The sequence below is a fragment of the Scyliorhinus torazame genome, chromosome 2, assembly GCF_047496885.1.
Source record: "Scyliorhinus torazame isolate Kashiwa2021f chromosome 2, sScyTor2.1, whole genome shotgun sequence".
NCBI lineage: Eukaryota > Metazoa > Chordata > Chondrichthyes > Carcharhiniformes > Scyliorhinidae > Scyliorhinus > Scyliorhinus torazame.
In genome coordinates this window covers 248,864,102-250,002,645 of record NC_092708.1, presented here as the reverse complement: position 1 = coordinate 250,002,645, position 1,138,544 = coordinate 248,864,102, and the positions used below count along the sequence as shown (strand labels likewise).

The following is a 1,138,544-nucleotide window of genomic DNA, read 5'->3' as shown; positions in this document are numbered from 1 at the left end:
TCCACTTTCCTGCCCTTTCCTTGTAACCCCTGCTGCCCTTATTGTTCAAGAATCTATCTCAGCCAATCCAAAGGTGTGCAGGTTAGGTGGATTGGCCATGCTAAATTGCCCCTTAATGTCCAAAGATGTGTCTGTTAGGTGGGGTTATGGGATCACGGGGATAGTGTAGGGGAGTGGGCCAAGGTAGGGGGCTTTTTCAGAGGGTCGGTGCAGATTCAATGGCCCAAATGGCCTCCTTCTGTACAGAGAGGAAATTCCTGCTCATCTCAGTCTTAAATGGGCACCCCTTTATTCTGAGACTGTGCCCTCTGATCCTAGCCCCTCTCATGAGGGGAAACATCCTCTCAGTATCTACCCTGTCAAGCCCCTTAAGAATCCTATGGGTGGGATTCTCCGACCCTCCGCTCCGGAATCACGCCCGGCGCGGGGGTGGAGAATAGCTGGTCTCGCCGGAAGACGGCGCTTCTGCGATTATCCGCGGACCCGCCAGTCGGGCGCGCGCAGTTGAAAGCGGTCCCCGCGGCGATTCTCCGCTCTCGACAGGCCAAGTGCCCGCCGGGTTCCGCCGGTGTGGTTCACTCATGGTACCACCCGGGGAGGATCCGACTCGGGGTGGGGGGGCCTCCACGGGGCCTCCCACCCGGGGGCTACCAATCGGCGGGCGCGCTCATTCCAGGGTGGGGGGCCTATGTTCCTCTGCACCGGGCCACTGCAGGGCTCCACCATGTTGTGCGGGGGACGGCGCGAAGACGGTCGCTGGGCGCATGCGTGGACCCATGGCCGGCCGCCACGCGCATGCGCAGCAGTGCGGCGTAACTGCAGGGCCCCGCCTGGCAGCCGGAGCTGCGGGACGCACGCCAGGGCCCTTGAAAACGGAGAATCACCCCGGATTCGCGCCCATTTTCCGGCGGGTGGGGACTTAGTCCCCAGAACAGAGAATCCGGACAGCACAGTGGCACAGTGGGTTAGCCCTGCTGTCTCACGGCGCCGAGGTCCCAAGTTCGATTCTGGGTCACTGTCCGTGTGGAGTTTGCACATTCTCCCCGTGTTTGCATGGGTTTCATCCCCACAACCCAAAGATGTGCAGGGTAGGTGGATTGGCCATGCTAAATTGCCCCTTAATTGGAAAAAATGAATTGGGTACTCAAAATTTATTGAAAAAAAAGAACAGAGAATCTCGGTCTATGTGTTTCAGTGAAATCACCTCTCATTCTTCTAAACTTCAATGACTAAAGTTCCAACCTGTTTAACCTTTGCTCATCAGATAATCCCTCCATACTAGGGGTAATGCTAGTGAACCTTCTCTGAACCGTCTCCAATGACATAATATATTTCCTTAAATAAGGGGACAAAAGCCACGGTGCTCCAGACGTGGTCTGAGGTGAGGTTGAGATGGAGATCTGCCTGTTCTGTGCACGTCAAGCCAGCATTTATTGCCCATCCCTAATTGGGCCATAGATGGTGATGGTGGAGTCCATTGCAGTCTCTGTGTTGCAGGTGCTCCCTCCACTCTCGGGAGTATTGTATCGTGAATACAGTCCTGGAATTTTGACTCAGTAACAATTGTGGCCCGGATTTGGTGCTCCCCTGAGACCCACAGTAGGAACCCAATTTATTTGGGAATCTATCCTGTAGAAGGTGGCGGTGGCAAAGTAATATTGTCACTGGGCAAGTAATTCAGAGACCGTTGGTCTGGAGATCATGATTTAAATCCACCCATGGCCGATGGTGCAAATTCAATTAAAAAAAAATTTGGATCCATAAACTCCCTACAGTGCAGAAGGAGGCCATTCAGCCCATCGAGTCTGCACCGACCCTCCAAAAGAGCACCCTACCTATGCCTGTAGCCCCGTGTGCATTGATCTTGGGATATCCACCAAACCTGCACATCTTTGGACTGTGGGAGGGAGCCAGAGCACCCGGAGGAAACCCACGCAGACACGGGGAGAACCTGCAAACTCCACACAGACAGTCACCCAAGGCCAGAATCGAACCGGGGTTCCTAGCGTCATGGGGCAGCAGTGCCAACCACTTAATGATGACCATGAAACAATTGTTGGGGAAAAAACTCGTGATTCACTCATTTCAACAGCAATGTGGTTGACTTTTAACTGCCCTCTGACATGGCCCACAAGCTAAATGCTGGCCCAATCAGTGATGCCCATATCTCAAAAATTAATTTTAAAAATCATAAAGTAGGGAGATTGAGGCGGATAGTCTTAACAGCAAGTTAACTCACTGGATTGAAATCTAGTTTTGTAATAGAAGAGGCAACAATGAACAGACACAATGTTATCTGACCAGTGATATTCCACAATGTGTCCTGAGTTTGCTGTTGCTCATACCATTTGGACAGATGGCTCCCAAGTAGCTCTGTTACCCCTGAGTCAGAAGGCTGTAGCTTTAAGTTCCTAATTCCTGGGCACCCAATCCAGACTGATACCTCAGTGTTGCATTGATGGAGTGCTGTGCTGCACTTTCAGAGATGTTTTTCGGATATTAAACCCAGGCCCCATCTCTTTGCTCAAGTGGATGTGAAAAACCTGTGGGAGTTGGAATCTGAAGCAAATCAGACTGTGAACTCTCTCCTCCACCTTCACCCCATTTTTTGTTTCTATCAATTTATTTTCCTTTCTTCCATAGATCCGTTTTCCCCTCACCATTGTCTCCCCTCCAACCGCGCCCCCCCCCCCCCCCCCCCCCCACAACTAGGGCCATCTGTTCCCTGTACCAAGTTGTCCTTTGACACACTGCTTACTTCTGTTCTGCCATTACCACATTCTGATCTCTGAATGTACCACCATCAGCACCCTTCTTATTCACAATCACCACCATTTAGTTTCCCTTTGTCCATGGTATCTTTGTCAATCTCCACCTATCACTGGCTGTCTGTCCATGCTCCCCCCCCCCTATCCCACCCCCCTCCACAACCGTATAAATCTCATCCCATTTCCAGTTCTCCCTAGCTTTGACAAAGAGTCATCCAGACTTGGCATTCTCTCTCCACAGATGCTGTCAGACCTGCTGAGATTGTCCAGCATTTTTTGTTTTTGTCACTAAAACAGATGATTGTCACATTGCTGTTTGTGGGGCCATCTTTGTGCAAATTAACTGCTGTGTTTCCCACATAAGAACAGTAACTACACTGATAAAGCAATGAATTGGCGGTAAAGTGCCCTGGGATGTCCCAAGGTTGTGAAAGACATTGTATAAGTTCATTCTTCTGTCACATGATATAGGAAGCACTGGTGGATAGCATTGTGGCTTCACAGCGCCAGTGTTCCAGGTTCGATTCCCTGCTGGGTCACTGTCTGTGCGGAGTCTGCACATTCTCCCCGTATCTGCATGAGTTTTCTCCGGGTGCTCCGGTTTCCTCCCACAGTCCAAAGACATGCAGGTTAGGTGGATTGGCCATGATAAATTGCCCTTAGTGTCCAAAAAAGGTTAGGAGGGGTTATTGGATTGTGGGGATAGGGTGGAAGTGAGGGCTTAAGTGGGTTGGTGCAGACTCGATGGGCCGAAAGGCCTCATTCTGCACTGTATGTTCTATGTCTATGTCAATATTAATTATCCCGCTGCCGGCTGGGGCGCGATGCGCCGGAAAATGCACTGGTGGACCGGAGAATCCTGCCCCCAATCCTTCGTCAAATGTCCAACACTCCATCACCACCCTGGTGTTGCTCTCTTTTGATTGGTTCTTAATTTGGCTCTATTTAATCACGTTTGCTCAAGAGTCGCCAGGTATCTTTCGATACCGCCACAAGGTTCAGAACCGAATACTGATCAATGACTCAATACACCAGTTAGTAAGTTCAAAAGCAATGCTCATTTATTTACACACAGTCAAATCTACTCATGCATAAACTCTACAAAACTAAACTACCACTATTACTAAGCACTATACTTAGCTTCGGGCGCCCACTCAGTCAGGGGAACAATGGCCGTTGCTCGGTTCTGAGGCTGCTGGGTTGAGCTGTTTACAGGGTAGCAACTAGGCGTGTCTATCTCGTAGCATGCGTTGACTTGGAACTTACTTGGTCTGCTGTAGCTGCTTGGCTGGTCTCTCTCTTCGTTGAGAGCCAAAGCCAAAGGAGAAAGATTCTCCCTTGGGGGATACCTTTTATACTCAAAAGGGCTTCACGCTCTTTTGGGCGGGCCTTGAACTTGGCCTCAACTACTTGGGTCTTTCCCAATCATCGGTATCGATTTTCTTCCAGTAGAGGGGTGGTTCCGTGATCGCTGGGCGTGTCCTGGTGACTGTCAGTCAGCTTTGTCTTAGCTTCTTCTGGCGCCGGGGAGTCTGTCCTAACATTGTGTATCTAAATGTTTCCCTTTTGTCCCCGGAGATGGCTCATTAGCATGTAAATCGTTTGGTAGTTTCTGTCCTGTCTGAGCGTTTAAGGTTCTAATCAACAGACAGAGCTTGCACCTGCTTGTTTCTTAGCATTGTCCAATTTTCCCTGCAGTCTTCGCACGCGTCCATTTTGTAATAGGGACATGGCCATCCCAGACGGCTACACTCCCTCCTTGTGATCCTCAACGCGAAGCGTGAAGAATCACATTACCATGGCGTCTTCATCCTCTGATCCCCGGGGCACCCATGCTTAGGCTCTACACTGTCCTATCCTATACAACACAATTTTACCTAAACCATTTTAAATACATTCATTATCAAAAATTCTATGGGGCACTATGACATTAATACATGCATTACTGAAAAATAAAAAAACTGGAACCTCTAACTATTCTCAATAAACTATCCTCATTTAAACAATCCAAAAATACAAACAATCCAAAAATAATCTATACATCTTAAACTGTATAAAATAGCAGCACACAAATTTCTCTGGCCTGGCAGTCAGACACAGAAGTTTACATCTCTTAATTCCATAGAATACATTAAACAAAATGGATGCTCTTTAATCCGTCCCAATGGGTTTGGGGGTCTGGTGAAATCTGAAAATGGGGGACCTAAACCTGTATACCGGGGTGCGAGAGCGATATGCTCTGTTTCGCCATTTCCTGACTCTAAACGTTTGCACGACACTGCAAAGTATTGCCAGCACTAAGAGTGCTTCGACTACATATGAGAATGAGTACCAGGTGATAAACTTATCACACCAGGCCGGGGTATTGCTAGCTGTCGCTGGGCTAGTTATCCTGGGGTTCCGTGTATTGCAGGGGTGAGAATCGTTTACGGTATGTGTGGTAGGGGTCAGGAGGGTAGCGTCCGCACGCAACTGAAGGGATCCCGCTAAGATCCATGTGAACACGAAGGCTGTCTTCATCTTTGTCAGACTTCTTTGTCTTCCTCTGTGGTTCCTGGGTTTCTGGAGTTCTGTGAACACAAGCATAATTTCTGTTATTATCTTGCTTAAGATCTCATATGTCTGTCTGTCTGTCCTTTACTGCCAATTTCCCTTTATAATTGGTCACCATCTGTAACTCCCTAATTTTTTTGAAAAACCGAGGGCGCGATTCTCCACTCCGCCAGTTGGGAGAATCGCCTGGGGCGCAGAAATTTGCGGGGACGCCGGTCCAACGCCCTCCCGCGATTCTCCCGGTCGAGTTTTGTGGGCCGCAGGCCGGAGAATCGCCGGAGATACCCAAAATGGCGATTCTCTGGCACCCCCGCTATTCTGAGGCCCGGATGGGCCGAGCGGCCAGGCCAAAACGGCGGGTTCCCCCCGGCGCCGTCCACACCTGGTCGCTACAGTCGTGGGCGGTGCGTGAACGCTGGGGGGGGGGGGGGGCGGCCTGTGGGGGGGCGAGAGGGGATCCTGCACTGGGCTTCACCTGGAATGTGGGGTGGCCCGCGATCGATGCCCACCGATCGTCACGCCGTCCTCTCTGAAGGAGGACCTCCTTCCTTCCGTGGCCCCGCAAGATCCGTCCCCCATCTTCTTGCGGGGCGCATTTGGACAGGACGGCAACCACGCATGCGCGGGTTGGCGCCGGCCAACCCGTGCATGAGCGGATGACGTCCGTTATGCGGCGCCGGCCGCATCATTTAATCGGCGCCGCTTTTACGCGGGCGACAAGGCCTGGCACGGGTAGATGACACGGCCCCGATACTGGCCCATTGTCAGGGCCTGAATCGGTTGGGACCGGGGCCGTTCCGCGCCGTCGTGAACCTCGACGACGTTCACGACGGCGCGGCCACTTCGGCGTGGGAGTGGAGAATCGCAGCCCGAATATTTGGACAAGATATCTAAGAAAATACTGCCGTATTATGAGCCGCCTCACAGCCTGTGTGATTTACCATCCCAGTGTTTGAGGATGTAAATAGCATAGGGAAGCAACCTAAGGGTTGCCAAAACCAAACAAAAGAATTTTGAACGTAATGAGCCAAAATGGGGTGCGTATGGGCCGCGGCAGGTAAAAAATGGGTGGAATCCTTGGGTAGGGCGGTGATCAATGCCGTTTGTGCTCTACCCGAGCGTAGGTGACCTGAGGGGGGTCCTCAGGCAGGGCGGGGACCAATGCCGTTTCTCCACTGCCTGAGCAACCGGCAAGAACGGGTAAGAATGTGGTCGTTGTGGGGGGCTGCCTCTCGAATTAGGAGAGCAACTATGAGTCGGGTTCTGTCGACAGACTAGTTCCTCTGAACTATTGTCTGGGACAAACTTGTTCCATTAACAGCCGGGGGGCATTAAAGGAGTGGTGACGTGGGGCCGTGAAAAACTTTCTGAGTTTACACACAACACTTAACGATAAGACTAACGAACAAACATTCAACAAACATGGTACAGGTTCCATCAGAAAGGACATCGTATCTCTCCATCGGTTCCTTTTTTCTCCATCATCTGGACACCTCATTGCTCAATAGCGAACAGGGTCGCAAAGGGATTGGTTTGGTGGGAGTCAGACTCTAAGTCATCATCTTCTCCCGACTGCCAAACCCGTGTCTGTAGTAACCGTGTTAAAGCTGCTTGGGGCGAATTGGGGTCCATCTCATCATTCCGGATGAGCCTGAACGAATTGTCTCAGTGCCAGAATCGTGTGTCGACGTTGGAGCTACTATGCTTCAATCCGTAATTGTCGGGCCGTGGGTCTGGGTCAGGGGCTTTGATATAAGTGATTTCAAATGGGTCGATAGAATCATGCTCGGATTCACTGGGAGTTGGGCCTGGTGCAAGGGTGTAGTTGTATCGTGGTGTGCTGTGGCTGGCGTCATTGTGATCGCTATCACTGTTGCTGCTGGTTGAGGGAAGGGAGAGGCGGAGTCGTGCCTGTGGGGGCGGAGTTGAAGTCATGTCTGAGGACAGGCTGGAGTGGTTGGGGGAGGGTAGGAATACGTCATCTGTGGGCGGGGCGTGATTGTCTGCTGCTGTGAGCAGGATGTGGTGTGTGTGGTTATTCTGTGAGCTGTAAGCCTTGAGCTTGTTTATATGAAACCACGCAGACTTACCATTGGGATAGGTTATTTTGTATACTGAGGGGCTGACTTTGTCCAAAATGGAGTACGGACCAGAAAATTTTGGGGAGAGGAATGAACTGGGGTTGTAAAGGGACAGCATAACTTGTTGCCCTACTGTAAACTCAGTGGCGTGTACTGTTTTGTCGAAACAGGCCTTGCTCTGTTTCTTCCTGGTTCTAAGTCTCACTGCTGCGGCAAGTTGGGCTGCCTTTATGTTCTGAACCAGTTGTGTGACCGCGTTTTCATGTGTGAGGGCTGTAACTGCGGGGCTGGCCAAATCCAGTCCTAGTAAATACTCAGTGCCTTTCATGGGGCGTCCGGTCATGAGGGTGTGGGGGTGTATCCTGTGGATGTAGATACTGTGTTTCTTAAAATCATCAAAGCAAATGGGAGTACTGAATCCCAGGTGTTATTATTTTGCTGAACTATTTTCCTGAGGGTGGCTTTCAATGTCCTATTCATTCATTCTACAATACCACTTGACTGGGGGTGGTATGCGATATGGAACTTTTGTGTAATGCCGAAGATCGTGAGGACGTTGTTCATTACACGTCCGGTGAAATGGGAGCCTTGGTCAGACTCTATACTGCGTGTGAGGCCCCATCTTGTAAAGATGTGGTGTGTTAATATTTTAGCCGTTGTCTTGGCCGTATTAGTTCTTGACGGAAATGCTTCCACCCATTTTGTGAAGGTGTCTATGACCACCAACACATACTTGTAACCATTTCTGCAGGGGGGTAGGGGTCCTATATAATCTATCTGGAGATTTGTCCAGGGTCCATTAACGGGGCGGGCATGGCTAAGTTGAGCCTTTTTAACATATCTGCCCGGATTGTTCTGGGCACAGATTAAACAATTCTCCACGTAGTGTGTGACATCGATTTTTAAATCAGCGGTCTGAGGTGGGTCAGGGTGGGTCCAATTCCTTGGTGTCCATGATTGTCATGAAACTGACAAATGATCTGGTTCCTGTCCTGGCTGGGGACTATATAAATGCCATCCTTTAAAATCACACCGGCGTGTGTGGTGATTGTGTTTTTAAACTTGTCGTACGGGGCTGGGAAGGTTTCCTTTAAAGCTTCCCTGAGTTTCTCGTCCTCTTTCTGGGCCTTCGCTAAATCCTGAATGTTGGTCTGTGAGACCTGAACAGCGTGTACTGGGGTGCTTTCGGGGGGGTTCCAGAAATAACCATGCCTGGAGCCTGCCTTCGCCAGGGTGTCTGCTTTAACGTTACCAGGGGGGGGAAGAACGGTGATGACGGTGAACCTTAATTATGCCGTATTTCCTATCCTTCGCTGTCTCTAAGATATGGCGGAGTAATGGGGCTGAAGGTAGGGGTTTACCATCCGCGGAAACAAATCCTCTTGTGCTGGGGGCTGTGCTGAGTGCTCTTTTTAAAGCGTCCACGGCATCTGTGTGCTGTGGGAGCCATTCCCAAGGTGCCTGCTTCTTGAGAAGTTCGGAAAGGGGCGCTGCTTTAGTGGTGAAACCGTCAATATGATTTCGGCAGTAACCAACCAGTCCTAGAAATGACCGGAGGGCTGAGACATTGTGGGGAAGGGGCAATTTGACGATCGAGTCAATTCTCTTGTGCTCGATCTAGCATGTAACATGTGTGATCACTGTTCCCAAGTAAATTACTTTTTCTTTCAGAATCTGGGCCTTCTTGGGGTTGACTTTACAACCAATTTCTTTTAGGAGTGTTAGGAGTTCAACGAGAAGCAAAATGTGCTCTCCCTTTGTGTCTGTCTGTAGTACATACTGGACCAGACAATCGGGGCGCGTAAAATTTGCTAATCCATTTGCCAGCTGTCGGTGGAAAATGGAGGGGAAGTTGTGGAAGCCTTGTGGAAGGCACGTCCACGTGTATTGTTGCCCTTGGAATGTAAAGGTGAATTTGTACTGACACGCTTTAGCCAATGGAATGGACCAGAAGCCATTACTAATGTCCAAAACCGACATTTTTTTTGACTGGAGTCCCTGTTTGAGCATGATCTCGGGACTCGTGGCTACGGTGGGGGCTGCTGCTGGGGTTACTTTGTTCAGTTCCCGGTAATCAATGGTCAGTCGCCATGATCCATCCGGTTTCCTGACGGGCCAAATCGGTGCGTTGTTTGTGGAGGCTACTGATCTGAGTACGCCTTGATCCAACAAACTCTCTATTACTTTGGAGATTTCTCCCTCTGCTTCCTGGGGAAATCCGTACTGCTTCTGGGGTTTAGGGTCGGGACCTGTAATGTTCACAAAGCCAGCCAAACTGCCACAGTCGTGCTTGTGCTGTGCAAATGCTGCTTTATGTTCCTGCAGGACTGCCCTAACTTGTTTGTCTGCACTAATGGCTCGAGGGTCGAACCAGAAGTCTCCTACTGAGCTAATCCTGTTTACATACTCTCGTACTGTGAGCGTGGCGGAGGCTCGTGCTGCCTTTGCCATTTTCCAAACACACTTGTTAACTGGGTCAAAAGAAAGGTTATGGGAGCTCATGAAATCGATCCCAAGGATATGTTCTGCTGTCTGGGGCAGATCAACCAAAACCACGGGGTGCTTAGTTGTGATGTTCCCTATTTGTATTGCTACAGGGGCTGTGATGTGTCCCTGTTGTAAATGGCCTGTAAAGCCACTGAGTGTGATGGTGTCTGTTGTGGGCCACGTGACTCGCTGAAACATCATGGAGGAATTGAGTGTGATGCGGGACCCTCCTGTGTCCCAAAGAAATTCTACGGGGTGTCCCCGAACTTTGCCTGCTACTACCGGTCTACCGGACTTGTCCCAAAGGGTGTCGCAGACCCAAGTTGGGGAGACCGAACACTATCAGTCAGTGCTGTTCATGTCTGCATTCCCTGAACGGGAGCTAACGCTATGGATTGGCTTTGCCCTATTCCTGTTTCGGGTGCCTGTCTGTTGGTTTCTCTGCTGCTTCTGGGGCGCGTTGCACTCTCATGCAAAGTGTCCTAGCTGGCCACAATCATAACATTCTTGAGGTTTTGGCTGGGGTTGGCTGTTCCTGCCCTCATTTACCCATGCGGGGTTCTGGTGTGCTTTAACTGGGTTCATTTCTGCCTGCTCTTCATCGGGTGTTATAAATGCGGTTTTGCCTGCAATTGATTGCTCCCAAGTGCGGGACAATCTCTTCAAAACCCATTTTTCATTGTGGGCCTCATCTGAGGGGTCATAATTTGCGCAAGCTTTTCGTCCTGCTTCTGTGGCGTGGGAAACTAGAATTCGGGTCCATTTGGCCATATTATCTGGGGACAAATGGGCGCGGGCTAACTCTCCAAAAACTGCGGTAAAGTGAATCCACAAACGTCCAGCAAACGCTGTGGGGTGCTCTGTCTTCTTTTGCCGACACTTAGTTAGGCCTTCTACAGGGTCTCCTCTGTTGAAGCCGATCGCATCAAGGATCGCTGTGTGCATCTCTTGGAGTGTGCCTCCTCCTACATTCTGTGGGTCGGGAAGGGCTGCTACGACTGAAGGGTCGCGGCTTAAAACTGTGAGCTTCACTTGCTCCTTTTCATCCAGAACGTACATGGAAGCCTGCTGTTTGACTTTCGCGAAAAATTGGTGGGGGTCTGATGTGGGAAGGAACGGTGTAATTTTTCCACACGCGTCCCGTAATTAGGTCACGGTTAACGGGGTTGTGTAAAGGAAGTCTGCTTCTCCTTCTCCTGCGGCCCTGCGGTGTGTGGTCACAGGATTCATGTGGGTGTGTTCTGCCTGTTCGATTGGGGGTTGGGGCGCTTTCCTTTTCTGGGGTTTTTCCTGCGTACATGTCCCATGTACTTATCTATGGGCAGTCTCGTTCAATTCCTGCCAATCGGGGCCGTTTACTTGATCTAATTGGGGTCCGAATGTACTCTGAAAGCCATTTTGCACGGACAGCAGAGATTGCAATTCTGCAATTTGCATGGTCTACTGAGCTCTGCCTTTGTTCCGTCATGGAAGTATGGAGTGCTCGTAGGGCTGCTTTTATATTGTTGCACTGCTTCTGCAATTTCTCAACTTGCTGTTCTGTTCCTTGTCTTACCAAGACCGCACGTTGCGTGTCCTGGTAGGCCTTATCGTATTGTGTCTGAAAGCTGTTCAAATGCACGAGACAAGACTGATGTGCCCACTTGGCATCATCCACCTCTCTGTCCCTTGCTGCTAACTGCTCTTTCAGATCTCGATTCTCTTTCTCTACCTTACTCACGTCTCCCTCACTACTTCTGTCTCTCTCCTCTATCTCTCTACGGAGCGTCCTAACGACCTCCTCTGTGTCTCGCAATTGTGCCAAACAGGACACGATTCCCATCGGCTTGCGAGCTTTTCCCAAGCTCTTTTTGTGGATCTCTGACAGGTTCTCCCAACAAGTATGTCCTATACTCCCGGGTCCTGTTTCTTCATTATCACAGAATTCACTCCAAAGGGGCCATCCTTTCCCTTTGAGATATTTTCTGATCTTTTCTTCCCAAACGGGACACTGTCCTACTCTACTGGTCGCTGCGACCTCGAATTCCTGGGGGTTCATAAGGCGTTCCATTGCCTTCATTGCCATTCTCTCTACTAGGATCTCTAACGAATTTGGAACAAGGGGTGATAAAGTGGTGATGTAAACATGGGTACGGGTTACGCTAATTTCCGGCTTACAAAACTCCTGACAGTTTTTCGCAACAAAATCTCTCAGGTTTACCTTATATCCCTGTTAGTACACATGCATTAACACACTTCCGAATCTCAGAGGCTTGATCAGTACTGTTTTGACGCTTGTGGTTATTCTTTTTGTTCCCAATTGGATTCTCAATTCAAATTTTGGGTTCTCTCGGAGTGGTTCGGCCACTTCTAAATCGAGTGCCATCTGGGTCGCTAGTAAATGTTGCTCTCTTTTGGTTGGTTCTTAATTTGGCTCTATTTAGTCACGTTTGCTCAAGAGTCGCCAGGTATCTTTCGACACCGCCACAAGGTTCAGAACTGAATACTGATCAATGACTCGATACACCAGTTAGTAAGTTCAAAAGCAATGCTCATTTATTTACCCACAGTCAAATCTACTCATGCATAAACTCTACAAAACTAAACTATCACTATTACTAAGGCCTATACTTAGCTTCGGGCGCCCACTCAGTCAATGGCCGTTGCTGGGTTCTGAGGCTGCTGGGTTGAGCTGTTTACAGGGTAGCAACTAGAAGCGTCTATCTCGTAGCGTGCGTTGACTTGGAACTTACTTGGTCTGCTGTAGTTGCTAGGCTGGTCTCTCTCTTCACTGAGAGCCAAAGCCAAAGGAGAAAGATTCTCCCTTGGGGAATACCTTTTATACTCAAAAGGGCTTTGCGCTCTTTTGGGCGGGCCTTGAACTTGGCCTCAACTAATTGGGTCTTTCCCAATCATCGGTATCGATTTTCCTCCAATAGAGGGGTGGTTCCGTGATCACTGGGTGACTGTCAGTCAGCTTTGTTTTAGCTTCTTCTGGCGCCGGGGAGTCTGTCCTAACATTGTGTATCTAAATGTTTCCCTTTTGTCCCCGGAGATGGCTCATTAGTATGTAAATCGTTTGGTAGTTTCTGTCCTGTCTGAGCGTTTAAGGTTCTAATCAACAGACAGAGCTTGCACCTGCTTGTTTCTTAGCATTGTCCAATTTTCCCTGCAGTCTTTGCACGTGTCCATTTTGTAATCGGGACGTGGCCATCCCAGATGGATACACTGGGTATGTCCTGACCCAATTGAAGAGATTGTCCATTCGCAAAGGTGGAATAGTAAGAGATTTGGTAGCTGTCATGAAACAATGAATCATAAACCCTTACAATACAGAAGGAGGTCATTCAGTCAATCGGTCATGTGCAGGAACTTTGAAAGAGTTAGCCAATAAATCACATTCGTGAAAATGTTTCCTTTCGAGTAAATATTCAATTTTCTCTTGAAAAATACAATTGAATCTGCTCCCACCACGCTTTCTGCCAGTTTATTCAAGATCGTAACAATGCACTGCAGTATCTTCATTACCCTATTTCATTTATCAGTGGGCTGATGACAGTCTTTTTGTGTAATGCTCCTATTGCAATCTGAAATCTGCATCCTGCTGCATCCAGTCCCTGCCCAAAGTGTAAACTGAGGAGTCTTTTTAAATTTTTTCTAATTAAGGAGCAATTTATCATGGCAAATCCACCTATCCTGCACATCTTTGGGTTGTGGGGGTGAGACCCACGCAAACACGGGGAGAATGTGCAAAATCCAGACAGACTGTGACCGGGGGCCGGGATCGAACCTGGGTCCTCGGCGCTGTGAGGCAGCAGTGCTAGCCACCATGCCACCGTGCCTGCTGTAAGCTTAGGAGTTATCAATCATCTTTTAAAATAAATTTAGAGTACCCAATTCATTTTTTCCAATTAAGGGGAAATTTAGCGTGGCCAATCCACCTACCCGGCACATCTTTGGGTTTGTAGGATGAAACCCACGCAAACACGGGGAGAATGTGCAATCTCTACAAGGACAGTGACCCAGAGCTGGGATCGAACCTGGGACCTCAGCGCCGTGCGGCAGCAGGGCTAACCACTGTGCCACCACGCTGCCCCAGGAGTTATCAATCATACCATCTGGTAAATTGTGTGCTGGAATTTTGATAGGATTCAATTTAACCACTAAGTGGGTCAGCAAGATGATAAGCAGGCTAAGAACACAAGGTTAAATTATTATTTGCAAAATGAGGGCATTGAGACAATTTGCAGTAGGTTCAAGGGTCAGTTCTGGGTATAGGAGGCTAAGTAATGCAGAGAGACTCACAGAACTGTACCCACATTCTTGAAAGAATAAATGGTGCAAGATTTTAAACGGCTGAGAGAAATGGATAACTCAAGGACAAGTACGGGACTTAATTTGTACTGAGCTTAAAGCAAAGGAACAGAACAAAATTAATAAGCTTCAAAAGGTCTTGTGACTGGACCAAATTGTTTCCCGACTGAAAGAAGGAAAGCATTTTTTCACTGCCTTTCGCATCCTCATGACACCCCATTGTGATTTACAGCCAATTCAGCAATTTTGAACTGTAATCACTGTTTTAATGGGGTAAACACTGGATAGTCGATAAACAGACTAGATTTCTGCTGCAGCTATTTAATACTTCATCGATAGGAGCTGGATAACTATTGGATTGGGAATGGAACTGAGAGTTCATAGAATCATAGAATTTACGTGCAGAAGGAGGCCATTGGCTCATCGAGTCTGCACCGGCTCTTGGAAGGAGCACCCTACCCAAGCCCACACCTCCACCCTAACCCTATAACCCAGTAACCCCACCCAACACTAAGGGCAATTTTGGACACTAAGGACAATTTAGCATGGCCAGTCCACCTAACCCGCAAATCTTTGGACTGTGGGAGGAAACCGGAGCACCCGGAGGAAACCCACGCACACACGGGGAGAATGTGCAGACTCCGCGCATACAGTGACCCAAGCCGGGAATCGAACCTGGGACCCTGGAGCTGTGAAGCGATTGTGCTAACCACAATGCTACTGTGCTGCCCACGGGTTACAAGGATCAATCATGATAATTAAGTACATAGCAAGGTGGCTATGCAATAATGCAACCATGGTATCATCAGCAGTCAGAACTTTCATTTACATAGTGCCTTTAACATAATAAAATGTCCCAAGGCTCTTTGCAGGAGTGTTAACAAATATAATTTGATGCTGTGTCATATATGGGAACATCAGGAGAGGTGACTAAAAGTTTGGTCAAAGAGGAAATGCTTCAAGGGTGATTTAACAGAGGGGAGAGATGTGGAGAAATGCAGTAATGCAATTCTAGAACTTAGCACTGAAGCAGCTATAGGTTCAGACACTAATATGGAGCAAAGAAACTTGGATAGCCAATTATTAGCGATATCTGATATTAATTGGAAGATTTGCCAAATATTAATGAAAAGAATTACAGAACCTCCCTTCAAGAAATTGGATGCATTCAATGAAGTAATTTCTTTTAAGCTGAAAAACTTCATTGAATAGAACTGTATATTTATTGAAGTAACTGTATATTAGACACTTGGTAGCACTGACATCTGAGCATGTCAGTGAATAGTTGATCTCTGCATGTTTTAACCTTTATGGGGAGACAGTAAAACTCAAAATGGCACAGGGTATATATGTATGTGCATTTGTGCATGGGCATGCATCTGTGTATGTGTGCGTAAATGTGCATGGATGTTGGTGTGTGTTTGTATGCACATATGTCTGCATGTATCTGTGTGTTTATGTGAACATCCATGGGTATGTCGATGCATGTGTGTGTGTGTGTACATGGGTGTGTGAGTGTATATTCACATATGTCTGTCTGTGCGTGCCATGCGTGGGTGTGGTTTTGTGAGAGTAATAAGTGCATCCTTGTAATAAGTTGGACCAATGCCAGTGGTAGTAGTGAGGGTTCTTTTCTCTGTCACTGCTCTTGGGCTTTATAACTTAAAAATGACATTTCCTAGATTAAAATGTTAAAGGTGAGGGGCGAAATCTGTTCCCCCAGCCGCGTGTTTTTCAGCAGCGCACCATTTGTTTGCAGTGGGATTCTCTACTCCCGCCGCTGGTCAATGGGATTTCCAATTGTCACCACCCCACACCTCTGGGAACCCCGCAGGCGGGGGTGCGTTGCCGGCGGACCACAGTATTGCAATGGCCAGAGAGTTTTGCCCAATATTGCAGAGGCAGTAACACGGTTCCAGCTACTTCAGCCAAAAATGTGACAGCTTATCATTTAAACACAATGTTTTAAAATACGGGGACTTAGGGGTTAAGTACTGAAACTTTGAAACTAACCTTTCTCCAATGTTAAATATCCAGGACGTTGAGTGATAAATGCAGAGGGCACTGTAGGACCTCATATGCACTAAAGTTATCAGCGGACAAAATTTAACCTCAAGCCACACGTGGAGAAACTGGGCTAGGTGATCAAAAGTTCAGCCAAAGAGGTTTTAAGAAATATCATAAAGTGTGAAAGAGACGGGGAGAGGTTAAGCGAGATGGAATTCCAGGGCTTAGGGCCAAGACAGCTGAAGGCATGGCTGCTGCCAACGGTGTGGGGCGGGCGAAGTAAATCAAGAATGCACAAGAAGCTAGAATCAAAGGACTGCAGAGAGTTCAGAGGGTTGTAGGGCTAGAGGAAGGTACAGATATAGGGCAGGGTGGGGCCATTGAAGGATCTGAACCTAATGATGGAGCAGCAGCCAAAGTAGGCCAGTAAGCAATGGTTTGGTGAAAATTAGAATCCAGGCACCAGAGCTTTGGGTGAGTTGGAAATTATGGAGAAGGACAGCAGCCAGGAGTGCACTGGAATATACAAGTCTAGAGGTAATGGATGAGGGTTTCAGCAGCTCTTGAGCTGAGACAGGGACACAGACAGCTGATATTACAGAGGTGGAAATAGGCAGTTGGGGTGATGGAGAGGATATCATAGAACCCCTACAGTGAAGAAGGAGGCTGATCGAGTCTGCACCAATCCTCTGAGAGAGCATCCCACCCAAGCCCAATCCTCCGCCCTATTCTTGCAACCCCATAACCCACCTAACCGTTGGACCCTAAGGGGCAATTTAGCCTGGCCAATCCACCTAACCTGCACATCTTTGGACTGTGGGAGGAAACCGGAGCACCCAGAGGAAACCCACACAGACACGGGGAGAACGTGCAGACTCTACTCAGTCTCCGGAGGTCGGAATCAAACCCCGATCCCTGGCGATGTGAGGCAGCTGTGCTAACCACTGTGCCACCCCGCTGGAAGAGAGAAGCTGTGGTGAGAAGCTCATTTTGGGGTGAAAGGAATTATCACGGTTGTGAACCGTCTGGCTCCGCCTCAGGCAGCAGTCAGGAAGGGGTTGTGGAGTCAGTGGCAAGGGAATAGGCTTTGAGGCAGCAGCCAACAACAATGGGCTTTGGTCTTCCCATTATTTAGTTGGAGGACATGTCTGCACATCCACTTCTGGATGTCAGACCAGCAGCACGACAATTCAAGGGCAATGGAGGGGGTCAACAAGAGGTTTGTGTTCAGACATGGAGAAAGAGTGGCACACAGGTGCACCCATTTTGAACATTACAAGCAAACAGAGGGAGAGCGAGAGAACACAGAAAAAGCATATAGAAGTCACAGAGAAACAGAATGACGCACAGAGGCTTGGGAATTACTTTGTGCAGCTATTATTGAACAAGTAGTTAACACAGTCATATCAAACTTCTCTCTATTACATCGTTTTATTTTAAAATAAGTGGGTTCATGCATTGGCTTTACATGATAGGATTGAGGGAGCACCTGGTACATGAATAGTGAAGTGTACGGTTGGAAACCTAATCCCATTTTGCTTGTTTCACTTACATCTAGGATTTCTGCAGGTCTCCCTTTCCCAGTGAAAGCTACTCATTAGAGAATGTAATCCCTCTTGTGATTGCTGTCAGAGAGATTTGGAATGACATGGTGCACCTGTCCATCACTGCAACCCTACCTGACTGTAGGTTGTTGACATTATGGCAAGAACTTTTAACACACGCATATTCAATTATTGTCTCAGGGGCAGCACTGTTAGCACTGCAGTCTCACGGCACCGAGGTCCCAGGTTCAATCCCGTCTCTGGGTCACTGACCATGTGGAGTTTGCACATTCTCTCCGTGTTTACGTGGGTTTTGCCCCCACAACACAAAGATGTGCAGGGTAGGTGGATTGGCCACACTAAATTGCCCTTAATTGAAAACAATGAATTGGGTACTCTAAATTTATAAAAACAAACAAAAACCAAATAAATTATTTTCTCATATCTCAAAGAAAGTTTGAACCACAGCTTGTTACAGAACAGGAAGAGGCCATTTTGCCCATCGTGCTCTTTGAAAGTGTTGTCCGAACCTCCGAGTCCCTGTAAGCTGTGAGGAGGATACAGAGATGTTTCAGTGTGATTTGGACAAGTTTCAAAAAACATATGGGGCGGGTTTCCCCTATCGCCGATGCCGAAATCGGGTTTGACGATCGGCCGGAGAATCCATGTTTACACTGGAATCGGGCGGCGCCGTTTTTGCGATGCCCCGCTCCCTCAAAAACAGCATACTCGGGGAGTATGGACAGCCTCAGGACATCATCTGAGGCCCTCCCCTGATGCTCCGCCCCCGATGGGCCGAGTCCCTGAATGCGTGGGGCGCGTGTCCTCACAACAATTTGGGACCTTGCTTGGCGGCTGAGGACTGTATCCAGTGCCGCAACATCTCCACCTCTACAAACTTTGATAATATTTCAAATATCGAGCCCCCAGAACCCCAGTCGTGGACATGATTTGCTGGTCCCCTCCACATCTCTCACACCTATCTTCTACCTCCGCAAAGAACCCACTCATCCAAGCCTTCGTTATATGGGCCCTATGCACCACCTGGCACAGGACGATGTTGCGTTCACCCATTGCATAATCTCACCCAACACCCCCCCCATCCCAACTCCATGTCAGTTCTGTGGTGTTGGGTGCTCTGATGCACAGATGAACCAACACAGTTGTATTTGGTACAACTCAATTTTATTTCAACTTCTATATACAATTCGGTCTGGATACTCTGCACGTGTTGTCTCCCTGAGTGTGTAGTGTAACAAGTCTGTCCTTGTCCTGGTCTTCAGCTATATTGGCCACCAGGTGTCGTGTTTGTCCTTTTATACTGTCCCTGTCCTTGTCTGTGATTGGTTGTGGTGTTGTGTGTTTTGATTTGTCTGTTGGTGTGTCTATCATGATGTGTGTGTTTGAATATCATGACATCCACCCTTTTTACAAAGATATGTGCCTACTTGGTTATAAATATAATCGTGTCGTGTGTGCATCTAAGAGTGTGTGTGTGTGTTATTTACAGCATGTGCATACAACGTAACTATATACATGGGGCGATGTCGGGTGCGTCATGCTAATGAGGTTGTACCGTAACAAAACATGAATGCAAAAAAACTTTGACTAGTGGTCCGGTCAAACGATATCTGGAACGATAAAACAACAACAGGTTATAATATAGCAGTGTTTAACGTTTAAACGTATGAGCAGTGTTATAAGTCCAGTCTAATAGGTGTGTCACGACTTTGGGTTGACCGCCTCAAGGGTGGGTCAAGAACCACCGGCTGATGTGCAAGCCTGGCCACGGGTGGCGATGGAAGGGGCATGATCCGTGGCAGCTCCACGAAGTCATCCTTGGGAACCAGTGGAGGATCCGGCGTGTGTGCATGGTTCAGTTGCGAGCGTGGAAGGCGGCGCAAGGCTCGCCGATTGCGCCTACGCACCAATCCATCCGCCATGCGTACCAGGAACGAGGTGGAGTCTTTTTTCTTTTTATGTTTGTGGTGGTGCCGCTGGACGGCATCTTGTAGCCGATGGGTCGTTGCCATTGAAAAGGCACCATCACTAATATCATGCAAGGCGATGAATGTGCCAGATGTTGAAGTCGGCCGAGACCGTGCACGCTGGTTCCGGCCACATGCTGTGCTGGAAGGGTGACTCCGCAGAGAAACGTCGAAGCATGTCGCCTTGGAGAGAGAATTGCTGCTCGCATCAACGTCTGGCGATGGCGTGAATTGGTGTATCCGTCTTGGACGGCCGGTGCTGGTCGCCACTGCTGACCCAGTGTGACTGCCACGCGATCCAGTCCCTGTCGCCGTGGCATCCGCCGTCACCCTGAGCGTGCCATCACCGAGGCCGCGACACTGCCCGTCCGGAGCAAAGTCTGGCGTACGCGAATCAGAATCGGCGCTTGGCTGCTCCCCATCTGGAGTCCCAACAGGTTCACTGGAGGCAGCCGAGATTCCCTGAAGCTGCACTTCTGGAGTCGGAACATGCAGGAATGCACCGACCAGTGGAGAGGCTCGAGCCATCGAGGGTGGAAGCGGTGCGGCGCCACCGCAGTCGTCAGTGGTCCCACCGTGATCGTCGAGTGCCTCTGTACGCACTAGGCGAGGTCTGTCACCTTGCACCTTTTGCATTGGAAGTGGGATGCTGTCGTCACTCGTCTCACATCCCGTGGATAGATCCTCATTAGCAGCTTGCTGTTCACTAGGGTTGGGTAAATTGTCAGAGTTTTCATCTGGTGGTGCAAACCATGTCGGTGGACTGTCATTGTCTTGCCGTTGTCCTTCATTTGGGCTTTTCTTCTTTGGAATTTTAAATCTTCCCCCAGACATTGCAGAACCTTGTTTATTACCCTCAAATTCTCCCATATGTATGGCCTCGAATGTAGGATCCAATGTTTCTTTCGACATTGTACTATTTTCCAAAGAACATTCCGTTTCAATTTTCTTCTCAGTTACCTCATTTGTATCTTTGTCTAATGTACATGCCTTCATAGTCTCTGGGTCTGATTTTGCTGGGACTGGCATAGTCACAGTCTCTCTTTTACTGTTCTCAATTGCCCACATTATACTCCCCAGACATAACTGCTTAATCTCTGGGGTTAGTGTGGTACAATGGATAATCGGGTCGACCTTATCTGCATCTTCACCATTAGTGGAAAGCACACTTGGTTCACTTGAAACTGCTGCGGGTTTTAAGTTCTTTATCTGGCTACTCGATGTCGGTGTCCTCAGGATTCTTGCTCCAATGTTCTGCTCATTTATCAGTGGAGTGTGTATAGATTCAATGCAGTTAATGTTCCCCTCAAGGTTTGAAGAGTCATTACTGACTAACTGCTGGTCTCCGAAGTTGGGAGACATTTGTCCCTGCTGTAGGTATGATTCAGGTTGTGTTATTTCCATTAACTGAGGATCAATGTCTTGTCCATTTTTTTTATCCGTACTAAAACACTGGCAATTCTCAGTCTGCTCCTTGCAAGTTAAACATACAAGTAATTTCTTTAGCAAATCCTCAGCATCCTTCTGTGACCGTGCAGCATTATTAATCTCTGTTCGGCTATAATGATCCTGAAGGTCAGCGCATAAACCTTTTTCCTTCGGGCTTGGAAGAGGAGATTCCTTTGGCTTGTCTTCAGTTGGGCTTGAACAGTCATCAGCGCTGTGCCCTTCATTGTAGCATGAGAGATCGTCATGGTCATGCTGCTGTGCAGTGGAGCATGGTAGGCTGTTATAGCCTTCTTGCTGTTCACGTGAGCATGGCAGACTTGCATCGTCTGCCGCTGGTTGGTCAGGAGAGGTTGCTAGACCCTCATGGTCTTGTCCCTGCAAGGACTGCGCATCGGAGTCAAGCATTTCTGCAATTGTGGAGTCATTCCACGAGCTTGCTGTGGAGGCTTGTGACTCTGGAGTCACTTCTTGTTCGCGCAACGACTGCGCTCTGGAGTCTTGCGTTCCTTCTATCGTGGAGTCTGTCCACGAGCTCGCTGTGGAGGCTTGTGACTCTGGAGTCACTTCTTGTTCTTGCAAGGACTGCGCTCTGGAGTCTTGCATGTCTTCTTTCATAGAGTCGGGAACGCTGAGCGGGACGTGGACCATGCTCTGTGTGGCAGCAGGGCGCTCTCCGTGTGCTTGCACCGCTCCCTGTCTGTTAATGTCAGGCTGCAGCATCATCCTGCACTGATGAGTTGGGACGTCATATCTGCTGGATTGAAGATCCTCAAATCCGAAAAATGAATCCGCATCTGCGTCGGATTCAATGTAGGGGTCGCCAATGTGCAACACGAAAGGTTCGTCCGAGTCGTAGTCGTCTAGGACCATGGAGCTGTCATTGGGCTCGCGAGGTCCAGAAAAAATGTAAAGATCGGTATCGAAGTATTCGAGGTCGGAATCATCGGCTTGTGCGTAGGTAACTGCTTGTTGGAGGGTTCTTCGGAGGTCAAATTCATCTCCTGGGTCAATTTGCGGCAATGTGCTGTCATTCCAGGTGAGGGAAGGTTGTTTTACAGCTTTAACAGATTTTTGTTTTTTTGATTTGGGACGTTTCCCTTTTAAATTGGATTTGGGACGTTTCCCCTTTAAATTGGTGCAGTCTGGGGCCTCTGACATCCTGACGCTCGGTATGTAGCACGTAGGAAGCGACTGCGCATGCGCAGATCGCTGTTCCGTTACCGATGGCCGTTTTCTTGACTGCGCATGCGCAGCATCTCGCGCATGCGCAAACGAAACTTCCGGTTCTGCGCACTGCTCGCGCAACTGTGCTAGCGTGATACCTTTAGCAAGATGGCCGCCGACCTCGACCCAACTCTCTCTCAGGCCCGGGATTTCGGCCTCTGGGAATTCGGCCTCCGGGATCCCGGCCACGAGGTGAGTACTGCCGCTTTTCTTACCTTTACTTACCGATTGGAGTGCGTTTTCCTCACAGTACTTGGAGAATTTGTCCAGGACTGCCTGGTAATCGTACCTTTGTTGCCTCCTGAAGAACCTGAACCTTGTGAAGATTTCTTTTGCTCTTGCACCAGCGATGGTGAGGAGAAATTCAATTTTTTTGCTATCATCCAGGTCTTTGAGTTCAGCTGCCACCAGGAACAATTCAAACACTTGCCGGAATCGCCGCCAGTTTTCGGGGAGATCGCCGTGGCACTGGAACGGCTGCGGAACCAGGAGCCAATACATCTTGCCTCGGTACTGCTGGTTGTCTCTGTACACTGAGGTATGCCGGCAGGTATTGATCCACTCCTGTACCATGTGGTGTTGGGTGCACTGATGCACAGATGAACTAACACAGTTGTATTTGGTACAACTCTATTTTATTTCAACTTCTATATACAATTCGGTCTGGATACTCTGCACGTGGTGTCTCCCTGAGTGTGTAGTGTAACAGGTCTGTCCTTGTCCTGGTCTCCAGCTATACTGGCCACCAGGTGTCGTGTTTGTCCTTTTATACTGTCCCTGTCCTTGTCTGTGATTGGTTGTGGTGTTGTATGTTCTGATTTGTCTGTTGGTGTGTCTATCATGATGTGTGTGTTTGAATATCATGACAAATTCCTCCTCCAACTTCTGCTTTATGTCCTCGATTGGCGCTTTCCCTGTGCCCATAAATAGATGTCCGCAATCCTCCCGTCCCCTAACTCATGAATATCATGACAAATTCCCCAACAGAGCGTGCTCCGGCAACCTAGGGAACGAGGGCACCTCCTACAGCACAAAATCTCGTAACTGTATATATCCGAGGCACCCCCCCCCCCTCCGGCAACTCAGATTTCTCCTGCAACACCCGCAGGCACACAAACCTTCTTCCACGAACATTTCCCTCACCCGTTTCACCCCTTCCCTGTTCCACCACCTATGTGTCGCATCCATCGCTGCCGGAGAATATCGGTGATTGACACAGATTGAGGTCAGCTCCGACATAACCCCCATGCCAAAATTCTGCCACAGCTGGTTCTAAACCTTGAAGGACAAAGCCACCATCGAACTCACCGTATGCCACCCCGGGGCAAACGGAAGCAGGGCCATGACCAGAGCCCTCAGACTTACCCCTACACGCAATGCCTCCTCCTCCTGCACCCACTCCACTCCTTCCTCCGCCCCCTACTACTGGACCTTCTCCATCTTCGCTGCTCTAATAACACAGCAAATTTGGGAGCGCAAGACCCCCCCATCCACCACTTCCTTTGTAAAACACCCGCCGAATCTGCGGCACCTTGCCAGCCCATATGAAAGCCGAGATTGACCTGTCCACCTTACCAAAGAATTCCTTTGGCAGGAATATCGGGAGTGACTGAAACATAAACAGAAATCTCGGCAGGATGTTCATCTTGACCGTCTGCACTCACCCAGCTAATGAAAGTGCGAGGGCAACCCACCTCTTCAGATCGCCTTTCACTCCCTCCACCAAGTCAGAGAGATTCTATTTACACATCGTGGCCCAGTCATGAGCCACCTGAATACCCAAATACCTGAACCTACACCAAGCCACCTTAAAATGGTAGGGCACTCAAATCTGCCCCTCTCCCCAGGATATTCACAGGAAACACCTCACTTTTGGTCATATACAATTTGTAGCCTGAAAAAGCAAGGAACTCCTCCAATATACGCATAATCCTCTTGATACGATCCAACGGATCTGAAATATATAGCAACAAGTCATCTGCATATAATGAGACTCTGATTTCCCTGCCTCCCATTATAATACCCGACCAGTCCCCTGATGCCCGGAGCGCAATAACCAAGGGTTGAATAGCCAATGCGAACAGAACTGGGGATATTGGGCACCCCTGCCCCGTACCCATGTACAGCCGGAAATCTCCCGAGATGATCAAATTTGTCCTAGCACTAGCCGTGGGGCCGCATATAACATGAGATAAATGTGGGCCCAAACCCAAACCTCCCCAAAATCTCGAATAAATACCTCCACTCTACCCTATCGAATGCCTTCTCCATATCCATAGCCACAGCAACCTCCAGCACCCTGCCCTTAGACAGCGTCGTAACCACATTCAATAAACATCCCATATTACTCAACAGTTGACGCCCCTTCACAAAAGCTATCTGATCCTCCGACACCACCTCCGGCACACACCCCTCGTCACCTCGCCACACCTTAGTCAGCACCTGCACATCAGTCTTTAATGGGGATATGGGCCTATACGGCCCACACTCTACTGGGCCCTTATCCTTCTTGGGATTAATGAAATTGACACCTGAGCCAGCATGTCCAGCAGCTCATGTTGGAAACCATCTCCAGGAGACGTGGGAACAATTCTGCCGCAAACCGTTTATTAAGATGAACCAGGAACCCTTCAAGTCCCGGCACCTTCCCTAACTGCATCGACCCAATTGTCTTCATCACGTCTTGTAGCGCCAGCGAAGCCTCCAATCCCAGCCCTTCTCCCTCGCAACCTCCGGGAACACCACCCCATCGAGAAACCGCCCATCTCAGCGGTTTAGTAAATCCCACCATATCGTTGATCCAGGATTCCACGCTTGGGGGCCTCGCATCCTTCCACTGAAGAAGAATCCTTCGCCGGGCTACCAGGGACGCAAAGGCCAGAATCGCCTCCTGCACTCCCGGCTCCTCTGCCACCCCAAATATTGCGAGCCCCAGCCCGGCTTGACCCTGGAACCTACCAGCCTCGACACCGTCCTCGCTACACCCTTCCAAAAGTCCTCCAGCGCTGGGCACGCCCAGAACATGTGGGTGTGGTTTGCTGGGCTCCCTGAGCACCTAACACACCTGTCCTCGCACACTAAGAACCGGCTTTTCCTTGCCCTGGTCATGTGAGCCCTATGCAGCACCTTAAATTGTATGAGGCTGAGACTCGCGCAAGACGAGGAAGTGTTCACTCTCCCCAGGGCATCCGCCCACATCCCCTCGTCAATCTCCTCACCCAACTCTTCCTCCCACTTACCCTTTAGCTCCTCCACCGAGGCCTCCTCCTCCTCCTGCATCACCTGATACGTTGCCGAGATCCTCCCCTCTCCAACCCACACCTCCGACAGCACCCTGTCCTGGACCCTGCGTGGCGGCAACAGTGGGAACTCCACCATCTGCCGCCGAACAAACGCCCTTATCTGCATATATCTGAAGGTGTTCCCCGGGGGGAGCCCGAACTTCTCCTCCAGCTCACCCAGGCTTGCGAACTTCCCGTCCACAAACAGGTCCCCCATCCTTCTAATACCTGCCCTGTGCCAGCTCAGGAACCCTCCGTCCATCCTCCCTGGGCCAAACCGGTGGTTCCCCCGAATCGGGGACCACACCAAGGCCCCCACCTCCCCCCTGTGACATCTCCATTGCCCCCAAATTTTGAGGGTAGCCGCCACCACCGGGCTCGTGGTATACCTCGTTGGAGGAAGCGGCAGCGGCGCCGTCACCAGCGCCTCCAGGCTCATGCCCACACAGGACACCATCTCCAGCCTCTTCCATGCCGCCCCATCCCCCTCCATCACCCACTTACGCACCATCGCTACGTTGGCGGCCCAATAATACCCACAGAGGTTGGGCAGCGCCAACCCCTGCACCGCTCCAGGAACACCCTTCTCACGCTCGGGGTCTTCTGTGCCCACACAAACCCCATAATGCTCCTATTAACCCGCCTGAAGAAGGCCTTAGGGATCAGGATGGGGAGGCACTGGAACAGGAACAGAAATCTCGGGAGGACCGTCATTTTAACTGACTGCACCCTACCCGCTGTGGTGAACCACTGTAATAGGAGGTGTAAGGTAGGACCTGCACTACAGGTTCGCCGGTTGCTCCTGCCGGCTGGCTCCACCCACAGAGAACTGTATAAATATGCATGACCTCCAGTGCCCTGCCATTTCGCCAGCTGCAGCAGGAGGCCACGCATCTTACTGTAATAAAGCCACAGTTGTATCCAAATTTAGTCTTTGTGCAATTGATCGTGCATCAATTTATTACAGTCAGATTTTCCACAGAATGGATATCAGAATTAAGCCCGATCGCCTGCAGCTGGATCTGCACTCGCCCGACGCCAGAAAAGACTTTACTCACTGGCTAGCATGTTTTGAGGCCTACATCAAGGCTGCAGACCCCAAGCCAACAGAGGCTCAGAAGATAAATGTCCTGTACTGCAGACTGAGCTCCAGCGTGTTCCCGTTGATCCAAGACACCACGAATTACACAAAAGCAATGGAACTCCTCAAAGAACACTTCGCACAGAAGACTAACACGCTCTTCGCCAGGCATGTACTTGCCACCCGCTCGCAACTACCTGGTGAGTCCATCGAAGACTTCTGGCGGGCCCTAATTCCACTCGTCCGGGACTGTGACTGTCAGGCCGTTACGGCCGCCGAACACGCAAATCTCCTCATGCGCGATGCCTTCGTGACGGGGATTGCATCGGACCGCATCCGAGAACGATTACTGGAAGGAGCCATGCTCGAACTGGCGGAGACAAAAACCTTGGCGCTCTCCATGACGGTCGCATCCCGTAACGTACAATCGTACCTCTCCCGCCGCACTGCCCACCCTTCTACTCCTTCCTACCCCTCCTGGACCCCGCCGACGACCTGCTCAGCCGGGGCCCTGCCTTCCCAATACGCCAGCGTCGCACGCCGATCCGCGCACCCCGGGGGTCCCCGCTGCTACTTCTGCGGTCAGCAGAAGCACCCCCGCCAACACTGCTCGGCCCGCACTGCCGTTTGTAAAGCCTGCAGTAAAAAGGGCCACTTCGCGGCTGTGTGCCAGACCCGCGCAGTCGCTGCGATCTCGCCCACTATCGCCCCCTCCCCCATGCCAGACGCACAATGGGAGCCGCCATCTTCTCCTCCCGGGTCCATGTGCGACCAATGGGTGCCGCCATCTTGTCCCGACCCCACAATGTGCGCACCATGGGCGCCGCCATCTTGGCCCGACCCCGCAATGTGCGCACCACGGGCGCCGCCACCTTGTCCCGACACAACAATGTGCGCACCATGGGCGCCGCCACCTTGTCCCGACACCACAATGTGCGCACTATGGGCGCCGCCATCTTGGCCCGACCCCGCAATGTGCGCACCATGGGCGCCGCCGTCTTGGCCCGACCCCGCAATGTGCGCACCATGGGCGCCGCCATCTTGGCCTGACCCCGCAATGTGCGCACCATGGGCGCCGCCATCTTGTCCTGACACAACAATGTGCGCACCATGGGCGCCGCCATCTTGTCCCGACACCACAATGTGCGCACCATGGGCGCCGCCATCTTGGCCCGACCCCGCAATGTGCACACCATGGGCGCCGCCATCTTGTCCCGACACAACAATGTGCGCACCATGGGCGCCGCCATCTTGTCCCGACACCACAATGTGCGCACCATGGGCGCCGCCATCTTATCCCCCACAGGATCTTCGGACATCCCGACATTGGAACCACACATCCTCGCCTCCCGAAGCATCCGATGGCTACCCACAGCTTGCTTCGAGGACACTGGACCAATCTCGCCCGCACAACCTGGCCACCGCGTCGACGACGGTTAAAATCAACGGCCACGCGACCTCGTGCCTGCTGGACTCCGGGAGCACCGAAAGCTTCGTTCACCCAGATACAGTAAGCCGCTGACTCCCTCGCGGTCCACCCTGCCAATCAAAGGATCTCCCTAGCCTCCGGATCCCACTCCGTCCCGAACCGAGGCTTTTGTACAGTCACCCTCACGGTCCAGGGCGTAGAATTTAGTAACTTCCACGTCTATGTCCTTCCTAATCTCTGCACTGCACTCCTGTTGGGTCTGGACTTCCAGTGCATCCTCCAGAGCCTCACCCTCAAATTCGGCGGTCCCTTACCCCCCCCTTACCGTTTGCGGCCTCGCGACCCTCAAGGTCAAATTCGACACTCAGCCGTCGAGAAGGAGGCCCAAGCTATCGTTGAAGCTGTGCGGCATTGGAGGCATTACCTGGCCGGTAAGAGATTCACTCTCCTTACGGACCAACAGTCCTTACCGACCAACAGTCGGTAGCCTTCATGTTCAATAACACACAGCGGGTCAAGATCAAAAATGATAAAATCTTGCGGTGGAGAATCGAGCTCTCCACCTATAATTACGAGATCTTGTCTCGCCCCGGTAAACTCAAGGAGCCCCCAGGCGCCCTCTCCCGAGGTACATGTGCCAGCGCACAAGTGGACCAACTCCGGGCCCTACAGGATAGCCTTTGTCACCCGGGGGTCACTCGATTGTACCATCTGGTCAAAGCTCGCAATCTGCCCTACTCCGTCGAGGAAGTAAGGACAGTCACCAGGGACTGCCAGGTCCGTGCGATGTGCAAGCCGCACTTCTACCGGCCGGGCCGTGCACGCCTGGTGAAGGCTTCCCACCTCTTTGAATGCCTCAGCGTGGATTTCAAAGGGCCCCTCCCCTCCACCGACTGTAACACGTACATTTTCAGTGTTGTCGATGAGTACTCCAGATTCCCCTTCGCCATCCCATGCCCCGATATGACGTCTGCCACCGTCATCAAGGCCCTCAGCACCATCTTCGCTCTGTTCGGTTTCCCCGCCTACATCCACAGTGACAGGGGATCCTCATTCATGAGATTTGAAATTAAATGAAAATCGCTTATTGTCACAAGTAGGCTTCAAATGAAGTTACTGTGAAAAGCCCCTAGTCGCCACATTCCGGTGCCTGTTCGGGGAGGCTGTTACAGGAAGCTGCGTCAGTTCCTGCTCAGCAGGGGTATAGCCTTCAGCGAGACGACCAGCTACAACCCCCGGGGAAACGGGCAAGTAGAACGGGAGAATGGGACGGTTTGGAGGGCCGTCCAGCTGGCCCTACGGTCCAGGAACCTCCCAGCCTCTCGCTGGCAGGAGGTCCCCCCTGACGCTCTGCACTCCATCCGGTCACTATTGTGCACCGCCACTAATAACACATCCCATGAACATGTTTTTACCTTCCCCAGGAAGTCCACATCCAGGGTGTCGCTCCCGACTTGGCTCGCTGCTCCAGGACCGGTCCTTCTCCGTAGGCACGTCCGACTCCACAATGCGGACCCCTTGGTGGACAGGGTTCACCTGTTCCACGCTAACCCTCAATATGCCTACGTTGAGTTCCCCGACGGCCACCAAGATACTGTCTCACTCAGGGACCTGGCACCGTCAGGTTCCACCCCAACACCCCCCCCACCAATGCCCTCAGCACAATCTTCGCTCTGTTCGGTTTCCCCGCCTACATCCACAGTGACAGGGGATCCTCATTCATGAGCGATGAGCTGCGTCAGTTCCTGCTCAGCAGGACCAGCCCAACACCCCCCACCCCACCTCCCACCGCGCCCCCAATAATGACCCCACCAGAGCACCCCCCCCTACCCTTTTCCGCACAAGAGGACGATAGGACTTTGACACGCTCCCGGAGTTCCCCGATGACTGGCCAGCACCAGCACCGCCACCACTGCCATCGGTGCCACCTCCACCACCGCCAGCACCGACTTCACCACCACCGTTACGCCGCTCCCAACGAAGCACCAAAGCACCGGACCGGCTGAACCTTTGACGGACTCCGGACCGTCAACATGGACTTTTCTTTCCCTACCGCTGTACATAATTGCACTAATTATATATAGTTTCACGTCACCCCCGCTGGACTCATTTTTAACAGGGGGTGAATGTGGTGAACCACTGTAATAGGAGATGTCAGGTAGGACATGCACTACAGGTTCGCCGGTAGCTTCTGCCGGCTGGCTCCGCCCACGGAGAACTGTATAAATATGTATGACCTCCAGTGCCCTGCCATTTCGCCAGCTGCAGCAGGAGGCTACACATCTGACTGTAATAAAGCCACAGTTGTACCCAACTTTAGTCTTTGTGCAATTGATCGTGCATCACCCGCCAGGGAGAGTGGCAGCATGTCCCACCTCTTAAACTCCTCCTCCATTTGCTCCACCAGTCTCGTGAAGTTAAACTTATGCAGGGCCCCCCAACTCCTAGCCACCTGGACCCCCAGGTACCTGAAACTCCTCTCTGCCCTTTTTTAGTGGGAGGTCACCAATCCTCCTCTCCTGGTCCCCTGGGTGAACAACGAACAACTCGCTCTTCCCCATATTAAGCTTATACCCAGAGAAATCCCCAAACTCCCTGAGAAGCCTCATCGTCTCCGGCATTCCCCCCACCGGGTCCACCACATATAGCAGCAAATAGTCCGCATAGAGCACAACCGATGTTCCTCCCCACCCGCACCATCCCCCTCCAATTCTTCGACTCCCTCAATGCCATGGCCAGGGGCTCAATCGCCAGCACAAAGAGCAGGGGGGACAGGGGACACCCCTGCCTCATCCCCCGGTGTAATCGAAAATACTCTGACCTCCTTCTGTTCGTGGCCACACTCGCCACCAGGGCCTCATACAGCAACTTAACCCACCTGACAAACCCTTCCCCAAACCCAAACCTTTTCAGCACCTCCCATAGGTACCCCCACTCTAGCCTATCAAAGGCCTTCTCCGCATCCATCGCCGCCACTATCTCCGCCTCCCCTTCCACCGCCGGCACCATTATAACATTCAAGAGCCTCCGTACATTCGTATTCAGCTGTCTCCCTTTCACGAACCCCGTCTGATCCTCATGAATGACCTGCGGCACACAGTCCTCTATCCTGGTGGCTAAAACCTTCGCCAACAACTTTGTATCTACATTTAGGAGTGAGATCGGCCTGTATGACCCACATTGTAGGGGATCCTTGTCCCGCTTCAGGATCAAGGAGAGCAGCGCCCGAGACATCGTCGGGGGCAAAGCCCCTCCTTCCCTTGCCTCGTTAAAGGTCCTTACCAACAGAGGGCCCAGCAGGTCCGCATACTTCTTATAAAATTCGACCGGGAACCCATCTGGTTCCGGTGCCTTCCCCGCCTGCATGCTTCCTATCCCTTTGACCAATTCCTCCAATCCCACCAACGCCCTCAGCCCCTTCACCTGCCCCTCCTCCACCCTCGGGAATCACAACCGGTCCAGAAAACGACCCATTCCTCCCTCTTCCAGTGGGGGCTCAGACCGATACAGTTCCTCATAGAAGTCCCTGAAGACCCTATTGATACCCACCCCACTTAGCACCGTGCTCCCTCTCCCATCCTTAACTCCCCCGATCTCTCTAGCTGCCTCTCGCTTCCGAAGCTGGTGCGCCAGCATCCGGCTCGCCTTTTCTCCATATTCATATACCGCTCCCTGCGTCTTCTGCCACTGCGCCTCCGCCTTCCTAGTGGTCAACAGATTGAATTTGGCCTGGAGGCTGCGCCGCTCCCTAAGCAATCCATCCTCCGGGACCTCCGCGTGCCTGTCCACCCTCACCATCTCCCCCATCAGCCTTTCCCTCTCTCTCTCCTCCCTCCTCTCCTTATGGGCCCAAATGGAGATCAGCTACCCCCTGACCACCGCCTTCAGCACCTCCCAGACCACCCCCACTTTGACCTCCCCATTATCATTAGCCTCCAGGTACCTCTCTATGCACCCTCGGACCCGCCCGCTCACCTCCTCGTCCACCAGCAACCCCACCTCTAAGCGCCACAGCGGGCGCTGGTCCCTCTCCTCCCCTAGCTCGAGGTCTACCCAATGCGGAGCATGATCCGAAATGGCTATCGCCGAGTACTCAGTATCTTCCACTCTCGGAATCAGCGCCCTACTCATAACAAAGAAGTCAATCCGGAAATAGGCCTTGTGGACATGGGAGAAGAATGAGAATTTCCTTTGCCCCCGGCCTCGCAGACCTCCATGGGTCCACCCCTCCCATCTGGTCCATGAACCCCCTCAGTAGGGGCTTTTCACAGTAATTTCATTGAAGCCTACTTGTGACAATAAGCGATTTTTATTTCATTTCACTTGGCCGCTGCCGGCCTCCTACCCGTCCTAGACCTGGAGCGATCTAGTACCGGTCCAGCATCGTATTGAAACCCCCCCCACCTCATTATCAGGCCCTCTGTCTCCAGGTCCGGAATCCAGCCCAACATACCCGCCTGAAGCCCGATCTTTAGCTGGTTTAGCACAGTGGGCTAAGTAGCTGGCTTGCAATGCAGAACAATGCCATCAGCACGGGTTCAATTCTCGTACTGGCCTCACCGAACAGGTGCCGGAATGTGGCAACTAGGGGCTCTTCACAGTAACTTCATTGAAGCCTACTTGTGACAATAAGCGATTATTATTATGGGCAGCACGGTAACATTGTGGATAGAACAATTGCTTCACAGCTCCAGGGTCCCAGGTTCGATTCCGGCTTGGGTCACTGTCTGTGCGGAGTCTGTACATCCTCCCCGTTTGTGCGTGGGTTTTCTCCGGGTGCTCCGGTTTCCTCCCACAGTCCAAAGATGTGCAGGTTAGGTGGATTAGCCATGATAAATTGCCCTTTAGTGTCCAAAATTGCCCTTAGTGTTGGGTGGGGTTACTGGGTTATGGGGATAGGGTGGAGATGTGGACTTGGGTAGGGTGCTCTTTCCAAGAGCCGGTGCAGACTCGTTGGGCCGAATGGCCTCCTTCTGCACTGTAAATTCTATGATAATCGTCCCAATTCGGGGCGTATACATTGGCCAACACCACCCGCTCCCCCCGCAGCTTGCCACTTACCATCACATACCTACCGCCATTGTCTGCCACGATGCTCGACACCTCGAACGACACTTTCTTCCCCACCAAGATCGCCACCACCCGATTTTTTGCATCCAACCCCGAATGAAACACTTGACATACCCACCCCTTTCTCAACCTGACCTTCTCCGCCACCCTCAGGTGCGTCTCCTGAAGCATGGCCACATCTGCCTTCAGCCCCTTCAGGTGCGCAAACACCCACGCCCGGTTGACCAGCCCGTTCAGTCCCCTTACGTTCCAGGTTATCAGCCGGATCAGGGGGCTACCCGCCCCCCTCCCCCGTTGACTATCCCCTCCTAGGCCAGCCACTTGCCCGTGCCCCCCCGCACGGCCCGTTCCCCACAGCGGCAGACCCTTGCCCCGACCTCCCCTACCAACTCCCGCTCCCCATTGCCCATTCCAGCAGCAACCCGGTCGCCCCCCCAGCTAGGTCCCCCCCTAGCTGTATTGCTCCCCCCATTGCACTCCCGTAAGTCAGCCGACTCCTGCTGACCCCGGCCACACCTACCACTCCCTCGACCCCTCCCAGTGTGGACCTTCCCCTCCCCTCCCATTGCCCACCAGCAGGCTCTCCCCCTCCCCCTTGCACACCCAGCGCAGGAAAAAACCCACGCTTCCCAGCTCCGGCCCCACCCCCTTCAGCCCTTAGCGCGGGAAAAAGTCCGCGCTTTCCACTCGCCCGGCCCCGCCTCCTCTGGCGCAGCTCCCTTTTCAGGCCATGCCCCCTTGCCCCCCAACCCAGGCCTCGCCCCCCCCTGCGGGGCCCCGTCCCCCCTGCCGGCCATCAACCCCCCAAGCCATTTACCTGCCCCCCTCCACGAGCCCACCCACGGACCCAACCGAAACATTGCCCAACCAACCCCCGAGAAACAAAGAACCAACAATGAACAAAGAACCCCCCCCTCAAAATACAACACAACAATCCCCAACCATCCCTTCACCGCGGCCCCCCGCCCCTGACCTTCAGTCCAAGTCCAGTTTCTCGGCCTGGACAAAGGCCCACGCCTCCTCCGGAGACTCAAAATAATGATGTCGTTCCTTGTAGGTGACCCACAGATGCACTGGCTGCAGCATGCCGAACTTCACCCCCTTCCTGTGCAGCACCGCCTTCGCCCGATTGTATCCGGCCCTTTTCTTCGCCACCTCCGCGCTCCAATCTTGGTAGATCCGAACCTCCGCCTTCTCCCACCTGCTGCTCCGCTCCTTCTTGGCCCACCTTAGCACGCACTCCCGATCAGCAAACCGGTGGAACTGCACCAGCACCACCCGCGGAGGCTCGTTGGGCTTGGGCCTCCTCGCCAGCACTCGGTGGGCCCCCTCCAGCTCCAGGGGCCCCTGGAAGGACCCCGCTCCCATCAGCGAATTCAGCATGGTGACCACGTAAACCCCACGTCCGACCACTCCAATCCCTCCGGGAAGCCCAGGATCCGCAGATTCTTCCGCCTCGGCCGGTTCTCCATCTCCTCGAACCTCTCCTGCCATTTTTTATGGAGCACCTCGTGCGCCTCCACCTTCACCGCTTGGCCCAGGATCTCATCTTCGTTCTGAGAGACCTTTTGCCGGACCTCCCAAATCGCCGCCCCTTGTGCCGCCTGGGTCTCCAGCAGCTTATCGATTGACGCCTTCATCGACTCCAGCAGATCCGCTTTCAGCTCCCTAAAGCAGCTGAAGAAACTCCTGCTGCTCCTGCGCCCACTGCATCTACGCTGCCTGGTCTCCACCCGCCGCCATCTTGGTCTTCGTCCCTCACACCTTCTTTTGCTTCAGTGCCACTTTTTTGGTCCCCCCACTCCTGGTCCAAGCCATACACTATTGGGGGAATGTTGCTATCTTCTTCCCACACCGGGAAAAGTCGAGCAAGCACCTTTACCAGCTCGAAAAAGAGCCCAAATGTCCGTTTCTAGCAGGAGCTGCCGAACGTGCGACTTAACTCTGCATAGCCGCAACCGCAAGCCGCTTGTTGTCTTTGTTGATAGACGAGCAGGCGGCTGGTCTTCTCCCCATACTCATACAGGACCCCGTCGCTCTCCGAAGCTGGTCCACCACCTTCCCTGTCATTAACAAATTGAATTCCCCTTGTAGCTTCTTCCGCGCCGCAAAGACTTCCTTGGTTGGGACAGAATAGCACCGACAAATCGCTGCCTCTCTGCCCTCTCCACTTTATCCTTATGGACCTTGTACGCAATCTCTTCCCCCCGTACCATCGCCGTCAATACCTCTCAAAACATTGAGGGCGACATCTCCCCATTCTGACTAAATCTCTCCATGATAACTGAAGCCATATTTCCACAAAACTTTGCATCTGCCTGTAGCGCCGAGTCCATCCTCCATGGGGATTCATCACCCCCCACCACACATTCCAAGTCGCTATCCACACCAGGGTTTTTTGACCTCCCCCCCCCCATTTAGATCCGCCATCCCAATCCATCACGAAATCATTTCTGTCCCCACTTTCCTTTCTTGACCGAGCCCACCCAAAATAGCCGCTCACTCCCCTCTGTCCTGCCTTCGCCCATTAAACTATCAGTCCCAGCTGCATCACCAGCACCCTTCCCCCACCAACCCCACCCTCCCAACCCGTTCAATCCCACAGCACCACTCCCCCCTCCCCGCCCCAGCTACCTGTCGCAGTCCCCACCCACCCCCACATTGCTTCCTTTCACCAGCATGCTTGCTAACGTGGCAACTCCCACCTGAAGAACAAAACAAAAGCCCTTGCCCATACCACCCAAATTGCCCCTTCCTCCACACTGCCAACCCACCTCCAACCTTTGCAAGAGTCCTGGCCCTGACCCACCTGGACCCGCCCCCACCCAGCAGGAGAGAGACACCCTGGATTCTGACCCATCCCTCTCCCCCAGCTGCTGTGAAATGCCAACAAGGCAAACATGCGAACATAGAACAAAACTTGTTAAACATTAAACACACATTTAAAAAAAAACAAAAATCATAAAACATTCGTCCAATTAACCCTCCTCCAAATCATGCTCTTTAATAAAGCCGTGTGTCTCTTCAGGCAAAGTAAAATAATGCTCCTTCCCCTTAAAAGTCACCCAAAGTTTGGCCGGGTACAGCATGCCAAACCGAGCCTTATTTCAGAAGAGTGCCGCTTTAGCCTGATTAAAACCAGCTCGCAGCTGGTCAGGTCAGCACCAATGTCTTGTTATATCCGGATCCACTGGCCCTCCCAAGTACAGGGCACGATCCTACGGCCATGCTGCACCCGAAAAACAGCTCGCCACGGCCGATAAAAAGCCGGGAGACCTTGCTTCCGAGATCTAACTGGCTCGTAATGCCTCGCTTGATCCAACTTGATCTCACAAGGCATTGTGATATAAATCCCGCACGTGTGGGCAGGATCACTTTATAGCAAATCTGCATATTAGAGCGAGACAGCTATCTCACTTTAATGTGAAGATTCCTGAAGTAGCTGAGGCTTTGGGATTCATCCCCCTCACCTTGGAGACCTGGAACCAGGCAGAACAGCACTTGTGGGGGTCTCCCAGGGGATTGGAGGCCCCCAGGTACAACCCCTTTGGACAGGGTGGTATACTGACACTGCTACTGCCACACAGGGTGCCTGCCAGGGCCAGCCTGACACCATGGCAGTGCCACCCTGACAGTGCCACCTGGGTGCCAATCTGACACTCCCTAGGTGACACTGCCAGCTGGAATGGGCAATGCCAGGTTGGCACTGCCAATGCGTCAAGCTGGCATTTTCTGTATGTGGACGATCAAACCAGGCTGCCCTGCATGGCAGAGTGCTGGGGACCCTCCCATACTTTGTTTAGATGGGGGGGGGGGGTTAGGGGTCGCTGTGGGGGCCTCGGATTTTGGGATGCCATTTAAAAATGGCGTCCTGATCTCTTGCTACACCGAGGGCACACATAGCTTTGTTTTGTACACTGGGGAGTTCCGGTGAGCGGGGATACCCAAGATACAAAATTAGGCTATGTGCAGCCTTGGCCATGCATTCCCTGCTGAGGCCCCTTATACAATGCCAGTCTCGTTGTATAGCCGTGTGTTTCTTGGCGCTGCGAGTGCAGCGACACATACGGCTAAATGCGCTCGCTATGGGACTTTGTTCCCAATTAGTTGAATCACGCCCACAGTCTCTCATCATCCTCATCCACCTCAAGATCTGCTCCTTCACCTGGAGTTGGTGCATTCTCACAATCATCACCCTTGGTGGCTCACGCCGGCTGTTGGGATTCTCTTTTCCTGCCGGCACCGCACCCTATCCACGGGTTTCCCAGCGGGAAATCCCATTGACAGGCACCAGGAGTATAGAATCCAGCCACCTGCATACGGCACGCTGCTGAGAAACATGTGGCTGAGTGACTGGAGAGTCCTACCCTATGTTTCTAAATGTCTCCATTTCAAATATTTATTTGGATGTTATGATGGAATCTGCTTCTACCAACGTTCCAGATAAGAACAGCTTACTGCGAAAAAGAATGACTCCTCCTCAGCTTCCTTCTGACTCTTTTGCCAACTTGTGACCTCGGGTTATAAACCCTCCTGTCAGTGGAAGCAGTTTCATCGTGTTTACTATATCAAAAGCCCTTGTCATTTTGAGCACCTCTGTTGAATCTCTGCTAATCTTCTCTGCCCAGAGGAGAACAGCCCCAACTCCTCCGGGCCTTCCAAAGCTGAAGTCGCTGGTCCCGTTCTCCTGAAGCTCGTCTGCACTCTCTTCAGGGCCTTGATGTGCTTCCTGAAACATGAACTGAGACATGATACACCAGATCCAATCAGTGATTTGTAAAGGTTTGTTGTTTGGGCTTTCAGTGCCGTTTGAGGGAATACCTCAAATTTTCAGCTGAAGGGGAAAAATAGCGAGGTGTTAGTGAGCACACCCACGACGTCCGTTTCTGCTGAGGAGGGACTTTTCGGTTATGTACATTTGTGCTTCTGGAAGTAGAATATCCACAGAATTCTCCTTATAGTAACTAAGGCAGCCACTCTACATAAGCAGCATAAATGATCTTCTTCATATCATGTCATTGGGCTATCCACCAAAGTTACGGCATTGAAGGTGGCAGGAAAGCAGCTAACAATTCATATAATACCCGGGCTTTATTAATCGGGGCACCGAGCAAGGAGGTTATGCCACTGGATTAGCAATCCAGAGACCCAGAGTCATGCTCTGGAGATCCAGCTACGAATCCCGCCAGGGCAGATAGTGAAATTTGAATTCAATGAAAATCTGGAATTTAAAAAAAAGTATAAAGGTGACCATGAAACCACTGTCGATTGTCGCAAAACCCACCTGGTTCACTAATGTCCTTTAGGGAAGGAAATCTGTCACCCTCACCTGGTCTGGCCTACGTGTGACTCCAGACCCACAGCAATGCGGTTGACTCTAAAATGCCCTCAGGGATGGACAACAAATGCTGGCCCAGCCAGCGATGCCCACATCCCATGAATGAATTATTAAAACACGTAGAACTGAAGTCCTGTCTGTTCTCTCAATGGGATTTAAATGATCCATGGTGCTATGTTGAAGAAATCACCATCACTAAATCGTTGTCTAGTCATTTAACACATTGTTGTTTGTGGGACATTGCGTGTTTGCAGATTAATTACCGCAGTTCATACCTTACAACAGTGACTACACTTTAGAAAGTACTTCTTTGGCCGTAAAACAGATGTCGTGAGGGTGTGAAAAACGTAAGATAAAAGCAAGTTCTTTATTATTTGCAGAAGTATGTCTCCAACATCCCTGTCTGACTGAAAGAATTATTACTGGGCATCTCAAGTCACCATGACCAAACATGACTTGCTCACTAGTTGGATCACTAATCCCATTGAATGGCCAGTGACATATTCACCGGGTGGATTATTATATCTTTTCCACTGCACATGAATCAAAGGAATTACTCAGTCACAACTACAAAGTAGAAAGGCCCCTGTGTTTCATGAATGTGTACAAGACGGGGTGAGGGGGAATTGGAACTAAGATCAGTAAGAACCTCCACCCCCCCTTACCCCACTTAAAGGCTTGTTCTTCGCTTGACTGCTTTCCCTGGAGTTAGCCAACACTGTGCCTGGAACCAGCAGGTATGAGCACAACCTCAGCGCCTCATGGCACAACAAGCCTAGGGTTTATGTCTGAAAATCTACAATAGGAACTGGGTTAATGAGGCTTTTGCTAGAATCCAAAAGGTCACATGATGCAGGAATGAAGCCAAGTCCTCTCCTTTCAGAAAAAAGGACAGATCAGTGGCACCACTTTTAACCCCTTCCAGCCCAGTTTGGTTCTTCAGCCCTGCACCTTGTCATTCTGCTCCTGCTGTAAAGAGCTCTGGTTGGACGCCACTGCCCCCCCCCCACTTCCCCCCCCGCAGTCTGGAACTGGCTGTGTTTGATGATGTCACCACAGTGGAGGGCTCACATCCCACACACGTGTAAACACAGGGGTCTGCCACGCCAAAGCCAGCGACGTTGTGGGCAGCTGCCTGCATTAAAGATGATGTGGATCTTGGCAGAGTCCTCCCCGGCCGCACAATGTTGCTCGGAAGACTGAGAGGGGAGGGCACCTCTTGACATTCACACCCTTGTTGGTATCATGGCTGGCAAGAGGCTAGTGTGCCACTTTTGTTGTCTAAGCGTTAGGTTTCTCCGGGTTTCATGGGGACGTGCCATGGAGCCTTAAAGACCGCTTTAAAAATAGTTCAAATCCAAGTTCCATTCAACTGCATCAATCTCCAGTTTTTGACACCATCTCGGGGGTTGTGATTTAGGATTTGCCCACTCGTGAGGTTATAAACAGCCCATTCTATAACTCCAGTCTCTCAGAATTCAAACAGAACTAACAAGATAAATAACTGAGTTACCAGTTAGAAACCGGAGCGCCCGGAGGAAATCCATTCAGATGAGGGGAGAACGTGCAGACTCCACACAGACAGTGACCCAAGCCTGGAATGGAACCTGGGACCCTGGCGCTGTGAAGCAACGGTGCTAACCACTGTTCTACCGGTTCTAAACTCAGCAGAAGGTAAGTGTTAGGGTCCAGCCATCTGCCTCTCCTTTCCTTAGCCACAGCATGCGACATGGTATCTTGAACTCTCTCCTGTGGAGGAAATGAAAAAATGGGCTAAACAAAGGAGGAGGCAGATTTCTGGTGGCAGTATGTAGGAGGAGGTTGAGCACGAGGTGGTTTCTGTCAGGCTACTTGTTTTTTGGCTCTTTTTGTCCGGTTCGTGAGTTGGACAAACTCTACCCATAAGAAAGTAGAAGGGTTCTAATGTGGAAGTATGTCAAAAGAAAGCTACAACTAAGACATCTGTGGGTGGAAATTCTACAACTGATTCGGGGGCTTCCCGTCGAGCCTCAGCTGGGAAGATGGCGACGGCAGCGGCTTCGGGGGTTTTGGTCGCCTCGATCTCAGCAGACATGCTAACTGGGCTACTGGCCACTGACTTTGAAAAGCACTTTGGAGGTGGACCGCAGGCAATCATGTGACCCTACCCCGGAGCTCTTGGTGAGCAGGAAGAAGCTGCAGACACAGTTTGCTCTGTTGTCTACGGGAAGGTGGAGAGACAGTTGCGACGGTCGAGGTTTTTTTTAAATGAGTATTGGGGAGAAGGCCAACAGTCTGTTAGCTCATCAGGTGAGGTGGCAGGCGGCCTACTGGGAGATTATTCAATTTAGGGACTTGAGTGGTAGATACGTTTCTGCCCCAGGTAAAGTTAACGCTACATTTCAGGCTTTTTATAAGAATCTTTATAGGTTGGAGCCCTCAGTAGTGAGGGGGGGCGGGGTGAATATGTCAACATTTTAAGATGGTTGGAGTTTCCGGTGGTGGTGGATGAGAGACTGCAAGAAATGGAGGCCCCGCTAGTCCCTGAGGAGCTTTTGATCGGTGTTGGGCGGATGCAAATGGGTAAAGCTCCTGGCCTGATGGGTTACCGATGGAATTCTATAAGAGATTTGCTGATCAGTTGGTCCCATTGCTGGTAGATATGCTTAATGACTCTGTCCCAGAGCCCCTTGCCTGCCAGACTCTCACAGACCCCTATTTCCCTTCTGTTGAAGGATAAGGACCCAATGGAGTGTGGGTTATACCAGCCTATCTCGCTGTCAAATGTGGTCGGCAAGATACTGGCTAAGGTGTTGACGGTAAGGCTGGAGCCCTGACTCCATGAGGTAATAATAATAATGATCTTTATTGTCACAAGTAGGCTTACATTAACACTGCAATGAAGTTACTGCGAAAAGCCCCTAGTCACCACATTCCGGCGCCTGTTCGGGTACACAAAGGGAGAATTCAGAATATCCAATTCACTAAAGTACATCTTTCGGGACTTGTGGGAGGAAACCCACGCAGACACGGGGAGAACATGCAGACTCCGCACAGACAGTGACCCAAGCCGGGAATCGAACCTGGGCCCCTAGAGCTGTAAAGCAACAGTGCTAACCACTGTGCTACCGTGCCACCCAAGGTGATTGCGGAGGATCAGCCAGGCTTCGTTAAGGGCCTGTAATTGGTAGCCAGTATTCGGAGGCTGATGAATGCTGTTCTCTCCCTGTCCGAGGAGCCTGAACCAGGGGTGGCTGTGTCTTTCGATGACGAGAAGGCATTTGATAGGGTGGAATGGAGGTACCTTTTCAAAGTTCTGGAGCAGTTCGGTCTAGGGCCAAAACTGATTTCATGGGTACGGTTGTCGTGTAGGACACCCTTGGCTAGTGTTGGCACCAATTCCTTGAGTTAAGGCTGTTTTCTTTTGAACAGGGGGACTAGACTGGGGTGTCTGATGTCTTCACTCCTATTTGCATTAGAGATTGAGTCATTAGCCATAGCTTTGAGGGCTTTGGGTAAGTGGAAGGAGGGGAGGGGTGGAACATAAGATGGACCGGTATGCTGATGATCTGTTGCTTTATGTTACGGACCCAGTCCCCACTGTGGGCGATATAATGGAGCTATTGAGGAGCTTTGGTTCATTTTCAGGTTACAAGTTGAATCTGGAAAAGAGCGAATGTTTTCCAGTTAACCCACACAGGGAGAGGAGCCAACCTGGGGGTGTTGTCTTTTCAATCTTCAGGTATTTGGGAGTCCGGGTGCCCCATGGTTGGACCCAGCTTCATAAATTGAATTTTGCAAGTCTGGTGGCCAAGGTTAAGCCCGATCTGCAAAGGTGGGACAACCTTCCCCTGTCCCTGGTGGACAGAGTCCAGTCTATTAAAATAAATATTCATCCAAGGTTTATGTTTTTGTTTCAACGTCCTCCTATCGTCCTTCCTAAATCTTTCTTTGGGAAGGTCAATAGGTTGATTTCATCCTTTGTATGGGTGGTCAAGACTTTGCAGGGCAGTTCTTCAAAGGTAAAGGCAATCAGGGGGCCTAGCATTGCCGAATTTGCTTTGTTATTAATGCTGAGCCACTGCTGAGAAGGTGCTGGAGTGGTGCAGTGACCCAGGTTCCATTTGGGGACAGGTAAAGGTTAGGTCGCGTAAGGGACCTAGTCTGGGTGCACTGGTGATGGCCTTGCTTTTGTTTTCTCCGGCAACGTACTCCTCGAACCCTGTTGTGTCCACTTTAAGAAGATGGAGACAATTCAGGCAGCATTTTAATCTTAGATCCGTATCGAGGATGGCCCCTATCTGTATTAATCACTGATTTGAGCCATCGGGATTGGACGCACGTTCAGGGTGTGGGAAGGGAAGGGCCTTGAGAGCTTCGGGGATTTGTCAGTAGAGGGGCAGTTTGTCAGCTTGGCGGAATTGGAAGCGGAGTTTGGGCTTGTGGGGTCGAACTCGTTCAGGTACCGCCAGATAAGGAATTTTGTACCGGTTGCCTTCCCAAAATTTCCTGTGGCATCTCTGTTGGGAAGCATCCTTTTGCTGGTGGGGTGGGAGGAGGGTAGCACGTCTGGTGTTTACGGGAAAATTCTGTTTGAGGATTTAGGCTTGGCGGATGGAGTAAAGGAGAAGTGGGAGAGGGAGTTGGGACCTATAGTGGATGATGAGGTGTGGAGTGAGGCCCTTTGCAGGGTGAACTCCATGTCTTCTTGTGCGTGGCTTGGTCTGATCCAGTTTAAAATGGTGCCCAGACGTAATTGGACTTTCGATGAGATGACGGACAACATGTGACACAGGAGGAGGAGGGACAAGTGGCCCCATCTGAGTAGGAGGAAGCGGACCAGGAGGGGCTGGAGGATGAGCCCGGGGAGGTGCCGGATGGACAATAGGTGGTGGCAAGGGTTCAGCACGCCTGTGGAACCAGGGAGGCCCTTATCCATACCAGATTCACATAGGACGAGGCTATATCCTTAGCTCAACCTTTCCCCTATGAATAACTCACTTGAGACAGGTCATCTGAGTGAAGGGGCAGTGGATCCTCACCTTTGCGCGCAGGCCAACCTCACTGTAGGTGACTGCTTTCTCCTTGGTCAACCCCACGATTTAAAGGGCCCATTCCTCATAGGGGGTGAGGACTCTGATCTCTGGTATTCCCCCCCCCCCCCACTATCTTGGTCCTTTCCCGCTTATTATGGGCTATCTTCTCCTGCAGGGACAAAGAGAGGGAATTGTGAGCTGCACATTTGGTGTGTCAAACAAGTCTTTGGCCAGTGGCATGTCTGGGCACCGTACCTGAACATGAAGGGGTTGTGCTGGTGGGTGCCAGTGGTTTCTGAGGAACAAACATGGAGATCGCTAGCACGGTAGCACAGGGCAGCAAAGTAGCACAAGTGGCTTCACAGTGCCAGGGTCCCAGGTTCGATTCCCCACTGGGTCACTGTCTGTGCGGAGTCTGCACGTTCTCCCCGTGTCTGTGTGGGCTTCCTCCGGGTGCTCGGGTTTCCTCCCACAGTCCAATGACGTGCAGGTTAGGTGGATTGGCCATGATAAATTGTCCTTAGTGACCAAAAAGGTTAAGAGGTGTTATTGGGTTACGGGGATAGGGTGGAAGTGAGGGCTTAAGTGGGTCGGTGCAGACTCGATGGGCCGAATGGCCTCCTTCTGCACATTATGTTCTATGTTCTATCGGTGTGGGGAGGGTGCAAGATGTCAGCCAGTAATCCGTGGGGGTGGGTTTGGGAATTTGAGGCAGAACTGATGCCATGACAGATGTAGTAACTTACCTTAGTAGCTCGGTGAAGATCATTGGTCTTCTTCCTACATTGGACAGCAGTCTTCCTGGTCATGCAGCCCATACTGACAGCCACTGCCACTGCCTCCCAGGCACCGTTGCTGACCCTGCTGCTGGGCCTCCGACCCCCTCAGGGGAATAGGATGCCCCGTCTCACATCCACTCTGAGTAGACCTGTCCAGGTCAGCATCCCCAAAGCGAGGAGCAGGTCCTCACGTTTCTTGGCTTGTGTGTTGACTGGGAGTGAGTGGTCAGGGAATGCTTAAAAGCAGTTCCCCCTTGTTAGCGGCAAGACGATGACACGCAAGTCTGCCGAATCAGACGGCGAGACAGCTAATAATGGCGAGACTCACACGGGGGCTCAATTTTGGTACTAAGTGACATTGAATATGGACCGCGATTTCACCAAGGTGGCCATCAAAGAACAGCCCGCCAAACGCGCCCAAAATGATCATTTTTCCAATGAATCAGCTCTATGTTTTGATTGATCGCATCCATCAATGTGTCAAGAATAATTTTAATTGCAACCCTCAGAAATTCAGGTTCACCACATGGAACTTTGTAGCAAACAGTATCCCAGTACTTTAAGAGAAGGCTGCCAATTTTCATGCGGTGGGGAGAGATTGACAGATTAACCATGCTGGAGTGAAGCAGAGACCACTGGCGAGGCTAGGCACTGTCAGAGAACAGAAAATATATTGAGCTCCAGAGAGGAATCCTGGCATGAAGTTACCAGGCAGATACACACCACCTCCCAAATACAGAACAATCCTTATACGATACAAGGAACAATTCCAAATGTTGGGAATGTAGCCTAAAGGAGGAAGATTGTCTCTAAAAGCAGGCACGAGGAAACACAAAGGAGGCTGCAACCTCAGGTCCCTCTTTGGAGCTGATGAGAGCGAGTCTCTTTCTCCCTCTTACCCTGAGGGTGATGACTCCTTGTCGCAATAATCACTGCACGTACCACAGTCAAACGGCCATTATTCATGGTTGTGACTCGCTGGCTAGAGTTTGATCCTGTCCTTGGTTCACACTGACACAGGAGCATTTTCAGTGGTGATGCTGGATGGCAATCAAGAATGGGAATGCTGTTTAACCCTCTCGAACCTATAGTGGCCGCTGATTCCCCTTAATCATAGAATCATAGAATTTACAGTGCAGAAGGAGGCCATTCAGCCCATCAAGTCTGCACCGGCTCTTGGAAAGAGCACCCTACCCAAGCCCACACCTCCACCCTATCCCCATAACCCAGTAACCCCACCCAACACTAAGGGTAATTTTGGACACGAAGGGCAATTTAGCATGGCCAATCCACCTAACTGGCACATCTTTGGACTGTGGGAGGAAACCGGAGCACCCGAAGGAAACTCACGCACACACGGGGAGAATGTGCAGACTCCGCACAGACAGTGACCCAAGCCGTGAATCGAACCTGGGATCCTGGAGTTGTGAAGCAATTGTGCTAACCACTATGCTACCGTGCTGCCCGTTAGAATGATAGAAGAATGGAAATACATAACAAAGTATTGTCAGAGAATGTCGCTTTAAGAAATGCTTGGCTGCTCATGTTACTGCAGTGATGTCAGAGTGTGGGTGGAGCTGAACTCTGGCTCTGCTTTTTAGTTTCACTTTGAGAAAAGCTTGGGTGTGTCTGTGTCTTTTTGGTTTCGTTTTCAGTGTTGGAGCTGAAGCCAGACAGAGCAGGTGCACTGTTGATCCCTCTGCCATGAAAAGACTATCTCTTGGTCATTTGGTGAATTCAGAATTATAAATGTTCTCAGTAGTGAATGTAAACCTAATGTGCTTCTGTTAAAAGGTGTTTCTTTTGACTTCTGAATGTTGTTTGGGAAATTATTAAGGATTACTTAGTGTTGTATTCTTTGGGGGTTGTATTTGAATTGATGGTTGCTAAGATGTTCACTGTATGTTTTAAAAAGGTTAACTTGAGTTCATACAATAAACATTGTTTTGCTTTAAAAATATTTTTCCGTTTCTGCTGTACCACACCTGTAGAGTGGGCCGTGTGCTCCCCATATCACAGTCTATTAAAAGTTGTGGGTCAGGTGAACTCCATGATACACTTTGGGGTTGTCTAAACCCTGGCCCATAACAGTATGACTACAGCTGGGAGATAAATATCCCAGGAGAAGAGGACTTTGAATAACTCAGGGATTGAGCTGGATTGGAAATGACAGAACGCCTCACACCCCTTTAAGCAAGGGGGTGCACCCCAGGGTATCTTCCTGTGAGGTGGCAATGGAAAATTTCCATGTCTACTGGCTACACCCGTTCTATTTCCACTTTTTAATAATAATAATAATAATCTTTATTATTGGCACAAGTAGGCTTACATTAACACTGCAATGACATTACTGTGAAAAGCCCCTAGTCACCACATTCCGGCGCCTGTTGGGTACACTGAGGGAGAATTCAGAATGTCCAAATTACCTAACAGCACGTCTTTTGGGACTTGTGGGAGGCAACCGGAGCATCCGGAGGAAACCCACGCAGACACAGGGAGAACGTATAGACTCCGCACAGACAGTGACCCAAGCTGGGAATCAAACCTGGGACTCTGGAGCTGTGAAGCAACAGTGCTAACCACTGTGTTACCGTGCCACCCCAAGTAGCATAACAGTGATTATCAAATGGAACTAGCAACTATAAAGCACCTTTCACTACATCAGGACGTTTAAAAGTACAGTCATTGTCGTGACGTCAGAAACCATCACAGTCAATCTGAGTATAGACAGGCTCGGTCAACAACAATATGATAATGATCTGATTGTGATGGCAGATGAGGGATAAACTTTGGTCAGGAAAGTGGGGAAAATTTCCTTTCATTTCTTCCAATCAGGCCATGGGATCTTTTATGTCCTCCTTGTTAATGTTGCAGTCCTGTCACAATGAAATATACACCCTCATTGTAAGTGAGAGCAGTTGTTATTTATTGGGGAAAGGTTAGGACATTATTCTTATGTATGTATTACAGCTGGTTTACACCTGGGAAGTAAAAGGGAGTCTGTGCCTGTGATCTCTGGGTGGTGTGAATAAACCGATGAGAAAGGCCCTGGATGCCTACTTTGCTTAGTGAATGACACTCCAGAGAGGGTCAAAAGGGCATCTATAGGGCAGCATGGTGGTGCAGTGGTTAGCTCTGCTGCCTCACGGCACAGAGATCCCAGGTTCGATCCCGGCTCTGGGTCACTGTCCGTGTGGAGTTTGCACATACTCCCCATGTTTGCGGGGGTTTCAGACCCACAACCCAAAGATGTGCAGGGTAGGTAGATTGGCCACGCTAAATTGCCCCTTAATTGGAAAAAATGAATTGGGTACTCTAAATTTATTTTTAAAAAGGGCATCTGTTTAACATCTCACCTGAAAGGCAGCACATTTGACAGCAGAGCCCTCTCTCAGCACTGCACTGGGAATGCCAGCCTGGATGACATGCACAAGACTCTGGAGTTGGGCGCCATTAACAACCCTCTGACTAAAGAGTCAGAGAGCTACCACTGCGCCATGGGCCGATACTTGCTGCCGAAGTCTCCATTCCTCCATCCATCCTGTGGCTGTTTATCCTTCTCCATGATAATGGCTTCCAAGAGTATTCCCATAGGGAATGCCTCTGGGCAAAGGGTCAGGAATTCCTACATTTGGTGATCCTCTGGGAAGCAAGGTCTGATTGTGTGCAAGCAGAATGGTCACAATATTGAATGTCCGAATTACAGAAACCTTCCTGGATAAATGTATTTTTCTTGACACTTGTGATGTGTTGATAACGTCCAGCAACTGGTGAGAAAATTTGCCCTCCATTTTTAAATTCATTTCCACAAACCTAAAGAAGATCATGTCCTTAAATTCAGTTTACATCAAACTAAAACTGACCTTGCCTTTAGGTTCTGTGTATACAAATTGTAAGAGAATTTTGTCTTTAAATTTAATGTACACTAAACTAAAGTTCACCCATTGGGCATGAAACTAAAAAGGGCTGTACCTTTAATTTGAGTTTACACAGAGCTAAAGTGGACTGCACCTTTAAATTCAGGACTGCGGAGGCTGTGAAAATAAACTGGGCAGCTTTTTTCAAGGAAAATGCCCTGGTTTTATTTTTGGCCACGCGGCAGATTGAAAGTTACTCATGAAAGGGTCCTAAGGTTAGGGCTGCAAGGTATTTTTCTGCAGGTTCATTTTCACTATGAACATTTTAGAACTGTGGAATTATTGCATATATAATCCACGGACCAACGAAAAGGCGTATGCCCAGTCTAAACCTGTAGTGTACAAAACATTTTACTTTTAGTGAAAGCTAAAAGGACCATCTGATGCTAAAAATTCAAAAAAGAGAAAATGTCAATCGGCTTATCAAGCCCACTCCTTTTCCAACCTTGGAACAACCTATGCTGGGCTCTATACCGTCTATCCAAGCTGTGGCAGCATACTCCAGGTCGCAGTCATGGTTCAGTGGGTAGGATTCTTGCCTTTGATTCAGAAGTCTACATGTTCCAACCCCACTTCAGTTACTTGAGCAGGACAGTACTCCTCTGGAGTGTTGGTCAGGTTTGTGTGTTCAGGTCTCTGGTGTAGATTTTGAACTGACAAGCTTCTGATGCATGGACAAGATTAAGAGCAATGGAGCTGCTATTGACCCCTAAAGGTCATGAAGTAACACTCCAGAACAGGCTTGTCCGAACCATGGCCTACAGGCTGGTTGCGGCCTGCGAAGCCACTGCATCGTGGCCCCCTGAGCCAATGTTCAAAATGGAGGTAAGAGAGGCACATGATGTTGAAGATTCTGCAAGGTGCTGCTCCTCCAATCACAGGCCTGTCCTTTGCCCCATTGGCTGCTGATAGGCTGACTAGTGACAGTGAGTGTGCAGAGGAAAATGAGAGGATTGCAGAAGGAGGAGAGACAGATAGGGAGGCTGGGGAGAAAGAGGGCCCCAAGTGGAGAATGAGACTGCGCCCCCCCTGGAATGCAGGTGGTGGAGGGGGCAAGGGGAGAGATAGGCTGTAGGTGTCTGGGGGAAGGGAGGGAGAGAGGCTGTAAAGCCCAGAGGAGAGAGAGGCTGTGAAGCCCAAGGGGATGAGAGAGAGGCTGAGGAGCCCAGGGAGTGGAGAGGTTTTACGACACTCTGGATGATTGTGTGGTCAATTCCCGCCCCACAGACCTCGGAATCCCAACATAAGTGAATTAACCAATAATGTGTGTGTTTTCCTGAGATCTTTAACCCTTGACTGCTCCAATGAGTTACAGGCACAAGATGTAGAAGGAAAACATTAACAAACTGTTTATAGCAAAATTAAAAGAGGTTGCACAATGGTTAGCACTGCTGCCTCATGGAGCTGAGGACCTGGGTTCAATTCCAGCCTTGATTGACTGTATGGAGTTTGCACGTCCTCCCCGTGTCTGTGTGGGTTTCCTCTGGGTGCTCCGGTTTCCTCCCACAGTCCAAAGATGTGCAGGTTAGGTGGATTGGTCATGATAAATTGCCCCTCAGGGTGGAGTTGCAGGAATAAGGTAGGGAATTGGGAATAGGTAGGGTGGTCTTTCGGAGGGTTGGTGCAGATGGGTTGAATGACCTCCTTCTGCGCTGTACGAATTCTATGAAATGGTCTACTAGTGTACCTATTCCAAAACCTGGTTCCACCCTCCACCCAGAAATACAGAAGACAGCAATTTGATAAAGGGGGTAGGAAGGATTTAAACAATAACAGGGATTAAGAGGTATGAGAGATTTGAAGAGCCTCGCTGTGCAGTTGTGACCTATGTGGGCGCTGGTCTTCTCTGAATGTGACCCTCTGGGGAATGGATTTATACAAGAGATTCAGGTCTGTGCAATTCTGTCCTTCAGCCACCAGATGGAGCCTTACACAGGGGATTCAGGTTGGTGCAATTCTGTTCTTCGACCACAAGATGGAGCCTCCATCTCCCTGAGATATTACTGGAGTTCTATACCTGAGAATTTTACAGACTTTTCTGTTCATCTGTTCTCTGTGCAGAAATTCTGGCTGTCTTATGAAGAGTGCTCTCAGATTGGGCTTTTCCCAGCCATTCAGGCAGAGGATTAAAGTATTACAGGCTTGTTGAGAAACTGCTTTGCAGCCTTTCGCCCCATACATTCCCTTCACAGATCTAACTGCTGCCTGCAGTCTTCGAAATAAGAGTGCCTTCACAGGTCTGACTAGGAGCCTTTTAAATCGCCTGGCAGAGAAAGAGACAGTCTTCCAGATGATTCCTGTCTGTGTCTTCTCACAGAACTCAGAAAAAATGGAGCTCTTCACATGACCTGCCTTTCTTCTGGAAGGTTCTGAATGGCTCCACCAATTCACAAGAAACAACAGGAGATGGCTCATAATTCCAGATTTACCGAGTGGTTGCTTGCCAAGTCTATCCAACCTGACATCATATGATCTACCACAGAACCTTAAGGGGAAGTCCTGGGCTGGTTCATTAGACCAGGGGTGTTTTGATTTGCTTAAAGTGGTCGCAAGAAGACTGTAGGTTAAAGGCAGTCAGCAGGACAGGAATTAAAAGGAAACCACAGAACAGACAAAGTAATTACAAACAGTAATCTCAGAGGAGAGAGAAGCTCCAGGGCCCAGGTAGAGGAGAGGGAGGATGTGGGGCCCAAGGAGAGGATAAAAAGGCTGCGGGACTCGGGGAGGAGGGAAAGGTTCTGAGGCCCAGGTGGAGGAGAGAGAAGCAGCAGGACCTGGGGGCAGGGGGGGGGGGGGGGGGGGGGGGAGGGAACGAAAGAGTCTATGGGGCCAAGGGGGAGAGAGAGGCTGGTGGGCCCGAGGGTGTGGGGTAGGTAGGAAAGAGACTGTGTAGTCCAGGTGAGGTGAAGAGTTGCTGGCAGGATGTGTGTGTGTGTGTGGGTGGGTGTGAGAAAGAGAATGTGGGTGAGAGAGCAAGAGGGTGTGTGCGAGAGAGAGGGAGTGCATGTGTGAGAGAGAGAGAGTTTGTGTGTGTGAGAATGAATATGTGTGTGTGTGTGTGTGTGCGTGTCTGGCTCACTCCAAGTCCCAGAATTCTCAGTCACCCGAATCCTCACACAGCAACACATACTCAATGGGTGAATTGGCACCCTGAGATTGGGAGTGCACCGGACACACACATACTGAAAGTCACATGCTCTAATGGTCATCTTTAGTAATTACTCTTTTTTCAATTATCAATGTATTGCTTTGACATTACTTTATCTTGGATCAACAATTTTAATTTTGTTCATACATAAACTATTTTTGAGATCTGTGTTCAATGTTGTGGCGCCTTATCTTTCTGAGTTTGCTCATTGGCTCCGTGAATGAGAAAGAAATGGAAATATGGCCCCCATCCCACGCAAAATATTTGGACAAACCTGTTCCAAAATATTCATCCAACTGTCGACTTCAATCCTTGCTTTAGCAACATTAAATAACTTGAATAGTGTTAAAAGCAATAACATAATATCGTAGTGTTTAGAGTGACATTTAGCTTATTTCATCACCAATGTGATGTGAGTCTGGTGTGGCTCACCTTATTTCATTATCAATGTGAATCTTCTCGCCATCCCTCTGTGCCAGGGTTCCTGTTGATGGGGTTAGCAAAGAGGTGTTGAGTGCAAATGTCTTGGCTCCTATTCAATTTACGCAAAGGCCCAGATTTTGCTATAACAATATTGATGAGGCTGCCAATACTCACCTTATTATGGGGTAAATGTGATGGTAACTTCTGGCATCTTATAATGCACAGTTAAATCTGCAAATCAGAAGCTTCAGCAGATGCCCAGCTCCTCCAAAGAGGGAACCATTGCAGACCTCACTGATACGGAGATAAAATGACTGTAATGACATAGACTTGCTCTCATAGCCCATTAGTTCTGCATTAATAATGGCTGATAAAGTTATGCCAACATTTAGCAAGCAAGCTTTTAACTGTAATAAGTGGGAACTTCTGAACACTCTGGGCGGGATTCTCCGATTGCCGACGGCAAAATCGCGTTCGGCGATCGGCCGGAGAATCCTCTTTTGCGGCGAAATCAGGGGCGGTGCACTGTTTCGGATGTTCCGCCCCCTCGAAAACAGCGTACACTAGGAGTATGCCACATACCGTTGGGACGGCGTCAAGACGTCACCTGGGGCCCTCTCCTGATGCTCTGCCCCCGATGGGTCAACTTCCCAACGGCATGGGACATGTGTCCACTCAATTTTTGTGAACCTGGCGAGTGTCCAGCGCTGCCACAGTCAGGGGGGGGGGGGAGGGGGGGAGCCGTTCCACTGGCAGGAGCGGCTTCTGCCAGGGCTGGGGGGTCTGCTGGGGGTGGTCTGGGGATGGCGAGGGGGATTACAAGGGGGCACTATCTGCCAGGCTGGGTCCGCACGGTGCGGGCGGCATACTGTATGGCGCTGCTTCCGCAGGCGGCCGCCGTGCACATGCATGGCAATGGACGTGGCCATTTTGCGTCCGTATCTGCAGGTAAAGCCGGGGCTTTATGTGCCGCGGCTGCTAGCGTACCACCAGGCGGAGTAAAGCCACCGACTTTTTGGTTGGAAGACTAGATGATTCCTCCGGACATAACTGCAAAATCGGAGAATCCAGCCCCCTATCTGGTCCTGTAAAATGTACTTTTAGAATTGTGGAATCTCATTCCTTCAAAATAAAATCAATTCTGTATATTTAAAAATAATATTGCCTCTTTTGTCTCACTCTCTCAGACTCATCTGTATCTTGGATTGGATTGGATTTGTTTATTGTCACGTGTACTGAGGTACAGTGAATAGTATTGTTCTGTGTACAGTCCAGATAGATCATTCCATACATGAAGAAAATATAGGACTGTTACTGAACAAACTCTTGTAGCCAGAGAGAAAGGTCTATCGGCTTTGGAGGCATTGTGGATTTGTTGAAGCGTAAGGTGCAATTGGACCCATCTGGCCACCAATGCTCCTTTAGACCAGCCAGAAGTGTTCTTTAAAAAAAGGGAATTCCACTGAATCAATGTGCAAGCACCTCTTTCAGAATTTGTGGGAGGAAACCGGAGCACCCAGAGGAAACCCACGCAGACACGGGGAGAACATGCAGACTCCGCACATACAGCGACCCAAGCCTCATGGGGAGAACGGTGACCGTGGCAATTTTGAATGGCCCCTAACAAAGGGAAATCCTGGAGTGCAGGGGCGTGTCTACCAGTTAAGTATGGTTGATCCTGCAGGACGTGGGGAGGACAAAATCTCCCTTTCAGGATAGTTACCTGGAACGCCAGGGGATTTAATGGCCCAGTGAAAAGGTCCAGAGTCTACGGCCACCTGAAAAGTATGAAAGCTGACATAGTCTTCCTCCAGGAGACACATCTGAGGGAGAAGGACCAACTATGGGTAAGACGAGGATGGCCCCGAACCCAGGGGGACGATACACCATGGTCAGTAGTGTCCTGGACGGGGCACCGGTAGTCCTGGTGATTGTGTACACTCTCAACTGGGATGAAATTTATAAAGAAGATAATGGTGGAAATCCCTGACATCGACACACACCGACTCATCATAGGATCATGGGCGGAGGGGGGGGTTTAACTGTGTACGGGACGCACAGACGGATAGATCAAACCCCAAAACAGGAAAGACCTCCAACATGGCGAAAGAACTTGATTCATTCATGGAGCAGATGGGGGCGGTGGACTCATGGCAGTTCACCCATCCAGGGGAGAAGGAGTTCTCATTCTCCCATGGACACAATGTGTATACATGGATTGACTTCTTTGTAGCGGGAAAATCGTGCTTCCAGGGCTAGTAAGAGGCGAATATTCCACGATTGTAATCTCCAACCATACTCCACATTATCATAGATCATCAAATTTACAGTGCAGAAGGAGGCCATTCGGCCCATCGGGTCTGCACCGGCCCTTGGAAAGAGCACCCTACTTTAGCCCACACCTCCACCCTATCCTGTAACCCAGTTACCCCACCTAACTTTTTTGAACACTAAGGGCAATTTGGCATGGTCAATCCACCTAACCTGCACGTCTTTGGGCCGGGATTCTCCGATCCCGCACGGGCAGAATGCCCGCCGAGTCCGGCCGGCGTCGATTGCGTATGGTCCTACCCGGCGGGACCTCAGCGTTCTGGCTGTAGGGACCGTCCAGGTGGGGGGGCGGGAGGAGCCGACTCCATGGTGGCCATGCCCGCGATCGGGGGCAACCATCTTGTAGGTAGACCGGCGATACCCCGAGGCCCCGATCGTAGAGCTCCCGGCGAAGAGGAAAAAACTACAAATAGACTTTGACCTGCTCTCCAACAGGAAAGCAGTGCACCAACTCCGCCAGGCACGGGGGACCCTGTACGAGCACGGAGTCAAGCTCAGCCTCCTGCTGGCTCACCTGCTGAGAATGCAGGCAGCCACGAGGGAAATAGCCCAGATTAGGGAAAGCAGAGGCAAACGGCGCCGGAAAAGGTCAACGAGGCATTTGAGACCTTCTACTCGGGGCTATTCACCTCCGAGCCCCCAGCAGGGGACTTGGGGATGAAACAGTTCCTCGATGGATTAGACATGCCAGTTGTGGGGAAAGATAGAAAATGGGGGCCGGAAGCCCAACTGGAGCTGGAGACGTCACTGAGAGTATTAACTCCATACAGGCGGGGAAGGCGCTGGGACGGATGGGTTCCCAGCTGACTTCTGCAAAAAATTTGTGATGGCACCTGAGGGAGATGTTCAAAGACTCTACCACCAGCTCTAAGTACTTCCTGCTGCACAGAGGCACAAGGCAGGGATGCCCGCTATCCCCGCTGCTCTTCGCCCTAGTGATCAAACCACTGGCGATCGCGCTCAGGGCAGCAAAGAATTGGAAGGAGATCCAGAGAAGAGACAGAAAGCACAGAGTTGCTCTCTATGTGGATGACCTCTACATCTCGGATTCACAAAGCAGCATGGAGGGAATCGTGGTGCTCCTGAAAGAGCTTGGAACTTTCTCGGGCTACAAACTCAAGCTAAACAAAAGTGAGATGTTCCTGGTGAACCCGCAAGGGGGAGGGGCAGAGTTGGAGGGACTGCCACTTAAACAGGCCTGACACAAATTCTGTTACTTGTGGATCCAAATCGCCCATGACTAGACACAAATGGAACATGACCAGTCTGGTGGAGGAAGTCAAAAAGGACCTGTAGAGGTGGGACACACCCACTTTCCCTGGCAGGGGGAGTGCAGACAATCAAGGTGAATGTACTGCCCAGGTTCCTTTTCCTGTTCAGATCCATCTACATCCCCAAGACCTTCTTCAACTCAGTAGAAAAACCGATCATGGTGTTTGTGTGTGTGGGAGGAGGGTGGGGGGGGAACCCTAGGATCCCCAAAAAGGTACTGCAGAGAACGAGAACCATGGGTGCCTAGCCCTCCCAAACCTGTAATGTTACCACTGGGCTGCAACTGCAGAAAGGGTAAAGGGGTGGATAAAGGAGCCAAAAGACAAGTGGGTGCAAATGGAGGATGTCTCCTGCATGGGGACCTCCCTCTGACCCTGACCACAGCTACGCTCCTATCCCCACCGAACAAACACTCAACGAGCCCAGTGGTTATAGCCAAACTCCAGTCATGGAATCAACCACGACAGCACTTTGGATTAACCAAAATGCCCGATAAAGCCCCCATCTGCGACAACCACAGGTTCGTGCCATCCAAAAGTTGGAGACAGGACTGGGGGACATTGACAGTTAGGGACTTCTACACAGACAATAGACTGACAACACTTGAGGAATGAACAGAGAAGTTCCAGCTAACGGGGAGAAATGAACTCGGATACCAGCAACATAAACTTTTGGCCAAAAATTTGCATTTCAGTGGCATCTCCCAGGACTTCAAGATGTCCCAGTGTTCTTTACAGCCAATCAAACACTTCTGGAATTCAGTTGCACTTGTGGGAAGTGTAGGGCCAACTTCTTCAAGACAGCACCTCTCAAGCGTGACGTGATAATGACCAGATTATCTGTTTTGGTGATGTTGGTTGATGGATAGACATTGGGCAGGGAGAACGCCCAGCTCTTCATTGCAAGAATGCCCGGGAATGTTCTGCAACCACGTTAGTGGACAACTGGGGCCTTGGATTAATACATCTATCAATGCATAGATCTCCAACAGTCCCTTAGTATCACACAGGAATATTAGCTTAGATTTTGTTCTCAAACCTCTGGATTGCTAACTTAAACCCACAGCCTTCTGACTTAGGGGTGCTAACTATTGGGTCATGAATGGCACTTAATGTCGCTAGAGGGTGGCTTTGGGGGCATCTTTCAGAAGGATTTCGACAAGGTCTCGCATAGCATATTACTATGTAAAATTAAAGCGCATGGGATTGCGGGTAATGTCTTGAGATGGATAAAAAGCTGGTTAGCAGGCAGGAAGTAAAGGTTGGATCATTTTCTGATTGGCTGGCAGTGACTAGTGGAGTACTGCAGGATCTATACTTGTACCCCAACTGTTCACATTATATATTAATGATTTGAACGAGGGAACTAGATGTATTATCTTCAAATTTGATACACAGTTGATACAAAGTTGGGTGAGAGGGTGAGCTGTGAGGAGGATGCAGAGATGCTTCAGCAGGATTTGGACAGGCTGAGTGAGTGGACACATGCATGGCAGATGCAGTATAATGTGGATAAATGTGAGGTTATCGGCTTCGGTAGCAAAAATAGGAAGGCAGATTATTATTTGAATAGGTGTCAATTGAGAGAGGTGGCAACTCATGGGCAGATGCCCGAGGGAGGGTGAACTCTTCCTCTTCATGCGCGAGGCTCAGCCTCATACAGTTTAAGGTGCTGCACAGGGCACACATGACCGAGACAAGGATGAGTAGGTTCTTTGGGGGTGAGGACAGGTGTGTTAGGTGCTCAGGGAGCCCTGCATATCACACCCATATGTTCTGGGCATGCCCAGCGCTGGAGGAATTTTGGAAGGGCGTAGCGAGGACGGTGTCGAGGGTGGTAGGATCCAGGGTCAAACCGGGCTGGGGGCTCGCAATATTTGGGGTGGCAGAGGAGCCGGGAGTGCAGGAGGCGAAAGAGGCCGGAATTCTGGCCTTTGCGTCCCTGGTAGCCCGGCGAAGGATTCTTCTTCAGTGGAAGGATGCGAGGCCCCCAAGCGTGGAATCCTGGATCAGCGATATGGCAGGGTTCATTAAATTGGAGAGGGTGAAATTTGCCTTGAGAGGGTCGGTACAAGGGTTCTTTCGGCGGTGGCAACCGTTCTTAGACTTTCTGGCAGAACGCTAGACATTGGTCAATGGCAGCAGAAGCTCGGGGGGTGGGGGGGGGGTTTACTTTATTTTTGTTTATGTTATTTACACTGGATGGTCTGAGGGGGTGTATACACCTGTTGTGTTAAGTCGGGGTGTTCATGTTAATTTATTATTTATGTACAGTGGGGGAGGGGTTTGGGGGGGTGCTTTTTTAGATTGTGTTTTGTACTTAGCCCTGTTGGGTTCTTTTTTCTTTCTCATTTTGTTATTGATATTTTATGAAAACCTTTAATAGAAATTTTTTTTTTTTAAAAAGAGAGAGGTGGAAACTCAGCGAGACTTTAAAAAAATATATTTTTTTATTCTCCTCCTTTTTCATATTTTCTCCCAAATTTACACCCAACAATAAACAATAATCAGTAATGAATGTAATGTCAATCCCCATATCAATAACAACGATCCCATCCTCCCACCAAACCCCAGGCATTAGCCCACATGTTAACATAAACAAATGACAAAAAGGAATCAGGAATCACCCATAGTCACCATTAACACATACAGTCCCCCTCCCCCCAACCCTCCCAGCCCCCAACCCCCCTAATGTGCGATGTGATCCAATTCTCGAAAGTACATAATGAATAACGCCCATGAATTGTAAAATCCGTCAATCCTTCCCCTCAGTTCAAATTTGACCTATTCAAGTGTCAAGAATTCTAGCAGGTCCCCCCACCACACCAGGGCACAGGGTGGAGAGGATGATCTCCACCCTAACAGGATCCGCCTTCGGGCGATCAACGAGGCGAAGGCTGCAACATCTGCCTCCGCGGCTGGTCAGACACCCCGAATATGGCCTCCCGAGGGCCCGGGTCCAGCTTCACGTGCACCTCCTTGGAAATTACCCTAAAAACCTCCTTCCAGTAATCCTCCAGCTTTGGACAGGGCCAAAACATATGAACGTGATTTACGGGCCACCCCCGCAATGTTCACATACATCTTTTACCCCCTCAAAGAGACGGCTCATCCTCGCCCTCGTAAGGTGCGCTCCATACACCACCTTCAGCTGTATCAGCCCCAACCTCGCGCACGAGGTGGAAGCGTTCACCCTCCGGAGCACCTCACACTAGAACCCCTCCTCAATACCCTCTCCCAACTCTTTCTCCCACTTTGCCTTGATCCCTTCCAGCGGAGCCTTCTCCTCCTCCAATATAGCCCCCTAAACCATCAATACTACCCCCTTCTCCAGTCTCCCTGTTGTCAGCACCTTCTCCAGCAATGTGGAAGCCGGCTCTACTGGGAAGCTCTGTATCTCCTTTCTGACAAAGTCTCGAACGGCATGTATCTATATATTTCCCCCTGCTACTCAGCGAGACTTTGACATCCTCGTGCATCAGTTGCTGAAAATAAGTGTGCAGGTACAGCAGACAGTAAAGAAGGCAAATGGTATGTTGGCCTTCATAATAATAATAATCTTTATTAGTCTCTCAAGTAGGCTTATATTCCCACCTGAAGTTGAGTTTCCATCTATTTAGCTGGTTTCTATCTGGTTTAGCACAGTGGGCTAAACAGCCACCTTTTAATGCAGAACAAGGCCAGCAACGTGGGTTTAATTCCCATACCAGCCTCCCCGAACAGGCGCAGGAATGTGGCGACTAGGGGCTTTTAACAGTACCTTCATTGAAGCCTACTTGTGACAATAAGCGATTTTTATTATTATATTATTATTAACACTGCAACAAAGTTACTGTGAAAATCCCCTAGTCGCCACACTCCGGCACCTGTTCGGGTACACTGAGGGAGAATTCAGCATTTCCAATTTACCTAACAGCATGTCTTTCGGGACTTGTGGGAGGAAGCCGGAGCACCCAGAGGAAATCCACGTAAAATGAGGAGAACGTGCAGACTCTGCACAGACAGTGACCCAAGTGAAATCGAACCCAGGTCCTTGGCGCTGTGAAGCAACAGTGCTAACCACTGTGCTTCCCTGCTGCCCCATAGTGAGAGGATTTGAGTACAGGAATGGAGATGTTTTACTGCAATTGTATAGGGCATTGGTGAGGCCACACCTGGAGTATTGTGTGCAGTTTTGGTGTCCTTATCTGAAGAAGGATGTTCTTGCTATGAAGGGAGTGCAGTGAAGGTTTACCAGGCTGATTCCTGGGATGGCAGGACTGTCATATGAGGAGAGACTAAGTCGGTTATGACTATGTTCATTGGAGTTCTGAAGAATGAGAGGGGGTCTCATCGAAACTTATAACATTCGAACAGGATTAGACAGGGTAGATTAAGAAAGAATGTTCCCGATGGTAGGGGAGTCGAGAACGAGGGGTCATAGTTTGAGGATAAAGGGTAACCTTTTAGGACTGAGGTGAGGAGAAATGTCTTCACCCAGAGAGTGGTGAATCTATGGAATTCACTACCACAGAAAGTAGTTGAGGCCAAAACGTTGTGCAATTTCAAGAAGGAATTGAATATAGCTCTTGGGGCTAAAGAAATCAAGGGATATGGGGGGAAGGCAGGATCAGGGTATTGAACTCGATGATCAGCCATGATCATAATGAATGGTGGAACAGGTTCGAAGGGCCGAATGGCCTCCTGCTTCTATTTTCTCTGTATGTTTGTATGTAAGTCCACCGTACAGGATCGCTATATTTAAGAGGGTGTACAGTGACTCGTTTTAAATCACATATGTATTTACCTCTCCACAAGATTTGTCCTCTTGGCGATTGGCCCATACCAGAAACATTTATACCGTTGATTTAAATATATATATATATATTTGTTAATGTTCAGATGTTTGAGAAGGAATGGCAGTATTTTATTTACTGGGAGCAGGTATCAAACGGCGACAGTCTAAATAGATGGAAACTCAACTTCAGGTGGGAATTCCTGTAGCGATTTGGCATTATTCCCACATTTCATAACATAGATTCCATGACTAAAATGATGGCCAAAATCTGATTTTCCCTTATTCCCAGCCCAACTCCTTCCTTCCCTCTGGCATCAACACCCCACCCACTCCCAACATAAACACACACACACAAAGCCCCTTCCAAGTGTCAATCAAACCCCCAGCATCTAATCCTTGGCATTTCCAAACACGCATACACGATAAATATCTCGGGCCAGACCAACTCGGGACTTCGACCCGGGGTTTGGGGAAGAAGGACATTTAAAGGAACAACGAAAGATTACCCCGCCAAAAAAAAAACCCCAAAGAGAGCGAGGTTTTTATTTTTGTCGGCGTATCCCACACAGACTGGGCTGTTGGTGGGGTGGTGGGGGGGAGGTAGTCGCTGGCGGCGAGACTGTCTGGGTCATTCTCTTTTTGTGTCAGTTTCAGGATGATTCTTGGAGTTTCTGGCTGGGTGATGCTGTGCATTTTGGAACTGGTTTCCAGCGCAGACCAGGTAAGAATGTTCGTACCTGGGACAAGCAGCTTTCAGCTACTCGCAAATGTCGCCTTTTGAATAACAGACTCTGTATTTTATCCTTAACTGTGCGAAAAAGACTTGTTTTTGTTCAACTTGAAGATTTACTTTAAAAAAGGGAGGGGGTTGCTGCTAATCTTGTCTCCCGGGATTTAAAGCCTCGGGGTTACAAGCAGGGGTCCACTTGTCTGGTTCCTCAAGGAGAGGCAGAGAGAAAAGGACAATTGTCGCTAATGATTTGCAAGTTAATGTGACAGACTGTCACCAGCGGTGAAGTGCATTGATTTGTGTTTCTCTTTATATAACGGTGCGAGAACTCTTTTTGGCTAGCCTCTGGGCAAGCCGACTGATTTATGATTTAAATGATTTATCTGGGTGAGGGAGTTAAACTGGGAGTTTGCCACGCATTTGATAAACCCGTTAACCCTAAAGCAGGTTTGTTGCCCACCAGATGGCTACCTTTTCTTTTCAAATTCCAAAATAATCTCAGTTTTAACCTCCAGCCGCCCTTATTTATCAGACACGTGTGAGTAATACAGATGTGGGCAATTTCATTGCTGGTGACACATTGACCTCACACCCACAGGCGGCGGATTGGTGAACCTTTGCACACCCGGGTGGAGCACACTGACTCGTGGGCTAGATTCCCTCTGCATCAACTTGGTGCAGCCCTGAAACAGTGTCATCTGGCCGTGGCTAATCCGAGATTGTAACTGGACAAAAGAGCTGGGCTGCCCCTGCACAAACTCCTCACACACTCACCTCCGGCCTTCTTTTTTTGACTCTTTCTTCATTGGCAGTGAGCTGCTGGTAGAATGGATGCACATGGCAGAGTTAGACAGAAGTAGCCCCCCCCCCCCCCCCCCCCCAGTTCATTCGAAGTTGGGACCAGGCAACACAAGCGTGCCCTCTGTCCCCAGTTGAGCAGAGTGGGTGTAAGGTGCATGCGTGTGCACACAGTGCCTGGGTTTGTCCAGAAATCTCTCGGTAGGGCGGCATTCCGCAACAGGCGAGAAAGCAAGAACGAGAGCATTGTGCCGCAGCCGAGTAATTAAAGAGTTGTGTGTTTATGCGGAGTCGAAGGCATCATTTATTTTGGCACACGGAGAAGGCTTGGAGATTAAGAACAGTCAGAAGCTGTGGTAAACATGTGCAATTTGCCTCACAGCAGCTAGCTGTGAGAGCCCAGAAAGCACTTGCATTTCTATAGCGCCTTTCACAACCTCGGGACGTTTCAAAGTTCTTTGGAACCTGCACACTATAAAAGTGAAGTTACTGTGCAGAAAGATACAACGATCAATGTGGCCATAGCAAAGCCCCACAAACCACCTAGAAATGTGCCCAGATAATCTGTTCTAGTGCTGGCTGTTGAGGGATTGGCTGGGATGTCAGTGAGAATTTCCCGACTCTTCTTTGGAATAGTGCTTTGGGAGTCTCCTTGAAAGGAAAGGCAGGTTTAATGTTTCATCCACAACACCTCCAGCAGAGCAGGACTCCCTGGGTGCTGCCTTGGAGTGTCAACCGGAATTATGTGCTTTTGTCTTTAACCCACAACCTTTATGAATGTGCGGATTGCATGCTACAAAATGATCCATGTGTGACACATGAAGAGATTGCGGGGCAACTTTTGACTTCTACCTTTTGATTGCTAAGTCAGACTAGCCCAGTTGATGTATCTCTGGAGAATGTACAGCTTTGTGTGTCAGCATGTCTGTCTGTTTTTTATTCGTTCATGGGACATGGGCATCGCAGGCTGCCCCTGCATTTATTGCCGATCCTTAATTGCCCTTGAGGGGCAGTTATGAGTTAATCACGTTGCTGTGGGTCTGGAGTCACATGTAGGCCAGACCAGGTAAGGACGGCAGATTGCCTTCCCTGAAGGACATCAGTGAACTAGATGGGTTTTTACGACAATCAACAATAGTTTCATGGCCATCTTTAGACGTTTAATTCCAGATTTATTTTTAATTGAATTCAAATTTCGTCATCTGCAATGGTGGGATTTGAAGCTGGGTCCCCAGAGCGTTACTCTGGGTCTCTGGTTTACTAGTCCAGTGACAATACCACTGTGTCACTGCCTCCCCTGTCTGTGTGTGTCTGTCTGCCTGTACGTGTGTAAGTCTATGTATCTGTCTGTGAGTCTGTCTGTCTCTGTGTGTATGTGTGTCTGTCTCTGTGTGGATGTGTGTCTGTATATGTTTGTCTGTCTCTGCCTGTGCGTGTATCTATGTGCGTGTGTAAATCTGTGTGCGTGTCTATGTGTGTGTGTATGTGTGTCTGTCTGTGTATCTGTCTCTGTGTGGATGTGTGTTTGTGTGTGTGTGTGTATGTGTGCATGTCTGTCTATGTTTGTCTGTCTCTGCATGTGTCTATGTGTGTGATGTGCGTGTATCTATGTGTGTGAGTCTGTTTGTATGTTTGAGTGTGTGTGTATGTGAGGCTGTATCTGTGTGAATGTATTTTTTTTTCTTTTTGAATTTAGAATATCCAATTTGTTCCAATTAAGGGGCAATTTAGCGTGGCCAATCCACCTAACCTGAACATCTTTTTGGGTTGTGGAGGTGAAACCCTGGCAGACATGGGGAGAATGTGCAAACTCCACACGGACAGTGACTGTGAAGGATTTGGTTATTAGGTTATTCTGATAATACTTTATTAATAACCTATGCTCTAGGTTAACCCACCAAAAGGGGGAAATCCATTTCTCTGCTAAGACTCAAAATAGATCTCACGAAAGGAGAATGCTTTTCCGGGTCTCAGACAGTTAAACAGAATCTCAGTTACTTTTTATGGGAAAAGTTCAGATACTCATAATTAAATCGTTACCTCTGTCGTCGTGGGCCCGAGTCATTTAAGACTTCCTAAATGCTTGCTAGGATTTTAAACTTTGAGAGTAAGACTACACAGTATAATTTTAATCAAAGTATTTTTATTGTAAAATGCTCCCAACAGATACATACAGAATTGCAGAGTTAAAAATATCAATTGATTGACAGTCTTTAGTTATCTGTTAATAATATTAAAAACTGTTAACAGTCCTTTGTTATCTGTTAATAATATGAAACCCGTTAACAGTCCTTTGTTATCTGCTAACACATTAACTTCTCTTAAGAGAATGTGATATCTAAAACATGGAAAATCCTAAAGTATCTCCTACCAATTTCTAATACATTTCCAAGAAGTTTAACAGAAACATAGTTACAAAACCATGATGGTCTTTATTTGATGAGGCAAGCTTGAAGAACAGAGCTTTGACCCACACTCCCGCAGGGGAGTGAGATGGTACCTCTCTGCCCAAAAGCCCCTCTTTTTATACATAAAATCTTCTAATCGGTCAAGGACTGCTTCTGTTATCTCATCACTTATTGTTGATTAATTGCCTACAGCCAAAGAGATAATTTGATGTACTATCATCAATATATGTTTTAATGATCTTAGTGTCTGCGTGAATGTCAGGTGTCTTAAGATATATTGGCAAAGAGGGACTTGTATAGAGATCAGTCTCTTTTCAGTGTTGCCATGTTTCTTAGATATATAGATTGTCAAACAGACACTTCTTTGAGGGTGTTATTCTAAATGTCAAGAGTTATATAGTTAAGGAAGGATTTGTGTATTATTTATCTGAAGAATTTCCTATCCTCAGGGTTGGAATAATTATAGGTGCAGGGGAGTGATCTAAAGAATTTACAGTGTGTCAAAGCAAGATTTTCCTTATCCTGTATTTGTTTGGAATGTATTAATGATCCTTGAAGTCAGCTAAGGGTTTCTCCCAGCAAATGGTGACTTCTGGATGACCTTTAGCTGAAGTAGTTTTATTCCACTTTGAATTAAAATACTGGTTGTATTAATTTCTGTTGCCTTATTTCAAACCAAATTTTGCGGCGAACGTGACATTCATCACATCACCTAGCGCCGGGATTCAAACCCGGGTCCTCAGCACCGTAGGCTAATGACTGTGCCACCATGCTGCCCCATCTGTGTGAATGTATGACTGTCTGTTTATGTGTCTGTGTGTGTATGTATTTCTGTCTATATGTGTCTGCCTGTATGTGTGTGTGTCTCTGTGTGTATGTGTGTGTGTGTCTATGTTTGTGTGTATGTGTGTCTGTGTGTGTCTATCTGTGTGTGTGTGTCTGTCTGTGTGTGCATGTGTGTCTGTATGTGTGTGTGTGTCTGTGAACCTATGTGTCTGTGTGTATATCTGTATGCGTGTCTGTGTGTGAGTGTATGTATTTCTGTGGCGTTTGTGAAGGTAAATAAAGCATAATCATCACTGATGGTACAATCTGAATCCCTGCAAAGTAATTACTTGTGAACATTAATTTAAAGTGTGTAGTTGTGAATAGAATGCAATTTTGGGGATACATTTATATGAGAGATTTGGGATGTGATATGTGGTAAGTGTAGGAGGCATGGGGTGGGGGGTGTTGATTGGTGACTGTTAACCTATGGCTTCCCACACAGGGCTTTTTCCTCAGTCCAGAGGTGCTCCCCTCGATCACAGACATTTAGTACCTGAATTGAAGGAGCCAGCATCAGGAAGGAAAGAGCTGATAGTGGCAAATGACAGTTGGCCACATAAATGCCTGGCAATGACCGTCTCGCACAAGGGAGAATCTAACCATTTCCCCGTGACATTCAATGGTATTGCCATCACTGAATCCTCCACCATCAACATCCTAGGGTTATCTTTGACCAAAAACTAATCTGGATCAGGCATATACATACTGTGTCAACAAGAGCAAGTCAGAGGTTGAGAATTCTAAGGTGAGTAAATCACCTCCTCACTCCCTAAAATCCGTCCACCATCTGCAAGAATGGAATGTGATGCAAGACTCTTCACTTACCTGGATAGGTGCAGCTCCAGTAACATTCAAGAAGACCAACACCGTCCATCAACTTAAACATTCACTCCCTCCACCACCAGCACACTATGGCAACAGTGCGCATTATATACAAGATACATTGCAGCAACTCACTAAGACTCCTTTGACAGGGCCTTCCAAACGTGCGACCTCTACCATAGAAAAACAAGGTCAGTTGATGCATGGGAACACCATCACTTGCAAGTTCCCCTTCAAGCCACACACCATTTTGTCTTGGAACTGTATTGCTGTTCCTTCACTGTTGTGGGATCAGAATCCAAAAACTTCCTAACAGCACCAGGCGGACTTCAGTGGTTCAAGAAGTCGACTCGTCACCGCCCTCTCAAGTCCAATTAGGAATTGGGTGACAGATGTTGACCTAGCCATGCCACTTACCACAAAATAATTTTGAAAAACTAGAATTTGTTGACTGGCCTTGCTTCAGACTTTGAATCTTTTGGAAATAAAGACCGTGGGAAAAGACAGTGCATTTTCTTTTTTTTTTAATTTAGTGTACCCAATTCATTTTTTCCAATTAAGGTGCAATTTAGCGTGGCCAATCCACCTACCCTGCACATTTTTGGGTTGTGGGGGTGAAACCCATGCAGACACAGGGAGAATGTGCAAACTTCACACGGACAGTGACCCAGAGCTGGGATTGAACCTGGGACCTTGGCGCCGTAAGGCAGCAGCGCTATCCACTGCGCCACCGTGCTGCCCCAATAACAGGACATTGTAAGGTCTTCCAGCTACACACCTTGTAATGTCTGGGCTGAAATGGGAAGAAAACAGTCAGAGGATCTCGTGTAACCAGTGACACGGAGGAGTATGAGAGCTTGAATGACCAAAAAGAATGACAGGAATCAAAGATGCAATGAAAACCAGGGGTGAAGATGGAAAAGGTTGAAGTTGTTACAGATGTTCCAGTCATACAGATGAGCGGCACTGAATGTCAATGCACATGCATGAATGTGCTGGTGCGGAGTCGTAAAGTCAAAGTTGTAAAGTTGAAATGGCGTGTCAATTTCTAAATGTTCTAAGTGCCGTTCGTCATAACATAGGGCAGCATGGTAGCATAGTGGATAGCACAATTGCTTCACAGCTCCAGGGTCCCAGGTTCGATTCCGGCTTGGGTCACTGTCTGTGCGGAGTCTGCACGTCCTCCCCGTGTGTGCGTGGGTTTCCTCCGGGTGCTCCGGTTTCCTCCCACAGTCCAAAGATGTGCAGGTTAGGTGGGTTGGCCATGCTAAATTGCCCTTAGTGTCCAAAATTGCCCTTAGTGTTGGGTGGGGTTACTGGGTTATGGGGATAGGGTGGAGGTGTGAGCTTGGGTAGAGTGCTCTTTCCAAGAGCCGGTGCAGACTCGATGGGCCGAATGGCCTCCTTCTGCACTGTAACTTGTATGAAATAACTTAAATGTCATAAAGTCGAGGGCTGCCTGCCTATCTAGCCCTTCACTGAGGAAAAGTGTCTGATTTCCACTTGGCATCTTTCCACAGTTGAAATCAGGCATTCGCTGGGGTCACCAGTGATGTTGTGCGACAGTATAAAATTGGCAATGTCAAATCAACAGCCTGTTTTGCATCTCTCCCGATTCACTTCAAGGAAACACAATCAGTAGAGATCTAAAAGATGCTGCTGATTCACTAGCCACTGTTTTACACCATTTCTCAACGTCAGAGTGACTTCCAGTAAGTGAGGGATAGGCCCACATCCCATCATCATATTGCATAATTCTTGAAAGTCTCTTTCTGGCAAAGTATAGTTTGGAATTGTATCTCTGAGCAATTTAGATTCATCAGAATGGTACCAGGGATGCGTGACTTCAGTTACATGTGGACTGTTCTCCTTAGAGCAGAGAAATGAAATGAAAAATGAAATGAAAATCGCTTATTGTCACAAGTAGGCTTCAAGTGAAGTTACTGTGAAAAGCCCCTAGTCGCCACATTCCGGCGCCTGTTCGGGGAGGCTGTTACGGGAAGACTGAGGGGTGAGTTAGTAAAGGTGTTCAGAATGTAGGGATATTGATAGAACGAACAGAGATAAACTATTTCCACTGGCAACCAGAATGGCCGGCTTAAAATAATTGATAAAAGAACCAGACAGGAGATTATATATTTTTTTAATGCAGATTAATGGGGTAATTGGATAATTCTTTCAAAGAGCTAGTGCAGACATGATGGGATAATGGCCTGCTACATTGCATAATTCTATATTTCAGTGATTCACTACACTGGATTCACTGAAGTATGCTCTGGCAATTTGGCACATTATTGACACAGCCAGGTGCTGATAAATTGCAGGTGAGTTTGAAAAGAAGGCAGTGGGTGTGTAGAAATGTTGGACCAATGTAAAACATCGTGTCCTATAAGAAATCTCTTCCAATAGCCTTATGAAATATTACATGTATTGAATATTATAGAAATAGGTCCCTCCCTCTCTTCTGTAGAACGCTTCCATAGCAACCTGTTGGCTGACAAACATAGGGCAGGCCTGTTATCATTGCCAAAGACATGTCTGTAGCACCAAGCCTGAAATAAGACATTTACAATCCTGATAAAATTCCTTCTCATGACCCATACATAAATCAGCTGGCTGAGTAAAGGTTCGAAACGGGCTTTTACGGTGGCGTAGTGGTTAGCATTGCTGCCTCATGGCGCTAAAGACCTGGGTTCGATCCTGGGTCAGTGTACGTGTGGAGTTTGTATGTTCTCCCCGTGTCTGCGTGGGTCTTACCCCCACACCCGCATGATGTGCAGGGTAGGTGGATTGGCCACGCTAAATTGCCCCTTAATTGGAAAAATACAAAAAAAAAGAAACAGGCTTGTGAGAAGAGGAAAACTTCATTTTGGACGGGTAAGAGATTTTGGCAGTGATCCATGCTGGCTTCAGTCCAACACTGGCATCAGTAAACTGTTCAGAGGAGGGGGCCACCGCCTGTCACAGAGATCAGCTGTCCCCCTGCATCCACTGATGTTTATCCTTGGGGACCTGAAAAGTGTTCTCCCCTGTCACCGGCTGTATGTGATTTTTTTTTCTGTCTATTCAACTTGTGCACCATATTTAAACTCCAAAGATGTGCAGGTTAGGTGGATTGGCCATGCTAAATTGCCCTTAAGTGTCCAAAAAAAATTAGGTGGGGTTACAGGGATAGGGTGAAGGTGTGGGTTTAGGTATGGTGCTCTTTCCAAGAGCCGGTGCAGACTCGATGGGTCGAATGGCCTCCTTCTGCACTGTAAATCCTATGAGTTAATAAACTACCTTAACGTCACTTATGAACTCAGCCCTACATTGGGTCATCTGTTAACTCCTGGGTCAAAATCGCACAGGCCACAACAGAATGAATTGCGTATGGTTTATCGGAATGATGTGAGTTTACTACTCTCCCTGCTAGGACTAATGCTCAACTGAGTTCAAATCCCACCCTGATGCTTTGAGAATTTGAATGCACTGTTGAAATATCAGTAAAAGTGACCAAGCGTTTGTTGAACGTCATTCAAAAACCTAATGAACTGTTCTTGCTTTCTGTAGCTATTTGTGGTGATGGTAAGTACAGAGATGGGTGGAGTAAAACCCTGTAAACCACTCTACCACACCCCATCATTTACTTTCCTTAATTATAAATGGCTTATTTAAAACAAAATCTTTCTTGGACTATGGATTTTTCTGTCAAGGCCAACATTTCGTGCTCACATTTGGTGTGCAAATGTCAGCCACCTTTCCCGCAATACAACAGTATAGAATGCACTTCAATAAGTGCAAATTGGCTCCAAAACATTTAGGATGGAACAGAAGGGAAAGAAGTTTTATAAACATAAAGGTCTTCCTATCTTTTCAGAGCTTTACGCTGACTACACATTGCTATATCTCTTGCATACAATGTTTGTTCAACACTGGCAAGATCATGCAGTGATACAGCAGGGTTTAATTACATCTCAGTGTGATTATATAGAATGCCAATTAACACATTTGCAGAAATTCTGGGACGTGCAGATTGCAATTTAGTTCAGTGTTGGACTAAAAATAACAAGGCACTAGCGCTCATTGTTAGCAGGATTTTACCTAGACTGGAAGAATGACATTAGAAACCTCTGAGTCCTGGTGAGGTCGGTCTACAGGCAAAGGAATAGAATCATTGAATCCCCACAGTGTAGAAAGAGGCTATTCAACCCATCAAGTCTGCACTGACCCTCTGAAGGAGCCCCCCCACCTAGGCCCATTCCCCCATCCTATCCCCATAACCCCATCTAACCTACACTTCTGTGGACACTTAAGGGGTAATTTAGCATGGCCAATCCACCTAACCTGCATATTTTTGAACTGTGGGAGGAAACCCGAACACCCGGAGGAAACCCATGCAGACTAGGGGAGAAAGTGCAAACTCCACACAGGCAGTCATCCAAGGTCGGATTTGAACCTGGGTTCCTGGTGCTGGGAGGCAGCAGTGCTAACCTCTGTGGCACATTGTGACTGCCTTAGCTCTTTCACGGCTGCCCTTGGGTTATATCACTATTCCTGAGGATCACTTGAATGGTTGAAGGGTATAATTCTATTCTCTAGTTCGGTGTGTGTGATATATGTTAGTGTTGGAGTGCTTCCTGTTGTGCAAGCTTCATGAATGAGCAGGAATTAGTAAGTGTATGGTACATTTTCAGCTTTCGAAGGTGTTCTATGCTCCGATAGACATGTGCCTCATATATTCTAGCTGGAGACATGAGGATGAGGGAGAGAGAACTTAAATCAACATTAGCTTCGGTGTTGACTGTAAATGTCTCAAGTGTGTTTGAACTTATACTAAAACTCTGATGTGCATTTAAGCGATAATTTCTAGAAATGTGCCTTGTAATGAGTATTTTTTTTCCCCCCTGGAATATGTGTGTCACTCTCAAAACCAGTATTTGTTACCCATCCCTAGTTGCCCTTGAAACGAGTGGCTCACTGGGCCAGTTAAGAGTCAATCACATTGCTGTCGGTCTGGAGTCACATGGAGGCCGGACCAGATAAGATTTTCTTCCCTCGAGGACATGAGTGAAATAGGTTTTACAATTATCAATGCTAGTTGTCGCAGTCACCATTACAGAGACGGGTTTTATATTCCACATTTTATTAATTGAATTTAAATCCCACCGGTTGCCGTGGCGGAATTATTACTCATGTCCCCAGGGCATTAGCCTGGGCCACTGGATTGCTAGTCCATTGACATGACTACGATGCCACTGTCTCCCCGATGTGATGGTTACTGTTTGGGGCAGTCACCATGTGAGTCTGCATGTGAAACATCATGACCTGTGTTAGCTGTAGCTCATTTGGTAGCATTCTCACCTCAGAGCCAGAAGGTCATTGGCTTCAGTCCCAGCCCAGAGACTCTAGGCTGATGCTCCATTGTAGTTGTGAGGGAATGTTGACCGGCTGGAAGTGCTGTCTTTTGCATGAGATATTAAATCAAGGCACTGCCTCCTATCCCAGGTAGATATTAAAGATCCTGTGGGACTAGTGAACAAAGGGACGGTAAATTCCCCCGGCGTCCTGGCCAACATTAATCCCTCAGCCAACATCACAAAAGAATAGGTTGGCCAGGACTCTCCGTCCGCTCATGCCGGTGGGATTCTCCGGTCTGCTGCAGTAAATGGAGTCTTGGCTGAGCGTCAAGTTCTCCGTTCTCACTGGCAGCAGTGTTGAGGCAAACTCAGATTGGAGAATCTTGGCCGTTAGCTGATCATTACCATATTGCTGTGCGTGAGATCTTGCAGTGCACTGCGTGTTTGATGTGTTTTCTGAATTGCAGCCTTAACCACACTTTGAAAGTATTCTGTTGAACGGAAAAAGTTTTGGGACGTCATGAGATTGTGAAAGGCTCTATATAGATGGAAGCCTTGCCATCTGTAAGATCTCAAACAGGTTGCGAGATTGCACCATGGACCAACACAGCCAGGCCTGATACAGTCTGTTTGTAGTCTGTGTGCTTGTGCAATCTAAAGAGGGTGGGTACTTAAAGCCAACCAAGAAAATCCACAAAGGACTCTTTCTAAAACTTCCAATGTAAATATTTAGCTTGACCACTGCGCCATTTTGTACAGAAAATCAAATGATTCTGTCATTTGTTACTGTAGTAATCCAGGAGAAATGAAGAAGGTGAAACAGGTTTATTTTAACTTAAAAGATAAAGCCGTTACCATGGCGAATGACATTAATGTCACAGCCCATGATTATGAAAATTCCCGGTCCGGATCTGGGAGCAGATTTTAAAGAGCTCACTAACGAGTCCCAGCTGGGCCGGTCTCTGCCTGCTACCATGGGAACTCAAGCTCCATGAGTCCCACTGAGAGATCGATCCACCACTAAATCCAGATTATTCCCCCTCCCCCCCCATATTCCTACGACAACGAGGCCTCCTTCACTTCTTGGTTCATGACCTTGGGTCAACCATCAGTGGAGCCCCGGATTCGGGACAGGTGGACGCGAGGCAGATTGGGGATTGTCGCTTCATGGCAGAGCTTCAAAAGGCCACCAATGATGCAGATCTCCGGCTGAGGGTCAGTCGTCTCAGTCTCCATTTCTGATCCCGAGTCTCCATCCTCGAAGGGAATGACTCTTGGGTTTCCCATAGACTGAGTCCTCTGTCCGGAGGTGAGTGCAAAGGATGTTGAGGGTATCGTCCCATCTGGAGCTGTTTCAACGGGGAGTGGGGGGGAGGCGGGGGGCTGGCGGTGGAGGAGGTTCCCAGCTCCTAAGATGATCAACATGGTTCCTTGCAGTCTCCTCTTTAGTCTTGAGCTTGTACAAAAATGGGGCCAGTCTTTTCCACTCTGATTCCTGGGATCCAAGGAGATCTGTCTACAAGGTTACGTACATAGACTGTGTCTCCTGTCTTGAATGTCCCAGTCGGGCCTTCGGGTATCAAAAATTGTTTTTCTGGGCTTCTTTTGACACCAACCGGGCCAATTTGATGTCAAGAGAACCAGTTGTCTGTTTCTTCATGCCGTTTTTAAATGCTTGGACCGCTCATTTGTCCAGGCCATTGGAGATGGGTGGTATGGCGCCGTTTGGATATGTTTAATCCAGTTGGACTTCACAAATGCCTGGAATTCTCTGTTGGTGAAGGGGGTCCCATTGTCTGACGCAAGAACCTCTGATATTCCATGAATGTAAAATGACTGCCGGAGTTTCTCTGTGGTCATGTCGGATGTCATGGAGGACATCTGGTGTATGTCCATCCATTTAGAATAGGCGTTGACCAAGATTAAGAAGACTGATCCCATGAATAGCCCTGCAAAGTCCACATCTACCCATACCCAAGGTCTACCTGGCCATTCCCACAGGTGCAGCGAGGCTGAAGGTGGGAGCTTCTGGTTCTCCTGACACAAAGGGTGTTTCACCAAGTCTCAATGTCAGTGTCAAGCCCGGGCCACCAGATGCCCCTTGTGAGCATCTTCATCTTAGAGACCCTGGGTGACTGTTGTGTAGCTCTGTCAAGAATGGACGTTGACCTGGGTGGACATCGACCAGCTTCCACGTTCAATTCTTAATGTTTGGATAGGAAGGGTTTCACATCCTTGGCGGGATGTCCTCAAATTCCGCCACTTAGTATCATGTAGTGTAGTTCTGGTACTTCTTTAACAGTGCATGTAGGGAGCCAGGAAAGTAGCCAAGCTGGGAATGAATTCCCCATAATAATTGATAAGGCCTCAGAATAACTTCAGTTTGGTCCTATTTCGTGGGGTCCGTGCCATTTTTAAGACCTTCACTTTGTCCTGGACAGGGTGTAGGCCATCTTTATCGACAAGGTACCCAAGGTATGTTACGTTTCCCATCTGGAACAAGCACTTTTCCCATTTGAGGCAGAGGCCCATGCTAGAAAATCATTGTAGGATTTCTTACAGGTTTGCCAGATTTTCTTTTTTAGTGGCTCCTGTGGTTACCACATCATCTAAGTGCACTGCCACCTTAGGCAGCCCTCAAAGGATATTTTCCATTACAAGCTGGAAAATGGCGCACCCCAACGAGACTCCAGCAGGCAGGTGGGTGCTCTTATTTGTATTGATAGTTACATATTTTCTGGGTGCCGTATCGAGCTTTAGCTGGTATTACGCATGGCTTATATCAAGCTTGGTAAAAGTGTGGTCTCTGGCCAGTTTTGCATAGATGATCTCATCCAGCAGAGGGCAGCAGAGCGGAGCCGCTGATTGGCTGTTTTGAGGAAAATTTGCATCAGTGCATTGCGGTCACTGTATCCAGAAGGTGTACCTGAGCAAGACACCCTCCGTGCTCAAGTGAAGGCAAGCATCCAGCAGAGGGCAGCAGAGCAGAGCCGCTGATTGGCTGTTGCAGGGAAAATTTGCATCAGTGTATTGCGGTCACTGTGTCCAGAAGGTGTACCTGAGCAAGACACTCTCCGTGTTCAAGTGAAGGCAAGCATCCAGCAGAGCGGAACCACTGATTGGCTTTGCGGGGAAAATTTGCATCAGTGCATTGCGGTCACTGTATCCAATAGGTGGTTTGTGGAGGAGCTGTTGTCAAGTGACAGTTAAACCCCAAACACTTCTTCAGTGTTTCCCTCCCTACCTCCTGCTCTAACCAAAAAAAAACCAATCGCTGTAAGGATCCCAACCGAATAAAGATTAAGAGGGAGACTCGAGGGCAGATAGAAGTAGAAAGAAGTTGAACCGTGACGTCACAGCCAGCAGGTAAGTGATTGGCTGGTGACTGGTAAGTAGTTTTTCTTTTCCCTGAGGTGTGTTGATAAGGTAAGGTTTTTCTATTTCTATTTTTTTTTAATCATGTGATTGTAACAATTTTTTTTTTCCTTTTTCATTTATCTATTATTTGATATTATAGTTGGACTAAGTTAAGCTTAAGATTAAAAATGGCAGGAGATCTCAGACCCGTGTTATGCTCCTCTTGCTCAATGTGGGAGCTCAGGGACGTGGCTGATGTCCCTGGCTCCTTCACGTGCAGGAAGTGTGTCCAGCTGCAGCTCTTGTTAGACCGCATGACGGCTCTGGAGCTGCGGATGCACTCACTTTGGAGCATCCGCGATGCTGAGGAGGTCGTGGATAGCACATTTAGCGAAGTGGTCACACCACAGATTAGGATTGCTGAGGGAGAAAGGGAATGGGTGACCAAAAGGCATAGAAAAAGCAGGAAGGCAGTGCAGGTGTCCCCTACGGTCATCTCCCTCCAAAACAGGTATATTGTTTTGGATACTGTTGGGGGAGATGGCTCACCAGGTGAAGGCAGCAGTAGCCAGGTTCATGGCACCGTGGCTGGCTCTGCTGTACAGAAGGGCAGGAAAAAGAGTGGAAGGGCTATAGTCATAGGGGATTCAATTGTAAGGGGAGTAGATAGGCGGTTCTGTAGTCGAAAATGAGACTTCCGAATGGTATGTTGCCTCACAGGTGCATGGGTCAGGGATGTCTCAGATCGGCTACAGAACATTCTGAAGGGGGAGGGTGAACAGCCAGTTGTCGTGGTGCATATAGTCACCAATGATATAGGTAAAAAATAGGATGAGGTCATACAAGCAGAATTTAGAGAGTTAGGAGCCAAGTTAAAAAGTCGGACCTCAGAGGTAGTAATCTCAGGATTGCTACCAGTGCCATGCGGTAGTCAGAGTAGAAATGAAAGAATAGGCAGGATGAATGCGTGGCTTGAGAGATGGTGCAGGAGGGAAGGGTTCAGAATTTGGGGACATTGGGACCGGTTCTGGGGGAGGTGGGACTACTACAAATTGGACGGTCTACACCTGGGCCGTACTGGAACCAATGTCCTTGGGGGTGCTTTTGCTAACGCTGTTGGGGAGGGTTTAAACTAATGTGGCAGGGGGATGGGAACCAAATGAGGAGGTTAGTGGACAGTAAGGAGGGAGTAATTAAAGCCTGTAAGGAACTAGATCATGAAGTCTGCGTGACTAAGGGGAAGAGTAGGCAGGGAGCAGATGATGAACGCAAAGGGACTGGTGGTCTGAGGTGCATTTGTTTTAATACAAGAAGTGTAGTAGGTAAGGCAGATGAACTTAGGGCTTGGATTAGTACCTGGGAGTATGATATTATTGCTATTACTGAGACTTGGTTGAGGGAAGGGCATGATTGGCAACTGAATATCCCAGGACATCGATGCTTCAGGTGGGATAGAGGCGGTAAAAGGGGTGGAGGAGTTGCATTACTGGTCAGAGAGGATATCACAGCTGTGGTAAAGGAGGGCACTGTGGAGGACTCGAACAGTGAGGCGATATGGGCAGAGCTCAGAAATAGGAAAGGTGTGGTAATAATGTTGGGGCTGTACTACAGACCTCCCAACGGCGAGCGTGAGGCAGAGGTACAAATATGTAAACAGATTATGGAAGGATGTAGGAGCAACAGGATGATGGTGATAGGAGATTTTAATTTTCACAACATTGACTGGGATACACTTAGTGTCAGAGGTCTAGATGGAGCAGAATTTGTAAGGAGCATCCAGGAGGGTTTTCCAGAGCAGTATGTAAATAGTCCAACTCGGGAAGGGGCCATACTGGGGAATGAGCCCGGTCAGGTGGTTGAAGTTTCAGTCGGGGATTACTTTGGGAATAGTGATCACAATTCCGTAAGTTTTATAATACTCATGGTCAAAGACAAGAGTGGTCCGAAAGGAAGAGTGCTACATTGGGGGAAGGCCAACTATACCAAAATTCGGCAGGAGCTGAGGAATGTGGATTGGGAGAAGCTGTTTGAAGGTAAATCTACATTTGATATGTGGGAAGCTTTTAAAGAGAGATTGATTAGAGTGTAGGACAGACATGTCCCTGTGAAAATGAGGGATAGAAATGGCAAGATTAGGGAACCATGGATGACAGGTGAAATTGTGAGACTAGCTAAGAGGAAAAAGGAAGCATACATAAGGTCTAGGCGACTGAAGACTGATGAAGCTTTGGAAGAATATCGGGAATGTAGGACCAATCTGAAATGAGGAATCAAGAGGTCTAAAAGGGGTCATGAAATATCTTTAGCAAACAGGGTTAAGGAAAATCCCAAAGTCTTTTATTCATATATAAGGAGCAAGAGGGTAACTAGAGAAAGGGTTGGCCCACTCAAGGACAAAGGAGGAAAGTTATGCGTGGAGACAGAGAAAATGGGTGAGATTCTTAACGAGTACTTTGCATCGGTATTCACCAAGGAGAGGGACATGACGGATGTTGAGTTTAGGGATAGATGTTTGATTACTCTAGGTCAAGTCGGCATAAGGAGGGAGGATGTGTTGGGTATTCTAAAAGGCATTAAGGTGGACAAGTCCCCAGGTCCGGATGGGATCTATCCCAGGTTACTGAGGGAAGTGAGAGAGGAAATAGCTGGGGCCTTAACAGAAAGTTTTGCAGCATCCTTGAACACGGATGAGGTACCGGAGGACTGGAGAATTGCTAATGTTGTCCCCTTGGTTAAGGAGGGTAGCAGGGATATTCCAGGTAATTATAGACCGGTGAGCCTGACGTCAGTGGTAGGGAAGCTGCTGGAGAAGATACTGAGGGATAGGATCTATTCCCATTTGGAAGAAAATGGGCTTATCAGTGATAGGCAACATGGTTTTGTGCAGGGAAGGTCATGTCTTACCAACTTAATAGAATTCTTTGAGGAAGTGACAAAGTTGATTGATGAGGGAAGGGCTGTAGATGTCATATTCATGGACTTCAGTAAGGCATTTGATAAGGTTCCCCATGGTAGGCTGATGGGGAAAGTGAAGTCTCATGGGGTCCAGGGTGTTCTAGCTCGATGGATAAAGAACTGGCTGGGCAACAGGAGACAGAGAGTAGTAGTGGAAGGGAGTTTTTCAAAATGGAGAACTGCGACCAGTGGTGTTCCACAGGGATCCGTGCTGGGACCACTGTTGTTTGTGATATACATAAATGATCTGGAGGAAGGTATAGGTGGTCTGATTAGCAAGTTTGCAGATGACACTAAGATTGGTGGAGTAGCAGATAGTGAAGGGGAATGTCAGAGAATACAGCAGAATATAGATAGATTGGAGAGTTGGGCGGAGAAATGGCAGATGGAGTTTAATCCGGGCAAATGCGAGGTGATGCATTTTGGAAGATCCAATTCAAGAGCAAACTATACGATAAATGAAAAAGCCCTGGGGAAAATTGATGTACAGAGAGATCTGGGTGTTCAGGTCCATTGTACCCTGAAGGTGACTGCGCAGGTCGATAGAGTGGTCAAGAAGGCAAACGGCATGCTTTCCTTCATTGGAAGGAGTATTGAGTACAAGAGTTGGCAGGTCATGTTACAGTTGTATAAGACTTTGGTTCGGCCACAGTTGGAATACTACGTGCAGTTCTGGTCGCCACATTACCAAAAGGATGTGGATGCTTTGGATAAGGTGCAGAGGAGGTTCACCAGGATGTTGTCTGGTATGGAGGGCGCTAGCTATGAAGAGAGGTTGGGTAGATTAGGATTATTTTCATTAGAAAGACGGAGGTTGAGGGGGGACCTCATTGAGGTCCACAAATTCATGAGAGGTATAGACAGGGTGGATAGCAAGAAGTTTTTTCCCAGAGTGGGGGACTCAATTACTAGGGATCACAAGTTCAAGGTGAGAGGGGAAAAGCTTCAGGGAGATATGCGTGGAAAGTTCTTTACGTAGAGGGTGGTGGGTGCTGGAACGCATTGCCGGCGGAGGTGGTAGAGGTGGGCACGATAGCGTCATTTAAGATGTATCTAGACAGACACATGAATGGGCAGGGAGCAGAGGGATACCGATCCTTAGAAAATAGGCGACAGTTTTAGATAGAGGATCTGGATCGGCGCAGGCTTGGAGGGCCGAAGAGCCTGTTCCTGTGCTGTAATTTTTCTTTGTTCTTTGTATGGCAAGGGGGTATAGATCTAGATGGGAGGCTCTGTCAACAGTTAGTTTACAGTCCCCGCAAAGGTAGACTGACTTGTCGGGCTCGAGGACTGAGACGACTGCTGTGGCCCATTCTGAAAATTGCACTGGGCGTATGATGCTCAGACTCGCCAATCACTTGAGTTCGATCTCCACCTTAGTGAGCAAGGCATAGGGGACCGGTTGTACCCTGGAATACTTAGTAGGGCATTGGTGTCTACATTGATTTTTGCCGTTGCTCCCTAATTTTACTGAGGCCTTCATGAAATAGCTCAAGGTATTTTTCGATGACCTTGTATAGACCGGCATTTACCATTTTGAAAATTTTCTGCCAGTCCAAATGGATCCGTAGCAGCCAGCCTCTGCCCAAAAGACCAGACCCTGGTCCACGTATGATTATCAGAGGGAGTTGGACCATCTGTTGCCCATGGGTAGCTGGGATCATGGTGGTTCGTATAATCCATAGAGGTTCTCCCATATACATAGCCAACCTGGCCCTGTTTTCTTGTAGGCCCAGGGACCCGTACAGAGGTGCCTCAATGTCTGTTCTCCAATAATGGAGATGGCAAATCCTGTCTCCATTTCCATTTCAAGGGGGTTGACCAGTAGGTTGATTTTTAATTGGGGCAACCTTGGGGGTGGTGATACAGTTTCAACTGTATCATTTTGTCCTGTTCAGTCTGGTGGATTTGTAAGGCCTAGGCCTGAGGCAACTTTGGCTTCCAGCCTGGGTGGCACGCATACTGTCGATTCTGGCAGCCTTGCCTTGGGTATATCCTTTAGCCACAGGTACAGCAGCCTTTCAACTGTTCCCTGAGGTCCTGTGGGATCTCTCAACCATCCATCCATATTCTTGAGTCTCGTGGCTAAGTGGTGAATAGGCAGTGGGTGGGGTATGTGAGTGCTCTTGACGGGGAAACTGGTCTTCCTGTACAGAAGTCGCCTTATACAGAGCACGCTACCGTCCAGTGAGCCTTGAAATTCCTGGGCTTCTTTCTCGGCATTCTCCAGGGACAATGCAGCTCTATGGCTCTTTTAAGGTCTAGGATGGGTTCAGAAAGTAGCTTTTATTTTGCACTGAGTGCTGCATTTGGGTGCATTTGAGTGCTATAGTGAGAGTTTGGTGACTGAGGAATACTATGGGTTAATTTTTATCTAAAGTCTAATCTTTCTTTTATTTAGTTAATTAACTTAAAAGTTGCTGTTTGGTTTCGACCTTTTATATGGTCTTACTACTCTAATTTTAAAAAGAAAAACAAAATTTATGTTTATGTGTTTTGTCTTTTTTATTATTTTTGTTTTTTTTGTGTTTTTTTGTGAATTGATGACCTGTACGTTTATCTACACGTACAGGAGTTAAGCCAGCTTCCGCCACTGACACTGGCGTGATGCTGGGTGTGACAACCAAGCAAAAGAACATAAAGTAACTGATGGATAAAACAAAAGAGAGGCGTGCCCCAAAACAATGAGTGGAGCACAGCCCAAAAAGAACGAGAAAGGAAAAAAAAACTTATCACAAACCCGTCAAATTAAAGTGTGAAAATCAGGGTCGATGAGGGAATCCAACCCCTGCGGTGCCTACCAATCATGGAAGGCCTCGGGTGTGCCCGTGGACACCGCATGCTCTTGCTCCAGGGACACCCGGCCGCGAACTAGGCCGCGGAAGATGGGCAGACAGTCAGGCTGGACGGCCCCCTCGGTCGCCCGCTGCCTGGACCTATAAATGGCAAGTTTGGCCAGGCCCAGGAGCAGGTTCATGAGGAGGTCCTCCGCCTTTCCCGCCCCCCTCCCCACCGGATGCCCATAGATCAGGAGCGTAGGGCTGAAGTGCAAAGAAAACCTCAACAATAACGCTGTCAAGAAACCAAAAAGGGAGTGCAGCCTAGGACAGACAACATAAACGTGCTCCACGGTCTCCACCAGGCCGCAAAAGTGGCAGATCTCTGGCAAAGCCGTGAAGTGGTTCAAACGATGGTTGTACGGCACTGCCATACGCAGCACCCTCCACCCCAGGTCCCCTAGTTTTATGGGCAGGACACCTCCGTAGAAGGACCTCCAGTGGGGACCTCCGCCGCCGGATGGCAACGAGGCATGCAAAGGCGTGTCTGGGCAGCGGGCGAGGACAAGGAGGCGGAAGGTGTGCCACAGCAGGCCGTACAGGAAACCCCTCCGTGCAGTGCGAAAAGGCACGAAGGGTATTTCCGCGAGGCAGCTGGGGCTGTGGGGCACCAGCACCCGGAGGGGGTTCCGTGGTTTGGGACCAATGTGGGGTCTGCTCAGACGGGATACCACCACACAACCGCACCGTCTCGAGTCCAAATGAGCCCACGGGGCCGAGCACGACCGTTTTGAGGTCTTGGATAGCATTGGCCACGCACCGGACAGACACAGCTCCGCGCCTGGCAAGCTCGTAGGGTGTCATCCAACCCGCCCCTCTACCGCCCAGCACGTCCCCGATTCTGGTCACCCCGGCATCCACAGCCCTCCTTTCTGCCAGCCACCTGAATGGATATTGGCGGAGGTGCGGGTTTCTGAGCAGCGGCTCCCTTATGACAGCCACTACTCCTGATGGGGGAGAGCTGCGGTGCGTGGCGACCGTGTTCCAGACTTTGAGAAGGTCCAGGTACAAGACGGGCACGCCAACAAAGAATTCCGAAGATCATTCCGGTCAACGAACTGGAGCTGCACGTCGTAGTTCAGGCCGTGCACGTGGCGGAAGAAATATGTCGCCAGGGCACACCATCGTGGAGGACGCTCAAGTACAGATATCGCTGCAGAGTCTGATGGCGGAAAGTCGCAACCTGGGTGCGAAGGCACACCAGCGCCAAACCGCCCTCCACAATCGGGAGACTCAAGACCTCCGCAGCGACCCAGCGCAATCCTTTGTCCCAGAAGAATCGATGCAGGGTTCTCTGGATGCGTGTGACAAATTCAGGGGAAGGGGTCAAAGTGACCAGCCGATACCACAGCATAGAGGCGATCAGCTGGTTTATGACGAGAACTCGACCCCTGTGGGACAGCACTCGGAGCAGTCCTGTCCAGCGTCCCAGGCGAGTGGTGACCTTGGTCTCCAGCTCCTGCCAGTTCGCCGGCCAGGCTCCCTCTGCCGGGCAAAGATGGACTCCCGAGTAGAGGATGTTGGTCCGGCTCCAACTAAAGGGCCTGAGCTCCTCTGGGAGGGGGTCCATCTGCCATGGACCGACCAGGAGTCCGGAACATTTAGCCCAGTTGATCCTAGCAGAGGACGCGGCGGAGTACACAGCCTGGCACTCTCGCATTCTCCGCAGCTCACCGGTGTCAGTGAACATGAGGAGCACGGCATCAGCGCAAGCCGAGAGGACCACCTCCATTTCCGGTTCGCGCAGAACCAGCCCCGACAACCTCCTCTGCAGGAGGCGCAGGAAAGGCTCCACGCACAGAGAATAAAGTTGGCCAGACAAGGGGCAGCCCTGATGCACCCCTCTCCCAAAGCGAAGGGGCGCCGTCAGGGACCTGTTAACCTTAATCAGACACTCTGAGGCGGCATACGGTAATCGGATCCGGGCGACAAAGTGCGTCCCGAACCCGAAAGGTCGCAGAGTCCCGAGCAAATACTCGGGACCCACCCTGTCGAACGCTTTTGTTTTGCTACCTGTAAGGCAGGTAATCTGTGCAACTCAACTCAGCTACAGTAGAGGCTTTGGAAGAAGGCTCAAAGTCGTCCAGAAGTTTTACACAAGATTTATTGAGCAACACAACTTAAATAACTGCGTGAGTTCTTACTTTAAGAACTGTACTAGTAGAAAGGTTACAACGTTTCTCTACACTACAACTAGGCCTGACCACACTAGCAGCCCTGAGCTAAATCTCTGCCTCTGTTCTCCTCACAGTCTAATCCACCCAACAGGCCTGGGGGCTGCTTGCTTCCAGTTTTATACATGCCAGTGCTGCCCCCTAGTGGTCTTTCCATTACCCATCAGCCCCTTCTGTACACACCCATGTAAAGATCACTACAGCCTTCTCCTGTTCAAGAGAGGAAAGCGCTCGACATACCAGTCCTCTGGGTAAAATGAATTATGTCCCGGACCAGATGGATGTTATCGTAAATGGTGCGGTCCGGGACTGTGTAGGACTGGTCAGGGTGGATCATGTGGTCCAGCATGGGGCCAAGGCGTAAAGACATTGTCTTGGCAATAACTTTGTAGTCAGTGCTGAGGAGGGAGACCGGTCCCCAGTTTTTAAGTAGGCAGAGATCCCCCTTCTTGGGCAGCAGGGCAATGACGGCCCTGAGCCACGAAAGGGGCATCTCCCCGGTCGCAATACATTCCCCCAGGACCCCGCATAGTCACTCCCTAGGACGTGTCAGAACGCCCTGAAGAGCTCCATGGTCAGCCTGTCCAGCCCTAGGGATTTGCCCTGTGACTAGCTGTCCAGGGCACCAGTCAGCTCTTGGAGGTTGATGGTTTGATCGAGCTTCCCGGCGCACACCGGGCCGACCTCCGGCAGGTCCTCCCACAGAACCCTGCAAGCGTCCTTGCTGGACGGATCCGGAGAGAAGAGATCGGAATAAAAGTTCCTTATCATGGTCCTGACACCTTCCAGTCCGAGACGAGGGAACCATTGTCGGCCAGCAGCGTAGAAATCTGCCGACGGGCCCCACGTCCTCTTTCCAGCGAGTAGAAGAAGGGGGAGCCGCGGTCCATGTCCGTCAGGAGATGGATCCGCGACCTCATGTACGCGCCGTGGGACACGGCAAGTTGCAGGTCCCGCAGCGCGCCCTTCTTCTCTCTGTACACCAGCCCCAGGGCCGGGTCCTCAATCAGGCTGAGCAAGACGTGACTCCAGATCGAAGAGTTCCTCCGCCAATTTGGCGATCGTGGAGTTCCGCCCCGCCATAGACCCCTTTGTGTACCCCTGACAGAAGTCGCGGATGTGAGTCTTGCCCACGTCCCACCATAGCTTCAGGGAGGGGAAGCCACCCCGCTTCCTTCTCCAGCCGGCCCAGAAACGGCGAAACGAGTCCAGGAACCGCTCGTCCTCCAGCAGCAGGTTGTTAAAGTGCCAGTACGCGGACCATGTCTGAGCGCGGGACGGGGGAGCGCCGTCCACACCAGGTGGTGATCCGAGCACAGCACCTGCTCCACAGAGGCCGTCGGTACGCTGGGCAAGTACATCTTGGAAATGTAAAGACGGTCGATTCTGGACGCTCTGAACGGAGGGTGCACAAAGGTGTACACCCGCAATTTAGGATGGAGAGTTCGCCAGACGTCCACCAAGTCGAAGGACCTAACCAGGTCCCTCAACTTCACCACTGCCGGCGAGCTGCGCTGGACTCCATGATGGTCCTTGTCCTGGAGGGTGCAATTAAAGTCCCCTCCGAGGACGATGCATTCGCCCACCGTGATGGTGCCTCGAAGAGTGGACACTTTGTCGAAGAAAGTCGCCTGCTGCGGCCCGACCAGGGGAGCGTAGATATTCACAAAGTGAAGCACCACATCCCCGACGCGGACTGTTAAGTGCAACAGACGGCCTGGCACTGGCTCCTTGACCCCCATGATCTCCGGCTGAAAATGTGGAGCCAACAAGATAGCCACCCCGCCCGAACGTGGGGCCAAGTGACTCATGAAGACTTCCCCTTGCCACTCCAGAGTCCACTGAGCTTCGTCACCCGGAATGGCGTGGGTTTTCTGCAGGAAGCACACCCCGTACTTTCCGTCCCAGAGGATAGAGAAGTACTGGAAACGGCGATGTGCGTCCTTGCTGCTGTTGATGTTGAGGCTGGCTATGATTACCTCCATCTCAGTTGTAGCGTGTGTCCTTCACCAATCACCTCAGTGCTCGGAGGAAGTAGAGGGTCGTCGCCCCTTCCACTCCCTCAGGAGCCCCGCAAGGAACAGAACAGCTTGGCGCTGCTCCCCCTGGTCCTGATCGAATTCCCGCGCCTCTTTGGCATAGGCGCGCGTGGACTCGAGGAGCAGCCCCAAATTTCCCCAGCTGCCCAGGGCCAGCCACACACTGTCCTGGTGACTGTGATGTGTTTTCAAAAAAGCTCAGAGTTCTCCCGAGGAGATGAGGGGAGACTCGGTGCTGGGTGTGAGGGCACCCTCTGCCTCGCTGCAGAGAGCATCTAAATCCTCCTCCTCACCCGTCACCGAGCAGCCTTCCTCCTCCGAGTGGTCACCATCCGAGCCCGAGTCCCCCGCCGCATGGAGCCCACCCCCAGGATCGTCCTCAGGTGGGTCCCTCGCAGGCTCCTCCCATGGTTCTGGGTCCGTGGGCAGCGGCGGCTCCGACTCCGCCTCCACCGTCGATGCCAGGCCCTCGGAGAGACTCGGGAAAGTCCCCTGGAACAGCTCCGGTATGGAACCTGGGCTCCCTGGCATCGTCTGCTTGGGGGACGATGGCAGCTCGAACGCCTCGGTGGCCTTGGAAGCCTCCCTGGCCTTTTTAACTGGGCTGGGCATCAGGGTGATGGGCACAAACACCGGGGGTACCCAACCCCGCTCGCCTGGGGAGGGGGTAGCGAGATCCACCATCTCCTCCAGCCCGGAGAGGCGGCTCTTGCCGGGGGCAGGCTCTTCTTGCTGCGGGGCCTCCGCCATTGGAGGGCCCTCGGCAGCATCCCGCCCTCTCCGCATCGCCCAGCTCCTGGGACTGCGGCGAGGCCAGAACAGCCTCCAGCTCCGGACAGTACACAGGCTCCCCACCGCTCTCCGGAGCTCGTGTGGTGGTCTCTCCGGGCCCCTCATGTTGTTGTGAGGTGGCAGCGGTATCCCGAGGTGAGGCTGCAGCATCTGAGTTCATTTGGACGGGCACGGGGTCAGTGCTCGTGATGGGGCCAAAGTGTAGATGGGCCCGGTCCATCCGATGTGCCATCTACCTTTTGGCCTTTTTAGTCTGCTTCTGGTCTAGTGGAGGCTATCTCCCCCCCGCAGCAGCCGCGGTGTTGTCAGGGGCCTGCTGCTGGGTAGCCGAAGAGGTGGTGGAGCAGAGGGTGGCAGTGCCAGCCGCAGCCGTCCTGGAGATGGTGTTGGCGGCGGCCGTTAGGGTGGGACAGTTCCGGCGAATATGCCCCAGCCCTCTGCAGGCATGGCACCGCATGCCATCCGCCGACCAAAACACTTTGATCCTCTCCTTGGTGGGAGACCACAAAACCTCCCTCCGTGACCTCCTCCCGGGTCAGGCGGATAAAAACCTGACGCCGGAAGGAGTAGCCATGGCGGAGGGTGGGGTCTCGAAGGCTGAGCGTCAGCGGCGCCACCCCGGACCTGACCTCCCCCAGTAGGTTGAGATGGGGAGGAGGAGCTCGGTGGGGAGGTAGGGCGGGACGTTGGATAGAACGACACGCTCGGCAGTGGCCTCCAGCAGGTCCACCGCCACGTGTGTCCCGCCCACCGTGAACCCCCTTTCCAGGGCCCGGTGGACCACCTGCTCGGTCCGCAGAAAAAACACGGCCTTGCTGTACATCCTTGATGCAGCTACGATGGCCGAAAGGCCGACGACCCCGGCCATCGCCCGGGTGCACGCTTCGATGGTCAGGGTAGGGTGGGCATAACATTTGACCCCAAGTTGCCGCGTTAGTATGTGGAAGGGCGAGGGGTCCGCGGAGGCAACGGAAGGTCAAGAGGCTGCCACCCCCATATATGTTCTTGGTCGCCCAGCCCCCAGCAGAGTGGAGGATGCCCCTGAGGTGCTGGCCATACTCACCCCTGGCACTGCCTGGCCGTGTAACTGAGATCAGGGTAGTGGGGTGGAAAGGGTGGGGGTGTGCGATGGATGTGGCACCACAACAGCAGGTGCCACAAAGGAAAGGTGCTACAGGGCAACAGCAGAGCGGTGCAGTGTTCTTCAGCCCTGGAGGGGCCTAAAAATAATGTCCCAAGCTGCCCCACACCCGCCACAGGTGGTGAAAAGGCGGGCGGACGACGCTCTTCAGCCCTGTGGGGGCCCAAAACAAACTCCTTTTCCTTCACAGCAGCCCCAGGTGGTCCCACTCCCACCTCAAGCAGAGGGGTGGGAGGACAGAAGGCATGACCTGCAGCCCTGGATGGTCCCACTCCCACCTCAAGCAGAGGGGTGGGAGGACAGAAGGCATGACCTGCAGCCCTGGATGGTCCCACTCCCACCTCAGGCAGAGGGGTGGGAGGACAGAAGACAGGCAGCAGGGTATTCACCCCAGGAGGGGGCACAGTACCAGGCCCCAGATGGTCCCACTCCCACCTCAAGCAGAGGGGTGGGAGGACAGAGGCAGGCAGCAGGGCCTTCACCCCAGGAGGGGGCCTACAGCAATAGGCCCCAGGTGGTCCCACTCCCACTACAGGCACAGGACTGGGAGGACAAAAGGTGGGACAGTTAAGTGTTGGGGTTTGGGGAGGAGGCTGAACTCACAAGAAGAAAAGCAGCATCTCCACTTCCTCACAGGCTCAATTCAGCTTTAACTCTGTTCCAAGCTGAAAGGTGCTTTTTGGTTTCGAAGAAGGTGAATTTTCAATCCGCTTTAAACAAAGGTTCTACTTGTAGCTACTTGCAGCTGGAGCTTGTTAATTAGTTAATTGGATTGGGCCAGTTTTCAGAGGCTAGAGTCACAGTATAAAGGTGAGCCAGCTACAGTACAGACTTTGTTTGCACTGAGTGCTGAATTTGGGTGCATTTGAGTGCTATAGTGAGAGTTTGGTGACTGAGGGAGTGCTGAAATTGGGCGCATTTGAGTGCTGCAGTGAGAGTTTGGTGACTGAGGGAGTGATGAATTTGGGTGCATCTGAGTGTTATCGTGAGAGTTTGGTGACTGAGGGGGTGCTGAATTTGGGTGCATTTGAGTGCTATAGTGAGAGTTTGGTGACTGAGGGAGTGCTGAATTTGGGTGCATTTGAGTGCTGCAGTGAGAGTTTGGTGACTGAGGGAGTGATGAATTTGGGTGCATCTGAGTGCTATCGTGAGAGTTTGGTGACTGACGGAGTTGGTGAGAAAGGAGCAAGGCACTTCTTTCATTTCATTTCCTCAAAGAGCGAGAAGGGAGCCGGGAGTTTACAGAGCGTGCAGCTGACTGGAAGCAGAGTCAGAGGGCAGAGATCCAGTTGGTCCACAGAGCAGCTACATTCTGTAAGGTAAGAGGGGATGGAGGCTAGGCAGTTTCATGCTCCTCCTGTAGGATGTGGGTGGTGAGGGTTACCACCGGTCTCCCCACTGACTATACCTGCGGGAGGTGCACCCAACTCCAGCTCCTCAGAGACCGAGATAGGGAACTGGAGCTGGAGCTGGATGAACTTTGGATCATCTGAGAGGCAGAGGGGGTTATAGAGAAGAGTTACAGGGAGGTAGCCACACCCAAGGTACAGGACAAGAGTAGCTGGGTTACAGTCAGGGGAAGGAAACCGAGGGGCAGACAGTGCAGGGATCCCTTTTGGCCGTTCCCCTTCAAAAAAAGTATACCGTTTTGGATGCTGTTGGGGGGGATGACCTACCGGGGGAAGGCCCTAGCGGCCAGGTCTCTGGCACTGAGCCTGGCTCTGTGGCTCAGAAGGGAAGGGGGGAGAATAGAAAAGCAATCGTGATAGGAGATTCAATGGTTAGGGGAATGGATACGAGAGAGTCTGTGTTCGCGATCGAGACTCCCGGAAGGTATATTGCCTCCCGGGTGCCAGGGCAGGGATGTCTCGGATCGAGTCTACAGGATTCTTAAGGGGGAGGGGGAAGCAGCCAGAAGTCGTGGTGCACATAGGCACCAACGACATAGCTAAGAAAAGGGATGAGGACCTAAAAAGTGATTTTAGGGAGTTAGGTTGGAAGCTAAAGAGCAGGACCAGCAGAGTAGTGATCTCAGGATTGCTACTGGTGCCACGTGCTAGTGAGGCAAGGAACCGAGAGCAAGTGCAGCTGAACATGTGGCTACAGGGCTATTGCAGGAGGGAAGGCTTCAGATATGTAGATCATTGGGATATCTTCTGACTTCCACCCAATGTTGCGTCGGGGCCGGAGCGTTCAGTAAGGCTACCGCGCATGCGCGGGTTGGCGCGTTGCCACTGCGCATGGGCGGGTTGGCGCCGCCCCCAGTGCACGGCAGGAAGTAAGACTGGAGCAGCGTGAACACGGGGGCCAGAATCGTGACTGCCCGTGCCCGTTTCGCACCGTCGTGAAACGCGACGGCGTTCACGACGGCGCGGACACTCTGTCCCGCGATCGGAGAATCGCGCCCAGGATTTATGATTATTTAGAAAAATGTAGTTTGATTAAAGATAGTCAGCATGGCTTTGTGAGGGGCAGGTCATGCCTCACAAGCCTCATTGGATTCTTTGTGGATGTGACGAGACACATTGATGGAGGTCGGGCAGTTGATGTGTTGTATATGGATTTCAGTAAGGCATTTGATAAGGTTCCCCATGGTAGGCTCATTCAGAAAGTTAGGGGGCATGGGATACAGGGAAATCTTGCTGTCTGGATACAGAATTGGCTGGCTGACAGAAGACAGTGAGTGGTAGTGCATAGAAAGTATTCCACCTTAAGCCCCGCAAGGATCTGTTCTGGGACCTCTGCTCTTTGTGGTTTTTATAAATGACTTGGATGAGGAAGTGGATGGGTGGGTTAGTAAGTTTGCTGATGACATGAAGGTTGTTGGAGTTGTATATAGTGTTGAGGGTTGTTGCAGGTCACAACAGGACATTGACAGGATGCAGAGCTGGGCTGAGAAGTGGCAGGTGGAGTTCAACCTTGATAAATGTGAAATGACTCATTTTGGAAGGTCAAATTTGAATGCTGAATACAGGGTTAAAGGCAGGATTCTTGGAAGTGTGGAGGAACAGAGGGATCTTGGAGTCCACGTACAATGATCCCTCAAAGATGCCACCCAGGTTGATAGGGTTGTTAAGAAGGCGTATGGTAATGTCTCTCCATCTTTATTCCACGGTCCTTTTTTAAACGGGTCAACAAAGTGATCACTGGCTTTGTTTGGGCGGGCAAGACCCCGCGAGTAATGAAGGTAATGCTTGAGCGGAGTCGGGGAGAGGGCGGGCTGGCGCTGGCAAATTTTAGTAACTATTACTGGGCGGCGAATGTGGCCATGATCAGGAAGTGGGTGGTGGGGGCGAGTCGGCAAGGGAGCGTATGGAGGCGGCTTCATGCAAGGACACCAATCTGGGAGCATTGGTAACTGCACCTCAGCCATTCCCGCTGGCACGGTACTCCACCAGCCCGGTGGTGATGGCGGCCCTGAGAGTCTTGGGGCAATGGAGGAAGCATGTGGGAGCAGAGGGAGCATCGGTCTGGTCCCCAATCTGTAATAATCACTGGTTTGCCCTGGGAAGTATGGATGAAGGGTTCCGGATATGGCGGAGAGCAGGGATTGCGAGGATGGGGGATATGTCTACAGAGAGGAGCTTTCCGAGTATGAGGGCGCTGGAGGAGAAGTTTGGGTTGGCGAGGGGAAACAAATTCAGGAATCTGCAGGTGCGGGACTTCCTACGTAAACAGGTGTCAACCTTCCTGCTCCTACCGCTAAGGGGGATTCAGAACAGGGTAGATTCCAGAGGGTGGGTAGGAGAAGGGAGCGTCATGGATATTTACAAGGAACTTATGGGGTCAGAGGAGATGCAGACCGAGGAGCTGAAGCGCAAGTGGGAGGAGGAGCTGGGAGGAGTGATAGAGGATGGTCTACGGGTGGGCGTGTTGAGTAGAGTCAACGCGTCCGCAACATGTGCCAGGCTCAGCCTGATACAATTCAAGGTCGTTCACCGGGCTCACATGACAGTGGCCCGGATGAGCAGATTCTTTGGGGTGGAAGACAGGTGTGCAAAATGTGTGGGAGGACCAGCGAACCATGTCCACATGTTCTGGGCATGTCCGAAGCTGAGGGGATTTTGGCAGGGGTTTGCGGATGTCATGTCCACGGTGTTAAAAACAAGGGTGGCACTGAGTCCAGAGGTGGCGATTTTCGGGGTGTCGGAAATTCCGGGAATCCAGGAGGAGAAAGAGGCAGACGTTCTGGCCTTTGCTCTCTGGTAGCCCGGAGACGGATACTATTAGCTTGGAGGGACTCAAAGTCCCCGAAGTCAGAGACCTGGCCATATGACATGGCTCGCTTTCTCTGTTTGGAGAAAATCAAGTTTGCCTTGAGAGGATCACTGTTAGGGTTCGCCCGGAAGTGGCAACCGTTCGTCAACTTCTTCGCGGAAAATTAATCGTCAGCAGAAAGGGGGGGGGGGGTTAGTTTAGCTTAGAGTTGGGGGTTAATAAAAGTGGGACCTGTAAGGGAGGGAGATGGCTTTTGCACAATGTTTATAGTTTCATGTACATTGTTTATTGTGTTGTTATAATACCAAAAATACCTCAATAAAATGTTTATTAAAAAAAAAAAGGTGTATGGTGTGTTGGCTTTCATTAACAGGGGGATTGAGTTTAAGAGCCGGGAGGTTCTGCTGCAGCTTTATAAAACCCTGGTTAGACCACACTTGGAATATTGTGTCAGTTCTGATCGCCTGATTATAGGAAGGATGTGGATGCTTTGGAAAGGGTGCAGAGGAGATTTACCAGAATGCTGCCTGGACTGGAGGGCATGTCTTATGAAGAAAGGTTGAGGGAGCTAGGGCTTTTCTCACTGGAGCAAAGAAGGCAGAGAGGTGACTTGATAGAGGTGTACAAGGTGATGAGAGGCATGGACAGAGCGGATAGCCAGAGACTTTCCCCAGAGGTGGAAATGGCTGTCAGCGACACTTAGACAGGCACATGGACAGCTGTAAATTAATGACGTCGAACATAGGGACTCCACAAGTAGTCAGAAGGATTACTTGTGTTGGTCATCAGCCTACATGCTGTTAGCACAAATAAATGCACATTCTTTCGGCATACTGGGGCCAGTCCTCTACGCCTGCATCATATGTTTTGAGTTTTCTGAATAGGGGCATTTCCAGGTTATCCTCGTACTTCCTTCCTCACTGGAGTTTCAAGGAACGCTGACCAGTATCTCGTACTTGATCCTCATCGCCAATGTAGTAATCTAGGAGACAGGAAAAAGAAGGCTCAACAGGTTTATTTTAAATCAAAAGATAAAGCTGTTGGCACGGTGGACGACACTAATGTCCCAGCCCGGGACTATCGGAACTCCCAGTCCGGGTCTGGGAACAGCATTAAAGGGTGCACTAACAAGCCCTAGCTGGGCAGGCCTCCGCCTGCTACCACAGCAACTCGTAATCTAAAAGCCCCATGGGTAATCGATTAGTGACCTCCCGTGGTCCTCTATTGGGTTTTCACAGTTACAATTAGAGAATAATTGTGAAGCTACGTCAGGCTGTCTATTGGTTCTTCAAATGGGAGGGAGTCAGGGAAACGAGTGTTCACCGTCTCTAATTATGTTTTTTGTTTTAGGGTCTAGGCATGTGATCAAAAGCGAGGGCTGCTGAACAACCCTTTTGTTCTGAGCATTCCATTCCTGCATTTCATCTGTTTTCTGAATGGAATCATTTGGGAATCCCTTCGAACACCACTCAGTCATGTATTACACACTTCAGTAGTTCTACCATATGATTGCTCTGACATTGTAAGGAACGTCCTGAACATAACAACAAGGGAATTGCGAGCTGTTAAATCTTTTGTGTGAAAGTTGGCATGAGCGAAGGAGATCAAACGCTAGTTGTTTGATGGGCCCAGCATAGCAGTCTTTGCAGATGTGCTTGTTCACAGTTCATGGGATGGATTTTACTGGGGGACGTATTACTTGCACCCTACACCACCCGCCCCAGCCCCCCGACCACCATCCCAAGTCGGGAAGTCAGTCAGTATATCACTGGAGAATTGCCTGACCTTTACCAAATGTCTTCCTGTTGCTGTGCAAGCCAAGAATTGGAGGTCAACACGACATGACTATATGCGGGGTGGCACTGTTGCACGTTCTCCCCGTGTCTGTGTGGGCTTCCTCCGGGTGCTCCGGTTTCCTCCCCCGAGTCCCGAAAGTCGTGCTTGTGAGGTAAATTGTCCAATCTGAATTCTCTCTCAGTGTACCCGAACAGGCGCCGGATTGTAGCGACGAGGGGCTTTTCACAGTAACTTCATTGCAGGGTTAGCCTACTTGTGACAATAATAGTGAAATGAAAAAAATGAAAATCGCTCATTGTCACAAGTAGGCTTCAAATGAAGTTGCTGTGAAAAGCCCCTAGTTGCCACATTCCGGCGCCTGTTCGGGGAGGCTGGTCAAGATTATTATTAGTGAAATTTTTATACATTCGTATGAATTGAGCAAATGTCTGCTCAGTAAATATTTTGTTAAAATTTTATGATCATGTAATTTTAGTTGTGCTGTTTCTCCGGGAGTGGGAGGAAGTGCGTTTGAACTTACACAAGTCCTGGTACTAACTTGGATTAGGGATAATGGCAGTTTAGCGCAGTTCAAAAAAGCGCACTCAGACGAGGTCCTGAGTACATAATCCAGGCTGATGTTCTAAGGCTGGATTGAAGGAGTTGCTGTTGCCGGAGATACTGTCCTTCAGATGAAAGCAGGCTAGAGCGAGAACACCTCACTGGTAGGTAGATAGGTACCTGGTAATTAATTGGAGATTGGTCTCCTGGACTATAGTTTTCATAGCCTCTAAAATTTTTCTCCAACCCACTCAGATTTTACTTCCCTTCCATAAGCGTGCGGCACGGTGGAATATGCACACTCTCCCCGTGTCTGCGTGCGTTTCCTCCGGGTGTTCCAGTTTCCTCCCACAGTCCAAAGATGTGCAGGTTAGGTGGATTGGCCATGGTAAATTATAATAATAATTATTATTGTCACAAATTGTCCAGGGATGAGCAGGTTAGGTGGGGTTACGGGGAATAGGGTGGGGGAATGGGCTTAGACTGGGTGCTCTTTCATCTTTCAGAGGATTGGTGCAGATATGATGGGCAGAATGGCCTGCTTCTGCACTATAGGAATTCTTTGGTTCTAATTGCATTGATTTTGACCTTGTTTTGTTCCCAGTAGGTGGCATGTTTTGATGGAGAGTGGTGCGTAGGGTATCACAGTTGTGTGGGACACGCTGGGTGACCAGAGAGTTTATACCTATCTGCCATGACAGGAAAATATGTCAGACAGATCCCACTTTGCTTATTTTGGTGCACATGCCATTTACAATGAGAAGCTATTAACGTTGGAATGAAGTTCGATGGGCTGAATAGCCTGCTGCTTCACTCAATGATTTAAAGCACACCTCTTATGATTATTTCAGAATTGATGCACTGTGCAGTGAAACAGTGTTGCATGAGCTTGTGATCTGTGAAGCCCTGTGTGTTCTCCTTGAGTACAGTGAAACGCAAATTACAATGGATTTTGATATAGGTACAAATAACCGGGGCCATTTGAAAGTTTGGAAGCGCAGAAACATAGCAAATAGGAGCAGGAGGAGGCTATTTGACCCTTCGAGCCTGCTCCGCCATTCAGTATAATTATGGCTGACCATCCAATCAGTAACCTGTTCTCACTTTGCCCCCATTTCCTTTCATCTCTTTCGCCCCAAGAGCTACATTTAACTCCTTGAAAAGATACAGTGCGCGATTCAGCGGATTGTGGTTAGAGTCTGCTGAATGGTGAGTTTAGCAGCACTGAGAAACATCCCGCTATCCAACGGCATTTTTCCGTTTCTCTGTTCTTGGGGAGTCTCTCCCCACCGAGGCTGCTCTTAGAGCGATCGGGACATCATTTTGTCCAGCAGCCCTGATCACCCCCCCCTCCCCCCCCCCCCCCCCCCCCTCACTGAATTTCATGCCCCCTCCTGCACCCTTGGGAAGGCCTCCAGAAACACCCCTTCGTCTCCCCCTCATGTCCAGGTACCCCCGGACCCAAAATCTTGCAGTGCCAATCTGGCACCCAGGCAGGATGGCATTGTCAGGGTGCCCGGGTGGCAGTGACCAGGGTACCATGCTGGCAGTGCCAATGGGCACAGGGTCCACCCTTCCCTGTTCATGATCACCCGAGGGTCTCAAATGGCCTGGGAGATTCTGCCCCTTCCAGGTGCCGCTACGATTGGTCCGCGTTTGTGTGGACCAGTACCAAACGGCAGCCTGGCGAGGTCTCCCAGGCACGGCGAATGAGTCCCGGGCGCTGGGTGGATCCAGTGTTGGATTGTTTAAATGATTAATCATGCTAATTTAAATATTCAAATCAGGATATTGCCCAGCAAGAACCGGGGCGGGATTCTCCGACCCCCCCCCCCGCCGGTTCGGAGAATCGCCGGGGGTCAGCGTGAATCCCTCTCCTGCCGTCCTCCAAATTCTCCCTCCCCCTCAAAAATTGCCGTGGCGTAAGTCATGCCGCCCGCCTCGGAGAATGGCGGTGACCGGCGTGACTCAATGGGCCCCGGGGCTGCCCAAATTCTCCGGCCCGCGATGGGCCGAAGACCCGCCCGTTCGTTGCCAGTCCCGCCAGCGTAAATTAGAGTAGGTCCCTTACCGGCAGGACCTATCAACGCGGGCGGGCTCCGGGGTTCTTGGGGGGGGGGGGGGGCGGCGTGGGAGGACCTGGCCCCGGGAGGTACCCCCACGGTGGCCTGGCCCGCGATCGGGGCCCACCGATCCGCGGGCGGGCCTGTGCCGTTAGGGCACTCTTAGCCTTCCGCACCGGAGGCTGTGGTCCTCCACCATTCCCGGTACGGAAGCGAATCCCTCTGCGCATGAGCGGGGATGACGCCAGCACACGCTGGCACTCCCGCATATGCGCCGACTCGCGCTGGCCCTTTGCCGCCATTTGGCATGGTGCCAAGCCCCTTTCCCGCCGGCCGGCGGGGCGCAAACCACTCCGGGGCGGGCCTAGCCCCTGAAGGTGCGGAGGATTCCGCACCTTTGGGGTGGCTCGATGCCGGAGTGGTTCACGCCACTCCGTCCCGCCGGTACCCCCTGCTCCGCCGGGTAGGGGAGAATCCCGCCCCAGATCACGTTGAGCAGAGCCAGATGGGTGACTCGCGCAATCTTTCATGCCTGGCCTGGATCTCGATTTGGGGTTTGCACCTGATTCACCAGTTGCGCCCGGATTCACGCCGGGCGCAAAGGGGTCTCTGATTCACACCCACAATGTTTTGGCCTCAACTGCTTTGTGTGGTAGCAAATTCCAAAGGTCAACCACTCTCTGGGTGAAGAAATTGCTCCTCATCTCAGTCCTAAGTGGTTTACCCCGTATCCTCAGACTGTGACCCTTGATTCTGGAATCGCCCACCATTGGGAACATTGCTTCTGCATTTACCCTGTATATTCCTGTTGGGATTTTCAAGGTTTCGATGAGACCCCCACTCATTCTTCTAACATCCAGCTAATATAATCCTGACCGACTCAATCGTTCCTCATACACCAGTCCTGCGGTCTCAGGAAATAGTCTGGCACACCTTCGCTGCACTCCCTCTATATTAAGGAAAAAATAAGGCTCCCTCTGTATCAAGAACATCCTTAGAACCATGGAACTCCTACAGTGCAGAAGGAGGCCATTCGGCCCAACGACACTGCACCGACCCTTTGAAGGAGCACCATAGCCATGCTCCCACCTTATCCCTGCAACCCTGTGACCCCATTTAACCTGCACAACCCTGGACACTAAAGGGCAATTTAACATGGCTAATCCACTTAACCTGCACATCTTTGGACTGTGGGAGGAAACTGGAGAAAACCCGCGCAGACATGGGGAGAACGTGCAAACTCCACATTGTGGAGTTTGGGCCGGAATTGAGCCTGGGCCCCTGGCGCTGTGAGGCGGCAGTGCTAACCAGTGCGACCATGCCACCCCTTCCTCAAATAAGGAGACCTAAACTTCCACAATGTTCCAGGTGTGGGCTCACCAAGGCCCTGTATAATTGCAGCAAGACATCTCTGCTCCTGTACTCGAATCCTCTTGCAATGAAAGCCAACATGCCATTTGCCTTTTTTACCGCCTGCTGCATCTGCATACTTACCTTCAGCGACTGGTGAACAAGGACACCCAGGTCTTGTTGCACACTCCCCTCTCTCAATCTATACCAACTCAGATAATAATCTGCCTTCCTGTTTTTGCTACCAAAGTGTGTAACCTCACATTTATCCACATTATACTGCATCTGCCATGCATTTGCCCACTCACTCAACTTATCAAAATCACACTGAAGCATCTTTGTATCCTCCTCACAGTTCACCCTCCCAGCCAGCTTTGTGTCGTCTGCAGATTTGGAGTTATTACATTTACACCCTCACCTAAATCATTAATATATATTGTGAATAGCTGGGGTCCCAGCATCGATCCCTGCAGAACTCCACTAGTCACTGCCAAACAGTTTCATTCCCAAAGTAAACCCCCTCTCACCTGTGCAATTTTCCAGTCTAATTCCATGCTAATTATGGGCTTGCATTCAAACAGTTTTAGTCTCTCAACTTCTTGAAGAGCATTATTATCAAGCCTTCAATTAAATAAGGATGAGTAAAGTTGGCGTGGGTGATCTATTTGTTTGAATGTATATCGCATTATGCTATCGTGTATATATATTTTATACATATATTTAAATTGTTACTCTTTTAACATTGCTCATGGTGAGTCAAAGGATATGCAAAATCGTTAGCCTTTCATTTTATTTTTAGTAGGAAATGTGTGCGTCTAGGCTCCAGAGATCAATCAGGGTATTTTTGACTGGTTCTCCCCATCAAAAGGAGGATTGTCTGTTGCCTGTGCAGGGTCCCTATTTGCAGAGTTTGAGCAGGATCAATGTAGTAAGCAAGACAGTCACAGTGCAGAAATATATTTGGCCAAAATTGCCAGTAATTCCGAGAAGCCATGAGGTTAGGTTTTTGTGGGAATTGAAAGTATTCCATTGGTACAGTAGTGCACATGGTACATTACAGTACTGGTATGATTAGGTGAGTTGGAGTCCGGGCTTGAATGAATTGTTGCGATGTAATGGGAGGAGTTATTTTCCACAACTAACCATATTGTTTCCTGTGCTGGTGCTGTTTGATGGAACAGGAATAGGAATTTGTTCTATTTTACAGTACTAACAACCTTCAGCGTGATGACCATGGCAAGGTGATAATGATCAGTGTTTTAGTGATATTGGTTGAGGGATAAATATTGGTCAAAACATCGTAGGAGAGATCACCTGCCCTTGGAAATACTGCTGTAGCTTCTGAGAGGAAATATGGATGGCGTCTCGGTCGAATACCTTATCTGAAAGGTAACACCACCGACAGTGTAGTGCCCCCTCAGGACCACATTGGGTGTCAGCCTATATTTTGTGCTCAGGTCTCTGGTATGGAACCTGAGCCTTCAGATACCGAAACACTGTTACCAACCAAGCCATGACTGACACCTAACAGGTGAGCATGTCAGTTAAGTGACAATTTGCGAGAAATGCCAACTGACTCCTCACGATGGATCCTGTAAATAATTGGCTTATTGTTCAATGCTGGCAGAAATTGAATATTTTGGTTCTCCTGTGGTTCAGTGATTGGAAGTTCGTCACACTTTGCAAGCCCAGCAAATTCATTTGAAAGGGTCTCTTCTTGATGTATTTGTGTACAAAAGGGATGTGGCAGCAATGATGTATTGTGCCTATACCATGTTTTCACCTTGCAGGGCTGTCCCAGCAAGCAGCAGGTATTAGGTGCCATCCGGCAGATGCAGAAACTGCTCTCCAGTCAGGAAGCCCAGTACACACAAGGGATGCGCATGATGAAGAGGAAGCTCAGCCTCCTGCAGAACACAGTGAACAAACAGGCTTCCAAGCACAACGGTAAGTCACACAAGACATGACCAGGCAACAGGGTGAGGAGATCCCTCCCCTAGGCCTCAGGCCCTCCCTGTTAGGAGGATATGAAGAGGCCATTTAGTCCCTCAGGTCTGTTCTGTCATTCAGTAAGATCATGGCTGATCTGTGTTTTAACTCCGCATTTCCCTTGATTTTATAATCCTTAATACCCTTGCTTAACCAAAATCTCAGTTTTGAAAAGTTCTGTTGACAAAGCCTCATTAGTTTTGTTGAGGAGGAAGTTCCTGATTCCTACTACCCTTTTGTATGAGGAAGTGTTCCCCAACATCATCCGTTAACAGGCTGGGTTTAATCTTTTTTTTAATGTTTCCAATTAAGGGGCAGTTTAGCGTGGCCAAGCCGCTATGCTGCACATCCTTTTTTTGGGTTGTGGGAGTGAGACCTACGCAGACACGGGAGAATGTGCAACCTTGGCTGGGTTTAATCTTAAACCACTTGTTTAATCACTTGGCATGAACTTCCCCACCAGATGTCACCCAATCTCCCTGCTACACCATCAATAATACACGACGAGTTGATACTTATCTGAGGCTTTAATACACTAAAGAGCAAGCCTCCAGCCTCTGGACCCAAACTGGGCCGGAGGCAGAGACTTGCCACTTTTATACAGAAGCCCCGAGGGGAAGAGCCACAGGCAGAGCCAACCTGGACAAGCCCAGGCATGTATGATACAGTACAGTCCAGACAATACAATCACGTGGTTTACCACATTCACCCCCTGTTTAAAAAAAGTCCGGCGGGGGTGAAGTGGTCTTAAAGGTCCAGTCTGTCGGGGGCCTTGACCTTCCGCCGTGATCGCCTCAGTCCTGGCTGTGGTGTTGGCGCCGGCGTTGAGGCTTGTGCGTCCGGTAGCGTGTTGTCATCAGCTTCTTCACCCAGATGTTGAGTCAGCGAAGGAGGGGGAGGTGTAGGGGTGGAGGTGGTGGTATTTGTCACTGGTGGGCCTGCGGGTGTCATTTCGCGAGGGAGGTGGGCAGGGGTGGGGGAAGACAGTGTAGAATGGGGGGTGGTGGCGGTGGTGATTGTCTCCGGGGAGCCTGCAGCAGCCAAATCCCGAAGGGAGACTGTGTCCTGGCCCCTGTGTGCCACGTAGGCATATTGGGGGTTTGCATGGAGCAGCTGGACCTTCTCGAAAAGGGGGTCGGTTTTATGGCTCTTCGCATGCTGCCGAAGAAGGGCGGGCCCTGGGACTGTCAGCCAGGACGGGAGCGAGACCCCGGAGGTGGACTTCCTGGGGAAGGCAAACAGGCGTTCATGAGGGGTCCCATTAGTAGCTGTGCATAGGAACGACCGGATGGAGTGGAGCGCATCGGGGAGGACCTCCTGCCAGCGGGAGACTGGGAGACTCTTCGACCGTAGGGCCAGAAGGAAGGCTTTCCAGACCTCCCTCTCCACCTGTCCGTTTCCCCGGGAGCTGTAGCCATCGTCCTGCTGGAGGCGATGCCTTTGCTGAGCAGGAACTGACGCAACTCGTCGCTCACGAAGGGGTGGGAGGCCTTTACCAGGTGTGCTCTGTCTGGCCGATAGAAGTGCAGTTTGCACTCCGCGCAGACCTGGCAGTCCCTGGTCACGGACATGACCTCCCCCTCGATGGAGTAAGGCAGGTTGCGAGCCTTATGAAATGGAAAAAGCGGGTGACCCTCGGGTGACAGAGGTCATTGTGGAGGGCCCGGAGTCGGTCTACTTGTGCGCTGGCACATGTACCGCGGGATAGGGCATCTGGGGGCTCATTGAGCTTCCCAGGACAATACAAGACATCGTAATTGTAGGTGAAGAGCTTGATCCAGTCGGGCCTCAGCCATCAGGGGAAAAGTGGTAGATTTGATCAGTGGGCGGGCCTTGTCCGCATAGTTGGGGACCCACTGGGCATAGTAGGAGAAGAACCCCAGGCATCTCTTCAAGGTCTTGCAGCAGTGGGGGAGTTCCAGGAGGGGGTACATGCGGTCGGGGTCTGGCCCTAGGACTCCGTGTTCCACGACGTAACCAAGGATGGCCAGGCATCTTGTGCGAAAGATGCATTTCTCTCTATTATAAGTGAGGTTCAGGAGTTTTGCGGTGTGGAGGAAGCGGTGGAGGTTCTTGTCATGGTCCCGCTGGTCACGGCCGCAGTTGGTGACATTGTCCAGGTACGGGAACGTGGCCTGCAGCCCGTACTGGTCAACAATTCAGTCCATTTCCCTCTGGAAGAAGTTAGTGACGCCGAAGGGGACCCTGAGGAAGTGATAGAGGCGGCCGTCTGCCTCGAAGGCAGTGTATTGGCGGTCCTCCGGGCGGATGGGGAGCTGGTTGTACGCAGACTTCAAGTCGACTGTAGAGAAGACTCAATACTGCGCAATCTGATTGACCATGTCAGATATGCGGGGGAGGGGGTACGCATCGAGCTGCGTGTACCGGTTGATGGTCTGGCTGTAATCGATGACCATCCGGTGCTTCTCCCCAGTCTTGACGACCACCACTTGGGCTCTCCAGGGGCTGTTACGAGCCTCAATAATCCCCCCTCGCAGGAGTCGCTGGACCACTGATCAGATGAAGGCCCTGTCCTGGGCACTGTAGTGTCTGCTTCTGGTAGCAACGGGCTTACAGTCCGGGGTGAGGTTTGCGAAGAGGGAGGGTGGGGCGACCTTAAAGATCGCGAGGCTACAGACGGTGAGGGGGGGCAGTGGTCCATTGAACTTCAAGGTAAGACTCTGGAGGTGGCATTGGAAGTCGAGCCCCAGTAATAGGGCAGCGCAGAGGTGGGGGACGACATAGAGCCTAAAGCTGGTGTACTCTACGCCTTGCACTGTGAGGGTCGCGACGCAGTACTCCCGGATTTCCACAGCGTGGGATCCGGAAGCCAGGGAGACTTTCTGGGTCGCGGGTAGGATGGGGAGGAAGCAGCGCCTTAACGTATCCGGGTGTATGAAGCTGTCTGTGCTCCCGGAGTCGAAAAGGCAGGCCCGTTGATCCGGACGGTCATCGTGGACTTTGCGAGGTGGTGCGGCCGGGACTGGTCCAGTGTGACGGCGGCGTGTGTCGGAGGACGGTTGGCGGGTCAGTCGGCGGTAGTGGCAGCCAGCGTACGGTCGGGCGAGCTGGGTTCCTGGGAAGCAGCGGAGGGGTCCCAAGATGGTGGCCCCCATGAGTCGCACGTGGCGGGCGAGGTGCAAGATGACAGCCCTGTGGGTCGCACATGTCGGCTGAGATTAAAGATGGCGGCGCCCACGGGTCGCACATGGCGGGTGGCGCGGCAGCTGGGATTGGCCCCGACAGGCAGCAGGCAGCGCTGTTGGGCCTAGAAGATCTAGGGTGGGGCCGGGCCTGGCAGGCTTTTGCGAAGTAGCCCTTCTTCCCACAGCCGTTACAAGTCGGGTTCCGTGCCGGGCAGCATTGTCGGGGGTGATTATTCTGGCCGCAGAAGTAGCACTTCGGGCCTCCGGCATTGGCGGGCCGCTGCACGGCGCAGTCTTGTGTCGCGCCCGAGTCGGTTGATGGCTGCTCCCACGAGGCCCACGAGGGTGCCGCGCGGTCGGAGGTGTAGGCCCCCATGTTCTGGGAGGCCACCTCCAGTGAGTTGGAGAGCTGCACTGTCTCTGGGAGGCCGAGTATCCTCCCTTCTCATAAACGCTGGCAGATATAGTTCGAGTGCTTGCCCACGACATAGGTGTCCCTGATCAGCAGCTCCGCATGCTGGATAGCTGGATCGCCTGGCAGTCACAGTTTCAACAGAGGATGCGCAAGGCACGCAGGAATTCCGCGAGTGATTCCCCAGGGCATTGACGTCTCGTGGCGAGGAGGTGCCTAGCAGATACCTGGTTGACGGATTTCACAAAGTGTCCTTTGAGCAGCGTTATCGTCTATGCATACGAGGGGGCGTCCCTGATGGGCTCACCCATGCGTGGAGGACATGCTTCTTCTGGAGGTCCGTGAAGTCCCCGTTGAAGGACGCGAGGTAGGCCTCGAAGCAGCTTAGCCAGTGTTCAAAAGTCTCTGTAGCGTCAGCTGCTTGTGGGTCCAGCTTCAGGCGATCAGGCTTGAGTGAGGAGTTCATCTTGAGTGAAGCGTCCATCTTAGAAGTTTAGTGTATTAAATTGATACACGATCAATAATACACAACGAGTTGATTAACTTAACTGAGGCTTTAATACACTAAACAGCAAGCCACCACCCTCTGGACCTGAACTGGGGCCAGAGGCGGAGACTTGCCACTTTTATACAGAAGCCCCGTGGGGAGGAGCCACAGGCAGAGCCAACCTGGACAAGCCCAGGCATGTGTGATACAGTACAGTCCAGACAATACAATCACGTGGTTTACCACACTCCCTATCTACCAAATCAATTCCTTTCATCAAGCTAAACACTTTGATTCGATCACCTTTTAATCTACAGTACTCAGCCTAGTCTTTTTAAAACTTCTTTCACGGGCTTTTGCCTCTGCAACCTGTCTTTATAATTTTACCCTTACGGTGGTGCAGTGGTTAGCCCTGCTGCCTCACAGAGCCGAGGACCTGAGTTCGATCCCAGCCCTGGGTCACTGTCAATGTGGAGTTTGCACATTCTCTCCATGTCTGCGTGGGTCTCACCCCCACAGCACAAAAAGGCATGCAGGGTCGATGGATTGGCCACGCTAAATTGCCCCTTAATTTAAATGGGTACTCCGAATTTATTTTAAAAGTAATAATTTAACCCTTGCTTAAGTAGGTGGGCGGTGGAAGCTCAGACATTGAATATGTTTAAAGCAGAGATTGATGGATTTCTGATTAACAATAAAGTAAAAGGTTATGGGGATGGTGGGTGTAAAAGGCATTAAAGTGTCCAGTCCACCACCATCGTATTAAATAGTGGATCGGGCTCGAAGGCTGAGTGACCTACTCCTGTCCCTGTCGTTTTGTTTGTGTGTGATTATGCTCCTGTGAAGTGTCTTCAGACTTTTCACAGCACTATGTAAATGTAAACTAGTTTAGTTTGTTCTGCCGCAATACAATTTTCAAGGATTGAATAGGGCTCCAAAACCATGGGCATTGTCTGCCGTTATCTTGGCGAGGGTCGATTGGGCAATATAAAGATGCAGTATCTTCCGGCTCCCTACGCCGATGGATCTTCTGGTCTCGCCATCAGCGCAGCCCCTGCCGCGTGTTTCCCAGTGGCGTGGGTGGAATCAATGGGAAATCTTAATGATCATGGTGGGACCTGAAGGTCCCGCCGCCGGCCAACTGCAGGCCGCCTCCCGCCACCGAGAAACACGCCGCAGGGGAGGTCAGAGAATCTTGCCCAAGGCGGCAACGTGGGTCGGGATTCTCCAGCCTCCCAGTCACGTGTTTCTTGGCAGCGGGAGGCGGCGCACCGATGGTGGGATTCTCTGCTTCCGCCACTGTCAATGGGATTTCTCATTGAAGCCACTCCACGGATGGGGGTGCGCTGCCGGCAGGGCCAGGGAGTCCCACCACCAGCGCACAGCTGGAGAACTCCGGCCGTTGTCCTTGAGTACAAAATGGAGATTGCGATTTGTATTGTGGCACTTGTTAAGGTGCTGTTCATCGGTATTTGAAAACAGAACGTAGAATGGCCGGGGGTGGTGTGAATCCCGCCCCGCCGCTCCAACGCCGGCCGCCATATTCTCCGGCGCCGGTTTTCGGGCGGAGGCGGGGTTTACGCCACGCCGGTCGGGGGCCGTTGGCAGCAGCCCCCCCGGCAATTCTCCGGGCCCCGAAGGGCCGAGCGGCCGTCAGTTCCGGGCCAGTCCCACCGGCGTGAAATGGACATGGTCCCACACGGCTGGACCTGGCTGGTAGGCCGTCTAGTGGAGTCCTCGGGAGGGGGGGGGCGCCCGGAGATCCGGCCCCGAGGGGGGCCCCCACCGTGGCCTGGCCCGCGATCGGGGCCCACCGATCTGCTGGCTGGCCTGTACCGTGGGGCACTCTTTCCTTCCTCGCTGGCCTCTGTCGGGCTCTGTCATGGGCGGCGCGGAGAAGAACCCCCCTGCGCATGCACGGGGCCACGCAGGCAGTTCTGCGCATGCACTAACTCGCACCGGCCCTTCGGCGCCAACCCCTCTGGCGCCGGCCTAGCCCCCAGAAGTGTGGATGATTCCACAATTTCCGGTTGACCCGACGCCGGAGTGGTTCGCGCCGTTCTTGGCGCCGGTGTCGGCCCATCCCACCAATTGTGGGAGAATCCCGGAAGATCCAATTCAAAATTGCTAAATATTGCGCGATACTGGAAACCTGACAGGTAAACAGGAAATACTAGAGGCAAAGGAACAGGAGCAAGCCTCACAGACCCTTGAACGTGTTCTAACACCATTCAATTAGATCATGGCTGATCCAAATCTCAACTTAATTTAGCCCTATTGACTTCTTGAAGAAACATTCAGCAGGTTAGGCAGCATCTTTGCAGAAATAAAGAAACTTGGAATCGATGTTTCCAGTTGAATACCTGAAGTCAGAACTGGAAAATGTTTGGGGTGAATTGTTTAAAAGCAGATAGAATCATAGAATCATAGAATTTACAATGCAGAAGGAGGCCATTTGGCCCATCGATTCTGCACCGACCCTTGGAAAGAGAACCCTACCCATGCCCACGCCTCCCCCCCTATCCCCGTGACCCAACAACCCCACCTAACCAGATCCAGAGCCAAGGAGGAAAGAGGGCATGAACAGAGCGAAGATGGTGTTGAGGGCTTTGATGACGGTGGCAGACGGCATGTCGGGCATGGGTTGGCGAAGGGGAATCTGGAGTACTCATCGACCACACTGAGGAAATACGTATTACGGTCGGTGGAGGGAAGGGGCCCTTTGAAATCCACGCTGAGGCGTTCAAAGGGGCGGGAGGCCTTCACCAGGTCTGGCTGGTAGAAGTGCGGTTTGCACTCCGCGCAGACCTGGCAGTCCCTGCTGATTGTCCATACTTCCTCAACAGAGTAGGGCAGATTGCGGGCCTTTATGAAATGGTACAACCGTGTGACTCCCGGGCGACAAAGGCTGTCGTGCAGGGCCCGGAGTCGGTCTCCTTGTGCGCTGGCACATGTACCTCGGGATAGGGCGTCTGGGGGCTCGTTGAGCTTGCCAGGGTGATACAAAATCTCGTAATTGTAGGTGGAGAGCTCGATCCTCCACCTCAAGATCTTATCATTCTTGATCTTGCCCCACTGTGTGTTATTGAACATGAAGGCTACCGACCATTGGTCAGTGAGGAAAGTGAATCTCCTGCCGGCCAGGTAATGCCTCCAATGTCGCACAGCTTCAACGATAGCTTGGGCCTCTTTTTTGACGGATGAGGGCCTAATTTCTGAGACATGAAGGGTGCGGGAAAAGAATGCCACTGGCCTGCCTGCCTAATTGAGGATGGCGGCTCGGGCGGCGTCTGATGCGTCACTCTCCACTTGAAAGGGCAGCGTCTCGTCTACTGCATGCATCGCGGCCTTGGCGGTATCGGCTCTGATATGGGCGAAGGCCTGTTAAGCCTCGGCTGTCAGGGGAAAATGGATGGACTGTATGAATGGGCGGGCCTTGTCCACATAGTTTGGCTCCCACTGGGCGTAGTATGAAAAGAACACCAGGCAGCGTTTGAGGGCCTTGGGGCAGTGGGGGAGGGGGAGCTCCATGAGGGGGCGCATGCAGTCGGGATCGGGCCCCAGAACTCCGTTCTGGACCACATAGCCGCGGATGGCTAAGCGGTTCGTGCTGAATATGCACTTCTCCTTGTTGTAGGTGAGGTTTAGGAGAGTGACAGTGTGGAGAAATTTGGCAAGGTCCTGCTGATCGTGGCCGCAGATGGTGATGTTGTCTAGGTCGGGGAAGGTGGCCCACAAACCGTACCGGTCGACCATTCGGTCCATCTCCCTTTGGTGACTCCGAAGGAAACCCTGAGGGAGTGATAGAGGTGACCGTCTGCCTCGAAGGCAGTGTATGGACTGTCCGCCTTACGGATGGGGAGCTGGTGGTAGGCGGATTTGAGGTCTACCGTTGAGAAGATCCGGTACTGTGCAATTTGATTGACCATATCAGATATGCGTGGGAGGGGGCACGCGTCGAGCTGCATGTACCGATTAATAGTCTGGCTGTAGTCCACGATAATTTTGTGTTTCTCCCCAGTTTTAACTACTACCACTTGGGCTCTCCAGGGGCTGTTGCTGGCCTCGATGATGCCTTCCCGAAGCAGCCGCTGGACCTCGGACCTGATGAAGGTCCTGTCCTGGGTGCTGTACCGTCTGCTCCTGGTGACGATGGGTTTGCAATCTGGGGTTAGATTTGCGAAGAGGGAAGGTGGATCGACCTTTAGGGTCGCGAGGCCGCACACAGTAAGGGGTGGTAGGGGCCCGCCGAATTTCAGGGTTAGGCTTTGGAGGTTACACTGGAAGTCCAGGCCGAGTAGTAGGGCAGCGCAGAGGTTAGGGAAGTTGTAGAGGCAGAAACCGATGAATTCTACGCCCAGGACGGTGAGTGTGACCGTACAGTACCCCTGGATCGCCACGGAATGGGATCTGGAGGCCAGGGAGATTCTTTGATTGGCGGGATGTACCGCGATGGAGCAGCGCCTTACCGTATCCGGGTGGATGGAGCTTTTGGTGCTCCCGGTGTCCAGCAGGCAAGAGGTCACATGTCCGTCGATTTTAACGCTGGTCGATGCGGTGGCCAGATTGTGCGGACGAGACTGGTCGATGGTCACTGAGGTGAGTCGTGGTTGGTCGTCGCTGGTGTCGGATGATGGGGTGCCCGGGGGGCACGGGTTCTGGAATGCTGGTGGTGCCCATGTGCTGTGGAGGAGACAATATGGCGGCGCCTGAAGATCTTGGGGAGGACAAAATGGCGGCGCCCATGGGCTGCACGTGGCGGGGGTTGAACAAGATGGCGGTGCCCATGGGGTGCACGTGTTGCGCGGAGGGGAAGATGGCGGCACCCACTGGCCACATGTGGGCTGAGGGGGAGAAGGTGGCGGTGCTCACTGGCCGCTCATGGCCCGGGGGGTGAAGATGGCGGCGCCCAATGTGCGTAAACGAGTGGGGTGGCGCTGATAGCGGCGACTGTGCGGGCTTGGCACACCACGGCGAAGTGCCCCTTATTACCGCAAGCCATAAAAAGGGCAGCGCAGGCCGGGCAGCGTTGGCGGGGGTGTTTTTGCTGGCTGCAAAAGTAACATCGGGGACCCCCGGGTTAGCTGGCTGGCGCGTGACGCAGGCGTATTGGCTGGGTAAGGCCCCCGCTGGGGCGGCCGTCTGTGGGGTCCACGATGTGTAGGAGGGGTGGGCCACGCAGCTGGGGGCAGAGGCCCGAATATTGCGTGAGGCGACCTCATAGAGAGCGCTAGCTTCTTTGTCTCTGCGAGATCGAGCATGGCCCCTTCTAAAAGTTGCTGGTGTATGAGGTTCGACACAATCCCCGTAACAAAAGTGTGCCGTATAAGGAGGTCAGAATGTTCAGTGGCAGTAACGGCCTGACAGGCACAGTCCCGGACTAGTGGGATTAGGGCCCGCCAGAAGTCTTCGATGGACTCACCAGGGAGCTGAGAGCGAGTGGCGAGTACGTGTCTGGCGAAGAGTGTATTCGACCGCTGGGCGTAATTTTCTTTAAGTAGCGGCATGGCTTCGTCGTAGTTCAGCGTGTCCTGGATCAGCGGAAAGGCGTTGGAGCTCAACCTCGAGTACAGTATCTGTATTTTCTGATCCTCCGGAACAGGGTCTGGTGCAGACCTGATGTACGCCTCGAAACAAGCTAGCCAGTGCTGAAAATCCTTTTTGGCGTCACTTGATTGCGGATCCAGCTGCAGGCGATCGGCTTGATACGGAGGTCCACCTTCTGAATATCGTAGAGCAATAAATTGATGCACGATCAATTGGACAAAGACGAGAGTTGAATACAACTGAGGCTTTATTGCTCTAAGATGTGTGGCCTCCCACAGCAGCTGGTGAAATGGCTGCTGCACGGAGGACACACATATTTATACTCCGCCTACTGGGTGGAACCAGCAGGCAGGGACTACCGCCGTACCTGTAGTACAGGTCCGACCGTACATCACCTAATATAGGTGCAACAGTGGTTTACCACAATTCTCTATGTATGTTTCTGTGTAAGTGGACAGAAATTACCTTCTTGATTAGAATTCAACACAGATTTTCTTGCATCGGGAATTTGTTTAAATCGTGCATGCAAATAAATGACTTTCAAAAAGCTTTGAATGTGAGAAAATGAGTGGCATAGCAAATTAGACATGTGCCTTTTGTCTCCGATATTTGAATTTAAATCGCACCCAGAATGATGACCAACCTTTCCAGTCGGTTAAGGAACTTGCAAACAGTGACAGACCAGGAGAACAATTAACCTTTGATCTGTTCAGCCTTTCCCACACAATTGCAATTCCTTGTGTATCACAATATATTCAATCTCCAACCCACGTGATCTCCTGAGAAGGGCAAGGAAGCAGTTTCTTTTTTTAAAAAAAGCTTGGGAAATACCTCTCTGCCAACTTGCTGAGGCAATCAAAGCTAGTCCAGAAGATCACCCTGACCCTGAATTCATGTGAGGGAGATACTGAGGTAAACTAAAGACCATCTCGATCCAACTCGTTTTATTTCCATTCATTCTTTGGATTGTCACTGGGGAGGCTGATCTTTAGTGCCCACTTCTAATTGCCAAGAGGTATGAGACAATCGAGTGGCTTCCTAGGCCATCTCATATGACCGTTAAGAGTCAATCATGTTGATGTGGGAATGGATCCAAGTATAGGCCTGACAAGATAAGGCCGGCAACTTTCGTTTCCAAGAGGACTCATTTCCACGGAAACTTGGATAGAAGAGGGGCAGAAATGGTTGTTGGAGGTCCCTGGTTATAGATGTTTCAATAAGATTAGGGAGGGTGGTAAAAGAGGTGGGGGGGTGACATTATTAATTAGAGATAGTATAACAGCTGCAGAAAGGCAGTTCGAGGAGTATCACCCTATTGAGGTAGTATGGGTTGAAGTCAGAAATAGGAAAGGAGCAGTCACCTTGTTGGGAGTTTTCTATAGGCCCCCCAATAGTAGCAGAGATGTGGAGGAACAGATTGGGAAACAGATTTTGGAAAGGTGCAGAAGTCATAGGGTAGTAGTCATGGGCGACTTTAACTTCCCAGATATTGAGTGGAAACTCTTTAGATCAAATAGTTTGGATGGGGTGGTGTTTGTGCAGTGTGTCCAGGAAGCTTTCCTAACACAGTATGTAGATTGTACGACCAGAGGAGGGGCAATATTGGATTTAGTACTGGGTAATGAGCCAGGGCAAGTGATAGATTTGTTAGTGGGGGAGCATTTTGGAGATAGTGACCACAATTCTGTGACTTTCACTTTAGTAATGGAGAGGGATAGGTACGTGCAACAGGGCAAGGTTTACAATTGGGAGAAGGGTAAATACGATGTTGTCAGACAAGAATTGAAGTGCATAGGTTGGGAACATAGGCTGGCAGGGAAGGACACAAGTGAAATGTGGAACTTGTTCAAGGAACAGGTGCTACGTGTCCTTGATATGTATGTCCCTGTCAGGCAGGGAAGAGATGGTCGAGTGAGGGAACCATGGTTGACAAGAGAGGTTGAATGTCTTGTTAAGAGGAAAAAGGAGACTTATGTAAGGCTGAGGAAACAAGGTTCAGACAGGGCATTGGAGGGATACAAGATAGCCAGGAGGGAACTGAAGAAAGGGATTAGGAGAGCTAAGAGAGGGCATGAACAATCTTTGGCGGGTAGGATCAAGGAAAACCCCAAGGCCTTTTACACATATGTGAGAAATATGAGAATGACTAGAGCGAGGGTAGGTCCGATCAAGGACAGTAGCGGGAGGTTGTGTATTGAGTCTGAAGAAATAGGAGAGGTCTTGAACGAGTACTTTACTTCTGTATTTACAAATGAGAGGGGCGATATTGTTGGAGAGGACAGTGTGAAACAGATTGGTAAGCTCGAGGAAATACTTGTTAGGAAGGAAGATGTGTTGGGCATTTTGAAAAACTTGAGGATAGACAAGTCCCCCGGGCCTGACGGGATATATCCAAGGATTCTATGGGAAGTAAGAGATGAAATTGCAGAGCCGTTGGCAATGATCTTTTCGTCCTCACTGTCAACAGGGGTGGTACCAGGGGATTGGAGAGTGGCGAATGTCGTGCCCCTGTTCAAAAAAGGGACTAGAGATAACCCTGGGAATTACAGGCCAGTTAGTCTTACTTCGGTGGTAGGCAAAGTAATGGAAAGGGTACTGAAAGATAGGATTTTTGAGCATCTGGAAAGACACTACTTGATTAGGGATAGTCAGCACGGATTTGTGAGGGGTAGGTCTTGCCTTACAAGTCTTATTGAATTCTTTGAGGAGGTGACCAAGCATGTGGATGAAGGTAAAGCAGTGGATGTAGTGTACATGGATTTTAGTAAGGCATTTGATAAGGTTCCCCATGGTAGGCTTATGCAGAAAGTAAGGAGGCATGGGATAGTGGGAAATTTGGCCAGTTGGATAACGAACTGGCTAACCGATAGAAGTCAGAGAGTGGTGGTGGATGGTAAATATTCAGCCTGGATCCCAGTTACCAGTGGCGTACCGCAGGGATCAGTTCTGGGTCCTCTGCTGTTTGTGATTTTCATTAATGACTTGGATGAGGGAGTTGAAGGGTGGGTCAGTAAATTTGCAGACGATACGAAGATTGGTGGAGTTGTGGATAGTGAGGAGGGCTGTTGTCGGCTGCAAAGAGACATAGATAGGATGCAGAGCTGGGCTGAGAAGTGGCAGATGGAGTTAAACCCTGAAAAATGTGAGGTTGTCCATTTTGGAAGGACAAATATGAATGCGGAATACAGGGTTAACGGTAGAGTTCTTGGCAATGTGGAGGAGCAGAGAGATCTTGGGGTCTATGTTCATACATCTTTGAAAGTTGCCACTCAAGTGGATAGAGCTGTGAAGAAGGCCTATGGTGTGCTCGCGTTCATAAACAGAGGGATTGAATTTAAGAGCCGTGAGGTGATGATGCAGCTGTACAAAACTTTGGTAAGGCCACATTTGGAGTACTGTGTACAGTTCTGGTCGCCTCATTTTAGGAAGGATGTGGAAGCTTTGGAAAAGGTGCAAAGAAGATTTATCAGGATGTTGCCTGGAATGGAGAGTAGGTCTTACGAGGAAAGGTTGAGGGTGCTAGGCCTTTTCTCATTAGAACGGAGAAGGATGAGGGGCGACTTGATAGAGGTTTATAAGATGATCAGGGGAATAGATAGAGTAGACAGTCAGAGACTTTTTCCCCGGGTGGAACAAACCATTACAAGGGGACATAAATTTAAGGTGAAAGGTGGAAGATATAGGAGGGATATCAGAGGTAGGTTCTTTACCCAGAGAGTAGTGGGGGCATGGAATGCACTGCCTGTGGACGTAGTTGAGTCGGAAACATTAGGGACCTTCAAGCAGCTATTGGATAGGTACATGGATTACGGTAAAATGATATAGTGTAGATTTATTTGTTCTTAAGGGCAGCACGGTAGCATTGTGTATAGCACAATGCTTCACAGCTCCAGGGTCCCAGGTTCGATTCCGACTTGGGTCACTGTCTGTGCGGAGTCTGCACATCCTCCCCGTGTCTGCGTGGGTTTCCTCCGGGTGCTCCGGTTTCTTCCCACAGTCCAAAGATGTGCAGGTTAGGTGAATTGGCCAATGATAAATTGCACTTAATGTCCAAAATTGCCCTTGGTGTTGGGTGGAGGTGTTGAGTTTGGGTAGGGTGCTCTTTCCAGAAGCCGGTGCAGACTCAAAGGGCCGAATGGCCTCCTTCTGCACTGTAAATTCAATGATAATCTATGATTAATCTAGGACAAAGGTTTGGCACAACATCGTGGGCCGAAGGGCCTGTTCTGTGCTGTATTTTCTATGTTTTCTATGTTCTAGGACACCGATGAACCACATAGATTTTTATGACAAATCAAAATCTACATGTTCACTTTTACTATTTTCCCTCTCTCAACCTTTCCACAGTCTGATGGTGCATTTCGTCTGATTCTGTTGCTAATTATTCCTGGAACTGGTCGCTAGCCTGTTACCAGGGGCTTATAGCCTGAGGGGCATTACACCACATCATGCATAGTCACACTCACACACAGGCAAACTAAGGGAAAATCTAGTGTAACCAATCCACTTAACGTCTTTGGACTGTGGGAGGAACCTGAAACATCCGGAGGAGACCCACGCAGACATGGGGAGAACAGGCAAACTGTACCCAGTCGCCAAAGGCCAAAATCAAACCCAGATCCCTGGTGCTGTGTGGCAGTAGTGCTAACCACTGTGCCACCACCCACATTTTTACTATTATTTCTTATCTCCAGATTATATTAACCGAATTCAAATCGTCAAACTGACAATAGTAGTATTTGAAGATAAGGACGCAAGAAATAGAAGCAGGAGTAGACTAGGTGACCAGTCGGGCCTGCTCCAACATTCAGTTTGATTCCAGATGATCTTGGCCTTTAATTCCACTTCCCCACCCATTCACCTTATCCCTTGGTTCTCCGAGAGACCAAACGTCTGTCCATCATGAACTCATGATTTCTGGATTATTCATGCTTGGCTTGTCGTCTCTTGCGATTAGAAAGACAAATGCGTGATCTAATCAACAGTTAAAAAAGATAAAGGAATTGGATAGATTAGATGCAGAGGAACTCTCTCGCACAAGAGGGCATAATCTTAAAATTTGAGCTGGACCCTTCAAAAGTGGCAACTGTTTCCTTCGGAAGCCAATTGGACCCTCCAATCTTGTACCACCTTTCTGTTAGATCGCAACCCAACTCCAATTGCCTGACGTTAACCCAGATTGTTTTAGGTATTTTGTTGAGAAGCGTATCTATCAATCTCAGACTTGAAAAATTCTATTGACTCTGGCACTGGAGCGGGTCCAGCGGAGATTCACACGGATGATCCCAGGAATGGTAGGCCTAACATACAATGAACGTCTGAGGATCCTGGGATTATATTCATTGGAGTTTAGGAGGTTGAGGGGAGATCTAATAGAAACTTACAAGATAATGAATGGCTTAGATAGGGTGGAAGTAGGGAAGTTGTTCCATTAGCAGGGGAGACTAGGACCCGGGGGCACAGCCTTAGAATAAAAGGGAGTCACTTTAGAACAGAGATGAGGAGAAATTTCTTCAGCCAGAGAGTGGTGGGTCTGTGGAATTCATTGCCACAGAGGGCGGTGGAGGCTGGGACGTTGAGTGTCTTTAAGACAGAAGTTGATAAATTCTTGATTTCTCGAGGAATTAAGGGCTATGGAGAGAGAGCGGGTAAATGGAGTTGAAATCAGCCATGATTGAATGGTGGAATGGACTCGATGGGCCGAATGGCCTTACTTCCGCTCCTATGTCATATGGTCTTCTGGATTCCTGGCATCTGCAGTATTTTGGGGGGAGAGAGCTCCAAATATCCACAAACTTTAGTGTGAAGAAGTATTTTTTGATTTTAACCCTGAATGGCTTCGCTCTACTTTTTAACATTTCCCCACTGAAAGATTTTCTTTGTCTCCCTTATAAATCCCTCTAACATTTAGGTTTGCCACCTGTGATGACATGTGTTCCTGAGGTTTCATCACCATGAGATCTACCCACTTTCTTGCCATTAGTCGGCCAGCACATCCATCATTGTGACCCGCTGTCTTCCTACAGCAGTCAGAAAGCAAAAAGACTCATTGCCCAATTGGATGTTTGATTGTTCCCCACTCCCCCCAACACCTGACCTCCCCCTTTCAATATTTTTATTTCTGGTATAGAGAAATGTTCAAAGAAAATGTTGGAAGAGCAATCTTTTTTGAGGCCCGATTATTTTTTTTCCAAGAGTGGCATACAGCAGTGTCCTGGAGATTGATCTTCAATTGCTGGGGACAGGATGCCAATCATGGAAAGTTGACAACTCTACTATCATTTTAAACACATCAATTAGATCACATGAAGAGTTTGAACATAGGGTCCTAGCTCCTAGGCTATCTTGGCGAAGGAGTTAGCCCCGTCTCAGTGACAGCCTCTGAGTCTGAAGGGTATGGATTCAAGTCCTATTCCAGAGACCTGAGCACATCATCTATGCTTACATTCCTGCACAGTACTGAGGAAGTGCTGCGTCGACAGAGGTGCCATCCTTTGAATGAGGTGCTGAACCGAGGCTCTGACAGGCTTGACAGTGGGCTATAAGATATTCCATGGTGTGATATGAAGGAGAGCTCTCCTAGTGCTACGGCCAATGTTTATTATTCAACCAACATCATTAAAACAGTTTGCTGATTATTTATCACATTGTTCTTTTGGAACTAGCTGTGTGAAAATTGGTTGCCACAATTCCTACATCACAGAAGTGAGTATGTTACAAAAAACAACACACTTAATTAACCATGAAACACTTTGGGTCCTGGTGAGGTTGTGAAAGTTGGTATATAAATGCAAGCCCTTCCTTTTTCTTTCTAAGGCCGTGACCCTGACCAGCGATGACTTTTCTCTTAACTGTTGTACCCCATGCTCTCGGCTCTCCTCTGAGTTTCTTACTTTCTATGTTTTATTCCCACAGAAACGTGTCCCAAACTCAACGCCCCGAATAATGGGAAAAAATTTGGAAGCAGATATTTAGTTGGCCACGAGGTGCACTTTGCCTGCGATCCTGGGTTTGTATTGGTGGGATCAAACAGCCGGGTGTGCCTCAAAGACAAGAGTTGGAGTGGACAGCTGCCTTTCTGTAAAAGTAAGTGTCCTGGCACTGAATGAGGTGAAGAGTAAATAACTATGCCGCCAGCCAGAAGCATCGCATAATCCGGCTAATTTAAAGCACTAATCTCTGGGGCATTCGTGATGCTCCTGCTGCATCAGCAATAGAATTTTCTCCATAATTCTTGCTCCATTACTACAATCCACAGCCTTCTCGTGCTGTACTGGGGTTGGTTTAGCACAGTGGGCTAAACAGCTGGCTTGTAATGCAGATCAATGCCAGCAGCACGGGTTCAATTCCCGTACCAGCCTCCCCGAACAGGCGCCGGAATGTGGCGACTAGGGACTTTTCACAGTAACTTCATTGAAGCCTATTTGTGACAATAAGTGATTATTATTATATTCTTATTAATTGCTTTGCAATTGCAGGGTTCCTCATTTTAACACTGCCGAGTTTGAAAGCTTTCATCTTATTCTCCCGACCTGCAAGCAGAGACCAGTTCAATAATTATACCTGTAGCTGCTTAATTGTTTGATCTTCTTGAACTATTTTGTGAATGTAATGTTTTGGTAAGCTCTTGTCTCCCAGCATGGTGTCTCATTTCAGGAACCCTCTAATTACAGCTACCATCTTCATAACATTGTCAAACTAATTTTGAAAATTCTTTCATGGGATGTGGGCGTCGCTGGCAAGACCAGAACTTGTTGCCCATATAATGCCCTCGAACTGAGTGCCTTGCTCAGCCGATTGGTAATCGACCGCATTGCTGTGGGCCTGGAGTCACTTAGACCAGACTGGGTAAGGATGGGAGATTTCCTTTCCCTGAAGGACATTAGTGGATCAGATGGGTTTTTATGTCTTACAACAATCATTGATAGTTGCATGTTTAAGTTGCTGAGACTAACTCGATGGGTGGAATTTTCCGGCTCCCCCCCCGCCCCCCCCCCCCACGGCATATTTCCTCGTGATGAAGGCAGATGGCCATTGGCGGGATCTTCCAGTCCCGCCGATGCCCATGGGTTTTTTATGCCATGCACCCGCCACCGCTGAGGAGGGTTGGCATTGGCGGGACCGGAATATCTAGTGACATTGCCATTCTGCCACCCTGTCGGAGCTGAAACACGTGCTCCAATATTCATGAGGGAACTGATCCCCGTTGCACTGCACCTGTACAGGAGTTGCCACTGAGACATACACTTAGGCTCAATTGGGGAAATTTGAGACTGTGATGGTACCAGTTTAGAGTGAAGTGTCACAGTCCACCCCGCGGCTCTAATGATAACACAAATCCCAACCCAGAAACTTGAGCACAGAACCTAGGCAGACACTCCTGCTGCTGTACTGAGGGAGTGCCGCATTGTTGGCAGTGTCATTTTTAAATGGGAAAATCCCAACAGCACTATTTGAAGAAGATCGGGTCGGGAAATTTCCCCCCAGTACTGTTCAATATTTATCCTTCACCCAGCATCACTTAACCAGATAATCTGGTCAGTGTTACAGTGCTGTTTATGGGATCTTGCTGTGTGAAAATCCGCTGCTGCTTCTCCTTATATTACAGTGGCCATGTTTACTGCACTTTAAAAGTATGTCATTGGCTGTAAAGTTCTTTGGGGCATCCTGCGGTTGTGAAAGACGTTATAGACATAAAGTTATTTTTTAATTGCTGAGGCTCTGGGGACTGGGTTGCAGCAGTCCCCCTCCATGTCCACTCTTTCCCGGAGTTACTGCTGGCCCACTATCTTGTTCTGCACTGTTAAACCTAACATTGACCACAAAATTGTGGCTGGCAATTTTCTCAGAGCCCATTCTGCTCCAGTGCCATAACTTCATCATTAAATGTGTGGGTGTTGTCGAATGAGTGTGTAATGGAAGGAGAGAGAACAGGCCTGGCTGATTCCTGGCCTATATCTTGGGCTGAACTATCATCTTCTCTTATTTCCTGAAGCCTTGTTGTGTCTGCACGATCTTTGTTGCTCAAAGTAGTCCACGTATTCTCTGGGTCATCCAGAGGTGCATAGCTGTCCTTCCCCATTGTTTCCACAAGATTGTGACATGACTTCTGTCCTGTTCCCCAGCAAAGCACGGGAGAAAACCTTAGCAGCCGCGGTGGTGAATTAATTTTGTGAACCGCACATCCATCCAGTCTGGTTCACCTATGACATCCTGTATAAATATCTCTCACTTTCTATGTCATTTAGCTTTGACAAAGGGTTACCTGGACTCGAAACGTTAGCTCTTTTCTCTCCCTACAGATGCTGCCAGACCTGCTGAGATTTCCAGCATTTTCTCTTTTGACCTCCTGTACTTGCTCACCTATGTTAGCTGCATTTCCAATTTTCGTGCTAATGTTCAAATCCTTCCATGGCCACTGTCTCTGTCTCTGTAATTCTCGTCAGGTCTGCCACTCTCATAGAACATAGAACATAGAACAATACAGCACAGTACAGGCCCTTCGGCCCACGATGTTGCACCGAAACAAAAGCCATCTAACCTACACTATGCCATTTTCATCCATATGTTTATCCAATAAACTTTTAAATGCCCTCAATGTTGGCGAGTTCACTACTGTAACAGGTAGGGCATTCCACGGCCTCACTACCTGCACTCCTGCACTCTTCAAAATCCAACCTCCTTTATATCCCTTTGTTGCACCATTGCAAATTGTTCCTTTAACTATCTGGCCCCGATACAATGAAAATTCCTCCCACAAACCTCTCTCCTCCTTTTAAAATGGTCCTTAATGTATCTCGTCATCTGTCCTTATGTCTACTTATGTGACTCGGTATAAAATTCTCATCTTTGAATTTTCTGTGCCTTTTTGCTACATTCAGGACACTGCGCATATGCAAGTTGTTGTTTACCAGTTCAAGAGTACAGTGCCAGCTTCAAGTCTAATGCTGCCCATTGCTTGCACTCTCTTCCCTCAGATGTAAACGAGTGTGCCAGTAATCCTTGTCTCAATGGTGGGATCTGCGTGGATGATGTAAACCGATATGCCTGTCTCTGCCGTGCTGGCTGGGCTGGCTATAACTGCCACCTTGCCTTAAACTCACGTAAGTCTTGCAAGATTGTTTAACCCCGGCACAATTCCCAATCTTAGGGACTTGTGGGCAAAGAGCTGACCGCAGATTCCAGGCCATAAACCCAGTGTGGCACTGAAGGGGTGCTGCACATTAGAGGTGCCATCTTTTGGATGAAGTGTTGAACTGGCGCCCCAGCCCTTCTCTCACCTGGACATAAAAGAAGAGCAGGAGAATTCTCTTCACGAACGTTTATTCTTCAACCAACATCGGTAAAAGCAGATGATCTGGTCGTTAACAGATTGTTCCTTTGTGGGAGCTTGCTGTGTGCAAATTGGCTGCTGCATTTTCTCCATTACAATGGGGAACTACATTTCCAAAGCATTTTTTGTCTTGCACTTATCAGGACAAATGCAAGAATGCCAATGTCAGGGGATGGTGACTGACAGTTAACTGCCAAGAATTGATTGAAATATTAAACCAGCCAGGTTGACTCTGATTAGTCAAGGCATTGCCCTGTGGAATGAACTAGTGAATGGCTATCACTTATATTGTTTCGCTGAAATAGGCACAATGTGTGTACATGTTCTTTCTGTCTACAAAGAAGGGCCTTGTGTATTAATATATGTAGTTTCCATATTAGCCTGACAAATAACTGTCAGTCACCATCAACTGGTGCATTTTCCATTGAAACACCTCTACCAATCAGAGTCTGCTTGCCAACTAATCAGCACTCTCTTATACAGTATAAAGTCATTGGGCACGATTCTTTGGTCTCGTTGCGCTAACGCTCGAGTGAAATGAAGCCAGTGAATAGCAGGAGGGGCCAAAAACAAGAACCGCGCCAGGCGGCAAACACTTTGTGATGCAACCGGCCCGCTCCTCTAGGCAAAATCGGGATCTCACCTCAGCATGACGAGAATCTAATTATCACCACTTACGCCCTATTTCCACCCCAAATCAAATGGCCTCGCCTCATTCATCGGCCTCCCCAGCAAGTGGTCACACTGGCGATGATTAGTACCCCTTTTGAAAAATGTGAACCTGGCGGGAGGGCTTCTGTTGGGAGCCGAGAAGGTGAGTAGTCATCTTTGCTCACAGGCAAAGAGCCCGGGGGCGCTGGGCTTTCTGCCTCAGTGCTCGGGGAGCCTGGGGAATCCTCGGCTTGGGGGAGGGGGTCGACCCCCCCGCAGGGATGGGCCACCTGCCTCACCTACCACCCATAGCCCCCACCAACTGCCGAGGCCTCCGGTTGTGTGGCTGATGGCTATCTCTAATAGGGAATTGAGCTCTTCACACAACCCAAATCGATTCCCATTGGTGAACGGGCCAAGTAGCATGTGGGAGTCATTGCCTAGCATCCCAATCAAACCGTGATACCCGGACACTGTGCCTGAACACTGCGGGAGGCAACACCACACATGCAGCAGCCAACCTCCAAATACCCAGAGAATGGGACACAGCCCCGGGAACATTACCATGGCCGGAGGCTGGGTGAGTGCCTTGGGGAGGGGACCAGTGCCCGGTCCAGATGACGTTATGTGCGGGTGTCCGAAGTATAGGGCCCGGGTCCAGTGAAGGGGCCCACTCTGTGCTTGGGCAGAGTGTTGTAAGTGGGGGGGGGGGGGGGGAATCAATGGGGGATTGGAGCGTCCTGGGGTGGGAGCCACTGCTGTTTGTCAGCCTAACACCTTCTCCCAATTCCTTACAGATATTGAACGCTATAGCAGGGATTTTGGTTGTAGAAGTTGCCCTGGTGGTGCTGCTGCTAGGCCGGGCGGCCAACGCCGGAGAGGGCGGCAGCAGCAGCATCTGCAGATGCTCGAGGGGACGCCCCACATGCTGGACCCTGCCCCATACCCTGTGGACCTGGCTGCCCATCAGGCCAGGGAGGGACCCAGATGGGGAGGCCCGTGACGGCTCAGGGTGTACAAGCATCGCTGGTTGTTTGAACAGATGATGGACAGCATGTGCCGCAGGAGGCTCCGCCTCAACAAGGAGATGGTGCGGCACCTGGAGGAGGAGCTCACCCGCTCCCGGTGGCCGCCGAGGTCACTGCAGCTCTGAACTTTACGCCTTGGGATCATTCCAAAGCTCCAGCGGGAACCTGTGTGGTACCTCGCAGGCCACAAGAAGGTGCATCTGACTGGTAACGGATGCAAAGTTTCCCCATGCGGAAAAGTATTTTGACATGGACCAAGCCCAACAGGATGCCCAGGCAGCAGATTGCTCCATAGCCAGATGGTGGAGGAGAGAAGGGTCAAGGGTTTGGTGGTCGGCCTGCATTCTGGAAGAAAGTGACAGAGGCATCATACTGGTTGTGCAGACGGGTGTTTATTGTGTATAACAATTCCCCACTCTCCCGATGGTGCCAGCCCATCCCCCTACCCCCAGCTATCTCTTACCTCTCTCGCTTCCCCCTCCCCCATTGCCCTCAGTGATTCTCGATGTGCTTTGCCCTCCTAGCTCTACTGCTACGTCTAGGTCTGTCCCCAGGATGCACATCTGAGGTGGGGCTAGCCAGCTGCGTACCTCGTCCCAGGGACCTGGAGGGTGTCCTCTGGGACCAGAGGGCCCTGGCTCACTTGTTGGCGGCACATGCACAGCCTTGCTGCCCTGCTCCGGGTGCTGGCTGCGAGATGCGGCCTCATCGGAGGAAACTCGGGGGAGCTGGAGGCCACTGTCGCCACCCCATGGGACGGGTCCTGCTTGGCACTCAGTGCCCCCTCCTCCCGGTCAGTGTCCATTGGATCTGGGTTTCACATTGGGACAGAGGGGCAGCTGGTTCGAGCCCAGGCTGCCCCTGCATCATCTGGCTCTGCCAGCCCTGGCCGTTCCCCATGGTCCACACCATGGTTTTGGCACCCTTCGCAATGCTCCTCAGTGACTGGGACATACTCAGCAGAACCTCGAGAATGCCCAACTGCGCCTGGGACATGCTCCACAGCACCTCGGCCATTCCCATCTGAGAGCGGGACATGTCCCTCAGAACCTCATCAAGGTCAGCCTGGTACTGGGCCACATCCCCCAGCAAATCAGATATTCTGCCGAGACCCTCAGCCATGGCCGTCACTGACTGCCCAATGCCTTGGACACCTTCACTGATGCTGCCAACATCGTGCACCAGGCTGTCCACTGCAGTCGCCACCCTAGCAGTGTTGGCCTCGATGCCACGCATTGCCGGCGACATGTCCTGCGCCCGCAGCCTCTGCGACTCCTCCAATCGCCCATGGATCTGCTGCAATGTTGCTGACATTTCCCTCTGAATGTCTTAACCGCTCCTTATCATCACCATCAGCTCCGGGTAACCCACTTCCAGAGGCTCAGCATGAGGCTGGAACCCAGCTCGGTCCTGGGATCCAGCAGACTTCCAACTGTTATCTCGCCTGGGGGTTCCTGCCTCCACCTGATGCACATCATCAGCAGTATGGTTCTCACCAGATTGTGCCCCCGAGGCCTGACCACTAACATTTCCCACCGTGGTGCGTGTATCTGCGCTGGTGGAGGGTGGGGATGACAGCTGTGATACCTTGATCGTATCTTCCTCAGAGCTCCCTCCCCAGGTGGTCTCGTGGGAGGCAGGTGAGGGGGCCGCCCTGGATGGGCTGGCACCACCGGCTGGAGGACCTGTGGGAAAATAGACATGTGGTCAGTGGGAGGGATGGGCCAACCAGTAAGGCAATAACAACTCACGTTTGACTGGTCCTCCGGATGGAGACCGGTGGTTCCTCACCTCTACGACGTCCGCCAGCCTCCACGTTGATGACTGCTCTGTCCTAGGCCACCCCAGTCACCTCCAGAGCCCGTTCTTCAAAGGAGATGAGGATTCTTAAGTTCGGCACCCCCACCGCCAGTCTGGGCCCTCTCCTGACGGTTGTGGGAGAGCTTTTCCTGAGGAGACACAGAGAGGACTTTGTTAGCCACAAGCGCGGTTCACAGTGGAGGGGGGGTGGGGTGGGGGCTGCTGGTGAGGGAAGTTTGGGGGACTTGAAGGATGAAAGAAAAGGGTGTGTGTGGAGGGACGGTTGTGGGGAGTTCAAGGGAGAGGTGGGGTGGAGGGAGGGTTGGGGGTCACATGGAGAGTTGGGGCATGGATGCTCGCGTGCGGGTGGAAAGGTCTCGGCGGGGTCATTAGTGTCGACTCACCTGTGCTGTTCGGTGTAGGTTGTTGACCTTTTTCCTACAATGGAGGTCAGTCCTCCTGGTCACACTCCCGCCGCTCACAGCCACTGCCACCTTGTCGAGGCAGCACTGGATGCCCTGTGACTGACCCTACGGAAACCTCGGGGGAACAAGACATCGCTCCTGTCCTCCACTGCGTCTCGGAGCCTGGCCAGATCTGCATCGCCGAATCTTGGGGCCAGTCTCCTCAGTGTCATTGTTGTGACCGGGCTGGGGTTGGCTGAGTAAGTGCTGTTTAAGTGTTTGTTGGAATCTATAATTTGAAGGGATCTTAACCTGCCGAACTACGCCAAGTTTGGGGGAAGCTTAGTTGATGAATCAAAGTCCTGGCGCACTACGACAAGTTGTAAGATTTGTAATATTTTTGGACTATGCCAAGCAGTTGGATTCCTTGTATTATTCGACTGTGTATAGTTGAAGGAATTTATATTATCTCTGCTATTCGGTTATCAGTAGCACTTTGCGAATACTGGGACTCAGCAGAAATTTAAGTTAAAACTTCTCAGGTGCCAATAAGAATTGTTTTATTTGTAGTTGCTTGATTACAATTTGAAAGTCATTTAAAAGACAATTCATAGACATTTCGAAGCTTTCAGAAAATCAACGACTTTTTTGCTTAGGCAGACAGCTCGAAAGTAACTTTTAAAAGGTCAAAGTCTGGAAATGAAACATGAAGAGAGAGAGAGAGCTAATCTTCAGCTAAACTCAAACTCAAAGTCATAAAAATACACTACACCACTGACACAGACTAACAAACTAACAGAAAGACAACACAACAACACACACACAACACAAAGACTAAAATGGCGGGGAGAAACTTTTCAGTTATACACTTTCATGTCTGTCCCAAGTCATCTAATCACACCCCAAAATAATCCTAATTGGTTTGGGTTAGACTCAAACACATTTGATTTGATGGCAAGCCGTCCATCTTCAATGTGCAACATTAGCTTTTAATTGTTTCATGTCTTCATGTTATGGAATGTGATATTCTGCTAAATCTTTACCAACAAAAACTGGTCTTCTGCTGACTTAGCTGTTATCTGCATTGTGACCAATGGTGCCTTCATGTTGCTATGGTATTCAGTCCTTGTCCTTGACAATTAGCACAAGCAGTGTCAAATTGTCTTGCAACTGTGCTGTTTTAATCTATGATGGAATTTTATGCTGTTTCATGTATCTATTGAAGACCTGAATTCATGGGTGCTGAAATTCACAGTTTTAAATGAGTATTTAAAACTGGGGCTTAATTTTAATGCTTAAACAGCTATCTTTTACCTATACTAGTTGTATTCAAAATACCTGGCATCTACACCCCCCCCCCCCCTATTTTCTTTGTACACTTCTGTTTATTAGGTCTAAGAATATTGGAGATGCGGGTAAGGCGTAAAGATATGAATTTGGTAGGCTGAAAATGATCATGTCATCTATCAACAACTTTTACAATGACTGAAGAATCTTACCGAGACACTTTCACAAACTTTAGCTCAAAATCCAGCTGGCATTCTGATTCAGTACAAAGGGAATGCTGCACTGTCGACAGTGCCGTCTTTTGGTTGACATGTTAAACCATGGCCCAGTTTATTCTCATAGATCATATCGCAGTTTTTTGAATAAGAGCGGCATTCTCCCTGGTGTCTTGGCCGAAACAGATTGCTCGGTTGTTATCACATTGATGTTCGTGGGATCGTGCTGTGTAAAGTTAGCGTCCATGTTCCTAAATTACCGGAGTGACATCCGTTCAAAAGCACTTTATCTTCTGGGAATCCCTGATATTATGAAACGTGCTGTTTAAATCCAAGTCTCTCTTTCTCGCTTTCTAGTCTTTCTTGCACTCTCTCACTCTCTCATTTTCTCTCTCTTGCTTTCTCTCTCTCGTTTTTCTCTCTCCTACTCCTCCATTTCCTCTCACTTTCTTTTTCTCTCTCTTCCTCCCCCCTCTCTCCTCTCTCTCTCCTCCTCCTTCTCTTTCCTCTCTCTCCTGCTCTCTTTTTCGCCTCACATCTCCCTTCTTCCTCTTTCTTCCTTTCTATCTTTTCTTCCTCTCTTTCATTCCTCCTTCCTCCACATGCAGCCATGTAATTCCCTGGAGGAGACAAGAAAATTCATCTCCTGGAGTTATTCATGAGCTGCTGATCAAAGTTGCTTAAAAGCTTGGCGTTGCCTGAAATCAGTGGAGCTTTTAAATCAGCTAAGAACTGAGCTTCCCATAAATAGCTGGTGCATGTAATACCTTTTAGTGCTGCCTTTGTGATTGACACCCATGGTGATGGCACACAGTTGGCACTATTTGCCTGTTCTGGTGGTTGGCCCTGTCAAGTGCAAATGGTGTAAGCGTTGGGGGCTGTAATATGACATGGAGCAGAACTGAAAGACAAGTGAGTTGAACTATCCTCCGAGTTATTGGCACGCAGCGTTAACTCTTAGTTTAAACAAATGGTCCAACTCAGTTAGCTTAAACCAGGCTGTAAGTCTAGCACACGATGTAAAGTTTGGGATAAGGAAATGCTGGCTCTTGCTGCTTTTTAGCAGCATGATCTGTGGGAATCAGGGAGCGTTGCCAGGCTGATTTCTGTTCGGGAATGCCAGTCCCGTCTAATGCTAACTATCTCAATCACTTGGGACTGATCCTAAGGTATCGCCAGTGACAATGGGACCCCTGTTTCCTTCAGAAAAATAGAACACGCTCGCTGCTCAGGGGCAGAGATTAGTTACAGCAACAAAGGATGGAACGCAGTGAGTGAATAGCACAGCGGAGAGATAAATAGCTTCCAGTCTCCCCGTCATCTCGTTCTCTCATTGATCTGTCATACATTATGTGGGAGACAACCAGCCATGGCGTTTAATCATGACTCCCAGTGACCAGGCCAGTTCTGTGAAGCTTTTGCTCTTTCAGTGATTGGAGATACACTGTTCAAAAAGAAAAAACAGGAAAAAGAAAGACAGGCAAACAGGTCAGAGCGACTTGCATATACATTATGCCTTTCATGGCTTTGGGACACCCAAAGCACTTTCCAACCAATTAAGTACTTTTTGAAGTACGGTCACTGTAATGTCAAAAAATTGGCAGCTAATTTGTGCGCAGCAAGATCCCAGAAACAGCAATAAGATAACGACTAGACCATCTGTTGGTTGGGCGATAACTATTGACCAGGACAGGAGGGGGAGCGCTCCGCTTTTCCAAATAAAATGCCAGGGGACCTTTTGGGTTCACCTGAGAGGGCAAGCAGGGTCTTGGTTTAATGTTTCATCCAAAAAATGACATGTCCAACAGTACAGCACTCCCTCAGTACGGGACTGAATCACCAACCCAGGTTATATCCCCAAGTCTCTATAGAGCAGGTTTTAAACCTGCAACATTCAATATGGAAGAGAGAGTACTTACTATATCTGAGCCATACCTAACATTCAGTGTTGTATCCTATCAGAAATGCTTAGACCATCTGGGATACAACCAAGCCTATAATTTACCTAGATGCTTCTAACACATTGGGAGAGAGCTATTGTTGAATTTTTAACATTGAAAATTTAATTCAAATGGTTTCTGTTGCTACGTCAGTTTCTGTGTATGTATAGTGCACAGCAAATAAAAGGGTTTTGGGTGGGATTTTCTGTCCGTTCCCACCGATGGGGTCTTCCAGCCCCGCTGACGCTGATCCCCACTCCCTGGGTTCGCCAGCGGCAGAGGGTGTGAACAACAGCTAGCCCCATTGATGGCGGCAGGATCAGAAGATCCCATCGTCAGCCAACGGTGCACCTCCTCCACCGCCACAAAACACACAGCGGGGCCGGAGCGGCAAATCCTGCCCGTTATTCCTATAATAATAATGGCTTATGTGTGCCGCAGTGTCAAGCCTTTTACATTGACAGTCCCACCAGAGATTACTTTGCTTTTGGATGGTTCCGTTACAGTTTTGTATCAATATTAGCTCCTGTATGTTATGAATGAAGTAAGAGTGAACAATCTACTGTCACATGGTACAATCAGGCTCATGGATTCCTTAATGTATAAAAACAAAGAACTTTACAAAGCATTTAAAAGCGCCTTTCACAACCTCAGGATGTCGCAAAGCACTTTACAACCAATGAAGTACTTTTGAGGTGTAGTTACTGTTGTGATGTGGGGAACACAGCTGCCGACCTGTACATAACTAACTCCCACAATTCAGCAACGTGATAGTGACCAGATGATCTGTTTTTCATGTTGCTGACTGAGGGATGAATGTTGGTCAGGACATCAGATGAATTGCTCTGTTTTTCTTCAAATAGCGCCATGAGATGCTTGGCATCCAGCTGAGATTTATTTTGCCCACTCCTGGTTGTCCTTGTAAAGTGAGCCTTTATCTTGGATCACCAAACTCTGTATGGGAATGCTGCTTCGACAAGGCCGAGCCAAAGTTTCCGACTGAGCAACTGTGAAGGAATTGTGATTTCTGTCTGAGTCTGGATGGTAACTTGGAGGTAGTGGTGTTATGTATGTACAAACAGACAAATTAAGAGCAGGAGTAGGCCATTCAGCCCCTCGAGTCTGCTCTGCTATCTGATAAAATCATGGTTGTAATCAAAGCAAAATACCACAGATGCCAGAAACCTGCAATAAAAGCAGAACAGTCTGGATAAACTCAGCAGGTCTGGCAGCATCTGTGGAGAGAAACAGAGTTAATGTTCCAGGTCGGAGTGACCCTTCTACAGATCATGGCTGATCTGATTGTGAGCTCCAATCCATTTTCCTATCTCCTCCTATACCCTTTGACTCCTTTATCAATCTAACTCAGCCTGAAAAAGTATTCAGTGACTGTTCTCTGGAGAGGAGAATTCCTCAGGCCCACTGAAAGAAAATAACTCTCATTATCTCCATTTTAAACAGGAGATCCCTTATTTTAAAACCGTGTCCCACAAAGAGAAACGTCGGCCAGGATTCTCCACTGCAACTCCACCCCACTACCACTGCTATCGAGGACGGTGAATTTGGCACTCAGCCAAATCTCCCATTCACCGCAGCAGGACCAGTGAATCCCATTGAGGTGACCGGATGCAGAATCCCACCCATCTTTGTCAAGCCCCCTCAGGATCTTATATGTTTCAATAAGATCATCTCACATTCTTGTCAATTCCAATGGTACAGACCTAACCTGTCCAACCTTTCCTCATAAGATTGACTCCCCATCCCAGGAACCTTAGAACATAGAACATTGAACATACAGTGCAGAAGGAGGCCATTTGGCCCATCGAGTCTGCACCGGCCCACTTAAGCCTTCACTTCCACCCTATCCCCGTAACCCAATAACCCCTCCAACTTTTTTTGGTCACTAAGGGCAATTTATCATAGCCAATACACCTAACCTGCACGTCTTTGGACTGTGGGAGGAAACCGGAGAACCCGGAGGAAACCCACACAGACACGGGGAGAACGTGCAGACTCCGCACAGACAGTGACCCAGCAGGGAATCGAACCTGGAAACCTGTGCTCCGGTTTCCTCCCACAGTCCAAAGACATGCAGGTTAGGTGGATTGGCTATGATCAACCTCTCGAAGCACTTCATTACGACTGAAGTCAGGGCCACCGGACGGTAGTCATTGAGGCGCGTTGCCTGGTTCTTCTTTGGCACCAGTATGATGGTGGTCTTCTTGAAGCAGGTGGGGACCTCGGAGTGGAGTAGGGACAGGTTAAAGATGTCCGCGAACACATCTGTTAGCTGGTCAGCGCAGGCTCTGAGTGCACGACCAGGCCCGTCGCCTTCCGACGGTTCACTTTCAGGAAGGCCGATCTGACGTTGGAAGCTGTGATGGTGGGTATGGGTGAGTTATGGGCTGCTGGGGCACTCGACAGCGGATTGTTGGTTTCCTGCTCGAACCAAGCATAGAATGCATTAAGTTCAGCGAGGAGGGGTGTGCTGTTGCCGGAGATACTGCTCGGCTTCACTTTATAGCCCGTTATGTTGTTTAGGCCTTGCCACAACCGCCGAGAGTCTGTCTGTGACTCTAGCTTGGTTTGATATTCTCTCTTGGCATCTCGAATGGCTTTGTGGAAGTCGTACCTGGATTTCCTGTTTAGGTAAGGATCATCTGACTTGAACGCCTCAGACCTGTCCTTCAGTAGGGAGTCAATCTTGCGATTGGGCCATGGTTTCCGGTTGGGGAACGTACGTACTGCTTTCTTTGGCATGCAGTAGTCCACACATTTGGTGATGAAGTCTGTGACGGTGGTGGCATACTCATTTAAGTTGGCCGCTGAGTTCTTAAATATGGACCAGTCCACTGCCTCTAAGCAGTCACGTAAGAGGTCTTCTGTCTCCTCGGACCAGCACTGCATGACCTTCTTAGCTGGATTCTCCCGTTTGAGTTGCTGCTTGTATGCCGGGAGAAGGAGCACCGTCTTATGGTCTGATTTCCCAAAGTGCGGTCGGGGGATGGAACGGTAGGCGCCCTTGATTTTTGCGTAGCAGTGGTCAAGAGTGTTGTCGCCCCTGATGGGACAGGAGATGTGCTGGTGGAATTTTGAGGTTGGCCTTGTTGAAGTCCCCGGCCACGAAGAACAACACCTCCGGGTGTTCTGTTTCGTAGTTGTTTATAACTGTGTACAGTTCATCCAGCGCCTTCCTCACTTCTGCCTGGGATGGGATGTAGACCACTGTGATAATGGCTGAAGTGAACTCACATGGAAGATAGTATGGGCGGCACTTCACGGTCAGGTATTCCAGGTCCGGGGAGCAGTAGGTCGCCAGGGTCGCCACATCCAAGCACCAGGAGGAGTTGATGAGGAGGCAAACCCCTCTCCACCCTTTGCTTTGCCTGATTTTCATAGAATTTACAGTGCAGAAGGAGGCCATTCGGCCCATCGAGTCTGCACCGGCTCTTGGAAAGAGCACCCTACCCAAGGTCAACACCTCCACCCTATCCCCATAACCCAGTAACCCCACCCAACACTAAGGGCAATTTTGGACACTAAGAGCAATTTATCACGGCCAATCCACCTAACCTGCACATCTTTGGACTGTGGGAGGAAACCGGAGCACCCGGAGGAAACCCACGCACACATGGGGAGGATGTGCAGACTCCACACAGACAGCGACCCAAGCCGGAATCGAACCTGGGACCCTGGAGCTGTGAAGCAATTGTGCTAACCACCATGCTACCATGCTGCGGTGCGGTCTGCCCAGTGAATTGAGAAACCTAGAGGTTGTATGGCACAGTCCGGTGAGGCGGGGGTGAGCCATGTCTCTGTGGAACAGAGCACACAGCAGTCTCTTACTTCCCTCTGAGAGGTAAGTCTGGCGTTAAGTTCATCCAGCTTGTTTTTGATCGCTTGGACGTTTGCCAGGAGTATGCTGGGGAGAGGGGTCCTGAAACCGCGTTGCTTCAGTCTCACCTGCAGACCATCAGCTTACAATATCGGAGAATCTGTAGCATAAAAGGCAGCCATTCAGCCCATTTAGGCCCAAGGGGCTGCTTAGCACAGGGCTAAATCGCTGGCTTTGAAAGCAGACCAAGGCAGGCCAGCAACACGGTTCAATTCCCGTAACAGCCTCCCCGAACAGGTGCCGGAATGTGGCAACTAGGAGCTTTTCACAGTAACTTCATTTGAAGCCTACTTGTGACAATAAGCGATTTTCATTTCATTTCATTTAGTGGTCAAGGGCCAAGTGCAATGTTGGGCCAGTCATTTCTACTGTAAGTAACAGTATTTTTGCAAATAGGTTCTATTGCTAACTATAGAATAACGCTTGGTAAGGTGCCAAACTTCCCTGAGGTGGTTGGCCACAAGTCCACTTTGTCAGGAGGGTACCCTGGATGTCAAATAACTTGCTGGTGTCCTCTTGTTCGGGTCATCTGCCTCTCCCACCATTTCACATTTCAAGCACTTTTCTATTCATTCCTGGGACGCTGGTGTCGCTTGCTGGGCCAGCATTGGTAACCCAGCCCTAATTGTCCTTGAACAGAGGGTGCTTTTTTTAAAGAGTGGAGTCACAAGTAGACCAACCAGGTAAGGACAGCAGATTTCCTTCCCGAAAGGACATTAGTGAACCAGATGGGTTTTGATGACAATCGGCAGTGGTTTCATGGTCATCATTATACTTTTAATTCCAGATTTTTATTCTATTTGAATTTCACCATCTGCCCTGGTGGGATCGAAGCCAGGTACCCACCCAGGGTATTAGCCTGGGTCCCTGAGTTACTAACCCAGTGGTAATACCACTACGCCACCACTTAGAAGGGTGTGGTTGTCTATCAACACCAGATGAACCTGAAGGCTTAGTTTAGCTCATTAGCCCATGGATTTGCAAATGTTTCCTTTTCATGTATTTATCCAATCCCCTTTTGAGAATTATTCTTGAATCTGTTTTCACCACCCTTTCAGACAGTACATTCCAGATCATAACCCACTGTGTTTATTATGAGAAGTCTCCACATCTCCGACCTGGTCTGAGATATTTTAAATTTGGGCCACCCTGTCACTGATGCCCCAGCCCACGGAAACAGTTTCTTCCCGTTTACTCTATCAAAGCCCTTCACCATTCTAAACAATTCTTTAAAGTCTCTCTTTAACCTTCACTCTTCTAAGGAGATCAGTCCTACCTCCTCGAGTCTCCCCACGTACGTTAAATCTGACTTCCCTGTTCCATTCTGATTCATACCATACCATTCTGATAAATCTATTCTGCACCTTCTCCAAGGCCTAGGCGCCCTTCTTAAAATGTGTTGCCTAGAATAGAACGCGGTACTCCAGCTGAGGCCTAATAGGGGATCTATAAAGGTTTGCCATCTATTCTAGGCCTTTGTGCCCTTTGCCATTACTTATACAAATTTCCTCTTACTGACAACAGAGTGGACTACATCGCAGAGTGATCCCTCGTTCAGTCGCCAGCCACGGTGCACAGATGTTCAAGGCTCACAGCATTGCAGCTGCGAGTCAGGCTTCCATCTCAGTGGTGAGGATGTTCGACAGTGTCGAGGTAAGGTGTCATCCATTGCAGTTGCAGCTGAAGCTGTTCACTCAGACCATTTCACAACATTGAAGTGGCTCTTGGTGCGGATTCCAAACTGGTCACCCAGATCCGGTTCACTCCGGGACTTGTTGGCAACCTGTGTTTACATAGCATCTTCAACGTGGTAAACCAAACTGTTTAATCAAAACTAATATGACACCAAGCCACGTAAGAAGATGTTAGAATAGGTGAGCTTCATTGATGAGATAGGTCTTAAGAGGATGGGGAGAGGTTTAAGGGGGAGTGAGAGGGGTTTCCAGAGCTGAAGACAGGGTCACCAATTTTGGAGTGATGAAAGTTGGGGACACTCAAGAGGCCAACGTTAGAGGACTGCAGAGATCCTGAAGGCTAGTGAGGATGGAGGAGTTACAGATATTGGGAGGGGCAAGGACATGGAGGAATCTGAAAAGAAGGCTGAGAATTTTTAAATTGAGCCATTATCAGACCAGGATCCAGTGTAGGTCAGTGAGCACAGGGGAGAGTGAGTAAGTGAGTGAGTGAGTGGGACTTGGTACGATTCTGCTCTCCACTCTGTTTGGTGGAGCAAGCTCAAGGGGCCAGATGGCTGACTCTTGGTCCTATATCTTATGATCTTTGGTAAGGTGCAGGTGATTGATTACTCCTGAATTACATTGATGAAGTGATGCCTACTGTTCAACATTTTTACTGAATATCACAATTCTTTGGAAAAAAATAATAATTTAGGCTCAAAAATGTAATCCTGATTAAAACGTTCTCCATCTACCTTCCTGTGAACTGGATTAGGCCATTCAACCCATTGAGCCTAATCCACTGTACAATTAGATCATGACTGATCGATATCTTAACTTTATTTAGCCACCTTTGCTCCATATTCCTTGATATCCGAATAAAAATCTTTTAATCTCTCCCTTGAAAACTCCAAGCAACTCAGCCCCCATTAACATTTGGGGGAGAGAATTCCTGGGGCGAAATTCTCCGGTATCGGCGCGATGTCCACCGACTGGCGCCCAAAACGGCACAAATCAGTCGGGCATCGCGCCGCCCCAAAGGTGCGGAATGCTCCGCATCTTGGGGGGCTGAGCCCCAACCTTAAGGGGCTAGGCCCGCGCCGGACGAATTTCCGCCCCGCCAGTTGGCGGAAAAGGTCTTTGGTGCCCCGCCAGCTGGCGCGGAAATGACATCTCCGGGCGGCGCATGTGCGGGAGCGTTAGCGGCCGCTGACGGCATTCCCGCGCATGCGCAGTGGAGGGAGTCACTTCTGCCTCTGCCATGGTGGAGACCGTGGCGAAGGCGGAAGGAAAAGAGTACCCCCACGGCACAGGCCCGCCCGCGGATCAGTTGTCCCCGATCGCGGGCCAGGCCACCGTGGGGGCACCCCCCGGGGCCAGATCGCCCCGCGCCCCCCCCAGGACCCCGGAGCCCGCCCGCGCCGCCTTGTCTCGCCGGTAAGGTAGGTGGTTTAATCTACGCCGGCGGGACAGGCATTTTAGCAGCGGGACTTCGGCCCATCCAGGCCGGAGAATCGCGGGGGGGGGGGGGGCACCAATCGGCGCGGCGCGATTCCCGCCCCCGCCGAATATCGGGTGCCGGAAAATTCGGCAACCAGCGGGGGCGGGATTCACGCCAGCCCCGGCGATTCTCCGACCCGGCAGGGGGTCGGAGAATCTCGCCCCTGATTTCTATCATTTGAATGAGAAGCAGTTGACAGACATTCTGACGTTCTCTGTCTCACTCTGTCTCACTTTGCTGTCTCTATTCGCCCTCTTTATTTTTTCTACGTCTCTTTTTTCTCTCTCACTCTTTATTCTCTCTTTTCTTTCTCTTTCTCTCTCCATTTGCCCCAGAGTCTCTTTCTCTCTTTCTCCACCCTTTCTCTCTCTTTCTCCCATCTCACCCTCTCTTTCTCCCCATCAATCCCTCTCTTTCTCCCCATCTCTCCCTTTCTTTCTCCCCATCTCGCTCTCCTTCTCCCCACCTCTCTGTCCCCCCCATCTCTCTTTCTCACCATCTATCTCTCTCTTTCTCCCCATCTCTCTTTCTCCCCATTTCTCTTTCTCCCCATCTCTCTCTCTCTTTCTCCCCATCTCTCTCCCTCTTTTTCTCTCCATCTCTCTCTCCGTTTATCTCCATCTCTCTCCATCCTTCCAGAAATTCCATGAATTGTTTTCTGAATCCTATACGGTCCACATTTCATGGTGTTGCCCCGTGACAGATTGAACAACCCGTCTATTCTGTAGCAGTGACTCTTGTTCTTCTGGTTACAAACACCCCTAAAATGTAACAAAGGTGTTGCACATCAGCCTGCTGAGTGTACCCACTTGTTCCCCAAATAGTCACCTATCTGTGTGTGCTTCTCTTTCAGATGTGGATGAGTGCGAGCTGTTTCAGACAGGCCGCTTGGCTCGTCTGTGTGTACATTCCTGTGTGAACACGCCAGGTTCATATCAATGTGCGTGCCCCTCTGGATACAACCTACTGGAGGATACACGGGCATGTGAAGGTAAGAATACCTGATCACTCCATCCAGCCATCTGTATTGTCGACATACCTCAGTGTTGCCTGTCCATTATACTTAATGTAACTCGTTACTACCTATCTTATCCTAATTATGACTGTTCCATCATCTATTTCATTATAACAACTTTGCTTCTACAGATATTAATGAGTGTACAAGCAATCAACACAACTGTACCAGAGAGAAGATTTGCATTAATATACACGGTGGATTCCACTGTGTCCGCCCAGAGTGTCCAAAGTCTCGCCTCAATGCGAGCTACGTAAAAACATCACAATTGTAAGTGCTGGTGCTTAAATAGTCTCTATTGGGCATAACAAGGGCCTGGCATCTGAATACCGTGTTTCAGTGAGAAAAGCGTGACGCAAGTAAATATTTAAGTGCAGGAGCAGTGCAGCGAGGAGCCACTTAACTGATCCCTTTTAGCTGAGATACAGGAAACAAGACAATTGGACCGTCAGACCGAAACCTTGGCATTTGAGAGGAAACATCATGATTGTAGCTTAGGTTGGTCACGATCAATGGAGACTATTGGAAGCAAGCATGTTCATAATCTTTACCTTTTATTAAACATTCTTTGAACTATATGCAGGATAAGGCTTAACACAAAACTTCCCACAGTATCATTCCTCATATTGCTCTGCTTGTCATGTAGTCTTACACCACTTATGATGTAAGCTGCCTATTGACATATTTAACCGTAACCTTTTATATTACTTCCTTCCCCAAGTCTCTGATTCTATTCAATACATTATTTACATTATCCTACAACTCTCCCAAGTCTCTAACTGTATTCAATATTTTATTTAATTATCCTATATCTCCCCCGAGTCTTTAACTCTATTCAATATATTATTCACATTATCCGACCTCTCTCCCGAGTTTCTGACTATATTCAATATATTATTTACATTATCATACATCTCCACAGACTGTCTGGCTCTATTCAATATATTATTTATATTATCCTACATCTCTCCCAAGTCTCTGACTCTATTCAATATATGATTCACATTATCCTACACCTCCTGAGCCTCTGATATTATATTCAATATATCATTTTCATTGTCCTACATCTCCCCCCTGAGTCTCTGATTGTATTCAATATATTACTTACATTATCCTACATCTCCCCCCAAGTGTCTGACTATATTCAATATACATTATCCTATTAGTTTCTAATTTGATTTGGACGATAGTCCCCTCCTCCCCTTGTATCTATATCTACTGCTTTGTGGCATGGCACAAGACTGTGCAGGAGAACAGGGATTTGGATCCACTGTCGTCTTCCCATTAGAAGTTCAGACGGAGCTAGACTATTCTAGAGTGGTGTGGAAATGTAGCTCAACAGTACTAATTTGATATCGTCATTTTTCAGCAACAAAGTCTTCCTTCTATTTTAGCCTCTCCAATAGCTTGTAGGCACCAGGGTTAGGTAGTCATGTGGACCAACCCAATAGCTTCTGTGTACTGCTTAGAACACTTGTTTGTAAATTGTGAGCCATTGTGTGAAGTACAGTAAGAAGTCTTACAACACCAGGTTAAAGTCCAACAGGTTTGTTTCAAACACTAGCTTTCGGAGCGCAGCTCCTTCCTCAGGTGATTCACCTGAGGAAGGAGCAGTGCCCCGAAAGCTAGTGATGTGAAACAAACCTGTTGGACTTTAACCTGGTGTTGTAAGACTTCTTACTGTGCCCACCCCAGTCCAACGCCGGCATCTCCACATCATTGTGTGAAGTGACTGGGTCTGAAATGCTGGGAGCGGCAAAAATTTTAGGTGTTTTGCAACAGCTTCTGAGGTGGGACTATGCCGGCGCTTAACCAGGTTCCATCTATAGTAATATAGTCAACAATTCTGAGGAGCGTCTTCCCTTCGAGCGTAAAAGGATTGATTCCTAAAACCAAGGCAATTAAAATGAGTGGCTAGTTTCTTTTTTGTCTTTTTGACCGGTGCAGGCACGATGGGCTGAATGGCCTCTTTCCTGGTCCGTAACGGTTTCTACGTTTCTCCATTCCTGCAGTCTGGATTGAAATAAGGATATCACCACTGGTTCTTTTTGGTCCTGGTGATGGATTTCACAATTTGATGCAGTTTGCATCATTTCTGATAATGATTTTGTGATCCCTGGCCACCAAAACAAATTTTTCGCTCTGGCGCCTCCAAATGGCCAGGTGTCTCTGGTGTACTCCCTGAAGGATCATGAGTCTGAGGACTCTAGGTATGACCAATCTCTCACCATAAATCAGCAAGTCATCCACCAGACTGAGATGTCTTTGTTACTCAAGGTATCGCTTCAGGGTGAAATTATTTGGAACGTATTCTGGCCGTTCTTTGATCCATTATTCCTGAATTTTAACACATTCCCCATCTGCTTTTTGTGTCTTTTGAATTTAATTTAGCCTCTGTGTTGTTGCTGGTAGAATGTTTACGATCAATGAAGTATGGGACCCTTCCGTTCAGGCTTTTCAATAGGAATGTGTGAAAATAATGTCCACTGTAGTTTTTTGTTTTTCTTGGGCATACATAGCTGATTTTAGCTTCCCCGGACATCTAAATAGGTTTGGAAATTCTGTCTAGAGTTCTTTTGGTTTGTCTTGGCTTCCCAATTCATCTGCTTTGTAGTTGAGTTTTACATCTGTTCAATGTTTTCAACATAAGTCAACACTATTGATTTCAGATAATGGACAAAGATTCTGTGATTTCTCTTCTTTTGTCAAGTGTAGCAGTCAACTAGCCATTGACCTTCAGTTGAATGCCTCCTGGATTGTGGGGCTGTGTGGTTGATGGCTGGAGGAAGTCTAGAATTAGCTACTGCTCTGTGCCTGAAGGAACTGAAATTCCTGCTCCAGTGTCTAATTTGAGGTTTGTTTTATGCTCGTCAACCGTCTGCATTCCAATAGTTCCCACTAACTCCCCAATTTCTCCCAAGAATGGCACTTCATTGACTTTTGTATGTTCAATTTCCTGAATGTGACCATCTTTAATTGGCTTCTCTTAAAATTTCTGAGGTGGGGGCATTTTTTGCTGGGGCATACAGCTTGAAAATGCCACCACCCCCCCTCTTGCAGGGCTGGCACTCCTCATTTTGGCGGGACACTTTTCGTGCCGAAGCAGACTTTTCCCACCACAGCAAGAACACTGAATAATGGCGGCGACCCTATCTTCTTTGCTCATTCATTGTTTTAAAGTAGATGTGCAGCTACTTCTGTGTCATACAAACTGCACTGTCAGTGGATTTCGCCACAAAATTTCTGTCATCTGGAATAAATAAACGGTTTTGTTTTCTCACTTCTCCTTGCCTTGTTAACTGCATAGTATTTGAAAATGTTAAATCCTCCCTTGACTGTAGGAAATCTGATAAAATCTCCCCCAAGACTGTAACGACAATGCATCTTTTGGGGCTCCATATTCACAATTTTCAGCCAGTAGATATTGAATTGCATCATAGAATCCCTGCAATGCAGAAGGAGGCCATTCAGCCCATTGAGTCTGCACCAGCCCTCTGAAAGAGAACACTACCTCGGCCCACTCTCCCGTCCCATCCCTATAACCCAATCTACCCTGCACATCTCTGGACACTAAGGGACAATTTAGCATGACCAGTCCACTTAACCTGCACATCTTTGGACTGTGGGAGGAAACCGGAGCACCCGGAGGAAACCCACACAGACACGGGGAGAACATGCAAATTCCACACAGTCACCCAAGGCTAGGATTGAACCCAGGTCGCAGGTACTGTGAGGCAGCAGTGCTAACCACTTTGCAACCGTGCCACCCTGAATCCTCTTTTTTTAAATACATTTTGAGTGCACAATTCCTTTTTTACCAATTAAGGGGCAATTTAGCGTGGCCAATCCACCTACCCTGCACATCTTTGGGTTGTGGGGGCGAAACCGACGGAAACACGGGGAGAATGTGCAAACACCACACGGACAGTGACCCAGGGCCGGGATCGAACCTGGGATCTTGGCGCCGTGAGGCAGCAGGGCTAACCCACTGCGACACCATGCTGCCCCCTGAATCCTTTATGAAGAAATCTGGGCTCTCTCCTGGTCTTTGGGTTTGTCTATTGATCTTTGCCTTTTCAAATATATATTGAAAGCTTTTGTAACATCTTCGCATGTTGTCATTTCTTCATTTGCACCCCGTCTGACCAGTGCGTCATCTGTGCGACCACCTATAGCATATAGAAGGGTAATTGACATCTGCTTTGATAGGCTATTCATTCAGTGTGGCTGGAAGTTCTGCACAGGGAAGTCACCTTCTGTCCTGAAGAGAGCTGGAGGCTCAAGTTTTGCTACTTCTCTTTGGCCTACTCCTGCTCCTAGTTCTTAGGTTCTTATGTTCTTATCATTTATTAAGGAATGCAAGAGTCCTGACTGAGTGCAAGATTTTCCCAAATGTGCTGGGAAAAGCTCCAAGTTCGGCTTCAACTTGATCATTTGGCCATCTAGCACACAAGCATTCTGTCCAATCACCTTGACAAAGACCTCTAATTTATCAATCTTTTAGTACATCTACTTTTTCATGAATTTCAGGGATATTTTCATTCATTATCTGAGACGTATCATTTCAAATCCTGTCCAACAACCCACAGAATTCATCCACTCGAGTAAGCATTTCTCCTAAACAATGTTCCAATTGTTAAATCAACCCTCCGACACCAGCTGTTAAATAACCTGAGTAACAGCTCGCTGTGCACCACAGCAGTGCCTTCTGCTCATTCTTCGCACCATTATCGCTGACATCTTCTCCCATCAGACAGCCTGTCCCATCCTCCTCCTCCTCCTGCTTAGTCAGGCCTCTCAGGTTCCCATGGGAACCAGAACCCATGGCTTCACTCGCAGCTTAGGGCCGCACCTCCACCATGGCCCGAAGTCAGCAGAGGCGCGAACCGGCCCTTCTCTGCTAGTCCCGCCCGAAGGCTTAGGTTGTCTTTGGTCAGGATCAATAGATTCTTGGTAAATCTAATCTTTTGTTAAACATCCCTCCAACTATATACAGGACCAGGCTCTGCACGAGGCTTCACCATAAGTCATAGAAGCAGAATTAGGCCACTCGGCCCATCCAGTCTGCTCCGCCATTCAATCATGGCTCATATTTTTCTCATCCACATTTTCCTGCCTTCTCCCCATAACCCCTGATCCCCTTATTAATCAAGAACCTATCTATCTCTGTCTTAAAATCAACTCAGTGATTTGGCCTCCACAGCCTTCTGCAGCAAAGAGTTCCACAGATTCACCACCCTGTGGCTGAAGAAATTCCTCCTCATCTCTGTTTTAAACGATTGTCCCTTTAGTCTGAGATTGTGTCCTCTGCTTCTAGTTTTTCCTACAAGTGGAAACATCCTCTCCATGTACACTCTAACCAGGCCTCTAGTATCCTGTAAGTTTCAATAAGATCCCCCTCATCCTTTTACACGCCAATGAGTATAGACCCAGAGTCCTCAACTGTTCCTCATATGACATGTTCTTCATTCCAGGGATCATTCTTGTGAACATCCTCTGGACCTTTCCCAAAGCCAGCATTTCTTTCCATAGATACGGGGCGCAAAACTGCTCACAATCCTCCAAGTGGGTTCTGACCAGAGCATTATACAGCCTCAGAAGAACATCCCTGGTCTTGAATTCTAGCACTCTTGACAAGAATGCGACCATTGCATTTGCCTTCCTAACTGCTGATTGAACCGGCGCGATAACTTAACAGAATCTTGAACAAGGACTCCCAAGTCCATTTGTGCTTCTGATTTCCTCAGCATTTTCCCATTTAAAAATAGTCTATGCCTAAATTCTTCCTTCCAAAGTGCATAACCTCCCACTTTTCCACATTGTAATTCATCTGCCACTTCATTGCCCACTCTCCTAGCCTGTCCAAATCCTTCTGCAGCCCCCTTGCTTCCTCAATACTACCTGTCCCTCTACAGATCTTTGTGTCATCTGCAAACTTAGCAACCGTGCCTTCAGTTCCTTTTTCCAGATCATTAATGTATATTGTGAAAAGGTGTGGTCCCAGCACAGACCCCTGAGGCACACTACTATTCACCTGCTGCCATCCTGAAAAAGACCCCTTTATCTCCACGCTCTGCCTTCTGCCAGTCAGCCAATCCTTTATCCATGCCAGGATCTTGACCAAAGTCAGGCTGTCGGCCTATAATTTCCCGTCTTTTGCCTCCCTCGCACAGAAACATTCCTCAGAATTCTCCGTGGTCCTGTGACCTTACATCACTGATGATGCAGACTGTCTATTTACATATTTGACGTTGCCTATATCATAGTTTAAAGGGGTAATCTGATAAGTTACCTTGCTTGTTGAGCAGAGATTACTTTCTAAGGTTGACAAGGTGGTCTTATAAATAAATAATAAACAGTATGAGTAAGGCTCTGCTTGATACTTTCTCGTCATCTGCAAGACCAGGACAAAGGGACTGAGATTTGAACCCCTGAAAGGTCAATTTGGGACTGATATCAGGAATTTGTTGTCCTCACTGAATGGTTAGCATTATGTGAGGTGTAAAACAGGTGGCAGCAAACAGTAGCCCAATATCTTTAGAATGAGATAGATATCGAGATGGAGAGAGATGTAAAACAGGCTGGCATTATGCATTTTTCACTCTTGCATAAATCAAGATGTAGCCCATCTAGGGATGGACAACAAATTCTGGCCTAGTTGGCGAAACCCACATTCTGTAAAAGAATGAATTGTTTAAAAGCCCATTGAGTGATGGGCTGAAAGCCCTGAGACAGTAGTGGAGGCAGAAACCCTTGATCACTCAAGAACCAATTGGATATGCCGATGGGGTGGGGTGGGGCTGACTAAAGGGACAGAGGTGAGTCAATTAGCTTTCTCCATCCAAAATTAATATGCAAACATTACTGTTTTTCTAAAGAGTACGGTAAACAGCAGTATAATCTGAATCACAATATAATCAGGATTTCATAATTCCCTATATGTTAGAACTGGCAGCCTAAATATACAGAGCTGATGTTAAATCATTGACCACAGGTTCTAATATACCACAGTGGTCACCAATATTCAGTGGAGGCTACCAGTAATATTACTTTGCAATAAGAACCCCAAGCTTCTCCATGTCTATCCCTTTGAAAGGTCAGCATGGTGGCAGTTGTGGTTAGCACTGCTGCCTCACAGCGCCATGGACCCGGGTTTAATTCCGGTCTTGGGTAACTGTCTGTGTGGAGTTTGCACACTCTCCCCATGTCTGCGTGGGTTTCCTCTGGGTTTCCTCCCACAGACCAAAGATGTGCAGGTTAGGTGGGGTTATGGGGATAGGGCTGGGAAATGGGCCTAGCTAGGGTGTTCTTTCAGAGGGATGGTGCAGACGCAATGGGCTGAATGGTCTCCTTCCGCACTGGAGAAATTTTATGTCATCAATCCAATTCCATTCTAGGTTGTCCCATAGTCCCTTAAAGTACATGTGAAAGATGCAGTTCTATTCTCCCAAACTGTTTGCAGTCCAGTCCCCTGCTGGAGGCATGGAGGGTGCACACCCGAAGCATTGTAACCTTTTGTTGTTCCTAATACTTACAATTTTCTCTTTCCTTCCCAGCAAATGTGAGAGAAACCCATGTCCGATGGAAAACAAGGTATGCGCAAATGCTGCGTACTCCATTACTTTTCATTACTTAACCTTAACCTCCAACCTACGAACCCCAAGGGCCTTGTTCCGGATGACGAGCAGCCGATTCACAGGTGACACCATGCGCTTCAGCATCGTGGGGGGCGTCGGGCAGAATCATTTCTCCATCCAGCGCTCAGACAGGCAGACGGGGGAGCTGGTACTTGTGCACCCTATCCAAGGCCCTGCCACCTTGGAGGTTGAGATGGAGATGACAGAACTCTCTGGAAAAACGGTCTTGACAAAGCACATTTCCAAGGTCACCATCTTCGTCTCCCGATACAACTTCTAGACAACATTCATCTTCCGGTGTGACACCTGCTTCTGTTTTTCTTCAAGAGAACCAAGATAAAGTGTGTGTGTAACCAATAGAGAGTTAAAATGCTTTTTAAAAAAAATCCGATTATCAAGCTACACAGCTACAAACATATGTGCTACTGCCTCCTCAGAAGGAAGGGAGAAGCCCACTGAGGAACAAGGCTGAAGAGCTGGGTGATGGAGGGAGTGAGAAAATCTGATGGCTATAATATTTCAGGGGTGGCAGAATCAACTGTATATTAAGCACGCTGCATGTGGGGCAAGGGCAGGGTCTTCACTGTTCACAAAGACCCCCTCCTCTCACCTCTTTAATTGTTGTTAGCTTGGAATGCAAATGTTTAAAGTGAGTGGAATTAACCATTGGTGTAACGTTCAAAGTTCAGCAATTCTGAGTGAGTTTCCATGCCCTTTCCCTCACCCACCCATCCACCATTAGGTGATGTGTGGGAGTGGACTTGGCGGGTAACTAAATAACTTCTCCAGGGTGACCAACCATCTCGCATTCTACAGCGTTGTGCCGCCATTTCTCAACTTTGCACCATGTCCCAGATTGGTTGCTACCATTTGCCCTCTACGTCACATAAATCACAGGATTCCTGCAGTACAGAAGGAGGCTATTCGGCCCATCGCACCTACACTGACCATCCAAAGGATCACTCTACCCAGGCCCACTCCTCAGCCCTATCCCCACAACCCAGTACCCCACCTAACCTGAACTGTTTGGGACACTAAGGGACAATTTAGCATGGCCATTCCACCGAACCTGCACATCATTGGAGTGCGGGAGGAAACAGGAGCACCCGGAGGAAACCCAAGCTGGGAGAGCTACTGGGAGACTGCAGCTGAGTCAGTTCCTCCCACTGTCTGACTATCTTTGATTTCTGTGCATGGGGCAGTGAGCATCTGTGCACATGCACACTGTGCTCTCCTGTTGTCCCACTCACTTATCCACAAGGTAGAAAAGGATGTGGACTGGCCAGACTAAGGAGAGAAGATGAGAAGTGGAATTTAACTTAGCTAATTTTTCTCAAAATTATTCTAAACATTTAGCTCTCACTTAAACATAAATTGAGTTGACTCAAAAATATGATTTTTTTGTCAGTGTAAAGGTAGTAACTCACCCTGCTCCCGGGAGATTCCGAGTCCACTCTGGGTTGGCTTGGCCCTTGAGTCCTTTGCTCTCTCTCAGCCCCACACACTGGCCTGCCCATCTATCCTCCAAGCCCACTCCTGGCTCCCCTCACAACCTCCCCAAACCCCAGGCACTGGCCTCCCCATCCATCCTCCAAGCCTGGCCTCAGTCCCCTGGCTCCCATCCCCACCACCCGGCCATCACCTGTCTCTACGCTCATCCTCAGGTACCTGGCTCCCACCCCCTCTGCCTTTTGCTCCGGCTTTCCCCTAAAAGCCTAGCCCTGATGGCCAACCTCTCCCCCCCCCCAGTGCAGCCTCCCCCTTTCCATCCTTTTCCTCAGAATTGGTCACACTGAACTTCACCTTTTGGTTATCTCAAGTATCTCAGCTAAGTTATCATACAGGAAGTGTGATAGGTGCCAAAGCATGCTGGGAGAGTATTTTTTTTACCTTGTTCCTGATGTGCGTGTCCTCTCCCCTTTCTATCAGTGCTGTTAAGAAGGACACGGGTTTAGTGTCTAGAGGAGAAATGTGACTAAACTCGAACCATCAGTGTTTGTTAGCTTGGTTTCACTAGCTTGGTTTAGGACTGTTTTGTGAATAAAACATTCTCGCGTCGAGGTAAACATGCCTTATACTCACTGAAGATAGGGGCGGATGTTAAACCACCAGGTAACTACAGCACTTGTGATACTAAGTGAATAATTATTATTCTTTTCGTGAAATACTTATTAGGATTTATTATGCAAAAACACTTTATAGCTTTTGGACATCTTTTAAATGTTCCTCCCTTCCCTCCCCCGCACTTATGCCAGTATACCATACAGTAATTGTTTTGCATGTATTCACAGGACAGTGAGTGATTTTAACTAAACGTGTGCCATATCTACATGTCTGGATGAACTGTTTTGAATATCACCCAGTTGTCCTATTGTACTGCTCAAGTAGTTCCATTTGAACTTTATATGCATTAAGAAAGTTGCAGAGTTGATGGGCGCTTCATCTTTATTATCTCTGTCATCACCTATAGTCCTACGGTGGCTAATATGTTTTCTCCATCTCTGCTGTTGCTATCTTCACCCCATCACCTTCCTTTAATCTCCTCATCTCCAAAATTTCAGCTACGTGATCGTTACAATCCCATTACCATTCCATCATCATTGTCATCTCATTATCATTATACCATCCCATCACCATCAGTATCATGTCATTATACAACCCCATCATTATCATCTCATTATATTATCCTAGAACCATCATTATCATCTCATTACCATCTTGTTACCATTCCATCATCATTGTCATCTCATTATCATTATACTATCCAATCACCATCATTGTCATCTCATTATACTATCCCATCATTATCATCTCATTATACCATCCCATCATTATCATCGCATTATACTATCCCAACACCATCTTTATCATTTAATTATCATCTCATTACCATTTCATCACCATTATCATCTCATTATCATTATACCATCTCATCACCATCATTATCATCTCATTATTATTCCATTATTGCCATCTCATTATCATCATACCATCACATCACCATCATTATCATTTCATTATACCACCCCATCATTATCATCTCATTATACTATCCCATCATTATCATCTCATTATACCACCCAATTATTATCATCGCATTATACTATTCCAACACCATCTTTATCATTTATTTATCTTCTCATTACCATTTCATCACCATTATCATTATACCATCCCATCACCATCATTATCATTCCATTATCATCTCATTATCATTCCATCATCATTGTCATCTCATTATATCACCCCATCATTATCATCACATTATACCAGCCCATCATTATCATCTGATTATATTATCCCATAATTATCATCTCATTATACCACCCTATCATTATCATCGCATTATATTATCCCAACACAATCTTTATCATTTAATTATCATCTCATTACCATTTCATCACCATTATCATCTCATTATTACCATCCTATCACCATCATTATCATCTAATTATCATTCCATCATCATTGTCATCTCATTATCATTATACCATCCCATCACCATCATTATCATCTCATTAGACCACCCCATCATTATCATCTCATTATATTATCCCATCATTATCATCGCATTATACTATCCCAACACTATCTTTATAATTTAATTATCATCTCATTACCATTTAATCGCTATTATCATCTCATCATCATGATACCTCCCTATCACTATCATTATTATTCCGTTATAATCTCATTACCATTCCATCATCATTGTGATCTCATTATCATTATACCATCAAATCACCATCATTATCATCTCATTATACGACCCCATCATTATCGTCACATTATACTATCCCATCATTATCGCCTCATTATACCACCCCATCATTATCATCACATTATACAATCCCAACACCGTCTTTATCATTTCACTGCCATTTCATCACCATTGTCATCTCATTATCATTCCATCGTCATTGTCATCTCATTCTCATAGCATTCCATCATCATCAATATCATCTCATTATACCACCCCATCATTATCATCTCATTATATTCTAATATTATCATCTCATTATACCACCCCATCATTATCATCTCATTATATTCTAATATTATCATCTCATTATACCACCCCATCATTATCATCGCATTATACCATCCCATCACTACCATTATAATTCCATTATCATCATTCCATCATCATTGCCATCTCATTGTCATTATACCATCTCATCACCATCATAATGATCATATCATCAGCCGGGATGCTGAATCAATTGATTTTCAAAGGCCAGGAAATGAAAATATAACACTTGTGTGGGTGACATGAATTTTATTCTTCTGCCGCCGCCAATGATAATCAAATGACCTGGTGCAATGGACAGGTTCTGGGGTTTTGTATGGCCAGAGAGCTCGACATTTTCCAGTGTCTGCTCAGCATGTCATTTCCCCATAACTGATAAAACCCTGGCCATCCTGTATAAGTCAGATGTAAATCATGTAGCTATTGTCTGCCATCATTATTTTTTCAACAGTCTTACCATCACCATCAATGTCAATATTTCACCATCTTCATCTTAATCACCTCTATCGTGTTCCATTTTCATCACCTCTCATCACCTTCATATCATCACTTCATCACTACATCCCATCACAAACTTCATACCATCATTTGCAACTAAGGCTTATCATCACATTGCCCATCTGCTTACCATCATAAAGCCCATCTCAGCATATCATTGGCCCCACCCTATCCTCTTTACTCCATCATTATCTCCATCCTTGCCTCTTTATGCAACTCACTACCATTTTCTCACCATCATCACCTTTGTAATAGTTTCGTTTTCACCCTATCATCCCAATCTCATAATTTATACCATCAAAATTTCCACCTCTTCATCTCCATCTTCATCTCAACAGCTCGGGCCCAATCATCAGTAATCTGTCTCAATTTCCTCATTATTCCTTGTACCTTTGACTTTAGTCGCCTCTGTTATCTCTATGTCAACCATGTATAACACTATTTTCATTATGCCTATCTCTCCTCTCTCTATCTGTCTCCTCCTCCTTCTCCATCACCACCATCTCCATGATTAGGAAAGGAAACAAGTTGAAGCACCTTTAGCTGGTTTCTACTTTGACCAATGGGGGTTGACATCCCAGAAAGGAGTTGTGTCATGCTGCATTATCATCACAGATTTCCATGACGCGTTTGTCCCAATTTTCCACTCAACTTCAGGTGAAGACCTGAGGAAACTCCTGAACAGCTCTTCCATTAATTTATAGCAAAGCACCAGGATAATCTTCATGGAATCTTTACACTCTATATCGCTTCAACCTCACAGTAGAAACTGTTAACTAAACTACAGTAGAATTGCGAATTGTGAAATTTCTGTGAAGGCCTTCATATCGCTACAGCATTTTTACTTCAAAGTCTTTATCTGTCTTGTTTAGGTCCTTCTGTTAAATAATGGGTCAATATGTGCAGAAAAAGAAAGAAGCTAAACACCCCAGAATGGCTTGTGGTAGCTTTATTGAAGGTAATAAACATCATATTGGCCCCGCAGGTTCAGCAAGGATTGCGGGACGTGGTGAGGCCTGGTTTTTGCCATGTTTCTGTTGGCTACTAGTATGTGGAGGTCAGCCACCTTCCTGTGAGGGGAGATGGCAAATGGAGGAGAGTCAGTGTCAAACCTCTTCAGTGGAACTCTGAGCAGAGTTGGTGTATTCCTGGGAGCAGGGCATTCACTTTGCCTCAAGTTCATGGTTGGTTAAAATAGGAGGGGAGGGATGTTTAAAAGACTGCAACAGGTCCTGAAATAACTTCCATTCTATTATTCACCCTGTGCTTGTATGGATTACTTCACTGGATATCGTGAATTGAACAGGCAATGTGATATGGACTCTGGTATCTTAGTAGATAGTCCATTCAGAGCAGGAGAAACAACATAGCATTTATAAAAAATTAAAGACTTTTGAATATTTTTATAAGCAATGTATTTCTTATTTGAGTTTGAAATTTTACTGGTATATAGGTCAATGATTTATTTTAATGGAGTATACAGAGTGAATGTAAACCATATTGTTTGAACCATTAAAATATCAAATCATTGAATATGGAGTCAAGGTGAATCTGTTACAGGGAATGCAGACCGTAATCGCCCAATTTGCAAACTTTCTCACATGTCAGCTATGGTTCAATGGTAGAATCTACCCACTCCCAAGTTAGAAAGTCTTGAGCTTCACAAAATTAAAGAGACCTAGACATCTTCAAAGATGATCCTTATCTTGAGTTGTCATGGCTTATTTTGTGGATCGGGACATATGCCAGCACTGGAATAAATAGAACTGAAGAAATTGATCTGCACATTGATGTTGCTTTTTAGACTGTTGAACACCAATCCTTTGATGCTGCTTGCATCAATAAGTGCAAGTTAGGGTCATGTTCTTGCTTTATTCTACCCATATCATCTGCTATACAGATGCATTCTGGCACAGTGCATGAAATGTGGTTTGTGTGAGCTTGAAAGAGATCCTGGCTAACAGCACAAAAGGAAGTCATTGAAAATAGTACCGTTGAAATGTGGCACAGAATGTAGTAAGCTCTTGGGACTTCTCCGTGAGATGAAGTGTAACTATGATTGGCATCAAGCTTTGAGAAGAATTTTGCACCTGCAAATCTCAGAAGTAACTCTTCTAATTTGTAAGGACAGCTTTTCAAGACTGTTTTAAAATATTGTGCATCGAGGTATATTCTCAGTGATACGCCCTTTATGACACAAATGATAATGCTGCACCAATCTGTGTTCCTGCACTCTTCTGATGATGCTGCCTTTCTCCACTTTGGCTAGTTTTACCTTCAATTTGTCTTGTGTATGGATGCTGCACTTCTGTGGTGGATCAATTGACTGACTTGCATTCTCCTGCAAGTATAATGTTGCAACTTCCTTGAAACTGCCAATTTTGTCATCCATTCTGGATTTTTCGATGTTAGGTTATGAGCCAAAGTGAGGCAGTGGTATAGTGGTAATGTCACTGGGCTAGTAATGCAGAGGCCTTGGATAATCCCCTGGACACAGGTTCAAATTCCAATGTGGCAGCTTGGGGAATTTAAATTCAATTAATTACTGGGCAGCACGATGGCTCAGTGGTTAGCACTGCCTCACAGCACCAGGGACCCAGAGTCAATTCAGACCTTCGGTCACTGTCTGTGTGGAGTTTGCACTTTCTCCCTGTGTCCACATGGGTTTCCTCCGGGTGCTCTGGTTTCCTCCCACAGTCAAATGATGTGAGGGTAGGTTGATTGACCATGTTAAATTGCCCTTAATGTCCAGGATGTGCACATTAGGTTGTAGGGCGCACGGAGCACAGAGGATAGCACTGTTGCTTCACAGCTCCAGGGTCCCAGGTTCGATTCCCGGCTTGGGTCACTGTCTGTGCGGAGTCTGCACATCCTCCCCGTGTGTGCGTGGGTTTTCTCCGGGTGCTTCGGTTTCCTCCTACAGTCCAAAGACGTGCAGGTTAGGTGGATTGGCCATGATAAATTGCCCTTAGTGCCCAAAAAGGTTAGGTGGGGTTATTGGGTTACAGGGATAAGGTGGAGGGTGCTCTTTCCGAGGCCCGGTGAAGGCTCGATAGGCCGAATGGTCTCCTTCTGCACTGTTAATTGTGTGAATTCTATGATGGGGGTAATTTCCAAAGTTGATCTGTCCTGTAATGTCTAATCGATTTGATGAGTTATTACTAGTATGTGGTCATGACAAGCCAGTAGACCTTTTTTTAAATTATAAATTTAGAGTACCCAATTCATTTTGTTTCCAATTAAGGGGCAATTTAGCATGGCCAATCCACCCAGCCTGCACATCTTTGGGTTGTTGGGGCGAAACCCACGCAAACACGGGGAGAATGTGCAAACTCCACATGGACAGTGACCCAGAGCTGGGATCGAACCTGGAGCCTTGGCACATGAGGCAACATGCCAGAAGACCTGCTTGACCATTAGTTTCCATGATGTAAAACATCTATGATACTCAGGAGGATTGACTGTACTTTCATTCCAGGACTATGGATCCTGTATATGGAATTAGTGAATCGTTGCAGATGCAAAGTTTCACAGAGGTAAGTTTCACCATGTTGGAAACATTCCTTTTAGAATTTGCAGAGGTAGTAAGTTGGCACATGCCCCTCTGCCAATCTTGGCCAAGAACAAATAGTTAGCAACTTTCTTCGGGCAGATAATTCGAATCTTGGCAAACACTTTGGGCGGTGTGATGGTACATGTGTTGTCCATGAGATTGGTGGCGTGAAACATGTTCCCACTGCTCTTCATCTCACCATGTGCATCTTCGTCATTTTCTGGTTTGTCAACCACCTCATTTATATGTTTCTGACAGGACACCGGTTTGTCATTCTTGTTGCTTGAAGTTACCCGTTGTGTACGGTCTGTTTGGGTCATTACACAACTCTTCCTAGCTGCATTAGCCTTTGCTGCAGTGCACTGCTGCTGCCAATGGCCTTTCCTGCTAGATGCCTTGCAGAACTGATGGAAAACTGGGTAATTCCTTGGTACATGCAGAAGTCCCCACCTTCCACATGCCTTGCTAGGTTTTGGTTTTCTAGTAAGTATGTCAAAAACTGGGGTTGTCCTTAGCTTTGTGGACCTGCGAGGATCACTTTGTGCTTACGTCCATCTTTAATGTAAGTCTTTAATGCTAAAAAAGATCTGTCTGGAATATATTCATGGGAGTGGATACGATTACCAACTCAAGAATTCTGGGCGGGATTCTCCGACCCGTCGGAGAATCGCCGGGGGCTGGCGTGAACCTCGCCAGTTGCCGAATTCTCCGGCACCGGATATTCGGTGGGGATGGGAATTGCGCCGCGCCGGTTGACAGGGCCCCCCCCCCCGGCGATTCTCCGGCCTGCGATGGGCCGAAGTCCCGCTGCTGGAATGCCTGTCCTGCCGGCGAGAATCAAACCACCTCCCTTACCGGCGGGACAAGGCAGTGCGGGTGGGCTCCGGGCTCATGGGGGGGGCGCGGAGCGATCTGGCCCCGGGTGGTGCCCCCACGGTGGCCTGGCCCGCGATCGGGGCCCACCGTTCCACGGGCGGGCCTGTGTCGTGGGGGCACTCTTTTCCTTCTGCCTTCGCCATGGTCTCCACTATGGCGGAGGCGGAAGAGACCCCCTCCACTGCGCATGCGCGGGGATGCCGTGAGCGGCGCTGACGCTCCCGCGCATGCGCCGCACGACAGTCATTTCCGCGGCAGCTGGCGGGGCACCAAAGGCCTTTCCCACCAGCTGGCGGGGTGGAAATCAGTTCGGCTCGGGCCTAGCCCCTCAAGGTGAGGGCTCGGCCCCTCAAGATGCGGGGAATTCCACACTTTTGGGGCGGCGCGATGCCGGACTGATTCGCGCCGTTTTTGGTGCCGGTCGGCGGACATCGTGCCGATTGTGGAGAATCCCGCCCTCTATCTGCTACCTCTAAATTTAAAAAAATCATAATATGTACCCTTTTCTCTGCATCTTCTGACGAAAGGGTTCTTTGGATTCTCTGTTTGTTGTCAAAATGACATGAACTGCAGTCAATGAATATAGAACCAGCTGATTCTGAACCAGTCTATGGGCGGGATTTTCCGTCCCGCAAGCCCCGTTTTCCAGTGCGGTGGGAGCGCGATTCTCTGTTCCGGCAGCCGGCCAATGGGGTTTCCCATTGTGGCCATCCCAGCGGATGTCGGTACGCTGCCAGTGAAGCGGAGGATCCCACCGATGGAGAATCCCGCAGTATATCTTTTAGGAATCCTTCTGTTAATTCTGACTTGTTCAGTCTGTGCAGATCATCATTCCTAATTGCCAGGTGAATTTTTATGGCTTGCGTGTCTGGTTCAGACAAGCCTGAATCAAGAAACCTGCGCTGTTTAAATATTTTGAATTTGGATAATTGGTCAGCTGCCTTCCAATTTAAACTGGGGAGGTTTGCAGACATTCTGACCATATTCGTTTAACAGTCGTAGTGCCTGGGCTGACTGTTGCTGGGGGCTTTTCTGAAGCTCTGCCCACAAAGATGCCAGAGAATTTGCGGCCCGACGTCGGAGTGGCATGGCGGGATTTGCGCAACCCCCCGGCAATTCTCTGATCCGGCGCGGGCTCGATAAATCCCGCTCAGATTCGCTGGACTGACAATTAGCTTTTAACAAAAGAATAAAACATTTATTAAGCAAGAAAATATTAACTGCTATACACTACTCCTTTATCCCACTATACCGTTACAGGTATTCACAGATTTAGAAGGATTACACGAGTGACAAAATGTTTTATATTCTAAAGTTCTCAGTAAGTGCCCAGTCCATGTAAACCAATAGGCGAAATGTGGTCAGACATACTACACTCTGAAACAAAATGACAGATGCAATTAAATACAACTTCTGTGGATCTCTCATCAAACCACCACCCCCCCAGACGCTTGTCACAGTGTCTTCCTGGAACTCTGACTTCAACACAATCTCTCAGGTACCCATCCATACCAATAGAACACCACTGCTTCGCAGGCTGGATTAAGATGTCACAAAACCTTTGGGGGTGAATTCTCCGCCGGCTGGATCCTCCGTTCCGCCGGCAGCGCACCCCGCCCGTGGGCTTCCCAGCGGTGTGGGGTGCCTACAATGGGAAATCCCATTGGCCAATGGCGGGAACGGAGAATCCCACGACCAATGACAGTGAGCCACTGAGAAACATGCAGCGGGGGAGGAGGAGAATTCACCCTTGATTTACCTCGGATGTTTGGCTTCTCGTTCAGATAACTTTAAATCTGTTTTTTAAAAATATATATATATTTTGAGAAATCTCATTCATGGCAAACAAACATATCAAACATATAATCCAAGTCCGCAATTGCATCTACCAAAATAACAGACGTAAATAAAATACATCCATGAACTGTACATACAAGAAATGTGATAAGAATGTACACTTGTGGTAACCATGTGATCGGTTGTGACAAACATGGTAAAAACTATAGCCTACAAATACCTCATTATTACCTGAGGGGGTGGGTGGTCCCAAAGTAAAGCCCTACAGGACGATGCAAACCAAAGATGGTAAAGCCTAGCCTGAAGGTCACCGTGTTTCTTGCTGTAAAGGCTATCCTTTTGTTAAATAGTGTGGCCACACCCCTCACCCTTGTGTCAAAGCACACCTGGTATGACTGTCCCACTCAGCCTCTCCTTACCATCAGTTGGTCCTTGTCTCTTAAGTGGATCTCCTACTATCTTGGCCTGCAAGCATTTTAGATGGGCGAAGACTCTGGATCTTTTCACTTGTCCATTCAGTCCCCTCACATTCCAGGTTATTATCTAGATGGAGAGTTTCTGTTCACCCCCTGGATCAGCCATACTTACCTCATCGACATGTCCCTGTATTCCCGGCCTCACCTTTTTCCTTGTGCCACCCAAGATGGCCGCTGCCACCTTCCTCTTTCCAGCCATCTCCATATGTGGCCTGTGTAACCAGCATTCTATCCTTCCCCCCCTCCCCTTCCCCCTCCTGTCTTCTCCCGATCCCCTCTGCCCATGCATTCTCCCCTTTCATTTCCCCGCTCCCCCACTCCCCCTGCCCCCCCCGCCCCCCCACCCCACCCATTCCCATGCTCCTTGTGCCCAGTCCCCTTGGGCTGTGGTGATATGCCTGTAAGCAATATCATAGATGGATGGTGTGTGAGATCCAACCAGTAGGTGGCGATGCAGACACGCCATGTGGTCTCAAGACAGTAGTCAGATGACCAGGTGCTCCAATACTAGTGGGGGCACATCCGGCCATCACCAGATGGTTGTAGGAGATGGTAGTAAGACATACAGGTGAACAGTCCTGCTATGTGTAGCTCCAGAGGAGTACAAAGAAACTCCATGGTAACTTGCTCTGTCACAGATCGCTATCTTAGTACGTGTGATTCAATAAAGATCCTGGTTTGGACAAGTCAAGGTGTTTGGTAGATTCCTTTGCAAGACATCGAAGACCAAACACAACATGGGCTTGCTGCTCTATGGCATGGTAGCACAGTGGTTAGCACTGTTGCTTCACAGCATTTTTACTTCACAGGTTCTGTCGTCAAGACCTGTTCCCTTGGTCATCCACCTTCACCTTTAGCACCTTCTGGTTTGCCAAGAACCTTGTGACCTCAGCCTCGAGCGAAACGATCTGCTCGTCCTGGTCAGTGGCTGCTTTCTCCAGGTCTCGAACCGTCACTTCTTGTTCCTCCAGTCTCCACTCCACTCTGTCTATCGCTCCCTTTATGGGAGCCAGGGAGGCCTCTATTGACGGCTTCATTGCCTACATGAGAACATCTTTTGCTGCCTCTCTGTGCCTTTGGAGCTTTGTGGAGATAAACTCCATCAGTTTCTCCTCGATGACTGGGTCAGCGTTGGCGTCCCTGCTGGGTCTGCCATGTTCAGGTCTGCCGCCACCGGGGAGCTAGGAGCGGTGTCGCGTCATTTACGCATGCCGGGCCTTGGCACCGCGTACAAGCGGCACCGCGTAAATGATGCGGCCGCCCCCCCCCCCCCCCCCCAGCGTTCCCGTGTGGATGGCGCCGGTGGGAACCCGTCGTGTTGGGCAGGCCGCACGGCCCATCCGGGCCGGAGAATTGCCGCTCGCCCGTTGCAAACGGCGAGCTCCGATTCTCCCAGCAGCCAGCCGTGATTCTCGCTGCGCCGGTTTGGGGGGGGGGGGGGTGAGAGAATTGCGTGCGGACGTCGGGGCGGCGTGGCGGGACACGCGCGGTGCCTCGGCGATTCTCCCACCCGGTGTGGGGGGGGGGGGGGGAATTCCTCCCCTTAAATCTTGTTCTTGCAACTGTCTCTTCAACTCAGAGTGCCTTCTCTGCTTTTCTTTAACTTACCAAACAGGACCTTGTTCACCCTCTTTTCCTTTGTTCCTTTAACTTAGCTGGTTTCCTGAGACATACTTTTGTCCCTGGTTTCTTGGACTTGCTTTTGTTTTGAAGGGAGGTCTGAGTTCAGCAGCTCCTTTGCCCTGTCCAGCTTCTCCTGGATCCAGCTTACAACTAACTCAAAGGTCCTTTCTGTTCCAAGGTGGCCCCTGGTCGCTAAGCAACAAATTAGTTTTCCTATAAGCCTGTTTGCTTTCACATCGTAAACCTTCATTAGCATGCATGCATCTAAACCAAACTGAAGTCATTAACCCTTTCAAACACAGAAACACAAAATTAAAATGACTTAAAGCTCTACCTTTTTCTAATACCAATAAATTTATATAGATTATTTAAAACTACCTCTGTTTTCTGACAGAAGACATAAAGTTGTGTGTGTGCGATCTCTGCTAAAAGCAAAACTGAAACTAGGACAAGTTTACAAGACACGTTTCCCTTCGAGTGATCTTATGCTGATATCCCTTAAAGGCACATTACAACAGAAGGGATCTTTAAACTGAAAAAACAAATTTGAACCCTATGTCACTCCTTCAATGTTGCTGGGTCAAAATTCTGGAACCCACTACCTATTAGCACATGAGTGTAACTTTTTAAAAATTCATTCATGGGATGTGGGCATTGCTGACTAGGCCAGTATTTATTGCCCATCTCTAGTTGCCCTTCAGTAGGTGGTGGTGAGCTGCCTTCCTGAACTGCTGGAGTACCTGAGGTGTAGGTATACCCAAAGTGCTGTTAGAGAGAGAATTCCAGGATTTTGACCCAGTGACAGTGAGGGAGCGGCGATATATTTCCAAGTCGGGGTGGTGAGTGACTTGGAGGGGAACCTCCAGGTGGTGGGGTTCCCAGGTATCTGCTGCTCTTGACTTCTAGATGGTAGTGGTCGTGGGTTTAGAAGGTGCTGCCTAAGGAACATTGGTGAGTTCCTGCAGTGCATCTTGTAGATGGTACACACGGCTGTTACTGTTCATCAGTGGTGGAGGGATTGAATGTTTGTTGAAGGGGTAGCAATCAAGCAGGCTGCTTTGTCCTGGAAAACTTCTTGAGTGTTTTGGAGCTGCACTAATCCAAGCAAGTGGAGAGTATTCCATTACACTCCTGACATGTGGCAGTGACATATGGTGGTCAGTCTTTGGAGATAAGTTACACGTTGTAGGACCCCTAGCCTTTGACCTGCTCCGGTGTCCACAGTATTAATGTGGCTAGTCTAGTTCAGTTTCTGATCATTGGTAACCCCCAGGATGTTGACTGTGGGAGATTCAGCGATGGTCATGCCATTGAATGTGAAAGGGCGATGGTTAGATCTTTTCTTGTAGGAGATGGTCATTGCCTGGCACTTGTGTGGCGCAAATGTAACTTGCCACTTGTTAGCTAAGCCAGGATATTGTCCAGGTCTTGTTGCATTTGAACATGGACTGCTTCATTATCTGAGGAGTCACGAATGGTGCTGAACACTGTGCAGTCATCAGTAAACATCCCTATTTCTGACCTTATGATGGAAGTGAGGTTATTGATGAAGCAGCTGAAGATGGTTGGGTCTAGGACACTCCCCTGAGGAACTCCTGCAATTATATCCTGTAACGGAGATGATTGACCTCTAATCAGAACAACCATCTTCCTTTGTGCCAGGGGTGACTAACCAGAGGAGAGTTTTCCTCCTGATTCCCATTGACTCTGGTTTTTCTGAGGTTCTTGATGCCACACTCGGTCAAATGCTGCCTTGATGTCAAGGGCAGTCACTCTCACTTCACCTGGGGCATTCAGCTCTTTTGTCCATGTTTGAACCAAGGCTGTAATGAGGTCAGGAGCTGAGTGACCCTGGCGGAATCCGAACTGAGCATCCGTAAGCAGGTTATTGCTCAGTAAGTGCCACTTGATGGTGGAGTGTAGACTGCGAGGGCAGTAATTGGCTGGTTTGAATTTGTCTTGTTTCTTCTGTACAGGACACACCTGAGCAATTTTCCACATTGCCGGATAGATGCCAGTGTTGTAGCTGCACTGAAACAGCTTGGCTGGGGGTGTGGCAAGTTCTGGAGCTCAAGTCTATAGGACTATTGCCAGAATATTGTCAGGTCCCATTGCCTTTTCAGTATCCAGTGCCTTTGCCATTTTTTGATATCAGGTGGATTGAATCGTATTGGCTTAAGACTGACATCAGTGATGCTTGGGACCTCCGGAGGAGACCGAGATGGATCATCCATTCAGCAATTCTGGCTGAAGATTGTTGCGAATGCTTCAGCCTTGTTTTTACACAGATCTGATGGGCTCATCCATCACAGAGGATGGGGATATTTGTGGAGCCTCCTCCTCCAGTGAGTTGTTTAATTATCCACCACCATTCACAGCTGGATGTGGCAGGACTGCAGAGCTGAGATCTGATGCGTTTTAGTTGAATCGCTTAGTTCTGTCTATTACTCACTGCTTATCCTGTTTGGCGCATAAGTAGTCCTGTGTCATACCTTCACCAGGTTGACACCTCATTTTTCGGTTTGCCTGATGTTGCTCCTGGCATGCTCTCCTGCACTTTTTATTGAATCAGGGTTGATCCCCTGGCTTGGTGGCAATGGTAGAGTGGGGGATATGCCGGGCCATGAGGTTGCAGGTGGTGGTTGAATACAATCCTGTTGCTGTTGATGGCCCACAGCGCCTCATGAATGCCCAGTCTTGAGTTGCTATATGTGTTCCAAGTCTATCCCATTTAGCAAGGTGGTAGTGCCACACAACACGATGGAGGGTATCCTCAAGGTGAAAAATGGACTTTATCTCCACAAAGACTGTGCATTGGTCACTGCGACCGTTACTGTCATGGACAGATGGACCTGCAGCAGACATGTTGGTGAGGATGAGGTCAAGTATGTTTTCCCCTCTTCTTGGTTCCCTCACCACCTGTTGCAGTCCCAGTCTAGCAGCTATGTCCTGTAGGACCCGGCCAACTTGGTCTGTGGTGGTACTACTGAGCCACTCATGGTGATGGTCATTCTGCACCCTTGCCACTCTCAGTGCTTACTTCAAGTTGTGTTCAACATGGAAGAGTACTGATTCATCAGCTGATCATAGAATCATAACATCCGTAATGAGGAAAGAGGCCATTCGGCCCATCATGTCTGCACTGACCTTCTGAAAGAGTACTTCACCCAAGCTCACTCCCCTCCCCTCCCATCCTATTCACCCCTTAATCTAACCTTCAAATCTTTTTGGTCACTAAGGGCAATTTATCATGGCCAATCCACCTAACCTGCACATCTTTGGACTGTGGGAGAAAATCGGACCACCCAGAGGAAACCCACGCAGGCATGGGGAGAATGCGCAAATTCCACACAGTCAGTGATCCGAGGCCGGAATTGAACCGGGAACCTGGCGCTGTGAGGCAACAGTGCTAACCACAATGCCACCGTACCATGGTAATCATCAGGAGGTTTTCTTGCCCGTGTTTAACCTGAAGCCATGAACCCTCAGGAGGTGCAGAGTCTAGACTATAGCGATTCAAGAAGTGAGCTATCACCACCTTCTCAAGGTAACTAAAGATGGATAATAACATCCGGTTTTGCAAGCGACACTCAATTCCTGAGAATGGATAAGAGAAGAAAAAATCCAAGCACTGTCTATACATTACAACAGCCTGCATTTATATTGCACCATTGTCACATTAAAATATCAAGAGTGGTTTCACAGCAACATTGCCAGGCACAATGTGACACTAAGAAAAACAAAACATTAGAACAGGTGACTGATACGACAATTGGAATAAACTGCTTTCTTCTTAATCTACATCGCACGATACTGATTGAAAACCTGATTCGATTCCAGCCCTAGGTTAGTCCTGAGTATCCAGAACTTGATAGCTATAAACCCCTCAGTTAGATTCCAGTCTGCAACTCACTCCCGTATATCCATTATTCTGTATACAAACCATCTGAACCCCTCGATTAGATTCCAGTCCGTAATTCACTCCCAGGTATCCATTATTCTATGTGTAAACCATCTGAACCCCTCGATTAGATTCCAGCCTGTAACTCACTCCCGGGTATCCATTAGTCTATATATAAACCATCTCAACCCCTCGATTAGATTCCAGTCTGTAACTCACTTCTGGGTATCCATTATTCTAAATATAAACCATCTGAACCCCTCGATTAGATTCCAGTCTGTAATTCACTCCCAGGTATCCATTATTCTATATGTAAACCATCTGAGACCCTCGATTAGATTCCAACCTGTAACTCACTCCCGGGTATCCATTAGTCGATATATAAACCATCTCAACCCCTCGATTAGATTCCAGTCTGTAACTCACTTCTGGGTATCCATTATTCTATATATCAACGATCTGAACCCCTCAATTTGATTCCAGTCTGTATCTCACTCCCGGGTATCCATTGTTCTATATATAAACCACCTGAACCCCTCGATAAGATTCCAGTCCGTAACTCACTCCCAGGTATCCATTATTCTATATATAAACCATCTGAACCCCTCGATTAGATTCCAGCCTGTAACTCACTCCCGCGTATCCATTATTCTATATATAAACCTTCTGAACCCCTCGATTAGATTCCAGTCTGTAACTCACTCCCAGGTATCCATTAGTCTATATATAAACCACCTTAACCCCTCGATTAGATTGCAGTCTGTGATTCACTCCCAGGATTCATTATTTGATATCATAGATTAGTCTGCACCGGCTTTTGGAAAGAGCACCCTACCCAAGGTCAACACCTCCACCCTATCCCCATAACCCAGTAACCCCACCCAACACTAAGGGCAATTTTGAACACTAAGGGCAATTTATCATGGCCAATCCACCTACCCTGCACATCTTTGGACTGTGGGAGGAAACCAGAGCACCCGGAGGAAACCCACGCACACACGGGGAGGATATGTGCAGACTCTGCAGAGACAGTGACCCAAGCCGGAATCGAACCTGGGACCCTGGAGCTGTGAAGCAATTGTGCTATCCACAATGCTAAGGTGCTGCCGTTATGACATATAAACTCTCTGAACTCATTGATTAGATTCCAGTCTCACTCCTGGGTATGCAAAATTCTATATATAAACCATCTGAACCCTCAATTTGATTCCAGTCTGTATCTCACTGCTGGGTATCCATTATTTTATATATAAACCATCAGAACCCCTCGATTAGATTCCTGTCTCACTCCTGGGTATCCATTATTCTATATATAAACCATCTGAACCCCTCAATTTGATTCCAGTCTGTGACTCACTCCCGGGTATCCATTATTCTATAAATAAACCATCTGAACCCCTCGATTAGATTCCAGTCTGCGATTCACTCCCGGGTATCCATTATTCTATATATAAACCATCTGACCCCCTCGAATAGATTCCAGTCTGCAACTCACTCCCAGATATCCATTATTCTGTATATAAACCATCTGAACCCCTCAATTAGATTCCAGTCTGTGGCTCACTCCCGGGTGTCCATTATTCTGTATATAAACCATCTGAATCCCTCGATTAGATTCCAGTCTGTAACTCACTCCCGGGTATCCATTATTCTATATATAAACCGTCTGAACCACCCGATTAGATTCCAATCTGTAACTCACTCCCAGGCATTCATTATTCTATATATAAACCATCTGAACCCCTTGATTAGATTCCAGTCTGTAACTCACTCCCCGGTATCTATTATTCTGTATATAAACCGTCTGAGCCCCTTGGTTAGATTCTGTGTGTAACTCACTCCCTAGTATCCATTATTCTACATATAAACCATCTAAACCCCTCGATTAGATTCCAGCCTGTAACTCCCTCCTGGGTATCCATTATTCTATATATAAACCATCTGAACCCCTCGATTAGATTAAAGTCTGTGACTCACTCTCAGGTATCCATTATTCTATATATAAACCATCTGAACCCCTCGATTAGATTCCAGCCTGTAACTCACTCTCAGGAATCCATTTGTCTATATATAAACCATCTTAACCCCTCGATTAGATTCCAGTCTGTGATTCACTCCCAGGATTCATTATTCTATATATAAACTCTCTGAACTCCTTGATTAGATTCCAGTCTCACTCCTGGTGTAGCCAGCTGGGTTGGCCACTTCCTGACTTAAAATGGAGAACCGCAAAGGCTGAAGGGAAATTCAGCCAACACAGGCAAAGACTAGCAAGTACAGAAATCATGTGTATTGAAACCTGTAAGAAACCAGCAGCCATTTGCATAGTAATGAGCAATTCCAAGGCACAATTGCAACAGTTAAAGTGGATAAAGCCAAGCCAGACTCCTCGGCGCCAGCAGGAGCCAAGACAAAGGAAGGCCAACGGACATTTAGCGACCGCCCAGCGATCAGGGAACAACTCCAGTATTGGTGAAATCGATCCAAATGATCGGAACGCAGTCCAATCATTTGGAACCAGGTACGGGGTCTGCCCCGAAGGGCGGGAAGCCCCTGGGGATTATAAAGTAAAGCCCCCAAGTTCAAATCGTCCTTCTTTGGCAGGGTCACTCAGCAACTTGAATCAACCCGTGAGAGTGACCTGTCATAAGAACATAAGAACTAGGAACAGGAGTAGGCCATCTGGCCCCTCGAGCCTGCTCTGCCATTTAATGAGATCATGGCTGATTTTTGTGGACTCAGCTCCACTCTCCGGCCCTTACACCATATCCCCGAATCCCTTTATTCTTTAGAAAGGCATCTATCTTTTTCTTAAAAACGTTTAAAGAAGGAGCCTCAACTGCTTCACTGGGCAAGGAATTCCAGAGATTCACAACCCTTTGGGTGAAGAAGTTCCTCCTACACTCCATCCTCAATCTACCTCCCCTTATTTTGAGGCTATGCCCCCTAGTTCTGCTTTCCCCAACCAGTGGAAACAACCTGCCCGCATCTATCCTATCTATTCCCTTCATAATTTTATTTTTGTCAATAAGATCCCCCCGCATCCTTCTAAACTCCAATGAGTACAGTCCCAGTCTACTCAACCTCTCGTCATAATCTAATCCCCTCAACTCTGGGATCAACCTAGTGAATCTCCTCTGCACTCCCTCCAGTGCCAATATGTCCTTTCTCAGGTAAGGAGGCCAAAACTGAACACAATACTCCAGATGTGGCCTCACCAACACCCTATACAATTGCAGCATAACCTCCCTAGTCTTGAACTCCATCCCTCTAGCAATGAAAGACAAAACTCGATTAGCCTTCTTAATCACCTGTTGCACCTGCACACCAACTTTTTGCGACTCGTGCACCAGCACACCCAGGTCCCTCTGCACAGCAGCATGTTTTAACATCTTACCGTTTAAATAATGATCCATTCTGCTGTTATTCCTCCCAAAATGGATAGCCTCACACTTGGCAACATTGAATTCCATCTGCCAGACCCTAGCCCATTCACCTAACCTATCCAAATCCTTCTGCAGACTTCCGGTATTCTCTGCCCCTTTTGTTTTACCACTCATCTTAGAGTCGTCTGCAAACTTTGACACATTGCACTTGGTCCCCAACTCCAAATCGTCTATGTAAATTGTGAACAACTGCGGGCCCAACACTGATCCTTGAGGGACCCCACTAGTTACAGGTTGCCAACCAGAGAAACACCCATTTATCCCCACTCTCTGCTTCTGTTAGTTAACCAATCCTCGACCCATGCTACCACTTTACCCTCAATGCCATGCATCTTTAGTTTATGCAGCAACCTGTCCAAGCTGTCGCGTCAACCAAGTAAGTCTCCAGTCAACGCTCGCTATGAGATAGGTGCTCCTAGCTACCAGTCCATACCAACTTTTGAATCCTGCAGACTCAGGACCTGAATAAAAGGCCATTTGTTCCCCTGACCTGGGGGGCCAGTCCGAAGCTAAGTATAGGCCTTTTAGTGATAGGACTGGTCTAGAAAGTAGAGTTTATGCATGAGTAGTGACTTACTGTGTATAATAAATGTGTTTTGATTTGAATCTTACTAATTGGTGTGTTGAGTTAATGATCATTACTTGAACCTCGTGGCGGTATCATAAAGATACCTGGCGACTCGAGAGCAAAGGTTAAACAAACAGCGCAAATTACGATTTAAGAGCCAACCAAAAGTTAGCAACACTCGGTATCCATTATTCTATATATAAACCATCTGAACCCCTCGATTAGATTCCAGTCTGCATCTCACTGCTGGGTATCCATTATTCTATATATTAAACCATCTGAACCCCTCGATTAGATTCCAGTCCGTAACTCACTCCCAGTATCCATTATTCTGTATGTAAACCATCTGAACCCCCCTTGATTAGATTCCAGTCTGTAATTCACTCCGAGGTATCCATTATTCTACATATAAACCATCTGAACCCCTCAATTAGATTCCAGTCCGTAACTCACTTCCAGTATCCATTATTCTGTATATAAACCATCTGAACCATTTAATTAGATTCCAGTCTGTAATTCACTCCCAGGTATCAATTATTCTATATATAAACCACCTGAACCCCCGATTCAATTCCAGTCTGCAACTCACTCCTGGGTATACATTATTCTATATATAAACCACCTGAACCACTCGATTAGATTCCAGTCTGTAACTCACTCTCAGGTATCCATTTGTCTATATATAAACCATCTTAACCCCTCGATTAGATTCCAGTCTGTGATTCACTCCCAGGCATCCATTATTCTATATATAAACTCGCTGAACTCCTTGATTCGATTCCAGTCTCACTCCTGGGTATCCATTGTTCTATATAGAAACCATCTGAACCCCTCGATTAGATTCCAGTCTGTGATTCACTCCCAGGCATTCATTATTCTATATATAAACTCTCTCAACGCCTCGATTAGATTCCAGTCTCACTCCTGGGTATCCATTATTCTATATATAAACCATCTGAAACCCTCAATTGGATTCCAGTCTGTAACTCACTCCCGGGTATCCATTATTCTATATATAAACTACCTGAACCCCTTGGTTAGATTCCAGTGTGTACCTCACTCCCTAGTATCCATTATTCTATATATAAACCATCCGATCCCCACGATTAGATTCCAGCCTGTAACTCACTCCTGCGTGTCCATTATTCTATATATGAACCATCTGAACCCCTCGATTAGATTCCAGTCTTTTACTCACTCCCGGGTATCCATTATCCTATATATAAACCATCTGAACCCCTCGATTAGATTCCAGTATATAACTCACTCCTGGGTATCCATTATTCTTTATATAAACCATCTTAACCCCTTGATTAGATTCCGGTCTGTAAATCACTCCCGGGTATCCATTATTCTATATATAAACCATCTGAACCCCTCGATTAGATTCCGGTCTGTAAATCACTCCCGGGTATCCATTATTCTATATATAAACCATCTGAACCCCTCGAGCAGATTCCAGTCTGTGACTCACACCCAGGCATTCATTATTCTATATATAAATATGAAGACCCAGGAGGCCCTTGTAGGTGAATAAACACGGGTTTATTGTAGACATAGAAAATGGCCACTACGGCGACGTACACACAATCATTCCCCAATGGGGCTATCAGGATGCTGATCCCTGTCCGGGCCTGCTTTTGCATTGCCCAGTTGTGCGGGCCTCCGCCTGCCAACGGGTAAGCTCGGATTCCATGAGTGCTATGAGGAGATCGATTAGGGTGTCCCATGGGCCTTGTGATGGTTATTACAATAGACCATCTGAACCCCTCGATTAGCCTCCAGACTGTAACTCACACTCCAATATTTTACTGGTATCTTTGTGCAAATCCTCCTTCTCTGAGTCCAGGTTTGATTGATGTAACTGAATCAACCGTTGCGGCACAGTCGGTAGAAAAATATTTTTCAGCTAAGTTGCTGTCGGAATTTTAATTATTTGTGGCGGGACTTAAATATTCAACAGGAACTGCAGAGGTATCTGGATGTTTCATTAAGTGCCTGAAGTGAGGACAGGAACAAATAAAATTAGTCATTGGATATCGTGGACGGAAATCATTTCAAAGCTAACTTCAGGATAAGAAAAGAGGTTGTGTTGTGTTTCTTAAGTATTTGCTCTTAAAGCTTTGGCCTGGTTACTGTTTTTTGCAGTGTAAAAATTGACTATTTAACTCACCAAGGAACAGAGGTAGCTCTGAGTGAGTGCAGCATTTGCAAATACCACGAAACCCTGAAGCTAGGTGCACATAACTGGGCCATTGAGACGAGCTGGCATAGATTGACGTGATCAAAAGCTGCAAAAACGTTAGTTATGTTCAGTTGCAGTATCAATCGGAATAAAAGCCCTTCCTTCAGATCTCCTCTGTTCTGCCTTTTCCTTAAGCTACCAAGATATTCATGGCAGAGATTTTATTTTCACTACCTACCAACTTCACTTGGACATCTTGAGCACAGGAAGATTGGAGTAAGAGTAGGTCTTTTTTTTATTCTGGGACATGAGCATCGCTGGCATTTGATGCCTGTGCCTGTTTGCCCTTGAACTGAGTGGCTTTCTTGAAAGGCAGTTAAAAGTTAGCCACTTTGCTGAGGCTTCAGAGTCACATGTAGTTCATACCAGGGAAGGACAACGGATTTCGTTCCCTGAAAGAGCATGAGTGAACAAGATGGGTTTTACAACAGTCGAGGATAGTTTGGTGTGACAGGATTTTCCGTTCAATGGGGCTTTCCATTGTTTGCACCGTCCACTGCTGGGAAACCTGTGGTGGTGGTGGTGGGGGGTACGGAGTGTCACCGTTGGCGGGACCAGAACATCTTGCTGGCGGGAATAGCTGGAAAATCCTGCCCATGGTCTCCATTGCTGAGGCTAGCATTCATCGCCAGCTTTTTGTTCACTGACCTTAAATTCCACCAGTTGCTGCCAATTTGGAATTTGGATCCCATCTCTCCAGAGTGTTAACCTGAGCCTCTGGAGTTCAGCCTATCTCTGCAGACATTACCACTACATCATTGACTCCCTCCCTCCAGTCGGCCCCTTCATTCAATCAGGCCATGACTGATCCATGTCTTAATTTCCTCGAGCTGCCATGGCTCTGTACTGGGTGGCACGGTAGCACAGTGGTTAGCACCATTGCTTCACAGTGCCAGGGTCTCAGGTTCGATTCTGGCTTGGGTCACTGTCTGTGCAGAGTCTGCACGTTCTCCCTGTGTCGACGTGGGTTTGCTCCGGGTGCTCCGGTTTCCTCCCACAAGTCCCGAAAGACGTGCTTTTAGATAACTTGGACATTCTGAATTTTCCCTCTGTGTACCTGAACAGGCGCCGGAATGTGGCGACGAGGGGCTTTTCACAGTAACTTCACTGCAGTGTTAATGTAAGCCTATTTGTGACACTAATGAAGATTATTTTTACATTACTGAATAACCATCAAAAATTGAAGTCTCGGATTTGAAGCTCTCAGTTGGCTCTTGAGCCTCGACAGCTACTTTGGGAGAGAGAGTTCCAAAGTTTCACTGACTTGAATGAATTAGGTGGTTCCCTGACATCATGCCTAAATGGCCCAACAACAATTTTAAGGTTCGCCACTTTGCTATTTATCTTCCAGCCAGAGTTTTACTTTATCTAACCTACCAAAATCCTGTAACCAATGTAAATACATCAACCAAGTCATCTTTCAAACTTGAGGGACTGAAGGTCAATGTGTAACCAGTCCTTGAAAATCTTTTTAGCCTGGTGATTGTTTTGTGATATGGGGCCACTCACATTTGCCACTTCTCTTCATCTTCGTGCTCAAATCGATGTTTTATCCTATGGCCGGATACCTCATCAGGAGCTGGGTGACTTGCCCAAGTGGCTATTTCTTCATTTGTGGAATCCAGGTGGTGGGGCCCATGCCTATATCCCACCGTCCCTCATGCCGTCCTGGTGGTCCGCTTACACAGGTGCCATCTATTTGCAGTAACAGGCGGCAACCTTCCCTGAATTTCAATCCTTTCCCCCTGCTCAGGCAAATAAAAGATTAACAATGGGCCCCGCCTTAGTCCTTGTGGAGATCTGGGTCGAAATTCTCCGGTATCGGCGCGATGTCCGCCGACTGGCGCCCAGAATGGCACAAATCAGTCGGGCATCGCGCCGCCCCAAAGATGCGGAATGCTCTGCATCTTTGGGGGCCAAGCCCCAACCTTAAGGGGCTAGGCCCACGCCGGACAAATTTCCGCCCCGCCAGCTGGCGGAAAAGGCCTTTGGTGCCCCGCCTGCTGGCGCGGAAATGACATCTCCGGGCGGCTCATGCGCGGGAGAGTCAGCGGCCGCTGACGGCATTCCCGCGCATGCGCAGTGGAGGGAGTCTCTTCCGCCTCCGCCATGGTGGAGACCGTGGCGAAGGCGGAAGGGAACGAGTGCCCCCATGGCACAGGCCCGCCCGCGGATCGGTGGGCCCCGATCGCGGGGCCTGGCCACCGTGGGGGCACCCCCCCCGGGGCCAGATCGCCCCGCGCCGCCTTGTCCCGCCGGTAAGATAGGTGGTTTAATCTACACCGGCGGGACAGGCATTTTCGCGGCGGGACTTCGGCCCATCCGGGCCGGAAAGTCGCGGGGGGGCCCCGCCAACCGGCACGGCACGATTCCCACCCCCGCCGAATATCCGGTGGTGGCGAATTCGGCAACCGGTGGGGGCGGGATTCACGCGAGCCCCCTGCGATTCTCCGACCCGGCGGGGGGGTCGGAGAATCTCGCCCATGGAGCCTGAGACCCTCCTGGTATGTGTGCAGTCATAGTCATAGAGACATAAATTTACAGCATAAAAAGAGGCCCTTTGGCCAATCGGGTCTGCGCTGGTCAACAAGCACCGATCTATTCTAATCCCATTTTCCAGCACTTGGCCCATAACCTTATATGCAATGATGTTTCAAGTGCTCATCTAACTACTTCTTAAGTGTAAGGGTTCTAACCTCTCCCACCCTTTCAGGCAGTGAGTTCCAGATTCTCACCACCTTCCGGGTGAAAATGCTTATTCCTCAAATCTTCTCTAAATCTCCTGCCCCTTACCTTAAATCATTGCCCCATGGTTATTGACCCCTCTACTGAGGCGAAAAATTTCTTCCTATCTACCCTCCTATCTCCCTCATAATTTTGCACACCTCAATCAGGTTTCCCCTCAGCCCTCTCTGTTCTAAGGAAAACAACCCCAGCCTAACCAGCCTCTCTTCATAGCTGAAACACTCCAGCCCAGGCAACATCCTGGTGAATCTCCTTTGCATCCTCTCTAGTGCAATCACAACCTTTCTATAGGGTGGTGACCAGGGGGCTTAACCCATACCCAGCCTATGTATCTGTCCAACTTCTCTTTTGCTGGGTTCACTGCTCTCAATCATCACACGTAGTGGCACGAAGCAAGATCGGTTAAAACTCACTTGCCGCCTTAGCCATTGACACTGAAAGAAACTGCATTCATATAGCACCTCAGCATGTCGCAAAGTGCTTTAAAGGCAACTAATTTATTTTTGAACTGTGGTCATGGTTGCAATGTTTGGAAATGTGGAAGCTAATTATTGCAGCCAGCCCCCACAAATGCTCAGCTGATAAATATTGGACTGGACACAACAAGCAGTCCCCAACTCATCTTCAAATATTTCATAAAATCATAGAATCCGTACAGTGCAGAAGGATGCCCTTCAGCCCATCAAATCTGCGCCGATCCTTCGAAACAGCACCGTACCTAGGCCCAATCACTTGTCCTATTCCTGCAACCCTACCCTAAGGGGCAATTTAGCATGGCCAGTCCACCTAACCTGCACATTTTTGGAAAGTGGGAGGAGACCGGAGCATCCGAGGGAACCCACGCAGACACAGGGAGAATGTGCAAATTCTGCACCGTCACCCGAGGTCGGAATTGAACCTGGGTCCTTGGCACTGTGAGGCAGCAGTGCTAACCATGTTAGCACTGCTAGCCAAGCCACCCCAGGAGAAATTCACGTCTTCTTGAGAGGTAGATGAGGGCCCCCAAATTTAGCATAGACGATGACACCTCCAAACTGCGCGATACGGCCTCCGAACTGCTCGAGTGTAAACCTTGATTTTGTGCCCACAGATTCAGTATGGAGATTTGAACCCATGGCCCTTTGACTCGTAGGCAAGAGTGCTAACCACTGCGCCGCGGCTGACACCCAAGCCAGTGCTCTTTGCAGCTATTCAAGTCAACACTGACTGCCACTGAGCATGAATCACTCACTTGTGCAGTGCGTGAGGTGGTAAATGGAAGTGAGGCAGAACACTGTGCAGCTTTCAATAATTTGAACTCGTTTCGGCCTTGTTGATTTATAAAATTCAAAAGATATTTCCTCAGGGGCCTAATTTACAGGACTGGTGCCAGGGAAGCAAAATATGCAGACTGGCCACGATCTCTCTTTTCAAAAAGTTGCCGACATTTTTATACTTCAGTGAATCCCACAAGATTGCAGGGAATGCATAAACCAGGAATGTCATGGGAAAAGATTATATTTGATTCCCGAGGCAGATTGAAGAGGTTCTGCTGCACCTGATAGGAGTTGGGAGAACCTGAGGTTATTTTGTTCATGAGAGGGAAGATGTCCACCATGGGAATGCTGCATTGTGGGAGATGTCATCTTTTGGATGAGATGTTAAATCTGAGACCTCATCGGCTCTCTTGGGTGGATGTAAAAGGTTCCAGGATGCTATTTTAAGGAAGAGAGGGAACTTTCTCCTCTGGAGTGCCAACCAATGTTTATTCTCTTAGTGAGAATCACTAAAATGCATTATGTGGCCATTTACCCTTGGCGTGTTTTTCCATAGATCTCTGAAGACAGAAGGGCAGGTTAATAGGGTGGTGAAAAAGGCAATGGGACACTTGGCTTTATCAATCGAGGCATGGATTACAAAAGCAGGGAGGTCATATTGGAGTTGTATATAACATTGGTGAGGCCACAGCTGGAGTACTGTGTGCAATCTGGTTACTACATTATAGGAAGGATGTGATTGTACTGGAGGGGGGTGCAGTGGAGATTCACCAGGATGTTGCCTGGTATGGAACATTTTAAGTTATGAAGAGAGGTTGGATAGGTTGGAGGGGGGGGGGGGGGGGCTGTTCAAAATTCTGAGGAGTATTGACAGGGTGGATCGTGAGCAGCTGTTCCCCTTAGCTGAAGGGCCAGTCACGAGGAGACAAGTTCAAGGTGAGGGGCAGGAGATTTAGGGGACATTTGAGGAAAAAACATTTGACCAGAGGATGGTGACAGTCTGGAATGCACTGCCTGGGAGGGTAGAGCCGGGTTGCCTCACATCCTTTAAAAAGTACCTGGGTGAACACTTGGCAGGTCATAACATTCAAGGCGATGGGCCAAGTGCTGGCAAATGGGATGAGGTAGATAAGTCATGTGTCTTAGACCATAAGACCATAAGACCATAAGACATAGGAGCGGAAGTAAGGCCATTCGGCCCATCGAGTCCACTCCGCCATTCAATCATGGCTGATTTCAACTCCATTTACCCGCTCTCTCTCCATAGCCCTTAATTCCTCGAGAAATCAAGAATTTATCAACTTCTGTCTTAAAGACACTCAACGTCCCAGCCTCCACCGCCCTCTGTGGCAATGAATTCCACAGACCCACCACTCTCTGGCTGAAGAAATTTCTCCTCATCTCTGTTCTAAAGTGACTCCCTTTTATTCTAAGGCTGTGCCCCCGGGTCCTAGTCTCCCCTGCTAATGGAAACAACTTCCCTACATCCACCCTATCTAAGCCATTCATTATCTTGTAAGTTTCTATTAGATCTCCCCTCAACCTCCTAAACTCCAATGAATATAATCCCAGGATCCTCAGACGTTCATCGTATGTTAGGCCTACCATTCCTGGGATCATCCGTGTGAATCTCCGCTGGACCCGCTCCAGTGCCAGTATGTCCTTCCTGAGGTGTGGGGCCCAAAATTGCTCACAGTATTCTAAATGGGGCCTAACTAATGCTTTATAAAGCTTCAGAAGTACATCCCTGCTTTTATATTCCAAGCCTCTTGAGATGAATGACAACATTGCATTTGCTTTCTTAATTACAGACTCAACCTGCAAGTTTACCTTTAGAGAATCCTGGACTAGGACTCCCAAGTCCCTTTGCACTTCAGCATTATGAATTTTGTCACCGTTTAGAAAATAGTCCATGCCTCTATTCTTTTTTCCAAAGTGCAAGACCTCGCACTTGCCCACGTTGAATTTCATCAGCCATTTCTTGGACCACTCTCCTAAACTGTCTAAATCTTTCTGCAGCCTCCCCACCTCCTCCATACTACCTGCCCCTCCACCTATCTTTGTATCATCGGCAAACTTAGCCGGAATGCCCCCAGTCCCGTCATCTAGATCGTTAATATATAAAGAGAACAGCTGTGGCCCCAACATTGAACCCTGCGGGACACCACTCGTCACCGGTTGCCATTCCGAAAAATAACCTTTTATCCCAACCCTCTGCCTTCTGCCTGACAGCCAATCGTCAATCCATGTTAGTACCTTGCCTCGAATACCATGGGTCCTTATTTTACTCAGCAGTCTCCCGTGAGGCACCTTATCAAAGGCCTTTTGGAAGTCAAGATAGATAACATCCATTGGCTCTCCTTGGTCTAACCTATTTGTTATCTCTTCAAAGAACTCTAACAGGTTTGTCAGGCACGACCTCCCCTTACTAAATCCATGCTGACTTGTCCTAATCTGACCCTGCACTTCCAAGAATTTAGAAATCTCATCCTTAACAATGGATTCTAGAATCTTGCCAACAACCAAGGTTAGGCTAATTGGCCTATAATTTTCCATCTTTTTCCTTGTTCCCTTCTTGAACAGGGGGGTTACAACAGCGATTTTCCAATCCTCTGGGACTTTCCCAGACTCCAGTGACTTTTGAAAGATCATAACTAACGCCTCCACTATTTCTTCAGCTATCTCCTTCAGAACTCTAGGATGTAGTCCATCTGGGCCCGGAGATTTATCAATTTTTAGACCTCTTAGTTTCTCTAGCACTTTCTCCTTTGTGATGGCTACCATATTCAACTCTGCCCCCTGACTCTCCGGAATTGGTGGGATATTACTCATGTCTTCTACTGTGAAGACTGACGCAAAGTACTTATTTAGTTCCTCAGCTATTTCCTTGTCTCCCATCACAAAATTACCAGCGTCATTTTGGAGCGGCCCAATGTCAACTTTTGCCTCCCGTTTGTTTTTAATGTATTTAAAGAAACTTTTACTATCATTCCTAATGTTACTGGCTAGCCTACCTTCATATTTGATCTTCTCTTTCCTTATTTCTCTCTTTGTTATCCTCTGTTTGTTTTTGTAGCCTTCCCAATCTTCTGACTTCCCACTACTCTTTGCCACATTATAGGCTTTCTCTTTTGCTTTGATGCATTCCCTAACTTCCTTTGTCAGCCATGGCTGCCTAATCCCCCCTCTGATAACCTTTCTTTTCTTTGGGATGAACCTCTGCACTGTGTCCTCAATTACTCCCAGAAACTCCTGCCATTGCTGTTCTACTGTCTTTCCCACTAGGCTCTGCTCCCAGTCGATTTTCGTCAGTTCCTCCCTCATGCCCCTGTAGTTACCTTTATTTAACTGTAACACCTTTACATCTGATTCTACCTTCTTTCTTTCAAATTGGAGTTTGAATTCTACCATATTATGATCACTGCCTCCTAAGTGCTCCCTTACTTTAAGATCTTTAATCAAGTCTGGCTCATTACATAACACTAAGTCCAGGATGGCCTGTTCCCTCGTGGGCTCCATCACAAGCTGTTCCAAAAAGCCCTCCTGTAAACATTCAATGAATTCCCTTTCCTTGGGTCCACTGGTAGCATTATTTACCCAGTCCACCTGCATATTGAAGTCCCCCATGATCACTGTGACCTTGCCTTTCTGACATGCACTTTCTATTTCGTGGTGCATTTTGTGCCCCCGGTCCTGACCACTGTTAGGAGGCCTGTACATAACTCCCATTATGGTTTTTTTGCCTTTGTGGTTCCTCAACTCTACCCACACAGACTCCACATCATCTGACCCTATGTCATTTAGTGCTATTGATTTAATTTCATTCCTAATTAACAAGGCAACCCGCCCCCTCTGCCCACCTCCCTGTCTTTTCGATAGGTTGTGAATCCCTGGATGTTTAAATGCCAGTCCTGAACCCCCTGCAACCATGTCTCTGTGATGCCTACCACATCATACCTGCCAGTCACAATCTGGGCCACAAGCTCATCTACCTTGTTCCGTACACTGCACACATTTAAATATAGCACCTTTAATTCTCTATTGACCGTCCCTTTTTGTTTTCTTAGTGTGGTGGACCTTGGTTTACTGAGCCTTTCCATACACTGTGTCATATTTTGTGGGATGGGGACTATCGTAACCTCTCCTGAGTTTTGTCTTTTTGTGCTTTTTTGTATTCCTAAGCAGCTACGCTTCCCACTGATTACTTCACCTCTTGGTTCCCTGACTTTCCCTTTCCCCCCCCAATCTTTAGTTTAAAGTCCTATTGACCACCCTATTTATTCTTTTCGCCAGAACACTGGCCCCAGCTCGGTTCAGGTGGAGACCATCCCAACGGTATAGGTCCCCCCTGTCCCAAAACTGATGCCAGTGTCCCATGAAAAGGAACCCCTCTTTCCCACACCACTCTTTCAGCCACGTGTTAACTTCGCTTATTCTTGCCTCCCTATGCCAATTTGCACATGGCTCGGGCAGTAATCCGGAGATTATGACCCTTGAGGACCTGTTTTTTAATTTGAATCCTAGCTCTTTATAATCTCTAAACAGGTCCTCTTTCCTAGACTTGCCTATGTTGTTGGTACCGACATGGACCACAACAACTGGATCCTCCCCCTCCCTCTCCAGTATCCTTTCAAGCCGGTCAGAGATGTCCCGCACCCTAGCACCGGGCAGGCAACATACCATGCGGGACTCTTTATCCTGCTCACAAAGGATACTATCTATCCCCCTGATAATAGAATCCCCTACAACTACAACTTGCCTATTTACTCCCTCCCCTTGAATGGCCTGCTGAACCATGGTGCCTTGGTCAGCTGACTCATCCTTCCTGCAGCCCTGTTCGCCATCCACACAGGGAGCAAGTGCCTCATACCTGTTGGACAGAGTCAAGGGCTGAGGCTCCTGAGTTCCTGACTGCTGGTTCCCTTTACCTGCCTGACTTGCAGTCACAACCTGCTGTCCCTGGCCACTGGCAGGATTTAAACTACTTACTCTGACAGGTGTGACTGCCTCCTGAAACACAGTGTCCAGGTAAGTCTCCCCCTCCCGGATGTGCCTCAGTGTTTGAAGCTCAGACTCCAGCTCATCAACTCTGAGCCGGAGCTCTTCGAGCAGCCAACACTTACTGCAGATGTGGTCGCTGCAGCTCGCAATGGGATCTGCCAGCTCCCACATCAAGCAGCTCAAGCACATCACCTGACCAGCCATCACTAATTAATTAATTAGTTTAATTTAAGTTTATGAGTTTAGCTGTGTTTTTTTTTAAATTTGGGGCAGATTTGCGATCAACCACTCAGATCACAGTTTCCCTCTGACGTCACTTTTGGGGAAAAAAAACAACTGGAAAACAGGAAGTTTCCGTTAGGTTTTTATACTCACAGAGACTGCTCCTCCTCCTCCGAACGGCTCCCGAAATTAGGCCCGAAGAAAGAGAGAGAACAAAACAGTAGGGGAAAAGCACCTTCTCCCACTCTTCACCGAATTACCTCACTGCACCAATTTACCAAATTCTCACTCGGTCTGTATCTCTCTCACTCAGGCTGTGTCTCCTTGACCTTCGCAATGCTTACTAATGTGCGCTTTCTGTCTGTCTTTTATACAGACTTTAGGATGACTCACACTAAAACTTCAAAGAGAAGAAAACAATGTGTACCTTTGTGCCCCTTAACAGGCCTCCGGTGACTGCCAGATAACTGCCTCTCAGCAATTAGGGTGGGGGCAGCTTCAGCCAATCAAACACTAATCTACACTGCACTTTTAACTGAAAAACAGCAAAATTAGATGAACCACTTACCTTTCCTGGTTACCTCACTGCACCAAATTACCAAATTCTCACTCGGTCTGTATCTCTCTCACTCAGGCTGTGTGCCCTTGACCTGCGCAATGCGTCTTGCATGCATTGGTGCAGACTCGATGGGCTTCTGCGCTGTATTATTCTGTGATTCTGTGATACCCACCTTGATGATTTTGTGATTTGGCAGTGCACTAACCTTCCTTTCCTTCCTCTCATCGTAGTGTCTTTAAGGTAACAGCACAAAGTGCCAGCACACTGCACAGCACAAACTGAGCCACGTAAGCAAATATGAGAGGAAATACCCAATAGCTTGCTCAAAGTGGTAGATTTTAAAGAGCATCGTAAAGGCAGTGAGACACTTGGAGTGGGGGAGATGTATAGGGATGAAATGCCAGAGGTTAGTGCCTGCGACACCCAATGAGAGACAGTCAAAGGCATAGTTCCAGTGGTGGAGTGATGGGAATTGGTAATGGACGAAAGATCAGATTTGGAGAAGTGCAGAGACCTCGGAGGGTCATGCGCCAGAGCCTTATATATCTAACTCAACTTCCATCACTTTGTATTCTGACCTCTTTCAGCCTTTACTCTGCAGTGGTTTAGATCCCATTTAGAGCATTGTTTCCAGTTCTGGGCAACACACTTCACAAAGGATACAGTAGCCTTGAAGAGGGTGATATGCAGATTCATTAGAATTGTACCGGGACTTAAAGGGTTAACTCAAGAAGGTAGGTTGCATAGACTTAGCTTGTTTTCTCTTGATAAAAAAGATTAAGGAATGGACTAATTGGACTAATTGAAGAGTCTAAGGTGATTAAAGGATTTGATAGGGCGTCTCTGACTGGGAACGTTCGCTCCTGTCACTGGCTGTCTCAACACTGGAACGTTCTCCTGAATTGAAATTATTTTCCTAACAGGAGGGGGTTTATTCAACAAAGAGGAAAGGGGTTTGTAGTTGGATCTGAAGGGGAAGAGGAGAGGAATGTTAATGCTTTGGCTCCCAACTAAAATGGACTGTGCTGAGGAGTCAAGTAAGATAATGCTGCCTATTATTGGCATGGGGTTGGCTTGGGGTTGGCAATGCATTAATGTGTCATGGACTAACCTGGTCAACAAAAGTAGATTGTGGCTTTCATTCATGGGCCTAGAAAATGAACCAAGAGCCACGGAAATCAGTGATTCAACCTAGCAAATGGCCAAAGTCCTGGCACAGTGGGATGACCAGAGTGGTTGACATGAGTTGTTTTGGGGTGGGGGGAGGAATCTACTTAGCAAATCTCCTTTGTTCAGGGCACCATTATCCCAGGAAAATCAACCAGCGAGATTAGAGAGGCAACGCATTCCACTTCAGATTCAGAAACGCTATGTCATTGCTATGGTGACCAGAACATACGGCTCGAAGTAGAGGAGAAAATTGACAAAGACAAAAAGGCAAATCACCACACACAGAGTGATGGGGGTACAATTGTCAGTCGAGCAATTAGGCATGCACTCAACAGAGTCACATTGGAAGGTGCAAAAATAACAACGGTGGAAAGCATAGGAGCCATGGAGAGTTGGGCGTGTTAAACATTATGTTACAGATGGAGTTATGGATACGTAAATGTATAACTGCTGGAGAACTGTGTGTATTGAACAGTGTGTTACACAGGGAGAGTTGTGTGTACTGAACAGTGTGTTACACAGGGAGAGCTGTGTGTACTGAACAGTGTGTGACACAGTGAGAGCTGTGTGTACTGAACAATGTGTTACACAATGAACTGTGTGTACTGAACAGTGTGTTACACAGGGAGAGCTGTGTGTACTGAACAGTGTGTTACACAGTGAGAGCTGTGTGTACTGAACAATGTGTTACACAGGGAGAGCTGTGTGTACTGAACAGTGTGTTACACAGGGAGAGCTGTGTGTACTGAACAGTGTGTTACACAGTGAGAGCTGTGTGTACTGAACAATGTGTTACACAGGGAGAGCTGTGTGTACTGAACAATGTGTTACACAGGGAGAGCTGTGTGTACTGAACAGTGTGTTACACAGTGAGAGCTGTGTGTACTGAACAATGTGTTACACAGGGAGAGCTGTGTGTACTGAACAATGTGTTACACAGGGAGAGCTGTGTGTACTGAACAGTGTGTGACACAGGGAGAGCTGTGTGTACTGAACAATGTGTTACACAATGAACTGTGTGTACTGAACAGTGTGTTACACAGTGCGAGCTGTGTGTACTGAACAGTGTGTTACACAGTGAGAGCTGTGTGTACTGAATAGTGTGTTACACAGGAAGCTGTGTGTACTGAACAGTGTGTTACACAGTGAGAGCTGTGTGTACTGAACAGTGTGTTACACAGGAAGCTGTGTGTACTGAACAGTGTGTTACACAGGGAGAGCTGTGTGTACTGAATAGTGTGTTACACAGGAAGCTGTGTGTACTGAACAGTGTGTTACACAGTGAGAGCTGTGTGTACTGAACAGCGTATTACACAGTGAGCTGTGTGTACTGAACAGAGTGTTACACAGGGAGAGCTGAGTGCACTGAATAGTGTGTTACACAGTGAGCTGTGTGAACTGAACAGAGTGTTACACAGGGAGAGCTGGGTGTTCATAACACGTGTTACATAGGTAGATCTATCTGTGTGTACTGAATAGCGTAACACATAGAGCTATGTGTAATGAACAGTGTGTTACACAGGGAGAGCTGGGTGTTCAGAACAGTGTGTTACACAGTGAGCTGTGTGTACTGAACAGCGTAACACATTGAGCTGTGTGTACTGAACAATGTGTTACAGGGAGATTTGTCTTAGCCTTGTGCCTAGCCCAGGGGCTCGATGATCTGTGTTAACATAGCATTCGGTCCTAATGCTTGACTGCCACCTGCAGTCCACTTGTATACCATGTCAGGGCTGAAATTTCTGTTCCACCAGCGGATATGATTCCCATGGGAAGAGGGCACATAAAAAGGGGTGGGCACCCAACCCACTGCTCTTTGCCCTATCACAAGTTCAGCCCCATAATACAGGGGACCGGTGGCGGCTAAAATCGAGAGCCCACAGGGAAACATCACGACTCAATTTGACTTGTTATCAAATGAATTGACCCTGATAATATGCTATCCACACCATAAAACGTTTGGCATGGGCAACAGTGAGGTAGCGGGCAGCCTGATTTTTGTACCTCAAGTGCTTAAAGGGTGGGAAGAAAAGAGGGGAGCGGCCACTCTTCAGGGGCTGCCCTTTGCCGATCGCTGGGTGTCGCCCCCTAAGGTTAACCCCTCCTTTCCTTCCTACCCATTTCCTCTCTGAAACCCACCAAACTGCCCCTTTCCCTAACCTACACATACCCACCTGGCCCAAGCCGTACCTGCTCTGGGGGGTCCAAGACCTTGGGGTCCCACAGTGAGCACTGACACCTTGCTGGCTGATGCTGCCAGGACTGATGGGACTGCTAGTCGAGCGGTTAGCTCCTGAAGTTTGACCCCCCACCCCTAACCGCGCCCCCACATGCCCCCCCACCCCCCACCCGTCCCCCACCCCCCCCAGGCTTAGCCAGGGGTTAATGTGAGAGACCCATGTAGCTGGTGAATGTATTTATGACGGTGTGCCTCTTCCTAATTCCTACTATATGCATAGATATAGCTAGAAAAGACTTGTTACAATTGATTTCTGTGTTCTCATATTTTAGCGGCAAATATTAGGGCGTCAGTATTATGAGCTTGCTGGGGTTACTCCGATGCTCTTGGAAGGTCACTATGGGTCGTGCAGCTCGAAAGGTTTGGGAGATCCTGGTCTAGTGTAATACAGTCCATTTTTCTTGCCTAATTTTGAAAAAAAAAAGTGGTTTATTCCAAACATGTGTAAGAAACGGTAAGGTATACAGAACACGCTCCTTTTTACCTCCCTCCCCCCCGCAACAAACAGTTTCTGAAACATTGTCATGAACACCACCCACCTCGTCTCGAAGCCCTCCGCCGACCCCCTCAACTCAAATTTGATCTTTTGCAACACTGGCATCTACCCGGCAATGTGTAAAATTGCCCAGGTGTGTCCTGTACACAAGAGGCAGGACAAATTCCCATACCAGCCGCCCCGAACAGGCGCCGGAATGTGGCGACTAGGGGCTTTTCACAGTAACTTCATTGAAGCCTACTCGTGACAATAAGCGATTTTCATTTTCATTTTTTTCATTTTCAAATGCAACCCAGCCAATTACCGCCCAATCAGTCTGCTCTCCATCATCAGCAAAATGATGGAAGGAGTCATCAGTGCTATCAATGCACTTACTCCGCAAAAACCTGCTCATGGACACTCAGTTTGGGTTCCACCAGGGCCACCCAGCTCCTGACCTCCTTACAGCCTTGGTTCAAACATGGACAAATGAGCTGACTGCCAGAGGTGAGGTGAGAGTGACTGCCCTTGACTTCAAGGCAGCGGTTGACCGAGTTCGGCATCAAGGAGCCCGAGCAAAACTGGAGTCAATGGGAATCGGGGGAAAACTCTCTTCTGGTTGGAGTCATACCGGGTACACAGGAAGATGGTTGTGGTTGTTGGAGGTCAATCATCTCAACTTCAGGACATCACTGCAGGAATTCGTCACGGTTGTGTCCAAGCCCAACCATCTTCAGCTGTTTCATGAATGACCCCTCTTCCATCATAAGGTCAGAAGTGGGGATGTTTGCGGATGACTGCACAATGTTCAGCACCATTCATGACTCCTCAGACACTGAAGCAGTCCATGTCCAAATGCAGCAAGGCCTGGTCAATCTCCAGGCTTGGGCTGACAAGTGGAAGTTACGTTCACGCCACACAAGTGTCAGGCAATGACCATCTCCTACAAGAGAGGATCTAACCACCGCCCCTTGACATTCAATGGCATTACCATCGCTGAATCCCCCACAATCAACATCCTGGGAGTTACCGTTGATTGGAAACTTAACTGGACTAACCATACTAATACTGTGGCTACCAGGGCAGGTCAAAGGCTAGGGGTCCTACGGCGAGGAACTCACTTCCTGAACCCCCAAAGCCTGTCCACAATCTACAAGGCGCAAGTCAAGAGTGTAATAGAATACTCTCCATTTGCCTGGATGAGTGCAGCTCCAATGACAATCAAGAAGCTCAACACCATCCAGGCCAAAGCAGTCCGCTTGATTGCTCCTCCTTCCACAAATATTCAAACCTTCCACCACCAACGAACAGTGGCAGCCGTGTATACCATCTACAGGATGCAGTGCAGTAACTCACCAAGGTTCCTTCGACAACACCTTCCAAACCCACAACCACTGCTATCTAGAAGGCAAGAGCAGCAGTTACCTGGGAACCCCACCACCTGGAGGTTCCTTCCAAGTCACTCATCACTCTGACTTGGAAATATATCACCGTTCCTCACTGTCACAACACCCTTCCTCACAGCACAGTGGCTGTACCTACACCTCAAGGACTGCAGCGGTTCAAGAAGGCAACTTACCACCACCTTCTGAAGGGCAACTAGAGATGGGCAATAAATGCTGGTCTAACCAACAGCACTCACATTCCGTAAATTAATAAATAAAATAGTTTGCCAATCTGACCTCATCCCTTTACCATTTGGGCAGATCGTACCCGACGGGAGGTGCCATAGTTTGCCCCTTTGTCTGCTCTTTCAAGCTAAAGATCTGGAAGTGGAGGGCATTGTGGGTTGAAAATCTACGTGACTGACTTCGAGGAGAGTCACGGAGCTCTCGGACACTGCAGACCCCCACCTCGGTATGGGGTCAGGGGCTGGTTCCTTTAAGCAGTGGGCATCTGGATCACAAGAACCAAGCGTAGCAGGGGTGGTGAGGAATAGCAACAGAAGCACCAGCAATACGACAACTTGCATTTATAGAGTGCTTTAATGTAGTAAAACATCCCACGGTACCTCACAAAAGTGCAATCACGCTAACAGTGACATTGTACGAAACTTGGTCAAAGAGACAGTTTTAAGGAGTGCCCTGTAGCTTTCTGCTCTCTTGCAAGTACGGATACTCGGTAATAGTTTGACAATATAAAACCTACTGGTAATGCAACGTGATTACAAGGAAGTTACTCTCCCTCTTCATTACTTATTACTGTGTTTTTTGCACTTTTATCATTGGTTTCTGTGCTCTTGCTCCTCAACGTCCTGTTTAAGTCGTAGTTCTTCCTATTTCCCATCAGTAGCTAACATGTAAAAAGCAAACGTCCATGGGCTGGATTCTCCGTCCTGAGTGTTGAAGCCGGGGCAGGATTCAGGGGGTTCCACGACAGCAAAACTGGCGCTGCACCTGGACCGATCCAGCGACTGTTAAGGGGCTAACACCGGCGCCACGTGGAACACAATCCATTCCAATAAGAAACGGTGAGGAATCCAGATTCGGGATTGACACTCAGGAAGCTGACAAGCTGCAGCCGCATATACACACTGCACTCCCCACACACACCATCCCAGCCAACAAGATGGCGGTGAGGAGAGCGGCCCTGGGATTCACAGACACCGAGCTGGAGACCCTCCAGGACGTGGTGGAGGAGAGGCGGGCGACCCTATACCCCAGCCCGGGAACGAGGCTGCCAGCGATCGCTGTTCACCGTGCCTGGGCGCATTGGGCAGATGCGGTCAGCGCCACGAGCAACACCATGCAGACCAGCCAGCAGTGCAGGAAAACATTGCACAACCTCCTCAGGGCGGCCAGGCTGAGTAGGCAACACTGTGCCCCCGGCACTAATCCCGTCCCACCCACCTGTAACCCCCCCCCCCACTGCACAGAGGGCAGCCAAACCCTCACTCTGCATCACCTGCCGGCACCCATACCGGCCGTCACGGCAGGGTGCCCTGGCCACTCAACCACCCCCGTCCAAAACACCACCCCCGCACCACCCTCCCCTCCCCCTCACCCCCACCCTCATCACCACCCCCACCCTCAGCACCACCTCACCCTCACACCACCACCTCCACTCCCCCCGTGTGCCAACCAGCGAAGAGGAGAGCAGCACAGACGGCAGCCCTCTACCCGAGATGATGGACACACTGGAGCTCAACCAAGGATGACATTGACTTCCTGTCACAGCTGTCTCCAACACCCTCCACCATCCCAGAGACTCTCACCTCAATTGGGCACTTTAGTGCAGAGGCTCCAGGGGCATTATCTGGTATGCACCACACAGGTGCTCCGGTACATCAGGTGGAGGTTGTGGTAGTCACCACTGATGTAAATTTAAAGGGGTTGGTGGGGTGGGGGCACCCATATGGCCAGTGTCACTCTGCAGAACCAGGGGCCAAGATGTATGGCCAGTGGGGTGTGCAGCAAGATGGCTGCCTTGTCGGCCACTGCAATGGCGATCCGTGTCTGGACACTGTCCCAGTCCTGTGGGGGGAATCACCCTGGCCTCACAGCCCGCGTCCTGATGACTCCAGCCAGCCCGACCAGTGTCCGGCCCAGTAGCCCACAGTCGCGTCTCTGTGTCCTACCTCCTTTCTCTCCCTCATCAGCCAAGACGCCGGTTTCATGATTTTTAAAAACACAAGTGAACCGCGCCATCGGGAACCCGGCCCACCGGGGCGGAAAATCGTGGGGCCCCTGGAGAATGTTGGGCCCACTAATGATACGTCAACCGTGTTTACTGTATGTTTGTTCTGGAACACATTGACACCCCGGTTGAGGCGACGGAGAATTGCGATGTGGCATGAAACCAGCGTTCACCATGATTTCAGTGTCGGAACTGATTCTCCGCCTAATTGTGTTTCCCAATTTCGGAGTCGGCTGACAGAGAATCCCGCCCCATTTCTCGAAACCCTGAAGATAGCGAATATGGACAATATTGTGATGTATCTTGAAGGTGCGGTTTTACATTTGCAGATTGTGGTGTAGATCCACTTTGGTATAGAATGTTATTTTGAGCGAAAAATCTGTTGAGCCAAGGAATGCGAGGTCTGTAGCCAAAGGTTCTAGCCAAATTTGCAGATGACACAAAAGTAGGTGGGACAGAAAGTTGCAATGAGGAAATAAGAACCTTACAAATGGATATAGATAGGTTAGGAGAGTGGGGCAAAATGTGGCAGATGGAGTTTAACATGGATAAGTGTGAGGTCATGCATTTTGGTTGGAAGAATGTGGAGGTAGTTTACTATCTAAATGGGGAGAGATCTCGGGGTGCTCCAATGCAGAGGGATCTGGGGGTCCTTGTTCATGAGTCACAGAAAACGAGCATGCAGGTACAGCAGATAATAAAGAAAGCAGATGGAATGTTGGCATTTATAGCAAAAGGAATTGAGTACAAAGATAAAGGAAGTGTTGTTGCAACTGTACAAGGCATTAGTGAGACCACACCTGGAGTATTGTGCACAGTTTTGGTCCTCTTATTTGAGGAAAGATGTAGTGGCATTGGAGGCAGTTCAGAGAAGGTTCACTCGATTGATCCCAGAGATGAGGGGTTTGTCGTATGAAGAGAGATAGAACAGTTTAGGCCTATACTCTCTCGAGTTTAGAAGACTGAGGGGAGATTAAATTGAGGTATACAAGATGCTAAAGGGTATGGATAAAGCTGATGCTTCCACTTGTGGGGCATTCTAAAACGAGAGGTTATAATCGTAGAATAAGAGGTAGCAAATTTAAAACAGATTTGAGGAGAAACTACTTCTCCCAAAGGATTGTGAATATGTGGAATTTGCTACCGCAGAGTACGATGGATGCTGGGACAGTGAGTAAATTTAAGGACAGTACGAAGTCTTACAACACCAGGTTCAAGTCCAACAGGTTTGTTTCGATGTCACTAGCTTTCGGAGTGCTGCTCCTTCCTCAGGTGAATGAAGAGGTATGTTCCAGAAACATATATATAGACAGATTCAAAGATGCCAGACAATGCTTGGAATGCGAGCATTAGCAGGTGATTAAATCTTTACAGATCCAGAGATGGGGTAACCCCAGGTTAAAGAGGTGTGAATTGTGTCAAGCCAGGACAGTTGGTAGGATTTCGCAGGCCAGATGGTGGGGGATGAATGTAATGCAACATGAATCCCAGGTCCCGGTTGAGGCCGCACTCATGTGTGCGGAACTTGGCTGTAAGTTTCTGCTCGACGATTCTGCGTTGTCGCGGGTCCTGAAGGCCGCCTTGGAGAACGCTTACCCGGAGATCAGAGGCTGAATGCCCTTGACTGCTGAAGTGTTCCCCGACTGGAAGGGAACATTCCTGCCTGGTGATTGTCGCGTGATTTAAGGAGGAGTTAGACAGATTTTTAAGTGGTAATGGGTTGAAGGGTTATGGAGAACTGGCAGGACGGTGGAGTTGAGGCCAGGAAGGGATCAGCCATGATCACATTGAGGGTGTTAGTTTCGGGAGGTTAAATTGCCTATTCCCGCTCCTGGGTCATGTGTTCTGGGGAGGAGATGCTCTGGTTGATTTTGCAATCCAGCTGTTGGCCTGTAACATTGTGAGTATCAGATGAGGAACATATCAGCCATGATAGAATGGTGGAACAGACTCGATGGGCCGAAAGGCCTAATTCTGCTCCTATATCTTACGAACTTATGAACTTATGAGACTGAATGATAAGTAGATTTGTTGTGGACTGGTGGATCCCCTGTAACTTTCTCAAATGAAAGACAGAAGTGAACCATTTGCTTGGATCACTTTTTGCAATTATGTATTTTGGAGCTCGCTGTCCTTCCAGAAATATGGTACCGCCAAATCACAGAATTGTTATGGCGCAGAAGGAGGCCATTTGGCCCATGTGACTGCACCAGACACGAACGAACATCCTGGCTTGACTCTCAGTTCCTGAGACTAAGTATTGACGCCCGCGCAGAATTGGGCAGTCAGTGGTGTGCACAGCTGCAAGGCTGCCTTGCAGACCGTGGCAATGGTGTTCCATGCCTTCCACCCCGACCCCACAGCCCACTTCCTTGCCACCCCGCACTACTGCCCCCGCCATGGCAGAAGCCCCCCGACCAGCGGCACAACTGTGAGCAAACTATGATGATGTTGGACACTTTCTGTAGCCCCTCACCAGTCACAACAGTGGTTTCACGATTTTTAAAAGCACAAGTGAACCTCACCGCCGGGAATCCGTTCCATCGGAGGCGGTGAATCGCCGAGACCCCGGAGGTTACCGGGCCAGGCCCGCTAATGGTATGGAAACCGTGTCTACTATAATTGTGTTCAGGACGCACTGACAACGCTATTGGAGTGACAGGGAATTGCGATTTGCGTCAAATCAGCGCCTGCAGCAATTTCGGCATTGGAACCGGTTCTCTGCCCAATCGCGTTTCCCAATTTCATGGCGGCTGATGGAGAATCCCGCCCCGTGACTTAATGTCATTCCCCTGTCTTTTTCCCCCTACCCTGCATATTGTTTTTATTAAATAGTGCAGCACAGTTGCACAGTGGTTAGCACTGTTGCCTCACAGCGCCAGGGACCGGGTTCAATTCCGGCCTCAGTTGACAGTCTCTGTGAAGTTTGTACTTTCTCTCCGTGTCTGTGTGAATTTCCTCCGGGTGCTCCGGTTTCCTCCCACAGTCCAAAGATGTGCAGGTTAGGTGGATTGGCCATGCTAAATTGTCCTTAGTGTCCAAAGATGTGCAGATTAGGTGGGGTTAAGGTATAACGGAGGTAGGGTGGCCCAGGTAGGGTGCTATTTCAGCGGGTTGGTGCAGATCTGATTGGCTGAATGGCCTCCTTCTGCACTGTAGGGATTCTATGGTTCAAGTGATCATTCATTTATTATTGAAACTTTATTCAACTCAAGCTCTGAGCACAATCACCACCATTTTAAGTTGAACTCAAATTTCTGTTCTGTAAAAGCTGAGAAGCTCTTTCAAAAGCCTCTTCACGTGAAGGTGGTGACTCAAGCAGGGCAATGATTCTAATGGGGTTAGCAGACCTCATGACTATTCTACACACTTGAGCTCAGGGGTGGAATTTACCAGCTGGGAAATTCCGGTCCTGCGCTGGTGCACGGGTTTCCCGCCGATGAGAGATGCTATCATTGGGAAATCCCATTGACAACGGCGGCGTGAGTTGATCCCGCTGGCGGCCGCCTCCGCTGCCGAATATCAAGTGGCGGGGTGGTTGGTAAATTCCACCCAAGGTTTCACTGTAAGGACCATCACAGCCAAATTCAATGCTGCCTCTTTGACCCTCTCACACTCTTCCCCCTTCCAGTGGAGTGTGATCAGGTAGCCCTCCTTAGCACGAGTTGACCATGGCCAATTTTGGTGACCCCATGACTATCAAGGCCGACAGCAACTCAGTCAGTACAGTCAATCCTGGGGCCATTCTGCCTCTGTGCAATGCTGCGTGCTACACTTACCCATTGAGCCAACATGGGGGGAGACTGCAATCGAGGTGCTGATGGATCACACTGGAGGATCATTGGCTCATCTCCTGAGCTAAGTGGAGCTTCAGCCAAATTTGCAGAGGGACCCATATTGTTCCAATAGGTTTGACACGAATAGCAAAGAGTGGATCACGTCATATCTTGCCATTTTGAGTCATGTTTATTTATAAAAACATCACAGAGTGATACAGCAATTGCTCAGATTTTGGTGCATTCCACTAAATTGCCAGGCAATCAGAAAGCTTTGAAGTGCCAAACCTTTACAGCTTTTCCATCTGGCAGTAAACTGTTTTCCCAGAAAATGGTAAGAACTACTGTACATATTTTACATGCATAGTTTTGTGCTAGCAATTTTGTGCTTTCAAATGGAGTAACAAGCCCACTGGGGAGGTAATGTCATGAACAAATGCTACATTGCCTCGCGGTATTTCCGAATACAGGAATAGAGACAGAGCGTGGCTACAATGCAAGGCGCAGTTGGACTTTTGTCTGTCCTCAGGGATAAGATGCTCATCATTAGCATGACTGATGTTCCCTCTCAGAACAAGGCATCCGTGCCTTCTGATACTTATTTTATTTTCTGGGTTTGTTTATTATGGAAACCATGACACACTTCTGAGGGTCCTCCTGATTTCATTCACTGGGACATGTTCAGGCCTTATGCACCTGTTCTACCACAGCTGATCTCAACTGTATTTAGCCGTCGTAGGGTCAGAGTCATAGCCTTTGCTCCAATGACCCTAACAAAAACCTAGCAATGTCAGTCTTGAAAATTTCAAGTGACACAGCCTTTGGTGAAGAGACTCCAACTCTCCTTTGTCAAGAGGAAAAATGTCTTAAAATACAAGAAGCTATGGCCTTCAAACTTGCCGGGCTCAATTTTAACTCGGTGCAGATGGATGGATTTTTGAGTTGAGTTATATTTCTCAACCTTACCGTTTAGCAGTTGCAATCATTTTTATCCTTTTTGTTCAAAATATGAAATCATCTTTTCTCTCAGTCCCTTTTGGGCCCCTGAGGCATCAGGAAGCTAAGCATCTTTAAGACCTCACCTAATGTAATTCTGAGCCTATGGTGGGTAAACAATAGCAGCCTAGCACCTTGCTATCTGGTGGGAAACCCTGATCTCCATGTCCCTACAACAGCCTGAAATTCACTGGAGTGAAGGGGCTGTGGGGATTGAGGGTGCCCTGCTTGGCCTTGTCCATGGCGTACTTTGCCATGGCACACTTATTGATTGTTTCACCCCCCCAACCTGGACACACTGTGGCCACTGGCTCCACAGGTCCTCAAAATCACCTTGATTGTTACTCCAACAGCAAAGGATTGCATTTATATAGCACCTTTCACACGGAAAAAAGAAACAACCCAAAGCAATTCACATGAGTATTATGAGCCAGAATTTGACATGTAAGGGATGTTCCTAAGTGTGCAACCTGTGCCAAGTTATCGAAAGGTTTGGAACCGATTAAGACGTTTGATTACGAGAGTTGAACATCTGCTTCATGAGGACAAAATTAGCTGATGGGAGCACCGACTCATCTTTGCTAAAGCATGTTTAATCAGGCCTTCCCTGGAGTTACTCTCTGCTATTAAATTGCCTAATTCCTTTTCAAAGAGCATGGTTATCTCGGGGATCTGTCTCAATGTTGCAGTAGCTTACTACTTTTGACCAAATATCCGATACTTTGTACATTCATAATTCATTTTGCTACTTATCCTGAAATCTTCTGAAGATACCTCCACTAAAAACAAACACATTTCCCTTTTCTTCGACGAGAATTTAGTTGGTGTAAATTTGCTGAAAAATATTTTGGTGATGGAAATTTTCCTGACTTCAGCTGCAATGATGCCTGTGGTTCGTTGCCAAGTTTAAAGGGCATGCTTCAGTATATCGAGATGGGTTCCCTACATGACACCATCTCCCATGCGTCCTTCTCGTGGCTATAATGCACAATGAGTGCTATAGATACAAAATGTGCTAAAAAATCTAATTACAGATTACCTCTATAACATACTTAACTGCGACAGTCACCATAGGTCAGACTGTTAACATCATTTTAATTGGAATTGCTAATTATGCATCGAACTGTACAACCCTGTCTCCTGCCCCCGTTAAATGACACAACAAGCAAGATGAAGCAAAGAATGCAATTTTTTTTGTCCAGTTTTGTTGTGATCACGTCATATCTTGCTTCATGCTACATGCTTCAATTTATAATGTCTTCACATGTTTTTCTACTTATACCAATATGTCGAGATTTTTCTGCGATATAATTTTCAAGAACACAGCCAGTGACACAACATACGGCCTGGTCTGTCAGTGAGACTTAAAGCAGTTAGTTTCCTCTTGTTTTAGGAGATGCTGCATGTGCTTCAAACTTTACAAAGCAGCATTGATGTCTTACAACATTATTTCTATTCTAAAGCCAATACTTCTGGAAATGCAGTAATGATCACTTTGGTGGTATGGTCTGCTTGACCAATGTTGGCCAGATGTGAGAAGAACTCACTCTCTTCTTCAAATTTGGCAATGATGCTTCAGTTTCAATCCAAAAGGGCACTAACAACAATGCAGCTCTCCCTTACTGCCGGACTGGAGTATTAGCCCAGGCCATGCGCTGAAAGCTTGGGCATCTATGTGGGCTCTCAGTTTATTATTTACTGGGAGAAGTGTACAATGCTAGAACGGCTGTTTTATTTTTTTCTAGATGGCTTCTACCTTCCCAATTATTGCCAATCTCAAAGGAAAATCCTGAAGTAAAATATCAAACCCAGGGTGCAAAAAGTCCCCTTTCAAAGGGCTGGCATCACCTTAAGTGTGTTTGCCAGAAGTCCCGTTGACTATAGCAAACTACTGGCAGTGACTGCAGGTCCAAAAACAAATTTTTACCTTTGTTGGCTTTGATTTTGGTGATTGACACATCAAAACAGTGAATCTTCTACGATCACACAAAAGCTTAATTTATTTGATTTAATTCATCGTTTAATTAAAACCATCCACTGGCAACAAGAGGTAAGGAAGGTTTTTACAGTGTGTACAGGACTCCTTTTTTACCCAGTATGTGAGAAGCCAATCAAGAGAGGAATCATTGATTAGCCTAATAATGAGTAGTGAAGCAGAACATATAAAACAGTGAACATAATGGCACACCTAGGCAATAATGCTCATAGCATTGTAGGGTTTAAAATAAAGATTGAGAAAGACCTAAGTAAATCAAAGACCAAAATAATAGATTGGAAAAAAGCTAGTTTTGAACTAATGAGAATAGATTAAGGGCACTAACAACAATGTAGCTCACCCTTACTGCTGCGCTGGAGTATTGGCCCAGGTCATGCGCTGAAAGCTTGAGCATCTATGTGGGCCCTCAGTTTATTATTTATTGGGAGAAGTGTACAATACTAGAACGGCTGTTTATTTTTTCCAAGATGGCTTCTATCTTCCCTTATGCCAATCTCAAAGGCAAATCCTGAAGTAAAATATCAAACGCAGGGTAGAAAAGGTCCCCTTCCAAAGAGCTGGGGAAAACTGGGGGAAGAAAATGAACAAATAGAGACAGCAGCAGTGAGAAATATTTTAAATGATCAATAGTGTTGAGGAGTAACATATTCCGCTGAGAAACAAGGATAAACTGTCTGATGAAGAAATGCCATGGGTGAATAAAGAAACCAGCGTAACATTGAAACTGACGAATAAGATGCACTCCAAGTTCATAGACAATAAAGGAGGGGAGGCATATGGGAATATGAAGACGTAAGGAAATAAATTGATAAGATAAACCAGTAGAGAACATAAAGGGGAACTAAAATGTTAAATTATCAAGGAACATAAAAATAAATAGTAAAGTATTTGACAGGGACAAAAACAATCAAAGATAAATACAGTTTAGGGATAGAGCCACAAAGGTTTACTCACAGATAATGACAGGGAAATGATCAAAACTTTGAATGGTGACTCTACCGCTGATACAAAGGCATTGAAGAAAGCAAGGGGGAAGATAACTGCTAAAAATTGAGAAGTTAAAACTCTAGATCTGGATGAAGGCATCCGCACATATTAAAAGAAGTTAGCGGAAGAAATAGATTCATTAGAAAACGGTATAGTGCCAAAGGACTGGCAGACAGCTAATATGAGTCCTATATTTAAAAAGAGAGAACAAATCCAGAGAACGAAAGGCCACTTGACTTAATACTGGTGGTAGGAAAGATACTGGATTCTATACTTAAAAGTTGTAATTGGAGAACATCTAGAAAATATAATAAGGAGCATCAACTTATAATTATCAGAGCACTAAGATGTAGCAATGCGATTATGTAGTCTATAATAAAATACTGGTAACTATAGCAAAAAGGTGTATCAATGTGAGGTAGGGCTGCAATCTGGCTAGTTGGTGCCTGCAATGCAATGTTTAAATGGCTCCTATGATTTAATCCTGAGGCTGAGGGCTGATTCATGCAATGGTTTTGCGTGCCTTCTCTCCCACCCATGCCCTCACCCATTCAGAGCTTGCTTTACAGTCAGCCTACGTTGAACAAAAGATCCTTTTAGCTCCCAACTACCGTCAGTGCTGCTCCCTTTTGGCCAACAGAAGGTGCGTTAATTCCCAACTACTCCGTTTCTATGAGATGCTTAAAGGCTGAGGAAGAAACAACATCTGTGATAGACAGTTGAGTTGAAACGTGAAGCAGTCAGCAATGTACCTGCTGGAGATACCGTCAGCTGTGAAGAAGAAGCAGTAAAGGAAATGACCTAAGCAAATAGGCCAGCATGCAATTCATAAATCTCTTGCTAACATGTATTGCTTGACTTAACAGCGGCTGGACATGGTGAGAACCCATGAATTTATCAGTGATTCACTAGCCCCTCATCCCTCGATTCAGATGGTCAGAAAATATTTTATTGTTTCACTGACAGCCAACAATTCAATTTCTGCTCGCCACGCTCGTTGTTCTTGAAAAAATGGAGATTTTTCAATGATATTTGCAGTAACTCAAATTCATTCTGCACAGAGGAAAGGTTAAAATGTTCAAAGGTGATCTTTTTGTCTAATTGTACAGTATGACCCTTCACAGTGGCTCCCTCAGATGGTGACTCCCAGGAGCGCAGGTATAAGCCCCTTCTCTTTCTGCAGCAGGCAGCTCTTAGTGAACGTCAGGAGGACTGCATGAGACCAGTAAGACGTTTAGCAGTCAGTGACTTACCCTGGAAAACATAAAGTCAAATTTGAATACATTTAACAAAAAATACTAAGAGTAATTTATTATCAATGGATGCACCTATTGACCATTTATATTATCAGCGTTGCCACAGGTACTCAATGTGGGCACAAGAGATTTTCATACCATCTTCATTTCAAAAATCTTCAGCACTACAATCACAATCTTTGAATCTTGAGTTGCCTTGAGGAAGTTTTTTTTTAGCTCTGAAATAAGGAAGGATTGCATTTCTGTTAAAACTTACCCCATCTCTCTGCTTTTCACACCATAAATTACTTTTGAAATGCTGTCACATCGTGTAAGTCACCCATTTCATGCACCACAGCATCGCACAAGCAACAAATGATATGAAGGGTGGGCTGCATCATATTGCTTGAGGGAGGAATGGTGGCCAGGACTCCAGAAGAACACATTGCTCTTCAGTTAATGAGACAGCAGCACATTCACTCACACGGGGATTTCAATCTAGATTACAGCAATGTGAACCAAGATGTGAACAGGAATGAGGCTTGAGCTTCCAACCTGTCACTATTGGAAATGCTGGACATTACCGGAGGGGTTGGATATCCCACGGCCAGGATTTTTAGGATGGCTGGGCTCCCTTCCCACTGTCCAAGGGGTCAACGGTGAACATGTCCCTGCCAATCAGGAGCTGCAGTGGACAGGATTCAGACTACAAGCAGCCCCAGAGCATATGTCCTGGGATTGTGGGGGTCTAGAGGTGGGGCAGGGCAGAGTGGGGGAGATGAGTTCTGGCAGTGGTGGGCGTAGAGGGGTGGGGATGGGAAGGAGCACTTGCAACGGCAAGACCAGGGTGCGCCCGATGTTAAAAGGAGGCAACTAATGGAGGCAGCCCCACTTTCCTTTCTGCCCGAAGCCTGAACAGGATTTTGGCTTATCTCCTGCCCCTGAACACCTCCTGCCAGCCTGAAAATAGAGGCTGGGTAGAAAATGGTCCTCCAGTGATCAACAATCGGTCACTTTAGGACCTGAATTGGGGCAAGGGTGGGCAGACTGGCCTTGGTTTTGCCTGTGCCAGTGTACAATTGCACAGAGGTCGTGGCAGGTGGGAGCCCAGTGGGAAAAAGAACTGAAGAATTTTACAGCCACTCCCCACCTACAAATCGGTCAGTGGGAGAGTGTAACTTCTGCCCCACAATATTAATGCACACTGACTTAACTAGAATTCCAATGTTATTGGTACCAATACCCAAAATTCAATCAAAGTGGATAAACCTGTGAGATGAACATATAATCATGAAAGTGTCGCTCGCTTTTTCTCCATGGATAGATTTAAAAACAGAAACTCAGACCTTACTGTGCAATGAATACGTCCAGTGTCATAAGGGCCAGCTTTCACACTGGTGGGCACGATCATGGAACACCGGGGCCTGGAAGTTCAGCAGTCTCAATTTTTATTCAACTAATTCGCCAGCAGTGCATGGGTCAGAAGGTAGTGGGTATCTCGGGAATTATCTTCCAGTCAGATAGTGAGCCAGTTGTGTGACAACCGCCTGGAATGTGTGGTGGTGGTGGGGGGTACGGGGGTGGGGTGTTGGTTTGTGTGATCTCAAAAAAGGGTTACCGTGGGGTGGGGAATTGATTTTGTTGGGGGTGGGGGCATCCAAACAGGCTCAATTGAGTGGGCAGCAGATCCTGGGGTCCCAGTGGGTGCCAAATGGCAGCTTTGCAACAGGAAATCAGGGACCTGTGGCAGGGTTGGGGAATCGGTGGCCTGAGGGGAGTCGGGGGCTTAGGAGGGAGGTTTGGAGATCTGGTAGTGGTGGGGATGGGCTGGGGACTTAATTTGCAAGTGGGGGATGGGGGGTTAATCAGAGGCCTGGAGGTGGGGGAAAGGAGGTGGATCCCATGGTTGGGAGGAGATCGGAGGTTTGGGAGCTGGAGAAGGGAATGGGAGGTCTTGGGGAGGAGGGATGGTTAGTAAGGGAGAACCTCATCGTGAAGTCTTTTCAGGAAGGTTTTTTTTTATTCGTTCATGGGACTTGGGCATCGCTGGCTATACCGCATTTATTTCCCATCCTTAATTCCCTTGAGGGGGCAGTTAAGAGTCAATCACATTGCTGTGGGTCTGGAGTCACATGGCGGCCAAACTAGGTAAGGACAGCAGATTTCCTTCCCTAAAGGACATGCGTGAACCAGATGGGTTTTTACGACAATCGACAATGGTTTCATGGGCCCAGAGCATTACTCAGGATCTCTGGTTTACTAGTCCAGTGGCAATATCACTCTGTCACCACCTCCCCATAAGGTACTCTACCAGGAGTGAGGCACAAAGGCACTTACCTCCACTGAGTCCTCTCCTCGATGAAGGGGCCGGGTTCCCCGATGCCTGGGAAAACCAGCCGACTAGAGTTAAAGATGAAAAATTAAATGACAATAAAGCTCTCAACCTTATTATCATATTTAAATTTCCAAACCACCTCCTAGGGTACGCGACACATCTACATTCTGGCCTCATTCAAAGTGGGAAGTGGTCAGATGAGGGTCACGAAGAGGATCAGATTTTTACTCCTTACCCGAAACAAAATGTTGGGGTGAATTCTCCGCCCACGGGTTTCCTGGAGGCATGGGGTGGCAACAATGGGAAATCTAATTGGCTGGCAGTGGGTACGGAGAATCCCACTGCCACCGACGGCGTGCCGCCGAGGAACAAGCAACTGGGGAGGCGGAGAATTCAACTTTTTTGGCAAAAATTTACTCCAACAGCTCGACACCCATTTTCTGGGTACGACACGGGTGCCTTAGCCTCAAATAAACACCCACTCATTATGAGTTGCAAGTGAACTGCCTCTTGTATTGATGTGCAGAGATCTCACAAATGCATATTGTAGCCACCTGGGTTGGCCACTTCCCGACTTAAAATGGAGATCCGCAAAGAATGCAGGGAAATTCAGTCAAACCAGGAAAAACTAGCAGGTGCAAAGTTTCCTGTGTATTAGAACTTGCAGAAACCCAGACAGCACTGAAACTAACAGCCATCTGCATATTAATGAACGATCCCCGGGAACAATTGAAACATTTAAGATGAATAAGGCCAAGACAGACTCCTCGGCGCCAGCAGGAGCAAAGACAAAGGAAGGCCAACGGACACTTAGGGACCGCCCAGTGATCAGGGAACGGCTCCAGTATTGGAGAAATCGATCCAAGTGATCGGAATGTAGTCCAATCACTTGGAACCAGGTACGGGGTCCGCTCCGAACGGGGTGAAGACCCTGGGGAATATAAAGTAAAGTCCCCAAGTTCAATTTGTCCTTCTTGGCAGGGTCACTCAGCAGCTCGAAACAACCCTTGACAGTGACCTGCCTAGCTGCCGCATCAACCAAGTAAGTCTCCAGTCAACGCACGCTACAAGATAGGCGCTCCTAGCTACCAGTCTATACCAGCTTTGAATCCTGCAGACTCAGAATCGAATGAAAGGCCATTTGTTTCCCTGACTTGGTGGGCCAGTTCTGAAGCTAAGTATAGGCCTTTTAGTGTTAGAGATAGTCAAGTAAGTAGAATTTTATGCATGAGTAGTGATTGACTGTGTATAATAATGTGTTTTGATTTGAACCTTACTAATTGGTGTGTTGAGTTATTGATCAGCACTTGAACTTGAACCTCGTGGCGGTATCATAAAGATACCTGGCGACTCCAGAGCAAAGGTTATAGAAACAAACAAATTAAGTAAAGACACAACGGGCAACAAATTAAGAGCTAACCAAAGTTAGCAACATTTACTGGCGACTCTGGTGGGACCCGACTTAGAGGTGGCCTAACCACTCGGGGGGAACCCAAAATTTGAATTGAGAATCCAATTGGGAACAGAAAAACCACAAGTGTTCAAGCAGTTCTGATCAATCCTCATAATTCGGAAGCGTGTTAATGCATGCGTAACTAACAGGGCTATAAGGTAAAACTGATAGATTTTAGTTGTGAAAACTGTCGGGAGTTTGTATTCCGGAAAATAGCGCACGCCATACCCGTGTTTACAGCATCGCCTTTGTACCCCTGATTCCAAATTTTAAAAGAGCATTCAGATAAGAAAAATGTCGATGAAAGCAATGGAACGCCTCATGAACCCCCAGGAATTTGAGGTTGCAGCGACCAGCAAAAGAGTAGGACAGTGTCCCGGTTGGGAAGAAGAGATCAGAAAATATCTCAAAGGGAAACGATGGCCCCTTTGGAATGAATTCTGTGATAATGAGGAAACAGGACCCGGGAGTAGAGGACATACTTGGTGGGAGAACCTGTCACAAATCCATAAGAAGAGCTTGGGAAAAGCTCGCAAGGCGATGGCAATCATGTCCTGTCTGGCACAATTGCGAGGCACGGAGGTGGTCATTCGGACGCTCCGCAAAGTGATAGAAGAGAGACATCGAATGAGCAAGGTCGATGTTAGTGAGATCGAGAGAGAGAATATAGATTTGAGAAGGAAGTTGGCAGCAAAGGACGGAGAAGTGGATGATGCCAAGGGGGCACACCAGTCTTGTCTAGCGCATCAGAGCAGCTTCCAAACCCAATACGCTAAGGCCTATCAGGACATGCAACGTGCAGTACTGGTAAGTGAAGAGACAGAGAAACAGGTAGAGGCATTGCAAAGGCAGTGCAGCGATCTAAAAACAGCGTTAAGAGCACTCCATGCTGCCACCACGGAGCACAGACAAAGCTCAGTGGATCATGCGATATGCAGGAAGCAGATTGCGGAACTGCAGTCTTTGCTTTCAGTGCAAAATGGGTTTCAGAGCACCTTTGGATCCCAATTAGATGAAGAAGACGGCCCTGATTGGCAAGAACTAAACAAAACTGCGCATAGATATGTACAGGGAACATGTGCGCAAGGAAAGCCCCAAAGGAGAAAAGCACCCCAAACCCCCACAGAGCAGATAGATCAGGCACCCATGAATCCAGTAACCACCCACTGCACAGTCACATCGGAAGGAGATGCGGAATTCCTTTACACCACCCCCTTCACTGTGACCCAATTACGGGACGCGTGCGAAAAGATCACACCGTTCCTCCCCACCTCAGACCCCCACCACTTCTTTGCTGGAGTAAAGTAGCAGGCGACCATGTACGGCCTGGATGAACGTGAGCAAGTGAAGCTCACAGTTTTAAGCTTAGACCCTTCGGTTGTAGCAGCCCTTCCCGACCCACAGAATGTAGGAGGAGGCACCCTTGGAGAGATGCACACGGCGACCCTAGATGTGATTGGCTATAACAGAGGTGACCCAGTAGAAGGCCTGAATAAGTGCAGGCAGAAGAAGACAGAACACCCCACAGCGTTTGCTGGACGCCTGTGGATCCATTTTACAGCCATTTTCGGAAACTTAGAACGCGCCCATTTGTCCCCAGACAACATGGCCAAATGGACCCTCACCCGTATCTCCCATGCCACAGAGGCAGGACAAAAAGCTTGTACCAATTATGACCCCTCGGAAGAAAGGCACAACGAAAAGTGGGTTTTAAAAAGGTTTCCCCGCACCTGGGAGCAATCTGTCCAAAACAAACCCGCGATTAGGAAACCCGAAGAACAGCAGGCAGAGGCAGATATCCAAGCAGTGAAAGCTCACCAGAACCCCGCATGGGTGAACGAAGGCAGTAACAGCCCCCCACAGAAACCACAGGAGTGTTACAACTGTGGACAATTAGGTCACTTTGCACGAGAGTGCAATACCCCACGAAAGCCACAGAGAGCCCAGGAGGCAGGCACTCTGAATGGAAACAGGACAAAGCCCATACATAACGTAGGCACCCGTTCAGACCAGACAGACATGAACGGAACTGACTGACGGTGTTCGGGCTCCCCCACTTGGGTCTGCGACACCCTTTGCGATAGTTCCGGCCGACCAGTCGTTGCAGCGAAAATACGGGGACAGCCCATTGAATTTCTCTGGGACACAGGAGGGTCCCGCACCACAATTAATTCCTCCACCATGTTTCAGAAAGACGCGTGGCCCACTACAGCCACTATCACCCTCAGCGGCTTCACAGGCCACTCACAACAGGGACACATCACAGCCCCTGTACCCATTCAAATTGGCAACATCACAACAAAACACCCCATAGTTTTGGTCGATCTGGACCACACAGCAGAACACATTTTGGGCATTGATTTCATGAACTCCCACAACCTTTCATTTGACCCAGTAAATCAATGTGTCTGGAAAATGACAAAGTCAGCAAGAGCCCCCGCAACACTCACAGTAGGTGAGTATGCTAATGGGATTAGCGCAGTCGGCGATTTTTGGTTTGAGCTGGCCACGATTAGCGCAGACAAACAGGTTAGGGCAGTTCTTCAGAAGAACAGGACCGTATTTGCAAGTCATAAACATGACTGCGGCAGGATGGTTGGTTCGCTTCAAATAACAGGACCTGATCCTAGACCCCAGAAGCAATATGGATTTCCCCAAGAGGCAGAGGGAGAAATCTCAAAGGTTATCGATAGCTTATTAGAGCAGGGCGTACTTAGATCAGTAGCCTCTACTAATAATGCCCCGATTTGATCAGTGAGAAAGCCCGATGGATCATGGCGGCTGACCATCGATTACCGGGAACTCAACAAAGTCACCCCCGCAGCAGCCCCCATGGTAGCCACAAGTCCCGAGACCATGCTCAAGCAGGGACTCAACTCACGATATTTTACGGTTTTGGACATCTGTAACGGATTCTGGTCCATTCCATTGGCAAAAGCGTGCCTGTACAAATTTGCCTTCACTTTTAAAGGTCAGCAGTACACGTGGACATGCCTGCCACAAGGATTCCACAACTCCCCCTCCATTTTCCACCGACAGCTGGCCAATGGTTTATCAAAATTTTCTCACCCCGAATATCTGGTCCAGTATGTAGACGACCTATTAATGCAGACAGACACCAAGGCAGAGCACATCGTGCTTCTGCCCGAACTCCTGGAACTCCTACAGTAAATTGGATGTAAAGTGAACCCCAAGAAAGCCCAAATTTTGGAAAACAAAGTGGTGTATTTGGGAACGATTATCACGCATGGTAAACGCGAGATCGAGCATAAAAGAATTGACTTGATTGTCAAATTACCGCTTCCTCAGAATGTTTCAGCCCTCCGGTCGTTTTTAGGACTGGTTGGCTACTGCCGAAACCATATTGACGGTTTTGCCACCAAAGCAGCACCCCTCTCGGAACTCCTAAAGAAAGGAGCCCCTTGGGAATCACTTCCGTGGCACACGGATGCCGTAGATATTTTAAAGCGCGCACTCATTGCAGCCCCTGCACTACAGGTTCCAGACCCGCTTTCCCCCTATGCCATAGAGGTAGCCAGCACAGATCGAACCCTTTCGGCCGTGCTCCTCCAGGAACGGCACGAACAGTTAAGACCCGTGGCTTATGCCTCCAGAGTTTTAGATCCTGTGGAGCAGGGATCTGCGGCCTGTAAAGGCACCTGCTCGCAGTTTTCTGGGCAGTTCAATACTTCTCATACATTACCAGAATGAACCCCATCACAATCCTCACGAAACACCCCTCCACCCAACTTTTACGAGACGGACGACTCAAGGACGGCACAGTAAGCCAGATTACAGCAGCCAGATGGACCCTTCTTTTGCAGGGACAGGACATCACTGCTAAAAGGACCAAGACCCACACTTTCCTAGCCGACAACCTTCAGTATCCAGGCACCCCCCACGAATGTGAAATCATCTCACCGCACCACACACAGGTCTCTTTATCGTGAAGACACCGCCCAAAAAGATAGGTAGTTCACCCCAGAGCCCCCAGTACACAGACAAGTGCACACCTTTGAGAATATATGTGGATGGTTCTTGCACTGTATTAAACGGGAAGCGCATTACAGGATGCGGCATCTATGTTGAGGACGCGCAGGGACGCGCCCTAGAAAAAATCTCCTTAAAACTGCCAGGACACTTAGGCGCGCAGGCGGCAGAACTAGCAGCCATTGCGTACATTATAGATCACCCAGATTCCTTCCCCAGCCCAGCAGACATATACTCGGACAGCCTCAGTGTCTGCAACAGCCTCACAGAATTCCTACCCCTGTGGAAAACAAGAGGATTTGTTTCCGCGGACGGAAAACCCCTCCCTTCAGCCCCATTGCTCCGGCACATTTTGGACAAAGCACAGGACAGGATATTTGGTGTCATTAAAGTTCGACGTCACCACCTTTCCTCCCCACCTGGAAATGTAAAAGCCGACGCACTGGCTAAAGCAGGTTCCAGACATGGACATTTTTGGAACCCCCCCCGAATGCGCTCCAGTGAATACAGTTCAGGTCTCACAGACTAATATTGAGGATTTAGTGCAGGCCCAGAAGCAAGATAGTAATCTCAGGGAGATTTTAAAAGGAAACTTTCCAGCCTCATACGATAGGTTTAAAAATGCACTGACCACACATGATGGTCTGATCCTAAAAGACACCCTTTATGTGGTTCCCGATCAGGACAGGAATCAGCTTATTTGTTTGTTCCATGATAGTCATGGGCATCAGGGAATTGACCCCACTACAGCCCTCCTCAGGCAGCTCTGTTGGTGGCCGAATTTAAAGGAAGACGTCATGCACTATGTTGAAAATTGCCTTATCTGTGCCCAAAACAATCCGGACAGATATGCGAAGAAAGCTCAGCTTAGCCACACCCGCCCCGTTAATGGTCCCTGGACTAACCTCCAGATTGATTTTATAGGACCATTGCCCTCTAGCAGGAATGGTCACAAGTATGTGTTAGTTGTGATAGACACGTTTACAAAATGAGTAGTAGCATTCCCATCTGGGACAAACACGGTAAAGACTACAGCGAAGATTTTAACCCACCACATCTTTACGCGATGGGGATTCCCCCGCAGTATTGAATCCGACCAAGGTTCCCATTTTACGGGACGTGTCATGAAGAACGACCTCACGATATTTTTACCCAAAAAGTCCACATCGCATACCACCCTCAGTCAAGTGGTATCGTGGAGCGAATGAATCGGACCCTAAAAGCAACCCTCAGGAAAATGGTCCAACAAAACAGCACCACTTGGGATTCAGTCCTCCCTTTTGCACTAATGTTTTTGCTTAACACTGTTTCGACATCCACAGGATACACCCCACACACTCTCATGACCGGACGCCCCATGAAAGGCACAGAATTTTTATTAGGACTTGACCAGCCCCGAAGTGACGGCCCTCACACACGAGAACGCAGTAAAACAACAAGTCGAAAATGTAAAAATGGCTCAGCTAGCAGCCGCAGTAAAATTAGGTACAAGGAAGAAACAGAGCAAGGCCTGTTTCGACAAGACAGTGCACGCGACTGAGTTTGATGTAGGACAGCAGGTCATGCTCTCCATCTACAACCCCAGCATGTTCCGGTCACCTAAGTATTCGGGTCCGTACTCCGTTGCGGACAAAGTAAGCCCCTCCGTTTACAAGATTAAGTACCCCAACGGGAAGACCGCGTGGTTCCATATTAACCAGCTCAAGGCATATGGCTCGCAGTCTAACCACACACACCATGCTCGACGCAGCAGACCATGCCCCGCCCACAGCCCACGTATCTCTACCCTCCCCTAACACATCCGCCCCATCAACGGACTCGACCTCGACTCCACCCCCGAACCCTAGACTCCGCCCCGGCACGCCCACAGACAGCAGCAGCGACAGCGACTGTGACACAGGCAACAGCCACAGCACGCCTCCCTACTATCCCCATGCAACAGGACCCACACCCAGCGAATCTGAACACGATTTGAGTGATCCCTTCCTGATCACATTCCTTGACAAACCTCACCAAAGACCACCGCTCTACGATGACGACCCCGACTCCATCCCCACGGAATTAGATACAACTTTTTGGCACCGTGACAATTCGTACAGGCTCGTCCGAAACGACGAGATGGACCCTAAGTCACACCATGCAGCTTTAGCAACCCTCATCCATTCAAGAGTATGGCATCTGGGAGAAGATGATGACATTGAGTCTGACTCCCAAAACGAGAACCTCTTTGCGACCCTGTTCGCAACTGATAACTGAGGTGTCCAGATGATGTTTTAAAGGAACCGCTTGGGAGAAACGGTGTCCTTTCTGTTGGAACCTGCAGCATGTTTGTTGAATGTTTGTTTGTTAATGTTATCATTAAGTTTTGTTTGTAAACTCGGAAGTTTCACGGCCCCACGTCACCACTCCGTTGACGCCCGGCTGTTAATGGAACAGGTCTGTTGTCCCAGACAACAGTTCAGAGGAACTAGTCTGTCGACTGAAAATGGTTAAAGGTACAAGTTTGTCCCAGACAATAGTTCAGAGGAACTAGCCTGTCGGCAGACAACAATCATAACTACTCTCCTGATTCAAAGGTAATCACGAGAGGCAGCCCCCACGACGACCACATTCTTACCCGTCTTGCCGGTTGCTCAGGCAGTGGAGAAACGGCATTGGTCTCCGCCCTGCCTGAGGACCCCCCTCTGGTCAACTACGCTCGGGTAGAGCACATACGGCATTGATCACCGTCCTACCCGGGGATTCCATCCAAATCTTACCCGCCGCGGCCCACACGCACCTCATTTTGGCTCGATTACGTTCAAAATTCTTTTGTTTGGTTTCAGCAACCCTTAGGGTTGCTTCCCTATGCTATTTACATCCTCAAACACTTGGATGGTAAATCACACAGGCTGCAAGATGGCTCACAGTACGGTAGTATTTCCTTAGATGTCTAGTCCAAATATTCGGGTAAAATAAAAATGAGGGAGTCACGCATGGTGACCAACTATAAAGGGAAATTGGCACTAAAAGACAGACATGCTAACGTACAAAGATATTAAACAAGGTAGTAACAGAAACTATGCTTGATCCACAGAATTCCTGAAGGTCCAGGAAGAGAGACGAGACGGAAAGGAAGAGAAGAGAAGAAAGAAGAGAACAATGAAGACGTCATACGTGTTTATCGTTATTGTAATTTGTATTCGGTTCGCGCGACCGCGAACCCCCTGACCCCAAACCCCCCGGCCGTCAATGATTCACTTCCCCATAGCACCCAGAGCCCAGTGACAAGTAACAACGCACCATCATGGTGTGATAGGTTTATAACGTGGTAGTCCCTTTCATACGTAACTGAATCCCTTTTAGGATTGGCGATATTCTGCAGCATCGTGCAGACTGTCTGCATGAGAAAATGGCGAAGGAGAGCCTACCACTCTCGCACCCCGGTATACAGGACAAGATCCCCTATTTTTGGTTTTCACCAGGCCCCCGAACCCCTTGATCTACAATAAAGGACATTCGTTTGGCGTCATTTTGTGAATAAAGACAACTGAGAGATTGTACAACTCTGTGCTTGACCGCCAAGTCAGAGGGAAATGTGAATGCTGCTATTATTTTTGTATTGTTAGGAAGTTAGTATGATTGGATGTTTAAGTGAGTGTAGTTTATGGAAGATAGTTAGAAGTTCCGTTTTTTAATGTTGTAATGCATGTCCCTGTTGTGACATAGCGCCACTTAAAACTGTCAGTTAAAGATTTCTTACATAACTATGGTCAGTGTAGAGGCCATGGAAGAGTGCTCGCTGGGCCAGGAAGTGAAGACGACGCAGTTATGTGACCCTTCACGTTAGGAATCACAAGGAGGGTGTGTAGCCACCTGGGTTGGCCACTTCCCGACTTAAAATGGAGATCCGCAAAGAATGCAAGGAAATTCAGTCAAGCCAGGAAAAACAAGCAGGTGCAAAGTTTCCTGTGTATTAGAACTTGCAGGAACCCAGACAGCACTGAAACCAACAGCCATCTGCATATTAATGAGCGATCCCCGGGAACAATTGAAACACTTAAGGTGAATAAGGCCAAGCCAGACTCCTCGGCACCAGCAGGAGCCAAGACAAAGGAAGGCCGACGGACACTTAGGGACCGCCCAGCGATCAGGGAACAGCTCCAGTATTGGAGAAATCGATCCAAGTGATCAGAACGTAGTCCAATCACTCGGAACCAGATACAGGGTCAGCTCCGAACGGGGTGAAGACCCTGGGGACTATAAAGTAGAGTCCCCAAGTTCAATTCGTCCTTCTTGGCAGCGTCACTCAGCAGCTCGAAACAATCCTTGACAGTGACCTGCCTAGCTGCCGCATCAACCAAGTAAGTCTCCAGTCAACGCTCGCTAAGAGATAGGCGCTCCTAGCTACCAGTCTATACCAGCTTTGAAGCCTGCAGACTCAGAATCGAACGAAAGGCCATTTGTTCCCCTGACCTGGTCGGCCAGTTCCGAAGCTAAGTATAGGCCTTTTAGTGTTAGAGATAGTCTAGTAAGTAGAGTTTATGCATGAGTAGTGATTGACTGTGTATAATAAATGTGTTTTGATTTGAATCTTACTAATTGGTGTATTGAGTTATTGATCAGTACTTGAACTTGAACCTCGTGGCAGTATCATAAAGATACCTGGCGACTCTAGAGCAAAGGTTATAGAAACAGAGAAAATTAAGTAAAGACACAACGGGCAACAAAGTAAGAGCCAACCAAAGTTAGCAACAATATGCAAACAAAGAGCCTAACATCAGTTTGAGGCCCACTGCAAGATTGGGTACCCTGAAAGCAGCTAGCGTCAGGCATTCAGGGAAACCAGGGTTTCATGCAACTTAACCAGTGGAGGCCAGTACTAAAATAGTAAACAGGCAAAATATTTTCTTCACTTGTGGAAGCAGGGGGGCTTTGTCTGGCTTCACCGTAATCCTGCGGTCCATGAATTTCTTTCTCAACCATCTTCCTAATTAATTCCTTCCCCATACCTAGTCATGTTCCCAGCCTCCATTCTCGTCCCAGTGCATCACTTCATGAGAACAGAGGGAAGGTAGAATTGAACTAGATTTTGAGAGGGCGGGAGTCGAGAAGGCTGCAGAGTGCCCAATTGAGGGAGGGAGTGCTGTGTTTCGAGCTTGCGATGAACTTGCTTGAAACAATGGCACAATGAGCATTGCAGACCGAGGACAGAAAGATCAGAGTGGGAGCAAGGTGAAGATCTGAATTGACAAACGACAGGAAGACCGGGGTCATGCTTGTGGGCTGAACGGAGGTGTTGCAAAATGTGGTCATGCTGTCTGCGATTTGTCTCCCTCATGTAGAGGAGAGAATCACAACATGAGTAGCGAGTAAAGTATGCTAAATTGAATTAAGTACAAGAAATTGCTGTTTCACATGGAAGAAGCCCTGCTAAAGGCTTCCACTGAAGTTCACTGCAAGCTCAAGGAACAGTATCCCATCTTCAGACTTGGCACTTTACAGTCTTCTGGACTCAACACTGGGTTCGACAAGTTTAGATCAGAACCTGCCCGCCATTTTCTTTCGCGTTTTCTTGCTGACTCATTTTTTCTTTATTCCTTCACTTTGCATTCGTACATTCAGCCATTCACACCTTACATGTGTTGTTTCTTTATTTTAGCTATTTGCCACTCCCTTCAGCTTTTGTATTCTCATTCAATTTCCCCTGCTTTCCACCCTATCACGGACCTTCCCTTTTGTCCTCCCTCCCATCTCCCCTCTTTTACTTGCTCTTCCCTACCTTTTCTCAGTTCTAACGAAAGGTCACAGACTGAAACGATAACTCTGTGTCTCTCCACCAATGTTGCCTGGCTTGCTGAGTGTTTGCAGCACTCGTTGGTTGCATTACATGCACATACACCTCCAGCATGAGCTGCTGGTCAACAGAAGAGTGGGCACTTTGGGCCATTTTCTCCCCCTGAGCCTATGGGTATTGAAGCCAAGCCTGGCTGAGAACAACAACCTTAGCAAAACCCCATTCATTTTCACTGGGAAATGAACTGGAGCTACATGGAATCTCTACAGTGCAGAAGGAGGGTATTTGGCCCATCGAGTCTGCACCGACCCTCTGAAAGAGCAGCCTACCTGGACTCAATTTCCCACCCTACCCCCATAACCCCACCTAACCTTTGAGCACTAAGGGGAAATTTAGCATGGCCAATCTACTTAACCTGCACATCATTGGACTGTGGGAGGAATCTGGAGGACCCGGAGGAAACCCTCGCAGACACAGGGAGAATGTGGTAACTCCAGACAGTCACCCAAGGCCGGAATTGAACCCAGGTGCCTGGTGCTGTGAGGTAGCTGTGCTAACCACAGTGCCGCCGTGCCATCCTTTTTAAAAAGTCCACCAGTTGCCATGGTGGGATTTGAACCTGTACCCCTTGAGCATTAGACCAACACATCACTTGTGCAATAAAAAAAATCTCAGCTTTGAATGAGTTTCCAGCTCATTAATCCAAGTTAATCTGATTGATCCTCATGCTAGTTCAGTCCAATTTCGAGTTTGGTTTTGAGTTTGAATCAGGAGTGAATTTTGTTACAATCAGGCCCCCATATAGCTACACTGCCTGCCATTTAGAATACCCACCCACAGTGAGCGATAACTCCACCATTCTTCCAGTCCTGCCAAAGTCAGTGGTTATTTGTGTTGTTCGCTGGCTGAGCCGCCGGGGAACCCTCCGCGGGGCATCGCCTTCAGGGCACCCAGAAGATCTTGCCGGCAGGATGGGCTGGGAAAATCCTGGCCAATATTTTTAGTTGAATAGGACTCTTCCTCTGTTCTGAAGAAGAGTCAAGTAGCACTAACTCTGCCTCTCTCTCCACAGGCGCTGTCAGATCTGCTGAGTATTTCCAGCGTTTTCTGTTTTTATTTCAGCATTCTCAATACTTTGCTTTTCTCAATATTAAGATTTCTCAATACCTGCTGAGTTTCAATCTCGACACAGAGGCCCAGATTTTCACCAAGTGGAGACGCTGTCCATTAAGGGCTGGTTTAGCTCAGTGGGCTAGACAGCTGGTTTGTGATGCAGAATAAGGCCAGCAGCGCGGGTTCAATTCCCGTACCAACTTACCCGAACAGGCGCCGGAATGTGGCGACTAGGGGCTTTTCATAGTCACTCCATACTTGTGACAATAAAAGGTCATTATTATTATGGTTAAAATCCTGGGAATTTGGGCAGCACGGTAGCACATGTGGCTAGCACTGTGGCTTCACAGGGCCAGGGTCCCAGGTTCGATTCCCTGCTGGGTCGCTGTCTGTGTGAAGTCTGCACGTTCTCCTCGTGTCTGCGTGGGTTTCCTCCGGGTGCTCCGGTTTCCTCCCACAGTCCAAAGACGTGCAGGTTAGGTGGATTGGCCATGCTAAATTGCCCCTAGCGTCCAAAAAGGTTAGGAGGGGTTATTGGTTTATGGGGACAGTGTGGGAGTGAGGGCCTAAGTGGGTCGGTGCAAACTAGATGGGCTGAATGGCCTCCTTCTGCACTGTATGTTCTATGTTCTGTGAATGGCTGAATTTCCTGGAGAGGTAATGTAACCCTTTGGACAGGGTCCCAGGAGAGGGACCTTCGGCGAGCTAAGGCACCCTTTGGGATTGTTAGAAATAAATGTGATTATGCGCCCTGGATGCAGTGTTTCCATTTTCACAGGAGTGAGCTGGAGTGGGACCTGGGTTCACACATGTGTAATTGAGGAGGCAGCAGCCTATTTAAATCAACAGTTGCCCCCCCCCTTCTGATTTTTGGGCCCTAGCATCGTGAATCCTGGAGTGTGCAATGCAGACCAAGTAAGAGGTCTAAACTTAGTAGATTCTTTGGATCGCAGTCATTTGAGCACAGAACTCATGGTTACCTTGTCATGGTCAATTAGGAATGGACAAACAAGGCCCGTTTATACCGAAAAACTCACATACCATGAGTAAATTTAAAAAAGACTACAAACACATCTCATTTTGTCCACACCTGATGTTCCTTGGATGTTTGTTTAAAGTCTTTTCACATTTCCAATAGGCTGGGTTGGATTCTTAAACAGAACTTGATTTGAGAGACTGGGATTGAAATTCTCCATCAGCGGGATTCTCTCTTCTGCTGGTAGCGCACCCACGCTCACTGGTTTCCTGGTGGCGTGAGGTGGCCACAGTTTGAAATCCCATTTTCAGGTGGCCAGACGGATAATCCAGCGGACTCTGAGGACGCGCTGCCGAGGAACATACAGCTGGTGGACCGGAGAATTCCACAGTGGTTCATTGGGTAGGCAGGATATCCCTTTGGATAGGACATCATTGGGAGTGCTAAAACACGCATTTGAATTGTTAGAATTAAACATGCTTATGCACATTTTACGCACATACTCAATGAAACTGTCCAGCTGTCAAGAAACTGTCAATGAACTGTCAAGTTATCAAGGAACTGTTCAGCATTCAACAAATGTCAAAGCTGTTAACGATGTCCAGAAAGTGTCAAAGACATCAAAGCTGTCCAACAAGTGACCAAGGATACCAGGCATGGCATGAGGGCTTGGGGAAAAGGGTGGTGTGTGGGTTGGCATTAACTTGCACTAATTTGGCAGAATGGGTATGAGGGGCCATGGGGATGGGTACAGGCATATTTTAGCATATGCGGGCATGAATGAGGTACAGGGAGTTTGTGTGTGTGTATGGGTAGGTGTAAGCTGGAAAGGTATTTTTTGTGTTTTTTGTGCTTAAATACGCTGACGGACAGGGCAGGAGTTGCACCTACCTTGCCGGCGTACCCAGCAGTCTCCGCATTCGTTCAGGGTCGCCGGCCCGACTCCTATTTTACCCCGGCACTACCTCCGGATAATGTCTGAGCTGTCGGCATACATTTTCAAAGGTCGGAATTGTTGAGCTGGGAAATCCCCCGTCTCTGTGCACCCAAGCCGGGTACAAAAATCTGGATTAGAGAAAGCACGCTCTTCCCACATATCCAAATCCGGAAAACATAGGTATAGTTTGGGAGGGTCAAGGCTTAGACCAAAGTGGACTAGGATACTACTGCAATTCAACTGATGTTGAACAGCATTGCAGCAGGAAGCTATCTCTCCACTTATTGGAACCATCCAACTCTTTTCAGCATTAGCTTGCAAAGTTACTGGAGCAAAGTGGGAAGAATGTCAGTTCCCAGGTACTAGGAAGAATAAAAAAGAAGCTTCTTATCTAAATGGTGAGGGATTGCTGAGATGCAGGGGGAGCTAGGTGTCCTAGTGCATGAATCACAAAAGGCTAGCATACAGGCACTGCAAGGAATTAGGAAAGTTTAAAACAATAGACTTTTATTACAGCATTTGTTTATCCATTAAACACAAACCAACACAAGAGTAAGAACAAACATAAACTTCATAACAAATAAATAACTACCCCAAAACCCCAATCTCCAATGCCGTTCACCTGCCTTCCCCATTTTAACCCACACCCCGGCTCCAAAGGCAGAGTCCCTGCACTTCAACAAAATCCATCTCCGGGCTACCAGGGAGGTAAAGGCCAAAACGTCGGCCTCTCTCGCCCCATGGACCACCGGGTCTTCCAACACACAAAAAAATCGCTACTTCTGGACTCGGGGCCACCTGCACCCACATCACCTCAGAGATTACGGGCGGGATTCTCCGACCCCCCGCTGGGTCGGCGAATCACATAGGGCGGCGTGAATCCCGTCCCCGCCGGCTGCCGAATTCTCCGGCGCCGGGGTTTTGGCGGGGGCGGGAATCACGCCTCGCTGGTCGGTGGCCGCTAGCAGCGGCCCCCCAGGCGATTCTCCGGCCCGCGATGGGCCGAGTGGCCGCCCGTTTTCGGCAGGTCCCGCCGGCGTATGTTACGACAGGTACTTACCGGCGGGACCTGGCTCCACGGACGGCCTCTGGGGTCCTCAGTGGGGCGCGGGGGGATCTGGCCCCGGTGGTGCACCATGGTGGCCTGGCCCGCGATCGGGGCCCACCAATCCGCGGGCGGGCCTATGCCGTGGGTACACTCTATTCCTCCGCGCCGGCTTGTGTAATGGTCCGCGATGGCCGGCGCGGAGAAGAACCCGCCCTGCGCTTGCGCTGGGATGACGCCAGCACACGCTGGTGCTCCCGTGCATGCGCCAACTCGCGGCGGCCGGTGGAGGCCCTTCGCCGCCGGTTGGTGTGGCGCCATGCCCCTTCCTCGCCGGCCGGCGCAAATCATTCTGGCACCTTTGGGGCGGCCCGACGCCGGAGTGGTTCACGCCACTCCTTCGCATCGGAGTTGCCCGCCCCGCCGGTTTCCGAAGAATCCCGCCCTACATCTGCGAACCCCTGCCAGAATCCCTTCAGTTTCAGGCATGCCCAAAACGTGTGAAAATCGTTCACGGGCCTCCCCACACATTGCCCACACCTGTCCTCCACCCCATCACAGATATTACTCATCCTGCCCACCGTCATGTGTGCCCTGTGAACACCTTAAACTGAATAAGGCGAAGCCTTGCACACATCAAAGCTGCATTCATTCTCCTCAGAGCCTCCTCCCACAACCCAGTCTCTGTTTCCCGCCCCCCAGTTCTTCCTATCATTTTCATTTGACTTTCCCTATTGGGGCTCCCTCCCAGCCCTTGAGCTCCTTGTAAATCTCGGACATCTTACCCTCACCTACTCCTGCTTTCCATATCACCTTGTCTTGCCGCCCTAGGGGTGGCAACTCGGGAAAGAACGGCACCTGCTTCCTCACATAATCCTGAACCTGTAAGTACCGGAAGCCATTCCCACTGGGCAGCTCATACTCCTCCTCCAGTTCCTCTAAACTCAAAAAGCTGCCCCCTGCCACAAACAGGTCCTTGAACCGCTTGGTCCCTGCCTGTCTTCATCCCTGAAACCCCGCAGCTAACCCCTCCGGTGCAAATCTATGATTAACACAAATCGGTGCCCTCACTGAGGCACCTTCCACCTCAAATGCTGCCGCCACTGTCCCCACGCCCTCAGGGCCGCCACCACCACCGGGCTCATGGAGTACTTGGCCGGCGAGAATGGCAGAGACACTGTTAACAGTGCCCCTGAACTCGTGCCCGTGCAAGAGGCTGCCTCCATCCCTTCCCACGGTGACCCATCCCCCACTACCCACTTCCTAAACATATAATAGTCCATTATATTTAGGAGGGCCAGCCCACCAGCCCGCCACCCCCCCCCCCCCCCCCTGTTCCAATAGCACCTTGTTTATCTATGGGGATTTCCTTGCCCACGCAAACACCGAGATCAAAGCATTAACCTTCCTGAAAAATGATTTTAGGATGAAAATCGGAAGGTTCTGAAAAACAAATTAGAGTCTCGGGAGTACCGTCATCTTCACTGTCTGCACCCGCCTCGATAGTGGGAGAACAGCCCACCTCTTGAAATTCCCCCTCATCTGTCCTACGACAGACGGCCAATTCAATTTATGTAGTTGTTCCCATCCCCGTGCCAACTGGACGCCCAAATATCTAAAACTCGCCCCCACCACCCTGAACGGCAGTCGCCCAACCTCCTCTCCTACCCCCTGGCCTCAATCGGGACAACCTCACTCTTCCCCATGTTTAACTTATATTCGGAAAACCTACCAAACTCCTCTAGAATATTCATAATTCCCCCCATGCCTCCCAAGATATAAAGCAACAGGTTGTCTGCATATAGCGAGACCCCATGCTCCACTGCCTCCCACTGCACTATCCTTCTCCAACTTCTTGACGCTCGAAGCACTATTGCCAGTGGCTTTATTGCCAAGGCAAAGAGCAATGGGGAGAGTGGGCACCCCTGCCTTGTCCCACAGTGTAGTCCGAAATACCCCGAGCTCACCCGATTTGTCTGCACGCTCGCTACCAGGGCTCTATATAACAAACGGACCCAGTCCACAAACCCATGCCTGAACCCGAACCGTCCCAGCACTTTCCACAAATACTCCCACTCCACCTAATCGAATGCCTTCTCTGCATCCATTGCAACCGCCACCTCCATGTTCTGTCTCTTCGGGGAAACCATTAGCACATTCAGTAATCTCCTAACATTCGCCGGCAGATGCTTCCCCTTTACAAACCCTGTCTGGTCTTTCCCTATCACCCCCGGCACACAGTCCTCAATCCGCGATGCCAAGATCTTTGCCAGTATTTTGGTGCCCATGTTTAACAACGATATTGGGCGAAAGGACCCACATGGGTCTTTATTCTTCTTGAATATTAAGGATATGGATACCTGGACTAATGTAGGGGGGAGCTGCCCCTTTTCCCTCGCCTCGTTATATGCCCTTACCAGCATGGGCCCCAGAGCCCCAGAAAACATCTTATAAAATTCGACAGGGAACCCTTCTGAGCCCAGGGCCTTCCTTGCCTGCATTGCCTCCATCACCTCCAGCAGTCCAATGGGGGCCCCCAGCCGCTCCACCAGGTCCTCCTCCACCTTGGGGAACTCCAATCCATCTAGTAATCGTCGCATTCCCTCCACCCCCTCAGCCGGGGGCTCCGATTCGTAGAGCCTCTTACAAAACTCCCCAAAAACCACATTCACCCCCACCGGATCCAGCAGGACCCTTCCCCTCCCTTCGTACACCCTTCCAATCTCCCTCGCTGTCTCCTGCTTCCTAAGTTGGTGAGCCAACATCCTGCTCGCCTTCTCCCTGCACTCATACACTGCCTGTCTGGCCCTCCGCAACTGCCCCACTGCCTTCCCCGTGCACACCAACCCACACTCCATCTGGAGCTCCTGCCTCTCCTTCAACAATCTCGCCTCCGGGGCCACTGAGTACGTCGTATCCACCCGCAGAATCGCATCCCCCAGCCTTGCCCTCTCTGCTCATTCCACCTTGTCCCCGTGCGCCTGGATCGATATAAACTCCCCGTTGACCACTGCCCTAAGCACCACCCATAGCATGGCGGCCGAAACCTCACCCGTATCGTTCAGTTCAACATACCCCTGATGGTGGCCCTCACCCGCTCACACACCTCCACGTCCGCTAACAACCCCCCATCAAACCTCCACTGCGGGCGCTGCACCTCCCCCCCCCCCCCCCCCCCCCCCACCCCCGGTCGACTTATAAGTCCACCCAGTGCGGTGCTTGGTCAGAGACCACAATCGCCGAATACCCCGAGTCGACAACCCCCGCCAGCAGCGTCTTATCCACCACAAAGTAATCAATCCGCGAGTACACCCTGTGCACATGGGAGAAAATTCCTTCACCCTCGGTCTCCCAAACCTCCACGGGTCTAACTACCCCCCATGCGCTCCATGAACCCCTTCAGTTCCATCGCCACCGCCGACACCCTCCTCGAACCCGGGCTCGACCGATCCGACCCTGGATCAATGACTGTGTTAAAGTCCCCCCCCCCCCATAATCAACCAATGCGAGCCCAGGTTCGGTATCTTCTCCAGCCTCTTCAACTCAACATCGCCCCAGTTTGGGGCTTGGACATTCACCAAGACCACTGGCTTCCCCTCCAGCTTCCCATTCACCATCACGAACCTACCGTCCAAATCTGCCACTATATTCCCCACCTCAAACGCCACCCGCTTATTTATCAGCACCGCCACCTCCCACGTCTTTATATCTAATCCTGAATGAAAGACTTGCCCTACCCACCCTTTCCTTCGCACAGTCTGCTCCACAACCTTCAAGTGCGTTTCTCGCTGAAAGGCCACGTTCGCTTTCGAGCTCCTCAGATGCGCAAACAGGTGCGAATGTTTGACTGGCCCATTCAGCCGTCTCACGTTCCATGTGACCAGCCTGGTTGGGGGGGAACCCCGCTCCCCTCCCCTGCTGATCAACCATACCCCTTCTTGGACCAGTCCCCGGCCCGTGTCACGCGACCTTCCTGGCCCGCCCTCGGATGTCACTGCCACCACCTCCCTTCTTGCTACTCCACAACAGCCACACCCTTGTCATCAGCCCCTTCCCCCCCCCCTCCGTTAAACAACACAACACTCCCATCCCCCTCTGTTATACTAACTACCTGCTCACACCACACTGTGCTCCTGTTAACTAGCCCACCCAGCTAGCCTGGCAGCTCCCTCCCATGGTGCCAAACCTCTTACCCCCCACTGATTCCCCTCCCCGGTGGAGCCGCATCACCATCACCCTTGGCGGCTCGTTTGCCTGCAGCTTCCTCATCAGCGCCCTATTTGCCGGTCGACCTCCTGGGACCGGTCGAAGGCCCCTCCCCATCAGCATCTCCAACATCTTCTTGGGAACATATGAGCCGGCGTCCGCTCCCTCAAAGCCCTCTGGCATCCCAACAATTCTTAAATCTTGTCTCCGGGAGAGGTTCTTCAGATCGTCCACTTTCCCCTTCAGCCGCTTCTGGGTCTCCCACATCATCTCGATCTCGGCCGCCAACAAGGTAAGCTGCTCCTCGTGCTCCCCCACCGCCTCCTCCACTTTCTGGATCACCTGGCTTTGGGTCTCGAGTCTCAGCTCTACGTGGTCGATCCCCACTTTTAGCGGGTCCACCACCTTCGCCAGGCCCTCATGAGCCTCCCTTCTCTGCTGGCTGAACTTCTCAATCAAGAAGTCCACCAGCTGCTCTGTTGACCATTGGGTTGGTAGGGCTGTCCCTTTACCCTCCGCCATCTTCACCTGTGGCGCACAAAAAATTTCTTGCTCTAACATCTCCTTCCTTCTTGACCCACTTCTGGTCCGTGAATTTATACACCAACAACACTAGTGGAGGTTAACTTTCCTCCACCAACATCAACTTTTTCCACAAAACATCAACAGGGAAAAGGACTGAAGAAAATCACCTCGAGCAGGAGCTGCCAAATGTGCAACTGTCCATGGCCATCCTTGTCATTAGGAAAGTTAATAGAATGTAATTGGTTATTGTGAGGGGAATTGATTACAGAAGTAAGGAGGTTATACTTCAGTTGTACAAGGTGTTGGTGAGACCACATCTAGAGTATTGTGCACAGTATTGGTCTCCATATTTAATAAAGATACAAATATGTTAGCTGTTCAGAGAATGTTTACTGGACTAATACCAGGAATGGGTGGGTTTTCTTATGAGGAAAGGTTGGACAGGTTGTGTTTGTATCCAATATTGTGAAGAGTAAGAGGCAACTTGATCAAAACCTTGAAGATACTGAGAGGTACTCAGAGGGTGGGTGTGGAGAAGATGTTTCCTTTTGTGGAAGAATCTAGAACTAGGGTCATTCAAAGAAAATAAGTGATGGCTCATTTAGGACAGAGATGAGGAGATTTGTTTTTCTCAGGAGGGCATGAATCATCAAAAGGCAGTGAAAGGAGAATCTTTGAACATTTTTATGGCAGAATTAGAGAGATTCTGATTAACAATGGGGTGAAAGGTCACCATGGGTAGGCAGGAATGTGGGGTTGAGGTTACAATCAGATCAGCCATGATCTTCTTGAATGGTGGGGCAGGCTTGAGAGGCCGAGTGGCCTACTCCCGCTCCTAATTCATATGTTTGTATTTCTATCTCTACAGGTCTATTAGTTAGGGAGCTCAATCACCAGCACTGTGGACCTGTTAGTTTAAAGCAAGTTATCCTGGAGCCAGACTGACTGTAAAGAGGCTCCACTTCCATGTTACCTGCGAAAGAGGACATTATATAATTTAGAACAATTCGAAAATGGCATCCACATAAATGTGTTTATGTCATTGTTTTTAAAAAATTGTTCTTTAATTTCCTTTCTTTGGCAGAGGGAATATAATGTGGTGAAGCGTGAATCCACTTTGGCAGGAAAAATAAAAAAGCAGAATATTTTTTGAATTGGGAGAAACTAGGAAATGTTTGAACCTGAGCCTCCCTGGGTGTCCTTGTACTTGAATCAGAGAAACCTGACGGGTGTGATTTTTCAGTTTGCTGCAGACGCAAATCCCGTTATGGCTATTTAATCGTATCATGGTCAGGGTCGCCCTGAAGCTTGTGGGGAGTGGTCTATGGACGTAGGGGTGGGAGGGAGATCATTAATCTTGCAGACCGGGGCACCCTTTAAAGATGACGCCATGATCTCTGTGTAGACATGCTTGCCGGCTCTCTTAGACTCACCTAACCAGAGTGATGGCGCAAAGCGTCTGACAGAGTGGCAGAAGATCTGGTCAGAAAATCGGGCTGTGTCCCTGGAGAGAAACACACTGATTTTCAATCTTAACCTGACGTTTTGCCATTTCTATTGGACAATTCCGCCCAACATGCCCGTACAGCAACATGTACGTACTACATGGTGGCACAGTGGTTAGCACTGCTGCCTCACAACTCCAGGGTCCCGGGTTCAATTCTGGCCTTGGGTGACTATCTGTGCGGAGTCTGCACTTTCTCCCCGTGTCTGCGTAGGTTTCCTCCGGGTGCTCCGGTTTCCTCCCACAGTCGAAAGATCTGCAGGCGAGGTGGATTGACCATGATTAATTGCCCCTTAGTTTCCAAAAGGTTAGACTGTGTTACTGTGGTTACAGGGATAGGGTGGAGGTGTGGGCTTAAGTAGGGTGCTCTTTCCAAGGGTTGGTGCAGACTCGATGGGCCAAATGGCCTCCTTCTGCACTGTAAACTTAAAAAAAACTCAGCAAGTTCGCCTTTATAGCAAAGGGATTGAAATACAAGAGTAAAAATGTCTAACTACAATTGTACAAGGCACTGGTGAGGCCACACCTGGAATGCTGTGTGTAGCTGTAATCTCCTTACCCAAGGAGGGACATGCATGCCTGAGAGGGAGTGCAACATGATTCACTGGACTGGTTTTGGGATGTCCTGTAACAAGAGATTGAGTGGACTGGCCTCTATTCCCTGGAGTTTAGAAGGATGAGAATTAAACTCATCAGAGTGAACGTGGAGAAATGTTTCCCCTGGTTGGGGGCATCTAGAACACAGGGCCATAGTCTCGGAAAAAGGGAGATGCCCACTTCGGACTAAGGAAACGAGGAGAAATTTCTCCACTCAAGGGTTTGTGAATCTTTGGTATCCTCTATCTCAGAAAGCTGTGGATGATCAGTTGTTTGGCACATTCACCTCAGAGGTTGATAGATGATTGGGACTGGGGAGGGTGGGGGTGGGGGGGTGGGGGGGGGATATGGGTGAAGTTGAATTGGAAGTTCAGCCATGATCACATGGAATAGCAGAGCAGGCTGGAAGGACCGAATAACCTACTTCAGTTCCTATTATTATATCTTCTCCGAAAAGTGCTAACACTTCTAAGAGTTCATGTTTACTAGCAATGGTCTCCCAAGTGGCTCTCCTTCACATGTGGGGTTGGGACGGAGAGTGCTGCTGCCAGGTTATTTCACAATGAGGCTATTTGCCGACACCTTGCAACGCAGAGCTTTGACTGCAATGACCTAATTCAGTGTACACAAGGCATGGGAATTACAGTTGTGCCTGGCCCAGTTCCACATCGAGTGGAATGTCTAGCATCGAAGCCATTAATCAAGCATCTGTCTTACAAAGAATACCATTTACATCTTGTTTACACGTCGTTAAGCTTCCCCAGCTCAGCGGATGTTTATCGGCCCATGGGTACCCACTTAGAGTCAACAGAGCCGTGAAACTGTTAACTTACCACACTGCGAGTGAATTTTTCCAGCGAGGTCCTGCGACCCTGCTCGTTTTCAGTCTTGAGGGAAGGTGGAGAAAACAAAGCAGAAAGAATCACAACAGGAAAACCAGAATAATGCATAGCAAACTGATGCAAAAGAGACCAGCAGGGGGGATGTTAAGCCTAAAATACAGTCAGCTCCAGAGGAGCAGTGACCCAAATTGATGGCTCAAATGAGGGGCTTACACTCGTTAAAGCCCTATTGGCCTGACAGAAATACCAAAGAGCAATAAAAAAGTGTCTACAATCAATCATAATCGTAGAAGAATTATAGAATCACTATAATGCAGAAGGAGGCAATTCGGCCCATTGAGTCTACACCGGCCCTTGAAAGAGCACCCTACTTAAGCCCACAGCTCCACCCGATCCCTGTAACCCCACGTAATCTTTTGGACACTAAGGGGCAATTTAGACTTGTCAGTCCACCTAACCTGCACAAGCTTCTCTCCCTGATCAATAGCCAGTCGTATGTGTGGACGTTGCGATCAGCTGTGATGTCTCCCACAGTTGAATAGTCTCACATCGCTGGCTCTCAATTCTCACCCATGAATAAATATCGATTGGATTTTGGGCTAGATGTCTGGTTCCCGGGAAAAGGATCCCCTCTCTAAGGGAGTGAAAGCACAGGCACAAAATAAGGGATTAAAGCAGTTTAGTAAAAATGACTGATCTTTATAATTCCTAATAGCCTTACTTGTAGGCTAAATTTAAATGCTTTTCGGTTATATTTTGCATTGCAGGCCCAAGAGTTCAGTGTTCAGCTCTTCTTACTAGATGGCAGTAAACTGCTTCTAGAGAGCAGGTAGACAGAGTCCTGTTACCTGAACACTCATTTTAATTTGCTTCATTTCTGGTCTCTCAGGCCATGCCCCTCCTATGGGGTTGTCTCCCCACTGAGGTCACATCAGAGCCTTGGTGGTGCAGATCAATCCAGCTCCTCTAGGATGATTCCTGAAAGCAAGCCAGCCCATTCCATAGTAGTTAAAAACGTGCCCTGTGAATGCCACAGATCAAGCCTGGGCCACGGAGGACTCAATCCACCAGATTCTACCTTGTACAAATGAATTTTTTATTTTCCTCTTGTTTCACGTCCCTCAGCCCTAACTCTTGCTAAGGTGCAGTTCCGCAGGCCCTCATGTTCTCACACAGACTTGTTTTTATCTAATTCTTCCATGGGATGTGGGTATCATTGGGAAAGCCAACATTTGCTGCCCATCCCTAATTGACCTTGAACTGAGTAGCTTGCTCGGCCATTTCAGAGGGCAGTTAAAAGTCAACTGCGTTGATGTGAATCTGTAGTCACAGGTAGACCAGACCAGGTAAGGACGGCAGATTTCCTTCCCAGAGGACATGTGTGAACCAGATGGGTTTTTAACAATAGTTTCATGGTCAACATTAATGATGGCTAGCTTTCTTTAAATTCCAGATTTTATCAACTGGAGTTCAATTCTACCAGTTGCCAGAGTGGGATTTGAACCCATATCCCCAGGGCATTAGCGTAAGCCTTTGGAATGTTTTTTTAAAGCATGAAACAGATAAAAACATTTATTCTTGGACAATGTATGTCAGCAGGCAATTTGATCATCAAGGGTACCACAGTGTTTGAGTGCTACGTAGCAAGATTTTCCAGCCATTCCCTCCGGCGGGATCCTCCAGTCCTGCCAATGGCGAACCCTGCCGTAGGTTCCCTGGCAGTGGAGGGTGGTAAACAACAGAAAACCAGAAGATCCCACCGCTGGCCAATGGCACGTTGCCTCCGCTGCTGCAATGCATGCTGGGGGTGCAGAAATCCCGCCCAGAAAATCCCGCCCACTGGCGCAGAAAATCCCGCCCATTAAATTTGGAGTAATTGGTTTTTCCTTTTTCCAAGGGAATCTTGGATAATTGTGACAGCCCAATAGCTGCTCCAGCTATGATGCCTCATTGAGGGATCAAATATGAGGCCTCTGATTTTAGGCCTTAGTAACACATTAACACAGCGGATTTACACAGGGACTGGATGTTTGGGCCCAGCCCGGCGTACTTTCTGGGCGGTGGAGACGGGGTTTTGCGTGCCCCGTCACTCCAGGGAAGGCACTCCGGAAGGTCCCACCAGCAGGAAGAGCCAGAATGTTTCCTCCCCGGGGCCAGTCAGCTAAAAATGAACTTTACTGGACAGCAAATCAAGGGATGGAATGACAATAATGCTTCCAAATGTCTGTAGGCACAACATTATAGGAAAATACCTTCTTTTTGGCTTGTAAAAGTTCCTGGTAAGCATTTGAACGCAGAAATCGAGCATAGCTGTCACTTTTCATCAGTTTATAGATGTGTTCCTGGAAGGCAAGGTTGATGTTATTTAAGCTGTTTCCACATAACTCACCGTTGATCACATAACCATTCGCCTGGGATTTCTTGGTCCCTGACAACATATATCACAATGGAGTCAAACTCATTCAATGTTATCAGTGTGAGGTCTGAGGTATTGTAATTCCATGGTAGACCCCAAGGGGGGGGGGGGGGCGGGTCAAGGGGGTCAGGCCATAGGTCATGTGTCCCTTGCTGCTGACAGACTGCAGAGAGGGGTCTTCCAAGAGTCTGGGAGTTGGCTGGGCTCAGGCTGTGGGCAAGGGGTTGACCCCAGGACCCACAAACCCCCTCCCCCACAGGTATGGGGTCCCGTGTCTGGTCTGCCCCTTCCAGCCCTGGGCAACTTGAAGTTCACCCGCCAGTATGGTGAGCTTAGGCAGCCCTCTATTGAACAGTATCTTCCTGGTCTGAGTTTTTAAAATCAAAGATAGCCTCTTCACCCTGAACTGCTCTGCCTGATGAGCAGTCAAGACAACTCAGTGAAGAATCAATGCAGGAACATTTCCTTTTCCTTGCATGTGTTCCCTCAGACAAATGCTTTTAAAACAGCAGCTGTTACAAAGGTCAGATGCTTCCTTGAAAGACCATAACACTTGAAGAAGCTTCAAAACCCCTGACAGCCTTTGAAACAAAACCTCCATTCAATTTCACAGAGCAATATCTTTCCCTAGTCTGCGATTTAAAGTTTAATGGTTCAAGTACAGCTGTTTGGTGGATGTTTATTTATCTTTCCCTTCATGCTTGAATTCATCTCAAGGGAGGCAGTGGTATAGTGGTAATGTCACTGGACTAGTCATGCAGAGGCCTTGGGCAAATCCCTAGACACAGGGTCAGGGTCAAATTCCAATGTGGCAGCTTGTAGAATTAAAATTCAATTGATTAATGGGCACACTGGCTCAGTGGTTAGCACTGCTGCCTCACAGCGCCAGGGACCCAGGTTCAATTCAGTCCTTGGGTCACTGTCTGTGTGGAGTTTGCACATTCTCCCCATGTCTTCGTGGGTTTCCTCTGGATGCTCCGTTATCCTCCGGTCCAAAGATGTAAGAGTTAGGTGAATTGACCATGCTAAATTGCCCTTATTATCCAGGGATGCGCAGGTTAGGTTGTGGGGATGGGCTATGATTAACAGCTCCTCACCACATCAAAGGAGCAAGTGGTTTCACTTCCTCTTTTCTCACAGCAGAAAGGGAGGGGTGGAGGATTGCTACATAACCAGAAGCCCTCAGAGCGTTTGCAGGATACTGTCAGCAGTCTCAACATCCAGGAGCCTCTAGGTTGCAGCCCGTTATGCAGATTTAAATACATGCAAATCGCGGATTTGCATGATGCCACGGGTGCGGGGTAGGTAGTTCTCTGAGGCTGGTGGCAGTACAGTGGACCATTGCAACGGGTCTGGTGCCTATCCCATTTTCTTCGGTGACTTGCCATTCTCCACTCGATCAGGAATGCCGATACTGGTGTCAGACAGTGGAGAATCCACTCCGCTGGCTGTCCCTAAGTGCCCCACTCCATGACTCTGACAGCCCCCTGAGTCTGCCATCAGTGTTAATGTAAGCCTACTTGTGACACTAATAAAGATTATTATTATTGTAATTGAATGGCAGAAGAGGCTCGGGGAGGGGGCTGAATGCCCACTGTTAAACTCTCGGGCATGACCGGCTGTTCTTTTATAACCATCTGAAGCTGTTTGGCCTTAAAATAAACACCCCTTTTTTGTTATGCTCTTGTCGTAGCATAAGCTGCTTCCTTGATGTGCACTCTGACGAAGAAAGGTTCAGACTTGGAGATAGCTTTAACACGTTTATTACTGTTAACAATTCTCCTACTTGGATCCTACTGTTAATCCTTCTCATAGAATTTACAGTGCAGAAGGAGGCCATTCGGCCCATCGAGTCTGCACCGGCTCTTGGAAAGAGCACCCTACCCAATGTCAACACCTCCACCCTATCCCCATAACCCAGTAACCCCACCCAACACGAAGGGCAATTTTGGACACTAAGGGCAATTGATCATGGCCAATCCACCTAACCTGCACATCTTTGGACTGTGGGAGGAAACCGTAGCACCTGTAGGAAACCCATGCACACACGGGGAGGATGTGCAGACTCCGCACAGACAGTGACCCAAGCCGGAACCGAACCTGGGACCCTGGAGCTGTGAAGCAATTGTGCTATCCACAATCCTACTGTGCTGCCCTATGTGCTTCTATAGCTACTCAGACTGACAAACCAGTCTGCTACAATCCACGTGGTGGGAGTGATGTTCAATCAACCCTGTGTCTGTACTCACTGAGAGTCTCCACTGGAAAGAGACTGAGCATGTGTGATGTGTCCTTTTATATGGGTTGGTGTAATGCACTCCTGTGGTAGTGTCACCTCTATGTGTATCGTGAATGCCCATTGGTCGTGTCCTATCTTATTGACCTATTGGTTGACTGTCTGTGTGTCATGTCTCTGGTGTTCCCTCTAGTGTCTAGCTAGGTGTAGTGTATGTACATTAACCCTTTGTGTACTTACAGTAATGTATATCACCACACCCCTGTGTTGTTCAATGGTGCCATTAAACCTAAAACGTAAACTCGAACAAACCTGTGCATCCTCAAAGGTATACCTTCCAGGATCCTTGACATTCTGACTGGTTATCTCATAAGAATGGGAATCCAGGTTGATAGCACTGGGTGCTCCTGGAGCAAGGAATTCCTGCCAGGTTTCTTGAACCTTGTCCGGGACTTCCAGCAGAGGGCGTTTCTTCAGGTCCTCTGCAGCCAACCAGAACCTGCGGAGGGAAGGAAAGGACATGGATTGAAACTGAGCCGATCCAAAAAAATAATCAAAAGCAATTGATGAATCTAATCGTTCACTAACTGACGAGCAATCTCATCATTTCAACACATTAATTTTACAAATGATTGAATGTAATTGACTGAACAGATTTAATCATTGGCCTAACGATCTGATACCTGATTTAGCTCAGTAAAAGGTTAATGGAGAACTGGCAATATATAAACATAATTGACAGACGATATTCCAAAGGAAATGATTTATATATAAGATCGGCAATGAGTTCACAATCGTAAAACCTGTAATGCCTGAAAGCAGATTTTCCATATCTCCAAAGTACCAAGATTTAACTTCTAACAGTCCATGAATAAATGATCGTCTTTCATACCCTGAGGCTCAACCCTCTCTCATCCAAATATCCATCCATAACTTAAATATTGGGCCCATATACAGGAAGGTTTGTCTATTGCCCCTCTTGCATCCCTGGAAAGGGTAGAAGAGAAAGCGTATTGATTGCTGGCTTCCAGCCGCTCTCTCCAAGTCCTGGTCTATCTTTGACAAAGTGTCATCCAGGCTCAAAACATTAGCTCCCTTCTCTCTCCACAGATGCTGTCAGGCCTGCTGAGATTGTCCAGTATTTTCTGTTTTCGTTTCAGATTCCAGCCTCCGCAGTAACTTGCTTTTATTATACTGGTCCAACTTGTTTCTCGGGTTTGTCAGCATCCCAATAGTTGTTACTACTCTAACCATTTTGTTCTTCTCAGCTCCAAACTTACATCTTCCTCTCTATCCTCATGTGCTCTTCCTCTCTATCCCCACATCCGCTTCATCTCTATGCTCACATCCCTTTTTGCACAATCCTTTCTTAGACCTTTGCAATGTACATCCGGTTACACGTGGGAACTCCAGCATGCTTCTCATGTCCTGGATAACTATGTGTGCAGGAAGCACTGTCAATTGCAACAGCTCAAGATCTCTGGGTTTTGGAGCTAGAACAGCAGTTGGAAAATTGTGGTGATAGCACATTTAGGTCCTCGCATGTTTTTCATGATCCGCACTATTGTCACCTGCATTTTCACGCTGTCCTTGTTAACCTTAAGGGATCGTCTGAACCCTTATCATCACCCAGCCCATCCTTTCTTAGCGTTTCATGGAATCACTACAGTGCAGGAGGTCATACAGCCTATCGGGTCTGCACCAACCCTCCAAAAGAGCACTCTACCTAGACCTTAACCCCCACACTGACCCCATAACCCAGGCACCTCACCTAACCTTTTAGACACTAAGGAACGATTTAGTATGGCAAATCTACCTAACCTGCACATCTTTGGGCTGTGGGAGGAAACCGGAGCACCCGGAGGAAACCCATGCGGACGCGGGAAGAATGTGCAAACTCCATTCAGTAAAGGCTAGAATTGAACCCGGGTCCCTGGCGCAGTGAGGCAGCAGCGCTAACCACTGTGCCACCGTGCTGCCCACAAGCCACCTAACCTCTGCAATCTGTTACATGCAGCAGGCCTTACACAGGTCAGAAGACCAGCAGGTAAGTGGCAGATGCAGTCCAATACAAAGTAATGTGAAGTCTTACACTTTAGGAAAAGGAGCACAAGGGGTGAAATTGAGTGTTGAGAAATGGATGCAAATGGAGTGAAGAGTCGGGCAGATAGATAATCCGCCATTGCTCCATTTGCACACCCGCTAGAGTTACATTTCACTTTAATGATAACAGTGCAAGTAAAAAGCGAATAAGAAGGATTTTTGAAATTCTGGATTTTAAATACAGTATCATTAAACAGTAAAGAAAGGGGGTAATATTGAAATATTTAGTCCACAGTTGCAGTACTCAACGTAAGATGAATAAAAAACCTTGGCAAGGATAGAGGGTAGATTGGCTGCAATAATACTAGCAATAAGAGGTTATAGTTTTGTAGAAAGGCAGGAAAATAAAGGGTAGGAATTTCCGTCAGCCGACGTCAAAATCGGGAAACATGCTTGGGCAGAGAATCGATTCCGATGCTGAAATCGCGGCAGATGCCGATTTCACACCAAATTGCCATTCTCCATCGCCTCGACAGTCGTGCCAATGGGGTCCGGAATGGTAAACACCGTTTGCATTTCATTACTGGGCCGGATCCGGTATTCACCGGGGCCTGTGTGATTCTCAAAGGCGCGGTTCACTTCTGCTTTTAAAAATCATGAAATTGGCAGCATAGCTGATGAGGGAAAGAGAAGTGGAAGGACTCAGAGAAGCGTGACTTTGGGCTGCCAGGCCGGACACTGGCTGGGCTGGCTGATGTGGGGGGACTGTGCCAGTACCGGAGGGAAGCGGTGACGGGGGAATGGGCCAAGTGGCCGGGGTGAGCCCCACGGGAGCTACGTGTCCAGGCACAGACCGCCATTGCCAGGGCCTGCAAGGCAGCCATCTTCCTGCACACCCAACTGACCACCCACCTTGGCCCCAGAGGGACACTGGCCGTATGGGTGACTCCAACCCTCCACCCCCGCAACCCAGCCTCCACCCCCCATTGACCACCCTCCGCTATACCCACCATCACCCAACTGGCCGTCACCCAATAGGTGCAGGATCACGCAGCCCACTCAAGGGCAACGTCCACTGATGCCCCGACTGGAAGCCGGATAGGGGCCACCGAGCATACTGCTGGCAAGGGCAGTGCCAGCCGATGGTACCTCTGGCATCAGGGACGGACGAGCGCCAGGAGCACAGGATCCCATGGATCTGGCACCAACAGGACAAGGGGTGCAGAGATAGGGGGCATGGGAGGCAGAGCCCGCAGTGCCAATCGGAGCCACCATGTCGCCCATCGGACCCGGTTGGGCATGGGAATACGCACCATGCTAACCTGTCAGTCTTTCCCTCGTGCAGACAATGGATATTGGAATTTAAACAGCAATGGTGGCCTTCCTATTAGTTGCTGCAGCCCTGGGGGATGCACTGCGGCTGTACGAGCTGGAGCTACTCGAGGAGGAGGAAGGTGCAGCAGCGGGGCCTGACCCAGAGGAACAGGAGGCAGCTGCCCAGGATGGAGAGCGAGCCGCCCAACAGGCCGAGGAGGAGGAGGTGCCAAGGAGGCGATGCATGAGGCCTCGAGTGTACCGGAAGCGCCTGTCCCTCAAGGACCTGCCGGACCAGGCACGCCATCGAAGACTCTGGCTGAGCAGAGAGACAGTGCAATATATCTGCCAGATCATGGCGCACCTGGCACCATTGGGGTTTTGTGGCTGTCAAGGTGACAGTCGCCCTGAACCTCTACGCCACGGAATTCTTCCAGGCATCGTGTGGGACCTGTCCGAGATCTCACAGAACTCAATGTAGAGTTGCACAATCATGGAGGCCCTATAATGGTGGCTCAATACATCCATTTCAATGTGGGCCGAGTCCACCAGGATGCCCGGCAGCGGGGTTCACAACTATCGCCGACATGCCCCGGGTCCAGGGGATGATCGACGGGATGCATGTCCCCCTACGAGGACATGCAGATGACAGGCCGCTCTACACCCACCGAAAGGGATTCCACTCAATGAACGTGCAGCTGATTTGTGACCACCTGCTGTGCATCATGCACGTCTGTGCCCGAAACCCGGGCAGTGTGGACAATGCCTTCATCCTGGCACACTTGGCAATTCCTGACATGTTCGAGATGCCCCCCTACACCCCGGGCTCCCGGGAGGCAGAGGTTATCCACCGTGGTCGTGGCTGGTGACGCCTATCTGAAGGCCACAGAACGACGCTACGACCCCCCATTCAGCGACCAAGTCCGTGACCGAGCAGTGCTTCGGTCTCCTGAAAGTACGGTTCAGGTGCCTGGACTGCTTGGAAGGGGCCCTCCAGTATGACACTGAGAGGGTCACCCGCATTGTGGGTCAACGTGCACGGGACGCTCTGATCGTCTCCAGGTTTACCGACTGGAGGAGTGGGGGGGGGGGGAAACTGGCCAGGGGCACGGACACCGCATCCTACCCCAACACATCACCCTCCCCCGTAACCCCCTCCATTATACATACCTGTCACACTACGGGGGGGGGGGGGGGGGGGGGGGGTCCTGGGTTGGCAGTAACAGCGGGTCTGGTGCACTGGATGGAGGATGATGCCAACCCGCTCTGTGGTGAGCCCTGGTGCTCTGCAACATTTAACAATGTCTGACTCCTGTCCCCGGAGCACGTTCCACCGTCTACCTGGGTAATCCCTTCATGCGAGCTGACCATTCCATCACACGGTCCCATCGGATCCCTGGGGTGACGGTGGTGGGGAAGGATTGGTGGGGGGTGGAGACCCAGACCACCCATAATGTCCGCCCATTCCCCCCCCACCCCGCACCCTCTCTCTGGCCAGCCCAGACCAACCCACCCCTCACACCCATCTGACAGAGCACCGAGGCAGTTTGTAACAGTGGTAACAGGTGTTCAATGTGCCAATGTATATACAGATCTGTGCCCTAGCCCCTGGTTTAGCACAGTGGGCTAAATAGCTGGCTTGCAATGCAGAACAACACCAGCAGCGCGGGTTCAATTCCCGTGCCAGCCTCCCCGAACAGGTGCCGGAATGTGGCGACTAGGGGCTTTTCACAGTAACTTCATTTGAAGCCTACTTGTGACAATAAGCAATATATTATTATTAACTAAACTGTGCCCTGCACCTGTGCCAACTTAACTGGTGTCTAACTTCATGCCCTTATGGGCCCTAATGCTACATCTAGATGGATCCCCAGACGGTACATCAGGGGTGGAGGCGGCCTGCTGTGATTCCCGCCCTGCGACCTGGGTTCCCGTTGGTGGCCGACTTCTGTGGCGACCGGGCCTGGGTGGGTCCAGTTGCTTCTCAGGTGTCCCAGGTGGCGTGGTGCCGCCCTGTTCTGCCCGCTACCCAGCAGATGCGCCAGGGATGGTGGGAGGAGTCCGAGGTGCTGCAGTGTTCTGGTACCTCCTCTGCAGGAGTCACCAGCACAGGCCCCATCACCTCCTCCTCCCTCGGGATGCCCGCTGGCCCCCAGGCTACTCCATGGGACAGGGATGTGGATAGAGCTATTACTTGAGGCTCCCCTGCCACCTGCCGCTGCCAGTCCTGGAGGCCCGCTTTGGTCTCAACCAGGGTCTGCATGCTGGCGGCCATGGAGCACAGGAAGTGGACTGTTGCCATCTGGGACTGTACCATATCACCCATTGACTGTGCCACCACCTTTTGGGTCTGTGTTACATCAGCTGATGACTGCACCATCTCCCTCTGGGACTGGGCCACCTCCCTCTGTATCTGTGCTAGGTTGGCCAGTGCCCTGGCAATGCTGCCAACGTTCTCAGCCTTAGCCCCCATGACTGGGCCATGGCTGCCTATGAGGTGGCAACCCTGCGCCTGCACATTGGACATGCTGATCAATAGCCACAACCCTCACGCTCAATGCCTCCACTGTGGATGCCACCGTGCTGGATACCTGCACCTGCACCTGCAGGTACTGGATCTCGCCAGCAACCTCTTATGTAGTCCCTGGCTCTGCTAACTGCATCTCCACACTCGATGGGACTGTCCGTTCCAGAAGCCCAAAACCCATCTGGATGGCAGCTAGTCCTGGGGCAGGCCTGCGCTACCACCGTCCGTCCCCTCAGGAGTTCCTACCTCCACCTGCTGTACCGGGTCAGCTGTGTGGTGCGCACCATAGTGTGTCCCAGGAGCCTTGTCACTAACATGCCCAACCGAGGTGAGTGTCTCTGGGATGGTGGAAGGTGTTGGAGGGAGTCAGTGTCATCCTCAGACTCAAGCTCTGGGGTGTCTTGGGACTCGGGTCCATGGCTCGCTGCTCGGCACCCGGGACTCTGGCTGTGGCACCGTCTGGAGGTGGGGGGCACCAGATGGCCCGCCCCATCACCAGCAGACAAGATGCATGATTAGACCGTGGGCCGGGGGTGGAGGGGGTGATGTGGGGTTAGGGTGTTGGTGATGGTGGAGGTGATGTGGGCTGAGGGTGGGGTGATGATGGGGATGGGGTGGGGGTTAGGGTGGGGGTGAGGGTTGTGTGGGGTGAGGGTGGGGGTAATGCTGAGGGCGAGGGTAGTGTGGGTTGGTGTTTGAGGGGGGTTGACACACAGGTCACAAGGAACTGCATATAAGGGGGGTCTCACTTCCTCACCCGCTGCCGATTTTCACCCCGGCGACTTCCCTTTCTTTCAGACAGCCGACCACGTCCGGGGCCCTCTGTTCTGCCATGGTCGGGGGCCGCAGGTTTGGCGGTCATCCTCCAGATACCCCCCCTGCTCCCGGCAGTTATGGACAGTGTGTGTGGGGAGTGAAGCACAGGCAGCTTGACCGTCTCCTGAGTGCCAATCGAGACTCTAGCGAATCCGACACCATTTCTCATTAGAATCGATTGCGCTCCACATGGTGCGGGTGCCAGCCCCATAACAGTGGCTGAATCGGTTTGCGTGTGGTGCCAGTTTTGCTGCCATGAAACTCCACGACTCTTGCGCCAGCCTCAACACTTAGGGGGGGGGTGCTCCATTGTCTGACACCGATATCATAATCGGCGATCAGGCGGAGAATTCCCGTTTACGGCCCCGGCACCTGTTTGTGGGCGAGCGTGCACAGCCACAAACCCAGCAATTCTCCAGGCCGTATCAGCAGCTAGAGCCGGGTGCTCTACGCTGCCGACATGCTAGCCCCCAGCTACACCGTTCCCACGCCGGCGTGAGGATAGGGCCTCACAATCGGAGAATCCAGCCCCTGATTTATTCAGTTCTGAATAGTGGTGTGGTTGACCTGCCGATTTCAGGTATGGTTACGCACATGGCACCGTGGCTGGGTCAGCTGTAAAGGGAGGCACGAGGTGCTCCTGTCTCGTTGCTCTTCTCTTGAGCATCGATCACAGTAAGGATTCAGGAGAGGTCAGTGAGAGCAGCTGGCCCACCTCAGCACTGGAAGGAGTCATTAACAGTGCTATCAAGCGGCACTTACTCAGCAATAACCTGCTCACGGACGCTCAGTTTAGATAACTCCATGGTCACTCAGCTCCTGACCTCATTACAGCCTTGGTTCAAACATGGACAAAAGAGCTGAATGCCATTGGTGAGAGTGATTGCCCTTGACATCAAGGCAGCAATTGACCAAGTTTGGCATCAAGGAGCTCTAGCTAAACTGGAGTCAATGGGAATCGGGGGAAAACTCTCTGCTGGTTGGAGTCATACCTGGCACAAAGGAAGATGGTTGTGGTGATTGGAGGTCAATCATCTCAGCTTCAGGACATCACTGCAGGGGTTCCTCAGTGCCCTAAGCCCAACCATCTTCAGCTGCTTCACCAATGACCTCCCTTCCATCATAAGGCCACAAGTCGGGATATTCACGGATGACTTCGCATAGAATCCCTACAGTGAAGAAGGAGGCCATTCGGCCCATCTAGTCTACTGAAAGAGCAGCCCACCCAGGCCCTGTCCCCTCAATCATCTTTGGACATTAAGAGGCAATATTTGTGCATTGCCTGCACCTAACCTGCACGTCTTTAGACTGTGGGAGAAAACCGGAGCACCCGGAGGAAACCCGTGCAGACACGGGGAGAATGCGCAAACTCCACACAGACAATCACGCGAGGCCGGAATTGAACCCGGGTCCCTGGCGCTTTACAATGTTCAACACCATTCACAACTCCTCAGATAATGAAGCAGTCCATGTCCAAATGCAACAGGACCTGGACAATATTCAGGCTTGGGCTGACAAGTGGCAAGTTACATTCACGCCAGGCAATGACTACCTCCTACAAGACAGGATCTAACCATCGCCCCTTCACATTCAATGGCATGGCCATCACTGAATCCCCACAATCAACATCCTGGGAGCTACCATTGATCAGAAACTGAACTTGACGAATAAGATTAATACTGTGGCTACCAGAGCAGGTCAATGACTAGGAATCCTATGCAAGTAACTCACCTCCTGACCCCCCCAAAGCCTGTCCACTATCTATGAGGCGCAAGTCAGGAGTGTAATGGAATACTCTCCACTTGCCTGGATGAGTGCAGCTCTAACAACACTCAAGAAGCTCAACACCATCCAGGATAAAGCAGCCCGCTTGATTGCTCCCCCTTCCACAACCATTCAGACCCTCCACCACCGACGAACAGTGGCAGCCGTGTGTACCATCTACAAGATGCACTGCAGGAACTCACCAAGGTTTCTTCGTCAGCACCTTCCAAACCCACGATCACTACCATCTAGAAGGACAAGAGCAGCAGATACCTGGGAACCCCATCACCTGGAGGTTCCTCTCCAAGTCACTCACCACCCTGACGTGGAAATATATCGACGTTTCTTCACTGTCGCTGGGACAAAATCCTGGAACTCCCTCCCCAATAGCACAGTGGGTGTACCTGCACCTCAAGGACTGAGGAACCCGGAGGAAACCCACGCAGACACTGGGAGAAACTCACGCAGAATCTGCACAGACAGTGTCCCAGTGGGGAATCAAACCTGGGACCCTGGCGCTATGAAGCCACAGTGCTATCCACTTGTGCAACCGTGCTGCCCATAAATGGAATACATTTGTTAATGGAATATATTTTTGTTTAACCCTTTGTATTGTTTTTAAGTCTTTCCCACTGTTGGAGTTACTGCCTTACCTTTTAGTCTAATTACCCAATCAATCCCTCACAGCTCCGGGGTCCCGTGTTCAATTCCAGCCTCGGGTGACTGTCCGTGTGGAGTTTGCATGTTCTCCCCGTGTCTGCGTGGGCATCCTCCGGGTGCTCTGGTTTTCTCCCATTGTCCAAAGATGTGCAGGTTAGGTGAATTGGCATTGCTAAATTGCCCCTTAGTGTCCAAAATGTTAGGTGGGGTTACTGGGTTACAGGGATAGGGTGCTCTTTCCAAAGGCCAATGAAGACGCGATGGGCCAAATCGCCTCCTTCTGCACTGTAAATTCTATGAATAATTCTATGAACTCTCACCTCATATCTAAGCACTGACTTTTTGCAGGAGTCTTGATTAGGGCTTTCAGACTTAGGGCACAATCGAACGGCCTCGTCATGCCGACTCGGTGACGTGACAAGGCAGTTAAATCTCGTGATGCTAGGGGTGCCTTGTGAGATCCAATGAGATCTCATGAGATGTCCCATTTGATAGCGGGGTCATTCTCTGCACTATATGCACCCAAAACTGGACTTTTTGGACCTTAAATTGCGCCCTTAACATGGAATTATTATGATCAGCTTTTCCTAGCGACCCGCTGCTGTGACACAACTGCCTGACTGCATAATACTTGGTCTAAAATAGATTTATCTCTTCAACAGCACAAAAGCAAAATACTGCAGGTGCTGGAAATCTGAAAAAGAAACAGAAAATGCCGGAAATGTTTGGCCAGTCTAGCAGCATCTGTGAAGACAGAAACCGAGTTAATATTTCAGGTCAATGACCTCTCTTCCCTAGTTGGTTCCATAGTTCCAGGAAAGCATTCCACTAAATCATTTTCCAGACCACCAATTTAATTGGTTCAATCTACATGAAGATTAAAGTCCCCTACAATTATTATATTGCCTTTGTTACAAGCACCAATTATTTCTTGCTTAATGCTCTCTCCAATGGTGCAATAGAGGACCTATTGACCACTCCCACCAGCGTTTTCTGACATTGACTATTCCTAATCTCCAGTCATGCTGATTCTACACCTAACCTACTGAGCCAAGATCCTTTCTCACTACTGTCCTTATTGCCGTTCTTTCCTCTCAGAGTTACTCCTCCTTGTCCATTCTGCCTTTCTAAAATGTTTTATACCCTGGAATATTTATTTCCCAACCTTGGCCACCTTCCTTTTTTTTAATATAAATTTAGAGTATCCAATTAATGTTTTCCAATTAAGGAGCAATTTTAAAGTGGCCAATCCACCTCCCCTGCACATCTTTTGAGTTGTGGGGGCGGAACCCACGCAGAGACGGGGAGAATGTGCAAACTCCACACAGACAGTGACCCAGAGCCGGGATCGAACCTGGGACATCGGCGCCATGAGGCAGCAGTGCTAACCACTGCACCACCGTGCTGCCTCTTTGGTCACCTTTCTGCAATGACAATTAAATCTAAACAATTTATGTCTATTTGTGCCACTAATTTCTCCACCTTATTTCAAATGCTTCACACATTCAGATAAAGAGCCTTCCGTTTTGTTTTCCATTACTTTTATTTTCATGGACTTTATTCGTTGATGCACGGTTACTGTTAAACTCTCTGTCCTTTCGTTCCCACTCTACCTTTCTTTACTTTCTCCTTAGATTTCCAAATTTCCCTTAGATTTCTAAATTTCCCTTCACGTGAAACCTGCCCAGGATTTTAGTTTCTATGCAGAGCCCTAGTTGAACTGTTTGCCAGGATCCAGCCTGGTTTAAGTGCCAATGGGACAGCTCTTTCTTTCCTAAGAACTGGTGCCAGTGCCCAAATCCACTCCTTATTGCACTACCCTTCAACCTGCTTGACCCTCTGCCAATTACTCCTCAAACTATCGCAACAGAACACCATTCCTAGTTTTATCCATGTTTTTTGGGCCCTACATCGACCACAACAACCAGATTCTCCCCCTCCCACTCCAATTTTGTCTCCAGCCACGAGGAGATGTCCTTAAACCTGATATGGGATTTCAAGCGGCATTCACCCGGGCCAAACTATTTCTACTAACGCAACTGAACCTACTTCGCAGTTTAAGGGCAGGATTCCCCAGTCTCCAGCCGCGCGTTCCTCGGCGGAACGCACTCGCCAGCAGCAGGCTTCTCCCATCCCGCCACCAGCCAATGGGAAACCCGTGGGCGTAGGTGCGCTGCTGGCAGAATGGAAAATCCCGCCAGCGAAGAATTCAAAGTTTCAACTCGAATTAGAGCACTGATCAGAGAAAGATCAGTGCGAAGCTGGACAAATGGCAGGATCCTGGACGATGAAAAGAGCAGAACTGGAGGGTTGGATGATGCGTAGGTTATCTCTGTGATTGTCTGAATATATCTGTGTCAGCCATGGTTTAAATGGTAACTCTCTCATCTCTAAATCACAAGGTTTCAGGCTCAAGTCCCATTTCAGGGCATGAGAACAAAAATCAAGGCTGACACTCAAGTGCAGTGCGAGGGAATGCGGGAGGTGACAACTGTCATGTGAGACATTAACCTGCAGCAACATTTGCCTGCTGGGAGGGGGGAGGGGGGTGGTAGATGTAAAAGATCCCAGGCACTGTTTTGTAGAATAGGGAGGGGAATTAACCCTGGTATTGTGGTCAATATTTATCTCTTAATCATCATAAAAGTAGATTATTTGTTCATTATTACACTGTTGTTTGTGGGGCACTACCATGTACAAATAAATGCGGTCTTTCATAGAATTTCCAGTGCAGATGGAGGCCATTCGGCCCATCGAGTCTGCACCGGCTCTTGGAAAGAGCACCCTACCCAAGGTCCACACCTCCACCCTATCCCCATAACCCAGTAACCCCACCCAACACTACGGGCAATTTTGGACACTAAGGGCAATTTATCATGGCCAATCCACCTAACCTGCACTTTGGACTGTGGGAGGAAACCGGAGCACCCGGAGGAAACCCACGCACACACGGGGAGGATGTGCAGACTCCGCACAGACAGTGACCCAAGCCGGAATCGAACCTGGGACCCTGGAGCTGTGAAGCAATTGTGCTAACCACCATGCTACCGTACTTTCCTATATTTCAGCACAAGCTGAAGTAATTCATTAGCTGTCAGCATTTTGGGACATCTGTGGGGTGTGAAACGTGCGATAGAAATGCAAATTTTTATTTATTCTCTCTGACGGGTTGGATACAAATATAAGTAACTTTGCATCATAATGTTTAGGCACGGTCATGAATGCCCTGTATTCCCGGGCAGAACACTGCATCGTTTTTGACATGGACCAGGCCCAAGTAATTGAAAAATCCACGCAGGTCATTTCCGTTTGCCCTCGTGTCAATGAGTTCCTCGTGTTACGGTACCCAGGCCAGACCCCAATTTAGATTAGGAACGAGACTCCAACAATTTTTCCTTTGGAAACTGAGGAAACGATAGTTCACTCCGAGAGTGATCCCACTGACAACTAGGGATGTTATATTAAAACAAACTTTATTATTAACACAAGATTAACCCCATTGACGTCCAAGGAAAAAAAACTGTTTTTCAATTAACAGTGAAACAGTTCTAAAAAGAAATTATTAAAGAAAAGTCTTTGAGCTTACTTTCCCGTCCTCTTCTAAAATTTCAATTCAGCAAAATCAACACACACAGGTCAAATGCTATTTCTTAATACTGTCAATATTCAGTGGCTTACACATTTATTCATAAAGTCCTTGTGAGAGAAGCTTTCAGAAGTCGGTCTGAGAAACCTCCTTTCCTCAGAAACCAGAGAAGAATGTTCTAAAATGAAACTAAAAACAACAGACACAGGGCTGAAAACAAAACTGAAAACAGACCCAACCCCTCCCATGAGTGTCATAATAATAATCTTTATAGTCACAAGTAGGCTTACATTACCACGGCCATGCAGTTACTGTGAAAAGCCCCTAATCGCCACACTCCGGCGCCTGTTCGGGTTCACAGCGGGAGAATTCAGAATGCCCAAATGACCTAACAGCACGTCTTTCGGGTCTTGTGGGAGGAAACCGGAGCACCCGGAGGAAACTCACACAGACACGGGGAGAACGTGCGGACTCCGCACAGACAGTGACCCAAGCCGGGAATCGAACCTGGGACCCTGAAGCTGTGAATCAACAGTGCTAAATACTGTGCTACTGTGCTGCCGTTCACAGTCTCCCTAGATGTTAATCCCTTCATCACAGCTTCAGCAGACATATAATCTGGATACTTTAACCTAAGCTCTTTTAATAACCTTACTGCAAAGCACATAATATACTTTAGATTTTAAAAATTCCTGCATTCATCATACTACTCTCTGTTCTGAGGGGCACTCGCCATTTATTTGAAATCAGAAAAATTTGGGACATGTTGTTTACAAACCGTTTAGGGAGATGCACAGGATCCTGCTGAGGTTTAACCAGCTAAAACCACGACAGAACACTGGTTAACTGTCGGCTGCTCACCCCTTCGGGCCAACCTACTCATCAGTGCATTGGCTTGAGTGGGAGCTGAGTGGGAACAATCCCCATGTTCAATGCAAAGTCTAGTCCATCAACATGCATGGCAATCATCATCAGTGCCCAGGAGGAATGCAGTCCTTCCTGGCTCCAGAGGTCGGCTAAGTTTGAATATTCCATCGTTAGACAATTAATTTTGGATCAAAATTGACCTCAGATATTTATCTTCCCTTCAAAGACAGAGGTTAATAGTTGCTCGTTGAATTGGATTTGTTTATTGTCACGTGTACCGAGGTACAGTGAAAAGTATTTTTCTGTGAGCAGCTCAACAGATCATTAAGTACATGAGAAGAAAAGGGAATTAAAGAAAATAAAAGGACAACACAACATATACAATGTAACTACATAAGCACTGGCATCGGATGAAGCATACAGGGTGTAGTGTTAATGAAATCAGTCCATAAGAGGGTCATTTAGGAGTCTGGTGACAGTGGGGAGGAAGCTGTTTTTGAGTCTGTTCGTGCGTGTTCTCAGACTTCTGTATCTCCTGCCCGATGGAAGAAGTTGGAAGAGTGAGTAAGCCGGGTGGGAGGGATCTTTGATTATACTGCCCGCTTTCCCCAGGCAGCGGGAGGTGTAGATGGAGTCAATGGATGGGAGGCAGGTCCGTGTGATGGACTGGGCGGTGTTCACGACTCTCTGAAGTTTCTTGCGGTCCTGGGCCGAGCAGTTGTCATACCAGGCTGTGATGCAGCCTGATAGGATGCTTTCTATGGTGCATCTGTAAAAGTTGGTAAGAGTCAATGTGGACATGCCGAATTTCCTTAGTTTCCTGAGGAAGTATAGGCGCTGTTGCACTTTCTTGGTGGTAGCGTCAACATGGGTGGACCAGGACAGATTTTTGGAGATGTGCACCCCTAGGAATTTGAAACTGCTAACCATCTCCACCTCGGCCCCGTTGATGCTGACAGGTGTGTGTACAGTACTTTGCTTCCTGAAGTAAATTACCAGCTCTTTAGTTTTGCTGGCATTGAGGGAGAGATTGTTGTCGCTACAGCACTCCACTAGGTTCTCTATCTCCCTCCTGTATTCGGACTCATCGTTATTTGAGATACGGCCCACTATGGTTGTATCGTCAGCAAACTTGTAGGTGGAATTGGAACCAAGTTTTGCCACGCAGTCATGTGTGTCCAGGGAGTAGAGTAGGGGGCTAAGTACGCAGCCTTGCGGGGCGCCGGTGTTGAAGGCTATTGTGGAGGAGGTATTGTTGTTCATTCTTACTGATTGTGGTCTGTTGGTCAGAAAATCGAGGATCCAGTTGCACAGTGGGGAGCCAAGTCCTAGGTTTTGGAGCTTTGATATGAGCTTGGCTGGGATTATGGTGTTGAAGGCGGAGCTGTAGTCAATAAATAAGAGTCTAATGTAGGAGTCCTTGTTTTCGAGATGCTCTAGGGATGAGTGTAGGGCCAGGGAAATGGTGTCTGATGTGGACCGGATGCAGCGGTATGCGAATTGCAGTGGATCAAGGCGTTCTGGGAGCATGGAGGTGATGCGCTTCATGATCAACCTCTCGAAGCACTTCATTACGACTGAAGTCAGGGCCACTGGTCGGTAGTCATTGAGGCACGTTGCCTGGTTCTTCTTTGGTACCGGTATGATGGTGTTCTTCTTGAAGCAGGTGGGGACCTCGGAGTGGAGTAGGGACAGGTTAAAGATGTCCGTGAATACCTCTGCCAGCTGGTCCGCGCAGGCTCTGAGTGCACGACCAGTGATCCCGTCTGGGCCCATCGCCTTCCGAGGGTTCACTTTCAGGAAGGCCAATCTGACTTTGGAAGCTGTGATGGTGGGTATGGGTGAATTATGGGCTGCTGGGGCACTCGCCAGCGGATTGTTGCTTACCTGCTCGAACCGAGCATAGAATGCATTGAGTTCATCGGGGAGGGGTGCGCTGCTGCCAGAGATACTGTTCGGCTTCGCTTTGTAGCCCGTTATGTTGTTTAGTCCTTGCCACAACCGCCGAGAGTCTGTCTGTGACTCTAGCTTGGTTTGATATTCTCTCTTGGCATATCCGGATGGCTTTGCGGAGGTCGTACCTGGATTTCTTGTATAGGTCAGGGTCGTCTGACTTGAATACCTCAGATCTGCCCTTCAGTAGGGAGTCAATCTCGCGATTGAGCCATGGTTTCCGGTTGGGGAACGCACGTACTGGTTTCTTTGGCACGCAGTCGTCCACACATTTGCTGATGAAGTCTGTGACGGTGGTGGCATACTCATTTAAGTTGGTCGCTGAGTTCTTAAATATGGACCAGTCCACTGTCTCTAAGCAGTCACGTAAGAGCTCTTCTGTCTCCTCGGACCAGCACTGCACAACCTTCTTAGCTGGATTCTCCCACTTGAGTTTCTGCTTGTATGCCGGGAGAAGGAGCACCGTCTTATGGTCTGATTTCCCAAAGTGCGGTCGGGGGATGGAACGGTAGGCGCCCTTGATTTTTGAGTAGCAGTGGTTAAGAGTGTTGTCGCCCCTGGTGGGACAGGAGATGTGCTGGTGGAATTTTGGCAGTACACTCTTGAGGTTGGCCTCTAACTTTATAGACTCAATTTTGAACAAATAACAAGTGAATGCATTACAAATGGCTTAACTGTGTCAAGGGACTGAGTCTCCTGATACTGCATGAACTCAAAAACACCATTTAGCTTAGGGGTGATGACTCTGATTGGATAACATGTTTGACCCCCATGACCTCCCATCTCTAATCGCTCTCAACTGCATCATAATTGGTCCAGCACATCCCATGCTAATTGGACTGTGGCCAGATTTCATTATCCAATCATATGATTCTTGACTGTTAGCTAAACATTTCTTTGACCTCATCTCTAATATTTCTATAACTAATAAACAAACACGTTCAAAGAATATGAAAAACAACATAATTTGTGGAATGTTTATAAACACTCTTGCTATGATTGACAGCTCTTCGCCACATCAAAAGTAGCAAAGTGCTTTCTGCTGCAAATAAGAGGATGTGAAACCACTTCACTGCTTTTGATGTGGTGAGGAGCTGTCAATCATTGCAAGAGTGTTTATGAACATTGTGGTTAGCATCAAAGCAGGATAATGGAGATGCATTAAAGCATGAAGAGAAAGATAGATAAATAATCCACAAGCATCTGTCTCTGGACTAATAAAACTGTCAATCAGGGGCTAGAGAAATGTATTGCTGTATGAAATTGAATGGGAGCTTTGCATTTCAAAGGCTGTTAAGGGATTTCAAATATACTTGGCTTTCAGAGAAGCCTTTGACACTTATAGCAGCTGCTGCTTTAAACACATTTATCTGAGGCAGCAAATGTTAGGGAAGGATGTGAAAATGCACTGATCTTTTAATGTACTGATTGGTCTGCTCTTCAGATTTCAGGCAGGGGTGACTGTTAGGTGTCTCTGATGGGGATGTCTGATGGGTGTTCTAATGGGGTCTCCAATGGGATCTCTGATGGGGGTCTCTGATGGAGAGGTCTGATGAGGAGGTCATGGTGTCGGTGGGTGGCGGTCAGATCACCCTCATGCGTGTGTGCTGTTTGCACGTTCTCCCTGGGTGCTCGGGTTTCCTCCCACAGTCCAAAGATGTGCCGGTTAGGTGGATTGGCCATGCTAAATTGTCCCTTATTGTCCAAAGATTAGATGGGGTCATGGGGGATGGGGCGGGGGATTGGGCCTCGGCTAGGGTGCTCTTTCAGAGGGTAAGTGCAGACTCGATGGGCTGAATGTCTTCCTTCTGCACTGTATGGATTCTATGATTCTGAAAGGTTTATAACACTAGTAAGGGTATACAAATTTTGATCCAAAATATTTAGACTATAAAATGAGAATAACTACTGGACACAGATTGAAACTTTTTTGATTTATATCATGGAATTCTTCTTTACACGAAGAGTGGCCAACATGTGGAATAAACTCCCAGTCAGAGTAATGGAAGGAAAATCCTGGGACCATTTAATTGGATGTCATAACGCAGGATACTAAGATCTCTCTGGATGGAAGATTTAAGAGGGGCCAATTGTCTGTTTTTCACTCTTCACTCCTAATGACCTTCTAATCATTGCAGCCACCTCTGTACACAGATCATGGTGAATTGACTGGTCGGTCTCTTTAACTGGTTGTGGTGTAACTTCAGCAGTGACTTATATGGAAACATAGAAAATAGGAGCAGGAGTCAGCCATTCGGTGTTTCAAGCCAGCTCCGCCATTCGTTATGATCATGGCCGATTGTCTGCCTCAACGTCACACCCCAGCGCTCTCTCCATACCCCTTGAAACGTTTAGAGTTTAGAAATCTAGCTGTTTCATTCTGAAATACATTCTGTGATTTGGCCTTCACACCCTTCTGTGGTGGAGGATCCCATCACAGTGGGGGTGTCCTGAACCAAGGTTCACCACCCTCTGAGTGAAGAAATATCTCCTCATCTCAGTCCAAAATAGTCTACTCATTGTCCTGAGATTGTGACCCCTTGTTCTAGAACCCTCCATCCAGAGAAAACAACATAACTGCATCCAGACTGTCCAGTCCTGTCAGAATTTTATACGTTAGATCCCCTCTCATTCTTCTAAATTCTAGCGAATACAGGCCCTTGAATACAGGCTAGTTGGGTCGACACCTCACTCCTGTTAATTCAGAATGGCTCGATTTAAATTGCTCAATAATTCAAATTTTCTTTGTATAAAAGGAAATGATTTTGAACTGACAGGCCGGTAAAAAAATCCTGGTAAAGTCAAGACTTTGCTGGAGTCAATCATATTATAAATGGAGATAAGGCTGCCCTCTGGTGGTCATAATTGTGCAAATCTTTCGGCAGAATGACAAAGACATTTAAGGCCTTGAATTTCCTCAAACTCTCAGGCGCCCTAAAGTGGACCAGCAGTGTGGTGAAAGTTCTGTTTTACCCTCTGAAAGAGCAACCCACCCAGGCCCACTCCCCTGCCCTATCCCCATAACCCCACCCAACTGTTAGACACTAAGGGTAATTTAGCATGGCCAAGCCACTTAACCTGCACATCTTTGGACTGTGGGAGGAAACTGGATCACCCGGAGGAAACCCACGCAGACACGGGGAGAATGTGCAAATTCCACACAGGGATGTCTTACGGCAATTATTCAGGACCTTGGGGGGGGGCAGCATGGTGGCGCAGTGGTAACACTGCAGTCTCACGGCGCCGAGGTCCCAGGTTCGATCCCAGCTCTGGGTCACTGTCCGTGTGGAGTTTGCACATTCTCCCCGTGCTTGCGTGGGTTTCGCCCCCTCAACCTAAAGATGTGCAAGGTAGGTGGATTGGTCACGTTAAATTGCCCCTTAATTGGAAAAATTGAATTGGGTACATTAAATTAAAAAAAAAAATTATTCAGGACCTTGGTGAGTACCTGGATTATTGTGTGCAGTTTTGGTCTCCTTATCTGAGGAAGGATGTTCTCGTTTTGGAGGGAGTGCAGCAAAGGTTTACCAGGCTGATTCCTGGGATGGCGGGACTGACGTATGAGGAGAGATTGAGTCAGTTAGGATTGTATTCTTTGGAGTTCAGAAGAATGAGTGGGGGGGGGGCGGAATCTCATAGAAACCTATAAAATTCTAACAGGACGAGACTGGGTCGATGCAATAAGGATGTTTCTGATGTTGGGGGTGTCCTGAACCAAGATTCACAGTCTGAGGATACGGGGTGGACCATTTAAGACTGAGATAAGGAGAAATTTCTTCACCCAGAGAGTGGTCGACCTGTGGAATTCGCTACCACAGAAAACAGTTGAGACCTACATACTGTGTTTTCAAGAAACAGTTCGATATGTCAACAAAAGCAGAAAGTACTGAACAATGTCAGCAGGTCTGACAAAATCTGTGGAGAAAGAGATCTAATGTTTTGAGTCTGGATGACCCTTTGTCAAAGTTAGATACAGCACTTGGGGCGAAGGAGATCAAAGGATATAGGGGGAAGGCAGGATCAGGGTTTTGAATTTGATGATCAATCACGATCAAAATGAATGGCAGAGCAAACTCAAGGGGCTGAATGGCCTCCTCCTGCTCCTATTTTCTATGTTTCTATATTTCTATGTCTGTTCCGATTATGAATCATGAAGTTAAAATATTCACTCGAGATGGTGGCATTGCCTCCGATTAAGGCGCTAGGGATACAACTGTGAAAGTAAACAGACATATGGCCAGGGTTCATCTTATGGTCCTGCTGGTTTTAAAGCTTCACCTTTACCCTCGCACTCCGGAAGAAGTCTCAAACTTGTAAAATGATCATAACCATTGTGGTTTCCCTTTGGTGCTCACTGTCCCTAATGTGGCACCAAAAGCAAAAAGGCTTTCGCAAGGAGGACTGGAAATGTCAAGGATGCTCTTCTTTTCCTTGAATTATTAACATCGTCAAGGAGACAAGCAGATTTCTCAACAAGGGAAAAATAATTGTGGCTCACAGATATCAGATGCATGACTCCAGTACTGAATATATCCCACCCTTGGTATAAGTCAAGTCGAGCTGCTTTAATGAATCTTTTGTTCTCTTTTGCATAAAGTTCCTCTTTACTCATACATTTTCCAGCTTCCTTCAGTCAGGTGGTACTATTTATGAAAGTTCAATCAATGTGAGCACAATGGAGTTTCTACTCTAAGTTGTGTCATTTCAGCTCACTTTGGTCAGTTTCTAACCCGTGTTTGCCAATTTCATCACCAAGGAGGTGATTAACTATCCAACACCGAGGAGCCAGGATACACGTGTTGAATTCCTTGGGTGAGTATCTGAGTTCATTAATGCTACTCAGAGCAGCTGGATAGGAACGTACAGCAGCAGGAGGAGGCCATTTGGCGCTGGAGCCTGTTTAGCCATGCAGCTAGATCATGGCTGATCTTCTACCTCAGTGCTATCTTCCTGCACTATCCCATTTTCCTTGATATCTTCAATATCCAGAAATCTGATGATCTCAGTCTTCAATATACTCGGTGACTGAATGTCCTTTGGGGTGAGTATCCCAAAATATATTTTCTGAATTGCTAAATTACAAAGGGGCAGAGGAAACTATTCCTCAATAACCTTCTATAGTAGGATCCAATCTTAATGCTTGGGGCCAAAAGGCCCACTCCTGTTCCTATTTCTTATGTTCTTATCCCTTATGGAGAGCTAGATGCAATGTTTCAAGCACTGGACAACAAGAAAACACAGCGGTGGAAGGACTGAGATGTGCGCAATTTGAAGGAAGGCTGGTAAAAGTAGAAAATGAGGAGAAGGCGAACATTGAGGTGAGGTGAGAAGGAAAACAGTGAGAGAAAGGACAGAACCCCAGAGTTTCCAGAGTTTATGGAAAAAAGAGAGTTGAAAGGTAAGCCATCAACTGGCAGAGGTAGGCTGTTCAGAGGAGACAAGATAGTCTAGAGAATACAATGGTGGCAGATGGTTGTACAGTGGTAACATGTATACATGTGCATGATACTGAAAGAACCCAATCATTTGCAAAGTCCACAATGTACAGTGGGAAATCCCGGCCAGACATTCTAAACCACCAATGCCTCAAGCTCACAACATGGTCTGCACATTACCAAGGATTCACATGATCCAGGAAGGGTGGACAGCAAGAAACCAGTAAATAATATCAGTATTTTCATCATCTGCACCTCCATCAATGAATAGATCCTGCTCAATTTGCCAGTAGCGAACCATCGTGAAGCTTCCAACCAAGTGGTGGTTTTAAAGGCCCGAGGTTTTCCTCAGCTAATTAGATGGGACAGTGAGCAGAATGTGCAGAGAAATAGGCCGAGGGGTATACAAAAAGCAATCAAAAAACAAAGAACAATACAGCACAGGAACAGGCCCTTTGGTCCTCAAAGCCTACACCAGTCATGATACTGACCTTGGCCAAAACCCTCAGCACTTCTTTGTGCCATATCCCTCTATAACCATCCTATCCATGAATTTGCCAAGATGCCTTTTGAAAGCCGTTAATGTATCTGAACGGCGTTTATGTATGAACAGGAGTAGGTCATTCAGCCCCTTGAGCTTGTTCCGTCATTCAATCAGATCAATAATAATCGGTACTTTAACTCTAATTACCCACCTTGCCTAACATATATGATCAATTTCAGTTCTGAAATATTTGGTTGATCGAGTCTCCAGATTTTCACCACACATGGTATGAAAAAGGGGTTCTTGATATCAACACTGAACAGCCTAGCTCTAATTTTCAGTTCATGGCCCTTTGTTCTAGTTTCTCCCATACGAGAATCACAGAATCATGGATTCTACAGTGCATAAGCAGCCCATTTGGCCCATCGCGTCTACACCGACCCTCTGAAAGAGCACCCTACTTGGCTCCACTTCCCCACCCTATCCCCGTAACGCCACCTAACCCTTGGACAGAAAGAAAATTTAGCATGGCCAACCTACCTAACCTGCACACCTTTGGACTGTGGGAGAAAACTGGAGCACCCGAGGAAACCCAAGCAGACACGGGGAGAATGTGTAAACTGCATACAGTCACCTAAGGTTGTAATTGAACCTGGGTACCTGGCACTGTGAGGCAGCAGTGCTAACCACTGAGCCGCCCCCAATGGTTTATCTCTAACTATCATCCCAGGGCGGGATTCTCTAGCCGTTCGCTGGCGGCGGGATTCTCTGGTCCCACCTGCAGCTCACCCCCGCCCGTGGGTTTCCTGGCAGTATGAGGTGGTTTCAGTGGAAAATCCCATTGGCAAGCGGCGGGAGTAGAGAATCCTGTCGCCAGGGAATGGTGCACCAAAATTCTCCATCCTCGCTAGCAACTGGGCGGTTTTGCAAGGGAGAATCACAACCTCATTCTTTGTTCTGATGAAAGGTCATCAAACTGAAATGTTCCCGCCACAGCTGCTGGTCTGACCGGCTGAGTATCCCAGCATTTTCTGGTTTAATTTCAGATTTCCAGCATATTTTGCTCCTGTATTCATTAATTTAATTATCTCAAGCACCTCAGCTAGATTACCAGCCCCCTCCTCCTTCACTTCAGGCAAATAAAAGCCTGGTGTAGACAACATGTCCTCTCAATAAACTCTTTTAGCACAGTAATATTCTGTTCAATCTAAGCCGCACCCTCTCCAGGGTTAATCTATCCTTTCTGATGCCTACTACAGAATGCTGATCACTTAGAAAAAATACTGAAGTATTTATTATGCCCAAAGTGCATGATCTCACAAATCCAGACATGGAATTCCATCTCCACTATTTTCCCCACCTACTTAATCTATCGATGCTCCTTTATAGCTTTGTGCTCCCAGCTTCCTGTGTGGTGTCAACAATGGATGAATGGTTCAATGGTTGGCTTTCTATTCCTTCATCCAATGTCATTTATAAATATGGTGAACAGCTCTGCTCTCAGTACAGGTTTCTCGGGGCCAATTTGAGTAAATACTTATTCTCACCTATTCTCACCTCCAAACTAGTTGCCTTCAATTCCAGATGTTCTCATTTTTGTAAACAGTCTTTGGAAAACCAGTGAAACTTGGAAAATGACTGGAACTAGGGGCGTCATTCTCCGACCCCCCGCCGGGTTGGAGAATCGCCGGGGGCTGCCGTGAATCCCGCCCCTGCTGGTTGCCGAAGTCTCCGGCACCGGATATTCGGCGGGGTCGGGAATCGGGCCGCGCCGTTTGGCGGGCCCCCCTGCTCGATTCTCCGGCCTGGATGGGCCGAAGTCCCGCCGATAAATTGCCTGTCCCGCCGGCGTGGATTAAACCACCTTTTGAACGGCGGGACAAGGCGGCGTGGGCGGGCTCTGGGGTCCTGGGGTGATCAGGCCCTGGGGGGTGCCCCCACGGTGGCCTGGCCCGCGATCGGGGCCCACCGATCCGCGGGCGGGCCTGTGCCGTGAGGGCACTCTTTGCCTTCCGCCTCCGCCACGGTCTCCACCATGGCGGAGGCGGAAGAGACTCCCTCCGTTGCGCATACGTGGGAAACTGTCAGCGGCCGCTGACGCTCCTGTGCATGCGCCTCCCGGGGATGTCATTTCCGCGCCAGCTGGCGGGGCACCAAAGGCCTTTTCCACCAGCTGGCGGGGCGGAAATTCCTCCGGCGTCGGCCTAGCCCCTCAATGTTGGGGCTCGGCCCCCAAAGATGCGGCGCATTCCGCACCTTTGGGGCGGTGCGATGCTCGCCTGATTGGCGCCGTTTTGGGCGCCAGTCGGCGGACATCGTGCCGTTTCGGGAGAATTTCGCCCCTGGTTTTGTATTCCTTAAAATGGAACTTGAGGCTGGACCAGTACCAGTCACTTCCACGTTTAAGGGGTTTTCCCTTCTGGGAATCCATATTGGAGCTGTCTCCGATGAATTCATGTTTGCCCAAGTGCTCATTCACAATGCCCCTTGAAATAGATTCTAGTAACTTCCCCAAAATGGCTGCTAGACTAAGAGACTTAGAGGCCAGAATTCTCCAGCCATTGGGATCCTCTTTTCCCACTGGCAGTGCAACCTGCCCCTAGGTTCCCTGGCAGTGTGGGGTGCCTTCAGTGGGAAATCCCATGGACAAGCAACGGGAAGAGAGAATCCCGCCGCCATCAAAACGGGGTGCCGCTGGGAAACATACGACTGGGGTATGGAGAATCCCGCCCATAATTTCCCAATTTGCCACTTTTACCCTTCTTAAATAGTGGTGAAATTGGGAATTTTCCATTCCAAATGCGAATTGTGAAGAATTTTTGAAGATCAGGGTGAGAACATTCGCAATTTCTTCACCAAACTTTAATACCCAGAGGTGGAAAATGTTAAATCATGGAGAATTGTCTATCTTTAGTCTGATCATTGTCTTCAGTGCCATGTCCCCCTGGATTTATTGTTATTTTTTCCTTCATCTCTGGGGCCTTTTCCTTTTCTTTTACGGTTTAGTCTGAGACCAATCATTGAGCAAGTTTGCTTCCTGATTTTCAATAACAGTACCAACTGATGGGCCATGTGGGCTCCTTCTGCTATGTAACAATTCTGCTATCTCTCTTTTTTTAAAAATTTAGAGTACCCAATTCATTTTTTCCAATTCAGGGGTAATTTAACGTGGCCAATCCACCCACCCTGCACATCTTTGGGTTGTTGGGGCGCAACCCACGCAAACCTGGGGATGATGTGCAAACTCCACACAGACAGTGACCCAGAGCTGGGATCGAAAAGAGTCCTCAACCGTTTCTCATATGACAAGCTCTTCATTCCAGGGATCATTCTTGTGAACCTTCTCTGTACCTTTTCCAAGGCAACACATCCTTCCTTAGACATGGGGCTTGAAACTGTTCACAATACTCCAAATGGGGTCTGACCAGAGCCTTGTACAGCCTCAGAAGTACATCATTGCTCTTGTATTCTAACCCTCTCGACATGAATGCTAACATTGCATTTGCCTTCCTAACTGATGAGCCCCTCCACCCGCCACCAGGTTAATACAAGTGGTGGCGGAATGAGGCCCTTAAGTTGCCCATTTAAGGGCCATTTTGCAGTGGGATGGGAAGGCCATCCAACCATGGAATTAATTAGGGTGCAACTGGGGTGGTGGCGGTGTGGGGGGGTTCCCGCCTCATTAATTAGCCCCCCTGGCACTAAACTTGCCATGAAGGAGGGCACAAGAATCTTCCCATCGTCCGCCGATTTAGGATTTGTGATTTTGATTCCAAAGTCTAAATTATCAATATAAATTGTTGTTCGGTTGTTTAATGACACAAACTGTACCCCAAATCTTTCTGCAATTTTGACTTTGTTAAGAGTAGGAAAAGCTTTGTCATCATAAAGTTTGAGTAATTACACCTTGTGAAAACAATAAGCTGAAACGTTTAGTGCAAATGAGCAGAGTCTGTGCGGACTTTTGCCACACTCAGTGGTAGCTGTCACAGTTACTGTGGTGTTGATGCTGACAAGAAACCAACAGTTTGACTGAGGCATCCAGCAATACTGTAAACAATTCAGGCAGCTCTGAACCGTAGGCTTCTGCTGGATTAATCATGAAAGCGATTGATTGGAATAGCCATTGATGTTCACAAAATAGAATTAACAGCTCTCATCGTGGGGAACATTTTGTTACATCAAGGGCCTGGACTCAAATTTAAGCTTGCTAAAAAATCTTGAAGTGCACTCTTGTCTTTTCAAGCAACGGATGAAAGAAAACTATTGTAATTATTAAATATTGAACACCATGACTCTGTAATAACATGAATGAAAAAGTTGAATGCAGCAGCAGTAACATACTCTCATGAATTAAATACTAAATCTTTGATCTCTGCAGTTTGTGAAATAAATCCCTCCCCTGAAAAAAATATAACAACTGGCTTACTCTGGAAGCTTGGGGGTTAGTTCATATCTAGATTAATGACAGTGCACAATAATAGAGGACATAGAGGATGGTATGGAGGTGAGGGAAGGTATGGAGGTGAGGGAAAATACAGAGGTGAGGGAAGGTATGGAGGTGAGGGAAGGTATGGAGGTGAGGGATGGTATGGTGGTGAAGGAAAATATGAAGTTGAGGGAAAGTATGGAGGTTACGTCTGGAAGTGAGGGAAGCTGATGACGGTTGGGGACAAAGGGTTTCTCAGGTTACTCCGAACTACTAAATCAACAAATTCAAATTTGGCGCTCAAGGATTTTGTCTGACAAGAGATTGGCAAATCACACTTTCTGATGGTCAAGATAGTCAACAAAATTAGAGGCACTATCATTGACAAAAGACAAATAATTTAGGGGTCAAACCCATGTACTTTAGTTGTTCAACAAGTTGGTCAAATGGAAATGAAATATATAGCAGCACGTGGATCAGGCTAACTCAATGAAAGATCCTCCACAGATTTGATTCGGAATAGAATGGCTCAGTTTGCCTCCTCAGTTGGAGGTAAGTCTTTGCACCCATCTGCTCATGCTGTGGTCTTATCATCTCATCGGGAAATGGAAGTGAGTACTGGGGCCAATATAGATGTGAGCAGCCCTTCATACTGACGCTAAGATATGACTATTGGGATCTCTATCAGGATATTATTGCTCCACTGCATTCATACCAAGGTTGTATTGAGCAAAGGAATCAAGAAAATTCAAAAAGAGGCACCACATGCAACATTACTTACCTGCCAAATGTTCAATGTTCAGTTTGAGCACAGTTGTTAATCCCAGTTATTAGGTTGTTTGATATGCTAAATGCAGTGAATAATGGCACTTGTTCACTGATGTTCTGTCAGGTTCGCTCACCCCAGACCTCATTACAGTCTTGGCCCAAAATTCTTCGGGCATCACCGCATCACCAGGGCATGCGGTGATCCATTGCAGGATCACCACAAAGTCAACGGACGTATGGCTACATCCAAAAAGGTTGAGCAAAATTCAAAAAAGGAAAAAAAAAGGCTCAACAGCAGTGAGTGAATCCGCTGTGCAGATGAAAAGTCACATTTGATCATATATAGAAGCAGGAAATCCCATTGACAAGATACGGGAAGAAAGAATCCTGCCTCCAGAAAACGGCGCGTCGCCAAGAAACACATGGCTGGGGGACTGGAGAATTCCTCCCTTGGTTTATAAATGCTCAAAAAAGCTGAATTCCAGAGATCCAAGGCAGCAGTCAGCCAAGGAGCCCTAGTAACTAAAGCCAATGGGAAAACATGCTACAAGTTGGATGGATTTGCACTAAGCGCAAAGAAAAATGAAGGTGGTTGTCTCAACCCCAGGACATCAGTACAGGAATTCCAGAGAGTAGTCTCCTGCATCCCACCTGTCAGATGTGCAGGTTAGGTGGATTGGCCATGGTCATTGGGCTTGTGGGGATAAGACGGGGGAGTGGGCCTAGGTAGAGTGCTCTTTCGGGTGAACAAAGAAATTAGGGTAAAAAAGCTTTTAAAGTGGGCAGCCTTCAGGATTAGCACATCCAGAGCGCAGCGAGAGGAAAGCTGCAGCGAGAGTCCCAGCTGGCACGTGGAAACACTGTGACTGGGTTAAATTCTGGAAGTACCTACACCTGCAGGAGCACCCACTCCACACACTACTGTACTTCAAGTCGAACGCCCATCATCACCTTCTCCACAGCAACTAGAGAAAGGCAATACATGCTGACCTTGCTAACAATGTTCTTATGCAGAACACTGATTTGAAAAGAATGTGCGACATTCTACCTTATTTACCTCTGCATTAAAGGGGTGCTGTTTGGAGTAAATACAACTAATTTCTGTTAATTGTCCCTAAACGATAGTGGGCAGGATTTTCAGCCCACTCCCCCCTTCCTGCGGTGTGTTTTGCGACGGCAGAGGCAGACCACCATTGGCTGGCAGCGATATTTTCCAGACCCGTCGCTGTGAACGGGTTCTTCTGTTGTTCGCACCTTGGGGGTGTGGGGCAGGCGGGGGTGTGGGGCAGGCGGGGTGCTATTGGTGGGACCACAAGGTCCCACCGGCAGAAATGGCTGGAGATGTTCAGTCAGTGCCTTGGTAATTTCTTTGTCAAATAGTGGCCGGGATTTTCCAGCCCCATCGTGGTGTGTTCTGCAACTCGGTGGTCTAGCCAGACGGCCATTAACTCTCGGCAGGACTGGGTTATCCAGGCAGAGAGCAGTGCCAGAAAATCCTGCCCACATCAATAGGCCTGAGCACAAATTGGTAAACTCACTGCGATCACTGAAGGTTTGTCAAAAAGAATTGCAAGTCCCTCTCCGTCAATACATTCATTAATGTGTGCCTGAAGTAAATATCTGGTCTCTTTTTAATAACTTTCAGAGTACTCCCTAATTTTTAGTAGTTACCATAGTCCAGGTGGCCAAAGGCTGCTTTCCCCTTGGAGGGGGAGAGCTGACTGGTGGTGATTTAACATGATGATCACCACACCTCAGGCGAGGGACAAAGTTGAGAAGCTAGTATGGGAATTGAATCAATGCTGTTGGCCTGGCTCTGTATCATGAACCAGCTGTCTAACCAACTGAGTTAAACCGGTCCCCTCTTCAGTAACTATTGATTTGAACTGTCCCCCTCTCCCTGCTTGCAATGGTATGGTCTGACCATGCCGGGAGCTCCTTTGCTCGAGTAAGTTACACCAGAACAGAATCCTTTCAGATGAACCTGTAAAGGACAGCACCATTGGGAAACAAAGTTTGTTCATTCGAACAGTCTATTATCAACCAATGCCTGACATTGTGTTAGTCAGGCGATTGGTTTGAATCAGTCGAAGCCCCAGACAGATAAACTGCAAACGGAGCTCTTCAGCAGAACAGTGAATTATTGGATATTGGTCCAGAATTTACAGTCAGTGACAAAGTTCCGCTGACCTTGAAGATAGTTGCCCACAAAGATCTCTGTAGTGCATTTGACATCATGTGCCTGAATGCATTATAAGGTAAGGTGCTCAGCAGAGCAAGGATTAGCATGTGACTGGAAAACGGCACAGCCCACTGTGTTGTACGTTGTCAGATTGTCAAAGAACAATCTGGAACAGAACGTTGTATGCAGCAAGCCTGCATGGAACAGATCCATGCAAGACTGCGTTAAACCTCACAAGGATCATGAGGAATCCCTCACTGATCTCCCTGTGGAGCGCGTTGAGTACGAGTTCCCATGGTAACGGCCTGAGGTCCATCCAGCTGGAACTCATTACCAAGCCTTGTAAATACTGTCCGAGACCTGGACTGGTACTTCCTGTTAGTCCTGGGCTGGGATACTACTGTTGTATGCCGCAGGTGCGCATTTACTTTTGAGTTGAAACTAGTTTAACTTTTACCTCCATGCTTGGGCCGGGATTCTCCGAATCGCCGCGCTGCAGTCGCGCCCGGCACAGGGGCGGAGAATGGGGTGTTGGACCCGCAACCGGAGAATCGGTGGCAGTCTCGTGCACGCGGTCGACGCGGCGCCGGTCGGGGGCCATTGAAAGAGGCCCCTGCGGCGATTATCCGCGGACGACCGGCCGAGTTGCCGCCGGTGTGGGATCCGTCACCGGGTGGGGGGGGGGCCTCTATGACGGCCAGGCCAGTGATCGGGGGCCACCGATCGGCGGGCGGGCGTGATCTGTGGGCGGGCCTACTTCTTCGGTGCCGGCCCGCTATGTGGGTCCACCATGTTGCGCGAGGCCAGCGCCGTAGGCGGCCGCCGTGCGCATGGGCGGACCCGTGGCCGGAGGTGCAGGGTCCCGTATCAGCAGCCGGAGCTGCGTGGAGCACTCCGGGGCCCTGCAAGCCCCCTTAAAAACAGAGAAGCACCCCGGACTTTCTAGAAAAAAGTCCGGTGTGATTTGCGCCTGTTTTCTCGCGGGTGTGGGGGCATAGCCCCATTATTGGTGAATCCCACCCTTGGAATGGTAAATAGTTAAAGCCTACCAATAAAAGTGCTCATGCTTAAACACACAAGTGTCAAGATCTCGTCAATAAGCCACCACCACTGCAACATAAAGGACTCACATTAAGCACATAATGTGACAATGTGGATTTCATCTTTCCTTAAGTGAATTTGAATCTGACGCCAAGTCAATGGGACCTCCAAATGTCCAACAACAATTATGTCATTTAGCAGGATCAGCAGCCAATCACAATGAAGAATTTGCAGAGACAAACAGATAGTAAACTTCAAAGTAAAATGGGCTGATTATCCTTCACCTTTTATCAGTTTTGCACAGAGTTTATCACAGATTAGAAGCTGAAATATCATAAACAACCAAAATCAGTATCTTACTGTATTAAAGCATTTTTTTCTATCATATTAGAAAAAATTGACATTTTGCAAATATAAAATTAATTCTCAAGGGTCATAGAGTTGTTCAGCAGATTTATGACTGAGTACATAATTAAAACAGGTCCACCGCATTGGGAAAGCCTGACTGTTTCAGAGGGTTTTCACAGTGATAGTACAATGTAAAAGGGACGTTCTCATCAATTCAGTGAGTTCTAAAGATTTACAGCACACATGCGAAGGAGCAGGGAATCTCCGTCAACAGAGTCTGGATTTCCACATGTGTAGGTGCCAGAAGTTACTGTCAGCTTTACAAGGTAGTGACAATAATTTTGGACATATTTACCATCATTACAACCATAAAGCTCTGCCCATTATGCTGAGCTACATTCATTAATTTCAGTAGCCTTGAATTCCACGCACCCTAAAATATATATATTTTTCCTTGGGTACAGTTCGACAGGCACAAAAGCCTCTTAAATCTCATCTATCAGTCAGGCAAGAGCCTCCACAGCAAGTGTAAACAGGGCTACTCAACTGTGGGGGGGGGGTTCATACATCTTGCTGATCTTGCTTTCTTCTGGTGATCACATTAGCCTTTTTCAGGAGGAGTCACTGGATAACCAGGAGGTCTGGGAATTCTGTCACTGAGGCTCACTTAGTCATTAAGCTGACTGAGCTCATGGGCAGGATTCTCCAGTCCCCCAGCCAAGTGTTTGTCAGCGGCACACCGTTCACTGCCGGTGGGATTCCCTCTTCCCGTCGCTTGTCAATGGGATTTCCCATTAAAGCCACCCCAGGAAACCTGGCCCAGTTAGCTCAGCGCAGGTCTGGAATCAAACCTGGGATTGTTCAGTCTGAACGGCTTTGTGTCACACCAAAATAGAGTTACAATGTTCAAATAGGCTCAAAGAATGCTGGGAAAACTCAACAGCACTAGCAGCTGCTGTAGGGAGAGAAAACAGGGTTAACATTTCATGTCCATTTGGCTCTTCATCAGAAGTAAAAAGACGGAGAATGTATTAGATATTAAACTGTAGCTGGGAGAGATTGCAACAAGATGCAGCAACCTTAAGAACAAACGACAGAGGGCCTGGTAAGGGGGGGAATGAGAGGAAGGGAGGGTTATTGTATTGAGACACCAGGGGCGGGATTCTCCGACCCCCTGCTGGAGAATCCATGGGGGGCGGCGCGAATCCCGTCCCGCCGCCCCGACGCAGGCTGCCGTATTCTCCGGCGCCGGTTTTCGGGCGGGGGCAGGGTTCATGCCACGCTGGTCGGGGGCCGTTGGCAGCGGCCTCCCCAGCAATTTTCTGGGCCCCGATGGGTTTCTGGCCATCCCGCAGGCGTGGATTAAACATGGTCCCACATGGCGGGACCTGGCAGGTAAGTTGGCTGGTGCGGTCCTCGGGGGGAGGCGCGGGGGGATCCGACCCCCGGGGGCGACCCCCCACAGTGGCCTGGCCCGCGATCGGGGCCCACCGATCTGTGGGCTTGCCTGTGCCGTGGGAGCACTTCTTCCTTCTGCGCCGGCCTCTGTAGGGCTCCGCCATGGTCGGCGCGGAGAAGATACCTCCCTCCGCATGCGCCGGCGGTTCTGCGCATGCGCATGATCCGGCCGGCCCTTTAGCGCATGCGCGGACTCGCGCAGTCCCTCCGCCACCGGCTAGCACGGCGCCAACCCCTCTGGTGTCCACCTAGTCCCCGGAAGTGTGGAGAATTCCGCTACTTCCGGTCGGCCTGACGCCAGAGTGGTTCGTGCCGTTTTTGACGCCGCCGTCAGGCCACCGCGCCGATCGCGGAGACTCCCGCTTCAAATGTCTGGGATATTATAAAAGGGGCTTACGATGGAGGGGAAAGGTCACAGCCTAAAGGTGTTGAACTCAATGTTGAGTTCTGAGGGCTGTAACATCACCAATCGGAAGATAAGATGCTGCTCCTCCAGTTTGTGTTGGGCTTCACTGGGGCATTGCAGCAGGCAAAGGATGGACACGTGGACATGAGAGCAAGGTGCTGAGTTAAAATGGTATGCAACAGGAAGGCTGGGGTCATGCTTTTGAGCTGAGCAAAGGTGTTCCTCAAAACGGTCACTCAGTCTGCCTTTAGTCTCGCCAATGAAGACGAGACCACAGTGGGAGCAGCAAATAGAATAGACCAAATTGAAGGAGGTGCAAGTGAAACACTACTTCACCTGGAAGGAGTATGTGGGGCCATGAATGGTGAGGACGGAGGAGGTAAAGGAGGTGTTGCACCTTCTGAGATTGGAAGGGAAGGTGCCATAGGAAAGGGGATGGGGAGTTGGACGTGATGGAGCAGTGGACCAAGGTGTCAAGGAGGGAGTGCTCCTTGCAGAATGCTGACGGAGGGGGTGAGGGGAAGATGTGTTTTGTGGCAGCAGAAACCATAATAGGGTCCCCTTTGTCTTCATTTTCCACCCCACCAGCCTTCCCATTCAAAGGGACATCCTCCACCATTTCCGCCAACTCCAGCACGATGCCACCTTAACCAGTCCATGTTGCTGTTTAGGAGCAGGAATGCGAATGCACCTGCTATATTCTAACACCCATTTATTTCCTCTTTCTAACCTGTCTAATTATTTGAAAATGTAAATAATGTCACTGCTTGAATCACTACTTCTGATAGAGCATTCCACAGCTTCAAAACCCCCTGTGTAAAAAGAAATTCTCCTCTACTCTGTCTTAAGTCTTTTAAATTCCATCTTACGTCTTTCAATCCATCTGGACACTGGGGTGCTCGTATTCTCAATCGTATGTTACTTTAATGCAGTGATGACCGCCTTACCTTAGATTCTCAGAGCTGAACTCGGATTCTAGAAACTTCAGAAACTGTTCCCGTCCTGCAGGATCCTTGAGCACCTCGTTGAAGGAGAATCCCCATCTCTTCACACGCTGCTGGTTCAGCTCTTTGCTTAACACACAAGAAAGAGGAGAGAAATTCTTAAATGCAATAGAAAACGTATCAATACAATGGGCAAGATATTCCGCCCCCCCCCCCCCCCCCCACCCGCCCCCATTGTGTTTTCTGGTGGGGGAGGCTGCTCGCCATTGGTCGCTGGTCAGATCTTCCGGTCCCACTAACGGTGACCCCCACGCTGCGGGCACCCCGGAGGCGGAGGATGGAAACAAGGAGAAATCCTTTGACAGCAGCGGGATCTAATGAAAAACTTATAAATGGAAACAATCTAAAGATGAGTCGTGAAGGTTTCAAGTGAGAGGGCTATGCGCTTCAAAGGGCTTCAAATCCTTTGACAGCCTTTGAAATGCAGATCTTCCATTCAATCTTACACAGCAATACATTGCAATGGCCAGTGATTAACAGTTTCATTACTGCAGAGGAAGGTGCTTGGTGGATTGTTAATCCCTTCATACTTGAGTACCCTGCTTTGATGCTGACCACAATGTTTATAAATATTTAGCTATGACTGGCAGGTCATCACCACATCAAAAGCACTTATCTCTGAAGATGTTTATAAATAGTGTGGTTAGGTTCACAACAGGGTGTTTGAGATGCATTCAAGTGTGAAGGGAGATGAAATTAAACAATCCAGATACCTGGCTGTCTGGAAGTTATTATCCTGACAATTTCAGCCAACTAAAAGCTATTTCTCCTTGAAAGTGAATAGAAGCCTCACAAATCAAAGGATCTGAAGGAGTTTGAAGCCTTGTGATGTGTCTTGCTTTTCTATGAAGTAACAGCTGCTGCTTGCTACACTTCTGTCTGAGGCTGCGTGCCATACAATCCCTTTCTAATTGTTACTTTTCACTGGGACCATACAAGAATATAATTCCTACAGTGCAGAAAGAGGTCATTCAGCTCAATCTGTCTGCACCAAGCCTCTAAAAGAGCACCCAACCTAGGCCCACACCCCCACCCTATCACTGTAACCCCATAACCCCAGCTAACCTGCACCTTTGGACACTAAGGGGCAATTTAGCATGACCAATCCACCGAACCTGCATATCTTTGGACTGTCGGAGGAAACCGGAGCCCCCGGAGAAAACCCACGCAGACACAAGAAGAAAGTGCAAACTCCACACAGACAGTCACCCTAAGTCCGGAATTGAACCCGGGTCCCTGACACTGGGAGGCAATAGTGATAACCACTGTGCCGCTGTGCCGCCCCTTGGTACCATGTATCTTCCACTTAATCACTTGTTTATTTTAGCAATCAGCAACAAACTTCCTTTCTTACCTGGCTTCCATGTCCCAGAATGCACTATCGTCGCTGACCCATGGGTTAGGTGGATCCTGTGGTGTCAGCAGTGGATCATATTCCAGATACTGCTCTGCATAACTGACCAAACTGAAAGGAAAGCATCAACAAGTGTAAATACAAAGGCAAAAAGCTGCAGATGATGGAAATCTGAAACAAAAACAGGAAATATCCAGCAGGTCTGGCACAATCTATGGAAAATGAAACAAAGTTAATCGTTCAAGTAATCAAATTTTTAACAGAACTGGAAGAAGTTAAAGATGTAACAATTTTTAAAACAAGTACAGGACCAGGAAAGGAGGGAATAAAGGAATAAAGGGAAGGCCGATGATATAGGATAAAAACTGGAGTGGTTAATGACTCTAATGGTTTAATGAATCGAGAACGAGGAGGTCACGGTTTAAAAATAAAGGGTCGCTCATTTAAGACAGAGAGATTTTTCATTGAAAGCATTCCACATCGCCGGGAAACCCTGTGGGAAGGGATGCACTACCAGGAGGAACAGACAATCCTAGAGAAGTCCGGCTATTTTCTCTCAGAGGGTTGTGTGAGTCTCTGGAACACTAAAGGCAGTGTAAGAGACATCGATTCTTGGTTAACAAGGGGGTGAAAGGTGATTGGGTTTAGGCAGGAATGTCTTGCATGGCGGAGCATGCCGGGGGGGCCAAGTGGCCTGCTCCTGCTCCTAATTTGCACATACGTATGGGAAATGGGATCCTTATCCACGGAGAAAGGGGGTGTTAATGAAACAAACAAAGGAACAAAATATGGGTCCAGAGGCGGTGTCAATGGCAACAGTGGGATAATGACTAACAACTACTGGCAGAAGAAATGGAACAATTGTTGTTGAAACTGTGATCTAAAACTGTTGAACATATTGTTGACCCTGGAAGACTGTAAAGTGCCAAACTGAAAGATGAGGTACTGTTCCTCAAACCACTTTTGAGTTCCATTGGAACATTGTCGGCAGCAGAGACCAGAGGGGTCAAAGTGAGAAAGGGGGTGGAGAAATAAAATGGAAGGTGACTGGAAGCTCATAGGTTCTGTGTGCAGACTGAATGGAGGTGCTTGATTTAGCATATGGTATTTGATGTTCCCAAGTCAATCTCCTTTTCATCAGGAAGTCCAAACACAGATTGAACTACTAATGTATTGAACAGGGGAAGGAAGGGGTGGCTCTGCCCTATCCCCGTAACCCCACCTAACCTTTTGGACACTAAGGGGCAATTTAGCATTACTAATCCACCTAACCTGCACATCTTTGGACTGTGGGAGGAAACCAAAACACCCGGAGGAAACCCACGCAGACACGGGGAGAAAGTGCCAACTTCCCACAGTCACCCGAGGTCGGAATTGAACCTAGGTCTCCTGCGTGCGAGGCAGCAGTGCTAGCCACTGTGCTGGCATACATAGAATCTACAGCACAGAACGAGGTCATTCAGCCCAACTGATCCATGCTGGCATTTCCTCCCACCCTCATCTCATCTTATCAGCATATTCTCCTATCCTGTTCTCCCTCATGTATTTATTCAGCCTCTTCTTTCTTAAATGCTCTTTGCCTCCCTGTGCTAACATGTTCCACATCCTCACTGGACAATGATGTTTCTCCTGAACTCCATTTTGGGAATATTAGTGGAAATTTTCATGGTGTATCGTTTTGGTCTTCCCCACAAAATAGAAACCATCTTCCCCCACATCGACCCTATCAAACCTCTTCATAATTTTAAAGACACCCAGTAGATCACAGTTCAGCCTTTGCTTTTTCTTGAGTTTGTTCTGGTTTGTTCAATCTTTTCCTGATATTTTAATCTCTCAGTACAGTACTGGCATCATCCTTTTCCAAGCATGTGAAAACCGTTGAATACAAAAATAATTTTAACTTATTACAGAATAAAGCCCTTACCTTTCAGCTACTTTGGACATTTTTAAACAATGTCTGTCGAGCTGGATATTTAATAAGGTTATCTGGAAATTGAAGGAAATAAGGTTTAAGATGTGCGTAGAACAGAGTACAGATACAGTTAACTAATCCAACATACTGTGAGCACATTACACTCCAGAATTGCACACACCATATTCAAAATGCATGTAACAAGTGACAATGCACAACAGTCGAGAGTGGAATAAGCTTGATCAGTGTCATGCCACATATTCAGGATTTAGTTGGCAGCTCAGTAAACAAAGACAATTCGATTATTAAATTTATTAAGTGACCATATTTCCAATGCAATATTATATAATGAATGGAAGAGCCTCTGGTATTATGTTACCTGTTTCTTCAGATCATCTTTTGCTGGTTGTTTAACTGTGGATGTGAATGTATGTACAGGACTGTGCGTCTGCGAGTCTTCAGAAATCCCATATACTGACTGTACACAAAACAAAACCGCAGGGTCAGAAATGCACTGATTCATCACTCTTTCATGTTCAGATTCTGCCACAAAACAAGTGCCACATGGTCTAAACAAGCACCTGAAAACTAGTGACTTGAGGTAGCACTGCAGACAGCCTGCACTGATCCATGCAGTTATAAAACACATAGGGCTGGATTCTCCGCCCCGCCACGCCACTTTTCAGCCTCGACCCGCCGGCGGGATTCTCCGTTACGCCGGCCGGTCAATGAGGCTTCCCATTGTGGGGCAGCCCCACGCTGTCGGGAAACCCCCGGGCGCCGGCAAAACGTAAACTCCCGCCGGCAGAGAATCCCGCCCATAGAGCAGGATGTTCCGCACCCTACTGCCGCCACCCCGCGTGGCGTCTTTTCTGGGGCAGAGGGTGTTTGCCATTGGTCGTCAGCAGGATCTTCCGTTCACACCAATTACAATAGAATTTTGCGTTGTTCGCCGGCTGCGCCGCTGGGGAACCCACTGCGTGGTGTCACCATCGGTGGGACCGGAAGATTCCACCGCTGGGAAATTCAGCCCATCTTCAAAGTGACAGGATTCCATGGCCTCCCAGCCTCGTATTTCATGGCTTTGGGAGGCAGTGCACCGTTCGCTGGTGGTGGGACTCTCTGCTCCCGCCGCTGTCAATAGGAGTTCCCAGGCAGGAGGTCCCTATTACAGGGGTCCAGCTATTACAAGAGTTCCTGTGCAGGCCTGTTGCCTTTTTTACCTACTGTAAATATGGCAGTCAGTGAGGTTGCACTCCTACCTTTGTATATCAATATTATATTGCTCAGAGTCACCAGGTATCAAATGATACCACCACAAGGTTCAACCGGCAATCGATCAAAGAGCCAAAGACCAGTTAGTTAGCTCAAGATCAAGGGTACTTTATTTACACACACAATTATCATGCAACATGTTACTAGTTAAACTACACCTATCAACTATGACAACCTGTACTTAACTTCAGGCACCCGGCTTAGGTCAGAGGAACAGTGGCCATTGTTCGATTCTGGGTCTATCGGGTCTGTAGAAGTAACTGCTGCTCAGCTGGGCCCATCCGTCTGGTAGCGGGCGTTGAACTTGAACTTGCTTCTGGTGGTGCTGCAATTGGAGGTAGATGTTGTCGGAGCGCCAGGTCCAAGAGAGGCCGAACACATGGTGGTCTCTCTTTTTATCCTTGGGGAGTTTCGCGCTCTTTTGGGTGATCCTTCAGTTTGGACCCCACTAATTGGGTAATTCCTGATCACTATGTTCGATTCAAACCAATAAAGGGGCGGGTGCCTTGATGGCTGGGCGTGTCCTAAGCGGTCATTGACCCTGTTGTTTACGCTTCCCGAGTACAGGGAGTGGCACCGAAATGTCTGGGGTTGTATCGGTCGCTCAAGGACCAGTCCTTTGTCTGGCGGAGATGGGCCATCAAATGCTAATCGGTTGGGGGTTTCGATACCGTCTGGATTCCTCACTCACAAATATACATTCTGGCTCTGAGCCTGCCTGAATCTCGCAGTGTCCATTTTTCCCGCTATGCTTTGCGACCTTCCCTGTTCCTGGTTGTAAGTGGCCATCCCCGATGGCTACATTCCGTCCTCTTGATCCTCAACGCGAAGCATGAAGAATCACACTACTGGGTCTTCTCCTGTTCTCTGACATGCCGGGTACCCTCAATCAAGGACTGGTTCTGTCCTATTCTATCCTATGGGTCGAAATATTTATCTAAGTTTTCCCTAATACAACACATATCTCTAAAAAAATTCTCAGGGCGGCACTATAACATTCAAACATACATTTTAGTCTCTTTACACAAAAAGGGGAACCTCTAACTGTCTTTAACTAAACTACACTCATGCTGCTATCTAATAACCAAAGAACTTATATTACAATACAAAATACACAATAGCAACATCACATTCCTACTCATCACTAATATCCATGTACAAAGAAAGTAACTTTATTAAAAAACAACCGTGGAATTTATTAGGGAGGAAAGTTCAGAAAGAGTTTGGGGTTGGCTGGAGTCTGAGGAAAGGGGTTCTGAGTGTGTATGCTGGAGGGCGGGAGGCTCTCCTTTGCCATTTCCAAAGTCTGATCATCTGGATGATACTGCAAAGTACAGCTATAACCAGTAGGGCCTTTGTACTGTGTACGAAAGGGAATACCATTTTATGATATTATCACACCATGTGGTGGTATGAGTGGCTGTGTCTGTGTTAGGTGGTCATGTTTAGGGCCTGTGTGGTGAGGGGTGTAGAGGCGGGTAACGCGCGCAACTGCATTGATCCAACGACGATCATGATGCAGATCATCAGGTTCGTCTTCATTTCATATGTATCTTTCTCTGTCTTCTGGTATATCCGTATCTTCCTGGGGGTACAAGCATAATATCTGTTATTATCTTGTTGTTTAATATCTCGTTTGTCTGTCTGTTTCTCCTTAACATCAATTTCCCATTTAGAATCATCACCATATGTGATTCCCTCATTTTTTTTTTTAAACTACCATTTGGGAGACAAGACATCCGAAAAATTTCTGTCACAGTGCGAGCTCTCTCGCAGTCTGTGTTTGATGGGCTGAGTGGGCGGACAGTTTCTCCGTCCTCTGCAAACTCATTTCAATCAAGTGTTTTGAACATGCAAATAGCAGGTGGGGGGATAGCAACCGAAGGGTCGCTGGAAAGGGGACAAAGGTTGTGGCAAAGGTGCATTCTTTAAACCACAGTTGTAAAAAGAACAGCAAAAGTGTTCAGGAAATAATTCTCCGAATGGGGTGCATATGAGCCGCGGCAGGGCAAGAATGGGCGGAATCCCCAGGTAGGGCGGTGACCAGTGCAGTTGCTCCACTACCCGAGCTTGGCTGACCAAATGTACAGGGGGTCCTCAGGCAGGGTGGGGATAAGTGCCGTTACTCCACTGCCTGAGTGACCTTCCAAGAGCGGTAAGAATTTGAGGATATATGGGCTTCAGCAAACTTGTGCCTTTAACTACCATGTGGCGTCAGAAGGATAGTCACAACTGTATCAAGAAACGCGTCCGAGGTCGACACATAAAGTCATACAAGAGAGAGAACTTTCAACATTAAAATAACAAACTAAAGAAGAAAGCGGGCAGGTTCCATCAGGGAATAGGACACCGTAAATCTCAATCGGTTCCTTTCTCTCATCATCTGGACACCTCAAGGTTCCATTCCAAAAAGGGTCTCAAAGGGGTTAGCATGGTGGGAGCCCCTGACGCTCCCACGCATGCGCAGGGGAGGGGGCCTCTTCCGCGTCTGCCACAGTGAAGACCATGGCGAAGGCGGGAGAAAAAGAGTGCCCCCAGGGTACAGGCCCGCCCGCGGATCGGTGGGCCCCGATCGCGGGCCAGGCGACCGTGGGGGCACCAGGCGGAGCCAGATTGCCCCGCACCCCCCACAGGACCCCGGAGCCTGCCCACGCCGCCTTGTCCCGCCGTTTAAAAGGTGGTTTAATCCACGCTGGCGGGACAGGCATTCCAGCAGCGGGACTTCGGCCCATTGCGGGCCGGAGAATTGGCGGAGGTGGGCCTGCCGACCAGCGCGGTGCGATTCCCGCCCCCACTGACCGGCGCGGCACGATTCCCGCCCCCGCCAAATCTCTGGTGGCGGAGGCTTCGGGACACAGCGGGGGCGGGATTCACGCTTGCTCCCGGCGATTACCCGACCCGTGTCGGAGAATCCCGCCCCTGGTCTTTCTGTTGTTCTGTTTCTCACAAACAGTCAGCAAGCTTCTGGGATTGTAAGCAGCTGTCAGGATGAGGATCAATCATGCGCTGCTTGCAACTCTATTGGGTGAAGTTTAAACACTGCTTGCAATTCTATTGGATAAGTTTAAAAGAAGCAGCTTCAGGGATTGGATCGCGTTCAACTGGGGTGGGCTATTCATTTTTGTTCGGTAGAAGAGGTCTTGGCTGATATCCAGTCTGTTCTCCGTGTACTAGTAACAAGCTTGATTAAATAGCCATCTTGTCCAGGTTGTGGTGATTTTGTTTCTCTCTGTACTGAGCTGAGCCACAAGGAATAACCCCACGTGGAAGAACTCAATACCCAGGTTTTGAGACCGCTCCTACAGATATCCACAGGGCTATGATGTGTCCCTGCTGGAGGTGACCTGTAAAGCCACTAAGGGTAATGGTGTCCATAGTGGGCCATGTATCTCGCTGGTACATCGTGGAGGAGTTTAACGTGGTTCCGGACCCTCCTGTGTCCCAAAGGAACTCCACTGGGTGTCCCCGGACTGTGCCTGCAACTACCGGTCTACCGACTTATCCCAAAGGGTATCGCAGACCCAAGTTGGGGAGCCCGAACACCGTCAATCGGTGCCATTCATGGCCAAATTATCTGCTCGGGCGCTAGCGCTGTGGATGGGTCTGGCATTGTTTCTAGGGGGGGGGCATTGTGTGCTGATTCCGTTGCTGTTTCGGGGGGGCTTGACATTCTCGTGTGTAATGTCCTTTCTGTCCACAATTGTAACATTCCTGCGCTTCAGGGTGCTGTGCGTTACCACTGCCTTCATTTACTCATGCGGGGTCTCGGTATGCCCTTACTGGATTCATGGTGGCGTCTACTCTTTCTTGGTCTGTCTTTCTCTGTAGGGAATGTTCCCAAGCTCTGGATAATCGTTTCAGTACCCACACTTCATTGTGTGCCGGGTCTGAGGGGTCGTAATTTGTACATGCCTTTTGTCCTGCCTCCGCGGCATGTGAGACTAAAATACGGGCCCATTTTGCCGTATCGTCTGCCGATAAATGGGCGCGGGCTAAATCACCGAATACTGCGGTAAAGTGGATCCAGACGCGTCCAACAAATGCTGTTGGATGCTCTCCCTTTTTCTGTCTGCAGTGGTTGAGTCCTTCTACCGGATCTCCTCTGTTGTAGCCAATGGCGCTTAAAATGGCTGATTTCATGTCTTGGAGGCTACCTTCTCCTACATTTTGTGGGTCGGGCAGGGCTGAACTAACCAACGGGTCAAGGCTCATCACTATGGGCTTTACTTCTTCCTGTTCATCCAGACCGTACATGAGGGTCTGTTGCCTAACCCATTCGAAAAAGTGGTGTGGGTCTGACGTGGGGTGAAAAGTCTCAATTTTATCGCGGGCATCTCTTAACGGGGTGATGGTTAGTGGGGTGGTGTACACAAAATAGGATTGGTCTTCTGTTGTTACTCTACGCTGCGTGGTGATGGGATTCTTTGGGTTGGGTGCTGCCTGTGCAGTTGGTGGTGCAGGTGCTTTCCTTTTCGGGGCCTGGGGGGGCTCTATTCTGATTTTCTGTCTCGTTCACATATCGTTGGGCCGTTTCACTAAGTTCCTGCCAATCGGGGCCATCTTCCTGATCTAGCTGTGGGCCAAAGGTATCTCTGAACCCATTCTGAATGGATAGCAGTGATTGCAATCTTGCAATTTGCTGCCTGCACTTGGCATGATCCACCGAACTCTGCCTCTGTTCCGTGGTGGAACTGTGGAGTGCTCGGAGGGTTGCCTTTAAATCCTCACATTTTTTCTCAACTGTTATGCTTGGTTCTCCGTTTCCTCTCTTACCAACTCCGCACGTTACGTGTCCTGGTAGGCCTTATCCTATTGAATCTGAAAGCTGCTGAGGTGGTTGAGACAAGATTGGTGTGCCCTCTTGACATCAGCCATCTCCTTGTCCTTCGCAGCTAGCTGCTCTCGGAGTTGCTCGTTTACCCTAACATTTCCCTCTCTATTCCTCTCTTTCTCCTCAAGCTGTCTACGGCGTGTCCTTACGACCTCCTCTGTGCTTCGTAATTGTGCCAAGCAGGACACAATTGCCGTCGGCTTACAAACTTTACTCAAATTCTTCTTGTGGATCTCGGTCAGGCTGTCCCACCAAGTTTGTCCTATGCTGCCAGGACCTGTTTCCTCATTCGCACAAAATTCTGACCATAGGGGCCATCCTTTCCCCTTTAGGTATCTCCTAATCTCTTCTTCCCATACGGGACACTGTTCTGATCAGCTGGTCGCTGCGACCTCGGGCTCTTGTGGATGCATAAGGCGTTCCATTGCCTTCATTGCCATCCCTACGATTATCTCTGTCTCTACTGGGAATTTGGGACAAGGGGGAATAAAGCGGTGGTGCAAACACGGGTACGGCTCAAGCTACTTTCCGGTTTACACAACTCCCGAAAGTTTCACGCAACAAAATCTATCGAGGTTACCTTATATCCCTTGTTAGTACGAATGCAAATTCTGCACTTCTGAATTTTGGAGGTTTGAGCGATACTGGTTTTACTTGTGGTTTCTTTTACTTTGCCAATTTAGATTTCTAATTCAATCATTTTGTGGGTTCTCTCGGAGTGACATGGTCACTTCTGGGTCAATTCCCACCAGAGTCGCCAATAACTGTTGCCTTTTTTACCTACTGTAAATATGGCAGTCAGTGAGGTTGCCGTCCTTCCTTTGGATATCAATATTATATTGCTCAGAGTCGCCAGGTATCAAATGATACCACCACAAGGTTCAACTGGCTATCGATCAAAGAGCCAAACACCAGTTAGTTAGTTCAAGATCAAGGGTACTTTATTTACACACACGATTAATCATGCAACATGGACACTCCTAGTTAAACTACACCTATCAACTATGACAACCTGTACTTAACTTCAAGCAGCCGGCTTAGGTCAGAGGAACAGGGGCCATTGTTCAATTCTGGGTCTATCGGGTCTGTAGAAGTAACTGCTGCTCAGCTAGGGTCATCCGTCTGGTAGCGAGCGTTGAACTTGAACTTGCTTCTGGTGGTGCTGCAATTGGAGGTAGACGTTTCCGGAGCGCCAGGTCCAAGAGAGGCCGAACACATGGTGGTCTCTCTTTTTATCCTTGGGGGTTTTCCCGGTCTTTTGGGTGGTCCTTCAGTTTGGACCCCACTAATTGGGTAATTCCTGATCACTGTGTTCGATTCAAACCAATAAAGGGGCGGGTATCTTGATGGCTGGGCGTGTCCTAAGCGGTCATTGACCCTGTTGTTTACACTTCCCGAGTACAGGGAGTGGCACCAAAATGTCTGGGGTTGTATCGGTCGCTCAAGTATCAGTCCTTTGTCTGGCGGAGATGGGCCATCAAATGCTAATCGGTTGGGGGTTTCGATACCGTCTGGATTCCTCACTCACAAATATACATTCAGGCTCTGAGCCTGCCTGTATCTCGCTTTGTCCATTTTTCCCACTATGCTTTGCGACCTTCCCTGTTCCTGGTTGTAAGTGGCCATCCCCGATGGATACAGACCCCCCCCCCCCCCCATTATAGGCGGCCTTGTGGGGGGCTCCCCCTATTAGAGAAGTCCCTGAGGATGTTCTCCCTATTCTAGGGGTCGCTGTAGGGCTCCTCCTATTATCGGGGTCCAAGTGGAGGGCCTCCCTATTACAGGGGTCCCTGTGGGGGGTCCCCCTATTATAGGGACTATGTGGGGGTCTACCTATTAGAGGGGTCCCTATGGGAGGGACATCCTATTACAGGGGTCCTCGTGGGGAGTCCCCCTACTACAGAGTTCCATGCGGGTGGTCTCCCTATTACATGTGTCTCTGTGGGGGGGTTCCCCATTACACGGGTCCCTGTGGGGGATTTCTCTGATCCAGGGTCCCTTTGGGGGCTCTCCCTATGACTGGGGTCCTTGTGGGGTGTTCCCCTATTATCGGGGTCCCTGTGGGGGGTGCCTTATTACAGGGGTCTCTGTCGGGGGGCATGGGGTGTCTGGTAGAGGAGGCGTGGGTAGGCAGTGTATTGTTGGGGAGGATGTTGGCCCTCAGATGGGCTTGGGTGGTCTCTACCAGCATGGCCCTGGTGTGGTGGACCTCACAGTGGGCCAAGAGGTCCACCACAGTATGGCCACACTGGTAGAAACTACAAGTGATCCGCACCCATGTGAGTCCCGGCCATGGGGACCAGATAATCACGGGAGAATGGAGCAGAGGATGGAGGGCATGCAAAATCGATGCAAATGGGTCATTAAGATCCATTTGAATTTATTTACATCCCCCCATCAGCACGCACTGTGGGCCTCATTCACGCCGCCAGCAGGGAGGGAGGGTGGGGGGTGTCGGAGAATTGCGGGCGCGATCCCAATATACCCCCCCATGCCTGATTCTCCATCCCATTGAGGATCGCATTTCGGGCACCGCGGGACGGAGAATCCCGCCCTGTATGCTTCCAAGAAGCAGTTAGATATAGAATTGGGGTGAAGGAGATCAAAGGATATGAGGGGAGTAGGCAGGATTAGGCTGCTCAGTTGGATGATCAACCATGATCATAATGAATGGAGGAGCAGATTCAAAGGGCTGAATGGCATGCTCCTGCTCCTATTTTCTTGGTTTCTATATTTCTCAGTAGGCCTATAAGAGGTATCCAAAAATTGAAATGATCTGCAATCCAAGACGCCACCGACTCTGAGGGTTTCGGATAAAGGGTACTTGGCCTGTATCACACATCATCCACAGGCATGGAGGTACTTTCAATCGATGGTGACTGGAAAACAACGAGCAGTGGGGAAACCAGCTGCTTTTCTCCTCTCAAGTCAAGGGAATGCTGAAGTACATTCTAACACTAACTCAGCACAAGCTGGAGATCTAGTCAAGGACCTTCCATGTCTGAATGACTCCATGGTATGCCAGGCAGTGCATTTACCAACAGAGAGCCTTTCACTCTTAAAAATAAAAACTTTAAGGGGTGAATTGACCTTATTGTTTGGGCAGGTTATTTTAATTAGCAGCATAAACATTTGCTGCCAGTTTTCACCATTCTCTTTCACCATCACCAGGGAACGGTCAACTTTCACCATCAACAAATCCTGATCTGAATGTGCCACGACATTGACTTCTGTTGAGAAATTTCTGTTATCGACTGAACATTTTCTCCTCTTGGAATGAGTTCAGGTGAGGTTGCTTGTACACACCTTTTTCACTTTGTTCGGGTTTTTCATCCTGCGGCACTTCCTGATATCCATTTCAGTGGTATTCACACAGCCAGGCTGTAAGAAAGTCAACATAGGAAGATTTTAAAAAGGGACTGTGAGAATTTCAATGGATTTTTAGCTGTTTCACACTACTATTCATTGACTTCCAATTTTTAGCCTGGTCAATCTATTCTTCTACATACCTGAGATACAATATCATGGGGGGGAAGACCAGTCATAGAATCCCTACAGTGCAGAAGAAGGCCATTCAGCCCCTTGAGTCTGTACCGACCCTCCGAGAGAGCACCTTACCTAGGCCCAAGCCCCCCCTTTTGGACACTTAGCAAGCAAATTAGCATGTCCAGTCCACCTAACCTGCGCATCTTTGGACTGTGGGAGGAAACCGGATCACCTGGAGGAAATCCATGTAGACACGGGGGAACATGCAAACTCCACACAGACAGTCACCCAAGATCGGAATTGAACCTGGGTCCCTGGCGCTGTGAGGAAGAAGTGCTAACCACTCTGCCGCCGTGCCGCCTCAATAGCCATTATTCATACGTGGGACTCGACAGTGAGCGATAGCTGGTCATTTGTGCATGAAAGGAGGGTTATGACTGATCCTGACTTGATGCTTGCTCAGGAAAATGAGGAAATTTGGCATGTCCACATTAACTCTTACCAACTTTTACAGATGCACCATAGAAAGCATCCTATCTGGCTGCCTCACAGCCTTGTTTGGCAACTGCTCAGCCCAAGACCGCAAGAAACTTCAGAGAGTCGTGAACACAGCCCAGTCCATCACACGAACCTGCCTCCCATCCATTGACTCTATCTACACCTCCCGCTGCCTGGGGAAAGCGGGCAGCATAATCAAAGACCCCTCCCACCTGGCTTACTCACTCTTCCAACTTCTTCCATCGGGCAGGAGATACAAAAGTCTGAGAACACGCACAAACAGACTCAAAAACAGCTTCTTCCCCACTTTTATCAGACTCCTAAACGACCCTCTTATGGACTGACCTCATTAACACGACAACCCTGTCTGCTTTATCCGATGCCGGTGCTTATGTAATTACATTGTGTACCTTGTGTTGCCCTATTATGTATTTTCTTTTATTTCCTTTTCTTTTCATGTACGTAATAATCTGTTGAGCTGCTCGCAGTAAAATACTTTTCACTGTACCTCGGTACACGTTACAATAAACAAAATCCAATCCAATGCAGCGGTTTGAATATATACAGCCAGATGTTGATCACCCTGCTTTTGTTTTTCCTCGCGTGCTGAGGATACTCTAGCGGGGACCATTAGTAACATACAATTACAAGCAATCTCATTGGCATTGTCAAGATTATGAATGGAACTGACAATAACAATTTGGATAAAATTAGTGAAGATTCAAATTTCGGGGACACAAGTTAAAGATCAGAAAATCAGAAGTAAGATGTTAGGGGCAGCACGGTAGCATTGTGAATAGCACAATTGCTTCACAGCTCCAAGGTCCCAGGTTCGATTCCGGCTTGGGTCACTGTCTGTGCGGAGTCTGCACATCCTCCCCGTGTGCGCGTGGGTTTCCTCCGGGTGCTCCGGTTTCCTCCCACAGTCCAAAGATGTGCAGGTTAGGTTTATTGGCCATGATAAATTGCTCTTAGTGTCCAAAATTGCCCTTAGTGTTGGGTGGGGTTACTGGGTTATGGGGATAGGGTGGAGGCGTTGACCTTGGGTAGGGTGCTCTTTCCAAGAGCCGGTGCAGACTCGATGGGCCGAATGGCCTCCTTCTGCACTGTAAATTCTATGATGATCAGATGGTTCTCCTCCAGAACATGGCAAATAGGCATTTCTGGCTGAATGTAGCCTGAAAATCAGACTCATTCATCCCCTCACCCACGAAAACAACAGGGAGGAAAAGAATGCCAGGAAGCAGTAGGCCGAGAGGCCGCAGGGATTCCAGAAACTGTGGAAAAGGGCAGGAGCAGCAAGCAAGCGGATTGGCGGGCCCACGAGGCAAAGGGTCCCTGGCCACCCCCGGGAGAGGGAGACCGGCGACCCGGACAGCAGGCTTCCACCCCGACCAGGAGATGACTGGAAGTGTTCCTAACTGAGGAACTGATCACGATGAAGGGCGAGGTTAAGGCGGAGATCCAAATGACGGTTTTGGTGGCGGTGGCAGAGGCACTGGTTGTCATGCAGATGGTGCTCGATGGGATGGGAAGGAGGCTGGAAGCCCAAGGGAAAACAATAGAGGAACTCGAAAAGGCATCAGCAGGCAGCATGGTGGCACAGTGGGTTAGCCCTGCTGCCTCAAGGCATCGAGGTCCCAGATTCGATCCCGGCTTTGGGTCACATCCGTGTGGAGTTTGCACATTCTCCCCGCATTTGCGTAAAGTCGGCCCTGCACGAAAACAATGTTAAATTCGGGACGCTATTCCCAGTTAGGCTCTGGGTGACATACCAGAATAAGGAACATTATTTTACTACTCCAGCAGTGGCAGACGAGTTTGTCCTTATGAACGGAGTGGACAAAAGGAAAACGAGGCAGCGGTGAGGAAGACACAAAGAGAGAAAGTGACGGAAATGGACAATTTTGCATGGGACGGCACTGCCTCGCTATGAGTAAGGGAACTAACTCATAGGAAGGGAGGGGCAAGGGCAGCAGAGTGAAGGGGAACACGCAAAAAGAATAATTTGCAAATTGTAACTGCCTCATCTATCTTTAACGAATGTACAGTGTAAAAATGTAAAACTTTGATTAAAATATTTTTTTAAAAATATGGTAATATATTAAAATGAGGTTCCTGGGCTCACGCCGTGCGGTTTGCATGACTCCGCTGGTGGGGGAGGGGTAGGATTCCAAAAGCCAATCACACTGGAGAGAATCACAATTTTAGCTTCACTCCAGATTTTGAGCCTGCGCTGACCTTTTCACGGATGGAGAGAGGGGCCAAAAAATCGCCCCCTATAAAATTCACTTTACTGGAAAGCATGTGAATTCTTTTAAAAAGCTGTTTTGTCAACATTAATTTGGCTTTCAAGTTTGGTCTACTGTTCTTACTAAGCTCCAAATATATCAGGCCATGTTTTATTCTCCTCCCTGCATCAGTTATGTATCATCTCACCGTGGCCTATTCTAGCTCAGCATTCACCAGAATGTAAATTTGGTGAGTTCCTTAAAGCGAAGGCAGATTTCCACACAGGGAGTGAAGACAGAAATCTATCCCCTATCTAAGTTTGGTGTCATTCAGTCACAGCTATCTCGCGCGGGATGCTCCTGATTCCCCCCACCCCCTCCCCGTCGGCATGTTTTCCGGTGGCAGAGGTGGCTCGGCAATGGCCGCTGGTGCGATCTTCCGGTCCTGCTGATGTCTGCGACACTTTGTGTGGCTCGTCCATCCCGCCGCCAGGAAGGTCTGCCTTCGGTGGGACTGGAAGATCTGGTGGCAGGAAGGGCTGGAAAATTCTACCCTTGTCTCTTCCTTTACTTTAAACTTTGCAGTGCCTGGTGCTCATGTAGGGATTTTAATAATAAAGAAATTGGTAATGGTTGTTGATTTGATTTGGTTTTGGAGATGACTCCATAGAAATGCTAGCATACCAAAACCTTGTAACTAGGAAGTGCAAAAGAATGAATTTGCAGTTAAATAGACTCTTGTTACACTGGATTCCTGATGGGGGTAAACGTCTCAGTTTGAAGTGTAAAGTATTTCCCTGTTGGCCACTATTTCATTGACCAATGTATGTGGGATTTAGAGTACCAAATTCATTTTTCCAATTATGGGGCAATTTAGCGTGGCCAATCCACCTATCCTGCACATCTTTGGGTTGCGGGGGTGAAACACGTGGAGAATGTGCATACTCCACACGGACAGTGACCCAGAGCCGGGATTGAACCTGGGACCTCGGCACCGTGAAGCAGCAATGCTAACCACTGTGCCACCATGCTGCCGCCATTTCAATCATAACATATGTAAATGCCCGGATCGTCCCAGAGGTCCGCAGGCTGCTCTCCTCTTTGAGAGCTGACTGGTGCTGGTTCAGCCTGAGGGTCACCAAACCTCAGGCAAGAGGCAATGTTGAGAAGGCAGGGCCTTCATAAATAACCTCAGCCAGTACAGGAATTGAACCCATGCTGTTGGTGTTGCTCCACACCACAAACCATCCATCCAGCCCACTGAGCTAACCGACCCCCCAATTTTTTACCTTAGATAAGAAGGTGCTTTCATTTTGAATCACTTGCAGTATAAGGGTGGCATTTTCCAGTCACGCTCGCCCCAAGACCAGAAATTCCCGTTCGAGGCGCCAAATCTTATGTCCCACCCGCGACGATTCCTGTGGCGGGCGGGGCCAGAAAATCTACCCCGAAGAGATTAAAGGGACTCGGACACGAACGTTAAAAAGTAGCCATTTCAACAAAACATTTGAGAAATTATGAATAAAGAACCAATTAGCTAAGCAAATTAATATTCACCAGGATTGCAGTGTAGTGAAAATCACTATTGGAACCATTTATGACTTCATCTCTTTAGTGGAGCCACACCTGTCATCACCGCATATCTGAAATTTGAGCACATGATTTTCTGGCGATTTAAAAAAAATTAGTTTTGAGTACTCAATTCTTTTTTCCAATTAAGCGGCAATTTAGCGTAGCCAATCCACCTATCCTGCACATCTTTGGGTTGTGGGGATGAGACCCATGCAGACATGGGGAGAATGCGTAAACTCCAAACGGACAGTGACCCAGGGCCGGGATCAAACGCGAGTCCTCCGCGCCGTGAGGCAGCAGTGCTAACCATTATGCCACCGTGCCGCCCCATTTTCTGGCCATTTTAGTTAATGGTCCTTAAAAATAACTTGCCATGCATGGCTGAGCCTCAGAGCAACTACATGTGAGGCTCCCTGCTGGCAACACCAAGTTGGCAAACGATCCTTTATGACGACATCAATCATACGCGCGCTCATGGGCAAAGTCTAATCATACTCACGACGGGTCGATGAACATCCCAAAAAGCTCTTTCTTGACTGTCCAGAATCTTCCGTTCTGTTTTGTCCTTTTTCCTGTCAATTCTAAAAGAAGATGATATCAACTTCCAAAGGCACACTGAACTTACAGGGCAGTCACCTTCTCAGATGTATTTCAATCATGCATTGGAAACAGCCTGAAGCTTCTTCTTATACATGCATTTTTCAATATGCATGATGCAAAGTGAGCATGATCTAGAACATGTATAATTTGATCTACCCCTTTCTGTGCGATACAAAGGGCGAATAATTCCATTGTTCTTTTGCCCTGTTCAACTGGCAGCCACCAAATTAGTTACTTTACTAAGTCAGAGACAAAAATATAGTTACCTTAATACAGCGGGACTGCCAAGTCCAAAGCTGAATATGGGCAGCATTGGCATTGGTCAAGGCAATGGTTTCCCACCCCACAGTTGTGCTGATTGCTTTGCTAATTTTGAGAGTTAATTGAAAACCTTAACTAATAATAAGACTAGATTTTTAAAAAAAATGATAAAACCAGAGACTCTTCAGTTCAAAATCAGATGGGTGGCAAACCTTGATGTAGTTTCCAAGCAAGATGCATTTTTCTTTGATTCCTATAAACCTCAAGGCTCAAAGAACAAAGAACAATATAGCATAGGAACAGACCCTTTGGCCCTCCAAGCCTGCGCCAATCACATGTCCTATCTAGACCAACCATCTGTATCCTTCTATACCCCATCTGTTCATGTGCCTCTCCAGATAAGTCTTAAAGGTTGCTAACGTATCTGCCTCAACCACCTCACTTGGCAGTGCATTCCTGGCCACCACCCCCCTCTGTGTAAAAAAGCTTACCCCGCACATCTCCACTGAACCTTTTCCCCCTCACCTTGAACTTGTGCCCCTTGTAATTTTCAATTCCACCCTGGGAAAAAACCTCGAATGTTCACCCTATCTATACCCCTAATAATTTTATAAACTTCTATCAGGTTGCCCCTCAGCCTCCGTCTCTCGAGGGAGTACAATCCCAGTTTATCCTCATAGCTAATACCCTCCACACCAGGCAACATCCTGGTAAACCTTTTCTGTACTCTCTCCAAAGCCTCCACATCCTTCTGGTAGTGTGGTGACCAGAACTGGACACAGTATTCCAAATGTGGCATAACCACCGTTCTATATAACTGTAACATAATTTTCGAGTTTTTATACTCGATACCCCATCCTACGAAGGCAAGCATGCCATATGCTTTCTTGACCACCATTTCCACCTGTGCTACCACTTTTAAGGATCTGTGGACCTGCACGTCCAGATCTCTCTGTGGACCTGCACATCCAGATCTCTCTGTGTCTCTATGTTCCTGATGGTTCTACCATTTATTTTATAGCTCCCACCTGAACTGGATCTACCAAAATGCATCACCTCGCATTTGTCCAGGTTAAATTCCATCTGCCATTTCTCTGCCCAATTTTGCAGATTTTCTATATCCTGTTGTATTCTCTGACAATCTTCATCAGTATCCACAACTCCTTCAATCTTAGTATCATCCGCAAACTTGTTAATCAGACCCGCTACATTTTCTTCCAGGTCATTTATATACATTACAAAGAGCAGAGGTCCCAGTACTGATCCCTACGGAACACCACTAGTTACAGACCTCCATTCGGAAAAACATCCTTCCACTGCTACCCTCTGACTTCTATGGCCATGCCAGTTCTGAATCCATCAAGCTAGTTCACCACTGACCCCATGTGATTTAATCTTTTCCACCAGCCTGCCATGAGGGACCTTATGAAATGCCGGTCGACGGGCGGGAATCGGGCCGCGCCGGTCGGCGGGCCCACCCCCGCCGATTCTCCAGCCCACGATGGGCCAAAGTCCCGCTGCTGGAATGCCTGTCCCGCCAGCGTGGATTAAACCACGTTTTGAATGGGGGGACAAGGCAGTGCGGGCGGGCTCCGCGGTCCTGGGGGGGGCGCGGGGTGATCTGGCTCCGGGGGGTGCCCCCACGGTGGCCTGGCTCGCGATCGGGGCCCACCAATCCGCGGGCGGGCCTGTGCCGTGGGGGCACTCTTTTTCTTCCGCCTTCGCCATGGCAACCAGCAACCACTGACGCTCCTGCGCATGCCCGGACCCGCGTCGCCCGGCGAAGACCTTTCGGCCCCGGCTGGCGTGGCGCCAAAGGCCTTTCCCGCCAGCTGGTGGCGCGGAAATCGCTCCGGCGTGGGCCTAGCCCCTCAAGGTGAGGGTTTGGCCCCTAAAGGTGCGGAGACGTCCGCACCTTTGGGGCGGCCCGATGCCGGAGTGGTTCCCGCCACTCTATCACGGCGGGATCCCCCGCCCCGCCCGGTAGGGGAGAATCCCGCCCCCCTATCTCTGAGACTTTTGCAAAAGTTTCACTATCACTGACGTCAAGCTCACTGGCCTATAGTTACCTGGATTATCCTTGCAACCCTTCTTAAATGACAGTACAACATTGGCAATCCTCCAATCCTCTGGGATCTCACCTGTGGGCAACGAGGACTCAAAGAGTTCTTTTAGAGATCCAGCGATTTCATCTCTTGTCTCCCTCAATAATCTGGGATAGATGCCATCTGGCCCTAGGGATTTGTCTACCTTAATGCTTTTTAACACACCTAACACTTCCTCCCTTGTAATAACGACCTGTTCTAAAGTGTTTACACGTCCCTCTGAGACAGCACCAATCAACGTGTCCTTCTCCTTCGTGAATAACGGTGCAAAATACTCGTTAAGGATCTCACCTACTTCCTTTGGTTCTACACATGATTTCCCACCTTTGCCCTTGAGTGGACCAACTCTTTCTCGAACTACCTTCTTGTTCCTAATATACATATAAAATGCCTTGGGATTCTCCTTAATCCTGTCTGCCAAGGGCATTTTGTGACCCCTTTTTGCCCTCCTAACTCCCAGCTTAAGCTCTTTTCTACTGTCCTTGTATTCCTCAAGTGCTTCAACTGTTTTTAGTTTCCTGTACCTCATGTATGCATCTTTTTTCTTTTTGATTAGACTCGCAATTTCCTTGGTCATCCATGGTTCTTGAATTCTGCCTTTCCTGTCCTTCCTTTTTACCGGCACATGCCTGTTCTACACTCAACTGCTCCTGAAAAGACTCCAACATGCCAAATGTGGATTTACCCTCAAACAACCTCTCCCAAGCAACAGCCTAATCTGGTTGTAGTTAGCCTTCCCCCAAATTAGCACCTTAACCCTAGGACAACACTCGCCCTTTTCCATGAGTATCTGAAAGCTTACGGAACAGTGGTCACCGTTCGCCACATGTTCCCCCACTGCAACTTTGATGACCTGGCCGGGCTCGTTCCCTAGTACTAGGTCCAGTATAGACCCCTCTCTAGTCGGACAGCATGATCTTCCCTTCCTGGCCTTGATTTCTTCCTGCCAGCTTCACCCACGCAACCTAAAATTGGACATGCTTGGGGCAGGTGGGAGAGTGTAAGAGTGGCTACCTCAGGAATTGGACTTCTACAGACTGTTAAACATTCCAATTCCAATTCTCTTCCCACACCTGGTGGTGCACTAAGGCAGACTTGTGTCTGTTTCCATAACTAGCAATTCCAGGACAGTTCACTAGCCTGTCACCAGAGGCTTATAGCTTGAGGAGTGCCACTCCGCATCAAGTGTGACTGACCAGGAGTCTCTCCAGCTCTCACCACCAGCTATCGGTGTGTTGGAAGAATTTACAGGTTTACACTCAAATGTTTGGACTGCGTTATGACCACACCTACCTTGGCTATCAGGTCCTGGGGTAGAACTTGAACCCGGAGCTTGTGGCTCAGAGGCATGGACCCTACCCACTGCACCACAAGAACAGCCGAATAGTATTCTAAATGAAATGAGTTGCTAAAAGGCCACTTGGGATGATGGACTCTGTGGGTGAAAGAACCTTTTCCCATGCTGCATTTTGAGGCTGCAAAAATGTGCTGCATATTTGATTTTAATGGGTGTACCACAACACTGCTAACCACTGCAGCACTGTGCCGCCCTATTGTTCTTGCAGAGAGACAGCAGAGGTGCGATGGGCCGTATGGCCTCCTTCTGTGTGGTAACCGTTCTACCATTATAATTCTATGACCAATTACAATATCCTCTTGATGTTACTTGAGGGATAAATATTGACAAAGAGACCAGGGGAAAATGCCCAGACTCTTCCACGAGTGTGAATACAGTGCAACTCTCCCTCAGTACTCCACTGTATTGTCAACTTCAACGACCGATGCGGGGACTTGAACCCACTTGACAGTAATAGCTACTGAACTGGGTTGCTGAAGTTATTATGCAACCATAGCCTCAGTGCTAATGGTGACTAAGGGGGTGCTTGTCTCTGCATTATGTAAATTACAGATAAAAGGACATTTGATTGTCGGTAGGATGGTGGTGAGCCACTGTCTGAAATAAGTAACAGCAAGTGGACATTGGGAAGTATTCATCAAATTCATTTTCCATTTGCAAATATTGTTTTGCTTTCTGTACCTTTATGTTTTCCTTGCGGCATGCAGTGATTTCTGTTCAACAGAATGGGAGATGATGCACCATGGCTGCCCTTGGATATGAGCTGAAGAAGGCACACTAAGGCCCCTTCTGGTGACTTCTCCTCCCTCTAAACAGTTCAAGATGGGACACAGTTACATGGAAAACCCAGAAGAAAATGAAATATGGGTTTTATTTTACAAATTGCCATGGATAAAAATTGCAGCTCTGTAACTATCAATCTCACAGGACATACTACCCTTTCAAATTCAGTGAGGACACTTACATTATAAGGTCACAGTATTTTTCACAAACAGCAGGAAAGGTAATAAAACATAATTTGTGCTTATCATAGATTCAATACAGTGCAGAAGGAGGCCATTCAGTCCATTGGGCCTGCACCGGCCCTCCGAAAGAGTACCCAGGCCCACTCCCTGACCTTATCCCCACCTAACTGTTGAACACTGAAAGGCAATTTAACATGGCCAATCCACCTACCCTGCACATCTTTGGATTGTGGGGGAAACCAGAGCACCAGAGGAAACCCACACAGACACAGGGAGAACGTGCAAACTCCACACAGATAGTCAAGGTCGGAATTGAACCCGGGTCCCTGGTGCTGTGAGGCAGTAGTGCGAGCCACTGTGGCACTGCACGGCTCTATCTTAATATTTAAGAAAGAGCTCATCTCATTTAGCATCGGGCACAGGCTCAGTTGAATACCAGTGCTGAAATGATTCATCTACAGCCTTAAAATTATTTTTTTTCAACAGAGTTTTGAAAATGCCCATCATTTCCCAAATTGGCATAATTCACCAATAAATTACAACTGTACAATGCTGAAAAGAAGAAGGTAGCTATCTCAATTTTTTTTTAAGATACATAGAAAGGAAAGGAACTAATTACCTGTCAATCTGGGGAATTTTAAGAAGAAATGTATTCCATTCTCAGAGTGACAAAGCCAATGTGCAGAATGGACAGGGCAAGCCCTAATTCATCCCCTCGTTTGCTCAAAAAAACAATTTAAATTCATGGTCCCCTCGAAAGAGACATACTATATCCAAGTAGACAAGAACATGCACTAACCTGATCTCGGGTTTGATCCTGCACTTGATCTTAGCCAAAAGACCCGGACTTGTTCCAAAACAACAAATTAGGTTGTAAATTGACTTCAGCATGTGCTCAGAGGAATCCCCATCACGGAATAACTGATCATAGACCTGACTAACAGCTAAAACCATACAATCATTTGGGCGGCACGGTGGCACAGTGGTTAGCACTGCTGCCTCACAGCAGCAGGGATCCGGGTTCAATTCCTGCCTCGGGTGACTGTCTGTGCGGAGTCTGCACGTTTTCCCCGTGTCTGCGTGGGTTTCCTCCGGGTGCTCCAGTTTCTTCCCACAGATCAAAGATGTGCAGGTTAGGTGGATTGGCCATGCTAAATTTCCCCTTAGTGTCCAAAAGGTTAGGTGGGTTACGGGGATGGGGTGGAGGCATGGGCCTAAATAGGGTGCTCTTTTAAAGGGTTGGTGCATACTCGATGGGCCAAATGGCCTCCCTCTGGACGATAAGGATTCTATGACAAATCATGCTCCAGATCCTGATCAGTAGCAAGCAATGCCATGCGATATCAGCTCCACACACATATGGAAAGCAAAGTCTTATTATTTCCTCATGGTTTCTCACTTTATACATTTGTAAAGTTGTTTGTTACGTACTTTACTTGGGCCTCTGCTTGCAAAAAGATGAACTCCCATTTTCGTGCAAATGCTCTTTGCAACCTGGCCAAATTTTCCTGCGGAAGGAATAGTTTTGTGTTAAAACAGAAAACAGGACTTCCGGTTGCGGCTATCCTTGGTAGGTCGCACGTTCGGCAGTTCCCGCCAAGGACGGACTTTTGGGCCCTTTTGAGGAGCCCCAGCGGCACTTGTACGATGGTTCCCAGTGTGCGAAGGTGATCGTAAGGTTCCCCCAGCACTGTATGGAGTGGGCCAGGAGTGGAGCGATCAAAAAAGTGGTTTTGGAGCAGCGAAGAGAGCGGGGGAGGAAAAGCAAGATGGCGGCGGGTGGAGATCAAGCAGCGTGGGCGCAGTGGTCGCGGGAGCAGCAAGAGTTCCTTAAAAACTGCTTTGCGGAGCTGTGAGCAGAAATGCTGGTGCCAATGAAGGCATCGATCGAAAAGCTGGTGGAGACCCAGAAGGCCCAAGGGGCGGCGATTCGAGAGGTGCGGCAGAAGGCCTCAGAGAACGAGGATGAGATTTTGGGCCTGGCGGTGAAGGTGGAGGCGCACGAGGCGCGACACAAGAAGTGGCAGGAGAAGTTTGAGGACCTGGGGAGCAGGTCGAGGAGGCAGAATCTTCGGATTCTGGTTCTCCCTGAAGGAGTGGAGGGGTCCGACGCTGGGCACATGTAGTTACAATGCTCAACACGCTGATGGGCGCGGGAGCTTTCCCGAGGCCCCTGGAGCTGGATGGGGCTCATCGAGTCCTGGCGAGGAGGCCTAAAGCCAACGAGCCGCCAAGGGCTGTCGTGGTGAGGTTCCACCGCTTTATGGACATAGAGTGCGTCCTGAGATGGGCGAAGAAAGAACGGAGCAGCAGGTGGGAGAATACGGAGATCCGTGTCTACCAGGACTGGACTGCGGAGGTGACCAAGAAAAGAGCTGGCTTTAATCGGGCCAGGGCGGTTCTCCATCGGAAGGGGGTGAAGTTTGGAATGCTGCAGCCAGCGCGATTGTGGGTCACGTTTCAGGACCGTCACCACTATTTTGAGACGCCAGATGAGGCGTGGACCATTATTCAGACTGAAAAGCTGGACTCGAACTGAGGGTTTGTTGTGGGGGGGGGGTTTACTGTATTTTGGGGGTGTTCTGGTTTCAGGTTGGGAAGAGGGGAAATGGGAAGCGGTGAGTGGATATGATGTGGGGGCTGTGTGAGAGTGTGGGTGCCGGTGCTGTAGGGGCAGGCCCCTGCTGATGAAGGGGATTTGGAAGCCCGGGGTTGGGGAGCTGGGGCGAGGTCGCAGAAAAAGGAGCATCTCCATAGGGGGTGGGGCCGGCTCGGATGGAAAGCACGGGCTTTTTCCCGCGCTAAGGAAGGGAGGGGCGGGGCCTGGGGGAAGGGTGGTGCTGGAGTAGAACGCACATTGATCGACAGGGGGAGGTGGGGGGATTCCCACACTGGGGGGTCGTTGGAATGGCGGGAGTGGCCAGGGTCAGCAGGAGTCAGCTGACTTACGGGAGTGTAATGGGGGGAGCACAATGGCTGGACGGTGATCTAGCTGGGCGTGGGGGGAGCGGGGGGGGAATGACTGGTTGCTGCTGTATTGGCCAAAGGGGAGCTGGAGGTAGAAGAGGGAATCAGGGCGGGGGTCCGCCGCCTGGGGGACTGGAGGGTGCGGGAGGCGCGGGCACGTGGCTGGCCTAAAAAAGGGGATGGCTAGTCGGCAGGGGGCGGGGGGGGCGAGTAGCCCCCTGATCCGGCTGATAACATGGAATGTGAGGGGCCTAATGGGCCGGTCAAGCGGGCTTGGGTGTTCGCGCACTTAAAGGGACTGAAGGCAGACGTGGTCATGCTTCAGCAGACGCACTTGAAGGTGGCAGATCAGGTCAGGCTGAGAAAGGGATGGGTCGGGCAGGTCTTTCACTCGGGGCTGGATGCGAAGAATAGAGGGATTGCGATACTGGTGGGGAAGCGGGTGTCGTTTGAGGCACTGAATATTGTAGCGGATAATGGAGGTCGATATGTGATGGTGAGTGGTAGGTTGCAGGGGACACGGGTGGTACTGGTGAACGTATATGCCCCGAATTGGGATGATGCCGGATTTATGAAACGTATGTTGGGTCGGATCCCGGATCTGGAGGCAGGGAGCTTGATAATGGGGGGGGGGACTTCAACATGGTGCTGGACCCAGCACTGGACCGTTCCAGGTCCAGGACGGGTAAGAGGCCGGCTGCGGCCAAGGTGCTCAGGGGGTTTATGGACCAGATGGAGGGAGTGGATCCGTGGAGGTTTGCCAGGCCGGTGGCCAGGGGAGTTTCTTTGTTCTCCCATGTCCATAAAGCCTATTCCCGGATAGATTTCTTTATAATGTGTAGGGCACTAATCCCGAAAGTGGAGGGAACGGAATATTCGGCCATAGCAATCTCGGATCATGCCCCGCATTGGGTAGAGCTGGAGTTGGGGGAGGAGAGGGACCAGCGCCCGTTGTGGTGCCTCGACGTGGGACTGTTGGCGGATGAGGAGGTGTGCGGGCGGATCTGGGGTGTATTCAAATATACATGGAGGCCAACGACAATTGGGAGGTGCAGGTGGGGGTAGTCTTGGAGGCTCTGAAGGCGGTGGTCAGGGGAGAGCTAATTTCCATTCGGGCCCATAGGGAGAAGAGAGAGAGGGGGGAGAGGGAGAGATTGGTGGGGGAGATATTAAGGGTGGACAGGAGCTATGCAGAGGCCCCCGAGGAGGGGCTACTTAGGGAGCGACGAAACCCCCAAATGGAATTTGATCTATTGACCAGGGGAAAAGCAGAGGCGCAGTGGAGGAAAATGCAGGGGGCGGTGTATGAGTATGGGGAGAAGGCGAGCAGGATGCTGGCACATCAGCTTCGTAAGAGGGAGGCAGCGAGGGAGATTGGTGGAATTAGAGATTGAGGGGGGAATACGGTGTGGAGTGCGGTGAGAATAAACGAAGTATTTAGGGACTTCTATGGGGATCTGTATAGGTCTGAGCCCCCAGAGTGGGGGAGGGATGCGGCGCTTCTTGGACCAACTGAGGTTCCCGAGGGTGGAGGAGGAGCAGGTGGCTGGTTTGGGGGCGCCAATTGGGCTGGAGGAGCTGGTTAAAGGATTGGGGAGCATGCAGGCGGGGAAGGCCCCGGGACCAGATGGGTTCCCGGTTGAATGTTACAGAAGGTATGTGGACCTGCTGGGCCCGTTGCTGGTGAGAACTTTTAATGAGGCGAGGGAGGAGGGGACCCTGCCCCCGACAATGTCCCGGGCGCTGATCTCGTTGATTTTGAAGCGGAATAGGGGTCCAATGCAATGTGGATCGTATAGGCCGATTTTGCTCCTCAATGTAGACGCTAAGTTGTTGGCGAAGGTGCTGGCTACGAGGATTGAGGACTGTGTCCCGGGGGTGACCCATGAGGACCAGATGGGGGTTGTGAAGGGCAGGCAGTTAAACACGAATGTGCGGAGGCTTTTAAATGTGATCATGATGCCCTCGGTGGAGGGGGAAGTGGAGGTAGTTGCGGCTATGGACGCGGAGAAGGCCTGTGATTGGGTGGAGTAGGAGTATCTCTGGGAAGTGCTGGGAGGTTTGGGTTCGGGGAAGGGTTCATAAGATGGGTCAGGCTGTTATATAGGGCCCCAGTGGCGAATGTGGCTACGAACCGGCGGAGGTCGGAGTACTTTAGGTTGTACCGCGGGATGAGGCAGGGGTGTCCCTTATCCCCCTTGCTGTTTGCACTGGCAATTGAGCCGCTGGCCATGGCACTGAGGGAGTCTAGGAACTGGAGGGGATTGGTCCGGGGGGGGGGGGGGGGGGAGGAAAGACCGGGTGTCGTTATATGCTGATGACCTGTTGTTATATGTTGCAGACCCAGTGGAGGGGCTGGTGGAGATCATGCGGATCCTTAGGGAGTTTGGAGACTTCTCGGGCTATAAGCTCAACGTGGGGAAGAGTGAGCTCTTTGTGGTGCATGCGGGGGACCAGGGAAGGGGGATAAACGAGCTACCGTTGAAGAGGACGGAGAGGAGTTTCCGATACCTGGGATCCAGGTAGCTAGGAGCTGGGGGGCCCTGCACAAGCTCAATTTGACACGGTTGGTGGAGCAAATGGAGGAGGACTTCAAGAGATGGGATATGCTGCCACTCTCCCTGGCGGGTAGGGTGCAGTCGGTCAAGATGAGGGTCCTCCCGAGGTTCCTGTTTGTGTTCCAGTGCCTGCCCATCCTAATCCCCAAGGCTTTTTTTAAACGGGTAAGCAGGAGCATTATGGGGTTTGTATGGGCGAATAAGACCCCGAGGGTGAAGACGGTGTTTTTGGAGCGTAGCAGGGACAGTGGGGGGCTGGCGCTGCCGAATCTATGTGGCTATTATTGGGCAGCTAACGTGGTGATGATCCGTAAGTGGGTAATGGAGGGAGAGGGGGCGGCATGGAAGAGGCTAGAGGTGGCGTCTTGTGTGGGTACGAGTCTGGGGGCGCTGGTGACGGCACCGTTGCCGCTTCCGCCGACAAGGTACACCACGAGTCCGGTGGTGGTGGCGACTCTGAAGATCTGGCAGTGGAGGCGACATAGGGGTGAGGTGGGGGCCTTGGTCTGGTCTCCGATATGAGGGAACCACAGGTTCGTTCCGGGTAGGATGGAGCTGGCATCGGGCTGGGATTAAAAGAATGGGGGACCTATTCATCGATGTGACGTTTGCGAGCCTAAGGGCGCTAGAGGAGAAATTTGGGTTACCTCCCGGGAATGCTTTTAGGTACATGAAAGTAAGGGCGTTTGTGAGACGGCATGTGAGGGAATTTCTGCTGCTCCCAGCACGAAGGATTCAGGACAGGGTGATTTCGGGTGTATGGGTTGGAGAAGGCAAGGTCTCGGCGATCTATCAGGAACTGCAGGAGGCGGAGGAGGCCTCGGTGGAGGAGTTAAAGGGTAAGTGGGAGGAGGAGTTGGGGGAGTAGGGTTAATTCTTCCTCCTCTTGCACCAGTCTCAGCCTAATACAGTTCAAAGTTGTTCATAGGGCGCATATGACAGGGGCGAGGATGAGCAGGTTTTTTGGGGTGGAGGACAGGTGTGTGAGGTGCTCGGGGAGCCCAGCAAATTACGCCCACGTGTTCTGGACATGGCTGGCATTGGAGAGGTTCTGGAGGGGCTTTGCGAGGACTATGTCCAAAGTGGTGAACACCCGGGTCAAGCCGAGCTGGGGGATAGCATTATTTGGAGCATTGGACGAGCCGGGAGTGCAGGAACCGAAAGAGGCCGGTGTTCTGACCTTTGCGTTCCTGGTAGCCCGGCGGAGGATCCGGCTAATGTGGAGGGATGCGAAGCCCCTGAGCGTGGCAGCTTGGATTAACGATGCGGCAGGGTTCATCAAGCTGGAAAGGATAAAGTTTGCCTTGCGAGGGTCTGTGCAGGTGTTCTCCAAGCGGTGGCAACCGTTCCTAGACTTTCTCGCGGAACGTTAGGTGGAGGTCAACAGCAGCAGCAACTCAGGGGGGAGGGAGAGGAAGGTGTGGGGGGGGGTTGGTTTTTCTGTTTTGTTTAGGTTAGAGTGGGGCGTTTTTCCTTACCGGCATGGTTATTTGTTAAATGGGGGTTATTGTATTTTGTTGGAAATCTCATGGATAATTTTTGCTTGTTCTGTGCTTTATTCTTTTTTCTCTGGGTGGAGTGTTTTGTTGAAAATCGTTGAAAATTTGAATAAATATATATTTTTAAAAAAACAGAAAACAGATATCTGCTTTATTAAATCACTGATATATGTTAGTGCAAGCACTGACTGGAATCCATGCTGTAGCTTTCAAAATGACAGTGTGGTATTACAATAGTATGCCATTGATTATAAAATTAGTATACCTACGGCTTCATAATCTGCAAGTTCCAGTCTCGCTTTATTCTGCATTGTCCGCTTGCACAGGTAGATGGCTGTGACGGCGAAAAAAAGATTAAGTAATTAACTACACTGTTACAATTACCCAAACTTTTCCTTTTCAAGCATGATTTTAATCCATTGACTTTTCACTTTACCAATGCTGATGACAAGAAGCACATTCCTGCTCCTTCCCATCCACCTGAACCAAGGTCTTGCATTCAATTTGCAAACAGTACAATTTCTAACAAACTTCAGGAACCTACCAGATGATTTCATGGCAAGTGACACGGGACATGTGACAAATATCAGAAGCCTGGTTCAGGGTCCCCGCATCAGCTAACGGATTTAGATATGATAAGGCTCTTGGGCAAAAGACCTAGCTAAGGATGGGGGAGGAGCATGAGAATGTGAATAGGCAGTGATTGGGATAAGGTGTGATGTGGAATGGAAGAGAATAGATTGTGATTCAAACACAAAAAAGGGTGTCCCCTTTACTTTGATTAAATAGAACAAAAATCAGAGGGTCATATTTTTCTGACTCATTGGGCGGGATTCACCGTCCCGCTGCACCAGTTTTCTGGGGTTTGTGTGGACAACCCCACGCCATTGGGAAGTCCCCGGGAGTGGGTGCGCTGCCGGCGTAATGGAGAATTCCGCCAGCGGAGAATCCAGCCCCTTGTATTGGCTAAATTGAAGTAGGGGCGGCATGGTGGCTCAGTGATTAGCACTGCTGCCTCACAGCGCCAGGGACCCAGGTTCAATTCTAGCCTCGGGTAACTATCTCCATGGGTTTCCTCCGGGTGCTCCAGTTTCCCCCCACGGTCCACAAATATGCAGGTTAGGTGGATTGGCCAAGCTAGGTTGCCCCTGAGTGTCCAAAAGGTTAGCGGGTTACTGGATTACGGGAATAGGGTGGGGTCGTGGGCCGAGGTAGGGTGCTTCTTCCCTGGGTCAATGCAGACTCGATAGGCTGAATGGCCTCCCTCTGCACCGTAGGGATTCTGTGATTCTGGGATGTCTAGATATTCAGCAGGCCACGTCGTAACAGAAATCATAATTGGTCAATGTACAGAGGGGTAATATTTTCCAAGCTTAAGTTGCAGTTGGCTCTGGGAAAGTTGACAGATTGATCCTGAGAAATGTCTCAATTTTGGCTACTTAAAAAGACACAAAATAGGACTGAACTGTAGAATGAAATTAGCTCAGAAAGTTGGACAGTGTAATATTTCACCAGTATTTAAAATCTCAAATAGATTCAATGGGGCAGCATGGTGGAGCATGGTGCCGAGGACCCGGGATCGATTCCGGCCCCGGGTCACTGTCCGTGTGGAGTTTGCACATTCTCCCCGTGTCTACATGGGTCTCACCCCCACAACCCAAAGATGTGCAATGTAGGTGGATTGGCCACGCTAAATTGCCCCTTAATTGGAAAAAAAATCATTTAAAAAAAGATAAATTCTCTATGGGGAGGTGTTTTACTTTCAACAGAATGATATCAGTTGTATTATAAGTATTCACCATGACTTTTCTCTATGGGGGGGATTGGATGGGTGGATGATGGGATGGATGGGGATTTGTCATTGGGTTGTAATTGGTGGCTGTATATGGGAGGTTTCAGAAGCAGTCTGAAACAGATCACCAATAAACTGTCTTTTTTTAGCAGCTAGGGTACAGGATGTAGGCAAAAATCTGAAGGAAATCTTGCATTGAAGGGAAAATGCCTCAAAAGGAAAAAAGAAATTCAATGTTAGCCTGGCTGTCCCCGAGAAGGGATGGTAATTCTCATGAATATGAGAAATTGTTTGTCAAGTAAATTGTCCTGTTAATGCAAATTATTTGTCTGACAAATGAGCTATGGTTGGCTGTGATTGGGAGGCTATCATTATTTACTGCTACTTCATAACAGAGCTACAGGCTTAGTAAGGATGCATTCTATAAGTTTCCATGCATTTGAATGCAAAACATCAATATTTCCAAGCAGATTTATATCTTGTCTATGTAATATGTTAATTCACAAGCAATGCAATGTAAAACATGAGATGTGTGACAAATTTAGCAGAGAGAAGGTTGGGATTTTAAATAGTCTTTTCCATTTTGAGGATAGGTATTAGTGTTGATCAGAATACAGAAAGATTTGCACAAAAAAATGATCAAGGTAGCTTCAGTTATCATGCTATTAAACAAGAGATTTAATTTGCACTCAGTAACTTGTTTCTTTCAGGGGAAAAATATGATGTTTGATGGTCTGTCATGCATTTTACAACCATCCTCTCAGTAATGAATGGAGACCCTTCAGCAGCCCAAGATTTAATATTAGAAGTGAGCAAATTCAATTCTTTTCCTTAACAAGTTGAGCTGACATTGGCATAAATTGTAAAGGAGGGGTGGCGCCTGGGCGCTGTGGTGTATTGATAAGCCAACATATTGCATGGCATGATTTGGCTTTGTGCCATGGGAAATCTGTGAGTGAGCAGCACAGTGAATCGCACATTGTTGCAACGCTTCAAATGTTGGGCGTAACAATCTGCTGCGGAATTCTCCGTCGAAGGGATCCTCCGCCCCGATGACGTGGGGTGGCCCACAATGGGAAACCCCGACTGCCATCGGGGGCGCGCCGTGCCAGAAAACCGGAGCTGGCGGGATGGGGAATCCCGCCACTGGTCTCTTGTTTCGTTAGGCCAACTTCGGGATGATTTGTAACATCCTCAATTTAATAGCTTAGAAATGGGTTGATTACCTTGGTGTCTATCGTGTAGTTATGGTAGTAGTCTTTGATATCTCGAATGTCTTTAAAAGGTTTTGACACCCCCAGGTTCATTGGGAAACTGTCCTTTTACGGCAGAGATGTTCAACTGGATAAGTGATTTCCTAATCAAGGTCAGACCTCGGGGTGTAAAAGTTTGACCACGCAGCACCCTATTTCTTTGATCACTTCGAGGCAAAATAAGAACTCAATGCAGCAGCCAAGCGGAAAATACAGATTTCCAGTCAGAATGTACATTAATTGGCCACTAAGGTGCCTCCATTGGGGCAAGGCCTCACCTTTCCCCATCCCATCACCCTGATAGAACTGATGACGGGTCAGGGGTGGGTGTGCGAGGATGGAAAAGCGGCTACCTGGGTAATTTTACAGTCACCAAGCTTGGACAGTGGGGGTCCCATGAAATTCTGCCCATTGGTATTGAACTCACTTCACTGTGAAGACATACAGCAACACCAAATCCAGAAAAGAAACAGATTTAGCAAGCAAATCAGGTCGAATTTCACAAGAGGATGGGTTTTTAATGAATTAAACTTTCACTCATCGTGTCAGCAGAGATCAAAAGAGATGACTGACCATCTTTCTGCACACCCTCAGTGCTTGTCTTGTACACTTGTTAAATTATCCTGGTGCCCCGACAAAGTGTTTCCCCAATTTAGGAAACTACAAGCTCCAATTGAAAACATTTTGACAGGTTGTGTGGGGACCTCAACCAGCTCTAGACCATGAGGACCCAACGCCAGGCTGCACCAACTTGGAATGCAGCAAACCGGGAGGATTGATGGAGGGAGTATCTGGCAAAGTAGTAGACACACTATGATTCTTATGGAGTACGGAGGTTGTTCCTCACAATCTCGAGAGCGCTGCCTCGGCACTCCTAATGCTCTGCTGAAGAACAGAATGCAAAGGTAATGTGATGTTCTTGAAGCCTCATTAAGTAGTGGCTCCCAAATCCAAGATGGCAGTCACCTTGATTTCCAGGACAGAAGTTTGTGCTGTCAAGGTAACTGTCATAAGACTATCCATCCTGACGGTTCTGCTGAGGTGTTGAGAGAGCTGACCACCAGGTCTATGTTAAACAGAATGGTCACCATATACTCCACAATGCTTTCAGACTTGTTCCTGCTTCATACTACTGAGGAGCACCATGGTGTCACAATGGTTAGCACTGCTGCCTCACAACGTCAGGGACCCAGGTTCAATTCTGGCCTTGAGTGACTATCTGTGTGGCGCTTGCACGTTCTCCCCGTGTCTGCGTGGGTTTCCTCCGGGAGTTCCGGTATCCTCCCACAGTCCACAGATGTGCAGGTTAGGTGGCTTCAACATGATAAATGCGTGGGGTTACAGGGATAGTGAGGGGGAGGGGGCTTAGATAGAGTGTTCTTTCGGAGGGTCGGTACAGACTCGATGGGCCAAATGGCCTCCTTCTGCATTGTAGGGATTCTATAGTAATTGTGCATGAGCGTAGCTGACTGTTTGGTTGCCCGGTGCACCTAACATTCAATCATGCAGATCAAGCAATCTTCTTGAGAAGCCTAGCCCCTTAAAGTCAGTAATATTTCTGTGAGGAGGGATATACAGTCACCAAGCTTGGATAGTGGGGTCCCATGAAATTCTGCCCATTGGTATTGAACTCACTGGAAGCAATTTAAAGAAGCTTTGCTAAGATGATTCATCAAATGAAGGTGTTTTCTTACAAGGAAAGGTTAAGGAGGCTGGACTTATGCTCATTGGAGTGTGGAAGAATGAGGGGTGATCTCATTGAAAGATACAAGATACTAAGGGAGCTTGACAGGATGATGCTGAGAGAATGCTTCTGCTTATTGGGGAATCTGGAACTCAGGGTGGGGCACAGTTTATAAATAAGGGGTCTGCCATTTAAGATGAAAAATGAGGAAAAATATATTTTCTCACACGATCTTGAATCTTTGGAATTATCTATCTCAAAGAGCAGTGGAGGCTGAGCTATTGAGTATACCTGAAGCTGAATTAGACAAACATTTGATTTACAAGGGAGTTGAGGATTATTGGGGAGGTGGGGTGGTTGGGCAGGAAAGTGGAGTCAAGGTCGCAATCAAATCAGCCATGATCTTACTGCATAGTGGATGCTCAATGCCTGTATGCCCTACTCTTCTCATGTTCCTATTTCCCATGTTCTTATTTGAGTCCTGTGCAACAGAATGACGTGTTGGTAGGGATGAACATTGAACCCTCAGACATTGTACATTTAAATTGCTGGGACATTGATTTAAAATGAAGAACAATCTGATTAGAAATCTCTTCAAAAGTCCCAAAAATGTTGATCAGTGTGAAATGAGAAACAATACATTGAAAGGCCATTGCCTTGAGAATTCATTGGGAAAGTCAAGACGTGCCCTTGTGAAGGAAGACTTTGACAAAGTGTGCACAATTGATGAGAGAGGTCCCTGCATTCCACAGCCTGGAACAAGTTAGCTAGAAGGACTTGCAGTAGGGGAAGGCTTGTACCTGGCTTAACCTCTGAGGAAATTGGTTGACACCAAATCGTCAAACCCTAACCACTTGTGATTGGACAGAACAAATCTTCCTCTGACTTAGATTTATGCCTCAACCAGCAGGAGATGCAGAGAAAGGAGAAATTGTGCCAGGTCCGACACTGATACAGTTTTTAGTCTCGGGTCTTCATCAACAGTGAGGACCTTTCAAATTTCAGTTCTTAAGATTCTTTACAAGAGAACTTAAGTCTTAAAATTTGGAAAAATAACTGTTTGCTACATGACACCTCTTTTGAAAATAGTTTAAGGAGCGACGCGTAAGGTTAAGCTGGAGAAAAATTGGGGGGGGGGGGGGGGAATGCTTTTAGGTTTAATTTACAATCAAACTGTAAGCTATAAAATGTGTAAATGTTATGGAAAATCAAGGTCCGATATGACTTTCGACGAAAGCAAAGTGAAACGTCACAGAGAAGGAAATTACATTTTGTTTTGTCCTGGAGACTCGTCAGGCCCTTATTCCAGCTTTATAGTATAACATTCAAACAGCCCTGCAAAGCTAATCCCTTTATACCAATGCTTTATACCAATCCCTTTATACCTATGAGGACAACTAAAAAAGCAATAAAAGGAGAGAAGATGAAATATGACTGCAAGTTAGCGAGTAATATAAAAGAAGGACGAGTTTCTTTCAATATACAAAACGTAAGAGAGAGGCAAAAATAGGACCACTGAAAAATGTGGCTGGAGAAGTAATAATCGGAAACAAAGAAATGGCAGACGAACTGAATAGTTACTTCGCATCAGTCTTCACGGTGGAAGACACCAGTGGGATGCCAGAGCTCCAGAAGAACCAGGGGGCAGAGGTGAGTGCAGTGGCCATCATTAAGGAGAAGGTTCTGGGGAAACTGAAAGGTCTGAAGGTGGATAAGTCACCTGGACCGGATTGACTACACCCCAGGATCATAAAAGAGATAGCTGAGGAAATTGTGGAGGCATTGGTGGTGATCTTTCAGGAATCACTGGAGGCAGGAAGGGTCCCAGAGGGCTGGAAAGTGGCTAATGTAACACCGCTGTTTAAGGGAGGCAGCAGACGGGAAATTATAGGCCGGTTAGCCTGACTTTGGTCATTGGTAAGATTTTAGAGTCTGCTATTAAAGATGAGATCGCAAAGTACTTGGAAGTACGTAGTAAAATAGGACTGAGTCAGCACGGCTTTGTCAAAGGGTGGTCATGTCTGACAAATCTGTTAGAGTTCTTTGAGGAGGTAACAAGGAAGTTAGACAAAGGAGAACCAGTGAACGTGATTTATTTAGATTTCCAGAAGGCAATTGACAAGGTGCCGCATAGGAGACTGTTAAATAAGTTAAAAGCCCATGGTGTTAAGGGTAAGATCCTGGCATGGATAGAGGATTGGCTGACTGGCAGAAGGCAGAGAGTGGGGATAAAGGTGTCTTTTTCAGGATGGCAGCCAGTGACTAGTGGTGTGAACAGGGGACGGGATTCTCCCCTACCCGCCGGGGCAGGGGGTTCCGGCGTAATGGAGTGGCAGGAACCACTCCGGCGTCGGGCCGCCCCAAAGGTGCGGTGGGGGGTCGGAGAATCGCGCCCAGGGTTCTGGGCTGGGATCACAACTTTTCACAATATACATGAATGATCTGGAAGAAGGAACTGAAGGCAGTGTTGTTAAGTTTGCAGATGATACAAAGATCTGTAGAGGGACAGGTAGTATTGAGGAAGAAAGGGGGCTGCAGAAGGATTTGGACAAGCTAGGAGAGTGGGCAATGAAGTGGCAAATGAAATCCAAGTGGAAAAGTGTGAGGTTATGCACTTTGGAAGGAGGAATTTAAGCATGGACTATTTTCTAAATGGGGAAATATTTAGGAAATCAGAAGCACAGGGGGACTTGGGATTCCTTGTTCACGATTCTCATATGGTTAATGTGCAGTCGACAGTTAAGAAGGCAAATGCAATGTTAGCATTCATGTCAAGAGGGCTAGAATACAAGACCAGGGATGTATTTCTGAGGCTGTATAAGGACCTGATCAGACCCCATTTGGAGTATTGTGAGCAGTTAGGGCCCCGCATCTAAGGAAGGATGTGCTGGCCTTGGAAAGGGTCCAGAGGAGGTTCACAAGAATGATCCCCGGAATGAAGAACTTGTTGTATGAGGAACGGTTGAGGACTCTGGGTCTGTACTCGTTGGAGTTTAGAAGGATGGGGGAGATCTTATTGAAATTGACAGGATAATGCGAGGCCTGGATAGAGTGGGTGTGGAGAGGATGTTTCCACTTGTAGGAAGAACTAAAAGCAGAGGACACCATCTCAGACTAAAGGAACGATCCTTTAAAACAGAGATGAGGAGGAATTTCTTCAGCCAGAGGGTGGTGAACCTTGGAACTCTTTGCCGCAGAAGGCTGTGGAGGCCAAATAACTGAGTGTCTTTAAGACAGAGATAGATAGGTTCTTGATTAATAAGGGGATCAGGGGTTATGGGGAGAAGGCAGGAGAATGGGGATGAGAAAATATCAGCCATGATTGAATGGCGGAGCAGATGTGATGGGCCGAGTGGCCTAATTCTGTTCCTATGTCTTATGGTCTTATGGCTTCAACATTAAATAAATAAAATCTTATTTTGCATTGAATAGTGCGATAGATCGTTTAGGACATTAACACTACCTATTGGGAATACGAAAATGTTGCAATTCTACCAAATATTACCATTGTAGCATCCCTTCCTAATTCATCACAGAATTCATGATAGTCTCCCACTCTTAAAGGCAGCCTGTTCTTTCTGAGGTGGGTATTAGGTCCAAATAATGCGAAATATGCAGAAGATAGTGGTTAAAAATTCAGAGACCTAGGGTAATGTTCTGGGGACCCAGTTTCCAACCCCAGATGGTGAAATTTGAATTCAATAAAAAATATGCAATGAAAAGTCTAATAATAACTATGAAACAATTGTTGATTGCCGTAAAAACCCATCTGGTTCACCAATGTCCTTTAGGGAAGGAAATCTGCTGTCCTTACCTGGTCTGGCCTATAGGTGCCAGACCCACAGCAATGTGGTTGACTCTTAGCTGCCTCTGAAATAGTCTAGCAAATCATTCAGTTCAAGAGCAATTAGGGATGGATGATAAATACTGGCCCACATTTAAAAACAAGGATAATTAGCAACTCTGCCTTCATGGATGTACTGGAAGCCATACAAAATGAAAAATTACAATGATAGAAGTAATTGCCGAAATATCTTTGAACCTCCTTAATCCTGTTTTGCCAAACTGACCTAATCTTAAATTGTACGATGCAATGGCTATTGATAATACATTTCCCGAGGCTGGTGGAGCACAGCTTCATTCACTGGGAGTGCAGCTGGAGGATGTTGGAGCACAAGATCACATTCCCAATTTGTGATGCAGCTGAATTTCTAGCAAAGAGTAATAATAATAATCTTTATTAGTGTCACAAGTAGGCTTACATTAACACTGCAATCAAGCCACTGTGAAAATCCCCTAGTCGCCACACTCTGGCGCCTGTTCGGGTACACGGAGGGAGAATTCAGAATGTCCAATTCACCTAACAGCACATCTTTCGGGACTTGTGGGAGGAAACCAGAGCACCCGGAGGAAACCCACAGGGAGAATGTGCAGACTCCACACAGACAGTGACCTAAGCCGGGAATTGAACCTGGGACCCTGGCGCTGTGAGGCAACAGTGCTAAACACTGTGATACCGTGCCAGGTAATTTGGTCAATTGGGGATATTGGGAGCACTGTGAATCATGGGAAGAGGCCGTCTGCACAATCATCTGATCTGTGCTCCTGTCAGGTGATTGGTCTTCAGCATAGAATCATAGAATTTACAGTGCGGAAGTAGGCCATTCGGCCCATCGGTTCTGCCCCGGCCCTTGGAAAGAGCACCCTACCCAAGCCCACACCTCCACCCTGTCCCCACACCTCCACCCTATCCTCATATCCCCAACTCACCTTTTTTTGACACTAAGGGCAATTTAGCATGGCCAAACCACCTAACCTGCACATCTTTGGACTGTGGGAGGAAACCGGAGCACCCGGAGGAAACCCACGCACACACGGGGAGAACAAGCAATCTCCGCACAGACAGTGACCCAGGAATCGAACCTGGGACCCTGTGAAGCAACTGTGCTAACCGCTGTGCTACCATGCTACCATGTGCTGGTCTTTGTGTTGGGAGACCAGTCGCCAAGGGCGGGATCTTCCGGCTGGTCCTGCCGACAGCATTGTCTGCCTAGCCCCTGCCGTGGGTTCACCAGCGGTGGAGGGGACAAACAAACAAGAAACCCCGTTAACAGGACCAGAAGATTCTGTTGCTGGGAAAACACGCTGGCGGGGGGTGGCAGGGAATCCTGCCCATAGATTTATCATTATCAGGTAGAGAAGAATGAATGTGACTTGGCACCCAGGAACCATCAAACTCAATTCATGAAGACGACTAGGGGTGGGGGTTTGTGGGGACGGGGGTGTATGGAGGGTATGTTATGCTGCGTTTGCACTCTTTCCTGCCAAAGTAAGCAACTGGCAAAGCAAACTGTGCAAAAATTAGACAAGATAAATGGAATATACAGCTTACTGCCCATTACCACTCTGTTTGTGTCTGTGTAAACAATGTGCAAGGGTTAACGGACTGAAGTGTTACATATTTTTTCAGCACTGTGGTAAATGAAATGAGAGATTCACTTACCATAGTCCGTGTTTTCTGGCTCCCAGCAGTTCGATGGCCAAAAGTATGGAGCCTGTAATAAAGATTTATTTGTTACTACATTGAATCTGACAACAGTTCAGGCATTTGGATGCATGTAGCATGCTTATTAACTAATGGAGAAAAGCCTATAGAATATATTCAAGAAAAATGTTCCTTTTCAGTTAATTGTTGCTTCATGTGACTAGTTATATTGTTCTGGTATCACTAGAAGTCAAACATCAGGAAGTACATAATAAGACCAAAAGACAAGGGAGCAGATTTTGGCCATTCAGCCCATTGAGTCTGCTCTGCCATTCAATAAACTCATGATTGATCTGACGTGATAATCCTTAACTCTACTTTTCCACTTTGTTCCCATAACCCTTGATTTCCTTACTGATTATGAGGCAAGATGGTAACAATGGGGAATAGAACATAAAGGGTTTGAATATGGTGGCAGAGGTTCAAAGGAGGAGGCAAAGTGTGAACTCTGAAAGGTAGAATCACAAAATGAAGGTAATAAGTTTGCCTTCTGAAGAGGTTAGTTCAGATAAATAAAAATCAAAAGGGAAAATACTGCATATCAGAAGCAATTCAACCTCTGTATGGGAAGCTGCTTTGCGACCTCAGCCCACAGCAGGTATAGCTGCTTTAACTCCCAGCAAGCCATGTCTGTGAACAAAGCCTGCCTTGAACAACCAGTTGTTTTGTCCTACATCAGAAGCAACCCCTAAAAGATATAACTGCCTAGTATGGTAACTGCCACTAGATTTTGTATATAGTTTAAGATGTTGTGGAGGTTTAGAGAGAAATAGCTCTGAAGGAAGTGAAGTGAAAGTGTTTGCAACAGCGTAACGTATACTGTGTATAGCCAATGTTTTAGTTAACTGTACTTCTAGTTGACTTTATTGACGTTTATTTTATTGTTTAATAAATGTTTATTTTATTTGAAATCATCATGATGTCTGGAACATCATTCAAGTCTCAAATCTTTCCTCACATTCATTCTATCAAATTGCAAAATACAGTTGAGGGCAGTTATTTCAAGGTCCCATCAGGGATTTGGAATAACCCAGTGTTTACCATCAGCCGTGCTCTCCTTGGTTACTGTGTTCACAGCCCTGACGTCTAATTTGACCCTGAGGTGAGCTTCCAACTTTTTATCCATGCCGTTACTAAGACTACTTACTTCTAACTTTGCAACTGCCCCAGCCCTTCTGCTGCTGAAAGTCCTCATCGATGTCCTTGTTACCTCTAGACTTGACTACTCCAATGCTTTCCTGGCCAACCTTCAATGTTACACACTTTGTAAAAACCTGTATCCTAGTGCATGTAAATGCAACTGAGAATGGAGAATTATCCCAACATGCAATTCTAACTGGCTAAAATGTCCTCGATTAGAGTTAACAAGTTATCAATCTCTTGCAATTAGAAGCTATCAATTTCCCACCAGAGCTCAGGTAATGTGAACAAAGTAAGGTAAGGTATTTAAGAAGTTCCACTTGGTGAGGTAGGGTCCATTTTAACAAGGTTTCTCATTTTAACCACCGTTTCATGGGTTTGGTTGATCTCGTTAGGGCCTTTATAGCACTCCTTGTGGGTCAGAAGGCGCAAGAGTGTTTCCCTATAAACTAAGCTGAAAAAACCCTATCACCTCAGTAAAATGTCCAATTCCAACAGCACTTCCACAATTCCCTCCCAGATCACACCTCGCTATCACCAATCTCCCTCCAATCTCGAACAATGCTGAAAAAGAGAGACATGTTGCCGAAGCTTTTCATCTGACACTCATCGGGACAAATGCAAGAATGCCAAATTTTAAACAATCACAACAATGTACACTACAGGAGAAAGGGGTGCTGATTGGTTGACAAGTCGATTCTAATTGGTCGAGATGCTGCCATGCAGAAAGCAATGGGGAACAATAGGCTCCCCATGCTGCTGGGTAATTAAAAAAAGGAGCAGGACTTGAACATTCTGTCTTCCTGACCCTTTCATGATACCCAATTCCATCATCTCTCCCCTCTCAAGATCTGATGTGGAAGTTCTTGATGTTGAGTTTTTGACTGATGGATCTAATGGTATTCCCCGTGTATTTTGACCTTGCTCTATTTTCTTGGCATATTCACCAGCTAAGGAACACTGGAAGAAACAACTAACAGATAGACTTCTTAAGTTTAAAGTATCTCAGCTAAAGGGTTCTCTGGTTTTGGCAAAGGTGATGACCTGACTCACCTGAAACCTGTAAAATGTTCCATCATCCTTCAATGTCAGCACATGATCTGAGATAGGAAACAGGTAACCTTGGGCAGCAATGAGGCTCCCCAAGTGTATCGCTTCACCTGTGAATAGGGAAAAACACAATAGTTTGAGTGCTTTTTCTATTACCAATTCCATGCAAAGTTTTCCCCAACCACCCGCCCCATCTCCCATACCCATTTCTTTGGTTTGAAGGTCCCTCGTCATTGTAACCCACTGTCACACTCCTCCTTTCAACAAAGTCTGCTACATGGCCCAACATCATTCACCAGTGCAACTTAGCAAAATGCACCAGATCGATATTCAACATGGATATGCTGAGTTCCAATCAGAAAGGTCTTGTAATATTTCCTCTCCTTCCAACATTTGACCATGATGGAACATCAATCCAAACGGTCATTATTTGTTCGCCAAGTCAAAGTGGTGAGCCATTAAAGACTGAACAGAGTCAAAGAGATGAAGTGGAAGCGACTATTAAGTAACATAGATTTGCCTAGCAGGAACTAATGACAAAGGAAGCTAAGGAATTATGCAGCCCTAGGCCAGAATGAGTTAGAACAGAAGACTGTGTGGTGTGTCTTGATTCAACATAGTGGAGATGCAAGGGGGAGTTAGAGTAGGGCCATGCGCTTACAGGGAAAAAAGGAATATTTTTTGGCCACAACAATATCCATAAATTAGTAAAAGATAGAAAGAGATAACATATGCAGAGAGAGATTGGAGACAAGAAATGAGGCAGCAAACATCTATTAAATTGCGAGGTGCGCTGCATGAAAACCTCCTTTGACAGCATCTTCCAAACCCATGACCACTACAAGACAAGTAGCAGATACAGGGGAACACCGCCACCTGGAGGTTCCCTTCCAAGCCACTCACCATTCTGATTTGGAGACATATCACCTTTGCTTCACTGTCGTTGAAACAAAATCCTGGAACAACCTCCCTAACAGCACTGTGGATATATCCACACCTCATGGACTACAGCAGTTCAAGAAGGCAATGGTGAGCATTTAGGGATGTATTAGTGAATACTGGCCACATTCTGTGAATGAATTTGCTGCTCTTATACACCAGGTCTTGGCTCAGCTTTAAATTCTTTCAAACTTGCTTCCCTTTCAATCATTTAACATCTATCATAGACTCAAGTCAGCATTGCTGTCATGAATTTGGCATGCTTGGTAAAATAATTTGCAAGTTGACCTGTGAAAAGCAGATTGTATATGCAGAATTCTGCTTTCTGATAATTAAACTCATAATCTTCACACACTTCCTTTACCTTGATCTTCAACATTCAGGCTTTTCATCAGCCACTGCACAATGTCAGCACCTGAAATGGAAATGTAATTGAAACAAATGATTGATTCGAGAGCCCAAGGCAAGTGAGTGGTTATTTTTAACAAGTCTATCACAGTGAATCATCTGGGAGCTTGGATCAAATGAGTTTAACAGTGAGTCTGAGGCCACGTTCTGAGTTAGAAAACAACACCGACATAATTAAAATCAAAGACAAACATGTCTGCACAATTAAACCCATGATCAATGCAGGACAATGGTAACCTCGGGAGGAAGAGTACCAACAAATCCAGCATTACTGTTAGAAATCTGTTTTAAATCAACGTTCGTGGCTTAATGTTGAGCTGTGAAGGAAATGATGAGATGGGAAACATTGGAGGCTTCACAGGATCTTTTGTTTACATTTTTGCACTGAGAAGTATAAATCAGGGTAAAGGCCGAAATTCTCTGGCCATTCCACTAATGGTGGAATTGGTTGAATTGACCAATTAGAAAATCCGTTGACAGCGGCAGGCCCAGAGGATTCTGCTGTCAGCCAATGGTCGGGGGTGGGTAGGGGTCACCTCCTCTGCCACAAAACACATTGTGGGCAGCAGACAATCCTGCAATGGCTGTTTGGGGGAAATGTTTTGCCAGTGTGTTTATTGCGCTGCACATAAAATATCTTTTAGAATCATAACAGAACAGAAAGTGGCCATTCAGCCCCTCAGTTCTATGCCGGCTTTCTATTGGGCAACCTAGTCAGTCTTATTCTCCTGCTCTATACCCGTAGCCCTGTAAGTTTCTTTCACTCAGATGCCCATCCCACGTCCTCTTGAAATGTCTCTGCTTCCACCACCTTCGTCGGCAACGAGTTCCAGTTCATTCTCACTCACTATCTTAAAAATGTTCGTACTCACATTCCCCCTGCATCTCTTCCTCAAACCCTTAAATCTATGTCCCCTGGTCCTTGTACCAGCAGCTATTCTTTGTCTACCTTCTCTGAAACTATCTTAATCTGTCATAAATGCATGTCAAAATAAAACCTTTGGTGGAGCAGTCACACTGAAAGTTTTGTCCATTCAGCACAGGAAGCATTTTGTATTCATTTATATTAAGATGACACCAGTCAATTAAATCCAACCCAACACGGGATTTAATCTGCTTCTGGAATGTGGTTTAGATCCAGGTGAAGTGGCCTGCAAAATATCGGCCTTGAAACTGCCCCACCATGATTGGCGAGAGAGGGTGGGGGTTAAACACTTAAGTGTGAGTGTTAAAAGCACAGTTGATGTTAAACGACAGTACTCATTGAAGTTTAGGAGAATAAGAGGCAACCGTATTGAGACATATAGGATTCTCGGGGGGGTTAACAGGGTAGATATGGAGAGGTTGATTCGCCTTGTGAGAGAGTCTAGGGCCAGAGGGCATAATGTCAGAGTATGAGGTCACCCATTTAAGACCGAGATGAGGAGGAATTTCTTCTCTCAGAGGGTAGTGAATCGGTGGAATTCTTTACCGCAGAGGGCTGTAGGGGCTGCGTCATTAAATATGTTAAAGGCTAAGATAGACAGATTTGTAATCAGCAAGGGAATCAAGGGTTATGGGGATAAATTGGGTAAGTGGAGATGAGAATTATCATATCAGACCAGGCAAGATCCTATTGAATGGCAGACCATACTCAATGGGCCGAGTGGCCTATTTCTGCTCCTACATCTTATGGTCTTATGACAGGGTATTCCAAATCCTAGAAGAGAAGCTTTGAACGCCTACTCTCAACTGTACATTTGCAATTTGCTGTAATCTGAAGAAAAATGCTAAGACCAGTGAGGGATGTCTCAGACATTTTATGATGATTTTAGCAAAATAAATGTTTATTAAACAATAAAACAAACAAGAAAGTCAACTAGAAATGTACTTACTAACTTAATGGCTATACACAGTGGCGGGGTGGGAGGATTTTACACCCCCATTTTTGGTGGATGGGAAAGTTGGAGGGGAAGGAGAATCCAACTGGTGTCCCGCAACGGAATTTATATTGGCACGATTTCCATTGAGATAGTCCCCGCCCCCCTACTAAAGACGTAATGGGGTTCCTGCCATGAAGGGTCAGGAACTCCGTTAGCATACATTTAAATGTCATTAGCGGGTCTTCCCGCCGTATCATCACCTAACAGAAGGAATTCCGCCCCCACCGCCGATGTGATGTCACATTGGTAGGGTTTACTACAGGTCCGGGCAAACGGGGACCTGGCGAAGAGATCCTGTCGGGTCACACAGGTAAGCACAGCCCCCAGGGGGAAGAGGGTCATGCCTGGACAGTACCCTGGCAGTGCCCCCTGGTCTCCCTGTGGGGTCCCTTGTCTGGATGGGGGGGCCCTATGTCCATTGGGTGTTTCAGGTCCACGGAGAGAATCTTGTGCTCATGGGAGCGATCCCATGTCCATTAGTGGGTGCCCTTGTCCATGGAGAGGTTATGTGTCCTTGGTGGGAGGGTTCCAAGTCCGTGGGAGAGGGTTCCTTTTTTATTTTAATTCTTTTCAGAATTGCACCTTTAAAAATGGCGCATGATCTGTCTGGGGCTGAGGTTGCTGGTGGGGTGGGTTCATTCAGAGCCCATCCCAACAGTATGTCATCATTGGGTCCTCCAGGATTATTTTTGAATAGCTGTCAGAAAATAAGGTAGGAAAAGCTAGCAGTGCTCAAGTAGGGTGCTCTTTCCAAGGGCTGGTGCAGACTCGATGGCCAAATGGCCTCCGTCTGCAATGTAAATTCTATAATTCTATCAGTGCAGCCAGTGGGCTACATACCACTTTTTCCCTCCTGAATTGACACGTAGTCAAAATAAGAGAAAATTCCACCCAGCATCTTTAAATTCATCCAGTTCTGAATTTGCCCATTTTCCTAACATCAGAGCTGAACCTCCCCAAACAACATCCCATAGGTTTTAAAACTATAGGCAAAACCCAGCAATTGTTTCCACACCAGGCACTTTTATATTTCAGGGTTGCTTCTGCCACAGCACCCTGAGCTAGTCCTTGGTCAATTCAAGCCCCACCTGACCCAGAGTCACAACACAAGTGAAATTAGATTTTATTTTAAAATACCAGTGGACCTTGCTGAGCCCAATAAACTGTAGTCACTAGGTTTACAACTTTAACACAAGTAACCCTTTATTATTATTTTTTAATTTTTAAAAATAAATTTAGAGTACCCAATTATTTTTTTTTCCAATTAAGGGGCAAATTAGCGTGGCCAATCTACCTAACCTGCATATCTTTGGGTTGTGGCGGTGAAACCCATGCGGACACGGGGAGAATGTGCAAACTCCACACAGACAGTGACCAAGGGCTGGGATTCGAACCCGGTTCCTCAGCGCTGTAGGCAGCAGTGCTAACCACTGTCCCACCCACCGCCCCTGTAACCTTTTATTATGTACAGTATTGTAATTGAACTGATGGAAAATGTAACTGACTATCCAATACCCCTTTCACAACCCCCCTCTTTCTAACTACCCCCACTTTTTATACACACACATACAACAGAGTGGAAAGCATGGTTGAAAAGTAAAGAAAATATGAAAATAAAAGAGTAAGTATCTTTGATGCACTGGGATGACTTGCAGTCAATGTCTTTCTGAGGTTCAGGCTTTCGTTTTGGTACTTCTTCCTTCTAGGCTTGAGATGGTTTCCCCGGTAAGATTGCCTGCTTTCTCTGCAGATTCAGAATCATTTCAAGTTTACAGCAATGGATGTGCCAGATGCTCACTGGTTTTAGAAGAATAAAACAGTTCTTCACTTCAGCAAGAGAGAGAGAGAGAGAGAGCGTTCCTTTCACTTTCATGGTTTAAACACATCTGCCCAGTTCTCTCAGAAAGCACCACACAGGAACCAATCACTGACTGTTATCAAGCAGACCAATCACCCTGGCCAACCCACCAGCTGCAAGTTAGCCAATCGAACCAACTTCCTCCAAAACTGCTTCCTAAGATTCACTCTGCGCCAAGGAGCCTGGTCGCTCCGCTCCAGACATAAAACTTGGGACCACAATGTCCTGACAAGCAGGCTGCTTCAGCTTGAGTCTTCTGCTTAAAGGCACATTCCGATTATGGGTCCACAGACCAAATATAATTAAATTAAATAAATTGTCACAATATACATCAGTACATTATGGTGCAATCACATACACACACTGATGGACATGCAGTAGGACCAACCAGCATACGTAACACCGCAGCCAATCACCAGTGAGAGCACACGCACTATAAAAACAGGGGACAGGAGAGTTCCCGCTCATTCTAGCAGCAGCCAGCTCAGAGCACAGAGCTCACAGCCTGCATCACAGACATTCACCATGTGCTGAGTGCCTCACCATAGCTAGTGATAGGAAAGGGTCCACAGTTAAGCTGGTATTGCTTATACCCACGTTTACAGTCTGTTAGCATAGTTGAACAGTTAATAAAATAGCGTTACACCACTTCCAGCATTGTTGGCTTGTTTGTGAACCAGAACACCCAACAGGACATGGTACAAGGAGTGGCCGCAATCTAGCACTTGTGAGACCTACCTGCAACTTCTCAGCATTCCGGCATCCTACAGCATGGAGAACATCAACCCGCTGCTGCCGCTCCGCATCGCTGGCAATCTCGGGGTAAATTGGAAGATATTTAAACAGCGCTTCCAGCTCTTCCTCGAGGCCGCGGACAGGGAAAATACATCGGACACCAGGAAGATAGTCCTTCTTCTCTCCACGGCTGGGCAACATGCCATCCACATCTTTAACTCCCTGACATTCGCGGACGACGAGGACAAGACCAAGTACAAGACGGTGTTCCTCAAATTCGACACACACTTCAGTGTTGAAGTCAATGAAAGCTTCGAAAGGTACCTGTTCCAGCAGCGCTTGCAGGGTAAGGACGAGCCTTTCCAATCCTATTTAATGCACCTCCGCATCCTCGTGCAATCCTGCGGCTACGGGCCCACCTCTGACTCCATGATACATGACCAGATTGTTTTTGGGGTCATGTCGGACACCCTGCGTCAGCAGCTCCTTAAAGTTAAGCAACTAACCCTAGCGACTGCCATCGAGACGTGTGTCCTGCATGAGAATGCCACCAGCCGGTACTCCTACATACAGGCAGCTGAAACGGCGCGGCAAGGGCCCCATGAGGCGGAACAGGTCCAAACGATCGAACACCTCCCGGGCCGCAGTCTGGAGGAGGGGGGCCATTTTGCATGCTTTCCGAGGCCTCCCGCGCTTGTACGTGCCAAACGAGGGGACGGTGACATGGAGGAACGCGATGCGTAGGCCCGCACCACGCAAGACTGTACCACGCATGTGCGGCGGCGCAATGAACGCACTGACGTCACGACGTGCGGCAACTGTGGCTCCGCCCACTTAAAGCGGCAATGCCCTGCAAAATCGCGACAGTGCATACACTGTGGCAGGCTTGGCCACTATGCTGCCTGCTGTCGAGCAGCCCAACCTGCCAACTCGCAACGATTTAACCAGCCTCGCAGGAATGTTCGGGCAACCCAACCCACCTTCACCGAGTCTGATCCTGACTTCATGCAGACCAGTGACACCGAGGACAGGGAGCCTTTTCGAGTCGCTGTCATAACCAAGAACAGGCTGTCCCCGAATTGAAAGCACCAGCCGCTGTTGGTACACAGCATTGATCCGGACGACGAGTGGTGTGCCACCCTGACGGCCAACCGATCCCAGATCAGATTCCGTCTGGACACTGGTGCTTCCCCCAATCTCCTCGCATAGTCACCATTTCAAACCCTGGGGTTCAAACCAACAATTCTTCCATCCAGTTGCCAACTGGTCGACTATAATGGTAACGTCATCCCCGCCACCGGGTCATGCCAACTCGTGAAAAGTCACCCTACCCTTCGAGATCGTGGGCTCCTCAAAGGACTCCCTGCTAGGCGCACAGGCGTGCAAGCTCCTCAATCTCGTGCAGCGCGTACATACCCTCTCTCCAGAGGACACGTCTGACTTCCAAGATGCGGACTTCAGGGCGCAACTAAGTGCCATCGTCACTCAACACCGAGATGTCTTCGAAGGCATGGGCACACTTCCCTACACATACAAAATCCTGCTCAAACAGGGCGCCACGCCTGTGGTTCATGCACCTCGCAGAGTCCCAGCACCTCTCAAGGACCGCCTCAAGCCGCAGCTGCAGGACCTCCAGGACCAAGGAGTGCTTTCCAGAGTGATGGAACCAACCGACTGGGTCAGTTCCATGGTGTGCGTCAAGAAGCCTTCCAGCGGGGTCCGGATCTGTATCGACCCGAAGGATTTAAATCGTAACATCATGCGGGAGCATTACCCTATCCCAAAGCGTGAGGAGATCACATGCGAGATGGTTCGAGCCAACATATTCACCAAGCTGGATGCATCAAAGGGCTTCTGGTAGATTTAATTGGACAAGTCCAGCAGAAAGCTGTGTACTTTCAACACCCCATTTGGCAGGTACTGCTACAATAGAATGCCATTTGGAATCAGCATCTGAAGTGTTCCAGCGCATCATGGAGCAGATGATGGAGGGCATTGAGGGTGTGCGCATCTATGTGGACGACATCATCATCTGGTCCACCACCCCGCAGGAGCATATCAGTTGCCTCCAACGTGTCTTTAAGCGAATACGGGACCAAGGCCTGCGCCTCAACAGAGCCAAATGTTCTTTCGGCCAGTACGAACTCAAGTTTTTAGGAGACCACATCTCCCGGTTGGGTGTGCGGCCGGATGCGGACAAGGTGCAGCCATCAAGGCCATGTAGAAGCCGGCGGATAAGAAGGCGGTGCTCCGGTTCTTAGAAATGGTCAACTTCCTAGGAAAGTTCATCCCTAACCTCGCTTCCCACACCACGGCTTTCTCCAACCTAGTTAGGAAGATGACGGACTTCCAGTGGCTTCCCGCCCACCAGCGTGAATGGGAGGAGCTCAAGGTCACGCTGACCACCGCCCCGGTATTGGCGTTTTTCGATCCTGCAAGGGAGACGAAAATATCAACGGACGCTAGCCAATCTGGCATAGGGGCGGTGCTCCTGCAATGAGCTGACGCCTCGTCATGGGCCACTGTTGCCTATGCGTCATGGGCATGTTTTTCTTTTCTCTGCACCAGGCACCTTCCCGTGTATATAGACTAGCCTCATGTACATAGTTATGTAAATACTGCACACACATGGTCAGATACACTCATTACACATTATTTATTCTCACATAGGCACATGTTCTTTGCAAAAAAGGGGGATGTCATAATATACATCAGTACATTGTGGTACACACACTGATGGACATGCAGTAGGGACAACCAGCATACATAACACCGCAGCCAATCACCAGTGAGAGCACAAGCACTATAAAGACATGGACAGGAGAGTTCCCGCTCATTCTAGCAGCAGCCAGCTCGGAGCACAGAGCTCCCAGCCTGCATCACAGACATTCACCATGTGCTGAGTGCCTCAGCTATTAGTGACAGGAAAGGGTCCACAGTTAAGCTGGTATTACTTATACCCATGTTTACAGTATGTTTGCATAGTTGAACAGTTAATTAAATAGCGTTACACCACTTCCAGCATTGTTGGCTTGTTTGTGAACCAGAACACCCAAAACGACATAAATGAGATGGAAACAAAGGAAATAAACAGGAAGGACTCTTACATTTCTGACTTGGGATAAAACAACTTATTTCCCAAACATGCTTCGCTCCAAACATAGCTTATTGGGAGTTGACACTGTTTCTTGTTGTGGGCTGAGATCTCATGAGCAGCTAGCTTGCATTGGGTGAACTTGCTCCTGATATACTGGTTTCCCTTTTCATCTTCCCTTATCTGAACTAACCTTCTCGGAAGTCACACTTAATTACCTTCATTTTGTGAATTCACCTTTCAGAACCTAATAGTGAAATTCACACCTTGTGCGGGATCCTCTAGCCTCCCAGCTGTGTGGAAATCCCATTGAAGCCACCCCACGCTGCCGGAAAGCCCGCAGGGAGGGGGTGCACTGCCAGCGGGACCAGGGAATCCCAGCAGCAAATGGCCAGAGAATTCTGGTTGCCATTGTAATGATATGTAGACATGTAGCCAATGGGTAATCAGAATCAGACACAACCAATGGGTAATCAGAACACCCAGCTGTGGCATCACCACAAGAGGGCATCACATGACCACTATAAAGCACAAGACACACAGGCCCTCTGCCCCTTTTTGCTGGCAGAAACCTGGAGAGCAGGACGTGTGTAGCAACTATCACATTCATGCCACCACATGTGGTTTAGAGTAAGTCTATATAGCTAGTCAAGTTTACTGTGTTACTAGAGTTAGATCAGCAGAGTGTGGAACTCATTTAGGAGCTTTGTTAATTGCTCAATAAATACATTGAACTTACCTCGAAGTCTGGAGTATTCTTCAACATCGTCTACAGCAAGTAACGGCTTTTGTTACTCAATGTAACGTAACAATACAGCCATCTTCTCCTTTGAACTTTTAACATCTTTACTTACTTTTGACGATTTATCCTCCATTGTTACCAACTTGCCTCAGGGAAACATCTGCTAATAGTCATATCACACCCGTTTCACCAATCCAGACAACCTGTCTCTACTAAAGTTTTATTTTTAAATAGTCTGTTTTTAAAACATACAATCACCACAACACATCCCCAATTACTCGATTTCCTTGCTTTTCATGTTATCACATAAGGAATGCGTTCCCAACTCGCCGTGTACATACCCAGTGCCATTTTCAGGGTGGCGATATTGGAGTGTTACGCAGGGCATTTAAATCAGGCTCCAACAGTGTAATTGGGAACTTGGTCTAAAATGCGCAGCTGTCTTGGGCTTCGGGGCCAGGATGCTTAGCGATGAAAGTGAGATGGGAGCTTACCGTCCCCACAAAGTATATTCTTTTCCAGCACTCCTTGAGGGCCAAGGAGAGCATGACTGCTCTTCCTGCTCCCTTTCACCTCCCTTCTGTTGATCGTAGCTCCACCCTCTCCATCTACAGCCCTGGCCTTGATCGTTAACCTCCCATTTCCCAATTTTCAATCCTCTGATCCCAGCCACACGTCGAGTTTGATAGGCTGCAGGGCTGGAAATGGAACAAATAAATGGGAGTGAGATCCTGATATTAAACTCATTGTCCACATCCTTTGCTGGGTTCTTCATTCAATTTCAATCTGTCTGCATTTATCTGAACCATTGTTACTTGCAAACCACTTCAACTTGAAACAATAGAACTTACAGAGACATTCCAGTAGCATTCACACCGAATATGTTTGGATTGTTTCACTCATTTAAGAAAAGCATGGCTCGCTCTTCATTCAAGATGGTGGGTTTGATTGGGAACTCCACTAGGGTGAGGTGGTCAGAGGTCCAGAAGCTTCTTAGCCCGATGAAAAAGTAATGGCAGCTGGAAAAGCCAGATGTATGTGCGACCGTCTCCCTGCTAAACCGTAGTCTCCTCCTGCATGTGATGTCCGGTAGGGCCTCGAACGACATTCTGTCACGGTACACCCTAGGCCTTGCTGGACGCCTGTGGCGCCCTGGCACCACCATCAGTGGCTCCTCCTCCTCCTCCCCCCCCAAGCACTTCGATATCAGTGCCCACTTCTTGGGCATTCCTCGCCGTCGGGGGGGGGGTCAATGTTCCTCTCGGCACCCCCCTGGACATTCCGGCCCTGAGCGCCTGCGACATGTGCGGCGACGACGGGCCACTCCGCGGCCATCCCCTCTGCTGCAGCAGCCGCTGCATCTGCAGCCACTGTGGGCCGTCGCAGTCTACGCTGCCGGATGGCCACCTGCAGAGCTGCGGCTCCAACCACGGCAGTGAACATCGCTGTCTGGTTGGCATACATGGTGACCTGCAGGCTGGTGGTGGGGGGCAGAGAAACAACATGTTACACGGAGGTTCTTCCACACCTCGTCAGCCGGGCTGCATGGGATACCTGTGTGCCCCGGTGGCCTGGTCGCACTGCAGATACGCAGCCAGCCTGACACCTGGTCACTGTCTGCGTCCAACGGTCAGTTCACATCGTCCTCCTCACCAGTGTGCCAGTCGCCTGTGCCCATCAGCCACGCGACAACCTGCGGCCGTGTCCTCGTCACCGTCCTGCCATATCAGGGCGGTTGACACGTGGCATCCCTGGATGGATGACACCCTCCACACACTCCCTCACCCCTACCAGCTCCACTCCCTCCCTCCCCCCCTCCCACCTCCACTCCCTCCCTCCCCCCCTCCCTCCCTCCCCCCCTCCGAACCCCCCCCCCCACCCGCCCCCCCAACAGCGTGAACTGGGGTCACGCTGTCGGGACTTCGGCCCATCCGGGCCGGAGAATAGCGGGGATAGCGGAGAATCGCCATTTTGGGTGTCTCGGGCGATTCTCCGGCCTGCGCCGCGCAGAACACGACGGGGCTGTTCTCGCCGCTTGGGTGAATCGCGGAAGGGCATTGGACCGGCGTCGCGTGGAAAAATGGCACGCCAGGCGATTCTCCCAGCCGGCGCGGGAGCGGAGAATCGCGCCCAGGGTGTCCCATCAGTTAAAAATGAGAAGCATAGTTTTGCCAATTATTAGTTTTCATATTTTCTACCCACTTTATGTGAAAAATGAAAGCTACCACCTTTCAGTTTCCCAGCAGGATTCCAAAGCCCTCTAACATGTCCTCAGTGGGGCTCGCTCCTCCTGCATATTCAAGCTTCATTGCTTGGCTATTGATTAGCAATGCGTGATTGTCAGCTTAATTCCCTCAACAAACTGGATTACAATTTTGTGCAGACAATCTGATTGTCATTTAAAAGAACATAGAGTAAAAAAAAGTTTGTTTGTGATGCTAAATTTTCTGTCCTTTAGCTATTCCGTGTTTGCATTAATTTTTATTAGCTCTAGTGAAGTTCTGTTGTGTTAATGTATTCAGTGGAAATGACATTGCCAGCCCTAGCGTGGGAAACAGAAAGAGAACAGCCATGTAAGAACACGCTGGAAATAAAGCTCTGTTGTTTTAAACCTCTGTGCTCCCTCGTTTCACACCTCCAAAACACAACATAGAAACTGGCGACAAGGACTACGAACCACGCTGGCTAGCCATCCGGGAAAAAAGGAGGAAGGAAAACCTTTCACCTGGCCCGACACTTGCTATGGAGAGCTAATGGGCAAGGTGGACGTGACTAATGATAATCTGCCCACAGAACAGATCATACAGGATCAGTGATAAATAAGAGGCTGGAACTTGAGTTGTTTCCTTGTGTGTGAGGGAATCAAGGTAGCTGCTGAAAACACGGTTGCAAAGCATGCATTTGGGAAACCTCCATTTGTAGAAAAATGGCCAGAATATTTGGTGTTGTGTGACCCGTTGATGACAATGTGGAGCAATGGTGTAGCTCGGGGGTCATTGGGCACCTTGGGAAGAGGAGCTGATGGAGCCTGTGACGGTCACTCCCACAGTGGAGGTGCCGGAACACCACAGTGCCTCAGACTCCCCATCACCCCGACCCTGGCGCAACACAAGGGCAGCAGGTAGAACAGAGTGGCACCACACCATCTGGGACGCCCGAGCAACAGCTGGGCCCATCCAGGTCCGGTCACCCCAGAAGACGGCCGCCGAAGCGGACCCAGGTCACAGGGTGGGAATCACAGCAGGCTGCCTTCACTCCTGATGTACCATCTGGGGATCCACCTAGATGTAGCGTTAGGGTCCGTAAGGCCAGAAAGGTAGATACCAGTTAGGTTGGCATGGGTGCAGCACATAAGATAGCGATAGGGGCTAGGGCACAAATTTGTACATATATGTTCACAATAAACACAAATTCACTACGTTACAACCTGCCTCGGCGCTAATCAGAAGGGTGTGAGGGATGGGCTGGGCTGGCTGCAGCAGGAGCGCAGGGGGTGCTGGGCAGTGGTTCAGCGGGGGTTGGGCCATGGACCCCAGTACAGCCAGTGTTCACTGCTCCTGTGCCCCACCCCCATCCAACCCCCCCCCCCCTCCCCCACCCCTGCCTCCACATCTGCCACTACAGGGGTTCAGTGGGACCGTGTGAAGGAATGGCCAGCTCGCATGCAGGGGCCACCCAAATGGACGGTGGAAAGTGCTACCATGGGCAGGAGTCAGACATTGGCAAACAGTGCGGAGCACCAGAGCTCATCGCAGAGCAGGTTGGCATCACACTCCATCCCATGGACCAGACCCGTTGTTACTGCCAATCCAGCGCCCGCACCCCGTGGCGAGGCAGGTTGGAATCACGGATGGGGTTGCAAGGGGGGGAAGCTGGCGGAAGGGGAGTGTTCATGGGAGGGGGTGGTTGGCTGATGGGGGACAGGGAATTTGGGACGGGATGTCTGTGTCGCTGGCCAGGCCTCCCAGTCGGTGAACCTGGAGGCGATTAGAGCGTCTAGTGCACATTAGCCCAAGTGCACACGTTGTGTGGCTCCCCATGTCTGCCTGGACCCCACCCCTGCCCATCCCGGCCCTCCTCTGCATACTCCTCATTGGATGAGGACTGGTGTTCATCCTCCTCCTCCAGCAAATTTTCCCTCTGCCGCGCGACCTTGCGGCGGACACAGCAGGCCGCCAAGATACAGGAGATTCTCATAGCACTATATTGGAGGGCCCCTCCAGAGCGGTCCAGGCACCTTCAGGCTGCCGAGGCACCGCTCGATCACACCCCTGGTTGCTCTATGAGCATCATTGTAGAGGGTCTCCGCGTTGGTCTGTGGCCTCCGGATAGGCGTCATCAGCCACGACCGCAGCGGATAACCCCTGTCGTCCAGAAGCCAACCCCCCAGTCCTGGTTGCGTCTCGAACATGTCAGGCATCGTCGAGTGTGCTAGGATGAAGGCGTGGTGCACATTGGCTGGGTATCGGGCACAGACTTTATGATGTGCAGCTAATGGTCACACACCAGCTGCACGTTCATTGAGTGGCGACCCATCTGCAGGTGCTCATAGGGTGACATTCATCCTGTCAATCACCCCCCGGACCCGGGGCAACTTGGCGATAATGGCGAATCCCGCTGCCCAGATGGGCTCGGTCCACATTGAAGTTGATGTAGTGAGCCGACTGGGCATACAGAGCCTCCGTGATGGAACAGCTGCACCTGTGCACCGAGGGCAGTGAGCTCCCGGACAGGTCCCCACTCGGTGCCTGGAAGGACCCTTGGTATAAATGCTCAGGTTGACCATCACCTTGGTGGCTACCAGGAGCGGGTGTCCTCCCCCATACCCCTACGATGCCAGGTGTGCCATGATCTGGCAGATAAGTCGCACTGTCTCTCTGCTCAGCCAGAGTCTTCGAAGGCATGCCCTGTCTGGCAGGTCCTTTAATGACAGGTGCTGCCGGTACACATGAGGCCTCATCCGGCACCTCCTTTGCACCTCCACTTCCTCCTTGGTCTGTTAGGCGGCTGGCTCCTCATCCTCAGCAGCTGCCTCCTGTCCCTCTGCAGCACGCTCGGCTGCCGCAGCTTCCTCCACTTCGAGAAGCTCCAGCTCGTACAGCTTCAGCGCATCCCCCAGGGCTGCGGCGACTAGGAGTGAGGCCACTATTCTTGGTTGAACTCCAATATCCATTGTCTGCAGGGGGTGAAAGGTTGACATGTTAGCATGGTGCGTAGCCATACAGCCAGTGTCACTCTGCAGAAGCACAGACCAATGTGGGTGGTCAGTGCGGTGCGGAGCCAGGTGGCTGCCTTGCAGGCTGTGGCAATGGCAGTCCCATTGGGGGTTATCCCAGCCCCACGGCCCATCCCCTATTACTGTACGTATGGAGTAGAACACATTGAGGCACTGGAGAATTGCGATTTGCCGGCAACCCAGCGCTGGCCACAATTTCGCCGGCAAGACCATTTCTCCGCCCAATCGCCTTTCCCGATTTTCGAGTCGGTCGACAGAGAATGCTGCCCAAGGTATGATGAAGCTGTGGGGAAAAAGGACACATAGAGCGTGCCTGCAGGAAGAAAAAGCAAGCCCTGAGTAAAAATAAGAAGCAAGAACAAAATAATCGGAGGAATGTCCATGCTGTACAAAAGGGTCGAGGAAAACAACGTGACTTACAGTCAGAGGAGGAATCATCACTGAATATGCTATCCATTGCCGGTACTACACATCAATACTGAGTCACTCCACTGATGATTGACAGTCAGTGAGGATAGAAGTTGACAGTGGGGTAGCAGTCTTGTTGGTGCTAGAGCCTGTCTACAAGGAGAAAACATATTCCCTTAAAGCCATCAAGAATAATGCTGGAGACACACACAGGAGAAGTGGTTCCATTAGAGGTTGCATTGAAGTGCAACTTATGAGCAAACAGCAGATTTGTCTCTACATGTAGTAAAGGGAAAGTGTCCAGCGTCGATGGGTCGAACATGGCTGGAGAAGATTCAACTGAACTGGGCCAAAGTCAACATGTTGACCAATGGAGGATCTGGCCTTAAGAAAATTTTAAAATTCTAGCACTGCTGCCTCAATTCAGGCCTTGGGTGGCTGCCTGTGTGGGGTTTGCACTTTATCCCTGTGTCTGTGTGGATGTTCTCCAGGTACTCTGGTTTCTTCCCGCAGACCAAAGATGTGCATTAGACAATATCAATTTTTAGGTGGATTGGCCATGGTAAATTTCCCCTTAGTGTCCAAATGGTTAGGTGGGGTTACTGGGTTACAGGCATAGGGTGGAGGCATAGGTTTAATGAGGGTGCTCTTTCCAAGGACCGGTGCAGACTCGATGGGCCAAACGGTCTCCTTCTGCACTGTATGGATTCTGTGATCCTATGATTCTAAGCACAATGTTGTGTTCAATGGTGAATTCGGGAACATGAACATATCGTTAAACTGAAAATAAAAGAAGGATGCCAAACAAAATGCTTGAAGGCAAGGTCTATACCAAATGCTATTAGACCAAAGGTGGAGGCTGACTTAGAGCGACTTGTGAAGTCCGGAGTCTTGGAATCTGTCAGCATCAGTGAATGGGCCATGCTAATAGTTCCAGCCATCAAGAAAGATGAATCCGTAAGGACTTGCAGGGAATTCAAGGCCACCATAAATCCAGTGTTATGTGCTAAATAGTACCCATTACCTTACATTGATGATTTGTTTGTGGGATTGGCAGGAAGCTAACACTTCCACAAAATTGATCTGAGCCAAACTTTCTTACTGAGGTATGTGGACAAGAAGTCACAGAAGCCTCTGACAATTGTGACACAAGAAAGCTTGTTCCCGTACCAAAGATTGCAGTCTCTCATATCATGCCACTGGGTGAAGAAGGACCATTGCTTTTGCTTCTCAAATCTTGAGCAAAGTTGAAAGTAACTATGCCCAAATTGAAAGTGACGCATTGGGGATCAATTTTGGAGTAAATAAATCCCTTCAATTCCTGTGTGGGAGAAAGTTCACATTGCTGATGGACCATCGCCATTACCATTTTTGGACCACACGGGGGAATTCCATCGCTTGCCGCAAGAAGAATGCAAAGATGGGCATTGATTTTGTCTATACTTATTTGGTATTGACAATCAAGTCTGCATGGCAATGCAGATGGACTTTCAACATTACCACTGGCCAGGTGGTTTGTCAGACTGCTCAAATGAGAATATCTTCTACTTTGAACAAATAGGAAACACAGCAGTCGCTTCTAAACAAGTGAGGAAACCCACTAGGGGCGATTCAACATTCTCAGAAGAGCTGAATATGGTATTACAAGGGAAGGCTTTTCAAACTAGCACCTAACCTGAAACTCCAGGAGACTGGAGCTGTCAGTACAGTCAGGAAGTCTTCTATCAGATATCAGAATGATTATTCCACGAACATTGAGGAAACGGATGTTACAGAAGCTACACGAGGGCCATTGCAGAGTTGTACGCATGAACGAAACAGCAAGAAGTTATTTCGGGCAGCCTGAACTGGACACTGAAATGGAAGAGGAAGCTGGAACATTTTCTTTCTGAACTACCCTAAGCTCCGCTGCATCGAGGGGAATGGCCCGAAGAGACTTAGCAACATGTGCATGTGAAGTTTGCAGGACCTTTTGAAGGATATATGTTCTTTGTAATGCTCGACGCTCACATCAAGTGGCCAGAGGTTGTTACGATGAAATCTACCTCAACGGCAAAGGCAGACTTACAGTTTTGGGGGCGCGCATTCTGCCTCTTTGTGGGGTCCCAACATCACGCCCCTCCCCCTGGTGACGTGGTAGCCCGCCCCCATGATGTTGAGCTCTGCCCCCAATAACATCGAGGCCCTCCCCAATGATATTGAGCCCCGGTTTCAATGACTTCGAGCCCCACCCCGATTTACATCAATGCCCTCCTGACCTCACCCACCCTCAGCTCACACAATGCAAAGCACAGAAACCCCAAATCACTGCATTACAGGCAGAAGAGAGCTCTTTAACTTGTGACAACAATAAACCTGTACTAATTGATAAATTGAAATCCGAGCCTACTTGTTGTCAGCATGATATTGCCGTCTCTGTGTCTTGAAGCGAGCAAACATGAACTGGCTAATGAACAATGGGAGGAAGAAATCAGCCGATGACTGTAGCACAGGCCAGTGCAGGACAGAATGAGCCGGGAAAAGTCCGGTGCAGGATTAAATGGTGGTTACTCACCAGTTATAGTTGTCTGCATGTGACCACCAGCCATTATGTCAGCATGTCTTCTCTTGACGAACAGAATTTAGACTGGAGAACAAGGTACAGGGACAATATTTTACATTCTCTTCATAAGAACATAAGAACTAGGAGCAGGCGTAGGCCATCTGGCCCCTCGAGTTGCTCGATCAGTTGAAGCCTGCTTCATCAGTTGTTTGCAATCTATGGTAACTTAGATGGCTTTTCTTCCATACTTTATCTTCACAAAATAATCAATCACATCATCGTAGGTAAATCAGCATTGCTGAACTTGTCAAATGTTCCTGGCTCATTTCACAGATAATTTTTCACTCTTTTCAATACAGGGAAAGAATGTTCAGCGAAAGTATTTGTGACAGGCATTGTAAAAAAGATCTTCAGAGGGGCTTCCACATTTGGAAAGATTGCTTGCAAACCATGATGTACAAGTCTGTACAAATGAGCTGGTGATCCGGAAACACAGTGCTCATCATTATCAATGATATGAATGAATTGTTTCACTTCATCTTCAAAAAGATTTGTGTCTTTGTCCTCCTGAGAGAATTCAATTAACCTTTACTGCAGCAGTTCTTAGCATTCTCATCCAAACGTTTGTTGAAAGGCACACAAAATAATTCAACAGCCATCTTCAGAGATTCGCTTCTACTCTGCAATTGCATCATTATTGTGTCACATATAACATTGCAACGGTGATCTTCTCTTTCCATTTTTAAAGTGATTCAATTGTCTCTAGTTTCATCAAAAAATAATTTCCTGTATCTTGCACGCTTCTAATCATCAGAGGAACCTGTATTGTTTGTTAATGTTAGTGCCTCTGCTTCCACTGAGGTATAGTCATTTTGAACTTCCATGAGAAAACCTCTAACTAAGGCTAACAATTGCGAAGTATTCAATAACATTGTATCAACATTTTGCAGTAATTTGCTGGCAGCATGAATTCTTTGAAGTAAACAGTTCCACAAAATGGTAAAAAATGCAATTTTGTACTTTTCAAACTTTTCTGCTAAGAATTTTGCTTCAGTTTCACATGTGGGTTCTCTGAATTTGATGTGGCTATGTCTGATAAGCATTCCTTTATATCGACAAAATTCAGTCTCAAAGCCTGAACAGCATCTGCACGAGCAGACTGCTTAGTGTCACAAATTCTTTTGATCGTCAAATGTTTTCCATGTGCCTGCTCTAAGCGTGACTGCAGCATATTCCATCGATGCATAGAAACTGAAAAGAAGGCATCCAAGTTTTGAACAAAGGCAAAAAATGTGTGGCTGTCTCACGGTTCCCCTCTAGTCTTCTTCCGCTCCCAGTAGTTGTGCACGGCCTTCTCCATGAGGGGAGGGGGGGTTGTAACACATACAATGACACTGTTAGATGGTCTAACGCATGCGGCCCACGGGTTGGATAGATAGTGGCCTCAGTGGCCAGGGCACCCGCCCATGGCGGATAGTATGGGTGCAGGCATGTGGGGCAGGTGGGGGTTTGGCCGTCCCTTGGGGGGAAGGGGCCGGGTTACGTGTATGTGGGGGGTCGGGGTTAGAGCAGTCAACTCACCCGGGACGCCCTGAGAAAGTTGTGAAGTTTCATCCAGCACTGCATGCCAGTCCAGACAACGTTGACCATGTCGCTGACCGCCTCACCCACCTGTACCAAGGCACGGTGGACGGCAGCGCCTGGTGGCCTTCCTCCTAGGCCAGGGTATAGGGTCATCCTTCTCTCCTCCATGGCGGCCAGGAGGGTGTCCAGCTCAGCCTCCCTGAACTGTGGCACTGCTCCCCTTCCAACCATCTTGTTGGCTGGGACGGTTTTTGTGGGGGGGGGAAGGACAATTTAAGTGTGGCTGAAACGTGTGAGCCTCATGAGTGGCAATCACGGACCCGGCAAATCCAACACCATTTTCCATGGAATTGATTGCGTTCCACACGGCGACGGTTCTAGCTCATTTAAAGTAGCTGAATCGATACAGGTGTTGTCATTTTGTTCTGTCTTATAATGCCACACTTCCTCCGCTGGTGTCAGCACTTACCTTCAGAAACAGAGAATCCGGTCCTAAGTGTTGATGCCGACGCAGAATTCATGGACTTTCATGGCAGCAAAACTGACACCGAACCTGGATCGATTCAGCATCTGTGGAGGGGCTAGGTGCACCACATAGAACACAATCGATTCCAATGGAAATCGGTGCGGGTTTCACTGGGTCCGTGATTGACACTCGGGAGGCTGATAAACTGCAGCCACATGCACACATTTCAATTCTCATACACACTCATCCCAGCCAACAAGATGGCATGCGTTGCACTGGAACACGCTCATCCAGCCCATACAACCCCAGAATGCCTAGATCCACTGCAATTCGCATAACGTCGTAACCAGTCCACAGCAGATGCCATCTCCCTGGCCCTACACTCATCCCTGGAGCATCTCAACAACAAAGACTTCTATTTATTGACTACACTCCGCCTTCAACACTATAATCCCAGCCAAGCTCATATCAAAGCTCCAAAACCTAGGACTTGGCTCCTCACTCTGCAACTGGATCCTCGACTTTCTGACCCACAGACCACAATCAGTAAGAATGAACAACAACACCTCCTCCATGATAGTTCAAATTGCCGGGGCCCCACAAGGCTGCGTATGCAGCCCCCTACTCTATTCTCTGTACACACCCGACTGCGGGGCAAAATTTGTTTCAAACTCCATCTACAAGTTTGCTGACGATACGACCAAAGTGGGTTGGATCTCAAACAACGAGTTAGAATACAGGAGGGAGATAGAGAACCTAGTGGAGTGGTGTAGCGACAACAATCTCTCCCTCAATGCCAGCAAAACTAAAGAGCTGGTAATTGACTTCAGGAAGCAAAGTACTGTACACACCCCTGTCTGCATCAATGGGGCAGAGCTGGAGATGGTTAACAGCTTTAAATTCCTAGCGGTGCACATCACCAAAAATCTGTCCTGGTCCACCCACGTCGACGCTACCACCAAGGAAGCACAACAGCGCCTATACTTCCTCAGGAAACTAAGGAAATTCGGCATGTCCACACTTACTCTTATCAACTTTTAGTGATGCACCATAGAACGTATCCTGTCTGGCTGCATCACAGCCTGGTATGGCAACTTCTCAGCCCAAGACCGCAGAAAACTTCAGAGAGTTGTGAACACAGCAAAGTCCATCACACAAATCTGCCTCCCATCCATTGACTCCATCTACACCTCCCACTGCCTGGGGAAAGCGGGCAGCATAACCAAAGACCCCTGCCACTTAGCTTACTCACTCTTCCAACTTCTTCCATTGGGCAGGAGATACAAAAGTCTGAGAACATGTACAAACAGATTCAAAAACAGCTTCTTCCCCGCTGTTACCAGACTCCTAAACGACCCTCTTATGGACTGACCTCATTAACACTACACCCCTGTATGCTTCACCCGATGCCGGTGTCTATGGATTTACATTGTGTACCTTGTGTTGCCCTATTATGTATTTTCTTTTTATTTTCTTTTAATGTACTAAATGATCTGTTTAGAGCTGCTCACAGAAAAATACTTTTCACTGTAACTCGGTACACGTGAAAATAAACAAATCCAATCTGACCAGGAGCTTATTACGTATGGGGCTCCAATCTTACTGCAAGCCATTGGTGTGATTGGAAGGAATTTTCAGGTTGACACACTCAACCTGTTTGACCACATTATGAACGCACCTTCCTTGGTCATCATGTCCTGGGATGGGACTCAAACCCAGAGCTTCTAGCTCAGAGGCAGGAATGCTACCCACTGCGCTCCACAAGATGTCCACAGCACGTTGCGATTACAGTAAAATGTACCTATTCTGTTATAAGTCTGTTATTCTAACATCAAACAAACATGTACTGGAAGCATGTTTGAAAATGATTTAGAATTTGAGTTTCAGAGAACACACAAATAGAAAATCTTACACTTAAATGCCACTTTTCTTAACCACTGGACTGGTGCATTACAGCCAATCAAGTACTTTAATTGGAGTCACTACAGTCATGGAATCGTAGAATTATAGAAAATATACAGTACAGAAGGAGGCCATTCAGCCCATCGAGTCTGCACCAACCCTCTGGGGAAACGCAGCAGCTAATTAGTGATCAACTAACGTAAGCAATGTGAAAATCTGATTTTTTTTTTTGTGATGTTGATTGAAACATTGGACAGGACCTTGGGGGGGGAACTCTCCTGCTATTATTCAAAACAGTGCCACAGAATGTTTTACATTGACCCCCAACTGGCAGATGGGGCCTCAGTTTCAAAGTTTCACCTGAAGGAAGGCACCTCCAACAGTGTGGCACTCCCTCAGTACTACACTGGAAGCCTGGATATTTATGCTCAAAACCTGGAGTTCGGATTATACCAAGAACCTTGTGATTCAGAGGCCAACAGAGCTATAGCTAACACACAAGTGTTAATTATTGAGTTTCGGTTGAGCCACTCTTCCTTGTTCATATTGTTGCCATCCCTCACCATGCTCTAGTGCGCATTCTGGAAATCTCAAATTCAAAACAGAAAATGCCTGAGAAATTCAGCAGATCTGGCAATTTACCTTCATGCCACAATCCACACCTTCGAGAGCCTTCATACTGACAATTAATGTTTCCTCTGTCTCGTTCCCTAAGCATCTTTGTTGCAAAATCTCCGAGCTCCCACCTATCACTCTGACTTTCCCCTCTACTACAGCTGCTGCACTCCGTCTGAAACAGTACATAATCCATCACATTGATCCCTCTCTATGGGCGGGATTCTCTGCCGACGGGATTCTCCGTTTTGCCGGCGCCCGGGGGTTTCCCGACGGCTTGGGGCTGCTCCACAATGGGAAGCCCCATTGACCGGCCAGCATAACGGAGAATCCCGTCGGCGGGTCGAGGCTGAAAAATGGCGTGGCGGGGCGGAGAATCCAGCCCATAGCTCTGAAGAAAAGTCTTCTGGACTCGAAACGTGTTTCCCTCTCCCTGCAGATGCTACCAGACTTGCTGAGTTTTCCCGGCTTTTTCTGTTTTTATACTGCGCTCCTCCACTTGGTAGTATGCTTCCATCATTCTGTTTATTCATCAATTTCCAGCATTTTCAGTTTTTCTTTTTGTTTCCATTTTAAAATTATTTTCTTATTCATAATTCATTGGTGGGATGTGGACAGTATGGGCACTGCATTTAATGTTCCTCATCGCCCTTGAGAAGGGGGTGGTGAGCCACTCTATTGACAAATGAATATCTTACTACGCCATTTGAGAGAGCAGTTAAGTGCTGCTATAGTCCAGAATTTCAAGACTTGCAGTATTTGGCTATCGGTTCCTTGCAGCTGGTTCCAGCCTTTGTTTGCATCAGCAACTACCATTGTAAAACTAGGGCTTGATTTATAGTCAGTAATATTTACAGGTGGTGAGTGGGAATAAATAAATTGCTCTGCCAGCCAATCTACCAGCTCCCTGATTCCATCCTGTCCCAGTGCCATTTTTGCGGAGGTGGAAGGGCTACCTGCCAGTAGTCATAGAGCCATAGAATCGGCACTTCTGGTTGCGGCTATGCCTGGGTAGGTCGCACATTCGGCAGCTCCCGCCAAGAACGGACTTTTGGACCCTTTTGAGGAGCCCCAACAGCACTTGGACGATGATTCCCGGTGTGGGAAGGCAGCAGTAAGGTTCCCCCAGCATTGTATGGAGTGGACCAGGAGTGTGAGCGATTTTATAAAAAAAAAAAAGTGGTTTTGGAGCAGAGAGGAGAGCGGGTGCGGAAAAGTAAGATGGCGGCTGGTGGAGACCAGGCAGCGTGGGCGCAATGGTCGTGGGAGCACAGGAGTTCCTGAAGAGCTGCTTTGCGGAGCTGAAAGCAGAAATGCTGGTTCCAATGAAGGTGTCAATAGAAAAGCTGGTGGAGACCCAGAAGGCCCAAGGGGCGGCGATTCGAGAGGTGCAGCAGAAAGCCTCTGAAAACGAGGACGAGATTCTGGGCGTGGCGGTGAAAGTGGAGGCGCACGAGGCGCTGCACAAGAAGTGGCAGGAAAAGTTCGAGGACCTCGAGAATAGGTCGAGGAGGAAGAATCTCCGGATTCTGGGTCTCCCTGAAGACGTGGAGGGGTCCGACGTGGGGGCATATGTAGCCATAATGCTGAACACGTTAATGGGCGCGAGAGCCTTCCCGCGGCCCTTGGAGCTGGATGAGGCTCACAGAGTCCTGGCAAGAAGGCCTAAAGCCAATGAGCCGCCAAGGGCTGTAGTGGTGAGGTTTCACCGCGTCATGGACAGGGAGTGTGTCCTGAGATGGGCGAAGAAGGAACGGAGCAGAAGGTGGGAGAATACGGAGATCCGTATTTTTCAAGACTGGAGTGCGGAGGTGGCTAAGAAGAGGGCTGGATTCAACCGGGCCAAGGCGGTGCTCCACCATAAGGGGGTGAAGTTCGGGCTGTTGCAGCCAGCGCGACTGTGGGTCACTTTTCAACATCACCACCATTATTTTGATACGCCGGATGAGGCGTGGACCTTTATACAAAACAAAAAGTTGGACTCGAACTAAGGGTTTGATGTGGGGTTGGGTTTGTTTTTTCGTTGTGTGGGAAAGCTGGGGAGTGGGAAGGGGTGAGTGGATGTGATATGTGGGTTTTGTGGGTCTGTGGGTTTTGTGGGTCTGTGGGCATCGGTACTGTTTTGCAGGGGCCGGTCCCCGTGTGCGAAGTGGGGAGGGGGGCAGGAGGCCCTGGGTCGTAGGGAACTGGGGTGAGGTTTTAGGAGAAAGAAGCTGCGCCATAGGGGCGGGGCGGGCCCAGGTGGAAAAAGCGGGCTTTTTCCCACACCGAGGAAGGGGGGGGGGCGCCTGAGGGGAAGGGGCAGTGCTGGAGGGGTGCTTACATCAGCCTGAAGGGGGGGGATGGGATGCGGATTCCACACGGGGGGGGGGAATTTGCCAAAGGCGGGAGCGGCTGGGGTCAGCAGGAGTCAGCTGACTTACGGGAGTGCAATGGGGGAGCAAGGGGGCTAGACGGTAGTCTAGCTGGGTGGGGGGAAGACTGGGGGGGGGGGGGGAGAACTGGGTTGCTGCTGTACTGACCGAAGGGGAGCTGGAGGTAAAAGGGAGGGTCGGGGCGGGGGTTCGCCGCCTGGGGGACTGGAGTGTGCGGGAGGCGTGGGCACGTGGCTGGCCTAAGAAAGGGGATGGCTAGTCGGCATGGGGTGGGGTTGTTCCGGGTAACCCCCTGATCCGGCTGATAACATGGAATGTGAGGGGCCTAAATGGGCCAGCCAAGTGGGCCCGGGTGTTCGTGCACTTAAAGGGACTGAAGGCAGACGTTGTTTTGCTTCAGGAGACGCACTTGAAGGTGGCAGATCAGATCAGGCTGAGAAAGGGATGGGTCGGGCAGGTCTGCCATTCAGGGCTGGATGCGAAGAACAGAGGGGTTGCAATACTGGTGGGGGAGCGGGTGTCGTTCGAGGCGCTGAATATTGTGGCGGATAATGGGGGTCGATATGTGATGGTGAGTGGTAGGTTGCAGGGGACCTGGGTGGTACTGGTGAATGTGTATGCCCCGAATTGGGACGATGCAGAGTTTATGAGGCGCATGTTGAGTCGGATCCCGGATCTGGAAGTGGGGAGCTTGATAATGGGGGAGGACTTCAATACGGTACTGGACCCAGCATTGGACCGATCCAGGTCAAAGATGGGTAAGAGGCCAGCTGTGGCCAAGGTTCTAAGGGGTTTTATGGATCAGGTTGGGGGAGTGGATCCGTGGAGGTTTGCCAGAGAGTTCTCTTTTTTCTCCCATGTACATAAGGCCTATTCATGGATAGACTTCTTTGTGATGAGTAGGTGTAGAAGCCAGGTATTTCGAATACAACTACTATAGGTAAAAGATAGCTGTTTAAGCATAAATATTAGGCCCCAGTTTTAAATACCCATTTATACAGCATAATTCACTTTTACTGAAGTCCGTTGTTCTGGCAAATGCATATTTTCAAAGACAGTGTGACATTAAAATAGCACAGTTGCAAAACAATTTGACACTGCTTGTGCTAATTGTCAAGGCCAAGGGCTGAATACCACAGCAACATGAAGGCACCATTGTTCACAATGCAGATAACTGCTGGGTCAGAAAAGCTAATGTTGCACATTGAAGATGGACGGCTTGCCATCAAATCAAATGTGTTTGAGTCTAACCCAAACCAATTAGGATTATATTGGGGTGTGATTAGATGACTTAAGACAGATATGAAAGTGTATAACTGAAAAGTTTCCGCCCGCCATTTTAGGGTGTTGTCTCGTGTGTTGTGCAGTGTTGTCTTTCTCTTAGTTTAGTCAGTTTTGTCCTTAATAGTCTCCATTTTAGAGATGTCTTTTGGGGGTTCTGTCAGCCTGTCAGTCTGTTAGTCTGTGTCAGTGATGTTAGTCCACTTTTGACTTTGAGTTTGAGTTTAGCTGAAGATTAGCTTTCTCTCTCTCTTTCATTGTTCTCTTTCATCTGGCAATGTTTCATTGCCAGACTTTGACCTTTTAAAAGTTACTTTCGAGCTGTCTGCCTAAGCAAAGAAAGATAATGTCTGTAATTCTCTGAAAGCTTCGAAATATCTACGACTTGCCTTTTAAATGACTTTCAAATTGTAATCAAGCGACTACAAATAAAACAATTCTTTTTGGCACCTGGGAAGTTTTAACTGCAAATTTCTGCTGAGTTCCAGTATTCGCAAAGTGCTACTGATAACCGAATAGCAGAGATAATATAAATTCCTTCAACTATACACAGTCGAATAATACAAGGAATCGAACAACTTGGATAGTCCAAAAATAGTACAAATCTTACAACTTGTCATATTGCGCCAGGACTTTGATTCATCAACTAAGCTTCCCCCAAACTTGGCGTAGTTCGACAGGTTAAGATCCCATCAATTAAAGATTCCTATAATTTTTTCTCCCATGTACATAAGGCCTATTCATGGATAGACTTCTTTGTGATGAGTAGGGCACTGATCCCAAGAGTGGAGGGAACGGAATATTCAGCTATAGCGATTTCGGACCACGCCCCGCACTGGGTGGAGTTGGGGTTGGGGGAGGAGAGGGACCAGCGCCCGCTGTGGCCCCTTGATGTGGGACTGTTGGCGGATGAGGAGTTTTGTGGGCGGGTCCAGGGGTGCATTCAGAGATATATAGAGGCCAATGATAATGGGGAGGTGTAGGTGGGTGTGGTTTGGGAGGCTCTGAAAGCAGTGGTATGGGGAGAGCTCATTTCAAATTAGGGCTCACAGGGAGAAGAGAGAGAGGATGGAGAGGGAGAGGTTGGTGGGGGAGATAGTAAGGGTGGACAGGAGCTATGCAGAGGCCCCCGAAGAGGGGCTGCTGAGGGAGCGACGGAATCTCCAAACGGAATTTGATCTATTGACCACTGGGAAGGCAGAGGCTCAATGGAGGAAAATGCTGGGGGCAGTGTATGAGTATGGGGAGAAGGCGAGTCAGATGCTGGCGCAATAGCTACGTAAGAGGGAGGCGGGGAGGGAGATTGGAGGAGTAAGGGATAGTGGGGGGAATACGGTGCGGAGTGCGGTTAAAATAAATGAGGTATTTAGGGATTTCTCTGGGGACCTGTACAAGTCAGAGCCCCCGCAGGGGGGAGAGGGGATGCGGCAGTTCTTAGATCAACTGAGGTTCCCGAGGGTGGAGGAAGAGCAGGTGGCTGGCCTGGGGGCCCCGATGGGGCTGGAGGAGCTGGTTAAGGGATTGGGGAGTATGCAGGCGGACAAGGCCCCGCGACCGGATGGGTTCCCGGTTGAATTTTATAGGATGTATGTGGATCTGTTGGGCCCGTTGCTGGTGAGAACCTTCAATGAGGCGAGGGAGGAAGGGACTCTGCCCCCAACAATGTCTCGGGCGCTGATCTCGCTGATTCTCAAGCGGGATAAGAACCCATTGCAGTGCAGTTCGTATAGGCCGATGTCCTCCTTAACGTAGATGCCAAGTTGCTGGCGAAGGTCCTCGCTACGAGATTGAGGATTGTGTCCCGGGAGTGATAGATGAGGACCAGACGGGGTTCGTGAAGGGCAGGCAGTTAAATGCGCATGTGCGGAGGCACCTGAACGTGATTATGATGCCCTCGGTGGGAGGGGAAGCGGAGGTGGTGACGTCTATGGACACGGAGAAGGCCTTTGATCGGGTGGAGTGGGAGTACCTATAGGAAGTGCTTAGCAGGTTTGGGTTCGGGGAAGGGTTCATAGGGTGGTCGGGTTGTTATACAGGGCCCCGGTGGCGAGCGTGTCTACGAACCGGCGGAGATCGGAATATTTCAGATTGTACCGGGGGACGAGATAGGGGTGTCCCCTGTCCCCTTTGCTGTTTGCACTGGCAATTGAGCCGCTGGCCATGGCATTAAGGGAGTTTAGGAACTGGAGGGGGTTGGTCCATGGAGGGGAGGAACACCGGGTGTCGTTGTATGCTGATGACCCGTTGTTATACATTGCAAATCCAGTGGAGGGGATGGCGGAGGTCATGCGGATCCTTAGGGAATTTGGGGACTTCTCGGGCTACAAGCTCAACGTGGGGAAGAGTGAGCTCTTTGTGGTGCATGCGGGGGGCCAGGAAATGGTGCTGGAGGAGCTGCCGTTGAAGAGGACGGAGAGGAGCTTTCGATACCTGGGTATCCAGGTAGCTAGGAGCTGGGGAGCCCTGCATGAGCTTAATTTGACATGGTTGGTGGACCAGATGGAGGAAGACTTTAGGAGATGGGATGTGTTGCCACTTTCCCTGGCGGGTAGGGTGCAGTCGGTCAAGCTGACGGTTCTCCCGAGGTTCTTGTTCGTGTTCCAGTGCTTGCCCATCCTAATCCCCAAGGCTTTTTTCAAGCGAGTAAGCGGGAGTATTATGGGGTTTGTATGGGCGAGCAAGAACCCGAGGGTGCCGAGCGTGTTTCTGGAGCGCAGTCAGGACAGGGGCGGGCTGGCGCTGACGAATCTGTGTGGTTATTATTGAGCAGCTAATGTGGCGATGATCCGTAAATGGGTAATGGAGGGAGAGGGGGCAGCATGGAAGAGGCTCGAGGTGGCGTCTTGTGTGGGTACTAGCTTGAGGGCGCTGGTGATGGCACCGTTGCCGCTACCGCCGACATGGTACACCACGAGCCCGGTGGTGGCAGCGACATTGAAGATCTGAGGGCAGTGGAGGCGACATAGGGGTGAGGTGGGGGCCTCAATTTGGTCCCCGATACGGGATAATCACAGGTTTGTGCCGGGCAGGATGGATGGGGGGTTCCTAATTTGGCATCGGGCAGGAATTAAAAGGATGGGGGACCTGTTTATAGATGGGACATTTGCTAGCCTGGTGGCGCTGGAGGAGAAATTTGGGTTGCCTCCCAGAAACGCTTTTAGATATATGCAAGTGAGGGCGTTTGTGAGACGGCAGGTGAGAGAATTTCCTCTACTTCCAGCATCGTCGGGCCGTCCTCTCTGAAGGAGGACCTCCTTCCTTCCGCGGCCCCGCAAGATCTGTCCCCCATCTTCTTGCGGGGCGGACTGAGAGAGGACGGCAACCACGCATGCGCGAGTTGGCGCCGGCCAACCCGCGCATGCGCGGATGACGCCCGCTATGCGGCGCTGGCCACGTCATCTATGCGGCGCCGCTTTTACGCGGGCAACAAGGCCTGGCGCGTGTAGATGATGCGGCCCCGATCCTGGCCCATTGTCAGGGCCTGAATTGGTCGGGACTGGGGCCGTTCCGCGCCGTCGTGAACCTCAACGGCGTTCACGATGGCGCGGCCACTTCGGCGTGGGAGTGGAGAATCGCGCCCCACTTATTTCACTTCCACAGCCTCTGCACAAAACTCTTAACAACACACCACCTGACAGAGGCCACCTGAAGCCCCTTTACAGATCAGTGTCAATTAATGGATACTTAACATAAATGAGACAACTAATTGCAATGTCTCTTAACCCATTACTTAACAGCCCAAACATCAAAAATAGATCTCATTTAAAAGAGAGAAAAAATATTCCTCATGAGGTAAAGGACAATAAACGCCTGATATTTTAAGATTCATATTTGCAAGTTTTTTTCAAAGCTGCTTGATTTAGCCCTTGCCACATCACTCACTGCTAGCTGCACAGGGTCCCCTCGAGGAGAATATCTGGAGCTGCTCCTCCTGCACACACAGAGAGAAAGGTATCTTCGAACAAGGTCGTTTTCACAAGTGAATTCATGACCGCAAAGGCGCTAGTGGTTGCTTTGTTATTGATTGCCTTTTAAATCAGAATGTAGGAACTCAACAGCCCCTCTTGAGCCTTTATCCTGTTAAATTTGATCGACAGCAAGCTGGGCACTGAGCTCTCAGAATCCCACTTAAAGGGCTACCATCAATGTCCTTTTTGGTCTCCCCTGCAGAAAGAAGCTGACAAACTTAATTTACTATAAACCAATGCAATGCACTCCACTGTTGTATTAATATGAGCAAAACAAAAGCATCTGCCAATCCTGAATCGGTTCCTTCCTACAAATGCCCCAAACATGCAACACGTGATGGCTTTTCCCCATGAAAGCCACTGTGGTGCCACAATGTCTGTCTATTCATGGCCGGTTTGAGCTTCCAATTCCTCTGCCTGACAACTGCATTTCCAACAATTCAATCTGGGAGCAAGTGAAATCTTTCCAAATTCTAACAAAATCTATTTTGCACGCCTCGAGGAATCAGTGACAAACTGAATCACCAAATTGAGAGGCGAGCAGATTAAAGCACGAGCTTTAACCGGAGTTAAACCAACATTTAATATTCTTTCAATGTTCTGAGTGACACATTTCAATTTCAGCGATCTCTGCTGACATGCATCAGGCAAGAGGAGATAAAACCATTTTGTAGCCTTAATTAATAATCACAGCCAATCCACTGCTCTAAGGTCCTTTCATGAAAAGTAAAATAACACGCGCATCCTTCAAATCACTGAGTGGAAGTCAAAGTACAGAATAAAAAAGGCCTACAGACAATATTGTCTAGGTTTGTAAATTAAGCAAAATTAACATGAATATAAAATAGCTAATATTGCCACGTGTTCCCTTAAATGTTCACCATGATGTGACTTTCCTATCTTCCATTGCAAGTACACTCGCGCCACATTGACAGCCTTGGCTCTGAGGTTGTGCCAGATTTTGAAATTTGCCAGATTTTGGGTCAGGGGCTTTGGTTCGTGAGCGGTTCTGGATCAGTGCAGGTCGGGGTGAGGGACTGTTACCTCACAAAACCAGGGACCAATCTCAGGTGACTGTCTGTATGGAGTTTGCACGTTCTCCTAGTGTCTGCGCAGTTACAGAGATAGGGGGCGGGATTCTCTGCCGGCGGAATTCTCTGTTTTGCCGGCACCCGGGGGTTTCCCAATGGTGTGGGGCTGCTCCACAATGGGAAACCCCATTGACTGGAAGGTGTAACGGAGAATCCCGCCGATGGGTCGGGGCAAAAATGTGGCGTGGCGGGGCGGAGACTCCAGCCCACGGTGGGGGAGTGGACCTAGGTAGCGAGCTCTTTTGGAGACTTGGTGCAGAGTGATGGGCCAAATGGCCTCTCTGTACTGTAACAATCTGAAGGAGTACTAAAGGGATATTGCAATCTGAAGGAGTATGAAAGGGAGTATTGCAATCTGATGGAGTACTAAAGAGACTATTACAATCTAAAGGAAAACTAAAGGAATATTGCAATCTGAAGGAGTACCAAAGGGACTATTACAATCTGAAGGAGTACTAAAGGGACCATTACAACCTGAAGGAGTATGAAAGGGACTATTACAATCTGAAGGAGTACGAAAGGGACTGTTACAATCTAAAGGAGAACTAAAGGAATATTGCAATCTGAAAGAGTACCAAAGGGACTATTACAATCAGTAGGAATTTTGAAAGGATTGTAACAATCTGAAGGAGTACTAAATGGACTGTTATAACCTGAAGTATTTCTTAAAGGGTACCATGTTGCAAGAGGCTGCTGCTGAGAATGTTTGCACCTTTCTATTGATATATATCATTATTAATGTTTGCAGGTGTTGGAGCTATATTAATAAATAAATTAGTTTTAATGAAATATATTGTGTAAGGCAGTCAAAAACACAATGACCACACAGCCTCAGAGTGATGATTATTTAATATATTGCACCTGCTTTGGGGTGCCATGGGTGCTTTAGGGTTCCAAAATGGCATCCACATGCATGACATTATCTTGATAAAGGGGATAGGACGCTTGAACGTAAGGTCTACAAGAAGCTAACTGGCAGCTCATGATGTCCATCAGCATGCAATACTGATTTGATGCCAGGCCTGCCATTTTCAAGCTCGATAGTCCAGCTCACGACCTCTCTTAACCTCTCACAATACACACAACCTCCAGCTGAACTGCCTGAAGGAAGTTCCTGCAATCTATACGGAGCACTGCAGCATGCACTAGGGGACATTTTCCTGACTTGAAGGATTCCATACAAACCACATCCACCCAGGCCCGAGAGCAGTTTTATGCATTTCCCCTTGGACCACAGCATGACAGAAAGAAAGAGTGAAGGTTACACAGAGCAGGACAAGCTGCTAGGAAGAGGAGGTGGAGGAGCAGGAAGAACTCTCCAGAGGCCACTGTCGCCCCTGGTGTTCAGGGGGAAATTTGTCCACAAGAACCCAAGTGAGGAACAATGTTTGTGACATCCACGCTTCACTAAGGAGATTGTCACTGAAATCCTGCAGCTACTGCAACCATAACCTTAAATAGGGCAAGAACCACATTGCCAATGGCTTTGGAAGTGATCATGACGATGGAATCATTATGCATCTGCCTCCTTTCAGGCTGCTGCAGGTGCCATTTGCAAATCTTCCAGTTTGCAGTGCATTGTTTTAGGATGGACTCTCTCGGTTCAAAGAGAGAATTCCGCCGCATTCGTTGTTGCCAGAGAGGAGCTCACGGAGTGCGTACAATGGTTTGCTGGCATCCTCGTGCTGAAGGATGCTAATGACTGCACACACACTGTTTTCCAGGTGCTGCAAGCTAACTGCCATGTGCTGGAATTGAAGGGATTCCACTCCCGCACCGCTCAGTATGGGGGGAAGCAGTGGCGCAGTGATATCGTCACTGGACGAGTAATCCAGAGACCAAGGGCAAGATCTTGAGGACAGGGTTTCAATACCACGTGCAGATGATGAAATTTTAATTCAATTAAAATCTGGAATTAAAAAAGTCAAATGGTGAAACCGCAAGGCCAAAAACCCATCTGGTTCACTAATGCCCTTTATGGAACAAAATCTACTGTCCTTACCTGGTTTGACCTCCATGTGACTCCACAGATTCACAGCAATGTGGGTGAATCTCAAATGCCTTCTGAAATTGAGGGCAGTTAGGGATGGGCGATAAATGCTGGCCCAGTCACCGACGCTCACATTCCGTGATATTAATTTTTTTAAAAAGCTGGTATGTAACCAGAGCAAGATATGAAGATTAAAGCCATGGCTTCATTCTGTGCCAATCTGCTGTGCCAGCTGCATTTGGTTTGGGGCTCTGTGGCAAGCCAGACTATTAGCCAACAAGGGCTATCTATCCACTGACCACGTGGCTGATAATTTTTGTCCGCAACCCATACACATGTGCATAGCATACATATAATGAAGGCCACACTCCTGTAATAAATGTGTTGGAGCAGACCATTAGCATTAACATTGCCCGGGGCCACTCTGGAAGAGAGATGCTTTACCTGGCTCGGCTGGTCGCAATATTTGTGGAACTATGTCGCGCATGCTGCACAACCTTGCCATCATGAGAGAATAGCTCTTATTACCACTTATTGGGCAAGACGTTGCAGAGGAGGAACACAGGGAAGAGAAGAGGGAGGAGGAGTCAAAGTGGGAGGAGAATGAAGAGGATGGGAGGCTGCAACCTAGGCAGCCCCTTTCTTTTGGGACTGTATGAGAAGAACTAATTCAGGTGTGGCGCCAGTAACCTCAACCCCATTTTCCATTCACCAACAGTTGCACACCACCCCTTCCCTGTCACTGACCATCAGTGTCTACTTGGTCACAATGCAACAACGAAAAAAACATTGGAAACCAAACTTAAAAATTAAATCATGCCATATAGATTACAAAGGTCAACTGATCATCCTTGTGCATTTGATTGCTGCCTGTTTTCCACATGCCAGTGCCTGTCCTCGTGCTCCCACACAGAGCTACCCCAGAGCCTGTGGCATGCCTGGTGGAAGGCTACTGGGTATAATTTTGGGAGACTGCAGATGACCTTGGGAATTGACCGTGAGCATTACTCAACTCGGAAGGATAAAAACAAAATACTGCAGATGCTGAAAATCTGAAATAAAAACAGAAAGTGCTGGGAAAACTCAACAGGCACGGCAGCATCTGTGGAGTGTGAAACAGAATTAACGGGTGGAATTCTCCAGCAGCTCCCCCCCCTCTGCCCCCCACAATATGGCGGGTTTAACCATGGCGGTGGTGACTAGCTCCTGCCGCCATTGGGGAATCCATGGTGGGGGGTTGACTTTGCTGGGACCAGAGGATCCAGACTTTGGGTAGGGCTGGAGAATTTCATCCAATTTTTCCAATCCAATGGTCGGAATTTTCTCATTTTTGCACAGAGTGCTGGCTGAGGTGGGAAAACTGGTGCGCAGCTCGCTGGCTGCACAGCCGGCTTCCCTCGCTAGATAATCCGGCACTTGATGCAAAGGAAACGTGCAGTCATGGCCTACGCTATCATGCTGCTGGAGCAGGGCTGGGTAAAGCTAGCAACGCTGGGAACCTGAGCTTGGGGAATGATTTGGGTGAGTGAAAAGAAAATTGCCCCCATGCGCACTTGGACAACCACGACCCCCCAAGTCCCACCCCTCACTGGCACGGGTCACCCACCCACGGATAAAGGGAACCCCCCCCCCAATGGAGCTCTCCAGAGGGCCCCCTTGCACTGAACCCTGGCATTGCCCCCCCCAGCAGTGCCAGATGGCAATGCCAGGGGTATTACCCAGGCAATTCCTTCTGCCCCTGGGGGCTATACTTAGCTGTGTACCCCTGGCAGGTTTCCTTTGCCTGGTTTCTGCTTTTACAAACCTGTTGTAAATGTCACCAGTGTGCTGTCATGTCAGCAAGGAAGAGATCCCAATTTGGGAAACCCTTTAATGACGCGATAATTTAGTTAACTGAGGTTCTCAACCTATCTGGGCAGGCACCTCAGTCTGTCAATGACGGGGCACAGGGAAAATGGTGTCACAATAGCTCGCCGCCGAGATTCTTATTTCGCAGGATTTTGGCCAGAGGTGCCATTTGCGCCCGCAGCAAACATGAGCACAAAATCCCGGCCAATATGACTGTTCTTGAGTTCTGAAGCAGAGACATCTCGAAATGCTACCTTTGTTTGTCTCTCCACAGATGCTGCCGGACTTGCTGAGTATTTCCAGCATTTGCTGTTTTTTATTATACTTAACCATGAAGGCCTGTCTTCAGGCTGTCACATCGTGATATTGACTGTAGCAGTCTGGCTTGGCTGGCTGATAGCAACAGTAAAGCACTGGCAGAGGCATGAGCACAAAGATGTCATTCTGAGAGTTTTGTTATGGGCGAGGGTTTAGAGAACCCCAAAGTGTATCATGGAGTTCACCTGACCCACAATTTTTAATAGATTGTGCTATGGGGAGCACACGGCCCACTCTACTGGTGTGGTACAGCAGAAATGGAAAAGTATTTTTTAAAGCAAAACAATGTTTACTCTATGAACTCAAGTTAACCTTTTTAAAACATACAGTGAACATCTTCGCAACCATTAATTCAAATACAAGCCCCAAAGAATACAACACTAAGTCATCCTTTAAGCTTTCCTTTTAACATCCATAAGACTTAAAACACTTTTTACCAAAAGCACATCAGGTTAAAGTCACTCGTGTTATTAGTTTTAAATCACCAGGATCGATTTTACAGTCTTTAGATTACAGAGAGAGATTCATACACCTTCTGGCTGTGACTGCAGCTATCCAGCTCTGAAAACGAAACTAAAACACACCCTGCAGCAAACAGCCTAAAACAAAAGTAAAAAGCTGACAGACAGACCAGCTCCACCCACTCTCTGACATCACTGCAGAATAAACACCCATTTCTTAAAGGTACTCTCACTACAGATATTTATATACATACCCATTTATAAACACCCATTTCTTTAATGTACTCTCACATGACAGTATAAGTTGCATGGAGTCGCAGCCATCGCTGGGCAGCACCTCAGCAAGCCTAGCAATCAGTTGGAGTACAGATAGCTGGACAGCTTTGGTACTCTGGAAGTGCCGATAACACTTGCATCCACAGCATATAGCAGCAGTCTGAGCATGCATGGTAGAACATTGAGATTGCATTATAGAAATCTGAGCTTCCATTTATGATGGCTGCTGCTTGTGATGCAATGGAAGCTGATACATCACCAATCCGATGTCGTATTATGGCTGGATTCACAAGTGTGTGAATTCAGTTGACCACCAGTTTCATGCTTGAAGAGGTGGTCTTCAGTCTCTGTACAAAGTCCTTCTCAAGTTGAAGCATGACTCCTCCATGCTCCTTCACATTGACCAGAGGCTCTCTGGCAGCCTTCCCAATACATCAAACCCGTATACACCCAATAGCCTCCTTCTGTGTTTGGGCCATAAATGTCCTCATCTCAGTCCTCAACAGCAGAACCTGTGGACCACATTGCCCTCCAGTGTACTGGTACCTATGCTGTCTTTGTCCTTTACTCTGCCTGCAGAGAAAATGTGTCCAATATAGAACATAGAAAAATACAGCACAGAACAGGCCCTTTGGCCCACAATGTTGTGCCGAACCTTTGTCTTAGATTAATCATAGATTATCATTGAATTTACAGTGCAGAAGGAGGCCATTCGGCCCATTGAGTCTGCACCGGCTCTTGGAAAGAGCACCCTACCCAAAGTCAACACCTCCACCCAACACTAAGGGCAATTTTGGACACTAAGGGCAATTTATCATGGCCAATCCACCTAACCTGCACATCTTTGGACTGTGGGAGGAAACCGGAGCACCCGGAGGAAACCCACGAAGACACGGGGAGGATGTGCAGACTCCGCACAAACAGTGACTCAAGCCAGATCGAACCTGGGACCCTGGAGCTGTGAAGCAATTGTGCTATCCACAATGCTACTGTGCTGCCCTTAAGAACAAATAAATCTACACTATATCTTACCGTAATCCGTGTTCCTAACCAATAGCTGCTTGAAGGTCCCTAATGTTTCCGACTCAACTACTTCCATAGGCAGTGCATTCCATGCCCCCACTACTCACTGGGTAAAGAACCTACCTCTGACATCCCCCCTATATCTTCCACCATTCACCTTAAATTTATGTCCCCTTGTAATGGTTTGTTCCACCCGGGGAAAAAGTCTCTGACTGTCTACTCTATCTATTCCCCTGATCATCTTATAAACCTCTATCAAGTGCCCCTCATCCTTCTCCGTTCTAATGAGAAAAGGCCTAGCACCCTCAACCTTTCCTCGTAAGACCTACTCTCCATTCCAGGCAACATCCTGGTAAATCTCCTTTGCACCTTTTCCAAAGCTTCCACATCCTTCCTAAAATGAGGCGACCAGAACTGTATACAGTACTCCAAATGTGGCCTTACCAAAGTTTTGTACAGCTGCATCATCACCTCATGGCTCTTAAATTCAATCCCTCTGTTAATGAACGCTAGCACACCATAGGCCTTCTTCACAGCTCTAGCCACTTGAGTGGCAACTTCCAAAGATGTATGAACATAGACCCCAAGATCTCTCTGCTCCTTCACATTGCCAAGAACTCTACCGTTAACCCTGTATTCTGCATTCATATTTGTCCTTCCAAAATGGACAACCTCACACTTTTCAGGATTAAACTCCATCTGCCACTTCTCAGCCCAGCTCTGCATCCTATCTATGTCTCTTTGCAGCCAACAACAGCCCTCCTCACTATCCACAACTCCACCAATCTTCGTATCGTCTGCAAATTTACTGACCCACCCTTCAACTCCCTCATCCAAGTCATTAATGAAAATCACAAACAGCAGAGGACCCAGAACTGATCCCTGCGGTACGCCACTGGTAACTGGGATCCAGGCTGAATATTTGCCATCCACCACCACTCTCTGACTTCTATCGGTTAGCCAGTTCGTTATCCAACTGGCCAAATTTCCCACTATCCCATGCCTCCTTACTTTCTGCAGAAGCCTACCATGGGGAACCTTATCAAATGCCTTACTAAAATCCATGTACACTACATCCACTGCTTTACCTTCATCCACATGCTTGGTCACCTCCTCAAAGAATTCAATAAGACTTGTAAGGCAAGACCTACCCCTCACAAATCCATGCTGACTGTCCCTAATCAAGCAGTGACTTTCCAGATGCTCAGAAATCCTATCCTTCAGTACCCTTTCCATGACTTTGCCTACCACTGAAGTAAGACTAACTGGCCTGTAATTCCCAGGGTTATCCCTAGTCCTTTTTTTGAACAGGGGCACGACATTCGTCACTCTCCAATCCCCTGGTATCAGCCCTGTTGACAGTGAGGCCGAAAAGATCATTGCCAACGGCTCTGCAATTTCATCTCTTGCTTCCCATAGAATCCTTGGATATATCCTGTCAGGCCCGGGGGACTTGTCTATCCTCAAGTTTTTCAAAATGCCTAACACATCTTCCTTCCTAACAAGTATTTCCTCGAGCTTACTAGTCTGTTTCACTCTGTCCTCGCCAACAATATGGCCCCTCTCATTTGTAAATACAGAAGAAAAGTACTCGTTCAAGACCTCTCCTATCTCTTCAGACTCAATACACAATCTCCCGCTACTGTCCTTGATCAGACCTACCCTCGCTCTAGTCATTCTCATATTTCTCACATATGTGTAAAAGGCCTTGGGATTTTCCTTGATCCTACCCGCCAAAGATTGTTCATGCCCTCTCTTAGCTCTCCTAATCCCTTTCTTCAGTTCCCTCCTGGCTATCTTGTATCCCTCCAACGCCCTGACTGAACCTTGTTTCCTCAGCCTTATATAAGTCTCCTTTTTCCTCTTAACAAGACATTCAACCTCTCTTGTCAACCATGGTTCCCTCACTTGACCATCTCTTCCCTGCCTGACAGGGACATACATATCAAGGACACGTAGTGCCTGTTCCTTGAACAAGTTCCACATTTCACTTGTGTCCTTCCCTGACAGCCTATGTTCCCAGCTTATGCACTTCACTTCTTGTCTGACAACATCGTATTTACCCTTCCCCCAATTGTAAACCTTGCCCTGTTGCACGCACCTATCCCTCTCCATTACTAAAGCGAAAGTCACAGAATTGTGATCACTATCTCCAAAATGCTCCCCCACTAACAAATCTATCACTTGCCCTGGTTCATTACCAAGTACTAAATCCAATATTGCCCCTCCTTTGGTCGGACAATCTACATACTGTGTTAGAAAAGCTTCCTGGACACACTGCACAAACACCACCCCTTCCAAACTATTTGATCTAAAGAGTTTCCACTCAATGTTTGGGAAGTTAAAGTCACCCATGACTACTACCCTGTGACTTCTGCACCTTTCCAAAATCTGTTTCCCAATCTGTTCCTCCACATCTCTGCTACTATTGGGGGGCCTATAGAAAACTCCTAACAAGGTGACTGCTCCTTTCCTATTTCTGACTTCAACCCATACTACCTCAGTAGGCTGATACTCCTCGAACTGCCTTTCTGCAGCTGTTATACTATCTCTAATTAACAATGCCACTCCCCACCCCCCCCCCCCACCTCTTTTACCACCCTCTCTAATCTTATTGAAACATCCATAACCAGGGACCTCCAACAACCATTTCTGCCCCTCTTCTATCCAAGTTTCCGTGATGGCCACCACATCGTAGTCCCAAGTACCGATCCATGCCTTAAGTTCACCCACCTTATTCCTGATGCTTCTTGCGTTGAAGTATACACACTTCAACCCATCTCTGTTCCTGCAAGTACTCTCCTTTGTCAGTGTTCCCTTCCCCATTGCCTCGTTACATGCTTTGGCGTCCTGAATATCGACTACCTTAGTTGCTGGACTACAAATCCAGTTCCCATTCCCCTGCCAAATTAGTTTAAACCCTCCCGAAGAGTACTAGAAAACCTCCCTCCCGGGATATTGGTGCCCCTCTGGTTCAGATGCAACCCGTCCTGCTTGTACAGGTCCCACCTTCCCCAGAATGCACTCCAATTATTCAAATACCTGAAGTCCTCCCTCCTACACCATTCCTGCAGCCACGTGTTCAGCTGCACTCTCTCCCTATTCCTAGCCTCGCTATCACGTGGCACCGGCAACAAACCAGAGATGCCAACTCTGTCTGTCCTGGCTATCTCACCATTTGCAGATCCCACCTCTATGCTATCCTCATGGATACGTGCAATGTCAATATCTGAGCTGATGGCAGCCAGTGTAAGTGTGAAGGACCGTGGTTCGTCATAATCATTATGACCCCCTCCTTTCTGATGTTAGGTCCCTCGTTTGGGCATGGTGCCTGTGAACGACTGCCCCCTCCCCCACCCCCACCCCCACACCGGGCCTGCTGCTGGTAGAATAACAGCTGCGTAGGAACTTTAGACGAGTGCCATAGTAGTTTTCTGGGCATGGCTTCTTTCTGATGTCAGGAACTGTGGGAATCAAGATGTTTTCTCTCTCCTTACACACATGCCAGCCTTTCTCTCTGCTCTTCCTCCCTTTCAGTGCCACCATGTGCCTGGTACCTTTGTAGCTGTCACTGCCTTCTCAGTCCTGTCAACACTTTGCTGAAAATTCTTTTTCTGTCTCTTCAACGTCAAAGTGCTCCTATTCAATCTTCTATCAGATTCAATATTCAATCAGTCTAATCTTTAGAGCTAATTTTTCTTTGCAGGTAGCTGGCAACAACTATTTTACATTTCTGGGAAGTTAATTAAAATGGAATGACTCCCTATTAATTCCTAGCTGTTGGGAGTCATTGTTCCTCATTAGACAATATATGGCATTGGAGAAACAGTATGCATGTTCTCATTTTCATGCAGCATTACTTTAGTCTATTTCCATATGGTATCATGAATTATTGGCCATCTGGTTTGCAGTTTGTTCCATCTTGGTATTTATTAGTTAGACTATGGATCTTCTCTTCTCAGTTACCCATTTTTCATCATCTGCATTATGGATTATGTAAAAACATTTCTCGCATCTGTCTCACTTCTTTTTTATTGAGGCAAACAGAACCAGCAAAAAAAGCAAGCAAACAGATTACCAAAGAAAATAAATATCTAACACCCCACCGTCCTGTCTCCCGCTCTCCACCTCCCCTACCTACTTTTTGAACACCCCCCCCCCCCCCCCCCCCCCCCGGCTGCTGACATCTTCCGTTTTCGAAGTAGTCGATGAACAGCTGCCATCTCCGGGCAAACCCCTCCACAGACCCTCTCAAGGCCAACTTTATCTTCTCCAGCCTGAGGAACCCTGCTAGGTCACTCACCCAAACCCCTGGTTTCGGCGGCCCCGAGTCCCGCCATTACAACAAGATCCGTCTCTGGGCTACCAGGGAGGCAAAGGCCAAAGCATCAGCCTCTCTTGCCCCCCTGGACGCCCGGGTCTTCTGAAACTCCGAAGATTACCACTTCTGGACTCGGGACCACCTTAACCCTCAAGACCTCTGACATAAAGTCAGCAAACCCCCGCCAGAATCCTTCTAGCTTCGGACAGGCCCAAAACATGTGGACATGATTCACCATCTGTCTCACTTGCTGATATTCAGACTCATTACCTTCCTCCTCTGGCCTAGTCTTTCACCAGAGCACTGCACAGTGAGAATTAGATAAACAAGCGACTGCCCTTTGGTTGGCAGTTTTAATTTATCAGTGTAGTTATGGTGACACTCAAAAGACCTGAGTAATATTGGGCAGAGCCTGCAATGGTGCCCAGTTTGTAGATAGAGAAAATATTCACTGATCGGGTCCCAACACAAATCAGAGCTTAGGGAGTCCTCCCAATCAGGAATGGAGAAGGCAGCAATAAAGAAACAAAATTATCACTGTTAGGCAGGCGATTTTTGACTTGGCTTGTGTCTTATTGTTTATTTTGTTCCAGTAGTTTTCAACACCTGGGCCTCCTTCTTCCCCATTTCTCAGCATCCAGAGGAAAAACAGTTTGAATTAGTATTCTTGTATGCATGGTTTGGTAGAATAGAAGAAACTAAGGGCTACATTTTATAAGGTGGGCAAGGGTGTTGGTGGAAGCTTGCTGGAAGCCAACCCGTTCCCTGCCAGCCACCATCCCAGTGCCATAGCACATGGTGGGCTACATTGATGAACAGTGGGACTTCCACACCTCACTCGGGATGAAGTCCTGCCCTTGGGAGCTGCCGCCAATCGTTCAGTTGACTAGAGGGTTCTGTCAAGGATGCAGGAAGCAGGCCAATGGGGGACATGGACAATAAAATCCTGGAGTTTTAGGGCTAGAGAGCCAAGGGAGGGTGATAGAGTGGGGAGAGTGCTGGGTTCTGTCAGGCAGGTGGCGCAGAAGGAAAAAGGGCTGACATCTTGTGGGGTGGTGCTCCCGGTGCACACAGAGCACACCCTGAATGAGGAGCCCCTCTCCTTTCTGCTTTTATTCATTTAGGCCTTTAAAAAGAGCCTGTCCACACACTATCCTGACTTGGAAATATATCGCCGTCAATTCAATGTCATTGGTCAACAGCCTGAAACCCTGTTCCAAGGTCACTGTGGGTGTACTTACACCACTGTGACTGCAACAGTTCTAGGAGGAAGCTCACCACCATCTTTTCAAGGGCAATTACGGATGGACAATAAATACTGGCTCTGTCAGTGACACCCATATCCTACAGACGTTTCAAAAAAAATAAAGCTTATCTTTAAGAAACTCATCTAACAGATTATAAGGCCAGAAGAATTACTTAAAATTGGGTGGTGAAGGCAATGCATTCTCCATTCAGTTTTAGGCTAGTTGGGGCAAATGTTTTCACAATTTTCCAATCAGTGGATAGAGTTGATGAAGGAAGGTGACTGCTTAAAGGATTGACTGATTCTGACTTCATGCAGTGAAACGGAAGCAAGCAGTTTTGCAAAACAGATGATATCCATGAGAGAAATAGTAGCCTTAAGAATCTTATAGAATTAGCTTGCGTGAAATTGTGAGCGTCCACCAGAAGGCTCTTTCTCTTGTCATTATTCTCTCTCTCTTCAGATAAAACAGCTCTCAGCAACCACACTCTCAGAGGTCTCATGCCAAGGTTTCCTTATGCAGGCTTCCACTTTGAGATTCCTCAGTCGATAGAATGGAGTCTTACACCCTTTTTTTCAAGTGCCTGGCGGGAGTTAATAAATGGCATCCAGCATGAGATAAGCTGAAAGATAACCCCAAGACAAAGTCATAGGCAGGGTGTCTGCCTCTTAGTTAGATAGGATCAATGAGTGATTGGTATGGGTTAAGCCATCAGCCCCTAGAACTAAAGTACATGGTGTTATATACGTGCGTTGTTATTGTGTTGTTGCATTGCCACTTTTTAGTTACATGATACTCCGTGACATCATCAGCTATATCGCGGGCCTTGAATTGGCCTAGGCCAAGCCTTTGTACAGTTCACAACCATCTAATAAACCTCTGTTGATTATTATGTTCAACCCACATGCTTCAGCAATTCCATTCATTTATCCTGCAAGTACAATAGACAACAAGATAAAAAGAATACTGGCGACGAGGATGGGATCAGAAGAAACATTATTTTTCGACAGGAAAAGGAAATTGAAGCTTACGACAGTCAACGTTGAGGCGGATCAACAGTAGGTCAGCGATCGCACCCCGCATCAGACCAGTAGGCTTGTTGGGAACAAATTAAAAAGAAAAGATCCATACCTTAAAGTTCATCAGGCAACCCAAGGAGTTGAGGCTTCCAAGCTCGCCTCATGTAGTAGAGTAAGACACAGAAAACTGGAAATCATATGCAGAGAGATTCCACTATTACATCCCAGCCAATAAGATTTCAGAAGATATTATGGTTCCTGCTTTCATTGGTACCATTGGCAGTAAAATATTTAATTTACTCCACCATCTGGTCCAATCTGAGAAACCCAGTGACAAAACGTAGCGAGAATTGGTTAAAATATTACATTACCATTATTTACTAAAGCCATTAATTATCACGGGCAGGTTTCAATTTCACAAAAAGAATCAACTAAATGGGGAAATATAGCATAGTGACCCTAAAGTGCCTCGCAGAGTATGGTGAATTTTGTGATTCTCAAGATGATACAATTAGAGACCGCTTGGTTTGTGGGTTGAGAAATGAGACCATTCAAAAAAGATTATTCAGGGAACTAAATATAAGTCTGAATAAACAGCATTATATATAGCCATTTCAATGGAGTTTGCTGCTAAGGAGGCTTCTCAGCCCGGAGCAGACATGAGGATGCATCAACTGGTTGCAGCCAGAGAAAGTCTACCCAGCAACAAGCGTTTCATCACTGTGCAAAAATGGGTCATTCACAGGCTGAATGCTGGATCAAGGACAGACAATGAAAAATCTGTGGCAGAACTGGCCACAGAGCAAGAGCTTGATGGAATAAATCAGTTTTTCCAAAGAAGAACACTCGAAGAAAAACACAGAACACTCTTAAAAGTAGAAACAAAACAAATTCAACCAAGAAAATTCACAAATGGAAGAAGAAAGGAATAACAACAATGAAAACACAGCACATAATTCTGATGAGGAATTGAAGGCAAATATGTTTTCAGTTCAATGTGAATCACATCAATTCTGGATAGTTCCAAAACTGAATGGATAACATAAAAATGGAAGTCTCCTTAATTCTTGATACCATCTAGGAACAAAAATTGAATCATCTACCATTTAATCTAGCAGATATCATCCTGAGGATGCATTATAGTCAAAGTAGAGTAAAGTGGGTAAACTGCAGAGCTACCAATCCATGTTGTCCAAGGGGGTTTTCCAGCTCTCTTTTGCCTCTTTTGGCTTGAAATGATAAAATTGAATTCAAGTGCTGTGAACAGCTTAGTTGATTCGAAGATAGATTTACAGAGCATTCCAGAAATACAGCAGTGTATTCGAGGAGGCACTGGGGTCTATGAAAAGGAATACAAGTGTCATTAAAAATCAAGCAAAACAGCCAGCTTAAGAGTCTCAAAGCTCGAGCAATACCCCACGCCATACGCCCAAGGGTAGAATCTGAACTAATGAGACTTGTAGATACAGGAATCTCAGAATCCATCACTACTAATGACAGGGCAACAGCTATTGTGCCTGTGATGAAGCACAATGGAACATTTGCATCTGCGGTTATTTTAAAATAATCATAAATCCAGTTTGATGCGTGGATGAATACACACTGCCATTGATTATGGATTTGTTTGCTATTCTAGCAGGACGACAGAAAGTCAGCAAGATCAACCTATTGCAAATCTATCTGCAAATGAATGTTGCAGCTGAATTTCAACACTTGCTTACCATTGTCACACATGAAGGCCTTTTCTGCTATAAGAGATTCCCTTTTGGAATAATGTTAGCATCTGCTTTATTTCAGTGGTCCATGGACCAGATTCTTAGCAGTTTATAGGGGTACATTGTTGCCGTGATGATATCCTAATTACTGGTACCAATGAACAGGAACACTTACGTAACTTAGAAGTCATATTGAAATGCCTTCGGATCCATGGTCTTCGTGGCAGGAAAGACAATATTTAGGCCATGTGATCTTTAGTACGGGTTTACACAAGGCACCTAAGAAGGTGGAGACTATACTGGAGGCTCCACAACTAACAAAAGTAACATAGTTAAGATCATTCCTAGGGGTAATCAACTACTTTGAGAAATTTGCCCCAAATCTAGTGACCCTAGTTAAACCATTACATGCTTTGCTGTGTGAAACAAGCAAGGCAATGGACACCAGAATGTGAAAAGTATACCAGTCAGCTAAACAAGTCAGTATTGGTACATTTCAACCCAAAGTTACAATGACAACTTGCCTATGATGCTTTGGCATACGGTGTTGGAGCGGTGGTGTCACACATACTACTACCTTCAGGGGAAGAAAGACCAATATCTTTTCTGTCCCGTACCTTAACAAGTGCTGAATCAAATTACGCCGAGTTGGAGAAGGAAGCACTCAGTATTATTTTCCGTGTGAGAAAATGTCACCAATACCTCTGTAGGTATTTAGGCCATGTGATCTTTAGTAAATTTCTCAAAGTAGTTGATTAACCCTAAGAATGATCTTAACTGTGTTACTTTTGTTAGCTGTGGAGCCTCCAGTATAGTCGCCACCTTCTTAGGTGCCTTGTGTAAAACCTGACTAAAGATCACAGGGCCTAAATATTAGTAAGGGTTTACACAAGGCACCTAAGAAGATGGAGATTGTACTGGAGGCTCCACGACTAACAAAAGTAACACAGTTCATCACTTCACGTTGTTGATGGATCACAGGCCCTTCACAGCTATTTTTGGGCCACATAAAGGTATTCCTTTATTGGCAGCAGGTAGATTCCTGACATGGGGTGAAATTCTCCGGTATCGGCGCGATGTCCGCCGACTGGCCGCCGAAAACGGCGCAAATCAGTCGGTCATCGCGCCGCCCCAAAGGTGCGGAATGCTCCGCATCTTGGGGGGCCGAGCCCCAACCTTAAGGGGCTAGGCCCGTGCCAGACGAACTTCCGCCCCGCCAGCTGGCGGAAAAGGACTTTGGTTCCCCGCCAGCTGGCGCGGAAATGACATCTGCGGGCGGCGCATGCGCGGGAGCGTTAGCGGCCGCTGACAGCATTCCCGCGCATGCGCAGTGGAGAGAGTCTCTTCCACCTCCGCCATGGTGGAGACCGTGGCGAAGGTGGAAGGAAAAGAGTGCCCCCACGGCACAGGCCCACCCGCGGATCGGTGGGCCCTGATCGCGGGCCAGGCCACCGTGGGGGCACCCCCCGGGGCCAGATTGCCCCGCGCCCCCCCAAGGACCCCGGAGCCCGCCCGCACAGCCTTGTCCCGCCGGTAAGGTAGGTGGTTTAATCTACGCCGGTGGGACAGGCATTTTAGCAGCGGGACTTCGGCCCATCCGGGCCGGAGAATCGCGGGGGGGCCCGCCAACCAGCGCGGCGCGATTCCCGCCCCCGCCGAATATCCGGTGCCGAAGAATTCGGCAACCGGCGGGGGCGGGATTCACACCAGCCCCCGGCGATTCTCCGACCCGGCGGGGGGTTGGAGAATCTCGCCCATGGTCTTTAATATTTTCTGCACATTCGTACGAGAGCAAATACGATCAGTCAGAGAGCCATGCCAATGCTGATACATTATCACGTTTGCCCTAGCCTGCTGGTGATATACCACCCAGTATAAAAATATCTTCTATTGTGCGCAGATAGAACATGTTCCAGTGACTGCAGCTCAGATCCAACGATGGGGAAGGTACTGGAAATAAAGTTAAAGGGGAGGACAGCGGGAACACATCCTGAATTAAAGCTATATATTTCCAGGAAACACAAATTGACAGTACAAGGCGGATGCCCGTTGTCAGGGATGAGAGCAATAATTCCTCCAAATTTGGGACAAAGAATATTGGAACAATTATATCACAGACAGCCAGGTATAGTTCAAGTGAAAGAACACGCACGGAGCTACTTTTATTGGCCAGGACTCAACACCCAGATAGAGGAGAAAGCAGGACTGCCAGTTGTGTGTGCGGATAAGGAACGTACCACCATTGTCCCCTTTAAATCCATGGCAGTGACCTAAATTGTCTTGGCAATGTCTCCACATTGACTTTCCTGGTCCATACAAGGGACACATATTCATGGTCATAGCAGATGCACACTGCAAGTGGCCTGAGATGGGTTCAGTGAAGTCAACAACCGCAGAACAAACCATTGAAAATCTCGAAGAAATTTTTGCCAGGTTTGGGAAACCAGAACAAATCGTGAGCAACAACGGTCCACAGTACACAATTCAGGAGTTTGAGAACTATTTAAAGACGAATGCTATCCAACACATAAAATCAGTATCTTACCACCTATCCACAAATGGTTCAGCTGAAAGGTTTGTCCAGTCCTTGAAGCATGCACTGAAAACTTCCAATGACCAAGATCCATCACATCACCCTTAAACAGTTTCTTGGGTGACATATCGCAACACCACTCATGGGGATACTCAGAGTTCCCCGGCTTTACTACTACCGAAGAGGAAGCTGAGAACGACATTTGATCTACTCTTACAACAGGAGATGTCCAAGATAGTAGAACACAATCAGCAGTCGCAGATCCTGAGCAGAGAAGGTAATTCGAGAAATGCTAGTTTAAACAATGAGAACAGGTGTTGCAGCGCAGCTATGCCACTAGTGAGAATTGGGTTCCTGTGACTGTATTGGTTCAAACCGGCCCTATCTCTTATTTAGTACAAACTGAAGATGAGTTAATGTGGAGGCAACATGCAGATTAGTTGTTATCTACATATATTAATGTGCCAGTACCATGTATGGCAGACTACCTCAAGAGGAAACACCCTCCATATCACCAGATCATGTGACTCACTTCTGGTCAATCCACAGAAGCAGAGATTGCCAAAGAATCTCCAACTGCTATTAATCTTCCTTCTGCAAAAGAGACTGAAATGCCTTCCAGGGTAGAGATATCCAAAGAAGAACCTGAGAATACATCCAAGCTCAAGAACAATCAAATCCCTGAAGTGTGCATGCAACCAGTGCAGAATGGATGGCCACCACATCGTCTTTCTTATTGACTGGATTACCACCACCTAAACCTAAACCTCCTCCCTCTGCAACTGGATCCTCGACTGCCTGACCCATAGACCACAATCAGTAAGGATAAACAACAACACCTCCTCCTCAATACCGGGGCCCCGCAATGCTGCATACTTAGCCCCCTACTATACTCCCTATACACACACAACTGTGTGGCAAATTGTGGCTCGCAATCCATCTACAAGTTTGCTGATGACACAACCGTAGTGGGTCGGATCTGAAACAGCGATGAGTCATAATACAGGAGGGAGATAGAGAATCTAGTGGAGTGGTGTAACGACAACAATCTCTCCCTCAATGTCAGAAAAACAAAAGAGCTGGTCATTGACTTAAGAAAGCAAAGTATCGTACACACCCCTGTCTGCATCAATGGTGCCGAGGTGGAGATGATTGACAGCTTCAAATTCCTAGTTATTCACATCACCAATAATCTGTCCTGGTCCATCCATGTCGATGATACGACCAAGAAAGCACAACAGCGCCTATACTTCATTTGGAAACTAAGGAAATTTGGCATGTCCACATTGACTCTTACGAATTTTTACAGATGCACCATAGAAAGCATCCTATCTGGCTCCATCACAGCCTGGTATAGCAACTGCTCGGCCCAAGACCGTAAGAAACTACAGAGAGTGGTGAACACAGCCCAGTCCATCATGTGAACCCGCCTCCCATCCATTAACTCTGTCTATACCTCCTGTTGCCTTGGGAAAGTCGGGAGCATAATCAAAGACCTCTCCCACCTGGCTTATTCACTCTTCCAATTTCTTTTTTGGGCAGGAGATACAAAAGTCTGAGATCACACACTAACAGATTCAAAAACAGCTTCTTCCCCGCTGTGACCAGACTCCTGAATGTCCCTCCTTTGGACTGAACTGATCTCTTCACACATCTCCTCCACTGAGTAGTGCTACACTCCGCATGCTTCACCCAATGCCGGTATCTATGTATTTAAATTGTGTATTCATGTATGTCCTATGTTTTTGTCATGTATGGAATGATCTGTCTGTACTGTATGCAGAACAATACTTTTGACTGTGCCTCAGTACACGTGACAATAAACCAATAAATTAAATCCAAATTCACTGTGTAAAAATGGAATGCCTGCCCTTGTATATATGTATAAGTGAATATGTAAAAATACTACAGTTTTATTTTTGTAATACCTTAGAAGTAAAGGGGACAGATGTTATATTTGTGGGTTATTGTTGTGTTGACGCATGCTCATTTTTAGAGTATAGTCACATGATAGTCTGTGACCTCATCAGCGACTTCGACGGCTTAGAGTTTGACTAGCCTTTGTACAGTTAACAATCATCTAATAAACTTCAGCTGAGTATTGCGATCAACCCACATGCTTCAGCATTTCCATTCTTTTCTCCTACAAGTACAATACACAACATGTATAGTGTATAATAGAGCATAAAGTTTGTTATTTGTAATTTTAATTTGATTTTACCCTTTTAATATTCTGTCAACCACTTCCCTGTTACCTGAATTCGTCTGTCTCGATTTGTTATTCTATGATTGCTACCTGTTTGCATGTTTTTAACCTAATTACTTAACCTAAATATGAATTTTACGATGTGAACTTCATTCCAATTCACTCTTCAGACTGCGAATGTGCTTTTTGAATAAAATATCATTATTCAGTAATAATAATCTTTATTGTCACAAGTAGGCTTACATTAATACTGCAATGAAGTTACTTTGAAAAGCCCCTAGTCGCCACATTCCGGCGCCTGTTCGGGTACACGGAGGGAGAATTCAGAATGTCCTAATTACCTAACAGCACATCTTTCGGGACTTGTGTGAGGAAACCGGAGCACCCGGAGGAAACCCACACAGACAAGGGGAGAACGTGCAGACTCTGCACAGACAGTGACCCAAGCCAGGAACCGAACCCAGGACCTGGCTCTGTGAAGCAACAGTGCTAATCACTGTGCTACCATGCCGCCCATACATAAATGGATAATAAACGGGTACCCGGAAGGGAAACATCCTCAGATGGACGACTGGGAGAAAGGGGCTTCGAAACACCTCAGTAAGCTGGAGTAGGTAGAGAGCAGAACAGAAGATGACTGTGAATAGAATCGGTGGCACAGTGATTAGCACTGCTGCTTCACAGCACCAGGGACCCGAGTTCAATTCCGACCTTGGGTGACTGTCTGTGTGGAGTTTGCAATTGCTCCCCATGTCTACATCGGTTTCCTCCAGGTGCTCCTCTTTTCTCCCACAGTCTAAAGGTGTGTAGGTTAGGTGGATTGGCCATGATAAAATGGCCCCTTAGTGTCCAGGGATGTGCAGGTTAGGTGAGGTTATGGGGATAGGGCAAGGGAGTGGGCATAGGTAGGGTAGCCTTTCAGAGGGTCTGTGCAGACTAGATGGGCCAAGTGGCCTCTACCTACACTGTCGGGATCCTGTGGTTCTTTAGAATAGACAAGAGGCTTCCAGCCCGAGCTACAGCAATCAAGTTCAACTATTTTGATTGAAACAATTAAATTAAATTAAATAAACTGAAGGACAAAATAAAAGGGGCAACTTCTGATAGGGATACTACCTTAAACAGAAACAGATCCAAATGAAACTTAAAACATCAAGCTAAATTGTGATTATGGGGTCAATAAAGCACCCCAGACCCTGTGGGGCCCACTGGCCATATAAGGCCTCGATGGTACACCTCATGGTTCCTCTCCAGGGACACCCGGATGCAAATGTAACCACGATAGAGGGGTAGGCAGTCGGGTCGGACGACCCCCTTGGTCACCCACTGCCTGAACCTGTTATGGCAAGTTTGGCCAGGCCCAGGAGCACAAGGAGGTCCTCCTCCCTCCCTGCCCGTCTCCGCACCGGGTGAGCAATCGGCTTCATCCATCCATTTACCTTTGGAACTAGTAAACCATTTTCACCTGTCATGGAGTATTATGCTTTGACTATTTAGCTCATGCATCTTATTTAACCTGTTGCTTCTTAATAAATCTACTTAATAAATTGCTCTAAAATTGCTTATGACCAGGACCCCCTTTGTTGGACAATCTGTGGCCCCCAAACTCAAATCGCACACCGATCACTCGTTGGACAGCCCAGTGTGACAATAGAACTAAATATCAGGCATATTTAGTTGTATGATGGGCAGCAGCAACAACGATTCCATCTGCATTGTGTCCACCCTCGGGGGCAATTATACCATTAGTCTGCTCGAGCCATGAACCATCAGATGTCACCTGTCCAATTGTTTAAATTATAAGGTGGCTCATTGATTCCCAGTGGAATTTTGTTCCTGATCCCCTCCAGCTGGTAAATATTTGCCAAGTGAAAAATCAAACAGGGAGGTCTCTGGGCCTTGATGCAGAGATGGATCGAGTGGATCAAACATCCTATGGGGAATGATTGAAACACATTTTGATCGGTGCACACTGGTTGCTAAGCCTCTAATGACAACGCAAAGTGATAGCTAATAAATAATACATTGGATCGTGGGTTTGTGCAGGTGGATTTAAATACCTTAGTTCAATCTAAAGAATTCCCTTGGTGCTATTTCAGTCCAAGATCATTTCCACTCAGTACATTCGGAAGCATTAAAGATCTTTTTTTTATAGATACCCGAGGGGTTGAGTACATTATCTTACTGGAAGCTGACAGGGCAATTTGGAGAAGTCAATTATAGAAAATGCTGGAAATAAACAGCAACTTTGTCACATTAGTGAAGAGGAAGAATGGGTTAACATTCTGAGCAGAACAGCGAGCAAAGTTCTGGCAAAGTGTGACATACCTCAGAATTACCCCAAAGTATTAGCCAACCTTTTCTCCTTCAGGTGGTTGCCAAGGTTACGCAGCGTTCCAGCAATTTGTGTTTCTTTCAGACTGGTGGAATTTGCGGGTTTAAAATGTTTTCTTTGCGGGAACAATCGGATTTATGTTCGGGCGGGTGTGAAGAAGCAAAGGGAAAGAGCAGTTGACAAGCCAAAAGATATTAAAGAAGTTCAATAATGTGTTTGAGCATAATTTTGATTCAGAACAAGTGAGAAATGAGAATTTTCAAAGAGAAAACCTGAATATGGTTTAGAATAATTAAATCCACTTGCTGACAAAACTGGAATTGCAACAGTAGACAATTCTGGAGGTTTTACCACTGTCAAGACCCCTGGGCTAGTGCATGGTCAATTCCAGCCCCACCTGACCCGGAGTTGCAACACAGATGATATTAGATTTTATTTAAAATATCAAAAGTTCTTGGTTGATCCCCATAAATTACAGTCACCAGGTTTGAATTTTAAAACATAAGTAACCTTTTATTATGTACAGTATTAAAATTAAACAGACAGTAAATGTAACTGACTATCTACTACCCCTTTCCCTGGTACCAGCTAAGGTTATTCATGAAGGCCTCGCCTTCTCACCTTGCACCTTGCCTGAGGTGTTGTGATCCTTAGGTTAAATCACCTTTCAGCTCTCCCCCTTAAAGAGGAAAGCAGCCTATGGTCACCTGGGACTATGGCAATTTTGCCTTTCCTTTACCACCCCCCCCCCCCCCCCTTCTTTGATCCACTGGGATGACCTCAATGTCTTCTGAGGTTCAGGCTTTCATTTCGTTACTTCTTCCTTCCAGGCTTGAGATGGTTTTCATTGGAAACGTTGTCTACTTTCTCTGCAGACTCAACATCATTTCAGGTTCACAGCAAAGGATGGGCCAGATACTCACTGCTTCCAGAACAATAGAGCAGTTCTTTCACTTCAGCAAGCAGGAAAGAGAGAGAGAGTTCCTTTAATTTCCAAGGTCCAAACACTTCTGTTAAATTCTCACGGATAGCATCACTCTGATCATTGTCAGGCAGAACACTGTTGCTGGCCAACCCACGGGTTGCTAGTTAATCAATCAAACTGAGTCCCTCCAAAGCTTGTTCCTAGGATCCACGCGGCGCCGAAGAGTCCGGTTTCTCCCCTCCAAAATCCCCAAACCTGGGAACACAGTGTCCTGGCAAGCAGGCTATTTCACTTTGAATCTTCTGTTTAAAGACACATGGGATTATGGGTCCATGGGCCAAAGTTATAAAAAAATAAAATTGAAGAAATGGGAACAAAGGAAATAAACAGGACGGACTCGTACAGCACCAAAGTTGAGAGGTTTTATGATAAATCTATTGTTCTTGGATGCTCTTATTTGGAAGAGAATAATGAGACATTCTCAAGAAATTAAAATGTCCAGTTTCATCAAGGCAAAATGGAGAATATCAGCTGCTCTTTATCCTGCCTCCAGGTCCGCTGAGCTGGAAGCAAATAAACGTCAGAGTCAGAAGCTCTTGGGTTCAAGGTCCCAGTCCTGAACCTTCAAACATAATCCAGGCTGATACTTCAATGAAGTATTCAGGAAATGTCAGCTGGAATTCTCCAACCTCGCCCTCGGCTGGGATTCTTTGTTCTTGCAGCATTGAACAAACAAAAAACAAAGAACAAAGAAAGGTACAGCACAAGCCCGTGCTGACCATGCTGCCCGACTAAACTACAATCTTCTACACTTCCAGGGTCCGTATCCCTCTATTCCCATCCTATTCATGTATTTGTCAAGATGTCCCTTAAATGTCACTATCGTCCCTGCTTCCACCACCTCCTCCGGTAGCGAGTTCCAGGCACCCACTACCCTCTGTGTAAAAAAACTTACCTCGTACATCTCCTCTAAACCTTGCCCCTCGCACCTTAAGCCTATGCCCCCTAGTAATTGACCCCTCTACCCTGGGGAAAGGCCTCTGACTATCCACTCTGTCTATGCCCCTCATAATTTTGTAGACCTCTATCAGGTCGCCCCTCAACCTCCGTCGTTCCAGTGAAAACAAACCAAGTTTATTCAACTGCTCCAAAGCTGAGCCCCAAATTCTCCGTTCTCATTGGCTGCAGTGGCGAGGTGAACCCAAGGTTGGAGAATCCCAGCTGTTGTGGTTATGTTTTGTTGCGTGATCCGGGATTAGATGGGATTTGGTGATCGTCCCACAAGTATGCTGCTCGAGTCCGTGGTCTCTTTAATCAGGATCATTTATTCACAGTAAGTATTTACATATTTGGACTTTCATAGGAGGTAAGATTTTCTGTGCTCTACAAGATCTCGCTTACTCCTCAGTTATGTGATGTGACATCATTATTATATTACCATCAAGGGCAATTAGGGTGGGTCAATAATTGCTGGCCTAGCCAGCGACGCCTGCATCCCATAAATTAATTTTTTTTTTAAATGTATACTTCTAATGTTAACCCTTGACAGTCAGAAGTAACTATCTTTCAGATCAGATAAGGGGTGGGATTTTCCAGCCCTCCCTGTCGATGAGATCTTCTGGTCTCGCCGAAGGCAACCCCCCCACCCACCACCCCAGCGACGGGTTTCCCAGTGACGGGATGGGTGAGCCATGCAAAATGCACTAGACATTGGCAGGACCAGAGGATCCTGCCAGTGGCCAAAGGTGATCCACCTCCACTGCTGGAAAGCATGCCACAGCGGGACCAGAAACCTGCCCTCTCAAATGGATACCCATCACCTCGTGCCACAATGCGGGAGGCTTCCCAGTATCCTAGTCAACATCATTGAAACAGATTATTTTGTCATTAATATCATTGGCGTTTTGGGAATTTTATCTGGATCAAGTCGGTTGCCGTTATATTAGACAGCGGGTGGGACTTTCCGGTTGGGTCTGCCCTGAGATCGGAACTTCCCGCCCAAGGTCAATGGAATATTGAAAGGTCCACCAAATTTTCTGCCTCACTTACCAATATTCCCGTGGTAGGCGGGACTGGAAAATTAACCCCAGTGAGTGCATTTTAAAATACGTCTTTGACTGTTAAACACGCACGGTAAAACACAAGTTCCTTATTCTTCCTTTCCACTCCTTAGCTCCTTAGCTGCTGAAACCCTCATCCAAGTCTTTTTCAGGAATTCTATTCCTGGTCAGTGCCCCATATTCCACTCCCATTTAACTAGAGATCATCGAGAACTCTGTTGCCATTGTCCTAACTTGTATCGACACCTGTCTATCCATCACAGAATCAACTGAATCCCTACAGTGCAGAAGGAGGCCATTTGGCCTAACGAGTTTGCACCCCACCCAAGCCCACTCCCCCGTCCTCTCCCCATAACTCCACCCAGCCTGCACATCTTTGGACTGTGGGAGGAAACCAGAGCACCCGGAGGAAACCCACGCAGACACGGGGAGAATGTGCAGACTCTGCACAGACAGTCACCCAAGCCGGGGATGGTACCTGAGACCCTGGCGCTGTGAAGCAACAGTGATAACCACTGTGTTACCGTGCTGCCCGATAATTTGGCTCAATGACATCCCACTTTCCTCTCAGTCCGACAATTGTAGCTTGGACCTGAACTTAGGCTTTTTAGGGTGGATACTTTGCTGCAGTATTGAGGGAGCCATAGGAAATATTGGAACATAGGAGCAGGAGTAAGCCGTGCAGTCCTTCAAACCCACTCCTCCGTTTGATGAAATCATGAATGATCGGGTTGTGGTCTTGGCTCTACTTTCCTGTGTGCCCACCCCTCCAGTCTCACATAACTATTGACTCCCTTGTCTGTCAAAAATCTATCCAACTTGGCCTTGAATATACTCAATGATTCAGCCTCCATTACTTTCTGGGGAAGGGAATTCCACAGACTAATGATCCCTCTGAGGGAAAACACAGTCTCCTCATCTCCATCTTAAACGGTAGACCTATTATTCTTAAACTGTGTCCCCTGGTTCTGGTCTCCCCCACAAGTGAAAATATCCTCTGGGTATCCACCCGTTGGATTTTAAAAGTTTCAATCAGATCGGACCTCATTCTTCATATTCTTCATATCAGTGGAGCCATATTTCCGATGAGGCAATGAAGTACATTTTAATGTCAGGCACAGAATAACACGGCAATGGTCAGAGTGCCTGTTTGTGCCTGCCAATCATATTGAGGGTTATGCTACCACGCCTAGATTGGACACCCCCACAGGCAAGGTTTGGGAGAGTAAAGGAGTGGATCAGGCAATGGGGAAGCCTGGAAAAGGCAGTGGCTCACGTGAGACTTCTGGAGCTCAGAGGTGCACTCCTGGTCTCGCTGGCCCCCAGAAATATATTATCTTTTGTTTTTGTAGCCCTTTGCATTCTGCACATTGGATCAAACTCCGTCCCTTTACTAACAGCATCAGAGCAGTTTATGTGGTTATTTATCTCATTCACTGTTTGTGGGTCCTTGTTATGCAGTGAGTGGCTTCCGTGTTTGCCTGTAAAATAATACGCTTTAAAAGTAGGGGCTCTTGTGGTGCAATGTATAGTATCCCTGCTTCTGAGCCAAAAGCCCGGGTTCGACTCCCACCCCAGCACTTGATGGCCAGGGAAGGTGCATTCATAACGTGGCCAGACAGGTTTAATGCCAACCTGCAAAATCCTGCCAAGCACACCAATGGCTGGCAGGAAGAGCGGGAGAGACTGCTGATCAGCCACGCTTGATGTGGAGCGATGCCCCTCAACTATAAGCCTCTGGCGACAGACTAGCGTCCTGATCCAGGGAAAAAAACCTTGCAATGGGAACAGAGATTAAAGTTTGCCTTGTGCACCACTAGGCGCGAAAAGAGAAACAGCAAAATAGTTCAAAAGAATGTCCTCAGAATGTGAAAAATGCTAAATAAATTTGAGTTATTCTTCACTGCATTACACCAATGTGTAAAGAAAGCTGTTCAATTGGCTGTTAAATAGTATACCTCATGGTACTACAAGGTCACAAGGAGCTTTACGTAAGGATTATTAAAAACTTGTTTTCTTAACATATTGTGCACATATCAAGCATGAGATCAATTTTAAAAAGGTGGAAACAAAATGTGAACAATGTTATAATAGACAGTCCCCGTTTCATCTGAGCTGCCACTGCTCTCTCAATGCAATCAGTTATGACCTGAAAAGCATCCTTCAGGGCGATGAATTATTCATTTCATGAACCATTTTTGCTTTAAATCAAGAGTCGTCGAGTTGGTGTGAATATTTAGCCCTGGGGCACGAAGACAAAACGATTAAGTTCCCAGTTGATTGTGGTGCTAGTCGCAATGTTGTCATGTCGCTGTGTGATAAATTTACTACCAGGCAGTGAGATGCCTTATTAATTGAACAGAGCCTTTCAAAACAGCAATTGCATAAAATCAAGCGGTTATTTTGGTGAAAGGGTGAAAATGGATACTCAGTGAGTATTTGTAATAATGAGGATAACTCCGCACTTTGATAATATAGGAGGGGTATGGACAGGTTTTGTACTGTAGCAAGAGCATAGAGAGAGCAAGAGGCAGAGAAGAAATAGGGTGAGTTAGAGCTAAATATAATATAGAGACAGAAAGAGGAATAAAAAGGGGAAAAGAGATTCAATTCAAAGAGAAATGAAAAACAGAAAAGTAGGGGAAAACATAAACAGTAGATGAAGACCTTCTCACCCTGAACTTCATTATTGGCTTTTGCAAAGTTGCTGAGTGAAAGGAAGGGCAATACTAAATCTACAAATGTTCTTCACACATGAAATTTGAACCAGCAGCTCTGGTCACCATGACCAAGGATGGTGGAATGCATGGTGGTTCTGTGAGTGCTCTGTTTTTCTAAGCACGCCATTCAACTAATTGGGAATAAAGTCCCATAGCAAGCACGTTTGGCCACGTATTTCCAGGTGCTCGCAGCAGGCCTCAGTGGGGCACGTGCAGCCATGGCGCACATAGCCCCATTTTGTTCACTGGGGAGTGTAGCAAGAGATCAGGACCCCAATTTTTAAATGGCATCACAATATCCGAGGCCCCACAAAGCGGCCCCCGACACCCCCCAGCCCAAATGTAACATGGGAGGGTTCCTGCCACCCACCCCGTTCCCCCCCCAACACCCACGCAGAGCACTCCAGGCCTGATCGTGCACATGCAATGCTGCAAGTGCCACCTTGGCACCTTGGCAGTGCCAGCTTGGCACCCTGGCATGGCCACCTTGGTGCCAGCCAGGCACTGCCAATGTGTCAAACCAGCAGTGCCAGGGCACCACCCTGCCCAAAGGGCAAGCTGTTGGGAGCCTCTTATCCACTGGGAGACCCCCACGAGTGCCATTCCGACTGGTCCCCATTTGTGGAGACCACTGCTGAACCTGTCTTTGACCCATATTCCTTAATATTTTTGATGCACAAAAATCAATCTCAAATTAAGGTCAATTGATCTAGCATCAATTGCTGTTTGGGGAAGAGAGTTCACAACTTCTACCACCCTTTGTGTGCAGAAGTGTTTCTGAATTTTACTCCTGAAAGATCTGGGGCGTCATTCTCCGACCCCCCGCCGGGTCGGAGAATGGCCGTTGGCCGCCGTGAATCCCGCCCCCGCCCCCGCCGAAGTCTCCGCTCCCGGAGATTGGGTGGGGGCGGGAATCCGGCCGCGCCGGTTGGCGGGACCCCCCGCTGGATTCTCTGGCCCGGATGGGCCGAAGTCCCGCCCAGGAATTGCCTGTCCCGCCGACGTAAATCAAACCTGGTATTTACCGGCGGGACCAGGCGGCGTGGGCGGGCTCCGGGGTCCTGGGGGGGGGGGGCGCGGGGCGATCTGACCCCGGGGGGTGCCCCCACGGTGGCCTGGCCCGCGATCGGGGCCCACCGATCCGCGGGCGGGCCTGTGCCGTGGGGGCACTCTTTCCCTTCCGCCTCCGCCACGGCCTCCACCATGGCGGAGGCGGAAGAGACTCTCCCCACTGCGCATGCGCGGGAAACTGACAGCGGCCGCTGACGCTCCCGCGCATGCACTGGGAAACTGACAGCGGCCGCTGACGCTCCCGCGCATGCGCCGCATTTCCGCGCCAGCTGGCGGGGCAACAAACGCCATTTCCGCCAGCTGGCGGGGCGGAAATCCCTCCGGCGTCGGCCTAGCCCCTCAATGTTGGGGCTAGGCCGCCAAAGATGCGGAGACTTCCGCACCTTTTTGCCGGCGCGATGCCCGTCTGATTGGCGCCGGCTTTGGCGCCAGTCGGCGGGCATCCCGCCGTTGGGGGAGAATTTCGCCCCTGTTTCTAAATGTTAGACTCTGCCCCTAGTCCTTGCCTCCCAGAAGCAGAAATCATTTCTCTTTGTCTTCCCTATTTGTGCCCCATAATATCTCAAAAACTTGGATCAAACTAACCTTCTAAATTCCAGGATGTACAACCTGAGTTTGTTCAATCTCTCCTTGAAATTGAACCCTTGGTATCATTCTAATGGTTCGGTGTCAAAATCTGTTTGATACTTTTTGCTGTAAAGTGGCTTGGGTCACCTTACCCCTCTCTATCCCTTTAGCTGCCTTTAATCCCACACCATCCCCACCCACCTCCTCCCCTCTTCCTCCCACAATTGCCTTTTGTGCAGCCCCCTTCCCTATTATCCAGTAAATTGTGGCTGTGCCTTCAGCTTTAGGCCTTAAGCTCTGAATTGCCCTCTGTAATTCCTGCTGCTTCCCCACTGCCCCCTCCTTCTTTTCAGACCCTCCCTGAAATGCTTCTCCTCCGTCAAGATTTTGGTCGACCCTTGTACCTAATACCTCCTTCTTTCTTGGCGTCCATTGTGTCTCTGTGAAGAATCTTGGGATGTCCAATACATTGAAGATGTTTGCAAGTTGATGCCGTCAGCTTCTTATCATCCACATTGCCTGCCCGGTCCATATCTCAAGACCTCCTCCAGCGAACCCGTCCTGTAACACTTTCATCACCTGAAAGTGAGTGGTCTTTCAGCTGATCTCACTAGATCCCAACTATATAAATTCTGAATCATCGAGAAGTGCCCTGTCTCGAACCCATCATGTAAATGATAGCACTCATTTATTGTCCCTTCTTTCATAAACCGTCATTGACTCCTCATTTCCCAGCTGAGAGAACCTTAAAACCCTTATCCTTGTTTATTATATCCTCTGCTGTGAAGCACCATTGAACCTCTGCCATATATGATGGCTTTGTGCATGTTCTCTGGGTTTTTGCTGGTAGAGTCTTAGCGATTCTACTCTAGGTCAGGGAATTTCCGGTCCTTCCCACTGGCAGAATTTTCCAGTCCCACTGAAGGTTCTCCAGCGGCGGGATGGGCGAGCGATGCAAAACATCGTAGACATCGGCAGGACCATGAGATCCCACGGCTGGCCAAAAATGAACTGCCTTTGCCTCCAGAAAACATGCTGTCTGGCGGTGGGTGGGTGGAGGGGGGGTGGGGGGGGGGGGTGCTGCCTGTTACCGGGAAAATAATATATATATTGATAAAAAGATGTTCTAGGTTAAAAGCAGCACGTGGGGAGTGGAAAACCAGTAGGCAAAGGGTTGAATTGTTGGATCAGCCAGAAACCTTAAGAAAATCTGCACTCAGGATAATTTAATCATTTTACAGGACATTATAATAATAATGGGGAACCCATGTTATGAGACTATGGCCCCAGCTTGTCTGCCGGGGGTTCATTGTTCTACCCAGAGCAGGGAATACAAGCCCATTAACGCCGCATCAAGGACTAACGGCATCATTTCAGGTTAAGGGCACATTCTGGCAACTTGTAAAACCAATTGTATGAATAAATCGGTTTCCCATTGAGGGGCTCAGGAAACATCTCTACTGATCAGATTATATTGTAAGAAGTTGATTGATGACGTCAATGCTTATCTGTAACTGTGAACGACCTTAAAATATATATGCATGAAATCCCTGTAAAAATCAGAACAGACTCGTGCTAGCTGAAGGCAGCAGCAGTTTCTATTTCTCCTGTTGTGCACACAGCCATGTTTCGGATAAACGGAAGTTTTACCAACACCACGTGGTCGCAAACGGACTCTGAGCATTTCTTCCCTCCAACACTGCCCCTCCAATTCCCATCCTAAACGTCATCAAATGGCTCCTGAAAAGCTGCTTTATTCACCTGCCTTAACATTTACTCCGGATTGTGGCTGTTACCCTTGGTCTTCAGTGAGGCTCCATGTAAATGGCAAGCTGCTGAAATGATGGGGGCAATTCTCCGAGCCCCGCGCCGGGCCGGAGAATTGCCGCAACTGCGCCACGACGCCGGCGTGCGATTCTCCGAGGTGCAGAGAATCGGCGCCATTTGCGCCGGTGCGTTTGGCGCGGCGCCGGCCGCGGGAATCGGCGGGGCTGCCGATTCTCCGGCCTAGGTGGGCTGAGCGGCCGCGTGGATACGACAGAGTCCCGCCAGCGCCATTCACCCCTGGTCGCTCCCGGCGGGAACTCTGCCTCCGATGGGGTCTGGCCTGCGATCGGAGCCCACCAATCGGTGGGCCGGCCTCTCCCCCCCCCCAGCCTCCTTCCCTGCGCTGCCGGCCCCTGAACACCGATGCCACGTTGAGTGGGGGCCGGCGCGCTAAAGAAGTCCCCCACGCATGCGCAGGTTGGCGCGGCCCAACTGTGTATGCACGTGTTGGCGCGGTGCCCATGTAGCGCCGGAAAAGGAGGCTGTAGTGGCGTGTAACGCTCCAGCATCGTGCTGGCCCCCTGTGGGGGACAGAATAGGTCGTACCTGGGCCCGGTTCGCGCCGTCGTGAAACGCGACGGCGTTCACGACGGCGCGAACACTTGGGCTCCATTTGGGAGAATCACCCCCGGTATTCTTAACCTACACAAAGACTTTAGTGCTCCTCAGTAGCACTAATCGACCCAAAGCCTATTTCATCTTATGTCACTGGAGCGTGCTTTGGCTGCAATAATTAAAGGGAGAGCTGTGCAAATGATAAACACCTACACTACTCACTAATTAACCTTGATGCAACCCTTCCAAAACCCTCCAGGGATTTTTTGCTGTTGGCATGGTCCCCATATGATGCATTGCCACATGTTAGGTTTCAAGAAATCTGTTTGCCACTGATCATTTGCACATCATTATCAACTTTGTTGAGAATTAGCTGTCACAGGTTTTTATTCTTGCTGCTCGGAGCATAAGGAAACCATCAAGGATTATTTAGGGAGGCCTAAACTAACTATTAGTGTGAACCTCAACAAAGCGACTATATCTGAATGTAAAATGCATTGACAAGCGGTGGGAACAGAGAATCCCACCGCCAGTAAACATGGTGGTGCCGAGAAACACACAGCTGGGGAAGCGGAGATCCAGCATCCAGCCGACTTGTTCTACAGAATCAGGAATGCCCTGTTTTAAGTGGGAGAGTTTTGTCGAGCTTTCAATCTTATATGGGCAGCATAGTTGTTAGCACCATGGCTTCACAGCGCCAGGGTCCCTGGTTCGATTCCCGGCTTGGGTCACTGTCTGTGCGGAGTCCGCACGTTCTCCCTGTGCCTGTGTCGGTTTCCTCTGGGTGCTCCGGTTTCCTTCCACAAGTCCCGAAAGACGTGCTGTTAGGTAATTTGGTCATTCTGAATTCCCCCTCTGTGTACCCAAACAGGTGCCGGAATGTGGGGACTAGGGGCTTTTCACAGTAACTTCATTGCAGTGTTAATGTAAGCCCACTTGTGACAATAAAGATTATTATTATTATATAGAAAGTGGAAGAAGTCAATTTGCAGGAATCCAAGGATAACCACAGAAATGAATCCCTCAAACTATCCAACTGCTTCAAGAACTGGATTACGACTCCAGCACTGACTTTTTAACAGTCTTCACAGAGATTGATAGTCCGGCCGTTTTGGAGGAGGACATCCAGGGGGAGGAGGAGGGGTGAGGGGATTCTCTCAATGTTTGCACAGTGGAATGTATAAAGCAGAATACTACAGGAGAATGAGAGTGATCATTTATCGCTCTGTATTATCGCTTCGAAAGTGGAAGATGAAAATCTGGTGATGGGAGACTCTGTTCAAATACCACATTCATCCAAAAGTGGTGACCTTCGAGAAAGTACCTTGGCACCTATCCATCTACCAAAAATTGGTCATCAAGGATGCGCGCAATCAAAAGAGACAAAAACCAGACATGGAACCAAACCACCCAATGTCCACCTTTTCTATGTGGGGAGAAAGTGAACTTACTGCTGAACCAAGTGTGCTGGATTCTGAGGGAAACCAAGACATTGAGAAGATGGATTCCTCACAGCTTCCCATTCTACCCAAAGAATTACTTCCAAAGCTGGAAGTTCAGGAATATCTGTGAGTTCAAGAACAAAAGACTGCAAGGAGTCATCGCTCCAGAAGTAAGGATGGAGAGAAAAAATAAATAAAGGAAAGTGGGCAAACTCAAGAAGCAAGGAGAGGGAGCATGCAAAATGCAAAGAGAGGGCAAACTTGAAAAATGAAATAAAGAGAGAAGGTAATGTGATTACGAAAGTATAACAGTAAACAGAGGAAGAAACAGACAGGGTCCTGATCCAGAAGACAGATCAAGGGACGGGCATTCGCCCACACTATGGGGGAAATCTAAAGGCCACATCCCACACAGGACACGGTGTAGCCGGTAAATCTCATGAGAAGCCTTTTGTGAGATTTACCCGGCTCGCTCCGCCTCATGTGATCTCACCGGATCTCGCGTGGTGTCGCGACCTGTGTGCAGTAAGGCACTTGCTGGAACTAACCAGCGCCCGGTAACTAATCCCCTCGCTGAGGAGACCCCAGCCAGGTACTGTCTAGCACTGGTTTCCACCATTGGGGGTCAGGCAGAATGGCACTAAGGGAATGGCACCAAGTGATCAGGGGCCCTGGGTGGTCGGGCTCTGGGCAGGGTGGTACCCTGGCACTCCTGAGGACTCCTGGGTACCCTCACACTGCCAACCTGGCACCCTGGAAGTGCCACCCAGGCACTCTGGCAGTGTCACCTGGGTGGCCCTGGCGAGGTCTCATTGAATCATAGAATCCCTACAGTGCAGAAGGAGGTCATTCATCCCATCGAGTCTGCACTGACCCTTGGAAAGAACACCCTACCTAGGCCCACACCCCCACCCTGCCTCTGCAACCAGGTAACCCCACCTAACCTTTAGGACACTAAGGAATAATTTACCACGGCCAATCCACCTAACCTGCACTTCTTTGGGCTGTGGGAAGAAACCAGAGCACCTGGAGGAAAGCCACGCAGACACGGGGCGAATATGCAAACTCCACATAGTCACCCGAGGCTGGAATTGAACCTGGGTCCCTGGCACTGTGAGGCAGCAGTGCTAAACACTGTGCCACCATGCCGCCCTCCCAGGCACGACTGGTGAATCCCGGGGCCACGGGAGAATCCGGTGAATGCATATTGAAATGAGCCTAATGGTTCATTTAAATATGCATACCTGATCTTGCCCAGCAAGAGCGAGATCCAGATCGTGATGCCTCGCGAGATTCCGTTTTGAGCGTTGCAAATCTCACGAGATTCAATGGCCTCATCCCGACACCAAGTTGGGTCTGAAGAGGCTGTTGAATCGCACCCGGAGTAACAGTCTAGAGAGTTGTAATCAACAGAGATCTTCGGAGGGATTCTCCGTCCATTCACAGCAGTGGGATTCTGTGGTCCCGCAGCAGTGAATGGGAGATTTGGCTGAGGGAGAAACTCTCTGTCCTCACTAGCAGCGGTAGTGGGGAAGACCCACAACGGAGAATCCCCACCCTTATTTCCCACATACGTCAGTAGTTCCCACATGTGGAAACGGGAGGAATTTTATTTCTGTTCATCAAAGCCAAAAATCATTCATCCATTTGGATGAAACAGACGTTGTGCCAGAAATGAATAAAGTACCAGATACTCCAACTCTCAATGAAGGCCATCCAAGCCAAGGAAAAGGAGTTCAAAGAAACCGTCCTAATAGATTCAATCTGTGATATCAGAGATCTGGGAGGGAGATGATGTTGTGTGCAAATATGAATGTAAGAAATATGGGAGGTGTAGTTCAATGGTTTGTAAGGGTTAATGTGTGAAACTGTGTAAAAAGACAATCCCAGAATGATGAGAGAAGAGAACACATGACTAGGAGAGGAGATGAAGAATGTTCATGTGTCCAGCAGCATAACACCTCGTCATGGATAGCTGAAAAACGTACATTGTAATAAATAAATCAGTTGTTGTTTCAATATACCAGAACCTCAGTAATCATTCTGAAATTGGACTATACAACTCCCTCCTCCCCCACCCCCCGATCTGTTAAGTGCCTAATTGGCACTTCATTCTGTGGGCCTTCCAAAAAAGGCAATGTGGCGTCAGCCTGTGTGGTGCTGCCTGTCAGCACGTTCAGCTGTTAAGCAAAAGGTCAGTGGTTCAAGACCATCCAAGGACAGAGGCTTCAACGTTTCTCCTCATCAACATTCATTGACCCACAGCTCTCGGTTGTCATTGGATGCATTGATTGCCAGACAAATACCCCCAAAAAGGCAAAGTGGGGCTCTTGCTTGCTCTCCAGATGTTGGGCAAGACCTCTTTTGCTTCCATTAAATGTACGCCATCGTCGAATCTTTCTCCATTAGAATTTACATCCATTTGGCTAACATGTGCTAGTGATCAGGGTGACTCCTGATCCTGAAATGTATGTGAATTGGGGAATAAGTGGAAGAGAAAGCAGAATACACACCATTTTGAATGTAGGTACACAAATCTGATGCTGGCATGGATGATTTTAAATATACTGAAATCATTTGACTGGGATGAGGGTGAAAAAGAGCGAGTTACCTTTATTAAAGACAAAACAGCTATAAACTGGGTTTTATCAGCGTGGAGTTTAGGGGAGGCAGTGGTGTTGCGGTATTGTCACTGGGCCAGTAATCCAGAGAGCCAGGGTAATGCTTCTGGGGATCCAGGTTCAAATCCCACCACGGAAGATGGTGAAATTTGAATTCAGTAATGATGACCATGAAACCATTGTAGATTGCCGTAAAAAAACATCTGCTTCACTAATGTCCTTTAGGGATGGAAATCTGCCATCCTTCCCTGGTCTGGCCTACAAATCCACAGCAATGTATTTGACTCTCCAATGCCCAAGCAAGACACTCTGTCAAGGGCAATTAGGGAGGGGCAAGAAATGTTGGCTCAGCCAGCGACACCTACATCCCGTGAATGGATCAAAAACAACAGATGGGGCAGGGATGGAGGGTACCTATTACTGCAATTGGCTTCAGCATTCCTGACTGAGGAGTGGGGAGAAGTAACATTCAGAGGTTTTTGCTTCTGAGCATGATCAAGTGCTCGCTTTTGGAAGATGTACAGGTGGACCGGAGGTCAGAGTAGGGTCTGAAATAAAAACAAACAATGCTGGATAAACTCAGCAGGCCGGGCAACATCTGTGGAGCGAAAAACAGAAGGTGGGATTTTCCTCCCCCACCGCGGCGTGCTCTACATCGGCGGAGGGCGGTTCACCAGTGACTGGCGGTGGGATCTTCAGTTCCCGCCGTTGCCAATGTGGATTCGCACCTCTTGCCACCATGAAATTCACGGCAAGGTGTGCTGTCGGTGGGACTGTAAGATCCTGCTGCGTGAACGACCAGAAAGTCCCACCCAGAGTCCACGTTTCAGGTCTAAATGAACCTCCTGAAGAAAGGCAGAAATGTACAGAATTATATAGTTGGCAAGGGGCCGGAGGAGGTGGAGCAGGGTAGATGAATGGGATCGATATGGGCAAAGGAATTTGACATGGACATATGACAAAGGGGAATATTAATGGTCACATTAAGGGATAAAGAGTTTTAATCATGGTAAAAGGTAAGCGAGCAGAATGTGAATCTGGTTAGCTGGGGTACTCTTCATGGCCAACAGCTTACCGATGTTCACTTTACTGATACAGCAAGCCAAAGAGGTGCCAGGGAGCTGCAAGCACTTGTGTCACAACAGTCCCGTGCTATCAGGCCACAGTGACAAACGACCACAGGCATCTCTCCATTAAGTAGCTATAATTAGCACTCTGCACATCATCAGGACTAATGGAGAGGGGATGAAGGAAAGGGTAAAGCTCAGAATGCTAATGCCTCCCAATTAAACCTATGAAGGATTTCAGAGGCAAGGCTCTCCTACAGTGCAGAATTCTCTCAATAAACATTATAAACAGGGTACATTTTAAAACAGCTGAGTGATTCACAGAATTCCAAATGTATTGGAAATTCTTCTCAGCCTCTGAACTTGGCAAAATGGATAACAACAGTGTTTATGTTTAACAGTAGGCAGCGTTATTGTAATTTTTTCTCCTCCAATGTTAATTGTCACGTAACATTAATGTTTTTATTTTCACCACAGCTTTGGCGGGGCCATTAGTGTTGTCTTGCCTCTTCTCTGGCTTTCTTCAAGCCTCCCTCAGTCCACATCTGAATGTTATCCACCCATCCGATTTTCTTTCTTCCTCTTCTGTTTTTCCTCTCAATCTTTCCTTCAATTGTTGCCAAGGTGAGATTGGCAGGTCCTTGTTTTCAAAATCTGTACCTGACAATCTTTCTCTCCGTAACTGTTTCCAGCAACCCTTTTGATTCCTGAACCAGTGATCCTCTCGATCTAACCCACTCACTTGTCGTTCTGTCCATCCAACTGATCATAAGCATCCTCCACGCCCACATTTATCCTCCATGTATTCCCTTCCTTCAGAGTTCAATTCTCATTATCATGGAGCGCAACACTCCACACTAGAAATGTACTAGACATTTTTTTCAGCTTTGCGTTGATGCTTTTGGGTTTCTAGACACTATTTCAGTCACTGGTTTTTCCTTTTTGCCATATCTAATCCCATCTGGATTCCATTTTTTAATTGAACCAAGGTACTTGTCACATAACGTTAGCATCTAAAACGCCAGCAGCTCAATTGTAGTCTTAGTAAAGTTACACGATAAGCCTGCCTGCAGCGGCAGGCTAAGGCCACTGAATGTCACTGTGGACCTGTTCAAATCATTGAACCTTTCTTTGCCAGCAAATAAAGAGTGCAAGGATAAATGTGTAAAAGTTACCTTTGAACTTGTGGTAAATACTTTGCCCCTTCCAGCCCTGACTCATTCCCACCAGTTTCTTCTTTCCTTCTCTCAGCTAGAGTTCTAATTGATCCCCTCAAGCTGATCTCCTGCTCTTGGGCTGGATTCTCCGTTTGGGACACTGTTGTCGCCACTGACTTGCGCTCTTGTTGGAAGCGGGAATTCAGAGGTGATTCACTGGGCTGGATTCTCCATAGCCCGATGGAGAAATCAGGCTCGGCGATCGGGCAGAGAATGGCTTCCGACGCCGGAACCGTGGCAGGCACCGTGGTGTTTGACTCTGGTCCGAGATGCTCTGCCCCCTCCAAACCAGCGTCATCGGGATGTGCGGTGTGCGCAACTGCAACACCGTTGGTGTGTCATCGGCCCGCCCACCTGTGATGCTCCGCCCCCGATGGGCCGAGTATCTGATAGTGCGGGCCACATGTAGTCCCAGCGGTTGTGTCCACACTCGGCTGGGATCCGTGCCACTGGCTGGGGGGCTTCTGCTAGGGCTGGGGGGAGTGGTGGGGGGTGGACAAGTGGTGGGCTGTGGGGTCGGCGTTCGCGGGTTAGGGTTCTAACATAGCCGGCGCCATGTTTTCCGGCGCAATCGGTGCAGGCCGTCAGCCCTGCGCATGTGCGGCCTGGTGATTCACCGCTTGTTTTACGCACGATCCGCAGGCGTTTCATGCGCCGCTGGTGCTAGCCCCTCACCGGTACCAAAATCGGTGAGGGTTTCGCGCCGATTTACCGTCGTGAAACTCCCGCAGATTCTCTCTTCACCTCAGAAATGGAGAATTCCGCCCACTATCTCTTGCCACGCAAATTTAGGTATGGCGGGAATTAGGAGGAATTGCCTTGTGAATCCCACGATCGGGCTGCCATTTTGAGCAGGCGGCCCGATAGCGAGGTCCAGCAGCTGGCTTCCCTCCCACCGCCCCCGCCCCCCCCCCCTCCACCCCCCCCTTCCCCCGCACCCCCTCCACCCCCCGGAACAGAATTCCGCCTTCCACTATGGGATTTGCTGGGTCCCCTCCCCCTTCCACAGTACGATGGTGACCCAAACATCCACCTATCCCCCATCAGAGATCCCTTTACAGAGACCCCAACTAGAATGGAGAGGGTCTCTGGTGGGGCCCTCTTTAATGGAGGATCTCTGGTAGGGGTTTCTCATGGGGGTTCTCTGGTGGGGGGGTTCCTGTAATGGTGGGTTCTCTGGTGGGGGGTTCCTGTAATGGGGGGTTCTCTGGTGGGGGGTTCCTGTAATGGGGGGTTCTCTGGTGGGGGGGTTCCTGTAATGGGAGGTTCTCTGGTGGGGGGTTCCTGTAATGGGGGGTTGCTGGTGTAGGTTCCTGTAATGGGTGGGGCGGTCTCTGGTGGGGGTCTCAATAATGGAGGTATCTCTGGTGGGGGAATGCCTGGTGGGGATGGGGTGGGCAGGATTTGCATTATGGGAGGAGAAGGACCCTTGGATGGACTTTGAGGCAACTCCCTTGGCCCACAGCGAGGTCCACCATGCCAGGCCATGCTGGGAAATACCTACACCAATTCCCGCCCATGTGAATCCTGGCCCAGAGGACCAGATAATCACGTGAGTTGGTAAATCTGGTCCCCAGCCCGTTAATAGGATGCAAATGGGTGTCGCTGCCAGCGGGGATGAACCCGTTCTTTGTACGATGCTGGATCCTCTGCCACATCAGGAACTCTGCTACCGGCAACGGAAAACCAACCCCCTCATGTCCAACAGCCCAATCATTGAACCCGACTCTCTCCTTTGAAAGTAGTGCTAACATTCACCAGCCCGCTTTCCAGCTGGCTCATCATTGGGCCATGTTCTTTCCTGCATATATGTGCCCAGCCTATCTGCCACTCCAGCTGATCCAGGCTGAACTGCTGACATCTGTGTGTGAGGTGGGAATGACTGCCCTTGGCATCAGGACAGTATTTGACCAAGTGTGACATCTAGGTGTCTCAGCAAAACAATAGTCAGTCGGAATCAAAGGGATTCATGCCTGACATAAAGGAATATGGTTGGGATTGTTGGACATCTCAGCCCCAGTACGTCACTGCAGGAGTACCAGGGCTCAAAGACTTGGTTTGCTCCTCTTGCACCATGTGGGAAGCCTGGAACATTTCCAGTGCCCGGGACCAGCATGTGTGCTGGAAGTGATTCCAGCTACAGCTTCTGGAAGCCCGTGTTTCAGAGCTTTAGCGGCAGCTGGGGACAGTGAGGAGCATTCTCGAGGCGGAGAGTGTAATGGATAGCAGGTATACAGTGGTGGTCATGCCGTGGATCAGACTCTACAGGAAAGAAAGAAATGGCTGACCACTAGTCAAAACAAGAGACCTAGGCAGGCAGTGCAGGAATCTCCTGTGGCAATTCCTTTGCAAAACAGATGTACTGCTTTTGATACTGTTGAGGGGAATGACCTCTCCGAGGAAAGCAGCAACAACCGAACTCATTGCACCATGGTTGGATCTCCTGCAGAGGGGTGAAGTAAAGAGTGTGGGAATGCACACTTACAGTGAATGCACATTTATAGGGGATTCAATTGTAAGGGGAATAGATAGGTGCTTCTGTGGCTGCAAACAAGACTCCAGGATGGTATGTTGCCTCCTTGGTGCTAGGGTCAAGAATATACTGGAGCGCTTGCAGGATATTCTGGAAGGGAGGGTGAACATCCAGTGGTTGTGGTACACATCGGTACCACGGCACAGATAGAAAAAGGGATGAGGTCCTAAAAGCAAAATATAGGGAGTTTGGAAGAAAGTTGAGAAGTCAGACCTCAAAGGTAGCGATTTCAGGATTACTACCAGTGCCACATGCTAGTCAGAGTAGAAATAGCAAGATATATTAGATGAATACGTGGCTGAAGAGATGGTGTCAGGGGGAGGGTTTCAGATTCCTGGGGTATTGGGACTGGTTCTGGGGGAGGTGGGACTTGTACAAACTGGACGGGTTGCAGCTGAGCAGGACCGGGACTGATGTCCTAAGGGAGTATTTGCTAGGTTGGGGGTGGGGTGGGATTTAAACGAAAATTGCAGGGGACTGGGAACCTTGACAAAGAGTCAGTGGAGGAGGAATCAAGGAGAAAAACAAAGGTCAGAAAGGGGAATAATAAAAGTGATAGGCAGAGAAACCAAGGGCCAGATTCAAACAGGGCCACAGTGAAAAATATTGGGAGCGAGACAAGTAATGTTAAAAAGACAAGCTTAAAGGGTTTGTGCCTTAACGCGCGGAGCAGTCGCAATAAAGCAGATGGACTAATCGCGCAAATAGACATAAATGGGTATGATATAATCGGGATTACGGGGACATGGCTGTAGGGTGACCAGGGATGAGACCTGAATGTCCAGAGGTATTCAGTATTTAGGAAGGACAGACAAAAAGGAAATGGCGACGGGGTGACATTGCTGATTAAAGAGGAAATTAACACAATAGTGAGGAAGGATATTAGCTCCGTGTCATGTGAGAGTACCTTTAAGAAATGGGTGTTTATTAGTGATGTCAGAGTGGACTTCCAGTGGCGGCTATGAGGGAGTAGGTCGCACATTAGGTGGCTCCCGCTTCAGTCGGACTTTTGTTGGCTCCCGCCGTCATTGGCAGGGAGGGTGCAGACTGTTAAGATGACGATTCTCCTGCGGTTCTTGTTTGTTTTTCAGTGTCTCCCCATTTTTATCCCGCGGTCCTTCTTTAAGAGGCTGAATAAAATTATTCTGGGATTTGTATGGGCAGGGAAGTCCCCGCGGGTGAAGAGGGTGATGCTTGAAAGGAACAGAGGAGAAGGGGGGCTGGCGTTGCCAAATTTCAGCAACTATTACTGGGATGCCAACATAGCGATGATAAGGAAATGGATGGTGGGTGCGGGGTCGGTTTGGGAGCGGATGGAGGCTGCTTCGTGCAGGGGCATTAGCTTAGCAGCTCTGGTCATGGCACCTCTGCCGCTTTCGCCGGCACGAGACTCCACCAGCCCTATAGTGGTGGCGGCTCTACGGATCTGGGGCCAGTGGAGAAGGCATGTAGGGGAGGTAAGAGCATCGGTGTGGACCCCAATCTGCGGCAACCACCGATTTGCCCCAGGGAAAATGGACGGGGGGGTATCAACTGTGGAGGACGGCGGGGATTGTGAGGATGGGGGATCTGTTCCTGGAAGGGAGCTTTCCGAGCATGAGGGCGCTGGAGGAGAAGTTTGGGCTGGCGAGAGGGAACGACTTTAGATACTTACAGGCACGGGATTTTGTACGCAGACTGGTGCCGTCCTTCCCACATCTCCCGCCGAAGGGGAGGCAGGACAGGGTAGTTTCTAGGGGAGAGGTGGGAGAGGGTAGAGTTTCAGACGTCTACAAGGAACTAATGGGAGCTGAGGATATGCAGACCAAGAACCTGAAGGGTAGTGTAGAGTTGAGCCAGGGAATATTGAGGCAGGTCTGTGCGTGAACAGAGCCGTGGTTTGCACTATGTTTAATCTGTGTCTTGACTTCTTTTTTTGTACTGTACAATGTCACTTTTTCTATATGCCTAAAATACCTCAATAAAACTGTTTGTTAAAAAAAAAAGTGATGTCAGAGTATGGGTGGTCTGGAGCTGGGCTGTCTGTCAGCCTTTTACTTTCGTTTTAGGCTGTTTGCTGCAGGGTGTGTTTTAGTTTCGTTTTCAGTGTTGGAATTGAAGCCAGACAGAGCAGGCGTACTGTTGATCTCTCTGCCATGAAAAGACTATCTCTTGATCATTTGGTGAATTCAGAATTATAAATGTTCTCAGTAGTGAATGTAAACCTGATGTGCTTCTGTTAAAAGGTGTTTCTTCTGTCTTCTGGATGTTGTTTGGGAAGTTATTAAGGATTACTTAGTGTTGTATTCTTTACGGTTGTATTTGGATTGATGGTTGCTAAGATGTTCACTGTATGTTTTAAAAAGGTTAACTTGAGTTCATAGAATAAACATTGTTTTGCTTTAAAAAATACTTTTCCATTTCAGCTGTACCACACCTGTAGAGTGAGCTGTGGGCCCCCCATACCACAATCTATTAAAAGTTGTGGGTCAGGTGAACTCCATGCTACACTTTGGGGTTCTCTAAACCCTGGCCCATAACATCCGTCAATGTGGAATCTCACTGTGCATGGGTAGAGCTGAGGAACACCAAAGAGCAAAAAACATTAGTGGGCTTCGTATATAGACCCTCAAACTGCAGTGGTGATGTTGAGATTGGCATTAAACAGAAAATTAGAGACACATGTGATAAAGGAACATTTGTAATTATGGGTGATTTTGATCTGCATATAGATTGAGCAAATCAAATTAACCACAATACCGTAGAGGAGGAATTCCTGGACTGTATATGGGGATGGTTTTCTGGACCAATACGTTGAGGAACCAACTAGAGAGCAGGCCATCCTAGACTGGGTATTGTGTAATGAGAATGGAATCATTGGCAATCTAGTTGTGCGTGACCCCTTGGGGATGAGCGACCATAATATGATAGAATTTTTCATCACGATGGAGAGTGACATAGTTGATTCTGAGACTAGTGTCCTGAATTTAAATAAAATAAATTATGATGGCATGAGGCGCAAGTTGGCTATAACAGATTTAGAAATATTACTTACAGGTATGATAGCAATGGCAAATATTCAAGACAAACATTCACGGAGCGCATGGGGGAACTGCAACAATTGCTTATTCCTTTCTGGCACAAAAGTAAAACAGGAAAGTGGCCAATCCATGACTTATAAGGGAAATTAGAGATAGTATTCGATCCAAGGAAGAAGCATACAAATTGGCCAAAGAAAAACAACAGGTTGAAGAATTCAGTAAAGAAGGAGCAAGGGATTGATTAAGGAGGGGAAAACAGAGTACGAGAGTAAGCTGGCAGGGAACATAAAAACTGACTGTAAAAGTTTCTATAGGTATGTGAAGAGAAAAAGATTGGTGAAGACAAATGTAGGCCTCACAGGGGACTGTGTAATAAGGGACAAAGAAATGGCTGAGCAACTAAACACATACTTTGGTTCTGTCTTCACAAATGAGGACACAAATCAGATACTAGAAATGTTGGGGAACGCAGGGTTTAGAAAGAGGGAGGAACTGAAGGAAATCACTATTAGTAGAGAAATGGTTTGGGGAAATTGATGGGATTGAAGGCTGATAAATCCCAGGGCTTGATAATCTACATCCCAGAGTACTTAAGGAAGTGGCTCTAGAAATAGTGGATGCGTTGGTGGTCATCTTCCAGGATCCTATAGACTCTGGAGCTAATGCAACTCAACTATTGAAAAAGGGAGGTAGAGAGAAAACAGGGAATTATAGATCAGTGAACCTGACGTCAGTAGTGGGAGAAATTCTAGAATCCATTATCAAAGATTTTATAGCAGAGCACTTAGAAAATAGTTGCAGGACCGGATAGAGTCAGTGTGGACTTATGAAGGGGAAATCATGCTTGACAAATCCACTGGACTTTTTTGAGGATGTAACTAGTAGAGTTAATGAGGGGGAGCCAGTAGATGTGGTAGATTTGGACTTTCAGAAGGTTTCTGAAAAAGTACCGCAGAAGAGATTAGTGCGTAAAATTAAAACGCATGGGATTAGGGTAATGTATTGAGATGTAGAGAAAACTGGTTGGCAGACATTAAACAAAGAGTAGGAATTAACGGGTGTTTTTCAAATTGGCAGTCAGTGACTAGTGGGATGCCGCAGGGATCAGTGCTCGGACCCCAGCTATTCACAATATATATTAATGATTTAGATGAGGGAACAAAATGTAATATCTCCAGATTTGCGGATGACACCAAGCTGGGTGAGAAGGCAAGCTGTGTGGAGGCTGCAGTGATCCTTCAGTGTGATTTGGACAAGTTGAGTGATGGGCAAATGAATGGCAGATACAGTATAATTTGGAGAAATGTGAGGTTACCCACTTTGGTAGCAAAAAGGAGAAGGCAGACTATTCTGCGGTTGAATAAACTTGGTTTGTTCTCACTGGAACGAAGGAGGTTGAGAGGTGACCTGATAGAGGTCTACAAAATTATGAGGGGCATAGACAGAGTGGATAGTCAGAGGCTTTTCCCCAGGGTAGAGGGGTCAATTACTAGGGGGCATAGGTTTAAGGTGAGAGGGGCAAGGTTTAGAGTAGATGTACGAGGCAAGTTTTTTACACAGAGGGTAGTGGGTGCCTGGAACACGCTGCCGGAGGAGGTGGTGGAAGCAGGGACGATAGTGACATTTAAGGGGCATCTTGACAAATACATGAATAGGATGGGAATAGAGGGATACGGACCCAGGAAGTGTAGAAGATTGTAGTTTAGTCGGGCAGCATGGTCGGCACGGGCTTGGAGGGCCGAAGGGCCTGTTCCTGTGCTGTACATTTCTTTGTTCTTTGTTCTTTGTTCTTATTATCTGAATGGCCATAAATTAGGAGAGGGGAATGTGTAACGAGACCTGGATGTCCCCGTACACCAGTCAATGAAGGTAAACATGCAGGTGCAGTAGACGGTAAAGAAGGCAAATGGTATGTTGGCTTTCATAGCGAGAGGATTCAAGTACAGTAGCAGGGATGCCTTGCTGAAATTATACAGGACCTTGGTGATGCCACACCTGTGCAGTTTTGGTCTCCTTATCTGAGGAAGGATGTTCTTGCTCTAGAGGGAGTGCAGCGAAGTTTTACCAGACTGATTCCTGGGAGGCAGGACTGACGTATGAGGAGAGATTGAATCGGTTTGGATTGTATTCACTGGAGTTCAGAAGAATGAGGAGGGATCTCATAGAAACCTATAAAATTCCAACAGAAGTAAACAGGATAGATGCAGGAAGGATGTTCCCGATGGTGGGTATGCCAGAACCAGGGGGCACAATCTGAGGATACAGGGTGGACCATTTAGGACAGAGAGGAGGAGAAATCTTTTCACCCAGAGAGTGGTGAGCCTGTGGAATCCGTTACCACAGGAAGTAGTTGAGGCTAAAACATTGTAAGTTTTCAAGACACAGTTAGATATAGCACTTAGGGTGAAGGGGATCAAGGGATATGCGGGGAAAGAGAGATTAGGCTATTAAATTGGATGATCACCCATGATCATAATGAATGATGGAGCAGGCTCAAAGAGCCGAATTGTTTCCTGCTGCTCCTATTTTCTATGTGTCTATGTTTCTGCCTCAGGGTAGTGTCCTAGGCCCAATCATCTTCAGCTGCTTCATTAAGTGATGACTTTGACAAAGGATCATCTGGACTCGAAACTTTAGCTCTTTTCTCTCCCTTCAGATGCTGCCAGACCTGCTGAGATTTTCCAGCATTTTCTCTTTGGTTTCATTAAATAATCTTCCCTCCAATGTAAGATTAGTGAGGATTGGGAATATTCTTTAATGATTGCAAAGTGTATACTTGTGATTCTTCAGATACTGAAGCATTCCGTTTCCAAATGCACCCAGATCTCAACAACATCCAGATGTGGGTTGATAAGAAACAAATAACATTTGTGCCATATAGTGACAGGCAATGACCATCCCCGTTTGAGATTCAATTGTATTACCATCGCTGAACTAAGCTCTGAGCCTCCATCCTAGATTTAACTAATCAAGCACAGTGATGCTAGATCAGTTACCAGACTAACATAATCAAACACAGAACAAATAAAACTTTGAACACTGCACTTGTCCTGATCCTTTATGGAGCAGTCAAGATTGGTATTCCATCCACCAGCTTAAACATTCACTCCTTCCACGACTGACACACAATCGCAGCTGTGTGTACCTTCTACAGTTGCACTGCAGCAACTCACCAGGCAGCATCTTCCAGACCTGCGACCTCTACACTTCTACCACCGGAAGGGCAGCAAATACCTGGGAACACCACCACTTGGAAGTTACCCTCCAAGTCACATACCATCCTGACATGGAAATATATCGCCTTTCCTTCACTGTCACTGGGTCAAAGTCCGGAAGCCCCTTCCCTAATAGTATTGTGGGTGCAGCTACACCATGTGGACTGCAGCAGTTCAAGAAGGCAGCTGACCACAGCCTTATCAAGGGCAATTAGTGATGGGCAATAAATGCTGGCCCAGCCAGGGAGGCCCACATTGTCATAATATACACCAGTATATCATGGTGCAGACACACACTGATGGACACACAGTGGGGCCAATCAACACACGTAACACCGCAGCCAATCACCAGTGAGAGCACACACACTATAAAGACAGGGGACATCAGAGTTCCCGCTCATTCGAGTAGCAGCTAGTTAGGAGCACAGAGCTCACAGCCTGCAACACAGACATTCACCATGTGCTGAGTGCATCAACTGGTTAGGACAAGGCAAAGGTCTTTAGTTAAAGCTGGTATCGTATTTCCCCACAGTTCAAGTATGTTTAAATAGTTAACCTTTAAATAAAATAGTGTTGCACTACTTCAAGTGTTGGTGACCTGTATGTGATCCAGAACACCCAACACATCATGATACCAGGAGTGGTTGCATACTAGCACTTCTTAGACCTCTTGCAAGTGATCTGCCTTCCGCCAGCATTCCGTCATTCTGCAACATGGACAACATCAGCCCGCCGCCGCCGCTCCGCATCGCCGGCAACCTCTGGGCCAACTGGAAGATCTTCAAACAGCGCTTCCAGCTCTACCTCGAAGCTACGGACAGGGAGGGCGCTTCGGACACCAGAAAGATTGCTCTTCTCCTCTCCACGGACGGGGACCATGCCATCCATATTTTCAACTCTCTCACCTTTGCAGATGACGAAGACAAGACGAAGTTCAAGACGGTTCTCCTCAAATTTGACACTCACTGCAGCGTAGAGGTGAATGAAAGTTTCGAGCGCTACGTGTTCCAGCAGCGTTTGCAGGGTAAGGACGGACCTTTCCAATCCTTTTTAACGCACCTCCGCATCCTTGCGCAATCTTGCAGCTACGGGCCCACCTCTGACTCCATGATACGCGACCAGATCGTTTTCGGTGTTCAGTCGGACCCCCTACGTCAGCAGCTCCTCAAAGTTAAGCAACTCACCCTAGCGACCGCCATCGAGACCTGTGTCCTACATGAAAATGCCACCAGTCGGTACTCCCATATACAAGCGACTGAAATGGCGCGGCAGGGTCCCCACGAGGCGGAACGGATCCAAGTGATTGAACACCTTCAGGGCCTCAGCCTGGATGAGGGCGGCCATTTTGCGCGCTTTTCGCGGACTCCCACGCTTGTACGCACCAAACGAGGGGACGGCGACATGGAGGAACGTAATGCGCAGGCGCGCACCACGCAGGACCGCACCGCGCATGCGCGGTGGTGCAGCGAACGTGCTGATGTCACGACGTGCGGCAACTGTGGCTCCTCCCATTTAAAGCGCCAATGTCGTGCAAAATCTCTTTTTATAAAAAATATATTTATTAAAGTTTTTTAACACAATTTTACTCCCTTACAAACAATAAACCCCCCCCCCCCCGTAACAAAAAAAAAAGAGAAATCGCGCAGAGCAAGATATATACATGGCAATATGATATATTTACACAGCTTTGTACACTGGCCCTCACCCGTACGTGCCAGTTTCCCCAACCCTTCATGTTATCTCTTGCTCATCCACCCTCCCAGGCAGTCCCCCCTTTCCCCCCCCCAAGGTTGCTGCTGCTGCTGACTGACCTTCCTCTAACGCTCCGCGAGATAGTCTAGGAACGGTTGCCACCGCCTGTAGAACCCCTGCGCAGACCCTCTCAAGGCGAACTTAATCCTCTCCAACTTTATGAACCCAGCCATATCATTTATCCAGGCCTCCAGGCTGGGGGGCTTCGCCTCCTTCCACATTAGCAAGATCCTTCGCCGGGCTACTAGGGACGCAAAGGCCAGAATGCCGGCCTCTTTCGCCTCCTGCACTCCCGGTTCATCCACTACTCCAAATATTGCTAGCCCCCAGCCTGGCTTGACCCGGACTTTCACCACCTGAGATATTGCTCCCGCCACTCCTCTCCAGAACCCCTCCAGTGCCGGGCATGACCAAAACATATGGACATGATTCGCCGGGCTCCCTGAGCACCTTCCACATCTGTCCTCTACCCCAAAGAACCTACTCAACCTCGCCCCTGTCAAGTGCGCTCCGTGGACCACCTTAAATTGTATCAGGCTGAGCCTGGCACACGAGGAGGAGGAATTAACCCTACCTAGGGCATCAGCCCACAGACCTTCCTCGATCTCCTCCCCCAGCTCCTCCTCCCATTTACCCTTCAACTCTTCTACCGGCGCTTCCCCCTCTTCTTTCAACTCCTGGTGTATTTCCGACACCTTGCCCTCCCCGACCCATACACCCGAGATCACCCTGTCTTGAACTTCTTGTGCCGGGGGCAACGGGAATTCCCTCACCTGTCGCCTCACAAAAGCCCTCACCTGCATATATCTAAAGGCATTTCCCGGGGAATGCCCCGCAAAATCTCGACAATGCCTACGATGTGGAAGACTTGGCCACTATGCTGCCTGCTGTCGAGCAGCTCAGCCTTCCAATTCCTATCGCTTCAGCCAGCCTCGCAGGAATGTTCGGGCAATTCAACCCACGGTCACCGAGTCCGATTCTGACCTCCCGCACAGCAGTGACACCGAGGACCCGAAGGCACCTTTTTGAGTCGGTGTCGTAACGAAAAAAGGCTGTCCCCGAAGCAAAGACACCAGCCGCTGTCGGTATACAGCATCGATCCAGACGGTGAGTGGTGTGCCACCCTGACGGTCAACGAGAATTTGTCGCCCACCTCAAGAGACTTGATTTGTGAACTTTGCACGAATGGACTCTCTGGTCTGTTCTGTTCTTACGTTTAATTGTTCAAGTGGTTTGTATATCGTGTTCATCTCGTTATTTGTGTGACACACTGTTTTTTTCTGCACCAGGCACCTTCCCATGTAAATAGCTTAGCTTTATGTACATAGTCCTGTAAATATTTTGCACACACGTAGTCAGGAACATTCACCATACACTATTTATTGTCACGCAGGCACATTTTTTAATATAAAAGGGGGATGTCACAATATACACCAGTATATCATGGTGCAGACACACACTGATGGACACACAGTGGGACCAATCAACATGCACAACACCGCAGCCAATCACCAGTGTGAGCACACGCACTATGAAGACAGGGGACATCAGATTTGCCGTTCATTCGAGTAGCAGCTAGCTAGGAGCACAGAGCTCACAACCTGCAACACAGACATTCACCATGTGCTGAGTGCATCAACTGGTTAGGACAAGGCAAAGGTCTTTAGTTAAAGCTGGTATTGTATTTACCCACAGTTCAAGTATGTTTAAATAGTTAACCATTTAATAAAATAGTGTTGCACTACTTCAAGTGTTGGTGACCTGTATGTGAGCCAGAACACCCAACACATCACACATCACATGAAAGAATTTAAAAAAAACATCCAATGTCCAAGAACTGTTCAAATTCTCCTGTCCATTGCGACATCAGAGTTCCAAAATCATCCCCAGTTACCAGTATCACAATTAGTTGCATTGCCAATTCAGAGACCTTGATTTGTAAAAGCAACCAAACGATTATCACTGAAAATTGCGATGTTTGGCTTGAATGTAATCATTGGCCCAGATTTTCAGTTCTAGAGCGAGCCTCGCCAGTATGACAGAAATGTGGGAGGTGCTTGGAAATTTAAGCCCCACCCTTGGGCACAGAACTTCCTATTTTTGCGGGGACATGTCCAGAATCAGATAAGGTTTTGGGCGTGTGGGGTTTACAAAGGCAGCTGGGCATTTAAATCATCCACTACCTCCACTGAAATGGGATTTTCATCATCCAAGAGTGTGAAACCTGCAGTGTGTGGATCCAACCCAGTAAGAGCTGGTCAGAACATGGTGGATTCGCTTGGATACCCCTTGGAAAGTTAAGGAAGTCCTTTGGATATGATCCCGGGACACCTTTACCTCTGTCGAGGTAAAGCACCCTTTTGGAGGGTTATTGGAACTGTCAAAGAACTGTCAACGCTGTTAAAGAATTGTTAAAGGATACTAGATGGGTTGGCATGGGAGGATAAGGAAAAAGGTTGGTAGCTGGGAGCGGGAGCTTGTGTTGACATGGGTTACCACTAAGTTGGAAAAGGGGCTATAAAGGGCCATGGGAGGTGGAGGGTACAAGAGGTCTGAGGGACAATACCCCCTATTGGTAGAGGGGCATGGATTGGAATAGGGGTATAAGGGACAATAGGGTGATGTGGGAGACATGAGGGGGCATAGATTTACATAGGAGCTGTAAAGGGCATGGGCTTGTAGGGGGCACAAAGGGTATGAGGGACAATGGTGGAGTGAGTAATGGGGCATAGGTTGGAATGGGGGAATGAGGGGGCACAGACTGACATGAAAGAGGCATTGGGAGTATGTGGAGAGGTGAAGGCTGTTTTTTTGTTTTGATTTTTCTTTTTGAGCACAGAGGCAGGCCGGACTCCTAATCCGACAGCCTCCACACTCAGTTCCAGGGGAAATGAGCCCAACTTCGGAGATAGCCCTTACCTCCCCTCCCATCCACCCCCTCCCCCACCACCACCCCACCAACCACCCTCCAAAATTCTGCGAAATTCTCCTACCCGCCCCGCCACATTTCTGCCCCGACCGGCCGGCGGGAGTCTCCGTAACACCGGCTGGTCAGTGGGGTTTCCCATTGTGGGGCAGCCCCACGCCGTCGGGAAACCCCCGGGCGCCGGCAAAACGGAGACTCCCGCCGGCGGAGAGTGACGCCCTACGTAACTTGTCACCATTTAAAAATGTTGTGTTTACAGAGCTGTGAATTCTCCGATCTCTGCGAACTCGACCCAGGAATGAAAACCTGGAGCCTTATGATTTATTGTTCACCCCTGACATTTATCAGCAACAGGCTCGGTCTGGCTCCTCACCTTTGGTTCTTATAATATTAGTTAATTCTCAGCTAAGTTATTTATAGTCAAATCCCTCCTGCCCTGGTGTGTTGTCTCCAGGCTTAAGACCAAGTAGCTTGCTCCATTTCTCAGGGGTTGCCTGACAGCACACAGAATGAGTACATACTCAAGTAAGACTCAGAGTTTTTACCGCACCCAACAACCAAAACACTTAAATAATTAATTCCGTTTGGAACGCAATGACTGTAAACTGGTGTGGAAATACAGCGGCCATTCTACAGCGCCTGTAGCACATGCACACACAGCAATGAGATTATCTTCTGATGGTACCTGACAAAGGAACATGTTCAAAACACCACAAGAATGCCTTGAAGGTTTGCTTGCGGGATAGTGCTTCCAAAAATGCACCGTGTGCCCTTCTGCTGCACTGGACTGCCAGCTTAAATCAGGAGTTTGGCATAATGGCACCAGATTGGTAGCCTCCCAACTTGCTGACCAAGAGACAGGAATGCTTTTCTCTGCGGAGGATCATGACCATTTTACTGACTGGTGTTACAGCCGAGATCAAAATCAAGTACTTTACTGCCTTCAATTCAGTTCGCTGCTCACAATGCGCTCTCCTGTACACTGGGGAGGCCAAATGCAGATTGAGTGATCACTTTGCGGAACACCTCCGCTTGGTCCCCAAGCACGACCCCTCGCGATGACTGCCATTTTGTTTCACCGCGTTACTCTCGCGCCAACATCTCTTTCTTCAGCAGGCTGTGTTCCAGTGAGGCTCGAGGAACAGCACCTCATCTTCCGACTAGATACCGTACCGCCTCCTGGACTCAGACCATGAACACTGTCCTCCATTTTGAAGCTGTGTTTTATGGCCATGCGCCCATTTAAATCTTGTTTTTTTGAAGTTCTTGCTTTCAGACAGAGCTGTTCATGATTCTGCCATTAACACTTACTCTGGACCAATGCTTTGTCTCTTTGCTACAATCATTACCCCTCCCTTTGCCTTTTGTTCCAGGGCATCTTTGTTATTTAATCTCACCCGCCCTTTACCCTAACCCAGACCTTTCTTCTTGCTCATCCTCCCGTCACGCTTTTGATGGAATAAAGTCCATCATATTTCTACCCTCCTGATCAAGTCATCTTCAATGCAAAGCGTTAACTGTTTCTCTCTCCACAGATGCTGCCAGATTATCTGAGACCTTTGAGCACTTTCTGCTTTTATTTTGCAAGCCCTTATACTGGCATTCAATAGCTCAATTCAGCAGCTCGAGCCCAGTTCATGGCTCGAAGATATTTTTATTGTGATTAATGAGATCAGTGTTAAATAGGCTCCAGTGCCTAATTAATTTTTGTGACAACATTTAGCCATGCTTTCAAAGGAAAATGTGTCAGGACACACAATGCCTGTCGCCCTACACCTCTCATCATTCAATTTATGCCTCATGCCTACCACAGATTTCTTTTTTGAAATCAGGAAGTGAAAATTTAATAATCTAATCCCATTTAAATAGCTCAGTAGCATTCAAAGCTTGTTGTTTATAAACAGACAGGGGTCTCTGCTTGCCAAAGGAAAAGCCAGGGTTGAGAAAAAGGCTATTTGGTCCATTACAGAAAGTCCTGGGCTATTGTTACTCACCCATTTTAAAAATTATTTATTTTTACAGGTTGTGGACTTCGCTGGCTAGGCCAGCATTTGTTGCCCATCCTTAATTGCCCTTGAGAAGGTGGGAATTGGCTGCCTCCTTGAATTGTTGCAGTCATGTGGTGTAGGTACACCCACTGTGCTGTTAGGAAAGGAGTTCCAGCATTTTGACCCAGCGGCAGTGAAGGAACGGTGATATATTTTGAAGTCAGGATGGTGAGTGACTTGGAGGGGATCTTCCAGGTGGTGGCAAAGAGAAAGCTGGAAAGGTAAGTAAGACTAATGGAAATTAATGAAGGATGAAGAAGAAGAATCATATTGGATTTGAAATGTCAACTCTGTTTCTATCTCCACAAATGCTGCCACACCCGCTGGGTTTTCCGGCACTTATTTCCGATCCCCAGCTCCCAGAGCATTTTGCTTTTATTTATTTAATGTAGTATTGATTTGACATATGTCAGGCTAAAGGCTTGAAATGATATGCCAACAGTGGCAGAAATACTTTGTATTGTCCAAAATGCTGCTGGATGCTATCAACATCCTGGAGTTACCATTGACCACAGACTGAACTGGATTGGCAGCCCGCACGAATGGAAGGAGAATTCTGGCCGAGCTGGATTCTCCGGTTACACCAGCCGTGGTTTTTTGGCGGTGGGCCATTAGTTGGCGGCTGGATTCTCTACTCCCACCTTTTGTCAATGGGATTTCCCATTGGAGCCACTCCATACCACCAGAATCCTGCAGGGCACTGCCAGCAGGAACAGGGAATCCCGACGACCAGAATATTCCAGCCGAAGGGTCATTTCGGAGGGAAAACCGATACAAAACCTGCCGGCTGTTCCGGCATGTTTCCCATCATGATCTTCCCACATTTAGTCCTTTTTTTGGTGCCAGGGGCAAAATGCATCAAAAAAGTTTCAGTGCAGCCTGCCCACCAACATCGCAGGCATATGGGCTTCAGTGCCTCCCCTCCCTCCATCACCATCCTCGCCGGCATCAACCCCCTCTCCTCACCCAAGGATTGCTAGCATCGGGGTCCTCTCAAAGCGTCTTCCTTCAGACCCTTCCCCGTTCTCACCCGCAAAGAGACCCCTCTTCGAGACGACATCAGGCCATCCCTCCTCAATCGCCTTTACAGCTACGGTGTCACCAAGTGCCCCCCCCCCTCCATGCCCCCCCCCCCCCCCCCCCCAATACCCCCCTTCATGACATCGCACCCTTCATAGCCCTGCCCTTTCAGTTTCACCTTTTGCCCATATCAGCCTGGCAATTCCATTTGGTGCTGCCGGGGTGCCAGGGGAAGTGCCAGGACACTGCCCTGTCATGTCCCCGACCATCTGGAGGCTCCAATGGCTTCTGAGCCCCTGGCATGGTCATCTCCAGTGCTGGAGGCCAGTAATGATTCTCACAGGCCTTAAAGCTGGAGGATGGGGGGGAACGCGAGAATACCAGGCGAATCTGGCTTTAAACTGACCAAGCATATTAAAATGCTGATTTAAATATGCTAATCTGGTTCATGCCCAGCTAGGACATGAACCAGATTACATCAGGTGCAGCGGGCCAGGAGCATGGTGCTCTGTTTGGTGCCCAGCGGGAACCCTGTTTAGGGGCTCTCTCACTATTCTCACGGCCAGAGAATCACCCCCATCATCTAAGTACACAGCCCACAAGCAACAATTTCCTGTAAGGGAACAATCTACATATACAAATTGTATAATGGCTGCTCTATGCCTGCCATGTTCCTGTGTCATGAATATAACTCCAAAACATAAGGGGCTGGATTCTCCGCAGACCCGTGCCGAAATTGTGTTTGGCGAGGGTGCGGAGAATCAATTTTCACGTCGAAATCGGACCTGGCATCGGTCCGACGATTCTTCGGGACCCGAGAATTGGCGTGATCGCGGAGTACTCCACGCGGCTGGGCAGCCATTGCCAGAGGCCCACCCAGCGATTCTCCGCTCCCAACCGGCCGAGTTCCCGATGGCGTGGTTCTAACCACCTATCGCCGTTCGGGAACCTCACGTGGTGGCTGCGGACTCAGTGGACTGGTGGGGGGGCAGGGGGGATCAGGCACCGGCAGTGTGCGACTTTATGGGCGGCCGGGGGCAGATTTGGCCGGTCGGATCTTTGGGCGTGCGGCTGATTGGGGGGGGGGGGCCTACATTTTGGAGCTGCCTCCGCGGTCCGGGTCCGCCATGGTGCTTGGTGCGGCCGCTGGAGGCCGCTGCCGTGCGCATGCGCGGACTCCAGACCAGAAGTGCGGGGGCCCATATCCGCAGCCAAAGCTGCGTGAATCACTCTGGGTCCTTGCTAGCCCCCTGCAGGTGAGTGAATCGACTAATCTTTTTTATTGGAAACTCAGGAGTGAAACGCCAGCATTTTTACGCTGCCGTGGGGACATAGTTTGGCTGGTTTAGCTCAGTGGGCTAGACAGCTGGTTTGTGATGCAGAACAAGGCCAGCAGCACGGGTTCAATTCTCGTACCAGCTTACACGAACAGGCACCAGAATGTGGCAACTAGGGGCTTTTCACAGTAACTTCATGCATGTGACAATAAAAGGTTATTATTATTATTAGTCCCATTTCGGGAGAATCCAGCCCAAGGACTGTCGACTATCTGCCCAGTTTCATCATTTGCTGAAAACAGAGAGGCTCCTCCATTTGGATAAATATCTGACTTTAGGGGTGGTGACAAAATCCAGTAGGAACTTAGCAGTCCCTCACTCGTGCCATTTATAGTAGCACTTTGGTAAGCTTGTGATTTACCAGTCTGCCGAGCTAGCACCCTACGCTACAATGCCTGTTACTGAAAAAAGAAAGTATTTTACTTACCTGGCACCTTTCAAAACCTCAGGACTTCCTAAGGTACTTTACAGTTAATTAAATTCTTTTGAAGTTTTGTTGTGGTAGTAATGTAATCAATGCGGCAGCTCACATGCAAACAGCAGTGCGATGATGACCAGATCATCTGTGTCCGTGATGTTGATTAAGAGATAAATATTGGCCAGGCCAGAAAAATAGCTCCCCTGCTTCTCTTCTGCCACAGAATCGCTTATGTCCACCTGAGAGGGAAGACAGGGCCTTGGTTTAAAGTCACGACCAATAGAGGGACCCCCTGACTGCACTGCACTCTCTTAGTCCTGCACTGGAGTGCCAGGCTATATTTCTGTGCTCAGGCCACCCATGTGGGGTTCGAACTCGCAATCTTCTGATCCGCAGCCAACAGTGCTGCTGACTGGCTCACAGGTGATAAATATTAACAAGATAAAGACTTTTTGAAAGTAGGCTTCTATTTACTTCAGCAGCCTATGATGTGTTGGGTACTCTGGATCTGTGGAGACTGCGTTTACCTCAGCAGTAACATAGACAGGCTACCAACACTTGTAATAGTAAAACTCTATTTTATTTAACTAAGAGCTGTTAAACATACTTGCACTGTGGGTCGACACTATGTTAGATTGACTGAAGACCTATGCCTAACCTGACCAGCCTATACTGCTAGCACATGGTGGATGTTTGTGCTACTGACTGCGGGCTCTGTCTGTCTCAGAGGCTGCATCCCGAATGAACGGGAAAACTAGTGCCCTCTGTCTTTATAGTGACCGTGCCCAAACTGGTAATTGGCTGCTGTGTTGTGTGTGTTGATTGGTCTTGCAGTATGTCAGTCAGTGTGTGTCTCTGCACCATCAGATACTGATGTGTATGTTATGACAGCCTACATCTCCTAGCTCTATGCTAGCTGACAGTGTGGCCCCATCAAACATGAGTAGAAACAGATTGACTCATCATTCATTCATCTTGTTGTTTGTGGAATCTTGCTGTGCCCAACATGGACATCAACACCTTTTATGTAACAAATGCTGTGCATTTCACAGTATTCCCTATGTGTGCGAAACACTTTCAAACATTTCTAGGAGATGTGATAAAGGTACGATATAAATGTGACTTTTTTGCATAATGCTGTTTACATTGGTTGCAATTTTTCCCAAGGGTATACTATTTGTGTGGCCTTTAGAAAAAGTATTTCCGCCCAAATCGCCTTTCTCTCTATAGTTTAGCCTGATTGATTGCTGGCAGAATCACACTGTAATCTAAAATGAGCTATACTCTTGTGCTCTCGTGTGCTTGTATGCAACAGTAGCTTTCACCAGTAAAAATAAAGCCAATTTTAATGGTAGTTCAATCTGTATACCAGCCCTCCCCTGAGAGAAGAACATTGATCACAATCATTGTCAGATATCTCCTTCCAAATGTTGCTCTTCCAAGTTCTACAGGCACTTATCTCTACTTCATCAACTTCCTCATTCATGCATCACACCACACTTAGGCCTCTTACAGATTTACCCTCACAGAATTTGGATGTGAAGCAGTGATTATTTGCATTGAAACTGGTAACAAGAGGAACGAGGATGAGGCACGATCAATTTGACTTAAAGGCGAAAGTTGAATCCAAACTGATGCTTTATTGGTATCAGATGTGTGGCCTCCCTAAGCAGCTGGCGAAATGGCTGCGAGCTGGAGGACACGCATATTTATACCCCGCCTCCTGGGCGGAGCCAGTAGGCAGGGGCCACAGGCGAACCTGTAGTGCAGGTTCTACCGTACAACCTCTAATATAAGTACAACAGTGCTTTACGATAGGGGAGTTAGGGAAATATGCCTGCACCCATTGAGGGTGACTTTCAATGGCACTTTCACGTGCTGAATAGCCTCTGAGGTGGCCAAGAAATGGTCTTGAGCTGAGACGCTGTATTAGCCCATGCAGGAGAAGCCATCTTGGAAAAAGAGTTGAAGCCTGCGCTGACGTTGTTAAGGGGCTGATTGCCACTCAAATTGTCTGCTGGTGCTCAGTAACAAGGCTGCACAGCGTTTAATTAGCGGATTGCACCTGTGTGGTAGTCTGTATTAAGGGTTTTACGGTACCTATGTTGGAGGTACCCCGTATTAGAGGTTCCTTAATAGAGCTCTGAATGCTGGTCCCGCCCAGCAGGCCGGAGTATAAAGGTCTGTGCTTTCCCTGGCTGCAGCCATTCTGATACTGCGCTGCTGGGGAAGCACCTGGTGTAATAAAGCCTTCAATTGCTCCACAATCTTGCTTCTGTGGTAATTGATCGTGCATCAATTTATTACACCAGATTTTAAAGAATGGAGCTCTGCATCAAGCTGGAGTGTCTACAACTCAACCCCCACGCGGCAAACTCAGCGGCTACTTTTAAACACTGGCAGGCGTGTTTCAACAGCTACATCAGGACGGCCACGACTCCACCCTCGGAGGACCAGAAACTGCAGATTCTCTACTCGAGGGTGAGCCCAGAAATCTTTATGCTCATCGAGGACGCGGCTGACTTCAAGGACGCTATGACTCTGTTGAAAGGACACATTATTCGCCCAGTGAATCAGGTATACGCCCGACATCTTCTGGCCACCAGACGACAAATTCCGGGGGAATCGCTGGACGACTTCTACCGCACATTATTAGTCCTAGGTAGGGACTGTAACTGCCAGCAAGTTTCAGCTAGTGACCACACCGAACTTTTAATCCGGGACGCTTTTGTTACTGGCATGCTGTCCACGCAGATCCGCCAGCGGCTGCTAGAAGGGGATACGCTGGGTCTCGGAGATGCACGGAAACTTGCGAGCTCTTAAGAAGTCGCCGCCCGTAATGCCCAGGCATATGCCCCCAACCACGCGTGGACAGCGTGGATCCCATCCGCGGCCGACTCTAACGCATTCCCCAATTCGCCACAAGCGTGTGCTGCGACGTCTCAGGACCCCGACTCGGATGGCCGTGTATCGCCTGATGAGACCTCCCAGCATCTGCCGCAACTCGCCTCGGTTACACTGGACCAGTCTCGGCCCCGAAATCTCACGACCGCAACGGCGATGGTACACATCAACGGGCACAAGACGTCCTGCCTGTTCGACTCTGTAAGCACGGAGAGCTTTCTTCACCCCACTACGGTAAGGCGCTGCTCCCTCACGATACACCCTGTTAAACAAAAAATCTCCCTGGCCTCCGGGTCCCACTCTGTGGGTACTGTATAGCAAATCTCACCATCCAGGGCGTAGAATTTAGCAACTTCAGGCTCTACATCCTCCCTCACTTCTGTGCTGCCGCACTCCTGGGCTTGGACTTCCAATGCAACCTCCAGAGTTTAACCTTTAAATTTGGCGGTCCTATACCCCCTCCTCACTGTCTGCAGCCTTGCGACCCTCAAGGTCGACCTTCCTTCCCTGTTTGCGAACCTCTCCCCGGATTGCAAACCCGTCGCCACCAGGAGCAGACGGTACAGCGCCCAGGACCGGACCTTTATCAGGTCGGAAGTCCAAACGTTACTGAAGGAAGGCATTATCGAGGCTAGCAACAGCCACTGGAGAGCTCAAGTGGCTGCAAGGTAGCACGGTACCTGGGGGCAGCATGGTAGCATTGTGGACAGCACAATTGCTTCACAGCTCCAGGGTCCCAGGTTCGATTCTGGCTTGGGTCACTGTCTGTGCAGAGTCTGCACATCCTCCCCGTGTGTGCGTGGGTTTCCTCCGGGTGCTCCGGTTTCCTCCCACAGTCCAAAGATGTGCCGGTTAGGTGGATTGGCCATGATAACTTGCCCTTAGTGTCCAAACAAATTGCCCTTAGTGTTGGGTGGGGTTACTGGGTTATGGGGATAGGGTGGAGGTGTGGACCTTGGGTAGGGTGCTCTTTCCAAGAGCTGGTGCAGACTCGATGGGCCGAATGGCCTCCTTCTGCACTGTAAATTCTATGAAGTGGTGGTTGTAAAGACCGGGGAGAAGCACAGGATGGTCATTGATTATAGTCAGACCATCAACCGGTATACGCAGCTTGATGCGTACCCTCTCCCCCGCATATCTGATATGGTCAATCAGATTGCACAATACAAGGTCTTTTCCACTGTGGACCTCAAATCCGCCTACCACCAGCTCCCCATTCGCCCGGACGACCGCAAGTACACTGCATTCGAAGCAGATGGGCGGCTCTATCATTTCCTTAGGGTTCCCTTCGGTGTCACTAATGGGGTCTCGGTCTTCCAACGGGAGATGGACCGAATGGTTGACCGGTACGGTTTGCGGGCTACGTTTCCGTACCTAGACAACGTCACCATCTGCGGCCACGATCAGCAGGACCACGACACCAACCTCCGCAAATTCCTCCATACTACCAAACTCCTTAACCTGACTTATAACCAGGAGAAATGCGTATTTAGCACCGATCGCCTAGCCATCCTTGGCTACGTGGTGCACAATGGAGTAATAGGCCCCGACCCCGAACGCATGCGCCCCCTCATGGAATTCCCACTGCCCCAAGGCCCTGAAACGATGCCTGTTTTTTTTTTCATATTACGCCCAGTGGGTTCCCAACTATGCGGGCAAGGCCCGCCCACTAAATCAATCCATGGCCTTCCCCCTGTCGGCAGAGGCCGGCCAGGCCTTCAGTCGCATAAAGGCAGACATCGCAAAGGCCATGATGCACACTGTCGATGAGTCCCTCCCCTTTCAGGTCGAGAGCGACACATCAGACGTAGCTCTGGCTGCCACCCTCAACCAGGCGGGCAGGCCCGTAGCTTTCTTTTCCCGCACCCTCCATGCCTCCAAAATCCGTCATTCCTCTGTCGAAAAGGAGGCCCAGGCCATCGTAGAAGCTGTGCGGCATTGGAGGCATTACCTGGCCAGCAGGTGATTCACGCTCCTCACTGACCAATGGTCGGTAGCTTTCATGTTCAATAATACACAGTGGGGCAAGATCGAAAACGATAAGATCTTACTGTGGAGGATCGAGCTCTCCACCTATGAGAGCGATGAGATCTATGTATCGTTCTGGGAAGCTCACGAGCCTCCTGATGCCCTATCCCACGGCACATGTGCCAGCGCACAAGTGGACCGACTCAGGACCCTACACGATGACCTCTGCCACCCAGGGTGTTTCACTTCATCAAAACCCGCAACCTGCCCTACTCCATCGAGGAGGTCAGGACCGTCACCAGAAATTGCCAAATCTGCGCGGAGTGCAAGCCGCACTTCTACCGGCCAGAGAAAGCGCATCTGGTGAAGGCTTCCCGCCCCTTTGAGCGCCTCAGCATGGACTTCAAAGGACCCCTCCCCTCCACCGACCGCAACACGTACTTCTTGAACGTGATTGATGAGTACTCCGGTTTCCTTTCGCCAGCCCCTGTCCCGACATGACTGCTGCCACCCTCATTAAAGCCCTCCACAGCATTTTTACCCTGTTCGGTTTCCCCGCCTACATCCACAGTGATAGGGGGTCCTCTTTCATGAGCGACGAGCTGCGTCAATTGCTGCTCAGTAAGGGCATTGCCTCAAGCAGGACGACCAGTTACAACCCCCGGGAAAACGGGCAGGTGGAGAGGGCCGTCCTACTGGCCCTACGGTCTAGAAATCTCCTGGTCTCCCGCTGGCAGGAGGTCCTCCCCGATGCGCTCCACTCCTTCCGATCACTGCTGTGTACCACGACCAACGAAACACCTCATGAACGTCTCCTTGTCTTCCCTAGGAAGTCCTCCTCAGGGACCTCGCTCCCAACATGGCTGGCAGCTCCCGGACCCGTCCTGCTCCGCAAACACGCGCGGACCCACAAGTCGGGCCCGTTGGTCGAGAGGTTCCACTTTCTCCATGCTAACCCGCAGTACGCCTACGTGGCATAGCCCGACGGCCGACAAGACATGGTCTCCCTCCAGGATCTGGCACCCGCTGGATCCCCACGCACGGCCCCTCACCAACTCCACCCACCCTCCCACCAGCGCACCTCACCGCAGCCCCCTTCCCAGGAGGATCCGTCCTCCCATGATCCCACCCGGGGGTGATGAAGCTGAGGACGACACGCTTCCGGAGTCACGGATGCCCGAGCCGGCCCCTGCATCACCGCCGACACTGCGATGATCGCAGAGGACCACCAAGGACCCCGATCGACTGATAGCTTCAGTATAATCGTTAAATGTAACTGTAAATAACTGGAACTTGTGTAACTGTAAATACTGTACCACAAACTGGTACCGTAATGATAACTACCACTGTACAATGCCTTGCCACCACCCCCGCCGGATTCCTTTTTTAACAGGGGTTAATGTGGTAGTCTGTATTAAGGGTATTACGGTACCTATGTTGGAGGTACCTTGTATTAGAGGTTCCTTAGTAGAGCTCTGCCTGCTGGTCCCGCCCAGCAGGCCGGAGTATAAAGGTCTGTGCTTTCCCTGGCTGCAGCCATTCTGATACTGCTCTGCTGGGGGGGAAGCATGTGGTGTAATAAAGCCTTCAATTGCTCTACAATCTTGCTTCTGTGGTAATTGATCGTGCATCAACCTGACCTACTCCCAGCAACGACCAGCTGATTGGTAGTAAGTAAGTTGTTGCAGAGGATTTTGAGGGCTACCTAAAGGTAAGTCGCTTTTTCATTTAGTGCTGGTGGCATGAAGGGGATTTTTGAAACACGGTGGGAGATTCTCTGAGGCACTTTGACAAAAATTAATCGACGCACTGTCAACTTTTATTCTGTAAATTCCACGGACTTCATCTAAAAGCAGTAAGTGCTGATGAGAAACATTATGGGAGTCACCAGAAGAGTCACCATGTGACTCTTGCTCGGAGTCTCCCGGTGGTCTGGATGAGTATCGGGAGGATGAAATGAGGCCAGGCAAAGCAGCACCAGCTGCCCAAGGAGAGAGGGACAGGGGGTGAGGTGGACCCCTTCCTATCTGTGTATACAGGACAGCCCTGCTCCTCTGGACCTCCTCCATCAGGACATCCAGCGCCATGTCCGTGTGCACGCCCTCTCACTGGATCTCTAGACCTCCTGACGTGTTCGCCCTGTGTGTGTCATCCAACGCACCCTGTACCCCCTTACCACGCCTCCCAGTGGTGAATGTGTGCAGCCCAATATACAGCTCGATTAAAAACTGTCTAATTGGTCCTTTGGTGCTCAACCTGCAAGCAAATTCAAATTTGGCCAATCAGCTAAAGGACTAAAATAGTGTGCTAAAATTAGAATTTCAAACAGGCCTGTCTTATTAGCGTAACACCTGTTTTCACTCTTTCATCAAAATAGCCGCCATTGGGTTTAGAAATGATCGAAGTGTACCTCAGTATTTGTACCTCATCATGGCGCAATGTTCCCAAACAGTTCTTCATACCTCTCAGCCCTTTTTGGTCCAGAAATAGCTGGATGTAATTATAGGAATTGCAAGGTGGATGTTTTGTAGCTTGCAATTATCCACAACATCTACTGTAAGGTTATAGATTTTAAGTCACCGCCTTGGAGCATTACAATTTATATTTGAGTGGCAGAATGGGTATCCATCAGTACTTACTTGTAACATAATTTTAGAGTATTGAAATAAGCTGCCCTCTCTCGGTGCCATTTCGGTAAATGGACTTTAAATCCGAAAGCTGCAGGCTCAATCGTTCCCAAGACATTCTGACTCATGCATTCCTGACTTCATGTGCCAACCTCACTCTACCTCTTTCTCAACCGCTTTGATGATATCTGCAGATGAGCTCAGCCCATAGTCCAAATTAACCATGTGGTGTTATTTAAAGGAACTTAGAATTTCAAGCGCTCTCCATCCTGAAAGTAGGCCTGTAACGCGCCACCGTTGAGAGGCAAAATCCCACTACCATGTATCACCCACTTCAGCATTAATTGACAGTGGACGGGACTTCTGCCCTTGGTAGGAAGTCCTGCCGATGAGAGTTGCCGGCCAATCAGATTGCTGACAGCTCTCCAATCTGGTCAGGCACAGTGCTGCAGTGCCCAGAAAGCCCCAGGACCATCCTTAAGGTAAGTCCCAGGGCTCCTGGGAACGACTGGGTAGGGGACACCCTGGTGGGTCAGGAGAGGGGGACGATAGGGACTTTGGGGGATAGGCCAGGGGAGTGGGGGTGGTATGGGAGTGGCGGGGCTCCAAGGTCTCAGAGGGGATAGCGCCCCAAATATGAAAGGGCCTTTGGATTGAAGCCCCAAGCCTCTTCCTGCCCGAGATGGAGAAACGTTTAGTCTCTGTTTCTCACCCTACTGGCACCCACTCCTGCCAGCCTAAAAATTGAAGCTGTGCAGGAAGGGGCTCTTGAAGGGCAGGTTTCTCACCTGAAGACCTGTTCACCCAAACGTGTATTGGTTTCTGGGTTGGGGGAGGAGGGATTTCTTCTCATCCCCACCTTATAGGTGAGTCCTTAAACTGCGGCCCATTGCTCAGGGCCGCGGTTTAATGGGTAAAAAAAGTCCCATTTTGGGTGCGTTTAGCTGGGTGTTTCTCCGTGCCTGCAACACCGAGAACAACTCAGCGATTAAACGGGACTTTGTTTAATCTTTTGGATCTCGGCGAGGAAGGCCCTGCCAGGAAGGCACTGCCAGGGTGCCAGGCTGGCAGTGCCGTGCTCAGGTGGCACTGGGACGGCCATGGTACCACCGTGCCCAGAGCCAGACCACCCAGGTGTCTCTGATCGTCTGTGAGACCCCCTAAAGGTACTGTTACTCCTAGTACACATTTGTGGAAACCAGTGCTAAATGGCGCCGCAGCCGTGGACATTCGATTCTGGGCCTTGGGATACTCCGACGTAGACATATTTATGTGAAGCTAACTGCTCAGTTTAAATATGCAAATCTGGATCCCGTCCAGATCGTGACTTCTCGCGAGATCTTGTTAGATCTCGCAAGGTATCCTGAGCGTCGTAAAACTCACGAGGGACCTCTTGTGAGATTTAACGGCCTTGTCGGTTCCAGAATCGGGCGTGACAAGGCCATTTGATACGGCCTCTAGTCTCTCCCAAAAGAAGCAACAGCATTTCAGCATCCACCTCAGTGTCCCTCAAATCTTATACGTTTCAATAATGTCACCCCGCAATATTCTATAAACTCCAATGGATACAGGCCAACCTGCCCAGCCTTTCGGTATAAGATAACCCCATCATCCCAGGAATCAGCCGAGTGAACCTTCTCTGTGTGAAATATCATATGACATGGGTTATTGAAGTGCAATAGGCTGGTTACCCCAGGGCAGCTGACGAGGTGGGCCACATTTATTTTTTTTTAAATAGTACAATCGGGGTGGCACAGTGACGCAGTGGTTAGCACTGCTGCCTCACGTAACCGAGGACCCGGATTCAATCCCGGACCCGGGTCACAGTCCGTATGGAGTTTGCACATTCTCCCCATGTCTGCATGAGTCTCACCCTCAACCTAAAGATGTGCAGGGGAGGTGGATTGGCCACTCATTTGAGGTCCACCAACAAAACAGAAGAAAGGAAAACAAACTGAGGGACAAAGCAAAAAAGGGCCGCTCCTGTTAGGGGCACTGCCCGAACATAACAAAGATCAACGGAAACTTAAAAAACATCAAATAAGAGTGCAGTTAAAGGGGTTAATAAAGCACCCCTACCCCTGCGGTGCCCACCGGGCAAGGTGGATTGGCCATGCTAAATTAAGCAACATGGTAGCACAAGTGGATAGCACTGTGGCTTCACAGCTCCAGGGTCCCAGGTTCAATTCCCCGCTGGGTCACTGTCTGTGTGGAGTCTGCACGTTCTTCCCGTGTGTGGTATTATAGGTATTATGGTACCTGATAGGCTAAAGCACCATTGGTGGAAACTGTATGCTTTCTATTGGTTAGAATGTATGATAGCTCCGCCCTGCTAGGCGGGGTATAAGAACCAGTGCCGCCCCAGCAGCCTTCATTCTGTGCCTGAGCTGCTGGGGGAAATATCTAGCTTATTAAAGCCTTCAGTTGGACTACAACCTCGCTTTAGTGGTCATTGATCGCGCATCACCGTGTCTGCGTGGGTTTCCTCCGGGTGCTCCGGTTTCCTCCTACAGTCCAAAGACGTGCAAGTTAGGTGGATTGGCCATGATACATTGCCCTTAGTGACCAAAAAGGTTAGGAAGGTTTATTGAGTTACGAGGATAGGGTGGAAATGGAGGCTTAAGTGGGTCGGTGCAGACTTGATGGGCCAAATGGCCTCCTTCTGCACTGTACGTTCTATGTTCTACAAATTGCCTCTTAATTGGAAAAAATAATTTTTTAAAAATAGAACAGATATCGAGCAATCTATTCCATTTGAGTGTGAAACAGTGCTGGGGGTGGATTTTCCACGCTCCCCCCCCCCCCCCCCCCCACCCGCCGTATCATGCTTCCCAAAGGCGAGAGGTGGCCTACCATTAGCTTGCAGAAGGATCTTCTGGTGGGATTTCCCATTGAATCCACTCCCCGCCCCCCCCCCCCCCCCCATCCGTCCCCGGGAAATCAGTGGCATGGGTTTGCCGTAGGTGAGACCAGAAGATCCCACTGGCGAGAACGACCGGAAAATTCCGTAAACCATCTCTCCCATAAATGCAAAACTACATAGCGCTTACGTGCTGCCATATACCCTCAATCCAGCATTTCCACCTCTTCCATCAGTACTGGCATCACTTCTGATGGAAGTGAACACTATAGAACTAATGTGTGCTGCTCATCAATGAACCATCGTACACAAGAGTCGCAACAGTCATGTGAGAGTACCTTTAGGAAATGGGTGTTTATAAATGGGTGTGTATATAAATATCAGTAGTGAGAGTACCGTTAGGAAATGGGTGTTTATTACTGCAGTGATGTCAGAGAGTGGGTGAGCTGGGCTGTCTGTCAGCTTTTCACTTTCGTTTTAGGCTGTTTGCTGCAGGGTGTGTTTTAGTTTCGTTTCAGAGCTGGGTAGCTGCATTCACAGTCAGAAGGTGTATGAGTCTCCCTCACTCTGTAATCTAAAGACTGTAAATTGATCCTTTGGTGATTTAAAACTAATAACTGCTCTCAGTAGTGACTTTAACCTGATGTGCTTCTGTTTAAAGTTGTTTTTTTAAGTCTTATGGATGTTAAAAGGACAGCTTAAGGATTACTTAGTGTTGTAATCTTTGGGGGTTATATTTGAATTGATGGTTGCTAAGATATTCACTGTATGTTTTAAAAAGGTTAACTTAAGTTCATAGAATAAACATTGTTTTGCTTCAAAAAATACTTTTCCATTTCTGCTCTACCACACCTGTGGAGTGGGCCGTGTGCTCCCCATACCACAATCTATTAAAAGTTGTGCGTCAGGTGAACTCCATGATACACTTTGGGGTTCTCTAAACCCTGGCCCATAACACAACTAACTCCAAATATTAGAGCTGCAACAATGTTAACATGCTGCAGAGAGATGGTGTATGAAGCCACGTACTCCTGCTTTGATTTATTCCTGTCTGTCAACAAAATGCATTTTGTACAGATCCAGGTATAGCTGGAATAGTTCAATAAGTTCAAACAGGAAATTGGAGAAAATACAGATCAGGGCCATCCATGTCACTGATCTGTACAGGGTTATCCAGGGTTGGTCCGTGGGTCTAGATTTAGACTCAGTGTTCCTGGTGAGTGGAAGGGAGGATGGGGCATAGTTTGGATTGTAGAATATTTCACCATTCAATGAGATCATTTAGCCCACTGAGCCTGCTATGGCCCTCTGAAAAAGTTATCCATTTCATCCCTCTCCGTTAATCAAAATAAAGGTACATGAGGGCGATACGAAGGCACAGTGGTTAGCACGGCTGCCTCATTGCGCCAGGGAACCGGGGTCAATTCCAATCTTGGGTTATTGTCTGTGTGGAGTTTATACATTCTCCCCGTGTTTCCGTGGGTTTCCTCCGGGTGCTCCGGCTTCCTCCCACAGGTTAGGTGGATTGGCCATGCTAAATTGCCCCTTAGTGTCCAAAGGTTATGTGGGGTTATGGGAATAGTGCATGGGCATTGGCCTAGGTAGGATGCTCTTTCAGATGGTTGGTGCACATTAAATAGGCTGAATGGCCTCCTTCTGCACTGTAGGGATTCTATGAAATGGAATTAGATGCAACTTTTTTCTTAATTTAGTGTACCCAATTAATTTTTTACAATTAAGGGGCAATTTAGCGTGCACATCCTTTGGGTTGTGGGGGCGAAACCCACGGAAACACGGGGAGAATGTGCAAACTCCACACGGACAGTGATCCAGGATCGAACCTGGGACCTCGGCGCCGTGAAGCAGCAATGCTAACCACTGTGCCACCGTGCTGCCCTTTAGATGCAACTTTTGACTTAGATGGGGAATTGCTGAGAAGGTAGGAGACAAAGAATAGGGATAATGGTCATAGACTCAAATTGCTAGGATCTGACGAGTGGTGTCCCCGAGGGACTCAGGGCCCTAGCTTTTCTCCATATTCATAAATGATTAGGATGAAGGAAAAGAGAGCCATACGTTCACATTTGCTGACACTAAGCTAGGTAGCACAGGAAACAATATAGATGAGAGCAGAAAGTTGCAGAGAGACATTGATAGATGAAGTGCGTAGGGGGACAGAGTTCAATGTGAATGGGACCCAAGAAAGATAGATCAGAGTAAATCAAATATTGAGAAGTGAGGAACTGTGGAGGAAGATGTGGTGTTGGGTGTTCTGACACACAGATGAGCCAACACGGTTGTATATGGTACAACGCTATTTTATTTAAACTTACTATGTACAGTTTTGTCTTGACACTCTGCACGTGGGGGTTCCCTGCTTGTGATTTTGTAACAGCTCTTCTCTGTGTCTTTGTCCCCAGACCTACTGACCACCAGGTGTCGTGCTCGTGCTTTTTATGTGGTTGGTGTTCTTGTGTGTGATTGGTTGTGGTGTTGTGTGCTCTGATTTGCCTGTTGGTGTGTCCATCATGATGTGTGTGTTTGAATATCATGACAGAAGAGTTTTAAGAGTCCAAGTAAAGAAATTTCTAAAATCGAGATGACAGGTACAAAAAGGATCATCGAAAAGTCTTATGGCGTATTGGTCTTTATCTCAAGAGTGCTGAAAAACAAAGGGATGGAAGTTGTGTAGGCATTTGTTCAAAGTTCTGGTTCAACTCTATCTGGAGAACTGCATTGAGATGTGGGAAGCACATCTTAGAAAGGCTGTTTTACTTTAAAGAAGCTGATGCCAGGGCTAAACCCATTAAATTATGAGGAGAAATTGTACAAAGAACTCTTGAATATAGAGGATTAAGGGGTGATCTAATTGAGGGGATTACGATGATTAAAAGATTTGAAAGTGTCGTTACCGAGGGGAAGGATTTTGCCTGGCGTGAGAGAAACCAGAACAGGAATGATAGCGTTAAATTGGAGATAGTTAGTACAGGAGTGATGTCAGACAGCTTGGCTTCACACAAGAGAGGGTAGTCGAACTCTGGAACTTGTTCCCTCAAAATGCTGTTGAGGTTGAGGGGTCAACCACTCCCCCGACAATGATAGCAATATTGCATAGCGGTTACATGCCGCGATCCAGAATTGCCACCTCAGCCAACATTACCACCATCACTTCGTATGGAAGTGACCATTATAGGAGAGAATTCCTGGCCAATAAACCAACATACAACTAACTATGAACAACAACAACCAAGGAAAAAAATCTGCAATAACTCCGCCAAATAGCTTATTTGGATAACAAACAGAGTTGCAGTCGCGGGGTACAAGGCTAATGTCCCAGCCGGGGACCATTGGGAAAGACGGTCCGGATCTGGGCTGCAGGTTTTAACTTCCGCAGTTCCTATTGGGCGAACCTCCAGCTGCTCAATAGGGGAACTCAAATCCCACGAACCCCCATGGGGCGATCTATTGACGATACCCGGTGGCCTTCGTGGTCGTCATAAGATCCCTCCCACCTTGGGTCCATTTCGCCCTCTATGTTTCCATGGCAAGGATGTCTCCTCCACCTCTTCACACTTGGTCTCAAATCTGTGGCAGGCGGAGTCAGGTCAGGAGGTGTGAAATGACTAGGCGATCGTCGCTCCTCCTGGGAACGCCTAAAGGTCTTCTTTGGTATTGGTTATTGAGGAACCCCAATTCCATGGCCTCCATATCTGAAGGCTTACAATGGGGAGAGGCGGTATAGGGTTCTCTACAGGCCATAGCCCTACGTCAGCAACGGCCACCACTAGGGTTGGAGGCGATGTCTCAACGGAGATAGGCTCCCTACTTCTGAGTTGGCCCAGGTACTTCCTCAAAACCTTGTCTTGGATCATCACCTTGTAGGATAAAGGCCCTGTTTTTTTCTAATATGACCCCAGGGACCCAACTGGAGCCATCTTCGAAATTCCGTACATAGACTGCGCCACCAGTCTCGAACATTCTCTCGGGTCTTGTGGCATCGCAATTTCTGTTTCGATTTTTTTGTTGGGGCTCCATCACCCATCAAATTCAGAAATAACAAGCTTAACCTGGTGCAAAGCCATCGTCCTATCAATAGTTCCACTGGAATATCAAACACAAACAGAGATTCAATAGATACATTCAGTTGTTTTTTCATACTATTTTTGAAGGTTTGTACTCCTTGCTCTGCCAAACGCTAGACAATGGATGATGTGACACTGCCCTAATATACTTGATGTACTCCATCCACTTGGAATGGGCATTCACCAAGAGTAGGAACATAGCACGCAAGATAGCCCCAACAAAGTTGACATGCACCCACACCCATGGCCTGCCTGGCCACTCCCATGGGTGCAGGGAGGTTGAAGGGGGGAGTTTCTGGTTTTCCTGGCATGCGTTACATTGTTTTCCCAAATTGACGATGCCTGTGTTGAGCCCAGGCCACCAATCGTAGCTCCTGGTGGAGCATTTTCATTTCAGAAACCTCGGTGTGGCTGTTATCTAGCTCCATTCTCCACCCTGGGTGGGGAACAGGCATCATAGATCCCCACAGGATTATACCGTCCTCCACACTGAGTTCTTCTCGCTCAGCGAGATATGGCTTCATGTCATCAGAGTTATCCTCGAATGCACATACCTTATATGGAGGCTTCTATGGCAGTTGTCCATTGTCTAACCAAAGCTCTGCAAGGTCTCGCTGGTAGCCGAGGGAACCATGGTATACCCCAAGTATACCAGAGAAACCATACCGCAGAAATGTAAGTGCCAGCTAATGGACTACTGTCAGCACAGAAGATGTGCACAACCAAGGCCATGATGGACAGGTCAATATGTGTATTGGCAAGCAGCCAAGGTCAGCATAGGTTTGTACTTTGCAAGTATGCCCACTTCCAGACAATGAGACAATGCAATTAAACTGTATCATTACAACGAAGGTTGCTTCAATAATGATAAGGCTACTTTTGATTGGTCATCTGTTAGAAATGGAGGTAGACACAAGGGTTGCAGTGTCCTTAGATAACAGACGTTTGATCACCTCCAGTCTGGCATCCTACTTTTGAGTTTGGAGGACACCAAAGCTAGACTGGCCACCCACAAGGGGAAATCTTGATGGATTTTGGGAACCACATCGGCCCAAGTGCCCAACAGACGGCAGTCAGCCCGACTACCACTCATTGTCATGCGATGAAAAGGTCTAAGTCTTAAGGCCAGAGATTGGCTCCAGCGGATCAGACTGGACTTGCTGGAAATTTTCAGATTGGGCCTTGGAAAATTATCAGTAAATGTCCCAAAGTTTTCCAAGAGGGGCTTGGAAAAATAAAAGAAGTCATGGCCAGAATCTATGTCGACCCAATGTCATGGCAAAATACCCAGGACGCAACCGGTTCCTAACGTGCTGCTAGAGAACGTACAGACTGATCTTGGGCGTCTGCAGGGTTTAGGGATAATAAAACCCTTGAAATTCACGGGGTGGGCTGCACCCGTCGTTCCTGTCCTCAAACCCGCTAAATCAGTCCACTTCTGTCGAGATAATAAACACACAGTCAACCTGGTCTCAAAATTGGACATGTGCCCATGCTAGATCTGGTATCTTCTATGGAGTGGTGACATTATTTACTCCACACACCAATCTATCATGTAGCATCTTGGTCAGGGATGGAGCAGATTTGCAGCATTCTGCCAATTTCCACAACCTACTGAGGAATTCAGTGATGGGCTCCCACAGGGTCCTCCCTGTCTTACTAAAATGGTATCTTTGGAAGATGATTGGTGGGTGTCACTGACAGGGCACCAGGAGTCCACAGCCAGGGTGCCAGGTTGGCTGTGCCAAGGTGACAGATGGACAGTGTCGGTGGTCGGGCATGGGGGGCAGGCCTTGCTAATGGGGGGAGTTGAGGGGGGTTCCAGGGGCCACGATAAGAGGGGATCCAGAAATCCGGGGCGGGGGGGATGCAGAGATCGGGCCTCCCAGTCAAAATGGCGCTCTGATTTGTAAGGAGCTGGTGCTAGGAAATCAACAAAAGTGTGGCCTCGGCAGGAAGAAATTGCCTGAGGCCCAAAAAAGAAGCAAAGTGCCGGCAAATAGCAGAGGGAATCTCGCCACTGCAGCCGTTGAGAAATACAGTGATGACACACCTGAAACCGGATTGAGTTTTAAATCTGCTGAATCGTGTCCCCTGTTTTTATTTCAGATTTCCAGCATCCGGAGTATTTTGCTTTTATTCTGTCTTAGCGTATCTTGGGCTGTTAGATTATGAACAATTTCCATTCAGGCCAATCACCAGGGGCAATGCAAAGCAGCGCAGGACTCCTAACACTTAGGCATGATTCAGCGAACTTAAAACAGCGTCCACTTTCGGCCTTGTTTGACAGGGTGGTTCTCGGCGGCTTCAGTGTCGTGAATCACCCTGCTATTCAACGGCATTTGCCAGTTGTTTTGACCTCAGAGTTTCTGGCTGCCCAGGCTGCACATACAGTGATTTCTTGCTGGTGTGTTGAGCTTTCCAGCATGAACAGCTGCTCATCTTCGGGCACCATTTTAACGGCAGCCTCCATCACCGACCCACCTGCCTTTCAGAACCCCGGACACACTTTCTGGACCCTAACCTCCATCTCCCAACTTTCCTGAGATCCCCCTGGAACCCCCTCTCACCCTTCTCCAATTGGCAAGGACCCCTGGGCCCCACGCCCGGCAGTGCCAACCTGGCACCGGGGTGCCACTGCCAGGATGCATGGGTGGCACTGCCAGAGGGCTAGTCTGGCAGTGTCAGGGTCCCCGGGTGCCAGGTTGGCAGTAGCAGGGAACCCCGGTGCCAGGTTGGGGGGGTTCCCAGGGGATCTCGGGATAGTTGGGAGATGGGGGGGTGGGTTCCAGAAAGCGGGGGGTGGGGTTCTGAAAGGCGGGCGGGCGGCTGATTGAGGCTGCCGTCAAAATGGTGAGCAGTCATTCCTGCTGGTAAGCTCAGTCCTGGTGAGGTCTTGCAGGTGAAGCCGTTGAATCCTGGGCGGCAGGTGAATCTCGCATCTGGGTATTTAAATGAACCGTACGGCTCATTTAAATATGCAGATCTGGATTTCGCTCAGCAAGGGGGAGATCCAGATTGCGGCGGGTGGAGCGGGTTGGGTGACTCGCGATCGACCCGGTGCCGGGTCTGGCCCAATTTTGGCCTCTTGCGTAATTCACCCGTTGCACCCAATTCCACGCCGGGCACATTGGGGCTGCTGAATCGTGCCCATAATTTTTGGATGGGCTTCTGACAAAACTTTCACGTTGTCAAGTTAGAACTGAAACAAAGCAATGGCTCAGTATTACTTTGGCCAAGTTGGTGAGTGACAGATAAGTGACAAGTATCATTTGCGCCACACAAGTGCCAGGCAATGACAATCTCCCCTTGCGAATTCAATGGCATTATCATCACTGAATCCACCACTACCAACATCCTGGGGATACCACTGACACAAAATTATACTGGACCAGCCATATAAATACTGAGGCTACAAGAGCAGGTCAGAGGTTAGGAATTCTGCGGTGAGTAACTTATCTGCTGACTCCCCAAAGCCTGTCTATCATCTACAAGGCACAGGTCAGGAGTGTGATGGAATACTCTCCACTTGCCTCAATTGATGCAGCTCCATCAACATTCAAGAAGCTCAACATCATCCGGGGCAAAGCAGCCTGCTTGATTGGCACCCTAACCACCACCTTAAACGTTTACTCCCTCCACTGCGACACGCAGTAGCAGCAGTATGTACCATCTACAAGATGCACTACAGGAACTCACCCAAGTCTCCTGTGACAGCACTTTCTGAACTCATGAACTCTTCCACCTTGAAAGACAAGGGTAGCAGATACATGGGAACATAACCACCTCCAAACCACACACCTTCACCACATAGACTGGTTTAAGAAGACAGCTCACCATCACCGTCTCAAGGGCAATTAGGGATGGGCAATAGATGTTGACCCGGCCAGCGAAGCCCACATCCCTTGAGCAAATAAAAAATGTTGGTACAACTTGCATCGGAAGATCCCAGAATGAGAAAAGAGAGAAATAACAGAGAAGCTCCCTTTTTGTATGTGTGTATGATTCCATTTTTCCTGAAGTGTGTTTGGTACAAGAAAACCAAGATAAACCCAATTTACATGTTTTTGACCAGTACTGAATTATTTATTGAGCATTTGCATTTTTTCCCCTTGTAAACAAGAACATAATGGAAAACAGCTGCTGATAAAGAAAAGTGTTGAGTGGCAGAAACACAAAGAAAGAGGATGCAAAAATAGCATGGAACATAGCAGTCGAAACGGGCCTGCTTTTCAGGCATAAATGGCTGCAAAGCATTCTAATCTTGCAGTTGGATGGCCTGCACCCAACCTGCACAGGCTACTATTTAGTAATCATGGATGGTTTTCATTGACAAATTTGCAGCTGACAATTGAGGAAGAACGGGAATTCTCTCCCTGTGCATTCCAATCACCGTCTCCCTCTCCCAGGGCCTATCTGAAGGGCATTGTTCAGCTCAACCTGCTTGTGGGGGTGAGCCCAGCCCTAGCAGCAAGCAATTTGATGGTGCTAAGAAAAATTCTCCAGTGATCCATAGAATCCCTAAAGTGCAGAAAGAGGTCTTTCGGCCCATAGAGCCTGCACCGACCCTCCGAAGGAGTACTCGACCGAGGCCTACTCCCCCGCCCTAACCCCGTGACCCCACGCATTGATCGTGGCCAATCCACATAACCTGCACATTTTTGAACACTAAGGGGCAAAGGTCTATCCACCTAACCTACACATATTTGGGCCGTGGGAGGAAAATGGAGCACCTGGAGAAAACCCACACAGCTACGGGGAATACGTGCAAACTCCACAGAGACAGTCACCCATGACCGGATCTTTGGGCCTCGTGGTTCAGGCTGAAGATGCAGCCCTTGAGCCTAACCTCATTTATAGGCCATTGTACTTTGTTCAAATTCAAAATTATTTTGTTACTTAGCAAAATCTATGCCTTTGAAAAATAAATAAAAATTTTCAGGGATCAAAGGAGGTGGGATTATAAAATCAAAAGCTTTTGATTGCTACTTTAGTCAATCATTGCATCATCATTAGTTCTGAATGGATGTTTGGATTTCACTGGATAATGATGTTGGGTTAAATTATTCCTGATTGAATGAAATGAATGAAAATTGTTTGTCACAAGTAGACTTCAAATGAGGTTACTGTGAAAATCCCCTAGTCGCCACATTCCGACGCCTGTTCAAAGAGGCTGATACGGGAATTGAACCCGCGCTGCTGGCCTTGTTCTGCTTTACAAGCCGGCTGTTTAGCCCACTGTGCTAAACTAGCCCCTACATTTCCCATAGTAAATGAAGTCTCCCCTTTCCCTGCCCCCTCCAATCCAACACAATGTGAAATATCATTGCTGCTGCCGTGCAGCAGAAGAGCTCGACTGGAGATTTTGATTATGCTGACATGGTTCTGCTCGATACAGACACCAGCTTCTAAAAATATTGGCATGCTTCATTCCTTCAAAACACCAAAAAGAAGTAAAATAACCCCTTCATTAAAATTTCAAGATGTCAATGTCAGCACAGAAGTTGCACTGTGTGTAGTCTGCTACTAGTCTGATCATGAACTCGCAATCTGTTCGGGGGACTGATAATAATCGACTATTTCCTGATAGATCTGATGGGTAAAAAGGCTATTTTAATGTAAATATTAAGACCCAGTTGTAATACCTATTTTAAAATGAGGATTTCAGCACTCATCACTTCAGGTCATGACAAAACACATAGCTTCAACAGAGACACAAAAAGCCTGACACATGCAGAAACTAATTGGAGATAAAAACAACATTTTCACTGAGCAAGATGAAAAAGCTATTGTTCTAATAAACATATTTTCAAAGACAGTTTGACATTAAGAAATGAGCTGTACCAGTAATCAGATCTAGGCCAAGTAAGCACCATAGCAATATGAAGGCACCATTTTCCAGAATGTGGATAAAAGCAAAGTCAGCAGAACCAGAAGAAACCAGTCATGATAAAAGCACAGAATTGCATTCCATAACATACACAAATATCCAAACATGAAACATTTCAGAACTTATGTTGCACATTAAGGATTGACAGCTAACCATCGAATGAAATGTATTTGATTCTAACCCAAACCAATTAGGACGATATAGAGGTATAGATAGATGGCTCAAGACTGATAAGATTTGCTTTAAACATGATGGTCCATTCGGCCATCTTTATTCCGGGATCATCCTATACTTTGATCTAACTATTCGCTATCTCTATTTTTCATATTTTCACTTTTCCACTGTAACTCTTGAAGTAAATGCAAGCTGTTTTGCCCTAAGCAAGAAACCATTTCTGTATTATTTTGAAAGTTAAATTGTTTATAAGTTACTTCTCTTTAAGTCCTTTGCTAGCCGGACTTTATTGAGAATAGATTTAAGTTTCTCCTAATCGTAATCAAATAGAGACAATAAAGATTCTTGTTTGCATCCGAGAAGTTTAACTCAAATTTCTACTGAGTTTTAGTGTCGCAAGACTTCACTAATTCCACATGGTAGATTTGTTCAGGGATGAAATAGCAAGAGAGTCAGTATTTTAAATGCCATGTTAAAACTCAGAGCTGAGATTTGCTTTGCGCAGTATAAGGATGATCCTGTTTACGGCCATCACTTGTGTTCTTCTACACTATTTGTTGGCATCCTTTATATTGGATATTATGTAATGGAATTGTGCAGTGTTGTCAGAATTCAGAACCTGTATCAAGTAGGTACTGCAAGGCTTATTCCTTCCAAGAAGCCAGCCTCCTTAACTACCACAAACGTCTGGGCTTTTTGTCCCACATTGTTTTTTTAAAAAGGTATTTTCTTCCAAACATGTTCAACATAGCAACACAACGGTAACATCCAACAGAGTGTACAGTTTCCCCAGTTGCTCCAAAATGTTGGCGCAATATATACCAGGCTTACAAATGAATTATTTCCAAACATTTTCACTGGAAAAAAAAAAGATGCTGCCGAATCTTTTCATTGTGCTCTCATCAGGCCAGTTTTGCAAGAATACCAAATGTAAAGGGGAACAACAACTATTACTGCATGAAAAGAGAGTGTTGGTTGGGTGGCAAGTAGACTCTGATTGGTAGAGGCATTGCCATGGGGAATGCATCAGGGAATAGTTAACTACCAATAAATGCTTTCAATCCCTCCGCCTATTAGTGTTCACCTGCCAAGCACTCAGCACCCTCTACTCATTCGATATAAATTGTTGTTCCCTTTGAAACTTGTATTCTTGCATAGCTGCTCTGATGAGTGCAAGATGAAAAACTTTGCCAGGCTGTCTCCTTTTTCAGCAATACTAAAGATTTGTACTACCAAGTTACATTTTGTTTCATGCAGTATGCATAGGAAACCTTTCCCATTGAGTTATTCCAATTCCATCATTAAAACTTAGCAAACCTTTCATCCTTTCCCTTTGATTTCTCCTATTCCTCCGATTTCATTTAATGTTTCTTCCTACCCATTCTTTAAAAAAAAATGTTTTCATGACATTTCTTTCTAGGAATGAAGATGCCCTATTTAATTGTCAAACCAATGCCAAAGCCAGCAAAAGTGCTTGGTGTGCCACCATGGGAACCCGCCTACACCCTTCAAACTCACCCAGGAACATTTCAGTTGATAAGCCAGCCAGCCGATATGCATAGGGATTCTTAATGCTCTTAGTAAAAAGGGCAGCTCTGCTATCAGCACAATGACCATCACCCTCGCCACAATGATATGTTCCAGCTTACTCAACTTACCTTAACTCCTAACTGTAGTTAAAATGAGTGAATTAATGATCCACAAATCTGCCTTCACTCTCACCTGCAAATCATAGTAAGGCCATACTTTATTGTCCAATGGTATGAAACTATGTAGAAACAACACCAACTTGCATTTATGCGGCGCCTTTAATATAACAAATAAAAAATAAGGGTGAAACGGTGGCACAGTGGATAACACTGCTGCCTCACAGCGCCAGGGACCTCCGTTCAATTCCGGCATTGGGTGACTGTGAAGTTTGCACATTCTTCCTGTGTCTACATGTGTTTCCTCTGGGTGCTCCAGTTTCTTCTCTCAATCTGGGATGTGCAGGTTAGGTGGAATAGCCATGCTAAATTGACCTTAATGTCCAAAGGTGCAGGTTAGGTGGGGTTATGGGGATACAGCGATTAGGTGGGGGTTTGGACCTAGCTAGGATGCTCATTCGGAGGATTGGTGCAGACTCGATGGGCCAAATAGCCTCTTTCTGCACTGTAGGGATTCTATGAAACACATTCCCAGGCATTTACAAGCATTATAAAATAAAATATTTTTTAAAGCTGTTTAAAAATAAATTTAGACTACCCAATTTATTTTTTACAATTATGGGGCAATTTAGCATGGCCCATTCACCTACCCAGCACATATTTTTGGATTGTGGGTATGAACCCCATGCAAACATGGGACGAATGTGCAAACTCCACACAGACAGTGACCCAGAGCCGGGATCGGACCTGGGACCTCGGCGCCGTGAGGCAGCAGTGCTACTCACTGCGCCACTGTGCTGCCCTATAAAATAAAATATCACACCCGAGCTGTGCAGAAACTACCTTGTATATAATGATGTAAACGACCTCCAACCAGCAGGTGGCACTGTAAGTCTATCTACCATGTGACCTCAAGGCGTTGGGAGTTAGTGGGTAGTCATACATGCAGCAGCTCTAGGATAATTTATGAGTATTAGTAGTTTGTAATGTATTTATTATAATTATCATTACCACACATTTAATTTATAATAAAATACTTTAACTAGTCAAGAACTAGATCTTCTGCTGTGCATCATTCACACCGGCCTAGCACAAGAACATAACATGGTACCAGGACTGAAGATCTGTGAAGAAAACCAGATTCTTTGAAGATCCGAATATCTAAAGATAACTCCGAAGGAAAAAAAATCAAAAAATCTTCTACTAACCTTGTGAACCACTAGCAACTTGTAATTAACGCAAAGAGAGACTTTGAAGTTTAGGATGGAAGGCTTGAAGGCCCCTCACCAGCTTCGAGTCATTGATAGTATAGATGAGAATTGGCGTGTATTCAAACAGCAATTTACTCTCTATGTTGCAACTGTTGGTCTGCAGGCACAGCCTGATGAGAGATGTATAGCGTTGCTGCTCATTGTATCAGGTCCACAAGCAATGGAAATATTTAATACTTTCATTTTTGATAACGGGGCAGATTGCAAGAACTTTGAGGAAGTTGTAAAGCAATTTAATCGGCATTGCACTCCAAAACAAAATGAGACGTTTGAAGGCTATATATTTATCCAGAAGGCAGGCGACCCGTTTGTTAGTTTTCTGACCGATTTGAGACTGAAGGCGCAGTCGTGTAATTTTGCTACCCTAAAATCATCAGTAATACGCGATCAGATCGTATTCGGGATTTGTAATGACAAGGTACGCGAGAGGCTGTTAAGAGAAAATGAACTTCAGCTTGATGGTGCTATCAAAATTTGTCATGCCAGTGAGCTAGCTGCACAGCAGATTGGCACTTTTAATCTCAAATATTTTGGTGCGAAAATAGGAGAGGCAGCCAATGCCATTAATGTAGTGATGCACTTGAGTTCAAAACATGGTCCTCGCACCGCCGCCAACCATTTTAAGCGACTGACTGAAACAACCATTTCATGTCAGATGCGGCGATCGGCATTTACCACAACAATGTCCAGCATTTGGTAAGCAATGCTCTAGATATAAAGATAAAAACCATCTTGCTAAGCAATGCTATACCAGTAAAAAAGCGGAACAAACAAAATCAATCAACATGGTTGATGAAGTATGTCTCGGAGACACGTTCTTTGTCGCCGTGATCTTTAGCGAGGACAAGGCATGCAAAATGACAATGTTGCAATGACAATTTTAGGAACAGTGAAGTAAATGCTGAAATGCCAAAAGACAAATGGACAGTTCCATCAATGATTAATGACTCATTAATTAACTTCAAACTCGACACTGGAGCAAGAGCGAACCTTATCAGTTTGTCAGATTTAAATGAGCTGAGAATTAAGTGAAAAATAAAGCAGTACTACTGAAAGACTACAACGGAAATGAAATTATGATACTAAGAGCTTGCAAGCTCGATATAAAGGTGAAGAACAGAGTTCACACAGTAAAATTTTCCATTGTAGAGGCGGCACATGAATCTCTAATGAGTGGAAGCATGTGAAGCATTTGAGCTAGTTAAGCAGGTTTGCAGTGCAGACCCTGCTGTAACCAGTCAAATTGCATCACTAGATTCCATACTGAAGGAATTTCCTGGGATATTTCAAGGTTTTGGCACTTTACCTTTCACATACAGAATCCAGTTAAAAGAATGCGTGGAGGTTCCGGGGCGGGGCGGGGGGGGGCGCGGGGGGGGGAGGGGGGAGGGGGGAGGGCGGAGGGCCGGCCCCCCAATCCGGCTGATCACGTGGAATGTGAGAGGCCTAAATGGGCCGATTAAGAGGGCCCGAGTGTTCGCGCACTTAAAAGGACTGAAGGCAGACGTGGTCATGCTTCAGGAGACGCATCTGAAGGTGGCGGATCAGGTTAGGTTAAGGAAAGGATGGGTGGGACAGGTGTTCCACTCCGGTTGGACGCGAAAAATAGAGGGGTGCCGATATTGGTGGGGAAACGGGTGTCGTTCGAGGCTAGGAATATAGTGGTGGACAACGGTGGTAGATATGTGATGGTGAGTGGTAGATTGCAGGGAAAGGAGGTTGTGCTGGTAAATGTATATGCCCCGAACTGGGACGACGCGGGATTTATGAAGCGGATGCTGGGACGTATCCCGGACCTGGAGGTGGGAAGCAAGGTAATGGGGGGGGGGGGATTTCAATATTGTGCTGAATCCAGGGTTAGATCGGTTTAGATCCAGGACCGGAAGAAGGCCGGCAGCAGCCAAGGTGCTCAGGGGGTTCATGGAGCAAATGGGGGGAGTGGATCCATGGAGATTTGCCAGGCCGTTGGCCAAAGAGTTCTCCTTTTTCTCCCATGTCCATAAGGTATACTCCCGGATAGATTTCTTTGTTTTGAGCAGGGCACTGATTTTCGAGGGTGGCAGGAACGGAGTATTCGGCCATAGCCGTTTCAGACCATGCCCCGCACTGGGTGGATCTGGAACTAGGAGAGGAGAGGGAACAGTGCCCACTCTGGCGACTGGATGTGGGACTATTGGCGGATGAGGGGGTCTGTGGAAGGGTGCGGGGATGTATTGAGAGGTACCTAGAGGCCAATGATGACGGTGAGATTCAGGTGGGGGTAGTATGGGAAGCGCTGAAGGCGGTGGTTAGGGGAGAGTTGGTCTCCATTAGGGCTTACAAGGAGAAAAAGGAGGGCAAAGAAAGGGACAGATTAGTGGGGGAGATTTTGAGTGTGGATAAAAGATATGCGGAGGCCCCGGACGAAGGGCTATATAGAGAGAGGCGAAGACTTCAGACGGAGTTTGACCTGCTGACCACAGGGAAGGCAGAGGCACAGTGGAGGAAGGCACCGGAGCTGGATACGAATATGGGGAAAAGGCGAGCCGACTGCTGGCCCACCAGCTTCGGAAGAGGATAGCGGCGAGGGAAATAGGGGGAGTCAGGGATGACACGGGAACTACGGAGCGGAGAGCAGGGAAGATAAATGAGGTGTTTAAGACCTTTTTATGAGAGGCTATATAGGTCCCAACCCCCGGAGGGAAAAGAGGGGATGCAACGGTTTCTGGACCAACTAAGGTTCTCGTGGGTGGAGGAGCAGGAGGTGGCAGGTCTGGGGGCGCCAATTGGGGTGGATGAGGTGACTAAAGGGCTGGGGAACATGCAGGCAGGGAAGGCCCCCGGACCAGACGGGTTCCCAGTGGAATTTTACAGGAAATCTGTGGACTTGTTGGCCCCGCTGCTGGCGAGAACCTTTAACGAGGCCAGAGAAGGGGGGACTCTACCCCCGACAATGTCGGAGGCGACGATATCACTAATCCTGAAGCGGGATAAAGATCCACTGCAATGCGGGTCATATAGGCCTATCTCGCTCCTGAATGTGGACGCCAAGTTGCTGGCAAAAGTGCTAGCGACGAGGATCGAGGATTGTGTCCCGGGGGTGGTACATGAAGACCAGACTGGGTTTGTAAAGGGGAGACAACTAAATGTCAACGTGCGACGGCTGTTGGGGGTGATAATGATGCCCCCAGCGGAGGGGGAGGCAGAGATAGTGGTAGCGATGGATGCAGAGAAGGCATTCGATAGGGTAGCGTGGGAGTATTTATGGGAGGTGTTGAGGAGGTTTGGGTTCGGGGAGGGGTTTGTCAGTTGGGTCAAACTTCTCTATGAGGCCCCAGTGGCAAGTGTATCACAAATCAGCAGAGATCGGAGTATTTTCGGTTACATAGGGGAACAAGGCAAGGGTGCCCCCTGTCCCCACTACTGTTCGCGTTGGCAATTGAACCACTGGCCATAGCGTTGAGAGACTCTAGGAAATGGAGGGGGGTGGTTAGAGGGGGAGAGGAACACCGTGTGTCACTCTACGCAGATGACCTACTGCTGTATGTGGCGGATCCTGTGGAGGGGATGACAGAGGTTATGCAGATATTGAGGGAGTTTGGAGGTTTTTCAGAATATAGGCTTAATATGGGGAAGAGTGAGCTTTTCGTAGTACACCCCGGGGATCTTGGGAAGAGGGATAGACGCCCTGCCGTTAAGGAGAGTGGAAAGGAGCTTCCGATATTTGGGGATTCAGGTAGCCAAGAGCTGGGGAACTCTACACAAACTCAATCTGACGCGGCTGGTGGAGCAGATGGAGGAGGATTTCAAGAGGTGGGATATGCTGCCGCTCTCACTGGCGGGCAGAGTGCAGGCGGTCAAGATGATGGTCCTCCCAAGGTTTCTTTTTGTGTTTCAATGTCTCCCCATTTTGATCACGAAGGCCTTTTTTAGGAAAATAAATAGGAGTGTTATGAGTTTCGTGTGGGCAGGGAAGACCCCGAGGGTAAGGAGGGGGTTCCTGCAGCGCAGCAGGGACAGAGGGGTCTGGCGCTGCCGAATCTGGACGACTATTATTGGGCCGCCAATGTGGTGATGGTTTGCAAGTGGATGAGGGAGGGAGAGGGAGCGGCGTGGAAGAGGCTGGAGATGGCGTCCTGTAAAGGAACGAGCCTAAAGGCGCTGGTGACGGCGCCACTACCGCTCTCCCCGAAAAGGTATACCACAAACCGAGTGGTGGTGGCAACCTTGAGGATCTGGGGGCAATGGAGGCGACATAGAGGTGTGACGGGTGCCTCGGTGTGGTCCCCGATTAGGAACAACCATAGGTTTGTCCCAGGAAGGATGGACGGAGGGTTCCAGAGCTGGCATCGGGCAGGAATTAGGAGATTGAGAGACTTGTTTATTGATGGGGAGTTTGCGAGCCTGGGAGCGCTGGAGGAAAAGTATGAGTTGCCCCCGGGGAATATCTTTAGATATATGTAAGTGAGGGCGTTTACAAGGCAACAGGTGAGGGAATTTCCGCTGCTCCCGACACAGGGGATCCAGGATAGAGTGATTTCGGGGGTATGGGTCGGGGAGGGCAAAGTGTCCGAAATATATCAGGAGATGAGAGACGAGGGGGAGGCGCTGGTAGAGGAGCTGAAAGGAAAATGGGAAGAGGAGCTGGGGGAGGAGATTGAGGAGGGGCTGTGGGCTGATGCCCTAAGTAGGGTAAATTCCTCTTCATCGTGTGCCAGGCTTAGCCTGATACAATTCAAGGTTCTACACAGGGCACACATGACGGGAGCAAGACTGAGCAGGTTCTTCGGAGTGGAGGACAGGCGCGGGAGGTGCTTGGGAAGCCCGGCGAACCACACACATGTTCTAGTCGTGTCCGGCACTGGATGAGTACTGGAGGGGAGTGGCAAGAATGATTTCAAAGGTGGCGAAGGTCCGGGTCAAGCCAGGCTGGGGGTTCGCGATATTTGGGGGTAGCGGAAGAGCCGTGAATGCAGGAGGCGAAAGAGACCGATATTCTGGCCTTTGCGACCCTGGTAGCCCGGCGAAGGATCTTACTTATGTGGAAGGAAGCGAAACCGCCCGGCGCGGAGGCCTGGATAAACGACATGGCAGGGTTCATAAAACTGGAACGGATGAAGTTTGCGTTGAGAGGATCGGTTCAGGGGATCTCCAGGCGGTGGCAACCGTTTCTTGACTATCTCACGGAATGTTAAGGGAAAATAGATCGTTAGCAGCAGCAGCCCAGAGGGAGGGTGGGGGAGGGTGGGGGTGGGGGGGGTGGGGGGGGGGGGGGGGGGGGGGGGGGGGGGGAAGAGGGGGGAGCACTATTTCTTGTTAATTTGCGTTCACTATTTTATTTAACTAATGTTACTTATTAGTTATCGTGTTATCTCTTATGTTGATTTGTAAAGTGGAAAAATTGTGTTTGAAAATTTTAATAAAATATATTTTTTTTAAAAAGAGAATGCGTGACCAGTAATACACACACCAAGATGTGCATCAACTCCATTGAAAGACAGATTGAAGGATGAGCTAGAAAGGATGACAGCTCTAGGCAGAATCAAATGCATAGAAGAACCTACAGATTGGGTAAATTCTATGTATGTGTCAAGAAGGGGAACAACTACCTGTATGGACCCCATAGATCTGAATCTCAGCATTAAAAGAGAACATTATCTGATTCCAAAGAGAGAAGAAATCACATCTGAAATGTAAGGAGCAACCTGTTTAAGCAAGTTAGACGCTTCACAAGGTTTTTGGCAGTTCAGGTTGGACAAGGAGAGCACACAGCTGTGCACTTTCAATACTCGGTTCGGGCGATATTGTTTCTTAAGGATGCCATTTGGTATAATTCCTGCATAAGAGATGGAATACATCGTTGAAGGGATTCTGGGCGTCAGAGTGTTTGTTGACATAATCGTATGGGGAAAAACATGAGAAAAGGCTTCTCAGGGTGATGAAGAGCATTAAGAAGAATGGCTTAAAGCTGAATAAAGCCAAATGCCAATTTGGTGTTCGCAGTATTACGATCCAGGGAGACAAGAGGCGGGATTCTCCGACCCCCCTCCGGGTCGGAGAGTCGCCGAGGAGCCGTGTGAATCCCGCCCCCGCCGGCTGCCGAATTCTCTGGCACTGAAAATTCGGCGGGGGCGGGAATCGCGCTGTGCTGGTCGGCGAGCCCCCCCAGGCCGAAGTCCCGCTGCTGTCATGCCAGTCCCACCGGTGTGAATCAAACCACTTACCTTCCCGGTGGGACTGGTGGTACGGGCGGGCTCCGGGGTCCTGTGGGGGTGGGGCGCAGGGCGATCTGGCCCCAGGAGGTGCCCCTACGGTGGCCTGGCCCGCGATCGGGGCCAACCGATCTGCGGGCAGGCCTGTGCCGTGGGGGCACTCTTTTCCTTCTGCCTCGGCCACAGCCTCCGCGCTGGGCGATGCGGAAGTGACAACCCCCGCGCATGCGCGGGGATGACGTCAGCAGCCGCTGACGCTCCCGCGCATGCGCGGACTTCCGCCGCCCGGCGCAGTCCCTTTGGCCCCGGCTGGCGTGGCGCCAAAGGCCTTTCCCGCCAGCTGGCGGCGCGCCAACCACTCCGCCGCGGGCCTAGCCCCTCAAGGTGAAGGCTTGGCCCCTAAAGGTGCAGATTCTTTGGAGCGGCCCGACGCCGGAGTGGTTCACGCCACTCCCTCCCACCGGGACCCCTGCCCCGTCAGGTAGGGGAGAATCCCGGCCAAGCTGTCTGTGAAAGGCATACAACCGGATCAATTAAAGATAAAGAAAATGTTGAATATGCCACGTCCCAATGACAAAAAAGGAATACTTAGAATATTGGGATTGATAAATTTAGTTGGCACATTTATACCTAACTTTGCAGCGAAAACCTCACACCTCAGAGAAATAATCAACAAAGTGTCATGTGAGAGTACCTTTAAGAAATGGATGTTTAAGCAATGTACCTTTAAGAAAACAGTGATGTCAGAGAGTGGGTGGAGCTAAGCTCATTTCAGCCATTTTGAAGTTTCAGTTTTGAGGAAAAGGAGTTTGGGTGTGTGTCTGTGTTCGCAGTGAGCTGGATCTGCTGTGATCTCTGCCATGAAAGACGATCTCTGGATCATTTGGGTGATTTAAACTTATAAAAGTAATGCCTTTAACCTGAGGAGTTTCTGTTGAAATGTGTTAAGTCTCTGGGATGTTGAAAGGAATAACTGAAGGAGTATTTAGTGTTGTGTTATTTTCGGGGTTATCTTTGAAGTAAGGGGTGTTAATTGATCCAATGTTTATTTGAAAGATTAAGTTGAGTTCATAGAATAAACATTGTTTTGTGTTTAAAAACCCACGTGTCCATAACTGTAATATCACACCGAGAGAACAAGCCCTGTGCTCGGAAAAGCAGCAAATACATTAAAGGGGGAGGTTGGTTGAACTCCTTGATAGTTTTTGAGATTCTGAAAACGCCTCACCCATAACAATTGGGGACTCGAGGGGGATATAAGTCTATCTATTGGATTGGCTTTTGTGAACTTAAAGACAGTGAAGGATTGTTGCATTTCCGGTGTAGTATTTTAGTTTAAGTGGGGTGTGTGTTGTGGACAATGGCTCTTTCAGAGGCTCAGAAGTTTTTTGGGGTGGAGAATGTCACAAGTAGTACCTTACGGACAGAGACTAAAAGCAGACTGTTAGATTTGGCAAGAACATTGCAGTTAACATTACCTGACAAAATGCAAAAAGATAAGGTAATTATGGCGGTGGTTATGCATTTAAAGTTGCCTGAGATACTGTTTGACTCATTGGAAATGGCAAAAATTCAGTTGCAAATTGAACAAATGGAACATGAGAAAGCATTAAAGCAGCTTGAATATGAAAGAGAGAGAGCGGAAAAAGAAAAGGAGAGAGAAGAAAGGCGAAAAGAAAGAATAGCCCTAGCAGAACAAAAAGAAAAAGATAGGGAGATACAGATCAGGGAAAAAGATAAAGAGAGGGAGTTTGAACTTCAGAAAATGGTCATGAAACATGAAAGTCAGTTACAATTGGCAGACATAAAGGGAAACGTACAGTTGGATGATAGTGATGAGGATAGTGAGAAAGAGCGTCATAGTCGAAGGCTTGGTGGGAATCTATTTAAATATGTCCAAGTATTGCCAAGGTTTGACGAGAAGGAAGTGGAAGCCTTTTTCATTTCATTTGAGAAGGTAGCTAAACAAATGAAATGGCCACAGGACATATGGGTATTACTGATTCAAACAAAGCTGGTAAGTAGAGCTAGTGAAGTGTTTGCATCACTACCGGAGGAGGTATCTGGGATGCATGAGGAGGTGAAAAAATCCATCTTAGGTGCATATGAACTGGTGCCTGACAGACAAAGGTTTAGAAATTTAAGGAAAGACTTTGGTCAAACATAGATGGAGTTTGAAAGGCTCAAACAGAGTAATTTTGATAGGTGGATAAGAGCTTTGAAAATAGACCAAACGTATGAAGCTCTCAGAGAAATTATACCTTTGGAGGAGTTTAAAAATTCAATTCCTGATGTAGTGAGAACAAATGTGGAAGAACAGAGGGTTAAAACTGCGAGATTAGCAGCAGAAATGGCAGATGATTATGAATTAGTTCATAAATCAAAGATTGGTTTCCGACATCAGTTTCAGCCGGTGAGGGATAGAAACTGGGGACATGAGAAAAACTCAAATGGTAAAGGTAAAGGTGATCTGATGGGAGACAATAAAGAGAGTGTACCTCAGATTAAAAAAGAAATCCAGGAGGGTGGAAAAGAAATGAAAAGTTTCAAATGTTTTCACTGTAATAAACTAGGCCATGTAAAGTCAGTGTTGGTGGTTGAAGAAAAGCACTGGGATGGCTGATGTGGTAAAACAGGATAAGACAGTGGGATTTGTTAGAGTGGTAAAGGAAAGCCCAAGGGAAGCGAAGGAGGTGCAAACGATTGTACAGCCTGTTCAAGAAGTAATTGTTAAGGAGGTGCCAGATGTCTTTAAAGAATTTACTTGTGTGGGTAACGTTTACTCATGTGTATCAGGAGGATCAGGTAAAGAAGTCACAATTTTAAGAGATACAGAGGCTAGTCAATCTTTAATGGTAAGAGATGAGGAATTATGTAGTTTTGGAAGAATGTTGCCAGAAAAGGTGGTGATATGTGGAATTCAGGGTGAGAGGAGTAGTGTTCCATTGTATAAGGTAAGGAAGGAAAGTCCAGTGAAGAGTGGTGAAGTGGTAGTAGGAGTAATAGATAAACTATCTTGTCCAGGGATACAGTTTATCTTGGGTAATGATATAGCTGGATCGCAGGTGGGAGTGATGCCTACTGTGGTTGATAAGCCAGTGGAAAATCAGTCAACTGAAGTGTTGAAGGTCGAATATCCTGGGATTTTTCCGGATTGTGTAATAACAAGGTCGCAAAGTCACAGGTTAAGACAAGAGGAGAAATCAAAGAGTGAAGATGAAGTTGAAGTGCAATTATCAGAAACGATTTTTGATCAGATGGTTGAAAAAGAACAAGAACAGGTGGAGGATGAGGCGGGTATTTTTAGTTCAGGAAAATGTGCGGAGTTACAACAGAAAGATGTAGAAATAAAACGGATATATCAGAAAGCAGATACGGAAGAGGAATCTGAGAGTATACCAGAGTGTTATTACCGTAAAAGTGATGTCTTGATGAGAAAATGGAGACTGTACATATGCAGGCGGACGAAAAGTGGGCAGAAGTTCATCAAGTAGTATTGCCGGTAGGGTATAGAAAGGAGGTGTTGCGAGTTGCACATGAGGTACCAGTGGGAGGTCATTTGGGAATAAGGAAAACTCAAGCTAAAATCCAAAAACATTTTTATTGGCCTGGACTACATAAAGATGTATGTCAATTTTGTCAATCATGTCAAACATGTCAAGTGATGGGGAAACCTCAAGCAGTGATAAAACCAGCACCCTTAATACCCATTCCAGCATTTGAGGAACATTTTACAAGGGCCCTAATCGATTGTGTAGGACCGCTTCCTAAAACAGAAAGTGGGAATCAATATCTTTTGACATTAATGGATGTGTCTACTAGGTTTCCAGAGGCCATTCCAGTATGTAATATTACAGCTAAAAGGATTGTGGAGGAATTACTTAAATTCTTTACTAGATATGGACTACCCACAGAAATTCAATCGGATCAAGGATCTAATTTTACTTCAAAGTTATTCAAAGAAGTTATGGATAGCTTAGGAATAAAACAATTTAAATCAACTGCGTACCATCCAGAATCGCAGGGAGCGTTAGAAAGGTGGCAAGTGACATGAAAGACAATGTTGAGGGAGTATTGTCAAGATTATCCAGAGGATTGGGATAAAGGAATCCCATTCGTATTGTTTGCAATTAGGGATGCACCTAATGAGTCTACTAAATTTAGTCCTTTTGAACTAATTTTTGGTCATGAGGTAAGATGACCACTTAAATTGATTAAGGAAAAATTGGTGGGTGAGAAATCAGAAATTACACTATTGGATTACATGTCAAATTTTAGGGAACGATTAACTAGAGCAGGTGATTTGGCTGGACAACATTTGAAAGTTGCACAAAATGTGATGAAACGGGTAGCAGACAAGAAATCCAAAGTTCGTAGTTTTGCCAGTGGGGATAAAATTTTAGTGTTGTTACCAGTGGTAGGTGAGCCTTTAAAAGCTAGGTTTTGTGGACCGTATCAGATTGAAAGGAAATTAAGTGAGGTGAATTATGTGGTAAAAACACCAGATAGAAGGAAGACTCACCGAATGTGTCATGTGAATATGCTTAAAAGGTACTTTGAACGAGGAGAGAAAAAGGAGGAGGTTCTAGCTCAGTGACGAACCAAATCCAGATGACTGTGAATTTGATATACCTCAAATTAAATTGGAAAATGAGGATGTTCTTAAAAATTGGGATGAATTGTTAAGTTACCTTCCAGAGGAAAAACGAACTGACCTGAAAGAGTTATTGATATCACATGGGCAAGTTTGAAGAGATAAATTGGGAAGTACTAAAATGGCTATACATGATGTAGATGTGGGAAAGGTTGTTCCGATCAAACAACATCCATATAGACGTAACCCTTTAAAATTGGCACAGGTTAACAGAGAGATTGAGAGTATGCTTAAAAATGGCATAATTGAAGTGGGTTGCAGCCAATGGAGCTCACCCATAGTAATGGTACCTGAACCAGACGGTACCCAATGGTTGTGTGTGGACTATAGAACAGTGAATGCAGTTACAAGAATGGACTCTTACTCTATCCCACGTATGAAGGATTGCATTGGGAAAATGGGACAATCTGCTTTTATGTTCAACTTCCAGACATGGAAAGAACATTTAAAACATCGTATGGAGTTCTTCGATCGACGTCAGGAGGCGGGTTTGGTGATGAACCTAGCCGAAAGTGAATTTGGAGAAGACTGTATCACTTTGCTTGAGGAGTTTCCGATACCCTCAAGCCAAAGGGAAATAATGCGATATCTTAGCATGAATGGATTTGGTCGAACAGTTGTGCAAAAGTTTTGTGGCATGATTACTCCACTGATGGAATTGCTGAAGAAACGTAAAACAATTCAATGGACAGCGGACTTTCAACAGGCATTTGACTGCCTGAAAGCTGTGATCACCAATGCTCCTGTATTGGAGAATTGCAAGGGACTCTGTGGTCAGATTCTAAAGAGAAATGCCGAGGAGTAGAGGAATGGATGGATCGTGCAGAGACTTTGTTCAAAGACAAATGGACTATATTATTATATCTGTTTGCATGTGTTGTTTTTTTAAAAAAAACAAAAATGTATATTTACTGTGTACATTTCTTAGTGGATGGTGCAAAAATGAAAAAATTAAACCATCTTGAGGTTGATGGGTTTTTTTTCTTGGGGGGAGGTGTCATATGAGAGTACCTTTAAGAAATGGATGTTTAAGTAATGTACCTTTAAGAAAATAGTGATGTCAGAGAGTGGGTGAAGCTGAGCTCAGTTCAGCCATTTTGAAGTTTTAGTTTTGAGGAAAAGGAGTTTGGGTGTGTGTCTGTGTTTTCAGTGAGCTGGATCTGCTGTGATCTCTGCCATGAAAGACGATCTCTGGATCATTTGGGTGATTTAAACTTATAAAAGTAATGCCTTTAACCTGAGGAGTTTCTGTTGAAATGTGTTAAGTCTCTGGGATGTTGAAAGGAATAACTGAAGGAGTATTTAGTGTTGTGTTATTTTCGGGGTTATCTTTGAAGTAAGGGGTGTTAATTGAGCCAATGTTTATTTAAAAGGTTAAGTTGAGTTCATAGAATAAACATTGGTTTGTGTTTAAAAACCCACGTGTCCATAACTGTAATATCACACCTAGAGAACAAGCCCTGTGCTCGGAAAAGCAACAGTAGCATTAAAGGGGGAGGTTGGTTGAACTCCATGATACATTTTTTGGGTTCTGAAAACGCCTCGCCCATAACAAAAGAAATGGGCCGGGATTCTCCCCTACCCGGCGGGGCGAGGGGTCCCGGTGGGATGGAGTGGCGGGAACCACTCCGGCGTCGGGCCGCCCCAAAGGTGCGGATTTCTCCGCACCTTTACGGGCCAAGACTTCATCTTGAGGGGCTAGGCCCGCGCCGGAGTGGTTGTCGCACCGCCGGGCGGCGGGAAAGGCCTTTGGTGCCACGCCAGCCGGGGCCAAAGGGACTGCGCGGGCGGCGGAAGTCCGCGCATGTGTGGGATCATCAGCGGCTACTGACGTCATCCCCGCACATGCACAAGGGGGGGGGTGTCACTTCTGCATCGGCCATCACAGAGGCTGTGGCCGAGGCGGAAGGAAAAGAGTGCCCCCACGGCCAGGCCCGCCCGCGGATCGGTGGGCCCCGATCGCAGGCAAGGCCACCGTGGGGACACCCTCTGGGGCCCGATCGCCCCACGCCTCCGCGAGGACCCTGGGGCCCGCCCGCGCCGCCAGTCCTGCCGGGAAGGTAGGTGATTTGATTCACGCCGGCGGGACTGGCATGACAGCAGCGGAACTTCGGACCATCGTGTGCCGGAGAATCGCCGGGGGGGGCCCACTGACCGGCGCGGCGCGATTCCCGCCCCCGCCAAATTTTCGGTGCCGGCGAATTCAGCGGCCGGCGGGGGCAGGATTCAGACCGCCCCCCAGCGATTATACGACCCGGCGGGGGGGGGGTGGAGAATCCCGCCCACGATATGCCAATGGTCTACTCGACATGAACAGGAATGGCAAGCATTACAACAAGCATTGACTACAGCACCAGTGCTGACGTTTTTTGACCCTAACAGGAAGACGAAAATTTCATCAGATGTGTCGAAAGATGGGTTGGGAGAGTTGTTATTGCAACAAGATAATGATGAAAATTGGCTTCCAATTGCCTATGCTTCCAGGTCAATGTCTGACACAGAGCGACAGTATGCTCAGGTTTAAAAAGAATGCTTAGGCTTAATAAATGGTCTTACTAAATACCATGACTATGGATATGGGGCGTCATTCACCGACCCCCCGCCGGGTTGGAGAATCGCCGGGGGCTGCCGTGAATCCCGCCCCCGCCGGTTGCCGAAGTCTCCGGTACCGGATATTCGGCGGGGGCGGGAATCGGGCCTCGCCGGTTGGCAGGCCCCCCCGCTGGATTCTCCGGCCCGGATGGGCCAAAGTCCCGCCGATAAATTGCCTGTCCTGCCGGCGTGGATTAAACCACCTTTTGAACGGCGGGACAAGGCGGCGTGGGCGGGCTCCGGGGTCCTGGGGGGGGCGCGGGGCGATCTGGCCCCGGGGGTGCCCACACGGTGGCCTGGCCCGCGATCAGGGCCCACCGATCCGCGGGCGGGCCTGTGCCGTGGGGGCACTCTTTCCCTTCCGCCTCCTCCACGGTCTCCTCCATGGCGGAGGCGGAAGAGACTCCCTCCACTGCGCATGCGTGGGAAACTGTCAGCGGCCGCTGACGCTCCCGCGCATGTGCCGCCCCGACATGTCATTTCCGCGCCAGCTGGCGGGGCAACAAAGGCCGTTTCCGCCAGCTGGCGGGGCGGAAATTCCTCCGGCGTCGGCCTAGCCCCTCAATGTTGGGGCTCGGCCCCCAAAGATGCGGAGCATTCCGCACCTTTGGGGCGGTGCGATGCCCGTCTGATTGGCGCCGTTTTGGGCGCCAGTCGGCGGACATCGCGCCGTTTCGGGAGAATTTCGCCCCTGGTCTGTCAACTTTTGTTGTGGAAACTGACCACAGACCACTGGTAGCAATAGTTAGATAAAATCTGAACGAGATGTCTCCTAGGATCCAGCGCATGATGATGAAGCTACAAAGATATGATTTTGATCTAATCTATATGCCAGGCAAGCATCTTGTCGTAGCCGATGCATTAGCTTGAGCCACGGCATGGAAGAGATACACCAGATGGATGAGGATGTTCAAGTGCATGTGAACATGGTCACTGAGATCCTTCCAGTATCTGAAGACAAATCAAGATTGATAAAAGAAGAAACACCAAAGGCACAGTCTTACAAAACATGATAAAATATCTCCACGAGGGATGGCCTAAAGGTTCCTGCTCCAGCTATACAATGTGAGGGCAGGATTAAGTGAGACAAATGTTTTTTTGCTTTGACAACAAAGGATTGTAATGGGGCAGCATGATGGCACAGTGGTTAGCACTGCTGCCTCACAGCGCCGAGGTCCCAGGATCGATCTCGGCCCTGGGTCACTGTCCGTGTGGAGTTTGCACATTCTCCCCGTGTTTGCATGGGTCACACCCCCACAAACCAAAAATGTGCAGGGGAGGTGAATTGGCCACGCTAAATTGCCCCTTAATTGGAAAAAATGAATTGGGTACTCTAAATCTATTTTTTAAAAAAGGATTGCAATTCCGCAATCGTTAAGGTCGATGATTCTTCATGAAGTGCTGGACAAGAGGCAAAGATTGTCTATTGGCCAGGCATCAACCACGATATTAAAGTGATGGTAAAAAACTGCACACAGTGTAGGAAGCTGCGGTACAAACTGCCGAAAGAACCAGTTAATCGAAGATCAGAGAGGAAATTTTTTTCTCAAAAAAGGAGGCAGCAGATTACAAAACCACAAGACGGCATTGTGAACACTCCTAAGACAGTTCAAAAATAACCATTTCAGCATACAGAACCAGAACAAAGTCAAAATACACAAAGTCAAGAAGAACAACAAGAAACATCAATAACAACAAATGAACATGAAACATGGTCACAAGTTCAACCACTACTCAGAAGATCAACAAAACAGAGAAGAAAACCTGAGAGACTGAATTTGTGATGAACTGTAAATAGTTAAATGTTATAAAGAATTATGCATATCATATTGCAATGTTAAACAAAGTCATGAATGTAAATAGTTATATTTCCAAAGGAAAGAGGATGTAATGATATGCATAAGCTACCTTGTACAAATGATGTAAATCACCTCAGACCAGCAGGTGGCAGTGTAAATCTACCATGTGACTGTACCACAAAAAGTTGGGAGTTAGTCGTGTTAGTGGACAGTCATATTTGCAGTAGTTTTAGGATAATCTATCAGTATTAGTAGGATGTAATATATTTATTTTAGTTATCTTTACCATGCACTTATTTTATAATAAAATACTTTAACTAGTCAAGAACTAGACATTCTTCTGTGCGTCATTCACACTGTCCTAGCACAAGAACATAACGTGAGCCACATAAGGAGGCATTAGGTCAAATGACTAAAAGCTTAGTCAAAAGGTAGGTTTTAAGGAGAGCCTTAAAGGAGAAAGGTTAAGTAGCGCAACAGAATGATTTTGTGTGGAAATGCACAGGCAAGTCCTATGTTTCTGGCTCAAGTCTCTGCCCTAAGCTCAAAGTCAGAGACATTTTCAGAGGATCCCGAAAGCAGTGAATCAGCCCATGGGAAGTTTAAACTTTCCAGGAGATTCCCACACTTGGCTGCGTGTCAGGACTTCCACAGGGTCCTGCCCGGACCTGGGGCAGTAGCAGAGAGCGACTTGGTGCCAAGTCCATGGACTTGGGATGTCCCCCTTGGGATCAGGATGGTCTGACTCAGACCGCAATTGCATAGTGTGTGTTTTAACCGGCCCCCTTTGTTGCTCCTTGCAGATCCCTCTGCTGAGTGCTGCCTGTGTCTTTTCAATGCTCATGGAGCCTCTGGTCATCTGGGTGCCCATCCAGGCCACCCTTTGGACACCTTCATACTCTAGCTGTTTCAGCAAGGGGATAGTGTGGCCAAGCTCAATCAGGGACCTAACGTGTGTTAGCACTCCTCAGAAGCGCTGCCCCACTGCAGAGAAAGCGGGGAATAAGCTGCAACCAGAGAACACCTGCACCATAGCTTTTGCAGCCCTCATTGGTTCTCTGCCCCTTTCAGAGCAGAGGCGTCACCAACGACCCCCACCCTTCCGGATCACCAGCTGTCTCCTCCAGGTGAGGCTGGCAGAGCTGACTGCCTCTGCCACCACTTCCCAGGTGGTGTTCAGGCGGTCAGGCTTTAGTCTGCAGCATGCCATGGGGAAGAAGGTGTCTTTCCTCTCCTCACAGGCATGGAGCTGTGGGTCCACCTCAGACTCCTGACCTCAGGGGGCAGGTTTTCTGTGAGCCATCTTCATGGCTGCAGTGAGTGTGTGGTAAGTGGAGCGCTTACAAACAGCCCCAGCTGCCAGTTTCTTTAGTGCTAACTCCGGCCCCAGTGGTTAGAACGCCCACTGGGCCAGAAATTGCTCAAAATGAGCACCGGCAGAGTGCTGGCCCATTTGCACATCCTGACTCACTTTCCAAATAGCGCCCCAATGGGAACACGAATTGCACGCAACTCAGTCCTGGCGGCAACACAACTCCCAAACGGAGAATCCTGTCCAGGAAATGCTGGACAATCTCAGCAGGTCATCAGCATTTGTGGAGAAAGAATGGAGCTAACCTTTTGAGTCTGGACGACTCTTAGCCGAAGCTCTAAGCTCAATATTTCTAAACTTGGACTGCTTTGTGTTGGCATGTGATGGACTGGATTCTCCGTCCCGCCGCTCCAGATTTCTGGTTCAGCATGCCGGTGGTATGCTCCGTTCCGCCAGCTGGTCAATGGAGTTCCCATTGTAGGGCAGCCCCACACCTTCGGAGCATCCCAACGGCGGAGAATCCAGCCCCATATCTTTGCTCTATCAGTGACTCAGAGCTCAGACATGTGGCCTGCTGCTAGATCCTAATTTGATCCTTCAATTTGTGGGTGAGAGAAGTTGTTCAATCAGTTTCTGCCTCTACACTTCAGGACAAGAGTAACCTCAGATGTCTATACAAATTCTACCCTGTGGTGAAGGACCTTGATTTTGAATGCTTTCTGCCAGATTCTTCCCCTATCCGCAGTGAAGCAATGACAAGTTAGAAAGTTTGGTTGTGTGTCCTACACTGTGCTCTAGTTCCCAATAACCGTGAAACATATATCATGATTTCATACAAAACACAACATAGTTGTGGAACAGGTGATTAGGAAATACCAATGAAACAAATGGCAGAAACAGAAATACCGCAAGATTGCTAAAAATGTCAATGCTCATAGTATTGCCCAAGAGCGTGGCTGCAATGTAAGAAAAACATTCAATGACCTGATATGATTTGTTAAGGTAAGATGATAAAATTGTTTCTGATCAAAGTTGCATCACTCACAACTTTATTCTGTACAATTTGGGGGAGATGATGGTGCAGTGGTAATGTCACTGGACTAATGATCCCAAGGCCCAGGCTAATTATCTGGGGATATGGGTTCAAATCTCACCATGGCAGCTGGTGGAATTTAAATTAAACTAAAATCCAGAATTAAAAGTTCATTTCAGTAATAGTGACCATCAAACTGTTGTTGATTCACGTAAAAGGCTTCATGAAAGGACATCTGTCATCCATTCCTGGTCCAGATCCACAGTAATCTGGTTGATTCTTAACTGACCTCTGAAATGGCCTCGCAAGCCAAGCCAAGGGTGATTAGGGATGCGTAACAAATACTGACCTTGCCAGCGACGCCCACGTCCCACGATAAAATAAATAAAAACCAAGGGCACGCTCAATGCTGGTCTCCCCCATTACCGTGCACTGTCCAACACTCACTCCAGCACACTTCACTAAACAACCTTCTCCTCATCCTTATACCTTCATCATTATTACGCCCCTTAATTACCCACAACAGAGGAGATGGCACTGGTTGGTTAACAAGAGAGTGGCACGTGTTAGCTTCACAGTAGAGTCATGGACCTCAAACCCATGGGTACTTGCCAAATAGGAAGATTCAAGGAATACAATACCTACATGGAAGCTCTGATATCTGCCTCTGAGGACCTAAAACAACTGACTGATTCTGAAGTCATCAGCCCTCCGAGCAACCTCTGGAAAATGCAAGAACCAAGATATTGGGCTGGATTCTCTGGCCGCCGATGCCGAAATCGCGTTCGATGACGGGCCGGAGAATCCAAATTCCCAACAGAATCGGGGTAGGCTCGCTTCCGCGATCCCCCCCCCCCCCCCCCCCCCCCCACTGCGAGTAGGCCGCTCCACGGCCTCAGGCCATTGCCTGAGGCCTGTCATAATATCCACTCATGTATATAATGAGATGCAGACAGGCAGTGATTGACACATAGATTGACCAGTAAGCATACAACACAGCACAGCCAATCACCAGACAGGACACTACCACTATAAAGTCAGAGGGCACCAGGTTTCCCGCTTTCTCGGGACCCAGCTACTGCGACAGTCAGGGTCCACGAGCTAGCAAGCACAAACACCATGCGGTAGCTAGTAAGTCTGGTCAGGCTACTACAAGGTCACTAGTCAGATCAGTAGAGTGCCGACCCACAGCTGAATATGTACAGCAGTTCATCTAGTTGAATCTTCTCCTGTGTTAGACATCTGAGACATCTGTTTCTAACTTCCCTGTATTGAGTGCAGTCCACATCGAACCAACCTGCCTAACACATCATGGTACCAGAGTGATATTGATCTTGACGGACCTACCTCGAGTGAATCAGCATCGACCAGCAAGCAGCCATCCAGTGAAATGGAAAACATCCAGCCTCCTCCGCAACTCCGCATCTCCGGCAACCTCGGCGCCAACTGGAAAATCTTCAAGCAAAAGTTCCTCTTGTACATCGAGGCCTCCGACCTCGAGGCAGCATCGGATACCAGGAAGATCGCGCTATGTCTCTCCACTGTGGGGGACCACGCCATCCATATCTACAATTCACTTACGTTCGCTGACGGTGAAGACAAAACGAAATTCAAAACAGTCCTGCTGAAGTTCGACAGCCACTGCGACATTGAGGTGAATGTGAGCTTTGAACAGTACATTTTCCAGCAGAGGCTTCAGGGTAAGGATGAACCTTTTCAGTCCTTCTTGACCCATCTCCGCATCCTAGCGCAGTCATGTAACTATGATTCGACGGCTGATTCCATGATCCGGGATCAGATTGTTTTCGGGGTCCACTCCGACTCCCTGTGGCAGCAGCTCCTTAAAATCAAACAGTTGACCCTCTCTGTCGCTATCGAGACGTGCGTTGTCCATGAGCATGCCAAGAATTGCTACTCCCACTTCAGGGCGGCAGAAACTGCAAAGCTGGCCTCCCATGAAGCAGAAAGGGTGCAGTGCATTGCACAGATACAGGGCCTGAGCATTGAGGAGAGTGGCCGTTTCGCGCGCTTTTCTCAGATCCCTGCGCATGCGTGCCACGACCGAGTGGACGACGAGACCAAAAATCCGACTGCGCAGGTGCGTACGTCGGCCGAACGCACTGCGCATGCGTGATGGCGCACGGATCGCGCTGACGTCAGCGTCATGACGTGTTCGAATTGTGGCTCCGCCCACTTAAAGCGATCCTCACGACAAGTGGTGTGCTGTCCCCACAGTTAACAAGGCTCGCATCTGATTTAAACTGGACACTGGCACGTCTGCAAACCTCATCTCACAATCCGACCTCGACACCATCCGGGCCCGACCAAGCATTCTTCCACCGGCCTACCAGCTCCTTGACTACAATGGCAATGCCATAGCTGCCAGTGGCTCCTGTCAACTAGGGGTATCCAACAAGGCGATCAAGGCAACGTTATGATTTGAAATCGTCAGGCCTGACAGGGCGTCCCTGCTCGGTGCTCGCGCCTGCAAGCTCCTGAACCTGGTTCAGCGAGTCCACACCATGTCATCGTCACCGGCGACGATTTGCAAGCCGACATAGACGACATTATCACGCAGTACCACAGTGTATTCGATGGAATGGGCACGCTCCTGTACTGATACAAAATACTGCTCAATCCAAACGCCACCCCTGTAATCCATGCACCACGCCGGATGCTGGCACCCCTCAAGGATCGTCTGAAAAAGCAACTACAGGACCTCCAAGACCAGGGCATCATCTCGAAGGTCACGGAGCCAACAGACTGGGTCAGCTCCATGGTATGCATAAAAAAGCCATCAGGGGAGCTCCGCATTTGCATTGATCCCAAGGATCTAAACCGCAACATCATGCGGGAGCACTACCCGATCCCGAAGCGTGAAGCGTTAACCAGTGAGATGACTCATGCCAAATTCTTCACTAAGCTGGACGCCTCCCGGGGATTTTGGCAAATACAGCTGGATGCATCCAGTCGCAAGCTGTGCACGTTCAACACCCCGTTCGGCCGCCACTGTTACAACCGCATGCCTTTCTGTATCATATCTGCCTCCGAAGTGTTTCATCGCATCGTGGAGCAGATGATGGAGGGCATTGAGGGAGTACGAGTATACATGGACGACGTGATCATCTGGTCCACAACGCCCCAGGAACTCATCAAGCAGGTCTTCCAGCGAATTCATGAACATGGTCAGCTCAACAGGGCCAAGTGCTCATTTGGTCAATCTGATATAAAGTTTCTAGGCGACCACATCTCGCGGCAGGGTGTGCGGCCAGATACCGACAAGATCTTGGCGATCAACGTCATGAAGACCCCGGAGGACAAGAAAGCGGTCCTCCGCTTCCTCGGGATGGTCAACTTTCTCGGGAAATTCATTACCAATATGGCATCCCACACCACGGCCCTCCGCCATCTCGTCAAGAAGTCAACGGAATTCCAGTGGCTGCCCAAACATGAAGCGGAATGGCGTGAGCTGAAGGCAAAGCTCACCACAGCCCCAGTTCTAGCATTCTTCGAGCCAACCAAGGAAACCAAGATATCAACTGATGCAAGCCAGGACGGCATTGGGGCGGTGCTCCTCCAGCGAGATGACTCCTCGTCCTGGGTTCCAGTGGCATATGCCTCCAGGGCCATGACGCCCACTGAGCAATGGTTTGCCCAAATCGAAAAGGAGTGTCTGTGTCTCCTGGCAGGAATAGTCAAGTTTCATGATTACGTTTAAGGCCTGCCAAAATTCACGGTGGAAACGGACCACAGGCCTCTAGTCCAAATAATCCAGAAGGATTTAAATGACATGACACCTCGGTTACAGCGATTTCTTCTTCGGCTCCGTCGCTATGACTTCGAACTTGTCTACACGCCAGGCAAAGAGCTGATCATTGCTGATGCCCTGTCCCGGTCCATCACCACACCATGTGAACAAGGTGACTTCATCTGCCACATAGAAGCGCAAGTGCAATTGTGTGCCACCAACCTCCCAGCCTCTGACGAACGGGTAGTCCAAATTTGTGAGGAAACGGCCAAGGATCCTTTACTGCAGCGTGTGATGCAGCACCTTCCCCATGGCTGGCAGAAGGGACAATGTCCCCAATTCTTTAATGTTAAAGACGAGGACGGTTGTGGAGGGAATCCTTCTGAAACTCGACAGGATCATTATTCCTCAAAGCATGCAGGCTATGGTGCTGGGTCAACTCCATGAGGGTCACCTTGGAGTTGAGAAATGCCGACGCAGAGCTCGGGAGGCGGTTTACTGGCCGGGCATTAACCAGGATATTGACAACACGGTCCTCAACTGCCCCACCTGTCAGAAGTTTCAACCGGCTCAACCCAAGGAAACACTGCAACAGCACGAGATTGTGACCTCTCCATGGTCCAAAGTAGGTGTAGACCTTTTTCACGCCAAGGGGCGTGACTACGTACTCCTGGTTGACTACTTCTCCAGTTACCCAGAAGTAGTGAAACTGTCCGACCTCACGTCGAAGGCGGTCATCAAAGCCTGCAAAGAAACGTTCGCCAGGCACAGGATCCTGCTCACAGTAATGAGCGACAACGGTCCATGCTTTTACAGCCAAGAATGGTCTGATTTTGCACAGTCCTACAACTTCCGTCATGTTACCTCCAGTCCCCACTACCCGCAATCAAACGGGAAGGCCGAGAAAGGGGTCCATATTGTCAAGCAGTTGCTGTGCAAAGCTGCAGACTCAGGCTCCGACTTCAACCTGGCGATGCTGGCATACAGGGCAACCCCACTGTCCACTGGGTTGTCTCCAGTGCAGATGCTCATGAATCGCACACTGAGAACCACAGTTCCAACCATCCATGTTCCAGACCTTTATCACCTCAAGGCACTACAAAAATTGCAGCAGCCCCGGGCCCAACAGAAGGCCACATATGATGTTCATGCCACGGATTTACCTGAGCTGGCTCCAGCCGATCATGTTCACATCAAGTTGCCTGAGGGCAGTTGGTCAGCCACAGCTGTTTTGTCAAACAAGTTGCCCCGAGGTCTTTCATTGTTCGCAAGGCTGATGGCTCCCTGCTACGGCGCAACAGATGGGCATTGCAAAGAGTTCCACGCCCATCACCTGACCGCAGTGCTCCTCCGGCTTTCATGCTTCCTCCGGACATACCCTGCCACGAGGCCACCGATCTGCCGGCCCCGCGACCACCACAATGGCAGCGATCCCACCTCTCCACGTGCAGGCGGCTCCTGATCCATCTCTGCGGCGATCAAGTATTCGTCGCCCGCCACAAAGACTGAATCTGTAGACTTAAACTTTGTAATTTTTTGTGACTGAATCCATTGACTTAATTCTTGTAAATATTGCTTAGTTTGCCATGTATCTGCACTAACGACACCTTCCCATGTATATACGTTTGTTCAGTTACCATTTGTGTATAGTCAGGTATATATATATATATATATATATATACCTCAGTATTTATTTAACTCAAAAAAAAAAAAGGGGGGAGATGTCATAATATCCACTCATGTATATAATGAGATGCCGACAGGCAGTGATTGACAGACAGGATAACCAGTAAGCACACAACACAGCACAGCCAATCACCAGACAGGACACTACCACTATAAAGCCAGAGGGCACTAGGTTTCCCACTCTCTCGGGACCCAGCCACTGAGACAGTCAGAATCCACGAGCGAGCAAGTGCACACACCATGGTAGCTAGTAAGTCTGGTCAGGCTACTACAAGGTCACTAGTCAGATCAGTATAGTGTCGACCCAGAGCTGAATATGTACAGCAGTTCATCTAGCTGAATAAAACAGTGTTGGATCTTCTCCTGTGTTAGTCGACTTCCCTGCATCGAGTGCAGTCCACATTGAACCAACCTGCCTTACACATCAAGGCCCGCCCCCCGATGCTTTGCCACTAACTGGCCGAGTTCCCGACAGCGTGGGGCACGTGTGGTCTCACCCGTCGGGAACTCGGCGTGGCGGCTGTGGACGCAGTCCAGCGCCGCCACAGTCTGGGGGGGGGGGGGGGGGGGGGCGATCCGCGGCAGGTTGGACATATTCGGGGCTGGGGGCACTGTGGTGGGGTGGTCCGGGGCACACAAGCCGGCCGAAGTGGGGGACTATTTTGCGGGTAGGGTCCGCGAGCGGCACCCGCCATAAAGCACGGCCATGGACCCGGCAATTCTCGAGCCCGTATCGGAAGCTAGAGCCGTGTGCTCTTTGCTGCCTCCCCACTCGCCCCAGCAAAACGGAGATTTGGTGGCCCTTTTGCGCCAGTTTTCCAGCCAATCCCATGCCGGCATAAGACCATAAGACCATAAGACATCGAGTCCACTCCACCATTCAATCATGGCTGATTTCAACTCCATTTACCCGCTCTCTCTCCATAGCCCTTAATTCCTCGAGAAATCAAGAATTTATCAACCTCTGTCTTAAAGACACTCAACGTCCTGGCCTCCACCGCCCTCTGTGGCAATGAATTCCACAGACCCACCACTCTCTGGCTGAAGAAATTTCTCCTCATCTCTGTTCTAAAGTGACTCCCTTTTATTCTAAGGCTGTGCCCCCGGGTCCTAGTCTTCCCTGCTAATGGAAACAACTTCCCTACATCCACCCTATCTAAGCCATTCATTATCTTGTAAGTTTCTATTAGATCTCCCCTCAACCTCCTAAACTCCAATGAATATAACCCCAGGATCCTCAGACGTTCATCGTATGTTAGGCCTACCATTCCTGGGATCATCCGTGTGAATCTCCGCTAGACCCGCTCCAGTGCCAGTATGTCCTTCCTGAGGTGTGGGGCCCAAAATTGCTCGCAGTATTCTAAATGGGGCCTAACTAATGCTTTATAAAGCTTCAGAAGTACATCCCTGCTTTTATATTCCAAGCCTCTTGAGATGAATGACAACATTGCATTTGCTTTCTTAATTACGGACTCAACCTGCAAGTTTACCTTTAGAGAATCCTGGACTAGGACTCCCAAGTCCCTTTGCACTTCAGCATTATGAATTTTGTCACCGTTTAGAAAATACTCCATGCCTCTATTCTTTTTTCCAAAGTGCAAGACCTTGCACTTGCCCACGTTGAATTTCATCAGCCATTTCTTGGACCACTCTCCTAAACTGTCTAAATCTTTCTGCAGCCTCCCCACCTCCTCCATACTACCTGCCCCTCCACCTATCTTTGTATCATCGGCAAACTTAGCCAGAATGCCCCCAGTCCCGTCATCTAGATCGTTAATATATAAAGAGAACAGCTGTGGCCCCAACACTGAACCCTGCGGGACACCACTCGTCACCGGTTGCCATTCCGAAAAAGAACTTTTTATCCCAACTCTCTGCCTTCTGCCTGACAGCCAATCGTCAATCCATGTTAGTACCTTGCCTCGAATACCATGGGCCCTTATTTTATTCAGCAGTCTCTCGTGAGGTACCTTATCAAAGGCCTTTTGGAAGTCAAGATAGATAACATACATTGGCTGTCCTTGGTCTAACCTATTTGTTATCTCTTCAAAGAACTCTAACAGGTTTGTCAGGCACGACCTCCCCTTACTAAATCCATGCTGACATGTCCTAATCTGACCCTGCACTTCCAAGAATTTAGAAATCTCATCCTTAACAATGGATTCTAGAATCCTGCCAACAACCGAGGTTAGGCTAATTGGCCTATAATTTTCCATCTTTTTCCTTGTTCCCTTCTTGAACAGGGGGGTTACAACAGCGATTTTCCAATCCTCTGGGACTTTCCCTGACTCCAGTGACTTTTGAAAGATCATAACTAACGCCTCCACTATTTCTTCAGCTATCTCTTTTAGAACTCTAGGATGTAGTCCATCTGGGCCCGGAGATTTATCAATTTTTAGACCTCTTAGTTTCTCTAGCACTGTCTCCTTTTGTGATGGCTACCATATTCAAATCTGCCCCCTGACTCTCCTGAATTGTTGGGATATTACTCATGTCTTCCACTGTGAAGACTGACGCAAAGTACTTATTTAGTTCCTCCGCTATTTCCTTGTCTCCCATCACAAAATTACCAGCGTCATTTTGGAGCGGCCCAATGTCAATTTTTGCCTCCCGTTTGTTTTTAATGTATTTAAAGAAACTTTTACTATCATTCCTAATGTTACTGGCTAGCTTACCTTCATATTTGATCCTCTCTTTCCTTATTTCTCTCTTTGTTATCCTCTGTTTGTTTTTGTAGCCTTCCCAATCTTCTGACTTCCCACTACTCTTTGCCACATTATAGGCTTTCTCTTTTGCTTTGATGCATTCCCTAACTTCCTTTGTCAGCCATGGCTGCCTAATCCCCCCTCTGATAACCTTTCTTTTCTTTGGGATGAACCTCTGCACTATGTCCTCAATTACTCCAGAAACTCCTGCCATTGCTGTTCTACTGTCTTTCCCACTAGGCTCTGCTCCCAGTCGAATTTTCGTCAGTTCCTCCCTCATGCCCATGTAGTTACCTTTATTTAACTGTAACACCTTTACATCTGATTCTACCTTCTTTCTTTCAAATTGGAGATTGAATTCTACCATATTATGATCACTGCCTCCTAAGTGCTCCCTTACTTTAAGATCTTTAATCAAGTCTGGCTCATTACATAACACTAAGTCCAGAATGGCCTGTTCCCTCGTGGGCTCCATCACAAGCTGTTCCAAAAAGCCCTCCTGTAAACATTCAATGAATTCCCTTTCCTTGGGTCCACTGGCAGCATTATATACCCAGTCCACCTGCATATTGAAGTCCCCCATGATCACTGTGACCTTGCCTTTCTGACATGCACTTTCTATTTCGTGGTGCATTTTGTGCCCCCGGTCCTGGCCACTGTTAGGAGGCCTGTACATAACTCCCATTATGGTTTTTTTGCCTTTGTGGTTCCTCAACTCTACCCACACAGACTCCACATCATCTGACCCTATGTCATTTAGTGCTATTGATTTAATTTCATTCCTAATTAACAAGGCAACCCCGCCCCCTCTGCCCACCTCCCTGTCTTTTCGATAGGTTGTGAATCCCTGGATGTTTAAATTCCAGTCCTGAACCCCCTGCAACCATGTCTCTGTGATGCCTACCACATCATACCTGCCAGTCACAATCTGGGCCACAAGCTCATCTACCTTGTTCCGTACACTGCGCGCATTTAAATATAGCACCTTTAATTCTCTATTGACCGTCCCTTTTTGTTTTCTTAGTGTGGTGGACCTTGGTTTACTGAGCCTTTCCATACACTGTGTCATATTTTGTGGGATGGGGACTATCGTAACCTCTCCTGAGTTTTGTCTTTTCGTGCTTTTTTTGTATACCTAAGCAGCTACGCTTCCCACTGATTACTTCACCTCTTGGTTCCCTGACTTTCCCTTCCCCCCCCCCAATCTTTAGTTTAAAGTCCTATTGACCACCCTATTTATTCTTTTCGCCAGAACACTGGTCCCAGCTCGGTTCAGGTGGAGACCATCCGAACGGTATAGGTCCCCCCTGTCCCAAAACTGATGCCAGTGTCCCATGAAAAGGAACCCCTCTTTCCCACACCACTCTTTCAGCCACGTGTTAACTTCCCTGATTCTTGCCTCCCTATGCCAATTTGCACGTGGCTCGGGCAGTAATCCGGAGATTATGACCCTTGAGGACCTGTTTTTTAATTTAAATCCTAGCTCTTTATAATCTCTAAACAGGTCCTCTTTCCTAGACTTACCTATGTTGTTGGTACCGACATGGACCACAACAACTGGATCCTCCCCCTCCCTCTCCAGTATCCTTTCAAGCCGGTCAGAGATGTCCCGCACCATAGCACCGGGCAGGCAACATACCATGCGGGACTCTTTATCCTGCTCACAAAGGATACTATCTATCCCCCTGATAATAGAATCCCCAACAACTACAACTTGCCTATTTACTCCCTCCCCTTGAATGGCCTGCTGAACCATGGTGCCTTGGTCAGCTGACTCATCCTTCCTGCAGCCCTGTTCGCCATCCACACAGGGAGCAAGTGCCTCATACCTGTTGGACATAGTCAAGGGCTGAGGCTCCTGAGTTCCTGACTGCTGGTTCCCTTTACCTGCCTGACTTGCAGTCACACCCTGCTGTCCCTGGCCACTGGCAGGATTTAAACTACTTACTCTGACAGGTGTGACTGCCTCCTGAAACAGTGTCCAGGTAAGTCTCCCCCTCCCGGATGTGCCTCAGCGTTTGAAGCTCAGACTCCAGCTCATCAACTCTGAGCCGGAGCTCTTCGAGCAGCCAACACTTACTGCAGATGTGGTCGCTGCAGCTCGCAATGGGATCTGCCAGTTCCCACATCAAGCAGCTCAAGCACATCACCTGACCAGCCATCACTAATTAATTAATTAGTTCAATTTAAGTTTATGAGTTTAGCTGTGTTTTTTTTAAAATTTGGGGCAGATTTGCGATCAACCACTCAGATCACAGCTTCCCTCTGACGTCACTTTTGGAAAAAAACAACAACTGGAAAACAGGAAGTTTCCGTTAGGTTTTTATAGTCACAGAGACTGCTCCTCCTCCTCCGAATGGCTCCCGAAATTAGGCCCGAAGAAAGAGAGAGAACAAAACAGTAGGGAAAAAGCACCTTCTCCCACTCTTCACCGAATTACCTCACTGCACCAAATTACCAAATTCTCACTCGGTCTGTATCTCTCTCACTCAGGCTGTGTCTCCTTGACCTGCGCAATGCGTGGGGACATAGTCTCCAAATTGGAAAATCCAGCCCATTGTGTGACAGCTCGACTGGAACCTGGGATAATCTTACATTTTAGAAATAACCTGGCACCAGTCAGTGACTCCGACACCACAGAAATAGCAACTGCAGCTCTGGCGGCGATGGAGGGCAGTTTAGACTGTCCCCATATACTGCCATTCAGTCCACAGGAACTAGGATACAGGCTGTCTCTTTCATTTTATAGCAGTCCTGCTAGCTTGGTGATCAGCGGGGACATGGATCCAGGGACCAGGTGAATGGCATTGGCTAGACGGTGGCTTTGATGAGGTTATCCGTTTTTAGCACAGAAACACCAGCTTTTGGCTTAGAGCACCGAGGGGGTAAAACACATGGGGTGAGAGTAAGCTGTCCAGGCACAAGCTCCAGCGACGCAGAACAGCTACTCCTTCCCCACCCCACCCTCCCCCTGGAACAAGCTGTCAGGTGAGACGACCAGCAAGATCTGGAGGAGGTGGAGAGAGGAAAGGGTGGAAAGATCATCCTGGCTCACAATCAAACATATGTAAATGCATTGTTTGGAGTTTACACAGATTGGCAGAAATGTGCTCAGCAGTAGCTACAGACCAGAGCTATCAATGGCAACTACTCAACAACACAGTGCCAGGTTAGGATTAATGACCTTACCAGAACAAGCAAGATAAGGGGAGTTACCGAGAATGTAAATCCTAAGCATGACAAGCACTTACAAAATCCTTTCGTCTTACATTTCAAATTGCTTACTATCTATCCACTGGATAAAGCAAAGTGTTCTGAAATCTCCAGCCCTCATTTGGTAGTCTGCCTCCACTCACAGACTTACATTTGAAATGATATGGAGGTGCCGGCATTGGACCGGGGTGAGCACAGTAAGAAGTCTTACAACATCAGGTTAAAGTCCAACAGGTTTGTTTTGAATCACCAGCTTTCGGAGCGCAGCTCCTTCACCTGAGGAAGGAGCTGCGCTCCGAAAGCTCGTGATGCGAAACAAACCTGTTGGACTTTAACCTGGTGTTGTAAGACTTCTTACATTTGAAAGCCATTGTGAGTTGGAGGCTGCCAAATTATAACCTGTTCAAAAACTGATTCAGTCTAAATTAATTATTCAACAGCTTGGCATTATTTGTTAATAAGATACTTCAAATGTACCGTTAATAGCCTCAACATAAATAAGGCGACAACTTCAAATCTTATTAGGGTGCTGCAGGAAAGAATGCTCTTCCTTAACTGAGTCACAGCAAATACAGGTCTTCATAGGTGGCACGGTGGCAGCAGTGGTTAGCACTGCTGCCTCACAGCACCAGGGACCCAGGTTCAATACCGACCTTGGGTGACTGTGGAGTTTGTGCATCCTCCCCGTGTGTGCGTGGGTTTCCTCCGGGTGCTCCGGTTTCCTCCCACAGTCCAAAGATGTGCAGGTTAGGTGGATTGGCTATGCTAAATTGCCCCTAAGTGTCTATGGATGTGCAGGTTAGGTTATGGGATTACAGGAAAAAGGCAGGATGGACGGGTGAGTGGACATGGGTAGAGTCCTCTTTCAAAGGGTCGGTGCAGATTCGATGGGTGAATGGCCTCCTTCTAACTATAGGGATTCTAAGATCAACATGGTCATTGTAAAACAAAGGTTTAATAGGAACAGATGTTACGAGGCAATATGTAAGGAGTTGTGGCATACATTAATGCACGTTACTAATGACTGATTTTTAAAAATCCTATGTTTTTTTTCTTGCCCGTGTTAATTTTTCTCCCCCACTTCTAACACATCATATTATGATCCTTACTTGGGACAGGGTAGATGATACAAGCTGCTTCTAGGCCCTGCTAAACTTCTGGAGCTGGGTAGTCAGTGCTGCTGACGTACAGGCCTGGAGGGGTCAACAGTTCCTGCAGGAGCTGTTCCATCACATCCCAGCCCCCCACCTTCCCCCTCCCCATCAAACACACATACACCCTTTTCCAATGTGAAGTATTCCTGCAAGATGCTATGTACTTGTGTCATTCCAGGTGGGAGAGAGATCCATAATAGCAGTTTCCCAATGGTAATTGCAAAATTGGGTTTTATTCCCATAAAATGACTAATTTTGGCTGGAAAGGGCTGCACGTCCTGTGGAGCAAATTCCTAGCCTCTCTGTAGAGTTGGTGGTCAAGAAACTCTGGGAATGACACATAAAAAGACCTCTGGGCTGGGCAGGCTGGTAGGGATTTCACATTGGCAAAGTGGAGTTCCAGAGGTTTCGGGCTGGTTGCATTTTCTAAGCGAAGATGTAAATTGAACACCAGAGACGTGTTAACCCAATGTGCATGAGGTAGGGTTGTCACCTCATTGTCCTGGGAACCATGTGATGCAGGGTAAGATCTGACTGTCTAGTCACAGTTCTCCAGGTAGTTCATGATCACAGGTGAGTCACAAAGTGAGTCAACACAGGGTCTGTTAGCTTGGGAGCAACCTCCACCACCCCCATGTATCTATTGCAAATGTTCTCACTGAATTTTAATGGTCACTTTGGGTGGGTTGCTGACTCTGCTTGGGCGTATTCCTGGAGATTGCGCCACATGACCGGCCACCGATCCTTCCAATCAAACAGCCTTTATTCACTTTATTACTTTTTAAAACTAATGAACGAGAGTGCAAAGAAATTAAATAAACAAAAACAATTATTTAATGCCCTATCAAGGAGAGGGCGAGGTTTTTCACAACACATCAGCATCAACCTTCATACTGAATAAACTATTCTATTTGCCAATTTTTTTTCTTGCCTGTTTTCTCAATCAAATCCCCCCATGCACCACACCACCACCTCTTTCACACTCCAGGAGAATTCTACATTGAAGGACTGTGCTTCCATGGGACCCTTTGCTATCTCCTCTAAGTAGCCATTCATGTGTGTGGCTCGGTAGTGGATGTCAGCATCACACAGCAGAATATTTCTGCACTTGTCCAACATCTACACATACCCACTTTCCAGAAAGGGTTAGATAGTGGACCACGGCATGAGCCATGTGGAATGTTTTTCTCCTGAACTGAGGAGCTCTGAACTCAATTGAAATGTCCCTATGCCAAGTCTACAAGATTAGTTTACTCAGCATAAACTTGGCTTCTCAGCTGCAATCTATTTGATCTCTGTGGTTCAACAACACCCTCCCTAATATCATTGAACCAGTAATAGGGCAGCTGCTTTGGTCAAATTCAGAACAGCAATTTTGCACTTCTTGTCCAACAATAGGTGACCCCATACCTCTTGGCTTCATTGTTTAGGTCTTTTGGTAATCGCCTGCTCCCATCGGCACAACTTGCTGTTTCTCCTAACTTAAGTTCTGTTCCTTCATCCAAATCATCGACACTTATGAAAATTTGAGCCTTTGGTGCAGATTCCTGGGAACACCATTCCACCAATCAGGTAATATTCCTTTTATTCCCACAGTTAGTCTCCTATCTCCCAATTTGAGGAACCGTGCTCTGGACACCATAAAGTAGGCTTCCAGTCTGGAGTATGTTTACAACAAGTCTTCATTAACAACTCAGATTTACAATGGAAGATACAGGTATGGAGCTAACCCCTTTCTAAGTCTTAACCCAACTGATAAAAACAAATTACCGTGGATACCGGAAACACAAACAGAAAATGCTGGACAATCTCAGCAGGTCTGACAGCATCTGTGCAGAGAGAAGGGAGCTAACGTTTCGAGTCTGAATGATTCTTTGTCAAAACTTAACCCAACTGTATCCATCTACCAGACTGACCCTCAGTCAGGGTCAGGTGTCTTCTTACATTACTGTGTGGGGAGTACTGTGCTCTCAGTCCCACATTAATCTTTAATCTACCAGACCCTTCGACTACACAGCCTACTATGAACCAAGAGTTCACTCCAAAAAATATTTTTTTCTTAATTCCTGTATCTTACAGATTACTGAGTGAGCTGTTGTGTTTAGCACCGGGCTAGGAGAAATTCTTACGTCATAGTGTCAGGTATTCAAGGCGACTCAGAGGCATTGCTTCCTCTCAGCACCAGAATCGGGTTTGATTCCAACCTCGGGTGACTGTCTGTGTGGAGTTTGCATGTTCTCCCCGTGTCTGCGTCGGTTTCCTCTGGTTGCTCCGGTTTCCTCCTATAGTCCAAAGATGTGCAGGTTAGGTGTATTGGCCATGATGAATTGCCCTTTAATGTCCAAATATGTCCTTTAGGGAAGGACATCTGTCATCCTTACCTGGTCTGGCCTACGTGTGACTCCAGATCCACAGCACTGTGGTTGACTCTAAAATGCCCTCAGGGATGGACAATAAATGCTGGCCCAGCCAGTGACACCCACATCCCATGAACGAATAGAAAAAGGTAAACTGGGGTTATGGGGCTGTGGGCATAGGGCGGGGAGTAGACCTACGTAAGGTGCTCTTTTGGAAGGTTGGTGCAGACCTGATAGGCCGAATGGCCTCCTTCTGCACTGTAAGGATTCTGTGGATTCTATGATCTCCTTGAGGTAATAAAATCTATGACCTGGTCAGCAGAGTGGATTTTGAATGATTTCTGTTGGATTTTGCCCACCATTGAAACATTTTAATGTATTTCTTAAGTTGTTGCAATTTTTTGAACCAGCTTCTTTGGAAAAAAAAATCACATTGTTTGACGATTACATTTTGAAGGCTTAGACAGTATGGAACTCACCCACTAACAATAACCCACGGGAATGAGGGGGTGCAGTTTAAACTTCATCCTGCAGAGATCCAGAGAACGTGGTGTGTTTTTCAAGCCTTTCCCATTATGTATCTATTCTGTTGTGCCAGCCATGCCTCAGTTGGTAGCATGCTCACCTGTAAATTACAAGCTTCTGGGTTGAAGTCTCACCCTGGGGCACCAAATTCAATCTTAACACTCCAGTGCAGCACTGAAGGTGCACTGCTTTGTTGGAGATGCGCTCTTCCGGAAGATCCATTGAAACAATCTGCCTGTTCGGGGTAGGGGAATATGTAAAACATCTCATACTGATTCGATGAAGCGCAGGGGAGTTACCCCTGCATCTTGGACAATATCTTTCCCTCAATCAACATCATGCAACAAATCATCTGATCATTATTACATTGCTGAGTGCAAAATGTTCAGCTGTGTTTCCTACATTGCAACAATGACCATGCCCCCACTTCAAAAGTAACTCATTGGCTGTAAAACACTTTGAGGCATCCGGTGGTTGTGGAAGGTGCTACATAAATTCAGATTTTTCTTTTTATTGAGTTGGTTGTCACACTGCATTTCGAGAACATGACAAGACGAATATTTTATTTTCATTATAAGCTTTTAATAATATGCTGGAAAAATATAAGTATTTGCATTTATAGTGCACTTTGTCATGTCACTGAGATGACTTAAACACTTAACTTTCAAATTACTTTTTCAGTGCAATGACTGTTACTAAATAGGTAAGCGTGGCAGAATATATGATCCACCAGAAACCCAAAGTCTTGCATGTAGCACACAATTCTTGTAAATGTAACACCTACTTCCCATACCACTTGCTTTTTACTCTTGTCTCCATCATGCCCAAACAGGCTTATCTATTATGGTTACATATCCTCCGAGGTTGAACTCCATGGCAGGTGGCGCTGTTGCCTGGAGGAATCAGAGCTCTAATGGAACCCAAGGTCAAATCTGCTTCTCACCACTCCCTCTGAATTTCCATCACAGAGCTGGAAAAAAACCTTCTCCTCCACAGCCCACCAACCTTTCTCCCCCTCCATCACAAGTCTGACTCTCTGATCATAGAAGGTACAATTATGTAGCTCAATGGGCAGTGGTGTTTACCACACTGGATGGACACTCATTGTGTAACATTAGACAGCATATCATCAAACACACTGCAAGAAAGCCTGGAGAAATAGCTAATGCCATGGAGGCACTTGAGCACAAAATCCTAACTGAAACTCCAGTACAGTACTGAGGGAGTGCTGCAATGTCAGAGGTGTCAAGCTTTTGGATGAGATGATCAAGTGAGATCTCGCCTGTTCTAATCTGGATAATTGGTTTCTCAGTAGATTTGTGTTCCTCTTGCAACAGCTGAAAATTAGTCCTACATTTGACATAAAATCACTTTCCGTTACATTGAATGCACCATGAAGGTGGTTGCGGTGTCGATGGATAATCAGCCCCTGGACACTGCTGGATGGCATCCTTCACCAATCATCTTCACCATTCTGCAACACCTTCCCTCACAGGATCGGGAGTTGGCTTGTGTGCTGATAATTTTACAAAGGGCAGGGTATATCTAGAATTCTCACCACTCCCACCACCAAAATGATGCAGATGCTACATCAACTGAAGTTTTACGACAAGGATTGACAGATAACTGTACGGTATTTTTAATGTAAGGGTAATGAGAGAAAAAGTTCGCAATAGCCTCTTCAAGCGGATCTATTCAGCCCACCCAAGGTACAACTCCAATCAAGAAGGCCGATCTGGAAATACCCTCCCACACAGGACTTCAACACTAATTCCACCTGGATAAATGAATGGGAATCATTGGACTTGACAAACAAGTAGCTGGTCTCAAACTCAGCCTAACAGTTGCCTAGTTTCAACCTTCCAAAGAAAGAGTGAAATGAAAATGAAATGAAAATGGCTTATTGTCACAAGAAGGCTTCAAATGAAGTTACTGTGAAAAGCCCCCAGTCGCCACATTCCGGCGCCTGTTTGGGGAGGCTGGTACGGGAACTGAACCGTGTTGCTGGCCTGCCTTGGTGTGCTTTCAAAGCCAGCGATTTAGCCCTGTGCTAAACCAGGCCCTAAGTGGTGCACCTTTAGCAGGTTCAGAACCGGCCACGGCCCCTGCTTGGCCAACCTCAACAGATAAAGCATTATGTGCCAGCCCCCTATCTGCCTGTCGGAAAGAGAAAACTGCACCACATCGTCGCAAATGTCCAATCCACAGACACAGCGGAGGCCTATACGCACTCAACACAGCAGGACCAGGAGAAACTGCTTGCCGTAGGGACTTTTCATTCGTTAAATAAATAAATGTAAGGGTATCAAGAGTTTTGAACCAAAGACAGGTAAATGAAATTGAGGTGCAGGTCAGTCACGGCCCAACTAAAAGGCAGAATAGGCTCAAGGGGATGGCCATCATCTCCTGTGTACAATGCTTAGCTTTGTTCACAACAGAACTGAGAGCAACTCTGCAAGCTAACTTTAACAGCAGGCCCCGGCCCTACAATCTCTACCTCAAAAGATAAGAGCAGCAATGTCATAGGGTCACCATCACTTGCACACACCTTCTTGACTTAGATGTACACCACATTCCTTCATTGTGAGTTACAATCTTGGCAATGCCTCCCTAACATTTTGATAGTGTCCATGATAGTGTCACAGTGGTCCATGAAAAAGAAGGCCCATCACCTCCTTCACAGGTCAATGAGGAATGAGCAACAAGTCCATCCTTCACAGCTTTTCCCACATCCCAGGAACAATTGTGTTTTTGAAAATCCTAGCTCCCATTTTGCTCCATCAAAGTTAGAAGTCATTGTTGGTGTGGAGTTCTAGGGACTCCACGCAGAGGGACTTTAGTTTCAGTTTTTTGCCACACAGTCATCCCATTGCCATCCTTCTAATTTGAGAGGACTGATTGCTCCAAAGAAGCAATCTAACATATAGGGCGAAATTCTCCCCCAACGGCGCGATGTCCGCCGACTGGCGCCACAAACGGCGCCAATCAGACGGGCATCGCGCCGGCCCAAAGGTGCGGAATGCTCCGCATCTTTGGGGGCCGAGCCCCAACATTGAGGGGCTAGGCCGACGCCGGAGGGATTTCCGCCCCGCCAGCTGGCGGAAATGGCGTTTGTTGCCCCGCCAGCTGGCGCGGAAATGCGGCGCATGCGCGGGAGCGTCAGCGGCCGCCAACAGTTTCCCGCGCATGCGCAGTGGGGAGAGTCTCTTCCGCCTCCGCCATGGTGGAGGCCGTGGCGGAGGCGGAAGGGAAAGAGTGCCCCCACGGCTCAGGCCCGCCCGCGGATCGGTGGGCCCTGATCGCGGGCCAGGCCACCGTGGGGGCACCCCCCGGGGTCAGATCGCCCTGCGCCCCCCCCAGGACCCCGGAGCCCGCCCACGCCGCCTGGTCCCGCCCGTAAATACCAGCTTTGATTTACGCCGGCGGGACAGGCAATTTATCGGCGGGACTTCGGCCCATCAGGGCCGGAGAATTGAGCGGGGGGTCCCGCCAACCGGCGCGGCCCGATTCCCACCCCCGCCCAATCTCCGGTACCGGAGACTTCGGCAGGGGCGGGATTCACGGCGGCCAACGGCCATTCTCCGACCCGGCGGGGGGTCGGAGAATGACGCCCATAGTGTGCCTACTTGTGTTTGGAAGCTCAACTCTTGTCACCTCATCCAGTGGAGCCATGTAATTTGATGCTTTCAAATTAAGCGGTGGCACAGTGCTGCCTCACAGGGTCAGGGACCCAGGTTCAATTCCGGCCTTGGGTGACTGTGGAGTTAGCATGTTCACCCTGTGTCTGCCTGGGTTTCCTCCGGGTGCTTTGGGCAGCAAGGTAGCATAGTGGTTAGCACAGTTGCTTCACAGCTCCAGGGTCCCAAGTTCGATTCCCGGCTGGGTCACTGTCTATGCGGAGTCTGCACGTTCTCCCCGTGTCTGCGTGTGTTTCCTCCGGGTGCTCCGGTTTCCTTCCACAGTCCAAAGCGGGTTAGCTGGATTGGCTGCTAAATTGCCCTTAGTGTCCAAAAAAAAAGATTAAGTGGGGGTTACTGGGTTACGGGGATAGGGTGCTCTTTGTAAGGGCCGGTGCAGACTCGATGGGCCGAATGGCCTCCTTCTGCACTGTAAATTCTACGATCTGTGATCTATGCTCCGGCTCCCTCCCACAGTCCGAAGAAGTGCTGTTAGGTGGACTCGCCATGCTAAATTGCCTCTTCGTGTCCATACGTTATGTGTCGTTATGGGGTTGCAAGGGAGTAGGCCTTGGTAGGGAGCTCTTTCAGAGGGTTGGTGCACACTCAGTGGCCCGTCCTTGTACTGTAAGGATTCTATGACACCTGTCAAATGGAGATTGTACTGTAGCAGTGTGGGGCTAGTGTGACAGAGAGCATCCCCAACATTTTAAATCCATGATTCTTAATTCAGCTCTCTGCATGGAAAGGCACCACAAATCAGTCAAGTAACATTTAAGTAAACCAAATGTGGCATTATTTGGAAGATGCAAAGATGCAGAAGGCATACCTTTGGGGAAAAAAAAGTTTTGAAAACATCTGCGTTGACTGTCTTTGCTTCGCCCTGCCCAATAGCATGTGTATCTTCAGCGCCCCAGGTGCTTGGCCTGTGACAATAATTTATCCCTTGCTGGAAGCACATTTATTTATATGCTGCTTGTTTAAGGAAACTTGTTCTCCCATAAAATATGGAGCTAGTTTCCAGCTGCTTCAGAGAAAAATAAATCTCCTGGCAGGTCAAGCATCCAGGTGGAAAATGCAGCTGAACAATGTCGACACAAATAAAACAAGCTGATATTGTAGCAGGTTATAGTTTCACGTTATTTTTTCAAAATGCTTTAAGTGCAGCCTGGAATATAAATGACCTGTTTTTGTGGGAGGGAATAATGAGGTTCGGATGAGGAAATATCGGTATGCTGGCAATCATCTCTGCTGCTCATTTGCGTGCTAGTCTCAATGACTAATAGAAGCCAGCGACTTGAATTAGGAGTCGTTTAAGGAATGCAAGGCTTTACTCTGCATTGCTATTTTCAATCACTGAGGGTCCAATTTCTCTTTATCCACCACTAATATGACATTGTAAGAATACTGCTTCCTTCTATCACTTCACGAGCAGAAACTGCCTCTCAATGTTTCCTGATAATAATGCAACCTTCATAGCTTTAGAAATCTTCTATAACTAGAACTTTGGGTGGGAAACTCAAGCCCGTTACTTGAGAAACAAAATAACAAAGGTTTTTTTCTCTGTATGCCTCAGCTCCGGCAAAATCTCTAATTTTGGTAATTATTTTACAAGCGCGACTTAAGGTCATTACACATTTGCAGGTGAAAGATTCTCACTAGCTGAAATGTTTTAAGAAGATAGTGTTTTGCATCATCGCACCAGCGGCCCGGGTTCGGTTCCAGCCTTGGGTGACTGTCTGTGTGGAGACTGCACTTTCTCCCCGTGTCTACCTGGGTTTCCTCCAGGTGCTCCGGTTTCCTTCCACTGTCCAAAGATGTGCAGGTTAGGTGGATTAACCATCCTAAATTGCCCCTTAATGTCCTGCGGTTAGGTGGGGTTACGGGGATAGGGCTGGGGTGCGGGCCTGGGTGGGCGGATCTTTCGGAGGTTCCGTGCAGACTAGATGGGCTGAAGGGCCTCCTTGTGCACTGTGGGTATTCTATGATCCTTTCATTCTAAGGATTCTGAAAGAGTACTTCTCAGACTCTTATTTCGTTTAGTATTTTCGCAATCAGATATTTTGAACAACCATCACTTCACGTCTCCACTTTTCAATCTCGAACTGCTATAATCCTGACAAGTATTCTCCTTCCTGACAAAAAGGGCACTGCATTATTTCAGAATAAATTTATTCATACAACCTTGACTTCCTTTGCATGGATTTATCCAGCTACTTTTTACAGTTAATCATCTCAAAGTGATACTGTAGTAGAAAGCATAACCGTCCTCAGCATTACACTATTCTGAAGAAAACAAATGATTTTATGATATAATCAAATTTCCATTACTCTACAAATAACTTTTCCAAACAAACAAAGTGAACTGAAAGAGCTTGGCCAGCAAATGATATAAATAAAGAAAGGAATTAAGAAGTAGGAGGCTCAATTGTTTTGGGAGGATCGGCTGTATTTTAAAGTTTGAAGGCATTCTGTCATCTCTGGTCTAACGGACGCTCCTGAGGTTGGTGACTGTGAACCTGCTTCCCATTCTCCTGTCCAATACGGGGCCCCACCAGAAAACAAAGCCAACTCCAAACACTTTGAGCTCCTGGTGCTGTGGGGGCCATGAAAATGGGCCAGTGATCAAATCTGGGCAAAGCTCAGCCTGGAAAGGCACAGGTCACTTCAGTCATGCTGAAACTGAGTAGCAGCGGGGGAGATAGGGAGATCAGGAAACCTGTTCGTGACTTGTGTGTGTGTGACGGTTTTTTAACCAGCAAGATCAAAGAACAACTCCATTTTAGAAGTGATTCCAAGTCCTTTTTTTGTTGTTGGCGTGGAGGGTTAAGCTCTGCAGCAAATTCTGTACTGGTGACTTCAGCCAAAAGACGGGAGTGCTTTATCCATTGACACTATGAAGGATTAAGTGTTGTGAATGATGCTTTGTCCAGAATATCACTTGACTGATGATGTCTCAGTTGTTGACTCCATGAAAAGTGACTCGGACATACCTATCCCCGCAATGGAGCCAGCCAGGTTTGGAGTGCAGGGTATGATCTGAACCAGCCCACACCCTTAAAAGGCACTCCTGAGAATCAAAATCCCTGGGAATGGGATCACAAATCCCTGAATCAGGTCCCGGCCACCATTTCTATCCCTCCACGGAGTCTCCCTGACTCCATGACGTCAAATTCAGGTTAAAGCAGGACTGTGTGAGTGTCAACTACGGCTCAGCTGGTAGCACTTCTGTCTCTAAGTCATAAGGTTCTGGGTTCAAGGTCCAATCCTGAGCTTAAGTGCAGTAATCAAGACTCACACTCCCATGCAGTACTGCGGGAGTGCTGCACTGTCGGAAGTACTGTCTTGCAGGTGAAAGGTTAAACTGAGGACCAATCTATCTGCTCAGATGGATGAAAAAGATTCCACTGTGCTATTTTTGTAGATGAGCAGGGGAGGTATCCTCAGTGTCCTGTCAGATATTTGTGCCTCAATCAACATCACAACAGGTTATTTTCACATTGCTGTTTGTGGGAGTTTGTTGTTGGTATAATGGCTGGCGTGTTTCTTACATTCCAACTGAGACTTCACTTCAAAAATACTTAATTGGCGGTAAAGCACTTGGAGATTTCTGATGGTTGCGAAAAGCGCTATACCAACATAAGTCTTTCTTTCTTAAAGTCAGGTCAAACCAACCAGCGAGAAGTGAAACAGAATTCAATAAACGTGGTAACCTGAGGGCTAGAACGCGAAAAACAACCATGAGAATTGATGGTTTGTAGTAAAAATCCAATTACTGCATTAATGTCCTTCAGGGAAGGGAACCTGCCATCCCTACCCACTCTGTGATCCCAGTCATAGCTGACTCTTAACATTCGGAATGAGCCTCGGCCACCACTACAATGCACAAGAAATATGGCATAGCTAAATTCACCAGTATCCTGAAAAGAAATAGAAAGTACCTACAACGTATGCACAAAAGATTTGGATGCAAGCACTGTGCACACACAGAACCTATTTGCCCTGGAGAAAGTCATCGGTGAAGGAGATGGCCTGCACCATTAAACTTGGCATCAGTTCCAATTGGAAATAAAAGTTGCCCACCTCAATAAGAAAACTATTCATTTTTACTGACTAACATTTCAGGACAGTGCTGACGGGATGTCACAAATTCTGCCCATTGGATGGGATGTGGTATTGTTTTTTTGCAATATCTGAGGAAAGTTAGGAAGCTCTCTTACTTTCATTGGCCAAAGATAAAATCTCTGGTAATCGATGCTGGCAAATACCGATGAACTGATTATTTATTGTCGGATATGGGGGGCAAAGTGACTGCTGTAGTTAACTATACTGCTTTTCAAAGTAACATATTGCCTGTGAAGTGTTTCGAGATATTGCTGAGAGATACTTTATAAAGGAAAGTCTTTTACATTTTGCTTCTTCTTAAAATCCCTGAGGAGCACAGTATAGATCCACAGGTAAAGAAAGTGGCTGGTACTCATGTATTAACCTTGGTACTGAATGCTAGTAAACCACTCAGCTGTGATTAAGAAATGCAGCCTACTCCTCTCCTCACATCTTCCCTGCAGAAGCCAGCTGATGGTGATTAGCAGAAGAATCTGGCGCTAATTTATTATTTTCTCGGCAAGATGCAGTGTGGCCACTTGTGGCATTTCTGCTGTCACTCGAGTTGAGGTCAGCTAACCCAGTACAGACCCAGGATTAAATCTGCGGTGCCTTACATTTATTCAGTGCCATGGGGAATGCATTTATGGCACTCGGCCAACAGAAAAGCTTGCTGTTGGCTTCTAATCTTTATACCAAGTTGAAAATATACAAAGCAATGAACAACCAGACATGGTGGCACAGTGATTGGCACTGTTGCCTCACAGCTCCAGGGACCCGGGTTCAATTCCGGCCTCGGGAGACTGTGTGGAGTTTGTACATTCTCCCTGTGTCTGCTTGGGTTTCCCCTGGGTGCTCCGATTTCCTCCAGTCCAAAGATGTGCAGGTTAGGTGGATTGGCCATGTTAAATAGCCCCTTAATGCCCAGGGATGTGCAGGTTAGGTTATGAGATTACGGGGATAGGTATGGGTAGACACTTATGAATGGGCAGAGTACTCATTCACAGGGTCAGTGCAGACCCGATGGGCCAAATGGCCTCCTTCTGCACTGTAGAGATTCTATGATTCTGTGAACCCAATAATTCAACATGAAAATTGATAACACAACACTCAAGTATCAGTCACATGATAGCATATCATGCATGGTATAATGCCAAAAAACAGCACTTATTGTAATAATTTGAAATCATGAACGTCACAGTTTTTCCACAGCAGACACCTTTGAAATATCATCAATATACTTCGGGCGTGATCTACCGACTGCATTGCGCCGGAAAGGTGGCATGGCTGGTAGATGGCAGGAGATCCCTCTTCCGGGGTCTACCTGGCTCTCCACACATCATAAGATCTAATGCGACCTCACAAGACATCGCGATCTGAATCCTGCCCATTGTGGCTGCGATCACTGTTGTCATAATATACACCAGTATATCATGGTGCAGACACACACTGATGGACACACAGTGGGACCAATCAACATACACAACACCGCAGCCAATCACCAGTGAGAGCACACGCACTATAAAGACAGGGGGCATCAGAGTTCCCGCTCATTCGAGTAGCAGCTAGCTAGGAGCACAGAGCTCACAGCCTGCAACACAGACATTCACCATGTGCTGAGTGCATCAACTGGTTAGGACAAGGCAAAGGTCTTTAGTTAAAGCTGGGATCGTATTTACCCACAGTTCAAGTATGTTTAAATAGTTAACCTTTTAATAAAATAGTGTTGCACTACTTCAAGTGTTGGTGACCTGTATGTGATCCAGAACACCTAACACATCACGATACCAGGTGTGGTGGGATATTTGCACTTCTTAGACCTACCTGCAAGTGATCTGCCTTCCGCCAGCACTCCGTCATCCTGTAACATGGACAACATCAGCCCGCCGCCGCCGCTCCGCATTGCCGGCAACCTCGGGGCCAACTGGAAGATTTTCAAACAGCGCTTCCAGCTCTTCCTCGAAGCCACGGACAGGGAGGGCGCCTCGGACATCAGAAAGATTGCTCTTCTCCTCTCCACGGCCAGGGACCTTTCCATCCACATTTTCAACTCTCTCACCTTTGCAGATGACGAAGACAAGACCAAGTTCAAGACGGTTCTCCTCAAATTTGACACTCACTGCAGCGTAGAGGTGAATGAAAGTTTTGAACGCTATGTGTTCCAGCAGCGTTTTGCAGGGTAAGGACAAACTTTCCCAATCCTTTCTAACGCACCTCCGCATCCTTGCTAAATCTTGCAGCTACGGGCCCACCTCCGAATCCATGATACGCAACCAGATCGCTTTCAGTGTTCAGTCAGACCCCCTACGTCAGCAGCTCCTCAAAGTAAAGCAACTCACCCTAGCGACCGCCATCGAGACCTGTGTCCTACATGAAAATGCCACCAGTCGGTACTCCCATATACAAGCAGCTGAAACGACGCGGCAAGGTCCCCACGAGGTTGAACGGGTCCAAGTGATTGAGCACCTCCAGGGCCTCAGCCTGGATGAGGGCGGCCATTTCGCGGACTCTCGCACTTGTAAGCACCAAACAAGGGGACGGCGACGTGGAGGAATGTAATGCGCAGATGCGCACCACGCATGACCGCACCGCGCATGCGCGGTGGCGCAGCGAACGCGCTGACATCACAACGTTGGGCAACTGTGGCTCCGCCCATTTAAAGTGGCAATGCCCCACAAAATCTCAACAATGCCTACGATGTGGAAGACTTGGCCACTATGCTGCCTGCTGTCGAGCAGCTCAGCCTTCCAATTCATATCGCTTCAGCCAGCCTCGCAGGAATGTTCGGGCAATTCAACCCACGGTCACCGAGTCCGATTCCGACCTCCCACACAGCAGTGACACCGAGGACCTGAAGGAGAGTCGGTGTCATAACGAAAAACAGGCTGTCCCCGAAGCAAAGGCACCAGCCGCTGTCGGTATACAGCATCGATCCAGACGATGAGTGGTGTGCCATCCTGACGGTCAACCGGTTCCAAATACGATTCCGCCTGGACACTGGTGCCTCCGCCAATCTCCTGGCGTGGTCTGCTTTCCAAAGCCTTCGTGTCAAACCAACCATTCTTCCATCGGCCTGCCAGCTATTGGACTACAATGGCAACATCATTCCTGCTACCGGCTCATGCCAACTCGAAGTGACGCACAAGTCACGAAAAGCCATCCTTCCTTTCGTGGGCTCCTCGAAGGACTCTCTGCTTGGCGCACAGGCGTGCAACCTGCTGAACCGCATTCAAAGAGTTCACTCTCTCTCTCTCCTGATGACGTGTCTGCCTTCCAGGATGCTGACTTCAGGGCACAACTCAACGCCATCACCGACCAGCACCGCGACGTCTTCGAAGGCATGGGTACGCTTCCATATACTTACAAGATCCTACTCAAACTCAAACTCTGCCTTTGGTGCATGCACCTCGCAGAGCCCCAGCACCCCTCAAGGACCGCCTCAAGCAGCAGCTGCAGGACCTCCAAGACCAAGGAGTGATCTCCAGAGTTACAGAACCAACCGACTGGGTCAGTTCCATGGTGTGCGTAAAAAAGCCTTCCGGCGAGCTCAGAATCTGCATTGATCCAAAGGATCTGAATCGCAACATAACGAGGGAGCATTACCCAATCCCCAAGCGCGAAGAGATCACATGCGAGATGGCTCGCGCCAAGCTCTTCACCAAACTTGACGCCTCGAAAGGATTCTGGCAAATTCCACTAGACAGATCCAGCAGGAAACTGTGTACCTTTAACACCCCTTTTGGCAGATATTGTTACAACAGGATGCCGTTTGGGATCATATCGGCGTCAGAAGTGTTCCACAGGATTATGGAACAAATGGTGGAAGGCATTGAAGGTGTTCGCGTCTATGTCGACGACATAATCATTTGGTCCACCACCCCGCAGGAGCATATCAGTCGCCTCCAGCGCGTGTTCAAACGCATACGGGAGCAGGGCCTACGCCTCAACAGAGCCAAATGCTCTTTCGGCCAGATGGAACTCAAGTTCCTAGGGGACCACATCTCCCAGTTGGGTGTGCGGCCGGATGCGGACAAGGTGGCTGCCATCACAGCCATGAAAAAGTCAGAGGACAAGAAGTCGGTCCTCCGATTTCTGGGCATGGTCAACTTCCTAGGGAAGTTCATCCCCAACCTCGCCTCTCATACCACAGCTCTCAGGAACCTGGTCAGGAAGACGACAGACTTCCAATGGCTTCCTGCCCACGAGCGTGAATGGACAGAACTTAAAACCAAAACTTACCACGGCCCCGGTATTGGCCTTTTTTGATCCATCGAAAGAGACAAAAAGTTCGACTGATGCCAGCCAATCTGGCATTGGGGCAGTGCTCCTGCAATGTGATGAGGCCTCATCATGGGCCCCCGTTGCATATGCGTCACGCGCCATGACCCCCACAGAATAGTGCTACGCGCAGATCGAAAAGGAGTGCCTGGGCCTTTTGACCGGTGTCGTCAAGTTTCATGATTATGTGTACGGCCTTCCCCAACTCACCATCGAGACCGACCATCGCCCGCTGGTCAATATAATACCAAAAGACTTGAACGACATGACGCCTCGCCTCCAGCGCATTCTGCTCAAACTCCGGTGATACGACTTCCATCTCGTATACACGCCGGGCAAAGACCTGATCATAGCCGACGCTCTGTCCAGGGCAGTCAACACCCCGTGTGACCCAGCGGGATTTGTCTGCCAGGTTGACGCCCATGTGGCCTTCGTGGCCTCCAATCTACCGGCCATGGATGAACGCCTCGTCCATATTTGCCGTGAGACTGCGGCTGACCCCCTGCTACAGCGTGTCATGCGCCATCTAACAGACGGGTGTTTAAGGGCCAATGCCCGCAGTTCTACAACATTAGAGACGATCTGGCGGTAGTCGATGGTGTCCTCCTGAAGCTGGGCCGCATTGTTATCGCGCACAGCATGCGCCAGCTTGTCTTAGAATAGCTACATGAGGGGCATCTTGGCGTGGAGAAGTGCCGCCGACGGCCCGAGAGGCAGTGTACTGGCCCGGCATCAATGACGACATCGCCAACACAGTGCTCAACTGCCCCACCTGTCAGTGGTTCCAGCCGGCCCAACCACATGAGACCCTACAGTCCCATGAGTTGGTCACGTCCTCTTGGTCCAAAGTCGGCACGACCTCTTCCACGAGCTGGGCAGGGACTATGTTCTGATTGTAGACTATTTTTCAAACTACCCGGAGGTGGTACGTTTGCACAACATCACATCTGTAAGGACACCTTTGCTCGTCACGGCATCCCACTCACTGTGATGTCGGACAATGGCCCCTGTTTCGCAAGCCAGGAATGGTCCAACTTTGCCAGGAGGTACAACTTTGTGCATGTGACATCCAGTCCCCTGTACCCCCAATCCAATGGCAAAGCAGAGAAGGGCATCCACATAGTCAAACGGCTCCTCTGCAAGGCTGCCGATGCGGGATCCGACTTTTACCTCGCCCTGCTGGCCTATCGCTCGGCCCCACTGTCTACTGGCCTGTCACCAGCCCAGCTGCTCATGGGTCGCATCCTGAGGACGACGGTGCCGTCCATTCACGTCCCAGACCTCGACCACGTTCCAGTCCTTCAACGGCTCATGACTCCCGTGCAGCTGATCTCCCTGCTCTGGCTCCAGATGACAACGTCCGCATCCATCTTCCGGATGGTGGCTGGTCTGCAACTGCTGTGGTTCTTCGGCAGGTGGCTCCCCGCTCGTTCCTGGTTCGTCTACCGGATGGTTCCATTCTGCGCCATAATCGACGTGCCCTTCATCTCGCTCCATGCTCGCTACATGATCCTCTGCCAGTGCCACGCCCTCCTGTTGTCCCTAACCTGGACTATGCAGAGATTCCGGTCACTCTGCATCCTCCTCACTCTGACGCAGTCCAGCCCGCTCCCCAGCTGGTGGCTCCTGACCCACCCTTGAGGCGGTCAACCAGAATTCGTCGCCCACCTCAGAGACTTAATTTGTGAACTTTGTGCACGAATGGACTCTCTGGTCTGTTCTGTTCTTCCGTTTAATCGTTCAAGTGGTTTGTATATAGTGTTCATCTCGTTATTTGTGTGACACACTGTTTTTTCTGCACCAGGCACCTTCCCATATAAATAGCTTAGTTTTATGTACATAGTCCTGTAAATATTTCGCACACACATAGTCAGGAACATTCACCACACACTATTTATTGTCACGCAGGCACATTGTTTAATATAAAAGGGGGGATGTCATAATATACACCAGTATATCATGGTGCAGACACACACTGATGGACACACAGTGGGACCAATCAACATACACAACACCGCAGCCAATCACCAGTGAGAGCACACACACTATAAAGACAGGGGGCATCAGAGTTCCTGCTCATTGGAGTAGCAGCTAGCTAGGAGCACAGAGCTCACAGCCTGCAACACAGACATTCACCATGTGCTGAGTGCATCAACTGGTTAGAACAAGGCAAAGGTCTTTAGTTAAAGCTAGTATCGTATTTACCCACAGTTCAAGTATGTTTAAATAGTTAACTTTTTAATAAAATATGTTGCACTACTTCAAGTGTTGGTGACCTGTATGTGATCCAGAACACCCAACACATCAACTGTTTTGCAAATCTACATATTAGAGCAAGACAGCTAGCCTCACTCTAATGTGTACTCCCCCGATACACCCGAAGCGTTGGGATCTAACTCTTTCACATCGGAGACCTCGGGCTAGGGTGTTATGCTGGCAGTGCCAAGGTGCTGGGCTGGCATTTTGTTCATGCTGGGGATTGGACCTGGGGGTGCCTGCACATGTGCGGTGTAGTGCGCCCCCCCCCCCCTCCATAGGTGAGTTGGGGATTCGGGGGTCGCGACGGGGGCGGGGGGGGTCCAGAGATTGGGACGCTATTTAAAAATGGCGTCGTAATCTCCTCCCGCTCTGAGGTGTTCCAGTGAGCAGAGCTCCTCAGGGCAGGAAACGGAACTAAGTACAGCCTTGGCAGGACGTTCCCGCTGAGGCCCCAAATTGCAATAGAGTCCCGATAGATAGCGTGGTGATTCTCAGTGCTGCAAGTGCCGGACAATACCCGGCTAAATGAGTTCCTCACGGGACCCTGTTTCAATTTGGTTAGATCGTGCCCTTCATGTTTTATAACTGTTTAGAAAATAATATGAGAAGATGGATGGAACCGAGTGCGAGAGTACAACTTTGGTTTGGGGTTTAAACTACTTGTAAAAGTCACCCATTTTTCTCTCTCAATTTTTACTCTCTAAATCCAGTGATTGTGTTACTGCTTCTTGCATTGCTACATTTCTGCCCCATGTCCATCACTGCTTTTAGAGAGGGCTTATCACTCTGAAATTGGATCTGCACCTCCACAAGGGAATTTGTTTCAACAGCACACGGATGATAAAGAGGTCAGTGAGCGAGGTCGAGTTAGCTTTCCAAACCGCGACACTGACCTTATACCCGCTATCCATGATACATTCAAGTAAATCACCTTGCAACATATTTTGGCTTCAACTCATCAATGAACAAATATTTCTGTAGCTTTGTACATTTTCAGGTGAAAGGAAATAAGGGAGAATTGTCTGGAGATGCTACTTTGTCAAAGTGATATTGGAAATCTGATTTCACGGTTATTTCCCATGTGAATGTTGCAATGTAAAATCAAAACGACAGCTCTGAGAGGCTCGCTTTTTCCTTTTTGATGCATTCTGTGTTCATTCGGGTGATGGATGTCAAAGCTGCAATGTGAAACACGCCTTTCATTTCGGAGTACCCAGTGTCAGTGTCAAGCACTCTCAGCTCAGGTATGGCTTGGCCAGAGCAGAAGGCAGCAGGTCCCAACTGCTGCAGTTTGAGGTTTTCCACTCCAGCCACCCCTTTGATCTCCCAGAGTGAGATTGTCAAATTTGTGAACAGTTTTCTGCCTTTGGGTCTGTGCCTATAATTGGTTTAGTTGGAATGACCCAAATTCGTTTCACATCAAACCCGTACAGTCATCTATCAACATACACGAGACTCAAACCAGATGCCAGAATTAATAGATGTGTGTATTGAGTTATTACGCCAACAATTGCAAATTGTGAATCAAACTTGATAGTTACCACTAACCAAAGTCCACACATAAGGAAATAGCATCGGGGCAGACATAGGGTTCATTTTAAACAAACCCACCAAGCTATCGTTTATGGAAACGAATATCGAGTAGGTTGCTTAAAGATGCCCTGACTGAACCTGCCCATTTCCGATGGTGGGTTAATTTAAAATGATCCCTGTGGATTTCCTCTCCTAAAAGCACATGGCATGAATATTTGTGACATTTCTCAGCGACCTGCGGAGAACGATGAAAACAAGCACACAAAGACAGCAATAAATGAATGATAAATCCTGCAGTCATCGATCATTATGAATTATGAGCCCAAACAATTAAATTAAGGTCCCATAAAAAGCAGTAAGGTTAATAAGTTATTTTGGTGCGTGTGGGCCAGGTCACCAGGAGAATTCCCTGCAACAATGGTAAATGACAGGGAGCCAATCAGCAACAATCTGAAAACCTTGGCTGAAATTCTCCGCTCATTGCGATTCTCTTTTCCCACCAGCAGCGCACCCACGCTCGCGGAGTTCCCGGCGATGCGCGTGGTTACAATGGGAAATCCCATTGACAAGTGGCGGGAAGATAAAATCCTGTCGCCAGCGAATGGCGTGTCACGGAGAAACACACGGCTGGGGAACTGGAGAATCCAACCCCTTGTTTAATGAAGAAAAGACTGTCCAGAAAATGGAAGTGTGATAGTTATCAGTGAGCAAAAGAACACAGAGGAGATGTTGTTCGAACCCAATACAGGAGTAAAACCGAACAACTGTCCAAGTTAAATAAAACATCCTGGATGATGGTACATCCTGTAATAAATGTAAATGGGCACAGTAGAAGCACAGCGACACAAAGACATGGGACCAGAGACAAGCTTTATGGCAAAACTCAATAGTGGGCACTGCTGGGACTGCAAGCAGGCCCACAGATGAAGATGGCCTTGGCTTCCAGACCCAGATAAAACCTGGCTTTTGAGCTGGAGACCATCAGGGAGCTTAGGATGGCAGGCAAGGGGGAGGTGGCGGTGGGGTTTGGAACCAGAATGGGGTGGGGTGAACGAAGTGGGGTATCATCTTGGTGGAGGTGCTGCCCCATGCACACAGGATCTACCCTTCCTTCCTGCATTTTTTTAACCATTTTCGGATTATACCATGCACAACATATTATTCAGGTCAATTGGCTTGGTTAAAAAGCTTAATTGATTGTTGATTATTGATTTAAAAATGGGAGGCGGGTTGCTGATTTGTCTCCCTCCCACCTGAAGCATTATGGGAGGATATCTCGGGAGTGGGCAGTAAGGTGGTGGGCTAGCCAACCCTCATATTTTACATGCCACTCCCCATAGACCACACCGAAAACTCACCTGGGGGCATAAAGTCCAGCCCTGGGACCCACCGATAAACAAATGGTGGGTCCCAAATAAATAAAGGTTGGATGCATCAATTTTAAGGAAATCTGATCTGACGATTCCCAGTCAATTGAAATATCATGACTTGCCTGTGATGACGCTGGGAATCTTTGACAGAAAGCTCTTCACTGTACGGATCGGCACCCCACCGGCTTTTTCATCCTGCATCCGCGTGATGATATTTTCTATCTGTCAGGGAAAAGAAAATCTGAGTTTAATACTTATTTCTTCCAGAATTTTCTTTTGTGCTCATCAAGGCAAGCGACATCAACGCCAGCAAACTGGGTCACCATCAACCTCTCTCAGATAATCTACAGGATAAAGCTCCCTATTTGCAGGCCCGAGTCCCACCTCAGGTAAAGCACTCCTGGTACACCATTTTCATTTCTCCCACCAGTTGTCCAGGATTGTGATCACCAACCTTAATGCCTATTAGTTTCAAATCAGAGTCATTTCATGCTTTGTGTCTTACAAATTGGGAGGAGACAGCCCAGACCCATGTCAAAGTCCTTCAAACTGTTGTGATGTCAGCTGTGGCTCAACCGGTAGCATTCCTACTTTTGAGTCGCAGCCTTCTGGCTTCCAAGCTCCGTCCCAGAGCTAAAGCACAAAAAAAAAAATCAAGGCTGATACTCCAGCACAGTACCGTGGGAGTGCTGCACTGTCGGAGGTGCTGCCTCCCTCAGATGAGACGATAAGCCAAGGCTCTCTTTGGCTGCTGAGGTGGGTGATGTAGAGGAGACCCCATGGCACTCTTTTGAAGAAGAGCAGGGGGAATCGTTCCCGGGTGTCCTGGAAAATATCTATCCCTCAATCAACATGACAAAACAGATTATATGGCCAACACCACATTGCTGTTTGTGGGATCCTGCTGTGCACAAATTGCTTGCTGTGTTTCCTACAATACAACAGTTAAAGGTACTTCATTGGCTGTGAAGTGGTTTGAGGCATGTGATGTGTTATGTGCTCTGGGATAACAGAGGCTGCAACTGGATGCAGCTTTAACCAAAAGATACTCCAGACCTTGAAGTTAGTTCAATCTGATTTATTGAACCAGTAGCACAGTTAGCACAGTTCTCTATGAGTTCGACTCTCTGCTAACCTAAGTGTTGTTAATCTGTCTGACTGAACCAGACTAGCTCTTAGCCACGTGCTGGAGGTGTGATACTGTAAATACACCCTGACTCACTCTGTAGATGTTCATCAGTGCAAAGAGGCAGAGTGTGAGCGCCTCCTGCCTTTTATAGTGAGATACCACCCCTGAGTGTCCTGCCTGCTCATTGGTCCTGTCCTGTTCTCTGTGTTCATTAGCTGCCTGGCTGTGCCTGTCTGTATATCATTATCTGCATGTCTGCATATCATGACAGCATGCAGTGGTTGTGAAGGTGCTATATAAATACAAATATTTACTTTATATGAAAGTGTGTGTAAGCGAGTGAGTGCATGTGCGGAATTCCGATGGAATAAAATTTCTTTAACAAGATTACAGTATCTACCTTTATTGCTAATTACTATTGTTTAAATTCTTGTTTCAGGAACGATAATTTGACAATTTATTGATTCTCTAACTCTCAGCCACAAGGGCTATGTGACTAACCGTGTCGGCCAGGTGCATTTGCGATTAAATGAACATGGCAACAGCCAGCAGAGTAAGGAGATCTTCTCTCAGCCTGAGCTGGATTCAAACCCAGCTGCCAAAGCGAAAGGACAGATTTCTTACCTACTGAACCACTTAGCCCGTCCCAGGAGTAAAAGACAGTAAAAGGGGGAAATAGGAATACTGGTCTGAACTGTTTCTTTTCCTTCTGGGGGAGTTGGCACCATCTCCAAATCCACACTGTCATTACAAAACTGCAGTATTGCGGTTTGATTCAGGAGTGAACTGTATATAGGAAGCTGTGAGGATTCATGACAAAATCTCAGTGTACCTCAAAAAATAACCCAGGGGACTCAATTGGGCTTCGCTTAATCTGCAACGGCAGGCAATGCTGGCATGATTGGAATTCAGCACTGTTTGATCTTCAATTCTGGTTGTATGACAAAACGCAAAGGAGCTAGCCCAGTACCATATATCCAATGGGAATGGAGATTTCCCAATGCCCACTGAATCAATAGAAACAGAGCTAGCACAGTACGCAAAGGACCAACAGGAAAGGAGCTTGCCCACTATTCCAAGAATGAATGGAAATGGAACAAGCGCAATACACCCAAAACCAATGGGAATGGAGCTAGCCCAAGTATCCTCAGAACCAATGGGAATGGAGCTAGCCCAGTGCCCACTGACCCAATGGGAATGGAGCTAGCCCAGTACCCACAGATCCAATGGGAATGGAGCTAGCCCAGTACCCACAGAACCAATGGGATTGGAGCTAGCCCAGCACCCACAAAACCAATGAGATTGGAGTTAGCCCTGTACCCACTGAAGCAATAGAAATAGAGCTAGCCCAGCACCCATTGAACCAATGGGAATGGAGCTTGAGCAGTACATAGAACCAATGGGAATGGAGCTAGCATAGTCCCACAGAACCAATGGGAATGGAGCTAGCCCAACACCCATTGAACCAATGGGAATGGAGCTTGAGCAGTACACAGAACCAATGGGAATGGAGCTAGCATAGTCCCACAGAACCAATGGGAATGGAGCTAGCGTAGTCCCACAGAATCAATGGGAATGGAACTAGCCCAATACCCACAGAACCAATAGGAATGGAGTTAGCCCAGTACCAACAGAACCAATGGGAATGGAGCTAGCCCAGTACCCAAAGAACCAATGGGAATGGAACTAGCCCGGTACCCCAAAAACCAATGGGAATGGGGCTAGCCCAGCACCCACTGAATCAATGAGAATGTAGCTAGAGAAGTACCCACATGACCAATGAGAATGGAGATAGCCTAGTACCCATAGAACCAATGGGATTACAGCGAGCCCAGTACCTACAGAACCAATGGGAATGGAGCTAGCCCAGCATCCATTGAACCAATGGGAATGGAGCTTGAGCTGTACACAGAACCAATGGGAATGAAGCTAGCCCAGTACCCAGAGAACCAATGGGAATGGAGCTAGCTCAGTGCCCACTGAACCAACAGGAATGGAGCACGCCCAGTGCCACAGAACCAATGGGAATGGGGCTTGAGCAGTACACAGAAGCAATGGGAAGGAGCTAGCCCAGTACCCACAGAACCAATAGAAATTGAGCTAGCCCAGTACCCACAGCATCAATGGGAATGGAGAATGTTTTGTTCGTTGCTTCTTTAATCATGAAGGTACATATAGAACTTGAAGATATGATTGCTACAAGTATTTATTCTATGTGCAAACGATTCCGTCTCCTTTACTGTAAAATCATGGAGGGAGGGAGATGCCTGTCCGCTTATCAGTCCTACTGCCAAGTGCCTGCCCGTCCCCCAATATATGTATATATATATATGTATATGTTTCGGTGTATGGTTCCACCTGCTGGCAGGAGGTCAGAACTGTCCCTACATGTATTGGTCAGTGGCTGTGTAGAGTATTGCTATTATATACAAATATATACATTGATACAACTCTGTCCAATTATACATAGATATGCCTATACGCATATCACCACAGAGAATACCCAGTATCCACAGAACATAGGAAACATTTTGCTAAAGCTATTGTGTCAGTGGAATAATTAGATTTTTATAATGAAGTAGGTGCCATTGAAATAGGCAGTGATTAGCATGTTGGCTTGCTAAACATCACTCAGTGACATCTTTCAATCTTCTAGGGGTGGACCCCAAAAAAGACATTCCTGCTGCTTACGGTCTTCGATAAGGTGTCAGCAGAAAACATGTTCAGATCATAGCAAAAGCTGTAAATTTAATTGCATGACAATTTGCAGCAGAACTATCATCAAAGCTGGGGCACCTGTATTTTTTTGCATATGTCCTACCAGGGAAAGTGAAATTGTCTGCCCTGTCCTGAAACACAATACAGGTGACCAAAGAGCACGAGACAACAGAATTTAAAGTGAGCATTACAGAATGGATGTTTATTCACAGTTAGCACACTCGTGCCTGGAATTGCCTCCATTTACCTTCTGGCTAAATTAGAGTTACGTGAGATATCAGTGAGATACGTAAATACAGGGGGGAATACCTGTGCCACTGTGTCAACAAGGAGGATAACCATAGAAATACCTGATTTTTAAAAAATATCTCTTACTTTTATTTAATGACTAATTGGAATTTAATCTTCAACAGATGTCACAAGGAGGATAGATTTGGCGAGGGTGCCAATTTCAGGATCTGAATCTTTGACAGAAAATTACTTGCACTAAGAATCAACTGATGTTGCCAGAAATGCAAAGTGTCAGCGTTTCATCATAAATGGTAGTCACTCAAGTGAATATAACCTGCTAAACAGCATCCTATTCACAAGATTAGCTTAAAGACTGTTCATACAGTAAGTGCTTCAACGCGTTCATTGCTTTTCGGTGGTTGGGCGAATATTGAGTCTCAACACAACATGGAAGCAGGGCAATGGTGAGTATTACCACAAGCACTGAACCCCTCAAACAATACTGATTGAGACGTACTGGGCGGGATTCTCCAGTCTGTCTCCGAAATCGCGTTCGGCGATCGGCTGGAGAATCCCTGTTTGCGCCGAAATCGGGGCCGGGCACCGCATTTGCAATGCTCCGCCCCCTCCAAAACTGCGAGTACGCTGCACGCCGTGTGGATGTCCTCAGGACGTCACCTGAGGCCCTCCCACGATGCTCCGCCCCCGAGGGGCCGAGTTGCCGACGGCATGTACCCGGCGTGGCGGCTGCAGACTGAGTCCTGCACCGCCACAGTCAGATGGGAGCCGCTCCGCGGGCAGTGGGGAGGGGGGGCTTTGGCGGGGGCTGAGGGCACTGGTGGGGCGTGGTCCGGGGGTGGCGTGCCTGGCCAAAGGGGGACATTATTTGGCAGGTCAGGTCCGTGCGCGGTCGGCGTCATGTTGTACGGCGGGACCGCTGCAGGTTGTCGCCATGCGCATGCACGGCCACGGACCCGGCAATTCTTCAGCAGTTTATTTCGTGAAAGCCATGTGTAGTACGTGACCCAGCTGCTAGCCCCTCACCGGTCGGAGGATCGGGTGCTGGGGCCTCGCCAATTTTTTTGTTGTAAAACTAGACACTTCCTCCGGACATTGCCTCAAAATCGGAGAATCCAACCCCCCGGTGTCGGAGGAAATCCAGCAAGGTGGATGTAAATCTGGCTGATGATTAGGAGACAAAAGCTTGGAGTGTATGACTTTGTGAGAGTCAACAGGTGTTGCTTAACAGTTGGAAGAGGTGCCATTCTAGCAGATGTCAATCCACACAGCATTATGGGTGGGATTCAACGGCCGCCCGGCAGCATGTTTCTTCGCAGCACGCCGTTTGCTGGCAGCGGGATTCTCTGCCTCCGCCACTATCAATGGGAAATCCTACTGAAGCCACCCCATGCTGCCGGGAAACCCGTGGGCAGGAGATTGCTGCCAGCCGGACCAGAGAATCCCACCACCAGCACTCAAGAAGACCAACACATCCAAGGCAAAGCAGCCGTTAATTAGCAGCCCATCCATTGACTTAAACATCCATTTCCCCCACCATCCGCATATTGGATTTCACATCTTTCCACTGCGGAATGTGAACTCACTACCATTCCCAATGATGCGCATATAGTCGGTCTCCAGCTTACTGAGACACATACATTCGAAGCATCCTTTAGAGAACTGTCAACATCGGGCAAATCATCGGTTTGCAATTTCAGTTGTAGGTCACCACATCCACAAGGGATATGCTTAAGGTGGTTAATAGTGGCAAGCTGTGTCCATCACGTAGGTCTCCAGGGGGTAGTTTGCCCAACCCATAATTGCAGGTTGCTGAGTTTTCTTCGCTGTTCTGAGACTGCTATTTTACAACTATAATTAGATCAACCAAGAAGTAAGTATCTACTTTGCGAGAAGTGTTTTCATTCATCACTGTCATGTGCTGTGACCTCTTGACCATTTTTCCCCGAGGAAGGATTTGGAAAAAAAGAGCTAAGTGAAATGTTTTATTTTGAACTATGACGTGTCCATATATGTTTGAGGAAGGAGCTCTGAGACAAGTTAGTTAAGATGCTCACAAGCTAGCTTTGATGTCTTTTCAAAGGCTGTGAATCAGAAATTTGTCATTTTGTGCATGTAATCAATAAACACAACACACTTATTGTCTTGGAGTCATTGATGCAAGTGCTTAGCAGGAGGTCTAGTGCGTCCTTACTTTCTGACATGTTACAATGAGAGATAAATCACTAAGGTGTTATATACCTGCACTCAGTTTGACTGGCAGTCAGTCAGCATTGGGGCTGTACGGAGGAGGGAGCGCCCAAGTGACAATTTAGAAATGATTTTGTTTCATCAAAGCCAGACGACCTGCTTTAGTGGGGACTGGTAGGATATTCAGTATTTGGTATTGTTATGTCGTGTCAAATCGAACAATGTGGATCTGACCATAATGGTTGACCTGTATGTTAGTTTGCTGTGGAACAAAATATTTCATGGCTTGTATCTGGTTTCATTTCACCAAGCATTTGTACAGTCTCACCTTGAAAGGATTGTAGAGGCACACAATTGAAAACATGACTATCCTGTGAAGGTCACAAGGAGACCTGTTGAGGTGAACAAGTAGATACAGGGCCATGAGGGTTGACATGATTAGACTGGTTACGTAAATGACTGACACCTCTGAATTCAAGAAAGGAGTTAAATTCACCAAAGTTTTCACAATTATTCACTGTACCTATCGGGTTCCCTGTATCCTCACCTTCCACTCCACCAATCTTTGTATTCAATTTATTATCCTCAATCATTTTTGCCACCTACAGTGCAGTACCACACCAAACACATTCTTCTCCCCCCCCCCCCCTTTCCCTTTCAGCATTCCAAAGGGACCATTCCCTCTGCCACAACTTGGTCCACTCCTCAGTCACCCCATCAGCCCATCAACCACGCGCCCCTTCCTACGGCAACCTTCCATGCAGAACAGCAGATGTAACACCTCCACGTTTACCTCCTCCCTTCTCAGAGTCTAGGCCCACATTTTCCTTCCAGTTAAAACAGTGTTTGACTTACACTGTATTCTTTTTTTTTCATTTGTTCATGGGGCGGGGCATCGCTGGCTGTGCCAGCATTCATTGCCCATCCCTAATTGCCCTTGAGGGGACAGTTAAGAGTCAACCACATTGCTGTGGGTCTGGAGTCACATATAGGGACCAGGTACGGTAATGTTTTCCTTAAAGGACATAAGTAAACCAGATGGGTTTTTACGACAATCAGCACTGGATTCATGGTCATCATTAGACTTTTAATTCCAGATTTTTACTGAATTCAAATTTCACCATCTGCAGTGGCGGGATTTGAATCTGGGTTCCCAGAGCATTACTCAGGGCAATGCTCACAATGTGGTCCCTCGACACTCGGGAGACTAAACACACACACAGTGGGGGGGGGGGGGGTTTCTGCCACCATGTTGCGACTGGTGCGGATCTGGGCGCAGCAGGCGCATCACGGAGGAGGCCTGGGATTCCTCCGGGAGCGCCGGTTTCCTCTCGCAAGTCCCGTTAGACGTGCTTGTTAGGTGAATTGGACATTCTGAATTCTCCCTCTGAGTACACAAACAGGAGCCGGAATGTGATGACTAGGGGCTTTTCACAGTAACTTCATTACAGTGTTAATGTAAGCCTACTTGTGACAATAATAAAGATTATTATTATAAATCGGGCTTCGCGCCCGGCGCGAAAGCTCGCGCATGTCAACCGCCGCGCGCTGCGAAGCACAATCTGGATCACGTCCTTGTTGTGCATGATCCAGATAATTATATTTAATTGAGCCATTGGGCTCATTTAAATATGTGCAGCCTACATGAGAAAACATTCATCTGGCGCCCAGGAGTCTTTAGCTGCACTGGCCAGGCCTCAACCACGCACCAATTAGTACTGGTCTCCACAAATGGTGACCATGTGATGGTCACTCTGGGCGTCTTGAGGCCATTGGAATCCCCGGATGGTTGGGGCCAGGGCAGGGCAATACCCTGGCACTCTCATGGTCACCCTGGCAGTGCCAATTGGGCACCCTGGCAGTGCCAACCTAGCGTAGCCAGGATAGAGGGTTAGCACTGCCAGGACGACTGGAGTACTGCCGGGGTGCCAGGCTGGCATTGTCAGGGTTCCTGGATGCCAGAGGGGGGGCCAGGCCCATAAGAAGAGGGGAGTGAGGAGGATATGAAGCGTGGGAGGATGAAGGGGAGGGGTATGAAGGGGCTTCATGATGGTTGGGGAAGTGAAGGGTGAATTTCCTGAAACATGGTGACCTGAAAAGGAGGTGGAGGGGTCCTGAAAGTGGGGGTGGAGGGCCTGAAAGCGGGTGGAGGGGGGTCCCTCAGTAGCCCTATAGCAGGATGTTGTCATTTAGCACAAGCGGGGGGGTTAATACCCATGTCTGCAGGTGGTGGCATTGTGCGTGGGTGGGGTACGTGGGGGATCCTCAAACTCACTTAACATCAAGGCACCTTTTCAAAATGGTCCCCAAATCTCTGAGGAGGCGAGTTCAGCTCCACACTGATTGTTTTCTGGGCTAGACCGGGCAGAAGCTCCCAAGCCCACCCCAAAAAATGACTACGTGTGGATGAATCCTGTCAAAATGACATTTAGGACGCGATCCTCCAGCCACGCTGCACTGGAAAAGTAGCTCGCCGCGGCGCAGCATGGCCGTTGAAAGCCCGGAGACCTCGCTCCCGGGATCTACCCAGCTCACATTGCCTCGTGAGATGCAACGCAATCTCACGAGACGTTGCAAGGGGAATCCCGCCCACAATGGGAGGAATCACATTTTGGCAAATCTGCATATTAGAGCGAGGCAGGAAGCCTTACTCTAACGTTCAGATTCCTAAGGTACCTGAGGCTTTGGGTCCATCAGGAACCTCGGGTGAGTGCCGTTTGGTACTGGTCTCTGCAAACGGGGACCGGGCGGAACGGCACTCATGGGGGTCTTCAAGGGGATCAGAGACCCCCAGCTGCATGGCCTTTGGACAGGGTGGTGCCCTGGGCGCTGCTGGTGCCACCTGGGTACCCTGGCAGTGCCAGCCTGGCACCCTGGCAGCACCAGAATGGCACCTTGGCAGTGCCACCTGGATGCCAGCCTGGCATTGCCAAGGTGGCATTTTCTGTGTGAGTGTGATCGGGCTGGGGTTGCCCAGTGTGGGTGTTGTGGGGGGGGTGTAGGTGCGCGGGAGACCCTCCCATATTGATTTCGGTCTGGGGGGGTGGTTGGGGGATTCTTTTGGGGGCCTCGGAGATTGGGACGCCATTTACAAATTGTGTCCTGATCTCTTGCTACAATGGGGAATTCCGGAGCGCGAGCTCCCCATTGTAAAATACGGGGCTATGTGTGGCCTCGGATACGCGTTCCCTGTTCAGGCTCCTTATTCAACACGAGTCGCTTTGAATAGCCATGTGTTTCTCGGCACTGCGAGCGGCAGGAAACACGGGGTTAAACGTGCTCGCTCAGGGACTTTGTTCCCTTTTGGGAAGATCACGCCCTTAGAAATGATCTGGCTGAAACACCCCCAGGGTTACCGCTTCCAGTCGCCTCTCATTTCAATTCTCCACCTTACTCCACTTTCTGTCCTCGCTTTCAGACAGTTACAATGAACTTCAATGTATGTTTGAGGAGCAGCATCCCCATAATCCGGCTGGGCACATGACATCTTTCTGGACCCAACACTGAGTTCAGCAATTTTAGATTTTAATCTCTGCTTTCATTTTCTTTCAATTAATTTTTTGCTGGTTTGGCTTTATTCTCTCTCGTGTTTCCTTCCTCTGTTTCCGGACATCAGGACTCTCCCATTCCTAGCTGCTCTGGAAACATTTTCTGTTTCTGTCCACCACTCCCTGTGGCCATGCACCATGAAGCTCTTTGTCATTTAATCTCTCCTCCCCTCCACCAGATCACAGACTCTCCCTTTTTTTCTTTTTCTCACATTCCCCTTGTTCAAGACCAATGATGTTTTTAATTTTTCCCGAGTTGTCACGAACCACACGGATGTTATCCTGCTGGTTATCCCAACTTGGAACACTGGTCCGTGGGGGTCGAAAGTTTTGTTTTTGGAATGGGGGTGTGAGGAGTCAAGTGAAACCCCAGTGAGAATAATCATTCCAGTTATTGTAACAATTCTGAAAGACTATTTATTAAATTAAAGAAAAGACAAATACACACAAACAGGACCAATATAATTAAGTCGATGAATCACTAAACACACAGTTTATGTAGAACGTACCCCTTGTTCCAAAATATATCTACGATCGCTGAACTCCTCAAGACTTCCCCTTGCCACCAAACAGCATCCAAAGATCTAGAAGCCTAAATCCAGCTTATAGATACCACACAATACAGGAGGATAATTAAGTCTGGGAAATGTCTTGTCCTGGTCCAACAACGATATTCAATAATAATAATCTTTGTTAGAGTCACAGGTAGGCTTACATTAACACTACAATGAAGTTACTTTGAAAATCCCCTAGTCGCCACATTCCGGCGCCTGTTCGGGTACACTGAAGGAGAATTCAGAATGTCCAATTCATCTAACAGCATGTCTTTCGGGACTTGTGGAAGGAAACCGGAGCTCCCGGAGGAAAGCCACGCAGACACGGGGAGAACGTGCAGACTCCGCACAGGTAGTGACCCAAGTGGGAATTGAACCCGGGTCCTCAGCGCTGTGAAGCAACAGTGCTAACCACTGTGCTACCTTTCAGCCCTATTATTTAAATTCCCTTCAGGTTTTCTGTATTACCTTGGCTCCAATGAACTGAAATGATATGAAAATCGCTTATTGTCACAAGTACGCTTGAATTAAGTTACTGTGAAAAGCCCTGAGTCACCACATTCCGGCGCCTGTTCAGGGAGGCTGGTATGGGAATTGAACCGTGCTGCTGGCCTGCCTTGGTCTGCTTTCAAAGCCAGCGATTTAGTACTGTGCTAAATTAGCCTCTGGTAGTCACCACCAGTAGTATATTACATGTATTACGGCACTGCCCGTATAGTAGAGGTACATGGGTAAATCCCTGCCTGCTGGCTCCGCCCAGTAGGCGGCGTATAAATGTGTGTGTTCGCCGGTGCTGCAGCCATTCTGGTTCCAGCTACAGGAGGCACAACATCTTTGCTCAATACTGGGTTACTGGGTTATGGGGATAGGGTTGAGGTGTTGACCTTGGGTAGGGTGCTCTTTCCAAGAGCCGGTGCAGACTCGATGGGCCGAATGGCCTCCTTCTGCGCTGTAAATTCTATGATAATCTATGAAAGCCTCGATTATTCCACTACTCTCGTCTTTGTGGTAATTGATAGTGCATCAATTTATTGGATCTCCGCATCAAGCCTGTTCGCCTGCAGCTGAGCACTCAAGCAGCCAATGCTACGTCCGCCTTTGACCACTGGCTAGCCCACTTCGAAATCTACCTCCGAACATCCGCTGAGGAACCCTCGGACTCGCAGAAGCTCCAAGTCCCCTATTCACGGGTGAGCCCTGACATTTTTCCTCTCATCCGGGATGCGCCCACTTACTCCGAAGCAATGGAGCTCCTGAAGGGACACTACGTTCGACCTTTCAAGCAAGTATACGCCAGGCACCACCTGGCCACGAGACAGCAACTCCCCGGGGAGTCTCTGGACGATTTCTGGCGTGCCCTGCAAATCCTAGGTAGGAACTGTGACTGCCAGTCAGTTTCGGCAGTCCAGCACAACAAACTTTTAATTCTAGACGCTTACGTTACGGGCATGAAGTCTGCATACGTCCGCCAGCGGCTACTGGAAGGGGCCACACTTGATCTTGCGGGAATTAGGCAGCTCGCTAATTCGTTAGTAATGGCCTCATATAACGTCCAATCCTGCGCCCCCAACCGCCCGGCACCCTTATGGGCATCGTGGGCTCCACCAGCTGCCGACTCCAGCTCACCGCAAGCCTGCGCCGTGCGGCAGCCAGTCAACTCTGGGGGGCCCAAATGCTATTTTTGCGGGCACAACAAACACCCCAGGCAGCGCTGCCCGGCGTGGGGCATGACCTGCAATGGCTGTGGGAAGAAGGGACACTTTGTTTCTGTTTGCCAGGCCCGGTTGCCGCTGTTTCCAGGCCCGGCATTCCTACACTCCCTACGTGCGACCCACAGGCGCCGCCATTTTCCCCTTCCCAAGCCACGTGCGGCCAGTGGGCGCTGCCATCTTTGATGTCGCTCGCCCTGTGGGCGCCATTTTATACGGCGTCTCAGGATCCCTGCTCGTCTGGCCGTTCATCGCCTGCCGCTACCTCCACAACCGCTGACCAGACCGAGACCTCCCAACATCTGCCGCAGCTCGCCCCTATCACCCTGGATCAGTCCCGGCCCTGCAACCTCGCGACCGCGACGACGACGGTGAAGATCGATGGGCACGGGACGACCTGCCTTTTTGACTCCAGGAGCACAGAGAGCTTCATCCACCCCACTACGGTAAGGCGCTGCTCCCTCCCGGTACACCCCATCTCCCAGAAAATCTCCCTGGCCTCCGGATCCCACTCCGTGGAAATCCAGGGGTACTGCATCGCAACGCTCACTGTCCAAGGCGTAGAGTTCAGCAACTTCCGGCTCTACATCCTCCCCCACCTCTGCGCTGCCCTGTTACTCGGCCTGGATTTTCAGTGCCATCTCCAAAGCCTAACCTTAAAATTCGGCGGACCCCTACCTCCCCTCACCGTATGCGGCCTCACGACACTTAAGGTCGATCCATCTTCCCTGTTTGCGAACCTCACCCCGGATTGCAAACCCGTCGCCACTAGGAGCAGACGGTACAGTGCCCAGGACAGGACCTTCATCAGGTCGGAGGTCCAACGGCTTCTGCGGGAAGGGGTCATTGAGGCCAGCAACAGCCCCTGGAGAGCTCAAGTGGTAGTAGTAAAGACTGGGGAGAAGCACAGGATGGTCATTGACAACAGTCAGACCATCATTCGGTACACGCAGCTCGACGCGTACCCCCTCCCACGCATATGACATGGTCAATCAGATTACGCAGTATTGAATCTTTTCCACAGTGGACCTGAAGTCCGCCTACCACCAGCTCCCCATCTGCCCGGAGGACCGCCAATACACTGCGTTCGAAGCAGATGGCCGCCTCTATCACTTCCTTAGGGTTCCCTTTGGCGTCACTAATGGGGTCTCAGTCTACCAGCGAGAGATGGACCGAATGGTTGACCGGTACAGACTGCGGGCCACCTTTCCGTACCTAGATAACGTCACCATCTGCGGCCACGATCAGAAGGACCACAACGCAAATCTCCAGAAATTCCTCCGGACCGCCAAACTCCTTAATCTCACATACAATAAGGAGAAATGCGTGTTCCACACCAACCGCTTAGCCATCCTTGGCTATGTCGTGGAAAATGGAGTCCTAGGGCCCGACCCTGACCGCATGCGCTCCCTCATGGAACTCCCACTCCCCCACTGCCCCAAGGCCCTGCAATGATGCCTGGGGTTTTTCTCCTACCATGCCCAGTGGGTCCCTAATTATGCGGACAAGGCACGCCCACTCATTCAGTCCACAGTTTTTCCCCTGAAGACTGAGGCCTTCAACCATATCAAGGCAGACATCACCAAGTTCACGATGCACGCAGTCGACAAGTCCCTCCCCTTCCAGGTGGAGAGCGATGCATCGGACGTAGCTCTGGCCGCCACCCTCAACCAGGCAGGCAGACCCGTGGCCTTCTTTTCCCGCACTCTCCATGCCTCCGAGATTCAGCACTCCTCTGTCGAAAAGGAGGCCCAAGCCATAGTGGAAGCTGTGCGACATTGGAGGCATTATTTGGCCGGCAGGAGATTCACTCTCCTCACTGACCAACGGTCGGTCGCCTTTATGTTTAATAATACACAGCGGGGCAAGATCAAAAATGACAAGATCTTGAGGTGGAGGATCGAGCTCTCCACCTATAATTATGAGATCTTGTATCGCCCGGAGAAGCTTAACGAGGCCCCTGATGCCCTATCCCGTGGTACATGTGCCAGCGCACAAGTGGACCAACTCTAGGCTCTCCACTATGACCTCTGCCACCCGGGGGTCACCCAGTTCTTCCATTTCATCAAGGCCCGCAACCTGCCCTACCCCATTGAGGAGGTCAGGACTGTCACCAGAGACTGCCAGGTCTGCGCAGAGTGCAAGCCGCACTTCTACCGGCCAGATTGAGCGCATCTGGTGAAGGCCTCCCACCCCTTTGAGCGCCTCAGCATGGACTTCAAAGGGCCCCTCCCCTCCACCGACCGCAACACTTACTTTCTGAACGTGATTGATGAGTACTCCCGGTTCCCTTTCGCCATCCCATGCCCCGATATGACTTCTGCCATGGTAATTAAAGCCCTCCACAGCATCTTCACTCTGTTTGGTTTCCCCACCTACATCCACTGCGATCGGGGATCCTCTTTTATGAGCGATGGACTGCATCAGTTCCTGCTCAGCAAGGGCATTGCCTCGAGCAGGACGACCAGCTACAACCCCTGGGGAAATGGACAGGTGGAGAGTGAGAACGGGACAGTCTGGAAGGCCGTCCTGCTAGCCCTGTGGTCTAAAAATCTCCCGGTCTCCCGCTGGCAGGAGGTCCTCCCCGACGCGCTCCACTCCATCCGATCGCTCCTCTGCACCACGACTAACGAGACACCTCACGAACGTGTGCTTGCCTTCCACAGGAGGTCCACCTCCGGGGTCTCGCACCCAACATGGCTGACAGTTCCTAGATCTGTCCTCCTGTGGAGCCATAGGTCGGACCCATTGGTCGAAAAAGTCCACCTCCTACATGCAAACCCGCAGTACGCCTACTACCCCCCCGGTTGCCTCATTCACCCCTGTGCCACTCACCCTCCCTCCAGCAAACCTCACCACAGCCCCCGCCCCAGTAGGATCCGTCCTCCCACTGGTTCCACTCAGGGGCGACGAAGACGAGGACAACACGCTCCCGGAGTCACAGGTGACCAAGTCGGCGCCCACATCGCCACCAGAACTGAGGCGATCGCAGAGGAGAGTCAAGGCCCCTGACAGACTTAACTTGTAACGTTTTCCACCACCTCCACCGGACTTTTTTTTAACAGGGGTGAATGTGGTAGTCACCACGAGTTGTATTACATGTATTATGGCACTGCCCGTATAGTAGAGGTACATGGGTAAATCCCTGCCTGCTGGCTCTGCCCAGTAGGAGGCGTATAAATGTGTGTGCTCGCCGGTGCTGCAGCCATTCTGGTTCCAGCTACAAGAGGCACAACATCTTTGCTCAATAAAGCCTCGATTATTTCACTATCTCGTCTTGGTGGTAATTGAGAGTGCATCACAGCCCCTGCTGCTTTAGCACAGGGCTAAACCAGCTCTAAGACTTAAGAGGCGGCTAGATGTAAAATATGGCCTCCAGACAGCTAGCTGGAAACTGGCGTGTCTGCTTCTGAAGATGCTGGCAAATATACCTTTGTTCCACTTTGATTCTGCCTTCTGTGTTTCTGTCTTTCCCTATCCAATTCCTTGACTCTAGATATTAGCATGTATGTACCACATTGACCTCCCTAGCATCTAGGTAAGCTGTTTTTCCTCCTAAACTAGTTAGATCTGATTCTATATAAATGCCTTCTAATTTCATTACTGGGAGAGATGCATCTCATCCAGCCTTTTGAATACTAGCTCCTGCTGTTGCTAGGCAGATTTATACCTGATGCTGGGCAGGTTGCATCCTATTGTGTCTTGTTAAATTCATGTTACTGCTGGTACTAGGCAAATCCATGACACAGTTCTGACACAAAGTCACATTCCAGCAATGTTAACTCTGTTCCTCTCTCCACGGCTGCTGCCAGATCTCCTAGCATTTCCAGCATTTTCTGGTTTTATTCCAGATCTCCACTTTGTGTGAAGAAGTGCCTCCTGCTCTCACTCCTCGATGGTTCAGTGCTACTTTTGAAGTTGTGCCCCCATATTCTGGACATGAATGTCAATAAGGAGCTCCAAAGCATTTCAGTGCTCCAACACTCTTTACCCAGGTCACAAATGGTTAGCTTGCAAGTTCAGCTGGTAATAGGGAAGGCAGATGGAATTCTAGCCTTTATTTCAAAGGGAATGGAGTATAAAATTAGTCAAACTATACAAGGCACTAATTAGATCACACCTGGAATACTGTGAACAGTGTTGGTCCCCTTATCTAAGGAAATATATACTGGAATTAGGTGCAGTCCCCAGAAGGTACACAAGATTGATCCTGGGGGGCAGCACGGTGACGCAGTGGGTTAGCCCTGCTGCCTCACGGCACTGAGGTCCCAGGTACGATCCCGGCTCTGGGTCACTGTCTGTGTGGAGTTTGCACATTCTCCCCGTGTTTGCGTGGGTTTCGTCCCACAACCCAAAAATGTGCAGGTTAGGTGGATTGGCCACGCTAAATTGCCCCTTAATTGGAAAAACTTAATTGGGTACTCTAAATTTAAAAAAAAAGATTGATCCTGGGTATGGAGGGATTTTCTTATGAGGAGAGGTTGAGTAGGTTGGACTTGAACTTATTGGAGTTTAGAATGAGAGGTGACCTTATTGAGATACATAAGATTCTCAGGGTCATTTAGATGTCGTGCTGGTCACTGGAGCGACTGAGCAGGAGCATTTGGACAACCTGGTGGAAGCTCATTGGCATTTTTTGGTGTCTGCCGTACACCTGGAGGGAGCCAAATGTGTTTTTCACATGATAGAGGTGGTATACTTGGGCTATCGGGTGAACCACAAGGGTTTACCTCCGGTCGCAGAGAAGGTGCAGGCCACTCAGCAGGCCCATGCCCCTACAAGCACCGCGGAGCTTCGATCGTTTTTAGGGTTAGTGAACTATTACGACAAGCTCATCCCGAATCTCGTAACGATGCTGGACTCCTCCATTTACTTTTGAAGAAAAATCAAGAGTGGGCGTGGAGCAGGCTGCAGGAAATGACTTTCAGACATGTGAAGAAACAGTTTTCGTCTTCTGGGTTGCTGACCCACAATGATCCCGCGAAGCCTCTCATCATCATCTGTAATGCGTCACCATACGGCATTGGGGCCGTTCTCTCTCACAGGATTGCAGATGGCAGGGCTCGGCCGATTACTTTTGCCTCCTGGATGCTGGCTGTGGCCAAACACAAGTACGCACATAAAGAAAAGGAGGGCCTGACGGTGGTTTTCACAGTAAAGAGGTTTCACTAATACATGTACATCCGCCATTTCATCATCATCATCAAACCATTGCTCGGTCTGTTCAAGAAGGACAGGGCCATTCCGCCTATCACTTCTGGAAGAATCCGGTGGTGGGCCCTTTTGTTGGCTGCCTACAAGTAGTCGTTTGAACATCGGCCGAGCACTCAGATTGCGCACGCTGATGCGTTGAGCCAACTACCCTTGCCGACTAGTCGGTGGTCCACAGTACAGCAGTCTCCGGCACAGAATCCGCCTTGGCATTCCAGTCGAAAGCAACGTTCGCCTTCCCGGTATGCACACCACCCAATCCTGCACCATGGGTACACAGCCAGATACGAAGCAGGTCCGGTGCCACATATCTCTGCATCCGTCATGGATAGTTTGGACTTTGGTGGGGGTGGGGTTTCATAACCTACCCGTGACTTAAGAGATAGCAATTATTAAACTCCCCGTGAGCCTCGCCGAATACAAGCTTCCCTGTTAAAGGGGCCGGGAAATCCTAAACTATGTATAAGTTATCTTCTGTATAAAGTTGGCCAGTTTGGATACCGACAGGAGAGACACAGCTGGGATCTTTCATGATGTGTAAATAATAATGATGTGGAGATGCCGGCGTTGGACTGAGGTGAGCACAGTAAGAAGTCTTACAACACCAGGTTAAAGTCCAACAGGTTTGTTTGGATCACGAGGTGAATCTGAGGAAGGAGCAGCGCTCCGAAAGCTCGTGATTCGAAACAAACCTGTTGGACTTTAACCTGGTGTTGTAAGACTTCTTACTGTGTAAATAATAGTTATTTTAATAAACCTTTATTTCCTTTTAACAACTTGGTGTGGACTTGTTCATGGTCTACAAAAGGAGAGCAATGCATTTCTGGTCTGTGTGGATTATTTTCACCAGGTTAAGCATTGACCTGTTTGTGTTTGAACATCATGAATTATTAATGACTGTATCCACTGGCTTATTGCTGAGAGTGCTTCAATGGTTGGAGTTTAACCAGCAATAAGAAGGCTTCACCTTGTCAGAATCACAGGCATACTTCAGATCATCTGAGTAAATGCCTCAGGCAGAAACATTGGATGTAGTGCAAGAGTGGGAATAGATGTGTGACAATTTTAAGTAAGGCCAGTCACTGACGGGCATTGTGGTTTGTGTTGCAGAAGGAGTTGAGACCACACTTGTGTTGACATATTAATATCCCTTCGCCGGCTAGGGACTGTGACAAGGAGATAACTTACAGAAAAGTCTTCCCTTGTGGAACAGGAGGGTGACCTAGAAATATTTTAATTCACTTCAATGCAGAATCTTACTTTGCTACAATAAAAAGCTTTCAATGTGAATCATGAGGCAAAACTCTTGCTCCCTCAGTCCTATTGCTCCGAACCCGTTGACTTCTCCTCCTGGTCCCCATGTTAGCTAATATTATTAATAGATCCCTTTCTTTAGCTGCTGTCCCTTTCTCCTTTAAATCACGATCATCAGTCCACTCTTAAAAAAAAACAATGCTTGACCGGCTCCCCCCCCCCATCCCCTCTGCCCACCCTTACAAACGATTGGCCCATTTCCAACCTCGCTGTCCTCTCCAAGCTCCTCAAATGTGTTGTCGCCTCCCAAATCCACGCCCATCTTTCCCAGAACTGGATGATTGAATTCATCCAGTCAGGTTAGATTCAGCCATCCACCAAGCACCCATCCCCCCAACCCCCCAACACAGTGCTGAAACAACTTTTATCAAAGTCATAATTGACATCCTGTGTGAGTGTGATGAAGGGTAGATTCTTCATTCTCATCCATCTCGGCCCGGATGTAGCCTTTGACAACGTTAACAACTTGCAGGCGACAGATTCAACATAATTGACAAAAGGAGTGAAAAGATTTGAGGACATTTTTTTTTTTAACCCAGAGGGTGGATGGAGTCCGGAACGAACTTCGGGAAAGGTTCGATCGAGGTATTCAAAAGGGAATTGGCTTGCTTTCTTGAAAAGAAAGAATGATCAAGGTCATGGGGATAAGGCAGGGGAATGGGCCGAGGTTGATGCTCTTTCAAAGAGCCTGTGCAGACTCATGGACAGAATAGCCTCTTTCTGCATTGTAAAGTTTCTGTGATTCTGTGTACTGTTATCTCTGGTGCCCTGCAAGGTTCAAACTTTGGCTCCCTCCTGTTTCTTACAGCATGCACCCTGACGACACCAAGCTCTGGGTCACACCCACCCCCTCAACTCTTCCACTTTTGTTAAATTATCAGGCTGCTTATCCGACATCCAGTACCGGAGGAGCAGAAATTCCCTTCAATTAAATATTGGAAAGACTGAAGACATTGGGCGGGAGTCTCCGTTTTAGCGGCAGAGTGTTGACACCGTCGTAAACGCCGAAGCGTTTTACGATGCCATCATCTGGCCGCTAGGAGCAGCGATCCCCCAACCCACAGGGGCCAGCACGGCACTGGAGCGGCCCAAGCTGCCGACACGGGCCCCAGCAAGGCCGGCGCGGGTCCGCGCAAGCGCGTGGGTTGCCGTCTCCATGGAGGCCCTCCCCGGAGTCGGATCCCCCCTCCCTCCCCACCAGGGCGGACCCCCGCAGCCAGAATGCTGAGGTCCCGCTGGGTAGGACCACACACGAACGACACCGGCGGGACATGGCAGAACTCGGCGGGCACTTGGCCCGTCGAGCGTGGAGAATCGCTGGGTCGGGCCACGTTCAGCGGCCCCCGAACGTGCCGCGCCAGCGCCATTGGTGCCCATTCTCCGGTCGCCGGCCCGGCATCAGAGCGGTGTGGCTGGATTCGCGATCCCCCCTGGCGATTCTCCGACCCAGTGCGGGATTAGAGAATCCCACCCATTGTTTTCAATATCCTGTCTAGATTCCATTCCCAAGATACCGACTCCATCCCTCTTCCTGTCACATGTCTGGGACCAAACTCGGCTGTGCACAGCCTTGATTTCATATCTGACCCCGAGATAAGCTGCTGACCAACATACTCGTACCATTATGCATTCAGACTGATCTTCTTCACCACCATAACACCACCTGAATTTGCCCCTGTCTCAGCTCTGCTGCTGAAATGCTCATTCATATTATCACCTCGAAACTTAACTATCCCAACACATTCCTGGTTGGTCTTCCACCCTCTATCCTCCAGAAACCGGAGGTCAGCCAGACCACTTCTCCCAGTGTCCTAACTCACACCAAGTCTCACTCCCCAACACCTCTGTGCCCGCTCACCTACACAGACTCCTGGCTGAGCACCGTCATGATTTAAAAATTCTCACCCTTGTTTTTAAATCCCCCCACGGCTTCACCCCTCCCTATCTCTGTAATCCTCCCCAAAGCCACAACCTTCCGAGATGTGTGGTTCGTCTAATTCTGGCCTATTCAGCAACTCCATTGGTGCCTGTTGCTTCAGTCTCTGAGGCTGCAGTTCTGGAATTCCCTCCCTACACCTCTCTGTCTCTCAACCCACTTCCCTCCTCCAAGACACTCCTTCATACCTACCTCATTGACCAAACATTTGCTCACCTGACTAATATCTCAGTAAGTGGCTCAGCATTATACTTTGTGATATAATCCCCTATGAAGTGTCTTGGAATGTTTTGTTACATTAAAAGTGCTGTATAAATATAAGTTGTTCTTGTAGATGCGTGTGTGTGCGTACATGTGTGTGTGTGTGTGTGTATATGTATATATTTTTTATATATGTGTATTTGGGTGATTGAGGCCTGACATCTGCCCAGTGGTGGTGATATGGCTCCTTCTGTAGGCGAGTTGGGCAATGGTGATTTGGGTTCCTGTCAGGTTTCACGTACCAATTCTGAAGGAGCTAACCTTTGCTGCACAACAGCCAGCCTGTATCTTGGCAGCCTGGCAGGCATAGGGACTGCAGCAAGGACTGGCACTGGATGGAGGAGTCATCACGCCTGCTGGAGGGTGGGCACGGACCTGCATAACACGCTGCCTGTAGACCCAAACATGCTGTATGTTGAAGGAATAAAATCCAGCTTTGATTGATACAAAGTCCACACAGACTGTGAGGGGGAGGGAGTGGAAGGGGGGAGGGGCAGGGTCCAGGCAAAGTGTGCGCAGTTCATGGCACCCTGGGGAAGTCCACAAAGCCTGAGAAAATTAGTTCTCTCGCATCCGAAGCCACTCTATGTCATTAGAAGAAAGGAAATATGGGTGCTCCTCCTGGTGTAAAGACCTCCTGGGTCCTCCCTGATACAAAGATGCATGGTCAATTGTGTAATGTCACCGACTGCAGCCGGAAAAGGCCCATGGGATCAAATTCATGGTCACCACAGGCCTGTTAGCCACAGACAGTGCTATTCACATTCTATATCAGCATAACTTCTAATACTTCCCCCGTGTGCTCATCAAGTTTCCCTTTGAATAGATCTATACTATACTTCTTATCTGTGCCAGCTGTGCTTCAGTTGCTGGCATCAGTGCTCTGAATCGGCAAGTTGCAGGTTCAACCCCCATTCAAAAATTGAGTCTGACACCCCAGTGCAGGAGGGAGGTGCCATCCTTTGGTTGAGATATGAAATTGAGTTCTCAGGGCAAAAGGTAGAAGAAGCCATGGCACTATTTTGAAGAAGAGAAGGGACCCACAGTGTCCTGGCCAATATTTATCCCTCGGTCAATATAACAAAAAGAAATTATGCGGTCATTGCATTGCTGTTTGTGGGTCCTCGCTGTGTGAAAATTGGCTGTCATATTTCCTGCATCACAACAGCGACCACCCTTCAAAAGTGTGTCACTGGCTGTAACGCACTGCGAGAAGTCCGATGGGGTAAAAAACATGATGTCGATGGAAGTCTTTTGTTTGCGTTTTATTTCAACTAGGAATGAGTTCAACCACTCTCAGTCAAGAAGTTTCTCCAAAATACCCTTCGGCATTTATTAACGGCCATGTGATATTTATGGACCCTAATTCCGTTCTTGTCTGCAGGTGGAAGCAATCTCTCCGCAATAAGCCGAATCAGACTCATTTGTCATTTAAAGAGTCCTATCAGGTCACCCATCAGTCTTTCTTTATTGAATGGTGAAATGACTAACCTTTAAAAGCACCGCTGAAGGCTACTCCAAAAACAGCCTGCAATGTTTCTGAGAGACGTGTACAAGACCTAAAAAGTAGAATGAAGTTGGTGTGCCTGCCCCCTCCACTCAACCCTGAAGAGTGAGCTCAGGGAGAGGTTTGACAAAGGCATAATGGACACAGACAAAGAGAGTGTTAATGGTGGTGTTAAAGACTAAAGAAGGCCGTGATAATGGCATAAAGGTAAAATAGCAAATTGGGTCAATAGCAGAACAAGAGTCAGTGCTCAGTGAAAGAAAATCTTATAAACAAGTGACAGATGGCCCTGTGTTGGGGGAGGAGTTGGATTAAAAATGGGTGTCAAGATCGAGGAGGGTATCCATGCTCTGAAGTTGTTGAACTCAACATTAAATCCAGATGGTTGCAAAGTGCCTAATCGGAAGATGAGATGCTGTTCCTCCAGTTTGCCATTGGCTTCACTTGAACACTGCAGCAGGCCAAGGATGGTATGTGGGCATGAGAGCATCTTGGTGAGTGGAATGGTTAGCGACAGGAAGGTCGGAGTCATGCTTGATGACTGAGAGAAGGTGTTCCGCAAAGTGTCACCAAGTCTGTGTTTAGTCTTCCCAATGTAGAGGAGACCACAGTCGGAGTATTGAATAGAGTAGACCAAATTGACCAGGTAGCAGAACCACACTGTTGACTAAACGTGCGTTGAACAAAAGTGACTACTAGTAGATTTTGGAAAGGAGAAACAGATGGATATGTCAATAAATGGCAAGGAAATTAGGCAACGTTAATAAACCAAGGCTCGACAACAACACTGTGGGTTGATGCTGCCTTCACTCTCTGCCCTCCATTCTCCCTACTGCCCACAAGTTAACTTCATCAACATCCTGGGAATTACCATTGATCAGAAACTGAACTGGACTAGCCATATTAATACTGTGGCTACCAGGACAGGTTAAAGGCTAGGAATCCTATGGCGAGTAACTCACCTCCTGACCCTCCAAAGCCTGTCCACCATCTACAAGGCACAAGTCAGGAGTGTAATGGAATACTCTCCACATGCCTGGATGAGTGCAGCTCTAACAACACTCAAGAAGCTCAACACCATCCAGGACAAAGCAGCCACTTGATTGCTCCTCCTTCTACAAACATTCAAACCCTCCACCATCGATGAGCAGTGGCAGCCATGTGTACGGGCGGCATGATAGCACAGTGATTAGCACTGTTGCTTCACAGCGCCAGGGACCCAGGTTTGATTCCCAGCTTGGGTCACTGTCTGTGTGGAGTATGTACCTTCTCCCCGTGTCCGCTTGGGTTTCCTCCGGGTGCTCCGGTTTCCTCCCACAAGTCCCTCAGTGTACCCGAACAGGCGCCATAGTGTGGCGACTAGGGGGTTTTCACAGTGACTTCATTGCAGTGTTAATGCAAGCCTGTGTGTGACACTAACAAAGATTATTATTATTACCATCTAGAAGATGCACTGCAGTAACTCACCAAGGTTCCTTAGACAACAACTTCCAAACCCCCAATTACTACCACCTAGAAGGACACGAGCAGCAGATACCTGGGAACCCCACCACCTGGAGGTTCCCCTCCAAGTCACTCACCATCCTGACTTGGAAATATATCGCTGTTCCTTTATTCTCGCTCGGGCAAAATCCTGGAACCCCCTCCCTAACAGCACTGTGGGTACACGCACACCTCAAGGACTGCAGCGGTTCAAGAAGGTAACTTACCACCGCCATCTGAAGGGCAACCAGGGATGGGCAAGAAATGTTGTCCTAACCAGCAACGTCCACATCCTGTAAATAATTTTTTTTAAACCTGGCATTGCTGAGACCCCCGAACGTGAGCTTCATCATATCACAGATTGCCGTCTACAGCTTGCTATTTTTTTGTAAGTGAAGGCCAAGGCCCAGTGTTGATCAAGCCTTATATGTTGGTATCTTCAGGAGAAGGCTTGGATCTTGCAGGCCAGTTGCATTGTTCTCCCCCGGGTTACTGTTCTGCTGTTGGCAGTGGTGTATGCACATCAGTATGTAGAAAAAGGAATGGCAGGGGAAACCTTGCTCCATCTTGGACTTTCCGTAGTAGTAGCAACACAATAACAGACAAAAGGGCTCCAGGTTTTATTATTTATATTTAATTTTCAGAAAAGACTGGGAAAACAATCAATATAAATATTTGATGAAATAACTAGAGAGAGTATCAAGTGATGCTCAAATAGAGAATATCAGGTTTGGAAGTAAGGTTGCCAACTGTGATTAAATGTATTCCTGGAGATTTCATCACATGACTTGCCCCCCAAGCTCCAGCCATTAGTCGGCCAACATACCCATCTTTGTGATGCACTGCCTTCCGACACCAATTGTAAAGCAAAAAGACTTATTATCTAATCAGATGATGCATGATTGTCAGTCAAACAGCTATTTTCCCCTCAATGTTCAATATTTTTATATGTGGTAAAGAGAAATGTTCAAAGAAACTGACAAAAAAAAAACTTAAAAAATTTTTTTTTAGCGTTCCCAATTCACTTTTTCCAATTAAGGGGCAATTTAGCGTGGCCAATCCACCTACCTTGCACATCTTTGGGTTGTGGGGGCGAAACCCACGCAAACACGGGGAGAATGTGCAAACTCCACACGGACAGTGACCCAGAGCCGTGATCGAACCTGGGACCTCGGCGCTGTGAGGCAGCAGGGCTAACCCACTGCGCCACCGTGCTGCCCTAAAACAATCTTTTTTACCATCCCGATGATGTTTCTCCAGGGTTGCACACAGTAGTGTCATGGAGATTGATCTTTAATTCCTGGAGATGCCTGGCAAGTCCCAAAAAGTTGTCAACCCTACTTGGCAGGGCTAAGGTCATCAGAACCTAAAGCCCCATAAACTGGACACGCAGTGAGGTTGTAACCTTGGTTGACAAGGAGAGGAGTTCAGAGGCAGAAGTGACTAGTGGGGAGCCATAGGGATTGGTCCTGCGACCCCAGCTCTTCATAATTTATATTCATGATTTAGATGAGGGAATTTGCAGATGGCGCAAAGCTAGATTGACGGGTGAGTAGTGAGGAGGATGCAGAGATGCATCAGTGTGATTTGGACAAGCTGAGTGAGTGGAAAAATGCATGGCAGATGCAGAATAATGTGGATAAATGTGAGGTTATTATCTGAATTGCTACAAAGTGGGCAGCACGGTAGCATAGTGGTTAGCATAGTTGCTTCACCGCTCCAGGATCCCAGGTTCGATTCCCGGCTTGGGTCACTGTCTGTGTGGAGTCTGCACGTTCTCCCCGTGTGTGCATGGGTTTCCTCCGGGTGCTCCGGTTTCCTCCCACAGTCCAAAGATGTGCAGGTTAGGTGGATTGGCCTTGATAAATTGCCCTTAGTGTCCAAAAAGGTTAGGTGGGGTTACTGGATTATGGGGATGAAATGGAGGCCTGGGCTTGAATGGGGTGCTCTTTCCAAGGGCCAGTGCAGACTCGATGGGCCGAATAGCCTCCTCTTTCTGCACTGTAAATTCTATGATTTGAAATTGAGAAGGGAAATGTGCAATGAGCCCTGGGTGTTCTCATACACCAGTCACTGAAGGTAAGCATGCAGATACAGCAGGCGGTAAAGAAGGTAAATAGTATGTTGGCCTTCATAGCAAGAGGATTTGAGAACAGGAGCAGGGAAGTCTTGTTGCAATTATACAGGGCCTCGCTGAGACCACACCTGGAATATTGTGTGCAGTTGTGGTCTCCTTATCTGAGGAGGGATGTTCTTGCTATGGAGAGAGGGCAGCGAAGCTTTACCAGACAGATTCCTGGGATGGCGGGAATGACATATGAGGAGAGACTGAATTGGTTAGGATTATATTCGCTGGAGTTCAGAAGGATGAGGCTGGACCTCATAGAAACCTATAAAATTCTAACAGGGCTGGACAGATTAGATGCAGGAAAAATGTTCCCATTGGTTGTGGAGGCTAGAACCAGGGGTCACAGTCTGAGGATACGGGGTAGACCATTTAGATATGAGATTAAGTTGAAATTTCTTCACCCCGAGAGTGGTGAGCCTGTGGAATTCACTACCTTAGAAAGTAATTGAGGCCAAAACATATGTTTTCTAGAAGCAGTTAGATATAGGTCTTGGGATGAAAGGAATCAAAGAATATGGAGAAAGTCGGGTCCAGGCTGCTGAGTTGGATGATCAGCCGTGATCTTAATGAATGGTGGAGCAGTTTTGAAGGGCCGAATAGCCTCCTCTTGCTCCTTTCTAGAATGTAAATAAGCTCCAGCTGCTTTTGTGCATCTTATAGCAGTCAATGGCAGAGTACTATGCTAACAAGGATTTGGCATGATACAAACTCTCCAAGCTGGTAATAAGTGTGTGACCAGTGGAGATGGAGAAAACTTTGAAAGGGTACACATGATATATAATCCCAAAATAGAGAAGACTTCAAATACTTGGAAAGTTGTTATAACCCGCACGAGACCTCCGGAGTTGGAGCAATCAGTCTCACCGAATACGAGTTCTCCCGCTAAAGGGGGTGGGAGACCCAGATCATTCATGGTTAAGATCTGTATAAAGTCTGCCAGGTATGGAGCTGACAGAGCAACCCTGGCTGGGTCTGGTGTATATTGTAAATATAATTGCTTTGCGATAAACCAAGTTTTCTTTTTGCTAACTCTGTTCGGATTCATTTGTGGCCTACAAAAAAATGCTTTCAGCTTTAACCTCTCATTGATCCGGTCTCAGAGAGCATTTCAGCTTCACTGTATTAAGCTATTGTTCTGTTCCACTTATTAACTGAGGTCCCTGTCTTCCTCTTGTTGCTGTCGCTCCCCACACACCACAGCCCCCCTTCCCCACCTTCGAAAGATTATTCATACTTGTGCAGTTACCTTCCTTACTCCTGGTCAGAGTAAGATACAAGTACTACAACCAGGTCCGAGCATTTTGGGAAGCATGCCTTTTCCTGTTATATGTGATTGTCATATGTTGGATTGTAAGCTATTACCAGGGGGGCAGAGGAAAGGTTTTGGGGATGTCCTCAAAGTCTCCCTGAAAAAATGCACAACCGATTTGTGGGAATCTCTTACTCGAGGCCACCCAAACTGGAGAAGAAACATCCACGAATGGGTAAACCGTCTTGTACGTCTCTGATAGGCCCAGGTGGAGGCCAAGCACAAAAGTATCAAATTCATCCCACGCACCTCAGCAAACACTACCTGTCCCACCTGTGGCAATGTGTGCATATCCAGCACAGGACATTTTTGTCCCCTCAGGGCCTACAACCCCAGAGTGGAAGAAAGTCTCCTTGGCCCCGAAGGACCGCCTAAGAAATAGAATTTCAGATTTCCAGCAACCGGAGTATTTTTGTAAAATTAAGTCATGGATGTTGGAATCGCTGGCTTGGCCAGCATTCATTGCCCATTCCTAATTACCCTTAAGAAGGTGGTGATGGGACTTCCGTTGGCGGCCATGGAATAGGAGGTCGCACATTTGGTAGCCCACGCGCGTGACAGACCTTTTGGACCTTATTTCCCGACTTTTTTCAAATTATATTTGAAAAGTCGCGAGTGGATGGGACAGTGAGGAGGAATCCCACACCATTATATGGAGACGTGGACCAGAAGTGGTCATATAAGAAAGAAAAAGAGAAGGCAGTGTAAAACCCACAGCACAGAAAAACATGGCGGAGGTGCAGGGTACTGGCTCAGCAGCTCGGTGGTCAACGGAACAGCTGGTGCAAATTATTCGGGAGGGTTTCGCTAAGCAAAAGGAGGAAGGTCTAGGCCCGATCAAGGCATCGATTGACTGGGTGGAGCAGGGGCTGGAAGCCCAAGGTCAGGTGATCCAGAAGGTTGAGTAGAAGGTGGTCGAGCATGAGGAGCACCTAACTGCACTGGAGTTACAAGTGGGGCTGATGAGCGATCAGCAGAAAAGGCTGCAAGAGAAGGTGGAGGACCTGGAGAACAGGTCCCGTCGACAGAACTTGAGGATCGTCGGCCTCCCTGAGGGCTACGAGGGAACGGATGCAAGGGCCTTTGTAGCGAATATGCTTGAGAAGCTAATGGGTGATGGGTCGTTTGCACGACCCTTGGAAGTGGATAGAGCCACAAAACGCTTGCGAGAAAACCGCATGTGAACTAGCCGCCGAGGGCGATGGTGGAGCAAATTCATTGGTTCCTGGATAAGGAACAGATTTTGTGGTGGGCCAAGCAGACATGGAGCTGCAAATGGGAGAACAGCATGCTGTGCATCTCCCAGGACCTGGGTACGGTTCTGGCCAAAAGAAGAGCGGGATTCAACTGAGTAAAATCTGCCCTTTTCAAGAAGTTTGGGCTGTTATATCCAGCTCGTTTATGGGTCACTTTTGAAGAACAGGAACTCTATTTCGAGTCGCCAGACGAGGTGATGGACTTTATTAAAAGTAAAGGGCTGGCAGGTGACTGAGGACACTGAACTCTTGGGGTGGGAGATTGGGAGAGCTGCCGTTCAGAGTGGTGGGAGGGAGTTGTCGGTATTTGGGAATCCAGGTGGCATGGGACTGGGGACTGTTACATAAACTAAATTTGACCATCTAGTAGAGCAGATGAAGGAGGACTTTCGAAGGTGGGACATGCTCCCGCTGTCACTGGCAGGGAGAGTACACTCGGAGTTGGAGCGAGTAGATGCAGCATTGTGTAAGAACACAAGTTTGGGGGCATTGGTAATGGCGCCTCTGGCGTTCTCATCTGCCCGGTACTCCACAAGCCAGGTGGTAGTGGTGGCCCTGAAGGTCTGGGGGCAGTGGAGGAAGCACATGAGAGTGGAGGGAGCATTGGTCTGCGCCCCGATTTGCAGTAACCATCGGTTTGTTTCAGGAAGGCTGGATGGGGGTTTTGGAGATGGCAAAGAGTAGGGATTGTGAGGATGGGGGATCTATTTATAGATGGGAGCTTCCCCTGTTTGAAGGATTTAGAGGAGAAATTTGAACTGCCAGCAGGAAATGGATTCAGATAGCTGCAGGTACGGGATTTTCTGCGAAGGCAGGTTTTGACCTTTCCGCTCCTACCACCATGGGGGATACAGGACAGGGTAGTTTTCAGAACATGGGTGGGAGAGAGGAAGGTTTTGGATATTTATAAAGAACTCATGGAGTCGGAAGAAACGCAGACAGAGGAGCTAAAGCTCAAGTGGGAAGATGAGCTAGGGGGCGAGATAGAGGTAGGTCTTTGGACGGATGCGTTAAGCAGGGTCAACACGTCCTCATCATGTGCCAGGCTGAGCCTGATTCAGTTTAAGCTTGCCCACCGGGCACACATGACGGTGGCCCTGATGAGCAAGTTTTTTGGGATAGAGGACAGGTGTGCAAGATGTGCAGGAGAGCCAGCAAACCATGTCCATATGTTTTGGGCGTGTCAGAAGCTGAGGGGATTTTGGCAGGGTTTTACAGAGGTCATGTCCATGGTGTTAAAAACAAGGGTGGTGCCAAGTCCAGAGGTGGCGATTTTTGGAGTGTCGGAAGATCCGGGAATCCAGGGGGTGAGAGAGGCTGACGTTTTGGCCTTTGCCTCCATGGTAGCCCGGAGATGGATATTGTTAGCGTGGAGGGACTGAAATCAGAGATTTGGCTTAGTGACATGGCTGGGTTTCTCAGACTTGAGAAAATAAAGTTCGCCCTAAGAGGGTCCATGCTCGGGTTCATCCGGAGGTGGCAGCCGTTTGTCGACTTCTTTGGAGAAAACCAACTGTCAGCAAAGGTGGGGAGAGGAGTTAGATTATCTTTTAGAGGTGGTGGGACTTGTGAGGGAGGGAGGCGGTCTTTGCACTAGGTTTATCCTTGTATTTGTACTGTTTACTGTTATTATTATAAAATTATAAGTGCCTTAATAAAATGTTTTTTTTTTTAAATGATGGTGATGGGGCGGCATGGTGCCGTTGTGGTTAGCACTGCTGCCTCATGGCGGCGAGGATCCGGGTCACTGTCTGTATAAAGTTTGTACATTCTCCCCGTGTCTGCATGGGTCTCACCCCCACAACGCAAAGTAGGTGGATTGGCTACGTGAAGTTGTCCTTTAATTGGAAAAAAAAAAGAATTGAGCACCTCAGATTCTCTTAAAAAATAAGGTGGTAGTGAGCTGCCTTCTTGAACTATGACAGTCAATTGTGTTGTAGGTAAACCCACAGTGCTGTAAGGGAGGAAGTTCCAGGATTTTGACCCAGCGACAGTGAACGATGATATAAGGGGATCAGGGGTCAAGTGGAGAAGACAGGAGAATGGGGATGAGAAACATACCACCGTGATTAAATGGCTGAACAGACTCAATGGGCCAATTTTTTATTGCTCCTATGGTCTTTTGGTCTTATATTTCTAAGTCAGGATAGTGAGTGACTTGGAAGAGAACTTCCACATGGAGGTGTTCCCTTGTGTCTGCTGCAGTGCATCTTGTAGATGGTACACACTGCTTCCACTCTGAGTCAGTGGCGGAGGGAGTGAAATTTTGAGGATTGGGTGCCAATTAAGCGGGCTGCTTTGTCCTGGATGGTGTCAAACGTCTTAAGTATTGTTGGGGCTGCATTCATCCAGGCAAGTGGGGAGTATCCATCATACTCCTGACTTGTGCCTTGCAGGTGGTGGAGAGGCTTTGGGGACTCAGGAATTGAGAATTACTCGCCACAGGATTCTTAGCATCTGGCCTGCTCTTGTAGCCACGGTATTTACATGGTTAGTCCAGTTCGGTTTACGGTTTTGCTACAGCAACAGATATTTCAGTTTGGAGGGAGATTCTCCATCCCACCACACCCGTTTTCTGGTGTGGCGTGCCCCTGCCGGCAGTGGGATTCTCCATCCCGGCAGCCGGCCAATGGTGTTTCCCATTGTGGGCACCCCAAACCGTCGGGAAATCCGCGGGCGTGAGTGCCTTGCCGGCACAGCGGAGGATCCCGCCGATGGAGAATCCAGCCCCAAATTTCCATTGTTGTCCGCTTCTCTATGAAATGTTATGCCCCAAGAGATGACAGATTGAATGGACATTTCTTTCACTTTTTGGACTGTTCACCAGCAACAAACATTCCCTGAGCAGGAATAGTGAGAGCCAAATGCAAATTAAAACTCCCAACCACACGCGTGGCTAATAATCTCAGAATTAATGCAACATTTGGGTTTCCCAGCACCAGCCAGCCATTCTATGCCAAGTGCCATTAGGGCCAGTGTTATGCCATGGACTCTCATGAATTGGATTGGGTGATGCTGCAGAAATTCATTCTCTTCAGGACTTTTATATCCTATAGCCAAGTCCAACTGATAAGAGAATACTATTGAGTGCTATCCAGTGAAATAATAGCTACAAGCCACCAATTCCTCAGAAAATTGCAAACTAGTGTTCTAGAATCTGCAGCTCTAATTGAAACTGTTGATTTTCAGTGGTGCCACAGGCTTCCAATTCGGTGGTTCACATCCACTTTCAAGCTTCGAGTCTGTGAGCATTCTGTTGATTGGCGAGTGTCAATGACTCTTTGAATCCCTTGTCCTTTCGTTCATTCAATAAAAAAAAAATCTCAATTATAGTAAGATTCATTGAGCTGACAAAATAAAAATCAATGCCAGCAATTTCCCATATTCGCAGTTTTAAAAAATTCATTCACGGGATGTGCGTGGCACGGCGGCACAGTGGTTAACACTGCTGTCTCACAGCTCCAGGGTCCCAGGTTCAATTCCGACCTCAGGTGACTGTATGGAGTTTGCACTTTCTCTCCATGTGTGCGTGGGTTTTCTCCGGGTGCTCCGGTTTCCTCCCACAGTCTAAAGATGGCACGTTAGGTGGATTGGCCATGCTAAATGGTCCCTTAGTATCCCAAGATGTGAACATTAACTAGGTTTGCGGAAATAGGGCTGGCATGTGGGTCTAGGTAGGGTGGTCTTTCAGAGGGTTGGTGCAGACTCTGTTGATTATTCTTTTGTCTACTGTGTACGTACTGTGTACGTTCCCTCGGCCGCAGAAAAATACTTTTCACTGTACTGCGGTACATGTGACAATAAATCAAATCAAATCATCATAGATAGCAAAGAGGAAGGCCATTCGGCCTGTTGTGTGTGTGTGTGCGTGTAGGCCCCCTGAAGGAGCAATTTACTTTGAGCAGAAAAACTGAAATGAAGGGCACGTCGAACCGAATGGAAACAGAGTCCCTTAACAAGCGTGTTTAGCCAGCTGTTTCCTGGCATTTGCAGCACCGAGAAACACCACACTACCTGCCGGGACTCTGGTTCTATTCAGGGCCTCAGCAGGGAATGCCTGACAAGGCCACACTTAGTTCCGTTTCCTTCATTGAGGAGCTCTGCTCGCCAGAACTCCTCAGTACAGGAGGAGATCAGGATGCCATTTTTAAATGGTGTCCTGATCCATCAAACCCTGGAGCCGACCCCCGAACGCCCCCAAAGTCCCAACTCACTGATAAGAGGGTCCTCGGGACCTCCCACACCCATGGGCCCAATCCCCATCACAGGAAAAATGCTGGCTTGACACCTTAGCACTGCCAGTTGGCACCCTGGCAGTGCCCCTGCCAGCTGGGCTCATTGGCAGTGCCAGGCTGATACCAGGTGGTGGTGCCAGGCAGGCAGTACCAAGGTGCCGGGTGACACCAGTAGTGTCAGGGTGCCATTCTGCACAGATTATGCTCCTTCACTGGACAATCATTGCTCATTGTGACCTTCATCTCTTCCATGTCCATTCACAGGGCAATGGAAATCAAATTCTGACCCTTCCCACCGCAGGATCTGCCAAAAGTGACTTCCTCGCGGCAGGTTCCCTGGCGGCGGGATGGGTGAGCCTCACAAACGCTGACATCGGCAAGACTGGAAGATTAGCATCCAATGGCGAGCTGCCTCCGCCACCAGAAAACATGCCACGGGACTGGGGTCAGAAAACCTCGTCGTATTAGACTAAATTTTTCTTTGGGCTGGATTCTATGAGGGAGTAGGACTAAAGTAAGCTAGGTTGGATCAGGGTTCACTAAGTATGCTGGGACCTCCATCATACAGAGGGGGCCCACTACTGCTGCTGACCAGGGATTGACGAGACGCTGCGGCAGAAGGAGTGGAGCTGCCACCAATAGGGCAGAAATGTCCTAAAGATCTTTGTTAAATTTTAGTTCAGGCCCCCAGCCAGACCTGTGGCCTGTAAGCAGTCAACAACTCGGGGAAGACATGAGACCCTCCTAAGCCACTTCCAACCAACATTTTCTGCTGCTGCCCCTAGATTTGGTGTTAGCTGTGGCAGGAGACAGGAGAATCAATGCTCTCTGCTGCCATTTACTAATGGGGAAGTGGTCAATGAGCAATTGCCCTGGTGGTTTTCCTGTGGAGAGAAGTAAGATTCTTGGATGGGATACAGCAATAAGTCACTCCACCCATTCCATTTTGTGAAAAATAAATTACAATTTCCTCACTTCTCAACCCACCTTATCTACAGTTTTTAATACATCCATCCTTTATCCGTCTTCAACTATAAAATTTTCTTGTCTTCATTACCATTTATAACCTCATGTCTTATGTTCGGTTGTTAAAGTTGCCTCAACAAACTAAGATTTTTCCTTTCATATAAATACATTGCTTCCCTCCCTTTGAAACTGAAAGGCTGAGTGCCTTTAATACTTAACTACCGCTCCCCTGAGGATAAAGAAAGGAGCCATTAAAACATAAAGATATGCTAGCAAGAAAGTTTATTCTGCGATTCATATTTGGATGGCTGCTGACTGCCCCTCTGTCATTCCAGAACTCAAGAAAAAGTTCATTATCTGATTGGGTGATTTATTGCTCGTCTGGCTTTAAGCCACCCCCCTTCACCATACCCTTTCCTGCTCTCTCATTTTTCGACACTACTTTTTGAATTTTCCTTTATAATTACTCCAGAGTTATAAACCATGGTGGATTTAATCAGCCATCTTTCAATTGATCTTACTGTTTTGAAATCCCTGCCCGACCTTCCCACTGGTCATATTCTTTAATCTCAGCCAAGGTAGTTTGCCTTCCACTCGTTAGAGACTGGGTCACAAAATCCATCAATAATGATTATGGAGACAAGGATTCCGCGAATCTGCTTTGACAGCAGCGTTAGCTCAGAGTCTTTGCAATTCAGTAATCCTGGTATCGTGAAGCACTTGTGGTGGAGCACGACTGCTACTTAACTTGCTGCTTCGAATGAAAATGCTCTTCTGCTGTTGGTTGTTTGAGAAACAAAATGATAGTAAATGAAACATAATGCACCATGAGACCACAGCAAGGAAAAGTGCAGGTACTTTCCGTGAGAATGGCGCCAGCTTAATTTTACCATCTGTGCTGAATGAGGAAAGCACATTGCATTTGTAAAAATACTATACTTTAATCTATTATCTTATATTGGCATTAAAATCAAAGCCCGCAGGACCAGACCCATTGGTCTGTGTACCCACTAGGTTTGCGGGAATTCCTTGAGGAGTCAATTAAACTACCAGGCAGGGACTAACCAACAGGTGCAGCACATCTTGGATTTGGAATGTCGCACTTAAAACTTCTAAAGGCAATTAAGGATCATGGAATTAATGTCAAAAGGCTAGTTGGGTTGAAAGTAAGTTTGGAATAATAAAACAGAAAGTGACAATGTTCTCTCTAAATGCGCTGTCGAATAGAGTTGTCAACTCAGAGTGAAGCTCTTCAGGGAGATTATTTTCTCCAGACCTGATGACATCATTGACTGACCATTGACCTGCCATTTCCAAACCCATGCACAGTAAACATTGCTATTTTTATTTTAGTATGAGACTCTGAGTCAAGTCTCTCAGAAAGAGTTCCAAGTTTGGATGTTGGGCTTTGTAATCAATGCAATTTCTCTGGCCTAGTGGAATCATAGAATCATTACAGTGCAAGGAGGCTATTTGGTCCATCGAGTCTGCACTGAACCTTTAACAAGGACACGGGGAGTCCATACCAAGTAAAATAAGAAACAAAGTTTAATTTAAACTACCTGGTAGATCCCTACAGGTTTCTGTTCTGGTCGCTGCTGGCTGACCTTTTATACATGGGTTAATTGAAATACCCACCGTTAATTGAAATACCCACCCCTAGGTGGGTATTTCAAGGAGCACTGGGAAGACCAGCATTCCCACCCTGTAGTTTCCATGCGGGATATTACAGGGCCTTTGAAAGACCACCCTACCCCACCCTATCCCCACAACCCAACTTAACCTTTTGGACACTAAGGAGCCGTTTATCATGGCCAATCCACCTAAACTGGACATCTTTGGGCTGTGGGAGGAAACCGTGGCACACGGAGGAAACCCATGCAGACACGGGGAGAATCTACAAACTCCGCACAACTACCCAAGGCTGGAATTGAACCGGGTGTCTGGTGCTGTGAGGCAGCAGTGCTAACCACCGTACTGCCCCGTAGTGAAGCAGGAAGCTGGAAGTAGTAGCCCCCCCCCCCTGTTCCTTTCAGTGTCTTGGGACTTACTCTTCATCCGGGCTCAGGGGAGATGCTAAAGCTTCCTGGTTTGGGCTGGACTAGTGGTGCAAACTTTCCAGGGAAATGGAGCAGCTGCAAATTCAGACAGTTGCCCATAATTGCATGCTCCCTTACCTCCTAGCTGGGTTGCCTCCTTCATTCTCTTCAATCAAAAGAGTAAAATGCATTTTCCAAGCAAGCAAAGTGAGCGATTTGGGCTATCAGGTGGATAAAAAAGGGTCAACATCTTGTGGAGAACAAGGTGAGGGTCACCCGGGAACCACCAACTGGAAACACCACGGAATTGAAATCTTTACTCGGACTAGTCAACTATTTTGGGAAGTTTATCACAAATGTGATCTCCTTGCTGTCTCAACTACACAGACAACTGCAAAAGAACCAAAAATGGTCTTGGGAGGCACAACAGGTGGAGGCCTTTGAAAAAGTAAAACAGCTGCCGCCATCCAATTTAGTGTCTCATTTTAACCCCAAAAAGGAACTCATCATGTAAGAGTCTTTCCTGTTTATCTCCTCTGATCCTGGGGCGTCATTCTCCGACCCCCCGCCGGGTCGGAGAATGGCTGTTGGCCGCCGTGAATCCGGCCCCCGCCCCCGCCGAAGTCTCCGGTACCGGAGATTGGGCAAGGGCGGGAATCGGGCCGCGCCGGTTGGCGGGACCCCCCGCTCAATTCTCCGGCCCGGATGGGCCGAAGTCCCGCCCAGAAATTGCCTGTCCCGCCGGCGTAAATCAAAGCTGGTATTTACCGGCGGGACCAGGCGGCGTGGGCGGGCTCCGGGGTCCTGGGGGGGGGCGCGGGGCGATCTGACCCCGGGGGGTGCCCCCACGGTTGCCTGGCCCGCGATCGGGGCCCACCGATCCGCGGGCGGGCCTGTGCCGTGGGAGCACTCTTTCCCTTCCGCCTCCGCCACGGTCTCCACCATGGCGGAGGAGGAAGTGACTCTCCCCACTGCGCATGCGCGGGAAACTGTCGGCGGCCACTGACGCTCCCGTGCATGCGTCGCATTTCCGCGCCAGCTGGCGGGGCACCAAACGCCATTTCCGCCAGCTGGCGGGGCAACAAACGCCATTTCCGCCAGCTGGCAGGGCAACAAACGCCATTTCCGCCAGCTGGCGGGGCGGAAATCCCTCCGGCGCCGGCCCAGCCCCTCAACGTTGGGGCTCGGCCCCCAAAGATGCGGAGCATTCCGCACCTTTGGGCCGGCGCGATGCCCGTCTGATTGGCGCAGTTTTTGGCGCCAGTCGGCGGACATCGCGCCGTTGGGGGAGAATTTCGCCCCCTGTTTCTTTTATTTTATTATTTTTGGTCCGTTGACCCAAAATTGGAATGTGCATTAAAGCAGAAGAGTGCTTCCCAGGGCACTGTGTTCCAGGCTTTGTATTTTGGAGGGAAGAAAGCAGACTCTTTGACGCCGAGTGGATCTTAGAAGTCAGTTTTGAAAGAAGTTGGTTCAATTGGCCAATGGGTTGTCTAGGGACAGTGTTCTGCCTGACAACATAAGTGTTTGATTCCTGTGTGATGCTTTCTGAGAGACTGGGCAGAAGCGTTTAGACCTTGGGAGTGAAAGGAACTCTCTCTCTCCTGCTTGCTGAAGGGAAAGAGCTGCTCTATTGTTCTGAAAACAGTGAGTGCCTGGCACATCCCACACCCTTTGTTGTAAACCTGAAATGATGCTGATTCTGCAGAGAAAGTAGACAACCTTGCTGGAGAAAACCATCTCAACCCTAGAAGGTAGAAATAACAAAATGAAAGCCTGAACTTCAGGAACACATTGACTAGAAGTCATCCCAGTGCTTCAAAGATCCTTTATCCTTTCATTTTATTCATATTTTCTTTACCTTTCAACCACCCTTCCCCTCTGTGTTATTTGTCTATGTTTACGTAGAGAGTGGGGGTAGTTAGGAAGGGGGACAGTTTGGGAAAGGGGTATGAGATAGTCAGTTATATTTTCTGACAGTTTAATTATAATACTGTACATAATAAAAGGTTACTTGTGTTAATGTTACAAACTTGGTGACTGGATTTTATTGGGCTCAGCCAAGGACCTCGGGTATTTTAAATAAACTCTTATTTAAGCTGTCTTGCGACTTTGGGTCAAGTGGAGCTGGAATTGACTATGTACTATCCCATGGTGTGGTGTCAATCCTGACATGTGATGCTTCCCCTTATTGAGTTGGGGCAGTACTCTCACATCGCTGGAAAGACAGGGCAGAAAGACCCATTGCCAGTGCAACCATGACTCTCTCGGATGTTGAATGGAGGTATTCTCAAATCGAGAAGGAGGCCTTGGCTGTCGTATTTGTTGTTAGAAATTTCACCAGTATGTCCATGGCAAGCGCTCTATAGCAGTGACAGACCAAAAGCCCTTATTGTAACTTTTTAAGGAGGATAAGGCAATCCCTTCAATTGCCTCTGCCCAGACACAACATTGGGCGCCATTACTTGCAGCTTATGAATATCTCTTTGAGCAGCGCCCTGGAATGCGAATAGCTAACGCTGATGCCGCGATTTCCCTCCTGCTGCCCATAAGCCCGGCTCCCTTGGTTGTGTTGGAAGACGTCACGATGACCCTAAATGTTTCAGAGACATTACCAGTGTCTGCAAAACAAGTCAAGACCTGTACACAAAAGAACCCAATACTGTTAAAATTGAAGCATATGATCCTGAACGGTAAAATCCAAGGACAACCCTCAGACGACATGAAACCTTATCTGACCAAGGAAGACAAACTCAGTGTTGAGGATCATATCATTCTTTGGGATTCCCAGGTAGTTGCCCCCACCTCAGGGCGTCAGCTGATTATACTGGATCTATATAATGGCCACCATTATGGACATAATGAAAATGTTCTTCAAGAGCTACTTCTGGTAGCCCCGGCTTGACTCAGCCATCACGGAATGGACTTGGTGAAGCAATACGATTTATGCCAGGAGAATCAGAAACTCCCTCCTTCAGCCTCCTTACGCCCATGAGTGTGGCAAGGCCGGCCAAGGGTGCGAGCGCACGAGGACTTTGCTGGGCCTGTTATGGGTTCCATGTTTTTGATCCTGGCAGATGAACATTCCAAATGTTTGGAGATACACTGCATGGGCTCCACGTCCTCCCAAGCTACGATCGGGAAGCTACAACAGAACTTTTGCAAGCATGGCATACTGGAGTCCTGGTTTTCAACAATGGCACTGCCTTCACCCGTGGTGAGTTCCAAAGCTTCATGCAATCCAATGGTATCAGACACCTTATCACCCGTAATCAAATGAGCTGGCAGAACGGGTGGTGCAGACCTTTAAAATCAACATGAAGAGACAATCAACAGCGTCCATAAGAGACCAAATTGACACGTTTTTTATTTGATTAGAGGACCACTCCTCATACTACAACAAGAACTGCCCCAGCAGAATGGCTAATGGAATGGCAGCTTCTTATAAGTCTAAGCCAAAGCTGGTGGGGATGGTGGAGACACAACAAGAGAATCAGAAAAGAAATTATGATTCTGCGAGATTTGAAAGAATATTCAAGGCAGGTGATCTGGTCTATGTGAGGAACTTTGGAGATGGCTCCAGCTGGGTCCTTGGAGTCATATTGGAGAAAACAGGGCCTGCACCCCTACAAAGTGAAGGTCTAGGATAATGTCTCAGGAAACACCTGGACCATCTCAGAAGTTGGGATTCCGTCTCCGTACAAGCCTCACCACTGGCCACAGAGGTGGCCGCCGCTAGTGCAGGGCGACAGCCCAAAGAGAACCCTGTGTCTGTCTCTCCTGATAACAAGGATTCAGGTTTCGAGATGGAATCTGAGAAAGCAAGGGCGGGATTCTCCACCCCCACGCCGAAGTGGCCGCGCCGTCGTGAACGCCGTCGAGGTTCACGACAGCGCGGAACGGACCTGGTCCCGACCGATTCAGGCCCTGACAATGGGCCAGTATCGGGGCCGCGTCATCTACCCGTGCCAGGCCTTGTCGCCCGCGTAAAAGCGGCGCCGCATAGATGACGCGGCCGGCGCCGCATAACGGACGTCATCCGCGCATGCGCGGGTTGGCCGGCGCCAACCCGCGCTTGCGTGGTTGCCGTCCTGTCCAAATCCGCCCTGCAAGAAGATGGGGGACGGATCTTGCGGGGCGGCGGAAGGAAGGAAGGAAGGAGTGCCCACCGATCGCCGGGCCACCCCACATTTAAGGTACCCCCCGGTGCAGGATCCCCCCCTCGCCCCCCCACAGGCCGCTCCCCCCAGCGTTCACGCACCGCCCACGACTGTAGCGACCAGGTGTGGATGGCGCTGGGGGGCACCCGCCGTTTTGGCCTGGCCACTCGGTCCATCCGGACCTCAGAATCGCGGGGGTGCAGGAGAATTGCCATTTTGGGTATCTCCGGCGATTCTCCGGCCTACGGCCCGCGAAACTCGACCAGGCCGTTCCCGCCGCTTGGGAGAATCGCGGGAGGGCGTCGGACCGGTGTCCCCTGAAATTTTGCCGGCCCAGGCGATTCTCCCAACCGGCGTGGGAGTGGAGAATCACGCCCCAAGTGTTTCGACTGTAGCAGACACCGAGGAGGAATCCGCGTTGGTGACGCTTTGGCGCTCCCTCTGGAAACGAAGGTCTTCAAATCAGTTCACACCTCCTGGTCCAGTTCCACCCTCGCCACGGGAGTACTGTGGGAGAAATGGACTTGTGGGGGGAGAGATTTTATAGTGGCCACGAAGGACTCGGGGGAACATCATTAGATCTCCCTGTGGGCTTAGTGGAATATGATTTCCCCTATTAAGCAAGCATTAGTTTTCCCAATAACAAATGTATGGTGGGAGCTTAAAACCTGCTGTTCCAACCCAGACTGGCATCTCTGTAGTTCCCTGGGCTTCACTGCATGTATTGTAGTAAGCTGCGGCTGCAGCCCTTTTCATTGCTGCAATAAAGGGGTTTGTTATTGAAAGTCTAGCCTTGGCGAAGCTACTACACTCACCCTCACCCTTGTATAATTAACCCCACCCCCCCTTGCGCCATAGTCATCCTCACCAAATACACAGCATCCATTGGGTACATATCACTCACAGGTCTGTTCTTTTCTCTTTGCAGAAGATGACACTAAGGGAGAGGGAGAGAACCGGAGATAGTTCTCCAAAGATTTCTCAGCTCATAACTGCAGAGAAGAAGGAGCTGGAGATTAGTAATGTCTCAGTCTCCCTCACCATTGCAGGTGTGGGAGGGGGTAGTGATGAGGTTATCAGTTACCCATTGATACAGTTAAATATCAGTGCCTCAAGTGTCACACAAGACTCAGTCATTTAGGCATAATGCCAATATGGAATTAAGCATCATCATCTTTATAATGGTGAGTTGCTACACACTTGACAGTTCTAATTCATGAAATTTCCCTTTTCCAAATCTTTCACAGACACCTTGTGGAAATTGGAGCCTTGGAGGTATTGATTCCTTCTGAGGTTGCACCATCACAGGACCCCTGCATCAGCTCAGATACTCGTACTTCAGTGTGACTTGTAAGGCAGCTAGCTGTGTTTTCACCTGGTGATTCACACTTCACAAGCGATTGTGGGAGGGCACAGCCCTGTCCAAACTCTGCCCACAATTAGACACAGACGTACCCCTGGAGCAGTTGATGACAGGATAATAATTGAGGAGCAGCAGCAGTGAATGTGTAATGGATTGATGGGCTCTCCAAGCACACTGACCACAACATCAGAGACAGTTGACCAGTTCACCACAAGCATGAGGTGTTTGACGATGCCGGCCATGGTAGGCAATGTCTTTGCATTTGGAGTGATCAGCTCCATGGAAAATCAAACATGACAATCAAATGAGTCTGTGCACCCCTGGATCATGGCCCAGGCTCACTCTATGTGCCAACATGTCTTACACAGGTCAGCAGATACTTTAGACTTAACCCTTTCAGTGCCCACTTCACCAAAGTGTTCTCCAGCACTATGACTGAAGAAGGGAATAGATAGGATAGATGCGGGCAGGTTGTTTCCACTGGCGGGTGAAAGCAGAACTAAGGGGCATAGCCTCAAAATAAGGGGAAGTCGATTTAGGACTGAGTTCAGGAGGAACCTCTTCACCCAAAGGGTTGTGAATCTATGGAATTCCTTGCCCAGTGAAGTAGTAGAGGCTCCTTCATTAAATGTTTTTAAGATAAAGATAGATAGTTTTTTGAAGAAAAAAGGGATTAAGGGTTATGGTGTTCGGGCCAGAAAGTGGAGCTGAGTCCACAAAAGATCAGCCATGATCTCATTGAATGGTGGAGCAGGCTCGAGGGGTCAGATGGCCTACTCCTGCTCCTAGTTCTTATGTTCTAAGTCATACAGACTTGAAACATTAACCTCTCTCTCCACTGATGCAGCCAGAGTTGTGTTTTTCCAGAATTTTCTGTTTTCATTTCACATTGTGGATGTCCTGTGTTGTGTCATGTGAAGCCACACAGCAATGTGCCTTATTTGTTACTACTTTCGAATCTTATCATTACAGCCACTCATTCCGGTAAATATGCTTGTTTAAAATAAATTGTTGGGTACTTCAGGGTCATTAGGCCACATGAAGACCTGGCTTTCCTGTACGCAGCTGACGCAGTGGCAGCTGTGTTTAAGGCAATGCAATTTTGCACAGGGGGCCTCAACAGGCAGTAAGCTGTTTAAAGAGCCTCTAGTGTTTGCTTCAGGTACAGGCCTTGGGTACCCAGATCTTTTCTAGTATTGAAGGTGGTGGTTTCTGCCCATCATTTGGAGGCTTAGGTGCACATTTGGTGCCTCGTAGATGGGCACAGCTCCGTCAAATACCAGTCCAACACCGAATACCACTTGCAAGGACAAGGGCAGCCCGTGCATTGGAACATCATTGCCCTACGCAGCCCACTCCAAATCACACACCACCCTGCCTTGAAGAGCTATCTTTGTCCCTATGTATTTGATGGATCAAAATCCTGACATGCCAGCTGAACAGCACTTATATTGTGGACTGCAACACTTGGAAGTAAGTTCACCACTACTTCCTCAAGGACAAGTAGGAACAAGCAATAAATGACGTCCTTTCAATGACACCCATATTCCGAGACTACTTCGAAAAAATGCTGCTTTCTTGGGTATTAGTGGCATCCCTGGAGCAAAACCGATGGCACCGAACGAAAAAACATGCTTGCCAAATTCATGCAGCTCAACCAGTGGAGGGTCGAAAGAAAATAATTAATCTGTTACTGAGCAACAACATCATAAATGCATTCAAAATGGAGAATTAAAGGGACTGGAGTCTGCTACATTCTGCTGAAGTCTTCCATTCCAGACATCCACAAAACATGATCACTTGTTTTCAGCCTTTCAAAGTAGAATCACAGTGTACTTCAAGGTACTAGGTAATGCACCAAATAAAGTCTCAAAAACCAAAATTCTTTGGTGCTGATTGGTGGATACCAGTAAGATCCCAACCCTTCAGCACTCGGAAATACATTTCACACACCGCTAATGCTATAAAAAGCATTCACAGCTAGTAGGCTCACAGATGTCTTTGAGGTATTTGTTTGTAACTGTTCCTCAGCATTTGACAGTTTTCTAGATTGGATTGTGGAGCCTTCTATTAAGCTAATGCAAGAAATAGAAGCAGGATAGACCATACGGCCCCTTAAGTTTGACACTATCCAGGACAAAACAGCTCACTTGATTGGTACTCCATCAACATACTTTCAGTTCCTCCACTACCGATGAACAGTGGCTGCCTTGTGTACCATCTACAAGATGCACTGCAGGAACTGACCAAGTTTCCTTAGGAAGCACCGTCTCAACCCATGACCGTTGCCATTTAGAAGTATAAGGGTAGCAGATACCTGGGAACATCACCACCTGGAAGTTTTCCTCCAAGTCACTCATCAATCTGTCTTGGAAATATATCAGGTGGGATTCTCTGTTTCTGAGAGTCGGGGCAGAATTTATGGACTTTCACAACAGCAAAACTGGCGCCGAATCAGAATCGATTCAGCAACTGTGGAGAAACTAGCGCCAGCGCCACGTGGAGCACAATCGATTCCAATGAAAAACGGTGCGGGATTCACCGGGTCCGAGATCGACACTCAGGAGGCTGAGACGCTGCAGCCGTCAATTCACATTACAATCCCCAGACACACCTGTCCCAGCCAACAAGATGGCACTGGTTGTGCTGGAGCATGCCCATACAGCTCATGGGTTGGCTGGGGCCAGAGGGCACCTAGGGGTTTAGCCCAGTGCGACACCTATACCAACCATGGCCCTAAGTTTACAGTGGGCTGTTAGCAGTGTGAGCAGCTGCATGGTTGCCGCAGCAACTGCGGCAACGGTGTTCCATGCCCGTCTACCCAGACCCACAGCCCACCTCCTGGCCACTTCCCGCCTCTTACTTGGCCCTGGCAGAAGTCCTACCCGGCCAGCGGCATGACTGTCAGCAAGCTATGGTGCCGTTGGACACTTTCCGCACCCCCTCCCTCTCCCTCAGCAGTCACAATACCGATTCCACGATTTTTAAAAGCACAAGTGAACCATGCCGTCGGGAACTCAGCCCATTGGAGGCAGAGAATTGCAGAGGCCCCAGAGAATACCAGATCAGGCCCTCTAATGATATGCCAACAGCACTTACCGTACATGTGTTCCAGACCGCAGTGACACCGCTGTCGAGCTGATGGAGAATTGCAATTTGGCATCAAATTAGTGCCCGCCACGATTTTGCCATCGGAACCTATTCTCCACCCAACCGCGCTTTGTGATTTTAGCATCAGCCAACGGAGAATCCCGCCCATCGCCTTTACTTCACTGTCGATGGGTCACAATCCTGGAACTCCCTCCCTAAGTGCACTGTGTATGTACCTACACCTCGGGGACTGCAACAGTTTAAGAAGGCTGCTCACCACCACCTTCTGAAGGGCAACTAGGAATGGGCAATAAATGCTGGTCTAACCAGCGAAGCCCACATCACATCAATGGATAAAAATAAATTCAAACCACTCCAAAATTCAATTTACTTATTCGACAAAATAAGAAATGTTGTTCTTGATAAATATGCAATTTAAAGAAAAACATAATTCTAGGTTTTGTAAAGGTAATGAACAATAAAATAACTAAATATTGCATAGTGTACTCATAATTAATATCCTACTTCCTCACTGTTCACTCTTACTCCCTCATTCGTTAATATGTATAGTAGGAAAGTTATCAGATTATTTCTTACAATCTTATATTCTGCGCTGCTTATGCCCAATAACCCACACAGGTTGAAGATAAATATCGAATAACTAGATATAGATTGTCTTTGCTCATACTAATTTAACAACTGTACGATTGGGTTTTCCCATTAACATTCTGGACAGCCACTGTTAGATCTTACCATCAAGGTAACAATGCTGTAATGCATGAGAGAACATTATAATTGCTCTTTTTCCATATAACAACCTGGTAAATTACAGAGAAAGGCAGATTTGGGGCAAGCAGCATGACAATTAAATAAATAGACAAAGCAAATGGAGGAAATGCATTTAATAGGTTCTACATGATGTAAAAGGAAAAATAACTGTAAGTGCGGAAACTTGAAGTGAAATAAACTATTATATAAAGCTCTGGTTAAAGTTTAGTAGTTGCAATTGGAGGGGGCAAGGAGGTTGGGGTAAAATTGATGGATTGTGGGGTGGGAGAGTGGTGCTGTTGCCTGAAGATTGGAGATCTCAACAGAGGTTGTGATGTGGGCTAACCTTTTTCTTATATTTTTCCCCAGAGGTAATCAGCATCGGCGCACCTGCTTCAGGCACAAACCAAAATTGTAGGAGAGAACAGACACTGGACTCCTTATTTACAGTTGCCTATTTCTGATGTGAGTAGAGGATGTCTCTTGTTTGGCCTTTACCAAAATGGTGTCTGTGGTGTTCAATGGTTTGATTGATCAGTACTTGATTATGTTATTCTATTCTCTGGTTTTGTAACTGCTGGATTGCTTAAACCGGAGGGTGGAGCTTCGAAATCTGAGAGATCCCAGATAGGACCTGGGCTCCCAGCTGTGACCATTTGTATAAAGAAATTCCTGTACATTTTGAGATGTCTTAAAGTAATTTAAATAAACTTGTTATATCTCTGCGTTTATTCTGAGATAAATTAGATATCTAAGATATACATAAAACTGATATAATAGAGTCCATCATAGCCCACACCAGAATTGTGTATGAATGGTACAGATGCTATTTTGGCCACAAACCAACACACGTAATGCAAACAGAAAGAATGTGCTACTGAGCTGATTTTCTGGTCCCTCATGTCTGCAGAGACATTCCTTGACCCTACCTAGCTTCAGCATCCTACAACATGCTGTTCTTATTTATCATTGTTATTAAGGCAATCATCTAATTTACATAAACAGCAAACAAATACCAAAACTCATTCTCTGTCGAAAGGTACCAAATGAAGTTGAATGAGATGATTTAAGCTTTGGCAGAATCAGTGTCTGTTTCAAGAGCAAGACAGGAGTTCTGCCTGCTCTAATAGTCCATCCCTGATGCCGAATATATTTTTGGTGGGTACCTGGAGAGGGATTTTGGCTTCCATTATTATAGAGGTGGTTGTGTGATGGGATGGGGGCTATGTGAGTGGGGGTGGGTCGGTGTGTGGAGCGAATGATAGATGGCTATATAAAGCCATGGACAACTACAAAAAATCTTGGGTTGCCTGCTGGTCAACAGTTGCGGGGCATGTTTTAAATATTTGGGACAAAAATATAAATTTTGCGGGACTGTGACTGACATCTCTATAGGCCACATAAATTTGAATGTGAGTTTTACACCCGCACAGTATTCAGTATTCTACATCATCAATTACTTCTGGCTAAAGATCCTGGAAGTGGTGGATAAGAGTGTGGCCCAATTGAAGACCACTGGACTAATCTTCCAAGCATGTCCGCTCAAGCAATGATAGGGATCGATTAGAACTCCAGCAGAGAATCTGCCCACTATTTTCATCCCAGCCACATTCATTTGCTGCCACCACTGAACCACACAATGTGGGCCATTTAGGAGTTACAATTGATATGATCATTCTATAGTGAATCTTACACATCAATGGCGATGGTAACACTTGTCTCCTACCTTGGACATGAATAACTCAGCGATACCTGGGAACACCAAGGTTCCCCTCCAAGCCACTCACCATCATGACTTGGAAATATATTGCCGTTGCTTCACTGTCGCTAGGTCAAAATCCTGGAACTCCCTCCCAAACAGCACTATGGATCTACCTCACCACAAGGACTGCAGATGTTCAAGAAGGCAGCTCACCACCATCTTCTGAAGGGCAACTAAGAATGGGCAATAAAAGCTGGCCTAGCCAGCGATGCCCACATCCTATAAATTAATAAAAGGAATATGGGGAGAATATTAAAAAGGCAAAAATCATTTATTTGCTGTGCGAACAGAACACTGCACAGATGCCAGGCTGATGCCTTATTTAAATGAGTCATGCGCATGATCTGACATAGCCTGAGGCCAGCAACACGCATTGTTTGAATGTAGTAGACTCTCTGCACACACTGCATCTCTGGGACTGTGGGTATGCATACATCTGTTTCAAGCCTCATACGTAATAACTGGGCGAGGTGTATGTCCACAGTGGCAGAGGAGTGGGAGTTCAATAGCAGGGTGGTTGAATGTGGAGCTGGTATTATTGTACAAAGCTATGATTATCTGAACAAACACTATTGCTCTCCAGAATTTTGCCAGAAGTTGCCTGCTTCAGCTTTTTGCGCAGTGGATACTGTGCAGATAGCTCCCTTCACTCTTGATAAAGGTCACCTTGAAAAAGGATTAAACTTCTCACCCACAGCTCACAGCGAAGTGTCTGAGCAGTCACACAGTGTGAGCCATTTAGTTGTTACAATAGAAATGATCACTCTAATTACTGCAGTGAATCTGACACGTCAAAGGGGACGGTAATGCCCTTCTCCTTCCTTGGACTGAATTACTCGGATCACTGGCTCTAGGTTACAGTCTCAGGAATTTGGATGCGAAGATAAGACAGCAAACACTGGCAAGGCGGCATGTTCAGACTGATAGCCGCCACTGTACACACGCCTATGACGTTTTTGTTCCTGCACTCATAGACACAGAAATTCTTGAGCATTTCCTTCAGATGATATAACAGCCTCTTACAAAAACTGGCACTTGAATTGTTTACAAGAAGTAAAGGATCACAAAAATATAAAGACGTTTGGGCTTCAAGTCCCTGATGTTGGAGTGAAAAATGGCCCCTAAGTCTGCACTTGCTGGCAGTGAAACTGGCTTGGTACAATTCCCTAAGGTGTCCCCTACCTGCACTCCCCACACACACACACCCATCCTATTAATGGAGAGCGGCCTCCTAATTCTGCTGACCCCATCAGAGCGTCGGCAGCTCTGAAGCCTCAGCAGTGCCACTGGAAGAGGTAGACACGGTTGACGGAGGCCAGGAATCTCAGGGTCCTGCCAAGCAAGTAAATTCAAAGGAACAGATTTAATGCACAAAAGGACAAAGGGGAAATTCCTCTGGGCGGGGGGAAGCATTGAGATCTTGGCGGCTGCTTTCCTGACCGCAGCTCTTTCTATGTACCTTGAAGCCTCTGATTCTATTGGGCCCCCAGTTTCCTGCAGGAAGTCCACCTTCAGGAAGTTGGTAGTCTCCCCACCCAGCATTGCAGGGGAGGAGGAGGTGCTGCCCTTCGGCTGGCAAGATAATGGCGCCCCTTCAGTGGGCCAAAATTGAGGCCTTAATCATGCAAATAAGCTGCCCGTCACCATGGAGCACCCTGGCATAGCTCCCTTCAATTGTAACCCATTCACTCACCCCCCTCACCCCCCCCCCCCCCCCCTCCCCAATTCCACCTCTGATCCTACCAGGTGGAAGGCAGTAAACCTTTGGTTGCAAAGACAAGTTTCCCCTGTCTTCCGAACCCCAGACTATTTTTGTCTGACCTTTTGCTGGTCAGAAAGATCCTTGGTGAAAAGCGCTCATACACCTGTTGAGGTCAAGATTGCCATTGTGAGCACTACAGTAAATTTTATTTTTTTTCCTCACACTATTTTTGTGTTCTGATTCAGATTTTGGAATCCCTAAAATACTCGCCTCTTTCAAGAATTTGTGATCAACAAGGGAAGCCTGCTGAAGAGTCAGGTACATTCTGACAGGTATGTTTTAAATGTTTTGACACCTTCAAATTTCCCCAACAGATGCTGTATTGTAATGTACAAGTGTTTTTGGTTAGTAATGTGGAGCATTAAGGAGATGGAGGGGTTGATTGTAAGGCTCTGTCCTGCAAAGGTAAGTTGACCATAACATTGACCAACATTATGCAACAGTTGATATGTATTGCAGTACTTTTTCCAATGGGAAAATTGCTATAATCAATTCAAAACAGTTGAGAAATGTTCTGGCAATCACTCCTGTCATATTTTAAACTGAAATGTAAATGTTGAGATATCTTTTACTTTGGAAAGAAAAAATCCTGCTGATGAACTTTAAAAATTTTCTAACCACCTGCTCCAACCCATTGATTGACAGACAACCTGCTTCGAAATGGAAAATACCCCATCTGTTCTTTCCATTTTAGGGGGTCTGGAGCTAAAAGCTGGGGGGCGATTCTCCGATATTGAGGCCAAGTGTTCGCGCTGTCGTGAACGCCATCGCGTATCACGACGGCGCAAACAGGGCCCGGACACAACCTATTCTGGCCGCCACAGGGGGCCAGCACGGCGCTGGAACGGTCTTACGCACGCCGGCCCCTCACCAACATGGAGCTGGTGTTCTGGGGCTGCGCGCGGAAGGAGTTAGGCCCGTGGGGGGGGAGATCCGGCCCGCCAATCGGTGGGCCCCGATCGTGGGCCAGAGCCCATTGGAGGCCACCCTGGTGAAGGAGCCCCCCTCCCCCCCACACAGGCCACTCCCCCAGCATTCCCGCAGAGTTCCAGGGGTGGACGGCGCCGGCGGGAACCTGTCTTGTCCTGGTGGCCGCTCGGCCCATGCGGGCCGGAGAATCGCCACTCGCCCGTTCTCCGAGCGGCCTGGTGCAAATCACGCGCCGCTGGTTTCCGGGGGTGGGAGAATCGCGTGCGGGGGTCGGGGTGGCGGGGCGCGATTCGCGCGGCACCCTGCCGATTCTCCCACCCGGCGTGGGGGGGGGGGGGGGGGGGGTAGAATAGCACCCCTGATGTTTTGAAAGTTTTGGCTCATCTGAATACTTAGCTGAGTTTCACTGCTGCTGGAGTACTCAACTCTGTTGTCGCAGCTGTTCAGGGCAGGCACTGACAGTTCCACCAGGTTGTAAACAGCAGCTGGGCTGATGTCCCCAAGAACCTAGGGAGACCTACTAAACAGCCGGCTTCTGCACCCACACCTCTGCACTATGGCTTGCAAACTGCACATGGAACCCAGCCCTTGCTGGAAAGAACAAAAATTCTGGACAAAGTCAATCACGAGGCTGGTGTGTGTTATGGAAGCCACAATTCTGAGCCCAAGTGCAAAATCTAGGCTCAGGTGTACAATTGCCAGATCAGTTAAGCTGGGTAAGGCTTATCCCTGACCTTACAGGCCCTCTATTAAAGCATTGCTGAAAGGGAACTACCTTTTTTCCAAGAATGGTACCAGAACTGTGAGGCTACACCACAGCAAACAGTAAAAGGACCTGGAGAGTTCTTTTTAATTATTTGTTTTGAGGATGATTCACTTAATAAGAAGCAGTCTGCAGTTTGCTTTGTAACTAGTGGGTCCATAGGTGAGTCATTGCATTGCTCATTTCTGCCCCATCTCTGTTCATCTGCTGCTGAAAAACCCTTATCCATGCCTTTGCTACCTTTGAATTTGATCGATGCCCCCCCCCCCCCCCCAACCCCGGCCAGCCTCACACGTCCTCCATAAACTTGTGGTCATCAAAAACTCTGCCGCCTGTGTCCTGACTCGAACCTATGCCCCCATCACCTCCTTGCTCACATGTTTTACATTGGTTTCTCATCAAACAATGCCTTGATTTTAAAATTCTCTCCCTTGTTTTCAAACCCCCTCCATGGTCTCGCCCCTCCCTAATTCTGTAAGATCCAGCCCCACAAACCATTGAGTTGGCTGTGCTCTCCTCCAGTCTCGGCCGCTTGGACATCATTCTTGGGCCTCAGCTTCCAAGACCACATGCTCTGGAATTCCCTCCCTGAATCTCCCCACCTCGCGACCTCCCTTTCCTTCTTGCAGATACTCATTTACCCTTGTGGGCATCTGTTCTAATATCTCCTTGCATGCCCTGATGTCAGACTTTGCTTGGTAACACCCCTTTTCGGAGCAGCATGTTTCACTATGCTGAAGGCGCCATACAAATACAGGTTGTTGTTATTGAAATGCTCAGGTTGTGAGTTGGAGGAGAGGTAGGAGGGTAGGGGAAAGCAACATTTCCCTCTGCTCGGCTGCAGCCCTGAGCATTCTGAAGGATCTTTGCTCATTCCATTATGATCCTGTGGGAATCAAGCCAGCATTCCCACAGGACCACCTGACAGCCACAGTAGGATTCTTACACTTTGCGATTAAAAATGAGCCATCAGAAAAGAGACACAGCCTGAGGTCCTCTCTTTAATTTCCTTTTTAGTACTTCCTGCTGTAATTAATTTGCACATTTCTCTCCTCACACTGAGACTCCTCTGGAGCTGCCAGTTACTCCTCCTCTTGCATGTTACATTATTAACAGGTGCTTTTAATTTTTAATTAATTTGCCGATTGAAGTAACATTGGACATAATATGAGCACCTTCAGTGGCTCAGTTGTAAACTCTGCTGCTCAGTGTACAGCAGTATTGACCAAGAAGATCCAACATTTGATCCAAAGTCTATGCTATGGGCTTTCAGTTGAGGGAGCAACATTGTTGTTACAGCTAGGTCAGCTCCCCCTGGTCTCGGGGTGGCAAACAAAGTCAACCAGTACTTCCCCGTTTTTTTTGATCACCATCCAGTAACCCACCGACTGCTGCTCTTCCTGAGTCAGGTGGCTGTCAGGTAAAACATGGCGTTGGGCTCGGCTGTAATTGTACTTACGGTGCGAGAGCCTTCTGACACTCACCATTTCATCACGTATATAAACACAGGTCAAGTGGGCCAGGCAGCTAGTGGCTGTAGAATAATACCACCCCAGCTTGGCTCAGCAACCTTGGGAGAGGCTGAGATTGGGAGAAGACGGGAGTAGTGATGACACCTATAGCACATGAATCTCATCTCAAAACAATAAGAGAGACCAGGATGATTCTGGGAAGCATGCAGGAATCATAGGAATTAAACCAACAATGAGAAATGGAACTTTATACCAAAAAAGACACTTGGTGCTGGAAATTTCTGGAGTTCGGGCGGCACAGTGGCACAGTGGTTAGCACAATTGCTTCACAGTTCCGGGGTTCCAGGTTCGATTCCCGTCCTCGGGCGACTGTCTGTGTGGAGTCTGCACCTTCTCCCCGTGTCTGCGTGGATTTCCTCTGGGTGCTCCAGTTTCCTCCCACAATCCAAAGATGTGCAGGCTAGGTGGATTGGCAATGCTAAATTGTCCCTTAGTGTCCTAAAAGGTTAGTCGGGGTTACTGGGTTACGAGGATAGGGTGGAGAGATGGGCTTAAGTAGGGTGCTGTTTCCAAGGGCCAGTGCAGACACGATGGGCCGAATGGCCTTCTTCTACACTGTAAATTCTATGATTCTAGGTCGGGAGGTAGAGGGGTTTATGCGTGGTGTTTCAGAGCTTGGGACAAAGAGAATGGAGGCATGCAATGATGGTCAGAGTCAGTGGATTTTGGTGCGGGCTGAAACAGGTTTATGACAGAGAGATGGTGGCATCAAGTTCGCTGGATTAGTGATCCAGAGCCCCAGGCTATACTCTAGAGTCATGGGTTCAAATCCCACCACGGCAGTTGGTGGAATTTAAACTCAATTAATAAAATCTGGAATTGAAAGCAAATTTTGGTAATGGTGACCATGACACTATCATTGATTGTTGTTAAAAAAAAATCTTCACTAGTACCCTTCAGGGAAGGCAATCTGCCATCCTTACCCGGTCTGGCCTACATGTGACTCCAGACCCACAGCAATGTTGTTAATCCTTAACTGCCCTCTGAAATGGCCTAGCTCAGTTCAAGGGCCATTAGGGACGGGCAACAAATGCTGGCCTTGTCAACAATGCCCATACCTCATGAAAGGCTGAAGAAAAAATAGGTTACAGAGATCTGGGGCGCGATTCTCCGACCCCCCACCGGGTCGGAGAATCGCTGGGGGCTGGCATGAATCGATTCCCGCCCCCGCCGAATCTCTGGTGGCGGAGAATTCGGGACACGGCGGGGGCGGGAATCGCGCTACGCCGGTTGGTGGGCCTACCCCCGGCGATTCTACGGCCCGCGATGGGCCGAAGTCCCGCCGCTGTCAACTCTCTCCCGCCGGCGTGGATTAAACCACCTTTTGAATGGCGGGACAAGGCGGCGCGGGCAGGCTCCGGGGTCCTGGGGGGGGCGCGGGGCGATCTGGCCCCGGGGGGGTGCCCCCACGCATGCGTCGCCCGGCGAAGACCTTTCGGCCCCGGCTGGCGTGGCGCCAAAGGCCTTTCCCGCCAGCCGGCGGAGCGGAAACCACTCCGTCGCGGGCCTAGCCCCTCAAGGTGAGGGCTTGGCCCCTAAAGATGCAGAGACTTCTGCACCTTTGGGGCGGCCCGATGCCTGAGTGGTTCCTGCCACTCCATTACACCGGAACCTCCCGCCCCGCCGGGTAGGGGAGAATCCCGCCCCTGGTGGCCAAGACCATGAAGAGGTTTGAACAAGGTATCTTAAATTTGAGACGTTGGAGGTTGAGGAGCCAGGAAGCTCAGTAGGTGACATGACTGGGCAGGATTTATTGTGGAACTAGATATGTTCAGCAGAGTTTTGGATAAGCTGAAGCATACAGAGAATGGAGGTTGTCTGGTCAACCCAGAAGAGCATTGGAATAGTGGGATCTGGTGGTGACAAACGAATAAATGAGGGGGCCAGCAGCAGTTAAGGTGAGGCAGAGACAGAGATGGGCTACGTTATGGAACTGAAGTAGGCTGCCTTTATAATAGAAAGGATGGCTGGGTCAGAAGCTAAGCTCTGGATCAAATAAAATACCAAGACTGCAAACAAACTGACTCAGCCTGAGGAAGCAGCCAGCGATGAAGATGATCAATGTCTGATGTATGGGGCTTGAGATCAATGGCTTCAGTTTTCCCAATGTTTCCGTAATTGTGGCTCAACCAACATCAAAGTCTTGAGATGCAGTAATCCACAATAAATACAGAATATGCTGGAGCTACTCAGTAGGACAGGCAGCACCTGTGGTCAGAGAAACAGAGTTAATAGGGGAGGGGATTTTCTGTGCCCCCTGCAACATGTTTCTCAGTGGCGGGAGGCGGCCTACCATTGGCTGGTGGTGAGATCTTCTGGTCCGGTTGCTGTCAATGGGACTTTCCATTGAATCAACCCATAAGATCCCGCTGGCGAGAACGGTTGGAAAATCCCTCCCAACATTTCAGGTCAGACACAGAAACAGAGTTAATGGGCGCGATTCTCCGCTCCCGCGCCGAAGTGCCCACGCCATCGTGAACGCTGTCGAGGTTCACGACGGTGCAAAACGGCCCCTATCCCGACCGATTCAGGGCCCGATAATGGGCTAGGAGCGGGGCCGCGTCACTTACACGCGCCAGGCCTTGTTGCCACGTAAAGGCGGCGCCGCATACATGACGCTGCCGGAGCCGCATAACTGGCGTCACCCGCGCATGCGTGGTTGCTGTCCTCTCCGAGTCCGCCCCGCAAGAAGATGTCAGACAGATCTTGCGGAGCTGCGGAAGAAAGGAGGTCCTCCTTCAGAGAGGGCGGCCCGACGATCGGTGGGCACAGATCGTGGGCCAGACCCCATTTGAGGCTCCCCCTGGTGCAGGATCCGCCCCCCCCCCCGCAGGCCGCCCCCCCAGCGTTCCCGCGCTGTTCCCGCCGGCAGCGACCAGGTGTGGACGGCGCCGGGGGGAACCCGCCATTTTGGCCTGGCCGCTCGGCCCATCCGGGCCTGAGAATAGTAGGGGTGCCGGAGGTGTTCGGGGACTTGGATAGTAAGGAAAGAGGAGGTAAAAATCATGATATTGGGCAAGAAGTCTGAGAATGCAAAGGTAGCAAAGACAACTGGTGGACTGGTAGAATTGGACATGGTCAAAGCACATGTTGAAGTTAATTGTTTGTCTACGAATGATGTTTGTCCATGTCATGTAGATGAGAAAGAGGCCAAGGATATGTTTTTAGTGGATTCCAGAGGTAATGGTGTAAATAAAACATTCATACAGGTCCCATGTGGATAGTGATTATAGGCCCGACATCCCAGTTACATTGTAGTCCTCTTACCCAAAGGAATAACAAGAACAATGGATTAACATGGAGAACGCACTGGGAAACTATTGGCTTCCCAAGCTCTCATGTAATTCAAAAAAAGCTCAAGACGTTTGTAATAACCAGAATGGAATATACGGTGTGGGGGTGATTGTTTTCCCCATGCTCCTTGAGGAGTAGGAGCTCCCCCGCTAGGGACGCGATAACTTATTCGTACTTGTATAAAAGGTTGGCCAGTGTGGAGCCGACCGGCAGGTGAGAGTACCCGATAGGGTTCTACCAGTGGTCATGTATATAACTGTTGTAAAATAAACGTTCTTTATTTTTACTTACTTTGGAGTCCCTGAGCCTTCTTTTTCTCGGCGTAATTTAGCATGGCCAATCCACCTACCCTGCACATCTTTGGGTTGTGGGGGTGAGACCCACGCAGACACGGTGGGAATATGCAAACTCCACGCAGACCGTGACCCAGGGCTGGGATCGAACCTGGGTCTTTGGAACAGTGCTAACCACTGCGCCACCGTGCCGCCTTGGACCCCCTGAGCTTTATTGAAACGTTAACTTTTGTTTGTAGATAACGGATGCCTGTGTATGTCACTTTTCATAAGTATGAATGAGTCACATTATAAACTTAAATTTGTTGTTAGTGTAGCTGTTAGAGCACTCAGGATTGTTCAATATGTGCTGCTTAATCGCAAAATCACCTCCAACAGCAGATATTTTGTTTTGGATTTTGCAAGCACAGGCTAGTTGTCCATGGTCTGTTTTCAGCCTATTATAAACAACCGAGGGATTTAATCTGCCAATCGTTGGGAGGTACCTGGCATCACACCAATCCTGAAATTCCTACACAGCATTGCTCAATTATAGGGTGGGCGGAATGTCATCTTGGGACTGATGGTGGAATCCTGTTCATGGAAGTAGCCACTGCACAGTAGCAGTGTGAAAAGGATTATCTTTCCCTGTTCAGATTTTTGAGATACTCTGCTTTTCTGCGGTAATTTGAGATTGACCGGACCAGGTCTGAAAATGGCAGCCTTTGGCCAATCTGTGAGTTTGTGCAATACACAGCGATCAGTGATCCGACCAGATGGCCATTGCCTCAGTCAGTCAATCTGATTCAACTTACTAAATAATCAAAACCCATTTCTCCTGCAGCATATATTGTTGTGATTGTTTGAAATTTGGCACTCTTGCATTTGTCCCGATGAGTGCAAGATGAAAAGCAACATGTCTCTCTTTTTAGTAACATTCATTTGTGGTGGGTTTTGCGGGGAGCTTCCTGCAGGCTCTGCCAGTGAGTTCCCCACGCTATCAAATGACAGTTCGGGCAGGATTTATCGACTTGCCCGCTGCATGTTATTCAGCCATGGAGGCAGCCCGCCAGCAGGATCTACCGGTCGCACCATTGTCAACGGGACAATGCCCCTCACCGCCGGGAAACCCGTGCGCCGGTGTGCGACCGCAATTTCCTGCCGGCATGAACAGCTGGTAAATCCTGCCTTTCATCAGTTTTTTGGGCCCTGGGGAGTTTCTTACTGGTTTAGCCCACACATAGGATGGTATTTATCGGCTGTTCATGCAGGCAGGAAATTCCAGTCCCAAGCTGGCGCAACGGTTTTAAATCACACTGGCAGTCCGCCTCCAGCACTGGAAAGCATGTGGCAGGGTGGTCGGCAAATCCCGCCCTTTTTTTCAGCACTGGGGAGCTGAACTTAGAGGTCGGGCTGCCATTTTGAATGGGTGCCCCAATCTCTAAGTGAGTTTATGGGTCCCCCACCACCTATGGGCAATGTCACCCCTCAGACATATGGGCATTACCCCACATCCCCCCAAGTGAGGACACCCCACTATGGGGTATCTGAGACCCCCCCTTACAGGGCCCCCACTCTAGGACCCCCACTCGTCACCCTCCAACCTCCCAAAAGCCCCTCCTTACCTTGCCTGCACCCCACCACCCTTCAAACAGCCTTTCCCCCTTCTTTCTTGGGCATAGCCCCTCTCTGGCCCTGACCTTTGGAAGTTCCACCCTGGCACTTGGGCACCCTTGTACTCCCGCCCAGGCAGTGCTCTTGCCAGCTTGGCAGTGCCACCCAGGCACCTTGGCAGTGCCAGAGTGGCAGTGCCAAGTTGCCATCTGGGCAGTAACAAGGTGCTCAAGGTCCAGGGGGAGGGCAAGGGAGCCACCATGCACCATCCTTGGCCAACCAGAGGCCTCTGAAGGCCGGGGAGACCCCCGGGGGGCTGTTCCGCCTGGTCGACGCATGTGTAGACCAGTACTGAACCGCGCCCGGCTGCGGCCTGACTGAGGAGGCTAGTAGATGCCAGGAGGCCGGTAGATCACAGGTAAGATCGCCTAAGTAGGTTTAAATCCTACGTAGGTGTGTTCACCATTTGGTCATGGCCCTTTTGGACGGGATTCTGATTCCAACGCCTTGTGAGACTTGGGTATATTCCGCTAGACTTAAAGGCTGCCAGGAAGCCCATGGGATGGCTCTTCTGGGATCTACCGGCCACGTTACACTCTCCCTCGAGCACAAGGCGCTGGTAGATTGTACTCGTCGTGTCCTGACAAGCGACTGAATAGAATGAATGAGATTCAGGACTGTTATGCACTCCAGGTGATGAGGCATCACACTTGCCTTGATTCCCTGTGGTTTTTTTGCCTGAAAAGGGGGCATGTCAGTTATGAACATGCTACTTCCAAACAGTATAATAAGTGGTAAATAGCACTGGTCAGGTCTCAAATTCTGTGTAGGATCTACAATCTGCCATGAATGAGCCGCAGTTGAGGATACAGCAGCTATAAAACGGCCAATGATCGAAAGTGCCCCAGTAATAAAATGTTCGTTTGTGATTTGGTTTTTGTTTAAGGCAGTATCCCTTTAGGGGGATGCCCTTTAATTTATCCCTCAGTTCACCTGCTGTACTTAATTGGTTATCTGTTTAATAGGTGTAATAAAATATTCACCGTGCAAGGTTGAAATTCAGAAAGCAAAGCTCAGACTTTGCTCCATGCTGCCCCTGTTTTCAGCGCAGTTGAACCACTGAAACCTCCGGCATATTCTTGGCATTCAACAGACATACCATTTGATCTTAATCACCCTGAGTTTCGGAAGAGGCAAATGAAGTAAGGTTCAAGCCTCTAACTTGAGGCCACCAATTGAGAAATGTTAGTTTCCCAGCCAGTGAAAGAAAAACTATCAAAAAGTGGGAATCAACATAAATTTGTCAACAAAACTGAAGATGTAGCTTCAGAAATATGAAGAGTGTGTTTTAATGGATCTATTATTTCTCTAAATATACTTCTGACATTACTTTACACAACAGATAAGCTTTTTTTCTTTTTCCCCTTAGGATTTGTCCTATTTTCCCCACTCCTTTCCTGAAGGTTCTGATGTAAATAGTTTTTTGCTACTTAGAATCCTTACAGTGCAGAAGGAGGCCTTTCAGCCCATCGAGTCTGCATAACCCTCTGAAAGAGCATTCCACCCAAGCCCACTTCCCAGTCCTATCCCAATGACCCCTTAACCTAACCTACACATCTTTGGATACTTGAGGGGCAATTCTGCATGGACAATCCACCAAAACTGAACATCTTTGGACTGTGGGAGGAAACCAGACCACCGGGAAGAAACCCACACAGATACGGGGACAATGTACAAACTTGACACAGTCTCCCAAGGCCAGAATTGAACCCGGGTCCCTGGTGCTGTGGGGTAACAATGCTAACCACTGTGCCACCGTGCTGCCCTTCGGCAGTTTCTGGCAGGTTTCTGGTGCTTCTCACATATATTTTCCAGCAACCACCTCTGCCCACCCCACGGCATACTTTCCAGCGGTGGAAGTGGCCCGCCATTGCCTGGCAGTGGGATCGTGATGACTACGGGGTTTTACATGCCCCGCACCCTCCTCCACCCTGAGCACACTGCAGGTGGTCACCAGTGGCGGGACTGAAAGATCATGCCGGTGGGAAGGGCTGGAAAACTTTAGCCTTGGTCAACCTGAGCAAATTATTTGCTCAGGGTGCATGGTAGTTGATATCAATCCCGCCATAACCAAAAGAACACTTAGGCATAGAGGAACATCGGAGAGGTGGTGGCCATTCAGCCCATCAAGCCTGCCCCACCATTCAATTAGATCACGGCTGATCAACTACCCAAACGCCACTTACCTGCACAGTCTCCAAATTCCTTGATGTCATTACTATCAATTTCAGTGTTGAACAGACTGAATGATTGAGCTTCTGCAGGCCTCGGGGGTGGAGAATTCCAAAGATTCACCACCCTCTAAGTGAAGAACTTTCTCTTGTCATGGTTAAATGACCTACCTCTTATTCTGAGACTGGTTCTAGACTCACTAGCCAGGAGAAACACCGTCATCTTCACTGTCATGTCCTGTAAGGATTTTGTAAATTCCAATGAGATCACCTCTCATTCTTCAAAACTGTACAGCACACAGGCCATATTTCCTCAATCTCTTTTCATAAGCCAATCCCACCATCCCAACAATCTGTCTAGTGAACCGGCATTGCACTCCCTCAATGGAAAAGTGTATCCTTCCTTAGATCAGGAGACCAAAACTGTACACAATAATCCATGTGCAGGTCTCACCAAGGCTGTACAATTGCAGAAAGACACTGTTACCCTTCAAAACCCCCTTGCTATGAAAGGCCAACATACCATTTGTCTTCCTAATTGCTTTCTGCACCTGCGTGCTAATTTTTAGTGACTTATGAACTAAGGCACCCTCGTCCCTTTGGATATCAATCTCAGTAGAGGCCATCGTCATTAGAAGCTGGAACCTCACTGCATTCTCTCTTCCTAAATCCAGGGTGATTAAGGTCAACTTTGGTACTAACACCGCTCTATCAACTCAACATATTTTGTATAACTCAAAACCATGCCAAGAGGTATGTTAAAGTATGAGGTAACTATGGAAATCTCATCTGCTATGTTAAAGGAAAACAAGAGCATTGGAGCAGATACTGAAAATGGAAGGTCTTAACCCCAAAAAGTGTCAGCTTATGATAATATACAAAAGTGCTGGCTGACATTTTCTCGCTGTTCCCACCTGCAGGATCTTCTGGTCTTGTTGCATTTGGACATGGATTACTTCATTATCTTAGGAGTCGTGAATGGTGCTGAATATTATGCAGTCATCTGCCAATATCCCCACTTCTGGCTTTATGATGGAAGGAATGTCATTGATGAAGCAGCTGAAGATGGTTGGGTCTAGGACACTACCCTGAGGAACCTCTGCAGTGATGTCCTGGAGCTGAGATGATTGACCTCCAACCACCACAGCCATCTTCCTTTGTGCCAGTTATGACTCCAACCAGCAGAGAGTTTTCCCCCTCATTCCCATTGACTCCAGTTTAGCTGGGGCTCCTTGATTCCATATTGGCTCAAATGCTGCCTTGATGTCAAGGGCAGCCACTATCACCTCACTCTGGCATTCAGCACTTTTATCCATGTTTGAACCAAGGCTGTAATGAGGTCAGGAGCTGAGTAATCCTGGCAGAACTCAAACTGAGCATCTGTGAGCAGGTGAAAAAATGAAATGAATTAAATGAAAATCACTTATTGTCACAAGTTACTGTGAAAGGCCCCTAGTCGCCACATTTCGGCGCCTGTTCGGGGAGGCTGGTACGGGAATTGAACCGTGCTGCTGGCCTGCCTTGGTCTGCTTTAAAAGCCAGTGATTTAGCCCAGTGTGCTAAACCACCCCCTGAAAATCGCTTATTGTCACAAGTAGGCTTCAAATGAAGTTACTGTGAAAAGCCCCTAGTCGCCACATTCCGGCGCCTGTTCGGGGAGGCTGGTACGGAAATTGAACCTGCGCTGCTGGCCTGTCTTGATCTGCTTTAAAAGCCAGCTATTTAGCCCTGTGCTAAACTCAGCAGGTTGTTGCTGAGTAAATGACGCTTGACAACACTATTGATGATTCCTTCCATCACTGTGCTGTTGATGGAGGGTAGATTAACAGGGAGGTAACTGGCTGGATTGGATTTGTTCTGTTTCTTGTGTACAGGACACCCCAGAGAATTTTCCACATTGCCGGGTAGATGCCGTGCTTTAGCTGGACTGGAACAGCTTAGCTAAGGGTGCGACACCCATGATATCCCATGGCCTGAATCAAATTGCTTGCAGGCTGACTCAGAAGGAGACCTGGATGGATCATCCACTCTGCACTTCTTTCTGAAGATTGCTGCAAAAGCCTCAACATAGTCTTGTTCGCTGACAGACTGGGCTACCCTATCATTGAGGATTTGATTGTTCATGGAGCCTCCTGCTCTGATTAGTCGTTCCACCACCATTCCTGACTGGACCTGGCAGGTCTTCAGAGTTTGGATCTCAACGATGGGTTGTAGGATCGCTTTGCTCAGTCTTTGGCATGCAAATCTATTGTTGAGCATGCAGGTAGCCCTATGCTGTAGCTTCACCAGGTTGGCATTTCATCTTTAGGTAATGCAGGTGCTGCTCCTGACTTCTTTCCTACATTCTCATTGTAGAATTCATAGAATAGAATAGAATTTCATAGAATCCCTACAGGGCCGAAGGATTTGGCCCATCGAACCTGCACTGACCTCTGAAAAAGCACCTTACCTAGACCCACTCCCCCATCCTATTCCAAACTAACCGCACATTCCTGAACACCAAGGGGCAATTTAGCATGACCAATCAACCAAACCTACACACCTTTAGACTGTGGGAGGAAACCAGAGCACCCGGAGGAATCCCAAGCAGACACGGGGAGAACGTGCAAACCCCACACAGATAGTTGCCCAAGGCTGGAATTAAACCTGGATCCCTGGTGTTGTGAGGCAGCAGTGCTAACCACTGTGCCTCCGTGCCGCCAAAAAGATGTTCCCTGTCTTGATGGCAGTGATAGAGTGACAGATGTATGCTGGGCCAGGAGGTTGCAGGCTGTGACAAAATATGATTCTGCTTTTGCCGATGATCCACAGATCTAATGGATATCCAGTTTTGAGCTGCTAGATCTGATCAGAATTTATCCCATTTTGCATAGAGATGGATCATACTTCAGGATTGAGGGCATTCTTAATATGAAGCCAGGACTTCACCTCCAAAAGGACTAAATTGGGCAGAGCAACCATCGCACAGTGATGGACAGGCGCAACTGCGATTGATAGGTGAGGATGCAGCTAAGTAGGCTTTTTCGCTTGTGTTTCCTATATTACAATAGTGTCTACACCTCAAAAAGTCCTTAATTGGCTGTAAAGCCTTCTGAGATGTCCGCCGGTTGTGAAGAGCGCTATATAAATGCAAGTCTTTCCTTTCTGTTGGTTCTCCCATCACCTGCCAAAAAACTCAGGCTAGGCACGGAAAGAACATTCTGTGCCCTTGCTGCCCTCAATGCTTCTTCCAAATGGTGTTCAACATGGCGGAGTGAGAAGTTATCAGAGGGATTGTGCTAGATGGTAATCAGCAAGAGGTTTCCTTGCTCATAATTGACCTGCTGCCATGTGTCTACATGAGGTTCAGACTCAATGCATCCCTCAGACCATGTATCACACTCTCTGGTATGCCTGTCCTTCAGGTGAGATAGAACATATCCTGGATGGTGATAGTGGGGTCTGGGACATTGGCTGTATGTTATGACTATGGTGTGACTAGGTCAGGCTGCTGCTCGACCAGACTGTGGCACAAGCCCCCAGATATTATTGAGGAGGAATTTTCAGGGTTTATTGGGCAGGATATGCCTTTGTTGTGTCCAAATCCAATGCCTAGGTCCATGGCACACTTTGCCTCATTCTGCCTTTGTTGTAACCATTTGATACAACTGAGTGACTTGTTCGGCCATTGCAGAGGGCAGTTAAGATTCAGCCACATTGCTGTGGTTCTGGGCAACATATAGGGCGGAATAGGTAAGGGTGACGGATTTCCTTCCTTCTAGAGTGATCCTTTATGACAATTCTATAGTTTCTTGATGACCATTACCAATGCTAGCTTTTTATTCCAGAGTTATTTAATTAAGCTGCACTTAAATTTCTCAGTTGTAATGGTGGGATAAACGCCTGCCTCTGAATCATTAATTTAGTTGTCCAGATTACTGGAGCAGTAATGTAACCACAATGCTACCCTTCCCAATTATTATTATTGTTAAAATGAATCTAATTATAGGGTTTCTCAGGAGAGTAACATGTGCAATGTAAGGCAGGAGCATTCTCTCTCAGCACTTCTGTGAAAGTCATTAAGGGCAGACGTAAACAGAAAAAACAAGTCCTAACCAGTGTGCACACAGAACAATTCACCAACATTAGAATCCACAGAATCCCTACAGTGCAGAAGGAGGCCACTCAGCCCATCAATTCTGCACTGACCCTCTGAAAGAGCACCCTACCCAGGTCCACTTCCCTGCCCTATCCCTGTAGCCCCACCTAACCGTGCAGACTCAATGGGCCGAATGGCCTCCTTCTGCACTGTAAATTCTATGATAACCATTGGACACAAAGAGGAAATTTATCATGGACAATCCACCTAACCTGCACATCTTTGGACTGTGGGAGGAAACCAGAGCACCCGGAGGAAACACACGTAGACAAAGGGAGAACGTGCAAACTCTACACAGGAACCCAAGATCGGAATCGAACCCGGGTCCCCGGCGCTGTGAGGCAGCAATGCTAACCAATATTACCCAGATTACTGGAACAACACTATAATGGATCATCATTAAGTTGTGAACTGCAGCTTATCTGAGGCTAATTACTTACAATTTCAGTACTTGCTGTGGATATATAGATACCAGTTCTTCAGTAGAGGTACAATATTACTTTTAAATCTAGAGTGACTCGCACATGTCTGGAATATAGAGCTAGTTTCCATAATAGTGATCATGAAACTATCATTGATTGCTCTAAAAACTCATCTGGTTCACCAATGTCCCTTGAGGGAAGGAAATCTGCCATCCTGACCTGATCTGGCCTGAAAGTGGCTCTAGAAGCTCTGCAATGTAGTTGACTCATAAATGCCCTCTGAAATGGCCCAGCATGCAACTCAATTCAAGGGCAAATAGAGATGGGAAATAAGTGCTGACATCCATGAACGAATAAAGAAAAAAAAATGCTTTATTGAAAAGGTTCTAGTCCACCTTGTCCACCACAGGCCTGCCCCCTTGATTGCCCTGAGCCCTTGCCTCATTTCTGCCACTGCCTATAGCCATAGTTGCCACCCTCTCCGGAGCATTCTATCAGGCAATGGTGATTGATTCTCCTCTCCCGAGTCCTTGCTGTGTGGAGGTCTCATCTCCAGTTGTAGGCAGCCTGTGGAGTCTCTGACAGTGGTGATGGTCAGTTGTTTCAGGGTGCCAAAACAACACTGGATCCCAAACTCTTTCACACCATAGAAACATATCTAGATAATAGGAGCAGGAGGAGGCCATTTGGCCCTTCAAGCCTGCTCCGCATTCATTATGATCATGGCTGATCATCAAGTTCAATATTCTGATCTCGCCTTCTCCCCATATCCCTTGAACCCTTTAGCTAAAAGAGCTATATCTAATTCCTTCTTGAAATTACACACATTTTGGCCTCACCTACTTTCTGTGGTAGTGAATTCCACAGATTCGCCACTTCTCTGGGTGAAGAAATCTCTCCTCACCTCAGTCCTAAAAGGTTTACCCCTTATCTTCAAACAATGTTCCCTAGTTCTGGACTCCCCCACCATTGGGAACATTCTTTCTGAATCTACCCTGTCTAATCCTGTTCGAATTTTATAAGTTTCTATGTGATTCCCCCTCACTCTTCTAAACTCCAATGAATATAATCCTAACTGCTTAGTCTCTCCTCATATGACAGTCCTGCAATCCCAGGAATGAGCCTGGTAAACCTTCGCTGCACTCCCTCCATAGCAAGAACATCCTTCCTCAGATAAGGACACCAAAACTGCACAGGTGTGGCCTCGCCAATGCCCTATACAATTGCAGTAACACATTTCTATTCCTATACTCAAATCCTCTCGCTATGACGGCCAACAAACCATTTTCCTTCTTTACTGCCTGCTGTACCTGCGCATTTACTTTCAATGACAGACACACCAAGACACCAAGGTCTTGCTGAGTATCCACCTCTCTCAATTTACACCCATTCAAATAATAATCTGCCTTCCTATTTTTTCTACTGACATGAATAACCTCACATTTATTCACATTATATTGCATCTGTCATGCAAATTCCCACTCACTCAACTTGTCCAAATCCCACTGAAGCATCTCTGCATCCTCCTCAGAGTTCAGCCTCCCACCCAACTTTGTATCATCTGCAAATTTGGAGATAAAATATTTAGTTCCCTCGTCCAAATCATTAGCATATAATGTGAACAGTTCAGGTCCGAGCACAGATTCCTGCAGTACCCCACGAGCCACTGCCTGCCAAACAGAAAAAGACCCATTTATTCCAACTTTTTGCTTCCTGTCTGCTAACCAGCTTTTTATCCATCGCAAGACACTACCCATAATCCCACGCGCTTTAACTTTACATAGTAAGCTGCTATGTGAGACCTTGTCGAAAGTCTTCTGAAAGTCTGAATAAACCACATCCACCGGGTCTCCCTGGTCAACTACTAATTGGATCTTCAAAGAATTCCAGTAGATTTATCAAGCATGATTTCCCTTCCATAAATCCATGCTGACTTTGTCTGATCATACCACTGTTTTCCTATTGGTGTGTTCTGAAATCCTTGATGATGGACTCCAGCAACTTCCCTATTACCGATGTTAGGCTCACTGGTCTATAGTTTCCTGTTTGATCTCTACCTCCCTTTTTGAATAGTGGGGTTATATTAGCTACCCTTCAATCTGTAGGAACCATTCCAGAGTCCAACGAATTTTGGAAAATGACTGCCAATGTATCTACTATTCCTTAAATACTCTGGGATGAAGATTATCAGGCCCTGGTGATTTATCCACCTTCAATCCCATTAATTTCCCCAAAACCATTTCTCTACTAATACTAATTTCCTTCAGCTCCTCACTAAAACTTGCGTCTTTCAGAACTTCCTGTACATCATTTATGTCTTCCTTTGTGAAGACAGGAGCAAAGACCGAATTTAGATTTCAGGTTTTGCAAGACTCACATGTAGAAATTTGTATAAGTACATACAAACATATTTGCAGTCTGGGAAGTAATATAAAGCAAACTGTAACCTTATAAGTAGGATTTACTGTCTGTCATTTGGGTTAATTCTACTGGAGCCAACGTGGCACTCCTAATCCATAGTGAATTCCATAAATCTGCTTCGACTTTTGATCTGCTGTATATTAATAATTGCCTCCAGCAATGTAGCACCGCAACAGTACTGCACTGTGTGCCAGGAAGGGCCAGTCTAGATTAATATGCAAAAAGCACTTTGCCTTCATCTGAATAATTTTCATTTATCTTCAGTCCTCATGTGCAGTCCCGACACGTGCTGATAACTTGCTATTCGTTCATAATAAATGAGTTATTGTGCTGTTGAGGGGTTTCACAGGTGGATTCATTTAAATATAAAGATAAATATTCCAAATATGGATGGCCAGAACGTGAGAGATGCAATCTTGTTCCAAGTGGTATTACCTCTTAATCTGCACTGTCTGCATTGGTGTTATAACATGTGCATTCAGGAGAAAAACCCAAGTGGGTTAGGCTGCTGTTCTGGTCAAGAGATCAGTGCTAACACAATAATGTCTCAAAGCAGAAGCCCAGCCCTTATGAATGTGATAACAGGTAGCTGCATGAAGCAAGGAACAGGTGTGATGAATGTCGGACATTTTTATATATGTTGGATTATGAGTAATGTTATTAAAATAACTTAGGTTAAGGGTATCCAGATTATGGGCTGGATTCTCCGGTCCCCCAGCTCCAGTCTCAGCAGAGCGCCGTTCGCTGGCAGCGGGATTCTCTACTCACGCCGCTGGTCAATGGGATTTCCCATTGAAGCCACCCACGCCACTGAGAAACCCGTAGGCAAGGGTGTGTGCTGGCGGGAACAAAGAACCCCAACGGCTAGAGAATTCCGGCCTGCTCGCCAGCAGGAAGTAACTCAAGTGGGGCCTCAGCAGAAAGAGACTCTGATGCCAAAAACAACAGCAAAGAGCCGTTGAATAGTGGGGTGTTTCTTGGCACTGCAGTTGCTGAGAAACACTCTGCTAAACATCCCAAAATCGGACATAGAGATTTCTCCTTCGAATCAAACCCTATATGTCTTCTAAAATTGTGATTAAGGGGTTAACATCTAGGCAGGCTATGATGTCACTCATGGGTGGGGCTAAAGGGTTAACATCGAGGCAGACTATGATATCACTCGTGTGTGGGGCTAAAGGGTTAACATCGAGGCAGACTACGATGTCACTCATGTGTGGAGCTAGGGGGTTAACATCTAGGCAGACTATGATGTCACTCACGGGTGGGATTAGGTGTTAACATCTGGGCAGGCTATGGTGTCACTCACGGGTGGGGCTAAGGGGTTAACATCTAGGCAGGCTATTATGTCGCTCATGGCCGGGGCTGCGTCAGTTTTTAGTTTTGTTTCCAGCCCTGCCCTGTGTCTGTTGTTTTTAGTTTCATTTTTAAAGTTCTGCTCTGAAAAACAAGGGGCGAGATTCTCCGACCCCCCCGCCGGGTCGGAGAATCGCCGGGGGCTAGCGCGAATCCCGCCCCCGCCGGTTGCCGAAGTCTCCGGCACCGCGCCGTGCCGGTTGGCGGGCCCCCCCGCGCGATTCTCCGGCCCGGATGGGCCGAAGTCCCGCCGCTAAAATGCCTGTCCCGCCGGCGTAGATTAAACCACCTACCTTACCAGCGGGACCAGGCGGCGCGGGTGGGCTCCGGGGTCCTGGGGGGGGCGCGGGGCGATCTGGCCCCGGGGGGGTGCCCCCACGGTGGCCTGGCCCGCGATCGGGGCCCACCGATCCGCGGGCGGGCCTGTGCCGTGGGGGCACTCTTTTCCTTCCGCCTTCACCACGGTCTCCACCATGGCGGAGGCGGAAGAGACTCCCTCCACAGCGCATGCACAGGAATGCCGTCAGCGGCCGCTAACGCACCCGCGCATGCGCCGCCCGGAGATGTCATTTCCACGCCAGCTGTCGGGGCACCAAAGGCCTTTTCAGCCAGCTGGCGGGCGGAAATTCGTCCGGCGTCGACCTAGCCCCTTAAGATTGGGGCTCGGCCCCCAAAGATGCTGAGCATTCCGCACCTTTGGGGCGGTGCGATGCCCGACTGATTTGCGCCGGTTTGGGCGCCAGTCGGCGGACATTGCGCCGTTTCCGGAGAACTTCGCCCAAGGTGTTTCTCAGACTGACTTCTGAAAGCTTGTCTCACAAGGACTTTGCACATTAATCTGTGTTAACGGACTTCCGGTTGCGGCTATGCCTAGGTAGGTCGCACATTCGGCAGCTCCCGCCGGGAACGGACTTTTGGGCTCTTCAGAGGGGCCCCAATGGCAATTGTTCGACGACTTCCAGTGTGGTAAGGTGACAGCAAGGTCCCCCTGACAGTATATGGATTGGACCAGGAGTGGAGCGGTTAAAAAAGTGATCCTGGTGCAGCGGAAAGTGCGAGGGAGGAAAAGCAAGATGGCGGCGGGTGGAGACCAAGCAGCGTGGGCGCAGAGGTCGCAGGAGCAGCAGGAGTTTCTTAAACGTTGCTTTGAGGAGCTGAGGACAGAAATGCTGGCGCCAATGAAGGCGGCGATTGAGAAGCTTGTGGAGACCCAGAAGGCCCAAGGGGCGGTGATCCGGGAGGTGCGGCAAAAAGCCTCAGAGAACGAGGACGAGATCTTGGGCCTGGTGGTGAAGGTGGAGGCGCACGAGGCGCTGCACAAGAGGTGGGCGGAAAAATCTGACGACCTGTAGAATAGGTTGAGGAGGAAGAATCTTCAGATTCTGGGTCTCCCTGAAGGAGTGGAAGGGCCCGATGCCGGGGCATCTCTGAGCACGATGCTCAATTCGCTGATGGGCACGGGAGCTTTCCCGAGGCCCCTGGAGTTGGATGGGGCTCATCGGGTCCTGGCAAGGAGACCCAAAGCCAACGAGCCGCCAAGGGCTGTAGTGGTGAGGTTCCACCGCTTTATGGACAGAGAGTGTGTCCTGAGATGGGCCAAAAAAGAACGGAGCAGCAGGTGGGAGAACACGGAGATCCGAATTTACCAGGACTGGAGTGCGGAGGTGGCTAAGAAGAGAGCTGGTTTTAACCGAGCTAAGGCGGTGCTCCATCGGAAGGGGGTGAAGTTCGGGATGCTGCAGCCAGCGCGATTGTGGGCCACGTTCCAAGATCGGCACCACTATTTTGAAACGCGTAATGAGGCATGGAACTTTATCCAGACTGAAAAGTTGGACTCAAACTGAGGGTTTGTTGTAGGGGGATGTTTACTGTGTTTACTGCGTTTGGGGAATGTTCTTTTTGTTTGAGTGCTGGGTGGGGATGGGTGAATGGATTTGATGTGGGGGCTGTGGGAGAGTGTGGGCGTCGGTGTTGGAGGGGCAGGGCCCCGCGGAGGAAGAGCGGGGGTGGAGGCCCGGGGATGGGGAGTTGGGTTAAGGCTGCAAAAAGGAGCTGCGCCAGAGGGGGCGGGGCCGGCTCAGGAAAGCGCGGGATTTTTTCCCGCGTTAGGGAAGGATGGGGGCGGGACCGGGGGGGGGGGAGGGGGGCGGTGCTGGAGAGGACTGCACACTGACTGCCAAGGGGTGGGGGGATTCTCACACTGGGGGGGTCGATGGAATGGCGGGAGAGGCCAGGGTCAGCAGGAGTCAGCTGACTTACGGGAGTGTCATGGGGGGAGCAAAATGGCTGGATGAGGATCTAGCGGGGGGGAGGGGGGGAGGGGGGGGGGGACTGGGTTGCTGCTGCATTGGCCAAAGGGGAGCTGGAAGTAGGAGAGGTAGTTGGGGCGGGAGTCCGCCGCCTGGGGGACTGGAGGGTGCGGGAGGCGCGGGCACTTGGCTGGCCTAGAAAAGGAGATGGCTAGTCGGCAGGGTGGGGGGGGGGGGGGGGGCGAGTAGCCCCCCGATCCAGCTGATAACTTGGAATGTGAGGGTCCGGAACGTGCCGGTCAGGAGGGCCTGGGTGTTCGCGCACTTAAAGGGACTGAAGGCTGACGTGGTTATGCTCCAGGAGACACATCTGAAGGTGGCAGATCAAGTTAGGCTGAGAAAGGGATGGGTAGGGCAGGTCTTTCATTCCGGGCTGGATGCGAAGAACAGAGGGGTTGCAATACTGGTGGGGAAGCGGGTGTCGTTCGAGGCACTGAATATTGTTGGGAATAATAGAGGTCAATATGTGATGGTGAGTGGTAGGTTGCAAGGGGTGCGGGTGGTTCTGGTGAACGTATATGCCCCGAATTGGGATGATGCCGGATTTATGGAACGCATGCTAGGTCGGATTCCGGATCTGAAGGTAGGAAGCTTAATAATGGTGGGGGGGGACTTCAACACGGCACTGGATCGCTCTAGGTCCAGGATGGGTAAGAGGCCGGGTGCGGCCAAGGTGCTCAGGGAGTTTATGGACCAGATGGGGGGAGTGGATCCATGGAGGTTTGTCAGGCCGCTGGCCAGGGAACTTTCCTTCTTTTCCCATGGCCATAGAGCCTACTCCCGGATAGACTTTTTTATTTTGAGTAGGGCGCTAATCCCGAAAGTGGAGGGAACGGAATATTCGGCCATAGCCATCTCGGACCACGCCCTGCATTGGGTGGAGCTGGAGTTGGAGGAGGAGAGGGACCAGCGCCCGCTGTGGTGCCTCGATGTGGGACTGTTGCCGGATGAGGGGGTGTGCGGGCTGTTGCGTGGGTGTATTGAAAGATACTTGGAGGCCAACGACAACGGGGAGGTGCAGGTGGGGGTAGTCTTGGAGGCGTTGAAGGCGGTGGTCAGGGGAGAGCTAATCTCCATTAGGGCCCACAGGGAGAAGAGAGAGAGGAGGGAGAGGGAGAGGTTGGTGGGGGAGATTTTAAGGGTGGACAGGAGGTATGCAGAGGCCCCCGAGGAGGGGCTACTTAGGGAGCGACGGAACCTCCAGACAATTCGACCTGTTGACCACGGGGAAAGCAGAGGCACATTGGAGGAAAGCGCAGGGGGCGGCGTATGAGTATGGGGAGAAGGCGAGTCGGATGCTGGCACATCAGCTTCGTAAGAGGGAGGCAGCGAGGGAGATTGGTGGAGTCAAGGACAGAGGGGGGAATACGGTGCGGAGTGCGGTGAGAATAAACGAGGTATTTAGGGACTTCTATGGGGATCTGTACAGGTCTGAGCCCCCAGCGGGGGAGGAGGGGATGCGACGATTCCTGGATCAGCTGAGGTTCCCGAGGGTGGAGGAGGAGGAGGTGGCTGGTTTGGGGGCGCCGATTGGGCTGGAGGAGCTGGGTAAAGGATTGGGGAGCATGCAGACGGGGAAGGCCCCGGGGCAGGATGGGTTCCCTGTTGAATTTTACAGGAAATACGTGGACCTGCTGGGCCCGTTGCTAGTGAGGACTTTTAATAAGGCGAGTGAGGGGGGGACTTTGCCCCCGACAATGTCCAGGGCGCTGATCTCCTTGATCTTGAAGCGGGACAAGGATCCATTGCAATGTGGGTCGTATAGACCGATCTCGCTCCTCAGTGTTGACGCTAAGTTGCTGGCGAAGGTGCTGGCTACGAGAATTGAGGACTGTGTCCCTGGGGTGATTCATGAGGACCAGACGGGATTTGTGAAGGGTAGGCAGCTAAATACAAATGTGCAGAGGCTCCTCAATGTGATTATGATGCCCTCAGTGGAGGGGGAAGCGGAGGTAGTGGCAGCTATGGACACGGAGAAGGCCTTTGATCGGATGGAGTGGGAGTATCTTTGGGAAGTGTTGCGGAGGTTTGGGTTCGGGGAGGGGTTCATCAATTGGGTCAGGCTGCTATATAGGGCCCCGGTGGCGAGTGTGCCTACGAACCGGCGGAGGTCAGAGTACATTCGGCTGTACCGGGGGACGAGGCAGGGGTGCCCCCTTTCCCCCTTGTTGTTTGCACTGGCAATTGAGCCGCTGGCCATGGCACTGAGGGAGTCCAGGAAATGGAGGGAATTGGTCCGGTGGGGAGAGGAACATCGGGTGTCGTTGTATGCCGATGGCCTGTTGTTGTATGTTGCGGATCCAGTGGAGGGGATGGCGGAGGTCATGCGGATCCTTAGGGAGTTAGGGGACTTATCGGGGTATAAACTCAACGTAGGGAAGAGTGAGCTCTTTGTGGTGAATTCAGGGGACCAGGGAAGGGGGATAGACGAGCTACTGCTGAAGAGGGCGGAAAGGAGTTTTCGGTACCTAGGGATCCAAGTAGCTAGGAGTTGGGGGGCCCTGCACAAGCTCAATTTGACGCAGTTGGTGGAGCAGATGGAGGAGGATTTTAAAAGATGGGATATGCTGCCATTCTCACTAGCGGGTAGGGTGCAGTCGGTCAAAATGACGGTCCTCCCGAGGTTTCTCTTTGTGTTCCAGTGCCTTCCTATTTTGATCCCCAAGGCCTTTTTCAAACGGGTAAGCAGGAGCATCATGGGATTTGTGTGGGTGAATAAGACCCCAAGGATGAAGAGAGTGTTTCTGGAGCGTAGCAGGGACTGGGGGGGCTGGCGCTGCCGAATTTGTGTGGCTATTATTGGGCTGCCAATGTGGCGATGATCGTAAGTGGGTAATGGAGTGGGAGGGGGCGGCGTGGAAGAGGCTAGAGATGGCGTCGTGTGTGGGCCTGAGGACGCTGGTGACGGCACCGTTACCGCTCTCGCCGACAAGGTACACCACGAGTCCGGTGGTGGCGGTGACGCTGAAGATCTGGGGACAGTGGAGGCGACACAGGGGCGAGGTGGGAGCCTAGGTTTGGTCACCGATTCGGGAGAATCATCGGTTCGTCCCGGGAAGGATGGATGGGGGGTTTCGGAGCTGGCATCGGGCAGGGATTAGAAGAATGGGGGACCTGTTCATCGATGGGACATTTGCGAGCCTCGGGGTGCTGGAGAAGAAGTTTGGCCTACCCCCGGGAAATGCTTTCAGGTACATGCAAGTCAGGGCGTTTGTGAGGCGGCAGGTGAGGGAATTCCCGCTGCTTCCGGCACGTGGGATTCAGGACAGGGTGATTTCGGGTGTATGGGTTGGAGACGGCAAGGTTTCGGCGATTTACCAGGAGCTGAGGAAGAGGAGGAGGCCTTGGTGGAGGAGTTAAAGGGCAAGGGGGAGGAGGAGTTTGGGGAGGAGATAGATGAGGGTCTGTGGGCTGATGCCCTGAGTAGGGTTAATTCTTCCTCCTCTTGCGCCAGGCTCAGCCTAATACAGTTCAAAGTTACTCACAGAGCGCATATGACAGGGGCGAGGTTGAGTAGGTTCTTTGGGGTGGAGGATAGATGTGGGAGGTGCTCGGGGAGCCCAGCAAATCACGTCCATATGTTCTGGTTGTGCCCGGCACTGGATGGGTTCTGGAGGGGTTTCACGAGGACTATGTCCAAGGTGGTGAAAGTCCAGGTCAAGCCGAGCTGGGGATTGGCACTATTTGGGGTATCGGACGAGCCGGGAGTGCAGGAGGCGAAAGAGGCCGGTATTCTGGCCTTTGCGTCCCTGGTAGCCCGGCAGAGGATTTTGCTATTATGGAAACACGCGAAGCCCCGTAGTCTGGAAGCTTGGATCAATGACATGGTAGGGTTCATTAAGCTGGAGAGGATAAAGTTTGCCTTGCGAGGGTCTATGCAAGGGTTCTCCAGGCGGTGGCAACCGTTCCTAGACTATCTCGAGGAGCGTTAGGAGGAGGTCAGCAGCAGCAGCCCTGGGGCGGGGGGTGGGGGGGGGGGGAGGGGAGGGAGGGGGGGGTTCATTTGGGGTGGCGTTTGGGTGAAGGTGTTTTTTTTTCCCTATTTGTGCTTTTAAATGTTATATGGGGGGTTATTGGATATGGGGGAAATCCAATGTATAATTTCTGATTGTTGTGTTTTTGTTTCTCATTTCTTGTTGTGGGGGGGGGGTTTGTTGAAAATTTGTTGAAAATTTTGAATAAATATATTTAAAAAAAATAAAAAACCTGTGTTAACTGTATTAATAAGTGGCATTTGACCTGCTTAATTGTAAGTTTAGAAGTAAATGGAAAAGTAAGATTTTTTTTTGCAAGCACTGCTTAACTGTTAATTGAAAAGCTGTTTTTCTTCCTTGGACGTTAATGGGGTTAGACCTGTGTTAATAATAAAGTTTGTTTCAATATAAAAGATCACTAATTGTCAGTGGAATCACCCCTGGAGTGAACTATCCTTTCCTCACAGTTTTACAGATCAAAAATTGTTGGTATCTCATCCAGTTCTCTAATATAAATTGCTGCGTGGTCCGGGCACCGTCCCACAGGATTTAACAATCCATAGAGCACTGAAGCTGCACCTTGCCTGAATTATTGTGCTGCTTTCTGGCTTCAGCAATGGGGGTTCTTTCAGCAGATCGCTAATGCATAATACATTAAAATGCTTGCTTCCTTCTGGAGAGTGCAAATGGCGAACAGGTCTTGTATCATTTCATGCCTCACCAACAGTGAAGTTCTAACCTTTGTTGAAGTCACTTTTAACACCTGTAAGTGTTTAGAACTCTTGGATGGGATTCGTTGGAAACCGGCGGGGTGGGCAACTTCGGTGTGAAGGAGTGACGTGAACCAATCCGGCGTCGGGCCGCCCCGAAGGTGCGGAATCCTCTGCACCTTCAGGGACTAGGCCGGCGTCGGAGTGGTTTGCTTCGCGCTGGCGCGAGTTGGCGCACGCGTGGGAGCGCCAGCGTGTGCTGGCATCATCCCAGCGCATGTGCAGTGGGGGTTCATCTCCGCGCCGGCCATCGCGGACTGTTACACCAGCCGGTGTGGAGGAGTAGAATGCCCCCACGGCACAGGCCCGCCTGCGGATCGGTGGGCTCCGATCGCAGGCCAGGCCACCATGGGGGCACCCACCGGGGCGAGATCCCCCCCCCCCCCCCCCCCCCCCCCCCCCCCCCCCCCACTCCGATGACCCCGGAGGCCGCCCGTGGAGCCAGGTCCCGCCAGCAAATACCTGTCATAACAAACGCTGGCGGGACCGGCCGAAAACGGGCGGTCACTCGGCCCATCACGGGCCGGAGAATCGCCGGGGGGGAGCTGCTGCCAGCGGCCGCCGACCGGCGCGATTCGCGCCCCCGCCAAATCCCCGGCGCTAGAGAATTCGGCAGCCGGCGGGGGCGGGATTCACCCCTTGTCTCCGTGGGTGGGATTTCCTGGCCCTTCCCTCCGCTGGGATCTCCCAGAGGTGACCAGCTGCGGCAGGTTGAACTGCGGCGGGAATGAACAACAGACAAACAGACAGTGTGGAAATCCAAAGACATGGAATGTTAAACACCCAGATCAAGAAAAAGGTTACACTTTGCAAAGAGAGTCAATGCTCAGACATCACATACTGAAAAAAAAAAATAAAGATTGGTGTGCGTACTACAGTATAAAAGTCTTGAAGATGCGTTTCAGGCACAAAAGATTTAAAATGCAGTAAATAACTGAAAACGTAGCACAAGTGGATAGCACTGTGGCTTTACAGCGCCAGGGTTCCAGGTTCGATTCCCTGCTGGGTCACTGTCTGTGCGGAGTCTGCACGATCTCCCCGTGTCTGCGTGGGTTTCCTCCGGGTGCTCCGGTTTCCTCCCACAGTCCAAAGACGTGCAGGTTAGGTGGATTGGCCATGATAAATTTCCCTTAGTGACCAAAAAGGTTAGGAGGGGTTATTGAGTTACGGGGATAGGGTGGAAGTGAGGGCTTAAGTGGATCGGTGCAGACTCACTTTCTGGCCTCCTTCTGCATTGTATGTTCTAAGTGCCTTACCAGCATTGCATGGGAGCTAGGGGGAGAAGGAGTGGTTTCCCCCAAGCCTCCCACGTTACATCAATTTCACCCCCGCTGCAGAACAGACCCCACAATTGAACCACCCTGATGATATCATTAACCCGATCCCTACATGACTGGATCATCCTCCCAGCCCCCAATTCCTCATCCCTGCTCCCGATTTGTGTCTGTCTAATCCTGCGACCAAACTCCCTTGATTCTACAAGCCACTCTCTCCATTAACCACCCCCCCTTCCAACACACTCGCAAACAGCACTGAACGTACCATTCTTAGTCTGGGGCCTTCGCTGTGGAATTTGCTGGAAAACAGGGTGCCAGGCCTGTCAAACAGGCTGGTGTCAGGGCAGGAAACCTGTTCAAAACACAAGCATGCACGTTGTGGAGTCAAAACTCCAAGGCACTTGGACCTGGGATTCCATCCTGATCAGAATTCTTTCTCCCACTTGGAGGAAGTATGCAATAAAATATTGGAGCCATTGAGTCAGATATATTGCACAAACTGCTTCACCTCAGTCAGTTGCTTTCTTCCAATTAGGACAGGAAAACAGACCTGTTGACATCCAGCATCAACTGGAATTTTCCAGTCGGCCTACAGGCTCCCCACAGTGATCGGATCAGGCCCATTGCCTTACGGCACTGTAGCCAGGCTTTGAGGTGTTCTCTCTTTTCCTGGCCACAGCTGTGGCTGCAAGCCACCCTGTGAAGGGGTCAATTGGGTGGCGAGGGTAAACTCTGCCGACTGGCCAATTCAGGGAACAGCCCTGCGGATGACTGCTCACGACGCAGTGCGGGGTTGGGACCTTCCATTTGACCCTGATGTCAGGATCCTAACCCAAATCCAAATTCCTGTCCACAAGTCTGCTGGCATTGGAAGAGTTTAAGCACCACCGTGGCAGGTTGAGGATAGGAATTCAGTTTAAAAATAACTGGAAATCAAAAGCTGGTGCCAGTAAATGTTGTGGTAAAAACCCAACTGGTTCATTGATGTCCTTCAGCCCTTAACCAGTCTGACCTGTAAATCGCTCAATTTCGGCCTAAAACGTGTTTGATTCTTAAATTCTCTCTGAGGTATCCTAGCAAGATGCTGAGTTTTACCCTCGGTGGCTAAAAACGGGCAATCGATGGCCAAAGATGTCCTCATTCAGAGAATGAAATAAAATATTAATCTTAGTGTTAAATAAAGCAACCTTTTCAATATGTGCTCGTCAGTAATTCAGTTAGATCTATCAGTTAGAAGTGATTGAGCTGCAGGTCCCTGCGGTAACTTGAAGAATATCACTGCCAGTTTTTACGTTCTCTGAACCACAAGGTCAAATTAAGCTCATGTGGATTAAGTTGTCTATCAATGCCAACACTATGATTCAACCAGCTCGGTTGGCAGCACTCACGCCTCGGAATCAGAAGGTTTCAGGTTCAGGTCCAACTCCATAGGTGTGAGTCCATACTCTGGACTGACATATCAGTGCAGTACAGTGGAAGTGCCACACTGTTGCATGGGCCACTTTGTGGGGATGTCGTGGTATTTTCCTTGGACTAACAATCCAGAGACCCAGGGTAACACTCGAGGGATCCTGGTTCAAATCCCTCCATAGTGTGAGGCTATCCATTTTGGGAGGAATAACAGCAGAATGGATTATTATTTAAACGGTAAGATGTTAAAACATGCTGCTGTGCAGAGGGACCTGGGTGTGCTGGTGCACGAGTCACAAAACGTTGGTGTGCAGGTGCAACAGGTGATTAAGAAGGCTAATCGAGTTTTGTCTTTCATTGCTAGAGGGATGGAGTTCAAGACTAGTGAGGTTATGCTGCAATTGTATAGGGTGTTGGTGAGGCCGCATCTGGAGTATTGTGTTCAGTTTTGGTCTCCTTACCTGGGAAAGGACATATTGGCACTGGAGGGAGTGCAGAGGAGATTCACTAGGTTGATCCCAGAGTTGAGGGGATTAGATTATGACGAGAGGTTGAGTAGACTGGGACTGTACTCATTGGAGTTTAGAAGGATGCGGGGGGATCTTATTGAGACATATAAAATTATGAAGGGAATAGATAGGATAGATGCGGGCAGGTTGTTTCCACTGGTCGGGGAAAGCAGAACTAGGGGGCATAGCCTCAAAATAAGGGGAGGTAGATTGAGGATGGAGTGTAGGAGGAACTTCTTCACCCAAAGGGTTGTGAATCTCTGGAATTCCTTGCCCAGTGAAGCAGTTGAGGCTCCTTCTTTAAACGTTTTTAAGAAAAAGATAGATGCCTTTCTAAAGAATAAAGGGGATATGGTGTACGGGCCGGAGAGTGGAGCTGAGCCCACAAAGATCAGCCATGATCTCATTAAATGGCGGAGCAGGCTCGAGGGGCCAGATGGCCTACTCCTGTTCCTAGTTCTTATGTTCTTATGTTATAGCAGGTGGTGGAAGTTAATTCCAGATTTTTCACTTCTCAAACCCAAGCTCAGGCTGTTCTTGTCAGCTTCGATCTAGTATGTCTCTCTTGTGGAGCCCATGAATTGGATTTGAATTTGAATTGGATTTTGGAGCAAGCAAGGGGATGGATTAAGGGTTTTGCCCCATCCACTCTATGCATTGGCTTTGTGACTCTAAGAAAGGAAGATCACACAAGGGAGTGCACACATTGCTACGGATGGGGACGAAATAGTTGGATCACTTTTCCTTTTTTTCCTCACCTCCCAGTTGTCCACAACAGGATGCGTTTTAGACGGAGCCTCATAAGCATTTTGAGAGTTGCGATCCATGTCATAAACGTGAACCAGGCTATTGGATAAATTTAATCAAAGGAAAGGATAATATTTATTCACACAACAAGCAAAAGTGTGGGCAGTAAAACACATTCCCTCTCTCATGCACTAGTTAGTTCTGTCTGACATATCAAGCAGTACTTGTGTGTGCAATAGACACAAGCCAACACTTCAACACTCCCAATTCAATAAAACAACTGTCGCCTTAAAAGAGAGCTTCCAAAACTCACAAGATATCGTTTGCTTACCTGGCACACAGCTGGCACAGGCATACTCCAGAAAATAATAAATTATACTATATACCTTTCCTAGATTAATTTGAGGAACTACAGCTCTGCTTTCATAAAACTGATCCTAATTAGGTTGTACATATTACACCATGTGAAACTTGTATCTAAAGTATGATTGATCTTGATTTTCTTATTATTTATTTTTTGGGGGCTTATTTTATCTTTTTTCCTTTATTTTCTTTGCCTTTTTCTTCTTCCTCCTACTTCACGTTTCCTTTTCCCTTGTCCTTCTCTTCCAAATGCAAGTTCATTAAATTATTGCTGTACTGCAAGCTATTTTCTGCATTGTTATTCATTATGATTGTTGGTAAAATTTAATTCACAATTTCTTTTGAAAAAGAACCGACATTAGATCACAATTGGAGTGGCGTGTCTCCAGTTTAGGTCTCCATTTTACAAGAATACGATAGAAACACTAGTGAAGGAGCTATAAATATTTACAGAGATAATACCAGAATTGAGAGGTTTCAAGTATCAGATGAATCTGCGTAGGTTGGGCCCCTATACTCGAGAAAATAGAAGGGTGGGAGTCTTTAAAATTACAAAGGGGTTGATAGGGCTGATGTAGAGAAGTTGCTTTTATTTCTCAGGGAACCCCAAACTATGGGCCCAAGAAGAATGGGATTAGATGGACATGGTGAAACAAAGTGAAGCACAAATCAGGTGGAGCACAAATGCCAGCATTGATGTTTTGGGCTGAATGGCCCTTCTTTTTGTTGCAGCTCTACATAAAGGGGTTTCAGGAACAGACAGACATGGAAGCTGGTGAGACATGTTAACATGGCTGATTAACAAAAAAACCTTTCTAGGATTCTGCGTGTTATATGGGGGTTCGGGATCGGGGGTGGGGGGTGGGGAGTCATCTGTGTAGCACTGACTTCAAAGTAGTGCTTTGCTGATTACGTAGATTCTCTGCATGGGTTTCCTCATTGATAGTAATGAATAAAGGAGTACAGGTAATGTATTGTGTGCTGTTTGCCCCTGCAAAATCTGCGTAGTCTGCTTTGCGCCATTCCGAAGTGTCACTACGTGAACAGACTTCTCCCTCAGTGAGGAATGCGGGGAAGACATGCTAGACCATTATCCATCACTTGTTAGGCCTCTGCTAGAGTATCATTCAATTATGGGCACCAGAATTTAGGGCAGCTATCAAGGACTTGAAGAGCATCTGGAACTAGGGGACACAGTTTAATAATAAGGTGTCTCCCATGTAAGACGGAGATGGTGCAAATTATTTTCCGTCAGAAAGTCTATGGAACTTCTTTTCTGCATGGAGTGATTAAGGCGGCGGTCACTGAATATATTAAGGCAGAGGTAGATAGATTCTTGACTAACAAGGGAATCAGGTGTATAGGTGATGGGCAGGATAGTGCATTTGAGGCCACAATCAGATCAAGCATAATCTTATTGAATGGCGGGGCAGGCTCGAGAATGGCCTAAACCTGCTTCTAATTCATATGTTTGTAGGTACTTGTATGATGGGTTTCAGCTATGTGGCGAGATTAGAGAAGCAGTGTTTGCCTTCTTCAGAGCAGTGTGGTGATCTGCATATAAGGGGTTAATGTTTAGCAGTAATAGCTAAGTAATCACTAGATGGCAGCACTAGAGGCGGGTATAAAAGAGAGACTCAAGCCTAGTTCCCGCCTCGTCGTGGATGTAGTGACTAGTAGCTAGGGGTAGAGAGAGATAGTTCAGAGTGCAGGTGTTGTTAATCATAGTTAATATATATTTAATCTTGTGTATTTAATCTTTAGTTTAGTTATTGACGAGAGAACAAACTCACAGTTTATTTGTTTATGTTACTTAATAAATAATTTGCTTTAACTGGAAGAGTTTGATTGTTAATGAACATAGAATACAGGATCATCTTGGTAAGAAGAAAATGAGTAACATATATTGCACAAGGTAATATAACATGGTACCAGGTTATTGACTTCAAGAAAATTTACTAGATTAGATTAGAATCGGCAAGACAAAAGAAAAATTTGTACTGACTATTTGACTTGGGAAGGCTTTGCAGCATTCGGATCCCTCGAAGACAAATCACCGCGATGGACCACGTTCAAGCTCCACGTCAACACAAAACTACCGGTAACTTTACTCAAATTGGAAACTATTCAAACAACAATTCCAAATTTATCTAGAGGCACATGATTTGACCACCACGACTGAGGCTAGGAAAATAGCTCTGCTATATTATATAGAAATATATAACTCTTTCATTTTCTCTGAAGGGGAGGACACAAGCAAATTTAATTTGCTAATCGCTAAATTTGACGACCACTGCAAAACGCAGCCAAATTAAATCTTTGAGAGATTCGGGTTTAACAAACGTTTGCAAAAGCATGGGGAATCGTTCACCAGCTTTGTCACCGATTTAAAATTACAAGCACAAACTTGTAACTACGCAGATTTGCATGATTCGCTGATCCGGGATCAGATAGTGTATGGAATATGTGATGAGAATTTAAGGGAAGCATTATTATGGCAGCAAGATTTAACATTGAAAATTGCAATTGAAAAGTTGTTTATCTCACGAACAGAGTAAAAATCAATATCTCGAATTTTACTACCGTGAAAAGGACGCGAAAGTCAACCACGAGGTCGAGAGTGTTAAAATGGTGTCGCAGGCAGTAAAGAAGTACATTTCGGACAGCAGCTATCTTGTGCGTGCACACTCCAGCCCGGGACATGCGCACTTCGTTCGAAAATGCGAGACTGAAGAAAACAAGTCTGCACATGCGCGAACATGTCTCATGTGTCAGTGAGATGACGTCATGAAATGTTACCGATGTGGCAACGCCCACTTAAAAAAGGAAATGTCCAGCTGAAGGCAAACAATGTTTAAAGTGTGGAAAACTCAATCACTATGCTTCACAATGCAGATCTGCAGAGCAATATCAATCTCCGAAACCAAAACAAAAGAACATCAACTTCGCAATGTGGATTCATCAGAGCAGAACAAATCGGCACAAAATTATTCATCCCAACAGGATCATTTTTTCTTAGGAAACATTTTTTTTGTGGGAATAATTGAAAAGGGTGAGAAACCTTAAGCAATAACCAACGCTCCTTAACAGGTCAACATGATCAACTCCAACAGTAAATGGACTTCAACAGTGCAAGTTAACAATTTTCCAGTATTGTTCAAGCTTGACACTGGGGCTTCAGCCAATCGACTGACAAGCAAAGTTCTCAATACGATTCCAGGGGAACACGAGATGCTACCTGCTGCATGTAGGCTGAAGGATGCAATGGCAACCAGATTGCTTCAAGAGGATCGTGCCATCTTGAAATCACAAACAAAAAACTACGATTTGAGATAGCAGACAACGAGAAATTATCACTATTAGGCGCTCAGGCTTGCAAAAACATGCGGCTTGTTCAAAGAATCTATATCATTACTCGGGCATATCACGCATGGAAGGTGAAATCCAGCAAATACTTCAAAAATACCCTGACGTATTTAAAGGTATGGGCACTTTACCTTACCAGTACAAGATTTTACTGAAAAAAGATGCAAAACCTGTAATTCATCCGCCAACGAGGCTTCCAGCTCCTTTGCGAGAGAGGTTGAAAACAGAACTTGACCGACTACAGTCACAAGGGATCATCTCTCGAGTCATGCAGCCGACTGACTGGGTCAGCTCTCTAGTATGTGTCAAGAAACCATCTGGAGATCTTAGAATCTGCATAGATCCAAAAGATCTGAACAAAAATATTGTTAGGGAACATTATCCTATCCCTAAGCGTGAAGAGATCACATGCGAGATGGCCAATGCCCTATCTTCACAAAACCCGATGCTTCGCAGGGATTCTGGCAGATGCAGCTTGACGACTCGAGCAGGTTATTGTGCACTTTCAGTACTCCATTTGGACGCTTCTGTTTTAACCACATGCCCTTTGGGATAACATCTGCTTCAGAGATTTTCCATAGGATAATGGAGCAGATGACTGAGGGTATCGATGGTGTAAGAGTCTATGTTGACGACATAATCGTCTGAAGAAGACCACATTTGGTGTTTGAACAAGGTGTTTCAAAGAATCCATAAGTTTGGATGGAAACTAAACCAGTCCAAGCGCATGTTTGCACAAGCATCGTTAAACTTCTTGGGAGACACCATATCCTCTCAAGGTGTCAGACCAGATAATGAGAAGATTTCTGCGATCCAGAATATGAAAATGCCACAGGATAAAAAGGCCGCGCTAAGATTTCTGGGCTTTGTAAACTTCTTGTGCAGGTTTATCTTGAACCTGCCCATGAGGATGTCTGCTTTATGTCATTTAATAAGGAAGGCCACCAATTTTGAATGGACACAAAGTCACCAAAATGAATGGGTGGATCTCAAATATCAATTAATGACTGCACCAATTCTTGCTTTTTTCGACCTGACTAGAGCAACCAAGATATCCACTGATGCGAGTCAGGATGGAATAGGCGCAGTTCTTCTACAACAGAACGATCAATCTGATTGGGTTCTAGTTGCATATGCCCCGTGCGCTATGACTGCAACAGAGTGCAGATATGCACAGATAGAAAAGGAATGTCTCGGATTACTCACGGGAATACTGAAATTCCACGACTATGTGTACGGGCTTCCAACATTTCTAGTGGAAACAGATCACAGACCGTTGGTTCACATAATAGATAAGAATTTGAATGACATGACTCCTCGCCTACAGCGTACCATGACGAAGTTAAGGAGGTATGACTTCAACTTGGTATACACTCTGGGAATAGATCTCATCATTGCTGATACGTTGTCCAGATCAACTGACACAGAAAGTTTACCAGAATTTATTTGAGACATTGAAGCTCAAACGCAGTTATGTATGGAGAATCTTCCGGCATCTGATGAGAAGCTACAACTGATTTGTCAAGAAACAAAGAAAGATGCGACCTTGCTAAGGGTGATGCACCATCTCCAGCATGGTTGGCCAAAGGAACGATCGCCACAATATCAAAACATTCAGACCGAGTTGATGGGCTATTGTTACACAATGACCAAATTGTCATTCCACTGAGTCTACGCTCTGGGATGCTGCACAAGATTCACGAGGGAAATCGCGGAATCGAGAAATGTAAGAGGAGAGCACGACAGGCAGTTTACAGGCCTGGCATCAACAAAGAAATAACTGACATGGTCATGACATGTGACACCTGTCAGAAGCATCAACCTACATAGTGTAAAGAGACACTTCAGCAACATGAGTTAACAACGTCACTAATGTAGCCATGTAAAATGGCTGCGTTCCGATTAATCTGGCCAAAATCCAGTTTAAAATGGCTAACCCGAAAGACTGCTGGGAAAAGCAGCCAAGAAGACACAAGCAGGCAGCTGCAGACAGGTTTGCATATTCAGCTCTGGGAACGTAGCCCAGATCGATACTCAGGGCTATCAACAGCCCATCAACCCAGGTATCCGCAGTTGCATTCAGGACTGTTTACACCTAATCTACTCAGACATCCACAGTTAAATCGGCTATTCCCGGGAACAATTGCAACATATTAGCAATTGAATACCGGGCCAGACCTGTCGGTGCCTGCAGTGGCCGAAACAAAGACAGGTGAGCAACCACCCCCCGATCAAGGAATCGCCTCACCATTGGACATATTGACCCCAGAGACTGGGGACAGAATCCAATCACTTGGGACTCAGGGTCAAGGGCCGCCCCGGGAGGCGGGAAGCCCCTGGGCCCTATAAAAGTAAAGGTCCAAGTTCAGATCTCTCTCTCTCTCATCTTCGCCTGCTCGAGACCTTCGCAAGACCAGCCACCGGCAGCAGTAAGTTTGAATCCAACGATCGCTATCCGGTAGAGACACCTAGCCACCGACCTGTCGCAGCCTTTTGAATCCCGCGGGCCAGATTTGATTGGACAAGCCATTCGTTTCCCTGACCTGGTGGGCTCTTCCTAAGTCAAGTATTGGCCAGTAGTGATAGGTTTATTATGTAGAAAGTAGTATTAGGGTATTAATATTGCTTGTTGTATATAATAAATGACCGTTGTTTTAATCCTTACTAAGCGGTGTGCTGTGTTATTAATCATAACCTGAACTTGAACCACGTGGCGGTATCATAAAGATACCTGGCGACTCATGAGCAAAGGTGACCTAAACAGAGCAAATAGACTAAGGTTAAAAAGAGCAACACTACGGACAAAAGTAGGCATAGATCTGTTTCCTGCTACTGGTTGTGACTACGTTCCCATCATGGACTACTACTCAAACTTTCCGGAGGTTATGAAACTTCCTGATCTTACTTCTTCATCTGTCATAAAGGCTTGTAAGGAAATATTTTCGCGACATGGGATTCCACAGACTGTAATGTCCGATAATGGTCCTTGTTTCGCTAGTTGGGAATGGGCAGAGTTTTCAAGTAACTACAATTTTCGTCATGTGACATCTAATCCACACTACCCACACTCCAGTGGGATTGAAAAAGGTTTTCACATCATCAAACAACTTATCAGTAAGGCAAATGATTCACAATCTGACATACATTAGGCTTTGTTATCGTGCCGAGTAACTCCATTAAAGCTCAGAACTATCACCAACTCAGATGCTTTTTAACAGAGACATCAGAACAACTTTACCTGCAATACAATTCAAGGATCCTGATCATTTGTATGTTCTCAACAAAATCAAAGAATAACGTTCTAAACAGAGGCAATACTATGATCAGCACGCGATCAAGCTCAAACCATTGACAAAAGATGACACTGTCAAGCTAAGAAATCCAGAAGGAGGATGGTCTGCTCCAGCCACTGTTCTCAGGCAAGCAGCACCGAGCTCCTACATCGTCAAATCTGCTAAGGGGACAATTTTTCGAGGTAACTTTCAACTTCAACCACCAGTTTTTCCCACATTGAATCTGAATGAGTCACTGACTCGACAAAATTTACTTCACAGCAAGGCAACAGACGACGTTCACAAAGACATTAAAATATCCACATCACCACTTCAACAGTTAAGAAGATCTAATAGAAGAAGAAAGAAACCCAACTGACTCAATTTATAAAGATTGGACTCTTAAATGATACTTAACTCTGTATAATTATCAATATCGTCATAACTTGTGCAGATATACACATCATTATTTATATTCTTGTGTTGTACAATTTTCTTTAACCAGTACAGAAAATGTGTAAAACAAAGGGGGGGGGGGGGGGATGTGGTGATCTGCATATCTGTATGTATATAAAGGATTAATGTTTAGAACTAATAGCTAAGTAATCACGAGATGGCAGCACTAGAGGCGGGTATAAAAGACAGACGCAAGCCAAGTTCCCGCCTCTTCGTAGATGTAGTGACTAGTGACCAGAGGTAGAGAGAGATAGCTCAGAGTGCAGCTTTTGTTAATCATAGTTAATATGTATTTAATCTTGTGTATTTAATCTCTAGTTTAGTTGTTGAAGAGAGAACAAACTCACAGTTTATTTATTTATGTTACTCAATAAATAATTTGCTTTAACTGGAAGAGTTTGAAATAAAATGAATATCGCTTATTGTCACAAGTAGGCTTCAATGAAGTTACTGTGAAATAACCATCGCCACATTCCGGCGCCTGTTCGGGGAGGCTGGTACGGGAATTGAACCGTGCTGCTGGCCTGCCTTGGTCTGCTTTCAAAGCCAGCGATTTAGCCCAGTGTGCTAGTGTTAATGAACATCGAATACAGGATCATCTTGATAAGAAACAAATGAGTAACATATATTACACAAGGTAATCTCACAAGCCTATTAATGGGGGTTTTCATTGAGCTGTTCCAAGTTTTTAGTTGTTTTTTTAAGAGTACTGAGAGAGAAACAGGCCCTCGATGGAGAGTAGATCCGAGAGTCTGGCCGGAGGGCCAGCAGTGCTCTGATTTGACCCTATCTGTTTTCCTTTTGACAGTAACTTACCCCTTGGATTGGTGAATTTAGCCCCATGTTGGGCTGGATTTTACAGGTGCAATTTTGGCAAACTGTCCCCCCCACCCTGACACTTAATGAAAATATAGCATGGTGACCTTGTATTGACAAGCTGATGGCATCTTGCCAGTCTCCAATAATATGGAAGGCGAGCGGGTGCCAAAACACGCACACTTTTGAAAACAAGCTATTGAACTTATTAAAATCCAGTCAGTGGCAATTTTTTGTTGCTCACTCATGGTTTTTGCCAGTCACATGGGAAAATCATTGAGTGTGAGTTACATCAGGGGTGAGGAGGTGGCACAGGTGCAGATGAAAAGGCCTGCAAATAGGACCATGGTTGCACATGGCAGCAGATTCTGTAGCTGAAGGTGGCAGCATTTGGCTGTGATTAGAATCTATTGGCTCAGTATTTTATCGTCTGGCATAACTATTAATGAGAGAGTGAGCGGATAGGTGTCATTAAATTGATCGGCCGGAACTGACTACTGGATCGTGACCTATCACCCCTCCCGCCAGACGTCCTGCCCTAGAAGCCTGATTGGGTGTGGAACCCCGCTTCCCAACTTAATTGCCGAGTATTCTTGCCGGACGACCACTAATTGCTCGGTCGATTGATTTGATGCGGGATTTTCCAGCCTTTCGTACCGGAGGGAACTTCCGGTCCCGCCAAAGGTGACACCCTGCAGTGGCCAGCGAGCAACACAAATGGCCATTGACTGCGGCAGGATCTTCCAATCCCGCCCACTGCCAATGGCGAGCCAGCTCTGCCACCAGAAAACCTGCCATGGTGGGGGCGGGGTGAAATTCCTGGCTGATATGTTGAACCAGCGGCGGTGGGAGCGAGGGGACTGTACACTTCCCATTCCACCTGCCTGGCCCTGCCTGGAAACCATAAAATCCAGGCCCATTTACACTAAAGTAATTAATTTAACGCGTGGAATTTTTCCCTCTCATGCAAGTAGCTTTTGCGCCCAATAAATGGTTGAACCAATGTGACCGGCATTGATTCACCCTGCACTCTATATGGAATAAAATCATATACAGCACTTGTGAAATTATGCTGGCAGAGACATTGTCATTTAAATGTGGGCATTAAATGAGTCACAGCAGCCGTGTCAGACAAAGCAATTCTTTCCGTAATTCACAACAAATCTACCCCATGCTGTTTTTGTTCCACACAATTAGGGCTCCGAACTCTTTTCAAAAAATAAATTTACGTTCCTTGGCACTTTCTTTTATAACAACATCCCGCAATGCACAGAGTTGATATTATTGTGTTTTTCATTTTCTGTTATAATCAGGAGAAAAACAAGAACGGTGTACCGCACAGGGTGACTAGAAGTGGAGGAAGCAGGAGAAAAGCATCCAAGAGGATTTAGGAGACAAAGTAGGCGAGCTATGGAATGGGGTTTGGAGCAGCAGCCTAACGTTTGAACGACACCGCTGAAAATCAGACCACGTGACCACGACAGGGATCTTGGTCATCAATGGAGGACAGCAGAGGGAGGCAATATGAAAGAGTTCAGAGATGGAGTATGAGGTCCGGCAATGGAATAGAGTTGTCTTTTAGACAGAGTGGCGTCAACTTGAAGCAACCACAACCACTGTCCAGGTTCTCAGGGTTTCTGGAGAGGGTATAAACTGCAGAGCTGTTGAAGGGTTAGTGAGAGGGCATGTTCAGTTAAAATAAGGGGCCAAGGAAATGTGCAGAGCCCATGAGCTACTAGAATCACAGAATCATAGATTTTCTAGAGGATAGCCCAATGGTCCAGCAAGTGGCCACAGATTTTAGCAGTGCTCACGAGGAGATCTGGTACACTCGTGACCACGCCTGGAGCAATGAAGCAGGGAGCCGAGGACAGCTGGTGCACGCAGAACCAGTGCCAGTGAGGGAACTAGTTTGAGGATCAGTAACAGAGAGGTGAGGAAGAGACAAGGCCTGGATGAGCGACAGCAGCCAATCTGGTGAAATGTGTCATCGGAAGGATTAGGTGGAGTCTGTAGCACAGAAACAAGCCTTTCAGCCTAATCTGTTTATGTTCTGGACGAGCATCCTCCCATCCCACTTCATCTCATCCCAGCAACGCCTCCCTTTGTTCCTTTCTTTCTCATATGCTAGATCTACTTCCCCTTTAATGCATCCATGTTATTTACCTCAACTACTGAAGGATGAGTGGAATCAGCACTCAGAGAAAACTGCAAAACAGAGATCATTCTAGACCAAAGTGAACAGAATCTGAAGTAGGATAGGAACTGACGTCAGTATATCAGTGTTTACACTGGAGGATTTGAAAAATGGGCGTGCAGAATAAAGACCAGCTACTGGAATAGAAGTGAAGTGAGAGACTGCCCTCAATGCCAAGGCAGTAATGTCCAGGAGCCCTAGTAAAATTTAATAGAATGGAGCTTGGGAGAAAGGTCTCCACTGGTTGGAACCATACCCAGCATGAAAGAAGATGGTTGTCGTTGATGGAGGCCAATCATTTCAGTCCCAGGACATCATTGCAGGATTTCCACGGGAAAACCTTCTAGGCCCCGACATCTTCATCTCCCTCGTCGATCACTTTCCCTTCATCAAAAGGTTGAAAGTGGGGATGTTTGTTTATGATTGCATAGTGTTCGGTTCCATTCACATCTCCTCCAATAATGAAGCAGCCTGGGCCCTCATACAGCAAGACCTGGATAACATTCAGTGGCACATATTATTCATGCCACATGAGTGCCAGGAAATAACCATCTCCAAAAAGAAACACAATCCCTTGACATTCAATCGTGTTACCGTCACTAATCTCCTTGGGGGGAGGGGGGGGGGGCATCATTTACTAGAAACTTAGCTGAAATAGCCATATAAATACTGTGGTCACAAGAGCAGGTCAGAGGCTGGGAATTATGCAGTGAGTATCCCACCACCTGATTCTCCAAAGCCTGTCCACCATCTACATGGTACAAGTCAGGAGTGTGATGGAGTAGTCTCCACTTTCCTGGATGAGTACAGCTCCAACAGCACTAGAAGATCGATAACGTCCAGGACAAAGCAACCTGATTGATTGGGCCCTCCTCCATCCCATCACTAGCCAACAATTGGATTGGATTTGTTTATTGTCACGTGTACCGAGGTACAGTGAAAAGTATTTTTCTGCGAGCAGCTCAACAGATCATTAAGTACATAGGAAGAAAAGGGAAGAAACGAAAATGCATAATAGAGCAACACAACATATACAATGTATTTGCTAGCATGATGGCCCCCCCCACCTCGAAAACAAAACCACACCAACCCCAATGCCCACCTCACCCCTCCAATCCCCATTCCATCCAAGAAGCCCCAAAGCAAAGTTATCCATAACATCCATAAAGGAAAAAAAACCCAATACAGAACAAAACTCAGCCAAAAATCGTCAAAGGTCCAAATTCATTCTGATCCCAGGCCTTCTGCATTCACCATTGTCTTTGCCTCTGCTGCCGTCTCAAAAAAATAGTCTCTGCCGTTGTGCATGACCATCAGCTTCGCCGGATGGGCCACACCAAATCGCACGTGGCACTTACACAACGCCGCCGTAGCCCATCTGAAGGCTGCTCGCCTCCTTGTCAGCTCCATCGTCATGTCCTGGAATATACGTATACCCTTGCCTTCCCACTCCCCCTCGCCCCTCTACTTTGCCCACCTCAGCACCCTCTCCTTCAACTGAAAATTATGGACACAGACGACCACCACCCTCAATGGCCCATTCATTATCCTCGGTTTCGGCTGGAGTGACCAGTGGGCCCTGGCCAACTCGTACTGGGAGAGCTCCTCTTCCTGCCCCATCAGCTTCGCCATCGTATCAGCAAAATATTCTGTAGGCCTCTGGCCCTCCACACCTTTGGGCACACTCACGATCCTCAGGTTATGTCTTCACGACCTGTTCTCCAGGTCTTCCACCATGGCTGTCAGCCCTCTGTTGATCTCTGCCGCTCCTCATCTGCCGAGGAGAAATGGTCACTATGCCGTGACAAGGCCTCCTCCACCCCTTTCATTTTCTCCCGCTGCTCCCGCATCGTCGTCTAAGTTCTCACCAACTCCTCTCTCACCAGGGCAAAGGTCTCTCCCACCCACGCCTTCAGCGAGGCCATAATCACCACCTGATGGTTTTCAAAATGTTTCGGGAACAACTGTTCAAACTTTCCAACCATCACCTCCGTCACCTTCTCCACTGTGATGATGCTGCCCCACCCAACGAGCACTCTCCCACCATCTTTCCTCCTGCTGCACCCCTCACCCTAGTCGGCGGTGGACTTTTGCTCGGTGCCTTCTTCCCTGGATTTTTCTTGCCGCTTTTTGACATTCTATAAATGGCCAAACCTTCCCACAGCTCCTCACGAGCAAATCTTCACCAGAAACTGGGCAAAAAAGGCCATAAGAGACAGTTCTGTCAGGAGCCACCAAATATGTGACCTCCACCTACATGCCGCTACCAGAAGTCCTTGTTCCCAATTCTTTAATGTTATTTTATTATTTTGGTGGGTTACATAATCGGGATGTGTCTTTAAGCAGAAGACTCACACTTGAAACAACTTGTTGGCAGGACACTATGTTCCCAGGTTTTGGTTTTGGAGAGGAGAAGCCAGACTCTTCAATACCAAGTGGATCTTCGGGACCAGGTTTTGAGGACGTCTGATCGATTGGTTAATGGGCAAAAGGGGGGGGGGGTTGCCAGGGACAGTGCTCTGCCTGACAACGGTCAGTGATTTCTTTCTGCGTGATGCTTTCTGAGCGGAATTAGCAGACGTGCTTAGATCTTGGCAGTGAAAGGAACTCTCTTTCTCTCTCCTGCCAACTGAAGTGAAAGAACTGCTCTAATGTTCTAAAAGCAGTGAGTGCCTGGCAAAACCTAAACCTGAAATGATGCTGAGTCTGCAGAGAAAGTAGACAACCTCGCTGGAGAAAACCATCTCAACCCTAGAAGAAAGAAGTACCAAAACGAAAGCCTGAACATCATAAATATATTGACTGGAATCATCCCAGCCCATCAAAGATCCTTATCCTTTTAGTTTATTAATATTTTCTTTCCGTTTCCAACGCCCTTTCCCCTCTATGTTGTTTGTCTGTGTGTGTGGTGTGTTGTCTGTGTGTGTGGTGTGTTGTTTGTCTGTGTGTGTGGTGTGTTGTTTGTCTGTGTGTGTGGTGTGTTGTCTGTGTGTGTGGTGTGTTGTCTGTGTGTGTGGTGTGTTGTTTGTCTGTGTGTGTGGTGTGTTGTTTGTCTGTGTGTGGTGTGTTGTTTGTCTGTGTGTGTGGTGTGTTGTTTGTCTGTGTGTGTGGTGTGTTGTCTGTGTGTGTGGTGTGTTGTCTGTGTGTGTGGTGTGTTGTTTGTCTGTGTGTGTGGTGTGTTGTTTGTCTGTGTGTGTGGTGTGTTGTTTGTCTGTGTGTGTGGTGTGTTGTCTGTGTGTGTGGTGTGTTGTTTGTCTGTGTGTGTGGTGTGTTGTTTGTCTGTGTGTGATATATAATATATAGAGTGGAGGAGGTGCGGAAGGGGGTAGTCGATAGTCAGCTACATTTCTTATCATTTAATTATAACACTGTACTTAATCAAAGGTTACTTGTGCTTTTAAAGTTACAAACTTGGTGACTCAGTTTTATTTGTCCCAGCCAAGGACCTCAGGTATTTTAAATAAAGTCTAATTTGGCTTGTGTTGCGACTCCAGGTCAATTGGAGCTGGAATTGACAGCACACTAGTCCAGGGGCATGACAATCTCCAATTTCAATTAGTCATCACAGGGCTGGATTTTGAAAGTGGGATTGGAAATCTAACATCAAGATGAATTCTTGGCCTCAATGGGCCCCATGTCTTGCTCCCTATTCACTCTTCACATGGCAGTTGAACCTTGTTTGGGTTCCCTTTCATGTTAGCTTGTCATTCCCATACTCTCTCTTTGCCTGTCTTATTTTTCTCTTCAGTTCCCCTCTCAACCTATTATATTTAGCTTAGTCCTCACTTGAAAAATTCACCCTCATATTCTCTATCTCTCTCAATAACCAAGGAGATTTGGGTTCCATTAACTTTGACCCTTATAGGAATGTATCGAGTTTTCACCTGAAACATTTCTTCCTTCATGATCATTATTTATCCTGTTGCATTAAAAACTGAAGAAATGAGACACCGCGCTTGTAATATTTTGGGCGTGATCCATCGGCCATGATGTGCCCGAAAAGCAGCGCGCCGTGCAACATGGCCGATAAATGATGGGAGACCCCACTCCCGGGATCTACCCAGCTCACCACGCCTCGCGAGATCTAACATGATCTAAGAGACGTCACGATCTAAAGCCTGCTATTGTGGGCAGGATCACTTTTTGACAAATCTGTCAATTAGACCGAGAGGGTGTCTCACTTTAACATGCAGTTCCCTGAGGTAACCAAGGTATTGGGATCTATCCCATTCACCTTGGAGACCTTAGGCAAGCACCCTTCAGTACTTGTCTCCACAAACAGGGACCAGACGGAACGGCACTCGTGGGGATCTCTCAGGGGATTGGGGGCCCCCAGTTGCTTGCCCTCTGGGCAGGCTGGTACCCTGGCACTGCTGGTGCCACCTGTGCACCCTGACACTGCTAGCCTGGCACCCTTAGAATGCCACCTGGATGCCAGCCTGGAACTGCCAAGGTCTCCAGATGACACTGCCATCTTGTAGGGGTACTGTCAGGGTGCCAGGCTGGCACTGCCAAGGGGGCACTGTGCGCGGGTGAGGGGAGTCAAGGGTGTGAGGGGGGCCCAGCCACCCCCATACCGTGAGCTGGTGCTTGGGAGAGGTTTTGGGGGTCGCACTGGGGGCTTCAGAGATTGAGACGTCATTTAAAAATTGGCACCCCGATCTCTTCCTGCACAAAGTTTTGGCGAGCATGGCTCCTCAGTGCAGGACTAAGTGCAGCCTTGGCCGTGCATTCCCTGCTGAGGCCCCATATCTAACCTGAGTGACGTTAGATATCGTTGTATTTCTCTACACTGTGAGTGCCGGGAAACATGAGGCTAAACGCGCTCACCATGGGACTCTGAACCCACTTGGTTAAATCGTGCCTTTAACTTTTGACATACACCCTCTCCTGATTTATACTAGTGGGTGCCTGGAACTCGCTACCGGAGGAGGTGGTGGAAGCAGGGACGATAGTGACATTTAAGGGGCATCTTGACAAATACATGAATAGGATGGGAATAGAGGGATATGGACCCAGGAAGTGTAGAAGGTTGTAGTTTAGTCGGGCAGCATGGTCGGCACGGGCTTGGAGGGCCGAAGGGCCTGTTCCTGTGCTGTACATTTCTTTGTTCTTTGTTCTTACTTGGAGCAACTAACACCCCCACCAGATTACCACAACAGTTGATTGGCACCCATTTGATACACCCACACGATGCACATCTGTCCAACTGCACCCCACCACCGATTTGCACTCACCCAACTTGCATACTCTTGACTCTCATGCCCCCTTTCCAACTTGTGCCCCTGTCAATTTTTTTCCCACTCCATTATTCTTGACTCACCACTACCCAAGTTCAGCCCCTACCCAACACGTGGCCCCTCCTGACACGTGGCCACCAGATTCACACCCGCCCAATCAACAGTCACCCAATTCATACCACACTGATGTGCCCGAAAAGCAGCGCGCCGTGGCACAACATGGGCGATAAATGATGGGAGATAGTGTCTGCCTAATTTTCAACTCCATTAAAGTCAATGAAGCATAAAATTGGGGAGGGGTGGTATAAATTAGGTGCCTGACCCAGCAGCACCGGGTGGGTTAGGTTAGCATCAGCCCAACATTTTATTTTGCAAATATGGGAAACCACAGGAGAGGGCAAGGAGTAATAACTGTGGTTCTAAAATTGAATCACTGGGGAAAACTGCCGCATTAAGTGCCTCTACATTATTTTCCTGGGAGTGGGCTGCTCTTTCACTGCAGTGGAGGATCTGCTGATTGATGTCTGAGTACAGCACAATATTTACATACGCTATTTACTGCAGCAGTCACAATGTTCCTGTCACTGGCTGTTTCACTGACTTGGAAAGAGTAGGGTTTCTAGAAAATCAGTCAGGCACAGCAGAAGCTGAACGCAAAGATTCCCCTGTCAGGTGAGGAGACACACGTCTCAAAGAATTGCGGTCCACTGACTTGAGGTCAATCCAGTGCCGAGCCTCACCGATTAGTCACTGAATTGTATTTTCAGTGGGAAATAAAACAAAAGGAAGACAAGGCAGCCTTCCTGAGCTCAGGGCAGGAATTCTCCAACTGTTGGGATTCACTTTTCCCACTATTAGCGCACCCCCGCCAATGTGTTTCCTGGCGGTGTGGGGTGATTTCAATGGGAAATTCAATTGACAAGCGGCAGGAAGATAGAATCCCACTGTCGGCGAGCAGAGTGCCATCGGGATACCCGTGGCTGGCGGACCGGAGAATCCCGCCCAGGACACACCGAAGTGTGTCAGAACCATCAAAGTGACCTGCCCCTTCCAGTCAGCGGCAATGACGTGGTGCTCACCACAGCCTCAGATCAAAACTGCAGCTTTAACTTTGTGCACTGGAGCTTTAGGGGTTTCCTGTCCCGGCTGCAAGGCACAAACAGCAGTGAAGAGAGCCGTGGGGTGGGGTGAGGGGTCGTCGCAAGGTGCAGAAGTATTGATGCCACAGCTCCTTTGAGGTTAGCAGCACAAGGAGTGCCCCATTAGGCCCAGCTGGTTTACAGTGTCATGTTGAGTGCTCAAATGTATTTCTTTTTTAACTATATTTAATCTTTCAAAGGTCTTTCATCGCTATTGTTGAGTTCGTGCAATCCTACTGTAAATGGGGAAAATTCTTGACACGAATTGAAAAAGTACTTCAAATGAAATAAATGGTAAAGTGCTTTAGGTCTTCGAGTGCATTGATGTATTTTTGTATTTGCTTACCCAATGGTTATGACAAGTGGACACAGTTGCTGCTAAGTGCATTAGAGCTTTGAGTGCATTGATTTGTTTTGATTACAGATGGACTAGCAGTTGACAAGGGCTATTTACAAGTGAGGTGGTGGGTGGGGGTGATTCGGGTTGGTTGGGCTGGATGGAAGAAGTGGAAAAGGGGTGAGGTGGAGAATCGCAGGGTTGGGGTGGGGGGTGATTAGTGCGCGAGAAGTAGATTGTGGATTGTCAAGAATGGGTGGATGGAGGGGCGGGGGAAGGTGGTGGTGGTGCTTGGGTTGATAAGAAGGTTGTTAATTGTTCAGCAAATGTACTTTAAAATACATTTTGAGGCCTCTTCGATGGAGCTTCTGTTGTTAATCATTTTCAACCCAGGTCTTATGCCTGTGATTAATAGCACAAGTATCCTGGAGTAAATATCTGGGCAGGTTCAATCTATCTTGTCCAAGTCTCCGATGTCAGTGTCAGAGGAATCCACGCAGTGTTTCAGGCAGCATATCTCTGCCCATTGGAAGTTTGAACTCCCTGGGTAGTACCAAGCATATTACATTCGTTGGGACCCCCTCTGGATCCCGACACTCAACAGCAGCGAATGTTTGAATGTACATCGCTAATTTCATCAGAAAATCTGGACAAGTACTTTTTGAAGTGTAGCCAGCGTTGCAATATTGGGACACACAGCAAGCTCCCACACACAGCAGTGTGATAATGATCAGATCGCTTACTTCTAATGCTGTCGGTTGAGGGATAAATAATGGTCAGGGCAGTGAAGAGAGTTCCTGTGTCCTTCTTCAAAATTATACCTTTCAATTGGGAGAGACGAGGGGCTGGATTTGGATGCTAAGTGCCGGCGTGGGAACTGTGGCATATTACAATGCCAAAATCCTCACTCATCCTGGAGCTGACAGCTGTGATGGGTAAAACTCCCGGCTCCCATGATAAAAATGGCTAGAGAATGGCCGAGTCCGTGACCGCGTATGCTCACGGCAACAACCTGCAGCGGTCGCGCCGTAAAACATGGCACCGGCCGTGCGTGGACACCGATCTGCCAAATGCTGCCCCCTGACCACCCACCACCAGTCTCCCTAGCCCTCTCGGAAGACCCCTCCCGCCAGTAGCATGGCTCCCGGCCGACTGTTGCAGCGCTGGACACAGTCCGCAGCTGCCACGCCAGGTTCCCGACCGCGCGTGGGATGTCTGGTCTCAGCGGAGGCGGAACATCGGGGGCGGGCCTTCAGGTGACGCGCCAACGCCGTTCCAACAGCATGCGGCGTGTGATGCGCTGACGCCATATCAGAGGGAGCGGTGAATAGAAAACCAGCGTCAAACCGGCGCCGCTCCTGATTTGGCTGTCAGAAGGGATTCTCCACTCGATCGCCAATTACGATATCGGCGTCGGGCGACGGTGAATCCCGCCCATGAACTGGGGAACACAGTTTAATAATCAAAGGTCTACCATTTTAAGATGGCTCTTTGGAATTCACTCCCCCAGAGAGCTGTGAGATTGTATCATTGAATTGATACAAGGCAGTGTTAGAAGGAGCCGAAGGTTATGGTGGGGGAGATGGCAAAGTTGAGACACCCAGATCAGCCAAGATCTTATTGAATAATGGAGCAGGCTTAAATGCCTGAATGGTTTGTTCTCGCCCCTCAGACAATGTTCCTATTGTTACACCCACCTGTGATGGTTTGACACTTCACTAAAAGATAGCAACTCAGGGAATTCAGTGCTCCCTGACTATTGCAGTGAAATTAAATCACATGGCTTTAATCTCCTCATTCCAACCCCCAACCCTGACCTTCCTCTATGAATAGCTAATGATCGTTCAGAAATACATTTACGTACGAGGAGCACAGTTCCTACTTTGACTTGTCCATTAAGCCACTTCCGATTCCCACCTGCTGTCTACACAAAGAGCTATCTGCACGCTGGTAATTATTCATTCTGCACCCACAGAGAATTAGCTGGAAAGATGAATCATTAGGAAATTAAAAATAGTAAATGGTTATGATGCACAGTAGGGTAAACAAATTCTAAAAGAGAAAGAATTAGCATTTAAAGTGCTTTTCTTTGGTCGGTCAGGTGTGCTTGCAATTCTCCAGACTGAACTGTTTTTTTAATTAATTTTTGGGCATGTGGGGGTCGCTGGTTAGGCCAGCATTTATTGCCCATTCCTAGTTGCCCTTCAGAAGGTGGTGGTGAGTTGTCTTCTTGAACCGTTGCAGGCCCTGAGATGTAGATGCACCAACTATGCTATTAGAGAGGGAGTTTCAGGATTTTGACCCGCAACAGTGAAGGAATGGTGATATATTTTCAAGTCAGGATGGTGAGTGACTTGGAGGGGAACCTCCAGGTGGTGGGGTTCCCAGGTATCTGCTGCTCTTGTCCTTCTAGATGGTAGTGGTCGTGGGTTTGGAAGGTGCTGTCGAAGGAAGCTTGGTGAGTTACCGCAGTGCATCTTGTAGATGGTACACATGGCTACTGCTGTTTGTCGGTGGTGGAGGGATTGAATGTTTGTGTAATGGGAAGCAATCAAGTGGGCTGCTTTGTCCTGGATGGTGTTGAGCTTCCTGTGTATTGTTGGAGCTGCACTCATCCAGGCAAGTGGAGAGTATTCCATCACACTCATGACTTGTGCCTTGCAGATGGTGGACAGGGTTTTGTGGGGGTGGACGGGGTCAGGAGGGGAGTTACTTACCGCAGGATCCCTAGCCTTGATCTGCTCTGGTAGTCACAGTGTTTATATGGCTGGCCAGTTCAGTATCTGATCAATGGTAACCCCCAGGATGTTGATAGTGAGGTCAGGTTTGTGTTAGTTTGCTACAGAGTCCACACAGTCTCTCTGTAGGGACATGCCCCTGTCCTTTAACAGAGACAACTGAGATCCAAGTGAGTTGAACCAAGGCTTTGGCACTTCTCCACATTTAAGTAGCGAAAGCGACACATGAAAATACAAAGTATTGGCAAACTTCCCTGACTTGCCAAGTCAGGCTAACCCTTCCCATTTGAGGCACTGGCTTGCAAGGTTGTGTTGAGGCTAGAGAAAGATTCCCAGGGACCAGTAAAAGAACCACTCCTCCAACCCCCGTCAATGAGCCAAGCTGGCTAATACCAACCGGGCCGTGAAACGCTACACTTGCCTGACGCAGGGCATGGAATGCACCCTTCCCCTTCACTGATTCAAGTTTCTCATCATCATGCAAGTCACCTTGGAATCAACTGAAGCTTGAAGGATCCCTGCTTATCTGGCTCCCCCTGTCCTATCGTGAAGAATCATCATTCAAGTTCTAATATAACTGTCTCGCTTCAAATGTGACCTTATCTTTCTTTTTCAGATGCTGGCTGAGTTTCATGCGTTTTCAGTTTTCAGTGTGCACTGAGTTTGTGAGCTGGGGCGAGATTCTCCGACCCCCCGCCGGGTTGGAGAATCGCCGGGGGCTGGCGTGAATCCCGCCCCCGCCAGTTGCCGAAGTCTCCGGCACCGGATATTCGGCGGGGGCGGGAATCGCGCCGCGCCGGTTGGCGGGCCTCCCCCCGCGCGATTCTCCGGCCCGGATGGGCCGAAGTCCCGCCGCTAAAATGCCTGTCCCGCCGGTGTAAATTAAACCACCTACCTTACCGGCGGGACAAGGCTGCATGGGCGGGCTCCGGGGTCCTGGGGGGGGGGGTGTGCGGGGCAATCTGGCCCTGGGGGGTGCCCCCACGGTGGCCTGGCCCGCGATCGGGGCCCACCGATCCGCGGGCAGGCCTGTGCCGTGGGGGCACTCTTTCCCTTCCGCCTCCGCCACGGTCTCCCCCATGGCGGAGGCAGAAGAGACTCCCTCCACTGCGCATGCTCGGGAATGCCGTCAGCGGACGCTGACGCTCCCGCGTATGCGCCGCCCGGAGATGTCATTTCTGCACCAGCTGGCGGGTCACCAAAGGCCTTTTCCGCCAGCTGGCGGGGTGGAAATTCGTCCGGCGCCGACCTAGCCCCTTAAGGTTGGGGCTCGGCCCTCAAAGATGCGGAGCCTTCTGCACCTTTGGGGCGGCGCGATGTCCGTCTGATTTGTGCCGTTTTGGGCGCCATTCGGCAGACATCGCGCCATTTCCGGAGAATTTCGCCCGTTTCTAGACTCCGTAGCAAACAAACACAATCCTGACCTCATTCCCTGAGTTGTGGAAAGGGTTAGGAATATGTATTGACAGTATGTAATTCAAAAAATATTTACTAAGTATGCGGTACAAGAAAGATCGGCTTTGATGAAGATGTGGTGGTGCAGCATTGGCCACGTGTCCATGAGTCAGAAGGCTATGGGTTCATGTCCTCTCCCGAGGATATATTGAGGACATATTGCAATGATCCATTGTTCATTATAAAACTGTTTGTCTCTTTATTTTTCCAAGAATTTATTTCCCATAAGTCTCGAGGTGGTAGTCACAATGAATGTTGTCAAGATATTTCCAAGTGTTTGATGTAAGGTGCTAAGATTTATTTATGTTCTGTGTAGATTTTTGTAATTTTAATACATTTCATATTCACTGTTGGTCTGGTAACTGATCTATGCTCACTGTGCTTGATTGGTTAAGCCTGGGTGTGGACTCTGAGCAAAGTAAACTGGCACCTCAAAAGCTACTAGAAGCTGAACTGTAAGCAAGACTGCAGACATTTTGTGATTGCAGAGATATTTTATTAATGAGGGGTGAAATGTTATTGGGGTGGGCAGGGATGTGGAGTTGAAGCTACAATCAGATCAGTCAGGATCTTATTGAATGGTGGAGCAGGCTCAAGGGGCCGAGTGGCCTACTCCTGCTCCTAATTTGTATGTCGGTATGTATGTTTGTATGTATGCTTGTATCAGGGAATTGGAAATGTCTCAGGGACTTGAAAAACAATTGGAAATCATGGAATAATCAGGAAATTTAGATTGGTAGTTGGGAAGGACCAGGGGTCATGGAAGGATCAGGATGTCAAAATCAGGTGGTCAGGGAAGTGATCGGGGTTCAGGTTCATGGATTAAGGAGGTGGGGTGGATTGGGAGGATCATGCAGAGGTCGGGGGATCTGAGAGCAATTGATTACGGGCAGGGATCAGGGGCTTGGCGAGGGATCAGAGCCAAGGAGTAGTTGGAGAGGAATAAGGGACTAGAGAGCTTGTGGAGGTATTAGGGGCTTTCGATTTGGGATGAGGGGCAAGCATCGGTGAAGGTTGCAGGGGTTCAGAGAAAGAGGGTTAGGAAGGGATTGGTGGCCTAGAATTTGGAGTTGTGGGTTGAACCTGGGACTTGAGGTTGTGGTCAGAGTTGCGTGGTGGGGACTTTGGGGGTTCTGGAGGTTGAGGTCGCAGTTGAAAATTGGGGTCTTAGAGTCCTGGAGGTTAGGTTCAAGGTTGAGCATTGGGCTCTTAGAGTGTCCTGGAATTTGCGACTAAAGCCTTCCAGTCTGAGATTGGGGATCTTGGGACTATCTGAGCAATCAGGATCGTAATGATGATACTTGTTTTTATGTATGTTTTGTTCAAAATTTGTTTACCTTCGGGCTTGGCTGCCTGAAGGCAACAATGGTGGATTGGGAAGCGGAAGAAAGCATTTGTTTTTTGTGTAAGGCCTAACATTAGCTTTGGACATGGATAAAATCCATTCTTGTTTGTCCTTACTCAATAAATGGGCGGAGTGCACAACTCCTACCCACTATTTGTGGACCTTATGAAACCGCTCAGTGCCTGGCCTCCATCACCCAACGTATCCCATACCTGGGCAAATGTCTAACTCTCCTGGTTGAAATCAGCAGAGAACTGCATTGGAAAGGGTAGAATGCTGCGCCAGTCTTAGCACAACAGCCTGAATGTTATCAAGGCTTTTCTTATCTTCAGATTGAGGGCTGCAACAGTTTTGGAGCTTAGGAGGACGAGAATCTCGTGACTCAGTCTGGAAGATGCAGAGTGTCTTCAGCAGCCGGACCAGATCAACCCCTCCCAGCATATCAGAAAACCATTGCCACGGTGCCCACAATTTTCTACCTTTTAATTTTAATCATGGACAACATGTCCACAGCAGCCTTATATCTATGGCAGGTAAGAGAGGCTCTGCACCGGTAACAAACACTTGTGCAAACAGCCCTTAATTTTGTATCCATATCTTTTTATTAAAACAGTAAAAAACATATACAAGGCCAAACAGTACAAACACTAATTTTGTGTTGGAGAAACAGGTACCCTCCCATCAGACCAATGTATGGGGAGGGGGTGGATACTCTGATTATTAAAACAGTTCACAACACACTTCTACAAAAAACAAATGGTACAAGCACTAAACTTTGCGCTGGAGAGACCAGATACCCTCGCCTCTGTACCAACAGAAGGGAAAGGAAAGGGGATGGTGGGGAGAGAGGGGAAAGGAGGTTGGTGGGGAGGGAGGGAGTCGGGGTGTTGGTGAAGGGGAGGCCCAATAGGGCACTGCCTGAACTATCTACAGAGGCAGGAAAACAAAAGAATCTTCAATTATGATGTGCCAGATTCTGGGAGTTCCCCAGAGGGGGTGAGAGGCGACACAGTGTCAGCCACGAGTGAGACCCGCACCCCGCTGCAGAGCGTCTCGTGCACCCTGCGCTCCCGACACTGGCCGGCTGTCAGCCTTTGGACAGTCGCCCTCCGGGCCCAAATCCTCCACCACACTGAGTGCGGCGGGCGACACGGGCCCACCAACCAACCCAGGCCTGCCTTCATCCCGCCACCAGGATCATCGGCAGGCGGGATCTCCTCAGGCTCCTCCCAGGATCCCTGGCCAGTGGGAGGCAGTGGTGCAGATGCCTGCTCCGCCCCCTTCGCCTGGTCACTGGAAGGCCCCGGAAATAGCTCCGGAAACAGGTCTAGGATGGTGGCAGAGGTGTCCGAGGACATGGGTTGGGACAGAGGGTCTTCCAAACTATAACCCGCTAAGAACCAAAGAAGCAGGGGGTTATCGCTGATCCCCTCCCAAGTCCAGGGTGCTAAATTGTACTGGGTGGAATGGGCCCTCTCAGGTGCCGTCCGACCCCGAAGCACCCTGCTCGGGGGACAGCGGCAGCTTCCTCACTATCCCCCTGCCTCTTTCCTTTTGGGGACTGGGCGTGACCTCTATGGAAAAGAACCTGGATTGACGACATTTGCGGGGGGGGGAGGGTCACATGCCGGGGAGACCTCTATCTCTGGAGGCCCCTCCAGGCTGACTCCTTGTCCCTCAATGCTTCTCTCCAGAATTTGTGGTTGTGACAGAGCACCCTCTGGTTCGAGGTCGAATTGGATGAAGTGTCAGGGACCCCAGTGCCTGCGGAACCATGGCCTAACAGGAGCAGTGCTGCCGTGTTCAGAGAATCTCTGCAGGGGAACGGGCTCTCTTACTCTGTGATTCAGAAAAGATCTGAGAATAAACTATGCGTGCTATTTAACCAGGCATTGATCATCAGAGCATCAAAACATTTGCAGAGTGATGTATAACAGTTGAGGGAGGGGGCACTACTAGAGCTAATTACACCTTAATTACTATATCTCCAAATTGTACTGTAATGCTTACGATATAAGACTAGCACACACATTAGGACACCAAATAAATGTAGCACAAGTAATTATAATTGCACCGAATCAGCCTTAAAAGGAATGTGATATGCTGTGCTGGGCTAAATGTAGCAAGACAGCAATCAAGTACAAGTATCTCAAAATCAAGTGACTGAAAGTTGTGCCAGCTGTGGTTGAGCACTCTCACCATTGAGTGAAAAGGTTTTGGATTCGAGTCCCAGTCAGAGAGACTTAAATCTCACCTGACATTCTGTTCTGATATTGAGGGAGCTCTGCACAAGTGGAAATTCTGTTTCTTCAGATGTGGTGTTAAACCAAGGCTCTATTTGACTGCTGTAAAAGTTTCCGTTGCACCATTTCAAAGTGAAGGGTATGATCCTCAGTGCCATGGTCAACATTTATCCCTCAATTAATGTCACTGAAAACATGGAGAGGCATTTTCTGGTCCTGTCCGCCCGCCTCGAGACCGGACATTCCTGCCCAAAGTCAACGCACCTTTTGCCGATCCGTGAATCGTTCCATCCTGCCCGCAGCGATTCCTTCAAGGCGCACGACTGGAAAATTCTGCCTATTGTCAAATATCTCACTGCTTTCTGCAGGGAGCTGGTATTATCAGGTCCAGAGAGGAGACCACACCGAGTCGAACAGGTTGAGTCAAAGGAAAAAGGCTTGATGCAACAGAACAAGAATATAGAGCAGTTACTCTACCATGGGAGCCTGCTCACACCCCTTCGGCTTGGTTCAGGATGTAGAAGGGGGAGCCCCGCCCTGCCCTGCCCCTCAGTGGGGGAGTGGTCCTTTGGGAATATCGATCCTCCAGTCTCATAATCATGACCTGCTTACGGTTTCATTAGTGTCCATGATCTGCTTAACCCCAGGTTATGACACTTGTTTGCAAATTGCCAAAATATTTTACTCGTCCTGACGCACATTTGGATGCCCAGAGGTACTGAATGGTGTTATTTAAATACAAGTCTTGTTTATTTAGGAGACACTTTTGAAAAAAAAAATTGTGCCTCTCTTTCAAGGGTAGCTTGTTTTCAGTTGGGACATGTTTCTTTTTGTACTTTATACTATTTTCGATGGCTCCGATAATATTGTGATTTTCTATTCCCAAGAATCTGTCGATCTCAACACTTCTATGAAGCACAATTTGCATTGGCTGGGCTATCTCAATCCACTCACTCTCGTCGAGTGCCTCATATTTCTCCTGGTTCATCGGCTTGACGTTAGTAGTCTGCAGAAAGAATTGCGGAGAAAAACACCCGCATTACTTCAAGCATTCTTTCTTGAAATAAATTCTCATCCTATTTTCAATTTGAAAGATCAATGTTTTCCTCCTCCTCACCATCCCACGCCAGTCAGTTTTTCCTGCCTCGATGTCAAGAATGTCAGTGCGCTGCTCTGTTTTCCAGTTTAAGAAGAGATGAATGTATTCTGATTAATATTCAAAAAAGAGGTTGAGTCACTTCTCTGGGGAATAAATATAGTTGGAAAAAGGTACATTTTTCTTTAAAGAAAAGTCCTATGATTAAGAGGTTACCAATATTTTTCCCTTTATTCTTTTATGTGGTGAGGGTAATGTTGGCAAGGTCAGCATTTGTTGCTCTTCCCTAATTGCCTTGGAACTGAGTGGCTTGCCCGGCCATTTCAGAGGAGAGGTAAGAGTCAATCACATTGCTGTGGGTCTAGATTCAATCAGACGCCAGGCCAGGTAAGGACAACAGATTTCCTTCTCTAAAGGACATTAATTTGCAACAATTGATGAAAACTCATGGTCACTATTACTGAGACTAATTTGAACTACAGCTTTATTTCACCAAATGCCAAAGTGGGATTGAAACCCATGTCCACAGAGCCTGGCTTCTAAATTACGAACATGCGACATTACCATTACCCCACCATATGCTGATCAGAAAGTAAGTTGCATTAAAGTGACATTGAGATGAGGTTTTCATGGATTGCTCAAGATCCACGCGGTTTGCCTCACGGCGCTGAGGTCCCAGGTTCGATCCCGGCTCTGGGTCACTGTCCGTGTGGAGTTTGCACATTCTCCCCGTGTTTGCGTGGGTTTCGCCTCCACAACACCAAAGATGTGCCGGGTAGGTGGATTGGCCACGCTAAAATTGCCCCTTAATTGGAAAAAATGAATTGGGTACTGTAAATTTTTTTTCTTTTTTGAATAAGATTCACGCGGTTTGAGGACGAACTTGCCTTGTAGTGACAAGCCCAGCAGAACGGCAGTGGGCTTTACATTCCATCCACAGCTACCTCTGCTTTGCTGGGCCAAGGCTCCCAATGCTGTCTCTGGCCATGGCTCCCAGTGCTGTCTCTGGTCATGGCTCCCAGTGCTGTCTCTGGCCATGGCTCCCAGTGCTGTCTCTGATCATGGCTCCTAGTGCTGTCTCTGATCATGGCTCCCAGTGCTGTCTCTGGTCATGGCTCCCAGTGCTGTCTCTGGCCATGGCTCCCAGTGCTGTCTCTGATCATGGCTCCTAGTGCTGTCTCTGATCATGGCTCCTAGTGCTGTCTCTGGTCATGGCTCCCAGTGCTGTCTCTGGTCATGGCTCCTATTGCTGTCGCTAGCTGTGGCTTCCAATGCTGTCTCTGGCCATGGCTCCCAATGCTGTCTCTCGCCATGGCTCCCAGCGCTGTCTCTGGTCATGACTCCCAATGCTGTCTCTGGCCATGGCTCTTTGCTTAGCTAGGCCATGGCTCCCAGTGCTGCCTCTGGCCATGGCTCTCTGCTTAGCTAGGCCAAGGCTCCCAATGCTGTCTCGTCTCTGGTAATGGATCCCAGTGCTGTCCCTGGCCATGGCTCCTAGTAGACCATGAGGTCTCTGGTCATGGCTCCTAGTGCTGCCTCTGGACATGGCTCCCAATGCTATTTCGAAATGGCTCCCAGTGCTGTCAATGCCATGGCTCCTAGTGCTGCCTCTAGTCATGGCTCCCAGTGCTGTTTTTAAATGGCTCCCAGTGTTGTCAATGCCATGGGTCCTAGAGCTGCCTCTGGCCATGGCTCCCAGTGCTGTCTCTGAATGGCTCCCAGAGATGCTCCAAGTTATGGTTGCCAGTGCTGGCCAAGATGAATTTTATTGGGTGGGCTCGAATTGGGATCGCCACCTTGGTGAATGGAGGAATAATCATTGCCTTTGGCATGTGAAGAACCAGAACATACCTGTTTGTCTCCATGGCAACTGTGTGTCATGTCTCTGGTGTTCCCTCTAGTGTCTAGCTAGGTGTAGTGTATGTACATTAGCTCTTTGTGTACTTACAGTGATGTATATCACCACAGTATTCAGTTCTTCTACAAAGAAATCATCCCAGAATTAATGTATGGCTTGGAGACTTTTTAAATGTCCAACCTCCCTCCCTCCACCCTGCTCCAATGCCTCAATGGCAACAGTGGATAGAATGGCATTCCTATTACTCCATGTTGTTAAGTAATCAGTAAAGAAGTTTAACTCAATTACCTTTTTAACATGTTCATTGACCAAGCCCTCCTATCAAGCATATACTGCATCAGTCATCACCTCTGGAAGAAGAATGGGAATGAGTGGAATGCTCCACAGGCTGATTTCCCTTCCCTGCCCACCACTGTACCACCCAGAAAACAGGTTCTGGAGACAGAAATCTCTCCTTACCCAGAGAGTATCAAGGGTTAAAGCTATGCCGTGCAATAAGCACATAGAATTGGTTTGAACAAAATTCCTCTGTATGCCTTTGTACGCAGTAGTTAAAGGCAGAATACCAAAAGACTGGTAATGCAGTCATTACAAATACCATAAGAGAAAATCAGACCTCAGGGTATCTGAGTCATTGCATGTTGTTATTTTCTTTATTCATTTAATTACAGCACCTTATCATTGACAAAATGAATGTGAAACTATCCATACATCTGTAGGGCAGTGTATTTGCTGCTCACAATGTGATCTGCTGTACAATGCACAGACAAATGCAGACTGGATGACCGCTTTGCCAGTCAGTCTGCAAGTATGACTCCAAGGGTGGAATTTTCCCATTCCGCCCGTGCCGGGTTTTGTGGCAGGCAAGCAGTTGGAAGCCCGCGGGCATAAAAACAATTTGCTAATCTCCCAATAGCGGGTAAATGGCAGGTCAGGGGCGGGATTTTCCAATAAAGTCCAGAGTGATTCTCCTGCCTGGAGGGGGCCAGCAGGACCCCGGAGTAGACCTTGCAGCTCCAGCTGCTGATACGGGGCCCTGCACTTCCGGTCGTGGGTCCACGTATGCGCACGGCGGCAGCCTGCGTTGGCCGCCCCGCGCGACATGGCGGACCCACACCGTGGACTTGTACCAAAAGTATAGGCCCTTCCCAAGATTGCGTGTGCCCGTGGATCGGTGGCCCCTGATTGGTAGCCTGGCCGTCTGTGAGGGCCCCCTGGTGAAGGATCCCCCCCGCCCCCCCACCAGGGCGGCCGCGGACTGAGTGCGCAGCTGCCATGCCGAGTTCCCGACAGACGGGACCATGAGAGACCCACGCAGTCGGGAACTTGGCCAGTTACACTTGGAGAACCGCCGCGGGGTCCTCTGTCAATGGCCCCCTACCCGTGCCGCATAGACTGCGTGATTCGCGGTGATTCTGCTTGGACCAGCGAATTGCGGGAGCGGCGCCACCCCGGATTTTGGCATCAACGGCCATTCTCTGCCCCTGCGCCGATCGCGATTTCGGCGTGGTGGCTCAGAGAATCCCGCCCAGTTATCCTGCTGTCAAGTGCCCTGAGTGCCATTTGCATCTCATGAATGCTCATGAAACAGCTGTAAGACATCTATGGTGGTCACTTGGAAACAGGTGGGGTGGGGAGAGTAGATGCATGTGTTGAACTGGTGTTTAAATATGGCGCCCAGACCTTTGTCCCCATCAGCTGACGGCAGGCAAATGAATCAGCTCCTGACCGGCCAGGTGATTGGGCCTGATACTTGCCTGTGCATAAATAATGAAATTCCAACTGCGGAATCGAGCATAATTTCCCACCATTCTGGCCAGTGGCTTGAGCGCCACAGATACCGCCCGCCATCGCACATAACACTCATAAACGGAAAGCTCCACCCTATGTTTCCGGTTGCCTGTGATATTAATTCTCTAACTTGTTCCCACTCTGCTCGCTCTGCCTCCTGCAGTATTCCAATGAAACTCAAGCATCACAGCTGTTGTTTCAGCCTGCATTTCAAACTAAACATTGAGTTCAACAAATTCAGATTGTAATCTCTGTCCCCATTTAATTTCCGGCTTTTCCATTATTTTTGCTCTCAATTACCAGCAATTCATCATTCTGCCATTCACACCTTCTCTAGACATAACTTTTGCACTTTATCTTGTCCCATTACCACTCCCCTCGGTGTTATATCACCAACTCTTGCCATTTAATCCCTCTTCCATTCTATCACTTGCCTTTTGTTCTTTTTCCTACTCTCCCACCCTTTCATTTGCTTCAAGCCTATTACCTTTCTAACTTTTCCCACTTCTTCTGAAATGCCACAGATCTGAAACGTTGCCTGGAATTTTCCGGCCCTTCCCGCCGGTGGGATCTTCCGGCGACCCCCCCCCCCCCCCCTCACACAGCACCATCCCCAGCGGCAGAGGGTACGGGGCTCACAAAACCACATAGACATTGGGGGACTGGACCGCTGTCGGAAAATATGCCGCTAAGGGGTGGAAATTCCCACCTTTTACAGATGCTGCCAAGACCTGATAAATATTTCCAGCACTCTCTGCTTTTAGTTCCCGGGTCTGTGTGCTTGGATTCCTGAGGTAGAGCGGAGTCACTGCAATTTGCTGAACGTATGTATCGTGAATGGAAAATGACGGAACAAGTGGCGGGATCTTCCGGTCCAGCCCGCCAGCGGGATTTACCGGTGCCACAAAGTCAATGGACGATTGAGTGGCGTGCCGCATTTTCCAGTCCAATCCGTCGCAGGACCCGCCGCAGCAGGGCAGAAAATGCCAGCTAAAGAGACAGAACTCAAAAATAATTGAACCAGGAACAACCTGCCGATTTTGGTGCTGACTGCTCAAGAGCCATCTTCAGCTTATGACCTATCTAATTAGGGAACTTTATTTGCAGCCATTCTTTCCCACAGATCAATGATATCGTGCTCTCTCAGTTGACGGGCACATTTCTGTGACAGGTCACGTCCCTGTATGCCTGATCTGATTCGAGTGGCTCATCATTGCAGTCATCGCTGGCTGTTTTCAAAGCAGATCAATACGAAGTATGCAAAGCTTTGCCTGCAGATCAATTGGCCTGAAAAAGCATCTGCTACTATCCTCTAGATAAATTCCTCAGGCATGTATTGTTCCACAGGGTTCGTCATTCTTTTTCCAGAACCCACGCAAGAGTGCAATATATATTTTAGACAGATTAGATGCAAGGCTTAAATATGAAACAAATATCACGACTGATTCCTTTCAACTCAGCAGCATAACTCCTTGATGTTCTGGAGGAGACTAAATTTAACTCTTCATTAAATGAGGCTCCCTAAATGCTGTACAGCTAACAGATGTTAGTTAAAGAACTGGTGAATCAAGCCTGAATGAAAGTGTCTAGATTTTAAACTTGATTTAGAACATTGTTTGCACCACAAATGCATGTTTGCACCACAAATGCATAGAGAATAGTTTTATGTTGAGATGTTAATGATAATTGTGATGGTTTGTTGTGTCATTCTCATTGCTGAAGATTTTTAAGAGCTGTGCGAAGACACAACCCCATAACAAAAATAGGATTGTTAATGATTTGTTAATTGCGTTGTCAAGGTGAAGGATACATAGGTGACGGGCTTTGATTGATTAAATATCTTGAGCACATATAGAGAAAGACTCCTTCCATGACTGGTTGGCACCATGGGGGCTGGGGTGCATCATTACCTCCTGGTAATGATACTTTGGTTTGAATTTGTAAATTTCTTTTAACGCTTTGATATCTTTTTGTTACAGTGTCCCCATTGGGGGTATCACCCCTGCCATTTCTGATTAATTAATTATTGTTTTATTTAAAAGGGCATTAAAAAGACTCCTTTTGAAAACGGTTGGCGCTCTGGGGGGCTGAGGTGCATCATTAGCACCACCAGCAATGATCTTTTAGTTTAATTTATTTTGACATTTTATTTTACTTACAGAACCCCACCAGAGATGTCACCCTCTGTCATTTTTGTTTAATTTATTGTTCATTGGTTTTATTTATAAGATTATAAAGAAGGACTGCTGCAGGGGTTGGGAATGATTTTTATTTATTTTGTTCAGTTTCTTTAATTTTTTTGTTACACTGCTGCTTTAAGGGGCTGTTAATTAGTTAATTTGATTGTTTAGTTTATTGGAATGCTCAAACAAGTGTGAAAGAAAGATTTGGGACAGTCAAAGTGTTAATCAGTTAATTTGTTTATTTGATTCTTCTTACTCAAAGGAGTATAAAGAGGCACTTCTCCTATAAGGGGCGGTTCATTAGAGGGTTCGTTTATTTGATACTCAAATGATTATAAGGAAACACAGTCCCAGGGAGGTTATTTAAATTTGTTAAGTTTCCTTTAAAGTTTTGATTTTTATTTGTGTCGCTTTAAGGGCCTGTAATCATCCACAGGAGGCAGGGGTTCCGTCACCACACCAGTATTTATTTGCAATAACTTATATACAAGAGCAGCTCCAAACAGTGCTGCTAGCATTCCAGTCAACTTAAGACTGCCTCACAAAGCCTACACAGGTGCTTATATGGGCCCCCTCAATGACCTATCATTGAGGGAGCTCATACTCCAATTGGCCAACCAATAATGCCAATTGGAGGTCATTACAGGGCCTGTTAATTTTTTTATTTGATTCACTGTTGTACTGAAAATAATATCAAGATTGGGATTCTCTGACCCCCCCAGCCGCCCAGCTGCATGTTTCTTGGCAGCGGAAGGTGCTGCGATGTTCACTGATGGCGGGAGTCTCTATTCTGGCTGCTGTCAATGGGAATTCCCATTGAAGCCACCCTACACCATCAGGTAATCCGTGGGCAGGGATGCACTGCCAGTGGGACCAGAGAATCCCGCCGCAAGTGAACGGTCGGAGATTTCCGGTCGAAGAAAGACTTTGGGCGGGATTCGCCATCCCGCCAGCCCTGTTTTCCGGCATGGCGGGTCCCCGCCGGCAGCAGGATTCTCCGTTCTCACAGCCGGCTAATGGGATTTCCCGTTGTAGCCACCCAACGCCATCGGGAACCCATGGACATGCCGACGAAGAGGAGGTTCCCGCCGAGGGAGAATCCCGCAGTTTGTGTTCACTGTGGCTCAGTTCGTACCACACTTGCCTTTGAATTGTGTAATCACTAAGAGGTTCAGCGGCTTGTGTGGTGGAACATACGCCATTTATTGTTAACACGCAACTATAAGCATACCTCCTGTCTAGGTGCTATCTTCATGCTGGCTTCTCTCAGACTCTCTCTACACAGTTTACCATCATGTGACTCTCTGCACCGTTGGGCAGAATTCTCCCATTTTCAGACTAAGGGCACGATTTTCTGGCCTCCTTACAACCGGCACGTTCCCGTAGGTGAAATTGGGATCCAGCTGTAGCTTGGCGAGAAACAAATTATCACCACTTAAGCCCAATTTGCATACAATTAACGAGAGCCACCCCATATCCATCGACCTCCTGTGATTCTGTGGCCTCCCCAGCAAGTGGTCAATCTGGCACCAATTAGTACTCCTTTTGAAAAATGTAAACCTGACGGATGGGCTGCTTCAGGGAGCCGAGGAGGTGAGCAGCCACCTTCACTGACAGGCAATAAATCTGGGGCCACTGGACGTGCTGCCCCTGTGCTCGGGGATGGGGGGGCTTCCATGAGGGCTGGGGGCATCGGGGTGAGGGGGGGGGCCCTGCGAGGGGGTGGGGAGGAAGGAACGTGCGTGGATCCGCCATGCCAACCCCTATTCTGTGTGATCCCGTACCATGGGCAAACCTAGCCCCTACATGTATGCCCCACCAACCACTCATAACTTTCATTGACCGTGGAGGCCTCTGGCCTTGAGGCTGAAGGCTATTGCTAATAGGGAATTGGCAATTGTGGTTAAGTGAGCACTTCACACATCCCATATGGATCCCCGTGGGTGGGCCGGCCATGTAGCATGTGGGGCTCATTGCCTAGCATTCCAATCACACCTTGATGCATGAACATTGCGGGAGGCAGCACCACAGACGCAGCAGCCAACCTCCGAACACTCAGGGGATGGGCCCCAGCTCCGGGCACATGTCCACGGCCGGGTGTACGTGGGAAGGCCATGTCGGGTGGGTGGCGGGGGTATGGTCTGGGGAGATGGAGCTTGGGATTGGTATTTGGCCTGCATCGTGGAACAAAGAGCCAGAGACATCAGACTGGTTGTGTTGAGGGTATTTTAATGTCCCTCGTCCAAGTGTTCACCAATGCCCCATCATCCCAATGATGCCACCCCATTACCATCACCCTTCCTCCATTCCCCCCCCCCCCCCCCCACCCCCCCCCCCCCCCCCCCCCCCCCCCCGCCAGAGCCACTTTCCTTCCCCTTCAATGCACACTTCACTTCTTACCCCCCACCTACCCTTACCGACCCCTCCTCCCTCTCCAGTGCCTTCATGATCCTTGATGAGCTTGGGCTTCTTTGCTCTGCCGCTACATCTAGGTGTGTCCCCAGAATGTACATCAGAGGTGGCTTACCTCATCCCATGGCCTTCGATGCCCTTGGCAGACATCCTCTGGGGGTTCTGGGGCTGGACACCCTACCGCCCTGTTCCGGGTGCTGGCTGAGACATGCGGGCTCATCAGCAGGGTGGAACCCAGGGGAGCGGGAGGTCACTGTCGCCAGTCTAAGGGATGGGTCCAGGTTGCCATCCAGAACCCCCTCCTCCCAGTCGATGCCCAGAGGGCCCTGGGGTTCACCTCAGGATGGAGGGACAGCTGGTTGGAGCCACAGCTTCCTTTGCGTCATCTGGCTTTGTCGGCCCTAGTGGCTCCCCAATGTCTGCACAATCGTGTCTATGCACCCGGCAATGCTCCTCAGTGACTGGGACATGCTCTGCAGAACCTCGGCAATGCCCATCTGTGACTGGGACAAGCTCCGCAGCGCCTTGGCCATTCCCTTCTGAGAGCAGGACATGTCCTGCAGAACCTTATCAAGGTCAGCCTTGTACTGGGCCACAATCCCCATCGAGTTGGACAGTCTGCAAAGGCCCTGGGCCCTGGCCATCACCAACTACGCCATGCCTTGGACACCTTCACTAATGCTGCCGATGTCATGCACCAGGCTGTCCACAACAGTCGGCACCCTAGCAGTGTTGACCTCAGTGCCAAGCATTGCCGGCGACATCTCCTGCCCCCGTAGCCTCTGGGACTCCTCCAATCGGCTATGGACCTGCTGGAGTGTCACTGACATCTCCCCTTGAAGATCCCGGCTGCTCCTTATCATTCCATTAGCTCCGGGTAAACCTGTTGCAGCGACTCAGCATCAGGCTGAGACCCAGCTGGGATCTGGGATCCAGCAGACCTCCGATTGCTGTCTCACGTGGGGGTTCCTGCCTTCACCTGCATCAGCAGCTGTGTGGTGCCCCAGAAGCCTGTCCACGACATGTCCCACCGAAGTGCGTGTATCTGCGCTGGTGGAGCACTGGCTGCCTTGTCGTTCACCCTCTGGGACCCGAGGGAGAATAGGACATCCCACCTGGCTTCCATTGCATCTAGGAGCCTCCCCAGGTCTGCATCCCCGAATCGTGGAGCCGATCGTCTTGGCGCCATGGCTGCGAGCTGTGTGTGCTGGCCATGGAAGATTGGAAGATCTGGTTAAGTGCTGCTCGAACTTGTTAGCAGGGGGGGGGGGGGGGGGGGGGGGGGGGGGGGGGCTTGCGAGCACGGTCCCGGTGAATCGGCTGGCAAGCCTTCATTTTTGGCATGAAGCCTGTGGGGTCTCGTTAAGTGAACCAATTAATGTTGAACAACATTGCCGACCTCACGGGCCGAGCACCGGGAAGCTCACGGCATTTCCCGCTTGCTTCCATACTTCAAAATCTTTCCAGAGAATCCCGCCCTCAGTGCGGTGGCAGGTGTCTCCGGTGGCGTCTATCCGCTGGCCAGAATGGTGGGATCCCGTGCCAGATTCTCTGCTTGGAAACTCATTAATTATGCACAGGTGAGTTCCCTTGACTCTCCAGCTGGGCATCCAGCTGATTCATCCACCCGCCATCAGCTAGCGGGTTCAAAGGTCCCGGCGCCGTATTTAAATACCAGTCCAGCACACTCGTATCACTCTCTCCAGCCCACCTCTTCACCAGACTGTGCAGGATGTCAGCAAACCAGAGGGAAAAGGCTAGCAGCCTCAAGAAGAAGTCTGTTCCTCGATTTAAACCCCCCCCCCCCCCCCAAGCCCATGCCCCATTTGGACCCGTACTCACCGCATCTGCAGTTTTTTGCCCAACCCCTTCCAGTATACTGTGATATCCCTTTGACCCTCTTGTTTGTGAGCTTTTAATGCAGCTTTATGGGGGTCCGGCTTCCCTCCTCTTGGTTTTCCCTCTGCCTTCCATTGTTCATCTTCTTTGCCCCTCTGCCTGCCATTGTGAAACCTCGCCCACCCCCCACCCCCCCCCCCCCCCCCAATCTTGCACAGCCCTGCCTCCCCACTGTCTTCCTACCCTTTGTCAGCAACCCCCACCCACTGGGATTTAGACCGAAGGAATTTCATGCTGGTGTGATGCAAGATTAGAAGGCCTGACGGGACACCAGTGGGCAGCTGTTTTAATGAGCGTTCAGTAGATGCAAATGAATGCAAATAGTGTTCACGCCATGAACCAGCAGCAAGACGGGCACCATTAACCCACCCTTGGAAGAACTGCAATGTGATTTCACATTGGGTGGCTTCTGATCTTTTCGCTCCCACTACATTCTCTAGTTCTGCCCACCACCAACCCCGCCGCAGGTGGAAAGGGAGGATTCTGCCCATAATGTAGGCGGGTGATATTAGGCAGGTTTCTCCTTCGGGAGACTAAGTGCTCCTGCCGGAGTAGAATCTCTTGTGGTCTGCACTGGGCTGTGGGTGATGCCCAGGAGTGATTTTATGCATGGCGGAGAGCTCGATGGATTCTGCCGGAATCCTGCTAACGGGCCGCCATTTTGAGCAGATGACCCAATATTGAGGTCATGCGGCGGGCCCCCTCTCCACCACAATGCACATCTTACCACCCCCACCCCCGCTGACAAGTAGGGGCATCCTCTCCTCCCCGCCCAACAGCACACATGAGGGTGTCCCGACCACCAGCAGATATCTTCCGACACTCGATTCTCCACCACATCAGGAACCCCACTACCGATGGTGGGCAGCAAAAAATCCACCGCACTGTTTCCCCATTCCCACATTAATCTTTACTAACCCCAATACCTTTATACGACATGAATCACAATATTTCAGGTTCAAGTCACACTCCAGGATATGAGTGGAAAAAACAAGACTGATACTCCAGTGCAGTGCTGAGGGAATACTGCATTGTCAAAGTTTCCATTTTAACATGAATGTGCACTTTTAACTAGTTTTATTTTAAATTTAATTTATCAAAAGAGTGTAAAGAAAGGCTCCTCGAACAGTAGGTGTGGGTAGGTAGGAGACGTGCATATGTAATGCTGCATTCTGTAAATAAGCCAACTATTAAGTGTCATGATATTCAAGTGAACATCACAACACATACATAATGATAGACAGAGCAACGGACCAATTAGCACACATAACACAACAGCCAATCACAGACAAGAGCAGACACAGTACAAAACAAGAAACACAATACTTCCTGGGCAGTCCATCAGGAGACGGCACAGGGCCAAGACCTCAAAGGCAGACACTCACACAGTCACCACGCGCTGAGTATCAAGTTTGTTGTATGAATAGTTTAACAGAATAAAACTGCGTTGTACCAATCGCAACCGTGTTGGTTCGTCTGTACCTCAGAGCACCCAACACTTCATTAAGAAAGGGATTTTTGTGTCTAGTTTCATACCACACCTTGAGATCTCATTAACAAGGATGCTCATGTTAAGACAGGAAAGGTCCATTTGTAAACTCAAGCTGAAAGGAATTAGTTGTTAAGTTTCCCAATTTGAGCGTCCAACGTACAATGTTTGCTCACAACTTTGCTAAATGACATATCCCCTGGGGAATTTCAACTGGTGCCAGAACCTTGAAACTTTTTTAGTGTCAATTTCTCTGTTCCAAGATGAGTAGGAGGGGACCCAGGTGTTAGGGTCGGCAACTTAAGCTGATATTGCAAATTGCAATTCTCAGCTTGCAGACCATTTTGACAGTCAGCTCCTCACCTTTTCTGTTTTTTTTTGAATAGAGAGTTTGATTTCTAATTTTACCAAACTGTTTAAACCATGCTGCATTATGATTTATTTCTATTTATTGCAGCTTTCAAGTTTTAAGCGTCAAACCTTATGAAAATATTTATCACTACACTGTCACTCAGCATTACAGGTAATTAGCTCCTGTGGCACTGCGAGTAGTATCCCCCCTGCCTCTGAGCTAGAAGGTTTGAGTCCTACCCCAGGACTTGAAGGTCAAGGAAGTTTCAAACATGACACAGACAAACAGGTTGAGTGCCAACCGGCAAATCGTTCCAACACACTAATGGCTGGCAGTAAGAGGGGAATGACTCCTGGTCAGCCACGCTTGGTGTGGAGTGGCCCCCTCTTAAGCTATAAAGTGACAGACTAGCGACCTATTTTGGAAATTACTAGCTATGGAAACAGATGAAAGTCTGCCTTAGTGCACCACTAGGTGTGGGAGGAGAATTGGAATTGGAACTGCGTTTCTGGAGTTATCCCAGAAGTGCCAGTTTGGAGTCCCTGGAATAGATTCCACACCTCATCAATTTAGAACATTTGGCAAGAAAATCTAGCATTTTAGCAGAGGCTTTATCAGGGCTTCAAGCCATCCCAAAACATTTCACAACCAAATCATTATCTTTGATGCACAACGACCAATGTTATACAGAGAAAATAAGCCAATATGCCTCCTGCAAATGAGGCAAAAAAACAGTCAATCATTCTTCTCGGATCATAAAAACAGAAAATGGTAGGAATACTGAGCAGCTTTGGCAGCATCTGTCGACCTGAGACTTCTGGTGGTGGTTGGTTTAAGGAGGATGGTTTGCCGGGACAATGGGTGAACTCCACTCATCCCACATCAACAAAGCCATGGGACCGTTTACATCCACCTGAATTGGAAGACATGTGGAATGACCAGAAGCTGCACTGGGACCTTGCTAAGCTAGACTACCAGAGTTATCCTCCAGTCCAGTTGCCTCACTTGGGGAAACTGTGGACCCCAAAATGAAACCGCTCATGTGGAAAAGATGGGAGCTCCCAATGCTGGGAGATTGTCAGACTTTCCTGGTGATGGTTGGAGTGGGCCCAATATGAAAGGACAGGAAGATCCAGGATGCGATTGTGTTTTCAACGACTGGCAGATTCAAGAAAGAACTGCATCTTCTGGAGTTGGTTGGGGTGGGGGCGAAAGCAAGCCGCCTGAACAGAAACATGCACTGGAATCTCTGGTTGACAGGGAAAAGGGAAGTTCTTGAGATGCACCTTGAGTGATTTCTGGCCCCTTGTGGATTGAGCAATCCCAGCACCACCATGTAGACTGACAAGGTCAGCACTCCAGCACTTGGCCGGCACAATCCTGTCAGAAATCCTCAGATTGCAGCCCCATGCTCATTCGAGACTGGGGCACTGCATTTGTTATAACTCCCATGGAGGCCACAAGACTGTGGACCATTTGGTTCCCCGTGACCGCCACTGAATACAATCTTCCCCGTTAATGAGGCGGGATTTCTCCTTTAACGAGGGGAGCCCTCACAGTATAAGAACTCTCACCTGGATGCAGGTCATGAGGGGTGGGGCGGGGAGGGACCCTTTGGGGAGACGAGTATTTGTGTATAGTTAATAAAAGAGTATAATTTACATGCTATTAGCCATTTCATGCATATTCTCTCGGTGTGGATACTACAGTATTCCTATCGTGATGTTTTGATAAATTATACAAAGCCATATTTTAATCTGAGCTAAAACAAAATACAGGACAATCGCTGCAGGTCTGGTAGTATCTGTGGAGAGAGAAGGGAGCTAACGTTTTGAGTCTGGATGACCCTTTGTCAAATCTAAAGAGAACTGGAAATAGAGTCAGATTTATTCTGTTGTGGGAGGTCATGGAGCAGGGGGCTGGATTGACGTCCAGTGATAGGTGGAGATAGACAAAGATGTCATGGACAGAAAGACCAAGGTACTGTAAATGGTGGTGATCACAGCTAAGAAGGGTGCTGATAGTGACACATAAAGAGATTAGAATGTGTTAATGGCTAAAGGCTCAATCTAAGCTGATTGATCCGATTGTGATCAATCTGTGGGACAAGTAACATATTTCTCATAATTTAAACCAAAACGTAAATTATCTCCTCCCAGGCACTATTATTAGTCACAGATAGATAAGTAAAGCACTGTGTTTGTTTGGTGGTTTTATTTTTACGAGGAGAAAAAAGGGGCGGGATTCTCCGACCCCCCCGCCGGTCCAGAGAATCGCCGGGGGCGGCGTGAATTTCTTCCCGCCGCCACAGTTCTGGCTGCTGAATTCTCCAGCGGCGGTTTTTCGGCGGGGGTGGGAATCGCGACGCGCCGGTCGGGGGCCGTTGACAGCGGCCCCGCCGGCGGTTCTCCGCCACGCGATGGGTCGAGTGGCCGCCCGTTTTCGGCCAGTTCCGCTGGCGTATATTACATAAGGTCCGTACCGGCGGGATCTGGCTCTGCAGGCGGCCTGCGGAGTCCTCGGATGGGCGCGTGGGGTCTGGACTCGGGGGGGGGGGCCCATTGTGGCCTGGACCGCGATGGGGCCCACCGATCCGCAGGTGGGCCTGTGCCGTGGGGGCACTCTTTCCCTCCGCCCCAGCCGGTGTAATGGTCCACCATGGCCGGCGCGGAGAAGAACCTCCCTGCGCATGCGCTTGGATGACGCGCCAGTACACGCTGGCGCTCCCGCGCATGCGCCAACTTGCGCTGGCCGGTGGAGGCCTTTCGGCGCTGATTGGCGTGGCGCCAACCCTGCCAGAGCCGGCCTAGCCCCTGAAGGTGCGGAGGATTCCGCATCTTCCGGGCGGCCCGACGCCAGAGTGGTTCACGCCACTCCTCGGTGCCGGTACGGCCAGCCCCGCTGGATAGCGGTGAATCCCGCCCTCTTCTGTTGAAACAAATATGAAGGACTTGCGTGGAAAAGTAACACTGAACAAGTCTAACTGGTTATGCACAATACAACCCTTTTAAACAGAGAAGCTGCGAACATTAGTCCCCGGGGTAGCCATCTAAGCTGGCCACCTGCAAAGGACCATGGGAATTATGGCCAACCTAGGACTCAGACATTTACAGAGCCTATGTGTATCTGAAACACAGGTAACCAAGCCTGGTCGAAACCCCTGCTCGTTTGCCTTTCAATGGCCCATTTTCCCAGGACAATAGAACTCCAATCAAACAACCGGTACAGCCAAAGACTGATCGGCGCCACTCCCTTTACTCAGAAAGCCCAACTGCCAAGGTCAATGACCGCTTAGGACCCGCCCCTTTATTGGCCGAAATCAAAGACAGTGATCAGAGCCCTGTTGAACTATTGGGTCCAAGGTTAAGGACCGCCCCAAAGAGCGCGAAATCCCAGATGGATAAAAGAGAGCACAGCCATGTGTTCTGTCTCTTTTGGATCCGGCCTGTGCCAACCCAATTGCAGCAGGAACAGCCAGCCAAGTTTAAGAACAGCAATTGCTACCTGACGGATGAGCCCAGCAAAGACACAGCCGCTTTCTTTGAACCAGCCAAGTGAAATCCAGATAAAGGCTGTATCCATTTGCACAGTGCCGGTTGGCCTGAAGTTAAGTATAGGTTATTGTAGCTGATAGGTGTAGTTTAACTCGTAGTAGATATTGTATTTGCATGTCGACATAACTCTTGTATATGTAAATAAACCATATTTTGAACTAACTAATTGGTTGTGTCATCATTTGATCGATATAAGGGAAGGCTTGTGGTTCACCAACATCATTAATATTAGCAATTGTATTGCCGACGCTGTTGGGATCGAAACAGGCAACACCGGGAATAATAAATATCTCATCTAATGTCTAAGTCCATCTGCTTTCTATCTTTATCAAATTAGAGTAATGAAAGGGTCCAGATGCCCTCCAATAGTTTCCATCTGCCTCTGGCACAAAACAACATTCTCTTACAATCCTGCAGTTCCAGTTGCAAATCCTTCCACTCAATGGTATTGCAGGAGCCCCTCGGATTAACAACATGGACAGGAGTAATTTCAGGGTGCAAATTCACTGCCGAAGTTTGACAATCCATTCAAACTTCCATTTCAATTTATATTCTGTGGGTGCGATCTACCGGCCACGCTGCGCCGAAAAGCAGCGCGGCCCGGCTGGTAGATGCCGGGTGATCCCACTTCCCGGATCTATCCACACCTCTAACATGATCTTACGAGACGTCGGAATGCGAATCCTGCCCATTGTGGGTGGGATCACTTTCTGGCAAATCTGCACGTTAGAGTGAGACAGCTAGTTTCACTTTAATATGTGTTCCTGATATCTAACCGAGGCGTGGGACCTAACTCCTTTCCTTGGAGACCTCGGGTGAGCGGCATTTAATGCTGATCTCCACAAATGGGGACCAGATGGAATGACACTCGGGGTGGGGAGGGTCTCAGAGAGATTTGGAGGCTCCCAGCTGCATGCCTTCTGGGTAGGCTGACACCCTGGCACTGCTGATGCCACCTGGTCACTGTGGCCCTGGCACTGCCAAAGTGCCTAGGAGGCACTGCCAGCTGGCAGGGGAACTGAGGTCCTCAGTGGAGAAAATGGGTTAAGTGCAACCTCAGCCGCGCATTCCCCGCTGAGGTTCCCAATCTACCTGAATGGCTGTTCGACAGCGTGTTGTTTCTCGGCACACCGGGAAATACCTGACGAAAGGTGCCCGCTAGTGGGCCATCTAATGGCATCTGCCAGGGTTGTGCAAAGTATGTCTTGTGCCAGGGTTATGGATAGAGTCCTGGCTGTCTTCCTATTTGTTGTTAACACTCAAATGAGAATAATCTTCTGAGAGGACGAGGCGGGTACTCATTATGGGTAGAAACCAGCACGATTCGGTACAAAGATAAAAATGTTGGGTGGGATTCTCCGTCCCGCCAGCCCTGTTTTCCGGCACAGCGTGCCCCCGCCAGCACTGGGATTCTCCGTTCGCGCAGCCGACCGATGGGGTTTCCCAACGTGGGCACTCCCATGCCGTCGGGAAACCTACGCGTGTGGATGCATTGCCGACGGAGAATCCCGCAGGTTGTTTTTCACGACAACTTTAGAATATAAAAGCAAGGAATTGCCAGAAAGTACTGGTCAAACACCATTTGCGGGAATGGTGAGGTGGTCGTGTCGTGGTTTTGTCACTGGACTAGTAATCCAGGTACTCAGGGTAATGCCCTGGGTTTGAATACCACCATGGCAGGTGGTGAAACTTGAATTCAATAAAAATGTGAAATTAAAAGTCAACATGAAGCCATTGTTGTAAAAACCCATCTGGGTCACTAATGTTCTTTAGGGAAGGAAATCTGCCTTCCCTAAACCTGGTCTGGCCTACATCTGACTCTCGATCCACAACAACATGGTTGACAATGAATTGCTCTCTGTCAACGATGTCCACACCTGACCTTAAGAAGGACCTTGCAAAGACTAATCAGCAGGCTGACGCCTGGGATGCAGGACCTCTTTAGAGCAGACCAGAGAAACTGAGTTATTGCACCTTGAGATGAAGTGAAGATTGTTGACTGCAGTGCGTTGTTTATGGTCAAGACGTTGCTCCAGATAGTACGAATTGAAGGTAACCAAAACGCCACTTGGTGATCAAACATACCAAGCTGGATTCTCTGGTCCCCCAGCCATGTGTTTCTTGGCACAGCGGCGTTCACTTATGGCGAGATTCTCTGTTCTCGCTGCTGGTCAGTGAGACTTACCATTGAGGCCACCCCATGCCGTCGGAAAACTTGCAGCGGGGGTGGTGCACTGCCGGCAGAAACAGAGAAACCTAAAGGACCATAAGACCATCAGACATAGGAGCTGAATTAGGCCATTCGCCCCATCGACTCTGCTCCCCATTCAACCATGGCTGATGTTTCTCTCATCCCCACTCTCCTGCTTTCTCTCCTTAACCCCTGATCCCCTTATTAATCAAGAACCTATCTATCTCTGTCTTAAAGACACTCAGTGAATTGACCTCCACAGCCTTCTGTGGTAAAGAGTTCCACAAATTCACCGCCCTCTGGCTGAAGAAATTCCTCCTCATTTCTGTTTTAAAGGATCGTCCCTTTAGTCTGAGATTGTATCCTCTGGTTCTAGTTTTTCCTACAAGTGGAAACATCTCTCCATGTCCACTCTATCCAGGCCTCATAGTATCCTGTAAGTTTCAATAAGATCCCCCCTCATCCTTCTAAACTCCAACGAGTACAGACCCAGAGTCCTCAACCGTTCCTCATACGACAAGCTCTTCATTCCAGGGATCGTTCTTGTGAACCTCCTCTGGACCCTTTCCAAGGCCAGCACATCCTTCCTTAGATGCGGGGCCCAAACTGCTCACAATACTCCAAATGGGGTCTGACCAGGTCCTTATCCAGCCTCAGAAATACATCCCTGGTCTTGTATTCTAGCCCTCTTGACATGAATGCTAACATTGCATTTGCCTTCCTAACTGCGACTGAACCTGCACATTAACCTTAAGAGAATCGTGAGCAAGGACTCCCAAGCCCCTTTGTGCTTCTGATTTCCGAAGCATTTCCCCATTTAGAAAATAGTCTATTCCTAAATTCCTCCTTCCAAAGTGCTTAACCTCACACTTTTCCACATTGTATTTCATCTGCCACTTCATTGCCTACTCTCCTAGCCTGTCCAAATCCTTCTGCAGCCCCCTTGATTCCTCAATACTACCTCTACAGACCTTTGTATCACCTGGAAACTTAGCAATTCCTTCTTCCAGATTGTGAAAAGTTGTGGTCCCAGCACAGACCCCTGAGGCGCAACACTAGTCACCGGCTGCCATCCTGAAAAAGACCCCTTTATCCCCACTCTTCACTTTCTGCAAGTCAGCCAATCCTCTATCCATGCCAGGATCTTACCCTTAACACCATGGGCTCTTAATTTGTTTAACAGTCTCCTATGCGGCACCTTGTCAAAGGTCTTCTGGAAATCTAAATAAATCACATCCACTGGTTCTCCTTTGTCTAACGTCCTTGTTATTTCCTCAAAGAACTCTAACAGACCTATCTTTGTCAAAGCCATGCTGACTCAGTCCTATTTTACCATGCACTTCCAAGTACTCCGCGATTTCATCTTTAATAATGGACTCTAAAATCTTAGCAATGAGCGAAGTCAGGCTGACCAGCCTATAATTTCCCGTCTTCTGCCTCCCTCCCTTCTTAAACAGTGATGTTACATTAGCCACTTTCCAGGCCTCTAGGACCCTTCCTGCCTCCAGGGATTCCTGAAAGACCAATGCCTCCACAATCTCCTCAGCTATCTCTTTAGAGCCCTCGGGTGTAGTCCATCCGGTCCAGGTGATTTATCCACCTTCAGACCTTTCAGTTTCCCCAGAACCTTCTCCTTAGTGATGGCCACTGCGCTTACCTCTGCCCACTGATTCTCCTGGAGCTCTGGCATCCCACTGGTGTCTTCCACCATCAAGACTGATGTAAAGTAACTATTCAGTTTGTTTGCTATTTCTTTGTTTCCTATTATTACTTCTCCAGCCACGTTTTCCAGTGGTTCAATGTCTATTTTTGCCTCTCTCTTACCTTTTATCTATTGATAAAAACTCTTCCTGTCTTCTTTTATATTATAGCTATCTTGCACTCATATTTCATCATCTCTTCCCTTATTGCATTTTTAGTTGTTCTCTGCTTGTTTTTAAAGGATTCCCAACCCTCTGGCTTCCACTAATTCTCGCCACTTCGTATGCTTTTTCTTTTTCTTTTACGCTATCCTTGACATCCCTCGTCAACCATGGATGCCTTGTCCTGCCCTTAGCATGTTTCCTCCTGCTTGGGATGAATTTCTGCTGTGCCTCCCGAATAACCCCCCAAAACTCCTGCCACTGTCTTCCCTGCCAGGCTCCTTTTCGAATCAACTCTGGCCAGCTCCCAACTGCAGGGTAAATTCGATCATATTGTGGTTTCTACTCGCTAAGGGTTCCTTCACCTTAAGATCCCCAATCAAGTCTGCCTCATTACACATCACCAAATCCAGAATTGCCTGTTCCCTAGAGGGCTCTACCACAAGCTGCTCCAAAAAAACATCTCTTAAACATTCCACAAATTCCTTTTCTTGGGATCCACTACCAACCTGATTTTCCCAGTCTACCTGCATATTGAAGTCCCCCATGATTATTGTGATAGTGCCTTTTTTATATGCTTTCTCTATCTCCTGATTTATTTTCTGCCCCACATCCTGACTACTGCTAGGGGGCCTGTACATAACTCCCATCAGGGTCTTTTTACCTTTGTGATTCCTCAACTCTACCCATAGAGATTCTATGCCTTCTGATCCGATATCGCTCCTTGCTATCAATTTAACTTAATTCCTTACTCACAATGCAACCCCGCCCCCTTTGCCCATCTGCCTGTCCTTTCAATAGGACACATATCCTTATATATTTATATCCCAGCCCTGATTCCCTTGCAGCCACATCTCTGTGATACCCACAACATCGTACCGGCCAATTTCAATGTGCGCAACAAGCTCATTTACCTTGTTCTGTATACTGTGTGCATTAAGGTACAACACCCTCAGTCCTGCATTGACCACCTCCCTTCTCACACTTGTCACCTTTTTTGCTCTGCCTGAGCGTGACATTGTTCTCTTATTTTTGTTCTCTATTTCCCCTTCAGATATGACACCTTCTAAGCTAACGTTCTGGTTCCCACTCCCCTGCCATACTCCTGAGTGATACTAGCAAACTTCCCAGCCAGGATATTGGCCCTCGAGTTTAGATGCAACCCGTCCTTTTTTTACAGGTCCCACCTGTCCCGGAAGAGTACCAAATGGTCCAGAAATCTGAAACCGTCCCTCCTACACCACTGTTTAGCTGCACTACCCTCCTATTTCTAGCTTCATAGGCACGTGGGACAGGGAGTAATCCTAAGATTACAACCCTAGAGGTCCTGCTTTTTAGCTTACTGCCTAACTCCCTGAACTCCTTCTGCAGGACCCCATCACTCTTCCTGCCTATGTCATTAGTCCCTATGTGTATTACGACTTTGGCTGTTCACCCTCCTCCTTCAGGATGTCCTCTGTTCATTCAGAGACATCCTTGACCCTGGCACCAGGGAAGCAACACACCATCCTGGAGTGTCTTTCACTTCCACAGAAGCGTCTATCTGTGCCCTTTACTATAGAGTCCCCTATAACTACCACTCTCCTGCACTTTGCCTTCCCTTGCTGAGCAACAAAGCCAGTTGTGGTGCACTGTTCTGACTCCTGTTGTTTTCCTCTGATAGACTGATAGACAGAGAATTCTAGCCATCTTCTCCTCAAAGATAAAACACAAGTTTTTTTTCAACTTTCAACTGAAAGGACACAAAGATAATCAAAGGAATTCGAAGGCTGTCTTGTGGTAACTATTGATTAAGATTTGCTGCCATAGGAGGGGAGGGGATGTAGCTTTTTTATCAACTCTGAACCTCCTTGCATCTTCATTTTCTCAACCAGCACTTTCAGAGTTAATCTAGGCTATGAAGCTGGCATTCTTGACAGGCATAATGAGCTATTCTTTGCGAGGTACAAACAAGCATTATTTTATTCTGGATGAAAATCTACTGAGCTTTGCCAAAATCCTTTGCAATGTGTCGCTTTGTGTTATAAGACAATGCAACTACATTCCCAACTTTTGTCTCAGTGAAATGTCTCTCAGAGGTTCAAGGTGTAATTCTGCTGTCATTGTATCAGCTTTACACAAAGCGTAGTGAAGATTTTCCTGAGAGTGCGTCAAGCAAAATTTCACCTGGGATGAACATTTTTTAGGCCTCTGTTACAAAGATTTGGGGCAAAATTCTCCCCCAACGGCACGATGTCCGCCGACTGGCGCCAAAAACGGCGCCAATCAGACGGGCATCGCGCCGGCCCAAAGGTGCGGAATGCTCCGCATCTTTGGGGGCCGAGCCCCAACATTGAGGGGCTAAGCCGGCGCCGGAGGGATTTCCGCCCCGCCAGCTGGCGGAAATGGCGCTTGTTGCCCCGCCAGCTGGCGCGGATATGCGGCGCATGCGCAGGAGCGGCAGCGGCCGCCGACAGTTTCCCGCGCATGGGCAGTGCGGAGAGTCTCTTCCGCCTCCGCCATGGTGGAGGCCGTGGCGGAGGCGGAAGGGAAAGAGTGCCCCCACGGCACAGGCCCGCCCGCGGATCGGTGGGCCCCGATCGCGGGCCAGGCCACCGTGGGGGCACCCCCCGGGGTCAGATTGCCCCGCGCCCCCCCCAGGACCCTGGAGCCCGCCCACGCCGCCTGGTCCCGCCGGTAAATACCAGCTTTGATTTACGCCGGCGGAACAGGCAATTTCTGGGCGGGACTTCGGCCCATCCGGGCCGGAGAATTGAGTGGAGGGGCCCGCCAACCGGCGCGGCACGATTCCCACCCCCGCCCAATCTCCGGTACCGGAGACTTCGGCGGGGGCGGGGGCGGGATTCACGGCGGCCAGCGGCCATTCTCCGACCCGGCAGGTGGGCCCCCCCGCTCAATTCTCCGGCCCGGATGGGCCGAAGTCCCGCCCAGAAATTGCCAGTCCTGCTGGCGTAAATCAAAGCTGGTATTTACCGGCGGGACCAGGCGGCGTGGGCGGGCTCCGGGGTCCTGGGGGTGGCGCGGGGCGATCTGACCCCGGGGGGGTGCCCCCACGGTGGCCTGGCCCGCGATCGGGGCCCACCGATCCGCGGGTGGGCCTGTGCCGTGGGGGCACTCTTTCCCTTCCGCCTCCACCACGGCCTCCACCACGGTGGAGGCGGAAGAGACTCTCCCCACCGCGCATGAGCGGGAAACTGTCGGCGGCCGCTGACGCTCCCGCGCATGCGCCGCATTTCCGCGCCAGCTGGCGGGGCAACAAACGCCATTTCCGCCAGGTGGCGGGGCAACAAACGCCATTTCCGCCAGCTGGCGGGGTGGAAATCCCTCCGGTACCGGCCTAGCCCCTCAATGTTGGGGCTCGACCCCCAAAGATGTGGAGCATTCCGCACCTTTGGGCTGGCGCGATGGCCGTCTGATTGGCGCCGTTTTTGGCGCCAGTCGGCGGACATCGCGCCGTTGGGGGAGAATTTCGCCCCCGGATTGGCATAAGTCCAACAGAGAATTTGATCGATGCTGCTGATTTTCATGTTTGATTCAAAACGCAATGTTTGAGTCTTCAGACTGACCCTTAACAATACATGTCCAGTTTACCCCAATGGATCAGTGTGAAGTGGGATTTTCTACATTTATTTACCTCAAGAGCAAATTCAGAAGCTTGAATGTGGAAACTGATTTATTTCTGAAACTCATCAAAATCTAAGGGGCAATCCACAAATTGTACACTGGGAAACATAGAAACCAGGAGAAGGAGTAGGCCATTCGGCCCTTCGAGCCTGCTCTGCCATTCATTATGATCTTTGATCTCAATGCCACATTCCTACTTTCTCCCCATTCCCCTTGATGCCATTAATATCCTAAAAAGTTATCTACCTATTTATCTCTTACAGGCTTATCCCACTCACGGTGACACAGTGGTTAGCACTGCTATCTCACAGCACTAGGGTCCTGGGTTCAATTCCGGCCAGGAGTAACTCACTGTGTGGAGACTGTACGTGCTCCCTGTGTCTGTGTGGGTTTCCTCCAGGTGCTCCGGTTCCCTCCCACAGTCCAAAGATATGCAGGTTAGGTGGATTGGCCATGCTAAATTGCCCCTTAGTGTCCAAAGGTTAGGTGAGGTTATGAGGATAGGGCAGGGTGTGGGCATAGGTAGGCTGCTCTTTCGGAGGGTCAGTGCAAACTCAATAGGCCGAATGGCCTCCTTCTGCACTGCAGGGATTCTATGAAGATAAGCATGAATCATCAAATATTCTTTGATGTACATGTTTATTCAGTTGCACAATACTGTGCTATTTACATTTCATTCTGTTTTAAGCAATATGTAATGTTAGCTGAGGAAATAAAACCATCTTGTTCCATGTATAATTAGTGGATTGGGGATGGTGGAAGGAGCGAAGGGGGTGATATTGGTCTTTGCCATCATTGCAAGATAGTATATTTTATATTCACATCGCGCACTGTCTGTTCAACATTATTTCAGGAAAAGGAGGTCATTGGTGAAAGTTCAATCCTTATTTTTAAAGTTAGGAGGACTTGCATTTATATAGCGTTTTTCATGACCACCAGGCATCCCAAAATAATTTACAGCCAATTAAACATTTTTATGAAGCGGAAATACTGCTATACTGTAAGAAATTTGGCTATGGGGAAGTGGTGGTGGTGGCACTGTGGTATTGGCACTAGACCCAGAGACCCAGGGTAATACTCTGGGGACCTGGGCTTGAATCCCACCAAAGCAGATGGTGAAACTTGAATTCAATAATGTAGTAATAATCGGGGCCTAGTTTTAAGGCCGATTAAATTGGATTTCTTAAATTTAAAAATTGGGCACTTTAAAAACCACAGTCTGTGGAATCTGAATATACAGAACTCAGACAAGCTGCCAGAGCCTGTCTGAAGCAGTCCATGAATAACCCATCAGTTAATTATCGCTGCTACTTGAGATGCATTGGCCTATCGTCCACAGTTCATGATATCCCATCAAGCAATCATCGCTCCTCCAAGAGCGGGCTCAGGTACCCTGTCAACAGGTCATCAACCAGACCATTGGGCACCGAGACCCTGCCTCCAGAGACTCCATTGGCCAAACTCCATTGGCAGCACGGTAGCATTGTGGATAGCACAATTGCTTCACAGCTCCAGGGTCCCAGGTTCGATTCCGGCTTGGGTCACTGTCTGTGCGGAGTCTGCACATCCTCCACGTGTGTGCGTGGGTTTCCTCCGGGTGCTCCGGTTTCCTTCCACAGTCCAAAGATGTGCAGGTTAGGTGGATTGGCCATGATAAATTGCCTTAGTGTCCAAAATTGCCCTTAGTGTTGGGTGGGGTTACTGGGTTATAGGGTGGAGGTGTTGACATTGGGTAGGGTGCTCTTTCCAAGAGCCGGTGCAGACTCGATGGGCCGAATGGCCTCCTTCTGCACTGCAAATTCTATGAAAAAAAACCAAAAACCCAAGGGCAGGTGGAGAAAGGAGGTGGGTGGCGACAGGGGGATACAAAAAATAGGCATCCAGACATCTAGGGAGAAAGGACTGGAAGCTAGGGCTGGAAGTTAAGACTGGAAGCAAAAGACTGGAAGCAAAAGACTGGGAGCAAAGACTCGAAGCTTGGTGTGTGAGGCTTGGTGTGTGAGGTGACCTTGAGCAGACCAGAAGGAAGCAAGCAAGCAACAGCCAGCGAGAATCACCCTTACAAAGAGGAACCAGAGGGACTCAGGGATCGGATCTGCAGCTTACCGAATCACCTTTGCGGGTAATATAGTCGAATCCTGGGTGTTTTTTGTATGTATAGTGGATAATTTATGGGTTAACTATATTTAATAAAGTGTGTTGCATTATATCTGTGTCCTACTTTGTTCTACTCATAAATAAAGACACCTGGGTAAACTTTAATTAAAGAGCTGGCTGAAGTATCTGAATTGGACAGACACAACAATAACAAAGAAATCTCAAATTAAAAGTCTAATGATGACCATGAAGCCATTGCCAACTATTGTTTGAAAACCCATTTTCTTCACTAATGTCCCTCTAGGGAAGGAAATCTACAGTCTTTACCTGGTCTGGCCTACACTTGACTCCAGACCCACAACTATGTGGTTGCCTCTTCGGGACAGGCAATAAATGCTGGCCCAGGCCAGTGACACGCACATTCCATTAATTAATTTTTTAAAACAATTTGTGCACAGGAAACACCCACAAACAGCACTGTGACCATGCCCAGAATATCTGTTTTTGTAATGTTAATTGAAGGATAAGAGGCACTGAGCTCAATTCCCCCGTTCACCAGAAATGGAATTTCCAATTGAAACCAGCCCACGCCGGCGGGAAACCTGAGGGCGGGGGTGCGCTACCGGCAAGAACAGGGGATCCCAATGGCACAAGAATTCCAGCCATGGGAGATAATCCCCCTGCTCTTCTTCTACATTACTCCAATGATCTTTGACGTCCACCTGCGAGAGCAGGTGGGGCCTCGTTTAATGCATCATCTTCATTCCTTTATACTATACACTGGAGTGCCAGCCTAGACAATGAGTTCAATTCCTGGAGTGGGACTTTGTCCAAAACCATGTGATTCAAAGTTGAGACTGATACTGACTGAGCACAAGTTTATCAGCGTTTTGGTGCATTCGAGAGAACATTTGGTGATATTGGCATTAACCAATGGCGTTGCAGAAAGGTAGCTTCGAGGTAAAAGTTACGCATTTGTCCTTGGGAAACAGCTGGCAGACCTGTGGGCTAAACTTTCCAAACATTGAGCGTGAGATTGTAAATCTTGCTGCTATGATGGCTTTTATGGTGGATAGATTAGTTTGGGAGGCTACGGGATGTATACTTGAAAGCATAAACCTATGTATTAACGACCATTTTTTTGCTCATTACCCTCCTGCCCGATTAGGGTAGTTTGTTCTGAGTATCTGACTGCGTATTCTGTCATTATAGGCATTTTAAGATTTACCCAGCTTGTAGCTGACACTTGCATTGAGGAAATTCTTTCCTCAGAGATCAAAAGGAACAGACCAAAAATGTTGATCAAGGAAACAAGTGTCTCTGAGCAGATTGCAGTAGAATTTAAAGTGAATGAAATAGACTTTTCCATATCTGAAATGACTCGAGATTATTTGTTGGTTTTCAGGGTTTGGCACTCTTCGCAGCATTTGAAATGTAAGAGGTCGAAGCAATGGTATTGTGGGCTGTATAACTTCGTCACAGCTGCTGAACTAACCAGTGCTCAGAATTCACACTGACTCACACACTGCACTCTTATTTGTTACAAAGCTAACATACAAATCTTCACAGGCATTAAACATTCACAAATCTCTGGCGACCACTTTAGAGTTACTATATTTGAAGTAACTTCAACAAAAGGAAGTGTCACAAAAAATGGGACAGCTTTCAACAAAAAAAAGACAGCTATCCTTTTACAACGTCTCAAAGATTAATTCTCAAACACGCCATCCTCTTAAATTATTGGTAGGCGGTGCATTTAGGAGTTATTGCTAAGACTGTTCAAAAGCAGAATTGATTTATCTTGAGCTGGCAGGCTATTAATCTGAGGCCAGGGATTGCGAACAAATGTCTGTGTCACTAGAAACAATGTTAATGTATCTCCCAGCCCATGAAATAGAAGCACGATATGGCTAATGGTGCCAATAACTCTAAAGATCATTATTATATCGGAGAGTTGCATAGTTGTCACCAGGACTGCATTCCCTGTGGAAATATCAATGGTATGGAACAATAATTGCCTGACTGAGAACACCAAAAGTGAGAGTCTACCAAGCTGGTGTCCTCAGCACACTCTGCAACAGGACAAAGCCAGCCTCTGCTTGGCAGGAGAAAAGGCTGAACAGTTTCCACCTCTTGCTGTCTCAGATTCTCAGATGCATCCTTATGATCTTAGCTGGGCAAGGTCACCAACTTGGAAATCCTGGAGTGTGTTAATTCCATCATCATGCGCTCATTACTAAGGCAATGGCGCCCGCAATCGTGCGGCCAATGTTAGACAGCCTTTATCCCTCAAAGACCTGATGGTGAACTGAACACCTGATCATAACCTGCTGGATGCTCATGCCTCCACTATGATGATGTCTGCAAGTGAGATATGAAGGCATCAGATATCGGCACAGACAACTGGAGGAGAGCTGGTGGCGGCAGTGGGGGAGGGGTCTCTGGAAGCTGACTGTTTGGAGAGATTGGATTTGTTTATTGTCACGTGTACCGAGGTACAGTGAAAAATATTGTTCTGTGTACAGCTCAAACAGATCATTCCGTACATGAAAAGAAAGTACATGGGGCAAACATAAATAACACAATGTAAATTCCTAGACATAGGCATCGGGTGAGCATACAGGAGTACAGTACTACTCAGTAGAGCAGATGAGTGAAAGGATCAGATCAGTCCATAAGAGGTCGTTTAGGAGTCTGGTAACAGCGGGGAAGAAGCTGTTTTTGAATCTGTTCGTGTGTGTTCTCAAACCTTTGTATCTCCTGCCCGATGCAAGAAGTTGGAGGAGTGAGTAAGCCGGGTGGGAGGGGTCTTTGATTACGTTGCCCGCTTTCCCAAGGCAGAGGGAGATGTAGATGGAGTCAATGGATGGGAGGCAGGTTTGTGTGATGGACTGGGAGGTGTTCATGATTCTCTGAAGTTTCTTATGGTCTTGGGCGGAGCAGGTGCCATACCAGGCTGTGCTGCAGTCAGATATGATGTTTTCTATGGTGCCTCTGTAAAAGTTGGTAAGAATAAGTGTGGACATGCTGAATTTCCTTAGTTTCCTGAGATAGTATAGGCATTAGTGTGCTTTCATCGTTGTAGCGTCGATGTGGGTGGACTAGAACAGATTGTTGGCAATGTGCACCTTGGTATTGAGGACTATCATGGAGGAGGTGTTGTGCTTTATCCTTACTGATTGTGGTCTATGGGTCAGAAAATTGAAGATCCAGTTGCAGAGTGAGGAGCCAAGTCCTAGGTTTTGGAGCTTTGATATGAGCTTGGCTGGATTATGGTGTTGAAGGCGGAGCTGTAGTCAATAAATAGGAGTCTGATGTAGGAGTCCTTGTTGTCGAGGTGCACCAGGGATGAGTGTAGGGCCAGGAAGATGGTGTCTGCTGTGGACCGGTTGCGGCAGCATGCGAATTGCAGTGGATCAAGGCATTCTGGGAGTATGGAGATGATGTGCCTCATGACCAGCCTCTCAAAGCACTTCATTATGATTGATGTCAAAGCCACCGGACGATAGTTGTTGAGGCACGTTGCTTGGTTCTTCTTTGGCACCGGTATGATGGTGTTCTTCTTGAAGCAGGTGGGGGCCGGTTGAAGATGTCCGCGAACTCACCTGCCAGCTGATGGACCTGAGTGCTTGACCAGGAACCCCCTCCGGACCCGTCGCCTTCTGATGGTTCACTTTCAGGAAGGCTGATCTGACTTCGGAAGCTGTGACGGTGGGTATGGGTGTGCCCTGGGCTGCTGGGGCAGTCAACAGCGGTTTGATGGTTTCCTGCTCGAATCGAGCATAGAATGCATTGAGTTCATCGGGGAGGGGTGAGCTGCTGCTTTGCTTTGTAGCCCTTTATGTTGTTTAAGCCTCGCCACAACCGACGAGAGTCTATGATGCTAGCTTGGTCTGATATTGTCTCTTGGCATCCCAGATGACTTTGCGGAGGTTGTACCTGGATTTCATGAGAAGTGGTGAGGAGAAATAGAGAGCTCAACTGGCTGAGAAATGAGTTATGATATGTATATTGACTGGGATGTAAAGTGTTAACAAATTAATGATAATGATTCATTCCACTAGAGGGAACCACAGAACAGTCACATATATCATGTGACTTGGGGATTCTGGGATTCGAAAATGATTAGATAATTGGGATTAGAAAATGATTAGATAATTAGGAGTTAAGAGTTAGGAGAGAGCTGGGTAAGACAGTCAGGCATAGAGAGCAGTTGTACAATTCAGAGCTCTGTAAGTTGGACATAGCACAGTTCTATATAATAACCTTCTACTTTAGGTATGGGAATGAATCTCAGTAGTGTAATAAATTTATAGTTTTGTTCAGTAACAAAGTTTTCTGTTCTTTATTCAACACCGAGCCATCCATGTAAAGCAGAATAGACAATACAACAAAATGGATCCAAAGAAATTGTCTCAGCCACTGCCAGCATCTGTAGCAAAGAGGGCCCATGAGCTCGTGAGCCACGCCAAGCGATGCTTCACCGAGATGGCCACCAAGGTCGAAATTCTAATCTCCAAGACGCAAGGCTGCCAAAAGAATTACTGTCAGGGCAGTTTTGTGGCACGTCTTACCTTTGACTGGGAGGAAGAAGCTAAATTTTTTGATGTTTTTATGACACAGTCGGAGTGAATTCCCACGTTGGTGAAGTCAATGGACATGGAAATCAGGCAGGATGCATAAACAGGGTGCACACTTGCCAATCACTTGCCACACTGACCATTCTTCACTGCACGCTGCAGTTGAACTTTTCTTTTTCTAAGCTGTTGATTAACCCTGGAACAAAAAACAATGGGGGTGATTCTCTGCCACATTGCACATAGCACAAATCCTGCTAAATAGGGTAAATCCTGGGGGAGGACCAAAATGGGATTTGTGCCGGGCATTAAACAGTTTCCGATGTTCCCTGCCCACTCCAGCTGGCGGGGTCAGGTTCTTGTCCACAAAGGACGAGAACCTGATTAGAGCTCAGTTGCATTTGTTTTAATTGCATTACTGAGATTAAAGTCAAATGCAGCAGCCTCCTGATATGCTTCTGCTCCAAGCTTCCCCCCGCTTCCCAGTGGGAAGTCACCCGGGCCAAATCACTGCAGGTCCCTAAAAGTGGGGACCAGACACTGTGGACTCCGAGGGGGAGTAAGGAGGTGAGTACTCCTCTCCACTTACCTCCCCTTCACGGAGCGCAAGGGCACACCAGCCGCTGGCCAGCTGCCATGAGGGACGGGGTCCTTCAAGGGAACTGGAGTTTGGTAGGCTCGGGCTAGACTGGAGACGGTCAGGTTGGGAGTTTCCCCTGGAATGGGGCGTCACTTTAATACTATTTAAATACTTTTGCAGTATACTTGCTTTTATCCCTTTGTACTTTCTTGTTCATATTCCACTTCACACCACATGGATTTTTACAAGCCTCTTTACTGACAGATGAAGGTTGTTTCAAAGGAGGGATTGATTTCTTTGTTTTCGTAGCACTTCACGGTCCATTCACTGTGAAGTGTTTCCACTTTTGAGACGGTGTTCTGTCTGTCCGTGTTTATTTCAAGTCCGAAGTGCTTCCTAAAAGATAAGGTGCTCTATCTGACTCCATTTTTTTCATATTGAGTCTTTTTCAATCTCTGATGCCTGAACAGATTGCTGGCACTGGAGGTTATTTGCCACCATGGAAGCAGCTGGCACAACTCCGACATTAAAGTCCAAGGGTTCCTCAATGAGGGCCATCTCGCAGTCACTGTTGAATTCTCTGAATAGACGTGATGAATGCACTGGGGGGCACAGAGGTATTTGTAGTCAGGTGGTCAGGTCCCCTGGTACTGTCCCCAGCCAGGTTGGAACAGTCAGGTTTCCAGGGAGAAGTGCCAGGTTGGCAATGCCAAGAGGTGGGATCTGAAGGGGGGCCTGACGGAGGTGAGACCTTTGGCGACCCCATATCAGAGTGTTGCTTGGGGGGAGGGGGAGTGGGCAGCGGGTGGGAGACGGACTGATGCCGGCGAGGATGTTGGGGGGGGGAGAGGAGAGAGTCGGGTCACCCTAATACCTGCATGGTGTGGGGGTGGTGACTCAAACATTTAGTGATGGGGGGAAGGTTCCCCCTTCCGTGGTCAAGGGTGGGAAGTGTACCCATTGTTTGCAGGGGGTTGTGATGTCCTTGGGAGGCAGGGCAATGGGATCTGTCACTTTGCTTTGACATTGAGGCTAGTCGGAGACTATTTAGAGGTTTTTAGGAAGAATTGTGCCCAACTTTGCAGTTTGTGTTGGAGTGAAGGTGTCTGGCAGTTTGAACTTTCTCATAACATGTTCATCCTGTGCCCAAAGCACAGATTAGATTTCACCGGAACCGAAAGCCATGCCTTTCAGCTTGGCAAGTGAGATTGTGTGGCACAAATCAGTAACCCCTCTTGACCATGACATATTGCACAAGGTGTCCAACTCATGCTCCTATCACAAAAAGTAGTAAGTCAATACATTCAGGCTGACAGAATAAGATTTATTTATAAGAATGATTACACAGAAACTAATAAGGATAGTAAAAAGATTTTTTTTTAAATCTTAGAAGGGAACCAGTCCACAAGGAATTAAAAAAGAAAATATTCTTCAGGCCAAATGTCTGATAATTCTCGACAGATCTGTGCTCAGTTGACAGACAGAAACTCGAGTCCCACCACATTAGAGACTACAGGTGTGATCATCACGCCCGTCCCAGTGACATGACGAGGCCGTTAAATCTCGCGAGAGGCCTCTCGGATTGACATATTTGAGTGAGCAGTCGGGCTCGCTTAATATGTTGATGTCGGATTCTCGCAAGGCCCAGGAAGTAACAGCCGTGCCTGGGAGACTTTGCATGGCACCGTTCAGCATTGATTCACACAAATGAAATCGCACCGGTCTTTCAGGCCATCAGAGGTCCTCAGGTGGCACTGCCAGGGACGGGGCACTACTGCCAGGCTGGCAGCACCACGGTGCCCGGGTGCCAGGTTGCCCGTGCCGGGGATTGGGCCTGGAGTTCCCTGCAATTATGAAGTAGGTTGGGGGGGGGGGCTCGACAATCCTGTAACAGGTAAGTTGGGACATTGCGGGGGTGGGGGGTGGGGGTTGGCTCCGGAGGTCATGGTGGGGGTGGAGGATAGGATTGAGAGATCGGAACGGCATTTAAATTTGCCATCCCAATTTCTTCATGCACTGATGAACTGAGCTTGCTAGTGCAGAAAATGAAGGTGAGTGCGGCCACAGTAGGACATTCCGCGCCGGGGCCAAAAAAGACGGAGTTCCGTTTGATAGCAGGGCCGCCTCCGCACTGCAGGTGCTGAGAAACTCCCTGCTAAACGCACCTAAAACGGGACTCTGTTTTTTTCCCGTTAAATATCATCCTACAGGTGCATGGTAAATCGTAAAGATTTTGTTATGTTGGAACATTCTTATTGAGGAAAAACGTGAAGATTTGGGGTGGGATTCTCCAGTACCCCACCCATGTGTTTCTTGGCAGTGCGCCATTCACTGGCGGCGGGATTCTTTCTTCCCACCACTTGTCAATGGGATTTCCCATTGAAACCACCCCTTGGAGCCAGGAAACCCACCGGCGGGTGTGCGTTGCCAGCGGGAAAAGAGAATCCCAAAAGCTGGACAAATCCAACCTAGGTCTCGTGTAATTCTGATAACCACAGGTCAATTTTAACCCATAATGTAGATGCTGTGATAGTAGTGCCCGAATTAGAATTTTCAGAATTAAGCATGAACACATGACTCTGAATCTGAACGATTTTGTTAATCATAAAACCAGGCACATTCAGTGTATTCTGCAGAGGTAGCTCACCTTTCTAATGGATCGAAAGTCAAGGCAACCTAGTACAGCAGTAAACCTATTTCAAGCATGCTTCATGTGGCATTAATAACTATGTTCAATTTTCAGTTCTAAGTTAACTGAGAGGAATTATGTAATATGCTGAGGTTTGTCTTAAGCCCCATTAGTGTGAGCAATCACTCTGTCTCAAATTGGTGCAGCTTCCCTGCAGGAATTTTGAAGAAATCAACTTTAATGTCTTGTGCTCATTTATTTTCAACAAAAATCATGTTCAAACCTATTTTTCTCCCATTTTAAAAAATGTGTCTCTCTTCTAAAAGTGTGACCATGGCCATGATTCTATAGAAATCCAGTTCTCTCTTTAAAGCTATGAGAACTGGAAAATGACAGTAGTAATACACAGAAACATAAATATAAAATAGAAGCAGGAGGAGGCCATTCGGCCCTTCGAGCCTGCTCCGCCATTCATTACGATCATGATTGATCTTCAAGTGCAATACCGTGATCCCGCCTTCTGCCCATATCCCTTCATCCCTTTAGCCCCAAGAGCTATATCTAATTCCTTCTTGAAATCACACAACATTTTGGCCTCAACTACTTTTGTGGTAGTGCATTCCACAGATCCACCACTGTCTGGGTGAAGAATTTTCTCCTCACTTCAGTCCGAAAAGGTTTACCTCTTATCCTCAAACTATGACCCCCTAGTTCTGGACTCCCCCACCATTGAGAACATTCTTTCTGAATCTGCCCTGTCTAATCCTATTAGAATTTTATATGTATCTATGAGATCCCTCTTCACTCTTCTAAATTCCAATGAACATAATCCTAACTGATTTGATCTTTCCTCATATGACATGTCCCGCCATCTCAGGAATAAGCCTGGTAAAGCTTTGCTGCACTCCCTCCATAGCAAGAACATCCTGCCTCAGATAAGGACACCAAAACTGTACACAATACTCCAGGTGTGGCCTCACCAATGCCCTATACAATTGCAGTAAACCATCCCTATTCCTATACTCGAAACCTCTCGCTATGAAGGCCAACATACCATTTGCCTTCTATATTGCCTGCTGTACTGCACGCTTACTTTCAGCGACTGATGGACGAGGACACCAAGGTCTCGCTGTTTATCCACCTCTCTCAATTTCCACCGATTCAAATAATAATCTGCCTTCCTATTTTTGCTATCGAAGTGGAAACCTCACATATCTACATTATACTGCATCTGCCATGCATATGCCCACTCACTCAGCCTGTCCAAATCCCACTGAAGAATTTCTGCATCCTCCTCACAGCTCACCCTCCCACCCAACTTTGTGTCATCTGCAAATCTGGAGATAGTACATTTAGTTCCCCCGTCTAAACCATTAATATATAATGTGAATAGTTGGCATCCTAGCACAGATCCCTGAGGTATCCTGCTGTAATTGTACAGTCAAGGCCAAAGAGAAGGGACTTCAATGGAGGGTCAGTGTGGTTTTGAACTCAAACACCAAGATGGAATGAAAAATCTGGGATTTTTTTCATGTTACAAATCAGACAAACATGTTTACAAATTATTTGATTTTGCATTTTAATGAGCTAATAAACTATTGAGACCTGTTTTACAGGTTTGACAGCTTATTTTAATCTTGCAATAACATTTGGGGCAGGATTTCGCGGTCTGTTTTCCAGTGGGATCGCCAACGGCAGTCTGGCAGTGGGACCCCCGACACCTTCTGCCAGGGAAACTACCGTGGTGGGGAGGGGGTGGTTTGCCTTCGGTGGGTCCGGAAGATCCCATCGGCGGGAAGGGCCGGAGAGTCCCACCCTTGGAGTTCAAGGGCTATTTTATCTTCAAGAAAGCTTCAGCAGGGAAAAGCATGTTAGAGCCACAATTCTCAAATAACTGGAATAATGAAAAGGATGAAGAATTAGCATAAAGCTGGATTGCAAATTGGAACCAAAGGGATAATCATCTCAAAAGCAGCTTCAGGATGAATTCACACAGGTGTGAGGATTGTCATCATTGTCACAGTGTGTACAAATCAAACCACTCAAGTCTGTGTGTAAAAAATATCTGTTTATATGCAACATGTTCAAGATTCTCAATTCCTCAATCTTCATTTTTTTATACCATTCTCATCTATTTTAACATAAGAATCAATATGAAAATTGCAATTAATTGAATGGGGACAAAGTCAGGTTATTTTGAATCTAATGCCTGAGCAACATACATACCATGTTTGTGTGGGGGGAGGGTCTGTGGCAGGGGTCTCGCTTATGGGGGAGTCTCTCTTATGTGGGTGTCTCTGCAATGGGAGGGTTTCTGGTGGGGGCCTTGAATGAGGTGTCTCTGGTGGGGAGGCTCCCTTATGGGGGTCTCTGGTGGTGGTCTCTCTTATGGGGGATCTCTGCTGGGGTTTCTCTTATGGGGGCCCATGGTGGAGGTTTATGCAATAGGGTCTCTGGTGGGTGTTTCTCTAATGGGTGATCTTTGGTGGGGCTCTCTGTAATGAGTGGGTCTTTGGTGGAAGGGAGTCTGATGGGTGGGTCTGGTGGGGTTGAGCTGGACAGGATTTGCATTGTGAGGCCCCTCCGATGGACTTTGAGGGCAACTCAACCCACCACGGGGTCCACCGTGCCAGTGACACGCTGGTCAATACCTACACCAATTCTCGCCGATGTGAATCCCAGTCCAGAGGACCAGAGAATCATGCAGGCTTTGAGAATCTAGTGCCCAGCCTCCAATTACCCATTTGCATCCTCCCGGTAGTGCAGGCCACAAACCTTAATGCCACCGCCAGTGGCCGGGGGGGGGGGGGGATCAGATTTTCCTTCATGCCAAGATATGAAGCGAATTAATTGTGCAAATAATGAAGAAGTGAGCAATCTACAATGACATAATCATTGCAGATTTACTGTAAAATGACTTTTATCTAACTCAAATCGACAAAGTAACAAAAAGATTGTAAGTGAGTTGGATCTTATCTGATAAATTATAAAATACACACATTAGTATTTCTCTGTCAGGAATGGGCGAAATTCTCCGTAATCGGCGCGATGTCCGTCGACCGGCGCCAAAAACGGCGCAAATCAGTCCGGCATCGCGCCGCCCCAAAGGACCGGAATCCTCCGCATCTTGAGGGGCCGAGCCCTAACCTTGAGGGGCTAGGCCCATGCCGGACTGATTTCCGCCCCGGCAGCTGGTGGGAAAGGCCTTTGGTGCCCCGCCAGCTGCCGCGAAACTGACTTTGCCAGGCGGTGCATGCGCGGGAACGTCAGCAGCCGCTCACGGCATCCCCGCGCAGGCGCAGTGGAGGGGGTCTCTTCCGCCTCCGCCATGGTGGAGACCGTGGCGAAGGCGGAAGGAAAAGAGTGCCCCCACGGCACAGGCCCGCCCACGGATCGGTGGGCCCCGATCGCGGGCCAGGCCCCCCAGGACCCCGGAGCCCGCCCGCACCGCCTTGTCCCGCCGGTAAGAGAGGTGGTTTAATCCACGCCGGTGGGACAGGCATTCTAGCAGCGGGACTTCGGCCCATCCGGGCCGGAGAATCGCCGGGGGTGGGGACCCGCCAACCGGCATGGCGTGATTCCCGCCCCCGCCAAATATCCGGTGCCGGAGAATTCGGCAACCGGCGGGGGCGGGATTCACGCCAGCCCCGCCGGGTCGGAGAATCTCGCCCAGCAAGTCTGTTTTTCCTTCAAATTGATTGTTGAATGACCAGCTGCTTTCTTTCCACAGAAAAAAACTCCTTTTTTTTACACAAGGTTGAAAAATAACTTCTTCAAATTCAAAAACGACCTATCAAAAACAAATGGAACCAAAGGAAAAGTCTAAATATTTGAAAAACTGTGTGCTAGACTCCCCCTCAAGCCTGTTACCAGGGGAACCATAAAAACAAATGTCTCTATGACGCATTAAGCCAGGCTTAACGCAAGGTTTTGGCCCCAATTTGCTACTAAATTCCCTGAGCACAATAACTGAGCCTCAGAGAAACAGCCACTAAATCAGACTTTGGCACAAAAAGAATATTTGTCATAGTGACATTAGCAGGCAAAGGTGCAATACAGTTTTGTGACATTATCTGTCTACTTATTCAAGGGAAGTATTGACGTGTGTATTGCAGAAGTACCTGAGCTAAAGTTGCATCCACGGTTAGCTGAAAATAATTTTTGTTGCAAATTGTCTATGAGGTAAAATTTCATAAGTATTGAGATCGAAGTCTGGTGATATTAATATTGCAGTTAGCCCAGCGGACGAGGTCACTTTAGCTTCAGGTTGCAGTCGAAATAGATAATCATCTGATTGCCAAGTAACAGGTATGGGGTGCTAGCGAGAGGGAAATGCCAACGCTCAGCCCGGCAAGGCCGTCACTGCTACAAAATGTTAATTGGCCCACTTAACGAGGCCCAATGGGAGTCACGCCGTAAATCATGGTTCGCTGTCTGATTCACCAACACCTGCTAACAAGTAACAGCAGCAAACAATAAGAGGGAGAGGGCCCAGTCAGGCGGCGGGGTGCCGGACAGACGAGTCCTCACCCCCTACGAGGAATGGGCCCTGTAGGTTACAGGGGTGGCCGGGGTCAGATCCATCACCACTGGGGAAGTCGGAGCGCGGCGCAGAGGTGAGGACCCACCGGCCCCCACCCAGATGACCTGTTATACGATCTGTATATTGCTATACAGACTGACCCATCCCTCCCACTGACCACATGTGCATTCTCCTGCAGGATCCGCATCCGCGGTGGTTCCCGCCCCCGAACCCCCACCTCTGCATCCCATAAGAACACCTCGGAGGACACCACCTTATACCCATCACAGCCGTCACCCCCACCCTCCACTGGTGCAGAGCCACACAACTTGGTGGGAGAATGTAGTCGACAGGCATCTGGGCCATATTCTGATGAGTACCACACAGCTGCACAGGAAGGAACCCCCAGGTGAGACAGCAGTCAGAGGTCTGCTGGATCTCAGGACCCAGCTGGATCCCAATCACATGCTGAGCCTGTGGAACAGGCTATCCCGGAGCTAATGCATATACTAGGGTGTGGCCGTGATATTCAGACGGGGATGTCAGCAACACTCAAGTCCATAACCAAATGAGGAGTCCCAGAGGCTTTGGGCGCAGGAGATGGTGCCGGAAATGCGTGGCACCAATGCCAACGCTGCTAGGGTGGCGGTCGCAGTGGCGAGCCTGGTGCTTGATGTCAGCTGCATTGTAGAGGTGTCCAAGGCGTGGCTCAGTCGGTGACAGCCATGGCTGAGCACCTCAACAGCATGTCTCAGTCACTGGGGGACATGACCTATCACCAGGCAGACCTCGATGAGGCGGTGCGGAGTATGTCCCAGTCTCAAGTGGGAATAGCCGAGGTGCTCCAGAGCATGTCCCGCTCATTGGGGGTGTCTCCAAGTCTCAGTTGGACATTGCTGGGGCTCTCCAGAGCACGTCCCAGTCAGTGAAGAGCATCGCCGAGGCAGTCACCATGGTGCAGACATTGGGGAACCATCAGGGCTGGCAGAGTCAGATGATGCAGGGGCAGTCAGGGCACAATCCAGCTGTTCCTCCATCCAGACGTTTACCCCAGGACCCATGGGTACCGACAGGGAGGAGGGAGTGTTGGGTGCCAACCCGGAACCACCCGATGGAGTGGTGATGGCAGCCTCCAGCTTCCCCGAGACCCACCCCCCTGACAACAGTGCGTCTCGGGGTCAGTACCTGGAACAGGCCGGCACGGTGGGACAAGTGCCGCGAGCAAGTGCCCCAGGGATACTGCCAGGGGCATAAAAGGCCATGGGATATGGAAGGCAGCATTCTGCAGGTCCTCCCCAGGCTTATCCTCCTGGTGCGGTGCCTCCTCATCCCCATCCTCCTCCTTCTCCTCATCCTTCTCGTTCTCCTCCTTGGTGTTGGCCACATTTCTCTCCCCCCCCCCCCCACTCCACCTTCAGCACATCACCTTGCCTCTGTGCCAGGTTGTGGAGGACAGAGCAGACCACCACAAAGCAGATGACCCTCTTGGGGGTGTACTGCAGTGCATCACCAGAGTGGTCGAGGCATCGGAACCGCATCTTGAGGAGTCCGATGCACCACTCAATGACAGCCCAGATGACTTCATGGGCCTCATTGTATCGGGTATCCACTTCAGTCTCCGGCCTCCATACTGGCGTCAATAGCCAGGTCCTCAGCGGGTCCCCCTTATCCCTCAAGAGCCAACTAGTCATCATGGGGTGCTCCTCGAAGAGGCCGGTGATGTCCGACTGACCCAGGGTATAGATATCGTGCACACATCCTGGGAAGTGTGCGCACACGTGAACGATCTTCATGTGGTGGTCGCACATGAGCTGGATGTTCAGGCAGTGGAACCTCTTCCTGTTGATGTAGGGCACTCCCAGATGGCCCGGTGAGTGCAAGGCGACATACGTACCACCCACTACCCCCTGGACCTGGGCCAACCCAGCGATGGCGAAGAATCCTGCTGCCAGCATCTTGCTGGGCCTGGTCCATGTCAAAGTTTATATAGTTTGCTGCTGGGGCAAACAGGGCATCCATTACTTCATTACACGTCCCGCTTGATCACTGGCATGATCCTGAGGCACAGAGATTCAAGACTGCGTTGACCTTGACGGGCACCGGGAGCAGATAGCCTTCTCCTCCATGTGGTGCCAAGTCTGCAAGAACACGGCACAGGTTCCGCACCATCTCCCTGTTGAGGCAGAGCCTCCTGCGGCACACGCTGTCTGTCACCTTTTCGAAAGACCAGCAATGCCAATACACCCTGGGCCGTCCTTGGCCTGATGAGCAGTCGGATCCTCAGGGTGTGGGGCTGGGCCCTGCACATGGGCCGCCACCTCGAGCATCTGTCGACGCTGCTGCCACCACCTGCTCTGCCGTTTGGCTGCCTGGACTGCCAGGGCAGCTGCTGCAGGGTCCATGATATCAACCATTCTGTGTGTGAGACTGCCAACCAGCAGCGTCTTCCACTCCGGGTCGCTCCATTCCTCATTGCTCCCCCCCAACCCCCAGCCATCTGACATCTCCACCCCCCGCACCTTTGGCCGCAGCGGGGTCCCACGGTCACTGGACCCCAGAACCTATATGCCAGACACCAACACGTAACGTTACCTAGACCCGGTGCTGGTACTCTCCCCTGTGCACACTCCACCCTCTGGTCATTACAATTTCCCCAGTGCTGGGGCCCAGTCCTTGGGTGTTCAGATGTTGGCTGCTGCATCCGGGGTGTTGCCTCTTGCAGTGACCAGGCCCAGTGTCCAGGTATCATGGTCTGATTGGGTTGCTGGGCAAGAACCCTCACATGCTACCTGGCACGCCTACCCACGGGCATGCATTGGCAGGTAAGTGGTAACTGAACTATTCCCAATTAGCACTAGCCTTCAGCCACGTGGCCTGAGGCCTCTGCCGTCAGTGGGGTTATGGGTCATCGGTGGGGGAGGTGTGCTGGGGTTGCACCCCCGGCACAGGAGCACATGGTCCAGGGGTTGGTATGTCAGAACTGCGGACGCTGAGACACCCACCTCTTTCTGCCCGCCCCCCCAAACCAGGAGCAGTGAACCCCCTGCTCTGCCAGCCCCCACCACCCCGTGCCGATCGCAGAGCACCCTGACCATGACTGGCCCCCCGGTGGCCCCCCCACACCCCTTCCGAGCACCAGAGCAGCACCCCAGTGTTCCTGAGCTCCTTGCCTGGGAGATGGCTACTCACCTCCTTGGGCCCCCTCAGCAGTCCCTCCACCAGCTTCACGTTTTTAAAAAGGAGTACTAATCGGCACCCGTGTCACCCCTTGCTGGGGAGGCGGTTAAATCACGGGAGGCCGTTAGATGATGGGTCGCTCCTGTTAATTGTATGGAGATTGAGCTTAAGTGGTGATTATTGGTTTCTCGCCATGTGATGGCGGGAGCCTGATTTCACCAATGGGAGCGGGCCAGTTAGATCGCAGATTGGCACCTTCTGGTTTTTGGCATCTCCTGCAATTTAACAATCTCACTGCACTCTCACTCAAGCACAACGCATCCACAAAATCGTGCCCATAGATTGTAGAGACGACATATTAACCCCACCAGAGATCACTGACCAATGATTATTGTAGCGGTAAAATCACTGGCAGTTGCAAATAAAGCCCAAGACCCAAATCTTAATTGGAAAGCAACTTGACAGAGACATTGGGAATGACAAATCCATTATGGTTCAGGACAAATCAGTGAAATCTATTTGTTAGGTTACTTGCCCAAGGTCCTTAATTATAGCTCCTGGCAGTATTTAGATATAAGACCCATAAATGCCTGGCTGCCTCCATATGTCACTATTAAAGCTAAAGTAGGATTTAAACATGACATCTATTCCTCTAAGTGACATTCCATAGCTCTGCAATGCAAACATCAAAATTGACTGAACATTGTGCAGCAGTCACAGTTCATGGAACCTCTTCGAGCTCAAATATCATTTCCAATGGGCTAAAGTATTTTGCAAAGCAGCTGATTAGAATATAATTGAGTATCAGTCTTTACTGCAAATGCAAATTAAAGACAGAAAATTAAGGAGAAAGTTATTCTGGCTTCCATTGTTATATATTGAAGTGATCCTTAGCATTATCAGTGGCAGTGGTGCAGAAATATCACTTCAGCCGATCTCTATCTCTCGTCGTAACTTGATGTGGAGTACAGAATTTTGCATAAACATTAGAATGTCCAATTTGCAATGTTGATGGTGAACTTTGGACTCTTAAGACTTGTTGGTTCAAGGGAGAAAATGCCAGCCTGTAAGCCGTTGGAACAACTTTGTGTCAGTTAACTGCAGATCACAGGCGGCTGCTAAAACCGGCAAAGGACAGCAAAGGCCACCACTGTGGACACAGTAAACGACAGTGAGCAGCACTTTGGTGGTAGTCAGGAGTCCGGAGATTCAGAAGATTGCTTTAATAGACTATTGATTAGGTTCACCTCAACACAATATAAAGAACTGTGCTAATGAGAGGTCAAATAAGGAAGACGAGGAAGAGAGTTGCATTGGTCGGTCAGTCACTCCACTGGATAATAATCTTTATTAATAATCTTTATTATTGTCACAAGTAGGCTTACATTAACACTGCAATGAAGTTACTGATGATCTGGTCAAACCTCATTCCGAACCTCCACAGTCCGGAGTATTGTTTCAAGCTTTTGCTTATCATTGAACAACAAAGAACAAAGAACTGTACAGCACAGGAACAGGCCCTTCGGCCCTCCAAGCCCGTGCCAACCATGCTGCCCGACTAAACTACAATCTTCTACACTTCCTGGGTCCGTATCCCTCTATTCCCATCCGATTCATGTATTTGTCCAGATGCCCCTTAAATGTCACTATCGTCCCTGCTTCCACCACCTCCTCCGGTAGCGAGTTCCAGGCACCCACTACCCTCTGCGTAAAAAACTTGCCTCGATTGTTCTGCAATCAAATAAAGTGCTTCGTAATCTCAATACTGTCGGCTTCACTCAGTTTTGCAACATATGATAAAGTTATTCCTTTAAAATCCAGGGCAAGCAAAATTAAAAAATTAATAATCCTACACATATAAAGCAGACTCCTTAATTAAAATCCACAAATATAATAAGTACAGATAGGCAGGGGTGAAAATGACTGTGTGAGAGAGTTGGTCAATTGAAGAGACAGAGAGTACCATTCGAGCTAAATAATCAAGATTAATTTGCTTGAAGTCCCTTAAACATACCCCCTAGGAAATTTGGATGTAGTTTCTGATTTATATTCATTCTTCTTTTTCTCTCATCATAGACCTAAACATCATTGAAAGGTTGGGCATGTGGAGAGGATGACAAAAAGAGTGTACAGAGGTTAAATGAGTGGTCAAAAACTTGGCAGATGGAATATCGTGTCAGAAAATGTGAAGTTATGCACTTCAGTAGAAATAATAAAGGCACTGAATATTATTTAAGTGGAGAGAGACTGCAGAAAGCTGCAGCACAGAGGGGTTTGGGGGTCCTTGTGCGTAAATCACAGAAAGCTAGCGTGCAAGTTCAGCAGGTAATAGGGAAGGCAAATGGAATGTTGGCCTTTATTTCAAAGGGTATAAAAATAGGGAAGTAATGCTAAAAATATTCCAGGCAGTAGTTAGACCACAACTGGAATATTGTGAACAGTTTTGGTCCCCTCATTTAAGGAAAGATATACTGGCATTGGAGGCAGTCCAGAGAACGTTATTAGGCTGATCCCGGGTATGGAGTGATTTTCTTATGAGAAGACCTTGAGTAAGTTGGGCTTCTACACGTTGGAGTTTAGAAGGGTGAGATGTGACCTTATTGAGTGAGACTTATAGGATTCTCAGGAGGCTTGACAGGGTAGATGCTGAGAAGATGCTTCCTCTTGTGGGACAATCTAGGACCAGAGGACATAATCTCAGAGTAAGGGGTCACCCATTTAAAACAGATGAGGAGGAATTTCTTCTCTCAGAGGGTAGTAAATCTATGGAATTCTTTACCACAAAGGGCTGTAGAGGCTGGGTCGTGATGTATGGTCAAGGCTGAGATGGACAGATTTTAATCAGTAAGGGAATCAAGGGTTATGGGGACAAGATGGGAAAGTGGGGTTGAAGATTAGCACATCAGATCAGTCATGATCTCATTGAAGGGGGAGCAGACTCGATGGGCCGAATGTTCTACTTCTGAAAGGTTGGATTGTCATTAAAAGTTAGGATCCTTCACACTTGCAGTGTTAGCGATGATTAGAAAAATGATGTTATGTACTGGTTAACTCTGCTTTTTCACAGGTCAAACTGCAGAAGTGCACACACTTAGTATTCACTAAACCTCATGACTCTTACAACCTGTACCTAAGTTCTCCGGGCTAAGGTCAGTGAAGTGTACCTTTGTGGATTTGAAAGTTTTTTGGCTTGGAGACTCCAATGCCCCTGCAGACCCTAAAGAAGGGCTTAGATCTAGTTTCACTTTTCGTGCCATTGTCCTGATTCTCTATTTTGTATTGGTCCCTGGAAACTAATATCCCAACAAATCAACAATTCAGATTCGTATGAAGTCTCAAATATTTTGAACAGCAACAAAGAAGAAGTTACAGCAATCTGTTTTTTTCCACTTTGGCAAGTTTTTACTTTGTAGGTTCGCAGAATGGTTACAGCACAGGCGGAGGCCGTTCAACCCATTGTGTCCATGACAGCTGTTTGAGCAACTCATCTAGTCCCACCTGCCCGCCTTTTCCCTGTGGTCCTGAAATGTTTTTCCCTTCAGTTTCTTATTCGGAAATCCTCCTCAGAAAGTTGCGCTGAATAATTGAAAGCTAGTTTGAATAATTGTAATTTTCTTGTCCTGCTGGCCTTTATTGTGTAGCTTATATTTGTATTTTCCCATCAAAATCCATTGTCTTCACGGACATTTTATTATGCCTCGCAATTCAATTCTCTTCAAAGGCAGCCTCAATATTGGTACAGATACAGGACTGCAACTATTATGCTCGTATTGTTTAATACCTGACAGAGATCATTAAAGGTGGCCATTCTAATAGTTCGAACAAAATGCTCCTTCAATCATCTGTATTGGACAAGATACAAAGAACTGATGACAAGAATAAGTAGAAATGTCTTCCCTAAATCATTACTTGCTTTCATCCTGCGTAGCTTATTATCTCAGATGAGAGCTTTGTCCCAGTTCATTGTGACAACCACAATAAATTGATGGGAAGGGATTAAACTTCAGCTTGTGCTGTCATTGGGACTAATTAAAATCAAGGTCCACAACAAAACCTTTAGGTTACATCTGATCAAGTAAAATTCATGAATATAAATTGCTCAAAATTTGATGAAGCTAGTTCGCAAATGCAGGGATGGACAATTGCCCTGCAGTTTGTCGAGGTGGGTCAGGCAGGCAAACTTGGTGCTGCCTGCTCATCACCGTGAGTGTGGTGTGCTGACCAGTGCCGAAAGCGCTGCTCACTGGTTGTATGCTCAATGGGAGGCGCATGCACGGCTAGCACAAGTTGGAGCTAGTCTACACTTCTTAAAGGCAGCCCGCCCCTCTTAAAGGGGGGAGGGAGTGAGCTTCATTCTGCCTGCAGCAGCTATTGAAACTGTTGCTGAAAGTCATTCTGGGTAGGAACAATACTACCAATGGATCAGCTAGGCAGGCAGAGGACTCCCAGGTTCATTGATGCAATGCTGGTGGCCTTAATCCAGGAAGTGGAAATGAGGACAATTATTATTTTCCACAGGGACCAGGAGGCACATACTGAAGGAGGGAATGGGAGCAGGTAGCTGTTGTAAGGCTTGGTTCACTAGATCACAGAAAGAGGTTCAGGGGCTTGTAAAGTTGAACAGTAGTATTTATTGGTAATGCATAAGTATACATATATATAGATTATATCTCAAACTTGGAGTTAACTTCCTGTTAACTCCTACTCGAAGCTATCCACATAACTCTGTCTCTCCTGTCGACTGTCATGTGACCCTCTACATCACACTGTAGGCAGTACTGTTCTCCAGTCCCTCATAGAATAGAATACCTACAGAGCAAAAGGAGACCATTCAGCCATTGAGCCTGCACCGACCCTCTGATAGAGCACTCTACCTAAGCCCACTCCTTCAGGGTGCACAAATGTGCTGTTACCTCTCAGGGGTGTTTATCAATACCTCTGATGATGCCCATCAGCCAGCCCAGACCACCATCAGCCAGACAGCCAATGTGATGCAGTCCGAGACTGGGTCCTCAAGATCCAGAGCTGTTTGGAGTTGTCCTGTACTGGGGTTGCACTGCATTGGAACACTCAGACAGGCAAAGCCATCCTCCAGACAAGCACTCAAGGAATGCCTAAGGATGAAGCCTTGAGTTTTGTATGTGTTATTGGAAGTGATGTTGACCTAAGGTGTTGTAGATTTCTTTTCTGGTGTCTTTTATTTCAGGAATTTGGTGAAGAGGATATGGAATGGGCTAGGGAAGAGGGACGGAAAAGTGGTGAAGTAAGAGGGACCGGCATGTTAGCCACTCATGGACAGCCCGTTCAGAATGATGATGCCCTGGATACCTCCTCCCCTCTCTGTCTTTTCCACCTCCCTCTCTGCTCAGTTTCTTCTATCTGCTGTCATTGTTGTTCTGCTGCAGCCTAAAAGGAACTGTGACTAAAGCCCCCAGTAACGATAGCACAGACAGGCCTTGGATCTACACTGACTTCCTTGGAAGAATCCAGTATCACTCTAATCCGACTCCAACACAGTATTCAGTACTTCCGTGAACCTGGCAATGGTAAAGGAAGGTGAATGATTCGGAATTTGGATTGTTCCTCCTTTTTGTGTTGGTCAGAGACCTTGTGTGAAGGATAAGACAAACTCGGTCTCCCAGCCATTTTATAATCTTCAATAAATCACATGAACCGAATTCAATGCTTGATCCTTGTCTACTTTTTTGAGTCGAACAAAGGTAAAGCACTTCACCCAAAAACCTTCACCCAGACTCGGCATTCTTCGAGGTAGTCAAGTTGACAGCAGCTGGAGGCACTTTAGGGGGCATCGTCTTAATGACAGGTGAACTGCCCTCGCCAGCTTCAGCAGGTGCCGCTGGTTGAGTAGGTTCAGGGTCCTGGACTCCTTTTGATCAGTAACATTTACAGGCATACCGATAACACCAGTGGAACTTGTTGGCTCCAAACTGGAGGTCGTCACTGTAGCCATCTGGGATGGCCACATCACAATTACAAAATGGACACTTGCAAAGAATGCAGGGAATATTGGACAATACCGAAAAAGCAAGCAGGTGCAAGGTCTGTCTGTTGATTAGAGCTGTAGCTCTCAGACAGGACCGGTACTGCAGAACCATCTACATACTAATGAGCCATCCGCGGGAACAAAAGGCAACATTTAGGTAAACAATGCTAAGACAGACATCCCAGCACCAGAGGAGACTAAAACAAAGTAGACCAACGGCCACCTAGGACACGCCCAGCAACCAGGGAACCCACCGCTCTATTGGAGGAAAATCGATAAGGACAATTGGGAAACGGCCCAATTAATTGGGGCCAAGTTCAAGGCCTGCCCAAAAGCGCGCAAAGCCCTTTTGGAGTATAAAAAGGATTCCCCAAGAGAGAATCGCTCTCTTGGCCTTGGCTATCAGCGAGGAGAGACCCGCCAAAGCTGCTCCAGACCAAGTAAGTTCCAAGTCAATGCACGCTACGAGATAGACGCTTCTAGCTGCTACCCTGTAAACAGCTCAACCCAGCAGCCTCAGAACCGAGCAACGGCCATTGTTCCTCTGACTGAGTGGGCACCCGAAGCTAAGTATAGGCTTTTAGTAATAGTGATAGTTTAGGTTGTAGAGTTTTATGCATGACTGGATTTGACTGTGTGTAAGTAAATGAGCATTGCTTTTGAACTTACTAACTGGTGTATCGAGTCTTTGATCAGTATTTGGTTTTGAACCTTGTGGCGGTGTCGAAAGATACCTGGCGACTCTTGAGCAAACGTGATTAAACCGAGCCAAATTCAGAGACAACAGCAAGTTAGCAACATTTACTGGCGACATCTGACGGGACTCGATTTAGAAGTGGCCTAACCACTCCGAGAGAACCCAAATTTGAATTGGAATCCAATTAGAAACAAAAAAACCATAAGTGTAAGAACAATACTGATCAAACCTCCGAGATTCGGAAGTGTGTTAATGCATGTGTACTAACAGGGATATAAGGTAAACCTGAGAGATTTTGTTGCGTAAAACTGTCGGGAGTTTTGTAGGCCGGAAATTAGCGTAAGCCGTACGCTTGTTTACATCACCACTTTATCACCCCCTGTTCCAAATTCAGTAGAGAACCCAGATGGAGAAAATGGCAATGAAAGCAATGGAACGCCTTAAGAACCCCCAGGAATTCGAGGTTGCAGCGACCAGTAGAGTAGGACAGTGTCCCGTTTGGGAAAATGAGATCAGGAAATATCTCAAAGGGAAAGGATGGTCCCTTTGGAGTGAATTCTGCGCCAATGACGAAACAGGTCCCAGGTGTATAGGACATACTTGGTGGGAGAACCTGTCAGAGATACACAAGAAGAGCTTAGGGAAAGCTCGCAAGCTGATGGGAATCGTGTCCTGTTTGGCACAATTGCGAGACACAGAGGAGGTCGTTAGGACGTTCCGTAGAGAGATAGAGGAGAGTGACAGAAGTAGTGAGGTAGACGTGAGTGAAGTAGAGAAGGAGAATAGAGATTTGAGACAGCAGTTAGCAGCAAGGGACAGAGAGTGGATGATGCCAAGAGGGCACACCAGTCTTGTCTCGTGCATTTGAGTAGTTTCCAAACGCAATACAATAAGGCCTACCAGGACAAGAGACCGAGCAACAAGTTGAGAAATTGTAGAAACAGTGCAATGATTTGAAAGCAACCCTACGAGCACTCCATACGTCCACGACGGAACAAAGGCAGAGCTCCGTAGACCACGCAAAGTGCCAGAAGCAAATTGCAGAATTGCAATCTCTGCTTTCCGTTCAAAATGGGTTTCAAAGCACATTCGGACCCCAGTTAGATCAGGAAAACGGCCCCGATTGGCAGGAATTGAACGAGACTGTCCATAGATACGTACATGGGGCATGTACACAGGAAAAACCCCAGAAAACGAAAGCGCCCCAACCCCCAATCGAACAGGCAGAATACCCCCCCATGAACCCTGTAACCACATGCCACAGGGCCGCAGCAGAAGGAGAAGCAGACTTCCTTTATACAACCCCGTTAACCGTGACCCAATTACGGGACGCGTGTAGAAAGATTACACCATTCCTTCCCACATCAGACACCCACCAATTTTTCGTGAAAGTCAAACAGCAGGCTACCATGTACGGCCTGGACGAAAAGGAGCAAATGAAGCTCACAGTTTTAAGCCTCGACCCTTCAGTCGTGGCAACCCTTCCCGACCCACAGAATGTAGGAGGAGGCACACTCCAAGAGATGCACACAGCGATCCTTGATGCGATCGGCTACAACAGAGGAGACCCCGTAGAAGGCCTAAATAAGTGTTGGCAAAAGAAAACAGAGCACCCCACACCGTTTGTTGGATGCTTGTGGATACATTTCACAGAAGTTTTCGGAGAGTTAGCCCGCACCCATTTGCCCACAGATAATATGGCCAAATGGACTTGAAACCTAGTCTCTCACGCGACAGACGCAGAACAGAAAGCTTGTACAAATTATGACCCCTCAGATGAGGCCCACAATGAAAAATGGGTTTTGAAGAGATTGTCCCATGCTTGGGAGAATTCAGTCCAAAGCAAAACCGCATTTATAAAACCTGATTAAGAGCAGGCAGACATGAATCCAGTTAAAGCGCACCAGAACCCATCATGGGCAAATGAGGGCAGGAACAGCCCACCCCAAAGCTCAAGAATGTTAAAATTGTGGACAGCTAGGACACTTTGCACGAGAGTGCAACGCGCCCCAAAAGCAGCAGAGAAGCCAATAGACAGGCACCCTAAACAAGAATAGGGCAAAGCCGATCCATAGCGTTAGCACCCGTTCAGAGAATGCAGACATGAACAGCACCAACTGACGGTGTTCGGGCTCCCCAACTTGGGTCTGCGACATCCTTTGGGACAAGTCCGGTAGACCGGTAGTAGCAGGCAAAGTTCGGGGACACCCCGTAGAATTTCTTTGGGACACAGGAGGGTCCCGCATCACACTCAATTCCTCCATGATGTTTCACCGAGACACGTGGCCCACAAGAGACACCATCACACTCAACGGCTTTACAGGCCATTTACAACAGGGACACATCACAGCCCCTGTAGCAATACAAATAGGGAACATCACAACCATGCACCCCGTAGTTTCGGTTGATCTGCCCCAGACAGCAGAACATATCCTTGGGATCGATTTCATGAGCTCCCACAACCTTTCTTTTGACCCAGTTAACAAGTGTATATGGAAAATGGCAAAGGCAGCACGAGCCTCCGCCACGCTCACAGTACGAGAGTATGTAAACAGGATTAGCTCAGTTGGAGATTTCTGGTTCGACCCTCGAGCCATTAGTGCAAACAGGTTAGGGCAGTCCTGCAGGAACATAAAGCAGCATTTGCACAGCACAAGCACGACTGTGGCAGTTTGGCTGGCTTTGTGAACATTACAGGTCCCGACCCTAAACCCCAGAAGCAGTACAGATTTCCCCAAGAAGCAGAGGGAGAAATCTCCACAGTAATAGAGACTTTGTTGGATCAAGGCGTACTCAGATCAGTAGGCTCCACAAACAACGCACCAATTTGGCCCGTCAGGAAACCGGATGGATCATGGTGACTGACCATTGATTACCGGGAACTGAACAAAGTAACCCCAGCAGCAGCCCCCACCCTAGCCACGAGTCCTGAGACCATGCTCAAACAGGGACTCCAGTCAAAAATCTTTTCGGTTTTGGACATTAGTAACGGCTTTTGGTCCATTCCATTGTCTGAAGCATGCCAGTACAAATTCGCCTTTTCAGACCACTCTGCTGGTGGCCTGATTTAAAAGTTGATTTTACGCACTACATAGAGAATTGCTTGATCTGTGCCCAGAACAATCCGGACAGATATGCGAAAAAGGCTCAACTTAGTCATACCCGCCCCGTTAATGGACCCTGGATAAATCTCGAGATAGACTATATAGGACCCCTACCCCCTTGCAGAAATGGTTATAAGTACGTGTTGGTGGTCATCGACACCTTTAAAATGGGTGGAGGCATTTCCATCGCGAACCAATACGGCCAAGACGACGGCTAAAATATTAACACACCACATCTTTACAAGATGGGGACTCCCTCGCAGTACAGAACCCGATCAAGGACTCTGTCACAGGACGTGTAATGAAAAACATCCTCACGATTTTCGGCATTCGACAAAAGTTTCACATTGCATACCACCCCCAGTCAAGTGGTATTGTAGAGAGGATGACTAGGACATTAAAAGCCACCCTCTGGAAAATGGTTCAGCAGAATAACAGCACCTGGGATTCAGTTCTCCCATTTGCTTTAATGTTTATAAGGAACACGGTATCCACATCCACAGGATACACCCCCCCACACCCTCATGACTGGACGCCCCATGAAAGGGACAGAGTATTTATTATGACTGGATTTGGCCAGCCCCGCAGCCACAGCCCTCACGCATGAAAATGTGGTTCAACAATTGTTAGAGAACATAAAGGCAGCCCAACTCGCAGCAGCGGTGAGACTTGGGACCAGGAAGAAACAGAGCAAGGCTTGTTTCGACAAAACAGTACACGCCACTGAGTTTGCAGTAGGGCAGCAAGTGATGCTTTCCCCATACAACCCCAGCTCATTCCTTTCCCCTAGATTCTCCGGACCGTACTCCATTTCGGACAAAGTCAACCCCTCGGTATACAAAATTACATATCCCAATGATAAGTCTGCGTGGTTTCACATAAACCAGCTCAAGGCTTATGGCTCGCAGAATAACCACACACACCACATCCTGCTCGCAGCAGCAGACGATCATGCCTCGCCCACAGATGACGTTTTCCTACCCTCCCCCAACCAGTCCAGCCCACCCTCAGACACGACTTCAACTCCACCCCCAGAGGCACGGCTCCGCCTCTCCCTTCCTTCAACCAGCAGCGACAGTGATAGCGACGGCAATGACGACAGCCACAGCACACCACGTTATGACTGTACCCCTGCACCAGGCCCCACCCCCAGGGAATCCGAGCATGATTCCACTGACCCCTTCGAGATTACATATATCAAAACCCCTGACCCAGACCTACCGCCCGACAATTATGGATTGAAACCTAGTAGCTCCAACCTCGACACTCTTTTCTGGCACCGAGACAATGCGTTCAGGCTCATCCGGAATGATGAGATGGACCCCAATTCGCCCCAAGCAGCTTTAGCACGATTACTGCAGTCAAGAGTTTGGCAGCCGGGAGAAGATGATGACTTAGAGTCTGACTCCCACCAAACAAATCCCTTTGCGACCCTGTTCGTTATTGAGCAGTGAGGTGTCCAGATGATGGGGGAAAAAAAGGAACCGATGGAGAGATACGGTGTCCTTTCTGATGGAACCTGCACCATGTTTATTGTTAAGTGTTGTTCGTAAACTCGAAAGTTTTTCACGGCCCCACGTCACCACTCCTTTGATGCCCAATGCCTGTTAGAGGAACAAGTTTGCCCCCAGACAACAGTTCAGAGGAACTAGTTTGTCAACAGAAAACAATTTAATGGAACAAGTTTGTCCCCAGACAACCGTTCAGAGGAATTTGTTTGTCGATAGGCACTACTCATAGCTACTCTCCTGATTCAATCACGAGAGGCAGCCCCCACGACGACCACATTCTTACACATTCTTGCCGGTTGCTCAGGCAGTGGAGAAACGGCACTGGTCCCCACCCTGCCTGTGGACCCCCCTCTGGTCAGCTACGCTCGGGTAGAGCACAAACTGGTCACCGTCCTACCCGGGGATTCCACCCATTTCTTACCCGCCGCGGCCCATACGCACCCCATTTTGGCACTTCCAGTTTGAAATTATTTTGTTTGGTTTTGGCAACCCTTAGGTTGCTTCCGTATGCTATTTCCATCCTAAAACACTAGGATGGTAGATCGCACAGGCTGCGAGACAGCTCGCACTATGTCAGTATTCTTCTCGGATGTCTTGTCCCAAATATTTGGTTTTTAAAAAATGAGGGAGTCACAGGTGGTGACCAATTATAAAGGGAAATTGGCACCAAAGGACAGACAGGCATACAAGATCTTAAACAAGATAATAACAGATATTATGCTTGTGTTCACAGAACTCGGGAACCTCAGGAACCCCAGAGGAAGACAAAGAAGAAGACAGAAAGACGGAAAGATGAAGATGACCTCCATCTTGTTCACCTGGATCTTAGCGGGATCCCTTCAGTTGCGCACGGACGCTACCCCACTGACCCCTACCATACAAGCCGTGAATGATTGCCACACACTAGCCCCCCGACAGCTAGCAATACCCCGATCTGGTGTGATACGTTTATCACCTGGTACTCACTATCGTATGTAGTAGAAGCCCTCTTAGTACTGACGATACTTTGCAGTGTCGTGCAGACACTTAGAGTCAGGAAATGGCGAAAGTGAGCCTACCGCTCTCCCACCCCGGTATACAGGATTAGGTCCACTATTTTCGGATTTCACCAAACCCCCGAACCCCTTGACATGAATTAAAGTGCATCCGTTTTTCTTTATGTATTCGGTTAAGTAAAGAAATGTAAATGTCTGTGTCTGACTGCCAGGCCAGAGAAATTTGTGTGCTGCTATTTTGTACAGTTTAAGATGTTGTAGATTTTTGGAATTGTTTGAGTGTGGATAGTTTATTGAGGATAGTTAGAGGTTCCAGTTTTTTTATTTTTCTGTAATGCATGCATTAATGTCATAGCGCCCCGTAGAGTTTTATAATAATGTATGTTTTCAAAATTATTTAGGAAAAATTGTGTTTCATAGGACAGGGCAGAATAGAGCCTGATTATGGGTGCCCCGTTTGGTCAGAGGACGAAGACGATGCAGTAATGTGATCCTTCACGCTTTGCATGGAGGATCACAAGGAGGGTGTGTAGCCATCTGGGATGGCCACGTCCCGATTACAAAATGGACACTTGCAAAGAATGCAGGGAAAATTGGACAATACCGAAAAAGCAAGCAGGTGCAAGGTCTGTCTGTTGATTAGAGCTGTAGCTCTCAGACAGGACCAGTATTACAGAACCATCTACATACTAATGAGCCATCCCTGGGAACAAAAGGCAACATTTAGGTAAACAATGCTAAGACAGACATCCCGGAGCCAGAGGAGACTAAAACAAAGCAGACCAATGACCACCTAGGACATGCCCAGCAACCAGGGAACCCACCCCTCTACTGGAGGAAAATCGATAAGGACAATTGGGAAACAGCCCAATTAATTGGGGCCAAGTTCAAGGCCCGCCCAAAAGCGCGCAAAGCCCTTTTGGGGTATAAAAAGGATTCTCCAAGAGAGAATCGCTCTCTTGGCCTTGGCTCTCAGTGAGGAGAGACCCGCCAAAGCTGCTGCAGACCAAGTAAGTTCCAAGTCAACGCACGCTACGAGATAGACACTCCCAGTTGCTACCCTGTAAACAGCTCAACCCAGCAGCCTCAGAACCGCGCAACGGCCATTGTTCCTCTGACTGAGTGGGCAACCGAAGCTAAGTATAGGCTTTTAGTAATAGTTATAGTTTAGGTTGTAGAGTTTTATGCATGAGTCGATTTGACTGTGTGTAAATAAATGAGCATTTCTTTTGAACTTACTAATTGGTGTATCGAGTCTTTGATCAGTATTCGGTTTTGAACCTTGTGGCGGTGTCGAAAGATACCTGGTGACTCTTGAGCAAACGTGATTATACAGAGCCAAATTAAGAGACAACAGCAAGTTAGCAACATCACCCCCTTGATTCCTCAAGTGGTTGACGTGCTTTATGATAGATCTTCCATTTACATTGACCATGTATGTCACAGGTCCTGAAGGGCCACAATTGTCCTGCTAGCCAACGCGGCCCTGAGGCAAAGCTACAAACCAAAACTGGGACCCCCACCCTGGATGGCCTGTCACCCTCTCTGCGCAGACCATTTACTTCTCTGGGAGGCCTGATGTGCATCTCCCACCTATGCTAAATTTAAAGTAGACGAGTTGGGATGGGTTTGAGATTTTTCAGGTTTCATTCACCCCAATCACCAGGAGTTAAGGTTCAGCCCTTTGGGGGGCACGGTAGCATAGTAGTTAGCACAATTGTTTCACAGCTCCAGAGTACCAGGTTTGATTCCCAGCTTGGTTCACTGTCTGTGCGGAGTCTGCATGTTCTCCCTGTGTCGGCGTGAGTTTCCTCCGGGTACTCCGGTTTCCTCCCACAGTCCAAAGATGTGCAGGTTAGGTGGATTGGTCATGCTAAAATTGCCCTTAATGTCCACAAAATGTTAGGTGAGGGTTGCTGGGTTACAGGGATAGGGTGGATACGTGGGCTTCAGTGGGGTGCTCTTTGTAAGGGCTGGTGCAGACTCGATGGGCCAAATGGCCTCCTTCTGCACTGTAAATTCTATGATTTTATGATTCTATGAACTCTGGATGAAGCAAAACATGTGATTTAAGGTAAGGGGTAGGAGTCTGGCGTGTGTGTGTGTGTGGGGGTGGGGGGGGGGGGTGTTGAGGAGAAACCCCTTCACCCAGAGGTTGGTGGGAGTCTGGGACTCACTGCCCGAAAGGGTGGTTGCGTCAGAAACTCTTGTAATATTTAAGAAGTATTTAGACATTCATTTGTGCTGTCATAACCTCCAGGGTTCTGGGTCAAGTACTGGAAAATTGGATGAGTGCAGTAAGACTTTTGCTGGCTAGTGTCGACACAATGGGCAGAATGGCCTCCTTCTGCGCTTCTGTGTAAATCACCTTACGTTCAGGGTTTGCCGTATGTTTTGATGGCGGGAATCACTCCTGGTTTACAGATTGGCACTGCCATTTTGGCACTGCCAGGTTGGACTGTAATGTTTCAGGGTAAAAATGACCAATCCCACCAAATGCAGATAAAGTATGCTGTGACACCTTGGAGTAGTTAATAATGAAAAAAAAGATGTACTTATAAGCACCTTTCATGACAACTGGAATCCCAAAACTGCTTTGCAGTCAATACTTTGAGGTGCAGCCGCTATTGATTTGGAGGGAACGCAGCAAGTTCACACAAACAGCAATCTGGTATTTTCCAAATAATCCCATTTTTGTGATGTTTATCAACATTCCCAGTCGTCTGGGGATAAATATCGGCCAGGACACTCGGTAGACTTTCTTTGGTCGTCCTCAAAATAGTGCCAAGGAAACCTCCGAAAAACGGCATCACTGACAGTGCTGCACTTCTGCAGTCTTGGAGTGGAACTTGAACCCACTATCTTCTGAGAGTCAGGGGTAACAGAGCTGCCAACTGAGGCATGATTGACACAAGAACACTGTGACCAAACAAAATAGCATCACTCACGTGCTCTGTCTAATGTAATGCGAGATTTCTTGCAGTGATCGCGTCTATAATTGTTACCTCAGTTGAAGATTTCTAATCTGAATTCCCCCATGCCTTTGCCAATAGGCCTCAGCTATCATTCTCCATGCAAAATAAAGGTAGCACTTCAAGTGTTTACTCCAATTAATATGACACAAAATTAAATCTTACAAAGAATAAACTGCATTTTATCCATGCACCCAAAGTACATTCGAAGTCTAAATTTACTATCATGTCTTTTGATAATGAATAATACTGTTTTTTCTTCATTTTTTATTTGCATGTGCAGATTGCTACTAAATTTCATGCTTTGGCCACCCACATTTCTCCTGAACTGAATGTAGTTGGGCCAGTTTTTTATTCCTTCATGAATTTTGTGGGTGACCAGAAAGGCCAGTATTTTGTCCGGATCCCTATTTGTCCTTGAGATGGTGGTAATGAGCTGACTTCCTGAACTGCTGTAGTCGATGTGGTGTAGTTAAACCCACAGTGCTGTAAGGGGGAGGATTCCAGGATTTTGACCCAGCAACAATGAATGGGCAGCGATGTAGTTGCAAGTCAGGATGCTGTGCGACCTGGAGGGGAATTTACAGGTGTTGGTGTTCCTATGCATTTGCTGCCCTTGTCCTTCAAGGTGGTTCCTATGCATCTGCTGCCCTTGTCCTTCTAGGTGGTAGAGTTGCAGGTTTGGAAGGTGATATTGCAAGGAGGCTTAGCAAGTTGCTGCAGTGAACCTTGGAGATGGTACAAACTGCAGTCACGGTCAATCCTTTTTTCTTAGGCGGTCACTTGGGACTGCGGATGACTTGCTTCCACTCCATTTCAAAGGGTTTTGGGGTGGTTAATATTGTGAGATCTGCAGACATCCCTAAAGCATTGCCACTGACCTTCTGGGAGTCCCCTGTTGCGACCGAGTTCCAAGTAGAGCAGTTCTTTAGGAGCCTGGTGTCAGGTATGCCAATGACATACCCCACCTAGCAGAGTTGGTTTTGAGTGACCACAGTGTGCTGGTGGTGGTGCATGGTGTTGAGCTGCTTGAGTGTTGTTAGAGCTGCAAACATCCAAGCAAGTCGAGACGAGGCCATCACATTCCTGATTGTTGCTTATAGGTGGTGAAAAGCTTTTGGAGGTCAGAGGTGAGTCACCTAATGCAGAATTTCCAGCCTCTGACCTGCTCTGAGAGCCACAGTATTTATGCCCCTCCCCCCCCCCCCACCGCCCTCTCCCACATTCAGGATATCTATGGTGGTGGATTTGATGGTGGTAATGCTATTGAATGTAATAAACTCCCTCAATATTGAAAAGCTCTAAGCCTTGGTTTCTGCTTCACCAACCGGCTTGCATCCTATTGACACTCACCATTGTCAGACCATGATGCCCCTCCATACACACTCCACCTGAATCAGGGAGCTGACATCCATAATCAAGGGGTTTCAAACACCCACACTCTCGCTAACAATAGCAGGTAACCTACCTGAGGATGTGGGTAGCTCCGGAGTGCTCCTCACCCAATTGGAAGCCAAGCTTTCCAATCAAGCTCACCTAAACACCTGCTTTCCCCAAGCTACACAATGCCCTCTTTATCAGGGTTTATTGATTGGGTCAGTCTCACAGCTGTCCTCCCAAATGACCCAATGTCCGAGCTGTCCCCTATTTATACATACTCTTTTGATTAGAACAAATAAAAACGATAAATCAAACAACAATGACAGGAGGTATCTCCTATTATACTTTTTTTGATGAGAGTTCCCAATTTGTATCTGCCCAAAGACAATTAATAACCATTCACCTTGCTGTGTCCAATTCAGAGCCTTCAGGGAAGGCATCATGGTCTTTAAGAAGATCTAGCAGAGATTGACCAAGGGTATTCACGATGTGGGAGAGACTGGAGAAATTGGCGAAACATACAGCAAAGAAGATTACAGAGAGCTGTTCAAATATATTTGACAGAGTAAATAAGAAGAAAGTGGAAGGAGGGTTGGCAACTACAGCTCACATATTTAAGACAATAGGTAATAAAATCTTGACGGGGTGGAATTAAGAGATTTTAAAAATATACATCGAGTTGTTACGATCTGAAATGCACTGGTTGACAGGGCAACAGAGCAAATTCAATTGTAACTTCCAAAAGGGAATTGGATAAATACTGGAAAAGGAAATAAAATGTTTGGGAGATAATGTTGGGAAAATTGAAGTAATTTGATAGCTCTTTCAATGACCACCTTCTATGCTGTATGGCTCCATTCAATGAAAGCCGATTCAGAGATCAGCACATAGGTCTAATAGTTTATTGCCCAACCCTAATTGCCCTTGAGATGGTGATGGTGAGCTGCCTTTTTGAAGTCCCCGGGGTGCAGGTACACCCACAGTGCTGTTAGGAAGGGAACTTCAGGATTTTGACCCAGAGACAGTAAAGGAACAGTCACACAGTTCCAAATCAAGATGGCAAGTGACTTGGAGAGAACTTGCAGGTGGTTGTGTTCCGAGGCACCTGGTGCCCTTGTCCTTCATGATAGTAGTGGTCATGGGTTTTGAAGGTGCTGCCAAAGGAGCCCTGGTGAGTTGGTGCCGTGCTTCTTGTTTTTTTCTCAGGATTCACTTTTGCTAACCGGCTGACCTTTAGGTTCGACACCGGGTGACCTTGGCCACCCACTCCAGCTGACCTTCGTGACTCATACTGGCTGACCTTCGTGAGGCACGCCATGTTCACTTACCATTAATGCAAAAAGGGAGCCTGCTTGGTCCTCACGATCTCACTCCAATCAGGTTCACAGGAGGACAATGTGCATATCAGGTGCACAGTTCAGCCGGTTCCTTTGTGTTATCTTCATCTTCATGAGAGTGGAAAATCCAACCTCGCATATGTAGGTTGGCGTGTAGGGCAATAGCAACAAAATGCTTGTTTTACTCAGCACTGGATACTCCTAACAGATGCTACTCTAGAATGCTGACAACCTTATGAACTTTTGGCATGTGCTTAATAAGCTGTCACAGGTCAGGAACAGCAGCATAGTCTTTTAATTTGGAGGCAGCTGTAAGTTAATAACTGACTCTGGGATGTCAACCTCAAAAGACATTTTTCACCCACAACTTCTCTTTCATAATCTGAAACTTCTCTAATTTGCCAGTACTTCCCTGCACATAACACAAATGGGCTTTGCATCCTTATTTGCATTGGAACAAATGACAAAACCATACCTCAAGAAATATCTTCATACTACTTTGTTCCCGAGTTAAGTTTCTTCTTTGTAGACTGTTAACCAGTGACCCTGGAGCTCTCTACAGAGCTAACACAAGCGCTGCTCTATCCTGCCCAAGAATCTCCTGAGCAGCTCCCTCCAGCAGATTCAGATGAGAGATCCTGGCCAGTAGGTCTCTGCTAGTTGTGTCTCTGTCCTTCTCTTTCTTGTAAGAAAACAATTCATCTTCACAGTCCTCTTGTCTTGCTTGCCAGCAGCTCAGAAAAGGAAGAAGCTCCCCTCCATTATTTGGCACCAAAAGCACATACATAGAGGACGCTTGACGTCAAGTGAACGTGCAGGGCATGTGACATGCTCACTGCTGCCGCTTATGGTCGGAAGACTGCATACAGCCTCATTTCCTTCTCATTTAAAAGGTGGCATGGCCACTACTCTCAATAAAAATGCCGGTAGCGGCTGTTGGGTGCTTCACCCACATTCAGTACCACTACAGGAACACTGCGACCGATAGAGTCGCAACACTTCCGATATCTGCCGAGTAGAATCATAGAATTTACAGTGCAGGAGGCCATTCGGCCCATCGAGTCTACACCGGCTCTTGGAAAGAGCACCCTACCCAAGCCCACACTTCCACCCTATCCCCATAACCCAGTAACCCCACCCAACACCAAGGGCAATTTTGAACACTAAGGGCAATTTATCATGGCCAATCCACCTAACCTACACATCTTTGGACTGTGGGAGGAAACCGGAGCACCCGGAGGAAACCCACGCACACACGGGGAGAATGTGCAGACTCCACACAGACAGTGACCCAAGCCGGAATCGAACCTGGGACCCTGGAGCTGTGAAGCAATTGTGCTATCCACAATGCTACCGTGCTGCCCCAAGTAGCGACGTGCACTTTGAAAAACCCTTTTGTAGATGATACACACTGCTGTTACTGTTAATCGGTGGTGGAAGTAGTGAATGTTTGTGGAAGGGGTACCAATGAAGTGAGCTGTTTTGTCCTTGGGTTACTTGCACAGCGGAAATGAAGACAGTGTGAGTTGCTACCGTGAAACGGATCAACTAAGAGAACTGAAGATGAGAAATTACAATGTTCCAAAACGCCATGTATGCTTTATTTTTCATTTTGAAACTCTGCCTGCACTCTTTGTTTGTAGCCACTCTGGCTCACTTTACTCTTAGTTCTATTATTCCATTAGTTCCTAATCTCTGACTGATCAGAGATCAAGAACCACCTTCTTTATCACTTTGTTCACTGCCAAAGAGGTTTTCTCCGAAATTAACAAGGGAGGTCTAAATTGCTGGTGTTCTTTTAAAATGAGGAGACAGTGATATGGTACATGGGGCATCTTTGCTGCGGTTAGCTATCAGATTCCACATGCTACCAACACCAACTCGACAGCAGAGCACAACTTGTCAGAAAACAACATCAAAGTCAAAGTGACACTCTAGGCGACTGAATACAACATGAAAGAAAGCGGATGGATAAATAAGATGGGAATTGAAATGGCAGACAGAGTAAAGATTCAAAATTAGGACAACATTGAGCACAGGAGAAACAAGAAATATCAAGTGAAGGGAAAATTGATTTTTCTTTAAAATATTGCAAAACCAATAATGCATCAGGAAATATCTGAGTGTAAACAAAGCCCAGTATAAAATAATTCAAGTGCAGTACTGTAACCAACCTTTTAAAAGATACCAGTGGGAATATTTTCCCTCAGTCAATGCCTATTTATCCTTATTTCAAGTTGCCCTTAATTGGCAATCGTTGTGGCCAACATGCCATGAATTAGAAAGTGTCAACAAAGTTCTGATGATTGTGAGGCCATGTGTCAAAACTGTCCCTAATTTACATTACATTGAAAATCTCAACCAATATATTGGTGTGCCGCCATCCTGTCGAGTGACAATCATTGTGCCATTTGATGCTATTTTGGGCTTAGTAATTGACAGCGCCAACAGGCACCTTTAGGACACCAAGGGCTAGATTTTAAATATCAGACCTGCCGGCAGCAGTGAGTGAAGGTGGCAAAGCACCAGAACCTAGATGAATCAGCAGCACGTTTGCCAATGGCTTTTTAAGCCAGCCATAGCATTTGTATCTGATGAAATCAAATAGAGTGGGCAGCCATGGTGACAACCCACATCAGTCACTCTCAGCTCCACCATCTAAAGGCACCCTCTCCCCCCCCCCACCCCCCGCCGCCCCCCCCACCCCCTCCACCCCCCACCCCTCACACCACAATGACCCTCCACAAAAGTTGTCCTTCTACTCTCTCACAACATTCCACCTCTCACACTCATGGGTCTCTCTTATCTGTCCTTGCAAGAATGGAGCTCCAGAGATAGGCAGAGAACAGAGATTGCCCCTCCATTCATCGTGGTGGTTGCTGAATAGGCAGGGATTGGCACAAACTGAGTCTCGGCATGCATGGCCATTGGCGATGGACAGACAGGGGTGTGGTGGCGGTGTCTGTCTGCTAACTAGTGACAACATTAAATGTAACACAGCCACTTGGCAGGCAATGCTCACTGACGCCAACTTGAATTCTGCAGCCAATAAATACAATGTTCAGGCACAATGATGAATTACAACCTTCTTATCATCTCCAACAAGCAACCCTCTGGGAAATAGTGACCTTAATATAATTAAATTTTGTATGAAAGTCTAGGAATACCATACTACAATTGTAAAGGCGCTGGTGAATAACATTTTACAATTGTGTGAGACTGGTCGTCAACTACTGCAGAGCAATACACAGTTTTAGACTTGAGGGTCATAACTTCCAAGATTTGTTTTTTTGTTGTTCATTCAAGGGATGTGGCTTCTTTGGCTAGGCCAGCATTGGTTACCCATCCCTAATTGTCCTTGAGAAATTATCCCAAAGATGTTCTAGGAAACTCCTCCCTCCCTCCCAGCCGTTCCCAGGTAAATGTCTGCACGGCAATTTCTTGGGGACTGGAAGCTCCTGATGGGCAATTGCCCTGCACTGGGAACCATCTGAAAATACATTTTCAGTGTTCACCAATACTTACTCAGAAACAGTTAGAAGACTTAAAACTAATTCAAGCTTCTTTGTAACGATTGCACGGTCCATAACGGGCCTCCCAAAGGGGCAAACACCTCACATCCCTGAACCCCCAGGGGATGCTCTCCAAGCCCGACTACCCCCCACAGAACTCCCCCAATCTGTGGCTAATCCTCGCAGGATGCCCTCTCCCCCACACCTCACTGGATTTCCCACTGGACTACCCCCCCCCCTTCCACTGGGCAACCCACCAGATTTTCCCAACCTCCCCGTTCATGACTTTCCTCCATACGGTACTCTCCCATGCCACTACCCCCCCCACTCCCCAGGGAACACTCCCACCAGGTTTCCTCCCACCTCAAATGGACAAGACCTCTCCCCCCCCCGATAGGAGCTTCCCACCCAATGGGCTACCCCTCCCCCATAGGTCTCCCCCAAGAGGCTCCACCCCTTTCCAAAGGCCTTCTCCCTTAGGGCTTCTCCCCTCCCCCAAGGGGCTCCCCTTTGACCCAAGGGTCTCCTCCCCCAAGGACCCCCCCACCCCCACTCACCAGATGGACACCCTCCTAATCCTAACCCTATTTACCATCTGTGTTTATCTTCTAAGGGCAGCACGGTAGCATTGTGGCTAGCACAAATGCTTCACAGCTCCAGGGTCCCAGGTTCGATTCAGGCTTGGGTCACTGTCTGTGCGGAGTCTGCACATCCTCCCCGTGTGTGCGTGGGTTTCCTCCGGGTACTCCGGTTTCCTCCCACAGTCCAAAGATGTGCGGGTTAGGTGGATTGGCCATGCTAAAATGCCCATAGTGTCCAAAAATTGCCCTTAGTGTTGGGTGGGGTTACTGGGTTATGGGGATAGGGTGGAGGTGTGGACCTTGGGTAGGGTGCTCTTTCCAAGAGCCGGTGCAGACTCGATGGGCCGAATGGCCTCCTTCTGCACTGTAAATTCTGTGGAAAACTCTATCTATGTTTACAATCCCCAATCTCAGAATGCTTCTGGTCCCTGTGTGGAAATGCCTTTGAACAGGAGGGGTCTCTTGGGGGCAAGGAGAATCCAATTCCAAGAGAGCAAATAAACTTGGTGAGACTCCTGCTCCTCCAGGGCCACGAACAGTGCTGCAAAGGCACTTACTCATTCCCCAAAGCTCTCCTTATCCTCTTTCAGCTACCAGGTTTCCTGAAAGCTAAGAAACCCAACCAGCTATGTTAAGACCTGTAAGGGGAGGTTAACTGAGAGGCTCCTAGCCTTATTATAATATAAATTACCAAACTGACTTATGGGAGTGGAATGACTGCCTGTATTTTGTTCGGTCTCCATTAAAGGGGGCAGGTCAGAGGCTGGTTTGAAGGTTCACAATCTTTGGCCATCTCCAACACACTTTTATTTGGGAGTTTTTTTTTAAAATCACCCCTCGTGCCTACAGAATTGACCATGGTTGTTTTGATATACATTTGGCTGCAAGTGAAGACCACACTGGGGTTCGACATCTGTCAAAAGGAATATGGCATGGGGTGGGTGACAGTAATTACCACCCACACAGAAATGTTAGAATTCCTTTGATAGTTATTTCTAAGACTGTCTTCAGCTTAAAGATTTGATTGACTGATCAATCAGCATGTGCAAAACTGAAGTCATTGATAAAGAACATGAAAGGAAGATTAGCTAATGCTGTAGCACTGAAAAATATGGTTGATGCCGAGATAAGTCAGGCTTTAAAGAGGCCTCCATGGTTAATGTGTGGGTTCTCCAGGTTAGAAACTCGAAGTTTAGCTCTATATTATCAAGTGGTGTATCTAAAACTGCTGTGCATCACCAGACAAGGTGTGATAAATTGTTTGGTTATTAATTGAGTACAGGGGGGATCTGGACCCTGCCTTTCCTTAACATGAACCAGAGGAATAAGGCACAAACTCCCTTTGCCTGACCTCCACACAGGTGGAAACCAGTTTGTACACATACTTAAGAATAATGCCCTAACCTTTTCTCTAATTAGTAACAGATGCTCTCACTTGCAACTTGAGCATACAGCTCATTGTGACAGGATTGCGACATTATCACAGGATGTGATGTCACGTAATCATCGGGCAGGTGATAGGAGCAGTCCTCGAGACCTGCCATGTTAACTGGCCTCCCAGATATTCAGAATGACCACCATCCCAGATTATACATGAGGACCCCATATTTGAGATGCCCATCCCACGTCCCAGCTTGTTCGCTGTCACGACACTGTTTCATACTTTTGATCCTCGATTTTCGTGGCTGTGCAGTACGCACTTGCTCCCTTTTTGGTGACCTGTGCTCACAGATTTGGCAGAACTAACCATTAACCCCTACCGGCCCCTGCCCACACTGGTCACTTTCACATTTCAGCCAGCAACTTTCCAGCCACTCGCAGGCTCACCTGATCACCTGATCCCTGCTTCCTTACCCCCACTCTCACAGCTGCATAAACAACCCCTCCACACCAGCACCAACCCCTTTCACCACCCCCATCATACAGTCCACCATGCCTTCATTTTTTCCCCAAGAGTTGGTCATAGGGCACCTATTGTTTTATGTAGTTTCATCTCTTCAAATAAAATAAACCACCTAATTGAGATACTCGTCCTCTTTGTGTGGTTGTTTTTTTTGTATCAGTTAGAAAAGACAAGAAAGGGTTATTGTTAAGTATAATTATTCTCAGTAGTAGGTATGTTTAATAAATCAATGGCTATCTAGCTTTAATGGTGTGAAGCCATACATTTTAAGCAGTATCTTATAAATAAGGACATTTGTCCTCTAACAGTTTCACCCTCACTTGGGCTCTAAAGGTAGTAGAGAAAACAAACCAGGATTATATTCCCTGTGATTTCCCTGGCTGGAGAATGACAGTAAGTCTTAATGCTCATTTGGAGGGCCAATGCAGAGAAGATGGGCCGAATGGTCATCTTGAAAATGTTGAGGGGGTTTTCGTGACAGGAAGGGGAACAGAGAGTAGAGAGAGAAAAACAATTCCTGCTGGCTGGGGAGTTCAGGGCTCGGAAGCATCGTCAACAGGTTAGAGCCAGACTTCTCAGGCGTGAAATTCGGAAACATTCCTTCACACATGAGGCTGAATTTTGCCATATTTTTTTCAAAGTGTCAGGCTCAGGCTGCAAACTGGTGTGTTGCTCTCCAATTGCGCAGGCCAGCTTTTACTTCAGATATTGAGCCTCTTTAAAGATAAGAAATGAGTGGGCGTGGTTTACGCTATCACTCTGGTGGGACGGGGCCTGATAGAGCCGGCAACCAGCTCCACAGAGATCAGGGCACCATCTTTAAAGGGTGCCCTGATCAGAAGTAAAGTATAACTCCCCACCTCCCTCCTCTTCCCCATCCCCCACCACGGAGGTATCAAGGGTTTTCCCGTTACTCCTGGACATTCACCGAGGCTCCCCACCCACAACCACCATCGCGGAAGTATTGCTGGTGTTTCCCCCTCAGTGCCCGCTCTTCCCTCCCCCTCATCATGCATAAATTAACCCCTCCCCTCCACCCTCCCATGGTGTTCCCAAGAGGACCTACATCTGCCACTGCCCCCGGCACAGGTTGACACTGCCACCCTGTCAGTCCACCCTGGCAATGCTGTGGGGCCAGTGCCAGACATGTCCCTCTCCCCTGGGGCTATACTTACCTTGGTGCCCCTGGAGGGCTTCCTCAACTGAATCCATTTTTGAAAAGCTGTTGTAAGCTTCACCGACCTAAGGGACTGCTCTCACGCATTCTTATCTACATAATCATAGGCAGAGGTTCATTTGCATTGGTTTCTCTTCCTGTTCCTGCACTATTACCTCTGGTGCCCTTCAAGGCTCTATCCCTGACCCCTCCTATTTCCCAACATCTCTCAACGACGTCATCCAAAGGCACAGCATTATTTTCCACACTTACGCTGACAACAGCCAACTCTACTTCACTCCCAGCCTCTCAACTCCTCCACTGTTCCAAGATGATCAGACTGCTTATCCAACATTCAGTGCTGGATGGGTTGAAAGTTCCCCCAATTAAATATTGTTTTCGGTCCCCGTTTTAAACTCCATGTCCTATCTACTGACTCTATCCTGTCCCCTGGCAACAGTCTGAGATTATAGAATCATAGAATCACTACAGTGCTGAAGGAAGCCATTTGGCCCATCGAATCATTACCGACCCTCTGAAAGAGCATCATCCCCCCATTGCTCCCCCCCCCCCGCCCTAATCCCGTAACCCCAAGTAACGTTTAGACACCCCTACCATGATCAATCCACCTACCCAGCACATTTTTGGACCGTGGGAGGAAACTGGAGCACCCGGAGAAAACCCACGCAGACACGGGGAGAACGTGCAAACTCCACACAGTCACCCGAGGTCGGAATTGAACCCATGTCCCTTGTGCTGTGAGGCAGCAGTGCTAACCACTGTGCCACCGTGATGCACATATTGAGCCAGTATCTTCAAACCTAGGCGTCACATTTGATCTGAAGATGAGCTTCCGGTCTCACATCCATGCCATCACTCAGACTGCCTGTTTCCACCTCTGTAACAATGCTCGACTTCACCCCTGCCTCAGCTTGTCGCTGCTAACATGCTCATGCTTGTCTCTGTTAGCTCCAGACGTGACAATTTCAATTCACTCCTGGTCTCCTACACTTTATCCTCCATACACTTGAGGCCATCCAAAACTCTGCCACCCATCTCTTAACTCACTGCAAGTCCCGTTTTCCTATCACCTTTGTGCTCACTGGCTCACATTCAAGCTTCAGGTCAAACAAAGTTCCAACTTTATATTTCGTATCCCTGTTTTCAAATTCCTCCATGGCTCAGCCCCTCCCTATCTCTGTAACTGAGACATTGCAGAATCTCACAGCCCACAACCCTCCCAGCTATCTGCATTCCTCTAATTCTTTTTTTAAATAAAAAAAAATGTTAGAGTACTCAATTCATTTTTCCAATTAAGGGGCAATTTAGCGTGGCCAATCCACCTAGCCTGCACATATTTGGGTTGTGGGGGCGAAATTCACGCAAACACGGGGAGAATGTGCAAACTCCACACGGACAGTGACCCAGAGTCGGGATCGAACCTGGGATCTCGGCGCCGTGAGGCAGCAATGCTAACCACTGCGTCACCGTGCTGCCCTCGCATTCCTCTAATTCTGACCTCTTGTGCATTACCAAATGTAATTGCTGCACTATCAGTGACCATGCCTTCAGTTGCCATGGCCCAGAACCCTAAAATTCCCTCCCTCCATCTTCGCTGCCTCTCTACCTTTTCATGCAGAATCCTCATTGCTCAAGGGTGGTCAATCATGACTTTGCCAGGAATTAGGGTTACAAACCCTCCAGGATTGGTCTGGAGTCTCTAGGAATTGAAGATCAATCTCCAGGACAATGCTGTGTGCGACCCTCAAGAAAAATCATCAGGACAGTAAAGAAGGTTTTCTGGTATTTTCAATAATCATTTATTTTTACCAGATATGAAAATAAATGAGAAAAAGGCTGTTAGGCTGACAGTCAAGCATCATCGATTTGGGTATTGAGTCTTTTGCTTCCTAATTGGTGAAGGAAGATACAAGAATAGACGCGTTGGTTGATGAATGGGCTGGAGTGTGGGAGAGGGTCGTGGAATGAAATCTCCAGGAATGCATACACTTAATCACGTTTGGCAAACCCTAGCCAGGATATCACTGGGGCAAATCAAGAAGGCAGGCTTCAAGAAGCTATAATCAATCAGCCAAGGCCTTATTGAATGGCGAGCACACTCGAGGGGTCCAGTGGCCTGCTCCTGCTCCAAATCTGTATGTTTGTAAGGGCTACTTCAGCAGCGCGGGAACTGAATTGGCACGATGGGAGTTATTCTGCAGCCATCCAAGCCAACTGACCCTGTATATCCGTTCAGTTCATACGGATCTGGTGCCCCAGCAACATGATGTTTGTGGCAATGATTCCTCAAGATATACACCCCACCTCCTGGTTGGTAGTCAAAGGACCTTCATCACTTCAAAGTGGCCAAGAGAAAGGATGGGTAAATTCAATCCTTGGCACCTATCCAAACACTGAACACAGAACCCCCTGAAAATGCAAGTGGTGGTGGAGTAGCAAAGGCTTCAAGCAAGAACACTTCAGCTTTTAGATATTGAGCCAGAGAGTGCAAGAGTAAAGTGGTAATGATAATTTTTTGTAACATACTGGCTAAACTATAGTTAGAGTGCTGCTTCAATTCTATGCATCTATTATTGATGGGATATTGAAGTGAGAGAGATCATAAAGTATAGATGCATCAGATTGATGCCAAGGATGGGAAGCTACAGAGATGGGATGTGAATTGAGATACTGGGCCAGTTTTCAAAGAGACAAAGAAAAACAGTTAGAGATTTAGTAGAGGTTTCTGTAATTATGAAAGGTTCCAATAAATAAGGGCTGTTTCCTTTGGTTCAGGACTATTAATTAAAAAATAAATCTTTATTTGCATGAATGGATGTTACTTCACACATTTGTTCTGATCGGGGCCACCCGTTTAAAGATGGTGCCCCAATCTCGGTGGGGCCACATGAAATCATCCAATAATCTATTGATCTCAGCCTGAAATCTATTGAATTACTCAGCATTCACAATCGTTTGGAGAAATGAATTCCAACGTTCAACCCCTGAGTGAAGAAATTTCTCCTCATCTCAGTCCTAAATGGCCTACCCTGTATCCTGAGACTGTGCCCCATGTTGTAGATTTTCTAGCCAGGCAGAATAACCTCTTTCAGAATCTTGTATGTTTCAATGAGATTAACTCTCATTATTCTAAACTCCAGAGAATATGGGCCAATATACACTACTTTGCATCATTGAACAATCCACCCATCTGGGGAATCAATCTAGTGAACCTTTGTTGCACTCGAAGACAAGCATATATTTAATTTAGGTGTCGTCTGTGTATTATTCCTGGTGTCTGAATAAAGCTCATAGTCTTACAGTTGAAGTAGATGCTTTATTGTGTGAGTTTGTTCTCTCTCCAGCGCTTATACTGTACGTTACATCTGAGCTGCCTCTCTGTCCTGCTCACCATCTGCCGTTCCTGTGAAGAGTGCCCCTTGACTCCTGTTTTGTCTATTATATACATCTCTGGTGCTCCCTCTAGTGGTTACTTAGTTGTGGTGTATTCACATTAACCCCTTGTGTATATACAGTGATGCATATCACTACATCCCCCCTTTTTTCTTTTTACATATTTTCTGTACGTTGTTGAAGAAAATTGTACAAAACATGTAGATAAATGATGATATGAACAGGTTGTGATGATATTGATGATTATACAATGCCAATTAATATTTATGAGTCCAATCTTAATAAAAAAGTTGATGCGTTCAACTTTATGAATTTATTCGGTTGAGTTTTTTCTTCTTCTGTTGTTGACGTGGTGATGTTGATATTGTAATTTCTTTGTGAATGTCATCAGTGTTCTTGTTTTTAAGTAACCAAGAAGTCATCACGAGGTGTTCGAATGATCGAGCCACTGATGTTGACTGACATGGACATTTTCTTGTGCTTGTGGTATCGATTTAGTGTGTCATTTGCCTTGAAAGCTGGTGTGCTTGTTTGTTCTGGAGCAAATATGAATTTGTGAGATTCGTTGTCATGCCATGGTACGTTTGTACTCTGTCATTGTTTTGGAGTGTGCTGTTGCATTGTCCTTCATGTGCAGAGTTTTCTTTTTAATAAATGTTTTACGAAAGTTTTCCAATGAACGTTTTTACATAACAAAAATAGAAATACATATAGTAATAAACGTGGGGCAGCACGGTAGCATTGTGGATAGCACAATTGCTTCACAGCTCCAGGGTCCCAGGTGCGATTCCAGCTTGAGTCACTGTCTGTGCGGAGTCTGCACATCCTCCCCGTTTGTGCGTGGGTTTCCTCCGGGTGCTCCGGTTTCCTCCCACAGTCCAAAGATGTGCAGGTTAGATGGATTGGCTATGATAAATTGCCCTTCGTGTCCAAAATTACCCTTAGTGTTGGGTGGGGTTACTGGGTTATGGGGATAGGGTGGAGGTGTTGACCTTGGGTAGGATGCTCTTTCCAAGAGCCGGTGCAGACTCGATGGGCCGAATGGCCTCCTTCTGCACTGTAAATTCTATGAAAATGATAACAATAAACATATCCTAAAGCTTACAGTGAAACTTCTTACACAACAGAATTTTTTTTTTAAACAGAACAAGGTGGGTTTTGTCTCCATGCCCAACTCACATTATATCAACAGTACCCCATCAAGGACCCTCTCAAGGCGAACTTTATTCGCTCCAGGCTGAGGAACCCCGCCATATCGCTAACCCAGGTCTCCACACCCGGGGGTTTTGAGTCCTTCCACATTAGCAAGATCAGTTTCCGGGCTACCAGGGAGGCAAAGGCCAGTACCTCGTCTCTTTCGCTTCCTGCACTTCCGGATCCTCCAACACCCCAAATATCGCTACTGTTGGACTCGCCTTCACCCGAGTGTCCAAAATCCTAGACATCACCCTCGCAAACCCCTGCCAGAATTCTTTAAGCACCGTGCATGCCCAAAACATATGGGCATGGTTCGCCAGACTCCCTGCACATCTCGGGCACCTGTCCTCCACCCCAAAAAACGTACTCATTCTTGCCGCCGTTATATGCGCCCGATGCACCACCTTAAACTGAATTAAGCAAAGCCTGGCACATGATGAGGTGGAGTTCACCCTGCCCAGGGCGTCGGCCCACAGGCCCACATCCAGTTCGTCGCCCAGCTCCTCCTCCCACTTGCCCTTCAACTCCCCCACTGAGGCTTCCTCCACCTCCTGCAGCTCCTGGTAAATGTCCGACACCTTCCTCTCCCCTACCCAGATGCCAGACACCACCCTATCCTGGATCCTACGCGGGGGCAGCAGCGGAAATGACCCCACCTGTTTTCTAAGAAAGTCCCGAACCTGGAGGTAGCTGAACGCATTTCCCGGGGGCAGGCCAAACCTCTCCTCCAGCGCCTGCATGCTAGGGAAAGTCCCGTCCATAAACAGGTCCCCCAACCTTCTAATACCTGCCCTATACCAGCCTTGGTATCCCCCATCCAACCTAACCGGAGCAAATCTGTGGTTATTCTGTATCGGGGTCCACACCGAGGCCCCCTCCTCTCCCCTGTGTCTCCTCCACTGCCCCCAGATACTCAGTGCCGCCGCCACCACCAGACTAGTGGTGTATCGCGTCAGTGAGAACGTCAGCGGAGCCGTAACAAGTGCCCCTAGGCTGGTGCCACTACACGCCGCCGCCTCCAACCGCCCCCACGCCGCTCCCTCCTCCATCATCCATTTCCTGATCATGGCCACATTGGCCACCCAGTAATAACTGCAGAAGTTCGGCAGAGCCAGTCCCCCCCCCCCCCCCCCCCCCCCCGGCCACGCTCCAAGAATACCCTTTTGACTCGCGGGGTTTTATTCGCCCACACAAATCCCGTCACAATCCTATTCACCCGCTTAAAGAAGGACTTGGGGATGAAAATGGGGAGGCACTGAAATACGAGAGAGGAACCTGGGGAGAACCGTCATCTTCACAGTCTGCACCCGTCCCGCCAAGGAAAGCAGGAGCATATCCCACCTTTTAAACTCTCCCTCCATCTGCTCCACTAGCCGGGTTAAGTTGAGCCTGTGCAGGGCATCCCAGTTCCTGGCCACATGTATCCCCAAGTACCGAAAGCTCCTCTCCACTATCCTGAGTGGGAGCTCGCTCAGTCTCTCCTCCTGGCCACTCCCGCGGACCACGAACAGTTCACTCTTCCCCACGTTCAACTTATACCCCAAGAACCTCCCGAAGCTCTCCAGGATCCGCATGATCTCCCCCATCCCCTCTAACGGGTCCGAAATATACAACAACAGGTCATCAGCGTAGAAGGAGACCCGGTGCTCCTCTCCACGCACCAGCCCCCTCCAATCCCCCGAAGTCCTGAGCGCAATGGCCAACGGCTCAATTGCCAGGGCAAACAGCAACGGGGACAGGGGACACCCCTGTCTCGTCCCCCGGTGCAGCCTGAAATATTCCGACCTCAGCTGGTTTGTGGACACACTCGCTACAGGGGCCTGATACAGCAGCTTGACCCACCCTATAAATCCCTCCCCAAATCCAAACCTGCCTAGCGCCTCCCACAGATACTCCCAGTCCACCCTGTCAAAGGCCTTCTCCGCGTCCATCGCAGCCACCACCTCCCACCCCCCCCCAACCACGAGGGCATCGTGATAATATTCAGGTGCCTCCTCACATTCGCGTTCAGCTGCCTGCCCTTAACAAACCCCGCCTGGTCCTCCCCAATCACTCCCGGGACACAGTCCTCCATTCTGGTGGCCAGAATTTTTGCCAACAGCTTGGCATCCACGTTCAGGAGGGCTATCGGCCTGCAAGACCCACACTGAAGCGGATCCTTCTCCTTCTTCAGGATAAGCGAGATCAATGCCTGCGACATTGTCGGAGGGAGGATCCCTTTCTCCTTTGCCTCATTGAAGGTTCTCATCAGGAGCGGGCTCAACAGCTCCGAGAACGTCTTATAAAATTCTGCGGGGAAGCTGTCCGGGCCCGGGGCCTTGCCCGTCTGCATGCCTGCCAGCACCCTGACTACCTCCTCCAACTCAATCGGGGCCCCCAGTCCCTCCGCCCGCTCTGCTTCCACCCTTGGGAACCTCAACCGGCCCATGAACAGCCTCATCCCTTCCCCCTCCCCGGGGGGTTCCGACTCGTATAACCTTCCGTAGAACTCTTCATGTGCAGAGTTGTACCATGTTGTATAGGTCGTTGTTTCATTGTTGTTGTTTCTATCATTTCTGTCTTTGTTGTTTTCATTGTTGTTCTTGTTTTTTTGTCGTGCTTATTGTTGTTGTTTTTGTTGTTGTATTTGTTGTTCTTGTTCTTGTTTCTGTTGTGCTTCTTGGGGTTTTTGTTGTTCTTGTTGTGCTCAATGAATGTTCCATGTGGATAATTTGAGTAATTCTCATAGTTATTGGTGTCAGTGTCCTTTGTGGCATCTGATGTTTCATTGAACGTTTCTTCTTGAGGATTGTTTGAATGATCTGATGTTGCATTGATCTTGGTGACATTAGTCATTTGTGGTGGATTTGATTCCTCTTTGCTTCCTTGGTGCTCCTCTTCTGGAGTCATTTCTGGTTTATTTGAATCATCTGTGATCTCTTGGTGCTCCTCTTCTGGAGTCATTACTGGTTCATTTGAATCATCTTTGGTTTCTTGGTGCTCCTCTTCTGGAGTCAAAATCTTCAAGATTTCATTTTCTTGTGGGTAGTTTAGAGTAGATGAGGTTTCAATTGACGTGGTCTCACTGGACTCAAGAGTAGTTTTACTTTGATTGTTGAGTGCTTCTGTACAGACGAGCTGAGATTTGTCAGCCTCGCTGTGATCTTGCACATCTTGTATGTCGATTGTGATCATATTGTCACTTGTCTCACATACAGTGGGTAGACGTACATTGTCTTCTTGTTGATTACGTGTGCTGGGTAGACTTTCGTAGTTGTTTTGTTGTTCACGTGAGCATGGTAGACTTTCATAGTCTGCTTCTGGTTGCTCAGATAAGGTGGATAGACCTTCATGGTCTTGTTCATGCATGGATTTCGCTATGGAGTCTTTAGTTGCTTCCATTCTGGAGTCTGACAATGAGCTCTCTGTGGAGGATGCGTCACTCTCTGTGTGGAGTCTTGCATCACTCTCTGTGTGGAGTCGTGCAGTGTTCTCTCTGTGGAGTCGATCTGTGCTCTCTCAACGGAGTTGTTCAGTACTCGCTGTGTGATGTCGTTTTCTTCTTGGGTATTTAACAGGTTGCTGTCATCCAATGTATCAACGATCTGCCATTGCATCATGGTATTGGATTCATCTACCATGAGTAGAGTCATGTTGAGGTTTTCAACCGTGTCGCTGATGCTTTTATGATCATCATGTCCGAATAACTCAGCCATGTCTGAGTAGTATTTTTCGATAAACAAATCATCTTTTTTTGTTTTCGATTTGTCATTGTGCTCTTCATGTTCAATGAACACATCATCTTCTTTGGTTTCGGATTGGTCATTGTGCTCTTCACTTTGGGTGGTGCAAACTGCTTGTTCCAGGGTTCTGCGAAAGTTAGTTTCAACTGCTGGTAGAAGTTCAGGCATTGTTGTGCCTTTTGAGGTTGAATTTTTTGGTTTTGTGCCTTTAACAGTCTCGTTTGTGATTTTCGGGCATTTCCCCTTTAAGTGGGTGTGGTCTGAGTCTCATGACGTAAAGCGTAGGAACTGATTGCGCATGCGCATATCAATTTTCCTTTACTGTACGCCTTTTCGTGAACTGCGCATGCGCGTCTTGCGGTTTCCTACACGTGCGCAGAAGCACATTTGCGTCTTTTGTTCCCCAGGCAATTTAAAATGTGCTCAGATGCCATTTTAACTGCTTTAGACCTGTGGTGAAGAGGTTTTTTGGTGTTCTTTCTAGGTAAAGACTTAATGTCATTTTTTCTTGCGATCTGCACTTTTCAATCGCGATTTCCAGTGTTAAACCTTCCAGTTCTGATAATGATTGTTTGAGTTTTGCATCACTCATCCCCTGTGCAATTTTGTCTCCGAGCATTGAGTCTCTTAAAGCAGCATTGTTACTGATGTTACAGTGATCTTCAAATTTTTTTAGTATTACTTCTAATTTGGTGTTGTCTTCACCTTTCAAGTAATTAAAGTAGTTATAGATTTCTCTAGCTTTATATCCTGCTAGTAGCAGTGCTATTTTCATTTCTTCTGCGGCCGTGCTCAAATCATTAGCTACGATATATAGTTTGAACGTTTGTTTAAATATTTTCCATCTATGACTTAAATTACCGGTTGTTTTCAGCTGCGGTGGAGTTCCAACGAGTTTCATCGACTCAGCGAAGTCTCCCCACGTCGAATGTCCGGTACACGTTTTCTTGTCATGTCGATCTTTCTTTGTCTGCATCTTGTGTAATCTTCCAGTAAACGTTCTGAATATTATGTATTATTCCTTGTGTCTGAATAAAGCACGTAGTCTTACAGTTGAAGTAGATGTTTTATTGTGTGAGTTTGTTCTCTCTCCAGCGCTTACACTATACGTTACATCTGAGCTGCCTGTCTGTGTCCTGCTCACCATCTGCTGTTCCTGTGAAGAGTGCCCCTTGACTCCCTGTTTTGTCCATTATATACATTTCTGGTGCTCCCTCTAGTGGTTACTTAGTTGTGGTGTATTTACATTAACTCCTTGTGTATATACAGTGACGCATATCACTACAGTCTGAAGCCTGGCACGCTAGGTCAAGAGCTTCTCGAGGTGTCCTACAAGACCATCTGTCGTTTTCCTCGGGAGAAATTGGCAACCTTCCGCCAAAATGTTGCAGCCACTGGGGGTAGTCACAGAGAATATATTGCAGAGTTCAATTGTTCAGTTGCTCTGTGTTTGAATGTTGAGTCTACTTACATTTGATGCCCACTGTGCTTGATCAGTTAAGACTGGGTGTGGACTCAGAGAAAAGTAAGCAAAGCTATAGAAAGAGCTAGAAGCCTGAGCTGTGTGTGCAGTCACTTTCTGGCTGCATAGGTATTTTAAATGCTGTTAAAAAAAAATACCTACACACATATGAGCTGACATTTCACCTCTGCATGTATCTGATACATAAATTTTACAATAATGCAGGCGCTAAGAAAATACACAAGGATGAGGATTTCAGTTTTCTGTGTAAGATTGGAAGTGTTGAATTAAGTTGTTCTGGGTTTTCTTTTTATTTGTGGCTTTTATCTCAGCGTTTTGACCATTAGAGCATTATAGTAGTGCAGGCTGGAGGAATGATAGGTGGGAAATTGCGGATCAGCTATAATGTGGGATTGACATCTCAGGGGAGCTGAAGTCTGAGTATCTGTTCATGGAGCCTGTTCGGAATGACGGAGCCCCGGATGCCTTCCCACACCTCCCTCCTCCTTCTGGAAGTGGCAGTAAGGTTATGGAGGATGTAGAAGAAGGTGACAAATCTGGAAGCATGCTCTGGTGCGTACTGAAGAACTCCTCCAGCATTGTCCAGGCAGTGTAACTGTTGCTTCCACAGGCCGATGGTTTGCTGAACAATGTTTCTAATAGCTGCATAGTTCCAATCAAAGAGGCGCTGTCCTCACATGATCAACTGACAGAGAGGAAGTCATTGATGAGGTGTAAAGTGGCTATCCCTGTCACCCACCGGCAAGCCTCTGATTTTTCATGTTGGGCAGCACGGTAGCATGGTGGTTAGCGCAGTTGCTTCACAGCTCCAGGATCCCAGGTTCGATTCCCGGTTGGGTCACTGTCTGTGCAGAGTCTGAGCACGTTGAGTAGAGGTTTCTGAAATTATGAACGGTTTCAAGAAATAAGGGCTGTTTCCTTTGGTGAGTTTGGGGCTTCTGAGGTAGCAACACATTAGCTCTTTTCTCTCCCTACAGATGCTGTCAGACCTGCTGAGATTTTCCAGCATTTTCTCTTTCGCGTGATGGAATACTCTCCACTTTCCTGGATTCATGCAGATCCAACAACACTCAAGAAGCTTGACACCATCCAGGACACAGTAGTCCAATTGATTGGCACCCCATCGACCACCTTAAAAGTTCACTCCTTCCATGACTGGTGCACACACAATGTACCACAGCTGCTCACCAATGCTCCTTTAATAGAACCTTCCAAATCCACAACCTCTGATGTTCAAAGGGCATGGGCAGCACATTGGAATACCACCATTTGCAAGTTCCCCTCCTAGTCGCATACCATCCTAACTTGGACCCATATCGGCCACCATTCCTTCACTGTCACTGGGTCAAAATTCTGGAACATTCTTCCGAACAGCACTGTGAGTGCGCACAATACATGGATGACAGCAGTTCAAAAACGTGGCTCACCACTATCTTCTTCAGGGCAACCAGGGGTAGGCAACAACATGCTGGCCTAGTCACCTATGAAAGAATAGTAAAAAAAGGTCTTTGAGGGGGTATAGAAAGGACTTACAAGAATGGTTCCGGGGTGAAGGATTTCAGTTACACAACTAGATTGGAGAAGCTGTGGTTGTTTCCCCAGGAGAGAAGAATGTTATGAGGAGATTTGATCGAATTGTTCAAAATCACGAGAGGTCTGGACAGATGGATTGAGATAAACTGTTCACATCTGTGGAAGGGTTGAGAAGCAGAGGGCACAGATTTAAGGTGATTGGCAAAAGAACCTCTGGAAACATGAGGTAAAACATTCTTCCCGAAGAGTGGTCATGATCTGGAATGCACTGCTTTTTTGGAGAAAGGCTAGGGGAGTGGGATCTGCTAAATTGCTCTTGCAGAGAATCAGCATCACATAAAGGGGCTGAACAGCCATATTCTGAAGTTGAGACCATAATATAATTCTAAGCCTTGTTGCAATACCTCCTCTCCATCATTGTGTCAAGTTCAGTAAATCAGTTTTGTGCACTAGTGCCGGTATAGAAGTGAATGACTACAGAAGTAATGAATCAAAATCACCATAAAAATTGCAGCAAAACCAACTGCTCCAGATCTCGACAATAACATTCCAAATTCACTTATCCGGCAGGGTCACTTCAAAACGGCCATCAGAAAGCCTACACAGGGGAGAAGTATGTCAGCATACTGTCCTTCATATAACCTTCTCTCTTCCCTTTGTACAGAAGAGCAGGTTTAGCAGCAATGCTGAGGCTTTGCAGCACAGTAGAGCTGAATCCATGTCTGGATGCTGTGCCATCTCAATATGAAATGTTATATAAACTGCAGCCTAACCAGGGGGACTCCTGTACCTATTTGCTGGCAGAAGACAAGAAAAAGACACTGAGTCAACTCATGCTCAAACAAATTAGTTTGTTAATTCATTTCAAGATTGCAGCTCTCGGGGGAGAGAATTCTGAGCATTCTGCTATGTATCAGTTGCCCAGTGACTGCAGATATAAACAAAATAAATAAACCTGTCCCGACTTCTCTCAAGAAAGTAGGCACCTCCCACAGCAGCAGAAGGTGCTAACCATTTCTAAAATTTCATGAAATAATTGCAGATGCCTTCAATTAAACCGTGGCGAGTTTGGCAGGATTATCAAAGCATCTTGGAAATAGTTAGATGTCACTCCTGAGGAAAAAAACATTTTCACGTCATCAGAATTCATGACCAGATGTAAAACATTCATTAGAAAGCCAGAATCTGAGGTTGGAACCAATCATTTAAACTCAAAAATAAATTTTAGCCACAAGATCTTATTAGTGACATTTACAGATTTGCAAATGATGCCACTAATGTTGCGTGTCGGTAGATTAGTTGCAGTGTCTGTTTTTCAATGCAGTTATTTTGTGGCTAATCGCACAATACACTGTAGTCTAAACTATCCAAACTCGATGTGGTAATTACTGTTTCCAAGCCCCTGCACTTATTGCCAGCTTTAACATCAGGGAAAATATTTTCCGCCTCCTCAGAATCCAAACTTATTTTTGATCTCCTTGTGCTGTAGCTGAAATGACTTTCTAAGTTCAAGCCCAGGTCCTCAGTCGCAATCACCTCCTCTCGCCTGGGTCACGTCACTGCTTGATTACTTTGCAAGTAGCCAGTTGCCTTTCCCAGATTAAAGGGAAAGGATTAGAACGTTGTCTTGAGCAGTAGCTGTAAATGGATGGTATTGCACCAGCCGCCTGTTACTCTCTCCACTCAATGTTTAATTCCATTGCAGTCAACTGAACTGAATATCGAGCAGGGTGCAAATGGGGCAGCCAAGCTGAGTTCCCATTTACTGTGTGACTGGAGAAAGCTGAAGCAGTTTGTTTTCCTGCAATTTAAAAAAATTTGCAATTTGACTTCATCACCCCACAGTCCTGTAGTCATTCACACCAGGTCAACATTCAACACTTGACAGGTCAACCCCTGCACACAGGTTTCCCAGAGAGGGCTCTGCAAATTAACGATGCCTGTACCAACAAGGTATCATGTGGGGTCCTAGTCACGCGTGCTTTCTCATTCTATAGCAACCAGCAGGTCTACCTAGAATCGTAGAATCTCTACGGTGGTGACCTACCAGGGCCTAGCTTTTAGGCCCGATTAAAATCGTCCATTTTAAGTTAAACAATTGGGCACTTTAAAACAAGCCACAGTCACTTCAGCACGTAACCCTATGGGAATTCAAACTGGCCAAGTTTGAATAAACTAAAGGTCAGACAGGCTGCCAAGACATGTCCCGTACCTACCCTGTCAATCGGCCATCAAGGATAATTGATCAGATTGATATGCAGCAATCTTTTGTTGCAAGTCCTGGTCGGACCAGACTCTCGGGTGCCTAGAGTTCCCGTCTTCACCTTATTTGATAAAGGTGTACGAGTAACATGACTGCAGATGGACACCTGGGGTGGGCCCAGGTGACCTGTCAATCGGGCATCAATTGGATCATTGGACACTAAAAACCCTCCTCGATACCACATTGGCAAAAGGCCACAGGCAGTGGGAAAAAGGGTGCCAAGCCAAAGGGGGATAGACGTTGGCATTCCAGACCCCTCGACAGCAAAGACTCGGTGTGGGAGGTGACCTTGACCAGACCAGAGAAGACCAAACCAGAGAAGGAAGGAAGGAAGGGACTGCCAGCGAGACCACCTTTGTGAACATGGACCAGAGAAACGTAGTGATCAAATCCATAGCCCTACCAAGCCATCTTTGCGGGTAGTATACACTGATCTTGGGTACCTCTAGTATATTTTGAGGGTAATTTACGGTTAACTGTGTTAAATGAATATTGTTCAATTTGAACCTGTGTTTGTGGTTTATTCTCCTCGTTAATAAAGATGCCTTGGTAAAACCTTTGAGTAAGTGAACTGGTCGATAGTGTGTGAGGCTTTACAGACACAACACAACAATGCAGAAGGAGGCCATTTAGCCAATCGAGTCTGCACCGACCCTCCAAAAGAGCACCCTTCCTAGGCCCACTCCCCTGCCCTATCCCCGTAACCCCATCTAGCCTCTGAACACTGAGGGGCAATTTAACATGGTCAATCCACTTAACCTGCACATCTTTGGACTGTGGGAGGAAACTGGAGCACCCAAAAGAAACCCATGCAGACACGAGGAGAATGTGCAAACTCCACACAGTCACCCAAGGCCGGAATTGAACCCAGGTCCCTGGAGCTGTGAGGCAGCAGTGCTATTTTTAACTGGAGTACTGCAACGCTGCAGAGCTGAGCAATCAATAGAAACATTGAGAAGTCGGACAGCAGTACAGTGGCCAATTTTCACCAAACACTTTAAGCAGTAAAGAATTAAAGAGGCTCTTGAATGGAGGTCATGTATTTCTATGGCTTTATGTTGAGTATCAAGCCAAATAAGACTTTGGTCTTCTTCAACTTCATCCTTATCTAATGAAGTGCCATCTGGAGACTACTCTCCAGAATCGGTTGCATTCTTGGACACACTCATCTCCACCAAGGACGGTCACCTCAGCACTTCGCTTTACCGCAAGCCCACGGATAACCCCACGATACTCCACTTCTCCAGCTTCCAACCTAAACGCATTAAAGAAGCCATCCCCCATGGACAAGCCCTCAGTATACACAAGATCTGCTCAGTCGAGGAGGAGCGTAACAGACATTCACAGACGCTGAAAGATGCCCTTGTACGAAAAGGATATGGCGCTCGACTCATCGACCGACAGTTCCAACGCACCACAGCAAAAACCGCACCAACCTCCTCGGAAGACAAACACGGGACACAACCGGCAGAGTACCCTTCATCGTCCAGTACTTCCCTGGAGCGGAGAAACTACGGCATCTTCTTCGCAGCCTTCAACACGTCATCGATGAAGACGAACATCTTGCCAAGGTCATTCCCACACACCTGCTACGTGCCTTCAAACAACGGCGCAACCTCAAACAAACCATTGTTTGCAGTAAACTACCCAGCCTTCCGAACAGCGACCACGACACCACACAACCCTGCCATGGCAATCTCTGCAAGACGTGCCAGATCATCAACATGGGTACCACCATTACACGTGAAAACACCACCCACCAGGTACATGGTACATACTCGTGCGACTCGGCCAACGTTGACTACCTCATACGTCGCAGGAAAGCGTGTCCCGAAGTGTGGGACATTGGCGAGACCATGCAGACGCTGCGACAACGGATGAACAGACATCGCGCAACAATCGCCAGGCAGGAATGTTCCCTTCCAGTCGGGGAATACTTCAGCAGTCAGGGGCATTCAGCCTCTGATCTTCGGGTAATCGTTCTCCAAGGCGGCCTTCAGGATGCGCGACAATGCAGAATCACCGAGCAAAAACGTTTGGCCAAGTTCCGTACACATGAGTACAGCCTCAACCGGGATCTTGGATTCATGTCGCATTGCATTCGCCCCCCACCATCTGGCATGGTCTTGCGAAATCCTACCAACTGTCCTGGCTTGAGACAATTTACACCTCTTTAACCTGTGATTATCCCTCTGTACAGTTGCTCCGTCTGGACTTGTAAAGACTTAATTACCTACAAAGACTCACATTCAAAGTATCGCCTTGCATCATTGACTTTGTCTAAATATATATTTCTGGAACCTACCTCTTCATTCACCCGAGGAAGAAGCAGTGCTTCGAAAGCTAGTGATTTGAAACAAACCTCTTGGACTTTAACCTGGTGTTGTAAGACTTCTTACTGTGCTCACCCCAGTCCAACGCCGGCATCTCCACATCAAGATTAATTGAATCACTGGAAGGAACCTGTTAGGAGGCCTGGCTGGGCAGACCAGCAACACCGAAATATTACAAGGTTAGAAAACATCAACCTCAGGAAAGGGTTAGATGTGGGCCTGTTAAAATTAAGTGATCAAATTCTGAACTGACCCCTGAATAGGGGAATTAATATGGGTATTTTAATATGGGAATTAGCTAGATTGATTGGTCAGTAAGATGGATACATGTTGACTTCCGGTAGCGGCCATGTTGTGGGTGTTCGCACACAGCGCAGCTCTTGCTTGAAGGCATAGAAAAGAGCTCTGAAATCGAGTCTAACTTTGACGGAAAAGTGTAGCTGAAGGTCGGAGTAGAAGTTCTCCCCGGAATGGTATGTCTGCTCGTTACCAAACCCACCAGAAGAAGGTGAAAGTCCTGGCCAAGGATTTGAAAGAGATCTGTGGCGCAGCAGCTATTGGAAAGATCACGGAGGGGGAAGGGTCAGTGCAAGTTGGAAAACTCCAGATGGAACAGTTGATGGCCTTCATCAGGGAAGAGTTCCACCAGCAGAGGCTGGAGATGCAGGAGGATCGCTTGAAGGCCATCAAAGGGGCTGTGGCACCCCTGAAGGGCTTGATGGAGAGGGTGGAAAATGTCTAGAGGCTCAGGGGTAGGATCTCTCAGGATCCGAGAGATCGAGAGGGTGATCTCTGAACACAGTGATAGAGTGGTGGCACTGGAGGGGGAGGTGGGGTCTGAGTATACCTTTGCAAGATGTCAAGAGCAAAGGTGGAGAAGCAGGAAAACAGGTTGAGGAGGCAGAATCTGTAAATAGTTGGACTGCCTGAAGGATTGGCAGGTGCGAGTGCCAAGAGGTAAGTTTCAAGGATGTGGGCGGGGCTGGTGGCGGAGGGGCTGCTGGACAAGGCCCCTGAGGTGAACAGAGCGCACAGGTCTCTGAGGCAGAAGCCAAGAGGTGGGGAGCTGCCGCGGACGGTGATCGTGAGACTCTACAATTTTGTGGAGAAAGAGAAGATCCTGCAGTGGGCCAGGGAGAAGCGGAACTGTGAATGGGAGGGGAACAAGGTCCGAATATACCAGGCCATTGGAGCTGAACTGGCAAAACGGCGTGCTGGGTTCAACTTGTCCAAAGCGGCGCTGTATCGACGGCAGATCAGGTTTGGGGTGCTCGACCAGACAAAACTATGGGTGACCTATAAAGGCCAGAAATATTATTTTGAGACCCCAGAAGCGGCCAATGATTTTATCAAGGAGCGTAAACTGGGGGAGAACTGAACAATTTTGTGAGATGGAGGTGCTGGCGCTCCAGAGTAATGGAGAATAAGGGTAGAGTGGGGGTTGGAGGGAAGGTGGGCTTTCTTCTTTTCCTCCGATGTGGAGGGGTTTTCTTCTTTTTTCTGAAGGGTCGACAAACGTTTGTCAGGAGATTGCTGTCCCCACCCACTCCTGCTGCCAGTGCCTGTATTTTTTCTTTTTGTTTGTCTTCGGGGGAAGTGACCTGTGGGGCTGGATTCTCCGATTTTGAGGCTATGTCCCCATGCCGGCATGGGAATGGTGGTGTTTAACCACAGAAGAAAGGACGTAAAGTGGCCACTGATCCTCCGTTTTGCTGGGGGCTAGCAGGAAGGCAGCGTAGAGCACCTGGCTCTAGCTGCCGATATGGCCCGGAGAATTGTCAGTTCCGTGGCCGCGCATGCGTAAAGCGGCGGCCTGCAGCTGCCGCGCTGTGCAATATGGCGCCGGCCACTCGCGGATCCAGCCTGTGAAATAGTTCCCCCCCGCTTGGTTGGCTCGCGAACCTCAGACCACCCCCCAACAGTGCCCCAAATCCCATGTAAAATCCCCCATGCATGCGGAATGGCCCTCCCCGACTGCCACGCCGAGTTCCCGACGGATGAGACCGTGAAAGACCGATGGCATCAGGAACTTGGCCGGTCGGGGGCGGAGCATCAGGGGGCAGACCTCATTCAACGTGCTGAGGCCGTCGATACATCGCCCGGCTTTGGAGGGGGTGGAGCAACGCAAAAGCGGTGCCACCCCCGATTTGGTCGTAAGCTTTGATTCTCTGGCCGATCGCCGAATGCAATTTTGGCGGCGGCGATCGGGGAATCCTGCCCTTGGTTCGAGATTAATCTTTGTTTGGTTTGGGGAGTGGGAGGTCAGCGGGGAGCCTTCTTCAGAGAACAAAGAGGTGAGGGTGGGGGGGTGGTGGGGAGTCAGTAGGTGGAGCCTTTGGGCAAGAGTTGCCGCGCTGGCAGATAATGCTGGTGAACGGAAGTGAGGTGGGGGAGAAGGCCGAGAGAGGTGGCCGTAGGTGGGGGCTAAGAAGGGGTGGGGGCAACGGGGAGAGGGTTTGGGGGCAAGGGAGGGAGATGGGACACGGCGAGGTTGGAGAAGAAACATAGTCAGTGGCGGAGAAAGGGGCCATCTTGGATGGGCCAGGTATAGGGTAAAATTAACAGAGGTAGAGCCAAAAGGGGAGGATGGCAGACGGTAGAGGGGAATAGAGGAGTAAGCCCCCAGTAAGGCTAATAACAAGGAACGTGCGAGGGCTCAATGGACCGGTGAAAATATCTCGGGTTTTTGCGCACCTATATAAGCGGAGATGGTCTTTCTGCAGGAGATGCACCTCCGCATGAAGGACCAGGTTAGGTTGAGGAAGGGATGAGTGGGAGAGCTTTTCCACTCAGGGTTTGATTCAAAGTCGCGGGAGGTGGCCATTTTGATTTTGTGAGTTTGTAAGCGTGAAGGAAGTGAGGGACCTGGGTGGGAGATATGTGATGGTGAGTGGGGTATTAGGGGGGATTCCTGTGGTGCTGGTGAATGTATATGCACTGAATTGGAACGATGTAGATTTTATGAGGGGGCTGCTGGCAGCGATCCCGGACTTGACCACGCACTAGTTGATTATGGGAGGAGATTTTAATTGTGTCCTAAAGCCAAGTTTAGATAGGTCGAGCCCCAGGTCAATGGGTAGGATACGAAAGGAGCTGGGGAGGGTTTATGGAAAAGATGGATATAGTGGACCCGTGGTGCTTCAAGAACCCAGGGGGAAGGGAGTCTTTCTTTTTCTCACATGTGTATAGGGTGAATATAAGAATCGGCTTTTTTGTGGTGATCGGGAGGTTTTGGTTGGGTGAAGAGGGCAGAGTATGTAGGGATAGTAATCTCGTATCATGCCCCATTGGCTGGAGATTGGCTAGAGATTCGGCTTAGATCGGGATGGGAGCAGAGGCTGGGGTGGAGGCTCGATTCGGGGTTGTTGGCAGATAGAGGGTTTTGTGACAAAGTGCGGACTGTGATAACATTATGTCGGATTGAACCAAAATGGGGAGATGTTGGCGGCCACATTTTGGGAAGCACTAAAGGCGATGGTCCAGGGGGAGATTATCTCATTCAAGGCACATGTGAATAGGGAAAGGAGGGAGGAACTTGGCTGGCTAATGGACGAGATAGGGAGTACTCAAAGCTACCCACCACGGAGTGATTGGCGAGAAGAAAAAAATTGCAGGGGCAATTCAATAGGTTGACGACAGGGAGGGCGGTAGGACTGCTGCCTAGGCAAAGAGGGGCGCAGTACAAATATGGGGAGAAGGCGAATCGACTGTTAGCGCATCAGCTTTAAAGGCAGGCCGCGTCCAGGGTGGACTAGGGCAGGGGATGTGGTGTCGGTGCTGAGGAACATAAACAAGGTGTTTAGGGATTACTATAAGGAGCTGTACAAGGCGGACCTGGGGGGGATGAAGAGGGTGACATGGGACTGTTTATCCCCAGTTCATAGAATCATAGAATTTATAGTGCAGAAGGAGGCTATTCAGCTCATATAGTCTGCACCGGCCTTTGGAAAGAACACTCTACTTAAGCCCAGGATTCCACCCTGTCCCCGTAACCCAGAAACCCCACCTAACTTTTGGACACTAAGGGGCAATTTATCATAGCTAATCCACCTAACCTGCACCTGTGGGAGGAAACCGGATTACCCGGAGGAAATCCACGTAGACATGGGGAGAAAGTGCAAACTCCACACAGACAGTCACCAGAGGCCGGAATTGAACTTGGGACACTGGAGCTGTGAGGCAGCAGTGCCAACCACTGTACCACCATGCCCACCCCTAAGTTGGAGGAAGAGAAGAGGCAGGCGGTAGAGGAGCCCTTAGGGCTGAGGGAGGTATTGGACAGTGTGATGATATGCGCAAAGCAGTTTTGTACATAATATTATGCACAACCTCCGACCACTAGGTGGCAGTGTTAACTGACCACGTGATTCTGGTTCTGGGAGTTGGAAGTAGATTGTGCTAGGAGACAGACATATTTTACAGTAGCGCTACATTAGTTAATTAGTGTTGGTAGTTCAGTATTTTATTCAGTTTAGTTATCTTAATCGCATAGTTGTTAAATAATAAATTATTTAAATTAGGTGTTCTGTAGTTATCATTTACTTAGGTCAGTCTACAGAACATGACAGACAGTATAGACAGTATAAGGGGTTTAAAGTCCGGGTAGGCCCCGGGGACCGATGGTTACCTGGCAGAATTCAATAATGCGTTTGCGATGGTCCTGCAGCCACATCTCTTGGGGAAGTTTAATGAGGCATTGGAGAAGGGGGTGCTGCCGTAGACGATGACACAGGCAACAATCACATTAATCCCAAAGAAGGGGAAAGACCCGTTGGAATATGGGTTGTCTCGGCCCATATCGCTGTTAAATACGGATGTGGAAGTGCTGGCTAAGTTGGTGATGGGAAGGATGGAAGGATGTGTCCCGGGGATGGTTGTGGAGGACCAAACAGGTTTCGTAAAGGGCAGGCAGCTTTCTAGTAATATAAGGAGGCTGTTAAATGTGGTCATGACCCCGTCTAGAGCTCAGGTATCGGATGTAGTGGTGTCCATGGACACGGAGAAGGCATTTGACTGGTTGGAGTGGCGGTACCTGTTTGAGGTCCTCGGAAGGTTCGAGTTTGGGCCGCAGTTTGCGGCATGGATGAGCCTGTTATACATGGCACCACCGAAGGCGAGTGTGTGGACCAACAACATGGGCTCATGAAACTTTGATCTACACAGGGAACCAAGGCAGGGGTGCCCGCTGTTGCAAGAATGGCAAGAGATTACAAGGGGACGAAGAGAGCACTGGGTGTCGCTATATGTGGACGACCTACTATTGTATATTTCTGACCGGCTGCAGAGCATGGAAAGGATCATGGGCCTATTGTGGAAGTTTGGGGCGTTCTCGGCATATAAATTAAAGGTAGGTAAAAGTGAAGTGTACCCGGTGAACAGGTTGGATCGGCGAGCCAATTTAAGGGGGGTTGACATTCAAGGCGGCCAGAGACAGGTTTAGATACCTGGGGATTCAGGTGGCAAAGAAGTGGAATGTAACAAAGTTGGTGGAGGAGGTTAGGGAGGATCTGAAGAGGTGGGACATGCTGCATCTGACTCTGGCAGGGAGGCTCCAAGTGGTGAAGATGAACATTCTGCTGAAGTTACTGTTCATATTCCAGACTTTCCCGATCTTTGTACCAAAGGCCTTCTTTCGAAAACTGGTTATGATTATCTCAGACTTTGGATGGGCAGGGAAGGTCCCAAGGGTTAAGAGGACCCTGTTACAGAGTCAGAGGCAGAAGGGAGGGTTGGTGTTGCCGAACCTGCTACACTATTACTGGGCGGTGAACGTGTGGAAGATGAGATGATGGTGGGAAGGGGAGGGGGCAGAATTGGTTAGGATGGAGGAAGAATCCTGTAGGGGGTCCAGCTTGAGGGCTATGGTGACCACAGCATTGCTAATGGTGCCAAGGAAATATGCGGAGAGTCCAGTGGTGCAGTCCACAGTCAAGGTTTGGAACCAGTTGAGGAGGCATTTCAGGATTAAAGGGATGTCGGTGTTGGTGCCGTTGTGCAAAAACCATGGCCGGGATTTTCCGAGCCGAAATCGCGCTCGGCGCGAAACGGAGAATGAGGCGTCAGACCCGCGATCCAGTCCGATGCCGGGACGCGAACCTCCGTCGATCGGAGAATCGCCGCCAGTCGCACACGTACGGTCGGCACGGCACTGGTCGGGGTCGTTGAAAGAGGCACCTGCGGCGATTCTCCGCGGTCGACCGGCCGAGTTCCTGCTGCCGTGTTCACATATGGTTCCATCCGGCAGGAGCTCGGCGTCACAGCTGCGGTGGCTGTTCTGGTGGCAGACGGTGGGATCAGTCTCCGGGGGGGGCCTCCACGACGGCCAGGCCCGCGATCTGGGGGGCCTACCTTCTCCCATGCCGGCCCGCTATGTGGGTCCGCCATGTCGTGTGGACTGGCGCGGAGGTGCAGGGGTGAGTATCGGCAGCCGTAGCTGCGTGGAGCACTCTGGCGCTGTGCTGACCCCCTGTGGGCCATGGAATCGCTGGACCATGAGGACCGTTGACGCCTGCGTGAAACACTCCGGTGTTTACGCTCGCGTCAACACTTAGCTGCCGTTTCGAAGAATCCCGGCCCATGGATTCGAGCTAGGGGGATAGACGTTATGTATAGGAAATGGAGAGAAGTGGGTTGGTTAAGATGAGGGATCTGTACCTGGAAAAGGGGTTTGCCAGAATAGAGGAACTGAAGGAGAGGGTAGAGCCCCGAGAGGAAGTGAGTTTAGCTACCTGCCGGTAAGGGACTTCGCATGGAAGGTTTGGAAAGAGTTCCCCAGGTTGCCGAGGTACACCCTGTTGGAGCGATTGCTGCTTCCGGCTGTGGAAGGGGAGGGCAGGATTGCTGCTTCCGGCTGTGAGAGCAGGGAGGTGAGCAGGTGGTGAAATGCGAGGGGGAGCTGGGAAGGGAAATAAACTAGGGAGTGTGGAGTGAAACCTTTTATATAAGTTTGGAATAAAATACATTTAAAAGATGAATACATGTTCTTCCGAGTTCTGAAACCAACTGATGCCAGTTAAAGCAAATTGGAGAAATTTGCTGATAATCTCTTAAGAGGCAATTCATCTACACAGTATTTTGACTGTGAGGAATGATTCTTTCCATTTCCGTTGGGGTATAGTTAATTGTTTGCTACTTTTGGAGGATCTGAAAACATTCTACGTAATGAAGTGAAACATTGCTTCTCAACAGAGGGATCGTAAGGTAATTATTTGCTTCAAGGAAAGCAATTATTTTTCACACTCATTTGAATGACACTGTATAAGATTAGAAGAATATTCTTTTTGCGAGTGAGGCAGTTTACGCAGTAAATATTTTATGATAGCTGACAGTAATCATACACGGCCGGTGCACCCGCAAGGAAGACGCCAAAGCACAATGCGGATTTATTACTGTGCGTAGTGAGTATGGAACAATCTCAACTCAGTCTTCATCACATATTACTGAAGTTGTGTTTTCTCCACTAAAACAGCTCAGTCTCATCTGCACCTTTCATATGTACAGTTTGATGGCTCTACTATCCACAGTTTATATGTACAGTTTGATGGCTCTACTATCCACAGTTTCAGAGTGCAGAATGGAGTGAAAGAGGGCTGTTTCCTAGCCCCCACTCTGTTTGGCATCTTCTCTATGCCCCTAACCTTTGCCTTTTGTGGATAGGAGTTGACTCGCACAATAGGTCAGACAGCAAGCTCTGCAATCTATCAAGACTGAAGGTGTAGATGCAAACGCATTGCATCCTGATGAGAGAACTCCTCGATGCTGACGATGCTGCACCAGTCATCCACACAGAAGCTCAGCTGCAAAGACCCAAAGACTGTCTCTCCCATGCCTGGTGCCTGTCCGTGGTGTCAGGGCTGCAGCGGTGACGGCCTCTGCCACTTCCCTCCACAGACGCCGGCTGTGGCGTGGGGCAACTCTGCGGCCGTGCCCGGGATACAGGGCGTCCCTCCTCTGCTCCACCGCATCCAGGAGCGCCTCCACATTCCGTGACTCGAACCTCGGGCTGAGCGGCAGCCAGTCATCCACTCGGGTGTTCCGGTCGGGTGTTCCGGTCGGGTGGGGGGGAGCAGCGCGGCCTTATGAGCCGTCATGCCGTGCGGCGTGTATGACGCTGCACGGCGTGAACCACTGCGCAAGCACGGATCCCGTTACGTCGCTGCTAGCCCATTTCGGGCCGGAGACTTTCGACCCATTTTTCCGACGTATACGCAAGTCGGATTTGCGCCGTTTTTTGCGCCGATCGGCGGACTTTCAGCCGATAACGGAGAATTTTGCCCAAGGTTCTAAATATCACGGAGGCGTGGGGAAGGGTGTGTGTAGACTAGTAATGTAAAAATCACAGCCAAGCGTTCTGTATGATATTTGAACATCTTTCTGACACTCCCCATCTATGTTCACAAGTGCAGATTTCCCGTGGGAGGGAGACACAGAGACTGGCTAGTGACCAGTGACCAGTAGAAATCTGCCCTGGTAAGAGGTGGTCGTGTCAGGAGAGTAGGGGAGAAAACTTGCAAATTAAAAACAAAAAAATCAAATACATGTAAGAAATAGTCACAATCACAGAGTGCCTTTAAGACAGAGATAGATAGATCCTTGATTAATAGAAGGGTCAGGGGTTACGGGGAAAATGGGGATGAGAAACGTATCAGCCATGATCGAGTTGCAGAGCAGACTTGATGGGCTGAATGGCCTAATTCTGCACCTATATCTTATGGTCTTATATGAGGAGGAAGAGGCCATTCAGCTCTTTGAGCCTGCTCCACCATTCACTACGATCATGGCTGATCTTCTACACAAATTCTACATTCCCAAAGCATCCCCATGACCCTTAATTCTCCTATAATCTAAAAATCTAGCCATCTCTATTTTGAAAAGACACAAAGATCGAGACTACACAGTCTTCTGAGATAGAGAATTCCAAAGAGCCACTGCCACCTGGGTGAATAATACAGACGTGAAAAGGCCCAGAACTCAGATCCGCTCTGCTCATGGAGCCGGTTCTAATGAAGCAGGAGACTCTTCAAGCAGGAAGCACAGTATTTCCAGCACAGCTATTGGAAAGGATGCGTGAGCAGGCATGTGCCATGCTTGCATCTGAAGCTTCCCAACACGTCAAATTGTGATGACAAACATCCCGACTGTCTGATTTGATGCGCGATTTACAAAGTGGCCAGCGCAGGTTCAGTCAATATATTCAGTTTCCACTCACCAAAGAACATTCCGACAGCAAGACAACTCCTTTTTTGCATGATGGAAAGCGACAAGCATCCAATTTGTAGGTAAGCCAAGTTATGCTAACTAACATTTAAACAACCTAAAATTTAAACTAACTTCTGTATTGTAAAATTTCTAGAAGTACTGTGGAGTGTTTTTGGAGGTTTGGTGGAATGAAGCAATGAAGGACAAAATTCCATTTGCCTTCTTAATCACCTGTTGCACCTGAAAACCAACTTTTTGCGACTCATGCACTAGCGCACCCAGGTCTCTCTGCACAGCAGCATGTTTTAATATTTTATCATTTAAATAATAATCCCTTTCAAGGTCCTATCAAGGTCCTCATTTGAGTTCTCTTCAGCTTTACACTCCAGGTAGCTGGCACATGAACCATCCTTTGCCCTGGCCTGGCTCTAGCCCACTCATGCCCAGAGACTCAGCAGGTCTGAGCAGATCCAGTACTGCTGGCTTCCTGAATGCTCAGCAGGGGACCGAGAAGCATGCATTGATATCACATGGTGCCTTCAGCCTGCTCCTTTTAAAGGCAGTCTGTCAATTTTAAAGGGAAACTGAACAGTGGAAGAGAGCTGCTAATGGTTGCCAGTGCTGACAATCCTTGCATGTCGGAGCTGCACAAACGGATCACCAGGGAAGCGAGTGAGTTCCGAGGTTCACCGATGTGATGCTGGAGGCCTTAATGGTGGAGGTGGACAGGAAGAGAGGAACCAAAAGGTTGTCAATGACCATCCTCCAGACAGAATGGGAACAGGTGGCAAGGGAGGTCAATGCAGGACCTCTGACCCTGGGGAGCTGACAGCTATGTCACAGGAGGTTTAATATCCTCACAAGGATAGTCAAGGCCAGTGATTGCATCTTCACATGACATCTCTTTCCCACCACACCATCCACCTCTTGAGCTGCTCAACAAACTGCATCCCCATCATCTACCCATCAGCATTCCCGAGCACTCAGGCCTCTGGTCTAACATCTAGTTATTCCCCTCACTCAAACACACATTCTAATAAGGCAACTCTCAAATCCAGCTCCTGCTGCTTCTATATACCCATCAGCTATGCAGTTGAGGCAGGTTTATCACCAAAACACACTGCAACACAGTCACTGACATTCTGCCCTCCATTTTGTAGAGCAAGGTTACATACAATGGAAGGAAGGAAAGCAGAATGGGTGCGGGTGGGGATAAGGATGCCTGCAGATCCTGAACCCTATGAAAGAAAGAGCCCTCTGCAACATGGAGCCAGTTGTGACAGAGCGTGCGGTCTCCATTGAGGCATTTATCTTGCGCCATTGCTCAGCTGGGGTGGCACAGTGGTTAACATTGATGCCTCCCAGTGCTCGGGACATGGGTTTTATTTTGGTCTTGGGTGACTGTATGGAGTTTGCACCTTCTCCCGGTGTCTGCGTGGTTTCCTCCAGGTGGTCCGGTTTCCACCCACAGTACAAAGATTGGCCATGAACAATGCTTGGGATATGGGGATAGGGCGGGGAGTGGGCCTGGCCTGACTGTGCTCTTTTGGAGGGTCAGCGTAGAAGTGACGGACCAAATGGCCTCCTTCTGCACTGCACTGGCCACCCACTTGCCTTTATATATGAGTAAAAAGCTTTGTAATTCACCTTAATCCTACTTGCCAAGGACTTTTCATGACCACTCCTAGCCCTCCTAATTTCCTGTTTAAGTACCTCCCTACCTTCTTTATACTCCAGAAGGGTTTCAACCATACAAAAGCCTCCTTTTTCTTTTTGACGATGTTCACGATATTCCTCGTTATCCAAAGCTCCCTAAACTTCCCATACTTATCCTTTGTTCTCTCAGGAACATGACTTTCCTGAATCCTAATCAACTGTCGCTTGAAAGACTCCCACATGTCTGATATTGATTTATCTTCCAACAGCCGCACCCAATCCAAATTCTTCAATTCCCGTCTAATGTTATCGTTATTTGCCTTTTCCCAGTTTAGCACCTTAGCCCGAGGGTTACCCTCATCCTTATTCAAAAATACCCTAAAACTTATGGAATTGTGGTCACTTCTTCCAAAATATTCCCCTTCTGAAACCTCAACCACCTGTCCAGGCTGTCATGTGAGAGTACCTTTAAGAAATGGGTGTTTATAAATGGGTGTGTATGTAAATATCTGTAGTGAGTGTACCTTTAAGAAATGGGTGTTTATTACTGCAGTGATGTCAGAGAGTGGGTGGAGCTGGGCTGTCTGTCAGCTTTTTACTTTAATTTTAGGCTGTTTGCTGCAGGGTGTGTTTTAGTATCGTTTTCAGAGCTAGATACCTGCAGTCACAGCCAGAAGGTGTGTTAGAGTCTCTCTCTGTAATCTAAAGAATGTAAATCGATCCTTTGGTGATTTAAAACTAATAACTGCTCTTAGTAGTGACTTAAACCAAACGTGCTTCTGCTGAAAGTTTTTTTTAAAGTCTTCTGGATGTTAAAAGGACAGCTTAAGAATTACTCAGTGTTGTATTCTTTGGGGGTTGTATTGAATTAATGGTTGCTAAGATGTTCATTGTTTGTTGTAAAAAGGTTAACTTGAGTTCATAGAATAAACATTGCTTTGCTTTAAAAAATACTTTTCCATTTCTGCTGTACCACACCTGTAGAGTGGGCCGTGTGCTCCCCATACCACAATCTATTAAAAGTTGTGGGTCAGGTGAACTCCATGATACACTTTGGGGTCCTCTAAACCCTGGTCCATGACAAGGCTCATTCCCCAATGCCAGATCCAGTGCTGCCACTTCTCTAGTTGGACTATCTACATATTGCATCAAGAAGCCTTCCTGGATACACCTTACAAACTCTGCCATTCCAAGCCCCTAGCACTGTGAGTCCCAGTCAATATAGGGGAAATTAATTTCCCTTACCACAACAACCCTGTTACTTTTGCACCTATTTAAATCTCTCTACCTATCTGCTCCTCTATCTCTCGCTGGCAGTTGGGGGGCCGGTTATAAATGTCCAACATTGTGCTGGCCACCTTCCAGATCCTAAGCTCTACCCAGATTGCCTCGTTGTATGAGCCCTCCGAGGTTTCCTCCCGCAGTGCGGCTATAATATTTTCCTTAACCAGTAATACTCCCCCACCCCTTTTACATCCCCCTCTATCTCTCCTGAAGCATCTATATCCTCCAACATTCAGCTGCCAATCCTGCCCTTCCTTTAACCACGTTTCTGTGGTAGCCAAACAGAGTGCCTTTGAATGAAGAACTTGGCTTCAAGGCCACAGGCAAATATGCCAGACTTTTCTTGTCGGGCTCCCCACAGGGTGAGCATCCCCCCCTCCTCCCCCACCGCTACCAGGTTAATAGCAACAGCAGCAGTCTGTGCCTTTTAAGCAGGCATTAATTGCCCATTTAAGGGCCTCAATTTGTATTGGGTTGGGAAGAATCCCCACAGGTCTTCTGCCACGGACCTATTCAGTGTGGTGGTAGGAAGGTAGTGTTGACCCACCCACCTCATTGAATGTACCCCCAGCATCTAACCCGCTGCTACAGAGGGACAGAGATTCCACCCTGTTGCTTTTAAAACATTCTATCCTTTCTTCCTCCTACAATTCTCTTTTCCCATCATGGGCGAAATTCTCCGGAAAGGGCGCGATGTCCGCCGGCTGGCGCCCAAAACGGCGTGAATCAGACGGGCATCGCGCCGCCCCAAAGGTGCGGAACGCTCCGCATCTTTGGGGGCCGAGCCCCAACCTTGAGGGGCTAGGTCGGCGCCGGACGAATTTCCGCCCCGCCAGCTGGCGGAGAAGGCCTTTGGTGCCCCGCCAGCTGGCGCGGAAATGACATCTCCGGAGCGTCAGCGGCCGCTGACGGCATTCCCGCGCATGCGCAGTGGAGGGAGTCTCTTCCGCCTCCGCCATGGTGGAGACCGTGGCGGAGGGGAAAGAGTGCCCCCACGGCACAGGCCCGCCCGCGGATCGGTGGGCCCCGATCGTGGGCCAGGCCACCATGGGGGCACCCCCCGGGGCCAGATCGCCCCGCGCCCCCCTCAGGACCCCAGAGCCCGCCCGCGCCGCCTTGTCCCGCCGGTAAGGTAGGTGGTTTAATTTACGCCGGCGGGACAGGCATTTTAGCGGCGGGACTTCGGCCCATCCGGGCCGGAGAATCGAGCGGGGGGGCCTGCCAACCGGCGCGGCGCGATTCCCGCCCCCGCCGAATATCCGGTGCCGGAGACTTCGGCAACCGGCGGGGGCGGGATTCACGCCAGCCCCCGGTGATTCTCCGACCCGGCGGGGGTTCGGAGAATCTCGCCCATGTCCCTGCACCTTCAGTCAGGGAATAACTTTACATTTATACTTCACCCTTTCTTACTTCTACTCCTCCACACCCGATGATCCCAAAAGGGGGCAAAGCCACAGGCAAGTTTCCTGCTCCTTATCACGAACCATTGACCTTGACTGCAATGATCATGCGTGGATGTAATGGAAGAACTAGATTTTACTCTCAAAATCTTGTCAAATGACAAAATCTATCCTCACACATGCAGAATGTTCTCTGGGTTAGGGCTTGCAGAAATATCCGTGCCTGTCAACGATATTCTTCAACAGGCATTTTTGAAAAGAAGAAGAGACTTGCATTTATGCAGCATCTTTGTGACCTTAGGATGTCCCAAAACATCTTATAACCAACGGAGTACTTTTGAAATGTAGTTACTGTGGCAATCCCGAAAATGCAGTAGCCACTCCGTATGCTTCACCCTATGTCTATTTCTATGTATTTACATTGTGTATTTATCGTATGTCCTATATTTTATTTTCATGCATGGAACGATCTGCCTGGACTGTATGCAGAACAATCCTTTTCATTGTACCTCGGTACACCTGCCAATAAATCCAAATCTAAATCTAATCATAGATATCATAGAATTTACAGTGCAGAAGGAGATGACTCGGCCCATCGAGTCTGCACCGGCCCTTGGAAAGAGCACCCTACCTAGGCCGACACCTCCACCCTATCCCTGTAATCCAACCTAGCCTTTTTTTTTTACACGAGGGGCAATTTAGCTTAGTCAATCCACCTAACCTGCACATCTTTGGACTGTGGGAGGAAACCGGAGCACCCGGCGGAAACCCACGCACACATGGGGAGAACGTGCAGACTCCGCACAGATAGTGACTCAAGCCGGGAATCGAACCTGGGACCTTGGAGCTGTGAAGTAGCTGTGCTAACCACTGTGCTGCCGTGCTGCCATAATCAATGGGTGGGGGTGGGGGGGGGGGGGGGTGGTGTGGGGGGGGGGGGGGGGGCATGGGTTCAAATGCTACCAAGGCAGCTGTTGGAATTAAATTCAATTGATAAAATCTGGATTTGAAAGTTAGTCTCAGCAATGGCGAGTATGAAACTATCAGCGATTGTTGTAAAAGCCTATCTGGTTCACTAAGGTCTTTTAGAAAAGGAAATCGGCCACCCTTACCCAGTCTGGCCTACATGTGACGCCAGACCCACAGCAATGTGGTCGACTCTTAACTGCCCCCTGCAATGGCCTAGCTCAGGTCAAGGGCAATTAAAGATGGGTAACAAAGGCTGGCCCAACCAGGGATGCCCACATCCCATAAAATAATAGAATTAATACAAATTTGAAAACAGCAAGCTCCCACAAACAAATAAGACCATAAGACATAGGAGCGGAAGTAAGGCCATTTGGCCCATCGAGTCCACTCCACCATTCAATCATGGCTGATTTCAACTCCATTTACCCGCTCTCTCTCCATAGCCCTTAATTCCTCGAGAAATCAAGAATTTATCAACTTCTGTCTTAAAGACACTCAACGTCCCGGCCTCCACCGCCCTCTGTGGCAATGCATTCCACAGACCCACCACTCTCTGGCTGAAGAAATTTCTATTTCTATGAAAAGTGGCTAAGATCATGGGTGGAGAGAGTCGACAAATACAGAGGCAAGTCCTTTTGCATTGTTGCCTTCAGAGTATCTATGGCAAGTGGACACAACATTTGCAAACAATTCCAGCCCCGGCAGCATGTCTGGCTTGGCTAATCGTCAGTAGAAAGCAGCACATATGCCAATCTTGTTCAGAAGCAATAGCTTAATCAGTGGAGTCAGCACTGAGCATCAAGCGGATGGGGCAATAGAAATCTTTACTTGAAATTGTTTTGGCAGAGGCTGTTCCAAGTCAGGTTTACACACTGTTTGGTGCAATCACTTGCTGGAGGATCCGACCAATGAATGAATGTTGACTATAATGAAGCTTGTGATCCCATCCACCTCCCATAAGTTCTCACTGCCCTGAGTTAATTTAGGGAAATTCATGCTGGGTGTTGGTTTGGGGAGGGGAAAGATCAATTCATGAAACCGTTTCTCAATTCAGCAGATGGAAGTTCGTCTTTGACCCTTCACCCAATTCCCAGAAAGGCAATCAAAAATAAGATAATAACAGTCATTCAATAATTTTCCTTATTTTCTCCTGTCAATTTCAATTACTTTCATTTTTTGAATCTAGCAAATGTGGTATTCTGATCAGAGTAATTCTTGGCATAAGAACAGCAGATACTCCAATAAAACATTAGAATCTACAGAGGTGGGTGACTTGTCTGCCAGAATAAGGAAGGATTTAACTACAAAATGTCACTCTATTGTTTTCTCCAAAGCTGATATTATTTTTCCAATATTTTCTCTGACTAATCTCTAGTATTTGCAATTTTCTTTCTCATTTTCCGATTGTAAATGATTTCTTCGTAAGCTTGCGGTGGAAACTACCCCTGTGTCAGCGTGAATATGACCAGGTACCAAGGACAGGAATGCTGAGAGCCTGGGCTGACTTTAGAACGAGACTGGAATTGAACAAAACTACCCCTTCAAATTCCCACTAATTCAGATGATTAAATTAAGAAAATTGAACTTGCATTTATATAGCGCCTTTCACAAGCCAAGGATGTCCCAACGAGACTTACAGCGAACAAAATACTTTCGACATGTAATGGAGAGCCACCTGGGTGTGCAGGAGACCATTTCAAAATTTTAAAATGGCACAAAACTTGGAAATATTGTGAATGTAAGAAAGGTAGTGATAGACTTCAAAAGGACACAGGTTGGTGGAATGGGCGAACAGATAGCAGATACAATTGAATGCAAAGAAGTGCGAAGTGATTCATCCTGGTGGAAAAAATTAGTGTCAGCAATAAAAACTAAAGGGTACTGTGAGACCATGGACCCTTTAAGGGGCTGATCTCAACAGACAACGCGACTGGCTTGGGGCCAATTGCACAGGAGGGCACAAAGCCTGGTCAATAGGGAGTTTGCGCAGGGCCCTGGGAACGAAAGTGTCAAGACTTGTTTTATTGTGTTCTGTGCCTGTTACTTAACTGCCTTCTCCTTTCATCAATAAATCCCTTTATTAACTCCTGGAAGCCCCCAGTGCATGTCTCAAACCATCACAGATGCAATTCTAAAAGGAGGTGCAGGAACAAGGAGATCTAAGGGGATATGCGCACAAATTGTTGAAGGCAACAAGGCAGGTTGATAAAATGATTAAACAGGCATTTGTGATCCTGGGCTTGAGGCATGGGGTACAGAAGCAACCTTTCAAGAACTACTACTTCAGCCTTAAGTGGAGGTGTCCAATTCTGGGCATCACACTTCCAGATAGACATGAAGGGCGTGGTCTAACCAAATTGCAACAGAGTCCCATGATGAGTGCGTTTAGCCGGGTATTTCCAGGTCAAGAAAGACCACACTGTCGGAACTTTGTTGTAATCCGGGACCTCAGCGGGGAACGCCCTGCCAAGGCCGCACTTACTCCCATTTACTGCACTGAGGAGCTCCACACATTGGAACTCATCAGTGCAGGAAGAGATCGGAACGCTACTTTTAAATGGCCCCATCTCTCGATTTCCCCCAATGCCCCAAATCAGCTACAAGGGGATCCTCTGGACACCCCCGCTCCCCGCCTCACATGGGCAGGGCATCCCTGGCCTGATCCCCAGCACAGGAAAAATGCCAGCCTGGCAGTGCACCTGGCCATCTTGCCAGTGCCAGAGTGCAAGGCTGGCACTGCCAATGTGCCCAGGTGTCACCAGCAGTGCCAGGGTGCCACACTGCCCAGAGGGCAAATACCTAGGGGCCTCTGATTCCCTGGGAGATCCTCCGGCCGCCCCCCCCCCCAAAGTGCCGTTCCATCTGGTCCCCATTTGTGGATGCCGGCACTGAACGGTGCTCACCTGAGTTCTCCTCGGTAGGTCAGTCGAGTGCATATTGGAGTGAGACTAGCTGCCTCACTCCACGATGCAGATTTGCCAAATACTGATCCCGCCCACAATGGGCAGGGTTCAGATCATGATGCCTTGCGAGATCGCGTTAGATCTCGAGAGGCGGGGCGAGAATGGTAGATCCTGGAAGAGGGTTCCCCGGCATCTACTGGCCCCGCCCAAAAGCTTTAGGGTGGACGTAGAAAAGGTTTATAAGAATGGTTCTCGGGATGAGGTACTGTTTCACGCCTGTTTCCATTGACGCCCCTGGATGCAGTATTTTTTGCTTACACCAGTATGGGAGCCAGTGTGCCTCCAGCTTGTAATGAACAAACCATCGACCTCCCTGTGAGGGTCAGGAAATTGCTGCATTTTTGACTTGAATATGGTGGGCTGCTAATCATAGAAACCCTACAGTGCAGATGGAGGCAATTCAGCCCATTGAGTCTGCACCGACCTTTCGAAAGACCACCCTCCCCCGGGACAATCCTTCATCCTATTCCTGCGACCCCACCCTAAGGGGCAATTTAACATGGCCAATGCACCAAATCTGCACATCTTTGGATTGTGGGAGGAAACCGGAGCACCCGGAGGAAACCCACATAGACACGGGGAAATATGTGCAAACTCCACACAGAGTCACCCTAGGGCAGAGTCGAACCAGAGTACCTGGAGCTGTGAGGCAACAGTGATAGCCACTATGCCATCGTGCTGCCCTAGTCAATCGTGCGAGGACCTTGTGGATGGGGTAATTTACATTTCTAATAACCTTCACTTTGAAAGCAGTTAAGTGATAATTGGTTTGCACATACCACATAAGGCACACACCAAAGATGCAAGTTAAACCGATTAAATTGATTTGCTACTTTTGACTTGTTGAGAATTATGGCGTGTGAGTAAAGTCAATGCTAAATTTATTTCAGCTGGTCAGCATTTAGAATTTCCCACCCCCGTTCATGTATTTACTAATTTATAAGTAACCAATAATCAACATGCCAATTCCACAAGTGATAACTGCAATAAAATATCTGGCTTTTGTGCGTGGGCACATATTTCATGAATTAAAGTCAAACTGAACCATGGCAACAAGGCTGTCTTATTTACATTATGGTGCATCGGCACAAAATACTTAGACACACTTTCCTGCATTTAATTCAGTGATAACTTCATAAACTTTGCTCAAATAACCAGATGTTCAAGTTGCCACTTCAGAGCTTTGTTAACCATTCAACTGTTTAAATTTCACTGAGTAGATGTTGATTCCATAATTCGCAAGGTTCTAGATTCCTGTTGACCATACCAAGCCGTCATCACCCCACGCTTTCCAAAAAAGGGTCAGAAATGTTCAAAATCAACTCATTGCGAGAGGAAGGATGTTCTTGCTGTGGAGGAAGTGCAGCGAAGGTTTACCAGACTGATTCCTGGGATCGCAGACCTAACGTCTGAGGATAGATTGAGGCAGTTTGGATTATATTCGCTAGAGTTTGTAAGAATGAGGGGAGATCTCGTAGCAACCTACAAAATCATAACAGGATGAGACAGTGTAGATGCTGGAAGGGTGTTTCCGATAGTGGGAGAGTCCAGAACCAGGGGCTACAGTCTAAGGATACGGGGCAAATCACTTAGGACTGAGAGGGGCAGCAAGTTCTTCACTCAGAGAGTGGTTAACTGGTGGATTCTCTACCACAGAAAGCAGTTGCGGTCAAAACATTGCACGTTTTCGAAAAGGAGTTGGATATAGCTCTTGGGGCTGACGGGATCAAAGGATATGAGGGGAAAGCCTAACAGGTTATTGAGTTGGATGATCAGCCATTATCGTAATGAATGGTGCAGCAGGCTGAAAGGGCTGAATGGTCTAATCCTGCTCCTATTTTTTATGTTTCGATGATTAACTGTTTTCTGCAGCTGTTATTTGTTAAGTATCAAGTTTGGAGAAAGTGGCTCTAGGAGTCTATAGATTTAGAGTTGAGGGTATGTCCACAAACAGTGGGAGGTGTGAATTTCACAAATGTATTTTTTTTCATTCAAGAAGGACATTCCACCCATTCAATTAGAGACTTCCCAGGGACTTATGTGTCAATGCAGAAATTGCAAAAAAAACACTTGACCCTCTCTCGCCATCTTAGCAGCTCTTTAATATCCATTTAAAAAGAAAGTTCTGTACTGAATACAGTGCATGTTTAAAGTTATGAATATGACATGTCTTTTCTGGGCATGACATTATCAGAGCTAAAACTAGCATTGAACAGGACACATTAAGAATGGATAGTATGAACTACAGTTTGTTTGTATTGCTATATTACCTGAAGATTACTGAGCTACACTTCAGACCCACATAGCCATCTATTAATAAAAGTAAATGTGAGACGCCTGCAGCTCAGCAGCAATGCCATTTCCATTCCTCCATTTCATTCTATGGTACAGCTTCGAATAGAATTTCTTCTATCTTATTTGCTACAACAGATTCAGCTTCAAAAATGCAAAGAGAAGTCTGAAGTTTGGGCAAAGTGGCTTGGGTTGCAAATGCAAATGTGTATTAGGTGCCCATTTTCAATCAGACAACCAAATGAACTACAGCCAAGGGGTTCCAGATGGTCATCAGAAGGTTGTCAAGCACCGGTTACAGTTCATCCTGGTGGCAACATAACACCAGTCTGATGTGAAGCTGGGTTTGTAATGTGAATGGGCACTGTATGAAAACAAATATTGCACTTCGGACAGGTAATAGATCTGAAATCATAAAGCAATCCTCACTTTCAGCTTTTCTAATGCTGTATTCTTACCCTTGACTAGAATTGAAAACTATTCAGATTAAACAGAGAGGAAAATTTAACTCAGAGCTGAAATATAGCAGTGAATTCGAACTTGACTTAAAAGCACATAAATTGCCATTATATTTCCACCAGAGCAAGAATCAATGATTACCAGAATCAGTAAATCTTACATTTGGCAGCTTATCACATTCATGCATCTTAAAGTGTATCATATAAACTCTCAATTTATTTAATCTGCATTCACTTTTGCAATTAATTGTCATGACGAATAATGTCAGACTCACAAAGAAACACTTTCCTACTTGAAATTGAAAACGGTTAATCCTGTTATGCACTTGGAGTAGCTCAGATAGAATGGAATGATTCTGCGTGGTGTGCTCCGTACTTCGTCTATTTCCCAAATCTAACTTATGTGCAAAAGGGAAAGGAAGGGCTTTCATTTGCACCACACCTTGCAGGGCCTCAGGAGATTCCAAAAAGTTTAAATACTTTGGAAGTGTAGTCCCTGTTGTGGTGCAGGATGAATAAAAGCAGCCAATTTGGACACAGCACCAAGATAATGACTAAATCATCTGTTTTTAAAGTGTTGTCGCATGTAGGATAAATATTGACCAGGATAATGGGAAAAGCTTCCCTGCTCTTCTTCAATAAAAGCACCGCAAAATCTTTCTGTCTTCCCAAGAGGGCAGACTGGGCTTCAGATGAGCATCTCATCTGAAAGCTAACTCTGGGTCTTGTGCTTAGGTACGAGAGTAAGTCGCAAACCCACAAAATTCTAACTCAATGACAAGAGTGGGCCAGAGCGGCCATCTTGAGAAAAGTGCAGTCAACTCAAAGCCAACATAATGGCAACCTCCATTGCAGTGTTGTCTGATATGTAAACCATTAATTGGGGATGTGGAAGTGGCTAATTGCACTTTTGATAAATAAAACAAGAATGAGTAATAGACTCCATTTTGGAGCAAATAATCTCAATACTTATTTACATGCTCCATGTACATTAACACTTCTGTGTATTTTGTTGGTTAAATGTTAAGAGGAAAAAAAGATTGTCCAAGTGTTTTTGATCATTGTGCGTTCTCCACTTCCTTGGTTACTGTTAAAATGCTGTAAAATGCATCATCCATGAATATCCTAGGCTTCAGGCCGTGGAAACACATTGGGCGCGATTCTCCACTCCCACGCCAGTTGGGAGAATCGCCTGGGCCGCCAAAATTTCTGGGGCCGCCGGTCCGACGCCCTCCCACGATTCTCCCAAGTGGCGGGAACGGCCCGGTCGAGTTTCGCGGGCCGCAGGCCGGAGAATCGCCGGAGACACCGAAAATGGCGATTCTCCGGCACCCCCGCTATTCTGAGGCCCGGATGGGCCGAGCGGCCAGGCCAAAACGGCGGGTTCCCCCCGGCGCCGTCCACACCTGGTCGCTGCAGTCGTGGGCGGTGTGTGAACGCTGGGGGGGCGGCCTGTGGGGGGGGAAGGGGGGATCCTGCACCGGGGGATACCTCAGATGTGGGGTGGCCCGCGATCGGTGCCCACCGATCGTCGGGCCGTCCCCTCTGAAGGAGGACCTCCTTCCTTCCGCGGCCCCGCAAGATCCGTCCGCCATCTTCTTGCGGGGCGGACTTAGAGAGGACGGCAACCACGCATGCGCGGATGACGTCCGTTATGCGGCGCCGGCCGCGTCATCTATGCGGCGCCGCTTTTACGCGGGCGACAAGGCCTGGCGCGGGTAGATGACGCGGCCCCGATACTGGCCCACTGTCAGGGCCTGAAGCGGTCGGGACCGGGGCCGTTCTGCGCCGTCGTGTACCTCGACGGCGTTCACGACGGCGCGGCCACTTCGGCGTGGGAGTGGAGAATCCCACCCATGGGATGCTGTAGTCATGTGGTCAGTTCATCTAATTGTCAGAATTGTTCTAGGTCTTCAGAAGAAACCCCAACCAATAATTAGCAACTTCTACAGGGCATGTCATGGCAAAAATAACCAGCATTCAACTGGGTTCCGGGTGGAGAGCTGGGCTGGTAGCTTTCATTGTGTGAGTCAACACTGCCAACAAACCCTGATGGATTCGGAGTACCTCTCACAATTACTGGATAGAAGCTGCACTAAATAACCTATATTGGAATTCCAAACTTTGGTGAAAGGGTAAGACTACAAAGCTTTGCACTAAATGGTAACCAGACTTCTGCAAATAAACAGACGCATAGGATTGGATTTTCATCGTCAAGGTGGATAGCGGGTGTTGGGAATATTCCCGGCAATGCCTGCCCGCCTTGGGAGAGAGTGTTCATAAGGATGGCATTTTCATTCTGGTACAGGTGTATGTGGGGTTGTAGTCGGGTCAACTGACTGGATAAAAATTCAGAGTCAGCCACATGGGCTGCTTGGTGCAGAGGCAAGCTGGTTAGAAGGCCTGCCTTGGTGCTGTGGGAGTTCATCCAAGTTACAATAATAACAGGCCCATCAGCTTTCACCCCTCATAAACTTCCAATGCCACCTCATGCCCCCCACCTACCCCTATGGTTCCTCATGCTAAGCTATGTCCCCCCAATCCCTATGGCCCAAGGCTGTCAATTAAGCATCTTTTTCTTTGAGGCGCAGGTGTTTTAGTACTCTAATGAATGTCTGGATTCTCAGCCAAGAATACACGATGAGCCTTCGCTGAGAGCCCAGAAAGCAGTTAGCCTGTTGAAACATTCGAGCCCCAGAGAAAATATTGTTCTACACCCCTGGTTCTCTGATCTATGCTGTCAATTGCACAATGTTTTTTTATACATGGTGGAGAAGTTTCATGTGCTTGTAGTTTCTGCACTGAGACTGCAGAAGTTTTGAATGATTCACACATCTACTGGGGCAGATTAAAAAACATTGTTTTAAGCAAGTGTAAAGTTATACACAACTGACTTAAACATTTTTTTTTACCAATCCTACAATCACTATGGGGTTAATTTGATCTTTACAGTATATAGTGGGCATGCAAGTGATTCAAGTTTAAATGGTGGGTGTGCGGACATCTGAGCTGTTGCCAAGCAGGGCACAACTTGGCATTAGAGCCATAGGGTTTATTTGGGGGGCATAGCTTGGCATGGTGTCAACAGCCATAGAAATTGTTTGGGGAGAATCCGTAGGACCATTTGAGTTTGCCCTTTACCTCTCAGGTGCCATGAACCATGGGCGCGATTTTCCCCTACCCGGCGGGGCGGGGGGTTCCGGCGTAATGAAGTGGCGGGAACCACTCCGGCGTTGGGCCGCCCCAAAGCTGCGGAAGTCTCCGCACCTTCAGGGGCCAAGCCCTCACCTTGAGAGGCTAGGCCCGCGCTGGAGTGGTTTCCGCTCCGCTGGCTGGCGGGAAAGGCCTTTGGCGCCACGCCAGCCGGTGCCGAAATGTCTTGCCGGGCAACGCATGTGCGGGAGCGGCAGTGGCTGCTGACGTCATCCCCGCGCATGCGCAGGGGAGGGGGTCTCTTCCGCCTCCGCCATAGTGAAGACCATGGCGAAGGCGGAAGAAAAAGAGTGCCCCCACGACACAGGCCCGCCTGCGGATCGGTGGGCCCCGATCACGGGCCAGGCCACCGTGGGGGCACCCCCGGGGCCAGATCGCCCCGTAACCCCCCCCAGGACCCTGGAGCCCGCCCGCGCCGCCTTGTCCCGCCGTTCAAAAGGTGGTTTAATTCATGCCGGCGGGAGTGGGTTGACAGCGGCGGGACTTCGGCCCATCGCAGGCCGGAGATTCGCCGGGGGTGGGCCCGCCAACCCATAACGGCGCAAGTCCCGCCCCCGCCGACCGGAGCGGCGTGATTCCCGCCCCCGCTGAATCTCTGGTGGCGGAGAATTCGGGACACGGCTGGGCAGAATTCACGCCAGCCCCCGGCGATTCTCCGACCCGGTGGGGGGTCGGAGAATCGTGCTCCAGGGCTCTTTGAAGAGCTGGCCCATGAAAATTGGAGAAAGCTAGGAAATGCCTATTCCCGCAATGGAGGGGGTAAGGTTGCGTGTAGGGTGCAGGCTTTTGACGCAAACCAGCCTACACCCTTAAATGTGTTTGAAATGTTATCAACGCAACTAGACCTGTAGCTGAACAGCAACTTCTACTGCACAATTATTGTATTACTCACAAAGATCATACAGCACAGGGGGCCATTTTGTACATTGTGTCTGGGCAGGGTCTTTGGAAAAGCTAACCAGTCAGTCCTGCTCTTTCATCAGAGCCCTGCACATTTTCCCATTTCAAGTATGTATCCAATCCCATTTGGGAAACTTTCTATTGAATCTGCCACCAACACATTTACAGGCAATGCATTTCAACTCACTATTTAAAAAAAGTAATTCTCCTAATTTCTTTTGCCTTGAGGTATACAGCAGGCGAGTCAGTCATACAGGCAAGTAATCGTTAACTCTGCTTTGATTGCCAGAAGGGACAGATGTTTCACGTTGGAGAGAGAGAGTTTTATTTTCATGTTTTTCCTAGCGTGGGCTTGGCATTATGAATGAACCACCCCCTTCTAGCATGGAATTATCAGTATAAATGGACCAGCCACCAATGTTGATTCCTACAGATCTAAGTTCAAAATTCGAATGCACGAAGTCAGCCATAAATGGCTTAAACATTTCTCCTGAAATCAAAGTTTATTAATTGGATTTCTCACACCAATCAATTAAAAGTCCACGTTTCATAGTTTTAACAGGCAATTTTAGAAATAAATACTTGCGTATGTATAGCACCCATGAACACCTCAGGACACCCTGAAGTGCTTCCAGCACCTTCGAAGCACAGTCGACTGAGGTAATGGAGGAAAAACAGCAGGCCCCCATCAACAGCAATGGGATAACAACCAAGTAATTGTTAGGGGGGGGGGTGTGGGGGGAAGTGGGGGGGGGGGGGAGGGGGGGAGAGTGGGTGGGGGGAGGGGGGGGGAGAGTGGGTGGGGGGAGGGGGGTGGGGGAGAGTGGGTGGGGGGAGGGGGGTGGGGGGAGTGGGTGGGGGGGGGGGTGGGGAGGGTGGGGGAGGGTATGAGGGGGTAGGGGGGGTGTTGTTAGCCTATTGTGTTTGTGCTCAAATCCTGGAGTGGGACTTGAGTTCACTTTCTAACTCAGTCAAGTGTTTCACCACTGAGGGCAGCACGGTGGCGGGGTGGCTAGCACAGCTGCCTCACGGCACCAAGGTCCCAGGTTTGATCCCGGCTCTGGGTTACTGTCCATGTGGAGTTCGCACAGTCTCCCCGTGTTTACATGGGTCTCGCCCCCACAACCCAAAGATGTGCAGTGTGGGTGGATTGGCCACTCTAAATTGCCCCTTAATTTAAAAAAATGAATTGGGTACTCTAAATTTATTTTTTAAAAGTGTGTCACCAACTGATGGCACCTTTACAAAAGGTCAAGCTATTTATTACAGACATCCTTCTATGATATTGTGGTATAATAGGTGTTACGGGACCTGAGAGGCTGAAGTACCATTGGTAGAACCTATATGCTTGCTATTGGCTAGAGTGTATAATAGCTCCGCCCTGATAGACGGGGTATAAGAACCCGTGCCGTCCCAGCAGCCCTCATTCTGTACCTGAGCTGCTGGGGGAAACATCTAGCCTATTAAAGCCTTCAGTTGGACTATAACCTCATTTTAGTGGTCATTGATCATGCATCAATTTAACAAGCTAGATTTTAAGAAGAAAGGATGGAGCTCCGAATCAAGCCGGAGTGTCTGCAACTTAGCCCCCACGCAGCGAACTCAGCCGCGATCTTTAAGCACTGGGTGGCGTGTTTTAAAGGGTATCTCAAGACGGCAGAAAACGCACCCACGGGAGAGCAGAAACTGCACGTCCTGCACTCAAGGGTGAGCCCGGAGATCTACACCCTCATCGAGGAAGCGGAAGACTTCGATGCAGCAATCGAGCTGCTAAAAGGACACTATATTCGCCCGGTAAACTAGGTCTACGCCGGCATCTGCTTGCAACAAGATGGCAAACCCCTGGGGAATCATTGGAGGAATTCTACCTCGCACTCCTGGTGCTGGGCAGAAGCTGCGGCTGCCCGCAAGTTTCGGCGAGCGAACACATGGAACTCTTAGTCCGGGACGCTTTCGTGGCAGGTATGCTTTCTTCACAAATTCGCCAGCGCCTATTAGAGAAATACACCCTGGGTCTTAGGGAGGCATGGGCCCTTGCAGGCTCCCTCGACGTGGGCTCCAGGAACGCCCGAGCCTACGTTCCCGACTGCGCAGCAACCCCCTGGGCAGCGTGGATCCCCGCAGTGGCGACCCAGAGACTTCCCCCGTAGGCCTGCACTGCAAGGAGGCCTGCCAACCCCGAGGGGCCCTGCTGCTACTTTTGCGGGCAGGCCAAGCACCCCCGCCAGCGCTGCCCGGCCCGCGCATCCACCTGCAGGGGATGTGGCAAAAAGGGCCATTTTGTGGGGGTATGTCAGGCCCGAGCTGTGGCCGCGGTCTCCAGCGGCGAATCCGGACCGCCACCACAAACTTCTGCACGGGCCCCATGTGGCCAGCGGTCGCCGCCACCCCCATATCCCAGGGCCACGTGCAGACCCTGGGCGCCGCCATCTTGTTCCACGGATGCCACGCTTGAGGGATGGGCGCCGCCATTTTGTGCACCCCCGGCCATGTGCGACCAATGGGAGATGCCATCTTGGATGAAACCCCAGGACCCCAGCTCGGCCGACCACACACTGCCTGAACAGAATTCCCAACTACTGCGATTGGCCTCAGTGACTCTGGATCAATCTCGACCTCGAACACTCTCAACCGCTACGACGATCGTTTTCATCAACGGGCATGAGACGTACTGCTTAATTTACTCTGGGAGCACGGAGAGCTTCATACACCCCGACACGGTAAGGCGCTGTTCCCTCCTCATCCACCCTGTGAATCAAAAAATCTCACTGAACTCCAGTTCCCACTCAGTGGAGATAACGGGGTTTTGTTTAGCAAACCTCACAGTCCACAGTCCAGGGAAGGGAGTTCAAAAATTTCCGTCTCTACGTCCTTCCCCACCTCTGCGCGGCTACACTCCTGGGTTTAGACTTCCAGTGTAACCTTCAAAGTCTGACCTTCCAATTCGGCGGCCCTATACCCCCCATTACTGTCTGCGGCCTCGCGACCCTTAAGGTCGACCTGCCTTCCCTGTTTGCGAACCTCACCCCAGATTGCAAACCCGTCGCCACCAGGAGCAGACGGTACAGTGCCCAGGACCGGATCTTTATTAGGTCAGAGGTCCAAAGGCTACTGAGGGAAGGGGTCATTGAAGCCAGTAACAACCCCTGGAGAGCTCAAGTAGTGGTGGTAAAGACGGGGGAGAAACATAGGATGGTCATCGACTACAGTCAGACCATCAACAGGTTTACGCAGCTGGACACGTACCCTCTCCCCCGTATAGCCGACATGGTAAACAGGATCGCGCATTATAAGGTCTTCTCCACGGTGGATCGCAAGTCCGCCAACCACCAGCTCCCCATCCGCACGAGTGACCACAAATACATTGCCTTTGAGGCAGACGGGCAGCTCTATCACTTCTTAAGGGTTCCCTTTGGTGTCACTAACGGGGTCTCGGTCTTCCAGCGCAAGATGGAGCGAATGGTTGACCGGTACGGTTTACGGGCAACGTTCCCGTATCTTGATAATGTCACCACCTGCGGCCACGACCAGCAGAACCACGACACCAACCTCCGAAAATTTCTCCAGACCGCTAAAATTCTTAACCTAACATACAATAAGGATAAATGCGTGTTTAGCACCGACCGCCTAGCCATCCTCGGCTACGTAGTGCGAAATGGAGTTATAGGCCCCGACCCTGAACGCCTGCGCCCCCTTATGGAGTTCCCCCTCCCTCACTGCTCTAAGGCCCTGAAACGTTGCCGAGGGTTTTTTAGCTACTACACCCAGTGGGTCCCCAACTACATGGACAAGGCCCGTCCCCTGATCCAATCCACAGTTTTTCCCCTGTCGATAGAGGCCCGCCAGGCCTTCAGACGCATCAAAGCAGACATTGCAAAGGCCACGATGTACGCCATCGACGAGTCCCTCCCCTTCCAGGTCGAGAGCGATGCGTCCGACGTAGCTCTGGCGGCAACCCTCAACCAAGCGGGCAGACCCGTGGCCTTCTTCTCCCGTACCCTCCAGGCTTCCGAAATCCACCACTCCTCAGTCGAAAAGGAGGCCCAGGCCATAGTAGAAGCTGTGCGACATTGGAGGCATTACCTGGCCGGCAGGAGATTCACTCTCCTCACGGACCAACGGTCGGTGGCTTTCATGTTCGATAATGCACAGCGGGGCAAGATAAAAAACGACAAGATCTTGCGGTGGAGGATTGAACACTCCACCTACAACTACGAGATCTTGTATCGTCCCGGGAAGCTAAATGAGCCTCCTGACGCCCTGTCCCGCGGCACATGTGCACCACATAAGTGGACCACCTCCGAGCCCTCCACGAGGACCTCTGCCACCTGGGGGTCACTCGCTTTTTCCATTTCATCAAGACCCGCAACCCGCCCTATTCCATCGAGGAGGTCAGGACAGCCACCAGGGACTGCCAAATCTGTGCGGAGTGCAAACCGTACTTCGAACGGCCAGAGAGAGCGCACCTGATAAAGGCTTCCCGTCCCTTTGAACTCCTCAGCATGGACTTCAAAGGTCCCCTCCCCTCCACCGACCGCGACACGTACTTCCTGAACGTGATTGACGAGTACTCCCAGTTCCCATTCGCCATCCCCTGCCCCGACATGACCACAACCACCGTCATCAAGGCCCTCCATAGCATCTTTGCACTGTTCGGGTTCCCCGCTTACATACACAGCGATAGGGGGTCCTCCTTTATGAGCGACGAACCGCGTCAATCCCTACTCAGCAAGGGCATCGCCTCGAGCAGGACGACCAGTTACAACCCCCGGGGTAACGGACAGGTAGAGAGGGAGAACGGAACGGTCTGGAAGACCATCCTACTGGCCCTACGGTCCAGGAACCTCCCAGTCTCCCGCTGGCAAGAAGTCCTCCCGGATGCCCTCCACTCCATCCGGTCACTACTTTGTACAACCACCAATCAGACACCTCACGAACGTCTCCTTGTCTTCCCTAGGAAGTCTTCCTCCGGGATCTCGCTCCCGACCTGGCTGGCAGCACCCGGACCCATCCTGCTCCGAAAACACATGCGGGCGCACAAGTTGGACCCGTTGGTCGAGAGGATCCATCTGCTCCATGCTAACCTCCAGTACGCCTACATGGCGTACCCCGACAGCCGACAAGATACGGTCTCCCTACGGGACCTGGCGCCCGCCGGAACTCCTCGCACATTCCAGCCACCAGTCCCACCCTCCCCTCCACCGCAGCACCTTACAGGAGGATCGGTCCTTCCGCCGCCCCTGCCTAGGCCCCCCCACCCACCGACGCCCCCCGCAGGCGCTCCCTCCCCAGGTCAGCCGTTTTCCCCACCAGCGCCGTCTAGGGGTGACGAAGCTGCCACGGAGATCGAAGCCACCCTCCCGGAGTCACAGACGTCCTAGCCTCCACCGGAGTCACCACCGAGGCTCCGACGATCACAGAGGATGACAAGGGCACCCGATCGACTGATTGCTTCATTTTAACCGTAATCTGTAAATATAAAACACCGAATGTACATAGCTACCAGACTTGTAAATAGTTACTCAACACTGTACCTCTGTATTACGGTACCTCCATAACTAATTATACCATGTTATGTTTTGTAGTTGCTGGCCACAATCCCCGCCGGACTTTTTTTTAACAGGGGGTGAATGTGGTATTATAGGTATTATGGTACCTGAGAGGCTGAAGTACCATTGGGAGAACCTATATGCTTGCTATTGGCTAGCGTGTATAATAGCTCCGCCCTGATAGGCGGGGTATAAGAACCCGTGCCATCCCAGCAGCCCTCATTCTGTACCTGAGCTGCTGGGGGAAACATCTAGCTTATTAAAGCCTTCAGTTGGACTACAACCTTGTTTTAGTGGTCATTGATCGTGCATCAGATATATACGTACGTTTTTATAGTTGCATCCCATTCCTATACACAAAATTATATTTCTTCTCAATGTTCCATTCTGAATTCAGACATTGAGATATATGATGGCACAAACCTGTAAGCTCATGATACTGTAATTATAGCCTCCCACCAGTGGTGGTACAATGTCACCTTAGTATTGTCCTCCCAGCTCCTAAGAGTCAAGCATCATTATTCCTATAATTGACAAATTGCTGTGTTATTTTTAGCTAAATAACAATAATGATAAAATTAAATATTACACAAAATGAGGACAAGTGCATGGGATTTCTAAGTGCCCTGGTCCAATTATCTCCATGCTAACCATTTAGTCTCAATCTTCACTCCTCATGAACACTACCACAAAAAATCAGCTAATATTCAAATCAGTATGTACCATTTTAGAGAGAGGTGTAAAAAAAGACTTTGGTAGACTTGTGTCATGATGAAATGCCAACTTATAGCTTTTGACATTCCCTGTCGCGTGTCTGAAGTACCTCCACAATGGGGTCTCCCATTACCGCGTGTGCAGCTATTTGTTGTCACAGTAATGTATAGCTGTACAACGGGTGGAAACCACCACAGCTACTTCAGCCTCACTTGATTTTGAAAAAACGTATTCATTTTCAACTGCTCTTTAGGTAAGTTTAAAAATCAGATCGACAGGGTGAGGTATAAATAGAAACAGGGAGTGTGATAGCATGGCCCCTTTAATGGGGTGGGCACGAACCCTGGCCAATGGGGAGTTTGCGAGGCACCCTGGGAGCTGGACCCCAGGCAGTGTGGACAAGGGAGATGAAGTGTAAAGACTTGTTGGAGCCTGTTCTGTGCTTGTTACTTAACTGCCTTTGCCTTTCACCACTGGAAGCCTCCAGTGTATGGCTCAAGCCACCGTTTTGGAAACAAGGTAAAAAATTTCAATCGCAGCCGGAAGTTGGCGTGATTCCAGGGGGGAAGGAACAGTTGAGAAAGTAGAGGAGCTCCAGTAAGAACGGAATCATTTAAACCATGTGTGGAAATGCCCATCGTTGGCAAACTAGACCCATTTGACCAAGTGGCTGATTCATGGAGTCAATACATAGAACGACTCATGTTTTCCCTTTACCACAAACACGATCACAGGCGAAGAAAAGCAGAAGGTGACACCTCAGACAGTTTGCGGGTCCCAGACCTACAATTTGATTAGGAATCTCATGTTCCCACAGGCACCCGGACCTGAAGACCTTTAGCTAGATAGTGAAATTGCATAAAGAATATTACAACCCAAGATCCTCGATTATCCCCAAACATTATAATTTTAACTCTGCAGTGAAGGATCATGAAGGGTCTGTCTCATCCTTCGTAGCCAGGCTTCATCAGCTTGCTGAGTACTTGCTCAGAGACATGTTGCACGACTGGCTGGTTTGTGGGATCCCTAACCTTGATATCCAGGAGAAGCTTCTGACGGAGACCAAAAATATGTTTGAAAAAGTGATTGCGGTAGCTAAGGTGATGAAGTGTGCGGAAAAAGGCACCACTAAGCTTCAAAGCGTGGCTGAAGGGGAGGTTAACCAAGTAGGGGGCGGTATAGCCACAAGGTCTGCAGCGGGAACAACAGGCAGAGCTTACAGCCAGAAACGATCATCGATACAGGACCGGAACCCAAGGAGTTGAGCTCTGAAGAAGAGAATGCAATGTATCGGTTGAATATAGTCCAATTGAATAAGATGGTCCTGATTGAAATTGTCTTAAGGGTAAAGGGTCGACCCCTTAAATTGGAAGTCAATATCGGGGCTTCGCCGCCTGTAGTGGGTGAGCGGACGTTCCAATATCCTGTGCAGGAACACAGGGCAGGATTCTCCCGCAATTGGTGGGGCAGCCCGTACCGGCGCCAAAAGCGGCGCGAACCACTCCGGAGTCGGGCCGCCAAGAAGTTGCGGAATCCTCCGCACTTCCGGGGGGGGGGCTAGGCCGGCGCTGGAGGGGTGGGCACCGCACCAACCGGCGCCGAAGGGCTGCCGCCGGCCGACGTGAGTTGGTGCATGCGCAGGACTGCCGGCGTTTTCTGGCGCATGTGCAGAACCGCTGGCGTGTTTCCAGCGCATGCGCAGGGGATTTCCTCTCCACTGGCCATCGCGGAGCCTTACAGAGGCCGTTGCGGAGGGAAAGAGTGTCCCCACGGCAAGAAGAGTTTCCAGTTATTAATCAGTAGTGAAAACATTGTCCAATTTTTACCCACCCTATTGCTCGAAAACATCGAGGCTAACTGTCTCTCAATAGGTAACTTAGAACAGGTCAAGGGTCTAAGTTCAGATTTTCCTGTCCTTTATTGTTCAGTATTGCAAGACAACAACAAAATCCATCCACATGCCACCTGAATCACCTACATTAAAGAAAATGGAAGCCACCTCACAGGCATCAGTTCCTTGACTAACACTGCTATCCAATTGGAAGATCAGAGACTGTTTTTGGATAGTTAAAGTACAGTAAGAAGTTAACCTTTGCAGAAAATTAGTGAAGCATCACACCTTTGTCATTTTACATCATACCCTCTGGTCAACTGTGATATGTTTACAATTGAATTAAAGCCTTTAACCTTTAATTAGCTTGGCAGTATTGCTTGAGAATCAGTATCAGCACACACTGGTGCTGGCATATTTATTTAATGTGACTGTACGATAGGTGGGTGTTGTCTGCAAGGCCCTCTATCATTTATTGATCGTTGCTTATTTAAGATTGGGTCAAGAGGGATGCAGACGAGGGGGAGGCAAAGTGATACTAATGATTTTGAACTAATTTTAGCTCATTTAATATCCTCATTCTCCACCACCCACCCAAGTTCCATGATAATTTTCAGATGGAGCTACCTTTCAATCAGATGTTGTAAGTAACAGAGCAACAATGGAGAAGGAAGTGTAAATTAGAGTGAATTAATTCAATGTCATACCAGGTCCAAAAAGAAAAATAAAGGGAGGGAAAATACTGGATTAAGTGGGAGAGAGGAGAGAATGTTATTTTACATTTAAAACTAGACATTTTTTTAAAACTCCAACAATAATTAATACCTGACAGAATGACTTGCCATAATTTTAATGGTTAATTTTTTGCGCTGGAAAGGTTGATTGGCAGTAAATAAGTGTTATCTCTTTTGTTCATAATGACAAGACATAACTTTCTGTGATGAGTTTAGTGTAATATCCCGCACGCGACTTACAGGGTGGGACAGATTATCTTTCCCGGCGTCCTCACAGAGTATGAGCTTACTCACTGAGGGGCAGGGGAACTCCATTAAGCATTGGATAAAAGATCGGCCAGGAAGGCACCGGCCAGAAAGAGGTTGGGATCTACCAGGAAGTGTATGTGCCGTTATTGTTAATAAATCAAAGTTCTTTATTTTACTCGGTGTGGACTCCCCATGTCCTTATTAAATTTAGTTTTGTGCCTACCATGCAAAGACAGCAATTTCATGCCAGTCAATGGGTTTTAATAGTGAAGCAGACAGTGAGATGGTGTTTTAGCGAAGCTAACAGTGGAAAAGCACAATTCAGAAAGTAAATTTCGTCTTTGCCTGAAGTGTCTTTCACAGAATTGTAACGGTGCAGAGGGAGGCCATTTTGCCCCGGCTCTCCAATCGTGCATCATGACTTCGTTCCATTCCCCTGCCTTTTCTCCGTTACCCTGCATATTGTTGTTGTAACAATTTATGCTTAACTAATGGTGAGTGCCATTAGTCTCACCATTACTTTGACAGCAATATCTGGTCCAATATATTATATTGATATATGAGGCCGTAGTGTTACTGGTAGCCCTCCTGTATCCGGTTTTGTGCTTTTTATGTGACATTTCACCTGAAAATAAGGGGCGGATTTCTCCGTTGCCCACGCCGATATTGTAATCGGCGATCGGGTGGAGAATCGACTCCGATGCCGAAACCGTTCAGCCATGCTCCGCCCCCTTCGAAATGGCATCATTGCGTCGCGCGTCGTGCGCTGTTGCAACTGTGTTGCCGCATCATCAGCCGGCCCTCCCGCGTTGTTCTGCCCCTATGGGCCGAGTTCCCGACGGCGCGGGACATGTGTGGTCTCAGCCGAGCGGAAACCCGATGTGGCGTCTCCGGTCTGTGACCAGCTCCGCCATACTGGGCCGGGTCGGGGGGGGGGGCGGGGGGGGGGGGGCTTCCACGAGGGCTGGTGGGACTGGTGGTGGGGTGGCCAGGGGGTGGGCTGTGGGGTCGCGGATGGCGTGTCGGGTCCATGCATGGCCAGCGCCATGTTGTACATCGCGACAGCTGCAGGTCGTCAGCCATGCTCATGCGCGGTCAGGGACCCGCCATTCTCTGGCCGTTTTCGGCGCAGGAGCTGGGAGTTTCACCCGGCACCGGTGCTAGCCCCTCACCGGTCCCGGAATCGGTGAGGGATTCACGCAGATTGTTTGGTCGTAAAAGACCATACATGCTCCGCTGGTGTCAGCGCTTAGCCACTGATACTGCGAATCCAGCCTAAGGTTTCCATCACCTGTTTTTTGTTTTATGGGCTGAGTCTGAGTGATGTGGCAAATGCTAATAATTGTGGCTTGGAGAGCAGCACGATCGCACATTGGTTAGCACAGTTGCCTCACGGCGCCAAGGTCCCAGGTTCGATCCTGGCCCTAGGTCACTGTCCGTGTTGAGTTTGCACATTCTCCCCGTGTTTGCGTGGGTTTCGTACCCGCAACCCAAAGATGTGCAGGGTAGGTGGATTGGCCACGCTAAATTGCCCCTTAATTGGAAGAAATTAATTGGGTAATCTAAATTTAAAAAATTAAAATAATTGTGGCATGGAAAGGTCCAATCAGGTAAAAACCTAATGCTGGAGTAACTGCCATGGCAGTAGCATTTGGAGCCAAGGACACAGTATGATGCCGTGACAGCTATTGTGAACTACAACAGCAAATCCTTAAAATAGCCCCAAGTACATCTGTGAAGAACTGGCTCTATGGATATGGTTGAGTGTGTCCAGATACATAAGGCTATATTCCGCCTGCCCTCGTTTTCTCTCTCTACATGACCTCGTCTTTCTCCTCCCAATCTATCATTTCCTTCGGAACGCTCAGTAGAATTCCCGGTTTGAACACTGTGGATACTGCTTCGGAAGCAATTGCTTTCAGTATCAGAGCTGTGGGGAAAAGGTGTCCACAATAGTCTTGCAATGCCAAAATGTAGCAACCAGTAATGCGCCAAATTCAATGCAGGTACGCAAGAAAAGAAAGTAGCCATTGCACCTTTTCGACGTTTTAAAATGCGAGAGCAGTAAATTGCAGCAGCACCTGTACTACAGAGTTTTGGTTTCCAAGAGAACTTTGATTGATATATCACCTTCAACATCCTCAGAACATCCCAAAAACACCTCAGAGCCTATGAGCCACCCCTCAAAGGCAAACACTCGCCGCTGCCTCCATGCACGTAAACACAGCAGCTAATCTATGCATATCAAGGTTTTCTATCAACAGCATTGTAACAAATGGCCATACAATCTGTTCCAGTTATGTTAAGTGAGATACAAGTCCTGGACAGGTTATCTGCTCTCCTCTCATGCAAACAGCATTGCAGGGTCCTCCACATCCACCTATCCCACCTGAGTGCAGTGGTACTGCTGTGAAGCGTCAGCCTGGATCGTCTGCACAATTTTTCCAAAACTCACCAATGGAACGGATTCAGTTATGGTTGATATTTAGGTATTAACTTTAAGTTCAAGTTAATTCGCCAAGGTTACACATCCTTCTCATGAGACGACTTGGACAATTAAGAAGAGATCCACAAGATGGAGGCCTGGATAGAGTGGGCGTGGAGAGGATGTTTCCACTTGTAAGAGAAACTAGACCCGAATGGCCTCCTTCTGCACTGTAAATTCTATGAAATGGTTGTCATAATATCCACTCATGTATATAATGAGATGCAGACAGGCAGTGATAGAATTTACAGAGCAGAAGGAGGCCATTCAGCCCATCGAGTCTGCACCGGCTCTTGGAAAGAGCACCTTACCCAAGGTCAACACCGCCACCCTATCCCCATAACCCAGTAACCCCACCCAACACTAAGGGCAATTTTGGACACTAAGGGCAATTTATCATGGCCAATCCACCTAACCCGCACATTTTTGGACTGTGGGAGGAAACCGGAGCACCCGGAGGAAACCCACGCACACACGGGGAGGATGTGCAGACTCCGCACAGACAGTGACCCAAGCCAGAATCGAACCTGGGACCCTGGAGCTGTGAAGCAATTGTGCTATCCACAAGGCTACCGTGCTGCCCCAAATTGACACATAAGATGACCAGTAAGCATACAACACAGCACAGCCAATCACCAGACAGGACACTACCACTATAAAGCCAGAGGGCACTAGGTTTCCCGCTCTCTCGGGACCCAGCTACTGAGACAGTCAGAGTCCACGAGCTAGCAAGTGCAAACACCATGCGGTAGCTAGTAAGTCTGGTCAGGCTACTACAAGGTCACTAGTCAGATCAGTATAGTGTCGACCCACAGCTGAATATGTACAGCAGTTCATCTAGTTGAATAAAACAGTGTTGGATCTTCTCCTGTGTTAGACGTCTGTTTCTAACTTCCCTGCATCAAGTGCAGTCCACATCGAACCAACCTGCCTAACACATCATGGTACCAGAGTGATATTGATCTTGACGGACCTACTTCGAGTGAATCAGCATCGACCAGCAAGCAGCATCCAGCGAAATGGAAAACATCCAGCCTCCTCCGCAACTCCGCATCTTCGGCAACCTCGGCACCAACTGGAAAATCTTCAAGGAAAAGTTCCTCTTGTACATCGAGGCCTCTGACCTCGAGGCAGCATCGGATGCTAGGAAGATCGCGCTATTTCTCTCCACTGCGGGGGACCACGCCAACCATATCTACAATTCACTTACGTTCGCCAACGGCGAAGACAAAACAAAATTCAAAACAGTCCTGCTGAAGTTTGACAGCCATTGCGACATTGAGGTGAATGAGAGCTTTGAACGGTACATCTTCCAGCAGAGGCTTCAGGGTAAGGATGAACCTTTTCAGTCCTTCTTGACCCATCTCCGCATTGAGTCATGTAACTATGATTCAACGGCTGATTCCATGATCCGGGATCAGATCGTTTTCGGGGCCCACTCCGACTCCCTGCGGCAGCAGCTCCTTAAAATCAAACAATTGACCCTCTCTGTCACTATCGAGATGTGCGTTGTCCATGAGCATGCCAAGAATCGTTACTCCCATGGCGGCAAAAACTGCAAAGCTGGCCTCCCACGAGCAGAAAGGGTGCAGGCCATTGCACAGATGCAGGGCCTGAGCATCGAGGAGAGTGGCCGTTTCGCGCGCTTTTCTCGGATCTCTGCGCATGCGCGCCACGGCCGAATGGACGACGAGACCGAAAACCCGACTGCGCAGGTGCGTACGTCAGCCGACCGCACTGCGCATGCGCGATGGCGCACGGATCATGCTGATGTCAGCGTCATGACGTGTCCGAATTGTGGCTCCGCCCACTTAAAGCGGCAATGTCCGGCAAGAGGACGCCGATGACTCCAGTGTGGCAAGCTTGGCCACTACGCAGCCCTCTGCAGATCTGCTCCACCGCTCAGCAGCCAGCGATCCCAGCTGCGGCGCAGAAGTATCCACTCAATACAACAAAACATGCCAGATTCTGATCCCGACAGCCCAACGGACCCTGATGCTGACTGCCTCAAGTCTCCATATCGGGTGGGCATCATAACCACACATGTGCTGGCCTCCACCACACTTGCGCAACGCCTCTTGATCCTCAGTGTGAATCCTGACGACGAGTGGTCTGCTGTCCTCACAGTTAACAAGGTCGCATCCGATTTAAACTGGACACCGGCGCGTCTGCGAACCTCATCTCACAATCCGACCTCGACACCATCCGGGCCCGACCAAGCATTCTTCCACCGGCCTGCCAGCTCCATGACTACAATGGCAATGCCATAGCTGTCAGTGGCTCGTGTCAACTAGGGGTATCCAACAAGGCGATCAAGGCAACGTTACGATTTGAAATCGTCAGGCATGACAGGGCGTCCCTGCTCGGTGCTCGCGCCTGCAAGCTCCTGAACCTGGTTCAGCGAGTCCACACCATGTCATCGTCACCGCCAACAGCCTCACCCGATGGAAATTTGCAAGCCGACATAGACGACATTATCACGCAGTACCACAGTGTATTCGATGGAATGGGCACGCTCCAGTACCAATACAAAATACTACTCAAGCCGAACGCCACCCCCTGTAATCCATGCACTACGCCGGATGCCGGCGCCCCTCAAGGATCGTCTGAAAAAGCAACTACAGGACCTCCAAGACCAGGGCATCATCTCGAAGGTCACGGAGACAACAGACTGGGCCAGCTCCATGGTCTGCGTAAAGAAGCCATCAGGGGAGCTCCGCATTTGCATTGATCCCAAGGATCTAAACCGCAACATCATGCGGGAGCACTACCCGATCCCGAAGCGTGAAGCGTTAACCAGTGAGATGGCTCATGCCAAATTCTTCACTAAGCTGGACGTTTCCCGGGGATTTTGGCAAATACAGCTGGATGCGGCCAGTCGCAAGCTGTGCACGTTCAACACCCCATTCGGCCGCTACTGTTACAACCACATGCCTTTCGGTATCATATCTGCCTCCGAAGTGTTTCATCGCATCGTGGAGCAGATGATGGAGGGCATCGAGGGGGTACGAGTATACATGGACGACGTGATCATCTGGTCCACAACGCCCCAGGAACTCATCAAGCAGGTCTTCCAGCGAATTCATGAACATGGTCTCCAGCTCAACAGGGCCAAGTGCTCATTTGGTCAATCTGATATAAAGTTCTGGGCGACCACATCTCGCGGCAGGGCGTGCGGCCAGATACCGACAAGGTCTTGGCGATCAATGCCATGAAGACCCCGGAGGACAAGAAGGCGGTCCTCCGCTTCCTCAGGATGGTCAACTTTCTCGGAAAATTCATTCCCAATACAGCATCCCACACCACGGCCCTCCGCCATCTCGTCAAGAAGTCAACGGAATTCCAGTGGCTGCTCACACATGAAGCGGAATGGCGTGAGCTGAAGGCAAAGCTCACCACAGCCCCAATTCTAGCATTCTTCGAGCCAACCAAGGAAACCAAGATATCAACTGATGCAAGCCAGGACGGCATTGGGGCGGTGCTCCTCCAGCGAGATGACTCCTCGTCCAGGACTCCAGTGGCTTTTGCCTCCAGGGCCATGATGCCCACTGAGCAACGGTATGCCCAGATTGAAAGGGAGTGTCTGGGTCTCCTGACAGGAATAGTCAAGTTTCATGACTACGTTTACGGCCTGCCGAAATTCATGGTTGAAACGGACCACAGGCCTTTAGTCCACATAATCCAGAAGGATTTAAATGAAATGACACCTCGGTTACAGAGAATTCTTCTTCGACTCCGCCGCTATGACTTTGAACTTGTCTACATGCCAGGCAATGAGCTGATCATTGCAGATGCCCTATCCCGGTCCATCACCACACCGTGTGAACAAGGTGACTTCATCTGCCACATAGAAGCGCAAGTGCAATTGTGTGCCACCAACCTCCCAGCCTCTGACGAATGGGTGGTTCAAATTCGTGAGGAAACGGCCAAGGATCCTTTACTGCAGCGTGTGATGCAGCACCTTACCCATGGCTGGCGGAAGGGACAATGTCCCTAATTCTTTAATGTTAAAGACGAGCTGACGGTTGTGGAGGGAATCCTTCTGAAACTCGACAGGATTGTTATTCCTCAAAACATGCAGGCTATGGTGCTGGGTCAACTCCATGAGGGTCACCTTGGAGTCGAGAAATGCCGACGCAGAGCTCGGGAGGCGGTTTACTGGTCAGGCATTAACCAGGATATTGCCAACACGGTCCTCAACTGCCCCACCTGTCAGAAGTTTCAACCGGCTCAACCCAACGAAACACTGCAACAGCACGAGACCGTGAAGTCTCCATGGTCCAAAGTAGGTGTAGGCCTTTCTCAAGCCAAGGGGCGTGACTACGTACTCCTGGTCGACTACTTCTCCAGTTACCCAGAAGTGGTGAAACTGTCCGACCTCACGTCGAAGGCGGTCATCAAAGCCTGCAAAGAAACGTTCGCCAGGCACGGGATACCGCTCACGGTAATGAGCGACAACGGTCCATGCTTTTACAGCCAAGAATGGTTTGATTTCGTACAGTCCTACAACTTCCGTCACGTTACCTCCAGTCCCCACTACCCGCAATCAAACGGGAAGGCCGAGAAAGGGGTCCATATTGTCAAGCAGTTGCTGTGCAAAGCTGCAGACTCAGGCTCCGACTTCAACCTGGCGATGCTGGCATACGGGGCAACCCCACTGTCCACTGGGTTGTCTCCAGCGCAGATGCTCATGAATCGCACTCTGAGAACCACAGTTCCAACCATCCATGTTCCACACCTTGACCACCTCAAGGCACTACAAAACGTGCAGCAGTCCCGGGCCCAACAGAAGGCCACATATGATGCTCATGCCACGGATTTACCTGAGCTGGCTCCAGCCGATCATGTTCGCGTCCAGTTGCCTGAGGGCAGTTGGTCAGCCACAGCTGTTGTTGTCAAACAAGTTGCCCCGAGGTCTTTCATTGTTCGCATGGCTGATGGCTCCCTGCTACGGCGCAACAGACGGGCATTGCGAAGAGTTCCATGCCCACCACCTGACCGCAGTGCTTCGCCGGCTATCATGCTTCCTTCGGACGTACCCTGCCACGAGGCCACTGATCTGCCAGCGATCCTGCCGGCCCACGCGACCAATGCAATGGCAGCGATCCCACCTCTCCACATGCAGGCGGCTCCTGATCCACCTCTGCAGCGATCGACAAGAATTCGTCGCCCGCCACAAAGACTGAATCTGTAGACTTAACTTTTGTAAATTTTTGTGACTGAATCCATCGACTTAACTCTTGTAAATATTGCTTAGTTTGCCATGTATCTGCACTATCGACACCTTCCCATGTATATACGTTTGTTCAATCACCGTTTATATATAGTCAGGCATATATATATATATATATATATACACACACACCTCAGTATTTATTTAACTCAAAAAAAAAGGGTGGAGATGTCATAATATCCATTCATGTATATAATGAGATGCAGACAGGCAGTGATTGACACATAGGATGACCAGTAAGCATACAACACAACACAGCCAATCACCAGACAGGACACCACCACTATAAAGCCAGAGGGCACTAGGTTTCCCGCTCTCTCGGGACCCAGCTACTGAGACAGTCAGAGTCCACGAGCTAGCAAGCACAAACACCATGCGGTAGCTAGTAAGTCTGGTCAGGCTACTACAAGGTCACTAGTCAGATCAGGATAGTGTCGACCCACAGCTGAATATGCAGTTCATCTAGTTGAATAAATCAGTGTTGGATCTTCTCCTGTGTTAGACGTCTGTTTCTAAATTCCCTGCATCAAGTGCAGTCCACATTGAACCAACCTGCTAACACGTCAATGGTCTAAGAGATTCCATCTCCAAGGAATCCTACAATAATCCTTGATATGTGGGGCGGGATTCTCTGATCCTGAGGCTAAGTGTTGACGCCGTCGTACACTCCGTCGCGTTTTACGACGGCATCAACAGGCCCCCAGGATCAACGATCCTGGGCCTCACAGGGGACCAGCACGGCACTGGAGCGACTCACGCAGCTCCAGCTGCCGATACCGGCGTCAAACGGGTCTGCGCATGCGCGCTGCGGCCGGCGCGAATTCACGCATGTGCGTTACGACTGGCGCGAACTCGTGCATGCACGCTAGTTTCCTTCTCCGCGCCGGCCCCGACGCAACATGGCGGACAGCTACAGGGACCTGCCGCGGAGTAAAATAGGCCCCGACCAGGAGAAGCCGGCCCGCCGATCGGTAGCCCTGATCGCGGGCAAGACCACCGTGGAGGTCCCCCCCGTGGTCGGATTCCGCCTCCCCCTACCAGGCCGCCACCCGCAGAATGAACGCTGAGGTCCTGCCAGGTAGGACCACATGTGAACAGTGCCAGCGGGACTCGGCCAATCTCGACGGCCGATCGGCCCAATGCGCGCGGAGAATCGCCGGAATGTGGCGACTAGGGGCTTTTCACAGTAACTTCATTTGAAGCCTACTTGTGACAAAAAGCGATTTTCATTTTTTCATTTCATTTCACTGTGACATCCAATTGTGGATTGAGAAAAAGAGTGATCTTTATGGGAGTCAGGTAGGGAGGTTTTCTGAGTTGGAGGTTGGAAGGTCTATCTTAAAATAATTCAAGGCAAAGCCCAGTGTGCTTTGTAATCAGAGTGCTTGGATCTACTTGCCAATACAGTGTGAGATGTCCCCTCAGATTATATAGAATTTGCAGCACAGAAATAGGCCATTTGATTCAAATTCACAAGCCTCCATTTGCCCTATTTCACCTAATATTATCAGCATAACCTCTTTCTTCATTTCTCTCTCCTGTACCTCGCTTCTTCCAAAATGCATCTGTGCTATTTGCCTCAACTACTCCGTGTGGTAGTGAGGTGCTCATTCTAATCACGGTCCAGCTGAAAAAATGTTTCTCTTGAATTCCTTGCCAAATGAATATGCAAGGTTCCTTTTGTGTGAATGAGCTCGACAGTTTACATTGACACCGGTACAGTTTGCTCACCACTATTTGAAAGAGATTTCACTTGTCATAGAAGTGGCTTCCACAAACACTGATCCGATTACATAAATTCAGGTCAAAACAGGCTATTGAATTACAGAAACAACTCCACAACAAACACACTGCAAAGATTTATTTTTTGTCTGATCTAAAAAAAAAGCAATTTTCCGTTTAACTGACAATATTTCCACAGAATGTAATGGTTAATTAAAAACAGATCCCGCTGACAATGGAACAGTCCTGAAAAAGTTGGTGATAGAATTGCAAAACTGTGCCAATTAAAGCTCAGAGTGACAGCTCAATTGGGATTTGCAACACGAGCGTGGATACATAAAGTGTGGGATCAATTCACATCATCCCACATGCACACATTTGGATATTTTATCCACAAATAAAGACAGCAACCTTCCTGCTGGATGCTTCCTCAGCTTCTACAAGTGCCATCTGCAGTTCTAAAGTTATATGATTTTAATGGGACCAGTTTAAATAATTGAACAGATTGAGCTGAGTTTCATGAAATGTCTTGCCAAACTATGGCTGAAATATTGACGTCTTCAACATTCTGTTCAGCAGGGGCTTGGGAACCTGAATTGTCGCTCCAGTATACACGGGGTTGAGACTAGTGAGGTCATGAGTAAGGTTTCAAAGTTGCAGGAGTGTACTGGCAGGCAGGAAGGTGGTTTAAAGTGTGTCTTCTTCAATGCCAGGAGCATTCGGAATAAGGTGGGTGAACTGGCGGCATGGGTTGGTACTTGGGACTTAGATGTTGTGGCCATTTCGGAGACATGGATAGAGCAGGGACAGGAATGGTTGTTTCAGGTGCCAGGGTTTAGATATTTCAGTAAGCTCAGGTAAGGTGGTAAAAGAGGGGGAGGGGTGGCATTGTTAGTCAATGTATTACAGTATTACGGTGGCAGAAAGGACATTTGATGAGGACCCGTCTACTGAGGTAGTATGGGCTGAGGTTAGAAACAGGAAAGGAGAGGTCACCCTGTTAGGAGTTTTCTATAGGCCTCCGAAAAGTTCCAGAGATGTAGAGGAAAGGATTCCAAAGATGATTCTGGATAGGAGCGAAAGCAACAGGGTAGTTGTTATGGGGGACTTTAACTTTCCAAATATTGACTGGAAACGCTATAGTTCGAGTACTTTAGATGGGTCCTTTTTTGTCCAATGTGTGCAGGAGGGTTTCCTGACACAGTATGCAGATAGGCCAACGAGAGGCAAGGCCATATTGGATTATGTACTGGGTAATGAACCAGGACAGGTGTTAGATTTGGAGGTAGGTGAGCACTTTGGTGATAGTGACCACAATTCGAGTACATTTACTTTAGTGATGGAAAGGGATAGGTATATACCGCAGGGCAAGAGTTATATCTGGGGGAAAGGCAATTATGATGCGATGAGGCATGACTTAGGATGCATCGGATGGAGAGGAAAACTGCAGGGAATGGGCACAATAAAAATGTGGAGCTTGTTCAAGGAACAGCTACTGCGTGTCCTTGATAAGTATGTACCTGTCAGGCAGGGAGGAAGTGGTCGAGTAAGGGAACCGTGGTTAACTAAAGCAGTCAAAACACTTGTCAAGAGGAAGAAGGAGGCTTATGTAAAGATGAGACATGAAGGTTCAGTTAGGGCGCTCGAGAGTTACAAGTTAGCTAGGAAGGACCTAAAGAGAGAGCTAAGAAGAGCCAGGACGGGACATGGGAAGTCTTTGGCAGGTAGGATCAAGGATAACAATAAAGCTTTCTATAGATATGTCAGGAATAAACAAATGACTAGGGTAAGAGTAGGGCCAGACAAGGACAGTAGTGGGAAGTTGTACGTGGAGTCCGAGGAGATAGGAGAGGTGCTAAATGAATATTTTTCATCAGTATTCACACAGGAAAAAGACAATGTTGTCGAGGAGAATACTGAGATTCAGGCTACTAGACTAGAACGACTTGAGGTTCATAAGGAAGAGGTGTTAGCAATTCTGGAAAGTGTGAAAATAGATAAGTCCCCTGGGCTGGATGGGATTTATCCTAGGATTCTCTGGGAAGCTAGGGAGGAGATTGCTGAGCCTTTGGCTTTGATCTTTAAGTCATCTTTGTCTACAGGAATAGTGCCAGAAGACTGGAGGATAGCAAATGTTGTCCCCTTGTTCAAGAAGGGGAGTAGAGACAACCCCGGTAACTATAGACCAATGAGCCTACTTCTGTTGTGGGCAAAATCTTGGAAAGGTTTACAAGAGATAGGATGTACAATCATCTGGAAAGGAATAATTTGATTAGAGATAGTCAACACGGTTTTGTGAAGGGTAGGTCGTGCCTCACAAACCTTATTGAGTTCTTTGGGAAGGTGACCAAACAGGTGGATGAGGGTAAAGCAGTTGATGTGGTGTATATGGATTTCAGTAAAGCGTTTGATAAGGTTGCCCACGGTGGGCTACTGCAGAAAATACGGAGGCATGGGATTCAGGGTGATTTAGTAGTTTGGATGAGAAATTGGTTAACTGGAAGAAGACACAGGGTGGTGGTTGATGGGAAATGTTCAGACTGGAGTCCAGTTACTAGTGGTGTACCACAAGGATCTGTTTTGGGGCCACTGCTGTTTGTCATTTTTATAAATGACCTGGAGGAGGGCATAGAAGGATGGGTGAGTAAATTTGCAGATGACACTAAAGTCGGTGGAGTTGTGGACAGTGCGGAAGGATGTTACAAGTTACAGAGGGACATAGATAAGCTGCAGCGCTGGGCTGAGAGGTGGCAAATGGAATTTAATGCAGAAAAGTGTGAGGTGATTCATTTTGGAAGGAATAACAGGAAGACAGATTTTGTGAGGGCCACGAAGAATCCAGCACGAGTTTTAAGGATACAAATTAATAACATTTATTTACAATAACATATATATATAACAGCAGCAGCAACTTCCCTTGCTGCACACTCCTTCCTGCTGGTTCCTAAACTGGCTAGCTTTATTTATACTAGGAGTTTACTAATGGTTTCTCCGCCCCCCTCATTGGGGAAGCTCATACTCCCACAGGATTGTGGGATTGTCATTAGTCCCCAGCCAATGGTAAGTAGGCAGGTTATAACATCCCTCCCCCCACAAAGTCCAAGGAATCCACCGAAGACCCTGGCGAAGGAGGGCGTCGGACTCGTTTGGCCGCAGGCCGGACACCATTTGCACTCGGCGCAGGATCAGGTGGCGTGTAACGAGACGGAGACCGGCGCTTCCGTGATGAATGGCGCAACGGTTGTACATCCACGGCCCGTGGACCCGAGGATTCCCCCTCTGATGCATCCTGTGTCTCCATCTCGGAGTCAGAGTCTGCTGCCTCCGTCATGTCAGCGTCTCTATCTCCATTCGGTTCCGTAACGACCTGCGCAGGCTTAGAGTGAGGCACCAGTGGAAGATTGTGAGGACTACCTTCCCTTGTCTCTGGTCTCTGCGGCTGTAGAAATGAGCTCCGGGAGCGGGGAATCTTTTGAGGGGATAGTCTTCTGGACCGAACGTGGTCTACATGTTTGCGCTGGAGACAGCCCTGGGCTTGCACCTGGTAAGATATAGGGCCCGTTTGGCAAAAGATTACGCCAGGAACCCACTGGGCACCACCAGCAAAATTCCGAACGAACACTGGGTCACCGGGCGCAAACTGCCGAATCGGCCGATGCCGAGAAAATCCCTGTCCCTGCCGTTCTTGTGTGCGGCGTACTTTTGCGCCAATGTCCGGGAATACCATACTAAGGCGGGTGCGAAGTCTCCGGCCCATTAGGAGTTCTGCGGGAGCTACCCCAGTCACCGCATGGGGGGGGGGGGTCCTGTACGTAAACAAAAAGCGAGCCAGTCTCGTGTCCATTGATCCGGAAGACTGCTTCTTTAGGCCTCGTTTGAATGTCTGCACTGCGCGCTCTGCCAACCCATTTGAAGTCGGGTGGTAAGGGGCAGTGCGGATATGGCGTATGCCGTTCATCTTCGTGAACCTCGCAAACTCCTCACTCGTGAATGGAGTGCCGTTATCCGTGACCAGCACCTCGGAGAGGCCATGCGTACTAAACGACAAACGCATCTTTTCAATTGTTGCGCAGGACGTTGTCCCCTGCATCTTATGCACCTCTAGCCATTTCGACTGGGCGTCAATTAATAGAAGAAACATGGATCCTTGAAAAGTGCCTGCGAGATCTGCATGCAAGCGTGCCCAAGGCCGTCCTGGCCATTCCCAGTGATGTAGGGGCGCGGCCGGCGGAAGCTTCTGATGCTCCTGGCAAATGGAGCAGTTTTGGGCCACCTTCTCAATGTCGGTGTCGAGGCCTGGCCACCAGACATAACTCCGGGCCAACATTTTCATTTTGGTCACACCTGGATGCCCATTGTGCAAGTCTGATAGTATCAGCTCCTGGCTTTTTTCCGGGACAATCACATGCGTCCCCCACAAGAGGATGCCGTCTTCCACGCTGAATTCTGACAGCTTGGAGGAAAATGCCCGCAACTCGCCTGAAAGCTGTCTATGCTGCCCACCATACAGGACTATGTGCCGAACCTTTGACAGGACTGGCTCCGTCTGGGTCCACTCACGGATCTGTGGTGCCGTGACAGGCAAGGTGTCCATAAAATTTAGGGTTGCAATCGCCTCACCGGTCGTGGGGGTCGACATGGGGCCGGTCGTTAAAGGCAATCGGCTCAGTGCGTCGGCATTTGCTATCTGCGTACCTGGTTTGTGCTCCAGAGAATGCTCGTATGCAGCAAGCAACAAAGCCCAGCGCTGGATCCGTGCTGAAGCAATGGGCGGTATTGGCTTATCCTCTCTGAAAAGTCCCAGCAGAGGCTTATGATCAGTCACGATAGTGAAATGGCGGCCATACACGTACTGGTGGAAGCGTTTCACCGCAAAAACCACTGCCAGGCCCTCCTTCTCGATCTGCGCGTACTTTTCTCCGCTGCAGTCAATGTGTGGGAGGCGAAAGCTATCGGTCGCTCGGCCCCGTTCTCCATCTTGTGGGACAGGACGGCCCCAATACCATACGGGGATGCATCACATGTGACGAGCAAAGGCTTTCCAGGATCATAGTGGGTTAGTAACCCAGACGACGCCAATTGGTGCTTTACCCGCCGGAAAGCGGTTTCTTGCGGCTGACCCCAAACACAAGTGTGATTTTTCTTTAGCAGAAGGTGCAAAGGGGCCAATGTAGTTGCCAGATTGGGGTGGAACTTCCCTTAATACGAGACCGAGAAAAGAACAAAGGTGCGAAGTGTAAGTCGGGGCGGGGGCATGTTGAATTGCACGCACCTTCTCTGCGACGGGGTGCAAACCTTCGCAGTCCACCCGATAACCTAGGTAGACTACTTCCTTTGCCTGAAATACGCACTTTGTGCGACGTAAACGGACTCCAGCCTCCGAAAGGCGTCTAAGGACAGCCTCCAGATTTTCCAAATGTTCCTGCTCCGACGTCCCTGTAATCAAAACGTCATCTAAGTAGACAGCAACACGTGGTAAACCTCTCAAAATGCCCTTCATAACACGTTGAAAAATTGCGCAGGCAGAGGATACTCCAAAGGGCAACCGTGTATATTCATACAGGCCCCGGTGTGTATTAATCATTATATATGGTCGGGAGGCAGGGTCCAGCTCCAACTGCAGGTAGGCGTGACTCATATCTAATTTTGTGAACGAGAGTCCACCTGCAAGCTTCGCATAGAGATCCTCTATGCGAGGCATTGGATATCGGTCGAGTTGGAAAGCCGTATTCACTGTAAGTTTATAGTCGCCACACAAGCGAACTGTGGCATCTGGCTTCATTATAGGTACAATTGGTGCTGCCCAGTCAGCAAAACGGACGGGCCTGATAACACCCAAACTCTCCAAACGAGTGAGCTCCCCTTTTACCTTCTCGAGCAAGGCGTAAGGCACCGGGTGCGCCCGGAAATAGCGCAGCGTGGCTCCTGGTTCGACTTGGATACGGGCTACGGCCCCTTTTATTTTCCCCAAACCAGGCTGGAATACATTTGGGTATCGTCCTAGCACCTCAGTCAATCCTTCAGAAACTGTTTGGAGGATGTGCTGCCATTGCAACCGCAAATGGCGTAACCAGTCCCGACCCAACAGGCTGGGCCCATGGTCGCGCCCCACGATAAGTGGGAAACGCCCCTCCTGGCGTCCATAAACAACAGAGGTCATTGAAGTTCCTGCAATGTCCAGTGGTTCCCCCGTGTAGGTGGCCAACCTGGCCTGTGAGTCGGTTAATGTAAGGGTCTGTATACCCTGCTTGATGCGGTCGAATGTCCTCTGGGCGATCACGGAGACCGCTGCGCCAGTGTCCAACTCCATCTCAAGTGGGTGGCCATTGACCCGTACTGTCACCTTAATGGGGGCCACACGGGGAGCTGCCACACAATGCAGCTGCGGGCAGTCGTCCTCCGTCTCCATGTCCTCAGGAGTAGTCGCCGCAGGTTCATCCACATGGAAGGTACGGCCCCTGGGCTTGTCCCAGTTACGGCCCCTGGGCTGGTCCCAGTTTCGGTCAGAACGACGGCACCTCTGGTGCCCCCAGGACTGCCGTCTGCGACGGGGTCGGCGCCTACAAGTTTGACACGGACATGGCTCCTCATCCATTGGTTCTGGAGAAGGCTCCCTTCGGGGAGGAATGTCCGATGGCCACTGGCGTCGGTCCGGACGTTGCCTCGCCCAAGGTACCGCAGGAGTGCGGGGTGACGTTTTCGGATGGAAGGGGTTGCGCCCCAAGGCATGCACTTCCATTCCCTGTAGCTCCTGCACTCCTCGCTCTGCGCTCTCTCGGGACAAGACTATTTGAATAGCCTGTTGAAAAGTCAATGTTGGCTCAGCTAACACCTTTCTCTGGGTGGCCGCATTGTTAATACCGCAAACCAAACGGTCGCGTAACATTTCTGACAAGGTCTCACCATAGTCACAGTACTCCGCAATCCTGCGTAGCCTGGATAGAAAATCGGCAAGGGATTATCCAGGGGTCCTCTCAGCGGTATTAAACTGGTAACGCTGGACTATCGTGGATGGGGTTGGGTTAAAATGTTGCCCCACTATATTCACAAGTTCATCAAACGTTTTGGTGTCCGGCGCAGCTGGGTACGTAAGGCTCCTAATCACCCCAAACGTATGCGGGCCGCAGGCGGTGAGCAATATGACCACCTGGCGCTGTTTTCGGTGATATTGTTTGCCCGGAAATAGTAACGCATCCGTTGTGTGTACTGGTTCCAGCTTTCCAGCGCAGCATCAAAAACATCCAAACGTCCGTACAGAAGCATGGTATAATAGAAAACAACTTCCAACCTGTATCCAACAAAAATCCAGGGAGGTGGTTTCAGCAGTGTAGACAGCTATTCACTTTAACCTTCGTCGCCAGTTTTGTGAGGGCCACGAAGAATCCAGCACGAGTTTTAAGGATACAAATTAATAACATTTATTTACAATAACATATATATGTAACAGCAGCAGCAACTTCCCTTGCTGCACACTCCTTCCTGCTGGTTCCTAAACTGGCCAGCTTTATTTATACTAGAAGTTTACTAATGGTTTCTCCGCCCCCCTCATTGGGGAACCTCATACTCCCACAGGATTGTGGGATTGTCACTAGTCCCCAGCCAATGGTAAGTAGGCAGGTTATAACAACAGAGTACTGGACTAATGGTAAGATTCTTGGCAGTGTGGATGAGCAGAGAGATCTCGGTGTCCATGTACATAGATCCCTGAAAGTTGCCACCCAGTTTGAGAGGGTTGTTAAGAAGGCGTACGGTGTGTTAGCTTTTATTGGTAGACGGATTGAGTTTCGGAGCCATGAGGTCATGTTGGAGTTGTACAAAACTCTGGTGCGGCCGCATTTGGAGTATTGCGTGCAGTTCTGGTCGCCGCATTATAGGAAGGATGTGGAAGCATTGGAAAGGGTGCAGAGGAGATTTACCAGAATGCTGCCTGGTATGGAAGGAAGATCTTTTGAGGAAAGGCTGAGGGACTTGAGGCTGTTTTCGTTAGAGAGAAGAAGGTTAAGAGGTGACTTAATTGAGGCATACAAGATGATCAGAGGATTGGATAGGGTGGACAGTGAGAGCCTTTTTCCTCGGATGGTGATGTCTAGCATGGGGGACAAGTTTTAAATTGAGGGGAGATAGATATAAGACAGATGTCAGAGGTAGGTTCTTTACTCAGAGAGTTGTAAGGGCGTGGAATGCCCTGCCTGCAACAGTAGTGGACTCGCCAACACTAAGGGCATTCAAATGGTCATTGGATAGATATATGGACGATAAGGGAATAGTGCAGATGGGCTTTAGAGTGGTTTCACAGGTCGGCGCAACATCGAGGGCCGAAGGGCCTGTCCTGCGCTGTAATGTTCTATGTTCTATCTCTTCTATCTGCATGACAGTCAGGGCAGGAATCTATTATTTATAGCCGACACAAAGTTACGGAGCGTAAGATGCACCTTAACGTGTGTCAGTTGCTCTGTTACATATAGACTGATAGACTATGGGGGAGGATGAGATCAAATGGCTTTGGCGGTTTTATTGTGAGGAAGACGGAAATTCTGCGTTGCTCTCCAGTGTGGAGCAGGATTAACCTACCTGCATTGTAGTGGAGTCTATAGAAGTTAAAGAATAATTTATGTGACATTGCTGCAAACAACCCACCACGAATATATGCATATTCATTTTCTTTGAACAATTTTGTTTGGAAAAAAATTGAACATGGGGCGGAAAATGGCTGTCTGACACACAGTGCTCAGCCAATGGTGTGAGAAAGTGTTTATTTGCTTTGCGAGTGGTTGGTCAAGACAGCATGCCACAAGGATGGACATGCTCAGGGACCAATGGCAGGAATGTGGGGGCGTGGAGTCATCCAGGAATATGCTTGTGGTAGTGCGGCCCCTTTAAGAGGGCGGGGCTGTCAAACCACATGACTGGCTCGAGGTCGATCGTGCGAGAGCTCACAAACCCCAGCCAATGGTGAACTTGCATGGGGCCCTGGCAGTGCGGACCCTGGAGCTGAAAAGACAAGACCGATCCTATTGTGTTCTGTGCCAGCATTTAAAAATGGCGTCCCGATCTCCCACTACACTGAGGAGTTCTGGTGAGCGGAGCCCCCTATCTAACCTGAGTGGCGTTAGATAGCGTTGTATTTCTCCACGCTAAATGCGCCGGGAAACATGTGGCGAGGCGCGCTTGCTATGGGACTTTGTTCCCATTTATTTAAATCGCGCCCATTATATTTTGTTGCAGAAATATTATTAAGAACCTGTTTTAATGGCAGTGTTTCCGCTAAAGCTGTGATTAAGGATTCGTAAATGTGAGATAATCATTGAATTTACCAATTTACTTATTTACTTATGGGTGTCTAATGGAATATTGGGCAGGATTCTCCATTTGGGAGACCATGGGTAGGATTCTCTGTCCCACCAGACCTGTTTTCTGGCACGGCGCGCCCCTGCCGGCAACAGTGGCAAGCCAATGGGGTCCCCAGTGTGGCCACGCCCATGCCGTCAGGAAATCCGCTGTGGGCAAAGCGGAGGATCCCCCCCCCAACGGAGAATCACCCCATGTACTACCGCTGGAGCTGAATTGCACCTGATTTGTGCTAAGCTGCAACTTTATGCATGACGAGGATGGCAAAGGAGTTCCTAGGGAATCATGTGATCGGGCCGCCATTTTGTGCGGGCAGCACAAAAGCGAGGTCCAGCAGCTGGGACTTTCAGCTGAAATTCAGCTACCCCACCGGGATTTTCAGCTCCCCCACGCAGGAGAGGGCGACCCAATCCCTCCCCAAACCAACCATAGACTCCACCATAGACCCCTAATTAGAGAGACCCCCATCAGAGACTCCTGATTAGAAAGACCCCCATCAGAGACCCACCATAAGAGAGACCACTCCGTTGGAGCCCCCCCCAAAAGAGAGACCCCTGCCTGGGAGCTAGATAGCAGTGCAGACAGAGGCAGCAACAAAATCACTGCTTTAAAATTCACCTGTGCAATACACCTGCTGGCTCAGGCAGAAGAATCAGCACATATCAGTTCCTGGAGAGAAAAAAACAGTCAACTGGGTTTACACACCCTCAAATCTTTGATCTGAAATTTCATTAATTTATCTGTGAAATTGCTTTCCTTAGGCTGTGATTGACAGATTCCAGACACACCCAGCTCTCTGCACTGTTTCATTAATCTCCCTTCAGGCTTGAATGGCTTTGAATTAGGCAGCTCCAAAACTAACCACCATGTTTACAAACATCTAGCTATAATTGACAACTCCTGGACCACATCAAAGACAATTCAAAGCTTTCTGTCAGTTTCCCGTTAATTACATTCAAACAAATGCAAATCAGCTGTTTGTATGTTCCTGCCCACGTGGGAAGCCTGCTACGGTCAACAAAGCAGAAACGGATCCCGTTTTTGGCCCGACGCAGGATTATCCATCCGATCAGGATTCTCGATCTTTGTGGCAGGGAATGGAGAATGCAATCCTTTAATTAAGTGGAAAAAGACTGGGTCCTTGTGCATAAATCATACAAAGCTGACATGCAAGTTCAGCAGGTAATAGAGAAGGCAAATGTAATGTTGGCCTTTATTTCAAACAGATTGAAGTAAAAAAGAGGAACATTTTGCTAAAATTATACAAGGTACTAGTTACACCACATCTGGAATACTGTGAACAGTTTTGGTCCCTTTATCGAACGAAAGATTCACTGGCATTGGAAGCCGGCCAGAGAAAATGAAATGAAAATCGCTTATTGTCACAAGTAGGCTTCAATGACGTTACTGTGAAAAGCCCCTAGTCGCCACATTCCGGCACCTGTTCGGGGAGGCTGGTACGGGAATTGCTGCTGGCCTGCCTTAGTCTGCTTTCAAAGCCAGCGATTTAGCCCTGTGCTAAACCAGCCCCTGGTTGGAGAAGGTACAGTAGGTTGATCGTGGTGTTATGGGCCAGAGTTTAGAGACCCCAAAGTGTACCATGGAATTCACCTGACCCACAACTTTTAATAGATTGTGGTATGGGGAGCACACGGCCCACTCGACAGGTGTGGTACAGCAGAAATGGAAAAGTATTTTTAAAGCAAAACAATGTTTATTCTATGAACTCAAGTTAACCTTTATAAAACATACAGTGAACATCTTAGGAAGCATTAATTCAAATACAACCCCCAAAGAATACAACACTCGGTAATCCTTTAAGCTTTCCTTTTAACATCCATAAGACTTAAAACACCTTTTACCAGAAGCACATTAGGTTTACATTCACTCCTGGGAACATTTATAATTCTGAACCAAACGATCAAGAGATAGTCTTTTCATGGCAGAGAGATCAATAGTACACCTGCTCTGTCTGGCTTCAGTTCCAACACTGAAAACAAAACTAAAACACACCATGCAGCAAACAGCCTAAAATGAAAGTAAAAAGCTGACACACAGTCCAACTCCACCCACTCTCTGACATCACTGCAGTAGTAAACACCCATTTCTTAAAGGTACTCTCACTACACATATTTACATACACACCCATTTATAAACACCCATTTCTTAAAGGTACTCTCACATGACAATGGGTATGGGATTTTCTTATGAGGAGAGTTTGAGTAGGTTGGACCTGTATTCATTGGAGTTTAGAAGAATGAGAGACGACTTTCTTGAGACATATAGGATTCTCAGGGAGCTTGACAGGGTATGTGCTCAGAGGTTGTTTCCCCTTATGGGAGAATTTAGGACCGGGGGCATAATCACAAAGTAAGGGATCCCTCATTTAAAACAGAGATGAGGAGGAATTCGGAATTCCTTCTCTGAGAGGATAGTGAATCTGTGGAATTCTTTATCACAGAGGGTTTAGAGGCTGGGCCGTTAAGCATGTTCAAGGCTGAGTTTGACTGATTTTTAATCAGTAAGTGAATCAAGGGTTATAGGGATAAGGCTGGAAAGTGGAGTTGAGGATTATCACATCAGATCAATCATGATCTCATTGAATGATGGAGCAGACCCGATGGACAGAATGAGCTATTTCTGCTCCTATGTCTTATAGTCTTATACGGCCTGGTCGACCATGCTAGGGGAGTGAAATCATTGTGTGGAGGAGCAGGAAGACATATTGAGGGAACAAAAACAGAAAAGAAAGGATAATTTCAGCATATTTGACAGTATCTGTGCAAAGAAAAGGGTGCTAACATTTCAAGTCTAGATGATTGTTTGTCAAAGTTGAATATTGGCTGATAGCCAAATGGAGAGAGGTCAAATAAGGGAAAGATAGAGTCAGAGACTCCACTCCAGCTTGATACCACCACCTTCCCTCCTCATTCAGCATACTGAAGAGACCGTTCCCTATGCATCATCCTGGCTTGTCCTTCAATTACGCCCTCTTCCCACCTCCTCTTCCCAAGGCGAATCTCCCATGCTTACATGGAAAGGTAATACCTGCCCTTTGACCTCCACCCTTCCCACTGTCCAAGGTTTCGAACAGTGATTTGCTTGCACTGCTTTCAATTTGGTACATTGTATTCGCTGCTCATGATGGGGTCTCTTCCACTCTGGGAAGACAGAAGGCAGCTTGGTTGACCACTTTGTGGAACACCTCCATTCATTCTGCTAGTGTGACCTTGATCTTGAGGTGCCTATCATTTGAATTCATTCCCTCCCCATCACCATCCACTCTGGCCTCTCTGTCCTAAGTGTTCAAATGAAGCTGAGTGAAATCTCAAGCATCCGCACCTTAACTTTTGATCAAGCACTTTACAACCATCCAAATTCAGCACCCAACAGTTCAACAGTCTCCAATCATAACCACTGTTTCCATTTATTTCGGTTAGCAGGTTCCGATAATAAATCGGGGGGGGGTTGTTTTCATTTACATCTCCTCGAGAATTATAATTTGTTTCATCATTACCACCTTTAACTTAGTGCATCCTTTTTGTCATTTAATCTTGTCTGCCTTCCACCCTATCTTGGACTTTTGCCTTTTGTTCCTCCCTCTCTGCTCCCATTCTCTGCCTCTGTACTTGTTTAAAACCGGTTACATCTCTAACTTCTCCCAGATCTGGTGAAATGCCTTCGACTTGAAATGTTAACCCTGTTTCGCTCCCCACTGGTGCTGCCAGACCTTCTAAGTGTTTCCAGCATTTCTTGTTTTTATATTATAAAAGTCTCTTCAGTTTTTAAAATTTGTGACAATTTCAGAAGAAATTATACAATGGGAGGCTCAAAGAGTGAGGAAGATCTCATAACGTAAGAGTGACTGAAGAAAGAAAAGGCCTTGCATTGATATAGTGCCTTTCCAGGGGCAGGGTTTTACGGTCCCTCCTGCCAGCAGGAGTTTCCACTCTCACCGAAGTTAATTGACTTTTGAACGGCTCACCACATTTACCACCCCAGCCTCCACTGTAAAATTCCACCCCAGATCTCAGGGGGCCCTGAAACACTTTCCAGCCAATTCTGATGAAAGGTCATCAGGTGATAGGTGAAGGTACAAGCTCCCAAAGTAGCAATGTGATTTTGGCCGGATAATCGTGTTTTCTTATGATGCTGCTTGAAGGTTAAATATTGCCCAGAGAATGGGTTGACCAATGCAGGAAACACATCATTGACCAGTCTTTCTTTAGGAAAAGCTAAGGAATGAGGGGGTCAGATACCGGACAGAGTCAAACTCTGTAATCTTTTGCATATTGCCAATGCTCCCTTACTCATTCCTACAACCTTACAAATTATTTTCATCATGGGTGCTGCTTAATAAGAAGGTGCCGAAGGCAAATACTGTATATAACAATGACCATGAATGGCCTGATCTGTCCCAAACTGATAATATTTTAGTATGCCGCATATTTTGATCATTTATTGTTCGACAACTTTGACAATTGTATTTTAGAAACCTATATAAAACTCATACTTCTTAGTATACCCCAATTCATTTATATGGAATGAGATGGTTGACTCACACTCAGTGACAATGTGACGGTAACTGGCAAATGCTGGCCATTGTTTGAGTAATATATAATGCCGTGAGGTATGACAATACGGGTGGGCTGTACCGGTCGCATTGCACCCGAAAAGCAATGCGGCACAATGCGACCGACAGATGCTGTGGAATCCCATTTCCAGGATCAACCCGGCTCACCGTGCCTCACGGGATTAACACGATCGGTCTCCCAGTGGCGGCCATGGAGGAGTAGGTCGCACATTTGATGGCTCCTGCCTGTGACGGACGTTTGGACCTTTTCCCCAATTTTTCCCGGATTTTATGGGATAAATCGGTGAAGAGTGAGACAGTGAGGAGAAATCCCCCTCCGATGTATGGAGAATTGGACCAGAAGTGGCTGTGTGAGAAGACAAAGTCCTATAAGGAAGACGCGAGCAGAGCCGGTAACGTGGGAAAGCATGGCGGAGAGCAAGGGCCGTGGGGAGACGGCACAGTGGTCGACGGAGCAGCTGGTGGAGTTTTTTGAAGATTGCTTCGCCAAGCTGAAGAAGGACATGCTGGAATCGATTAAGGCTTCGATTGATCAAGTTGTGCAGAATCAAGAGACCCACGGAAGAGCGATCCAGGAAGTGGAGAAAAAGGTGTCTGAGCACGAGGAATACATAACCGTGCTGGGGACCAAGGTGGAGATGATGAACGACCACCAGAAAAGAATGCAGGAGAAGCTGGAGGACCTGGAGAAGAGGTCCAGGAGGCAGAACCTTAGAATTGTCGGCCTCCCTGAAGGCAGTGAGGGATCGGATGCGAGGGCTTATGTGACGGACATGTTGAAGAAGTTGATGGGGGCTGAGGCGTTCCCTCGGCCCCTGGAAGTGGATAGAGCGCACAGAGCCCTTGCGAAGAAGCCCCGAGCGAGCGAGCCGACGAGGGCGATGGTGGTATGCTTTCATCGATTCCTGGACAAGGAACACGTTCTGCGGTGGGCCAAGAATGAACGGAGCAGCAAGTGGGAGAATTATGAGCTGCGCATTTATCAGGACCTGAGCGCGAATTTGACAAGAGGCGAGCTGGGTTTAATCGGGCAAAAACGGCCCTCTTTAAGAAGGGAGTGAAGTTCGGGATGTTGTACCCAGCCCGTCTGTGGGTCACACATGAGGAATGGGACTTCTACTTCGAAACACCAGACGAAGTATGGACTTTTATTAAAGAACAGGCTGGAGGCGAACTAAAAGACACTGAATCCTTACAGAGTGCTGTGGTGGCGATTTGTTGTGCTGGGCTGTATAAGTATAAGTAGTGTTATGTGTAATAAGGGGCTGTTTGGATGGCTAAAGGTAACTTTGTCTACAGGGAGCTGGTTAGAGGGGGGGTGGTCTTTGGGGCTGGTTCTGTTTTTGGGTGTTTTCTTTTCTAAAGTGGCTGTTTCTTCACTGTTTTTTCTGATGTTTGTTTACTGATGCTTTTAATATGTTTGTCCAAGTGGGGGGAGAGGGGAGAGAACAATGGGGAGACAGATTACTTGGTGCCATGGGCGGGTGCTATCAAGTCAGCATGGGTCAGCTGACTCACAGAAGCACAGTGGTGGGTGAGCAAGTTTTAAGCTGGAGCTTGAATTGGGGGGTTGGTTTTCTAGTGTTGTTGCTAGGGGGGAGGGAGAGGGGGGTGGGGAGCTGCTTTGCTGACGGGGAGGAACTGTTACTGGGGGACAAATGGGAGGTCGGGCTCAAGGAGGCGGAGGGTGCGAGCTAGAGGCTGGCCTAAAAATGGTGATGGCTAGTTGGCGGGGTGGGGGGAGGGGGGGGGGAAGCCCCCCCGACCAGGCTGATTACATGGAACGTCAGAAGGCTGAATGGGTCGGTCAAGAGGGCTCGCATGTTTGCGCATTTGAGGGGGCTGAAGGCAGACATGGCAATGCTACAAGAGGCACACCTAAACGTTACAGACCAGACGAGATTGAGAAAGGGGTGGGTTAGCCAAGTATTCCACTCAGGGCTGGACTCAAAGACCAGGGGAGTAGCGATCTTGATCAACAAACGACTGGCATTCGAGGCAGAGGGAATCGTGTCAGACAAGGGGGGTGGTACATAATGGTGAGTGGGAAGCTGGAGGGGGTGCGGGTGATACACGTGAACATATATGCTCTGAATTGGGACGGTGTGGAATTTATGAGGCAGGTGTTAGGGAAGATCCCAGGCTTAGAGTCACATAACCTGATTATGGGAAGAGATTTTAACACAGTCATTGATCCGGAATTGGACAGGTCAAAATCTAGGACAGGGAGGAGGCCGGCCGCGGCAAAGGAATTGAAGGGGTTTATGGAACAGATGGGGGGAGTAGGTCCATGGAGGTTTGCACGGCCAAGGGCGAAGGAGTTTTCTTTTTTCTCACATGTCCACAAGGTATACTTCGCATCGACCTTTTTGTTCTGAGCAGGGCGCTAATACCGGGGGTGGTGGATACTGAGTACTCGGCAATCGCAGTGTCGGATCATGCCCCACTATGGTGGATCTACTGGTTAGTGTGGAGAGAGGACAACGCCCACTATGGAGGCTGGATGTGGGGTTGCTCACGAATGAAGCGATCTGTGGGCGAATTAACAAGTCCATCCAGAGCTACCTGGAAACAAATGGTTCGGGGGTGGTCTCTGCAGCGACGGTTTGGGAAACTTTGAAGGCAGTGGTCAGAGGGGAATTAATCTCGATATGGGCCCACAGAGAAAAGGCGGACGGGCCGAGAGGGATAGTTTCGTGGAGGAGATACTCCAGGTGGACAGGAGATACTCGGAGGCCCCGGATGCGGGGCTACTGGGGGAGCAACGGAGGTTGCAGGCGGAGTTTGGGCTGTTGACCACAGGGAAAGTGGTGGAACAGTTGAAGAAGGCAAGGGGGCGATTTATGAGTACGGGGAAAAGGCAAGCAGAATGTTAGTGCAGCAGTTCAGGAAAAGGGAGGCGGCAAGGGAGATAGGTAAAGTAAAGAGTAGAGGCGGGAATACTGTACTGGACCCAGTGGGGGTGAATGAGGTGTTTAAGGACTTTTGTAGTAAATTACATGAGTCGGAACCCCCGGCTGGGGTGGAGGGGATGAGGCAGTTCTTGGATCAATTGAGGTTTCCGAGGGTAGATGAAGATCTGGTGGAAGGGCTGGGAGCCCCAATTGAGATTGAGGAAATAATCAAGGGGCTGGAGGACATGCAGTCGGGCAAGGCCCCGGGGCCTGACGGCTTTCCAGTGGAATTCTATAAGACGTTTTCAGATATATTGAGCCCACTGCTGGTGAGGACATTTAATGAAGCAAGAGAGAAGGGAGTCCTCCCCCAAACAATGTCGCAGGCCTCGATTTCATTGATCTTGGCACGGGAGAAGTATCCGGAGCAATGCGGATCATACAGGCCAATTTCTCTGCTGAATGTGGACACCAAACTGCTGGCTAAGATACTGGCCACAAGGATAGAGGACTGTGTCCCAGGGGTGATAGGGGAAGACCAGATGGGATTTGTAAAGGGCAGGCAACTCAAGGCCAATGTTCGAAGGCTTTTGAATGTTATTCTGATGCCCTCAGAAGGAGAGGAGGTGGAGATGGTGGTAGCAATGGATACGGAGAAGGCTTTTGATCGGGTGGAGTGGAATTATCTGTGGGAGGCGCTGGGAAGGTTTGGGTTTGGTGAGAGATTTATTGATTGGGTGCGGTTGCTTTATCAGGCACCAGTAGCGAGTGTGCGTATGAACCGGCTGAAGTCGGGGTATTTTAAACCACACCAAGGGACGAGGCAAGGGTGCCCCCTCTCCCCGTTACTGTATGCTCTGGCCATAGAGCCATTGGCCAATGCGTTAAGAGCCTCTAGGAACTGAAAAGGGCTGGTTCGGGGAGGGAGGGGGGTGGGTAGTGGAGCACCAGGTCTCACTTTACGCAGATGACCTGCTTTTGTATATTTCAGACCCATTGGAGGGGGTGGGGGAAGTAATGCAAATCTTGAGGGAATTAGCAATTTTTCAGGGTATAAATTGAACATGGGGAAAAGTGAGATGTTCGCGATCCAGGCAAGAGGACAGGAGAAGATTCTGGGAGAGCTGCCGCTTAGAATGGTAGGAAAGAGCTTTCGATATCTGGGAATCCAGGTGGCCCAGGAATGGGAGGCACTGCACAATTTAAACCTAACCCGGATGGTAGAACAAATGGAAGGGGACTTTAAGAGATGGGACATACTCCCGCTATCACTAGCGGGGAGGGTACAGACCGTGAAAATGACAGTCCTCCCCAGATTTCTGTTTGTCTTTCAGTGCCTCCCCATCTTCATCCTTAAGGCCCTTTTTCAAGCGGGTGAATAAGGTTATTTCGGGCTTTGTGTGGGCGGGTAAAACCCCGCGAGTGAAGAAAGTGTTGCTAGAGCGCAGTCGGGGGGAGGATAGGTGTGCGAGGTGCGCGGGAACGCCAGCAAATCATGTCTACATGGTTTGGGCATGCCCGAAGCTTGGAGGGCTTTGGCAGGGTTTTGCTAAGGCAATGTCCACGGTACTAAAAACACGGGTGGTGCCGAGTCCGGAGGTAGCGATCTTTGGAGTGTCGGAAGAGCCGGGAATTCACGGGACGAAAGAACTGACTCCGTGGTAGCCCAGAGACAGATCTTGTTAATGTAGAGGGACTCGAGTGTAGAGACCTGGGTTATTGACATGGCTGGGTTTCTCAGTCTCGAGACGATAGTTTGCCTTAAGAGGGTCAATGTTAGGGTTCACCCAGAGGTGGCAGCCGTTCGTCGACTTTCTCGGGGAAAATTAAAATGTCAGCAGATGCAGTATTCCAAGGGGGCGGGAGGGGGAAGGGGGGGGCGGGGGGTGGGAGTTGGGCCGGATTGTTGTTTTATGGTTGAGGTGTGTGAAGATTGGGATGGGGGTGGAAATGTTTATTATACTATGTTTATGTAATTGTTATTGTTATTATTATAAACATTTTCAACTACCTGAATAAAAATATTTTAAATAAAAGAGATTACACGATCATGTGATGTAAATCCTGCCTATTGTGGGCGAGATCACTTTCTGGCAAGTCTGCATGTTAGAGTGAGACAGCCAGAGATTTCTGCGCATCTTTGGGGGCCGAGCCCCAACATTGAGGGGCTAGGCCGGCGCTGGAGTAATTTCCGCCCCGCTAGCTGGCGGAAACAGCCTTTGGTGCCCCGCCAGCTGACGCGGAAATGACATCTCCGGGCAGCGCATGCGCGGGAGCGTTAGCGGCAGCTGACAGTTTCCCACGCATGCGCAGTGGAGGGAGTCTCTTCTGCCTCCGCCATGGTGGAGACCGTGGCGGAGGCAGAAGGAAAAGAGTGCCCCCACGGCACAGGCCCGCCCGCGGATAGGTGGGCCCCGATCGCGGGCCAGGCCACCGTGGGGGCCCCCCCCCCGGGGCCAGATCGCCCCGCGACCCCCCCAGGACCCCGTAGCCCGCCCACGCCGCCTTGTCCCGCCGGTAAGGTAGGTGGTTCAATTTACGCCGGCGGGACAGGCATTTTATCGGCGGGACTTCGGCCCATTCGGGCCGGAGAATCGAGCGGGGGGGCCCACCAACCGGCGCGGCGCGATTCCCGCCCCCGCCGAATCTCCGGTGCCGGAGACTTCGGCAACCGGCGGGGGCGAGATTCACGCCAGCCCCCGGCGATTCTCCGACCCGGCAGGGGTGTCGGAGAATGTCGCCCATTATGAGTACACCTTCCTCGGCCGTCAAAATCTGGGGCGAAATTCTCCGGTAGCGGCGCAATGCCCGCCGACCGGCGCCAAAAACAGCGCAAATCAGTCGGGCATCGAGCCGCCCCAAAGGTGCGGAATCCTCCGCATCTTGACTGGTCGAGCCCTAACCTTGAGGGCTAACGCCAGGCTAGGCCCGCGCCGGTCTGACTTCCGCCCCGCCAGCTGGCGGAAGTGCCCCGCCAGCTTGCGCAGAAATGACATTGTCGGGCGGCGCATGCGTGGGAGCGGTAGCGGCCGCTCACGGCACCCCGCGCATGCGCTGTGGAGGGCGTCTCTTCCGCCGCCGCCATGGTGGAGACTGTGGCGAAGGTGGAAGGAAAAGAGTGCCCCCGCGGCACAGGCCCGCCTGCGGATCGGTGGGTCCCGATCGCGGGCCAGTCCACCGTGGGGGCACCCCGCGGGGCCAGATCGCCCCACGCCCCCCCAGGACCCCAGAGCCCACCCGCGCCGCCTTGTCCCGCCGGTAAGAGAGGTGGTTTAATCCACGCCGGCGGGACAGGCATCCTAGCAGCAGGACTTCGGCCCATCCGGGCCGGAGAATCGCGGGGGGGGGCCCGCCAACCGGCGTGGCGTGATTCCCGCCCCCGCCGAATCTCCGGTGCCGGAGAATTCGGCAACCGGCACGGGGCGGGATTCACGCCAGCCCCCGGCGATTCTCCGACCCGGCGGGGGGATCGGAGAATCTCACCCCTGGGGTGGGATCCGAACCCAGAACTTCTGGCTCGATGTCAGGGACGCTCCCCACGGCAGTACAAGATCTCCTTGACTAGAGTCAGAGTTGTAAGGTACTAGGTGAGGTCACAATATGAGAGAATGCAATAAAGTTTAAATTAGGTTTGCACTGTATAAGCAGAAACACACCAAGCGCGGTAAAATAAGTTTGGTGAGCTGCAAGTGCAGGTTAATCATTGGGAGTACAATGTGGCAATAACAGAGACCTGGCTCAAAAGATGTTAACACTGAGTACACAAATATTCCTGGACACAAAGGGCAGGACCCAATGTGGGCAGGAATTCAAAATTGGGGTCCTGGAGGTTGGATCAGTATCCCATCACCTCTGGGACAGTTTTGAATTTTCAAATGGTCGGAGGAGGGAGGCAGTGGGAAATGTGGTCGCTGCCAACTAGCATGCCAATGAGTTTGTTTTGGAGCCTGTTAAGCGACCTGAGAGTTCGGCACTGGAAGTTTCAATGTTTTATCCAGCAAACCTAAATGGCCATCTATGTTTGCGCATAGCTATCAGTTTCCTGCAGGCCTAAGTAAGTTCCTTTGTAGTTGATATTTATTCCAAGGAGTAGGGACAACTAGCACTGCTCCTAACCTTGTCGTCCTTGACCACTTTTTGCTGTGGTCACCCTCCTCATCTAATGAATGACTTGCTCTAATTAGCAAGGCAGTGACAGTCCCCAATATGGATAGCATCTGCATTTGCCACTGGAATCGGGCAGGTAGCTCCCGCCTCCTCGAGATGAGATACGCAGAACCACTAAATTGGGCACTGAGCTTCCTTAGGGACAATTAGACGATTTGTGGCATGGTGTTGGGTTCCTGTCATTGATTTGAAAATGGAGTTCAAAGTTTCAGGAAAGGGAGGAAAGGATAGACAGGGGAAGACATAGCATCACTGACTGAGAAGAATATTACCGTGCCAGAGAGAAGGGATGTCCCAGATGGACCAAGAATAGAATCAATTCTTTGAGAGTTAAGATACAATAGAGGTACCATTACACTACAGGTGTAATCTGTTGGCTGCCAGCTAGTGGGAAAGATATAGAGGAATATATTTGCAAGTAAATACAAAGAGGTCTAAAGGCTGCAGAGGACTGATAATGGGGACCTTCAATCATCCAAATATAAATTAGTAATACTGTAAAGGACAGAAAGAAAGAAGACATTCAGGAGAATTTTCTTAATCAGCATGTTTCCATGAATTAATAAGGAATGGTTCTGAGGAATGAGGTGGGTTAAGTGCCAGTAGAGGAACATTTAGGAAACAGTGATCATTGTATTATAAGATTTAGGCTAGCTACAGAAAAGGACAAAGAACCTTCAGGAGTAAAGGTATTGATTGGAGGAGGACCACTTCCAGTGGGGTGAGAACAGACCTGCCCCAGCTAAATTAGAATCAAAGATCAAGAGGCAAAACTGTAATGACCAAAGGGGAGATGCTTTGGGCACAGTTAAAGTAAATTCCCATGAGGCGGAAAGGTAATTTAAGAAACGCTTGAGCTCCCTGGATGACGGAAGAGATAGAGTGTAAAATGTAGCAGTAAAGGAGTGCATGTGTAAGGTCGATAATACGTGAGAACTGGGCTAAATATAGAAAGTCCAGAGAGGTGAAATAAAAAATGACAGGCAAAGAGAGCAAGGAAAGCATATGAGAAAAGATTGATGGCTAAAAAGGAGTCCAAATGCACATAAATAATAATATGTTAACAAGAGGAGTGGGCTAATTGAGGACCAAAAAGGTGGACATATGCATGGAGGCAGAGGGCATGGCAGAGATACTAAATGAGCATTTTGCATCTATCTTTACCAAGGAAGAAGATGCAACAAAGTCATAGCGAAGGTGGAGATACTTGAGAAACTGGTTGTGCTAAAACTTTACAAAGAGGTGGTATTAGAAGGGCGAGCAGTATTTAATGTTGATAAGTCACCAGGGCCAGATGGGTTGCATTCAAGGATGCTGAGAGAAATCAGGGTGCCAGTTGCAAAGATGGTGACCATAATCTTATGATCCTTCTTGGATACAGGAGTGGTGTGAGAGGACTGGAGAGTGGCAAATGTTACACTTTTGCCCAAAAACAGGTGTAACAATAAGCCTAGCAACTTCAGCCCAGTCAATTTAACCCTGGTGATGGGAAAGATTTTAGAAATGATGATTGGGATGCAATTAACGGTTACCTGGACAAGTGTGGATTTGTTAAGGAAAACCAGCAGTGATTTATTATAGGTAAGTCATGTTTAACTAACTTGTTTGAGTTTTTTGACGAGGTAATGAAGAGGGTTGATGATGGTAATGTGATTGATGTGCTGCACTCAGACATCCAAAAGGCATTGATAAAGTGCCACATAACGGGCTTTCCAACAAAGTTGAAGCTCGTTTAATAAAGGGACCACTGGCAGCATGGATACAAAGTTATCTGAGGGAGACAAAAGACAAAGTACAAGTGAATGGAGGAAGGTTTGTCATGGGATACCCCAGGATTCAACGTTAGGACCCCTGCTTTGGTTGATGTACATTAATGACCTAGACTAAGGTACACAGCACACAATTTTAAAGTTCACAGTTGACACAAAACTGAGCAGTATTTTGAACTGTGATCATGATAGACTTCAAAAGGACATAATTATAATCGCTTTATTGTCACAAGTAGGCTTCATTGCAGTTACTGTGAAAAGCTCCTAGTTGCCACATTCCGATGCCTGTTCGGGGAGGTCAGTACGGGAATTGAACCGGCGCTGCTGGCCTTGTTCTGCATTACAAACCAGCTGTTTAGCCCACTGTGCAAAAACCAGCCCCTATAGGCATGGTGGATAGATAGACGGACAAGTGTAGATGAAATATGATGCAGAGGAGTGTGAAGTTATAGATTTTTGGTGGGAAGAACAAGGAGGGACAAAATAAAACAAAAGGGAGCAGTTCCATCGCGGATAGCAGAACAGATCTGGGGTTACTGTCACAAATCGTTGAAGGTGCAAGTCGAATGGTTAAAGAGGCAAATGGGGTGCTGGATTTTTGAAATAAAGGCATAATGACCTATTTTCCCAATGGAGGCAGGAATCTTGAGGCAAACCAGTTTTGTATCATGATCCTGCTTCTAGTGCCAGCGTGCCAGGAAATGAGATTATCCCAAGTTCAAGGTCTTAATTGGCCTGTAGATAAACCAGCCGAGGTGGGGAGGCTCCAGAGCGGGATGGTTAAAAGATGTTCTCATCTGTTCCAGAGTGCAACCATTTACGTTTTGTACTTCTGTGTGTTATGGAGTTTTAATTATTAAGGTATCCGAGAAGTCCATAACTGCAAAAGCAAGTAACAAAACCTCAGCCTTGTCTTTATTCTATTCCGTTTCAAGTTGAAATTGAGCAAACAGTGATAACGTTACTCAGTGGGGAACAAAGAAATGAGCAGGAAGATGTAATCTGGTGCAACAAGGATTTACTGCCCTTACCTGGACTCCACTGAGTTTGATTTTGTTCAACAAAGTTCTTTACCTTTCAGGGTTCAACACATGTCCTCTGACTATATGCGTCAAGATGTTGGGCAGCACGGTAGCCTTGTGGATAGCACAATTGCTTCACAGCTCCAGGGTCCCAGGTTCAATTCTGGCTTGGGTCACTGTCTGTGCAGAGTCTGCACATCCTCCCCGTGTGTGCGTGGGTTTCCTCCGGGTGCTCCGGTGTCCTCCCACAGTCCAAAGATGTGCGGGTTAGGTGGATTGGCCATGGCAAATTGCCCTTAGTGTCCAAAATTGCTCTTGGTGTTGGGTGGGGTTACTGGGTTATGGGGATGGGGTGGCGGTGTTGACCTTGGGTGGGGTGCTCTTTCCAAGAGCCGGGGCAGACTCGATGGGCCGAATGGCCTCCTTCTGCACTGTAAATTCTATGATATGTTCAGGTGATGTGAAGGTTCTCCAACAATAAGTCAATTTTCGAGTGTGAAGGATTTCTTAAGCAATTTGATTTTTAATTATTCACTTTGCCTTCAAGGACAGGACTGCTCAGCAAGCACTGAAGGTGTGTATGATCCTTATATGAATAAAGGTACTTGTGAAGATTAAATCAATGCGTTCCAATGGCATTGTCTACCTGGATTTACGAATGTTTCTGATAATTTTCAGTCACACTAACCTCTCCAGTAAACTCAGTGGGCTGAACGAGTGTGCGTGGGAGCGGAGCTGACAGCAAAATAAAGAGACTATCCTCCTCCGCTGTGTGAACTAATCCAGCCGTGACCACACTGTTTAAACTTTGTAGTTTGTGGTAGTCACCACTAACTGTATTAGATGTATATTAGATGTAGTATGGTAAGGCTCCTGTGCTAGAGGTACATGGGTAAATCCCTGCCTGCTGGCTCCGCCCAGTAGGCGGCGTATAAATGTGTGTGCTCGCCGGTGCTGCTCCCATTCTGGTGGCAGCTACAGGAGGCCACACATCTATGTCAATAAAGCCTCGATTATTCACTACTTTCGTCTTTGTAGTAATTGATAGTGCATCAATTTATTGAGCAAAGATTTTAAAACGATGGAACTTCGCATCAAGCCTGATCGCCTACAGCTGAGCACTCAAGCAGCCAACGCTACGTCTGCTTTTGACCACTGGCTAGCCTGCTTCGAAAGCTACCTCTGAACATCCGCTGAAGAACCCTCGGATGCACAGAAGCTCCAGGTCCTTTATTCACGGGTGAGCCCTGACATTTTTCCTCTCATCCGGGATGCGACCACTTACTCTGAAGCAATGGAGCTCCTGAAAGGACATTACGTTCAGCCGGTTAACAACTATACGCCAGGCACCTCCCAGCAACTCCCCGGTGAGTCCCGAGACGATTTCTGGTGTGCCCTGCACATCCTACCGAGAAACTGTGACTGCCAGGCAGTTTCGGCAGTCGAGCATACAGAACGTTTAATCAGAGACGCTTTTGTTACGGGCATGGGGTCGGAGTACATCCGCCAGCGCCTATTGGAGGTGGGTACGATTGATCTTGCTGGAACCAGGCAGCTCGCAAACCCGTTAACAGTGGCCTCCTGTAACGTCCAGCCGTACACCCCCGACCGCACGGCACCCTCATGGGCATCGTGGGCCCCACCAGCTACCCACCCCAGCCCACCGCAAGCCCGCGCCACGCAGCAGTCAGCCAACACTGGGGGGCCCAAATGTTACTCCTGCGGGCAGAACAAACACCCCCGGCAGCGCTGCCCAGCGCGGAGCGCAACCTGCAACGGCTACGGAAAGAAGGGACATTTTGCTGCTGTGTGCCAAGCCCGGTCGGTCGCTGCTGTTTCCAGGCTGTGGGCGCCGGCATCTTCTGCTCCGCAGGCCATATGTGGCCCGTGGGTGCTGCCATCTTCTTCTCCGCAGGACACATGCGGCCCCTGGGTGCCGCCATCTTCTGCTCCGCAGGCCACATGTGGCCCGTGGGCGCCGCCATCTTCGGTGCTATTTTGGACGCCGCCTCAGGACCCCTGCCCATCGGGAAGCTCGGCTGGCTGCTCATCGCCTGCCACCACCGCTGACCAGCCTGGGGCCTCCCAGCACCAGCCGCAGCTCACCTCGATCACCCTCGACCAGTCCCGGCCCCACAACCTCGCAACCGCAACGACAACGGTGAAAATCGATGGGCACAAGACTTCCTGCCTTTTTGACTGCGGGAGCACGGAAAGCTTCACCCACCCCACTACCGTAAGGCGCTGCTCCCTCGCAGTACACCCTGTTACCTAGAAAATCTTCCTGGCCTCCGGATCCCTTTCCGTGGAAATCCGAGGGTACTGCATCGCGACCCTCACCATTCAGGGCATAGAGTTTAGCCACTTCCGGCTCTACGTCCTCCCCCACCTCTGCGCCTGGACTTCCAGTGCCACCTCCAAAGCTTAACTTAAAATTCGGCGGACCCCTACCCCCCTTCACCGTATGCGGCCTCACGACCCTTAAGGTCGATCCACCTTCTTTGTTTGCAAACCTCACCCCGGATTGCAAACCCGTCGCCACCAGGAGCAGACGCTATAGTGCCCAGGACAGGACCTTCATCAGGTCGGAGGTCCAGCAGCTTCTGCGAGAAGGCATCATTGAGGCCAGCAACAGCCCCTGGAGAGCCCAAGTGGTAGTAATAAAGACTGGGGAGAAACACAGGATGGTCATTGACTACAGTCAGACCATCAATCGGTACATGCAGCTCGACACGTACCCCCTCCCACGCATATCTGACATGGTCAATCAGATTGCACAGTATCGAGTCTTTTCCACAGTGGACCTGACGTCCGCCTACCTCCAGCTCCCCATCCGCAAGGAGGACCGCCAATACACTGCGTTCGAAGCAGATGGCCGCCTCTATCACTTCCCTAGGGTTCCCTTCGGCGTCACTAACGGGGTCTCAGTCTTCCAACGTGAGATGGACCGAATGGTTGACTGGTACGGACTGCGGGCCACCTTCCCATACCTAGACAACATCACCATCTGCAGCCACGATCAGCAGGACCACGACGCTAACCTTCGCAAATTTCTCCACACCGCCAAACTCCTTCATCTCACGTACAATAAGGAGATGTGCGTGTTCTGCACCAACCGCTTAGCCATCCTTGGTATGTTGTGGAAAATGGAGTTCTGGGGCCCGACCCCGACTGCATGCGCCCCCTGATGGAACTTCCCCATTCCCCACTGCCCCAAGGCCCTGAAATGATGCCTGGGGTTCTTCTATTATGCCCAGTGGGTCCCTAACTATGCGGACAAGGCCCGCCACTCATTCAGTCCACAGTCTTTCCCCTGACAGCTGAGGCCCGCCAGGCCTTTAACCGCATGAAGGCAGACATCGCCAAGTTCACGATGCACGCGGTCGACGAGTCCCTCCCCTTTCAGTTCAAGAGCGATGCATCAGACATAGCTCTGGCCGCCAGCCTCAACCAGGCAGGCAGGCCCGTGGCATTCTTTTCCCGCACCCTGCATGCCTCCAAAATTCAGCACTCCTCCGTCGAAAAGGAGGCCCAAGCTATCGTTGAAGCTGTGCAGCACTGGAGGCATTACCTGGCCGGCAGGAGATTCACGCTCCTCACTGACCAATGGTCGGTTGCCTTCATGTTCAATAATACACAGCGGGGCAAGATCAAAAACGATAAGATCTTGAGGTGGAGGATCGAGCTCTCCACATATTATTACGCGATTTTGTATCGCCCCGGGAAGCTCAACGAGGTCCCTGATGCCCTATCCCGAGGTACATGTGCCAGCGCACAAGTGGACTGACTCTGGGCTCTACACGATGGCCTCTGTCACTCGAGGGTCACCCGGTTCTTCCACTTCATCAAGGTCCGCAACCTGCCCTACTCCATTGAGGAGGTCAGGACTGTCACCAGAGACTGCCAGGTCTGCGCGGAGTGCAAACTGCACTTCTACCAGCCAGATCGAGCGCACCTAGTGAAGGCCTCCCGCCCCTTCCCTCAGCATGGACTTCAAAGGGCCCCTCCCCTCCACAGACCGAAACACGTACTTTCTGAACGTGATCGACGAGTACTCCCGATTTCCCTTCGCCGCCCCATGCCCCGATATGACTTCTGCCACGGTTATTAAAGCACTCAATAGCATCTTCGCCCTGTTCGGTTTCCCCGCTTAGGTCCAAAGCGATCGGGGATCCTCCTTTATGAGCAATGAGCTGCGTCAGTTCCTGCTCAGCAAGGGCATTGCCTTGAGCAGGACGGCCAGCTAAAACCCCCGGGGAAACGGGCAGGGGGAGAGGGAGAATGGGACGATCTGGAAGGCCATCCTGCTGGCCCTACGGTCTAAGAACCTCCTGGTCTCCCGCTGGCAGGATGTCCTCCTCGACGCGCTCCATTCCATCCGATCGCTCCTCTGCACTGCAACTGACGAAACCCCCCCATGAACGTCTTTTTGCCTTCCCCAGGAAGTCCACCTCCGGGGTCTCGCTCCCAACATGGCTGACAGCTCCTGGACCCGTCCTCCTTCGCAAACATGTGCGGACCCATAAGGCGGACTTGTTGGTCGAAAGAGTCCAACTACTGCAAGCGAACCCCCAGTACGCCTAAGTGGCACACCCCGACTGGCGCCAGGACACAGTCTCCCTCCGGGACGTGGCACCCGCTGGATCCCCACCCACGGCCCACCACCCGACACCCCCCCCCTCCAGTCGCCCCATGTGCCACAAACCCTCCCCCCGGCGCACCTCACTGCAGCCCCCGCCCCAGGAGGATCTGTACTCCCACTGGTTCCACTCGGGGGCGATGAAGACGAGGACAACACGCTCCCAGAGTCACAGGTGACCATGTCGCCACCCGCATCACCATCAGGACCGAGGCGATCACAGCGGAGGATCAAGGCCCCCGACAGACTGAACTTGTAAATTTTTCCACCATCCCCGCTGGACTCTTTTTTAACAGGGGGTGAATGTGGTCGTCACCACTAACTGTATTAGATGTATATTAGATGTAGTACAGTAAGTGTCCTGTACTAGAGGTACATGGGTAAATCCCTGCCTGCTGGCTCCACCCAGTAGGCGGCGTATAAATGTGTTTGCTCGCCGGTGCTGCAGCCATTCTGGTTCCAGCTACAGGAGGCCACACATCTTTGCTCATTAAAGCCTCGATTATTCACTATTCTCGGCTTTGTAGTAATTGATAGTACATCATAGTTGCAGCTTATTGCATCAAAGTAACCTCGCAGAACAATTGAAAAGTTCGAAAAACATGTCATTTGAGAACAAATGCAAATCAAAGAAAGGACCTTTGGTCTGTCTTAGGTTCGGAACCCATTAGATTTTGAGAGGTGTCAACCATTTTATTTGCCTTTTAAAACTCTTCCCACCTCTATGCAGCTGGTGTGAAACCCGCCACTCCAGCAGCCGCGCGGACAATCACAATACTTTCTGCAGGCAAGCTCTTAATAAGTCCAATGCAATGTAAATAAGCTCGTTAACAGGACTGGCCAGAGCTCACTCCCTCTCCGGCTCTCAGGGGAATGGTGCAGCATGGAAATGGAGGCGGGATTTCTGGCTGCGCCGCTCAGCGGCCATTTTGTTTGTCATCCTACCTCCATCCTCATCCAATCGAGGACATGAGCATTTCGGCCATAGTGTACAAAAGTAAGGGATTTAGTATAAGCATTTCTAAAATCCTGTTTGGACCTTGGTTGGGGCATTGTGTACAATTCTGGGCACCACACTTCCGGGAGAATGCAAAAGGCTTTAGAGAGGGTGCAGAAAAGATTTACGAGAATGTTTCCCGAAATAAGGGACCTCAGTTGAGTAACCAGATATTAAAAGCCGCAAAAGTGCTGCTGAGAAGAAAAAGGCTCAGAGAAGATTTGACAGAGGTGTTCAAAATCATGAGGGGTCCAGACAGAGTGGAGACTGAAAAATTGGGCGCGATTCTCCCATCGGGCAACTGAGTGCCGACGCCGGCGTAAAAACGGGAGTATTTTACTCCGGCGTCGACGCCTGTTCCGAGACACGATTCTCCGGGCCACAGTGGGGTAGCACGGTGCTGGAGCGGCCCATGCTCCGGCGTGAACCCGGCGCCGTGGGGTCCGCGAATGCGCAGTTGGGCCGGTGCCAACTAGCGCATGCGTAATGGCCTTCTTCCCCGCGCTAGCCCCAACACCAAATGGCGCAGGGCTATAGGAGCCAGCGCGGAGGATAGGAGGCCCCCCAACAGAGAGGCCGGCATGCCTATCGGCGGGCCCCAATCGCGGGTCAGGCCACTACGGAGGCTCCCCCCCCTGGGGTCGGACCCCTCCCCCCTGAGGTCGGACCACCCCTCCCCCACACAGGCCGCCCCCGGACCCTTCAATGCCGAGGTCCCGCCAGCTCAATGGATGTTAGAAGGGCGCCGGTGGGACTCGGCTTTTTGGTGACGGTCACTTGGCCCACTTGGGCCAGAGAATCGGCGTGCCAGCCTGGGCCGGAGAGTTGCCGCATACCCCGACCGGCGCCAACCACGCCAGCGCTAATGGCGCCGATCCTCCGCACTGCAGAGAATTGCGTCCCGGCATCGGGGCGGCGTGACGCGATTTGCACGCCGCGGCGCCGATTCTCCGACCCGACGAGGGTCGGAGAATTCCGTCCACTATTCCCACTGATAGAAGGGGCAGTTATCATAGAATTTACAGTGCAGAAGGAGGCCATTCGGCCCATCGGGTCTGCACCGGCTCTTGGAAAGAGCACCCTACCCAAGGCCCACACCTCCACCCTATCCCCATAACCCAGTAACCCCACCCAACACTAAGGGCAATTTTGGACACTAAGGGCAATTTATCATGGCCAATCCACCTAACCCGCATATCTTTGGACTGTGGGAGGAAACCGGAGCACCTAACCAGTCTATGCACTCAGCACATGGTGAAGATCTGTGCTGTAAGCTCTGTCCTTCTGAGAGGCTGCATCCCGAATGAGCGGGAACTCTGATGCCCTCTGTCTTTTTAGTGAGTGTGCTCTAACTGGTGATTGGCTGCGGTGTTGTGTGTGTTGATTGGTCTTGCTGTGTGTCCATCAGTGTGTGTGTCTGCACCATGATATACTGGTGTATATTATGACAGATACAGGGGAAGCTGTGTATTTAGATTTCCAAAAAACGTTCAATAAGGTACTGCACAAAAGGCTACTTAATAAGTTAAAGGCCCATGATGTTGGGAGCAGTATATTAACATCGATAGAGGATTGGCTAACTAATAGAAGGAGAGTTGGGACAAAAAGGGTACTTTCAGGATGGCAACCTGTAACCAGTGGAGTGCCGCAGGGATCCATGCTGGGGCCACAATTATTCACAATGTATATTACTGACGAGAGAACTGAGTACACGATTGCCAAGTAAGCAGATGACATAAAAATAGATTGGAAGCGAAATGGTGAGGATTTAAAAAAAAATTTGAAGTACCCAATTCTTTTTTTTCCAATTAAGGGGCAATTTAACATGATCAGTTCACCTACCCTGTCTTTGGGTTGTGGGGGTGAGACCCACGCAAACACGGGGAGAATGTTGAAACTCCACACAGGCAGTGACCAGGGGCCAGGATCGATCCCGGGTCCTCAGCGCTGTGAGGGACAAGTGGTGAGGATGACACATAAAGTCTACAGAGGCATTTAGACAGGTTAGGTGAGTGGGCAAAAACTGGGCAGATGTAATATAATGTAGGAAAATGTGAAGTTATCCACTTTGCTGGGAAGAATAAAGGAACTGAATTTTATTAAATGGAGAAAGACAACAGAAAGTTGCAGCACAGTGGGATTTGGGAGGCCGTGTGCATAAATCACAAAAAACTAACATGCAGGTTCAGCAGGTAATAGGGAAGGGAATTGGAATGTTGGCCTTTATTTCAAAGGAAATAGAGTGTAAAAATAGGGAAGGTTTGCTAAAACTATACAAGGCACTAGTTGGACCCCACCTGAAATTCTGTGAACAGTTTTCGTCCACATATCTAAGGAAAGATTCACTGGCATTGGAGGCAGTCCAGAGAAGTGGTATGGACGGATTTTCTTATGAGGCGGGATTGAGTAAGTTGGGCCTGTACATATTGGAGTTTAGAAGAATGAGAAGCGACCTTATTGAGACATATAGGATTCTCCGGGGGCTTAAGAGAGTAGAGGCTGAGAGTCCAGGACCAGAGGGCATAATCATGTCCTGGGCTCTGCCCCACACCCTGAGGATCCGGTCGCCTATCAGGTGGTCCATCAGGGTGAGACCCAGAGAGGGAGGTCCATGACGGCCCAGGTTGTAGAGGCGTTGCTGGTCTTTCGAGCACGTGCTGCAGGAGGCCCCGCTTCAACAAGCAGACGGTGCGGCACCTGTGTCATGTCCTTGCAGACTTGGCACGACATGAGGATGAGGGCACCGGCTCCCAGTGGCCGTCAACGCCACTGCAGCCCAAAGGTTCTGTGCCTCAGGATCATTCCAGGCATTGAGCGGGGACTTGTGTGGCATCTCACAAGCTACAGCCCATAGATGCATCGAACAGGTCGCAGATACCCTGTATGCCCAGGTGGCGAACTACATAAACATATATAAACTTTGACATGGACCAAGCTCAACTCGGTGCTCGGGCAGCAGGGTTCTCTGCCATTGCTGGGATGCCCCACGTCCAGGGGCTAATAGGTGACACAAATGTCGCTTTGCACACAGCAGGCCAATGGGGCGTGCCCTACATCAACAGGAAGGGGTTTCACTCCCTGAACAAACAGCCTGTGTGTGACCACCGCCTTAAGATCATGCACATGTGCACACACTTCCCAGGGAATCTGCACGGTAGCTACGTCCTGGAGCAGTCGGACATTCCCGGCCTCTTTGAGGACCATCCCAGGATGGCCGGTTCGTTATTGGGGGATAAGGGTTACCCGCTTAGGACCTGGCTGATGACACCAGAGACCAGTGATTGATTCGGAGACCCGATACAACGAGACCCGTGTGGACACCCGTGCTGTCATCGAGTAGTGGACTGGTCTGCTCAAAATGCGGTACCAATGCCTCGACTGCTCCAGTGGTGCCCTGCAATACACCCCCCAGAGGGTCGCCTGCTTTGTAGTGGTCTGCTGTGTCCTCCACAACCTGGCACAACAGCGGGGCGACGTGCTGGAGGTAGAAGAGGAGGAACATGTGGCCACCGAGGAGGAGGAGGAGGAGGATGATGAGGAGGCGCCGGACCAGGAGGGGTTGCACGACAATCCTGGAGAGGAACCGGAGGACCAGCTGGAGGGAAACCCAGAGGGTTAGGGAGGCCCTCATTGTCACCCACTTCACGTAGGACATGGCCTAGTCCGTCATCGCAACCCTGCCCCCAACCCTTCCCCTCTGTGCACACCCACCCCACCCCCCCAGCTCCCCCCCCAACCCCTCACCATCCTCCTCTTCTCTCTCCAGGGTCTGTGTAACATTATTCCAGGGTGCTGGGACTGTGTCAGCACTGTCAATGGGTGACTGTTGGGGGTAAGGGGGTGATGATAACCCGCAGAGGGCTGAGCACTGGTGCTCCTCAATCTGACCCCTGTTGCGTGTGCGTTCACACCCATCACCTGTATGCGGTGTGCTGGACGGTCCAGGACCCCAATTTCTGGGGAGATGGCACATGTGTTTGGTGGTCAGCCTGCATTGCGGGTGAAAGTGCCAGAGGCGTCCTGCTGGTTGTGGTGAAGGCTTTTTAATATATCTCACATAAGTGTCCATGACTGCCCCACTGTCCCGATGGTGCCACCCCACTCTCCCCACCACTCCCTCCTGTGCCCTCTCAGTGATCCTCGATGTGCTTAGCCTTGCGTGCTCTACCGCTGTGTCTAGATGTTTCCCCAGGCACATCAGGTGAGGAAGCAGTCTGCTGCTTACCAAGTCCCATGGCCTTCGATGAACCTGCCGGATGTCCTCCGGGGGCTCTGGGGCCGGAGAGCCCTGGCGCACTTGCCAGCGGCACATGCACATCCGTGCCACCCAGTACCGGGTGCTGACTCTGAGACACGACGTTGTGGGAGTGGTGGAACTTGGGGGAGTGGTGGCTACCATCCCCACTCCATTGGCCGGTTCCGATGAGGTACCTAACACCCCCTCCTCCCGGTTGGTGCCCATAGGGACCTGGCATTTACTGCACGCCGGATTGAGCCCTGAGTCACCTGGCTCTGCCAGCTCTGGTGGCTCCCTAGTGTCTGCACCATGGTGTTGGCGCCCTCGGCGATGCTCCTCAGTGACTGGGACATGCTCTGCAGTGAATCGGCAATGCCCGCCTGCAACTGGGACAAGCTCCGCAGCACCTCAGTTATTCCCATCTAAGACAGGGATCTGTCCCACAGCACCTCATCAAGGTCAACCTGGTACTACCCAGTGAGTCGGACAGTCCACCGAGGCCCTCAGCCATGGCTGTCACCGACTGCGCCACACACTGGACACTTCCATTCATCCTGCTGACGTCATGCACCAGGCTCTCCACTGCGGTCGCCACCCTGGTGCCATGCATTGCCGGCGCCCTCTCCTACGCCCGTAGCCTCTAAGACTCCTCTGATCGGCTATGGATCTACTGGAGTGACGCTGATATTCCCCTCTGAATGTTCCGGCTGCTCCCTATTGCCTGCAAGAGCTCTGGATAATCCTGTTCAAGAGGCTCAGCATCAGGCTGGGATCCACCTGGATCCTGGGATCCAGCAGATCTCTGACTGCTGTCTCACCTGGGCGTTACTACCTCCACCTGATGTACGTCAGAAACTGTGTGGGGCTCAGCAGAATGTGCCCCAGAAGCCTGTCCATGACTGTTGCCCACTGAGGAGCCTCTGCGCTGGTGAAGGGGGGGGGGGGGGGGGGGTGACAGCTATGACGCATCTATGGTGGCATCCTCGGAGCTCTCCTCCGAGGTGGTCTCATTGGAGGCTTGTGGAGGGTGGGGGAACCACACTGGATGGGCTGGCAACATCCGCTGAAGGTCCTGTGGGAGAATGGACATCTGATCAGTGGGAGGGATGGGTCAGTCAGTATGGCATTTTCAACTCATGTTTGACAGTCCATCTGGGTGAGGCTCAGTGGATCCTCACCTCTGCGTCTTGTGCCAACCTCCATATTGGTGACTGCTCTGTCCTCAGATACCTCCGTAGTCCGGCAACCTGCCGCCCATCTGGGCCCTCTCCTGACGTTTGTGGGACAGCCCTGCGGAGACGCAGAGAGGGCATTGTTAGCCGCATGTGTGGTTCACCATGGAGAGGGGAAGGTTTTGGAGGTGCGGGGTTGGGGAGGGGGCGGTATGGGCGACATGAGTGGGTCAGGGCAGGGCACGGTGCTGGGCGGGGGCGGTGCCAGGCATATTCCTGTGGGGGGGGAGGCGTTGCATGCCAACTCACCCCTGCAACCCGGTGTAGGTCGTTGACCTTCTTGCGGAACTGGGTGCGGTCCTCCCAGTGATGTTGCCCGAGATGATGGCCGCTGGCACTTAGTCCCAGGTGGCATTGGCTGACTGTGGCTGACCCTCCGGGACCCTCGGGGGACAGGACAGCCCTCCTGGCCTCGATTGCCTTTAGGGGCCTCCCTAGGTCTGCATCCCGAATTGTCGGGCTGGTCATCTTGGCGTCATGGTTGTGAGCTGCGTGGGGGTTTGCTGTGCAAGTGTAATTTAAGTGGGGGGCTGGCAAGCGCGGTACTGGCAAATCGGCTGGCGAGCCATGGTGTGTGGCGTTAAGCCCATGTAGCCTCTTTAAGTGGACCAATTAACGTTAGATTGAGGCCTTGTTGGGCCAAGTGCTGGGAAGCTCATGGCAGTTCCCGCTCGCTACCACACTGAGAAAATTTTTCATTGAATCACGCCCTTTACTAACTCTTTCTTGAATTCTTCTGAACTACACCTCGGTTGTTGTTCACTTAACTCCAGACTTCTTGGGCACTTCTCTTCATTTCTCTAATTTCCTTAACTAGCTGGACTTTAGATTTCCGGCATCTGTTTTCTTAACCATTACTCGACAGTATGGGTTTTCTTCTAGCAAGGCTGAGAGAAATGTGCCGTCTTTAGCCTTCTAAAAGAAATTGCTTTCGCAGATCTAGAGGCTATGGATGTAGGTGATGCCGCCAGCTGCTTTCTCCCTCATTAGCTGCCTTCAACTGAAGTCAAATCAGCTAACTAAAACTTAAAAACTTCTCTATCTTAGAAGGCCCCAGTTGCTAAGAAACACCCACATGCTTATGCATTTTATTTAATCTTCATGCCAAAGTCCTCTCTGAGATCAATAGAAGCACTTAACCAACCCTCACACATACTTTGTCCAGCATGAATCTAACTAGAGGATTTACCCTTCCAGGCATAGAAACATTAAATCAAACGCACTTAAAACTATACCTTAGAGGGCGATTCTCCGATATGGAGACCAAGTGCCCGCGCCGTCGTGAACGCCGTCGCGTTCCACAACAGCGCGAACGGGCCTACGCCGCAGCCAATTCACTGCCTGAGAGGGGGCCAGCAGCCGCGCCACGAGGAACGCAGTGTGCAGAGCGCTGGAGCGGCACCATCATCGCGCGACGGCACGATGACACCGCGCCGCGTATAAGGAAGTGCACAGGGCGCACAGAAACACCGGGGGACGACATGGAGGAGCCCCGTTGCGCACCACCCCGCTTCAGGGTCAGTGACCTAGAGTCACTGTTGGATGCAGTGTAGGAGCGCAGGGCCATCCTCTACCCCCAACGAGGACAACGGCAGTCAAGCAGCACCGTGAGGCGTGAATGGCGAGGGGTGGGGACCGCAGTCAGCGCTGTGGGGCACATCCCCCGCACGGGGGAACAGTGCAGGAAGAAGCTGCACAACCTCATGAGGGCAGCGAGGGTAAGTTCCCTGAGCCGCGCCCCGGGCAATGCCCTCCCCCCCCGTTGCCCACGCTAGGGGGGGGCCGCCGTGGGTGGGGGGGCGCAGGGTGTGGGGGGGGCCAGAGGGCAGGGGGGGGGCCAGGGGGTGGGGGGGGGGCCAGGAGGCGGAGGGTGCAGGGGTCGGGGGGTGCAGGGGGCCTGGGGGGGGTGCAGGGGGATGGGGGAGCTGATTGCACCCAGGACACATGTGGACCCCCCCCCCACACACCCGTGGGCAGGTGCCATGGCGTGGGTCGGAGTGTTCCCTGCGTGTGATAAAGTTGCATTCATACGTGCGTCCTGCAAATGTGTGTCTAACAATGTGCTCCACCCCCCCCCCCCACCCCCCCCCATCCCCCAAGGGCAAGACAGCGCACAATTTCCAGGAGTGTGCAAGAACTTGAGGTGGATCTCCCCAGCTGCACCCCCTGACCCCATACGAGCAGAGGGCACTGGACCTTGCCAGGGGAGCCGCCAGCCGGGAGGGAGCGCCATGCCAGGTCGGAGGCGAAGCTCCTCGTGAGAACCCACTGTATGCATGCAGTCCCTCATCCCATCTCTGTCCCCACCCCACCCTCACACCCTACCGCCTAATACTGTACCACCCCACAGTCCACACCCTCACCACCCCACCGCCTAACACTGCCACAGTCAACGCCCTCACTATGCACCCTCTCAACCCCTAACAAACGACGATGCAAGACTAACAAGACCTGCCTTAATGTGTTATCCAGGGCCACACGAGCACATCCGTGGGACCGACCGTTCACCACGCTGACGTGCAGCACCATCCCCTTCCGGCCGCAGTGTCCAACCGGACAGACGGGGACGACAACGGGCAGGAGAGCCATCCTCTGAGGCTGGCACACGAGGCCTGACGCACAGAGGACAGACAGAGACGTCAGGACAGACGATAACGACACATATGAAAGTTTGATGGACGGGGAGGGGACAGCTAGTCCGGACAGTGACGCACAGAGGACGTCGCGGCACTCGAGGCACAGGGGCAGGGAACCTCGCACCGGCCGTGGTCGAAACCTAGCGGGCCACGGCTCCACACAGGAGACAGAGCTGGGGACAGACGAAGACTTTGCGGCCGCGGCACTGCTGCCACCCACACCCCCCAACACCACAGATACACTCACGTCGGTTGGACAAGTTAGTGACGAGGCATCTGGTACACTTCCTGGTGCGCATCACACAGTCAAACCGGTACAGCAGGTGGAGGCAGGACAAGCCGAGGGCCTGGACAGTCGGAGGGCAGGCCAGGCCCAGCACCCAGCTGCTGCCCAGATGGCTCCCGCTTTCCTGGCCATCCCAGGCCCACCCACAGACTCGATGCAATTGGCACCCCAGGGACCAGACGACGGGATGTCGGCTGTCTTCTGGCAACTGCAGACACAGCTGGAGGAGTCCAGGAGCAGGAAGTGTTGCCGGTCATGACTGCAAACCAGGCCGACACCGCACAGGTGGCGTCCGCGATGGAGGCAATGGGGAAATGGCTTCGACCATGGGTCAGGTTCTTCAGGGCGTGGGGCTTAGTGCGCACGCGCCATCCGTGGCCCATGACAGGACTGCCCTCTCACAGGCAGCCATGCTCCAGAGCCACATAGACATTACCGCCGTGCTCCGGGCTCCGGCCCAGTCTCAGCAAGCCATCGCTGAGAGCATCGGCGGCCTTGTACATGTGATGGACGGCGTCGCCCAAACCCAGCGGGAGGTAGCGATGTCCCTGACAGGGATGTTGCACTCCCTCAGCTCCATCGCCGGAAACGTTCAGACCCTGGTCTACCACAGCGGGCCTCCGGGACTGGCAGCGCCAGGTGTCGGTGGTGCAATGGGGTGTGCCTCCCCGCGCACTGCCGTCCCTTAGAGAGGCCCAGGGGCCAATTGGCTCCCCGGGGGAGGAGGAGGTCCCGGTGCCTGGCCCTGTAGCCACAGCAAGGGAGGAACCGGGGCACTCGCACTCCCCCCGTCATGTCCCTGGTGCATCTGGTGGGCAGCGGGCAGAGGAGGGTGTCACCACGCCATCCTGCACGCCCGCCGAGCAGCCTGGCCCATCCAGGCCGGGCTGCCCCAGGTAGGGCGAGCCGACGGGAAGCCAAGTCGAAGAGCAGGACTCTCAGCAGTCCGCATCCAGTCCTGCTGTACCATCTGGGGGAACACCTAGACGTAGTGGTAGGGCCCGTAAGGCAAAAAAGTTAGGCACGTAGTAAGTTGGCACGGGTGCAGGGCACAGATTAGTTATAGGGGCTAGGGCACATGTGTTGCGTTATCACAATAAATGTTGCTGCTCCAAACCTCCATGCGTCTGCCCTTTTTCTGGGGTTGGGGTGGGGGTGTGTGGGGGGGTTAGGGGGGGAAGCGGGGGTAGCAGTGTAGGGGGATTAGGGGGGAAGGTAAGGTGGTGGTGTGGGGGGGTTGGGGGGGAAGCTGGGGGTGGCAGTGTGCGGGGGGTTAGGGGGGAAGCGGGGGTGGCGGTGAGGGGGGGTTAGGGGCGGGAAGCAGGTGTGGGGGGTTGGGGGGAAGCAGGGGTGGCGGTGAGGGGGGGTTAGGGGCGGGAAGCAGGTGTGGGGGGTTGGGGGGAAGCAGGGGTGGCGGTGAGGGGGGGTTAGGGGCGGGAAGCAGGTGTGGTGGGGTTAGGGGGGAAGCGGGGTGGCAGTGTGGGGGGGTTAGGGGGGAAGGGAGGGTGGCAGTGTGGGGTTCTAGGGGGGGTAAGTGGTGGTGCCCTCTGATGGTTCTGTCCGAGGATCATCGCAAGGGTGAGGCCGGGAGTGGAACCCACCCCGACACCAAACACGCCTTGTCCTCCGTGCGACAACGCCTGTGGCCCCACATGGACATGTGATGGAGTGTCCCTGACGCATAGAGGGGACACCGAGGTGGCGGTGTTCAGAAATGGCCATGAGTCAGACGGTCAGTAGCGATTTGTGGCTTACAGCTCATCGCAGAGCGGGTGGTCATCATCCAGCATGGCAGTGTTCACACCCGCTTACGAAGGTATCAGTCTACCGACAGTGACGAGGTGCCGCAGGTGCAGTGCGGCGTGATGGTGGTGCTGTGTCTGGTAGGGTTGGGCATTGGTGCGGGACGTGTGTGAGGGGGGTGCTGCGTGGTGCCAACGTGCGCGGTCAACGGTGCCAGTGCCCTGAAGAACAATGCCCTCCCCCTAGTGAATGAACCATCAGCGCATCACGTGCCCGCTGCCCCAATCGGTTCCGTCGTGTGGCCTCTCGGCCGTATCCCGCATCCCGATGGTGTCTATGCCCCACTGCCCTCCCGCCCCTCCTCTTCCCCCACCCCACCCTCCTCCTCCTCCTCATGATCAGCATCAGCAGCCTCTTCAGCCTCACGTGCGTCCTCCTCCTCCATGACATCGCCCCTCTGTTGGGCGATGTTGTGCAGAACGCAGCATGCAACGACGATCCGTCCGACCCTGTCAGGGTCGTATTGCAGGGCGCCCCCTGATCGGTCCAGGCACCTGAACCTCATTTTGAGGAGACCGAAGCACCGCTCCACAACACCCCTGGTTGCTGCGCGCGCCTCATTGTACCGCCGATCTGCGTTGGTCTGTGGCCTCCGTATGGGCGTCATTAGCCACAGCCGCAATGGATAACCTCTGTCGCCCAACAACAAGCCCCTCACCCGGGGTGGGTGACCCTCGAAAATTGCAGGGATGAACGACTGTGCCAAAATAAAGGCGTCATGCACGCTTCCCAGATACTGGGCGCAAACGTGCATAATCCTCATCCCCTGGTCGCACACCACCAGTACGTTGATCGAGTATGCCCCCTTCCTGTTCATGAAGACGTCCCTGTCCCGCAGTGGTGCACGCAGGTTGACATGAACACCATCCACGACGCCCTGTACCATCGGAATGCCGGCCATCTTGACGAATTGCGATGCCCTGGCAGCCTGGTGAGCGCGGTCCTCCGGGAAGTCGATGAACCGTCCCGCGACTGCATAGAGGCCATCGGTTACTGCCCGGATGCACCGGTGCACTGACGTCTGACTGATCCCGCACAGGTCCCCGCTCGGCGACTGGAAGGAGCCGGTCGCAAAAAAATTCAGAGCCACAGTTACCTTCACCCTCACTGGGAGGGCATGTCCTCCCCCTGTTCCACGTGGCTCGAGGTGTGCCAGCAGGTTGCATATATGTGCAACCGTCCCACGGCTCATCCGGAGTCTGCTCCTGCATGCCACCTCCTTCATGTCCTCGTACGAGATGCGGTCCCGGTACACTCGGTCACGCATTGCACGCCTCCGCCGCCTTGGAACGACCACCTAATCGTCCTCGACCCCAGGTGACGCTTCAGGATCTGTGTCATCTCCCTGTTCCCGGCTAGCGACTTCGGGGTGGTCCGCACCCTCCGCCTCCTCGTGGACTGGTCGGGCACGGTGGCCTGTAGCAGCAGCGCCTGGCGCGGGACCCTCTGCTGCCACTCCCTCTGCCGCACCCTCCATGAGCCTCCCTCCTGGCACGTGACGGTTTGCCATCTGCATGGCTGCCGCTGCTGCCACGGCGGCGAACATTGACGGCTGCTGCGAAAACATCATGCACTTGAAGGTGGGGGGGTTGGTATAGGAGGGAGAGGCAAGGACGGTTGTTAGTAGGGCACTTTGACAAGCGGCAGCCAGGGCCGTTTGGATGAACGGGTGCCCAGGCAGCCTGCACACTGTTCAATCAGACATGCACCGTCCCACCCGCCACGGTATCCGTTTCCCGCACCGCTCAACCCGTGCCTCCGCATCGCTCGGCCAGCAGACAGACCCCTTCACCATGGCGCCAGTTTGGTACGATGTCTTCGCCACCCTCCTGCTGCCGCACTCCATCGGAGGTTCTCCGTCCCGCGGCTAACCGTTAGTTGCCCACCCCCCAACCCAGCAGGATGGTGGGATAATTTCCCCGCTCCGCCCTCCGTTCCCCTTCCCAGGCCCACAACACCATCCCCAACCCCATTTCCCCCTCCCGTGCACTCCCTCACACAACCCATCCTCGTTGGCCTTGACGTCGCCCGTCCCAGACCGCCGTTCCCCCCCCACTCACCCCCCTCCCTCCCCCTCCCCCCCTCCCTCCTCCCCCTTCCCGCCTTCCCTCCCGCTCCCCTCCCCTCCCTTCCCTCCTTTCCCCCCTTTCCCTTCCCCCTTTTCCCCCCTTCCCTTCCCCCCTTCCATTCCCTTCCCCCCCCTACCCCCCCCTTCCCTCCCCCCCCCATTTAACTGACTGCAGACGCTACTATCTGGTTTGTCGGGATGGGCCCGCCTACTTACCTCCCTCTTCCGCTTCGTCAGCCAGCACGACTGGCTGACGATTTTATTTTTGCAGGGGTGAACGGCGACGGCGTGACCTGGGGTCACGCTGTCGGGACTTCGGCCCATCCGGGCCGGAGAATAGCAGGGGCCTGTGTGAAGCGCCTCGATTGCCCGCTCCGCGGTTTCTCCGACGCGCGCGGCGCAGACCACGATTCAGCCGTTCCCACCGGTTGGGAGAATGGCGGGACGGCGTCGGACCGGCTTCACGCGGAAAAATGGAGCAAACATCAATTCTCCGGTACGGCGCAGCATGGGAGAATGGCGGCCCTTATTTCTAATGTCCACCAATATAAAATATAAATATAAATCCCTTAAAATCATCTTTGTTTTCCTAAAAACATTCTCTATATTATGACAGTGACTAGCAAGCAGTAACCTGAACAAGGAGGTCAAATAATGTTGGGAAATATGAAAGCTGAGTTTGATCCCTTCAACAGCGCATCAAGTTTATTTCCTGAGTCATTCAGACAGGAGGTGCCACATTAGAAGTTGGGTCTGTGCTGAGATGTCTGACCTCAGTAGGGTTGTCACTAAGGGGCACAAAATGTGACCCCAGGTTTAGGAAAAAAGCCAAGGTTCCCACTACTGATCGCGATCCCGTAACTCTCACTGCAAGTGGGCAGGCGTGGTCGAGAGAGCTATGCTGTGATGTCATTGCCTGTTGACTTGCTTATCGACACTCAGTGACGTGTGGGGGAGGGGATCTTGTCTGTCGGTATAAAATTCCAATGGAGCATTAAAAAAATGGGGAGAGGTGCCAATTCGCCACCATACCTGATCAGAAAGAAAAGAGTCAAAGTGATGTATTTCCTGACACTCATCATTTGGGCAAGCTACCAGTCAAGAGTTAGCGAAACATGCTTAAGAATGAGTCAGTGCCTCTGGGTGAAGACGAAAAGAGAAAACTGATAATTACAAGCAGTGAAGTGCAATCTATCCTTACCTAACACAAAATTAGAATCTTGGAAAAACAACTTTATGTTGGTCATTTTAGTAGACTGCGTCAGTAGCTGAAATTACACCTACCAATTCCATCATATCATCAATCCATGTTCAGTATTACTTACCTCTCAAACAATTATCTACTTACCAAGACAGGAATAGCCCCAACAACCTTTGCTCTGACTTCTGAGAAATGTGTGCACCACAAAGTAATTCTTCTCCTGATAAGCCTCATCGCTTCCTGCATGTATGAGTTCAAGGGCCTGCTTTTTAGTCCTTCTTCTTGTCCAACTCATTTTTGACAGGCATCCTTGCTCATTAATGTACAATGCTGTTACACAGACAGAAAGCAGGGGTGTGGGCTTGGGTGGGGTGCTCTTTCCAAGAGCCGGTGCAGACTCGATGGGCCGAATGGCCTCCTTCTGCGCTGTAAATTCTATGATTCAATGATGTCTCTCTAGCAATTGCTATCCTAAATTTAACTTATTTTCCCCTTCAGCCATCTGATTTTATCATAGTACACAAGTAAATAATCTCATCTTGCTTGCTGTCTTGTTGTATTGCTCCAAGGCATGAAATGGCTATGATTATCTGAGGACAAAACTATATGACTTGTGACTCATTGGCATTTGATTGCACCATTGCAAATAAAGTCAAGAGACTAGAAGTGTAAGAAAAGCAGGTACACACAGACACATCCACAGTCTTAATGGTAGTTGATCAGGATGTTGTTGGGGCAGCATTGGCCTCAACAATGGGCAAGGAAGCCAGGGCAATACTTCCTCAGCCATTTTGAGGAACCTAGGACAGATAGTTTGCCAATTTTGCAGCTAATGAGCTGCTGTCAGAGTTTCTGTCCCTTTCAGGAACGACAGCCTACTTTGAGGAACTGCTCGGCAATCAGAGAGTTGGCAGCTCTTCAGTTCCAGTGACGCCATTGGGAGCAGTGGCCACTGCTGGAGCTGCAGCAAGATAAGAAGGGTCAGGGGTCACTGGGGCCAGTCATTCAAGCTCAATGAAGTGGGGTGGGGGGCATGAAGGGAAAGGGGGGAGGGATTGTTGTCATGGGGGTGATCATTGTTGTTGGGGTGTCCCTCCATGGGCTAAAGGGTGTCTGATTAGGAGGACTACCGTGACCCCGCAGGAAGGTCACCCGGGTTCTATTGGCGGTCTTCCATTCTGGTGGAGGGCCTCATCGTTGAAATCCAATCCAATTGAGGGGCTCAATTAACCTCTAGTTGGGAGGCTGTCCTCCACCTTCCCTGTTAATGACCAATAGTGGTGGGAAGGTGACAAGCACATCAACCCCCATCTTCCCTCCTGACTATTCAGCCATTCCGAACCCCCCGTGCATCCGCCCCTGTTCCTACAGGCCCCATAAAATCCCAGCCTTTACATCAAACATAGGCAGTGCCGATATGGCAGTGTGGGCATTTGGCTTGTGCACGTAAGCCATGTTTCAATAAATAACTGTTATGCAGCTTGGTAGCCCCTAAATTTGCTTAAAGCTGCAAAAGATGTGGCAAAGTTTTGAATTCTGCATTGCATCGTGAAAGTTTGTTCTCCTGAGGAAGGCTTATGAATCAAATGCAAATAATGAGCTAAAAAAGAGAAAATGCTGGAAAATCTCAGCAGGTCTGGCAGCATCTGTAGGGAGAGAAAAGAGCTAACGTTTCGAGTCCAGATGACTCTTTGTCAAAGCTGATAATGAGATAGTGGTTTGTGTGAAACTTTGGCATGGGTAAGGAATACATCAGAAGTAGGCAAGCACCTTGTGGGAAACAATATTTGGACTATCCAAGAAGAAACTCAATGGGCGCAATTTAACGGAAATGGAACGTTTACAAATTTCATGTCGGGCACGTTTAGCCAGGAGTTTCCCGACGCTGCAAGTGTTGAGAACGACCCCACTATAAAACTCTGTTTCATTTCCGGGCCTCGGCGAGGAAAGCCCAACATTTATGACTTGCCAGTGCAGGAAGAGATCAGGGCGGCATTTCAGATCTCTGAACCCCCTCCCTCCCCACACCATGGACTCCACCCAATACCCCAATTAACCACTGAGGGGTCCAAAGTCCCCCGCACCCCATCTCATAAGGGAAGAGCACCCCCAGGCCTGATTCCTGGCGCAGGCTAAATGCCACCCAGGAATCTTCGCACTGCCAGCCTGGCAGTGCCCCTGTTAGACTGGCAGCACCATTGAGACCAAGTGCTACATACCCTGCCCAGAGCCCAACCACCCAGGGCTCCTTTGATCGCCTGCCCCCCGAGTGCCAGTATGCCAGGTCCACATTGGTAGAGATCAATGCTAAGTGGAGCTCCCTCAGGGTCTCCAAGATGCAGGGGTTAGATCCCGAGCCTTGGGTAACTCCAGCGAGAGCACATTCAAATGAACCTGACTGCACACTTGAATATGCAAATTTGGGCCCAACCCATCGTGAGCAGGATCCAGATTGCGAGGCCTCGCAAGAGCTTGTTCGCGTTGAACTCGACAAGGCAGGCAGATCACGGCCAATGTGGTTGGATACAGCTTCATTGCCAGATTTATTTTATTATGTGGAGAGATGCCGGCATTGGACTGGGGTGAGCACAGTAAGAAGTCTTACAACACCAGGTTCAAGCCCGACAGCTTTGTTTCAAATCACTAGCTTTCGGAGCACTGCTCCTTCCTCAGGTGAATAGAGAGGTAGGTTCCAGAGACAATTAAAAAGACAAAGTCAAAGATGCAATGTGGAGATGCCGGCGTTGGACTGGGGTGAGCACAGTAAGAAGCTCTGCTCCTAATTCGCATGTATGTTTGTACGCATGTTCACATTCACAGTAAGAACAATAAAAAGATTTATTTTAGGCATTTCTTTTATTCCTTCTGTTGGAAGTCCTGCATGTGGCATGGAGAGTTCTGAGCCTGCTGCAATACATGCTGCACTGGTGGTATTGGGGAGGGGGTCCTGAAGTGTCAGATTGGGAACTCCTGGTTTATGAAGGGAGCAAGGCGACTGTGCCATTTACTGAAGTGACCACTAACATGGTCACCATCTATTGGTTGGAAGTGTGCGTACCTTCCTGAGATCACTTTGTGAGAATGAAAGAAGTTTCAACTATCAAGGTATCTTTAGCACAGAGCCAGGAGACGTTTAACACATTTGAGAAGCACCTCAAAGTTAGTGTACATCGAATGCGCACTTTCATCTCTGCCAGAAACATCGTCATTTTTAATGTAACCAATATTTCTGAACCTGTTAACCTTTCTCATATTAATTACAGGGCCGCTCACACTCATGCATTGCAAACCTTTCAATAATGGGACTCACTTTTTTAAAAATCTGAAATTATGGGTCTGAAAAGATATGAAGGCCATTGAGAAAGCACAGAGGAGATTTACCAGACTGGTTCCATGGATAAGGGATCTTGCAAGGTCTGATTTAACCTGAGTGTTTGCCGCAAGTCACTTTAAAAATTGACCTCGCAAGCAAAAAGTTTGACGAAACAATTTCAAAAATGAAAACACTTCTGCTTCTGGACAGATGGCGAGAAAATAAAGGAGTGCAGTCTTACATCGCTTCCCTGTCCATCACACTGTTGAAATTGTATCTCGATGATATACAAATGGTGCAGTATATATGGTTATGAAGATCAGCCATTATTTTATTGATGTTGGTACAGGCTTGAGGAGCCTGGTCCATCTTCTATGTTCTTATGCTCTCAGCTGATAGAAAAGTGAACAGGTAAAATTACACAGAAGTGATAAGAAGGAAAAGACCAGAGAGATTAACCCCATAATCTCTTGGGAGAAACAAACAAAGATGATATTTTTAAATTACAGGCCCAAGTCAACGGAAACAGAAGAATTTTTCCCCAAGCCCCCAAAGGCAATTAACACAAGTTTCAGGAGACCAAGGTGGTCATGAAGCACATCATCCAATACCCAGCAATCTTTTTAAAACTGGGATAGTAGCCACAGCCAGGAAGTCTGCCAGCTTCTTTTGAATGTTTGTCACCAAGCAACACCTAAAGAAACACCCACTGCACAAGCCAACAACTTTACCCAAAGATTAATAACTCTTCAGAAATCTGACATCTAAACTAGTTGAATGCTCATGTCATGTTTCATAGCTCTCTCGAACGTTCCCTAATTCAAATAGTCTATCCACGTGCAAGTCTAGTCCCTTCCATATTGTAAAGACCTCAAAGATAGGTTTGCTTCTCTGAATACACTCCTGTTCTGGCATCCCCTGGTGATATTACTTACACACCTGATGAAGAAACACCTAAATTTTAAACTGTTCACTCTTGTTTTCAAATGTCGCCCTTTCCTTATCTTTCCCGGCTCCTCGAATCCCACAAGCCTTTGAGATACCTGCGCTCCTCTGATTTAGCCTCTGATTTAGCCCCTTGTGCATCGCTAATTGTAATCTCTCCTCCATTAATGGCCTTCGGCAGCGTAGTCCCCAAAGCTCTGGAACTCCCTTAAGACAATACTTCAAACCTCTCTGGCCAAGCCTTTGGCCATCTGTCCAAATACCTCCTTCTGTGGTTCAGCATTGACTTAATATCCCAGTGAATATATAGGGCGGGATTCTCTCGCAGAAGCCAATCTGGCACGACTGTTTGAAAACCAGCTGTTGCTATCAGCAAAATAGCTTAATAGTAGAGCGGAGAATCGGCGCCATTGGCGCCGGCGTGATTGGCGCGGCGCCGGTCGGGGGCCGCTTGGGATGGGCCGAGCGGCTGTCGTGAAAACGCCGAGTCCTGCCGGCGCCATTCACACCTGCTCTCACCGGGGGGAACTCGGCGTGGAAGGGTCAGGGGGGGGGGGGGCGGCCTGTTGTGGGGGAGGGGGGGGTGGTCTGACCCGGGGGGGCGGGGCCTCCGATGTGGCCTGACCCGCAATCGGGGCCCACTGATTGGTGGGCCGGCCTGTCTGGCTGGGGGCCTCCTTTCCTATACGCCGGCCCCTATGGTCCTGCTCCATGTTGCGTCGGGGCCGGCGCATTGAAGGAAGCCACTGCGCATGTGCACGTTGGTGCTGGCGCCACTGCGCATGCGTGGATCCCGCGGCGCCCAGTTCGCGCTGGGATCAGCAGCTGGAGCGGCGTGCCGTCGGGTCCAGAATTAGTCATCGGGTCGGCCCATTCACGCCGTCATGAAACGCAACGGCATGTACGACGGCGTGGACACTCTGCCGCGGGATTAGAGAATCCCACCCATAGTACCTTGGATTTTAACAATGTTAAAGGTACTTCATAAATAGATGTTGTTGTTATTCTGGTATTTATCAGTGAAACCACTTGTGACTATTAAAATCTGCAGATGATTTGGACTGAACAGAATTGGGTAACAGTAACGCCCCCCTTAGACTTTGCTGAAACAGAACTGGCCATGACCCGGCCTCCCCCCAAAAATCCGAATGCTTTGCGTCTTCCAGGGATGCTTTGTACACCTTGAATTCCAGAGGAACTGTAGCCATCTGGGATGGCCACTTCCCGATTACAAAATGGACACTCTGCAAAGATTGCAGGGAAAATGGACAATACTGAGAAAACAAGCCGGTTCAGAGCTTGTCCATATATTGGAGCCGCAGCTCCCAGACAAGACCAAAACAGTAGGCCCATTAGAATACTAATGGCCCATCTCCGGGAACAAAAGAGTAACATTTGAGTAACCGATACTAAGGCAGACACCCCGGCACCTGAGGAGACTGAAACAAAGCAGGCCAACGGCCACCTAGGACATGCCCAGCCATCAGGGCACCCACCCCTTTATTGGATGAAATCAATAGGAATAATCAAGAAATGGCCCAATTGATTGCGGCCAAGTTCAAGGCCCGCCCAAAAGAGCGCGAAGCCCCTTTGGGTATTAGAAAGAGCCCCCAAGAGAGAATCGTTCTCTTGGACCCGGCTCTCACCGAGGAGAGACCTGTCCACCAGCTGCACCAGACGCAAGTAAGTCCAAGGTCAATGCACGCTACCAGACAGATGACCTTCGCTGTTCCCCTTCACCACTTCAACCCCAGCAGCCTCAGAACCGAACAATGGCCATTGTTCCTCTGACTGAGTGGGCACCCGAAGCTAAGTATAGGCTTTAGCTGTGGTGATAGTTTAGTCTGTAGAATTTTGTGCATGAGTACATTTAACTGTGTGTGTGAATAAATAAGCATTGACTTTGAACTAACTAACTGGTGTATTGAGTCTTTGATCAGTATTCGGGTTTGAACCTTGTGGCGGTATCAAAAGATACTTGGGGACTCTAGAGCAAACGTAATTAGAATTAAAGAAGGCGACCATATTGGCTGCGATATTCAGAGCCAACCAAAGAGAGCAACAGAGCCAGGTAAGAACTGTTAGTTTAATGTGGAATAATGAACGAAGAATGATTTATTTGCATAAATTATTTATTTTAATTCTCCAAAGGGGGCAGGTTGGACTTTGGGCCCTTGGGTTTGGTGGGATGTTAAAATTGGAAATAATGCCAATCCAAATCCAACGTATCTTGAATCTGCCCAATTCTGTTTTTAATGGAGGCAGGACAGGGTGTTCAGGAGAACAATCCTTTTACAGGAAGCAGGTCCCTCATTTAGTCTGTGTGGCAAAGATATTTCTTTCCTCTGTTCCAGCTGGTCAAGCCAGGTTTCCCAGGCCTCAAGGAGCCTTGCAATTGAAGTGAGACAAGGATCGCTGGATGGAACAGGTTAAGAGCATTTTCGGCACTGCATGTGGGCCAGCAGGAACAGGATGCTGTTCTCCTCGCCCAGTCCCCATGCTATTAGCCTCCCAATCAATTGAGACCTCCTCATCCCCGATGGTTTGATGACCTCTCAATACCCTCCCCTGCCTGCGATTTTCTCCTGGCATCCTCCATAATCTTCCACTCCCAAACTTGATTTTTCCAGGCAGTCCTTCCTAATGTTCTCCCCGACCCCACGATTTCACAGGCCCTCATTTTGATGAGAAGAGGATCCTGTGTGAGTCATTCCCGTGGCATGAGTGAAATTGCCAGTTTCGTACCAGTTGCTGTTCAATTCTGAGCAAATCTGTGCTTTGCTTCAGATTAATTCCTACCAGAGGCTACACTAAAGCTGGCCATGCATTTCACTGAAAAGCTTTAGCATGTCTTGAAGCAAGCTTCAACACAATGGGGTGTTGACGATTTGAGCTTAGTTTCCACTGATTGAAGGATGGTGTCCTAAATCTAAGAAGGTTTTCACTTATGAATGCAACCTTCCACCTCAGCACGGCATTATTTTCTGCTGTCACGTTTTCCACATTTATTCGCTTTTTCTGATTTTCAGAGTCATCTAAAAAGGCTTCTAGTCTGTATACAAGGGTATAAGAACATTTGCCAGTGATGAAGAAGCTTCAGTAATAGTAACTGTTTAATTCAGGGACGAGTCTTTCCTCTAATCACTTTGACGACACAGTTTGACTTTTTTCACCAGGTTTTTATTTTGGGCACAAATCAGTACCTGTGTCTGAAAATCTTGTACATGCCATCTACCTACAGCTGTTTAAAATCTCAACCTCCCCTTCTAATACGTTCACCATACACAACCACACTTAGATCATTTATGTTAAAATAAATGAGGATTACCAGAGAAAGTGCTCCCAAATACAATATTCAGTCAACATCATTTAATAAAGCTTCTAGTGATGGATACAATTCGTGCTGAGAAATGTATTTTATTCTGTCTGGCTAGAAACGTGGACTTGAATTCATAAGATGGCGGAGGCTCTTCTCCCCGCTGCCCCACTGCCAATTTACACTCTAACGGCCATTGGTTGGCAATGGGCAGGACTTCCCATTCCCCTCACGCGGGATGGAGAAAGAGCTGCCTCTCCACTCCCTGCAGCAACAGTGCTGCAGTGGCCGGAAGAAGAACTGCACCCGGAAGACTGAGACCAAGTCTGGGAACCGGAGGAAACGTTAAGAGTCAGGGGTTTCGGGGTGGTTTGGGGGCGCAGGGCAGCTGTTGGGAAGGCCTGTGGGGTCAGGAGGAGGAGCAATCGGTGTGCCGGATGAGTAGACAGGGTGGGGGTAAGGAAGGCTTCCCCACAAAATTTCAATCCGCCCGCAAGTGTAAACGTTGAAGCTGGATGGGAAACGGCCTGTGGGCAGCAATTAATTGGCCACTGAAGGGCCTCAATTGAGGAAAGCATGGCCTCCTATCTGAGGCCTTGCCTGGCCCAGCACATAATCGCTGAAGACAGGACGGGTGGAAATCTGCAGGAATTTCAGGCTCCTTGCCTCCGCCACCCCTCTGGGGAGTGTAACATTCAGGCCATTAAGTTTAATGCAACTACTTTTTCCTCAGATACCATATAAAAGATAGAGGAATACCACAGTGCAGTGAGACTGAAGACCTTTCTACAAGAGTGAGAGTCAGCAATTGGTGCAGATCACAAGATAATTGTAGATGAAAAAGGTTATTTAGTTCATGAATTCAGGAAGATTCCCAGGTTCTCCCCATTTCAGCATCCAATTTTTCTTGAAAGACGGCAGCCTTTTAACCTATTTCTTGTGGAAATCTATTCCACGACCTGAATTTTTCAAATGGCGGGGGCTCATGGACCTGCAGCAACATAGCCACAGTGGCCAGAAGAGGTCACTACAGTAAGCTGGCTGCAACTAAGTCCTGGGTAAGTGGCAGGATCCCATGGTGGGGAGGACAGTAATCATCAAGGGTGGGTGATCGGGGTCTCAGGGGATAGCCCAGGGATGGGGGAATGGGGAAGAGGTCCAGAGGTTAATGTGCCTTACGGTGAGCATGACCCAGTCAGGTCAGAAGGGACATTCTGACAGAGTCTCTCTCCACCCCCCACCCCCCATCCCCCCCCCCCCCCCCACCCCCCCACCCAACAAAGTCCCACCCAAGATCGAACGTTGTTTTTTTCTGGCCTTTTCCCCGAACTGTCATCTGCCCGCCAGCCTAAAATTGAGGTTGGGCCTTAACTGGGGTAAGGGTGGGCTTACCATCCAAGGACCTGCCTGCCCCAGTGTAGATTCACAACCAGGTTGCAGTGGGCAGGTATCCCTACAATTTAACACTCTCCCCCCCCCCCCACCCACTGCTCCCTGCCCCCCCACTTCAGAAAGCTCCGGGGGCAGGGGTGGGGGGAGTGTAACAATCACTCTTTTTGACCAGACTTTTTTGAGGTTACATTTATTCTTGGTAACTTGATTCCATTTCCCCTTGTCAATATACCTGGATTTTGCTTTCGCCTTTTTATTTACGTCTTGAAAAATCATCTCTTCACAGGAAGGCCAGCTGTAATGTCACACCTGATTATGACTGCCTACTATCAGGCAATTCCAAGCAGAGCAGGTGACAAGACCCACGGATACATGTTTGTGAAAAATGACAGGAATGAAATACCCAGGCTGTTCTGATTGGTTGACAGTTGGTGTATTTTTCACGAATTTTGAGAAGTGACAAACCAGTTTTCCAGCTGAATTCCTCTGGCTGTCTGGGACAGTTATCCTGAAACATCGCAAGGAGCCAGTGTGATTTGTTTGCTTCAATGCGGAACTCACTTTTCTGCCCTTAGGTAACCACACTAGAGGTTAATGACAATGGAGTCAGACAAAGTGAGAGAATAGGGGCAGGTCGGATGCATGCAGCCTAAAGAGCTGAGGCAGTGTTGGAGTAGTTGACACAGATGCACGGGGGCAGCACGGTGGCACAGTGGTTAGCACTGCTGCCTCACAGCTCCAGGGACCCGGGTTCAATTCTGATCTTGGGTGAATGCCGGTGTGGAGCATGCAAGGGCCCCCCGGGTTTGCGTGGGTTTCCTCCGGGTGCTCGGGTTTCCTCCCACATTGCAAAGATATGCAGGTTAGGTGGTTTGGCCATGCTAAATTGCCCCTTAGCAATTTAGATGTGCAGGTTAAGTGGGGTTGTGGGGATAGGGTGGGAGTGGGCTTCGGTAGGGTGCTCGTTCAGAGGGCTGGTGCAGACTCGATGGGCTGAATGACCTCCTTCTGCACTGTAGGGATTCTATAGATTCTATTCTATGGACATAAATGTGAGGTCCATGAATTCATAAAAAATGGACTTTAAATTGAGGTTGCTATAGTGACGGCACTGTGACAACTGACTATTAGACCGGGGGTTGAATTTGTGACTGGAAAGGTGGATGGTTTTACTGAGTGTCTACAGTGTAGGAAGCCGCCATTTTGGCATGTCATGTCTGTACCTGGTCTGTCAACATAGTTCTACTCCCCAGTTCTATTCCCATGGCCCTGCACCCTTTTTATTCTTGCTGACATATATAAAAACTTTTAAAAGGCTATTGAATCTGCATCCACCACCTTTTCATGCAGTGACATCCAGATGGCAGCTCAGAACATAAAAACATAACTCTTTTCCCATTGGATTTCTTGACCAACTGTTTTAAATCTGCACCTTTTGGAATTCTGACTTACATGCCAGTTGTCATGTGAGAGTACCTTTAAGAAATGGAGGTTTATAAAATAACTGTAGTGAATGTACCTTTAAGAAATGGGGGTTTATCAGTGATTCAGAGTGTGGGTGGAGCTGGGCTGTCTGTCTGCTTTTACTTTCACTTCGGGCTCGCAGCTACAGGGTGTGTTTTGTTTTGTTTTAGATTTGGAGAAGCTGCAGTCACAGCAAGATGTGTGTCAACCTCTGCAAGCTAAAGAATGTTCATTTGGTGATTTCAAAGTGGTAACTGTTCTCAGTAGTGAAGTTAATCCTGATGCCTTTCTGTACAAAGGGTTCTTTTTTGTCTTATGAATGTTGCAAGGAAAGATTAAGAGTTACTTAGAGAGTACTGTATTCTTTGGGGGATTTATTGGTGTTGATAGTTGTTAACATGTTTACTGTGGGTTTATAAAGTGTTAACTGGTTTCATAAATAAACATTGTTTTAATTTAAAAGTACTGTAGATTTCTGTTGCAGCACACCTATAAAGTAGGCCCGTGTGGGTCAGATGAACTCCATGATACACTTTGAGGTTCTCTAAACCCTGGCCCATAACACAGTGAAAACTACCAGCTACTTTATCAAGCCACCTCGTAAATTTGAATACCTGGATTAAACCCCCCCCCCCCCCCCCCCCCCCAACCATTGACAAGGGAGTCAAGGGTCATGGGGCAAAATATCTCATGCCAGTTCTGATAACTTATGTTCTTACCTTCTCTTCTCAAAGGACAGCATTCTCAATTTCTCTGGTCTCTCCATATAACTGAATTCACCCACTCCCTGGTACCATTCCAGTGAATCTCCTCAGAACCCACACGAAGGGTTTGACATCCTTCATGAAATATGGTGTTTAGAATTGGACATGACTCTCCAAGAACACTCAAGAAGCTCAACACTATCCAGGACAAAGGAGCCCGCTTGACTTGCACCCCATCTGCCATCTTCAACATCCACTCCCTCCTCCACAAAAGAACAGTGGCAGCAGTGTGCACCATCGACAAGATGCACTGCAGCAACTCACCAGGGTCCTTACAGCACCTTCTAAACCAGTGACCTCTGCCACCCTAGAAGGGCAAGAGCAGCAGATACATGGAAACATCTTCACCTGCAAGCTCCTGTCAACACTACATCCTGGCAGCATGGTGGCGCAGTAGGTAGCACTGCTGCCTCACGGCACCGAGGCCCCAGGTTCGATCCCATCTCTGGGTTACTGTACCTGTGGCGATTGCACATTCTCCCCGTGTTTGCGACCCCAAAACCCAAAGATGTGCAGGGTAGGGGGATTGGCCACACTAAATTGGCCCTTAATTGGAAAAAATTAATTGGGTACTCTAAATTTATAAAAAAGAACACTACATCCTGACTTGGAAACATATTGCTGTCCCTTCAATGTCGCTGCGGCAAAATCCTGGAACTCCCTCCCTAACAGCACTGTGGGTGTACCTGCAGTGGTTTGCCTGCAGCAGTTCAGAAGGCTTACCACCATCTTCTCAAGGGCATTAAGGGATGGGGAATAAATGATGAGCCTAGCCAATGATATCCACATCCTGTGAAAAAAACGAAAAAAAACCCCAATGGCCGCGATTTAATGCCCGCGTTGCGCTTAAGCAAGAGCTGTTAGATCGCAGGAGAGGCCAAAATCGAGAATTGTGCCGGCCATTGATTTGTTTGCAACCTAACCAGCCCGCTCCCATTGACGAAATCAGGAACTCTTCGTAGTGTGGCGAGAAACCTATAATCACCCCTCCCCTCCATCTCCACCTCCCTTCCCCCCTCCCCCCCCCCCCCCAAACTTGTTCCACCCTTCAAGGGTCTTTGTCATATCACTCCAGGGTGATGGGACTGTGTCGGCACCATCAGCGGGTCACTGCCGGGGGCAGGGGGGTGATGATAACCCGGAGAGAGCTGGCCGCTGGTGCTCCTCAATTTAAGGCATCGTCTGACTCCTGCCTGTCCGCTCTGTGCTCGCTCACACCCACCCCTCCCTGCATGCGTGCCTGGGGTGGGGGGCAGGGAGAAGAGGCTCCCAGGACCTCCATTCCCAGGGAGCTGGGCCAGGCGATTGGCGCTCGGCCCACAATGTGGAAGAAAGTGCCAGAGGCGTCATATTTCTCGATGCTGTAGGTTTGTGTCCCCAACTGCCCCAATCCCCAATGATGCTGCCTCACCTTCCCCACTTCTCCTTCACATCTTCCCCCCCCCCCCCACCGCACCCTTCATTCCTTACCCACAGCCCCCCATGCTCTCTCAGTGACCCTTGACCTGCTTAGCCTTCCATGCTGTACCGCTGCGTCTCGGCGTGTCCGCAGGATGCACATCAGAGGTGGAGGCATCCTGCTGCCTACTGCATCTTATGGCCTTCGATGCCCCTGGTACTGTGCTCTCTTGGCTCCGGGGCTGGACTTGCCGTCGGCAAATGCCCCACTATGCCACCCTGACTCCCAAGCGTGCCATCGTCAGGGAGGGGGGGGGAGGGGGGGAGTTCTCGGGGTGCTGGTAGCTGCCGTTGCCACTCTGTCGGATGGCTCCGGATTGGCACTCAGCCAAACTCTTCCCAGTCGATGCTCATAGGGCCCTGGAGTTCGACTCAGGACAGAAGGGCAGCTGGATTGAGCCCCCGCTGCCCCTGCATCACCTGGCTCTGCCAGCCCTAGTGACTCCCCAATGTCTGCAGCACAGTGTCAACGCCTTCGGCGATGCTCCTCAGTGACTGGTACATGCTCTGGAGCATCCCGGAAATGCCCCCTTGTGACTGAGACATGCTCTGCAGTGCCTCGGTTATGCCCCAATGACCGGGACGTGCTCTGGAGGGCCTCAGCAATGCTCATCTGAGACTGGGACATACTCCGCAGCGCCTCATCAAAGTCCACCTGGGACTGGGACACATCCCCCAGCGACTGGGCTATGCTATCGAGGCGCTCAGCCATGGCCGTCACTGACTGTGCCACGCCTTGGATACCTCCACTCATACTGCCGTTGTCTTGAACCATGCTCTCCAATGCAGTCACCAGTTGGGGGGGTTTCGGTGGCGGGTGGAAGATTGTGAGTATGGGGGATGGGGTGTATGGGGGGATAGGAAGTTTAGGGGGTAGGGCTTGGGGACTGTGGGGGGGGGGGGTAGGGAGTATGGGGGGGATTGGATTGGATTTGTTTATTGTCACGTGTACCGAGGAACAGTGAAAAGTATTGTTCTCAGTCCAGTCCAGACAGATCGTTCCATTCATAAAAGGATAATAATAATCTTTATTGTCACAAGTAGGTTTACATTGACACTGCAATGAAGTTACTGTGAAAATCCCCGAGTCGCCACACTCCGGCGCCTGTTTGGGTACACTGAGGGAGAATTCAGAATGTCCAATTCACCTAACAAGCACATCTTTCGGGACTTGTGGGAGGAAACCGGAGCACCCAGAGGAAACCCACGCAGATACGATGAGAATGTGCAGGCTCCACACAGACAGTGACCCAAGCAGTGAATCTAAACCGGGTCCCTGATCATAGGGCTTAAATACACAATGTAAGTACATAGACACAGGCATCGAGTGAAACATATGGGAGTGTAGTACCACTCAGTAGAGAAGACGTGTGAAGAGATCAGATCAGTCTGGTAACAGTGGGGAAGAAGCTGTTTTTGAATCTGTTCGTGCGTGTTCTCAGACATTCGTATCTCCTGCCCAATGTATGAAGGATGCTTTCCATGGTGCATCTGTAAAAATTGGTAAGAGTCAGAGCTGACAACAGCCTATCGGGGAGAGGGGGGTGGCTGGCGTGGGCTGCAATGCTGGGCATAGGTGGGTCGGGACACAGAACGGTGATAGCGGGGTGGTGCCCGGCGCATGCTCGGGAAGGGGAGCCGAGGGCGGCGGGTGGGGCCAGTGCCAACGGGCCGGTGCCAATCCACATGTGCGGCCTGGTGGAGGTCGTTGACATTCTGGGTACCGATCCTCCTGGTTCCGCTCCCTGAGCTGGCAGCCACTCCCATTTCATCCCAGGTGGCACTGGCTGCCCGGTGGCTGACCCTCTTAGACCCTTGGGGAAACAGGGCATCCCATCTGATTTCGACCACGTCCTACAGTCTGGCAACGTAGGCATCCCCGAATTGTGTGTCTGGCTGTGAGCTCAGTGGATTGACTGCGCAGCTTTAAGCGCTGTTCTCCATTGTTAGTGGGGGGTTAGCAAGTGCAGTCCCGGCGAATCAGCCGGCAGGACCATCATTTGCGGCGAGAAGCCAGTGAGGCCTCATTAAGTGGATCAATTAATGTTTTATAACGATGGTGGCCTCTCGACGGGCTGAGCGTCGGGAAGCTCACGGCAGTTCTCGCTCACTAGAAACTTTTCTGTTAAATCGTGCCCAATGTTCCAGCTGAGGACTAACCAATGATTTATAATCATTTACCTTGAATCTCCCTTCTTTTGTACTCCATGCCTTTATTTATAAAGCCAAGGGTCCCATAACCTATTTCAACAGATTTACAAATTTGTTCTGCCACCTTCAATGATTTGTTTATGCACCCCTTTCAGAATTGTGTCATTTAATTTACATTTGATGGATTTGTCATTTTAAGGTAAATCATTTCAAAATTCTCGGCATTAAATTCTGTTTTCCATGCATCTACCCATTTCACCAGCTTGACCAAGTCTGCCTAAATCAGTTACAAGTCTCCTCACTATTTGCTGCAGTTCCAAGCTTTGCTTCTTCTGCAACCTTTGAAACTATGGGAGGGATTCTCCGATTGCCGACGCCGAATCTTGTTTTGGAGAATCTTGTTTTTACGCCGAATTCGGGGGCGGTGCTGTTTTTTGATGCTCCGCCCCCTCAAAAACAGCATACTCGAGGAGGGTGGTCCCGTGGTAGCGAGGGGAGTTACAGGGGGGCGTTATCTGGCAGGCCGGGTCTGTGGTGTACGGCGCGGCCACCGCAGGCCGCCGCCGTGCGCATGCGTGGCCATGGACCCGGTCATTCTGTGTCTGTATCTGCAGGTAAAGCCAGGGGCTTTACGTGGTGCGGCTGCGAGCCCTACACCAGGCGGAGCATCGTGCGGGGGCGCCACCGACAGTTTGATCGTAAGACCAGACGCTTCCTCCGGACAGAGCCGCAAAATCGGAGAATCCAGTCCTATGCCTTTTCTATCCAAGTCCAGGTCACTGATATATTTACAATCCCCATGGGGGAACCGTCAACCAAAAATGACCCAATTTAGCAAATGATCCAGAAAGGAGGATGATGTGTTGGGTACTCTGGATCTGTGGAGACTGCATTTACCTTGGCAGTAACATAGACAGGCTACCAACACTTGTAATAGTACAACACTATTCTATTAAGCTAGAAACTGTTGAACATACTTTCACTGTGGGTTAACACGATGTTAGATTAAACTAAAGACCTATGCCTGTCCTAACCAGTCCATGCACTCAGCACATGGTGAAGATCTGTGTTGTAAGCTGTAAGCTCTGTCCTTCTACCTGGTTTAACCTGGTTTAACCAGGTTGGTAAAGGCAGCCTTGAGGAGGAGTTTATAGAATGCGCCCGGGATAATTTCCTGGAACAGTATGTAATGGAACCTACAAGGGAACAAGCGGTCCTAGATCTGGTCCTGTGTAATGAGGCAGGCTTGATTAATGATCTCATAGTTCGGGATCCTCTTGGAAGGAGCAACCACAATATGGTGGAATTTAAAATACAGTTGGAGAATGACAAGGTAAAATCAAACACTAGTGTTTTGTGCTTAAACAAAGGCGATTACAATGGGATGAGAAAAGAACTAGCTAAGGTAGACTGGGAGCAAAGACTTCATGGTGAAGCAGTTGAGGAACAGTGGAGAACCTTCCGAGCGATCTTTCACAGTGTTCAGAAAAGGTTCATACCGACAAAAAAGAAAGACGGTAGACAGGGGAAAAATCGACCGTGGATATCTAAGGAGGTGAGGGAGAGTATCAAATTGAAGGAAAAAACATACAAAGTGGCAAAAGTTAGTGGGAGACTAGAGGACTGGGAAGTCTTTAGGGGACAACAGAAAGCTACTAAAAAAGCCATAAAGAAGAGTAAGGTAGACTATGAAAGTAAACTGGCTCAGAACATAAAAGCAGATAGTAAAAGCTTCTACAAATATATAAGACAAAAAAGAGTGGCTAAGGTAAATATTGGTCCTTTGGAAGATGAGAAGGGAGATTTAATAATAGGAGACGGGGAAATGGCTGAGGAGCTGAACAGGTTTTTTGGGTCAGTCTTCACAGTGGAGGACACAAATAACATGCCAGTGACTGATGGAAATAAGGATATGATAGGTGAGGACCTTGAGATGATTGTAATCACTAAGGAGGCAGTGTTGGGCAAGCTAATGGGGCTAAAGGTAGACAAGTCTCCTGGCCCTGATGGGATGCATCCCAGAGTGTTAAACGAGATGGCTAGGGAAATTGTAAACGCACTAGTGATAATTTATCAAAATTCACTAGACTCTGGGGTGGTCCCAGAGGATTGGAAAGTAGCAAATGTGGCACCACTGTTTAAAAAAGGAGGTAGGCAGAAAGCGGGTAATTATAGGCCGGTAAGCTTAACTTCGGTTGTAGGGAAAATGCTGGAATCTATCATTAAGGAGGAAATAGCGGGCCACCTGGAGGGAAATTGTCCCATTGGGCAGACGCAGCATGGATTCACAAAGGGTAGGTCATGTCTGACTAATTTGGTAGAATTTTTTGAGGCCGTTACCAGTGCAGTAGATAACGGGGAGCCAATGGATGTGGTATTTCTGGATTTCCAGAAAGCTTTTGACAAGGTGCCACACAAAAGGTTGCTGCATAAACTAAAGATGCATGGCATTGAGGGTAAAGTGGTAGCATGGGTAGAGGATTGGTTAACTAACAGAAAGCAGAGAGTGGGGATAAATGGGTGTTTCTCTGGTTGGCAACCTGTAACTAGTGGGGTCCCTCAAGGATCAGTGTTGGGCCCGCAGTTGTTCACAATTTACATAGACGATTTGGAGTTGGGGACCAAGTGCAATGTGTCAAAGTTTGCAGACGACACTAAGATGAGCGGTAAAGCAAAAAGTGCAGAGGATACCGGAAGTCTGCAGAAGGATTTGGATAAGTTAGGTGAATGGGCTAGGGTCTGGCAGATGGAATTCAATGTTGCCAATTGTGAGGCTATCCATTTTGGTAGGAATAACAGCAGAATGGATTATTATTTAAACGGTAAGATGTTAAAACATGCTGCTGTGCAGAGGGACCTGGGTGTGCTGGTGCACGAGTCGCAAAAAGTTGGTGTGCAGGTGCAACAGGTGATTAAGAAGGCTAATCGAGTTTTGTCTTTCATTGCTAGAGGGATGGAGTTCAAGACTAGTGAGGTTATGCTGCAATTGTATAAGGTGTTGGTGAGGCCGCATCTGGAGTATTGTGTTCAGTTTTGGTCTCCTTACCTGAGAAAGGACATATTGGCACTGGAGGGAGTGCAGAGGAGATTCACTAGGTTGATCCCAGAGTTGAGGGGATTAGATTATGATGAGAGGTTGAGTAGACTGGGACTGTACTCATTGGAGTTTAGAAGGTTGCGGGGGGATCTTATTGAGACATATAAAATTATGAAGGGAATAGATAGGATAGATGCGGGCAGGTTGTTTCCGCTGGTCCGGGAAAGCAGAACTAGGGGGCATAGCCTCAAAATAAGGGGAGGTAGATTGAGGACGGAGTGTAGGAGGAACTTCTTCACCCAAAGGGTTATGAATCTCTGGAATTCCTTGCCCGGTGAAGCAGTTGAGGCTCCTTCTTTAAACATTTTTAAGAAAAAGATAGATGCCTTTCTAAAGAATAAAGGGATTCGGGGATATGGTGTACGGGCCGGAGAGTGGAGCTGAGTCCACAAAGATCAGCCATGATCTCATTAAATGGCGAAGCAGGCTCGAGGGGCCAGATGGCCTACTCCTGTTCCTAATTCTTATGTTCTTATGTTCTAAGAGGCTGCATCCCGAATGAGTGGGAAAACTGATGCCCTCTGTCTTTATAGTGAGCGTGCTCTAACTGGTGATTGGCGGCGATGTTGTGTGTGTTGGTTGGTCTTGCTGTGTGTCCATTGGTGTGTGTGTCTGCACCATGATATACTGTTGTATATTATGACAGAGGACATACCAACAAGATATCACTTCTTGTAACTCTTACTTTAGTCAGACTCAGAATCCCAGGTGGTCAGTGTGTCAGACCATCCCTAATGCCACCTCAACTTCACCAATACAGCTCTCCCGGCAACAGCCGATATGTGCCAATCTGCTGCCATGCGCATCAGAGTTGCACAGCTAAAGGAAACCCAGCAAAAACATCTCCAGTGGCCTCATACAATAGGCCACTGCCATAGTGAAAGAACAGGAGTAGCAAGACACTGGAGCACGAGAGGTAGAAAAAACATGTACAGCAGAGATACTATTGGATGGCACCTGGGTGGACATCAATTGGAGATGCACTTGTTCACTTAATAAAGAAAATCACATTCTTATGACCATTGAATTGATAGTGGTTCATTAAGAAATGTGTTCATTAAGTCTTCAATCTGTAGTATCATTTGGAGCCTCATGTGGTGACTTAATTTGTGTGGGAAGAGTGGTCTGTAGAAGGTAGAAGAGTGTGGGTTTCGGCGTGCGAGAAGTTCTAACTGAACATTTTATGGTGTTGCCGCTTCATCCAAGCAGAGGGCTGGACTGCCTGGAAATCAAAATGGCAACAGGACCATCTGAGGTGTAATCAAGATAGTCAGTACAGCATCGTGAACTTTCAACATCTGAGCGACCTGTTCATGCCAGGCACAGGCAATGGCGAATAACTGCTGGATTGCTAAAGGGGAACAAATCTGAAGTAATTCACTGATATATTTGCTTTGACAATCGCTAATTGAGTTTGTTCAGAGAGGGATGTAACGGCTCCATCCTACCGCTGTGCACAACCCTGGCAACAGTCATCAGGGAAGACAGGCTGGCCTAATGCAGGTGGTCAATAACTGCAGGCTTTTTAGAACTGGAGCAATACCTATCCCAGTCCACATTCTACAAATTGCGTCAAGCTGCAATACACGAAAACAAGAGTAAAGTTTCCTTTTTTTTCTAAAGAATGCAAAACCTTGAACTTTTATAAAGATAATGGTGCAGGAAGACAAACTGCTGAAATAAATTGTAGATAATGGTTTTACTTTTGCAGTCCTGAATTGGAACTTGTAATTACCCTTTGAAACAAGAATTGCTACTCTACCTGTTCGCTGATTACAATGCCTAATTACAGGGTAGAACACAAAGCAGAAAAAGTTTAAATAACTCAGTCTAATCACACACTTTAAAATGTTAGCTTCTGTGACAATTGCATTATTTCTGTGGGTGCTGCAATTTAAAAATGGTTGACACATAAAATGCCGCTATCACAACAAATCAAAGCGATGCTGTGATAATATTAACTCCTTCCCCAACTAGCTGCATTCATTAAAGATCTGCTTCTGACTGCTGTCAAATGATGTGTGAAGGTTGTTAATTGTTTGCTTTTAAAACAAAGTTACCCAAGTCAAGTCAAATAAAATGTTGCCGCTTTCTGGCATCTAGTGGACAAAAACGTCCAACGTTCCAACCCTAATGCCAACCGTCACAAAGTTGTTGAACTCCAGCAAAATAGAGGATCGAATTTTTACTTGGGTTTATGGGACCCCGACAGTGGTCCAATGTGAGTCTGGAGTCCCCACTTGCCAGGAGCGAGGCTGGCTCAGCAATCTTCCCAGGGGCAGCCTCCTGATTGGCTTTTCAGGAGGTAGGTGGGCTTCTAATGTTGCTGGTCCAATAAGAGGATGGACAACTCTATAGCCTTGGAATCTCCATTAAATGGAGAGGCCCCTGGAAGTGTAAATATAAATGAGATATTCAGAGAGACCAAGTCATTAGGCTCCTTAGATCAGAAGGGAAACATCTCCGACAGAAGTTTTTGGGTCGTGGGTATGGCCTATCCTGCCAGTAGGTCTCTCAATGGGAGACACCGCCTCCGATTCCAAAGGCTGCCCTAGCTGGCCGTGGACAGGCCATCTCCATGGAGCATGAGGCCTCTGCAGGTGGGAGTGGGGAGGGGAGGGGAGGGGGGGGGGGGAAATTCCGCCAACCAGAGAATGCAGAGATTGTCCTTACTTGGCACCTTACGTATGTAAATTGGAAGTGCGCCTCTACGAAGCGGGCAGCTGATTCACTTCCCTTTCTGCCACAGGAAAACTTCCACAGCAGTGAGAATGCATTGGGGAGCGCCATAACTCTTCCCTATTATCCCAGCATACCCTCACCACCTCCAAGCTTGCCATCAGTCCAGAATTTCAGAATTTCTACTTCATTTATTTCACTGTGCACAAAATGGGAGTCACAGAATCATAGAATTTACAGTGCAAAAGGAGGCCATTTGGCCCATCGAATCTGCACTGACCCTTGCAAAAAGCACCCCACCTCCACCCTATCCCTGTAATCCAACCTAGTCTTATTTGGGCACTAAGGACAATTTAGCATGGCCAATCCACCTAGCCTGCACATCTTTGAAGTCATGCCATTGGAAACTCCTCTGGGACAGGTTCTGCATGGTGTTTATAATCATTTGAAACATTTGACAGTGAATACGAACAATGGCCAGCAGTGCCACACATCTCATGAATAAAGGCCAGGCTGGGACCAAGGCTCATCTCTGCTGGTTTACTGAAGCCTTCTTCTACTAGTGGGTATGAATCGGCTGAGTTGTGGTTTCCGTGGGGCACCTGCCAGAGATGCAAGTATCTGTAGAGGACAACAGATTACTCTCAGTTATCCAACTTCCACAGTCAAACCATCTGTGAATATTTCCTTACAAAGCTCAAACATGAATATGCAACTGTCTACCTATGGAAAAAAGAACAGAGCATGGCCGAGTATCAAACCATCCATCAACAAGAGGTCAATGCCTTCAGGAGCAAATGAAGAGGAAGGTGGAAGGGATAATTGGCAAGAGAATAAAAATGAAGTAACTATGAATACACAAGGAGGTGTGTTAATTTATGGTTGCGTCCCTCAATAGAACTAATCATTTTTCATGAGGTTGAAAGACAGTTGCTAAAATATTGGGGAGGACTTTCCGCCCTTTCGATGGCAAACTCCCACCATGGGTTTCCAGTGGCAGGGGATGATTCAATGGGAAATCCCATTGACAGCGGCGGGCCAGCTCCCACCACCGAGAAACACACCATCACGGGCATGGAAAATCCCCCCTATTGTCTCATCACATTTGGGACTGGAGTTTAAACTATCCCAGATCCACAGGGCGAAAGGTTGCTTTCAGTTCTAAGTCTAAAGTGACCTGAGTTTGACGTGTCCTCGTTATAGTTCTAGAGATTCAGGTCCAGAACATAAATCACCTGAGTACTGTCATATTATTGTAATTATGTAATACCTTAGGTTTATTTACTGTACAAGACAAATGCACCAATCACTCATTAGGGATTGGGTAAATACAGTAGATGTTCATTAATGAAGATTAGCCACATAAGAACAGATATATGGAGGTATAAAACTTGAAAGCATCAGAGCTGTGTCTATGTGCGCCACTCAAAGCAAAAGTGGAACTAAGACTGGATCACATGACATATTTCCCTTCTAGTAATGTCATGCTGATAACCCTTAAAGGTATATAACAAGTATGAGGGCATGAAGGTGTCTGGTTTGGATCAATGGAGTACGGTGGAAAACTGATACATTAGGGAACAGGTTTAGGATTAGAGCACACCATTAAGGCAGTTTAAAGTGGGATTTGATCTGCCTGTTTTCCCTTGGACTTTGTAGTGGTTAAGTTTTACAGTGGGTACAAAAGGATGGCACAAAATTACTTGCGAACATTGATATCTTTCACTTTTAAATGCCAATTGCTGGTTTCTGTGAATAACATTGAAATGCCGTCACTGGTTTTGATTTTGCTGACGCAAATAGCAATATTTTCACCTGATCAAAAGAACTATTCCGCTGTTAAAACTTACACCCTTGGTGCAGGCAAGTGGAGTGCTGGTATCTCACTGTCAACCTTCTGTTAATTTAATCTCAATTTGTGTGAGGTTGGTCTTTTTAATGCTATTTGTGCAGGAGGTTTGAATTGTTGCAAGCTATTAATGAGAAGTTGTGGGAGATATTATTTGATTGTATCTACAAAATGAAACATGAGAGATTTCTGAAAAGTGTTGATGTTGAAATCTTCCAATTAATCGTAGCAGCTTTGAGACCACTTCTGCAAAGTCTTGGGCTAAACAGACAACAAATTATTCTTCTACAAAAAGCATGTCCTGGAATGAAGGTTGCAAGATAATACCGAGACAAATAACATCTGAGCAAAAAGTTTGGATTATTGGGCCCTTCTTGCTGGATGAGGTGCCTCTTGTGCCAAACTTTACACAGGCCTGTTTCTCTGCTTCCTCTCCACATCCTTTTGTATTCATCGTCTTTAACAAATTGCAAAAGTGATCAAGTAAATCAAGCTTTCCTGGGCAAAAGAACAAAGTCACAAACCAAATCACAAACAATTGTAACATCAGCTCATTGCAAATTCTGCTCTCCATTATGTCCATTGTAACATCAGCATTTATCATCTGTTCCAGTTCATTTTATTATAGCTATTGCTAACGCAAACTATATTTTAACTCATTATTGGTGTCAAATTGGTAGATTTGTTGTCTGGAGATGTATTTTTTAATGCACTTTATATTGTTAACGATGCCTATGCAGTGATGGATTTCCGAGGATTGTGAATTCCTTGCTCCGATTCTTCTTGCTTTTCCATAGATGGCTGGGGCAGCGGAAGGGAGGTGGGATTTAATGCAACTCAAACAAATATTATTCTCCAGCAAGGTTTAATCCCACTTGCTTGTCACTTAGCGGGTGAGCAAGCGAACAATTACAAACTGTCCGGGTTCCTGTCTGTTATTTTATCTGCTCTCCCTAGCTGGCAGTAATGGCACTTGGCTGCCTGAAGCTGTAACAATGCCTGACCTCTCTCCCTATACTGACTTGGAATCTGGTTTTGTGTGAAGGTGACAACACTGAACTGGGAACCTCATTCAGCGCTGATCTGTACTTGAGCGTCTCACGTCAAAATCAGCTATACAGTGCCACTCTAACCCATCAGTTGAGATTAAATTAACAGAAGGTTGACAGTGAGATACCAGCACTCCACTTGCCTGCATCAAGAGTGTAAGTTTTAACAGCGGAATAGTTCGTTTGATCAGGTGAAAATATTGCTATTTGCATCAGCAAAATCAAAACCAGGCTCTGTGGGAAATGTTGGTCCCCACACAACTCCAATCCATTGTCCCCACTCCCTTGAACCCCAGTCCCCCAAGCCACTAGTCTCCATCTCTTCCAATGACCTCCTATATCCTTTCTCCCCGAGCCCCCACTCCTCACTCTCCTTGTCTTAGCCTCCACTCTTCAGTACAGCTCCCAACTTTGCAAGTTTGTAGTCTCCCCTAACCCAGGATGCCCAAGTTTGCTGATTGCTGAATCTCCAGCCTGTGGTGATATGCCTGGAGATAATATTTCATGTAATCAGCAGTGCGACCTCCCACCAGCAGGTGCATCATACATCAGTCAGGTGACATCCAGCTACGTCGTACATGAGGACAGTCACACATAAGGATAGTTCCAGGAGAGTCTAATGTAACTCAATCAATAACTTGGTCTGTGTAGCATTCTGATCATTACCTGACCACGTGTACATCAATAAATCATCATTCTGGTTAAGTCACCAGCAGTTCTGTAGAATCATTGCAAGCCAAGATCGCGGAACACAACATAGTACCAGAAGTGCTGAAGATTTGAGGGTAACATCAGAAGGGGCTTTTCACAGTTACTTCATTGAAGCCTACTTGTGATAATAAGTGATTATTATTATTAAAAGGTGAAGTTAAATTCATCTGAAGCACCAACCTGATGAACTGCGGCCATTAGAGACTCAACGCAACAAACAACACTGAAGTTCGAGATGGAGGGTTCAAAGGCACCCCACCACCTTCAAGTCTCGGGTAATGTAGATGAAAATCAGCATGTTTTCAAACAGCAGTTTAAATGTCTCAGCCCTTGGCCTGCAGGCACGGCCTGACGAGGGGCGGATTGCGTTGCTGCACATGGTGGCTGGTCCACAAGCAATTGAAATATATAACACTTTTGCTTTTGACAGTAAAGTGGAGAGAAAGAGATACGATGAAGTGATCAAGTACTTCGATCGGCATTGCTCTCCCAAGAAAAATGAAACATTTGAAAGACACATTTTATGTATGTGTACCCAGAACCAGGTGAACCTTTCGACAGTTTTGTGACTGGCTTGAGGCTGAAGGCCCAGCCCTGCAATTTCAGCGATCTTAAATAATCGATGATACGTGACCAAATTGTGTTTGACATATCAAATGATAAGCTCCGTGAAAGGTTGTTACGAGAGGAAGACCTGAAATTGGAAAACGCGATAAAGATGAGTTGGCTGCACAGCAAATCAAGACACTCACTCGGAACCATTTTGCCACCAACATAGAAGAGGGCGCGAGCGCCATCAGCACTGTGACGCAGGTCAATAAGAAATGTGGTCGCAGTGCGGGCAGCCATTTTAAGAGGCCAACAGGAGCTGCCATCTTGTGCCAGAAAGGTGGTAAGCGATATGGCCCACGGCAATGTCTGGCCTTTGGAAAAGTCTGTTCCAGGTGTTGCCATGTCGGTCATTTTGCAAAACAGTGTTTTTCGCATCCTACAGTGGATCAAGTGGAGTCGATCAATGCAATTGATGAGATGACCCTTGATGACTTATTTTTCATGGATCTAATCTCAACCAAGGCCATGATGAATCCGACGACAAATGAGGAAGAAACTTTCATGGCCAGTTGGAACAACAGTTTTCATCCAGCTGATACCACAGGTGGACCATTCCAGTGATGTTAAACGACACACTGATAAAATGCAAACTCGACACCCATGAATCTGGGCGGTCTGCACGGCCTTCGAGTGCCGCCGAAAGTCGTAACCCGGCCAAGGGTGCTGGTTGACTACAGTGAGAATGAGTTTGAGACGTTGGGGAAATGTGACCTAGAAGCATGGATACACAACAGAAGACACGTTGCACCATTCTCCATTGTGGACACGATCGTGAGCCTATCCTAGGGGCAGAAGCGTCCGAGACCCTGAACCTAGTGGAGATTTGTTCGTCCCAGTCAGCAAGCCGACAGAAAACAACACCAACTCGCAACCAGATACAGTGGCGCAATTATCTGATGAGATACGAGCGATAGTGAAAGTGGAGGAAGATCAAGCAGAACAGAGATGGATAATCCGATGGACACTGCAGAGTTTGTTATCAGTCTTTGAGAATGGGGACAGGCTCAGGCACATGATACAGAAACATGATGAGCCCATTTTAAAGCATCTACAGGATGATGCAATAAACGTTTCGGATCCCAGACAACCAACGGGCTACACTCTAGAATTAAATCGAATGAGTACTTCATGAATGAAGTGCTCGTGAAAGCAAACCAGATGGAGTCGCGGCCTAGTGGGGCAGGCTTCTTCGTCTTCACAATTACAGGGTGCACAGGCTGCCACATAGGCTGGAAGAGTGACAAAAATGTCACAATGAAAACCATTGGATTGAAACAGCGTATCTGCTCTGCCTGCTCAAAAAGCAATCATGAAAACTGTACGGAATAGCTCGTTCTTCAATTTCTTCACTCCCCCTGAGGTTCTGAAACATGGGGGGCGTGATTTTTTGAAATGGAGACAGAGTGTTCGCGCCGTCGAGGTTCACGACGGTGCGAAACGGCCCCTATCCCGACCAATTCCGGGCCCGAAGATGGACTAGGAGTGGCGCTGCGTCATTTACGCGTGCCAGGCCTTGGCGCCACGTAAAGGTGGCGCCGCATACATGACGCGGCCGGCGCCGCATAACTGGAGTCACCCGCGCATGCGCGGGTTGGCCTGCATCAACCCGCGCATGCGTGGTTGCCGTCCTCCCCAAGTCCGCCCCGCAAGAAGATGTCAGACGGATCTTGTGGGCCTGTGGAAGAAAGGAGGTCTTCCTTCAGAGAGGCCGGCCCGACGATCGGTGGGCACCGATCGCGGGCCAGACCCCATTCGAGGCCCCCCCCCCCCGGTGCAGGATCCACCCTCCCCCCCCCCCCACCCAGCGTTCCCGCGCTGTCCCCGCCGGCAGCGACCAGGTGTGGACGGCGCCAGGGGGAACCCGCCGTTTTGGGCAGGCCGCTCGGCCCATCCAGCACTGAGAATCGCGGGGGCACCAGTGAATCGCCATTTTGGCTGTCTCGGGCGATTCACTGGAACGCGCCGCGCAAAACGCGATTGTGCTAATCTGGCCGCTTCCGTGAATCGCGGGAGGGCGTCAGACCGGCGTCGCGGGAAAATTTGGCGACCCAGGCGATTCTCTGAAACGGTGCAGGAGCGGAGAATCGCGCCCGGAGTGTTAGATGAAAGCTCTGCAGCAAGACTCGCTGCTGATTTGAAAATAGGTCAATTCCTGCATGAGCACATACTTCCACGAGCAGTGTTATACTTCACGGAAGATGATGATGATGAGTACAATGACATTGATTTTTTTTAAATTTAGAGTACCCAATTCATTTTTTACAATTCAGGGGCAATTTAGCATGGCCAATCCACCTACCCTGCAAATCTTTGGGTTGTGGGGGCAAAACCCATGCAAACACGGGGAGAATGTGCAAACTCCACACAGACAGTGACCCAGAGCCAGGATCGAACCTGGGACCTCGGCGCCGTGAGAAATGCTGACCACTGCGTCACCATGCTGCCATACAATGACATTGATGATGAGTACGATGATAGTGATGATGAGTACGATGACATTGATGATGAGGATGACAATAGTGATGATGAGTATGATGATGTTAACTCTGATGATGAGGACATTGAGGACATATACGAAGAATATGAACATGATGAAGACAATGATGGCCAACAGGGCGATGATGGAGTGCTGGTACGATGGTTTCGAGGGCGTGGTGAGGTGATGGCAGTAGATATAAAATCAAATTTGGAGATCCTAGCTCCAGAGGCACATGGTGAATCATCTCAGGCCTCTGAAGTAGCTCCTGTAATCGACTGCCTGATGCTCAATTCCACCAGAAGATGAGTTACAGGAGCTGATGTCTACATCGCTATGTAGCTTGACGGATCACACAAACATACTAGCGCAAGACCAGGAAGACCCATCACCTGGATCGTCAGGGCTGAAGAACGTTTGTATCATAATTGTGAGTGATGAGGAGCCATTTACCATTGTTCCAACAACGCAAGAAGGGCCAGCACCTGATGTCATCGATGTGACTTCCACCCAGGCACCAGAAAACGTGGTTCTCCAGCCTGCAGATGAGGGCACAGAATTTGGCGAGGTTACACAATCCCTCAGAAGCACACCAGGACCAGAAGTCCCAATTGAGGATCCGGACGCACACTTCTATGCACAGGGTGCAGACCAGCACTAAGACAGGGGTTGCCAAACCCAAATGCAAAAAGAGAAGCACTCGCCAAATGATCATTAAAACAAAAAAGAGGACGAGGAGAACCGTGGGAGAGCTAGCACATCCCACTGATAAAAATAAAAGAGATGCCGATGTTGTGACTGACAAGCCAGAGACAGAGAGCATACAACAAAGCAACAAACAATGTTGTGGGAAGAAACGAAAAAAGAAATGTTGGTGATGCAGATGTTGCCAGCAAGGAGACATACCTTCAAAAAGCATTGCGTCAAAAGGATATGAAGCAAGAGACCGGCACACAAATCAGTCTCCAAAAAGACTGGCAACAGCCCAAGTGATCAGAGTGGCGATACCATGAAGAAGGCACAATAAGCTGTGCACAAGGGACATACACCCAGCAGGCATATCATGTCTCTGGGCACACTAGTTACATTTGCTTATTTTGTTTATACATAAACCAGATGTGTAAACTTAAGATATTAATCATGTTTGTACATAAACATCAATATCTCTTAAGGAAGGGGGATGTGGTGATATGCCTGTATATAATCTTACATGTACTCAGCAGTGTAACCTCCCACCAGCAGGTGGTGTTAGACATCAGTCAGGTGACATCCGGTTACTGGGAGAAGGTTATAAGGCGTACATGAGGACAGTCGCCATAACGGTAGTTCCAGGAGAGTCTAATGTAACTCTATGATAACTTGGTCTGTGGAACATTCTGATTGTTACCTTACCACGTGTACATGAATAAATCATTATTGCAAGACAAGATCACCGAACACAACGCGTCCCTGTACTGACAGTGCTCCACTCCTGTGGCTCTCTCCAGCGGTGGTCAGGTGCCATCACTGAAGTGGAGGCTTTAATAGCACATTACGGAACTTGTAGGGGAAGGTGGTGGCACACCTGGTGAGAATCTGACCTCCTAGGGCAGCTAAAAACACAGATCAAGAGAGACAATCCTGATTCTGGCTTCCTGCTCCCAATGATAACACAAATAATAGTTAATTGCCCAGTGATGGTCCCAGCTGAAGATATTGGTTCCTTACGCTTAAGTTTCTTAATTCTGGTTCACACCAACAAGCTGTGTTTTAAGTAAAAGGTTGAGCTATATATGACAGTGAGCAGAACTATGGCTTGCTATTAAAACATTTTGATAACCCAGGGGCAGCAATGCGCCATTGCATCCATCATCCTAAAGATGATAACCAAGTATAAGCTAATGCCACGCACTCATGCTCCCCTTCAGCTTGCACTATTAAAATAATTCCCTTGTGAGTTCGTCAAGCCATTAGATTGAAATATCTTTCAAAAAGCTTCCCTCACAATTACCCAGAAGGGTGGCTGCAGCGGAAACTGCAGGTGTGAAATGTGCGTTCTCCACACAATCACCCGAGGGTTTCACAGACAGCCTTCGACATACTCTCGGGCCATCAGTCGCTTTTTAAGAGTTCGCGCACGGGGATTCAGCTGTTCGCAAAATAAATCAGATCTTACCGTTGCAATTTCTCTGACACACTGACCACAAAGTTCTCAGCACCGCTCCAGGGACAGGTGGTAATTTACTCAGCGAGATAATAGACGCTGCTGAGCTGCCCAGTGTACAGATTTGCCATGAAATTCTACTCTGCACTGTAATTATTTTTAATCACTAATAAAATGATTAAATGCGCACTGTGTTCTGCCTTTACTTTTTAAGTAGCTCAAGGTAGAGGAAGCAGCATAAGCTAGCCTCGCCAATATAAGGAAAAAAGATTCATGGTGCCAGACACTCTCAACAGACACAGACGGTCAAAAATGGAAACTGGCTGTCCTTTCAATCAACTTTACACATTAATTCTAGCTGCTGACGGCACGGTGGCACAGTGGTTAGCACTGTTACCTCACAGCGCCAGAGACCAGGGGCGTCATTCTCCGACCCCCCGCCGGGTCGGAGAATGGCCGTTGGCCGCCGTGAATCCCGCCCCCGCCCCCGCCGAAGTCTCCGAAGGGAGAAAAGTCGGCGGGGCGTTAATGGCGCCGCTGCCGCGGAGAATGTCACGGGTCTGCGCAAGGCAGCCGATTTTCGGCCTGCCGATATTCTCCCTTCCGGATGGGCCGAAGTCCCGTCGACGTGATGACCGTTCACGTCGACGTGAATCAAACCTCCTTTTCATCGGCGTGACCCGGTGCTCCAGGCTCACGCCGACCAGCGAGGAGGTGAGTGACGGCCTGGGGGGTTGGCTCTGGGCAGGAAATGGCGTGGCCGCAGTCTGATTGCCTGAGGAGAGGTGTGTCTCGGCTTGTGTGTGTGTGCGGCGGGGGGGGGGGGGGGTGGTTAGAGTAGGCTGGGCTCCGGGGGAGTGACGGGAGGGGGTCCGTGCCGGGGTGGAGGTTGGGGGTTGTGGAGGGGGTCCGTGCCTGGGTGGAGGTTGGGGGGGGGTCCGTGCTGGGGTGGAGGTTGGGGGTTGGGGAGGGGGTCCGTGCCGGGGTGGAGGTTGGGGAGGGGGTCCGTGCCGGGGTGGAGGTTGGGGAGGGGGTCCGTGCCGGGGTGGCGGTTGGGGAGGGGGTCCGTGCCGGGGTGGAGGTTGGGGAGGGGGTCCGTGCCGGGGTGGAGGTTGGGGGGGGGGTCCGTGCTGGGGTGGGTGTTGGGGAGGGGGTCCGTGCCGGGGTGGAGGTTGGGGGGGGGGGTCCGTGCCGGGGTGGGTGATGGGAGGGCAAATGAGTTGGTCCACCTGGCCAGGTGCCAGCCTCCAACAGTTGGACCCATGCGGTCCATGCCACCTGGCTGGGGGGAGGAGGGGATATGGGCAATGATGACATGTCGTCGTTCCCCTCCCCCCCACCAGGCCGTCATGTTTTCAGACCATCCAGCGATGTTGGCCGCCGTGGTGGCAGCCGCTCATGTCTATGTTGCCCTGGATGAGGAGGAGGAGGAGGAGCGTGCCAGAGAGGCGGCGCAGGCTGCCGCAGAGGGGCAGGCGGCAGCCGCACAGGCTGGAGGGACACCTGACCGACAGGACGAGGAGGGGGAGGAGGACGTCGCGGCCCCACGGCAACGGAGGCACCCGAGGGCGCCCCGTGTGTACCGGCCCCGGCAGTCATACCAGGACCTCACGGACCGGGAATGCAGGAGGAGACTCCGGATGAGCCGGGAAACCGTGGCACACATCTGCCACCTGCTGGCACACCTGTCACCGCGTGGCACTGGCGGGGGACACCCTCTCCCCGTGTCCGTCAAGGTTACAGTGGCCCTGAACTTTTATGCAACGGGGTCATTCCAGGCACCGAGTGGGGACCTGTCCGGCATATCGCAGACATCGGTGCATCGGTGCATCCGGGCAGTGACAGATGCCCTTTATGCCATGGCGCACCGCTACATCCGCTTCCCCGTGGACCGGGCCAGCCAAGATGCCCGGGCCGTGGGCTTCTCTGCCATTGCCGGGTTCCCCATGGTCCAGGGCGCGATCGATGGGATGCACGTCGCCGTGCGGCCACCTGCAGATAACAGGGCCGTGTTCACTAATAGGAAGGGGACCTATTCGATGAACGTACAGGTGGTCTGCGACCACCGCATGATGATCCTGCACGTCTGCGCCCGTCACCCAGGCAGTGTACACGACTCATTCGTGTTGTCGCGGTCATCCATCCCCGGCATGTACGAGGGACGCCATCCCCGGCTGAGGGGCTGGTTGCTGGGCGACAGGGGCTACCCATTGCGACCGTGGCTGATGACGCCTATACGGAGGCCACGCAATGAGGCGGAGAACCGCTACAATGATGCCCATGTAGCGACAAGGGGAGTGACCGAGAGGTGCTTTGGCGTGCTGAAGATGCGTTTCAGGTGCCTGGACCTCTCTGGGGGCGCCCTCCAGTATCGGTCAGATAGGGTCGGCCGCATCATTGTGGTGTGCTGCGTCCTGCACAACATAGCCCAGCAGAGGGGCGATGTGCCGCAGGCAGAGGAGGGCGGAGTGGAGGAGCAGCAGGAAGAGGCCCAGTCCTCCCCAGATGAGGGGGATGGGGGCAATGGTCAGGGCAGACGGGGTAGACACAGACGGGTGGCTGTCCACCGTTACCGGCTGGCCCAGCGGGCACGGGACAGACTGATAGACGCCCGCTTCACTGACTAGATGGGCGTGGGAATCGGGTAGTATGGCCACAGACCGCACACCATGACAACAGCCGACCACCCACACCCCCCACCCATCCACCCACCCAGCACCCTCACCCCCCTCCCCAACCCCACACACCCCACCCGCATGCACACCACCCCCCCACTCCCAATTGCCGATCCACCGGCGGCACAACGGGCCGGGCTCACCCAGTTGCGGGTGGACGCGTGTCTATCGCAGGCCATGGAGAATGATGACAACCCGCCTCCGATGAGCTCCTGGCTCTACATCGTTGGACTATGTCTGACCCATGGCCACAGTACCACCATCCACCCGGACCATCCCTGCATGCGGCTGTGACACTGCAGCGCACGGTCCCGTCCTCTGCCCGGGGGATGTTGATGGCGGCCCAGGGGGAAGGGGGCAGACTCACCTGGGGCTGAGGTAAGACCACCCCTCACACACACACTTGTGCTCAACGTACATGACACCCCCGCACGCTTTGGACAGAGCACAAAGGCAGCTTCGGTAGGTGTAACATTGACTTTAATAACCAAAGGAGTTCATGCACCTGCCCTAGCGCCTAAAACTCATCTGTGCCCTGCACCCGTGCCAACTTACTCAGTGTCTAATTGTTTGGCCTTACGGGCCCTTTGACTACGTCTACGTGGTTCCCCAGACGGTACAGCAGAACTGGAGGTGGACTCCTGTGATTCCTGCCCTCTGACACTGGATCCCTTTGGCGGCCGTTTCCTGGGGCGTCCTGGCCTAGATGGGCCAGGCTGCGGCCCGGGCGACTGGGATGGCGAGCTGCCAGCCTGTCCTGCCCGTTGCCCACCCGATGCACCTGGGACGGAAGGGGGGGAGTCCGAGGTGTCGCGGTGTACCGGGACCTCCCCTACAGAGGGAGCCGGGACGGACCACACCACCTCCTCCTCCCTCGGGGTGCCCGATGGCCCCCAGGCCTCTACATGGGTGGGGGATGCGAACGGACTGGCCATCCGACGCGCCCCCGACATCTGGCGCTGCCAGTCCTGGAGGCCCGTGCTGGTATCGACAGGGGTCTGCAGGTTTGCAGCCATGGAGCCCAGGGGGTTGTCGAACCCTGTCTGCGACAGTGCGACGCCAGCTCGCACATGGCCACTGGCGCCGATGCCCTCAGCGATGGCCTGCTGAGACTGGGCCATGGCCTGCAGAGACTGGGCCATGGCCTGCAGAGACTGGGCTATGGCCTGCTGAGACTGGGCCATGGCCTGCTGAGACTGGGCCATGGCCTGCTGAGACTGGGATATGGCGTGCTGAGACTGGGCTATGGCGTTGAGCGCCTCTGCCATCTGGCGCTGGCACTGGCTCATGGCCTCCTGTGAGAGGGCAGCCATTTCCTGGGCCACAGACGCCGCCTGCACGGAAGGCCCCAGGCCTCGCAAACCGTTCCCCATGTCTGACACCGTCGCACCCATTGCCTCCACCGCGGACGCCACCCGTGCGGTGTCAGCCTGGGTGGCACGCATGACCGGGACCACTCCCAGCTCCTGGACGCGGGTGGACTCCTCCACCTGCGACCGCAGCCGCCGCAAGCCGCCCGTCACCCTATTCGCTCGTCTCCGTGTCGGTGGTTGCATCGGATCTATGTGTGGGTGTGGTAACTGCAGGAACCCGGGATCCATCTGGGCGGCAGATGTTCGCTTGGCCTGGGCTGCCCTCCGACCGCCCGGTCCCTCTGCTGCTCCTACCTCCACCTGCTGTACCGGGACGGTTGTGTTGTGCGCACCAGTGAGTGTACCAGACGCCTCATCACTAAAGTGCCCAACCGTGGTGAGTGTTTCTGCGATGGTGGAGGGTGTTGGTGACAGCAGTGGCGTTGTGTCGTGCTCTTCGTCCCACTCTGAGTCCATGGCACTTTGGGGTGGGGGTTCGTCTCCACCCATCCACTCTGAGTCACTGTCCGGTATTTCGTCTTCCCGGGCAGGGGTGTCCTGGGTAGTGCTGTCCCGGGTAGTGCTGTCCCGGGTAGTGCTGTCCCGGGTAGTGCTGTCCCGGGTAGTGGTGTCCCGGGTAGGGGTGTCCTGGGTAGTGGTGTCCCGGGTAGGGGTGTCCTGGATAGTGGTGTCCTGGGTAGTGGTGTCCTGGCTCGGATGTGACGGGGGGCTGTGGCTGCCCCCCTCATCGCTGGGTGGTCGCTCCCGCACGTGACGGGGGTGTCGTCTCCCTGTTGCTCCAGGTCTCTCCGTCTCCCGTGGTCTCCGAGGGGCATCCTGCGGGCGTCGCATGCTGGAGGGTCCGGGTCTCTCCGTCTCCCGTGGTCTCCGAGGGGCATCCTGCGGGCGTCGCATGCTGGAGGGTTCGGGTCTCTCCGTCTCCCGTGGTCTCCGAGGGGCATCCTGCGGGCGTCGCATGCTGGAGGGTGCGGGTCTCTCCGTCTCCCGTGGTCTCCGAGGGGCATCCTGCGGGCGGTCTGCATCTGCGGGGATGGGTGCCTGGACGTTTGGTCCTGCGATACACAATGAAGCATGCATGGTTAGACATCAGGCAGTGATCAGGTGATACGGGAGAGGGGGATATAGGGGAGGGGGGATATGGGGACGGGCTGTTGGTGGCTCACTTGCTCGTGGGGCCCCGACCTCTGCATCAGCAACCTCCCGGTCCTCAGGTCCGCCAGCCAGTTCCAGGGCCCTTTCCTCGTGTACGGTCAGTGGCCTCTCATCAGCGGGCCCTCCTCCAGTCCTCACATGCTCCCTATTGTTGTGTGCGCGCTTCTCCTGGGGGGGGGGTGGTGGTGGCAGGGGTAAAAGGCAACAGTGTTAGGCAGGTATATAAATGCACGCCATCGGTTGCACGTGCATTGCAGAGGTTAAGGTTAGGGCTGGATTCACTTGGGGATATGGGGGAGGGGGGATATGGGGGAGGGGGGATATGGGGGAGGGGGGAATATGGGGGATATGGTGGAGGGGGGATATGGGGGAGGGGGGATATGGGGGAGGGGGGGATATGGGGGAGGGGGGATATGGGGGATATGGGGGAGGGGGGAATATGGGGGATATGGGGGAGGGGGGATATGGGGGATATGGGGATATGGGGGATATGGGGGAGGGGGGATATGTGGGAGGGGGGATATGGGGGAGGGGGGATATGGGGAATATGGGGGAGGGGGGATATGGGGGATATGGGGGAGGGGGGATATGGGGGAGGGGGGAATATGGGGGATATGGGGGAGGGGGGATATGGGGGATATGGGGGAGGGGGGATATGGGGGAGGGGGGATATGGGGGATATGGGGGAGGGGGGAATATGGGGGATATGGGGGAGGGGGGATATGGGGGATATGGGGAGGGGGGGATATGGGGGAGGGGGGATATGGGGGATATGGGGGAGGGGGGATATGGGGGAGAGGGGGGATATGGGGGAGGGGGGGATATGGGGGAGGGGGGATATGGGGGAGGGGGGGATTTGGGGGAGAGGGAATATGGGGGATATGGGGGACGCTCACCCTGCCTGCTCTGACGAGGTCGTTCACCTTCTTGTGGCACTGGGTGCCTGTCCGTGGTGTTAGGGCCACAGCGGTGACGGCCTCTGCCTCCTCCCTCCACAGACGCCGGCTGTGGCGTGGGGCAACTCTGCGGCCGTGCCCGGGATACAGGGCGTCCCTCCTCTGCTCCACCGCATCCAGGAGCGCCTCCACATCGCGTGACTCGAACCTCGGGGCTGAGCGACGGCCAGCCATCAAGTCGGGTGTTGCGGTCGGCTGTTCCGGTTGGGCGGGGGGGAGCTGCGCGGCCTTATGAGCCGTCACGCCGTGCAGCGCGTATGACGCTGCACGGCGTGAACCACTGCGCAAGCGCGGATCCCGTTACGTCGCTGCTAGCCCATTTCGGGCCGCAGACTATCGGCCCATTTTTATGACGTGACGCAAGTGGGATTTGCGCCGTTTTTTGCGCCGATCGGCGGACTTTCCGCCGATAACGGAGAATTTCGCCCCTGGGTTCAATTCTGGCCTTGGGTGACTGTCTGAAGTTTGCACTTTCTCCCCATGTCTGCCTTGGGACAGCGGGCAGCATAATCAAAGACCCCTCCCACCTGGGTTATTCTGTCTTTTAACCTCCTCCATCGGTCAGAAGAAACAAAAGTCTGAGAACACGCACTAAGAGATTCAAAAACAGCTTCTTCCCCGCTGTTACCAGACTCCTGAATGACCCTCTTATGGACTGAACTGATCTCTTCGCACACCTTCTCTATTGAGTGGTACTACACTCCTGTATGCTCACCCGATGCCTGTGCCTATGTATTTACATTGAGTATTTATGTGTGTCCTATGTATTTTTTCATGTATGGAACTGTACACAAATCAATACTTTTTACTGTACCCCAGTACACATGACAATAAATCAAATCCAAATCCAATCCATTTGCACTTAGCAGGCCAATTCTGGGTGAAATAATAAGCAGCGATGCACTCTTGCTTGCCTCTGTTCCACAAGAACTCTGGGTTAATTTAACTCATTGTGGGTGGAATCTGATCATCCCTGTAAAGGCAGGACCAACAAGGCAGCAGCAGCAGCTAGCCCCCAGGAAGGAGATAGTAGCCAATTCGGTCAATTAAGGGGCCTAACTCGGGTCTCCCCGCCATCCGATCGGTGTTCTGCTGAGGCTGGAACCCAGCAGGTAACTGGAGGCAGCCTCCCAGTGGCCGTTTGAATGAGCATTGATGTCTCCCCTCGATTCCACCCCGAGAATGGAGCTGCTAAGGTCGAGAAGGTCAAAACTAGCACTCAAGCTAGCCCAAAAGCTGCAATCATTCTTTATTTTTGATACTCCCTCCACCGCCGGTGCTAGGCAGCAGCAGCATGCACCATTGACTGCAGTAACTTCCAAAACTACTTCAAAAGCACCTTCCAAACCCGTGGCCTCTACTGCTGAGAAGAACAAGGGCAGCAAGCACAAGGGATTGCCACCAGCTTGACGTTCTTCTCTCATTGCATCCTGACTTGGAACTCCATTGCCATTCCTTCATCAACATTGGATGAAAATCCTTGGACTCCCGTTTGAACAACAATTGGGACTACAGTCACATGTGAACTATAACATTAAAAAAAATTTTAGAGTACCCAATTCATTTTTTCTGATTAAGGACCAATTTAGCGTGGCCAATCCACCTACCCTGCACATCTTGCGGGTTGTGGGGGCAAAACCCACGCAAGCATAGGGAGAATGTGCAAACTCCACATGGACAGTGACCCAGAGCCGGGATCGAACCTGGGACCTCGGCGCCGTGAGGCAGCGGTGCTAACCACTGTGCCGCCGTGCTGCCCGACTATGACATTTTAACAAAATAGCTCGCTATCACCTTCTCAAGGACAGTCTAAGGAGAAGCAAGAAGTGCTGACCTTGCCAGCCATGTCCATAACCTGTGAATGGATAAAAGAAAAACCCACTAAAATAAGCAGCTGCTACCCACAGGAAAAATTTAGTAACAGAGGTTATTGTGAAAAATAGATTGCCAGGGGCAGTTAAATCAATAGTTGGGCATCATATTCTGTCAAATAATACAATTTCTCCCACAATCCGCTCTGATTTGCTCAGGTACCTGACAATTCAATATCTGAATAATCATTGGACTTTGTTTTTTGTTCATCATAGAATCCCTACAGTGCATAAGGAGGCCATTTGGCCCACTGAGTCTGCACCGACCCTCTGAAAGAGCACCCTAACCTCGGCCCAAACCCCAGCTCTATCCCCATAACCCCAACCTAAAGAGCAATTTAGCATGGCCAATCCACCTATAATAATCTTTATTATTGTCACAAGTAGGCTTACATTTACACTGCAATGAAGTTACTGTGAAAAGCCGCTGGTCGCCACATTCCGGTGCCTGTTCGGGTACACAGAGGGAGAATTCAGAATATCCAAATTACCTAACAGCATGTCGTTCAGTACTTGTGGGAGGAAACCGGAGCACCCGGAGGAAACCCACGCAGACACGGGAAGAATGTGCAAACTCCACACAGTCAACCGAGGTCAGAATTGAATCCGGGTCTCTGGCGCTGTGAGGCAGCAGGGCTAACCACATGTATGCAGCCCATTTTAAAAAAAATGTTTTAAAGTCGATGCAGATATTCTTTAATGGCGCAGAGAGAAAGTGAGGTTTTAATGTGGGGTTACAAGGATTGGGGGAGGGGGTGAGGGGGGGGGGGGTTAGTGGGTCTAGGTAGGATACTCTTTTGGAGGGTCGGTGCAGACTCGATGGGGTGAATGGCCTCCTTCTGTGCTGTAGGTATTCTATGAATACCACGGGCTTCATTTGCATCAAGCCACTGTGGCATGAAGAGGCAGTGGAGGTCAGGGTAATGGAGACTGGAGAGGTAAAAAGAGATGCCGGGGGCAGCACTGGTGATCACTTTGTGGGGAGGCGTTAGGTGTTCATGATTAAGGTGACAGAGCAGCACAGTGGTTAGCACCGTTGCTTCACAGCTCCAGAGTCCCAGGTTCGATTCCCGGCTTGGATCACTGTCTGTGCGGAGTCTGTACGTTCTTCCCGTGTCTGCGTGGGTTTCCTCTGGATGCTCCTGTTTCCTCCCATAGTCCAAAATTGTGTAGGTTAGATGGCTTGGCCATGCTAATTTGCCCTTAGTGTCCAAAAAGGTTAGGTGGGGTTACTGGGCTACGAGGATAGGGTGGAAGTATGGGCTTAAGTGGAGTGCTTTTTCCAAGGGCCGGTGCAGACTCGCTGGGCCGAATTAGTCAAATGGGTCCCTCTGAACTGTAAAATCTATGATTTTATGTGTTATGAGAGGTGGTATGTGTTCTCCCAATCCCTCTAGCTCTACACTGAGGTTTTGGAGTGGAGGCCTCAAACAGGTTTCAGACCCTGGATTTGCAAATGTGAAGGGCCTAAATTATGTTTCAGAGCATTGCAAAGTGATGTTTTCGTTATCACCATATGATGAGTGACACACTTCCGCTCATTCCACTGGGGTGGGAGGGGAGGGCGTGCGGTAAAGGGGGTCATAATAGTCCAGTTGGGGCACAAAAATGGATGCTGAGCATCTGAATTTAGCGATCAATAGTATTTTCCTATTCCAGTAATAAAACTGAACGAACATTAGTACAACGTTATGGAACAAGCATCAGAGGACAGTGGGTGATGTGAGAGACTTCCTCGTTGCATTCAAACCTTATTCCAGAAATGACAAGGCATAATGGCAGCAGATCAATGATCCAAACTCATTCCTGGGGGGGGCGCGGGGCGATCTGGCCCCGGGGCGTGCCCCCATGGTGGCCTGGCCCGCGATCGGGGCCCACCGATCCGCGGGCGGGCCTGTGCCGTGGGGGCACTCTTTTCCCTCCGCCTCGGCCACAGCATCTGCGATGGCCGACGCGTATGAGACAACTCCCCTGCGCATGCGCGGGGATGATGTCAGCGGCCGCTGACGCTCCCGCGCATGCGCGGACTTCCGCCGCTCGGCAAAGTCCTTTCGGCCCTGGCTGTTGCGGCGACAAAAGCCTTTCCCGCCAGTCGGCGGCGTGTCAACCACTCCGGCGCGGAGCTAGCCCCTCACGGTGAGTGCTTGGCCCCTAAAGGTGCGGAGAAATCCGCACCTTTGGGGCGGCCTGACGCCGGAGTGGTTCATGCTACTCCTTCCCACCGGGACCACCCGCCCCGCCGGGTAGGGGAGAATCCCGCCCCTGATCTTTTTTGGAGTGACTCCCATCATGGCTTGAGTTTTTTCGTCACCAAAATGAAATAATAATAACTCCACTGCTAAAATGAGGCCAATGGTCTTGAGTGATTGATAATAAGAATGAATTTAAACTTTTGATGCGATTCAGCAAGGCTGATGAGGTGTTAATGAATTATTAGGTCATAAGCATTTTTTTTTCTGAAATGGAAATCAGGATCCTTAGTTAAATCCAGTGGGCAATTCAGAAGAAAAGTCTTTGGCCAGAGAGTTGTGAGAATGTGGAACTCGCTACCACAGGGAGTGGTTGCAGGCAAAGTGTGGATGCATTTAATGGGGAGCTAGACAAGCATTTGAGGGCGAAAGGGATAGCGATGGTATATTTAGATGAGAAAATATAGGAGGAAACTCAAGAAGAATGTAAACATTAGCATGGACTGGTTGGGCTGAGTGGCTTGCTTTTGTGACAAATATGCTATGTAATATGCTTTGGGCAGCATGGTGACACAGTGATTAGCACTGCTTCCTCAGCTCCAGGGACCCGGGTTCAGTACTGGCCTTGGGTGACTGTTTGTGTGGAGTTTGCACATTCTCCCCTTCTCTACCTGGGTTCCCTTTGGATGCTCTGGTTTCTTCTCACAGTCAGAGATGTGTAGATTATGTGGATTGGCCCCTTAGTGTCCAAAGATGTGCAGATTAGGTGGAGTTAGCGGGTTAAGGGGATAGGGCGGGGGAATGGACCTAGTTGGGTTGCTCTTTTGGAAACTCGATGGCCTGAATGGCTTCCTTCTGCACTGGGGATTCTATGGATTATAAATACGTCCCTTAGATATTTCTTCTGCATTATTGTTGAACTGTACTGCATTTGGAAAAAAGAATACAAGTCTTATATTTTCAGTGTGTCAATTTAAGCACTGATTTCTCAATGGTTGCCTATGAATAAAATGGATTTTGAGTAAGATAGAGAACCATCTGTCCTCTGGGTATATGTGCAGATGAGGTGATGCATACTTTCTTCAGTATATTGCATGGCTTTCGACAATGATGTTTACAATTGACTCCAAATGTTACTGTCATGTCAGCAACAGCCTAGACTAATGCAAAATGTATTTGTCTGTTCATGCTGGAGGGAGATAGAAACATCAAACATGTAATTATAAAATATTTCCCTCATCAAAACAACAATCAAATGTGGGTAAGCGTAGAAATTAATTGATTCAGCTTGTTAATTATATCATAATTCAAAGCTTCACCTAATACGATGTCAGGCATTTCGCACCAGTGTCTAGCTAGTCTATACAGTGAAATATTCATCTGGACAAATTGCTATTAAAGTACTTGAATCATTGGAGCCCTCATATCCTTCAGCCACAGCAGCCACAACAGCATATATTTATATTGTGCCTTTGAAGTCCCACGGCACTTCACTGGAGTAATATGAAAAAAAAATGATACCGAGCCACGTAAGGAGATCTTAGGTCAGATGACCAAACCGCTTAGTTGAAAAGAGGTGGGTTTCATGGAGTGTTTAAAAGGAGAAAAGTGAGGTAGAGAGATTGAGAGACAGAGGAAGGAAATTCCAGAGCACAGGGTCTGGGTCACTAAGGCACAGGCACCAGTGGTGGATTGATTAAAATTGGGGATGCTCAAGAGGCCTGAATTCAAAGTTGGAGGACCTCTGTTTCCTTTAAAATCAGAGAAAAATATGTCCAGACACCTCCCAAGCATGAAAGTAATGAGAGCTGCAACTTTCCTCTTTCACGACTAATTGTGGGTTTTCGAGGAAGGTTTCATGGTTAATTCTGACCTTTTCTTATTATGTATTGTAGCCAAAGCCTCTCTGTATAGTGTGTCACATGATTACATGGTGACATCATCAGAGGCACTTGGGATACTTTCCCTCTCTTCTCATATCTTGGTGGGCAAGCTCCACCTCTACACTAAACTCTGACAACTGGGTAAGTAACCTACGGTGTGGCAACTGGATATCCTTTGTTTATATTGGGAGTAAAAGTAAAGGCCCCCAAAACATAATGGACGGGATTCTCCAGCCTCCCAGTGCATGGGCGAAATTCTCCCCCAACGGCGGGATGCCCGCCGACTGGCGCCAAAGCCGGCGCAAATCAGACGGGCATCGCGCCGGCAAAAAGGTGCGGAAGTCTCCGCATCTTTGGCGGCCTAGCCCCAACATTGAGGGGCTAGGCCGACGCCGGAGGGATTTCCGCCCCGCCAGCTGGCGGAAATGGCGTTTGTTGCCCCGCCAGCTGGCGCGGAAATGCGGCGCATGCGCGGGAGCGTCAGCGGCCGCTGTCAGTTTCCCCGCGCATGCGCGGGAGCGTCAGCGGGCGCTGAAAGTTTCCCGCGCATGCGCAGTGGGGAGAGTCTCTTCCGCCTCCGCCATGGTGGAGGCCGTAGCGGAGGCGGAAGGGAAAGAGTGCCCCCACGGCACAGGCCCGCCCGCGGATCGGTGGGCCCCGATCGCGGGCCAGGCCACCGTGGGGGCACCCCCCGGGGTCAGATCGCCCCGCGCCCCCCCCCAGGACCCCGGAGCCCGCCCACGCTGCCTGGTCCCGCCGGTAAATACCAGGTTTGATTTACGTCGGCGGGACAGGCAATTCCTGGGCGGGACTTCGGCCCATCCGGGCCGGAGAATCCAGCGGGGGGTCCCGCCAACCGGCGCGGCTGGATTCCCGCCCCCGCCCAATCTCCGGGAGCGGAGACTTCGGCGGGGGCGGGGGCGGGATTCACGGCGGCCAACGGCCATTCTCCGACCCGGCGGGGGGTCGGAGAATGACGCCCCATGTTTCTTAGCGCCGGGAGGTAGCGTATCGCTCGCTGGTGACGGGATTCTCTGCTCCCTGCCGCTGTCAACGGGAATTCACATTGAAGCCCCCCCACTCTGCTGGGAAACCCGCGAGTGGGGGTGTGTGGCCGGTGGGACCAGAGAATCCTACTACTGGCGAATGGCCAGAAAATTCCAGTCCACATTTTTCCACGCGCGGTTCAACAGAATAAAATCTATGCCCGGTTTTGGGAGCGTTTAGCAGAGTGTTTCTTGGTGGCTGCAGCGCTGAGAAAAACCCTGCTATTCAATGTCACTTTGCTGCGTTTCCTTTAACCTCAGAGAGTTTCTGTCCATCGGGGCCGCATTTGAGTCATTTCCTGCTGGTGAGCCCATCAGGAAAGGCTCTTCACAAATCGGGGCATCATTCTGTCTGTCTGGCCCAATCTTCAACTCCTCCCTTTCAGCCCCCTCCCCCCCCCCCCCATTTCCGACCACCCCCCCAACCCCAGGGAGACCCTGGGAACAATCCCTGACCCCCACCTTCACTTGGCTAAGACCTGCCCAACCCCCCGGGCCCAATCCCTGGCAGTGCCAACCTGGCACTCTGGCACTGCCATTCTGGTGCCCTGGTAGTGCCCCTGCCAGTGCCATGGTGCATATCTGCCAGAGGGAATGCTAGGGTGCCATCTGCCCTGTCCCAAGTCTCAAGTGATCTGGGAGACACCCCCCCCCCCCCTCCCCCTCCAGGGTGCCATTACGAATGTTCCACATTTGTGGAAAACAGTACTAAATGACACCCTGGCTAGGTCTCCCAGGTGCGTCAGTTAGGACGCGGGCACTGGGAGAATCCCATTAGCCTAAATTAGCCTAATGGACTAAATTAACCTATTTAACTTTAAACGTGCATTTAAATATGCAAATCTGGACTACGCCCAGTGACGGTGAGGTTCAGATCACAATGTCTCGCGAGATTCCGTTGAATCTCGCAAGGTGTTTTGAGCGTTGCAAATGTCCCGAGAGGCCACAAGCAAGATTCAACAGCCTCGTCCCGACACCAAGTCGGGCGCGACAAGGCCACTGAACTGTGACCGAGATCAATTACGGTAGCACAGTGGTTAGCACTGTTGCTTCACAGCGCCAGGATCCCAGGTTCGATTCCCAGCTTGGGTCACTGTCTGTGCGGAGTCTGCACGCTCTCCCCGTATCTGCATGGGTTTCCTCCGGGTGCTCCTGTTTCCTCCCACAAGTTCCGAAAGACGTGCTGTTAGGTGAATTGGACATTCTGAATTCTCCCTCATCATTGCAGTGTTAATGTAAGCCTGCTTGTGACAATAATAAAGATTATAAAAGATTATTTAAAGATTGCGACTGATACATAGATGTTTCGATATGGTGCTTTAAAGAACAAGCAACTTTTGTTTTGATATTATAGAAATGCATTTAGATGCAAGCACTGGAAACAGACACTCATCTGTTCTGAATATCCAAGTTTGGCTGTGGCTAAACAGCATAGTGTGGATGATTTAAGACACTTACCCTGGAACAGAAAGTTGTTCCACCTAACATACAGAATAAGAAGGCTGGAATTCTCCCTCCATTGGGATTTTCTGTCCCCTCTGGCAGCGCAACCCCGCCCGTGGAATTTACAGTGCAGAAGGAGGCCATTCAGCCCATCGAGTCTGCACCGGCTCTTGGAAAGAGCACCCTACCCAAGATCCACACCTCCACCCTATCCCCATAACCCAGTAACCCCACCCAACACTAAGGGCAATTTTGGACACTAAGGGCAATTTAGAATGGCCAATCTACCTAACCTGCACATCTTTGGACTGTGGGGGGAAACCGGACCACCCGGAGGAAACCCACGCACACACAGGGAGGATGTGCAGACTCCGCACAGACAGTGACCCAAGCCGGAATCAAACCTGGGACCTTGGAGCTGTGAAGCAATTGTGCTATCCACAATGCTACCGTGCTGCCCTAAAATATGTCGCTTGACCAACAGGAAGCCTTACCAAAGGGCTCGTCTGGGATTTGAACCCAGGACCTCACGCAAATGTCGACACCGAGACAACCAAAGCGAGAATCATACCCCTCGACCAACGAGCCCCTCAAAGTTTTATTTCTCCTCACTTTTTATTCAAAGTGTCTCACTGTATAGTGCAAAAAGCTGCCAATGCCGTCAACAACCTCGATGCCATTTTTCCCCACACAATATCAGCTCCAGGGTCCCAGGTTCGATTCTGGCTTGGGTCACTGCCTGTGCGGAGTCTGCACATCCTCCCCGTGTGTGCGTGGGTTTCCTCCGGGTGCTCCGGTTTCCTCCCACAGTCCAAAGATGTGCAGGTTAGGTGGATTGGCCATGATAAATTGCCCTTAGTGTCCAAAATTGCCCTTAGTGTTGGGTGGGGTTACTGGGTTATGGGGATAGGGTGGAGGTGTTGACCTTGGGTAGGGTGCTCTTTCCAGGAGCCGGTGCAGACTCGATGGGCCAAATGGCCTCCTTCTGCACTGTAAATTCTATGAAACCTTTGCTGATATCAGAACAAATCTCGCCCTTCGTCTAACATTTGGCCAGCTATAACATTGACACCCTAATTACCCTCCATAATCCACTGGCTACTCTCCAACCACCGACTGACTACCCCTGACACAGCCGACTACACCCTGACCTGACCTGACAACCCCACGACCTGACTCCCGACCAACCCTCCTCTCAACCTGACCACTCGCCAAACCCACCTGCCACCTCACCCACTTGCTGCCTCACCCACCTGCCACCTCATCCATCTGACCCACTTACGTCACCCATCCTATTTATCTACTTCCCTCACCCATTCTACCAAGCTACCCATTCATCCACTCACGTATTCATTAACTCAAAACTGGACCTTTAAGATTACTATACAGTAATCAGTGCTGTAAAAAGGGGAGTGTCCTGTCTCTCCCCTCCCCCACTGCAATGGAGCTCAAGGAGCTACACGTTTCTGGGAAAGCTGGGCTCGGAAGACCCAGAAGAAATGTGGAGCAGCATCGAGACATGGGACTGTTTGAGCAGAGCAGCAACCTAACGATGATTGCTTGGAAGATTGGCCCTTATTCCTGTGGTCAACTACCGTGTAGCACAAGTGGCTCAGTGGTGCTAATTTAAAGACGATAATGTCACGTTGGGTAAAAATAGCACGAATCAGCTGAAAATGGATGAACACAATACGAGTCAAAAGGTGTGGGCTTGAAAACATTAAACAAAGAGCTTCTGCTTTGGACACAATTGGCAATTTCAAGCAAATTGTGCTTGAAATTGCAATGATTTTCCAATTTTTGGATCAAACACATACAAACCCTTTGCATCGTCACAAAAGCAAAGTATTCTATGACCTCGCAATCACAGTGATCAAATGTAATTGTTTACCCTTTCTTTTCTAGAATTGATGAATACTCATTGAAGTTTTAAAACTTAGTAACCTGGTGCAGTTTTATTTCTCTTGCTGAAAATAGGTTTTCAGAAAATTAAACATTTTTAATAAGAGTGTCTAGTCCTATAACACAATTTAAAAATCACTCAAAATGACTTTCCTTTGGAATAAAAGACTATCTTGAACATTGTATTTGTTTAATTTGTGTAGACAGTTTCTTTAGTAAATTAAATATTTTTTAATATTTAAAAAATAGTTTAAAATATGCCTACTAGTGTCTTTGTGTGTGAAGGAACAGCTTGATTTGTAGAGCCTCTCAAATAGTCAGGAATGAATGTTATCCATGGAAATTTGCCATACTTGTTATTTGAATCTAAGGCACATTGGTTAGCCCTGCTTCCTCATAGCATTAGGAACCCGGATTCGATTCGACCTCGGGTGACTGTCTGTGCGGAGTCTGCATGTTCTCCCTGTGTCTGGGTGGGTTTCCTCCGGGTGCTCCAGTTTCCTCCCACAGTCCAAAGATGTGCAGGTAAGGTGGTTTGGCCACGCTAAATTGCCCCTCGGGTAGGGTTGCAGGAATATGGCGCGGAATTGGGCCTAGGTAGGATGGTCTTTCGAAGGGTTAGTGCAGACTTGATGGCCTTCTTCTGCACTGTAATGATTCTATTAAGAGGCATGACTGGTTTTCAGTGTGATCCAAAGAGTGCATAAACTTGATTTACACTCAATGTAGCTTGTGCTTAAAATTCCACTTTGTGTTTGACACTGGTTTGGACAAATTCAAAAAAAATACGCTGAATGTAGCAGAATTTAACAGAATGTGAAGAATATCTCCTTTCATTTGGGTCGATATGTATGATACGAAAATGCAGAACCTCATCGCAGTGAAAGGTTGACTTTGTTGCAGCTTTTGTTAATCTATTCAGCTGCACCTCCTGGTGGGTGGGAATGGAAGAGATGTGCCCTACCCTCCTAATTTGCAATGTAATTAACACTGAACATTTTTGAACAAAAGACCAAGAGCAGGATTTTGACCCCCCCCCCCCCTCCCCCCCTGCGACGTGTTTTTGGGCAGCGGAGGCAGCTCACCATTGGCCAGCGGCGGGATCTTCCAATCCCGCCAATGTTGATGGTGTTTCAGTTGTCCGCCGGCTGCGCAGGAGTGGGAGGTGTGCCATTGGCGGGACGGGAAGCTCCCATCGGTGGGAAGGGTTGGAAAATTTAGTCCCAGATGGAGGCCGGGATTCTCCATTGCCTGTCCGCACCAGTCACGCTTCTAGCGAGGACGGAGAATTTGGTGCTCAGTCAAATCTCCAATTCACTGCAGCGAGACTGGAAAATCCTGCCCGAAATCTATCTTGCTAGTTAAACAAAACTCGTACATTATGGCAAAGGAAAAAACTTTGAAAGTAGATTTACAGAGCTTCTAATTACTTTATTGCAGCATTCCCAGTTTGCTAGGCTGGGTTTTGATGATAAACTATAAAACTAATTACATGGTGCGAATTTAGTGAACAAGACACTGCCAGGATGGAGACGTTTCACAATGTACCTTTGAATTGGCACCGGTTACTGATTTTACTCAGCAAAAGCCGGGAATAAAACAAGACTAACGGCTGGTATTCGAGAAAGGAATGTGGGGGAGTATTTGTGCTTGAAAGGGTGAAGAATTTCACTGTACCATGTTTGTACACACTGCATATCCCACAAGTACATCGGCTGTCACCAATCATATCTGCTGATGTTAGTTGTTCGTCTCTCATAATTAGTATAAGAATGAAGGTCAAAGGATGAAATAATTACCGGATGCACAGTTTCTGCAACAACAGAAACTTCGCTTGGCACCTACTGAAAAACTCACTACGGTAAAATTGCTCTTTTAAGGTGAAAATAGGATTAATGTAATTCACTGACAGAAAGCTTGTACTAAGTTTAAGTACTTTAAATTCAATTTGTAATGAATTTTTGGAATGTTGCCTGGAGGGAAAAGATTTTTTTAAATTAAAAAAAAAAATTTCGGGTACCCAATTCTTTTTATTCCAATTAAGGGGAAATTTAGTGTGCCCAATTCACCTATCCTGCACATCTTTGGATTGTGGGGGTGAGACTCATGCAGACACGGGAGAATGTGCAAATTCCACACGGACAGTGACCCGGGGACGGGATTGAATCTGGGTCCTCGGCGGCATGAGGCCGCAGTGCTAACCACTGCGCCACTGTGCCGTCCTTCCTGGAGGCTAAAGATAATGGGAACTAAATTGAAACAGCCCCCCAAAAAGGCACAGAGATTGCAATACGTGATTGACTCACTCCTATTCAGTGAAATGCAGGCATTAGGTCAACTTGGTGCTGCCTGCTCATTTGGCTGATTACAGCATGCAGTCAGGATTAAGCATGCTGTTCATTGGCTGTTGATATCACCAGAAGAACCAAAGTCATAACCTCCCCATGAAGTGGATTTTAATCCTAGCCCCTTTTTGGGGCTATTTCAGATCTGGCGTACTCTTCAGATGATCACTCCCTCTTAAGGTTGAGAAAGACAGGCTTCACAGACATTTAAATGGCTCTGAAAACTGATCTAACTCCCCTTGAAGGAGAGGAACCACCAGAGAATATTACCATCCTCCCGTTGGACATTAAAGGCGTCTTGGGATATGGCAAGAGTGCGAGCCTATGTCAATAAGCTAGAGGATGAACCATGATCATTTTGAATGGAGGAACAGGCTTGAGGAGCCAAATGGCCTACTCTTGCTCCTATTTGCCATGTTTCTATGAAAGCCTTTTAAATAGGTTTTGACTGGATAAAATTGTAAAATACCACAAGGTATGGATTACAACAACCCGGATAAGGGTCCAGGCACCTCTCTCCAAGAACATAACTCTCCACTGAACAATCCACGGAGATGGGTTCTTGAATTTGGATGTAGAGGACAACAATTGTATAGGAATGAATTAAAGGCGACTAATTCACATATGTTGGTAAGGCAACTGCAATATTGATAGTTCTACGAAAAGAAAATATAATCATGTATTGATTATAGAATCAAAGACTTAAGTCTGAATATTGTTACAGAGTGATATTTAAGATATCCATCAACAATTAAAGTAGCATTTACCTTAAATCCCCAAGTAGAAAGCTACAGTCGAGTGAGATACCTTTATCCCAATTAAGGGGAGGACTATTGTTGCTAAAATACAGCAATTATACTTTTGCCTTGAGATGTGCTGCAGTGAATCCAATTAGTCTCAAAGTCTAACTGTGTGGTTCCAATATATATACCATGAAAGAGTTGAAGCAGCAAGAAGCATATTGAACACACATGATGGACAAAATCCCTTGTTTTAGTCAACATCCTTCAAGAAAACAAGACACCGAGAGATGTACTGGTGTTCACTTTCTTGCTACTTCCAGTTTCCAGGATTCAGTTGTTAAGTGATTTAGGGTCATCCTTAAGGTTATTCATTGTTACCTTGTGGTATTTTACAATTTATCGGTGCATTGTTGAGGTGATGCAAAGGCCAGTTCCTGGCTTATTTTTAGAAACTGCCTTGTGTTGGAGGGTGTAACAAATCCTATACCACAGGATGTTAGTGTCTTTGAGCACAGAATTATGCCCAGGCATGACTGCAAATGTCTGACCCTTAGTCCAGCAATTGAACTTTGCTTTTAATTTTTAATCCTTACTTCGTAGGAGAAGCACTATTTTTAACCTTATAATTCTGTTTTTGATAGCTAGATTATCTTATAACTCTGCATTTATAGCTGTGTTCTTTCATACTAGCACCACTTAAAGCTAGTCTGCTTGCACCTCTTAAAAGTCAGGTGCATTGTGACTGGACTGGCATTAGAATTCCTACAATGCAGGAGGAGACCATTCATCCATCTAGTCTGCACTGACCCACATCATTCAGGAAGTGAATCTGATTTGGGAAATAGTGAAGGCTGGCATATGGCAGCGAGCGAGTTCCAAGGTTTCGAAAAATTCCAATGAGGGCCTTGGTGGAGGAAGTGAAAAGGAGGAGAGATATTCTGTATCTGCAGTGGAGAGAGGAACTCTTTAGACACATGTGAAAAGGCAGTGGGAACAGATAACGAGAAGTGAATGCCACAAAACGTCCAGTGTCTTCACATGGATAGTCAAGGTCAGTGCATGCATCTGCAAATGCCATATCCCACTAATTGCATCACTCGCCTCAGCCACTGTTTAATGTACTACTCATCCATCACTCATCTCCCCCCCAATCTCTATCAATCAGAGCACAAGCCTGGAATTCATTTGCTTCAACTCGCCCTCGCACATTTGGTATTGCTGCAAGAGCCACGCCCACTTCCCACAGCTTGTGCACACTCCTAGCTCTTCAACCAATGACAAACCACATCAGCACAACAGATTGCATGTAACTCATTGGGATATTTCAATTTCTCTCACAGGACAAGGTGGCGTACGACAAGATGGAGTAGAAGCTAACTGGAAGACGACAGGTGCACCTTCATGTCCTAAATATCTGTTAGGAAGACAGTTATGGCTGTTATCATGTTGCCCATTGTTGAGACTGAGGCAAGCAGCAAGGCTAAAACAACCAGAATTATCCTTGTATTTAATCCTCCTCATATCCCATTTGCCCTTCATCCCACTCTAGTTTACAAATTGCAGATGGTGTGGGAATGAACCTCTTATTGTCTGCTCATCCCTGTAGCACAAGTTACTCCCATGGTTTTTTCCTTTTACATACACAAGTGGTTGAACCTGGACAGCTAACAGATTAAAACCAACAAGAGATCAATGATCTAGACAAAGCATCGTCACCGTTTTCACATTCAAAGCCACCAGCTTGGATATTGACACTGCACGTATCTTGGAGGAGGAATCTGCGTGTGGTGAGACACCGGGCATGAGTGTCTTGCAGGCAAGGCACAGGGCAGGGATAGCATCAATGCCAGCTTGCTAGAGGGCATAGTCTCATGTGGTTTCTGCTTCAGAGGATTTAGATGAACTCACTGAAGGGACAGCTAACAGCAAAATAACAATGGGTATGTACAACAAATGGTTGGTGCACTGTGATCCTTATAAACTCTGCAGTCAATGTCAATGGAGGAGCATAGCACCAATTTGGCACAGCACCTTGTGAAGGGTTAGGACCCTATACATTACAGTGTAGAGATGTGGCATCCCAAACTGATTACCATCATGATCTGCCTCCTCTTCCTGCAAATGTTCACAATACATATGCTAATGTCACCACTAATAATGGCACTTGGTGCAATTCGCCCCCCAGGTATGCCACTGATGCCATTTTAGGAGTGTCAGGGCACTCGTTGCAACCAGAAAATGGGCACTAACGAGCCCGACCTCTCACCTCACCCTTCTTAGTCACAATGACAGACATGAACTGCAAGGGAGGTTTTCGTGGCTTCATTTACAAGACTCAGCACTGGATTCTCCTCTTCCTAATTAGTCATACTTTTCTGCTAGTGACAAATCCACTTGCCAAATTAATTCATTGATTTTTCAGACCTACCAGTAACGGCAAATTAAATTACATAAATGTTCATCACGGGTGTTCCAGCCAGATGCACAAGCATGGTAAACATGAAAGGGTTGAGAATGCAGCCAAGCAAATAAATATATAGCGAGTTGGAACAAAAATATTGCTCTTAGATTAACTCTTCCCACCACTGTCATTTGAAATAGTAACAAGAATCCTATTCCCCTGAGCATCTAAGTGCAGCAAGGTCTGCAAGGAGACGAGCCAGTGTAAAATCAGTTTAGGAGTAATGGAGGAATAATAATCTAAATTCGTAGATCTCCTTTGATTCATAATCAATTCTTTTGTTTTGGAATGCAATTTTTGTAGTTATGCAGGCAAAAACACCTCGTTGACATTGTAAGTGCACCAATTTCCGTAGGCATTGCCCCTTTTTTCAAAACTTTCCTCATTGCCCTCCTCAAATAACCTACCCACAACCTCTCTGGCATTGCAAACACCCGTCCAATCTCTGACCTCACTTCCTTCGCCAAAGTAATTGTTTCATCATTGGGTTACAGGAAGATATAGACAGAATGGTCAAATGGGTAGATAAGCGGCAGATAGAATTAACCCTGAAAAGTGTGATGTGATATAATTTGGAAGGAGTAATTTAACATGGAAGTATACTATGAAAGGTCTGATACTGGGAAGTACCGAGGAACAAAGGGGCCTTGGCGTGTTTGTCCATAGATCTCTGAAGGTTAATACGGTGGTGAAAAAGGCATATGGGACACTCGCTTTTATGAATCGGGGCATAGATTACAAAAGCAGGGAGGTCATGATGGAGCTGTATAGAACTTTGGTGAGCCATAGCTACAGTACTGTGTGTAATTCTGGTCGCCACATTATAGGAAGGATATGATTGCACAGGAAGAGGTGCAGAGAAGATTCACCAGAATGATGTCTGTGATGGAATATTTAAGTTATAAAGAGTGATTGGGTAGACTTGGGTTGTTTTCTCTGGAGCAGAGAAGTCTGAGGGGCGATCTGATTGAGGTGTACATGTTTATGAGGGGCATGGACAGGGGAGATAGGGAGCAGCTGTTCCCCTTAGTTGAAGGGTCAGTTACGAGGGGACGCAAGTTCAAAGTGACTGGTGGGAGGTTTAGTGGGGGATTTGAGGAAAAACCTTTTTACTCAGAGAATGGTGATGGTCTGGAATGCACTGCCTGGGAGGCGGGATGCCTCACGTCCTTTAAAAAGTGTCTAGATGAGTACTTGGCACACCATAACATTCAAGGCTATGGGACAAGTGTTGGCAAGTGGGATTAGGTGGGCAGGTCAGGGCCTTTTATGCATCGGTGTAGACACGATGGGCCGAAGGGTCTCTTCTGCACTGTAGTATTCTGTAATTCAGTGATCCCTGCCCTCCCTCCCATCATTTCATTTGAATGGCCCCAATCCAGTCCAACCATGGCACATAAGAACCCAAAGTAAAGTCATGAACCATATTCCCTGCAAATGTGACCGTTGACACCTTATCCCCCTTCAGGTGTCTTCCTTGGTCTAATATAATGAGAGATAAGCAGACAGAATTAGGTCGAGGTATAGCAGGAGTTGTGTTTGGTCCCCTGGTAACAGCTATGTAATAACGGTTGAATAACTGCAGAGATTAGCAAAGGCAGAATGATTTTAATAAGGGATTTTTACTTACACATAGATTGGGATAAGCAGACTAGCACATGTCAGAAAGATAGTGAATTTCTGGAATGTGCTCAGGATTGTTTTCCACAGAAATACATCCTACACGAACAAGGTGACATGCCATATCCAATTTAGTTTTCAAAATTTGTCCGTGAGATGTGCCCGTCGCTGGCTGGGCCGGTATTTGTTGTCCATCCCTAATTGCCCTTTAACTGAGTGGCTTTCAGTGGGGGCAGTTAAGAGTCAACTGCATCGTGGGTCTGGAGTCACATGTAGGCCGGACTGGGTAAGCATGGCAGATTTCCTTCCCTGAAGGACATTAGTGACAATTGGCAATGCTTTAATGATCATCAGTAGACTTAATTCCATATCTTTTTATTGAATTCAAATTTCACCATCTGCCATGCTGGGATTTAAATGCAGCAACCTAGAGCACCCTGGGCCTCTGGATTACTAATCCAGTTACACTAGGCCACCACCTTCCCATTAATAGAGTATTGAGCCAAATTTAGTTACACTTAACAACAAATGAACATTTATTTAACAGTGATCAAGTTCAAAATAATGTTGGAAAGTACAATAGTGCTACTAATATTCTAGATATAGCCAAGGCTGACTTCAATAGGATGAGGCAGAAACTGTCTACATTAAACTGCACAATTTCTTATGTTGCTGTGGTCTTATCTGGAATGGGTAAAATGACTAAAGATCAGTGGAAGGTGATACAGAACCGATTTATATTCCCAGTTAGGTAAGCGTCTATTAACCAGAAAAAAAACCATGGACAGTGAAACAGGTAACATAAACTGAAAAGAAAAAGCATATATCCTGGTGAATGGGAAATCTACAAAGAACATAGCAAAACAAAAAGTAAGAATTACAAAAGGGAATATGGAAAAAAACTTGCAAGGCATATTTTTGTAAGGGCCACGAAGAATCCAGCACGAGTTTTAAGGATACAAAGTAATAACGTTTATTTACTATAATAATATATACACAACAGTAGCAGTAACTTCCCTTGCTACCTTCTCCTTCCTGCTGGTTCCTGAACTGGCCAGCTCATTTATACTAGGAGTTTCTCCGCCCCCCTCATTGGGGAAGTTCATACTCCCATAGGATTGTGGGATAGTCATTAGTCCCCAGCCAATCGTAAGTAGGCAGGTTATAACATCCCTCCCCCCCAAAGTCCAAGGAATCCACCGAAGACCCTGGCGAAGGAAGGCCTCGAACTCGTTTGGCCGCAGGCCGGACGCCATTTGCACGCGGCGCTGGATCAGGCGGCGTGTAACGAGACGGAGACTGGCGCTTCCGTGATGAACGGCGCGGTTGTACATCCACGGCCTGTGGAACCGAGGATTCCACCTCTGATGCATCCTGTGTCTCCATCTCGGAGTCAGAGTCTGCTGCCTCCGCCATGTCAGCGTCTCTATCTCCATTCAGTCCCGTAACGACCTGCGCAGGCTTCGAGTGAGGCACCAGTGGAAGATTTTGAGGACTACCTTCCCTTGTCTCTGGTCTTTGCGGCTGTTGAAATGAGCTCCGGGGGCGGGGAATCTTTTGAGGGGATGATCTTCTGGACCGGACGTGGTCTACGTGTTTTCGCTGGAGACGGCCCTGGGCTTGCACTTGGTAAGATATAGGGCCCGTTTGGCGAAAGATTACACCTGGAACCCATTGGGCACCACCAGCAAAATTCCGCACGAATACTGGGTCACCGGGCGCAAACTGCCGAATCGGACGATGCCGAGACAATCCCTGTCCCTGCCGTTCTTGTGTGCGGTGTACTTTTGCGCCAATGTCCGGGAAGACCATACTAAGGCGGGTGCGAAGTCTTCGGCCCATTAGGAGTTCTGCGGGAGCTACCCCAGTCACTGCATGGGGGGTGTTCCTGTATGTAAACAAAAAGCGAGCCAGTCTCGTGTCCATTGATCTGGAAGACTGCTTCTTTAGGCTTCTTTTGAATGTTTGCACTGCACGCTCTGCCAACCCATTTGAAGCCGGGTGGTAAGGGGCAGTGCGGATATGGCGAATGCCGTTCATCTTTGTAAACCTAGCAAACTCCTCACTCGTGAATGGAGTGCCATTATCCGTGACCAGCGTCTCGGGGAGGCCATGCGTACTAAATGATAAACGCATCTTTTCAATTGTTGCGCAGGAAGTTGTCCCCTGCATCTTATGCACCTCCAGCCACTTGGACTGGGCGTCAATTAGTAGAAGGAACATGGATCCCATCCTCGCCGCCAGTTTTGTAAGGGCCACGAAGAATCCAGCACGAGTTTTAAGGATACAAAGTAATAACGTTTATTTACTATAATAATATATACACAACAGTAGCAGTAACTTCCCTTGCTACCTTCTCCTTCCTGCTGGTTCCTGAACTGGCCAGCTTATTTATACTAGGAGTTTCTCCGCCCCCCTCATTGGGGAAGTTCATACTCCCATAGGATTGTGGGATAGTCATTAGTCCCCAGCCAATCGTAAGTAGGCAGGTTATAACAATATTGAGATCAGCACAAAATTTTTCATTAGAGAAATAAAGCATGGCCAGGGGCCATTTGGGCCCTTATAAAACTGACATTGTCATATTGATATTGTCAATGAAAAGGTGGACATGCTGTCCAATTACTTTGCATCGGTATTTACAGTAGAGGAAGAGGTAATTCTGTCAAAGAAACTAACACCGAATTGGAGATAGAGACTCTCCAAAAATAACATTAAGCAAAATTACACTAAAGAGTGACAAGACCCAGGCCCAAATGGTTTCCATACCAGAGTTTTAAAGGGAATAAGGTTGTAGACACCTAACTGTAATCTTCCAAAGTTCTTTCAATTTGCGAACCGTTCCCTTAGATTGAAAATCTGTACATGTCTCTCCACTTTTTAAGAAATGTGAGGAAGTAAAACCAAGGAATTATAGATCAGTTAGTCTAACATCTGTTGTTGGGAAATTAAGGTCTGTAACAAAGAACCTAGGGCGGAATTCTCCACTCCCGCGCCAAAGTGGCCGCGCCATCGTGAACGCCGTTGAGGTTCACGACAGCGCGAAACGGCCCCGATCCCGACCGATTCAGGCCCTGACAATGGGCTAGGATCGGGGCCGCGTCATCTACATGCGCCAGGCCTTATCGCCCGCGTAAAAGCGGCGCCGCATAGATGACGCGGCCGGCGCTGCATAACGGGCGTCATCCGCGCATGCGCGGGTTGGCCGGCGCCAACCTGCGCATGCATGGTTGCCGTCCTCTCTAAGTCCGCCCAGCAAGAAGATGTCTGACGGATCTTGCGGGGCCGCGGAAGGAAGGAGGTCCTCCTTCAGAGAGGACGGCCCGACGATCGCCCCCCCGCAGGCCTCCCCCCCAGCATTCACGCACCGCTCACGATGGCAGCGGCCAGGTGTGGATGGCGCCGGGGGAAACCCGCCGTTTTGGCCTGGCCGCTCGGCCCATCCGGGCCTGAGAATAGTGGGGGGGCCGGAGAATCGCCATTATGGGTGTCTCCGGCGATTCTCCGGCCTGCCGCCCGCGAAACCCGACCGGGCCGTTTCCGCCGCTTGGGAGAATCGCGGGAGGGCGTCGGACCGGCGTCCCGGGAAATTTTGGCAGCCCAGGCGATTCTCCCAACTGGCGTGGGAGTGGAGAATCGCGCCCCTAGTGACTGACCAACTCGTATATACTCAGCTAATCAAAGAGATCCAGCATTGATTCGATAAAGGGTACAATGATTTAAGGGTATCATGATCATGCCTGACAAATGGGTGAGATTTTTTTTTTGAAATGGTGTCTAAAGTAGTGGACTGAGGAATTTTGATACATATTATTGATGAACTTCCAGGAGGCATTACATAATCTCTTTTGAGGAAATTATCAGCTGAACATAGAACATAGAACATTACAGCGCAGTACAGGCCCTTCGGCCCTCGATGTTGCGCCGACCTGTGAAACCACTTGAAAGCTCATCTACACTATTCCCTTATCATCCATATGTCTATCCAATGACCATTTGAATGCCCTTAGTGTTGGCGAGTCCACTACTGTTGCAGGCAGGGCATTCCACGCCCTTACTACTCTCTGAGTAAAGAACCTACCTCTGACATCTGTCCTATATCTATCTCCCCTCAATTTAAAGCGATGTCCCCTCGTGCTAGACATCACCATCCGAGGAAAAAGGCTCTCACTGTCCACCCTATCCAATCCTCTGATCGTCTTGTATGCCTCAATTAAGTCACTTCCTAACCTTCTTCTCTCCACGAAAACAGCCTCAAGTCCCTCAGCCTTTCCTCATAAGATCTTCCCTCCATACCAGGCAACATTCTGGTAAATCTCCTCTGCACCCTTTCCAATGCTTCCACATCCTTCCCATAATGCGGTGACCAGAATTGCACGCAATACTCCAAATGCGGTCGCACCAGAGTTTTGTACAGCTTAAGTTTTGTACAAATTGAAGGTCAAGAAATTAAAGAGAAACTATTAATCTGCTTAGGAAACTGGTTGAGCAATAGGAGCCAGAGGGCACGATTGAATGGCCTCGTCATGCCCGATTCGGTGACACGACGAGGCCATTAAACCTTACGAGAAAACTCTCATGAGATTTGTGACGTTCAGAACGGCTCGTGAAATTATACGAGTTCTCGCGAATGTTCCAATCTGGATATCGCCCTCGCTGAGCTGGATCCAGATTTACATATTTAACTGATCCATTAGGTCCCCGATTCTCCCGAGGCCCGGGAGTGAACGCCCGTGCCGGGGGAGACCTTGCCATGGCGCTGTTTAGCACTGGTCCATACAAACATGGGCCAGGCATTGCGGCACCTGGAGGGGTCTGCCAGGTGGTCGGGCTTTGGGCAGGGTTATCTTGGCACTTCTGCCAGCCCAGCACCTTGGTATTGCCACGCAGGAACCTTGGCAGTGCCCAGGTGGCACTGTCAGGCTGGCAGAGGCACTGCCAGGGTGCCAGGCTGGCAGCGCCCAAGTGCCAAGTTGCCCATGCCAGGGATCAGGGGCGAAATTCTCCGTTATCGGCGGAAAGTCCGCCGATCGGCGCAGAAAACGGCGCAAATCCCACTTGCGTCACGTCATAAAAATGGGACGATAGTCTCCGGCCCGAAATGGGCTAGCAGCGAGGTAACGGGATCCGCGCCTGCGCAGTGGTTCACGCCGTACAGCGTCATACGCGCTGCACGGCGTGACGGCTCATAAGGCCGCGCTGCTCCCCCCCAACCGACCGGAACACCCGACCGCAACACCCGACTGGATGGCTGGCCGTCGCTCAGCCCCGAGGTTCGAGTCACGCGATGTGGAGGCGCTCCTGGACGCGGTGGAGCAGAGGAGGGACGCCCTGCATCCCGGGCACGGCCGCAGAGTTGCCCCACGCCACAGCCGGCGTCGGTGGAGGGAAGTGGCAGAGGCCGTCACCGCTGTGGCCCTGACACCACGGACAGCCACCCAGTGCCACAAGAAGGTGAACGACCTCGTCAGAGCAGGCAGGGGAGCCTCCCCCATACCCCCATATCCCCCCCCTTTTCCCCCTCCCCATATCACCCATATCCCCCCTCCCCCATATCCCCCATATCACCCCCTCCCCCATATCCCCCCTCCCCCATATCCCCCATATCCCCCCTCCCCATATCCCCCCTCCCCATATCTCCCCTCCCCATATCCCCCATATCCCCCCTCCCCCATATCCCCCCTCCCCCATATCCCCCCTCCCCCATCTCCCCCATATCCCCCGCTCCCCCATATCCCCCCTCCCCCATATCACCCATAACCCCCCTCCCCCATATCCCCCATATCCCCCCCATATCCCCCATATCCCCCCTCCCCCATATCCCCCCTCCCCCATATCCCCCTCCCCCATATCCCCCATATCCCCCCTCCCCCATATCCCCCCTCCCCATATCCCCCATATCCCCCTCCCCATACCCCCCCTCCCCATATCCCCCTCCCCCATATCCCCCCTCCCCCATGTCCCCCATATCCCCCCTCCCCCCCTCCCCCATATACCCCCTCCCCCATATCCCCCATCTCCCCCATATCCCCCCTCCCCCATATCCCCCCTCCCCCATATCCCCCCTCCCCATATCCCCCCTCCCCCATATCCCCCATATCCCCCCTCCCCCATATCCCCCCTCCCCATATCCTCCATATTCCCCCTCCCCCATATCCCCCCTCCCCCATATCCCCCTCCCCATATCCCCCATCCCCCATATCCCCCATATCCCCCCCTCCCCATATCCCCCCTCCCCCATATCCCCCCTCCCCCATATCCCCCATATCCCCCCTCCCCCATATCCCCCCTCCCCATATCCCCCCTCCCCATCTCCCCCATATCCCCCCTCCCCCACATCCCCCCTCCCCCATATCCCCCATATCCCCCCTCCCCATATCCCCCCTCCCCCATATCCCCCGTATCCCCCCTCCCCATATCCCCCCCTCCCCATGTCCCCCATATCCCCCCTCCCCCAGTCTCAGCAGGCCATGGCCCAGTCTCAGCAGGCCATAGCCCAGTCTCTGCAGGCCATGGCCCAGTCTCTGCAGGCCATGGCCCAGTCTCAGCAGGCCATGGCCCAGTCTCAGCAGGCCATCGCTGAGGGCATCGGCGCCAGTGGCCATGTGCGAGCCGGCGTCGCACTGTCACAGACAGGGTTTGACAACACCCTGGGCTCCATGGCTGCAAACCTGCAGACCCCTGTCGATACCAGCACGGGCCTCCAGGACTGGCAGCGCCAGGTGTCGGGGGGGCATCGGATGGCCAGTCCGTTCGCATCCCCCACCCATGTAGAGGCCTGGGGGCCATCGTGCACCCCGAGGGAGGAGGAGGTGGTGTGGTCCGTCCTGGCTCCCTCTGTAGGGGAGATCCCGGTACACCGTGACACCTCGGACTCCCCCCCTTCCGTCCCAGGTGCATCGGGTGGGCAACGGGCAGGACAGGCTGGCAGCTCGCCATCCCAGTCGCCCGGGCCGCAGCCTGGCCCATCTAGGCCAGGACGCCCCAGGAAACGGCCGCCAAAGGGATCCAGTGTCAGAGGGCAGGAATCACAGGAGTCCACCTCCAGTTCTGCTGTACCGTCTGGGGAACCACGTAGACGTAGTCAAAGGGCCCGTAAGGCCAAACAATTAGACACTGAGTAAGTTGGCACGGGTGCAGGGCACAGATGAGTTTTAGGGGCGAGGGCACGTGCATGAACTCCATTGGTTATTAAAGTCAATGTTACACCTACCGAAGCTGCCTTTGTGCTCTGTCCAAAGTGTGCGGACGTGTCATGTACGTTGAGCGCAAGTGTGTGTGTGAGGGGTGGTCTTACCTCAGCCCCAGGTGAGTCTGCCCCCTTCCCCCTGGGCCGCCATCAACATCCCCCGGGCAGAGGACGGGACCGTGCGCTGCAGTGTCACAGCCGCATGCAGGGATGGTCCGGGTGGATGGTGGTACTGTGGCCATTGGTCAGACATAGTCCAACGATGTAGAGCCAGGAGCTCATCGCAGGGCGGGTTGTCATCATCCTCCATGGCCTGCGATAGACACGCGTCCACCCGCAACTGGGTGAGCCCGGCCCATTGTGCCGCCGGTGGATCGGCAATGGGGGTGGGGGGGGGGTGGGGGGGTGGTGTGCATGCGGGTGGGGTGTGTGGGGTTGGGGAGGGGGGTGAGGGTGCTGGGTGGGTGGATGGGTGGGGGGTGTGGGTGGTCGGCTGTTGCCATGGTGTGCGGTCTATGGCCATACTACCCGATTCCCACGCCCATCTAGTCAGTGAAGCGGGCGGCTATCAGTCTGTCCCGTGCCCGCTGGGCCAGCCGGTAATGGTGGACAGCCACCCGCCTGTGTCTACCCCGTCTGCCCTGACCATTGCCCCCATCCCCCTCATCTGGGGAGGACTGTGCCTCTTCCTGCTGCTCCCTCACTCCGCCCTCCTCTGCCTGCGGCACATCGCCCCTCTGCTGGGCTATGTTGTGCAGGACGCAGCACACCACAATGATGCGGCCGACCCTATCTGACCGATACTGGAGGGCGCCCCCAGAGAGGTCCAGGCACCTGAAACGCATCTTCAGCACGCCAAAGCACCTCTCGATCACTCCCCTTGTCGCTACATGGGCATCATTGTAGCGGTTCTCCGCCTCATTGCGTGGCCTCCGTATAGGCGTCATCAGCCACGATCGCAATGGGTAGCCCCTGTCGCCCAGCAACCAGCCCCTCAGCCAGGGATGGTGTCCCTCGTACATGCCGGGGATGGATGACCGCGACAACACGAATGAGTCGTGTACACTGCCTGGGTGACGGGCGCAGACGTGCAGGATCATCATGCGGTGGTCGCAGACCACCTGTACGTTCATCGAATAGGTCCCCTTCCTATTAGTGAACACGGCTCTGTTATCTGCAGGTGGCCGCACGGCGACGTGCATCCCATCGATCGCGCCCTGGACCATGGGGAACCCGGCCACGGCAGAGAAGCCCACGGCCCGGGCATCTTGGCTGGCCCGATCCACGGGGAAGCGGATGTAGTGGTGCGACATGGCATAAAGGGCATCTGTCACTGCACTGGTGCACCGATGTCTGCGATATGCCGGACAGGTCCCCACTCGGTGCCTGGAATGACCCCGTTGCATAAAAGTTCAGGGCCACCGTAACCTTGACGGACACGGGGAGAGGGTGTCCCCCGCCAGTGCCACGCGGTGACAGGTGTGCCAGCAGGTGGCAGATGTGTGCCACGGTTTCCCGGCTCATCCGGAGTCTCCTCCTGCATTCCCGGTCCGTAAGGTCCTGGTATGACTGGCGGGGCCGGTACACACGGGGCGCCCTCGGGTGCCTCCGTTGCCGTGGGGCCGCGACGTCCTCCTCCCCCTCCTCGTCCTGTCGGTCAGGTGTCCCTCCAGCCTGGGCGGCTGCCGCCTGACCCTCTGCGGCAGCCTGCGCCGCCTCTCTGGCACGCTCCTCCTCCTCCTCCTCCTCATCCAGGGCAACATAGAAATGAGCGGCTGCCACCACGGCGGCCAACATCGCTGGATGATCTGAAAACATGACGGCCTGGTGGGGGGGAGGGGAACGACGACATGTCATCATTGCCCATATCCCCTCCTCCCCCCAGCCAGGTGGCATGGGCCGCATGGGTCCAACTGTTGGAGGCTGGCACCTGGCCAGGTGGACCAACCCATTTGCCCTCCCATCACCCTCCTCGGCACGGACCCCCTCCCCAACCTCCACCCCAGCACGAACCCCCCCCAACCTCCACCCCAGCACGGACCCCCCCCCAACCTCCACCCCGGCACGGACCTCCTCCAACCCCCAACCTCCACCCCAGCACGGACCCCCCCCCCAACCTCCACCCCGGCACGGACCCCCTACAACCCCCAACCTCCACCCCAGCACGGACCCCCCCCCCCAACCTCCACCCCAGCACGGACCCCCCCCAACCCCCAACCTCCACACCGGCACGGACCCCCTCCAACCCCCAACCTCCACCCCAGCACGGACCCCCTCCAACCCCCAACCTCCACCCCAGCACGGACCCCCTCCCCAACCTCCACCCCAGCACGGACCCCCCCCCCAACCTCCACCCCGGCACGGACCCCCTCCAACCCCCAACCTCCACCCCAGCACGGACCCCCCCCCCCAACCTCCACCCCGGCACGGACCCCCTCCAACCCCCAACCTCCACCCCAGCACGGACCCTCCCCCCAACCTCCACCCCGACACGGACACCCTCCAACCCCCAACCTCCACCCCAGCACGGACCCCCTCCCCAACCTCCACCCCAGCACGGACCCCCCCCCAACCTCCACCCCGGCACGGACCCCCTCCAACCCCCAACCTCCACCCCAGCACGGACCCCCCCCCAACCTCCACCCCGGCACGGACCCCCTCCAACCCCCAACCTCCACCCCAGCACGGACCCCCCCCAACCTCCACCCCAGCACGGACCCCCCCCAACCCCCAACCTCCACCCCGACACGGACCCCCTCCAACCCCCAACCTCCACCCCAGCACAGACCCCCTCCAACCCCCAACCTCCACCCCAGCACGGACCCCCTCCCCAACCTCCACCCCAGCACGGACCCCCCCCAACCTCCACCCTGGCACGGACCCCCTCCAACCCCCAACCTCCACCCCGGCACGGACCCCCCCCCAACCTCCACCCCGGCACGGACCCCCTCCAACCCCCAACCTCCACCCCAGCACGGACCCCCCCCCCCCCAACCTCCACCCCGGCACGAACCCCCTCCAACCCCCAACCTCCACCCCAGCACGGACCCCCTCCCCAACCTCCACCCCAGCACGGACCCCCCCCCAACCTCCACCCCAGCACGGACCCCCTCCCGGCACTCCCCCGGTGCCCAGCCTACTCTAACCACCCCCCCCCCCCCCCCGCCGCACACACACACACACAAGCCGAGACACACCTCTCCTCACGCAATCAGTCTGCGGCCACGCCATTTCCTGCCCAGAGCCAACCCCCCAGGCCGTCACTCACCTCCTCGCTGGACGGCGTGAGCCTGGAGTACCGGGTCACGCCGATGAAAAGGAGGTTTGATTCACGTCGACGTGAACGGTCATCACGCCGACGGGACTTCGGCCCATCCGGAAGGGAGAATATCGGCAGGCCGAAAATCGGCTGCCTTGCGCAGACCCGTGACATTCTCCGCGGCAGCGGCGCCATTAACGCCCCGCCGACTTTTCTCCCTTCGGAGACTTCGGCAGGGGCGGGGGCGGGATTCACGGCGGCCAACGGCCATTCTCCGACCCGGCGGGGTTCGGAGAATGACGCCCCAGGTCTGGGGGTGCCCTGTCCTTATGAGGTGGGATGAGGGGAGGGCTTGAGGACCACTAACAGTTGGAGTGTTAGGGGGTCCGGAGGGTGTGGTGCAGGGGCTGAGAAATCCTGGCAGCATTTAAAAATGATACCCCATTCATCAGTGCAGGAAATGAGATTATTGTTGCTTTGGTGGGGTGTACATCGCCAAGGCCAAAAAATAAATAATCGTGTTTGATAGCCGGGTCGTTCTCAACTCCGCAGGCCAAGAAACCCCCGGTTATTCGCACCCAAAACAGCACTCTGCATTTTGGGCATTAAATCGCATTAATGGACAGGCTCTCTCACCTGACTATGGGTGTCCTCGAAGAAACTGGGTTGGAACCTTAAATATTCTCTGTTTTATTAATGATGGGATAGAAATCCACATTTTAAAATTTGCCACTGTACTGATAGACTGTCAAAAGTAATGTTCAAAGGTTAAGTGAATGGGCAAAACTGTGGCAAATGGATTTCAGTGTTGGCTAATATAAGGTCATCCCTTTTAGATGGGGTCCTTAGGGAATTTTTTCGAATAAATGGTGCTTGAGTGTTTGTGGTATCTTAACAAAGTGTGTCAGAAAGTCCCCTGAAGTATTTCCAAAGTCATTTTCAAACATCCAGCAGCAAGTGAACATTAAAAGGCCCCGTAAATGCCCTGCAACAAACTGGGTCATGAGCACTGAAGGTATCTGTGGAAAATGGGACCCATGGAATCTAGCACGCAATTTCCACAAAGGTCCCTTGGGTTATGTGGCAGCATTGCTTAACAATTATAGGTCAGCCTCCATTTAAGGCACAGTGGGGCGAAATTCTCCTACCCGCCCCGCCACATTTCTGCCCCGACCTGCCGGCAGGAGTCTCCGTAACACCGGCCGGTCAATGGGGTTTCCCATTGTGGGGCAGCCCCACGCCGTCGGGAAACCCCCGGGCGCCGGCAAAACGGAGACTCCCGCCGGCGGAGAATGACGCCCAATGCCCTGATCAGACAGTACAATGTATGCCCATTGCAGTAAACACATGTATAAACCCAAAGTATGGAAGTGTACTCTACATCATTTCAAAGAGCACAAAGAAGTATCTTACTTAAGGAAAGAGAATGTGTAAATCACAAAAGAAACAATTAATTGCAAATTGAACATTGCATAGCTATCTGTAAGAAATAAAAAGCAGGAAGCTGGAAATCCAAAACAATAGAACATGCAGGACAATCAGAGCAAGTCAGTCAGCATCTGTGGAGAGAACAGACAAGTTGATGCTCCAGGTTCAGACCCCTCTTTACAACTGGAAATTAAAAACTACTGAGCACATTGATATAATTCGAAGAGCATGATCATTTGAAAAATTAGGGAGGAATCATGAGTTGAATGAATTGACACATCATCTCAGGAAAGTTAATAGGTGGAAGGTCTTAAACAAGAAGGGATATGTGGCGTTCAACAGTTTGATTGATTAGTGTTTGATTATGTTCGTCAGTTCTCTGATCTGTGTTAAACTGTGCTTGATTACTTAAATCTCTGGGTGGAGCGAGAGACCTGGGAAATCTGAGAATGTTCCAGGAAGGCTGAAGCTCCCTGTAAAGATCAAGTGTGTACAAAATCCTGTAAATTCTGAGATGTTTTAAAGTACTATAAATTAACCTGTTTGGATTTAGAACTAGGGTCATCTCCGCATTGTCCTGAGATAAATCAGATATACCGCAGCCTGGTGAACACATAACAGGAGTGGTAGGGAGAATTAATCCTCGAGATTAGGTTCAAGTAGTTGAAGATGCAGAAGGGGGCAGCACGGTAGCACAAATGGATAGTATTGTGGCTTCACAGCCCCAGGGTCCCAGGTTCGATTCCCCTCTGGGTCACTGTCTGTGCGGTGTTTGCACGTTCTCCCCGTGTCTGCGTGGGTTTCCTCCGGGTGCTCCGGTTTCCTCCCACAGTCCAAAGAGGTGCAGGTTAGGTGGATTGGCCATGATAAATTGCCCTTAGTGACCAAAACGGTTAGGAGGGGTTATTGAGTTATGGGGATAGGATGGAAGTGAGTGCTTAAGTGGGTCGGTGCAGACTCGATGGGCCGAATGGCCTCCTTCGACACTGTATGTATGTTCTAGGTTCTAAATGGTGGGACAAAGAAACGTGGTGATGCACAAGAAGCCAGAGTCAGATGAACAGAAGACAGAGAATTCAGGGCTGTGGGGACGGGCAGTAGCAATGGAAGAGACATGGAAACCATGAAGGGATTTAAACACAAGAACGAGACTTGTAAATTTGAGGCAATGGGGAAGTGGTGATGTATTAAATCGGCAGCAGAATTCTGGATGATCTATAGTTTACAGACGATGGGGGGCTGGCTAGTGGACCATTGAAATTGTCAGGTAGCGAGGTGACAAAGATATGACTGAAAATTTCAGTGGAAGATGTAGTGAGGTAAGTGCGGAGGCAACAAATGTTGTGTTGGTAGAAGAAGGCTGTTTTTGTGATGGAGGCTGATAGCACAGCTCACAATTAAATAAAGTGCCAAGATAGTAAAGAGCCTTGTTTAGTCTGAGACGGTGGCAGAGGACAAGATAGAGTCGATATAAATGGTTGTGTTTCTGGCAAAGACTGAATTCAAGGGCTTCAATATTGATCCCCCCCCCCCCCCCCCCCCATAACAGCTAAGAGGGGGTTGGGAGGAGTGGAACAATAATAATACAAAAACAAAATGGCATCACTGACCCTCTTCATATTCCGCCTTTTCCCCCTTTCTGATTGTGTTACTTGCCTCTTTAGACACCTTGTAGGAGTCACCAGGAGAATTGATGCTGCCTCATTAACCACAAAAATAGTGTGCTAGATTCCACGGGCCCCATTTTCCCCAGATTGATGTGGTGTCCATGGCCCAGATTGTTGCAGAGCCTTTCCCTGTTCACTTGCTACTGGATGTTTGAAAATGAATTCTGAAATACATATGGGGACTTTCTGACACACTTTGTTCAGATATCACTAACATTCAAGCAACATTTATTTTTTTGGTCATCAGCATCTTCACAGGGGCCTTGCCTGATCTGGAGGAGAATTGAGAGGAGGACATGTGGTTTGACTGAACAACAGCGGTTGCTTAAGGAGAGAGGTACAGGAAGATTTCTTCTCCACGGTGGGTACAGGGCAGCCCTCATCCTCTTGACCTCCGCCATCAGGACTTCGGTGTCACATCCAAAATCTTTGCCCCCTCTCACTCAGTGCTTGACCCTGCAACCTGAAGTTGTGTGCCAACCAGTGTACTCCATGCCTTCAATGAAAGTTGGAGGCCATATTTCAATGGTGCAAGTGAATGGATATTGAGCGAGTTACAATGGAGCCCACATACACTGCTCCACAAAAACTGTGTTTAATCAGTGCTTGAGTGCGAAACCTGCAGGACTCTATTTTAGCCTTTTCAGACAAGTTTAAATTCCGGTCATCAATAATTAGGGCCAGAATTGTGAGCTAAAGCCAAACTTTGAAACAGTTTAGCACAGAGCACTGAGCACCTGAATTCACCCTTTTTTGCCAAAATAATTCCATGGACTTTAGCATCGTAGAAAATTTCTAAGCAGTGAGTTGGAGACATTCTCTCGAACCTGGAGGTATCATATAGCTTATGAATAAATGTGCAAGAGTTCAGGCCATTAACATTGATGTTCTGGAATGGTAGCTTGTGGTTATGTTACTGGACAAATAACCCAAAAACTGGACTAATGGGGCGAAATTCTCCCGAAACGGCGCGATGTCCGCCGACTGGCGCCCAAAATGGCGCCAATCAGACGGGCATCGCGCCGCCCCAAAGGTCTGGAATGCTCCGCATCTTTGGGGCCGAGCCCCAACATTGAGGGGCTAGGCCGACGCCGGAGGACTTTCCGCCCCGCCAGCTGGCGGAAACGGCCTTTGTTGCCCCGCCAGCTGACGCGGAAATGACATCTTGGGGCGGCGCATGCGCGGGAGCGTCAGCGGCCGCTGACAGTTTCCCACGCATGCGCAGTGGAGGGAATCTCTTCTGCCTCCGCCATGGTGGAGACCGTGGCGGAGGCTAAAGGGAAAGAGGGCCCCCACGGCACAGACCTGCCCGCGGATCGGTGGGCCCCGATCGCGGGTCAGGCCACCGTGGGGGCACCCCCCGGGGCCAGATCGCCCCGCGCCCCCCCCAGGACCCCGGAGCCCGCCCACGCCGCCTTGTCCCGCCGTTCAAAAGGTGGTTTAATCCACGGCGGCGGGACAGGCAATTTATCGGCGGGACTTCGGCCCATCCGGGCCGGAGAATTGAGCGGGGGGGCCCGCCAACCGGCGAGGTTCCCGCCCCCGCCAAATCTCCGGTGCCGGTGACTTCGGCAACCGGCGGGGGCGGGATTCACGCCGGCCCCCGGCGATTCTCCGACCCGGTGGGGGGTCGGAGAATGACCCCCTTGATCTCCAGACATGAGTTCAAATCACACCATGGCAACTGAGGAATTTGAAATCAGGAAATAAATCTAGAATAAAAAGCTAGTCTCAGTAATGGTGACCATGGGCTGCATTTTATGTGCCCCCGGTGGGTATGTTTCCGGCAATGGAGGGCCGTGTAAAAGAGGGCGGGTGCCCATCTCACCACCTATCCATTCACCCCAGAGTTCATCCCCATAATATGGTGCCAAAATCAGCAGCCTGCTCACCATATTAAAATAGATAATCAAGGGTCAGATAGGCTGATTACCAAGTCAATTGACACTGATAATATGCTGCCTGTGTCCTAAAAATTTGCTGTGTACAGCCGGGTGGGAGTGGGCAGCTCGATTTTTCACCTACCTTCCTCAAAGGGCAGGAAGTAAGGGGGTGGTGTATGCCCTTCAGGGGCTTCCCTTTATGAATCTGCCCCCCCCCCCCCTCCACAGATTGAACGGCAGCTCCAGAGGACATGGCTTCCTCACCAGAGAGGGGCAGAGGTCCCACACTGGTCTTGTTAAGCCTGCCTACCATGACTGTGGGGTGGTCTAGAATGGAGTGGGCCGGCTTCACATCAGCTTTATGTCTGGTACCTCCATCCTGTAAAAGCAGCCCCCCCTCCCCATGAAATTACGAGGGTGTAATAAAAGAAATCTAATTCACTGATGCCCTGTAGGGCTAGAAATCTGCCATCACCTTCTAACTGCCCTCTGAAATGATCTAACAAGCCTCTCGGTTACAAAGAGAGCAGCTCACCACCACCTTCTGAGGAGCTATTTAGGGTGGGGGAAAGGCTTTTTCCAGCAATATCCCCATTATATTACTAAATTAAAAATAAAGAGAATTCCATCCACCCTTTTGATCCTCGGATCAAAAGGAAATCTATCGAAATGAATAGATGTATGTATCAAGGGGCTGTTTAGCACAGGGCTAAATCGCTGGCTTTGAAAGTAGGCCAGCAGCACGGTTCAATTCCCGTAACAGCTGCCCCGAACAGGCGCCGGAATGTGGCGACTAGGGGCTTTTCACAGTAACTTCATTTGAAGCCTACGTGTGACAATAAGCGATTTTCATTTCATTCATTTTCTTCCCTCTGAGATGCTCAGAAGCAGGTACTCCTCTTCTCAGTCAGACAGAAGTCTGCTACAAGAAAATGTTTCCAAGTGCACGGAGTGTATTTTTGTAGTGTTCTGATAATCACAAAGCCAAATTCAGATCAGTCAATTCCTCGATTTTTAAAACTGTAATTAAGAGCTTTCTCTGCTGTTTCACGCCTTAATTATTGATTTAACTATATCTTATAATTCTGACACTTGGCATCAGAATTGCATTGAATTTCCTGAACGGTGGCAACATTCAGCATCAGTGGATTTACTGACCCCGAAACATCCCACTTCTACCATCAAATGTGTCCAAACTGCTAAGAGCAGATTGTGCATCCAGGCCTGTGCACTTAAAGCTCTCTTTATGCCCTGCAGTTGACATCGAAAAACAAAGAAGAAAAGATAACAGACACTTCAAAGAAATATTTGGCTTTGAGCCCAGACTCCTTCCTTCTTTGTGAATATGTAGAAGTACTTAATTTCCTCCCCAAACTAAAATGGAACATTTTCCCTATCTCAACGTTGCTGCATGCACTGCAGGATAAAACAACTGTGATGGATGAGCTTTTATCTCAACAGATAGTTGCCGCGGGGGGAGTGATCCAAGACGTTTGTCTCAGAGTCCAATGGTTACATGGCCCTTCTCTGGTTTGTAGCAGAGCTCTTACATTATCCCTTCTGCACGTCAACTTCCTCCAGCAGAATAAGAGGACAAAGATTCCAAAATTAATGAAACTCAAGCGAACTAGGAAATATGATTTTAACCTATCTGGGCAGTTAGAAGCATACATAGAAAATAAAAGCAGGAGGAGGCCATTCAGCCCTTTGAGCCTGTTCTGCCAATCATTATGATTATGGCTGATCATCAAATTCAATGCTCTGATCCCGCCTTCCCCCATATCCCTTAATCCCTTTAGCCCCAAGAGCTATATCTAAGTTCTTCTTGAAATTACACAATGTTTTGGCATCAACTACCTTCTGTGGTAGTGTATTCCACAGATCCACTACTCTTTGGGTGAAGAAATGTCTCCTCACCTCAGTCCCAAAAGGTTTACCCCTCACCCTCAAACTGTGACCCCTAGTTCTGGACTCCCCCACCATCGGGAACATTCTACCCTGTTTAATCCTGTTAGAATTTTATAAGTTTCTATGAGATCCCTCTCACTCTTCTAAACTCCAATGATTATATATCTAACCGATTTAGTCTCTCCTCATATGACAGTCCCGTCCTTCCAGGAGTAAGCCTGGTAAAGCTTTGCTGCACTCCCTCCATAGCAAGAACATCCTTCCTCAGATAAGGGGCGAAATTCTCCGTTATCGGCGGAAAGTCCGCCGATCGGCGCAGAAAACGGCGCAAATCCCACTTGCGTCACGTCATAAAAATGGGCCGATAGTCTCCGGCCCGAAATGGGCTAGCAGCGACGTGACGGGATCCGCGCTTGCGCAATGGTTCACGCCGTGCAGCGTCATACGCGCTGCACGGCGTGTCGGCTCATAAGGCCGCGCAGCTCCCCCCCACCCGACCGCAACACCCGACCGCAACACCCGACTGGATGGCTAGCCGTCACTCAGCCCCGAGGTTCGAGTCACGCGATGTGGAGGCGCTCCTGGACGCGGTGGAGCAGAGGAGGGACGCCTTGTATACCGGGCACGGCCGCAGAGTTGCCCCACGCCACAGCCGGCGTCTGTGGAGGGAAGTGGCAGAGGCCGTCACCGCTGTGGCCCTAACACCACGGACAGGCACCCAGTGCCACAAGAAGGTGAACGACCTCGTCAGAGCAGGCAGGGTGAGCCTCCCCATATCCCCCATATCCCCCCCTCCCCATATCCCCCCTCCCCCATATCCCCCCTCCCCCATATCCCCCATATCTCCCCCTCCTCCATATCCCCCCTCCCCCATATCCCCCATATCCCCCCTCCCCCCCCTCCCCCATATCCCCCATATCCCCCCTCCCCCATATCCCCCCCTCCCCCATACCCCCTCCCCCATATCCCCCATATCCCCCCTCCCCCATATCCCGCCTCCCCCATATCCCCCCTCCCCCATATCCCCCTCCCCCATATCCCCCCTCCCCCATACCCCCCTCCCCCATATCCCCCCTCCCCCATATACCCCCTCCCCCATATCCCCCCCTCCCCCATATCCCCCTCCCCCATACCCCCCTCCCCCATATACCCCCTCCCCCATATCCCCCATATCCCCCCTCCCCCATATCCCCCCATCCCCCATATCCCCCCTCCCCATACCCTCCTCCCCCATATCCCCCATATCCCCCCTCCCCCATATCCCCCTCCCCCATATCCCCCCTCCCCATACCCCCCTCCCCCATATCACCCCTCCCCCATATCCCCCTCCCCATATCCCCCATATCCCCCCCTCCCCATATCAACCCTCCCCCCATATCCCCCATATCCCCCCTCCCCCATATCTCCCCTCCCCCATATTCCCCATATCCCCAAGTGAATCCAGCCCTAACCTTAACCTCTGCAATGCACGCGCAACCGATGGCGTGCATTCATATACCTGCCTAACACTGTTGCCTTTTACCCCTGACACCACCCCCCCCCCCCCCACAGGAGAAGTGCGCGCACAACAATAGGGAGCATGTGAGGACTGGAGGAGGGCCCGCTGATGAGAGGCCACTGACCGTACACGAGGAAAGGGCCCTGGAACTGGCTGGCGGACCTGAGGACCGGGAGGTTGCTGATGCAGAGGTCAGGGCCCCACGAGCAAGTGAGCCACCGACAGCCCGTCCCCATATCCCCCCTCCCCTATATCCCCCTCCCCCGTATCACCTGATCACTGCCTGATGTCTAACCATGCATGCTTCATTGTGTATCGCAGGACCAAACGTCCAGGCACCCATCCCCGCAGATGCACACCGCCCGCAGGATGCCCCTCGGAGACCACAGGAGACGGAGAGACCCGCACCCTCCAGCATGCGACGCCCGCAGGATGCCCCTCGGAGACCACGGGAGACGGAGAGACCCGGACCCTCCAGCATGCGACGCCCGCAGGATGCCCCTCGGAGACCACGGGAGACGGAGAGACCCGGACCCTCCAGCATGCGACGCCCGCAGGATGCCCCTCGGAGACCACGGGAGACGGAGAGACCCGGACCCTCCAGCATGCGACGCCCGCGGGATGCCCCTCGCACACCACGGGAGACGGAGAGACCCGGACCCTCCAGCATGCGACGCCCGCAGGGTGCCCCTCGGAGACCACGGGAGACGGAGAGACCCGGACCCTCCAGCATGCGACGCCCACAGGATGCCCCTCGCACACCACGGGAGACGGAGAGACCTGGAGCGACAGGGAGACGACACCCCCGTCACGTGCGGGAGCGACCACCCAGCGATGAGGGGGGCAGCCACAGGCCCCCGTCGCATCCGAGCCAGGACACCACTACCCAGGACACCACTACCCAGGACACCCCTACCCGGGACACCACTACCCAGGACACCCCTACCCGGGACATCACTACCCAGGACACCCCTACCCGGGACACCACTACCCAGGACACCCCTACCCGGGACAGCACTACCCGGGACAGCACTACCCGGGACAGCACTACCCGGGACAGCACTACCCAGGACACCCCTACCCGGGAAGACAAAATACCGGACAGTGACTCAGAGTGGATGGGTGGAGACGAACCCCCACCCCAAAGTGCCATGGACGAAGAGCACGACACAATGCCACTGCTGTCACCAACACCCTCCACCATCGCAGAAACACTCACCACGGTTGGGCACTTTAGTGATGAGGCGTCTGGTACACTCACTGGTGCGCACAACACAGCCGTCCCGGTACAGCAGGTGGAGGTAGGAGCAGCAGAGGGACCGGGCGGTCGGAGGGCAGCCCAGGCCAAGCGAACATCTGCCGCCCAGATGGATCCCGGGTTCCTGCAGTTACCACACCCACACATAGATCCGATGCAACCACCGACACGGAGACGAGCGAATAGGGTGATGGGTGGCTTGCGGCGGCTGCGGTCGCAGGTGGAGGAGTCCACCCGCGTCCAGGAGCTGGGAGTGGTGCCGGTCATGCGTGCCACCCAGGCTGACACCGCACGGGTGGCGTCCGCGGTGGAGGCAATGGGTGCGACGGTGTCAGACATGGGGAACGGTTTGCGAGGCCTGGGGCCTTTCCGTGCAGGCGGCGTCTGTGGCCCAGGAAATGGCTGCCCTCTCACTGCCATGAGCCAGTGCCAGCGCCAGATGGCAGAGGCGCTCAACGCCATAGCCCAGTCTCAGCAGGCCATGGCCCAGTCTCAGCAGGCCATGGCCCAGTCTCAGCAGGCCATGGCCCAGTCTCTGCAGGCCATGGCCCAGTCTCAGCAGGCCATCGCTGAGGGCATCGGCGCCAGTGGCCATGTGCGAGCTGGCGTCGCACTGTCACAGACAGGGTTCGACAACCCCCTGGGCTTCATGGCTGCAAACCTGCAGACCCCTGTCGATACCAGCACGGGCCTCCAGGAATGGCAGCGCCAGATGTCGGGGGCGCGTCGGATGGCCAGTCCGTTCGCATCCCCCACCCATGTAGAGGCCTGGGGGCCATCGGGCACCCCGAGGGAGGAGGAGGTGGTGTGGTCCGTCCCGGCTCCCTCTGTAGGGGAGGTCCCGGTACACCGCGACACCTCGGACTCCCCCCCTTCCGTCCCAGGTGCATCGGGTGGGCAACGGGCAGGACAGGCTGGCAGCTCGCCATCCCAGTCGCCCGGGCTGCAGCCTGGCCCATCTAGGCCAGGACGCCCCAGGAAACGGCCGCCAAAGGGATCCAGTGTCAGAGGGCAGGAATCACAGGAGTCCACCTCCAGTTCTGCTGTACCGTCTGGGGAACCACGTAGACGTAGTCAAAGGGCCCGTAAGGCCAAACAATTAGACACTGAGTAAGTTGGCACGGGTGCAGGGCACAGATGAGTTTTAGGGGCTAGGGCACGTGCATGAACTCCTTTGGTTATTAAAGTCAATGTTACACCTACCGAAGCTGCCTTTGTGCTCTGTCCAAAGTGTGCGGGCGTGTCATGTACGTTGAGCGCAAGTGTGTGTGTGACGGGTGGTCTTACCTCAGCCCCAGGTGAGTCTGCCCCCTTCCCCCTGGGCCGCCATCAACATCCCCCGGGCAGAGGACGGGACCGTGCGCTGCAGTGTCACAGCCGCATGCAGGGATGGTCCGGGTGGATGGTGGTACTGTGGCCATGGGTCAGACATAGTCCAACGATGTAGAGCCAGGAGCTCATCGGAGGCGGGTTGTCATCATCCTCCATGGCCTGCGATAGACACGCGTCCACCCGCAACTGGGTGAGCCCGGCCCGTTGTGCCGCCGGTGGATCGGCAATTGGGGGGGGGGGGTGGTGTGCATGCGGGTGGGGTGTGTGGGGTTGGGGAGGGGGGTGAGGGTGCTGGGTGGGTGGATGGGTGGGGGGTGTGGGTGGTCGGCTGTTGTCATGGTGTGCGGTCTGTGGCCATACTACTCGATTCCCACGCCCATCTAGTCAGTGAAGCGGGCGTCTATCAGTCTGTCCCGTGCCCACTGGGCCAGCCGGTAACGGTGGACAGCCACCCGCCTGTGTCTACCCCGTCTGCCCTGACCATTGCCCCCATCCCCCTCATCTGGGAGGACTGGGCCTCTTCCTGCTGCTCCTCCACTCCGCCCTCCTCTGCCTGCGGCACATCGCCCCTCTGCTGGGCTATGTTGTGCAGGACGCAGCACACCATAATGATGCGGCCGACCCTATCTGACCGATACTGGAGGGCGCCCCCAGAGAGGTCCAGGCACCTGAAACGCATCTTCAGCACGCCAAAGCACCTCTCGATCACTCCCCTTGTCGCTACATGGGCATCATTGTAGCGGTTCTCCGCCTCATTGCGTGGCCTCCGTATAGGCGTCATCAGCCACGATCGCAATGGGTAGCCCCTGTCGCCCAGCAACCAGCCCCTCAGCCGGGGATGGCGTCCCTCGTACATGCCGGGGATGGATGACCGCGACAACACGAATGAGTCGTGTACACTGCCTGGGTGACGGGCGCAGACGTGCAGGATCATCATGCGGTGGTCGCAGACCACCTGTACGTTCATTGAATAGGTCCCCTTCCTATTAGTGAACACGGCCCTGTTCTCTGCAGGTGGCCGCACGGCGACGTGCATCCCATCGATCGCGCCCTGGACCATGGGGAACCCGGCAACGGCAGAGAAGCCCACGGCCCGGGCATCTTGGCTGGCCCGGTCCACGGGGAAGCGGATGTAGCGGTGCGCCATGGCATAAAGGGCATCTGTCACTGCCCGGATGTACCGATGCACCGATGTCTGCGATATGCCGGACAGGTCCCCACTCGGTGCCTGGAATGACCCCGTTGCATAAAGGTTCAGGGCCACCGTAACCTTGACGGACACGGGGAGAGGGTGTCCCCCGCCAGTGCCACGCGGTGACAGGTGTGCCAGCAGGTGGCAGATGTGTGCCACTGTTTCCCGGCTCATCCGGAGTCTCCTCCTGCATTCCCGGTCCGTGAGGTCCTGGTATGACTGGCAGGGCCGGTACACACGGGGCGCCCTCGGGTGCCTCCGTTGCCGTGGGGCCGCGACGTCCTCCTCCCCCTCCTCGTCCTGTCGGTCAGGTGTCCCTCCAGCCTGGGCGGCTGCCGCCTGCCCCTCTGCGGCAGCCTGCGCCGCCTCTCTGGCACGCTCCTCCTCCTCCTCCTCCTCATCCAGGGCAACATAGACATGAGCGGCTGCCACCACGGCGGCCAACATCGCTGGATGGTCTGAAAACATGACGGCCTGGTGGGGGGGGGAGGGGAACGACGACATGTCATCAATGCCCATATCCCCTCCTCCCCCCAGCCAGGTGGCATGGACCGCATGGGTCCAACTGTTGGAGGCTGGCACCTGGCCAGGTGGACCAACTCATTTGCCCTCCCATCACCCACCCCGGCACGGACCCCCTCCCCAACCTCCACCCCAGCACGGACCCCCCCCCCAACCCCCAACCTCCACCCCGGCACGGACCCCCCCCGCAACCTCCACCCCGTCACGGACCCCCTCCCCAACCTCCACCCCAGCACGGACCCCCCCCAACCCCCAACCTCCACCCCAGCACGGACCCCCTCCCCAACCTCCACCCCAGCACGGACCCCCTCCCCAACCCCCATCCTCCACCCCAGCACGGACCCCCCCCCAACCTCCACCCCAGCACGGACCCCCTCCCCAACCCCCAAGCTCCACCCCAGCACGGACCCCCCCCCCAACCTCCACCCCGGCACGGACCCCCTCCCCAACCCCCAACCTCCACCCCAGCACGGACCCCCCCCCCAACCTCCACCCCAGCACGGACCCCCCCCCAACCTCCACCCCAGCACGGACCCCCTCCCCAACCTCCACCCCAGCACGGACCCCCTCCCCAACCCCCAACCTAGCACGGACCCCCCCCCAACCTCCACCCCAGCACGGACCCCCCCCCCCCAACCTCCACCCCGGCACGGACCCCCTCCCGGCACTCCCCCGGAGCCCAGCCTACTCTAACCACGCCCCCCCCCCCGCCGCACACACACACACACACAAGCCGAGACACACCTCTCCTCACGCAATCAGTCTGCGGCCACGCTATTTCCTGCCCAGAGCCAACCCCCCAGGCCGTCACTCACCTCCTCGCTGGTCGGTGTGAGCCTGGAGCACCGGGTCACGCCGATGAAAAGGAGGTTTGATTCACGTCGACATGAACGGTCATCACGTCGACGGGACTTCGGCCCATCCGGAAGGGAGAATATCGGCAGGCCAAAAATCGGCTGCCTTGCGCAGACCCGTGACATTCTCCGCGGCAGCGGCGCCATTAACGCCCCGCCGACTTTTCTCCCTTCGGAGACTTCGGCGAGAGCGGGGGCGGGATTCACGGCGGCCAACGGCCATTCTCCGACCCGGCGGGGGGTCGGAGAATGACGCCCAAGGACACCAAAACTGCACACAACACTCCAGATGTGGCCTCACCAATGCCCTGTACACTTGCAGTAAAACATTCCTACACTCAAATTCTCTCGTTTTGAAGGCCAACATACCATTTGCACGTCGCTAGACTTTCAGCACTGCTCAGCTCTGAGACAAGGGCCAGTGTAAATATCCATTTGGAAATGTGAGTCGTGGGGGGGGGATATTTTATGTTTTTGGGGGTCAGCAAACTAGGAATTAACTAGCATTAAGACCCAGGAAGCTGAACAGTAAGGTGAATAATGATTTATTTACGGTCACAAAAAATCTGCCTACAGCATCAAATATATATACAGAGTACAGTCCCTTGGAGGGGGACATGTGGGGGCAGGGTCTGCAGTGCAGATCAGGGCAATTGTGTACCCGGTGAACCTGGTTGGGCACAGGGATATGCACCATGCTAACATGTCTGACTTCCCCGCCCTACAGACAATTCAACCAGGAATGGTGGCCTTCATCCTGGCTGCCACAGCCCTGAGGGCGCCCAGGCAGTGGGGTTCGCCATCATCACCTAAATGTCCCAGGTCCAGGGGGAGATCGACGGCATACATGTCACCCTACAAGCACCGGCACATGACAGGAGGTCTTCACAAGCGGAAAGGGGTTCCACTCGATGAACGTGCAGATGGTGTGTGACCATTAGCAGCACATTATGCATGTCTGCACCTGACACCCAAACAGTGTGCAGTGTCTTCATCCTGGCACATTCGACAGTTCCTGACCTCTTCGAGTCGCACCCCCAGCTGAGAGATTGGCTCCTGGGCGATAGGGGTTATCCACTGTGGCCATAGCTGATGACGCCTATCCGGAAGCCCACAGGCGGAAGAGGAGGAATTGAGCGGTGCTTCGGCATTCTGAAGATGCGGTTCAGGTTCCTGGAATATTCTGGAGCGGCCCTCCAGTATAGCGCTCGCAAAGTCTCTCACATCGTGGTGGCCTGCCGCGAGGAGGAGGATGAACATCAGGCCCTGTCCGACGAGGAGGATGTGGAGCAGGGTGAGGATGGGCAGGACATGGGGCCCAGACAGACACGGCAGATCACTCAACATATGCACCCGGGCCAGTGCGCACTGGACGCTCTGGTTGCCTCCAGATTCACCGACCAGGGGACCTAACCAGCGGTATAACATTGCATCCCACCCCCACTGGCCGACCACCCCCTCCCATGAACATCCTCCCTGTGCAAACCCCCCCCTTTGCAACCACCTCTGTGATTCCAAACTGCCTCACTATGGGGTATGGGCCCTGGGTTGGCAGTAACAATGGGTCTGGTCCATTAGATTGGGGATGATGACAACCCGGCACGGGCCCCATCACCTCCTCCTCCCGTGGGGTGCTCAATAGCCCCCGGGCTATTCCATGGGATGGGAGTGCGAGTGGAGATAACCCTGAGGCTCTCCACCACCTGGTGCTGCCAGTACTGGTGGCCTGCACCCGTCCCGACCAGGGTCTCAATACTTGAGGCCATGGAGCACATGGAGTGGACCACCTCCCTCTGGGACTGCGCCACATCACTCTGCGACTGTGTCACCACCTTCTGTGCCACATCAGCCAGTGATTGCGCCACCTCACTCTGGGACTGTGCCATATCGGCCAGCACCAGGGCATTGCCACTGACACCCTCAGCCATGACCCGCTGTGACTGGGCTACGCTCTGGAGCATTGATGCAATGCCCAGGTGGCCCTGGTACATGGCTGCCTGTGATAGTGCAGGCCTGTCCTGGGCCTCAGCCACCGCCAGCACAAAGTGCCCCAGGCCTTGGACATCCTGACTCATGGGCGAAACCTTCACCCTCAAGGCCTCCACTGTGGACACCACCAGTTTGGTGACTGAGGGGGTTTGGTGACTGAGGGAGTTTGGTGACTGAGGGAGTTTGGTGACTGAGGGGGTTTGGTGACTGAGGGAGTTTGGTGACTGAGGGAGTTTGGTGACTGAGGGAGTTTGGCGACTGAGGGAGTTTGGCGACTGAGGGAGTTTGGTGACTGAGGGAGTTTGGTGAGGAGGGAGCCAGGTGCTCCTTTCATTTCCTACATTTCCTCAAAGAGCGTAAGGGAAGCCGGGAGATTGCAAGGAGTGCAGCTACTGGTGAGTAAGTCCTGGTGGGTATTTTGCAAACCAGATTGAATTGTAAGTCATTGTTTTAGCAAGGGTAGGGACGTAGTTGATTTATTTGAGAGCAGAGAGGATCGAGCTGAGCAGTTCGGGAGAGAACCGAAGAGCAGCATGGGCAGGTGGGAGGTTTAACCGGAGGGGAGAGGGGGAAGGTGGGAGGTTTAACCGGAGGGGAGAGGGGGAAGGTGGGAGGTTTAACTGGAGTGGAGAGGGGGAAGGTGGGAGGTTTAACCGTAGAGCAGAGCGGGAAGGTAGGAGGTTTAACCGGAGAGGAGAGCGGGAAGGTAGGAGGTTTAACCGGAGAGGAGAGCGGGAAGGTAGGGGGTTTAACTGGAGAGGAGAGCGGGAAGGTGGGAGGTTTAACTGGAGAGGAGAGCGGGAAGGTGGGAGGTTTAACTGGAGAGGAGAGCAGCAAGGTAGGGGGTTTAACTGGAGAGGAGAGAGGGAAGGTAGGAGGTTTAACCGTAGAGGAGAGCGGGATGGTAGAAGATTTAACTGGAGAGGAGAGCGGGAAGGTGGGAGGTTTAACTGGAGAGGAGAGCGGGGAGGTGGGAGGTTTAACTGGAGAGGAGAGCGGGAAGGTGGGAGGTTTAACCGTAGAGGAGAGCGGGATGGTAGAAGATTTAACTGGAGAGGAGAGCAGGAAGGTGGGAGGTTTAACTGGAGAGGAGAGCGGGGAGGTGGGAGGTTTAACCGGAGAGGAGAGCGGGAAGGTAGGAGGTTTAACTGGAGAAGAGAGCGGGAAGGTGGGAGGTTTAACCGTAGAGGAAAGCGGGATGGTAGAAGATTTAACTGGAGAGGAGAGCGGGAAGGTAGGAGGTTTAACCGGAGAGGAGAGCGGGGAGGTGGGAGGTTTAACCGGAGAGGAGAGCGGGAAGGTAGGAGGCTTAACTGGAGAGGAGAGCGGGAAGATGGGAGGTTTAACCGAAGAGGAGAGCGGGAAGGTGGGAGGTTTAACCGGAGAGGAGAGTGGGAACGTAGGAGGTTTAACTGGAGAGGAGAGCGGGAAGGTGGGAGGTTTAACCGAAGAGGAGAGCGGGCAGGTGGGAGGTTTAACCGGAGAGGAGAGCGGGAAGGTAGGAGGTTTAACCGGAGAGGAGAGCGGGAAGGTGGGAGGTTTAACTGGAGAGGAGAGCGGGAAGGTAGGAGGTTTAACTGGAGAGGAGAGTGGGAAGGTGGGAGGTTTAACTGGAGAGGAAAGCGGGAAGGTGGGAGGTTTAACTGGAGAGGAGAGCAGGGAGGTGGGAGGTTTAACCGGAGAGCAGCATGGAAAGTTGGGGGGTTTAACCGGAGAGGAGAGCGGGAAGGTAGTAGGTTTAAACGGAGAGGAGAGCGGGAAGGTAGGAGATTTAACCGGAGAGGAGAGCGGGAATGTGGGAGGTTGAACCGGAGAGGAGAGCGGGAAGGTAGTAGGCTTAAACGGAGAGGAGAGCGGGAAGGTAGGAGGTTTAACCGGAGAGGAGAGCGGGAAGGTGGGAGGTTTAACCGGAGAGGAGAGCGGGAAGGTAGGAGGTTTAACCGGAGAGGAAAGCTGGAAGGTAGGAGGTTTAACCGGAGAGGAGAGCGGGAAGGTAGGAGGTTTAACCGGAGAGCAGCATGGGAAGTTGGGAGGTTTAACCAGAGAGGAGAGCGCGAAGGTAGGAGGTAGCGTGGGGTGGCCTGAAAGTAGGCTGAGGGGTCGGGTTGGACGGGCACGGAACACCATTACCCCAGCCGGAAAGGCAGCCATGCAGCTGGGTACGCCGCTGACTGCCGACTTTGAACATAGGGCCACGGGTCGTATAGATGTCTCCCCAGGGCACCCCCAAGGTGCGTTCTGGCCCCAGCTGACCCATCAGCTGTATGGGCGCACTCCAGCACAACCAGTGCCATTTTGTTGGCTAGAATGAATGTGTGGGGATTGTAATATATCTATGCGGCTGTAGCTTGTCAGCTTCCCGAGTGTCAATCACAGACCTTTTTTCATTGCAATCTATTATGTTCCACGTGGCACCGGTGCTAGCCCCTCCTTAGTCGCGGAATCGGTTCAGGTTCGGCGTCAGTTTTGCTGTCGCGAATGTCCACAAATCCTGCCCGAACGTCAACACTTTGGAATGGAGAATCCAGTCCATGGTTTTAGCTTTTGACAGAGCCCATTAGGGAACAGGCAATTCTGGATTTAGTGATGTGTAATGAGGCAGGCTTGATCAGGGAACTTAAGGTGAAGGAACCCTCAGGGAGCAGTGACCACAATATGATAGAATTTACCCTGCAGTTTGAGAGGGAGAAGCAATCAGGGGCAAAATTCTCCGACCCCCCGCCGGGTTGGAGAATCGCCGGGGGCTGGCGTGAATCCCGCCCCCGCCGGTTGCCGAAGTCTCCGGCACCAGAGATTCGGCGAGGGCGGGAATCGCGCCGCGCCGGTTGGCGGGCCCCCCCCGCTCGATTCTCCGGCCCAAATGGGCCGAAGTCCTGCCGCTAAAATGGCTGTCCCGCCGGCGTAAATTAAACCACCTACCTTACCGGCGGGACAAAGCAGCGCGGGCGGGCTCCGGGGTCCTGGGGGGGGTGCGGGGCGATCTGGCCCCGGGGGGTGCCCCCACGGTGGCCTGGCCCGCGATCGGGGCCCACCGATCCGCGGGCGGGCCTGTGCCGTGGGGGCACTCTTTCCCTTCCGCCTCCGCCACGGTCTCCACCGTGGCGGAGGCAGAAGAGACTCCCTCCACTGCGCATGCGTGGGAAGCTGTCAGCGGCCGCTGACGCTCCCGCGCATGCGCCGCCCGGAGATGTCATTTCCACGCCAGCTGGCGGGGCGGAAATTCGTCCGCCGCCGACCTAGCCCCTCAATGTTGGGGCTCGGCCCCCAAAGATGCGGAGCATTCCGCACCTTTGGGGCGGCGCGATGCCTGTCTGTTTTGCGCCGTTTTGGGCGCCAGTCGGCGGACATCGCGCCGTTTCCGGAGAATTTTGCCCCAGATGTAACAGTATTACAATTAAATAAGGGTAACTACTGTTATGGGCGAGGCCTTTTCAGAACCCCAAAATGTATCATGGAGTTCAACCAACCTCCCCCTTTAATGTATGTTGCTTTTCCGAGCATGCGGCTTGTTCCCTAGGTGTGGGATTACAATTATGGACACGTGGGTTTTTAAACACAAAACAATGTTTATTCCATGAACTCAACTTAACCACTTAAATAAACATTGGATCTCTTAACACCCCTTACTTCAAAGATAACCCAGAAAATATTACAACACTAAATAATCCTTCAGTCATTCCTTTCAACATCCATGAGACTTAACACCTTTAAACAGAAATACATCAGGTTAAAGGCATTACTTTTATGAGTTTAAATCACCCAAATGATCCAGAGATAGTCTTTCATGGCAGAGATCACAGCAGATCCATCTCACTGCACACACAGACACTCCCAAGCTCTTTTCAAACTGAAACTAAAAACTCAGAACCTCAAAATGGCCAAACTGAGCTCAGCTCCACCCACACTCTGACATCACTGCATTTCTTAAAGGTACATTGCTTAAACGTCCATTTCTTAAAGGCACTCTCACATGACACTACAAAGACATGAGGGAGGAGCTGGCCAGAGTTGATTGGAAGGGGTGCCTAGCAGGGAAGACAGTGGAACAGCAATTGTTTTTTGAGGTTATTTAGGAGGCACAATAGAGTAATAATAATAATCTTTATTAGTGTCACAAGTAGGCTAACATTAACACTGCAATGAAGTTACTGTGAAAATCCCCTAGTCGCCACACTATGGTGCCAGTTTGGATACACTGAGGGAGAGTTCAGAATATCTTTTTTTTAAAATAATTTAGAGTACCCAATTAGTAAATTTTTCTAATTAAGGGGCAATTTAGCGAATTCAATCCACCTAACCTGCACATCTTTGGGTTGTGGGGGTGAAACACACGCGGACATGGGGAGAATGTGCAAACTCCACATGGACAGTGACCCGTGCAAGGATTGAACTCGGGTCCTCAGCGCCGTAGGCAGTACTGCTAACCTCTGGGCCACCGTGCCGCCCTGAATTCAGAATGTCCAATTCACCTATCAAGCACGTCTTTTGGGCCTTGTGGGAGGAAACCGAAGTACTCGGAGGAAACCCTCACAGACATGGGGAGAATGTGCAGACTCCGCAGAATGACCCAAGTTTGAAATCAAATCGAGGTCCCTGGCGCTTTGAAGCAACAGTGCTAACCACTGTGCTACCGTGCCGCCCGATTCACCCCAAAGAGGAGGAAACATGCTAAGGGGAGGACGAGGTACCTATGGCTGACGAGGGAGGTCAAGCACAACATAAAAGAAAAAGGAAAAGCACACAAGGTGGCGAGGATTCATTGGAAGCCAGATGATTGGGAAGCCTTTAAAAGTGAGCTGAGGACAACTAAAAAAGCAATAAGGGGGGAGAAGATGAAATATGAGTGTAAGCTAGCTAGTAATATACAAGAAAATCGCAGGAGTTTTTTTCAATATATGAAAGGGAAGAGAGAGGCAATATTAGACATTGGTCAACTGGAAAATGAGGCTGGTGCAGTAGTAATAGGAAACAAAGAAATGGCAGAGGAATTGAATAGTTACTTTGCATCAGTCTTCACGGTGGAAGACACCAGTGGAATACCAGAACTTCAGGACAATCAAGGGGCAGACGTGTGTATTGGCCATTACTAAGGAGAGGGTTCTGGGAGACTGGAAGGCCTGAAGGTGGATAAATTACCTGGTGTGGGGGGAGTGGGTGTGGTGTAGGGGGTGGTGACGCATGTGCCATGGGGAACTGCAACTCAGCGGGATCTTACTTGCTCGCCCAATGCCGACTTCTGCCTCGGTGACTGCGCGCTCTACGGGCCAAGAAATTGTGTTCAGTGTCTGCTGCTCTGTTGTTCTGAAGGGCCGCAGGTCCAGAGGTCCCCCTCTGGCCTTTCCCTCTCACGGCAGTTGTGCGACGACTTCCCCTGCGGGGGAGACAGAAAACGCAGTGTTTGACAGTCGAGTGTATGCAGCAGGTGGGGTGGGTAGCTGGTTGCCTTTGTGGCCATGGCACCCAGCCAAGGTGGCCAGTATGGGTGCTGGCAGATGCTGCAGGGTGGGGGTTTAGTCACCCTCCGGGGGTGGGGGGTGGTTACACGTGTGAGGGTCGGAGGTAAGTGCCAAGGGCACAGTGCTGCCTACTCACTCTGGCCACTCGGAGGAGGTTGTGCTGTTTCTTCCTGCAGTACTGGCTGGTCCTGGTGGTGCTGTCAACGGCGCACATGGCCTCTCCCACCTGCGCCCGGCCAGGTGCATGGTGACGAGTGGCAACATCCTCCCCACCCCGGTGTACAGGGTGGCCCACCTCTCCTCCACAGAGTCCAGCAGTGTCGGGTCAGTGAAATGGGGTGCCGCTCGCCTTGCTGCCATCTTGTTGGCTGGGATGAGTATGTGTGGACAGTAGAGTGTTTATCTGTGGCTGCAGCTTGTCAGACTCTCGAGTATCAATCCCGACTCTGGCGAATTGGATACCGTTTTCCGTTGCCAATTTTCCTGTCGTAAAACACCACCAATACAGTCCCAGCGTTAACACTTTGATCTCTGAAACGGAGGATCCCGCCAAAAGTCTCCCAAATGGAGAATCCTGGCCCTTGAATATATCATGGTTTCCCAAATCTGTTTTTCCTGCTATTCCATGATTGAATCCCTCTAACTGAGTTTCTACCTCTGCCATAGTAGCAAAGATGCTCTTATCACAGTCAGGAATTATATCCTACGTGACTGTGACCCAAGATGACCTATCCTTCCTCATCCTTCTTAACGTATCTGCAGCCTTTGACGTAGGTGACCATAGTTCACCATCCTCCGACACCTCACTGCCATTGAGTGGGACTCTATTTGCCTGGTTTCATTTTTTTCTTTGCAGTTGGGGCCAGAGAATCACCTGCAATGGCGTCTCTATCTGCTCCCACATCAGCAAAATTGTTACCTAGCTGAATATTCCCTCATTTAGTCACAATGTGAGCTACCATAATCTGGAAGAACATTCAGATGTCCTGCACTTAGGCATTGGGCATGGCAACCTGTGGGATAAATTTTGTATTTTAATATAATGCGAAACAAAAAGCAGACTGCACTGCATCTATTACTAAAACATTGCGCTGAATATATTGAGGAAATGCCAAAAGATGATGGCTGGAGATTGTCAGTTGTGTTATCTACCCCTGAAATCAAAACAGAATTTGATCGACTATGGCATCGAGAAGCCCCAGCAAATTTGACTTCAATGCGAATCAGGGGGACAACACTTCACCAGTTGAAATCATACCTAGCAGAAAGGATGATGGTACCAGTTAATGAAGGTCAATCATCTCTGTCTTAAGGCATTGCTGTAGGAGTCTCTCAGAGTAGTGTCCTCAGTCAAACCATCCCTAATTGCTTCATCAATAACCTTCTTTCCACATAAGGCCAGAAATGGGGATGTTCATTGAAGATTGCACAATGCTTAGCGTCATTTGTGACTCCTCAGATACTGAAGCTGTCTGTGGCAGTATGCAGTAAGACCTGGACAATATTCAGGCTTGCGTTGACAAGTGGCAAGTAACATTCATGCCACACAAGTGCCAGGCGATTACCACCTCCAACAAGAGAGAATTAACCATCTTCCCTTGACATCCAATGGCATTACCATCATTGAATCCCTACTATTACTGTCTTGGGGCTCACCATTGACCAGGATCTGAACTGGACCAGCCATATAAATACCATGGTTCCAAGAGCAGGTCAGAATTTGGGAATTCTGAAGCAAGCAATTCACCTCCTAACTCCCCAAAGCCTGTCTGCCATCCACAAGACACAAGTCAGGAGTGTGATGGAATACTCTCCACTTGCCTGGATGAGTGCAGCTAGAAGAACTCTCAAGAAACCCGACACCATCCAGGATAAAGTAACCACTTCATTAGAGGCTCATTCACCAACTTAAACATTCACTCCCTCCAGCACCACGGACAGTGGCAGCAGTGTGTACTATTTGTTAGATGCTTTGCAGCAACTCACCAAAGCTCCTTCGACAGCACCTTCCAAACCCGCAATCTCTGCCATCCTGAAGGGCAAGGGGAACAGATGCATGGGAACACCAACACCTCAAGTTTCTCTCCAAGCCACACACCATCATGATTTGGAAATATATCGCCATTCCGTCACAGTCGCTGGGTCTAAATCCTTGAACTCCCTTCCTAGCAGCATTGTGGATGTGCCTACACCAGATAGACAGCAGCAGTTTAAGATGGTGTCACCACAACCTTCTCAAGGGCAATTAGGGATGGGTAATAAATGCTGGCCTAGCCTGAATTAATCAGCCAGGATCAGTATCTGACAAACCTGCAGTATTTGATTACAGCCTTTCTTAAAATACCAGTCTACTTTAAAAAGTAAACTATACAGAGAATAACTATAATCCATCCAACTAGAGCAATACATTTTCAGGAAGATTAACAATGAGGTATACAAGATGATAAAAGGTATGGATAAAGTAGACATGGAGTGGATGCTTCCTCTTGTGGGGCATCCTAGAACGAGAGGTCATAGTCTTAGAATAAGAGTTAGCAAATTTGTAACAGCGATGAAGAGAAACCACTTCTCCCAAAGGGTTGTGAATCTGAGGAATTCACTACCCAGAGAGTGGTAGATGCTAGGACATTGAGTAAATTTAGGAGGAGTTAGACAGATTTTTAATTGGTAATGGGTTGAATGGCGAACGGGCAGGACGGTGGAGTTATGGCCAGGATGAGATCAGCCATGATCGAATGGTGGAGCAGACTCGATAGGCCAAATGGCCTCAAACTGCTCCTCTTGGAATAGTGTAGATGGGCTTTAGATTGGTTTCACAGGTTGGTGCAACATCGAGGGCCGAAGGGCCTTTACTGCGCTGTAATGTTCTGTTGTCTATTGTCTATCTTTTGAACTTGTGAACACTGTACACAAAGCAGTGTTTCAAAATAGTGCAGTCCACACAGTTGAAACTTTCACCCATAGAAGAACGCATTCTTCCGGTTTTCAAGATGAGCTTAGTGATTTATTTAAAGATTGTAAAACATTTTTCCTTTGATTTTATGGCTGTCAGTCAAAATGTTAACAATCTTTGCCATTGCCCACAAATGCATGATCGCTCTAACAGTGAAAAAGTGCTATACAAGGGCCATGTTTGTGAACCTCATGAATAATTTCCTACACTGGAGGTCTTGTGATGCAGTGGTAGCATCCCTATCTCCTGGATCAGAAGCTCTGGGTTCAAGTCCTACTTTAGGACTTAATGGTTGCAGAAGATGCTTTCATAAAATGGCCAAACAGGTCAATCATCAGCTTGTAAATCCTTCCAGTAAGCCTGATGGTAGACGGTAAGAGTGGAAGAGTTTCCTGGCCAGCTGTACTGCGGATGGCAACAGCAAACAACTGCAGTACTTTGCCAACCATATTCATTGACCTGTCCAATGGAAATCCTTGGTTGCCAATGCCCTCTTAGGATACTGGAGCAAGAAGATCCTTCCCTACACCAATGAACTGAATTTCAGTGCACTTCCTCTTTCTGCTGGTTTGTAACGGATCCAGACATTATTCCTGATCATTCCCCCCAGTTTACCCAACCTCTCTTCCCCCATCCCCAAAAGGGAAAACCAGTAACACTGAAAATGAAGGGTACCAATCAAACTAGTCCAATCTGGTCTTGCATACCTGAAAACAAACGCCAGTATTATTGGTGCCAGAATTACTGCTTTTTACTGTGATCTGATCATTTTTAGCAGGATTTTCCTTCCGTAAAATCCAGATGAGTTTAATCGTTTCAAAATCAGTGGAAAATTGAAACATTTTGAGATAGGGAGACACAAAAGAAAGATCAGTGACACTGGAGACAGTAAATCGGATGTGTTTAAAATGTTGATTGAAATGTTGATGGCGGCAAATATAGCCATGATCAGGAAGTGGGTAGTGGCAGCGGCGGTGGGGGTCGTTGTGGGAGCGAGTAGAGGCGGTATCGTGTAAGGACACAAGTTTGGGGGCATTGGTAACAACTCCTCTGCTGTTCTCGCCGCCCGGCACTCCACAAGCCCGGTGGTAGTGGCGGCCCTGAGAGACTGGGGGCAGTGGAGGAAGCATGTGAGAGTGGAGGGAGCATCGGTGTGGGCTCCAATTTGTGATAATCACTGGTTTGTTCCAGGGAGGCTGGATGGGGGGGGTTTTGGAGGTGGCAGAGAGCAGGGATTGAGAGGCGGGGGATCTATTTATTGATGGGAGCTTTGCCTATTTGGAGGAGAAATTCGAATTGCCGAGAGGAATGGGTTTCGATATCTGCAGATAAGGGATTTTGTGTGAAGGCAGGTTTCGAGTTTCCGCTCCTACCATCACAGGGGATACAGGACAGGGTAGTTTCTAGAACGGGGGTGGGGGAGGGGAAGATTTCGGATATCTACAAACAGCTTATGGAGTGGGAGGAAACCCAGCTAGATGAGCTAAAGGGTAAATGGGAAGATGAGCTGGGGGGAGATACTTTGAGCAGAGTCAACACGTCCTCATCATGTGCCAGGCTCAGCCTGATACAATTCAAGGTGGTTCACCGGGCACACATGACAGTGGCCCGGATGAGCAAGTTTTTCGGGAGAGAGAATAAGTGTGTGAGGTGTGTGGGAGGGCCAGCAAACCAAGTCCATATGTTTTGGGCATGCCTGAAGTTTAGGGGTTACTGGCAGGGATTTGCGAATGTCATGTCCACGATACTTAAAACAAGGGTGGCGCTGAGTCCAGAGGTGGCGATCTTTTGAGTGTCGGAAGATCCAGGAGTCCAGGGGGCGAGAGAGGCTGACGTTTTAGCCTTTGCCTCCTTGGTAGCCCAGAGACGGATATTGTTAGCGTGGAGGGACTCGAAGCCCCCGAGATCAGAGATTTGGGTTAGCGACATGGCTGGTGTTCTCATACTTGAGAAATTAAGTTCGCCCTGAGAGGGTCAATGTTAGGGTTTGTCCAGAGGTGGCAACGGTTTATCGACTTCTTCGGGGAAAGCTTAACTGTCAGCCGAGGCAATAAAGGCAGGGGGTGGGGGGGGGGGGAGGGGGGCAGCGGTAGGAGTTAGGCTACTTTGTGTTTGGGGTAGGCAGCAAAAATGAGAGATGGAAAGATATTTTTTGCACTATGCTTATATTTGTATTTGTACCGTTTATTGTTATAAAATTATAAATGCCTTAATAAAATGTTTTTTAAAAAAAGAAAATATTGAAAGAACAAAAGTTGACAGAAAATGAAAAAAAGGACAATATGGAAACGAGTAATCTACATCATCATCATCATATCATTTAACTGGGCTCTTCCTTTCCTGCTCTTAATCTGTTCTAACCTTTTTCAGATACTAACAAACTAAAAAAGTAAATTTCTGGTGTCTCCCGAAATCTGCTGCAGTGTGTCATTTTATCTCGTTCCTAATCACTGCTCTTTTCCTGCAGGATTTCTCTCAATAGTCTTTCTTCTTGCCTGACTAAGCTTTAGTCAGTCTCTGCCACATGGGTGGAAGTTTACATCCACCCTCTCACCACCCCCCCCCCCCCCCTCCACCCTGGTTCCAGGCCAGCTGGCAGGGGTTGGGGGTGGAAAATTGGGTGGAATGGTGACAGTTCCATGCCCATTGCCTACTTGTCTCCGTTAGTATTTTACCAGCAATGGGGGAAGCGTCAGCTAGACGTCTGGCCCTTGGGTCAATTAAAGCCCTAAGTGGCTGATATTTTTGCAGGCCAAAGGTGGCATCCCTCCTGTTCAGGCACACGGCCAACTGAGACCCCCTGGAAGCCTTTTCCCAACCCCATCTTCGCACCTCCACCCCACCCCTACCCCGCACCCCACACCATCCCTCCTCTCTCCCCAGCTGCATGTTTCCCAGTACCCCTTTCGTATCTGGTCCTCCATGCCCCAAGCTGAGACCTGACAGACTGGCCCCAGCGAAACCTCTCCCTCACTTTTGAATCTGTGACTCCTCAGTGTGGTGGACTGCCTGCAGTCCCAAAAGTGGTCCCGTTCCCGGTGGCATGGCTGGGACTCAAGAGCTGTTGGCCATCTGATTGGCCAGCAGCCCCTGGAAGCAGGACATCTAGCACAGGGCTAAATCGCTGGCTTTTAAAGCAGACCAAGGCAGGCCAGCAACACGGTTCAGTTCCCGTACCAGCCACCCCGAACAGGCGCCGGAATGTGGCAACTAGGGGCTTTTCACAGTAACTTCATTTGAAGCCTACTTGTGACAATAAGCGATTTTCATTTCATTTCTTCCCAATCCCAGGTGCCTTCACATTGTTGCGTAAGAGCTGTTCAATAATATGAAGAAACGTAGATGGGGGAATAATGCCTTCACAGCGAAGTTCTTGCAAAGTCTTTCCATTTACAATTGGCCACGCACACACCCTGCTGTATCAACCTCCTATTTCCTGGTCTCAGGCTGAACCAGACTATTCGCAAACTCAGTATTTCAATCCCTAGGCTTAACTTCTGACCCATATTATCCATCACCATCCATCCCTGCACACCTACCACCCTTGTACTATATTTGCTCCCGTTCCATCAACTCCTACAATTTTAAATTCTCATTCTTGAGTTCAAGGCCGGGATTCTCCGACCCCCCCGCCGGGTCAGAGAATCCCCGGGGAGTGGCGTGAATCCCGCCCGCCGCTCTGACGCCTGCTGTGTATTCTCCGCCGCCGGTTTGTGGGCGGGGGCGGGATCCACGCCACGCCGGTCGGGAGCATGGCCAGTCCCGCCGGCGTGAAATGGACATGGTCCCACACACGGGACCTGGCTGGGAGGCCGTCTAGTGGAGTCTTCGGGGGGGGGGGGGGGCGCGGTGGAATCCGGCCCCGAGGGGGGGGGGGGGCCCACAGTGGCCTGGCCCGCGATCGGAGCCCACCGATCTGCGGGTGGGCCTGTGTCGTGGGGGCACTCCTTCATTCCGTGCCGGCATCTGTAGGGCTTCGCCATGGCCGGCGTGGAAAAGAAACCCCCTGCGCATGCGCAAGAACACACCGGCAGTTCTGTGCATGCGCCATAATATAGCGGCGGTTCTGCGCATGCGCGAGACCACGGCAGCCCTTCGCCGCCAGTTGGCGCGGTGCAAACACTTCCGCTGCCAGCCTAGTCCCCAGAAGTGCAGAGGATTCCACGATTTCCAGGTGGCCCGACGCCAGAGTAGTTTGCGCTGTTCTTGGTGCCAGCGTCGGGCCATCCCGCCGATTGCGGGTGAATCCTGCCCCAAGTCTTTCAAAGGCTTCTCCCATCTCTCATGTTCTGTAGACTGGCAGAAGTGAATGATGAACTACAGAACATCTAGTTTAAATAATTTGTTATGGAACAACTGATAGATAAGATAGCTAGGTGATATAAAATAATAAACTACTAACACTAATCAACTACTATGTCTATCCTCCAGCATGACCTACTCACAACTCCCCGACTTCGGGGTCACATGGTGGGTTTACACTGCCACCTACTGGTCAGAGGTCGTGAAAAACATTATGTACAAACTTGCTTTATGCATAACATCACAATCTCCATTGCTGTAAGCTCCTTCAGCACTACAGCACTCGGAATTCCCTGCGTTCCTCCAACTCTCGGCTTTTACACATCTCTCACTCCCGTTGACCCACCATTAGCCATTGTGCCTTCTGCTATCTCGGCCCCCAGTTCTGGAAATCCCTCCCTGAACTTCTCCAGCCCTCTGGGCTCTTTTCAGACCCTTCATAAAACCGACACTTTTGACCAAGGCCTTTACTTACTCACTCTAATATTTCCTTCTTTGCTCTGGTGCCATTTTGTGTCCAATTGCTCTCCTGTAGAGCAGCTTGGACACTGTACTAACGCCACGAGGCCCACAGAAATACCCTAACAATCTCCCCATGGGACTTGCGGAATACGACCTTCCCCACTAGCAGGCAGAGGCCCGCCCAGCTGGGGCTCATAATTAACTTGTATAAAGGCCGGTCCAGACAGTGACCGGCCCACTGGTAGTCCTGACTGGGACTAATGCTGTGTATATTTGCTGCTGGCGCGGCCGTTTCTTTTGAATGTGAATAACTAGAGTTACCTTGACTACTTAGCCTTCTGGATCTTTATCTGTACTTTGCTGTATTATTCGCCGCGCACATCCACCTATAATCTACTGTAATAAAACCAATTGCCATTTTATTATGATTCGTTGTAAAGAGCCGAAGACAAGACATCAGTTTAATCATCACAGACAGAACAGTAACATTTAGAATTACTCCGTGTGGAGTTTGCACATTCTCCCAGTGTCTGTGTGGGTTTCATCCCCACGACCCAAAGATGTGCAGTTTAGGTGGATAGACCATGCTAAATTTCCCCTTAATTGGAAAGAAAAAATTGGGCACTCTAAATTAAAAAAAAACATTTAGGATTACAATAGCACAACATCAACTATGTCCAATTTAATATTATATAATCCCATTCAGAATACAAACCAGAGCTAAATTTAGTTTAATAAAGTAACTGAGAAATATTCCATTTGGAGGACAGAGGCTAGTGCTCCTTGAAGTCATGTCTTCCTGTGGTTCCCAAGCCAATTCTCAAGACATGGGAGGTGGCCTGCCAATCGGATTGGTTGGCAGCTGCTGAAGTCCTGCAGCGCCGTCAGTGACCACTACCGGGACTGCAGAAGAGGAACACAACCAAAGCCCATGGATTCGCGGAGCAGACAAGTCTTGTGCCGGAGGGTTTGGGTGGGTTTGGGCAAGTTAGGGAGAGGTGCAGGGGTGGGATAGAGGATAGATTCAAGGACAGGAGCAGATAGGAAGGAAGGGAGGGTTCAACTTTGGGTTGGGGGGGAGACACCCCTCAATTGGCAAAGGGAGCAAGCCCCTGAAGAAAGATCACTCTTTTCCCTCCCACCTTTTAACCACGTAAATGAAAATAATCGGGTTCCCCGCCCCTGTCCTATTGCCCATCCCAAATATTTCATGACGTGGGCAACATATTAGGATCAGTTGGCTTGATAATAAGTCTCGATTATTTATTAAAATACAGCGGACTGACTGCTAATTTTGGTGCTTGCCCACCCACATGTTTGGGATGAGTTCAACGGTTGGGGAAGGTGTTGGGGCAGGCATCAGCCCTATTTTATGTGTGTGTGTGTCCCTTTGAAAACATGCCCGTCGGAGACACATAAAATTCAGCGCTTTAACTTATTTAACGTTGATGCAAAAACATGCCTTTAAAATAAGACGGCAGTATTACCATGCTGACAAGATAGTTCTGCCTTTCTCTCCAGTTCACTTGCCCATACAGATTTAGTGTGTCATCTGTCATCTCATTGCAAGCTTCATTATCTTCTGCTTAACACCTTTCAAGTTCTTGTGCAGTTAGACTGCATGTCTTCGAATGGCCACAGTTGTCCGTCTGTTCCAGGGCTTCAATTTGACTGTAATCAACTCTAATCATCCTAGTTACAAATTTCAGTCTTATTCAAGATTCCTCTTCTGTTGTTTTAACTTCTACACTAAAATTCCAGAAATCTCTGAGGAAATGTCTCTCTCTTTTTTAGGAAATCAAGGAATAGCAAACCTTTGTGTTGCTGCCTGCTTTGTCACTCTTACTCATGGTCGGGGCTTCCACTAAAAGTACACAAGGGTAACTTTCAGGTGGTGGCATTTCCATGCATCTGCTGCCTTGTCCATCTAGGTGGTAGAGGTCACGGGTTCGGAAGGTGCTGCCGAAAGAGCCTTAGTGAGATGTTATTGTGCATCTTGTAGATGGTACACACTGCTGCCATTCTGCGTCAGTGATAGGTGGCGGGATTTCCACCCTACAAGGGGCTTGATTTAGTGTGGGGCCCAAAGCTGTCCAGGTTTGGTTATCCTTCAAATAACTGGTGCGTAGTATGGTAGGAAATCTCCAATCCCACTGGGCTTCTTAGCATCAATTGCAGTCCGCAAAACATTGCTCCAAAATACTTGCAATTTAATTAAGTATCAGGCTGGCGACAGTCACCCTTATTATTCACAACTTCTTCTGACCTTTCTGACAATTTGCTAATTCTTTTACAGATATTGTCAGTGTATCGTGAAAGAGAAGGTTACAAGAAAAGATTTAAGCCCTCTACTAAGATTATTCTTTTACACAGTACATTTGGAAAGTTCCTTATTAACAAACTCCCGTCCTTAAGAAAATAATAGCCACTTTTCTGGTGAACCTGCTCGATGTTATTTAGGGCCTGAAATTGGATTCTAATTCAACCTGATCACTCTAGAATCACAGAAAGATCAACGGATTTTCAAAGCCTGACGTTTTATACCAGTTCATAATCGGATGCAAAGCAATCAAGATAAACAGAAAAAAATTCAAATTCTGACCTTTAAAATCTTTATTGTATGCACATAATAGATGGTATTCTTGACTTGACGTAAATCCAAGCTAGTGCTATTTTCATTTATATTTAGTGCTAGTTCTTTAAATATACTTCCGAAAACAATTGTTTTTAGATTCAGGCGACAAATAAAAAAGAATATCGCTGCATAAGAAAACACATCACAACCACTTTGAACTGCTAGAGCCTTCATCACCAAGGCACAGTGGCAGCAGTGTGTACTATCTACAAGATGCACTGCAACAACTCACCAAGGCTCCTTCGACAACACATTCCAAGCCCGCGAGCTCTAGCATCAAGAGGGACAAGGGAACATCGCCACCTTCAAGTCCAGCTCCAACCCACACATGGAATTATTTCACCGTTCCCTCACTGTCACTGGGCCACAATCCTGGAACTCACTCTCTAACAGCACTGTGGATGTTCTTACACCGTGTGGACTGCAGCAGTTAAAGGTATCTTGGATGGACAATAAATGTTGGTCGAGCCAGCGACACCCACATGCCAAGAGTCTGCAACTAAGTAAAAAGGTGGCTACTTAACGGCCTCAGTTAATTGGCCTGAAGACTGAAGGCTGCCCTCCACCCTTCCCATCCTGAGTTTGATCGGGGAGCATCTGGAAGCTTGTGGGGTCCCCACCCCACAGCCTCCAGCTCAATGAAACACAGCCCACCTCTGAACCCGCCCCGGGGGAAAGCCAGTGGTGGTGGGGGGGAGACATTAAATCCTGACCATAGTATCTGTGTTATGTGCTGTGCCTTAAAAGATACTTCAATATTATCTCAGGTTGCGAGACTGGACATCTTCCCAACTTTTTTGTTCTCCCTCTGGGAGTCAACCAACTGAGAGCCTGACTAGCAGTAAGGAGAGAAGAACATTGAGAACGGTCCCTGGCAATCAGGACGTGAGACAGATGATCCACTGAAGGAGGGTGGGTTTTATCATTGCTCTCATGAGGGGAGGCGGGCAAGTGGGGGGAGGGGGTGACAAGTTGGAGGGAGAGAACAGAGTTTGGGGCTTTGGGGAACACCCCTGCTTCTCTAGGTCAAAAGGGAATGCACTGAACGACATTTTCCTTTCAAAGTCTGACCTCGCATCACTATTTCACTGCCAACTTTCCTGATCTGGGGAAAGTTGCACTGCAGCAGCGAGTTATAAATTTGTCTCACTGGGTAGGATTTTACGCAACCCCCGCCTCCACGGCATGTTTTCCAGCAGCAGAGGCAGCCCACCATTGGCTGGCAGTGGAATCGTCAAGTCCCGCCGTTGTCAACGGGATTTTCTGTTGTTCGCACCGTGAGGCGCTAGGCCACCGCCGGCGGGACTGGAAGATCCTACTGGCAGGATCAGTCAGAAAATCTAGCCCCCATGAGATTCTGGGAGCCTGATTTAAATGAGGGAATCAAGTGTGCCATCTCTCCACAGCAGCACAGATAGACGTGGCTATCGGCTGCCATAATAATAAGATGGTAGGCCGCAGCATGTTGGGTACAGAATGCAGTTGATCCCAACTCTCTTTGGAGGGGTTACTATTAAGGCCAACTTTTCAGAATTCACTGACAAATACTTGTCGTTTAAAAATACCATTGCTAAATGGACAATTGCCCCCTTTGTTCTTTCTCTATATTGAACACAGACTTACCAATATGAAGGAATAGGCCCTAAACAGACTGAAATGAAACTGCTAGTTACAAAATGCTCTTCAGGTTCAGCTTCAATAGAATCCAATTTCCACTTCATTTCTATTTATCTGATAACCGTAATCCCCGAGAACCCATTATCTCATTTTTTTTCCTCTTGAAAGGCCTCTCAGAAATCAGTAGTGACTTCAATTACATTCGAACCATGAGCAAGGTTTAGAACATCTCGATGAAACTCAGCTTTTTCAGGTGTTCTTGTTGCTCAGTTTGCAACAAGAGTACTTTACTTCTGAACACTGTGGAAAGCAGAGCCCGAATTATTGATTTATTTCTCTTTAATGATGTGGAGATGCCGGCGTTGGACTGGAGTGAGCACAGTAAGAAGTCTTACAACACCAGGTTAAAGTCCAACAGGTTTGTTTCGAATCATTGGCTTTCGGAGCGCTGCTCCTTCCTCAGGTGAATCTGAGAGAATCCCGCCCCAGGTTTCCAACCCCATTTTTATGAATGCTACTGAGGTCAGCACAGAGTGTGCATCCACCAGAGGTGAATCAAGGTCAGTGTTTGTTAAACCCAATTCCTGAGATCGGTCCCTGTCCCCACCCCTTCCTTGGTGACCAGTACTTGAGACCTAGTCTGTCTCTCTCTCTAGTTCTGCTATTTTAAAAAACGCTTAAGAGCTTTTATTGATTAACTCCTTGGCTCTGCACTTTCTAAATGGTCCTTATTATTAATTACTCTTTTTAAAAATGATCAATTTATTGTTTTGACATTGATTTTGTTTTGAAATTGATGTTACCTTGCAAAATTTGGTCGGTAGCCCCTTAAGTGAGAAAGAAATTTAAATTAGGCCCTCCACACGAAAAGGTTGGGCAAGCCTGCTTTAAACAACCCCACATTCAACAGGTCAGAACAAAGCTCTGCAGTTCACCACCATTCACTACTGTGTAAGGGCCACTCCTGTGATTCCCTTATTTCCTATTTCTTTTATTTTGTCATTATCCTTTTTGGTCTGTGGATCCTTAATGGAGATATACCTTTAAGTCGAACAGAGGAAGTGAGGAACTCAAAAGTTTCAATATAGTACATTGTGCTACGGAGTTTTATATTTTGGACAAACGAACACAAACTTTATAGTGCCTGAGAAATTGGAGGGATTTGGTTTGATTGGTTGGATGGTGGCCAATGGATTGGCCAGGGGCAGTATTCTGCCCGGCAACAGACAGACATTGGATTCTGCCAGGTTGGGTATTCAGAGAACCCAGCAGAAAACCTCTGGACTCTGAACGGAGAGGCTGTATTGCTCTCCCTCCCTCTCACTTTCTCTCAAATGTTGACCGCTTGTTGTTGCTGTGAGTTTGCAGAGAAGCCATTGGATCCTCAAAGTGGGAGTAACACTCTTCTGTCTGCTCTGCTGCCTACTGTCTAAAGGCAGAAGTCTCTATGCCCTGATGAGAGTACAGTGAAAACCATTACAAACTGAAGGCAAAGATATCATCCAATTGTAGGTTTAGAATGAAGAATCTAACTGGAAGACGTCCACCTGAAACAAAGATTCTTATCCTTTTACTTTTAATATTATTTTTTTCACCTCTCTTTCCCCTCTGTGTCTGTTTGTCTTGTGTGTGTGTGTAGTGGATGGGTTAAAAAGGGTGGCTACAAGTTAGATAGTAGTTAACCAGTTGTATTTGTTGCCTATTTAATTATAGTTACTGTTGATAATAAAAAGTTAATTGTGTTTACATTCACAAACGTGGTGACTGTGGTTATTGGGGGCAGCCAAAGACTTCAGGCATTTTTAAAATTAAAAGTTAATTTAAACTGCGTTGCGATTCTGAGTCTAGTGTAGATGGAATTGACAGCACACTAGCTCAGGGTATTGTAACAACCGGACAATCAAATAACTTGCAACCACCTTCAGCCAGAAGTGTCCACTTGGTGATCCATTTTGCCCCTCTCTTGAAGTCCTCACCATCACAGATGCTAGTCTTCAGTTAATTTGGTTCACTCCAGGTGCTATCAAGAAATGGCTTAAGGCACTCGATACAGCAAAAGCTCTGGGCCCTGACAACATCCTGGCTGTAGTACTGAGGATGGGTGCACCAGAACAGACTGCACCTTTAACCAGGCTCTTCCAGTACAGCTACAACACTGGCATCTTGCCCACAATGTGGAAAATTGAACAAGTCTGTCCTCTCCACAAAAACCAAGACAAATCCAATTCGGCCAATTCACCTTCCCATTAGTCTACTCTCGGTCATCAACAAAATGATGGAATGTATCGTCCACTGTGCTATCAAGCTGCACTTACTCAGCAATAATCTGCTCACGGACGCTCTGTTTAATTTCTGCCTAGGCCACTCAACTCCTGACTTCATTACAGCCTTAGTCCAAGCATGTAAAAAAGAGATAAATTCAAGAAGGCAGGTGAGAGTGAAGTGACTGCTTTCGGCATCAAGGCTGCAATTGACCATTCAGAATCCTGCGCAAAACTGAAGTCAGTGGGAATTGAGGAGAGAAACTCTCCACTTGTAGGAGTCAGACCTAATTCTCCCCATTGATTTAATTAGATAGTGCACAAAGATTTCAAATTAGAAACAAAATTGCTCAGTCTTTCAATATAAAAATAAGGGAAACATCTTAATGTTACAAATAGTTCAGATCAGGCTAATGTCGGGTTGACTTCACCGCTGGAAAATATGCCGCCTCTCATCAGTGAATGCCTTTGTGTGGTAAGACATGCAGTCCCATTTATACTGATCCCATTGCAAATGGGCAGCACAAGTGGATAGCACTGTGGCTTCACAGCGCCCGAGTCCCAGGTTCGATTCCCCGCTGGGTCACTGTCTGTGCGAAGTCCTCGTGTCTGCGTGGGTTTCCTCCGGGTGCTCCGATTTCCTCCCACAGTCCAAAGACGTGCAGGTTAGATGGATTGGCCATGACAAATTGCCCCTTAGTGACTAAAATGGTTAGGAGGGGTTATTGGGTTACGGGGATAGGGTGGAAGTGAGGGCTTAAGTGGATCAGTGCAGACTCGATGGGCCGAATGCTTAAGTGGATCAGTGCAGACTCGATGGGCCGAATGGCCTCCTTCTATGTTCTATGTTCCACAAGCAAATGTGGAATAATGCTGGGTGAAAGGATCAACTTAAAACACAAAGAGAAACAGGTAATTTGTGCAACAAGGATTAGTGCTAGGGGCATAGCTATTCACAATCTATCCTAATGACTTAAATTAATAATAATTGCTTATTGTCACAAGTCGGCTTCAATGAAGTTATTTATTGTGAAAAGACCCGAGTCGCCACATTCCACCGCTTGTTTGGGGAGGTCGGTACGGGAATTAAACCCACGCTGCTGGCTTTGTTCTGCATTACAAGCCAGCTGTTTAGCTCACTGTGCTAAACCAGCCCCAGTAAAAGAGGAAGAGCATAACATTTCCAAGATTGGTAATGTTACAAATCTACGTGGGAAGGTGCTGTGAGGAGGACACAAAGCATCGGCCAAGAGATATATATACATATAGGTTAAGAACGTGGCTAAGAAGGAGGCAGACAGAGTAAAGGCCAGAATTCTATGCACCCTAGGATTGGACTAGGCAGGCGAAAGCGGGGGACTGGGGGGTGGGGGGTGGGGGGGGGGGGGGGGGGGGGGTGTTGGAGAGGATGTAAAGTCAGACAAAGGTGCCATGGGCGGGATTCTCCATTCCCACGCCGAAGTGCCCACGCTGTCATGAACGCCGTCGAGATTCACGACGGCGCAAAACAGCCCCGATCCCGACCGATTCAGGCCCCAACAATGGGCTAGGATCGGGGCCGGGTCATCTACACGCGCAGGCCTTGTCGCCGCATAAAGGCGGCGACGGTGCAGGATCTCCCCTCCCCCTCCCCGCTGGCCGCCCTCCCAGCATTCCCGCGCTGTTCCCGACAGCAGCGACCAGGTGTGGACGGCAACGGGGGGACCCCGCCGTTTTGGCCTGCCCGCTCGGCCCATCCGGGCCTGAGAATAGCGGGGGTGCCGGAGAATCGTCATTTTGGGTGCCTCCGGCGATTCTCCGGCCTGCCGCCCGTGGAACTCGACGGGGCCGTTCCCGCCGCTTGGGAGAATCGCGGGAGGGCGCCGGACCGGCGTCCCGGGAAATTTTGGCGGCCCAGGCGATTCTCCCAACCGGCGCGGGAGTGGAGAATCTCGCCCCATGTCTATAGCCTTTCCGGCTCTACTTGTATTTGATCAGCAGCAGGGTAGCTATTGGCTGGCTACTTGTCCTTGGGCCACTGATGCCCCTGTAACCAACTAATGCCTACTAAGGACCTCCTCCCATCACCTTTGGAGGGAGCGAATATCTAAATTGGTGGATGAGGTCCTAATCAAGTGGGTTGCTGTGTACTGGATGGTGTCAGGTTTCTTGAGTGTTGGAGCTGCACTCATCCAGGCAAGTGGAGAGTATTCCATCACACTCCTGACTTGTGTCTTGTAGGTGGTAGACAAGCTTTGCGGAGTCAGGGGGTGAGTTACAGTAGGTATTTTCAAACAATAAACCTTGGGTGTCAAGTGATTATTTGGCATTTCTTAAAGGTGCAGTTATCAAAGAATGAGGTTGCATCCTGTTTTCCTGTATTAAACCATATGAAGCTCCTGGTCCTGATGGACTACAGGGTAAAGTACTGAAAGAATGTGCTCATCAGTTTAAAGGGATATTTACACAGTTATTTCAACTTGTATTGGATGTATGTACTGTTCCAAGCATCAACCATCATACCTATGCCTAAGAAGCCAGGAGCCAAATCATTTAATGACTTCTAATTTGTGGCTCTTATTTCTTTACCGGCTAAATGTGTGCAAAGAGTCATTAGTAACTGCCTCACTTTGTTTGTTTCAGATTATCTTGATCTCTTACAATTTGGTTATCAAGCACATCTGTGAACAGAGGATGCTACCCTTAATTTGGCGAACTTGAGAACTAATCACATCCACTAAAGTCTTTTGTGCGTGCCTTATTTATTGATCTTAGTTCAGCATTCAATACAATGTAAATTCACATCCTGTTCCAAATGGCCCGATTCTCTGGAAAAATTTTGTAGTGTGGTAGCGAGTGGGAATTGCCGCGAGCTCCCGGCACTTGGCCCAGCGAGGTCGGCATTGCGATTCAATGTTAATTGGTCCACTTAATGAGGCCTCTCGGGCTTCTCACCACAAATGAAGGCTCGCCACCGATTCACCAGGATCGCACTCACCAGCCCCCCCCCCCCCCCCAACAAAGACAAGTAGCACTTAATCTGCACTTGTTCAGCCAACCCCAGCCAGCTCGCAACAATGGCGCCCAGGAGGCTGGCCCAAGATTCAGGGATGCTGACCAGGGGAGGCTGTTAAAGACAGTGCAGGGCAGGAGGGATGTCCTGTTCCCCCGAGGGTCCTCTGACCCATCCCTCCCACTGACCACATGTCCATTCTCCTGCATGTCCTCCAGCCGACAGCAATGGCCCATCCCGGGCGGTACCCTCTCCAGCCGCCCAGGGGACCACCTCAGAGGACGCAACCATTATAGTCGTGGCACAGCTGTCATCCCCACCCTCCACCAACGCAGATACACACACCTCGGTGGGAAATGTTAGTGGTCAGGCATCTGGGGTACAATCTGGTGAGCACCACACCGCTGCCAATGTGCATCAGGTGAAGGCAGGAACCCCCAAGTGAGACAGCAGTTAGAGAGCTGCTGGATCCCAGGACCCAGCTGGGTCCCAGCCTGATGCTGAGCCTGTGGAACAGGGTTATCCGGAGCTGATGGAGATGATCGAGGAAGGCCAGGACATTCAGGAGGAGATGCCAGCGACACTCCATCAGATCCATAGCCGATTGGAGGAATCCTAGAGGCTACGGGCGCAGGAGGTGGCACCGAGGCCAACACTTCCAGGATAGCGATGGCATGGAGAGCCTGGTGCATGACTTCGGCACCATGAGTGAAGTTGTCCAAGGCATCGCGCAGTCGGTGACAGCCAAGACTGAGGGTCTCAGCAGAATGTCCGTCTCGCTGGGGGATGTCACCAAGTATCAGGCTGACCTTTATGAGGTTCTGCAGGACATGTCCCACTCTCAGATGGGCATAGCTAAGGTGCTGCGGAGCTTGTCGCAGGTGGGCATAGCTGAGGGCACCGACACGATGGTGCTGAGCACGGGGAACTGCCAGGGCTGGCAGAGCCAGATGTTGAAGTGGCAGCGAGGTCTCAAACCAGCTGCCCTTCCATCCCAAGGTGGACCCCAGAGTCCTATGGGCACCAAGCTGGAGGAGGGGGCGCTCCTACCCAGACCCGTCCCATGGAGTGGCAACGGTGGACACCAGCTCCCCCGAGTTCCACTCCTCTGATGAAGCCATGATTCGAAGTCAGCAAACGGGCCAGGGTGGGATGGCTGTGCACGTGCTGTCGACAAGTAAGCTGGAGCCCTCCGGCCCCAGAGGACGCCCGCCAGGGACAGCGAAGGCCGCAGGACGAGTTAGGCACCTGGCAGCCTCCACCGCTGATGTGCATCCTGGGGAGACACCTAAACGTAATGGTAGAGCTAGGAGGGCAAATCACATCGAGGATCACTGAGGGCACCAGCGGAGGGGTGACGGGTGGGGGGTGAGGGGGAGATAGTGGTTGAGGGGGGTGTGGAGGGTTGATGGGGGCAGCACTATTGGGAGAGCGGGCACCTGTATGGAACATTAAACACCCTTGTGCACAACCAACAGCATGCCTCTGTCACTTTCTCCCGCAATGCATCACCGCGTGCAGGTGATGGGTGTGAGCGAGCACTCAGCAGACAGGCAGAGGTCAGACAATGACATAAATTGAGGAACACCAGCGCTCAGCTCACTGCAGGTTATCATCACCCACCTGCCCTCGACAGTGACCTGCTGATGGGGCCAACACAGACCCAGCAGCCTGGAGTGATGTGACACATACCCTGGGAGGGTGGGAAATTAGGGGGGGTGCGTGGATAAGGTAGCGATGATGGACCAGGCCATGTTCTAAATGAAGCGGGCGAGTATGAGGGCCTCCTTGGCCCTCCTGGGCCTCAGGTTCCTCCCCAGCCTCGTACTCCAATCCCTGCTGATCCGGCGCCTCCTCATCATCCTTGTCCTCCTCCTCCTCCTTGGTGGCCACATGTTCCTCATCACCAATCTCCAGCACGTTGCCCCGCTGCTGTGCCAGCTGTGGAGGACACAACAGACCACCACAAAGCGGGCGACTCTCTGGGCGGGGTACTGGAGTGCACCTCCGGAGCAGTCGAGGCATCGGAAAGGCATCTTGAGGAGTCCGATGCACCGCTCAATCACAGCCTGAGTGGTCACATGAGCCTTGTTGTACCGGGTCTCTGCTTCGCTCTCCGGCCTCTGTACTGGCGTCATTAGCCAGGTCCTCAGAGGATTTCCTTATCCCCCAAGAGCAAGCCGTCCATCCTGGGGTGCTCCTCGAAGAGGGCGGGGCTGACTGACTGCCCAGGATGTAGCTGTCGTGGACACCCCCCGGGAACCTGGCACATGTGCATTATCTTCATCTGGTGGTCGCACACGAGCTGTATATTGATGGAGTGGAACCCCTTTCTGATAACATAGGGCACCCCCAGATGGCCCGGTGAGCGCAGAGCGACATGCGTGACATCTATGACGCCCTGGACCTGGAGCATTCCGGTGATGGCAGAGAAACCTGCTGCCCGGGCATCTTGCTGAGTTTGGTCCATGTCAAAGATGATGCAGTCTTCCGCCCAGACGTACAGGGCATCCGTGACCTGTTAGATGCACCTGTGGGCTGTGGCCTGCAAGATACCATACAGGTCCCCCCTCAAAGCCTGGAATGATCCTGAGGTGTAAAGGTTCAGGGCTCAGCGACCTTGACGGCCACCGCGAACGGGTGTCCTCCTCGTCCTCCATGTGGTGCCAAGTCCGCGAGGACATGGCACAGGTGTCGCACTGTCTCCTTGTTGAGACGGAGCCTCCTGCGGCCCGCATTGTCCGACATTTATTCAGATGATGATCGACGCCTGTACACCCTGGGCCGTCGCGGGACTCCCCCTCCGGGTCCCTCCCTGGCCTGATGGGTGGCCGGACCCTCAGGGTGTGGGGTGGGGTCCGGCACATGAGCCGCTGCCTTGAGCATCTGCTGGTGCTGCTGCCGCCGTCTCCGGAGTCAGGCCACCCGGCCCAGCAGCAGCACCACTGGGGCAGCGTCTGCGTCCAGAATCCTTGCCATAGCGACCAATATCTATAAGGCATTGGGAGGGGGTGTTAGACTGATAAACAACGGTGGCTCCCACCCCGGGGCTCTTCATTCCCTTCCTTCCCCCTCCACCCTACCCCCCCCCCCCCTGCCCCCCCCCCCCCCTGCCCCCCCGCTGCCGCCCCACCCGGAATGGCCTATCCACACACTCTGATCGCAGCGGGCCCCGCTCACCGCACACCAGACCCTGTAACCCGGACACCCACACACAACATCAACTGGACCGGGCCCTGGTCCCCTGGTTCCCTCCCTGTGGCAATCACCCACCCTTCGACCATGGACATGTCCCCCGGAGCTGTGTCCCATCCCCTTGGTGTTCGGATGTTGGCTGCTGCGTGTGTGGTGTTGCCGCCCGCAGTTTTCAGGCACAATGTCCAGGCACCACGGTCTGATTGGGATGCTAGGCAATGACCCCTACATGCTACATGGCCCGCCCACCCCGTGGATCCACTTGGGATGTGTGCAGTGTTCACTTAACCACGATTGCCAATTCCCAATCAGCAATAACCTTCAGCCACACGGCAAGAAGCCTTGGCAGTCGGTGGGGGTTATGGGTGTTCGGTGGGGCAGATAGGCAGTCAAGGGTTGCCCCCAGAACGGGTACACACGACCAGGGGTTACATGGTGGTGCCACGAGTGGTTGCCTCCCGGTTGCCCCTCTAACGCTTCCTCCTCCCCACCCTCCCATGGTGGCCCAACCCCAGCCAAAGGTTGCCCACCCCCAATCGAGCACTGGGACCAGCAGGAAGCCCTGCACCCAGGAGCTCTTTGCCTGTGAGCAAAGATGGCTACTCACCTCCTCAGCGCCACAGCAGCCCTTCCACCAGGTGCACATGTTTAGAAAGGAGTATTAATCGCCGCCAGCGTGAACACTTGCTGGAGAGGCTGCTGAATGACAGGAAGCCGTTGGGTATGTTCCGTTGGGTATTAACGCTCCTGTTAATTGTATAGAAATCGGGCTTAAGTGGTGAAAATTGGTTTCTCTCGTCACGACGGCAAGGTCCCAATGTCGCCTACGGAAGCGGGCCAGGTGCATCGGAAACTCTGGAGCCTGGCCCGGATCGCGTTTCTGGCCTCTCCCGCTATTCACCGGCCTCGTTTCGCTTCAGCTCAAAGGTCGTTTCCTTTGAATGAGAATGGGGGCCTAATTCACTGGATATGGGATTTTCTTACTGATCGCCCTCAGCATGTTTCTATGAATGAACTTTAACACAGGTGCTCCTCAGGACTGTGACCTTCTGTTATTTCCCATATCCACCAACGAGATGAGAATCAAGGTAACTAATATTTATTTATTTGAGTATACTTTGGTGTGATTATTTTTAAAAAGATAAAATGACAACTGAAGGAAATTACTTTGAACATGTTGTCACCCTTCAGAAATGGCGGGCCCGACCTAACCAAAATAAAACTTAGTCCGTTCTGGATGGGATTAGCGGGGGTCATTCCCGGCACTATCCCACTATCCTACAGCGACGAGTGGAGCTCCTCAGTGCAAAAGGTGATCAGAACGCCATTTTTAAATGGCCCCCGATCTCTCGACCCCCTGATGCAACCCCAGACTTCCCAACCTCAAGCCTCCCTGCACCCACCACATACCGGCAGAGTACCCTGGGGGGGGGGGGGGGGGGGGGGCGATCCCACTGGCACAATGCCTGCTTGGCACCTTGGAATTGCCAGCCTAATTCCTGATACTGCCCCTGCCAGCCTGGCTGATTCACCTGCACACCCTGGCAGTGCCAGGCTGGCAACCAGGTGGCACAGTCAGGGTGCCCATGTAGCATTGCTAGGCTGAAGTGCCAGCCTGCCCAGAGGCTGACCACCCGAGGGCCTCCAACCGCTTGGGAGACCCATCCCTGGTCCTTGTTTGTGGGGACCAGTACTGAATGGCGCCAGGCTGGAGACTCCTCGGCGAGGCCAATAGATGCCGGCGGCTGATTGATCCAGCATCAGCAGGGCTATGTGGGTTCTTCAACTCACTTAGCCGTGCGACACTGGGGCCTGCCCAATGGGGGCAGGACCCAGATTGCGATATCTCGCAAGAGCTGCTTAGATCTCCCAAGGCACAACGGCCATCGGGAATCCCAGGGAAGGCCTCTCCTGGGATCTATTGGCCGCATTCCACCCCAATTCCAGGAGGACACAGCCGGTGGATCGCGCCCAGTGTCAGTTGAGTGCTCTGCTGATCAATGTAGCTAAATCCTGAGCCTGAATGTTGAACAGGTCTTGCTGCATGTGGGCATGAACTTCTTCAGTATCTGAGGTGTCACCAATAGTGCTCAACATGAACAGCATGGTGGCGCAGTGGCTAGCATTGCTGCCTCACGGGGCCGAGGTCCCAGGTTCGATCCCGGCTCTGGGTCACTGTCCATGTGGAGTTTGCACATTCTCCCCGTGTTTGCGTGGGTTTTGCCTCCACAACCCAAAGATGTGCAGGGTAGGTCGATTGGCCACACTAAATTGGCCCTTAATTGGAAAAAATGAATTGGGTACTCTAAATTTATAAATGGCCCTGGTTGAACCCAAGCTGAGCAACAGTGAGCAGGTTATTGCTGAGTAAGTGCTGCTTGATAGCACTTTCGATGACCTCTTCCATCACTTTGTTGATGATCGAGAGGAGACTGACGGGGTGGTAATTTGACGGGTTGGATTTGTCCTGTTATTTGTGGACAAAGCATATATTGGAAATGTGAGAATGTGAGGTTATTCACTTTTGTAGGAAGAATAGACAAACTATAGAAATAGAAAATCAACATCAATCAATATCAATAATATATTTTTTAAATGGTTATTATCGTTAGAGAGATTTTGTTTGTAATAATATATTTAAGAAATAGCAACAATATGAAAATTGACCTCTGCTGATGAACTCTTTCCTTTTGGTGCCTTCTTTTCACAAGCTAGTTTTTAAAATCTTTGCGATGCGTTTCCTCCTGTACTTTGACTCCTTAGCACTAAATACTAGAAGGAAATTTGCCAAAAGCTTTCTGAAACTTCAAGTATCTAAGATGAACAGAATTTTCTTTCGCGACAACAGTAATCCCTGAGAACAATTTAGAGCAGTTTAATTAAACGTAACACCACTTTCCACAATACTGTGCCCGTTTTCTGGAAACAAGTTATGCTTTTCCAAAAACCCGGGCAAGATATCTTTCAAAGTTATTTCAAAGACTTTTCCTCCCTTTCTAGTCCATGGAATAATATCATGAGAGAGTGAGGCCGAAGTAATGATCCATCCTTAGCAAAGGACTGAGCTTTATCAAACCTGCTGACAAGGGGATGCTATTGTCGTCTGGCGTACCAACTTCTACCTAGCAGAGGCTGAACACCAACACTCTGGCATTTCCTCCTACCTCCCCCCCCCCCACCTTGGACAATGGCCCCTCCATCGAACATCAAGCCATTGTTTCCAGGGACAGTCACTGACCTCATCTCTTCTGGAGATCTTCACCTATGGCTTCCTAAATTACATTCCATCCAACCTGCACTGACTGTTTCTACCTCCTTCCCAAGATCCACAAACTGGACTATCCCGGTGGACCTAGCTTTTCAGCCTGCTCCTGTCCGAACTGACTTTTTCTTGCTCTCTTGACTCTATTCTTTTCTCCCTTTGTCCATTCTCTCCCCCACCTGCAGCTGCGACTCAACTGATGCCCTCTTTCATTTTGACAAATTCCAATTTCCTGGCCTGAACTGTCTCCTCTTCACCAGGTTAATCCAAATTCTATTCACCTCCATCCCCACCAGGACAGTCTGAGACCTTCTCTTCCCCTTATTTCCCCCTCACGAGTAATCTCCAATTCTTCCCTTCCCTTCCTGGCTTCTCTATCTCCCATTTCTGGGATTGGGTTATTCACAAACATTATTTATAAGCTCCTAGAGCTATCTCAACAATGGAAGAAAATTGGTTACTAAGGTGTGGCGCCAAGTCCTCACTTTTAACAATGTCCACATTGTAGATTTCTACATCTTAAAACCATCAAGGATACGGGGATAGTGCAGGCAAATTAGAAGATCAGCCATGATCTCACTGAATGGGGGAGCTGAAGGGCTGGGTGGCCCACTCCTGCTCGCACTTCTTATGTCCTTATGTTTTGTTCTTGTATGTTTAATGTATAATTTTCCTTCAGTCATTTCCAGCTATACCAGCGGGGCTGCTCTGAATATGGTGACACTGCAAACAGGAAAACGGGGATCAGCCACAGATGGTCTGTGTGCCGTTTTGTGAAATTGTTGAAAAAGTTAAAGTAAAAACGTGAATACAGAAGGTACAACAGAAATCAGCCAGATGTTAGCCCAGATGCAGTAGCACCAGGAGTGTAAAACCCATCATGAACGATCCCTGCTTCTGAAAGCAACAATGATACATTGGCTTTATGGAGAGGTACACTATAATATTGGCAAAGTGGTCATGTGCGGCATTTGCATTAAGAAGGGCTAAACGACAATATCTCGCCTCCTGCTAAAACCAAGTATTGTGTGTTGAAACTGCAGCTTTACTGCACTTTGGTGTTGATGTGAAAGTGGTTTCACACCATTTGGTCTTGCAGCAAGCGCTCAAGCTTTCAACTCATCAACCGATCAAAACAAAAATTCCTTGCTGAGGTTATTGCCTCATATTACGTGGAGGCTGGTGCATTTTTCTCAGTGTGCAACATGATCTGATATAATTCTAACTGTGCGTGTGTTCAGCTTTGCACCATGTTTGGGTAAACTGCTGAACCTCCGAGGCACTTTACTGACTTCACAAAAACTTGCCAGCTGAATGGCTGCCTGCTGGACTTGCAGCTTTGGTTCACTACAGCAATGTGGATGGTTCTCCTCAGCACTCTGAAATGGCCAAGCAAGCTGTTCAGTTGTGTCAACAGCTCAACAAAGCTATCAAGAATAAAACCAGATGGAGCAACCCCCCCACCCCCCAATCAACCTAGGGACTGGACACCCTGCCTTGTCAACCCTGCAAGTCTTCTTCATGAACATCGGAGGGCAGGTCAAAATTGTTTGAGCTGTCCCACAGACTAATCAAGTAACAGTCAGCCACAGTTATACTTTGAGCTCATGTCCCAGACTCCTCCATCATCATCCCTGGATACGTCCAGTCCCACCAACAGGACAGGCCCACCAGAGGTGGTGGAAGAGTGACATACAATTGTGAAGGTATGGCAGTGGGATACCTCAACATTGACTCCGGATGCCATGAGATCTCATGGCATCAGGTCAAACATGGCAAGAAAACCTCTTGTTGATTACCACCTACCACCATCACCTCCCACTCCGCACAAGCTGAACCGAACAAGGGCACAGATGTTACTGGGTGGGGGACTTCAATATTCAATGCCCATCACAAAGAGCAGCTTGGAAGCACCGCTTGAACCGAGCTGATCGGGTCCTGAAGAACAAAGCTGCGGGGCTGGCGAGAGAACCAACAAGAGGGAAAATACCACTTGACCTCGTCCTCATGAATATACCTGTTGCTGATGCATTTGTCCATGACAGTATCTGCAGGAGTGAGCACCGCACTGTCCCTTATTGAAGCAATGTCTCATCTTCACAAGAGCAAAACCTCCATTGTGTTGTGTAGCACAACTATGCTAAATGGGATGGATTCATAGCAGACCTAGCAGCTCTCAACTGGGTGTCAATGAGGTGCTGTGGCCGATCATCAGCAGTACAATTGTATTTCATCACAATCTATAACCTCATAACTTGGCAGATCCTCACTTGACCAAAACTGAACAGCTAAAGGACTAACCCTGGTTCAGTGAGGGGTGTACAAGAGCATGTCAGGAGCAGCACCAAGCTTACACATCAATTAGGCCAACCTGATGAAGCTCCAACAATGATAAACAGTGTGTCATGATATTCAGATAAACATCATGGTGCAAACACACGTACACACTGATGGACAGATCAACGGACCAATCAATACACACACAACATCACAGGCAAGAGCAGACACACTATAAAACGGGGAACACGACACTTCCCGCTCATTCCAGCAAGAGACAGCTCAGGGCACAGAGCTCACAGCAAGCGACTCAGACATTCACCATGTGCTGAGTGCTTCTCCTAGATAGTGTTAGGGCTAGGTCCACAGGTTAGAGGGTAATGAACGAACCACAGTAACCAGTTTACAGATGTTGTTATTGTTAGTAATAAAACTGAGTTGTACCATCCGCAACCGTGTTGGTTCGTCTATGTAGCAGAGCACCCAACACGACACAGTGGAAGCAGCACCTTGAATGACAAATAAGGCAGCAAGTGTATGGGGAAAAACCACCACCTGGGAGTTTCTTCCAAGGCACACACTATCCTGACTTGGTAATATTTTGCCATTCCTTCACCATTGCAGTCAAAATCCTGGACCTCCCTCCCTATCAGCACTGTAGGTTACCTACACCACATGGACTGCAGTGATTCAAGTAATCTGGCTCACCACCACCACGTTTCTCAAGGGCAATTTACAATGGGCAATAAAAGTTGGGTTTACAGAAGGTACCTATATCTCCTGAGCAAATAAAAAGTTTTGCTCAAACGCAACAGCCATTTGTGGTGCTTGAGTGGATTCTGATATTGCCAATTCTTTCAAGCCTGAAGACGACTATGGAATGGAGCAGATATATTTCCACACAATAGCATTCGTAATAGCAATAGCAATAGAGATCAATGTGAACCATGTTGAAAATTACATTCTAGAATTTCTTGGAATTGAACCTACAATGAAAGAAAAGCATTTCTCAATAACACATTTTTGTTTTTTGTTAAATCTATGGAATGCATATTGTCCCCCCAATTAGTTTAATTGCAACAGAGATTGCTTATGAATATCACATCATAATGTTTTCATTATAAACCTAGACTTAAGCATAACAATCCTGCCAATGATAGGGACACATATTGGGTATAGGTAATAAAACTGATTCTAAAGTAGATCAAACTGCAATAATTTGTTCATAACAGGACTCACAACACTCTGACAGTGTAAGAGGTTAATGGGTGGACTTGTAAAGCAGGCATTTTATGTCCTTTCACACCATCCACCAAGATGTCAAATGGAGTTTTGGTTAAAAAGGCAGTAGTAATTCTTAATACTTATCGATGGCTGTCAGCTGATACAAAACCCACTGTGGTCCAGCATTACCTAAAGATAAATTAATACTACAGTAAAAACAAATTTCATTATTTCTAATAGGATCCTGTTATTATCTTTCCCCTGCAACATCTGTCTCTCTCTCTAAGAGTGAAATACCGCGTTTAGATTCAGCTTCACTCCTCATTTCCATTAATGAAGTCAAAGGCAGCACAGTGGCACAGTGGTTAACATTATTGGCCCACAGCGCCAGGGACCCGGGTTGCATTCTGACCTCGGGTGACTGTGTGGAGTTTGCATGTTCGCTCCGTGTGTGCGTGGGTTTCCTCCGGGTGCTCCAGTTTCCTCCCACAGTCCAAAGATGTGCAGGTTAGGTGGATTGGCCTCGATCAATTGCTCCCAAGTGCCCAAAGGTGAAATTAAAATGAAATGAAAATCGCTTATTGTCACAAGTAGACTTCAAATGAAGTTACTGTGAAAAGCCCCTAGTCGCCACATTCCGGCGCCTGTTTGGGAAGGCTGTTACGGGAAGGTTAGGTGGAGTATGGGAATAGAGCGAGGGATTTGGCCTTAGTGGGGTGCTCTTTAGGAGGGTTGGTGCATATTCGATGGGCCAAATGGCCTCCTTCTGAACTGTAGGGATTCTACAAATTTACATTTTAAATAAACATTACCCCCACAATAGCTGGTGATATTTCCAGGCAATTGTCCAACCTGTGCTTAAGTGACTTAAGTGGGGCTTATATTTTTGAGACCTTAACTATGGCCAACCCAAGAAGTCAGACTGTGTGCTTTTTCTGGTTGTGCCCTTGGATATCGGATATCAGTAACTTTGCTTCTGCAAATTCTTGCAAATCCACTGGCAGGATAGGCGTAACAGGCCTCCCAGGTCAATATCCGCAGTATTGAGACATTGGCCACGCTCGACCAGCTGCGATGCTCGCGTGCCCGACACAAGACTCCCGAAATAAGTGCTCTACTCCGACCTCCACAATGACGAGCAATCACGAGGGGGGCAGAGGAAAAGCTACAAGGACACTTTGAAAGTCTCCCTAAATAAATACAACATCCCCTTCAACATGTGGGAATCGCTTGCCTAAGAACTCACAAGCTGGTGAAAAAACACCCATGAGGGCGCCAATCACCTCGAGCGTCGTAGGGTGGAGCACACAGAGGCAAAGCGTAAACAGCGGAAAGAGAGCACAGAATCCAGAGCGTCCCACCCACTCACCTCATCAAACACCACCTGCCAAACCTGTGGCAGTGTCTGCGGACCCAGGGTCGGACTTTTCAACCACCACAGAACCCACCTTCCCGGAGTGGAAGCAAGTCATCTTCGACCCTGAGGGACTGGCAAAGAAGACTCCCAGCCTCCAACATGATCAGATACTTATCTATATGGACTAGTCACCTCAATCTGCTGTTATCAGCTCCAATCTGACTATCAAAATAATCATCATTGGTCTCATTTTTCCTTCCGAACCCTACCCCCTCCCCCCCCCCTCCCCCTCCACCCCCACCCTCCCCACCCATATCCCTGAGGTGCTAATGCTCTACTACACTATATGTTCTCTATCTAATGGCCTGATTATGAACTAGTAAATCTTACCTACCCAGCAATGGGCTCCTGTGCTCTTGCCTCGAAGCAAAGCAAAGACATGCAGGATAAATTGCCCTTAGTGTCCAAAATTGCCCTTAGTGTTGGGTGGGGTTATGGGGATAGGGTGGGGGTGATGACCTTGGGTAGGGTGCTCTTTCCAAGAGCCGGTGCAGACTTGATGGGCCGAATGGCCTCCTTCTGCACTGTAAATTCTATGATTCTATGATTCCTATAGGAGCAATTGCAGGAGAAGCATTTGAAACACAGGGAGGAGAAACTGGAGAGTGAATACGCCAAAATGGTAAATTGAAAACTTGCTCTGAAAGGAGAAAGAGGCTAGATGTGTAAAACACTTTATACAGTGTTACAGATGTGGATTCAATTATTACTACTGTTCCCTGCTTCTGCCTGCAACACTGATGGTTTTTAAATTTCTAATTTAGTTTGTTTCTCTTAGTCTTCTTTCCCTTGTTGAAAAGGACTGTGGTATGTGTTCCAAGCCACACTTTATAAGCACAATAATCCCACAGCAAAGTTTTTAAAGTGAAAAAGTGAAACAAAACTGTGATTTATCAACACATTCAAAACCTGTGTGTGTGTGTGTGTGTGTGGGGGGGGGGGGGGGGGGGGGGGGGTTGTGACACACATTCACACTCAAGAGCATATGGGGTAGAAAGGCAGAGAAAGAGAGGAAAATAAGTTGCAAATTGCAAGTTACTTTTTTTTTTAAATCAGAAAGGTATTGACATTAATTCACAACAGTAGAGTCCAGTAGGTCAATGTCCAGTTCTTTCAGGTGGCTATGTCTGGCAGAATTCCTGGACTTGGTCCTAGGAGCTCAGTTGAGGCGATTGAAGATGGAGCAAAGTATTCTTGTACTTCAGGAATTAGTTCACTCTGTGGCTGAAGCATGGAATTCTTTCTGGAGATCTGACTTTGAAAAGTATGGAAATCAGAGTCAAGCTGCCAGCTTGGAGTCTGGATTTCTCTGCTGAGGTTAAACCGCAAATGAAGACAGAATTCAATAGTTGTCTAATTGGAACAACCAGAACAGCTCAAGTCTTGGTCAAATGACAGGGTGGTTTTGGGTTGAGCCATTCAGCTAAGGATGCACTTTAAGAACCCTTTTTAAAACCCATTATGCTTTGAGCAAGTAACTGTGGAATCATTAGCACAACGTTGGTGATGAAGAGTGACAAATAACTCTGCCTTTGTTCAGTGCTGGCTGGAGCAGACATCTCGTCTACGAGTCCTTTATGGGTGGTGATGTGTTATGTACTCTGGGATAACACAGGCTGCAACTCAATGCAGCTTTGACCAAAAGATACTCCAGACTTTGAAGTAAGTTCAATGTGATTTATTGAACCATTAGCACAGTTCTCTATGAGTTTGACTCTCCTGCTAATCTTGCTACAGCAACTCAGTCTAACTAACCAGTCTGCTCTAAGCCACGTGGTGGGTGTGATGCTTTTGATCTGCCCCTGTCCTACTCTCTGAATGTCGCCTGTGGAAAGAGACAGAGCATGTGTGCCCTGTCCTTTTATATGGGTTGCCCCCTTGTGGTAGTGTCACCTCTGGGTGTCTTGACTGCCCATTGGTCGTGTCCTATTCCATGTGTTCATTACATCTCCGGTGCTCCCTCTAGTGTTTACTTAGTTGTAGTATATTTACATTAACCCCTTGTGTATTTACAGTGATGCATATAGCCACAGGCGGCACAGCAGCACAGTGGATAGCACTGTTGCTTCACAGCGCCAGGGACCTGGGTTAGATTCCTGGCTTGGGTCACTGTCTGTGTGGAGTCTGCACGTTCTCGTTGTGTCTGCGAAAGACATGCTATTAGGTGAATAAGACATTCTGAATTCTCCCTCAGTGTACCCGAAAAGAGGCCAAAGTGTGGTGACTAAGGGCTTTTCACAGTAACTTCATTGCAGTGTTAATGTAAGCCTACTTGTGACGCTAATAAAGATTATTATTACTGTGGTGGCTTGGTGGAGTGCACATACAATGTGAAGAGAAGTCACACTCCAAGATGAGGAGACTACCTTCATGTGACCAGCTACGGCCATTTTATCAGCCCAGCAATTGTCAATTTTTAAACAGAACAGAACTTAAACAACAGAATATGGAAGACGTCTTATGGTGCAGTGGTTAGAGCCCCTACCTACCTCAGGGCCAGAAACTCTGGGTTGAAGTCCTACTCCATGACTTGATGGACACAGAAGGTGCTTTCATAAAATGGCCAAACAGGTTGATTATCACCTGCAAATTCTTCCAATTCATCTGCTGGTAGACGGTAAGGGCGGGAGAGTTTCTTGGTCAGCCATACTGCAGCACTTTGCAAGCATAATCATGGACTAATCCAGTGGAAGTCCTCTTAGGGCATGGTGTTTATTTTGTTACTTGTTAAAATCACTGCAAATTTGGAACCTCAAATAACTTGTTACTGCTGGGTCGTTACTTCATCTTCTGAAATGTCTTGGAATAAAGAAAAAGGCAAAGGCTGTGGCAGTTGATTTTCAGCATAAATGAGACCTCAAGTCATCTCTGAGGTGGAAATCCAAAAGAAATAACTCAATTTATATAGTGCCTTTCAAACCATCACTATGTTCCAAAGAGCTTCACATAAAGTAACTGTCCTTACCTTGGATGGAGCTTGCAGCTTAGTGAGATTACCGAAAGAATGAAAGACGCCACTCACTGGGACTATTAATTTGAGGCCGGGTTTCTATTGATCAGGCTACCCATCCTTCTGTGTTAACAACTTTCTACATCCAGGCTCAGATGCAAAGGGGAAATCCATAAAGTCCCTTGACATTGTGTGGAGAATTTTTACCTGGACATGAAAATTTGGGCCTCCGGCTGGTGTGCCAGTTGTCCAACTCCATCCCATCCCGGGCAATTATCTTGCAGATGGTACTGTGGGCGAAAGAGCAACCCATGTGCACGTGGCTGTCAGCCAATTAGGGAAAGTTAATTCGCCTTAGCTGACTATTTACAGAGGGGTGGCACGGTAGTACAGTGGTTAGCACTGTTGCTTCACAGTGCCAGGGACTTGGGTTCAATTCCTGGCTTGGGTCACTGTCTGTGCGGAGTCTGCACGTTCTCCCCATGTTTGCATGGTTTTCCTTCGGGTGCTTCGGTTTCCTCCCACAAATCCCGAAAGACGTGCTTGATCGATGAATTGGACATTCTGAATTCTCCCTCAGTGTACCCAAACAGGCGCCTATGTGTAGCGACTAGGGGAGTTTCACAGTAATTCATTGTAGTGTTAATGTAAGCCTACTTGTGACACTAATAAAGATTATTATTATTAATTATTACTATTATTAGGTTGACTTTAGCTTTGCCGCTCACCTTTGTCCCCTGCCCCCCACCCACCTCAAGGCCTTGAGATCAGGCCAACTGCCTGGATGAGGCCTTCCAGGAGCAGACTGATGGAGAGAAGGGACCACAAAACCTCACGCAGACTTTGAAGCTCTCCCTGCCTGCCAGCCTGACCACATCTCAAGATGGAGACACCCTCTGTTTCTTTTATCTGAAACGGCAGGTCACTGTAGCTCCCTTTGTGCTCATGGCCCCTGTATTGGCCCTACAGCCTGAGAAGCCCGCCTGCCATTCTGAATAGGAAGGCCAGCTCACCTCTAGCCACTAATTGGCTTCTTCACTGTTGGGTGACTGCTCCCCACACAGCGCGCGGGGTGCTGATCCCCATTTGGCTACAGCAATGTAATCCGGACTCAAAATTCAAAAAGAACGCTGCCTCGGCTCTCTCTCCCTTTCCTGGGGAATTGCTCAGATCTCCTGGGGATTATAGTTGGGCTTGAAACATAGAACATAGAACAATACAGCGCAGTACAGGCCCTTCGGCCACGATGTTGCACCGAAACAAAAGCCACCTAACCTACACTATGCCATTATCATCCATATGTTTATCAATAAACTTTTAAATGCCCTCAATGTTGGCGAGTTCGCTACTGTAGCAGGTAGGGCATTCCACGGCCTCACTACTCTTTGCGTAAAGAACCTACCTCTGACCTCTGTCCTATATCTATTACCCCTCAGTTTAAAGTTATGTCCCCTCGTGCCAGCCATATCCATCCGCGGGAGAGGGCTCTCACTGTCCACCCTATCCAACCCCCTGATCATTTTGTATGCCTCTATTAAGTCTCCTCTTAACCTTCTTCTCTCCAACAAAAACAACCTCAAGTCCATCAGCCTTTCCTCATAAGATTTTCCCTCCATACCAGGCAACATCCTGGTAAATCTCCTCTGCACCCGCTCCAAAGCCTCCACGTCCTTCCTATAATGCGGTGACCAGAACTGTACGCAATACTCCAAATGCGGCCGTACCAGAGTTCTGTACAGCTGCAACATGACCTCCGACTCCGGAACTCAATCCCTCTACCAATAAAGCCAACACTCCATAGGCCTTCTTCACAACCCTATCAACCTGGGTGGCAACTTTCAGGGATCTATGTACATGGACACCTAGATCCCTCTGCTCATCCACACTTGCAAGAACTTTACCATTAGCCAAATATTCCGCATTCCTGTTATTCCTTCCAAAGTGAATCACTCACACTTCTCTACATTAAACTCCATTGCCACCTCTCAGCCCAGCTCTGCAAGCTTATCTATATCCCTCTGTAACCTGCTACATCCTTCCACACTATCGACAACACCACCGACTTTAGTATCGTCTGCAAATTTACTCACCCACCCTTCTGCGCCTTCCTCTAGGTCATTGATAAAAATGACAAACAGCAACGGCCCCAGAACAGATCCTTGTGGTACTCCACTTGTGACTGTACTCCATTCTGAACATTTCCATCAACCACCACCCTCTGTCTTATTTCAGCTAGCCAATTTCTGATCCACATCTCTAAATCACCCTCAATCCCCAGCCTCCGTATTTTTTGCAATAGCCTACCGTGGGGAACCTTATCAAACGCTTTGCTGAAATCCATATACACCACATCAACTGCTCTACCCTCGTCTACCTGTTCAGTCACCTTCTCAAAGAACTCAATAAGGTTTGTGAGGCATGACCTACCCTTCACAAAGCCATGCTGACTATCCCTGATCATATTATTCTATCTAGATGATTATAAATCTTGTCTCTTATAATCCCCTCCAAGACTTTACCCACTACAGACGTGAGGCTCACCGATCTATAGTTGCCGGGGTTGTCTCTGCTCCCCTTTTTGAACAAAGGACCACATTTGCTGTCCTCCAGTCCTCTGGCACTATTCCTGTAGCCAATGAGACATGAAAAATCAAAGCAAAGGTCCAGTAATCTCTTCCCTGGCCTCCCAGAGAATCCTAGGATAAATCCATCAGGTCCCGGGGACTTATCTATTTTCAGCCTGTCCCAGAATTGCCAACACCTCTTCCCTACGTACCTCAATGCCATCTATTCTATTAGCCTGGGGCTCAGCATTCTCCTCCACAACATTATCTTTTTCCTGAGTGAATACTGACGAAAAATATTCATTTAGTATCTCGCCTATCTCTTCAGACTCCACACACAATTTCCCATCCCTGTCCTTGACTGGCCCTACTCTTTCCCTAGTCATTCGCTTATTCCTGACATACCTATAGAAAGCTTTTGGTTTTCCTTGATCCTTCCTGCCAAATACTTCTCATGTCCCCTCCTTGCTCGTCTTAGCTCTCTCTTTAGATCCTTCCTCGCTACCTTGTAACTATCCATCGCCCCACCGAAACTTCACACTTCATCTTCACATAGGCCTCCTTCTTCCTCTTAACAAGAGATTCCACTTCCTTGGTAAACCACGGTTCCCTCGCTCGACGCCTTCCTCCCTGTCTGACCGGTACATACTTATCAAGAACACGCAGTAGCTGATCCTTGAACAAGCCCCACTTATCCAGTGTGCTCAACACTTGCAGCCTACTTCTCCACCTTATCCCCCCCAAGTCACGTCTAATGGCATCATAATTGCCCTTCCCCCAGCTATAACTCTTGCCCTGCGGTGTATACTTATCCCTTTCCATCATTAACGTAAACGTCACTGAATTGTGGTCACTGTCCCAAAGTGCTCTCCTACCTCCAAATCCAACACTGGCCTGGTTCATTACCCAAAACCAAATCCAACGTGGCCTCGCCTCTTGTTGGCCTGTCAACATATTGTTTCAGGAAACCCTCCTGCACACACTGTACAAAAAACGACCCATCTATTGTACTCGAACTATATCTTTTCCAGTCAATATTTGGAAAGTTAAAGTCTCCCATAATAACTACCCTGTTACTTTCGCTCTTATCCAGAATCATCTTCGCCATCCTTTCTCTACATCCTAGAACTATTAGCAGGCCTATAAAAACTCCACAGGGTGACCTCTCCTTTCCTGTTTCTAACTTCAGCCCATACTACCTCGGAAGAAGAGTCCCCATCTAGCATCCTCTCCGCCACCGTAACACTGCTCTTGACTAGCAGCGCCACACCTCCCCCTCTTTGCCTCCTTCTCTGAGCTTACTAAAACACCTAAACCCCGGAACCTGCAACATCCATTCCTGTCCCTGCTCTATCCATGTCTCCGAAATGGCCACAACATCGAAGTCCAGGTACCAACCCATGCTGCCAGTTCCCCTACCTTATTTCGTATACTCCTGGCATTGAAGTAGACACACTTCAAACCACCTACCTGAACACTGGCCCCCTCCTGCGACGTCAAATCTGTGCTCCTGACCTCTATACTCTCATTCTCCCTTACCCTAAAACTACAATCCAGGTTCCCATGCCCCTGCTGCATAGTTTAAACCCCCCAAAGAGCACTAACAAATCTCCCCCCCAGGATATTTGTGCCCCTCAGTTCAGATGTAGACCATCCTGTCTGTAGAGGTCCCACCTTCCCCAGAAAGAGCCCAGTTATCCAGAAATCTGAATCCCTCCCGCCTGCACCATCCATGTAGCCACGTGTTTAAATGCTCTCTCTCCCTATTCCTCATCTCACTATCACGTGGCACAGTTGCTTCCATAGCTGCCTTGTAAGACAGACAGACTTCAATCAAGGTTTTGAACTAATTTCCCCCCACATTCACTGTGAAGGGGTCAAAATAATATCTCCAGTGAAAAAAACCACTGAGCATTTTAAAAAAAATCTCCAGTGTGATTGCATATTGGAGACCTTCAATTTTAGTTGAACTCATCCGCTTCATTTCTTGGTCTTAGTTGTCAGTATTTGGAAAGGGCTATTCTTAGCAATGCTCTACCCTTGTTGAAGATTAAATTCTAAATCCGAATAGCAATTTATGTTAGTATCAGAAGTGCAAGATCGATGCAACATATGAGCAAGGCATCAATTTTATAAAAGCGTTTTTCCATGGCAGAGTTATTGGGAAAATCAGAAGCATTGCCCCAGACGTTTTCTGACCATGAAAATCTGCAGTGATTTTTTTGACTCTAGCTTTTTAATCTAAATTTCACCCCGTTTTCTCCAGACAAATTCCTTCAAATGGCTACAAAGAGTGCACACAATACCATGGGATAAATTTTGCTCTGACTTTTCACTTCCGCTTTGCACAGAGGTGCACATGACTTAGTCTTTATCTCTTAGTATGAGAAAGATTGAGAACTCATCATTTATCAAAATCAGGCCTGGTTAGTTTTTATAATAATAATCTTTATTAGTGTCACACGTAGGCTAACATTAATACTGCAATGAAGTTACTGTGAAAATCCCCCAGTCGACACTCAACGGCGCCTGTGTGGGAACACTGAGGGAGAATTCAGAATGTACTATTCACCTCATAATCACGGGCGGGATTCTCCGCTATCCAGCGGGGCGGGCCGTACCGGCGCCGAGGAGTGGCATGAACCACTCCGGCGTTGGGCCGCCCGGAAGGTGTGGAATCCTCCGCACATTCAGGGGCTAGGCCGGCGGTGGCGGGGTTGGCCGAAGGGCCTCCGCAGGCCGGCGTGAGTTGGCGCAGGCGCAGGAGCGCCAGCGTGTACCGGCGTCATCCCAGCGCACGCACAGGGGGGTTCTTCTCCGCGCTGGCCATGGCGGACCGTTACAGCGGCCGGTGCGGAGGGAAAGAGTGCCCCCACGGCACAGGCCCACCTGTGGATCGGTGGGCCCCGATCGTGGGCCAGGCAATCGTGCCCCCCCCCCCCCGGGGCCGGATCACACCGCGCCCCCCCCCCCCCCCCGAGGACTCCGCAGGCCGCCCGCGGAGCCAGGTCCCGCCGGTACGGACCTGCTGTAATATACGCCAGCAGGACTGGCCGAAAACGGGCGGCAACTCGGCCGATCGCAGGGCGGAGAATCGCCGGGGCGGCCCTGCCAAAGGCCCCAGACCTGCGCGATGCGATTCCCGCCCCCGCCGAAAAACCAGCACCGGAGAATCCGGCAGCCAGCGTCAGGGCGGCGGGGCATGATTCACGCTGCCCGCCCCCGCCAATTCTCTGGCCCGGCAGGGGGTCGGAGAATCCCGCCCCAAGTCTTTCAGGACGTGTGGGAGGAAACCGGAGCACCCAGAGAAAACCCGCATAGACACAGGGAGAACGTGCAGACCACGTAGACAGTGACCCAAGCCGGGAATCGTACCCGGGTCCCTGGCGCTGTGAAGCAAGCGTGCTAACCACTGTGCTACCATTGCAGTGTATGGTGGTGCTTGGTCCCCAACGGACCAAGCCGTCAGTTCCCAATCCTATATTCAGAAACATGGGGCTGGATTCTCCCCACCCCCCAGCTTTGTGTTTCTCGGCGACACGCCGATCGCTGGCAGCTGGATTCTCTACTACCGCTGGATGTCAATGGGCTGGATGTCAATTGCAGTCACCCAACACCATCAGGAAACACAATGTTTGGAGAATTTCAGCCATGATTTTATTCAACTTACCAATATTGGAGCCTGTCTCACACAGCTCTTTCTCATTTTGTGAAAAGTATATATGCAACATTTTTCCCTCCCCTTTATTGACTAAACTCAATGATCTGTTTGCAAAGTTCACTTTCTTTCATCTGCCCAGGTTAAGAGCTGTTAGCTAGTCTGATGTTTAGCTCTAAATCAACCAGGATGCACCTTTGTGATACAAAGAACAAGAACAAAGAACAAGAACAAAGAACAAAGCACGGGAACAGGCCCTTCGGCCCTCCAAGACCATGCAGACCATGCTGCCCGACTAAACTACAATCTTCTGCACTTCCTGGATCACATCCTATTCATGTATTTGTCAAGGTGCCCCTTAAATGTCACTATCGTCCCTACTTCCACCACCTCCCCCGGGAGCGGGTTCCAGGCACCCACTACCCTCTGTGTAAAAAACCTGCCTCGTACATCTACTCTAAACCTTGCCCCTCGCACCTTAAACCTATGCCCCCTAGTAATTGACCCCTCGAACCTGGGGAAAAGCCTCTGACTATCCACTCTGTCTATGCCCCTCATAATTTTGTAGACCTCTATCAGGTTGCCCCTCAACCTCCGTCGTTCCAGTGAGAACAAACCGTGTTTATTCAACCGCTCCTCATAGCTAATGCCTTCCAGACCAGGCAACATTCTGGTAAATCTCTTCTGCACCCTCTATAAAGCCTCCACATCCTTCTGGTAGTGTGGCGACCAGAACTGAACACTATACTCCAAGTGTGGCCTAACTAAGGTTCTATACAGCTGCAACATGACTTACCAATTTTATAGCAATTCTCTCCAGTAATTTCCCTACCACTGACGTAAGGCCAATGAAGGCAAGCATGCCGTATGCCTTCTTTACTACCTTCTCCACCTGAGTTGCCCCCTTCAGTGACCTGAGGCCATGTACACCGAGATCTCTCTGACTGTCAATACTCTTGAGGGTTCTACCATTCATTGTATATTCCCTACCTGCATTAGACCTTCCAAAATGCATTACCTCACATTTGTCCGAATTAAACTCCATCTGCCATCTCTCCGCCCAAGTCTCCAAACAATCTAAATCCTGCTGTATCCTCTGACAGTCCTCATCGCCATCCGCAATTCCACCAACCTTTGAGTCGTCTGCAAACTTACTAATCAGACCAGTTACATTTTCCTCCAAATCATTTATATATACTTCAAACAGCAAAGGTCCCAGCACTGATCCCTGCGGAACATCACTAGTCACAGCCCTCCAATTAGAAAAGCATCCTTCCATTGCTACCCTCTGCCTTCTATGACCTAGCCAGTTCTGTATCCACATTGCCAGCTCACCCCTGATCCTGTTTGACTTCACCTTTTGTACTAGTCTACCATGAGGGACCTTGTCAAAAGCCTTACTGAAGTCCATATAGACAACATCCACTGCCCTACCTGCATCAATCATCTTTGTGACCTCTTCGAAAAACTCTATCAAGTTAGTGAGACACGACCTCCCCTTCACAAAACCATGCTGCCTCTCACTAATACGTCCATTATGCTTCCAAATGGGAGTAGATCCTGTCTTGAAGAATTCTCTCCAGTAATTTTCCTACCACTGACGTAAGGCTCACCGGCCTGTAGTTCCCTGGATTATCCTTGCTACCCTTCTTAAACAGAGGAATAACATTGGCTATTCTCCAGTCCTCCGGGACATCACCTGAAGACAGTGAGGATCCAAAGATTTCTGTCAAGGCCTCAGCAATTTCCTCTCTAGCCTCCTTCAGTATTCTGGGGTAGATCCCATCAGGCCCTGGGGATCTAGCCACCTTAATATTTTTCAAGACGCCCAACACCTCGTCTTTTTGGATCTCAATGTGATCCAGGCTATCTACACACCCTTCTCCAGACTCAACAACTACCAATTCCTTCTCTTTGGTGAATACTGATGCAAAGTATTCATTTAGTACCTCGCCCATTTCCTCTGGCTCCACACATAGATTCCCTTGCCTATCCTTCAGTGGGCCAACCCTTTCCCTGGCTACCCTTTTGCTTTTTATGTACGTGTAAAAAGCCTTGGGATTTTCCTTAACCATATTTGCCAATGACCTTTCGTGACCCCTTCTAGCCCTCCTGACTCCTTGCTTAAGTTCCTTCCTACTTTCCTGATATTCCACACAGGCTTCGTCTGTTCCCAGCCTTTTAACCCTGACAAATGCCTCCTTTTTCTTTTTGACGAGGCCTACAATATCTCTCGTTATCCAAGGTTCCCAAAAATTGCCGTATTTATCCTTCTTCCTCACGGGAACATGCCGGTCCTGAATTCCTTTCAACTCACACTTGAAAGCCTCCTACATGTCAGATGTTGATTTACCCTCAAACATCCGCCCCCAATCTAGGTTCTTCAGTTCCCGCCTAATATTGTTATAATTAGCCTTCCCCCAATTTAGCACATTCACCCTAGGACCACTCTTATCCTTGGCCACCAGGACTTTAAAACTTACTGAATTGTGGTCACTGTTCCCGAAATGCTCCCCTACTGAAACCTCTACCACCTTGCCGGGCTCATTCCCCAATACTATGTCCAGTAGAGCCCCTTCCCTAGTTGGACTATCTACATATTGTTTTCAGAAGCCCTCCTGGATACTCCTTACAAACTCTGCCCCGTCAAAGCCCCTGGCACTAAGTGGGTCCCAGTCAATATTGGGGAAGTTAAAGTCTCCCATCACAACAACCCTATTGCTTTTAATCCTTTCCAATATTTGTCTACCTATCTGCTCCTCTATCTCCTGCTGGCTGTTGGGTGGCCTGTTGTAAACCCCCAACATTGTGACTGCACCCTTCTTATTCCTGATCTCTACCCATATACCTCACTGCCCTCTGAGGTGTCCTCCCGTAGTACAGCTGTGATATTCTCCCTAACCAGTGGCGCAACTCCGCCACCCATTTTATATCCCCCTCTATCCCGCCTGAAACATCTAAATCCTGGAACGTTTAGCTGCCAACCCTGCCCTTCCCTCAACCAGGTCTCTGTAATGGCAACAACATCATAGTTCCAAATATTAATCCAAGCTCTAAGTTCATCTGCCTTACCCGTAATACTTGTTGCATTAAAACATATGCACTTCAGGCCACCAGACCCGCTGTGTTCAGCAACTTCTCCCTGTCTGCTCTGCCTCAGAGCCATACTGGCCCTATTCCCTAGTTCTTGCTCAATGCTCTCACCTTCTGACCTATTGCTCCCAAGCCCACCCCCCTGCCATACTAGTTTAAACCCTCCCGTGTGACACTAGCAAACCTCGCGGCCAGGCCTCTCCAGTTTAGATGCAACCTGTCCTTCTTATATAGGTCACACCTGCCCCGGAAGAGCTCCCAGTGGTCCAGATAACGGAAACCCTCCCTCCTACACCAGCTGTTTAGCCACGTGTTTAGCTGCTCGATCTTCCTATTTCTACCCTCACTGGCACGTGGCACAGGGGGTAATCCCGAGATTACAACCCTAGAGATCCTGGGCGTCATTCTCCGACCCCCCAGCGGGTCGGAGAGTGGCCGTTGGCCGCCGTGAATCCCGCCCCCGCCGGTTGCCGAAGTCTCCGGTACCGGAGATTGGGCGGGGGCGGGAATCGGGCCACGCCGGTTGGCGGGCCCCCCCGCTCAATTCTCTGGCCCGCATGGGCCGAAGTCCCGCCGAGAAATTGCCTGTCCCGCCAGCGTAAATTAAAGTACGTATTTACCGGCGGGACAAGGCGGCGTGGGCGGGCTCCGGAGATCTGGCCCCGGGGGGGGTGCCCCCACGGTGGCCTGGCCCGCGATCGGGGCCCACCAATCCGCGGGCGGGCCTGTGCCGTGGGGGCACTCTTTCCCTTCCACTTCCGCCACGGTCTCCACCATGGCGGAGGCGGAAGAGACTCCCTCCACTGCACATGCGTGGGAAACTGTCAGCGGCCGCTGACGCTCCCGCGCATGCGCCGCCCGGAGATGTCATTTCCGCGCCAGCTGGCGGGGCAACAAAGGCAGTTTCCGCCAGCTGGCGGGAAAGAAATCCCTCCGGTGTCGGCCTAGCTCCTCAATGTCGGGGCTCGGCGGTGCATTCCGCACCTTTGGGGTGGCGCGATGCCCGTCTGATTGGCGCCGTTTTGGGCGCCAGTCGGATGACATCGCGCCGTTGGGGGAGATTTTCGCCCCCCTGTCTTTTAACTTTCTGCCTAGCTCCCTGAACTCCTGCTGCGAGACCTCATGCCCCTTCCTGCCTATGTTGTTAGTACCAATATGTACAACGACCTCTGCGTGTTTGCCCTCCCCCTTCAGGACGCCCTCTACCCGTTCGGAGACATCCTGGACCCTGGCACCAGGGAGGCACATACCATCCTGGAGTCTCTTTCACGTCCACAGAAGCGCCTATCTGTGCCCCTGACTATAGAGTCCCCCATGACTATTGCTCTTCTGCGCTTTGACCCTCCCTTCTGAACATCAGAGCCAGCCGTGGTGCCACTGCTCTGGCTGCTGCTGTTTTCCCCTGATAGGCTATCCCCCACAACAGTATCCACAGGGGTATACCTGTTCGAGAGGGGGACAACCACAGGGGATTCCTGCACTGACTGCCTGCCCTTTCTGGTGGTCACCCATTTCTCAGCCTGCACCTTGGGTGTGACCACATTTATATAACTGCTATCTATGACGCTTTTCGCCACCTGCATGCTCCTAAGTGCATCCAACTGCTGCTCCAACTGAACCATGCAGTCAATGATGAGCTCCAGTTGGGTGCACTTTCTGCAGATGAAGCCATCTGGGACGCTGGAAGCCTCCCACATTTCACAGTCAGACCTTCCACATTTCACAGACGGAGCACCACACCCCTCTAATTGACATTGCGTCAATTAATTAGTAAATTAAATTTAAAAGTTTTTTAAAAAGTTACTGTTAACTATATGTTTCCTAGCACTAGATTTCTACTATAAATGTGAAAGCTAAATACAGTACTCTCCGATCTCTGGCTTAGATACCCCTCTAAATTATAATTAAGTAATTATGTTTAATTAGTTTACCAATGCTTAATTTTTTTAATTCAGTGTAGATTCTCAACCAGCCAATCAGGTCACAGATTTTCTGTGATGTCACTTCAGTTCCCCCCCCCCCCCCCCCCCCCCCCCCACACACACACACACACAATTTGAAAAGGTACTAAAAGTAAAAATGAGTAAAAATCACTTCCTTACCTTCCGAGGGTCTCAGATGCTCTCTGGTTCTCTCCCTGCTGATTAAAAGTTACAGGCCAGAAGAAAGAGAAAGAACAAAACAGTCTATTGGGCACCCCGAGGGAGGTCCTCTTCCTATTCGTGAACACGGCCCTGTTATCTGCAGCTGGCCACACGCGACGTGCATCCCATTGATCGCGCCCTGGACCATGGGAAACCCGGCCACGGCAGGGAAGCCCACGGCCCAGGCATCCTGGCTCGCCCGGTCCACAGGGAAGCAGATGTAGCGGTCCGCAATGGCATATAGGGCATCTGTCACTGCCCGGATGCACCGGTGCACCGATGTCTGCAAGATGCCGGACAGGTCCCCACCTGGGGTCTGGAATGACCCCATAGCATAAAGGTTCAGGGCCACCGTAACCTTTTTTTTTTAAATAATATTTTATTGAAAATTTTTGGTCAACCAACACAGTACATTGTGCATCCTTTACACAACATTGTAACAATACAGATAATAATGACCTTTTTAAATTTAAACAAAAACAACAACAAATAAATAAATATTAAATAACAAAAAATAAAAACTAGCCCTAATTGGCAACTGCCTTGTCTCAGGCCACCCCCCCCCCCCCATCCCTCCCCCCCCCCCCCCCCAAGTCCTGGGGCGCTGCTGCTGCCTTCTTTGTTCTCCCCTATCTATCTTTCCGCAAGATATTCGACGAACGGTTGCCACCGCCTAGTAAACCCTTGAGCCGACCCCCTTAGGACGAACTTAATCCGCTCTAACTTTATGAACCCCGCCATATCATTTATCCAGGTCTCCACCCCCGGGGGCTTGGCCTCTTTCCACATTAGCAATATTCTGCGCCGGGCTACTAGGGACGCAAAGGCCAAAACATCGGCCTCTTTCGCCTCCTGCACTCTCGGCTCTTGTGCAACCCCAAATATAGCCAACCCCCAGCTTGGTTCGACCCGCACTCCTACTACTTTCGAAAGCACCTTTGTCACCCCCATCCAAAACCCCTGTAGTGCCGGGCATGACCAAAACATATGGGTATGATTCGCTGGGCTTCTCGAGCACCTCGCACACCTATCCTCCACCCCAAAAAATTTACTGAGCCATGCTCCAGTCATATGTGCCCTGTGTAATACCTTAAACTGAATCAGGCTTAGCCTGGCGCACGAGGACGACGAGTTTACCCTGTTTAGGGCATCTGCCCACATCCCCTCCTCAATCTCCTCCCCTAGCTCTTCTTCCCATTTCCCTTTTAGTTCGTCCATCATAGTCTCCCCTTCGTCTCTCATTTCCCTATATATATCCGACACCTTACCGTCCCCCACCCATTTCTTTGAGATGACTCTGTCCTGCACCTCTTGTGTCGGGGGCTGCGGGAATTCCCTCACCTGTTGCCTCACAAAAGCCCTCAATTGTATGTACCTGAATGCATTCCCTTGGGGCAACCCATATTTCTCGGTCAGCGCTCCCAGACTCGCAAACTTCCCATCCACAAATAGATCTTTCAATTGCGTTATACCTGCTCTTTGCCACATTCCATATCCCCCATCCATTCCCCCCGGGGCAAACCTATGGTTGTTTCTTATCGGGGACCCCCCCCAGTGCTCCGGTCTTTCCCCTATGTCGTCTCCACTGTCCCCAAATCTTCAGTGTAGCTACCACCACCGGACTCGTGGTATAGTTCCTTGGTGAGAACGGCAATGGGGCTGTCACCATAGCCTGCAGGCTGGTCCCCCTACAGGACGCCCTCTCTAATCTCTTCCACGCCGCTCCTTCCTCCTCTCCCATCCACTTACTCACCATTGAAATATTAGCGGCCCAATAATACTCACTTAGGCTCGGTAGTGCCAGCCCCCCCCTATCCCTACTACGCTGTAAGAATCCCTTCCTCACTCTCGGAGTCTTCCCGGCCCAAACAAAACCCATGATACTCTTTTCTATCCTTTTGAAAAAAGCCTTCGTGATCACCACCAGGAGACACTGAAACACAAAGAGGAATCTCGGGAGGACCACCAGCTTAACCGCCTGCACCCTCCCTGCCATTGACAATGCTACCATATCCCATCTCTTGAAATCTTCCTCCATCTGTTCCACCAACCGCGTCAAATTTAGCCTGTGCAATGTGCCCCAATTCTTAGCTATCTGGATCCCCAGGTAACGAAAGTCTCTTGTTACCTTCCTCAACGGTAGGTCTTCTATTTCTCTACTCTGCTCCCCTGGATGCACCACAAACAGCTCACTCTTCCCCATGTTCAATTTATACCCTGAAAAATCCCCAAACTCCCCAAGTATCCGCATTATTTCTGGCATCCCCTCCGCTGGATCCGCCACATATAGTAGCAGATCATCCGCATATAAAGATACCCGGTGTTCTTCTCCTCCCCTAAGTATTCCCCTCCATCCCTTGGAACCTCTCAGCGCTATCGCCAGGGGCTCAATCGCCAGTGCAAACAGTAATGGGGACAGAGGACATCCCTGCCTTGTCCCTCTATGGAGCCGAAAATATGCCGATCCCCGTCCATTCGTGACCACACTCGCCACTGGGGCCCTATACAACAGCTGCACCCATCTAACATACCCCTCTCCGAACCCAAATCTCCTCAACACCTCCCACAGATAATCCCACTCCACTCTATCAAATGCTTTCTCGGCATCCATCGCCACTACTATCTCCGTTTCACCCTCTGGTGGGGCCATCATCATTACCCCTAGCAACCTCCGTATGTTCGTGTTCAACTGTCTCCCCTTCACAAACCCAGTTTGGTCCTCATGAACCACCCCCGGGACACATTCCTCTATTCTCATTGCCATTACCTTGGCCAATACCTTGGCATCTACATTGAGGAGGGAGATTGGTCTGTAGGACCCGCATTGTAGCGGATCCTTTTCCTTCTTTAAAAGAAGCGATATCGTTGCTTCTGACATAGTCGGGGGCAGTTGTCCCCTTTCCTTTGCCTCGTTAAAGGTCCTCGTCAGTAGCGGGGCGAGCAAGTCCAAATATTTTCTGTAAAATTCAACTGGGAATCCGTCCGGTCCCGGGGCCTTTCCCGTCTGCATGTTCCTAATTCCTTTCACCACTTCTTCTACCGTGATCTGTGCTCCCAATCCCATCCTTTCCTGCTCTTCCACCTTGGGAATTTCCAGCCGATCCAAAAACTCCATCATTCTCTCCCTCCCATCCGGGGGTTGAGCTTCATACAATTTTTTATAAAATGTCTTAAACACTTCATTCACTCTCTCCGCTCCCCGCTCCGTCTCTCCATCTTCGTCTCTCACCCCCCCTATTTCCCTCGCTGCTCCCCTTTTCCTCAATTGGTGTGCCAGCAATCTGCTCGCCTTCTCTCCATATTCATACTGTACACCCTGTGCCTTCCTCCATTGTGCCTCTGCAGTGCCTGTGGTCAGCAAGTCAAATTCCACATGCAGCCTTTGCCTTTCCCTATACAGTCCCTCCTCCGGTGCTTCCGCATACTGTCTGTCCACCCTCAAAAGTTCTTGCAACAACCGCTCCCGTTCCTTACTCTCCTGCTTCCCTTTATGTGTCCTTATTGATATCAGCTCCCCCCTAACCACCGCCTTCAACGCCTCCCAGACCACTCCCACCTGAACCTCCCCATTATCATTGAGTTCCAAGTACTTTTCAATGCATCCCCTCACCCTTAAGCACACCCCCTCATCCGCCATTAGTCCCATGTCCATTCTCCAGGGTGGACGCCCTCTTGTTTCCTCCCCTATCTCCAAGTCTACCCAGTGTGGGGCATGATCCGAAATGGCTATAGCCGTATATTCCGTTCCCCTCACCCTCGGGATCAATGCCCTACCCAACACAAAAAAGTCTATGCGTGAATAGACTTTATGGACATAGGAGAAAAACGAGAACTCCTTACTCCTAGGTCTACTGAATCTTCACAGGTCCACCCCTCCCATCTGCTCCATAAAATCCTTAAGCACCTTGGCTGCTGCCGGCCTCCTACCAGTCCTGGACTTCGACCTATCCAGCCTTGGTTCCAACACCGTGTTAAAGTCTCCCCCCATTATCAGCTTTCCGGTCTCTAGGTCTGGGATGCGTCCTAGCATTCGCCTCATAAAATTGGCATCGTCCCAATTCGGGGCATACACGTTTACCAACACCACCATCTCTCCCTGTAATTTGCCACTCACCATCACGTATCTGCCCCCGTTATCCGCCACTATAGTCTTTGCCTCGAACATTACCCGCTTCCCCACTAATATAGCCACCCCCCTGTTTTTCGCATCCAGCCCCGAATGGAACACCTGCCCTACCCATCCTTTGCGCAACCTAACCTGATCTATCAGTTTCAGGTGCGTTTCCTGTAACATGACCACATCTGCTTTAAGTTTCTTAAGGTGTGCGAGTACTCGTGCCCTCTTTATCGGCCCGTTAAGCCCCCTCACGTTCCACGTGATCAGCCGAGTTGGGGGGCTTCCCACCCCCCCCCCTTGCCGGTTAGCCATCATCTTTTTCCAGCTTCTCGCCCAGTTCCCACGCAGCTGTATTTCTCCCAGACGGTGCCCCCCCGCCCATCCTTTCCCGTACCCACTCCCCCCTTTCCCCAGCAGCAGCAACCCAGTAATTCCCCCCTCCCCCCCCCCCCCGCTAGACCCCCCGCTAGCGTAATTACTCCCCCCATGTTGCTCCCAGAAGTCAGCAAACTCTGGCTGACCTCGGCTTCCCCCCGTGAGCACGGCTCGCCCCGTGCGGCGCCCCCCTCCTTCCTGCTTCTCTATTCCCGCCATAATTATCATAGCGCGGGAACCAAGCCCGCGCCTCTCCCTCGGCCCCGCCTCCCATGGCCAACGCCCCATCTCCTCTCCCTCCCCACCTCCCCCCATCACCACCTGTGGGAGAAAGAAAAGTTACCATACCGCAGGATTAATCATACAATCCCTCTTCGCCCCCCCCCCACTCGTCCCACCACTTTGTCCAAACGTTCATTTTCGTAGTCCAATCATTCCAATTTTTCTTCTACAATAAAAGTCCACGCTTCATCCGCCGTCTCAAAGTAGTGGTGCCTCCCTTGATATGTGACCCACAGTCTTGCCGGTTGCAGCATTCCAAACTTTATCTTTTTTTTGTGAAGTACCGCTTTGGCCCGATTAAAGCTCGCCCTCCTTCTCGCCACCTCCGCACTCCAATCTTGATAGACGCGGATCACCGCGTTCTCCCATTTACTACACCGAGTTTTCTTCGCCCATCTAAGGACCATTTCTCTATCCTTAAAACGGGGAAATCTCACCACTATGGCTCTGGGAGCTTCTCCTGCTCTCGATCCTTGCACCATAACTCGGTATGCTCCCTCCACCTCCAACGGACCCGTCGGGGCCTCCACTCCCATTAACGAGTGCAGCATCGTGCTCACATATGCCCCGACGTCCGCCCCCTCCACACCTTCAGGAAGGCCAAGAATCCTCAAGTTGTTCCTCCTTGCGTTATTTTCCAGTGCCTCCAACCTCTCCACAGATCGTTTCTGGTGTGCCTCCTGTATGTCCGACTTCACCACCAGACCCTGTATATCGTTTTCATTCTCTGCTGCTTTCGCCTTCACGACCCAAAGCTCCTGCTCCTGGGTCTTTTGATCTTCTTTCAGCCCTTCAATCGCCTGTAATATCGGGGCCAACAACTCTTTCTTCATTTCCTTTTTTATCTCCTCCACGCAGCGTTTCAAAAACTCTTGTTGTTCAGGGCCCCATATGAAACTGCCACCTTCCGACGCCATCTTGGTTTCTGCTTGCCTTCCTTGCCGTTGTTCCAAAGGATCCGCTGCAATCCGGCCACTTTCCTCTCCTTTTTCCATCCGTGTCCAGGGGGAACACCCTTCTGGTTTACCGCACGGTGTTTTCAGCCGTTAAAATTGCCGTTGGGGCTCCTATCAAGAGCCCAAAAGTCCGTTTCACAGGGAGCTGCCGAAACGTGCGACTCAGCTGGTCATCGCCGCACCCGGAAGTCGGCCACCGTAACCTTGACGGACATGGGGAGAGGGTGTGTCACCCCCAGGTGGCAGATGTGTGCCACGGTTTCCCGGCTCATCTGGGGTCTCCTCCTGCATTCCTGGTCCGTGAGGTCCTGATACGACAGCCAGGGCCGGTACACACGGGGCATCCTCGGGTGCCTCCGTTGCCGTGGCGCCACGACATCCTCCTCCCCCTCCTCGTGTTCCTCCTCCATTACGTGCTCCCCCTGCTCCTCCTCCTCCTCGTCCTGTCGGGCGGGTGTCTCTCCAGTTTGGGCGGCTGCCGCCTGCCCCTCTGCGGCATGCTCCTCTGCGGCAGCCTGCGCCGCCTCTCTGGCACGCTCCTCCTCCTCCAGGGCAGCATGGAGAATAGCGGCTGCCGCCACGGCGGCCAACATCGCTGGCTGATCAGAAAACATGACGGCCTGCCGGGGGGGCAGAGGGGGGGGAGACGACACACACACATCATGTCATCATTGCCCGTACCCACCTTCCCCCCAGCCAGGTGGCATGGGCTGCATGGGTGCGACTGTTGGAGGATGGCACCTGGCCAGGTGGACAAACTCCCTTGCCCTCGCACCCCCCGTCCCCCGGCACTCTTCCCCCCCTCCCCAGTACTCACCCCCCCCCCCCCCCCCGTACCCGGCACTCACCCCCCCGTACCCGGCACTCATCCCCCCGTACCCGGCACTCACCCCCCCCTGTCCCCAGCACTCACCCCCACCCCATCCCCCTCGCCGGCACTCACCCCCCCCTTCCCCGGCACTCCCCCGAAGCCCACCCCACCCCACCCCGCCGCACACACACCCACACATCCCTCTCCCCCACACACACAGACTGCGGCCACGCCATCACCTCTCCTGCGGCCACCCCCCAGGCCGTGACCTACCTCCACGCTGGACGGCATCAACCATCAGCACTGGTTGACGCTGTTAAAAAGGTGTTTTGATTTACGCCGACGTGGCCATGGTCACGTCAGTGGGACTTCGGCCCATCCGGCCGGGAGAATATGGGCAGCCCCGGAGTCCATTGTCTCGCGCCCGCCCCTGCCATTCTCTGAGGCGGGCAGTGCGATTGACGCCCCGTCGACTTTTCACCCTTTGGAGAATTCGGCGGGCGGTGGGGGCGGGATTTCCGCCGCCCCCCAGCGATTCTCTGACCCGGCGGGGGGGTCGGAGCATCCCGCCCCTGGTATTTTATACATACTGTCGGAATAGATTCTCTGTGACCCTCACAAAATGTTCTTTCTTCAAAGATTAACTTTCTACCCAGATTCCACATTTGTTGAAAAATAATTTTTCAGGGCCACAGAGATTGTTCCGAAGTAATTGTAACTTGCTATACTGTTAAAAACTCAGTTACACCTGATTGAACAAGGTTTTAATTGGTCTTTCATGCAATAATCTTCTTCGGCGATCACTCATTAACAAATATGATTGTTCGCCTGAGACATTCCGTGTTATTGTTCATGGGTTCTGTGTGTCCTTGGACTCTAGATTGTTGGTATTCTTTTCCCAGGCTCCTTTTCCAGACGTCCTAATCAGTTTAAGTTCCCACCTTAACAGTAATTTCTGCAGTAATTCAATCGGTGAAAATTACAACAATGCCATCTGTGGACGAGCATTGATAGCAACTTTCAAATTGCCTCATTTAACTGGGCATGTGCGGGCACCAGAGATTGCCGTTGGTTTCACCCAGTAATGACAGCAAGCATTGACAGCCATTGCTCAGAAGCATTTATAAATCAATCGTGCTGGTCAGAACAATCGATATTGATGCAACATCTGAGGCTATGATGGTGAACACACCACATCTACTGATTCTGATGAGTGCACTGCGAACTGAAACTGACTACTGCAGGGCAATGGTTAACCCCGATCAGCAATTTGATCATTTTAGAATCATTTTCTTTCGACTAATTTGTTTAAATTAGTGGAGCAAAAATTGTGTAGAATGCGGAAACATATTTTCAACGGGAAGCACACTTCCAACTTTAGCTACGTAAAAAATATTATGAAAAATGTGGCAACATACACACTTAATTCACTGTTGCTTTCTAACATCCATTACTTCTGTTCTAATACCAGGGGCTAGTCCTCTGGTATGAGCTACAGAAATGTTAGGAAGTGGCTCCAAGGGAAATCATGCAGATTAGCATCTAAAGTTAGCCTTGATTACATTAAATGATAATAAAATAAACAGCAGGTTCAGCCCAACCAGTCCATGTTGATATTGATCCTCCATAGAGTTAGTGATCATAATCCAAACTTGTATAATCCTTACATATTGACGTAAAACATCCCGTGTTACAGCAGCTTTTTTGATGGTCTTATTCATTTGAAATCCTGCTATAAGCTCTTGTGAATTTGAACCTCAAGTCCATTTGTTTATTCACATTACCCATGCTTTGCTCCCATCCCAATCAAAGTGTGATTATTACTTTATACTGCAAGGTACCTTGTCAAAAACTTTCTGAAGCGAAGGTCAGTGTACATAGTATCTACTGCAATTCCCTCCATTTGCCATTCTATCGCCTCCTCAACAAACGGTATCGGTCTTGAGGACCGTAGCCTTGCTTTCTGACATCTGCATTGACTGCTTCTAATTATTTTCTCATCTCGGCACTTAGCAAATTCATCTTCAATTAAAATTCAAAATTTTCCCTGCCACAGAGGTTAAATTTAACAACCTATAATTACCCAGGTTAACTTGGTCTCCCTTTTCGAAAGCGAATGTTACCCTGGTCAATTGTTAGTCCTCTGGTGCACATCGACTCTCAACAGAACTCAGAAATTGTAAAGCCATCGCGATTTCTTCCTTTATTTCCCTCTGGATCCTTAATGTATCTGATCAGATTCAACAGGGAACTGGCTGAACTAGGCAGACTGAGAAACAGATGAGTATTGCAGTATCAACACCACAAATATTATTGTTCTTAATTCATCAATTCTACTCTTATACTCCCAAAAATAAATAAAATTTATAAAATGAAGGTTGCAGCTTGAATCAAGTAACCACGCTCCTTGTAATTTCGGAAACAAATATACATTACATTAGTACTTTGAAAATGCCTGATGCCCAAGATTATAATTAGGTTCAAATACAATTCAACTGAAGGAATATTCTTTTTAAATATCGAATTATCAAACAATTCCTCCAAATTTGTTGTGCCATCTTTAGTTGTGGTTTCAATTATTTTGCAGTTTTAAAATTAACAATATATTGTGGAATTGGAGTCACAAGTAGGTAGACTGGGTAGGCCATTACAAATTTCTTCCTTGAATGAAATTATGTAAAATCAAACAATGCCAATGGTAATTATTTTCAGATTATCCTTTTTGTCATGATGAGATTTGAACTCGCAACCTGTGGATTGCTAGTCCAGTACCATAGCTACAATTCTAGTGTATTCAGGAAGGCATCAATGAAACCAACCCTAATGATGCCTGTTGAAAAGGCCCAGACCTCACCTTTGGAGCTGAAGTTGGGAAGAGTCATTTTCCTTGGCCGTTTGGAAGTACCAATAATGTGCCGTGGCTTCACACTTTGGGCACGGGAGCAATAGGTCAGAAGGTGAGAGCATTGAGCGAGAACTAGGGAATAGGGCCAGTATGGCTCTGAGGCAGAGCAGACAGGGTGAAGTTGCTGAACACAGCGGGTCTGGTGGCCTGAAGTGCATATGTTTTAATGCAAGAAGTATTACGGGTAAGGCAGATGAACTTGGATCTTGGATTAGAGCTTGGATTAGATCTTAGAGCTTCGATTAGTACTTGGAACTATGATGTTGTTGCCATTACAGAGACCTGGTTGAGGGAAGGGCAGGATTGGCAGCTAAACGTTCCAGGATTTAGATGTTTCAGGCGGGATAGAGGGGGATGTCAAAAGGGTGGCGGAGTTGCGCTACTGTTAGGGAGAATATCACAGCTGTACTACGGGAGAACACCTCAGAGGGTAGTGAGGCTATGTGGGTAGAGATCAGGAATAAGAAGGGTGCAGTCACAATGTTGGGGGTTTACTACAGGCCTCCCAACAGCCAGCGGGAGATAGAAGAGCAGATAGGTAGACAGATTTTGGAAAAGAGTAAAAACAACAGGGTTGTTGTGATGGGAGACTTCAACTTCCCCAATATTGACTGGGACTCACTTAGTGCCAGGGGCTTAGATGGGGCAGAGTTTGTAAGGAGCATCCAGGAGGGCTTCGTAAAACAATATGTAGACAGTCCAACTAGGGAAAGGGCTGTACTGGACCTGGTATTGGGGAATGAGCCCGGCCAGTGGTAGAAGTTTCAGTAGGGGAGCATTTCGGGAACAGTGACCACAATTCAGTAAGTTTTAGAGTGCTGGTGGACAAGGATAAGAGTGGTCCTAGGGTGAATGTGCTAAATTGGGGAAGGCTAATTATAACAATATTAGGTGGGAACTGAATAACCTAGATTGGGGGCGGATGTTTGAGGGTAAATCAACATCTGACATGTGGGAGGCTTTCAAGTGTGAGTTGAAAGGAATTCAGAACCGGCATGTTCCTGTGAGGGATAAATACGGCAATTTCCGGGAACCTTGGATAACGAGAGATATTGTCGGCCTCGCCAAAAAGAAAAAGGAGGCATTTGTCAGGGCTAAAAGGCTGGGAACAGACAAAGCCTGTGTGGATATAAGGAAAGTAGGAAGGAACTTAAGTAAGGAGTCAGGAGGGCTAGAAGGGTTCACGAAGAGTCATTGGCAAATAGGGTTAAGGAAAATCCCAAGGCTTTTTACACGTACATAAAAAGCAAGAGAGTAGCCAGGGAAAGGGTTGGCCCACTGAAGGATAGGCAAGGGAATCTATGTGTGAAGCCAGAGGAAATGGGCGAGGTACTAAATGAATACTTTGCATCAGTGATAGGGAAATTACTGGAGAGAATTCTTCGAGACAGGATCTACTCCCATTTGGAAGCAAGTGGTCGTATTAGTGAGAGGCAGCATGGTTTTGTGAAGCGGAGGTCGTGTCTCACTAACTTGACAGAGTTTTTCGAAGATGTCACAAAGCTGATCGATGCAGGTAGGGCAGCGGATGTTGTCTATATGGACTTCAGTAAGGCCTTTGACAAGGTCCCTCATGGTAGACTAGTACAAAAGGTGAAGTCACACGGGATCAGGGGTGAGCTAGCAAGGTGGATAGAGAACTGGTTAGGTCACAGAAGGCAGAGAGTAGCAATGGAAGGATGCTTTTCTAATTGGAGGGCTGTGACGAGTGGTGTTCCGCAGGGATCAGTGCTGGGACCTTTGCTGTTTGTCGTATATATAAATGATTTGGAGGAAAATGTGACTGGTCTGATTAGTAAGTTTGCAGACGACACAAAGGTTGGTGGAATTGCGTATAGCGATGAGGACTGTCAGAGGATACAGCAGGATTTAGATTGTTTGGAGACTTGGGCGGAAAGGTGGCAGATGGAGTTTAATCCGGACAAATGTGAGGTAATGCATTTTGGAAGGTCTAATGCAGGTAGGGAATGTACAGTGAATGGTAGAATCCTCAAGAGTATTGAAAGTCAGAGAGATCTAGGTGTATAGGTCCACAGGTCACTGAAAGGGGCAAGACAGGTGGAGAAGGCAGTCAAGAAGGCATACGACATGCTTGCCGTCATTGGCCGGGGCATTGAGTATAAGAATTGGCAAGTCATGTTGCAGCTGTATAGAACCTTAGTTAGGCCACACTTGGAGTATAGTGTTCAATTCTGGTCGCCACACTACCAGAAGGATGTGGAGGCTTTAGAGAGGGTGCAGAAGAGATTTACCAGAACGTTGCCTCGTATGGAGGGCATTAGCTATGAGGAGCGGTTGAATAAACTTGGTTTGTTCTCAGTGGAACAACTGAGGTTGAGGGGCGACCTGATAGAGGTCTACAAAATTATGAGGGGCATAGACAGAGTGGATAGTCAGAGGCTTTTCCCCAGGGTAGAAGGGTCAATTACTAGGGGGCATAGGTTTAAGGTGAGAGGGGCAAGGTTTAGAGTAGATGTACGAGGCAAGTTTTTTACACAGAGGGTAGTGGGTGCCTGGCACTCGCTACCGGAGGAGGTGGTGGAAGCAGGGACGATAGTGACATTTAAGGGGCATCTTGACAAATACAAATAGAGGGATACGGACCGAGGAAGTGTAGAAGATTGTAGTTTAGTCAGGCAGCATGGTCGGCACGGGCTTGGAGGGCTGAAGGGCCTGTTCCTGTGCTGTACATTTCTTTGTTCTTTGTTTAAACATTGAAAATACCACACATTGGCAAATGAGAAAAGGATCCATGTCTTGATTCATGAGAGAATGGGAATATCGCTTGAGCTCATTTGTGCCAGTGATGCGGGACCCTTGGAATTCAGGACCATTAACATCTATTACATGATGTTTGCATCATAATAATTAAAATTGGGCAAATTGTGATCTAGACATGGGGCGGGATTCTTCGGAAACCAGCGGGGCGGGCAACTCCGGTGCGAAGGAGTGGCGTGAACCACTCCGGCCTCGGGCTGCCCCGAAGGTGCGGAACCTCCGCACCTTCAGGGGCTAGGCCGGCGGAGTGGTTTGCGCCACGCCGGCCAGCGCAGAAGGGGCTTTGCGCCACGCCAACTGGCACAGAAGGGCCTCCGCTGGCCGGCACGAGTTTGCGCATGCGCGGGAGCGCCAGTGTGTACTGGCATCATCCCAGCGCATGCGCATGGGGGGGGAAATCATCTCCGCGACGGCTATCGCGGACCGGTACACCAGCCGGAGCGGAGGAATAGAGTGCCCCCCCCCAGGCACAGGCCCGTCCGCGGATCGGTGGGCTCCAATCGCGGGCCAGGCCACCATGGGGGCACCACCCGGGGCCAGATCCCCCCGCGCTCCCCCCCCCCGAGGACCCCGGAGGCCGCCCGCGGAGCCAGTTCCCGCCGGCAAATACCTGTCACAACATACGCCGGCGGGACCCTGAAAATGGGCGGCCACTCGGCCTATCACGGGCCGGAGAATCGCCGGGGGTGGGCGCTGCCAGTGGCCGCCAACAGGCGCGGCGCGATTCCCGCCCCCACCAAATCCCCAGCGGCGGAGAATTCGGCAGCCGGCGGTGGCGGGATTCAAGCGCCCCCCCGGCGATTCTCCGACCCGGTGGGGGGTCGGAGAATCCCGCCCGTGGTTCTGGTCATCAGTATCTGTAAAATTGAACCACTAGAGAAAACGTAAAAGCTAGTTCTGTTTTTTTTAATTCATTCATGGGATGTGCACGTCGCCAACTGGGCCAGCATTTGTTGCCCATCCCTAATTGCCCTTGAACTGAGTGGCTTGTGTGGTAAACCACTGTAGTATATAATATGTGTATTATGGTAAACGGTACTGTATTACGTGTAATGTGGTAAACCACTGCCCGATGGCTCCGCCTCCTCGGGCTCGGTATAAAGGTGGCTAGGCTCCACCTCTGACCCAGTGTTCGGGATCAGAGGCCAGGAGGCTTTCTGTTTAGTTTATTCAAGCCTCAGTTACGTTCACTACGCGTTTTGTGTTCATTGATGGCACATCAGCTTGCCAGGCCATTTCAGAGGAATTTAAGAGTCAACCACATTGCTGTGGATCTGGAGTCACATGTCAGCCAGACCAGGTAAGGATGGCAGATTTCATTCTCTGAAGGACATTAGTGAACCAGATTTTTTTTTAAACAATCGATAATTCGTCTTTTAAATCCATCAACTGCCAGGGTGGGATTTGAACCCGAGTTCCCTGGTGCAATACCTTGGGTCTCTGGATTACTAGTCCAGTGACAATGCCACTACACCACTGTCTCCCATTATTCGTTTGTTTCCTGCCACTGGATCAATCAATGATTTTTAAACTTGGCACTTGGACATCTTGTCCCAAATAAGAAAACAGCAAAGCCCAGAGGCGGATGCACAGTTGGTGGGACCCTTCATTTCTGGGCCCCATCCTCACAGTCTTCCCCCCACCGATCCCGCAATATCCCATTCTCACAATCTCACTCACCTCGCTTGCCTGGGGTCTTCAAGGCAACCTCCTGTCTCACTTGTTGTCTCCTCGTGGCTGAGGCTTGATTTGACGCCTCCTGCCTCGTGTTGTTGATGGCCTGCTCTGGGTCGACTGACACACCTGCCCGCCGAGCAGGCGCTCACCTTGTGGTGGCTTTCAGCACTTCACGCCTTGCTGCTGCTGGCATGCCCTCAGCCCTGATTGGATTCCTGCTGGCGCAGGGCCTTCCCCCCATTGGTCGGGGGGGGGGGCGCGGGGCGGAGGAGCGGGGGCGGGGGGGGGGGGAGCGGGGGGGGGGGGACACATTGGTATTTCATTGTAAATCCACCACTGGCACAATCGTTAGTGGTTCTCCTCTCTTCACAACAAGAAAAAAATATTCTCAGCGCATTGTTAGATTGAAAATGGACAAGAGCTTCACACAAGATTGGTTTCTATCTCAACATACAACATTCAAAGAAATTGTTCTGGCTCGAAATCAAACCGTCTTGAGTTACTCAGGTGTTCTTTTAGCATTCCCTGGAGGTTTTTGCTTCTGCAATTTGGTTTGGTTACTGTTTTAATGCAGGATTATCCAACTTTTTATTTTAAAAACATATCTTCACACCCAGACTGCTTTTCACCCTTTGGGGAATATTGTGGGGAAGTGGTGGCAGGGTTCCTGAGCTGACCACATTCACTGCTGCTTCCATGGCCAACAACTCCTGGCGTGGATTTGAACCCAGAGCTTCTAGTCCAGTGGTAGAGACGGTACCCAGGAGAGGTACGATGGCACAGTGGTTTGCACTGCTGCCTCGCAGCACCCGAGATCTGGGTTCAATTCCGGCCTCGGGTGACTGTGCGGAGTTTGTACGTTCTCCCCATATCTGCGTGGGTTTGTTCTGGCTTCCTCCCACAGTCCAAAGATGTGCAGGTTGGGTGGAATGGCCATGATCAATTGCCTCCTTAGTGTCCAACAGTTAGGTGGGGTTATCGGGGTGTCGACCTAAGTATGGTGCTTTTTCAGAGGGTCGGCGCAGACTCGATTGGTTGGTGGCAACCCTTCTTTTAGAAAACAAAGTCTTCTTGACATTGTTAGCTTAGCAACAGACCTCGCATTAGCTCTGAGTATTTTTAAAACAAAAGCTTGCCATTCAAAAGACAGGACCATGATTCAAAAGTCAACTCCACCCTAATGATTGTGGATAAGCTGAAAGGTCACTTTCAATTACAGTGTTTTTATTTTATTTTTATTTGCACCCGACTGACAGCTTAACTGCTTCTGTCAGAATCTACATCCATCAATAATAATCCTTTTTGCAGTGGAAAATAGTTTTGTTGTTTTGCACCATGCTGAATCCCTTATGACATTTTATCCATATGGCTCATGGCAGGTTTAACTCTGTCCCAGTGGGAAACATCCCAATTAGGGAGTAAAAGGATGAAAATGTGCATTTATATAGCACCTTCCACAACCTAGCGGTGCTTTACGACCAATAAAGGGCTTATGAAGCAGAGTCACTGCTGTATTGCAGAAAACGCGACTGCTAATTTGCACATACTGAACATTTGCACATTTGCTTTCACAAGCAGCAACACAAGAAAGCTGTATTATAGATTTTGTGATCCTGATTGATGGGTAAGTCTTGGCCAGGGTGCATAGATAATTCTTCAATATTGTGTCATATACGTGCACCTAAGAGACCACAGGGCCTTGATTTAACATCTCAAGCAAAGGATGGTACCTCCAACTGTGCAGCACTCCCTGAGTGCTGCACTGGGTGTGTTAACCTAAATTGGTCTGCTCAAGTGGTGGAGTGGGATGTGAGTGCACAACCTTTGGACTCAAATGCAAGAGTGCTGCCTGCTCAGCTACAACTGATACTGATAAGAAGCTTGTGTAACCATGTCAAATTGTGTGTCCACAACAGGTAGAGATTCCCTGCACTTTGTTTAATGCTGAGATTTAGACAGACAGGCATATAGGTCTAAATCATGACATGGACCGATACGCCGACCATAGGGCTGGGTTTACAACTGACAAAAAGGAAGAGCCAGCAACATTAGTGCAACAAATGACTCTTGATTCTGATACATGCTGTAAACTAAGTAGAGACATTCAACCAGAAATTATTTAGTTCTTTGGGTTGGATTTGATAATGGTGACAGGGGTGTCACCTCTGGGCCCGAACATGGGGGGGCGGGGGGCGGGGGGGGGAGGGGGGACCTGCTTCAGTGGCCAGAGGGAACAGCAGTTGTTTTGCATCAGTGAGAGTCAATTAATTGCTGACTATTAAGGACAGCGATCTGCTCATCCACATCTACACTCCCCCCCCCCCCCTCCCCCGGAGCTGGCAATCCTGCTGGGATTGTACCCGGGGGACAACAACTTATCAGTCGATGTGTGTCTTCAAAGATGGTTAAATTGGATCTGGGGGCGTCAGGGCCACTCAGTGAGGGTTGTGATGTGTTGGGTGTTCTGGATCACATACAGGTCACCAACACTTGAAATAGTGCAACACTATTTTATTGAATCATTAACTGTTTAAACTTACTTAGACTGTGGGTTAATACGAAACTAGCTTTAACTAAAGACTTCTGCCTTGTCCTAACCAGTTGATGCACTCAGCACATGGTGAATGTCTGTGTTGCAGGCTGTGAGCTCTGTCCTCCTAGCTAGCTGCAACTCGAATGAGCGGGAACTCTGATGCCCCCTGTCTTTATAGTGCGTGTGCTCTCATTGGTGATTGGCTGCAGTGTTGTGTATGTTGATTGGTCCCACTGTGTGTCCATCAGTGTGTGTCTGCACCATGATATACTGGTGTATGTTATGACATCCTCCCTTTTATAAAAAATGTACCTGCGTGACAATAAATAGTGTATGGTGAATGCTCCTGACTATGTGTGTGCGAAATATTTACAGGGCTATGTACATAAAAACTAAGCTATTTACATGGGAAGGTGCCTGGTGCAGAAAAACAGTGTGTCACAAGAATAACGAGATGAACACCATATGAAAAATGAAAATGAAATGAAAATCGCTTATTGTCACAAGCAGGCTACAAATGAAGTTACTGTGAAAAGCCCCTAGTCGCCACATTCCGGCGCCTGTTCGGGGAGGCTGGTACGGCTGATGCAAACCAGTTGAACGATTAAACGGAAGAACAGAACAAATCAGTCCAGGGAGATCAGCTGCACTGGAGTCATGAGCTGCCTTGTGCTGTGCACGAGACAGTTGCATTCGTTGAAGGACTGGAATATGGTCGAGGTCTGGGACATGAATGGATGGCACCATCGTCCTCAGGGTACGACCCATGAGCAGCTGGGCTGGCGACAGGCCAGTGGACAGTGGGGCTGAGCGATAGGCCAGCAGTGCAACGTAGAAATCGGACCCAGCATCGGCAGCCTTGCAGAGGAGCCGTTTGACTATGTGGACGCCCTTCTCCGCTTTGCCGTTGGATTGGGGGTACAGGGGACTGGATGTCACATGTGCAAAGTTGTACCGCCTGGCAAAGTTGGACCATTCCTGGCTTGTGAAGCAGGGGCCATTGTCCGACATCACAGCGAGTGGGATGCCGTGTTGAGCAAAGGTGTCCTTACAGGCACGGATGACTGCAGACGATGTGATGTTGTGTAAAGACGAATCCCGCTGGGTCACACGGAGTGTTGACTGCCCTGGAGAGAGCGTCGGCGATGATTAGGTCTTTGCCCGGGGTGTATACCAGCTTGAGCAAAATACGCTGGAGGTGAGGCGTCATGTCGTTCAAGTCTTTCTGTATTATGATGACCAGCGGGCGATGGTCGATCTCGACGGTGAATTGGGGAAGTCCGTACACATAACCATGAAACTTGATGACACCGGCCAAAAGGCCCAGGCACTCCTTTTCTATTTGCACGTAGCGCTGTTCCGTGGGGGTCATGGCGCGTGACGCATATGCAACGGGAGCCCATGATGAGGCCTCATCGCGTTGCAGGAGCACTGCCCCAATGCCAGATTGGCTGGCATCGGTCGAAATTATTGTCTCTTTCGCTGGATCAAAAAAAGCTAAGACCGGGGCCGTGGTGAGTTTGGTTTTGAGTTCTCTCCATTCGCGCTCGTGGGCAGGAAGCCATTGGAAGTCTGTCGTCTTCCTGACCAGGTTCCTGAGAGTCATGGTATGAGAGGCGAGGTTAGGGATGAACTTCCCTCGGAAGTTGACCATGCCCAGAAATCGGAGGACCGCCTTCTTGTCCTCTGGCGTTTTCATGGTTGTGATAGCAGCTACCTTGTCCGCATTCGGCCGCACACCCAACTGGGAGATGTGGTCCCCTAGGAACTTGAGTTCCGTCTGACCAAAGGAGTATTTGGCTCTGTTGAGGCGTAGGCCCTGCTCCAGTATGCGTGTGAACACGTACTGGAGGCGACTGACATGCTCCTGCGGGGTGGTGAACCAAATGATTATGTCGTCGACATAGACGCGAACACCTTCAATGCCTTCCATCATTTGTTCCATGATCCTGTGGAACACTTCTGAAGCTGATATGATCCCAAACGGCATCCTGTTGTAACAATATCTGCCAAAGGGGGTATTAAAGGTACACAGTTTCCTGCTGGATGTGTCTAGCTGTATTTGCCAGAATCCTTTCGAGGCGTCAAGTTTGGTGAAGAGCTTGGCGCGAGCCATCTCGCATGTGATCTCTTCGCGCTTGGGAATCAGAGAAAGCTCCCTCATGATATTACGATTCAGATCCTTGGGATCAATGCAAATTCTCAGCCCACTGTAAGGCTTTTTTACACACACCATGGAACTGACCCAGTCGGTTGGTTCCGTAACTCTGGAGATCACTCCTTGGTCTTGGAGGTCCTGCAGCTGCTGCTTGAGGTGGTGCTTGAGGGGTGCAGGGACTCTGCGAGGTGCATGCACCACAGGCGTGGTGTTCTGTTTGAGTAGGATCTTGTAAGTATATGGGAGTGTGCCCATGCCTTCGAAAACGTCGCGGTGCTGATCGATGATGGCGTCGAGTTGCGCCCTGAAGTCAGCGTCCTGGAAGGTGGGCGTGTCATCAGGAGAGAGTGAACTCTTTGAACGAGGTTCAACAGCTTGCACGCCTGTGCGCCAAGCAGGGAGTCCTTCGAGGATCTCGAAAGGAAGGATGGCTTTCCGTGACATGTGCGTCACTTCGAGTTGGCATGAGCCGGTAGCAGGAATGATGTTGCCATTGTAGTCCAATAGCTGGCAGGCTGATGGAAGGATGGCTGGTTTGACACAACGGCTTTGAAAAGCAGACCATGCCATGAGATTGGCAGAGGCACCAGTGTCCAGGCGGAATCGTATTTGGGACCGGTTGACCGTCAGGGTGGCACACCACTCATCGTCTGGATCGATGCTGTATACCGACAGCGGCTGGTGCCTTTGCTTCGGGGACAGCCTGTTTTTCGTTATGACACTGACTCGAAAAGGCGCCTTCGGGTCCTCGGTGTCACTGCTGTGTGGGAGGTCCGCATCGGACTCGGTGACCGTGGGTTGAATTGCCCGAACATTCCTGCGAGGCTGGCTGAAGCGATATGAGTTGGCAGGCTGAGCTGCTCGACAGCAGGCAGCATAGTGGCCAAATCTTCCATATCGTAGACATTGTCGAGATTTTGCGGGGCATTGCCGCTTTAAATGGGCGGAGCCACAGTTGCCGCATGTCATGGCGTCAGCACGTTCACTGCGCCACCGCGCATGTGTGGTGTGGTCGTGCGTGGTGCGCGCCTGCGCATTACGTTCCTCACCGTCGCCGTCCCCTCGTTTGGTGCGTACAAGCGCGGGAGTCTGCGAAAAGCGCGCAAAATGGCCGCCCTCATCCAGGCTGAGGCCCTGGAGGTGCTCAATCACTTTGTCCCGTTCCGCCTCGTGGGGACCTTGCCGCGCCGTTTCAGCCGCTTGTATATGGGAATACCGACTTGTGGCGTTTTCATGTAAGACACAGGTCTCGATGGCGGTCGCTAGGGTGAGTTGCTTTACTTTGAGGAGCTGCTGGCGTAGGGGGTCCGACTGAACACCGAAAACGATCTGGTCACGTATCATGGAGTCGGAGGTGGTCCCATAGCTGCAAGATTGCGCAAGGATGTGGAGGTGCGTAAGAAAGGATTGGAAAGGTTCATCCTTACCCTGCAAATGCTGCTGGAACACGTTGCGTTCGAAACTTTCATTCACCTCTATGCTGCAGTGAGTGTCAAACTTGAGGAGGACCGTCTTGAACTTCGTCTTGTCTTCATCATCTGCAAAGGTGAGAGAGTTGAAAATGTGGATGGCATGGTCCCCGGCCGTGGAGAGGAGAAGAGCAATCTTTCTGGTGTCCGAGGCGCCCTCCCTGTCCGTGGCTTCGAGGAAGAACTGGAAGCGCTGTTTGAAAATCTTCCAGTTGGCCCCGAGGTTGCCGGCGATGCGGAGCGGCGGCGGCGGGCAGATGTTGTCCATGTCGCAGGATGACGGAATGCTGGCGGAAGGCAGATCACTTGCAGGTAGGTCGAAGAAGTGCTAGTATCCCACCACTCCTGGTATTATGATGTGTTGGGTGTTCTGGTCACCAACACTTGAAATAGTGCAACACTATTTTATTGAATCATTAACTGTTTGAACTTACTTAGACTGTGGGTTAATACAAAACTAGCTTTAACTAAAGACCTTTGCCTTGTCCTAACCAGTCGATGCACTCAGCACATGGTGAATGTCTGTGTTGCAGACTGTGAGCTCTGTCCTCCTAGCTAGCTGCAACTCGAATGAGCGGGAACTCTGATGCCCCCTGTCTTTATAATGCATGTGCTCTCACTGATGATTGGCTGCGGGGTTGTGTATGTTGATTGGTCCCACTGTGTGTCCATTAGTGTGTGTCTGCACCATGATATACTGGTGTATGTTATGACAGGTTGGTGGGAGGAGCAGTTGGTGAACAGACGCACCAATGTCACTCATCCCTCTGTAAACCAAGAATTCCGACAAAGGAGGCTACCCCTAATCTGGAGCCTGCTGTGACACTGACGCGCCTGATCGTTTAACTGGTACTCTCCCCGTGTGGTGGAGGGAGCCCCTGCTGAGAAGAGACCTTTAATCAGCCACTTAAGTGGCTCAAGTGGGCTCTGGGCATAACGATTATTTACCTCCTTTTCCACATTGGCAAAGTGGCATGGAGGTGGGTGTACAACGGACCGGCCTAACACCACCTTCCCACGCCATCTAGCCATCTCTCAGCCCATCCTCCAAGGGCTGGTGAAATCCAGCCCACTATTTCCCTAATAATCTGTTTTGTGCAGAGGATTAAACTATTCCATTATAAACTAGAGCTAAAGCAAAAAGAACATTCAAAAGTAAAATAGGGATCACCATTAGTAAATGTCAGTGTCCCCCCGGTGCTTTAAAGTAGACTTAAACTAATGCAGCAGGGGCATGGGAACCTGGATTGTAGTTTTAGGGTAAGTGAGAATGAGAGTATAGAGGTCAGGAGCACAGATTTGACGTCGCAGGAGGGGGCCAGTGTTCAGGTAGGTGGTTTGAAGTGTGTCTACTTCAATGCCAGGAGTATACGAAACAAGGTAGGGGAACTGGCAGCATGGGTTGGTACCTGGGACTTCGATGTTGTGGCCATTTCGGAGACATGGATAGAGCAGGGACAGGAATGGATGTTGCAGGTTCCGGGGTTTAGGTGTTTTAGTAAGTTCAGAGAAGGAGGCAAAAGAGGGGGAGGTGTGGCGCTGCTAGTCAAGAGCAGTATTACGGTGGCGGAGAGGATGCTAGATGGGGACTCTTCTTCCAAGGTAGTATGGGCTGAAGTTAGAAACAGGAAAGGAGAGGTCACCCTGTTGGGAGTTTTTTATAGGCCTCCTAATAGTTCTAGGGATGTAGAGGAAAGGATGGCGAAGATGATTCTGGATATGAGCGAAAGTAACAGGGTAGTTATTATGGAGACTTTAACTTTCCAAATATTGACTGGAAAAGATATAGTTCGAGTACAATAGATGGGTCGTTTTTTGTACAGTGTGTGCAGGAGGGTTTCCTGAAACAATATGTTGACAGGCCAACAAGAGGCGAGGCCACGTTGGATTTGGTTTTGGCTAATGAACCAGGCCAGGTGTTGGATTTGGAGGTAGGAGAGCACTTTGGGGACAGTGACCACAATTCGGTGACGTTTACGTTAATGATGGAAAGGGATAAGTATACACCGCAGGGCAAGAGTTATAGCTGGGGGAAGGGCAATTATGATGCCATTAGACGTGACTTGGGGGGGGATAAGGTGGAGAAGTAGGCTGCAAGTGTTGGGCACACTGGATAAGTGGGGCTTGATCAAGGATCAGCTACTGCATGTTCTTGATAAGTATGTACCGGTCAGACAGGGAGGAAGGCGTCGAGCGAGGGAACCGTGGTTTACCAAGGAAGTGGAATCTCTTGTTAAGAGGAAGAAGGAGGCCTATGTGAAGATGAAGTGTGAAGTTTCGGTTGGGGCGATGGATAGTTACAAGGTAGCGAGGAAGGATCTAAAGAGAGAGCTAAGACGAGCAAGGAGGGGACATGAGAAGTATTTGGCAGGAAGGATCAAGGAAAACCCAAAAGCTTTCTATAGGTATGTCAGGAATAAGCGAATGACTAGGGAAAGAGTAGGACCAGTCAAGGACAGGGATGGGAAATTGTGTGTGGAGTCTGAAGAGATAGGCGAGATACTAAATGAATATTTTTCGTCAGTATTCACTCAGGAAAAAGATAATGTTGTGGAGGAGAATGCTGAGCCCCAGGCTAATAGAATAGATGGCATTGAGGTACGTAGGGAAGAGGTGTTGGCAATTCTGGACAGGTTGAAAATAGATAAGTCCCCGGGACCTGATGGGATTTATCCTAGGATTCTCTGGGAGGCCAGGGAAGAGATTTTTATGTCATCATTGGCTACAGGAATAGTGCCAGAGGACTGGAGGACAGCAAATGTGGTCCCTTTGTTCAAAAAGGGGAGCAGAGACAACCCCAGCAACTATAGACCGGTGAGCCTCACGTCTGTAGTGGGTAAAGTCTTGGAGGGGATTATAAGAGGCAAGATTTATAATCATCTAGATAGGAATAATATGATCAGGGATAGTCAGCATGGCTTTGTGAAGGGTAGGTCATGCCTCACAAACCTTATTGAGTTCTTTGAGAAGGTGACTGAACAGGTAGACGAGGGTAGAGCAGTTGATGTGGTGTATATGGATTTCAGCAAAGCATTTGATAAGCTTCCCCACGGTAGGCTATTGCAAAAAATACGGAGGCTGGGGATTGAGGGTGATTTAGAGATGTGGATCAGAAATTGGCTAGCTGAAAGAAGACAGAGGGTGGTGGTTGATGGGAAATGTTCAGAATGGAGTACAGTCACAAGTGGAGTACCACAAGGATCTGTTCTGGGGCCGTTGCTGTTTGTCATTTTTATCAATGACCTAGAGGAAGGCGCAGAAGGGTGGGTGAGTAAATTTGCAGACGATACTAAAGTCGGTGGTGTTGTCGATAGTGTGGAAGGATGTAGCAGGTTACAGAGGGATATAGATAAGCTGCAGAGCTGGGCTGAGAGGTGGCAAATGGAGTTTAATGTAGAGAAGTGTGAGGTGATTCACTTTGGAAGGAATAACAGGAATGCGGAATATTTGGCTAATGGTAAAGTTCTTGAAAGTGTGGATGAGCAGAGGGATCTAGGTGTCCATGTACATAGATCCCTGAAAGTTGCCACCCAGGTTGATAGGGTTGTGAAGAAGGCCTATGGAGTGTTGGCCTTTATTGGTAGAGGGATTGAGTTCCGGAGTCGGGAGGTCATGTTGCAGCTGTACAGAACTCTGGTACGGCCGCATTTGGAGTATTGCGTACAGTTCTGGTCACCGCATTATAGGAAGGATGTGGAGGCTTTGGAGCGGGTGCAGAGGAGATTTACCAGGATGTTGCCTGGTATGGAGGGAAAATCTTATGAGGAAAGGCTGATGGACTTGAGGTTGTTTTTGTTGGAGAGAAGAAGGTTAAGAGGAGACTTAATAGAGGCATACAAAATGATCAGGGGGTTGGATAGGGTGGACAGTGAGAGCCTTCTCCCGCGGATGGATATGGCTGGCACGAGGGGACATAACTTTAAACTGAGGGGTAATAGATATAGGACAGAGGTCAGAGGTAGGTTCTTTACGCAAAGAGTAGTGAGGCCGTGGAATGCCCTACCTGCTACAGTCGTGAACTCGCCAACATTGAGGGCATTTAAAAGTTTATTAGATAAACATATGGATGATAATGGCATAGTGTAGGTTAGATGGCTTTTGTTTCGGTGCAACATCGTGGGCCGAAGGGCCTGTACTGCGCTGTATTGTTCTATGTTCTATGTTCTATATCGGCTATATTTGGGATTCTTGACAAAGCCAAGGAGTAGGTTTATTTTGGATTACAACTTGTGCCAGAACTCTTGCTTCTGAACAAACAGCATTGCAACATTCCTGAATCTCATAAAAAGTGGGGAAGGAGAAATGAACATTAAGGCTGAAGAAGTTCAGTAGAATGTGAACCCTTGGAGGAGGGAGTTTAAAGGCTTGTAATGCATACAGGCATTGGGGCTTGGGGAATCATAGGGACAAGTAAAGTCCACTTAACAAAACAAAGGATGGAGTGCTGACTTGACCTCATCTACCCTGTTAATTTAGCCTTGCACAAGCAGAAAACAAAATAATTAATTTAGATTTGATTTTGTGCAAGATTAAAGAAACCAGCAAAGAAAATATGTGAAGTCCATGAACCTCAGGCCGGAACTCTCTGGCAGTTGGGATTATCTACTCCTGCTGGCAGCCCAGCCCCATCTATGGGTTTCCCAGCTGTGTGGGGTGGCTTCAATGGGAAATCCCATTAACTAGTGGCAGGAAGAGAGAATCCCACCACCAGCGAACGGCATGCCACCGAAAAGCACGTGGTCGGGGGACGGGAATATCCTGCCCCAGAAAGGAGGCATTGTAAAAAGCATGGGCTAACGGAGCTTTGGAATAAGGGGGTTTCCTGTGGAGGTCATTAAATTCCAGCTTGGTAAGATGATGTAATTAATGGGAGGAGCTAAAGTGCCAGGCATTTTGCAGAACAGCAGTTTGGTTGAGTTTTAGATTGAGATGTGAGCAGACGTCAAGCATCTGCACACACTGCAGTTCAGTTAATGATATGTCTGTAGACAGATTATTGGTTTATTACCTAGCAGTTGTGAATAGCGTGGTTGGAAGGTGAGCTGAAGCAAACAGCAGCTTCTGAAGAAATACAGCCAGAGTTTCTGCCTGGTTCTGACAGGATTCAGGTATTTTCTTTAAAACATGTCAAAAAACTTCTCTGTAAAGCAGGAATTCCTGAGTGCTAATTGTATTTAAAAGTGGATTGAGAGCTGAGATGGTTTTCTTGCTTGAGGGAAAATCAAGATAGCAGTTAAGGGTTATATTCCTTCTGTGATATTAAAGGTATTTTAATACTGTGTTAGTAATGAAGTTTGTTTTAATATATCGCAGCCCCATTTCTTTGTGAAATCACTCCTGGAATGAGGTATACTTTCCTCACAGTCTTACAAAATTAAAACAAAATATTGGGGTTTCGATCCAGTATCCTAACCACTGTTGGGTTATGGGCCTGGGATCATAATAACAGTGTCCTTCTTGAAAACGGTCAGTGAATGCATCCTGCGCGATGCTTTCTGAGAGAACTTGGCAGAGTTTTTAGACCTTGCAAGTGAAAGGGATTCTCTCTCTCCTGCTTGGTGAAGTGAAAGAACTGCTCTTTTGTTCTGAAAGCAGAGCATCTGACACATCCTTTGCTGTGAACCTGAAATTATGCTGAGTCTGCAGAGAAAGTAGACAACCTTGCCAGAATAAAGAATCTCAAACCTAGAAGGAAGAAGTACCAAAACAAAAGCCTGAACTTCAGAAAGACATTGACTGGAAGTCATCCCAGTGCATCAAAAATGGTTAAAATTCTATTTTTATTTATATTTTCTTTACCTCTCCAGCACCCTTTACCCTCTGTTTGTGTGTGTTGAGAGTGGGCTGAACTAGAAAAGGGGGATTGGGAAAGGGGTAGAAGACAGTCAGTTGCACCATCTGTCCATTGAAATATAAAACACTACATAATAAAATGTTACTTGTGCTTTAAAGTTACAAATCTGGTGACAGTAGTTTATTGGGCGCAGCCAAGGACCTTGGGTATTTAAAATAAATTCTGAGGCATGATTCTCCATTTGGGAGATTATGGGCTGGATTCTCCGATTTTGAGGCTATGTCTGAAGGAAGTGTCTGGTTTTACGACAAAAAAATCGGCGAGGCCCCAGCACTGATCCTCCGACGGGTGAGGGGCTTAGCAACCAAGCCACATAAAACACGTCCCAATATAAATGCCTGGAGCGGTTGCGCCATACAACGTGGCGCCGGCCGCGTGCTGACCCGACCCACCAGATAGTGTCCCCTGGACACACCCTCGCCAAACCCAGGCCACCCCCAACAGTCCCCCAGCCCTTGACGAAGCTCCCCCCCCCCCGCGGCCAGCAGCACGGCTCCCCCTGACTGTGGTGGCACTGGACACAGTCCGCAACCGCCATGCCGGGTTCATGAAAACTGAGAGCACTCATGTCCTGCGCCGTCGGGAACTCGGCCCACCCGGGGTGTAGCATCGGGGGAGGGCCTTCAGATAATGTCCTGAGGCTGTCACAATGGCGTGCGGCGCACTCCGCGATGATGCGACTTGGGAGGGGGCGGAGCACCTGAAAACGGCCGTCGTCCCCGATTTGGTCGTAAAATGGGATTCTCCGTCCGATCGCCGATTACGATATCGACGTCGGGCAATGGAGAACCCTGCCCCAAGTGCTCCTGCTGGAACTGAATTGCTTCTGCTTTGCACTGGCATTAGGAGCAGCGCCCAGAAGCCATTCACTCTTTTCCAATGCATGGCGGGGAGCAGTTCGGAGTCAATTCCGAATCCCGCAATTGAGCTGCCATCTTGAGCAGATAGCCCGATAACGAGATTCAGTGGCTGGCCCCCCCTCCCCCCACAACCCAAATCCTGCCCCCCCCCCCTCCACGATGGGAATCTCTGGGTCACCCGCTTACAGCATGCAAGCAGAAGGATACCCAACACCCAGCCCATGACTGCCCACCAGATCTCCAGTAGAGATCTCCTATGGATACCTCCATCAGACCCTCTCATCAAAAGCCCCCCCAGACACCCCCACCAGAGAACCCAATCAGAGGCCCCGACCAGAGACCCCCGGAGAGATCCACAAGCACACCTTCATATCAGACACCCCTACCACCAAAGACCCCCATATCAGAGAACCCCCAATCGGTAGCCCCCATACCAGAGACTCCCCCCTCAGAGGCACCCACATATCAGAAACACCCCCCAACCAGAGGCCTGTGTCAGAGTACCCCCGAACAGAGAATCCCCAACATGCCATAATGCATCTTAAATAGTCTGTTATAAACGTAAGCACAATGTTTATAAACATCAAGATATGATTGACAGGTCCTGACCACATCAAAAGGAGTTAAGAGCCATCTGCTGAGAAAAAGAGGAAGTGAAAGCACTTAACTTCTAGATATTGATAAATATTGTGGTTAGGTTCACAGCTGGCTGCTTGAGATGCATTCAAGCATGAAGGGAAATAAAAATAAACCATCCAGACATCTGATTGTCTGGAAGCTGTCAATTACAGGCCAATAAAAGCTATTTCTCTTTGAAGTGAATGTATCCCTTGCTGATCAAAGGATCTGAGAGGATTAAAAGCCTTCGGACGTGGTTTTGGTTTTCTATGAAGTAACAGTTGTTGCTGCCTGGACATCTGTCTGAGGCAGCAGGTGCAAGGGAAAGGAGAGTTAAAACACATTTATTTTTTCACTGTTTCTGTCTAAACTTTTTAACTTCCAGGCAGGGGTGACTGATGAGACGGGTGTCTCTGTTATGGGGGTCCCTCATATGGGGGGTTCCCATTTATGGGGGATCTCAGATGGGGGGGTCTCTAATATGGGCGACCTTTGATGGTATCTCTCTTATGGGGGTCTCTGATATGGGGAGTTCTTTTTAGGGGTCTCTGTTTTGGGGATCTCTGATATGGGGGATTGATATGGGAGGTCTCTAGTGAGGGGTCTCTACTGGGAGTCTCTAATAGATGGTGCTGGGAGGGTTGGAGGGATTTGCATTGTGGAGGGAGGGGCCCTCAGATGGACTTTGGTGCATTTATCTTAAATATCGAATGCAGTACAGGCTGGAATAAATGCAGAACAATACTTTTCACTGTATCTCCGTACAAGTGACAACAAACAAATCCAATCCAATCTAATTACCCCCTTGGCTCACCATGTCAGGACCACACTGGAAAATATTTGCACCAATCCATGTTCGCACCACGGAGCCAAGGAGAATCTGGGGCGTCATTCTCCGACCCCCCAGCGGGGGGGGGGGGGTCGGAGAATGATGCCCATGATTTCAGTGCATTGGGTCGTGCACGTTATGGAAATAGAAATGTATTCACATATGCAAATGTAAATTCATTCCTGGATTTTGGGTTCTATTAAAGATACTTTATATATGCTAATATCAAATCAAGTGCCATTCAATGTTAGTGCCTAATCTACCCACCAGTCATTTCTTATCATGTGACTGCACTGCCCTATTTGTGATATCTTTGCTTTCTGCCTTTATCTTGTTTTGATTCTAGATTCTGGGTGGAGTTGAAATCAGCCTTAGAGAGAGGATTGTTGCACTAAATATTTTTGTTCTGTTTCCAAAATGTTCGGTGAACTCATCCAAGAGCTGAGCAATCACGTGTTATGTTGCAATGAATTGTGAACTATCCAGGTGGCTAGCTGGGGCATTTCAAATTGGACTGATTATGTGAAGCACCATGTAATTCACCACGAGAGACATTTACTTTGAGCAAAACCATGTCAATATTGCACTGAAGCGTAAACCACAGGAGATTGGAGAGAATGTTTTCCCATATGAGATCGTGGCCCTATGTTATTCTCTAAGTCTGAATAAAGATTGTCGACTTCCAGTTAACACAAATACTTTATTCAGTGGGTTTGTTCTGTTTCCAGAGCTCAACTAGATATAATACAGTCAAGAGGTATGACCAATGAAGCTAAGGTCAACTGCCTATGCTGAGCTGTCTCTGCCTGCTGCTGCTCACTAGCCTTGTGCTTCCGAAAGAGGCAGACCCTCCCTTGGGCTGGACCCTTTATACTCGTCTCTGATGCTGTCCACTAATGATGCTGCGGCTGTTACATCTGTGCTGTAGTGCCTGGTGTCTGTGCAGGTGTATGTACAGATGTACAGATCACTGCACCCCTCCCCCCCTTTTATTTGACATGTTTTCTAGACTGGCCTCAAGAAAACAAATGGTGAGAATATGCAAATCTGCACACTGTGAAAATAATAAAAGTAATACAGAAACGATTAACTGTGTTCTGGGTCCATCGTGAGAAATGTCCATATTCGTCTTGCGCGTGTGTGAAAGTGTCGTTACTAATCTCGCCGGTCGGGTGCCTTCCGACTTCTGCTGGAGCGTCTTAACGGTGGTAGTAGGGATGATGGTTTGATGTCATCAAGAGTACTATCTGGCATTGTGTGGCGAGGAATGTCCTGTGGACAAATGGACTCGGTCAAGTCCAGTGTGGGAAATACTGGTGTTGTAGGTCGAATCTCTAATAGATCCCGGCGGTTACGCCGAAAAAGTACTCCCGCTGACGATTTGACAGTGTAGGACCGCGGTGGCTCCTGCCTGATCATCGTGGCTAGCTCAGACCATCCGCCTTCTGGGTCCCTGATTCTGACGATGTCACCTATTATCAGTGGCTTGAGTGGGATTGCATGTTGATTGTAGTGTCGTTTTTGTTTGGAGCGGAGCGCCCGCATTTTGTCGAGAACCAGTGCGTTGCCGGGGTCTCGGAAGTGCATTGCCAGTAGGCTTGTCCGGATGTCTCTGCCGAAGAGCATTTGTGCTGGCGACAGTCCTGAGCTGAATGGGGTTGCTCAGTAGGATAACAGAGCTATGTTGATGTCGGAACGTGACTCGGTTGCCTTGCTGATGAGTCGTTTAATGATGTGGACACCTTTTTCCCCTGTTCCATTTGATTGTGGGTAGCGATTCTGTGTCGCACCATTGTCTGACCTCGACTTTTTCCTGTGTTTGTGGTATTGATTCTGTATGTCATCGTTCGTGAAAGCTGTTTTGCTTGTTTGTTCTGGAGCAGATGTGAATTCGTGAGATTCTTTATCATGCCATGGCATGTTTGTAGTCTTGTCATTGTTTTGCAGTGTGCTGTGGCATTGTCCTTCACGTGCAGCGTTGTACCATGTTGTATAGGTCATTGTTTCATTGTTGTTGTTTCTGTCTTTGTTGTTTTCGTTGTCGTTCTTGTTGTTGTTTTTCTTGTTGTTCTTTTTGTCGCGCTTGTTGATTCTGTTTTTGTTGTTTTTGCTTTTATTCTTGTTCTTTTTCTTATCGTGCTTGTTGTTTCTGGAATGTTTCTTGTTGCTTTTGTAGTTCTTGTTGCACTGCATGTTGTGTTTGTTGTTGCTGTTGTTGTTCTTGTTTCTGCTGTGCTTCTTGCGGTTTTTGTTGTTCTTGTTGCGCTCAATGAGTGTGCCATGTGGGTGATTTGAGTCACTGTCACAGTTATTGGTGTCAGTTATTGGTGTCAGTGTCCTTTGTGGTATCTGCTCCATTGAGCGTTTCTTCTTGAAAATTGTGAGAATGATCTGATGTTGCATTGATGTTGGTGACATCCATCATTTGTGGTGGATTCGATTCCTCTTCTTTGCTTCCTTGGTACTCCTCTTCTAGAGTCATTTCTGGTTCACTTGAATGATCATTGATTTCTTGGTGCTCCTCTTCTGGAATCATTTCAGGTTCATTTGAATCATCTTTGATCTCTTTGTGCTCCTTTTCTGGAGTCACAATCTTCACAATTTCATTTTGTTGTGGGTCCTGGTGCTCCTTTTCTGGAGTCAAAATCTTCAGAATTTCAACTGACGTGGTCTCTCTGGACTCTTGGTGCTCCTCTTCTGGAGTCAAAATCTTCACGATTTCATTTGACGTGGTCTCTCTGGACTCATGAGTAGCCGTCCTCTGATTATTGAGTGCTTCTGTGCAGACGAGCTGAGAAATGTCAGTCTTGCTGTGATCCTGCACATCCTGTATGGGAATTGTGATTTCTTCGTCACTTGTCTCACATACAGTGGGTAGACATTCAGTGTCTTCTTGTTGGTTAAATGAGCAGGGTAGACTTTCATAGTCTTCTTCTGGTGGCTCAAATAAGCTGGGTAGACTGTCATAGTCATCTTCTGTTGGCTCAAATAAGCTTGATAGATCTTCATGGTCTTGTTCATGCATGGCGTTCGCTATGGAGTGTTTGCTTGCTTCCATTTTTAAGTCTGTCACCAAGCTGTCTGTGGAGGCTTGCGTCGCTCCCTTTGTGGAAGCTTGCATTGCTCTCTTTGTGGAGGCTTGTGTCGCTCTCTTCGTGGAGTCCTTCATTGCTCTCCCTGTGGAGTTTGTCATCGCTCTCTCTGTGGAGTCTGTCATCGCTCTCTTTGTGGAGTCATGCACTGTTCTCGCTGTAGAGTCGATCTGTGCTCTCTCAACGGAGTCGTTCTGTGCTCTCTGTGTGGCGTCATCTTCGTCTTGGGTATTCAGATCATAGAATTTACAGTGCAGAAGGAGGCCATTCGGCCCATCGAGTCTGCACCGGCTCTTGGAAAGAGCACCCTACCCAAGGGCAACACCTCCCCCCTATCCCCATAACCCAGTAACCCCACCCAACACTAAGTGCAATTGTGGACACTAAGGGCAATTTATCATGGCCAATCCACCTAACCTGCACATCTTTGGACTGTGGGGGGAAACCGGAGCACCCGGAGGAAACCCACGCACACACGGGGAGGATGTGCAGACTCCGCACAGACAGTGACCCAAGCCGGAATCGAACCTGGGACCCTGGAGCTGTGAAGCAATTGTGCTATCCACAATGCTACCATGCTGCCCCATTATTGTTGTCATCCAATGTATCGACGATCTGCCATGGCACCATGGTATTGGATTCATCTACCATGAGAAGAGTTGTGTTGAGCTTTTCAACCGTGTTGCTGATGCTATGATCAGGATCTCCAAATAACTCAGCCATGTCTGAGCAGTATTGTATGTATTGTTCGATAGACAAATCATCGCTTTTTGTTTCGGAGTTGTGATCGTTCTCTTCATGTTCAATGGACAAATCATCTTCTTGTGTGGAGGCCGGGACACTTCATGCTGCGTGGACCACTCTCTGTTTCTTGGCGTCAGGCCGCAGCATAATCCTGCACTCACGAGTCGGGATGTCATATATGCTGGGCTGAAGATTCCCCAATCCGAAGAACACATCGCCGGGGTCTTCACAGTACAACACCTCTAGTTGCGGTTCAGATTTGGTACTGGGGTAGCCATCTCCCAAGATGAAATCTTCGTCTGAGTCGTAGTCTACAAGGACTAAATCATCTTCTAGGGCGGTGCTTACTGCTTGTTCCAGGGTGTTGTGAAAGTTTTTTCAACTGCTGTTGTAAGTTTGGGCATTGGGTATTTTGAGGCAAGAAAATTGGTTTTTGCAGCTTTAAATTTCTTTTTGTTCATTTTCGTGCATTGCCCTTCTAAGTGGGCGTGGTCCTGGTCCTCATGGACGTCATGCGTAGGACTCGATTGCCCATGCGCACTCTGAGTTTCCTGTACTGTGCACTCTTTTCGCAACTGCACATGTGTGGCTCCTTTCTCAAGATGGCTGCCGCTCAGAACTTCCGTCTTCCTCCGATTCAACCCTGTCTCCACCTCGTGGTGAGTGTTCGCGCCATTTTTACCGATTTTGTCTCTAAATTATGATTCTGTGTTTCTGTAGACTTCCAGTTAACACAAATACTTTATTCAGTGGGTTCATTCTGTTTCCAGAGCTTAACTAGATATAATAGTCAAGAGGTATGACCAGTGAAGCTAAGGTAAGCTGCCTATGCTGAGCTGTCTCAGTCTGCTTCTGCTCACTAGCCTTGTGCTTCCAAAAGAGGCGGATCCTCCCTTGGGCTGGACCCTTTATACCCGTCTCTGATGCTGCCCTCTAGTGATGCTGTGGCTGTTATATCTGTGCTGTAGTGCTTGGTGTATGTGCAGATGTATGTACAGATGTACAGATCACTACAGGCCCCTCTCTCAGAACCAGGCAGTGGCAAGTGCACCACTACAAGCCATAATATACCTCATGAAGTTCATTTTATGTTGCAATGAAGTTTGCCTTCCAGCAAGAGCACTGCAGCCACCCACGTTCTGAGTATACTTTTTAAATATTCATGCAAAGTGGAAAGCTGGGAAGCTAATGTTCAATATAATTTAAGCAAGAGTTTTGCCAAGGCGGAATATGCACAGATTTAACCTCCCGAACTTTGCAATACCTATTGGAAGAATTCCATCTAGGTTTCAGACAGCAAGTGAAATTCAAGCACAGAATAGATAAATAACAGCACTGCTAAGTCCCTCGCAGCTGCAGCATTCAATTAACTTGGCTGAGTTGACAATTACATTTAAAAAAATCTGAATGCCTTTAACCAATTACAGTTCAACCATGACAAATCTATCTTGGTAAACAGAGGTAGATACCAGCCCGGGCATCATTACAGTAACATTTGTCACACCAACTTTACATTGCATTTAGATGGGAAACCTGCAGCAGTAAATATCCAAAAGAAAATCCAAACATTCCTCTTGAAAAGTATTCCAAACGCAAAATGGTTTTTCCCAATACGCGGTTTTCACATATATGCTGAGAACACCCAGCTCCACCTCACCACTCTTCTCTCAACTCCACCGTCACTTAATTATCAGGATCACTAATGCAACACCCAGTACAGGATAAGCAGAAATTTCCTTAAATTAAATATGAGGAAGATTGTTTTTGGCCATCATTCCCTAGCTTCCAATTCAGGGGCGTCATTCTCCGACCCCCCGCCGGGTCGGAGAATGGCCGTTGGCCGCCGTGAATCCCGCCCCCGCCCCCGCCGAAGTCTCCGCTCCCGGAGATTGGGCGGGGGCGGGAATCGGGCCGCGCCGGTTGGCGGGACCCCCCGCTGGATTCTCCGGCCCGGATGGGCCGAAGTCCCGCCCAGGAATTGCCTGTCCCGCCGACGTAAATCAAACTTGGTATTTACCGGCGGGACCAGGCGGCGTGGGCGGGCTCCGGGGTCCTGGGGGGGGGCGCGGGGCGATCTGACCCCGAGGGGTGTCCCCACGGTGGCCTGGCCCGCGATCGGGGCCCACCGATCCGCGGGCGGGCCTGTGCCGTGGGGGCACTCTTTCCCTTCCACCTCCGCTACGGCCTCCACCATGGCGGAGGCGGAAGAGACTCTCCCCACTGCGCATGCGCGGGAAACTGACAGCGGCCGCTGACGCTCCCGCGCATGCGCCGCATTTCCGCGCCAGCTGGCGGTGAAACAAACGCCATTTCCGCCAGCTGGCGGGGCGGAAATCCCTCCGGCGTCGGCCTAGCCCCTCAATGTTGGGGCTAGGCCGCCAAAGATGCGGAGCCTTCCGCACCTTTGGGCCGGCGCGATGCCCGTCTGATTGGCGCCGGCTTTGGCGCCAGTCGGCGGACATCCCGCCGTTGGGGGAGAATTTCGCCCCTGGTCTCTTCCTGGTATCAGTCAAAGATTAAGCCACACTTGCGCAACCTTGGTGCGATGTTTGACCCCAAAGTAAAGTTCAGATCACACAATCAGGCCATCTCTCTGACCACCTTTCTATACCTGTGTAACTTACCGAGCTTCGTCCCTGTCTTGGAGCATCTGCTGCTGAAACCTTCACTGATCTGTTTGTTACTTGTCGAATGTTCTCAGAGTCACTTCAGGGCTGGTCATCCATATTTTGCCCACTGCAAATTTGAGGTCATCCGTTTCATCTGTTATTTGCGGCCTAACTCATCAAGTCCTGTTCATCCATTATGTCTGTCTTCCCTTTTTTAAAATTATTTCATGGGATGTGCGCATTGCTGGCAAGATGAAAAGTTTACAACCCATGGCAGTTAATCGGCCATAGCAAGGCGGTGGTGAGACACTTTCTTGAATAACTGATCCATTTGTTGTAGGTACTCCCACAGTGCTGAAGGGAAGAGATTCTGACCCAGCGACAGTGAAGGAACAGCGATATAGTTTCTAGTCAGGGTGGTGTGTGGCTTGGAGGGACACTTTCAGATCGTGTTCCCCCACATCTGCTGCACTTTTCCTTCTAAATGGTGCAAATCCATGATTTGGGACACGCTACCGAAGGAGCCTCCGTGTGTTGCTGCAATACTTTGTGTATATGGCACACATTGCTGCCACTGTACATCAGTGGTGGAGGGAGTGAATGTTTACAGCGTTGGATGGGATGTTGATTAAACGGACTGCTTTGGCTTGGATGATGTTGGGTTTCTTGAGTACTCATCCTGGCAAGTGGAGAGTATTCCATCACACTCCTGACTTGTGGCTTGTAGATGGTGAACATTGTTTCAGGAGTAATAATAATAACCTTTTATTGTCACAAGTATGAAGTTACTGTGAAAAGCCCCTAGTCACCACATTCCGGCACCTGTTCGGGTACACGGAGGGAGAATTCAGAATTCTCAGCTGGTACGGGAATTGAACCCACGCTGCTGGCCTTGTTCTACATCACAAACCAGCTGTCTAGTCCACTGAGCTAAACCAGCCGCTGATTTGGCTCCTGAGTAAGGAGCTGATTTACACACAACAGAATTCCCATCCTCAGATCTGCTCTTGTAGCCACAGTATTAATATCGGTAGTCCAGCTCAGTTTCTGGTCAATGATAACCCCCCCCCCCCCTCCCAGGGTGTTGGTAGTGGGGGTTTAGCGATAGTAATACTGTTGGATGTCAAGGAGAGATGAGTCAATTCTCTCTTGGAGATAATCATTGTCTAACACATCTGTGGCATTTGTACCTGCAACTTATCAGCCCATGCCCCAATGTTGTTCACATCATGCTGCATGTGGACACGGGCTGCTTCACTGTCTGAGGAGTTGCGAATGGTTCTGAACATGACGCAATCACCAGCGAACATCTGCACTTCTGACTTTATGATGGAGGGAAAGTTATTAAAGAAGAAGCTGAAGTTGGTTGGGAGTAGGACTCTATCCTGAGGAACACTTGCAGTGAAAAAATGAAAATGAAAATCGCTTATTGTCACAAGTAGGCTTCAAATGAAGGTACTGTGAAAAGCCCCTTGTCGCCATATTCCGGCGCCTGTTCGGGGAGGCTGGTACGGGGATTGGACCGTGCGGCTGGCCTGCCTTGGTCTGCTTTAAAAGCCAGCGATTTAGCCCAGTGTGCTAAACCAGCCCCAGTGATGTCCTGGGACTGAGACAATTGGTCTCCAACAGCAACTTCGTTGGTACCATGTATGACACCATCCAGTGAAGAGGTTTCCACCAAACTCCCATTGGTTGATATTTTGCTTCATAATGCCATACTCTGTTAAATGCTGGCATTCTCACCTTACCAGTCTACATTGGTTCCTGGCCAAGCAATACCTTGGCCAGAATTCACCGGCCGTCAGGATTCGCTTTTCCCGCTGGCAGCGTACCCCCACCCATGGATTGTGATGTGGGGTGGCTTCAATGGGAATTCCCATTGCCAAGCGACAGAAGTGGAGAATCCCACTGTCAGCGAACAGCGTGTCGCCAAGAAACAAGAGGCTGAGGGTTTGGAGAATCCAGCCCCTTGATTTTAAAATGCTCATCGCTGTTTTCAAACCTTGCTGTGTCCTTGGCCTTTCCCCATCTTTGCAATCTCCTCCACCCACACAACATTCTGAAATATCTAATTCTAGGCTCTTGGCAATTATAATATCTCCATCATTGACAATTAGGCTTTCAAATGCTGGGCCCCAAGTTCTGGCATTCCCTCCCCATACCTCTCTAGCTCTCGAGTTTGCTTTCCTCCTCTAAGTCACTCTTTAAAACTTAACTCCTTTGCTATGTGGAGCTAAACGACATAGGGGAGGTTTTGGCAACCACATTGTGGGAAGCATTAAAGGCAGGAGTGAGAGGGGAGTTCTCGGGGGTCCTGGGACCCTCGTTGGTGAGGGCGTTTAACAAGGCGAGGGAGCGGGGGCTGCTCCCCCCCCGACACTGTCGCAGGCCTCAATCTCTTTGATTTTGAAGCAGGATAAGGATCCGGAGCAGTGTGGGTCGTACAGGCCGATCTCACTGTTAAATGTGGATGCAAAGTTATTGGCCAAGATCTTGGCCTCATGAATTGAGGACAGTGTACCAGGGGTGATAGGGGAGGACCCAGACGGGGTTCGTGATAGGGCAGCCAGCTGGCAGCTAATATCAGGAGGTTGCTAAACATGATATTGATGCCCTCCAAGGGACGACAGGTGGAGGTCGTCATGGACTTGGAGAAGGCCTTCGATTAGGTGGAGTGGGACTATTTGTGGGAGGGGGGCGGTTTGGGTTTGGGCAGGGTTTTATGGATTGGGTCCAGCTGCTGTATCAGGCTGTATCTAAAAAGAGCTTATGAATTGGGAGGGAGCCCCGATATGGGAGGTGAAGCGGAAGTGGGAGGAACAGTTGGGTTGGGAGTTAGTGGCCAGATTATGGGAGGATGCCCTGAGATGAGTCAATGCATCCTCTTTGTGTGCCAGGCTTAGCCTGATACAATTTGAGGTGGTCCACAGGGCACATATGACTGTGGCCCGGATGAGCACATTCTCTGAAGGAGGATTGATGTGGGCAGTGTGCGGGTGGGCCTGCGAATCATGTCCATATGTTTTAGGCATGTCCGAAGCTTGGGGATTCTGGCAGGGGTTTGCTGGTGTCATGAAGGCAATTACGGATGGGCAACAAATGCTGGTTCAGCCAGCGACACTTACATTGCAGGAGCAAATTTTTTAAAAAGATGCCCAGTTGCCAGGTTTCCCGTGCCAGGCGATGGGCCCAGGTTGCCTTGCGCTTAAGAGGTGAGGTGAGGTTAAGGGTGGTTCCGAGTCCAGGGTTCACGATTTTTGGTGTGTCAGAAGACCCGGGAGTCCAGGGGTCGAGAGAGGCCGATGGCTTGATCTTTGCCTCCCTGGTGGCCCGGAGGTGGATCTTGTTCGCATGGAGGACTCGGAACCCCTGAAATCGGGGGTCTGGGTTAGTGACATGGCTGGGTTTCCCAGGCTTGAGAAGATCAAGTTTGTCCTGATGGGATCAATGCTAGTGTTCACCCGGAGGTGGCAGCCGTTTATCGACTTTTTTGGGATGAATTAAGCTGTCAGAAGTGGGGGGGAGGCACAACACAAATCCTATCCCCCCCCCACCCTGCTGACAACTAGGGGCATCCTCCCCCCCCCCCCCACCACCACCACCATGGGAATTAGGGATCACTACCCCCCCCCCCCCCCACAACAGGCACACATGAGAGTGACCTGACTCCCTCCACCATGACTCCCCATCAGACTCCACCTTCAGAACCCCATCAGATCCCCTCATCAGACTCCCAACAGAGACCTCCAACAGAGAGCTCCATCAGATTCCCTCTATCAGACCTCCCAACAGAGAACCCCATCAGACTCCCAACAGAGACCCCCAACAGAGATCCCCATATCAGTGACCCATATATGAGAGACCACCCCCACCATCAGAGGTCCCGTCAACAGTCACTCCTGCTGGGAAGCTACAGAGCAGACCAGGCAGAAACATTGGAAAATCACTGCTTTTTCATTGACGCCGTTGAGGCTATTCATGCCAATGGCGGCTTTTTCCACCATATGGTCCAAAAAAGAAAATTGCAGTCACGGGCTCCATGATGCCTCTGATCTGCCTGTCCCACCATCAAATGAGTCACTTGATGATCTGGACGCCATTTTTAAACATTGATCCAGCATATAGCCTGGTATGGCAACTGCTCGGCCCAGGACCGCAAGAAACTTCAGAGAGCCGTGAACACTGCCCAGTCTATCACACGAACCTGCCTCCCATCCATTGACTCCATCTACACCTCCCGCTGCCTGGGGAAAGCGGGCAGCATAATCAAAGATCCCTCCCACCCGGCTTACTCACTCTTCCAACTTCTTCCATCGGGCAGGAGATACAGAAGTCTGAGAACACGCACAAACAGACTCAAAAACAGCTTCTTCCCCACTTTAACCAGACTCCTAAATGACCCTCTTATGGACTGACCTCATTAACACTACACCCTGTATGCTTCATCCGATGCCAGTGCTTATGCAGTTACATTGTATATGTTGTGTTGCCCTGTTATGTATTTTCTTTTATTTCCTTTTCATGTATTTAATGATCTGTTGAGCTGCTCGCAGAAAAATACTTTTCACTGTACCTCGGTACACGTGACAATAAACAAATCCAATCCAATCCAATCCAGCTAGCAAAGCAGGAAACAATCTTCACCCAGGTGCACCCACTGGCAATGCCCCGCCACCAAGCTGGCACCCTCTGGCACCACCCTGGCATGACCCTGGCACAATCTTCTCCCCCTAAGCACTGTCCTCACTTCTGCGATCCTCTGCTTGCCACGTGTGCCCTTATGAGTTCAGTCGTGCTTCACATTTGGATTATATTCATTGGAGTTTAGAGTTACCTGTATTTTCTTTCCCACTTTGATTCTTTAACAATGTTTCAGGAGAGTGAATTCTAACAGGATTAGACAGGGTAGATTTAGAAAGAATGTTCCCGATGGTGGGGGAGTTCAGAACTAGGGGTCATAGTTTGAGTATAAGGGGTAAATCTTTTAGGACTGAGGTGAGGAGAAATTTCTTCACCCAGAGTCGTGAATCTGTGGAATTAACTACCAAAAAAAGTAGTTGAGGCCAAAAAGTTGTGTAATTTCAAGAAGGAATTAGATATTGCTCCTGGGGCTAAACGAATCAAGGGATATGGGGGAGGAAGGCAGGATCAGGGTATTGAACCCAATGATCAGCCATAATCATGAAAGGAGGAGTCGGCTCGAAGGGCCAAATGGCCTCCACCTGCTTCTATTTTCTATGTATGTTTCTGTGTATGACTTTCTGACATCATGTCAACATGGATGGATTTGTTTAGTGTTGGCTATGATTCTGACATATGGGCCTGATAATTATATGTAAATTTATTACAATGAAGATCCCGACACAGTGCGTTGGGAAACAAGGCCCATCACTGACAGAAGCAATCGCTTCCTGTTTTTTTCAAAGTTGTTAAATGCAACTTTAGCCTTCTTACAATATTTTCCGCTCCTGTTGCCAAACTCGCCCAATGCAAACGGGAATGGAAATCTCCGGCCATTCCAAAGAGTTACTAAGGAATCAAAGATAGAAAGAAAATGTAGAGATAAAATATGAAAGGATTTGGAAGGAGGGTTGATTGTATAAGAGATTAAAAACAAAAGTTAAAACCATGAAGAATTAGAGATGATGGGATTGAACACCTGGAATAAAAGCTGGAAGGCGGTCTATTTTGGAGGAGCAGACAAGGGAATTCGTTAATAATTATTTTTTACTGCAAAATTATTACACATGAGGCCACATGAGATTCAATGCAACCACAATATTAAGAAGCTTAAATGTGTTATATTCCAATTTTAATGAAGCAAGACCTATTGCAATTAACCAACTTGTAGTAACTTCAGGATCCTACTCTTCGTCTCCAGTAGCTGTAGGTATTTTGTCCTCTATCTCTAATTCTCAAGCTCGCTTAATTTCCATTTCCAGAATTTGTCCATTTTTTAGTCATTCTGTCCTTGAGTAGTCATCTCTGGTACTCCAACCTGCTCTTTATGATATCCCTCATCTCATCACATTGAATATAGAAAAAACGTCCAGCTTGAATCCCTCTGGATGTTAAATTCCGCCATCTCCAACTCTTCAAGGCACTCGCCTTTGTCATTAATGTATGATAATACAGTGAGCCCTTCAATTTTTTATCTGTATTTTCTTTCCAACTTTGATTCTTTAACAATGTTTCAGAATCAAAAACACAATTTCTAAATTTGTGAATGACACCAAATTGCGGAGGAGGACATTGATAAACTGGCAGAATGGTTCAATAATTAACAAATGACTTTCAAAACAGACATATTTGAGGTAGTTCTTTTAGTTGCAAGAATAGGATGGAACTTATTCGGAAGTACAAGTCTCGGTGGGGTAGAGGACCAAAGAGATAGAATCATAGAATCATAGAAGTTTACAGCATGGAAACAGGCCCTTCGGCCCAACCAGTCCATGCCGCCCAGTTTTTTACCATTAAGCTAGTCCCAGTTGCCCGCACTTGGCCCATAACCCTCTATACCCATCTTACCCATGTAACCATCTAAATGCTTTTTGAAAGACACAATTGTACCCGCTTCTACTACTACCTCTGGCAGCCCATTCCAGACACTCACTACCCTCTGAGTGAAGAAATTGCCCCTCTGGGCCCTTCTGAATCTCTCCCCTCTCACCTTAAACCTATGCCCTCTAGTTTTAGACTCCCCTACCTTTGGGAAAAGATGTTGACTATCTACCTTATCTATGCCCCTCATTATTTTATAGACCTCTATAAGATCACCCCTAAGCCTCCTACACTCCAGGGAAAAAAGTCCCAGTCTATCCAGCCTCTCCTTATAACTCAAACCATCAAGTCCCGGCAACATCCTAGTAAATCTTTTCTGCACTCTTTCTAGTTTAATAATATCCTTTCTATAATAGGGTGACCAGAACTGCACACAGTATTCCAAGTGTGGCCGTACCAATGTCTTGTACAACTTCAACAAGACGTCCCAACTCCTATATTCAATGTTCTGACCAATGAAACCAAGCATGCCGAATGCCTTCTTCACCACCCTGTCCACCTGCGACTCCACCTTCAAGGAGCTATGAACCTGTGATATCCGAGACCAAATACATTAATCACCACAAGTCGCACCACAGGTTAGCAGGGCAATTCATAAAAAGCAAACCAAGCATCAGGCTTTATTTCTAGAGGGATAGAATTGAAAAGTTATGCTAAACCTTGGTTAAACCACATAGAGTACTGCATACAGTTCTGTTCACCATATTATAAAAATGATAGAGAGGCACTAGACTGGATGCAGAGAAGATTTACAAGGATAATACCAAAAATGTGGGGGGTTACATATCAGGACGGAATTGACAGGCTGGGTCCCTTTTCTCTTGGAAAGAAAAGGTTGAGGAGTGACCTAATCGAAGTCTTTAAAATTGTGAAGGGTTTTGATAGAGTGGATACAGAGAGAATGGCTGGGATTTTACCTGGCAAGTAATTAACTGGCAAAACATCTAATTCAGGCATCTAACTGTTCATCGAATGAGATAAGATCTGACTTGATCACTGTAATGCAATCATTACCAAGACTGATCCGGATAAGAGTTGTGTTGACTGATGGGCCGAATGGCCTCCTTCTGTATATTAGGGATTCTATGATTCTATGTAGTGGGTGGGGTTTTCAACTACCTGAAGCCTTTCCCATATGAGGCTTTTGTTTAACAACTTATAATTATATAGTGGGCTGGACTCTCCACCGACGGGATGCTCCATTTTGCCGGCAGCCCGGGGGTTTCCCGACGGCGTGGGGCTGCCCCACAATGGGAAACCCCATTGACCAGCCGGTGTAACGGAGCATCCCGCCGGCGGGGTGAGACAGAAATGTGACGTGGCGGGGCGGAGAATCCAATATCTTTAATGTAACAAAATGTCCTAAGGCACTTCATCGGAATATAGGATTTGACACTGAGTCACAAAAAGGGATTTGAGGACTGGTGACCTCATATAAGGTTGGTCAATGAGCTATGTTTTAAGGAGCATCTTGGAGAAAGAGTGAAGAAATGCTGATGGGTTTAGGGATGGAATGCCAGAGCTTCGGGCCAAGGCAATTGAAGACACTCATCGCTGTTGGAGCGGTTAATATCGGGGATGCTCAAGAGGCCAGAATTCAAGGAGTTTGGATATCTAAAAGGAATTGTGCTACGTCAGTTTAACACTGCCAAATAGGGTAGATGGAAGAGAACGTAATGGAGGGAAGGGTAGATTGGATCTCCAACAATCATTTAACAATTGTATTGAAAATTCATAGCTTACAGCTTTAATAAAGTGATTTTCTACAATTGAAGAAAAATGAATCCACTAAAAGAATAGCTTTTAATGGATTCCTTGAGCATGAAGTGATATATTAGTCCTTTGCAGAGGCGCAGCCACTCACTCAAGTTACTTTAATACAAAGTAGAAGGAAAAAGAAACCAAAACGCTTCTCAATTCCTCCCACTTAAATTGGATAAGCAGATTAATTGCACAGTACCCATTTGCTTCCCATGGTTTATTTTATAAACTCAACCAACTTAATTTAATGGATTTTTAAAAAAATTAATTGGTTGAGTTCACGTTATTTTCACAAGTTCTCAGGAAAAAAATAAAAGATGATATTACTAAAATATCCCCTATTAGAATATACTACCATTGAATTAAATATTGTCATTGCTGGAGTCATTTCACTGTGCTTTAAGACATTCTTCTTCATTTGTAAAAAGAAACCACTCATTAAAGATTTAATTAACCATGGTAAGCAAATGGGTACATTTTCTTCCATGTTATTTTTGTTACAAAGCTAATGAATCAGTGAACACCACTAAGCCCCAAAGAATTCACATCAGCTCTTACTACCCCACCGCCCACCTCATTTCAGAGTTTTGCTTCCATCTCCTCTTCCTGTTGTCATTGAATATATCTCATCCACGGAGTTAACCGTCTATGCCTTAGAATGCCTCTCCTAAACCAACGTCTCACCTCCGAGATTCACCTTCCCACTTCCACACTCAACATTACAAACGTTTCCTTATTCTCTAGAATGGTCCTTGATCCTTCAAAACTGCTGTCATCGACCCCTCATCCCAAAAAACTACTTTAATTCCTTCAACTATTACCATGTCCAACCCTCTCTCTATTTCTGAAATATTGAGGTACATCTTTCTTCCATGAGTATGTTCTCTGGCTTGCTGGAAAGAACCCTCAAATCAGGATTCCGTCACACTCAGCATCGAGATTCTACTGGACAAAACCATCAACAATTAAACCTCACTATACCTCTTCAGTCTCTCTGCTTCTTTTGATAAAGCTGGTCACAGAGTGCTCCTTGAATATCTCTCCACAGCACAGTTCACCACTACCTGTTGTATTGGAGATGCTACAGTAATGCCAACAATTTCACATCCATTGCTGCTTGTTTATCTCTAGTGACCACCAGGGTTCCCAACTTAGCCCCCTTTTCTTCATTATCTCTCGGTGCCATCATCCAGAAACACAAGGGTCACCTCGCATACGCACATCGACAACACTCAACTTTAGATGTGCATGTCCTCTATCGATTCCAGCATTGCTTTTGCATCTGCTGTAGCCCTGTCAGCATCAAAGGCTAATTATCCGTATTCCGTCACTCTCTCCAACAGTGTCGTATATTAAACCCTGGATGAACGCAATCCTCCTCCCACTAAATGTCAGTTAAACAAAATCAACTTCTGGGTTCCGAAGATGAGTTTCTCTCTCCACAGATGCTGCCAGAACTGCTCGCTTCTTCCGGTACATTCTATCTTTATTTCTTCACCTCCCGCCTAACAGTCTTCAACCTCATCTCCAATCAACCCTTCCCAAAGATGACATCTCAGGTTCAGCTGAGTGGTACAGAACTCTATTCCAAGCTCTAATTCCTGCTCCAAACCCAAGGCTTTACTGAGAGCATCACCTTTCACCTCTGAAGTAGTCCCTGCCTCTACTCTTCTAACCCTAATTCATGTTTCAATCACCTCAAAGCAAATGCTCAGGTAACAGGTGAATGCTCCTGAATTCCTTTTGAATCTTTAAAAGCTACTAATCTTAATGCTCTTCTTGTTGACATTCCCCTCCCAACTGTTCAGAATCTAAACATCATCTTTACCTAGCTTCACTGGCTTCCCAGGTCACCTAAGAATTAAATCTATGTTTGTCCTTTGTTTCAAATTCTGCTAACCTGTTCTTTCTACACCTGTGATACCCCTTTCAACATGTTGTGCTTGTTCTGACCAAGTCTACTTCACAATCACAGTTCGTTCTGCTCACACAGTCGCACTCAAGAGTTGAAATCTTCTCTCTCCCTGCCTGCTCCGTGATTCACTCATTGCTGATCACCTGCAATCCACTTTGAGACAGCCTTGTCCCTCTTTCTCCTGATACTAAAACCTAGGTAACTAAGCATTATTTTTAAAGTAACACAAAACCATTTCACTTCTTCAGTAACATTCTGTTGAGCTGACTGCTTCAGATAATCAGCATGTACGGTTTAATAGATTCATAAACCGAACACCAAAACTAAATTGTGAGCTCTTGCACTTAAACCCTAATGCAATTTACCATGCAGAAATGTTTAGTCATTCACTTTTCACTGAGCTTTATGTATGAAACAACTGGAGGCTACTTGAACAATTATACTTGTCACATCAAAAGCATTAGTAGTGTTAGAATCCATCCAACATTCATGCTCTCATAGCAAGTTAGAGCTTCTGTGTTCTGTGGATCCTCAATGTCCATCACTGAGCATACAGACAAAAAAATGCTGTAATGTTTATTACATAGGAATACTCAATATCCGTTTAGTGATTCAGTTCTCACAGGTTAAAAATCCATAGAGTAAACATATGGGGTGGCACAGTGGTTGGCACTGCTGCCTCACAACGCCAGAGAGCCCGATTCAATTTCAGCCTTGGGTGACTGCGTGGATTTTGCACATTCTCCCCGTGGTATGCGTGGGTTCCCTTTGGGTGCTCCGGTTTCCTCCCACAGTCCAAAGATTAGTGGGTTTGGTGGATTGGCCAAAATTAATTGCCTCTTAATATCCAAACATGTGTAGATTAGGTGGAGACATGGAGCCATGGGATAGGGTGGGGGAATGGATCTAGGTAAGGCCCTTTTTCAGAGGGTCGGTGCAGACTTGCTGGGCCGAATGGTCTCCTTCTTCACTGTAAAAATTCTAATTCCAATGTTCTACCTTTAAAAAGAACATTTCTAAATTGCTACCCTGGAAGAAGATGCCGTGTTTTGGTTCATTTGGCAGCTCTTGTGAAACGTCACTGGCCTTGAGATGTCACTGGCTTCCTCCAAATGACTCCATTCGCTTCAGATTGACCTTCTCCTGTCCCACAGCATAATAGCAGAGTCGTGCTAAAGGAAGATAATGGGATCCAACTAGTTCTCTTCCTTGTCCAGTTGTCCACTTGTGAGTGACTGGAATAACTCTGGGAGGGTAAAGCATCAGACGTCACTCTGGACAGCATGGTCGCACAGTGTTTAGCACTGCTGCCTCACAGGGTCAGGGACCCAGGTTCAATTCTGGCCTTGGGTGACTGGCTGAGTGGAGCTTGTACTTTCTCGCCGTGTCTACATGGGTTTCAGCCACCTGCTCCAGTTTCCTCCAATGATGTGCAGGTTAGGTGGATCGGCCATGGTAAAATTGCCCATTAGTGTCCAAAAATGTACAAGTTAGGGGATAGGGAGGGCGGGTGGGCCTAGATAGAGCGCGCTTTCAGAGGGTCGGTACAGACTCGATGGGCTGAATGGCCTCCTTCTGCACTGTAGGAATTCTATAGTTCTTCTATGGTTCATCAAAGCAACAGATGTAAAGTGTGGTACATAGATATTTCCTATTCCTGCCACTCAAGGATTCTGTGGGCTACTTTGAATAAGCAACCTACTGTATTCCCTTTCCTCTTTAAATAATCTCCAATTCAGCATCAGGAGCACAAATTTACCTTTGGTATAACTTTGACCAAACCAACTCATAGGATTTGATTTCCGTTAACGTTCCAACTCAGCCCTGGGAAGTTACAGTTTGTCGGTTAAATATTCCCAATATAATTTTCCTAATAATCTATGCCAACTCCTTGCGTTTCGATATCAGAATGTAATCATTTTTGCCCTATTCTTGTGCAGTTGAATGTGGTGCGGGTGACAGTCGGTATTTTTTTAGATGGGTGAGCAAAGATAGGCTGAATTGCCTTCCAAACTCACAACAATAATATAATTCATTGACAAACCATACGGTGTCCAAATAACCCAAGGTTTGTTAAAAATCTATTCACGGTACGTGGGCACCGCTGGCTAGGCCGGCATTTATTGCCCACCCCTAATTGAGAGGCTTGCTAAACCATTTCAGAGTCAACCACAGAAGATTTCAGAATTACAGAAGATTTTGTTCCCTGAAGGACATTAGTGAACCAGATGTTTTTTTAAGGTCAACTGACAATGGTCATCATCAGACTTTTAATTCCAGATTTTTATTGAATACAAATTTCACCATCTGCCATGGTGGAATTCAAAACCAGGTGCCTGGGCATTGCCCACACTGGATTACATGTCCAGTGACAATACCACTATGTCTCCACCTCACCTCGACAAAAAAAAGTTAAATTACATGACACATTTAAAATATACCGGCCCAAAAGTTCCAATTAAAATTGGAACACCTGTGTTCAGTGTTGATCAGAAAACTACCCACTCACCTGTATACATTGAAAAGGCTCCAACGTCCAATCCATGATGCAGAAGAAATCCCTCAGCGCAGGGAAACACCGTGAGAACAGCGAAGTGAATGTCCGCAGAAGTCACACCCACTTCTTGCGGCACTAGCTTATGTATTCTGCTAAGTGTTTCAAGATCTGCAAGCTTCTCAGCGTGGGTGAGTGAGTGAGTGAGTGTGGGTGAGTGAGGGAATGGGTGGGTGAGGGGTAGCTAAGTGAGTGCAGGAATGAGTGAGTGAATGTGAGTGGGTGGGTGAGTGAGGGAATGAGTGAGTGAGAGAATGGGTAAGCTAGTGGTGGTTGTGAGTGGGCAGGTGAATGAATGGGTGAATGAGTGGGTGAGTGAGGGAATGAGTGATTGAATGGTGGGTGAGTGAGGGAATGAATGAGTGGGTGGGTGAGTGAGGGAATGAATGAGTGGGTGAGTGAGTGAGGGAATGGGTGAGTGAGGGAATGAGTGAGTGAGTAAGGGAATGGATGAGTGAGTGGTGGGTGAGTGAGGGAATGAGTGAGTAATGGAATATGTGAGTGAGGAAATAAGTGAGTAGGTGGGTGAGTGGGGGAATGGGTGAGTGAAGGAATGGGTGAGTGAGTGGCGGGTGAGTGAGTGGCGGGTGAGTGAGGTAATGAGTGAGCGGTGGGTAGGTGAGTGAGGGAATGAGGGAGTGAGGGAGTGAGTGAGGGAAGGGGTGAGTGGGTGAGGGAATGGGTGATATAAGTGGGTTGGGTTGGGGATTGAGGATAACTTGCTTCCACTCCGGTTCGATGGTTATGAGATAACTGCCACGTCCATTGTGCAATGTACGGTCTCTGCCACATGTGGTGTACTGTGATGCTGGAAGGGTTTATTGGAGGTTTGTGTCTTCCCTGCAACGCCTCGACTTCACCTCTGCATGTTCCTGCAAAGTCTCTCAATGTGCTTGGTGCCTTCCCGAGTGAGTCTTTTCCATTTTGCTCAGTTGCAAGCCAGAGTCTCCCATGGGTATGTTTGACCTCTCCAGGGATGCCCTGACAACGGCCGGGATTCTCCGAGATCCCGGCCAAGTGTTGACGCCGGCGTAAACACTGGAGTGGTGTACGCTGGTGTTAACCGGCCTCTTGGCCCAGCAATTCACCGGTCTTCAGGGGCATAGCACGGCGCCGGTGTGCTGCGTGCTGCTCCGGTGCCGAAAGGATGCCCTGCACGGCCAACGTGGAGCCGCGCTTGCGCGCAATGGCCATCTCTGCCCCGGTGCATGCGCGTGGTTGCCCTCTCCGCGCCGGCACGGAGCAACATGTCGGGGACCTTACAGCGGGCCACGCGGAAGGAGGTAGGCCCCCCCAGATCGCGGCTGCCCGCCGATCGGAAGCCCCCGATCGTGACCTGGACCCTGTGGAGCCCCCCCCCCGGAGTCAGATCCCCCCGTCCCCCCACCAGGACGTTCACCGCGGCCACGGGTCCGAGCTCCCGCCGGGTGGCACCAGGCTGGAACCACGTCGGCGGAACTCGGCGGGAGTTCGGCCCGTCGCCCACGGAGAATCGCCGCGGGGGCCTATTTCAGTGGCCCCCGACCAGCGCCACGGCGACCGTGCAGGTGCGATTGCCGTCGATTCTCAGGTGTGGCGGGAATTTCCCGCGCCCCAGCCGATCCTCTGACCCGGCGCGGGCTCGGAGAATCTCGCCCAACATCGCTAAAGCATTTCCACTGTCCTCCAGAGAGTCACAATTGTCCCGTAACTAACATCCGATAAGCTGACTGTCACAATAATGACAAGCTATTCATTTGAATTTGCTGTGTGTCATGGCTCATTTCAGGTTCCTATGTATTTTACAAAGTTAGTGCATCTAATATTTATTTTTGCCTGGAAAGAAATCCCACCTATCATGCCACAAATCGGTGATGTCCAAAAGGATTTGCACACCATCTTGTGAAGTTAAACTTGGTTAAATAAATTAGAGAAAAACCATTTACCCACGCACAATATACTCTGATTGAAAAGGGACAAAGCAATAGTTGGCGCTACAGAACCTCTCCCAGCCCTGCCAAGCCATTTAGAAATGAATTTCCACGAGCTATTTACATAAAGGTATTAATGTTGAATACATTGTGCACTTTATTTGAATTAAATCTGTTGCACAAGGCAACAAAAAAGTCCAGAACCAAAAGTACGTCACAAAAGTGTCAGTTAATTGACCCATGTAAACAAATAGACACAATTTACCCATTAGCTCATCAACTGGACAAGTGGATCTCATGCAAAGTGGTGCACGTGTAGGAGCTGGAGCATTACTATAACATTTAGATACCTTAACCTATTTCTTATGGGCCTAATTTGCTCTGCCGAGGAAGGACGGTCCAAATAGGCAAAGAAATATTATGATGACTTGAAAAGTTAGCAACAATCTTACGACAACTGTAATCATTGTAAATTCCTGACCCCAGGTCAAAAGAGCCATCATGAAGTGGGGATCTTTCTCTGTATATTTTGAAGGGAGTGTATTACTCTGAAAAATGAAAATTGTTTATTGTCACGAGTAGGCTTCAATGAAGTTACTGTGAAAAGCCCCTAGTCGCCACATTCCGGCGCCTGGTCGGGGAGGCTGGTACTCTTGTACAAAGCACAGGAAAGACCAAGTATCCTGATAATGTCTCCATCTTTGTGGCTTAACAATAATCTGTTTGTCATGTGGCAGCACATCATTTAGAGTAGTAAAATAAATACTAGGTCCAAAGTCATAGCAATGACATCTATTTAAATATGGGGTTGGCAATGCTTCCCTATAAACAAAGGGACGAACAGGCTGCTGTCCCGGCTAATGGGTGGGAACAGAAGAGGGTAAGATCAGAATTGAGGTCAGCCGTAATGCCTTCCATGATGGAACAGGCTGTCAAAGAATAAAGAAAAGTACAGGAACAGGCCCTTCGGCCCTCCAATCCTGTGCCGACCATGCTGCCTGTCTAAACTAAAATCTTCTACACTTCCTGGGTCGGTATCACTCTATTCCCATCCTTTTCATGTATTTGTCAAGATGCCCCTTAAATGTCACTATCGTCCCTGCTTCCACCGCCTCCTCCGACAGCGAGTTCCAGGCACCCACTACCCTCTGTTTAAAAAAACTTGCCTCGTACATCTCCTCTAAACCTTGCCCCTCGCACCTTAAACCTATGCCCCCTAGTAATTGACCCCTCTACCCTGGGAAAAAACCTCTGACTATCCACTCTGTCTATGCCCCTCATAATTTTGTAGACCTCTATCAGGTCGCCCCTCAACCTCCGTCGTTCCAGTGAGAACAAACCGAGTTTATTCAACCTCTCTTCATAGCTAATGCAACAAATATATGGGTTGCCACAATATATGGGCTCACGGTGGCACAGTGGTTAGCACTGTTGCTTCACAGCTCCAGGGTCCCAGGTTCAATTCCCGGCTTGGGTCACAGTCTGTGTGGAGTCTGCATGTTCTCCTGCTCTCTGCGTGAGTTTCCTCCGGGTGCTCTGATTTCCTCCCACAGTCCAAAGATGTGCTGGTTATGTGGATTGACCACGCTAAATTGTCCCATGGTGTTCAAAGGTTAGGTGGGATTACGGGGATAGGGTGGAGGTGTGGGCTAACGTAGCTCTTTCAAGGGCCGGTGTAGATCAGATGGGCCGAATGGCTTCCTTCTGCACTGTAAATTCTATGATTCTAATATATGGGCATGGGTGATGTCCTCTTCAGCAATGTTCCCTCATCAGCTGTGAGCCTGTGCCTTGAGAAGAGATGTAAAGAATATTTAAATAAAACACAATAGAGTTGACTGACGCCTTGAGGGTATTTTGTACAGAACAGTGACCTTGTAGTCAACCTGAAGTGATGCATGCGAAGAGACAGGAAGGACAGAGTTAAAGCAAGAGAGGTAGTTTAAATCTCGGTTATTCAAAGCACTTTAATTCAGTCAGACTGATTTTAATACCGACTTCTGAACAATTCTAATATACGGACTCCACATTGACATTTATTTTGTTTGAATTCAAATCCTTTGAGGGTAGCAGTTTGAATGTTAAGAAATGTAACTTTTATTTAAAATAAGGATGCTTCTGGCAGACAGCCAAATATTTCTCTGATATCTACTCAAATAAAACTTAAATCATTTAGCAACCTCAGTTAGGTCACCGAATTTCACCCAGCACAAGTATGTTCCCCTGGAATCACGTTTTCATAATAGTACAATGGTCAGAATTTCCAATCTGGAGACTAAGTGCGATGGCACACTGTTGACTCAATAAAGACGTACTATTGCTGGCGCTGACCCCAGTTGCCAACCCAACATAAATGCTCAGGCCTCCCATTTGTGTCCCTCATCACTGGTGATGAAGATGCCAGGGGCTGACAAAGTGTAGAGAGGCTGCAGGGGATGTTCCTGCAGGAGCTGGCAAAGGTGGTCCACCGTTCCCCCGCGACAGATGCAGTCTTATTCGGCACTGAAGCTCCAACATCTGCAGGTAGCATGGTCGATGTCAGAAGACACTTTGCCAGTAGTGTCTCTTACGAGGCTCCACCACCTGCGGTGCTGCTCCCGAAATAGCTACGGGCCCAGCCTCTGCAGAGCCTCTGCAGGGTGGTGGTCCTGGCTACGTGCAGAGGCACATTGCTGTCTCTGTTGCTGCTCGATCACTATGAGTAGAATAGTCAACTTATTTGTCTCCATGATTCTCCAGAGTCATGTACTGAAAAGAACACCAAAGTCAGTCTTGAGGATTCCTGACTGAGCCCTGGCCTTCAGCCATCTGGGACATCCACCCATGTGCTTCCCCCTTATTGAGTGCCTCTTCATTAAGCCACACACCCTCCACTTTCGCACCATAGCTACATCCACACAGTTGTCTCTCTCAAATCCTCCTGGATGATGTGCATGATCCCTTTGCATGATCCCTTCCCTCGAGAGTCTCAGAGGCACCTGATCCCTGACCATTCCTCCACCAGCCCCCCACACCAACCCTGGTGTTAGGTGACAGGACAGTTGAGTGGATGCAAGGGGCCAGTGCCTGCATCCTCATGGGGGACCTCAAAGACACCCCCAGTCAGGGCATTGAATGGGGTGAGTGATGATAGACATCACCATCACGCCTTGCATAAGGGTACATTGACACAGGTGATTAGTCAATGAAGAGTGAGATAGCATTTTGGGCAAATGACTGCCTCTTGTGGCAGAAGAGGCACAGCTGATTCGAGTGAAGCCTGTAATTAGCACGACAAGCACATCCCTAGAGGGCACCCTCATTCTCCCAGGTCACAAGGGCTGCAGAGTTGGCAAGCCTTCCATCAGCCGCAACCATTCATCCCAACACGAATTCCGAACAATCCAGCTTCCCGACAAGTGAATTTGAACTTCCATGCAGCTTCACCCCTTTGTCCTCACAGTGCTTCCTGAGCGTGGGGTTCAAATCACACTGCAGATGTCCTCCCTACAATGTGAGGGTCTTCATGCCTCATGAGGCAGAAATGCACAGCATTCTTGCAACCTCCACTCTGCTGGCCTCTCATGGAGCCTCACCCAAGAACCCCTCAGTTGCCCCCAGTGTTGACACTCACCTCACCTCCTTCCACCCATTTTCCAGCTGCCACTATGGAAGGGTACTCCCTTAGCGACAATTTGGACACAACCCAGCAAAGAGGACATGTCAAGTATGATTGCATGCCAGCCTTCATATCCTTTTTAAGCAAGGGTCGCCCCAGCATGAAGGCTAGGTAAGGCCTGGAAGCCAGCCCCCTGAGTATGCGATACTGAACCCCACCCCTGGGCTCCAAGTTAAACTTATATGTGTTCTTTGCCTCCGCCCTGGTGCCCCCTGAGCTTTCAAAACCTTGGAGGGTGATGGTGTAGCCACCGGGGTTGGCCAACTCCCGACGTAAAATGGAGAACAGCAAAGGCTGAAGGGAAATTCAGCCAACAGAGGCAGAAACTAGCAGGTGCAAGTTTACTGTGTATTAAACTCTGCAAAAGCCCAGACAGCATTGATACAAGCAGCCATCTGCATAATAATGTAGCAGCCATCTACATACTAATGAGCGATCCCCGGGAACAATCAAAACATTTGGGATAAACAAGGCCAAGCCAAACTCCTCGGCGCCAGCAGGAGCCAACACAAAAGAGGTTAACGGACACCTCAAGACCGCCCATCGATCAGGGAACCGCTCCAGTATTGGAGAAATCAAACCAAGCAATTGGAACGAAGTCAATGACCACGAACGATCAATGACTACTAAAGTGAGATTGTAGTCCCACTGAAGGCTTTAATAAGCTAGCTGTTTCCCCCAGCAACTCAGGTACAGAATGAAGGCTGCTGGGGCGGCATGGGCTCTTGTACCCCGCCTTGCAGGGCGGAGCTACCATACAGCTTGACCAATAGGAAACATACAATATCTACCAATGGTGTTCCAGCATTACCAGGTACCGTAATATCTCTACACAGACTACCACATTCACCCCCTGTTAAAAAAGAGTCCGGCGGGGGTGGTGGCCTGATATTACAACATGGTATCGCGGTAGAAATTATAGTTATGGAGGTACCGTAATACCTCCGTACAGTGTTTTGTAACTATTTACAATTCTATTTACTATTTACAATTTATGATTCATAATTAACTATACACTTTAAAATGAAGCAATCAGTCGATCGGGGGCCCTGGTCGTCCTCTGTGATCGTCAAAGCTTCGGTGGTGACTCCGGTGGAGGCTCGGGCGTCTGTGACTCCGGGGGCGTGGCCTCGATCTCTGTGGTAGCTTCGACACCCCTGGTGGGGAAAACGGTTGACCTGGGAAGGGAGCGTCTGCGGGGTGCGTCGGTGGGTGGGGGGGGGGGGGGGGGGGGGCTAGACGGGGCCGGCGGAAGGACCGATCCTCCTGTAAGGTGCACTGGTGGGAGGGAGGCTGGGACTGGTGGCTGGGGTGTGCGTGGGGCTCCGGCGGGCGCCAGGTCTCGGAGGGAGACCGTATCTTGTCGGCCGTCGGGGTACGCCACGTAGGCGTACTGGGGGTTAGCGTGGAGAAGATGGACCCCCTCGACCAATGGGTCCAACTTGTGCGCCCACACGTGTTTTCGGAGCAGGATGGGTCCGGGAGCTGCCAGTCAGGTCGAGAGCGAGGTCCCAGAGGAGGCCTTCCTGGGGAAGACAAGGAGACATTCGTGAGGTGTTTGGTTGGTTGTGGTACAAAGCAGTGACCGGATGGAGTGGAGGGCATCCGGGAGGATTTCCTGCCAGCGGGAGACTGGGAGATTCCTGGACCGTAGGGCCAGTAGGACGGTCTTCTGTTCTCCCTCTCTACCTGTCCGTTACCCCGGGGGTTGTAACTGGTCGTCCTGCTCGAGGCAATGCCCTTGCTGAGCAGGAATTGACGCAGTTCGTCGCTCATAAAGGAGGACCCCCTATCACTGTGTATGTATGTGGGGAAACCGAACAGTGTAAAGGTGTTATGGAGGGCCTTGATGACGGTGGTTGCGTTCATGTCAGGGCAGGGGATGGCGAATGGGAACCGGGAGTACTCGTCAATCACGTTCAGGAAGTAAGTGTTGCGGTCGGTGGAGGGGAGGGGGCCTTTGAAGTCCATGCTGAAACGTTCAAAGGGATGGGAAGCCTTTATCAGGTGCGCTTTCTCTGGCCGGTAGAAGTGCGGTTTGCACTCCGTGCAGATTTGGCAGTCCATGGTGGCTGTCCTGATCTCCTCGATGGAGTAGGGCAGGTTGCGGGTCTTGATAAAGTGGAAGAGCCTCGTGGAGGGCTCGGAGGCGGTCCACTTGTGCGGTGGCACATGTGCCGCGGGACAGGGCATCAGGAGGCTCATTTAGCTTCCCGGGACGATACAAGATCTCGTAGTTGTAGGTGGAGGGTTCGATCCTCCACCGGAAGATCTTATCGTTATTTATCTTGCCCCGCTGTGCATTATTGAACATGAAAGCAACCGACCGTTGGTCAGTGAGGAGAGTGAATCTCCTGCCGGCCAGGTAATGCCTCCAATGTCGCACAGCTTCTACTATGGCCTAGGCCTTCTTTTCGACTGAGGAGTGGCGGATTTCAGAGGCACGGAGGGTACGTGAGAAGAAGGCCACCGGCCTGCCTGCTTGGTTGAGGGTGGCCGCCAGAGCTACATCAGACGCGTCGCTCTCGACCTGGAAGGGGAGGGACTCGTCGATGGCATGCATCGTGGCCTTTGCAATGTCTGCTTTGATGTAGCTGAAGGCCTGGCGGGCCTCTATCGACAGGGGAAAAGCTGTGGATTGGATCAGGGGACGGGTCTTGTCCGCATAGTTGGGGACCCACTGGGCATAGTAAGAGAAAAACCCTCGGCAGCGCTTCAGGGCCTTGGAGCAGTGAGGGAGGGGGAACTCCATAAGGAGGTGCATGCGTTCAGGGTCGGGGCCTATAACTCCATTTCACACTACGTAGCCGAGGATGGCTAGGCGGTCGGTGCTAAACCCAAATTTATCCTTGTTATATGTAAGGTTAAGGATCTTAGCGGTCTGGAGAAATTTACGGAGGTTTGTGTCGTGGTCCTGCTGGTCGTGGCCGCAGATGGTGACATTATCGAGATACGGGAATGTTGCCCGTTAACCGTACCGGTCAACCATTCGTTCCATCTCGCGCTGGAAGACCGAGACCCCGTTGGTGACACCAGGGGGGACCCTTAAGAAGTGTTAGAGCCGCCCATCAGCCTCGAAGGCAGAGTATATGCGGTCACTAGTGCGGATGGGGAGCTGGTGGTAGGCGGACTTAAGATGCACCGTGGAGAAGACCTTGTAATGCGCAATTCTGTTTACCAGGTCGGATATGCAGGGGAGAGAGTACGCGTCCGGCTGCGTAAACATGTTGATGGTCTGACTGTAGTCGATGACCATCCTATGCTTCTCCCCGGTCTTTACCACCACTACTTGAGCTCTCCAGGGACTGTTGCTAGCTTCAATGACTCCTTCCCTCGGTAGCCTTTGGACCTCTGACCGAATAAAGATCCGATCCTGGGCACTGTACCGTCTGCTCCTGATGGCGATGGGTTTTCAATCCGGGGTGAGGTTCGCAAACAGGGAAGGCGGATCGACCTTGAGGGTCGCGAGGCCGCAGACAGTGAGGGGGGGGGTATAGGGCCGCCAAATTTGAAAGTTAGACTTTGGAGATTACACTGGAAGTCTAAACCCAGGAGTGTGGCCGCGCAGAGGTGGGGAAGGACATAGAGCCGGTAATTTTTAAACTCCCTTCCCTGGACTGTGAGGTTTGCTACACAAAACCTCTTTATCTCTACTGAATGGGAACAGGAGGCCAGGGAGATTTTTTGATTAACGGAATGGACGAGGAGAGAACAGCGCCTTACCGTGTCGGGGTGTATGAAGCTCTCCGTGCTCCCAGAGTCGATTAAGCAGGACCTCTCGTCCCCATTGATTAGTACTGTTGTTGTAGCAGTTGAGAGTGTTCGAGGCCGGGACTGATCCACGGTCACCGAGCCTAATCTCAGCAGTTGAGCGTTCTCTTCGGGCGGTGTGCGGTCAGCCGAGCTGGGGTCCTGGGAGTCCATCCAAGATGGCGGCTCCCATTGGTCGCACATGGCTGACGTGCACAAAATGGCTGCGCCAATCCACTGAACGTGGCGTCCGCGGGACAAGATGGCGGCGCCCAGGGGCCGCACGTGGCCCTGGAGTAGGAAGATGATGGCGCCCACTCGCCGCACGGGGACCGTGGAGAGGTTTGTGATGGCGGTCCACATTCGCCGCCGGAGACCGCGGCGACCGCACAGGCCTGGCATACCACCACGAAGTGGCTCTTTTTACCGCGTCTCTTGCAGGTGGATGCGTGGGCCGGGGGTGCTTGGCCTGCCCGCAAAAGTAGCAACGGAACCCCCCCGGGGTTGCCAGGCCGCCTTGCAGCACAAGCTTGTGGGGGGATGGGGGATGTCCCGGGGTTGGCTGCGGAGGGGTTCCACGCTGCCCAGGGGCTGCCGCGTGGTCGGGAATGTAAGCGCGGGCGTTTCTGGAGGCCACATCCAGGGAGCCTGCAAAGGGGCCCGTGCTCCTTGAGGCCTAGGGTGTCTTTTTCCAGCAATTGCTGGCGGATTTGGGAGGACAGCATACCTTCCACGAAAGCGTCCCGGATCAAGAGTTCTGTGTGTCGCTCGCTGAAACTTGCGGGCAGCTGTAGTTTCTCCCCAACACCAGGAGCGCACGGTAGAATTCTTCCAGCGATTCCCCAGGGATTTGTCGCCTCGTTGCGAGCAGATGTCGGTCGTAGACCTGGTTTACTGGCGAATATAATGTCCTTTTAGCAGCTCTATTGCTGCATCAAAGTCTTCCGCGTCCTCGATGAGGGTGTATATTTCCAGGCTCACCCTCGAGTGCAGGACTCGCATTTTCTGTTCTCCCGTGGGTGTGTTTTCGGCCGTTCCGAGATATCCTTTAAAACACTCCAGCCAGTGCTTGAAGATTGCCGCTGAGTTCACTGCATGGGAGCTGAGTTGCAGACACTCCGGCTTAATTCGGAGCTCCATCCTTTTAAATCTAGCTTTTTTAATTGATGCACGATCAATGACCACTAAAGCGAGGTTGTAGTCCAACTGAAGGCTTTAATAAGCTAGATGTTTCCCCCAGCCACTCAGGTACAGAATGAAGGCTGCTGGGGCGGCACGGGCTCTTGTACCCCGCCTTGCAGGGCGGAGTTACCATACTTGACCAATAGGAAACATGCAATATCTACCAATGGTGTTCCAGCATTACCAGGTACCGTAATACCTCTACACAGACTACCACACCCGTCTGGTTCACTAATGGCCATACATGTGACTACATGGGACTCCAGTATAAAATGGCCGAACAAGCCACTCAGTTGCACCCAATCGTTATGAAGCCTATAAAATTTAATTAATCTGGACAGACCAGCCCTGTTGAGCCTGCAATGTCTTCCTTCCCAACATCTGGGCCTTGTGAACATCTCACAGACATGGTGAAGGAATCATACTTTACAGACAATATCTCAGGCACCACCAGGCAGTGAGAGATGGGAGGGAGTTGCACTCCTGCTGATTACCATGTTGCGCTGGCCCTCAGCTCATGAATCAATACTCCTCCATGTTGAAAACCACTTGGAGATAGGACTGAGGGAGACAAGGGCACAGAATATACTCTGGGTCGGTATATTTCAATGCTCAATAGCACCAACACAGACTGAGCTGGTTAAGTCCTAATGGACATAGCTGGCTAGACAGAGGGAGACCAACAAGATGGAAAAACATATTTGACCTCATCCTCATCAATTTGCCTGCTGAAGATGCACCATGACCGTATTGGTCGGAATGACTACCGCACAATCTTTGTGGAGACAGAGTCCTGTCTTCACAGTGAGGATACTTTCCATCATGTTGTGCGGCACTACGACTGTGCTAAATGGGATAGACTTCGAAGAAATCTAGCAACTCAAGACTGGGTATCCATGAGGCACTGTGGGCCATCAGCAGCAGCAGAATTGTACTCAACCACAACCTGTAACCTCATGGCCTGGCAGATCCCCCACTCTACCATTGCCACCAAGCCAGGGGATCAACCCTGGTTCAATAAAGGATGCAGGAGGGCATGCCAGGAGCAACATCAGGCGTGCCAAAAAATGAGGTGTTAACTTGGTGAAGCTACAACATAGGATTGCTAACTTGCCAAACAACATAAGCAACAAATTATGGACAGAGCCAATCGATCAGCGGATCAGATCTAAGCTCTGCAGTCCTGCCACATCAACCATGAATGGTGATGGACAACTAAACAACTCAATGGAGGAGGAGGCTCCACAAATATCCCCATCCTCAATGATGGAAGAGCCATCGGTGCAATGGATAAGGCTGAAGTGAAGTGTTGACAACAATCTTCAGCCAGAAGTGCCAAGCCGACGATCCATCTCAGCCTCCTCCGGAGGTACCCAGCATCACAGATGCGGGTCGGAGAATCGCTGGGGGCTGGTGTGAATCCCGCCCCCGCCGGTTGCCGAATTCTCCGGCACGGAGATTCGGCGGGGGCGGGAATCGCGCCACGCCGGTTGGCGGGCCCCCCCCCCCGCGATTCTCCGGCCCGGATGGGCCGAAGTCCCGCCGCTAAAATGCCTGTCCCGCCGGCGTAGATTAAGCCACCTACCTTACGGGCGGGACAAGGCGGCGTGGGCGGGCTCCGGGGTCCTGGGGGGGACGCGGGGCGATCTGGCCCCGGGGGGTGCCCCCACGGTGGCCTGGCCCGCGATCGGGGCCCACCGATCCGCGGGAGGGCCTGTGCCGTGGGGGCACTCTTTCCCTTCCGCCTTCGCCACGGTCTCCACCATGGCGGAGGCGGAAGAGACTCCCTCCACTGCGCATGCGCGGGAATGCCGTCAGCGGCCACTAACGCTCCCACGCATGCGCCGCCTGGAGATGTCATTTCCGCGCCAGCTGGCGGGGCACCAAAAGCCTTTTCCGCCAGCTGGCGGGGTGGAAATTCGTCCGGTGCGGGCCGAGCCCCAACCTTAAGAGCATTCCGCACCTTTGGGGCAACGCGATGCCCGACTGATTTGCGCCGTTTTGGGCGCCAGTTGGCGGACATTGCGCCAATACCGGAGAATTTCGCCCAAGGTCTCTGTATTGTCCTGATATTTGTGTATCAGACAATTTGTGTGCTCTGTGGACGACAGAAGCATAGGTAACCAATGTGAACCATGTATGTACCACAGCCAGCAAGAAAGATTCTTACTTCCTTTTCACCTTGATCTTTAATGACCAGAGTCACAGAACCATTACAGCACAGAAGGAGGCCATTCAGTCCATCGTGCCTGCGACGGCTCTCGAAATGAGCAATCCACCTAGCCCCGCTCCCTACCTTCTTCCTGTAACCTGGGGCATTCTTCTTTTTCAGATAATCGTCCAATTCCCTCTTGAATGCCTCGGTTAAACCTGCCGCCACCACATTCCAGATCTCTGTGTGAAAACATTTCTCCCTCCTGTCTCCATTGCTTCTTTTGGCAATAACGTTCAATCTGTGTCCCCTCATTCTTGATTTTTCCACCAGCAGGAATCGCTTCTCTCTATCTACTCTGTCCAGACCGCTCATGATTTTGAATGCCTCTATTAAATCCACTCTCTTCTCCAAGAAAAACACTGCAGCACATCTAACATCAAAAATATCCTGAGCAACACGTCATTGCTTTCACTAAGTTACAGAGACACTGCTGAATGGTGAATCATGTTTCAAGGAAAAGTACCAGACTCGTACGAAATGAAAGCACAAAGATGTGCAACGCCCAAGGGTGGAAATCCATAAGAAGTAAAAGATAGCACTCAAGGAGTGGGAACACTGCCTTATTTTTGCATTGGCATTCAGCATAGTTGCTCATTTTTATCATTACTTTAAAGTCAACAATGTATTGTAAGCATTTACACTCAGCAGGTACATCATCTATAGCAATGTGAACCCCTCAAAGCTGAAAGGTTGTCCACTTCACAGCAGTTTTTGAAGCTGTTGTTCATAGCCTTGGCTGTCTGAAAACTCTCTGGTGTGACAAGCATTATTTTAATTTCTTTTACCTTTAAATTAAGGACAGACTAGGGGGACAGGTTTTTGAGTCTATTAATTCCTTTGTATATCCGTCCAAAAGTAAAGCAAGAGGCAAGAACACTTTCCCAGCTCGTGGCAACATGAAGCAGTCTGAAGCCAAACACAGGTCAAGTGCGGCGTTGAGAATTTTTTTCCCCTTGGGTATATTTTACTGACAAACAGACACCACCCACAACCTCTGAAAACCCCTATCCTCCACAACGGCAACACTGCCAACATCGCCATTTCTATCATCGTGAATTGTCACATGAAATGATCAACTTAGTCAATTCAGAAAATAGTATCTGTGCGATACTGAAAATGATTGATAAATGTACGGAGTGAATTTTATCTGCAGAAATTCATTTCATTTGGGAGTCTGACCTTCCAGTGGCATTGCCAATCCTCCAGGCATTGAAGGACAATCTCCAGGACCCACCAGCGTGGAAAAAGATCTTCAAGGACATTAAAAAAAAGACTGGGGCCGGATTCTCTGGCCCCGCTGTAGTGAATGGGGTATATGGTTGAGCGGCAAATTCTCCGTCCTCGCTAGCTGCGGGTAGAGAGGAGGACTCGCAACGGAGAATCCAGACCAGTGCTTTTAGCCATTTTCTTTGAACATTTATTTTTGCCAGTTAAAAATATATTGAAAATGGGGGAAGGACGGCTGCTTGGCTGACAGTAAAGCATCATCCAATGGGATACTGAGTCTCTTACCTTTCCAATTGGTGTGGGAAGGCAGTGCGTCTCACGGGTGGATGTGTTGGTTGGCTAATGGCAAAGCTATGAGAGCAAGTCATGTGATAAAACCTCCAGGAATGCATTTTATCACCGACTGGGCATTAAAGATCTTCCTCCTATCCGTCTGGGGTTATAAATGTATCTGAAGCCCTGAAATGATGGGACAAGTTTCCAGCCTACCCTTCAAGTTAAAGTAACATTGACAAAAGAAATATATTCCTCAATTTAACTACCTGCATATATCAAAGGATGATATCAAGGACAGGGACTACATACATCAGGTGGTCTTGCCAGGGATCCAACATAGATTTGACATGTTACGAGTGTTGATGCTCACTGGCAGCTAAAAGGGTGGAGACGAGGCCTACCTGGGCCTTCATGCTGAAACTGCATCCTGGGTCTCAAATTATTTTTATTTTGAAGTCCGAACTGCAATCCCCATGGACACTTTAAGCTCCTTCCAGCATTGCTTCTCCCTCTCAGAGTGGACATTCCACATGGAAAGAGGTCCCGCCGACTTTTAAGTACATTAGATCTCACCAAGTTGCTCATTCAGAATTAATTTCTGGAGCTTAGATGAAAAAGAGGCAATTTCATTGAAAAATAGGAGATCTGAGGCATGGCATATGCTGAAGAGTTTGTTTCCCTGGCTGGGGAAATCTAGAACACAGGGCAGTCTCAGGATAAGAAGTAGACTAGGTAGGACTGAGATGAAGATAAATTTCTTCACCCAGAGGATTGTGGATGCTCCATCATTGAGTGAGTTTCATGCGGAGACAGACAGAACTTTGATCTATCAAGGAAACCGAGGAATATGGGGAATGGACTAGAAAGTGAAGCAGAGGCAGAAGATCAAGCATCATCATATGAATGTCAGAGCTACCTTGAGAGGCCTTATGGTCTACTCCTGTTCCTAATTCATTTGTTCTAAAGAATAGAAATACAGGCTGGAATTTTCCGGCTGTTCCACCAGGAGCATCTTCCCATGCGAGCGGGGGTGCATAAGATAGGAAACCCCATTGACAGAGGTGGTGGGCCACCTTCCAAGGCTGCAAAACATGTCCTGGGGACATGCAGAAAATCCCACCCACAGATTACGTTGCAAACCAGTCACCCACTTTATCAGTTCCTGAGTTACCGCACTGCAGTTTCTTTCAAACGATTTTATGACGGGGATATTAGAATTGTAAGAAACACTCTCGCACAGGTTTGTCTTAAGGTCCCCAAGACACACATGTACACTCTGACCTTCTCGCCTGGTCAGTTTTATGAATTATTACATTTTTACTCTATCAAATGAATGTGTTGATATTGCTTTATATTTGCTCAGGAATTGTTTATTTTCTTAATGCCTTTTTTGGAAATTCAGTTTAAAGTTGGCACCAAATGTTATCTTTCTGAAATTTGCTCAACGGCCTCGTGAGTGAGAAAAAAAATCCAAATGTGGCCCCCCCCATCGAGTGAAACGGTTGGACAAGCCTGCTCTAACATGACTCTGTTTCAGAAATCAATGTTGCAACTGTCAACTGTAAATGGCAGAAGATAATTTAATGAGAGTAGACAGGACAGGACACGATCATTTGCTTGCTTGCTCCCCAAGCAGCACAGGATGACAGTTAGTACAATAAACATCAACAGGGCATCAATCATCAGGTTTCTCATTCACTATCACAGTTTGCCTGTACAGGATCTAATTTCTGTACATTATGTCTCTCACTCAGCAACAAATTTGAAATTGGGCGCACACAATATATTAATGGAGATGCGCGTTCAGTGTCTTACATTGATTAAAGGCATGATGTGGAGATGCCAGCGTTGGACTGGGGTGGGCACAGTAAGAAGTCTTACAACACCAGGTTAAAGTCCAACAGGTTTGTTTGGAGTCACTAGCTTTCGAAGCACAGCACGCTCCACTCACCTGATGAAGGTACTGTGCTCTGAAAGCGAGTGACTCCAAACAAACCTGCTGGACGTTAACCTGCTGTCATAAGTCTTTTTATTGATTAATGGTTTAGTGGTATTAATGATAAGTTGCTCCTCAAAAGAATGGGGTCTGCAGCATTTATCATCAGACATTCACAGATTTATGAAACGTACTGTAATAACTATTGGCAATTATTAAGCACTCACTTAACAGCAACATTCGCAACAAAACTTTGCGAGCTTTAGTTTGGGAACTGAAAACATGGGTGGGGTTTTATGATTCCTTTTCAAGTGCTGTCTCAGGCAGGAGAAGCAGGGGGCAGCCCACTTTTCCTGCCAAGGTTTTTAGGCACTTTGATAAATAAAGTGGAAGGGACATGACCCACGATGTCCTGTCGTCAAGGCAGGCTCACCAGCAACCTCAGCCCCTTTTTAAAAGGTGCCCCGGTCGGAAAAAAAGGATCCCCATCCACGGAAACGGCACCCCCCACCCCCCCCACCAAAACAGGCATGCACCTTCCCGGGAAACCCACCCTGCCCTCCACACGGACAACATCCTCCCCCCTCTCCCCCAGCACCACCAGCTAGCACATCCCCAACAAAAGATCACACCCCCCCCCCCCCCGATGCTGCACTGACCTGGCAGTGACCTCAGGGGACAGTGTGAGGGTACTGCCCAGGCATGACCCCACCCCCCCGGGGGGGCCGCACTTAGGTGTGCACCCCTGGCATAGACCTGTGGGCGGCACAGTGGCACAGTGTTAGCACTGTTGCTTCATAGCACCAGGGTCCCAGGTTCGATTCCTGGCTTGGGTCACTGTCTGTGCGGAGTCTGCACATTCCTCCTGTGTCTGCTTGGGGTTTCCTCCGGGTGCTCCAGTTTCCTCTCACAAGTCCCGAAAGACGTGCTTGTTAGGTGAATTAGACATTCTGAATTCTCCCTCTGTGTACCCGAACAGGTGCCGGAATGTGGTGACTGGGGGATTTTCACAGTAACTTCATTGCGATGTTAATGTAAGCCTACTTGTGACACTAATAAAAAATTATTATTATTATAAACCCTGCCACTGTGATATACGAGGGCGGGGGGCGGCAGTGGGAAAGTAATAATAGGACAGGGAAAACCAAGAATGATATTTAAATGTATGGTAATGGGGTACCCGATCTTTCATGGTGCGACTTCCATTAATTCATTGATGGGGGAGAACACGGTGATAATGGGAACGGGAAATTCGGCTGGCGTAAAAGCCGTTTGGGAACTCCTCTTGGATTTCCCGCCCCCACTGGCTTTCCCATCCGCTAGAAACAAGGACATGTACTCAGTTGGCCAAACATCCAAACTATTTGACCCAACAGCCAATGTTTTTTTTCACCCACTATTCACAGCAGGTGCCTGACAATTTGTGTTCCATAGCATCACCCAGTATGCAGCTATCACTCAACACTGCGTTCATTAGTTCTTTCTCGTAGCTAGGAATCAAACTACCCAAGTTGACTCACAATCCCTAACTTTCCACAACTTTCTTGGAAAGAAGCCTCCTCAAGGTCTTCCTCACAAAGGCAGCTTTTCTGTGCCTGTGCTCAAGTTGCCTTCTGGAAAAGGCTCCTAATTAAGTTTTGCCATCCAAACTGACAAAATTGCTTTTCACTGCATTTGATATTCAGAGAAAAAAGCAAGCCTGCCTTATGATTGCAATTGTATTCTTCTAAAGAAACTCACAGACACGCTGTAAATATTTACATAACTACTATATAAAAAGAATTCAAGGCAGTTTCATTTATCCTTGATCTTAGTGCTATTGTCGGGAAATGTTGATGAGAGTTCTGGAATCAAAAATGCTTTCAGTGGAGAGGTCCAATTTCTTTTTAAATCAGGTGGGCATCACTGGCAAGGTCTGTATTTATTGTCCATCCTTAGTTGCGCTTGAGAAGCTAGTGCTTAGCTGCTTTCTGGAACCACTGCACTGTGTGTGGTCGAGATAGACCCACAGGATTGTGACCCAGAAACAATGAACAAGCATTGACCCTAGTCAGAATGGTGTGAGACTCAAAATGCATCTTAGAGGTGATTAGAACACCATGCATCTGCTGCTCTTGTCCTTCTGGGTGGCAAAGCCACTGAATATCAAAGGGAGGTACTTAAGCTCTCGCTTGTTGGAAGTGGTCATTGCCTGGTACTTGTGTGGCTTCAATCCTAGTTTCTCTTCTCACTAATGTTTGATTATTGTCCTGGTCTTGCTGCATTTGGGTGTGGACTGCTTCATTATCTGAGGAATTGGGATGGCACTAAATACTGTGACATAATCAATGAACATCTCTAATTCTGGCCTCATAATGGGGGGGTGGGGGAAGCAAAATAAACATGGTTAGGCCCAGGACACTACCCTGGGGGACTCCTTCTGTGATGTCCTGAGGTTCGCCTCCAACCACAACCACCTTCCTTTCTGTATGACTCTGACCAGTTAAGAGTCCCACCCGATTCCCACTGACTGGGGCTCCTTGATGCCACACTTAGTCAAATGCTGCCTTTTTCTCAAGGGCAGTCACTCTCACCTCACATCTGAAATTCAGCTCTTTTTTTCAAACTCTTTTGTTTAGACCAAAAATTATGTCTGGAGCTGAGTTGCCCTGGCAGAACCTAAACTGAGAATGTGTGAACAGGTTGCTGATGAATAAATGTCATTTGACAGCTCTTTGGCAACACCTTCCATCACTTTGCAATTGGGGCTGAGTGCAGGCTGATGGGGTAGTAATTTGCGAGATTGAATTTGACCTGCATTTGGTGGACCTGCCATACCTGTCCTGGGACAGCTTGGCGAGGAGCACCTTGATTTTTGGAACATGTCTTCAACACTACAGTCAGGATGGTGTCAAGGTTCATAACCTTTGCTGTGTCCAGTACACCCGGACATTCATTGATATTATATGCAATTAATCAAATTAGCTTAAGTAGGCATCTGTGAAGATAGACACGTCAGGAAGAAACAGATAGATCATTTACTCAGTATGGTAGTCAAGGGGAAGTCTGGAAAGAGTCAAAAATGGTTTATTTTCAAACCTTGGTTTAGGAAATCTATATACAAGCAATATTCCAAGTCCCAGCTGGGATTATTCTGGCACCCTGGCTCCTACCTGAGCTGGGTTTTATCCTGTGGAATTCACAAGCCTGCTGATGGACCTCTGTCCCTCAGCGGGGGAACTCGCACTCCACAAGGCTCATAACGAGATTAATTTGGTCGTCCCCTTGGGTCTCGTGGCGGTTAGAATACTCAGCATTTCCAGTTGAAGACAACTGTGAATGCTTCACTCTTGTGTTTTGCTTTCATGTTCAATAACTTTACATCATTCAAGAGACCAAAAGATAGACAGACTATGGGCGAGATCCAATGGCCACGCTGCACCGAAAAAGCAGCTCTCTGTGGTGCATTATGGCGATGATAGCCGGGAGTTCCCGCTCCCAGGATCTACCTAGCTTGCCATGCCTCACGAGACCCAGGCAACCTCGCAAGGCATTGTGATGTGAATCCTGTTGGCAAATCTGCATATTAGAGTGAGGGACTAAGCTTCACTCTAATGTGCAGATTTCCCGAGGCTTTGGGATTAAACCCTTTTGCCTCAGAGACCTCGGAAAAGCACCATGCAGCACTGGTGCCCCGCAAACAGGGACCAGATGGAACGGCACTCGTGGGGTCTCCTGGGGATCGGAGGCCCCCAGCTGCATGCCCTTTGTCAGTGTGGTGCCCTGGCACTGCTGATGCCACCTGGGCACCTTGGCAGTGCCAGGCTGGCACTGAGGTGGCACTGCCACACTATGTGCATCCTTGGCAGCGCATTCCCCATTCAGGTCCCTTATTCAATGCGAGCCACGTTGAATAGTCATGTGTTACTTGGCACTTCGAGCGTCGGAAAACACGCGACTAAACGTGTTCGCTAGAGGACTTTGTTCCATTTTGGAAGAATCGCGCCCTTAGTTATAAAGCAGACCACGTGATGCCCCAAAGCACTGTACAGCCAATTAAGTATTTTTGAAGTGCAGTCACAGTTATGAAGTAGAAAAAAACCAGCAGACAACTCACACACACGATCCCAGGAAGAGCAATGAGATCACCAGCAGATTATTTGTTTTAGGTGTTGGTCAAGGAATAAATGCTGGTCAGAAAACCAAGACAGACATCGCCCCTGTTCTTCTTTGAAATGAATGAGGAAATCTTCTACATGCACCTGAAGAAGGTGGGTGGGGCATCAGTTAACTTCCCATCCAAAAGACTATACGAAGTATTTCTTGCATGATCTGTTTTTATTTCAGATTTCAGAACCACGGTATTTTTGTTTCTATAAATTATGTTGACCATCGATTTAGTACCTGGTTCTCAAAGGATCAGCTGACAATTTTAATCTGTGAATCCAGTAAATATTCAGGGAAAGGATGACAGTAATTCACACCCAGATGAAATATTGGGCTGGATTGTCTGTTGCCAGTCAGTCCCGCTACCCCTGTTAGAGAGAACGGAGAATTTTGCTGTGCCGTTCGCCGGTGGCGGGATCCTCTACTACCGCCGCTTGTCCATGGGATTTCCCATTGAAACCACCCTACACCACTGGGAAATCTACGGGCGGGGATGCACTGCCAGTGGGACCAGAGAATCCCGCGTCTGGCGGATGGCCGGAGAATCCTGCCCATGATAATCAAAGTAGGCAAGATTGGGGCTGTTGTATTTCCATTCCCCAAATCTCTCCGCCCGAAGGTGCTGTCTACAAGTGCCATCTAAGTGGTCATTCTTCAGCTGAGTCGAGTCAAGGAGTCGGCTGACCATTCGCCCACGAAGGCTGTCATGTCTAAGCTTAATTTATCCTCACGGCCACCATTTTCACGCTTCCATCTTGTGCTGCTGGATAGAGAACCAGAGCGGAATTCCTGACTCACTCGTTGCCCCTGGGTGTTGAAGCCAATGCAACACTCCAGATCAGCAGTCACTCGAAATCATATAAAGTTTAGCGTAGAGTAAGGTACTAAACCCAGGACCTTTCTACATCAAGTAGATTTAGAAACCCAAGCCTTTAACATAAGACATAATAATGTTAAAAAGTTTGTCAGCATAAAAGATTGAATTCTGCATATGTAAGTGTATGTTGAAATTCATCTGCATTGGTTTAGCAAAAGCAGAGGCTAGAAGCAGGAAATATTTATGCTGCATTGGCGTCATGGAAGATAAGTGTGTTTCAGCAAATAGGAAATTGCATTTTAAACCAAAATAGCATGAAAAAAGAAACTAATTGTAATCATTAACCACAGAATAAACACAATCGATATTTGCTTTTCCCAATGTGTAAGTGTCTACAGCCCAGCTATCACACATTTATTTGGAATGCAACTTAACTGTGATACTGCAACACGAGCGAGAGGCAGATAATGGCAAATTCGAGGCTGGTGGAGTTTATTTGCACTGCTGTCTGATCCTTATCAAGGAGATGAGGAACAGGTTTAGCGCATAAGAAACATCAGAGCATAAGAATTAGGAGCAGGATTAGGCCATTCGGCCCCTCGAGTTTGTTCTGTCACTCAATAAGATCATGGCTGATCTGAGTGCGGTCTCAACTCCACTTTACTGCCTGTTCCCCATAACCCTTGATTCCCTTGTCAATCAAAAATCTGTTCAGCTTAGCCCCGAATATGTTCAATGGCCTCCACATCAAACACTATAACACCCCTCTGTGAGGAAAACATCCTCCTACTTTCAGTCCTACTTGGGAGTGCCCTTATTTTGAAACCATATCCTCTTCTTTTAGATTTCTCCGCGAGTAATCCTCGAAATGTGCGGATTCAAGGATTCCAATTTTAACCACATCCAACCCGCTCAGAAGAAAGGTGTGGTTAAACAGTTAAAATTCCGCACCTTGGCTCCAACCGATTGACATTTTGGCAGCTTAAACCATTACAATCCCAAATTATGCCTTGGATGTAGCTCCTGCTATAAAGGCAGGGAGCATCTAACTTCAAAAGTCACAGCCTGAAGACATCATTAGCGCCATGACATAAACTAATCAGAGGGAATCTTGCACTTCTGGGGGTTTAGCGGTTGTTGGGTATTTAGGATCTGCTCCTTTTAGGACTGCTTGAGGGCTTGGAGCAATGGGAGTTCACCCCACCCCTCAAGGCCACTCTACGATTCTTTGGGCTTCCTCATTCCCATATTCCGCCTGCTCTCACTGGTACCCTGAGGCCTCCCCCATTCTTAAGATCAACTGGGCCTCCACATCCTTGACCTTGCCAGGTCTGGTGCCTGTTACTAGGCTACCTCATGCTTTCTCACGAAAATTGAGGCCCATCATAACTGAAAATACTCTGGGGTACCAGTTTCATATAAACAGCTTCACCTTCAAGCAACAGGACTGCAAAAACCTTTTGCAGTCCTGCTCATTAACCTTTCTTTGCCCCTCTTCAATAACTGGAGAAAGCAACTTCAAAGTGCGCAGGTAGACTTGTAGCTGCAGTGATGCCATAACCCCTACGGGATTTACGAAGTGGGAATGATTAAACTCCCTATGAGCCTCGCTAAATACGAGCTCCCCCGTTAAATGGGGCGTGGAACCCTAAACCATGTACAGCTAAACGTCGGACAGTTTGGGTGGGATCTTTCGTGCCGTGTAAATAATAGTTATTGGAATAAAACTTTATTTCTTTCTACAACTTGGTGTGGACTCCCTTCGTGGTCTATTAAAGGTAATTAGGAAATGTAGTGCAGAAGCTGGATTCTGCTGCAGAGCTATAATAGATGCTTACATCGGGGACAGATATACATGCATCCTGAAAATACTGTCTCCTGAAACTCCTACACAGAGAATGCTCAGGAATGATTGCAATGCACTAATCTCATTAAGTGGTTCATATACCATCACAACGTGATAGTGCAGTTCATATTCCTAATAGAGATTCCAGCTTTGAAATCTGTTCCATGTGCTCGTTAATTTTTAATAAGGTTAAGAGGTACTTCACAATATTTGGGGTGATGAACTGGAAGTAATTTATAGTGTAGCTTAGGAGAAACCGGATAGAAATTGCAGAGAAAATGTCTCCACAGGGGCTTGTCCTCTTTATTCCTTCTCTACCTAGTTATTATGTGTGGCTTGTCACGGTTCACACTGTCAATTGTCGAGTTCGCTCTGGCCCTGTGGAACTATGATGTGAAAGGCACCTGCGTGAGGATAACTGAATGCCAGCAGCTGAGGCTTGGGTGAAATTTCCAACTGCAGATGTGGGCCACAAGCTATGATTTGAGAGGAAAACTTCTTGCAAGGATTTCTAAGAGTAAATTTAGCTTGTTTTTGTTTACAGTTTGCAATCTGTAAAGATATTTATTGGAAGCGACTGAAGGGATTTCTCTCTTATGTAGCAAGTTACATGCCGCTGTCTGAAACGGTGGTGAAAGCAGATTCAGTCAGGAAAGGAGATAAAAACTGGAAGGAGAAATGTAAACGGCGATGTGGAAAAGGCAAGAGCTTGGATAGCTTTTCAAAGAGCCGACACTGGCGTGATGGGATGAATGGACTCCTTCGATGCAGTTTCAAGGGGTTTTCTGTGCTCCCACTTCCCCCAACACGGTGTGTTTTGCGATGGTAGGATTTTCCGTCCTGCCACTGTAGACAGGTTTTCCCGTTGTTCATAACCTCTGCCATTGGGGAACCCTCGGCCATTGGTGTGTGTGTGGGGGTGAGGGTGTGTGTGGGTGGTGGGGGGGGGGGGGGGGGGGGTGCGGTGTCATTGTTAACGAGGCCGGATTATCCCACCTGCAGAAAAGTCGGCAAGCTTTGGCCAGCGTTTCTATTTGCAAATATTACCCAGAATGAAGAAAGAAAATGGCAGAGGAAAATAATAATGCAATTACTTGATAATCTCATTGGTCAGTTCTGTGAAAACAGTCACCACTTGTAATGGCCAGCCGGACGTTACATGCTTTGTACACCGATGGCATTGAACGGTGAAAGCAGTGGGAAGGCAGGAGGAAGCCATGTGATGTTGTGGTGCTGACTTCTTCCCAGATGAACAGGAGATAGTGCCAAAGAAAGACCGCAAAATAAAAGCAACAGGTAAAGAACAAGTGGCTACCAGAATGCAAGAAATGGGAAGGGATGGAATCTGATGGCTATTGATGCAGGATATATGCCCAAAATATTCAACCCATTTCATATATTTTAAGTGAGTGTTTGACTCAGAAGGTAATGGTAAAATTGTGCTAAATGTAGGAGGTGTATGTATGACTTTGGAGTCCTGGTTCAGGATTCTCTTAAGGTTAATATGCAGGTTCAGTTGGCTGTACAACGTTCTGGTCAGACACCATTTGGAATATTGTGATCAGTTTTAGGCCCGTTTCTAAGGAAGGATGTGCTGGCCTCAGAAAAGGTCCAGAGGAGATTCACAAGAATGATCCCCGGAATGAAGGACTTGCCATATGAGGAGCGGTTGAGCATTCTGTGTCTGTACTCATGGAGTTTAGAAGGATGAGGGAGGATCTCATTGAAACTTACAGAATAGAGAGGCCTGGATAGAGTGAACGTGGAGAGGATGTTTCCACGAGTAGGAGTAACTAGAACCCAAGGGCACAGCCTCAGACAGAAGGGATGGTCCCTTAAAACAGATGAGGAGGAATTTCTTCAGCCAGAGGGTGGTGAATCTGTGGATATCTTTGCTGCAGAAGGATGTGGAGTCCAGGTCAATGAGTGTCTTTAAGACAGAGATAGATAGGTTCTTGATTAATAGAGAGATCAGTGGTTGAGAAATAGGGATGAGAAACATATCAGCCATGATTGAATGGCGGAGCAGACTCGATGGGCCAAGTGGCCTAATTCTGCTCCTATGTCTCATGGTCTTATGTGATGGAGATTGTACATTCCATCTTGTGAAACAACATTTTTAAATCTGCATGTCATTTTTTAAAATTATAGCTTCTCATTTCTCATTGGGCACAAATCTAAAAACATTGAGCCAAATCAGGTAATGATGCAGTTTGCACCTGCTAGCAACAGCAAGACCCGGGCAACATTCAGTCTTGGGCTGATGAGTGGCAAATAATATTCACGCAACCCAGGTGCCAGGAAATGGTCTCTCCAACAAGAGAGAATCTATCCATCTCTCCTTGACATTACGATCACTGAATTCCCCTCCCCCCAACCTTGGGGTTACCTTTCACCAGAAACTGAACTGGACTAGCCATATAGATACTGTTGCTACAATACGAGATCAGAGGCTGGAAATTCTGCAGCGGGTAATTCACCTCTTGCCTCCCCAAACTATGTCCACTCACCTTCTACAAGACGCAAGTAAGGAGTATGATTGAATATTCTCCAGTTGGCTGGATGAGTGCAGCTCCAACACCACTGAGGAAGCTCAACACCGTCCAGGCTATTCCGAGGATCTTCAAAATCTCTCCCGTCTATGTCAAAAGCTTGGCTGTAGTACTTTTTAGGCTTAAAAACTGTGGACGGGATTCTCTGTCCCTGAGACTAAGTGTTGATGCCGGGGCAGGATTTGTGGACGTCTGCGACAGCAAAACTGGTGCCACATCTGGATCGATTCAGCGACCTTTGAGGGGCTAGCACTAGCCCACGCCACTGGGAAATGGCGCCAGATTCGCGATTGACACGCAGGACGCTGAAAAGCTACAGCCGCATATACACACTTCACTCCTCATCCCAGCCAACAAGATGGCACCCTTTGTGCTGGAGCGTGCCCATCCCGTTGATGGGTCCATTGGGGCCAGAGGGAAACTAGTGGAGGTGGCCTGGGGAGACGCCCATACAATGCATAGCACTAAATCCACAGTGGGCAGTCGGCGGCATGTGCAGCTGTATGGCTGCCTTGTTCCGTGCCCGTCCACCCCGACCCCACAGCCTACCTCCTGGCCACCCCCCTGCTACTCCCCCTGGCCATGGCAGAAGCACACTATGGCGATGTTGGACACTTTCCGTACCTCCTCTCTCCCCCTCAGTAGCCACGGCATCTGTTTCACCATTTTTGAAAGCACAAGTGAATCTCACCGTCGGGAATTCCCCCTGGTGGAGGCAGAGAATCGTGGGGACACCGGAGAATTGGGTCAGGCCTGCTAATGATATGCAAATGACATTTGCTCTACGTGCGGAGTGGAATGCATTGATGCTACTATCGAGGTACTGGAGAATTGCGATTTGGCGTAAACCCAGCGCCTCCCATGATTTTGGCGTCAAAAACAATACTCCACCCAATCGCCTTTCCTGATTTCGCCGTCAGTCAACGGAGAATCCCACCTCCTGTTCCTGCATGTAGATATTGGGAAGTGGGCTCACCAACTACGGTCACCAAAGCCCTCGTATTGACTTCCATTGTAAGGGGTCTATCATTTAGCCTTCAGACAATTTTAATTGGAGTTGTTTTACTCAGTTACACTGCATTCAACCGATGCATCAAATTCTCTTCTCCAGAATTCTTCTCCATTATGTTCAGTGGCACTGTGGACTGCTGCTGCTACTGCTTTTTTTTGCAATGGCGCGCTTTGCCTCACACAGCAACATGCTTGAATGTGCCCCCTTTGGTTGAAAAGTAAGCACACAAACTCACAAATAGTTATGTCTCCTGGGGATGGTTCCCCCGCAATGATAATAGTTCAGATGTGGATTGTGGCCCCGATTCCTTCCCGCTCCTTGGGTTCCGGTCCAGTCCTGAAGACTGTATCTGACTCTGTTGAGCCTGCTGCAGATCACACAGTCTTACTGCCCCATTTTTGGTTGACCCGCCCCTTCAGCCACACTTCAAATCTCAACGGCACCTTTTTCCGTGCAATCTGTCACCTGAGCTATCTTGATCATCTTTTCAAAGGTAGTTGTGGTCTCCGCCAAAAGCTTCTTCTGGATATTAAGGTTAGGGATGCCACAAACCAGCCGGTCAGGCAACATGTCAATAAGCGCAGTGCCAAATTCACAGTGCTCATCAAGCTGGTGAAGCCTGGCTCTGAAGGCTGAAACAGACTCTTCATGGTCCCTCACTGCTGAATTAAACTTATAACATTGAAGGATATTTCAGCACCTTGGGATGTAATATTCTTCAGCAAATGGGGCTTGGTGGAGTCAGAGGGTCGAGAGGTTGGGCTGCCATTTAAAACTGGCGTCCTGATCTCCTCCTGCACTGAAGAGTTCTGGCGAGCAAAGCTCCTCAGTGAAATGAAAAAGGAAAATGAAAGTGCAGGAAACAAAACTAAGTGCAGCCTTGGCGGGGCGTATCCGCTGAGGCCCTGGATTGCAACAATGTCCCATTCAATAACATGGTCTTTCTCAGCACTGCGAGCACCGGAAAACACCCCGCGAAACACACTCAGTTAGATCGCCCCCCAGGTCTTTACTGTCCTGCTCCCTGGTCCATAATGCCCGGGGTCATGCTCCCAGGGCCCTGCGAAACTCCCCATTGTCTGGGGCTCGCGTGCACCCGCCCAATTGGCCCCAAGCCTGTCCTGTGGTCAGTGGAGCTCACCTCCTTAAAGGGGGCACACCAAATGCTGACCGTGCCAGTGTGCCCACATCTCATGAACAAAAACAAAGATTTTGAACGGTAATTTAACAGTTAGTTTTCTGAGCCATCCACATTTTTGTTTTTACTGTATTCACGTGTGGTTCATTGGACGTTCAAACAGCTGAGGCTACAATTTCAGGCATGATGTGTTTGAAAACCATGCGTAAAATGCAAAACGTCCTTTAACGTAGATGGCTGCAATCGACAGTTCCTGTTTCCCTTATATAAGACGACAGAATAAAATAGTGCCCCATTCTAATTTTTCAATTTAATCTTCTCAGGAAGCACAAGCAGCAATGCTCAATATTTAGTGGTGCTTGGATTCTCATGTGCTATTTTCTTCCTCCAAATGCTGAAAAGTGAGGATGACAACAATTCTCGGCAGATCTCACCCTGATTTTTAATTCGCTGCTCGGGTCAGTCAGCCAAAATAAGACATGTCTAAACAGATAAGCACTGTGGCCCTAAATTTATCCCATCAAACTGACATGTGCTTCAAGAAGCGCTTCTCATTCCATTACATTAACATGAATTCCTCTTCAGGATTCAGGGCTTTGGTCATGTTTTAACTGTTGCAATTATTTCATTATGGGCTTAAATTCTAATTTAACCCAATTTACAACAGTTGGAGGGATATTGCATCTACCTTGTTTGCACAAAAAACAGAGTTTACAAAGCCATCTGCTGGGGAGGGAGGGAAGAGGGCCCTAAAGTGCCGCAATCTAAACTTCTGCCTGATCAACATTGAGAGCACATCACAATGAGATCCGGGTTCAATTCCAGTCTCGGGTGACTATCTACATGGAGTCTGCACGTCCTCCCCGTGTCTGCATGGGTTTCCTCCACTGCTTCAGTTTCCTCCCACAGTCCAAAGATGTGCCGGTTAGGTCGGGTTAGGGTGGGGGAATGGGCTCAGGTAGGGCTCTCTTTCAGAGGGTCGGTGCAGACCCGATCAGCCGAATAGCTTCCTTCTGCAATGTAGGGATTTTGTGATTCTATAATATTATGGTCTGGATTCTCCGTCGGCGGGATCCTCCACTTCACCGACAGCGCCCGCGTATTTCTCGACAGCATGGCGGTGCCCACAATAGGAAACCCCATTGGCCGGCTGCTGGAACAGAGGATCCCACTGCCGGTGGAGGTGCGCCACACCCAAAAACGGATGCGGTGAGACGGAGATTCCTGCCTTGGATCTTTTACAATATTTTCCACAAATACAGAGCGGCAGTACAGTGCAGTAATTATTTGCACTATCGTAATGAAGCCAGCACAGCACTATATTAAAAAAAGTGTTATATTGATCCCATTTTCTGTCCTTCACAGGGAGCTGAGCTGTCTTCTTCCATCCTGCCAAGTGCATGGTTATGTTCTTGCAGCCAGCAGTGCACGCAATATAAATTCCTACAACACTGCCATCTGGTGTGCTGGCTGGGCTATTGCCTGTACTTCAAGACTTGTTACAGCTGCAAACATTTTAGCAGCTGGGGTCAGCACCTGAGGCTGAAGAACCTGCGTGAGTCAGACGTACGGAGTTGATTTCCCACTTTGCCACCTGAGAGGTGCCATGGTGGAGCAGCTCGCCCATCCCACTGTGGAGACACACCCGATTCTCAATCCGCTGGTGTAAAGGGATGGAAATCGAGGTGGATTCTCTCTGCCAGGTTACCACTCAGGCTTCAACAAATGCAAATTAGAACCATGGGTCAGGTTGAGGTGGGGAGGGAGGTGGGGAGGAGGGAATTTATAGATCCCACAAGAGCAGGAACCAAGGAGTGTGGGTGACTTAATTAGGAAGATGCAAAATCTCAATTCCTTGATGTGAATTAAGATCAGGGGCGAAATTCTCCCGAAACGGCGCGATGTCCGCCGACTGGCGCCCAAAACGGCACCAATCAGACGGGCATCGCGCCGGCCCAAAGGTGCGGAATGCTCCGCATCTTTGGGGGCCGAGCCCCAACATTGAGGGGCTAGGCCGGCGCCGGAGGAATTTCCGCCCCGCCAGCTGGCGGAAAAGGCCTTTGTTGCCCCGCCTGCTGGCGCGGAAATGACATCTCCGGGCGGCGCATGCGCGGGAGCGTCAGTGGCCGCTGACAGTTTCCCACGCGTGCGCAGTGAAGGGAGTCTCTTCCGCCTCCACCATGGTGGAGACCGTGGCGGAGGCGGAAGGGAAAGAGTGCCCCCACGGCACAGGCCCGCCCGCGGATCGGTGGGCCCCGATCGCGGGCCAGGCCACCGTGGGGGGACCCCCCGGGGCCAGATCGCCCCGCGCCCCCCCCAGGACCCCGGAGCCCGCCCACGCCGCCTTGTCCCGCCGTTCAAAAGGTGGTTTCATCCACGCCGGCGGGACAGGCAATTTATCGGCGGGACTTCGGCCCATCCGGGCTGGAGAATCGAGTGGGCGCGGCGCGATTCCCGCCCCCGCCGAATCTCTGGTGCCGGAGACTTCGGCAACCGGTAGGGGCGGGATTCACGCCAGCCCCTGGCGATTCTCCGACCCGGCGGGGGGTCAGAGAATGACGCCCCTAGAATCATAGAATCCTTACAGTGCAACATGCCATTCAGCCCATCGAGGCTGCATCCACCCTCTGAAAGAACACTCTACCCAAGCCCACCCCTTGCAATCCCACCACCCCACCTAACCTTTGCACACTATGGGGCAATTTATCATGGCCAAATCAACCTAACCTGCACATCTTTGGACTGCGGGAGGAAACCGGAGCACCCGGAGGAAAACCATGCAGACACGGGGCGAACGTGCAGACTCCACACAGACAGTGACCCAAGGCCGGAATTGAACCTGGGTCCCTGGCGCTGTGAGACAGCAGTGCTAAACACTGCCACAATGCCAGCATGATACTGAGATAAGGACCGGAGTTTTACGACTGTTAGGATTCTCTTTTCCCGCTGGCAACTCACCCCAATTGCGGGTTTCCCGGCAGTGTGGGTGGCTTCGATGGGAAATCCCATTGAAAAGTGCTGGGAAGAGTGAATCCCACCGGCAGCATACGGCGCACTGCCAAGAAACATATGACTGAGGGACTGGAGAATCCAGCCCCCAGCTGTCGAGCCTTACGCCAGGCTGTGGCGGGCTCCGACTTGTAATACATTTGCAAGCTATTAATGCTCATTGGTTTAAAACCTTTCTTGAAAATGTGGTCGTACCTTCAAGATAAAGTCAGCAGCACTGAGAATCTCATGTTACCCAATTTGTTTAAAGGTGAGGTGTGCCAGTTGTGTCTGAGGTCAGGGGTCTTTCCTTGTGTGACTCCACCGCACAAAGGAGGGGAAGAGGAACATGTTGCATGAGGCCTAGGGTGAGCCAAGTATGGGATGGGCATAAGGGGGTCTAGGGGGGTCGGGGCATGAAGGAGTAGAAAGGGGATCCAGGGGAGGACAGAGGGGAGGTTGCATGCATGGAGGAGTAAAGTGGGAAGGGCCTGGTGTCATAACGTCATAGGGCGGGTTTCTTCATCCCCTGGTGCAGTGTGCCGTCAGGATTCTCCGTCTCGCCGGCTGACCAATAAGGGGCTGGATTCTCCATTTCAGGGACTATGTCCCCACGCCGTCGTGAAAACTGTGGCCTTTCACGCCAGAAAAACTGCCGTCAAAAGGCCACATATTCACAGCCCTGCAGGGGGCTAGCAGGGACCTGTCGTGAAGCTCACAGCTCCAGCTGCAGATACGGGCCCCCGCACTTCTGGGTCAGCGCCCATGCTGTGCTCCATGGCGGACTCAGACGGCGGAGCTGTACCGCATAAATAGTGCCCCCGAAAGGCTGCGTGCCCAACCTGAACTGCCCACCCAAAAATACCCTGGTCCCGTATGAGGACCCCCCCTGCCCTCCGATCAGCCCGCCTCCGACCATGGCGACCACGGACTGAGTCTGCAGCCGCCATGCGAGTATCCCAAGTGGCAGGACCAGATTAGATCCACGCCGTCAGGACTACAGCCGGTCGGGGCGGAGAATAGAGGAACGGGCCTCTGGCAATGGCCGCAGGTGGGTGATACACAGCGCGGCGTACTTCCTGGGTACGGCACTTTTCGGGAGCCGGAGAATCGAGGAACTGGCGCGGGTCCCAATTCCATGCGTGGAAATGGATTCTCCGCCCCTGCGCCCTCGGGGTCCGAAGAATCTAGCCCCGGGTTTCCCATTGTGGGGCACCATTGGGGAACGGCCGGGCTGCTGGCACAACAGAGAATCCTGACGGTGGAGAATTCAGCCCACAGTTTAACAGCACAGAAAGAGGTCCTTCGGCCCATTGTGGCTGTGCCGGCCATCAAACACCTATCTATTCTAATTAAATGTTCCCCATGTCATAATATACATCTATGTATGTAATGGAGTGCAGACAGGCAGTGATTGACACACAGGATGACCAGTAAGCACACAGAACAGAGCAGCCAATCACCAGACAGGACACAACCACTATAAAGCCAGAGGGCACCAGTTTCCCGCTCTCTCGGGACCCAGCCTCTGAGACAGTCAGAGTACTTGAGCTGGCCAGTGCAAACACCACGTGGTAGTTAGTAAGTCTGGTTAGGCTAGTATCAGGTCTCCAGTCAAGTCAGCATAGTGTCAACCCACAGTTGAACATGTATAATAGTTTAGATGTTAAATAAAATCGTGTTGCATCTTATCAAGTGTTGGAGGTCTGTCTCTCGCTACACTGCACCAAGTGCAGTCCACATCGACCCAGCCTACCCAACACATCACCCCACACTTGAGTCATAGCCACCACCCTCAAATCCCCTCTAAATCTCCTGCCCTTTACCCTAAATCTATGGCCCCTGGTTATTGGCCCCTCCACTCAGTGGACAGTTTTCTTCCTATCTACCTCCCTATATCCCTCATAATTTAGTGCATCTCAATGAAGTCCCCCCACAGCCTTCTCTACTTTAAGGAAAATAATCCCAGCCTATCTTCTCATCTGAAACACTCCAGCCCAGGCAACATCCTGCTGAAGCTCCTCTGCGCCCTCTCTAGTGCAATCACATCTCTCCTATAGAGTGTCGACCAGAACTGCAAACAATACTTTAGCTGTGGCCTAATGAGCGTTTTATACAGCTCCGGCTATATAGCTGTTTTATTCCTTGTTTTAAATTCAGAAAATAATTCTTCAAATTGAAAGTTGCCGGGTTCTCCACCGTTATCCACTGCACTAATGTTATTTTTATGACATGATACGTTGGGGGGGGGGGGGGGGGTGGTGATGGCATTGTGGCAATATCCCTGGATTAGTAATCCAGAGACTCAGGCTAATGTTCTGGGGATGTGGGCTCATATCCCAAGAATTTTAATTCAATTAATAAAATCTGGGATACAAAGCTTGTCCCAGTAATATTGACCATGAAACTATCTTTGCTTGTCTTTAAAAAAAAACTCATCTGTTTCTGCAATGTCCTTTAGGGAAGGAATTCTGCCATCCTTGCATGGGCCTGGCCTATGTGTGACTCCAGGGGCGCAATTCTCCCCCAACGGCGGGGTGCCCGCCGACTGGCGCCAAAGCCGGCGCCAATCAGACGGGCATCGCGCCGGCAAAAAGGTGCGGAAGTCTCCGCATCTTTGGCGGCCTAGCCCCAACATTGAGGGGCTAGGCCGACGCCGGAGGGATTTCCGCCCCGCCAGCTGGCGGAAATGGCGTTTGTTGCCCCGCCAGCTGGCGCGGAAATGCGGCGCATGCGCGGGAGCGTCAGCGGCCGCTGTCAGTTTCCCGCGCATGCGCAGTGGGGAGAGTCTCTTCCGCCTCCGCCATGGTGGAGGCCGTAGCAGAGGCGGAAGGGAAAGAGTGCCCCCACGGCACAGGCCCGCCCGCGGATCGGTGGGCCCCGATCGCGGGCCAGGCCACCGTGGGGGCACCCCCCGGGGTCAGATCGCCCCGCGCCCCCCCCCCCCCCCCCAGGACCCCGGAGCCCGCCCACGCCGTCTGGTCCCGCCGGTAAATACCAGGTTTGATTTACGTCGGCGGGACAGGCAATTCCTGGGCGGGACTTCGGCCCATCCGGGCCGGAGAATCCAGCGGGGGGTCCCGCCAACCGGCGCGGCCGGATTCCCGCCCCCGCCCAATCTCCGGGAGCGGAGACTTCGGCGGGGGCGGGATTCACGGCGGCCAACGGCCATTCTCCGACCCGGCGGGGGGTCGGAGAATGACGCCCCAGATCTACAGCAATGTGGGTGACTCTGAACTGCTCTCTGCAATGGCCTAGCGTATCACTCAAGTCAAAGGCAATTAGGGATGGGCAACAAATGCTGACCTTGCCAAAGACACTCATGCCACATCAAAAAATTGATGTGCCGGGGTCCAGTTGATAGTATATGGTTCATAACAATGTCAGCAACATGGGTTCAATTCCTGTTCTGGCTGAGGTAGACTTGCCTGCCTCCTCAGCTGCCCATGTTTGGTGTGCTGGGTCAAATGGCCTCCCTCTCTAATAGAGAGAGAGATGCCTACGGACCCCTGTGGACTATGGATACACCTCCCTGCCTGTAAGGCATTCCCAAATCCTCGAAACAACTTGGAAATTGTATAGCAGCTTTATTTTATTAATATTTTTAGCAGCAGTGTAAGATATGCAACACAAGATGGAGGATCGAAGTAAATCTACGTTTCATTCCACTGTGCTACACTTTCGGCCAAAATATTAAAGTGAGAAAGCGAAGGATAATATCAAGGAAATTATTTTTTAAATTTTTGGATAGGGCTTACTGGCACTGCTGTTGTACAAGGTGGTGAGATGGAATTGCTGAACATGCTGTCAGAATATTTTCAAACGGAACCTTTGGGAAAATCTAGGCTTCAGGCAAAAAAATGGGAGTTAATTCAGAATCTGCGAAAAAAGAAAAAGGCTTGGGAATTCTCAGAATTCAGCCTGTTCTACTAATTAAAGTAAAAGGTGACAGCACCATTTTTCTGTTTTGTTTTATGCCATTGAGTCAATGGTGGAGAATAACGAACAACACGACAGGCAACGTCACACCACCGATGCACAACTGTCTCGTTTTTGGAGATCACCATTTTGATATATCATCACAGACTCAACATTTGCAAATTAACCTCATGAGGCAGTCACTTAAAAGGTAGCAAGAAAGTACAAATTTCTGTTCCCTCGTGAATTTGTCGATTTGAACTGGCGATGAATAGAGTCACAATTCAAAGGTGCAGCAAGCAGCAAGGGTTTCACTCTGACTGCTAAGCAGTGGTTACTGCTGGACCATGGGCTCCTGAGGAGACCAGCTGAGGATAGGATCAGGTTGAGCAGTAATGTCCTCGTGACCATTCAATAGCCAAAGTTCATGCAGTGGAAGAGTGTTTGTTTTCCAATTATCGTACTTTGATCATGAATGTAAACATTTGCAATTATATGAAAAGATACAAAGCACAGTTTTGGAATCCAGCTACATGCCATTAAAAAAGAGTTGTTCAGTACACCTTGCTGACTAGTTACAGATGTGGTTATAGCAACAGCTTCATACAGTAGATTTGTGCACACATTTGTCATGCACGTTTGGGTATTCAGATTGCATGTTTAATGACAGTTCACTGTTTATTTATTAACCTGAAATACAATTATCCACACGTTAATTCACAATTAGCCAGAAGTGCCATGTGAATGATTTATCTTGGCTTCCTCCTGAGATCCACAGCCTCACAGATGTCAGCTTGCAGGCCAATTTGATTCAGGTGATACCAAGAAATGGTGGAACCGGCTGGATACAGCAAAGGCAATGAGCCTTGACAACAATTCAGCTGTTGTACGGAAGTCTTGTACTCTAAGACTAACCGCACTTCTAGCCAAACTATCCCAAGATCGCTACAACATTAGCACCAACCAGATAATGTGGAAAATTTCCCGGGTTTCTCCAGTCCACAAAATGAATCACAAATCTGATCCAGACAATTACTGCCACATCAGTATCCTTGTGGTCGTCCGCAAAGTGAAAGAAGGCATCATCAACAGGGCTATCAATTGGCACTTCCTCAGCAATAAGCTGTTCACCGATACTCAGTTTGTGTTCCACCAAGGCTACTTGGCACCTCATTATTAGCCTTGGTCTGAAGATAGACAAAAGAGCTGACCTCAAGAGGCAAGATAAGAGTGACTGCCCTTGACATCAAGAATATAAGAACTAGGAGCAGGAGACGGCCATCTGGCCGTTTGAGCCTGATCCTCCATTCAATGAGATCATGGCTGATCTTTTGTGGGCTCAGCTCCACTCTCCCGCCCGAACACCATAACCATTTATTCCTTTATTCTTCAAAAAGCTATCTATCATTATCTTGAAAACATTTAATGAAGGAGCCTTAACTGCTGCAGTGGACAGGGAATTCCATAGATTCACAACCCTTTGGGTGAAGAAATTCCTCCTACACTCAGTCCTAAATCTACTTCCCCTTATTTTGAGGCTATGCCCCCTAGTTCTGCTTTCACCGCCAGTGGAAACAATCTCCTCACATCTATCCTATCTATTCCCTTTATAATTCTATATGTTTCTATAAGATCCCCCCCGCCCCTGCATCCTTCTAAATTCCAACGAATACAGTCCCAGTCTACTCAACCTCTCCTCGTAATCCAACCCCTTCAGCTCTGGGATTAACCTAGTGAATCTCCGCTGCACACCCTGCAGCGCCAGTATGTCCTCTCTCAGGTAACGAGACCAAAACTGAACACAATACTCCAGCTGTGGCCTCACTAACATCTTATACAGTTGTAGCATAACCTCCCTAGTCTTAAACTCCATCCCTCTAGCAATGAAGGACAAAATTCCATTTGCCTTCTTAATCACCTGTTGCACCTGTAAACCAACATTTTGCGACTCATGCACTAGGACACCCAGGTCTCTCTGCACAGCGGGATGTTTTAATGTTTTATCATTTAAATAATAATCCCTTTTGCTGTTATTCCTACCAAAATGGATAACCTCGCATTTGTCAACATTGTATTCCATCTGCCAGACCCTACCCCATTCACTTATACTATCCAAATCCCTCTGCAGTCTTCCAGTATCCTCTGCACTTTTTGTTTTACCACTCATCTTAGTGTCGTCTGCAAACTTGGACACATTGCCCTTGGTCCCCAACTCCAAATCATCTATGTAAATTGTGAACAATGGTGGACCCAACATTGATCCCTGAGGGACACCATTAGCTACTGATTTCCAATGAGAGAAACACCCATTGATCCCCACTCCTTGCTTTCTATTAATTAACTAATCCTCTATCCATGCTACTACTTTACCTTAACGCCATGCATCATTATCTTATGCAGCAACCTTTTGTGTGGCACCTTGTCAAAAACTTTCTGGAAATCCAGATATACCACAGTCATTGGCTCCCCATTGTCTACCGCACTGGTAATAGCCTCAAAAAATTCCACTAAATTAAATAGGCATGACCTGCCCTTTATGAACCCATGCTGCGTCTGTCTAATGGGACAATTTCCATCCAGATACCTCGCTATTACTACCGAAGTTAAGCTAACTGGCCTATATTTACCCGTTTCCTGCTTACCTTCTTTTTTAAACAGTGGTGTCACGTTTGCTAATTTCCAATCCACTGGGACCACCCCAGAGTCTAGTGAATTTTGGTAATTGCATTTGCAATTTCCCTAGCCATCTCTTTTAGTACCCTGGGATGCATTTCATCAGGGCCAGGAGACTTGTCTACCTTTAGCCCCATTAGCTTGCCCATCACTACCTCCTTAGTGATAACAATCATCTCAAGGTCCTCACCTGTCATAGCCTCATTTCCATCAGTTACTGACATGCTATTTGTGTCTTCCACTGTGAAGACCAACCCAAAAAACCTGTTCAGTTCCTCAGCTATTTGTTCACCTCCCATTATTAAATCTCCCTTCTCATCCTCTAAAGGACCAATATTTACCTTAGCCACTCTGTTTTGTTTTATATATTTGTAGAAACCTTTACTATCTGTTTTTATATTCTGAGCAGGTTTACTCTCATCATCTATCTTATTCTTCTTTATAGCTTTTTTTAGTTGCTTTCTGCTGCCCCCTAAAGATTTCCCAATCCTTCAGTCACCCACTAGGTTTGCCACTTTGTATGCTTTTTTCTTCATTTTGATACTCTCCCTTATTTCCTCAGATATCCACGGTTGATTTTCACTCTTTCTACCATCCTTCCTTTTTGTTGGTTTAAACTTTGCTGAGCACTGTGAAAAATCACTTGGAAGGTTCTCCACTGTTCCTCAACTGTTTTACCCTAAAGTCTTTGCCCCCAGTCTACCTTAGCCAGCTCTCCTCTCATCCCATTGTAAGTATAAAACACTAGTGTTTGATTTTACCTTCTCACCCTCCATCTGTATTTTAAATTACACCATATTGTGATCACTCATTCTGAGAGGATCCCTATCTATGAGATCATTAATCAATCCTGTCTCATTACACAGGATCAGATTTAGGATCACTTATTCCCTCATAGGTTCCATTACATACTGTTCTAGGAAACTATCGCGGATACATTCTATAAACTCCTCCTCAAAACTGCCTTGACCGACCTAGTTAAGCCAATCGACATGTAGATTAAAATCCCCCATGATAACTGCTGTACCATTTCTACGTTTCATTCCTTTTAGTATCACTGGGCCTATTCACTGAGCTCTCTTCAGTCACTGTACCCTTTTTGATTTTTGACTATGGCTTCTCTGCCTTACACTTTGCCCCTTACCACCTTTTATTTCTGTCCCCATTTTACATCCCTCTGACTTCCTGCATCGGTTCCCATCCCCCTGCCACATTAGTTTAAACCCTCCCCAGCAACACTAGCAAACACCCCCCAGGACATTGGTTCCAGTCCTGCCCAGGTGCAGACCGTCCAGCTTGTACTGGTCCGACCTCCCCCAGAACCGGTTCCAATGCCCCAGGAATTTGAATCTCTCCCTCTTGCACCATCTCTCGAGCCCCGCATTCATCCTATCTATCCTGACATTCCTACTCTGACTAGCTCGTGGCACTGGTAGCAATCCTGAGATTACTACCTTTGAGATCCTACTTTTTAGTTTAACTCCTAACTCCCTAAATTCAGCTTGTAGGACCTCGTCCCATTGTTTACCTATATCGTTGGTGCCTATATGCACCATGACAGCTGGTTGTTCACCCTCCACCACCCCCCCATAACCCCCCGCCCCCCCCCCCCCCCACCCAGAATGTCCTGCAGCCGCTCTGAGACATCCTTGACCCTTGCACCGGGGAGGCTACGTACTATCCTGGAGTCTCGATTGCGTCCGCAGAACCGCCTGTCTAATCCCCTTATGATCGAGTCCCCTATCACTATAGCCCTGCCATTCTTCTTCCTGCCCTCCTGTGCAGCAGAGCCAGCCACGGTGCCATGAACCTGGCTGCTGCTGCCTTCCCCTGGTGAGCTAACTCCCTCCACAGTATCCAATATGATGTATCTGTTTTGCAAGGAGATGACCGCAGGGGACACCTGCACTGCCTTCCTACTCTTGCTCTGTCTTTTGGTCACCCATTTTCTATCTCCCTCAGTAATTTTCACCTGCGATGTGACCAACTCAGCGAACGTGCTATCCACGACGTCCTCAGCATCGCGGATGCTCCAAAGTGAGTCCATCCGCAGCTCCAGAGCCATCAAGTGATCTAACAAGAGCTGCGGCTGGATGTACTTCCTGCATGTGAAGGAATCAAGGACACCGGAATGGTCCCTGAATTCCCACATCGTACACGCGGAGCATGGCATGGGTCTGAGTTCTCTTGACATGTCTTAACCCTTAAATTAACTTATATATTCTTGTTATTATTTTTTTTTTAAATTGTTTTTATATCTCTCCTTATTAGACCGATTTGGTTTTTAAATTTTAATTTCTAAACTTTAAATTCTTACCTTCACGTACCACTTACCTTCACTTTCACCCCAGATGCCAAAGTAGGTTTTTATATCACCTACCTTCCCAGGGTGCTCCTGGTTTTCTCCCTGCTGGTGCAAAAGTTGCAAAACAGAAGGAGAAACAATGGAAAAAGCATCTCTTTCCCATCTGCACCGAATTCCCGCTCTGCTGGAATTCCCAAGGTTTAACTTCACTCTGGCTGTCTCACTCCGGCTGTGTCCTCACTGCACGTGCTTGAAGCTCTTTCTTATATCGAGCTGAGCTGGAGTGCTATGACTCACACATCAGTTACGATTTGAAAAACAACAATTTACATCTTTTGTCTCCCAATCAGGCTACAGAAGATTGACAGATAACTGCCACTCAGCTATGTGGGTGGGGGTGGGGCAGCCCCTTACTAACCTCTTACCTGGACTACTACACTTATAAAAAAAAGAAAAGGAAGCTCTTACCAATTTAATTCCCTCTCTGCTTCAAATTCCCAAGGTTTGACTTCAGTCTGGCTGTCTCACTCCAGCTGTGTCCCCACTGCGCGTGTGCAAGCTCAAGGCAGTATTTGACAAGGGTAACGTCAAGGAGGTCCAGTAAAACTTAGATCAGTGGGAATTTGGCAAAGCTCTCCAATGGTTGGAATCATACCTAGCACACAGGCCAATCAGTCCCACAACATCACTGCAGGAGTTCCTCAGGGGAGTGTGCTAGGCCCAACCATCTTCAGCAGCTTCATCAATGACCTTACCTCCAACATAAGGTCAAAAGTGGGGATGCTCGCTGATGACTGTGCTGTTGTCAGTATCATTTGCAACTCTTCAAATAATGAAGTAGTCCATGCCCATATGCAGCAATATATCAACAACACTCAGGGTTGGGCTAGTAGGTGATAACTAACATTGATGCCAACAGGTGCCAGGCTCTGTTGAGAGAGAATCAAACTATCTCCCCTTGACATTCAATGGCATTACCATTGCTGAATTACAAATCATCAAGATTCTGACTGCCACCATTGACCAGAAACGGAACTAGACCAGCCAGATAAATAATGTGGCTACAAGAGGTCAGAGGCTGGGAATTCTGTGGCGAGTAACTCATCTCCTGATCCCGCAGAGCCTGTCCACCATCTAAAGTCAGGATTATGAGCGAATACTTTCCACTTGTCTGGTTGCATGCAGCTCCAACAACACTATCCAGGACAAAGCAATCTGCTTGATTGACACTCCATCCAACACCTCAGACATTCACTCCTTTTTCGTCACTGGAGCACCATGGCAGCATTTGTGTACCATCTACAAATGTACTGCAGCAACTCCTTCGACGGAACCTTCCAAACTCGTGGCCTCTATCGCCTAGAAAGACAAGGGCTGCAGATGGAGGTGAACACTACTCCCTGCAAGTTACCCTCCAAATCACTCACCATCTATCATGAGACAATGCCCCCTCTGTTTTTTTGAGAACATGGGGCGAGATTCTCCGACCCCCCGCCGGGTCGGAGAATCGCCGGGGACTGGCGAGAATCCCGCCCCCGCCAGTTGCCGAATTCTCCGGCACCGGATATTCGGCGGGGGCCGGAATCGCGCCGCGCTGGTTGGCGCCCCCCCCCCCCCCGCGATTCTCCAGCCCGGATGGGCCGAAGTCCCGCCGCTAAAATGCCTGTCCCGCCGGCGTAGATTAAACCACCTACCTTACCGGCGGGACAAGGCGGCGCGGGCGGGCTCCGGGGTCCTGGGGGGGGGGCGCGGGGCGATCTGGCCCCGGAGGGTGCCCCCACGGTAGCCTGGCCCGCGATCGGGGCCCACCGATCCGCGGGCGGGCCTGTGCCGTGGGGGCACTCTTTCCCTTCCGCCTTCGCCACAGTCTCCACCATGGCAGAGGCGGAAGAGACTCCCTCCACTGCGCATGCGCGGGAATGCCGTCAGCGGCCGCTAACGCTCCCGCGCATGCGCCGCCCGGAGATGTCATTTCCGCGCCAGCTGGCGGGGCACCAAAGGCCTTTTCCGCCAGCTGGCGGGGCAGAAATTCGTCCGGCGCGGGCCTAGCCCCTTAAGGTTGGGGCTCGACCCCCCAAGATGCGGAGCATTCCGCACCTTTGGGGCGGCGCGATGCCCGACTGATTTGCGCCGTTTTGGGTGCCAGTCGACGGACATCGCACCGATACCAGAGAATTTCGCCCATGATTTTTCAATTTTCTACTAATTGGAAATTTTGCAATTTGAACTGAGAGAGAAAGCTACTTACATGCAAGTCCATATTGGAAGGTGAAGATGAAAAACAAACAAATCATCCTCAGGGAATGTGAAAGAGAGAGAACTTCCTATAATCCAGACACCCTTCAAAACTTGTAACTGTCTAAGAAAGAGGCATTAAAAATGCAATGTGCTGGATATTGAAGCAACGCCTGCCACAGACAGACAATCCCATCCAAAAAATCTTTACAGTTGGTAAAGTATCTTAAGGCTAAGACTGACAGGTCACATGAGAGAGACTGCAAGAGACAGGCGATGACTGGAATGTGTTTGATGTGTTGGGTAGGCTGGGTCGATGTGGACTGCACTTGCTGCAGTGTAGCGAGAGACAGACCTCCAACACTTGATAAGATGCAACACTATTTTATTTAACATCTAAACTAATATACATGTTCAACTGTGGGTTGACACTATGCTGACTTGACTGGAAACTTGATACTAGCCTAACCAGACTTACTAGCTACCACATGGTGTTTGCACTGGCCAGCTCACTAACTCAGACTGTCTCAGAGGCTGGGTCCTGAGAGAGCGGGAAAACTGGTGCCCTCTGGCTTTATAGTGGTCGTGGCCTGTCTGGTGATTGGCTGCTCTGTTCTGTGTGCTTGCTGGTCAACCTGTGTGTCAATCACTGCCTGTCTGCACTCCATTATATACATAGATGTATGACAGTGTTCAGCAGAGGAAACAGGCTGAAGGCTGCTCTCTCTCCCTCTCTTTCATTTGGAATAAGAATGTTACCCATTTGAGAAGCCAGCTCTAGCAGAAACCTACCAGAAAAAGTAGACCTCATAACAATTGCAAAATCTTCTACAACTGATCGCATCCAAGAAACCAACGACCCAAATTAGCCATAGCATTTAAACTCTACACTTCCAGCACAATTAAAGGACACTTAACAATATGTTATTTTACCTTTTTTTATCGGATTCTAGCTCCCCTTATTTTTGGTGAGCGAGCATGCTTGAGGGCCGAATGCTCGGCTTCATGTTTTCATTATTTTCCTCTGCCTTCGTGGTTAAAGCTCTTTCTTTGACTTGTTTGATTAGCTCCTTTTGCTCACAGCTTCAAAAGTTAAATACATTCTGATTTGGAAAAGGCACATCTCGTGAAAAAGAAACGTAAACCACTGTTGTGACCAAACAGAGGCTGAATAGAGGGGAGTCAGTTAATCTCCTGTCACCTCATCGTGACACATCCTGATTTGGAACTGCATCACCTTTCCTTCACTGTTGCCGGGGGAACTCCTGGAACTCTCTTCTTTACAGGGCTGTGTGTGTAGCTGCACCACATGCACTGCAGCGGTCCAAGGGGATGGACACAGCCACCTTCTCAAGGGCAATTATGGATGGACAATAAATGGTGGGCTTGCCAGTGGTGCGCACATCTCATGAATGATTTTTTATAAAAAGGTAATGGATTGGGAAATTCTGCATTAGACTGAGCTCTTGCTAAGAACGTTAAAAATAGAATTGGCAACATTAAAGTCTCACCTTGGTGCTGCAGTAACAACACTTGGATGAGTCATACTTTAAAAGGTGATGGACTTGCATTAATGCGATTCCAAAGGTCAGTCAGAAGATGTTCCATTAGGAGTTCTAGGATTTTGCTCCAGCAATAGTGAGGGAATGGCGATATATTTCCAAGTCAGGATAGTGAGTGGCTTGGAAATGGGATTCCAGGTGGTGGTTGTCCCATGTATCTGCTGCCCTTGTCCTTCTAGATAGTAGAGTTTGGAAGGTGCTGTCTAAGGAGCCTTGGTGAGTTCTTGCAGTGCATCTTGAAGATGGTACACACTGCTGTTATTGTACATTGACGGTGGAGGGAATGAATGTTAGGGGATGGGGTGCCAATCAAACAGACTGCTTTGTCCTGGATCGTTTTAAGCTTCTTGAGTATTGTTGGAGCTGCACTCATCCAGGAAGTGGAAAGTATTCCATCACACTCCTCACTTGTGCCTTGTAAATGGGATAGGCTTTGGGGAGTTAGGTAAGGAGTTACTTGCCACAGGATTCCTCATCTCAGACCTGCTCTTGTAGCCACAGTATTTATGTAACTAATCCTGTTCAGTTTCTGGTCAATGGCGACTCCCAGGATGTTGATAATGGGGGGATTCAGCAATGGTAATGCCATTGAATGTCAAGAGGCAATGGTTACATTTTCTCTTGTTGGAGATGGTCATTGCCTGGGACTTGTGTGGTGCGAATGTTACTTGCCATTTGTCAGTCCAAGCTTGGATATTGTCCAGGACTGCTTCAGTATCAGAGGTGTCACAAATGGTGCTGGTGAGCATCCCCACTTTGGACCTTATGTTGGAAGGAAGGTCATTGATAAAGCAGCTGAAGATGGTTGGGGTTAGGACATTACCCTGAGGTTTCGTAAATATATAACATTGGCCTTCTTAACACTCTCCTCAAGGCACTGAACCATGGTCGGATACATATCCAAAGATATTGGCCCTCATAGACCTTTGCCCAAGTAGCTTGTTGTATGAATAAAGGATGGTAATAAGGCAGATAGATTGCAGAAAATGGGTGAGGGATCCGTTACCCTGCGTTCCATTCCCAACAACAGCTGCTCGCCATTGATTCTGGTCATTTTCTAGAATAAATTACTATTCATCAATACTGCCTGCTAAATCTACAGATTCCACATTTAAAGGAATAGCAATGAGTTAATTCCTGAATCCAATGTACTTCAAAGCCATTGGTGCACTTGCTTTTATGAATGTTAAAGGGATTGCTTTACTGAGTGCTGGAAAGTGGATTGCCAATCTTCAGTTCACAAAGACATTTAACTCAATGTTTGTACAAGCGGCAGGGTCTCTTCTCGTGTGAACTGCCTCCAGTTATCTCAGGAATGTCTGGACCGAAATCTGCTGTAAAGTGGCATCAGAGAGAAAGGCTAAAGTAACCTGAAGTGGAGTCATACCAAGGTTCAACAGAGGCCTCTGGAGAATTAGACCATTCACTGAGAGGGCCCTGAAGGAGCATTGGGAAAAAAGATAAAACTCCCTCAGCTTGCCAGTTTGCAATGATTACAGATGCATAACATTCATGCAAATACTGTGAAGTAGAGAGAATTGCATTTGCTTTTAAATGTTTTCTGGATGTGGGCACATTGAATTGTCCACCTCTGGTTGTCCTGAGTGTTCTCCTTGAACACTGTAAACCCTATGGCGATGGTGCACCCCACGGTGCTGTTCGACTGGGAATTCTGCATTTACCCTAACTTTCAGACAGCAAATGGACTGCAGTGTGTAACCAAAGTAAGCTGGTGGGGGACTTGGAGATGGTAGAATTCCCAATACATGACTACTAAGAAGCCCAAGAACAACAAGAGACAATAAACAAGGGAGATAGGGTTAAAGGTGAGTTGCTGCAATGCACCCTGTATATTGCTTGTGTATGCTCCAGCCAGTGCGCTATGGTGGCGGGTCTGTGTACAGAGCTCCATGACATTTTGGGGCCTATTAAGCAAACTATTTTGAGAATAGAAAACGGTGCTGAAAAATTAAAATGATGTTTAGCGCCATATGCTTGCAACAACTCATGTAAAATATACTTTCATTTTGTAGATACTTTTTTTTTTTAACTTATTTTTTTCTCTATTGCAACAAAGTCCTTATTGCAACAGCACAAACAGAACAAATTGTCACAAATCTTTTTTTAGAGTAAGTGTTCTTCCTGACTTGCTTCAGTGAACTGAAAATAACACATTAGGGGAATGTCTTTTTACGTTAGGCTTGTGCCAATATAGAAGGCCTGTTTATTTTTCAACATTCCCCAAAAGATGACAGGAGTAACTGGAGCAAGTGATTAGTGACTCTTAGCATCCCATGAAATTCTACGCTTGCTAAATGTTGTGTGACGTGCCAACAATTGACTGCAAACGTGCAGACTAAACCCAGGAAGCACTGAAAAGAATGTTTCGTCAATGTGCGAGAGCAATAACAAACTCGTACTTGCAACGATCATTCAGTAATTGCTAAAGAATCCTTTTGGAGGATAAGTAGTCCATCCCACATCTGGTTAATTTGTGGGGAAAATGGAAATCAAAGATTGTACTTTCCACTTACAGACCATGGGAACCGACAATAGAATTTCACTGTGAAATCATGACTGAGCGCTCAAAATAGGAAGTTGTTTCTCTTGGTAGGATTCGTGCAAGCTGTAAAGTCATCGACACAGCACAACAGAAGTTGGAAATAAGCTGATACTTAATGATCAAAAGAAATCGTCCAAATAGCACTGACTGCTCATTACATTAAGTGTTCTTTCCCAAGCTTAATTCAAAACATATTTGTAAATAGTCCTTGAGTTAGACGATTATGGAGAAATCAGAATCACTACTGATTGTTAACTGTGACAGTTGCTCATGGGATTAATAAAAGGTGGAGACTGAAGACCAGCACCTCGGTCTCGTTAGATTGACAGATTTGTTCTTTAAAACAGCGAGAATCCATATATACACACACTCAATGGGCAGGATCTTCCGATCCTGCCGATGGTGACACCCCGCGGTGGGTTCGCTAGCAGCGGGCCAGACAACCCACACAAAACACCAGATCCCACCGGCGACCAATGGTGAGCAACCTTCACCGCCGGAAAACACAGCATGGGGGGGGGGGGTGGAATACCTGGCCTAATGTTACAAAGCTCTCTGCAGGTTACAAGTGTATTTCTTATAACATTAATCTACCTGTGTAAGTATGATTGGATGTTACTTTTTCGACAAATGTATAAAGGAAAATGAATGTTCAACAACAACTTACATTTATCGAGCACCTTTAACATGGTAAAATATGCTGAGGATTTTCAGCATAAAAGATTCCCTGACAACCTTGATGCTGCTGCTAATTATCCCTCTCATGGAGGCGCCATCTTGGATCTCCATTTGCCTCCTATCTGGTTTAACTATGTCCATGTCACTACATCTGGAGTGACTCCCTAAAGATATCAGTGTATACCACTGCCCTGGCTAACAACTCGCATGCAGCCAAACGAGGAAAGGTTACAGTTGTCTGGATATTGCTATATATTATGCAGGTAATCATTCCTGCCTTGAGCATCTCTCCAGCTCTATCTCATTTCTCACAAAATTGCAGCATAGTAACAGGAATAGGCTACTTTGCCATTCAATCAGATCATTGCTGATCTGTACCTCAATTCTGTTTTCCTGTGTTTGATTCATATCCTTAAAATCTGTCAAACTTAGACTTGGAAATTTCCATTGACTGAGCTTTCATGGCCTTTCAGTGGACTGGGGGTGGATGGGGGAAGAATAGAGTTGCAGTAACAGCAATATTTCTTGTCTCTGAGGTGGGACAATCCATTTAGTAGCTAACTTTCTTGACATATAGAGTCATGCCTGATTTGTTATGCTCTAGGTGTAGCATAAGCGGCTTTCTTGTGGTGCACTTGACAAAGGAAGGTTCAGACGTGGAGATGACTTCAACACGTTTATTAAACTATTTACACTTCTATTACTCGGGTTCGACACTACTGCTAATCCTACTATAGCTACCCAGACTGACTAACCAGTTGCTGCAATCCACGTGGTGGGAGTGATATTGAATCAACCCTGTGTCTCTACTCACTGACTGTCTCCACTGGAAAGAGGCAGATCATGTGTGTGGTATCTTTTATATATGGGTTGCTGTAATGCCCTCCTGTGGTTGTGTCACCTCTGTGTGTATCGTGAATGTCCATTGGTTGTGACCTATCTAACTGATCTATTGTTTGAGTGTGTGTGTGTGATGTCTCTGGTGCTCCCTCGAGTGTCTAGCTAGCCTACATGTATTTACATTAACCCCTTGTGTATTTACAGTGATGCACATCACCACATTCCCCCTTTTTTTATATGTTACATATTTTCTGTACACTTTAAGAAAATTGAACAAAAACCAGGTAGATAAGTTAAGGTATATACATGTCATGGGAACAGTGATAAAACAATAAGTCCAAATCATTTGTGTGAGTCCATAAACCATCAATCATCATGGTCAAATGTATCTCTTGGTTATGAACGCCATCAACGTCCCTGTGCCACAGGAAACAAGAAGTGGTCAAATCACTTCGCTGTCTGATTTGGAGTCCCTTCCTTTTTTGATGTTTGTGATGGTGCTGTCGGATGGTATCTTGTAGTTGATAAGGTGTTGACGTTGAAGTGGTATCATCAATAGTATCATTCGAGGTCATGGATGTGCCATATGTTGGAGTTGGATAAGACTGTACATGCTGGTTCTGGCCACATACTGTGCAGGAAGGGTGATCCTGCTGAGAATCATTGAAGCTTGTCGAATTGGAAACAGAATTGCTGCTCGCATAAATACCTGGTGATGGTGTGAAACTAGAACCTTGCATCTGATAGGAATATGCCGTCTGGCCAGGCTGGGGTGCAGCAAATCCTGGGCTGTAACTAAAGCATCCAGTCAGTAGTGCAGATTGCGCTTGCGGTAGTCCTCCTTCGGTCTTGAGTCCATTAATGGGCAATCCGTAGTGCTGGCCTGTTTGAGAATATGCTGCATAGACTGCTGGCTGCTGCATGCCTGAATACTGGGTTTGTCCAGCATGAGCTGTCATTGGCTGGTGTGGAAAAAATGTGTGGATATAGCTATGGTGAATATTGGTGTATTCCTCTTGGACTGTGGCCGCTGCTTGTTATTACTGACAGAGTGTAATTGTTAAGTGATCCATCTCCTGTTGTTGTGGCATCTGCTGTCACCCTGAGCATGCCATCACTGAGGTTGCGGCACTCCCTGTCTGGAGTAAAGTTCGGCTTACGTGAATCAGGTTCGGCGTTTGGTTGCTCCCCATCTGGAGTCTAGTCTGTTTTAACTGAGTCAGTGTTGGTTTGTTGATGCTCCCTGTCCAGAGTCTTAGCAGGTTCACTGGAGTCAGCTGAGATTTCTTGAAGCTGCACGCCTGGAGTCGGAACATGCAGGAATGCATTGACTCGTGGAGAGGTTCGAGCGAATGAGGGTGGAAGTATCGTGGTGTCACCGGAGTCACCAGTGGTCTCACAGTGATCGTCGAGTGCCTCTGTACACACTAGCTGAGGCCTGTCACTTTGCACATTTTGCATGGGAAGTGGGATGCTGTCGTCACTCGTCTCACATACCGTGGGTAGTTTCAGTAGCTGCTTGTTGTTCACTTGGGTTGGGTAAATTGTCAGAGTCTTCATCTGGTGGCACAAACAATGTGGGTGGACTGTCATTGTCTTGCTGTTGTCCTGCATTTGGGCTTGGACTGTCATCGTTGCTTTGTTCTTCACTGTAGGAAGATAGACCGTCATGGTCGTCCTGCTGTGCACTGGAGCATGGTAGACTGTCATAGTCTTCTTGCTGTTTACTTGAGCATGGCAGACTTGCATCGTCTGCCGCTAGCTGGTCACAGTACGAAGTCTTACAACACCAGGTTAAAGTCCAACAGGTTTGTTTCGATGTCACTAGCTTTCGGAGCACTGCTCCTTCCTCAGGTGAATGAAGAGGTCTGTTCCAGAAACACATATATAGACAAATTCAAAGATGCCAAACAATGCTTGGAATGCGAGCATTAGCAGGTGATTAAATCTTTACAGATCCAGAGGTGGGGTAACCCCATCTAGTTGGTCAGAGGAGGTTGCTAGACCCTCATGGTCTTGTTCCTGCAAGGACTGCGCGTCGGAGTCTTGCGTTGCTTCTATCGTGGAGGCTGTCCACGAGCTTGCTGCCGAAGCTTGTGACACTGGAGTCATGTCTTGTGTGTGCAAGGACTGTGCTCTGGAGTCTTGCGTTTCTTCTATTGTGGAGTCTGTGCACGAGCTCGCTGTGGAGGCTTGTGACACTGGAGTCACTTCTTGTTCGTGCAAGGACTGCGGTGTGGAGTCTTGCGTGTTTTCTTTCATAGAGTCGGGAACCCTGAGCGGTGCGTGGACCACGCTCTGTGTGGCAGCAGGCCGCTCTCTGTAGGCTTGTACCGCTCTCTGTCTCTTGGTTTCAGGCCGCAGCATAATCCTGCACTCACGAGTCGGGATAGAACATAGAACATAGAACATAGAACAATACAGCGCAGTACAGGCCCTTCGGCCCACGATGTTGCACCGAAACAAAAGCCATCTAACCTACACTATGCCATTATCATCCATATGTTTATCCAATAAACTTTTAAATGCCCTCAATGTTGGCGAGTTCACTACTGTAGCAGGTAGGGCATTCCACGGCCTCACGACTCTTTGCGTAAAGAACCTACCTCTGACCTCTGTCCTATATCTATTACCCCTCAGTTTAAAGTTATGTCCCCTCGTGCCAGCCATATCCATCCGCGGGAGAAGGATGTCGTAGATGCTGGGCTGAAGATCCTCAAATGTGAAGAATGAATCCGCGCCTCGTCGGATTCAGTGCGGGGGTCACCATTTCTAATGGAAAAAACCTTCATCCGAGTCGTAGTCTTCTAGGACCATATCATCACTGTTTGTGCCGGAGCTGGCATTAGGCTCGCGAGGTCCAGAGAAAATGTAAAGGTCGGTTTCGAAGTATTCAAGGTCAGAATCATCGATTTGGGCATAGGTAACTGCTTGTTGCAGGGTTCTTCGGAGGTTAATTTCATTTCCTGGTTCAATTTGAGGCATTGTGCTATCATTCCAAGTGAAAGAAGGTTGTTTTACGGCTTTAAAAGATTTTTTCTTTGATTTGCGATGTTTCCTCTTTAAATGGGCGTGGTCCGGGGCCTCTGACATCATGACGCATGTGTCATCGTACGTAGGAAGCGTTTGCATCTTCCCATTCTGTGCGCTTCTCGCGCAACTGCGCAAGTGCAGTCCTTTTAGAAAGATGGCTGCCGATCAAAATTGCTCTTTTCTTGCTGATTGAAGTGTGTTTTCCTCACAGTATTTGCCGAATTTGTCCAGGACTGCCTGGAAGTCGCTCCTGTTTTTCCCTTTGGAGAACTTGAATTTTTTAAAGATTTCTTCTGCTCTGGCACCGCCGATGGTCTGTCTTTTCAGCATCGACCATGTGTTTCTTGTAGGTCGGCTGCTACCAGGAAGATTTCAAACTTTTGCCAGAATGCCCGCCAGTTTTCGCGGAGATCGCCGTGGCACTGGAGCTGCTGCGGAACTCGGATCTCGAACATCTTGCCTGGGTATCGTTGCTGGTTGTCACTGTACGCTGAGGTATGGCTATATGGATTGAAACAGTTCACTGCTGGTACCATGATTTGTTATGCTCTAGGTGTAGCATAAGCGGCTTCCTTGTGGTGCACTTGACAAAGGAAGGTTCAGACGTGGAGATGACTTCAACACGTTTATTAAACTATTTACACTTCTAATATTCGGGTTTGACACTACTACTAATCCTACTATAGCTACCCAGACTGACTAACCAGTCTGCTACAATCCACGTGTGGGAGTGATATTGAATCAACCCTGTGTCTGTGCTCACTGACTGTCTCCACTGGAAAGAGGCAGATCATGTGTGTGGTATCCTTTATATATGGGTTGGTGTAATGCCCTCCTGTGGTCGTGTCACCTCTGTGTGTATCGTGAATGTCCATTGATCGTGTCCTATCTAACTGATCTATTGGTTGAGTGTGTGTGTGTGTGTGATGTCTCTGGTGCTCCCTCTAGTGTCAAGCTAGCCTACATGTATTTACATTAACCCCTTGTGTATTTACAGTGATGCACATCACCACAATGCCTAGGAAGAATGGAGCTGAGATTTACTTCAATGATAAACTTACAGTCAAAGAAAAGATGCTTCTTTCCATCAGTCTTCATTGGATGTGAACATAGATTCCAAGGGGTTGTAAGAACCAGCACAGGACATACGGTGTGGGGATGATTATTTTCCCCATGCTCCTTGAGGAGTACAAGCTCCTCCACTAGGGGCAGGGTAGCTTACCTGTACTTATATAAAAAGTCACTCAGTCTGGACCCAACCGACAGGAGAGAGAGTACCTGTTGAGGTTCTACCGGTACTCATGTATCTAATTGTTGTAAAATAAATGTTGTTTTCTTTTGCTTACTTTGGACTCTCATTAAAGGGGTGAATATTGTTTGTTGTTTTTCCTGCACCTAGTGGTGCACAAGGCTGACTTTCATCAGTTCCCATAGTGAGGTCACTAGCCTGTCACCAGGAGCTTGAGGGGGCGCCATTCTCCATCAAGCATGTCTGGCCAGGAATCTTCTCGCACTCTTACCGCCTGTCATTGGCATGTTGGAAGGACACTGCAGCTTGACACTCATCCTGTTTGGTCCCGTTATGAACGCACCTTCCTTGGCCATCAAAATCTGGGGTGGGACCTGAACCCAAGGCTTTTGGCTGAGAGGCAGGGACACTACCCACTGTGCCACAAGACATCCTCGGAGGTGCATGGACAATATTCTAATACACTGCTAACTCTGTGCTAACTTTGTAATTTGGAAGATACCCTCCAAGTGCATTATTGGGCACTGTTTGTTCTGTTCCTAGTATTTAAAACTCCTGAAGCGGGCTACATGGTGATACAGAGGTTAGCACTGCTGCCTCACGGTACCGGGGACCTGGGTTCGATCCCGGCCCTGGGTCACTCTCCGTGTGGAGTTTGCACATTCTCCCTGTGTCTGCGTGGGTCTCAGTCCCACAACCCAAAAGATGTATAGGGTAGGTGGATTGGCCACACTAAATTGCCCCTGAATTGGGGAAAAAACAGAATTGGGTACTTTCAAAAAAAACCTCCTGAAGCAGTCAACATCAGATATTTTCTTGCTGAATTTTAGTCATATCAGAGATGATATGATGCTTTGGGATATGGTCCCATTTATTGTCAATCACCTTCCATTGTTACAGAGGAGTTATTGGGTTTCAGGTACTAACTCACTCCCCACAAGCAATGCCATGCCATTAGTTTACAATGAACGGACAATTGAAGCACACTACCCCGTTGCTTATATAATTAGGTCTTCCCGGTAGGCAAGTCTGTTTTGGGTCACTATCACATGGGAATATGCGGAATTCTGAGGGCAGCCTGAAAACAGAAGGAATCCTTGGAGAACCTTGTTACAAACATGGATCTCTACAATATAATAATCTTTATTGTCACAAGTAGGCTTACATTAACATTGCAATGAAGTTACTGTGAAAAGCCCCTAGTCGCCACATTCTGGCGCCTGTTCGGGTACACAGAGGGTGAATTCAGAATGTCCAAATTACCCAACAGCACATCTTGCGGGAGGAAACTGGAGCACTCGGAGGAAACCCACGCAGACACAGGGAGAACATGCAGACTCCGCATAGACAGTCACCCAAGCTGGGAAGCGAACCCGGGTCCCTGGCGCTGTGAAGCAACAGTGCTAACCACTGTGCCACCCATTATAATCAATCCTTGAAGGGATAACATGTACTAAAATAGATAACGAAAAATGTCAGCAAGTAGTGGTCACGATTCCTTGCTGATATTCTCCAGTCACTAGATTAGGAAGAAATGTGTCAGCTCTGTCAGTGGCACAGGCCACAATCAGACATTTCCTGAGAATATTCAGCCACTTCTTGCAGCAGATGAAAAGAATTAAACTGATGCAGGAAAAGCAAACGGGAGGTTCAGAAAAAATCTAGTGCATTGCAGAAGACGATAAATCTATGTTGTAAGATATTTATGAATGGGCCGATCCCTGCTCATAACATTACCGGATACCATACATTGTTCAGTAAGAAGTCTCGCAATGCTAGCTTAAAGTCCAACGGGTTTATATGAAATAATAAGCTTTCGGAGCGCTGCTCCTTCCTCAGGTGAAGTGCATTGTTCAGCACCAGGCTCTGCATGGCATTGTTGGAAAAAAAACTGAGAAAGTAATCATTGTACAACTTACAGGAAAACACTCAGGGAACAGAAAACATTAGCCGCACGGTGCAAACTCTAAATGACCATCTCACAAAGGCAGGTTTTTGATCCCAAGCCGTAGCAGAGATTTTTGTTTTCTCTTTATTCTTTCACTGGACATGGGTGTCGCTAGGAAAGGCCAGCATTTGTTGCCCATCCCTAGTGGTGAATGGAGTAGCCTGCTAGGCTATTTCAAAGGCAACTTTGGTCTGGGGTTGCATGTAGGCCAGACCAGGTAAGGATGGCGGATTTCTTTCCCTGAAAGATATTAATCCAAAGATGTGCAGGTTAGGTGAATTGACCATGGTAAAATTTCCCCTCAGTGCCCAGGGATATGCAGGTTTGGTGGGATTGTGGGGATAGGGCAGGGTTGTGGGCCTAGGTAGGGTGCTCCTTCAGAGGGTCAGTGCAGACTCGGTGGGCTGAAGGGCCTCCTTCTGCACTGTGGGGTTCTACGGTTCTAGTGAACCAGATGGGTTTTCACAGCAAACAGTGACAGTTTCCATGTTCACCATTACTGAGACCAGGTTTATATTCCAGATTTATTGATTGCATTTGTATCCGTGTCACCAGAGCATTAGCTTGGACCTCTGTTCTTGGAGGTGCTTTTGCTAACGCTGTTGGGGAGGGTTTAAACTAATGTGGCAGGGGGATGGGAACCAAATGAGGAGGTTAGTGGACAGTAAGGAGGTAGTAACTAAAGCCTCTCAGGAACTAGATCATGAAGTCAGCGTGACTAAGGGGAAGAGTAGGCAGGAAGCAGATGATGAACGCAAAGGGACTTGTGGTCTGAGGTGCATTTGTTTTAATGCAAGAAGTGTAGTAGGTAAGGCAGATGAACATAGGGCTTGGATTAGTACCTGGGAGTATGATGTTATTGCTATTGCTGAGACTTGGTTGAAGGAAGGGCATGATCGGCAACTAAATATCCCAGGATATCGATACTTCAGGCGGGATAGAGAGGGAGGTAAAAGGGGTGGAGGAGTTGCATTACTGGTCAGAGAGGATATCACAGCTGCGCTGAAGGAGGGCACTATGGAGGACTCGAGCAGTGAGGCAATATGGGCAGAGTTCAGAAATAGGAAGGGTGCGGTAACAATGTTGGGACTGTACTACAGACCTCCCAACAGCAAGCGTGAGATAGAGGTACAAATATGTAAACAGATTATGGAAAGATGTAGGAGCAACAGGGTGGTGGTGATAGGAGATTTTAATTTTCACAACATTGATTAGGATACACTTAGTGTCAGAGGTCTAGATGGAGCAGAATTTGTAAGGAGCATTCAGGAGGGTTTTCTAGAGCAGTATGTAAATAGTCCAACTCGGGAAGGGGCCATACTGGACCTGATATTGGGGAATGATCCTGGCCAGGTGGTTGAAGTTTCAGTTGGGGATTACTTTGGGAATAGCGATCACAATTCCATAGGTTTTAGAATACTCATGGACAAAGACAAGAGTGGTCCAAAAGGAAGAGTGCTAAATTGGAGGAAGGCCAACTATACCAAAATTCGGCAGGAGCTGGGGAATGTGGATTGGGAGCAGCTGTTTGAAGGTAAATCCACATTTGATATGTGGGAGGCTTTTAAAGAGAGGTTGATTAGAGTGCAGGACAGACATGTCCCTGTGAAAATGAGGGATAGAAATGGCAAGATTAGGGAACCATGGATGATAGGTGAAATTGTGAGACCAGCTAAGAGGAAAAAGGAAGCATACATAAGGTCCAGGCGACTGAAGACAGACGAAGCTTTGGAAGAATATCGGGAATGTAGGACCAATCTGAAACGAGGAATCAAGAGGGTCTAAAAGGGGTCATGAAATATCTTTAGCAAAAAGGGTTAAGGAAAATCCCAAAGCCTTTTATTCATATATAAGGAGCAAGAGGGTAACTAGAGAAAGGGTTGGCCCACTCAAGGACAAAGGAGGAAAGTTACACGTGGAGTCAGAGAAAATTAATGAGATTCTTAACGAGTACTTTGCATCGGCATTCACCGAGGAGAGGGACATGACGGATGTTGAGATTAGGGATAGATGATTGATTACTCTAGGTCAAGTTGAATAAGGAGGGAGGATATGTTGGGTATTCTAAAAGGCATTAAGGTGGACAAGTCCCCAGGTCCGGATGGGATCTATCCTAGGTTACTGAGGGAAGTGAGAGAGGAAATTGCTGGGGCCTTAACAGATATCTTTGCAGCATCCTTGAACACGGGTGAGGTACCGGAGGACTGGAGAATTGCTAATGTTGTCCCCTTGTTTAAGAAGGGTAGCAGGGATAATTCAGGTAATTATAGACCGGTGAGCCTGATATCAGTGGTAGGGAAGCTGCTGGAGAAAATACTGAGGGATAGGATCTATTCCCATTTGGAAGAAAATTGATTTATCAGTGATAGGCAACATGATTTTGTGCAGGGAAGGTCATGTCTTACCAACTTAATAGAATTCTTTGAGGAAGTGACAAAATTGATTAATGAGGGAAGGGCTGTAGATGTCATATTCATGGACTTCAGTAAGGCATTTGATAAGGTTCCCCATGGTAGGCTGATGGAGAAAGTGAAGTCTCATGGGGTCCAGGGTGTACTAGCTAGATGGATAAAGATCTGGCTGGGCAACAGGAGATAGAGAGTAGTAGTGGAAGGGAGTTTCTCAAAATGGAGAACTGTGACCAGTGGTGTTCCACAGGGATCCGTGCTGGGACCATGTTGTTTGTGATATACATAAATGATCTGGAGGAAGATATAGATGGTCTGATTAGCAAGTTTGCAGATGACATTAAGATTGGTGGAGTAGCAGATAGTGAAGGGGACTGTCAGGGAATACTACAGAATATAGATAGATTGGAGAGTTGGGCGGAGAAATGGCAGATGGAGTTCAATCCGGGCAAATGCGAGGTGATGCATTTTGGAAGCTCCAATTCAAGAGCGAACTATCTGGTAAATGAAAAAGCCCTGGGGAAAATTGATGAACAGAGAGATCTGGGTGTTCAGGTCCATTGTAGCCTGAAGGTGGCTGTGCAGGTCGATAGAATGGTCAAGAAGGCATATGGCATGCTTTCCTTAATCGGAAGGGGTATTAAGTACAAGAGTTGGCAGGTCATGTTACAGTTGTATAAGACTTTGGTTCGGCCACATTTGGAATACTGCGTACAGTTCTGGTCGCCACATTACCAAAAGGATGTGAATGCTTTGGAGAAGGTGCAGAGGAGTTTCACCAGGATGTTGCCTGGTATGAAGGGCGCTAGCTATGAAGAGAGGTTGAGTAGATTAGGATTATTTTCATTAGAAAGACGGAGGTTGAGGGGGGACCTCATTGAGGTCTACAAAATCATGAGAGGTATAGACAGGGTGGATAGCAAGAAGCTTTTTCCCAGAGTGGGGGACTCAATTACTAGGGGTCACGAGTTCAAGGTGAGAGGGGAAAAGTTTAAGGGAGATAGGCGTGGAAAGTTCACCTCCGCTGGCAATGCGTTCCAGGCACCCGCAGAGGGTGGTGGGTGCCTGGAACGCATTGCCAGCGCAGGTGATAGAGGCGGGCACGATAGCGTCATTTAAGATGTATCTAGACAGAAACATGAATGGGCAGGGAGCAGAGGGATGCAGATCCTTAGAAAATAGGCAACAGTTTTAGATAGAGGATCTGGATCGGCGCAGGCTTGGAGGGCCGAAGGGCCTGTTCCTGGGCTGTAATTTTTCTTTGTTCTTTCTTTGACTACTAATTTAGTGCCATAACCACCATCTCCCCCCGATCAGAGTTGCACCCCATTTTAGGAATAGAATCCGACGCTGAATTTCCTCACAATTTAAAATGTAAAACATTGGAGAGAATTACACTGGGCATGAAAATCAGGCGAAAGTCATTTCCAGCATAAAAATGCTTCTGGCGAGTTCTGTTGTACTCTCTGAACGACCCTGCAATCCGACTGACCCCATTTGCCTTTGTCAAAATGACAGCAAATGGAGCTGCAACTTCCGGCTTCCTGGGTAACACTTAAACAGAGGTCGGTGAGGTGCAGGGGAGAACAGAATCAGCTGCTGCAAATTAAACTGAGGAGTATTTCTGCCACGGAGGAGTCTGGGGATTTGTAAACTGATTTCTGCAGCTGGGGAACTATGAATATATATATTGTGTGCAGTTTTGTTTTCTGAACAACATTTGGCCTAGATGCACCTGGGCTCTGGTTGAGGCCAATGGTCAACCTTTAGGCCCTTTGCACGCCTGTCATCCCCACAGTGAAGGTTAGGAGCAGATATGGAGTCATGGCATATCTGTCAGACGTGGCTCAATTGCAGCCACTCTTGTCTTGGAGTTAGAAGGTTGCAGGTTCAGGTTCCTCCCCAGAGACTTTAGCACAGAAAACATAGGCTGATAGCCAGAGGTGCCCTGTTTCGGGAGAGGCGTTAAAACCAAGGCCCCATCTGCTCGCCCACAGTGCATGTAAAAGGATCCCATGCCACTAATTTTGAAGATGAGCAGGGGAATTGTCCCCCAGTGTCCTGGCCAATATTCATCCCTCAAGCAACAACACAGAAACATATTGTATTTGGCCATTAACGCATTGCATTTTGTGGGAGCTCAAAGCCAAAACTGGATATTGTATTTCCTACATTAAAACAGATTACAGTTCAAAAACCATTTCATTTGCTTGCAAGCGGCAAGATATTTCTTTATCTTTTCTGGAAGTCTGTCCTCTGACACCACAATCTGACCTCCTTTTCCCCTCACTTTCAAATGAAGGGAGATTCCATTAATCTCTTTCCCGAGTAGCACTGCTGCCTCACGGCGCCGAGGTCCCAGGTTCGATCCTGGCTCTGGGTCACTGTCCATGTGGAGTTTGCACATTCGCCCCGTGTTCGCGTGGGTTTCGCCCCCATAACCCAAAGATGTGTTGGGTAGGTAGATTGGCCATGCTAAATTGCCCCTTAATTGGAAAAAATGAATTGGGTACTCTAAATTTAAAAAACAAATCTCTTTCCCGATCACCCTATAACGCTACCATGCAATCGTCATTACCTTTAAAGCACAAGTTTCCTGCATGACTCGAATCTCAATCAATAACAAGGAACTATATCTGTGGACATTCTAATTTATTGCAGCAAATTCTAGAGTGTTCGATATCAACCTACTCTTTCATAATTCCATCCTATCACTAGATGTCCTTTTAAAAATATAATCGGACTACTTGCTTCTTCTTGGTGCCACCTGAGCCTGGATATCACAAGAAGTGGTTAGCTTCTCATGCTCTGCTAAAGATGTTTAGGACTGAGGTGGTTTCATTTCATGACTACTATTTGGGCAGCCAAATTCCTTCATCCCATGAGTATGGTGCACTGAGGCAGAGAGCCAGGCGCCTGGCATATGCTGTTACCCAGAGAGACAACAGCGTGAGGCAGCAGAGTACAGTCAATGATATTTCTGCTTTTTCTAGCAATGTGTCCCTGCTGACCAGGGTAGCTGGTCCACAAGCAACTATCAGATCAAGAAAGCCTTGAGACATGGCAGTAAGTTCATTACGACATAGGAGCAGAATTAGGCCTTTTGGCCCATCGTGTCTGCTCCGCCATTCGATCATGGCTGATCTCCACCGTCATGCCCGTTCTCCATAATACTTCAACCCATTACCAATTAAAAATCTGTCTAACTCCTCCTTAAATTTACTCACTGTCCCAGCATCCATCTGGGTAGTGAATTCCACAGATTCACAAGCCTTTGGGAGAAGTAGTTTCTTCTCAACTCCGTTTTAAATTTGCTTCCTCTTTTCCTAAGACTATGACCTCTCATTCTAGAATGCTCCATAAGAGGAAGCATCCGGTCCAGGTCTATTTTATCCATACCTTTTATCATCTTGTGTACGTCAATTTGATCTCCCCTCATTCTTCTAAACTCTAGAGAGTATAGGCCTAAACTGTTCAATCTCTCCTCGTACGACAAACCCTCATCTCTGGAATCAACCCAGTGAACCCGCCTCTGAACTGCCTCCAATGCCACTACATCTTTCCTCACACAAGGGGACCAATACTGTGCACAATATTCCTGGTATGGTCTCACCAATGCCTTGTACAGTTGCAACAACACTTCCTTACATTTATACTCAATTTATACTTTTATACTTTTGCTATAAATGCCAACATTCCATCCGCTTTCTTTATTATCTGCTATACCTGCATGCTCGTTTTCTGTGACTCATGAACAAGGACCCCCAGATCCCTCTGCATTGGAGCACCCCGAGATCTCTCCCCATTTAGATAGTAAGCTACCTTCCCATTCTTCCAACCAAAATGCATGACCTCACACTTGATGTGTTGGGTGCTTTGGATCCGTGGAACACATACAGTCGACCAACACTTAAAATAGAACAACACAATTTTATTAAGAAACTGTTGAACATAATTTCACTGTGGGTTAACACGATGTTAGATTAAACTAAAGACCTATGCCTGTCCTAACCAGTCTATGCACTCAGCACATGGTGAAGATCTGTGCTGTAAGCTGTAAGCTCTGTCCTTCTGAGAGGCTGCATCCCGAATGAGCGGGAAAACTGATGCCCTCTGTCTTTATAGTGAGTGTGCTCTAACTGGTGATTGGCTGTGGTGTTGTATGTGTTGATTGGTCTTGCTGTGTGTCCATCAGTGTGTGTGTATCTGCACCATGATATACTGGTGTATATTATGACATCCCTCCTTTTATAAAAAAATGTGTGTGTGTGGCAATAAATAATGTGTGACGATAATGTTGCGAACTACGTGTGGGGTGCGAAGACATATTTACAGGGCTATGTACATGAGAACTAAGCTATTTACATGGGAAGATTCCTGGTGCAGAGAAGCAGTATGCAACAAGAGTAACAAGATCAACACTATCTACAAACCAGGGAAAGGATCAAACAAAGCAACGAAACAATTCAGAGAGTCCATAATTCGATAAGTTCATAACTTTAGTCTCTGAGGTGGGCGACAAATTCTGGTTGACCACCTCAAGGGTGGGTCGAGATCCGCCGGTTCAGGAGCGGGCTGGACTGCGTCAAAGTCAGGGGGAGGCAGAGTGACAGGGAGCTCTGCATTGTCCGTGGCAGGGTCAGCAGGAGGGCGAGGCGACACTGGAGGATCACGTGGCGAGCGTGGAACGAGATGAAGGGCGCGTCGATTGCGGCGCAGAATAGAGCCATCCGGTAGACGAACCAGGAACGAGCAGGGGGCCACTTGCCGAAGGACAACAGCGGTTGCAGACCAGCCACCATCCGGAAGATGGACGTGGACATTGTCATCTGGAGCCAGAGCAGGGAGATCAGCTGCACTGGAGTCATGAGCCGCCTTGTGCTGTGCACGAGACAGCTGCATCTGGTGAAGGACCGGAACGCGGTCGAGGTCTGGGACATGGATGTACGGCACCGTCGTCCTCAGGGTGCGACACATGAGTAATTGGGCTGGCGACAGGCCAGTGGACAGTGGGGCGGCGCGATAGGTCAGCAAGGCAAGGTAGAAATCAGACCCAGCATCGGCAGCCTTGCATAGGAGCCATTTGACGATATCTACTCCCTTCTCTGCTTTGCCGTTGGATTGGGGATACAGGGGACTGGACGTCACATGGGCAAAACTGTACCGCCTGGCAAAGTTCGACCATGCTTGGCTGCCGAAGCAGGGGCCATTGTCCGACATAACCGTGAGCGGGATGCTGTGTCGAGCAAAGGTTTCTTTACATGCACGAATGACTGCAGACGAGGTGAGGTCATGCAACCGGATCATCTCCGGGTAATTCTAAAAGTAGTCCACGATCAGGACACATAGTCTCTACCCAGCGCGTGGAACAGGTCGATGCCCACCTTGGTCCATGGTGACGTGACAAACTCATGGGGCTGCAGGGTCTCATGTGATTGGGCCGGCTGGAAGTGCTGACAAGTGGGGCAGTTGAGCACTGTGTTGGCTATGTCCTCATTAATGCCGGGCCAGTACACTGCCTCTCGGGCCCATCGGCGGCACTTTTCCACGCCAAGGTGGACCTCGTGTAGTTGTTCCAGGACAAGCTGGCGCATGCTATGCGGGATAATAATGCAGTCCAGTTTTAGAATAACCCCGTCTACTATCGCCAGATCATCTCTGACATTACAGAATTGAGGGCATTGGCCCTTGAGCCACCCGTCCGTTAGGTGGCGCATGACACGCTGTAGCAAGGGGTCAGCCGCCATCTCGTGGCGAATTTGGACGAGACGTTCATCCGAGGCAGGGAGATTGGAGGCCGAGAATGCCACATGGGCGTCAACCTGGCAGACAAATCCCGCTGGGTCACATGGAGTGTTAACTGCCCTGGAGAGAGCGTCAGCAATGATGAGGTCCTTGCCTGGGGTGTATACCAGCTGGAAGTCATATCGCCGGAGCTTGAGAAGAATACGCTGGAGGCGAGGCGTCATGTCGTTCAAGTCTTTCTGTATTATATTGACCAGCGGGCGATGGTCGGTCTCGACGGTGAATTGAGGAAGTCCGTAGACATAATCATGAAATTTAACAACACCGGCCAGAAGGCCCAGGCACTCCTTTTCTATCTGCGCATAGCGCTGCTCCGTGGGGGTCATCACACGTGATACATATGCAACGGGGGCCCATGAGGAGGCCTTATCATGTTGAAGGAGCACTGCCCCAATGCCGGATCAACTGGCATCGGTCGAAATTTTGGTCTCCTTTGCTGGATCAAAGAAGGCTAAGACCGGGGCCGTGGTCAGTTTTGCCTTGAGTTCCCTCCATTTGCGCTCGTGGGCAGGGAGCCATTGGAAGTCTGTCGTCTTCCTGACCAGGTTCCTGAGGGCCGTGGTATGATAGGCGAGGTTAGGGATGAATTTCCCTAAAAAATTGACCATGCCCAGAAATCGGAGGACCGCCTTCTTGTCCTCTGGTGTTTTCATAGCTGTGATGGCAGCTACCTTGTCCGCATCCGGCTGCACACCCAATTGGGAGATGTGGTCCCCAAGGAAATTAAGTTCTGTCTGACCAAAAGAGCATTTGGCCCTGTTGAGGCAGAGGCCATGCTCATGTATACGTCTGAATACGCGCTGGAGGCGACTAACATGCTCCTGCGGGGTGGTGGACCAAATGATTATGTCATCAACATAGACGCGAACACCTTCAATACCTTCCATCATTTGTTCCATAATCCTATGGAACACTTCTGATGCAGAGATGATCCCAAACGGCTTTCTGTTGTAACAATATCTTCCAAAGGGGGTGTTGAAAGTGCAGAGTTTCCTGCTGGATTTATCGAGCTGGATTTGCCAGAATCCTTTTGAGGTGTCGAGTTTGGTGAAGAGCTTGGTGCGAGCCATCTCACATGTGAGCTCTTTGCGCTTGGGAATTGGATAGTGCTCCCTCATGATACTGCGATTTAGATCCTTGGGATCAATGCAAATTCTCAATTCGCCGGAAGGCTTTTTTACACATACCATGGAACTGACCCAGTCGGTCGGTTTTGTGACTTTGGAAATCACTCCTTGGTTCTGGAGGTCCTGCAGCTGCTGCTTAAGGTCGTCCTTAAGGGGTGCTGGGATCCTGCGAGGCATGACATTCGGTTTTAATAAAATCTTGTAGGTGTACGGGAGCGCACCCATGCCCTCGAAGATGTCATGGCACTGGTTGATAATGGCGTTGAGCTGCACCCTGAAGTCAATGTCCTGAAAGGCAGACGCGTCAGCAGGAGAGAGTGAACTCTCTGAACTAGGTTCAACAGCTTGCATGCCTGCCCGCCAAGCAGGGAGGCTTTCGAGGAACCCATGATTTCAAAGATGGCTTTGCGTGACCTGTGCGTCACTTCAAGTTGGCATGAGCCGCTGGCAGCAATGGCATAGCCATTATAATCTAATAGCTGGCAGGCTGATGGCAGGATGCCTGGTTTGACACAAAGGCTTTGGAGGTCAGACGCAATGAGATTGGCGGAGGCACCGGTGTCCAGGCGGAATCGTATTTGGGACCGGTTGACCGTCAGGGTGGCACACCACTCATCGTCTGGATCGATGCTGTATACCGATAGAGGCTGTATTTTTTGCTTCGGGGACACCCTGTTTTTTGTAATGATACCAACTCAAAAAGGCGTCTTCGGGTCCTTGGTGTCAATATCAGGTAGCAGGTCCGAATCAGGCTCGGTGACCGTGGGTTGAATGGCCCGGACATTCCTGCGAGGCTGGAGCGACGAGAGTTGGCAGGCTGAGCTGATCTGCATAAAGCAGCATAGTGGTCATGTTTGCCACATTGCAGGCATCGTCGGGATTTGGCAGGACATTGCTGCTTTAAGTGGGCGGAGCCACAGTTGCCACACGTTGTAGCGTCAGTACGTTCGCTGCGCCACCGCGCATGCGCGGTGCGGTCGTACGTGGTGTGCGCCTGCGCAGTACGTTCGTCGACGTCGCCGTCCCCTCGTTCGGTGCGCAAAAGCGCGGGAGTCCGCGAAAAGTGCGCAAAATGGCCGCCCTCATCCAGGCTGAGGCCCTGGAGTTGTTCAATTGCTTGGACCCGTTCTGCCTCATGGGGACCTTGCCGCTTGGGACCGTTTCAGCCGCTTGGATGTGGGAATACCGACTAGTGGCGTGTTCATGTAGCACGCAAGTCTCGATGGCAATCGTTAGGGTGAGCTGCTTTACCTTGAGGAGCTGCTGGCGTAGGGGGTCCGACTGAACACCGAAAACGATCTGGTCACGTATCATGGAGTCGGAGGTGGACCCGTAATTACAGGACTGTGCAAGGATGCGGAGGTGGGTGAAAAAGGACTGGAAAGGTTCATCCTTACCCTGCAAACGCTGTTGGAATACATAGCGCTCGAAACTTTCATTCACCTTGATGTCGCAGTGACTGTCAAACTTAACGAGGACCGTCTTGAATTTTGATTTATCTTCACCATCAACAAAGGTGAGAGAATTGAAAATGTGGATGGCATGTTCCCCGGCCGTGGATAGGAAGAGAGCGATCTTCCTGGTATCTGAGGCAGCTTCCCGGTCTGTGGCTTCAAGGTAGAGCTGGAAGCGTTGTTTGAATATCTTCCAGTTGGCCCCTAGGTTACCGGTGATGCGGAGCGGCGGCGGCGGGCGGACGCTGTCCATTTTGCAGGATGGCTGTATGCTGGTGGAAGGCAGATCACTTGCAGGTAGGTCTAAGAAGTTCTAACATCCCTCAACTACTAGTACCATGATGTGTTGGGTGCTTTGGATCCATGGAACACACAGGCTACCAACACTTAAAATAGTGCAACACTATTTTATTAAGCTAGAAACTGTTGAACATACTTTCACTGTGGGTTAACACAATGTTAGATTAAACTAAAGACCTATGCCTATCCTAACCAGTCGATGCACTCAGCACATGGTGAATATCTATGCTGTAAGCTGCAAGCTCTGTCCTTCTGAGAGGCTGCATCCCGAATGAGCGGGAAAACTGATGCCCTCTGTCTTTATAGTGAGTGTGCTCTAACTGGTGATTGGCTGCGGTGTTGTGTGTGTTGATTGGTCTTGCTGTGTGTCCATCAGTGTGTGTGTCTGCACCATGATATACTGGTGTATATTATGACAACACTTATCCAAGTTAAACTTATCTGCCACATTTTGGCCCACTCTCCTAACCTATCTATATCCATTTGTACGGTTCTTATTTCCTCATTGCAACTAACTGTCCCACCTATAGTAGTGCCAGTGTGGAAGCCGCTGTGCACTACTTTAATGTCATCAGAGCTGCAGTCCACATACCCAGAGACACAGGCACCAACTGTCCCTGACCACTTTTTAACTGAAAATCTGCTGCAGAGTCCAGTGAAGGTGGCATTTCATCTATTGAATTCTTGAACAAAGATTCAGCTTCCATGATATTTCTGCAAAGGCCAACTGCCCACTTGAGAGTCAGATGTTTGCAAGTGACCTCAGAGTCTGCATGGGACGTGTGATGCTTTGCTCTTTATCCAATTCACAGGCTTCATTCATGAACACAAAAGGTATTTATGAATAAGAATTGTACAGCAACTTCAAGGCTGTAGCTTGTCATAATATGCACCCATGCACGTCATGAGGTGAAAAAACAGGCAGTGACAGACATCCAGGTTAGCGAATCAACATACAGGAAAGAACACAACCAATCACCAGACAGAACACCAGAGGGGGGCTTCCAACTATAAAACACACGAGGCATCAGCACTCCGCCTCTTTCCACTGGTGACAACTGTAGTGACAGTCAGGGTGTATATATCAGTCAGCACCTTCTACACGTGGATCAGAGCTAGCTTAGTCTAGTAAGTTAGAGTTAGTACACTTCGACTAGTAGAGTGTCAACCCACAGCCAGCTGTGTGCATTGTTACAGAAGTTCAATAAATCGTATTGAACCAACGCCAACGTTTGGTGTATGCTTTACCATTCATCTGCATCCTGTTGCAGTCCGTGTTACCCCAGGGTGAATAACACGACATAGCTAGCTCCCAAAATGTTTCTCAACCTAAAAATCACCATGGGGTGATTCCACACTCTGAGTCCCAATTGGTCGCAAGGGCCATGTGACCCGTACTCTGTGCGTTGCCTTTAAAGGGAGAATCACCACATCCCTCCCCCTTTAACCCCTTTATACAATCTTCAATAACTAAATCACTCAATCTTAAATGTAAACAAAACATTGTGTACATACATTGGACAATTCTAAATCACCCTTTGAGGGGGTTTCTATTCCTTGTAGAGTGGTATCATTCTGTTGTCTGAGATGCTTCCACAGGATTGACATTATCAGGATTTGCAATAAAGGGTGCCTCTTCTGGCACAGGTGATTCATCACAATTTGTTTCCATGGAGACATCAGTATATCGATAACAGGTCGATCAGGTGCTTAAGTACTTACGGGGTTCAAAAACATGTCTTGACGGCAGCACTGATTGCTGGAGAGTCTCTCTACTCCTCAAGTAGCCCAATTGTTTACAAGTGATTCATGCCTCCACATCCACTTGGAGTCTGAGCAACAATAATTACGGGCATCAAAGTGGTTTCACTACCAATGTTTCTCACATATGCACTATGTGAATTATGGCTTGCTTTCTGATTACTTTGGCTGCCTTCAACCCTATCTGGCAAATTTGGAAACACAGACTTAGCTCCGTTCTGAAATAATATTTCATTAGCAGTTCCGCTGCTTGCACAGTGGTATGATAGTTAAGCAGGAACTGTGAGATTTTGGTTTCCAAGGTTTCTCGTCACATTTTCTTCAGGCCAGACTTGAAAGTTTAGATGGCTCTCTCTGCCAGTCTGTTTGATGTTCGGTGGTAAGGTGCAGTTTTAGTGTGTTTAATACCATTGAGAGCAGTGAAGTTTTGAAACTCAGCACTTGTGAATGCGGGCGACACGGTATCACAGTGATTAGCACTGCTGCTTCACAGCGCCAGGAACCCGTGTTCAATTCTGGCATTGGGCCACTGTCTGTGCGGATACTGCATGTTCTCCCCGTGTGTGCGTGGGTTTCCTCCGGGTGCTCCTGTTTCCTCCCACAGTCCAAAGATGTGCAGGTTAGGTGGATTGGCCATGATAAAATTGCCCCTTAATGTCCAAAGATGTGCAGGTTAGGTGGGGCTATGGGGATAGGGCAGGGGAGTGGGCCAAGGTAGCATGCTCTTTCAGAGGGTGGGTGCAAACTCGATGGGCCGAATGGCCTCCTTCTGCACATGTAGAGATTCTAATGTTCTATTGTCTGATACCACAACTTCAGGTAGTCTGTGAGTTGAAAAGCATTCATGTAATCTTTCGACGGTGCATGCGATGTAGGTGAGTTCTCCTCAAAGATGTCCATCCATTTACGGTGTGTATCAAAATCATTGTACCGAGGAATGGACCAACATAACCAATGTGGCTTTGTACCCATGGCCGGCCAGGCCATTCCCAAGGGTGCAGTGGGGCGCAGTTGGCACTGTTGACAGTGCTTGACTAGCATCTCAATATCAGCATCAACACCAAGCCACCACACATAACTCCTGGCAAGCATCTTCATCTTAGAGAGGCCAGGATGAGGAGCAGCTCTCTGCCTGGTACAGGAATGACTGCTCTTGTTCCCTAGAGTATGATGCCATCCTGTCAATTCAATTCATTCTTGCGCGTAAAGAATGGTTTCAATTCCTCAGAAACTGGCTCATCTACCTATCCTATAATTATTTTGTCTCTCACCTTGGACAGAAATGGATCTTGATTGGTCCAGTTCCTGATGCCTTGCCAAGACTGGCAATGTGTCCAAACAATTTAATGCCATGTGATTTGTTTTGGTACTGGAGTATATGTGATACTTTCTTGCAAGGGTAGGTGGCTAAGTGTGTCCGAATTTGTTAAGTAAGTTCCAGGTCGGTGCTTGAAAGGATATTCATAGGCAGCCAGAATTAACGTCCATCGTTGAATTCTTGCTGAGGTGATTGGCAGGAAAGCCTTGTTCTCTTTGTGGAGACCCAAGAGCGATTTGTGGTCAGAAACAATGGTAAAGTGTCTACCATGTTAAGACTGGTGGAATTTCTTGATGCCCAAAGACTACTGATAGTCCTTCCTTCTCAATTTCTGAGGAGCCATTATCGGCCTCTGAGAGGGTTCTTGACAGAATCACTATCAGGCTGTCAGAACATCTCACGGGACAACACCACACCAACACCATATGGCGAGGCGTCGCAGGTCAATGTCAGTTCTTCAGGTAGGTCGAAGTGTACTAAAAGGTTTGAGAAATGCAGCAATTGTTTTATTCTGTTGAAAGCTTCCTCCTAGGTAGCCTTCCGAGACCAGTGGTAGTGTTTCTTTAGCAGAATATGCAAGGGAGCCAATATCATCAATACATATGGTAAAAAAAGTCCATAGTAGTTTACCATCCCCAAAAGCGATTTTTTTTTGATAAACAATTTTATTGAGGCATTTTGGCATAATAAACAACAATACAAAACAGGGTGCAAAGAACAATCAACATAGTCCAAAAAACAAGCTCCCCTCCTACAAGGACCCGCCTAACTACCCCCCTAATCGACGTTGCCTAACCCCCGCCCCCCCCCCCGCCCCCCGCTGATGATTAATTTTCCGCGAAGAAGTCGATAAATGGTTGCCATCTCCGGGCGAACCCTGACAGTAACCCTCTCAGAGCGAACTTAATTTTCTCTAGACCGAGAAAGCTCAACATATCCAATAGCAAGGCCTCCGACTTCGGGGGCTTTGAGTCCCTCCATGCCAGCAGAATTCATAGCCGGGCTACCAGGGAAGCAAAGGCCAAAACGTCAGCCTCTTTCTCCTCCTGGACTCCCGGGTCCTCTGAAACCCCAAAAACTGCCACCTCTGGACTCATCACCACCCATGTTTTCAGTACCCGGGACATAATGTCCGCGAATCCCTGCCAGTACCCCCTGAGTTTTGGACATGCCCAGAACATGTGGACATGGTTCGCTGGTCGTCCCGAACATCTGGCGCACCTGTCCTCCAGTCCGAAGAATTTACTCATCCGGGCCACTGTCATGTGGGCCCGGTGGACGACCTTAAATTGAATCAGGCTGAGCCTGGCGCATGTTGCGGTCACGTTCACCCTGCTCAACGCCTCCGCCCATAACCCCTCTTCTATCTCACCCCCGAGCTCCTCTTCCCACTTAAGTTCTTATCTGAGACCCTCTCTTCCCCCACCCATTCATTGGACACTACCCTGTCCTGGATCCCCCTAAGTGGCAGGCGTTGGAAGGATGGAATCTGTCTGTGTAGAAAGCCCCGCACCTGCAAGTACCTGAAATCATTCCCTCTTGCCAGCCCAAATTTCTCCTCTAGCGCCCTCATGCTCAGGAAGCTCCCTTCCAAGAACAGATCCCCCATCTTCTCAATCCCAGCCCTCCGCCATGTCCGGAACCCACCGTCCATATTCCCCGGGGCAAACCGGTGATTGTCGCAAATTGGGGACTAAACTGATGCTCTTACTTCCCCCACATGCCTTCTCCATTGGCCCCAGATCTGCAAGGTCGCCATCACTATTGGGCTGGTGGAGTATCGTGCCGGCGGGAGCGGCAGGGGCACCATAACCAGGGCCGCCAAACTGGTGCCCCTGCACGAAGCGGCCTCCATCCGCCCCCAAACCAACCCCGCACCCACCATCCACTTCCTTATCATCGCTATGTTGGCCGCCCAGTAGTAATTACTAAAGTTTGGCAGCGCCAGTCTCCCTTCCCCTCGGTTCCTCTTGAGCATCAATCTCCTGACCCACGGGGACTTTCCTGCCCACACAAATCCCATAATCATTTTATTGACCTTCTTGAAAAAAGACCGCGGAATGAAAATGGGGAGACACTGGAATAATAATAATAATATGCACAGGAATCCGAACAGGAATCTCAGGAGGATCGTCATTTTAACCGTCTGCACTCTCCCCTCTAGCATCAGTGGGAGCGCATCCCACCTCCGGAACTCGACCCTCATTTGCTCCACCAACCGAGATAAGTTCAACTTGTGCAACCGGCCCCAGTCCCGCGCCACCTTTATCCCTAAGTATCTAAAACTGTCCCCATCTAACCTAAACGGCAGCCCCCTCAGCCGATCCTCCTGGCCCCTCGCCTGGACTGCAAACAACTCACTTTTTGCCATGTTCAGTTTATACCCCGAGAACCGGCCGAATTCCCTCAGGATTCCCATGATTTCATCCATCCCAACCACTGGATCCGTGATGTATAAGAGCAGGTCGTCAGCGTACAATGAAACTCTGTGTTCCACCCCCCCCGTACCAGCCCCTTCCAACTCCTAGAAGCTCTCAGAGCAATTGCCAGCGACTCTATTGCTAGTGCAAACAGCAGTGGGGGGAGGGGGCACCCCTGCCTCGTCCCTCGGTAGAGTCTAAAATAGTCAGACGCCATCCTATTCGTCCTAACACTAGCCTCCGGAGCCTGGTCCAGCAGCACCCAGTCGATAAAGCCCTCCCCGAACCCAAATCGTCCCAGCACCTCCCATAAATAGTCCCACTCAACCCAGTCAAAAGCCTTCTCGGCATCCATTGCCACGACTCCCTCTACCTCCCTACTCTCCGGGGGCATCATGATCACATTCAGCAGCCTTCTTAGGTTGGCCACCAACTGCCTGCCCTTGATGAACCCGGTTTGATCTTCCATAATAATGTCCGGCACACGGTCCTCAATCCCAGCAGCCAAGAGCTTGGCCAGTATTTTAGCATCTACATTGAGCAGAGAGATCGGCCTATAGGACCCACATGCCTCCGGGTCTTTGTCCAGTTTCAATATCAGGGAGATGGTGGCCTGTGACATCATCGGGGGTAAAACCCCTCTGCCTCTTGCCTCGTTAAAAACCCTAACCAGCACCGGCCCCACTATCTCAGAGAACTTTTTATAAAACCCCACCGGATACCTATCTGGCCCCGGGGCTTTACCCGATTGCATGATCTCAAGCCCCCCAATATTTCTTCGGTCCTAATTCGGGCCCCCAGCCCATCCACCAACCCCCTACCCATTTTTGGGAAGGTCAGTCCATCCAGATAGTGCCTCATCCCCTCCGGCCCCGCAGGGGGTTCCGAGGTGTAAAGCTTACTATAGAAGTCCCTGAACACCTTATTCAGCCCTGCCGGATCTCCTCCCAAGTTTCCCCCCCCCTGTCGACTACCTTCCCTATTTCCCTGGCCGCCTCCCTCTTCCTCAGTTGCTGTGCCAGCATTCTACTGGCTTTCTCCCCGTGCTCATAGATCGCACCCCTCGCCTTCCTAAGCTGCTCCACAGCCTTACCTTTGGACAACACCCCATACTCAGCCTGTAGCCTTCGTTGTTCCCTTAATAGCTCTGCCCTCGGGGTCTCCGCATATCTCCTGTCTACCTGTAAGATCTCCTTTACCAGTCGGCCCAAAAGCGATTTGAGTTCAGTTTTCCTTGTGGGTCAGGCACTTCCTTTATCTTACCTTCCACTGGCTGTAATCCTTCTGAATCAACATAGTGCCTCAGGTAAGCCACCTCAACGGCTGGAAAGGTGCATTTCTCTTTCTTGCGGTGAACTCCAGCCTCCTGAAATCTCTTTAACACATCTTCTGAGTTTGCTAGATGCTCGATCTCTGTCGATCCAGTTATAAGGACATTATCAAGGTGTACTACAACATGCATTAGCCACTGTAGCCAACTTTTCATTGTCCTTTGGAATATTGCTCATGCCAAAAATCAGGCGCGTACATTGGAATAGACCTTTGTGTGTATTTATCGTGACATACCCTCGGGAAGTGCCATCTACTTTGTGTTGCTGACACATATCCAGCTTTGTGTAAGATTGACCTCCTGCCAGCTTTGCACAGGTCATCAATTCTCCGGATTGGACATATATCCAACTTGGTGGCCTGATTAACTCCTAGCTTATAATCACTGCAAATGTGGATGGTCGGATCCGGTTTCAATATGGGGTCTATAGATGCTGTCCACCCCGAGAGCTGAACTGGCTGGATAATGTCAAGTTCTTCCAACTTGTTTAACTCAGTATCCACTTTTTCTTGTGTGGCAGCAGTCTTGTCCTAAATTATTGGGGAGTCACCTCTGGATCCACATAAACCCTTGTAGCCCTTTGATTTTGCCTAATTCATCACTGACGGTGCTGTTGTATTTTCTTATCAGTTCAGGCAGTCCTCTTTCTGCATTTGAAATACCCCAGCCCAATTTAACTTGATTTCTTTAAGTCAATCACGGTTGAGAAGTCTTGGTCCTTCAGCAGGCATTATTATCACTAGGAGCTCGGTAGACGGTTGTCCACAGTTCACAGGTACCATTATGGTTATATTTTTGATTGCTTCGCCCATATAAGTCTTCAACTTGGCAGAAGTGCTCTTCAAGATCAATGTTTGGACTCCCTCTCTTGGGTACTGGAATGTATGCTCACCCATTCACAGTGGTTGATGCCCCTGTGTTCCATTTCAATCTTAAACAGCTTCCTATTTACTTGGAGTGTTACAGTAATAGGATCTATCGTGCCTGTTTTTAGATTCAACAGAATAAGAATTCTTACAACACCAGGTTAAAGTCTAACAGGTTTGTTTCAAATCACTAGCTTTCGGAGCACTACTCCTTCCTCAGGTGAATGAAGAGGTAGGTTCCAGAAACATATATGTAGACAAAGTCTAAGATGCAAGACGATACTTTGAATGCGAGCATTTGCAGGTAAGACTTAATTACCTGCAAATGCTAAGATTCAAAGCATCATCTTACATCTTTGACTTTGTCTATATCAATGTTCCTGGAACCTACCTCTCCATTCACCTGAGGAAGGAGCAGTGCTCCGAAAGCTAGTGATTTGAAACAAACCTGTTGGACTTTAACCTGGTTTTGAAAGACTTCCTATTGTGCTCACCCCACTCCAACACTGGCATCTCCACATCTTAGATTAAACAGAGAGTGATTACCAGAATGTATGTGCTATGCTCTTTGACATTGTAAACTTGTAACACCTTGTTGATCAATTACTCGGCGAACTTGACTTCATTCTGCATTGCTTTATTAAATGTCCTCTTTTGTGCTAGTAAAAACACTGTCTCCTTAAACTGACATGATTCAGGAGTGTGGTTACCTCCACATCGGTAACAGCCCACTTTAAACATAACTGAGTAATTACCCATTCTGCACCTTTTTGTTTTGTAGGTTCAGTGGTTTAGGTGCCATGGCTGACTGCAGGTTTGGGCCCTAACTGGTGAACGGCGCCATTTTGTCTGCTCTGCAGCCCTCATGCACCTTTTGCAGTGTTTACTATGGCCAATACTATCACCATTGCTCATTTAAAAGTTATGTTGAACTCTGCAAGCAATCTGCATTGATTAGCATTGTTGTTTATGCCACAGACTAACCTATCCCATGCCATGTCATTTAGGGTGGCTTTAAAATCACAATATTCCGATAATTGCTTCAGTTTAGCAAGCTAAGTCATGATCGAGTCTCCTGGGCTCTCCTGCTTGAATTAAATTTGAATCTCGAGTATGACTGATGGTTGAGGTTGTAATTGAGCCTTCACTAAATCCACAAGCTCACTAAATATTTTGGAGTCAGGCGCGCTTGGAGCTGTAAGACTGTGAATAAGGTTATAGGTGTGAGTTCCACAAAGCACTAAGGAGAATTGCTTTGCATTTCACCTCCTCACAATTTCTTTTGCTTGGAAATGATACCCAAGGCGCTCAACGTATTGTGTCCAGTCCCCCATGGAGGAGTCAAATGGGTCTATTTACCAAAAGAAAGGCATTCTAGTGCATACTTTGTTTTTAGTCTTGAGTATATCAGAATACTCATAGGTGGCGGGCCAGAGGCAGGATAATTTATCATCATCAGATGTAAAGTTGCACTTTCACAGATGTCATTGGTGAACACAACAGGTACTTTTAATAAGAATTATACAGCAGCCTCATGGTTGTTGTGAGCTCCCAAAATGTCTCTCCGCCTGAGAGTCTCTCTCACCATGGGGTGAATCCACACTCTGAGTCCCGAATGGTCACACAGGCCATGTGACCCTTACTCTGCTGTGTTGCCCTTAAAGGGACAATCATATCAAAGACATGTTGTTAGCTTTCATGCACATTGATTAGCAGGCCTGGGGTGAGGGAAATGGTACTCTGTGCGAGTGTTACATTGCTCCAGGTGGCAGCAATAATATTCCTGGCCAGCTTGCTGGCATGGGCACCTGGCACTCTGTGCTCCTTTACTTTGATTTTCTAAAGGAGGGCTTGGAGATCAGTGTCAGTAAGTTCAGCATGCTCCTCCTGTTTGGGACCCTGGCTTACCTATTTGTCTGGCTGCTTGCGGCAGGTGTTTCTGTTCTGGACATAGTTCTTGCAAAGTCATGATGAAAATATTGATGAGACATGCGGTGATGGGATTGGCAACAAATGAGTAAGTCAAACGCTGCTCCTTCCTTACACGCTTGGCCACCTCAGGCTGCTGCTCAACTGCATGCTGAACTTTAACAGCTGCTCTTTAGTGTTATCACACCCACTTTACATGAGGTTCACACCAATCGTTACTCCAAGGCGAGAGTGCAAATGAGCTGACTCTGTGCAAATAGCTCTCCTGAAATTTGTGTCGGTTTCAAAAAAATATTGGAAGACAAGACAGTAATTTGAAATACACAAGGGATGCTCACGGATAACATGGAGTAATAAACCCAGTACTTGCAATCTAGCTGTGTGAGCGTAGCCAATGGTTACTTCACAGAAATAAACAGTGTAACCCAACACAAACTTCAGATAGCAGCCAAATGGTACAATCTGCATTATATGCTACGATCCCCTCCTCTTAAAATCAATCATATAACTGAGAGAAATAATGCGCAGGAGACCCAGTGATATAAAATCAGGACATCTAGTATAAATGTGCAGTCCATTCTAACTGTCCTTTTGTCTCCATCAATATCTGAGGGCCACATTTCAAAGGAGAAAGAACATTCTTGAATCCATAATCACACCTTTCAGAATCCTGAGGACCTCGCCAGATATTAATTGGAAAGCCAATGAAATACTTTTCAAGTATTAACAAAAGCAGACAGTGTGCAAGGCCTCAAAGATTGCAAGAGTCAGAGGGCCAGTTAATGTGTTTTAGTTTATTTTGCCTCTGGGGTTAATTGCTTTTCATCTTTGAATTTCAGCTTTGATTTTCACCCAATCTCTGCCTTTGGTTTGTTCCATTTCCTCCCAATATTTTACTTTATTTGTTTTCTCATTCTGGTTTGTTCTCCCTTTGCTCTTTTGATGCCATTATGCAGCTCCACGACTGACTCATCAAACACATGTTATCATTGCTGTGGGAACAGTGTGTTTCACACAATGTTAACGTGCATGGCTCAGTCCCCTTTGACGTTGTGAATATGTGCACGCTTGCAGGAAATAAACAAATTAATTATCTGGCCCATCAGGAGGCATCTTTCAAGGAAGTAAGCTAGTACCTTATATTTTACATCTGTGGCGTTAAGTCTCACTCCTTGGGGTAATTTTGACAGTTGCAAAGCATCAAATAAGGCAACAGCAAATAGGTTACTTACAATGGAAAATTGGAACAGTTATAAAACAGGCTGTCGATGACACGGACCGCAACTTCCAAACTCCAGGGCATTGGGTATTTGAGGGGTACCCCAATGGTGCACTGGGAAACATACCCCCCCCCCCCCACCAGAAGTTTCCAGATAAGGATAGGATTGCGTGGCATTTGCCTAGGAAGTTACCCTGCACTGGAAACCATCTGAAAATTGTGATTTGAATCGCAAGCTTCAGATGGTTTCCCGCACCCCCCATCCCTCCCACCAGGGGATTTCCCCCAACCCCTGACTGCCACCCACGACTGGCTCCGCCCCCTCCCTACATCCCCCTCACTGGCCCACCATCCCCGACCACTCCGTCAACCCCTCAGACTGGCCGACACCACCCTCCCCACCCCCAACACAACTGGCCAACACACTTTCGCAACCCCCGGCTGATTTTAAAATTCTCAGCGTCCTTTTAATTTCCATCATGGTCTCACCCTTCCCTGTCTCTCGAATTTCCTTCAAAGTATCTGTGTTCCTCTAATTCTGTTTCTGCGCATCCCTGAGTTTGAACGCTTCACCATCGGCACCTGCGCTTCCAACTTTCCATAGAATCCATTGAATCCCTAGAGTGCAGAAGGAGGCCATTCAGCCCATTGAGTCTGCCCTGATCCTCTGAAAGAGCAACCTACCCAAGCCCACTCCCCCGCCCTATCCCCACAACCCGACCTGACCTGCACATCTTTGGATACTAAGGGACAACTTAGCATGGCCAATCCACCTAAACTGCACATCTTTGGACTGCGGAAAGAAGCCAGAGAGCCCGGAGGAAAACCTACGCAGACCTGGGGAGAATGTACAAACTCCACATGGTCATCCAAGGTCGGAATTGAACCAGGGTCCCTGGCGCTAGGATGCAGCACTGCTAACCACTGTGCCACCGTGCTGCTCTTTCAAGACTCCAAGAGCCGAACGTTTCTTTTTAGTTCATTCATGCAATGAGGGGTGTCATTGGCTAGGCCATATTTTAATGAAAAGAGCATCAAAAGAAGCTTTCCACTTGCTCTGGCCAGAAAGTTCTGGAACAATCCTCCCTCTACTGTGAGTAGCAAGTAAAGTAAGAAATACCCTGCAACTATAGTTTAGAGCTGGCGGTGTTCCAAACTCGAAAAGGAACAGACTGAGCTCAGGGTTACCTTGTCTGAAAGGGGAAAAAAAGAAGTGAGGTAATGGCAAGATGGCGCCCCGATCTGCGAGGAGCCATTTATGCTCAGGAAACTGACTGACGTGTGGACTCAGCGTGGCGAAACTACCCGAGGCAAAGTGCCAGTGAATAGTGGGGTGACTCTCGGCACTGCAGCCGCTGAGAAACACCCCACCAAACACACCCGAAACCGGACATAATTTGACGTCCACTGAATCACTTCCATATAACTATGGAATACTAACCAAAGAAAAATGGAGAGTCAGCTAACATTAAAATCTGCAGCACGTTTCAGATATAGGCCTTGATTCAGCCATCATGAATTCTATGAGAGTCCAAAATCGGGCTCCACACCGGGCGCGAAGCCTCACAGAAGTCACCTAACCCGTTCTGCCCGGTGCAATCTGGATCATGCCTTATTTCACAAAATTGCCTCCTAGTTTAAAAATAAGTTGCCGCTTTTTTGCGACAAGACGATGAGGAACTCTGTTACTCAAAAGGCTGTGGAAGTCGAGGGTGCGATTTACCAGCTGCGTCCCGCTGGAATCGGAGCAGGATGCGGTCGGTAGATCCTGGGAGAAGCCTCCCTGGGATTCCCGATGGTCTTTACACCTCGCGAGATCTGGTTAGACATCAAAGACCAAAGAACAAAGAAAAGTCACAATCAGGATCTCGTCCACAATGGGCGGGACCCAGTCACGCACGCTTAAGTGAGTTTAAATGTAACGAATGGCGAGCCACATTTATTTTCTGCTGACTGCAAAATCTGGGCCATTATCCTAACTTCCAGGGATAACTAATGGACATTATCCACTGTAACATGAGAATTAAAACCCTGAAACTAATATCGTTTCCAAGTGTTGAAAGATATCGGCCAAATCTTCAAGCCTACTTTCGGCTTCTGTGCAATTGAAATTTATATGGTCTTAATTGGATTGCATAGCTCTTTTCATCTCATCCATTATTGTTGTGCGTGCTGAGTATTGACTAGAGAATTTACTAGAGGAGCAGAATCCTGGAATCGTCTAACAGTGGAAGAAACACAGCAATGGGCAATAGATTGAGGCAGTTATCGGTTTGAATAGAATCTGTATGGTAGCTTCATTCAATGTGATAAAATCCACATTTAAAAAAGAAAGGCCAGAGATGCAGGGTAAAATTATGTCTTTTTGGCTAATTACCCATTTAATATCTTGACTTTTCATGCAGGAACTCCATAAACACAAGGCTATAAAGGGGTTGTGAATGCTCACTTAATAGTGTTACCAGTCGACTTCCGGATGCGGCAATGACCAGCTAGATCGCACGTTTCGGCACCTCCTGTTTGAACGGACTTTTGGGCTCTTATTGGGAGCCCCAACGGCAATTTTTGATCGCTAAACCCATTGTGCGGTGAAACAGAAGGGAATCCCCCCCGGATATACATGGAGATAATAGTGGCCAGATTGCAGAGGATCCTCTGGAGCAGCGGCAAGGAATAGAACATAGAACGATTCAGCGCAGTACAGGTTCTTCGGCCCACGATGTTGCACCAAAACAAAAGCCATCTAACCTACACTATGCCATTATCATCCATATGCTTATCCAATAAACTTTTAAATGCCCTCAATGTTGGCGAGTTCACTACTGTTGCAGGTAGGGCATTCCACAGCCTCACCACTCTTTGCGTAAAGAACCTACCTCTGACCTCTGTCCTATATCTATTACCCCTCAGTTTAAAGCTACGTCCCCTCATGCCAGCCATTTCCATCCGTGGGAGAAGGCTCTCACTGTCCACCCTATCTAACCCCCTGATCATTTTGTATGCCTCTATTAAGTCTCCTCTTAACCTTCTTCTCTCCAACGAAAACAACCTCAAGTCCATCAGCCTTTCCTCATAAGATTTTCCCTCCATACCAGGCAACATCCTGGTAAATCTCCTCTGCACCCGCTCCAAAGCCTCCACGTCCTTGCTATAATGCGGTGACCAGAACTGTACGCAATACTCCAAATGCGGCCGTACCAGAGTTTTGTACAGCTGCAACATGGCCTCCTGAATCCGGAACTCAATCCCTCTACCAATAAAGGCCAACACTCCATAGGCCTTCTTCACAACCCTATCAACCTGGGTGGCAACTTTCAGGGATCTATGTACATGGACACCTAGATCCCTCTGCTCATCCACACCTCCAAGAACTTTACCATTAGCCAAATATTCCGCATTCCTGTTATTCCTTCCAAAGTGAATCACCTCACACTTCTCTACATTAAACTCCATTTGCCACCTCTCAGCCCAGCTCTGCAGCTTATCTATGTCCCTCTGTAACCTGCTACATCCTTCCACACTGTCGACAACACCACCGACTTTAGTGTCGTCTGCAAATTTACTCACCCACCCTTCTGCGCCTTCCTCTAGGTCATTGATAAAAATGACAAACAGCAACGGCCCCAGAACAGATCCTTGTGGTACGCCACTTGTAACTGAACTCCATTCTGAACATTTCCCATCAATCACTACCCTCTGTCTTCTTTCAGCTAGCCAATTTCTGATCCACATCTCTAAATCACCCTCAATCCCCAGCCTCCGTATTTTCTGCAATAGCCTACCGTGGGGAACCTTATCAAACGCTTTACTGAAATCCATATACACCACATCAACTGCTCTACCCTTGTCTACCTGTTCAGTCACCTTCTCAAAGAACTCGATAAGGTTTGTGAGGCATGACCTACCCTTTACAAAGCCATGCTGACTATCCCTGATCATATTATTCCTATCTGGATGATTATAAATCTTGTCTCTTATAATCCCCTCCAAGACTTTACCCACTACAGACGTGAGGCTCACCGGTCTATAGTTGCCGGGGTTGTCTCTGCTCCCCTTTTTGAACAAAGGGACCACATTTGCTATCCTCCAGTCCTCTGGCACTATTCCTGTAGCCAATGATGACATAAAAATCAAAGCCAAAGGTCCAGCAATCTCTTCCCTGGCCTCCCAGAGAATCCTAAGATAAATCCCATCAGGCCCCGGGGACTTATCTATTTTCAGCCTGTCCAGAATTGCCAACACCTCTTCCCTACGTACCTCAATGCCATCTATTCTAATAGCCTGGGTCTCAGCATTCTCCTCCACAACATTATCTTTTTCCTGTGTGAATACTGACGAAAAATATTCATTTAGTATCTCGCCTATCTCTTCAGACTCCACACACAACTTCCCATCCCTGTCCTTGACTGGTCCTACTCTTACCCTAGTCATTCGCTTATTCCTGACATACCTATAGAAAGCTTTTGGGTTTTCCTTGATCCTACCTGCCAAATACTTCTCATGTCCCTTCCTTGCTCGTCTTAGCTCTCTCTTTAGATCCTTCCTCGCTACCTTGTAACTATCCATCGCCCCAACTGAAACTTCACACCTCATCTTCACATAGGCCTCCTTCTTCCTCTTAACAAGAGATTCCACTTCTTTGGTAAACCACGGTTCCCTCGCTCTACGCCTTCCTCCCTGCCTGACCGGTACGTACTTATCAAGAACACGCAGTAGCTGATCCTTGAACAAGCTCCACTTATCCAGTGTGCCCAACACTTGCAGCCTACTTCTCCAACCTATCCCCCCCCCAAGTCACGTCTAATGGCATCATAATTGCCCTTCCCCCAGCTATAACACTTGCCCTGCGGTGTATACTTATCCCTTTCCATCACTAATGTAAACGTCACCGAATTGTGGTCACTGTCCCCAAAGTGCTCTCCTACCTCCAAATCCAACACCTGGCCAGGTTCATTACCCAAAACCAAATCCAACGTGGCCTCGCCTCTTGTTGGCCTGTCAACATATTGTGTCAGGAAACCCTCCTTCACACACTGTACAAAAAACGACCCATCTAATGTACTCGAACTATATCTTTTCCAGTCAATATTTGGAAAGTTAAAGTCTCGCATAATGAAAATACCCTGTTACTTTCGCTCTTATCCAGGATCATCCTCGCCATCCTTTCCTCTACATCCCTAGAACTATTTGGAGGTCTATAGAAAACTCCCAACAGGGTGACCTCTCCTTTCCTTTTTCTAACCTCAGCCCATACTACCTCGGAAGATGAGTCCCCATCTAGCATCCTCTCCGCCACCGTAATACTGCTCTTGACTAGAAGCGCCACACCTCCCCCTCATTTGCCTCCTTCTCTGAGCTTACTAAAACACCTAAACCCCGGAACCTTCAACATCCATTCCTGTCCCTGCTCTATCCATGTCTCCGAAATGGCCACAACATCGAAGTCCCAGGCACCAACCCATGCTGCCAGTTCCCCTACCTTATTTCGTATACTCCTGGCATTGAAGTAGACACACTTCAAACCACCTACCTGAACACTGGCCCCCTCCTGCGACGTCAAATCTGTGCTCCTGACCTCCAAACTCTCATTCTCCCGTACCCTAAAACTACAATCCAGGTTCCCATGCCTCTGCTGCATTAGTTTAAACCCCCCCAAAGAGCACTAACAAATCTCCCCCCCAGGATATTTGTGCCCCTCAGGTTCAGATGTAGGCCATCCTGTCTGTAGAGGTCCCACCTTCCCCAGAAAGAGCCCCAGTTATCCAGAAATCTGAATCCCTCCCGCCTGCACCATCCCTGTAGCCACGTGTTTAATTGCTCTCTCTCCCAATTCCTCATCTCATTATCACGTGGCACGGGCAACAACCCAGAGATAACAACTCTGTTTGTTCTAGTTCTGAGCTTCCATCCTAGCTCCCTGAAAGCCTTCCTGACATCCTTGTCACCTTTCCTACCTATGTCGTTAGTGCCAATGTGGACCACGACTTGGGGCTGCTCCCCCTCCCCCTTAAGGACCCGGAAAACACGACCCGAGACATCACGTACCCTTGCACCTGGGAGGCAACATACTAAACGTGAGTCTCTCACGCTCCCACAAAATCTCCTATCTGTGCCCCTGACTATCGAGTCCCCAATTACTAATGCTCTGCTCCTCTCCCCCCTTCCCTTCTGAGCAACAGGGACAGACTCCGTGCCAGAGGCCCGTACCCCATGGCTTACCCCTGGTAAGTCCCCCCCCCCACAAGTATCCAAAACGGTATACTTGTTTCTCAGGGGAACGACCGCAGGGGATCCCTGCACTGACTGCTTCTTCCCAGTCCCTCTTACAGTTACCCATCTATCTCCAATCTTTGGTGTAACTAATTCCCTGAAGCTGCTATCTATGACCCCCTCTGCCTCCCGAATGATCCAAAGTTCTTCCAACTCCAGCTCCAGCTCCCTAACTCAGTCTTGGAGGAGCTGGAGATGGCAGCACTTCCTGCAGGTAAAATCAGCAGGGACACTAACGGCATCCCTCACCTCAAACATCCTGCAGGAGGAACATTGCACTCCCTTCCCTGCCATCCCTCTAACTTTCAACCAAGATCTGGCTAACAACTAAATTAAAAAAAATAAAATAAGAATAATAATACAATATGGTACTTACCTCACACCAATGGGTTTTATTATTAGGTTAGAGGAGGAGGGCGGGTGGGAGACACTACACGTGTAGTGTCTCGGGTTTCCTCTCCACCAGAATTTATTGGTGAGGGTCTTCCCAGAAGTCCGCGGGTCGAACTTCCTGTTCCCGCCTTAAAAAATATTTTTTTTTTAAAAAATACAACAGCAGCAAAGAGGAACAGAAACGGGACCAGGTAAGTGTTTACTTAAATACTCACCCACCAGCAGCCCCCGCACTCCGCTCCCGAAGCACAAAGCAAGATGGCGGCGGAGGGAGGCCGTTTGGTATGGGGCCCGGAACAGCAAGAGTTCCTTCGGAGATGTGTTGAGGAGCTAAAGAAGGAGGTGCTGGTCCCGATGCTGCAGGCAATTGAGGGGCTAAAGGAAGCGCAGAAGACCCAAGAATTGGAGCTTCGTGGCGAGAAGGCAAAGGCTGCCGAAAATGAGGACGAAATACAGGGCCTGGTGGTGAAGACAGAGACACACGAGGCACTGCATAAGAGGTGTATGGAGAGGCTGGAAGCCCTGGAAAATAGCTCGAGGAGGAAGAACCTAAGAGTTTTGGGTCTTGCCGAAGGTGCAGAGGGAGCGGACGCCGGGGCATATGTGAGCACGATGCTTCATTCCTTAATGGGACCGGAGGCCCCGATGGGCCCCTTGGAAGTGGAGGGAGCATATCGAGTCCTTGCGAGAAGACCGAAGGCGGGAGAAATACCTCGAGCTATAGTGGTGAGGTTTCACCGCTATAAAGACAGGGAGATGGTCCTGAGATGGGCGAAAAAGACACGGAGCTGCAGGTGGGAGAACGCGGTGATCCGCGTGTACCAGGATTGGAGTGCGGAGGTGGCGAGAAGGAGGGCGAGTTTCAATCGGGCCAAGGCGGTGCTCCATAGAAAGAAAGTTAAATTTGGTATGCTGCAGCCGGCGAGACTGTGGGTTACACATCAAGGGAAACACCACTACTTCGAGACGGCAGAAGAGGCGTGGACATTCATTGAAGAGGAGAAGCTGGACTAGACTGGAGAGAGAAAGTACTTTTGTAATAAAGCAGTGGTGTGATTACATAGGACTGGGAATCGGAAGGGGGGGGAACATTTTCTCTTTCCCCTCGATGGGGGGGGGTATGGTGAACTGTGGGCGCCGGTGGGGAAGGAGAGGGGGAAGGAGAGAGGGAGCTGCGCCATTAAGGGCGGGGCCGAGTGGGAAGCGCGGGCTTTGCTCCCGCGCTATGGTAATTGTGGCGGGAAAAGGGGGCGCAGGAAGGAGGGGGCCTTACATAATGGGAGGCTGAGGGTAAACTGGGGAAGCCGAGGTCAGCCAGATTTTGCTGACTTCTGGAAGAAACATGGGTGGAGCAATCACGCTAGAGGGGGATCTAGCGGGGGGGGGGGGGGGGGTAACTGGGTTGCTGCTGTTAAGGGGAAGGGGGAGCTGCTGAGGGATGGGATGGTCGGGCCGGGAGGACACTGTTGGGGGGACAAGTGGGTGCGTGGGAACCGGGTGAGGAGCTGGTCTAAAAAAGGGGATGGCTAGTCGACGAGGGGGGGGGGGGGTAAAGAGCCCCCCAACCCGGTTGATCACGTGGAACGTGAGAGGGCTGAATGGGCCGATTAAGAGGGCAAGGGTACTTGCGCACCTAAAGAAATTAAAGGCAGATGTGGTCATGCTGCAGGAGACGCATCTGAAACTGGCGGATCAGGTCAGATTACAAAAAGGATGGGTGGGACAGGTATTTCACTCGGGCTTGGATGCGAAAAATAGAGGTGTGGCAATATTAGTGGGGAAACGGGTATTGTTTGAGGCGTGGACCATAGTGGCGGACAGTGGGGGTAGATACGTGATGGTGAGTGGCAGATTGCAAGGTGAGGCGGTGGTTCTGGTGAACGTATATGCCCCGAACTGGGATGATGCCAACTTCATGAAGCGTATGCTGGGGCGTATCCCGGACCTGGAGGCGGGAAAGTTGGTAATGGGGGGAGACTTCAACACGGTGCTGGATCCAGGGCTGGACCAGTCCAGGTCTAGGACCGGGAGGAGGCCGCATTGGCCAAGGTGCTTAAGGACTTCATGGAGCAGATGGGAGGAGTGGATCCCTGGAGATTTACTAGGCCTAGGAGTAAAGAGTTCTCCTTCTTCTCCCATGTCCACAAGGTGTATTCTCGGATAGACTTCTTTGTCCTGGGAAGGGCGCTGATCCCGAAGGTGGCCGGGACGGAGTACTCGGCTATAGCCATTTCGGACCATGCCCCACATTGGGTAGATCTGGAAGTAGGAGAGGAAAAGGAACAGCACCCACTGTGGAGATTAGATATGGGATTGTTGGCGGACGAGGGTGTGTGTGTAAGGGTAAGGAGATGTATCGAAAGGTATCTGGAGATTAATGACGACGGAGAGGTTCAGGTGGGAGTGGTCTGGGAAGCACTGAAGGCGGTGGTCAGAGGGGAACTGATTTCCATAAGGGCCCATAAGGGGAAACAAGAGAGCAAAGAGAGGGAGAGATTGTTGAGAGAAATTTTGAGGGTGGATAGGCAGTATGCGGTGGCTCCGGATGAAGGACTATACAGGGAAAGACGAAGGTTGCACACGGAATTTGATTTGTTGACCATGGGCAAGGCGGAGGCACAATGGAGGAAGGCACAGGGAGTGCAGTATGAGTATGGAGAGAAGGCGAGCCGGTTACTGGCCCAACACCTGAGGAAGAGGGGGGCGGCGAGGGAGATTGGAGGGGTTAGGGATGAGGCGGGTGAGATGGAACGGGGAGCGGAGAGGGTGAACGGGGTGTTTAAGGCATTTTATGAGAGGCTGTATAAGGCTCAGCCCCCGGAAGGGAAGGAGGGAATGATGCACTCCCTAGACCAGTTGGAATTCCCGAAGGTCGAGGAGCAGGAGAGGGCAGAACTGGGAGCACAGATTGAGGTGGAGGAGGTGGTAAAAGGGATTGGGAGCATGCAGGCAGGGAAGGCCCCGGGACCGGATGGGTTCCCAGTGGAATTTTATAGGAAATACGTGGACCTGCTGGCCCCGCTTCTGACGAGAACCTTTAATGAGGCCAGGGAAAGGGGGACGTTGCCCCCGACAATGTCTGAGGCGACAATATCGCTGCTCTTGAAAGGGGACAAAGACCCGCTGCAGTGCGGGTCTTACAGGCCTATTTCCCTCCTGAATGTAGATGCCAAGCTTTTGGCCAAGGTGATGGCAACGAGGATGGAGGATTGTGTCCCGGGGGTGATTCACGAGTCAAACGGGGTTTGTTAAGGGGAGACAATTGAACACTAACATACGGAGGCTGCTGGGTGTGATGATGATGCCCCCGCCGGAGGGGGAGGCGGAGATAGTGGTGGCGATGGATGCAGAGAAAGCATTTGATAGAGTGGAGTGGGATTACCTGTGGGAAGTGTTGAGGAGATTTGGATTTGGAGAGGGGTTTATTGGATGGGTTCAGCTTCTATACAGGGCCTCGGTGGCAAGTGTGACTACAAATAGGCAGAGATCTGACCACTTCCGTCTATACAGAGGGACAAGACAGGGATGTCCTCTGTCCCCATTACTGTTTGCGTTGGCAATTGAGTCACTGGCCATAGCGCTGAGGGGCTCTAGGAAGTGGAGGGGAGTACTTAGGGGAGGAGACGAGCACCGGGTGTCACTATACGCGGATGATTTGTTGTATGTCGCGGACCCAGTGGAGGGGATGCCCGAGATAATGCAGACACTCAGGGAGTTTGGGGAATTTTCAGGATATAAATTGAATATGGGGAAGAGTGAGCTGTTTGTGATGCACCCTGGGGAACAGGGCAGGGGAATAGATGATTTGCCGTTGAGGAGAGTAACAAGGGATTTTCGGTACCTCGGGATCCAGATGGCCAGGAACTGGGGAACCTTGCATAAGCTAAATTTAGTAAGATTGGTGGAGTAGATGGAAGAGGACTTTAGGAGATGGGACATGGTGCCCCTGACACTGGCGGGTAGGGTGCAGGCGGTTAAAATGGTGGTCCTTCCGCGGTTTCTTTTTGTGTTCCAGTGCCTCCCTGTGATGATTACAAAGGCCTTTTTCAAGAAAGTGGATAAGAGCATTATGAGTTTTGTGTGGGCTGGGAAGACCCCAAGAGTGAAGAGGGGGTTCCTGCAGCGTAGTAGGGATAGGGGGGGACTGGCACTGCCGAGTTTAAGTGACTATTATTGGGCCGCCAACATATCAATGGTATGCAAGTGGATGGGGGAAGGGGAGGGAGCGGCGTGGAAAAGACTAGAGATGGCGTCCTGTCGGGGAACCAGCCTAAAAGCATTAGCGACGGCGCCTTTACCGTTCTCCCCGAAGAAATACACCACAAGTCCAGTGGTGGTGGCAACGCTGAAAATTTGGGGGCAGTGGAGACGGCATAAGGGAGTGACGGGTGCCTCGGTGAGGTCCCCGATAAGGAACAACCACAGGTTCATCCCGGGGAAGATAGATGGGGGATTTAAAGCTTGGCAGAGAGCAGGGATTGTGAAATTGAAGGATTTGTTCCTAGGCGGGACGTTTGCGAGTCTGGGAGCACTGACAGAAAAATATGGGTTGCCACCGGGGAATGCAATTCGATATATGCAATTCAGGACAGAGTGATTTCGGGGGCATGGGTGGGGGATGGTAGGGTGTCAGATATATACAGAGAAATGAGAGACGAGGGGGAGACGATGGTGGAGGAGCTGAAGGGAAAATGGGAAGAGGAGCTAGGGGAAGAGATTGAGGAGGGGCTATGGGCAGATGCCTTAAGTAGGGTAAACTCTTCGTCCTCATGCGCCAGGCTCAGCCTGATACAATTCAAGGTTCTACATAGGGCGCACATGACTGGAGCAAGGTTAAGTAGATTTTTTGGAGTGGAGGATAGGTGCGGGAGATGCGCGGGAAGCCCAGCGAACCACACCCACATGTTTTGGTCATGCCCGGTACTGCATGGGTTCTGGGTGGGGGTGGCGAATGTGCTTTCAAGGGTGGTGGGGGTCCGGGTCGAGCCAGGCTGGGGGTTGGCGATATTTGGGGTTGCGGACGAGCCGGGAGTGCAGGAGGCGAGAGAGGCTGATGTTTTAGCCTTTGCGTCCCTAGTAGCCCGGCGAAGGATATTACTTATGTGGAAAGAAGCTAAACCCCCAGGCGTGGAGGCCTGGATAAACGACATGGTGGGGTTTATAAAATTGGAGCGGATAAAATACGCACTAAGAGGTTCGGCTCAAGGGTTGACCAGGCGGTGGCAATCGTTCCTCGACTATCTCGCAGAGCGATAAGGGAAATGGGAAAGGTAGCAGCAGCAACCCAGGGGGGAGGGGGCGAGGGGGGGGGAGGAGAGGGCCCATCCGGGCCCTCAGCGGTTTTGTACAGGTGTTTGTATATGAGTTATTTATATTGGTTTTTGTGACTTTATTATTTTGGATATTGGCTAGTTTTTATTTTTGTTGCTGGCAGTTGCCGTCTAGTTAATATATTGTTTATTCTTTTAAAAAACGGTCATCATCATTATTTATATTGTTTTAAAGTTGCAAAAGGGGAACATTTTGTACTGTCTTTGTTTGACCGAAAAATTTGAATAAAATATAATTTTTTAAAAAAAATAATGTTACCAGTCTTCTTTCATAGAATGTAGAGGTCGTTCACTGGCTTTTTGCAAGCAATAAGTGTAGATTCACAAGCCCACTTAGATTCTTGGAACAAGTGACTAAATTAGTTGAGGAGAATTATTGGATAAATGAAATTGTCACCCATTTACAATTGCATTTTGTAAAATTTTGTATCTCAGGCTCATGCAACTGTTGGAAAATAGGGTTGAAAATAAGATAGGCAATAGACAACAGATGAGATGGGACATGAAACTGCTAGACAGAGGTCACCAGCTCTTCCCACTGGCAGGATCTTCCGTTCCCGCTGGAGTCGGGAATTTATAAGGCGAGCTGCCTCCGCCGCTGGAAAACCCGACATGAGGGATGTGGGGGGGGGAGGGGGGGGGGGGGGGGGGGAGTTACTAGAGAATTCTGTCCACTGTGTTACTGTCGGGAAGGGGATAAGCTTGACACTGAGTATAGTGCCTGGTCATATCCCTGGTGGTTATGCCAGCAAAAGGATGAAGATGCTTCTCGTAATGTTGACATCTTTGATAAGGACATTGAGCTATTTGTACAGTGGGTGAGTGTGCAGGAGACTCAGTGGTATCTGAATAAAGGAAGCATGAAAAGCTAATGGAATAAATAGATCTTTTTTGAGATGGTTATGTGTCAACACAGAACGAGGCAAGTCTGTGCTCACAAAGGTGTAGATCAGCGAACCTTGGCTGGTGAGTGGGCCGCATGAGTAGGCCTCCTTCATCTCAGCGGACTGCAAGATGATCCCATGAATAACACTGAATACATTTAATCCAGGCCGAATATTTCATAACAAGCTATAGAAAATGACTAATCAGTCATATATTGTTGGACCTGTCATCAACTTCAAATGGTACAAACAAAATAAACATTTAGGCCTAACTAGAAGCAGAAGAAGTGCATGGCTCCCACAGTCAATGTTGTGAGCATACAGCCCACACCTCAGTTCACTTGCCTTTGCTTTACGTGTGCATCACTTCAATCATAGCGGTAGGAGAAAAGCTGCGTGGACAGAAAACAGCGGAATGTGGTAAGCCCTGCATGTGGGCTACGGTCAACAAAATGTCTCATGGACCACACTCAGAACCCAGGTGAGCCGCATGTGGCCCAAGCCTTAGGTTGCCCACGAACGACTGTTGTAAATGATTCCTCACCAAGGTAGACTCTGTCATGATATGCAGACATGTACATAATGAGATACAAACAGGCAGCTAATGAATACAGAGAACAGGACATAACCAATTAGCGGCAGAACACTTGGGGGTGGTTTCCCACTATAAAAGGCACGAGGCACTCACTGTCCGCCTCTTTCCACTGGTGACATCTATATTATGAGTCAGGGTATACATATCATATAACTCCTACAGCACGTGGCTAAGAGCTAGTCTGGTTCAGTCAGACAGATTCATCACACTTGGTTAGCAAAGAGTCGAACTCTTAGATTGAGCTAACTGTGTGACAGGTTCAATAAATCATATTAAACTAACCTCAAGGTTTGGAGTATCTCTCAGGTAAAGCTGCACCCAGTTGCAGCCCATGTTATCTTACTATGCTTAACACAACATGGTACCAGGCGACTGCATCCCAAGGTGATTTACCTCAATCTGTTCCGTGACGACCAGCAATGTATCCCGACACCATGGAGACGATCCAAGCTCCTCAACAGTTGAGGACCTCCGGCAATCTCAGTGCCAACTGGCGGACTTTCAAGCAAAGGTTTCTGCTGCACATCGAAGCCTCAGACCTCGAGGGTGCGTCTGATACAAGGAAGATCGCGCTTCTCCTCTCAACTGTGGGGGATCAAGCCATCTAACTCTTCAACTCGCGGAACTTCACCGAAGGCCAGGACAAGACAAAGTTTCAGACCGTCCTGGACAAGTTTGATAGTCATTGTGAAGTGGACACCAATGAAATCTTCGAGCGCTATCTGTTCAAACAACGCCTCCAAGGTAAAGATGAATCTTTCAACTTCTTCCTAACTAATCTCCGTCTAATAGCGCTGTCCGGCAACTTTAAAAAAAAAAAATTTAGAGTACCCAATTCATTTTTTTCCAATTAAGGGGCAATTTAGCGTGGCCAATCCACCTAGCTTGCACATCTTTTGGGTTGTGGGGACGAAACCCATGCAAACACGGGCAGAATGTGCAAACTCCACACGGACAGTGACCCAGAGCCAGGATCGAACCTGGGACCTCGGCGCCGTGAGGCCGCAGTGCTGACCCACTGCGTCACCGTGCTGCCCGCTGTCCTGCAACTTTGGTGATATTGCTGACTCCATGATCAGGGACCAGATCAATTTCGGAGTTCACGCTGATCCTCTGAGAGAGCAGCTACTGAAAATCAAGACTATGACCCTGCAGTCGCGATTGAAACATGTACAGTGCATGAGCACGCCTAAAACTGGTATTCCCAATATAAATCGTCTGAAAAGGAGAAACTTGCCTCCCACGAGGCAGAGAGTGTGCAGGCCATCGCCCGGATGCAGCGCCTCAGCCTTGATGAAAGCGGCCATTTTGCACGCTCTTCCCGGAGCCCCACGCATGCGCGATGCGACTGAGCCGATGAAGCGGCCGATCAGCACTCTGCGCAGGTGCGAACGTCTGCCGACCGCACTGCGCATGTGCGACACCGCACGGAGCGTAATGATGTCATGACGTGCCCGAACTGCGGCACCGCCCACTTAAAGCAACACTGTCCTGCAAGAGGCAGGCGATGTTTAAATTGCGGGAAGCCTGGACACGATGCAGCCGTGTGCAGGTCTGCACCACCAGTCAAGGGCCAGCGCTCCAAATTCCAACGCAGGCGCGTTCGGAGTGTACAGCAAGGTTTACACGATTCTGATCCTGGCAGTACAATGGACCCAGAGGACGACTGCCTGGAGTCCCCCTACCATGTGGGCATCATTACCACACGTGAACATGCCTCACTGAAATCATCACGATGCCTGTCCATCCTCACGGTGGATTCTGCAGACGAATGGCGTGCGGTGCTGCTACCATGCTGCTTAGGGCAGCAAGGTAGCACAAATGATTAGCACTGCGGCTTCACAGTGCCAGGGTCCCAGGTTCGATTCCCTGCTGGGTCGCTGTCTGTGCGGAGTCTGCACGTTCTCCCCATGTCTGCGTGGGTTTCCTCCGGGTGCTCCAGTTTCCTCCCACAGTCCAAAGACGTGCAGGTTAGGTGGACTGGCCATGATAAATTGCCCTTAGTGACCAAAAAGGTTAGGAGGGGCTATTGGGTTACGGGGATAGGGTGGAAGTGAGGGTTTAAGTGGGTCGGTGCAGACTCGATGGGCCGAATAGCCTCCTTCTGCGCTGTATGTTCTATGTTCTATGTAAGTCAATGCTCAATCCAGTTCAAGCTGGACACAGGTGCGTCTGCCAATCTCCTTTCACAGGCAGATTTCAATCGCATCAAGAAGCCACCCAAGCTCCTTCCAGCAGCCTGCCAGCTCCGGGACTATAACTGCAACGCCATCACAGCACTGGGATCCTGCCATCTGCTCATCTCCAACAGGAGCATTCACGCAAGGCTAAGGTTTGAGATCGTCAAGCCAGACAGGGCCTCCCTGCTCGGTGCACAGGCATGCAAGCAGCTCCACCTTGTGCAGCGGGTCTACACAATGACCTCCCCCAACGTGGATCTACAAGCCAGCATTGACAACATGGACACTGTGCCGCCGAATGGGAGAATCCCGCCCGGGGTCTGTTTGAATTCAGCATGAATTTCAAATGGTTCTGCTGAATTTCGGTTCCCGCCTGTGCGATTCATTTTCCACCCCCTTCACACTGCCAGCACAAATTGGGCTTTCCAGAAATGGGGGTGGCATCTCTGCATTCGGTCCTGCCACCACTTTTCAAGGTTTCCAGAGACAGCCCAACTTTGTGAAGATCTAACCCATTGGCCAGGATTTTCTTTAATATCGGCAAATGCCGATGTCAGGTGGGAAAAGGGTCACTGAAGTTGCCGATGGCAATGGCAACTTTCTGCGCCATATGCTGTGACACACAGAAAAAGGAACTTGAAGTCAGGGTTTCCACAAATTTGACTTGCTTTGATTAATTTATTATCACGTGTACCGAGGTACAGTGAAAAGTATTTTCCTGCTTACAATCCTGGCAGATTGTTCCGTACATTGAATCATAGAATTTACAGTGCAGACGGAGGCTATTCGGCCCATTGGGTCTGCACCGGCTCTTGGAAAGAGCACCCTACTTAAGCCCACACCTCCCACCCTATCCCCATAACCCAGTAACCCCGCCTAACCTTTTGTGGACACTAAGGGCAATTTATCATGGCCAATCCACCTAACCTGCACATCTTTGGACTGTGGGAGGAAACCGGAGCACCCGGAGGAAACCCACGCAGACACGAGGAGAACGTGCAGACTCCTCACAGACAGTGACCCAAGCCGGGAATCGAACCTGGGACCCTGGAGCTGTGAAGCAACTGTGCTAACCACTGTGCTACCATGCATAAATACATGCTGTGTGATATAATAATTACAAAACTCACTATAATAATGGTGATAAAAGATGTGGGAAGAGGAACTGTAGGAGAGAGCTCACAGAGAGTTGCCACGCTCTGGCACCATCTTGGAAAAACATTTTTTTTTAAAAATCCAGCTGCCACCCGTTGGTTTTTTTTTTGACCGATATTCAGTCAGGAAAAGGAAGAGCTGGTCTGATTCCCATAATTGGCCTCCTCGGCTCGGTACTGTTGTTTAGAGAAATGAACTTGAAGTCACGATGGGTTTCACGATGTATCACTGGTGGGCAGCCTCTGACCTGATGCCCCAATATCAAATCAGATATTCGATGATCCCGGCGCCATTCGTAAAGGCCATCCAAGTGCACAGCTAGCAAACCGGGAAACAATCTTCATCCAGGTACATCTCTCTGGCACCATCCTGGCACTAACCGGCTAACCGGGTGCTCTTTGCTAGAGCTGTTGGGGAGGGTTTAAACTAATGTGGCAGGGGGATGGGAACCGATGCAGGAAGTTGGAAGGTAGTCAAACAGGGACAGAAACAAAAGGCAGTAAGGGGGAAAGTGTAAGGCAGAGAAGCCATAGTCAAAAATCAAAAAGGGCCACAGTACAAGGTACAGTGACTGAGGGGAGCTCAGTGACTAGGACCAGTAATACTAAAAGGAATAAAGCAGGAAGTAAAAACATTAATGGTAAGCGACGCGGAAGGTTGTTACATGAATATATGAGTTCAACGACAAGGAAAATTCGGTGAAAAGTTAAGAGGAAATATAACTGAGGAGAGGTTACTGATCGAGGTGTTAAGGTTCAGGACAGAGGTAAAAAAGCCAACATAAGTGTACTTTACCTGAATGCTCGTAGTATTCGGAATAAGGTAAAAGAGTTGATGGCGCAAATCATCGTGAATGACTATGATTTAGTGGCCATTACAGAAACATGGTTAAAGGATGGTCACGACTGGGAGTTAAATATCCAAGGGTATCAAACTATTCGGAAGGACAGAGTGGATGGTCAGGGAGGTGGTGTAGCACTGTTATTTAAGGATGACATCCGGGCAATAGTAAGGGATTACATCGGTGCTATGGAGGATAAGGTTGAATCCATTTGGGTGGAAATCAGGAAGAGTAAGGTGAAAAAGTCATTGATAGGAGTAGTCTGTAGGCCACCAAATAGTAACATTATGGTGGGGCAGACAATAAACAAAGAAATAACGGATGCATGTAGAAATGGTACAGCAGTTATCATGGGGGATTTCAATCTAAATGCCGATTGGTTTAACCAGGTCAGTCAAGGCAGCCTTGAGGTGGAGTTTATAGAATGTATCCGCGATAGTTTCCTAGAACAGTATGTAATGGAACCTATGAGGGAACAAGCGGTCCTAGATATGGTCCTGTGTAATGAGACAGGGTTGATTCATGATCTCATAGTTAGGGATCCTCTCGGAAGGAGCGATCACAATATGGTGGAATTTAAAATACAGGTGGAGGGTGAGAAGGTAAAATCAAACACTAGTGTTTTGTGCTTAAACAAAGGAGATTACAATGGGATGAGAGAAGAACTAGCTAAGGTAGACTGGGAGTAAAGACTTTATGGTGAAACAGTTGAGGAACAGTGGAGAACCTTCCAAGCGATTTTTCACAGTGCTCAGCAAAGGTTTATACCAACAAAAAGGAAGGACGGTAGAAAGAGGGAAAACGACCTTGGATATCTAAGGAAATAAGGGAGTATATCAAATTGAAGGAAAAAGCATACAAAGTGGCAAATTAGTGGGAGACTGGAGGACTGGGAAATCTTTAGGGGGCAACAGAAAGCTACTTAAAAGCTATAAAGAAGAGTAAGATAGATTATGAGAGTAAACTTTCTCAGAATATAAAAACAGATAGTAAAAGTTTCTACAAATATATAAAACAAAAAAGAGTGGCTAAGGTAAATATTGGTCCTTTAGAGGATGAGAAGGGAGATTTAATAATGGGAGATGAGCAAATGGCTGAGGAACTGAACAGGTTTTTTGGGTCGGTCTTCACTGTGGAAGACACAAATAACATGCCAGTGACTGATAGAAATGAGGCTATGACAGGTGAGGATTGTTTTCACTAAGGAGGTAGTGATGGGCAAGTTAATGGGGCTAAAGGTAGACAAGTCTCCTGGCCCTGATGGAACGCATCCCAGAGTGCTAAAAGAGATGGCTAGGGAAATTGCAAATGCACTAGTGATAATTTACCAAAATTCAATAGACTCTGGGGTGGTCCCGGCGGATTGGAAATTAGCAAACGTGACACCACTGTTTAAAAAAGGAGGAAGGCAGAAAGCGGTTAATTGTAGGCCAGTGAGCTTAACTTCGGTAGTAGGGAAGATGCTGGAATCTATCATCAAGGAAGAAATAGCGAGGCACCTGGATGGAAATTGTCCCATTGGGCAGACGCAGCATGGGTTCATAAAGGGCAGGTCGTGCCTAACTAATTGAGTGGAATTTTTTGAGGACATTAACAGTGCGGTAGTTAACGGGGAGCCAATGGATGTGGTATATCTGGATTTCCAGAAAGCCTTTGACAAGGTGCCACACAAAAGGTTGCTGCATAAGTTAAAGATGCATGGCATTAAGGGGAAAGTAGTAGCATGGATAGAGGATTGGTTAATTAATAGAAAGCAAAGAGTGGGGATTAATGGGTGTTTCTCTGGTTGGCAATCAGTAGCTAGTGGTGTCCTTCAGGGATCAGTGTTGGGCCCACAACTGTTCACAATTTACATAGATGATTTGGAGTTTGGGACCAAGGGCAATGTGTCCAAGTTTGCAGACAACACTAAGATGAGTGATAAAGCAAAAAGTGCAGAGGATACTGGAAGTCTACAGATGGATTTGGATAGGCTAAGTGAATGGGGTAGGGTCTGGCAGATGGAATACAATGTTGACAAATGTGAGGTTATCCATTTTGGTAGGAATAACAGCAAAAGGGATTATTATTTAAATGATAAACTATTAAAACATGCTGCTCTGCAGAGAGACCTGGGTGTGCTAGTTAATAAGTCGCAAAAAGTTGGTTTACAGGTGCAACAGGTGATTAAGAAGGCAAATGGAATTTTGTCCTTCATTGCTAGAGGGATAGAGTTTAAGACTAGGGAGGTTATGCTGCATTTGTATAAGGTGTTAGTGAGGCCACACCTGGAGTATTGTGTTCAGTTTTGGTCTCCTTACTTGAGAAAGGACGTACTGGCACTGGAGGGTGTGCAGAGGAAATTCACTAGGTTAATCCCAGAGCTGAAGGGGTTGGATTACGAGGAGAGGTTGAGTAGACTGGGACTGTACTCGTTGGAGTTTAGAAGGATGAGGGGGGATTTTATAGAAACATATAAAATTATGAAGGGAATAGATAGGATAAATGCAGGCAGGTTGTTTCCACTGGCAGGTGAAAGCAGAACTAGGGGGCATAGCCTCAAAATAAGGGGAAGTAGATTTAGGACTGAGTTTAGGAGGAACTTCTTCACCCACAGGGTTGTGAATCTATGGAATTCCTTGCCCAGTGAAGCAGTCGAGGCTCCTTCATTAAATGTTTTTAAGATAAAGCTAGATAGTTTTTTGAAGGATAAAGGGATTTAGGGTTATGGTGTTCGGCCGGAAAGTGGAGCTGAGTCCACAAAAGATCAGCCATGATCTCATTGAATGGCGGAGCAGGCTCAAGGGGCCAGATGGCCTACTCCTGCTCCAAGTTCTTATGTTCTTATGTTCCCCCTGAGTGCTGCACTAATATCCAAATTCCCCTGGGAGTAGTGCTGGTTCGGTGAAATGGCCATGTTAAATTGCCGCTTAGTGTCCAAAATGTTAAGTGGGATTACTGGGTCGTTGCAGACAAGATGGGCCGAAGGGTCTCCTTCTGCACTGTAGTGATTCTATGCACACCTTCTGAGACCAGTCGTGTCTCACGCCGTTCTGACATTGCGCCACCATGGATGGATTTTTTGACGTGGGGCATAATTCCCACATATTTTCCTCTTCCATCGCCAAAGCCGCCGATGCAAAAGGGAGCAGGAAATCTGGCCATTGTGTCTATAAGGCTGACTGCACCTTGGTCTTGTCCCTTTGTCCTCGCTAGCCCTCCTGCAGATGGGGGTGTGGAAATCCATCATTCATTGCTACTCAGGAAGCTGAAGTGCGCATTCTCCAACACTCAGTCTCAAAAAATACGTGAAAGCCTTTTAATTGATCACCTTTCTTTTGAATAAAAGCCCATCAGGGAACCAATCCCTTACCTATACAACAGATAAGCATTCCGATAATGTATAGTTGCAGCCTGTCTCATAGTTGTCAACTCCTCTTCACTTGTGATGGAGCCTCCCCGAAGCTCATTCCTCAAATTTATTATTGTAAATAACCTAACACATTCAAAGCTGTGATGGTACCTGCACCAGGTGCCGTTTTAGGTCTGACCTTTGTAAAGTTTCAGGTGCAGGTTGTCACCTGGTAACACCACTTTATCTGGGACGCGTTATACAATGGTGTGTGAGCCATATATGGCATCAGTATTCTTTAAAAGCTGTAAGCGAGTAAGTGTTACATTGCAGAAGCTATCAGAAGATGTTATGATAATTTTCGACATACGTGTTATGTGAATCCAATAGTGGCAGATTATAATACAGCTCTCATTTTTTGTGATTAATTTGACCTCTTGCTGACGCCTCACAAGAATATAAAACTGACGGGGGAAAAAAGTGTTGAAACTATTCCCCAGAAATCAGCCATTGATCATTTCCTTTGTGCCAACATCCTCTTACATTCATGGTACACAGTGACCTTGGATGTTGCTGTCCACATACAGATCATTTTAGCAAAAACTTTCGATTGAAAACTAAATAAAACCACCTTGTAGACTTCAGGACATATATTATTTATAGAAATACGCATAAGTGGATGTGCGAAAGTGATTTCCGGGTTATTTTCTCACTGTTCAGATGACAGTTCATCCACTTCTGCTTTGCTCCTGTGGTTTATGGTGCCATCTGAACTGTTTTATCAAACTGCTACCCTGTAATCACATCAACAAAACTACAATGGGAACGACCTTTATACTTATATAGTTTAAATATATTTGTTATTCTTCAAGCGAAAGAGCAGAGATTATTATTCACTGTATAAACAATCTAAATCGATAATATGGGGTGCGATTCTCCGACCCCCCACCGGGTCGGAGAATCGCCGGGGGCCGGCGTGAATCCTGCCCCCGCCATGTCCTGAATTCTCCATCACCGGAGATTCGGCGGGGGCGGGAATCGCGCCGCGCCGGTCGGCGGAAATCGCACCGGTCGGCGGGCACCCCCCGGCGATTCTCCAGTCCGCGATGGGCTGAAGTCCCGCCGCTGTCAACCCACGCCAGCCGGCGTGCATTGAACCACCTTTCGAATGGCGGGACAAGGCGATGCGGGCGGGCTCCGGGGTCCTGGGGGGGGCGCGGGGCGATCTGGCCCCGGGGGGGTGCCCCCACGGTGGCCTGGCTCGTGATCGGGGCCCACCCATCCGCGGGCGGGCCTGTGCCGTGGGGGCACTCTTTTCCTTCCGCCTCCGCCATGGTCTTCACTCTGGCGGAGGTGGAAGAGACCCCCTCCACTGTGCATGCGCGGGGATGCCGTGAGCGGCCGTTGACGCTCCCGCGCATGCGTCGCAGGGCAAAGTTATTTCCGCGGCAGCTGGCGGGGGGGCCAAAGGCCTTTCCCGCCACCCGGCGGGGCGGAAATCACTCCGGCGCGGGCCTAGCCCCTCAAGGTGAGGGCTCAGCCCCTCAAGATGCGGAGAATTCCGCACCTTTGGGGCGGCACGATGCCCGACCGATTCGCGCCGTTTTTGGCGCCGGTCGGCGGACATCGCACCGATTGCGGAGATTGCCCATGATTGCTGGCTTGTAGTTCATCTCTTGTATCAACTATTTTCGTCTTCCACCAATTTGCACCTTGCCCCAAAGGTAAACCAGCTCAGTAAAAATGAGGGGACAACCTTGATTGGCACAACGTAATTACTCACTGGGCAAAGTGGTGACCTTCCAGGTAGCTATGCATCTAGGAAAAGTCCTCAGTGAGATTAGTGTCCAGCAATCACTCATAGGTATGCATTACAAAATGATTTTCATGAAATATACCTCAAAAATAAATCATCTGCTTCACCTGTAATTAGTGCAAATACTCACATTAAGGTGAACTTTCGGAACAGTACAGACAGCAGAAAGGGTGGCTTTCGTAAGCCCAAATAGTAAATTCAGGATTTCATCAAAGAAGCTCAGATAGTCTATTCAACATAAAGCTCTCCACATGCCTAATATATTTCATTCTAGAGCTTCAATGGGGGGAGGTCAAAGTGATTTTTTTGAGTTGGCCATCTACAAAACCAAATACAATAATCAATAACCTATTCTCAAATCTGGCTGTATCACAGCCTGGTATGGCAACTGCTCAGCCCAGGTCTGCAAGAGACTTCAGAGAGTCGTGAACACCGCCCAGTCCTTCATATGAACCTGTCTCCCATCCATTGACTCTATCTATACCTCCTGCTGCCTGGAGAAAGCGGGCAGCTTAATCAAAGACCCCTCCCACCCGGCTTACTCACTCTTCCAACTTCTTCCATCGGGCAGGTGATACAAAAGTCTGAGAACACGCATAAGCAGACTCAAAAACAGCTTCTTCCCCGCTGTTACCAGACTCCTAAACGACCCTCTTATGGACTGACCTCATTAACACTACACCCTGTATGCTTCATCCGATGCCGGTGTCTATGTATTTACATTGTGTACCTTGTGTTGCCCTATTACGTATTTTATTTTCATGTAGCAAATGATCTGTTTGAGCTGCTCGCAGAAAAATACTTTTCACTGTAGCTCGGTACACATGACAATAAACAAATCCAATATAGGTTTTGTACAGTCTAGTCAAAACATTGGAAAATGCCTCAGAATATTTTGTGTGACCAATACCTGACTGAGAATTCAGACTGCTTGATCGGTGGACTGTAGCAGACTTTCAGAAATGGCAAGGAGTTTCCCCATTGGGTTAAACTACTTGTGGTTCAGCATTTGGCTTCCATTGCTGTGCCCACGATGGCTTGGGTCATTTGCCATGTGGGAAGCGACAGGCCTGCGCTAGCATCTTACTATAATCAAAACAGAGAATGCTGCAAACACTCAGGTCAGGCAGCATCTGTGAACAGAGAAAGCCTCTTGCTTTATGGAACCCCTTTTAATGACATATCTCAACACAGTATAGCCGCCAACATGCTAGTTTACAAGGCATTAAAGGACATTATAAAATTGAAAATTGGGTGATTTGGTTGGCCCATCAAATTCATGTAGTGAGAAATGAAACAGTTCAATATTACACATCAGACTATAATCAAATGTTATTGGCCATGAACACTGTACAACTGTGGATATATAATAATACTGCAAAGTCTTTTTGGTTGTTTGGTTAAGACCGGATCCATATAAAGTTGTAGGGCCAAATTGCCAGCCTGGCACCTTGGCACTGCCAGCCTGGAGTTGCCCCGTCAGCTGGCAGTGCCACCTGGGAACCTTGGCAGTCCAAGTCTGGCACCTAGGTGGCACTGCCAGGGTACCACTGTCAAGGTGTCCAGGTGGCACCAGCAGTGCCAGGATGTCACCCTCCCCAGAGGGCAACCACTTGGGGGCCTCCAATTCCCTGGGAGATCTCCCCGCAGACCCTCCAAAGTGCCGTTCTGTCATTTCCCCATTTGTGGAAACCAATACAAAACAGCGCTCACCTGAGGTCTCCGAGGCGAAGGAGTTAGATCCCAGGGCCTCGGTAGATCAGGCGAGTGCATATTGGAGTGAGCCTAGCTGTCTCGCTCCAATATGCAGATTTGCCAAATACTGATCCCGCCCACAATGGGCACGATTCAGATCGTGATATCTCCCGAGATAGCGTTAGATCTCGAGAGGTGTGGCGAGCCGAGTAGATCCTGAAAGAGGGCTCACCCGGCATCTGCTGCCCGCGCCGACTTTCGGGCTCAACACCGCCGGTAGTGCCCATATTGTGCCCATACTGAACTATATCAGTGTGCACTTTGCCCAATTTTATGGTTTGAAAACCAATCACTAATTTGTGGAGAAATGGAAATAAAAGTGATTGAAATACTATTCTTTAACCTTTGCGAGCTGGGTTCACATCCAGTTCAAATGGTGCCATAAAGTCTTCTCTACCTACTAATTGCATCATATAAGAGTCCCATTTGAAATCAGATTGAGCACTCCAAAACTAATTCCTGGTGGGTGTGGGGTCACAGTGCTGCCATATCCATTAATTCAGCACCTAATTAATAATCTCATTAAAGTGGTTAATGCAGATATCACACTGGTGCTCGTCTAAACTTTGTGGGAAGCATATGATTAAGCAAAGTGGAAAGGGCTTCTGCTACAGGTACAAGAGAACGTGTTTACTCTCCCTATAAGAACAATCCTTGCCTCGGAAGGCACAAAATTTATCTAACATTTCAAAGGAAACAACTTGTGGGCGGCACGGTGGCACTGCTGCCAGAGACCCGGGTTCAATTCCAGCCTTGGTTGACCGTCTGTGTAGAGTTTGTACATTCTCCCCATGTCTACGTGGGTTTCCTCCAGGTACTCCTGTTTCTTCCCATAGTCCAAAGATGTACAGGTTAGGTGGATTGGCTGAGCTAAAATTGCCCCTTAGTGTCCAGGAATATGTAGGTTAGGGGACAAGACGGGGTGGATGGGAGTGAGGGCCTGGGTCGACTGCTCTTTTGGAGGGTCGGTGTAGACTCGGTGGGCTGAATGGCCTCCTTCTTCACTGTAGAGATTCTATGATTGACGAATATTTGGTTCACTCTCCAGATTTCCTGACTCTTCTTCCAAGTCTCACATGCGCAACAAGTATTGGCAGACTGCATGTGAACAAGCCTGATCCTGCTCGTGATTGATAGTGAGGCTGAACGCCCAACACTACAGTGTCATGGGATATTTTACAACAACAGTCGGGCTACAGAACTTGCCCCATTTTCTCACCAATGACTCCAAAGGAGTGAAAGCCAGGATGGGTAACCCATGCCACCAGATTACCATCTGGAAAGGGCAAAACTCTATGGGCGGGATTCTCCCGCAATTGGCGGGGCGGCCGACACCGGCGCCAAGAGCGGCGCAAACCACTCTGGCGTCGGGCCGCCCGGAAGTTGGGAATCCTCCGCACTTCCGGGTGCTAGGCCGGCGTTGGAGGGGTTGGCGCCGTGCCAACCGGTGCCAAAGGGCTGCCGTGGGCCGGCACGAGTTGGCGCATGCGCAGGACTGCTGGTGTGTTCTGGCGCATGCGCAGGGGGTTTCTTCTCCACCCCGGCCATGGCGGAGCCTTACAGAGACCGGCGCGGAGGGAAAGAGTGCCCTCACGGCACCGGCCCGCCCGCAGATTGGTGAGCCCCGATCGCGGGCCAGGCAACTGTGGGCTCCCCCCCGCCCTTCCCCCGGGGCCGGATCCCCCCGCGCCCCCCCCGAGGACTCCACAAGCCGCCCTCCAAGCCAGGTCCCACCGGGATGGGCCATGTCTATTTCACGCCTGCGGGACTGGCCGAAAACGGGTGGCCGCTCGGGCCACCTGGGCCCGCCGAATTGCCGCCGGGGGGTGGGGGGGGAGGCTGCCAATGGCCCCCGACCAGCGCGGTCCCCACCCCCGCCCGAAAACCGCCGCTTGAGAATTCGGGAGCCGGCGGTTCTCCGGCCCGGCAGGGGTCAGAGAATCTCGCCCTATGAATCTGCTTTTGTGAAATTACCTTTGAACATTAAACCTCTTCTTTGTCCAATATTGCCTCATTGCAATTGGAAATGGGCTCTGTTTGTGGTAATCAATTCCAGTTAATAACTCAGATGTTCATCCTTCTCTTGGGACATCATGTGCCCCGAAGACACAAAACTGGCCAGCGTTGGGCCTTACACACAATCCAGTGCACAGTAGGGCAAAGACCTCTCATCCTCAAGACTGGCAGCCAACCAGAGGCCGCAGCACTTCATGACTGGCAGTTCCACCGGATGGTGGCTGCTGCCATAAATCCCAGCCAGAGGACTGCTCTGCGATCCCTGTACACAGGTGAGCGGGGCAGAATGAGAGTTGTGGGATGGGGATTGGAGAGGTTGGGGTCGCAATGGGATCTGGGGAGGTACAGGAGGATAGTTTTCAGAATCACCCTCTTCTTGTTGCCCCTAATCAGCTGCCTGAACATGAAGGGCAATCGCTCCACAAGGCCGAGGCAAACCCAACCAGGTTTGCATTGTTGTTATTGGGAGGCACAGGAGAGCTGTGGGACTCCCATTAAACCCCCGCACCACCAGGACATTCTGCTGGGCTCAGGGATAATTGCTCTTGAGTGGTACATTATGAGCCTGATTGACCTCCTGCTGCCAGCAGGTGGGATTCCCACATCGGGCCTTTCCTGCCCCCAGCTTAATTGGAGACAGTTTTCCCGACACCGAGAATGAGGGGCGCGATTCTCCGCTCCCGCGCCGGTTGGGAGAATATCCTGGGTCGGCAAATTTTCCCATGACGCCGGTCCGACGCCCTCCCGCGATTCACGGAAGCGGCCAGATCGGCACAATCGCGTTTTGCGCGGCGCAGTACAATGAATCGCCCGAGACAGCCAAAATGGCGATTCACCGGTACCCCCGCGATTCTCAATGCCGGATAGGCCGAGCGGCCTGCCCAAAATGGCGGGATCCCCCCGGCGGCGTCCACACCTGGTCACTGCCGGCGGGAACAGCGCGGGAACGCGAGTGGGGCAATCTGCGGGGAGGGTGAGGGGGGATCCTGCACGGGGAGGGGGGTCTCAAATGGGGTCTGGCCCGCGATCGGTGCCCACCGATCCTCGGACCGGCCTCTCTGAAGGAGGACCTCCTTTCTTCCACAGCCCCGCAAGATCCATCAGACATCCTCTTGCGGGGCGGACTCGGAGAGGACGGCAACCATGCATGCGCGGGTTGGCGCCGGCCAACACGCGCATGCGCGGGTGACGGCAGTTATGCGGCGCCGGCCGCGTCATGTATGCGGCGCCGCCTTTACGCGGCGCCAAGGCCTGGCGCGCGTAAATGACACGGCGCCACTCCTAGCCCTAGCCCTGAAACGGTCGGGATAGGGGCCGTTTTGCGCCGTCGTGAACCTCGACGGCGTTCACGACGGCGCGAACACTCTGCCTCCATTTCGGAGAATCCCGACCATGATGTGGAAAATCCCATCCAATTGTTGTGGCTCCCCCACTGTCAAGCCTGCTCCAGGTACAATAAAATTCCACCCATTATAGCCCCTTCCAGTTCACTTCTTCAGCCTTACAAACAAGGTTCACTGTTTCCGGCTTTTAGTTCTGCTGGTGAGTCCACATCCAAATCATTGATCTATCTTTCCCTGACTTATGCTGACAGGCATGTTGTATCTGCCAATAATTACTTTAGATTTTTAGCACTCTTTATCATCCATCCACTCCTACCCCTCCTTTATTCTCCACTGACTTGGGGAAAAGAAATCCAAGTAGGACTGCATCTGGCTCATTTCCCTATCATTTGTACAGCATCGTACAGGGAGGGAGTTAATGATTCCAAAAAACCTGGTCCAATGCAGAGAGATAACTCAACGGCAATATGCAATTTCCATGTTTTCTTTTGGTTTTTATTTAAAGTTTCTACAAGCAATTAAATGAATTACAGCAGCCATAACTTCAGTAAGTGACACATGTACCTACATACTTAATAAATGTCCAAGATCATTCGATTTCGATATTCAATGGGTTTTAGGTTCTTGCAAGTGTTACAATGCACAGGAAATAGAGAAGAATGTCATTTGGAACGGAATTTTCTTCAAACATAGGAACGCCAGTGGAAGAATTAAAACATATTTCATGCTCATCAAAAATCACAAGAACATCTCTGACGCATGTGTTTCCCATGTTATCTCGGATTCCGTCTTCTGAACTGATCAGCACTTTCAACCCTAACAGCACAAAAACACCTCTGTCAGGTCAGCTCATTTAGAATAAATCAGAATGATTAAACAATTACAAAAACTTTTTTTTTAAATCATCAATATGATGTTAAGTTCAAGATTTCATATGAAGGCAGAAATGCAACATTGTGGCAAATCAGGACTCACTAATAAAACTTATAATTTCTCCCATCTGCGAAGACAAATGCTTCATTTTCATCCTTACTTTCCACACGGCTTTTACACATAGGTGTTCAGTAATGTTAAGCACAATTAGCAAACTGGATTCTTGGCTGGTGAAAAGTTCACACATCCATGTGTAAGTTAGCCAAGCTGCCATTTTACAGCTTCTGACAGTCTAAATTCCCTGGGCTGATTCACCGCAGCCCCACGCCGAAATCGCGTTCGGCACGGGGTCGGAGAACCGGGGCGAAATTCTCCATTATCGGCGGAAAGTCCGCCGATCGGCGCAAAAAACGGCGCAAATCCCACTTGCGTCACGTCATAAAAATGGGCCGATAGTCTGCGGCCCGAAATGGGCTAGCAGCGACGTAACGGGATCCGCGCTTGCGCAGTGGTTCACGCCGTGCAGCGTCATACGCGCTGCACGGCGTGACGGCTCATAAGGCCGCGCAGCTCCCCCCCGCCCGACCGCAACAGCCGACCGCAACACCCGACTTGATGGCTGGCCGTCGCTCAGCCCCGAGGTTCGAGTCACGCGATGTGGAGGCGCTCCTGGACGCGGTGGAGCAGAGGAGGGACGCCCTGTATCCCGGGCACGGCCGCAGAGTTGCCCCACGCCACAGCCGGCGTCTGTGGAGGGAGGTGGCAGAGGCCGTCACCGCTGTGGCCCTAACACCACGGACAGGCACCCAGTGCCACAAGAAGGTGAACGACCTCGTCAGAGCAGGCAGGGTGAGCCTCCCCCATATCCCCCATATCCCCCCTCCCCCAAATCCCCCCCTCCCCCATATCCCCCCTCCCCCATATCCCCCCTCCCCCATATCCCCCATATCCCCCCTCCCCCATATCCCCCCTCCCCCATATCCCCCATATCCCCCCCTCCCCCATATCCCCCCTCCCCCATATCCCCCCCTCCCCATATCCCCCATATCCCCCCTCTCCCATATCCCCCATATCCCCCCTCCCCCATATCCCCCCTCCCCCATATCCCCCCTCCCCCATATCCCCCCGTCCCCCATATCCCCCCCTCCCCCATATCCCCAAGTGAATCCAGCCCTAACCTTAACCTCTGCAATGCACGCGCAACCGATGGCGTGCATTCATATACCTGCCTAACACTGTTGCCTTTTACCCCTGCCACCAGCCCCCCCCCCCCCAGGAGAAGCGCGCACACAACAATAGGGAGCATGTGAGGACTGGAGGAGGGCCCGCTGATGAGAGGCCACTGACCGTACACGAGGAAAGGGCCCTGGAACTGGCTGGCGGACCTGAGGACCGGGAGGTTGCTGATGCAGAGGTCGGGGCCCCACGAGCAAGTGAGCCACCAACAGCCCGTCCCCATATCCCCCCTCCCCTATATCCCCCTCCCCCGTATCACCTGATCACTGCCTGATGTCTAACCATGCATGCTTCATTGTGTATCGCAGGACCAAACGTCCAGGCACCCATCCCCGCAGATGCACACCGCCCGCAGGATGCCCCTCGGAGACCACAGGAGACGGAGAGACCCGCACCCTCCAGCATGCGACGCCCGCAGGATGCCCCTCGGAGACCACAGGAGACGGAGAGACCCGCACCCTCCAGCATGCGACGCCCGCAGGATGCCCCTCGGAGACCACAGGAGACGGAGAGACCCGCACCCTCCAGCATGCGACGCCCACAGGATGCCCCTCGGAGACCACGGGAGACGGAGAGACCCGAACCCTCCAGCATGCGACACCCGCAGGATGCCCCTCGGAGACCACGGGAGACGGAGAGACCTGGAGCAACAGGGAGACGACACCCCCGTCACGTGCGGGAGCGACCACCCAGCGATGAGGGGGGCAGCCACAGGCCCCCGTCACATCCGAGCCAGGACACCCCTACCCGGGACACCACTACCCAGGACACCCCTACCCGGGACACTACTCCCCAGGACACCCCTACCCGGGACACCACTACCCGGGACACCACTACCCGGGACAGCACTACCCGGGACAGCACTACCCGGGACAGCACTACCCAGGACACCCCTACCCGGGAAGACGAAATACCGGACAGTGACTCAGAGTGGATGGGTGGAGACGAACCCCCACCCCAAAGTGCCATGGAGTCAGAGTGGGACGAAGAGCACGACACAACGCCACTGCTGTCACCAACACCCTCCACCATCGCAGAAACACTCACCACGGTTGGGCACTTTAGTGATGAGGCGTCTGGTACACTCACTGGTGCGCACAACACAGCCGTCCCGGTACAGCAGGTGGAGGTAGGAGCAGCAGAGGGACCGGGCGGTCGGAGGGCAGCCCAGGCCAAGCGAACATCTGCCGCCCAGATGGATCCCGGGTTCCTGCAGTTACCACACCCACACATAGATCCGATGCAACCACCGACACGGAGACGAGCGAAGAGGGTGACGGGTGGCTTGCGGCGGCTGCGGTCGCAGGTGGAGGAGTCCACCCGCGTCCAGGAGCTGGGAGTGGTCCCGGTCATGCGTGCCACCCAGGCTGACACCGCACGGGTGGCGTCCGCGGTGGAGGCAATGGGTGCGACGGTGTCAGACATGGGGAACGGTTTGCGAGGCCTGGGGCCTTCCGTGCAGGCGGCGTCTGTGGCCCAGGAAATGGCTGCCCTCTCACAGGAGGCCATGAGCCAGTGCCAGTGCCAGATGGCAGAGGCGCTCAACGCCATAGCCCAGTCTCAGCAGGCCATAGCCCAGTCTCTGCAGGCCATGGCCCAGTCTCTGCAGGCCATGGCCCAGTCTCAGCAGGCCATCGCTGAGGGCATCGGCGCCAGTGGCCATGTGCGAGCTGGCGTCGCACTGTCGCAGACAGGGTTCGACAACCCCCTGGGCTCCATGGCTGCAAACCTGCAGACCCCTGTCGATACCAGCACGGGCCTCCAGGACTGGCAGCGCCAGATGTCGGGGGCGCGTCGGATGGCCAGTCCGTTCGCATCCCCCACCCATGTAGAGGCCTGGGGGCCATCGGGCACCCCGAGGGAGGAGGAGGTGGTGTGGTCCATCCCGGCTCCCTCTGTAGGGGAGGTCCCGGTACACCGCGACACCTCGGACTCCCCCCCTTCCGTCCCAGGTGCATCGGGTGGGCAACGGGCAGGACAGGCTGGCAGCTCGCCATCCCAGTCGCCCGGGCCGCAGCCTGGCCCATCTAGGCCAGGACGCCCCAGGAAACGGCCGCCAAAGGGATCCAGTGTCAGAGGGCAGGAATCACAGGAGTCCACCTCCAGTTCTGCTGTACCGTCTGGGGAACCACGTAGACGTAGTCAAAGGGCCCGTAAGGCCAAACAATTAGACACTGAGTAAGTTGGCACGGGTGCAGGGCACAGATGAGTTTTAGGGGCGAGGGCACGTGCATGAACTCCTTTGGTTATTAAAGTCAATGTTACACCTACCGAAGCTGCCTTTGTGCTCTGTCCAAAGTGTGCGGGGGTGTCATGTACGTTGAGCGCAAGTGTGTGTGTGACGGGTGGTCTTACCTCAGCCCCAGGTGAGTCTGCCCCCTTCCCCCTGGGCCGCCATCAACATCCCCCGGGCAGAGGACGGGACCGTGCGCTGCAGTGTCACAGCCGCATGCAGGGATGGTCCGGGTGGATGGTGGTACTGTGGCCATGGGTCAGACATAGTCCAACGATGTGGAGCCAGGAGCTCACCGCAGGGCGGGTTGTCATCATCCTCCATGGCCTGCAATAGACACGCGTCCACCCGCAACTGTGTGAGCCCGGCCCGTTGTGCCATAGGTGGATCGGCAATGGGGGTGGTGGTATGCATGCGGGTGGGGTGGGTGGGGTTGGGGAGGGGGGTGAGGGTGCTGGGTGGGTGGATGGGTGGGGGGTGTGGGTGGTCGGCTGTTGCCATGGTGTGCGGTCTGTGGCCATACTACCCGATTCCCACGCCCATCTAGTCAGTGAAGCGGGCGTCTATCAGTCTGTCCTGTGCCCGCTGGGCCAGCCGGTAACGGTGGACAGCCACCCGCCTGTGTCTACCCCGTCTGCCCTGACCATTGCCCCCATCCCCCTCATCTGGGGAGGACTGGGCCTCTTCCTGCTGCTCCTCCACTCCGCCCTCCTCTGCCTGCGGCACATCGCCCCTCTGCTGGGCTATGTTGTGCAGGACGCAGCACACCACAATGATGCGGCCGACCCTATCTGACCGATACTGGAGGGCGCCCCCAGAGAGGTCCAGGCACCTGAAACGCATCTTCAGCACGCCAAAGCACCTCTCGATCACTCCCCTTGTCGCTACATGGGCATCATTGTAGCGGTTCTCCGCCTCATTGCGTGGCCTCCGTATAGGCGTCATCAGCCACGATCGCAATGGGTAGCCCCTGTCGCCCAGCAACCAGCCCCTCAGCCGGGGCTGGCGTCCCTCGTACATGCCGGGGATGGATGACCGCGACAACACGAATGAGTCGTGTACACTGCCTGGGTGACGGGCGCAGACGTGCAGGATCATCATGCGGTGGTCGCAGACCACCTGTACGTTCATTGAATAGGTCCCCTTCCTATTAGTGAACACGGCCCTGTTCTCTGCAGGTGGCCGCACGGCGACGTGCATCCCATCGATCGCGCCCTGGACCATGGGGAACCCGGCAACGGCAGAGAAGCCCACGGCCCGGGCATCTTGGCTGGCCCGGTCCACGGGGAAGCAGATGTAGCGGTGCGCCATGGCATAAAGGGCATCTGTCACTGCCCGGATGCACCGATGCACCGATGTCTGCGATATGCCGGACAGGTCCCCACTCGGTGCCTGGAATGACCCCGTTGCATAAAAGTTCAGGGCCACCGTAACCTTGACGGACACGGGGAGAGGGTGTCCCCCGCCAGTGCCACGCGGTGACAGGTGTGCCAGCAGGTGGCAGATGTGTGCCACGGTTTCCCGGCTCATCCGGAGTCTCCTCCTGCATTCCCGGTCCGTGAGGTCCTGGTATGACTGCCGGGGCCGGTACACACGGGGCTCCCTCGGGTGCCTCCGTTGCCGTGGGCCGCGACGTCCTCCTCCCCCTCCTCGTCCTGTCGGTCAGGTGTCCCTCCAGCCTGGGCGGCTGCCGCCTGCCCCTCTGCGGCAGCATGCGCCGCCTCTCTGGCACGCTCCTCCTCCTCCTCCTCCTCCTCATCCAGGGCAACATAGACATGAGCGGCTGCCACCACGGCGGCCAACATCGCTGGATGGTCTGAAAACATGACGGCCTGGTGGGGGGGAGGGGAACGACGACATGTCATCATTGCCCATATCCCCTCCTCCCCCCAGCCAGGTGGCATGGACCGCATGGGTCCAACTGTTGGAGGCTGGCACCTGGCCAGGTGGACCAACTCATTTGCCCTCCCATCACCCACCCCGGCACGGACCCCAACCCCCAACCTCCACCCCGGCACGGACCCCCCCCCCAACCTCCACCCCGGCACGGACCCCCCCCAACCCCCAACCTCCACCCCAGCACGGACCCCCCCCCAACCCCCAACCTCCACCCCGGCACGGACCCCCCCCCCCAACCTCCACCCCGGCACGGACCCCCCCCCCCAACCTCCACCCCAGCACGGACCCCCTCCCGGCACTCCCCCGGAGACCAGCCTACTCTAACCACCCCCCCCCCCCCCGCCGCACACACACACACACAAGCCGAGACACACCTCTCCTCACGCAATCAGACTGCGGCCACGCCATTTCCTGCCCAGAGCCAACCCCCCAGGCCGTCACTCACCTCCTCGCTGGTCAGCGTGAGCCTGGAGCACCGGGTCACGCCGATGAAAAGGAGGTTTGATTCACGTCGACGTGAACGGTCATCACGTCGACGGGACTTCGGCCCATCCGGAAGGGAGAATATCGGCAGGCCGAAAATCGGCTGCCTTGCGCAGACCCGTGACATTCTCCGACGGCAGCGGCGTCATTAACGCCCCGCCAACTTTTCTCCCTCTGGAGACTTCGGCGGGGGCGGGGGCGGGATTCACGGCGGCCAACGGCCATTCTCCGACCCGGCGGGGGGTCGGAGAATGACGCCCCCGATGTTCATGACCGAATCGGGCCCGGTGCCGCTCTAGGAATTCTCCGGTACCCGGAGAATCGCTTGTCCGCAAAATACGCGGCACGGCTGGGGGGGCCATTGGCAGAGGCCCTCCCAGTGATACTCTGATCCCGACCAGCCGAGTTCCCGACGGCATGGAACAAATGTGATATGGCCAGTTGGAACTTTCACGCGGCAGCTGCGGACTCAGTCCACGGCTGCTCTGGTGGGGGGGGATCAAGCACCGGGGCGGGGGCGGGGGGTGTTATGGGCGGCCGGGGCAGCAATCGGGCCGGTCCGATGCAGCAGCGTGCAGCCGATCGGGGGGGGGTCTAGTTTGTTGGTCTTGGTCCGCGGTCCGAGTCCGCCATGGGGCTGGTGGCGACTGCTGGAGGCCGCCGCCGTGCGCACGCGTGGACTCGGAACATGGGGCGAGATTCTCCACTCCCGCGCCGGTTGGGAGAATCGCCTGGGCCGCCAAAATTTCCCGCGACGCCGGTCCAACGCCCTCCCGCGATTCACAGAAGCGGTGGGAACGGCCCCGTCGAGTTCCGCGAGCCGCAGGCCGGAGACACACAAAATGGCGATTCTCTGGCACCCCCCCTATACTCAGGCACGGATGGGCCGAGCGGCCAGGCCAAAACGGCGGGTTCCCCCCCGGCGCAGTCCACACCTGGTCGCTGCCGTCGGGAACAGTGCGGGAATGCTGGGGGGGGCGGTTTGCGGGGGGGGGGGGGGGGGGCGGCGGAGGGATCCTGCACCGGGGGGTGCCTCAAATGTGGGATGGCCCGCGATTGGTGCCCACCGATCGTCGGGCCGTCCTCTCTGAAGGAGGACCTCCTTCCTTCCGCGGCCTGGCAAAATCCATCCGCCATCTTCTTGCGGGGCGGACTCGGAGAGGACAGCAACCACGCATGCGCGGGTTGGAGCTGGCCAACCCACACATGCGCGGGTGACGCCAGTTATGCGGTGCGGGCCGTGTCATGAATGCGGCGCCGCCTTTACGCGGCGACAAGGCCTGGCGCGTGTAGATGATGCGGCCTTGCTCCTAGCCCATTATCGGGCCCTGAATCGGTCGGGATAGGGGCCGTTTCGCGCCGTTGTGAACCTCAACGGCGTTCACAACGGCGTGGGCACTTCGGCGCGGGAGTGGAGAATCCCGCCCCAGAACTGCGGGGGCCCGTATCCGCAGCCAAAGCTGCGTGAAGCTCCCGGTGTCCCTGCTAGCACCCTGCAGGTAAGTGAACTGGGGAGTGAAACTGGGGTAAGAAACGCCAGCGTTTTCATGTCTGCATGGGGACATTGCCCCATTTTTGGAAAATCCTGGGGCGAAATTCTCTGGTATCGGCGCGATGTCCGCCGACTGGCACCAAAAACGGCGCAAATCAGTCGGGCATCACCCCGCCCCAAAGGTGCGGAATGCTCCGCATCTTGGGGGGCCGAGTCCCAACCTTAAGGGGCTAGGCTCGCGCCGGATGTATTTCCACCCCACCAGCTTGCGGAAAAGGCCTTTGGTGCCCCGCCAGCTGGCGCGGAAATGACATCTCCGGGCGGCGCATGCGCGGGAGTGTTAGCGGCCACTGACGGCATTCCCGCGCATGCGCAGTGGAGGGAATCTCTTCCGCCTCCGTCATGGTGGAGACCATGGCGAAGGCGGAAGGGAAAGAGTGCCCCCACGGCACAGGCCCGCCCGCGGATCGGTGGGCCCCGATCGCGGGCCAGGCCACCGTGGGGGCACCCCCCGGGGTGCATTTTAATGGCGGGACTTCGGCCCATCCGGGCCAGAGAATCGCGGGGGGGGTGGGGTCCCGCTAACCGGCGTGGCGCGATTCCCGCCCCCGCCGAATATCCGGTGGTGGAGAATTCGACAACCGGCGGGGGCGGGATTCACGCCAGCGCCCGGCGATTCTCCGACCCGGCGAGGGGTCGGAGAATCTCGCCCCTGTTTCCTGACTGCATTGGATCCAACTCCTACAGGTTTTAAAGGGCCCACTTTAACGGAAAGGTTTTGAAGTGTGGTAGCAAGTGGGAACTGCCGCGAGTTCCTTGACGATCAAAACAGCGAGGTCATCACCGATATCAAACGTTAATTGGTCCATAGGAGGCCCCATGGGCTTCATGCCACTAATGACTGTCCTGCTAGCTGATTCACGGGTCTACACTCGCCAACCTCCCACTAATGAAGGGAAACAGACTTAAACTGATCCCGCAGAGGTAATCCCACACAGCATGCTGCCATGCCATCCAAAAGACCAGCTCCAAGATTCGGGGGTGCCAACCTGGCCCACCTGGATGCGGTGGAGTCACAACGGGAGACCCCTAAGGGGCTCAGTGGGTCAGCCACAGGGCAGCCAGTGCTGTCTGGGAGGAAGTGACAGTGACTGTCAGCGCAGGAAGCGTGATCTTGAGGACCGCAAAAAGCAAAATGGCCTCCACTGGGCCGTACAGGTAAGTTACCATTGGTTTATAGCACTGGTCCTGCCTGTCACCTCCTCACTCCCCCCCCCCCCCCTTCCCCTCCCCGACAACCATGCACCTGGCATCACCCCTGCCCAGCACCATGCCGCATTCCACCCCATCCATGCCCATCCCCCCCGGTGCAGCTCATGATGCCCTCTCTGTGTCCCACACAGGAGAAGATGGCCCATAACAGAGAGAAAGGGCCCAGACAGGCGGCGGGGTGCTGGATATCAGAATCCTCACCCTTTATGAGATTTGGGCCCTGGAGGTTGCGGAGGTGGCCGGGCACAGAACGGTCACCAACGTCGAGATTGGATTGCGCCACAGAAGTGAGTAACCACCGGCCCTCATGGAGAGGACCGGTCACATGTGACTTGTACATGCCAGCATGTTGATCCTGCACCCCCACTGACCACTTGTCTATTCTCCCACAGGATCTCCATCCGATGGTGCCGGCACATCCAGGGTGGTCCCCCACCCATGCATCCAAAGAGAACATCACGGAGGAGAGCTCCGAGGGTGCCACCGTTAAGAGTCACAGCATGGCTATCATCTACACCCTCCACCAGCACAGAGACACACACCTCGGTGGGCGAAAGTAGTGGACAGGCATCTGACGCACATTCTGGTGAGCACCACACAGTTGCTGATGCCTTTCAGAACATCCAGGAACATCCAGGCGAGACAGCAGTCGGAAGTCTGCTGGGTCCCAGGACGCACCTGGGTCCCAGTCAGATGCTGTACCAGGTTTACCCAGAGCTGTCGATAGGGTGCGGCCAAGAGATTCAGAGGGGGATATCAGCAACACTCCAGCACATCCACAGTCAATTGCAGTTCCAAAAGCCTGAGGGCCCAGGAGATAGTGTCCGCAATGCATGGCACTGAGTCCAAGACTGTTTGGGTGCTGCTTGCAGTGGAGAGCCTGGAGCACAACGTCAGCACCATGAATGGTGGCGTCCAAGGCATTGCCCCGTCAATCACAGCCATGGCTGAGCGCCTCGACAGCATGTCCCAGTCGCTGGGGGAATGTGTCGCTGACGGAGGTGGAACTTTCTGAGGTGTTGAGGAGCATGTCCCAGTCTGAGGTGGACGTTGCCGAGGTGCTGCGGAGAATGTCCCAGTTGCTGGGGCTCGTGCCTCAGTCTTAGGTGGACATTGGTGGCGCGCTGCAGAGCATGGCTTGGTCAGAGAGGGGCATCGTTGAAGATGTCAACGCCAGGATGCAGATTTGGGGGAGCCGCCAGGACTGGCAGAGCCAGATGATGCAGGGGCATCCGGAGTACAGTCCAGCTGCCTCTCTGTCTCGAGGTGACCCCAGGGCCTAACGGGCACCAATCGGGAGGAGGAGGTGCAGGGGGCCAACCCGGAGTCTCCCTACGGGGGTGACCACCAGCACCCTTGAGGCCCCACCCCCCTGCGTGTCTTGTGGTCAACACCTGGAACAGAGCACTGCACTGTAAGTGGGCTTGGGCTCTCTGATCGCAGGGCCCCCAAAGGAGGCCTGCCAGGGATATCAAAGGCCAAGGGACGCAGTAAGCAGCAGGCTGCCTCCACCTCTGATGTGCATCCTGGGGAAGCACCTAGACATAATGGCTCAAGCACGAAGGGCTGAGTAGATAGAGGATCACTGAGAGGGCAGTGGGGTGAGGAAGGAGGGTACCATCGGGGACTAGCAGCAGGTGAGGCCACTATTATACAGTAAAACACGTTGCACCCGAGACATGTGATGCCTCTGGCACGTTATTCCGCAATACGGGCCGACGTCCAACCCCCTGCCCCAGCCCCCACCGGGCATGGTGGTCCTGGCTCTGCCCCTCCCCCTCGCCCACCCACACCCAAGAATTACCATGTGAAGGTGATGGGCACAAACGTGTACTTGGCAGACAGACAGGAGTCAGACTATAGCATAGTGAGGAGCAGCAGTGCTCAGCTCACAGCGGGTTATCATCACCCACCTGCTCTTGTTATGTACCCACTGACAGTGTTGACACAGGCCCATCACCCTGGAATGATGTAACATAGACCCTGGGAAGGTCGAACAGATTTATTATTGGGGGTTGGGATGGGGGTTTTCGGAGGAGGGAATAGAGGGAAGGTGAGGCAGGCCAGGTGGAGGATGGGGGAATCGGGTGATGCATGATGGAGGGTGAGAAGAGGGAGGGAGTGGGATGATGGACTTAGCCACGTTCTATGTGAAGTGGGCGAGGGTGAGAGCCTTTCTGGCTCTCTGGCTTGCCAGACCCACGTCGCTTCCGTGTCCACCATCCTGCGGCTAGTCCTGGGGATCCTCCTCGGGCTTGTCCTCCAGGGCCTCCTCGGAGGTGGCCGCATGTTCCTCCTCCTCCACCACTTCGCCCTGCTGCTGCGCCAAGTTGTGGAGGGCAAAGGAGATAACGACAAAGTGGGCAACACTCCGGGGGGGTGTACTACAGTGCACCACCAGAGTGGTCAAGGCATTGGCACTGTTAATGCACTGTTCATTGGAAACCCGGGTGTTCTCATTATTTCTGGTCTCCGAATTGGTCACCAGCTTCCACATTAGCCAGGTCCTAAGCGGCTACCCCTTATCCCCCAAGAGCCTTCTGGTCACCCTGGGCTGTCCCTCGAAGATGCTGAGGATCTCTGAATATTCCAGGATGTTGCTGTCCTGCACACTCCCTGGGAAGCGAGCACATACGTGCATGAACTACATGTGGTGGTCGCGCACAGTTTGGACATTGAGGAAGTGGAACCCCTGGCTGATGATATAGAGCACTCCCTGATGCCCCGGTGCACGCAACGTGACATGCATGCCATCTATTAGCCCCTGGAGCTGGACACCCCAGCGATGGCAGCGAATCCTGCTGCCCGGGCATCCTGTTGGGCGTTGTCCACGTTTATATAGTTTGCTGCCCAGAAAAAAAGGCATCCATGACTTCACTTGTGGGCTTTTGGTTGGGAGATGCCACATTCAAGGTCTGGAATGATCCTGAGGTGTAAAGGTTCAAGGCTGCAGTGACCATGACGGCCATCAGGAGCTGATATCCTCTAGGTGTCAAGTCCGCAAGGTTATGGCACAGGTGCCACACTGGCCCCTTTTTGAGGTGGATCCTCCTGCAGCATACACTGTCCTTCATCTGTTCAAACGACCAGCAAAACCTATACACCTTGAGCCATCACTGGCCTCTGCCTCTGGGTCCCTCCCCTGCCTGAGAGACGACCGGGTCCTCAGGGGTCCATGATATCATCCATTCCATGTAATGTCTGCAATGAGTTGACAAGGGTGAGGGACAGTCAATCAGCGAAGGCCTTCAGTCTGGTACAATCTGGTCCCCCATGGCTTCCCCCCCCATATTCCCTGCCATGCCTTAGGGTGCTGTCCAACACGTCCTGCTCATTCCCCCCACCCCCTCCCCCCACCCCCCCCCCGGCCACAGCTGCGCCCTCCCACCACCCCCGGGCACCGGAGCCCAGACCATGTACCCCAGACATGCCCTGGTAACGTTACCTGGACCGGCGCTGGTCCATTCCCCCCCCCCCCCCCCGCCCCCCCCGGTGCACCCACCCACCCTCTGGATGCGGACCTTTCCCCAGTGCTGAGGACCAGCTCTTGGGTGGTTGGATGTTGCTTTCTGCCTCTGTGGTGTTGAAGCCTCCGGTGTTCAGGCAGAGTGTCCACACCTCACGGTTTGGTTGGAATGTGAGGCAGTAACTCTCATCTGCAACATGGCATGTGTATCCACAGGAATCCACTTGTATTTTATTTTAATAACGGTACCATGATACAAATACCAAAACACATGACAGAGCAAACAGCTGAATCTACTGAAATTACCCACTATACACCACAGACAAAAAAAAATAGTCAATCCACAAGAAACAAAACCACCAGTTTCTAAGCCAGCCCATACCACCCCCAACCCCACTTTGGGCACAACTGAAGGGAGGGTTAAAACACCCATCCCCTCCCAAGAAGGGGCACAGTTCAATCCAAGAACAGGTTCGTCGTACAAAGGTCAAGGCAAAATTCAGAGCAAACACATAAACCACAAAACAGGCAATAGTAAAATGAAAATACTAACTTTGCACCATGAACAAAACTGATAAATGATCAATAAGAAAACAAAGCCATCTGCACCCGGACCAGCGCATCCCTCCCCTCCCCCCTCCCCCCACCCCCCACCCCAGCAGCAGCCCCACAGCAGTGGGAAGGTTCCCAATGGTGCCACGGAGCGAGGTTGGAGAGAGAGAGAGAAACCCCTCCTCTTCACCAGCATGGGCCAACTCACAAATCCAGGGCCGCAGAAGCAGGAGGGGCTGCAACTGGCGAGCACACAGTCGCTAGGCAGGTAACAATAAACAACAATAACACAACATCAAATTTTCAATTCCCCACCAGTTAAACATACACCAACAACAGTACAAAAAGGAACACAAAAACCACCAGCAACTTGCACGGCTCCCAAACCAGGAACAGCAGATAGCCACTAACACAAAAAGTCACCAGTGGGTCATAAAGGCATACCGACACAACCTCAAAGTTGCACAGTCGAACTGGGCTGCTGCCCCTCCACTTCTTCTGCATCAACATCTGGTATGATGAACAAGTAGCATACAGTTCCAGACATAAGACAATAAACAGTCAAAAGTCAATAAACAAAATATTCCAGGGAAGATATCAACAAACTGCAAGAGAAAACCCTCCTCCATCTTCAGCCTGGTACTGGGGCAGCCAAAATCCTTCCCATTTCAGTTCAAAGGAAGCATAAGGGCAACTACAAAGAGAAACACTAAAACAAAACAAAGATCCCCTCCCCTCATAGACCTAGATCCAAGCCCCCCGCCACCCTCGCCCCCCCACCCCGCCAACACACACACACGGGGAAACCCCCTTCCCGTGTACACAGGAACCCCCCCATTGACATGGGGACCCCTCCCACGGACATGTGTAAGCCCCCCCCCACCATGGAGCTCTCCGGGTGGGGGGGGGGGGCAGCACTGCCCTCTGGCACTGCCCCCTGTTAACGAACATGGCGCAAAACCCCAGCTGATCAAAATGTCATTAAATTCCAAAATTCACATAACAAATTGCGCTTTATTAATTGAAGGAGCTTATTCCAGAATAATAGTTACACTCCGAAAATATTTGTATGCATAATTAGAATTACAAGAACTATGGATTTTTGTTATGGACCATGTATTAACAGTCCGGTCTAGAAGTTTGTCCACACATCAGGCATACGTGCGGCAAATAAAAAATGACTCTCGCAAAATATGACACCTGAGTGTCAAGCTGGTGCTTCAGCTATGCTCCATCTGCCAGGTACATTAAAGTAACACAGGCTACTACCATTCCCAAACCCATGATCGCCCATTCCCTGCCAATCACACTACTTCCTCTGCCACTCTGATCATCAGTCAGACCTCCCCCTCCCCCCAAAAAATCAATTACACCCACACCCGGCATTATTTACCCCTCTCCTCATCATTCTCCCCAGCAGCAGCATTATATCCTCACCTCGCCACTTTTCCTTCCTCACTTATCTCGGGCCATTTCAACAGCAGGTCTGTGCAGCTTACGAACAGCAATGTATCAGAGGCCCTCAGCCTAACAGTAAGAGTGACTGAGACCCCACCATTTACATCAAGTGTCTAAACTGTGCACTTAATTTTGAGCCCTCATGCTTTTTCCAAACTATATCTAATATATTGTCCATGGATAGAATTTTTAAAGAAACACTTGCACGACAAGAAAAAAGCCATCATATGACAGTTTTTCAATCAAAGCCATAATTACCTCAATATCTTTGGCCCGTTTGTTACATGTGAACAAAAGAACTAAAAAACAAATGGACGGGTTTCAACAAAACATTTCACACAGATAGGATTGACTGACGGAAGGTGGGGATCTTGGAATTATTTTCTAAAGGACCCATTAACGTTGGGAGTTGGAGGCGAATTGAACTTTTATTTTCAGAATGTTGTGAGTTGTTTGATTTAGAATGCTGCTAGTTGTTTTAGAATGCTGTGGATTGTCTCATCCTGTGTGGTGGAATCTGCCACTGCTATCAAAACGTGCGCAGCGATTTCAGAGCAGGTTGTTGGAAACCACCTCTGAGATGGCAGCTCTTCATCAAAATATTTCTTTATTCAGCTTTGTGGTTACAGAGCATTAACCAGCAGGGAAAAGTCCCAAGGAGGAGCTACGTAATTGTACTAATGTTGTGCTAGCATAGAGTGTTAACATAGAGTGCTCTACTGAGTGCCCTCTCCATGTAGAATATGAATTGTCCTTTCTGAAACAGTGGTAGAAATTGAATTAATTATTGCTTTTTCAAAGGGAATGGGCCAATATTTGAAATGGAAATTCAAAAGCATGTTAGAAAGAGAAGGGAAATGGGCCAATGGATAGCAAGAAAGCCTTGCTGGTGCAGCAGAAATGTGCTGGACAGCATCCTTACATGCTATAAACTGCCATAATTTACATAAAAAGTAAAACTGCATGTTTTGGTACTACTTCAGGCAGATCAAGCAGCTCCCAACGTCAGTGTCTGGATAAATGCTGTGATCATATTGAAGAAAACTGATGCTGCTCCAACAGTCTCTACATCCTGGCAGAATGAGTAATCAGCTGGAGCCAACCGCTTAAAGGCAAATTAACTTTTTGAGAGCCAATTCCTGGGCGCGATCAAACAGTCTCGTCACATCAGACTTGGTGATGTGATGAGGCCGTTAAATCTCACAAGAGGAGGGGCGGCATGTGGCACAGTGGTTCGCATTGGTGCCTACGGCGCTGAGGATTCGGGTTCGAATCCCGGCCCTGGGTCACTCTCCGTGTGGAGTTAGCACATACTCCCGTGTCTGCGTGAGTTTCATCCCCACAACCCAAAGATGTGCAGGTTATGTGGACTGGCCACACTAAATTGCCCCTTAATTGGAAAATAAATAATTGGAGACTCTAAATTAATTTTAAAAAAATTTTTTTTTAATCTGGCAAGAGGCGTCTTGCAAAATTTGCGACGCTCGGAAGATCTAATGAGATCTTGCAAGACATCGTGATCTGGATCTCACCCTCACTGAGCGAAATCCAGATTTACATATTTCAGTGAGCCATTAGGCTTTGAGGAAATGAGATGAGCGCGGACTCGGCGAGGCCAGTAAAAACAAGATCCCAATTGATAGCGGGGTCGTTCTCGGCACTGCAGGCACCGAGAAAGACCCCGCTGTGTGCTCCAAAAATGAGATTCTTTTTTGCGTGTTAAACCACGCCCTCAATTCGTAAAAACCTAACAAACATCCATCCTTCTGAACCCATTTACCTTTTCTTTGGTCAAGTTATTGATCTATAATAATTGTACAAGACTGGGTGGAGGCACATCTGTCTGAAAGTGCTGAACGTCTTGGCCTCTTCCCAGAGCTGTTTAAACTAATGCCTGTGTGTGTGAATATACCATGTACACAGAGTTAAGCAGCTGCATCAAATACTGAAGTTGTTACAGCACATGAAGGAAGGAACTTTTCATAATGTACTTTTAATCCTATTAAGTTTAGGCTCTGGCCACAAAAATGTTTTTCATCAGAAGGTGTTGGGTGAATGGGTGTCCATTGGGGAGCCTAAACCTTTTCATGGATGGGATTCTCCGGTTTCCACAGCCGCATGTGACAGCGCACTGTTTGCTGGCGGCAGGATTATCTCTTCCCACCCCTCGTCAGTGGGATTTCCCATTTAAACAACCCCACGGCGCCGGGAAGCCCACGAGCGGGGGTGCACCGCCAGCAGAAAAAGAGAATCCCAACGGACAGAGAATCCTGGCCCAGATATTTTTTCAGTGAGGAAATACTCATTTAGCCATGATAACTAAATTCCAGGTGGGGAAGGGTGTGGGAAACAAATGGCAGGAATCGGCATGTGCTGTTCAGTAGATGGCAATCTAGCAATTGCTACCTCGTGTGCTTTGGAAAACGGAGCAGTTTGATGGCATTAATGCTTTTTTACTTTCTAGCCACATTCAAATATTTAAAAAATGCTTTTGGATACTTGCATTCCAGTTGTGTCAATCAATGCACTTGAAGGCATCAATTTTATTTATTTATCGACCACCTGGAACAGGTTTGCTGAGTTGAAATCCACGAAGCTCTATTCCAGAACTGAACTTTTAATCCTTGACTTTCAACACAACTTTTTGATTTTTGTTTTGTGACAATGTGCAGACAGCACTGCATTACTTGACTCCAGCGGTCGGTTTAGCTCAGTTGGCTGGACAACTGGTTTGTGATGTGGAGCAAGACCAACAGCGTAGGTTCAATTCCCATACCGGCTTCGCCTCCTCAACCGTGGTTATCTGGGACTGTGGCGTCTTTACTTGACTCACCACTGTGTATAGGTTAGACTGGGTCTGCGGCCAAGTGGTGAGGGAACCTACAAGAGGGAAAAAACATACTTGTCGTCACCAAGCTGCCAGTCGCAGATTCACCTGTCCATGTCGAAGAGTGACTACCGCACAATCCTTGTGGAGATGAAGACCCGCCTTCACATTGAGGATCCCCTCCAATGTGTCACCACCACCTAAATGGAATAGACTTTGAACGGGTCTAGCAACTCAAGACTGGGCCTCCATGAGGCACTGTGGGCAATCAGCATAATTATATTCAATCACAATCTCATGGCCCGGCATATCCCCCACTCTACCATTACCACTTGGCCAGGGGGCCAACCCTGCCAGGATTAGCACCAGGCATACCTAAAGAATGAGGTGTCAACCTGGTGAAGCTACAACTTGTGTGGAAAAAAAGCATAAACAGCAAGTGATAGACAGAACTAAGTGATCCCAAAACTTAAGGGTCCGGGGTTGGATTCTTCACTGTCAGGATTCTCCGTTGGGCCGGAAGCGCACCCGTGCCCGGGGATTTCCCTACAGCATGGGACTGCCAACAATGGGAAATCCTATTGGCCAGCTGGCGGGATGGAGAATCCAACCTCAGATCTAAGCTCTGCAGTCCTGCCACATCCAGCTGTGAATAGTATTGGACAATTGGCTCCACAAATATCCCCATCCTTGATGATGGGTACGCCTAGCACATCAGTGCAAAAGATAAAGTTGAGGCATTTGCAACAATCTTTAGAAAGCAGTACTGAGTGGATGATCAATCTGGGCCTCCATAGACATCAATCTTCAGCCAATATGGATTCACTCCACATGATATCAAGAAATGGCTGAAGGCACTGGATACTGAAAAAGCTATGGGCCCTGACAACATTCCAGCAATAGTACTGAAGAGTTGTGTTCCAGAACATGCCATGCCCCTAGCCAGGCTGTTCTAGTGCAATTACAACATTGGCACCTACCCAGCAATATAGAAAATTGCCCAAGTATGTCCTGTACACAAGAAACAGGACAAATCCAATCCGGCCATTACCGCCCCATCAGTCGACGCTCGATCATCAGTAAAGTAATGGAAGGGATCATCAACAGTGCTATCAGCAGCACTTTCTCAGCAATAACCTGCTCACTGCGGCTCAGTTTGGGTTCTTCCAGGGCCACTTAGCACCTGACCTCATTACAGCCTTGGTTCAAACATGGACAAAACAGCTGAATTCCAGAGGTGAGGTGAGAGTGATTGCCCTTGACATCAAGGCAGCATTGACCGAGTGTGGCATCAAGGTGCCCTAGCTAAACTGGAGACAATGGGAATCAGGGGGAAAACTCTCCGCTGGTTGGAGTCATACCTGGCACAAAGGAAGATGGTTGTGGTTGTTAGAGGTCAGTCAGCTCAGTTCCCGGACATCACTGCAGGATGCCTTAGGGCAGTGTTTGTCAAGCTTTTTTTCCTGGGACCCACATTTATGAACTGGCAGACATTCAGGACCCAAGCTGGCCGACCGTTGCAGCTCACACCGGCTGAACTTCGTAACCCATGCCAACCGACCTTCATGACACACGCCACGTTCACTTACCTATAATGCAAAAGGGGAGTCCGCTTGGTCCTCACAATCTCACTTGAATCAGGTTCAAAGGAGGAGAGGGCAATGCGCTTATCAGTTGCAGACTTCAGCTGCAGACTTGAGCCGGCACTTTGTGCTGTCTTCACCTTTATGAAAATGGAAAATCTAACAGCACACATGTAGGTAATCGTGAAGAATATTAGCAACAAAATGCTTGTTTTATTCAGTACTGGATACTCCTGAGAGAAGCTACTCCAGAATGCTGACAGCCTCATGGGCTTTTGCCATTCTTTTACTGTGGTATCTGAGGTGAGGTACAGCAGCCAGTATTTTAATTTGGAGTCAGCTGTAAGTTAATAACCGACTCTGGGGTCACAACTTCAAAAGGAATTTTTCACCCACCACTTCTCTTCAAAATCTAAAATCTCTCCTCTCATTTGCCAGTACTTCCCTGTATATAACACACGCACACATGGGCTTTCTATCCTTATTTGCATTGGCACAATTCACAAAAGCATACCTCAAGAAATCACCTTTATCCTGCTTTGTTCCCAGTTTCCTTCTCTGTAGTCCGTTAACCAGAGGTCCTGGTGCTCTGTACAGATCTAACACTATCGCTGCTCTGTAATTAATGCCCGGGACTCTTCTGAACAGCTCTCTCCAGCAAATTCAGTTGTGAGATCCTGGCAAGTAGGAACACTGCCTATTTGAGTCTCTAGCTGTCTCTTCCTTGTAATAAAATGATTAACCTTCACAGTCCCCTTTCTTGCTTTCATGAAGCTAGAGAATGGAAGCCACTCTGCTCTGTGATTTGGCGCCAAAAGCGTGCACTTGGAGGCCGCTTGAGGTCAGTTGTACGTGCTGGGCACATGTCCTGTTCACTGCTGACGCTTCTGGCCGGAAGACTGCACACAGCCTCATTTATTTTCATTTAAAAGGTAGCAGTGGTCATCATTCTCAAAGCTGGTAGCGGTTGTTGCGCTCTTCTCCCGCAATCGGGACCACCATTGGAACGCCACAACTGATTGCTCCGTGACACTCCCGACTCCAGCCCATGACCCACCTGCAGGTCACAACCCACTCTTTGAAAAATCCAGCCTCAGGGTAGTGACTTAGGCCCAACCACCTTCAGCTGCTTTATCAATGACATTCCTTCCATCACAAGTGGGGGTTTTCACCGACGAGTGCAGGAATCCCCTGTGGTTGTCCCCCTCTTGAACAGGTATACCCCTTTGGATACTGTTGGGGGGAATAGCCTATCAGGGGAAAACAGCAGCAGCCAGAGCAGTGGCACCACGGCTGGCTCTGATGTTCAGCAGGGAGGGTCAAATCACAGAAGAGCAATAGTCATAGGGGACTCTATAGTCAGGGGCACATATAGGCGCTTCTGTGGACGTGAAAGAGACTCCAGGATGGTATGTTGCCTCCCTGGTGCCAGGGTCCAGGATGTCTCCGAACGGGTAGCGGGAATCCTGAAGGGGGAGGGCAAACAGGCAGAGGTCGTTGTACATATTGGTACTAACGACAGAGGCAGGAAGGGGCATGAGGTCCTGCAGCAGGAGTTCAGGGAGCTAGGCAGAAAGTTAAAAGACAGGGTCTCCAGGGTTGTAATCTCAGGATTACTCCCTGTGCCACGTGCCAGTGAGGCTAGAAATAGGCAGATAGAGCAGCTAAACATGTGGCTAAACAGCTGGTGTAGGAGGGAGGGTTTCCGTTATCTGGACCACTGGGAGCTCTTCCGAGGCAGGTGTGACCTATATAAGAAGGACGGGTTGCATCTAAACTGAAGAGGCATAAATATCCTGGCCACGAGGTTTGTTAGTGTCACACAAGACGGTTTAAACTAGTATGGCAGGGGGGGTGGGTACCAGCGCAATAGGTCAGAAGGTGAGAAAATTGAGGGAGAACTAGGGAATAGGGCCAGTATGGCTCTGAGGAAGAGCAGACAGGGAGATGTTGCTGAAAACAGCGGGACTGGTGGCCTGAAGTGCATATGTTTTAATGCAAGAAGTATTACGGGTAAGGCAGATGAACTTAGAGCTTGGATTAGTACTTGGAACTATGATGTTGTTGCCATTACAGAGACCTGGTTGAGGGAAGGACAGGATTGGCAGCTAAACGTTCCAGGATTTTAGATGTTTCAGGCGGGATAGAGGGGGATGTAAAAGGGGTGAGGAGTTGCGCTACTGGTTGGGGAGAATATCACAGCTGTACTGCAGGAGGACACCTCAGAGGGCAGCGAGGCTATATGGGTAGAGATCAGGAATAAGGGGCGTCATTCTCTGACCCCCCCAGAGGGTCGGAGAATGGCGTTGGCTGCCGTGAATCCCGCCCCCGCCGGTTGCCGAAGTCTCCAAAGGGAGAAAAGTCAGCGGGGCGTTAATGGCACCGCTGACGTCGGAGAATGGTACGGGTCTGCGCAAGGCAGCCGATTTTCGGCCTGCCGATATTCTCCCTTCCGGATGGCCGAAGTCCCGTCGACGTGATGACCGTTCACGTCGACGTAAATCAAACCTCCTTTTCATCGGCGTGGAGGTGAGTGACGGCCTGGGGGGTTGGCCGCTGGGCAGGCGATGGCGTGGCCGCAGTCTGAATGTGTGGGGAGAGGTGTGTCTCGGGTTGTGGTGTGTGTGTGTGTGGCGGGGGGGGGGGGTGGTTAGAGTGGGCTGGGCTCCGGGGGGGAGTGCCGGGAGGGGGGTCCGTGCCGGGGAGGAGGTTGGGGGGTTCCGTGCCGGGGAGGAGGTTGGGGGGTCCAAGCCGGGGAGGAGGTTGGGGTCCGTGCGGGGGAGGAGGATGAGGGGTCCGTGCCGGGGAGGGGGGATGGGGGGAGTCCGTGCCGGGGAGGGGGATGGGGGGTCCGTGCCGGGGAGGAGGTTGGGGGTGTCCGTGCCGGGGAGGAGGATGGGGGGGTTCCGTGCCGGGGGGAGGGGGGATGGGGGTCCGTGCCGGGGAGGGCGCTGGATGGGGGGGGGGGGGGCCGTACCGGGGAGGGGGGATGGGGGGGGGTCCGTGCCGGGGAGGAGGATGGGGGGTTCCGTGCCGGGGAGGGGGATGGGGGGGCAAGTGAAGTTGGTCCACCTGGCCAGGTGCCAGCCTCCAACAGTTGGACCCATGCGGTCCATGCCACCTGGCTGGGGGGGAAGGAGGGGATATGGGCAATGATGACATGTCGTCATTCCCCCCCCCCCCCCCCCCCCCCCCCCAACCAGGCCGTCATGTTTTCCGATCATCCAGCGATGTTGGCCGCTGTGGCGGCAGCCGTTAATGTCCATGTTGCCCTGGATGAGGAGGAGGAGGAGGAGCGTGCCAGAGAGGCGGCGCAGGCTTCCGCAGAGGGGCAGGCGGCAGCCGCCCAGGCTGGAGGGACACCTGACCGACAGGACGAGGAGGGGGAGGAGGACGTCGCGGCCCCACGGCAACGGAGGCACCCGAGGGCGCCCCGTGTGTACGGCCCCGGCAGGTCCATACCAGGACCTCACGGACCGGGAATGCAGGAGGAGACTCCGGATGAGGCGGGAAACCGTGGCACACATCTGCCACCTGCTGGCACACCTGTCACCGCGTGGCACTGGCGGGGGGACACCCTCTCCCCGTGTCCGTCAAGGTTACGGTTGCCCTGAACTTTTATGCAACGGGGTCATTCCAGGCACCGAGTGGGGTCCTGTCCGGCATATCGCAGACATCGGTGCATCGGTGCATCCGGTCAGTGACAGATGCCCTATATGCCATGGCGAACCGCCACATCCGCTTCCCTGTGGACCGGGCCAGCCAAGATGCCCGGCCGTGGGCTTCTCTGCCGTGGCCGGGTTCCCCATGGTCCAGGGGCGCGATCGATGGGATGCACGTCGCCGTGTGGCCGCCTGCAGATAACAGGGCCGTGTTCACCAATAGGAAGGGGACCTATTCGATGAACATACAGGTGGTCTGCGACCACCGCATGATGATCCTGCACGTCTGCGCCCGTTACCCAGGCAGTGTACACGACTCATACGTGTTGTCGCGGTCATCCATCCCCGGCATGTACGAGGGACGCCATCCCCGCTGAGGGACTGGTTGCTGGGCAACAGGGGCTACCCATTGCGATCGTGGCTGATGACGCCTGTACGGAGGCCACACAATGAGGGGGAGAACCGCTACAATGATGCCCATGTAGCGACAAGGGGAGTGATAGAGAGGTGCTTTGGCGTGCTGAAGATGCGGTTCAGGTGCCTGGACCTCTCTGGGGGCGCCCTCCAGTATCGGTCAGATAGGGTCGGCCGCATCATTGTGGTGTGCTGCGTCCTGCACAACATAGCCCAACAGAGGGGCGATGTGCCGCAGGCAGAGGAGGGCGGAGTGGAGGAGCAGCAGGAAGAGGCACAGTCCTCCCCAGATGAGGGGGATGGGGGCAATGGTCAGGGGCAGACGGGCTGAGACACAGGCAGGTGGCTGTCCACCGTTACCGGCTGGCCCAGCGGGCACGGGGACAGACTGATAGCCGCCCGCTTCACTGACTAGATGGGCGTGGGAATCGGGTAGTATGGCCACAGACCGCACACCATGCAACAGCCGACCACCCACACCCCCCACCCATCCACCCACCCAGCACCCTCACCCCCCTCCCCAACCCCACCCACCCCACCCGCATGCATACCACCACCCCCATTGTCTGATCCACCTATGGCACAACGGCCGCGCTCACACAGTTGCGGGTGGACGCGTGTCTATTGCAGGCCATGGAGGATGATGACAACCCGCCCTGCGGTGAGCTCCTGGCTCCACATCGTTGGACTATGTCTGACCCATGGCCACAGTACCACCATCCACCCGGACCATCCCTGCATGCGGCTGTGACCCTGCAGCGCACGGTCCCGTCCTCTGCCCGGGGGGATGTTGATGGCGGCCCAGGGGGAAGGGGGCAGATTCACCTGGGGCTGAGGTAAGACCACCCCTCACACACACACTTGCGCTCAACGTACATGACATCCCCGCACGCTTTGGACAGAGCACAAAGGCAGCTTCTGTAGGTGTAACATTGACTTTAATAACCAAAGGAGTTCATGCACGTGCCCTAGCCCCTAAAACTCATCTGTGCCCTGCACCCGTGCCAACTTACTCAGTGTCTAATTGTTTGGCCTTACGGGCCCTTTGACTACGTCTACGTGGTTCCCCAGACGGTACAGCAGAACTGGAGGTGGACTCCTGTGATTCCTGCCCTCTGACACTGGATCCCTTTGGCGGCCGTTTCCTGGGGCGTCCTGGCCTAGATGGGCCAGGCTGCGGCCCCGGGCGACTGGGATGGCGAGCTGCCAGCCTGTCCTGCCTGTTGCCCACCCGATGCGCCTGGGACGGAAGGGGGGAAGTCCGAGGTGTCACGATGTTCCGGGACCTCCCCTACAGGGGGAGCCGGGACGGACCACACCACCTCCTCCTCCCTCAGGGTGCCCGATGGCCCCCAGGCCTCTACATGGGTGGGGGATGCGAACGGACTGGCCATCCAACGCCCCCCCCGACATCTGGCGCTGCCAGTCCTGGAGACCCGTGCTGGTATCGACAGGGGTCTGCAGGTTTGCAGCCATGGAGCCCAGGGGGTTGGCAAACCCTGTCTGTGACAGTGCGACGCCGGCTCGCACATGACCACTGGCGCCGATGCCCTCAGCGATGGCCTGCAGAGACTGGGCCATGGCCTGCAGAGACTGGGCCATGGCCTGCTGAGACTGGGCTATGGTGTTGAGCGCCTCTGCCATCTGGCGCTGGCACTGGCTCATGGCCTCCTGTGAGAGGGCAGCCATGTCCTGGGCCACAGACGCCGCCTGCACGGAAAGCCCCAGGCCTCGCAAACCGTTCCCCATGTCTGACACCGTCGCACCCATTGCCTCCACCGCGGACGCCACCCGTGCGGTGTCGGCCTGGGTGGCATGCATGACCGGCACCACTTCCAGCTCCTCGACGCGGGTGGACTCCTCCACCTGCGACTGCAGCCGCCGCAAGCCGCCCGTCACCCTCTTCGCTCGTCTCCGGGTCGGTGGTTGCATCGGATCTATGTGTGGGTGTGGAAACTCCAGGATCCATCTGGGCGGCAGATGTTCGCTTGGCCTGGGCTGCCCTCCGACCGCCCGGCCCCTCTGCAGCTCCTACCTCCACCTGCTGTATCGGGACGGCTGTGTTGTGCGCACCAGGGAGTGTACCAGACACCTCATCACTAAAGTGCCCAACCGAGGTGAGTGTTTCTGCGATGGTGGAGGGTGTTGGTGACAGCAGTGGCGATGTGTCGTGCTCTTCGTCCCACTCTGAGTCCATGGCACTTTGGGGTGGGGGTTCGTCTCCACCCATCCACTCTGAGTCACTGTCCGGTATTTCGTCTTCCTGGGTAGTCTCCCATGGCCTCCGAGGGGCATCCTGCGGGCGTCGCATGCCGGAGGGTCCGGGTCTCTCCCTCTCCCGTGGCCTCCGAGGGGCATCCTGCGGGCGGTCTGCACCTGCGGCGATGGGTGCCTCGACGTTTGCTCCTGCGATACACAATGAAGCATGCATGGTTAGACACGCAGGCAGTGATCAGGTGATATGGGGGAGAGGGGATATGGGGACGGGCTGTCGGTGGCTCACTTGCTAGTACGCCCCCGACCTCTGCATCAGCAACCTCCCGGTCGTCAGGTCCGCCAGCCAGTTCCAGGGCCCTTTCCTCGTGTTCGGTCAGTGGCCTCTCATCAGCGGGGCCTCCTCCAGTCCTCACATGCTCCCTATTGTTGTGTGCGCGCTTCTCCTGTGGCGGGGGGGTGGGCGGGGGTGGTGGCAGGGGTAAAAGGCAGCAGTGTTAGGCAGGTATATGAATGCACGCCATCGGTTGCGCGTGCATTGCATAGGTTAAGGTTAGGGCTGGATTCACTTCGGGATATGGGGGATATGGGGGAGGGGGGATATGGGGGAGGGGGGATATGATGGAGGGGGGATATGGGGGAGGGGGGATATGGGGGAGGGGGGATATGGGGGAGGGGGGATATGGGGAGGGGGGATATAGGGGATATGGGGAGGGTGGATATGGGGAGGGGGGATATGGGGAGGGGGAGTGGGGGATATGGGGGAGGGGGATATGGGGGAGGGGGATATGGGGGAGGGGGATATGGGGGATATGGAGAGGGGGGATATGGGGAGGGGGATATGGGGAGGGGGATATGGGGGAGGGGGTATATGGGGGAGGGGGGATATGGGGGAGGGGGGATATGGGGGAGGGGGATATGGGGGAGGGGGGATATGGGGAGGGGGATATGGGGGAGGGGGGATATGGGGGAGGCGGGGATATGGCGGAGGCTCACCCTGCCTGCTCTGACGAGGTCGTTCACCTTCTTGTGGAACTGGGTGCCTGTCCGTGGTGTCAGGGCCGCAGGTGACGACCCTCTGCCACCTCCCTCCATAGACGCCGGCTGTGGCGTGGGGCATCTCTGCGGCCGTGCCCGGGATACAGGGCGTCCCTCCTCTGCTCCACTGCGTCCAGGAGCGCCTCCACATCCCGTGACTGGAACCTCGGGGCTGAGCGGCGGCCAGCCATCCAGTCGGGTGTTCCGGTCGGGTGTTCCGGTCGGGTGCGGGGGAGCCTTATGAGCCGTCACGCCGTGCGGCGTGTATGACGCTGCACGGCGTGAACCACGTGCGAAAGCGCGGATCCCGTCACGTCGCTGCTAGCCCATTTCGGGCCGGAGACTTTTGACCCATTTTTCCGACGTGACGCAAGTCGGATTTGCGCCGTTTTTTGCGCTGATCGGCGGACTTTGCGCCGATAACGGAGAATTTCGCCCAAGAAGTGTGCAGTCACAATGTTGGGGGTTTACTACAGGCCACCCAACAGCCAGCAGGAGATAGAGGAGCAGATAGGTAGACAGATTTTGGAAAGGAGTAAAAGCAATAGGGTTGTTGTGATGGGAGACTTTAACTTCCCCAATATTGACTGAGACTCACTTAGTGCTAGGGGCTTGGACGGGGCAGAGTTTGTAAGGAGCATCCAGGAGGGCTTCTTAAAACAATACTTCGATAGTCCAACTAGGGAAGGGGCTGTACTGGACCTGGTATTGGGGAATGAGCCTGGCCAGGTGGTAGAAATTTCAGTAGGGGAGCATTTCGGGAACAGTGACCACAATTCAGTAAGTTTTAAAGTGCTGGTGGACAAGGATAAGAGTGGCGCTGGGTGAATGTGCTAAATTGGGGGAAGGCGAATTAAAACAATATTAGGCAGGAACTGAATAACCTAGATTGGGGGCGGATGTTTGAGGGTAAATAAACATCTGACATGTGGGAGGCTTTCAAATGTCAGTTGAAAGGAATTCAGGACAGGCATGTTCCTGTGCGGAAGAAGGATAAATACGGCAAATTTCGGGAACTTTGTAGGCCTCGTCAAAAAGAAAAAGGAGGCATTTGTCAGGGCTAGAAGGCTGGGAACAGACAAAGCCTGTGTGGAATATAAGAAAAGTAGGAAAGAGCTTAAGCAAGGAATCAGGAGGGCTAAAAGGGGTCACAAAATGTCATTGGCAAATAGGGTTAAGGAAAATCCCAAGGCTTTTTACATGTACACAAAAAGCAAGAGGGTAGCCAGGGAAAGGGTTGGCCCACTGAAGGACAGGCGAGGGAATCTATGTGTGGAGCCAGAGGAAATGGGCGAGGTACTAAATGAATACTTTGCATCAGTATTCACCAAAGAGAAGGAATTGGTGGATGTTGAGTCTGGAGAAGGGTGTGTAGATAGACACGGTCACATTGAGATCCAAAAAGACGAGGGGCGACATTCTCTGACCCCCCGCCGGGTCGGAGACTCGCCGGGGGCTGGCGTGAATCCCGCCCCCGCCGGTTGCCGAAGTCTCCGGCACCGGATATTCGGCGGGGGCGGGAATCGCGCCGCACCGGTTGGCAGGCCCCCCCCCCGCTCGATTCTCTGGCCCGGATGGGCCGAAGTCCCACCGATAAATTGCCTGTCCCGCCGGCATAAATTAAATCACCTACCTTACCGGCGGGACAAGGCGGCGTGGGCGGGGTCCTGCGGGGGGGCACGGGGCGATCTGACCCCGGGGGGTGCCCCCACGGTGGCCTGGCCCGCGATCGGGGCCCACCGATCCGCGGGCGGGCCTGTGCCGTGGAGGCACTCTTTCCCTTCCGCCTCCGCCACGGTCTCCACCATGGCGGAGGTGGAAGAGACTCCCTCCACTGCGCATGCATGGGAAACTGTCAGCGGCCGCTGACGCTCCTGCGCATGCGCCGCTGACGCTCCCGCGCATGCGCCGCCCGGAGATGTCAATTCCGAGCCAGCTGGTGGGGCAACAAAGGCCGTTTCCGCCAGCTGGCATGGCGGAAATTCCTCCGGCGTCGGCCTAACCCCTCAATGTTGGGGCTCGGCCCCCAAAGATGCGGAGCATTCCGAACCTTTGGGGCGGCGCGATGCCCGTCTGGTTGGCGTCGTTTTGGGCGCCAGTGGGCGGACATCGCGCCGTTTCCGGAGAATTCCGCCCGAGGTGTTGGGCGTCTTGAAAAATATTAAGGTAGATAAGTCCCCAGGGCCAGATGGGATCTACCCCAGAATACTGAAGGAGGCTAGAGAGGAAATTGCTGAGGCCTTGACAGAAATCTTTGGATCCTTACTGTCTTCAGTCCCGGAGGACTTGGAGAATAGCCAATGTTGTTCCTTTGTTAAAGAAGGGTAGCAAGGATAATCCAGGGAACTGCAGGCCAGTGAGCCTGACTTCAGTGGTAGGGAAATTACTGGAGAGAATTCTTCGAGACAGGATCTACTCCCATTTGGAAGCAAATGGACGTATTAGTGAGAGGCAGCACGGTTTTGTGAAGGGGAGGTCGTGTCTCACGAATTTGATGGAGTTTTTCGAGTCGGTCACAAAGATGATTGATGCAGGTAGGGCAGTGGATGTTGTCTATATGGACTTCAGTAAGGCCTTTGACAAGGTCCCTCATGGCAGACTGGTACAAAAGATGAAGTCACACGGGATCAGGGGTGAGCTGGCAAGATGGATACAGAACTGGCTAGGTTATAGAAGGCAGAGAGTAGCAATGGAAGGGTGCTTTTCTGATTGGAAGGCTGTGACTAGTGGTGTTCCACAGGGATCAGTGCTGGGACCTTTGCTGTTCGTAGTATATATAAATGATTTGGAGGAAAATTTAACTAATCTGATTAGTAAGTTTGCAGACAACACAAAGGTTGGTGGAATTGCGGGTAGCGATGAGGACTGTCAAAGAATACAGCAGGATTTAGATTGTTTGGAGACTTGGGCGGAGAGATGGCAGATGGAGTTTAATCCGGACAAATGTGAGGTAATGCATTTTGGAAGGTCTAATGCAGGTAGGGAATATACAGTGAATGGTAGACCCTCAAGATTATTGACAGTCAGAGAGATCTAGGTGTACAGGTCCACAGGTCACTGAAAGGGGCAACACAGGTGGAGAAGGTAGTAAAGAAGGCATATGGCATGCTTGCCTTCATTGGCCGGGGCATTGAGTATAAAAATTGGTCAGTCATTTTGCAGCTGTATAGAACCTTAGTTAGGCCACACTTAGAGTATAGTGTTCAATTCTGGTCACCACACTGCCAGAAGGATGTTGGGGCTTTAGAGAGGGTGCAGAAGAGATTTACCAGAATGTTGCCTGGTATGGAGGGGATTAGCTATGAGGAGAGGTTGAATAAACTCGGTTTGTTCTCACTGGAACGACGGAGGTTGAGGGGCGACCTGATAGAGGTCTACAAAATTATGAGGGGCATAGACAAAGTGGATAGTCAGAGGCTCTTTCCCAGGTTGGAGGGGTCAATTACTAGGGGGCATAGGTTTAAGGTGCGAGGGGCAAGGTTTAGAGGAGATGTACGAGGCAAGTTTTTTACACAGAGGGTAGTGGGTGCCTGGAACTCGCTGCCGGAGGAGGTGGTGGAAGCAGGGACGATAGTGACATTTAAGGGGCAGCTTGACAAATACATGAATAGGATGGGAATAGAGGGATACGGACCCCGGAAGTGCAGAAGATTTTAGTTTAGACGGGCAGCATGGTCGGAACAGGCTAGGAGGGCCGAAGGGCCTGTTCCTGTGTTGTACTTTTCTTTGTTCTTTGATTGCACAATAGTCAGCACTTTTCATGACTTTCAGATACTTGCTGACTAAATGCAGCAAGACTTGGACGATATTCAGACTTGGGGTGACAAGTGGCAAGTAACATCTGTGCCACGCAAGTGGCCAACAATGAGCATCTACAACAAGAGAGAATCTAATCATTGCTCCTTAACATTCAGTGACATCACCAAGACTGAGCCCTCCCCACACTATCAACATCCTGGGGGTTATCATGCGCCTAAAACTGAACTGGACTAGTTTCTAAGCACTGTGGCTACAAGAGCAGTCTGAGACTAGGAATCCTGTGACAAGTAACTCCCCTCCTAACTCCTCAAAGCCTGTCCATCATCTACAAGGCACAAGTCATGAGTGTGATAGAATACTCTCCACTTGCCTGTATGAGTGCAGCTCCAACAACACTCTAGAAGCTTGATACTATACAGGACAAATCAGCCCACTTGATTGTCACCCCATCCACAAACATTCACCTCCTCCACCACCAACACACAGTGGCAGCCGTGTGTACCACCTACAAGACACTCTGCAGAAACTCACCACTGTTCCTTTGTTGCACCTTCCAAACCAACAATCACTACCATCTAGAAGGACAGAGGCAGCAGACTCGTAGGAACACCACCACCTGGAAGCGATTGTTTTCTGTCAGGTGGGGTTTTCTGGAGAGAACCCGAGAAAAGCCATCGGGCCCTCAAGTTGGACACAGCTCTCTCTCTCTCTGTGCCCTGCTGCCTACTATCTGAAGAGCGAAGCTTCCAGACTCTGAAACAAGAAGCTCTCTGTCTCTCAATCAAATGCTGGTTATTTCTGTGAGTCTGGAGGGAAAACCATTACAAGCTGAAAGATCAGGGGCGGGATTCTCCGACCCCCTGCCGGGTCGGAGAATCCGGGAGTGGCGCGAATCCCGCCCCGCCGCCGGCTGCCATATTCTCCGGCGCCAGTTTTCGAGCGGAGGCTGGGTTCATGCCACGCCGGTCGGGGGCCATTTGCAGCAGCCCCTCCGGCAAGTCTCCAGGCCCCAATGGGCGAGCGGCCATTGGTTCCTGGATAGTCTCGCCAGCGTGGATTAGACATGGTCGCACACGGCGGGACCTGGCAGGTAAGTCGGCTGGGGAGGTCCTCGGGGGGGGGATCCGACCCTGTGGCCTGGCCCGCGATCGGGGCCCACCGATCTCCGGGCAGGCTTGTGCCGTGGGGGCACTTCTTCCTTCCACGCCGGCCCCTGTAGGTCTCCGCCATGGCCAGCGCAGAGAAGACACCCCTCTGCGCATGCGCCAGAATACGCCGGCGGTTCCATGCATGTGCGGGATCACGCCGGCCCTTTGGTGCATGCACAGACTCGCGCAGTCCCTTCGGCGCCGGCAGGCGCGGTGCCAACCCCTCCAGCGTCCACCTAGCCCCCGGAAGTGCGGAGAATGTCGCTACTTCCGGTCGGCCCGACACCGGAGTGGTTCCCGCCGTTTTTGACGCCAACGTCGGGCCATCGCGCCAATTGCGGAGAATCCTGCTGCAGATAGCATCCATGTGAAAGCCTAGACTGAAGAAGAAAGTAACTGGAATACATCCATCTGAAACAAAGACTCTTATCCTTTTACTTTCATAATTATTTTACATCCCTCTTTCCCCTCTGTGTTTGCTTGTCTGTGTGTGTATATGTGCGTGTGTGTGTGTGGAGGGTGGGCGAGTTAAAAGAGAGAGGGGTGTGTTGGAGATCAGATATTTGTCAACCAATGTATTTGTTGCTTGTTTACTTGTAGTTACTATTAATAACAAAATTTTAACTGCATTTAAATTTACAAACCTTGTGGTTGTTGTTATTGGGCAGCCGTTGACCTTGTGTATTTTAAAATAAAGGTTCATATCAACCGCGTTGCGATTCCAGATCAAGTGGGGCTGGAAGTGACTCGCACTGGCCCGGATATCATATCAACATGTATAAATGGGAAATGTATAAATGCAGTATAAATGTATGAATGGGAGATGCATAAATGCAGTGTAAATGTATAAATGTATGAATGGGAGATGTATAAATGTAGAATGGAAGTCAAATGAAAGCCAGAAAGTGTCCTCACAATTCAAGAAAATCCAGGATAGTTTGACAAGCAGAGCTGTCGATATTGGAAAAATCAGAGATATGGGGCGAAATTCTCCTACCCGCCCCGCCACATTTCTGCGCCGACCGGCCGGCGGGAGTCTCCGTAACACCGGCCGGTCAATGGGGTTTCCCATTGTGGGGCACCCCCACGCCGTCGGGAAACCCCCGAGCGCCGGCAGAACGGAAACTCCCGCCGGCGGAGAATGACGCCCATTAATTGTACATTTCCGAGCACATGCAGCACAAAGTTGGAACAGAAACATGGCAAGCTTTGCTGTGTCATGTGAACCACAGGAGCTAGACAAGTGATATTAATTTAGGCTCCCCTCTATTTCATCCTCTTATTGTCTCTCTGTCAACTGCTCATTTACTCCATCCTGACCTGTTGCTTTCTCTCACATTCTGGAAAGTTGCAGAAATAAGTAGCAGCTGTATACAAGCTGAGGATTACATTTGTTGGGGGGTGAAAAGGAGAGTGTTAGTTCCCCTTTGAGAGTACTGCATAAGGCAAGATAGCTGATAGACCTGTGCACAAGGCTGCTTGGACTTATGGCTATATTTAATATATGTATTTAACATGTAAAATATTGAAGCATGAGTAAGCAACACCAGGAGATTCAGCAAATTCTTCATGGTGAGTTCCAATCTCAGCCATGTAGGCAATGAGTTCCCCATAGATAAAAAGGGTGGGAACTCAGGCGAAGAGTCAACCTGGCAATTCTCATCGACATCCTGTCTCGAACCACGCTGATGTTATCTGCGAGGGTATCCCAACTAAAAGCGCTGGTTTTGCTTTTAGAATGATGTGAGCAGTCACGTGAAACCCCAGTGCGAATAACCGGCCCCCTTGTTCAAAACTATATCTATGATTCGTGAACTCCTTAAGACTGCCCTTTCCTCAAAAAACATCCAGATTGAATAAATGTATATGTCAAATCCATCTTATAGTTACCACACAATAGAGGCTTGAAAATCAAGTCTGGGAACCATCTTTTCCTGGTCCAGTGAAGATATTTAAAATCACCTTTTTGAAGGTTTCTGTACAGTCTTGTTCTAAGACTTAAATGTGGGCCTAGCCTCCAGGCTGTGAGTTATGTACTGACCTCCATGCTGTTAGATGTAAACTGGGCTGTCTGCTTCTGAGGGTGCTGGCAATTATACCATTTTATCTCCTTTGATTCTTGATTCTGTGTATTTGGCTATCTGCTTCTCTCAAATTCCTTGATTCTAGAAAGTAGCATGTATATACATCCACTGATCACTCAGTCGTCGAGGTAAACTGTTTCTACTAGTAGGGTGATTTACACCTGATTCTGTCAAGATGCCTGACAATCTCATTACTGGAAAAGTTGCATCTCATCATGCCTTTTAAATGTAGGATACTGCTGTTACTAAGCAGATTCCTACCTATTGTTGTGAAGGTTGCATCCTTTCATGCCTTGCTGAATTTGTTTTACTGATGTTAACGAGTAGATCCATGACAATCCTCACAGCTGATTTTGCAATCAGATTGCAATGAAATAGTTTCTGACACAGAAGTTAATTCATGCACAGAAATGGAGATGAACCAATTCAGAGAAGGTGAAGATAGCCAATGTCCTGCTTTGGAAACGGCGACGTCAATGTGGTGTCCGGAACGCACGTACAGAAAAGACTGTTTGCATGTCATTAGCAGCCCGACCTGATATTTTCCGGGGCCTCCATGATGCTCTGCCTCCGATGGCCCAAATTCCTGATGGTGCGGTTCACTTGTGCTGTTAAAAATCATGAAACTGGCATCGTGGTTTGAGGGAGAGAGAGGGGTTCAGAAAGTGTCCAACATTGCCATGGTTTGCTGACAGTTGTGCCCCTGGCTGGTGGGTTTCTGCCAGGGCCAGGGGGAGTAGCGGGGTGTGGGCAGGAGGTGGACTGTGGGGTCGGGGTGGACGGGCACGGAACACCATTGCCACAGCTGGCAAGGCAGCCATGCAGCTGCACATGCCGCTAACAGCCCACAATGAACTTTGGGCTATGGGTCATATGGGTGTATCCTCAGGCCACCACCCTAGGTGCCTTCTGGCCCCAGCCAATCCATCATGGGTTGCGCTCCAACACAACTAGTGCCATTGTGGTGTTTGGGATGAGTGTGTGTGGGGATTGTAATGTATATATGCAAGTGTAGCTTGTCAGCCTCCCGAGTGTCAATCACAGACCCAGCGAATCCCGCACTGTTTTTCATTGGAATTGATTGTGTTCCATATGGCGCTGGTGCTAGCCCCTCATCAGTTGCTGAATCGATCCAGGTTCTGCGCCAGTTTTGCTCTCGTGAAAATCCATGGGCTTTGTGTCGACGTCAACACTTTAGTCTCAGAAACGGAGAATCCCGCCCCAGATTTTTGAACTGCAAGTCTTTAATTCATATCTATGTGAAATTGATTTTACTAGGCTGTGATTGACAGCTTCCACATACACCCAGCTGTCTGGATTATTCAATCTCATCTCCCTTCACGCTTGAGTGGATTTGAAGTAGTGAGCTGTGAAAAACATCTAGCTATGATTGACAGCTCTTGGACCACATCAAAACCAGTTAAGTGCTTTTCTCTGTCCATACTGCTCCCTAACTTCCAGGCAGGGATCTCTCTTATGGGGGGCTTCCAGGCAGGGGTCTTTCTTATGGGGGTTTCCAGGTAGAAGTCAATGTAATGGGGGGGTTTCTGGTGGGACTCACTGTAATGGGGGGTTTCTGGTGGCGGTCTCTATAATTAGAGGGTCTCTGTAATGGGGGGTCGTTGGTGTGGGTCGCTGTAATGGGAGGTCCATGGCGGGGGTGCGGTGGGAGGGGGGCCAAGTGGGGGTGGAGTGGACAGGATTTGCATTGTGGAGGGGAAACTGGCCCTCGTATGGACATTGGGGGCAAATCCCTTGAAGAGTTCCCCCTTGGGCCACCACAATGTCCACTGCATCAGAGCCATGTTGGGAAAGACTGGCACCAATTGTTGCCCACTGGACCGGAGATTCATGTGGGCTTGGAGAATTTGGTCCATTGGCACAGGCATCGAACCTCGATTGGCGCCCTGCGCCGTTCCCGGTTTTTGCCCAACGCTGGATTCTCTGCCGCATCGGGAACTCCGATACCAATAGTGGAGAATCCAGCCCCATTCCTCTACCTTATCCCTTTATCATTCCCAGATATCTTGGACAGAACTCACTGTCCTTTGGGATTGTCTATTCCTGCCGGCAGCGTACCCTCACCCATGGAGTTCCCAGTGGCTTGGGGTTGCTTCAATGAGAAATAGCTGCCAAGGGACATCTGGCTGGGGGACTGGAGAACCCAGCCCCTTATCTGTGTACCTCCCTACTGTTGCACACAATTATACCTCCATTTTGCACTTGTTGATCAGTATTCTCATCCCTTCCGCAAGTATAGTTTGATCTCACGATTAGCGATACCACAGAAACTAATGAATAAAAATTCTGAGGCCCATAGTGAATAATTTGCAAATCTACCTGTCAATATTTTAACGCAACCTTCAGCACTGGACGGATGATAGAGTATAGAACATGAAGTGCAGAAGGAGGCCATTCGGCCCATCGAGTCTGCACCAACCCACTTAAGCCCTCACGTCCACCCTATCCCGGTAACCCCAAAACCCTCCTTAGTTTTTTGGACACTAAGTCAATTTAGCATGGCCAATCCACCTAACTTGCACATCTTTGGACTGTGGGAGGGAACCGGAGCACCCGGAGGAAACCCATGCAGACACGGGGAGAACGTGCAGGCTCCGCACAGACAGTGACCCTGTGGGGAATCGAACCTGGCGCTGTGAAGCCAAAGTGCTAGCCACTTGTGCTACCGTGCTGCCCATGAGCATAAATAATGTCAAAGTCTGGCATCGTTAACCATGGTAATTGGAAGGGAGAAAATTACAGGCGAGTTTTAAAAATTTCACAGCAAAAAAAACCATTGAAAGGAAGCATATAATTGTATTTGCAATGCTTAAACTCAAATTGCAAGCATAATGAAAAGAACTACTCTATCCAAAAAGCAAAGACTGGGAAAGCACAATTAATGTGTACAAATTGCTTCTCCGTCATTGTGCAAATTTGGAAACAAGTTGGCAGTGCACAGCCTGTTCAAAAAGATAAGAATTTCTGCAGTTTAAATTTTCCTTCTGCGATTTTGATAGGCATCTGCACACACATGTAGCTGTAACCCATGTATTTTAATTTATTTACAGGTTGCGATGAAAATTTTAAGGGCCCAATTTGTACCTGGCATTTTTAGCAGCATTGTGGTAAATTTAAAAATATTTAATGAATTGCCTTAGGGAATGGTAAACAGCGTAACATTACAATATTTTCAGAAAATACCAGCATTAAATATTTGCCTGTGGATTGATAGAGCGGGAAACCAAAGTGCAAAATCCTGAATTACTCCCAGATATTAATATCCAACGAGCATGTAAATACCATGACTGTTATTTTGGAGACTCTGTGCGGGATTCCCCACTCCCGCGCCGAAGTGGCTGCGCCGTCGTGAACGCCGTCGAGGTTCACGACAGCGCGAAACGGCCCCGATCCCGACCGATTCAGGCCCTGACAATGGGCCAGGATTGGGGCCGCGTCATCTACACGCGCCAGGCCTTGTCGCCCGAGTAAAGGCGGCGCCGCATAGATGACGCGGCCGGCACCGCATAACGGGCGTCATCCGCGCATGCGCGGTTGCCGTCCTCTCTAAGTCCGCCCCGCAAGATGATGGCGGACGGATCTTGCGGGGCCGCGGAAGGAAGGAGGTCCTCCTTCAGAGAGGACGGCCCGACGATCGGTGGGCACCGATCGCGGGCCACACCACATTTCAGCTAACCCCCGGTGCAGGATCCCTCCTCGCCCCCCCCCCCCCGCAGGCCGACCCCCCAGCGTTCATGCACCGCTCACGACGGCAGCGACCAGGTGTGGACGGCGCCGGGGGGAACCCGCTACTTTGGCCTGGCTGCTCGGCCCAACCGGGCCTGAGAATAGCGGGGGTGCCGGAGAATCGCCATTTTGGGTTTCTCCGACGATTCTCCGGCCTGCGGCCTGCGAAACTCGACTGGGCCGTTCCCGCCGCTTGGGAGAATCATGGGAGGGCGTCGGACCGGCGTCCTGGGAAATTTTGGCGGCCCGGGCGATTCTCCCAACCGGCGCAGGAGTGGAGAATCGCGCCCTGGATTTCCGACTGCACAGACGTCTGTCTGCATGGCAGCTGGCGAGCCACGTGATTCACCCAAAAAAATGACTAAGGTGCGATACAGCAGACTCAAGTCAAAGTCCATTGAATGGCGCAATTCGCGAGATGTCTAACAGCTATCTAACAACACTTTACTGTTTTTTGGGGGCTGGGGGGTTTCTCCTCACTTAAGAGTGATTTCCACTCGCCAGCATGAAAGGCTCTCCAACCTAGCACTGGGGCACCCTGGCACTGCCAGCCTGGTGCCCTGACTCGCGATCCGCTCAGCACCCGGCATGGTGTCCGATTTGAGGCTCACGTGCAATCATCCATTGCACCCGGATCCGCGCCGGGTGCAAGGGGTCACTGAATCATGCCCAAGTGTCATTTGGTCATGTTTGGCGGGGTGATTCACGCTAACTTTTTTGGTGAGATGCAGACCTGCATTCACCCACACTGAGTCATTTCTTTGGATCTTGGGGAGTTTCGCATCAGTAAATCCCACACTTAGAAATTTTTTCTGCAATGGTGAACTAAACTCGCTGGCAAGACCAGCTCCTCAGAGATCAGAGTATCATATTTAAAAATCAAAACAAAACATGAAAGTCTATTTAGAGTGGATGAGTGCCCGTTGGCAATAGAGTTTGCTCATTGAAACAGCATGAGATTCTTAGCAACATGCTAATCGAGAAGTAAAACCTATCTCAGAGATATTTGATTAGACAGCAAAACAAGTTATTATTAGTTAGGTATAATTAATTGACAGTGAAAAGAATATGAATGCACCAGAGGTGCTGTAGGGGACAATACCAAACATAATACAGGTACTAGAATCACAGAATCCCTACAGTGCAGAAGGAGGCCATTTGGCCCATAGAGTCTGTACCGACCCTCCAAAAGTGCATCTTAACCGAAGCCCGCCCACTCCCCCGCCCTATCCCGCCAACCACACTTAACTTTTGAACACCAAGAGGCAATTTAGCATGACCAATCTACCTAACCTGCACATCTTTGGACTGTAGGAAGAAACCAGAGTACCTGGAGGAAACCCACGCAGACACACGGAGAACGTGCAAATTCCACAGTCAGTGACCCAAGATCGGAACTGAACCCGGGTCCCTGATGCTGTGAGGCAACAATGCTAACCACTGTACCACCGTGCTGCCTGAGAGCTCGATAAAGAGATAATCTCAGAATTTAATTTCCTAGATGGAAAAAAATTAAGAGGAGCCACAACTCAAGTATCAAAAATACTGAAGGGCAGAGATATTGAAGAAGTGAACAGATTATTCAACTAATGCTGCGATTACATGACCAAGTAAGACGTTGGCTATTGACGAGCAAGAATAAAAATGTTTTAATATTTTTCTGTAGAGAGCTGCAGTTAAGTGGAATAACGTCAGACAAAAAAGTACTGATGGAGATATCACATCAAATAACACCTTTAAAAAAGGCAGAAAATGCTGGCGATATATCGCAAGTCAATCAACACTTTAAAGTGAAAAGATAGCTCAACATTTTGAGGGCAAAAAGCCTTCCAGCAGAACTCCACTGTTTAGATTTCATTCCCTTTTTTTATATGATTCAAGTGTGACTGACTAAATATCTGTTTCTGAATGCAATCGATCAGAATTTGTAATTGTGGAGGTTAATGGTGAACCACTGTGTGAAATACTCGGGTTCCTGTCTTGCTGGAACAAAATAATGTACAATGTCACATTCATATCCTGGAGTGTTAACTCACTTAACAAAGGGTGCAGGGAGAAATTTCAGAATGCCATTTTCTTGGAAATTTTATTCAGTTCCCTCAGGAAATTAAATAAACTGAGGAAAAATCATGAGAGCGCCAACTGAATACGAAGCGAGAGCGAAAGAATTCAAATCAGAGACCTATATTCAGGATAATTACCCAGCGAAAGCATGGTTTTAATATAAGGAGTGTGTTAGAACCATGGGCAGAATTCTCCGTTTCAGAGACTAAGGGCTGGATTCTCCGTCGGCGGGATTCTCCATTACGTCGGCAACGCACCCAAGGCATGGGGATGCCCACAATGGGAAACCCCATTGGCCGACTGGCGGGATGGAGAATCCGCCCTAAGTGTTGATGCCAGGACAGAATTGGAGGACTTCTGCGACATCAAAATTGACGCCGATCCCGGAGCAATTCAACAACCGTTAATGGGCTAGTACTGGCGTCACTTGGAACACGAGCGGTTCCTATGAAAAACCATGTCCGATTAGCCGGAGTCAGGATTGACACGTGAGATGCTGACAAGCATATTAGCATCCCACTCCCTGATGCACGATCAATTATACTCAAGACGAAGTGATTTCATAACTGAAGGCTTTAATATACTAGAACCTGTTCCCCAGCAGCTTCGGTACAGAAAGTGAAGGCAGCTGGGACAGCACCATTTCTTATACTCCGCCTTTCAGGGCGGAGCCATGTATCAACGGCCAATGGTAACCTCCTGGGTTTAACCAATGGTCATCAGCCTCTTAGGTAATTCAATACCTGGTACTACCACACTCCCCACATACACTCATCCCAGGCAACAAGATGGCAGCGCGAAGAACAGCACCCCGGCTTGCACAAGACCCTGTTGGACGCCATGGAGGAGAGGCGAGCTACTCAGTATCCCGGGATGGGAAGGAGGCTGCCACCGGCCACTTGGGCCTGGGCACAGGTGGCAGAGGTTGTGAGCGCCACGGGCCCCACCTCCAGGACTGGACAGCAGTGCCGCAAAAAGCTACACGGCCTCCTCAAGGCGGCCAGGGTGAGCAAGCAGCACCATGCCACTGGCACAGCCCCCGCCCCACACACCCATACCCCCCCACCATGAGGATAACCGGGCCCCACCCATCAGTAGAGTGTATAGCCCCCACCCTGTACCACATGCCAGCACCCATATTGGCCACCATTGTTGGGTGCCCTGGCCATGTAGGTCATCAGCTGCCTATCCCCCTATTCTGCATTTGCCCAACTACCTAAATCACCCCCACACCACTCCATACCATCCCCTCACCACCCGCACACCACCCACACAGCACCCTCTCACCACCACCCACACAGCACCCCCTCACCACCCCCCCCCCCCCACCACCCACACAGCACCCTCTCACCACCTCAGTTGAGCATGTTAGTGGAGAGGCTCCTGGAGCTCTGTCTGGTATGCAGCAGCACACTTGTGCAGTGATACATCAGGTGGGGGTAGGAACCTCCGAGGAGGAGGACGGTCGGAGATGGCCCAGCCCCAGGGACAAGCTGCCGACCGGACGGGTTTCGGGCTTCTGGAAAGGCCGGTCCCATTGATAGTGGAGATACAATCACAGAGCCAAGGACTGCATGAGGGTGTGTCAGCAACCATCCCATGCCTGCAGGAGCAGGTGGTGTCGACCATGCGTGCCACCCAGGCCAACACCACACAGGTGGTGGCCACAGTGGGGGCGAAGTTATCGGCCATGTGTTAGGATGCCCAAGGCCTGCGACACTCTGTGCGGGCGGTGGTCAAAGCACCGGACAGGGCATCCCTGTTACAGCCAGCTATATACCAGGGTCACATGGACATTGCGGTGACACTCCAGAGCTTGGCCCAGTCAAAGCGGGCATAGCTGAGGGTATCAATGGCATTGCAAGGGCACTGGTAGATCTGGGCCAGGCACAGAGGGAGGTGGCACAGTCACTTGCTGATGTGGCACAGTCCCAGAGGGAGGTGGTCCAGTCCCAGAGGGACATGGCAAAGTCACTGGGTGATGTGCACAGTCCCAGAGGGAGGTGGTCCAGTCCCAGAGGGTGGTGACACAGTCACTGGGTGATGTGGCACATTCCCAGAGGGCGGTGGCAAAGTCACTGGGTGATGTGGCACATTCCCAGAGGGAGGTGGTCCAGTCCCAGAGGGACATGGCAAAGTCACTGGGTGATGTGCACAGTCCCAGAGGGAGGTGGTCCAGTCCCAGAGGGTGATGACACAGTCACTGGGTGATGTGGCACAGTCCCAGAGGGAAGTGGTCCAGTCCCAGAGGGTGATGACACAGTCACTGGGTGATGTGGCACAGTCCCAGAGGGAGGTGGTCCATTCCTTGTGCTCCATGGCTGTAAGCATTGAGACCGTGGTCGAGACGACAGCAGGCCTCCAGGATTGGCAGCGCCAGGTGGCGGGAAGCCTCAGCAGTTGGCTCCAGTAACACCCCCTTCCCAAGGAGTAGCCCGGAGGCCATTGGGCACCCGGAGGGAGGAGGATGTGATGGAGCCTGTGCCGGTGACTCCCGCAGGGGAAGTGCCGGAACACCGCAGCACCTCAGACTCCCCCCTCTCCTGTCCCTGGTGCATCTGATGGCAGCAGGCAGAACAGGGTGGCACCACACCACGTGGGACACCCGAGCAACTGCCGGGTCTATCCAAGCCCAATTATTACAGAGACCGGCCGCCAAAGGGGACCCATGTCACAGGGCGGGAATCACAGCAGGCCACCTCCATTCTTAATGTACCACCTGGGGATCCACCTAGAGGTAGCGTTATGGCCCATAAGGCCAGAAAGGTAGACACCAGTTAAGTTGGCATGGGAGCAGTGTCAGAGACTAGGGCACAAACCTGCGCAAGAATATTCACCGTTTCATAATGAACACCTGTTTGCAGTGTTGCAACCAGCCTCAATGTTCTGTCAGAAGGTTGCAAGGGATGGACTGGGCTGGGTGCAGAGGGAAGCTGGGGGGTGGCCGGTAAGGGGGGGGGCATTGGCGGTGGGCGCAGGCCAGGGACCCAGTTCAGCTACCGCTCACAGCCCATTGCCCTAGTACCCCGTTCATCCCCAAACCCACTCCCCCCAACCCCCCACTCCATCGTCCCCTCCTCCGCCACCCCAAGGGTTTGGTGAGACGGTGCGATGGAATGGCCAACTAGTACGAAAACGCCTTTGCCCTTGGCCTCCCAAACTTCTACGGGTCCACCACCACCCCCCCCCCCGCCCCCCCCCCCCCCCCCCCGCCCCCCCCCCCCCCCCCCCCCCCCCCCCCCACCACCACCACCCCTGCCCCCGTGTGCTCCATAAACCCCTTCAGCTCCTTCGCCACCAGACCTGGCTCAATGACCGTGTTAACCCCCCCCCCCCCCACTCCCCTATACTCAACCGTTGCGAGTCCAGGTCCGGGATCTTCTCCGGCTCCTGCCTCATGAATTCCACGTCGTTCCAGTTTGGGACATAAATATTTACCAAAACCACCACCATCCCTTCCAGCTTCCCACTTACTATTACGAACCTCCCCACCCCCCCAAATCAGCCACAATGTTCCCCACCTCGAACGCAACCCCCTTGTTTACCAGCACCGACACCTTCCTCGTCTTCATAGCCAACCCTGAATGAAAGACCTGCCCTACCCATTCTTTCCTCAGCCTAGTCTGATTCCCGATGTTTAGATGTGTCTCCTGTTAAAAATAGCCACGTCCGCCTGCAGATTCCTCAGGTGTCCGAACACACGCGACCGCTTGACCGGCCCATTCAGCCTTCTCACGTTCCATGTGACCAGCCTGGTCGGGGGGGCACCAGGCCGATCAACCATATCCCTTTTTCGCCAACCCCCGGCCCATGTCACATGTGATTCCAGGCCCACTCTCGATGCCCACCGTCATCACCCCTTTTCTCTCTGTGCCACAACAACCACACCCTTGTCAGCAGCCCCCCCCCCCCAACCTCCCACAAAACAACAACCCCATCCACTTCCCCTGCATCGAACACCTGACGACCCCCCATTGCGCTCCCATTAACTAGCCTGCCTCGCTAGCTTGGCAGCCCCCGCCCAAGGCCTCCAAGCGTCCTACCCCCACTAATTCCCCTCCCCCACTCGCACACCTCCATTTAACAAACAACAAAGAAACAGGAAAAAGGTGCGCTCACCCTTGACGCTCCCCAAGCGACCCACAGCCAAACCCAACAAAACATCTCAAAAGGAGAAAAGCTCTCCAACAACCATCAAAAAAGACCGAAAAAACAATTAAGTACCTCTGCACCCTCCTCCACAGTTCAGTGTCCTCTTTCTCCTGCCAGTCCATTGTCCCATAAAAATTCCATTGTGTCCTCTGGCGTTCTAAAATAATGTTCTCGGTTGTGGAAGGTCACCCAGAGGCAAGCCAGGTACAACATCCCAAACTTCACCCCCTTCTTAAAGAGGGCAGCCTTAACCCGGTTAAACCCGGCCCTCCTCTTCGCTAGGTCCACGCCCAGGTCCTGGTACACCCGCAACTTGTTCCCTTCCCGAGTGCACCTCCTCGAATGCCTCGCCCATCTCAAAATCTTTCCCTTATCCAGGAACCGGTGGAGACGCACCCCCATGGCCCTCGGTGGCTCGTTCGCCAGCAGCTTCCCCATCAGCGTCCTGTGTGCTCGGTCAACCTCCAGGGGCCGGTCAAAGTCTCCTTCCCCCATCAACTTCTCCAGCATCTTAGCTACATACATGCAGCCGTCCGCTCCCTTGATGCCTTCAGGTATCCCCACGATTTGCAAGTTATGAGTCCTGAAACGCTTGTACAGGTCCTCCACCTTCTCCTTCAAATGCTTTTGGGTCTCCTGCAAAACACCTGTCTCGGCCACCAATGAGGCAAACTGCTCTTTGTGCTCCCCCACCATCTCCTCCACTTTCTGGATCACCTGGCCCTGGGACCCCAGCCACTGATCCATGTGGTCAATCCCAGCTTTCAACGGCTCTACCAGTCTGGCTAGGTTCTACTGGGCTTTCCTCCCCTCTGCTGGCCGAACTTCTCATTCAAGAAGTACACCAGTTACTTCGTCAACCACTGGGCAGGCAGGGCAGGCCCTTTACCCTGTGCCATCTTGACCTCTGCCTCACGAAGATTCTCTTGCTCCAACTGCTCCCTTCTCCTCGACCCACTTCTGGTCCGGTGAAATCCATCCACCAGCCACACCAGTGGAATCGCGCTTTCTCCAATCACTCTTGCATCTTTCTTTCATTAAAACGACGAGCAGGGAAACGGTCCGAAAAATCCATCTTGAGCGGGAGCTGCCAAATGTGCGACCGCTCACTCCATGGCCACCACCGGAAGTCCGCTTAAAGGGGATATTAATGGACTGTTGCCTCACAGTGACGGGAACCCAGGTTCAATTCCAGCCTTCAGTGACTGCATGGAGTTTTGACATTCTCCCCGTGTCTGCATGGGTTTCCTCTGGGCACTGCAGTTTCCTCCCTCAGTCCAAAGATGTGCAGGTTAGGTAGGTTGCCCATGATCTATTGCCCCTTAGTGCCTAGGGATGTGTAGGTTCAGTTCTAGGATTATGGGGATAGACTAGGGTGGGAGGGGGAGTGGACCGGGCTAGAGTGCTCCTTCGGAGGGTAGGTGCAGACTCGATGGGCTGAATAGCCTTCTTCTGTCCTGTAGGAATTCTATGATTAGCTTTCTTTGATGTAGTTACTGAATAGAGATTTGTTCATTTTTAAAACAGATTGACCACTTGAGGTGATTTGAAATCTTTGAATGGGTTTCAAAGTTTATTTTTCCTGTATCAATTGTGCATGAATGAGAGCTTTATTTGACTAAGGAAGTTTATTATGTTTTCATCCTCACATGGCTCCCCATAGTGGATACTGAGTGAGTGGCTATGGAGGTGGCATAGTGTCTTCTAACCAGCCTGCCTCAGAACTCATCTGCCCCCATGGCCACTTCCGACCTGCTTCCAGGATCACCAGTAATGGTCACACTAATTCTTTCCATCCATGTGCAGAATTAATTTTGTTATGTGCACTAATATGAAGGTAATGCATTTGATAATGTAAATATGTTTACTATTGATGCTCACTGTGCATTATTAGTTAAGCCGCGGTGTGGATTTAGTGAACAATTAACAAAGTTGTAGAAAGAGTTGATCGCTCGAACTAGATGTATGGAGTAGATACTTTAAAGCACTGAATAAAATCTGTTACATGCATCAGTCCAGATTTTCATCGATGAATTGAGTGCGCAGTGTTGGTAGAATTCATGACTCCTCAAATCCGACCATTAAAAAGGGCTGCCTATATATTGGATTTTAGGTCCAAGGGGCAGGTTGGAATGGAAGTTGGGGCGGACGACCCTGGAAGAACTGAGGTTGGCCATCGGGCGCGGAAGCAGGCAGGGCAGAAGACATGCATCGAGAATCCGACACTGAGTCCAAAATGTAAAAACAAAGATTAAAGAATAAAACAGCAAACATTTTTTCAGCCCTCAGCCCCCACACACTCCCCAGTCCAAACCATGCCATCCCATTCTCCTCATGCCCCCACCTCCTATGGTCCCTTACATCCTCCAGGCCACCTCATGCACCTGTACTCATTGCCATTAACATCATAGCTTCCATGCCAAAGTATGCCCCTCTTCTCACCCCCACACTTTTATATCTTGCATGCCAATCTGTGCCCCCACCCACCCCTATGTCCTTTTATAGCCTCTGTGTCAACTTAGTGCCACCTCATGACAACCCGTGCCCTCCACCCACCACCATTTGCCTTTACACATATAATGCCAACTCACCCAGTATTAACCATAGGCAGACCTCAGTACCCATGCAGAAAAAAGACAAAATAGAACTTTATTGTCTATTGTGGACTTCAGTATATCAAGAAAAACACTCTCAGTCTTAAACAGTTACTACGTTTATATCCACCAATTAAATAAAGCTTATAGCTACAAACATTTCATTCAAGTGTATAATCCCATGCAAAACAAGGATTAGAATCCACAGTCCCACTTCAAAGAGTCAATAACCACTTGTAGCTGTCAATCAAACTGTAAAATAGCAGGCACCCTGCGATTGGTTGCAAAATCAGTCATGTCGCTGTAATCCAGTAATGGAGTGAAATAGCAAGCAATGCATTTTTAAAAAACACTCCAAGCATTTTTTTTCAAAGATTTAAAGGGCAGTACTTTTGAATGCCTTGATAGCGACCTCCAACAGGTGCTTTTAGTAGTTCGTCTTGAAACTTTTGATAGCTGCTTTTGAGAGGTCCTCTTGACAATTTTGACAGACCCTTCCACAGGTGCTTCTGACAATTGATTTTTAGAGGTCAGCTGACATTTCCAACAAGCTTGACAGTAATTAATTTAGGCACTTTTTATACTCATTTATGCCTGCTTTTAACAATTCTAAAGGGTATCTGAGCTCCCCAAAAATATGTCCCGGGACCAGATCTAAAGGAAAACATGTCACCAAAAGGGTTATCCAAACAAATCCACAATGTCAGCATGGCTTTGTGCGTGGAAAATCATGTCTCACAAATTTGATTGAGTTTTTTGAGGGGGTGACCAAGAAGGTAGATGAGGGCAGTGCAGTAGACGTTGTCTACATGGACTTTAGCAAAGCCTTTGACAAGGTACCGCATGGTAGGTTGTTGCAGAAGGTTAAAGCTCACGGGATCCAGGGTGAGGTTGCCAATTGGATTCAAAATTGGCTGGACGACAGAAGGCAGAGGGTGGTTGTAGAGGGTTGTTTTTCAAACTGGAGGCCTGTGACCAGTGGTGTGCCTCAGGGATCGGTGCTGGGTCCACTGTTATTTGTGATTTATATTAATGATTTGGATGAGAATTTAGGAGGCATGGTTAGTAAGTTTGCAGATGACACCAAGATTGGTGACACAGTGGATAGTGAAGAAGGTTATCTAGGATTGCAACGGGATCTTGATCAATTAGGACAGTGGGCCGACGAATGGCAGATGGAGTTTAATTTAGATAAATGTGAGGTGATGCATTTTGGCAGATCGAATCAGGCCAGGACCTACTCAGTTAATGGTATGGCGTTGGGGAGAGTTATAGAACAAAGAGATCTAGGAGTACAGGTTCATAGCTCCTTGAAGGTGGAGTCGCAGGTGGACAGGGTGGTGAAGAAGGCATTCGGCATGCTTGGTTTCATTAGTCAGAACATTGAATACAGGAGTTGGGACGTGTTGTTGAAGTTGTACAAGACATTGGTACGGCCACACTTGGAATACTGTGTGCAGTTCTGGTCACCCTATTATAGGAAGGATATTATTAAACTGGAAAGAGTGCAGAAAAGATTTACTAGGATGTTGCCGGGACTTGATGATTTGAGTTATAAGGAGAGGCTGGATAGACTGGGACTTTTTTCCTTGGAGCGTAGGAGGCTTAGGGGTGATCTTATAGAGGTCTATAAAATAATGAGGGGCATAGATAAGGTAGGTAGTCAACATCTTTTCCCAAAGGTAGGGGAGTCTAAAACTAGAGGGCATAGGTTTAAGGTGAGAGGGGAGAGATTCAGAAGGGCCCAGAGGGGCAATTTCTTCACTCAGAGGGCAGTGAGTGTCTGGAATGGGCTGCCAGAGGTAGTAGTAGAGGCGGGTACAATTGTGTCTTTTAAAAAACATTTAGATAGTTACATGGGTAAGATGGGTATAGAGGGTTATGGGCCAAGTGCGGGCAACTGGGACTAGCTTAATGGTAAAAACTGGGCGGCATGGACTGGTTGGGCCGAAGGGCCTGTTTCCACGCTGTAAACTTCTATGATTCTATGATTCTAACTACTCTTACCAGATCTAAAACACATACTTTGGGTTTCACATTCGAAGGCGACCAAATCCTGCTTCAGTAGAGGAAGTTGATCATTTAAATAACCAGCTGTTTCTGTAAAATATCCAAGCGCCAATGCTATTCACCATTCCCCCCCTCCCCCCCAAGATAATGGGAAATCGTATGTTCAGGGACACGACTTGTGATTTCGACCACTTGTGCCATTGTTATCATGTCAGAGAAACCCTCCCTCATGGTGCAAATCTGGGTCATGGAAACTTGGGCCAGCATGGTAGCACAGTGGGTAGCACTGTTGCTTCACAGCTCCAGGGTCGCAGGTTCGATTCCAGGCTTGGGTCACAGTCTGTGTGGAGTCTGCACGTTCTCCCCATATCTACGTTGGTTTCCTCCGGGTGCTCCAGTTTCCTCTCACAAGTCCCGAAAGACATGGGGCGAAATTCTCCCCCAACGGCGCGATGTCCGCCGGCTGGCGCCAAAAACGGTGCCAATCAGACGGGCATCACGCCGGCCCAAAGGTGCGGAATGCTCCGCATCTTTGGGGGCCGAGCCCCAACATTGAGGGGCTAGGCCAACACCGGAGGGATTTCCGCCCTGCCAGCTGGCGGAAATGGCGTTTGTTGCCCCGCCAGCTGGCGGAAACGGCCTTTGTTGCCCCGCCAGCTGGCGCGGAAATGCGGCGCATGCGCGGGAGCGTCAGCGGCCGCCGACAATTTCCCGCGCATGTGCAGTGGGGAGAGTCTCTTCCACCTCCGCCATGGTGGAGGCCGTGGCGGAGGCGGAAGAAAAAGAGCGCCCCACGGCACAGGCCCGCCCGCGGATCGGTGGGCCCCGATCGCGGGCCAGGCCATGGTGGGGACACCCCCCGGGGTCAGATCGCCCCGCGCCCCCCCCCAGGACCCCGGAGCCCGCCCACGCCGCCTGGTCCCGCCGGTAAATACCAGCTTTGATTTACGCCGGCGGGACAGGCAATTTCTGGGCGGGACTTCGGTCCATCCGGGCCGGAGAATTGAGCGGGGGGTCCCGCCAACCGGCGCGGCCCGATTCCCGCCCCCGCCCAATCTCCGGTACCGGAGACTTCGGCGGGGGCGGGGGCGGGATTCATGGTGGCCAACGGCCATTCTCCGACCCAGCGGGGGGTCGGAGAATGACGCCCATGATGTTAGGTAATTTGGACATTCTGAATTCTCCCTCTGTGTACTCGAACAGGCGCTGGAGTGTGGCGACTAGGGGCTTTTCACAGTAACTTCATTGCAGTGTTAATGTAAGCCTACTTGTGACAATAAAGATTATTATTATTATTAGTGTCATCTCTGAGTAGCTCGGAGATATAAAATATACAAGACAAGTTATTATGTTTAACCTGACAGGATCATTTAAACAACTTAACTCTTTACGATATTACTGAGTTCAAGGCAGATTATGGAGCATGAAATTAAGTTCTGCTTTCAAATCACTCCTAATGCAAAGTGAATCTGAAAATGCATCTCTTTATTTTAATGACTTTCCTTCAAACTGAATAGTTACATAACAAACATGATGAAAGGCAGCAATGCTTCACATTTGATGACCTACATAATAAAGTATTTTAAAAAAACAAGACAACATGCTGTCTTGGCACAAAGGTTCAGCAGTCAATCATTTGAGGCCTAAAAGTTATTTTTTCATGATAATCTCTTCCTTCCATGCAACACTAGGATTGTTTCAGAATCAAATCTGAGCGACAGGATCTGATTTTACATCTTACATTCTCCAATTTCCTTGAAACCATCTCAATAGAAATAAATATTAAAGGAACATGTTTATACATCAGCTGACACTCTATAGTGAAAATGACAACAAAATCCATCAGTTGTAACCCAACAATACAAGTAGACACTCACAGGTGAAGATTTCAAAAACCGCTGGCTATCCTCCCACTAGTCCTCCCGTGGGAAGACATTTTGACAACTAATTTTCAGAACTGAAGAATTTTCAATGGCTAGAAGGACAAATTGCCCTAAGTACCTGGTTGGGTTGGGGTGTGGGGGCTCAGGGGGAGAAGCGTGAGCAGGGCAGGGTGGGACTGAGCAGGGGGATTAAACATATCAACATCCCTGTTCATGATCACTTTGCAAGAACTCCTTGTGCAAAAGTACACATGTGGCTATCAGGTGAGTAGAGGATTTGGTTTCCGTCCTCTGACCTTCACGGAGGAAGAAAATGTCTAGACACACACAGAAATATTATTAGTACCTATGCCAGTGAAGTCTTCATGCATATTTTATCATTGTCTTGGTATTTGTTTGATGTCAAATATCATTTTTACTCATTCATAGGATAAAGTTGTAGCTGGGAAGTCCATCTCGAATTGTCCTTGAGTAGGTGATGGTGAGCTGCCTTCTTGAATCTTTCCAGTCCATTTAATGTAGGTCCATGTGATGTAGGTACACACACAGAGCTCCTAGGGACTGAGTTCCAGGATTTTGCTCTGTAATAATGGCGGAACTGCAATTTATTTCCCAATCAGAATGGTGCATGGCTTGATGTGGGGAACGTGCAGGTGGCAATGTTCCCATGCACCTTGCTGCTTTTACACCTCTATGCCAAGCATGCCAGCTGAGGTGACTACCTGCCTGAAAATATAACTCAAAACTGGTTGGTTTTGATCGGAAACAATCAATTATTCCAGAGGATTTAAATCTGAAACAGACAATCAGACAGAACGGATTGCATTTATTCAACTCCTTTCATTGCCTCCAGATGTCCCAAAACTCTTTCCAACCAAAGTGTAGTCAAGTTATAGGGAACATATAACTAGTTAGCACAGCTTTAACTGTAATATAATTACAAATTTTATTTTATTCAAAAGAAAAGAATAACAAGCGGCATTTTGTCTGTAACATTTTCCGAGTAGTTGTTTTGGATTAGCTCCAATTCCAGAATAACATTGACGGGTTGGCAAAGATGCATCTTTGGAGAGACTTGCTAGCTTCAGCTTTGAGACTAAATAATGATGCAGCGCGCAGTGAAATTGATACTCTACTGGTGCCATTATTACAAAGTCACCTCAATATCATTCACAGCTGAAATGTTACATTTGGCAGTTGCTTCATTAAAAATCCTACTGTGGAAGGAGGACAATCGTGAGGCCCACCGAACATCGGAATTGTCCCCAGGTTCTTTGAAGTTTCGTGGAACGAGATTGCTTTTTCCTTGACGAGGTTCTTCCCTCCTGAAGGAGTTGGCTCCTTGCTGATTTATGGTTCTAGAGGATGTAATCACTCCCTGACACCTCACCCATGTGACCATTACTCATGTACAAAACTAGTAATCGAGCCATGACAGAATATCCAAGGAGGTTTTACAGCTGATTTAATCTTCCATTGAAGATAGAGAGGAGGAGGAATTTCTTCCCTCAGAGGGCCGTCTGCACTTGGAATTCTAGCAAGTAGTGCAGGCTGGGACATTGAAGATATTCAAGGCTGAGATATGCAAATTATTAATAGACAAGGAAGCCAAGAGTTATAGGGAACAGGAAGGAAAGTGGAGTCAAGGCCACAATCAGGTCAGCTCTGATTTTATTGACTGGTGGAGTAGGCTTGAGAGGCCAAATGACCTACTCCTGTTCCTTAGGTGGGGTTACTGGGTTACAGGGATAGGTTGGAAATGTGGGCTTAAATGGGGTGATCGTCCCAAGGGACGGTACAGACTCGATGGGCCTAATGGCCGGCTTCTGCACTGTAATTCTATGATTCTATGATTTCAGGAAGATATTGTTTGATAGCGATTGTAGCATTTATAATAAAGTTTACTTGATAATAAATTAAGGCAATCTTCAGAGCAGCACAAGGTACTCTTGACTGTTCAGCTCATTACGTATATGGAATTGACAAGGAGGCAAGTATTTCCAGGTTGGAGCAAACAGTGAAAGTATTTTCTGCACATATCTATGGATATTAAGTTAGCGGCAGCATGGTGGCACAGTGTTCAGCACTGCTGCCTCACAGCACCAGAGACCCGGGTTCAATTCCGGCCACTTCGGTGGATTGGCCATTCCAGAATTGCCCCTTAGTGTCCAAAGGTTAGGTAGGATTCTGGAGACAGGGCAGGGGAATGAACCTAGGTCAGTGCAGACTCGTTAGGCCAAATGGCCTCCCCATGTACTATAGGGTTTCTATGATTCTATGAATAATAGATAATTGACCAGTCAATTAACAGAATTAATAGGAGCATTTTCCATTCAAAATTCCAGTTGGCATGCTGTCTTGGTGCTTTGCCTGCCCATACTCTTTCCCCTGTCTGTGATAGTGGTTTGTACAGTTGTCGCCTGGCTGGACGGGTCCACAATTGTGCTATGTAACCAAATTCCTAGGTCTCTCTTCCAATGATGGCCCAGTTTTCCATGGATGTGTAAGGCAAGGCAATGCTGCCCATCCACTAGAGAAAGATCGCAAGTGGCACAGGCAATGGAAAGGAAGACTTCAGCAGAGGAAACAGACTAATGGCTCTCTCAGAAGCATACTCTACCAGAAACTGAGTGTGTGTGCGTGTCTACATGTGTCCAAATGATTACATGAAGGCGAAATACTTGACAGCGCGTTTTTATTATTTTTCTCAGATTTTGGGATACTAAATTTGCTCTTTCGTTGCTCGCAGCAGCATAGCGGCTTTGGGCAGCACGGTGGCACAATGGTTAGCACTTCTGCCTCACAGCGCTAGGGACCCGGGTTCGATTCCGGCCTCAGGCGACTCTCTGTGTGACGTTTGCATGTTCTCCCCATGTCTGCGTGGGTTTTGTCCAGGTGTTCCGGTTTCCTCCCAGAGTCCAAAGATGTGCAGATTGGGTGGATTGGGCATGATAAATGAACAGGGTTACGGGGATAGAATGAGGGTGGGTGCAGACTCGATGGGCCAAATGGCCTCCTTCTGCTCTGGAGGCATTCTGTCGACTCTTTGACTCCAGAGAACCTTGTTTGATTGGATCCTTACTGATCACAGCTTAAACAGTTAAATGCCTTTGTTGTGGCCAAGTGAGGAGGTTGATTCGAAGGGAGCCAGTTCACCCCTTCTCACCGAGTCGTAACACTGAACCAACTATTCCATCATTGATGAGAGCTGATCAAGGCCTTAGTTACGTTTCCAAGTTAACTGAAGAGGCCCAACAATTGCAACTCTGGTGTTGCATTAGAAACTTGGTCCAAATTGTTGAAAATGTAGATTTGATTAGCTTGTTCAACAATCTGCACACTGGTTTCGGAAAAGTCTCCACATCAGCCTAATCTTTACTGTCTCCATTGTCAGTGCTTCAGTCCACACTGTCAGTTATGTGATGGTGTTGAAATCCCGATTGGACAATTCTGTCATGTGAATTCTGATGGAAGTTCACAGATCCAAAACATCAGCGGGATTTTCAGCCCTTCCCTCCCTCCCTGCACCGTGGCATATTTTCCAGTGCGGAGGTGGCCCGTCATTGGCCAACAGCAGGATCTTCCAGTCCCAACGATGTCTAAGGGGTTTTGTGTGCCCCACACCACGTGCTGCATCAGATGGGGGGGGGGGGGGGTCGCCATCGGTGGGTCCAAATGATCCTGCCGGCGGGAAGGACTGGAAAACTTTGGTCATTAATTCTATTTCTCTCTCCACAGATGCTGCCAAACCCACTGAGTATTTCCAGCAGTTTCAGCTTTTATTACTACCCCTCGCGTGTTTTCAGAATGAAACTCCAATTTTTTTTAAATAGTGGGCGGGATTCTCTGATCGCCGACGCTGAAATCGCGTTCGCCGATTGGCCGGAGAATCCGTTATTACGGCAAAATCGGGGGCGGCGCCGTTTTGCGTATGGTCCGCCCCCTCAAAAACGGCGTAATCGCTCAGCACAACGCACGCCGTCGGGATAGCCTCAGGACGTCACCTGAGGCCCTCCCCCGATGCTCCACCCCCGATGGGCCGACTTCCCGATGGCATTGGTCACGTGACCTCTCAGTTTTCGGGGACCTCGCATGGCGGCTACGGACTGTGCCCAGCACCGCCACAGTCGGGGGGGGGGGCATTCCGCTGGCCAGGGGGGCTTTGGTTAAAGGCTGGGGGGACTGGTGGGGGGTGATCCAGGGGTGGCGAGGGGGGTCTCAGGGTGTCACTATCTGGCAGGCCGGGTCCGTGCACAGCTGGCGCCAGGTTGTACGGTGTGCCCGCCGCAGTCGCCGCACTGCGCATGCGCGGCCATGGACCTGGCCTTTCTCTGTCTGTACCTGCAGGGAAATCAGGGGCTTTGTGTGGCGTGGCTGCTAGCCCCCCACCAAGCAGAGCATCGGTGCGGGGACGGCGTCAACATTTTGGTCGTAAGGTCAGACGCTTCCTCCAGACTTGGTCGCAAAATCAGAGAATCCAGCCCAGTGTCTTTGCTGAGTGATGTTTTTACTAAGTAATTATAATGGTGGTATATCCTTTTCCAACTACTTATACCACAATTTGTATACATAATCATCAATGCATTTTGAATAAGGTATGACAAGATTTTTTGAATAGATAGAAAATCATTTAGATTTGTACAAAAAACAATCTTGCAATGGCTTGTCAGCAAACGTCAGTTTGCCATTTTTTGCTATTGAAGAATTCATCATTAACGCAGCATTTTGACACACTCACTGCTTAGTTTCCAGTGCCTGCTCAAGTGACGTTCCTGACATTTGGGCACAAGTCAAATGCTTTCTCACACAGAAAGATGGAAAGTTTGAGGAATGCATTTGCTCCAGTCCACTGCCATTGGCCTCCCAGCAGGCAATATAGATCTGGGGCAGGATTCTCCATCGGGCGACGCCGGAATGGGGAAACGCAATAGGGTGGAGAATCAGTTTGATGCCGAGATTGTGGCGGATGCAGAATTCATGCCAAATTGCAATTCTCCGTCACCTCGACAGCGGCGCCAATGTGTTCCAGAACGCACGTACAGTAAACACCCTTGGCATATCATAAGCGGGCCCTACCTGGTATTCTCCTGGGCCTCTGCAATTCTTTGTCTCCACTGGGGAGAATTCCCGATGGTGAGATTCACTTGTGCTTTTAAATATTATGGCACCTTGGCTGCTGAGGGAGACAGAGGGGGTACGGGAAGTGTCCAACATCTCCATAGTTTGCAGACAGTCATGCTGCTGGGTAGGGTTTCTGTCTGGGCTGGGGGGAGTAGGGGGGGCGGAGTGGCCAGGAGGTGGGCCGTGCAGTTGGGGTGGCAGGCACAGAGCACCATTGCCGCGACCTGCAAGGCAGCCATGCAGCTGCACACGCCGCTTACTGCCCACTGTGAACATAGTGCCACATGTCGAATGGGTGTCACCCCAGGCCATTCCCCTAGGTGCCCTCTGGCCCCAGCCGACCCATCAGTGGGATGGGCGCGTTCTAGCGCAACCAGTGCCATCTTGTTGGCTGGGATGATCTGTGTGGGGAGTGAAATGTGTATACGCGGTTGCAGCTTGTCAGCCTCCCGAGTGTCAATCGCGGACCTGGCAAATTTCTCATTGGAATCGATTCTGTTCCACATGGTGCCGGTGCTAGACCCTTAATAGTCACTGAATCAGTCCAGGTGCAGCACCAGTTTTGCTGTCATGGAAGTCCACGAATCCCATTAACATTTAGTTTCAGGAACAAAGAATTCTGCTGCTGATCTAATGGAGGCTAGAAAATTACCTGCCCTCTCTACCTTGCTCAGAATGACTCACAGAACCATTTTATCATTTAACTAGATGGATCAGTTATAACATTTGATGAGTTTTTATCAGATTTGCCACATTGGCATTATCTATTATTTAAAACCAGGCATATCCAGCCACATCACTGAAAACCTTGTTAATTAGATTCACTTGCTAGCAAATTGTTTTGGCTTCTTGCTTTGCAATCTTTCCAATATAAAATTCCCCAACATTAAATTGCACTTTATTATCTTCTACTTTATTCTGAATTTCTAATTAGTATTCAACAATTATAAAAGGCAAAATGTGTTTGAAACAATTCCCCTGGCTCCATATTCCAGCATTTTGCCACTGGGGTGATCATTGTTTTCAACCTGCCCCTGGCTGAATATGTAGTTAATGATATGCAACATTATGAATTAAATCTTCAATGTATTTGAATGCTCAATGACTATTGTGTCCTTATTGTGCAAAATTCTACTTCGCTTAAACCAGGATTTCCGTGCCACTTTAAACTCACTGTAGCGACTAAAAGGATGTAGAAGTGAGCAAACAGAATGATTGAGGGGATAAAGGGATTGGATTATGAGGAGCAACTATTTAAACTGGGCAAGGGATCTCATTGGAAAAGAAAATGATGAAAGGTGATATAATTTCTATTTTCAGGATCCTGAAGGGACAAAATAATGTGGACCATGATGTCTGGAACAATGGCACCACAGTAGACTGTCTGCACTAAAGGGGATTGAATGCAAAACTAATCTGAGGAAACATTGGACAGAATCTGATGAAGCTCCCGGGAGCAGGAAAGGAGGCAAGCAAGGGCGCTTAATTGCTCGGCGGCCAAAATGTCAGCTTGCCGACAGTGGGATGAAAGTCGGGAAGCAAGTTGGCACTGGATTAAAGGCGGATGGTAGCAAGCGATACCAACCTATTTTGAATTATTAGCATGCAATGCATATTCATTGTAATACATGGACAGCAGATTAAATTATACACTATTATTTTTCCAGATTTGTCGGGGAGGGGGGAGGCTAAGCAAGGCTCACAGAAAAGTCACCACGATACAGCCAAGGACAGATCGTTCCTGTAAGCAGCTGGTTTAGCACAGTGGGCTAAACAGCTGGCTTGTAATGCAGAACAATGCCAGTAGCGCGGGTTCAATTCCCGTACCGCCCTTCCCGAACAGGCGCCGGAATGTGGTGACTAGGGGCTTTTCACAGAACGTCATTGAAGCCTACTTGTGACAATAAGCGATTATTATTACTATTCAAGCAGACGATTGAGTGTATGTGCGGAACTTTGGTGGAGGATTGGAAGAGTGGTTAAAATAGTTGGACCAGTATCCCCTGTCATAGACCTACAGGACCTTGAGGTTAGAAAACACATTGACCATCTGAGAAGGAGTGTAGCTGACCTCCCCGAAAAGGGGCAGGTGGACCCAAGCCTACTTACCAGTATACCACTTGCCGAAGCAATGGTGTTCGAACCAAGATCTTCTCAAGGAGATTCATGAAGGGCCATCGAGAGAGCTGATGTGAGAGTCAATACAACCCCTGTTTGAACTCTACCGATCCACCTGGCATTGCTGAAGACGCAGGTGCTCCTCTTCTGGAAGATTCATTGGTCAAATTGAGATGCTCGGCAAGAATTAGGAAGTCACCCGATAGACTTACCTTATGAACTTTGTTTTAAGCTCCCTTATTCTCACCCTTTTGGATGTACATAACTGTAAATAAGAGTTCTTCTATTTCTGTTCTACAGGGATCTGTAAGGCAACTTCAGGGGGGAAGAATATGATAGAGTGGCCCCTTTAAGGGGTGATAGATCGTCGATGTATACCGCACAATTGGGTAAACCTGAAACAACTTTGTTAGTTAACCGTTAAAATGTGGCTGGTGTATTTTTCATGCCAAATGGCATAACTTTGAACTGGTATATACCATCTGGAGTCACAAAAGCTGAAATCTCCTTCGCCCTTTCGGATAAAGGTACCTGCCAGTAACCTTTAAGTAAATCCAGTTTGGAAATAAAAGCTGATTGTCCCACTTTCTCAATGCAATCCTCCAAACGTTGGATAGGATAAGAGTCCTTTCTTGTAACTGCATTAACCTTTCTATAGTCCACACACAACCGTTGGGTACCATCTGGTTTAGGTACAATCACTATGGGTGAGCTCCATAGGCTGCAACCCACTTCAATTATGCCATTTTTAAGCATACTCTCAATCTCTTTGTTAACCTTTGTTAAACCTTTTTTAACTTAAAAGGTTAAGTCTATATGGATGTTGTTTGATTGGGACAGCATTTCCCACATTACATCATGTCTAGCCATTTTAGTACTTCCCAATTTATCTCTACAAACTTGCCCATGTGATATCAATAACTCTTTCAGGTCAGTTCGTTTTTCCTCTGGAAGCTAACTCAACCATTTATCCCAATGTTTAAGAACATCCTCATTTTCCAATTGAAGTATGTCATGTTCACAGTCATCTGGATTTGGTTCATCACTTTGAGTTCGAATCATTAAAACCTCCTCCTTTTTCTCTCCTTCCCTTTCAAAGTACCTTTTAAGCATATTCACATGACACACTCGGTGAGTTTTCCTTCTATCTGGTGTTTTTACCACATAATTCATCTCACTTAATTTCCTTTCAATCCGATAAGGTCCACAAAACCTTGCTTTTAAAGGTTCACCTACCACTGGTAACAACACTAAAACTTTATCTCCACTGGCAAAACTACGAACTTTGGATTTCTTGTCTGCTACCCGTTTCATCACATTTTGTGCAACTTTTAAATGTTGTCTAGCCAATTCACCTGCTCTATTTAATCGTTCCTTAAAATTTGACATGTAATCCAATAATGTAATTTCCGATTTCTCACTCAGCAATTTTTCCTTAATCAATTTAAGTGGTCCTCTTACCTCAAGACCAAAAATTAGTTCATAAGGACCAAATTTGGTTGACTCATTCGGTGCATCCCTAATTGCAAACAGTACGAATGGAAATCATTTATCCAATTCTCTGGATACTTGTGACAATAAGCCTTCAACATTGTCTTTAATGTCTGATGCCATCTTTCTACCGCTCCCTGCGATTCTGGATGATACGCAGTTGATTTAAATTGTTTTATTCCTAAGCTATCCATAACTTCTTTGAATAATCTTGAGGTAAAATTTGATCCTTGATCCGATTGTATTTCTGTGGGTAGTCCATATCTAGTAAAGAATTTAAGTAACTTCTCCACAATCTTTTTAGCTGTAATATTATGTACTGGAATGGCCTCTGGAAACCTAGTAGACACACCCATTATAGACAAAAGATATTGATTCCCACTTTTCGTTTTAGGAAGCGGTCCTACGCAATCAATTAGGACCCTTGTAAAAGGTTCCTCAAATGCTGGAATGGCTGGTTTTATCACTGCTTGAGGTTTCCATATCACTTGACATGTGTGACATGATGAACAAAGTTTAACTACATCTTTATGTAGTCCAGGCCAATAAAAATGTTTTTGGATTTTAGCTTGAGTTTTCCTTATTCCCAAATAACCTCCCACTGGTACCTCATGTGCAACTCGAGTGGGCAGCACAGCAGCATTGTGGGTAGCACAATTGCTTCACAGCTCCAGGGTCCCAGGTTCGATTCTAGCTTGGGTCACTGTCTGTGCCGAGTCTGCACATCCTCCCCGTGTGTGCGTGGGTTTCCTCCGGTTGCTCTGGTTTCCTCCCACAGTCCAAAGATGTGCAGGTTAGGTGGATTGGCCATGATAAATTGCCCTTAGTGTTGGGTGGGGTTACTGGATTATGGGGATAGGGTGGAGGTGTTGACCTTGGGTAGGGTGCTCTTTCCAAGAGCCAGGGCAGACTTGATGGGCCGAATGGCCTCCTTCTGCACTGTAAATTCTATGATAACTCGTAAAACCTCCTTTCTATACCCTACCGGCAGTACTACTTGATGAACTTCTGCCGACTTTTTATCCACCTGCATATGTAAAGGTCTCGATTTTCTTATCAAGACATCACTTTTATGGTAATAACACTCTGTTATACAGTCAGATTCCTCTTCCGTGATACATCCGTTTTATTTCTATATCTTTTTGTTGAAACTCCGCCAATTTTCCTGAACTAAAAATATCCGCCTCATCCTCCACCTGTTCTTGTTCTTTGTCAACCATCTGATCAAAAATCATTTCTGATAATTGCACTTCAACATCATCTTCACTCTTTGATTTCTCCTCTTGTTTTAACCTGTGACTTTGCGATCTTGTTACCACACAATCCGGAAAAATCCCAGGATATTCGTCCTTCAACACTCCAGTTGTCTGATTTTCCACTGGCTTATCAACCACAGAAGGCATCACTCCCACCTGCGATCCAGCTATATCATTACCCAAGATAGACTGTATTCCTGGACAAAATAGTTTCTCTATTACTCCTCCTACCACTTCACCACTCTTCACTGGACTTTCCAACCTTACCTTATAATTGAACACTACTCCTCTCTCCCTGAATACCACATATTACCATCTTTTCTGGCAGCATTCTTCCCAAACTACATAACTCCTCAACTCTTACCATTATAGATTGACTATCTCCTGTATCTCATAAAATTATGACTTCTTCTCTGCTCCTCCTCAGACACATGAGTAAACTTTACCCACACAAGTAAATTCTTTAAAGAGATCTGGCACCTTCTTATCAATCACCTCTTGATCAGGCTGTACAATATTTTGCACCTCCTTCGCTTCACTTGGGCTTTCCTTTACACCTTTACCAAACCCCACTGTCTTATTCTGTTTGACCACATCAGCTTTCCCAGTGCTTTTCTTCATCCACCAACACTGTGACTTTACATGTCCTAGTTTATTACAATGAAAACATTTGAAACTTTTCATGTCTCTTCCATCCTCCTGGATTTCTTTTTTAACCTGAGTTACACTCTCCTTATTATCTCCCATCAGATCACCTTTACCTTTACCACTTGAGTATTTCTCATGTCCCCAGTTTCTGTCCCTCACAGGCTGAAACATGTCGGAAACCAAGCTTTGATTTATGAACTAATTCATAATCATCTGCCATTTTTGCTCTTCCGCATGAATTCTCACTACATCAGGAATTGAATTTTCAAACTCCTCCAAAAGTATAATTTCTCTGAGAGCTTCTTACGTTTGGTCTATTTTCAAAGTTCTTATCCACCTATCAAAATTACTCTGTTTGATCCTTTAAAACTCAATGTATGTTTGACCAAATTCTTTCCTTAAATTTCTAAACCTTTGTCTGTAAGTTTCAGGCACTAGTTCATATTCACATAAGATGGATTTTTTCACCTCCTCATACGTCCCAGATACCCCCTCCGGTAGTGATGCAAACACTTCATTGGCCCGACCTATCAGCTTTGTTTGAATCAGTAATACCCACATGTCCTGTGGCCATTTCATTTATTTAGCTCCATTCTCAAATGAAATGAAAAAGGTTTCCACCTCCTTCTTGTCAAACCTTGGCAATGCTTGGACAGATTTAAATAGATCCCCACCAAGCCTTCGGCTTTGACGCTCTTTCTCACTCTCCTCATCACTATCATCCAACTGTACGTTTCCCTTTACATCTGCCAATTTTAACTGACTGTCATGTTTCATGGCCATTTTCTAACGTTCAAACTCTCTCTTTATCTTTTTCCCTGATCTGTATCTCCCTTTATCTTTCTTTTTGTTCTGCTAGGGATATTCTTTCTTTTCTCATTTCTTCTCTCTCCTTTTCTTTTTCCTCTCTCTCTCTTTCTTTTTCCTCTCTACCTCTTTCGTATTCAAGCTGCTTTAATTCTTTCTCATGTTCCATTTGTTTAATTTGCAACTGAATTTTTGCCATTTCCAATGAGTCAAACTGTATCTCAGGCAACATTAAATGCTTAACCACCGCCATAATTTCACATTTTGTCAGGTAATGTTAACTGCAATGTTTTTGCCAAATCTAACAGTCTGCTTTTAGTCACTGTCCGTAAGGTACTGCTTGTGACCGTCTCCACCCCCAAAAACGTCAGAGCCTCTGAACGATCCATTGTCCACAACACACTCCCCACTTAAACTAGAATACCACATCTGAAAAGCAACCACAATATGCTCACCCCTCACTGTCTTTAAGTTCACTAAGCCAATCCAATAGATAGACTTTTATCCTGGACGAGCCCCCAATTTGTTATGGGCCAGGGTTTAGAGAACCCCAAAGTGTATCAAAGGGTTCCTCTGACCAACAGCTTTTAATCGATTGTGGTATGGGGAGCACACGGCCCACCCTACAGGTGTGGTTCAGCAGAAATACAAAAGTATTTTTTAAAAGCAAAGCAATGTTTATTCTATGAACTCAAGTTAACCTTTTTAAAACATACAGTGAACATCTTAGCAACCATCAATTCAAATACAACCCCCAAAGAATCTAACACTAAGTAATCCTTAATAACTTCCCAAACAACACCCAGATAAAAGAAACACCTTGCGCGCGATTCTCCGAGCCCCGCGCCGGGCCGGAGAACCGCTGCAACTGTGCCCCGACGCTGGCGCGCAATTCTCCGAGGTGCAGAGAATATGCGCCATTTGCGGCAGCACCTTTGACGCGGCGCTGGCCGCGGGCCGTTGGAATCGGCGCCCATTCTCCGGGCCAGATGGGCTGAGTGGCTGCGCGGAAAAAGCAGAGTCCCGTCAGCGCCGTTCACCCCTGGTCGCTGCCGGCGGGAACGCTGCGCGAAGGGTCGGGGGGGCGGCCTGTGGGGCGGGGAAAAGCGCTCCTTCACCGGGGGGGCCCGCCCCTGAACCCCCACGCCATGTTGCGTGGGGGCCGGCGCACTGAAGAAGTCCCCCGTGCATTTGCAGGTTGGCACGGCCCAACTGCGCATGCGTGGGTTGGCGCGGCGCCCATTTGGCTCCGGGAAGGGAGGCTGGAGCGGCGTGAACTGCTCCAGCATCATGCTGGCCCCCTGTGGGGGACAGAATCAGTCATCCCCGTGTCCGTTTTGCGCCGTCGTGAAACGTGACGCCGTTCACGATGGCGCGAATACTTCGCCTCCATTTTGGAGAATCCCCCCCCCCCCCCCCATTTAACAGAAGCACATTAGGTTTACATTCACTACTGAGAACATTTATAATTCTGAATTCACCAAATGATCGAGAGATAGTCTTTTGATGGCAGAGAGAACAGCAGTACACCTGCTTGGTCTGGCTTCAGCTCCAACACTGAAAACGAAACGAAAACACACCCTGCAACCTGCTCAAAAACGAAAGTAAAAAGCTGACAGACAGTCCGGCTCCACCTACTCTATGACATAATTGCAGTAATAAACACCCATTTCTTAAAGGTACTCTCACTACAGATATTTATATACACAACCATTTATAAACACCCATTTCTTAAAGGTACTCTCTCTACAGATATTTATATACACACCCATTTATAAACACCCATTTCTTAAAGGTACTCTCACATGACAACAGGCATACTATTTCTCTTTCAAATTTCAAGGGCAGGGGATTTAAACAACTTGACATCTTGACAGTTGCACAGAACTTATCCAAGCTTTATAAGTACTTACATCTACTCTAAAAAAGTGTAACTCACATACTGCGGTAGGCCCACGCTCCAACAAAAATGAGGCATGTTTTGAAGTCAGCACTGAATTCAAATGGGCCTGCTGGGTTTGGGTTTCCCTCTTGTGTGAGTCACACCCTGCCCACATTCTCCCACGAGAAAATGTCAGAAATGGGAGCAGGACTTCTGGACATGAGTTTCCAGCGCAATTTTGGCTAAGACAGGACATCTGTACGACATACCGCAACTAATTTATGCACAGCAAAATCCCACAAACAGCAGTGTGATAATGACCAGATAATCTCTTCTTCCGATGTTGATTGCGGGGTAAAAAATGGCCAGGAAACCAAAGCGAACTCCCCTGCTCTCACATTGCACCAGAAGTGACCAGACACAAATGGGCTGCCATTTCCAGCACTCCGAACTTCGCTGATGCTTACACCAGCAGCGATAGGGAGCCCAATTTTCTGGCCTGTGTTTTTTAATCTCACTTCCACCCTTTATTTGCGGAAAGGATTGAAATAACGTGAGCCACCGCTGCCTTGGGAAAGCGGGCAGCGTAATCAAAGACCCCTCCCATCGGGCTTACTCATGCTTCCACCTTCTTCCATCGGGCAGGAGATACAGAAGTCTGAGAACGCGCACGAACAGACTCAAAAACAGCATCTTCCCCGCTGTTACCAGACTCCTAAATTACCCTCTTATGGACTGATCTGATTAACACTACATCCTGTATGCTTCACCCGATGCCGGTGTCTATGTGTTTACATTGTGGATCTTGTGTTGCCCTATTACGTATTTTCTTTTCATGTACTAAATGATCTGTTTGAGCTGCACGCAGAAGAATACTTTTCATTGTAGCTCGGTACACATGACAATAAACAAATCCACAAGCATGACCGCAGGAGTTGAAATTTTTTTGTCAGCATTTGTTTATATAAGCAAGTTTAAATTGAATGTCAAGACTGGCGTCTGGACTATGTGGATTGTGAAACATGAAAGAAATATTGAAACCTCAGTTGTGAGACTTGTGTGCTATAAAATATATATCTTAACTGCAAACAAGTTCACACAATTCGAAAATGGTAAAAAGTCAGGCTGTTAGATATGTTTGAAAAATGAAGCACATGCTTCATTTGATGGATGCCAAACAAAATATGAAATCTGAAGAAAAAATACTTGGGAAACAATAATTAACTCTTGGTGTATTTCTTCCAGTGAATGGAGTTAATGAAATGGAACATCCTACAGGTAACAACAAAGCAGCAATTTGCATTTCAACACAACATTTAATATAGCAAAAAATCCTAAGGTGCTTCACAGGAGTATTATCAAACCAAATGTTGCCTTTGAGCCAAAGGAAGGGGACGATATTAGGAAAGGTGACCAAAAGGTTGTTCAACGAGGCCTCAAGGAGTAGTTTGGTGCAGGAGAGGGAGATCGTGAGGCAGAGCGATTTAGGAAGGGCATTCCGAAGTTTAGGACTGAGGCAGCTGAAGTCATGTCTGTTATGTTCTTTTATTTGTCGCAAATATACAAACCCTATGTTCCTACATTCCAATTGTAAAGGATTATGGGGTTAGTGGGTGTAAAAGGCACTGAAATGTCCAATCAGCCATGATCCTATTGAATGGCAGAGCAGGCTCGACGGGCTGGATGGCCTACTCTTGTTCCTATGTTCATATGATAAGGATCAGTAAAACAATGACATGGGTTTTTTTCATTCGAAGATAAGGCTAAATACACGCAGTGTCAGCTGGGAGACCAAAAAAGCACATCTGCCTTGGAGGGCTGCTGCGGGAACTACTACATCACATCTTCCCTTGATGGTAGTTATTGACAGCAGTTTACGATATGCTCCTTACAAGGTACGTGTACATCATATCACGACAGCACCTGCCAATAGTACAGCACTGAAAATAGGCATGCAATAAAGACCAGAAGTGGAGGAGCTCAGGGATAGGGCTGGAGAAGGATACAGAGATAGGCACGCCCACTGGTAAAGCAATCACATAAAGTCCATTTTAGCTACCAACAAATCATGCATTATGTTATGTTCGGGAGATATTAGGAACTTGGGACCTGAAATGGGGTCCAAGGTGTAGCAGGGGTTAAACAGACTGAGGGAAAAGACTGATAGCACACAATCACCTCCTGACTGCCCCCACCTGACTTCGACCCCATTCCTCGATGACCCACCTGACACCTCCTCCTGATTACCCTCACCACTCCCCCATTACTATGCCCAACCCTGCAACTACCCCAACTCCCCAACTACCTCTCTTACCAATCCACCTAATTCCCCACACTGAATACATGACCACCCATCCACTAAACCCCCATACCCCACCATGCGCCCCATGCCAACCATTCTTCACAGTTGCCTTCTAGGCTTCTCAAAGTGGTTGAACCTTTAAATTTATTTGCTTTACTAGTGTTGTCAAAAATTGGGCATGACCTCTTTTCCCCCAGCTCCTCTACGGTCGGCTGAAGGCCTTGCAGGCCTTGGGGCAGCTGTTGCACTGCAGCTTCCGCACCTGACCCGAGACAGAAAGTTGCGCAAGAAAGATGCAGCTCCCAACTAAGGTAAGTAAAAAGACTCAGGGTGGTAATCTGATTGAGATTGCCACTCCATGGAGATTCTGGCCCTCTATCTTCCTCATCACTCAGAGAGCCTAGATGTTGTTTGTCCCTCCTTTCCCCCCTGCGGGATTGTACCTTTAGCACAACCAAACCTGAAAGGTAGCCCGTTGTTTCTTTGCAGTTTTGCCTGCCTACCTTTCAGCACAATTTACCTGGGGCTGGTCGATTCTCAAACAAATTAAATTGGCCCTCCTCCAATTAAGCATTTTTAGTTTAGATTGTTCCTTGTTCGTTTCTCCAGCTAACATCAACTTTATACATCAACTTATTAACAGCACGGTAGCACAGTGGTAGCACTGTTGCTTCGCAGCTCCAGGGTCCCAGGTTCGATTTTCGGCTTCAGTAACTGTCTGCATGTTCTCCCCATGTCTGCGTGGGTTTCCTCCGGGTGCTCCGGTTTCCTCCCACAAGTCCCGAAAGACGTGCTGTTAGGTGAATTGGACATTCTGAATTCTCCCTCTGTGTACCCGAACAGGTGCCGGAGTGTGGCAACTAGGGGCTTTTCACAGTAACTTCATTGCAATGTTAATGCAATGTCTGCCTACTTGTGCCAATAAAGATTATTATTATTGCTGTAATACTTACCCTTCAGGAGCGGAGAGAACTGGACCTGCGGGAGGCACCTCTACTCAGGCAGCGGGCTGAGTTTCAAAAACAATCCGGGAGTGGCGGCACAGGAAAAAGGCACGTTCATTGATTGGTAAGTAACTGCTGATTAGCATTACCTGTTCTAAATTGCTTTCAGACTAAAGGTACATATGATAAATATTTTACAAATTAAAAAAGTTTTAAAAACACAAATTAAAAATGAATGAAATAAAATAGAGATGCAGCGGGGTACATATTCGGTGCTGGAGGCACTGTGGTGGGGACGTCCGAGGTGTGCGAGCCGGTCGAAGGGGGGGGACTATTTCGCAGGCCATTGGCCTGGCAACTCTCCGGGCCATATCGGCAGCTATAGCTGGGAGCTCTACGCTGCCTGGCTGCTATCCCCCCACCCCCCGAACAGAGATCATGGCCGTTTTGCACCGTTTTCACACCTTCGTGTGGACTTAGTCTCCTGAACAGAGAATCCAGACCCAAAGCTTTGGATCTAGACAGCTGAAGGTGCCACCAATAGTGAAGTGGTCAAAATTCAGGGGTGCTCAGGAGGTCAGAATTGGATGAGCGCACTCACCTCAGAGTTGTGGGGTTGGAGGAGATTGGCGAGATAGGGAAGAGTGAGACCAAGCAAGGATTTGGAAACAAGGATGAAAATTTTCAAACCAAGAAGCTGGTTGACTGGGAGCCAATGTAGGTCAGCAAGCACTGGGGTAAATGAGACTTGATGCCAGTTAAGACACAGGCAGCAGGGATTTGGGTGACTTGAAGTTTACAGAGGGTAGAACGTGAGACACCGGCCATGAGCGTATTGGAATAGTCGAGCCTTGAGTAACAAAGCAAGAATGAGGGTTTCAGCAGAACCTGACCTGAGGCATGGGTGAAGCCACTCCTTGCTATGGAGGTGGAAATAGTTGCCTTAGTGACAACGTGAGCATGAGGTCGGAATCTCATCTCAGCATTACATATGACACCAAGATTGCAAACAATCCGGTTTAGTCTCAGACAGTTGCCAGAGAGAGGAATGGTGTTGGGAGCTACGGAACAGAGTTTGCAGTGCGGATCAGAGGGAATGGATTCAGTCGACCCGATATTTAATTGGAAGAAATTTCTGCTCATCCGGTACTGGATGTCAGACTAGCAATCTAATCATGTTGCAACAGTGGAGGAGTTGAGAAAGGCGCTGGTCAGTGTTATGTATCTGGGAATACATTCTTGCTGGTTCTGTAACACGTGATCTGTAGTGACGTCAGCAGTGTATTTGCATGGACTTTGGAGAGATCGCCATTTTGATTGTATTGATCAACACCTTTAATAAACCTCTCAATGTGTTTTTTTCAAGAATCCTGAGTGTGGGCGCTCTATACCTTTTCTCTTTGTGGCGACAAAGAAATATAACAGTGAGGTAGAGCTGAGAGTCTCCAGCATACATGCATAAACTAAAGCTGTGATTTTGGATGAGGTCACCAAAGGCAACACGTAGATGATAAATAGGAAGGGGCCTAGAAGAGATCCATGGGGGACACCATAGGTAATGGTGTGGAAGCAGGAAGAGAAGCCATTGCAAGTGATACTGTGACTACTATTGGACAGGTAAGAATGGAACAAGAGAGAACAGTTCCACCCATCTGAACGTCAATGAAGTGGTGTCAGGACAGCATCATGTGATCAACCCTGTCAAAGGCTGCAACAGGTGTTGAAAGATGAAGCCGGATACTTTTTCTCACAGTCGCACAAGTCATTTGTGACTTTGATAAGGTCCATGTCAATACAATGTCAAGGGTGAAAATCTAATTGGGGGATTCAAACGTGGAATTCTGGGAAAGATGGGAACAGATTTGCCATCTATCACTGTGATGATATGCGTACGGCAAGTTTGTACATAATGTTATGCATGACCTCTGACCACTAGGTAGCAGTGTAAATCCATCACGTGACCCTGTGATTGGGGAGTTGGGAGTAGGTCATGCTGGAGGATAGACGTATTTGCAATAGTTCCACAATAGTTGATGAGTGTTAGTCATTTATTATTTCATTTATCCTAGCTATCTTATCACACCAGTTGTTCTCCAATGCATTATTTAAACTACATGTTCTGTAGTTCATCATTCACTTTGGCCTGTCTACATAACATGACAAGCACATTTAGCAAGTTAGGGAAGAAAGGGTTCCAAATCATCAGTCCCTGAGGATATGAGAGGAAAATATGAGGTGGCTATAAATTAATGGAGCACAAACTGGTAGCAAACAGCATTAAAATCATAATACACTCGGGCAGCACGGTAACACAAGTGGATAACACTGTGGCTTCACAGCGCCAGGGTCCCAGGTTCGATTCCCCGCTGGGTCACTGTCTGTGCGGAGTCTGCACGTTCTCCCTGTATCTGCATGGGTTTCCCCCGGGTGCTCCGGTTTCCTCCCACAGTCCAAAGACTTGCAGGTTAGGTGGATTGGCTATGCTAAATTGCCCTTAGTGTCCAAAAAACGTTAGGAGGGGTTATTGGGTTGCGGGGATAGGGTGGAAGTGAGGGCTTAAGTGGGTCGGTGCAGACTCGATGGGCCAAATGGCCTCCTTCTGCACTGTATGTTCTATGTTCTATGTTCACTCATGCCTGTGATTCCTTACATGAGAAGATCCCAATATTGGGGTTTCTCATTTCCTCACAGGGAAAGACTAGAGAAAGGTCCACTTGAGGTACTGTCACACAGTTCCTTGTGTCTGGTAAGACAATGCAAAGGCATTGGGTCAACTAAATTTACTGGGAGACAGGCTTTGACATTCACTGCAAGTCAAACAATTTTCTGCCAATGAGCCATTGCTTGGAGTGGCCAATGGAGCACATTTCCACATGGCTACCTGCAGAACTGTATCCCTGCAAGAGTCAGGAAGAAAGTAGCACGGGCGAATTCAACATACTTTACTTATTTATGTAAATTCAATGTAGATGCCTTTTTTTAAATAAAGCTTCCATCCTACTGTCTAATGCTGAATCTTAATTACAGGGTAGGCATTGATAAATGGTCTGGGCCATGCTTCTTGGAGATGCAGGCGACTTCGTGGGTGGGGTGAGGCTCCAGCAAAAACCGAGGCCACGAATTTCATATTCCCACCAACATCAGAAATAGATGTGGAGATGCCGTCGTTGGACTGGGGTGAGCACAGTAAGAAGTCTTACAACACCAGGTTAAAGTCCAACAGGAAAAAGTTGAGACAAACCTGTTGGACTTTAACCTGGTGTTGTAAGACTTCTCACTGTGATCAGAAATAGAAGAACAGAAAAGACACCTCAACATGTCAGCCATCCATTTAGGGAGAACGAAGACATCGGTAAAACAAGCGATTATGCTGATGTGTTAATTTTGTTGGTATATTTATACTGAACTCCGATAGTTTGTAGTTTTGGCAGCTTGGTTGATTGTTATAATCTGCTTAGTCATTCCTGCACTTGCACAGCAGCTTCAGCAGAGATAACTGGCTGACTGAAAGGATTAATGAAAATGGGTGCAATCCTTTCCTGAATTATTAATGGAATCAGTTGTTGGGTTTGCAGTGAAGATAAATTCTTGGTTATATGACATGAATTTCATGCTGTCATGGCTTTTAATTTGTCACTGCTCGCCCTGCAGCTTCATCCATCCATGTGACAGCTTCTGCGAGGTGACAGCCTCAGAGACGAGGGGCTGGATTCTCCATTTCTGAAGCTAAGTGCTAGCGCCAACAGAGAATCCGTGGCGTTCCACGACAGGAAAATTGGTGCGAAACCCTCACCGATTCCGGTGAGGGACTAACACCGGCGCCGCGTGCAACACCCGCGGAATACGTGGAAAATAGCCGGAGAATCAACGGGTCCCCGGCTGCACACGCGCAGGGCTGACAAACTGCAGCCACGCAGGCCTACACCCGCACTGGTCGCACCAGAAAACATGGTTCCGGCCATGCTGGACTGCATACCCGCCAGCCCTGACCTCACAGCCCACCTCCTGGCCACCCCCCCAACACTCCCCACAGCCCTAGCATAAGCCGCCCCCCCGGCCAGCAGCATGGATATCGGCCGAGTGTGGCAGGGCTGGACACTGTCCGTAACCGGGACGCCAGGCTCACATTTGCTGGGACCACACGTGGCCCACGCCGTCGGGATCTCGGCCCATCGGAGGCGGAGCATCACGGACGGGCCGGTTGATGATGCATCAATGGTGTTGCGACTGAGTGCGGCGCGCATCACGATGCCGCCGATTTGGAGGGAGGGGAGAATCGCCAATCGGCGTCAAACCAGCGCCTGCCCTGTATTTGGTGTCGGCAGCCATTCTCCACCCGATCGCCGTTCTCGATTTCGGCAATGGGCTATGGAGAATCACGCCCAAGGCTTTTTTTGCCGCTGTGGTGTTTTCTTAAGAAAAATGTTATGCTTTTTTCACCACCAGTGGCATAATTTGTAGACACAAATTAATGTAGAACAGAGTTGAAAAGGCCAGGACCATCCTGGATTCAATCGCCGGTCTGTGTCAGGTTAGCTAATCTTTGCTGGGCTATCAGGCAGCTTACATTAAGGCTAGATTTTCACAGTCGGGTAGATTCCTGATCTTTAAAATTGGCAACCTGGAAGCATTTCCATTGGCAGATCCCAATTTTGTTGGCAGGGTGAAAGAGGGCATGGCCTGAATCACAGACAGAAAACTTAAACATACCTGGGCTATTTGAAATTAGTGCCGAGTTCAAACATAACCTATTTTTGCTATTCCAAGGCCCTTAATCGACAGTGTGTGAGGCGTAAACACTGCAGAACAGCATTTAATGACTGTTTAAGCATCATGACCTGAAGTTATTTAAATCCCCAGCTCATTAAAATGGGAAACAAAACTGGCTGAAGCTTTCAATTGGAGCTACAAATGAAGGTATCCACTGCTGGGGTGCATTGATTGACAGGCCATCTAGTGTAGCTTGGAAAAACCAAATTAGCCATCTGTTCATTTAGTTTCAATAGCCTTCATTGCTGATATTTTTCAAGATCTGTTATTACAGCTGAGGCCATTATGAATGCTTGGTCGAGTTTCAAAAGCTCTAAAACTACTTATCTTAGCTGGGAGGTCAACCTTACATTTTAACTGACAGGTTAAGAGGCTGTTAGAGGATTAGTTATCTTTGCTGTGGTTGCTGAATAGACGTTTGTTTGCTTTTATAACAGATTGACATGTTGAGGGGATTTAAAATCTTGAATGGGTTCATGAATGAGAGTTCTATTTTCAAAATTAATGTATATTACTGAGAGCTCTCTTAGATTGTTAGAAGTGTATTTTTTTTCATCTCCAAATGGTGCCCTAGATTTGCCCATAGTGGATACTTGTTAAGTGGCTACGGAGGTGTCATGGGGGATTGACAATAGGTGGGGTGAGTGGGGAGAGATAGAAGGCCAAACAATCTTTTAAAACAACTGGATCTATCTCAGAGAACTGAAATGGGCCAGTCCAAAATGGAATTTTGTTGGCTCCATGGCCACCTTGAAACTGCCTCTGAAATGAAATGAAATGAAAATCGCTTATTGTCACAAGTAGGCTTCAATGAAGTTACTGTGAAAAGCCCCTTGTCGCCACATTTCGGCACCTGTTCAGGGAGGCTGTTACGGGAACTGAACCGTGCTGCTGGCCTGCCTTGGTCTGCTTTCAAAGCCAGCGACTTAGCCCTGTGCTAAACAGCCGGAGGCAGCAGGCAGGATCCATTTGCTAATGCCCCCATCCCCCTTGAGCGAAAATAGCGCATTCAAGGATTGTTTCCATGGAGACAGCTCTGCTGAGTCAGAAAACCTCCAGACTTGATCTTTCCACCTCAATGGCGAAAATCCAGCTTTTGTCTTGCTTGGTTAAACATGGCATGGGATATGTGGAAGGAGCGATGGGAAGATGGGTGGGGGGGGGGGGGGGGGGGGGGAGAGTTGGGAATGGCTTGTGAGCGGCGAGATAATAAGGAATAAATAGCAGGGGCAGCACGGTGGCGCAGTGGGTTAGCCCTGCAGCCTCACGGCGCCGAGGTCCCAGGCTCAATCCCGGCTCTGGGTCACTGTCCGTGTGGAGTTGGCACATTCTCCCCATGTTTGCATGGGTTTCGCCCCCACAACCCAAAAGATGTGCAGGGTAGGTGGATTGGCCACGCTAAATTGCCCCTTAATTGGAAAAAATGAATTGGGTACTCTAAAAAAAATATTTTAAATAAATAAATAAGGAATAAATAGCCAGAGTTTGAATTCTTCATTGTTAATTAGCAATCCATGCACTTGTTGACATCAGAAGCGGATATCACAACAAAGATTAATTGATAAAGGACAATATTTTACCATCTTGGCTTACTAACGGTGTCCAGTGTTCACAGAACTGTACCTCAGCACAAATCAGAATTTATGAAATGAGAGAACAAAATGCAAATAGGCACAAGTTATTTTCCCCTTTTCTGGAGAAAAGGGTAGAAGGGTAAAGGCAACAAGAGCCATCGAGCAGGAGATAAACAACTACATCAGAATGAAATTCTCCCAATTCTTCCCATGCAAAAACATTTTAACTTCATCACACTGGAGCATGCAGAAATCAGAGCCCGGGGAAGTGATGAATCAAAGCGATAAACCCACATTCAACTCCACTCCAGTCCCTTATATTTTAGAGAGATACACAGCCCTACCTTAGAGGATGGATGTTGTCAAGAAAGTTCAAGTAACATAACAAGTCATACGTTTCTCATCAACTTTCTATTAAAATTCACTTCCATTAGAGTGAAAAGCAGCAACATAATTAACATACTGCTCAGGATAAAGCTCGCGGTGTAGTCTCTGGATCAAAGAATGCCCTAAAGGTTCATTTTAATTACTGTTTAGAAGCACATAGATTTTCATTTGAATAATAGCAAGCAAGAATAGTTAATGAACTAATATGTTCAAAATATGAATGTTACTTTACATAGTTAAATATTTTTAGTTTAAGTAAGTAGGCCGGTATGAAGTGTTTCCAAAATAGTTTTACAGATTCCCTGCTGAGCAATAGATTTAAAGAGTTCTTGATGAGACTAACAGATCTCACCAGACTTGAGAGGATGACCTGATGGAGGCCATTAATGTAATGGAAAGATTTTGTACGGTTAATGTAGAGAAAATAGTTGACATTTTCCGGCCCTTCCCGCAGACAAGATCGTCCTGTGCCGACAAACTCAATGACCATTTACATGGCTCACCGCCCTGCCACCTAGGAATACACCACAGGGGGGGATGTGGGGCGGTGGGGTCACCTTCAGAAGGTCCGGAAGATCTCATCGGCAGGAAGGGCTGGAAAATCCCTGCCACTTGTTAGCGAGTAAAAAAATGCTGGAGGTCATAATTATAAATCCATTCAGTAATTTAGGAGAAACCTTCACATGCAGAGAGAGATTAGAATGTGGAACTCACTACCGCATAGAGTAATTGAGGCAACTTGCACAGGTATACTCGAGCAGAAGCTGGGTAAGCATATGAGGGGGAAAGGAAGGGAGGCATATGTTATAAGGTGAGATGGCAGGGTTGGCTGGACGCTTGTGCGGAAGCATAGAGCTGGCTTAGAACATTTGGGCTGAATGGCTTGTTCGTGTTCTGAAGGCTCATTGCAGCTGGTCATGCGTAATCAGCAGAATTATATTTTAAGAACAGTATTGTAGACAGTATTGTAAACAGGGGCTGTTTAGCACAGGGCTAAATTGCTAGCTTTGAAAGCAGACCAAGGCGGGCCAGCAGCACGGTTCGATTCCCGTACCAGCCTCCCCGAACAGGTGCCGGAATGTGGCGACTAGGGGCTTTTCACAGTAACTTCATTTGAAGCCTACTTGTGACAATAAGTGATTTTCATTTCATTCGAAGAGCAGAACTGAAGGAGGAAAATTTGTATTGTTTTGAAACTTTGTACTCACCAGAAAGACTGCCACAAAGGTCACCATTTTAGACATTTTAGTCGATAAATGTTTCAAAAAATCCATTCATTGTAACAGGTGACACGTCTTGATCAAGGGCAGCATTACAAGTACGACACTTGTATTATTGATTTGTCACCAACAGCAATCTAACAAGTTGTTCCAGTAGCAGTGCCATCCCTGACAGCAGAATACACACAACATCAGTTTGCCGTCAGTGATAGCTATCCTGGTGCTTGATGTAGAAGGTCAGAAGAGCAATGAGGGCATTTGCTAACCATTGAGACAATGTGCGCAGGTATACCCTTCCCTTCGGCAGCCCATTCAGGTACACCACGACTTTGGGATTTGAGCACAGGTGGGCTCCCCGAAGGTTGTGGTGCCATTGCGTCCCTCAATAACGTTACACTTCTCGGCATTCGTTGCTGCCACAGACACAAGTTCCAGGCTAATGTCTCACCAGACAGAGGCCTAGTCCAGCTGTAGAGCATCTTGTCAAACCGAGAGCTCCCCACATTCTGACCAATATTCTTCTATGGAAACATGGATAATTTACCGGTATAGAATAGGGCTTTTTACCTCATTGTGTCTGTGCTGCAGAAAAGGAGCTCCCCTACCTACTGAATCAAACTCAACAGCTCTTGGTCCATTGCCCTGTACAGCACTTTGGTTCCTATCCAAGGACTTTTGAATGCTTCCGCTTCTATCACCCTTTCGGACCCCCCCAGCCTGTTGGTGAAAATATTTCTCCTCAACTCCCCTCCGGTTCTTCGACAAAATATTTTCAATCTACTGCTCCTCCCCACCCCATTAGTGACCTCTCTGTTAATAGAAATAGATCCTTTCCTTCCATTGTATCGAGGTCATTCATAACTTTGTATACTACAATTTCCCCTCAGCCATACATCCAAATGTAGCCTACTCAATCTTTCCTTTAGCCAAAATCTCCCATTTCTGATAAAATCCTTATAAGTCTCCAATGCACCTGCCCCCCTGCCTTCTCCAAAGACATACAGGTTAGGTGGATTGGCCATGCTAAATTGCCACTTAGTGTCCAAGGACGCGCAGGTTAGGTGGGATTATGGGGATAGTGTGGAGGAGTGGGCCTGGGCAGAGTGCTCTTTCAGAGGTTTGGTGCAGACAAATTGGGTCGAATGGCCTCCTTCTGCATTGTTGGGATTCTATGATTCATCTTTCCTGTAACGCAGTGACTGGAGCTGTGTGCATTTCTCGAACAACTTCTCTCAACAAACACAACCAAAAACAGACTAACTAGCTATCCACCTTTGTTGGTGTTTGTGTGTCCTTGCTGCATACCAAAGGGCTCCATTTGCCGACATCACAATAGTTCACAGAGTTTCAACTGATAGCTGCTTCTGGATGTTCTGAGGATCTCCGAGGAACTTGGTTAAAAGCTATTGCTAGCTTCTTTCCTATTGATTCTCAATCGTAAGGTCTTCAGAAATAGGGTCAACAGCAAGCTATTCGGCTCTTCAAGCCTGCTCCACCGTTTAAGATCGTGCCTGAAGTGATTATGGTCTTAACGCCACTTCCTCGCCTGCTGCCAACAGCTCCCACCCCCCTCAAAATCCTCGAAACAATCATCTTGTTTCACTTCTAATTTCCCTTGATGCCCTGCCTTATACTTTAATTCTCATGTTCTGCGTCAAAGTTTGTTTTGATTCCCTGGGCCTCAGATACAGGCTGCGCGCTCAGATGGCGGACACCAATTCACAGCTGACCTTTTTAATGGCTGGAACAGAGATCATCTCGTAGAAAAGATAGGTACCCGGTAACATTAACCACGGCAAAAAAATCAGTGGATCGGGATCTCCTGGAGGCTCTTTTTGTGCCCTCCACCTTGTCCTGGGTTTTTTGGGAAATCTGCCTTCTCGCCTCTTCCAGGAGTGCACATGGGTCAGAATTCTCCGGCCGTTGGGATTCTGTTCTCACTGGCAGCGCATGCCGGCCCCATGGGCTTCCAGGAAGTGTGGGGTGCCTTCAATGGGAAATTCCATTGACAAGAGTATAGAATCCCACCACCAACGCATGGCACACCACCGAGAAACACGCGACTGGGGACTGGAGATTCTCACCCATGGCTTTCGGTGCTTTGAACTCACAAGGTACCACATTGCATGAAACGTGACTGATAAATCGGCTGCTATTTTCCTATCAGTGATTGCCCTTTGTTAGAGTTGTTCTTTCCCTCTGCCGATTCATTCTCAGTTGCTCATTTGTACTCATAATTGCCACTGCCATCACAACAGGGCTGGCACCATCTTGAGGAATTAATACGGGTACGTTATTTCTGTATGTGGTTGGTGCAAGGTGCCATCATGTTTGGAGAAAATATAGACAACACATCAGTCAAAGAGCAAATGAAACATCATCACTTCATGCAGTATGTATTTGCTGGAGGTTAGCTCTCTGGAAAACCTTGCAAATTTGCAAGTCCACACACACATTTTCCTGTGAAATGCAATTTACAACTCGCAGATTATGAGTGCCGCGTTCTTAAAATAGGGGTGCAATTTATAACTTGGATTTTGCCGATGAGCTCTTTCAAAATTCATAAGTCATGAGGTGGACTATTAGGGAGTAATGAATAACTGGCAGTTATTAAAAAGAAGGTATTGGGTCCAAGGAATTTGATGACTTTTCAAATTACATCTGTTTACAACAGTCATCTGAATTCAAATGAGATTAACTTGAAATCACTCAAGGTTATCTATTCAATATGTGCGTATGCGTATATGACATGTGCATGCACAAAAACAACACACACACAACACAACACACCACACGTACCACACCCAACATACAGACAACACACAGTCTCCTGGTGTGGTTTATGTTTAGGTAATGCTCAAGTGCTTAAGTAAAATTGTATTTGGATATTATTTTTTTATAAATGTTTTTTATTGGGTTTTTGAACAAAGTATATTTACCGTTATGTACACAGGATAACATATATATATATATGTACACACACATATACAGAAGAGAGGGGCACACCCAAACATACCAAAGAGAAGAAAATAGTAAATAGTTAAAAAAAATATACAATTTTTTAAAAATAGACCAACTGGTAGGGTATTGTGCACTAGCTCAACTGCATCAACTCTGTACAACTGGCAAAATTATTTACAACACATAAGTAGGCGACTATTTGCGGGAGGGTGGGGGGGGGTGGTGGAGACCGGGGAGGTAAATATACATTCGGGTGCAGGAGAGACAATTACAGTGGGCAATACTCGAATGGGTTTGGTGTTGTTGTCGCTTCTCCCGGACGGATCTCGCTGCCGTCTCGCGCTCACCGCCACTTCTGCCGTTCCTGCCGTCTTTCGTCTTCATTCTCCTCATTCCCTACTCCTGGAGATGCCATCTTCGTTATTGTATCCCGTGCCTTCCTTCCGGCTCTCATTTCCCTGCCTCCCCCCCCCACCTCCCTGATTCTCCTCTCTTGTTCCCAGTCTCTTTCCTCTCCCCTCCCTTCCCCCCCTCCCGTGGTCCGCCTTTCTTTCCTCATAGGTTTAGCTGTTCCCCCCCCCCCCTCTCGCCTGGTCCATTCCCCCACCCCCACCCCCACCCCACCCCAGCTACTCCCCCCTGATTCTTGGCTACCTGGCTATTCTTCCTCTCGTTCATTGGCCACAAACAGGTCCCAGAATAATTGCGTGAATGGCTCCCACGTTCTGTGGAAGCCGTCGTCTGACCCTCGGATGGCGAATTTTATTTTCTCCATTTGGAGAGATTCCGAGAGGTCGGACAGCCAGTCTGCAGCTTTGGGCGGTGCTGCTGACCGGTGCAGCACGGTAGCATTGTGGATAGCACAATTGCTTCACAGCTCCAGGGTCCCAGGTTCGATTCCCGGCTTGGGTCACTGGCTGTGCGTGGGTTTCCTCCGGGTGCTCCGGCTTCCTCCCACAGTCCAACAATGTGCAGGTTAGGTGGATTGGCCATGCTAAATTGCCCATAGTGTACAAAATTGCCCTTAGTGTTGAGTGGGGTTACTGGGTTATGGGGATAGGGTGGAGTGTGGACCTTGGGTGGGGTGCTCTTTCTAAGAGCCGGTGCAGACTCGATGGGCTGAATGGCCTCCTTCTGCACTGTAAATTCTATGATTCTATGATACTATGACCACCAGCTGAACAGGATTCTACGGCGGGCAATCAGGGAGGCCCTCCTCCCAGGAATAGGTCTGACTGGTCCGAAACCCCAAAGACCACCACTTTCAGGCATGGCTCCACCCTCATCCCCACCACTTTGGACATTGCCTCGAAGAAGGCTGTCAAGTACCCTGCAAGTCTGGGGCAAGACCAGAACATGTGGGCGTTGTTGGCCAGGCCTCCTTGGCACCGCTCACATGTACCCTCCACCTCCCGGAAGAACCTACTTAAAAGGGGTCTTGTTAAGTGGGCTCTATGTACCACTTTCAGTTGCGTCAGGCTGAGCCTTGCGCACGTGGAGGTGGAGTTGACCCTATGCAGTGCTTCGCTCCAGAGTCCCCACCCAATTTCAATCTCCAGGTCCTCGGCCCATTTCTTTCTTGTTGCGTCCAGTGCGGTGTCAGCCCTTTCTATCAGTAGGTCATACATGTCACTACAGTTTCCTTTGTCTAGTATGCTTGTGTCCAATAACTCTTCCAGTAGTGTCTGTCGTGGCGTTGTGGGTACGTCCTTGTCTCCTTTCGTAGGAGGTTTTTGAGCTGTAGATACCTTAGCTCGTTCCCCCTAGTATTTGGATATTTTTAAACCAGCACTTTCATAGTTGAATTCTGAAACTGTGTCCTTTTTTCTCTGGAAATCAGTATAGTGGGTGGGATTCTCCGGTCTCTGATGCCCAAATCGCGTTTGGCGATCAGCCGGAGAATCCCCGTTTGTGCCGAAATCAGGGACGGCACAGCTTTTGCGATGCTCCGTCCCTTCAAAAACGTCATACTCAGGGCAGCACGGTGGCACAGTGGTAGCACTGCAGTCTCACGGCGCCGAGGTCCCAGGTTCGATCCCGGCTCTGGGTCACTGTCCGTGTGGAGTTTGCACATTCTCCCCGTGTTTGCGTGGGTTTTGTCCCCACAACCCAAAGATGTGCAGGGTAGGTGGATTGGCCACACTAAATTGCCCCTTAATTGGAAATAATGAATTGGGTACTCTAAATTTAAAAAACAAAAAACAAACCAAAAAAAACCGGCATACTCTTTGATGTCACCTGAGGCCCTCCCCCGATGCCCAACCCCCGATGGACCAAGTTGCCGATGGCGTGGAACACTTATCTTTTTTTTTCATGAACCTCAGCATTGCGGCTGCGGTCTAGCGCTGCCACAGTCGGGGGGGAGCCGTTCCGCGGGTGGGGGGGGGGGCTTTGATGGCGGTTGGGGGCACTGGTCGGGGGTGGTCCGGGGATGGCAAGGGGGGTTACTGTGCGACAGTATGTGGCAGGCCATGTTGCACGGCTCGGCCACTGCAGGCGCATGCACGGCCACGGATTCGGCAATTCTTCGGCCGTATCCGCAGGCAAAGCCGGGGACTTTACACTGCGTGCCTGCTAGCCCCCCATCAGATGGAGGATTGGTTCAGCTTTTGCGCCGCTTTTTCCGGCGTAACTGCCACTGTACCCACGCCGGCATCAGCATTAAGTCTTCAAATCGGCGAATCCAGCCCAATATATTCCATGGGCAATATTCATTGCCTGCTGCAATGCCCCATTGAAAACCAATGCAAATGGAAGGAGCAGCACACAACCTTCCGATTAGTCATGTTACAGCCTTCAGGACTCAACACTGAGTTCAGGAATTTTAGACTGTGACCTTTCGCCCCCATCTTAAACACTTTTTATACCCCAAACATTTTTCACTCCGATGCAAAAAACCTCGGGGGCGAAATTCTCCCCCAACGGCGCGATGTCCGCCGACTGGCGCCAAACACGGTGCCAATCAGACGGGCATCGCGCCGGCCCAAAGGTGCGGAATGCTCCGCATCTTTGGCGGCCTAGCCCCAACATTGAGGGGCTAGGCCGACGCCGGAGGGATTTCCGCCCCACCAGCTGGCGGAAATGGCGTTTGTTGCCCCGCCAGCTGGCGCGAAAATGCGGCGCATGCGCGGGAGCGTCAGCAGCCGCTGACAGTTTCCCGGCGCATGCGCAGGAGCGTCAGCGGCCGCTGTCAGTTTCCCGAGCATGCGCAGTGCGGAGAGTCTCTTCCGCCTCCGCCATGGTGGAGGCCGTAGCGGAGGCGGAAGGGAAAGAGTGCCCCCACGGCACGGGCCCGCCCGCGGATCGGTGGGCCCCGATCGCGGGCCAGGCCACCGTGGGGGCACCCCCCGGGGTCAGATCGCCCCGCGCCCCCCCCCCCAGGACTCCGGAGCCCGCCCACACCGCCTGGTCCCACCGGTAAATACCAGGTTTGATTTACGCCGGTGGGACAGGCAATTTCTGGGCGGGACTTCGGCCCATCCGGGCCGGAGAATCCAGCGGGGGGTCCCGCCAACCGGCGCGACCCAATTCCCGCCCCCGCCCAATCTCCGGTACCGGAGACTTCGGCGGGGGCGGGATTCACTGCGGCCTACGGCCATTCTCCAACCCGGCGGGGGGTCAGAAAATGATGCCCCAGTTTCCTGCCACCAACTATGACTCATTCATCCTGCACCAATCCTCTGTGGGTACATATAAGCATAGGACTTAGGGACTAGAGTAGGTCAGACAGCCCTTTGAGCCTGTTCTCCATTGGATAAGATCATTGCTGACCTGATTGTGGTCTCAATTCCACTTTCCTGTCAGCCCCGCATAACCCTCGACTCCTTCGCCTTTCAATCATCTAACTCAACCGTGAATACACTCAATGACCCACCCTTCACCTTTCTGGGGAAATGAATTCCACAGACTAACGACCCTCTAAAATAAAATAATTCTCCTCAACTCTGTCTTAAAAGGGAGACCTTTTATTTTTAAGCTGTGCCCGCTACCTCGAGACGTTCCCACAAGCTGCAGGAGTGATATGATACCCTGAAGGTCCCATCAACATTGGTCTCCAGAGCCAAGCTGGCATCTGTCCACGCTTCATGGCAGCAGTACTACTTGCCATAAGATATCAGCAGAGGTTTCATCATGGCTGCCACCACTGATGTATGCATGGAGCTGACCACTCTCTCCATATTAGACGGAATGGGCTCCACGATCTATGTGAAGCCCCAGGACAACTTGGAGCTGGTGTCCTCCATGCTCTGAGCCATAGTACACAAGCTCACAGGGAGACTGCTGGGTTTACTTAGCATTTCCTGGTCTGAGCCCATCAGTCGGTAACCTGGGGCCTCAGACTCTGCCTCTGGGTCCTTTGGGGCTAAACTGTTGCACAATCTAGCCCTCCAGCAACTGTGACAGTGGCTGCCCACACGTCACCAGTTATGCACAAAGTGAAGACCCACAAAAATGTGGATGATGCCCACACCACACCCCAGCCTGTGATTTTCTGCCCATCTCCTCAACATGTAGAAAATTGTGGAAAAGCACAGAAATAGAAAAAATCCCACTTGAGCTATTTAAATGACTGAAGAAAAGTTGGCCGAAAGCATTTTGGTTCAACTTCTGCTATACCAGAACATAATGAGGTAATTAAGTATTGAATTCTCTCAAGTTAATTGGAGCGTTACAATGGGCACAACTCTCTTCTGATAGAATTGCTAAATTTCCTGCACTGTGTAGCTGCGAGACTAACTCGGATGAAAAAAGAATTATTTGCGAAAGATTTTTTAATAGCTTTGAGTCCTTTATTATTGCTCACTGACACTTGGTCCATCTCACCAGGTTAGTCAAAAATAAAGTGACTGAAATGGATTCTTACAGCTAAAGAAAGTCAAGAGAACGTTCCCGCATTCCAGGTGGTGTCTGAAGGGTTTTGGGACGCTTTCACAATAATAAGGCTCCACACAATGTATTATTTGTTGTTATATCTTCTAGCCATATTCCCATTAGACAAGCAGGAGTCAGGGGAAGGACAAGTGGTTACAGAGTGCTGCTTCATCTGGGCACCTCGGGAATAGGATTAGGAACAAAATTTACTTAAAAGTCACCATCTCCTTGGAATACTGCTAGAAGCTTTTTTTGGAGATCAACATCCGATGCTGAAACACAGAAGCATACGTCATATGAAGTAGGCATATTAACCCTAATTTGTAAACGTGAATTACATTAAGAGATGCTAGTCTGACGAGTAACTATGAAACATGGATCACAATCCTCCGCGGTGAATGCCTGTGCAAATATATGATGGGAAGGACACATGGCTCACCAGGTAATGGCATGTGAACATTGCCCTTGTTTCATCCCACATTACCACAGACACACGGGACGGGATTCTCCCCTACCCGGCGAGGCGGGGGATCCCGGCGCCGAGGAATGGTATGAACCACTCTGACGTCATGTAGCGCACAAAGACTCCGTGAGATGAATAGAGTGAAGTCGATGAGGCTTTATTAAGCGTGTCTGTTCCCCCGCAGCTCGATAGTAAACTGGCCTGCGGGGGAAGACTCCGGCTTCTTATACTCCGCCTTCAGGGCGGAGCTTGAGGTCAACGGGCAACCAGGACCCGGGATCTGTCAGCCAATGACATTAGGGCTTCCAGTCCCACATGACCCCCAATACATACTACCACATTCACCCCTTGTCAAAAATGAACCCGGCGGGGTGATGCTTCGTATGGTGGTAAGGGTTTACAGGGCTGGTCCTGGGAGGACAAAACATTCACATGGCAATACAGTATTGGACAATTTCGTCCTGTTGCAACTATTTACAGAGGGTATAGGAAGAAAAGCAAAATGTTCTTGTGAAAGTCCATATTTGTTTTACATCGACGCCATGAGTCGGTCGGGCGGTCTGGTCGTCCGTGTCGATCGCCTCGGCCCCGGAGGTGGTGGTGGTGCTTGTACCAGTGTTGTCGCCTCCAGGAGCCGTACGGTTTCAGCTCGGGCTTGATTCTTGGTCGGTGCTGAGGGGAGGGGAACCGATCCTCCTGGGAAGGGGGCGGTCGCGGGGTGCGGCGGTGGCAGGAAGGGGGGGGTTGGGTTGATGGTGTCGGGGGGGTGTGCGTGTTGCCGGCGGGTGCCAGATCCCGCAGGGAGACCGTGTCCTGATGGCCGTCGGGGTACTCCATGTAGGCGTACTGGGGGTTCGCGTGGAGGAGGTGAACCCTTTCGACCAACGGGTCCGCCTTATGTGCCCGCACATGCTTTCGGAGCAGGATGGGTCCTGGGGCCGCCAGCCAGGTCGGCAGCGACGTTCCAGAGGAGGACCTCCTAGGGAAGACAAGGAGACGCTCATGAGGCGTTTGATTAGTGTTCGTACATAATAACGACAAGATGGAATGGAGAGCGTCCGGGAGGACCACCTGCCACCGTGAAACTGGGAGGTCCCTGGACCGTAGGGCCAGTAGGACGGCCTTCCAGACCATGCCATTCTCCCTTTCTACTTGCCCGTTCCCCCGGGGGTTGTAGCTGGTCGTCCTGCTTGAGGCTATGCCCTTGCTGAGCAGGAACTGGCGCAGCTCGTCACTCATGAAAGAGGACCCCCTGTCGCTGTGGACGTATGCGGGGTAACCGAACAGTGTGAAGATGCTGTTCAGGGCTTTAATGACTGTGGCCGCGGTCATGTCAGAACAGGGAATGGCAAAAGGGAAGCGGGAGTATTCGTCCACTACATTAAGAAAATATGCGTTGCGGTCGGTGGAGGGGAGGGGCCCTTTCAAATCGAGACTGAGGCGTTCAAAGGGGCGGGAAGCCTTAATCAGGTGCACTCCATCTGGCCTGAAAAATGCGGCTTGCATTCCGCGCAGATGTGGCAGTCCCTTGTGACTGTACGGACCTCCTCTAAAGAGTATGGGAGATTGCGGGACTTGATGAAGTGGTAAAACCGAGTGACCCCCGGGTGGCAGAGGTCCTCATGGAGGGTTTGGAGGCGGTTAATTTGTGCGTTGGCACATGTGCCGCGGGATAGGGCATCGGACGGCTCGTTCAGCTTTCGGGACGATACAAAATCTCATAGTTGAAGGTGGAGAGCTCGATCCTCCACCTTAAGATTTTGTCGTTTTTGATTTTGCCCCGCTGTGCACTATCGAACATGAAGGCTACCGACCGTTAGTCCGTGAGGAGAGTGAATCTCCTGCCGGCCAGGTAATGCCTCCAATGTCGCACAGCTTCCACTATGGCTTGGGCTTCCTTTTCTACTGAAGAGTGGCGGATTTCTGAGGCGTGGAGGGTCCGGGAGAAAAAGACCACGGGTCTGCCCGCTTGGTTAAGGGTGGCCGCTAGAGCTACGTCGGAGGCGTCGCTCTCGACCTGGAAGGGGAGGGACTCGTCGATGGCGCGCATCGTGGCCTTTGCGATATCCGCTTTGATGCGGCTGAAGGCGTGGCAAGCCTCTGTCGACAGAGGGAAGGTCGTGGTCTGTATTAGGGGGCGGGCCTTGTCTGCGTACTGGGGGACCCACTGGGCGTAGTACGAAAAGAACCCCAAGCAGCGTTTCAGGGCTTTTGGGCAGTGCGGGAGGGGAAATTCCATGAGTGCGCGCATACGTTCGGGGTCGGGGCCTATTATCCCATTGCGCACTACGTAGCCCAGAATGGCTAGCCGGTCAGTGCTAAAAACGCACTTGTCCTCGTTGTACGTGAGGTTCAAGGCTTTGGCGGTCTGGAGGAATTTTTGGAGGTTGGCGTCGTGGTCCTGCTGATCGTGGCCGCAGATGGTTACATTGTCGAGATACGGGAACGTGGCCCGCAACCCATGTTGATCAACCATTCGGTCCATCTCCCGTTGGAAGACCGAGACCCCGTTTGTGACGCCAAAAGGGACCCGTAGGAAAAGGTATAATCGCCCGTCTGCCTCGAAGGCTGTGTACTTGTGGTTACTTGGGCGGATGGGGAGCTGATGGTGGCGGACTTGAGGTCCACGGTGGAGAAGACTTTATATTGGGTAATCCGATTGACCATGTCGGATATGCGGGGGAGAGGGTACGCGTCTAGTTGTGTGTACCTGTTGATGGTCTGGCTATAGTCAATGACCATCCTTTGTTTCTCCCCTGTCTTCACTACTACCACCTGCGCTCTCCAGGGACTATTGCTGGCCTGGATTATGCCCTCCTTTAGTAGCCGCTGGACTTCGGACCGAATGAAGGTCCGGTCCTGGGCGCTGTACCGTCTGCTCCTAGTGGCGACGGGTTTGCAATCCGGGGTGAGGTTCGCAAACAAGGACGGGGGTTGCACCTTGAGGGTTGCGAGGCCGCAGATAGTGAGTGGGGGTATGGGGCCGCCGAATTTGAACGTAAGGCTCTGTAGATTGCATTGGAAATCTAATCCCAGCAAGGTGGGGGCACAGAGTTGGGGAAGGACGTTTAGTTTGTAGTTTTTGAACTCCCTCCCCTGCACCGTTAGGGTAACTATGCAGAATCCCTGGATCTGTACGGAGTGGGATCCTGCAGCTAGGCAAATCTTTTGTGCGCTGGGATAGGTGGTCAAGGAACAGCGTCTTACCGTGTCGGGGTGTATAAAGCTTTCTGTGCTCCCGGAGTCGACTAGGCATGGCGTCTCGTGGCCGTTTATTAGTACCATTGTCGTCGTCGTCTGGAGTGTCCGGGGCCGAGCTTGATCGAGCGTAATCGAAGCGAGCCGTGGTTGTAGTAGTGGAGTGGGGTCCGTTGTTGCCGTCCAAGATGGCGTCGGGGATGAACAAAATGGCCGCCCCCATACATCGCACGTGGCTGGGGGGTCACAAGATGGCGGCGGGGGTGGACAAAATGGCCGCCCCCATGCGTCGTACAGGTCTGGGGCGGTCCAAGATGGCGGCGCCCCTCCTCCCCTCGTGGTGGCCGGGACCCAAAATGGCGGCGTCTGCGGGTCGCACATCGGCGCTCCTCCTCCCCTCGTGGTGGCCGGGACCCAAAATGGCGGCGTCTGCGGGTCGCACATGGTGTGCTGGGGGGGCTGGGGAGCGCTAGGACCGCGAGCACTAGGACCGCGAGCGCTAGGACCGCGCGGAGCTCCCTCACCGGGGACAGCGGTGGTCGGGGCCCAAGTAGGTGGCGCCGGTGGGTCAGGCGTGGGGCGCGGGGTGGGGGTTAGGGTGGCGTTAGGGACGCGGAAAGCTCCCTCCTCTCCGTGGAGAGTGTTGGCCGGGACCCAAAGCGGTAGCGCCGGCGGCGGGTCATGCATGGGCTGCGGGGAGGGGGGTTGGGGAGCGTAGGCGGCGTGCAGGGCTCCCAGTTCTCCCGGGACCGCGGTGGTCGGGACCCAGAGCGGCTGCGCCTGCGGGTCGTACATGGCGTGCTGGGGGGGTTGGGGCGCGTAAACTGCTTGCAGGGCTCCCTGTGCTCCCGGGATGGCGGCGACCTCGCCGGACCGGCACACAACCGCATAATGGCCCTTTTTCCCGCAGCTTTTGTAGATGGCTGCGCGGGCCGGGCAGCGCTGTCGGGGGTGTTTCGCCTGGCCGCAGAAATAACAGCGGGCGCCCCCGGTGCGACTCGGCGTTTGGACCGCGCAAGCCTGTGGGGTGTCCGGGGGTGGGGGTAGGGGGTTTGCCACGACGGGTACGTACGTACGTACCCAATGGGTTGCCGCGCGGTCGGGGCCGTAGGCACGGGTATTACGCGCAGCCACGTCTAGGGAGGCTGCTAGGGCCCGTGCCTCTGAGAGTCCTAGCGACTCTTTTTCTAGAAGTCTTTGGCGGATTTGGGAGGATTGCATACCTGCCACAAAAGCATCGCGCATTAACATGTCCGTGTGTTCGTTTGCGTTCACCGACGGGCAGCTGCAGGCTCGTCCCAAAATCAGCAGAGCTGCGTAGAACTTGTCCATCGATTCTCCGGGAGCTTGCCGTCGGGTCGCGAGCTGGAAGCGAGCGTAGATTTGGTTAACCGGGTGGACATAGAGACTTTTCAGTGCTGCGAACACCGTCTGGAAATCGTCCGAGTCTTCGATGAGGGAGAAGATCTCCGTGCTCACCCTCGAGTGCAGGACCTGCAGTTTTTGGTCTTCTGAGACTCGGCCGGTGGTCGTTCTGAGGTAGGCCTCGAAGCAAGTCTGCCAGTGCTTGAAGGCTGCTGCCACGTTCACTGCGTGGGGGCTGATCCTCAGGCATTCCGGAATGATCCTGAGCTCCATAGTCCTTTTTATTTTTTAGGCACGCTTAATAAATTGTAGCGCACAAAGACTCCGTGAGACGAATAGAGTGAAGTCGATGAGGCTTTATTAAGCGTGTCTGTTCCCCCGCAGCTCAATAGTAAACTGGCCTGCGGGGGAAGACTCCGGCTTCTTATACTCCGCCTTCAGGGCGGAGTATGAGGTCAACGGCCAACCAGGACCCGGGATCTGTCAGCCAATGACATTAGGGCTTCCAGTCCCACATGACCCCCAATACATACCACCACACGTCAGCCGCCCCAAAGGTGCGGTTTCCGCACCTTCAGGGGCTAGGCCCGCCCCGGAGTGGTTTGCAACCCGCCGGCTGGCGGGGAAGGGGCTTGGCGCCACGCCAACCGCCGGCGAAGGGCCTCCGCCTGCCGGCGCGAGTTGGCACATGCGCGGGAGCGTGTCCGTGTGCTGGCGCCATCCCGGCGCATGCGCGGGAGAGTTTGTCTCCGCATCGGCCGCTGTGGAGTGCCCCCACGGCGCAGCTCCGCCCGCGGATCGGTGGGCCGCGATCGCGGGCCAGGCCACAGTGGAGGCACATCCCGGGGCCAGATCCCCCCCCCTCCCCCCCGAGAACCCCGGCGGCCACCCGCATCGCCAGGTCCCGCCGGTAAGGGCCTGCTCCAATTTGCGACGGCGGGACTGGCAAAAAACGTGCGGGACTTTGGCCCATCGTGGTCTGGAGAATTTGGGCGGCCTCGGGGGCCCATTGAGTCGCGCCAGTCCCCGCCATACTCTGCGGTTTTGCGATTCATACCGGGGCGATTTTGGGGGGGCCGGAGAATTCGGAGCACAGCGGGGGCAGGATTCACGCCGACCCCCGGCAATTACGAGACCCGGCGGGGGGTCGGAGAAACCCGCCCATGGAAACAGGCCTGCTCAAGAAACCCCCTCCGTGGGATTCTCCGACCCTCCGCCGGGTTGGAGAATCGGCGGGGGCTGGCACGAATCCCGCCCCCGCCGGTTGCCGAATTCTCCGGTACCGGAAATTCGGCGGGGGCGGGAATCGCGCCGCGCCGGTTGGCAGGCTCCCCCGGCGATTCTCCGGCCCGTGATGGGCCGAAGTCCCGCCGCTGTCAACCCACGCCAGCCAGCGTGGATTGAACCACCTTTGGGACGGCGGGACACGGTCGCCTGGCCGGCGATCGGGGCCCACCGATCCGCGGGCGGGCCTGTGCCGTGGAGGCACTCTTTTCCTTCCGCCTTCGCCATGGTCTCCACTATGGCGGAGGCGGAAGAGACCCCCTCCATTGCGCATGCGCGTGGATGCCGTGAGCGGCCGCTGACGCTCCCGCGCATGCGCCACCCGGCAAAGTCAGTTTCGCGCCAGCTGGCGGGGCACCAAAGGCCTTTCCCGCCAGCTGGCAGGGCGGAAATCAGTCCGGGGCGGAAATCAGTCCGGCGCGGGCCTAGCCCCTCAAGGTGAGGGCTCGGCCCCTCAAGATGCGGAGACTTCCGCAACTTTGGGGCGGCGCGATGCCGGACTGATTCGAGCCATTTTTGGCGCAGGTCAGCGGACATCGTGCCGATATCGGAGAATCCCTGATCGGGGATCGTGGGTGGGATTCTTCGGAAACCGGCGGGGCGAGCAACTCCGGTGCGAAGGATTGGCGTGAACCACGCCGGCGTTGGGCAGCCGCAAAGGTGCGGAATCCTCCGCACCTTCAGGGGCTAGGCGGGCGCCTGAGTGGCTGGCGCTGCGCGGCCGGCACGGAAGGGGCTTGGCGCCACGCCAACCGACACCGAAGGGCCTCCGCCGGCTGGCGCGAGTTGGCGCATGCGCGGGAGCTCCAGCGTCTGCTGGCATCATTCCAGCGCATGCGCAGAAGGATTCATCTCTGTGCCGGCCATCGCGGACTGTTACAGCGGCCGGCACGGAGGAATAGATTCCCCCTACGGCACAGGCTCGCCCACGGATCGGTGGGCTCCGATCGCGGGCCAGGCCACCATGGGGGCACTCCCGGGGGCCAGATCCCCACGCACCCCCCCCCCCCCGAGGTCCCCCGAGGCCACCCGCGGAGCCAGAACCCGCCGGTAAGTACCTGCCGTAACATACGCTGACGGGACTGGCCATAAGTGGGCGGCCACTCGGCCCATTGCGGGCCGGAGAATCACCGGGGGGGGGCCGCTGCCAAATGCCTTCGACCGGCACAGCGCGATTCCCGCCCCCGCTAAATCCCCGGCACCAGAGAACTCGGCAGCCGGCGGGGGCGGGATTCACGCCGCCCCCCGGCGATTCTCCGACCCGCGGGGTTTGGAGAATCCCGCCCCATGTTTCTGGGCCAGGTTTACATTGTGCTTTAGTGCGAGAGAAGTGATTGTCAGGTTTTGACATGGTAATGGAACGCCTTAAGGCCCAGTGTCATTCTGGCAAATTTGTATTCCTTTTTGTCTGTTGTTCATCTTAAATTATGATTTGTTCATCTACTTCCTCCTAGTTTATCGCGTAACCACAGTCCAACAAAATGTTTATTTCATCACCTGCAGAAGTTGAGCAGATGATATGTGATCACAATATTGTAATACGGACTGAAAACCCTGAATTAACAATGTAACTAATTCATTTTGGCTGCATATTATGACTACAGTTATGTCCGTTATACTGTGAGAACGTCCAGAAGATACAATTGGATTGAATTGGATTGGCCACTGCTGAGTTTGCTAGTTTGATCTTTCAAAGACCATGGACAGGATTCTCCGAGCCTCCGCGCCGAAATCGCGCTCGGCGCGGGGGCAGAAAATGGGGCGTCAGACCCACAATCGGGTCTGACGCCTTCCCGCGATTCTCCAGGGACCGGAGAATCGGCGCCAGTTGCGCGCCCGGTGGACGCAGCGCCGGTCAAGGGCCATTGAAAGAGGCTCCTGCGGCGATTCTCTGACAACTACCGGCCGAGTTCCCACCGGCGTGGTTCACTCATGGTTCCACCTGGTGGGAGCACGGAGTGGTGGCTGCGGACCCAGTCCGTGGCCGCCCTGGTGGGGGGCGGGGGATCCATCACCGGAGGTGGCCTCGAAGGCCATGCTCGCAATCAGAGGCCATCGATCGGCGGGCGCACGCGATCTGGGGGGGCCTATATTTATGGGCCTGGCCTGCTGTGTGGGTCCGCCATGTTGCATGGCAGGAGGTGCAGGGCCCCGTATCGGCAGCCGGAGCTGCGAGGACTATTCCAGGGCACTGCAAGCCCCTTTCAAAACGGAGAATCACTCTGGACTTTCTCCCAGTTTCTCATGGGCGTGGGGACATAGCCCCATTATTGGAGAACTCCGCCCTCTAAGGTTTATGGAGTGAAAAAATAGTTAAGGTCAATTCACCTGTGAGCCAAATACTTAAACAGAAATGCATTCTTTGGGCAGGATATGTGCAATAAAATGACCGTAAAGCCTGTTCCTGGCCCACAGAGACAATCAGAAGAATGTCATCAAGGGAACCTTGAAATTTTCTCTGACTTCACTGAGGTCAGGGGAGCAGGTAGGCTTGAAGCAATGTGAAGGATACATCTTTGTGGTGCTCATCAACGGTGTGGAATTATTGGGTGTCTTGTAACGGTCAAAAAGGGCATTTTGAAGCAGTTCGTATAGACACTGGCTTTGAGTGGTAATGTTGGGCAAGATTCTCTGGCCTCCCTCGGTGCGTTTCTCAGTGGCGGGAGGTGGCCCACCGTTGGAAGGCAGCGGGATCTTCCAGTTCAGCCTTTGTCAGTGGGATTGGGGCAGCACGGTAGCATTGTGGATAGCACAATTGCGTCACAGCTCCAGGGTCCCAGGTTCGATTCCGGCTTGGGTCGCTGTCTGTGCGGAGTCTGCACATCCTCCCCGTCTGTGCGTGGGTTTCCTCCGGGTGCTCCGGTTTCCTCCCACAGTCCAAAGATGTGCAGGTTAGGTGGACTGGTCATGATAAATTGCCCTTAGTGTCCAAAATTGCCCTTAGTGTTGGGTGGGGTTACTGGGTTATGGGGATAGGGTGGAGGTGTTGACCTTGGGTAACGTGCTCTTTCCAAGAGCCGGTGCAGACCCGATGGGCTGAATGGCCTCCTTCTGCACCGTAAATTCTATGATAATCTATGATTGCTCATTGAATCTGTCCCATGTCACTGGGAAATGTGTGGCGTGGACGGAGTGAGCCATTGGTAGGATGGGTAGATCCCATTGCATGAACAGCCGACAGATCTCGCCCATCATCTTTGATCACTCAAGAGTTCACTGGGCAGAGAGCAACCAGTCCCTGATTGCCACAAGTTTTGAACACATGTACAGAGAGGTATAAGAAAAGTGCACCTCTTTGTTTGTCGCTCTACAGCTAGACATTGGCTAACATCAGGAATCAAATCCTCCCCCCACTCAACCATTGAGCATCCAATGAACTTTCCAGGTACAAACAATTACTCGGGTATTGTGAATATCATTCAGCGACTTTTACCCTTTTAGTCTCTTGATTGAGTTAGAGATATGAGGCCTTGGTGAAAGAGACCAATAGTATTTCTGTGGGTTAAAGAGATTGAAGGACAAGGCTGCAGATGTTATGAAGATTCAACTTTGTGGATATCATCCAAACAACTGAATAGATAAATGTTTGAACTCATAATTTAAACTAAGACAGGGTGCTGGATGAAAGAGGTCCGTTGTCTTATACTGTAAAAGATGAAACACAAACTGGATTTGGAGAATTCAGTTTTTGTGGGAGATTTCTAAAGTAAGGACTCAATTGAATTGAAGAGGTCTGTTAACGAGTTTTGTTTTCCATTGATGGATCCAGCATGATGTTATTTGCCTGTTCATGAACTATCAGACTATTCATATCCGAGTGATTTTGAAACAAACCTATACCGTTGCTAGTTATTAATTCTCCTTAGGTCTGAACCCTCACAACAGTTCAAGTGTTACAATATACTGTATCCCAAAGATAAATACAAAGACAACCATTACTATTATGGGACGAAATTCTACGTTATCGGCGCAAAGTCCGCCGATCGTCGCAAAAAACGGCGCAAATCCGACTTGCGTCACGTCGGAAAAATGGTTTGAACGTCTCCGGCCCGAAATGGGCTAGCAGCGACGTGACGGGATCCGCGCTTGCGCACGTGGTTCACGCCGTGCAGCGTCATACACGCCGCACGGCGTGACGGCTCATAAGGGCGCGCTGCTCCCCCCCACCCAACCGGAACACACGACCAAAACACCCGACTGGATGGCTGGCCGCCGCTCAGCCGAGGTTCCAGTCATGGGATGTGGAGGCGCTCCTGGACACAGTGGAGCAGAGGAGGGATGCCCTGTATCCCGGGCACGGCCGCAGAGTTGCCCCACGCCACAGCCGGCGTCTGTGGAGGGAAGTGGCAGAGGCCGTTACCACTGCGGCCCTGACACCACGGACAGGCACCCAGTGCCACAGGTGAACAACCTCGTCAGAGCAGCCAGGGTGAGCCCTCGCCCATATCCCCCCTCCCCCATATCCCCCCCTCCCCATATCCCCCCTCCCCATATCCCCCCTTCCCCATATCCCCCCTCCCCCGTATCCCCCATATCGCCCCCCTCCCCCATATCCCCCCCCTCCCCATATCCCCCCTCCCCATATCCCCCCTCCCCCATATCCCCCATATCCCCCCTCCCCCATATCCCCCTCCCCCATATCCCCCCTCCCCATACCCCCCTCCCCCCATATCCCCCCTCCCCATATCCCCCCCCTCCCCCATATCCCCCCTCCCTCATATCACCTGATCACTGCCTGCGTGTCTAACCATGCATGCTTCATTGTGTATCGCAGGAGCAAACGACGAGCACCCATCCCCGCCAGATGCAGACCGCCTGCAGGATGCCCCTCGGAGGCCACGGGAGACGGAGAGACCCGGATCCTCCGGCATGCGACGCCCGCAGGATGCCCCTCGCACATCACGGGAGACGGAGAGACCTGGAGCAACAGGGAGACGACACCCCCATCACGTGCGGGAGCGACGACGCAGGCTTGTGCCACCCAGTGACGAGGGGGGCAGCCACAGGCCCCCGTCACATCCGAGCCAGGACACCACTACCCAGGACACCACTACCCAGGACACCACTACCCAGGACACCACTACCCAGGACACCCCTACCCGGGACAGCACTACCCAGGACACCCCTACCCGGGACAGCACTACCCAGGAAGACGAAATACCGGACAGTGACTCAGAGTGGATGGGTGGAGACGAACCCCCACCCCAAAGTGCCATGGACTCAGAGTGGGACGAAGAGCACGACACAACGCCACTGCTGTCACCAACACCCTCCACCATCGCAGAAACACTCACCTCGGTTGGGCACTTTAGTGATGAGGCGTCTGGTACACTCACTGGTGCGCACAACACAGCCGTCCCGGTACAGCAGGTGAGGTAGGAGCAGCAGAGGGGCCGGGGCGGTCGGCGGAGGGCAGCCCAGCCCAAGCGAACATCTGCCGCCCAGATGGATCCCGGGTTCCTGGAGTTTCCACACCCACACATAGATCCGACGGTGTCAGACATGGGTAACGGTTTGCGAGGCCTGGGGCTTTCCGTGCAGGCGGCGTCTGTGGCCCAGGACATGGCTGCCCTCTCACAGGAGGCCATGAGCCAGTGCCAGCGCCAGATGGCAGAGGCACTCAATGCCATAGCCCAGTCACTGCAGGCCATGGCCCAGTCTCTGCAGGCCATGGCCCAGTCTCTGCAGGCCATGGCCCAGTCTCAGCAGGCCATGGCCCAGTCTCAGCAGGCCATCGCTGAGGGCATCGGTGCCAGTGGCCATGTGCGAGCCGGCGTCGCACTGTCACAGACAGGGTTTGCCAACCCCCTGGGCCTGTCACAGACAGGGTTTGCCAACCCCCTGGGCTCCATGGCTGCAAACCTGCAGACCCCTGTCAGATACCAGCACAGGCCTCCAGGACTGGCAGCGCCAGATGCCGGGGGGGCGTCGGATGGCCAGTCCGTTCGCATCCCCCACCCATGTAGAGGCCTGGGGGCCATCAGGCACCCCGAGGGAGGAGGGTGTGGTGTGGTCCATCCCGGGTTTCCCTGTAGGGAGGTCCAGGAACACCGCGACACCTCGACTCCCCCCCTTCCGTCCCAGTGCATTGGGGTGGCCAACGGGCAGGACAGGCTGGCAGCTCGCCATCCCAGTCGCCCGGGCCGCAGGCCTGGCCCCATCTAGGCCAGGACGGCCCCAGGAAACGGCCGCCAAAGGGATCCAGTGTCAGAGGGCAGGAATCACAGGAGTCCACCTCCAGTTCTTCTGGTCAAAGGGCCCGTAAGGCCAAAACAATTAGACACTGAGTAAGTTGGCACGGATGCAGGGCACAGATGAGTTTTAGGGGCTAGGGCACGTGCATGAACTCGTTTGGTTATTAAAGTCAATGTTACACCTACAGAAGCTGCCTTTGTGCTCTGTCCAAAGCGTGCGGGGTGTCATGTACGTTGAGCGCAAGTGTGTGTCTGAGGGGTGGTCTTACCTCAGCCCCAGGTGAGCCTGCCCCCTTCCCCCTGGGCCGCCATCAACATCCCCCCGGGCAGAGGACGGGACCGTGCGCTGCAGTGTCACAGCCGCATGCAGGGATGGTCCGGGGGATGGTGGTACTGTGGCCATGGGTCAGACATAGTCCAACGATGTGGAGCCAGGAGCTCACCGCAGGGCGGGTTGTCATCATCCTCCATGGCCTGCAATAGACACGCGTCCACCCGCAACTGTGTGAGCCCGGCGTTGTGCCGCAGGTGGATCGGCAATGGGGGGGCTGGTGTGCATGCGGGTGGGGTGGGGTGGGGTTGGGGAGAGGGGGTGAGGGTGCTGGGTGGGTGGATGGGTGGGTGTGTGGGTGGTCGGCTGTTGCCATAGTGTGCGGTCTGTGGCCATACTACCCGATTCCCACGCAATCTAGTCAGTGAAGCGGGCGGCTATCAGTCTGTCCCGTGCCCGCTGGGCCAGCCGGTAATGGTGGACAGCCACCCGCCTGTGTCTAGCCCGTCTGCCCTGACCATTGCCCCCATCCCCCTGATCTGGAGAGGACTGCGCCTCTTCCTGCTGCTCCTCCACTCCGCCCACCTCTGCCTTGCGGCACATTGTCCCTCTGCTGGGCTATGTTGTGCAGGACGCAGCACACCACAATGATGCGGCCGACCCTATCTGACCGATACTGGAGGGCGCCCCAGAGAGGGTCCAGGCACCTGAAACGCATCTTCAGCACGCCAAAGCACCTCTCTATCACTCCCCTTGTCGCTACATGGGCATCATTGTAGCGGTTCTCCGCCTCATTGCGTAGCCTCCGTACAGGCGTCATCAGCCACGATCGCAATGGGTAGAACCCCTGTCGCCCAGTAACCAGCCCCTCAGCCGGGGATGGCATCCCTCGTACATGCCAGGGGATGGATGACCGCGACAACACGTATGAGTCGTGTACACTGCCTGTGTAACGGGCGCAGACTTGCAGGATCATCATGCGGTGGGTCGCAGACCACCTGTATGTTCATCGAATAGGTCCCCTTCCTATTGTGAACACGGCCCTGTTATCTGCAGGTGGCCGCACGGCGACGTGCATCCCATCGATCGCGCCCTGGACCATGGGGAACCCGCCACGGCAGAGAAGCACACGGCCCGGGCATCTTGGCTGGCCCGGGTCCACAGGAAGCGGATGTAGCGGTGCGCCATGGCTATAGGGCATCTATAGGGCATCTACAATGCACCGATGTCTGCGATATGCCGGACAGGTCCCCACTCGGTGCCTGGAATGACCCCGTTGCATAAACGTTCAGGGGCAACCTTAACCTTGACGGACACGGGGAGAGGGTGTCCCCCCCCGCCAGTGCCACGCGGTGACAGGTGTGCCAGCAGGTGGCAGATGTGTGCCACGGTTTCCCGCCTCATCAGGAGTCTCCTCCTGCAATTCCCGGTCCGTGAGGTCCTAGTATAACTGCCGGGGCCGGTACAACGCAGGGCGCCCTCGGGTGCCTCCGTTGCCGTGGGGCCGCGATGTCCTCCTCCCCCCCCCCGCCCATTCCCCTCCCCGGCACGGACCCCCCCCCCATCCCCCTCCCCGGCACGGACCCCCCCATCCTCCTCCCAGGCACAGACCCCAACCTCCTCCCCGGCACGGACCTCCCCCCCCCCATCCTCCTCCCCGTCACGGACCCCCCCATCCTCCTCCCCGGCACGGACCCCAACCTCCTCCCCGGCACGGACCCCCCCCCCCTTCCCCTCCCCAGCACGGGCCCCCCTCCTTCCTCCTCCCCGGCATGGACCCCCCGCATCCTCCTCCCCGGCACGGAGCCCAACCTCCTCCCCGGCACGAACGCCCCCCCCCCATCCTCCTCCCCGGCACGGACCCCCCCATCCTCCTCCCCGGCACGGACCCCAACCTCCTCCCCGGCACGGACCCCCCCCCCCCCCCATTCCCCTCCCCAGCACGGGCCCCCCTCCTTCCTCCTCCCCGGCACGGACCCCCCCATCCTCCTCCCCGGCACGGACCCCAACCTCCTCCCCGACACGGACCCCCCCCGCCCATTCCCCTCCCCGGCACGGACCCCCCCCCATCCCCCTCCCCGGCACGGACCCCCCATCCCCCTCCCCGGCACGGACCCCCCCATCCTCCTCCCCGACACGGACCACAACCTCCTCCCCGGCACGAACGCCCCCCCCCCCATCCTCCTCCCCGGCACGGACCCCCCCCATCCTCCTCCCCGGCACGGACCCCAACCTCCTCCCCGGCACGGACCCCCCCCCCCATTCCCCTCCCCGGCACGGACCCCCCCCCCATCCCCCTCCCCGGCACGGACCCCCCATCCCCCTCCCCGGCACGGACCCCCCCATCCTCCTCCCCGGCACAGACCCCAACCTCCTCCCCGGCACGGACCCCCCCCATCCCCCTCCCCGGCATGGACATCCATCCCCCTCCCCGGCACGGACCCCCCCCATCCTCCTCCCCGGCACGGACCCCCCCCCCATCCCCCTCCCCAACCGGGACCCCATCCTCCTCCCGGCACGGAGCCCAACCTCCTCCCGGCACGAACGCCCCCCCCCATCCTCCTCCCCGGCACGGACCCCCCCATCTTCCTCCCAGGCACGGACCCCAACCTCCTCCCCGGCACGGACCCCCCCATCCTCCTCCCCGGCACGGACCCCAACCTCCTCCCCGGCACGGACCCCCCCCCCCCCCCATCCTCCTCCCGGCACGGACCCCAACCTCCTCCCCGGCACGGACCCCCCCCCCATTCCCCTCCCCGGCACGGACCCCCCCCCATCCCCCTCCCCGGCACGGACCCCCCCATCCCCCTCCCCGGCACGGACCCCCCCATCCTCCTCCCCGGCACAGACCCCAACCTTCTCCCCGGCACGGACCCCCCCCCATCCCCCTCCCCAGCACGGACCCCCCATCCCCCTCCCCGGCACGGACAACCCATCCCCCTCCCCGGCACGGACCCCTCCATCCTCCTCCCCGGCACGGACCCCCCCCCATCCCCCTCCCCGACACGGACCCCATCCTCCTCCCCGGCACGGAGCCCAACCTCCTCCCCGGCACGAACGCCCCCCCCCATCCTCCTCCCCGGCACGGACCCCCCCATCTTCCTCCCAGGCACGGACCCCAACCTCCTCCCCGCACGGACCCCCCCATCCTCCTCCCCGGCACGGACCCCAACCTCCTCCCCGGCACGGACCCCCCCCCCCCCCCCCATTCCCCTCCCCGGCACGGACCCCCCCCCCATCCCCCTCCCCGGCACGGACCCCCCCATCCCCCTCCCCGGCACGGACCCCCCCATCCTCCTCCCCGGCACAGACCCCAACCTTCTCCCCGGCACGGACCCCCCCCCATCCCCCTCCCCAGCACGGACCCCCATCCCCCTCCCCGGCACGGACACCCCATCCCCCTCCCCGGCACGGACCCCTCCATCCTCCTCCCCGGCACGGACCCCCCCCCATCCCCCTCCCGACACGGACCCCATCCTCCTCCCCGGCACGGAGCCCAACCTCCTCCCCGGCACGAACGCCCCCCCCCATCCTCCTCCCCGCACGGACCCCCCATCTTCCTCCCAGGCACGACCCCAACCTCCTCCCCGGCACGGACCCCCCCATCCTCCTCCCCGGCACGGACCCCAACCTCCTCCCCGGCACGGACCCCCCCCCCCCCCATCCCCCTCCCCGGCACGGACCCCCCATACCCCTCCCCGGCACGGACCCCCCCCATCCTCCTCCCCGGCACGGACCCCAACTTCCTCCCCGGCACGAGACCCCCCCCATCCCCTCCCAGCACGGACCCCCCATCCCCCTCCCCGGCATGGACCCCCCATCCCCCTCCCCGGCACGGACCCCCCCATCCTCCTCCCCGGCACGGACCCCTCCCCCATCCCCCTCCCCGGCACGGACCCCAACCTCCTCCCCGGGCACGGACCCCCCATCCTCCTCCCCAGCACGGACCCCCCTCCCGGCACTCCCCCGGAGCCCAGCCCACTCTAACCACCCCCCCCCCCCCGCCCCCGCCGCACACACACACAACCCGAGACACACCTCTCCCCACACATTCAGACTGCGGCCACGCCATCGCCTGCCCAGCGGCCAACCCCCCAGGCCGTCACTCACCTCCACGCTGGTCGGCGTGAACCTGGAGCACAGGTTCACGCCGATGAAAAGGAGGTTGATTTACGGTCATCACGTCGACGGGACTTCGGCCCATCCGGAAGGGAGAATATCGGCAGGCCCAAAAATCGGCTGCCTTGCGCAGACCCGTGCATTCTCCGTGGCAGCGGCGACATTAACGCCCCGCCGACTTTTCTCCCTTCGGAGACTTCGGCAACCGGCGGGGGCGGGATTCACGGCGGCCAACGGCCATTCTCCGACCCTCTGGGGGGTCGGGAGATGACGCCCCAGTTTAGGATTGTTAACACTAGTTAGACCTATTCCTGGAGGGTTGATCAGATGAACACCAATTTCAATGGATTGAATTTCCCCCCTGTCCACAAAAAATGACTCTCCATTCAATCTATCAAATGTTGATTGATGTTGATATGTTGATATTAAGCCCAGGAATGTCTATTAAATCGCAGTAATTAATTGTAAGTTTTTCCGATCATTACAAATCATTGTGGCAAAAAAAGATTCTTTCATAAATTAATTTGACAAAACGTAAATCGACTTGCACTCTCGATCACCTCCAGCTTAAAAAGAACAGTAGCCAGTGGTGAGCTGCACAATGAAGGACTGTTGACAGGTTGTGTACATCCGGAAAGTTTAATGTTGATAGAAGTGATTACTTGGGATGATTAGACACCATGAGCGAAATTCTCCCCAACGGCGCGATGTCCGCCGACTGTCGCCCAAAACGGTGCCAATCAGACAGGCATCGCGCCGCCCCAAAGGTGCGGAATGCTCCGCATCTTTGGGGGCCGAGCCCCAACATTGAGGGGCTAGGCCGACGCCGGAGGAATTTCCGCCCCGCCAGCTGGCGCGGAAATTACATCTCGGGGCGGCGCATGCCGGAGACTTCAGCAACCGGCAGGGGTGGGATTCACGGCGGCCAACGGCCATTCTCCGACCCGCTGGGGGGTCGGAGAATGACGCCCCATAGCTGGAATCTGGGTCTGTCCGACACACCAACTCTCATGTTTTGTTTTCATTATGCCACCAGCTCATTCTTCACCATGACTGTTAGCAGCAGTGCGCAGGGGATCGATTCACTGTTCTACGGGACTCTATGCCAATGTAGGAGGATTAGAAACCGATTCATCCCCTGGTCCTAACTGCAACTTCTATCCATGGAGCATCATTAACACCGGATGACATGCCAAGGTGCTTCCCAGAAACGTTACCAAACAGAACCTCACCCTGAACCCATTAGGAGATATTCAGCGAGATGGTCAAAATCTTGGGCAAGCAGGTAGGTTTGAAGGAGTGTCTTAAAGGAGGAGAAGAAAATAGATATATAGACATCTTTGCGGCTCAAGGCGTGGCCAATAGTGAAGCGATTAAAATTGGGGAAATGGAACACCACAGATATAATGGAGGATTATGGGGCCAAAGTAAATTACTGAGACAGGCAGGGGTGAAGCAATGGAGGGATTTGAAAACAAGGATGAGAGTCTTGAAATCCATGGTGACGCTTAACCAGGAACCAAATGTAGGTCAGTGAGCATAAGAGTAATGGATGTATGTAAGTTAGAACATGGGCAGAAGAGTTTTGGATAACCTCATGTTAAAGCAGGTGGGGATGGCAAGCCAGCCAGTCATATGTGGGGATAATCAAGTCTGGGGGTAACAAAGACACAGATGAGGTTTTCAGAAACAGATGATCTGAGGCAGGGATATGGTTGGGTGATGTGAGGCTGGCATGATGAGCAGGCATGAGAATCTTAGACATTGTTTTTTAGAAACTGTACTTTTACAAAGTGATGGACTTAATTGGCGGGATTCTCCGTTCCTGAGATTAAGTGTTGATGCCGGGGCAGGATTCGTGGACATCCATGACAGCAAAATTGACACCGCACCTGCACCAACTCAGCAACCACTAGGGACTAGCAGCAGCACCACATGGAATGCAATTGGATCCAATGAGAAATGGTGCCGGATTCACCGGATTCGCGAATGACACTCAGGAGGCTGACAAGCTGCATAGCACTCCCTACACACACCACCCCAGCCAACAAGATGCCACTGGTTGTGCTGGAGTTCGCTCATCCCCCTGATGGGTCGGCTGGAGCCAGAGGGCACCGAGGAGGGGTGATATGACCTTTGGCCCTAAGTTCACAGTAGGCATTTAGCAGTGTGCATAGCTGCATGGCTGCTTTGCAGGCCGCAGCAATGGTGCTCTGTGCCCGTCCACACCGACCCCACAGCCCTCCTCCTGGCCCCGCCCCCCCCCACCCTCCTGCTACTCCCCCTGGCCCTTTCTGTATCCCCTTTCTCTCAGCAGCCATGGCCTCTGTTCACGATTTTTAAAAGCACAAGTGAACCTCGCCACCGGGAATTCTCCCCAGTGAAGGCAGAGAATCGCGGACGCCCCGGAGAATACCGGATCATGCCCGCTAATGATATGCCAACAGCATTTACTGTATGTGCGTTCTGGAACGCACTGACACTGCTGTTGAGGCAATGGAGAATTGTGATTTGCCGTGAAACGGATTCTCTGCCCAATCGTGTATCCTGATTTCAGCGTTGGCCGACGGAGAATCCGCCCAATCGCTGCAACAGATCACCTGACCTTTGCAACTTCAAAATTGCCAAACTTCTGGAAGCTTCTAAAGTGGATTACAATGCCCATGGCCTCATGCAATGGTGCGCCTGCCATTGGAACATCGCACCTGCCATCGTCAGGACCAGCCCCCTCCCACCCCCCTCCCCCTCACCACCTCCGTCGCCCAAACAACAAAAGGCAATAAACACTTGGGTCCTGTCTCCAGAACTGCCAGGCAACAAAGGGGAGATGCCAAAACTGATTATGCAGAAGCTACTGATAAAGACTCCTATCTGCCTCTTTTCTATATCGATGGTTTTGACAATCGGAGGTGGAAGCTACCTCATTAAAATGAACACAGTGGCCGGGATTCTCTCAGCCCACACCGGGCCGGAGAATCGCCTGGCCGGGCGTTAATCGCGCGACGCCGCTCCACCGATTCTCGGAGAGCAGAGAATCGGTGCCATTGGCGCCAGCGCGGTCGCGCCCCCTCCCCCCCCCCCCCCCCCAGTGATTCTCAGCCCGGGATGGGCCAAGCGGCCGCAAAAAAATTCCGAGATCCGTGGCGCCCATTTGACACCGGTATCGGCAGCTGGAGCACCATGGATCGCTCCAGTACCGTGCTGGTCCCCTGTAGGGGTCAGAATCACTGCTCCTGAGAGCATGTTGACGCCGTCGTGAAACGCGACGGTGTTTACGACAGCGTCAACACTTAGCCTCAGGATCAGAGAATCCGACCCACTATGTTTTTAAAATTCATCAACGAATGTGTGCATCGCTGCTGAGACCAGAATTTATTGCTGTTCTAACCCCTACGAGGACCAAGGAGAAGCCATTATCAGTCTCCCGGAAGGACCCGTGGAACACGAGCCTCCCAGACAGGGAGCGGAGGCCACCCGGCTGGAGCTTGGTACAAACATACAACAAAGCGGGCCCAAAGCAGGGGCTGGGGTGGTTAGTTTTCCCAGAGAGGACTGGAGTGGGAGGGAGTTACTGCTGTGAACAGAATATTGTATATCGTTTTTTTAAAATTTAGGCTACCCAATTATTTTTTTCCAATTAAGGGATATTTAGCATGGCCAATCCACCTACCCTACAGATCTTTGGGCTGTGGGGGTGAAACTCATGCAGACAAGGGGGGAATGTGAAAACTCCGCACGGACAATGAGAGCTGGGATCGAACCCATCTCCTCAGCGCTGTGAGCCAACAGAGCTAATCACTGCGTCACCGTGCCGCCCGTTGTATATCGTTAAATAAATCTGTTCTACTACCGCTGGCTTCCTCAAGTTGCTCAAATTTCACATCGCTAATTGCCCTTGAGAAGGTGGTGGTGAGCTGCGAACTTGAACTAATACAGGCCTTGAGGTGTAGATACACACACAGTGCTGTTAGGGAGGGAGTTCCAGTATTTTGATCATGGGGCGGTGAAAGAATCAGCTTGTAAGTGTTTAAGCACAGATAGTGAATAAATACATTCCCGGACTGCGAGTGGTATGATAGAGGAGTCCTTTTTGCCCCCTCCTCATGTGGCTGTAACATTACGGACAGAAGAAGGTCATCAGAATGAGGTGGTTCAGTTATTTTCTCTGTAACAAGGCTGTCTTAGTGATGGCGCAAATATGTGTTCAGTAGCTCATCTCAGGGTCCGGTACAACATCAGCGTTGCACATCCACTACTGAATGTTGCACCACAGTCACCCACTTAGAGACAGTGAAAGGCCCCAGAGAGGTGGTGGCATGAGAGTTCATTGGCATCAGTGATCATGAGGAAACTGACATTGTTTTGTTGACAAAGTAACTGGAGGGGTAGAATGCAGATGAAAATGACAAATTGCTCACTGCGATTATCTGGATATTGGGTGGTTAAAAATGAAGCATAACATGTTATCAGAATGGGTATGCTAGTCGATGATGTGGATGATGATGTATCACCGGACATCAGTCAGTCATGTGCTCAACACTCTGAACAGCAACGGACAGCTCTTAGGGAAATGGAGCCTTCTCGGTAACCCATCCGTACATTTTGTAAACAGTGTAAAATCAACTGGTATTAAGTAAATACCCTGGTCTGCCTACCGCTCCTCATCACAAGAGCTCAGGCCTAGCACGTTCGTCAAACAAAAGGCATAATAGTTATCTTGGATTATGTCTTGCTCAGGGGAGTGAACCTTGGAGTGGTACATGAAGAATGTAATGGCAGTAAAAAATGCAAACAAAAAACACAGTTCCGCAGTTTTAAAGTAATTAGTGAGAATGAGTTACTGTGACGCAGTCTGATTTTGACAGATTAAGGATGCAGTGAGAAACAAACGGCTTTAATTGTAGACTGACCATATCTAGAAAATTAGCTTCTATGCACCGTGGTCCAACAGTATTAATGCAATTCATTAAGCTAAGTAACTTAGGCAATTAAGCTTAAGTACCAGGCAATCAAGTAACTCTAATGCATTACCTTCTGACTGGGTGTCAAACACTTAACCACTTGAGCAACCATTCAACAGATATACAAAATTTTCCTGTTATTCAACTATCCTGAAAAACAGCCAGCAGTTAAGCTGACTGGCCAATGGTGCCAACTGAGGAACACATCGCAACCGAACCACACAACTTGTTGCAAAGCTCAGAAGGATATATCACTGCACCACGTGATGTACATTGTATCAGAAGAAGATATGATTTCACAAGTGCTCGGACAAAGAACTTAACAGGTTAACAATTGAAATAGGATACAATTATAGTACAGGTGGGTGACTATGGGACTTTTAAATCTCAGTAAGATAGAATTCCAGCGGTGTTAGCACACCTGATAGATTTTCCATTTAACAAAAGTATTTGGCCACTGAACTTTAATTTTGTGATCTCCCCCAGCACAACAGATGGCTTTTAATTTATTCATCGGCGTTAAACATGGCCTCCACAGACTCCTGAAAGTATCATGTCACAATAAAAACAAACTTCTCCACGGTGAAGGTGCTAATATATAAAATCACAAGTGCAAGACGTGCGAGATGACCAGTTCATTAAATAAGTGATTTTAATGAAACGGAGTAAGAGCAGCTGCACATTACATAATTAGAAATTAAAAGTCTCACCCATTATTTGCAAGCCTGTTGGCATCTGTATCATGTTACCTCGCAAGATTGCAGATGAAAAGAAATATTTCCCACAAAGCTTTCACTGCATGTATCACATACATAATAGAAGCTATTTCATAGGACTACAGTTACATTAAGCCCAGAAAAAATGCAACAGCATAAATAGTATCACCAGAATATCAATACACATGGGGCTGGATTTTCTGCACCCCGATGCCGAAATCATGGGCGTCATTCTCCGACCCCCCGCCGGGTCGGAGAATGGCCGTAGGCCGCCGTGAATCCCGCCCCCACCCCCACCGAAGTCTCCGGTACCGAAGATTGGGCGGGGGCGGGAATCGGGCCGCGCCGGTTGGCGGGACCCCCCGCTGGATTCTCCGGCCCGGATGGGCCGAAGGCCCGCCCAGAAATTGCCTGTCCCGCCGGCATAAATCAAAGCTGGTATTTACCGGCGGGACATGGCGGCGTGGGCGGGCTCCGGGGTCCTGGGGGGGGGGCGCGGAGCGATCTGACCCCGGGGGGTGCCCCCACGGTGGCCTGGCCCGCGATCGGGGCCCACCGATCCGCGGGCGGGCCTGTGCCGTGGGGGCACTCTTTCCCTTCCGCCTCCGCCACGGCCTCCACCATGGCGGAGGCGGAAGAGACTCTCCCCACTGCGCATGCGCGGGAAACTGACAGCGGCCGCTGACGCTCCCGTGCATGCGCCGCATTTCCGCGCCAGCTGGCGGGGCAACAAACGCCATTTCCGCCAGCTGGCGGGGCGGAAATCCCTCCGGCGTCGGCCTAGCCCCTCAATGTTGGGGCTAGGCCGCCAAAGATGCGGAGCATTCTGCACCTTTGGGCCAGCGCGATGCCCGGCGGACATCGCGCCATTGGGGGAGAATTTCGCCCCATGTTCGGCAATGGGGCGGAGAATTCAGTTTCACGCATGAAATCGAGACTGGCACTGGTTCTGCGATTCTCCTCCCCCCCGAAAAGCCGGGTATCCACCACCTGAGGTCATTGCCTGAGGCCCGCCCAGCTATGCTCTGACCGGCCGAATTCCCGACAGCATGGATCTGATCTGGTCCTGCCGTTCTGGAAACTCGCGAGTCCGTGGCCGCCACAGTCAGGGGCGAGCCGATCGGAGGGCAGGGGGAGCCTCATTCGGGACTGGGATTTGTTTGTGCGGGCGGTCCGGGCCGGGGGCACTATTTCCGCGGTCTAGGTCCGTGGGCTGAGCCCGCCATGGAGCATGGCGCTGCCGCTGCAGGCCACTGCCGTGCGCATGCGCGGCCTCTGACCCAGAAGTGCGGGGTCCGTATCGGCAGCTGGAGCTGCGAGCTCCATGACAGCTGCCTGCCTATCCCCTTCAAGATGGTGAATCTGTAGCCTTTTGATGCCATTTTCACAAAGCCATGGGGACATAGTCCGGAAAATGGAGAATCCAGCCCATGATCCATCGGAAACATGAGAGCACCCTTTGGTTTAGTTGTAATTGTGGCCTTCCATATTAAGATATTATCTGGAAATTGTATTTTAAACTACATGATTCTTAATCTGAGAGAGTACGTTGAGCATGTAACACTGTCTGTAGTGAATACAAAATCGAGTGCATAAGAATGTGCACTGGGAGATCATTTCAAAAATTAAGATTCCTGAGCTCATAACCTCTGAACGACAACAACCAAAGATTAAAAGACGTGTGCAGTTGGATGTTGTTTTCCCCCCCATATTTTGGGAGAATATTGCATTGTTCTGTAAAGAAGGTTGTGTGCCTGTGTAAATTATTTAATTTAGCTGGGAAAAGGTTACTAGAGACAGGTTGTATGGGAGGCTTAATGCATGAAAGAGTGCAGGTGCATGCATTTGTTTGTTTTTCAATTAAGGGGCAATTTAGCATGACCAATAAACCTACCCTCCATATCTTTGGGTTGTGTGGATGAGACCCATGCAGACAGGGAGAATATATAAACTCCACGCAGACAGTGATTTGTGGCCAGGATCAAACCAGGGACCTTGGCAACGTGAGGCAGCAGTGCTAACCATGCACCCCAGTTCATGCATTTGTAATGAGACTTTCTTGGTGGAGTGTTTGATAAGTGGGTGGCATGGTAGCACAGTGGTTAGCACTGTTGCTTCACAGCGCCAGGGTCCCAGGTTTGATTCCCCGCTGGGTCACTGTCTGTGCGGAATCTGCATGTTCTCCCAGTGTCTGCGTGGGTTTCCTTTGGGTGCTCCGGTTTCCTCCCACAAGTCCCGAAAGACGTGCTTTTAGGTAATTTGGACATTCTGAATTCTCCCTCGGTGTACCCAAACGGGGGGGGGGGGGGGGGGGGGGGGGGGGAGGTACCAAGAGCCACCCACTGCCACTGCTTCCGAATCCGCACCCACTCTCTGCAACTCCCCCCCCCCCCCCCCCCCCCCTCAGTGGTGCTGCTGAGTGCAAGAGCTGCCAGTCTCTGATTGGTTGGCTGCTCTTGGTTGGCTGCTCTTGGTAAGCGGGAATTGATTCTTGGTGAAGGTCCACCACTGGCCTCGCCAATGCCTGATTGGTGTGTGTTTCGGCACACCGGTCTTTTAACTTTGTCAATCCCCTGGTGCACTGTGCTTGGAAACATTTTTATGATCCCAGTTGATGTTATAATTGGACGGTAGATCCCAGAATGGAACCCTGGCTCAAAAGACAACATTGGCCTTTTGTAATCAAATATGAAGGAATAGAGTCACAAAACTGCAAATTATTTTTTTACCAACAAGAAAAAAACATTTATTAAACATGAAAAGCTAGATTATTATACAATACTCCTTTAATCCCCCCTTATCTTAACAAATACACACAGATCTAAAGATTAACATGGATTACAAAGTACATCTTAACATACATGGGTCTCATTAACACACAAAATTCTTTTGAAACACACAAGATGCCTATGGTCAAATACACACTTCACTCTGAAACCCCAAGTGAAGATCTGTGCATGCCTCCTCAGAATTCCATCAAAGAACAAAGAACAAAGAAATGTACAGCACAGGAACAGGCCCTTCGGCCCTCCAAGCCCGTGCCGACCATGCTGCCTGACTAAACTACAATCTTCTACACTTCCTGGGTCCGTATCCCTCTATTCCCATCCTATTCATGTATTTGTCAAGATGCCTCTTAAATGTCACTATCGTCCCTGCTTCCACCACCTCCTGCGGCAGCGAGTTCCAGTCACCCACTACCCTCTGTGTAAAAAACTTGCCTCGTACATCTAATCTAAACCTTGCCCCTCTCACCTTAAGCCTATGCCCCCTAGTAATTGACCCCTCTACCCTGGGGAAAAGCCTCTGACTATCCACTCTGTCTATGCCCCTCATAATTTTGTAGACCTCTATCAGGTCACCCCTCAACCTCCGTCGTTCCAGTGAGAACAAATCGAGTTTATTCAACCGCTCTTCATAGCTAATGCCCTCCATACCAGGCAACATTCTGGTAAATCTCTTCTGCACCCTCTCTAAAGTCTCCACATCCTTCTGGTAGTGTGGCGACCAGAATTGAACACTATACTCCAAGTGTGGCCGAACTCAGGTTCTATACAGCTGCAACATGACTTGCCAATTCTTATACTCAATGCCCCGGCCAATGAAGGCAAGCATGCCGTATGCCTTCTTGACTACCTTCTCCACCTGTGTTGCCCCTTTCAGTGACCTGTGGACCTGTACTCCTAGATCTCTCTGACTTTCAATACTCTTGAGGGTTCTACCATTCACTGTATATTCCCTACCTGCATTAGACCTTCCAAAATGCATTACCTCACATACCTCAGATGACTGTCATGTCAGAGTATCAAACTCTATCCCCAAAACATGCTTTAAAATCATCTCTCATAATCGTGCTTTCCATTAGCAGTTTGTATTCCAACCTCTAGTCCGTGATTTTCAAAAGACTATTGTAAACCGAGATTCTGTTTCATTTTTACCCAGAGAATCCATTCCAGAATATTACACCAACTCTTAACATTCCTTTGTCTCGACTGACTTCCACTGTTACACAAACTCTGATATCTGGTCAATACTGTCTTCCCAATTACTTTAAATTTGTTTTGCAGATGTCAGTAAGACTTCACTGCGGGATTCCACACTTCAGGATTACATTAAAAATCTATCTACACACCAGCCAATTCCTCCTCAGTGTTGTCTATGGTGCCTATGAACAGTATCCTGTTCTATTTCCAGGTTTCTAGAACCAATCGTCCTTTAGTTTCTCTGGAGCTTGCTTTCTTGCAGATTACTCCATGGTAAAGCCTCTCTTGCCTTGAGCAGAGATGAGAGATGTTTCCTCTTTGGGTGTTTATCTGCAACTGCTCCGGCTTTCAGTTAACAAAAAACTAAGAACAAAGGAAAGCTTTTTGTTTTACTTTACAAGGGCTTCTAGTTACAAAGCAATGCCTGCATACCACTGTTGGTCTATTGATTCTTCATGCCGTGGCTCTCTCTATCACAATAAAATCCCAGTTAGAACTCAAACCATCCCCCATACATACAAATACCTGTGTCCAGCATGAATCTAACTACAGGTTTTAACCTTCCAGGCACAGAAACGTTAAACAAAACCCACCTGAAACTATACCTTATTTCTAGTGTTTACCCATACACATATAAATCCTTTAAAACTATGTTTGGTTTCCTGACAATGTGCACTGGGGTCAAGCATAGTAGTTACAAATAAATCATATCTGCTGAATGCAAGGTGCTGAATTAAGAGTGTCAGACAATTTTAAAATATACCAGCTCTTAGGTGCAAGTTTTCCCAAAGCAAATTGGTGCCAAAATGCTAAACGAGTCCTCAGGATAATAATGCATCATATCAAAGTAATATTCTTAGAAAGCAAGGAAATGTATAAGCAAATAAAATACATTAATGTAAGAAAATCTTGTAAGTCCTGACAGTAGTTTTTCAAAACAATAATGAACTGAATATTGCTATTTAAAAAGGAGAAAGAAGCAAAGTATTCTCCAGTGTTACAGAAAAGAATGTCTTACTTAAACTGAGGACATTTTTGACTCACCTCTTTTTGCTGAATGGCATAGAGAAACAACATGCATTTATTCAGCATCATTAATGTAAAAACAATCCAAAAGGGTGTCACAAATAAAGATCATAAGCAAAAGAAGGACCATCAAGTTGGGCCTCTTTGGTTCTGGGCAACTTATCTTCTGGAAGCGGTTTCCTAGAGTCCTTTGACTCAGATTGGTTTGAAATAGGCAACCTTAGTTTATGGTGTGACTGGAATGACCAGCTCTGACTCAGAAGTACTCCTTCTTGGCAATAATATTGGCATAATTTTTTACAGTCCATTTTTTTCTCCAAGGCACCATTATTGCCGCATCCTCCCCCAAATTTTCCTTCACTTAAGACTAGTTACTTGAAACTACTACATCACAGAATGCAATCATTACATTGTACTGATTCGTAGCTGTGTACAACAGAAGACTACCTAATAAACCAAGTCACAAATACTGACTGGTGGCATGGATATTGCTCTACACAATACAAATGCTTTAAGCAAATGGTAATCTGAGCACTAAGTTCCAGATATATTCAGCTTCACTTTATGAAGCAACCATTATAGGACCAATTACACATTCTTTTTTTTAGCAATGGCAGCAAGGGTGGTACGATGGCACAGTGGTTAGCACTGCTACCTCACGGCGCAGAGGACCCGTGTTCGAATCCCAGCCCTGGGTCACTGACAGTGTGGAGTTTGCACATTCTCCCCGTGTCTGCGTGGGTCTCACCCCCACATCCCAAAGATGGGCAGGGTAGGTGAATTGGCCATGCTAAATTGACCCTTAATTGGAAAAAAAAAATTAAATTATATTTTAAAACAGCAATGGCATCAGTATGCTGGAGTTTGATACCTACTTATTCCATTGGAATTACTGACATTTTTACAAAAATAGAGAGGTAAAACAAATAGCATCAACCGTATTGCTGAGAAGCAGGTTCCCCACTGATCTCGATTCACTGCAGGAAGTCATGTTAATCAATACTTTTCACAGAATAAGGCAGATGATTTTGATCCACCAGTATGAAATACTGCATGGGAAATGGTATGAAATACTGGTGTGGGGAAAATATTAAAAACAATAATATGATTAAGATCCCTCATATAATCTAAAATAACCAAAGAATACAAAGGGCCGCGTGGTATTTGTGTGGTTCCATTGCGTGTTGATCTGATTTGCCTCCGATCTCTCTTGCTATGGACATACCCTGAGTACAGGGCACGCAGTTTTGCTTAGCAATGAGGTATCTGAGGGCTAGTTATTTCAGGATTCGGATACATAAATCTTTTCAAGCACTTTGGTTCAGGTAGTAAACCCCTCACCTTGACATCTGAAGCTTGTGGGTTGGGGGCCCCACACCAAACCTTGAGCTTGTAGCTCAGGCTACACCACAGAGAGAGGGCAGGAGTGTTGAAGGTGCCCGCCTTTGAATGAAATGTTAAGCTGGGGGCTCCGCTGATTTGCGCTGGTTGGTTCACGTTGATGTTAAGGATGCCCTTGAGCTACTCGAAAAAGAGCAGAGGATCCTCGGGAAAAAGCTTGATCAATACTCTGTCAACCAAGGCCACTAAAAAAAGCACACAGCTGAAATTACCATTAATTTCATTGCTGCTTGTGGAGACTTGATTGAAGAATAGTTGCTTATGTAACAACGGCCACTGCAATCCAAAAGACTCACTGTGTGAGGCTTTAAGATGCTTCAATGATGTGGCAGGAACAGTAAAACATTCTGGTATTTCTCCTCTTTTACTGAAGAAAGATGTCCGGTACTGTTCCAGCGAACCAGCTTTAGAGGCAGTAAGGATCCAACACATTCCCAACACATCTGAGGAAAGCAATGCAGTACATTGAGATATTGGGATGAGAAACAACAAAATAAATATGCCTCATCCCAAAGTAAGATATCATTCGGAGTTATCCTTTCACACTTGTATTTTATCCCTTTGCCAACTGTCATATCCTTCTTCCGCTAAGACTCTTAATAATAATAATCGCTTATTGTCACAAGTAGGCTTCAATTAAGTTAGTGTGAAAAGCCCCTAGTCGCCACATTCCGGCGCCTGTTCGGGGAGGCTGGTACGGGTGGCTGGTACTTTTGGTTTATAACAGCAGTTGCGGATGACAATGGTTCAAATCAAACATAATTTCATATGAAACATAATCCTCAATTAAACCACAGTCATCTTTACATAAAAGAAACCTAAAATTCACAGCAACTGGTGCCAGAGACATCTCCCTTGTTCGAGGAGTCAGTCAGTTGAACAAAATTATCAAAAAGATCCTGTGGGTTCAGCGGCAGAAGTGTGCTGAGGGCTCGTCAGGGTGTCTGGTTCGTGTATGTGTGTGTGGTGGGGGAGGGGACTAAGACCCGAGGATATGATTTTCCCTGCTGGTTTCATAACCCTATCGTCAGGCTCAAATGGAAGTCAGATGCCCGCGCTGCGTGGGAAACGGTCAGTTACCTGTGCTTTCCCCCAATTTTGCAATTAATGGCCAGATGGTGGGCTTGTCAACCAATTAAAGACAGCGGACAGGCTCTCAAAGCTGGAGGGCCAATCAGCGGTCCTCTATCTTGGAAGCAGCTACCGAATGTCACATCAGGAAAGTGAGGGTAAGGGTGCTTCAAAATGGAGACACTCTCTCGCCAACATTATGAAATTTGAAGTTGAAAAACAGAATCAACAGCGAGGCACCCTCTGGGACACTGGCCTCCTGGTTTGCCACTTGGAGGCTGCCTCCAGACAACTGTGCTGTTCCCCGCCACCTGCAGTGACCTGGGGGATAACCAGTAAATCTCAGTCGTCCTGCGTTAGCAGGCCTTCAAATCAGTTAATTGACTACCCAAAGCTTAGAACGTTAAAAAGCCTGCCCCATGGTTCTAACTTCTGAGTACTGTCGAAAACCCCATGATGGAATGACAGGTGAGTGTCAAATGAAGACAGCATTGAGTTTGGCCTTGATACCAACCACCTCCTCTCCACCCTCTGCCTGTGCTCATAGGTGAAAGAAGACCACTGGGGTCAGGCTATTTGAGGGCACCTGACTTCTGTAGAACTTGTTATGGTACACCCTCGAGCTGGGTGTGGCTATAATCTATGTACGGCACCAGAAAATAAATGATAGTAGGTCTAAAGTTAGTCTGTAGCCATCAAAGGAGTCACATCAAGGACTCTCCATGATTGTACGTGTGACAAAATCTTCGGAATAAAGAACCCATATTTGAGTTTACCAATGTGATGTGAGTGGTCCGTGTGTTTGTGTTCAGAAGTAAAAAACCGGAAGCGCAACAGAACTATAACTTTCATGAAAAGAGGAGTAAATTGGCAGATAAATTTGCAAAATAAATTCACAATGAAATAGAACCAAGGAAACCTGCTATCCCCATCAAAGTGAAACTGGTTGCATTCCATTCTGAACCTGTATATTGTAAAGAGGTAATGTAATAGGAATCACAATTTAATTGCTTGGTACCAAAGTACCATGAAACCTCCAGTGAATGCGATGTTTTGTACTCTAAACGTTGGACAAAATCCCAGTGCTGCAAATTAAGTTTAGACAAATTATTTATTTCTACTCATCAGCATCAAAGCAAAAAAGAAGATGGCATCCTCGTGAATGTATCTACATGAAAGGCAGAGGGCGACACTTAATTCTATAAACAGTTTCAGATTCAGAGAGACAAGAGAGAACACAAGCAAGATTTTGAATGATGCTATGTTGCTTAGGTAGCATTTCTAGCACGGTTTATTTTTAGTTTCAATATAAAAAAAATTAGTTCATCAGTAAACATGATCTTGTCTGTCAAAACTACGATTCACAATATATATGCAATGCCTGGCAATTTATTCTCAGAAAGCTACTCAGGTTCTCAGAGAGGAAAGTAGAATTAATTCAGATCACAACAATCCAGAATTATAATTTGTAATGCGAGCCTGAACAAGGATTCTGATTAATCCGTGAGAGATCCGTCACAAAATAATTAGATAATGAAGAATGTTCATTACTTCTAAAATAAGAAATGTAGAATTCGTTATTTGAAGCTCATAATGACGGTGTTGTATTTGCTGCTGGAAATGGAGTAGTGATGGGTACAACTAAAGCAAAAAATTTCTGAAATCTAATTGTCTAGGTGTTACATTACTGAACATATTATATTTCATCAATAAACAATTAGCTATTTGCAGACACATAAGCTCCAAGCTAAATGCTTCGTGAAATTTGCTGAATTGGCTCACTCCATAGTACAGCGTGAGCCAGTGAGACAACACTGGTTGCAGATAAAGCAGGTATTTCTCTGGGCGAGGTATGGGCAGACGGGGGAGGTAAAATATCAACATATTAGTGAATTTACGAGTCTTGCATGCAATCGTCTATGTATATTGCATTATTCTCAATTTCAACAAATAGCATTCACAATTCCGTGCACAGAAAAATCTAGGCATCCCCTCATTTTTTTGAACCGAGTTAACAAAGGAAGTGAGTTGCTGAGAGAATGTTTCAGTCAAGAAAGCCTTTGAGAGTCACAGTTTATCTTAAGCTCTAAGCAGGAAGCTCAAATTCTCCACTCTTAAAAACAACAAACAATAGCAAATCGTACAGCAAAACAAACTGAGATGAATGCAGAGAAGGTTGTATTTTCAACAAGAGGAAAATAGTGGCAAATTGTCTTTGATTTATTGTGAAGGCCTTTAAGAAACTTGATGAAATGAAATGCACTTTATGAACATAAATTGCTCCCGTTGCAGGAGGGAAGGACAAAATGGAAAAATTGCAGGAAGTAAGATTCAATTTGATGCCATTCCACTGTGCACTGGAATATTGCAGCCCTTTGGTGTCCCCTGCAGATTGAAATAACTCTCCAGGCACTTGGAGCTTGAGTTTTGACCACCACCAGGGCCAGGATCAGTGGTGGAAGAGGGCTGAAAGTAATGCTGTTAGCCTGCGTGCTGGTTGTCCGACACCATCCTACTTCTATGCTATTTTTGCGGAGGTGGGATCAGGAGTGGCAGGGCTGCTTGCTTGCACTTGGCAGGTAGACAATCTGATTTGTTAAGCGCCAATTGAGGCCATTTAAAGGAAGCTGACTGGCGTTTTCAAGTCAGCATCCAGGATCCTTCAGGCAGCGAGGGCCAATCTAACTGCCTTGAGGTAGATTGGTGGGGTCAACACTCCAGTTAGGCCTGGAACCCCAACCTGCCTGGCTGGTGCAGGAACAACCTCAAATCATTCTGTAGATGTAGGCCGGAATTCTCTGCCCACTGCGATTCAATGTTCCCGTCGGCAGTGCATCTCTACCCGAGGATGTTCCTGCACGCCACCGAGAAATATACGGCTGGGGACTGGAGAATCCAGCATGTAGTCTTATTGCTTCCACCACCCCTGACCCCCACCACCACCCTCCTTCCCAACAGTGGTGGCCTGACTACAGAATCTATTTTAATTAAAAGGTTTATTTAAGGTTTGCAGCACCCTCTCTCTTCCTTACCCTCCATTCCAGCCTGCAGTTCTTTTCAAGCTGGATGATCTCGGATTGGCCATCCTGCTTCAAGAACCCATCCACTATCTTTAATTGGGTGGCAAATCTGCCCTCTGGCCATTGACTTCCCACCCTGGGGGAAAAATAATCACATGTGACTGTTTCTCCCTGCGGGGAGGTTCGGGACTGAGAAACCATCCAGATCTCTGCTTCTCGCCCCAGAAGGAAAATTCAGTTCTCAAAGAATAAAAATCATACATTGGCCAAGGTGGCCAGTTTGTTGTACATTAGCAGATTGGGATCTTCAGAAGCTTTCAATTTTTCAACTTTACACCTCCAAAAGAATTCACATGGCCATCTGTACTACCGTTCTTTTACATTTTCTACTGAAGGAAAGATTTAGCTGCTTCTGTCATTAGTAATTTTACTAACAATTAAAGGTTGACGAATATAGTTCTGTCTATCTATTGAGCTTTATTTTCCCCCTCGTTTAACTGTAGGCAAGTCGGTATGATTGTCAACTTACATCATTCTTAACAATGTTCCCAATTCCACTGTATAATGGTTTCAGGTTTCCCAGTTACAAATTCTTACAACCTGTAAAAGCAACAAATTGGTCTATCCCCTCAAACAGTGCTGTTTCACATCAGTCAGAGCTTTCACCAATATCAATAGCACTGAAACAGCAAGCATTGATTACTTTTTCACAAGGTGTCATTTGAAATGAAAGCCCTAATCACTGCCAATACATCTGTTTATCTGAGTCCTGCATTTAGATTTCAGCAGGCACCACAGACAGCAACATTTGCTTCACCAGTTAATTTACATTTCCCATGTAGCTAAATTATTCTTGAATACATTAGTCTCCGGTGAATGTGAAAATCTTTTTTTTTAAACTTTAAATCGTTCCATGTGTCTGTGCTAGTTTGCCAAAGCGGCAATTCACCTCGTGCCACTCCCTAGCCTTCCTTCTGCAGTCCTCTACACTCTCCCTTTTCCTAATAATCTAATTACCTCTTGAATGCCTCAATTGAACTTGCCTCCACTACACTCAGGCAGTGCATTGCAGACCCGAACCACTAAAAAGTTTTTCCCGATGTTGCGATAACTTCTTTTGCTAATTACCTTCAATCTATGCCCTCTGGTTCTTGATTCTTTCAAGATTGGGAACAGACTCTCCCAGGCCCCTTGTGGTTTTGAATACTTCTTATCAAATCTGCACTCAGCCTTCATTTCTCCAAAGTCAAATTAATCAGTTCACGTTTCTCTGCATTAAATTTCATCTGCCACTTGTCTGTCCATTCCATCAATCGTGGCCTTTTGAAGTTCTACACTATCCTCTCCACAGATCACAATACTTCCAAGCTTTGTATCATCCACAAATGTTGAAATTGTGTCCTATATACCAAGGTCTAGATCATTAATGTATCAGGAAGAGCAAACATCCTAACACCAAACCCCTGGGGAACTCCACTCTAAACCTTTCTCCACTCCGAAAGCATCCATTAACTTCTACTCTCTGTATTCTGTCAGTCAGTTAATTTCGTAAGCTTGCTGCTACTGTCCCTTTTATTCCACGAGCTATAATGCTGACAAGACTGCTGAGTGGCACTGTATCAAATGGCTTTTGGAAGCCCGTGTACACCACATCAACTGCGTTACCCTCAACAATCCTCTCTTTCACCTCATCTAAAAAATTCAAGTCAGTTAGTTAAACACAAATATGTTAACAAATCCTTGTGGGCTTTCCCTAATTAACCTGCATTTGTCACTATTAATTTTGTCCCAAATTTTCATTTCTGGAAGCCTCCCAACCACTGAGGTTAAACTGACTGGCCTGTAGTTGTCAGGCTTATCTTTACATCCTTTTTGAACAAGGTTGTGACATTTGCAACTCGTCTAAGGAAAACTGAGAAATGATAGCCTCTGCCTCCGCAATTTCTACTCACTCTTCCCTCACTATCCCTTGGATGCACCTTCTCTGGTGTTGGTGCCTTATGAACCTTAAGTGCTGACAGCCTATCCAATAGCTCATTCTTCTTAGTTTTAAACTCTTCGAATGTCTGAATTACCTCCTTTTTCACCATGGCCTAGGTGACATCTTTTTTCTTGGTAAAGAGAGATGCAGAATATTCATTTAAGACCTCAGCCAGGTTCCCCGGCTTCATGCTTAAATCCCCTTTTGGTCCCTAATTAGCCCCCATCCCTCCTTTTACCATCGTTTTGCTATTTATTTGCCCGAAGAAGACTCTTGGTGGAGCGACCACTTTAGTTCAATTGACTAGACAGCTGGTTTGTGATGCAGAATGAGGCCAGCAGCATGGGTTCAATTCCTGTATTGGGTGAGGTTATTCATGAAAGCATGCCTTCTCAACCTTGCCCCTCGCCTGAGGTGTGGTGATCCTCAGGTTAAATCACCACCAGTCAGCTCCCTTCCTCAAAGGAGAAAGCAGCCTATGGTCATCTGGGACTATGGCGACTTTATCTTTTATCTTAACATCTGTTTTCATACTCCCTCTCTGCTTCTATTCCTTCTGAACCTTCAATATTCAACTTGCTTATCGGTTGTACAAACTTCTGTCATAAGCGGACTTTCCCTTCTCATTATTAATCCCCATATCTTTTTGTCATCCAGGGAGCTCTGGATTTGTCAGCCCTACCTTTCCCTTTTATGAGAACATTCCTTGACTGTGCCTAAACTATCACTTCTTTAAAGGCAGCTCATTGTTCAGTCACAGTCTCATCTTCCAGCCTTCATGTCCAATTGATCTGTGTCTACAAGGCTTTCCAAGTACTGTTGTCCCATCCAGTCATCAATATGGGCAAACAAACCCAGTGCAAAGGTGAAACAGATTTGTATATTTCGAACTAACAACCTTTTCCAACTGATATCAGCAACTGGAGAAAAAAATAATCACACGTCAAAGAAACGTGACGGAGCAGAAGGGCTGCAGACTGGGAAAAATCATTATTGATGCTAATAATATTGATTGTGCAAGAATATTGTGCTTCAGTTTTCCGCACTGAAAGATTACAACATATGGAGCGGTGATACAGGAAAAGTCAATAGTTTCTAGATTTTCCCCAGGTAAATAATTTGCCCTTTGTCCTAATCAAAACATGCACTGTAATTGCAATAATATGTGTTTATATAGTGCCTTACTTATGCTGAAATGTCTCTGAGTGTATTGACTGTCTTTACGCGGGCAAACACAGGAGTTACGCGTTGTTTGCAAGACGCACAAACAGCTTAATCTGTTGCTTGTCAACTCAGTGGGATAATGTGGCGAGAGTGCCTGCAAGACCCTCCAGCGCTGCTTGAAAGACCACATTTTTCCAGAGAAGATGGACACAGACAGAGCGTCCCATCCTGGACATTACAATTGGACATTGTGGGTTAAACCTCGCAAAGAACAAAAGTTTCCTCCTTGCACCCACAGTAAAGTCGGCATGCTGAGTGCCCTTTACAAACACATCTTGAAGCCAAAGTTAACATTGTGATAATGATCCACTCAAGGGGCAAACAATTCAAAAGCCATAATCGGTATTCCTCAGACTCCCCCGCCCCCCCCCCCCCCCTTAAGGGAAGGAGGGGGCAGAACAAAATCCTAAACCCCAACAATTGAACACACATACACACATCCCTACCTTTCTGCACACCAGCATATTGGGAGAACTATCTTCGGCCTCAGTGGCCCCACACACAGTTTGTTCAGTCGTTCCCTGGGCCATGTGAAGACTTGAAAAGCTCGCCTCTAAATGGGGGGGGGGGGAAGCAAAATGAAATCTGTGACAATCCCGTCCTCACAGGAGCTTTGGCGAAGAATTTGAGAGAATAATTGTCCCACAAAACCTACTCGGAGGAAAACTAACAAACGCCCCCTTGGCTTCTGAATGAATGACAACCGATGAAGGCAGAAGAGAGGGAGGAATAAAAGGAAACAGATGTCAATTGGGGGGAAGAGAGTGCTCGCTGGCGGCGAGATACCAAATCTGCAACATGTCTTATTCTGTAAATATTAAATAGAGCCGGCCCCCAGCTTTCCCCAGTTGACGCACTAGCTGCAAACTATTTTTAACTCCAAAATAGGGGATGAGGAATGAATGACAAATAATTTTGAAGAGCGCATTATTAAAAGAGCTTTGTTATCTTTGAAAAAAACCACACATATTTGCATTCAACACACTTAGCCCGCAAAATAACAACCCCAAAACAACTGGAGATGTTTAAGGATGCTGTGTACATAAATAAATGTGGAAATATATACACACACACACACACACGTCCCTGCATCATCTGCTCTGTATCGTACCTTAGCAACCGAGGAATGACTTCTCCCTCCTCCAGGCGTAGAACGGTAGAATCAGGCAACGATGACCATGTCTAACTCGTGGGCAATCTGTTGAGATGGATTGATTCCCCCCCGCCCCCGCGTTTTATTGTTTTTTTTAAATATCAATCGGGTTTCAGCTTCTCCCGGAGGCGGGAGACGCCGAGGTTGTCTCCAGGTGAGTGAGGGAGGGGATGTGGGGAGGGGATGTGGGGAGGAGATGCAGCTTAAATTCTGACTGCTGGACAGTCGGGGCTGCACTCACTTACACTCACTCGTCCCTTCCCAATCCAGTCCAACAGGAACAAATGCAGCAGAAGCCAGCAGCAGCAGTGCCCACTGACGCTTCCAACTCCCCTCCGCTCCACAGGACCGACCGCACTCTTTTTAAGGCAACCTGAAGTTTATTGTGTTTTTTAAAAATCCCTTCTTGTATAAACATACCCGTAAACATTTGCGCCACGACAGCCGCCACAGCAGTTAATTCAGGCGGCGTCTTTAGCCCCCGCCCCCCAAGCAAGGGCTTTCTTTAAATTGTAAGACGGTGAAAACTTGCATAATGGTCTGCCAAATAAATGTGATTTTGTCTTTTTTTTTAATTATAAGCAGCTCTCCAGAGAGTGAGTGGTGCGGTGGAAGTTACGAGGGTAAATGTTGCCACCATATACATTCTGATGTTGTGATTCCTCATTTTCCATGAATTGGAGTGAGGTTAATGTATGTATTTTCTGGTGGGAAAATCACTTCCTCGAAAACATCGCCAAGCTATTTGTGTTGAACACCCGCAATCGTTCTGGTGATCCGTTTTCAAATTATTGAATTTATTAATAATCGCTTGTTGTCACAAGTAGGCTTCAATGAAGTTACTGTGAAAAGCCCCTAGTGCCACATTCGGGCCTGTTCGGGACGGCCAGTACGGGAATTGAACCTGCACTACTGGCCTTGTTCTGCATTACAAGCCAGCTATTTAGCCCACTGTGCTAAACCAGCCTCCCAAGTTGTCTAGGCTCCTTGGACAGCATCTTCCACGCCCACAACCTCTATCAGCTAGAAGGACAGGGGCAGCAGATACATGGGAACCACACCACCACTTGGAAGTTCCCCTCCAAGTCACTCACCATCCTGACTTGGAAATATATCGCTCCGCCGTTCCTTCACTGTAGCTGCGACAAAATCCTGGAATTGCCTCCCTGGTTGCACTGTGAGATGTACCTACAACACGTGGACTGCAGCAGTTTAAGAAGGCAGCTCACCACCACTTTCTCAAGATAACTTAGGGATCGGCAATAATTGCTGGCCTTGCCAGCGAAGCCCACATCCCATAAACATTTTTTTTTAAAGATAAATAACTATATTTTTCAGATCTGGCAGATTACTGTTAAGTATCCACTAGTTTTATGTCAGTGCCAACAGATGGATAAGTTCACAAGTTCCCATCCAAGTCACACACCATCTGAATGGGAAATATGCCATATTACTGTCACTGGGTCAAAATCCTGGAACTCCCTCTCTAACAGCACAGTGGGTATACCTACACCACTTGGACTGCAGCGGTTCAACATGGCGGCTCACCGCCACCTTTCAAGAGCAATTAGGAATGGCCAATGAATGCTGGCCAAGCCAGCGAAGCACACATTCCATGAACAAATAATGAAACAGATTCATTCATCAGGGAATCCCACGAATATTGCATTCACCAATACCACTAATAGTAATTTCAAAGTTTTGACCCTAAAATTAATCACCAGTAATTGTATAATTTACTGTTCAGTGCACAGCCTTACACGTTTCATTAGAAGCTTGCTAGGCAAAGGGCCCTGACCTCAACCTTATCATCCTATTCTTTTTTGAGCTAAGACTTTATGTACCTCTTTGAATCTTAATTAATTAGATTAGCAATTGGTGATCTACTAGAGGGATGACAATTGGTCTTCTGCTATTTTGTAAAATGAATAAAATGCAAAAACAGGCTGACGATAAGTTATCACCTCTTTCACTACCACCAAGGATCAATTTAACCCGTTCCATGTTTGAAATGAGTTGAACTGTTCTATCATCAGTTTTTGTATATTTTTCAGCATAGAATCATAGAATCATGACACTGCAGAGAGAGGCCATTTGGCCCATCGAGTCTGCACTACCCCTCTGAAAGAACACCCAATATAGGCCCATGGCCCCACCCTATCCCTGTAACCCAATAGCCCAAACTAACCATCTGAACAATAACTTGAACATCTTTGGACTGTGGAAGGAAACCGGAGCACCCAAAGGAAACGCACACAGACACAGGGAGAAAGTGCAAACACCACTCAGTCTCCCGAGGTCGGACACCAGTGCTAACCACTGTGCCGTGGTGTCACCGTGCCACCCAATTATCATTGTTCTGATAGAATGTGAAGCATCATCAAAATTGGGGCTCAGTCAAAATTGAAATAGGATCAGTGAGCTTACTGATCAATGTTATGTAGCCTCACCTCAAAACAAAAGTTCCGTGAAAGCCTTGTCTTCCAGGGTTGGCAGAGTCAACCAAGAATAAGATGTATCCTAAATGCATAGATTCCTTACAGTGCAGAAGGAAGTTATTGATCTCCTTGAGTCTACACCGACCCTCCGAAAGAGCACTCTAGGTCCGTGTCCCCCCCCCCCCCCCCACCCCCCCCCGGCACTATCCCTGTAACCCCGTGCATTGATCATGGTCAATCCACCTAACCTGCACATCTCTGAACTCTAAGGGGAAATGTTAGCATGGCCAATCCACCTAACTTGCACATCTTTGGACTGTGGGAGGGAACCAGAGCACCCGGAGGAAACCAACGTAGAAAAGGGGAGAACATTCATATTCCACACAGTCATCCAAGGCTGGAATCAAACCCGGGTCTGTGAGGCAGCAGTGTTAAACACTGTACCACCGTGCCATCCATCAGATGGCAGATTTGAGCAGGTTAGTAGGGATAATGCAAAATCTAAGCCACAAATCAATCATAATTATCAATTTACTATTGGGAATGATGAGTTTCTTCTCAGCTCTCATTAACAATAATTAATTTTATGAGAGAAGAACTCTATATTCTGAAAATATAGATATATGTGATTGAAGATTAAGCATGGTACAATGGTTCTCACCTGGGGGTCCACAAGCAGCTGATTTGTGATGCAGAACAAGGCCAGCAGCGCGGGCTCAATTCCCGTACCAGCTGAGAATTCTGAATCTCCCTTCGTGTACTCGAACAGGCACCGGAATGTGGCGACTAGGGTTTTTTCTCAGTAACTTCATTTTCACAGATTTCATAATATTAAAAAATCTGTTTCATAACAGCCCATTTAATACATTGAAATCCCATCAAGAACTTAATCCCTTAGAAAAACAAACATTTGCATCATCATAACTCCACATCCCATCACCCCTACCACAAATATAGCCCCAAATTATGATAATGATAGGATATGGAAGCAGTCAAGCAGTAATAATGCTATAATGATAGCATGTGTCAATAAAATCTATTGAAACTTCAAACAGTTTTTGTTCAACTCAAACACTGGCAGGCTCTTTTTAAACATTTAAAGGCTGGCCATTTAAATAATTTGCAGCCTGACAGTTCCACAATTCTTATTCACCCTTTACGAGCATTTATATCTACTCTAAAAAAAGGTCACAAATCACATACTGTGTGATAAGGCCCTCCCTGCAGCAAGAAGTATGTATTTTTGAACTAGTTAGTTTCAAAGTCAGGGTCGTGACCCACGGGCTTTGGGTCCAAGATTTTTCAAATTTACTTACTTGAATGTGTTTCTTTTCAAAAGCACTTCCACCTTCACTTCCTCAGACCTGCCCTCCAATGCAAACCTCAACCCTGATCCACCTTCTGATTCCAGGGGTAAATATCAGGCAGGCTCCAAATAACCAAATAAAGGTGAACGTCCGGGATGCACTTGTCCTTTCAGATGGCAATTCAGTAGACTGGATTAAGAGAAGGTGAGGATTTGCATTGAAATTGCACCTTACATTATCTCAGAACACCCTAAATTGCTTTGCAGCCAATTAAGTACTTTTGAAGAGTACTCATTGTTGTCATGTAGAAACCTAGCAGCAAAACTGTACGCAGCAAAATCCTACAAACAGCGCTGAAATAAATAAGAGGTAACATTAGCCCCTGCGATATTCCTGGACTAGGAAGGGAGCAGGGGGAATAAAAGACATCTGCAGGTTGTGTTCCTGGCCACTGTCTAATAATTGCTGCTGGGAGGCTTGGCGAGGATGGAATCAACTGGGCCATGATGGCTGTCTTAATTGAATAACTTGCTTATTCCAACCGTTAAGGCTCACACACCCCAATGACCACACGGGCAAGGGACAACAAATCTGTTGGCATCCATAGAGCAGTTCTTCAGAATGAACCGGTGCCATCAAAAGTGAAAGGAAAGAAAATTGAACCCACCAAAAAATTCTTCCATGACCTGCAACAGGTAATTATTAATCATTCAGCTTCAGTAAATGGGAAGCAACCTCAGAAAGAGTTGCCAACACGGGTACCTCCCGCCATGTACCAGGCTAAATGTTTTGCAAATCTATTCCTTCACTACACACACAATTTATTTTAACAGCTGAAAAAGATATTCTGAAGTATCAGAATGCACTGCTGAATGATTGATTTTGACAGTTGTCATAGAAATTAAACATTGTCTACTTGACATTGTGTTTTTCTGCCATCACTTAATCGCTGAGATGATCTTTACATGTTAGCAAAAAGTAAATAAGAGGCCAATATTTATTTTAAAAGCATAAAAGAAATCACTTTGCATTTGAACCTTCCACATGCTGCAAACCCCCAAAACCAACTACTCGTGGCATCTCCTACTTTGTAGAACTTACCACATAAAAATTCAGTCAATATTCTACCCAGAGAAAAGCACTACATGACTAATAGGAGCCATAAGATTCATGATCTAACAAAACAAATCCTACCATTTGGATTGTAAAAGTGTTAATTACCTAATTTGAAGACAATAGGCATCAGGGGAAACATTGTCCCCTCTTGATTATTTTATCACCCTCTTCATTATTCATCTGGTTACGTCAATGAACAACTGAGTCATTGGAACCATAGATTATTCCAGACCATGGATTGGTAATCAAAATGAGAGGAGCAAGAGAACAATCGGTCTGTTCTGGCCTTGGTGCCCCTGGGAATGGGGAGAGAGTTAAAAAAGCCAGGGTTGCCGTTTAAGACCACGTTTTAGTGATACTTTAAGGAAATTTGGATGTGGACATGATTGGGTTTGAATTTAATGTCCTATGTAATCGAACAGTCTACCAGCTGCCATTGACGAGGAATGATGACCATGAGGTATAGAAGGTACCAGAATCTGTACAATTGGACTTTGGGCAGCACGGTGGCACAAAGGTTCGCATTGCTGCCTCACGGTGCTGTGGACCCGGGTTTAATCCCGGCCTTGGATGACTGCCTATGTGGAGTTTGCACTTCCTCCCTGTGTTGATGTGGGTTTCCTCCAGATGCTCCGATTTCCTCCCACAGTCCAAAGATGTGCAGGTGAGGTGGATTGGCCATGGGAAATTTCCCCTTTGTGTCCAAAGATGTGCAGTTTAGGTGGGGTTACAGATATATTGGGAGAGGGCCCAGGTAGGATGCCTTTTCAGAGGGATGGTGCAGATCTAATGGGCCAAATGGTCTGCTTCTGCAATGTAGGGATTCTATGTGAAATAGGATTATTGGCTTTAGCTGAGCAAGTTGGGAAGGTTGGTAAAAAGTCTATATGCCCACTAGGCAGCTTGCATTTCCTCTACCCCAGGCTTCCCTCGCTTGATTTTTCACAAAGTGGGTACAGCCAATTATATTGAGAAGATAAAACAAAATCAATTTTTAAATTATATAATGGCTTTAATGTAGGAAAATGTGCCAAAACACTCCTCATACGTATAAGAAACAGAGACCTTGGCCGGAGGAAAGATTAGGAGGACCGATTAAATTCTTGGTCAAAGAGGTGAGTTTTAAGGTAGGAAAGTAAAAGTACATATTAAAAAATATATATTATAATTATGAAATAATGGATTCAAGTAAATATATTAGTGTCCTCATCACTCATCCCCTTCTCCAAGGTTGTAGGATATACTATCGATTAAATAAACGGCAAGTCCCCAATCTTGTAACGATGTGTCTTCCCAGTCTCACAGTCTCTTCAAAGGAGAAAAGCAACCAACCAACTCTTAGAAATATCATAATGTTCAAGATGTCCTCCAGGCTACACACCATCTTGACTTGGCCGATCCTTCATTGTCGGTGGTTTAGAATCCCTAAATCCCCTTAACTAACAACAGTGTGGAAACACCATCACCCCAAGGACTGCAGCCCTACCAGCATGGCCACTAGGGACAAGTGCTTAATGTGGCTTTGTCAGTGTTCCCTATATCCTGAGAACCAAAAAGACTGATGATCTGAAGTTCAAGAGTTACAGAAGGAGCATCCACAGTCCAAAGACGTGCAGGTTCGGTGGATCGGCCATGCTAAATTGCCTTAGTGTCCAAAAAAGGTAGGAGGGAGTATTGGGTTATGGGGATAGGATGAAAGTAAGGGCTTAAGTGGGTCGGTGCAGACTCGATGGGCCGAATGGCATCCTTCTGCACTGTATGTTCTATGTATCTATGTATGTATCTAAACAGTTCTTATTTTATGCACGCTTAAGTGAGTACTACAGGACATATAAATTCAACAAACGTGATCCAATTCATTTTTATATACCTCAGACTAGTAGATCTTGTTCAGATATAGGGGGTGGGATTCTCTGTTGCCCGATGCCGATATCGTAATCAGCGATCAGGTGGAGAATCCCTTCCAACGCCCAAATCGGAGGCGCCGCCGGTTTGACGTTGGTTTTCTATTCTCCGCCCCCTCCGAAATGGCGTCATCGCATCGCGTGCTACACGCCATTGGAACAGCATTAGCGTGTCTTTGGACGGCTCTCCCCAGGTGTTCCACCCCTGATGGGCCAAGTTCCCGACCGTGCAGTTGATGTGCGGTCGGGAATCCGACTTGGCCGTTGTGGACTGTGTCCAGTGCCGCCACAGTCGGTCGGGAGCCAAGCTGCTGGCCAGGGGGGCTTCCACGAGGGTTGGGGGGACTGGTGGGTGTGGCCAGGGGGGCAGTATTTGGCAGGTCGGGTCCGCGCACCGCCGCCACCATATTGTACAGCGCGACTGCTGCAGGTCATCGGCGTGCGCACGTGCGGCCACGGACCCGGCCATTCGCTGGCCAATTTTGGTGTAGGAGCCGGGAGTTTTACCCAGCACGGCTCTAACCCCTCACCGGTCTCGGGATCGGTGAGGGTTCGGCGTTGATTTTGGCACAGTAAAACACAGTTCCCACGCCGGTGTCGGCACCTAGCCGCAACATCGGAGAATCCAGCCCAGGGATTTTCCAAGTTTTTAGGCTTGCAATACTCAAACAGCTGCAACTTGCAGAGTTTAAAAAAAACAATGGTTTGCGGAGCTTTGCATATCTCTGGAGAGCCACTTGGACTACCGTTCTAACTCCATGGCATTGCGTAACTCCAACCCTGCCTCTGCTCACCTGCTGCTGAAACTCTCCTCCATGACTTTGTTACCTCCAGACTTGACAATTCCACGTACTCCTAACCAGCCTCCTACATCCTACCCCCCATCAACCTGACGTCATCCAAAAGCACTGCTGCCCACATGTTTATTGGCCCCATTCCCCCATCAATCCTGTGCTCACTGATCTACAATGGCTTCCCATCAATTTAAACCTCCCTGTTAAAATTCACATCATTGATTTCAAATCCCTCCATGGCTTGACCCCTCCTTATATCTGTAATCTCCTCTGCTCCTGGCCTTTTTTAATCCCGTCACCTTTGGCAGCCATGCGTTCAGCCCCCAAGACCCTCCATTGGAATTTCCTCCTGAAGCCTCTCTGCCTTTCTCCCCCTAAGATGCTTCTTGCAACCATTTCGACCAAGCGTTCGGTCCTTGGCCTCAATGTCACCCTTGTGAGATGTGGAGATGCCGGCATTGGACTGGGGTGAGCACCGTAAGAAGTCTTACAACACCAGGTTAAAGTTGAACCAAACCTGTTGGACTTTAACCTGGTGTTGTAAGACTTCTTACTGAGCTCACCCTTGTGAGACACATTGTAAAGTTCTGTTTGATAACTTTCCTATGAAGTGCCTTGGAATATTTTATTACATAAATGTGAACTGTGCCCCACAGTTGTAGGCTTTTCAATCCACCATCTATCCACCCCAGACACAGTGGTTAGCACTATAGCTTCACAGCGCCAGGGTTCCAGGTTTGATTCCCACTTGGGTCACTGTCTGTGCGGTGTCTGCATATTCTCCCTGTGTCTGCATGGGTTTCTCCAGGTGCTCCGGTTTCCTCGCACAAGTCCCAAAAGACGTGCTGTTCGGTGAATTGGACATTCTGACTTCTCCCTCAGTGTACCCGAACAGGCGCTGGAATGTGGCGACTAGGGGATTCTCACTGTCACTTCATTGCAGTGTTAATGTAAGCCTATTTGTGACAATAATAAAGATACTGGATTCTCCCAACGGGAGTCTAAGTGCCGACGCCGGAGTAAAAACCAGAGTGTTTTACTCCGGCGTCGGCACCCGTTCCCAGACCCCTATTCTGGGGCCTCTGTGGGGCTGGCATGGGCGTGGCGCAATTTGCGGGGGCGTGCCCCCGGCACGGCATCAGAGACCCGGCGCCGCGTAAAAGTCGCAGCGCCTTGGGTCCCGCGCATGCACAGTTGGGCAGGCACCATCTAGCGCATGCGCAGTGACCGCCCTCCCCCAGGCCACCCCACACAACAATGGCGCAGGGCTATAACATTGCCGGTGGAGGAAAGGAGGCCCGCCGACTGAGAGGCCAGCCCGCCGATCGGTGGGCCCTGATTGCAGGCCAGACACCTTCGGAGCCCCGCCCCCCCGGTGAAGGAGACACCCTCCCCCCCCCACAGGCCCGCCAGCAGCGACCAGGGGTGAATGGCGCCGGCGGGACTCTGTCGTGTCGGAGCGGCCGCTTGGCCCATCCGGGCCGGAGAATCAGCGGCCCGCCGATTGCAGCGGCCCGCGGCCTGCTCGCCAAACACGCCGGCGCAAATGGCGCCAATTCTCCGCACCTCGGAGAATCGCGCGCCGCCGTCGGGGCTTCGTGGCGCGGTTGCTCCGATTCTCCGGCCCAGCACCGGGCTCGGAGAATCGCCCCCAATATGTATGGCTTTTTTATGGCATGTTTATTCATTGATATTGAAAATCCCCTTCTGAATTTTAGTTCTTCCCTGGATTTGAAGAAAATTCAATTCAGTGAGATGAATATAGAGTGTCTGTCTCATTGTAATTTGATTTACCTACAATCCAAGACCCACTCTCAAAAGCCTTTATCTCTAGCCACATTAGGATGATTTGTCTACTCGGTAATTAAGCAACCGGAAACAAATAAATCCAATGAATCTCTGTTCAAATGTGGAAATTTACAAGAAAATAAAGAACGGATTCCAATATCAAAACATGGACGTCCCGTGCTCAGATGATATCTGTGCATTAGAAGATTGCAATTTTTTTTTTTAAATCACTGTCCACAGATATAATTACATCTGAATCCCACTCAGTGGGGAGGACTTCCCTCTCATAGAACATGGAACATACAGTGCAGAAGGAGGCCATTCGGCCCATCGAGACTGCACCGACCCACTTAAGCCCTCACTTCAACCCTATCCCCCGAACCCAATAACTCCTCCTAACCTTTTTTTGGACACTAAGCATGGCCAATCCACCTAACCTGCACATCTTTGGACTGTGGGAGGAAACCAGAGCACCTAGAGGAAACCCACACAGACATGGGGAGAACATGCAGACTCCGCACAGACAGTGACCCAGCAGGGAATCGAACCTGGGACCCTGGCAAGCCACAGTGCTAACCACTAAGCTACTGTGCTGCCCTCACTGCTACATTATCAAATGCTTCTCTTCAGGCAGCAATTCCCTATCTCCATGTTAAATTAAATTTGACTTGTACGATAAGCTCAGCTCTGACAGGATTTCCGAGATGCCACTCTGCCCTCTGCAGTAAATAGTCGCTCCATGCAATAAAAATGTGTGTGCAGTGCAAAAAATCAAACAAAATGCAGTTGATTTAAGCAGAACAATGGTCCATTTAATACAATATCGATACAAATTTTTTTTTTTAATATTAAAGACCAGCCTACCTTTTATAAGGCCACAAAGAGTCCACATTGCATTTGTCGAAACAAAAACTTACTTTATTTTACAACTACTATTATATACTGTGCAATAGTTCCCTATTGAGTCTTCACTCGTCGGTACCTTATTGGCCAACTTTATTTATACATAGCCAGACATTGTTAGAGGTCTCCCGCCCCCTTATTGGGGGAGCTCCTGTTCTGCAAAGTCCATGGATAGTTAAACATTCCCACCCAGTAAGACCCGTGCAGGTTATAACACTGCCCCATTAGGTGTGACTATCACTTTGGTTTAAAATGTGACCTATTTTAATACATACAAAGTCAGGGCAGCATGGTGGCACAGTGGATAGCACTGCTGCCTATGGCGCTGAGGACCCAAGTTCGAATCTCGGCCCTGGGTCACTGTCCGTGTGGAGTTTGCACATTCTCCCCGTGACTGCATGGGATTCACCCCCACAACCCAAAGATATGCAGGGTAGGTGGATTGGCCAGACAATGTCATAGGGCTGGATTCTCTGATTCTGGGACTATGTCCCCACATCGGCGTGGCAAACGGTGGCATTTTACATGAGAAAAAATGGTGCAAATCGGCCACCAATTCCCTGTTTTGCTGGGGGCTAGAATCAAGGCAGTATAGAGCATCCGGCTCTAGCTGCCAATACGCCTGGAGAATTGCCGGGTCCGTGGCTGCGCATGCGCACGGTGGTGGCCTGAAGCGTGCGCGCCTTGCAACATGGCGCCGGCCACTTGCGGACCCGGCCCGCAAAATAATCCTTTCCTTCAGCCGACTCGCGCACCCTGGACCACTCCCCCCACACAGTGCTCCCAGCCCTGAATAATGTCACCCCTTGCCCACGGATCGACCCTCCCCCGACTGTGGCGGTGCTGGACAAAGTCCGCTGCCGCCATGCCGCGTTCCTGACAGGTGAGACCATACGTGTCCCACGCTGTCGGGAATTCGGCCGATCAATGCCTCAGGCAATGTTTTGAGGCCGTCGATACGTGGCACGGCGTACTCCTAGAATATGCCGCTTTGGAGGGGGCGGAGCATCATGAAAGTGTCGGCCACCGGAGAATCCTGCCCATATTATCCCAAGGACCTCCTTTTCCTTCTAAACAGTAACCCTCGAACAATCCAATTTCCCAACAGCTCTCTTCATAGCAACATCCTCCCCTTATACATTTGCTACCTTTACTTTAGTCAGGGCAGCACAAGGTGTGGAACAAATTGTCCATAGTAACTAACAATAACAAAAAAGCGATGAGGTGCTTCTTACTCCCCTATCAGGGCCATGCTCTTAACACTTCCACTTTGTTTACCTGAGGCTACACATCCCCACACACTATGGTGAATCCCATCGGGTTTCTGACAACCCAATGTGACACTTTTCAGGTTTGCTCTGAGCCGAGATTAGCTGACTACCAGAGACCTGTTTAACGTGATTGTGAACTCCATGAGCCTGGCCCCCATGCAGCCGTGATGGTGTACTGGTAGAATCACTTGGGAACTGGTGAAGCAGTT

General features: G+C 49.2%; 2 protein-coding genes and 2 pseudogenes across 5 annotated transcripts; 1 reads left to right on the top strand and 3 right to left on the bottom strand.

Annotated features, from left to right (window-relative positions):
• Positions 1–60,700: 60,700 nt before the first annotated feature.
• On the top strand, positions 60,701–147,336 carry LOC140397143 (fibulin-7-like). Of its 3 annotated transcripts, XM_072486133.1 has the most exons (9): positions 60,701–60,792; positions 60,903–60,975; positions 98,233–98,389; positions 114,939–115,109; positions 118,001–118,126; positions 131,101–131,229; positions 133,607–133,744; positions 133,900–134,038; positions 141,325–147,336. In XM_072486133.1, exons 2-9 carry the CDS (start codon positions 60,910–60,912, stop codon positions 141,683–141,685), a joined length of 1,287 nt encoding a protein of 428 aa, XP_072342234.1. In that variant the 5' UTR covers positions 60,701–60,792; positions 60,903–60,909; the 3' UTR covers positions 141,686–147,336. The 3 variants fall into 3 exon arrangements, with proteins under 3 accessions (XP_072342234.1, XP_072342236.1, XP_072342235.1); XM_072486135.1 differs by lacking the exon at positions 118,001–118,126; XM_072486134.1 differs by lacking the exon at positions 60,701–60,792 and having other exon boundaries at positions 60,838–60,975.
• On the bottom strand, positions 137,987–140,162 carry LOC140385572 (biogenesis of lysosome-related organelles complex 1 subunit 4-like; annotated as a pseudogene).
• Positions 147,337–185,668: 38,332 nt separating the features above from the next.
• Positions 185,669–1,127,039, bottom strand: LOC140397116 (regulator of G-protein signaling 6-like). Of its 2 annotated transcripts, none has more exons than XM_072486131.1 (18): positions 1,126,773–1,127,039; positions 1,126,108–1,126,214; positions 456,216–456,315; positions 296,986–297,036; positions 295,686–295,792; positions 293,451–293,502; positions 283,488–283,552; positions 277,626–277,702; positions 271,406–271,487; positions 266,426–266,500; positions 257,393–257,491; positions 257,026–257,087; positions 255,102–255,212; positions 253,691–253,816; positions 220,975–221,161; positions 218,263–218,352; positions 216,002–216,055; positions 185,669–190,730 (listed from the first exon to the last, which is right to left on the bottom strand). In XM_072486131.1, exons 2-18 carry the CDS (start codon positions 1,126,189–1,126,191, stop codon positions 190,680–190,682), a joined length of 1,473 nt encoding a protein of 490 aa, XP_072342232.1. In that variant the 5' UTR covers positions 1,126,192–1,126,214; positions 1,126,773–1,127,039; the 3' UTR covers positions 185,669–190,679. The 2 variants fall into 2 exon arrangements, with proteins under 2 accessions (XP_072342232.1, XP_072342233.1); XM_072486132.1 differs by lacking the exon at positions 1,126,773–1,127,039 and adding an exon at positions 1,126,317–1,126,404.
• On the bottom strand, positions 725,414–726,406 carry LOC140385568 (putative nuclease HARBI1 pseudogene; annotated as a pseudogene).
• Positions 1,127,040–1,138,544: the final 11,505 nt, after the last annotated feature.

Coding starts and splice junctions, on each gene's coding strand:
- LOC140397143 (XM_072486133.1), top strand. CDS start 60,910: ATGATTCTTGGAGTTTCTGGCTGGGTGATGCTGTGCATTTTGGAACTG. Junction 60,976..98,232: donor TGGTTTCCAGCGCAGACCAG/GTAAGAATGTTC, acceptor TTCACCTTGCAG/GGCTGTCCCAGCAAGCAGCA. Junction 98,390..114,938: donor ACAGGCTTCCAAGCACAACG/GTAAGTCACACA, acceptor TTATTCCCACAG/AAACGTGTCCCAAACTCAAC.
- LOC140397116 (XM_072486131.1), bottom strand. CDS start 1,126,191: ATGGCCCAGGGAACGACTGAACAAACTGTGTGTGGGGCCACTGAGGCC. Junction 297,037..456,215: donor GATTCCCAGCGTCATCACAG/GCAAGTCATGAT, acceptor TTTCCATTTCAG/GTGCTGACATTGTGCAGTGG. Junction 257,492..266,425: donor ACCCGAACAAAGTGAAAAAG/GTGTGTACAAGC, acceptor TTTTGTGTACAG/TCAGTATATGGGATTTCTGA.